The 1,153,433-nt window shown below is 36.8% G+C and overlaps 1 protein-coding gene and 1 pseudogene across 3 annotated transcripts; both read left to right on the forward strand.

Annotated features, from left to right (window-relative positions):
• Positions 1-165,062: 165,062 nt before the first annotated feature.
• On the forward strand, positions 165,063-950,880 carry CNTNAP5 (contactin associated protein family member 5; the record flags this gene model as incomplete). Of its 2 annotated transcripts, none has more annotated exons than XM_081262143.1 (24): positions 165,063-165,144; positions 339,505-339,609; positions 365,472-365,665; positions 501,438-501,585; positions 523,520-523,723; positions 532,541-532,725; positions 548,207-548,350; positions 580,769-581,033; positions 595,871-596,020; positions 599,037-599,208; positions 632,618-632,724; positions 673,063-673,182; positions 699,515-699,715; positions 792,615-792,771; positions 808,290-808,417; positions 808,594-808,764; positions 817,347-817,565; positions 833,323-833,562; positions 842,751-842,979; positions 893,085-893,211; positions 901,245-901,332; positions 944,767-944,985; positions 947,892-947,963; positions 950,684-950,880. In XM_081262143.1, 24 exons carry the CDS (start codon positions 165,063-165,065, stop codon positions 950,878-950,880), a joined length of 3,924 nt encoding a protein of 1,307 aa, XP_081118269.1. The 2 variants fall into 2 exon arrangements, with proteins under 2 accessions (XP_081118269.1, XP_081118270.1); XM_081262144.1 differs by having other exon boundaries at positions 548,207-548,347.
• A 90,511-nt stretch (positions 950,881-1,041,391) lies between these two features.
• Positions 1,041,392-1,042,735, forward strand: LOC308631100 (adiponectin receptor protein 1-like; annotated as a pseudogene). Its single transcript has one exon. The product of its transcript is annotated as an adiponectin receptor protein 1-like (transcript).
• The last annotated feature ends 110,698 nt before the right edge of the window (positions 1,042,736-1,153,433 follow it).

Genomic DNA, 1,153,433 nt, shown 5'->3' on the forward strand with positions numbered 1-1,153,433 from the left:
CAACCTTGCCAGCATTTATTATTGTTCATATTCTCTCGATTATTGCCATTCATACTGGAGTGAGGTGGAATATTAGTGTAGCTTTGATTTGCATTTCCATGATTGATAGAGATATTGAACATTTTTTTCATGTATGTATTGGCCTTTTGTGTTTCTTTAATTAAACAGTTTCTGTTTAATTCTTTTGCTTATTTATTGATTGGGTTATTTGTTTGTGAGTTTTTCTTTTGTTATTAAGTTTTTTTAGTTCTTTATATATTCTGGATATTACTCCTCTACCAGAGGAGTAGACAGTCATGATTTTCTCCTCCATTCTGAAAGCTTTCTTCACACTCTTAATCATTCCCTTAGCTGTGCAGAAGCATTTTCGTTTAATGGCATCCCACTTTTTGATTCTTGGTTTTATATCTTGTACTTTGGGGGTCTTGTTAAGGAAGTCTGAGACAGCACAAATATGATCGAGTTTTGAACCTTTTTTTGTTGTTGTTTTGTTTTAGCAGTTGTAAGGTTTCTGGTCTAATCCTCAGTCTTTAATCCATTTTGATTTGAGTTTTGTGCAGAGCAAAATAGAGGTCTAATTTAATTTTTCTGCATATAGCTATCCAGTTTTCCAGTACCACATGTTAAAAAGGTTGTCTTTTCTCCAAGATAATGTGTCCCTTTGTGCTAGGAGCCACAAGCAAATATACGATGTATGGCACCTTTGGTTGTAAAGTGACGCCAGCTAGCCACTGAGATGATTATGTTAAGATTTACATTCATATGGAAATTGGACTCCCGCTGTTCACCTTGGCCTGCTACCAGACTCATGTTACGGGACTCATGGAGAGTTCCCATTGGTTGGGGAAGGATAGTAGGAGGGAATTCCGGGGGAGGTCCGGGGGACCCCCGGTTCCGGGGAACGCGCGGTTCCGGTGGAGGCCCGCGTGGGAGGACCGGGTTTGGCTTGCCAGCGCCTACAGAGTATTGGCGGCTTTTTCAAAATAAAGTTTTGTTCCTGCTTGAGTGGCTCGTGATTCTGTGCCCAGCCAAGACTGCTGCACCTTTGTCAGACATCATATGACTATAGCTTTCTGGGCTTGTCTTCATGTCTTCTAATGTGTTCTGTTGGTCTTCATGACTATTTTGGTGCAACACCATGCTGTTTTTATCACTAGAGCTCTGTAGTATAATTTCAGATTAGGCATTGTGATGCCTCCTGTTTCACTTTTCTTACTTAGTATGGCTTTGGCTATTCTGGGTCTCTTATTCTTTCAAATAAATTTAATATTTTTTTCTAATTCTGAAAAAAATGTCATTAGTATTTTGAGAGGAATTTCATTGAATCTGAGTGATGCTTTCGGTAGTATGGCCATTTTGACAGTTTCAATTTTGCCTATCCAAAAACATGGGATGTCTATCCATTTTCTAAGGTCTTTTTCTTTTTTCTTTTCTTTTTTCTTTTTTTTTATTGGTTGTTCACAACATTACAAAGCTCTTTACATATCATATTTCATACATTAGATTGAAGTGGGTTATGAATCCCCAATTTTACCCCAAATGCAGATTGCAGAATCACGTCAGTTACACATCCACAATTTTACATAATGCCCTATTAGTAATTGTTGTATTCTGCTACCTTTCCTATCCCCTACTATCCCCCCTCGCCTCCCCTCCCATCTTCTCTCTCTACCCCATCTACTGTAATTCATTTCTCTCCTTGTTTATTTTCCCATTCCCCTCACAACCTCTTATATGTAATTTTGTATAGCAATGAGGGTCTCCCTTCATTTCCATGCAATTTCCCATTTCTCTCCCTTTCCCTCCCATCTCATGTCTCTGTTTGATGTTAATCTTTTCTTCCTGCCCTTCCTCCCTGCTCTGTTCATAGTTGCTCTCATTATATCAAAGAAGACATTTGGTATTTGTTTTTTAGGGATTGGCTAGCTTCACTAAGCATAATCTGCTCTAGTGCCATCTATTTCCCTGCAAATTCTATGATTTTGTCATTTTTTATTGCTGCATAGTACTCCATTGTGTATAGATGCCACATTTTTTTTTATCCATTCATCTATTGAAGGGCATCTGGGTTGGTTCCACAGTCTAGCTATTGTGAATTGTGCTGCTATGAACATCGATGTGGCAGTATCCCTGTAGCATGCTCTTTTAAGGTCTTCAGGAAATAGTCCGAGAAGGGCAATAGCAGGGTCAAATGGTGGTTCCATTCCCATCTTTCCCAGGAATCTCCAAACTGCTTTCCGAATTGGCCGCACCAATTTGCAGTCCCACCAGCAATGTAAGTTCCTGTTATCCCTAGTTTTTCTAATGTTTTGAACATAAAGGGATGCTGTACTTTGTCAAATGCTTTTTCTGCGTCTATCGAGATGATCATATGGTTCTTATCTTTAAGTCTATTGATGTGGTGAATAATATTTATTGATTTCCGTATATTGAACCATCCTTGCATCCCAGGGATGAATCCTACTTGATCATGTTGCACAATTTTTTTGATGTGCCTTTGTATCCGATTCGCCAGAATTTTATTGAGGATTTTTGCATCTAGGTTCCTTAGAGATATTGGTCTGTAGTTTTCTTTCTTTGAGGTGTCTTTGTCTGGTTTCAGAATCAGGGTGATGTTGGCCTCGTAGAATGAATTTGGAAGAGCTCCCTCTTTTTCTATTTCCTGAAATAACTTGACAAGTATTGGTGTTAATTCTTCTTTAAAGGTTTTGTAAAACTCCACTGTATACCCATCCGGTCCTGGGCTTTTATTGGTTGGTAGTCTTTTGATGGCTTCTTCAATTTCATCCATTGATATTGGTCTGTTCAAATTGTGTGTATCCTCCTGACTCAGTCTGGGCAAATCATATGACTTAAGAAATTTATCGATGTCTTAATATCTTCTATTTTATTGGAATATAGGTTTTCAAAATAATTTCTAATTGTCTTCTGTATTTCTGTAGCATCTGTTGTGATATTGCCTTTTTCATCCCGTATGTTAGTAATTTGAGTTCTCTCTCTTCTTCTCTTCGTTAGCATGGCTAAAGGTCTGTCGATCTTATTTATTTTTTCGAAGAACCAACTTTTAGTTTTGTTAATTTTTTCAATAGTTTCTTTTGTTTCAATTTCATTGATTTCCGCTCTGATTTTAATTATTTCTTGCCTTCTGCTACATTTGCTGTTGTTTTGCTCTTCCTTTTCTAGGGCTTTGAGATGAAGTGTGAGCTCATTTATTTGTTGGTTTTCTCTTTTTTTTGAGGAATGACCACCAGGCGATGAATTTTCCTCTTAAAACTGCTTTCATTGTGTCCCATAGATTCCGATATGTTGTGTCTGTATTTTCATTTATCTCTAAGAATTTTTTGATTTCCTCCTTTATGTCTTCTGTAACCCATTGATCATTCAGTAACATATTGTTCATTTTCCATGTGATGTAGGATTTTTCCTTCCTTCTTTTATCATTGATTTCCAGTTTCATTCCACTATGATCAGATTAAATGCAAGGTATTATCTCCACCCCTTTATATTTACTGAGGGTTGCCCTATGGCATAATATATGGTCTATTTTTTAGAAGGATCCATGTGCTGCTGAGAAAAAAGTATATCCATTTGATGATGGTTGATATATTCTATATATGTCAGTTAAGTCTAGGTTATTGATTGTTATATTGAGTTCTATAGTTTCTTTATTCAACTTTTGTTTGGAGAATCTGTCCAATGGTGAGAGAGGTGTGTTGAAGTCACCCATAATTATTGTGTTGTGGTCTATTTGATTCTTGAACTTGAGGAGAATTTGTTTTATGAATGTCACAGCACAATTATTTGGTGTATAAATATTGATAATTGTTATGTCTTGTTGGTGAATGGTTCCTTTTAACAGTATATAATGTCCTTCTTTATCCCTTTTGATTAACTTAGTCTTAAAGTTGATTTTATTCGATATGAGGATGGCCACCCCTGCTTGCTTACGAGGACCGTGTGCATGGTATATTTTTTCCCATCCTTTCACCTTCAGCCTGTGTATGTCTTTTCCAATCAAATGTGTCTCCTGGAGGCAGCATATTGTTGGATTTGTTTTTTTAATCCATGATACCAGCCTATGTCGCTTTATTGGAGAGTTTAAGCCATTAACATTCAGAGTTACTATTGATATATGGTTTGTACTTCCATCCAAGTTTGATTATTTATCCTTTTTAAAAAAAAAATTTAGTTTGTTTCTCCATGATTATCTTTCCCCTCGCCCTCTGTCTTTACCGAGGCACTTCCTACTGATGGTTTTGGTTATTGTTTTTCATTTCTTCCTCGTGTAGTGTTTTGCTCAAGACGCTTTGCAATGCTGGTTTTCTGGCTGCAAATTCTTTTAACTTTTGTTTATCATGAAAGATTTTTATTTTGTTGTCATACCTGAAGCTTAATTTTGCTGGATACAGAATTCTTGGTTGGCATCCATTATCTTTCAGTGTTTGAAATACATTGTTCCATGACCTTCTTGCTTTCAGTGTCCGTGATGAAAAATCCATTGTTAACCTTATTGGTTTACCCCTGAATGTAATCTGTCTCCTTTCTCTTGTAGCTTTTAATATTTTCTTTTTGTTCTGTATATTGGATATCTTCATAACAATGTGTCTTGTCGTTGGTCTACTGTGATTTTGTGTGCTCGGTGTCCTGTAGGCATCTTCAATTTGTATATCTGTTTCCTTTTTTATTTCTGGAAAGTTTTCTGTAATTATTTCATTCAGCAGGTTACTCATTCCCTTGATTTGAATCTCTGTACCTTCTTCTATCCCGATGACTCATAAGTTTGGTTTTTTTATGTTATCCCATAACTCTTGGATGTTTTTCTTGTGATTTTTTACCAGCCTTTCTGAGTTGGCTAGACTGTTTTCAAGATGATATATTTTGTCTTCATTATCTGACGTTCTGGCTTCTACTTGCTCCACTCTGTTAGTGATACTCTCTCAATTGAGTTTTTAATTTGGTTTATCGTTTCCTTCATTTCTAGAATTATTGTTTGATTATTTTTTATAATCTCTATCTCCTGATAAAGATGCTTAACTTCTTCTTTTATCTGTTTATGTAATTCATTCTCAATGTGTTCTTTCGCTGATTGAATTTGCTGTCTTGTATCCTCTTTAAGGTTCCATTCCATCTGTCTAAGGTGTTCCTTGAGTTCTTTTTTTTTTTTTTTTTTTTTTTAGAGAGAGTGAGAGAGGGGAGAGAGAGAGAGAGAGAGAGAGAGAGAGAGAGAGAGAGTTTTTTAATATTTATTTTTTTTTTTAGTTCTCGGCGGACACAACATCTTTGTTGGTATGTGGTGCTGAGGATCAAACCCGGGCCGCACGCATGCCAGGCGAGCGCGCTACCGCTTGAGCCACATCCCCAGCCCCCTTGAGTTCTTTATATGACCATTTTTCTGATAACTCTAGGTCCTCCTGAATATTTAGGCTGTCCTGCATTGTTTGTACTCCTTTTCTTCCTTGCTTTTTGAAGCTGCTCATGTTACTTCTTGTTCTGTTTGACTGATGAGTTACTGTTTACTCCTATAAATTTATTAGATGCTTGGGAGGAAAGGTATTAGAAGGGAAGGGAAGAAGTCACTAAAGAGAATGAGAGTAAGCAGGTAGAATTCAAGGAAGGGGGGATAAGATAATTGAAAAGAAATGAAAAGACAAAAGAAGAAAAAAATAGAAAATAAAAAAAATAAAAAAATAAAAAAAAATAAAATAAATTAAAATTAAAATTAAAAGAAAAAAATTTAAAAAAAATTGTAAAAAAAATTTAAAAAAAACAACAAGAAAGAAAAATGAAAATGAAAGAAAAACCCAAATCAAAAAAAAAAAAGAGAAAAGAAAAAAAGAAAAAAAAACTAATAAATGCAGTCTTAGAGTTTGATTAACTTCTCTTCCAGTAGGTGGCGCTGTGCCCACCAGGCCAAGTTTCTCCTGTCAATACGCGGGAACCAATCACTGTGCAGCAGCTCCTCCCAGACTGGGCGAGTCTCCAATCCTGAATGCCTAGGGCCTCCTCTTGTGTCTAGTCACTTCCCACTTTTCCTCTAGCCAGGCCCCTCTCACGGGTGCCGCTCACCACAATACTGGCTACACGCCAGGTCTGCTGCTCCCGGGAGCCCTGTTTTCATGAACGACTGGGCACACTCTTCCAGTTTGCCATTCCCTCAGACCCTAAGTTTGTAGAGCTTGGGGCTGAGAATCCTCAGCGAATTTTACTTGCCCTCCAGTAGCCACTCCCCCGGTAGCTGGTGCAAGAAACCTCAGCTGTCAGCACTGGTGGGAGTGGTAGTTCCGCACTGCGGGTCCCGCGCCACCTCTGATTCCCTGGGTCTGGCAATAGTGCTCACGGGAGAGCTGGGAGGGACCCTTACAGGAGAGCTGGGAGGGGCCCTTAAGGTTTCCCTGATGTGTGGAGAGGGAAGGCTAGGGAATTACACACCTGTAGCCACAGGTTTCAATGAATTTATCTCCTCCACCGCAGTCTGATGACGTCAGTTCTCTGCCATGGTGGTATCTCTTGCAAATGGCGACAGTTCGTTTCCCTTTGCCAGGTGACCAATGCAACGGGTGGGTCCTTACTGTCTCTCCCAAGCCCCGTTTCAAACCTGTGGCCACTACCTATGTAGGCATTTACCTCCGTAGGATGAGAAGGGCTGACCAGTTGTTTCAGCCGGATGGATTAGTGCTGAGTCACAGCTGTTTGTCTGCGGGAAGCAGGCGAACAGGAGCTTGAATTCAGCCGATCCGGGCTCAGAGTGTGTTCTGAGAGGCCCAGACTGTTCTCCCCAGATCCACGTCAGCTCAGCATTGCCTAGTGATCCTGAGCAAACAGATTTAGGTTGTTTACGACTCCCTATGCCTGCACAGCTGAAGAGGTCAGAGACTTGATCTCTCTGCGCCCGCCGCCATGTTGGAATCCCCTCTAAGGTCTTTTTCAATTTCTTTCTTCAATGTTTTATAATTTTCATTGTAGAGCTCTTTTACCTCTTAGATTAATTCTCAGGTTTTTTTTTTTTTTCTTTTGAGGTTATTGTGAATGAAATGGTTTTCCTAATTTCTTCTGTGATTGAACAACTAAATCACTGTTTTATAGGAAAGCTATTGACTTATGGGTATCGGACTTTTATACTGATAACTTTGCTGAATTCATTTTTAAGTTCTAGAAGTCTTCTGATGAACTTTTTTTATTTGTTAGATATAGGATCATATTATTGGCAAACAGAGATAGTTTGACTTTTTTTTCTTATTTATGTTCCTTTGATTTTGTTTTTTGGGCTGATTGCTCTGGCTAATGTTTTGAGGACTATACTGAATAGGAGTGGTGAGAATGTACATCCTTGTATTGTTCCTGAACTTAGTGGAAATGCTTTTTAGTTTTCTCTAGTTAGTACAATGTTGGCTTTGAGTTTCTCATAAATGGCCTTTATGATGTTGTGGTAAGTTCCTTTAATCCCTAGCTTCTCTACAATTTTTAACATGAATAGGTACTAGATTTTATCAAAGGCCTTTTCTGCATTTATTTTTTTTTCTTTCCCTTAAGCTGTATGAAATATCCTTTTTTATCCCTTTTGATTAACTTTTGCTCAAAGTCTACTTTATTTGATATGAGGATGAAAACCCTTGCTTGCTTCTGCATTTATTGACCTCACCTTATAGTTTTTGTTCTTAATTCTTATGAAGTGTTGAATTACATTTACTGATTTGCATATGTTGAACCAACCTTGCATTCTGGAATGAAACCCACTTGATTATGGTGTATTATGTTCTTGATGTGCTTTGAATATGGTTTGCTAATACTTTATTTAGGATATTTGCATCTATGTACATCAGGGATATTGGTATAAAGTTTTCTTTCCTTGATACACTTTTTCTGGTTTTGATATCAGGGTTATACTAGCTTCATAAAAAGTATTTGGAAGCATTCCCTCTCTTTCAGCTTCATGGAATAATTTGAGAAAGACTGGTGTTAGTTCTTCTATAAAGGTCTTGTAGAACTCAGCTGAGAATCAACCAAATCCAGAGATTTCCTTTTTGGAAGGCTTTTAATTGCTCCTTCAATTTCATTACTTTATATTCACATGTATAGGATTTCTATATCTTTCTGGTTCCAATTTGCTCAAGTCATGTATGTTTAAAATTTGTCCATGTCTTCCAGATTTTCCAGGTTATTGGAATATACATTTTCAAAATAGGCTTTATAATCCTCTGGATTTTGAAAGGGTCTGTGGTTATATCTTCTCTTTCAACTCTAATCTTACTAATTTGCTGCTTCTTGCTCTTGTTTAATTAATTCCGGACCCACTTCAGCTGGACTGGCATTCCCCTAGACTGAGAGGAGGAAGAGATTTGGGCTCCACTTCACTTTCTGACTTGAGGATCCCAGGATAAAATATTCTCTGTGCCTGTTTTGCTCTTGTTCTGCTAGGTACAGCCTAGGTCATGTAGCAGGCACATGCCAGGACCATGTAGCCAAGACATCTTTGCTGAGATGTCTTGAATCCTGCAGGAGCAACTTTAATATAGAACCTCTTGACTTGGCTTTCTGTGGCCAGTTGGGAAACATGGAATGCTTTTCATGCACCAGTGTACAGTGCAGCCTATGGATCATCCAGCTTGGCTTCAATGTAGGCCTTTTTTTTTTTATTGTACCCAAATTTCTGAGTCTCCAGGGCACTCTGTCTAATATTGAGTTTTAGTGAAATACCTCCTTCACCCACCTTTCACAGAAACAGATTCCTGCTGCTTGAATCCTGGGTCACAGAGCAACAAGAAATACACCCTTCATCTACTTCACCATCTTGAAACCTTCGTGGGTATGGAAATAAAGAGGGGTTAAAGAGAAAGATTCAAGTAGCACCGAAATCATTTTGAAGGAAAGAGGATATCCTACTGTCAGCATTTCCATTTGATCCAACATTAAGTGGCTTCAGCCTAAACTACTACATGCCTGGAAAACAGTACTTGGTTTATATGGCACTTTTTCTTACATATAAATTTGGGTTCATATCTACCAATAAATGCTTAAACAATCTCATGATTATTGATGATATTATTGGTAATAGTACAAAAGTATAAATAAACTATCTACCAACTATATATATATATATATATATATATATATATATATATATATATCCACATATTCAGTGAAGCGCATATTGTTCATCTTAAATCTAAATGGACTTACGGTACAAATAACTGAAGGATCTGAATAAATACGTAAAATATCAGCTGTTGAACTATCTGACTGATAAAATTGATGCTTACAAATGATAAACCATGCTGGAATATAATTTAATAATTCATAAAATTAAAGTGATTGTGCTTAGGTATCAAACTAATTTTTCTTGTTTCAGGGAGCTTATAGAATCATTCTAATCAAGTAATTTACTTAATAAATTATATGATAGCAATAAAGCAATGTAATTAAACACACTAAAGTAACTTTGAGAGATGTTCCAAATAAACCCCTAAACCTCAGTGTTTTAATATAACAGAATCTTGGCACAACTTTAGATTTTAAGATAATTTTTGGCAAAAATAAAACCATTTGTGGTAGTGACAGCAATAAACACCATCATGTATTCAAAACCTCATGTAATACATGCATGTTATAATGTAATATTATGTATGCTATTTCCCATCTCATAAAGTCATCCAATATCATTAATTTTTTTCTTTTTTGGGGGGTACTTGGAATTGAACTTGAGAGTACTTTACCACTGAGCTACTTTCCCATCAATTTTATTTTTTGCTTTGAAACAAGGTCTCACTAAGTTGCTTAGGGGCAGGCTAAATCAATTAGGGCATTGCTAAATTGCTGAGACACTAAGATTATAGGCATATTCCAATACTCCCAGATTCAATGCCATTATCATATATTCCTATGTTAGTTGACAAATGTTGACCTAAGAGTTGGAAAATTTAAGTCACTGCCAAAGATCACATTGCAAACATGCCCAAATTTAAGACTATATCTGCATGATTTCAAGTTCAATATCTTTTCCACCTAAGGCCACAACTTCAGTATTCACCCATACATGCAAAAACCTGTACCTTTACGGTAATGACAAGAAACGCAAGGTGACATTGCCCAAGGCTTCTTTCATGAAGCGTTTAGAAAGAACACACAGCTGCCTTCACTTTGGCCAGTGCTGGGAATTGTTTTCACACCACTTTAACTTCCCACTGTGAGGAGGCCTCCATCTGATTAGCTATCACCATCCCTTGATTTACGACAGCCATTAGTTGTGGCTAGTCACTTTTACGGGCACCTGTGTTCCAATGAAGTGATTTGTCCATGGTTGTATATAATTATAGTCCAATTGGTTCAGGCACAGACCAGAGACCATCATCCAATGGCTCAGACATTCGTTTTATTATCAGCCTTGATTTGAGCTTTAATTAAATAATAATTTATTCAGTACCTCCTTCAAAGGATTCTGCTGCGATTGATACTCATACATCTCTTCAAGTGTCTATACATACTGTGGAAACTCAATAAATACTGCTGACTAACTTCATACCTGACAGAAAGAGAAATATTGTGGCACAGATGAGATAGAAAGAAAGCCAGTAGTGGGGTAAGTAAAATGGAATCAGTTGATCTTTCATTGGTTAAAACAATGACAGAGCCAAGCATAAGCATCAGATAGGAGACAGCAGTTCAAAGCCATGTAATATCATAAACAGCTGCATAACCTCAACTGCTGTGCTCATTGGCTTCTTTCCCTTGCCATTGGAAAGAATCAGCTCTGGTATTTTCATAAGCACTCTGTCATTTGACATACAGGCTTCCAAGAGCGCTACCTAGTTACATAGTGACCCTGAGCTTTACTGCGAGAGGGTACTTCTTATCCTAAATTCTGGGATCTGTGCAGAAAATGCTAGGTGTATGCTGTTGTCATTAACAACATCATGTTGTTTATTTGTAGGGAAAGGAATTAAGATGAATCTGCAAGGGAGGGGGCTCACTAGCTCAGTAAACACCATCTGCATCCTACAGATAAGAATATAAACACCAAATTATAAATAAAATATACATAAAACAAATGAAGGTAGTCATATTGCATGCATGCCATTCATAGAGCTGCAAACATTAGCCATTATAATTGAGAAGTCTAAGTGGCAATGCAAACTTAAGAAAGCAGTCACTATGCCAGTGGGTCAGATAGATAAATAGCTAGTGATTTATTACCAGATGATTATTAGCTAAACATAGGAATGGATTAATACACAAAACCAACTCTTATTTGTACCTTTAATTTCTTTGCTTCTGGGGGATTGAGAGATTATTCTACTCCCTCATTTTCCCTTCCCAACATCTCCCTTATGCTCTCTCAGCCAAAGACAACTATGATTTATTTCCCATGAACATGTATCTCATCTGTTTTTACTTTAAGGTCAATTATTAGTTTTATTTCCTCACAGTTTTGTGAATTTCTGAGCGATGAAGGTAGGAAACTGGAGAGTAACATTGGGTTTCTTTCTTTTGTGAAGTTAGGGATTCTTAGAAAGTCAGGGAATCCAAGTCTTATCTTGAGCTTCTGTATCCTTCCTTGAAATAAATACCTGTTGGGCTGGGGATGTGGCTCAAGCGGTAGCGCGCTCGCCTGGCGTGCGTGCGGCCCGGGTTCGATCCTCAGCACCACATACCAACAAAGATGTTGTGTCCGCCGAGAACTAAGAAAAAATAAATAAAAATTAAAATTCTCTCTCTCTCTCTGTCCCCCTCTCTCACTCTCTCTTTAAAAAAAAAAAAAAAAAAAAAAAAGAAAGAAATACCTGTCATATCCCACCCAGAACCTGCCCCAGCTTTGAGTCCTATCCCTGAGTCTCTGCCTGGTTTATTGAGTTCTGGTTACTGTCAGAACTCATTGGCTACTGACACAAGCAGCCTGAGTGGATTTCTGTGTCTGACCTGTACGGTTAGCAATGTTCTCATGTTCTAGTTGCAGACAGAGCACCCTCAGGATTTCAATAGTATCCTATATGCTACAAAAAATGTACCTTTCCCACTTGCTATTGTCAATTGCCACAGATTCTAGATAAATGTTTTGACTTCTGAATAAAATTTTCTTTTTTAAAAAAGAAGAGTCAGATGATCCCTGCCTGCACTGGACAAATTTAATGAGCTCCTGAAGTGCGTATCCAGAATTAAAAGCATGGCACTGTGCAGTACAGACAGCATAACTGGTAAAAATAATAATGACCATGCCAGACTTTTGCCCTACTATTTAGACAAGATTGACTACAGAAACAACAGAGAACATAAACAAAACCAAAAGTTGGTTCTTTGCCAAGATCAACAATATTTACCCCTAGCTAAATAGATCAAGAAAAAAACAAGAGTCAAATTTCCAAAGTCAGAAAGAAAAGTATGTACATTAGTATTGACTTTACAGAAATAAAAAAAAGTACTCAAAGAATATATTGTGAACAGTTTTACCTCCATCAGTTGGATAACCTAAGTGGGCAAATTTTTTTATTAAAACGCAATCTATCGAAATCAAATCATAAAGATGCAGAAAATCTGAACAGATTCTATAATGAGTAAGGTATTTGAATTAGTAATCAAAAAATTGCCAATCAAGAGAAAACCTTAGGAGCAAAAAGCCTTTACTGGTGAATTATAAAGAATAGGCACAAATCCTTAAAATCCTTAAGCTCTTCCATATATATATATATATATATATATATATATATATATATATAAAATTTTCTATTTTATTATTGTACTTTTAAACTCCAAGATATGTTTTTTGCTTTTTGTTAAAATCTATCTATTGATACTTTCTTTTTGCAATATTTTATTTCCTCTTTGTTCACATCTTCCTTTAGCTCTTGCAGCATCTTTAATATAGTTGCTTTTGAATCTGTGCTTAGTAAATCTAACATCTCATCTTCTTTGTGTATATTTCCTACTAAATTATATTTTTCTTCAAATGGATTTTTTCTTTCATTGCATGAGTTGTATTTCTTAAAATTTTTATATTTTAATCTTATAGTATGGAAACTTGGAAGATCATATTCTCCCTATTTCCCAGAGTTTGCTATTTTGTTAATTATTTTAGAGTGTCTCTGCCCAAATGAACATCAGGCGATGTTTACATTCCTCTCAGGTCTTTTGCAGAGATGGTTTATGTTATTATTATTATTTTTTTTTTGGTTGCTATCCCCACAGCTGCCTGACACAGGGCTGGAATGTGGCGGGGGGAACAGGGGGTAGCTGCTATTATAATGAAAGCTGAAATTAAGTGATGTCAAGCACAATTTTCTTTTTTATATATTTTATTTTTTAGTTGTAGATGGACACAATATCTTTATTTAGTTTTTATGTGGTACTGAGGATCGAACCCAGGGCCTTGCACATGCTAGGTGAGCGCTCTACCTCTGAGCCACAACCCCAGCCCTCAAGCACAATTTTCCAACCAAGCTTTTCCTTGGAAGTCTCAAACACTAAAATAGATTCCAGAATTCCAAAACAATCACTTCAGACAGTGTCTGCCTATCTGTACTGTTTCTGTTTTTATTTTTTAGCATTTCTGTGCAGGAATGGAAACTTCTGATTTTCTGGTTTACCACCTTTCTTTTTCATCAGTTTCAAATTTGTTGAGATCTTTTTTCAACTATCCCCTATTGGAGAGAAATTATCTGAAAGTATTCTCTAAAATGGTATCAGGTAATTACAAGAATTTATTCTTTTTCATGCTAGTCCTCCATGTTTATATTTCTTTCATTTGTTTATTGTTGTCACTTTGTTGAAAACGAAAGTTTCATATATCCAGGGACATTCTCCCTCTCTTTCACTCTCAACAGAATAAGTTCATATCCAAGACTACCTGATTTTCCTGAAGGCTCCGGAAAAATTGGCTAAATGAAGGTAACTATTCCTATTACATTCATATGAACTGAATATACTCAAGAGAAATAAGTACTTTTCTCCTCCCCTCTCCTCCTATTTCTCCTCCTCCTCCTCCTCCTCCTCCTCCTCCTCCTCCTCCTCCTCCTCCTCCTCCTCCTCCTCCTCTTGTTTTACTACAGTTTGGCATCATTTTTTACTCTTTTTATTTCAACTCCTTCACTTATGGATTGACAGATGAAATTAATTTGAGGTTATTAGAGACAAAGTTGAGGTTGCATTTTTAAATTTAACATTGTGGGAGTTATCAGTTGCTTATTCATCAGTGAGGAAAGCTAATATTTTAAGCCTTATTTGGCTTGACAAATCCTAGCATCTGAAACTCACAATAAATTTATATGAAACCATAAGGCATTAGAAACCCAAAATAATGATAAGAAATAGTTGATTGATTAATATGAATGTTCGATACCATTTAGTAGAAATAGTTAATGTAATTAGAGAAGAAAAGAAACAAGGTCGAAATGTTGGTAAGAGACTGCTATCATTATTAATTGTTTTTAATATAATTGTCATCTTTACAATCCAAGACAGTAGATCATAAGCTGTCAGTGCTAAATAGAATTTAATAAATTACAAGAATATAAAAAACTGAAAACCAAAAGTTTTCTCTTTGAAATAACAAATTACACAATTAACTTCCAAAAAATCACAATTTGTGGTAAATCTAAAATTAGCTGTTATCACATTTCAAATAACGTAAGGAAAAAATGAAAAAAGTTTAAGTAACTAATAAATTATAAAATGAAGAGAGAAGAATGTAATACATCACATAAAACTACTTTCATATTAGAATACACATTATAATGCCATGTGTTATAAAATAATCTATAAATGTATGCAATTCATATTAAAATACTTGCAGTATTAAATTATGAAATGTGTATGATAGTTTATGTAGAATATCCAAGTTTTCTAAATGCAGTAATAGCAAAGAGAATTGGTATTATACATATTAACAAATACAGATACATTAATTAAATTGTGGGATATTGCTCAAAATTGACAAATATACCAATGGAACAGAATAGAGAGTCTAAAATATGTAGAATTGGTTATACAGTAAGAGTGGCTTTTATAATTAAGGGAAAATAGATGCAATTTGTATTTGTGTGTGTGTGTGTGTGTGTGTGTGTGTGTATGAGTGTTTGTACATGTATTCCATTGGAATAATTAGCTAAATATTTGGAAAAAATAAATGCTTATCTTATGTCATATTTTTTAAAATGACAGTTTAAATGTTAATGTCAAAATCAGAATTATAAAAGCATTAATAAACATTTAATATATTACTTCAGCTTGAGAATAAGTAATAAGACAAAAATTCAGAATGTATAATAAAAACAAAGGAAGATTGACTACATAAAAATGAAAGAACTGAATTAGGAGATAATGCACATAAAATAAAAAAGGCCACATAACAGAAGCAGATACTATCTGCTTGCAGTCCTAGCAAGGACTTACTATCTAAAAGCTTCAAAGATTTAGGCAAATAAAAAAAAACCAATATCGGGCTGGGGATGTGCCTCAAGCGGTGGCACGCTCTCCTGGCATGCCCGGGGCGCTGGGTTGGATCCTCAGCACCACGTAAAATAAAATAAAGATGTTGTGTCCACCAAAAAACTGAAAAATAAATATTAAAAAATTCCCTTCTCTCTCTCTCCTCTCTCTCTTAAAAAAACCCCCAATATCTTCAAAGTGAAAAGGCAATTGATAACTAATGATTCATAATTTAAGACGTGTATGGTCAATGAATATGTGAAAAGATGCCTGAGTTCACCAGCAATTAAAGAAAAGTAAATTAAAATAATAAAATCTATCCAGATTGGCAACATTTTTTCAGAATTTGATAATTTGAGGGTTTCCATGGGAATAAGAAGACAGGGTGGCTATTTTCATAAAGTGTAGGTGCAGAGGGAACATTAGTTCAGTCACTTTGTATTTTAAATATGAATAGCCTTTGCCTCAGCCATTCTGTTTTTCAGAGTTTTCGAATGCAGGTGAACATGATCCACGGGTATGGTGCAGAACCTTGGTAGCAGGGGAATTGGAAATAATGTAAGTGAGAAAACTAAGCACAGTAAAACAAGTTACTATTTAGCAATTGTTTGGATTAGTATGAAGTCATTTTTAAAATGTATTAAATCTATATTATTGACACAAAAAGTCAGGTGAACATTATATTATAGAAAAAGAATTATAGTAGTCATATACTATTACCAAGATCCCCTATGTGCCTGAAACTAAAAAGTTTGCAAAGGTGCAGTCCTAACCATTAACAGTAGTTACCTCTAAAGTTAGTGCCCGAAGAAGAGGAAATGAATGTGGGAAAATAGAGAAGTTTCCTTTTTCTCTATAGCCTTCTTGAACCTTTGGAATTCTCACTATAAGCATCCATTACTCTATCATTAAAATGAAAAGGCTCAATAATTGCAAGTCAAAACTACTTTATGATTGGTATGCACTGAGTATTGGATAGAGTGCTCAAACTCACAGAAAAGCAGCTCCCAGAAAAATTTACTTACAGGTCAAGAGCAGAGGGTATACTTTCTGAAACCACTTTTAAGCCTTCTCTGGGGAGTGTGGTTATTAAATGTCCATAGAGTAGTATCTTCTAAGTCCCTACTTGTCTGTATCCTAGTATTTTATCAGAAGTTTCTATATTACAATCCGGAATTTGTCTGTGAATGATTGGGTGTATGTATGCTCACAAATTTAAGAATTAGAAAAAAAAAATATATATATATATACATATATCTTGTATATCCCTTATTGTTTCAAGGGGTGGATTAAGCAAAACTGCAGGTTATTACCTCTTCAACCTGTGTATGTCAACCTATTGCTTGAGGCATGGTGATATTTATTTGATACATAAATTGTGGAAATAAAACAACAAAGGAATGACGTTTTCCCTAGAAATGAAACAATTGGAAAAGCAGCTTTTGATCATTTTGGAAAAACTCAAACCTTTCTGTCTCTATTTAATGTGTATATTTTTTTCTCTAAGGCCTTTTACTCTTTTAAGATTGACTACCAGCAGCTCATCCTAGATGTATTTATTGAGTTTAGGAGTTGATTTTGTTGCCAGAAATGTCGTAATTGTGAAGAATGGCAAGAGATAATAAAATATAGATAGAACCAGTCTGATCCTGACATCCCTGGAAATGGGCCCTAAATTTGGAACCCAGCTCCACTTCAGTCTGTTTAGTGTTGTTGAAACAATAAAATGTAGACCTTAGAAGTCAAGAAAAATACTGCCCCAATCATTAGGTAAGTGTGTGGCAGGTGGTTATACTGAAGTTGAAACTCAATAAATCGAAAATCCATGCAAACAGGGAGGCAGGAGCCTCCCAAAACTATTATCTTAGATAGCATCTGTTCATTTTGCCAATCATCAAACATGTGTTCGAAATCCTACAACTCCTGAAATACCTGAAAACTGGAGTTTTCATTTATTTTGAATAAATCTGGGCTATAAGTACTATCTGTTTCTTGTACTTTCTAGCTGAAACTGTTTTTCTGTGGTTGCAAAGGAGTTGGTTATACTTGATGCATCTTTTAGTCAAACATTTCTTAAAGTACTAGCCTATCATATCTAGGCTATAGCTAGAAAGATTAATAATTAATCTTCAGTAGAGGTGTGAACATTAACACAGAGGTAAATGGCTTGCCTATGACAGCAAATTGGCCAAAATATCTTCCGTCCAAGAGTCTGAGGCTGTTGTTGGAAACATACAGGTGTATTATAATGGAATCCGAAGTCCAGAAGCCACTGCCAATCAAGGGGAGAAGAAAGAAGTTTAAAATGAGGCAAAGTAATGGACTGAGAAGAGGGCAGACAGAATAAAAAGGATAAGGACATAAAGGCAAAAAGAAAAAATGAAAGATAAAATAAGATTAAATTAGAGGAAAGAATGAAAACTAAATTTCAACTTCTCATTTAGGCTATTACAATGGACTGAATATATAGTCATGGGCACCATTTTTTCATATATATAATTTACTCGAGGAAAATGTATTAGTGACCCAGCAAAGAAGATAGACCATACTAATTTTCAATGCAATCAATGTCATCAAACATTTACAAATACTTGAAACTTAGCTTTTATAAAATAAAAAGAAAAAAGGTCTGGCTATGTAGCTTGGCCAGAAAGCATATGCTTTTCATGTCAACCACCTGGATTCAATCCCCATAAATAAAACAAATAAATAAATAAAAGATAAATAAAAGGAGAGCCAGATCTCTGTTCCTTATCGTAATCATGAAATTTGTTCATGTAATGGTTAAACTGTGTAAAAGCATGAAAATTTTGAAAACAATTACATTTAGAGGAAGCAGAGTTTAGTATAGATATATTGGATAAGAATTTGCAACCAGGAAAGATCCAGAATGCCATTAGCATCAGTCTGTGAGGTTTATGGAGTGTGGATTAATTCAGTGAACTATTAAGTGGAAGTCAGTTCAGAGAGCTTGTAGTGTAAATGTCCAATAACAATAGCTTGCCCTTTTACAACTGGCTTTCTGAAATTGTTCTGGAAATATACTCAGTTGGGAGACAATCCTCTAAAAGAGAGGGAAAAAAAGAATGGATTTAAGGCCTCAGATATAGAATAACTGAATAAACTCTCTGTTATAGTTTGGATGTGAGGCGTCCCCTGAAAGTTCACATATGAGATATTGCAAGAAGGTTCGGAGAAGAAATGTTTGGGTTACAAAAACCTTAACCCAATCAGTGAATTAATCACCTGAAGGGATGAATGAGTGGTAACTGAAGGCAGCTGAGGTGTGGTTGGAGGAGGTGGGGCATTGGGGGCGTGGCTTTGGGGTATACATTTTGTTTCTGGAGAGTGGAGTCTCTCTCTGCCTTCCATGTGAGCTACTACCTTCTGCCACACTCATCCACCATGATGTCCTGCCTCACCTTGATCCCCAAAGAATGGAGCCAGCCTCTTATGGACGGAGACTTCTGAAACTGTGAGCCCCTAAAAAAAAAAGTTTTCCTCTACAGTTGTTCCAGATGGGTCTTTTAGTCACCTCAATAGAGGTCACCCTGTCTTCTGCCAGCCAGCAGAGCAGTTCAGGGCACCATCAGCCTACACCTAGGAACAGAGAGTCTAACCAGGTGTTCTTTCAGAAGACATCTATAACATGTGAGCCAAGCTTTGGTAATGTTTTTCTCCACACTGAATGAAGGCAAATTGCTTTGTCAGACAAAAGGTAAGTTGTCTGTAAGCATTCTTTGAAATCTTTGGGCATTGTTTGATAACAGAAAACATACATTTGATAGAATGAGCTGAAAGTTTCAAAATGAAATAGGTATAAAGCAGTATTAATCAAAATCTGATGACTATGGCCAAATAATGTGTTTCTGTGTTTGTATGTGTGTGTAAACCCTATTGTGCAATATCCAAGTAAGTTAATCAATACCTGGGAAAGATTTATTTTACAAAAAAGTGAATTTAATATTGGTTGAAATTAAAAGATCCCTGGAATGTATATGTCATTTGACTCAAATGTGGCATTTCATGACCACATCAATTAAAATAATTTGGGAATGATGCCTACCACTAATCTTGCCCATGACAATAAGGCTTATCCAAGATTTTATATATATATATATATATATATATATATATATATATAAATCATAATATATATAAATATAAATTATAATATATATTTATTACAATACATATATATTATAATGTTACAATGTCATATATATTATATATAATGTTACAATGTTACACTGTCATATATATATATGACAGTGTAACATTATGTATAATATATATATACCCACTAAATATCCTCATAGTTATTTTTGTGGATTAGTATTTTAAATCCTATAGAAAGTAAAAGCAATATAACACTAAGATTACAATACCCCCTTTATATTTTCCTATTTACTTACTTTCATCAGAGATTCCACTATCTTTCCACAGGTTTATTTCTCTAATATACCCTTTCATTCTGACTTGAAAGACTTCCTTTAGTAGTTCTTACAGAGACACTTAGAATAACAAAGGCCAATGAGTTTTGTTTACCTGAGAGAGTCTTACTTTCTCCCTCTTTTTTAAAAAGCAGATCTTTGGATACAGAATTTTTTTTCACCATCAGGGATGGAACACAGGGCCTTGTGAATGCCATGAAACACTCTAACACTGAGATATACCCCTGCCCAAATACAGAATTTTTTTATAGCATTTTCAATATAATTTACTGCTCTGTTGCCTCCAATGCTTTTATTGAGAAATCTGATTATTATCTTATTGAGGGTCCTTACTCAAACACATTTATTTTCTTTTAGTGCTTTCTATAGATTTTCTCTTTCTGTTTTGCCTTCAACAATTTGATTGTAGTGTAACTCCATAAGGAAATCTTTGGGTTTGTTTTACTTGCATTTCATGAAATCTTTTGTAGATGTGAGATTTCTCGCAAATTTAGGATATGTTCAGCCAATATTTCTTCAAATAATCTTTCTTCTCCTTTCTCTCTCATCTCCCTTTAGGACTTCAATAAAGAATATATTAGTCCATAGGTTCTGTTCACATTTCATCTTTTTTTCCTTTCTGTTCTTAATCTAAATGAATTTTAATTGTTTAAAGCTCAGAATCACTGGTTCTTTTATCTAGGGACAAAAAAAAAAAAAAAAGAAGGAAACTCAACTTTGCTGGTAAAATTTTCAGTTTGTTGTGATTCACAGGCCCTGAATTTCTGGTCGTTTCCTTTTTAATCTTCTTTTTATCTCTTCGTTGATATTTTTCATTTTTAAAAAATTGTTTCTCTAATTTTTTAAAATTTTTTCCATATTTTCCTTTAGTTCTTCAAGCATTCTCATGATGATTGCATGAAATTATTTATTTATTAAGATTGATACTTTGTTTTATCCTTTGAATGGATCATGTTTTGTTGTTTCTTTGTATGCCTTGTTTTGTTTTGGTTTTAAAATTGGGCATGTGGAAACACAACCACCTCTCTTAGTTTTTGCAGACTGATTTTGTGGCAGGTTTTTAATATCACTAATTAGTTAGCCTTGCTTTGAGCCCTGGGATCCATATCAAGGTAAAACATGAAATATTTTCAGGTGTTTTCTTAGTATTTTAAACTCCCATTTTTACCCCAAATACAGATTGCAGAATCACATCTGTTACATACTCACATTATTACATAATGGCATATTAGTGACTGTTGTATTCTGCTACCTTTCCTATCCCCTACTATCCCCCCCTCCCCTCCCCTCCCATCTTCCCTCTCTACCTCCTCTGCTGTTGTTCAATTCTCATGATGGTTTTTATATAACCTAATTTTCCAGAGTCTCATTGCAGCCTTTCCTCCAGAGTCTTATATAGTCATTTATATGTCTCTACCATTACTTCTTGCCCAGGAGTCTATGGATCTGTTGTTACTCTGCAGCTTTCATGGCCATTGGTTCTGCCTCATATCTGTTTAGTGTGACAGAGACCTGCCCTTAAGGAAGCTCATGAACAGATTAGAATACTGCAAATGTCTGATCTACTCCCTGTAGTATGAAGGACAGCTGAGTAGAGAGCTGGGAACTAGACTATTGCATCCTCTAGACCAAGGCCCTTCCTCGCCACTCAGAAAAGTGTACGACCCAAGTGAAATAAAATATAGTTCAGTTTCCAATCATCCTTAAGGTATTGATATTGTTTTTTGATCTTTGTTGTTGTTGTTAACTAGCTGTTTGCTTAATTCATACAAATCTTTGTGACTATTTTTCAGAATTCTTATGAGGTTAGTTCACCCATGTTTTGGTTACATAATCAAGGTCTTTGTGGGAGTGATCATCAGCCTTCTTGGATAGCCATTTGGTTGACATACATCTTTCACAATCACAAGCAAGGTATTAGCCAAAAAACATGCTGTTGCTACTTTTGCCCCACTAACTTGTGTCCATATTTATGTGTGTGTGAGTATGCCCACATATACACTCACATGTGTCTCTGTTCACTAAATTATACTTACAAATGGAAAACACCATGATCTTTTTTCTGCTTATGTTAGCTGCAATTCTGAAAGACAGGTTAATTCAAGTCAATAATCATTTCTTAAGAACCACATGAGTAGACAGGCATTGTGCTAAGGGCTAAATACACAAAGGTAAATAGGATAAAATTAGTATACTTATTAGTCAGAATTCTCTAGAGAAACAGAATTATACTACAGGAAGTGTAATTATAAAAAAGGGGACTTATTAATTGGCTTGAATGACCAGGAGCAGGATAGTCCATAATGGCCGTCTGTAGGCTGGAGAGCTGGAAGAACCAGTAACTGCACAGTCCAAGAGGCTAAAGTCCCAGAACAAGAGGGCTCAACAGTGCTACCTCGTTTGAGGCCGAAGGCTTCTGGAGAATCACTGTCAGAATCCACTTTGGAAGAGTGAAGAAGCTCCAGTCTGATATCCGCAAATGATTGCAACAGCAATGGAGAACCCATTCAAGAAGAATCAAACCTGCATCTGCTGCTGCTTCCAATTTTTATTCCATCCAAGTCATTATCATATTAGATGGTCCTGCCCACACTAAGGGAGGGTCTCCATTTCAGTTGGCTAACTCACATGCCAATCATTCCTAGGCACACTTTCATTGGCACGCCCATAAGCCTCTTAGTCCTTGGCATCCCTTAATCCAATCAAGTTGGCAATTCAAATGAACCATTACAGGATAAAAAGGCTTTTGAAATTTCATGGTGATATAGGCAGGTCAACACAACATATTATAGTTGGAAAATGTAAAGTAAAAATATTCCATGGGAGGTAAGCATGGGGCATTAAAAAAAAAGGTCATTGGGTCTTTCTTATATATATCATTATATATAGGGCTGTTGGGAAAAATTCCCAGAGAAGTCAATACCTGAGCTAGGATTGGAATATAATTAAGGCATTTTTAAAAAATAATTTCTTTTTTTAGTTGTAGATAGACACAATACCTTTATTTTGTTTATTTATTTATTTTTTAATGTAGTGCTGAGGATCGAACCCAGTGCCTCACACATCCTAGGTGAGTGCTTTACCGCTGAGCCACAACCCCAGCCCCTCTAATGCATTTTTGAACAGAGAAAAACTATAGGGTCTATAGGCAAGAAGATAGCATTATAAAATTTCATTTTTGTGACAGCCTTTTTGAAACTGAAGAGATTCACTCACTCATTCAACACATGTTTATTGAGTTGTTACTAGGTGTCAGGCATTGCCCTAGGTTCTGGGAATGAAGTAGCAGAAAACACAAATTTCCTAACCTTATAAAATTCAAAATATTTGAATAGGAGTTGAGAGTTAATCATGAGGTTCTTCTTTGATAATCACCAAAGAATATGCAGAGGAAGTAATATTTGAACATCTTGAGAAAAAAGGAAGTAAGCAGTGGTAATACCTAGGAGTAGATAATGTCTGATTAAGGATTCTGTAACTATGACAATTTTGTAGATGGAGAACATGTAGCTAATAAAAGGAACAACAGAAATTCCAGTGTGTTTAAGCAGTGGGAAAAGTGGAAAGCGGATCATTGAATAAGCAGATCAGGTAGCATTTTATTGTTCAGGAATTCTTTTAAGTTATAAGGATGAATGTAAATGAAAATTGTGTCCTAGGACTGCAGAATTGACAGTGAAAATTGACAACGAGGAAAGGCATAGGGAGTTAAAATCTACATGGCAAAGAGTGCGCATCTGGGAATCATGCTGAATTTCCATGGGAGAATCCTCATGATGTTTTATGCTTAGAGATATCATGTGGGACCATGACAGTTAGGATAATACAGAAAGCAGATAGGAAGACATTAAGAGACATATGACATGTGCTCACACACACACACACATATACATAATAAGTAGCACATACCTACCAACGTGGCACACACAAAGTAGCAGTACTGTTAAATGGCTTGAGACAAGATCCATTTCTTCCTAAAATCTTGGAGTATTCCAACATTTTCTGTTATGCAACCTTAAGTAATAATAGTGTGTTTGCCTTATAAATTTAGCTTCCAAGCTAAGATATAATGCAACATTCAATTAGATTGCTAGTCATGAAATTCTTGGATGGAAGTCCCTGGGCTGGCATTGGTTTTACTGTGAATCCAAGTGAGAAATGCAAGGACTGAGATATGAGGCAGGGTGTATTTTTAAGAGACCAAGCACATGGTCAGAATACTTGCCAGGGAGTTGTACCAAAGCAGGTGAGATTATTGTTGTTAAGATGTCCAGAGAAATGGCATGCTAATTTGAATTATTGTATTTGTTTCCTTTCAGGAGTGAAAGGAATACTATCATGATCTTTTTAACTCCTGTGGCAACTTCAGTTCTTCCATGTGTAAAACATGGCAACAGTAAGTTGGGATATGGAGAGGGGCAGCATATTTGAGTGATGATGTGAATGCAGAATGGTTTTAGAGACCTGTTTTTGGAATAAGGTAGTTTGAAACATATAAAGACTGCTAGGGGAGAAAAAAGAATCACCCTAAAACAACTGACCAAGCTAATGCCTAGGAACAGTGTTCAAGACCATATTTTTAAAGTGTGTGGAGTTTCATGGATGGTGGATTCATATATGAACATAGAAAAATTATGTCTTATTCATTTTACACAGACAACCATGAGAATGGAATCCTAATTGGAATAACTTACTCTCCATGTATGTATAATATGTCAAAATACACTCTACGGTCAGGTATATCTAAACAGAACAAATACCAAATAAAGTATATAGAAAAAATTGTGTAGAATTTGAGACCCAATAGTTCAAATAAATGTATTGAGGTTTCTTTATTTAATTTCTTATTGAAGATACATCTGAGAGTTTTGGGTATATTAATAGACATTGCAAGTAAGGTAGATAGCATTTCCCCTGCTAATATGATCAACATCCTGTTATTTTTGCCATATTCAAGAGCATCTCCTAAGACTGGTGTCCACCCTGCACATTTTGAGAAACTAGTGATTTTTCTACAGAGGGATAATTTTATCCTCTTAATCCTCTATAAGGAAAAGGACTCCCTTAGAATAGACTGTCTCCCCAAGAATACACTACTAATTCAGTTCTCAACTTGGTTCTCCTAAACATCAGAGTTTATAAACAGAAACTTGTATATTTCTAGCATTTAATGAGGACTGAAATTGCATATTTTATGAAGAATGCTGATTTTTGCACAATTTGCCTCCTACTATATTTGTGCACATATATTGGTTGTTCATTCATTAATGTCTTTTAATATTAAGTGCGAAGTCCTTTGGTCTCCTTCAAGTTCTAGGGGAGATTATGAAAAATACACATTTTAGTGATAATTTGATCATAGTTATCAGCTGCCACAATATGTAAATACATTTGTTAATATGTTTTGCAGAATGTTATATTTCCACTTCCTGTTTTAATGTCCTTGGTACACTGTAAGTATTTAGATTTCTTTTCATTGTGTTGTATTACTGAACAGCAGTGAGCTTTTATTCATTTTCTTAAAATATATAAGAGTGGAATAATTGAAACTGGAGTGCTATCATTGGAGTAGGGATGAAAGAGAAAGAAGGAAATTAAACATAAAAAGGAAGGAAGAAAGGAAGGAAGGGAGGGAGGGAGGAAAGAAAGAAAGAAAAATTTTAAAGAACCACTAAGTCACATTTGCCTCATGTGGAAATCTATAGGAGTCATCATGAGAGTTTATTTCTGAAATTTGAAGAGCCCTTCTCAACTGTTTTATGTAAGATAGACAATTCTTTCATCGCCACCTATGTTATCGGTCTTCTATTTCTTCAAGGAATGTAAGTAATACCTACGTTTTAAATTAACTTTTTGATTCATTTGTTAACTGCTACCTCCCTTAAAAAGGTAATATCTGTAAAGTCAGGGATATTGTCTTTCAACTCTTGAGTCTCCAGTGCCTAGGGACATAGGGCAGAAAAATAATTTAAACTGCAAGAAGAATGAGAGAGATGAATGAAAGATAACGGAAGAAGGTAGAATCAGAGAAAGAATGAAGAAAGGAAGGAAGGAAAAGGAGGGAGGTAAGGGAAGAAGGAAAGGAAGAAAAGGGACAGAAAAAGGAAAAAAGAAAGAGGGCAGAGATCTTGAGTATCTTATCCTTTTTTTGTACACATAATAATTTTCAGTATGATCATTAGCAGAGTGATTTTCATATTTAAGCCTTTCAATAAATATTTACCCACTGACTGAGCAAAAATTCATTGTTTGATTACTGGTACCCAAATGCTGAAAACCAAGTAGCATCTTACCCATCACATTTCTTTGCATTCTGTGTTCATTCAGCATGTGCCATCTCTTTGAAGCTCTGGTGGATTTCCCTTCTGCCCTCCATTTCTACTGCTATCATCTTTCCCTAGCCCTCATATGCATGGGGTTAGCCCTAGAGTAATGCCCTCAACAAGTATCCCTTCTTTCTCAAAATCCACTTAAATCAGTCTTCCTTAAAACATATGAATTCAGTCCCCTCTCAAAAATAATTTTTAAAAATGCAAGACCCCCCAAACATAAACAGAGTAAGCTGAACCTTCTTGTTACGACATTCTAATTGGCACTCTCACAAAACTTCTTCATGAAATTTCCAAGTTGATTTCTCACCCTTAGGGGTGAAGCATGTAGGCTATAAACAGCAACAACAGAATCCTGTTCTAAGACTGTATGATCCCGAGCACATTAGTTCTATTATATGTACCTCAATTTCTACACAGATAAAACTTAGATTAAAAAGTGTGACTTTGTGGCAGAGTTCTTACAATGATCAAGTGCTAAGGAATGCCTGGCTTCCAGGGTTTAGATTCCAACTTCGACATATTTACTGTGTAATTCTGGTGTGCTAATGAAGCTCTTTGCTATAGTAGGCATGTCCTTTCCTAAACTAACATTGAAATTTAGTGGCCATTGTAACAGAATTAACAGTTGAGTCTGATTAAGACATGAGGACTTTGCCTCCTGAATGGATTATGTTGTTGTCAATCATGGGACTGGGTTAATTTTCTCAGGCATGGGTTTATTACAAGTGTAGCCCCCCCCCCAATTCCAACCCCGTACTCTCTGTCTCACACTTTCTTGCCCTTCACCATGTAATCATGCATCAAGAAGGTCCGTACCTGATGTACCTCCTCCATCTTAGGCATCCAATCCTCTCAGAACTCTAAGACAAATAAAATGCCATTATTTATAACTCACCCAGTTTGGGGTATTCTCTTGTAGCAGCATGCTCTCTATGCCTCAGTTTCTCTAGTTTAAAATGGAAATAATACCTAATTTATAAGGATTAGATGAATAAAAGTTTCAAGGATTCTAGAACACATAGTTATAAATTCATATATGCATATTCATTACATACTTTTAGTTTCAACCCAACTTTCCTATTTAAAAAGTGTATTAGATTTTTCCCTGGCTTCCTGCTTTTGCTTGTATTTATTTCTCTGTAGGGATTCTGACACCTCTGACTGCAAAAGTCCTCTTCACTTTTCAAGGATCCTGCATGATGTTTCTCCTGGTCCCTTATTGAAGTCCTGCTCTCTCAAAGAATTGTACTTTCTCTCTGACTTTAAGACTTTAGCCACCTTTTCTTACAGAATTTCCATTTTTGACTTATTGACTATTTCACACTTATTCCTAATTGAGACCTGTGTTTTTCAGGTAATATGGTGTTGTTATAAAGACACTAATTTTTAAATTGTAAATACAATGCCACATCAAAAAGAAAACAGGCCAGCAAGCTCTAGGATCTTGATTCCCAAGGAATCAATAATAACTAAAGTTTGGCTACTGTAAGAGAAAATCTGGAAATTAGTTTAAAAATGCAGCCACCATGAAAATGTCCCCAAAGATTAATCCAAACCCAAATGAGCAAAAGTTTCAGAGCAATTTACCCAGTTGATTCTCTGGCAAAGCATGAACAGGCAGAAGTGACTCAGCTCTTCTCCTCTCAAGAGGAAAGGAGCACAGAAGAACAGCACTTTTTTTTCTTTTTTTCCCATAAGTCTGAACTTTCTGTGGGATGGTCATTGGAGTGGTTTCTGTTTTGCCTGACTGGGAACATATATGGGGAAAGGTGAGCTACCTGTCTGGAAAGCCACAGAAGAATGTATCAGATGCTACGTGAATGCTGCAGGTAAATTGGAGAACTGCAACTTCTCAGACCAGGAGATGTTGTCTACAGTCATACAATAGAATACTTAAGTCATACAGAAGAGCTGAAGTGAAACCCTGAGAAATATAGACTTTTGCAATCTACCATATATATCGAAAAATTTTTCTTTAAAATATCTGAATAATCTCTGGTCAAACATAATTCCCCAATCAAGATACATGAAACTACCTTAAACATTCGTCCAGGGCTGAAAAAAAGGCTCAACACAATATGACCTATTAATTAATGAAGGTCTTCCTTGCATGTCTGTAAAAGCTAGGAGAGGTGGCTGTTTTCTTATTTTTTTTCAACATAAAATCATTAAACATGTAAAAAAATAGGAAAACATAGTCCATTCAAAGGAAAAAATAAATAAATTTCCAGTAATCATTTTGCAGAAATAAGTCATACAATTTACTGGCCACCAACTTTTCTTCTGAGATATCTGCTGATGATCTATTTGAAGATCCAACTTCCAAGTCACAGTTCTCTTATTACTTTGAAAACTCTTCCTTAGAGTTTGGTGTTCAACAGTTTGAGTATAATCTATCTGTTATAGATTTACATGAGGTGTCTCCAAAAACCTCATGTGTAAGACAATGAAAACATTTTCTAGAGATAAAATGATTAGAATATGAGAGAAATAACCTAACCATTGGATTAGTCCACTGATATGGATTAATGGGGTGGTAGTAGATCAATAGGGAGTTTTTGGAGAAAGTATGTAACTTTAGAAGTACTCTTAAATCTGCTTGAAGCTCTAAAGGAAATAAGGGACAATGAATTACTCAAATACAAAAAAAATAAATGAAGAAAATTAAAATATCAACAAAAAATAAATATTATAAAAACACCAGAGGCTGGGCATGGTGGCACATGCCTATAATCCCAGCATCATGGGAAGCTGATGCAGGAGCATACTGAGTTCAAAGCCACCCTCAGTCACCTAGTGAGGCCCTAAGCAACTTAGCCAGACCCTGTCTCTAAATGATAAAAAGGGGGGGGGGGGCATGCTGGGGAGGTGGCTTAGTAGTTAAGTGCCCATGGGTTTAACCCTCAGTAACAAGAAAAAATAAATAAAAACACTAGAAATTCAAAAGCTAAAAAGCACAATTACTAAATTAAAAAACAAATAATGAGATATGTTCAATAATGAATTCAAAAAGATGCAGGGGAAAAAAACAGCACTAGGGACAGAAAAAAAAATGATATTTTAAGTCTGAGAACATAAATAAAAATGAATGAAGGAAAGTAATCAGAGTATAAGGGACTATGGGGACAACATCAAGTTGATCCATGTAAGTATTATGGGAGTCCCAAAGGGATATAAAAAACAGAATAGTACCAAGACATTATTTGAAGGAATATGGCTTAAAAAATCCTGAATTTGAGAAATGACACAAAATTACCAATTCAAAAAGCTCATTGGAGTCCAAGTAGGATGAACTCAAGAGACCCACAGTGGTCAGCTTTTGTGTTGCTGTGACCCAAAGACATGATGAGGAAAACATAGAGGAGGAAAATTTATTTGGGCACATGGTTTCAGAGGTCTCTTATCTGTAGATGGCTGACTCTATAGCTCTGTGCCCAGGGTGAAGCAGAACATCATGGTGGAAAGGCATGGCAGAGGAAAGAAGCTCAGAACATGAAAGTCAGCACACAGGGAGAGCTACACTCACCAAGGACAAAATATAATCCCCAAAGGTGCACCTTCAGTTCCCTATTTCCTCCCCAAACTCCCTACTGATCTACAGTCACCACCCCCATTAATCCATATCAGTGGACTAATCCAGTGCTTAGGTTATTTCTCTCATATTCTAATCATTTTACCTCCAGAAAATTCTTACATTGTCTCACACATGAGTTTTCTGGAGACACCTCATGGAAATCTATAACATATAGATTAAACTCAAACTGTTGAACACCAAACCCAAAGAGTTTTCAAAGTAATAAGAGAACTGAGACTTGGAAGTTGGTTCTTCAAATTGATTATCAGCAGATATCTCAGAAGAAAAGTTGGTGGTCAGAAAGCTGTGGGAAAATATATTTAAAGTGGAAAGAGGGGGTAAAATCCTGAAAGCCAGTAATTTTATATCTGGCAATGTTCCCCTTCAAAAATGAGGGAGAAATTAAAACATTGCAAAATAAAAAATGTTGAGGCTGTTCAATATTTCTGAACTTATCCTATAAGAAATTCAAAGAGGGACTCTAAATGATTGAAATAAAAGCATGATAGTTACTTGGACTCATACAAAAATTATTCTCTCTTTAAGGTATATACATGGAAAAATATAAAAACTAATATCACTGTAATTTTGATTTGTATCTCCTTGTTTTCAACAGAATTTTAAGTGTAACTACTTAAACATAATTCAAATATGTCCTAGTGAGTTTATAATGTATAACAATATAATTTGTGAAAACAAAAATATTAAATGGTAGAGGAATCTGGCTGTAAGGGATCAAGGTTTTATATTCAATTGAAGATAAACTGGACTTTATTTAAAATATATTGGTAAAATGTCATGAAGTTACATGAAATCCTCATAGTAACCACAAAGAATATATCTACATAGTATGTACAAAATAATGTAAATATATTTATATCACCTCATACTATGTTTATTTTTTTGAAACTTGAAATAAAAGATTAAAAAATGAATAACAATGAAGGTAAAAGATATTGTCAGAACAAATAACAAAATGGCAAAAGTAACTTCTTCCCTCAATATTTATGTTAAAGGTAAATGGTTTAGGGCTGGGGATGTGGCTCAAGTGGTAACAAACTTGCCTGGCATGCGTGGGGAGCTGGGTTCGATCCTCAGCACCACACAAAAGTAAAATAAAGATGTTGTGTCCACCAAAAACTAAAAAATAAATATTAAAATATTCTCTCTCTTTCTCTCTCTCTTGAAAAAAAAGGTAAATGGTTTAAATTATCTGAGAAAATGAAATACACTAGAAGAATTTTTTTTAAAATAAAATTAAAGTATATGGTATCTTTAAGAGATTCATTTCATTTATGTAGATCTCTATGGGTTGAAAGTGAAAAGGGAGAAAATGTTTTTCATGAAAATTCTAATCAAAAGAAGGCAAGAGTATTGATACTAATATCAGATAAATAAACTTCAAGTCAAAACTGTAACAGGAAGTTAAATATTATATAATTATAAAGGGGTAAATTTGCCATAAAAATATAACAATTAAAAACATACTTTCACCAAATATTAGCATTCCAAAGCATTTGCAAGTATTGACAGAATTTTTGGAATGAATTACCCTACAATAATAGAAGGGGATATCAATGTTCTACTTTCAATAATGTCTAGAATAACCAGAGATATTATCCATAGGGAAATACAAAAACTTAACATCACTATAACTAATTTTGTTCAATATAATTATTGAACAAAAATTCTACACAATTTCCTGATAAAAATCACTGAGTGCACGGGGATAAAAGGAAACATCCTCAATAAGATAAAGACCCTACTTAAAGCACACAGCTTATTCTATACTCAACATGATGACTTTTCCCATTAGATCAAGAATGAGAGAAGTCTGGACTTGGCCGATTTTATCAACATAGTACTAGAAGGAACAAATAGGCTACAAAAAGAAAAGGAACTCAAAATTTTAAGGAAGTAAAAAATTTCCTCCATTTGCAAACAGGATAATTTTGTATGTAGAAAACCCAAAAATTTTCACCTGAAAAGAAAGATAATAGCAGTAGTAAATGCAATTTGAAAAGATACAGGATACAAAACGAACACACTAAAATCAGTTGTGTTCCTCTCTGTTGCCAACGAACAAATATGACAAAGAAAATACAAAAAGAACAACAACATCAAAAGAATACATATCTCAAGGGGAAAAAGAAAAAAACTACATAACCAAAGAAACCAAAAACTTGCACTTTGAATTTGAAGTGGTGCAGTTGCAATGGAACACTGTATGTAATGCCTTGTACAATTAAACATAGTTACTCTACCATCCAGCAATTACACTTCTACATATATACCCAAAATAACTGAATGCAAAGACTTGAACAGATTATTTGTTTACCTGTGTTTATAATACTATTTTCAATAAGCTGAAGATAGAGAAAACCCTGGTGTCCATTGACAAATCATTGGATAAACAAAACAAAACAATAAAATTTTATTCAGTCTTAAAATTGGATAATATTCTGATACATACTACAACCCTGAGGAAACTACATTAAGTCACAAAAGGACTAACATTGTGTGAATCCTCTTATTTGAGGTATTTACAGTAGTGAAAATCATAAAGACAGAAAATGGAGAGGTGGTTGCCATGGGAGGGGCAAAGAGGACAAGGAGGAGCTCGTGTTTAATGAATGGCATGTTAGAGCTTGGGAAGATGAAAAGGTTCCAGAGATGGCTGGTGATGGCTGCACAGCAATGCCAGTGCACTTAATGCCACAGAACTGTACACTTGAAACCAGTAAAAATGATGGATTTTAGATTATGTACATTTTACCCTTAAAAAAATACCACCACCCCAAAAGGCAAATACTATAAAAACACATTATAATGCAAACTCAGGTATCTTCTCCAGAGAATCATTGATGTAAGAGAATAGCCTAAGAAATATGATGGTAGAAATAGAGAAAGAAGCCATGTGTAGTGGCATACAACTCTAATCCCAGCATCTCGGGAGGCTGAGGCAGGAGGATCACGAGTTCAAAGCCAGCCTCAGCAACTCAGTGAGACCCTGTCTCTAAATAAAATTAAAAAATAGGGCTGGGGATGTGGCTCAGTGGTTAAGTGCCCATGAATTCTGTCCCCAGTGCCAAAAAAGAAAAAAAAGAAAAAAGAAATAGAGAATGTCTCATTTAATACTGTTCAAACTGAACCAAACACTATATAGCAGGTAAATAAAGTAATTCAGTTCATATTTTTAGCTCAAAAGGCTTAAGTTTGAAGTCCCTCGTCTATATTAAATTCAAAAAAATAAAAGACAGAAGAGAAAGAGTGAGGGAGAGAAAGGAGAGAGAAAATGACAACTTGTAGAATAAAAACTAGCATTCAATGCCAATGCCAATTAGAGAGAAGGGAGCTCCGGAAGCATGTGGGGCGTGTCAAGGTGTTCCAGACAGAATGGGTGTACTACAATGTCCTACAAGGCTGTAGCACCCTGCCTGCTTTGCATCTGCTACAGTGCAGAGTAGTCTTTTTCTGGGTGGTCAGGTCGCATGTATTGGAGATATACATCACTCCCTGGCACCCATGCCTGATTTAGTCTCTTGACAGCTCATCCTGCCTCTCCACAGATGAAGGCCTAAGCTCAAAATTGACAATTCTCAAAATCGTTCTGAAATCCTTCTATGTAAGAAAGACCCTGCTAAACCCTCCTCTGTCCTGCTGTTCTCTGGGTTGACATGGGCAGATCTGAGGGGCTAATCATCGGTGATATAAACAGACATTTTCTTTCCCCATGTTTATGGTTTAAAGGGTCATTGCATAAAAGCAGTCAAATTAAACTCCCGGAGGAAAAATTCAGTCCTGAACCGAGCTGTGCTATTATTCATTCAGTTCTCCCACCCTGTAAGCAGACATTTTAGGCTTACTCTGCCTTTTCCTTTATCTATTAATAAAGAAAATTATAGAACTCCATCCACAGTTGATACTTAATGGCAATGCCACTGGAAATGTGCTGATTAGGCCATTGTGGAAAGGACCTTAGCAATCCTGCCTCCTGTCTGCTTCAGGGAAAAAAAATACCAAGATTGTTGATATGCCTATTTCTTTTTTTTTTTTTTTTTTTTTTTTTTTGTGGTGCTGGGGAATTGAACTCAGGGCCTTGTGCATGCAAGGCAGGCACTCTACCAATTGAGCTACATCCCCTGTCCCTGATGTGATTTCCATGAGGTGTGTGTCATAGTTTTCTACCACTGCTTTTATTCATATCATTTGGGAGAAAGAGTATGCTCACCAGTCCTTCCCACACCAGCCTGCACACTAGTTTTAACATAAAATACATTCGTAAAATAATGTTTTTTAGTTAGATTGTTAGGATTCTCCATCATTTCTATGGCTCATTCTTGGAAAAAGTTCCTGTCCCCTCCAAATTACACTTACACCCACTATATGTCAGAATTCTGGTGCAAACCAGAGACAGTTTCAGCTTATAGATAACAGCTTCACTTTGCACTGAGATCTTGGACAGGTTTTTAGTATCATCTGCCTTCTTTCCTGTATTCTTGATGTCTAATTTGCTAATTCATACAAATATAGTTCCTGCCAATGTATAGTGCTGCAAAATGTATGCACATTTTACAAAGAGTAAAATTGCAGAATCTAGTCATTTAGTGTTTGGGATTAGAGAGAGCTCAGAGTTGTAGAGATTAAGAGGTAGAACAGCACTCATAGGATAACACAAAGGCTATGCTTTTCCTGCCAGAAGCCTGTGAGGCTTGTATATTGGTTTTAAAGTCACACTGTGTGGGATTGATTCCCAGAGTTAACATCACTGGCTATGTGACTTTAGTAATGTTGCTTGTCTTCTCTGTGCCTTATCTGTTTTTTATCTATAAAATAAGGTAGATAAATCCATTCATTATTAGAGACCAATAAGTTAATTCACATGCAATACTTAAGTATTTGGTAAATTTTAGCTACAGCAATCAAACTAAGTTCGGGATCAAGCAGATTTACTTCTAATTCTAAATCCTACACTTAGACATTTAAATACATAAAACCTCCTTTTTCTTCTATTCAAAGCAGAGGCAAGAAGGTAATATAATGAGTCCATGTCTGTTGTGATACTAACTTTTTCATCACGTATGCTGGTAATTTGAGTTTTCTCTCTCCTTCTCTTCGTAGGTGTAGCTAAGGGTCTGTCAATTTTATTAATTTTTTCAAAGAATCATCTTTTTGTTTTGTCAGTTCTTTCAATTGCATATATACACAATGGAATTTTATTCAGCAAGAAAAGAGAACAAAATCATGGCATGTGCAGGTAAATGGATGGCGTTGGAGAAGATAATGCTAAATGAAGTTATCCAACCCCCAAAAAACAAATGCTGAATGTTTTCTCTGATATAAGACAGGACTGACTCATAGTGGGGTAGGGAGGGGGAGCATGGGAGGAATAGATTAATTCTAGATAGGGGAGAGGGGTGGGAGGGAAAGGGAGAGGGAAGGGGATTAGCAAGAATGGTAGAATGTGATAGACATCTTTATCCAAAGTACATGTATGAAGACATGAATTGGTGTCAAAGTACTTTATATACTACCAGAGATATGAAAATGGTGCTGTATACATATAATAAGAATTGTAATGCATTTCACTGTCATTTATTTAAAAAAATCAATAAAAAAGGAGTCCATCAGGTAATATACATAAAAGTTTTATCACAGTAGTGGGCATCTAATAATGAAAAGCTCTTTATAAACATGATGATAATATATTTAAAATAAAGGTTGGTGTAAAGTCAGAACTGAATGAACGTTAGTTTCCTCTCTTGGCAATTTCCTAACCTCCCACTGTCCCAGTGCATTAAGTTGGCATAAAATACATGACAATAGAAGGAAAAGCAGGTCATTTCACCTACATTAGCTAAAATACTCTGTGCTTTGAAATCCACCCACATTTGAAATTAGCAATTAAAACAGTCGCCATCCACTCAATATACTCTTACTCATCACACACTGTCATGGAGTGTGGTTGAGTCCTAGAAACATGTCCTTCTGTAGTAATTACTACTTCTGTTTTTTTGATAAGCTGACCCAGGCAGAGGATACACAGCTCATGCATGGCAAATGCTGAAAATATATATATATATATATATATATATATATATATATATATTCATGTTTTTAGTGACATCTGTCCCAAACAAAAACAAATGCCCTCTATGATTATGTATATATATATATATATATACACATATATAGATTATGTGTGTGTGTATATATATATATATATATATATATATATACATACACACACACATATATATATATATAGATAGATAGATTCTGTATTCATTTTCAGACCTCACAGTTTTTCTAAATTATTCTCAAATATTGAGACTATTAAAAATAAAAATGGAGACAGATTCCATTCTGAAATACAAGCAGAATACCTAAGAAGAAAATTGGACTATCTAATGAAATGGTTACTGGGAAAGACCCATAGAACTACTTGTACTTGTAATTATCTCTGGAACAGCCAACTTTCTTTAAGCAAACAGAATGGTTGGTGATTATAAAATGATGGCCAGCTCAAAGAAAATTACACCTGCTGAAAAGTTTAAAAAGATCCCTGGCCTGAATCTCTCTACTCATTGAAATGTCGGAGAACTCAGAAAACAGTAACATGAATAAAATGTTGTTTTCTTTCTAATACTAAGATCCACTGAGCAGTGAATACTATACAAACTATTGATAGCCTCCTTCATGTATTAGAAAGAACTGTGACTTTAAAATTATGAAAATTTAAAGTTATAGCCCTCAATGATGCCCTCAATTAACACCTGTTATTTTAAAATGCAATAGAATAAAATTTAAAATATTTTTTCTAGAAGCAGAGAGTCTAACTTTGTCTAAATTTCACAGAGTTCCATTGAATAAAAATAACAAGGGGAAAAAAATCAAGTTTTTGATATTTAAATTTTGGTGAACGCTATTCCTCTCCCACTGTCTTGACAAGGTCACAGTGAGAATGAATGCTGGCAAAGCCGCGCTGGTTGAAGGGAAACCAAAACCATGAGACCCTTTTTTATGTAATTGGGACTTTTCATTTTCATGCTCATGTTCCTGACAGGAGGCATGAGTATGTTCAATGCCAAACCAAATTAAATTTCAGATGGCTAGAACATAACAGGCAGTTCATGCCTTGAAGGCTGTTCTACTACCCCTCAGCATATCAAGGACAAAGTAGAAAGCTGCTCTACTATCTCAGCACATTGAGGACCAAACTGATAATGGACAACAATCATTCTCCGAAAGGTCACGAGAATTTTAGGCACCACATTGATTATATCAACTAGAACCCAAGCCCATATTTCTGGCCTCTCAGAAAACCAATTATTATGCTCATTATACAAAATCCACCATGTGTAGTTTCATTCTTGATTAAGGAAAGTTATATTATACACTTAGGAAAGTTAAGACATATAAGGATACATTCTTCTCATTTCTATAAACCCTCTTTTACTTTACATAGGGATTTATGATGAGCATAATTAATATTGGTGGAAAGTGGACTGATGTTTAGAACTTACTTTTTATTGAGAAAGATTATAAAGATATAAGAACTAGTGCACCTTGGCTGAGAAACAAAGAAACTCTGTGAGAAAGCAGCTCAACCAGTTTTATGAGAATAAATTTAGGAATTAATTAAAGTAGCTTTATTATAAGACATATTTTAGAATGATGTTAGAAATATTATTCTATTTAGATTCTTGGGTTTAGAATTCTTAAGTTTTTAGATGTATAGGTTTCTGATATGTTTTAAGAATGGTTTATAAACTTTAGGATATTTTAAGCATAAGATTTAAGGGGACTTTTTTAGATGGGAATTTTAGATTAGAAATAAATGTGCAGGTCTACTTTAAAACTTAAAGGTTAATGATAGGTTAGGAGACTTAGAGTTATGGTTATGTATTTTGGCATTAGTTAATAAGAAAATAGTACATCTTGGGAAAATCTGAAAAAATGTAAATTAGTGACGCATTTTATTAATGATTGATAACTAAAGGTCACATCCTGGAAAAATGTAAATTGATGTTACATTTTTCTATACCCCAATTATGGTTAAGGAAACGTTATGTCTTGGAAAAGTTTTGAAATTGTATAATCAATGACGTATTCTGAATCTATAATGATGAGAAAAATTGTAATAAAAGATGACCCAGACAAAGTGCATTAGAGCTCTCTCTCTCGCTGGAGATTACTCCTACAGAACGACTCCTGTCTCATCTTTTCAATGACGCCACTCATCCTTCAGGACTCCCTGGACTCCGCTAAGGCTGGACCCCAGCAATACTTAACATCAGAAGTAATTTTCAAAAAGTTCTTCAGTGTCTGTGTGTATGAAATTTTAACTGACCACCCCTCCCCATTAAATTTGGTGAGTTTATTAAGTCCACCTACCACCAACATCATTCAGTTCAGATAATATTCAGTGCTGGCTTCTCCATTAGGCACCTAATACTCTGCTCAGCAGTGAGGATTCAGCAATAAGATGCATTCTTACACTCAGGTTCACAGCCTGATCTTGTGGAATCTCTCCTCCAGGAAAAATAAGTGAAAAGATTTTTCCTTTTACATGATGCATGACTTAGCAAAGGAAAATGGGAAAATGTATAGAACAGTTCTGGAATCAGGTTAAGCTACTGAGATGACCTAGCTTTCTACACTGAAATAATAATGTCCAGTTTTTCCTTGTGCTTAGGTCTATACTTAGTTCCTAGAGAAACTTGGTAAGGCAGATGGCACCTAAGGGATTTAATACATCTTATAGCATTTAAAATCCATTATAGAATTTATAGAACATATTGCCAAAATTATAGTGAAGTAGGTTAACTCTGAATTTGGTGTTCTAACGTTATGGTATAGATATCATTATCCCAGCCCATTCTTAATTTGCATATCTTGCAAGCAATATTGCATTTCCATATTCATTCCTAGATGAGACTAGTTCCTGTTTCTATTGATTCCACAATTTACATGTCAGCTCAAGGTTATGCTCTGAATCTAATCAGATTCTTTCTTTTCTTTTTTTTTTAATTTTCTAGTTGTAGATAGACACAATACCTTTATTTTATTTATTTGTATTTGGTGCTGAGGATCTAACCAAGTGACTCACATGTCCTAGGCAAGTACTCTACCACTGATCTATAACCACAGCCCAATCAATTAAGCTCTTTCTTAAAGGCTTCAAACTTTACCAAATCTTTGGTGATATGGAAGATTAAATTATAATAATGCAAATATTAGCTATTTCTATGTTTCGTTTTCATTTTCCAAATTCAAATTCAGATTCTGGTAATATTATCCTCCTCTCTTCTTCCATGGTTCAATCTTCTCACTTGTCCTCTGTGTTCCAGTATCTGTTTATTTATAATGTAGGTCATTCTTTAAGATATTAATCTTTCTCAGTTTCTTTGGATAGCAGGAGATAATGTAGACACCCAGCATTGCCCCCCCACCAAAGATTCATTTAATGATATGTACAAGAGAAAGAGAAAATTTGGCCACTAATTTCAAAATAATATATGGTTTTATTTTCCATATGAGAAAAAGCAGATACTTTAACAATAGAGATCACATATATACCTTTTTTCCCCAGGTGGACTTTATGTTTCTAGTGAATGAAATCCATATTTTAAACTCCTTAGAATCTCCTATTTCATTGAATATGGCACCTTGAACTTGCTGCTCATGGAAGGAAGAGCAAGTTCTGCATGCTAAGTGAGCATGTGTTGTACTTTTTGTTGAAGCAACAGACTGTAGGAGGTAGAGTTCTATGGGAAAGAAACATGCTTTGCAACAGGATCTGTTAGCTGCTTACTATATAAATTTAGTATAAATCATTTAACATTTCTGAGCTTCAGTGTCTTCATCTGCCAAGCTGACTTCATATGTCACAGGAATGTTGTGAGAATTAAATGAGGTAAGAAATCAAAATACAATTAGGTTTCTTCCTTCCCTTCACAGTGTGCAGCTTTGTGAATGAAAAAAATAAAAGATTCTTTTAAAGTATAGAATGAAAAGTTTAAAGTATTTCTTATGCCTATCTTTCAAACATAAAGAAAATTTTCAGTTGATTGAGAGCCTAAGTGTTATGTTTCTGTTGCTTTTCAAGCAACTTGGCTTCGTTTCCAGTGGATGGCAATGGATTAGCCATGTTTCCAGCCTCTGTTAACTCGGCGCTTCAGCCACCAGCCCTGCCCTTGTCAACCCAGAATCAGGTACCAGACATCTAGAAGTAGTCCCTATGCCCCAGAGCCGTGATGAATATTCATAATAGCCAATATTCACAATAGCCAAGTCTGCAGACCCTCACTCATCTATTCCTTCCTGAAAAGCAAACAGCAGAAAAAGCACAAGGAAGGTCCCTGCCCAGGTTTTTCTTTCTTCTTCTGCCTCCTGATCCACCCTGGTATTTACCCTAGTGCCCCCCTCCCAAAACCTCCTTTGAACTCTAACAAACTCACTATGGGTGTTCATCTCTTGATCTGTTGGCCTTACTATACCTCAGATTTTCTACTTATGCACTGCATTTTAAACTAAAAGCATACTTCAGTGGGTTATTAATGGGAGTCTCTCATTCTTGCTGTGTGCCATTAAGCCAAGTAGTCGAAGTTGACTTTTTCTTGTAGCCAGATTCATGAAAGCAGATTACATTGGTCTATATGTATATGGTGTATTTCATTAATTAATTTTTTTCCAATATTTGGTTTCTTATCATACCCTAATGTTATTATATTTGTGCTCTTTGAACATGTAATTATAAGCCCATAAACTCTCATGGAACTCAAAAGTAGGGAGACAAAAACAATCTGATTATTCAAATAAATATAAATAAGCTGACATCCATGAAAATTGCTATACAGAAGATTAATGAGACATTGAGGGTGTTGGGCATAGTTTGGCAGGTCAAGGAAAGCTTCCTTTTGAAAGTAATACCTGAGCTGAGAGCAGAAGGATCAATAAGAAGAGCCCCATGTCAAGGGAAGAAGTGTCCATCTCTTGGGTTCATGGTGGACCTCCACTTATCATAGAGTCTTTTTCAAAACTTTTTACATAAATGCAGTAGTACATGAATATTTTTTTAACAATCCACAGAGCTCTCTTCAACTGGTATGATTTGATGCCGAATTTTATAACAAAGGTACATTTATCATGATTAGCAGCCCATGGTCCATGTTAAGCTTATTCTAAGATTTTTTTTTTAAAAAAAAACATCAAATTAATATAATAGTACAGTACAAAATTTGAAGATAGAACCAACTAGGAACATAATAAAGTATTGCCTCTGGGGTACTCCTATATCATTACTGTGCTGCCAACACCAAGCTCATTTGCATCTTCATGTTTTAAAGGTTTACTGAGCAGGTACTCAGCTCTAGGTCTGCAGCATTCATGAAAACTCTAATTTTTCATGTCAAGTCATTTCCAGCACATTTGAAGGCACAGAAAAGAGAAATGAAGGATCAAAACATGAGGACAGCTATAACTCCTTGAGGAGACAACAAGGAAGGAAAATTTGTCAGACATGAGAGCCCCCAGTGACGGGCTTTCTAAAGGAAATGGCACTCAAAATGAGATTTTAATAATTAAATGGCATAATTCACTGTGAAATTCCTGGCACATCTAATATACAACTAGAGGAGACAGGCTGAGAATTTGGGAAATGAGGACACAGGGAGCTCAGAGAATCTCTATATAATTTCATAGTCAGACTCTCAACACTGGGTAGCAGTTTGTTCTTCATTTTATAAATAAGGATTTGCAGAGGCCTGGGAGGTCAAGTGACTTGCTAAGGGCCAAACAACTAATTAGCTCTTTAGCCACATCCAGACTCTCTGCCTCCGGACTCCACAGCATGTGGCAGCAATCGGGGCCACGCAGGAGAAGTCAAAGTGCTGTGGCATAATGGCAAGGTATTTTAGGGATGTGTTCTCATCCTGGAGTCTTTTTCAAGTCTTTATTCTGCCAAATATGTTTGGGAATAGATGCACTTCCCTGTCGCCATGTATCCACAGAAGGTTACGGTGCAGTTGACCCCACTAGGAAATTCACAGGTGACAAAAATGCATCACTGCAGAGAAGCTGGCTCACCTGCAGGGCTATTCAATAGAGAAATCAAGTTTTAAATCAAAGTTGGAAGAATTTTGTAAAAGGCCAGAAACTTGGACCTTCGGTAGTCATCTTGACTGTTACTGTCTTCTGATAGTTTTTCCATTATATGTGGGCACATTAGGGGAATAGAGGAACATTAAAAAATAACTAAAACACACACACACACACACACACACATACACACACAAATGTTTTTTGTTTTTGTTTTTGTTTTTGTTTTTGTTTTGTTTTCTCTACTCCATTTCTGCCTAAAGGAATCATGTAGGGACCGGAACTAATTTTGTTAGTTGTGTCTAAGGCAAGGGGCTTAAATGATAGATCCTGATTTAAATTTCACTTTAAATAACTAGTTAATGTATTCACTCACAAAATAAAATCTAAGTCAGGCATGATGGCGCATGCCTATAATTCCAGGGCTCAGGAAGCTGACACGGGAGGATCAGGGTTCAAAGCCAGCCTCAGCAACAGCAAGGTGCTAAGCAACTCAGTGAGACCCTGTCTCTAAATAAAATACAAAATAGGGCTGGGGAGGTGGCTCACTGGTTGAGTGCCCCTGAGTTCAATCCCTGGTACCAAAATAAAATAAAATTTAATTTTTACTCTACTTGCATATCATGTTTACCTCGTAAGAAAGATCATTTTTGTCACCCATTAAGAGCTTAGTCTTTCTTAAATTTGGATAGGGAGAAAATAAAACCAAATCCTATCAATAGGCCTTGAAACCCTCCAACCCTGGTCAGCCCTGACTGGGATTACTCTTTTGATCCTTTCAGATTAAGTTCAAGTGCCATCTCCTCTTGGCCTAACCTTACCCAGTGGATCTAGCATTACTCTGTGCTTGTGCCAATGTTAGTAATGACCACATTAGACCGTGATCATAAGCTTTTGTGACCCCCCCCCCACACACATTACAAATGTTTGAAGGTCAAAGAATGCATTTTTATTTATTTTTATGTTATGAAGATAAGAATATAGAGCACTTTAAATATCCAAATGATGTTGAAGTGAAGAAAATTTAACAGATGAAAAATATCTGCATATTTCATATGGTTAGAGACGATGTCACATGCATGTTTTCATCCATGACAACATGGCACAGTCTAGAAAATCAATAAATTTAATGAGTATATGTGAATGAATAGGAGGTCAATTGAGGGGGATATCAATGTTACTGAAATATTTATAGCTAATGAGAAAGTATTAGCTGTGTGTTAAAAGATTCTACATTTAGGATAGGTTTGGAAGAAGAGAGCAGGACTTCAAAGCAGAGACGACTTTATGACAACATATTAATGAGAAGGATTCTAGGAAGTTTAAGGAAAAGTTGATAGAATAGTGCCTTATAGGTATGCAAGACCAGTCAGTCAAACTCACATAAGATTCACTAACCATTGCTCAAAGGCTTTTGAAGGTTCCTGACAGGAGATGTCATGCAAGCACAAATTAATACTATAACTTCAGTAAATCAAGCATAGTTATTGCCTAGTGAACCAATGACAAGCTTTTACACAATCTCCAGAGGACATTAATGTTTTAGTTTCTTAATTAATGTGAATTTGAAGTTCAGATTTGTTAATGATGGGTCTTTTACACACAACAAGATTTAGCAATGTGGAAAATAGTCTAAATTTCTTTGGCAATACAGAAAAATACATAGGGTCTTGTGAACAGGACTTAATTAGACACTGATATTTTATCCCACACATGTGACTTCTATTAAAGTCAATTAAAGGAATTTATCAAACTACGAGACTTGGATCTTTCCTACCTGTGACTAGGATATGAGAGAAAACTTCCTGTAGAAGAGTTGGTGGCTACCTTGGGAACAGATGGGTCTCTTCTCAAATATATGATGTATACCTTATTATTACAGAAGTGACTTAGCATTTCTTATTATTCATTTGTAAATACCAACCTTGAGAGACTGACTTCAAAAAATTGCCGTGAGTGGAAGAAATAATTTATATGATGTAAGTATAGTATCTTAAATATTCTGGACAGCCATATATATGTACACACACACACACACACACACACACACACACACACACACATATATATATATATATATATATTTATTATAAATCATGTATAAATTACCATTCATTTATGTATTCATTCAAATGTTGATTATAACTATGTGTATTTGAATCTATTACCTGTGCTAGTGATCTAGACAAAAAAATCAAACAAACAAAAAGCATCCTACTCAGCGAGAGGGGGAGAAAAAAACAGTCAGCTAAAATAGGGTAAAATACATGACATCTAATATAAGTATCATCTCCCGAGAAAGTGATACAGTAGGGAAGGACATAAGGTATGTCAGAGATTGAGTGGTCATGATTTACAGTAAGTTATTCAAGGAATGTCCAGATAAAAGGTGGCACTGTGCTGGATCTTTTATCCATACATTCCTTGAATAAATCTTTTTCCTAGGGCAAGTCATCCAGAAATCTGAGAGAAGAGCCAGCACAAGATCCTAAAGGTGAAGCTGGCTGAGTAGGTGAATGTCAAGGGAAAAGTCATGGTTGCAATCAGGGTCTTTGGAGAGCAGAAGATGGACTCTAAGACGAAATAGGACCAGCCATTAATTTTTATTTAAAAAACAAACAAAAGGATGACTTTGACTTTCTGTGTGACAAGGAAGAGTGAACAGATTTGAATATAGAGATGACATGGTTTGACAGCAGTCATTTTTAACAAAGTGCTTCTGGTTGCCCTGTGAAAGCAGACCACATAGGAGAAAGATCAGCCAGTTTGGCCCTGGGTGGAGGTTCACGGAGGTCTGAATCAGGGGCAGAGTCTGGACACATGGCAGATGTATTAGATGTGGAATGTGAAAGAAAGAGAAAAATAAAAAATGACACAAGGTTATTAGCCTAAATCACTGTAAGAATGGAGTTACTCCCAGATGCCTATAGAAGACCATGGATGGAGCTATCAGGCCCCCTTCCACTGCCCCCTGTTTCCCAAGATGGCCATGCCATGTCTACCTTCCACCTGTATCCACATCTGTCCAGAAGCAACTGTTGACCTCCTGTAGCAAGTGGTTGTAAAGAGTAGGACAGGAAAAAAATCTAACTTATGTTCTATAGACTCTCTCTGTGCCACCATAGTATGTGACACACTTCACATGTATTCTTGCATTTAATGTTTCAGTGGTGTGGTGACATTGGTCTTGTTATTAAGGAAAACTCAAGACTCGGACTGGTTGGTCTACATTTTCTAAAATGGTCTGTGACCTCAGGCCTCCAAAGCATAGGATCTTATTTTTGAAACAAATTCCAAGTCTATAAGATCAGAATTTCTTACATTGAGTTTATTTAGGGGCCCCCAGTTTCAAGGGTCCCAGTTCATGGACAAGCAGCTCCATTCCTCCAGGTTTGAGGTGAGGCAGAATATCATGGCAGAAGGGTGTGGCAGAGGGAAGCTGCTCAATGATGATTAGGAAGCAAAGAGAGAGACTCCACTCACCACTCCACTTCTTTAGGGGGAAAATATTTAAATGAACAAATAATATCTATTCTTGATGTCAGTTTTTAATAACCAGTATTTAATAGGATAAAATGGTGGGGTTTTTAAAATTCAAAATAACTAAAACTGGTAATATCAATCCAAGGATAGGCATATGTTTTCTTTCCAAAAAACCAGAAATAAGAACTAGTTTTTGGAGAAAGAGTTCATGATAAAGAAACAGAAAGTAATTATTACTTAAATAAAATAAAATTAGAGGGGCTGGGGATGTGGCTCAAGCGGTAGCGTGCTCGCCTGGCATGCGTGCGGCCCGGGTTCGATCCTCAGCACCACATACCAACAAAGATGTTGTGTCCGCCGAGAACTAAAAAATAAATATTAAAAATTCTCTCTCTCTCTCACTCTCTCTCCTCTCTCACTCTCTCTTTAAAAAAAAATAAAATAAAATAAAATAAAATTAGAGGCGATATATTTAGTTCTGTTATTCAGATTTCCTTGTTCATCAATCAGTGTCTACCCTCCCCCCACTAACTTACTGTTTGAATTAGAAAAGCAAAATTCTATCCTAGCTGAAGATTCAGCTCTGCAAACAGTCCAGATAGTTTTGATAATGATAGAGGTTTAATGACAATCCTTCCACAATGCTCACCCATGGCAGTGTAATATTGGAAGTTTCCATACACTTTGTGCCTATGGCCTCTTCTTTTAGAGTTGGCTCAATCTTCTGTTAATGGCTCAGGCCCTTCCCTGAGCATCTTAGTTCTGAATGAGCTAGACCTTTATTTGTTTACTGAGGCAAACTGTTCCAATTTGTGTTCTAAAGAATGCCAGTTCCAGATCTGTTTCTGAGGGTACAGGAACCATGTTCTCTTTTAGCGTATACCATACACGTTAGACAAAGGACCTGAGACAGCATGTAGAAAATGCATGTGTTTGGGCTGGGGTTGTAGCTCAGTGGTAGAGCGCTTGCCTGGCACGTGCAGGGCCCTGGGTTCGATCCTCAGCAACACATAAAAATAAAATAAAGGTATTGTTTCCAACTAAAACATGGTTTAAAAAAGAAAAGAAAATACATGTGTTTGAGTTTGTTTAATCTGAATGTAAGATCTTATTGTATTATGGAACCATTTTATCACTCAATATTACAGTCAAACTGGGTAATAGGAAATACACCAGGGAAGTGCTGAAGTTCTCAGCTTAATTTATTGGTAACTCTGACCCTAAGTGTCAATAGGTTTGCTTGAGTATATACAATTGCCATACCATTTCACACTTCCAGAGGCTCCCCAAGTATTTATTCTCAAGAATTCTTTTTTTTTTTTTTATATTTGGGTTTGTGGCTCTCTTTGCATTTATCAGGCTTGGAGCTTGTTGAGCTTCCTGAGTGTGTATTGTTTTTTCAGCCAATTTACTCATCATTTCTTCAAGTATTTTTCTTTTTTTTTTTTTTTTTGAGCTTTAGATCCCTTGTTCTTTTTTTTCTTTTTTTTTTATTGGTTGTTCACAACATTACAAAGCTCTTGACATATCATATTTCATACATTAGATTGAAGTGGGTTATGAACCCCCAATTTTACCCCAAATGCAGATTGCAGAATCACGTCGGTTACACATCCACAATTTTACATAATGCCCTATTAGTAATTGTTGTATTCTGCTACCTTTCCTATCCCCTACTACCCCCCTCCCCTCCCCTCCCATCTTCTCTCTCTACCCCATCGACTGTAATTCATTTCTCTTGAGTCCTATAAACTTATCACACTGCTTGTACTCATTAATCCCAGCATGTTTCAGACTTTTCTGTAGATACTGGGGATACTACAGTAAGTATAATTTCCCAGCAGCTCTCAGCTGTGAAAGGACAAAACAGGTAAGAGTTGAAGTTATGATGAGGTTTATTTAAATAATGTATGTAGACAGCAAAGGTCAGAGCCTGGCAGCTGGCATATACCTTGCAGTCAATTTTACCCTTTCTCCTCTCCTCAGTACTGACAGTACACAGAGGGCAACATGAAAGAGGTGAGCAATAGCCTGAGTGAGAGCTTAGCACCTGCTGTAAGCATTGGCCTATGGAAAAGAAGCAGAGGGCAAACCAGTGCAGAGGTGGTGATCAGAGGGTAATAAATAGATTGGAGAGCAAAGCTTTGCATATGAAGGTGAGGTCTGGGAGAGAACTGGAGGGTAGCAGTTGGGAGCAGAAAGAAAGCTATTCTCCATGCTAGTGTTTCCATCTGGAATGTCCCTCAAATGTTCATGAATTAAAGTCTTTATCCCAAGCTTAGTGCTACTGGGAGGTGGAAGAAATTAAAAGTGGGGCCTAGTGGGAATTTTTTGGTCATTGGGGGCATGTCCTGAAAAGGGATAGTGAGACCTTGTCCTGCCCTCTTTTTAAATCCCCGGCCAGGAGTTGAACGATTTGCTCTACCATAAGCTCCTGCCATGACATGCAGGCCCAACAGTCACATGGCCAATTAATCATGGATTGAAACCTCTAAAACTATAAGCAAAAATAAATCTTGTCTCTATATATTGATTATCTCAAGTATTTGATATAGTAAAGCAAAGATAACCCCTCCTCAATCTCCATTCCCAGTTCTAGAAAAATAATATTCCTAGTCAAAGAAATTAACAAGTGAAAACAGAATTATATATATATATATATATATATATATATATATACCACGTTCATGATATTTAGAGCCAAAAAAGATTGACATCCATTTACAAACTGAGTTAAGGTGATCAGCATGTGGTCCACAGGGCTGACCTGAGGTATTGATACTGGCTACTGCCTCACCACCCCCTGAAGGACTCCTATGCAAAAGTCAATCTACCTCACCCTGGGACAGATCTCTAAGCAGGAGACCTAAGAGGAATCCAAAGGCTCTGAATCATTTTCTCCAAAGCTTACTTGCTGATATAGATTTGAGAAACATGTAAATTGGTCCCATGCTAGATGTTTAGCAGCCCAATAGGTGATAAAGAAAAATCAAACTGAGTCTACAATAATGGGTTCTAAACATCCAGACTTTGAAGTTATGAAGAGGAGTCAGGAATAAAAGCAAGATGTTGTAGTCCTTTGGGCAGCCACCTAGGGCTCAGCTAAGCTCTTTCTTCCTAGGAATCCTAGATCTATACTCATGCAGGCACATGTGCATGTGCGTGCATGCGCGCACACGCACACACACACACATGCACACACACACACACATAAACACACACATACATACACATACACACACACACATACACACACACCTACGTACAAACCAGGAACCTGTGCTGTCTCTAACTTTGAGTAGTCTCTTTTGATAGACTCTGGGCAGGCTAATCCAAACTTACCTAGATATACTGCCCAGTGAAGAGATTACATGACAACATAGGCATTTGAGGAATTATTTTCAACAAATGGACTTTTAGCAAATTCTGTGTTTCCATCAAAGCAAGGAACCATTATTGTTCTTTTTTGTTTGTTAGTGGGAATTGAATTCAGGGACACTTAACCACTGAGCCACATTCCCAGCCATTTTTTTTTAAAGAGAGAGAGAGAGAGAGAGAGAGAGAGAGAGAGAGAGAGAGAGAGAGAGAGAATTTTAATATTTATTTTTTAGTTCTCGGCGGACACAACATCTTTGTTTGTATGTGGTGCTGAGGATCGAACCCGGGCCGCACGCATGCCAGGCGAGCGCGCTACCGCTTGAGCCACATCCCCAGCCCGCCTGCCATTTTTTATATTTCATTTAGAGACAGGGTCTCACTAAGTTGCTCAGTGCCTCACCAGTGCTGAGGCTGGCTTTGACCTCATGATCCTCCTGCCTCAGCCTCCCAAGCTGCTGTGATTATAGGCATATTCCACTGTGCTCAGCCATTTTATTGTTCTTATTGTTTTTTTCTTTTTTCAGGAAATTTTATCAAATCAACTAATAGTGGTAATCATAGAAGTCTGTTTGCAAGATTAGCAAAATATACAAGATTTGACATTGGATCCTTTGATTATTCTTTCCTCCTGCTGTCATATCCTAAGTGTAGGACAGGGCAAGGTTGGAATTATCGAGCTACCCTGAGCTTACCTAAATTCTTCTACTTTCACATTCTACTCAGGCATCTTATGTTCAATGTTTTGTCTGTTGTAAAAATTCTCTTCCCCTTTTTCCTCTGTTCCAAATGCTGATTTCTTTGGTAAGGTGATATAAAGAAATACGGATGATTAAACTAGTTTGTGTTAAGGTGTGAATGACTCATAATTCATTTCATGCACCAATGGATATTGCATCTTAATGAAAACCTTTCTGGCAATGATAATGGTAGTGAAAAAATTTCATATGGGAAGTGGGTAGAAAGTACCTGCATACCTAGCATTTTCTAAAGCATATTAATAAACTCCATTATTTTTCTTTAAGTGTTCATTTTTTGACCAGGTCCTTAAAGTTAGATAAAATTTGAGGTAACATTAAAAGAAGGAAGAGAGAGAGAGAGAGAGAGAGAGAGAGAGAGAGAGAGAGAGAGAGAAAATTCAGGTCCAGAATGATCTACATAATTGCTTCAGTTGTGTTTTATTTCAGCTTGTCATAACTGGCTTTACTAAGCAAAACTTCTGCAAGAAGCAGAAATTAACAATTCTAACAGAGCAGTGAAACTCCAAGAAGTATGGCTAATGGAGGAGCCATACAAAAATAATGAGCTATGAGTTTCAATTGTTGTCAAACTAATGCTACATCTTTATGTTAGAAACACTAATCAAGTTGAGAGCATCTAGTTCATTTTTTATTTTTTTTCTTATGTAACAAAATTAGTCACCCATACAATATTAAAGTTCTTGTTCATTATCCATAAAATGTTTTGCTTTATTTGGGGATAGAAGTTGCTGAAATTAAACACGAATGACATAAAGTTATAACTAGTTTTTCTGTAAATGGGATGTCTTAATATGGCATATATTTTCCCTTTTGGAAATGTAGTTGGCCCACACACATATCTTAGCTTCTGTAGCAAATTCAATTTTGATACTCAAAACAGAAACAATCTTGCAAGTTTTATTGTCCCATATTATCTACTGTAATTTTTTTTTCTTCCTAAAGTTTTCAGTCACTTAGCTAGAAAAGGGGCCCACCGAACTGCTGATCCTTTTGCTAATGGAAGTGTGAGTGTGAATGTGTAGGTTGGATATTTAGCAGAGGATTTGAGTTAGAGTTGGGTCAGATTCAGGACCATGCCTCTACATCACTGAAGCTAAATCAGGATCCAATTCTTTGGGCTATCACCAAAAGCATTGGAGATTAAGGAAAGGGAGATAAAATGACTAGCAAGAAAGAAACTCTGCTTTCTATAAGGCAGGCCTGAGATAGGTGAGGAATTTTATACAGCAGATGGTGCTTCTAGCAGTTGGCAGAAAGCTGACCTTAGTAGTGCAAGCATTGGGGTGGTGGGGGATGTCATGACTATGCTGCTGTGTACCTGCTGAGGTCATCCTGGAGGGTGCCAGGTAACACTGCCTTTCACATAAGTGAAAAGGACTACACTTTTTAGGCTACACTTCCCCAATGATATAAGCAAAAGCAAGATGCACATTTGCAATGCATGTCTATGTTGAATTTCTGAATTACTTATGCTGAGGCTATACTTCCTGGGAGAAGAACAAAAGGTTAATCTTCAAACAAATTTCATACAAGCTATTGTCCTTTGGAACATGAAGACCACCTGAAGAGCACCTACAGGTTGATAGGAAAATGCACACATCTGTCATATTTAGCAGCTTTCTTGGACAATATAGGACACTGTGCTGACTTTGGTTTCTTGGTTTATTCATTTATTCTTAATGTTTCATGCCCTTTCCTGATACCATTTTTTCTTTAGTTGTATTAGCTTTACATTTAAGCTACGGCAAGTAACTTCTGTCCATTCAGGAAATGCTCTGACTCTTCCTAGGTGATAGGAATTAGGAATACTTTATAGAAAGAGCAACAAAATTGCCTTTGTCATCTGCTCCTTTCAATTGCAGGTGTTGACATTAGTGGCCAGAATTCTCTAGTTTCTAAACAGTATACACAGATACCCAAGTGCTACCACAGTTGCCAAACCTTAAGGCAGACTAGACTACAGGGTCGTTCCACTTTAGATACTGAAGTTTAATGAGCAACATCATATGCTCTTCGTTGACCTCATAAAAACTTCCAATATCATTATGAGGCTTTCACTTGGCAACCCCTGAGCAGAGTTGGCTGCCATGAGAAGTTCACTGCGAACCTCAGGCTATTGGCTATGCTGGTTAAATGTCATCTACAACTGGTATCCCATAAAACTGCACTAACCAGAGCCAGGATCCTCTGAGCCTCATCACCCCTTTATCCATCTCCAGTTGGCTCCTTACTTCCCTCTCTCAATACTGAGATACTCTCAACAGATGACAACTTACGAGTGTTTCTACAGGACTTTTTGAAATCAAAATAACTTCTCTTATCCATTTTATTCTTTCTTTCTCCCTTTTTTTCTCTCCCTCCTCTGCTTTTCCTTTATGCTTCCTTCCATTTTAATTAATTAATTTATTTTTTTTAAATTTTTTTTATTGGTTGTTCACAACTTTACAAAGCTCTTGACATATCATACTTCATACATTAGATTGAAATGGGTTATGAACCCCCAATTTTACCCCAAATGCAGATTGCAGAATCACTTCGGTTACTCACCATTTTAATTTAAATGTAATAATCACCTGAGCTGTCATTCTGTGCTGACTAATCCTGATGTATAGACCAATGCAAATTCCCATTCTCAGAGGACGTGTCATTCTTTTCTGTAAAGGTGTAGAGGCTCAAAACAAATGTTATTTCTTCTGAGAAGTATTCTCTACACTCCCTAGGTTGACTTGGATTCTTGTCTTTGCTATCAGATTGTGACATAATTGCCATTTACTCTTCTGCTTCTGGCTCCTCTCACCTCTTTCAATTTCAATGGCAGCCTCAGGTTTCTTCTGTGATTGACAGAGCATTAGGGACACAGTAAATTCTTAATATTTATTGGATTAATGAACACATACATAATGTCTGATCCCTCTCCATTCTTTTCCATGATTTTGCTGAATAAACTTGTCCCTGTCTCTGCCTTGAATATTCCACCTTCCTACCATCTTTCTTTTAACTGCAAATGTGCTCAATCTTCCCCTTTTAAAAATAAATTATTTTCTTGACTCTGAGAATAACTCAAAATATTCTTCATCTCTCAAGAATAGTTTGAGAATAATTGTGGACTCCAATGTATCATTTCTAATTCACTACTCTCTTCATTGGTTTCCAAAGTTTCATTCCCAGAGAAGCATTACTATCATCCCTGGAGGACTTGCTAAAAATGCAAATTATTGATTCCTTAACCAAGAACTAATGAAACAGAAACTCTGGGGTGGGGCCCAGTCATTTCTGCTTCATAAACATCCCCAGTAATAGCCGAGCATGCTCATGTGTGAGAGTCACTGCTCTTCCTGAATTCCTTTGCCCAATAAGATTTGATTTCATTGTAAACTAAAATACCAGATTTCAGTTCTCCCGATGGATATTTGCAAACATTCATACATCTCATGATGAGGCACAAACTATGAGTAACGTTTATGACATTCAACTAAATAGTACTTAAGGAAATTTTTACATCATTATTGAAACTATTAAATGAAAGACTGATTTATATTTTTCCATAAGTGTTTAGAGTAATTCCAAATTTCTAAATATTCCAGGGAACATTTTTTGGTTGCTAATTTGATTTTATTGCTATATGACAATAGTATCTATGTATTGATTTTGTTATTGTACATGTTTTCTTTGTGACCTAGCAAATAATTAATATACCTTCTATGCTTGAAAAAAAATGTGTAACCTATAATAGTTGATTATAGGTCTTTATGCTCTATTAAGTTTAATGATAGTGTTCAAATCTATAAAGTTACTAGGTTGGCACATTGAAATTAACATTATTGGTAGTAATGTTAATTATGGATTTATTGACTTCTACTTCAAATTCTGTCATATTTTGCTTTGCATATGATTATGTTATGATAAAATGCAAGTTTTGAATTATTATATTTTATTCACACATTGTTCTTTATTCATTGGTAGCCCCCCTCTTACCTATATTTTTTTCTTTAATATTTTTAAAGGAACAATACTTATATTATCTTGGTTGTTATTGACTTGCTATGTCATTTTTTTCCACTTTTTATTTACACATATGTCCTCTAGAAGAAATTGGTAGCATGAATTGGGTAAACAAGAGCTTAACGTAAAGGGTTGGGAACTAAGTTAAGAAAAAAGTAGCATTGACTTTTGGTGGAGGTAAAAGAAAGTAAATAGAAAATATTATTACAAGAAGAATATGAATGAAAAACCAAAAGGGAATTAATAGATGTGATAGAAATAGAAACACTGAAGAAGAAAAAAAGACCTGAGGTTGTAAAGTAAATGCAAAAGAAAATGACAAGGAGATTAATGGGAATAGAGAGAATGTGATAAGTGTGGAGGGCAAGGAAGAAAAAATAACCGACTGTGTCCTCTGCTGCTGACATTCCAAATAAGGTGAACTCTGAGAGTGAACCATTGGAGAGGGATCCTGACTGATCAAAGGTGGTCCACTAGAGTGGCACAAGGGATGTCAGACTGGAGGACAGCCAGGAGAGAATGGGCAGGAGTGGAGACAGCAAGTATGGACCACTCAGAAGAGTCATTGAACTTTCAAAATAACAAAAGATTGTTGGGGCTGGGGATGTGGCTCAAGCGGTAGTGCGCTCGCCTGGTATGCGTACGGCCCGGGGTTTGATCCTCAGCACCACATACCAACAAAGATGTTGTGTCCGCCGAGAACTAAAAATAAATATTAAAAATTCTCTCTCTCTCCTCTCTCTCCTCTCTCACTCTCTCTTTAAAAAAAAAAAAAAAGATTGTTTAAATCATTCAGTCACAAAATCAAGTCATTTATGAGGGAAAACACAAGTGACCTATGGCAGAAGAAAATGGAGTGATGTGGAGGAAAGGAAAATAATTATAGTCAAAGAACCTTCCCCATTAATAATGATAAACGAACTAGCAGTGAAGATTCCATCCTCCTATACATGAAAATGAGGCCCCAATGATCAGGCAATAACAATCACACACACAAAGAAAGAAAATGTGTTGAACTCCAATAGAATTTGGGTTTTATGTAATTAAAAAATGTGGAGCTGAGAGGGGAAAAAAGGTGAGAAAATTTATGATAACTTATGAGCTCCCGTTTTGAAGGAGGGAGACTATCACTACATGTGAAATTGAAACATGTAGTAATATGAAATCAATATTAATAAAATGTTAAAATTTTCATAATTATGTTCTTTAATCAGGAACATTTTAAAAACAATATTGCTTGCTTTAATTAAATATTTATTAAACATTATCTAATTTCTTAAATTTTATTTTTATTTTCTGTTGTTATATATAATAAAATAAATGTAATGATTTATACAATGATTTTTTTTCTGCTTCTAAAAATTATTTCTGAATGCCCACTAAGAGTATATGTATCTTTGAGTATATTCCTTTAAATTGTTTTTGGAATATTTTTTAATTTTTTAATTAACATAAAAGTTGTATATATTTGTAGGTATGCCTGATATTTCAGTACATGAATTCCCATGTTGTGCCCCAAACCTTAAATAAATACAGTATGTTTGAATAAGGTTAAACATATCTTTCTCCTCAAACATGTGTCGTTTCTTTGTGTTGAAAGCAGAGTCCATTTTTTCTAGATTTTAAAAATATATACGGTACATTATCATTATCTATAGTGACGTGGAGTCATATTTTTGGAAAATTAATATAACAATAAGATAAAGACTTTCTTTCTGCCTTTGTATTTTCAATATTGCTGAGTTATTTTTTTTAACAAGTAGTAAAAATCACCCTTATAATCTAGGTATTACTGAAACTAATATGCTACTGCAAAAAAACTTCGAAGACAAAGAAGAGAATGTAGGCTGCTGGTAATCCCTCCACCTGGCATCCAATTAAGTTTCTTATCAAGTCTTTCACTTCCCTCCATCGCCCCAGTGTGGAACTGAGGTAGCCTTCTAAGTCAAAGCCAGTGCTGTCACATTCTTCTCCTCTGGGCCCTGAAACATTTAAATCTGCATTGAATAGGTAATTTCAAGTGAATTTATTCAAGTGAGTGCATAGCTACAAACTCCTTCCACTCATTCCTTTAAAACAAAACAGAATGCCTCTGACATAGACAGTCACCCTGGAGATAAGCTCATATTGAAGAAAAAGAAAAAGGGTCATGTAAGTTCCTGATCCAATGACCTTAAAGTGATGGTAGGAAAGAAAATGACTATCTTGTAACGATAAAAATTGGTTAAGTGCTTTTGGTCAGCACTGTGAATTAGAGACTATGATAATAGAAGATTCTCTAAACGAATTTGTGTGGTGGTGGTTGGGGGAGGGAGTAGAGAGTCTCCAAAAGCCACCAACCAACATAGACAAGCAGCACAGGATGTCATTATTTCCTAGTTAATACCTTGTCTTTGACAGACATTGGAGGGTAACATCAAATGTGCTTGCTCTAAGACCATGTATTGTAGTCTTTCAGACAACACAGAATAAATGTGTATAATTACAAACACAAGTTGGGTGTAATTATATGTCTACCAGAATTTTTAAGTATTAGGCTATCTTCCAGTGCATAGTAGTTTTAGTATTTCTTTTGAGTTGGGTTGATTTTTGTCATGATAACCAAAGAAAATGGTCTTAATTTATACTGTATTTCAATAGTGAGACGTAGAAATTTTAGACATTCAGATATTTACTGAGTTCATGTTTACCAGGAAACCAATATGGTAAATCAGGATTAGTAAAACACAGTATATGTACCAAAAGATGCTCTTGTAGACAATAGAATAATAAAAGTAATTATTAAAATAATTTGTTAGGGTCTTCTATTTCTTCTTTTATGTATAAATTTTGGGGAGAGAAAATCAATAAGAAGCTGAACTGAATTCAAACACTATAATCCCACCACTTAATGCCTATGTGACCTTGGGCAAAAAAAATTCCCTTTTGCATCACATTTTCCTAGGTGATGATATGAAAAATAACCTGATCATATTCAGAAATCGTGAGGATGCTGTGGAACCATGTATATAAAGAGGTTTCTGTGCAGTAAGTGGCAACTATTACCTCAACAGACTATAGAAAGATAATATTTGGAAAGTTTTGTCTCTTTAAGAGACGGTATGGTTTGACATTCCCAAATTCTTATAAAATTTCACTATTTTCATTAACATTTTTATTTCATTAGCAGATGTACTGTTACTGGCACATGCTGCTATTTTGTAGGTAGAACATTTGCTTGCAACTTCTCTGGCTGACATTCTCAGTTATATCCTAACTAATGATGACTTCATATTCTGTCCCTGAATTCCCTAACACTCAAAAGCACATTCATTTTCCCTGAACACGTGATTGCTCAGTTGATGGCACAAAAGAGTCATCAATATGGTTTACTCCTCTCCTCTATGTAAGTCATGAATTTGGGCTCAGATTCAATTTGGTGAATTCCCATGTTGTGCCCCAAACCTTAAAACAATTTGGATGAACTCTGTAGCAGGAATTGAGCCATGTGTTTCCCCTGCTTGCAATTTCTCACTCATTTTAACTCAGTTTACACCTTGAGCAGCAATGCTACTATTCAGTAATGTCTTACAGTTGTTAAAAATAACTATGTGTGAGGCAATGTGTTAAGTGATTTACACATTAATATGTTCAATGCATACAATCACTTTGAAAAGTTATAAGTATTTCTATTTTATGATGAGAAAAACAGAGTCTTTAAGGGTTTACATAATTTACCAGACATCGCACAACTACAATGTGGCAAAATTGTAGATTTTAATTCAGGTATCTCTGATTTTAAGACAAAACACTTTTAGTATAGAACATTTCAATAATTGTGTGTGTGTGTGTTTCTTATAATTTTCCAATCAAATACTCTTCACTGGTGCCCTGTTGTCTCCTAGATGAAGATGACGTGTGTAGGTCATTCACAATGTTAATCCGAACTTTGATTCAGTTTAATTACCTACTCTCTCATGAAGGACGACCTGAATTCCAGCAAGGCCACTTCATTTACCCTCCAGTGAGCACCTGCTATCCACAACTCACTCAAGCTTTGAAAAATGTGCTAAATCAAATTCATCCTGAGGCAGGATGACTTCAGAGGGTTTCACAAAGGAAAGTGAAGAACTGCAGGAAGCATTAGGAGAGACGAATAGAGAAGATCTTTGGAAGGACCTATAATTGCCTTTTTAATTTCCTTTTCTTTTCATCTATACTAGCAAAAGATTTTTTTTAAATGTTAGAAATGATACAAAGTAGAAAAGAGAATCCTTGTAGCCGATTAGTTTTAATTCATTTCATGTTTCTACTAATATACACTAATATGTGAGATGTGGCTGAATGGGAGGTTGAAGTAAATAATCCCTTTACTTAAAGAACACGATATATACTAAAGTCACTATTTAGACCTATCAATATTCTCTAAATATGCTCATAAATGATTATGCTTACTGCCGAATGTTCCAGTGAGCGTCAATGAAAAGAATGAGAAAGAGTTTGCATCCAGAGGAAAACTTATCAAAGACCATCATTCACTTCCAGTTAACAATTGCTTGAGTTGTTACCTTCAAATAAACATTTTCATGAGTTGATGTTATAAAAGCAACTGATACTGAATTCATGTACTTATTTAAGGCAAATTTACTTGACTTTGCCACATAAACTGTTCCCAATGGCATTCTTTTTTTTTTTTTTAGAGAGAGAGAGAGAGAGAGAGAGAATTTTATTTATTTTTTAGTTTTTTTCGGTGCACACAACATCTTTGTTTGTATGTGGTGCTGAGGATCGAACCCGGGCTGCACGCATGCCAGGCGAGCGCGCTACCACTTGAGCCACATCTCCAGCCCCCCAGTGGCATTCTTTATAATTAGGGTTATTCCTTTCCCATGATTGAAATATTTAGTTTCATATCTAGAGACTATTCATTTTGTGGTCAGGACCCTTTAAATTGAATTCAGAGTCAAAAAAACTGAAAAAAAAAAAAAAAGAACAGACAGCATTTAGGTATTGTGTATTGCATCTTAGGTGATCTTTGGTAAAAAAGTTGGTCCTAACATAGGCTATAGGGATTAATATCTTGGTCAATATAATCCTTTTTATTTTTATAAATATTTTCTGCAGTAATGAAGATACTGTTTTACTACCTTTTATTTTAAATATTTTTTTTTCAAAACTTGAGTTTGAGAACTAGAGCTTCCTGCTTTTTGGATCTATCTTTTCTGATTACATTTGTAAGAGACTGAATCTTATTGTGTATAAGTGGGGCTTTGGGGGTTTACTCAGTCATCCTGGGCAAAGTGGTATCTATCTAATGTTCACAGTAAGGTGGTCCCATCTGTTCTCTGTGGCATCAATAAAGAGAACCCAGGCTTTTCCTGCAATGGTGTTTTTCCTCCCCACCATCCATGGTGACTCCTACTTTGTTAAATTGAGTTAAATTTTTACAGTGAAGAAGAAAGGGCAGTAAGGAAAAGTATTCCCCATAAGTGCTCCTTTCTTGACACTTAGCATGCATCAATTTTATATCAACAGGAAAGTTACCTGATTTCTAAAAGTTCATAGAAAGTGTTAGTTGTTGTTGTGAAATTATGCATCTTTTCTCAGAAGAAATACAAATAAAAGAAATAATTTTGAAATTTTTTTTTGCCTAGGGTATAAAAATAATACAAAAATTTAATTATTTATTCTCTTAGCTTGATAACACATTACTATTACACTTGCCCACTATACACAACTCTTTATGCTTAATATATATTTTATTATTTTTTGCAAAAGGTATATTTGTATGTTTATTTTTAATTTATGTAAATAGTATATGACTATATACCATATTTTTTCATCAATACTTTTATATATCATTTAGAATTTAAGTTTACCTCATGTTCCTACATACATCAACTCTAATATTCCCTACTACTGAATAAAACTCTAAATTTTCACCATCCATTCTCCTGGTGCCAGTTGGCAGTTGGATCCCAATATGTGGCTACCATACATAACACTGCAATGAATATATATATATTTGGTGCTGGGGATCAAACCCAGGACCTTGTGCATGCAGGGAAAGAACTCTATCAACTGAGCTATATCCCCAGACCTGAATAAACATTTTTTGCATATATTCCTTTAGGTACCTGTGCAAGAACTTATTTGATATTTATACAAGAATATATTTGAGGTAAATACCCATTTATTTGAGTATTCAAAATATTTGAGATGAACTGCTAAGGTGAAATATATGCATGCATTTCCTGTGACCACCCAGGCTAGCTGCTCCAGCTCAAACCCATATAGCACTAACATAGGGTTTTTATATCCTCCATATTATAAACACTCAGCTTTATTCTAGTTTCTAATCATTGCCATATTAAAAGGTATAGGTTGGTGTTTTAGTAGATGTTTTAATTTTAAATGATATTATTTCAACTGCATTATATGGAGTAGCATCTTATAAGTAACAGAAATACATTCTTTCCATTTAGAATAAAGCAAACAAGGACCACATCAGTAAAGAGGAAGTTATAATTCTACATTTAACATTTTTTTTTCTTTTCCGAACACTAGTGCTATAGTTTAGATATTGACTAACCTCCCAAAGATCCTTGAGTTAAAGGTCCTCAGGGTAGTATTAATGGGATGGGGTGGGACCCTTAAGAGGTAGGCCTAGTGAGGTCTTTATGTCATTAAGGGTGGTGTACCTTTGAAAGGAATAGTGGGACCATGCCTACTTACATTTCCTCTTTTTCATCTTGGCAATGAGGTGAGCAATTTACTATGCAACAACAAAATGCTATAATTTGAATCTTGAGTATCCCCCAAAGGCTCATTGTTAAAGGTTTGGTCACCAGTTTATGGTGCATTTAGGAGTAGGTGAACCTTTAGGAGGTGGGGCCCAGGAGAAAGAAATTAGGTTATTGAGGGTGTGCACTTGAAGGGGATATTTGAACCTCAGTACTTCCTCTCCACCTTTTGCTTCCAGATTGTACACATGCCTCCTTCATTGTGTATTTCCACCATGAAGTGCTACCTTGCCACAGACCCAAAAGCATTGAACCAATCAAGAACTGAAACCTCTGAAATCATAAGCCAAAGTAAACCTTTCTTCCTTTATGTTGGTCATCTCAGGCATTTTGTCACAGTGGCAAAAAGTTAACACATGCTTTATTGACCCAGCTTTGCCCACTAGTGGCCTAAAAGTAATGGATCTTGCCAATTCTTGGTTGCAACCTATAAAATTGTGGGACAAAATAAACCTTTTTGCCTATAACTTAATTATTCAGGTGTTTTGTTATAGTGATGGAAATCTGACTAACACAACTAGAGAAGGTAAAAGTCCAAGTACTTGTACAGGCAACGGAGAGTTCAGCTCGATGCTAATAACCCTACAATTGCAATGCCACCTTGGTAATCAGTGCTTCACCTCACCCTTTCAGTGTTTTGAAGTTTTTTAAAATGTCATACCAAAAGTAATATAAAGAAGGAACAAACGGAAAGTAATTTATAATGAAATAATACGCTTTTCAATATATAAATTACCAAGCGGGTCTATAGTAGAAGACATGAAAAAATAAATGCCTGTGCCTGTACATAGAATCATAATGAAAACAATAGCTATGATGCTGCCTGAAACAGGTGCATTGTATTAGCAATTCAAATATTACAGCTTTGCTACTCATGATGTGCTTTTCCAATGCTGTGAACAATTCTGGGCAGCATACTTAACACAAAAAGAAGAAGAAAAGAAAGTAAAACTTCACCTCAATTTATAGGTTAGTTGCATTTCTGGAAAATTCAGTAATATTAAAATCTAGCCAAAATGATTTTTATTTAAATGTAACAAGGAATTTGATTGCAGTATCAATATTTTAGAACAAGTTTTTTTTCTCCTGCCTGAATATCTGACAAGATATTTTAAAATGATGTCAAATGTAGGGAAATTAATTTTGCAAGACTCTCCCATGTTTTACTCTATTTGCTTCTACTCAAGAAACACCTCCTGAAACAAACAAACAAACAAACACAAAAACCCTCTTGAACTTGGAAAACCACTATCAAGGCCAGATGAACCTTGAATCCAAATCTAAACATCTAACTAATGTTTCAAAAATAGTTAAGTCTTCATAATCTAACAAATCACTAAGCAGTTGCTGTCTAAGTGGGGGAAATAATATTTTTTTCTTTTTCTTTCTTTCTTTCTTTTTTTTTTTTTTTTTTTTTTTTTTGAGTTCCAGGGATTGAATGCAGGGGCACTCAACCACTGAGCCACATCCCCAGCTCTATTTTGTATTTTGATTAAAGACAGGATCTCACTCATTTGCTTAGTGCCTCACCATTGCTGAGGCCGGCTTTGAACTAATGATTCTCCTATCTCAGCCTCCTTAGCTGGGAATACAGGCGTGCTCCAATGCGCTCAGCAAAAATAATAACTTTTAATTGTTCTGTTCAATTAAATCACAATCCAGGACATACGTGTAGAAAAAAAAATGACTAGGTATGCTGAAACCAAGATGGATCTCTCTCATTATCAATGGCAGAGTTAATAATTGCCAGGAACAGAGAACACAGGTATTTGATATTGTTAGGACTGAATTTCAATCCTAGCTTTGTCTAATAGTATGAAATCAAGGGCTGGGGAAATAGCTCAGTTTGTAGGGTGCTTGCCTCACGTGCACAAGGCCCTGGGTTCAATTATCAGCACCACCACAAAAAAACAAAAATATTAAAAAATAAAGTTGCCCAACCTTCCTGAATTTCTAACCTAGCTTTGAAGGCTGGATTATTGATATTTGCTGCACAACAATGCTATTTAGACAAAATAATATATGCACCATCATGCACCAGAGCAGTCAATGAAAGTCAGCATACTTCCAATGATAGATGGCAGGTCTACAAATGGAACCTTTGTCTGTAGGAATTGAGTTTTGCCTGACTTCTTCCCAGTAAGAACACAAAAAGTTCTGTTCATCGACCAGCTTCTAACTAATTACAGGACAGGATCACTTAAAGTAAAATCTGTTTAAGCAACTTTAATTTGTATTAATGCAAAAGAGAAAAAGATTAGTGAGAAGAAATATTTAGAATAAAAAGGGCTGGTGAAATATGCCAGGCCTTAGGGTTAGGATTTTATCCCAGAATCCTTCTGTAATATGCGGTCAGCCTTAAATTCATGAACTGACTTGACTTCCATATTGAATGTCTAACATTCTTTGAAACACTACATACAGATGCTGTTCCTGAAGTTGTTCTTCCTTCTCTAAGTGCCCAGTGTACATGTGGGTTGGGGTGAGGCGTGTTTAGCTCTCTATTTAACTTTATAATGAGCTTTAGATTCTTAATGCATCTTAAGTCTACTAACTGCCCAATATGGGTTCCGTTATAGCATGCTATTTAAAATCAATTTATTTAAGTAATCACTTGCTTGATCACTCAAAATAAAAAGTCAGTCCTAAAGTGAATTTTCCAAAATTCTTTCTGTGAGATCACTCTTGCACAGAAATTACCTTTTAATTTCTAACATTTTCCCTTACACAATTAACATACATTGGAGAAATTGGAGCAGCTCCAGAAAAGCTGTGTGTCCTGTAAATTAGTGTTTCGATCCGATCCACTGCTGTCAATGAGATGCGATATCATAAAGAGCGTGGTTTACATTCAATTTCCCCTTTGGGAACTGAGGACAATAGCAAGTTTTGCAGAGCACTTATGTACTGGTTGGAGATCCCTGGATGAAACGTGTAGGGGAAGAGAGAGACATTATAAATGGAGCACACTGGCTTTTATCACTTGAAAGTACAGTCTGATCTCTGCCTCTTGCATCCTTTTAGCTGAGCACAATAGGACGAAGGAGGAGTTCGAGAGAGTGCTGGCACACAGTGTTTGGAGGGGAGGTGGGCAGAGAGAGATGAAAAGAAAGTGGAGTCTCAAAGCTTCTTTCCAGAGTAGGAAACAGAGGCTTATTGCCAACGGACAAATTTCCGAATGGATGTGATGCTCTTTTATCTTGCTGTTGCTTTTTCAAAAGTTGAAAGTGTTTGGGGCAGACACAGCTGTCTGCACCGAGACAGCCTGTTTGTTTTAACAGAAGGCTGCATTCAAAGCCTCTTGAACAGTGAGAGTTCAGATGAACTTCTGCCTTCACCTGCAGCAGAAAATAATCCAGTCTCACACCTCCACTGCTGCCAATGTGTGTGACTAATTATGGGAGAGACTTCCTGGGAAGAGGCCAAACGTAGCTGGAGACTAGAGAGAGACAGGGGTAGAAAGAAAGATATTAAAAGCTGAAATCTGGATAAAGGTGCTACATCTGCAAAGAAATGGGGTTCCATAAGACCATATTTGCCATAAGGGTAAAGAATAAGAACATTTTTATGCACTTCTGAATAGTTAAAGGAAGATGGCAAATTTAAAGAAGTCAGGTGAAGGAGATCTTGGGGACAGGAAGTTCCTTTGGATCTATTCAAATAGTTAAGTTCATGACACCCTACAGATGGCTGTGCCCTTTGCTGAGCCTGTCATTTTTATCAGTTCAGTGGATTTCCAAATAGGTTCTACCAACCAGCCACATCAGTGTTTCTGGGTATTTCACCTTGAATGCAAATTTTGGGGAGCATTCAAGAGCTGGGATCAGAACTTTGGGTGGATGAAGCTCAGAATTCTGTGGTTTAGCACACTTTCCAGAGATTCTGATGTGTGCCCGTACTTGAGAGCTTCAATGTTAATTTAAGTCATCTCCATAACAGCACTGCAAGCAGAGTATTGTTTAGCTTGAATTTTAAGGTAATGAAGCAAAGCCAGTGCGAGAGGAAACTGCAGAACAGATAATCACACCCAGTTCTGACATCTCAACCTGTTTCTTGTGTCTATTCATTCATTTGTTTTTCCCATCCTGCCTCCCAATAAGCACTATACACATTTGGCAAGAATGTTAGAGGAATACCAGCAAGTGCTCTACAAACAGACAGTAAGGCAAAGAGTTGAAAAGGAGGCAGCCAGGGTTTTACACTCTGACAAAGGGTTCAATTGCAATGGGTTCTCCTAGCAATCAACCAGGTGCTAAGTCAAAGACTACCATAAGTTACTGGCAGCGAATAGCCGCATACTGAGCCAAAAGCTCTTCTGATCCTAGGTCCCTCTGATAAGTAGTGACTTTCAAAAGGTTTTCTGGACCAGCATCATCAGCCTCCCTTATAAGCTTGTTTGAAATGCAAATTCTGGACCTAAGAATAAGGAACTCTAATGAGGTCAAGCAATCTTTACTTTTGCACAATCTAATTGAAAGAGATGAAAATAAAAGGAGAGAATCACTTGGGGTGGAGGCAAAATTGGTCTCCAAGGGAGTATTAGAGAGAGGCCATAAACAGAGTAATTTGTAATAACTGGCTTGCATGAGCAAGGAAAGGTAGAGGCAGCAAGGCAGGATATATAACACAGAACTGAGGGGAGGAGGAATGAGAAGCAGACAGACAAGCCTGAGAGGCACAGGGCGAGCAGTTGAAAGTGGATCTGAAGACTTCCTTTCCTCCAGCATCTTCTTTTTGCTTGATCAATGCACACTATGTGTCAAATAGTAATTTATTCACCATTGGTGAAGCGGTTAATAGTGCTGTAATTTTGCTCTGAATAAGATATTGTACACTTATTATTTCATGTATTTAACAGAGCTTGAAATTAACACCATCAGTAGAGCGAGACTCATTGATGTTACCTCCAGCCCCTGGCAGGAAATGTCCTCTGCCAGAGGGGAGTAGCAGCCACTGCTCTTCTCTTGGCAGGGATGCTCCCAGAGTACCCGTGTGATAGAATCAGGAGCAATTAGGTTTCCAGGATCATTATCATTTTTGTTAATAGTTCTTGCTTGTCAAGTTCTATAATGGTCATTTCTCACTTTATGTGTTTATTCTGTTGGTGAGTGAGGTTCATTTTAGGAAAGGGCCATACCTAATAGTCTAGCTCACTATCAAGCAAAATAAATTTAGAGCTCCACCATGGTACTCTTTCTCTTTACTCAGGTGGGAGAGATGGTACAAGGAAAGACGGGGCCTGTAGCAGCAGCAACCATGGGTCTTCAACTCATCAGTGAACTGCTCTGCTCTGCAAATGTTTCTTGCCTTCATGGAGTCTCCCTTCCCTCCTGTGTAACTCAGAAATAATGAAACCAATGCAAAACTTACTTCTGATAGTTACACATGATGGCAAACATAGATAACTTGGAATATAATAAGACTTGGTATTTATTGAGCACCTATGCTACACCAAAAATATACTTCACTCAAACATTTTTGTGGTTTCCCAAACATTTCACCACTGCTATAACTTTAACAATAAAGGATAATAAGTAATTCCACAAAAATCTATATAGAGCCAGACAGAGTCCAGCGTGACCTGCAATTAGCAATCTATTTGCAAGAAAGTGTATTAACTTTTAGAAGAGTTATAAATGTAACTTGAGCATAATTATGTTTGCTCTTATTTAAAAATATACTTTAAATTACTTTTTTCAAGTCTACAGGTAATCTGAGAGGTGCCGGATTCCCCCACTGCTTCAATAATAATACAATAAGTGATGAAAGCTAACTGAAGAGAAAATCTCCCCTCCCAAGGACTAGGTCAAGTGCTTCCTGGTATGATCATGTGCAGCACTGGCAAGTGGCCTCCTTTGGTAGGTTCTCCTGTTATCCCCAAGTGTGTCTAAAGAGGCTGTTTCTGAGAAGTAAAGTGAACTTCTCCAAGGTTAACAGAGTTAAGAAAAGATCAGGATTTGAACCCAGGTTGTATGTCCGCACAACTCCTGGAATCCTTCATCTCTTCGTGGAGATTTTATGTTCCCTACGTAACTATCTTATATGTGTTTATTTCTAACTAAATTTCTAAATTGCTTTTCAGAATCTTTGCATATTTTCTTTTTTTTTTAAAGAGAGAGTGAGAGAGGAGAGAGAGAGAGAGAGAGAGAATTTTTTTAATATTTATTTTTCAGTTCTCGGCGGACACAACATCTTTGTTGGTATGTGGTGCTGAGGATCGAACCCGGGCCGCACGCATGCCAGGCGAGCGCGCTACCGCTTGAGCCACATCCCCAGCCCTGCATATTTTCTATTCTTAACACTCCTGATTTTGTTGAGGATATGCCCATTTTCCAATGAATTTTAAGCCAGTAAGCAGTTAGAATATGTTTGTTTTTATAACTGAAAACTAGTGGGTCTCCTCCTGCCTGCTTCCACAACAAATAACTTGATGAGTAATTAAGAGTAAATCCAGCACCAAGATAAACACTTCCACACAAAGAGAACTTCAACAAATATTTGTTGAATTTAATAAAAGCTCATAAGTTAAGAAAGTTAGCAAACTAATTTAGTCCTCTTAGTAAGAAATTTCTATATAAAATTTATATGGTAACTGGCTGTCACCCAAATACAAATATTTAAAATAAGTTTCCAGGACACTTTAAAATCCTTCAGTGTGATGGAATTTGTTCATTTACTCCTTCATTCATTAATTTATTTATTCAGGAGACATTTATCTGATGCTTGGCAGTGTTGAAGAAACCATGGCAATTCTAGACAAGTTAAAGAAGTATCAAAGATCATTTGCTTTTGAGAAATCCACAATATTGTGACTTAGACATTCAATATAAATAGGTTAATTTGTATATTACCTGGATGTAACAAAATTATCTTTGCAATCATTCCATACAAGATTTTACTAACATACATTGACAAACAAGTTAGATAAATAATATTTGAAACAATATTAAAATATTTATTTAAATAAAAACAAATAGCATTCGGTTGAATTTTAATTGTACATAAATAATGTATTTTTAGTATAGCAAGTATAGTTATTATTTAGTTGGAAGGGGAAATGAGGACATGCAGTTTGAAGGACACAAAATAGCAGTTAATGCAAGATGAGCATGTCTATAGATCTAAGGCTTCATTATAATAACCATTTTATTTTCACTATGTGTCCCATAACATGATGTTCTAAACCTCAAATATGCACAATAAAATTTATTTAAGAAAAAAGGAAAAGAAATGTACTCATTTAAAATGCACTTGTATAAAGTAATTGTTTGTTGTTTATCTGTAATTCAAATGTAACTGTGTGTTCTGTATTTCATATGATGCTAGTTCTGGGCACTTATTATCCCATTCCTTCTACTTTTAATAGAGTCATAAAGGTGTAGAGAAAAAAGCACAGCTTACTAAGGCCCCACTGAGGTCTACGAACCACAGAGTCTCAGGCACCTTAAACAAAACTAATGAGGTTTTGAGAACCTGGTATGAGAGGCATTTTTCTGAAGGAAAATTATGTACCCCGTCAGACATATTTTCTACTCAGAGAACAATAGTTTTCTCATTTAAGTCTGCCTGTCAGGGAATATTTTGAGCACCGTGATATTTTTCATATCATATTTCACTCAAGAATCTCAAAGTACTTTATAAATAATTACATTATTAATGCCTTTGTGACCCATATGAAGTAGCTAGGGGACATGTATTATTTATAATCACATTATGGATGGAGAAACTGAGATAAAGAAAGTTTTAGTGGTTTGATCAAGGTCATGGAATGAATCACCAGTGACACTGAGGAAGGAACTCAAAGCCGGTGAGCTGTGCAGTTCTGCACACTTAGAGCATGGGGGCTCTTCACCGAGTATAAAATTTAGCTGTGCTTTTACATAGAGGGCAATCAGAGTTACAATAAGCTGCAGTTATTCTTGATGTCCTTGTAATGTGTCTCTGCTTGTCTGCCTTGGGCTGTCCTCCACACTCAACATGGTGAGTCTCCTGTGAGGGCCTGCTCCCATAGCAGCTAGAATAAGAGAAGCACTTTCCTGTAGGACAAAGATCTGGGGGCTAGACCCGACCCTATTCAGATGAGCTGGCTGACAACAACAGAAGAGGGTAAGTGCTTGAGCTTAAAGGATGCAGGTGTTAGAACCGAAGGTTGAATACAAGCTTCATCACAGCCAGAGGTGTATCCCTGAGAAAGCCACAGGGAAGGCTTCCATCTTCAGAGTTCTTTTCTTCATTATGAAGACATTTATATTAATCTTGACATGCTGTGCTGTTACCAATGTTATTCACAAAACTCTTGGCAAATTAGGAGAACATAATATGACCCAAAAGGCTGCTATCTAATATTTTATATATATTTTTTTCTTGTCTCTGGATCTTGTTTTCATCTTCAGGAAATATAGATGAGATTAGAAATAGGTGATCTTCTGGCTTTGAGAGACATGACACGATGGATTGGAAACTTTGAAAAAAGAAAATCACTGAGGGTTGTCTTAAAATCCAGGTGTACAGGTTATATCTTAAGCAGACTTCAATTACATGGGCCTCTGCCTCAGGTATAGTGTTGCTGTTACCAATCATCCATGTGCAGCCACATGGTTTTACACACACACACACACACACACACACACACACACACACACAGGCAGTTTCTGGTAGTTCAAAATTTAGATCTAGCATAAATAGAAGTTTTTGTCTTTCTCAAAAAATCCTCCTGTCCTGTTGTTTGCATTCAAGCTCTTGCTGTGGAAAGCAGAAAGCTCTGCTGAACACCATTTTTGCTGCATATTGGTTAACATAGGAACAACCCTGGGCTTTAGAGTTACACGTGCATTTGACCTGGGGTTAGATTGTTAACTTCTCTGCACTTCATTCCCTTTAATATGCAACATGATGATAAGAAGACCTAATTTATAAGTTTATTATATGAATTAAAAGACTTAGTTTTGCTTGACTTACGAATTAAGTGATGCAGTGTCATTTTTTTAATTCTCCAATTTAGTCAAAATTTCCAACAGGTTGGGGCTGGAGCACTTCATCCAGGGTGTTTTGGTTTGTGGGGAGGTCTTTACAGGGCACAGACTAAAATATTCATGTATATATTAATAAGATTAGTCTTTCATTTATAAAATAATAGTACATTGTTACAAACGAGTGCATTTTGCTGAGATTAACTGAAATGTTTTATAATTTTAACAATTCAGCCTGTGGGAACAGTGTTTATTAGATACAGTATCTTTTTTTCTTTTTCTTTTATTATCAGTTCTTTAATCTTCCTCTCACATTCTGAAACACCTGCTCAACTTATAGCACTATACTAAATAAGAAATAGAGAAGACATTTTTTTAATTGTGCAAGTTCACACACCATGTACACACACACACACACACACACACACGGGATTCAATAGAAAACTTGGTAGTGAAATAGCACATTTTTTTCATGCAAAATGCACACCAAAACCCCAAATATTGACTCACATTTCAAACTCCATTTCTATAATGTCACAGCACTCTGATGAGTCTATTTTACCCCTTCTTATGTCAATTAGAATTCATATCTCCTGGGTTGGACAGATAGAGCCCAGAATGTCTATCAGAGTGGTGACATATCTGATGGTCTTCCATGTAGTACCATCATGGCTGGACCATACTGCTTGCTTCATCCTTACCCCAAGTACTCCCTTTGTTAGCTCCCTTGCAATGGCACCCAAGTTGTACCCAGCCCCATCTGACACCACACCCACTCACCTCTCCATTCTTTCATAATCTATAGCCAATTGATTAACAGGAATTTCTCAAAATGGTATTCTGGCTCATGACTCTGTGGCATTGCTTGTGCTGTTGTCTCTGTTCAGAACACCTTTCCCGGCACCCTTCTTTTCCACATTTTTGACTTTTCTTCACATTCCACTACTTCCTTAAAATCCTCATGGGACAGCCTTTCCAGGCTGCCCCCATACTGCTGCTATGAGCCATGACTCATGATTTCTCTATCAGAATGCTGGTCACACTGACTGCTCATGCACCTAGTAGAGTCACGGTTGATTTCCAGCAAGTGAGAACCAAATAAATGTTGAATGGATGGACAATGGGCACATCATGGATAAATGAATAAAGACATTGCTATGGTTTAAAAGCATGTGAGGTTTAAATGTATTGGTTTGTTGGAATTTAACCCCCAAAGTGGTGATGTTAAGAGGTAGGGTCACTGGACAGTCATTAAATTATGAGGGCTCCTCCCCCATGCATGGAATTAACTGTTCCTATAAAAGGATTCAAGGAAGGGAATAGAAGCTGTCTGCTTCTTCCACCATGTAAAAACACAACAGGAAGCACAATATACAAAGCAGAGAGGGAGACTTCACCAGAAATAGTTCCTCTGCTGATGCCTTGGCCTTAAACTCCCCAATCTCTAGAACTGTGAAAAATAATTTTCTGATTTTCATAAATTACCCCCATCTAAAAATATTGGTTATAGACACAGAAATGGACGAAGCCAATCACTCCCACTGATATCTTCCATATGAACCTCTTGAAGTTTGACTTTAGGGTGGCCAGGAGCATGTGAAGAGGCTCTGTGTAAGGAGCTGGGAGCTATGAAGGCAGAATCTAGAGTATCATATATGAGTCAATAAAGAAGATTTCTGTTTTAGGCAGCTTTTTTTGCTGCTGTGACTTAAATACTCAAAAACAAAAATTTTGGAGAAGAAAAGTTTATTTGGAGGCTCACATTGTCAGAGGTCTCAGTCCAGTGGGCTCCATTCCTTGGGTCTTGAGGTGAGGCTGAACTTCAAGGTGGAAGAGTATGGCAGAAGGAGGAAGCTTACATGATGATCAGAAATCTGAGAGAGAGGCATGCCCGCAGGGACCCACTTCCTCCAGCCATACCCTATCCATCTTCAGTTACCACTCAGTTAATCTCATCAGGGGATTAATTCACTGATGGGGTTAAGGCTCTTAAAATCCAATCATTTCTCTTCTAAACTTTTCTGCATTGTCTCACACATGGGCTATTGTGGGGCATCTCATATCCAAAACAGAATTTTCCTTCTCTGGTTCCCAAAAGCTCATAACCATCTCGCAATGCAAAATATCTTCTGTCCATTTCCAAGAGTCCCCATAGTCTCAACAGTTCCAAGGTTGCCCAAAAGTTCAAGTCTAAAGTCTCCTTTGAGACTCAGGGAAAGCCTGAAGTGTGAGCTTCTATAAAAATCAAAAGCAATTTACAAGCATCCAATATATAAAGATACAGAGTAAACCTTTACATTCACAAAAATAGCAGCATAGAAAGAAAGGATAGGAGCAAGTCAAGAATCAAAGCCAGCTGTGCAAAAAAGAATCTGGAACACATGGTTTTGGCATTGTGATGTTCTATTCAAAGGATTGGTGTAGCTCTGCCTCTGTGGCCTTGTTGGATGCAGCCCAAGTGGCCTCTCTGTTGACTTGTCTTTGCTCAATCCCTGTAGTTTTCCTAGAATGATGTACTGTGTTATTGTCATTTCTTAATCTTGGGAGTCTCCAATGAGCTTCAGCTTTCTCCTTCACCCTCTTAGGAACTGCTGCCAGGGACTCTCACCCTGCTGCATTTTGCCTTGCCTCCTAAGCCTTCCTTTGAAATTTTGGTGAAAACCTCCATGACCCCTAAACTCCAGTATAATTCATTCCTGCAGAACCAGCACCATGTGGTTGACATCAAGGACTGCCGCCATCTTGAGAACAAGAAAATCCTCCTGGGATCCTGGCTGCAGCAACCTCTGAGTGTCTGGGTAGCTGAGCACTTTTAAAATAATTTCTAAGTCTCCTTATGCAAGAAGGTTGCCCCTCTCATCTCTTCTCAAGAGAATTTTTACTTTTACTTTCTTAATCTGAGATGAGTGTGGTCTTGCCAACTCCTGACGTGCCCTCAAGCCATCTTTCTTATTGTCTCTGGGCAAAGTCTTCAGGATTTTTTTAGTGGCAGTAATGTCTTTAACAACTGCAACTTCCTTAGGCTCAGTTTTTCTCCTGCCTTTCAAGTCCAAGTTTTTCAAATCTTTCTGCTCTTCTATCTGCACCTGAATATCAAAATAAACTTGGCTAAAAGCCATTATCCAAATGCTATGCTGTCTAGAAATGCCTACTGCCAGGTTAAGAAATCCATCACTTTTAAAATCAGCTTCACAGACAGTCTTGGGACAGGGAAAAATGCAGACAATTTCTCAGCCAGAGCATAACATGAATGACCTCTAGTCCAACTGCCAATTGTGTCCTTCTTTTCTTCTAAACCCTCTTTAGTTCCATCTTCATTGTCCATGGTCCTATTGGCATTCTGGTCTTCTGAGTTCCCACTGGAATCACCCACTGAGCTCCATTTACAACAACCTAAAGCATTTCCAGCTTGCAATGCTAAACATCTCAAAATTCCTGCACCAATTCCAAAAAGCTCCAAATGCTTATGAACCACATGGTCAGGTTAGTCACAGCAATAACCAAACTCCTGGTACCAATTTCAGTTTTATTCAGCTTTTCCAGAGTTGCAATGGAAGTACTTGATAAGAACAATTTTATAGAAGAAAAGTTTATTTGGGGGCTCACAGTTTCAGTGGTCTCAGTCCACAGACACCGGGCTCAATTCCTCAGAACTTGAGGTGAGACTGAACATCAAGGTGGAAGAGTGTGGCAGAGGGAAGCAGTTCACGTGATCAGGAAGCAGAGAGGGAGAATCCACTCTCCAGATACAAAATACATACCCAAAAGTTACGCCCCCAGTAACCCACCTCTTCCAGCCACACACCCTACCCATCTTCAGTTACCACTCAATTAATCCTATCAGAGGATTAGTTCAGTGCTTGTGTTAAGACTTTCATAGCCCAATCATTTCTCCTCTGAACCTTCTTGCATTGTCTCACACATGAGTTTTTGGAGGACAACTCACATCCACACCATAACAATTTCTCTCTAGTATCTGCATGGAAGACATGAAAAGAGACATACAGGGAGATATATTACAAACAAAGAGATGGTTGGTGTTTGGAAGCAAAAGCCAGAAAGATATGTGAGGAAAAGGCAGTAAAAGACATGTGCCATGAATTATGAGAAATAATTTGTAGTGAAGACATGATAGATGTACTGCCTCATGGGACGATTTTAAAAATTAAAGAAATCAATACTTATAAAGTACTTAGGATGGTGCCTGGCTCCTAGGAAGCAGTCAGTAAATATTTTAAATAGTAATCACTATTTTACTTTTTATTTAGAATAAAAAGGAATTCTGTGAAGACACTCTAACCCAGAGTCTAAACTTCTACCACAGTGCATGATAACAGTACTATAACCTGTATTGATTTATCCATCTATTTGTTGGTAATAAAAATCCATTTACCATGTACATATTGGGTGCCTGTATTATTCTAACAACTCTTCTTGACATTGGTTTCAGTCTCTATGCAGTGAGCTCTCAGTAACTTATTTTTTTTCTCTAGTGTTATGCAGAAGAATAAATGAGTAGAAAACATTCATTATATTTTTAAAAAGATTCTTTTCTATTATATCTATAGATATTTTATCTTAAGCAAGACTTAATTTTCCTATGTAAATCCTGGATGTCAATCTTCTAATAGATGATGTTTTCCCCAATAGTCTAAAGAAGCTGCTAAGAATTTATGATATTTTCAACACTTTTATCAAAGATGGATCCCAGTTTTTGCTCTGAGCAAAACCAGGATCAAAGTGGATCCAAGATTTGTGTGCCATTTCTTGAATTTTAATTCACAAGCTTACATCATGAAGCATTTTCTTAGGTATAAGATATAAAAAGACAAATAAAGCCAAGGTTTAAGGAATTCAGCTATGAGAATCAGCCACAATGGAACAATGCAAAAGCATCCATTATATATAGAATGATAAGTTCTGAGAGCAGAGATGGAACACCTAGCACTAGGAGAAGGACGTCATAGACCCTTCTTCTGGGAGGCACTGGCTAAGCAGATTATGTAAAGGAAGTTGGTGTTAGTTAAATACTAAAAAAGAAAAAAGAGGCTTTCAGGAAGAAAAAAATAACGAAGACAAAAGATATAAGACCCCGAAATATACTCAAGTTATGATAATATATATAGTTCAGACATGTTTTAATATAATATGCATTAAAACATATAACTATCTTTATATTTTACATGCAATTTATAAGAATTAAAACTTCAAAAAAATGTACTTTGATATATAAGTTTCAGCTTGTTGTAAGTCCAAATACATGAATGAAGTGATTTGACCTTTTGTATCTTGACTCCTGCTTACCTCCATTGGTCTGTATTTACCTCTTTGTGACCACAGTCTTTAATTTATGAGCTTTTTCTATAAAAGGCTGGAGAATATTTTTTTTAGGCTTGGTGTCCCATGGAGTCTCTTTCTCATCTACTCCACTCCACTCTGTCCCCAAAAGAGCCACAAGCAACACACAAACCCATGAGCAAAGCCATGTGCTAATGAAACTATTATTCACAAGGACATTTAAATTTTATAAAACTTCCATGTGTTATGAAATATGTCTTTTTAAAATTTCTTTTCAATTAATTGAAAATGTAGAATGATTTCTTAGCTTTAGGGTCAAATAAAAACAGATGACAAAAGGAATTTGACTCCAAAGACATGTTTTGTTCACCCTGTTCCAGAAAACTGTGATCACTTAGTGGTTGAGAATTAGAACTGGAGTCTGATGGGTATGGGGTGAACTCTCAGCTCAGCCACTGTGGTGTATTTCATCGGGAACTAGTCAGAAAGATTTTAACTAACTTATTCAATGTTGTTCCCCCTGGAGGGAATGGGGAATCATTTAAAGACTTAGAACAGCACAATTGTCTGATCTAGCTTTAAGAATTTTTTTTTTTTTCCATCTGGAAGGTTGATCCTATATCAGAGCATCTCTGATAGAGAGAGCAGTTAAGCTGAGTTATAGAGCATACTTACATTCATCCAAGTAGCATTTTTTTCATTGTTAAATATGAAACATGATTTAAATATTCAATTATATTATGTATTTGTACCGAACTTATAGTGTGTTTCTTTTTTTTTCTAATGTCATTTAGATATACTGTATTTCCTATTTCAAACAAATTAAAGGTCTTCTGTACACAATAACCTTGTGAGAATCATGTTTGATAGGATTGGATCTGGAACTCGTTTACCGTAGATAGAAATGCTTTTAAAAAGTGGTGTTTTTTTTTTTTTTTTTTTTTTTTTTTAACCAGGAACACAGACCATCTGTTTCCTTTGGTGATACAGTATCTCAGTCCACAATGTGGTTCCAAATGAATAATGGAGATTGGTTTTTACAAGTCAGCTTTATCTGTTGCAGCAATGATTAATAACCCCATGGCCAACCCTGCTTATAAAAAGAGAGAAAACATGAAAACAATTTTGCATCTGAGTGAGATGAATCCAAATTTTGCAAGTAATATTATAGTCTACAAAAGCACATTCTATAGGATGTAGAGGCTTCCCATATTGTGCTACATAAGGGGAAGGGTGGGCATCAGATCTTGCATGACTGGGGTTGAAACCAGGCTCCAAAATAAGCCTTTTGTGTGGTCTCAGCCAAATATTTGATGTCTCTAAGCCTTCATTTCATCACTTTGGAATATGACACATTCTTTGTAGTATTTGAGTGAAGATAGTCATTTTGCATTTGTAGGGTCCAGAATATGGTAAGCTATAGAGTACTCAGTAAGTTATTTATAAAATTATTTGTGAAATGGCATCTCTGTGTGTATGTGTTTGTCTATTGGTGTATATGGCCTTGCTCTAATGTAGGAATTTCTCCACATTCCAAATTATCTTGATTGACACCAAATTGCTTCTGTGTTTTTATAACAGATTTCCTTATTTTCATTTTTTTCCTTATTTTATTTCTCAGCACCTCTCTGTCATTTATAAAATTCTCTTCCCTTGATATCTTTATCATCCTTTTGTTTTTGTTTTATTCTTATCTCTCTGATCTGATTCTTATTCTCTCTCTCTGTATCTCTTCCCCCTTCTCCCTTTTTTTGTACATAAAATGGCCATTAAACATTGGACACATTCAGGGCTGATTCCTAATTCACTGTTTTTTTGTTTGTTTGTTTTTGTTACACTATGTGCTAACTCTAAGAAATGGTACTTATGCCATAATTTCAAAACCAGATTTTTTTGGGTTTTGGTTCCATGGATTGAACCCAGGGGTGCTTAAACATTGAGCCACGTACCCAGCCCCACCTCCTTTTTTTTACATTTTATTAAAAACAGAGTTTCACTAGGTTGCATATGGTATTTTGAAAATAGAAATTTAATAATACCAACTCTACAGTAATAATGAAAAACACTTCAATGAGATTACCATTAAAATTAAAAAAAAATATTCTGAGCATGGCCCAAAAGCCATGTCTGCCATTATTCTTATTCTTCACCTTGGTCTTAATGTTGTAAAGAACTTTCCCCTGATGTCTCTCCTCTAGATAACTGGTTTTTGTTTTTTTGCTTGTTTATTTATTTGTATGTGTGTTTCCCTGATTACCATGGATCCTCAGGCTCTTAGTATTTATGCCTGGTGTTAACTCAGAATTACCCTTCTCTACTCTTCCTATACTCCTTGCTTAAATAACTCAACTTTTCCTTTTGTGATAACTATCCTTTCTGCAGAGAAGCCTTCTCTGAATCCTGTGAGAAAATTAATTATTCCTATTGTAACCAGCTCATAGCACTTTGTACTTAGTTTGAACACTAAGTCTTTTACTATTATTTCTTTTATGTGATTCTGTGTTAGTCAGCTTTTAGTCTCTGTGACTAACACATCTGACAAGAACAACTTAGAGCAGGAAACATTTATTTTGGCTCATGGTTCCAGAGATCTCAGTCTATGGTAGGTTTAATCCATTACTCTAGGCTTAAGAATGTTCTAAGAAAGAACATCATGTTGGAAAGGTGTGGCAGAGGGCACCTGCTAACTCATGGCAGCTTGGAGAAGAGAGAGAGAGAGAGAGAGAGAGAGAGAGAGAGAGAGAGAGAGAGGAAAAGAAGAAGAAGAAGAAGAAGAAGAAGGAGGAGGAGGAGGAGGAGGAGGAGGAGGAGGAGGAGGAGGAGGAGAAGAAGGAGGAAAAGGAGGAGGAGGAGGAGGAGGAGGAGGAGGAGGAGGAGGAAGAGGAATGGAGGGAACTGGAGAAGATAAACTCTTCAATGGCACACAACTAGTAACCTGTTGCCTTCTTCCAAGTAGGTCCTAACTCCCAATGGTCCATTCAGCCATCGATGGATTAACCCATTGATGAAGTGAGAGCAAAAATATCCCAAAAGCCCCGCTCTGAAACTTGTAGCATTGGGAACCATATTTCAAAAAGAGACTTTGGGGACCATTCCAGATTCAAATTATAACATTATGTTACATATGTTCCTTCTTCACTCCCTATATTCTTTGAGAGTCAATTCTATTGTTGTTGATGTTACATATTTATTTGTTTTAGAGTTTTTCACTATTATATCAATGCATGGTATAAGTCTGAACTTACTCCCATTTAATAAGTAATCCATATTGTATGAAGGTATATAGTTTCCACATCTTATGAATCAAGTCTGTAGATATATAGTTAATACATGCAGCTCTGTATTAAAGACAAGTTGTAGCAAGAACGTAGGAAAAGGATTATATGTAGGAAGTTTATCCAAGGATACCCTATCCAGCTGATGACCAATGTGGGCAATTGTGTCTAGATCCTTTTAGGTACCATATAGAAGCCATCTGTAGAGAAAGCAGCTGAGAATCGCCCACTCAGGAAACAGAAGAGGACAGTGTTTTTCTGCCAGCTATTGCCCATACTCAAGTTTGCACTGCCTGGGCACTACCTTGTACTTCCATTTTTCATATTTTTCAAAGAAGCTGATCAGATTCCTACATGACTATGATCTGATAAAACATAGACATTCCAGAATAGAAAGTAAAAGAGCTGAAGAGCAAATATTAACATCTTATAATTTGAATTTATTATTATAAATAAAGAAGATAAAATGGAATTATAGTTTAAAAAGAAGGAAGGAAGGAGAAAAAGGAAGGAAGGAAAGGAGGGAAGGAAGGAAGGAGGGAAGGAAGGAAGGAGGGAAGGAAGGAGGGAGGGAAGGAAGGAAGGAGGGAAGGAAGGAGTCCCTCCAAATAATAGAAAAAAAATTAAACCTTAAACCTAAAACCTTAAAAAAAACATATTGAAGCTTATATATCTTAATGATATAATAAGCACCTGTTATAACAATCATGTAAATAGATGTGTATGATATAGTGAATACTAGCTGCAGACATTGTAGAGTAAAAAGATTATTGCTAAAATAAATTATCCAAGATGGTAATCTTTTTCATCAGTCTCAAGTGTTTGAACTTGATAGTCTCCAATATTCTGCCATAGAATCAAATATGATCTAGTATGTGAATGGAATAAGCACAGTATTAATTTCCTGTTTGATGAAATACTAGGGATTGGGATGAATACAAAAGAACAGAATGAATACAAGATTTATGTTCCCTTCCTAAGAATTTATAATGCAGTTCAGAAAACAATATCTAAGAGGGCTTTGAAAACTCAAGAGCAGTTACGGAGGCAGTATACAAGGTGGTCATAGTGATTGCTAGATCACTATTAGCACCGACAGAAATTAAAGGAGATTAATTCAATTGAGTTAACTAGAACTTGTCTTTAAGTGACAAAGAAAAAGTAAGAACTGTGACTGGATTTCAATTGGTTTGGAGAGAGTGCTGGGAAAAATTACTAGTTACAAATTATCAAGGGTAAGAACAGACACCTATAACTCCAGCAATGTGGGAGGCCAAGGCAGGGATTCAGAAGTTCAAGGCCAGTCCCTGCAATTTAGTGAGATCCTGTCTCAAAAGAAAACAGAAAAAAGAAAGGGATGTAGCTCAATGGCAGAGTGACTCTGAGTTCAATACCAAGTACAAAAAAAAACCCCACTAAACAGCATCATCATCTTTATTAAAAGGACAGAAGAGTAATGACTGTAAAACTGAAATCAAGTCATAAAGTAATTTGCCTTCATTCAATTTAGCCGTGTTTATGTGAGGGAAAAAAGGGTTTCCTCCTATTTTTTCTTTTTTATTAATATTACACTCTTGCTTTGTTATTCCTTCCACCCCCATGATTCTTTCTGGGCCTTCCAATAAAATTGCTCTAAAGAATATGTTGTATTTGGTTTTCAAATGCTTTTCTCCTATTCTGATTTACACAACACTGCAATCAGGTTTTTTATTCAAACTCTCTACAAAATATACTCTGTGTGTGTGTGTGTGTGTGTGTGTGTGTGTGTGTGTTTTCATATGTTCAGGAATTTCTACCTGATTTGTTCATTGGTGTATTTCCAACACTTAGAACAAGGTTAATGTATATTAGATGTTTAATAATTGTTGTGAAATGAACACAAAAGAGAAACACAAATTTTGAAACTTTGTGTTTATTGAAACTTTGTAGTTATTTCTGCATGCATGCCTTTATTCTAACATATTTAGTGACTTGTGGCCCTGGAGGAAAGCCTGAGATTTAGACAAGGTCTTGCAAAGAAGAAACCCAGATTCAATTGACACATTAAGCTCTTTGACTAATATTGGTCTTATTGAATTCTATCCACCTAGTTTACACGTACAGCTAGATGCTGCTTTAGAAATTCTACGAATACTAAGGAGATTAATGAGGTACAGCCTGAAGTATTTTATTTGCTCCTGAGAAATGTGTATGCATATGTCTGCACCACTCTCGCTTACAGAAACAAGTGAGGTACACAAGTAAGCAATTCAAACTAAGACTTGCAATCAATTTGTGGTGAGAACTTAAATAGTTATTTTTTCCCCAAAGTATATAATAAATAGAAAAATAGAAGAAAGGGAAAATAATCTTGGTAATTTTCTCAAACTTCACAACAATAAACCTCCGGAACAATGTGAAATATTTGAAGACCTTAGGATAACTCTCTGCCTTGATTTTACTGCCTTTGATTTGATTGACTGTGCAGGGATTGGCTCCCTCCCCATAGTCACTTGGTGGCAGAGGGTAACTGGGTCAGATTCTTGAATTCATGATAGCCGCAGAGTGGAGCTCGAAGAGCATGGCCCTTGGCATCAGTTAGTCCTGGTTTGGGATCCAAGTTCCACAAGTTGGAATCTGTGGAAATTCTCCAAATCTCTGTTTTCTCAACTGAAATGTGAGATTATTGACCTCATCTGGCTAATACAAGAATTAAATATAGCAGAAGTAAACACTGCAATAATAAAAACTTTGCTGCTGTGACAAAATTTTCCTAAAGGGAATTGAGCTTAGAATAAGTCTCAGAAAATTTCATGCAGACTGAATATGCAAAGACTTCAACTATGGAAGGACCTATGAGCCTTGGGCATATGCTGAAGAGGTTTCATAGGACTGAAGACACAACATGGCCAATATTGATTTGATGAATTGAACAATGAAAATACTATGAGCTAATAATTTGGGCATTTTTTTAACCTTTTCAAACGTTTTATTTATTTGTTTTCATACTGGGGATAGAACCCAGTTGTGCTTTACTACTCAGCTACATCTACAGCCCTTTTAATTTTTTTTTTTTTTTTTTTTTTTTTTGAGACAGGGTGTTGCTAAGTTGCTTAGGACCTTGTTGAGGCTTTTTCAAACTTGTGATCCTTATGCCTCAACCTCCCAAATCAGTGGGACTACAGGCATGTGTCACTGAGCCTAGATATTTTTAACTGTGTATAAAAACATAAAATCGTACATATTAATTTGTTTCCATATCAAGTTCTGATACATGTGTACATTGAGCAATGTTTAAATTAGGCTGAGCATATTTGTCTACCCAAACATTTTTAATTTCTTTATAATGAAAACTTCAAAAACCATTTATTCTAGCTTTTTGAAATTTATAGTTCATTAATGTAATCCATAATCTCCCTATTGTACAATATACATTAGGACTTCTTTCTATCTGTGACTTAGTTTATACTCATTAGTCACCTTTCCCAATCACTCTTTCCTGTTGCTATTTTCAGTTTCTGGAGACCACCATACTACTCTCAACTTCTATAAAATCAACATTGTTTTTTGGGGGGGGGGTGGGAGGTGTGGGGGAGGATTCCAGATAGGAACGAAATCACACAGATTTTTCTTTCTGTGTCTGGCTTATTTCACTTAATAATGAATTCCAGTTCTATCCATGTAGTCACAAGTGATAACATTGTACTCTTTTTCAAAGCTGAGTGGTATTCTGTTATTTATATGTACTGCATTTTTTTAATCCATTGGTTAATGGACATTTCCCTTATTATTGTTTCTTGCCAATTGTGAATAGTCCTGTAATGAACATGGGTACAAGTGTATATGTCACTTGGTCATACAGATTTCATTTCCTTTGGATACACACCCACCAGTGGAATTTCTGCATCATATGATAGTTTTATATTAGGAGGAATCTCCAACCGTTTTCCATAATGGATGTACAAACTTACATTCCCATCTACAGGATACAAGGATTTCCTTTTATTCTTATTCTTGTCAGCACTTGTCATCTTTATTATTCTTGAAAACAGCCATTCTTACAGAGATTAAGTCATTCTCATTTTGGTTTTGATTTGCATTTCTCTCTTGTCTCTTTCCTCTGAGGATTGTTTTCTTTATTGAATAGAAACTTTTTATACGGTGACATCTTACTTATCTGTTTATGTTTTGTTCCCTGGGTTTGGGGGATTTTGTTAAAAAACACCCCAATTGCCACTAAAATGTTGCCTTTATTTTTTTTTCTAGTAGTTTTATATTTCCAGGTCTTACATTTAGGTCTTTAATCCATTTTGAGTTGATTTTTGCAACTGTAAGAGATAGGGGTCTACTTTGTTTCTTCTGCATGTGGATACACAGATTTTTCTAGAACCATTCATTTAAAGATTGCCCTTTTTCCAATGCATGTTCTTAGTACCTTCATTGAGAATCAGTTAGCTGTAGATGCATGGGTACACATTTAGGTATTGCCCTAAGTGCAGACTCATGGACCACTGAAAGATCACTGGTCCATGAGTCTGCACTTAGGGCAATACCATGCTGTTTGGATAACTGGAGCTTTACAAAAAGTTTTGAAGACAGATAGTCTTATGCCTCCTTCTTTATTCCTTTTGATCATGACAGCTTTGGATATTCTGGGTCTTTTGTGCTTCTATACAAATTTTAGGTGTTTGTTCAGTTCTATAGAAATGTCATTGAATCTGTATATTATTTGAGGAAGCATGGACATTTCAATATTAATTCTACCAATCCATGAATATAGGAGGTATCTCCTTCTTTTAGTGCTTTTTCAATTTATTTCATGAGTATTTTTTAATTTTCATTATAAAACACTGATAAAAGTAGCAGCCTTTCACTTGCTTACTTAAGTTCACTCCTAGATTTTTTTTAAAGAGAGACAGAGAGAGAGTGTGTGTGTGTTTTAATATTTATTTTTCAGTTTTCTGTGGACACAACATCTTTATTTTATTTTATGTGGTGCTGAGGATCGAACCCAGCACCCCGCGCGTGCCAGGAGAGCACATTACCGCTTGAGCCACATCCCCAGCCCCACTCCTAGATTTTTAAAAATATTTTTACAACTATTGTAAATAGGATTGCTTTCTTGATTTCTGTTTCTGACAATTCACTATTGGCATACTCTTGTATACGATTTTTACTTTTTGGTTTATAAAAGAGTTTGTGAAAAAAAATCTGTATATATACTTACATACTATATTTATATCATATATTACATATATCATATATAATATATATGATATATAATGTCATATATGATATATAATATATATTACATTTATAAAAATCTATGAAATGATCTAAATATAGTGCATATTTGTATCATTTGAAGAAACAAATAATATACATGTCAGTGAATATTTGCTGAGTTTTGCTATGCTCTTCTTCAAATAAATAAGAAACATCAAAACAGACCAACTCTGCCTGATAGAAGAGGAGGCGGCCAGGCAGCCCTCCAGAAGAGATGGTAAGGAGAAGTGAAAAGGGAAAGCTGTTAAAAGAAGCAGACTGTGACAAGTTGTGCATTCCAGACACACATTTAAGTGAAAGGGGAAAACTGGATGTGAATAGGAACATTTCAGCATACCTCTGAAACACATTTATCATGCAAGTTGCCTTTGTAACAAACCTTTACCTCCAGTTCTATCATAATCCTTATTTTATAGATAAGAAAACTGAGGAACACAAAGGTCAAATTGTTTACCCCAGTTTGTACATCTAATGATTGGTAAAACTGGTTACAAACTCACAGAACATTGCTCTGTGTACTTATATGGACAAAATGTGCATTGACTACCTGAATTCCTTTTTATATTTTTATCCTGTAAAATATGAATAAGTAAGGTAATATGTTTACTATTATGTGTCTCAATATTTCACAAAAAGTAGTTCATGGGGCAGTGTTTCTAAGGGACTCCTTCAGACATAAAAGTTGGAGAAAGTCTGATCATCAAATCCCTCTTTTTGAGACTGTGTGATCATTAACATAACAAAGCAGAAACTTGCAGTAAAAAGAAACCACTTAGTTTTAAGAGCTAAAGAAACAAACTTATCCACCTGTATATTTCTTTGCATGTCTATCAAGAGCCTTTGAAAGGGTCTCCTCTTAATGCCACCTTGGGAAGTGTGACCTGAGGTCATTGTCAAATGAGTACCCAGGAGTGATGCCAGCAAACTTCTTCTATAGAAAGACTGAGCACTCTAATTAGCTCTGTGGCGCCTGGTCATGTCTTCATTAACTTCACCTCCTTCTTGGCACAGTTCTGACAGTACAGATGCAGATGTCAATTTTTCTTTTGTTTGGATTCAGTTTTTGTTTTCTCCCCCACTTTGGTCAACTGAGGGAACTTGAACAAGGAGGCTCATGGCACCATTGTAAAATATTCCCACAAAGTCATCACTGTCTCAAGCATGCCTTGTTGAAGTCTTAAGAAAAGGTTGCAAGTTGAAGATTTAATATTTGGCACGTTTTAAAACTCCCAGTTGAAATTTCAAAAGAAATGTGGAGCTCAAAATTAAGCTTGTTTTGTAACCAGGGAACACCGTGCACAGGCCCTAAATCAACAATCTTCTTTACACTTGCAACTTCCTTTGCAAATGAGACAGACAGGTCAAATTCCAAATGTGATCCTGTTCGTTCAGATGAATAGAAACTATCAAAATTCTCTAACTCTCACTCTTGCCTGTAAAATCTGAAAAAGGTGTTCTAGGAGGAAGAATGGAATAGTGGTTATTGAAGACTGGGGAGGGCAGAGAGGGTGATGACAGGTTAATCACTGGATACAAAGTTGTAATAAGGTAGGAGGAATAGGTTCTGATGACATATTATACACTATGCTGACCATAGCTAACAATGATATAATGTACATTACATGGTAGCTGCAAGAGGAGGAATTTCAAATGATCTCACCACACACACACAAAAAAAACAAATACATGTTTAAGGTGTTAATTACCTTGAATATGTTAATTACCCTGATTTGATCATTATATTATAAAGTTTTGGTCATAATGGTACAATGTGCCCATAAATAGGTACAATTATATTATTATATATACTTGTATGTACCATAATTATATATTATATATATTTTATATATATATATATATATATATATATATATATATATATATTATATATTAAAATTGAAAAAAATAACAGCTGAACTCTTTGATAGCCATCTGCACCAAATTGATCTATACTCTAGATATATGTTCACATGAGAAAAGAAAAAACCGGATCAAAACATTAAAAAAAATGTAGCAACAGATAATTTTTTGCCCTTAGACAAGTCTCTACATTTCAGGTTCTTCATTGGTAAAATTGGCTCTAATATCTTCTGATTCTACTTTTAGCTTTATGACTTGTGCTAGACAACTCCCTTTCTTATGTGTACCCCAGGTGCTTCCAAAGACTTTCAAGCAACAAACAATAATGTGGCAAATCAAGGTAAAATATATTTTTAAACAATCAAAGAAACAATTTTAAAAATGTAAGATCCAATTGGGCAAAGGGAACACACAGAGGTGAACACAAGGACCAGGCACATGTAGGTAACTGCCTCTCTGGTGCTTGGAAGAAGAAGAAAGGTATTTTTGGTATTGATATGTGGAATGAACCCTGTGTGACCTCACAGTGGGAGGCTGCACACATGGTCCTGGTAACAGTATGGATGTGAGCAAGAGCATGCATCCCATCTGTGTCGACAGCTTTCCCAATTGCTATTGTTTTACAACCATCCTAAACATGTGACAGCCTTAATGGCATCTGTACAGTTAATATACCAGAGACAAGACTTTCAAAATGGTGATTTCTCATGTCACTGACCAACAAGGTGGTCAATTTTTAGTCGTTGATATTTTTTTTTAAAGAGAGAGTGAGAGAGGAGAGAGAGAGAGAGAGAGAGAGAGAGAGAGAGAGAGAATTTTTTTTAATATTTATTTTTTTTTAGTTCTCGGCGGACACAACATCTTTGTTGGTATGTGGTGCTGAGGATCGAACCTGGGCCGCACGCATGCCAGGCGAGCGCGCTACCGCTTGAGCCACATCCCCAGCCCATTCGTTGATATTTTTGAGAGTATTGTATCACTCTGGGGCTTTGCCTCTAGAAATAATATTATGAGTTTGTTGTTCATAGAAATATAGACAGCTGGGCATGGTAGCACATCTTTGTAATCCAAGTGACTTTGGAGTCTGAGGAAGGTGAATCATAAGTTCAAGAAACTCAGAAACTTGTGGGGGCCCTAAGCAACTTAATGAGAGTATCTCAAAATTAAATTAAATTAAATTAAATTAAATTAAATTAAATTAAATTAAACTAAAATATAGTAGGGCTAGAGATGTGGCTCCTTGATTAAGTGTCTGTGAGTTCAAGCCCTGGTACAAAAAAAAATCAAATAAATGAAGAGATCAAGATCAAGGCCTCTACTAGCAAAATGTCTCTGATTTGAAGAAAAATAAGTGATTTGGTTATAAATGCAATTATCAACACTGTAGACAACAAACTTAATTGACTTCCATAGCTTAGTGTGCTTTTTATTACCCATGGTCAGTAGGAAATGTGCTTCCCTCTTCTCCTTTTAGTACAGAAAAGCATATTGGAAAGAAATTGCAATTTTCTGATTGATGTTCACCTTTCCTGTCTCAGTATGCCCTCAACATGAAAAAGCCAGTGATGTCTATGATTCATACTAGATTTATTTCATCCATTATAGAAATATTTACTGGATGCTGCTATCCTAAGCACCATTCTAGTTATAAAGTCAGAAAAAGAAATAATGTGGTTATTATCTAGTGATAACATACATGAAACCTCTAAGGTGGTTTTTAAATATTTATTGTTAGTGCTCAAAGAATATGCTTATATTTTAATTGAAAAAAAAAAGGATCCTGTGGGACAGTTGATGGGAGTAAAAGTCTAAATTGACTACTAGTATAGTGTCTATCTTCCACACATTTCTCATCTGCTCACTGAGAGATGAAAGGTCATGTGACAAATTTGTGCAGCTGTGATTTGCTTGAAATGTAAGAATCTGCTTAAGAGAATCCCTCATGATTTCTTTTCCTGCTATGATATATCTGAATTATGCATTTTTATTTATAAGACAGTTCATGTGTTATTGTTCTAGGCAGTCTGATATAAACAAAAGTTTTGAGCATGTAATTAAAATCCTAGTTTGATGGAAAGATAAAATTTCTTAAAACGTTAATTATGAGGAACTATAAAATTGCTAATTCATGAAATGATTCTGCTGAGTACAAAAGAATGCCCTCTCTGGGTAGCCCGTAATGGCAAAATGACTTCCTCTCTAGAAGGAAACGTTTTTTTAAAAAAGCCCTCTCTTGCTCTTGCAGGTGCAGCCTGGTGCCAGGACACACAGCTGGGGCAGCTAGCATGTGCTGTTGTCAGCTCACACTCACCTCCTTGGCTCTACAGCTCTGGGCGGGTCCCAAACCACAGGAGAGTACATGCTACTCTGGTGCCACTAGAATCAATTCCAGTGAGGTAAAAATTAGAAAATTAGTACCGCAGTATTCTACTCACAGAAGAAAATCTCTCGTTATTATGCTTATTTTTTTAAAGAAAATATGTGAAAGAGGAAGAAAGGGCAATTGAATTTTGTAAGATAGGTTGGATTTGCCTAGTTGGAAAAGTCATAGAGGTTCTGTTTGTTGGATAGTGGAGATAAACTGAACAAGTGCATAAAGATCAGAAAGGGAAATTTGTGGGAACAGCTGGTACAGGCATTTGGTTGGAACTGATGTTTTGAGAGTGAGAATTATGCTATAAGACTAGAAATGCAGCTGTGTGCCAGCTGACAGAGGACTTTGGATATTAGAATAAAGAATTTAAACTCCATCCTTTAGGCAACAGCAAATCATCAAATCATTTCAAATGATTGATATAATTAGAAGGAATAATTTTGGGAAATATCAGCATAATGCAAAGGCACCCCCCCTCCATTAAAGTGGAAATCAGTAATATTCAGTTGCTACAGAGGAAAGTAAAATTTCAGTTAGGGTAAATAATATCACCTCTAATTAAATTGCATAGAGGTAAATGAATGCTAATGTTTTATACACTTAAATCTAGATTCACTCCATGAATACAAAAGGTGTATTATAAAAATAATCACACAGTGCATAATATTTTTGAAATGTTTTGTTACTTCATATAATATGGCCTTGCAGTTAATAAGGAATAGTAAATCTAAACTTTTTCATAGAGTTCCATAGAAATCACACACACACACACACACACACACACACACACACACACACCCCTCATATGTATGTGTCATATAATATAAAAAATAAATATCATATACAAAGCCTTGTTTGGGGCACAATATACAACAAAAGCGATAAAGCAAGGACATGAGTACAAGATAAGCAATCAGAATGAATTAAAGAAAGATTAGTCATATTTGATTTGAAAGAGCAAATGTAATTATAGATACAATGCAATTCATAAATCAAAAACTTAAAACCGGTACATGAGAATAGATGAAAATGACAGTGTCTATCCATCTATAAAATTTTAAAAATAATTCAACAAAGAGGTAAAAATTAAAATATTTCTATAGCCACTAGAGAAAATTAATCAGCAATAAAATTGGAACTAAATCTTAGTTTATGAATGTTTCATGAGCAACTATTAATAAACATTTAAAGAAGGGTGACTCCTATATCATCAGAGGATTTTTTCATAGTAAAAACGTAAAAAATACTTGTTTAAGAAATAAAGGAGGAGAGCTGACAGACTTCATGAAGGCAGAATTTTGTTGAAACCTAACAGAATAAGAAGAGAACAAAAATATAAATTTTAGGACAATTCTCTTTCTGAAAATAATAATAATAATAATAATTCATTATAATACTAGCAAATATTTTTAGTGCTTCATCTATATTAATTTATATAATCTTCAAAAATCTACTATGAATGTAGTGTTATTATTTTACATTTTATAGAGAAGAGTCCTGCAGCACAAAAGGTTTAAATAACTTTGTTCCTGGTTCCACTATTTATTAAAAAAAAAGAAAGAAAGAAAAAAAATCTTAAATCCATACTCAGACATTCGTCAATTTCTGCTCATTTCAGTCACAATAGCATATTTTTGAATACTCCATAACCAGTCAGAATTTATTCCAGGTATACAGTGTACTTTAACACAGAATAATTTATTAATGAAATACATCTTATTGTATGAAAATGTAATTGTATCAATATATGGATATAAATCACTTTATAAAATCTCACAGTTAACATCAAATGTGATGGTGAAAGACTAAAAGCTTCAAGAACAAAATTACCATAGCGACTACTGCTACTTGTATTTAACATTTAATGGAGGGTCTAGCTAGGACAATTATTCAAGAAAAAGGAATAAGTAACAAACATTGAGTTTGGACAAAAAAAGGCAACTACTTCTGTATCTAAGTGCATTGTTCTTATATGTAGATATTCCCAAGAACTACATGCAAAAAAAATTATAGCTAATAAATGAGCTCATCAAGCTTGAAGATTATAAGACCAATGTACAAATCTTAGTTAAAATTATATTCATTAGCAATGACATTTATTTTATTTTATTTCATTTTTGTACCTGGGATTGAACTCAGGGACACTTAAACACTGAGCCAAATCCCCAGAAAATTTTGTACTTTATTTAGAGAGAGAAAGTGTCCCATTGAGTTGGTTAGGGTCTCACTAAGTTGCTGAGGCTGGCTTTGAACTTGCGATTCCCCTGAGCCACTGAGATGCACTACAGCACCAAGTGCAATGACATTTCTCAATATTAAATGAAAAAAAAATGCATATATAGTATAAAAATTACATAGATATAGATTTAATACGACAAATATAAAATAAGATAATGTTATTAGTTTGGAAATGTGGTCTCCCCCAGAAGCTCCTACTGATGCAGAGATATTCAGGGATGTTCTATTCAGAGAATAGAATGGACTGACTAGGTGGTACCTGCAGGTAGGTGGGACATGCCTGGAGAAGGTGGGTCTCTGGTCACTGGGGGTATTCCCTGGAAGAGTTCATCTTCCCCGCAGTTCCTTCCTCCATCCCTCTTTCTCTTTTTGTTTCTGAGTCCACCTTGAGCTGAGCAGTTTTCTTCCTCAGCTGGGCCCCTTTCCTCATGATGAGCTCCTTCATCTTGGGTCCAGAGTAATAGAGTCGGCTCTGTATAGACTGAGACCTCCGAAATCCTGAGTCCCAGATAAATTTCCCCTCCTGTGATCTGTTCTTGTCAGGTATTTTAGGGGCATTGATACAAAAGCTTATTTATTAAAATAGACTTGTAAGTCTTGGGAGGGACATACATATAAGATATATATAAAGACACATATAAGACTTACAAGAAAAGCATGTAAACTGAGGAATAAGTAAACAGACAAAAAAAGAAAAAGGAAAAAGTTGATATTTCTGTAGGGATTCTGACCATGGAAATTTACAGGAAGCATTCCCCTGGTGAGAAAACTCTAAGGGACAGTGGTGTGTGTGTGGGGGGGGTGGTAACAGGCACCCTGTTTCCCACCCTTAGAATGCCCTGCAAGCTCTCTTAGGATCTAGCAATACAGCTAATGTATGTGCAGTATCTAGCTGGTATGGCAATGCCCTGAGGTGCCTCTGTGTTGGAGCCGCATCAAGCCTTGATTGCAGGCACTTAGCTCCTGGGAATAGAAGAACTTGTTTGCTAGATAACTACAATGTTTCACCAAGCTCCAGTGCTCCTGGATCTGCCTACCTAACAGTAACTTCAGACAATGGACTTTCTTGAGAACTTCACAAAGCTCCTAACATTGCATATTGTAACCAGGAAAGGTAACTGCAGAATAAGCAACCTTACTGATACTCTAAACGATAATGTGGTTATGGTACTAATGACCTAATGTAACCTATTGTTATTAAAAAAAATGGGGCCACTTGGACAAAGAGCCACTCTGCCACCTTCCCTGCCTCTGAACCTTGTCTGTGTCACCCTTTATTTATTTATTTACACATTTCCATATTATAGAATATTATTTGGCCATGAAAAGAAAGAAACACTGAAACCTGATTAATTTAAAGTATTATTCTAAGTGAAAGAAGTCAAAAACACAAAAGGTCTAAGAAAATTACATTAGCTGTTTTGGAGGAAATATTGAGTGAAGAGAAATTGCTATCAGGCATGGGTTTTCTTTCTGAGGTGATGAAAATATTTGCATCATTGAATAGCGTGATAACAGCACACACTAAGTAAATTAAAAACTACAGAATTATAGATTTTAGAGTTAATTTTATGGTATATGAATAATATGTCATTTAAAAGGACACCAACTCTAAATGTGAAGTATGATAGTGGGCTGGGCCCTGGAGAGGAAAAATAAATTACTGTAAAGGATATTATTGGTACAATATGCAAAAGTAAATAATGAATAAATAAATATTAAATAAATAATAAATTTTTAAATTAGATTGTAGAATTATATCAGCATTGAATTTCCTGTTTTGTGGCAAACTTGGAAGTTAACTTGCAATATTTAGTAGGAAAGAGATCCTATGTCTCCTACTTATTCTCCAATGTTTAGAGTGTGTAATAAAACTAATAAGGAAAATTATCAGCAATTCCTGAATGAAGGTGGAGGGAATAAAGAAATGTGTTTTGCTTTTATGTAAAAATTATTGCAAAACAAAAATATTTGTGATAGAGTCAAAAGGCAAATGCACAAAAAGAAAGAAGAAAAGAAAAGAGTAATAAAAAAACGATCAATCCACCCATGAACATATGGATGTGTTTCCTTCTAAAAAGAGAATTTAAATTCAAGGATTCTTTGAGGGAAGTTGAAGCTTTCTTAGCCTGCTATTAATAGTGAATTTATAACATGTTAGATTAGCAAATGAAAAAAAATCCCACCATCCTGATGGAAAGAAAAATTTTTAAAAAAGCACATTGACATTTATCTGATGAGCTCCCAAAATTCATTTTACTATGCACATTTGAATTTATTTGTCTACATTAATGGAGTTTTAAAAAAGATGGATGATGATATTTGATTCTGAAGATATACAGTCAAATTCAAGACAAATGTTAAGAATTATGAAATGATAAAATATTAAAATTAAATATTGATGCTGAAGTCATATTTGTATTTCTTGGCCATGCTTCATTTTTTTACCTATTAATAGTGGTATTTCTGAATCACCAAATATTATCCTTCTACTTTCAATTCTCAGCTTTTTTTTTCTGTTTCTATGATTTATTAGATGATTGTTGACATAGCTTTGAATTTTAATTTTGCACTGCTATTTCAGAGTAGTTATTCTGAGCTTGTGTCTCATGGTCACAAATGATGTGGGGCAATATTTTTAAAATTTATTTTATCCATCCTCAAATGAAAATAAAAACTAATCATCACTCCTGCCCATTACATTAACATCTCTCGCTTCTGTGGAGGACTGTCTAAAGCCAGGGCAATATAATATGTTAACACCAAACTTTAAGAAATCCGTGTTGTTCTGTCCTGCTTTTATCTTTAAGTCATCACAGTTCATCCGTCATCATCTATGTGGTACCACAATGGAGAGCCCTCGTGCCCTTCCTTGCATTCCTGGTCACTATTTTTTCTTTCTCAATGTTCTGAATATGGTTTTTATAGAGGGCCTTAAGGTATCCATTATGACTAACTCTGATTTTTTGCTTATATTATACGAGGCATGGAAATGGGCATTATGATCACATAATATTGAGAAACAATATCTTGATTAATTCTTACCAAAAAAATGGGGTAACAGATACTCTCTGACTTCCAGTTCTGCCAAGATGCTATAGTCCCAGTCCTCACTGTCCTCTCCTAGGCAACTAAAAAGTTCTGGACGTGAAATAATGAAAAACTACTAGAAGTCTCTAGAAAGTGGAAAAGGGAAGTCATGCTGTTTAATGACCTTTGGTTCTGAAGGACAACATGGCAGCAATTTCCCTGAGTTTCTTTATTACTCAACAGGGCACTGCAGATGCTTCTAATCCAATCCATAAACTGCAACAGACACCAACCAAAAAGCTTCAAGAAAGATTGCCAAGAGGTTGAGAAAAGGATAGCCTAATTGCAAATTTTTAAAATTATTTTTATCTTATTTTAATTTTTGGCAATACACTTCCTATTCCAGCTAACAGAAAAAGAACATGCTGACCTCCTTCCACTCACTCCCTGGGACTGAATAAAAAGTTTATAGTACGTCTTGAACTCATTTCTCCCTTCCCCACCCTTCCAAGCAGGCAGATTGCTCCTCAGGTTCCTCCAACAGGAGGTAAACTTGGGTTAATTTTCTGTCTCTTGCTTGGATAGTGTCACCAGGGAGCTAAGCCTCCACTCCACCCAGCAGCAAGGAGGCTTAGCCAGACATAGTAAGACAGAGCTGTCACAGGGAGGCTCCACCAGCAGCATAGGTAAAAAAATGAAGGGTGAGAAGGGGAGCAGCTGAGGACCCAGCTCACAGAGCATCAGGTAGAAGCAAGGCTAATATCAAGGTCATCACTTTCTCTTCTTCCATGCTATTGAAAAGACCCAGTGAGAATTTAGACATCCATTACCACAATATGCATTACAAAGAATGGAGGGAGGGAGGGAGGGTGAGTTGGTATTCCACTCCCAGTGAGTGAGGATAAGGCCACAACTAAGCTTCAGTCTCAAACCTTACAGCAACAAAAGTGTGTCAGACCTCCCCCTCCCCCCCCCCCCCCCCCCGCCCTCTCTATTGGCAGCAGGACCTAGTAGGCAGCTGACCTTCCACCACTTGGAAACAACAAGAAATGAGAAAAAAAGTCCATACTCCACTCCTGGGGAAAATGAGGCATAATGCTAAAGCCAGCAGACCTACCAGCCCACTCTTCTGCAAAGGGCAGTGAGAGGAAGTGTCCCACCTGGGCAAGGTGCTGTTGGCAGCCACCAGTAGGAAGTTGAACATGTACACCAACGTTGCTCTTACTGTTCTCCCTAAGCAATGAGACCACTTACTAAAACGAGACAATAACTAAGGTTCGGAGTTTAATAATATAATACCCATATACTAAGGACTGGGAAAAATCATCAAGAATAAGAAAAGAATGTCAACAGCTGCTGTCAGTGAGATTTATCAGGTTTGAGAGTTAAATGATATAGATTTTAAAGTAGCCATCATAAAATTCCTTAATCAATTACTTACAAATTAAAAATCAGAAAATACAAAGAAAGAAATCAGTGGTTGAAGGAAGAACAAGAGGAAAATTATAGGAATGATAAATACAATTCCAGGGATGGCAACATCACCGGATGTGATCAATAGCAAGGTAGAAATGTGGAAAATGTGGAAAAGGATAGAATCAATAAAGTGGAGGGCAAAGAAAGAGAATTTTAATAATGCAAACAACTTAAGAGAAAATAAACTGCAAAATAAATTAACAGATTCTCAGGAAACTATAGAGCAGTGTAAGTAAATAATATACATAAATAAGTAAAGAAATAGCTAATATTCATATTATTAGTTCTCTAGAAGAAAAGAGAGGAGAGGAGTGGGTGGGGATGAGAATAAGACTGAAATAGTATCCAAGGAAAAATGAGTGACTGCTCTAATTTGGCAAAAGAGATTCAAGAGGATGTGTGACCCACAAAAACCAAAAAACCCACACAACATACATTAAAAGGAAACTTCTGGGAACTAAGAGAAATCCTGATGGCAGCCACAGGGAAGTGACTAGTTTTTTAGAGGGCAACGAAAAATTAAGTAAGAATGGACATCTCATTCATAACCAGGAAGACCAGGAAGAAGAACTGTATATGGGCAAACTCTTTTCTAAATAAAGAGAAAATACATCTATTATTAGGTAAAGGACAAGTGTGAAATGTTGTTTTTAGCAAACCTATACTTAAAGAAGGATTTTAAAAATTTCTCTTAAAACAAGAAGGAAATGTTTCTTTTGTTGGTAGTGAGGTGTGGAGGCATCAATGATGACTGGATTGAGCCACTGATCTATGTTGCATATTAAAAGATGCAATTGTTGACAATGAAAAATTTTGGCTCCATGAATCATGATTGCCCTGAATCTTGTTCAATATTATTCTCCTTTAATTAAATATTTCTTCTAGTTAAGTTTAGTGGCAGTGGAGACAGCAAAGTCAAGCACCATGAAGCACATACATGTAAGTTTGAACAGCAACATGTAACCATCCTAAGGGGCTCCATCCTTTTCAATTAAGCCTCTTAGTTTCCATGCAAGTATGCATTTTGTATCACCCCTGTAACTTTCTTCTACAAGGAGACACCTTGACTTGCTCCTCAGAATTACGACTACTCTCTTTACTATTCAAGTACTCAAAGCAGAATAACAGATTTCTCTGGACTGGGGAAATTGATCTCCTTAGCATACATTTAAAAAACCAAATCAAGATGTCATTTAGTCATCTCCTGATGCAGATGAATAATAAAGTAGATGATTGTTCACTTTACTTGTGGCCATCAGTCAAGAAATTCTGGTGATAGGATGAATGAATGTTTGTTGACATCTTTCTTGCTACAACACCACTGTATTTTTAATTATCATCCTATGTGCTGGGGCTGGAGCAGGCCTGAAACCCATGAGCTGTTCTAATAAAAACACAAAATGGGGGTGTGGTGCTGAGATCATCATTTCCTTAGAAATCGTGCCTGTCCAGAGTGGAATCCATGAATTCTGAAGAAGTAGATTAGAATTCGGAATACAGGAGTTATTGCAACTTTAACTGGGAGAGCAAACTATCAATGTATCATCATTTTTTCCCACTGCCAAAAAGTATAGTTCCTATAATAATTTTCTTTCTGATTCTCCCACTTTAATTTTCACTTTCCTAGCTCTAAGCTCAATTTCCCCAAAGAGTGACTTTTTGAAAACACAAAATATTTGGCAAATGAATTCAAACATATGTCTACCAGAAATCAGGTGGATATAACACAGGATTTTTTCTTGTTATATATGCATGAGATTTTTTTCTTTTCTTGTATTTTTTAGTTGTCAGTGGATCTTTTATTCATTTATATGCAGTGCTGAGGATCAAATCCAGGGCTTCACATAAACCGGGCACACTACCACTGAGCCATGACTCTAGTACCTACACATGAGATTTTTTTTCTTAGGGAAATATACTGTTGAAATTCCTTTTGACTCTCCCCTTTGTCATTTTCCTACAATCTTCTCCAAGGATAGCATGCTTCTAAGGTTAACTTACATCATCTCAATGTATTTTTTTTTTTAAATTTTACTCCAAGTTGCACAGTCAATATAGTATTGTTCAGTTATTTTAAAACTTGAATGGCAACTTCTTTTCATGCTTATGTGCATATCTTCCTTTCTCTAATATTTTTATTATAGATTGCTATATATATTTGTATATTCATCTTTGCAAATTTTTTGTCCTATTATATAAACCCTGAATAAGATGATTTAATTTTTGCCGGCCCCAAATTAAGCCTCTAGAGCATAATAAAAAGGGTCCCCTATGGTTTGGATGTGAGGTGTCCCCCAAAAGCTCACATGTGAGACAATGCAAGAAGGTTCAGAGGAGAAATGATTGGGTTTCTACACCCTTAAACATATCAGTGAAATAATCACTTTAGGGGATTGAGTGGTAACTGAAAGCAGGTGGGGTGTGGCTGGAGGAGGTAGGGAACTGGAGGTGTGGCCTTGGGTTATATGTTTGTATCTGGAAAATGGAGTCTCTTTCTCTGCTTCCTAATCAGCATGTGAGCTGTTTCCCCCTTGCCACACTCTTCTGCCACGTTGTTTTGCATCATCTTAAGCCCCAAAGAATCGAGCCAGATGTTCTCTCCTCTCTTTATTATCCACTTAATTTCCACTTTCACTTTAAACACTCTTAGCAAGTCAACACCCACCAATTTTCATTCCCCATACCTTTATTCAACTTTTTCACTCATTGAGCAACAGTCATTGGATTTTTACATCAAACTGTGAGCTTGTAAAAAAGAAATTACATAAATTTTGTCACTGTTGACTCTGGGACTTACAAGGTACTGAAAAACATTTTGTAAATGGACATATTGTCTTTATTGACCCCACATATATGGTTAAGTCACAGAGTAAAGAAAATAGTGGAAGTGGAATTGCTTTAAAGGCACAGAGTTCAACACAAACACAAAATCATACTGGTTTTGTCAGCGAATTAATAATAATATTACCTAAACAGTATGTCTCTATTTAGTTGTGCGGTACTGACTCCAAGCTTACTCATCCTCTGCAACCCAGGCTATCTATAGTGATACAATGTGAGAGCTTCATATATTGCATAGTCCTTATACTTTTGTGGATATGTGTGATTGTGTGGGTACATGACATTTATATAGTTATATATGTTGTTCTTATCAAGTCTTTTGGTCACAGTGGCAAAAAAAATGCTGACTGAAACATACAATGATGTTTCTTTTTTTATTATTTCATTTTAAAAAAATCTTTCTAGATAGAAAAGACAGTAGACTGTGTTTTGACATATTGTAAATACATGGAGTATAACTTTTTAAATTAGGATCCCATTTGTGCTTGTCTGTGATGTGGAGTTGCACCAGTGGTGTATTCACATATGAATACAGGGAAGTTACACAACAAAGTTACAAGGATGTTTCATAGTGGCACTGTCCAAGCACTCATGTGCTCTCTGACTGTAACAGCAATCCAGGGTAAAGTTGGCACTGCTTTTCTGTTCATCAAGCTAAGACTGCTCTAGACATCTTATAATTCTTGTGGAAGAAAAATATTTAGAGTTGTTACCATCAGTTATCGGTGAGGAGTCCTGCTTCCCCACATGTTGAAGTTTGAACATTAGAGAAGCACACCGAGGCAATCAGGGTTTATTTAAAAAGGGGTTGTAACAAAGAATTCTCTTGGGAGGGAGAAGAGGGCCATAACTGGTATCCTCATATCCCAAGAAGTGAGGTGTTCTGCCCTTTATATATGTTCTAGGCTTTCGTTGTTCTCCTGTCTTTTCCCCCTTAACTTTCTCCTTCCTGCCCAGGAATGTTTGGTGGGATGGCCCAAAGGTAGGAAACAGGTGGGATGAAGGGGGAAGGGCCGGATGGTGCAGCCCAGGACACAATAATTAACAACTTTATAGCTCACTGTATGTAGGGGCAACTCCTGGGACAGGTTACCATAGCAACAAGTTGGAGCAGGGTCATATTCTTGATAAGGGCTCAGAAGAAATTAATATTTCAATCTCTCAGGGGAGAGTCTCCTACTTGCTGGACTCACTCAAAATTGGCCTCCTTGATCTGACCTGACTTGATTTACCTATCTATACTAACTGCCTGTCTAATTCTGGTTTCATGCCCCCCTCTAATTTTAGGAACTCCTTACTACTGTAAGGAAATGGGATGATGGCCATTCTGGCTTCTTTGAGCTGGAAGTGGGGCAGAAGTGTGGGGCAAGCAGGTTTTGAGTTCCCTTTTAGAAGTCAGGTTGGATTGAAGTCTGGTTGGAGAAGAACGTGTTGTAAAGTCATCTGGGAATGGGTGCTTCAATGAGAGAGAAACAAAAAACATGAGTACTGATAAATGTTGCAGCATCTGGAACATGTCAATGTATAGTAGAAGTTCTCTCACCAGGAGGTATGAGGGCTGATAAGTTGTCCCCCTAACAAGGTCAGAATGGACAAGGCCTTTATTTGGGATTGTAAATCTTTACTATCCCCAGAGTTAACAGGAATGTAAACACAACATTTAACTTTTAATGTTTCAGATGTTCAACCCCATAAGATGTAATTAAATAACTTAATGTCCTCTGATCTTGTAAAATCCTTCTACTGATATGACCTCTGTTTCTGGTAGAGAACACTTTATTTCTGTTACTTAGGGTTGGATAATCATACTAGCAAACATTAAGCCTACCTGTGTAGGCTAGGAATCTCTGCAGGCCTTAAACTAACTAAAAACTTCTGATTCTGGCAGTTCCTCTTGATAGTTTCTTTGGATAGTTATCAAGCATTCATGCCTAAGAATCTCTCTTTTGTAGCCTCTAGTCTTACTTATTTTGGAGGTTAACACAATATTTAACTATTATTTTTTTAAATACCCAGGAATGGCTTTTTTTTTTTTTTTTTTTTTTTTTTTTTTTTTTTTTTTTTTTTGGTTTTAACTGTTTTTGCTAGGTGTTTAAGATGAAGCAAGTCAAACTGATTTTTGTTTTTATCTATTGTTAACAGTCAGTTGAGATTCCATCAGAGACACTCCTGGGGGAACTTGAGAGCAGCTTCTTAGTTGTGATAGTGCCATTTGTGCTAGGATGGGTCCAGGTATTGCTAACCATGTGGCTTCCCTTGGAAGCATCAGGAATGTCTTCCTTCTTCAATGACCCTCCTTTTCATGGCAAATGCATTGATTGGCTTTCTGTTCTCCAGTGGTCTCATTAATCTCCCTCACTGGGAGTTTATGTGGCACAGACTTGCAAAACTCTTTAGAGAAGTTCCCTTTTCCCTGGATTCAGATTGACTCAGAGGGCAAAAGCCAAACATTAATTTTCTTGGCCCTTTTAATTTAACTTTAATTTTTAAGTCTTGATCTTAAACATCTAGCAAATCAGTTTCACCAGTCTTAAATTAAGAGTACTGGATTTTAATATTAATGTCTATAACTTTACAGTCATCTACCCTTTTTATTAATTGGGGCCTGTACTATCCTATATGTCCTGTAGGTGATGGCTTATTATCTTAAATTAATCCAGATTGTGTGTTCTTAAAGCAATATCTATGCAAAACATTGTCAGGCAAACTTTAAACAGTTTATAAAGAAAATACAAAATAAAATTTATCAGAGTAAAAACATATTTAGGTCATGTAATAAATATCTTGAGTTTTGGCTGAGTTACATATTGTATCCGCTGTTTGAGAACCTAGTAATCTTAACAACAAAAATTCAATCTTTTGAAAATAATGTTAAATGAACTGAAATCTGGCTTACTTTGGAGTCATTCTGACATGTAGTAAGATGGGATGCAGAGCCTTATATCAGATGAGGTGGGCTCTTCATAAATCTTTATAAATCTTAAGTAAAGTGTTCTAGTTCTGAAGCTGATCTTTGCTTCTTAAATATCATTTTACAAAGTTTATATATATTGTTGCTGAAGATTCCATGAATATTAGCTAACACAATATGATATTACATTTAAAACATGAGTTAAAGAAAGACTGAGAGCTTTTAACCTTTTGTAGAAAAGTAGCAAAATGTTTGTGTTTTACAATATTAACCTTTGCATATATTAGTCTCTCATTAACTTAAAAATACATTTATATTGTACCCCAGTATAAAAAGTAACATAAGGGGCTGGGGTTGTGGCTCAGTGTAGAGTGCTTTCCTAGCACATGTGAGGCACTGGGTCCGATCCTCAGCACCACATAAAAATAAAATAGAGGTATTTTGTCCACATACAACTAAAAAATATATTTTTTAAAAAAGTAACAAAACTTTATATTAATCTTATTGATAACAGGTCCAGTTATAGAACCTTAAATGATATAAATAAATCTCCAATGTTATTCTTATAAGTCTAAAATTACCAAACTTTAGTTTGGAGAAAACCAGTTTGATATAATGATCTTTCAAAGCTTTTACCTTAAAGACTTGTGTACCTGGAAGATATGAAGACATTTAATATACAAAGAAGAGTAATAGCACCACAATTACATTGATGTTTTTATAATAACCAAGTTTAGCTTTTAAAGAAATAACATAGTACAATGCTATAAAATAACAGTTGTTGTTTAAACAGTTTTTGTTTAATTTCTTCAAGGTTACTTCCTCTTAAAAAACCAAAAATTAATAAACACAATGTTATGGAAAAATTAATGTTTTAAGAAATCTTTTTCCTTTTAACACATAGATGAAACTTAGGTTTCATATCAGTATATTAACATTTGGCCTTAGGGAAGAAACCTTAAATAGATTTCACCTATATATAACCAATTCACATAGACCTTCTTTATCACTTACTTAAACCCTCTTACTTACTTCATCGCATAAAGACGTTCTTATCCAAAAACACATTTTCCCTTCTATTAAATATGGTTTCCATACCTAGAACCTTCTAATCCTCCTTCCCATCTGTTAACCCCCTTTTTTTGTTCACATTTTGAAACAATCCTTGTAAATTTCTGAATTTAGGCAAATTATTTCATTTTAATAAAAATAAATATTTTATATTATTTACATTACGCTTTAATTGGAACAGTTGAAACTTTTGGGCCTTTGTATATAGAAATCTTCTCTAAACCTTTGTATATAGAATCACATCTGTTTACCATTCCATGAAAACACAGTGTTTAAGTATATAGAATTATACCTGTTGGAACTTTAAATTCTTAGTAACCTTTTTCAGTGATGATAAAGCAACTTTAAACCCTTTTTATATTCATTTACCAATTGATGAAAACATCAATGTTACCCAATGAAATTCAAAGGGTTAAGAGTACTTGATGTTATATTTAACATTTATTTAGCATTTTAACCTTGTAAATTATTCAGATGTCTAACAAACAAAATCACTCATAAATGAGTAACCCCAGGTCAAATCTGCTTTACTTATTTTACCAAAATATCAGACATGTATATTGAACAGTATTAGCCATTTCTTCCTTGTTGAAGTCCTAGAACCTAGAGATATTAGACATTTTGTACACACCAACATTTATTAGTTCTTTGACCACCTAGAGACTTGTAAGTTTAACTTGAAAGACATCTTTACTTTCATCTGTTTACCCAATTTAAATTGAACCGTTTAAAATTAAATCACGTGAATTAAATCAATTGAATTAAAAGTATTTGGATCCATTTTTTAAATTTTATGAGCACTCTATATATCTGCCAATTTTCATAACATAAGCACATATAGACATACAGCACATAATACAATAGTCAAGGCTTATAGCTTTTTGAAGGTGAAATCTCCATTGCAATGTTTAAAAATTCCATAGTTGAATAAAAAATAGGACTGATCCGAAAAACATTAACCTAGGTCTGTAGGATCAAAATCATGAGCTCAAAAAAATACCGAATCTAAGAAAAAGCAAGAGTACTAGAAAAAATGACCAGCCACTAATTAGTAAAGTATCATACAATTTGCTTTTCAGTTTAGTCTAGTTTGAGTTCAGGTAAAAGACACTTTTTACTTTTTTTTTTTTTTTTTTCTTCTTGGGCCTCAGATCAGTCTCCTACAGAGCTAGCAGGCTTCTTCCATTAGCATTTCAATATAAGTCCTGGCTGAGGTCAGGAAGGTACAGGGAAAACTGCTATTCTGAACTGCTATTCTGAGCAGGAGAAACCTTATGCCTAAGACGTTTTAACCATTTTTTTTTCCTAGTTGGTAATTGGACAGGTTTGTATGTTGGAAATTATAATAACTTACTTTCTATTAGTTTTGAGAACAAAGCTACGATGTTAAGCTCCTTACTGAGATAAGCTACTGGTTGTTAAGCAGGTCCATTATTTTGTGCAACCATTCCTAGGGCCTCAGTGAAAAACAGGTTAAATCTTGCTTCATAAGTAAGTTGAGGACAAACTAAGGCTCCGTTTTAATGGCTTAAAGTCTCCCCAGAGCTGTTCATAACTCAGAGGAGGACTAAACTTTTTTGGTAAATTTATCCTTTAAAAGTAGGTGGCCCTTTATGGATTCAGGGTTAAAGGTGGTGTGTTTTTATTGTCTCCCTGAGTTTCCCCATGAAAACAGCTGGGCTTTTCTGGGGGTCCTGAGTAATTTCAGAGACCTTAGAACAGTTAATGGGCTTTTGCTTGACCTTCTTGAGACCTTCAGGGACCAACATTTGGAAATATGTAATTTTCCAAGCTCCCATTCATCATTTGAGTCCCAGTCAGATCATTTCCGGAAATTGACTGTGCTCTAGATGAATAATTAGGTTTGTTTCCAGTTTGCGATGCTGGGGCATGGGCAAGATTTGGTCCATCACCAAATTCTTCAACTGCTTGCTTGAGAGTGGCCTCTTTCTTATTGGAGGTTAAAGTTTGGCTAAGTAATAATAAAATATCTTTCCAGGTGAGGTCAAGCACCTGGCATAAGTTCTAAAACATCCAAAATATTTATTTAGATCCTCCAAAAATCTCTCTAAATTTGTTCTTATTTGTTCTAAGTTGGGGCTGGGCTCCCCTTGATTTCTCTTCCTCAGCAGGTGATTTCTTAAGGCCTTCTCTCATGGTAGAGATTGAGGTTAGGCCTGCCAATATGTAAAAATGAGGCACTTTTCCTGATCATCTGTAATTTCCCAGTGTGTAGACTATTGGTCAATCTACACACTGACTTGAGAGAGAAGCTCCCACCTGAGTGATGGGAAATTCAAGTTCTCTCCCTCTTAAGAGAAAATTGTTTATCTAATATATTAGGAACATCTCCCTAAATTTGAGCTTCATTATGGTCCAGAAAACCTAACTTGTGTCTCATCATTGGCTTTTTCTGGAGGAGTTTATGGGAGGGTTTGGTCAAAAAAATGCCTTCCTCTTGTGGCAATTTTTTTTTTTTAATACATTGAGTATATCTGAGCACAGAAACAGTAATGGGAGATTTTTAACTGGCTTGTGAAGGCTAACTATGCCAACAAAGGGAACCTGGATGTTTTCTTACTAATCATCCCATGTCTTTCTCTAAGTCCTACAACCTGAATCACTAGTCTTTCTGACTGGCGAAGGAAGGGGTACATCCAGGAGGGAATGCATGCGAGGGTGGGGAGTGTTGACTGGCCCACATGGAGGCAAATGTAATTGAGGCTTTTCCTCAGTGCCATTCATCTACTGATCACCCTAGATACCCCTTAGGGCAGTCAGGAGGGGGTTCTAGAGAAGGAACCTTAGGATTTTCGCCCGAGTGTAGCTAAGGCCAGAAATTTCGTAGTTGTTCTATATTCCTTCATCCACCTTCACGCATCCAAGGCAGATCAGGACTAGGGACGCTGTGTACTCATGCCAATTGCTCTCCGGACCTGAACAGAAGAATAGGAAGCGGCTTTGGCAGAACCCAACATGCCTGCTCTGTATTGAAGAGGTGATTGAATGCTGCCTAGACCAGGGAACCTTTCACCCGAGTCTTGAAGTATGGTGGTTGTGAAGTGGCACCCCCTTCCTCCAAGGAAAAGTCTTAACTGGGCTTCTCCAGAATTCTGCACCATAGATGATTTTGGGACTGTTAGCAAAAGAGTTTCTGCAAAAGAGTTCAATGTTGATAAACTTCCTATTTTCATGTTGCCCTGTTTACTTGGCCACTGGCCAGGAAGATACCAGCACTCCAGGTGCTGGACACTCCCTTACTCCCTTTACTAGTTTTTCACAAACATATCCAGTATAGTAATTTGTAGAAATGTGCAAACAAGGCCGCTGGCCTTGAGCTGGGCTTCACAGAGATGTCTACATTTTTAAGAGAAGTTACCAACTGGGCACCATGGTAACAGCTGGCAGGGGGAGGAAAGAAAGGGGAGAAGAAGCTCTCCCCTTCTCAGGAATTGTCCTTGAAGGGTTAACTTGCCCCAAACAGTGAAAGAAAAAGCTGCTTTTATGTGAACTTCTGAAGACTGAACTTCTGAGCCCCGCCCCTTACATGCTGGGTATACAACTCTGAAACTACCCGAACTCGGGATTCAGGGGATTGATTGATTACAGCAAAAGCTGAGCCCTCTGAACCTGGCAGTAGCCAAATAAAACTGTTTCCTGCTATCTTCGGTGCCCTGCCTCCTCTGTCCTTACAAAAGTTGCACTATGCAATAAGTAGCCTATGGGTGCCCATCATTCTCCAAAATGAAAGAGACTAAAAGATACAACTCAAACAGATGTAGGGTGTGTGGAGAAAAGCTTGCCTCAGTGTAGATCTCCATGGAACCTCCAAATATGTTATCACTGGTTACTGGTGACAAGTTCTCACATGTTGAAGTTTGACCATTAGAGAAGCACACTTCAGGTTACCTTAATAGCAGGTTGGAGCTGGGGCAGGTTCTTGATAAGGGTGGAGGAAGGACTCAGAAGGAATTAACATTTCAATTCTTCTGGGGACAGTCTCCAACTTGCTGGACTCACTCCAAATTGGCCTCCTTGATGGGACCTGACTCTATTTACCTATCTATACTCACTGCCTGTCTAATTCTGTTTTCATAGTGATAACCAATTTCGAAGTCTTACTTCTGATTTATTATATACCTGTGTCATCCCCAAATTATTCTCATTGGTTGCCAGAAAAAAAAAAGAAAAGAAAAAAGAAAAGCCTGATAAAGTTACAAACTATACACCTATTTCTTGATTTGGGATTTTTTGGGTGTTAGAGACAGCTTACATATGCCTTAGTTAATTTTATAGTTGGCTTAGGTTTTGAATGATTGCATTTTACAATCAGTTGACAACCTTCTTCTCTCCTTGTGAATATATATATATATATATATTTTTTTTTTTTCCTAAATGCTTGTTTTTCATTCCACGTGAGTTTTAAATTAATTTCTTTAGTGATCATGGCTTTGAAATATGTGTGCCTTGTTTGGTGTAACTCTCATGCACAGATCATGTTCTCCTTCAAGTGACTAAGTTTTCTCCCAGTGACAGTCCTCTTCAAGCATACACTATGGCCTATTAAATTTAAAAAATGCCCCATTTGTGAAGCACTTGTCTCTCGGCTTCAAAACTGCACTTTTGTTCTCTCCTACATTGTGCTGGAGATGAGACTCAAAACACATTTTCACGTTGCTGGTTGTTTCTTGTTTTGATCTGCTAACAAAGGATACAGAGGGAGCCTGCAAATCTGGTGTGAGCAACAGGGACTTGGCCCTCTTTTTCTACTTCCTGATTCTATGAGGTATCACACCAGGCTTGCCTCTTCACTTTTGTGGCTGTCTTTCATGTTAGTGAGAGCAATCCAAGAAAGTTTTCAAAGTTTCCAACATTCTGAGAACTATTGTCACATGTATACTCAGAAACCCTCCTCCTGAAGCTCCCATATCAACAGGAGGCTTCAGAGACACCTGTCCCAGCATAGTTCATTAACAAAACTCTGAGTCTCAGTGCTGCAAGGCTCTTACTCCAAACTTATAAATTTAAATGATCCCAGAATCTCCACTTTGTTTGTACAGCTTATCTCCTGCCTATAACATGCTGGTAAAGGAAATTGGTAAGAGGAGAAATCTCAAGAAACAGAACTGAAAAAAATGAGTTTCAGGGATTTGTTTAATGTAGAGCTAGGCAAAGTATTTCTAACAAGAGCCCAATAGATAATGTTTTTAGTTTTCTCAGCCACTGTCACCAAGACTAAACACAGCTGTTATCACAAGTAAGAAGCAATGAATGATTTGTTAGCAAGTAGGCACAGTCATACTTAGCCCATAAACTATAGTTTGTCAAATCTGGGTATAGAAAAAGATCCAGAGAGGAGAGGGAGATGGGTGCTTCAGGCTTGGGTCTTCTGCTGGTCTTTTCATGGGAGATTTACATATCATCTCTGACTTCAAGTCCCTCCTCTGTAAAATCCCACCATTGGGATGAAACATCTCAAAGGTATCACACCCTTCAATTCTAGAATGGTAAGAATTTTTCATTTGAATTCCAGAATAATATCACGAGAAGTTCAGCTGACCCACTCCTCAAAAAAAAAAAAAAAAAAAAAAAAAACCTGGTGGGAATCATAGAAAGCAACCCTTTAAGTGGTTAGAAATGGTTGTAAGAATAAAAGCACATAAAACAAGTATCTATTTAAGACTATCTATAGAAATTCAGTTAGATGAGAACATTCCATGGTATTTGCACTGAGATAACTGTTAAACCACGACACAAAGAAAAGACAACCAACTCCAATTGAAATCAAATCAAAGCAAGCTTATAATTTCGACCAGCCAGGCTGCCTCTCCCAAAAACTGAGGGAACAGAAAACAACCCCGAAGCTCTCTAGGAGCACAGCTTTATAGCACAGAAAGTTACACAAAGGGGGGTTTGAGAACATAAAGATAACAAAATTTTGACAAGCATAACACAAAAGGCTAGTTAATATTTTAGCTGGCCCCAACATCAGAATTTATGAGGTTCATTAGAGATTCAGAGAGGGTTGTTTTCTGGTCAGGGAAAGCCAGACATGAGTGAGTTCAAGGCCTGGGCAGGCATTCCAAACAAGTTTAGAAATTGCAGTAATTTATAGTAAAGCTGAAATTAGCTTTTCATGCCTTTGTGGTGACATGGCTCCCAGTCTTAAGAGGGAATTAGGCTGGGTTTATTAATAACACGGGAAAATTTTGAAAAATCCCAAATATGTGAAAATAGGAGAATACACTTATATAGTCAATGGATCAAAGAAATAAGAACATACCTTGAAATGAATGAATATGACGTGATAAATTCTCCAAATGAATGAGATGTTCAGACTGATGTTTATAGTTGTAAATTTCTATCTAAAAAAATATGAAAGAGCTTAAACCAATAACCTAATGTTCTACTTCAAGACACTAAAAAAAAAAGGGAGACCAAGCTAAATCTAAAGCAAAGAACACAGAGGACATAACAAATAGTAGAGCAAAAATTAGTGATATAGAGAAGAAAATAAAGATAAGAGAAGTCAATAAAACAGAAGCTAGTTCTTTGAAAAGAGCAAGACAGACAAACCTTGAGCCATACTGACCTGGAGAAAAAAAAGATAAAATGGAAGCAACCAGATTCAGTAACAAAAGAGGGTTGTTATTAATGATTTATAAAAATAAAAAGTATCAAAAGGAAATGTTCTGAATAATGATGTTTCCAATTTTGATAAATGGAATGCAAAAATGTCTAAAAATTTATATCACACTAAAACCCACTGAAGAAAAAGTAGTCAATCTGAATAGACTGATAAAATTAAGATTTATCAGTAGTAATGATACCACTGGTTATCACTGAAGAGTTCTGCTCCCTCACATGTTGAAGTTTGAAGCACGTGGAGGTAAGCATATAAAGCAGGGTTTATTTAAAAAGGGGTAACAGACTTCTTCCGGGAGGGAGAAGGGTGTCATAGCTAGTATCCTAGAACCCTGAGAAGCAAAGCAAAGTGTTATGCCTTTTTATATGTCTTAGACGTCTTTTGTTCTCCTGCCCTCTTCCCCTTATGATGGCCAAAAGGTGGAAATAGGTGGGCTGAAGGGAGAAGAGCAGGATGGAGCAGCCCAGGACTCATTAATTAACAACTTTATAGCTCCCTGTGGGGAGGGGCAATTCCTGGGACAGGTTACCTTAGCCACAGGTTGGAGCTGGGGAAGGTTGTCTTGATAGGGTGGAAGAAGGGCTCTGAAGGCATTTCAGTTCCTCAGGGGGCAGTCTCCCAACTTCCAGGACTCACTCATATTGGCCTTCTTGCTCTGACCTGACTAGATTTACCTATCTATACTGACTGCCTGTTAGCAATAGTTTTCAGATGACTTACTGATGAATTATTTCAATCATTTAAAGAATTAATATCAATTCCTTACTTCATAATCCCTCCTAAAACACAAAAATGAGCAAATACTTCCCAAGTTACTTTATTGGGTTATTATCACGTTAATACCAAAACTACACTAAAATATCACAAGGCAGGATAGGGCAGACCACTATAGTTTATGTGTTGGGCACAAAATTCTCCACAAAATATTAACAAGCTAAACATAACAGTTTATAAAAAGAACTATATAATCTTCTTGGTAGTATACAATTTTGACAGTATTACTTCTGTATATTCAAGAACATGATTCAATCAATAAATGGCCAAAAGAAACTAAAAAGACATTTCTCAAAAAAAGAAATACAAATGGCCAACAAATATATGAAAAAGTGCTCAATATACTTAGCAATCAGGGAAATGCATACCAAAACTACCTTGTGATTTCATCTCATTCCAGTTAGAATGTCAATGTCAGTAGTACAAATTATTATAAATATTGGTGAGGATGTGGGAAAAAAGGTACACTCATACTTTAGTTGGTGGGACTCCAAATCCGAACAACCACTGTGGAAAACAATATGGCAATTGTTCAAAATACAAGGAATGGACCCACCATGAGAGCCAGCTATTTCAATCCGTGGTATTTATCCAAAAGAACTATAACCAGCATATTATATCAATTGCTCCTACCAATGTTTATATCAGCACCATTCACAAAAGTCAAGTTATGAAACTAACCCAGGTGTCCCTCAGTAGACAACTGGATAAACGAAATGCAGTATATATACGCAATACAGTTGTATTCAGTCACAAAGAGTGAAAGTATGCCATTTGCTTATACATTAATGGAACTAGAGAACATCATGCTAAATGAAATAAACCAGACTCAGAAAGATGAGGATCAAATGTTTTCTCTCATTTATAGAAGTTAGAACAAAATAAGGAAACCAAAATGTCAGGGAGGGGGGAATTACATGAAAATAGAAGGGAGATGGGGAAGTATCAGAAGGGAAGGGAATTATGGGGCAAGGAAGGAGGGATAAGAAAAGGGAAGGTCTGCAGAATGAAGCTGAGCAAATTGTTAATATGTATGTATTTGAATATTCCATAGTGAATTTTACCTACATGTGTAGATACACATGTACATACATGTGTATCTATAAGGCACCAATTTAAAAAAATAGAAATAAGACCAGTAAAGTAGAGATAGCTGAACAGAGGAAAGGATGAATGGAGGAAAGAAAGAGGTACTAGAGACCGAAGTGGAGAAAATTATATTCCAGGCACATATGATTATGTCAAAATGAACTCCAGTATTTTCTAGAGCTATAATAGGCAATCCACTAAATACTATTAGAACTAATAAATGAGATCAGCAAAGTTTTAGGATGTGAAATCAACATACAAATACTAAATTGTACTTATATAAATATAATGTGAAGGGAAACTAATAACCTGAAAGAGAAATTCAAAACAACATTCCATTTACAATAATACAAATAACAATTAGTATATTTTACAAAATAAGTACAAAATGTACTCTCAGAACTATAAAACTTTGTTTAAATTTATTTTTAAATACCTAAATAAATAGAAAAAAAGTCTCCTGTTCATCATTCAGAAAAGTAACATTGCTAAAATTGACAAGGTGATTCTTTGTGGTATTTGGGGTTGAGAAGTATTCCACTTCTAAAATATCTCTCCAACCTTATTTATTTATTTATTTAGAGACAGGGTCTAACTAAGTTGCCCAAGTTGCCCTTGAACTTTCTATCCTTGATCCTTGTACCTCAGCCTGCTGAGTAGCCTGCACTCTGCTGGCAAACTGATTCTAAAATTTATATAGAATAGCATGAGAATTAAAATAGTTCAAAGAATACTAAATAATTAGGGTAATATTTGTGTGGCTTATACTCTCCAATTTCATAACTTAGTCCAAAGATATAGTAATCAAAATTTTGTAAGGCCAGAATAGGGAGCCCAGAAATAATACCTTTAAGCTAACTCCTTACAAGAATGCCAATGGATTATTAAAGACAATACCAAAAATAAGAGCAACAGAAGAAAAGAATAAATAAATTGAGCTTCATTAAAACTATTGTGTGTGTGTGTGTGTGTGTGTGTTTTAAAGTACATTATCAAGAAAGTAAAAACTAAAAGAACAGAAGAAAAATGTTTGCAAAATCACGTATATAAGGAGGGACTTATAGCTAGAAATCTAATGATTAGTTAAAGTCAAAATAAGAAGAGAACTCAATTTTAAAAATATACAAAAACTCTGAATAAACAGTTCTCTGAAGAAACTATACAAATGGACAAGAAATTCATGAAAAGATGTTTGACATTGTGAGACCTCAGAGAACAGCTAGTCAAAATCAGGATAAGATATTGCTTCCTACTGGCTAACAAAACTAGAATCAAAAAGTCAGAAAATAACAAAAATTTAAATGTGGCATATCCTTGCAATGGACATTAAGTTATCTATAAAACAGGTGAAGTAATGACAGTTGGTGTACTTAGGTTAAACTTGAAAACACTATGTTAAGTGAAATAAGCCAAACATACCAAGTCACATAGTATAATATTCCATTTTATTTTATATGAAATATGCAGAACAGGCATATTTATGTATGAACTACAATGTTACTTATGAAGCGGTAATGTTGGGTAGGGTGAAAGGGTAGTAGCTAAAGGTATATTCTTAGGTAAAGAAAAATATTCTAAAATGGACTGTGGAGGTTGCTATATATACCTGGGAATATACTGAAAATCATTGAATTATATACATTAATTGAATAAATTAATCCATTTGTTTACTTTTGCAATACTGGGAATAGAACTAAAAGCCTCACACATACTAGGCAAGGATTCTACCACTTAGTAACATCCTCAGCCTGAATCATATACTTTAAATGAGTGAATTATATGCCATGTAAATTGCATCTGTATAAAGCTGTTTATTTATTTGTTTGTTTGTTTATTTATTTATGCATTCATGCATGCATGCTGTGTTAGAAATTCAGGTGGAAGCCGAAACCACTGGAGTTATCTTAAATCACTGCACATTCTGTTAGTTGATATTGTCTGTGTAGTCTTTGAATTTAGACAATTTTTTCAGTTTGGAATAATCATAGGGGCAAGAGGTTGACAGGATCTAGGAGGTGTAATTTCAATCCACTTCAGTTTTTGTCTTTTATTTTTAATCTTCATTGTGATAGGGGCAGAAGTTGGGGACAGAATATCTAGTTTATACTTGTGGCTCTTAAAATATCTGATGGCATAGAGCTTCTTGGATCCTACTGCATGCAATGAGGAACACAGGTTCATGTCAGTAGTCTGCAGAGATCTTCAGGGCCAAGAGCTCTTTGCAGAGGACTGACCACAGACTCTGCATCCTGCCAGAGGGCATGCTGATTGTAGTACCCATCTGTCCTTTAATTCAGAGAACTACTACTACCAGTGCCCTCGCAGCTGCTGAATTCTCTGTAGCTGCCTCCCTGTCATGTTTTAACAAGCTATGATATTTGTGAGATCTATATGAGTTGTCTTATTTCTCCCTGAGAGTTCAATGAACAAAACCACCCCCTTTGCTTCTCTTTCTCATTTTTCTCTCTCCTCTGCTAGACATTTCCATTAACTTAGTTTTATAAGACATGAATGACTTTGTTGCTGGCTTACATTTTCCTCCAATCTAGTACTATTTGGAGAGAAATTCCATTCTAGTAACCTACTTGGTGCATAAAATGCATTTTGACATATGTTAGTCCATCTCTGAGATATAAAGCAGTCTACGATTAGGATCCAATAGGCTAGGAGGACAAGGATAGCATCATAGTGGTTGTCTCTGCAATACTTGGAGAATTTCTGGATCATGACAGACTCTTCATAAAGTTTGATAGATAGAACTGAGATAGTATCAAGTGCTGCCAAGAGGAACAGATCAATTGTTTGGGGACAAATGGAACAAGTGTTAACGCCATGATGCTTGGATGCCACATCATGACTACATCATGACATCAATTGTTAAACATGCCAGTGATACCCCTGAAGTAATTATAAAACAATATTCAGGCTAATCTGCTTGCTGTGTTAATTTTTTCCAAAACTTACCTGTAACTGAAGGATTCATATATGAGATAGTTTACTTTGCTCTTGTATCTGAACATCAATTTCTTCTCCCATTGTGGAGTCTTGAGTTGCATAGCTACAGGCATTCTAAATATCAATCCATCAATGAATAAAAAGTGCTGACATTTTTTTCACCAAAATTGCTTTCATAATTAAAAGACATGTTTCCCCCCCCCCCCCAAATGTTTAGAAACTAAGGAACTAGCCTGAGGAGAAAAACTGGGACAAAGGTTGCTTTTTTTTCCCCACCAAATAAATTGCTGTAAATGAGAAATTGATGAAGTAATTCATTAAGCATAAACTTTAAAATTCCAAATTTTCCCTGTGACTATAAATTTAAACCATCAGCAGTCTATTTATTTTTTTTTAATTCTAATATAGAAATGTGATAAAAGTGACCTCCTTAAAGTTACCTTTGGACTTCCAAGTCACTAGGATTTTAAGGCTTGATAGGCAGTGCTATTTAATGGTAAAGGAATTGTACTTTGCTCCACTACAAACTTGATGAGTGAATTCCAGAAGTTATTTAACTTTTTTGGATTTCAGTTCTTTACCATGTAACATGGAAACGAGAATAGGACCCCCTCCATACAGTAGTCTTGTGAATTCAGTGGAAAACAAAAATACAGTATTTAGCTCAATCCCTGGTAAATGTAAAATAGTCATTAAATGTCAGCTGCTGTTATTTTTATTTTTGGAGTGAATGCTGGGAGGTCACCCATGCTAAACACATGCTGTACCACTGGGCTACGTCCTAGCCCTAAACTGCCAGTATTATCCTTCCTTGAGAACATGCCTTGGGACAGTCAAAAGACTGTCCCAGACATGAGAGTGGTAGGTCTTGAGACCACACTTTACCTGCCTATACTAATATTATTGTTACTATGAAATCTATTCAGTTTTCATTAAATATACTTCCTGTTGGAAAATGTACAAAAAATTTAAAAAAAATAAAAATTTTAGAAGCAGAGTTTAACAACCTGAAAAGTGCCACTACCAATAACATTTGACATAAATCCTTTCAGCCTCTTTTTGTATTTGTGTGTTTGTGTTTTGTAATTTCAATCATAGATCAAATACATTTTTAACTTTGCATTTTTACGTAATTTACTGAAATTTTTGCATCTTATGTATATATATAGTTTTTTTTTTTTTTTTTTTTTTTAAGATCTGGTAGTAATTGCAATGGTTGGTGGCGGGGAAGGGTGTCACAGAGCATAGTGTTTAAGGATGCTGGCTTCAGAGTCAGGCAAAACTGGAGGTCCAAAACTGGCTGTGCAAATTTTCATTAGTGAAAGTGGGTGACTTTTAATTATCTCAAGTCCAGTCTCTTTGGGTCAAGATGTGAATAGTATATAATTCTGAATTTGTAATACGCTCAGGAAATTTAAATGACATAGTGAATTTAATTCATGAGCATAATGCCCAATTCACTTCTCCAATAACAGCAGTCATTTCTTATCATGATTTAATTAATCACATCCAATCTTACCTATCTTCTTCTCTTCTCACATGACGCTCCCCCCCCCCCCCCATAGAGACTTTTATTTTTAAGGAAACAAGAATTTTTCAAAACTTTCCATTGTACTCATATGAATCTATCATTATGCAATAGAGAAGCAAAGACCAGACAGGCAGTCAATTTTCCCGGTGTCATGTAGTGAGGATGATGCATGAGTGACAATATATAGTTTAGGACCTAGGCTTTGGCTTGTGTTTCTTGGCTTACTCCATTAAATCTATTCTGTGTATCCCTGGGGAAGGACAGATGGTTCTTCACAACTTCCTGTACATTGATAGCAACAAAAGACATTCAGTTTTAGGAAAAATTTATTCATACATGCACTCAGATATCTTACACCCACATAAGTGAGTGAATGTTATAAACACTTGCCAATTCCACTCAGGGTAAAAATACCTTCACACTGAGATCTGAGAGAAAACACATGGCTATTAAAAGTGAGCTGCCATTTCTATTCCTGCTCAATAGGATGTGGTGGTTTTATTTATTTACTTGCTTTGTTTTGCTGCAGGGTTCAAATGGAAGAGATTAAAGGTCTGGGTTAAGTCAGTGGGGAAAAGAGGAAGTTCAAGGTGTAAGGGAGAAGACAAATATAGCTATATCTAAGGATCCCACCTACCCTCTCACTTAGTTTCATCTTCCCAGTCAAATAAATATTTGATTTAGTGAAAGAGCAGGTTGATCAATGTGGATTTAAAATTGGAAGAGTTTGTTTTTGTTTGCTTGACAGTCAGATAGAAAACATATGATCAAAGATATCTCCAAAAGAACTGGAATTGCTGGGAGCTGTGGTACATGCCTGTAATCTCAGGGGCTTTGGAGGCTGAGACAGGAGGATCTCAAGTTCAAAGCCAGCCTCAGCAAAAAAACGAGGCACTAAACAACTCAGTATAGACCCTGTCTCTAAATAAAATACAAAAAAATAGGAATAGGGATGTGGTTCAGTGGTCGAATGCCCCTGAGTTCAATCCCGGCACTCCCCCAACCCCAAAACAAAACAAAAAAATCATATTTCCCTCATTACTGAAGATGTGGAGTCATTGAAAGAAATTCTTAGAGAATTTGAGGGGTCAAAAACAGGACAACCTCACAGTGTAATATTTGGTATCTATTTTAGTCAGCTTTCTCTATACTGTGTTGAAAAGACCTGAGGAGAACAATTGGAGGAGGAAAAGTTTATGTTAGGGCTCACAGTTTCAGAAGTTTTAGTCCATAGATGTTTGACCCCACTCTTTGGCGCCTGAGGTGAGGCAGAACATCATGGAGGAAGAAGGTGGTGGAGAAAAGCACCTCAGGAAATGGCACTGGGAAACAGAAAGTGATCCTTTCACGATGGACGAAATATAAACCCAAGAACATGTCCCATTGACCCTTCTCTCCAGCCACACCTACCTGCCTACAACTAACCCAGTTAACCCCTATCAGTGGACTAATTCAGTGATTAGGCTAAGTAGGGGAGGGGAGGGGGGATAGTAGAGGATAGGAAAGGTAGCAGAATACAACAGTCACTAGTATGGCAATATGTAAAAACGTGGATGTGTAACCGATGTGATTCTGCAATCTGTATACGGGGTAAAAATGGGAGTTCATAACCCACTTGAATCAAATGTATGAAATATGATATGTCAAGAGCTTTGTAATGTTTTGAACAACCAATAAAAAAATAGGCTAAGTCTCTCATACCTCTAAAGTTTCTTGCATTATCTCACACATGAGCTTTTGGGGGATACCATATATCTGAATCATAATAGTTTCAGACATTTATCTAACAACTCTTAACGAAGTTTCCTGCAAGGAGCACCTGGTGACTAATTTTGCCTATTTTCTTTTGGTAAGGCAGCCATTTTTGGAAAGCCAAACTAAAATCTCATAACTGCTGACGGAAGAGGGGTTCCATAATATCTACCAATTTGTTTATCTCAAACTTTTTTTTCTACCAAGTTATGTATTGCCTACTTATTACATTTGTTTGAATTTAGTAACTAATTCAAGTTAAAGTGAAATTCTTGCCACAACAGCGATAAAAAACACATCAATCTCACAATTTTAGCGTTATATCTCTAAACACAGATGGAATATGGCAGAGAGATGGCACAAACTGTGATATTGGAGAAAATTGTGTTTTCATGCTGGATGTGGTAAGTTTTCTCAGTATCTAAAAGAAAAGTACAATCATTTCCCACCAAAAAAAAGCTGTAAATATAAATGAAATATAATAAGAAAACATCCCTGATATAATGTATATATTTTTTAAAATTAAAGTGATTGAATTCCTTTAAGAATCCAATCCTTTAAAAAATAAAAATAGTGTTCATCACTAATAAGTTGTTTTAAAACCTTGAAGCCAAATTATTTTACTTCAAACTGTATTGTAATAATAATAATAATATTAATAATAAGTGTTTTGAATATCTAATGGGTACTAGGCATCATTTTAAGAGTTTTATGTGTATTATCACTATTAATATTGTTTTTATTATAATATATTTTTAGTTTTAAAAATATTTTTAGTTTTGAGTATAGTAATTTTATATATTTATGGGCTACAGTGTGACATTTCAATACATGCAAATACTGTGTACTAATCACACCAAAGAATTTGGCATATCCATCACCTCAAATATAATCTTCACAACAACCCAACAGTCCTACAAGAAAATATTATCATTTTTCAGATGAGAAAGTCTTAGCACATATAAGTTAACTAACTTATCCAGCGTCACTCAGTTTTCAGAAGTAGATTGAGAAGGCAATCACACTTTACAATGTATTTTCTTTATTTATCTTGCCATTTGGATTTGATCAGGATTGGTTAAGTTATGCTTCAGTAACAATTAGGCTAAAAAATCTCTGTGTTTTAAAGCAAAGAATATTATTTTTCATTCCTACTATAAGTCCATATTAAGGCAGGTAGAAGTTTCTGCTCCACAATTTCTTCACTCAGGACCTCCACCATCTTGAATTACTTGTCACTTGTGGAGAACTCTCCTGTCTTCAACACTAGACATTAAAAACATACACATACATAAATATACTTGCATGCACACATATACACATTTTTAAAGCTCTTTATTTATTATATCAACATACACAAGGAATCAACCTGAGTATTTCAGCCTGCCAGATTCTACCTACCTTCCATCAGTTCTTCCTTTCTTAAACAAATTAATCTTTACTGAGAATCAAGTATTCATATAGAACATCTTCTTTAAAACTTAACTACAATATTTTGAATACACAGTTACGAGTGTGATAGCTGGGTAATACGGTGGTTTCATTCCTAGTGGTTGTACTAATTTGCAATTCCACCAAAATGAATGAATGTACCTTTTCCAGTACATCCTCACTAACATTTATTATTATTGGTATTCTTTATGATTGCCATTATGACTGGTGTGAGATGAAATCTCAATGCAGTTTCAATTGCATTTCCCTTATTGCTAGAGATGCTACACATTTTTTTCATATATTTATTGGCAAGCCATGTTGATATTTACAGCAGCACAATTAACAATAGTCAAGTTATACAACCAAACTAGTGCCCATCAACAGATGAATGAATCAAGAAAATGTGGTATATATACACAATTGAATGTTACTCACTTATAAACCAGAATGAAATTGTGGATTTGGGTGGTAAATGGATGGGACTGAAGACCATCATGTTAAGGGAATAAGACAGATCCAAAAAGTTAAAGGTGAAATGTTTTTCTCTGAAATGTGAAATTGAGATCAAAATAAAAGGGGGAAAAAAGAAAAAAAATAAAGTGGGGGTGTTTCATCAAAGTAGAAGAATGATCAGTGGATTGAGGGGGCAGAAGGAGGAATGGGATCAGGGAAGAACAGTGGAACGAGTCAGATCTAACCTTCCAATGTAGACATATGAATATACCACAGTGAATCTACCTTTATGTATATCCACAAAGCTCATATTTATAAAAAGTAACTATAAGTTAATAGCAGAACAATCAGTAGAGTAGAGGAAGAGGTACTGGGGAAGGAGGAGAGGAGGGAAATGGGAAGTACTGGGGACTGAATTAAAGCAAATTATATTCCATGATGTATAATTATGTCAAAATGAATCCTAATGTTATGTATAACTAAAAAAGAACTAATTTAAAAAACATGCATTTGGACATGCAGCATGCCAAATCCCCATAATATGAATTAAAATTAATCTAACATCAAACTGTGATATTCAAATTAGTTGGTGACCTGTTAACTGCAGTCTGCTAAGGAGTATTATAAATTTATTTTTTAATTCAGCCTACAGATATTTGAAAATATTAAAACAATTGGGTATGTTTATCCTATTTTCTAAACCTACAACTTCCCAGACCTTGTTTATAAAGTTCAGGAATTGATCTTCAGCAGTGATGGTCTCAGTGGAACATATATACAAAAGATTCCCCCACCTTCCAGCTATCCTGTATCTTCTCAGGGTATTTTGGTTCTAAAAATAGGTTCAAATAGGAAAGAAATTCATTCCTGACCTCGCAATCAAGGTGGTATATAGTCAACTTTGATAAAGATTTTAAATAGCGAAATGATTTGGTGATAATGAGGCTTAATATAATGTATTTATTTATTTATATATTTATTTATTTATTTATTTTGAGAAACTCAGAAGCCTAAATGAATATGTCATACGGTATATGGAATTTAAGTCTTACAACTAGTGATATTTAACAAAGTTTTATTCTTATAATTTGTGATAAACTTTGATATTTTCTATTCCTTTTCAGTCTTCATATGTTGCTGGAAATTAGAGTAATATTACAACCACATGTTGTTTGTGACCTTAATTTTATAAAATATTTGCTTAAAGAGGTTAAATAAGTTAATAAAAAAAAATCCAAGAGATACTCAGTGTTGGGAAAGAATATCAACTGTGATCTGCCCAAATTTGAAACCCATGCAAGCACTACCAAAACATGAAAAATAATTTTTTCTTCTCTAGGGGATGAACAATGTATTCATGAATCTTCAGGAGTTCTTGATAACAGCAAGCAGTTCAGAGAAAAATAAAGAAAAAGCTTCCAACATTTTACCCAGAGCTGCTCATGCTTGACTGTGAAGGTGGCTGACTTCTCAGTGAAATAGGTATGCAGACCCAGTTAGAGTGAACTTTGAAGATGTTTTGTACAAATGCTGTTTCAAATCATTTGCATAAACTCCACAGTCATTAGAACTATGATCCTTGCAAAGTGGTGATATCGTAGCTCATTAATGCTGGGCATATTTTAATAAAAGGGAAAAGAACTACATGGCTTATTAATGTGGCAAGTTTAATGTTATGTCAAGTACACAGAAGATTATTATTTTTTTCTTTCTTTCTGTTATAACTCTACCAATCTTGAATCAGATACCTACATACATACAAACATACACACATGACTACCTCAAGCCACTGAATAGGAAAGATAAAGATATATTACCTCATTCTCCAAAAGTGAAATGGTGACAATGTGGCAAAATCTAACATTGGTAAGAAGTAAAGCAGAAGTAGAAAGAGATGAGCAAATAGGAATATCTCCTATGCCTCCTCCATACTTCTAAACTGAGAGCTTCTACATGGTGTGGCTTACACAATAGAAAAGGAATAAATATTCCTGGGTTATGAAAAAGGAGAAACATTCCAAGTACACACACATTTCCCACTTTTCGATGAAGTATGATGGGCGTTTTTAGCGGCTTCTGTCTAGAGTTAGACATTATCTGCCTGAGATGGGATGGTGCTTAAGCCACAGTGGATGGTCTCTGCTGTGGTTTACATGTGGTGCATGTGTTGGAGGAAGACTTTTCTCCAGCGTGGTGGTGTGAGACATGGTGGCCCCTTTAAGAGGTGGGGTCTGGTGGGAGAGATTTAGGCCATTGATGGAGCTGACTTCAGGAGGGGTTAAGTGGTTCTCAAGTTACCACAGTGAGTAATGAGCTGTTATAAAGGAGCACAAGAGTGAGCTTGACCTGCCCCACTCACTGGCTTCCTATTTGGCCATGTGATCCCCTTTCTTGCTTGTGTTCCCACCACGATGATGTTATCCTCTATGAGATCCTCACCAGAGGCTAAACAAATAGGGCTGCATGATCTTAGACTTTTCAAAGTTTAAAACTGTGGATTAGAAAAGCCCCCTTTCTTTCTGTTTTACTATTATAGTTTAAATTTGGAATGTCCCTCAAGGACTATGTGTTAAAAGCTTGGTCCCCAGACCATAATTCTATTGCAAGGTGCTGGACCTTTAAAAGGTGGGGCCTAATGAGAGGTTCCATCATTGGAGATGCACCATTGAAGGGGATAATAGGACACCAGCTGCTTTACATCTTGGTCATGAGGGTTTTTTTGTTTGTTTGTTTGTTTTTTTTTTTGTTTGTTTGTTTGTTTGTTTTTAATTCTACCACATGTTCCCACCAAAATGAGGTCAAACAATTATGGACTGAAATCTTCAAACCTCAGAAGAGTAGGGAGGGAGGGAAGGAGAAAAGAAGGAAAGAGGAAGGGAGAAATCTTAAAGTTAGCTTAAAAAATAAAGAGAAATATTTTAAATCCCATAGAAAAGTCAATGGTCTGCATTATCAGAATCTCCAGCCAAATTCTCATGGGTGTAATCTGCCACACTCTCCTAATTCCCTAGAGGTGACGGGGCAATGTGTTCTCTATCGGAGACTCTCACAGCTCCTGCCAGAACTGTGTGTGCTGTTACCCTCCTATTTACCATAAGGTAAATAGGAAATCATGAATTTAGTGTGCAAAAATAAAGTATATTCTGGAAAGGAGAGTGAATGCTGGCATACAAGATGGATGGAGAGGAGGTCAGGGCCAACTAATGTCCACCACGGACCTCACAGAATATTCTAGCCCCTCTTACACACGGCAGGATGTCAATATTTGAAGAACACTTGAGGGTCTTCAGATTTATTCAAGCCCATTTTCTTCACCTGTGCCCAGCACATATCATTACAGGTTCACTTCATGTCTTAGTACGATATTTAAAAAAAACAAATTTACCAAAATAGTTCATGAAGAAAAATGGGATATGAATGCACGTTAATGACTTCCTAGGATCTCTGAGAATCAAGTTAAAAAGTTCTACTATGACCCTAAAAGTTCTACATCTTTCAGTTGTTTCCCCCAATCCAGCCTCTCCTCCTGCCACACTGCTTCAAGCTTTTACTAGGGTGAAAGAGAGGAGTTTGAATCAGAAAATTGGAAGCTTGTATCCTAGAAAGTCTTAGGCAATTAATTCACCTATAGAAAATGATGGCCCAAGTGACATTCGAGGCCTGAATCTGAGGATGTTATGTTTTTAACAGAAGGTGTCCCCACCCCACCCCCCCAAAAAAACCCCTGCATTAATGCAGGAATATTTAGAGGTGAAATGATTGAATTGTGACAGCTGATACCTCACTAGTCTGTATTAACTGGTGGTAACTATAGGCAGGTGGGGCATGACTGAAGAAGGAGGGTCACTGTGGGCATGCCCTGGAAGGGCTCATGTTCCTGTGCCCCATCCCAGCTTCTTTTCAGCTGAGCAGCTTTCTCTTCTGCCACCATTCCACCCTAGTGTTCTTCCCCACCTCAGGCAGGTTTTGTTGGGGGCAATACATTAACAAGCTGATTGTGGAGGAAGAAGATTGTGTCAATACTCCTGACAATAGGAGTATTGGCTGGAACCAAGAATAGGAAAAGCTCAAGGGCCTTTCTAGAAAATGTCAGCCACCTTCTTTTGGTCTCAATGATAATAGAGAATTCAGAGCAGAACAGGCTCAGAAAGAAGCATCCGTGGTGTGAGAAGTAGGAATTTAAAGTTTGAACCTCCATCTCCATCAAGAGAAGCAACCAGCAAAAGGCCAAGTAGGGGAATGGTTAAAGTCAATTTAAAATAGAAGGATGCTTAACATTCTGTTTGGAAGATCTTGTGTAGCTGTGATCTTGTGTAGCTTCTTCAGTCGTGTCCCATCTGCCCCTCTTCCACTCCCCCATCACAATTCTAACAGAATCTACTGCATATAGAAAGACCACATTGAGGTTCCAATTTTCTTTTTTTTTTTTTTTTTGTATCTTGTATGAAATATAGAAATGTGAGGTGCTTTCCTGGAGTGAGGTGATACAAGAAAGAAACAGCACAAAACAGTTGGACATCCCTTATCAGAAATGCTTGGAATCACAAGTGTTGCAGATCATGCCTTTTAGATTTTGGAGTATTCATATATACAGAGTGGGATGTCTTGAAGATGGAAACTAAGACTAAACATAAAATCCACTGATGTATCTTCTATGCTTTATTCACAAAGCCTATACATAATTTTAAGCCAGTGATTTAGTGTGTCAGTGTTTTGACTTTGACCCATCATATGAGGTCAAGTGTGGGATTTTTCTCTTGGGCCATCATGTTGATCCTTTAAAAGCTTCTGATTTGGGAACATTTCAAATTTACAGAGTAGGAATTATCAACCTGTAAGACGTAAGAATCATAAATCTGAGAAAACAGCAAAATTGAGTCCTGGCTGAGCATGATATGATGGAAACAAGAATGATAAGAAATACTGAGAAAGAAGTTAGACTTCAGGCCTGGTGTCATTGTGCACACCTATAATCCCAGAGGCTCAGGAGGCTGAGGCAGGGGGATTGTGAATTCAAAGCCAGCCTTAGCAACAGTGAGGCCCTAAGCAACTCAGTGAGACCCTGTCTCTAAATAAAATACAAAATAGGGCTGGGGATGTGGCTCATTGGTTGAGTGCCCCTGAGTTCAACGCCCAGTACACACACACACACAAAAGTTAAACTTCAGAACTGGGACTTGGTCCTGCTGATCTTATTTAGATCACAAAGCACTTGGAAATCGAGATGGACTCTGCCTAACAGAAACTCAAATTAATGGTGGCTTATTGTGTTTATATTTATTTGTCATCCTGCCCAAAGATACTAGAGGTATTTCACATATCAAAATAAGGTTTCCAGGGCTTCAAAGAGATGCTGTATTCGTGCAATTTGATGACCATGTGTAATGACTAAAAATCCCTGGAAGTGGAAGTCAAACCCTCTTATGAATAAAAGTGTTAATTCAGGCAATCTCCACCAATCTTCTGATAACTGGAGAATATTTTTAGTCCTACACATGGAATTTTTATCTCTCTGTGTGTTTGCTCTGCTCATAGTTTATTATCTCAAAATAAACCTTAAAAATATAACATCTTTGTATAAATGGGACTCAAATATTGTTGCTTCTTAATAATACCTGGCTAGTGTTTACCATGCACTTACCGACTCCCTAGAGCTTTGCCCGTTCCCTTTACACATGTTATCTGATTTAAATCTCAAACAGCCTATCCCATTTTCCACTTTCCAGCTGAATATTCTAGAGCTCGGCACAGTGAGGCAATGGAGAGAATAATTCAGCTATTAGAGGACAGAAATAAATTTTGAACCTAAGTGTGTCTTTCACCAAACTCCATTCACTACTAATCACATTGCAAAACAATCTAAAAATAAATTTTATAAAATGAAAACCTAAAAGCCTGATTTGGATAACTTGCCTTGAAAAGAGAGATGAGACTTAGTCTCATCCTCCTGAGAGAATAAGAGCCCAGGAGTTGCTCCAGATGTCCAAGAGTCTGTTATTGTACTAACATACGTTAAAGCTAAACATCCTAAAAAAGCAACTTGGAAGTCTATTTTCCTCCCTTTATAGAAACAAGGAGTTTTAGAATTGTATCTACAGTCATCTGCCACATATTTATCTTAAAATCATGGACAGGACATATTTGATTGAGTGTTGCCATAAAATTATATCACCTAATGCTGTCCTGGCTACTTGGTTTGTATAAGTCCACTATGATGCTTACAGACAATAAAGTCAATGAACAACACTTCTCTCAGCAATTGCTTCAATTGTTCAGTGACACATAACTGCACATTGACTTCTTGTTACTCACTTCTGTCTTCCATTCTTTGACAGAGTTTCTCTTTGTTTACATTCCTCAACATATGATGCTCTATTGCCTTAATATGAAACTATCTTTTGCAAGTGAGGGAAGGAAGATGGAAGGATAGAGAAAAAAGAATAAAGAAGCGAGGAGGAAGGGGCAGAAAAATAATAACAAGACAGACAAAAAGTTCTCTCTTTTTGGTACCAGGGATTGAACCTAGGGGTATTTAACTATGGAGCCACATACCCAAACTTTTTAATATTTTATTTACAGACAGGGTCATGCTGAATTGCTTAGGGCCTCACTAAATGATTGAGGCTGGGTTTGAACTACCCATCCTCCTGCCTCAGCCTCCTGAAATGCTGGGATTATAGGCGTGCCCCACTGCACCCAGCTAAAAAAGTCCTTTTAATGTTAGTGAAATTAGAAATATGGGGTTGTGGCTGTGGCTCAGTGATAGAGCACTCATCTGGCATATGTAAGGCACTGGGTTTAATCCTTAGTACCACATAAAAATAAAATAAAGGTATTGTGTCTACCCACAACTGAATACACACACACACACACACAAAAAAAAAAACTTTAATTAGGAATAAATTGTTACACTGTAACCTTCTGCTCCTTCTAAACTGAAAACATTCAAATTATTGCCCTGATTGTTTTTTTCCCCGCTCATGACACCAGCCTTCTCCCACTATGTGTCTTGTAGGAGCACTTCAAGCATAAATGGCTTGAATATGACAGTGCCTGAAGTTCATCTTTGACGCCAGTCAACACAAGAGGAGATGTTGTTCCTGAAAACTGGTCAACTAGGACCTCCTGAGATCCCTGAACACCACAGATTATCATCATTTAGTGAAAACACTTCTTAGATTTATATACTTAGCAAATCTTTTCTCAAAATCACACAAGGACCTGAAGTACACAGTTTAGACAAGTATCATCCACTCCTGAGTCCCAAATCATTTATTTTTCTAAATTTGCAAAGGCATTAGGAAACTCTGAGATAACTCCCCTGGGGACAGCACCAGTTGTTTCCATGATTTCTGATCAGTGGCTACCATATCCAAACCTGAAGAATCTACAAGCAAGAAATGCTTTATGTTTTCTGTCACATCAAAATACTATTAGGCAGCTCAAATATTTGAAAGAATATACTTGTTACATACTATGTATCTCCCTAAAATTCCACCCATAGATTTTAGCCCCAAAGAAACAGAGACCTATCCTGTTTATTTCCTTTTTTTCTTTTTTCTTTATATGAGAAAGCTCCTTGGGCTTTTTTTTTTTATTTTTTTACTGTTTATTTTTTAGTTTTAGGTGGACATAATATCTTTATTTTTATATGGTGCTGAGGATTGAACCGAGGTCCTCATGTTTTCTAGGCAAGCACTCTACCACTGAGCCACAACCACAGCCCCATTTTTCATTTTTCTTTAATTAAAAGTACCTTTGGCTCTGCCCCTTCTCTATTTTCTAGGATAACTTTTGAATACCTTAAATTCTGTTAGTGCTCTAAACAGATAAGCACTATGGTTTTGATAAAATTTTTTAGTCAACTAGTTGAGAGACATCAAACCAAGCACCTGCATCTGGAATGAAGACCCAAGGGGTGGATTAAGAGCTCCTTACACATACACAATTTTCCTGTGTAGCTAGTTACTGGTAAAACTTAAAGAAGAAAAATAGCAAAAATATTTCAGAAGGCATTAAGGAGTTCTGGAGATGAAGCATTTTATATATATATATATATATATATATATATATATATATATATATATATGTAAATGTATATTTCATATATATATATATATATATATATATATATATATACACTTTCTCTGACCATGATATATATATAGTCAGAGAAAGTGTTTTCAAGAACATGATGTTTGAACAAAGATTTGAAAGTTGAAAAGGATCTGGCTTTACAAATATCTAGGGCAAGGACATTTTAGGCAGAGAAACTCACAAGTGCAAAGGCTCTGAGTGTGGTTGACACCTCAGTCCTGGGAACCACAGTGAGAATGAGTGAGATTCAAGTGGGGAAGCTGGAGGGAGATGTAGCAGATTTTCAGTTGGATCCTAGGGCACAGGATACTGTGGAGCCTTTTAGACCATTGTAAGGAATTTGGTTTTACTGTGAATGATGTAGGAGCCTATTCAACATTTTTCACAGAAGAGTGACACTATCTAACATCAGTTTCAAGAGGATCATTCTGACTGCTGTGTTTCAGAGCAGCAAGAACAGGAGAATTTATTCCAAGTGAGAGGCTTTTTGTGATAGTCCAGATGAGAGTTGATAGTGGCTTAAAGCAAGAGGATAGCAAAGGAGATAGTGCAGAATGGTTGGAATCTGGAAATATTTTTAAAAGAGAAGCAACAAAGAATTCTGATGAATGGATGTGGAGTTTTAAGGAAGAATGTGGACTGAACAGAGATGAGAAACAGAACTGAGCCTCTCTTCCATGCACATATAAGTGCTGATCCTTTGTTACCCAAAGTGCTAAGGTTTAAAATCTAATGCTAACTAAGCATAGCAATCAGAGAGTGAAACATACATGCCCCTTTGTTTTATGGATAGGGAAACTGAAACCCAAAGAGTCAAACCCAAGTCCCTTTTTGCTTCGTTCATTCAACTTTTGAAAATCTAAGCTTGTATTCAGTAGAACAGACACATCATGACATAAAACAGGCATACAGCAAACTACTCCCATACCTCACTCACATTCTCACCATCTGCATACCAATCAAGAATATCAGCCATACCTCAGACGTCCCTCATCCTGTCTCCTGCTACTCTATTACCTCCAAAGAAATCATCTCTCTCCACTCTTTTAAAATAATAATTTTTGCATATTTTTAATTTAAAAGATAAAATCATATTTTATATCTTTTCATTTGACAAGAAGATCTGTATCTGCTATACAACATGGTTGTCATATATTTATTTGCATTTTAATAGATGGTTCTGTTGTATAAATATACAATTTATTAATCTGGTTTCCTGTTGACAAATATTTGAGTTTTTCTTTCTCTTTTTCTCTAACTACTATGATTAGTGCTACCATAAATAATTTTGCAAATGTTTAAGGGGCTAGTTTTTATTCCTCACGTGGTCTTCTATGATGCTAGCAATATAGCTTCATCTGTTTCAAAACACAATGGCTCCACAAATGCATTATTATTTGATGATTTGGCTTTAGCATGTAATTCACGAGAGGGTTCGTTATCAGTTATAATCTATGCAAACAAAAATTTATGTTCCTCTCCAAGATGCAACTTCTGCCAACTCTCTAGTTCATAGGATTTTCTAAGAGGTGACATAATGCTCTTCTTACATAAGCATAATTGGCAGCTCAAGTGCATTGAGCAAGATATGAGTCCCCTAAGGAGTGATTTAAGTACTCAGGCTTGGATACAAATTCAAGACCATAGTAAAGCAAATACTTTTAATTCAAAGGGAGATGTTGGAAATGGCAAAATTAATATGATAATAAAAATTATATAATCACCACAGTAACAATGCCAGATGTATTTCTTAAGTAGGTAGAACAGCACTGTATTTAATAGAATGGGGTCTGGTCCCAAATTTGCTTGGTTAGAATATCAATTCTGCTACTTTCTAACTATATGACATTTTTTGGACTCAATTTCCTCATCTTCCAAGTGGGAGAAATAATATGCTTATTTCAGAGGGCACAACTTTAATGGGATGAAATGTGAATGACTGAGAATTATGCTTGAAAATATGAGCACAATTTGCCATAAAAAATATTATCATTATTTTTTAGTAAGTACATTCATTTTTTCTAATTATTTTTTTCTCATGGTAGCTAGGATCATCCCTAAGTTTATATATAGTTCTCCTTTATCTCATATTCAATTTTGTAGCCTTGTATGCTTAATGTGGCTTCCTCTTTTAATACAAATGCACAATTGGTATCATATGCATTAACTTGCCCTTTTTTTAAATGGTAGGTATTTTTTAATATTTATTTTTTTAGTTGTAGTTGGACACAATACCTTTATTTTATTTATTTATTTTTATGTGGTGCTGAGGATGGAACCCAGGGCCTCACACATGCTAGGTGAGCACTCCACTGCTGAGCCACAACCCTAGCCCTAACTTGCCTTTTTGAATACCTTTTTTTTTACTAGGTACTTTGATTTAACTTGTCTTGGTGCATTAAGGGCAAACCTAAGTAGATATTTTTTATAGCACATTTTAGAAATTTAGTAAGGAGACCTACATAAGTTAATAACATATTCAGGGCTTTATAGCATATTAAGGAGCTAAATAAGTCTGCTATTTTCTGTAAGCCAAGGTCTTTGGTTATTTCTTGCTGACTCCTGTGGCTGATTGGAAAAATTCAGTCTTCATTTTGGTTCAACTCCTACCCGTTAGTTTTAATGAGAGTATACTCTGAATTAGTTGGATACTGTTGTTGTTATCTCCAACATAATCATTTCTTGTCCTGATTGATAGATTAGGCTCTGATGTCAAATTTCAAGTTGTTATTAAGTTGCAATGTTCTGTTAAAGAATTGACCATAGAAACAAAAATAAAATAAAACAAAAAAATCAACTCATATAATGAAATGAAAATTACTATGTTCTTTTGTGCAGTATCTTTAAGCTGTATTGAAATTATTATAATTTAAAATAGTAAAAGGGATATTAATAAGTTGAAGTTCTAGTGAACAGTGAGTGAGATACAAGTCTCTTCCACTGAATGCAGCTAAAAACTTTGAAGGATGCATGGAAAAGCTGAGAACTCCTAAGAAAAGGGGATCAGGAGTATTAGAGGAGAGAAGGAGATTTTGAACTACCACAAAATGGACATGAAATCCTCCCTCCTTTATTCCTTCAGTTTTTCCTAGCTTGGACTTAAAGACAGCACAATATTCAGACACGGGCACCAAATATGGAAGCAACTTGAAAAGAATCTATATATCTCTGGCATAAGCAGAGGCAAAGAGAGCGTTGATGCAGCAGAGACAAAAGAGGGAAGTCCATGGATTTTTTAAAAAAAATGTTGATGTTTTCCTTTTACCCCTCAACTAGGCAATCTTACAGTAGTTGCAGAAGCAGTAACAACTGGGATGACACCTATAGTTTCAGAAAATGAGCACCTGTGATCTCAAAAGTGCAGGTGTGTTTTAGTTAGCTTTTTTGCTCCTGTGACCAAAAGACCTGACAAGAACAATAAAAGGAGGAAAAGCTTATTTGAGGGCTCACAATTTCAGAGGTCTCACTCTATAGACTGCCTGCTCCTTTCTTTGTGGCTGTAGGAGAGGCGGACATCATGGTGAAGAGTGTGGCTGAGGAAAGCAGATGAAGACTTGGCACCAGGGAGCAGAGCTTACTCTGCTCAACAAGAACAAAATGTGAGAACCAAAGCCATGCTCTCAGAGCCCTGCTTTCTCCAGCCATACTGCATCTGCCTACAGTCACCACTCAGTTAATCCCTCTCAGTGGATTAATGCACTGACTGGGTTAAGTCTCTCATAACCCAATTATTTCACCTCTAAACCTTGCATTGTCTCACCCATGAGCTTTTGGGAGACACCTCACATCTAAACTATAACAAGGGGAGGACCACATTGTTGTCTTCTCCTGTTTGCTGGCTATTTGCTTCCAGAGACAGACATAATCATAAAATGTTTACGACAGAACAGAGAATTAAGTTCTGATTTTGTTGTCAGATCACAAAGAGTATCTCTTATGCTCAAGAAAGTGACAAGGAAGATACAGAAAAAAAAAAAGAGTTCTTTAAAAAAGATTCTATGAAGTTGAAACCCTGAACTTATCTCAGATCTGTGCATGTATGGATTTAAACATCATACCAAATACTTAGAGAATGAAATTAAACCACTGACCACTTCTTGCATTCCAGATTGACCACTGAGGCTGGACTTAGAACAGAACTGTGAAAACTTTGAAAATTGACTTGAAATTGTATCTGCAACCGTAGGGTATATAGAAACCCAGCTGGTGAACATAACATGATCAATTGTCTTTTATGATGAAGATCCATGTCTTCAACAAGACTCTGAGACTAAAACATAGTCTTTAAAAAAATTGAGATATAATCTATAACTTCTGATCATGTAAAGGAACATGGAATAATAACTTCTAGAAAAGGAAAAGAAAATCAATTTATGTCAGCTCTGAAAATACAGTGATGTTGAAGTCATCAAAGATGCTAAAGCAGCAGGTATTAATAGGGGCCAAGAAGTAAGAAGAAATGTTTTGGAACATAAAAAGTTACAACATTTCAGAAAAAAAAGATATAAAGAAAACATACACACACACAATGTATGGGCCCAACAGAGAGTAGAGAAAGTATATAAAAGAATTAATAGCCATGAAGATACATCAATAGAACTTATCTCATCTGAAAAGTAAAAGAAAAAAAAATAAAAATTTTAGAGGCCTGTGAAATAAAATCATCAAATTCATGTTGTCAGAATGCCAAAAAATTGAAGAGAAAAGAGTAGGACTTGGGGGAAAAGATGGAAGATAATGGCTGAAGAGATTGGTGAAATATGTAAGGTACAAGATGCAAAAATCTCTTGGGCTGGGGATGTGGCTCAAGCGGTAGTGTGCTTGCCTGGCATGCGTGCGGCTGGGGTTCAATCCTCAGCACCACATACAAAGATGTTGTGTCTGCCGAAAACTAAAAAATAAATATTAAAAAAATTATCTCTCTCTCTCTCTCTCTCTCTCTGTCTCTCTTTAAAAAATGATGCAAAAATCTCAATGAACCTTAAAGTAGGGTATATTAAAAACAATCAAGACTCTGAAGCATCATAAAGAAACTACTAAAGGCTTTAAAACAGAAGGGAATATTTAAAGCAGTTAAAGGAAAACAATATAGGGGAACAATAATTTAAATGATCGTGGGCTTCTCAACCGAATTCAGGGAGGGCAGAAAACATTGAAACCTCATTTATAAAATGCCACCTGTAAAGAACTGTCAGCTAAATCTAGATCAAATAAAATATACATAATGAATAAAGATGCTATAAATATATTCTTAGATGGAGAAAAACTGATAATATTTTTTCAACAGGAAATCTTCTGTAAAAGATATACTAAAGAGAATCGTTCATATGGAAGGGAAATTATACCAAATAGAAACTTGGAAACACCAGACTGAAGGAAGAGCAAAATTTCAAAATTTCACAAAAATGTGAAATATCCTGTTACATATAAATAGATTAACTTTCTCTTCTTTTGTAAAAGATGTAAGCAAAAATTTTATCAATATCTTCTCAGGTTTCCAATATACATAGGCATACAGCAAGAAACAGAAAACAACAACAAAAAATACTGATGTACAAGTGTCTTCCTTTGGACTAAAGTGTGGGTGTGGTGTTAGTCAACTCTTTATTGACCAAAATACTGAACAAGAATAATTTCGAGGAATAAAAGTTTATTTTGGCCTCACTGTTTCAGTAACTAAGTCCATGGTCAGTCAACTCCATTCCTCTGGGCTTGGGGTGAGGCAGAACATCATGGTGGAAGAAAACTGCTCAGTTAGCAGCAGTCAGGAATCAGACAGCGTGTGAGAAGCCAGTGGCAAGATAGAGTTGCCAGTGGCACATTCATTCCCCAGTGGTATTCTTCCTCCTCCATGCCCCACCTGCCTACAGTTATCACCTAATAGTCTATTCAAATTATTAACTCATCAAATGGATTAATCCACTGATGAGGTTACAATTCTCACAATCCAATCTTTTCACCTCTGAACATTGCTGACACATGAACTCTTTGAGAGACATATTCAGATACGAACCATAACAATAGGCACATTACTGTTCATTTTATTTTAATATTTTTATTGCAATATAATTATACATAATAGTGGAATTCATTGTGATATGTTTGTACATGCACATAACATATTTTGGTCAATTTTATTCTCCTGTACCTCTTAGGTTCCTGGATTTCTGTGGTATTCTTACTCTACTGATGTCCCTTATACTTTCATGAGATTCCCACCTCCATTTTTTTTTCTCTTTCTCTCTTACGCATATGATAGAAAATATAATACCTCTGACTTTCTGGTTCTGGCTATTTTGTTTAACATACTGCTCTCATGTTCCATCCATTTTCCTGAAAGTGACATTATTTTTATTTTTCATTATGACTGAAAAAATTCCATTGTGTGTGTATCTATCAATCTATATCTATCTATCTATATCTATATCTATCTATCTATATCACATTTTCTTATTCATTCATGTGTTAAGAGAGACCTGGGCTGGTTTCATAACTTGCTTATTGTGAATTTGCACTGTTATCAACAGAGATATGCATATATTACTATAGTATGCTAACTTTTAGAGAAGTGCTGAGAAGTGGTATAGCTGGATCATAAGGTTATTTCATTCCAATTCTTTTGAGGAATTTCCATACTTATCTCCATAGTGGTCATGCTAATTTACAATCCCACCAACAGTGATAATGTTTCATTCCCCCTACATCCTTGCTAGCATTTATTATTATTTGTTTTCTTGATGATTGCAATTCCAATTGAAGCAAGATAAACTTTCAGTATAGTTTTGATTTTCATTTCCCTGATTGCTAAAGATGTTAAATATCTTTTTACATATTTGTTAGCCATTTGGAATTTATTCTTTTGAGAACTGTATCTTTAGATCACTTGCACATTTATTGGTTGGGTTAATTGTTTATTTGGTGTTATGTTTTTGGAGTTCTTTATACATTCTGGATATTAATCTTCAGTCAGAAGAGTAACTAGCAAATATTTTCTCTTGTTTGGTAGACAGGCTCTCTTTCCATGTGTTTTGTTATTTCTTTTACTATGCATAAACTTTTTAATTTGATGCCATTTCATTTATTAATTCTTGGCATTATTTTCTGATCTTTAGGAGTCCTATTGAGGAAGTTGTTGCCAGCACCTATACATTGAATTGCTAACCCTAAGTTTGCTTCTAGCAATTGAAAATTTTCTGATCAAATGCCTAGATCTTTGATACACTGTTAGTTGACTTTTGTGCAGAGTGAGAGATAGAGGTCTAATTTCATTCTTTTACATATGGACATTCAGTTTACTCAGTACCATTTGTTAGAAAGTCTGGAGGAGATGATGCATCTGTATGGGTTTGTCCCGTTGTATTCTATTCCAATGGTCTAAGTATCCATATTTATGCCAGTACCATGCTGCATTTGTTAGTATAGCTGTGAACTATATTTAAAAAGCAGGTATTGTGGTGCCTGCAGCATTGCTCTTCTCTGTTTAGAATTGCTTTGGCTATTCTTGGTATTTTATTCTTCCATATAAAATTTTGAATTGTTTTTTATAGTTCTGTGAAGAATGTCATTGATAATTTGGCAGGGACTGCATTAAATCTATGGATCACTTTTGGTAATATGGTCATTTTAACAATATTGATTCTGCCTATCCATGAACATTGGAAGTCTTCCTCTCCTAGTATCTTATTAATTTTCATTGTAGAGGTCTTTTACTTCCTTGATTAGGTTTATTTCTATGTTGTTTTGTGCACCTTTCTTTTCTTTTCTTTTTTTTTTTTTACCCCAGAAGATTCATTATTGGTGCATAGAAAAACTGTTGATTTCTGTATGAAAATTTTGTATCCTGCTACTATGCTTGAATTTATAAGTTCTAGAAATCTTTGGGTGGAGGTCTTTATATCTTCTAAGTATAGGGTTATATCATCTGCATATTGTGACAGTTTGACTTCTACCTTACCTATTTGCATCTGTTTTATTTCCTCTTTTTGCCTAATTAGTCTGGCTAAACTTTCAATACTGTATTGAATAACAGTGGTAAGAACAGATATCCTTGTCTTGTTATTCTTTTTTAGAGGAGATGCTTTTTGTTTTCCCCATTCAGTATGAGGTTGGCTTGATTACAACTGTCTTTGAAAGATAAGGGTGATCTAAGCTGAGTCTTTCTTACCTATAATCAACCATTGATATGCATAAAACATTATATCCCTTTATTGTTTCCTTGTAGAACCTGGGGCTTAGGAAACTCATAAAAAAGTGCTCACAATCTAGATATTATTGTTTTTGTGAGGCATAAATTGTCCTTTGTCTCCAACTCTAGACTTTGGCGCCCTCCATCTACATCCTTAAAATTGTAGTAAGCTGATTCTGAGCTTGCAGATTGGACAAAATCTCAGACATTAACAGATCTCCACATGGAGTAGCTACTTTACATATAAACAAAGTATAATTCAGAGCATGGAGAAGAGCTGGGAAAAATTAATAAGTATAAAATAATAAAAATGTCAATTTACCAAGATTTCCTATATGTTTATATACTTAAGAGAACCTTGAAACACATGAAGAAAAACTTATAAAACTAAAAGTTAAACAAAAAATTCACACTTTTGTTGGAGAAAGCAACACCCTTTCACCAACAAATAAAGCAAAGAGACACAATATCAAAAAATCTACATAAGGATGGAAAAACACTGTCAAATGCAATTTAATTGACATTCCTCCAGAACGTTCCATATAACAATATCAAAACACAAATTATTTTCAAGTGAATGTGGAATCTTTGCCAAAATAAACCTTAATCTTGATTATAAAAATATTCTTAGTAAGTTTAAATGACTTGAAATCATATTTAAATTGTATTGCCTGATAATAATAATATTAAGATAGAAATTAAAAACAGAAAATGAAAACTATCAAAATATTTGGAAGTATATTAACATATGTAAATAATCTATTAGATGAAAAGTAAGTCTTAATGGAGCTTAGAAAATATTTTAACCTGAATAAAAATTTAAAAAAAAATACTAAAATTTCTGAGATGCAACTAAATTTCATATAGGGAAAAATTACAGCATTATTTTATTATGTTGAGATGAATAAAAATATAAATTCCCGTTATAGGAAATTAGAAAAAGAAGAACAAAATGAACCTAAAGCAAAGCAGACATTAAGAAGAAATAAAGAATAAAAGCATTAAATACTTTTAAAAAATAAAAAATAGGGGCTGGGGATGTGGCTCAACCGGTAGGGCGCTCGCCTGGCATGCGTGCGGCCCGGGTTCGATCCTCAGCACCACATACCAACAAAGATGTTGTGTCTGCCGAGAACTAAAAAAAAATAAATATTAAAAATTCTCTCTCTCTCTCTCTCTCTCTCTCTCTCTCTCTCTCTCTCCTCTCTCACTCTCTCTAAAAAATAAAAAAAATAAAAAATAATAATCTACAAAATAAAACAAACAAATAATGAGAGAAATACAAATTACAATATCAGAAATAAAATTGGGAACATTAAATGACATTAAAATGAGTCTTCCATGCCCCTAAATTGAACAATTTAGATGAAATATTACAATTCTTGAAAGACAAACCACCATGACATATTGAAGAAGAAATGTTCCAAATAATCTTTTATTTATTAAAGACATTAAATATCTATTTATAATCCTTCACATAGTGAAGGTGTTCCAGGTGGTTTCCCTGGAAAATTCTATCAAATAATAAAGTATATGGTTATATATAGTAATATATTCACAATTGTTCCATGGAAATAGAAGAGGAAGTTTCACTTTACATCATTACAAGGTTCAGGAATACTCTAATATCAAAACCAGTCAAGAAAACATAATGAAAGAAAACTAAAAAAATGTCTCTCAAGTACTTAGACACAAAAGTATTAGCAAACTAAATGCACAATATACGTGATGCATTGTGACTAGGTGGGGTTTTATTCAAGAATTACAAAGCTGGTTTAGCATTCACAAAAACTCAGTTAAATACATCATGTTACAATAGGAAAATAAAACCCTCATATGATTTCATGAATTACTGCATACAATGTATTTGACAATATATAATACACATTTGTGATTAAAAACAAAAACAGAAGCAAAACCAAACCAAAAAAAAAAAAGTCCAAAATATTCCTTAGCAAACAAAAGATATCAATAAACTGTCAGAACCTGATAAATGGTCTTGATAACAAACCCAAACATTTTTTTGTGGTAAAAGACTGAATGCTTTCCTCTTAAGATAAGTAAAAAGGCTAAAATATCCTCTCACACAATTTCTATTCGACATCATACAAAACAATATGTGATAAAGGTCAATAAGTGACATGTATTGAAACAGAAGAAATAGAACTGTCACTTATCCCAGACAATGTTGTTTATCTAAACAAAACATGTCAAGCAAATTTATCTTTAGCTCATAACTATATCATCTTGCATGGAATTTTGTGTCTCTTTAGAGAACAGCATGACAGTATCAACCTTTTGGAGATTGACAATGGTGTTCTCTTTTGCCAGCAGAATAATGTAGTTTTAGCTGGTGATCAGAGGGCCTGAAACCCTAAGGGAAATTGAAAATAGCAACACTAACCATAAAGATACCAGCACACTGAATTCACTGGTAAAAGAGGCCCCACGATTCTTATTGCAGAGAATGGGGGTATTGTATGGGGGCCCTGGAGAAGATAAAGAACTCCATTACTAGCTGATGATCTTGAACCATTTGCTGGTGAATTTTAACTATTCATAAAATCCCATAGTCAACTATCTCTCAGAGATGTTGGAAAGAAAAACAATTCAATCCAGAGTGTAAAATGCCTGTAAAACAAAGCAATATATACCAGCCTTCATGGCAAAATGAGTAACCAAATATGTCCATTTCCTAATTTTCAACACCTATGAATAAGATACCTCACGCGGCAAAATGGAGTTTGTAGATGTTAAACATTCTGAGATTATCCTGGATTATCTAGATGGGTCCCACACAAAGAGAGAGCTTTGAAGATTCTATGCTGCTCACTTTGAAGATGAAAGGGAAGACCACAAAGGAAAGCAGGAGGGCTCTTGAAGATAGAAGCAGCAAGGAAATGAATCCCTTTAGAAAAGTTCAGAAGGGGTACAGCCCTGTTGCTACCTAGGTTTTAACCCACAGAGACCATTTCAGACTTCCAAATACAGAAATGCAAAGTAATAGATTTGTATTGTTCTAAAATATAAAGTTTGTGGTGACTTGTTGCAGCACCAATCAGAAAATCATATAATTATTTAAGGCAAACAATTTATTTCCAACTGTTTTTAGCTTCTACAATTGCTATACTACCACTTTCCAAATACTCCTAAAAATATCCTTTTATCTTTCTTACTGCAAATAGATGTTTAGACATCATAAATAAATGCATTAAACATTGTGGATAGAAGCAAAGATTTTTTTAGTTGGTCAGAACTGGATTCAGGCCTTGATTCCTACATCTACCTTTCCTTTACCTTGGAAAATGTCACTTTAGCTTTGGGTGCCAGTTCCTCAAGCCAGTGTGGGATTTTATGACGGCCTGCTCCATGAGGCTGTAGTGAAAATTAAGTGAGATATTTCCATGAATTACTTTGTACAGAATCTAACTCTTTATTAATGATTATCCAATGAGAATGATTATTTTTAGTGGCTATCCAATAGTCTCACTTTATAAAAGATGAGAAAAATAAAGTACATAAAAGGAAAAAAATCTTTAGCAGGTGAAAAAAAAAAGCCAGTTTCTAGCATCTGTAGGACTGGAATCCACATCTTTTTTACTTCCATTCCACTACAAGCTCTGCATATAAATAACCATATCTGAATATCATTATTTTTCCTTTAAGAATTTTCAGAGCTTGTGGAAGGTTCAGTAAGTTATGTGTGCATACCAAATGTCTTTCTGTAAAAATCATGTTCTAGACTTTCATTGGAAATTCACATTTTCCTTTCCCAATTTTCTTTATCATGTGGTACAGAAGTCTTTTCAAAGTATCTGTTTCAAGTCTCAATTAAAAATCATCTCTAACTGAAATTGTCTCCTTTACGCTTGGGAAAAACAACAACAACTCTTTCTTCTCTTTCAAAAGTCTTCTCCTAAGTATAAATGATTCAAGTGTGAAATGAGAACATCATAATTTCCCAGGTAAGAAATTATGCTTTTTAAAATCATTTTTCACTTAAGATGCAATAGAATAAATAGGGAGACAGACCAGTTGGACCAGATTCACCGCTGTTGCCACCTGGTGGACACTGCCTCTCACTGCAAAACATTCTCAAATTCCTGTTTTTGAAAGCATCTGTGATCAATAATCTCATCTCTTTGGTTGTGTTTTCTACCAGTGCATGGAGATCGAAGGGTAGGAGGAGAGATTGACAGTTATAAGTGCTCTGCATTATCCTTACTTTGGAAAGAAAAAAATTACATTCCTATATTCAGTTAGCAATTAGTTGCCTAGCACTTAGAATGTGTGAGGTGCTCTCAAAGACAGAACTTAAATTCTTCCCAGAGGATTACTCACAAAAAACTTTATTTCTCATGGCTTTAAATAGAAACATTGCATTTTTTCATAATTTCTTGATATCCTTTGGTGTTATCATATTCTCCAGGCTTTGTATATTTCTGTTTCCTTAAACAAACACTAACAGCCCCTTTGACAGCTCCTTCTTACCTTTGATTATTTGCTAAAAATCCTTTATCTATACCTGTACAATATGCTTTGTAATTATCTGAAATGAGCTGAATATTTTTCCCCTCAAATTCATATCTTGAAACCTTAAGATAGTATTTAGAGATGGGTCTTTAGGAGGTAATTAGGTCTTTATGGTTAGCCCTCATGTTGGGTTTAGTGGCCATCTACAAACCAAGAAGTAGATCCTCTCTTGCAATCATATCCATATCATCCACCATGTTGGTTGATGTTGGACTTACCAGCCTTCAGAACTGTGGGCAATAACTGCTGTTTAAACCCCCAGTCTCCCATGTCTTGCTATAGTAGCTCAAGGGGCTTAGACATTACCTGTATGTCCCATGCTCTCTCATATTTCTTTTCTGTTGAATGTGGTAGTCTATCTTCCTGTGATGTCATTTTCTCCAACTAAAAACAGTTATAGTTTATTTATTAAAAAAACAGTTATAGTATCTCCATTGAATTAGTAGACATAGTAGACATCATCATCATCATCATCATCATCATCATCATAGAAGTAGTATTTAGCATGTGCATTTTCAGACTAAGTTTTTAAAACAATGCACAGCCTTTGTTACTCCTGGCACAGAGCTATACTAATAGCCATGTAGTGAATAAACAGATGAGCCTTTAAAAATATATATATCTTTATTTTGTTTCTTTATTTTCATGTGGTGCTGAAGATCAAACCCAGTGCCTCACATGTGCAAGGAAAGCCCTCTGCCTCTGAGCCACAACCCCAGCCTCAGATGAACCTCTTGTAATAGTCTTTCATTGTCTCAGTCTCTGGAAGGTGTCTCGCTGAATGTGTTCTGAGGACCCCTGCCATGAAAATAATTCCTCCTTGCCCCTCTTCAAAATTCAGACTCATTCTGTTATGTACCATTGAGCCTTTGACAACAAAAGTAATTCCCAACTTAGATATTTCCACTTCTGATCATACATATTATGTATGGCTATATTATACATCACAGAACATTATTATATAATAACATTATATATTATATGGATGTGATTTTATGAGTTTACATAGAAGGTTCACACAGAATATATACTTCAAATTTTGAATCGTAACTCCCCTCCACCCCCACCCCCAGCTGCCAGTGATCCGCAATATGATCCTCTCTCTCTTTATGCTGGATGGTTACAGCTCCCTGCAGTTCCAAATCAGGCATGTGACCAGGAAAGACACAACTGGCACTGTGCCACTGTGCAGTGTGTGTTGCCAGAGGTTTTTTTTTCTTTTCTTTTCTTTTTTTTTTTGGATACATATATCCAATAAATAACATGATGTAGTCATCATTTTATGATAAAATAGGCTTTGTGTTAGATGATTTGCCTAACTGTAGGCACATTGAACATCAGTTAAGCTAACTGTAACAAGTAGTACATCCAGTGTATTAAATGTGTTTTTCAACTTAGGATGCTTTCATCTTACAATGGGTTTATAGGTAGCTCATTGTATGTTGAGGAGGAATTTTATATCTTGAAAGCAATTTTCAAACTGTATTAAAATCCCAACCTCTTTGGGCTGGAGTGCTCTTTGGACAGCATTAGTTACTGGTAAATGTACTTATCAACAGCAGTAGCCAGCAATACGGTCTTTAGGGAGCAGAAAAACACAGGGAAAAAAAAGACTCAAATAGCAAAAGCAAAGTTAAGCAAAATTAAAAATGATAAAAACAAGTATTTTTAATATCTGAGCTTTGCCTAGCAACAGATGAACCTTTGCTTAAGGACTTAAATGGCTTAAATGAATGTTTTGTTAAAAATACACACATTGACTCAGATCTGAATTCAAATCCAAGTTCTGCCATTTCTTAACTTGGTAAATGAAGTAATGCTTTTTATATTCTCTAAGCTTCATCTTTCCTGGCAAAAGAAGGGAGACACATCAGTGAATCTTGTAGGGATATTTAGGGGTATGATGTATGCATGAGGTGTGCCTTACAACATGCTAGAATCACAGTAAGAAGTCAATAAATCCTTTCAACCTGTGCTCAAGACAGTCAATGATGTGGCAGGAATTTCTCTAGCCAATATTTTGTCAAATTTCTTGCCCAAAATAGATGTCAACCTCTATTCCCAGTGTGTGTGTTTCATGCATATGGTCACTATAACTTTCCTTATTTTTGTATCTAAAGAGCTGAACAAATCACTCCCAAGCCTCCAGGGTAATAAATTATATATGACTTGGATTTTAGAAATCATATACTTTGCCCACTAAAATGTTTGTCTAAAATATATGCACAAGAACTTTCGTACGTTTCACATTTACTTAGCACCTTCTGTGTATGAGGTTCAGAGCACTGTCTTTCATCTCTATCATTAGAGGGAGGGGAGTTAGTTAAAAGTTATACTAGGTTTTTCCACAGTATTTCACAATCTCATCTGTCTTAAATTCTAAATGTAGAAAAACAGTATTCCAGCCTCAGCTCTTGGATATTTCTATTGCTCATGACAGATAGACTACATTCCAAGAAACTCTGGCATCAGCTGTCAGGAAGAGAACATCTCAAAGGTTGAATTACAACTACAGGGTATATGGTGAAGCATAGAAACATTGCAAGGGCCTTGCGTTTTTGTTAAGAAATCTGCTGAGGGAGTTTGGTATAGATTCAGCTTGAGCTGAGAGCTCATAATACCCAGTTACACTTAAAAATCAAATACAGGTTAATCAAAAATTATTTGAGTCTGCACTGTGTGCAGTTGCTAGGGGAGGTAGGATGGGATGCAATTAAGTCGAATAATGTGTCTTCCAAGCTATGTCCATTTCCCCAGCACAATTCAAAACAGCAACTCCATGTGTGATGTCTATGTAGCCCCATTTGGTGGGTTAGCTTCCTGGGATACAAATATCCTGCTGGGAGGATAGCCTTACAGTAGTGTGAAATTTGTCTTTTTCTTTATTAATTAAAGAAATAGTCTACCAGCAAGAAATGTTGCCTAACTTCTGCAAGACTTACTAAATCCTACATATATATATATATATATATATATGGTGTGTGTGTGTCTGTGTGTGTGTGTGTGTGTATACAGAGAGTTCTTTACTAAATTCTCTCTATAAATATATTCTTTACTATATTATATATAATATAGTAAAGAACTCTTTAGCTTCTGAATCATTCTTTTGATAGTGTAAGAATACCTTAAAAATAAAGGTGACAGCTGAAGAAATCATCAGCTGAAACCATATAATATCTCTCTGTCCCAGATTTTATTGAGTTCTATGAAAATGTAAATAATATTTATTTACAAAAACATCAATATTTAAGACATATACACATACATAGGCATATACTCATACACACATGTAGAAACATACCTGGAAGCCTTGGATGTAGCATATTTTGGTAGAATTGAATGTTCTAGAAAACATCCTGTGTCACCCATGTGTCTTAAATGCCTCTATTCTAGTGTTTCCCTGTGGTCTATTCCTTCCCCTATCCAAACATATCACATTGAAATTAGGATAGTCACTCATTACTTAAGAAGAAGAATCCATTTTGAGAAGTGCACTGTTAGGTGATTTCAGCATTGTGTAAACTCTAAGGAGTGTACTTAGACAAAGTAAGGAAGCTATGACATCTCTAGAGGATATGATCTTGTGGGACACAATGTCATTTACATATTTGATTCCTCATTGGCCAAAATGTCATTGTATACCAAATGACTATATTTTTTTGTGTAAATCTGTATACACTTTTACCTTTGGAGGGCATATTTTAAACATGTGAGGTCTCTCAGAAATCATACAGGATTGGGCATACAGATTGTGGTCAAAAAACTTGCAAATAAAATAAGTAAAAATATTAGTTGAATAGATGTTAGAGTCATAAAGTGTGCACAAAATTCTGAGTACAAGGTAATCAGTGTGGATTATCAGACAGGTTGCATTAAGGAATTGAGAATAGGTGTATTTGTGAGGAATTTAAATTTGCCCTGTGCCATTTTTAATCGTAAGTCCATCCATTCACTCAAATACATATATCAATTCTTTTCCAAAACAAGTTCCCTGGAGAGTTCTGGTGTTACAACAAGGACTAACCGGAGGGTGGGATTATGTCCTCAAGGAACATATAATCTAACAATTTCATCTGCTAGATAGTGACATTAATTTAAATGAATTCTTACTTATAAAAAAATGAAGAGAAAAATTATTGTTCTCAATTGATAATAGAACGCAAAAACCCAGGGAAAGCCCACTAAATCCATATGTCATACCTCTAACATGAGGAAACTGGTATTCAAGTTCAAGCCTGTCTTAGGGCAAGCTGTGTCATGTTGCATTTTGACACACACAAAAAAGTGTATGTAGAGCAGGCAAAGAGACCTGAATAGACAGTGGTGAGAAATACGCCATTGCTGTGACAGTGTGTAATGGCAAGCACTCATTAGGGTTCAGGTGTGGTACATTAGGGATCCACTTATTGAGGGCTCTGAGCAACTCCCTCTCCGAGTGGCCAACTGAGGCGCCAAGGTAACTAAAAATAGATTCTCTAGACATTTCCCTTTGCCCTATCTCCAGAGCTGACCGCACCACCTCTCCTCACCCCCAATTAGTTCTCAATACAAAAGCACTTTGGCTACCAGCCATTTTGAGAACCAGGGAAGCAGACTTCAAACCCAGCCTGAGTGTAATTCCAAAAACAACACCATAAGCGAACGATGTGGAATGGAGAACTTTGGCCGATGGAGAGACGCTGACTGACAGCATCATCCACAGTTCATTTGCCATTAATAACAAGGCAGCCTGCTTTCCTGGGCGTTCTCCAACCTGCTAATAGGTGATCTCTGGGGATGGCCTCATCCCTCCTCCTCCTCCTTCTCCTCCTCCTCCGGCTGAGTGGAGCCACTGCAGAGCATCTGTGGCCCTGAAGTATTGTTTCTAACAACTCAGGGCTCTGCAGAATTCTAATCTCTAGAGTCCTCCTCCATTCAAACGGAAGAATGCAGGCTTCCAGGCATTGCTGCCTTCTGCATTGCCCATAAATGAGGGCATTTAGTATGTCATCTTCTGAGTCTCTTCTGTTTTCCATTTAAACACTCCCTTTATTAGAGGCACAAGCAATTGATTTAATTAAAAGGTTAACACCAGGGCAATCACGTCTTTACTCCCCACCCTTCTCATCTGATTTATCTGGAGTTGTCGCTGATGGTAAAAATCACAGCGAAGGAAAGAGGAAAAAGGCATTCGGCCAGTTTTATATCAAGATAAATCAAAGCACAGCTGGGGAGGGCTGGTGCAGCTGACAGAACATGCATTTGGAATTGAGAGTTTGAGATTTTTTAACTCAGCAAGAATCTCATAACCATGTTATTTGGGGCAAGTGCCTTCTTTTCTTTCAACTGTTCTGATCTGTTGAATGATCAGGGTTCTATGAATGTGACTGATTATGAAAATGATATGAGAGATTTTCCAATAATAATACAGATTGCTAGGACCCACCTCAGATGGACTCAAGTCTGATTTCTTAGAGAACATGGATGCCCTAATGACGTGTTGCTTAGGGACAATGAAATTCAGGATACTGTGGGTTCATGAGCCTAATAATCTTGTCCATCTATGATAGCTGTGCACATCTGCCTTTGTTTCTAAAGCAATATCATGTCTGGGTTGCAGATAGAAACATCATTGGCTTCAGGATTTTTCCAAAGCCCCTTAGAAGATACCATAATGCAACAGGATGCTTTTCCAGGACGCTATCACTGCTAGACAAACTCGAGAAACCACAAAAGCTTATTTTAAAGGTTGCCCAAACTCCTTTTCTTTCTCTTCCCCATTCTCAAGGTATTCCTTAGCCCAGTTCTGGACTTTGCCTCATCTAAACTGCCCATCACGTATGATTAAAGCATTTGTACCTGCTCATCTTGCCTCTTAAAACCATTCTCAACTCTTGCCAGACAATATCTGAGAACCAATGTGTATCAATGTGTTAATGACTACTTTTGACACAAACTTATTTCTTCAAACATTTTATCTAGGGATATTACCTAAACTGGAAAGAAGGATTTTATTGAAATTATTGGAATTTTGAACACCTTGTGCAGACTAATGTGGAGATATTTCGGACCATGGGTTACTTCTGACACCCTAAATTACATCATACCAAAACAGAAGAAACTGCATTAATAGGCCTTTAGTTTTTAACACTTTGATGTGTAAAAAGATTTACCTCTGAGGCTAAAAATCTCTCTACTTTATCCACATGAGCAAGCATTTTGAAAATTTAATCAAAAATCCATTTAGTCCATTCTGATGTTACCTACCAAGTAATTCTTATCCCCCAGTTAGGAGCATCCATGTGCCTTAGCTTTTACTGACAATGAAGCCTGATTTCTCCCAGTGCAAATCCAAGAATAAATTACAACCTTCTGAAATATGTGCATCTTTGAAAAATTTAGAAAAGAAATATGATTGTGTCAAAACCATAGGTAATTGCATTTGAAAATAACGTAGTACACTCATTTTTTATAAAGTTGAATGGACACACTTGATTTTTTTACATGTTTGCAACATTAAAAAACAAATGCTTGAGGATTTTCCTATTTGTAGAAGAGAAAACAATGAAAGGATCAGGTTTTGGAAATGGGGGAAATTTAAAGGAAAATATTTTCATCAGGATTCATCCTGCTAACTTCATATAAAACCCAAGTAGGAAGACTATTTTGAGTCTATAAAGCACTGCCCAGAGTGGCCCAGAGCCCAGTTCAGCATGCAGATTTCCTGGATTAGAATGGAGATCTTAGTACCTTTAAACTTCAAGTTCCCAGGAAAGCCAATTAATTCCTCAGGACTTAGTGTCCATAAAGGAATATGAAAATATCTATTCAATAAAATTTCTGTGAAGCATAAAAGAGATTCTGAGTCATACAACAACTTAGAATAGTGCCCTAGTACCCAGTTGTTAATTAATGCTAATGACAAGCATTTCTATTATTACTTAATTGCTTCTTACCTAGGGGGGTTATTTAACTAGAGGAAATCCTTTGCAAATGTGAGCTCTTATTTCCTGTCCTTCCCTCAAGTTCAAATCATAATCAGCATCCTAACAACATGCCAGATCAAAAAGGAAAGTCTTAAGGATCCTTTTTACTGCCTGGTTTGAGACCTGGCCAGAGGCCTGGTGAGTGACCTGCACCAGGCTTCATTTTCCTTCAGCCTTAATCCAGCCTGGCAGGATTTTTCCTAACCTTCCCTCACCAGTTCTCTGAGAAGGAGGAAAAGTCCTGGGAGAAGAGCAAGAAAATTTTCTTCTGATCCCTCGTGGTTTCCACTATGAAAAAAAAAAAAAAACACAAAAAATAGACTGATGGTTCAATTGTTTCATTTTGTTCTCCTTGTCTCTATTTTTTATTTATTTTCCATTGATTTTAAAAATGAGTAAACCAGTGTGTTCCTCAATAAGTCAATAACCGTTTCTTCAGAACCAACTTTGTGGCAAGTGCTGTCCCAGAGATTGAAGATATACTGACAAAAAGGATAAATAAGATTCTTATTCAGTGGCACCTCAGTCAAGAGAGAAAATGCATATTTCTTTAAAAAAGATTAAATAATTGCAAGCATAAGTGCTGAAAACACACACATACACACACACACACACACACACACACACACACACACACACGAGAAGTGCACTGATTAGGGGAGATTGGACTAGTTTACCTAAGTGGAACATTGAAACGTAAGTTGACAACAGACAAACTAAAATAAAAAGAAAAGTCCTTCTATTCACAAGAGAAGACTGTATAAGAAAGCTATATAAAGGAGGATGCAACCATCCAAATCATGATGCAAAAGAGAAGTTGGGGGTGGAACAACAAATATACCAGAGATAGAAGGAGGGTCAGCTCATTTGTGGTCTTCAAAGCCATGTTGGAGATTTGAATTTTTCATGACAGTGAAGGAAAATCATTTAAAAGTCTTTACTAGGGTAATTAAAAGTTCAGAATTGTGTCTTTAATAGATCACTATGGCTGCAGTGTAACAAAAGTCCCTGGCAAGGGATCAAGTCATCTACTTAGGAGACTATATAAAATAGAACTTGTAAATTATCAGGGTGGGTCAGAGCAAGGGATTTGAAATGTACAGGGATCAGGACCTATGGGATGTGGGTGGAAGCAGATTCTGGATTTAAAAGCTCAGTGGAAGGTATTTCTGTTTCCTGAAGGAGCCAACACTGAATGAAGGTATCGGGAACATGCTGTCTGTGTTCTTCCTATGGCATTCAGGTGGAGATATTGCAAAGGCTGAGCATGTGGGTCGGGAGCTGGGAGGGGCTGTCTTGCAATAAGATGTAATTTTCATCATTGAAACCTTGGGAGTACAAGAATTCGCCCAGGAATGACTATTCAGTGAAAAATAAAACAGCTAAAATTGAGCCCTGGGAAACTCCAAACTGTACTGACTCAATAGCAGAAAAAAAAATGTACTCTATAAAGAAGCTATCAGCAAAGCAGAAGAAAATGAATACTCCATAGAAGGCAAGAACAAAGAGAGCTCAAAAAAAAAGAGAGAAAGAAAGAAAGAAGAAAGAAGAAAGAAAGAAAGAATGAATGAATGAATTGGTAAAGTATCAATTACTTATGAGGTTAATGAGAACCAAGCATCCTGAGAGTTAGTGGTGTTCAGTGGTTTTACCATCCCAGAGAAATCATGGCCATATTTACAGCTATTTTAATAACTTGCCATGAGTTTACTTGTGAATAGGAAGTAAAGAAAATCCATACAATAAACCTAGGGAATTTTTTTCTTTTCTGCTTTGAAGGACAAGACAAAGTCTAGGATAGTTTTATGTGTGTCAGGGTGTAGGAAATATATGTTTAAGATTCTAAATTATTGATTTAATTTATAATCTGAGGAAGAGGATTTAATTTAAAGGGAAAAGAAAAAAAAGAGTCCTCAGAGTTTCTAAAAATCAAAGTGAACCAACAAAGAAGCAGAGAAATTAGTTTTAAACTGGGAAGACAAACATCCACACATCCTTCATTTTACCTAGAGAGAAGATAAAATAGTGTGAAAAGTCTAGAAGTTTTTAGTTTCTTCCCTTAGCTTTCTTAGTCATTACTCTGTTGTGAATATATTTAACTTTAAAAGATACTTCATGTTTTAAAATACTTTGTTTCATTTAATTTTGCTTATTAAATGTACTAAACTATTTTAAAGTATCCTTTAAAGAAGAGCACTTATGTATTGAGTACTCACTCTGTGCCCAACAGGGTTGCATGTGTTAACTCATGTAATTCAATCACATCACTTGACTCATGAGGATATCAGATACAAGAAAGTCATGCAAGTTTTTCCAAATTATACAGTAGCCTTTATCAGAGCTGGCCATTTCAATAAAGTCATACTGATCTCAAAGCATTACGTCTTATTCTTTCCATTCTTACCCATAATGGAGCTAAAATGATGGATACAATCTGTAAACTCAAAGCAATTAAACCAGCTTGAGTCCCTCTGAAGATTCAGATTTTGCACTCTGCAGAGAATGGTTGTCTGAATTAAAATGTTCCAAGTCTGGGGCACCATGTTGTTCTTAGGAAGTCACTTTAATTTAACACATATTCCAGAGAAGTTTAGAATGTCAACTTGTAAAATAAGGGTATTATGCCTTAGGCCTAGAATATCCCTCAAAGTCTGGTGCATTGAAGGTCACCAAGGCAACAGTGCTCAGAGGTGGGGCTTTTGAACCTCATCCTTGAACTAATTTACTGATGGATTATTAATTTGATGGCAGTATTAGGAAGTGATAGAAACTTTAGGAAGTGGGGCAGAGTTAGAGAAAGGAGATCACTGGGGCACACCCAAGAAAGGGTATTTCTGTTCCTTGTCCCTGACCTGCACCGCCACCCTCTGCTTTCTGGCTGCCAGGAGCTGAGCAGCTTTTGTCTGCCATAACCTTCAACCATGAAGTCCTGCCTCACCTCAGGCACAAAACAATGGAGCTGGCCAACCATGGACTGAAACTTCTGAGACCATGAACCAAAACAAATATTTCCTCCTTTAAGTCATCTGTCTCCTTTAAGTTAATTTGTCTCAGATAGTTTCATCACAGCAATGAAAAGCTGATTAATATGAACAGAAACCTCCTTCTACTCCAAAAAATGACAAGGATATCTCACCTTAGATTACAACACTGTGACCATATTATCAAAGATTGATTAAAAGAACCCGAAGAAATGACACTCGCAGGTGGAGGTGGAGGGTATTTTAGTCTTATTTTTGGTTTTTTTTTTAATGCAGAAATTATATCTCATTCCTTTTCTTATTTCTTAACTCACACTGTGGTAGTTTTAGATTTTTTTAAACAAGCAATGTTATTTTTTGTAACACTCTCTTTTCCAGTTTCTTCACATTTTCAGAAAAACACTGCTTGAAACTGACATTATATGTCTTAGATCTTAATGTACTCCAGCTTGTCTTTTGAATTTTAATCTCTTGCTGTCTATCTTTCTTAAGAAACATAATCCAAATAAAAAAATAAAAGCTAATCAGTCAATCTGTGCTCAAAATGTCTTAAATATAGTAGGGACATGTGATGCTTTTAGAACACACAAATAATATGAACTATGATTTTCTGTTACACCACTTTGATTATCGACTGCCTCTCCCCCATTCTGGTAACTGGTTAATAATTGGTCATTTCACATTCATTGCCAAATTATTTTTCTGATTATATGATGTCTTAATGATGACAGACAATGTGGGAAAAAATCAGTAAACTAGAAAAATCCCATAACTTAAGAACAAATGCTTCCATATTCCATATTTATAATTTCCAACAGTTGTGCACATATTTTTTTCGTATTAGCTTTTGCATCCTGACTTTCTTCATAAAATACAAAGAAGTATTTCTTCTCCTCCTCCTCCTTTTTCACTTATAAACAACTGAAATTTATTCCTCTCAGATAAGGAGGATGGGAAGTCCAAAATCAAGGCACATATTCAGTTTCTGGTGAGGGCCCCCTTAGGGGATCCTGTATTGTTATCTTCTCACTATGTCTTCACCTGGTGGAAGGCAAGGGAGGCTTCTGGGGTGTCTTTTAAAAAGCCCTCATTCCATTTATCACTTCCCAAAGGCTTCACTTTTTAATACAATCACATTAAGATGTTTTTATTAAAGCTGTATATTTATACTGAATAGTTGAGTTCATCCCAATAATCTCATACATGCATGGAAATTGATTTCAGTTAATAATCTTGTTTTTCTCTTCCCTTTTTCTCGCTTGTCTCTCATCCTCCCCTCACCCATTTTCTTTCCTCTATTCTACTAGTCTTCTTTTGTTTGTCTATTAATTTATATTTTATTGGCTCTTCATATTATCCTATCTTTTCCTTCCCCTTTCCTTTATTTCTAATGCCTTTGCAAATCTTTTAATTACTATGATTTTTAAAAAAAATTACTAGGCTATTACACTGTAGTATATTTAATTTGCCATGGTGAGCATTTATCTAGATTTTAAATTTTCTTTATTGTAAATACAATTCTGTTATGCTTATTTTCCTAGTGTATTTTTCATAGTCTTGATCCCAGAAAACAGGATTGCTAGGTCAAAGTTTAGTGATGTTTTCCAGACTCCAATACCCATCGTGAAATTTTTCTTCCTGAAATGATCATATTTTTGGAAGATTTCAACTGTGAACGACAAGTAGTGGTCCCACTATAACAAAATTTGGTTTCAATGTAAAAATTTCTTGCATTTTATAACTAATTTTTGTTAAGCAACTATTGTGTACTTAGCACTCTGTTAACTGTTGTCACATTGTAAAGTATTTTACAGGTATGTTGCTTTATTTAGGAAGCCAGTAAGAAAAGATGGCATATCTATTATTAAACACTCTTTCAGGTGGGGTGTTAGAACTCAATGCTTAAACCAGTAAATTGCTTGAGATCACTCAGTGGAGTTGCTGAGACTTTAGGTCACATCCTGCCACCCCAGGGTTTGTTCATATCCCTCTGTCTCATCTGGCCTTGTCTACATATAGCACTCCTCTGCACACACTCATGCAGATGGTCACTCTTCCCTAGCATTAGTACAAGCCCAAGACCTCCAGTTAGCTGACATTCTTTTTCTGTCAAACATATGCTTTATCATGGATCCCACTAAAACCTTTCAGAATTATGTCCAGGGACATACTAGTATCAAATAGAGTTAAGAGCTGAAATAATCTCTTAAATCGTTGAGCTCATTCCTATATTTCACAGAAGGAGGAAAATGAGGAAGGGATATGTGGCAGATTCATGATCACTCTGCAAAGTGCTTCATCACTGAGCACCAGAGTAGTTAACCCAGAGAGTACATGCAGGAGACCAAGCACAAGGCCACACATGTGCCCAGCATACAGCAGGAACCCAATTATATTGGTGCTCTCAGTTTTCCTCTGTCACATTCTGCCTTTCTTGGTCACACATTATTATTGTGAGATTTGTCACTGGACACACATACAATAAAATCTTGCTTCTACCTGTCAGTTCTCACAGGAGGCTATTTAATTTGAGGATAGACTTTATATCGTTAACCACAGATAATTAGAATGCCAACATTTTAATTTAGTCATCATCAATGGCTTTCTTATGCTCTGAGATCCATTTTACTTCATTTAAAATTAACTTTTCAAAGGTGAATATAAAATTTAAAAAAAAATGAAAAGCCTAAGATGCTTTCATTTTAGCATATGATTGTTTATCTAATTTTATCTGTCTAGATATGCATAGAATGTACATATTTGCATTAATCTTTGAAACCACATCATATGCTAATTGGCCTTGGCATGTCATGAAAATTTTAAGGATACTTTTTCTCCATAATTAGCATTGGTGATGGTTGTGTAAGATTTTTGCAACATGAATACACAAAATGTATCTGCCAGCACATGATAGTAAGGGGGCAGGCTATTTATAGCGTTTCACTCTTAAAAACAAAGATAAAATGAACATCCTTATGCACTTATAAGATTCTATATTTAGAAAAAAAATTGTTATGTTAATTTGTATGTTTAGAAGAACTTCCCCTATGACTATTTCACAAGAATATAATTACAGAGCAAAAATGAATCAATGTTTTAGAGTTGGGGATGTATCTCAGTGTTCCCTTGCCTAGCCAATTTGAGGCCCCAGATTGCATCTCCAGCACTGCAAAAAAAAAAAAAAAAAAAAAAAGTGGGAACATTTTGACAATTCTTGAAACACGTGTCATAATTACCTTCCCAAAGGACAGTGTTATTTTCACTGAGTTTGTTTATTATAATAATAATAGTCATATATATTTATAGGAAAAATGTAATATTTTGTTGTAGCATAGTCTCTTAAAGATATTTGAAGTTGTAGGTTATAATTAATCCATCTTATTTCAGGTCTTACATTTGTTAGCTTTCCAGCATAACAAGGAAAGACTGTTTCATCATGCACTAATGGAAGGCAAACTCTTGTGCTGGGATGGTTTGGAAGAGATGGGAAAACATGTGGGGTTCTCCTCTTTCCAACCTTAAATGCCCCAAAGGGAAAAAAGTCAGAACAAAGTGGTACTAGTAGTCAGGTCAGAGACACAAGAATGCTCCTTGTTTTCTCCTTCCCCCATGTTCACCAGACTATTCCTCCAGGCTGGGAGAGACCCAGAAGAAAAAGCCACCTCAAACCTAAATCCTGTGTTTCCTGACATCTTACATTCGGAGCATGATGAGTCTGTTATGTTTCCAAATATTTTGCTGCTATAGTTCATTTATTTGATTTATTTGTTGTTATTTTTGTGGAACAGCACACCCTCTTCATAAAAGTGCTAGAATCTAGGACAAATTTCAGATCACATACACAGGCATAATCCATTATGCTCTGGAGTAGGTATGGAAAGAGATCTTTCTGTGAGTATATTGGTACCGCTCATTATAAGCCTTAAATATTTATATATACAGCCTATTTAGAATTCTTGGTGTTAACTACAGTGTGGGGTTTCAGAGACAACAAATTTAGTTAGCACTTGTGCAAAAGTTCTTAGCCTAAGCCATTTCAGGTCAAAAGAATCTTTTATGCAGTTATAAACAAAGTGCAAAGTCTAGGGTTATTCTTTAGAGTTTAACATCTCTTCAAAGAAGTGACCTGATGGTTTGCAAAAATATTGAATAAGATGCTAGTATTTTATGTGTTGGGTTAGGAATTTAAGAAGTTGGAGAACCAGGGTTGAATTGCTTCATCTTTTACACCACTCCCTAAACTGGTCAGATAGAGAGGGCTCCTCTCTCTTCCAAGCCAACACTATGCACAGGCATATTTGAAAGGGAGGAAAACAAAATATGATTGCAAAATACTTAGAAGTTAAGACACTTAAATAACCTTTATCTCTGCTCTGATAGTAATATCTTTATAGTCGTTTCTAGGACTAACTATATAAATGGCCCTACTTCAAATTAACATTTTGTATATAACATTTTGTATACCCAATCCTTTGACCAACCTAAGATAGAGAAGACATTGACACATTCACGAATTACTCCTCTTACTGTGTCTGTATGTATCCCACACATGCAATACTGATTCTACTTTACAGGAAGGTCCCAGTCTTCCCCAGCACATGGATAACAGGTCACAGCATAGGGCTTTTAACTTCCTCTGGAATTCCTCCTTTGCTCCTGTGACCCATGGATGCTTATCCATCTGCGTCTGGATTCACCTAATCTTAGTCCTACTACTTTCAGGTGGCCAGAGTTCATTTCTTGCTGCTTTAATTTCCCATGTCCTTTCCTCATTGAGTATGACTTGTTTTAAGGCCTATCTCACCATCCACATGGGTAAAAATCCTCAGGCCAGAAGCATATGTTATTCATTATATAGCCAGTATAACTGTGTAAACTCCAAATTGTTTCCTCCTCTCCATACAATAAATTCCACAGGAAAAGGCTTAGAATGTACATGAGCAACAAATTCCTCAGAACTCCATAGAACATTGTGAGCATCAAACAAATCCATAGATACTACCCCAAGTGAAAATAATGCAATACCGTTATTGTACCATGATGGCCCCATGTTACTGGAGTTGGACAGGAAAGGATACAACATGCCCTGCTTGCTAGTCTTGATGAGAGTAGCCAACTCACCTACAATTCTATATCAGTCCAAATGAAGAAATGAAAACTTTTGTGAATTAAACCAAAGTTACCAAAGTCTTTAACTTCTTCTCTATTGTAACACATTATTAAGTGATGTTACCATCTCTCCATATTTGTCTCTAATCTATTTGGTTTAGACTTGCTATATATACATTTAATAGCAGAACAGATGTAAGTATAATTTTAGAAAAATGATTCAAAGATTGTGAGCTGAAATAATAAAAAATCTCCCTATATAAAAATGTAGGTTGAAATTAAATCGAATGCATGCTTATTTATACATATCCTTTCCCCCAAATCGGATTGAATTTCATCCAATCCCATAAGTCTGAAATTGTAAAAAGAATGATGTTGAATCTAGTTCTCATTTTTGCCCATTGAAAAACAGCTAAAAAGTCAAGATATAAATTTTAAAATTCATTAATTACATTTCCTGACAAGTACAATTAAAGATGAAAAAAAAAACACTTTATGTAGAATTTCAAGAGTACAAGAAAAATATTCCTAAAAAAACAACTGAAATTCGTCTATACTCTGTATTGCTATGGATAAAGGCTTCACAGGGTTACAAACATGAGATTTCTCTTTCCTCAACTAAGAATTACATCATGTCAGAGAAAGGGTATAATTCATGGGAAGTGGAGATAAACTTGACAAATTTTGGAGATGGAATTTTCTTGAGAAATATTTGTCTAGTAAATTTAATACCAAATTTTCAAATTTTAGCATATACAGTTTTGGCCATCCTAGTATTTATTCATTTTGACCAAACTCAGAGCTACACCTTTTGTTCTAATAAGCAAATTTAAATAAATTGTTTTCTATCTTTTTAAAATCATTCTACATCTTAAAGATAGGTCTTATTCTACCTGTTCCTTATACCTGTATTGAAAGCATATTGTATTTGAGAATGACATGTAATCATTTAGATTCTAATGTTTGCTATTAATTCTTCAGAAAATAAGTCATTGTCTACAAGAAAAAAAATTTGCCAGACAAATGTCAAATATGTAGAAAAATATGAATTGCCCATATTTTAAACATTTTATCTAAGGTGATATTGATTATTCTTGACAATGATCATGATCTTGCTACACCTGTGCAACTCTGCTCTGTGAAAGGCAATAAAGAGTCTCCAACCAAGATAAGCTGGGAGTTGAAATATCACAAGTAATGAGACCAAACTGAATAACAGCATGTCTGATGAGCATTTGAAGCTACATTCCATTTTCAACATTCACAACACATTGTAATAATAGATATTATCCCATTTTACATATAAAAATTATTTAAATAATTTCCCTTCTATGTTATAAGCTTAAAGTGAGGTGAAAACTTAGTATGTGCCTAATATCCTGAACACCAAATCTCAAATCCATAAACTGTTATTTTTTTTGAGTAAAGTGTTATAAACACCTAACGTGAAAACATATGTTGAATAAAAGAGTAACACATTATTTCATTGTAGCTGCTAATGCTTCTAAGAGAATTTGTTTAGCTTGAGAAATGACCTGACTAACATTTGGAGCCATAAAACTACAAAATATGAAATAACTAAATGTTCCTCTCCTTAAAAACAAACAAACAAACAAACAAAGCCAAACAAACACCCTCTCCCTTACCTACAATAAATATACATAATAAATATACATATCAAATTCTTCACAACTGTTCTAGGCTGACCTTGTTACATCACCCATCCATTTGAAAGCCACTAGTAATTTTGGTTGCCTTTCTCCATTCTCCTCCCTGCCCCGCTTAAATATACAAATATTTTCCTCATGTAGTTCTCAGCATCTACATAAACCATTTATTTGGGGGAATTTTCCTGATCCAATATAGTGTCAAGTCTTCTTGCAAGTGTAGTTTCCTAGTGTCTTGGAGTATTTGCATGTAATGTGTCTTGAAGTGTCACATGCAATGACACCAAATGAGCCTTTAATGAGCCCTTCAAGCACTAAGTATTGCATTGCATTTACCTCATCTCTGATTTTCCCAGCACTATACACATAAAAATAATTTAAACGTAAAATAATTTAAATAATTACCATGCAGTACAATTCTAATTTGTTATCCCACAGGGACAAAATATAGAAGACCTTTAGATTTCATGAGCCTTCATGGTTGCTCTCCTCTGCTGCCCACATCCTGGACTTTCCTTATGCTGAGCCAGATATTGGGTGGATCAGAAAACTAGAGAAAGCTGTAGATATTTATGACCGTAGTACAGGGGGGCAGTGAGATAAAGAGTGAGAGAGCAAGAGAATTATTAAGTAGATGGAACAACTATAAGTTGAAAATATGTCACAATGAATAGCACAATGAAAGCATCAACGAAAACACACAGAGATACTGACCCAAAGAAGTCTATTTTGGAAGGCAATGAAGACTTATCAATAATCAATACTCACTAGAGAGAAATGAGAACAAATCTATAATTTTGGATATTTTTAAAATAAGTGAAATAAGCAATAACTTAATGATTTAAATTTAATTTGTTCAGGAGGAATTGTTTCAATCCATTTTAATAAACATCTTCAAAGCCAAATATACAGTCTATATTTTCAAAACTTCTGAGATTATTTTATTATTGTGTTTATCCCACATCATTTGATACATCAAAGGGTCTTGTTTAAAAAAAAATGTGAACAGATAAATGAACCTTATCTTTTCCTATACTGTATAAGCTTTTTGTTTCTTGTATCCTGTTCTACTATTGAATTTGTAAACTGCATCAGGGTTCAACAAAATTTCTGTAGATGGTCAGTAAATAATTTAGGCTTTGCAGGACATGAAGTATTTGTTTTGTTCTTTTTTTGTATATGATATCTGAAGGCATTGAATCCAGGGCCTTAGGTAAATACTTTACTGGACCCCCACAGAATTTCTGTGACAACTTCAGAGCTACACAACTCCCATAGAAGAGTAGACACAAATAACACAAACAAATTAGCACAACTGTGCTAATTAGCATGACAACACAAGCTGGACTTGGTGGTACACACCCATAATCCCAGAGACTCAATACCTAACTTAATTCAAATGCTATGTAAATAATTGTCTTTCCATATTTCTTTAGAAATAATGACAAGAAAAACCAAGTCTATATCGGTACAGTAAAGATGGATTGTTAAAGTATTTTTTAATCTAACCTTGATTTAATCGGCAGCTGTAGAACCCACAGACGTAGAAAATTCACTGTATTTACAATAAAGCAAAATTCCCTGCTATTTGGTGGCATCTGTTTTCAGTGCTATGGCATGACTTCCTGAAAATAGATTATTTCTAATTCATTTGGCATCTGTAGTGTCCTCAACAAAACAATTAGAAAGAAGGTACTTAGTAAATAGTAATTAAAACTATTTATGAAGAAAAAAAAGATTCATATGGCCTATCAAAATATATATATGTATATATATATATATACACACATATATGCATATGCATGTATATGTATGCATATATATGTATGTATATAATAGATATAGTCAAAATGCTATATCGTTAATCTTTAGAAAGAATATATTTTCTAAATTACACAGCTTCAAATCATTAAAAAAAATTAAGTTTTTAATCGAAAGAGACTGGTGGTTTATTTAATTTTAATAAGAATAATAACTAAGATAACAAATGTTACTTAATATATTGAATTACAAACATTTATAATGTTAGGTCTTGTGTGATTTCTTAATAGACATAAAGTAAAAGAGAGAAGTAAAATTCTAAAATAAATCAACAGTTTTCTTTTTCTGCTTTGATGCCTTCTTCTGTATCCAATTCTCTCATTCCCCCAAATGAATAATAATAATCCAGCAACCTATAAAATCTCTCACACTGAAGCTTCAAATCTGTTCTGCATTTTTCCCTTTGTCCTAGTCAACACACCCCCTGCTGGCTCTAGGCTAACATTCATTCCACCTTATTAAAAATGTCAATGAAAAACATATGATAGATGTTTTTCACTGTTTTCTATGCTGATTTAAGTGTGAAAGGATTAAAAAGACATAAATGCCAAGGATTAGGTTACATTTTGAAATAATTCTTTGAAATTAGTTCTGTCTTCTCCTAAATATGTATTCCCTGAAAAAACATACCATTGGAAAATGTTATAAATTTGTAGAAGAGGTCTCATGTTGGAGTCTGTAACAGATCCTCTCTTCAGATGTTGGCCTGATTTACTTAAAGTTCAGGTATACACCTGGGAGGGAACGTTTACCAACTATTCTTTCTTCATTCTAACAAGCTTAGTAATAGCATATTGGCTGTGCAGGCAGCTATTCCCTGAGAGACATTAGGCTTTAATAAACCCCAAGAAAAATAATTTTTAAAAAATAAGAGTCAAAATTGTCAGTCATGTTTGTGCTCAAATGAGGAAACAAATATATCTACTAAACCCACACAATTTTCTAGATATACTTCATTTCTATATATTCGTGGCACTAAAGCAATGGCATGATAAGCCAAGATTCTAGAATCAGAAAGTAATAGTTTGAATTTTTTGCATTTCTACTTAATCACTTTATGATTTGAGCAATGTTACTTAAATTTCAGGAGTCTCACTATCCTTATGTGTGAAATGGAGGGGGTAGCACTAAATTTAGAATATTGCTATGAATTTTCAAAGAGAGAACAAAGTCAAATTGCCAATGTTAGGTTGATATTTTATAAGCAATGTTCTGTTTTATTTTTTTTTCTCTACAGAACCTAAATAGCTATAGCTTAAATATTACAAACCGTTGCTCTTTCAGAGTAGAAGTAGCTTCGTGTTGTAATTTACTCTCAAGAAAATGTCTTTGTCATCAACCATCTCATGTTCATGGGATATTGTAAATGCTATGGGGAAATCTGCAAAGATACAAAGACTTTTATTCGTAGACCCCTCTCTTTTTTTAGAAAAAAAGAAAATCTGACCTTACCCTTGAGTCTCATTGGTCAGATCTGCGCCACACAGAATATACCACACAGATAATCATTCATGAAAAGGAATATAATTGCTATGGTAGTCTTACTCCAATTATGTTTTTTTTTTTTTTGATCAGCCTAGTTTTCTTTTTTTTTTCTTTCTTTATTTTTTATTGGTTGTTCAAAACATTACAAAGCTCTTGACATATCATATTTCATACATTTGATTCAAGTGGGTTATGAACTCCCATTTTTACCCCGTATACAGATTGCAGAATCACGTCGGTTACACATCCACATTTTTATATATTGCCATACTAGTGACTGTTGTATTCTGCTGCCTTTCCTATCCTCTACTATCCCTCCTCCCCTCCACTCCCATCTTCTCTCTCTACCCCATCTACTGTAATTCATTTCTCTCCCTTGTTTTTTTTCCCTTTCCCCTCACATCCTCTTACATGTAATTGATCAGCCTAGTTTTCAAAGAAGTTAGAATTGGCTGTTGATCAAGAAATCAATATGTGCCACTTTAATGTATGTTAAAAAAAGATGATATTGTTCCTGTCCTTCAAGCACTCATTACCTACACTTATAAATTTATATATGCTATTTTCCCACCTAGAAATTGTGATAAGTATAAGAACTTTAAACACAGAACCGGTTCATTTTTGGCATCTAATTCACCAAAAGCAAATGATACACGTCTAGACACACTACTGTTACAGGTTAATACTAGTTAACTGAATTACTGTGTTGTGTTAAGTAATGAATTATGCATATTTTCCCTAGAATAGGTAAGCTTTTAAAATACTTGCTTTATTTTTACTCCAGGAATGAATTAGAAAATAAAATACAATAGAATTTCAATGATTATGAGCTAAATAAATTGTCTTCTTTGGGCTAGCATAAGGAATGTATAACAGGTTTGTGTAACAAAATCATTTTTATATGTGTCATTGTATTAGGTATACACAATTATCAAAGGCAAGGATTTTCATCATTCACAGTGAATAGGCATGGAAACTGAATATTGAAGAGACCAAGTTGTGTACTCAAGATCTCATACCAATAGGTTTCAAAATCAAGACTCACACTCAGAACTTCTAATTTTACACTCATAAATATTTTTCATTAAATTACTCTAAACAGGTTTCTCTGAAAACATAAAATGTATCACAAATGACTCCTTTGTGATTTTACGCAGAAGGTCCTTCAGAAACAGATAGAAATAAATGAAGAAAAGAAATCCTTTTTTTTTTCATTTGTTTCTAGATGTGGAATGGTTGGTTTTGTACAAATGTAATTATATAGATGCTTTGGAAAGTGAACTCTCCCTAAAAAATAAATCCACATACTTGAGACATATATAGTTGGAAGAGAAAACTATCAAGAATATAACCCAAAACATAATTTCCACTGATTTTTTTCATGTTTGGCATCTTAATTTCCAAAGTAAATGAAGATAAATTTCCACCAAGGAGCCCAGGCATTCTGGCACAAGGACTGGTAGGGAATAGATGTAACTTCTGAAAGAGCTGTCAACGTCATTAATATGTAACATTATTCATACATCAACACTTGTTGAAAACCTATACTGAAGACTCAAAATGAGAAGCTTATCAAGAATCTACTTTTGAGAAGCTACTCGGGGTTAGGGAAACATTAATGTGTGTTAGCATCACCCACACAATCTATAGAGACCTTACCAGAGATGTTCCAGTTGACTTTGAACTTGAAAATTCACTAGTGGACATTCACCTGGGAAAAGGTAAGAGCATTATGTGTAAACAGCATGCAGCGTGCATGCCAGGCAAAGGTATTTAAGTGGCTGTTTTATTGGCAGGAGTTGGATGACAGAAGATGACTATTTTTGATGTTAAGGATGAGTGTTGTGATGACAAGCTTGAGTTTGACTCAGATCTAAGAAAGAGAAGTAGTGAAGAGATTATAGAAAATTTTTTCTCAACATATGGCTTAATCCATGGGCATTACTATGAATGTCCATTCTTCTGCAAGAATAGAATTCTGCCTTCATTATCTTCAGACTTGACTTTCTTGTTATGGTAAATACACCTGACTTGACCTGGCCTGAATAACAAGTGCAAGGCCCAGGGTGTCTCAGTTCCCTTTACTCCCAAGAGACACAGAACTGATTTATTATGCCATCTGCAACTCCCCCCCACCCAGGAGAATCAGTCTTTGTCAGCTTAAAAACTTCTAGAATACTTATAATTTAGGAAATCTGGTGCTCAATCACATGCTAATTTGTATTCTAATATTAAGTTTTAATGTATTTACATCTCATTTCCTCATATTATGTTTAGCTCTACGAGAGCAAGATTTTTTTTCCTATTTTCTATCCCATGTAGCATATTACTGACCACACATACTAAAATAAAGAAAAAACATAAAAAAGGAAGAAAGAAAGGAAATACAAAGAAAATAAGATAAAAAGAAAAATAAATTAACTTTTTGCCACATCAAAATTTTTAGAAAACTCTAAATTGAAGATATGGGTAGAAACAAATTATTTTGAATTACTTTGATGGTAAATGAACCTTTCTTCCATGCACCCAAGTATTCATATGTTGTAGTGACTTTCAGCTATAAGTTTTATAAGGATAAAGGAGATGGGATGGGAGGTTTTCATTTTTAGCACCCTTTGGGTTGAAGCCATTAATTCTGCATATTTAACGTGTCAATATCTGTCTCCTCTTAGGATTCCATCAATAAAATGGAGATGACCAAATATACTTCTATCTGCCTCACAAGAGGATTGCAAAATCAATGAGATGAGCCACTTGTTGAATATTCGAAGGCTGAGACTCCATTTGATGAATGATTCTTTTCCTTCTGTTCCTTTAAGAGTAAAGCAGTGCAAGTGCTCAAGGGAAAATCAAAGAGACACTGAAATACACTCATACCCATTTCATTTCTTTCTTTCTTTTTCTTCTTCTTCTTCTTCTTCTTCTTCTTTTTTTTTTTTTTTTTTTTTTTTTTAGATTTCAGATCAAAGTTTTGCTTGGGAAGATGTCTATAATTACTTTTTAAAAAGCAGGTATTTTGGGATTTCAATTATCCATTTTCCATTCCCTTTTAGTATTCAACCTACTTATCTATCTATGTGGAAAATTTCAACCAATTCTAAAACAAGATACTCTGAAATGTGAGTTATTCTAAATGCATTAACATGAGTAGAAGAGGGAGACTCTTACTTCACCATGTGAAAGTTGAATGTGTCAGACTAAACGCCTGAAAAAAGAATTTCAATAGGTAAATATCAATATGGCTGAAGACAGTTTTAATAGAGATTAATATTCAACTGATGATAAAAAAAACCAAAACCTTGTTGCCAAAATGCCCCCAGAAGATGGCATTGTTTACACTATTGTCTGAGTGGAACAGCTGTTTACCCTTCACTATATTGAGAGCTGCAGTATTCTTACTGAAATGTTAACAAATCTTAGACAAATGTCTGCTGTTTAAGGTTCAAAGTTGCTCTGAGAACAGGTGTGTTGGAGAGAGAGAGAAAAACGCAAACTACAACTGTAAATAGGATTTTAAATTAGCTGCAATTTATATACTCTATACAGGGCCCACATATGGACATCTCAATGCAGAATTCCAATATTTACTAATAACTTGAGGATCATTCACAGTTGGGGACTTCAAAGTAACAAATTTTCCTGATTTCCTTTTAATATGTATTCCAAATATATGTTACTGGCACAGTGGATTCATTTTAAGTCATATTGCCAAAAATAAAGACATAAATCTTTTATAAGTATTAAACGATTTTATTTAACCAGTTTTTTTTGAAGATATGTAAAAGCTTTGATTATATGGAGGGACATGAACTTGATGACTGAATATGTGTGTTCTGTGACTCTCAATTTCCTATTAGTAAAATGGTAAGGCTTGAAGTGATAGGTGAGGATATGGAACTACAGGAAACCTCAAACACTGCTAGCAAAGGAAGGAGAGCTATGAGTTAGTATTGCCATTTTATAGAATGACTGGCTTGGCAATGTGTAGAAAAACCGAAGAAAAACATTTCTTGTGATCCAGAAATTCTACTCCTGGTGTGTGAGAGAAACTAATAGACAGTTACAAAATGATAGTTTTATTGAGAAAAAAAAACGGAAACAATGTATAGATAATAAATAAAAGAATTAATGAATAGTCTCTGAAATATTAATACAAAGAAATACAATACAGCAGTAAAGATGAAAGAGGACTTAATATAGTCAAATATGTGAATTTCAACAATATAATATTAAATAAATTGGAAAGTACAAAATAAGAGTGATATAGCATTTAAAGAAAAAGCAAAGCTAATTAGTGCTTAGAGATGTATCTGACAAACGTAGGAAAATATTAAGTATAGGAATGATATATACCCAAAGAAAAGTTTACTAGAATATATGATGGAAGATAAATATTTATGAAGCAAGAATTCAGAAAGGGGGACTAGCCTAGCATGCATGAGGCACTGGGTTCAATCCTCAGCACCACATATAAAATAAATAAATAAATAAATAAATAAATAAATAAACAAACAAACAAATAAATCAATCTAAATAAATAATTCAGAAAGGCCTTAAATTGTATTTTATTTCTTAATAAAATTTCTTTGGCACACGTTTGGAACACACAAAATGGAATATATATAATATATATATAATATATATAATCTAGAGTATATTAATATATATACTCTAGATTTTCCAGTTTAATAGCAAGATAGTGTCATCTATAGTCAGGGATAGGGTCACAGCTTCTGGGGGCCCAAGGTGGAAAGGAAAGCCAAGCCCAAGCAACCCCCCTTTGACTCTCACTCCCCATATCTGCAGTCCCCTGCCAACAGGATAGCTCCTTGGGTCACCTTAGTTTTGATGTTTTGGAATTCATCATCTCCTGGGTGTGGCCTTTTGCCCACAATTACAGCTTCTGCTGGGGGAAAAAATCTACTGACTTACATAATTATTTCCATTTAGAAGCTTAGAGAGGAGAGGGTCTTTTACTTAGGACTGACAAGACCTGCAGGATTCTTCCTTTAATAAAATAATGAGGTCACTGAGCCAGTTGTCATTGAACTATCTTTTAGTATTCCAATGATGTGAGACCAGTTCTAACCAAAACCACAAGGTTAACCTCAGGATTTATGCAGAAGCTGCCGAAACACAGCTCAATTTGCTGCAATTGTGCAGCCGGCTGCCAAAGACTAAGGGTTGTCAGGAATCCATAGTGTAAAATAAGTCTGCATAATTGTTAACTCTGTGGTTGAGAAGAGAGGGAGACATCAACTTCCTCTGAAGTGGGTAGAGTCTAACAACTCTATCAACTTGATTGTAAGCTTCACATAGGAGAAATCATTATGGTCCCTCATTTTGTTAAGGTTTGACAGCTTTCTGACAGCTTCCAATAAAAACAAAATAAGTTGATTCATGGCAAAGCAAGAGAGTCCCCAGACACATACTAGAAGTCAGAGACAGAAATTGAATTTCTTATAGGGAACCTCTAGGAAGAAATCAAAACCACTGGTTCCCTCTTTTTAAATGTAAATTCCTCCAGCGGAGACCTCAGATTTCCAAAGCGCCAACCTGGGCTTCCACCCTGACTCTCATTACCACCACACCCATTAGTAGAGACTCTCCATCTCTCCCAGGCGCCAGCGAAACACCTAGGCTCCGGAACCCAAAGCACCGTGCACCCTGCAGTACTTGCCCGAAGCAATGTGCCAACATCGATGAGGGAGACGCGGACGTGGAAGGCCGGTGAAAAGATGAGCGATGGGAATAGGGTGCGGGGTCGGTAAAACAGGAGATTGGACATAATGCTAAACCTCTAAATCAGATCCAATAATATCAATATCCATCAGCCTTCCTACCAGAGAACGAACGCAAGGGAAATTAAATCTCACAGTTCAAAGCTCTACTTGCTCCTCCTTTCCAAAGGGAGGAAAAAAGGCATCTCGTTAGGTCATTACAAAGCTTTCCATGGGAAATTCTTTCTTCCTAATGCGTCTGTCCTTCAACTCCTTTTAGTATCCCTTCAGCAGCATTCTTCGAAAACCTTGTTTAAATTTCAGTCTCTATACATCCCCTAGATGGGGGATAGAGAAAAGCAAAGGGAAGGGGGAAGGTAAGGAGGGAGAGAGGAATCTGGATGGGGAGGAAGAGAAAGAGAAGAGAGAGAGAGAGATTAAGACTCCTTTCCCTTGCCCTCCCAGGTAGCCAAAGCGCACCGCAGCGGCGCGCCTGCTGGAGGAAACTCGCTGGAGCGGGGCTAAGACCCGCCCAGGCCGCTCTTATAGGCGAGCGCAGGGCGGGCCTGGCCGGGGGCGGTGCCGCGCGGCCCGCTTGCCTATAAGGAGCTGTCCGCCACCCTGGTGCTGATTCCTGCTCTCGAGCTTGGCGAGGTGGATTTAGCTGTCCACCGAGCTAGGCGCCTGTCTTTGCAATTGGGTTTGGATTTGCACCTTTAAGGAGGGGGAAGAGGAGGAAGAGGCGAGCGGAGGAAGGAGAGTACAGCAAGCGGCTCTTTCAGGGACTGTAGCCTCAGCCGCTGCTGCGAAGAAGCCCTCCCCACGGTTTCGGTGGAGCGTCTGGGCGCGGGATGGAGTGAAAGAGAGTACCTCTCCAAGGGGGGGTGGGAGGGGGTCAGAAGGTGCGGACAAGAGAGACAAGCCGCGGCTGGTGCCTGCGAATTTGGAATTCGATTGGAAGGGACCACTCACTCGGGGGAAATGGATTCTGTACCAGCGCTGACCAGCGTTTTGACTTTGCTGTTCTCTGGTTTGTGGCATTTAGGATTAACAGCGACAAATTGTGAGTACCAGGATCTGAGGACAGGGAGGTGAGGTGGGAAAGGATAAAATTCGAAAATGCAATCAAAACCCCAAGTGTGTTGCTCTGGGCACGGGAGGGCAGGAGGAAATGCTGATCAGTGTGGAACCATCGTCACTCCAACCATCCCAAAAGTTAGCAGAGCTCTCATGCGCAAGCCCTGCTAGATTCCCTTCCCTTCTCTCGCAAAGTTCCCTTCTCATCCTATCTAGCTTCGTGTTCTATGCCTGCTTAATCTCAGCCTGGGCTTTTGCCCAAAAGGGCCTCTGTTCCAATAGTATACACTGGGAGCTCAGCTTCCAGGGATAGAGCTCCCAGCCACAGCGCACAGTGACAGCGACTCATCTCTGAATGCAGCTGCCTTGGATTTGCAGTATGCCCAGCTCCGCACAATACCTAGCTTTCTGCACTGCCTTAGGCAGAAGGTTTCAGTTGGGGTGTGTTGCAACCAATGGGCACTGGTTTAACCGAATTGGGAGTTTTGGCCTAAGAGTGATGGCCCGATGTAGTCAACCACAAGATCAATGGCTGCCCCTATTACAGGAGGAAGAGCTTTGATGCACACCCCACCCCCAAAATCTTTGTGCCAAGGAAACAGATAATGAGTATGCACTAAGTGTGCACTCTATCGTTCACACTCTAACCTCGGCAAGTACAGGACCGACATTTAATTTAATAGGCAGGAAAGCTGGACACCTGGGGATCCACCACCTGCACTATGTATTTAAAGAACCCAGTTCGTCAAACTTGAATAAATCGCTAGAGCTATCAGAGGTTCAAGCTCAATTGCTCAGCTGCCTCTCTAGACAGAGGAAAGGAAGTTTTTCCAGCTCTGGGAACTCCTAAATGAGAAGGAATGCAATTAAGCCATCTGTTTTATTTCCAAGGATGGTTTATCATGGTCTCTTAAGTTTCTGGGTTTGCTCCCCTTTTCCATATCCCTGCCATGAACCTCAGAAATATTATCTATATCGAAACAGGATTATTATTATTATTATTATTATTAGCATTAGCATTATCATTAGTTTTTGCAATCTGTACTATCCCTTTTAGAGAAAGGAGGAAATAATATTTCTACTTAGGAATCCTTTACCTCACTTCCCACCTCTGTAAGTCCAAGAGGAGTTAAATATCTCTTTCCAGTTCTAATGGGAAACAGACAAATATAATATACTGAAAACTGTCCGGCACAGTCAGTGTTTCTATCTGTGATCAGAAGTTTGGGAGATCTACAACCTACAGTTAGTGGTAAAGTCTTATAAAGATTTTACTGAAGTTTGTATTCTGAAGGAGGGATAAAGAGGCCAACCTCACTGGAAAGGATGAAATTTATTTAGAAATTATTTCAGGTTTTGTGGGGGCAGGTTATAATCTGATTTTTTCTTTATTTTTCCTCTCTTTTCTCACCCTCTCCCTTTCTTCTTCTCTTCCTCCCCTTCTACCTTCTCTTCTTCTTTCTCTTCCTTCTTCTTCTGTGAAATCATTCCCATGGTGCTTTAGACAAAGATCTGAGTGGTTAGTAAAAGGAAGTTAGGTATGTTTCTGAGCTAGTTTCTCTACCTTCTAGAACACTAGAGGTCAGCATTGTCCTAATGATTCAAAGGTGTGGCTGTAAACTATCACTGTTTTCCCTTTAGCACATTTGTCTATCTGAAGAGTAGATACTTTGAAAATCCACAAAGGTGGTAAAGAATAAAGATGAAATAGATAGAACATACTCCATTAGATTATAGTTTGGGCTTCCTCAAATAGCACTTTAAGAGCTTGGTGGGGAGATAGATATTTTTTGCAAATTAACTAAATTATGATTAATATGTGTTCATAATGCTCATGAAACCTAAATGGCATGGACTTAAGACTCATGCTTATCATTTCTGATGCAGTTATAGAGATAATTCTGAACATTTAAAATGAAATTTTGTGATAATGTGATAATGAGCTTTAGTATTTCATCAATGACAGTTTAATTTCCTCATTTCCAATCAACGTTCCAATTGAGTGCACACTGCTTGCTAAATATTTTGGGGTCAATGCTTTTAAGGAATAATGATAAATGTTGATTATGCTGTACAAAAGTATTAATTTGGTGAACAATAGGATAGCAGCAGAAAATTACTCCTGAATTCAATACAGATTGGTGGTTTTCAGAACCTATCAAACAAAACCCCTAAGAAAAAGACTTAACATTTCACATTTTCTCTAGACTGCTATTGTTCACACTTTACTCATAAATATAGAGTGTGGACTTACATCTATATGTCATTTAATGCCATTTATGCACATATCTTGAATAATAGCATTTTCTATTCAAATGGTCATTTTTAAAGTTTATTTGAAGAAACTATTTTTTAAAGAATAAAAATATATCTCATGTCATTTGTGAAGTAGTCTTGAAAATGGATTATTGACCCAAGTTTTTTCATAATACATAGTTATACTACTAGACTTTGTTCAAGTGATAATAACTTTAAATTGTTTTTATATTTTTATAATTGTTTGTTGTTTTATTGTTGTGTTGTGTGTGTGCGCGTGTGTGTGTGTATGTTTAGTTCTTATGATCTGACTAAAACTTGGGAATTTATCTCCAAGGAAAACATGAATACTGATCCAATTATAGATTTTATAAGTTTCTGATTAAGCAAAATTAAAATGCAGTCAGTTTAGAAGGATTGGCTATAATATAGATATTACTAATATCTGCTGAGAATATAATTACCTACCAATAATAAAAACTCCGGAAATTCCCCCATTCCAGATTTTTAGGGTATTAAATAGCTAGAACATTTCCTGTGGGTTTACTCTAAGGGGATTAGTTAATTTCAAATGTAGATATAACAGACCAATGTTAAATGAAAAACCATTTTACATATAATATCAACTCCTTTGACACAGGAAGCAGTCCTGTAACTTGATAGTTCATAAAGTGAAACCAGGAATTAGAAGAGCTAAGAAGTTCTAGTCCTAGTTATTCTATAGCTAAAGTATCAAATACCCATCAGGTCATTCAACCTTCCAGTGCTCACAGTTGGCTGAATAGCAGAAGCTGTTACATATGTCTGCTCTCCAACAGAACAGCAGCTTGATGTCTTACTATAGAGATTCTTCAGGTATTAGATATGTTGATAGTCTGTTACAAAGAGAGAACTTGCATTCAAAATATAGTAGGAATGGGAATATACACAGGGATACACATAGGGTGACTATGTATTTTACAGAATAAGCAGATGTTATGTCATTATAAATCACCTTAATTTTGAACAAAAATTGCTTAAAATTATTGTTTAGCATCTTATCTAAGTTTGCTGCTGCATATTAGTTTCAAATTATAAAACCTAGAGAGAGTACTGAAATTCTTCACTTTTGTTTTTTCATATCATGCAGAAATGCACTCAAAATATATGAGGATTTAATCATAAGGATCTTAGAATAAAGAAACCCACTATACCTTGAGTTATCTGAAGCCTACACACAAACCCAATCAATAAGTAATGGTATAAGTAAACAAAGATCATGCTGATCTTCTTAGCAGGAAAATCTTACTTCTTTCCATAGTACATAGTTATACTAGTACACTTTGTTCAAGTGATAATAACTTAAAATTGTTTTTTATGATAATTTGTTATTTTTGTTGTGGTGGTGTGTACTTTCATTGGCATCTACAGTTAGCAAAAGTGAAGGAAGCACTTTAATGCTTATTTACAAGAGTCCTAAAAATGTTTCCCACTGTTTTGAGTTGACTTTCTTTAATGGTACCATCCTTATGATCTCTCTTTTCATTCCTTTTACATGTCTCCCTATTTCCAAACCAGATTGGTATGTTTTACAATTGTAACATGTGAATTAAATGATAGACCAATAATTTTCCAACAAAACTCCAGACTTGATGAGTAAATTAGTTTCTATATGAATAACTGCTTCCCTCCCCACTTCTTCTTGACCTAATGAATAACTATCCTCTAAATTGCAATTTTCTTTGACTCGACTCCTCTGCCCAATTGCATTTGAAATCTTTATTGAGTCCCAGTTCCTTGGTTGAATTGCATCACTTTTCAGTGTCCATTTGTTATAAAGTAATGTGATAATATTCAAAATGTTTCTAAACTTTTTAGCTGGAAATCCCAAGTCTTTTAGTTTATAAGCCAGAACTCTGCAATGTGCGACCTGTACATTCAATGTGAATTATCCTCATCAGAAAGGAAGGCTGGGATGGATCTAGTTACCTGAAAGCCCAGAAGACAATAGTGATTTACTTAATAGGATTTCATCAAGAGGTTGCTGTGTACTCATTAGAAGTGTATAATGACATTTTTAATTCCAAGAGAAGATATCTTCATTCATCAAAAGTCTGCCACTTTCTGACTAATGACCTTGTAAAGGTTACTTACTTATCTTGATGATCTTTGTGTACTAAATGAAGGAATTGGATCAAATTATTAAGGCACTACCTACTTGTAATGTATTTTTTTTCTTAAACTGCTGATTTTTCCATTTTCTCATTCCATGTGTATACCTTGGAATGATTGTGTTCCAAAATTGTAAAGTAAATATAATTAGAATGATAGAATAATAGGTTTTAATTCCTAGCAACAAGAGGCACTTTATATCACTCACTTCATACACATAGTTTTATAAGGCGGCTCAGCTAGGTAGACATTTATAGATTCAGTTTATAGACGAGTAAGTTTTAGGTTAATAGAAGTTAATGATTTACCTAAGATCACAAAGCTAAACAATGAAAAATTCAGTATTGGGAAGTATATTTATCTCTCTTTAAATACTAAACTCTTTGCAAAACATGACTTTCATTCCAATGCATTTGGTTAAGTGCTACATATTAGCTTTTGTAGAAATTGGGCATGGTTTCTCTGAGATTGGTGTAACTATATTGTGGCAAAAGGCATAGATCAGCAGTTTTTGCCAGAGTCAACTCCTGAGTCATACCTTTAAAAAGTAACAAAATAATTGAGGTCTAGACTTGATGCAAAATAGTTAACATCACAATGATGAAAGATGAGAGGCCTCCCATATGGATGGGTACCTGATGATTTATGTATCTTTCTTAAGTGTTGAGAAAAAAGGCCTTGATAAGGAAAGGACATAGAAAAATAAATTGATGATTTGTGAACCCCTCTCCCACATGTACACACTTAACAATACCATGAAAGGAACTCCTCCTAGAGAACTGTGTGGAACACCAACACATTCCACAAACAAGTCAGGTAGTCTGGCTTTAGTTTATTTGTATAAACTACCTGCTTGGTCTAAAACACACTTTTCTATTTGTAATTTGATTCACTTGGCTAACTAAACATGTGCATATGCGCGCGCGCACGCGCACACACACACACACACACACACACACACATTTAAGCTAGATCTGGTACTCCCATACATTACAATTTCAAAAATAGCACTTCTCAAAATCCTTGTCTCCTCAAGTAGGATGCTAAGGTCCCTGATGGTCATATTTTATTGCAATGTCTATGTCCGACACCTAAGACACTGGATAAGGAAGTGAATAAATAAATGGTTTCTTATTAAGTTTTTTTTTTTCAAATCGGTGCTTTATGGATATAATTAAAGTTAGAATTCTTTGTGGTATATTCATATATATACATAGTATAATTCTATTAAGATTTTTTTATTCCTTAACTGAAATTCTTGATGTCTCTTGCTAGAGTATTATTACTTGTTTTTTTTTTTTGTTTTGTTTTGTTTTACTTTGCTGTTGTTATTTTGTAGTTGTTTTGTTTTCTTTTGTGGTATTGGGGATTGTACCCAGGGCCTTATACATGCTAGGTAAGTGCTCTATTGCTGAGCCACATCCCTTGCTCTAGAGTCTTATTTTGAAAATATATTTATTTGTTTTTATTTTTTAAACTAATAAGTAGTACTTATTATCATTTTTAAAATCCAAGGAATAGGGTATCTGTTAAATGAAAGAGCAGAAGCAGTTTAGATTACTTTATCGAATGTGTAAGCTATGTAGTGGGACCCTGTGTCTGTCTAAGCTTGCATGCCTTCATGTGGAAATTATCTTCTTATGTGGCACTGGTCATTGGTTTATTAAAGACAAAGTCTCTTCATCCATTTGATCTCAGTGCCAAGTTGGAACTAATTTTATTATCTTGCTTTATATAATTTTAGTGAGCATGTCCTATATAGTCTGAAAAATACATGATCATTTTGTTGTAAAAGTACTTTTTTTTTAGCTCAAGGTTTGATATAAAAAGTTTAGATTGTGTTCAATGGGGCTTTCGTATTAAATTACTGAAAAGATTTTTTTAAATTGCAAAACTACAACATTATCCTGATAAAACAACTATGAAATTCCTGTGACATCATTCATTTTAAGCCACATTCAGAGAAGATTTAAGTGATAATATTTGGTATGTAATACTCATTTGAAGAATTATCAGAGAACTCTGTCCCAAATGCTGGTTTTTTTCTGAAACTCAAGTATTCATGTGAAGCTGGAGAAATATATGAAAAAGAAGTATAGTCCATGATTTCAAGGAACTTTGAACACTGGGCAGCCAGAAAACTAAATCTTTAACGATGTTAGAGTTAAAAAATTCAATAATAAAGGTAAGCACAAGGTGTGATGTAAGGCACAAAATGAGAATCTAAACCTGGCTAGAGCATCAAGGTATTCTCTTTGAAGAAAGTTAAATTTAAACTAAGGCTTAATAAGCTGAATTCACTAGCTGGAGAAAGAGGGGGAAGAACTTACTTAGCATAGGGATAGAAGTAGAAACATTACATTAATGGGATTTTATTTTTAGAGCCATGGAGATTTATTTGAGGATTTTATATATATAGTTATCATAATCAGATTTTTTTGTTTTTGTATTCCTCCTTAATCACTCAGTAAAGGATGGATTGGAATAGTCCAAGAACTGGTGTTAAGAAATCTAGTTAAGAGATGATCACAGTAACTCAGAAGACTCTCAGTAAGGATCTTAAGAAGGATTCTTTAGACTCTGCGGTTTATACACATTCGGAAAGAAAATAATGGCCAAGTAAATTCAAGACATGAGGATATATGAGCTAGTAAACTCACAGAAGGCACAGATTTGTGGTTAAATTGTATTCTATAGCTAGCTGCTTCCATTGTTTTTGACAAATGAAAGCTATAGATGCTAGAAAAGGTGCTCCGTTCTCTGAAATGAAGTTCTTCTCTGGGAATACCAAGCAACCATATTCTCAGTGCAGTGTATTTCATATTTGCATGACAGTGTACAGCACATGCTGTCTGTATCCATCATCCTGATACATCTTCTAGTCTGTAAATTATGCTGGCTTTTGTCATCAGAGCGAGAACTAGTCATTAAGGAATATGTAATCAAACCTCGACATACTGGTTCTCATTCCCCCTCTGACAGGGGGGTAAACCGGGGAATCATCATTATCATCAGTGGCTGCTCAGTGGAAAGAGAGAAAAAGGGAAGTTGGCTGTGCCACGTTGATTTGCTATCATTGGTAATTGATTTGCAGGCATAAATTCCGTGTCTCTACATTCCTAATTGCTTTTGTGCATATTCTTGGGGGTTGATTAATGCCATCTGTTCCCTGGATCAGCCACATTGATGGAGTTTTAAGGGATGACAACAGTAATGTTGAAGATAGAAAGAAAGTGAAGGGGAAATGCCAAAACACTACTTGTGATGTATATTATTTTTAACTATCCACCTTTGGAAGCAGAAATATCCCTCCAAAGACAGTGCAAGGAAAATAACAATCTAAAGAAATTCGCCTGACAGATGTTTGGTAGGTGTTTAGTCTAGGCCACTATTCGCCGAATATATATGTTCAGATCCATCTCCTGTTTCCCCTCCCTCACTTCCTCTCTATTCCTTCCTCTCTTTCCCACCCCTTCTCTCTGTCATGTCGTCATACAGTTTGTGCATCATCCTTGACTTTTCCCCGAGCTCACTATTCTGTTAAGGATGTGGAGGAGGGGCCTAAAGGTGTTGAATCCCAGTGCTGCCTTGTTAAACTGCGTGGCACAATCACCAGTGTGAAACTCCTCCACAAGCCCTTACCCACACAGGCCTGCAATGCCAACGTCCAACTCCAGGGCCCTTAGAAAGCCCACTGATTCCATTGCCCCAAACAGCTCCTCGGCCAATTGCACTAATCTCCCGAATCTCTAATTATGGGGGTAGAAAGGCTTCCAATTCATAAAAGTAAGTTGTAAAACATTTATAGAAATACAAATCTATGCTGAATGATACTTAAAACAGACATTAGAAAGAAAAATTTATAGAAATGTATACTGCATATTGGTGGGAGGAGAACAGACTGTTCTCAGCTGGGAAAAAGCAAACAGGAAAGTCCAGGATGTCTAAGAAAGTGGGACCTGTGTCCTCTTTATGCCCAGGGTGACCCCCAGTCTCTCCATATTACAAGGCCGAAAGTACAACACACAGGCAAAGGGGAGATAATGAACAGCAAGGGAAGGGCATAAGTTGTATAGTTCTGGACTGATTTAATTCTCTCTCTCCCTACATACTTCCCATGGATACTAACTAACATGGACTTTGCAAAGTTGGCACAAGTATAATATGAGTTACTCTATACACAGTGAACATGGTGTGGGAATCTAATAATTATGCCTATTGTCACAATTGTTAGTGAATCTCAACATTCAATTATAATATAAAGTAGGACAAGGGCAATGACACAGTGTCACGCCAAGATAGATTGCTTACTTCCTCTTCAACTGGATAATCAGGGCACTGAGTGATTGCCAAGGTAAATATAAACAAGCTCTTACTGTGACTTATATGTCAAAGGGATAGTGGGTAGAAACTACCTCCACCTAACAGAGAAACATGACTATTCCGGATTCCTCACTTGGTTCCTGGACTCTAGCATAGTACATGCACTACTTCTGGTCCTTGGCCAGTGAAGTTACTTGCTGAGAAACTCGAAAAGGGAGCCTCATAAAAGAGTGGGAAACCAGGTTCATCTAGAGAAGTAGGAGGAGCAAAGAAAACTGAGCAGCCCCTTGCAGGTTATGTCAGCATTGTGAGAAAAAGAATTTGAACAGATCTTAAGGAAACACCAATGACCCTGCTCTGAGGTATGTGAGGGGTATTGCCATTTCCTACAACCCACCATTTGCAGAAGGTTTAAGCAGATGGAGGTAGAATTGGAAGATCCCAGAGAGCTGTATTACCCTCTGTATACCATGGAAGCTGCTTCTGGTGAATAAATAGCAGAGGTATTCATTTGCTCTTGTTGATTGTGAGTTAACAATCAGTTGCAGGTGCTATAATTTATGAATAATAAAGGCTCATTCCATCTGCAAGAGCCTCATCTTGCATTCATTGCGTCCATGGATATTTATGAAATGCCTATTGTCCATACACTTCTCTATACATTCCATAAAAGCCTTTTGTGCAATAGCAATGCAGTGTCTGGGGAGAAGGAGTCCGATCACTGTTGACATAATTCCAGAGAAAGAGCCATCAAAATAATTATTATCTCAAAGCAAACTCTGGGCACTGTGACACCCCATCACTTCATTCCTGCTCAACATAGAAAATGCCTCTTTATTTTTTCCAAAGATCTTTCCTTCTGCTCCCTTTTCAGTGACCAACCTCTTCACTCCAATGTACCTTCTTTCTTTTTTCCTTTTTCCTTTCCCTTCTCCTCTTCTGTCATCCCCAAATTCTACTCTTTTCTGCTTTTTTTTCTTTCTCATCACTCTCTTTCTCCTTTCTATCTTTCTTCTCTCATTCTGTGTGCTTCAATTAGTTTTTACTAAATATTTTTTTTTTATGATTTGTGGCCTTAGTTAATTATTTTCAAAATTTTCCACTAAAGTGCTATTTGTTGGAATAAAGACAAGCACAAGAATCCAGGGAGTTCAGATATTAAGGCTGTAAGTGGACACAGAAGAATGCAATTTCTTGAATTTTATCCTAAACACTAGGGTAAATTGTCATTCAGCTCCATATTACATCCGTGTTTATATTATGATAAAAATACTTTCCCCAAATCTCTAAATTTTATGAGCAGAGTTTATTAACTTAACCAATAGCAGAGGGTAGCATACACCCAGGGGCACAAGCTTAACATTTTTGGCTTTTTCTTCCTATTCATGTCTTCTAGGGTTTCTGTATTGAAGAAAACAACTTCAGTGTCTCTCCTCTTCTCAGAACAATAAATTGCTTTGTTTCCCATTACTAACTGTTACTGATGTGTAAGCTGCAGATTATGATTTATGAATAATGGGAAGTAAAAAGGACATATCAATTCAAAGAAAGGAAGGAAACCCACCAGACTGCTTAGTGGACAAAAATGACACTTTTTGGCTCCTGTAACAAGAATTCCCAGCTCTCTCCCCAGGTCTGTGCTGCCCCCTATGCAATCACTTGGGCATGTGTTGTCTTATTCATGAGGTTTACCTAGGAGCAAATGAGTTCTGTGAGGAGCTGGATTGAGGTCAACAAGTGCAGATTTTTTTTTTTTTTTTCTGATTTCACAAGCTGAAATCACCAGGATAGTTTTTTTTTTTTTTTTTTTTTAAAAAAAAAAAAAACAAGACTCATGTATCTCCTTTTGCAATAATCAGAAATATTTGACCAAAAGAAATAAAGGAAACAGGTTGGGATATTGGAGAATTGGAAATTTGAGAAAAAAATTAACTAATTATTTTTGATTGCCTGAGTTTCAAACTTGCACCCTGTGTCAAGGTTGGTACTTGATGAAGTTTCATTCTATTCCTTCTCACATTTCTATGGAACAGTGGTTCTCACTCCCCTTCTAGAGTGAGAATGTATTGGCTTGTATAGTTAGAGAATTGAGATCATATAGTTAGTAAATGGTCACATTGGAATTTCAATCCATTTTTCCTGACTTTAAAGCTCAAAGCTGTTTTCTGTTTTATTGAACCAAGTGCTAAAGCTGAGCTAGTTTTAACTTAAGGGGATAGGCATGTGTTCATCTTGCAGAACCTGGTCTCTCTGAGGGTAGAAAAAACCTTGTGTTTCCAGGTCCACAAATTCTGCCCCAGTGTTCAGGTCAGATTACTCCAACATTGCAGAGTCTGTTCACCATACCTAGAAGTTAGGCAGTTCCTGTTGATCTACAAATTTATAAAAGCTGGTTGTGTCACTCATTAAATCTTTCTATCAACTCTTTGTGGTCAGGATGTATTACTAATGGCCTTGGAGAGTCAATGATCAGTGTCCACTATTAATGTATCTCTACATGTTTTGAGATAAAATTGCAGTATTTTTATCTCTATATTTTTTCATATCACTCCAAGAATTTGTTAGATACATGTTGTGGTTTTTTTTTGTTTTGTTTTTTAATCTCACACTTACCTGTTCATTTCAGCATTGTTCACAATAGCAAGTGTCCATCAGAAGATGGGATGAAGAGTAGATGGTATATACACATGGTGAAATGCTATCTGGCCTTGCATAGGAAGGAATTTCTCTCATTATGACAATGTAGATGAACACAGAAGATATTATACTAATGAAGTAAACCAAGCAAAAAAAAGGCATATATAGCAAAATTTCACTTATATGTGGTATCTACAAAAGTCAAACTCATAAGCAGAAAGTAGAATGGTTGTTGCCAGACACTGAAGGTATAGGGAGGAAAGAGGAGGTGTTGGTCAAAAAGTATGAAAAAGTTTCACTTAGGAGAAATAAGCTTCAGAGTTTTCTTGTACATCATGATGACCATAGTTAAAAGCAATAGTGTATTTTTTATAATTATTCAATAATAGTGAGATTCATTGTTACTTATTCATGTGCATAGAACAATTTGACTTCATTCCCCAGTACCTCCAACAATAGTGTATTTTGTACTTTGAGATTAGTTTAGATTTTAAATGTTTTTGCCACCCTGCCCCACCTCTACCACAGAGAAAAGCCAGATTAACAAAGGAAAGATTGCATTTCAAGGATACTGACAGAGATAATTCTGGAAATCAGCAACTAAGTGATGGGAACCCTAAATAGCATGAGGAGGAAGGAAAACAACATAGAGGAACCACACTGTCACTTCAACCTTGGCTCCCAGGCCAGGGTGGAACTCCACAATGCTGGGATAAGATAAATGGGAAAGTAACAGTAACCCCATCACAGCATCAGATTGGCAGGCTTAACTATAGGAGGATCTCATAGTCTTGGAGGGTTTAGTTTCAGTTTAGGGAACTGGGGGAAGTTTGAGTGACAGCTTTGCTCCACAATAGGAACTAATTGGGACTCCCCAACAATCAGAACACAAGTTGCTAAAATAGCCACTTATAAGCTTTATCCTGCTTTAGGAGCCAGAAGCAGACCTCTTGATGCTGCAAGAAGCCCTGGACTTACATATGCCTCACAGGAAGGAGGACAGGCTCCTCAGAATGCTGCAGTTCCAGGACCTTTAGCTTCTAGAGCACATACCATGGTCCCATGTATACTTTTCCCTCTGGACCTAGGCAATATCCTAGCTCTATCCTGAGGCTCTAGGTCCATGGCTACCAGTATGAAAAGCCTCACTGATTCCCATACTTCCCCCCATAGGATCTAGGGATAGTTTGATCAGCATTCTGTAATTCCAGGTAAAAAGTTTTTTCTTTTTATGTCTTTAAAATTTTTTTTTTTAAATAACCCATTGGTCATTTAGGAATATGCAGTTCAATTTCTGTGTATTTGTATATTTTCCACTGTTCTTTTTTTTTTGTTGATTTTCAGTTTTATTTCATCATGATTTGAGAATATGAAGGATATTATTTAAACTTTTAAAAACTTATTGAGACTTGAATAATAAAAAAGTGGTATAAATATGTGAGGTAAGAATATGTAAATTAGCTTGATTCAATAATTTCACAATACATATATATTATATGTATGTAAACATTAGAAAATGTGCCATAAATACATGATTTCTGTCAAGTAAATGATAAAAGTTTTGGCACTAATGAGGAAAACCCTATTCATGATCAAAGTTCCAAACAAGGCAAGGAGTGGGTGGCATTAAGATGTGTTCCTTGCCTTTTTAAATTACAGGGTTCATCTCAGACACAGTTTGTAACCTCGTTTTCACTCAGTAGGGATAGATGGTGGTTTAGATGGGAAGGTAGTTTGATAAGTGTGAACCCAAAACCACTATTCTTTTTTTTTTTAAAGAAAAATATACATGTTCTAGTTGTAGATGGGCACAATAACTTTATTTTATTTTATTTTTTTATGTGGTGCTGAGAACTGAACCCAGTACCTCACACGTGCTAGGCAAGTGCTCTACCACTAAGCCACAACCCCCAAACACTATTCTTTGCCACAGATTACATGCTGGCCTTGAGCATCCATTTGGTAGACAAGGACCAGCTCTTGCACTGGTTTGATTCATTGTCAGTTGCATGGAAAGCTAGACCTTTGTTTGATGCTCAAGGTCTCATATGACTTTTTTCCTTCAACATAGGCTACTGGTGGCTTTATTGTGCCGTCTATCCTTGTGTCTCCTGTATGTTATTTTTCAGCTGTTTCTGTGGACCTTCCAGCTTAGGTCTAAGAAGTTAAGTAATGTGTTCAATATCCAGTGCCCTACAGCTATGCCTCCATTTTCCTATAAGTGGTTGCTACCAATAAGGGGCATTGAGCATCCTGAAGCTATTCCACTGAGGCCATTAATAACTCGTGTGTTCTAGTTCTCAAAAATATCCTGCATTCTGAAGAAATAAAGGCCTTAAATATTTAAACTTCATTTCAAAACCAGGATCTTTTAGTTTCCAAAATGAAATTGTCCATAAAATTTTTGTATGTAAAATAAATTACAAGGAGAACTGCTTCTGGGAAAATGGGAAAGCCCAGAATTCTTCTTCTCAGAGTATTATTTCTCTCCTGGTTCTTCATGAAGTTACCACGTGAAGGGATGTCTTATTCTAATTGCAGAAATATCTAAGTGTAATTGCATGCAGAAGGGCTTAGGCACATGAAGGCTCCAAGCTGGGAGCACTGCACCTGTGACAGTGCTGGCATTGGTCTATGAGCCAAGGTCCAGGTTATTAAATGCTTTAAGTGTCATCTCTGCTCCAAATCACACTAATCCAACAGACATCTGTTTTTTAAGTCTTATTGACACGTTAAACATATTCATAGGGTACAACGTGATATTTTGGTATTTGTAGAATGCAATGATCAAATCAGAAGAATTTAGCTGGGCATGGCGTGCATGCCTGTAATCCCAGTGGCTCTGGAGGCTGAGGCAGGAGGATGGAGACTTCAAAGCCAGGCTCAGCAACTTAGTGAGGCACTAAGCAACTCAGCGAGACACTCACTATCCCTGAATAAAATACAAAAAATGGCTGGGGATGTGGCTCAGTGGTTAAGTGCTCCTAAATTCAATCCCCCCCCATAAAAAACCAGAAGAATTAGCATATCCCTCACCTCCAACATTAGTCTCTTCTTTGTTGATAAAGTAAGAACAATAAGTTATGCTCCTCTACTGCACATTTAAGTGACTATATCTAAGAATAAGGTGTTGTAGATTTCAAATAGCTCAAAGAGAAGTTTCTATTTTTAACCCAACAGAAATCTGTTTTTTGTTTTCTTTTTTCTTGCTGCTATTTTATATGAGTGTCAGGGCAAGACAATCTTATTGGCATTTACTGATTTGAAAAGATAGTAGCTTGTCAAAAAATTGCCTCCTCACCGTGATCTCTAGTTCCTAGTCAACAGCTATTTTTATGTTAAAGAATTCTCTTGTAAAGGCCCTTGAATTATCCACCTCCAGCCCTGACATTCCCTTGGGACCTCTTCAAAGGAAGGGATCTCATGTTAACTGTGATTAAATTGCCTGCACATAGCACAGTGAAAGGCAATGTAACTACCTGATAAGTTGAAGCACAGGTGGGTGGAGTGAAACCCAAACAGAGGCAGCAACCTGGATCTGGAACAGTAGAGGTACAATCCCTGAACGAAGACACAGTTGGTGCTGTTCCATGGTCCCATGCCTCCATCTCCTAAACTTTTTGAAAGAAAGGGACCTTGGACCACCATCAGTGAGGACCTGTTACTGTACCCTGATATCAGTTAGTGTGAGTAGAAGTGGAGAGAACATTCAAAATTAAGGAAAACAAAAACAGTTGCATATCTGGATTCAGCCTTGGTTTCTCATTCTGGCTGCACTGTTAATAATACCTTTTAGTATTTGTTTAAAGTATCATCCATCAGAACATCCTTGCATTTAAAATCTGGATGTGCTTACCCCTCCCTTCAGTGAACTACAAATGCCCCTGCTCTATATTTTAATAGAATTTAGTGTAATAAATAATTTAATATACTGTAGAAGTTAGTATTATAAATAATTTAATAATTTAATATAGTGCAGGCCATGTAATAAATTATTAAAATAATTTAATAATGTAAAATAATACATTTATACATAGATGCATACCCACTTTTTTAACGATCTATTATTAGTTTTCTTTTATGGTTAGTATTAAATTAACACATGTAGAAACCATAGATTTGTGCAATTTAATATTCTTTATACAAACCAGTTCTTTCAGTGACTGTCAAGATTTATTATACCCCCAAGTCAATATTGATTTGGGTGTCACCTTTGTGAATATGTATCTTTCTAGATAATGAATTGAAATGGGCATTTAGATGAAAAATAATATCTATTTATTTTCTGAACTCAAATGTGTTTTGCCAAGGGGAGGAACTTAAACTGTTGGGAGGTGTGTGGGCATGCTCCACCATGGCTGTGTTATTCAGGATGCTGCTTGATAAGCATGCTTTGCATTCTTATTTATTATCTTGTTTTTATAGTTCTCTTACACAGTTCTGTTGTCTAATAGACAGAATGTGAACTTCAAATACCTTTGGCTTGATAGTTTGGTAACATAATCTGGTGATACCGATGCTTGAGCATCTGGATAACAAGCACACATCAGATTAATGAGCAACTTGAACTTTGAATTTATTTAGGCCAATAAACATAGACCTCCTCCAACAAGGACAAGAATACTATTACAAAATAGTTCCTTTGGTTTAAGATACTGATGAATTGTTTTGATACCGACTTACAGCATGTCATATGTCTAGGAAATATGGTATGCATGACTGTGGGTAAGGCTTTGTTTTTGTGTGTGCATATTTGTACTAAAGCTCTTTTTTTTTTTATTTTTTCCTTGAAGAAGTCAGTACCACTTGCTTTTGGTAGATGATTTTGGTAGAAATTCTTTCTAAAAATGTGAGTCTACAATAGTGACATTTTCCTATTATTCTTCTCACAACTGCTGTACCAATTTTGGGTACTGAGTCACAATATACATTCTGAATAATGGTTCATTTTACAAAGAACTGATAAGACATTTAAATAAAAGTATAATGCATACAGTTTTTATATATGCATGGATGCATATTTACTTTTCTATATAAGTTTGCACACCCTGCATTCTTGATTTGTCCTTTACAAACAAGATGTATTAGTTTAACTGTCATCTCAGCAAATCTTTTCCATTCATTAATGGTCTGATAAAAGACCTAGACTTAGGAAACAGTATCATAATTAAGTTCAGGCTGTGGCTTAGTAGTCAAGGGAATATATACTGTGAAAATTCATTAGTAAAATTAATCCAAGAAACATCTGAGCAAGTGAAACAAAATCAATTCAAGGGTAGAATGTATAACTCTATTGATGTTTTCACCCTTGTTGATACATTGTTTGGGGTAAAGATTTCTGTGTTTTCTGCATAAATATCAATTTCTGTTGGCAAATTCAATTTGACTTATTGGGTTCCTATAGCTAAGTGTTTTGTGGCTTCTTTGGGAGATGATGTCATTTTGTGTATAGAGAAATAAATATCCCACACTCGATGTCTCATTTTACACATCATCCCATTTTCATCCCAGATTAGAAAACAAGACCAAAATGGCACCATTAATGTAAGGTGCTGGGATGATTCCCAGAGGGAGCCAACATCTTAGGGAGGTTTCTTTGTCTACTATTGTTGTGTGAATGTGCACACATGCCCCCACACAGCACAATACCTCCTCAGTGTTAATAAACTTAGTTCACTTTTTTTTTTTCATAAAGAAATTAAACCCAGTTGGGGTAGAACAGTTGTTCTCAACTGGAAACGATTTTGCCCTAGAAAACATATGGCAATATCTGGAGACATTTTTGATTGTCTCAAAAAGAGGGATTGCTACTGAAATCTAGTTTAGAGGCCAGGGACCTTGGGAAGCAACAACTTACAAGCAAAGGACTCCCCCAGAACAGAAAATTACATAGCCTGAAATGTCAAGATATCCAGGGTTTGAGAAGCTAGTTTTGATCTATTAGTCACTTATGAATCTTCATGTGTTTATTAAAATAGAAAAAAAATAGGCTTTAGTCTAGTATCTCTTTCCATAAGAAGAGTATTAGGAGAAAAAGAAGTAGAGTTTTGTTTCCTGATTCAGCCACTATTCACTGTATGAGTTGATTGTTACCATTCCATATATTTTTCCCAAATAAGGGTAATGACACATATACCCTATCTGCTATTGTGAAAATAAATAAGAAAAAAGAGTGATTTGAGAATCTGTGAAGATGTTCTGATGCATGATATTTCTTATAATTTGTATTATTTGTGGGAGTAGTGGCCTCCCTGTACTCTCCTCCTTGGCTTTTAGACTGACAAGAGATAATATCGATGAGGCAGGCACAGAGCAAAGAGGGGCTAAGAGAACACATCCTGAACTAAAAACTGTGATGGCAAATTTCAAGCCATTTTTCAGTTTTTCCAGGCTCCTTATGGCTCAACGTTTTGTCTTTTCTTAAAAATCATCTGGTCAGGGCTTCTTTGGCAGGGTGCCATGTGCTTCAGGCAACAGCTACATACTGTTCGTAGTATAGCACTTTGGGCCATTTTTCTTCTGATAAGCCCCTTATGGATATATATGCCCTATAGATATATAGATAAGAACATTCTGAAATGAAAACTAAAGGTGCCAAAATGACCTGAGCTTCAGCAGTGACCTAGCTTCATGTCTAAGGAAAAGCCATGAACCAATAATCTATTCAGATGACATTTTCTACTTCATTTAGCAGCTCAAAGATCATTTAAATAAGGACCCTGGCTTTGATGGCTTATCTGCTTCACTTCAATCTTCAATTTTTAAAATCAATTAAATCAGAAATACAGTCTTTAATTTGTCTTTTAAGTGGAAATGAGATGATCAGCCTTGGCCTTTACTACATGCCTGCTTTTTGAATAAAAGGCAGGTTGAAAAATCAGAATTCAGAGACTGCAGAGTTGGGTAAGAGACTTTTGAAGGTTTATAGTCTGGTCACAGCCTGCATAACCTATGTAGGTCTTCACATTCCCTAAAAGCATTCCAGATAGTTGACAAGTCCATCCTATTTGATTTCTCAAGTGTAAAAATACGACCTCACAGAACAGTTCACTTCCTCAACATAGATTGTGATTGATACGACATCCTTCCATTTATCTAAGTCAGCCTCCAAGTATAAATAAATAACTACTCTTACCCCTGCTTACCAAAGCTTCTTAAGCCAAGTCTCCTTGACCTCTTCATGATTCTTCTGAGAATACCTAAGAATACCCAAGAACAGCCACCATGCTTCAAGAAATCTTATTTCTTTTTATTTTTTAAGAGTTGAATTGGCTTTGTTTTTGGTTCTAGATTTCGGCAATACTTCATTTCGTGGGATAGAACGTGTTTTCTGATAGGTCTAACAATCTTTTGGTTGGTTTTTATAGACACAGAAAGACTAAAGAAAGCAGAAGAAAGCAAGCAAAACAACAACAAAAAATGAGATGAATTGGTCATTATCCTTGAAAGGTGGAGAAAGAGTCATAAATCTATTAACTGAGTGGTTAATATCAGATAACTTTTGTGTAAGATTTAAGGCGGAGGAAAATTTTTTCATCGTGCCAATTGAAAATAGTTCTGGGAAATGTAGCTGTTACGGCTCTCATCCTGATGTCCACTTTCTCTCCCTCTTCAACTCCCCATAAGCATGTTCTTTTACTTTGTGCATGCCCCACTCTGTCAATGTTCTCTTAAAATGCCCAAAATAGAATGCAACTCTTATTTTTTACCTACCTGCAGAGGCCACAGTTCAGGTTGTGAAAAGACTTGGATTGGGAAGGAGGTTCAGTGAGATTTTCCAATAACATGAACCCTGAAGTCTAAAATGAATCAAGCTAGAAATCACCAAAGAATAGTATTGTCAAAAGGCCATTGTTGTCTCTACTTTCTCTCACTCACTCTTTCACTTAATTGGGCCTACATTGACAGAAATAGGTCTCTTCACTTCACTCAAAGGTACCTGGTGAAATTTTGTGTTGGTGGTGTCTCCTAAACTGAGTGAACTATGAACTCTGTCTCACCTCTGTCTGCACAGTTCTTCCCCATGGGCCTGTTCTATGCTCCCTTCTCTAGTCTTAATTAACATTGCTTTTCTCTAAGCCTTCAAAGCCTGTACAATATATATTAAATCTTTAAGCCCTTAATTATATGCTGCCTTTTATTGGCATCTACTTTTCTTTTCATTAAGAATCTGTCTAACCGCAAGTCAATGCTAAGAATTGCATTTTATACTTATTCTGTATATAGTAATGGGATTTACCATTATAGACTGGCTACTCCCTGCCATATCTTATCATTAATATACACTACTGATAATCTGTCCGAAGTCATGCTTTTAATATTATTATTTTTATTTTGTAGGTAAAGAAATTTAAGGTTAAGCTATCTAATTAATGTGCCTCAATCTATGCAATCCTAAAATGGTTGTTCTAAAATCCAACGCTGATTCCAAAGCACTATGTCTTTACTATTGAAAATATTTCATAACACAGCTGGGAACTGAACTTCTTTTTTTTTTTTTTTTTTTTTTAAAGAGAGAGTGAGAGAGGAGAGAGAGAGAGAGAGAGAGAGAGAGAGAGAGAGAGAGAGAGAATTTTTAATATTTATTTTTTAGTTCTCGGCGGACACAACATCTTTGTTGGTATGTGGTGCTGAGAATCGAACCCGGGCCGCACGCATGCCAGGCGAGCGCGCTACCGCTTGAGCCACAACCCCAGCCCCGGAACTGAACTTCTATAAGAGGGTCTCAGTATCATTTAGGTTGATTGAAATTGTTTTCATTCCAAAATATTTTTTGAATGCAAGTTCTAAACCAGAAACTCACCTTAGCTTTTGGTAAAGAAACATATTTAACTTGTAAATATAAACCATGGCTTTTTATTTCAGACTGAAGACACAGTCCCATGGGTTCTCAAAGCCATCCTGGTGGAGATCATGTCCCACACTGTTCCCTTGTTGCTGGTCCTCCTGTGTGCTTCCATTTTTGCTTCAATGTTTCATAATGCCAAATTGTTGCTCTGAGCTCTTCCACTAGCATGTGGGTGGATCCTGTGAAATGATCGTGGTATGTTTGAACACACAGATCCTTCCGAGTGTCCTCATCTCAGAACCCAAACTTCCCAATTGGAGCTTTAGTACTTCCCATGTTGCTGAAGAAACTAATGGTAATGAGGAAACACAGACATAAGCACAGTTTCACCCCCCCCCCCCTCTCATCAACCAAGCCCATCTTTTTAGAGCAATAACTTCACTCAATGCTTAGGAAATAGGCATTATTTTAACAACAAAGAAAATACAGGTATATTCTGTAGTAGAATGATCTCATGAAATTTTCAAATTAAACATGAGATTCTAAACATTGCTCTGGTTTAAAAATGGGTGAGTCCACAACAATTTGATGCTAATAGGTTAACTGTTTCTAAGTTAAATAATTCCCAGAAAGAACTACAGTATCAACAACCACTTTTTGAAGAGCAGCCCTGAGGCCTAGATTGAATCATTCAGTTCAGCCTCCAGTTGAAAATGGCTTTCTCCAAACTTATTTTTTTTAGTAGTTCATGGGATTGAAATCAGGCCTCCTGCATCTTAGGCAAATGCTCTCCCACTGAGCTACATCTCCAGTCCCTCCTTTTCTAATTTAAGGTAGATTATTAGATAGTGCTGCAACATAGAACAGTGTTATAATTGTGAATGTCTTCTCTTTAACATTCTCTGATAAAAAATGCCCCATGCTGGAAATAATAATGTTAACACTCATCTTTTTGAAAAAAAGAATTCTTTTTTTTTTTTTAAAGAGAGAGTGAGAGAGGAGAGAGAGAGAGAGAGAGAGAGGAGAGAGAGAATTTTTTTAATATTTATTTTTTAGTTCTCGGCGGACACAACATCTTTGTTGGTATGTGGTGCTGAGGATCGAACAACTCCGGGCCGCACGCATGCCAGGCGAGCGCGCTACCGCTTGAGCCACATCCCCAGCCCAAAAAAGAATTCTTATACCAATATTAAGATAATCATTTTTACTAGTTTTATATCTTGGGGAAGAAAGAAAAATGAAGTGATACTGATGGTAAGACATTCCTTCCCCCTCTCCCAGGCTCTTCACAGGACACCCTGCAGGGGTGCTACCTCAGGACTCTCAAGGATTTCTAGTTTGTGTTAAGAGGTGATGTGAAACCTCTGAAATTTGCACAAGACATTGTATATTTATGAGCATCTGTGCATGTTTCTTGCATAAACTTCCTTATATTTCTCCTGATTTCCAAAATATGGCCAAGATCCAGAAAAGATGAAGGGGGAAGGCTTGGAGTCCCTGATTACCCTCAAAGTCCTCAGGGAGGGGAGAAGGGACAATCTTGCTCTAAATACTCATGATTTTTATCTAAGTGTGCATAAGCAGGTACCGTTTCTCAGCTCCTGACAGGATGAGTTTGAGCTCCAGGGGCCGAAGGCAGTGAAAAAGAACCGCCAAGGGGAAGAGTCTTACGAAATGTAAAAGACAAGGACAGGAAAGGGAAGCATAAAAGATTTCACAGTTTTGCCAGTGGCTGAGTATGTGCATTGCAAAAATCTGGAATTAATAGGGATGAACAATTTCATTACAAAGAGTTGTGATGCTCATAAAAAATTATTCAGATCCTGTCCCTTTGTCCTTTCCTTACCCTTCCCTGTCATCCCCCTGTGAGAGATACAAAGAGAAATAAGAACAGTTTAATACCTAGAATTTGCAAGTCTCTGAATATTCACCTGAAAACAGCTGCTTCCTACTGAGAAACCACTGAACTTCATCATTTCCCATTGCATCAGAAGAAAGATGGCTGAGGGATCTATTTCTCCTTTCAAATATCAGGTGCCCACAGCAATTAGATAATCATGTTGCTATCGGGTCAAGTTATAGGATAAGGCACATTTCACATGAGAAAAGAAGACAAATGGGTTGTTAATGCTATATGAAAGATGATATATCATGAGATCTGTAATGCTTTAAATAATCAATAAAAAATTAAAAAAAAAAAAAAAAAAAGGGAACCTTCTAGAGATAAATGAAAAAGAATTTCACAGTATCAAAGGCTCCACGGGGTGCCTCAACATTTCCTCAGTAGCCCAGGCTCTTTGCAGAGGAAGCAAAGAAACCAGGCTGAGTTTGGATCAAGGAGGGAAATAGAGCCTTGGCGGTGTGTGTATGTGTGTGTGTGTGTGTGTGTGTGTGTGTGTATCTTTTGTTTTTTATTAATGTTGGAATGGTCTTTAAAATCTCCAATTGTAAGAGATTTCTTTGATTGTGAAATCTCAAAATTTTGTAATACTAAACTTTGAGAGAAGCTTTTCTAAATCATCCTTCCTCAGTCTACCATAGCATGAGAATTAAGTTCTTACTATGTGAAAGCAATAGAAAAGCCCAGATTGATGGCAAAAACAAGTATGCAACCGTTATTACCAACCAGAAGCAGTTCTGAGTTATTTGCTTCTGCCAGCACGTTAACTTTCATGAAAATCCTATGTGGTAGTGTATGTTGAACCCTAGCTTATAGATCAGGCAACAAAGGCACAGAGATATAAAGTCACTTTCCTTGGTCACAGCTGGAGAGTAGAAATACTAGCTCAGCAAGTCTGGCTCTATGGCTCACAAAGTCAGTCTTATGATCCTTATTTGACAGAGGAGAATGTACAACTGTCATAGGTGAATGGTCTCATCCAAGATGTCTCATCCAGCACTGGTACACACAGAGCTTGGTTTGGACCTAGACCTGCCTAGGTACATACCCATTTCCCAGTTGAATATCACTTTACATAGTCTTCATCAGGCATGACATCATATTGAAATGCACCCCAGCAAAGTTGACTTTCCTAACTGTGTGTTGCCTGGACCTATGCAAGTAATAAGGCTGCAGCCCAAATGTATATACTGTGTATACAGTTATGGATGCCTTCGTGCTCCAGCCCTTGCCTGCATACTGTCTCGATTTCCCCTGTGTCCCTAATACATACGAGGGCAGTCAGAACCTTAAGTCTAAAAGGTATAAGAAAGTATTTTCACTCAGAAATGTGAAGTCATCCACCAATTATCTCCTTTCTCCCTTCTCAGCCTTCTCTATTCATGAACCCCATGGGCATTTATTGAGTGCCTATTGTGTATGCACAGGGTGAAATAATGGCACAGAGCCAGCACTTGTCCCCATGATACATAAAGGTTCGGATTGGGGGCCCCTGGAGGATCTCTTCTGTTGCAAACTGTTCCTCTAGCACAGGCCCTTGTTCACACATGAGCATGGGCATGCACACAGATGTACACACACACACACACACACACACACACACACACACACACACGACTTCTTTGCTTATCTCGGTCCTAGCCATTTCCAAGCCTACACTGAGATATTCACCCCTTTCTCATTCAGTACTACCTCATATTTATAATGAGTTCTTCTCTCTGAATAATTACTTTTCTTCTCATATGTATATCTTTAATCTTTACCCCAAAATATTGCTCCTTGAAGCTACAGTCACTTCATGCTCATCTCTGTTGTTCTCATTAAACTTGCAGCATGTGGTCACGAGGGCATGTTTTAGAGAACCCAAGGGAGTAGGAGTGAAAACTAGCTCTACTTGAGGAAGGTAACCATGGGAACCCCTTTACCTCCTCTTTTCTGCAAGGAAGTGTAAGTTCTTTTCTCTTTCCACGTTTTTTAGCACATTCACACCTGATGAATATGTAGATGTCATTTAATATTTTGTTGTATCTGAAGTTTGTAAGTATAAATAGTTTTATTGGCTCTTTAATTAATTAATTAATTTATTTATTTATTTAAGTTTGCTTTCATACTGGGACATGAACCCAGGTGTGCTTTTCCTCTGAGCTATAGCTGGGATTAAAGGCATGAACCAAGGCCCTCTGCCTATTATTGACTCTTCCTAAGCTATTAACTGGGAATTAAAGTTCAAGTACTCTCATTTGTCACTGGTTCCTATTTAGGGTTTCGTTAGCCAGGTTGGAAGGGGGAAATCTATAGATATTTAAATTCTTTGTAAGAATGTTTGTGTGTCTTACTTTATTTATCATACATTCAGAGGGGAACAAGATAAAAAAATGACAAGGTTAGGAATGCTTTTATTATTTTTCTTCTAGATATGTTTTTATGATATAGCCTTTTATTCCATCTTTAACCTGATTCAACCAAGTTGACAGTGTACATTTGCAGACAGGAAGTAGATGATGAATGGTGAAGACCACTATTATTTGGGTCCCAAAGAACCTAAAGCATTTTGGATGACCTTTAATAAGCCTAGAGTAAAAACTTAAAATGCTTTTAAAAAATCTCACTGAGGCAAATATTTTTACATGTTTATTTTTATAAGCATTGTGCAAGATATTGGGTTACATCAAATATAAGGATTTTTTGTTGGTTTCTTAATTCTTAATGGCGGGACTTTCCAAAGCCCTTGATATATTAATATTGAAACAAGAATCTCTAAAACAACTGTAGTGTTTTCCCACATTCATTTGGCCACAAGTCTCACTAGTCAGAATTGCTGTTTATCAAACATCACTTTGAGAAATACAGATCTGAAGACCTTCTGATTTATTACTACTATAGTTCCTATGTTTTCCTGTACCTGGTACCACCTCAAATATCTGAGGTTTCTTTTTTTTTCCCCCTTTCTTTAGCATATCTCTAAGAGAGGAGTGGAGGTGCTGGTCATTTTTGTGTCTTAAAACCAACATTCTCACAGAGAATGACTGTGTTTATTTTCAATTTGAACAGCCAAAAGATTGGTATATAATTTTAACTTCTCAATGTATATACCTGCTATACTGCCTTTTGGTGGGAAATAAAATAATGTTTAAAAAATATTTGTGTAAGGTGCAATGGTATCTGAATTTAAATGCAGGCTCTATAATCCACTAGACTTTTAACCTCCTCTGGACTACAATTTCCTCACTTGTTAAATGATAACCATAACTACTCTTGCGATTAAAAAGGAGGTTACAGAAGCTAACTTTCATGCTATGTCAGTTTTAGTCTGATTTGGCTCCTACAAATAAATTCTGTAGCCAATTATTTTTTATAGTTCTAGAATCTGGGAAGCCACAGACCAAAATACTACCAGATGCTGTCCGATGAGGACCCATTTTCTCCTTCACAGATGGAAACTTCCCACTGTAACTTCAGATGGTGAAAAGAACTAGGGGTGGAAACTCACTGGGGTCCCTTTTATAAGAGCATTATTGGCATTCATGAACTTCCCAGCCTCATGGTCTAATCCCCTCCCAAGTACTCCACATCCTAATACCATTGGGGGTTAGGATTCTAGGTCAATGTTGTGTGGTCACAGACCCATGGGCCATGACAACATTTTATGCACAGTGCTTAGCATCTTGTAGGTACTCACTCACTCAATAATAAATATCCTTAAGATGATTGCTATTATTAAGAATAAAGAGCTAGTTAGAATTTTTTTAGCAAGAATTTAGGAAGGCAGGGTGGTAGGAAAATGTCTAGAATACATACTACTTTGCTTCTTTGGACTGTCCTTTGGTGCCTTGGGCTCACTGGCAGGAAAGCTGAGAGATCTGGATACCTAGTTCTTCTCAGATCCAGCATACAGCTCCACACTTTGATAGAGAATACTTTTGACAGAATTTCAATTTCTCTGCAATATCCATCTCACAAACTACAGCTTCAGTTGCACTTAGCATACTCTGCTTGGGGCTCTGGCAAGTGCTAAGTATGATTTATAGGAGGAACCAGTGCAGAGATGCAGATTCTCTTCGAAGTGTGTTAGTTCTGAATGAAACAGGCACAAGCAGAACATCTATGATGCTAAATCTTCAACTTGTAAGAATTCTCCTGCTCCACAGCTGGCTAGATTGTTCATAGTGAAAACCTAAAAGAGAAATGCACTAATTGTTAGCATAATCTAACATTATGGATAGCTGAGGAGGGGTGATGGGATCAGAATAATGGCATGTGACAAAATGTTTCCTAGTGATATTGTAGCTGATGTGAATATCTGCAATAGTTTGAAGACTTAAACGTCATAATGCCTCTCTTTCTTTCTAGGTCTTCTTCTCAAAATATATGCAAACAGAATTCTCAGGATCAAATTAAAAATATTCCTTTAGCTACAAGAAGTGCCCTAAGGTTTTATTGTTTCTAGATGACAGTGTAGTGCAAAGACCCTTCCTTTGGTAGATGCCATCATCTGCTCATGAGCTGGACTTTACCTGTTGTTCCCTGTGCATATGGGGCTGCTCTTTAAGCACCAACAAAGCATGTAATATTAAGGGCAACTCCAGTATAGTGCCAATCATACAGAAAATATTGCAAATTCAGGTTTCTTCTAGTTCTATAATAAGAAAAATGAACTTTTTTATTTTGGAATTTTTTTCATAATTTTTACTACATAAAAAATTTGTCCAAATTGATGGGCTTCACTGCGGTATTTTCATGCATGTATAAATCACACATTGATATGTCAGATTATAGACTTTTCAAATGCATATGATATGGACTCTAATATTTTTTTTTAAAGAGAGAGAGAGAGAATTTTTTAAATATTTATTTTTGAGTTTTCGGCGGACACAACATCTTTATTTGTATGTGGTGCTGAGGATCGAACCCGGTGCCGCACGCATGCCAGGTGAGCGTGGTACCACTTGAGCCACATCCCCAGCCCCTGGACTCTAATCTTAATGAGCTTCTCATCATTTAGAGAAACTGTCGTAGGTCGGGTATTTAGGGCCTATAATCCTAGCCACTTGGGAGGCTGAGGCAGGAGGATTGCAAGTTTGAAACAAACCTAAGAAATATAATGAGACTCTATTTCAAAATAATATTTTTTAAAAGGTCTGAGGATGTGGATATGTAGCTTGGAGATATAATGCTCCTGGTTCAAACCCTAGTAACAACCAGAAAAAAAAAAGTATCTAATCTTAACACTAAATTACATGCTTTGTGACAGAGGAGCAGGAGATACCAAAAGAATATTGATTTGGGGATTACAGTGATTTGAAAACCTAAAGTTTGATACCAATCTGAATGGTTTACATGCTCTTCTAGCCCCAATTCTTCCATTTGCACAAAGGCCAAATAATGTCCATGCCATAGAGCTCTGGTAAAGGTTGACACATCCTATTTACTTAAAGGACATATAGTAGTCATTCAAAAAGTCTAGGCTATTTTGCTTTATTTTTTTTTTCTTATGGCATTTATTTTGCTACATGAAGTAAAAAAATATTTCTCAAACAACCTGTGAGAAGCAGTCTGTCCTTTCCCAATCATTCCTCTGACCCAAACCTATCACAGCCTAATGCTTTTAAAAATGCAACTAAATGAACTATTAGAATAGTAGAATAAAGAAAACAACAAGCACAAAAATTCCAAGCCAAATCTTTCAGTTAGATTAAACACAGATAAAAGTATGCATCTAGACTTCTACAGGTCTTTCAGTGTTTACCCTCAAAGTTTGCACACACCTTAGGTTGGTGGCAAAGGAACCCTCTCTCAGTCCATCCTATTTGTCAGATTATGTTTGGAGTACCATGAACTGGAAGGTAAATGATATGGCTCTTAAATTTAATCTGATTAAAAGTAGAAGTCTTTGGGTACTGTTATTAGAAGGCTTTGCTTCAAGCAAGTATTGACAGAAGGACCAACCACCATCTGTAACTGATTTTAATCTGACCTAAGAAAATGATCATACCCACACATATATCAAGGGCAGAGATTAGGGGAGTACTCAGAGGAGATCAAGACACAATATCAGAGCTGAAGGGATTAGAGGCCACCTGAGCATTTATCTTGTTCCTTTTCTTTGTGTTCATAACAGAGAGGAATTGGAAATGAATGCATGCATTGTGCAATGTGGGACTTTTAGCATTTTATAGATTTCCATTCCAAACTCCTCACTCAGTAATTATTAATAATCCTTTTGCTGTCTTGAAGGAGTGGAGAGCATTGGACTTGTAGCCTGAACTTTCACCTCCTACTTCTCTTTGCACCTTCCATCTCTGTTAAAATGATCCACATAAATGCATCCCTGTTTATATCACTTGCCTTGAGGCAGCATGCAAGGGCCTTCTAGGCCCAGTTCTGCCTGACCTGTCTGTATTCAGCCCTCCTTCTTAGCTCTACATTTAGCCCTGTGTTTTATGTTCTAATCACCCTGAACATTTGGCAGTTCCTTTCCCTCATCTCACTTTTTCATACCCTTTTGCCTTCCTTTGTTCCTGCCTTTTTGTCTGCTCAGCCCAGCATCAAGTGCTCCTTGCTTGGCTGACTTCTAGTTACCCTTCAATTAGTTCAGAAAGTCTCCAGGAATTCTTTCCTGGCCTTCCCTCCCCTGAGTTGGACTAGACATCACTGCTCTGTGTGCCCATACTTTCCTCTGCATACCTTGACCACTGAACCGACTACATTATTCTGAAACCATCTGTTTGTCCTCATTTCTTATTCATCAGCAAATGTCCAATAAATGTTTGAGAACTGACCATAACTGAGTTAGCTGTCATGGCTGTGTTGAGAGGCACTCAAGAATCGACTTGCATACTAATAAGCATAACGCAAAATTTATTGTACAAATTTGGCACAGGCAAAGCAGTATCAACCTTTATCAGGTTCACCCATCAGTAAAAGAAGAAATGCAGAATCAAGATTATTTCTCTACACACTTTCTATTTCTTCTATTTCCCCTTTGACATAAACTAAATATGTTTGCATATATTTTGGGTAAAGCCAAGGAACTACTGTCAGCTATCAGGACAAAGGTCTCTACTTTTGTATAGACAAATACCTTGAGAGAGATGAGACCTGGTCTAGAATAATGGACAGAACACCAGTCTTAGATGGGTACTGTGTCCTTGCTATTTATAAGTTCAACAATCCAGTGACCTTTGTGCGTCTGTATCCTCAACTGGGAAGAAAATGAAACACATAGTAATAGCCTATGTCACAAGATATTTTGAGGGCTAAATGGCATGATTTACATAAACACCTCCTATGGTGTCAGGTACAATTAATGATAACTATTGTGATCACAGAGTTATTTATATTCTTCTTGAAAGCTTTCTTAATCTGATTTTGCTTTGTAATGTATCACAGACTAATTACAAGGAGATAGTTTGGGGGAGTAAACTTAAAAGACCCTTCAACGCATGTTTCTATTCATCTTAAAACCAGCCCTAGACATTATAACAAATGTGATCTTAGGAAGTATTTGTAAGCCTGTCCATAATGATGTATATTTTGAAAATCTGAGTTTTTTCCAAAATGTGCAAAACCTTGAAGCCCATGCTGAGGAATTAGGATCAAATAAAATAAAGGAAAAGGAGGATGTCAAAATGATTTACTGGTGCAATGTGACTTCATGTAGGCAGTAGAGAGCAGCGTCGGTTAGGTAAGGAAAACCTTATTGCGGTTGCAGATTTTGGAGCACTACAGGTATTTTAGAGGAACACTAAGGAAGCAAAGCATAAGGTCAAAAAAATTCAACTGAAGCATGAAAGAGACATATATCCTTTGTTACCTCCAGAGAAATGTGCTCTTGTTTTTTTTTTTTTTTTTGTTTTTTGTTTTTTTTTTTTTTTTTGTACAGATGTTTGGGTTCATTGTGTTTTTAAGTTGCATTACTTGGAAGTGGGGAGAGATGGGCTTTTGGGCAGTGGGGAAGTGCTTTAGTTAGTTATTTAGTTTGTTTGTTTATTTATTTATTGTGTATTTTTGATCTGGGGATAGAAACCAGGTGGTTTAACTGCTGAGTCATCTCCCTAATCCTTTTTATTTATTTATTTTTTTTAATTTTGAGATAGAGTCTCACTAAATTTCTTATGATGTCACTTAGTTGCTGAAGGTGGCCCTGAACTTGTGATCCTCCTGCCTCTGCCTTCTGAGCTGCTGGGATTATAGTCATGTGCCCTCAGGCCCAGCTGCTTATAGTTTTAAAAGAAATATAATGGGGGGAAATTAAATATCTTTTTCAAAACACAGGAGAGCTGATGCACTGTGGTGTTTCTCGCCTCCCAGGATTCCTAAATCCAGCCCTCAACAAATGTGAACCTAGGCAAGGGCCACAGTGGCTGTGCACTTAGAATAACTGTCCATGTCACTAATCTTCCTTGAGCAGTCTTGATGAAAGTTGCCAGAGGCTTAGGCCTGCAAAAACATGGGACAGAAGTCATGAAGAAGGAAGAATGTCAAATTCCTTGGGATTTTATTGCTCATAAAATCCCAGATTTACTGCAGCAGGTCTTGGCCCCAGGTAGTTTTGTTGTCCTTGACTACTTGTTTCTTCCTTCCAAGGGCAATGGAAACTATATAACATACAGTACCCAAGCCATTTCCTGCTGTGACTTAGTAAAATTGCCTATTTTCATAAGTCTTGTTGAAAACAAACAAAAAATTTACTTTTTATATTTTCTTCCCACAATAGTAACAGAATTTGTCCCTTGATTTCCAATATCATCCTTCCATAAAGACGAGGAATTCTGATTATATACAGAGGGGCTCTCCTTAGGAAGTCCATGTGGTTGAAGTCTTACAAACTATGTCCTTAGAGATTTTATGGACTGAAATCAAATGTGTGGGATTGTGGGCTCTGACCCCTTGGCTTCCTACCTGTGGGACCTTGGGCCATATGAACTCAACACTCACATTGCTGACTGTGTGAGACTCAAATGTTGTGTCTGTAAATCTCTTTCCAGCAGAGAAAGAGCTAACCAAATGGTGACTCCCTTCCCCAACATCATGAAACACCACTGGATACAAATATTTGTTAAGTCTAAGGAAAGACACTTAGTGAAGTTATGGTCATTTTCAGTTTTTATAGCTGTTGACAAAGTATGAAATCCAACTATTTCTCTTAGACTGGAGTTCTCTGGCTGGACAAAGACTCATCTAACTCTTATTTCCAACATTGCCCAGGAATTCCTCTCTGTCTCCCTCACCTCCTTCAACACCACATGCTATGTTACCCTCCTCAGACAGAGATTTCCCATGCTTTCTAGTTGCTCTTTCCTCCTGGAAAGTTCTTTCTCCCCTTGTGCACAAGCTCATATCCTCTTCAATATTTACAGTCCTCCCTGACTCTCACATCTTTCATGAGTCCTTCCTAGAATGTACTAGTCCAGTGATTCCTAACTACTCGTGTTTGATCACAGAGGTTGTCAAAAATGGGCATCAGTGTTTTCCCTAAGATCCTGAGAGTGACTTGAACATAAAAGCAGAGTATTCTATGTCCTTAGCCCCATCCTATTTAAACTACCTGGTCCCATTTCTATAGGACTTTGGTTACCTGACTTTCCAAAATCTTTCAAGAGGTTATTCAAGCCTTTATTTCATTTCGTTCATGCCCTTCTTTTACCGGCAGATCCTATTATTCTCAGCCAACGCCTCCTAAAGCATTGGAGAAGATTGATCTCCATCTATCAATATACTTATTTCTATCTTTGATCCCTTCTCCTTAACCATCCCCCATGTCCACTGCCCTGGCTCAGAACTTGATTTTGAAGTGACCCCTTTACCTTCAACTTTTCTTTCTCTGTTCATTCTTCGCTTTTTTAATTGAAGCATGTTTTCTCCCTTTCTCAATTTCATATCTCTTCATCTCATGTTGTGTTTGCTTTCTGAGACAAGACTAAAGAAAGCCTCATCAACATGCAGTTTTTCTATTCTACTTCTTCTATTTACTAGTCTACTGGAATTTCTTTCACCCCAAGTTTTAGAAAGATAGTCTATGAAAAAGGAAGGGGCACAGGCTTCTACATAGGGTAGAAATCAACTTAGCCACGTGAACTTGGGCCATTTAAGAAATCCCTTTTGTGCCTGGGCATCTTTTTATATAAAACTGGAGTAATTGTCCCTGCATGGAGTCATCGTGAGAGATAAAATGATAAAATGCATCAAGTGAAATACAGAGGCCATTGAATTGTTTGAGTCTTTGTAAATCTGTCATCCCAATAGTATTTTAACACTATATGTAAGACCTTCTTTCTTGGAATTCACTTTGTTCTTGCCTTTTGGGATGCCTGTCTCTCTTAGGATCTGGTCTTCCTGTCTTCATCCTTTTATATGGTGTTAAAGTCCTTTTACACTCAATTCAGCTGTCATACTTGTACATCAACCTAAAAGTAGCTGTCATCAATCATCTATCCCTTAGTAAGGCTTCACTGAGAAAATTAACCCACTACCCTTTCACTCAGAGATAAATCCATCTTCCAAGCTTTCTTAAGGTGAAGGACACCACCGTCCCTTCCCTCCTTGTGCCATCTCCGTCAACTCTATCATTAAAGATATGTCACTGTCTTTAATTGTTTGTTAACTCATCTGTCTTTCTCACCATCTGAGGAGCTTCTCAGAACTTAAAAGATACCTGGCACATGGGAGGCGCTCAAATATTATTTGTTCACTGAGGAATTTTCTTTTAAATCAGTATGTTTATCAGATATCTCTTCCAGTACCATGGGCCAAATTGTGTCCATTGATGACCTTCTCAAATTAAAGTGGTCACCTTGTGGAGAAGATTTGCATCCTTGTTCCCAGTCCTTCTTCTTCAAAGCAAGTGATTTCTCCAGCTGCTTCCTGCTGATCCAATCTGCCAGGATATTTAATTGGCCTTGGGCCCGTTCCCCCGGTAATCTCTGAGGTAAATTACTGTCCCACCTCTTCTGGTGATGGAATTATTATTTATTATTTTGTAGAGTTTTACTTTTTATTCTATTTATTTTTCACTTTTAGTTAAGGAATAAAAGTTGCCCTTAGCAGTATTATTAAAATTTTCAAAAGCTAATGGACATGTTAGGTTTGATTGTATTTGATAGCCCTCACTCTAAGATAACATTGCTGTTTGGATTGATGAGAATACGTCATTTTTCTTTGAACAATTTGTAAAACAACTAAAGGTCTGCCAACATATGGATGCCCTCAGAAGATTGTGCTTTTGCTTTTTCTTGTCAAAGGGAAGCTTGTGCACTGGATTTAAAGCCAAACTGAGTAATTTGGGGTCCTGATCTGTAACCCATTGTGGTCATCCACAGGGAGCCTGTCATTCCTAATCTTCAGATTTTTATAAAGTTGAAATAATTATATGAACATTGCAGTGATGATGTGGTAGAATCAAAATAAACTATAGAGCGTATTTTGATAACTGGCACATATTAGGCACTTTAGAAATACTTTTCCTGGTTTGTGTTTTTGATCTATTTTCTATCATAGCTGGAAGATTTGTTTTTTATACAGCCATTAAGAAGGAGTTGAGAAAGCATTATTCTCATTATTCTGGCATGTTTCTATCAGCCTTGATTATCTTCTGTCTGGCACCATTATAAAGTTATTCAATATCTGTATACTCTGGTTTTCTCAATAAGACGGTGAGTTCCTTAAGGGCAAGAGCCTGTGAATGCCAGTACAAAATATGAACTCCCTGAATAAAAACATCTGATGGACACAATCTAAAACTTGCTGGGATAGCACTGTATAAGAGGAGCACTGTGATGCTTGGAAAATAATTTTTCTTCTCATAACTGCATATTCCCTAAAATGATAAGGTTAGAAGTAAAAATGCTTCAAATCTTTTGTGAGTCTTTCGAGTCCATGATTTGTAAGACGTGTGCTGTAGTTGGCTGAGGTCCATAACCTCTAAGCCTTGACACATATGAGTAGTTTAAGCAGAATTTTATTTTCCCGTGTCTAGAGTGGCCCCTTTACCTTTTCAGACCTCGCTACTCTGGAACTGATGACTCAACACAACATAAAGTGGAATTAAAAGCTGAGCAGTGCCTGTATCCACTTGCTGTACCAGAAATCCATCCACTATGAAGACATCTGTCATGATTAATCAGGCTAAGCAATTCTCAATAAGAAAAGCATGAGTGAGTTTGTTTTGCTGCAAAGGCCTGCCCTGATCACATTAATTTGGAAGGCAGCTGGAGGTGGCAACGTACCAGGTGAAAACAGATTGGGGAACCCATGAAATTATTCAGCTGCTCATGGGAAGCTTTCCCCGTCATCCACCAGGAAAGCCTCCACTTACATCCAAGGAGCAGAGTTACAAAAAAACTCCTTTTGGAAGTTGCAACCTCGCGTAGTTGAAAATTTGAACTACAAGTAGCCTGTATGAGAGTACACCTGTGCATAAACCTGCTTTATGGACACACACAGGTGTGGAAGGGGCTACCCGTGATTATAAAAAGAACATGAAATTTGACACTAGGCAGACTTTAGTTCAGATTCTGTATCGGACATTTATTGGTCTCCATTTCTACATCTAAATATGGAAATGATAAACCCCAATTCAGTGTTCTAATGAATAATTGAGAATTTGTATACCTGAGGTTGCTAAGAAGCAAAGTCATCACCTTCCCATCTATGGATAGGTACCTAGGTAATATGATTTAACAAACTTTTCATCTTTTTAACTTAATTTTATTTATTTTATTTGTAGTTTAGTTTTATTGGGCACAATACCTTTATTTTATTTTACTTATTTACTTTTATGTGGTGCTGAGGATTGAACCCAGCACCTCGCACATGCTAGTTGAGCGTTGCACCGCTGAGCCACAACCTCAGCCCCCTTTTAATGTTTTTTAACAAAATTGTTTGCCCCATAATTCTACAAATTTCACCGTGGTTATTTTGCTCCTATGGTAAAGCAAGGAAGGTGCATATTAAAATTGAAATCTCCCATCAGGGGAGATGTGGCATATTGTATAATGACAAGGATTAACTCCATATAAACTTTTTTTGAGTCCACCCACTATATGTCAGGATCTGTTGTGTTTCCTTAAATAAGTACTCTCATGCCTCATTTGAGTGTTCTCCCGAAAGGCTCAACCTCAGAAAAAGAAAAATGTGATGATGAAAGATGTAAGGACGTGTCTGTTGTTCAGAGAATTCTCTGGATTCTGTTACTAAAATTGACATGCCAAAAACCTGGAAGCTCTTTTCACTGGGGCGGGGGGGTAGTGATATTTATCTTTGCCTCAATGGAAGTCTTAACTGGACAGGTCTGTGTGGTATGCTTCTGGTATGTAGCCCTCCACACCTCCAGATTATGAGCTTGTCAAAGAATGAAAAATTTCCTCCCCTGTGTTTTTCCAGTATCTAAACAAGGCCTGGCACAGAAAATTCTCTATAAATACTTGCTAAATTAGGTCAAAGAGGGGTGGTTAGTGTAGAAGATTCCAGCAGAGATCTGAGGTCCTTTATTTACTTAAGAAAGTGAAAATCACAGCTGAACACAATATTCCTAAGTGATTGGAGCAATCGACTTTCGTCAGGAAACTTGTAGATCGTGTCCCTCTGATTTGTGTTTAATCTGATTTCCTCTGATATTTGTGTCCTTGAGGTTTCTCAAAGTCAAAGACTTAAGGCCAAAATTTTCCTCTTGGAGCTCAAAATCTTTAAAACCCAATTCTCCCCTCTTTAGCTAAATCTATATGCCACACTTTCTTCCAGTCATCCTGGTGTCTGCATCTCTTGCTTGCTTACATGCAGTCCAAGTATTTATCCAAGGTCTGTCTTTGCCCCCAATAGCTTCCTTCTCAACCCCTGGCCCAGGCTAATCAGATCCTCTTCTTCAGCCAGAGTTTCTGTTCAGGGTGAAGAATTTGTACCACATTCCTCTGTAGCCCACATTGCTCTGTAGCTTCTCAGTTATCCTGCCCCTACCAGTACCATTATTTTATTAAGATTTATTTTTATTGGTGCATTATAATTATACATAATGGTGGGGTTCACTTTAACATACTTGCACATGTACATAACATAATTTGGTCAGTTTGATTTTGCAGGATCTCCCATTTTCCTCCTCTCCTCCTTTTCCCTGGTCACCTTTCTTATCTCCCTCCTAATTTCATGAGAACCCACCCACAGTGATAGGGTTTTTGTTTGTTTTGTTTTGTTTTGTTTCCCTTTTTTCTAACTCACACACATACAAACATTTTCTTAATTGATCGTTCCCAAATTGATTCATTCTCATCAGCCCTACCTCTCCAAATAGATTGGAAACAAATAATACCTACTTGTGGAACTGTGGCAAGACAGAGTGAAATAACACTTGAGATGAAGATCAGCTCCAAAAAAGAGCCAGATCTCTCCCTTGCCCTTCCTTAAGACTTCACACAGACTTCAAAGTTGACTTTTGGAAATTTTTTAGGTCAGTATACATACAGAAATGTGTTCTACATCAGTGCTTCACACAATGTTTCACATGATAGAAAAATAAAAATAACAACATGATCCCTTAGGTAAAACAAAAAGGCAGCTAGTTATGAATGACTGTTAAAGGCTTGGTTCCTGCTTTTCTATGCAAGGACTAAGATTATCATTGTCCTGATTCCTCTGTGACCCACTGGTGCCACATTTCTCAAGCATCTTTATGACTAAGCACAGTACCTCCCTCACAATAACTCTGCTACTTAGCATGCTAACTTTTATCTTCATTTGGATTATAGTCTCTGTGGCTCATATACCCATCCTTTGCCTTTCTCAAATACTTTTACAAGGTAAGTCTAAACTCCTCCTCATATGCAAAATATTCTCTACATGAAAAACAACTGTGAAGTTCTCAAAGGGCTCACCTGTACTTCCTGAAGTTGGAATTGGATAGTTACCCCATAGTCTCACAGTGAGTCCTCAGCTCACAGTTACTCCGGAACCAAAAACTATTTCAGTCACACCTTACAAAAATCAGTTTCCAAACTCTCACCTCTTTACCTCATTCTCCCTTTAGTATTTACTTTATGTACTCCTTTCTCATCTTCACAAGAAGAGAGCAAATATCATGCAGAGAAGCAATTATTAAACTGTTGAGGACTATAGTTGGTACCACAACAAATCCTGATGCATCACAATTAATGAACCCATCACAACACTACATTAATTTACTATTGCTTATATAACAGTTACCACAAAATGACTGCTTAAAACAATACAAGTTTCTTAACTTCCACTTTTATAGGTCAGATCATGAGCCTAGCAGGACTCCGGTCCTCAGGAGGCTCTAGAGGTTTAATGTATTCCTCTGTGCATGGCCACTTCTCCCAGGGACAGCAACATCAGGCTTAGTTCTATTTATGTTATTCCTTTTTCCACTTAGAAGGACTCTTGCAATTATATTAAACCCACCTAGATAATCTAGGATAATCTCATCTCAGGGTCATCTGATTGGCAACCTTACTTTCACTAGGGATCTTAATTCACTTTTTGCATGTATCATAATATATCCATGGATTCTCATAGTATGGTTTTGGTGGTCATTCTTCATGTCACATAGAGGAGTTACCAAATGTGTGGGATGCAAGGATTAAATAATATGATGTGTATAAGATTAAGCATAGTGCACAGTAAATAAGAAGTATTCAAAAACTTAGTTTTGATATTATCCATGTATGCATATTTAATGTCTAGATTGCATATTACAGACAAAAATAAAATGTGGTCCCTCTTATAACCTTCTGGATATGAAGTAACATTGAGAAAAATAGAGAATGAGACACAACAAGGAAAATATTAATATCAACAATAATTCCTGAGGTCTGCTGAGTGGTCTTTTTTTTTCTCCACACTATTTTCAGCACTGAATATATATATATATATATATATATATATATATATATATATATATATAGCCCCTTTATTTTCATAATAATCCTATAATATAGGTTCATTATTATCCCCATCTATCAGGTATAAAATAGAATGAAGAGAGGTTAAATATTTTACCCTAAGCTTCACACCTGGAGTTTTACCAACATGGGTTATTTTTTTTAAATACAATTGTATGAATAAATGTCTGCACGGATAAATGAGTAAATAAATGAAAGAATGAAGGAATGCATAAAAGTTATCGAGTTTGCTAAGGGGCCTGTCCCTGAAAAATGTCATCGTCTTTCTGGAAGCCATGATAATCAACACCATATGTAAACACATCTTTGCATTAAATGGCAGAATGTTATGTCTTCGATCTCAAACTAGGGTAACAACCAAGTTAAACTTTTTGGGGTGTTTTTTTTTGACTGGGAAACCAATGCCAAGAAAGCACCCTGATTAAGCTGATCTTGATTGACTCAGCTGATGTCAGCTGATGTCCAGCTTTATCTGAGCGGACTTCATGAGAGGTTTGTTCTCCTAATACCACTTGATTTTTCTGCTTGGTCCTTTTTTTTTAAAACCCCTACAGACCATGTGCTCTCTCCATTAGGAGTAGATGCTCTCAAAGGTCAGGAAAACCCAGAGTAAAGCAATATCAACTGTGACTCATTTTGAGATCTTCCCTGGCTGTGCCCTATTGCACAAAACTTCAATATTTACTTCCTTATTGCATTTCATCTTCAAAGGTGGGAAAATGTTTCCAAAGAAGAGAGGCATTTAGCATTTAAAATACATCTTGTCTACACAAATCATTTGAAATTTGATTTTATCATTGACTGAAGTCTCAGTAATCCTTTTAGTTTATATTTGATCATTAACTGTTCTTCATCCTTTCAGTTTTTCTGATAGAAGCTAGTCTGACCCTTTGTCTATAAGAAAAGCTGTATCAGGATTCACAGAACTTGGGAAAGCACATTTATTAATCCCTGTGTCTATAAGACATGTGACTGGCCACTGTATTAAAAGAAGATACTGGGAGTATGTTCTTCTGGGTGCCTTCTTTCTATAGGAAACGAGAGAGGAAGAGAGAGAGAGGTGGTATAAGACACTATGATTATAACACTATTTAATTAGGTTGTAAATCAAAAACATAAATGTACCATTTGAAAAAATAAGAAAAAAAAAAACAGTTCAGTAAATAACTGAAGGCTCCCCAACTAAATAATATCAAAGTTGGGTTTAGAACCTCTTTCCTAATCTCCTTGGTGTGTCCAAATTTAACTCTATCTCCTTTTTCAGGCTTGCTTTTTCTTCTGAGTTTCTGTCTTTACTATTAACATTATCAACCTAAACCAAGCAAATGGAAAAACACACACTGTCCTTCCCCTCCCTGTGTGTGTGTATTATGCATGGAAATGACTTGTCCTTTATGACCTCACTAAGTCTTTTTCCCTATTGAAGTACCTATTACAGCCGCCTATCACTCACTGCATAGGTGCTCAACAAATGCTTTCCACGACATTTGAAAGGCTTCTTATGGAAAATGGAATAACTAGGATGGAGTGGCAGCACAGTTTTAGATTTTAGAAATGTATATGGGGAAATTTTAATGCCCAATTGGGACCATAAATTTTAATGCCCAATTGGGACCCTTTTTTGGACTCAAAAATATGAAGTCCCCCACTTCTTTGGAAAGCTTTTCTTTGTTATTGTTATTATGGTTTGTTTGTTGAAAGACAGTGGGAAATTCACAGAAAATTCTCCTGTCACTCTCCCTTGGAGGAATCATCACATACAACCGAATGGCAGCAGAATCTCTGGATGAATGTTTCCTACTCCTTCATTTGAGAGTTCATCATATAAAAGGATCTGTTCTTCAGAATAAGAGATGTAATTTGATATTGTAGGTTGATATTGTTTTTTCATGTTTATTTTGCAATCTTTATTTTTTTAACCTCTCATGATTGGTTTCTTGATGATCATCTCATCATAGCAAAAAGATCAAGAGAAACTTGGGGCAAGTTTTCTCTTTGTTTCTTTGGTTTACAGCTCCCCACAGGGTGTGGGGAAATTGTACATCCAAACTATGAGTTCCAAAGTTTACATTTATGGATTGGTAGAAAGCAAAACACATCAAAAAGAGTCATTCAACACTTATCTTGGAGATAGAAAGTCAAGTTATAGTTTCCAGCTCTTGTTCTCTTGCATATGTCATTTTAGGAAAATTTGTATATATCTTTATGTGTTGCTTTCATTTTCCATAAAATGTGAATAGTGATTTGGATGATTTCTAAAATTCCTCATAAATTTGACCTTCTATGATTCCACATTCTATAATTCTGATTTAAATTACTCTAAAGGTGTCTACTGAAAGCTCTTTATGCTTAGCAATTTCAGCCAAAAATAACAGGGTCTGGTCTTTATTCATATTGAACTATGATTTAGAGAGGTAAGGTTAAGGCATAAGGCACATTAAATGAGAATTATGAAAGCACTTAGATTGTGTTTTATATAGACCATTCAACACATATTTCTTACACGTAGTGAATGTAGTGAATATTTCTCAAGTCCTTCTGTATTTCAGGCACTATGTTAATTGCCTATAATATAATGATAAAAAAAAGAAAAAGTCTTTACCCAATATCTAGTAAGGTAAACTATTTCCAAGCCTGATATTGAATATGAAGCTGGAATAAGATTCAGATCCCGAAAGAGGAATATTACCATAAAGGCAGTGGGATAAATGAGACATTCCATCCTAAGTGAGTAATTTAACAGAGGCATACTATTTCCATACCTAGTGCTAGGGATTTGCTCAGGGATGATTAGGCTTACACCCATCTGGGCCAAAGAGATGCTAAGCAAAATCTGCTCTATGAGAAGTAAGGCTCTTTCTGTTGTTGGAAATGATTAAAAAAAATATGTTACTCCTACTGCTGCAGGCAACTATTTTATGAACACACAAAGAACTAGACTTATAATGAAGCTGGTGCTTATAGAAAACAGAAATATGGGAAGAAACTAAATACCCCATGATACAATGGAATGAACTAAATCAACTCCCACTAAGGCCTACTCTTTTGGGGGGCTTCCCAATATCTCAGATACAGTCTTCCTATACTAAGTACAGAGTTCCTATTACTTAGTGCTGAAGAATATAATAAAGCTATATAACTCTCCAAGGTTGTGAGATTATATATATTTGAGAGTCGAAAGCATTACCCAGTCAAAGTCTTTCATTGTAAGGCTACTTCTAAGCATGGTAAGAAAAGTTCTGGCAAGATACAATAGCCTGACTTTCCCTCATTCATCACATGCAAGCAGCTACGTACTTCTCTCCATTTCTTTTGACAACAACCCAGTCCAATCCACCATCTTTGCATATGAGGATCACTATGGCATGTTTATAACTGGTCTTCTGAATCTGATTCACTTTTCTCTCGTATATTTTATTCTCTACAATACAAATCATATATTATCATTTGTTGACTCAAAGCCCATGTTCAGTGGTAGCTCAATGCTCTTTGATAATGACCAAATTCTAGAAAATTGCTTATAAAGTTGTTAATAATTAGATTTATGTATACCCTTTTCTGTGACTGGAGTTTGGAGAGGTAAGTTTAAGGTATAAGACACATTAAATGAGAATTATAAAAGCACTTAAGTTGTAAGTCTCCTTGAAATCTTACTAATGCATTTATGTTCTGTCATGAATTAAAACCTTCATACATGATTTTCACTGGGCTAGGAATGCTATTCTCTCATGTCAGGCATGATCCTATTATCCTTAAGATTTAGCAACAATTTCACTTCCTGCAGAAAGACTCTTTTGAACCTAGTGGAGATTGCTTCCTCCTGTTACAGACTCCTATAATCTTTCTGAATTCACCTTATCCCACTGTATGGTTTGGATGTGAAGTGTCCCCCAAAAGCTCATATGTGAGACAATAAAAGAAGGTTCAGAGGAGAATGATTGTGTTGTGAGAGTCTTAACCTAATCAGTGAAATCAGTTAATCCCTGATGTGATTAACTGGGTGTTAACTGGACACAAGTGGAGTATGGCTGGAGGAAGTAGTTAATTGGGGGTGTGTCTATGGGGTAGATATTTTGTATGCTGCTTGAAGTTCCTGTCTACCCTGTTCACTGTTGTAGGGCACCAGTGCCTATTTACAGGGGGTACTCCATGCTTACTAAAGAGCTAAATCATAAGAGGATATGGAGAATTAGTCAGACCACACAGGACCCAGGTTAGGATACTGCTGAGAAAGCAAAGGTGATTAGAATTAAGGCAGAATTGCTAGTAGTTATTCAAAATCCTGTTCCAAGGTGGAACAAATAAATGGCTAGAGATTGTAGATGATTAAGAGGCTGATAAGCAAGACTAGCAAGTAAAGAAATATACATATGACACTGGTCCTCATTGAGAACTTGTGATGTAGAACCCAACCAATTCCAATTTGTCCAGGCTTGTCCTGGAAGATAAAAGAGTAATTTATTTGACCTAATTATGTGGGTATGAAGAAAAGCAGAAGAGTCAAAGTGTCAGCAGGGAAACGACTGAGTCACACAGTGCTAGTGTCAGATGCCTGCTCCATTGAATTTAAGCTCACATTGGCCCGCATTCCAAATCCCCTTGGGTGTCTGTTTCTACATCTTGAAAGTAGAATAGATATTAATTCTTTCAAGAGTTGTACAAATCCAGATTTTGTATGCAGAACAGCAGCTATCATGCCCCGAGAATGAAACTTGTCATTATAATAACAAAAAAGGATCCTAATTTAGAGCACTGGAAGAAAGGCGGTACCCGCCAACAAAAATAGGAATTCAAGTGATGAGCAATGGCCACCTCCTCTCATGGTTGGTGTTCTCAGTTTATCATGGTGGAGCTACAACCTGAAAATGAGATGACTCATGATCAAAAGTAAAAAAAAAAAAATCCAATTTAGTTCACAGTATTGATACTAATGTTAGTCTCCGACGGGAGGTTTATCAGCTTAAAGTCCATCTGCTTTACAAAGCTAAAAAAAGGATGATGTATTCACAGTCTGGCTTGAGTTTCAAATTGAGAAATACTTTCTGAAGCTATTAACAGTAAGTGGATATGCTCTCGAGGTAGAATATCAAAGCAGCCAGTGCAAAGAAACAGGAGGTTTCTACTGCTGCCACCTGCCTTAGTGCTGAGGTTTAGGAAGTTTTCGCTCCGCTGGCATAGCACCTGGTGTGGTAGCTCCTATGACAGTGTGTGTGTGTGTGTGTGTGTGTGTGTGTGTGTGTGTGAGAGAGAGAGAGAGAGAGAGAGAGAGAGAGGTGGTGGGTGGGGTATTCAGAGGCAACAATTCTTTTTCCCAACAAACTTTGACTAAGGTTTCAGCTACTCAAATTCTGAAATGCTTCTGTTTAATCCAAATGATTTCACTAAGTCTCCAGGAGAACAAATTCTAGATTACTTTTTAAAACTTACAGTTCCATTAATCTATGATCGACTTATTTCACTTTGCCATATTTGGAGTAGGGTTTGCACTTTTAATTTGCTGATTTTTTTTTGTCTCTGAAAACTTATTAATTTTATGGCATCCCATTTGATTGATGGCATCTAAGCATTGATATTGTGCTGAGGACCTTCCATGTGGATGCATGTCAGCTCATTTGATTTCTTAGATCCCTTTTCTGTGTTATTTTTATATCCTGAATATGCTTCAAACTGGCACTGAGCCCAGACAATTTTTAATAAGAAATACTTTTATTGTTGTCTTATTATTAAAAACTCAGGACATTGGAAAATGAAACAAAATGAAGATTAAAATAAACATCAGAAACTCACTACCTAGGCAAAACCATGAATAATGTCTTGGATCATGTGCTCCCTGATAATTTTTTTTATGTATTACCTTTTTAATATTTCTTTATGTATCAATGTATTTCTATTTCAATGTATCTGTTAGCAACCTTATTTTTAAAAGTCAGATAATATTCCATTATACAAATATGTGGCTGTTTTTATACCAGGTGCCAGAATTTGAAGTAATGCACTATACTGTAAGAATTCTGTTTACCTGTTTGTTTAGTCTATGAATACACAAAAAAACAGGAGTCTTGTACTATTCAAACCTGACATCTTATACTTGGAAGGTTCTCAATAAACATTTGTGGATGTTTTAGTATTTCTGCTGCTGTGACTAAATGACCTGACCAGAACAATTTTAGAGAAGGAAAATTTATTTGGGGGCTCACAGTTTCAGAGGTCTCCATTCCTCAGGCGAGGCAGCACATCATGGTGGAAGAGTGTAGCAGAGGGATCAGGAGGAGAGAGAGAATCCACTCTTCAAATACAAAATATTTACCCCATAGCCACACTCCCAGTGAACCATTTCCTCAAGCCACACCTTATCTGTCTCCACTTACCACTCAGTTAATCCCACCAGGGATTAATTGACTGATTAGCTTAAGGCTATAACCCAATGATTTTTCCTCCAAACCTTCTTGTGTTGTCTCACACGTGAATTTTTGGGGATACCACGTCTGAACCATAACAGTTGACTTGGATTAACTCAACAAATAGAAAGATACAGGGTAATGTACAAAATCTTGAAGGATAATATATTAGTTTTCTGTGGTTTATGTGAAAAATTACCATAAAATCAGTGACTTAAAACAACAAGAAAGTACTTTCTGATAGTTCTGGAGGCGAAAAATCTGACAGAAGTACCACTGGGTTGAAAATTCAGCCCTTGCCTCTTCCAGTTTCTGAAGGTTATCAGTATGTCTTGATTTGTGGCCACATCACTCCAATCTCTGCCTCTTTAGTCACTTTGCCACCCTTCTTCTGCATATATGAGCTCTCTATGACTCCCTCTTATAAACATCAATGTGATCACACTTATATCACACTCTCATAATTTAGGACAAATTTTTCATGTCAACATCAAGAAATTATTCACATCTGCAAAGACCTACTTTATATAAGGTATATGTATAGGTACCAGTAGCACAGGGCATCTTTTATTGAGGAGTGGCATTTTTTACAACCACTAAGAGAACAGAAATTCAACTGCAGCATTTAATCATAGATTGTTCATTTTAGGAAAAAAGTAACTAGTGGAAAGGGTAGAGGTGGTACAGAGACTGTTATTCAAAATATGCCTTTCTAGACAATGCTTTGGTGTTTGTTGAAATTAAGACTATTACTTCTTATTGTTGTGCCAATTTAAAAGCCAAAGTGACTGAATTATTACCCAATTTCATTATTTCAAATAGTAACCTTTTTAATTTTAGTTTTTTAATTTTTTTGATTTGCATAAGATAATTGTACATATAAGGTGGTACAGGGTGATATTTCAACACATGAATCCAGTGTGCATTAGTAGCATCTCTCTCTCTTGTTATTATTTCTCTACATTGGGAGTCTTTGAGTTTCTTTCTTTTTGATCTTCATAAACCATATAATAGGTCATTGTGAATCATACCCCTTCTACTATGGAGGTAATCTGTAAAGAAACAAGTACTCCTATGGTATATAGCTGGAGAAAGTGAGAAAAATATAACAAGTAGTATTCACTTTATATAGTTCATCTGATTTAATATTCATAAAAATTCAAGCATTTCTATCTTTTTCTGTGAAAGCCAAAACTACATAAAGCTAACTCAATAAACAAAGAAAAAATTGCAATTGTCTCATCATTTCTAAAAGTGAATATCAGCTGGGCTTGGTGGCACACGCCTGTAATTCCACTGACTCTGAAGGCTGAGACAAGAGGTTCATAAGTTCAAGGCCAGCCTCAGCAATTTAGCCAAGCCCTCAGCAACTTAGAGAAACTGTTTAAAAAACTAAATAAAAATTAAAATGCCTGGGCATGGTGGCATGCCTGTAATCCCATTGGCTTGGGAGGCTGAGGCTGGAGGATAGCGAGTTCACAGCTAGCCTCAGCAAAAATGAGGTGCTAAGCAACTTAGTGAGACCCTGTCTCTAAATCAAATACAAAATAGAGCTGGGGATGTGGCTCAGTGATTCAGTGCCCCTGAGTTCAATCTCTGGTACCAAATAAATAAATAAAAATAAAAAGGGCTGGAGACTTAGCTCTCTTCATTCCAGGTAGCTAGCATCTCCTCTTTCCATAGAACCAATGTGACCACAGTTTTTTCTTTTCCATAATTTTCCACATTTTCCACAATAATCAAATGAAATAATCACAGCTTAGAAATGACTGATTGTTCTCACATGGTGGTCTGAGTTGATACCACACATATAGAAGAAAGTGTCGCAGATGCAATATTAGAAACCTGTCTGTGAAGGTCTCCTCTCTTGTCTAATGACTGAGACTTAGGGCAAGGTGGAACATTTCAGAATATCAGTGTCTTATTTATCTATTTATTTTTTATTCATTTATTTGCTTTTTAAAATTGGTGCATTATAATTATACACAATAGTTGGATTTATTACTTATTCATATATGCACACAATAGAACGATATAATTGGCCAATTTCATTCTCTAGTACCTTCACTTTCCTCTCCACTTACTATGTTTTATTTCTCTCTTCTGTTTTCATTAGATCCCAGTCCTTTTTTTTTTTTTTTTTCCTTTCTGGATTCTATATATGAGAGAAAGCATACGACCCTTGGCTTTCTAAGGTTGCCTTATTTCACTTCATATAATGCTCTAAAATTCATCCATTTTCTTATATATAACATAATTCATTATTCTTTATAGTTCAGTAAAATTATACTATGTATATTTACCACATTTTCTTTACCCATTCATCTGGTGATGAACAGCGAGGCACTTCCATTATCTGACTTACGAATTGTGCTGTTATAAACATGATTATGCATGTAAAATTATATTTTGCTGATTTAATTCTTTAGGATAAATACTAAGGAGGGGTATAGCTGGGATATATGATGCTTCCATACCTAGTCTTTTGAGGAACCTCTGTACTGATTGCACAACCCCACCAGCAGCATTAAGTGTTCCTTTTACTCCACATCCTCTTCAGCATTTATTATTTATTTTTATTCTTAATGGCTGCCATTCTGAGGTGAAATGAAATTTCAGTGCAGTTTTTACTTGCTTTCCCCTAATTGGTAAAGATATTGAACACTTTTTTCATATTTTTTAGCCATTTTTATTTATTTTGAGACATGTCTGTTGAGTCCATTTGCCCATTTATCATTTTGATGGTAAGCTTTTTTGTGTTCTTTATATATATTTTGAATATTAATTCTCCATCAAAAGAGTAGCTCAGAAGAATTCTCTCCATTCTATAGTTCCTTCCTTTTCATTGCTGTGAGGAAGATTTTGATTTTAATGCTGTTCCCTTTATTAACACTTGGTATTATTTTCTGAGCTTTAGGAGCTCTATTGAGCAAGTTGTCTCTTGTGCTTATATGTTGGAGTGTTTATCCTTTATTTTCTTCTAGTGGTTGCAAAGTTTCTTATCTTATCCCTAGACATATCAGTGTAAATGAAAAGATAGTTGATATAAACCTGCCATTACATATAAAATTCAAGCAAAACCAAATATTAATATCAGGGATTGGAACTTTGACATTGAAAACGATGAATTTGTACATTTACTTTGCATTAAAAATTATAGTAAAAATAAATCAATTTTTGTAAATCAGGAATACGATCAGTGAGACACCAAGACATATGAATTTATAAGCAAAACTTTTATCTTTATCTATGTATTTATTGATAGCATCCAGATGATTTTTGTAGCATCTCCTAATGCCTGTGCTCCAATAATTATTAATAGAATCACAGACCAATTTATTGATGACATCCTAGGTAACATGCTTCCAAAAGCATCTCCATATGTTTCTTTCTGTTTGAAAGAGGTAACCAGAGAATAGTACTCAAAATTGTAAACCCTTTGGGGGAAGAGATCCTTGGTAGTAGGTTATCCTCCTAAACTTAGCTATGTGACAAACAGATACTATCTAAAATTCAAACTCCAGCTCCAGTTTGCTGACATCTGCATTGCCACATGTTATGTTATTAAAAGGTCTGACTTAAGAACACCTTATGTATGTGTGGTGAATGAAGACACAAGGGCAAGGACAAACGCAAGCTCCCCCCAGCCACCAAACTGTTCAGTAGTGGAACCATAACCTCTGGTGCCCAATCAGACTTTAAAGCCCTTCCCCTTCTTCTTGAGCTGTATTTAATTTTCCCTTGACATCACCATGTCTTAGGTTGACACTGGGGCTCCTGATGCTCTTTGTCTCTGATTAAGCAGATGGGTGGAGAGGATTTAAGTCTCTGATAAAAGCTTTACAGAAAGTAGGTAGAATCAGGCAAGATTATCTCTGGTTCATAGTACCACCTGACTCATATGGATTTTTGGAAGTTAACAGCTTATTGTATATAGACACACTGCTCCTGCTCTGTAGATAGTCATACCGGGAACTATTCCTTTTGGGCAACGTTGTTGTAAAGGTCACAGAACAGGAGGGCACTTGGACAGGGTTCTCCATTTCTTTGCAAGGCCCACTACATGACCGCAGGTTGCAGCAGCAATGGCAGTGGAGCCAAAGGCATCACTTGTTGAGTTAAATTATCAATGTATGATGACGCCAAAAATAAAAGATTAGAAAATACAGAAGCAAATGCCAAATCAAATCTAGAATTCTACATTTGAAAGACCTTCTACTATTTGAAGTATAATATATAGTAATCAAATTTTCTTTTTTATAATTATATGTGCATTTAATCCCTGTGATGGTATATTTACAAATGGGATCATGGTCTTCCTATTAAAAGCCAACCTGTTATTTTTTTTATTCACCAATAAGTTTTGTGTATTTTTTTATATCTGTAAACGTGTTTTGTAGGATTGTAACAGTGTTTTGCAGATAGACAAACTAATTTCTTTTGTACACATCCTTAACTGTACCATTTGGATAAAGTTATAGAAAATAATTATGGATTAAAGTCTTTAAAAAATAATTTTAGCTTCAGATAACTATGGATTGGCCTGAGCTTGAATTCTAATTTCTCTACTTACTAGGAATATATTAGCTCTTAACTTCAAATTAGTTTTAGCTCCAACACATGTGTTTTCCCTTCCCAAATTTCATCTTCATACTGTAATAGAATTTTCAATCTGAAACAACTTATAATTTTTGACCATGTCTAAAGTACATGGCATTCCACTAGAGAAAGAATTTTCTTTTGTCATCTAATCCTTACAACCCTCCTTATGTCAATTTTGTTCCTTTAATTTTATGTGTTTCTGATAGCAGAGATGGAGATAGAAGTTGGGTGCAGGTAGTTTATTTGTGAGGTGATCCCAGGAAGTTGAAGTAAGGTTGTGGGAGAGTGATACAAGAAAAGAGGCAACATCAATAAAAGTCCGGTAGAATGCTGCAGGGACTCAATTGTGTGGCACCTCTGGGAGAGGTAGAAAATAATTTGCAGATCTGTTTCCTCCAAGGGCAGGAAGCTGAAAGGTTTATCCACTGGTTAAAGATTCACTTCTTGGACCATAATTCCTCTAAATTCATGAGGTTGGGTGAAGCAGTTCTAAGATCTTGGAAGAAGCCACACAGCTGTGCATAGAAATGGAACTTCATTTGTATGAATTTGTGTTTATATAAAACTGTCTGCTGTGAGGGGGGCTGAAATTACAAGGAGAACGAGGGCGCAAGATTCGGGACAGTGAAAACACCTGCTGCATCACTCTAGTATAATAGGCAGGAAATTTGATCTCAGAGAGATTAATTAATTTGCCTGAGAACGCTCAGCCAGCAATTAGCAGATCCATGCTTCACACTTGGGTTTCCTGGCCCCCACACACCTGCTCACACACACATGATCCTGCCTCCAGCATGCAGCAGCAGTCTGCCTGAATAGAGGTTCTGGCAACTGTGCTGTCTTCCCTAGCTGCTTGGGCATAGCAGGGTGGCTTCTCCTTTTGGGTATCACCCATCAACTTCCAAATTCTTTTCAGTCCCAGAACTTGACCACAGGGAATGCAATTTGAAAAATCTTTTGCAACTCTTTACTTTCCAGCTTCACGAAAGAAGTTCATTTACCTCAGTTTTTAATGGTGGATTGCAATATCAGTGTTGTTGCCCAATCAGTTTAGTGTTGACTAGCATTTTAAAAAGGAAATAGTTGAGAAACAAGTATCAAAGGGGAGTGGCTTCTGTCACTTTGCAAAGGAAAGAATGTTTACTTCTTTCATTCACTGTGTGTGTGTGTGTGTGTGTAATCTCCACAAGGAAACGATTTCATGGAATTGATAATAAACAGGAAGTTTTGAAAGCCACTGACTCATATGTTTAAAATGAGGTTGGATGATGTTCAAAATGCAGAGTTAAAAAAAAAATCCCATCTATACCACCTACTAGCCAGACCCATTTTAGTCATTCTATCAATAAAATATTATTAACCTCAAGGGATATTGTGAAGAACGCCTAACACATTAAGATTATTCAGTAAATTCTACTTATTATTACAAATGTATATTCAATTGATGAATTTCAAAACTTGCAGGCAAACTTTGTCCAATATATAGAACAAGGAGAAGAAAATTTCCAACGTTTTCAAGTACTTGGAAATATATACTGGAAGGATTGAATTAAATTTAAAATTTTCTACAATTCTCTCTTAACTCTCCCTCACAATCAATGTTTGAGATCTATAAACTCAATACTCATCAATTTAAGCCATCAATGTCTTAGGAAAATCAAATTAAAAAGGTTTACATTAGTAAACTAAATTTCATTCAAAAATATGCATTGTGTCCAGTACTCTGGAAGCTACATGCACTGTGTAATACAGTCTTATGCTGAAAATAGTTTCAGTCTAAGCAATTGACTTACAAATTGCCATAAATTAAGATATAATTACAAACACTTCAGCTCAGAAAGAAAACTACAACCCAGGCTTTGGGACAAGAACAGTGAATTTGAACCCTTGCGTGAGTATGGATGTGTTCTCTTTACATAATCTAGAGAAGTCATTTCTAAATTGATTGCACACTGAATTCTCTTGGGGGCACACTGAAATCGTCTTCTAGTTGCATGGGGCCCATTACATAAGAATCACTGACATTGCCCCAAATTCATTATGTAAGAAATACTCCTAGAAAGTGACAGTGAATCCAAAGAGAAGCAATTTTGGGATTACTTGGACTAGAATTTGCTGACTGCTTTTTCTTGGCTTGAAATAATGCCATTAGAATTATTTTTAGTACATCTGCAGCAATTATACAATTAGTTGATTTTCATTGCTACTTAAAAAAAAAACTCAAAAAAGCATGGATTCTAAGATTCTGAAATGTCAGGAAAGGATCCAAGACAGCATTTTTTCCAGAATCCCAATGGTGAGAAAAACACTTTTTTTGCCAGCATTCTTCATATATCTCCTTACATCTGATTGAAGAATTCTAGGAATAATTAGTCATTTTTCTTTACTGAATATCCATAGTCAATTCATAAACAGTCTCCCAAATTGTTGTAGCCACTATCCATCTATAACTGCATTACATTTTTTTCTCTTTTTAAAATTGTCTTTAAAAAATTAGGTATTTTAAAATAGAGAATATATGCATATATATGTATATATGTGTGTATGTATCTTACTATAATTAGAATTTTGTATTACTAGATGTACCATTTTTCTAATACACATTTAAATGACAAAATAATAATTAACATGAAATATGTTAGTTCTTATACCACCTAAAATCATCGATTAAAATCACCCTTTGGGAAACACTGTTTATGAGCAAGAGGAAATAAGCCTCCTATTTGTCTCACCTAACAGCTCTTCAAATACGTGCACCTGCTAACATTTCTCTTCTCCAGGCTAAATCTCCATAACTTCTTTAACTGCTGCTTCCTATGTGAAATTACTTCCTGTCTGCTCTCCATCCTAGCAACCTTCTTTTACATGCTCTCTGGCTTGTGAAAGTAGCTTTTAAACAGTGGAAGCTTCTCTTAGGTGTTAATTTCTTACTTGTCTCTGGGAAATAAAAGCATTGCTCTACCAGTGCCTTTCCTGAGCTGCAGGCCTTAGGGACTCCTTTCTGAAAAGTGTGAATGAATCAGCTGCAGAATGTGGAATTTCTCATGCTGTGTGAGTGTTCTCTTTGTTTCTTTGAAAAGGGATCTGGTGGTGAGGGTTTGCCTTTATATGAAGACACTGAACACAGTACTAAACAGTATATATATATATATATATATATATATATATATATATATCCCCCAAGGAGGACAAGCATGTGGCACATGACTTACCCATCCCCCATTTTAATTATTCTTTTATTATGGAGATAATTATAGAGTCACATTCAGTTGTAAAATATAATACAGAGAGATCTTGTATGTCCCTTACAGGGAGTCCTCAGTGGCAATATATTGCAAAACTGTAGAATAACCTTACAACCAAGATAATGACATTAATATAGCCAAAATACAAAACTCCTATCACTTATTATTGCCCTTTTTATAGTTAGTTTCCTCCTATCCTCAACCCTCCCTCAGACCTGGCAACTGCTAAGCCTTTCTTCATCCCATAAGTTTTGATCAGATCTTAAATGTTATAAAAATGTAATAATGTAGTATGTAAACTTTGGGATTGGCTTTTATCACCTAGCATACTTCTCTGGAGATTCATTGATATGCATGTATTGACTCCTTTTTCATTCATTCCTTTTCCTTTTATTTATCAGTTTTATTTTGTGTCAAATAGTTTTCCAAGGTATGGATGTGCCTCAGTTTGTTTATCCATTCAGAGGAGAATTGGGCTGTTTCCAATTTGGTCCTCTTATGAATAAAGATGTAAAATTCACATACAGGTTTTTGTATGGATAGAACTTTATGTATGTGAAATAAATATCAAAAAATACAATTGCTGAGCCATATATACTAATAACATGAGAACTTTCTAAAGCACCTGCTAAACTATATTTCAGATGTCTATAACATTCTACATCCCCACCAGCAACATGTGTGTGATCCACTTTCTCCACATCCTGGAAAGTGTTTGGTGTTATCAATGGTTTTTATTTTAGACATTCTAATGTCTCCTGGTTATAGTTGGAATTTCTCTATTGGCTGGTGATGTTGCCCATCATCTTACATGTGTGTGTTTGTCATCTAAATGTCCCTTTTTGTGAAGATAATTTTTTTTCTTGGATAAGTAGTTTGAAATATTTTAAATATTCCTTTTTCAATCTCACAGAGTATTTGGGTAACAAAGCTTTCTAATTTGGGTGAAGTTCAATTTAGCTTTGTGGATAATGCATTCTTTCCCTGGTTTTATATGCTAAAGTTTTTCTGTTGTGTTTTTCTTCTAAAAGTTTAATAGTTCAAAAGGTTATTTTTTTCTCTGCTGCATTGCTTTTAAGCCTTTGTCAAAAATCATTTGAGTATGTTTGTGTCTCTTTCTGAGTTCTCTTTATGTTCCATTTGTTTATCCCTCCACCATTACACATAAATTTTATTACTGTTGCTCTAAGTTGTCTTAAAATCAGGCAGATCCAATCCTCCTTCTCCCCCACCTCCTCTCTCTCCTTCTTTCATTCTTTGTTTTTCTTTATCCTTCATTCTTGTTTTGTTTCTTTCAAAATTGCTTTTCTACTTGGTTCTTTTACTATTCTATGTAAAGTTTAGCCTAGTCTTATCTATATAAAATAGATTATACTGGAATCTGTTATGAATTGTGTTACATCTGTCAGTTTTGGTAGCCATAGTGTTTTGTAGATGTTTTTCATTAAATTGAGACAGTTCTCTACTTTTAGTTTTCTGAGAGCTTTTATTATGATTGGGTATTGAAATTTTTCAAAAGTGTTTACTGGGTTGACTGATATTATCATGAGATTTTTTTTCTTCCTTAGCCTGTCAATAAAGTGATATACTTCCAAGAATTTTGTATACTTAACAAGTTCAACATTATTTGAGGGGGGGAGAGGAAGTCCCCACTTGTAATAGTGCATAAATACACTCAGATATTGCTAAATTCTACTTGTAAAGCTTTTAAAAAGATTTTTTTTGCATCTGTATTCATGAGGAATTTTGAAATATTGACAAGTTTAACATTCCTGAGTGAGGAGAAAGGGAACTCCATTTCATAATGAAGTATAATTACCTTTACATACTGCAAAAGTTCTCTTGAAGATTTTTTACATCTGTTTTCATGAAGGAATTCAAGGTATCTATGTATTTATAAAATGAATTTTGAAGTATTCTCCCTCTTCTGTATCTCTCATTCTAAAAGAGGTTATTTAGACTTGGTGCTAATATATCTTTTAATTGTTTGGCAAAATTCTTCAGTACAAACATCTGAGTCTGGAGATTTATTTTTTTTCCAGGGGGCAGAGTTTTAAAAAGTTTTAATTTAAGCCCCTTAATAGTTATAGAACTATCCAAAACATACATCTCGTATCTGTTGAGTTGTTGTAGTGATTTTTTTTTAAGGAATTGCCATTCAATCTAAGTATTCCCTTATGTTTCTCACAATGTCCAAAGCAATATTCCTGATTCTTTCCAGATGTTAGTTCTTTAATCTTTCTTTAGTGTTGCTAAGGTTTTCTAATATTGTTGATGTTTTTCAAAAACCCACCTCTTTTCTTCATTGATTTTTCACTATTTTTCTTCCAATTTTATTGATTCCTGCTTACCATTCCACTCCACCCTCTTTTATTTCCCATGCTCTCCTTTATCTAGGTTCTTAAGGTTTAACTTTAGAATACTGATTTAACTCTTTAAATCATGCATCTAGACCTGTAAATACCACATTAGCATTATTTTAGATGTGTCCTACAAATTTTGATATTTTGTGTTTTCATTTGCAATCTGTTCAAATTAGTAACTTAGTGATTTTATCTTTGACCCAGTGCATTCTTTTGAAGTGTGCAGTTTAGTTTCCAAGTGTTTGGAGATTTTTCTATTTCTTATGTTATTACATGGTCATCAGAGAGCATACTCTACTTTATTTCAGTTCTTTAAAATTTGTGGAGATTAGGTTTATGTCCCAGTATTTCTTCTATCCTGATATATATATATATTCAACAGGAGTTTGAAAATAATATGCATTTGGCTGAGGTTAGCTAGAACTTTGGTTGTTGTGGAGTTATTCAGTAAATTTTCCAATGTTCTCTTGTAGTATTAATTATGTACAGAATGATGTTGAATTCCCCAGCTATAATTGTGGGTTTGTCTGGTGTTCCTTCCAGTTCTATCAGTATTTATTTCACAGCTTTGTTGTTGAATCATACACTTTTATAATCACTGTATCTTCTTGCTGCATTGATGTTTTTATCCTCACATCACACATTACCGTTCTGGTAATTTTCATTGCTCTGAAGTCGCCCAAGTCTGTTATTAATGTCGCCACTTATGTCTTCTGTGATTAAGGTTTCCATGCTATTTTTTCTTTCCCTCTTCTTCCAATCTGCCTATTGTATATATTGGTAATAAGCTTTGGAAAACAGAATATAGTTGGGTCATGGTTTTATTATTCATCCTGAAAAATCCTATCTTTTAATTTGTGTTTAGATCATTTATATTTTATTTCAATATATTAGAACTTAAAACTCAATATTGTTTTCTACTTTATCTGTTTTTCTTTTTTTTTCTTTTTCTTCTCTCTTACTGAATTACTTGATCATATACTTAGAATTTCTCTTGTTTGTTTGTTTTTAGGTACTGGGGATTGAACTCAGGGACACTAAGCCACTGAGCCACCTCCCCAGCCCTATTTTGTATTTTATTTAGAGACAGGGTCTCACTGAGTTGCTTAGTGCCTCACTTTTGCTGAGGCTGACTTTGAACTTGAGATCCTTCTGCCTCATCCTCCCCAGACACTGGGATTACAGGCATGCACCACCAAGCCTGGTTTAGAATTCCATTTTGACATATCTATAGGGCTTTTGAGTGTACCTCTCTATGTAGCTGATTACTAGTTACTAGGTATATTATATGCAAGTATTTTATCACAGTCTAGTGGTGCTGTCATTTTACCACTTTAAGTGAAGTATAGAAAGCTTGCTTAGTTGTATGTCCCTTCATTCTCCTCCTTTTGTAATATAAATGCTTTAAATGTTTTATATATTTGCCTGCATACATTTAGAACCACATTAGATAGTGTTATGATTTTCATTGCAACTGTCAAACACAACTTAGAAAATTCACAAGAAGAAGAAATGCTTATTGAATTTACTCATGTTTTTGCTTACTGTATTCTTTCTTCTTTCTAGGTATTTCAACCTTTTTTTCTTCCCCTTAATCATTTCCTGCTGTCTAGATAACATAGCATAACCATTATTTTAGAATTAGTCTGCCAGTGCCAAGTTTTCTTAGGTTTTTTTTTTTTTTTCATCTGAGATTCTATTTATGCCTCATTCTTGAAGAATGCTTTTTGCTGGTTAAAGGATTCTGGTTGACTGATTGACAGCTCTTTTCTTAGGCATATGAAAAATATTCTGCCACTTCCTTTTGACCTCTGTGGATTCTGATGAGAAATCTTTCGTTTTTTTTTCCCCCTTTATGAGTAAGGTATCATTTTCCCTGACTGCTTTTTTCTTTCAGAAGTTTAATTATGATGTGTCTTGCTATAGATATCTTTGGGTCTCTTTTTATCTGGGAGGTTTCTATCTTCTGTAGGTTTCTGTCTTCTGTTAATATGGTAAGTTTTCACCATTATTCAAGTGATTTTTAGGTGCCACCCTTTTTTTCTTCTGGCACTTAAATGACAAAACTTCAAGTAATCTGGTATTCATGCCATATTATTGAAGCACTATTTATTTTTATTCCAATTCTTTTTCTCTCTGTTTTTTTAAGCCTGACAATTTTTTAATTCTTCTTTCTTCTGTTTTTTTTATTTTTTCCTCCTGTCCTCTCCTATCCTAAAGCCTATCCACAATATTTTATTTATTATTATATTTTTCCATTTTAATATTTTCATTTGATTCTTCTTTGTATCTTCTGTCTATTTACTGATACTATGTCTTTGCTGAGGCTTTTAAACTTTTCACTTATGGGTGCTCATAATTGATCATTTAAACATTTTCATCAGGCCTACCTTTGAAACTTTGTCAGATGATTTAACATTTTTGACCCAGGTGCCAGTATCCATTAATTTGTTTCACTCCATCTTTAATTTTCTCCACTTTTGGTACGATGGTAATCTAGAATTACAACTTGTATATTTCATATACAAGGTTCTGGATTTTCTTTAATCTTTTAACTGGATTTTTTGACATTACTCAAAGAAGAGAGAGCCACTTTGCAATTGTTAGGTGGATGTAGAAATTTAAGCTTCCTGCTCAGCCCTCATAGATATCTGAAGACTGGATTCCCCATTAGTGCTGAGTCAGGTGAGAACTCTTACTTCCCAGGTGGTCTGCACTGAATCTGTGAGTGGAGGATGCATTATTGGCAATAGAGTAAAATCCAGGCTCCCTACTTGACCTTCATTCTCAAATGCTCCACTTGGGGGCAAAGTACAGATTATTCATTCAGCCTTTGCAAAAATGGAGATAGGGGTAGCGTTTTTTTTTCTGTATTTTTTTTTTGAACAAAAAAAAAAGTAGTTATTTTTTTTTTTTTGTAAGTTTTCCAGATTGCTAGGATGCTCTTTTCCTGACCACTTGCTAAGGGAGAACAGACTTTTTATCTACTACTATTGACATTTTCAGGTTCTAGTTCCATCATCTCTAAATTCACGATATAAGAGAAAAAACAGAAAATTCAGAGCATTTATGACTATATCCTTTCAGTTTCAAGCTCTTCATCCACTCTATTTCAATGTTCAGAGACTTCTTTATCCCCATTTAATTACAGTGTTCAGAATTTTCAGTTGTACTTAGTCTCAGGAATAGAAAAATTATCTCTATTCTATCTTCTCAGATGCAGAAGACTCTAAGCCTTTTTTTAAGCCTTAGAGGAAAAAAAAAAACATTTTGTTGGACTAATCGGCACTAAAGATTTAACAGGCAGCATATCATTTCATATTTTTAAAATTCCTTTCTAATTTTTAAAGAAAGAATTCAGGACTGAGAAAGCTTAAAGAACTAGCCCCGGGTCATGCAGATGGAATATGGAGTAGTTGGAATTTAGGGCACACAGGTGGCTAATTTACCAGATCCAATATGCTTGATATCTTCTTTCCATGTTCTTTCATATTGTCACAGTCACAAAAGTTTTGCAACAACAATTTCAAGAAAATAATGTTTAAGTGTCGAAATAAGTATGCCAGATTAGTTAGAGGAGAAATTTAAATCAAAATTATAAAATTTGAGAACAGCAAACATAAGTATATTTGATTGATCTCAAAACATAATGATTTGGGCTCAACACATGTGGCTTAGTTCAGATCTCTGCTCTGTTGTGCACTTCCTGCTATAATAGATGGGAAATGAATTGAACCATTGGTTAATGAATTGAACATAACATAGTTGAGAAGAGCTAATAAGTGATAATCGTGGTTGCAGGGACAGGAGATGCATGGAATGCCTGGCCCCATTTTTATCCCAGTCTTCCTAACTAATTCATACTCAGCCTTTGAATCTCAGCCCTGAGCTGTAGAGCATTTCCAGAATTAACTGAGCATATATAACTGTATACCAGTTACTTCATAGTACCTCGGCTTCTCTGCAAGTCCATCTTCTCCTCTGAGAGGGGAGCCATTGACAGAAAACAATCTTTTCATCTTTACATTCCTAACATCTGTATCAGCCATTACATAGTAGGGTCTCAAAAAACAACAATGAGAGAATATATGGATGAAGGAAAGAAAAAATAATTAGCAAAGCTACCATTAATATAGTTGTGAGAAATTATTCCCTGATTGAATAATTCTTTATGAAAAACAAAATTCCCACATTCAAAAAGAATTTTGTATGAATATAAAACCACATAAATGATCAGTCTCAGCATGCTTTAAGTTTTTCTGAACTTTTTCAAAACCTAAAAAGAAAAAAAAAGAAGAACCAACAATGTAGACGAAGATATTTGTTTTTCTTTAATTTTTTTTAATAAAGAAAGCTTGCAAAACACTGCCTGGTAGGTAACTTTTCCAGGGGGTTATATTGATTACACTAGGTGGAATTGATGGTAAAACAATGCTTTCCACCCACTAAGATATACTAACCAATCAAAATTATTTATTTTCTGATTGGTTCCCATATGCCCAACAAATTATCAAAATAAAATAACACCAAAAAACCTCACAAAAAATAACAAAAGGCAGGGCCCCTTTTTTATGGTATTTGCATTGCCCTTGAAACTCACAGGATTTATGGAAGAAATAATGAGAAATACTATCAGCCTCTGAGAGTGAAGTACTGGTATGCATATGGCATATTAAACTATCACAGTGACAGACTACAAAAAGGTATTGATTATCTCCTATGCATTGGCCATTATATGGGCCACTTTTAAATGATATCCTCTCAAAATACCTTTCAAAATAGTGCTACCTCCAATTTATACATAGGAAAATCTGAGACTTTGAAAGACTGAATATCTTACTTAAAAGAAGCAAGATTAAAATAGAATTTGAAACAAAATCCATTCTCTCTCAAGTACAACAAGCCCATTGTGGTACATAAGCAGTATAAATTTAATAGATGTGTGTTTTAGGGATTAAAATGGTAAAGATATGAATAAGAGAGAAGAGGAAACTTGTACATGGGGAAAGGATGGATGTCACAGCTGAGTAGGGTTTGGAAGCATGGCGAAGAGAAAAGGTAGCCTCTGGAAAGAGGGAGAGCAGTCTGATCAGGACAGAAACTCAATGGGAAACAAAAGAGGCCTCCCACAGCAGAGTGATCTCGACAATAGTGAAGTGTGTGTTGGATCTGATAGGAGACAGAGTGGATGGGATCAAGGCATTTCAGTGATGGAGAACAAGTTGGAGCTAGGGCCATTTTTGAACCCTCGAATTACTTAAAGGAGATAGAAAGTGAGGAATTGATATCCCCAGTGATTACAAAGTAAGGCCCTGAGCGGTTACTTCCCAGAGTAAGTGATAGATGGCTCAATGTGAGTGAAGAAAAGAAATCGCTTACCTCACTCAAAAATGGATGGTCCCAACTAGCATAGTGGAGAAGCCTGACCCTGTAGCCTTGTCTCTATGTTAGTCTCTGACTCTGGGAACATTATTTTACCTTTCTCAATCTCAGTGTCATCATGATGAAAATGGGAAGGTCTGACTGTCTCCACATGTTGGCCAGTTGAATTGAATTAGATAAAATATGTAAAGTATGTATCCCACAATAGTCACCAAGTAACTATGATTTATATTCTGAATGAGGAGCAGAGAGGAGAGCACAGATAAATGGAAGGATGAGTTTAACATAGGAGGCTTAATATGTGTTCATGGAGGGATTCCACACACCTTTAGAGGAATACATTTGAACTGGACCCTAGAGTCATGGGTCCCCACATAGTGAAGTCGTACGAGTTCTTTGCCCTGAGGTCTTTCAGGAAAAATCAGTTCAGAGCTGTCTGTGTAGAAATACTGCAGATGGTTTCTGCTGAGCCAGCTGACTGAATTGAAAATCCAAAGTAGGTCAAATACATACTACCTGGAATTTCTGGGAACCAAGCAGCCTTCGGTCTCACATCTGGTACGTTCTCCACTTTTGTGCTATCCTTGTGTCACTCTAAGGCAATGTCTTTTTTACCTTGGATGGCATCCTGTATATTGAATCTGATGCCCCCCTCCTCTTTTTTTAAATTGTGTTTTGATTTCTGAGAGTGCAATCAATTTCTCACAATCTCGTTCTGCAATGTTAGATTATATTTTACCATTTTACAGTATGTCAAGCCAAAATACAGTAGGGTAAAGTGATTGGAAAGGGGTCAACTGCCTATTTAAGTCAAAAGTATGGGGGAAACTGAGGTCCTGAAGTGGTGTTGGAAAACTTTACAAAAGATCAGAAAGTGTATATGGTGGGTTTTATAATCTCTTCAATGTGGCTAATGGTTCGAGAGCAGAATTTATTGGAGTTCTCCCGTACATCAGTGTGTTAGCCTTCTGTCACTAAACAAATACCTCAGGTAATCAACATATAAAGAGAAATGTTTATTTTCGTTGACTACTTTTGACATTCCTCTCTATAAACTGACCTCACTATAGTTAGGTTTATGGCAAGATAGCACATCATGGCAGGAGTATAGGGCAGAGCAGAGCCACTGACCTCATGGTCAGGAAACAAGGAGAAAGAATAGAAAGGACCAAGTTCCACAGTCCCCTTCCAGGGCATGTCCCCTGCCCAATGACATAAAGATATCCCCTGGGGCCTAACTCTTAAAAGTAGCACAACCTCCCAATAATGTCACTGTGTGGACCACATCTTGAACCCAAGGTACATTGGGGAACATCTAACATTCGAAGAATTGCAGAAAGGTTGGCTTCAGAACATTCTGCTGACTCAGGAGAACACAGCCAGGGTAGAGTGGCTGGATACAAGGTGCAGAAGAGGGAGCCTCTCTCTCCTCCCCTGCATCTCCACCCTCACATTCTATACCCTCTCCTTCCTTCCCTGGCCTGTGTTCTTCTAAAGGAGGATTTCTACCCACTCATTGGTTCCATTTTCTCAGCATACACCCATGGAAATCATGTCGATTGTGTTAATTTGCTGCTGATTAATCAAGGCCAGACTGCTTTCCTCTCAGTGAGCTCTTCTGAGGGCCACAGGTCTTATTTTGATTTTTCCACCTGGGTTTCTCACAGTTTTCTCTAAGAGCTAAACCTCAAGTTATGCTGTGCACATAGTTTTGCAAGGGAAATAGAGATCATTCATTCCTTCAGTGAGTATATATTGAGTGCATCCAAGGTCTTGGGAATAAAATAGCAAACAAGATAAGAACTAGTGATCCTCTTCTAATTACAAATAACACTACCCATCAAAGTATTTTCAAGCCTCTACATTTAATTACCCACACTATTGAATCAGTGAAATAATGGAGATTTGATCTTTGCTGACCATTTCAACCACCTGTACTCTCTTCTTCAGGTGGCTTGTATCCCTCTGTCCCCACTGAACACCTGGTACTGTGATCTTCCAACAGTCTTTCATTTTATTTACCAGAATATTTGCCATGTAATTTTATTTCCACTCATAGAATGAAAGGTATAATCTTTCGCAACAGCATTCTTGTTAACAAGTGGAAATAGGATTAGGGGAAGGAGGTTATTCCATATAATACAAATCTAGTCCACACAAAAGACTGAATTTACAAGGTCTTCATTTTGTTCACCTTTTAAAAAAAATTGTGCTACTATTATTGCATAAAAGATTGCATAGTTTATTGGCTACACCATGACCTATGGAGCCAGAAAAGCCTGAGTTAAAATCTTATCCTGGTTCATTATTACTATATGAATTTGGCAAGTGCCCTGGCCTTTCTTATTCTCCATATTCTTATCTATGAAATGGGAAAAAAAGAACAGCGAGCTAAAAGCTTGTGGTGAGGAATAGTAAATGAACTTGAAGCTTCTTGAGGAGAATAGCATGTGATCAATGTGCAATAAATGGTCACTGTTATGATTACTATCTGTATGTTTTTTGCTTGCAATTTGATGGCAGGATGATTGTTGAAGCATAGGCAACTCTGGACTGATTTGGAATAAAATGAATGTCTGATGATTCTCAGTAAATGTACTGAAATGAATGATTACACAGTAGATGTTTCAGGTCAGTATTTGAGATAACAGAATTTTTTTTTTCAGTTAAAAGGGATGTGCACCCATAGCCACATTAAAAATTAGAACCCATTTGACATTGTTAAAGTAAAGCCTAACAAAGGCACAGACAGCTGATATTTCTTCTTTTAGTTCTCTGGCTTGATTTTTTTTTTTTTTTTTTGGTACTGGGAACCCAGGTGTACACCACTGCTGAGATACATCCCTATCCTTTTTTATTTACTAAGTTGCTGAGGCTACCCTTGAACTTACCATCCTCTCACCTCAGCTTCCTGAGCTGCTGAGATTACAGGTATACACCACGGCACCCACTGGTATAATTTTTTTCTTTTCACCTTTTCCAGTATCGATACTTGGGTATGAGATAAAATATCATAGACTCTGGGACAACTATATAATTTCATTGCATTTTTATGTCAGCTTGATGGGAGTGAAAATAAAGATGCTTTTTTCAACTCAGTATTATCTTGCATGATTTGTATTACTGATATCACAGTGTCAGTGTTCAAAACCAAGCTTGGAAATTTGCAGATGCTACTAAATTATGGGGAACAACAAATAATGAGGCACTATGCATTCTGACAGAGGAAAAATTTGCTCATTTGGGCACCTCAGGCTAATAGAGAGCTAATGGATGGCAAATACAGTTTGGTGTAGATAAATGTTGAGTAATGAGTTTTGAAACACAGACTAAAGAGAGGGAATGCCTAATGAATTGAAAGTGCTTTCACACAATGAATCAAAGAAAGTTGGGGAGTGATTAGAGGAGATGTTCTGAATGTGAAAACTTGAATTGTTTCTTCTTTGAAGTGAAGGGCAGAAGTGGTCACTAGAAGGAATTAACATTTTCTAATAATCAGCATTTTACAGAGCAGAAGTAGGAATTTTGAAGTCAGGCCTGTGTGCACTTAATTTCTGCCATGTCATTTTCTAAAGTTGTATGATTTGAGACAATTTTTTGGTCTATCTGAATCCTAGTTTTTTATCAGAAAACAGAAATAGTAATATTTGCCAAGATTTCTGATATGGCAGTCAGGTGAACACACATATGGATCCCCAAACAGATGTTGTAGGGTACCACCTATATTGGAGACATTGCAAATTTGTATATTTATAATAACATTGTTAATAAGTAGTCCTAAAGATTCATGTGTGAATCAATATATTTTAAAAATACTTCTGATATATGGAGGGGAAATATGTTGAAAAATGGGCACAGTTATTCTAAATGACCACACACACCCCCAATAGGAACTAGTGGGAGTGCAGAAGGTGACATGGAAATTGTCATGCACAGTGCCAGAAAATGCTCAATGCAGCACTAGTTTTGGAGAAGATGAGACCAAATTTGATGGAATTCCACCAACATGGGCATTGCCCATGGATAAGACAGGACTGCCTCTGCAGGGATCAGAGTGAGGCTGAGGTCCCCAACTCCTGGGGGACCACAGAAAGAAAGAGCCAGAGTGGACACAGCCCTCCTCCATAGCCCTAGAGCATACTACCTTTCAGGTGTAAGACTGTTATTGTCAATTTACTAATATGGCTCTTTTCCTGGAGTATGGATTCTTGGAAAGACTAGGAGCAAATCTCACTGTCCCACTCTTCACAGGGAAGTGCCTGAAGCATGGTGGGCACCTGGAACGTTGATTCTAAATGGATCATGAATGAATCTCACTTCTGCTGCTTATACCTGAGGTCAATGTCATAATCTAGGATTAGTTCTCTGAACTTGTCTTTTTTTTTCCTGTTCATAGGCATCTTTTTGTCCTTTAGTTTTTATTTTTAATTTGTGTCAGTTGACATTTATTTAATGTTCACTAGGAAATAGTCTTGGTAGCAAACATTTTTTTTAAATTTTATATAATTTTTGAAACAACCTGATGGGATAATCACTATTGGCCCCATTTTCTAGATGAGTTAATGGAAGATTATATACAAAAATAGTAACTTAACCAACACCTAACAACGTGCTGATAACAGAACAGAGATTCAAAGCTAAATTCACCTGCCTCCAAACTGCTCTTAAACTCTATTTTGTAAGATCCTTTGCAGTGCTATCCTGCATATCATCTGTTTTACTCTGAAAACTTTAGATAAGGGGTAAATCATGTGCTTAGTTCTGGGGTCAATCTCCAGAATCAAAAACAAACCTAAGGTTATGCTGATATTTTCTTTGATATGTATATCACTTCTACTGCTTTTATTTTATTACATAATTACTAAATAAATCCAGTGTCCTTGTGCCCTTGCCTTGGGTAATTCAATATTCATTATTTGTCTTTAGTTCCAACTTGTACTTATATATAAAAAACCTTAGAATTTCAACCTTAGAATTTCCCTGTTATATATATGCCCATCGAATGCAGTCATAGGGCCCTACGAGGGCCCTGATGAAAGGATTGAGGTGGGGCCAGGCATGGCGACACATACCTGTAATCCCAGCAGCTATGGAGGCTGACACAGGAGGAAATTCAGCTTACTGAGGTCCTAAACAATCTAAGAAGATCCTGTCTCAAAAAAAATTTTTTTTCAGAAGTTTTGGCAATGTGATTCAATGATTAAGTGCCTCTGAATTCAATTCTTGGTACTAAAAAAAAAAAAAATTAAGAGGAAACCTCTTTGGGGAATAAGTGTTCAAGAGAAAATAGAATTTTATGTCATTGGTCTCATGCAAAACAAAACAAAACAAAAAGTAAAGAAAAATCCCTCCATTAGATTCTTCATGCCAATTTAGCTAACAATATTGCTTATAATTAAGCATCCATCTCTGTGAGATCTAGAGACCTCTTTTTTTCTTATCACCTGACACAAATTCTCTTTCGCAGCACTAACTTGTCTTTCTCTGTAATTTTCAGGTGCATTCTTGAAGCAGAGGATGCATATCATATTCATTCCAATGAATTATTTGGTGAACTTTATTCCCAAGCTGAGCAGATTCTTTTTCTCTCTATACCCCAAATGAGCTCTTTTCATCTATTCACATTTGTGTGAGTGGATCATCCATCTACTTCTCTGCCACCAAACATGACCCATCATTAGCAGTAACTAGAATTCAAATATACTTTTGGAGCTTATTAAAGCATGTCCCATATATTATCTCAGAGTTTCACAATATCCTTTGGGAGAAAAATGGTTATGCATGCTTCGTTGTTGGTTGAAACATGTTGAGATTACATGGCTTGCCCAGGAAGTAAATGCCAAACTAAAAAAGGAAATCTCTGCTTGGGATTCTGACACATGTGTTTGATTCTTAAGTCCACTTTTTAAAGCTCTGTCATGTTACTTCATCCCAATTCCACCTTCACCCTGAAGATTTTGCTTTCTAACCACCCTTTCACTCAACTTCTATAAGTGGTGATGAAGCCAAGAAATATCTGTTTGGTCAAACATATTGTTACCATATTAAAAACCAAGTAAATGCATAAAGTGAAACAGAACACATGTTCTGCTAATATATATTAGAACAAGTCCCCTCCATTTCCCACATTCTACCCTACTTACCTTCAACTCAAGTTCGCCTTTGAAGACACCCTAACATCCTAGATCCTGTGTGGTATGGAACTTTCTGGTACACCTGGGAGATAGCATTTGAAGTGAATGGTGTGTTCCTGCATCAGTAGTTTTTCCATGTTCTTCCAATGAGTGGAGAATACTTCTGAAGCACATACTCAAAGCAGGGGTAGAAGGAGCAGCATGACTTAGGGCTTTAACAGCAATGAAATTTACTGTGTACTCAGCCTATGCTAGAAGGTTTCAATGTTATTTCATGTATCAGGTTATTTAATTCTCAAAGCAATTCTAAGAGCTGCTGTATACCATTAATAGGCCCAATTAACAAATTTAAAAACTAAGGCAGAGATTAAAATGTGTCCAAGGACAAAATTAATAAGTATTAAATTGGGAATTTATCTCCAGGCAATCCAGACTCTGAGCCTACACTTTACATTACTACCTGGGCCTGGGATAGGCTAGAATGTTAGGGGGAAAAGAAAATGGTAAGATGACAAATTGAAGAATGATTGATGCCTTAGGCTGGTGGACTTTATTGCTTTGGGAAACATCAGAAAGGGGAACACAGAATCAGAAACTGTTACAGGAGTATCCCATGCATGAGAGAGTTGAGCTTGTCTAAATATCAGTTACCAGCCTGAGGACACCACACCATTAACAACAAGAATGATCATGTTATCTATCAGTTATTGAATAATTTCTGTGGCTTTCAATGCCTCCCTGTTTTCTATGTTCTTATGTGCAGCTCTCAAGAAACTCCATGATGTAGGATTTGCTGATCTCTTCAGATTTATCTCCCACATCTCTTACATCCTTTCTCACAGTATAAGCTCTGATAATATCAATGAAACCATTATCCTCCTCTACCATTCAATTTGGAGGTTTCCTTTACACTCTTGCTCCACCTGGCATTCACTATGTGCCCTTTGTACCTGGAAAGCATTTTTCAGCCTCAGTTCAACTATTCACTAATCCAGGACACCTCCTCTCAGCACACAGTCAGCTGAGATGCTTCCTGGGTCCATAGAACACCAAGCACTTATATCTGTCTGGATACATACTGTTATGATTTAGATATAAGGTGTCCCTTAAAAGTTTCTGTGTTGGGGCTGGGAATATAGCTCAATTGGTAGAGTGCCTCATGCAAGAGGCCCTGGGTTCAATCCCCATTACCACACACACACACAAAATGTTTCTGTGTCAATGCACGAATATTTAGAGGTAAGAAGATTCAGAGGTAAAGTGATTGGACTGTGAGAGCTGTAACCTAATCAGTCCATCCTAGTTTAGAAGGAGTAACTGGGTCATAACTATAGGCAGGTGGGGTGTGCTGGAGGAGATGTTCCTGCAGGTGAGCCCTGAAGGGGTTTAATCTTTCCTGTAGCCCCTTTTCCCCTGCCCTCTCTCTGTTTCCTGTATGCCATGAATAGAGTAGCTTTCTTCCATCATGATTCTCTGCCTCACCCTGAGCCCAGACCACAGACTAAACCTCTGAATACCAGAAGCCAAAACAAACTTTCTCTCTTTTAAATTGTTCTTGTGGGATTAAGGTCACAGTGTCTTCCAGTTTAACAGAATCCCTGGTACATAATGTGTCAAAAAGTTACAAACGGAATTGTTAATAGACCCAGTGTGCTACTTAAATTCCAACTTTAATCTCAACATGACCTCAACAATTTACATCATTTCTGACTTTACAGGTAAAAAATGAAGTAAAATAAATATAATAAGTTCTAAGTAAGTGATCAATTTATGATTCAGACTTGTCCATGTCCAGAGCCTGATTCCTGGTTCCGTAGAGCACCAAGCACTGATTCTTAAAGCTGTATATTGCACCACACTGACTCTCTCTCAAAAGAAGAGCTGAAAGTTGAAATTAAGGCAGCTCAGTAGAAGATTCAATAATCATGATTCTTAAAGCTGGGAGTGTTGCACAGTGGTAAAAAGAAGCTTAGCAGGCAGGAGACTCTAAGTTCAAATCCCCAAAGCAACAACAACAAAAAATAGTGATTCTTAATTCGTGTTCCATACTTTTTGAATCAGTGGAGTAGAAAAATAGAACAGGGGGCATTTAAAGAAGTCTAAAGCAGTTCTTTTTTATCACTCATGGTTAGTTAAAAGTTCCAGGGCCCATAGAACTTGGCCAGACCTGGATCACAGGTAATGGGGAGTTAGAAAAATTGTGAGATGAGTCACTATAATGATGTTATTAAGAATAATAAAAATATAGCTAATATTTTAATCACTTACTGTAAGGCATTAAGGGTTTTAACTATTTTTACTATGTGGTACTATTCTACCTTTCTAGCAATATATTCTGTCCTCATTTCCTTTCGATGAGAAAACTAAGACAAATTTAGTGAATTGCTCAAATTTGCACTGCCAGTTTGCCCTCAGTATCCATGGGGTGTAGATCCATGGACTTAGCCAATTGTAGACTGAAAATATCCAGAAAAAAAAGTGTCTGTACTGAACATATACAGACTTTTTTTGCCATTATTCCATTAAAAAAATACAGCATAGCAACTATTTCCCTAGCATTTATATTGCATTAAGTATTATAAGTCATTTAGAGGTGATTTAAAGTATATGAGAGGATGTGTGCAGGTTATATGCAAGTACGAAGACATTTTATATAAGGGATTTAAGCATTCACAGGTTTGTGTATTCATAATGGGTGTTGGAACCAATCCCCTGCAGATACCACAGTCCAATGTACCAAGCATAAGAAGCAGACTTCAAATTCAACCCAGACTGTCTGGCGTCACAGGCCACATTCATAGAGAGAATCCTCCACTTTCTTAATAGTGTTGACCTTCACCGAGATGCTGCTTCAGGGCCTGTCTATCCAGAGGGTCAGAGCAGGAAAGTAGTAAAATAATTCAGGCAAGGTATGATTCAACCAGACATGGAGGTCTCTGTGTGAATGTGCTTTAGAAATTTCCAGTGGGAATCATAAGCATTAGTGTGCTCTACTCTTAAGACATAATTTGGTTCAGGAGTGGGTGCTGCAGAACAAATCTAGATGAGGCTTTTCTCTGCTTATAGGACAGATCCCCAACTTTAGTTTGCAAAGTGATTTAACCCAACTTTAGGTTGAAAAGTTATTTAATTCAGCTGTTCACTCACTTCAACCCTAATAAATCCGTGCACCAGAATGTCTGGAGACCGTGCCAACTGCTCCTGAGGTTTGAACTGACAGAAACAACAAGTCGATGTTAACGACACTGGGTTTCTAAATGGCCACTCCACATTGATCACTTATCTCAGGCTTTTCTCCAAGTTGAGAAGGTTGATTTTATTAGATGTGTACTCTTTTTAATGTAGATCAGTAGCTCTGGCTCATATCAACCAAATCTACCTTGTGTTCGATTAGTCTTTATTATGAGCTGAAGGGTCTCCGAGGGTATGTCACTGACAAGTCACTCCCAGCTCCAGAGAAACTTGCCTGTATGTCTTTTAGGACCAACCGTAGATGTTAAAAACAATCATGACTTCCCCACACACTGAACTCTTAAACACTGAGCTTCCAAGTTCCTTCTACCACTTCCTAAATCAGAATTAATTATAAAGGAAGCAAAAAAAAAGTATTGTATATTAAAAAGTAACCTTTGAATCCTCTTTTACAAATATTAAAAGCAATACCACAGGCATAGGAACTAATCTAAGTCCCTGGGGCCATTTTGCAAACAAATTAAAAAAAAAAAAGTAAGCCACTGCATGAAATAAATGAAGAAACCACCAGCTAAAATTGCTGAATAATACAATAAAGAAATGTAAATCGTCCTCAGGGGATAATGATATCCTGGACTCTAGCTGATTTTGCAAAGAAAAGGAGCACAGGGTCAGAAGTTAAGTGAACAGGGTCTTCATCCCAACTCTGCCATTCATTGGCTTTGTGCCCTCACCTCAGGCAAGCTACTCAATCTTTTTTGGGCCTCGGTTTACATTTTTGCTGTAGAAAAATGACGAACACCAACAGAAGTCACAGAGGCAGACCCGGAAGCAGTGAGACAGCTCACTATGTTCTGTCTATAATTCAAAGCTCATTACATTAAATAAAATGAGAACCAATCCCCGAGCTCTAGACCCAAGAATAGAATTTCTTCTCTCTGAGGAAATTGGGCCACATTATTCAGGTTTTTGTCACTGGACACAGGACCGAACATGAACAATTTATTTTGGATGACAGTTTGAGAGGTTTGAGTCCATAGATGGCGGAATCCTTTTCTCTGGGCCTGCGGTAAGGCAGGATCTCATGGCAGAAGGGCAGGGCCAAGGAAAGCTGCCCAGTTCATGGCAAAAAGGATGCAGAGAGAGAGAGAGAGAGAGAGAGAGAGAAAGAGAGAGAGAGAGAGAGAGAGAGAGAGAGGAAAGGGCAGAGGACAAAAAACAGTTCCCAGACTGTTCCCCACCCCAACTGAGTCCTCGCCCTAGCAGTCCATTCAGTCTGAATGAATTATTCAGAGATGAGGTCAGAGCCCCCCTGATCCAATCACTTCTCCCCAAACCCTTTCTGATCACAGAAGACACTGAAGGGCATTCGAGACCCAAATCAGAGCAGGGATCTTTCCACGGGTGCTCTGGAACCACCTCCCATTGCTTTGGTTGATCTGGTTGGGAAAGTTGCTTAGATTCCGTGAGCTTCAGTCTCGTCATTGATGAATCTGAATTAAAAATATGACCTACCACACAAAGCCATTGTGACAATAAATGGAATAAATCAGGTCACGGTTTAGGGAAGTGCCTGGTAACTTCAAAGTATATAATAAATGCTAACCTTTTCTCCTTTTGGTTTTTATTTCTTCATCTAAGAAATTGTGTCTAACAGTAAATGTTCACACATGATAAAAAAAACAGAATATTATATATAGTTCAACTACAATAATTATTATTACATTTCAGAAGTTATAACTATGTATTATATACACTGTACATATATATGTATTACATATAAGATATATGAAAAAAATATATATATACATATCTTTGACTGGTATACTCCATCACCCTGTAGCTAATTACTCCCTTATTTCTCAATTTTCCTCCATGGCCAAATTTCTTCTCCAATTTTGGTCAACATTTATCATCTTCTTATTTTTTTTAATATTTATTTTTTAGTTGTAGTTGGACACAATACCTTTATATCACTTCTTTATTTTTTCGTGGTGCTGAGGATCGAACCCAGCACGGTGCATGTGTGAGGCAAAGTCTCTACCACTGAGCCACAACCCCAGCCCACCATCTTCTTTTTTTTTTTTTTTCTATTTTAAAGGAAAAATAAAAAGGTGATGGATTCCATGTACTTATCACATAGCTTCATCTAACTCACCAACATTCTGTTCCCACATTCCTTTGAAGCAAACTATTGCCATTGTATACCTTCTCCATAAATTTCAGCGTGTATCATCGACAGATTGAATTTATACTTTTTAAGTTTCCATTCCTTTTCAACATGGGAACATGTGTACCCTCCAGACACAGAGTGATGAATAGATTGGTGGTTCTTCCTCAATTCTCTGAGCAGTATTTCATGACTTTCCTTTCTTAGAAAGGTGTTCTAACTGTTCCATACTGTATCCCACTTGCCCTCATTTTATTAAAAAGATTTTTATTTGGGTCAAGGTAGCTAATGACCTCCACATTGCCAAATACAGTGAGCCTTTATCATCCCTAATTATATTTGATTTTCTGAGGCCTTTTGATACGTTACTGTGAAACAGATCTGAACTAACATTAAATCTAAGTTACACAGCTTGGGTAATCTTTGTTAACTCTTTGAGGGGGCAGTTCTACTGTAAAGCACATATTGTCATCAGTATCAGTAGCTACTGTATGAGAACTAATATTGGTAGCTCGACGTTTGTCTTCCATGATACTTTGTTCTCCTTGCTTATTACTGACCCATCACAACTTCAAGACACTTTTCTCAACCCCAGGCTTCAGAAAGTTTGATGTATTCCATAGTTTTGCATGTGGCCCTTATTTCTTGGCATTCAGAATATTTTTCTTGGGAAGGAGAATTAGGAAAAAAAATACTAATCTGACTTTCTTGCTAATAACTCTCTGGTAGAAGAACATCTGGTGTTTCTCTACTGTGTTCTAAACACTTTGCTCTCTCACCAGCACTATTTACGCCCAGTCATCACTGGGCACTTGTCAACTACTACCCATAGACTAGCAAAAAAATTCTTTTGCAGTGAACAAGTCTTTTATTTTAATAGTTCTACTGTCTAGCGCAGTACCTGAGATACAGAAGTAAATTAATGCTCAAACTGTATCATTTTTATATTATACTGCTTTTGGAAGTCAAGAAGAAATATGGGAGTAAATAGTGAAGTTTTGATTTAATTGTCTTTATAGCTATAAATAAATAAAGGAAGGAAGAAAGGAAATATAAATATCTAGGTCATATGATTGGAATGTGGTCTGAGTGTCTCCCAAAGATTGATGTTTTGGAAGTTTGGTGCCCATTGTATCTATGTTGACAGGTGGTGGAATCTTTAAGTGGTGGGGCCTCCTGAAAGGTAATTTTTCACTGGGGTACACTGCCCTCAGAAGGGATTCATGTAGTGCTCATGAAACAAATGATTATTATTCTGTTATAATGTTATCTTTTACTTTCAGCCTCCTAAACTGAGTTAAATAAACCTCTTTTTTAAAAAATAAATTACTAGCCTCAGGTATTTTGTTATAGCAACAGAGACAGACTAGCACAGTGGGTTAATTATACCCTCAAGTTAAAAAGTCCAAAGATAGGGCTACTTGTATTTCATTTAAAAGAACAGTAAATAGAATTTTGGCATCATCACCAAAACATCAGCTTTAGATGAAGAGAGCATAAATATGTGTGTGTATGTATTTTTGCGTGTGTGTTGTGTGTGTAGGGGAGGTTCATTTGTTCCTTTATTCACTCAAAATGTTTATTCAATTTTTATTTTGTATAGGGAAACACATTAATCACTATTAAAAATGTTAATAAAATTCTCTCTTTGACCTGAAAAGATCTGTAAACTTAAATAAAAACACATATGTATGTATATATGATGATATGTAAAAAGTGCCCGAAATTGAATGTAAAGAGTGTCAGGAGTTTTCATGGAGTAAGCAGAATTATGAAATGTAGAAATCAGGGGCAATTTGACAGTCTATTAACTGGTCTGTAGGGTTGGGGGATATTGACATGCAGAGATAGGCAAGGTAGGAGTAAAAGTGCATATACAGCCTATATCATGAGAAAGTAGGGGAAAATTAAGAAAGCTAAGTATATTTGACACAGGTGGTATTTCTGTATAATTAGAGTAGTATCCACATGGAATGTGTATGTTGATTCTAGAGGCATGGTTTCCAAAGCTGCAGATAGCCTTGAATACCAAATGAGGTAGATGGTACTTGAAGGAGAGTAGAGGATGGGATTTAAGAATAAAGACAGCAGAGTGAATTGGACATAACTTTCTTATGTTCATGTATGTATAACCGACCAGCATAATTCTGCATCATATACAACCACAAGAATCGGAAGTTACATTCCGTGTATGCATGATATGTCAAAATACATTCTACTGTCATGTATATCTAAAATTAGAAAAAAAAAAGAATACTGCATGTGCATCTGATTGGAAATAAGTGTACAAAATTAATAGTGATTGATTAGAGTCAGGAAGGGATAAATATCAGAAGTGCTTACTATATGGTATATAGGAACACTGATGGCAAAGTGCTGTGGTTTTCTGATTTTGTTGTATCCTCCCCTGTCCACCCTCTACACATTGGTGTTGGTAGGTTCTGATAATTGATATGAATAAGAGACTTTAGAAGTTGTACAAAGTTCCTGAAATCTGACACTAGTTTCACCAAATTACTCTCTTATTCAGAAGAGCATAGAAACTTATCATACTGTTAGCTTTCGTAGTTGGTATAGTAGGACTTTTCCTGTGCTTGTTTATATTTTATTTTTTGAGTAATTAATATGTGCATACTATATACAGTTAGAGGTGTGCATAAAGTCATGTAATTAAAAGTCTACTGATATTTCTACTCCTTAGAAAACCAGTTCTCACCTTCCAGGTCACTATTTGTCTTTCTGAAATTTTCTGCATATGCCCAAGCATATATAGAAGACCTCTTTTTTGAACAAACACAGATTGCTATAAAAATGAGCTCTTCTGCACTTTTTCTCTTAACTATATATTCTGATAATCCTTCCAGATTACTGCATGAAAAGCTTCATTTTTTAAAAGATGCACAAGATGAATGTGCATATTGTAATTTTTAAAAACCATTTCCCACTGTGGGAATGTAGATTATGACTAATCACTGCTATTAAAAAGAAGGCTGTAGGCTGAGGATGTGGTTCAGAGGTAAGGCACTTGCCTAGCATGCACAATGTTTGGGGTTCAATCCCCTGTAATGAAATAACAATAATGATGATGTTGAGGTGAATAACTGTGCACACCTGACATCATGTAAGTGTTTGAATACATGTGTAAGAATACTTCTAGAAGTAGAATCATTACATCATACATAAGAACAATTATTTATTTTAAAGATAATATCAAATTGTTCTTTAGAGAATTTGCACCAATATTCATTTCAATGATCAATTAAAAGAGTGACAGTTTCCCAAGACTTACATGAAAATAGAGTTTTATTAATTTTTCTAACCTATTCAAGCCTATGTAATGAAAAGCATTATCTTGGTCTAATTAACTAACATTTCCTATCAGCCTCACTTTATCTGGATCCTTTGAATTTTAATATGGTTTGTGTTCATCATTGCCGTTTTCAAAGTATCCTGCATCTTCTGGCATTAATCATTTTCTCATTAACTTATGAGATGTTTTGACCTGATCCTGTTATAGTTTTGGTTGCTGTTGTTATTTAATATCTAGGCACATAATCAATTGATTTTCTGACTTTTATATTGATTCTAGTTTTATGCCATTGTAATTTAATAAAGTTGCCTGTGTCCTCTCTGTGTTTGGAGCTGTTTTGACACCTTTCCTAGTGGTCATTTTTTTAGGGGTAGACTATGGATTATCATACAAATGTTCATTCTCAAATATAAGGCCACAGGAAGTAAAATATATCTATTGCATCTGATTTTTAAATTATGATACTTAACTCCTTTCCTTATTTTTTGCCCACTTGATCTTTCATGGAATTTAAAGAAAGGATTAAAATGTTATTTTAAATTTTTTCATATATATATATATATATATATATATATATATATATATATATATATATATTTACATACACACACATATGTGTGTGTGTATGCTCCTTTTCTATATGTTTATCACTATGGTTAGGCATCCCTCAATAGCTCATGTGTGAGATAATGCAAGGAGATTTAGAAAGGAAATGATTGAATTATGACAGCCTTACCGGATCAGTGAATCAGTCCCCTAATGGGGTTAACTAAGTGGGAATTGAGGGCAGGTGGGTTGTGTCTGTAAGAGGTAGGTCTCTGGGTCTGCCTTTGAAGTTTATATTTGTATATGGTTAGTGGAGTCTCTCCATGCTTTCTGATCATTATGTGAGCTGCTTCCCTTCACCACTCTTCTTCTCTCATGATATTCTGCCTCACCTAGAGCCCTAAGGAATGGAGCCAGCTGTCTATGGATTGAGACCTCTGAAACTGTGAGCCCTCAAATAAACTTTTCCTCCTCTACAATTGTTCTGGTCAGGTATTTCAGTCACAGCAGTGAAAAAGCTGACTAAAACATACCTATTATTATTATAGGCAATAGACTGCATGAATACTGTTAGGAGAAGAGGATTTGGAGAAGAAGGGGAAGCTAAGATCAGGAAGTGGAGCAGAGATTCATGGAAGGTGCCTTTCCTAACACTCATGATAATAAAAATTAAGTATTTGGGGTCTTGTCCCCACTTCCTGGCACACAGCTTTTGGAATCTCCTGAATGATGTGTCCTTTATATGCTAATAAATGACAAATGGCTGGAGGATACTGGATAGACTCTGTTGGGAGCTGGTCACCAGAAAACCAAGGCTTGATTAAAGACTAGATATTTTATGCCCCCTCCCCACCCCTGCACCTCTGGGTAGAAGAAGAGAGGGACTAGAAATTGAGCTAAAGGCAAATGATATAATTAATAATGTCTATATATCGAAACCTCGAAACACCCCAGCAGACAAGGTTTTAAGAGATTTTCTATGTGTCAACATATCCTGGTGCTGGGAGATGATGATATTCCCCAGGAAGGCATGGACGCACCTTGTCTCTTCCTCAGTGTTTTGCCCCATTTATTTTTTTCCATTTGTTTCCGAGCTATCTTCTTTATAATAAACCGATAATATAGATGGTACCACGTTTAAGACTTTTGACTTGCCATACTTCAATTTCAATAATGTGAAAGCAGTATGCATTAGATAGTATTTATACTTTGAGTTGGATTTTTCTCCCTAGGCTAATGATATGCAGTTCAACACTCATGACACAGGGCAGCAGAAGTAGTGAATGTGGCTTGCAGGCAGTCCTGCGATCACTAGAGGACGCAGCCTTTCCTCTATATGTAGTATTGCTAAGGTGGTAGGTCCCATAGGCTTGGTGGATTCAATGCATTTCAATGTCAAATGAGTTGATGGAGACATAACCCATCATAAGTGGAGGAGAATCTGTAGCAACTAAAATGCTGACTTGAGTGCTGTGAGCTATTTTAGCAAATCATTGAGACTGAATTCGTAGCTCATCTGAGAATTGGGACTGGCATCTGAAGTAGTGGCAGTTTTGTGGCACTGAGTTCTTGTGCTCTGAGATCTGTATAAGGGAATTAGTGTCAGAATTGAAGTATAGGACATCCAGCTGACCTCTGAAGAGTTAGAGAAGTAGTTGGTGGAAGAGAAAACTCCATACATTTGGTGGCAGAAATGTTGTGGAGTTCAGCAGTTCAGATCAGCCCTCGTGAAGCATCACTGGTCAGGTGAGGGCTTTCCTATATCCCTGAGAATTCAGCTCTTTAGGTCATCTGAGCAGGACTGTGAAACAACAGGTCATGGACTGAGGAAGCTAGTGCTTTGGGGCAGTGACCACCTAGCTAGCTTCTGAGGATATCCAGGATGTCTGTTAGGAGGAGAAGAGGATTTGGAACTGAGGACATTGGGTCTCACTATATCTATCTGTTCTTGTATCTGATTATAAAACCTTCTTATAGAGGAGTCCACACAGCCTACTGACACTCCTCCAAGGGATACTTCTGTCCAGTAAGGTTATATGGAAAATGGAAATCTAGAAAACGTAGCTTTGCAATATACACCAAACAGTCAGGCTTGCCTTTGTTCTTTATTATATTTTCCAATTTTCTGAATTATGTGTTATATGGGTTTTCTTATAAGCAATATAGAACCAAGGTGTGCTTTGGTCTGATCTTATATCTTTTTTTTTCTTTTAGTAAGCGTCATGATAGAGTTTTGCATGGCAGAAATGTTTGCTTTTAGGTAGTCAAATATTTTCTGTTCGCATTTTAGCTGTTGTGACTTTATAAAAAATATTTCTTCATGCAGTCCATATTTTCTTGGCTTTGCTTTAACAATGTGTTTTGGTGTATGTGTGGGTGTTGTATGCTTTATTCATTTCAAATTGGAGGGTGAATACTTTTATTCTTGTGGTTACCTTTGAGGCTGTTAGATTACATATTATCTTTAATCCTCTTCTTAAACAGTGTCTATCAACTTTTGATCCAATTGATTTCATTCCTCTAATTTATGCTTACCTTTCACTTGATCTTATTTTATTGTCTCTCTGTGTTTACTTTTCTGGTATCATTTAATGTATTTATTCCTCTGTTATTTCAAATCTAGTGTCTAAAGACCACATCAGAAGGTGAGGAATTCAGAAAACATTTCCTCCAACCCTTTAACCCCTTTAGTGTGCCAGTGTTTTATATATTGTTACTGTTTTCAACTTAGCTTGCAAGCTAATATTCGTGCTTCTTATACTCTGGATCATTACTCAGAACAGAAGGGTGAAATGACTCTGTCATGCATTCGTTGGAAGTATATGAGTACTTTTTAATATGTTCAAAATAAATGATTCTCACATTTACTCCATTAAGTGATATTAAAAACAGTTTTTTGCCACATGTTTTCTGTCATACATTAGTTTATGCAAACCCTACACTGGAGAACCACTTGTCTAACCCAGGCAGAACAGCAATTTTCTCAATGCATTTCAGAAACCAAAAGGCAATCAGATTTTTTTTTTTTTCCAATTGAGGTCATAACGCTCATACATGTTCTCAAAGGAGATATCAGTCATACTTAATCCTGTACCCTTTGTATTTCTACAATTTTAATGAACCAGATTATTACCAAGTCACCACCCTAGTATAAAAATGTATAAAAATGAGGAATTTGGAGATAAATATTAAGTTACAGTTTACATCCTGGCAGCAAGCTGGGGGATCCCTGAAAAGCATCATGGTGCAAAACAATCAGTGACATCTTCAGGAGCCTGCAGCCAGTACAGCCACACATTCCAGTTTGCAGAATTGTTCCTACCAGGGGACCCATGAAACTATTAATAATTTCATATTTGTTTTCATGTCTTGTAACTGATATCCCATGAGATAAAAGAGCACTCACTGGGGTCTTAGAGTCTTGGCTCACAGGGGCTTTTGGGTTTCTCATGTCCCACTTACTGATGCTTAGACTCCATCTTGTCTCCCCTCCTTAGAGTCACACAGTGGCAGCTGTCACACTCCACTGAAGTTGCAAAGTTGGGCCCATGTCCAGGGAGAGCTGGGGAAGGCCACCCATTCCCATGGCATCTTGGGCCAAGGCATGAGAGTGCTCCCCTCCCCAGTCTGGCAACACCAGGGCACAGTAGGCATGTGATGCAGCACAGGTAGACCCCTCTCTCACTCTCCATTCAGATGACAAACATTCTGGGAATAGCATTGGAAAGCCCTGGGGGTCACCCATCCTCCTTATACTGGTGAGCAGGCCCATGGAAAAAGGAAGTTGACTTTCCTACCTGGGCAAGGTACATCTGTCAGGAGAGGTAAACTGATACCTCATCTAGATATTATTAGTGTTTGTAACCCAGTTAATATTGGGATACTATTGCTCCTATGCTCTGGGTAATTTCACAGAAAAGAAGGATGGAATTTCTATGTGATCACAACAGTTAGCCTTGTAGGTTCATTTGCCACGTCCCAAGGGGTTCCCTGGGCACCTCAGAGAGTCTGTACATACTCTGTGAGTACCCCTTTCCTGAGACAGTGTGCCACTAAATATCAATTCAAAAACACCGGGCTGGGTTTGTGGCTCAGTGGTAGAGTGTTCACCTCGCATTTGTGAGACCCTGGGTTCCATCCTCAGCACCACTTTAAAATACATAAGTGAAATGAAGGTGTTGTGTCCAACTACAAATAAAAATTAAATATTTAAAAAATACCAACAGAGATCAAGATAAATACAAAGAAAAATTATATAGACATATGCATATATATGTATATGTGTGTTGTGTATATGTATATAAAATATGTGTAAATACATGTATTATATATAGATTAATATTTTTTCTGCACTTTTTTCTGCTTTTTGCATGAAGAACCCAGATTTTATTTTACACTGGCCTCTGTAGCCATGTGTGTTGACCTAGAAGTAATTTAGATAGAAGATAATTTGACTACTGACTCTAACTATTAAGGTATAACTATTATGAAGTTAAAATAAGTGCTGAAAGGATGCTAATTTATTCTCAGTCAACTGAATGTGTGGAAGGTGTTGCATTTAACCTTTACCTTTCTACTTGCTTCAGGAAGTCCACACATTAGCAGGCCTCGCCAGGGTTTGACTTATTCTGTGAGGTCATGTAGGCATGTGCACATCTGTGTGTGGCATCTTTCCGTTAAATTGTCAGTACAGAGGCACTTGGCGCCTCCTTTTACTGAGCACAGAGATTCATATTTGAGAATAGAACTTCCACTTTTGAGCTTATGCATGCAATGTTAATGTTCATATGTTTGACCCTAGGAAGGAAGTTGAAACAATAAAGATTTATCTTTCTGGTGCTTAGAATTAAATTGTCAGCCAAGCACATATTCAATTAAAGAAAAATGAGCAAAATAATAAATATGTCCATGATGACTGTCAAATGAAACATACCAACAAACAACCACAAGAAAGAATTCTGTCTTAAATACCTGGGATAGATAAGGCCCCGTACTTTATCTAGGACTTTATATACATGATTTTATTTGTCTTCCTTCTACCCATCCTGATTGTGAGCGACTGTACTCATTCTATAGATTATCAAACTGAGGCTCTGAAAGTTTCAATTGGTCCTGAGGTCACACAATGATTGGGATTGAAAGGTAAGTGTAGGTGACCCTGAATAATTCTATTATAAAAGACTACCTCCCAAGGATATGTTTCTCTGTTTATTCAGAACACTTACCATTCAAAGAACTTTTACATCTATTACTTTATTTGATCTTCACAAAGGTCCTTGACACAGAGCTCACCACCAGAAAGGGGAGCAGAGGACATAGAGTGGATAAAGAGCCCAAGTTCATTATCTATTCACAAGTGGGGCTCTGATCTCCCGTGAACTCTACTTGTCTGATAAATGAATGGACTGAAAAATGACTGTATAATCAAAGTGTGATTTGTCCAGGGTGGTAATATATGAATAATGTATGCAGCACAAATACTGCTGGATAAAGCACTTAACTAAACCCTTGATCAGATGCCTCTTATTATCTGGCTGGCAGACAATCAAAAAATAAAATGAAATTTGGGCGAATTCCATACACACTTGGGAAAGGCCACAGAGAGTGAAGGAAGAACACTAAAAAAGGAGGGGAATTCTTGAGTGTTGGGGTGAATTTGAATGCCTGGGGCATCTGGAAGCTCATTTGAAAAGAACGAATATGCGGTTGCATATCTCGGAGTGAAATTACGTGAAGGAAAGGAGATTTTAAAGGGGAGTCTACTTTTGACTACATATGATAGATGGGTTGTTTCATAAGTTCTCAGCCTGTCATGACTGATTCTGATATGCTAATGAGCTTAATGTCATCTGTGTACTGATACATGGGAGCCTGTTGCAGTGTGTGTTCAATACCTGGTGGGATATAACATTATTGATCTTTCCTTGCAACCCCAAATATTACTTCAGGCTCCAAAACTGATGTGGGCAACTGAAAACAGCCCACAGGAAGAAGACACAATATGACTAAAATAAACCCAGAAAGGCAGCTACAAGAAAAAAATAGCAAACATTCAGAACCCCATGCCCAAGGCCAATCATTCTTTAGAGATAATGTAAACATTTCTGTGACACCACCTTTTCTTCTTTCTGGCCCTTCTTCACATGAATCAAACATCGGTCTTCCTTCCAAATAATAGCTTTCATTTCTGATTTCACAGTGTCTCCAAACTCAAAACTCTGAGTCACCAGACTGTGTCTATTCAGGGTTTTTTATTTTTTTATCACTGTATAATTCAGCACACACTCTGCTATGGTTCTGTCTCAGAAGCATCCTCGAGGGGACAGAGTACCATTGGTGACTTCTTCCTACTTAGGCACAACGGCCCCACCTACAGGAGGTTTCTGGAATTGTATGCTGCTCCAAATATAATGATGGAGTTTCCTGAATTCCAAATCGCCCCCCCTCCCTCCCCCCCCCCCCGCAAATTGTAAACTCATTAACAACAAACATAAAGAAGATTTCTGACCATTCAGGTTTTTATATAAATCTGACTTGTTTAATTGTCATGCATAAGGAAAAAATGGTGCCTTTCACTGGATGACTTCTTAACTGATCACAGGAATTACCTTCCTATTAATTTCTGCTTTTCATTTTTTGATCGTGTTTTCCTTAGTTCTTAAAGACTTTGACTTTTCACTGTCTCAGGTTCTCCTTAAGTTGATGATCTAGATGTGGAGGTCCAGGATTCTGCCTTAGACATGAAAGTTGGCCTGCCCTTGACCAGAAACCTGGTCATCCAAGAGGAGTTCTGACAATTGCTTCACTCAGAGGACACAGGTTGACTGAACCAACTTGTCACAACTCTCAGAGACGGCAATTTGCTTCTTGTCTGTTTCTCTTATTCTTTAGTAGCACAGTTAGGTATTGTTTTCCTTGCATGTATCAATCAAGTATATTTGTTGATTTTATTTTTCTTGTTTGATTTTGATTAAATTTTGTGTTTCTAAAGATAAGCCTGCAAAAGAAAAATGTTTAGCTGAATGATTCATTGCAAAGTGGTGACCTGTGTAAGTATCATTCTTGTTGAGAAAGCAAATATTACCAGCACCCAGAGTGAGGACCCTAGTTCCCCATCACCACCTCCCCCACAATCTCCTGCTAAGAAGGAAGCCCCACCCTGATCTGCAGTCATGATGTAGTTTTACTCTATCGTAAGCATCACTAAACATTATGTATTTTCAGTTCCTATAAATAGAACGTATTTTGGGTTTGGCTGCTTTTGCTCAATATTGTGTCCTTTTGACATTCTTTCAAGTTGTATTTGTAACAACGGTTCATTATTGCCATTAAAATTTAGAAAAATCCACACAAAGCCAAAAGAAGTTTCCATATGCAAAAGACAGAATGCCTAAATTTATTAAAAAACTAATGCTATCAAGAGTTAACAAGGCAGTGACACCCTACCATAGAATGCAATTCAATACACAGGCGCTAGAGAACTGTTTGCTACTTACTACCTCCTAATTTTTAAAATATGCATATCCAATTGGGCATGGTGATGAGCATACCTGGGATCCCAGTTACTTGGGAGGCTAAAGCAGAGGATCACAAGTTTTAGGCCAGCCTCAGCAACTTAGTGAGACCCTGTCTCAAAATAAAATAACAAGGTCTGGGACTAGTTGGTAAAGTGCCCCTGGGTTCAGTCTCCAGTACCAAAATGCATACATACATATATACATACATACATAACGTGTGTACCCATGTTTGATGACTCAGAAGTCCCCTTTCTGGTACCTATCTCAAAACACATGCACATCATTAAAATAGCATTATTCATAATAACTAGGAACTAGAAATCCTCAATAAATATGAACTGTAAAATGAAAAATTATTCATTTGCATACAGTGAATTATGATATACAATAAATATTTCCATGTAAGGTTTCTGGGTACTTTTCTGTGCATGTGTTTTTTCTATCACTCTGCCCCCCCCAAAAAAAAAACAGTAAAAAAAGAAATCTTTATTTAAAAATGTAAATAGAGCTATCTATAACTTCATACTAGGCAAATTAAACACTAGGCCTGTCCAATTCTTTTGTTCATTTTTATTGAAATATTTTTTATTATTGCGTCGTAGAAATTTTTTAATATTGTGGTTAGCACCCTTGTTCCATTATGTATAGCAAACACCTCCCCATCACATCCTGTGTTTGGTCATCTTCTTAATTAAATCAATCAGAAGTTCTTAATGCTTTAATTTAGCAGTGTTTTTCTTCATAGCATCTTGCATCTTGTTTAAGAATCACAAGATATTTTCTTATCATTTGGAAGCATTATTGCTTTTGCCTTTTACATTTATATCTATAATCTTTCTGGAATTCATTTTTGTGGGTGATGTGGTATAAGAGAATGCTTTATTTCATATCTTCCAATTGTTCTAACACCATTGGAAAGCCCATTTTCTCACTACAATATAATCCTTGCTATAAATCAAATATTTCTTTAAATAGGCCTATTTTCATGTTTTCAATCCTGATTCACTATTCTGTCTGCCTAATTTTGAGCCAATATCATGTGGCCTTAATTATTAATAGTTATAATATTTTTTGTGGCAAAAGAATAATTCTGACCACTTGAAGAGCATCATTGGTTATTTTTTTGAAAAAAAATTGTGTATATTCAGAATTAACTTTTCAAGTTAACAAAAAACTCAACATTGGGATATTGGTTGGATTACATTAAATCAATAGACCATATAAATAATAACAGACAACTTTACAGCATTTAGTCATGAGTCAATGAGTTTCATCTCTGTCTTCACATATGTGTCTTCTTACATATTTCCCTTAATATTCTAGAAAGTTCTGATTAGAAGAAACTGTACTTTGTTAGATTTATTCTCAGGCAATTGATATTTTTGTGATATAGTATAAATTATCTTATTTTCAAATATAATCTTTTAATTGTTAGCTTCTACTATTCAGAAGTAAATTTATTTTAGTATATTGACCTTGAATCTTATCAGCCTTGGAACCTTATAAATCCTTATGATTTATTTATGGACTTTGTCAGATTTTCTATGTGTATAATCATACCTTCCATGATTAATGGCATTTCTATATGTTCTTTTCTAATCCTAATGTTTAAATCATTTTCTTTCATTACCCACTGCATAGGACCCTCAGTACAATGTTCAGCAGAAGTGAGAATTATAGAGAACTCTCTCATTCCTGATCTCACTATGAAACATTTCAAAATTTTATCAAAAATATGTTTTTCTAGATATGTTTGTAGATACTCCTTATTAAGCTAGAGAATTCCATTTAATACATGCCATTCAGTCTCTATATGCATGTAAATTAAGTATATGTGTATATTGTGTATATAAATTATTGAAGACAAAGATCACCAAATGTTATTTCTACGTCTAAGACATTATTTTATTTCATGAACATATCAATTACAATGATTAATTTTCTGATAAACCTTGCATTTTTAAAAAACCCAAGTAGTTTCTGTATTTCTACTGAGTTACATACCAAGATATTTAGAGATGCTATAATTATATTATGATAGTGTATAAATAGCATAGTATGATTAGGTCATGATACGTAACAATGGTTTTATATGTCTGTTTTTATATTACTAAATTCAGTTGACCAATACATTTTACTGTTCATTAAAAACATGACACAGATGCAACAATTATAGATGTTCAACTCAAGGAACAAAATGGATACCCCCACATAACTAAGTTTGCTAACACTTCACTTTATATTTTATTAGATTCATTGCAATGTCAGAAGCCAAGAGCACATTAAGAGTTAAATGAGGTTTACATTAGGAATCTTTAAGTAAAAGCCAAGGAATTGGAAAAAGACATTTATGCTGTGATGATCATTGATATTCTAATCGAGAGCCAGCCAGGTCTTCAGCTTTTTTTTTTTTTAATGAAATTAAAAGGTAATATATTTTGAAAACAAAATAAAGTAGGATTATTAGAAAATCCATAGTCAATCCTCAAGGGTGAAATGATCAAAGACACAAATCAGACCGACCTGAGTATAACATGAAGCTGCTAATATTTATTAACTGTGTGACCCTGAAAACTTCTCTGTATCTCACTTTTCTTATTGGCCAAAATGAAAAACCACTGCTTTCCTTCAAAGATCACTAACAGCTACTTGGTGAAGTCTAGCACTTGCCACATGGTGTTTCATTGATGTTAATTTCTTTCTCTCTGTATCTGCCTTTAGTAAACCCAAACCTACAATGAAGAAAAATACTGTGATATTTAACAAGGCCATTTTTTTTTTTAAAAAAATATGCTTTGTTTGTTTTAGTTGTAAACAATAAACTAATAAGAAGGTAAATGTAACAGCAGGTACCACAGAGACAGAATCCAGTTCAGACAGTAATTCAGACTGTGGTTCCTCCCTCCCCACTTAGTATACCTTTAGTAAGGTGAGGATCAGGTGTTCCAAGTATAAAAGGTGGGGCAGGAGGAACTGCCTGCAAAGGCATAAGTCTGGGTGCCACCATTCACATAGCATAAGAGGCAGACCTGCTACTTTTCTTGAAGAGAGAAAAAGGGCATAGGGGCATAGAGTTAAATTCTCTCCAGCCAATCATTGGACTAATGAATGAAAGAGAAAAGAAGGGAAGTTCAGAACAGTGCTAGCCCTGCCAATTTATCCATGCATTTGAAACCCTAAGGTGAGCTCTGTTGTGTTCCTTCCTTTTGGTGGCTCAACCTTGGATCACTGTCTATGCATGAAGCAAAACAGATACTTGAGTTAGTCCTGGTGATTGGGCTTTCCCTATGTGATAGTTTGGATCCAGGAATTCCCTGCAAAACTCACATGTTAGCATTGCTGCAAGGATCAGAGATGTGGGTTGTTAGGCAGTGGTGACTTCATCAGTGGATTAGTCTTTTGGGTTGGTTAATGAATTGATGTTGAATATACTACTGGGTACAAACTGTAGGCAGGTGGGGGAATGGCTGGAGGAATTAAGTCATCGGAGGAGTGCCTTGGACTATATATGTACAGCTCCTCCCTCCCTCCCCCACCCTTCCTGGCTGTCACATGATGAGCCTTCGTCTGCCATGGTCTTCTACCTTGAGGTTTTCTGTTTTGGAGCCAGCCAACCATGGACTGACTTCTGAAACTGTGAACCAAAATAAATCTTTCCTCCTCTAGGTTGCTCTTATCAGGAATTTGGTCATAGCAATGAAAACCTAACATACCTTAGAAGAATTGTTTCACTTTTGCACAAATTTAAAGATGTAATCCAGAACTTCCAATTTGGAGGATGTTTCTACTGAGAATTCTGTACTTATCTATCAATCAATTTCAGATGCTAGAGGTTCTATTAAGAACATGTTAAAGAAATGGGCATGCTTGATGAAGGAAACTCCTCTGGGGCATTGTCCTAAGTCATCTCCTTTGGTCATGTATTTCAAAGTTGTGTAATTTTCACAGCCAATCTTAATCCTTCACCTCAATACACCTTGTTGCTTTTGAATTAGAATCCAAGGTGAAATACAGCTATCCAGGGTTTTTAAGAAAATGAAACTGATTACAATTTTAAATCAAGTCTTTGAGTTGACCTTTGGTCTGTTTTTCCAATATTTACATTTTATTGCCCTTGGAACCTTGAAAGACTTGAAACATTCTCTCCCCCTGCCCGCTTCTCCAAACACAGTACTACAAAATAATTGTGGCAACATTATTCTTTAAGAATCACTACACCTCAACATTTCTTCATTTCCATTTGATTTTCTGGTTCAGTTTTCAGGAAATACAAATGAAATTTATAATTTATATCTTCCTTGGACACAAATCTGAATTCTTCTCTCATCACCTTATCTAAGATTTCACTTCTCCTCATCACTTCCTAATCCCATTATCCCACTTGATATTTTCCTATCACTGTTGTCTGACATACTATATATTTTATTTGATGAATTTGTCTTTTGTCTGTATCCCTTGCCAGGATTCCATGGAGGTGGAGATTTGACTTTATGTCCTCAGTCCTCAACCATGCATGACACCTAGTGTGTGCTCAGTGCAGTCTTCCTTGAGATAGTTTATTGTGTTAATTTACAACAAGATGCACTGAATTCCAAATTATCCAGGCAGGTTTGGGAGAAGGAATTAGTTTGAAAGATGAAGAAAAGCAATATTCAAACAATTTTTAGTGAAATAAACTAATTTAATGAGTATTTAACCCTGAATACTTTCTAATCAACTAAAACTCTTATACCAAAAAGGCCTTTATCAGAAGAAGTGAATTCCCTTTCATAATCTCTGTTCCCTCACATACCCTTACTGACCTACTCTTCTGTTCTGCACTCAAGCACAAAACTGAACAAATCATTGGAATTCTCGTTCTGAAATGCAAATTCTAAATGCCCCGCCCATTCCCAGGCCAACTAAATTAGGAATTCTAGGAAAAAGGCACAGCATCATGTCTTAACAGGCTTTCCAGTGCATTCTGATAGGTAATGAAGCTTGAGAATCATTGATCCATGCTTTCTTTTTAAAAACATAAATCATTATTTTATCTTAAGATTGTTTCTTTTCTGGTTCTTCTAAGATTAAAAAAGGAAGATCATTATCATGCAACAAAATAATTGAGAATATATCTGTGCGTATTTCTGTATGTCTTTGTACATACAATTCATGCATATATATTTACACATATTAAATTCATGCATGTATACACGTGTGTATGTGCGCGCGCGCGCACACACACACACATGCAAACAAAGATCATTTAAAAGCCAAATGTGGATCCATCTATATTTGTTAACTTAAGAGCCTTACATGCCACAATACCTGCTTCAGATTGTTATTTGTTCAAGCCACATGGCTTGTATTCAACTTAGAATGGTTGACAAGTCATTTTTAGACATGTACCTTCCAGAGGATACACCTGTCACTGGGCAGATTGAAGGAGGAGTAAAGTGGATTCAAAAATAATGAGGGTTGTTTCCCATAAGGAAATGGCATGACAGTAAGCCATTTACTTTGTAAACCACCACGACCCAATCTGCTTATGGGAATCTGAGTTTTAGAGAGAGTGCTTTGGAGGGAAGAAAGGTCATAGAAACTAAAAGAAACATAGCACTCTGATAACAGCTCATGCTTCTTAACCCCAAATGCCTGTGGTGACCTGCTGTGTGACAGTTAGAAGACATGCGGTAAGAAAGAAAATCAACATCTGCTAACAGTCTGTGGGCTGAGTATATGGATATTTCATTTATTCTTCAAAATAACCCACATGATAAAAATTCCATTTGTATTGTAAAGAAGGAATTTGAGGTTCAGAAAGTCCAGCATCACATATTATCTACTAAAAGAAGTGAGAAACGTTTGGTCTAGGTCTAGTTCCAAATAATCTCTTATGCTCACAATACTGCCTAGGCTCTGGGAAATGGACACCGTGGAGCCACATTGGCCTTCTTTCTGTTTGTGGAGCAGTCCCCCTCTCCAGGACCCTTGCACTTATTGTTTGCTCTGCCTTAGGCACACTCTGCCCCAGGTCTAACTCTTCCTGCCCTTCTGTCAGTTCACTTGTATAACCCATCCAGAGGGTCACCTGACCATACAGAGAAAAGGAAAGTCCCTGCTCTCTCTCATCAGATCACCTAATTCCTTGTCCTCCTGGTGCTTAGACAATGAAATGGCTCTGCATTAATCATGCTTTTGAGCACTCATTTATTGTCCTCACTTTCCAATTAGAATGGACATGCTCAAAGAATAGGGGGCTTTCTTTCTTGCCTTCTGCTTTACACCTGATCCTTAGAGTGATCTGTGGAAATCATTTGGCCTCAATGTGCACTATGTATTTTCATGGAATGAATAAAACCTGCTCACATCAGTAGGAACAATACATGATTAATTTTCAAGAATTCTATCTATAACATTATGGGACTGAGTGAATGATGGCAATTTTCATCCAAAACAAGTTTACCAGTGAAATTTTTATGTGGATGGCGCCATGATATATACAGCGATAATTTAAGTTAGACTACGAGATATTGTTCATTAAATAAAAAAACTTCCAATTGTAAGGGCGAAAACTGCAGTGAAGAAAAAAGAAAGGAAGAAACCACTACCGGCTCTTTTCAACATGGAATGATGTATTCATTCGTTAGCAAACAGGTATTGAATAGTTTAGAGCTGACCGCTCTAAGGTAGCGGTTTGCAAACTTAGAACCAGCTGGAAAGCTTAAGATTACTGTTGGCTGTGGTCTATTCCATAGCATTAGATTTAATTGAAATAGTAATTGTTTTTCATGTGATGAATTTGGATCACTCAGGTGATTCCATGAGTTCCTTGCCTTGGTCACCTTATTGGCAGCAGTTCTAGGATTTGAAACTTCGGTGTTGTTCACACACACACACACACACACACACGTGCACAGATGTGTGAATTTAAAAATTTAAAATCTTGGGCTGGGGATGTGGCTCAAGCGGTAGCGCGCTCGCCTGGCATGCGTGCGGCCCGGGTTCGATCCTCAGCACCACATACCAACAAAGATGTTGTGTCCGCCGAGAACTAAAAAATAAATATTAAAATTCTCTCTCTCTCTCTCTCTCTCTGTCTCTCTCTCTCTTTAAAAAAAAAAAAAATTTCTCTCTCTCTCTCCTCTCTCACTCTCTCTTAAAAAAAAATAAATAAATAAAAATTTAAAATCTTCAGTAAGCCTCCTCTGAGTGTCTTAACTCAGTTTTATTGGCTACAGGCTGACCCTTTGAATCACACTTCCTTAATGCAAACCATTGACAAGAAAGCACGGTGCTCCCTGCCTAGCCTGTCTGCGAGCACACATGTATATATTTTCTTTCCTCATTTTCCACACTTATTTTCTTTCCTGGAATGTTTCTCGGTCTTTCCTGTTTTTCTGTAGTTTGGTTTCATTGAAGTCAGCACAGCCAACACAATTGAGCTGCAGGGAGGCTGCTGAGCATGATTGGTATGTCTGCATAGTCAACACAATTATTGCTTATGTCTGGCTTCCCGGACTTTTATCATCATTGGGGAGAGATGCAAAACTAAAATCACATGCCTTTGTGGCCCAATGCTGAATTAGACATTGAGTGTACAGATGGGAAAATTATGAGGTTTTCTGAGCCATGAGATGCACCTTAGGAAATGGGTTAAGGAACTCCTTGCTCATTTTCTCAAACCCTCCCTGAATGATCCAGTGTACCCAACTTTTATGACACACACCCAAAGTTTACTCTATCGCTGCAATCCACGTTGATCTTTCCCTTACATGAACATCAGCTGAATTTTATAGTGTGTACCAAACAATTTAGCACTTAACGCTAATTAAATGAGGTTAAATAAAATCACTTTTGCAGAAGTGCCTGCTGTGAACTGTACGAGACAGATGCATGGTACTATTACCACCATTAATTAGATTAATTGGCTTTTGTGTGTTCATTTTTCCTCCTCAGCTCTTTTGTAAGCTTGCGACTGGAGCTTCCATGTCAGCTAATTCATGATGGGAAAAGAGAAGATGCTAAATAGCTGTGGATTTATTAAAGATGGAATTACTTGGTGGGCCAGACTCGTGGCTTGTTATGCACCATGGTCTTATTTCTTCCTGCCTCCATTTTCTCCTTGAATGTTCTCACTCATCTTTGCAAAGGGAACAATGCCAGAGCCCAATCCAGCTATATTTAGACAGCCAAAAATGAAATAACTGTAACATGATTGATAACCTTAGGTCCAGGGAAATGATATTACTAATTAAATCGTGAAACATTAGGCAGGCTGTCAAGCACAGATATATTTAAAGTCATAACAGCTCTTGCTTATTTTTAAAGTGTTTGCATATTGAATGATTCTGGTAAAATTGTTTCTATTTATCAGACCAAGTATAAAGTGCTCATCTCCACGGTATCTGCAAACATAACAGTCAATCTGAGATAAATCCAGGCCCAAGAGAACAATTTCTCCTTCATCTCACATTCTCTCCTTCTCTCTAGCCCTTTTATGAATATGAGTGGCATTCAATTTTAGTATTAGCAATTCCAAACTTTACAACTTCTAGAAGCAAAAGTATGTGATAAGGAAGGCAGAAGGTAAAGGCTGAAGCAACAGAACTACCATTTGCAGAATTACAATTTGTTTTGCACTAGGTTCACTGAGTCTCTGGATTGGTACCCTTACATGTCCCATATTACGGATGAGAAAATGAAACACAGATATGTTCAAAGAAACAAACACATCCACAAAAATAACCTTCCATGGATCATCTTTAATAACTCTATTCATTATGTTATCCTTATTAGTCATAAGGAACAGATTACATATTAAACTGAGGGCTATTTCAAACAAAAACTTGCTCACTTTCTACAAAGTTTATTGCACTTTCTCTCACCAGTATTTTCACCCCTTTCCCACCTTTTATGTCTGTTGAAACCCTTCAATTTGATGACAAAAAAAAGGCTACAAAGAAATGGAGTCAACAAAGGTATAATTCTTCTCCAGAGGTGGTCATTGTCATGAGTAAGATTATTTTTAGGGATATATCTCTAAAGCCAGTGAAAGTTAGAGAACTCTGGGCTTAGATTGAAACTGATCATTTGTCCAATGGCCAGGTCATGTGGAGATGTGGAGACCTGTATGGCCATGAGCACATTGTTTCTCATCTCTAGGGATCCTCATCTCTTTTCAAAAAAAAAAAAAAAAAAAAAGATACTCTATTGCCTGACTGAAGAAGAATGAATGGAAATGATTTTAAGATATCTACAAGTTGTCAAAAAGAAGAAGAGGTAAAGGCAATAGTGGACCTCAAAATCTTTCTAAAATTGCATTTACATGTTACATATTCTCTTAACAATAGGCTTAAATATAGTATATTGTACCATTTTGGCAAACATAATAGTCGCATCTTGTACAAACACAAGGTATTAGATTGAGCACAATAAAATTATGGATTTAAAAAAAAAGACTGAAAATATGTTGAATAGTATTAAAAAGCCTTAACTGAAGTTCCGAACTGATTACTTTAAAATGTCTTGATCTGAGTTTGTTATTTTCCAATCTGATTGTGGAGAGAAGAATGCTCCTAGCTAATTTCTACCTTGCATTCTAAAAGACTTTCCATCATTTTTGCAAATGAGTAAACCGAGACTGTTCCTAAACCTGAGAACTTCTAAAACCAATCAGGGTAAATTACATGCACAAAGGAAAAGAAAGGTCGTCTGGCATTAAATCCCAGTCTGGGACCTCATCTTCATTCCATATGGATTTTCAACTAGGCAAATTCAAGGCCACATGTTATTGCTGCAATGAGACTTTGAAAACCTTTTTCTTGTTTCTCTTTTTTCTGTTGACAAGGATTTCCTACTTAAAATCAAAAATTGCAAATATATTGTCCGAGTCTGCATATGATCATCTTTCATTTTATCCCTAAGTTTTCAGAAATGGCCTTTGTTTTTAGCATTGAACTTAGGTGGCTGTCTAGTGCTGACTCTGAAGTGAATGACTAGAAGAGGGAAAAGAGGAAGTCACAGACTCTTGTCCCTTGGCAGCAGTACTTCTTAAGCTCAATGATACATTCTCAAGCCTCTGGATCCACCAAAAGACTTAGTCTCCTCTCCCCAAACTCAGCTGTTCAGTCTCCACCCAACCCCATGTGTCCCCTTTTTTATCCAAGGTGAACTGTTCACATGGAATGACTGCCATTTGGTCTATTCATAAAGTGACAACATAATTTTTGAAAGTGACAGGAAGTTATCATGCCTGAAGAAAATGCAAAATATCAGAGTTGGTTGGGCCAGGAAGGACATCTGGTCAATAAACTTGTACAAATCCATCGTCTTTGGGGTTCATCCAAGAGGACCTACATGAATGCCTCAGTAGTGTTTCCAGTATCCTCTAAGCTTATCCAATAGTACCTGTGAGCCCCAGATTCATTTTTATATTTAACTTTTTGCTTGTCTGGAATTTTGTATGCTTTGAATATGTGCCTGACCTCACAAACTAAGTTGTCAATTTGGGCATAGAGATTTCATTCCTTTAGTGTCTAGTAACATGCTATGACTTAAGTAGACATTCAAATACTAAATGAATAAGTAAAAAAAAATACATCAATTAAAAACACTTTTAGGGTTTGCTTTCATTTTTTAGGAAAGAAGAATGATGACACAATAGTAGTAATCCTCAGAAGTAAAAAAAACTCTAAGAATTATATTCCCATAAACATTGGTGGCAGCAGCCAATTTTGACGTTTGATTTGCTTAGAATTTTTCAAAAAATTCAATTATGCTATTTAACCGACTTACCATTGATACCAGCAGTTGTGCTTCAGTGGGAGTATCATTGTGTAAGATTATGAGTTGACTTGGATAGAGCACTGACCCTGAAGTAATGGCTGTGTAGACTTACCTGCATCATTTGAAACTGATGATGCCCTGTCCTTCTGACTTGTAACTTGGGTTAATAGAGCAAATATTGTCTACCTCAGATAGGCTGTGATGATACATTTGAAATCATGACCTCCTTAAGAAAACATTCCATAGAGGAGGAACCTATCATTCATCCTGTGAGGAAGTGTCATGAGGTCATTCTCACCAGGACACTTTACTCCTGTTAACAGCCTTACAAGTATCGCTAACCTCATTTGAAGTTGAGGAAATGGAGATGAAAAGGGTTAAATGGCAAACTGAGATTCAGTCTCAAGTGTATCTGACTCTGCAATCAGGAATTGAGTAGAGTCCTTGTTTCAGCAATACAAGTGATTTCCCAGTGGGTAAGTGATTGGGAAGTAATAGATTGGAGATTGATCTTAGGATTCATTTACCTTTGGTGATTACATGCAGATTTAATCCAGGTGTGCTTTGGCAGTGCTGCTTTAAGACATTGATATTATTTATTCATCGAGGAAAGGAGGTGGTTTCTATGCAAATGCTAAATGAAAGACTTTAATAGGGAAAACAACCCCAAAGGTATATTATAAACACCATTTTGTTTATATATTTTCCTTTCCGTTATACAAGTTTTAGAGAGAAATAGGCTCCTTCTCTTATGATCTGCCTCCCTTTAGATTAGTGAGCACAAGGACAATGTTTCATTAGCTTTGTGTCTTGGCACTGTGCCCCAGGCTTAAGCATGACATCATTGTGTGTAGAGAGTGGATGAAAACTGAGAGCTTGGTCTTGCCCTGGTAAAAGCATCAAAAAGGAATCAGCAAAAGTGTATTAATAAGAATCTATTTAGTCTACTGGAGATGTTAACACTATCTCAAGAAAAAGAATCACACAGAAAGGTGTAATTCCACCTTGGGGAAGGAGAATGTTTAAAGGTGCCACACAGCAGGGCTTTTATGTATAATAGGGTCCCTTTTTTAGATCACATGAGAGCAGGAAAGATGTTTTCACACCAAAGGGGCCTGCTGATCTCTCCCAAGGTGGTGGTCAGAGGAGACACTGCCACATAGATGCCATCTTAGGGAACCCAAAGAGAGGAAGGTGAAGCTAGAGAGAGCCACAGAATATCAGTGGTCCTTCACAGAGTCAGCCTACATGAGCATTAAGTGTGATTAGCAATCAGAACCTGATGGAAGCAGCAGACATCCTGGCTTGGAAGAGAGACAGACTAGTTGTGAAGTGTGCCTTGCTCAGACTGGATAATAGTTATCATTTGTTCCTTCCTAGAAAAGAGTGGAGAACTGAGCAGAACCCATCATTTCTCCTTACAGTTTGTTGAATAAAATAATACAAAACATTGCAAATGATGCTTATGATAGTGACTGGTCATGGCTATTCTCAACAAATCTTTGTGTTGATGTCATAAAGTGCAGAGTTAATGGCCTATATTTTTACAGGTAGATACTTAGGTGAGGTGAACTATGCTAAACTATTACATTTGAGATTTTCTTGTATAGATAAACAAATAACTTCTATAAAATATTGTCTTACTTTAATTTGTATTTATCTAGCTATATTAGATAATATATTTTCAAATGGGACATGTGACTTCAACATTAGCATAATCCCATGAAGAAAAAAGAATCAACCTTATTAATCTCACTTTACAGATAAGCAACTTGATTTATAAGGGATAATTATTATGGCTTTCAGGTCTATCTTATAGTCAAACCATATGGATATTTGATAATTATGATACATTTATTAATTCTCATGTAAAATGTTACCTGTGGCAAATGCTTAATGAGCTCTTTTTATATATTAGACACTGAGCTAAATATCATCTCAATTTTTTTCACCTGTGAATTGGAGCTATAATTCTGTTCCATTCACTTCATGGGGTTTGTAGAAAGAGGTGCAGTAAAGTATTCCATAGTGCCTGGGTATGTTAGGTACTATTAAATAGTAAGTGTACCTTCATTAGCCTCTTGACTAAAAAAATGCCTTTCTGTAGCACTCTGAACCACCCAACCCTAGCACTCCTGCCTGTTCTACTTTTCACATATAACTCTTCTTACATTTTCTCCCTTTAATTTTTTAATAACAGCATCTATAATGGCAATGATAATAAGATCATTATTATTATTATAGAGCATTTCTTCCATTATAAAAGTCTGCCTGGTGTACAAAGTATTTGTTATATTTGGTTTGCAAACTAGTCCTGTGATCATTCAGGTATCATCATTCTCAGTTCAGGAAAAAAAAAAAAAAGACAGCTGAAATGTAGACATGGATATTTCTAATCCACCCTGGTGGCCAATTGAAATTCACACCCAGATGGACTCATTCACTGCCAGAGCTGTCTCTGCTACAAATGACTGTCCCTCCCTTTCAAGTCCCTTTGATGGAAAGAAAAAAAAAAAGGCCTAGAAGAATTTCTCTCTTTCTCGAAGATTCTTACCTCATCAGCCTCTGCAATTCTTAGCTGCCTTCAGGTGGTCTGAGCTCCATGGAGCTCTGTGATGACAACCATCACTAGTTCTCTTTCTTTATGTAGGTCCAGGTTACACAGTTGGGGCCAAGGGTTAATGTTGCTCTCTCCATGGAAAAGGCTTTTCTTCTACTCAACTTTCTGGTGCAGGAGGAGATTCAGCACCAGCTAAGTTGTCCCTCCCGAGAAAACTTCCCCAACGCTCTGAGTAGCACTGTTACCTTTGTGTCCCTCCCAAATCCAGGACCAACTTTCCATGAAGCAACAGCAATACCTTCCATCCCCCACCTAGTCACAGATTTGTGCCAACCAGCAGAATGTAAATGTGGTCATGTGTGTGTGTCCCTGTTCCAGCACAGCCAATGACAAGCGATAAAGCCACAACATATTTTTGAATAAATGAGAAATAAAACCCGAGACATAAATAAATAAATAATTTTTAAAAAAGCATTGCATTTGTTAAAGGGCAGGATATCTGTCGCTGCTCTGAAGCAGCTGTGCTCTGCTGGAAGTTGAAGTGGCAAAAGTAGTTGCCACTTTTTTTGTAGGTCCTTAATTGCTGTTCTTTCCCTGCAACATTACCAGTGTAATGTGCTAATTCTTCCTCTGTGTCACCCAAACACAGTTTGCAAATGTATGTGGAGCCTAATTCTGGTTTCACTCATTTGTAAAGGTCAAAGTTGAAATGTTGTCAAAGTCTCACCTCAGTGCATCAGGGAGAGCTTCTGGGGATTCATTTCACAGGGCCATTAGTTGCCTAATTCTACCTTCATTCTCTGCTTGAAGTCAAAGGAAAAGAAGAAAAAAAAATGCAAGGAGAGTGAGACTGTCTCCATTAAAAGAAGAGAAGGGGACACAATTTAGAAATACTCTCCAGGATAATTAGCCCATAGAAAAGAAAACAAAAGAATTGGTAAAGCTTTGTTTGCTATTTACATTAATGAACTTAGGTTCCAGACAGAAACTATGGGGTCTATTAATAAAAATTACTTGGAAATAACATTGCTTTCAGTTCTATTATATGGCAAACTCTTCTTCAGAAAGCTTGCTATCAGTAAAATACCCCCAGCAAGGGGTCTAGCGAAATGCTATTTCCATCTCATAAAATCCATATTGTCTGCTTCAAGTCAATATCAACACACTAGCTAATAAAACCCAATTGTGTGTGGTCCTAGGGCCTGGAAATCATGTGGATAATTTGAAATGAAAGACACAGAAGTGCAAATAATTGGCTGTAGTCAGAAGTCCTAATGATCACTCCTACCAGCTTTTTAGACACATCTGCATCTATCAGCATTCTTGCCTAATCTTAGCTGACACTCTCCTCAACACACCCCCTCACCTGACCCCCCCTCAAGACTTTGTGTTTCCCTGAGTAACGTTCCTCTGTTCCAAGACCACTGGGCCTTATGATCAGATAAACTAGACTGCAAAATGTAATTTTACCTCTGCCTGGTTGTATGACCTAAGATTTTATTCTGGCATGTTAGCTTCCTCATTTGTATAATTGGAATAAAAATATCTGCTGTACAGATTGCTTGCAGAATTAAATTAAAATGAAAGGGTTATGGGATGCTCATATGCTTAGTGCAGCTCCATATAAATCCCTATTCTTCTCCTCAACAGTGAGGCCCCAAATAGAAAGAAAAAAAGGAAAAATAAGACAGCCTGAAAAATAATTTTTAAAATGTACTGGATTTCTCTGCATAAGCTTATGATCGGACAAGGTTTTCACCTCTTATAAACTCTGGTAATTTGCAATGTTTCTGAGAATTCCTATCTTCTGGAGGCAAACTTCTCTCCCAAGCCAGCTCTAGACAAACTTCCATGCATATTTAGAAATCAGTTCGACTTTTGCCATCAGGTTCCCACCAGAGGTCAGCCATGGGGGAGCCGAGGAGCCTGGGCTGTCTTCCACCTTTTGGAGATTCATTCTTCCCACCTACTCAGGGAGGGTGTAGATTGTTCTTTTTATTTTCTTGGTGTTTGTATTATATAATTCTGCAACGGATTAGAACCAGGGACACCAAAAGAAACTGGCAGGAAAGTTGAGTGCTCATAAGAATTTAATTTATCCAAGGACTGTCCATTCCCTCTGATGCTACAAATACCACGTCCCCCTGTGGATTTGCCAAGCTTGTTTCCCCTGTGAGTGAATTCCTCTCCTACTCCTTTCTCCACAGCTTCGTACACCAATATTTACACGTAGGTCTACATCTCTGTGCTCATCCACATCTACATCACCACCTTTTTCTTCACTAATATCTAGGTGTGGAGACCGAGGTTTTGTTTGTCCATTTCTTTGAATTTGTTTTATTTCTAATATTTACTTAGTGTGTGATACTTGCTTTATCTTCTAACTTGTACTGTTCCTTGCTGTATAAACATTGTTTTTTTTTCCTTTCCATCCTCTAAAACTAAGACAAACACAACTTTTTCATGAAGACAGAAGAGCTGCCTAACATTGGATGAGGAGTATTGAAGTTATGTCATGCAGATTATTCAGGGCATATAGTTTTCATCCTTAAAGATTGTGATTGTTTTCCCCCTTGAGGTGTTATGGTTTGGCTATGAGGTGTCCTCCACAGGCTCCTGTGTTAATTCAGTAATGCCCAGAGGTGAAATGATTAGATCACTACACCTGTGACCTAATAAGTCCATCCTAGTTTGAATGAAATGAGGGAGTGATCACTGTAAGCAGAACGAGTGTGGCTGGAGGAGGTGAGTCTCTGTAGGCATGCCTTGGAAGGGTTCATCTTTCCTGCAGCCCCTTCCCCTCTCTCTCTCTGTGCTCCTGGGCTACCATGAGGTTAAGTGCTTCCCTTGGCCACCACCCTCCTACCATGGTGTTCTGCCTTACTTGAAACTCAAAGTGAAGAAATTGGCCAACCAAGGACTGACACTCTGAAATCATTTGTCAAAATAAACTTTCCTTCCTATAAATGGCTCTTGTTGAGCAGTTTGGTGATAGTGATATAAAATAGACTATCACAGAGGAATCTTATCTTTTAATCATGTAAGAGGTCATTTGAGAGGTCAAAGACAGGGATCAGGCCTTTACCATTGTATAAATACCAAGAATTATAGCTGAATCAGAGAAAACCTGAACAATCATCCCAGGCCTTTGTGTTTTGAGCTTTCTTATTGTTACAGCAAAAGGGTAATAAGAATGGAAAGGGGAAGTGAGGATGGGGGAAAAGAAGAGAAAACTCGTGTTACCAACAACATTAAGGAGTGCAAGTACGCTGTGGCTGTGTGTGTGTGTGTGTGTGTGTGTGTGTGTAAAACACACTATGTTTGCACTGGGAAGAACTTGCCACTTGAACTCAGTGCACCTCTTCTCTATATTGCTTAGATTAAGTGTCATATCACTTAGGAAGTGTCCCTTTGACAGGAAAACTCTAGCCATTACAAACAACAAGTTCTGTCTTGAATATGCTTGTTAGTTTTGCACTTCTGTAACAAAATAGCACAAACTGGATAATTTATGATAAACAAAAATTGATTGGCTTATAGTTCTGGAGGCTGAATATTTTAACAACTGGCTGGCAACCAGTGAAGGCCTTCTAGCCATAATCATTCCAGGGTGGAAGGTAAGAGTCCAAAGAGAAGACAAAAGAGGGCCAAACCTACTCTCTTATATGAAATTCACTCTTGTGATCATGTCATTGATCCATTCATGATGGTGATGTCACATGACCCAAACACTTCTCAATAAACTGTACCTCTACAAAGTGCTGCTTAGGACATCAAGAATTTTGAACTTGGAACATGAACTCTAGGAGACACTTTAAAACCATAGCAGTGGTCTATGCTGTTATTTTCCTGTGGGCTGTCTTGTCCCAAGCTTCTTTGAAGATTTCTACATAACATCCTTCTAATTAAGGCTGGATGAAGCATCCTTCCCTTGAGTTTTCCTGTCCCTTGCTTTCCCCTTCAGCATGACTCATGTGCTGTGTTTTGTGTAAATGTCAATCTTCTTCTCCTCACCATGAATTCCTCAAGGTCTAAACAGTTCTTTCCTTCTCCATATGGTATTGCCTAGAACATGCTTTGACTCAGCACTGGTGAATCATCAGTGTTTTCTGTCAATGAATGGATGAAATTTTGAGAATGCATAGTACACTTTTGTGAAGTCTTTTCTATTTTAAGATTTCTCTTGCACATTTGCTCTACCTGTTACTTTTAACCAGATTTTATTTGTATATAAATGAAAAAGGAAAAGAAGAAGGAGGAAAAAAATCTCCATTCTGTCTAGATCCACTAATGACTTGGTAAAGAAATCCCCAGTGGAGTCTGTTGAGCTTAAATGGTAATCTAAAATAAACTTCGAGGCCATTTACTCTGATCTAATATCTTGGAACAAAATTACAGGAGGAAGTTCAATTGCAGAGAAAATTTTCATTCATCATACTCATGTATTAATACAACAAGAGTTTGCTCTGAGTGCTTTAAGAGAATAAAAATGGAATCAAAACTTAATTTTAAAGAGCTTTCATTCTATTAAAAAGCATGCCTCATACACACGTGTGTGTATGTGTGTTTGTGTATGGTAAGGTTCAGAAACAGTGTCATAACCTGTAGAGAAAAATATGACATGCCATGAACAGATGTAAGATATGAACATGGGAAAAAGTTAGTGGACTTTCTGGATGGAAGATAATGGGATCCAGAGGCTTTGAACCTGGAGATAGCATTAGTTGAATCAAGTCAGTTATTTGTACAGGCGGGCACACTAAGCTATAAATTCAGAATGGAAGCCCATGCCTTTTGTGCTCCCATTGGCTCTATATTTTGGAGCAACTGTACATCAAAAAGATTTAAGCAGTGGACACCTGTTTTGCTCAAATTAGATGTCCTTGATTCAAAATGAAAAAAATCAAAAGCAGTACTTTAAAGAGGAAAGTTAAACATGACCTTTTACAGACAAGGAAGTATAGAACAAAAAGCTGGAGGAATTGAGACCAACCTCTACTCCACCCACGCCCTCCCTGTTTTGTGGCTGTATCTCACAGGCTTTGCTGATAAGAACTGAGAGAGACCCAGAAGCAGACAGAGTAAATTTCCCCCAGGCATGTGTCTTCTCCTATACAGCTAAAGCCGGCAAAGGAAGGAAGAGCTCAAGCCCACACCGAGGACCAGCTGTGCTCAGAACATGCCTGTCATGTTTCAGCCCCTGGTTTCTCTCCAGCCATTTAATAGGCCTTTCAGATTAAAGTCCTAGGGAATCCTTTGTTCTTAATGGACCAGTTTGATATGAGACTTAATTCACGAATGTTAAAGAGACTGTGGCTTTCAGAGATAAGGATGTAAGCCTTTTTTCATGAACACCTCAAATTTGTTTATGTTTCACCTGGGGGCTTCTCTCAGATTCACCATTTTATCCCTCCACTGCCATATGTGGAGACTTCAAGTGCTCCAGGGTGGTCACAGCATGTGGAGCTGGGGGCCAAGTGTGCTCTGCACTCAAAACCAAATGGAAGAATTAGTCCCTGAGGCGGAAAGAAAACCTATTTAATTTGCTTATTGACAAAAGAATAACTGACTCCATTACTTCTATTTAGTTTTCTTAATATGGCATGTAAGAACCACATGATTTGCATCTCTGGCTCTTCTCTTTCTCTCTCTCTCTCTCTCTCTCTCTCTCTCTCTCTCTCTCACACACACACACACACACACACAAACACACAAACACACACAAACACACACACAAACACACAAACACACACAAACACACACAAACACACACACACACACACACACACACACGCACACCACTGTGTGCCAGCCTTCTGGGATTATGGGATTACTTATAATTCATGCTCTGTCCTCCACTGGTGTAGGAAAATTATCCTCTTCAGACCACTCTTTGTCTAACTATTAGGAGCCCCTCAGGACTCTATTAGGGGCTACAGAGTGAGTCCTCAGACTATAAGAGATTACCTTGCACTACATCTCTAAAACGGTTCAGATCTTCCTTCATCCTGGAAATGAATCTGTATGTTAATTACATATTTATTTGTTGTATTGTGCTTTACTTTTTTCTTACAAGACTGTGAGCCTCTCAAAGAATAAGGGTCATGATTTTATCTTTAATCATGAAATCTTAGCATATTCTTAGCAAAATAAATGCTCCCTATTTCCACTGACACTAGACCACACAGAGACAAATACACCCACTCACATACACAGATCAGAACATTAATCCAATGACTGAAAAAAACCATTAACATGCCATCTGATCACCTCATGCCCTCAAACAACAAACTATACCCATTTAAAAGATGCTATAGGCCTGAGGTTGTGGCTCAGTGGAAGAACACTTGCCTCATGTGTGAGGCACTGGGTTCGATTCTCAGCACTGCATATAAATAAGTGAATAAAATAGAGGTCCATCAACAACTAAAAAATATTTTAAAAAGAGAGATGCTTAAGACAGAAGGAATAAAATGATGTTTCCTGAGGTGCACTGTGAACTCCCTCCTCTTGAATGCCCTTCACTGCCTCTGAGAAGGAAATGGGGAGACTCAACTGTTGAAACTCAGAGACAGAATCCTTGTCACTTGAGTTAGGCTTCATATTGCTCATGTTGGCGTTCTCTGGAGAGTGGCAACGGAGAGTCTGCTCTATAATTATCTACTTCCTTTGGTCTCTCATTAGTACATGCTGTCGCTGAATAGACAGATAAGTCTATTTTTGAGAATTCTGTGTCCAATCATTGTTATTAATTATAGGGAAGATTCAATGCCTTAATATATATTTAATGTGATTTTCAGGTTTGAATTTTATGGGGAAGATTGAAATTTGATCTTTCAGGAGAAAGACTGAAATTTTGTAAATAGAACATAGCTGACAAAAATTTTCATTGCTGGGTAGTTGAATTAATCACACCTTGCTATTGTACAGCAATCTTTTACTTTACAAACACTTTCATGAACAATATTTTGCTTTCTTTTCAGAACAGTCCATTTAAAGTAGTCAGGGAAGAGGCCATCATATGCCTGCAAACAAAGAGAAAGGGAAATGGAGGCACATAAAGGGCAGACAGACATGAAGACAGAAGCTGTTGCCAGAGAACTTATCATCGGACTGGAGTACTTTCCACAGGAAGCTGCTACTTCAGTGATTACAAGCTGCTAAATGCTCAAATGTTTAAATGTGCCCCAAATCACTGATTTACTCATACTGATACATTTTGTTTACACACACACACACACACACACACACTTCTTTTCTTTTCTTGAGGGAATGGTCAGAATCATAAACAGCAGAAAATGTCCAAGTCACATTTAGTATCTCAAAGTGCTAAGGAGTTTAATACCCTGGCTCTTTCACCTAGGAGTCTCACATCTAGAAATCCAAGCTAAATAAAGAAAAATGCACTTTCACTTACAGTGAGCAAAGGCATTCAACTCAGAATTATATATATATATATATATATATTTTAAATAAACTCACTCACAAACACTAGAAATCAGTTAAGTAATTTGTATTCTACCCATATGCTGGAATTTTGCAAAGCTGTTGAAAATAAGGCAAAGAAATATTTCATAAGCTGGGGGAAGGCTGGTGACTTAACCTTAAGTAAATAAAGAATAAATAATATTAAAAACATATAAAAATTTTAATAATAGGTGATTAGGTGATTTATATGGATGATTTTCAGGTTGTTTTTTGTTTTAGTTATAGAATTGTAAAATGAAATCATTGTTTCGGTGATATAAAAAGAAGACATTCTAATATTTTTGTAAAAATGATAAATGAATGAATGTGTTCTTTCATTCAATGTGATTTTTTTGAGATCTCCGATGGAGATAGCTCTTTTCAAGGACTTGCATGCACAAGGCCCTAAGCTTGTGAAATTCACATTTGTCTTTTGGTGTGTCTCGGGGACTGGGTTGGAGAGCACAGACAGACAGTAACCATAAACACACTGAGTAAATGATTAAAATTTCTAACGTTAACAATCACTTTCAAATGCTATCTTTCTACAAAGTACTACAATATGTAGCCAGAGGTTATGTGAGAGAAAAAATAAGAAAATGAAAAAAGAAAAAATGATGTATAGGATATCAAGATTAGAGGAGGAGTGTTGTGCTTTTGAAGGAATGGGATTTGAATGAAGTCTAAGGAAACAAGAACCTCAACCAGGACACAACTCTTATTTAAAACCATAATATCATGTTTGTTTTGGGAATTTGTTAAAATTTAAAGAAGTATTTCCAAGGATGCACTATGATTAGGTAACACTTTAGTGGGGTCTGAGAAAATGACCTGTTTTCGTCAGTATTTTCACTACTGCAACTAAAATGCCCACCAGAACAACTATAGAGGAAGAGAGGTTTATTTGAGGGCTCACAGTTTCAGAGGTCTTAATCCATAGAAGGCCAGCTCCAGTCCTTGGGGCTTAAGGTGAAGCCAAACATCATGGCAGAGTCTGTGTGAGAAGGAAGCAGCTCACATGAGATCAGGAAGCAGAGAGAGAGACTCCACTCTCCAGATATAAAACATATACCCTATAGCCATATCCCCAATGAACCACTCCCTCTAGCCACACCCCACCTGCCTCTAGTTACCTGCCACCCAGTTAATCTCATCAGGGATCAATTCACTAATTAGGTTAAGGCTATAACACAAATCATTTGGCCTCCAAACCTTCTTTCATTTTCTCACATTGAGCTTTTGGGGGACACTTCACATCTAACCATAACATTCTGCCTCTGGTCCCCCAAAACTCACACTCATCTGACAATGCAAAATGCACTTTCCATTCCCAAGAGTCCCCATATTCTCAACAGTTTTAAGATTGATCAAAGTTCAAATCCAAAGCCTTCTCTGAGGCTCAAGGAAATCTCACATTGTGAGCTCCTATAAAATTAAAAGTAATTTACAAATAGCCAATATAGAAAGGTACAGAATAAACATTTATAAAAATAGGGGAATAGAAAGAAGGGAGTTTCAGGAGATACCTCACATCCAAACAATAACATGCCCTTAATCAAACACATTCGTATTTCTGTAGGGAAATATGTGAATTCACACATACACACACACACACACACAAAAAAAAAAAAAAAACAGGATAAATTAAAGTATATAACCTCACTTTAGTTTAGGTCTGGTTTCTCCACCAAATGAATTATGGGGAAAAAAATTTAGATTTCAGATCTTCTTGGGTTTCAGAAATGGAAATAGGGGGTTGAAAACTATAAGACATAGAGTTTTAGTAAAGTGATATAATTGGAAATAACCCTTCATATTTATTGCCATCAGGGTTTATACATTTTTCTTCAGATATCTCTCTGACAACCTGTAGCTCCTCGGCTGGACATGCAATATTTGAGATGCTTGTCAATGGAATGGGCTCTTTCTAACTTGCTGTTGAGCCTTTTAGTTCCAGGAGTGTGAACAGCCAGGCCTCCTAATAAAGGGACTTCCTACACTGCTTAGGTGCTTGGACTAGGGTAACCCCCAATGTTCCTTCACTCTAAGATGATGCAAGACTGTATATACATTCACATGTGCAAACCTCTCTCAACAGATGTATTTAATAGTGACTATTTCAATGGGAATACATCTGAGAGTTATCGATATAAAGCTGGTCATTGGCATTTGTGAACATGATGTTGATACTTGTAAGTGATTTAATAAATGTGCATTGAAGGAAGGTTTAAATGACTGAAGGCACCTGGCTACATGTAATTTTACCCACACTGCTCTCATTTTGTTCCAAAGTCTCCCAGATTAACTGTCTTCTGTGTTTGAGGGTTGTAAGCTAGTTTATTATATTATGATTTACTTTTTAACTAAATCACTTGGATGAACATAATTTTCAACATTTCTAAGACAGTATGATTTTAGACATTTTCATTTATATGTTTAGTTTTGATTTACATATCCTGAAAGATAATTCAGAAAATATTTTGCTGTAGAATTACAGATTGTCCTGAGTTCAGGAGTGGAGGGGTTTTGTTTCTTCCTATATCTTCAGGTCCTGGAAGTGTGCTATAACAAACCATGCACAGTGTATCTCTGTATGCAAATATATAGATAGAAATACATAAGTACATGCATACCTATAGATGTACATACTGTTAGCTTTTTTTCATTTGGATACAACCAATCTCAAGTCAAAAATATTGGGAAAAAATTGCACTGAATGTGTTCAGATTGTGTGTTGTTGTTATTCCCTAAACACTACACTAAAACCACTTATTTAGCATTTGCCTTGTATCAGATTCTATAATAAAGCTAGAGATGATTTAAAGTATATAGAAGGATGGGTGTTGGTTCTATGCAAATATTATACCATTTTATATAAGGCATTTAACTATACCCAGATTTGGATTTTCTTGTACAGTTCCAGAACCAATCCCTCAGAGACATCAATGGACAACTCTGTGTGTGTGTGTGTGTGTGTGTGTGTGTGTGTGAGAGAGAGTGTGCATATATGAATAAATATTACTAATTGTTTTCCTTGAATTTCATGATATTGCATTGAATTCCTATAAAATAAAGAGTAAAATATGTCTTTTTAAATTCTGTATATTCTAAACTAATCACATATATTTTATGTTTCCTTGGAAAACTTTAAGGTCCTGGGCCTTTTATTAACTTTTATTTCCAAGTGGGACATCCACATACCCTTTAATGAGTCTGCTCACATGTTCTACTCCATTCTACCGTTCTTCCTGTCATTATATTTTAGGTCCCTATATTTCACATTTAATTTTGATAAATGAGAAAAGAGGGAATGTGGCTTGTTCGGACATTAAATCATAATGCTTTTCACGACAAAGAAGAATTAGCTGAAGGAAATTGAGGAAATAAGAGTTTGCTACCATGTGGTCCAAGGTAGTGTCAATCAGGGAGAAAAGAGTCCAGAAAATCCTCAACTAAACTTGCAGTGAAAATGGAAGCTAATATCACAAACAAATGGTCTTTATAGTTGTATTATCTGGATTCAGAACTCTTTAAAATGTATACCCAGGGCTAATAGCATGATTTTCTGTGTTATTTATACTTGTCTAAGAAATTTTCTTCAAAAAAAGGGGGAGAAATCCACTCCAAATTCCCTTTCTAAGGGTTCTCACAGTTCTGAGCATAGTTATACAATGGACAGAGAGACAGCAAAGGGAAAGCAACAGCCAGGCTGCCAGTGCTCCTCCCCTTCTTATGGCTCTGACTATAAAAGTAAAATGCTAGTGCCTTTATGGAGCCAGCAAATGCTTGGCAACTCACATCTGGCCAGGCCACCTGCTCATATTTTGTTGTTGCCAAAACAATCCTCTTGGCATCTGTGAGCATCCTGGATGCAGCTACTTGACCCTCCCAGGCCATTCCTGATAGACTTGCTAGAGTTAAGGTGGTCCTGACTTTTCACCTTTGGGCCAATGCTGCTGTTTTTTGAAAACCTTTGCTCTGGCAGTTGAAAATCCAGTCCTCCATCTCTTGCAGTATATCTACATTACTCACAAACAAACGAAAAAACAAACAAATAGGACTATTGGGCCAGTGGTGGAGTGGGAAACAAAGTCCTTAATTCCATATACTTTTAAAAATACTATGGGAATCTGCCACATGTGATGGCATGCACCTATAATCCCACTGTCTCTAGAGGCTGAGATGGGAAGATTGCAAGTCCAAAGCAAGCCTCAGCAACTTAGCAAGGCTCGAAGCAACTCAGACAGACTGTCTCTAAATAAAAAAAAAAGGGGCTGTGGATGTGGTTCAGTGGTTTAGCATCCTTGGGTTCAAAATACCCGACCCCGAAAAAAGAAATACTTAAGAAACTCTCATTATAATTCAATTTTTTTCCACAAAACACTGTAACATTTATTCTTGATTAAGAAAGAGTAATAGTAAAAAGTATATATTTGCTTTTGTATCAAAATATGTAAATTCATTAGCATCTATTATATTGAAGTTTGTGTATTAAGTAATTGAGACTTGTAATATAGAAACACAGTTTTAAACATACTGAAGGTGTATTTTAGCATCTGTTAATTGTGTGCATTCATTTACTCATTTACCCCATAGAGATTATAGTTACAAATGAATTTCTCAGCAGGTAACTTATAAATTGGTAATAGACATGGAAAGTAGGGGCAGATTAACTAGAGGTATTGGATAATGGATTGCCTTTGTCAGTTCAGGGTACTATCACAAAAATACCATAGACTGGATTGCTTAAACAAGACATTTATTTCTCATGGTTCTGGAGGATGGAGGTTGGAGATCAATGTGCCAGTGGATTCAGTGTCTGCTGAGGGCCTGCTTTCTGGCTGTCAGATTGCTGGCTTCTTCTTGTATCCTCACATGATAGAGAGAGATGAACAGACACAGATAGAAGTCTCTTATGTCTGTACTTGTGTGGACAGTGTTTCAACTCCTACATCATGACTCAATTACTCCAATGGCCTTGTATCTGTGTATCAGTACATTGGGAATTATGGTTACAAGCTAGGTAGTTTGGAGTAACAAGAGCATCCAATCCACAGCATAGATACTGGAGAGTTACTACTTGGAGACCCTTTCTCCTGTAGTGCAGTATGCCCATCTTCTGTATATCAGATGCATATTCAATATCCAAGTATATTCAGTCATTGTGAAAAATAAACTATTTGAAAACACTGTCTCTGGAGGCTGAGATGGGAAGATTGAAAACACTGTGTTCTTAGTTATCAGTTTCTGTGCTGGAGACACATGAGATTAGGGACTTTCCCTTCTCTGGGCATCCTCCTGAGCATTCTTACAGGACTTGGAAGGTGTTGTGATCCCAGTTGGAAGACTGGAAACCTGATAAACTGGCTTAAAAATCAGTTCTGCCAGTGACTACTTTGTAATTTTAGACATTACATTGCTGAGACATTGTTCCTTAAATGGATTTCCTAATAGGCTGCTAATTAACTCTGTGTTTCAAAAGTTTAGAGATGTTCTTCTCTATTGTCATAGTCATATGAATTTCAATTAAATGTCTTAACTCAGTGGCCAAAAGTCATTAATTAGACTTCCACGATTAACTCATTAAAAAAATGTGCGTGTGTGTGTGTGTGTGTGTGTGTGTACACGCGCACGTATACACACATATGCACATGTAAATTTGAATTCAATTATGTCTGAGTAATCACACAGGACCTAACTCTGTGGAGTGGCCTGCATAGGTAACCATGTACCCTGGTATCCTTAGCCTGGATAATCCCTAGGTATCCTCCTTCCCAGGCGAGGAAAGATTTCAGGCCCAGTAATCAGTAACAACTACTATTCATTTAGTTTGCTTATACAGTGCATGTATTTGTTCAAAATGTGTATCTGTCCTGAGGCATATAACAATGAATTAATTATCTGCCAAACACTAAGCATTATTAAGGAAATTACAACTGCTGAATTGGTGAGTGGGAGGATAAGTGGGACAAGGAAAGTAAGTTTACTGGTCACCCACTAAAAGTACGTTGACAAGTACTTCTCATGCAATGAGTCATTAAACTAAATTTGACCAAAACCAAAGGAAGTTAATAGTGGCAAATACATTTTATAAATAAGGAAGTGAGGCCTGAGAAAGGCATACCAACTGCTGGATGTGGTCTGATCCTACCTGTCAGTGCACTTACGGGGTAGCCATAGAGCAAGGCTTGTCTGACTTACCATTTATGCCACTTACATGAGTACTCCCTCAGGAAGTCACACAATGAAAAATGTTGGTGATGATTTAGCAATTATGTACTGAATGCATGCTATATTCCAGACGCTGTGCTGAGTACATTATGTTCATTATCTTATTGAATTCCTTACATAAATTTATGTGGTAGGTTCTATAATTATCCAGATTTTTCAAATGACAAAACAGAGTTTCATGCATAGGTAAACAAATTGCAAAGCCTCACTGTAAATAAGTAGCAGAGCCGAAGTCACATATCTGTATGTTTGCCAATACCTTTGTTGGTAATCATTCCACTTATGCACAATAACAGAATCATATATTTGCAACACAAAATTAAAATTGGTATATCATTTCAAAGTTGAAATCAGTTACTAGGGCAGGTTTTTGGGAAGGGAGAGAGCAACAGACATTGGCTTGAAGATAGAAATTCAAATAGGTTGAGAGGAGAATGCAGAGCATTGTAAGTAAGGAATGATTACAAACAAGTATTGGAAAGGAGAGGACAGATTTTGGAGACCACAGAGAGAAGTGAAGAGCAAGAATCTAAATTTCCATTTTTAAGGAAATAGATGGTAAACTTATCCTATTATAGCAAATAATACTCTGCTTGGCAATCATAATTATTCTCTAGTTTCCTATTAAAAGAAAGTTGTAACTCAGAGACAGGCAAATGAAAATCATCCTCATTCATCAATGTTAGTTGCTATGGAAACCACTGTTGAGGTTCCATACAGAATCCTGGAATCAAGGTCATCTGGAGCATCCCTAGGGTTAGTGTTGCTTAGCATATTCTGGGAGTGATTAGCCAACCTAAAACTGCCCTTCGGCTAAGGCTGAAAGGGAGGTCAGGATTCCTATTTGTAGATTTATAAGAAACTTACCCCTTCATAATATAATTACATGATTTAAATAATTCATATCATTCATTGATTTTCTAGAAGAAGGGAGAAGTGATAGTGACATTCAGCAAAAAATAGAAAAAAAATTGAAAACTAGAAAAAAACAAAGATCAAATGTGGGGAGGACTTGCATAATACAGAGGCTTAATAAATATTTTAAAGAATCCTCTCAGATAGCCATGGGTATATAGAACGTTGGTTAAAAGCATAGCTTCTGGTATCAAACCTTGCTGGGTTCAGAGCCTGACCAGGCTGCATGAGAACTGAGTGCAGTGTATTAGTTGGCATGCACTGCTGCAACAAATTCCACAGATTTGGTGGCTCCCACCACACGAGTTTATTTCTCACAGTTCTGAGAAATAAATAAATAGATAAATAAATAAATAAATAGATAGACTTGAAGTTCAAGATTGAGTCAAAAACTGATTCTGTTTCCAGTGAAGGCCTGCCTCCTGGTTTATACACAGTCATCTTACTGTATCCTCACAAGGAGGAAGGCACAAGGGAGCATTCTGAGACCTCTCTTAAAAAGGCACTAATTCCATTCATAAAAACCTGCCCCTGTGAGCTAACCCTCTTTCAAAACACCCTCATTCAGATATCATCGCATTATGGATTAGCTTTCAACATGTGATTCTGGAAGTGAGATGAACATTCAATTTGTAGGAAGTAAATACATAAACTCTCTCACCTTTAATAGCCTCATCTAAATAGTTTAGGTATAATCCTAAATTAAAAGTTTTATTCATTTGTCAGCTCTCCTTGTTATAGTGTGAGTTTTCCTCAAACCAGTATGAATCTAGCATTAGTTTGGAGTTTAGTTTGGAGTTTTCTAGAGCAGACCTAAGCCAAGAATTCCTGTGTGAAGACTTTGGGAGATAAAGGGAAAGTATTAGAGGCACAGAGACAGGGAGAGGAAAAGCCATCACAGAATGATTGTTTTTAGCAAGGAGTGGTTAGGCACAGGTGGGACTGGAGATTAATTTAACTGGAGAAATTCTCAGGGCCACACACTTCAAAGTCAGATGCCCTTGTCAGAATGGGGAAGTTCCCACCCATCTTGGATTGCAGGATGCTTCCTTCCTAGGAGCAATAATTCTCCGTATTTTTGTCCTGCCATATGACGGACAAAGAGGCCTTCACTGGCAAGAGAAAGTTTTCAGATGAAGAAAAGCAGGTGATACTATGGGAAGTGCTAGGAAGAGGAGGAGACACGAGTGGGCATAACCTCGGTCTACTACAGTTTCCCTAGTTCAGAGCAGAGCAATAGGCCTCTAGTATGTGCTATATAAATATCTATCCAGTGAATGACCAATAAGATGGTTGGTACATCCTCTAGCCCTGTACTTCTTTATCTGGCTGCACATAACAATCAGACTGAGAACTTTCAAATATCCAGATGATCTGGATACACTGCAGATCCATGAAATGAATCTCTAGGGTTGAAACTCTAGTATCAGAATTTTTGCAAGCTCACCCAATGATTCACTGTGTGGTTAGAACTGAGTACCACTGCTCTTGTTCAATGAGATATATGGATTCTATCTGCAAAATTCTTGACAGATAACTATATACATATCTTTTAAAAATTCTTCATGGGGAGGGGCTTTGCTATTCTCAGAAGCAAACCATTACCTTTTTCAATGGCACTAATTGTTATTTTTTTTTCTCATACTGAGCCCAAAGCTGCCCCTGCCCCTTCCATCAGTCATCCTAAGTTACACTTTGGAACAATGAAGAATGAGTCTATTCCATTTTTTACATGACCACCCTTTAGATATTCAAAAGCGGCAGTAATGCCCCAACTTGACCTTCATTTTTGCACTCCAAACACTCTCAGCTCCTCCAACAAGGGCTACTCAACTTCTTCTAATCATATTTGAGTTTGCCAATACCACTTTTATCCTGTGGAATTCTCAACTGAACTCATGGTCAGTGACTTTAGAGCAAAATATACAGTAGATCACATGTTAAATAGATGTTTTTTTTTGTGTATGTGTGTGTGTGTGTGTGTGTGTGTGTGTATGTGTGTGTGTGCATGTGTAGAAAATGTTATTAGTGATGGACCTGCTTAAATTATATTTGCTATAATGGGCTTACTGAAAAAAAAATAGAATTTTCACTCTTCCCTTCTCCCAAAATTTGTCTTTTTAAGCCACATTTATTTTTTTCTCTCTTGGTTAATTTGTTTGAACAGCTGAATCCTTGTTTTGCTTTGCAAAGCAATACAGATATATTTTTAACATGAATAACATGGAGTGGGGAATGAAGAATGTTGATATTGGAGGTTTGTCCCCCATACTTTTTAAGACTGCTGATCCACAGGATTCAGGAACCACAAAACATAACAGAATGAAAACTAGTAAGTTTACTTTTGAGAGAAAGGGAGTAAATGGCTGTGGTACTTCAGGAAAAGCAATTGTCTTCTCAATGGCCTTGTATATTGCAAATTTAGAGGAGAAATATCTGGACCTCTTCTGTCTGAATGAGATAAAGTACACCCTTGGTCCTCTGGAGGCAGTAACCATGCCTGACTGCCCTGACCCTGTACAAAATAGGACTCCAGGTGGCTTGGCAAAGTGACTCTAAAAGATGGCTCAGGAGGAAGGCAGATTTTTGCCAGCTAAGTAACATGATCTCAGAAATGACAGGCAAACAGAGTTGGCAAGTGGCCATGGTCAGCAATCTTGACCTTGAAATAGGATTAAGACTTTTAGAGACTTTCATGGTCAAATCTGAAAGCACTGGAAGACGATGTTTTGAGTCTCCCAATAGGGTCAATGGCTGGGCAGTAAGAGGAATATAGACATGACTCAGGCACAAGAGGTGAGACAGGAATCAGATGAAAGTCATTTTGACTCCAGCTCTATTTCTGGTCATCAGGCTGACCACCAGAGTGAGTTTTCCTTCCTCAGACTTGGTTATGCAACTGTGAAATGAGGTTAAATATTATCATAAGGTCAATGTCTAACCAAAGAACTACTGTGGGAGTGGCATGAAATCATGCCTGACCTAGGTCTAGACTGAAAATCCTGGTAAGGGTGAGCATTTTGCCTACTGACTCGATAATAGTTCTTAAAGCTAGAAGACCAAGATCACTCAGCTTTCACCATGAGCTTAGTGTCATGACTTAGGAAAGTCGCTTATCATCTTTGAACCTCAATTTTCTCTTCTGTAAAATTGAAACCATAAGAATACCAATAATTCTGGAGTTATTACAAGGACGGATCATTTTATATATGTAGAAAGCCAATGAAGTAGAGCCTGGCGCATAGCAATCATGCAGCTCACATGAAATGATCCACTCTAAACTCTTTCCCAATTGTCTAAAACGCATAAGGCACAAATGTATAATGGAGGATATCACTGAGGAGTCTGGCTCTTATTCTGTATTTATTGCAGCATTTACCAAGTTGTACTGAAAGTTTGGCTGCATATCTGTCTCCCTTGCAGCCACCTTATTCCCATAGACAGACCCTAGTTATTTTATTTTTTTTTTTTCTGATGTTTAGCTGTTAGGTTACATTTGATACCTGATCTTGAATGAATGAATGAATGAATGCATATGTTAATTCAGTAACACCTCTTCCTGTGGTATGGGGGGCTTGGCTTTCATATGGTTCTATAGAAACACAGCTGTATTAGGCTCTTGGAAACAGGAACTGAGAGATGAATTCTGACTCTTCTATTTTGTAATTATTCCTACTTAATTTTCTCTCCTAATAACTTATCCTCATGACTGCTTTACTGAAGTTTCATACTTACATTTTTTTGGGGGGGTGCATGGGAACCAGGGATTGGACTCAAGGGCACTCAACCACTGAACCACATCAACAGTCCTATTTTGTATTTTATTTAGAGACAGGGTCTCACTGAGTTGCTTAGTGCCTTGCTTTTTTGCTGAGACTGGCTTTGAACTTGAGATCTTCTGGTCTCAGCCTCCTGAGCTGCTGGGATTATAGGCATCTTACATTATAGGTATAATTCTAATAGTACAATTCCTTGTAGAAGAAAGAAGCTCTCTGTTACTGTAAGAAATACTTGAGACAATCTACTTAAAAAGGAATAAGGTTTATTTTGGCTCACAATTTTGGAGTCGGTTGTTACTTTGAGGCCTGTGGCAATACATCTTGTGAAAAGCATATGGTAGGATAATGCTGAGTACCTCATGGCTGGAATGGAAAGAGAGACAAAGGAAGATATCAGAGTCCTTTGAGGATGTTAAGGTTTAGATATGAAGTGTCCCCCAAAAGATCATGGGTAAGACAATACAAGCATTTTCAGAGGTGAAATTATTAGGATTAACTTGCTAGTAAGTATATGCAAGTGATATGTGGCTAGAGGAAGTAGATTTCTGGAGGTGTGTGTTTAGGGTTTAAATTTTGTCCTTGAGGAACAGAGTTCTCTCTGCTTCCTGAGCTGCCTCCTTCTGCCACACACTTCCATCCTGATGTTCTGCCTCACTTTGAACTCAAAGCTACGGAGTTAGCTGACCATGAACTGAACCTCTGAATCCATGAGTCAAAACAACCTTTTTCTCTCTAGTTGTTCTCTTCAGGTCTTTTGAGTAAAGTTACATAAAGCTGACTGGAGCAATGGACATGTTTCCAATAACCTAAAACCTTCCATCATGGCTCAGCTATTAAAGATTCTACCATCTCTCAATAGTTTATATTCTGGGGAATATAGTTATAACACATGGACCTTCAGAGAATGTTACAGATTTAAAATATGGCTATATATATATATATATATATATATATATATATATATTAAAATATTTATATATATATATATTTTAGAAATAAATAGTTTTTATTTTTAGAAATAAAACCCCAGTTTATGATTTAGAATACATTTTATAACATCTCCAGTTCTCATTATTCATAACTTAAATGGGATCTACAATAAGCATCTTTGGTAATTTATGCAAAGTATATTTCTATCTACTCTTCTTTCCTGCTTAAACCCCAATTGTGTTCAAGCATTAACCCTCCTCCATCCAGTTGCGTGCAGATGGAAAGAGAAAGTCTATTCCAACCCCAGAACCAGAGTATATAGCAACTCTTCACGCCCCACTCTCGCAAGGATACGTGATAAAATTCTAGCAGTATGAAGGAGTCCCTTTCTATAAACAGAGGTTCTTGAAAATAATCAACTCATGTTCTTCCATTGGACATTGTTATAACATGAGTTTTGACAACTTTGAAAATGAAGATATGCTGAACATATTCAGGGTCAAATAAGAGAAAGTGCATGAGTGCATGATGGGTGGTTGATCATGCTTTTGAGTCATCTAGTTAAACCATCCTGAAGTCACTGTCCCTTTTCTTACAGCAAGTGATGATGAATTTCCTCTGCTGTTTATGACAATTTGGAATTTTCTGTTACTGACAATCCATAGTGCACTCTTTGGAGAGCATTGTCTATATTATGGAGGGATTGAAAGAGCTGATGAAATAATGTATAAAGCTGAATATTTGCTTATTTGTACTAGACATGTTTGCATGTTAAACAAATGCTAGTGACTTTATGACAGCTTTTATTTCATTTTTTTTTCCTGCATTTAAGGAATATTTTACTTGTTTTTCACTTCCTCAGTAGTTGCATGTCTGTTCCAGATATAGGTTGTTGGTTTCTTCTAGCCATAAGATAAACAGGTAAAATTTATCAAACAGAGGTATCCCACCAGAATATCAGTTGGTCTTTCATTCTATTGAAAGTGTGGCATGAATCACACCTTGAAAGTGTGGAACAGGAGTGCCAGAGGTATGTGTTCTGTCAACTGCTTGTGCATCGGTGAGTGTAATAAGTTGTCCTCGGTATTCACAGGATCTTAGAGTTTAATTTTCGATGTATGTCCTGTAAATAAGAACTCCTTAATGGTTACTGCAAACCTTCAGGAGAGAGACTGTGTGAAGTAGCTTTAAGAGACAGCTCTATCACATAGTTTTCATTACACTTCCTAATGGAAATAATTTCCTTTAATGTTGACATTGCATATGTGACAGTGCGTGTCTCTTGGTATGTGAAACAAGCTTAGTGCAAAAACATCAAACATAATTTGTCATTGGTTGTTTGCATTCACTCAGATGAAAGAAGAATGGATGATATCTCATTTCATGAGCTGAAGTTTGGGAACTGTTCTTTTTCTTAATCAAAGGTCTGTAAACTTTTTCTGTAAAGGATCAGATTATAAATAATTTTAGCTTTGCATGCCATATGGTCTCTGTCACAACGCCTTAACTCTACTGTTGGATCAGCAAGGTTATACCATATGTAAATGAATCAGAATGCAACTGTATCCCAGCAAAATTCTATTTACAAAAATAGGTGGCAGTTTCTATTTGACCTGCAGGTCATAGTTTGCCAGGCCCTGACCTTAATCAGTGCAAAGATCAATTTGAACACTTTATCCCAGTTTTCTCTCTAACCAACTGTGTGGTTAGTGGTTAAGTGAATTTTCCCTTTCTGAGTCCTGGTTTTCTTGATTTGGAAGAAGAAAGGTGGTCAAGATGACCCCAGGTTTCCTTCTATGATTGATACATTACATTCTGTGATTTCAGTGTGATATTTCAAGGATATAGCTGAAAATTATGAAAAGATGAACAAGAAGCTTATTATCTTGTTTTGAATGAAAATCTCACCTCTAAAGTCACTCTCAAATATCAGAAAATGGTATGTGCATGTATATGAAAAAACCAAGGCTTCGAAGGAATTCTCAAGGAAAAAAAGTTTATCCAGGCTTTGAAGAATTTGAGGGATTAATACATTTGAAGGAAGAGGATAAATAGATCTATACTTATTAAAAAAAAAAAACTTTCAAAAACTAAATAATGTTACTATTCTTCTCAAATGCAATTTTTTTCTTAGATATAATCTGCAGTGTAATATATTAACCCACATTCACAAGAGAAAGACTTTTAAACAGTCAGCACAAGATTATGGAGGCTGAGAAGCCTCCAAATCTGTAGTCAGTGATAGAAGTCCCAGGAGAACTGAATGGTATAATTTCAGTCCAATTCTGAAGGCCTGAGAAACAGGAAAGAAGATGGTCCAAATTTCAGTGAGAAGTTTAAGTTTGAAGGCAGGGAAGACCAATGTTAAGGAGAGAGATAGAGATAGAGATAGAGAGAGTGAGAGAGAGAGAGAGAGAGAGAGAGAGAGAGAGAGAGAGAGAACTCTCTCTGTCTTTTTGTTCTGTTCTATCTTCAATGGATCAGATTAGGTCTACCCATATGTGTGAGGGCCTTCTGCTCCACTCTGTCTACTGATACAAATTTTAATCTCATCCAACAATATCCCCAGAGGCACCTCCAGAATGTCATGAGGAAACTCAATTGACCAACACAGGCAGATCAGTATTCCTATTTGAGGAAGTTGAAAATGAAAGCAGCTAAGAAATTATCTCAAGTTCACCCACCAAATAAATCAAAGGATTTTGAATACACATTTACTAATTTCCAAATGTGTTTTGTTTTTATCACATTAGTCTCTCTTAGACTAATGGAGAAGATGACTAATATCATATTATGGGAATGGTAAAAATATGCTACAGTGTTGGGAAGAAAGAAGCCAAAATTAAGGTTATCAAATTCATAGTCTGGGTCCCTCCAGTTGCCTAACAATGAACTCTTGGATGGTAGACGCTATGAACTTTAGTCCTCTTCTCCCCACCCAGTGTTTACTGTGTTTTCCATTTTTTTTTTTTAAAGTTAAGATCAATTGACCATGACACATAAGCAACAAACTATAAAGACTGAGCATGCAGGTGTGGAGAATAGTGGCATAATCAAATAAAACTTACAACAGAGTTAATTTGACACGCACCTAATGATATACATAATGCAGTTTTGAGGCATGGTAATTAGGTATAAATGGTAAGCTGTTGACATAAATGACTGCAATTAGTATTGCTTCTACACAGGCAATCCCTGTGCTAAATTTTACATTTCTCACTTTGTTGATTCTTTGGGATTTATAAATAATCATCACTGTTGACAGATTGTATAACTAGAGAACACAAGGCTTAGGAAATTCATGACCAAAAGGCTATATTTATTTATTTATTTTTATTTGTTTGCTCATATTGTTTGTTTGTGCTTTCTCCTGCCAATTTCACAAAGGCTGTGGGGTTCATCTGCAAAAGTTATAAACAATCCAATAGGAAAAAAAAATCATGTACAATGGCAAGCAAAACATTAAGATCAGAGGAATATTAAGGAAAGAACAAGTTGTACAGTATAAAAGAAACTAATATCATGCTTCTTTTGCAGTGACTAAATGACTAAGTGCTTAATATGTCATTTTATTTCTAATTATTTTACCAACCCTGTAAAGTAGAGATCTTTTTTTTTTTTTTTTTTAATAGATAGGGTCAGGGAGGTGAAAACAAATTGACCAGTTTCATTCATTCAGTTAAAAAAGGAACAAACCTGAGATTAAAACTAACTATTATGAGTAGGAAGGTATTTGCTTATGAACATGAAGAAGATGATTGGGCTGGGTATTTGGAGAATCCCAATCATCTAGAATTGTGAAGTAGACAGAGAGGACAGGAACAATGGAAAGGCCTGCCTGACCATGTGAACATGTACTCTGACAGGGATCACACAAAAGCCACTCCCAGCCATTATTAGTAATTAGCAAAATATTAGTAATTACCAAAAGCCAATATTAGTAATTAGCAAAAGCACATAGCCTTTACTTGACGCCTTAGTGAAAGAAGGAGACATTTCAAAATGGACGTATGTCAGTGTCAATACACTGGTACTATTTGTTCATTTGAGTGTGGACAACTTGCTTAAAAGAGATAGCCATCCTTTACCGAAAAATAATTATAAAAATGATCATCTTTGTGCTCGTTTTAAAGGGAAAAGAAAGTAGAAGTAAAATACGAATGGTCACTTCCTTAGATGAAGAAAAACAAATGAAAATCAGATGACAATAAAAATATTTTCAAAATTCATTGATAGATTTAATAGATATTTGGGTTCATTGAAAAAATGTCTCCTGGGTATGATGACACTTGAAACACATTTAAAATCATAACTTAAGATGTCAAAAGGTACAAAAACAAACTGAACAAAGGGAAACGGTAAAAGCAGATGTATGCTGCATGTGTGACATTGCAATGAGGAAGCTCCCTGGAGTGGAGTCCTGTTTCTCTGACGACCTGCAGGAGTTGGCAGGTAATTTATTCATCTTTCTAGGCATATTCCTTTGTATAAATCTCACAAGGTAGATTAAACAACAGTGAGTTCTAATTCATGGCACTGAGCCTGCACATAATAAATACTCAATAAATGTTGGATATTTTCACCGTAATTGTTGAAGAAACTGATACATGCATTTATTTACATGGGAAGTAAGACACCAGAGTTGGGACTTGTAAATATGTCAGTAAAAGAGTACATTTTTTTGTAATTAATTTGTTAGTTGTTCTTGATCCTCCTCCTTGTAAAAGTGTTATTATTATTATTATTTTTTTTTTGCAGGGGGAGGTACCAGGAATTGAACTCAGGAGTGCTCAACCACTAAGACACATCCCCAGCCCTATTTGTATTTTATTTAGAGACAGGGTCTCACTGAGTTGCTTAGTGCCTTGCTTTTGATGAGGCTGGCTTTGAACTTGTGATCCTCCTGCTTTAGCCTCCTGAGCCGCTGAGACTACAGGCATGTGCCGCTGTGCCCAGCTAAGGCATTATTTTTTTTTTTAACAAAAAAGGTGTTGAAACCTACATTAATTATACTTAGCCTATATGGCCTGTTCAATTTGTGCCACACACTGTAGTATTTCACTGGTATTACTTCATTTACCTTAAAAACAAAATTATGAGGTAGTTACTTTTATTATCTTCATTTTACAGATAGTTAATCAAGTAAAACCAAGAAGGTAAGTTGTTCCCCAAATACTGCATAGGTAAAGGTGGCAGACTTTACACCCTTCCGGTCCCGAGTAAATGGTTTGATTACTGGTTAGTTTTTCTCAGGTTGTCCTCAGAATGCAGATACAATCACCACTGATTTGGGAAAGATGGCTCTAGTGTTAATTGAAGAAACATAATTCTCCCTTTGTATTCCCATCCAACCCCTATCCATAGTGTGAAATGTGGCTTGAAAAATAGAAATGACAATAAGGAAATGATAATGATTTTTGACACTAGAATTTTATCTAAAATTAACAGAAAAGCACTAACTATTCTCATTTTGAAAAGTAAGGTAAGAATTAATTTAGTTACTATATGTCTTTATGAACTGGTAACTATAATAAATATAGGAATAGCAAACATATCATAGCTTATATTTCAAGGTAGGTTTCCTATGCATGCCACCACAATTCCTGCTTCTCTGTACCTCCCCACTTTTGAATATCATTAGCCAGGTGGAAATCCCAAAGACAGCTTAAAACTGAACTTTTTCTAAAGTAAATATAATCTTTCAATGTTGACTAATATGGACCCTCAAGGTACTATTGGGAGCATTCCTCTGACATATTATTTAACTGGAACATTCTTAAGCCATTTCTCCTATGACTGATCACTGATTTAGAATTATTCAATTTTAAATTTGTGAAGAGACCACAGGGCTTATTCAGTCCATCCATCCTTTTATTTCACAAGAGGTTAAAACTGAAATCTAGAAATGGGATCATGAGGAATTAAAAGCACAACCAGATCTGAGCAAATGTATCGTGATCCAAATGTGATGTTCACTATTTTGTCCAGAACTCCCCATCCCCCAGGTGTTACTGCGGCTGTCTACAGCCCTCAGCAGCAGAGTTTTGGCAGTAGTTACTTTGTTTTTATCAAGTCGCCACCATTTGAGACCCTCAGAAAGAAAGCATCTTATCTACCCACCCACAGAGAGTTTTCATTTGCTGCAAATGTCAAGATGGGATTAGCATGCTTTGAGGAGCAGGCATAGGGGGCTGAGTCTGATCCACATGAAGGCACTTTAGGACAGAAATGCTGTCTTTCAAGGCTCCTCATTCTTCATGAAATTAAACAAGCAAACACCTTCCTCCCTTAAAGGTTAACAAAAGCAATGCTAAATTCACTTTAAGCTCCATTTTGAATGCGAGATGTCTTCTTTTCTTACATCTATAGTACAAAACACTACTATGTCTTTGACAGCCCTTAAGATTTTACATCTCCCCCATTCTCACCCAGCTATCTCCATTCCATTGTTCACCTCATTTTCCAAAGAGGAAATTAAAGAAAAATAACATTTACTTTTCTTCCATGAAGAACCCATCTCCTGTTTCTTTGGATTTCTAGTTGTCCTCTCTGTATGCCTTTTTTAAAGAACTAAAATTTCTCTTAACACCACTCATGGCTTAATCATTTTAGTCTTTGTTCCAAAGTCTATGCCTTTGTTTACTTAGCTGGGATCCATCCAAAATTTTTCTATTCTAACTCGTATATATTCCTTGTATTTGTTTTCAGTGAATTTCAAAATGTGACTATGCTAGTGTTTTTGGCTCTGACAACATTATAATGCACACCAAATGTGAGTCAATGTGCCTGTGTCCTGGAAGTCATTCAGCCACTCATTAGAGATGTGCTCTGTTCCATTTCTATAGACCTCCTTCTAGGTGGTCCAGCTGTGAGCATGCCAATACTTCTGCCTTCATGGAATAGGACTCCCGTGAAGGATACAGGCAATAACAAAATACGTAAATAAGGCCATAGCATAATTTTAGATGGCTCTACAGGTTAGAAAAAGAAATAAGCCTAGGTGTGCTCAGGGACTTTATTTTATATTACATAAACATATTTGTTTTTTTTTTTTCCAAAAGAAAGTGTCTCCTTGAGTAAGCTATATTTGAACACACACATAAATGAAGAGAGAGAGAGAGCAAGATGTATGAAAAGAAAATTTAAGTAGAATAGGCAGTCCATAATATTAAGGACCCTTGATTTACTGGTGGATCTGTAAGAAAGCAAGAGTGGTTGAAATACCAAAAGGAACAGATAGAAAGGGAGAATAGGGTTGGGCAAGGATGGCTTATAAAGGATATGAATCCCATTCATATCAGTGGGGATATGAACCCTGTTGCTTCATATAGGATTTTGTGCATTAAGCAAATCCTTTTTTACTCCTCTGCAAAATTTGTATATCACCCATCTCACATGATTGTTGTTAAGAATTAAAACCACATAGGGCAACACCTAATATATAGGGAATATAGTTTAGTAGCTGAATGATTTTGGATTGATTCCCTTAATTTCTATTTGATGCAGTTTCTTCTATAAAATGGAAATACCTGATATGTTTGTGAAGATTATGTAAAAACTACATATCTGTAGTTTTCACCCAATTGTCTGCCATGTACTCTGTGCTTTAAAAAGTGAGATAGTTGAATTCTCAGCAAAAGCACTTTTCTCTCTGCTTCTGGCCCAATGCATTTGAAATAAATCATCACTTTAAATATGCAGGTTCTCAATGGTTTGAGGTGTTCTGCCAAGTGAACGCCTGCAATCTTCTTTCTCCACCATTGTTTCACCAAAACGTACAGGGTTTGCTTATTACAGGATAAAGGATGCCTGGCACAACCGGAAGGCTTCTCTCTCTCTTCCTGTCACTATCTGTCTGCATCTCCATTCTTGGCCAAACTCATTTTTCCTTGGTACAAATACATTCACTGGTATTTTGACTAATGCATTCCACACAAATTCTCTTTCAGTGAAGTAGACATTGAAAAATATATTTAAAAAAATAAAAGAAGAGAGAGAGAAGGAAGAAGAGCCCGATAGCCTGGTATCTCATCTGAAAAATATATAGTTTAGAGCAGAAGTCCCAAACTGATATATGGCTTTATTTGGGGTCAGTGAGTAAATACATGTAAATTATTTTCTATATTTTAAATCAAAACTTTTCTGCATAAAAATCCCATCTTATTGACCTTTGTAAAACTCTGATTATTTTGTAACAGTTGCATGGTGCAGTACAGAGACTGGCTCTCACCATGAGGCATGTGCCCTTCACCTAGATGTACCTCCCAACTCCCTATTGCTCTCACATCCAGCCCACTCACTCATCCATTTTCCTGAATGAGCATGCGGAGGACTGTGAGTGCAAAAACTTGATCAACTGCAAGGAAAAATATGGCATAGGGACGTGGAAACTCTCCAAACTTCCTGATCCCAGAATTCATTTTTTCTTGTTGAAACATGAATGTTAATGATCCAGACCAAAAAAAAAAAAAAAATCTCAAAACAGCCAATTGTTTGGTCTGTGATGTGCCTGATTTGCCTCATCATCCATCCTTCCTATGGTTTAACATCTGTGAGTTTGTAAACAGGACATGGATTGAATTACACGGGCTGTTGTTTTCTTTAAAACGGATGTGCCATAATCCTGATTAAAGCATCATGTGGGAGATTTTATAATAATAATTACATGCAGTTCTCATTAGAGCCAGGGAGAGCCTAAATCACATTTAATAATCTAAAGCTTGGAACTAGTTACACTTACTTACACTGGGATTTAGGTATAGAAAAACCCAAAGATGAGGAAATGAGCATGGCTGCCCTTTAGCCTTGATTAGGTCTCTAACAGCAGATCAGCTTAGAGGAGTTGCTGTTGGGGGCTTATCTGATTGAGCATGTAGCTAGTTATTGCCCATCTCCCATTTCACCTTGTTCTCTTATTGACTCCCCCTTTTATTTATTCTAAATGGCTGTGGCAGTTCTATTATTGGGCTAATAACTCAAGCTAATTAACAGAAACCTCCAAAAGAAAGAGCAGTGCCATTTCCAACATCTGGAGTTTCCCTTCCATGTGGTGATGCCCACCAGGAGGAGCAGGTGGCACAACCAGGATTTACAATTAGAATATTTATATTGACAAAGAGAACAGGGTCATTGAATGCAAGAAGGGCTCAGCTGCAGATTCAGCTCCCTCTCTCAGTCCTTGCACAAAACTTTCTCAAATCCCTCTCCTTAATTTTGCTTATCAATATAGAGCTGGCAGATCAAGTCCTACTAGGCTTTTGTTTTCTGTTCTTCTGTGGTTTTCTGTTTATAGTGCTATTTACAAATGGAAGCAGTCTGTAACTGAAACAACAGAGCCATGGCTACTGGTAATTTTGGTTACATCTGAGTCTTCCCCACTACATGGTAGAATATCAATGGAATAATTTTTTTGCTCATGTTGACTCTTACATATATAAATGTAAAATTTTTCATTCTTAAACTTTTCATATTATATTCTGGCCTTCCATCTTTCCTAAATTCTCCAAGTTAACAGATTATGTTTGTAAACTATGCCTCTCTCTCTTTCAAAATTAGAGATTTCTTCAAATCAATACAGATGGACACAGCATTGCTGATTTCCCCTGCCTCCTAAAGATGTTACCATTAAGTGAAGTTCTAATGTTGATGAAAACCACATGTAACTTGATAAAAAATGAGGTTTCTGACCCTCAAGGACGACAGTGATCTCTGTTTTATATATTACTACATATGACTGTAGACTTAAAATCTTAAGAGATTGAAAACAATTTCTTTTATGCTCCATTTTTACTTGGTAACTACAGCTTCACTTACCATCAGAAGATAGCAAGTAAAAACACAGGACAATTTTTAAAGAAGATTCTCACTTTGTTTTTCTGAAACAAAAAGTGACTTTCTCACTTTTTTTTTAGGGCATATGCAAAAGCAGCAGGTTTTATGCGGAGAAACTGATTCCATTACCATGTACTCTCCTTAGTGTTCTGAAAATAATCGAGGGTCATTGCAGAATAGATTGTCTCTTTAGGTCTCCTGCTCGGCTGTTTGCAGAGAGCCTGTCTAGACAGAACCTCAAGGACAGCTGAGCTGCATCCATGCCGGGTCAGAGTTACTCTGCAGAATCTGAGGGCAAGCCCAATAAGACTTCAAGAGACCATGGAAGGTCACAGATACAAAGAACTATCTTCCCTTTCTAGTGCCCATTCTTGATACCTCAAATTTGCTGAAGGAAGAAAAGGAGATTCTGAAGTCCTGTAAGGACAAAGCAGGGAATTAAAACATTGATGTCAATCAGGAAGAAAGAAAGGTAGCAAGAAGAGAGAAAGGAAAAGTAGCAGGAAGAGAAGAAAGACAGAAAGCAGAAGAAGCATTGCCATTGTACTTCTTGGATTTTTCTGGAAGCATGACCTGGGAAAAGTCAGTTCCTTGCTGTAAAAGAGGCAGGAGAACAAAACGTTTATAAATCTGTTATAAACATTTTAAAACATTGCTATATAAAGTGCATCCATATATTAGTGAACTTATTATAATTGGTTTGCTTCTCCTACTATAAATTATTAATCTCAACTGGGAACAGAATGCTGGGCTCTGAATCTAGACGTCATACTATCATGTAGACAGGACTTTGATCTTCCCTACAGGTCTATGGACTGTGAGGTAGCAAAGAAGAGAGCTTCCACAGACCTTGAACTCTCAGAGATCAGGAAAGAAAACTTCAATGCTAAAACATGTTACCCTCCCTACTGCATTTTGCTACTATGGAATCTGTTTATAGGGCACCATTTGTAGCAAACATCAACCCTCTGTTCTTTCACCCAAATGACTCAATTTGTTGGGCAGAATTCCTTCATTCATTAAATAATGAAGTAAGCTTTGAGAGACAACTGGGAGAAAAATATTCCTGCTATAGTTGGAGGAGAAAATGGTTAAATTCTCAAATATCTTCTTGATTTGTATAAAGAAATGCACTTGATTTGTATAAATAGTCTGTGGAAATCTTCTGTGAGAATCAGGTGAGAACTGAAAAGAAAGAACACAAAAAGAAAGCAACTGGAATTTGTTTAGCCCTGCCTATTTTGCAGAAGCATCAATGTGTTTTATCAGCTGCCTCAAGTTTTTTTGTATATAAAGATGGAGCATAAACCAATGAAAATAGTTAGAGATATTACCATTTATTGAAACTTATTCCTCACACAAAACTGAGCTACATTAGTCAGCTTTGCACAGAGAGGTTTATTTAGCGCACAGTGTTCAAGGCTGAAATATAAAGAGCATAATGCAGGCTTCCTAATGATCCCATTGCAAATGGCAGAACACTTGCAATACAGTAATCAAGAAGCAGACAGAGTGCAGGGTCAGGCTTACTCCTTTTGTAATAATCCTTTCTCAACAACATGGGTCTCAAATGATAAATACATTAAACTCTTTTATGACCAAGTCTCCCTGTGACACAAGGACTTGCACTCAGCCCTATTTCTTAATGTTTCCACAATATCTTCCATCACTCTGTGTACAAAGCCTTCAATCAAATGAACCCTTGCGGGATACTCCAACCCTTTCCAAACCATAGCACAAGCTAAGCATTTACTGATCAATACTGACTGTGAGTTGGGGATGCCAACTACCTATGTAGCACTTCAAAGTTGATACAAACTTTAAAAGATCACTCCATGTGACCTTCCCCACCAACCACATAGCACAACTAATAACACCCATGCTCCTCAGATGGAACCAAAGGTGCACCTCTTCCCTAATTCCTATGCCCATTTGGAATCACCAAACTGATGGTTCCAAAACTCAGCACACTGCCTCATTTGCTTATTTTTTTCTTGGCACTCTCTGTTTGAATCGTAACCATGTCTTCTTCACTGGACTATAAATCTTGAAGGCACAGGTCACTGACAATTTTCCTCAGAGTCCCAACTCTTTTCACACACAGGATGAGAGGGCAGCATGTGGAAAAACTGAGGAGTAACTATGCACAGTTGTTTTCCTCTGTGTGGGTCAAGCTGTCCTGGGGTTCTTGCTAGTCTGTATTTGGAATTGACCCAGGGATTATAGACACACCAGCCATGATGCACTGAGCAGCTATCCACTCACAAAGGACAAGTAGACATATCCACAAAGAAGGATCCAATTCATCCATAAAGGAAAGCAACTGTGGAGGAGGATGGAAAAATACAATAAAGAAAAAAAAAAGAACTTCCTTTTGGAAAGAAAACTTCAATATGGGCAAAGTTTCTATAAAGACTCTTGAGTTACGAATAGAAACCGTGAAGACTTGACATTTGCTGTGAACTTTGGAGGAACACCGGACAAAATGTAGTGATTTATTTTTAGAAAATAATAACTGGTAATATAATAGTGTACTTCCAGCAAAACCCAACCGGAAAATTCCATTTTTAAGATCCAAGAACCCTCGCCTATTAGATTTATAATGCTTCAATAATAAAAATGCATTGTCCAATTATTAGTTCTTGTTTTTGTTTGTTGGTTGGTTTAAGGAGCAGATTAAAGTGGTGGCACAGAACTGTCACTCAAGCTGAGGCTTCACGTGACTATAGCTAGCATGGATGGAAACAGGTCAAAGCCCCCTCTTCTAGGTGCCGGGAGCACTTGAATTGGCTTTTGAGCTAAGTTTTAACACTTTCCACACCACATAGATCTGCCTCATTTTTTTTTTCAGGTGGAAAAAGATAACTAGCAAAACCCTGATCAGGAGAACATTAGTGTAGAGTATATCTATTGACACACAACTGCATATTCAGGGGAATTGGTCACATTTCAAAAGGAAAAGAAGCAGGATAGAAAACCAAGACAGCAATATTCAAGGGTGACCTGTAATCTGAAGATGGGAACTGAAGGAATAAGAAGAGGCAGGCAGCATATGGAGATAGTTATGAAGAAATCGACTTTCAGACATTATGTCTTAAATATTCTTTTTCTTTTTTTCCTCCCCGAAAGGGCATTAGGTTGACTTCTGTTTCAGTCATCGACATAACCTTTGCTTTTCTCTCTGAGGACAGTTACCTTGGGAGAAGCCCAATGCGGCTTTGACTTGTTCATTTGGCATGATTTAGTACCTGAGTTAGCTTTTCAGAAATCTTGCCAATATTAGCATTGTATGCAGACGCTTCTCAAATGAGTGGCGCCCTGGGACATCAGTGGAGACGGTGCTATTAAATCACACAGCAGTGTCCTCTGCCATTATAGGAAAGGCAGGGAAGGGTGCCACAGCTCCTGGATGCCCTCATCTAGATAAATGATGGGGCTTTTCATAGGAGTTTCTAGAGAGAACTTCCACATTACTGAGGTGCTTTGGGCTGAGTGGCTAGAGACAGTCAGGTCAAGGTTGGGAAGAGTGAGGTATATCAGCCCTTTCCCCAGCATGTGCTGGCAACCTGCCTTGTGGGGAAGGGGTGCTGTGGGTCAAATAGGACAAATGATTAGTAAGAGGGTGGGAGCAAGAAAAAAATAGAATATGCCCAATGAGACAAATGACATCAGAAAGCAGACAGACGAAGCACAAAGTCAGCGTTCATAGACCATGGCATGTCCCTTCCAGCTGTGGGACAGTGTGTCAGTTACCCTGACTTTTCTAAGCATTAGGCTCATCACTCTTAAGTAGGAAACCCAGAAAGCTTTGGGGGCATCCTATGATTCTTTACCCATTTGAAAAACCCCTTCATTTCCCATTCTATCTCCTGCACCATGTGGGTTGATTTTTTTTTCCCATTTCATTCCTAAGTTATTGAGAACTACAGTAACAACCCCATATGGCTGTCACTCAGATAGAAAGAAGGTTATTGCTCTTTCAAAATAGGATAGAGTTACAGCAGGGATATAGAATGTTGGCTTCCATCGGGTAATTTCAGATGTCCTGTTGGCTTTTCTGCCCTCTGCAAATGTTTTTTCCCTGCCCACTGGCATGAAGCTTTCTTGTCTCCTTGTGCAAGGTTAGACAAAAAGCTGAAGTGTAATTTCTGCTAGTTATTGAACACACAAATCATGGTACCTCCCTCAAACTGACCAGCTGCAAATTGTCATCTCATAGCTTGTGACCATGGAAAGGGGCAACAGCAAGATCCCCCTAAACCTGGCATGTGTAGCTCATTTGAGTTCTTCTCTAGATATGATAATTGTGGTTGGCTTCTGACAACAGCTCTTGGATGGACACCAAGAGTCATGAGAAAGCATAGGAGTTATGGGCTGACGCTACACAGGCATTCCCGGAGGTCCTGGGATCAGTTTCCTAGCTGGATCAGCCCTCAGGGGATGTGCAACACACACAGTTGACATTATCGTCTCAGACTTTTGACCTTCTCCTGTCTCTGGCGGTGGGAACATTCTGCTTCCCTGGAGTCAAGGCCTGTCTGCCAGAGTGAAGGGCAAGGTGTCCTTGACATGCTGTTGTTCAGTAAAGGTCAAGCATTTTTGTTTATCCTGTAAATACTGAAACAGGACTCTCTGAGGAAAAGAGTCCAGAAAACTTTTTTTGTCAATCATACTTTGTTCTTTTGAGTTTCTCCCCAGGAAATAACAACACTATGACTCCTTCCCTCATTCGGATACAAACCAAGGTCTCCCGAGCCAACTTAAACTTGGGTTCTCAAAGCCTAATCACAGCCCCTCCCCACAGTGACACAACAGTGTTCAGGGACTGAGGAATTACTGGTTTGACTATTCTAGTTACTTTTCTCTACCAGGATTTGACCAAATATATTCTCATTTCTTTTAGGCTTTCAACATTTCTAGATCCCTGGAGCTCATATTAAATACATCCTGTAGAGAAGGCTCAATTTCCCCTCTCAAGACAGCCCTGAAAATGGTACAAACTCTTAAGAGAATCACAAAATGTATGCACCATGATATGGACATTGTTCTTACTTTGGGACAAGTTATGAAGTACATACTAAAATATTTCTATATTTGTTTGACTATAAAAGTAAACATGGGTTCAGTTTAGAAGTTCATAAACCATTAAAAAAGTTAGAAAATATGTAACCCCCCCCCCCGTACAAAATTAAATCACTGAATACTAATGATTTTGACAGACTTTATACCATGGTCTTTACCTTGTTCTGTTTATTTTTTTTAATTTTCTTTTTTAAAAATATTTTTATGATACTGGAGATTGAACCCAGGGGCATTGTATGACTAAGATATATTCCCAGGCCTTATTTGTTTTTTGTTTTTTTTTTTTTAATTTTGAGAGAGGATTTTTTAAGTTGCCCAGGCTTATTTTGAACTTGTGATTCTCCTGCTTCAGCCTTGAAAGTAGCTGAGTGGCTGGGATTACAGGTGGTGTGCACCATTGCACCAGGCTGTTGTGTTTTTTTAATCTCTTTCCTCTCCATATATCTCTATCTCTATCTATCTATCTATCTATCTATCTATCTATCTATGTATCTATACACACACACGCATACACACACTCACACATATAGATACACACAATTTCTTCAGATAAATATGTATACACACTATGTGTAAATGTATACAAATATATTCGCACACACTTCATATTTCATATAAATTGCAAATATAACTATCACAAGTGGAATCTATGTGTACATGTTTATTAAAGCTTACCTATTTATAATTCAGCATCCTGATTCTTCTCAGTTCTACTTCCATTGTTATCTTTCCCATGTTTTTAAGTGGTCATCAAAAACACTTTAAAAGCCTGGCACAGTGGCATGTACTTATAGTGCCAGTTGCTAAGTAAGCAATGGCAGGAGGATCCCTTGAACTTATGATTTCAAGGCTAGTCTAGGAAACATAGTAAGACTCTTCTTGAAAAAATTTTGAAAATGCTTAAAATGATTTAAACATATCTTTAGATTATACTCATGGAAACTCATGCTAGTTCAAAGTGTCTAAGGCTGAGAACACTGATTCCTCAGGAGAGCTTGCTGTGCCCTTTGCATCTCCTGGGGTTTCTCCCTCCTTCCCAGTCTTTTCTTTGCTTCCCACATCCCTAGGCTGAAGGAAGGATTGCACAGGCCAGCACATGCTCTGCTGGGGGTCAGTTCTTATAAATCACAGTGAATGGTCATGAGATGAAGGCCACTACCCTTACTTCCACATCTTATTATTGGGGGACATGAACTAATTGCTTGGATGACTGAAGGGGAAGGAAGTCAACATGCCTTGGTTTTGATCATGAAATAACACTCAGAGTGAAAAGCACAGAACTCTGATGCAACCTTCCTCTTCAAGGTTTTGTTCTTTCTATCCCAGGCAGCACTCTTGTTTAAATATATAAACAACTATTCATTTTCTGCAAAAATTATCACTGGGTTCACTATTACAAAACAGGTGGAAAAAAACAGAGATCAAATCGGTCTGGAATCAAATCCTGCCTTTTCTGCCTGAAATGCATGTGTATTGATATACCATCTCTTCCTTTTATCATTGTCCCTTTCCTCTAGGTAAAATGTGTCAAGATCCCCTATTTATGCTGGTATATGGGGAGAATGGATGAATGAACACATGAGCAACACAGGGCACAAGGTAGATATTTTAATTAATGTTCATTCTGTTGTGAATGTGCCTATGGGCACATGAGCACACTCACATGTGTATGCTCACACATACATGTGCATGTGCACAAACACACACACATACACACTCACACACACACTTCCCAGAGAACCTCACAGCAAGGAGACATCGGGGTAAGAGCTAATATTCATTCAGTGACTGAATTAAAATAACAATTTCTACTTTCTATACTAATTTTTTGTTTAGTTGTATTTATTTTGTTTTGTTCATGGTTTTCTTTTTCCTTGTTAACTTTCTTCAGCATCCATTCTTGTCATGACAGAGTTACTATATATACCAAGCAACTCTCCTTTATGGTGTTTTTCTTTTATATATTGAAGACGTTACATACGTAAAAATTAACACCGTAAGTCAAGCGTCTGCTAGGCTATAAAATCAATTCATTATTTCTTACTATCTAATTTCTTTCACTTTTAAATATAAATGTTGTTTTCCATTAGATGCGATCCATATTCTTGATATTCTCATTTAGTTGCTAGGATTATCCACTGGAGAGGGCAATCTAATTTTAGTTTGACTAATCTTACTAAAATTTGGGAATGACTGACAGTTCCCACGTGCTGAGATCTCCTTAGTAGACGTATTATTTAGTTTTACAGTTTTAGTGTGCTTTTGGAAACTATGATTTAGCTTATATTCCACTAAAGCTTCCAAGTTCACTTTGGTCTCAGTCCCTCAGAGACTCTCTGCTCTTTTTTCACCTTGGATTTGAAATGCATTTTGTTTTGATGGTGGTGGTGGCCTCATACTGCAGGGTTCTGTTGTTCTTGTTGTTGTTAACTCCCGAGGGTAACCTTAAAAGTTGCTTTTAAGATTCACACATTTTGTTGGGCACTGTGGCGAACACCTGTAATTCTAGTGGCTTGGGAGACTGAGGCAGGAGAATCCCAAGTTCAAAGCCAGCCTCAGCAACTGTGAGGCACTAGGCAACTCGGTGAGACACTATCTCTAAATAAAATACAAAACAGGGCTGAGGATGTGACTCAATGTTTGAGGGCTCCTGAGTTCAATCCCTGGTAACCCTACCAAAAACAAAATATTCACACATTTTTTCCCTTTTGAGATCTTGATAGTTGCTTATTATCAAGAGATTGATAGAACTCATAAATAGATTTCAGCAGAAGTAGTTTGAAGAAGAACAAATAACTTGAGAGAGGCCCCAATGAATGTTGCACTCCCCTCCACCTGTCCTCAGTCTTCACTAGAGCCCAACCCTGTTCCTGGCTTTTCACTCACAAGAGTCTGTCTGTGCTCATTCTGTTAACTTCCAACAGATATGGGACTGCATACACTGCAAGATCAATTTTATCTAGGAAAATATATGAAGGGTTTTTTTTTTTAAATCACAAAGCAATAACGTTAAAACTGTTCTTAGCATGCTTGCATTATCATCAGATGTTGCATTCTACAATACTGGGAGCTATCAACATTCAAGATGAAGATGTTTCCTTTAATTACATGAAATGTCAGTCTGCAAGCTGCGTGGAGTGGAAGGAGGGGTGGTTATTCCAATTCACTCAAAGACAAATGCATTTCCCACTTCCAGCTATTAAAATCCAAACCCTGTGGCTTTAGCAGAATTAATAGGATTTCTATGCATTCCTGATAGGTTTGACTTTTAGATTTCAATAGTTGGCCCCATGCCTGTGCTTGATGCTGCTCATCTGCTTATTTCTGTTCCCTGAAGACAAGGCTATTTCAGAATACATATTCTGTATTTCTATCAAAACTAGAGAGGGCTTCTTTAAAAAAATAACAGTATGGTCATTTTCTTTCTTTTTCTACCATTGTGATTTGGTGATTCCACAGTGAATGCAAAAGATGAAAAGATATGATTTGGGAAGCTTTAAGACTGTAAATACAAAGAGAAAAATAGTGTTTGGCTTCTGGTGTCTTATGCAACAATTAATTTCATGAAAGTGTATTCTGGTAGCTTACAAACAATGCATGAAAATGCACAATAGTCTTTGACAGGACTTCAAAGAGACTCCAGGGCTGAAATGATTTCCATCACAGAAAATCAATTTCCTGTAAATGGTGATAGAAGCAAAGATTTTAGGCCAACATCAGATATGATTCTCAAGAGTCTATTTTCTGCTTGTTTTCTGGAAGCACTTGATGGAAATTTGAAATAGATATTTTACCCCATCATTTAATTTCTCTTTATCCATCATTATCAGTGATATCAAAGTTAATATTGTACGTATATATTTAGACCCCAGTTTGTTCCAATAATGCCCTCAATTCCGTAAATACATAAATAAATAAATAAATGTTGGTTGCTTCTAGTTTGTAATCTGAATGTAAATGCTAGTAAGAGATGATGATAAACATTCAGTAATAAGTCTCAGTTACCCTCTTGCCATCCTCTGATTGACCAGGACCAAAGCCTAAATCTATACAAATTGAAAATAAAATGAGAAGTTTGGAAATATTTAGATAAGGTTAAAACTGCATATAAGTTCAAGATGAGTTTTATTATCACTCATTATAACTAACTCCAACAATTGATAGAAATTATTTAAATAATTATAATACTGTTGGAAATGTGTTATATGAAAACTTAAGAGTTAGGAAATGTTCTTATTTTCTCAGTTCTGGATTTCAGGAAATGAGAATTGCCCCCTGATAATTCAAGCTCCGCTCTGTAAGTTACAGGAAGTGCCCTCTCTTGCAAGCTCATTTCCTCTTATTGTTCACTTTGAATGAGTCCCCTTAGCTACATTTTTGTACTTCTCTCTCCTTATGCATCGAGCCTCTTAAAGGCCTGCAGCTTCCATGGGAGAAGTGCTGGGTCACAGATGCCCCTGGGCACCATGATTTCCCCTTCTGTAAGAGAATGTGAAGGGGCTGTTTAGCAAAGCCAGCATTTCTCATCTAGCCAGGACTACTCACTTTCACTGATATATTAAAAGATAAGGGATATTTGGTCACCCTATTTTAATGTAATTTTATGTTTCAATTAATTTAAACATTAATTTCATATTTTTAGTAGACTTAATATAATTATATATTTTATAAAACCCTGTATATTTCTTTGGATAGCCATAGCAAAGAGGTGGCACTTTGCTTTGTGGCTCAATTGAGAATTATGAAAAAAAATAAGATAAAATGAGTGGTTTTATGATATTTATGAATCAAAATTATATTGTGTAGGAATTCCTTCCCTTTTGCATATTCAAGCTGGGGAAATACAGCATTCAATATGGTGTGTTAAGTATCATGAAGATATTCTAGGAATATGTCTTACCCATATGCAAATCATATCCACATTTCCCTGTTTTCCTTTTCAATTTTTTCTTTCTTTCTTTCTTTCCACCTAGTGAGCTATATATTCCCCAATATATTTTCATTCTCCCTTTTTTTAAAGCTACTTGATTAGTAAATGAGTCAGGTGAGAAAAGTCTTCCCGTGAATTACATGAGAATCATCCTGGACTATGGGACATAGGTTCCCTTCCAGTCTGGTTCTGATCTTCCCATTGTAATAGTGTGTAGGTGAGTCACTTCTTTTTACATGCAGTATTCATTCTTTATCTCGAAAAGGAAAATACTGTGTCTCTTGTCTACATCATGAGCTTGTGGTGAATAAGATTATCACTGCAATCTTAGAAGAGATATCACGAGTGGTATATACGTTTTCCACCTATATGATGGGATTGTTTATTCCTGTGGGGGTAGGATAGAGTATTAGTTATGTTGCAGTTTGACTTAACAAATCAAGCAGAATTCTCTCTTCTTCCCCTTCAATCTTGATTTAACCAGTAGCCATTCCCAGCTCTAGATATTTTGACTTTCAAAGTTAGCAATGGGATAGAAGGGAATGTCATGAGTCTAAAATATTTTAGAAAGAAAGTCATTCACACCGGTAAGTGTAGTTGGACTTGACTCATAGGCTTAATGATCATCAACTAAGGAAAAGTAGATTTAACAGTCTTTTCAGATATGATTCCTTATCAAAAGAATCAGACTTGGAAGAAAACTTCCAGTACCTTAATCTAATTCTTCTACTGTGACAGAAAGAGAAACATGTATGTTTCTTATTTGATATTATTTACTAAAACTGGAAATATCATCCTCACATTTTCTTCAAAGAATATAGAAGATAATTGTCTCTACACACAATTGTGTAACTCCTCCTTAAATGCATCTTGACCTCAATTATCCATAAAACTTAATGTTTGTATTGATCAAGTCAAGCATGTCTTTAACACCAATTATACCTTGGTTTTGTTTCAGAAGAAACAAAGATCCTCTGGAAGAGGATCCTATGAGGTACCCAGGGAGAGGGTGAATTGAGACTTAGACTAAGCGGAGGTCCTTGACATCTATAACAGAAAAGAATTCCAGCAAGGTTCAGTAGAGGCACAGAGACTGATTTAGGAAAGCAAGGAGTATACACTCAAGGAAAGGTGCAGGACATCATGAGAATGAGAGGCAGATTTTGAAGGTTCCCAGATCTTCTTTTAAAGGAAACTTGGATGGGTTTGGGAAGGTATGTGTGGATGATATCAGTTTGGTGATCTCCAGACAATTTATCATTGTCTGGTCATTCTCAGGATCCTTAGCTAATATGGTCTCTGTTATCTGATCAACACATAATGCTGGAAAGTCCCCTAAATTATGGGTTTCTCAAAATATCATATCAGTCTTTGTTTAATCTAATAAACAGTACACAAGGTAATTCTCATAAATGATGAATTTACACTAACTTCAAGACTTATATATTTCCCAGAAATTTGAAAGTGACAGACGTAGCAGAAAGATTATATTGGGAATGGAAGTCCTGAAAAAGCATGTGGAACTTTAAATTAAAATTATATTTTCTTGTCTTGCCGTTAGTCTCATTTCTACCTGGTTTTATTTCTTCTATTCTACCTAAGTTTGATAATATTTTCTTCTTTCAGTCAGAAATTTTCTTTGATTTCATTCCATAATAATGATGTTATTTCACTTTTACACATACCAGATTTTGTGCTTAAATTTTGCCCTCCTTACCATAGAATCTCTGCATACATATAATCCTAAATTGATGTAGGATTTTTGTTCTTCATTCTCATCAGTAGCAAGAAAATCCTTCAGCATGGAAGATCTTCTGCATTTTGTTTCTTCAATCTGCAGTTTGTACTGGTCCTTCAACAGTTTGTGATAACTTCTCTTTATTGAGAAGTCTATCTGACACATCAGGATGATTTAGATAATTATTCTCTATGGCCAGTGCTTCCTGTATTCTTACCAGTGGGCACAGTGGCATTTAGTAAACATTCCATTAACAAATAATTAGCGATTTTACAAATAAATGAAATACATGTTTAGAAGCAAAGTATTGTTTCAAAATTTGCTTCCTCTGATCTATGTTATAATGTCAGCTAAAAAGAGGCACATTCTCTGTTGATTATTTTATGGTAACCTTGAAAACCTTAATAGTTCTCTCTTTTAATTATTTTTGAAAAGTGGTAAAAATGTCTATCTTCCTTTAAATATATTCACATCTTACAAAAATGAAATGTGCATTTAGTGTGTTAAATACAGTAGACTCAGCTAATGTTACATTTCTGTCATTGTGAATGTGCTCAGTTGAATATTACTTTCAGAGAGCATCATCCATGGTATTAATCAATTCAATCAAATAGTAAACCACTGTTGATCCTTCCTCATGTGGTAATGGGTAAAAACATAGTTAATGTTCTTCATTGCCACTCCCAAATGTCCCTAGTGTTTGCCTTAGAAAAGATGACAATGAGATTGACATAATTTATTCAGACTTTCTTTCAAAATCTATTTTTTTAGCATAATGTACAAGGAAACTCCCAAAGACTTGGGGCACAAAGGGATAAAAGAAAACATATGCCCAAGATGTTCATATTTAGATAGAGGCAGATTAATAGATAACCATAATGGATTATATTATCCAGTCTCAGAGAGATAGATGTTCAGGTTCTATGACAAAGAGAAGAAGGGCAAACCATGAGACCAGGGCATGTGGAGGACACTGGAGAAGTCATACATTGGGCTAAGCGGTAAGGAGTATGGTAGGGCACTGGGCATGGTCCTGAGGAGCTTATGTAAAGACCTAGTTACTAGAACGGCAGAGTTGTGTTTGGGGGACTGAAGCATTGGCTGAATGATAGGGACAGTGGATTTCCATATTTAAGAGCAGGGTGAGGATAAATCTGGAAATGTATGAAGGAGCAACTTCCAAACAGACCATATATGCCTCCCCAGCTTTGTGGAGAGAAGAGCTTTAAATAGATGAGTGGTGGGCTGGGGATGTGGCTCAAGCGGTAGCGCGCTCGCCTGGCATGCGTGCGGCCCGGGTTCGATCCTCAGCACCACATACCAACAAAGATGTTGTGTCCGCCGAGAACTAAAAAATAAATATTAAAAAAAAATTCTCTCTCTCTCTCTCTCTCTCTCTCTCTCTCTCTCTCTCTCTCTCTCCTCTCTCTCTCTCTTTAAAAAAAAATAAATAAATAGATGAGTGGTGTGGTTAGATTAGCATTTGGAAGCAGCTTTCCTGGTATAAGGTTGCCAGATAAAGCATGGTTAAATTTCAGATAAACAATAATGTTTTCTAAAAGTATAAGCATGCCCTAAATCTTGCATGGTGTATGTGTGTGTGTATATATATATATATATAAAATACTATTTTGAAATTCTGCAATTCAGCTTTAACTGGACCTCCTGTATTTTTCTGTGTTAAATCTGGTGAGAGTATGGAAAATTAATTGGAGAAGAAAGAACAAGACATTTTGGAGGGGCAAATTGTTAAAGCATAGACTCATCTTCTGGGTCACAGTGGCAGTGCTAGAGTTCAGGATGTGAACCTCTTTGTTGAAATGCCTGAGACACAAAGAGGCAGAGCCTGGAGAAAGAGGCTGTCTTTAGATCATACTCAGAAGTTAGTGAATATTTTGAAATGAATGAGTATTTGTAGAGTTCTAAGTCTTTCTGGAGCCATCAGAGCTATGGTGGAGATATGTTAAACTGAGGGGGATATATAGCATGTGTACATGCTGTTCTGAAAACCATGGGGGTTAAACAGTCACTTTTGTTATAAAACCTATGATACAAAGACCCAGAGGATTTCTCTTGGGTCTCTTGAAAAGTTTTCGAACATGCACCATAGTGGTGTTTCTATTGTCATTTGAATGTTTTAATTTCCTCTTATGCTCTTGATACTCTATGGCCTTGCAATGGTTTTGCAGTCAGCAGACAGTTATCATGAATCCACAGTGACCTATAAGGGAATCTATTATATAAAAATATTCTGCCTTAAGTTTCCTCATAAAATACTATTTGCTATTCAAATCCCATTATAATCCCCACATTTCCTACCAAAATGTTTGCTCTCCACATTTTACTCATCTTGCCACTTAGAATGAGTATCAGTACACTTCAGTCCAGTACAAGGTCACTCTCTGAGACAGGTTTGGTTTTATCCTGTGCATTCATATTGCCACCCACTGAACAGAAGCTTGCCAAAGAGCGAGGATGAATTCTTGCATTTTTCAAAGAATGTTCCACAGTATCTTAGTGAGTATTGTGTATGTACAAGACTCTGAATAAATATTTGATTATCAAACCATCAGTGACAGAGCTAGAAATTAATTTAAAAAAAAAAGGATCTAGTACCATGGTATAAAGCCTTCTACTCTTTTGAGTTATCTTCACAACCGTTTTTATTTCATACCTTTTTGAAAAATATAGAGGTCGGGTTTTGAAAACAGTACACCCCAAAATTGTAGCAACAGTACTACTTAGAGGATGCTTTACTCATGCCCCACATGTCACGCAGGATCGAACATAAGCTACACTAAAAAGATGGTGTCGCGCCATCCAGTGGTGGAGAGAGACTTGCCACTTTACACAGGCTTCCCTCCCAGATGCCCTGCTCCAGTTTTGTCCTCTTTGTCTGCCTTGGAGATTGTGAGTTCAGCCACTGCCCAGGTTCTGTGCAATGCTGGGACAAAATCAAGAGGATCTGTCTGCAGGTTAAAGAGTTTAATGCACCAACTGGTTCATGTATCCCTAATTAATGGGATGTGGCTTTGTATTTATGACTATATTCAAATATTCATTCATTCTCTTTGGTAACATAGGGCATATATATATATATATATATTTTTTTCTTGCGTGTAAAATGTGTGCAAAGAACATTTATTATGTCCTGGATATAAGTCATTCTCATGCTAACCATGCCAAGGTGTATATCTGAGTCCCCTGGAGAACTTGTTAAAACACAGCTTGCTGGGCCTCAGTTTTTCTAATCCAGATGGTCCTGGATGTGCCTGAGAATTTGCAGGTTTAACAAATTCCCAGGTGATGCTGATTGTTTTAATATAGAACCACACTTTGAGACTCATTGATACCAAAAATGCATTTTTATATTTTTCTGTTCGTGGGTTAGGCATACAGTAATTGATATATGGTTGCATCTGTTTTGCAGTTGTTTATTGTAGAGACATATTAATGTAAACAGACTTACCTATAAGTCTACCCATACATATATAAAATATGCAATGAACACTGGGGATGTAGCTCAGTGGGTAGAGTGCTTGCTTTGCATGCGCAAGGCCCTGGGTTCAATTCCCAGAACCACCAAATATACATATATGCAATGAGTTACCTATTCATATATGAGTTACATGTAAGTAAATGTTTATAAAAGGCTATAAACCAAAATATATAATTGCCCATATACATGCACACAGAGACAGGATTGCATATGGAAATACAGTTACAAGTCTATTTCTTTGTAACTTATATGTTGTAGGTATATGCATAGATCATTAATGTGTCTTTTCCTTTTATAACAAGGTCTTTATTAAGTGCACATCAAATTCTATATTTTATGTTAAACTCATCATCAAAAGCAGTTCTTAAATGTTCGAACCTGAGGGCAGATAAGACTTCACACAGGCTCTGTTAAACTTTATTAATAGGATGATCTGTTTTCATATTCCCTAGAGAAACCGACACATTTGCCATATTTCACATATGGACGTGCCAAATTAAATAAGGTCCATGTTCTTTCAGAACCACCAGGGTCCTCCTGTAAAGTCAAATTTCAATCATTTCACTTCTTTTCCTTCCTCTTTAAGAGACAGTGCAATTCTTCTGGCAAAAATTAATGAAAACAGCACAAATTCAATGCCTGGCGTGCTCCTGGGTCATATCCCTTCCCATTGCTGGAAGTGTTTGGTTGTTTTCTTTTTTTAAACATTTTCAATTCTTATTTTTAATATTTATTTTTTAGTTGTAAGTGGATACAATATCTTTATTTTACATTTATGTGGTGCTGGAGGATCGAACTCAGTGCCTCAAGCATGCCAGGTGAGCACTCTACCACTGAGCCACAAACCCAGCCCCTGGAAGTGCTTGTTTTCTTCAAAGGCAAACTTTGTCTTAGGAGGAAGAAGAAATGTTAGCCAAGAGTGTGGGACCTGACATAGGTCAAACCTCTGATGAAAGCAATGGACTTGATCTGCAGGCTTCCCTCTAAGGGGGTTCCCACTTGGGAAACCCAGCATGCTGTATCTTTTTTTTAAATATTTTTTATTTTTTAGTTTTCGGCGGACACAACATCTTTGTTTTGTATGTGGTGCTGAGGATCGAACCCTGGCCGCACGCATGCCAGGCGAGTGCGCTACCGCTTGAGCCACATCCCCAGCCCAGCATGCTGTATCTTGAAGGGCAGCTTCCAACTGCTCACTGCTGTACCCCACATCCCAAGTTTATTTTATTCCTAACAAATACATAATCACAGCACATTCTTTTCTGATGTGGGGCAAATTGGGACGAAAATAAATGAAAGCACCAGTTTGTTCAAATAACTCTTCCCTCCACCACTATCCTCCCCTACTCAAAATTCTTCAGCCAAAATGAGAGAGAAGAATGTCCCATGAGGAAAAGGAAACACAAAAAGAAGGTGATACCTTGCTAGCCTCTGTGTTTTACAGTTGTGACCACATTCTCTTTATGCCTCATGCCACCCTATCCGCCACATATTTCATCCTTAATGGATAGCTATATTAGTTGGGGGAAAGAGTATTTGAGTCACATGTTCAAGGATTCTTAGCTAAAAGGGGAAGAGCCAGAATTGGAGCTAAGATCTATCTGATTCCAAAGCTCAGATTCAGAAACTTAGATCTTTTCTTAAATGACCATTAAAGGAAGGGTCAAATGATAAACTAAATTATGCATCAAAATACATGCATCTCAATAAGGGAGGTGTAAAAGAGTTACTGAGCTTGTTGCATTTTGGAGCATAAGAATAAACTTGGGATACCGAGGTATGTGCAGTAAGCTGTTGACAGCAGAATTCCCCAGATGCACAGTGGTGAGTTGTCCATGTAGGAACCTCCGTGGATAAATTCCAAGATTCATGAATGTTTATCCCATAGCTTTTATCAGGGTCTTTAACCAGTGGTAAGATCACAGTTAACACTCTTTGAATTAATTGCCCAATTGGAGATGGCCTTGTTTCAAATTTGACTTATCTTTCCAGTCTTCTAATGACTATTTTTTTTTTCACAGAAAGTAGAATTTTGTTTCAAAATCGAAATGAGTGGAAAGTGACTCAGTACCTGAATGTGTAAATAACAAATGGCATATCATATTCAGAGATTATGATTTATTAGAGAGGTGGAGAAAGTCACTGAAAACTTATGGAGTGGGGATGAGCACAGAAATGAGAGAACTTAGTGCTGGCAGGCAAATGGTACTAATTTTCTGTCATTTGGTGTTTTACATAGACTTTCCGCAGAGGAAAATTAAGTGGTGGCTTTTGGAGCTCAGAGACAACTGTGTGTGTAGAATCTTTCCTGGAAAACTATCTTTCCCAGTATATTTACATTTTTCCCATGATCAGAAAGGATAGCAATGCTTCAGTACAGAAAATGGGAGATCCTGAAGGTAGAAACAACAAAGGGGTTTATTAGTGAGTTATAAAAGTGCTTCCCAAACCTGGCTGTTTGCAAAAAAGCTTGGGTGAGATTGGAAATCAAGTTCTAAAACAAAACCTAGAGTGCTTCTTAACATGAGGCAAGTTAATAGAATGATCCATTCATAAAAGAAAGAAAAATGAGAAATAAAGGAAGAGAGAATAAGAGAGTCATTTCAACACTAACCAGAAATAAGAATGGCAGCTACCTTTCTCTCATGCTTCAGGCCTTGTGCCATCATGAAGAATGAGATCAGTCATATTCAAAGGGATTTTACATCTGGATAACTTAACATGGGTCTCTATGAATGAATCCAAGACCGTGTATAACAGGGTATTAGTTTTTTGAAGATTAAGCCATTCATAAATTATTCAGTGTTTTCTTGTACCCAATAGTCAAAGGGAAATTAATCAAAACAGTTAGGAAATGTATACTGTAATCAGGTGCATTACCTAGGTAATTTGAAATCACCATTTTGCATTTGAATTTTTCTTGTTCAGGCAATAACTATCTGTCCAGCATCATTGTTAGGTTATTTATTTTTTTTTTTTAGGTGTTCGAGATACAGTGGGAAACAAAACAAAAATTCCCAAACTTATGGACTTTATATTCTAAAGAAGGGAAAAAAAACTCTCCATAATGTCTATTCATAGAGTCCATTCATAGGCCTTGTTAGCCAGCGTAAACACAAGAGCCAACACACCGACTTTTTGAGCATAGGAGACTGTGTAGCTTTGTGTGGTCCTTATGTACCTGCTCTGAAATTGACCAGGCTCTTCAACCTGGACAAGTCACTGAGCCACACCAGGCTGCATTGGAGCAACTCTCTATCTTGTGGTTATCATATTTACCTTGAAAATTTTTGAGAGTTTTACAGAAGACAATGTAAATGAGATGCTGTGGATGTAACTAACAATGAAAAGAGCCATGGGTGCTCTTTGTTACCATGATTTTATCAACACAATTTACTCCAAAATTAACCAAGGAGAAAAATCTTTTTATGTAGGGATACTTTTGTTTTGTTTTGTTTTGTTTAAAGGAGACTGGACAGTTATCTATATTTTTAGAATTGGTAGGGCTTGCCACTAGATTTGTAATAAATTTCTGAACACCTTGCAGGGTCTCAAAATGGCTATTCTACATACGTAAGTGATGAGACATTTCTGGAAAGGACACAGAAATGACAATATAGCTTGCTGAGCTACTCTCCCCACTTGCAGTTGGAAAGACAGTACTACAGAGAAGGACCTGCATGTCTGGTTTTTCATTTTCTCTTTCATTCCAGCTTTAAACAAGGCTTTTAACCCCACTGAGTTTTTTTTTTTCCATCTGGAAAATTAGAAAAAAAAAACTACCTTGCTGACTATTTGTGGAGCCTTAAAATTGAGGCTTTTCTCCAAAGGGAAAAGATACAAAACTTTCGTGCTTGAATTAAAAATTACAGCTTTCATCTGTTTTGCTAGACCACTTTTCCTCTAAGTATTCTTAAGGGTGAGCTTCATCTCTCTTTGTTCCATAATGCATATGTTATTTAAAGAATTTATTGCTTTTGTGGTCTGTCTGAATAGGGATATGATATGAGCCACCATTAGCCTAAAAATTGGTAGCAATTATCTTTATAAGCAAACTTTAAGGGTAGTTAAAGAAGAAGTCTACCAGCAAGTAACTGCTTTCTGATTTAAACACAATAAGGGGTGGTAACCAGTATTCAAAGCTCTATTAGGGAGTAGGATGAGCAGTTTCCAATAACATAACTTTACCACATGTGATTTGAGGTCCCCATTCATCAAATTTATCACACTAGCCCTGCAGGACACCTACTAAATCAAGAATCCTCTCTTAAAATAAAAAATATCCAAACATTACAATAATCATTTCATGCATTATCAATTAATAAAAAATATATGTGACAAGAGAATAAAAACATATCAATCAAGATATTTGTTACTTGGGTTTGGGATCGTGGCTCAAGTGGTAGAGTGCTCACCTATCACGTGTGAGGCACTGGGTTTGATCCTCAGCACCACATAAAAATAAAGTATTGTATCCACCTAAGACTGACTAAATGAATAAATAAATAAATATTTTTTTAAAAAAGATATTTGTTCCCTAGAAAAGAGACATGAGTGGAAATTTCTCAGTAACACCCACTTCTCTGAACATGCCTATTCTTTGTTAAAGCAGGAATAAGCAAATTATAATAAATGTTTGCATTGTTAGTAGAGTCATATGATATCTGTTAAGTAATATGGTCATTAACAATGTGCGATATGAATATATATATAATGTACACGTATAGATGTGAATCCCATGTCTGTGGGCATTTTGTTCTAAGTATTTTCTCCAATGGTCTCAATTTAGATATTGACTGGTGCCTCCACTGACATGAACTTTTCAAATCCTCTTATTTTCTCAGGAGATTCTACTTACTTTTCATTCTGCAAAGGTATACTTCTTCTCATTGAATGATAATGATATTAGCTTTTTGTGGCATACATTGTTGGAAATTCAAAGGGTTAAATATATTGCAATTCCTCTTTGTGGACTATGTTTTATTTTTGTGGGTATCTTCAAGTGTATCCAAGAGCAAATTCCAAAATGCACTTATGTTTTCTGACTAAGGCCTCAAAAAGACTTTGAGGAATTACATTATTCTACTCTTTCCCAGGTCAACAAATATGTACTATATATATGGCTCATGGTTGTGTTCATACACTTTTTGCTCCCTATGGGGAAGAAGTCAGGAGATGGGGACTGTAGTGACTCCTCTGCTGTATGCATTAACATTAGCCTACTCTTTTTGGTTTATTGAACTTTCATGTGCCCATATGTGTGTCTTTAAGAAGTCTTATTTGTTCAATATTTATAGTAGAGTCAGCCAGTGGATTAAGAACTATTAAGCCAGGATTGGTGGTACATGCGTATGCTGACTCCCAATGACTTGGATGACTGAGGAAGGAGGATTGCAAGTTGAAGGGCAGCCTCAACAATTTAGAGAGGCTCCCAGCAGCTTAGCAAGGTCTTGTCTCAAAATTTAAAAATAAATAAATAAATAAAGCTGAAACCTTACAATTTTTGTTTGGTCTCTGATTATAGGAATGGATATAATGATATAATTTAAGGTAGGAAAGATCATGGGATTGTTGATGTGAGGTGCAAATGCCTTAAATGTCTTCAAGGTTTTTCGTTTGTTTTTGGTACTACAGATTGAAGTTAGGGATATGTCTCAGTGATTAAGCACCCTTGAGTTCAGTCTCCAGCACCAAAAACAAAGAAAAAAACAAAAAAGACATTTAAGATATTTGTATCTCATGTCAACATTCCCAACATAAGATCTTTCCTACCTTAAGTTATATCTATTCCTATAATCACAGCCCAAGCAAAAATTATAGGGTCTTAGCTTTAGCCTACTCATCCATGATTTATGACCATACAATGATCATTAAATCAAATTGTTATGTGACTCTTCTTTTATTTTGGATAATTGAACTCACCCAAAATCAATCTTTTAAATTCAGTCTCTTTTCCAATTAAAAATGCAAAGACCACAGATTTATAGGAAAGAGTCTTCAGTATTACTTAGTCCCAGTGCTCCATTTTATCACTAGGCAAACATGGCAAAATGAGGTCAGCCTGGCTGAAGTCACATGGCTTGTCTGTCACATGAGGCAAAGATTCAGTTCTTCCCTTTCTGGCTCAGTATTACTATGCAATTTTGATATTTCATTTATTATTTCAACATAATACTAGAAATGCATTATTGTTTTTCTTGCCTTGAAAAGATGCAAAATCCTCCAGAGGAAGGTTGCAATACTGTGCCTTTTACAGAAGCCATATTTCTTTGGCAAATGTGAATATTGATTGAAATAGATGTCTTGGGGGGCGGGAATCTATTTAACAATTTGGTAATGGGCCAGCCAGTGTAATTATTAATACAGATGATAATTTTGTTCAATCTGAAGGATGGATGCTTTTCCTTTGGTATGGAATACCTTTACAATATTAGAATATGGACATCAGTCATTATTGAGAAGATAGTTTTTGGTCTAATTGAAATCTAGGTAATTTGAGACAGTATTCTTAGCATTAACTACTACTATGAAAAGCAATTGTTGTATACCTAAATGATATTTTCAAGTAAAAACGATAACAAACATAGATTTACTGGCTTTTTTTTTTTAAAGGATATTTAACGGATTAACTGAGGCAAAAGAACTTGTGTTTTCCTCTTCTATTTCATCTTATAATGAATATTTAGAATTTTTCTCCAGAAAGAAAATAAACAAGAACTAATTAGTATATATAAATTAATAGCACTAGGTAATATCTTTTATTCAGAATAAATTTTTTTTGATGTATACAGATGCATAATGTAAAGTCATGCTTAAATATTTTCTTCTCTTTTGTCATGCTGGGAACGGAAACCAGCATGGTAGGCAATCTCTCCCCCACTGAGCTACATCTCCAGTCCCATGCTTATTGGTAAATCAATATATTTTTATAAAGTCAAAATAGACACAGAACTTGTTCAATTTAGTAATCTTCTAATATCTGCATGTTTCCAAGGAGTCATTTTAAGCATTTGTGAATAAAATAAGCTCAACCTCCACTTTTGAAGCATTGCTGATTTTTAACAAGAGACTTTATTTCTAGTAATGATTGACTTTACCTTGCTTGCTTTACTGTATTGTAACAAGAATGACTCTGATTTAAAAGTGAAATGAGTAATTTCGAAATAGGCAAAATAAATGTGGCATTTTTTTATGGCCAGACAGTGAAATTTCCCAATTGGAGTCTAGCAGTAAACTTCATATAAGTAACAGAAGGGAAAATAAAAGAAGAAACAAAAACATTGCCAGTATTGCATAGCTTCTTTGCATGTCTTGATATTCGAGAAAATATTTTCCCAAGGCCCTTCAGATGATGTTGCTAAGAAAAGAGAAGGCTGAGCTTATCTTAGGGTGATCTAAGAGAAGGCTGAGCTTATCTTAGCTTATCTTATCTTTAACAGACAGAACATAAAAGGTATTGTGGTTATGTTTCTTGAAGGGAACTAAAAAGGGAACTAGATACAGAGCAACAGAAGGTAGACACAATATTCTGACATTCATTCAACAGTAAGGCACCAGATGCTCTGGATACACAAAATCTTCAAATGGAGAACAAGGTGCAGATGCTACAGATCCAGCCTATGTGAATTAACAGTAATATAGAGAAACACACACCACAAAATATCCCTAATAGGACAGGGCAATAAGGTCAACTAACATAGACAACCATAAAATAATAAAGGACCACAGAAGGACCCCTGAAACAGACTGGACCACCACACTGGTGTGGACTTGGGGGAGGGGGACAGAAGCTCTATTCAGCAAGTACAGAGCATGGTGTTAACCTCCCTCTCCCAGTGGACTGAACTCCAGTTACTTGAACTTGTGACCTCTCCCTCCTACTGCCTTCCTTCTTGGGAAGAGTGATTCTTATAAAGACTCTTTGGGAAAGATTTTTAATGGAGATACTGAAGAGATATTTGGTGAAGAAGGTTGCAGAACTTTCAGAAAAGAAAGAAAAGAGCATTCCAAGAACAAGGAGGCTTGAAAGAACAGGCCCTTCAAATCATCTAACATTATTTGATGTGACAGGTAAGAAAAGGGAGAAAATAGAGTAATCAGGAAAAACGGGTAAACAAAAGCATCATTTCTAAATGAAAGATTTGAAGTTTTTTAAGCTAGCAGGTGACATTGATGAATTTTAACATGAGTTCCATGATAAGACATGAAGAGTAACTGTGAACTTTTTGTGTAGAGGGGTTACAAAACCCTTCTTATTTGATCCTTTTAAGATGCTGAAGTATCTCCAGTTTGGGATGTTTCCAGGACCAGGTAGATGTTAGTTACACATGACAGTACAATGATCTTGACATTTTATACATTTGAAATGTATGAAATGATAGGTAGATGATCTGGTGACATGGAGCCTACTGGATTCTTTTATTCCCACCCATGAAAAATAACTGTAGTGCTAAGGTTTTCAGCAGGACAAATTTTGTTGTCCTTGTAGATTCATGCTCTACCTCTTGGAGCCTAGACTTCCGAAGTTGGCTTTCTTTCTCTGCTTATTTCCACCTACGGGAGGCACGAGGAGAAGAACCTAGGACTGGAGGATATGAGGGCAGAATGTTTGCTGCATTCCTGCCCTCTGCTAGTGCAGTTGGTTGCTTCTCCTTAGAGAATACAATAGCTCCTGCCTGACTTTTCCTCTGTCTTCCTCCTTGGGCTTCCCTCCACCCTGTCCACACCTTGGGGATTATCCCTTTGTTCTATTCTCTTCCTTGTGTTTGAGAGTGCCAACTGCTTCCTTCTCGCCCCCAGACTGACATTATATCTATTTGGTAGTTCAGTTTCAAGATGTCAAAACTGAACTCCATGATATGATTTATCTGTATGCTTTCACCTTCTCTATGTTGTGGCAATTCCACTCAGCCAGTTGCCAAACTCAAAACCTCAGGGCCTTCCCTGACTGCTCTCTTTCTCTTATCAACCACACATCATCCGCAAGGAAATTGCACTGTCTCTACCTTTAAGACCCATCCAGAATCTTGTCTCTTCTCATCAGAAACTTGGCTGCCTCTCAGGCTCAAGCTCTCATCATTCCTTGCTCAGATTAGTTTTCAGTGGTGTTTTAAAAGGTTCCCCGGTCTCCAATGCCCTACTCTCAATATAGAAGTTGTACAACTGAATTAAAATATAAAAAAGATCATATTCCTCAAAAACTCCAACCACTGAACCCCATCTCAAAATTCTAGGCTCCTTAAACTGCCAGTAAGACTCCATAATCTGACCTGGGAGCCCTCAGAATCCACATTCCCACTTTCATGTCTCTTATTCTCAGTCCTTTCAGCTACAAAATATTGAACTCTTGTCCAGCAGTCTCCATGCCTGCATATCCTTATTTTAAATGACCTCTGGGCTATTATCCTCACCTTTGTGTCAGATGCTATTGTCACAAGAAGTCTTACACTGACTGCCCTACTGAGTGTTCTACCTTATTTCTGGTTTCTCTCAACTACCTTACTTTTGTCTATTTTTTTCTTTGTTGCTTATCATTTATGAATTTCTAGTATGCATGCCATATTAGTTATTTCAAGCTGCTATAACAAACTACTCAAAATTGAATGGCTTATAACAGTATTTTAAATATATATAAAATATGTATAATTAAGGATTAACTTGACATGAATTTTTACTCAGAATGAGGAAAAATGCCCTTAAAGCTCGAGTTTGATATCCTTGGTGTTGAAAAGCAAACACTTTCTTATGATTAACATAAATATATATATTTATATATGTTATATAGATTAATCATATACTATATATAATACTATTTTACAGTTCTGGAGGCTAGAAATTTGAAATAAAGTTGGTAGGGCCATGCTGTCCTTTAAAGTGCTTGGGGAGGATCCCTCTTTATCTTCTCCAGTTTCTAGCCCTTCTCTGGCTTGGGGATGTGTAACTTCAATTTCTGACCCTGGCCTCACTTGAATGATCTCCCTTCTGTATTTGTGTGGGTCTTCACAGGATGTTCTCCATGTGTCTTGTGTCCAAATTTCCCTCCTCCTATAAAAATACCAGTTGTATTGGGCAAAGGCCCATCCTCTTTCATGACCTTACCTTATCTAGATTAAATCTACAAAGATCCTATTTGAAAATATGGTGACATTTGAAGATGCTTAAGTTCAGACTTCAAATTATAACCTATCTTTTCTTTTGGGGGAGGGTGACACAACTCAGCCTATAACCCGTGGCTGACTTATTTATTATGAACCTTGCTTATTATCTGTCTCCATTAGTTAGGAGTTAGGAGTTTTGAAGGAAGGAATCTTTGTCTGTTTTAGATGCTTCTCAAACATTCAAAGCTGATGGTAAAAGAGTGGCTGTTCAAGAAATACCTTTTGATAGGAAAGAAAGTCTGCTTTAAGAATTAACATGACATGAAATTTTACTCCGAATGGGGAAAAAATGTCCCGGAAGGTCTAGTTTGACAGCCTTGGTGTTGAAAAGCAAACATTTTATTATGATTTTTAAAAAGACACTGAACCTCCAGCCTTTCACTTAGAAAACAATACTCCACTGGACACCTGGGGATTGACATTTTACTTTGATGAGTTTTCTCCCTTATTCTACAGCCAATTCGTGAAATTTGACACTCTTATTTTTCAACTAATAGCTATTAAATCTCTAGAATGTCAGACCTGAGGCTTGACTCTAGCAGATGGTTAATATGTACCCTGGGGAGGCAGAGGAGGTAAAGAGGGAATAGATGGAGAGTAGAGGTGTAACAGGGGCTGCCAGACTTGAGCCCTGAGCAGACTTATGCAAATAAACAGAAGGGAGACCCAGCATGATTGGGTGTGGAGCTCACTTTACTGTTGTTTCTGAGTTCTGGGTCATAAGTGACCTGGTCAACCTTAGTCCACATCTCTTTGCCAATAACTTAATGGCTTTTCACCAGCATCTTCACCTCCGACCAATCCCCAGCCTTAAAGGGCATGTCCTTTTACATGGGCTCTAGGACACAGATGCTGCAAAATTCTCCCATTTCATATTACCTCCTAACCACTCTCCCGTTTGTTTTCTTCTCAAGACAACTAAACCATTTCAACATTTGGTATACTAGCATGCTTTTCATACCATCCCAAATCTCTGAGCTGCATTTTACACTAAGGGAAGAACAGCTGTGGAAGAAAACAAGTAGCAAATACCATTTTCCATACATGTTAACAAAACCCAAATTCCACATAGTACGGGTATATACTAGGTTCCATGTACAGATGATCCATGTTCAGATAACACAAAGAGGCCTTGATTTTCATAAGGATGTATTTATTGATCTTCTATATGCTTCTGTAGGTGTTGGTAAATAATTGCAAATATTTGGAAGTTGTTTACATCCAATCAAATCAGTTACTAATCAACATTATTTGAAAATACAGGCAAATCAATGAAAAATTTTATTTAGAACACTTTAGTTTGCTACATTTTAATAATGATATACTAATAATGTAATAATAATATGGCATATTACATTTCACACTACATTCTATTTAATGTTATATAATTATATATAATATAATTTGATATAATGATAGTAACAGCTACTCTAATTTAGCATTGGTATTCCAGAAAAGCATGTCTCTTCGATATTAGACACAAAGGAGAAAATTAATAAATGGATAGCAGTGTCCTAATTCATTTAGAATTTTTGGTAAAATATGGGAGAGATCCTACAGACCAAAAGTCATAACTAAAAGGATAACCACATCAATATACATATGGCAAAATAGTTCAGTCACTTTCAGAAATAATAAAAAATGAAAAACTCAAAAGCACATAAAGAATCTGAAGAGAAGTCCTTCATACTAAAAATCAATAATATGTATTTAAGCAACAAAAAGAATTCACTTAACATCCAAAACTCTAGCAAAAAGCAGACAGCTGAACATGATCAGGGCTGATGTGGGTGGGTAAAGCCATGATGGAGAGCAGGCTAGCAGGAAAAGCAGGATCCAGCGATGTACATGCCATTAAAACCATCCATTCTTCCCTGAGCATATATTTTAAAAGATTCTTGTATAGTTTCTTAGGAGAGTAAACCTGAGAATGCTCAGTTTAGGGGTTATTAGAGAATGAGTAATGGGTATAAGTTATAAGTTACAGTCATTAACATCCTAATACAGGAGTCAGAAAACTAGGTCTGTAAAGAGCTTCAAAGTAATAGGCAGAGCTGGGAGACCCTGAGTCTGTCTTGCAATTACTCCGTAAGGTCCCAGTGCGCTGAAAGCAGCCCCATGGGCATGATACAGATGGATGCACATGGCTAATGCTCCAAAAAAAAAAAAAAAAAAGCATACAAAACAAAATAGACAGTGGGCTGGATTTGGCATGTATCATCATGTGTAGATTTTCCTTTACCTTATAATTAACCCCCCATTTAAAAATTATGCTCATGCATAGAAGAAAAATAAGCACAATAAAATATAACACACACATGAGCCATATATGAATGACAGCTTGTGAAGCAAGGGAATGGGAGTGATAAGAAAGAGAATAAGAGATGGAGAAGGGGGAGGATGATGAAAATGATCCTAGGAATATGGAATTTCATTGACTCATAATTTTTACATGGGTCTAATTGCATCCCCCCCCCTAAATAAGGGTAAAAAAGCTATGGTTTTGAATAAAAACATTAATTTGCTCACAATTTTTCAAGAACCAAGTTTCTATGTAGCATGCAGCCAAATTTCCCACTGTGAGTTAGTTAATATAAAACTTGGGCATCTGGTTTGATGGTGTGCTTAACTGTGGCTAGGATTCATAGTACTTTGCACAATGTCTTTTTTAGTGTCATCTTTTTTTTTTTTTTTTGAAAAATAAATGGCATCAGATAAAAATAGCAGCAGTTCTTTCTTGATCAGGAAATAATGATTTGAAAAATGCTCAAGGGAAGAAGAAATTTTCAAGCTACATGTACAATGGCTTAATTTGTTCAAGGTATTACCTCTGATACAGAAGTAATGAAGATCTGTCTTACAAGAAAGCCTGTCCCTAGGTGAAAAGGATTCTACAGTTGATATAAGTAAGGGATCTGGTTAATTTACATTCACAGCTTGGCTCTTCATAGCTAAATTCCTTACCCATCATCAGCCTCAGTTTCCTTATGTTACAATTAGCATGAGAATATCTACTTCCAAGAGTTCTTCTGAGGGCCCAGAGCCCAATTTAGAAACTAGGAGATGTACATAAAATAACACTTTTATCATGAAAGTTTTACCAGTAATTTGTATCATGGGCAGTTCCCAATTTCTATTGCTTTCCATATTCCCATGTAAAGATGGCATACTCATTTATCATCCTCCTTAGCAAAGAGAAGACCATTGGCACAAAATGGCGCATTGTATGGAATGCCACCATGTATTGTCTTGAACTGCAAAGTGCCTTACGGCATCCTAGTTTGAAAACACAAAAATTTTGTAAAAGACCTCACTTAAAAAGAAAAAGGCAAAGTTAGTAAATTAGTAAATGAGTTCCTTAGCGACTTAGTAAAACACGAAAAAGATACACCACGAGGATCCAAGTTCATACATTCTTATCTGCTTTTCTTCTCAGGTCCTAAGATCCAAGTACAATGCTGGCACTTTCTTTTTCTTTTTCTTTTTCTTTTTTTAATATTTTTTGTTAGTTGTAGCTGGACTCAATGCTTTTATATTTTATTTTTATGTGGTGAGGAGTATCAAACCCAGCGCCCCACAGCACATGCTAGGCGAGTGCTCTACCACTGAGCCACAACCCCAGGCCCAATGCAGGCACTTTCTGCCCCTGTCTAATTCCCAGTCATTTACCTGTGAGTCAGGCTTGATGCACACACCTTCCACACCTCTGCTGTGGGTGAAAATGGGGGTGGTATGAAAAAATGACCTGAGGCAGTGTCTCACACCAGTCAATTCAATATCATTTACATACTTCTATTCACACAGTTTTTATTTTGTTCTTCAAAATTCTTTTTATTAAGTTTCATATATATATATATATATATATATATATATATATATGCGTGTGTGTGTATTAGTTATGTGTAAAGTATGAATATTAACAATGAATATACATATATGTGCTCACCACCTCAATTTAGGAAAAGTACTGACATCATGTAAAAATCCCCTCTCCAATTCTATTTATTTTCCTCCTTTTTTTGCAGATACATATATCCTGATAACTCTGTGTTTATGATTCCGTTGCTTTCCTTTAAGAAGGATTTATACCTACAAGTCTATGTTTAGTTTTGTGTTAATTTTAAATTTCATATAAATATATCCATTCACTGTTTCTTCTTCTAGGACTTAACTTTCCCACTCGGTCTTATTCCTGGATTTCCAATGATGCTGTTGCATGTAGCTGTAGTTTATTCTCATGCTGAATGATTTTTCTTTTTAAGAAAATACAAAAATCTATCTATCCATTCTATTGTTAGGGAGTAGTTGGGTTACTTCCAGTTTTCTGCTATAATGAACAAGGTCAACAAGAATAAGTTTGCCACATCTTGGGGCACCTGAGGAAATCATTTGTGTAGAGTCTACACTTGCCAATGAGACTACTTATTCATGAGGTGTGCAAACCCTTAACTTTATTGATAATATCAAATCATTGTCTGAGTGTTTGTCCCAGATCATATATTCACAGTTGCTACATAATCTTCCTGAGAACTTCTAATGTCAGAAATCTTGTTTAGTGTCAATGGATGGTATGAGAAATACATTTCCTTTCTGTTTTAATTTTCATCTCTCTAAATACTCCAGTGAGGTTTGTTAAACATTTAAGCCATTTGGGGCTCTTTTTTTAAAAAATTCTCTTCAGATATTTTGAATATGTTTCTACTAAGCCATCTGCCTTTTTATTGATTTGTAGAAATTAATTATGTATCCTGAATTCTAATATTTTGTCAGTTATATAGTTTCCAAAATTATCTTTTGATGTGTGGTTTGGATTTTTACTCCTCTTTTATGTATATTTTTAATGAACAGAAGTTTTTGATTTTTTATATAGGAAAATTAATCCATCATTTATTTGACAATTTTGATTCTCTGTATTTTTGTTGAAAAAGAGTAACTCTCTAGCTTAAAGTCATAGCAACATTTTCTTGTAGAGCTTCCTAGAAATTCTGTAGTTTTATCTTTTACATTCAAATCTTTACTCTGTCTGGAATGTGTGTGTGTGTGTGTGTGTGCGCGCGCGCGCGCGCGTTCGAGAGAGAGAGAGAGAGAGAGAGAGAGAGAGAGAGAGAGAGAGAGAGAGAGGAAATATGTTAAATTTCATGTATTGTCACATGGATATTTTTCAGTATCATGTATTGTAAATTATATTAGTTTTTTTTTTATTCATGGGACTAATTGAATCACAAATCAAGATCCTATATTTTTTTAAGCCTATGTCTGCTTGTTTCATTTTATTTTTTTTTACATTGGTAATATTCTATTGCACAACAATATACACACTGCCCAAATCACTACAATTTTTAAATATATATTTTTTATATCTAGCAAGGCATTTCTGTTCATTATTTATTCCTTCAGGAATATTCTTCAGATATTCCTGAATGTTGGTTCTTTACTTGTCAACTTCAGAACCAGCTGGTCAGAATTAAAACACATTAAAAAAGAAGTTAAAACAAAGTTTAAAAGGAAGGCAGACAAGAAAAAAGGGGGGTAAGGTGGAAAGGAAACTCAAACATGGAGTCTGAATGGAGGGTGAATGTATGGACCTATTTAGGGAGAATCACAAGTGCAAACTTTACAATCTTGATTCTTCCTCTCCAAGAACAAAGAATTCCTCTTCCTTTATTTAGGTCTTTCCAAAATGTTTTATAATTTCTTCATATATCTTCTCAATTTTATTCCCAAATTCTTGAAACTGCATATCTTCTGTTTTTTAAATCATTGTTTATTTGCAGCTCATATGTATAAACACGATTGATTTTTGTACATCGGTTTTAGTGTATCAACTTGATGAACAATTTTATTAATTCTAATAATCTCTATGTAGATTGTTTTAGTTTTTTAAAATATTCAATCAAGTCACCCATAAATAAAGACTTATGTTTTCTACTTTCTAATGTCAAGGAAAAAAGTAACTTATCTTCACATCTCATAAATTAGCATTTGGAACACACCCCTGAACAAAAAGTGGATTAATAACAGAAAAAAACTAGCATGCTTATTTACAAAAATTCTTGCAAGACTTGGAAACCTTAGGAAAGGATGACCTTAAGACTCAGGAAAAACTATTCTTAAGATCCTCTGTTAGAAATATGATTGGACCAAGGGAAGATCAAATACAATTGACTGAGGGGGAGATCCTGCAGGGCCTACTGTTCAGGTTCTTGGACTATAGCATTCCTCTTCAGTTTGGATCAGAATCCCTTGGAAGGAGCACCTTCTAGGGAAAAGGAAGAGAGTGAACTTTCTTGCTTTTATGGCTTACTTTGAGGAAGACAAGTTTAGTTTCTGTTCTGTCCTTCAGGAAGATTTCTGGTTTCTATGACTTGCTTCTGGTACAAAGAAAGAGGGGTGAGAAGATTTCAGAGAAAGATCAAAGAATCCTTTCCTCTGAGGTCACCCCATCTCTTTTTAGTGGAATATACTTAACCAGGCAACACACAATCCTTTGGGATATCATTTGCTAAGTTCCAACACTAATTTTAGAATTTTTTCTTTCCTTTTCTTGTGAACTCTGCTAGCTAAGCTTTCCAGTATAGAGTGGAGTAGAAAAATCTTCATGGTGGGAGTGTTTGTCTTTCCCCTTATTCTAAGGAAATGCATTCAATATTTCATCATTTAGGATAATGCTTGCTCTAGTTTGGCACAGACACCTCTTTATTCCTAATTTGCTAAAAAAGTCTGTGAATAATAGAAGTTGAGATTTTATATTGTATATTGATTTTTTAAATCGATTGAAATAGTGATATTATTTTCCACCTTTTATCTTTCAATGTGGAAAATAATATTAAATAATCTCCTAATATTAAGCCATTCTTCTCCTGTCAACTACTGCAGAATTCTATTTAGGATTTACTCTCCTTTATAAATTACTGATCTCATTCAAAGTTCTTGAGACACCAACAATTGATGATATTTTTCTCAAAATGTTTTCCTTCTGTTGGCATGAACTGGTTCAGACTTTCAATAACTTTAAATTCTCTACCTCCTAAGTCATACCTCATTTTAGTTTTTTTTTCAAATCATATAACATGATTTGACAATTAAGTCCTTACAAACATGAAATCTAGTATTTTAAGACATTTTTAAGAAATATTTTTATTTGGAGATGGACACGATATTTTTATTTCGTTTATTTACATATATCTGGTGCTGGGGATGGAACCCAGTGCCTTGCACATGCTAGGCAAGTGCTCTAACACTGAGTTACAACCCCAGCCCTTTTAAGACATTTTTATGTTATTTATTTATTTATACCTTTTATTGATTTTATTTTTATTATAAACATATGACAACAGTGGAATGCATTACAATTCTTATTACACATATAGAGCACAATTTTTCATCTCTGTATATAAAGTATGTTCACGCCAATTCCTGCCTTTATACATGTATTTTGATTTTTTTTTTGCATTACAATTCTTAGTATACATATATACCACAGTTTTTCATATCTCTGTTTGTACATAAAGTATGTTGACACCCAATTGAAGTCTTCATACATGTACGTTGTATAATGATGTCCATCACATTCCACCATCCTTACTAATCCCTGCCCCCTCCTTTTCCCTCCCACATCTCTCCCCTTTCTAGAATTAATCTAATCCTCCCATGCTCTCCCTCCCTATCCCACTATGAGTCAGGCTTCCTTATATCAGAGAAAACATTTGACATTTGTTTTTTGGGGAATAGGCTAACTGCACTTAGCATTATCTTCTCCAATGCCATCCATTTATCTGCAAATGCCATGATTTTGTTCTTTTTTAATGCTGAGTAAAATTCCATTTACTGTCACCTAAAGACCCAATACTGTACAATAGATCTATAGAACTTATTAAATTTTGCATCACTGAAAAACTCCATAGCTATTGCATATTAACTCTCTATTTTCAGTGTCCATCTTCATTCATAGGCTGCAAGCTCTTCTCTCTTACCTTGCATTTCTTACTTTTCAACCAATCCTTAACTCCTGGTTCAGTGGCAAAATTCGTCCACAACCTGTCTGCTTTCCACTTGTTTGTCTGTCACCCAAAGGTCAGCTGAAACCTGAATTTCCTGCAGCTTTCCACCCTCTCTTTTGGAGCCCTCTTCACTTATTCTCTGAAACACGGCCATCTTAGGGTAAAGACACCTCTGAGATCCACAGATCTTGTAGAATCCACCTGTGTAGCAATGCCTCCCTCAGCCTTTCCTTTCCTAAGCCGTCTCATCATAAATGGCAAGGGTGGACGAGCACGGCTTGGGTGGAATCAACCCAGTTACTCTTCATTGTTATGGCTCACTCAAATATCTGACACAGGTAAGAGAACCTGGAAGCCTACACTATTTCCCTACCTGCAGTCAATCTTCCCTTGCTTCTCTTTCAACTTAGAAAACTAATGGGTAGGAAAGTCAGAGTAAACTCTCCAGGTCAGGAAATTCAGTAAGGCTTAGAGAACTAATGTCTCTAGTTTCCCCTGAATCAAATTATAGTTTTCAAAGCAATTAGTTGTGGTCCTATAAGTAAAGGCACTAGAAAAAACACAACACTAATATTGAAGATAATTCTCTTTTTACCCCCACTGTATGTCATTCTGTATCCAGTGGACACTGGGGAATTATGTGTATGTTAATAGTATTTTGCAAACTCTGACAAAAGATCTCCAAAGTTTTCAAATAAGGGCTCCCTTTAGAAATGGTAATAGTGGGCTTTTAGTTCCTACTTGATAATTTAAAATTTGGTTTAGGTATACTCAGATATTACAAGAATGCTGGGCAGAGGGTATATAGAAATCACTTGTGCTTTTTCTAAATGTGCCAATATTGCCCCCAAAATTGAGAACAAATTAGTTGAAGGAACTGACATAGTATTGGGGATCAATTCATCAGAGTGGTAACTATGGAGCTTTGGCCAGATCTAGGGCCAATCCCAGCTTTGTGATCTTGAGCAAGTTACTTAAATACTCTGATGCTCTGTTTTTTTTTTCCATAAAACCAGGACAACTAGGCATCATTAAATGACTTAATTGATGGAAATCACCTGTAGCAGCAGCCCATTGTCTGAACTCAATAAATGGGAAGTGTTACCAAAATGGTGGTGATGGCAACTGGGACAGGACCCACTGGGTCTGCATTGCAGGATGTTTTGAAATGGAAAAGTAAACTTCTTTTACATAATGCAATGCTTAAAATTCCCTCTTTTTCTCATCTTTCACCTCTTTTTCCTTCACCACAGGGCTGGGCACAATTACCAAGATCTTTGTGTGCTATTATAAGGCTTTTGTAGATCCCAGAGGTCTAAGTTGGTCAGAAGGGGTATTTTAATTAAGTAGTAGAGGAAATCCAGACCATGGAGGCGGCTAGTGCCCTGGAGCCTTATTGATCCAAATATGGCTCTTGAACCAATAGCATCAGAAACAGCTGGAATCTTGATCCTATGTCAAAATCTGTGTGTTATCATGATCATTTATGCTTGCAAAAAAAGTTTGAGAAACCCTGTCATAGGGAGAACAACAAGAAATCAAAAGCAAGTGCCTGTTTCGGTAACAGGTAACAGACACCAGGTAGATGCTGCAATGGAGTCAGGTACTTACCATGGTAGGGAGGTGACCCTGCTAGGAATTTCATCAAGATACACCTCTTTTGAAGGTACTGGTTATATGCAGAAAAAAAAAAGACTATGCAGTTTAAATATAAGTAGATATCAGACATAATTGAATTTTTTCTGACTTTTCAGTATTCATATAGATTCAGTCCAAGTTTTTATGATAAATATGCTTAAATGCTTAAATATGATAAATGCTTCATGTCTAATGGTATGAATTCACAGCTTCCTAGTACACTAAATTTAATCCAAATTAAAATTCAATTTCAAGAAACCAGAACTTCTTCCTAACACATTCTATAGATTCTAAGGAACGAGACTCTGTGACCTAGTTCATCCAAATGCACTTGAAACAGTCTGTCTGCAACACTGAAACCAAAGCTATGCACTAAAGATTCTATTTTCTTCATTCTCTCTTTTCCCTTCCAAGGCTTGACTCCTAACCACTTGAGATAGAGCTAAAGCTGACAGAAAAAGTGAAAAGCCTTTGCCTTCTTGCCTGGAGGAAATGCATGGCAGGAGATTTCCAAGCTATGCTGTCATCAAAGTTAAACTTAACCTTTCTCAGGGAAGAAAAAAAAAAAAGAAAGAAAAAAAAATGAACTTTCAAACCAACTTCTTGTCAGGATCATTCAACTTGCAAAGTGGCAAAGTATATTGTAGAGTGGATAAAAAAAAAAGAAAGAAAAAGCAATGAATGCATTTCAGTTTGAGGTTATTGAGACTTAAAATGATGACTTCTCATGTTTTGCAGTGACATTAAAGTTAAATGTCTTGGTTCACGGCCACTTACCACTCCCTTCATCTCCATTAATCTTTGCTCACAGTTTTGAAATACACCACTTTCTGTCTTGAGCAATAAAATGAAATTTTCCCGGGGTTATAATTGCTTTCCAGTGTGTCTTTTCTCATGTTATTTGATTGCTAAAGATTTTCTCCAAAATAGAAGATATTTAGTGAACACAAAGCAATGTATTTTCCTGCAATTTTTAATCTGTTCATGCATAATTTGAAGGGTTGGGTGAGGGAAAAATGGAAATTGAACTCATCTGACCGTGACAGATTTGCAAACTCTGAATACAACTTACATTTTATTGATGTTTTTAAATTATAGAACCAAATACCTGGACATGTACATATAACATTTATAGCATTTTATGTCTTGATAGCTACAGTCAACGTTTGCTTAAGAATCACAATTGTAATTTGGGATGAGCAAGAAGAGTATTTATTTTACAAGGAAAAGTAGAACGTGCTGGAGCATTTTGCCTGAACGAGCTTTTATTTTTAGCCTGTCCCCCAAAAAATCATTATCTAGAGGCCTGAGATGTTTCAAAAAAATCATTGTACTTGAGTGCTTTGAAGATCATTTCATAAAGTCCTGAAGGATCCTATTCTATTCTACAAGGTGGGCTCTTAGGGCCACAGTGCAATTGGTGAAGTAGACTGTTGGAACCTGGCCTCTCCCTCTTTTGAGATGCAAACTTTCTCCAGTGTGCAGAGTTTTAACAAATGGCAGAACAATACAGTCTTGTCCAGTAAATGACACCCAGGATTTTTTAGTTAATGTGAAAAGTAGTATCTCCAAAATTGAAATATGGTAGTCAGAGTATCTCTGAATAGTTAATTTTTACCTCCATGTATACATTATTGTCTATTCTCACATCTTTTATCTCAGATATATATTTTAAGAACAATACTATATTAAAGAATGAAAAAAGAAAAAGTGATGGACTTGGGATTTAGCCTGAGTTCTGCCCAGTTGCCTTCTTTCTGGTAAAGAAATTAAACTAGAAAAATATTCTAAACAAACAAACAAACAAAACATAAACTAGATCTCTCCATCACCGATCAAACAGCACCAGTGGGTGAGGGGAAATCACCCATGGCAGATTATGGACCACCCTGGCCAAAAAATAATTTGCTTTCACCCTCCAAATACAGAAATCCAAACTAAGAGAAAGACATAGTGATAAATTATGATAAAGATGATTATTCAAATTGACGGTATTTTGATGTTTCAACTTCAGGATTCAAATGTGTGCACTTTCTAAACATTATTTTCTTACTCAAAAATATTTACAGAGGTTTACTGGACAATTATAATTACAATGTTAGAGCTGCTATTAACTGAACATTTTCTACATGCCAAGCACTGTTGATGATTCATGATTATCCTCATTTGTCATGATCACCTTGGCGGCGGGAAGGGAGGCAAGTATCATCATTTTCCAAAGAGGAAGGGAGGGTTAATGAAGCAGAGGAGGGACTGGATTTGCCTAAATTAACCAGGGAGGTTAATACAGTAACAAATGTACAAGCAGGGTGATGGTTCCTACCCATGTGATAGTCTCTTTCTATTCCATGTGGCTTACATGCTCATAAGACTCCCAGGCTACACAATCAGGCTGTCTTCCAGATTCTTAGGTATGTTCCCAGCACTCTCTGAGACTTTGTTTCTGCTCTTGAAAAATGAGAGGGTGTTGGTGACTGGGATAAATATTTTGGAGAGAATATGTCTTTGCCTCCCCAGGTAATACTGGGGGACCTGAATACTCATGCTTCCTCTTCTCAGTGACCACCTTGACTGTCTTAACCTACCTGATGCTATAAGAATGTATTTAGAAATCTTACACATGTAAGGGATGATAATGACAATCTCATCAATATTGTCTTCCAGAACGCATAGTGTTGTTTTCATTCCCCTATGTGACTCAGGCAAATGAGATAAATATTTGCTCAAATATTTTGCATTTTAGAAAGCTGCCTAGACTTTAGTTCCCACTTGGATTTTAGTGCTAATTTAAGATTGTCCTCTACTTATTTAAAATTCTGATAGATAATTATTGAGTGAGTGCTTTTTGGTCTTCACTGTAAAAGTCATGAAGACAGGATGATGACTAAGACAGGGTCTTCTCTCAAAGAGTTATCTGTTACTAGTTTGACATCATCTTCCAAACAAATGTTCCTTGTTGTGTTGGTCCTCCTAGTGGAGGGAGAATACAAGACACAAGAGATCTCAAAAGCAGAAAGAGGTTCTCTTCTCTAGAGACGTCAAAGCACACATCTGAAAGCATTTGCATTGTGTGGTGAGCAAGAGTTGGTGGGAGTGCAATGAAGAGGAGGGACAGAGAACTCTCAGATATGGAGGGTCACAGTGCTGGAACCCAGTATGCCCAAAATGCTGCCAATAGATTGTCAAGTCTCAGCACAGACTGAGAAATTAGGAGTGTCAGAAGATGAAATAACCAAGAGTCAGCTCACAATAAAACCTAGTAAACTGTAATTTTACTCCAGAGGCATGAGGAACTACCAACTTCAGATCAATGTCATTTTTCAGTATCTTAAATATAGAACGCATTGCTCACCTGTCTTTGGACAATTAAGAAAGCATCACCTTATAATGTCTTATGGCTTGTCATCTGATAATAAGCAAAAAACATAGGGATATATAATGTTTAGTCTCATGATAATACTTATTTTATTCATCTAAAAGATAGATGAAGAACTTTATAATTAGACAGTTGTTTAAATGTATGACCATTTATCACTTCTGTATCGCTTGATTTAGAGAATTAATTTTAGAAACTGATTTGGGCACTTCCCAGTTCTTCAGAATAACAAAACAGATCACCAATGAAACCAGAAATCTTGAAGAAATCCTTCAATTATACCTTCCTTTCAGTTCATCAGGTCATGATTATTCCCATACAATATAGCTAGATTTTCTTACCCTCTTTCCATTCATATTGTCATTATTTTTTAAAAAATTGGCCTTTATTACATCTTCTTTGCTATTTCCATATCCCCTGATTGACTCTTCTTGTCACAAATCTTGCTTGCTCATTACCCTGCTGCCTTATTCTCACCCCTGCCATATGCCCACACATACATAGCCCATTCTTTGCAGTGAAATGAGAGCCAACTTTCATAAAAAAAAAATTGATGTGTATTTCTTGCATGAAGTGATGTTTTCCTACTTTTTAAGCTTAGCATCTAAAATTGAAAGCATGGTGGATTATTTAAATATGTCTACATTATATATATATATATATATATATATATATATATATATATATATATATATATAGAGAGAGAGAGAGAGAGAGAGAGAGAGCAAAGATAATGCCATCATGGGCTGGGGATGTGGCTCAAGCGGTAGCACGATCGCCTGGCATGCGTGAGACCCAGGTTCGATCCTCAGGACCACATACAAACAAAGATGTTGTGTCCGCCGAGAACTAAAAAATAAATATTAAAAATTCTCTCTCTCTCTCTCTCCTCTCTCACTCTCTCTTTAAAAAAAAAAAAAAAGATAATGCCATCTTGCCACAACTTCTGTAATGCTGCATGATAGCCATGCTTCCTCTTCTCCTTAAGGGTCACCAGACCAACTACCATATAGCAGGAAGTCCAGACTACTGTGCTTAAGTGATTGTTTGTTGTACTCAAGAAAAAAAAAAAAAGTATGATAACACTTGGAAGTGTGTTCTGTTCATCTAGGATCATAAGCGATGCATAAATAAAGAATTATTCTATGAATTTTGAACAGATGATAAATTGTTAAAACCATGCAGCTGGGCAAACTTTAAAAGATACAGTAGAGGGTACAGGGACATCACTTTTCAAAGACCCTGTCTGAAATTGAAGATGTTGTGACTGAATCTAAGGCATTATTTTAAAAATGAAGGACACTAAGGTATATCCAATTGAAAATAATGTATGTACAATTGTGTTCCAATCACTGGGATATTTTATATGAATTGCCTCTTATTGTCCTCACAGAAATCCCATACATCATTTTTATTCCCATTTTATACAGAGAAAATTGAGACTAAATAACTTCCCGAAGGATATGTAATTATTTAAATGCATGATCAGGGTCTGCATTCAGAATAAGCTGGATTCCAATATCTGAGCTCTTTACAAATACAATAGAATCCCCAACACACACTTGCACACATACATGAAGTTATCATAAAGTATCACTTCTCTGTCTCTGGCTTGCCATTATTTTCTCATCTACAAAGACCAATAAATGTCAATGCTTCTTCAAACTTTCAGTACATGTTTATCACATTCACTCATAAATAGCTGACATTGTGATCACTGATTATGCTAGAAGCCAGCTGGCCAGTCCTCTACTTTTAACCAGTTATTTTCATCAATTTTCAATGAACAGATTGTGACACAAAGAGATTGCAATGATTCTTTGAGGAATACTATACCTAGATCCATATGAGATGAAGAGGATTCTATGACTGTGTATGGACTGATTGAGCTGCACTTTAAGTTTATGGTTTCCTGAGTAACCAAGAATTTTAGAGTAATTTAGAACTACTCAATACAGGATCATGATTAGCTATTGGAAGTTTAGCCCTTTGTATTCAAAAAAAGAATAGATTTCTACTGAGAAAGACACAGTTAGAGAAGAAAATCTTCAACTCTGATGAGGACTGAATTGAAAGAAACAATATCTTTAAAATTTTCCCACTCTTTTCCCTCATGTTAATATTCTGCGAATAATCATTTGAACAATTCACTTTTTAAAGTGAAAAGAAATCATCTCTATCTGTTAACTTTCAAAACTTTTTATCTTTTACATTTTCCTATTTTCCAAGTCTTGTGATTCATACTATCCTATCCATTCATTTATTCAGCTTGCTTAAAAATGCAATAAATTTTAAAACAGATTTGGCACTGTATTTCCTAATGCTGTGTGTGTGTGTGTGTGCGTGTGTGTGTGTGTGTGTGTGTGTATGTGTGTGTGTATTGTATAGTGTTGATAGGTGGAAATAGGGAAGATAGGGTTGTATACAAGCAGAGTTGAATTTAGGAAACAACTTTCAGATAGATAAATTTTTATGTTTTCATTTTTTTTCCAAAGACTTTTTTTTTCCTTATCAGACATTTCTAAAATCCTCCAAAGAAATCTAGACACAACTCTCAGCTTCTCATATTCCAGAAGTTTCTAATTCTTTTCATCTACAAATCTCACCATTTCTACACCCTAATAAAAAATGTTCTATGTTCTCTAGATAATCAAATTAACCTAGTAAGGGCCATTTATAACCTTAAGGGTTTAATAACTTGGTCATGTTTGAGTTTAGATGCCATCAGGGTGGTACTTTGGAGGGCATGATTCTCAGACTTCTCAGCAGCAGACCCCTGACTTCTGACCTCTGCCAGTTGGGCTTTACTCTTTGGCCATCAGCAAGGCCAAAACTGTGCTTAGCAAGGACTTACCAAGTGCAAACCCCTCTCTCCTCTTTCATTCTCATGGTGCCACCTCTAGAAGCCAAAATTAAGGTTGGCATGCTTTATTTTCCAGGAAACACATTGAAAGCAGGGTTCTAAAAGGAAAAGTCTAATACAAATGCAGCTTGCTGTCTACCTGAGAAGACTACTGCAAAAATCATCATATATGTGAAAAGGATAAATTAGAATCAAATTTTGGGAACAAAAATGTGAGCTTATATTTGTGAGATATTTCTAAGTAAAAAGAAGCAAATAAACTTGATGAGGTCTGAGTCTTTTATTTAACAAAGATTTATTGAACACATGTAGTTCCACATACTAAATCTTAGGGAAAATAAAAAAATAATCTTAAAAATTCCAGTTCAGCAGGACCTTTTATATTCCTCTCATAATTAGTACACTTTGTGTCTCACATATGAGGGGATTAAGAAACATTTGTTGACCTGGGTGCAGTTGTGCACACCTCTAATCCAAATGACTCGGGAGGTTGAGGCAGGAGGATCGAGAGTTCAAAGCCAGCCTAGACAAAACCGAGGCACTAAGCAACTCAGCAAGACCCTGTTGTTAAATAAAATGCAAAAAAATAGGGCTGGGGATGTGGCTCAGTGGTAAAATACCCCTGAGTTCAATCTCCAGTACACCTCATCAAAAAAAGAAAAAAGAAAAAAAAGAATCATTTATTGAATTGAGAAAGTCATTGATGAATTAGATTTAAAGATAGAAATGGAAAACAAGTAGCAGTGTGATCTGAACAAGATATCTTTATCTGAGAATTAAAACAAAACAAAGCAAAAATCAGTGATGGTATAGGGAAAAAAAAATGGGCGGTGAGACTTTAATACAAGAGAGAATGGTGTTTGAGAACCATTGAGTTTGCGCTAACTCTGGAACGTCCCTGGACAGATGTTCTGCACAATTAAAGAGAAGAGCAATATTCACACAAGGTAGTCAGTCCAACAGGAGCTTCCCCTGCCAGTTTGTGACAAAGGACTATGTTGTGGAGATCCAGAGCAGGTTTTGAGATAAGCAGTACACAGTGTCACACAGACTTTGGTTCAAATTCCAGAAGCCTCTTGTTAATTCCTAGATAGGACTAGACCCTCTTCTGGATGTTCCTGCAGCCTTCAGTGCCCCATCTGTCTGCTGTGAGTGGCATGTCCACCTCTACCATGTTTGAGGGATTTGCCATAAGCCTTCCACTGTATTGAAACTGAGGAAAACTATGACACCTACTATGTGCTTGCTTAAAGTATGATAAGGGAACAACTGAACAGTAATCACTGTCATTTTACAGTTGAGGAATCTGAAATGAGATTTAAAGGTAAAATGAGACCTATTTACAGATCAAGCAAGGGAAGTCCAGGACTCCTGGATTCCTGTCCAAATGTTATTTATGTGTATTTACATGCTATTGTTCACAAACAAAGGCAATTTTGGTTGTGTTATTGTTGTTGATGTTTTGTTTTGTGCTGGGGATTGAATCCAAGCCAAGGCCTTCTGCGTGCTAACTGCAAGTTCTACCACTAAACTAGATGTTTAATCTCTTCTTTATTAAGAAATGTAGATGCTTGGTTTTTTGAGCTCAGTTCTGTATTTGACTTTATTCTGTCTTGGCATGGCAAAAGCCTCACCTTGAGTGTCTAGCAGATGGTCAAAAAGCAGGTATTGTAAAGGCTTGGAGATGAAGACCAGCATAGACCTTCTTTTCATGACTTATTTCAGAGAGCTATTGTTTTCTGGTCTGCTCATTATGAAGCAATTTATCTTTTGAGGTTTCCTTGTAGAAAAGGGCGACAGGGTCAGACTCAAATATAATATTGTAGTATTTATTTTTGTTGTTTGCTAAGTGAAATTATAGGTAGCAAGGGGGGAAATAAATGGAGCTAAAAGCATGAGTTATCACTTCTAAGCACCATTGTAGGCACTCTACAAAATGCATGGTTTATGTCTTTTAAACAAAGTAGGCCATTAAGTGTGCGGTGCTAAGGGGAATTTTATCTTACCTATAAATACAAGTGAATCTTTTAAGCTCCAAATCCCCATATACAGACAATTTACTGTGGTAATCAAGATGGTGCAAACAATTTCACTTCAGCACCATCTGTAACTCAATTGGTATTTTAATAATAATGAATAAAAATATATGCTGGCAACAAAAAAAATGTTACTTAAAGTAGAATCATCTTAAAGAGTCAATGATAATTTCTAAGAAGCTGTGTAAATATCGTAATTACCCAGACTTCTTTTTGGTGTGTGTCCCTTCATCTTTTAATTAATGTGATAGGAGACCTCTAGCACTGAACTGTACACATATATTAAGGAAAAAATTATCCCCACTTCTTCAGATTGCAATACTAAAATGCTTAAGTATCTATGCAAATATATATTCATAGGCAGTCACATTAAGTCTCATTTATGTTTCTGTTCTTACTTCTTTTTTCTTTCCCATTGTGCTTTACTTTTTGTCTGTTGGCCTTAGGGAAATGAGGGACTTAGGATGTGAGGAAGGAAGACATAAAGAACGCCAAAAGATTCAAATAGTTTTGAAAGTGATAGACTGTCCTTTGTCAATGTTTGTCTGTTATCTGGGAAATGAGATGGTGTTTTTCCTTTTGCAAAAAAAAAAAAAAAAAAAAAAAAAGAAAAAGAAAAAGAAAGAAAAAAAGAAATTAAAAAAAATTAAAAATAAAACAAATAAAAAGTCACCCATTAAAACAATTCTTCTGAAGAATAATATAACTCGTGATTACCTGCCTTATGAAAAGGAGGCAGGTAACTGACCCTGTGGTCATCAGGAGACAGTGAATGAACTTGAGTTTTGGTCCAGGCTGGTCCACAGATTATCTGGATAATCCTGAACAGTGTTATTCTCGTCCCTCATTTGTGAAGCAAAGATTTAGATTTAATAAATGTAGATGTGACTTCTGGGTCCTGAAATTCTTTTAGTCTATGAATACAAGGCAGATTATCTGCAAATAGCCCTGGGGTTGCATAAACAGCTACTGAACTGTAACAGCAGAGGAGCCTCAGTCTCACTCACAGGTGTGGGGTTTTATCTGCACAAGACAGTGTGCAACAGGTGGGGACCATTGTGCTATCAAGAAAAACAGTGAAGATGGCCCGGTAGTTATTTTCTTAGGAAAAATGGAGAATCATATGTCACCTTTGAATCAGGGTTTGCATTTTGAAAATTGCTTTTTAATTTCATCTAAAGGTTGGGAGAAAAGGCCCATGAAGAAGATTTTTGAAAGCTCATTTTGAAAATGTTCAATTACACCAATGTATCCGTGGTTTCTTGGAAAATCCCTTTTTCTTGAAAGCAATTTTTGGGAAAATGCTTAAGGTCTATCCTAAGTGGTCCCACTGGAAGTGGGTAGGAGAGAAACCTGATGTTTAGTCCCTGAGTATTTTTTTCCCTAAACTTTAAACACCTCCCTTTGGACCACAGTTTCTTCACATTTTCAGCTTTCTCTCTAAATACAGATAAACACATACACACACTTCTGGAGGAGAGAGTGATGGATTTAGCATTGTGCAGACTCACTGTCAGAAGGCTGAGATGCTAGTGGAACCTGAAATTGAACGATAACATAGATTTGCTTATTGGAAGCAGGCAGGAGGGGTGGAACAGATGGTATTTCCTTTCCTTCCTTCCCTGCCATGTGTTCTGTGTGATGTCGAGCCAGCTTCCAGGAGGCTGCAGATCCAAGGCTCTGTGATCCTTCACCCCCTCATTCCCCTCCACTTCATCTTCTACTGCTCATCTGGCCCACTGTAAGTCTTTAGTGCAAAAAAGCTATCTGTGATACCAATTCTTGGGCAGGTTTCATGGTACAAAAATGAGATCCCAGAAATAAGATTGTTAAAATAGTTGTTCTCAATTACAGCAAGATATTACCAGCAATTCATATACCACTTTCTGTTCTCATTTTGGGCTTTATACTTGACAAAAAGTTGGGTTTTTTTTTCCCTCATCTATTCTAATTCCATCTTTAAAATGATTCTATAAATGTATTTGGCAGAGATGATTCTTTATTTTACAGACAATGAAAATAAAGTTGAATTCACTTGAATCTATTATATTGAATCATTGAGTCAAAAGAAGAAACAAATCTACGAACCAGAATCTCCTAGTTCTAGACACCCAGATACTTTCCACTACCCCAGGCTATTCCAAATCATAAAATGAAATAAAACAAAACCTAATGATTGTTTTCATGTATGCTGGGTCATTTCTCTTCTGCTTTAAGAAATGGAACCCTGTCTAAAATCATACCCACTTTTAGATTTAGGATGTTTATATTGTAAACACTTTTGAGAAGAGTCATGTTCCAGTCTCTTTTAGGTGAGGTTATCAAGTTATTTACTTGACTTAGAGATGGCAGAGAGAACTACATCTCTGCTCTAGATGGAGAGTGACGTCATCTTTCTTCCTTTCTAATTTGAAAATTTCCCACTCTTATCCTATTTTGAGCAAGGAGTTGAAGTTCAGATAGTTTCTCTCAAAGCCACTGTTGAAATGCATAGAGTGTGTGAGGGGGTGCACCCTAAAACAATAAAAAACCTCATCTAGGCCTTTCCCTTGGCATAGATTGTGTTTCATGTATTTACTTATTTCTGAAACGGAACCATTAACCTCAGAGGCTGAGACACAGGGCAAGCCGTTTTCAGAGGAGGAAGCGTGACGGCTTTGCCATGACACCATTGGGCCCTGGAAGCTGAGTCCTCCCTAAGGCCAGTGCCTTGTGAAGGAGGGAAGGGCAGAGGGTTGGAGGAGATGGCAAAGATCACTTGTCTGAAAGGCTAGACAGTGAGTACCAGTTTTAGCAACTGGGCTCTATGCTTAGTGAACATTTCCTAAACTTCCCCGTTTCTTTATTTGTTTACATCTTTATATTTCTGGTAGGTCTATGAGCTCTGTAAGATTTGAAAGCTTTTTACTCAGCTCTGTCCTTAATGTTTCTCTGAGGATAGGCACAACATCAGGTCAGATATTTGCACTGAATTAAATGACCAGGGTACATCCATTTCTAATATTTCATGGGCATTTTAATAGTTAACATATTCCTCCAAGGACAACTATAATATGAGGAGAAAAATTATACTTCAGGGTTGTTTCTTGAGTGATGTGTGACTTGAGATGACTTGAAATTTCTACAGAAGTATAGTTGATTCTGCTGTAGTATAGTGTATGCATTAGTAAACACAACTGGTTAATTGTACAATAAAAAATCTTATAAGAAAGGGCTTACGGCATGACAGATGCAATTCCACAGCATGTACAATCAGAAAAATGAGAAAGTATATCCCATTTACGTATGATATATCAAAGTGCATAAGTACAGTTTACTGTCATGTATAACTAATTAAAACAAATTTTAAAAAAAATTAAAAAGAAAGGGCTTAAGGTAAAATAGGGTTAGGAACACCAAACTCAAAAGGCATTGATGACACATAGAATATAAGAACCTAATAAAATGATAGCAGAGTTGTATGCATATTAAAAATTTTAGAAATACATAAATGCTATAATAAATAGGTTTCTTTGCCTTTAAAAGATTCACAGTTTTCTTGTGGATTTGGGTGTCAGAAGGGCTTGAGTTGTTGCAAAATGATGGAAAGGTGTTTTTATGAAATGGAATGATAGTGATAACTACAGAGGTCAATGAGGGAAGCTCATAACACAGTAGTGAATTTTAAATTCTGTGTTTATATTTGATAACTGTGTGTGTGTGTGTGTGTGTGTGTGTGTGTGTGTGTGTGTGTTTGGAATATACATCTAAGGTTCATTTTTCTGTATTTATCTGATATTTCCTGATGATAAGAGTCAGAAGTAAATTGCAACATCCACATTATGTTTAAATTGTTTCCTGATATATACATAAAGTAAAAATGTGTTTTCAAGCAAGTGCTTTGAGGTGAGCAATCATCACCTAACATTTGTGTCTTATACCAAGAGTGAAGCAGTCACATGCTTTGCTTTCTGTTCACAGAGTGACCAAAACTACAGAGATACCAAAGTAGTGACATCTATGTTCTTTCTCCAGTGAGGATCTGGTGTTGTCTCATGTTAGTCAAATACCTCAAAATATTTTTCAAACATTTCTGTTTGGAGAGAACTCAAAATACACTTTGCCAGTTGATTTTTTTAGCACTCTTAACAAACAAGAAATTAATTCTTATGCTTCTAATTACTTTTTCCTGCAATTAGCTGAAATGCAGGTCTCTAAGAATTTGTTAGATAATCAAGCATGAGCCAATGTGAATGTTTTTTAAAAACGTATCAAACCAAAGTTTCCTAAGAAGTTTACCTGCAAACTGAACAGCACATTTTGATTTTGTTTTGAATGAGGTATGTCTAGGTCTCATGAAGTCATCTCTTAATGTTCTGCAGAATCAATTTTTTACAACATGGAAAAAAAAGGAAAAGAATGTTGGTACTGTGAGGCTGATGATTGATTGATTGATTGATCCTTTCTTCTCTTCCTTTCTTCTTTAATCGTTCACCATACCATCCTTTACAAAAACTTTTCTTCAGGACCTATTATGTTGCAGATTCTTTGCTAGGAGCCCACAAAGAGTGTGCTACCTAGTGGAAGATAAAAGCAAAATAAGGAATTATTATATAAGACTAAGATGATCTATTGTTCTAGCCACTTTTGTGCTGTTCTAACAGAATACCTAAAACTAGGTAATTTATAATGAATAGACATGTATTGGTTTACATTTCTGGAAACTGGAAAGTCATATATGAAGGTTCTAGTATCTAACAAGAGCTAATTGCCATGTGATCACATGGTAGAAGGCAAGAGTGTAGGAGACCACATTCCCAAAAGCCCTTTTTTAAGGCATAAAACCCACCAGTGAGAACGGAGTCTTTACAGCTTAATTATCTTTTGAAGTTCTCTCTTGTTTACATTGCTAGAATGGCAATTCAATCCCAATATGAATTTTAGAGGGTACAGCATTGTAACCAAAGTGTCAATATTCTAAGAGTGAAGGACAGGGTCCTCTATATGAAATTGGATGGTCATGGCATTCATATCAATCTAGAGGGACATATAAGGAGTCAGTACCATGCCTATACCTGTGCCTTCACCTGTCTCATATTTGGATTTTATCAAAGAAGCCTTAGAAAACATGCATATCACATTTAGAATAACTGGGATGGTAGCTATTGAAGTGAATATCAAATTTAAGACTATAAAATAACCTCTGAGACTATTCCCTAATGCTGTATAAACTATAAATGGGCTGCTAAGATGAGTAACTTATTTTCCAGTGGTGTTCACAAAGCAGAGAGTTAGCTATTTGAAACAATCTTATACCTCTAGATACAATTACTATAGGAGAACTTGAAGACCAGAAAATAAACATTTACATCTATAATGGTCTCCCTTTCTATAGAATAAGTACAAGTGTAATTAATTAATGCTTTGCTCAAATGGTCAATTAAAGGAATGAATGGATAGCTGGGCTTTGGAGTCAGACCCACCTAGGTGGATGAAACACTCCTAGGTGAGTCTTGGGACCACAGACAACCTGCAAGAAACCCTGAGCTTCATTGTCACCATCTGTGAAAGAAAATCACACCTGTCCTTCAGACTTCTTGTGAGAAGTAGATGCAATAACACAAGGAAGGAAGTGGGGCTTGACTTTATGCAGAGAAAGTGATTAATAAATGATGGTAGTTAATGTCATGATTGCCCTCTTCATGGGCCATCTAATCTCTTTTTCTCTCTCTTCCTATCATTCTAGACAACTGTGATGACCCATTAGCATCCCTGCTGTCTCCAATGGCTTTTTCCAGCTCCTCAGATCTCACTGGTACCCCCAGCGCAGCTCAGCTCAACTGGAGAGTTGGTAAGTAGAAGGAACAAAATCCCCACGCCAAGTGCCAAATGAGAACACCACGAACACAGGAGAAAAAGTGATCATTTCATATACTGGGTTCATGTCCAAAGGCAGTGTTCAGAAGATGTGGAAGGACCAGGGTTAAAATTTAACAGAATCATACTTCCCATCACATAACAGAAATCCAGAGAATGCCTTTTTTTATTATAAGAAGCCTTTGCAAAAGTGACTTTTAAAAGGTTTTTGCTTTATTTTTATACTTTGTGTATCTAACATAAATAGCTACCCAAACATGTTATCATAACAAGTTTATAGAATAATGAAGTTTATTTAAAATTCCCAACTTTAATTTTACTATAAAACTAATATTGCTATCTTTAAGAGTATTCAAAATACCATTAAAATTCAAAGTAAGAATTCAATCTATAATCTTAGTAGTAGGAGATAACTGTGGTTAAGTACCTAGTATGTAACTTTACAAATGCTGACAGAAGTCAGGGTAGACACTCTGAACTAGTCTCTGATATAAAATGCCCTTAACAAATGCGATATTGGATGTCTGGACATTACTATAGGAGAATTTGAAAACCAGAAAATAAACATTTACATCTATAATAGTCTCCCTTTCTATAGAATAATACTTTAATTATATATGGGTGTTGATTTTTATAATGTATATGAGAGATATAAAGATAGAAAAGGTGATATTTGAATTGCTTTAGTTTTAAAGACTAATTATCTGATAACATCTGAATATCTGATTAAAGTTATAAACTTTCTCCTAGGTGAAGAAAAAAATGTATGAATGTTCAAAAGACCCTTTTAGGGTCTATTTTAGAGTTCATATTAATTTCTCTTGACCATTATTTCATTGGTATGTTAGCCCAACCACATTAGTAAATTTTTCATTGTTGAATCATCATTGCATCCTGGAATACATTTTAATAAGTGATTTTGTAATTTTTAAGTGTGTATTTTTAAGTAGTGAAAGATTTAATTTGTGAAAGCTTTCATTTATATTTCATTTTTGAATATAATGGGACCAGTAATTTAAAAGCCAGCAAGGGTCAAAATTTATTTGAGAAAGCCATTTAAGAATACAGACAATTTTTCATATTTGAACACTCAAAAATATTTATTAAAAACTGCTTATGTGCTGAACATGGTCAGACTTTCTTTTCTTTTCCTTATTCTGTAAACATTGAAGGATAACAAGAATTTACCTGGCACTTTACAACATCCTGTAAAGATTGTAAAGATCAAAGAGATATTATAAAGATCAAAGAGATATTATAAATCATCAAAGAGATGATTTAAGGTATATATGCAAAAATGTGTATACGTTGTATGCAAATACTACATCATTTTATACCACAGACTTGAGCATTCACGGAATTTGGTACCAGAGGAGGACCATGAACCAAACCACTATAGATTCCAAGGGATGATTGCATTATTCTAAAAGCAAAAGAATGGCCAGTTAGAGAGATAACAGAAAAATATTAATAAAATTTTATAATAACACTGACCTTTGATGATTATTCGGTGCTACAAATTTTATGAATAATTTTACCAATATCATGATAGAGGTAACAAAGTTGTTTTAGAATAAGCAATGTGACCTTTTACTTCAAGTAGGGTCCCTGAGGCTAAGAGAAGTTGCATGATTTACCCCAAATCACACAGCTAGGAAAGAAAATACTTGGATTCAAACCTAATTAATCTGAATATAAGTCTCATTCACAATCAGCACATTAGCAAATTGATTCACAGGTACAGATTAAAGAGGGTGAAGTAGAAAGAAGAAAGAGATTTTATTCTCTTTTATTGCTGAGTAATATTCCATTGTGTACATATGTCACATTTTTTTATCCAATTATCTATTGAAGGGCATTTAGGTTGGTTCCACAATTTAGCTATTGTGAATTGTGCTTCTATAAACATTGATGTGGCTGTGGCCCTGTAGTCTGCTGTTTTTAAGTCCTTTGGGTATAGACTGAGGAGAAAGATAGTTGTCTCAAATGGTGGTTCCCTGCTGTTATATATAAACAATGAAAAAAATATCCAACCAGAAAAAAAAGAAAAAAGAGAAACTAATCCACTACAGTTCAGACTGTAACACTTATAAAAGTAACAAGTTACTTTGAGTTACTTCAAGTCACTTACCTGCTCTTGATCTCAGCTTTTTATCTGTGAAGCAGGCTCAGAATGACTGCCTTGTAGCATTATGTGTAGAAAGAAACCAGACTTGTATAACCAAAAAAGTCTTTCCCACTGCAGGATAGAGAACTGGAGTAGAGCAAAGAGGTCCACTGTTCTTTCAGAAAGAAGCAGTTGGGGAGACTCAGAGTTTCCAACAGGGCTTGCTGGGATAGTTTGTCTCAATTCCATTCAACCCCTGGGCATTTCCTGAGAAACTATGGGTCTGGTCATAGGCAGCTCTTTCCTTATTGGAGAGGTAGTGACTAGGAACAAGTGTCTTCACTGCAATAGATAATAACCCTGCTCCAGTTCATGGGGAGGCTGGGTGCCTCAGCCCAAGGCCACTATGTCTGTGTGAATAGGGAAATTCCACTTCTCTCCTCTCTCCTAACAGTCTAAATCCTGAAAGTTGAATAGACTTAGTCCTAGTGATGGGATGCTTTGACTTCCTCTTCCAACACGTAATTCCCTTCCTTCACTGGGTCCCAACCCTCCCCCCACAGGAGAGTAAACTCAAGGTCTATCCGGTATTGTATCACTGGTTCTCATTCCAGGGGTGCACCATTGAATCATCTGGAGAGCTTTACAGGGAGCCTGGCCTGAGCCTATCTCCCAAATATCTGAATTAATTGGGATGAGACTCAAGCAAAGATGCCAATCAAGTGAATAAATAAATGCTTTCTGAGTGATTCTAGAATACAATGATAGTGGCAAACCACTACATAGGATGAATTCATGGGTAACAAACCCTTCTGTGACTATTTACTAAGCACCTTCAGTTTGTTAGTCATCATGCAAAAATTGGCAAGAATAGGTACAAACACTATCAGTAAAGAGTTGACATAGATAAAGCAGACTATAATTAAAACCTGTGATATTAATTAACACCTAACATATGTCACTGATGATAATAATGATATTATAATATTGTTTTATATGGATTCTATTTATGGATATATATGTATGTATAAAATAAATCATATATATGCTATCCAGTATATTTTTAGTAGGGCATGCAAAATTAAAATATATACAAATATTTAATATATAAAAGTAGAATTAATGTATACAGAAGTATATATATAGGGTTGGGCATGGATACACACATACATACACACACGTAGTAGAATGTGTATATGTGTATACTTATCTTTCAGTATCCATTGGTTTCAAGACCCCAATGCATACCAAAATCTATGGATATTCAAGTTTCTTAGATAAAATGATATAGATGTGCATATAATCTATGCACAACCTCCTGTATAATTTAATTCATTTTTGGATTTCTTATAATACGTAATACAATGTAAATGCCATGTAAATAGTTACACTATATTTTACTAGGTAATAATGACAAGGATAAAAGTGGATACATGTTCAATTCATAAGCCATGATTTTCAAATGTTTCCTGTCCCCAGTTTTTTGAATCCTCAAATGCAAAACTCAAGGATAAAAAGAACCTACTATATATAATATATGAATGGATAAAATAATATACACTTATATATACAAACATACATAAAATATATGCATATGTTGAATATATACTATAATATACATGTTAGTATAAAACATACATGTGATTATAATAATGTTATTAAGAATAAATTTTGTAATATGAATGGATAAAAAATAATAAGTTATGAAAGAAAACCCATAGCATTAATTAAAATTGGACATATTAGTAAAAGTAGACTGAATTTTCTGCTTCTCAAACCAGTCTGATGTAATTTTTGTCCATTGTCAGGATCTAGAAGAAACTATAGCAACGAAAACTCCTTTTCCACATGGATTCCTTTAAATCTTCCCTTCTATTTTATGAGTGGAAAGACATCAAATATAGCCCAAAGGGTACATTACACCACAAGGTGTGAAATCTGCAATGCGCTCAGATTTCCTTGGAGATGTCAACCATCTTCTTCCTGAATTCAGGGATTATTTTATTTAAATATTTTTAAATTTATAAATGACATTAGAATGCATTACAATTCTTATTAGACATATAGAGCACAAGTTTTCATATCTCTGGCTGTATACAAACTATATTCACACCAATTCATGTCTTCATACATGTACTTTGGGTAATAATGACCATGACATTCCACCATCATTTCTAACCCCATGCACCTTCTCTTCCCCCTCCCACCCCTCTGCTCTATCTAGAGTTCATCTATTTCTCCCAAATTCCCTCTCCCCATCCCACTATCAATCAGCCTCCTTATATCAGAGAAAACATTTGGCATTTGGTTTTTTGGGATTGGGTAACATCATTTAGCATTATTTTCTCTAACTCCATCCATTTACCTGCAATGCCATGATTTTATTATTTTTTATTGATGAGTAATATTCCATTGTGTATATATGCCACATTTTTTAAATCCATTTATCTATTGAAGGACATTTACGTTGGTTGGTTCCACAGTTTAGCTATTGTGAATTGTGCTGCTATAAATACTGATGTGGCTGTGTCCCTGTAGTATGCTGTTTTTAAGTCCTTTGTGTATAGACCGAGGAGAGAGACAGCTGGTTCAAATGGTGGTTCCATTCTCAATTTTCCAAGAAATCTCCATACTGCTTTCCATATTGGCTGCACCAATTTGCAGTCCCACCAGCAGTGTATGAGTGTGCCTTTTTCCTCACATTCTCGCCAACACTTATTGTTGTTTGTCTTCATAATAGCTGCCATTCTGACTGGAGTGACATGAAATCTTAGAGTAGTTTGATTCGCATTTCTCTAATTGCTATCGATGATGAACATTTTTTCATATATGTGTTGATTGATTGTATATCATCTTCTGAGAAGTGTCGGTACAGGTCCTTGGCCCATTTATTGATTAGATTATTTGTTGTTTGGGGATTCAGCTTTTTGAGTTCTTTATATACTCTAAAGATTAGTTAGTGCTCTATCTGATGTGTGAGGGGTAAGGATTTGCTCCCAAGATGTAAACAGATTGTTTCTTTTCTTTTTTTTTTTTTAAAGAGAGAGTGAAAGAGGAGAGAGAGTGAGAGAGAGAGAGAGAGAGAGTTTTTAATATTTATTTTTTAGTTCTCGGCGGACACAACATCTTTGTTGGTATGTGGTGCTGAGGATCGAACCCCGGCCGCACGCATGCCAGGCGATCGCGCTACCGCTTGAGCCACATCCCCAGCCCCCAGATTGTTTCTTTTGCTGAAAGTAAACCTTTTAGTTTGAATTTATCCCATTTATTAATTCTTGGTTTTAATTCTTGTGCCAAAGGAGTCTTATGAAGGAAGTTGGGTCCTAATCCCACATGATGAAGATTAGGGCCTACTTTTTCTTCTATTAGATGCTGGGTCTCTGGTTTTATTCCTAAATTCTTAATCCATTTTGGGTTGAGTTTTGTGCATAGTGAGAGATAGGGGTTTAATTTCATTTTGTTGCATATGGATTTCCACTTTTCCCAGAACCACTTGTTAAAGAGACTGTCTTTTCCCCAACCCATATTTTTGGCCCCTGTGTCTAATATAAGACAATTGTAGTTTTGTGATTAGTCTCTGTGTCTTCTATTCCGTACCATTGGTCTACCAATCTGTTTTGGTGCCAATACCTTGCTGTTTTTTGTTACTATTGCTCTGTAGTATAGTTCAAGGTCTGGTTTCGTGATGCCACTTGCTTCACTCTTCCTGTAAAGGATTGCTTTAGCTATTCTGGGTCTCTTACTTTTTCCAGATGAATTTCATGATTGCTTTTTCTATTTCTATGTGGAATGAGGAATGTCATTGGGATTTTGATCAGAATTGCATTAAATCTGTACAATGCTTTTGGAAGTATGGTCATTTTAATAATATTAATTCTGCCTATCCAAGAGCAAGGTATATCTTTCTATTTTCCAAGGTCTTCTTTTACTTCTTTTTTTAGGGTTCTGTAATTTTCATAATATAAGTCTTTCACCTTTTTATGTTAAGTTGATTCCCAACTACTTTTTTTTGAGGCTATTGTAAATGGGGTAGTTTTTCTCATTTCCCTTTCTAAGGATTTGTTACTGATATACAGAAATGCCTGTGATTTATGGGTGTTGATTTTATATCCTGCTATTTTGGTGAATTCATTACTAGTTCTAGAATTTTTCTGGTGGAAATTTTAGGGTCTTCTGGGAATAGTATAATATCATCAGCAAATAGTGCCAATTTGAGTTCTTCTTTTCCTATGTGCAACTTTTTAATTTCTTTCATCTGTCTAATTGCTCTGGACAGTGTTTCAAGAATTATGTCAAATAGAAGTGGTGAAAGAGGGCATCCCTGTCTTGTTCCAGTTTTTAGAGGAAATGGCTTCATTTTTTTTTTCCATTTAGAATGATGTTGGCCTAGTGCTTAGCATACATAGCCTTTATGACTTTGAGATATGTTACTGTTATCCCTAATTTTTCTAGTGTTTTGAACATAAAGGGTGCTGTATTTTGTCAAATGCTTTTTTTGCATCTCTTGAGATCATATGATTCTTATCTTTAAGTCTATTAATGTGATGAATTACATTTATTGATTTCCTTATGTTGAGCCAACCTTGTATCCCTGGGATGAATCCCACCTCATCATGGTGCACAATCTTTTTGATATATTTTTGTATTCCATTTGCCAGAATTTTATTGAGAATTTTTGCATCTATGTTCATTAGAGATATTGATCTGAAGTTTCCTTTTTTTTTTTTTGGTGTGTCTTTGCCTGGTTTTGGAATCAGTGTGATATTGGCCTCATAGAATGAGCTTGGAAGAGCTGCCTCTTTTTCCATTTCCTGAAATAAATTGGAGTATTTGTATTAGTTCTTCTTTAAAGGTCTTTTGGAACTTAGTTGTGTATCCATCCAGTCCTGGGCTTTTCTTGGTTAGTAGACTTTTGATAGTATCTTCTATTTCAACTTGAAATTGATCTGTATAAATTGTGTATATCATCTTGATTCAACTTGGGCAAATTATATGACTCTAGAAATTTATTGATGCCTTCAATATTTTCTATTTTATTGGAGTTCAAGTTTTCAAAATAATTTCTAATTTTCTTCTGTATCTCTGTAGTGTCTGTTGTGATTTTTTTTCATCACATATGTTAGTAATTTGAGTTTTCTCTCTTTCTCTTTGTTAGCATGGTTAAGGATTTGTCAATTTTATTTATTTTTTCAAAGAACCAACTTTTTGTTCTGTCAATTTTTTGAATTGTTTCTTTTGTATCAATTTCATTGATTTCAACTCTGATTTTAATTATTTCCTGTCTTCTACTCTTTTTGGTTTTGACTTGTTCTTCTTTTTCTAGGGCTTTGAGATGTAATGTTAAGTCACTTATTTTTTGACTTTTTTTTTCTTTTAAGGAATGACCTTCATGCAATGAACTTCCTTCTTAGAATTGCTTTCATAGTGTCCCAGAGATTTTGATATGTTGTATTTGTGTTCTCATTCACCTCTAAAAAATTTTTAATCTTCTCCTTGATGTCTCCTGCAACCCATTGTTTATCCAGTAGCATATTATTTAGTTATTAGTTTATGTGTTGGAGTGGGTTTTATTTCTTATTTTCTCATTGATTTCTGATTTCATTCCATTATGATCTGATAGAATGCAGGGTAGTATCTCCATTTTTTTATATTTGCTAAGAGTTGCTTTGTGGCATAGTATATGGTCTATTTTAGAGAAAGATCCATGTGCTGCTGAGAAGAAAGTGTATTCTGTCAGTGAAGGATCAAATATTCTCTATATGTCAGTTAAGTCTAAGTTATTTGTTGTATTATTGAGTTTTATAGTTTCTTTGTTCAGCTTTTGTTTGGAAGACCTATCTATTGATGAAAGAGGTGTGTTAAAGTCACCCAAAATTGTTTTGTTGTGGCCTATTTGACTCTTGAACTTAAGAGTTTGTTTGATGAACATAGATGCTTCACTATTTGGGGCATATATATTTGTAATTGTTAAGTCTTGTTGGTGTATGGTTCTCTGAGCAGTATGTAGTGTCCCTCTTTATCCTTTGTGATTGACTTTAGTTGGAAGTCTACTTTATTTGGTATGAGGATGAAAACCTCTGCTTGCTTCTGCAATCCATGTGAGTGGTATGATTTTTACCAACCCTTCACCTTTAGTCTGTGGATGTCTTTTCCTATGAGATGAGTTTCTTGGAGGCATAGTTTTTTTTAATCCAATAAGCTAGTTTGGATGGCATTCATTTTATTTCAGAACTTGGTATATGTTGTTCCAAGATCTCCTGGTTTTGTGGGTCTGGGTTGAAAAATATGCTGAGATATGAATTGGTCTCCCCTTCTATGTGTTCTGATTCCTCTCTCTTGCAGCTTTTAAGATTCTATCCTTATTCTGTATGCTCAGCATTTTCAATATAATGTGACTTGATGTAGATCTGTTGTAATTTTGTACATTTGGTGTCCGGTATGCCTCCTGTATTTGGTTTTCCAATTTGTTCTTTATGCTTTGGAAATTTTCTGATATTATCTCATTGAAGAGATTGTGTATTCCTTTGGTTTGAAATTCTGTGCCTTCCTTAGATTTGGTCTTTGATGCCATCCCATAATTCTTGGATGTTCTGTTCATGGTGTCTTACTATCTTCACTGTGTGGTCAACTTAATTTTCCAGATTGTATACTTTGTCTTCATTATCTGACGTTCTTTCTTCCAAGTGATCTAGTCTGTTGGTTATGTGCTCTATTGAGTTTTTTATTTGATTTATTGTATCCTATATTTCAAGGATTTCTGACTGGATTTTTTCCGAGTCTCTATCTCTCTCTTGAAGTAATCTTCTGCTACCTATATTTGCTCTCTTATCTCTTTGTTGGAGTGATAAGTTTTTGCTTGTATTTGCTCTTTTAGGTCATTCTTTAATTCACAGATCTTTTTAATTATGAACCTTCTGAACACCTTCTCTGACTTTTCATCAACTTCACTGTCCATGGGTTCTGTTATTGTAGTGTCCTGGTTTGTTTGGGGCACTTTCCTCCCCTTTTATTTTTCATGTTGCCTGTGTGTCTTCCTTTCTTGCAATGTGGATTTGAGATATTAAAGTTTCTTCCCTATATTCTTATAGTACCCATGCAGATTATCTGTACCCCACCTTGATGTTGGGCTTCCAGACCTGTTGGTGTCCCTCAATGTATGCTACTGCATCTAAAGGTGGTGGCAGCAATAGCCAAGGTAACTTGAGATAATAGTTAAGGTGCCCCAACATGGAAGCAATGTCTTACAGAGATGGGGCTGAAAGAGTGGGCCTCACACTCTCTTTGGGATGCCTACTCTGAGATGCCTCTGCTTCTAGGCCCTATCTATTGTCAAAGAGTTAGGGGCTACTGCATGGGGAAGGCTATGGGATGACTGCAGTGTCCCAAGATGGAAGTGGGTTAGTCTTAGGCTCCCAGGTGGGGGGAGGGGCGAATTCTGACCTACCCTGGACCTGGGTCCTGCACAAGTTGGTGTGGACAGATCTGGGCCAGGCCTGGCCTCGCACAGTAGTTTGCTGGTGGAAAGAGGTGGTCCTGTGCAGGAGGCTGGTCTCCAGTGGGTGCCTGCTGGTGGAGGGGTGGACCCAGGCCTACTGTGAGCCTGGGTCCCGCACAGGCCAGTGTGAGTGGATCTGGGCCTCTGGGCTTGACCTCCCGTGGTAGTCTGCTGGTTGGAAGGGGCGGTCTTGTGCTGGAGGCTAAGCTCTGGTGGGTGTCTGCCCTGCCAGTAGAGGGATGGACCCAGACCTACTGGTAGCCTGGGTCCCATGTGGGCTGGTGTGTCTGAATACAGGGATTGTGTGTCTAAGAATTGAGACTTTTACATCACCTTATACTATCAGCATATAAATGACAACCACCACACAGTAGGCACTTACCAGACCAGAAACTTCACTCTTCTAAGCCCATAAGGAATATCAATGCAGTCTTCCCAACTGCTTTCCATGTGGGTGTCACCATTATCTCTGTTTTAAAGGTGAAAATGTTGTGGTATAGAGAGGAAAACTGATCAAATTAGACCTTTACCACTTAAGTCTTATTACTGGTCCATGATCTTACCCACTACACCTCAGCATTGTCCTAACTGGAGGGTCATCTCTACTTTGATACTTTAAAGAAGGAAAAATGGGGGGGCATTTTCATTAGTTCACTTGCCCCCCCACCCTGTGTTATTGAGGTATAATTGAGGGCTAACCTGTAGATATTTAAGATGTATAATGTGATAATTTGTGTGTAGTCAGTTAGATTACATATCTGCCGCTTCCCACAGTTATCTCTGTATGTCTGCAGGGGCGAAGTGGGGGGGGGGTGAAGAGAACATTGCACCTACTCTCTTAACAAATTTCATGTATATAATAAAGTTTTATTAACTAAAGTCACTATGTTATACCATTAAAATCCTCAGAATTTATTTCTTACAAATGCAAGACAGTATCCTTTGACCAACATGGATGGATTGCCTCCATCCCCAAATCTTACAAACCACTACTTTACTCCCTTTCACTGTGAGTTCAACATTTTTAGATTCCACAAAAAAGAGAGATCATACAGAATTGGTCTTTTGTGTGGTGATTTCACTTGGTAAAATGCCCACCAGCTTCATCTATGTTGCCATAAATGGCAAGGATTTTTTCCTTTTTATGGGTGAAAAACTTTTCATCACACACACACACACACAAAAAACACACACACACACATGCACACACAAACATGTGCACATGAGCATACGGACTTATATTTCTTTATAAATCCATCATTTACAGACACCGAGACAGTGTTTCCATGTCTTTGTTATTGAGGATAATGCTACAGTGACCAGGGATGTACAAATACCTCTATGAGATGCTGATTTTTTTGTATTATTCATACATATATCCAGAGGTGGGATTGATTTATCATATGGTAGTTCTATTTTTAACTTTCTGAGAATTTCTCTATTGTTTTCCATAATGGCTATGCCATTTCATATTCTCACCAGTGGCACAAAGGACTCCCTTTTATCCACATCCTCACCAACACTTATTTCTTTCATATTGGTAATAGCTATCCTAGCAGATGTGGGGTAAAATCTCATCATGGTTTTGATTTTCATTCCTTCTATCATTAATGCTACTAAGAACCTTTTTATGTTCTTGCTGTCCATTTGAATGTCCTCTTTGGAAAAAAAATATTCTCTATTCAGATTTTTTTGCCCATTTTCTAATTGGATTATTTGTTTTTCACTATTCATTTGTATGTATTCCTTATATATATTAGACGTGAACTCCTTATGAGATAAATAGTCTGCAAATATTTTCTTCCATTTTATAGGATTTCTTTCCCTTTGTTGATTGTTTCCTTCGATGTACAGAACTTTTAGTTTGACATATTCTCACTCATTGCCAATGAGTCTCACTTATTGCCTTTTTTCTCTATGATTTTGGTGTCATATCCAAAAAATATCATTACTTATCTTGGAAATCAATAAAGAATTTACTGTGAGTGTTCTAGCTACTTTTCCTGTGCCATTTTCAACACCCAGGCCTCTATCTCCCCTTCGACTCCTAATGTGCTCTTTTACTCTACAGATTTTCTCATAATGTCCAATTGCAATGAGCTGTTTTAATTAGACTCATTTCTCTGTCTCCTACAAGGGGGCACTGTGAATCTGTCTGCTCAATTCTACTGTTTAACATCAAATCCCTTACCTTTCTAAATATCCAAATACCAGGTTGTACATACACATATACACATACATACACACATGACCATATCTTCTAACCTGGATTTAAGTTCTCAATAACTTGGAGTCAACATATACATTCACTATTTTTATCCCCAGGGAATGAATAGTTTAAAATAGGTGAGCAATACTTGACATAAACATATGATTATGAATAAGGTTAAAATCATAGTTCCTGTACAGATACAGAATGAACCCATAAAAATTGCTCAGCTTGTTAATGAGGGAAGCAGCAAGATAGTGAAGCTTCAAGAAGGGTTTTAATGAACCAGGTATTCAGATATATTTTGAGGGGAAAGCAAAGGGTATTAGAAAAAGTAATTAGGTAGATACAAAACTAGCTAATTTCTGTATTAGTCAGGGTTTTCCAGAGGCATAGAACCAATAGGCTACATATAGATATGTAAGAAGAGATTTATTATCGAAATTGACTCACATGCATATCAAGGCTAAGAAGGGTCTGCTACACTTTCTGCAAGTTTGAGAACCAGGGAAAACCAGTGGTATAATTTAGTCTGAACACAAAGACCTGAGAATCTGGGAGCTGCCTATACAAGCCCCAGAACCCAAGGGCTAAAAATGTGAAGCTCTAATGTCCAAGAGCAGAACACTTCAGAAAAGACAGCAAATTCACCTTTACTCTGCCTTTTTATTTTATCTGGTCATTCAAGGAATTGGAGCTTCTGGAAAAAAAAATCAGACCTATAATGGGAAATAATATATTACCATTCTTTAGGTTTTCCTTTACCCAATCAAGTTGACACTTTAAACCAACGGTTACCATGTCTTATAGGATAATGAAATTCAGGGGTTAATCTTCTCCATTAGATGGACAATTATAAGTTAACATGTAACTTCATAGGATCTGAGATCTAATCTACCAGAAAACAACAAAAAACAAAGATAGCTTTATCTGTCTAGAGAATTAAATGATCACTAATTTGATTTGATAAAATGATGCCCAGGGTGATATTGATAGGACACACCATACTTACGATTTTCAAAATTATTTTAGTTTTTTCCTAACACATCTTATTTATTCATTTGTTCATTTTTTCACAGTAATTAATGAATTCCATCTACTATATGCCATCCAACCTTCCACCCACATACCCTTCTGTTATTCTCTTGGAGATGAAATATAAATTGTAAAACCCATGATTTTTACAAAATTACTTCTAGATCAATAGACACAAGTGCGCTCAATGGCAGGATTACAGCTCATCACTGCTGAGCTATTTCACATGGACAAAGTTCCTTGCAAGTCCCTGGGCAACAAACATATAAAACTGCTGAATCCCCCAGGAAACATAGAAGCTATTGAGATACATTGATCATAGAAAATCAATGGATGCTTTGCTTCCAGTGTGTTCAAGCTATTCCATTATACACATATGACTATACTCAGGAAGAAAGTATACATGGATGGTGAATGTCAGTGGCAAATTTTAAGGAAAAACTTCCCAAAGTTTAAGGGAAGAATATAGGAAAGGTCTTACTGGGCAAAGACAACCGATGAGCTTCCTCCAAGCTTCCGTAAAGCAAGTGTAATGAGTTTCCATCAATGACACACTAATCTCTCTGAGCCACAAATAAATAAATAAAGCACCCTTGAAAACAGCTGTTGACCTGAGCTATTGCTGTGCCAATCAAGATCTTGGAAGTTCACAGCATGAGGAAGGGGATTAGATGGTTAAAACCCAACTGTAATAGTCTCTACACTGCTATCTCATCTGTGGAGGGGATTTGCCAAATGGAATTTTTGTTCTCTCCCTTCCACACACACCCTTTGGCCTCCATCTCATTTCACACGAAGAAAGTGAAAAGCAAGAAAGAGACCTAATTACATTTGAAAAATAAAATAAAATGACAAAATACATTAGGCCTGGGGGGTCAGATCACCATTAACTTAGGTTGCCAAGTCAATCTATATAATTGTGGCTTAGGAAGGATCTGTCTTTGTCAAATGTGATTTGTTTTGTGGCAAGAAAGCTTTTGATCGGGCATTAAGTCAGCTGGGCTTTGAGAAGCACTTACTGTCAGCAGGAAGTGCAGGGGCTAGTGGCGGAGCATGAAGCCACTGAGCTGAGCTGTGGCTTAGACCTTGAAAATGAGGGGAAGGATTTAAGTTACTTCACACGATTAAAAGGCAAATAGGAAAAGACATCTTTTGCCCCACGAGAGGAAAGGTTTATATTTCTCTTTCCCATCCTCTTTTATTTTTTTTTTCCAAATACGGTTTGCAAACAGTCATGTTTGCCATTTGTCCCTTGAAATTTTACTCCTTCTTCCTCACTTGAATATATTTTGTTGAGATGCTTGCCTGTGTAAGTTGAGATTGTATGTTTCTAGCATGACAATTTTGTTGCCATGGAGAATTTGATTGCTCATGTCAATGCATTTTCAGCTTCCAGGGCTGTGGATGGGCGAAGAGGCTTAAAGCCCTTGCCTCTCCTTTTGGTGCAGAATTTATGCATGCTCCCCACCCCCAATTCCCTTTGGGCAGCACTGGTTACAAAGCACTAAGGATCTAGGAAAACCTTTGGAAGTTCGTTTTCAGTTTGATGTCACCAGACTAATCATGAGAAGATGAGAATTGGCAGCAATGTAGGAATCAGGGTTAATAAACACAATTAGCATGATATTGGCTCTCTAGGGACTTGCTCCAGATAACCAGGAATAAACACTGAAGGTACAATTTACAGCAAGTCTAGTATGGTTTCTTGCTAAGGAAAGTACCAGTCTTTCATCTGCACCGATTGACAGATATAGGCATAATACAGATATAATTTGATAGGTTCAAAAAGACAGGGGGTGGTGGCATGGTGGCGTACACCTGTAATCCCAAAGGCTTGGGAGGCAGAGGTCAGAGGATTGAAGGTTCTAAACCAGCCTCACCTCAGCAACTTAATGAGGCTGTAAGCCACCTCAAAGTAAAACATAAAATTAAAAAGAAGAAAAAATGCTGGGGATTTGGCTGAGTGGTTAAGCACCCTTGGGTTCAATCCCTGTCTGAAATAAAGAAAAAAAAAGACATTGGGATATGCAGAAATCATTTACTGGATTCTCTGTTCTCCCCTTAAAATGACCTTTCATTCTTTTCAGCACCTCTCTTTCCTTTTATCATGTCTAGCTGCTCCAGGCAGAGTATGCTTTAAAACCTGTCCCCTTTCTTGCCTCATATTCTTCCTCACTACTTGGTGTTCCACAGGGAACTGGTTAGACGTGCAAGACCTGAACTTTTACCCAGACTGTCAGATCAGAACCTGTGCTGTCACAAGTGTTGCATTTGCACATTCAAATGTGAGAAGCACCAATTTGATGCATTTCTGCACTTGTGTTCCTTCAATAATTACCCCCACGCCTTATTCACCCTGAATATGTGTGGTAAGGGAGGATGGAAAGTGTCAGAATTAGCCAACTGCTTATGGTAAGGAACCAGGTAGAAGCTTCAGTTGTCTTTTGTATCATCATGATAGTACTCCAAAATACCTGATATTACTTTAATTTTTAAAGATGAAGAGATAGACTCGGAGAAGTTAAGTCACTGACTCAAGGAAGCACAGATAATTTGGATAGGGCTTGTGTTTGATGCTAGCCTGTCTACTGTACATTGACCAATATATTTATTCATGTAGATATGAAATCTTAATAAGAGTGTGCATTAGTAAAATAGTTACCCCTTCAGCTAATTTTGACATTTCAACCAGTGTATCTAGCATTTTTAAGCACAAAAGACTAAATTTTTCAGACTGGGGGCAGGGGTTCAGGGATTCATATGTGTGTGTCTTCTGAATGGCCATGATTCATACTGCAGGCTCATATACCTGTGGGAACAATGAACCTTAACCTAGATATTTAAACAGCATCCCAATCCTCTTCTATTATTGGGACATCTATAGAACATCAAGAAATGGAAGACAGATCTATTGTAATGGCCATGCTATTTGCCAAACAACACAATGAAGATGGAAGAAGGAAATGGGTTGTATGAATATTTTTGCCCACTAATAATATAGTGCTTCCAAAATCTAAACTCACTGTTTGGTCCAAAAAAAAGTGATAGAGAAATGAAGGTACTTTACCTCCTCTTTTTTTTTTTTTTTTTTTTTTGATGGCTGATCATTTCTCTTGAAGGTTCAAGTTGACATTATTTCTAAGTAGCACCCCATAAAATGCTAGCTCAATGAATCACCAATCTGACGCCTTTAATACTTTGCCAAGAGACAAAAGCTTCTTCAGTTCACCAGCTCGTTATAGTTAATTATAAACTTAAAAACCTTATAATGGGATTAAGAGAAGGATTATTAATGTCTTATTTTTCTCTAGAGATTGACAGTTTACACTACCAAGTTTGCAATATGTGTCACAATCAGGAGTAAGTAAGATGCAGTTCTATCCTACTTAACAAGGACACATTCTGAAAAGTATGTTGTAATTGGTTTCATCCTTGCAAAACATTTTAGGGTATGCTTGAACAAGCCTAGATAGTAAGATCAACTCAACTGGCCTCTCAGTGCAATCAAAAGATGCAATAAATCCTAAATATATGAGAATACTACAAGTATAATATGGAGAACTACTTTACAGTAAACTTTTAAAATAAGTATCCTACTTATTTTAGAGTACACTGTAAAATAATAATAAAATGCATAGTACCTTAAATATATGAGCCAGTAACATGGTCTTTTATTATCAAGTAGTTTCTACTATATATGATTGTCTGTGTTATATGTTTTTGTGCCTTGAAGTGCCATAGGTTTGTTGATACCAGCATCACCACAATGATGTGAGTAATGTATTCTACCACGAAATGTCAAGGGCTATGAACTCACTATGTACTAGCAATTATTAGCTCTGTTATAATCTTAAGGAACCACCATCATATGTGGGCCATGGTTGGCCAAAGGGCTGCTGTGTGGCACATGACTGTGTCTTTGAATCACACATTGAATGTGTATATTCTCACTTTGTCTAATCTGGAGTAGTTAGGTAGGATCCACTTGATCTGTTTACTCTGCTAGAAATCTTTTACTTAAATGTTTCAAACTGACTGTATTCAGTTATGGTCATCAATGCTATTGTTTGTTTATGTTTGTACTTCATGTTTCTAATCAATGTACAAGTTTGATAAAAATCCAGATATTATCAAAGACTCCTTTTCATGTATTTGGTGAAGCAATTATTTCTAATGAATCTCAATCACAAAAATGTCCATAACAATCAGATCATTTTCTAGGGCATCTTTATTATCCTTTTCTAAGGCATCTTTATTAGCATTCATCTGAGTACAAATAACAGAAAATCCAGATCACATTGCTCAAAAAAAAAAAAAAAAGATCTTTGAGATTAAGTACACAGAGATTGACAGACATCCCTAGTTATATTTCTGGGTTAGGGTGGTTACAAGAGTGCTTATCCTATAACAGTTCATTAGGCTAAATATTCCTTTTGTGAAATTTTGTTGCTTGTTTGGGTTTCTACTTTTTTTCCCCAGTACTGGGATTGAACCCAGGGCCTCATGCATGGTAGGCAGACATTATACCACTAAGCTATACCCCAATTCCTGTTTTGTGAGGGTTTTTTTTATCTCTATGTTATAGTTTTGCATTATAACAATATAAAAATTAAAAATAAAATTTACTTCTCTTCATAAAAGGGAGTTTACAGTGTTGGTTCCTGGGCTTGTAACTCAGTTCAACAATACTATCTTCAGTGTCACCAGTATCCTGGAGCAGATATGCCTGTCCCCTCTCAGTCAGGCACAATGCGCTCTGGATTTGCTTCCTGGATTTGCTTTTAAACACCAAAGTGGTATGTCATTTAGGAACTTGATGAATGTCATTTAGGAACCTGACAGAAACACACATTTTCTGGACTCCTACAAGCCAACTCTACTAGCAATGGTAGGACTTGAAACCTCTTTCCCCAAATTTCTCAAGGTATTTGGATGCTCATAAAAATTGGGATCCATCAATTAGAACATTAAATTCTTCCAGGACCCAAAACCCAACCTTTCTCCCACTTTACCAGCAGTTTGTTCTCATGACCAAATACTCATAATTTGATTGTATTTCTACTCCTGAAAGAAATCAGCTACCAAGGGGCATGGAAGTACTATGACTAACTTTAGTCTTATCACCTCATAGAGAGTAAGAAAATAATTATATTTATAGACCATGCCTATAAATTTACATTATCTCTCTTTTTCCTGTCTTTTACCTTTCCCTGTCTTCTAAAACATTGCTTGTAAATGACTTTAGTGGGATGGCTTTTGATTTGCATTCTACTCTCTAACTCTATCCCCTGCCCTGCCCTGCACCTATAATGTTGGGTTATATTACACATCTTTAAGCTAAAGTGTAACTTTCTGATGGAGGTTTTTACTGATGACAGAGTTTCTCTTTTGTATAAAAAGGTGTAGCCCAAAGGAAGATTTTGTTATAATAAAGTTAAACACATGTGTGTTTAATCATTTTGTATCCATAGTGATGACATTGATGAGCTGATATATACTATTTTATTTGATCCTTGGTAGGATAGACACTCAAAACATTATTTTCATGGAAGTACAAAAATAACTTTTCCATAGTCCCTAAGGAAAAAAGCAGCCCTTTTAACTCAAACACTAGACTAGACTGGGCCCTTCCTTTCAAATATAATTGCTTCAAGAAACTAGGTTAAATCTAGTATGCCCAACTGTGGACAAAGTATGTTGCTCATGAAAGAATTGCTTTAAGTGGCAATTCTAACAATATGATAGCTTCAGTTTCCAATGACTTCCAATTCCACTTCTTGATTTTCTCTTAAAAGATATTTGAGTGATTTTTTTCTCTATATACCTAAAAACAGGAAGACTATCTTACCCTGTTGTTAAATCTTCTATACTATTTTGCTCATGGATGGAACTCAATAATTGTAAAATCCATTAAATAAGGTATAGATAAGCTACCAAAATCCACTAAGAATCCCTTAGGCCTGAGCAAGAGATGGATAGATTTAGAGTTTATTGATTTGACAAATTAAAGTAGAGCTAAGCTTCCACCCATTTTATGAGAGAAATCTTAGAGCAACATTGTTCAATAGAAACTTCTGTGAGGACAGAGTCACCAAGTACCAGCCAACAGAATACCCACTCATCACACAGCTATTGAAAACTAGAATATGGCTGATGTGCCCAAGGTATCAAATTTTTATTTCATTTAAATTATTTAGCTTAAATTCAAATATCATCTACCATTTTGAACAACCAGCTCTAAAATCTTCAATTTTTATATACAAGACCTTCTCACCTAAGTTTTTAAAAGTGTCTGGATTTTTTTTTATTCATATATGAATTAGTCCTAAATCTGAGAAAGCATAAATATGAGATACTCTTCCTTGGGATTAAATTCCAAATCTCCCGGGTGTCAGTTGTCCTTTCCTGATCCATCACAACCTTGGTTGCTCCAGTCTTTAAAAGAAATGTCCTTTTTGGAGGACATCACTGCCAAGTAGCCTGGACCATGAGCATCCTTCAAAATAATACAGCTTTCTGGCTGGCAGTTTAGCTCGTGGTAGAGTGCTTGCCTCATAAAGGTACCCTTGATTCAATTCTCAGTACTACAAAGATACAGCAATAAAAAATCAAAAACACTCTTGCTTTCTCATTACAGATATAAACAGGCGAGAAGCCAAGTACATCTATTGTCACAGAGGCTGACATTGACCACATCCCTCAGACTTTACCACATTGTTCCAAAACCTGCATCTTAAAAACTGTTTTCTTTCAGAGGTGAACTGATATGAAAAGTCTTCTTGAAGTAATATATAATGGGTGTTCCATAGGGACCAGGTGTGAGGCAAACAGGATGAGGCAGAGGTTGGGGAATCTGGCAAGAATGTAGTCTCTGCTGAAGTCTAGTTTCTTCTGGATGCCAAGAGGATGTCCTAGACCACAGACTACAACCTGAAGTCAGTCATGCCTTAAGACTACAGGACTGATATTTTCATCCTTCTATTGGTCTTTTTTTTTTTTTAGAGAGAGAGAGAGAGAATTTTTAATATTTATTTTTTAGTTCTCGGCGGACACAACATCTTTGTTGGTATGTGGTGCTGAGGATCGAACCCGGGTCGCACGCATGCCAGGCGAGCGCGCTACCGCTTGAGCCACATCCCCAGCCTCTATTGGTCTTAAAGTGGTTAAGATGCAGGTAAAAGAAGAGATGGCTTCTCAAGCAAGAAGTCTTCTTTTTGGTCAAAGGAAAATCTCTGTGAAGGGTATGGCTTGGGTTGTCAGATAGCACCCATATCTGGGGAATGAAACTACCTGTTAGGGATGGTCTTGGTGGAGCCCCAAGAACATCGCTGGCAGAACCCCTTCCCACCCTGTTTGTTTCATCTCCTCCTTTCTGCCCAAGATCTTGGTCTCTGTGCTTTCAACACTATTTCTCCAGCAGGACTTAGTCACTAACCAACAAGAGTTGGTGTTCAAACGTTACAGCATCTTCCCCCTTGGGTGAGATAATACTCAGGAGCATCCTACACAGGTGGAAGTATACTTACCCACAGACATGAGAGCTTAATGATGTTCCATGGGTTGCCCTTGATCTCTTCTATGTCTCATCTCTGTCACCCTCTCTTGGCCTTCTGGGGTCATTTCCCAAATGAGCTAAATGCATTCAAATCTTTATCTCAAAATTGATATCCACAGAATTTAAACTAACTCATACAAAGAACCACTCCTTCCAACCTTGGTCTTGAGGCATCCCATGGTGTTTCTGATCAAGATCCAACTTTCTTTCCCTTTTAAAAGTCCTTGGTCTTTGTGTGGATGTAAGTGTAGGATCCCTAGCCAGGGCCAGGCTGCAGCATCCAGTTCCATTGCACCTGCCCATTTGCAGAAGAAAGATGCTACATATTCTAGCCAACAGCTTTCCAGTCTCTAGGATCCCTGTCCAAAGATCCTGTGACGCATGGTTGGTAGCAATCTTAGGGAAGAGCAGGAAGCCATCCCCGATACTGTGAGCACATTTGTGAATGGCATTATCTCTCTTCCACACACTATATTAAATATATATGTGAGAACCTCTCTGCTTTATTCATTACCATTAGTAGGTATATTTTTTCTTAGAAATCTCACACCTTAGATTATAGGAGCATCAACTGTTTTATAACTAAAGATATAACAAGTACTACAAGCTGCTTTCTCATTAATTTGTGAGAATATGCATGTAAGTCTATAGGGAATTTTGTAAAATGGCAGTGAAAGCATGTGAATGGGACACTTATTCTCTATAGGGGTTTATTTTAGGGATTGAAAAAAGAAAAACTGGACAAGCTATTGCTCAAAACAAATTATGTAGGAAAATACTATATGTTGTGTGTGAATATTTCAGCTCCATCTAGTCTTCTACTAAATGGACTGTGTTTGAATGATAGCATTGAAATATCTCTTAGGAAAGACCTGTATATAATCCATTTAGTGCCCATTTTCAATGTGTGACATCAATCAATTATCATTTCTGTTTCTGAACTAGAAGTGGAAATCACTATAGAAACAGAGGAATTTCTGCTTTTTCTACAAGTTATTCTGTTTCATGTTAAAATCCTACCCTGAAATATGAAGTTTGGAAATTCACTGGTCAGGAGTCGGGAGACTTAGGTTTCTTGGCTTATCTTAAAAACATGCTTAGAATTCATCATGAGAGTTTTCCCTTGCTTGCATAAGACTAGTCTCCGTTAAAAGCTTAGAACTAGAAATCAGAAGAACTGGGTTGAAATGCTTTCTCCAGACATATGACTTGGACTTACTTCTTGGCCCTAAAAAAGGAAATTAAAAATATTACGGCTGCTTGCCATAAGAATCCAGAGAGAGATGGAAAACAACATGAAGTGTGAATTATAGCTCCAGTGAGAATGGCTATTAAGAGGGAGAAGAAAGATGAGCATGAGAAGGATTTGTCCCTGCTGTTGAGAGGTACTTTGCAGCAGAGTCAAAGCTTTGGTGCTGGATCTGGTTTTCTGGGTTTGAATCCCATGCTTGGCCATCTATTGATTGTATGGTCTCGGAAAAGCTTCCCAACCATTCTGGCTATGTTATTGAGCAAAAATGAGAACAGCTCATCTAATTTAGTAACCTCAGGAGCAGAACTGGCTCTTGTGCCAGTTCTTCTGACTTTATGTCCAGCATCTCCTTACTGCAATTTTCCCCAAAAGTCAAATTATTGAGGGCATAGATGATGAGGCTTAGGGTATGCTAGAATTAAACTAAGACATTGCCTCCAAGTCATATCTATTTCTGTGTTTGAGAAACTATTGAAAAATCCTGAATTCAATAAAAATATAAGGTGAGACGATTTTTTATTTTAAATTTAAATTTCCATGACATGCTTTCAGTGCAGGATTTACGGGAATGTTTGTAGTTAATAGTTATGAAGACTTCAAACACATTACAGACAACACTGCCTTTGTTAACATCTTCAATTTACTAAATACACACTTTTGTATCTATTTTTCAACCCCAATTTAGAAATAACTCAAAAACAGGATGCTAGTGTGCATGGGGTGTGTCTTTAAAGAAACTACAAATAGTATCTTCAGGCCACTCTGGTCATTTGTGAAAACACAGTTATTGTTTGGTGGAAGGAACAAAATGTTTGCCATAGCAACCACAGCAAGCCTGGGTATTTCTCCTATTAGCTGTAATGCAGGGAGCATCTTCAACAGAAGGGAGAGAGTCCTTGGCAATTATCACCTAGGGAGCAGACCTTCATCCAAAGCGCTTAAGCTGAAGCTCTTGGGTCCAGAACATTCTTAACATGATATGTTAATGAATGCTAACAGCAACTATTCCACTTTGGTTAATTTCAGGAGGATTAATAAGCTAATGTTTTTTTTTTTTTCCCCCTGCTGGGCAAAAGGTAGATGTGATTTTCTCTAGACAAATTAGAATGAATCTATTTAATGATAAATCTTCCTCTATTTTTTTGTTTTATTTTGTTTTGGTTTAGGTTTGGGTCCACTTTTTGTGACTTTATTGTTTTTCGAGGGAAAATTCTGTTCACATCACTTTCTCCTTTCCATCCTTAACATAAATTCTTATTATATGATAATTATAACAAATAAGTTAAAAATTAAAGCATGAATAAGAAGTCCAATTTTAGGCAATTGGTACTAAAAAAGAAATGGCTATACCTTGAGGATTTTTAATTCAAAAATAGTGACAAACACTCAAAGTGGCAAAAGTCCTATATTTTACCATCAAGTCTCAAATTTCTATAGATATGATTTTATTTTTTATTTTTTCTGTGCATTTTTCTTATGCAATAAATCACATGTAATAAGACTATCAATTTGTTTAAAAGAGACATGCTAGAAAAAACATTGATGCAAAAAGCATAAAAGTGCAAAATCATTAACATTTTAACTACTCAGAAGAAATCACTTTATAAATTCATTTCTACCATATTTTAATTTTGTTGAGATAATGCTGTTTAAACAACATTGCCTCCCTCTACACACAAACATAATAAGAATAAAGAAACTTCTAAAATGGGCAGCAAGATGAGTAAAAAGAATAAATTTGGATTTCTTGGAAATATAAAAGATCTTCCTTTCTATCAGTTTTAAGTTAGGGGAAGATGGAGGGGATTGGGGTTTATAAACATATTGGACAAGACAATGTTGGTGATAAACACATATTTTTGTAGTTGGTACTTTGGAAGCTGGTTCAAAAACCCAGTGACATTCCACCATTACTGGTTTTCTGGGTTTTAGAAGTATTTTGGGGGGGTTTGCAGAGTAACCCCAAATAGTTGAGTTACTCCTGTGCTTTAATTCTAGTTGCCAAGTGTTCTAAACTTGCTAGTTCTGAGTTTCTTCAACTGTACAGTATGGATAACGATATTTACTCATTTGGATACTGAGTAGGTATTGAAGGAGGCTAATCTGTAGTATCAAATAAATTCAAATGCGCAATGACTTAAACACCGGAGATGTTCAGTTCTTTTCCGTGGCGTAGGTCAGTGCAGCTATGTGCAAGTTCACAGATGCTTTCTGCCATGTACCAGTAGAGGGATCCAGGTTCTTTCTTTCCTGTCATCTTACCAACATCTTGGATCTTGTAAATTGCCTCCATTGGTGGCGGGGAGGAGGAAGGGGCAGAAGCAGGCTGCCTAGAAGTGCCACATCTTATTCCCACTCCTATTTCTATTATAACCCTATTAATATGGGAACTGAAAAATATTATTAGGCCATGCACCCAATACCGTCCTATTTCTACAGAAAGAAGAGAGATAAGTACTTTAATATCAGAAATTCCTGCTACTGTGTACATGTCTTGTAAAACACTTGACAAAATACAAAATCCACAGTAGGTGCTGAGTACTTTCCCTCCTTTTGCTTTTCCAGTATTTAAATATTTTTAGGGAGGATGGGAAAAACAAAAACAAAATATACTTTTATAAAATTAGATTCCTGAGGCCTAGCTATTTACTGAAAGGAAGTCAACCATACCTTGTCATATTTGCCTTATGATTAGAATAAGTTCTACCATATGTCCTCTGTCTTCCTTGTCTGTATGTCCATCCCAGCCCACCGAGAGACTGTACTGTGGGCACACAGCTCAGAAAATCACTCAGTTGCCAAGAAGAGGCCCAAGTGACCTCTCCTCCAATGCATGGAGGAAAACTAGACCAGACCATCATTAAAATGATTTCCAATGACAAAATTTCAAAGACAAATGAATTTATAAATGATTCATCTAAATTAAAATTTTAATGAACTCTCTACCCTGATGTCTTGTGCAAAGTGGTTAACACAGGGGTTGGTTGGGGACCATCCCTATCTATGATATAAAACAATCTGTGATAGCTCCCCTCAGGCTTTAGAGTATTTGGGAAGTAGAAGTGCATATTGACTTCTTTGGGCTCACATAGAATGGAAACAAAAACCTGAATACCACAAGTCTTCCAATTAAGTGAGAGTGCATATTGATCTTCTGCAAAGTTCAAGTGTGATGAATAATGAAATTCTGGAACAAAAAGCCTTCTGACATGTTAGAATATTCCTGTGTGTCCAGTACACAGAAATGCACGTGGGTCCCATACTTTCGGGCTCTCTCCTGTCTCTGAGGTTTGTGTGTGCTCTCCCTTCTGGTCTGGTTGATGCTTATTTAACTCCCCCCTTTATTTCTGGATGTGCTTGTGCCTTGCCTCAGATTTTAATATCTTTCAATATCTTTAGAAGGACTTTCTCATCATCTCCTGAGGCATTCTGTCCTCTGGGCTCCTACAGGAATGTGTATTTACCTTTTGGGAGGGGTTCTTTCACATTGTATTACACATTTTTGTTTCCATAATATCTACACACAAGCATAATAAGAATAAAGAAACTTCTAAAATGGGCAGCAAGATGAGTAAAAAGGATAATTTTGGATTTCTTGGAAATATAAAAGATCTTCCTTTCTATCCGTTATAAGTTAGTCTCTCTCCCTCCACCTTGCACCACCCAGGATGGTCCTGTTACTCAAAAAACAAATGTGGTATGAATGAATGATGCCCCTCAAAGTCTTGATCAGTGTCCTTTTATCTTTGTATACAGGATACACATATCTGCTCTGTGTCTGGTCCATAGAAATCATTTGAAGAAAAGAACGGAAGAAGAGAAGGAAGGAAAGAGAGAAAGAAAAAAGATATCAGTCATAGAGAGAGGACCTAGGGCTAGTTTGTGTCAGGATAGAGTTTTAAGAAAGAAATAGGACAAACCCCTCTAGGAATTCATTAGATGGAAGCTATGATGACTGGCAGATACAGCATTCAAAATGAGTCTTAAGCCATAAGAGCTACAGGATGAAAAGTTGTTGTAAAAATAGCAGGACAATAAATTCAGAGACAGGGAAGGGAAGGGCATGTTGAGGTGATGGCATCTTCATTGAACACCGTTTCATTGATCTTTTGACAGTTGAAAGTTGTAGCTATGTGAGACGTGACTCCAACTCTCTCTCTTCATCTCTCTGATGCTGTTCCAGGAACTGGCGGCTGGTCCCCAGCAGATTCCAATGCTCAACAGTGGCTGCAGATGGATTTGGGAAACAGAGTGGAGATTACAGCCGTGGCCACACAGGGAAGATACGGAAGCTCTGACTGGGTGACGAGTTATAGCCTGATGTTCAGTGACACAGGACGCAACTGGAAACAGTACAAGCAAGAAGACAGCATCTGGGTAGGACACTGTTTTCTCTCCCCATGAATAAAACTGAGTTGTGCTGGTGGTAACCAGTGGGTGCTTCTGTCATTTTCCTACACCCAGATTGTTGGTGGCTTAATAACCGTCAAGAGCCGATTCAGAAATAATTTGGTCATGAATCAGCCTTGACTCCAGTGTGGCTGTGTCGTTCCTGGGAAAACTGGGTGTCTGCTGTGCAGTTTACTGTATTCCTCCATTTCTGGCAACTTCAATAATCCTCTGCCTGATTCTCAGTTCCTTCTTCTGTAATAGAGAAATACACCAACAAAGTCTGATTGTTAATGAGAGGGTATTCGTTTACTATTTATCTATTGTTTGTTTATTATGTACCATAATCCCTTGTAACAACCTAATTGACTCGGTTAAGTCAGTTGGCCAAAATTACCCAATTTGTGCACTTTGGCCAAAGATTCTTAATTCTTGTTTGACTTTAAATCTCAGTGATGAACACTCTGGATCTAAGATTTGAAAGCCACTGGAAAGGGTTAGAAATATGAAATAAATTACACACTTTAGAATTATACTGAATTATAAACAATCTTCAGCTTAGAGAAGGAGTGTTTTCTCCAAGTTGCAAAGCAGAACTTTCTTCCCATCTCCTCAGCCTCACACTCTTGACCTCAGTATTGTTATGAGGCTGTCAGCAGATTGTAAGTGGAAAGGAACAAGGAGAGGCACAAAGAAAACTTGCCTGCCTTTGGAAACTTTTGCTCATGAATAAAACAGTGGGTTAGTCTATGCTGCTTTTAGTTTACTGGGGGGAAAAATCACCATTACTTTCTAAATCCATAAAAAATGTGAAGATTTAGCCATTGATAAAACAAACAACAAACAAATAAAAAACTCTTCCCTAATCAGAATCTCCCTACTTGCCTCCCTGTGAAATCAATGACAACTAGAATTTTAAATTGCTGTCATTTTCATGTGCATGTTTCTGTATTAGCTCCACTTTTTGGGAAAAAAAAATACTTTCTGTTTTGGATTCACTATTATTTGCCAATTGCCAGGCGTTCACCACTCCAGGTTCTAATTGAACATAGTAGTAAATTAACGATTAAGATTGATCATAGCAGAATCTTGAGAACATTACTATTGCCATTTTTTTAATCGTTACTAGTATATGAAGTTGTAATATTCATAGAAGGCATGGGTTTTCTTCAGTTTTAAAAATGGTTTTTTGAAGATCCTTTTTTCATTTCAGTGTTGAAGTCACCATAATCTTTTACAAATTTCTGTTTGGTTTTGTTTTTAGTTTGAACTGAGAAATGAGCACACCTTCAATTTTGAGGAGCAATTTTAAGATTTTATGTTGACTTTAGAGGGACAAATAGATGTGGGGTTATTTATTTTCTCTGGCATTTTCAATCAGAACCGGTTGTTTTTCAGATGGAGCTGCAGTTTTTGAGTTATCTAGTCTCATTTTTTTTTTTAAACTCCAAGTTTCATTTTCTTCAGAACCAAATGACCTGCTTTCAGCCTACTCTCTGGATCAGGATGTATTTCAAGGGATGACAATTTCTCTGGGCTTGGGGACAGCTGGCACAAGGTCTCTTCCATGTCCATGCTCCTATTAGTTACTTGTGTTTCCAAGTAATTTCAACTCCTTAAAGACAGAAGTCTCTCTTTCATGTTTCTATACAGCCCCTGGGCCTGATTTTAGTGGACATATGAGGCTCATTTTAGCAAGGTTATTAGAACTGCAGAATGACTAAGACTCTTAGATTTGGAGAGGGGGTAGAAGGAGGAGACTATCCCATCCTATACTTCATACTCCAAACAGCTTCAACATTGCTGAATAGTTAAAGGATGCCGGGCAGCAGGGAAAGAGAGGTACAAGATCCTGTGTGCAGCAAGGCAGAGAATTCCAGTTGCAGCATCCCCAGAGATGTTCACAATGCCTGCAGGGCACTTAGGAAACAGGCAGCTTTAGGACCAGCTTGTCAGCTTCAAACACTGGGAGGAGTAGTGATTCCAGAAGAGGTTATCACAATTTCCAGTTTAAAGTATAAAATACAGTGGCATTTGGCAGGAACACCATAAGTCATGATATCTGCAAAAAAATGGGTGTCCACTTATACTAACTCTAGGATAACTAACAACCATTACATCGATGACATGTCACGTTTACACACTAATGTATGTGTGTGTGTGTGTGTGTGTGTGTATGTGAATATGTGATTCTATAAACTCTGGTGATTTGCTCTTCATATCTCCAATAATAAGGGGCTTGCCATCACAGTGATCAATCCAAGCTCAAAACTGGCGGCACCATGATTCAAAACTAAGATTTATTCTTAAATATATCTGTAGTTTGTTTATTCTTTACCCCAATTGATTTTTTAAAATTTCATCTATTCATGTATATAAATTTATGTATATATATACATATATATATATATACATATTAATCTCTCTCACTTTGTTACCCTTGTAAGCACTAATCTTTGAGATAATATTAAATATAACTGTTTAATTTACACAGTGCTGAATATAAAAATGAGAAAACAGGGCTGGGGTAAGTAGCTTAGTGGTAAAGTGCTTGTCTAGTATGTGTGAGGCACAGGGTTTGATCCTAAGCACAACATAAATAAAATAAAATAAAATAAAAAATAAAATAAAGTTATTATATCCATCTACAACTAAAAATATTTTTTAAGTGAGAAAACACCATTAACAGATAACTGTGTTTGTGAATGTTGTCAATGTTGCCTAAAGTGTCTGAAACTGTTTAGCAGCATCTATTGAATCCAGATTGAGGATGTTTTACAAATGTTTCACAAATATATGTAAAATCTGCTTTGTGACTAATGCTCATTGATACTTGTTTCAGACTATGCTGTTGCATAAAAGAGATTACAGTTTTTCTTTTTACTTTTTATTTTCAACTTAGAAGGCTATGGATTCACAAAAGCTTAGCCTTATAAGCAAAGTAAAAGCAATAGCCAAACAAGAGGTTTAGGTAAAGCTGTCTAAATGGTTTCAGTTTAACTTTTCAGAGAAAAAGCCAAGACTTGAAAACATCAATAACAGTACAAACTTAATTAAGGAGAGTATACCAAGGAGATAATCTCTTGAACACATATTTTCACTTGGTCTTTTTCAGAGCCTCGAGTTTTTGATGTGATAGAGTTTATAATGCTTTTTAAAAATGATTTATCAAATAATACAAATACAGCACATTTTGTAAATAGTACATCAATTTGCCAAACCTTGAAATTTTTATTTTATTTTACAAAGTTCATTTCAGGACAGGAATCTTTAAAAAATACTTTTCGTACATATTCTAACAAATCTTCATGCCCTGATAATTCAATTTGGAGAGTTTCTGATTTGGCACTGAATGAAATGTTTATGAATAAGACCAACAAGCAGTTGTTTAATGATGTACCATGATACATGAAGCCAGAGTTTCTGCCTCACTAAATAATCAGGCATAATGTGTCACATAAACAAACTTAGCAGATCAAAAATTTCTTCCTGTTTGGTGTGAAGATATTTTGAAGCATGATAGATGATAAAATTCTAACTCCAAGAAGCAATGTTAATCTTTTGTTTGGTAATGTGGAAGATTTTATTTGGAATTAAGAGAACCTCTTAATTAAATCCTCCCAGACCACTTCCTGTCTCCATTCACCTTGAAACATACATCATAAGAAACACTTACTATTCTTGTTATACATATGTATACATATAGATAACTTTTCCTTCCTGAGTTCTTTGTGTTTCAAGTGTCCAGACCCTTCATGAATCCCTGTAGGGGTCCTACATACAAAGAAGGGTATGTGAAAACTCTTTCCCCTCTCTGAGCATTGACACTTTATTTTTTAGCACTTATCAGTCTTAAATTTCGAACACTTATTTTATAATAATCAAACTATTGAGATCCCTTTCTCAATCAAGTTTAGCATTCAGGTTTTTATTGAGGTATAATAAATATCATCATATTCACTTTTCCAGCCTCCTTAACATATGTATCAAAAAACTCACATAAAATGTCTCTATCCTACTTAGAGACTTCAATGTTATCTAAAAACTTACACTCTCTCTTTTTTTTTTTTGTATATATACAAACTTAACACAAAATAGATATGGAAGGCAAATTTTGAGAAACCTGAACTTTCAAATTTCTCTTTTGCCCAATAATTTGCCTTTTCTAAGTACAATCTCATAATATCAGTGGCAAAGTTAGTCCTGTATTTGTAAAACAATTTACTTTATTTGACTTGTGCAATTATAATCTGATAAACCCCTTTAAGTTACTGATTAGAAGCAAACATTTGATGCTGGTAGATTCCTCTGAATTGACAGTGAAGATATTAGCTGATTCTGTTTTACTGATGTATCCACGTATGTCTTCCTAGTCTCCATTTAATTAGTCACTTTCAAACAGTCTGTGCTGATGCAAGCCTATATTCTAATCTTCCCTATGTGGTAACATGGAGAATCATGAGTGAGAGATGCAATGATCATAGTGACATGGGACACTGGGAAGGAAAAGAAGTTAAAGAGTTGTGTCCATGACGGAAACAAGGCCTTTTGCAAGGCTGGTACTTATATAGGAAGTGATAGAATCTCAGAATTCAACATTTAAACATTCATAGTGAATGCTTTTGCTTCTTTTGAGTGTCTGTATCTTGGGATTCTGAGTGCATTGCTACAGTTCCTCTTTATCTGACACTCAATAAAGGTAGGCACTCAGCTAAGAAAATGAAGGAGATTAGTTAAGTTTCTTCTGTGATCCTAATGAGTTGCTTTTATTTTACAGAAGAAGAAAATGAGGTTTCAAGAGATCAAGATCTTAGCCCATATCTCATAAGTAGTGAAGTGATGGGGCCAATTTACAACCCTAGCTCTGTCTGTCCATAAAGCCTAAGCAATTAAATTAATATATGATATTTCAGCCATTGTTGAAAACATGACAATCGTCAACCCATATTATCTTATAAAGGAGATGGAACAACCTGAACTGAGATTCAGAACACATTCTGCTCCATGATAATCTAAGCCAAAATGGAAACTGAAGGCCACCCTGGACTAACTGACATGGTAACTTCATGGGAAGACCTGGCGAGCAAAGAGATTCCTAGAATGGAACCCCAGTTGGTTTCTCACACAATGTGGACACAAAAATGTTTCATTATCATCTCCTACAGAATGGTTCTTTGCTTCTCTTCATAACAAGGATGTTTATCCCTTCCCATCTCTGCCACAATTCCCTTACTACCAGAAAAGCTGTTCCCCTCTAGCCCAGTGTCCCAACATACACAACAGCATTCTATATGGCTGATTTTTAACCCTACACTAGCACTTTATATAAGATCTTGTATTTTATTAATGCTCAGTTTGCCTCTCCCCAAACAAGACCCATCAAGTCCTATACCATGGAATCTTTTGGCCTATGCAATATGATGGCCTCTGATCTCCTGTGGCTCTCTGGAGTCTGTCAACAGAGAGGGCCTGCATTCATTACATGGCATATTCCCACACAGAGGTCAATTGAAAGAATGGATTATACATTTTAGTCATCAGTTCCCCGATTTCATCCTTGAGTGACTTCCAAATTCTCTGGGAGATGCTCTCCCTATCTTCGTTATTTTATACACATTTATTCTGCCAATTTAGCTTAGAACTTCCTGAGTATTGATCACTGTTTGATATAGTATTTTAAGCCTACCAATTTCAGAAAACAATTTGAGAGGGAGAATCTCATTACCATCAACATATATCTTTTAAGCTCTCATTATACGCCAAGCACCGCACTAGTTGCTGGGCATACTAAGGGACTTAAGATGTGGACCCTGCCTCCCCTGAATGCATAGGATGATTAATGAGAGAAATAAGTGACACTTCGACACAGCATGTGCTTATGTGAATAGTGCTGATGGCAGTTCACATGTGCAAAGCTGTTGGAGAGGGTGTGCCTGGGAGTGCATGACTGGCAGGGACTTAGATGAGTTTAATGGGCAGGGACCATGTTTAAGTTTCTTTGGCTTCTCAGCAGTTACAGAGTGTTTTATGCCTAAAACAAATTCAGTCCGTGTAAGAAGACAGGAAAATAAAATAATAGGAAGGGAGAAACATTCACAGCAAGAAAAACATAGTATAAGAAGCCCTACAGGATGATATCAAATTGCATTTGAAACACAAAGAAATAATAAATTCAGATACAAGATTTCCCTGACCAGTAATACAAGATAAATTGGAAGAGGGAGACTTGACAGAATGTATATACCAGTACCATCTTTTTTAATCTATCATCTAAGAGTGTTGTGTCATTTGTTAGCCATTTTGTTTTAACACTTTGTTGGTTGATAACAAAGGCTACAGGTAGGAATCTGCATATTAAATATATTTGCCATGATTTTGTTAATAGCTCTTTCATTTGTTCTTTCACACATATAAACTTTTAAAACAGAGATTAATTAATAGTTGGACTTAATTAAAAGCTCAATAAGAACTTACCATACAGAGGATCTAACTTCAGATTTAATGGAGTCCTCCAGTACAAAAGTAATTTATCACCATGTGACAAACCAACAGAAAATAGGGTCAGAGGGAAACACAGAGGCTTTTGATTAAGGCCAGCTTCCAGTTGCACTAGCAGTGGCTTCATCGACCTTGGAAACGTAACTTAGCCTCTCTATATTGAAATTTTCTTCCCTTTTAGGGAAGGTGTATATCTAGAATCTTCCAGATCCATTGCACAAGTTCTTCTATACTGCCTTGCTTAGACTTCTTGGTTATGGACCATCCTGTGTGTACAGTGGAAAATACATGGAGATGAAGTTTGGACTTCTCTATGGAACCAGTTTAAGACAATCCAGTAAAGACCCTCAAAGCCCAGGATTCTTCTTGAGTAGCCCCAGTGGTTCTGTCCTTAGTTCTTTGGCTGACCTTAGATGGTTTTATTGCTGGATGAAACACCGAGGAAAGAAGGAAGAGAGAACAACTCTCCAATGAGCACTGGGAAAGCAACAGCTGGTCTTTGCCCCAGCATCAGCAGGTTTCTCTCCAGCCCTCTGGTTCCACACTTAGCCTTAGAAACTTCCTCACTGAGGCCCATCTGTTTCCCCATCTTAATGTGAGAATTTGCTGAGAGGTTTCAGAGAACTTCCCCACAAGGGGTCTATTCCTTTTAAGGATAAAATGCTCTCATACATTTTCACATGTGGCATTTAAACACATCCCATGGACAGGGAGTCAACATGCAGTCTTCAGGATTAATATTCATATGAACACTTTCTAGGCAAGAACAGATGTTTGCAGTCCCCTATAAACTGGTTGCATTTGTAATGGGATAGGATCCAGCAGCTGATATCAAAGTAAGAAGGATGATCTGCTTAAAATTAATTCTCCTAAATCCACTGCTATTAAATTAATCTTATTGTTAAGGTATTTAGTGATTCACAGGAAACTCGACTTATAATTGTATTTGCAATATGCATAAACCTGTGAGCATTTGGAGACACCCACCTTTGATTAGGAGAAATCAGAGTTAATATTTCAAATTTGACATGCAAAAGCATTAGTTTTCTTTGGGTTTTTAGAATCTAAATGTATTGCATTATGTTCAATATAAAGAATGAGGAAAAGATCTTTTAAACTATCCTTTATTCACTGAATTTAACTATTGTGCAAATTGTGTTTCATTGTTGTTGTTTCCTTCCATATATTATCTCAGCTTTGAAGTCTAACAGAGATTCTGTGACTCTGATAGATTACTAAATCCCTAGGAGGTGCATTTTCCTCCTTTGAAAAGGGAGTATAATGGGGATGCTAATCCATGTGATCTATAAAGGGGAGATTCTCAAAAAATGAACATGCATCAAAATGTCCCAGAGGGCTTGTTAAGACACAGCTTGCTGGGCCCCACCTGCAGAACTTCTGACCCGGTAGGTCTGGGGCAGGATGAAAGTTTGCATTTCTAATAAAATCCCAGGTGGCATGATGCTGGGGCTTCTAGTTGGGACCTCAGTTTAAGAACCATTGTTTGAACTTTAAATTGGAGGAGTTAAGCACATTCTAAAACAACAAGGGCTATTATGGCTGTTAAAGGTGGGTGCAGGTGGGACACCTGGTGAAGATACCCAGAGAATGCCAGCTGTCAGAGATTGCTTTCTTTTGAGGTTTGTATATAATGAAGAAGGCAAGCTTAATAAGTCAGCAGTTTTTAATAAACTAAATGCTCAGTGGAGAAGGTAAGATCTCCTTGTGGTTACAGACTAAGATAGTTACCCAGAACAGGCTCATTAAAGACAATTAGCTCAGAGTCCTAGTTCTAGACCAGAGAGGTAGAAGAAGCGCCTGAGGGAGTTGCTGACGCCTAAAGAATAAAACTCTAGGCCCAATCTGAAGCCCCAGGTGTCTACTGGGCTCTAGCCAGATGGAAAGAGTCCAGGCTTTGCAGAAAACTTAGGAGCCAAAGAGTCTCTCCAGCATAAAAAAAAAATTCAAAAAAAAAAGTTCAAAGAAAAACAATCTTTAATAAATGTATTAAATTCATTGTCACAACACAGCAATTGATATTAAGGAAAAAAAACACAACATGGTAACAAGTTTCTGACTGTTATCTAGGAGTTCCAGTTTTGTTTGCCTAATGTTAGTTGGAAATAAAGTTAACTAATATATACTAATAAAAGGAGAAAGGCCAAACAAAATAAGGTGAGCAAAATGGATAATTTGTTTCACATACCTGAGGGATTGCAATTGTTCATGTAGGAGATTGTCCTTCCCACTGCTATAAACAAAGGGAGCCGCCATGGTAGATCCTGAATTCTGCCACTGCATCTCACATCTTACACTTGCCTTCAGAATAATTCTTTGATTTAGTGTTTTGAGACTTTTTCCAGAAATTTTCCCCTCACACAAAAAAATATTACTAGAACAGAGAAGGAGCCCTAAGAATGGAGAGAACGTTATTTTAACTAATTAACATCATAGGTGCTTTTTGTTTGGGAAGGGACTTGTACTTAAAAAACTATCCCTGAGAATCATACACTTCTAACATCCTGTCTTATCTGATTGTAATTTAGGGTATCAAACATCTGCTAAACTCATTCTGCATGCAATAAATTAGGGAGGCTTTAAAAGTAGATGTAGACATCTCTCCCACAACAGGTAAGATAGATGCATGGAAAGATGTTCCATGAGACTATGCCCAGATGCGCATACAGGTGAAAGTATGAAGTTTCTGACTTGTTGGTAGAGTTAAGTGCTATAATTCTTTTCCAGAAGTGATTTCGACTTTGACAGGTTTCAAGTTTCATCCAGTCTTCCTTCCTCTATGGCATGTTACAATAAGAGATGGTCAGAGTTCCAATAACAGATGCTGAAACAGAGTACAAGGGATGGATAAGGGCTAGGGAAGTAAATATGTGCACGTTAGTGCTTTGTTCTAGTCCACACAGTGAGTCCACTATCTACGGATATGGACAATCTGAGTGTAGGAGAGAGAAAGGAAAACACAGTGCTGGTGGAGACATCCATGATCCACATCCATGTTACTCCAAAGAGGTGAAACTTTTCTTCCTTTTGCTTTCATGCTTTGGTCTCCTCAATCTTTCTAAACTTGTGTGTGGTTCTGTGAGATGTTATGTTTTGTTTCAGACATTATGTCCATATGACTTCTATAGGAACGTGAGAATTTATGAAGGTGATTATAGGAGTGGCATCTTAAGCCAACTTAATGAACAGATAATTTAAAGGGACAACAAGTGCTTGCTCAATAGCTCTGCTTGCAGGCCAAACCCTGGAAACCCTTTCCACCAAGCTGGCTGGTCCAAAACTGCTCTCACACAGAAATACCTGGCTGCATTGGTACTGTAGGTATGCACATGCAAGTGTGCTTCTGGTGATGACGGCGATGATCAACCACTCTTCCCTGCTCAGTCCATGCCAGCTTCCCTCTGAGATGTACCCAGGGAGAAGCAGGTGACTAGGAAGACCTGACTTAGAGCTTATGCTTCTTTATACACCTCCTCTTATTCCACATAACATGGTGGAGGTTTTTTTTTTTTAATGGATTTGTCACTTAATGAATAATTTCTGAAACAATTAGATAACAACTCAATAAATGGCTTTGTCAATTTTCTGTAATGGAAAGCCAAATTATCAGGTGAGAAAATGCAAAATCTTTCTTTGCATGACATCATAGAGAGGTTTTAAAAATAACTGCAAATTTACAAAAAAAAATTTGAGGACTCTAAGTTTGAAAAATCAATAGGAATTCATCAAAACCAATTTTCCTGGAAACTTGAAGTCATACACTTGGCTTTATTTAATGTGAGGATGTTAATGAAAACTTTGTTTTTAGAATGTGATCCTAGTATTTAAGCTAAAGTGGATATATTACCTTAATGTGTGTGTGTGTGTGTGTGTGTGTGTGTGTGTATATATACATTTTAGTATTAAAGATACATATGTATATAGTTAAAATATATGCATTCATATTGATAAATTTAAATATATTTGTATATAATAAAATAAATTCTAATAATATATAAGTTCTGTGTGTGTATATATACATATGTATCATTAAATTTCATCATGTTTCATCTTGATTTCTCATTAACTATAAATCTGTTCTTTCAAAAAAGTTTTTAGCTATTAAAATATTTTGAAATTTTTGAGTCCATTTATTTTGTATTAAAAATCTTGATCTTATAATTAAATATCACAATAATGGTAGCATACGTGATGCCAAATTACTGCAAATTTGTGCTATTCCCTGCCAGTGTCTTAATGAAGTGCAGAAATGAAAGAGAGACAACACAACAATTTCTGTTTTCTCCACTCCTAACTCCATGGACACTGACAATTCTCAGGTATAAGGAGGTAACATTTGCCATGGGAGTTACATGGAAACTTCATGAATTAATTCCTCTGTACATTAGATTTATGTTAATAAGGACATGCAGAGCCAGGCAATGTGGTGCATGCCTGTAATCCCAGCGGCTCGAGAGGCTAAGACAGGAGAATCATGAGTTCAAAGCCAGTCTCAGGAATAGAAAGGTGCTAAGCAACTCAGTAAGACCTTATCTTTATGTAAAAGTACCAAATATGGCTGTGGATGTGGCTCAGTAGTTTAGTGTCCTTGAGTTCAATGCCTGGTACTAAAAAAAGAAGAAAAAAAAGGACATGTGGAGTTGATTTATCCATGAATAAGAAGGATTATTTCATAGAATTGAAAATGAGTCTTGCTATTTGTTTTTTTTTTCTTAAATCCACCTTTTTTAAGCCTGTTATAAACAATGGTGCTAGTAATATATACTAAGCATCTACTATGAGTCACATTTGTGCTAAATACTTTTCTAAGATCTGTCCTGCAAAGGAGAGATTACCCCCATTTAAAGGTGGTCAATAGGGTTCCTGGAGTTAATCACAAGCCTTGCTTCAGGAAGAGTAGCAGGGCTGTAATTTCAATTGGAGGCAGTTGAACTTCTAGCCTTTGTCCCGGGCTACACAAGACACAATCATAATAAACAAGACAGTTCCTTACTTGCAAATACAGATATGCCAGCAACCTTACTTTAAAACATAATAACCACAATTCTTGGACACAATCATAATTTTTTTCTTCCTCTAATCAGTATAACCCCTGATAAAGGAACATATTAAGTGTTTGTTGATTGTATTGCTCTGGTGTTTAATGACTTATGTGATTTTCTCATTTAAACAAGAAAACAGTAGACAGAATAAATTAATGCGTTTTGGCATAATTGGATACTACTTATGCTTGTTGGACTCATAAGCATAGCAGATTCTGAATTATTTTCAGTTTGAACTACCTTTGTTTATTCAACAATAAATACAGTGCTCTTGGTAACCTGTGACTGTACCCCAGGGATTTAGATAAGAAGATGATGGGGAAGGGAGGATTTTTTTATTCAAACCAGAGCAGGATTATATCGTTTCATTTGAAACTCTTTTAATTTAAGTGTACTTAATAAAACTCTCCTTTATGAGCGGATTTGGAGCATGAACTTTGGATTTAGGCAAATCTGAGTTTGAATCTCTGCTTTGTACTAATCATATCGCTCCAAGCAGCATTTTGTATATCTGATTCTTAGAGTTCACATCTGTACAATGTTTATAAAAGCTCCAACAGAGTACTATAAAAATTCATCGAGGTGATCTATGTAGACTTCCAATGTCCCTAATATATAAGAAGTACTCAAATGAAAAGCATTTGAATCTCAACTTGAAATAAAGAATGAATGCTGACCAAGACTGTGTCAGAATCCCAAAAGGCAACTTTCTTCCCTTAAATGTAAGATGTCAAGTACCTTAAAACTAACACAGCTTATGTTCTAAGGTATATTTTGCTAGGCCAGTGACATTTGCAAATTCCAGAGGCTATGGCCTGCAGGTACCTGCTGGTAAAAGAAGCGGGTAGGGCCCTTATGAATAGATGAGCACTTCCTTGTTGGGGTGGTGCTGCTTTTCTTGCTCCCAGGATGGATGAAACATCTGCCATTCTGTGGGTGGACAGGAGTTACTAAGTAACATGCCAGGAAATGTAAGTGGGTTTGGAAACAAGGTAACCCACCTGGAGGGCCAGGAATTTAACAATGAGCAGATTTGAAGCTTCTGGCATTTTGTTTAAATCAGTTCTCAGGAAAATCATTTGAGCATAGCTTTACAATGAGAGCTGGGGACTTGGTTGAGGAAAGGATGTTATGTTGGGCATCTTGCTGGAGGCCTAGAATCTGAGGAATCGTTTATCAACATCCCTTCTTGAAACACTAGGTAACAGCAGAGCTGTTGTGCATTTATTTCAGAATGGACTGGCTAGGTGGTCAAAAGAAGTGACTCAAAATAATGATATTTTTGACTGATTTCTGGAAGCACAAGGCTCTTTGCAATTTGTTTCCCTGTGGACACAGATTCCTTCTCTTTTCACCAAAGATATCATCTAACAAAGATTCCCATAGAAGGAAACATGTTGTTACTCAAAGGCTTAGGAAGCACCAGGTTTTAGACCAAACTGTAGATGATAGATATTCTCCCCCGCCCCCTTAACCCCCACCAGAGAAAGGCTAGGTAGCAAGGAGAAACCAGTGAAGAACAGATTGTGGACCTAGATGGGAACAGGAATGAGGTCTAAGAAAGATCTTAAATTGTTAAAGGCACCTACTTCAAACTCATCCCTATTTGATGAAACTTAAAGAACCCTCTATGAGAGGTATGAGAAACAAGTGATACAGGATTTGAAAAAAGAAGATGTACCCCAATCCCCTTTTTTATTTTCAAAGTCACCACATCTCTCTGAGCCTCTAATACTGAATCTTATTCAAATGAACAAATTCATTGGAAGTACATAGCTTTTACTCAGTAAATGCTGGTTTTTAATAATTAAAAGCCATGTCATTTTCAATGAACCGTAGATATTGTGACAAGTCTTAAAATTGAGTGGTGGAAAAAGGACATATAACATCATTTAACTGCCCAGGAATTAATAGAAATGCCATCAAATTGACTGAAACACAGGATGTAATGTATTGGGGACATAAGATATCAGTCAATAGATTTATTGACTGGTGAATCTTCTGAGTTTACTCAGCAAAATACCATGCTCCTACCTATCCTTCTAGTGTAACTAGTAATAGAGCCATTTTTTTTTTGCTTTCAAAAATGTGTTGATTTTTATAATAAATTATGTGATCAATGTCCTGCTAGGGGCAATCAATTCAGAGTGAGAAAATTATAATTAACTCAGCAAGAAAACAAATTAAGGAAAACCATTACCTTTTGAATATGTGTGACTTGAGGATGGGTAATGATATTTGTTGATGCTGGATGTTCCTTAACTGATGTTAACTCAGAAGATGGTGAGTATTCTTCAAGTTTAAAGTTTAAGCATGCTGTAGATGACACTTTGGTTGTAAGCCTCGGATAATTGTACAAGTTCATGGTCTTTAGGAATTTAGATGACTTAGAGTTTGCAATAATGTTGTAAATAAAGAAACCCTAATATCTAAGTAATTCCTTGCAGAAGGCTTGTGAAGATAAACAATCAGGGGCTTACCTGCCTCAAGAAAATTTTATCAAAGACACATTAGTCTATTTCGAGGACAGATAGTCTATAATGTAAAGCAGAAAACAATAGAAGATTCACAAAGTCACTCTTATTCAATGGAAGTCTAGTTAGAAACTATAAGATCAAACTCTTTTTCTTTTAGTCACTTTTGAACTTATGCACGGATAGAATTGCTAAGGTAAATTGAAGAGTGCTCTTATAAAATTCACATGCACCTGAAACTTCAGTGATGCTCTTTGGAAATAGGAGTTTGTTGATGTGATTAGTTAATCATAAGGTGAACTCACTCTGGAATTAGAGCAGGCTCTAAATCCCATCACTGATGTCTGTATCAAAAGTGGTTATGATGCAGACTCACAGAGGAAAGATCATATTTAAAAAAAGAGGCAAAGATTGGAGTAAAGTGTCTACAAGCCAAGGAACCCCCAAAAGTGCTGGGTGCCATGGAATCTAGGAAGAGGCGAGGACAGATTGATAACCTGAACTTTAAGAAAGCCCCTGGCTCTCCTAGTGCTTCAATTTTGTATTCCTGACCTCCAGAATTAGGAAATTTTTTTTTTTATTTGAAGGCATCCAGCTTGTGGTAATTTGTTATGACAACCCTAGGAAGCTAATACATTGTGTATTTATCATTTTGTGGCATCTGCTATGACTTCACACATGACTCTGAGCTTCTCTGCTGGATTGTGGGTAGCAGTCCAAATACAATTCCTCCAGGGCACCCAGCACAGTGAGGGACACTGCTGGTCCATTATACCTACAATTGGATGAGCATTTTTATGGTTCTTCATCTTTAAGATTTTGCTTTTGGTGACACCTTTGTCTAGAGTTCTCCTTCAATCTCCCTATTCTTCTCCAACACACACACACACACACACACACACACACACACACACACACACATCTCCACTTTTGGAAATTCTCTCTCTTCTTTTAAGATCCAGGTTTATCCAATCCCAGGTCCACAACCACATTCTACAAACTCAATTACATCAAGTAGAAGTGATCTCTTGCACATCTCTGCCCCCTTTCCATTTCATATTGGCCCATCTGCTAGGACTTGGAGAAATTCTTCACTGTGTTTTGTTATAATCCCTCCAAACGTTGCTCCATGCGAACCAATCTTGACCATGAAACTAAACAGAGTGATCTTGAAAAATCCAGCCCAATCTCATTTTTATTTCCATTTCTCTACTTTGCCTGGTACAAAGTAAATGTTCAATAGTAATTTGTTGACTATTTGCCCTGGCTGTCTCATTCCACAGTGATAAAACTGAAATGTTCTCTAAAATTACTTTTCCATCATTATAAATTTGACTTGAAAGCCATGCAATTGATGCATTTGCTGGGGATTATCTTTTGCCCATAGCTCATTAAAGCTGCCCTCATATAGCACAAATATTCATAGGAACAGAGAAATGTTAGCCCCCCCAAGTGAGAAAGTGGCCCATACAAACGGCTGGCTGTAAGACAATACCTCGAGAAATACAGATCATGAGATGACTCTGCTGGGTTGTTACAGACTCAGGGTACAGGCAGTGAATGAGCTGACTTTGAGAAGGCAGTCGCCAGTCATCAGGGAAAAAAGAGGGTGCATTCCTCATTAATTTCTTCCGAGAGAACAATTTTCAAGGATTGCCAACATAATATTGCCCCTAGAATGTGCTCTGTAAATTACCAAAGATTATCAAACAAGCATTTCAAAACAATAATTGTTGAAATGATGATTCAGTGGAAGAAATCAAGACTGTGAATATGTGGCATAAAAAGGTGACAAAGTTGCTTTTGAGCAAAAGGGGCAAATATGAAACCACATTATCATGCTTCATTGGGTATTTTAGCCAGAAAGTACCTTCTCTCACCCTTTATATTTAGAGAATATGAAAAAAAATGTGCATATTTAAAAGCACAAGTTCAAACTGGGGCCATCTGTGCACTGTGTTACAAGAAGAAATTAGACCTCTGGTTGAAATCCAATACTTCTGGAGAATATGGGTTTGTGACAGTGCTGTAATGGTGTTTCACTTAAAAGAAATCCAGTAGGGCTCAGGATATAGCTCATTGTTAGAGCACTTACCTAGCATGCATGAGGCCCTGGGTTCCATCTCCAGCACAAGAAGGAAGGGATGCAGGTAGACAGACAAACAGTAAGTAAGCAATCCACTAGACAAAATGCAACATTTTTGCAGAGAACATTTCATTGCACTTGCCTTTAAAGACTCACATAACTTCCTACAATACTATAAACATGTATCAGTGGTCATACAACATTTTAAATGATTTCATTATTCAAACAGTTTTAATAATTTTAAAAATAATTTTAAATGCATATATCATTATCTAATAATACTCTCAAATATCATAGCTTAATATGCTTTAAGAAGGAAACATTTTGGATGAGACAAGTAAGTTCTTAGCTGTAAAAGTAAAGGTTAACTCATTCTCAGACAGAGAAAAAAGCTATTTACTTAATCCCAATGCAAAAAACATAGAATTCTTTGCCTGAAGATTTTGTTTCAGGTAATATATTACATATCATACATGTGAATTAATGCACAGACTCACACACACACACACACACACACACACACATAAATGGAATAGAATTTTCATATTGTAAATGACTTTTACAAATGACTATATTTACCAAAGAATTACTCCCTTTCATTGTGTCATTTTGAAAATATTGTTAGAGTTAAAGTTCTATCTTAATACTTATTTTTTTTCCTGTGATAACATCTCAAATCATAATAAAATCAGCAAGGGCAAAATGTTCAATGTATCAGAAATATCTTTATGGCAATTTACAAATGAAATAATTATTATGAATAGTAATGCACAACAATACTAAGATCCATAGGGCATATTCATCTGATGAGTCAGTTCATCCAATAACTGACAAGATGGTGAGATTCCTATGTTGGGACTCATTAAAATATAGAGGCCTGTAAAATACAGATATTCTCCCTGCATAAAACCTTTCAGTGCATTCCTCCCCACTCAAACTTCCAACAGTCTTTACTGCCAAAAACATTAATCATCTTCATATTCTTCCTCATGAAAAGGACATATCATAGGATGGTATTAATCTTTGTTGACTCTCTCCCCTCAAAACAGTGATTTTTTTAAAGGAGACAGGAACTATACTTTATGTAAAAATAGCAATAATCATTAATGATAATGATGCTAAAAAGTAGTCACAGCAGTGGCAATAACATTTTTAGATCTCCTGACCCCAGCTCCATACAGCAATCCACCTCATTAACTTCTGAGCTCCCAGAATCCAGGTAGATGGCGGAAGGAAGCCTCCTCTTCAGGAGGTATTTCACCAGCAGGTTACCTGCCACAGTTTTTGCCTTGTAGCCAGGTTATTCTATACTTGGGAGCAATAGGCAAGATGCTATTTCTGCAGTGGCAAATCCTTTCTTTTTCCCTTGGTTTTCAAAAGCTGAGTCTGATCAGGTACTAGTCCTCATGCGCTTGAATAAAGAAAACCTGTTGCCTGTGTAGCTGGAGGGTTCCAGGGTCAACCCAAGCAGGAAAGTGACAGGAAAACATTGATAGATTGGAAAAGACAGCTATTAATTTTATTATGATTGTTGTGGCTGCTTTTTAGTTATTTATAACCTACCTAGATCTAAGAAGTGAGATTTTTTTTTCAAAAGATATATAATAAAAAGTACAAAAGAAATCAATGAATAAATAGTGGAAAAGATGAAACCACTAATCATAAATAAAATAAATCCAGTATGATGCTAATATTACAAATAAAATTGAGCATATAGCAAGTTTTCCTATGACAAGTATCACCTCTGCTAATATTGCTATTGCATATGAAAGACAAACACTTTGCAAATGAAAGACATGAAAATAGAAATATTAGGAATTTATTCCCCATTCCTCTTTTACTTGCAAATTACACTCAGATTTTCAAACTGGCTAGTTTGAAAAGAGATCAGGTTTTTACTTTCTCTTTTGTAGTACATATTTTTATTTTACACTCTAAAAGTGGACTATATTTAAATTTTATAAATTCCCACTTATTTTGAAATATGAATGCCACTAAACCTGGAATAAAAATTTGTTCAGTTTTCCAATATGACAGGCAAATTACTAAATGAAAATAAGAATTTAGAGTATACTTTAATTTTGTACTCTTTAAACACAGAAGCAAGTTATTTAAGCACGAACTTTATTGATGAAACTAGTTTTTTTTATTTGATGAAACAGATATTTGCAAAAGTATTCCAGGAGGGGAAGTGTTGCTTTATCATTCAATAAATGGGCTAGAATGCCCACACCAAGAAGCAGGAGACAGAGGAAGCTTGCAGAAAACCATGGGTCCTGTGAGATTAAGCTGTCCTTCAACAGATTTGACCTGAATAGAAGCTCTTATTTTAAAATATGCAGAATGTGAACTATAAGTATTTATCTCATTCAGTACTACTGGATATGTGTTAAAAGGTCTCTATGGAAAAATCCAAGGACCACTCCATTATTTCTTACAAAAAGTAAAATAAAATAAATGGCTTCATGATCAACTTATCTTGGTGACCCTGGCACATTTTTCAAAGATCATTTAAGACATGGAGGCCCATTTCTCTATAATTACACTCTTTGTAAGTGAAAAATGTATCCAAAACCCTTATGATGATACTAGAAAGACTATGAGTTGTATCAACATAAAGCTCTGGCTTTGAATCCCAGTTCCATCACCAATGAGTACTCTGTGCCCATACCCTAGTGAAACATAAATTATAATGAAATAATAATAATAATAAAATAATAATAAAATATAAATAATATGAAATATAAGTAATAATGCTCTCCTTTTGGATTATTGAAGAACTTTAGTAAATTATAAAATGTTTTTCACACAATGGGTGATAAGCAAACTCTTAACATTACTAACTACTGTTCCTTTCATGAACTCATGTTGCCATACACAAGAAGATGTTTTCAATTCCTAGATGCCTCAGCAATGGAAACTTGGGGACTATCTGGACATTCAAATGATAGTCATTGATTAAAAAAAAAAAAAAAAAAAAAAAAAAAAAAAAAAAAAAACAAAAAAAAACTTCTGAGTTGATTAAAAAAAGAGTTCATTTTAATTATGTAAATTGTTGAGCCTCGTATAGGTAACAAGAATAATCAGACCCTTCTTATGAAAAAACACAGAAAGAGTCCTCTAGTAAAAAAGTCTTCCAAGTAAATGCAGTGATGCTCAAATCTACAGGCTCACACATGGCCAATAACAGGATCACATTCCAAGACTCCAGAATGATGCCTATTGGCCCTTCCAAAACACATGGTATGAAAAGCAAAGAGTTAGTCCAGTCAGAATTCTTGGGGGACACTCTACAATCAGATATCTGAGAGATGCCATATCAACACCAAGGACAAAAAGACCAGTTAAATTTGAGTTGTCAATTAGAGAGCTCAGGCTTGTGTGGGTTTGACTAGAATGAGACCATATCTTGTCCAATGTAGGAAGATGCTGGCTCATCACCCCCAACCATCCCTAGTGGTTTTGTGAACTTACTCAAGAACCAGAGAACAGACAGACAAGCCAAAGGCCATCCTAGGCACCCCTGCATTTTTACCTGCATTATTTGTTACACTAGAATCCTTCTCTAAAGTTATGGGTGTCTGTGTTTTAACTGTGTGCAAGGCTAGGCACACAGTCAGAATACACAGCTGGCTGAATTTGTACCTGATGTCATTGGGTAGGAATCTGGGGGTTCACATCCGAACCCAAATGACTCTTCTCACCCATAAGTGATGTTGCTAGAAGACCCAGTGGGCCTTCTTGCTTAATGTGCTTGAGTTGGGCACATGCCAATTCACCATTTGGGGAATGTATGTTTTCAGACAAAGTCTGTGATGAATACCATTCAGCATCTCACAGTTTGAGCCACAAAGCCATCCCTTCCCAACCTAGGCAAAGAAAGGGTCATAAATAAAGCTCCCACTGTGCATAGCTTCGCCATCTGGAATCCCTTAAGTGAGAATGGTATCTTTCCAGTGCAGCTCATCAATGCTCATTTGCCTCATCCCTTAGTGTCAATTCCACCTTCTGCCTCTATTAAAGTCCAAATGAATGGCAGGACACCTCTGCACACTCTGATTATGGTGATAATGGCCTGCTGGCTACACTAATGGGGTCATTATCCCCCCCCCCTCATGTTTACCGGTTGCAAATCACCACTAGAACATCATTGCTTCTGTCCTAATCGATCACTACCCTTCACACCAGCCATTCTTAGAACCCAAGAAATTGTATTTAAAAAGGGGCCTTTGTGCCTGTACTTTCTGGAAGCATTCTAAGATAAAAGAATAAAGGTACGAAGGGCAACACGCCTGAGAGAGATTATAGCAAGACGGAGAAGAGAGAGGCCCTCTGGCAAGGTTTTGCAACACAGCAAATGAAACTAATTCATGGGTAAAGTATCCTGACATGAAACTGGAGCTTTTGCAGTGTGTGTATACACTCTGGCTTATCTAGGTGACAGAGGGCTGGTCTGGGAGCTGGGGACCTGTCGTCTGCTCCAGCAGTCCTGGCTGGACTGCACAAAATTAATGGGCCTTCACGTTTCCATTTGCAGCATGAGAATGGTAAAGAGAACAGAGTCAGTCAGTGAGGTTTTGGGTCAGTGCAAAGTCAAACATCCAAGCCAATGTTCCAGTAGCCACAAGCAGATAAACCACAAAGTCCCAAATGTGACCTGTGCGGACAGACTTCTCCTGCTCTCACTACACAGCTTCTGCTTAAGAGTCCCCCCCCCTCTGGGGCCACACAGTTATGCTTCAACCCTTACTAGGTGGGTGACTTTCAGAAAATTGCTTAATCTCCCCAAAACAGTTTCCTCACCTGTAAGAAGAAACCAACAGAATTATTGACCCCATAAAATTAATACTTTAAGTCTTATTCCCTGATCCTTGTACATAATAAGGACCCAACCAATGGCCATTGATAATTTTATCCAAGTACATAGAAGTGACAGAAGTTTGAGGATGACAATTCACATTATCATGGGTACAAACCATTTGAGTTCTCCAGTCTATATGACTAGAAAATGCCATTTTGAAGCACCAAATTTTTTTTTTTTAAAGAGAGAGTGAGAGAGGAGAGAGAGAGAGAGAGAGAGAGAGAGAGAGAGAGAGAGAGAGAGAGGGAGAGAGGGAGGGAGAGAGAGAGAGAGAATTTTTAATATTTATTTTTTAGTTCTCGGCAGACACAACATCTTTGTTGGTATGTGGTGCTGAGGATCGAACCCGGGCCGCACGCATGCCAGGCGAGCGCGCTACCGCTTGAGCCACATCCCCAGCCCCCTGAAGCACCAAATTGATATTTTATTAAACTAGATGAATGAAATAAACTACCTGGCATTTGTGACTACAATATCAGTTACTTTGCAGACTTCAGAAATTGATTTGCCTGGATTAGGCTCTGTAAGAGAGTTAAATTTCACCTTCAAAAGAAAAAAAAAGTTGGGCACCCCTCAGAATGATTTATGAATGGTCCTCTGATGCATAAAATCTTTAGTACATTTGTCAAAAGATCTTCCGGTATGTGTCTTGTGTAGGAGTTGGTTGCAGTAACCCTCTCAGCCTCCCATGCAGGCTGAATTTTACTGAAACTTTCTCTTGACAGGTCTTGGGATGATCATATTTGACTGATGTGCTGGTATTCTTCCTTTAACTCCTGCACTATGAACTTTATATCATGTTTTACTTCGCTGCATATTAATGCCTGGATCTTCATGTGTAGATGAAGTGAAGCCATAAAACTCAGCCCCGTCAGCCAATTAGGATTCATCTGACAAGCAACACTTTGTCTTTTGTTTGCTAACCCAGGAATGGTGAAAAGACAGCATCGTGTTTTCCTTTCCCAAAATACACCCCCATAGAATAGAAATTACATACACTTTTGCTGTCTTAAGCATAATATGGATTTATTATATGGAGAAGATAGATGAGAGGTTTTTTTTTAAACATGAGCCAAAGGCCTTAAAATTATTTACTGTCCTCATTATCATTAGGAAGCAGGCGTTATCAGATCTATCTCCCCAGTTTTTTATGGTAGAACACTATTTTAAGATTCATAATTTTTAAGCATTGCTTGCTCCTGCATGGAATATGCACGCTATGCAGAGAAGAATAATGTCTGACGGAGGCTCAACTGCCATCCCAAAAGCATATTTGGAAAGTTGAGAAAAGGTTTTCTAACAGTACACAAAAATTGGGTCCTGAACAAAGTGGATTTTGGGAAGGGAATGACTTCTGAATTTACATAGTATGAACATCTAAAGCAAAAAATTCAAATCCTCACCTTTGGGGTCATGGTGATTAATTTCCATTCCAAATGTAACTCTTCTTATAGGCAAGAAATCCAGTAATTATTCCCCTGTGACCAACAACCCTGTGAGCTGTTGGCAGAATTAATAAAGCTGTCAGGATTTCTTTGGGATATTGCACGTCTCCCTCTATGTCATTTAATTGTGAAGTGTAAATATGCATATGGCACTTCAAGAAGGCTAAATATATTAGTCTTTAGGGTTTCAGCTCCTGTTTCTGTACTCATTTATCAATTTTGATTAAATTAGGGGAGAGCACTTTGATACAAAAATATATAAAATTTATGCAGTTTTCTAGGAGAAAGACTTGCATTGTTTATACAGCACAAGTATCCAGGGAGAAATATATATTTTTCTAATATGCAACTTTGGATAATATAAAATGTTCTGTATATAAGATTACATTCACAGCTTGGGAGAATTTGAGGAAAATGCTCCTGTTTAGCAAACTGTTTTCAGGAAGTAGAAGACCCATGAGCAGAGGGAAAACAACACAACTCCTAGTTTTGAATACTTTAAAATATACAACTTTTATGACTGACTCCCAATCCAAGTGAGACCTGTCAGGGAGAGTTTGGGTAGGTGAGGGAGAGGTGTGTAGATTGAATGAGAAAGCTTCTGGTGATATAAAATCGGGCTGGATTCTACAGTATGTGTTGCGTGATTGTAATTGAATATTATTAAAACCCAACTGCTGTGAGTTTTTGTTCTGTTTTTCTTCCCTTCTTATATCAATCTAGTATAGAAAGTTCATAAGTTTTATTTACTAACCAGTTAGTCTCTGTCATTCTGGATATTATAACTTTTAATGCAAGTAAATGATAGGTATAATCACATCTATTTTATATATAAAAGGATTATGATTTGCAGAGATTTAGGAAACTACTCTAAAACCCAAGGTGAGGCAGGACTCTCCTGGCAAAGATAGCTCCTGGGATACAATTATTAATGATTGATACAACATTTGTGGACCTAGAAGACATCAAGCTAAGATAAATAAGCCAGACATAAAAAGATATATGACTTATGATCTCATTTATATGTTTAATCTGAAAAAAAAATCCTGACCACATAGGATACAGTAGAATAGTAGTTACAGGAGACTGGGGAGGCCTTCTCAGACCCAAGATTGGGGTGATGGGAGATGTGGGTCAATGGGTATAAAGTGTCAAGTAGGTAAGAGAAATTTGGGCTGGTTTCTTATTTCACAGTAAGGTGACAATAGTAAACAAGAAGAGACTGCATATTCCAAAATAGCCAGAAGAAAGGTTTTCTTTTACCACAGGAAAATAATAAATATAAAGAACAATTGATATGCTAATTAACCTGGATTGATGATGACATAAACATATCTTGAATATTCACATTGTACCTTAAATATACATAATTATTGTGTGACAATGAAACAATTTTACTATTACTATTGAATGATAAAATAAGAAATGAAGGTTCATGTGATACAAACATGTCCTTCTAACCCCTGACACCATACCTCACATCATGAAGGGTTCAGCTCACATTGGGAACATGCCATCTTTCCCCACATTGCTTATGCCCCAATCCCCGGGAGCCCATACTAGTCTTATGTCCTGGTCTCTGGTAGAGGCCTTCACAGACCCAAGATTGGGCTGGGGGCCATTTGGCCAGGTCTGGCCAGCTGCAAGAGACTCTTGGCTAGAATGAGGGAGTAAGACAGGATGCCTGGTGGGAGGGCAGTGTCTAAGCACACTCATCACCTGCCAGGCCCCAGGGTACCCATTGCTGGTGAAACCCCAGGAAAAGAGGACAGAAGAAGGGCTCTTATAGAGCACAGAACCCAGGAGAGGAGCCTATCTTACTCTGATCTAAGAGGCTATTTGGCCGGGAAATAGGGAATTCCAAACAAGACCATGCACTCAAAAGCTGCATTTTATTCACTTTACTGGCTGACTCACTAGTGTTTTCAATGAAAAATAAGGAAAAATGAATATGTCACTATAGATACCTGACTTTCTCAGGAATTCTTTGCATAGGGATAAAATAAAAGATTCTGGGAGTCAACCCTCAGTAGAGTCTCCTCAGGTACCTTAGTGCCCTTAAGAAGGGCCACAGGTCCCCCAATCAGGGTCCCCATTTAGCTGAGCAAGGTTTTTTTTTTTTTCTTTGGGATCTCCTTGAATTGGGCTTCACAGGCTCTCCAGGACCACTTATCTGCTAGTAATGCCTAAGATAAGACCAGCAGGGCTCTGCTGATGTCCCAGTGGTGCTTCCAGTGAGTGACAGGAGCTTTGGGCAGCTTTCTGTGTGTGATAACCATGAAAGAGAGGCCACTATCAGGACCAGGGGAAGGGATTTTTTTTTTTTTTTTGCAGTAGTCTGAACACGCAAAGTGATAAGAAAGGAAGACCTCTGCAGACTGACCCCAAAAGCTAACACAAGCTGAACCAAAGGGAACTACTAACATGAAAAGATAAGGCCCTTGCACGATGGGCAACTGGTTGCAATGATCCATACATTCTAGGGACAACTTTATTTCATAGTCTGCAAGCAAGCAAAAAATAAAAATAAAAATATGGACATTAAAAATTTTTTGAGCTTTCCTCTACTAAAATAGATCAACATATCAAATGTCTCAAGGTTTCCTGTATTAAAATAGGACAAAATATTAAGTTAAATTGAAATAAACCAAGGTGAACATTTGAGTCAATTGCTGGGTGAGAGAGAGAGTCTGATTATACAGACCATGTCTACGGGTATTAGGACAAACCTAGAGGAGGTGAGGAAGCAGACAGATGCTAAATTTTAAACACTTGTGCAAGTTGAAACAAGATGTCTTTAAATAGAGACATAGTAGTGACACTGTGTAAAGAGTCCCAAGTCACAGACTTATACCTCATTGGAGAGATTACAGTGAAGATAAAATGATAAAGGCAAAGCTAGTCCCAGGTCAGGGACTATCAGAGAGGAGAGTGCAGAACAAATAAACCCCTTCTACAGCTCTCTATCATGCAGGGTATTTGGGTTCTAGATATGTTGAAGGAAGGGGATGAGAATGTCTGAGTGTGAGATTTGGATATGCTTAAATTAAATGTATTCGTGTGTATTAATTTAAGACCAAGGCAAAATGTTACCACATTAAAATTCTCTATCAAAAGAGCAATGTCAGCTGGGTGTAGTGGTGCTAAGTTGTAATCCCAGTGACTCAGGAGGCTGAGGCAGGAGGATCACAAGTTCAAATCTAGCCTCATCAAGCCTTGTCTCTAAATAAAAGAAATATATATATATATATATATATATATATATATATATATAAATTGTATGAAATATATGTATTTATATATACACATATGTACATGTATATATATTATGAATAAATATATGTATATAAAGATCTGGGGATGTGGTTCAGTGCTTAAGTGCCCTGGGTTCAATCCCTGATGCAAAAAAAAAAAAAAAAAAATCCATGTCACCATGAAATGCCCTATTTATTCACATTCCAAATGCCACTGTGTTCACATCAAAATGACAGTATCAAAAGAACAGATCTGCTTCTCTTCCACCTAAATTATCTCACTATTAGAATTTGTGTACATTTATCACACTGCCTCCCCCTAGATTTGGTTTCAATGTTATGGTCATCAATTTCTCGAAAGAGTGCTTTCTCTCTGCTGGAATGTGGTAAGGATGGGTTATATTTATAAAGAGTTACTAAGCCAGGTATGGTGATACACACCTATATACCCAGTGACTAGTAAGGCTGAGGAAGGTGGAATGCAAATCCAAGGTCAGCCTTGGCCACATAGCAAGACTCTGTCCTAAAATAAAGAGCTAGGGATGTAGCTCAGTTGTAGAGCAATTACTTAGCATTCAAGAGATGCATGAAGCATTGGGTTCAATTGCTAAATCCACACCTATACCCCCACATACATATATACATATATATGTGTACATACACACATATATATATATATACATACACACACATATATATATGTGCACATATACATGTGTGTGTATGTGTGTATGCTTTTTTAATATTTATTTTTTAGTTGTAGTTGGGCACAATACCTTTATTTGGTGTATTTTTTTTTTTATGTGGTGCTGAGGATCAAACCCAGGACCGTTCATGTGCTAGGCGGACACTCTACTGCTCAACCACAACCCCAGCCCCATGTGTATGTTTTATATGGTGGAGGTGTACCTCATTGGTAGAGTGCCTACTCTTCCTTTCTATGCACAAGGCCCTGGATTTAATCCCAAGTATTGAAAAAAAATGATAAATAAATAAATAGGGAGTCACCATTCTAATCCTCAGAGTTGTTGGGTAGGGCCTGTCCCTATAGCTGTAAGTAACTTCCTGTGGTACTGTACAAATATAATTATTGAGTATTGCAATTTAAAAAAGGTTGGAAAATACTACCAGACAACTCTAGAAAAGAGAGAGATGAAAATTCTTTGAATAAATCAGAAAAATATTACAGAGGAGATAAATTTTAAGGTATATGTCCTTATAAGAACAAAACATTAAAATTAAAGAGGAAAGAGAATAGATTGCACAAGAGGAGATCCAGAAGACAACAGTGAGGTGGTGTGCAGGATGTAACAGAGCTGCTGATCATCTGGAGGGGCACATTTGGGATGGGAGACAGCAAGTTGAAGAGGTCCAGGGCAGGGTGTGCTGGAGGGCAAGAGGAGTAGATCTTGAAGCAAAGATGTGTCATGATGAGGGCGGGCCTTGGTGAAATGCATCTCTAACTGCATCAATACTGATGTTGGCAGAAGGACATGGAGTGAGGAAAGCCTGAGAAGGGTCCCTCTGAAACTACAAGTTTTTTTGGTTTTCTTTTGAAACTTTGGCATCAAAAAGATACATCTTTAGTTACTCACCTGCATCTCCAATTGATTTTATGTATTTCTAAATAAATAAAAAGTTTTCTGTTTGACAAATCTCTCTTGTGTTTTGTCGTTAGGTTTTAATTGCGTGTGCATGAGACATAGGCTTATTTTTTTTTTGTCCTTCACATTTGAGATTTTGCTATAGATAGCTATCATAAAAAATTAAGCAGAGAAATAATTTATTTCTGAGATATTTTTAGCTTTCCCAGTCCCTGATCTGGACTTCCAGTTTTCATTTATTTACTTTGTTCAGATAAGATGGATTGTTTTGTCTTATGAAGAAGATACTTTTCCTGGCAATAAACTACTTTTTCTTTTTACCAGACAAAGCACAACTTTTCATTTCTCTGGTTGTACACAATGCAGAATTTGTGCAATCATACATGTACATAAGGTAATGATGTCCATCTCATTCTACCATCTTTTAACTATGTTATCACTGTGGATTTAAATGGTCTTTAATGGGAACTAGCTATAGCATATATACACACCAGACATTTTATACAGAATGTGCTCACAGAAAAGGAACCTGAAACCTGAGAACCCCACAGAAACCATCTACTGTCTCCTCCACCTCTTCAGAGGACAGCAGAAAATTAACAGAGATAGCAAGTCAAATCCTAGAATTTGAGAGTCAGGATCATATAATACTACCTTTATCATTGCACAAAAGAGGAAGATGAAGTTGGCAAATTAAATAAACTTAAATGCAGCTTATTCATAATTCATTGGTTATGTGTCAATCAAATTACTTTAAGTTTTCAATTATTAAATGATATACTGTAAGTAAAACTATAGTCATGATATATTCAATAAATTGTACCCATTTATTATTATTATTATTATTATCACTATTATAATAAAAGTAAAATTGGAGCATACACCACAAAGATTATTAGGTTCTATTTGAATAAATAAAGGATTCAATGCACAAATCAGCTAAGAATTATACTTCTTAGTACAGACAAGCAAATACATGATCCAGTAAGTCATTTCCTTATGAATCTTAGCTCTTGAACTTTTTCTCCAGAGGCAAGTGCTAAAAAGTATAGAAAAAGTGATGATAGTGTTGATTCTGGTATTGCCTAGATAGAAAGTCCTTTCAATTTTCTGGCTAAGAGATTCTTGAATATTAAGTAAGAGATGGTTCTCAGCATACCTAGTATAGTGCCTCTCAAATATCAGATGTTCAGTAAGCATTGATCCTCTATTTTTAGTATCTCACCTGTAACATTACAATACCACCCAACTTGCCTACTTTTCAGGTTATTTTTGATTCAAAATATATAGTGGGTGATATTGCAAAAACCACTGCATGTAATGGTATGGATGTGGAATGTCTCCAAAAGTTCATGTGTTGAAAGTTTGGCCCCCAATGCAGCATGGCTCAGAGGTGTAGCTTATAAACAATGATTGAGTAATGAAGGTTCTGACCTCACCAGTGGATTAGTCTACACAGTGATGGCTAAATGGACTACTGGGAGGTAGGACCTAGTTGGAGAAAGTACGACACTGAGGACATGCCCTGGAAGGTTTCATCTGTTCCCAGGACCTTCCCCCCACCTCTCTCTCTCTCTCTCTCTTTCTCTCCTTGCTTTTGTGCTGCCATGAGCTGTTAGCTTTCTTTCTTTCTTCCCTCATAACCTTCTACCATAATTTTTCTTCAGTAAAGTCAGCCAACCATGAACTCAGACCTCTGAGACTCTAAGCCAAAATAAATGTTTCCTCCTCTAAATTGTTATCCGATATTAGGGTCACAGTGACAAAAAGCTAACTAACATTATGTGTGTGTGTGTGTGTGTGTGTGTGTGTGTGTGTGTGTGTGTGTTAAAATTAAAAGCAATTATCAAGATCACCATCCTGATATGGAATAATAGATGAGCAATGGAAAGCCTCCTAGCTGGAAGAAAGATAGACTTCCAAATCCCACCTTAATGAGTGCATGCTCTGTTTCCTTATTTACTCTGTCAGTGTTCATGGCTGATACTTGAAGAGTTCTCCTCAGTTGCTCTAATTGTTTTCTTTCCTTCAATCCCCTGACCATTCGAATTGCTGCCTAGAACAACCCAGATTTGTTTTCTCAAACAGAACAGGTATAAATTGTGCTTCCATGTTGAATGTTTGAAAAGGAACAAAGGGAATGGAGATTGCCCTTACCTCTTGCTGCCAGACTGTGAACCTTGGTTTCCTGAGTGTGACTAAGAGCCCAAGTGAACATTATGGTCTCCCAAAGAAGCCCAAAGGGAACTGAGTGGGGGGTGTTGTTCATGAAATCTCCCTCATAATAGAAAGTCTATGTTCTTTATAAATCATTTATCATTCCAGTAACTTTTAATATTATTTACAGAGCAACCCACAATAATATTACTTATGCAAATATTTTAGAAGTTGACACTGAAGCTCACAAAATGTAATTGATCAAGTGGGTATATTCAGTTAACAGCAAAAATGGTAGAGACACTCAAATCTGAGCAATATAGGCTGGCATTGGCCATTGTAAGACATGGACACCATGTTAAGTTATCTAGTTAAAAAAAAAACAAAAAGAAATTGTTGGCATTAATTTCATAATATATCTTATTTAATTTCATAATTTATCTTCCTTAAGTCAATATAATAAATAATGCAAAATTACTAATCAATTAAGTCTGTAAAGCTCAGTGTGTATGTTCAACAGAGTGCACATCTTGGTTTAGAATAGCCATGTACCAGGGGCTCAATAGCCACATTTGAGACAGCAACATTGTTAGTCATCTCTTTTTAAATACTTTCTACATAGAGCAACTAAGTTACATATGATAGTGATTCTCTAGTGTTGTGGATACTTGAAAGGGATCAGTAGTGACAGAACAGGAAAAGTCTTCCCTTTTCATATTTTCTCTATGTTTCCCCCAACATTGAGTGTCTAAATCTCATTATCAGAATATGAATAGTACCACCACTATTCTACATCACCTGGTACAATCAATTTTATAACAGTGGCTTGTAAACCACTGGTCCCAGGATGCTCACACTTGAACCTAAATTGCTACTTTGAAATACAGGACATATGTAGGTGCATGAACACACACACACACACACACACACACACACACACACACACACACAATCTCTAGCACTGGCAGAGAATCGGTCTTACAATCTATGTGGCTGCACTATCTCCTGGACATCAATGCCTCCTGTTGGTATATTTTTATCTATTTCTGACAAGCTATTTTTATCATCACCTAGGTCACTTTGCAATCTATGATTCTTCCTCCTTCAGCTGCCTTGCTTCTCAGTTCCTGCCTCTGTTACATTCTGAGAAAAGCTCCTCTTTACTCTGATTTTTCTGATATGATATCAGACAATAAGTCACTTGAATCATTAGATGATTCTTTGATTTTGCCCATGAACTCTAGGATTTTTGGCACCAGTTGCTTATTCCCTGGGTTTCAGACTCCCATGTCCTACATGATGTGATTGTCATTAGATCACTCCCAAGTGACCAGCCAGGGACTCTAGTCTTGCACTTGGTCATCAGGCTTTCTTTTTACTCACATTCCCCATATGATACATAGTTTGCTGTACATGACAAGCTCTTCTGCCAATGAACTGTCTAATGGCTGCCAAGTAAGAAGTAGTTTTGTTTGCATGATTTTGTTGTTGGTGATATTATTGTATTATTTTTGTTGTTTGCTTAATTCTATGTAATATAATTTGCCCCCAAATAAGGCTACTATACACATTCACCAAACTTCACACTGAAATACTCCGTACTTCTGAGAAATATTTGAAGAACCACAAATGCCATAGGTGTATGAACAAGTTCTTAAACAAAAATTTTCTGCATGAAATTAGAATTACTTTGTATGTGGTAGAATGCAGGTCTGAAGTTAGCAAGTATAGAGAATGTAGGAAATAAAGATGAAAGAAAATTATCATCCCTGAGGCCATCTAGAGCATATGCTCCTGTCACGAAATGATTTAAAAACAAAAGACCATGACAGACAAGATTTTTTCTCTGATTTTAACTTAAAGGAAGTATTGATGGTTCTCATTAAAAACCTAATCAAGAGGGGAAAAAGTGTATCAGTCTATCTTCTAGTTGGAGTTTATGAGTGATGGTTTGGACATGAGTTGACCTGAAAAAAAAAAAAAAAAAAAACCTGTGTTAGTGCAGGAATGTTCTGAGATGAAATGATTGGCTTGTGAGAGCTGTTACTGCATCAGTCCATCATAGTTTGAATGGACTGACTGGATGGTAACTGTAGGCAGTGGAGTGTGGCTAGAGGTGGTAAGTCACTGGGGATGTATGCTGGAAGGGTAATTCTTCCCTGGTGGCCCCTTCACCCATTTCTCTGCTTCCTGGTGGCCATGAGTCAGCATGCCCTTCTGCACTGATATTCAGAGCTTCACCTTAGGCTCAGAGCAATGGAGTTAGAACTGTAAGCCCAAATAATCTCTTCCTCCTCTGAGTTACTCTTATTAGGTATTTTTGGTCATAGTCACCCAAAATTAACTGGCACATTATGCAAATATCTTTTTTGATTTACTTAAGTTACTTCTGTATCTAAAAGATGTCGTAATATTAATCCATCAAAATCTGTATATGCTTAGATGATGGGTCAATCCAAAGAAAGGATATTTGAGCTCAAACTTCCAACATTTCAAATTCAGCGTCTAGGTAAAAGTTATTTTCTTACTTGGAGAATTTTAGTATTTAATCCTAAAGTTGATGATACTTAAATATGTGATGTGTACTTTTCCCCAGTATTCATCCCTGAGGGGACCATTAATTCTATTCTCCTATGGATCAATTGGGGAAAAATCTTAATTGGAGAATATATTTTGGGGGTATAAAACATTTAAGTTTAAGACAGTATGTATGTACATTTAAGTTTAAGGGAAAAAGCTCCGGAGTAGTAAACAAATTAACACCAAATCACAAGGAAAAGAATGAACCATACTACAGACTTCCAGTCTAAAAGCTTTTACTTTGGTAATGTCAAGAGGGGATGAAATTTGGATCCCATACCAAGAGCTCAAAGCTAAAGAAAGGGGACTCAGGAAATATTGGCATGCAAGACCACCTCTTTAGGAGTTGTGCCGGTGTCACAAATGGGAAGTTGAACTTAATGACCTTCAGAGACCCATTCTAGCCTTGAGATTTACACATCAACTGTTTCTATCCCACAACCACTTGTGAAATATAAATATTGCTTCACAAAATGTAACCAAGTACAGATTTTGTTTAAATATATCAGGAAGGGGAATGCCTGCTAGCAAGAAGTTTGTGTTTTGGCTAAGATTTGCTTTTCTGTAAGTAAACAACAATACAACCCACTTCAGAAAGTGGGATTGGCCTTGGCACAAAGTAGGGAAACTCAGGCCCTCTTTGTCTCTTGGTAAGAAATCTTTTATTGATTGCACTTGTCATGAGTAATCTGCAGCCAAAGGAAAGAAACCATCAGAGTCCTATAAACTGTAAGCACTAACATTATCAAAATGGCGATATTACCAAAAGTTCTCTATAGGTTTAATGCAATACCAATCAAAATCCCAACGGCATTTCTTGTAGAAATAGATAAAGCAATCGTGAAATTCATATGGAAAAATAAAAGACCCAGAATAGCAAAAGCAATTCTAAGCAGGAAGTGTGAATCAGGCGGTATAGCGATACCAGATTTCAAACTATATTACACAGCAATAGTGACAAAAACAGCATGATACTGGTACCAAAACAGGCGGGTGGACCAATGGTATAGAATAGAGGACACAGAGACTAATCCACAAAGTTACAACTATCTTATATTTGATAAAGGGGCTAAAAGCATGCAATGGAGGAAGGATAGCATCTTCAACAAATGGTGTTGGGAAAACTGGAAATCCATATGCAACAAAATGAAACTGAATCCCTTTCTCTCACCATGCACAAAAGTTAACTCAAAATGGATCAAGGAGCTTGATATCAAATCAGAGACTCTGCGTCTGATAGAAGAAAAACTTGACTCCGATCTACATATTGTGGGGTCGGGCTCCAAATTCCTTAATAGGACACCCATAGCACAAGAGTTAATAACAAGAATCAACAAATGGGACTTACTTAAACTAAAAAATTTTTTCTCAGCAAGAGAAACAATAAGAGAGGTAAATAGGGAGCCTACATCCTGGGAACAAATTTTTACTCCTCACACTTCAGATAGAGCCCTAATATCCAGAGTATACAAAGAACTCAAAAAATTAGACAATAAGAAAACAAATAATCCAATCAACAAATGGGCCAAGGACCTGAACAGACACTTCTCAGAGGAGGATATACAATCAATCAACAAGTACATGAAAAAATGCTCACCATCTCTAACAGTCAGAGAAATGCAAATCAAAACCACCCTAAGATACCATCTCACTCCAGTAAGATTGGTAGCCACTATGAAGTCAAACAACAACAAGTGCTGGCGAGGATGTGGAGAAAAGGGTACACTTGTACATTGCTGGTGGGACTGCAAACGGGTGCGACCAATTTGGAAAGCAGTTTGGAGATTCCTGGGAAAGCTGGGAATGGAACCACCATTTGACCCAGCTATTGCCCTTCTCAGACTATTCCCTGAAGACCTTAAAAGAGCATGCTACAGGGATACTGCCACATCGATGTTCATAGCAGCACAATTCACAATAGCTAGACTGTGGAACCAACCCGGATGCCCTTCAATAGATGAATGGATAAAAAAAATGTGGCATCTGTACACAATGGAGTACTATGCAGCACTAAAAAATGACAAAATCATAGAATTTGCAGGGAAATGGATGGCACTAGAGCAGATTATGCTTAGTGAAGCTAGCTAATCCCTAAAAAACAAATACCAAATGTCTTCTTTGATATAATGAGAGAACTATGAACAGAGCAGGGAGGAAGAGCAGGAAGAAAAGATTAACATTAAACAGAGACATGAGATGGGAGGGAAAGGGAGAGAAAAGGGAAATTGCATGGAAATGAAGGGAGACCCTCATTGCTATACAAAATTACATATAAGAGGTTGTGAGGGGAATGGGAAAATAAACAAGGAGAGAAATGAATTACAGTAGATGGGGTAGAGAGAGAAGATGGGAGGGGAGGGGGGGATAGTAGGGGATAGGAAAGGTAGCAGAATACAACAATTACTAATAGGGCATTATGTAAAATTGTGGAGGTGTAACCGACGTGATTCTGCAATCTGCATTTGGGGTAAAATTGGGGGTTCATAACCCACTTCAATCTAATGTATGAAATATGATATGTCAAGAGCTTTGTAATGTTGTGAACAACCAATAAAAAAATAAAATAAAATAAAATGAAAAAAAAAAAACTGTAAGCACTCGTATTGCGTTTGCCATGTTTTCAGAATGGATACAGTATACAAGAGCTATACATAAACCTAAACAGTCTATATACTATCCCTATTTCCATTGAAAATTTACTCCACTTATAAATAATTGGATAAAAGCCAATCCCTTTTTTTTTAAGAGAGAGTGAGAGAGAGAGAGAGAGAGAGAGAGAGAGAGAGAGAGAGAGAGAGAGAGAAGTTTTAATATTTATTTTTCAGTTCTCGGCGGACACAACATCTTTGTTGGTATGTGGTGCTGAGGATCGAACCCCGGCCGCACGCATGCCAGGCGAGCGCACTACCGCTTGAGCCACATCCCCAGCCCAAGCCAATCCCTTTTAATGTTAGCTTCAGAATGTTTGCTATATACCACTGTGTTATATTAAAAAGAATATCAAATCAATCATCCTTTATTATTATTATTAAAACTATCATCATCAACAATAACCTTAGTACATTAGTTAGGAGTAGGCTTAACCACTAGCTCTAATGGGAAGGAGGGGTTATTTGTCTTTTGTCATCAGAAATCCTGTAAATCTAGGCTTGATACAGCAAATGTTAAGTAACTAGCAAGTACAGGAGTTAGGCTGTGAATCCAGAGTCATCCTGCAGTAAGGTCCATGTAGTTACAGTAACCACCGTGTTAGTGTATAGGGGGATCCTGTCCCAGGAAATAGGTCATTGTGTAACTGACCTGTTACCTTCCTTCCAGATAGCCCTCTGCTCCTAGAGAATGTAACGGTATTGTCCTAACCACATTAAGCTGGAAGTGGCTGTTCTTTCCCTAATCTACACTAGATGTAATTATAGAAAAGAAAGCTGAAGGAAGTTTCAGGGTTTAGATGGAAGATTTCTCAAATCTATTTCTTAAATTAGAGAGAATCAGATCACTGGAGTTGCCCAAAGTATCTAAAATCATCAGGCTTAACAGACCCAATGCTACATTTAAGGAGAGACATTGAAAACAATGAGTTCATAATAAAGAAGAAACAGATTCTACTCTTTTAATTAATTCCCAACAAAGGAATCACAAGTTATTTTCAAAAGGAAAAATACTGAAAAAAGGTGGTAATTCAATAAGAGTGTGAGGCATTTACCCCTACAGAGATATAATCCAAACAGATTTTAGAAAACATTTACCTTTGCATAATTAGCCATTATAGTCAACTTTATATGGAAATGACCAATCTTAATACCCCAGGTGGCTAATCATGTATTCACATGTCTGCCCATAATCAAAACAAAGCCCTAGACAGTCAGGGACTTCAACATTTTCTTTCAATTAGTAGAAATTTCCACAAACGGGGCCTCATTGAAGATGATGCAGAACTTTTTCTGAGCGATTAAGAGTTGAACATGATGTAGAATGGATTCATCCGTCCAATTCTTCTCATTCTAAGCTGTGGTTTCTGTCTAAAGAAATGATGGCCTTTAACAGATAGCCCAGAATAAGTTGGAGAGCTATGCAACCACATTGCATTGCAGTTGGTTTCTGTTTCTTGATTTTCATCAATGTTTTGAGTGACTCTCTTCTTCCTTCTTCCAATTCTCTTGTTCTTTCTCAACTGTTCCCCTTTTAATAAGGACTTAAGTTCTATATGAGGAAATATATACCTCCTTGAAGAATGTGTCTAGCATAATTCACTATTGGTCTCACTCATGCTTCTGGTCATGCTATATGTAAAATCTGTTTCTATGCATTATTTATTTTTATATTCAAGGTATGCTGGATGCCTGCTCATTGTTATCTTTCGAGGGAACAGAAAAGTACTATAGTTTCCTGCCCCATAGTCCAGACAAGTTAGCACAAGGATTTCCTTGTACCCGGTTCTTTCTGGAACAATATGTCTATCATCTGGATATAACTATTTTTACTGACCTTTGACATCTTCAAGTGTTCTAGTTAGGAGAACAAATTACATGCTTTAAGATCTTTGTTAGTAGTTAAAACCATAAGAAATAGGTTTTCCTAAGTGAACGACCATGGGAACACATGTCTTCCATGTGTGATTTCCAATGGGCTAAAAAACCTCAGATCCCATGCTTGACAAAGTAGTATTATTGTTCATGTTTGGAATCCAGCTCCAATGGCTACCAGGAAACAGAGTAGCTGCTTAGAAATTTCTGTGTAGTGTTAACTTATATAACAGAAGCACTGACAGGAGTATTCATTGACTACTAAATACTCTGTGATAAACTTCCTTAGCCATCACCCATCTCTCAGCAGCAATCCTATAAGGTAGGCATATTTATTTGTTTTCTTATTGAAAGCTTTGAGGTTGTGACAAGTGAAGTGAGCTGCCCAGGGGACCCAGCATGACCACACTGGGACTGAACTAGGGCATGATGCACATGGATTCACTGTGTTACTCACAGATTTCAGAAAATCTCACATGGTTGTGGATAGGGTGAAAAGAATGAGCAGCGACAGAGGGACGGGGGAAGAGTTACAAATGTCTTTGATGAGATTGTGGTTCCACATCTCTGATGGAATCTGTTGGGTTCAGAGATTCATCCCATGATTCCCTCTTACCACCTCCCTCTGTACCTCCACTGTCCCTAATTCCTATATACACATTATTTGTTTGTTACCAAATGTCACTGTATATTTGATCTATTTTTTTTCCTTTCATTTCAGATTTCCAGCATTTTCCTTTACTTAAACCCCAAAGGTACAACTTAAACATCTCTGTAGGGTTTGCTTCTAGAAAATTTAGTGTTCTTCCATGAATATCAGAGGATTCCTATTGCATGTGTTTCAAGACCCAATTGTTACACTTAACCTCACGCTCTTTTAAAAGACCCAGATGCACTTGCTGTGTTCACTTCATTCTGGAAGTTCTTCACAACACCATGGCTGTTTGATTAGTCAAGTGACTGCTAACATTCTGACATTGGTGGAGAATGATCACAGCATCAGAGACCACAAAGCACCAAACACTGAGTGCTGCTGTCCCCGTGTTGGCCAGTTTTTCTCTAGCTCTAGATATTGATCTGGCATCTCCCTTCAGAGGCCTTGGTACAGGCAAATGCTGTCTTCATACCAAGACCCTTCTCTTAGTCTGTTTTTATACATGGACCCAGATCCCCAAGTCAATCCATCAATCAATATTTTATTTCATCTGGTTATTATGAAGATCTTAAAATAACAAACAAAAAACATCTCTACAGCACACCTGAAGAAGGATATTACCTTTTTCTATTATCATACCTGGGCCTTTATCTAGCTTTGTCTAGACCTTTCTATAACTATTTTGTAGCCATTCATTAAGCTGTTGCCCTAAGTAGAGAAGTAAACTCTTTTCTTATGCTGCCACTCCAGAACAATAAAATGCCAAAATCAGCTTTTAAAAAACTAACAATATTATTCTAATGCTAAAAATGAAACATATTGGGCTAATCACTAAAAGTGCATTTATTGAGCACCTATAATACTTGAATGATGTGGGGGAAATTATAGGGCTATAAAGCAACATAATACATGAATTCTGGAGGAGATTTGCAGCCAGTTTAAAAGGAGCTCTTTCTTAAAGACAGATAAAATGAAGAAAGAGCCAGGTATGGTGTTGCATGCCTGTAATCCTAGCAGCTCAAGAGGCTGAGGCAGGAGGATCGCGAGTTTAAAGCCAGCCTCAGTAACTTAGTGAGGTTGTGTCTCTAAATAAAACAAAATACAATTTAAAAGGGGCTGGAGATGTGGCTAACTGGGTAAGCACCCCTGGGTTCAATCCCCAGTACAAAGAAAAAAAATGGAGAAAAAGAGTAAAAAGCTAGGTCTTTCTCCCACACTCACTTTTCCTAGCCCATTAAAGGGTACTGGTTTGAAGATCCAACTGAGAGAGTTTAAGGAAAGAAACATATTCTTTAACATTTAAATATATTTATTAAAGTTGATTTAATACATATTTCCTAAACACCTATTCTTTGACAAGTTGCAGTATGCAGAAATTTTGTGAAGAGTATTCTATATTGCCTAAGAATTGTGCTATTCAACATGGTCAAAGTAGAGATATAGACTGAATAAAAACATGGTACTAGGAAAAGTTTAAAGTGATTTTTTTCTCAAAAAAAATATTGCTTTTCTTTTTGAAGATGGAGGTATTTAAAAGATTACCATCTGTATAAGGCTAGCATCATTAGGCCAGTCAACCCTCAGGAAAAAGCAGCTAACTGAGGACACTTAGCAAATGTGGATTCTCCTGGGACTAATTAGATAAGAATAGGAGAAATAAGCTTTTGCTTGCTTATCTTCTATGGTGGCTTCACATATCAGCTGCAGTGTTATTATTGACCAACTAAGGAAGCAGGATGAGACCTTTGAAGCATGAAGAGTTAACGGCATCTCTCACAGCTCTGCTTCCCCAGGCTCAAGACAAATAGCATGTTCTTTTTTTTTTTTTCATACATAAATATATCTTTTTTTTTTATTGTTGGTTGTTCAAAACATTACATAGTTCTTAATGTAACTGATGTGACACAGCAATCTGTATACGGGGTAAAAATGGGAGTTCATAACCCACTTGAATCAATCTGTGAAAACAGCATGTTCTTTCTGTAACTAACCAGAGCGCTTTCTTTGCTTCTTCATGTAAATCCTCCTAGTATTCCCAGTGGCATTTGTCCACAGGCAGGTTATACCTTCTCTTTCTTTCAGTAACTGCCTTTTCTATCCTTTCCTCTTTTCCCAGGATAAATCAGAATTCCCCTATGTTTGACATGCAAAGATCCAAAGCAGCATGGTTTTCAAGATTTAAGACAGAGCTGCCTTGAAGCTTAAATGAATCACCTATGTAGAGAACTCCAACAAGCATCAGTTCACAGTAAGGGCAAAACATATTACTGGCAGCAGAACAAAAGACTTTGAAATCACATGCACTTATGTTTGAATTCCAGCTTTTTGGCAGAGTACCTGTGGACCTTATATTTAATGTTTAGCCACTATAAGCCTCTATATACTTACTCCTAAACTAGGAATAATAATGTCTCCATGGTTTAGAACTAAAGGGTAAGAAGAAGAAGCTGCTCAATAAGCAATGGCCATGTGGTTGAAATAAAAATGCTAAAAATCCCCCGAGTTATTCTCCTTTCATTCGTCTTTGGAATTCACAGTCATGCATGATTTATGCTCCGCAAAAGAATGTACACAGCCAGACTTCTCTGAGTGGTACAGATGTTTCTAGTGTGTATACTTATAGCACCAAGCATCTCTCCACTCTTGGTCACAGTTGAAATTTTCTGGTAATCATGTATAGATTTAAAACGTTTTTTTTTTTTAATTGGTTGTTCACAACATTACAAAGCTCTTGACATATCATATTTCATACATTAGAATCAAGTGGGTTATGAACTCCCATTTTTACCCCAAATACAGATTGCAGAATCACATCGGTTACACATCACATTTTTACATACTGCCATATTAGTGACTGTTGTATTCTGCTACCTTTCCTATCCTCTACTATCCCCCCTCCCCTCCCCTCCCATCTTCTCTCTCTACCCCATCTACTGTAATTCATTTCCCTCCATGTTTGTTATCCCATTCCCCTCATAACCTCTTATATGAAATTTTGTATAACAATGAGGGTCTCCCTCCATTTCCATATGATTTCCCTTTTTTCTCCCTTTCCCTCCCACCTCATGTCTCTGTTTAATGTTAATCTTTTCTTCCTGCTCTTCCTCCCTGTTCTGTTCTTAGTTGCTCTCATTATATCAAAGAAGACATTTGGTATTTGTTTTTTAGGGATTGGCTAGCTTCACTAAGCATAATCTGCTCTAGTGCCATCCATTTTCCTGCAAATTCCGTGATTTTGTCATTTTTTAGTGCTGCGTAATACTCCATGGTGTATAAATGCCACATTTTTTTATCCATTCATCTATTGAAGGGCATCTGGGTTGATTCCACAGTCTAGCAATTGTGAATTGAGCTGCTATGAACATCGATGTGGCAGTATCCCTGTAGTGTGCTCTTTTAAGGTCTTCAGGAAATAGTCCGAGAAGGGCAATAGCTGGGTCAAATGGTGGTTCCATTCCCAGCTTTCCCAGGTATCTCCATACTGCTTTCCAAATTGGCCACACCAATTTGCAGTCCCACTAGCAGTGTACAAGAGTACCCTTTTCCCCACATCCTCGCCAGCACTCATTGTTGTTTGACTTCATCATGGCTGCCAATCTTACTGGGGTGAGGTGGTATCTTAGGGTGGTTTTGATTTGCATTTCCTTGACTGCTAGAGATGGTGAGCATTTTTTCATGTACTTGTTGATTGTATATCCTCCTCTGAGAAGTGTCTATTCAGGTCCTTGGCCCATTTGTTGATTGGGTTATTTGTTATCTTATTGTCTAATTTTTTGAGTTCTTTGTATACTCTGGATATTAGGGCTCTATCTGAAGTGTGAGGAGTAAAAATTTGTTCCCAGGATGTAGGCTCCATATTTACCTCTCTTATTGTTTCTCTTGCTGAGAAAAAAACTTTTCAGTTTAAGAACATCCCATTTGTTGATTCTTGTTATTAACTCTTGTGCTATGGGTGTCCTATTAAGGAATTTGGAGCCCGACCCCACAATATGTAGATCGGAGCCAACTTTTTCTTCTATCAGATGGAGAGTCTCTGATTTGATATCTAGCTCCTTGATCCACTTTGAGTTGACTTTTGGACATGGCGAGAGGAGGGGATTCAGTTTCATTTTGTTGCTTATGGATTTCCAGTTTTCCCAACACCATTTGTTGAAGATGCTATCCTTTCTCCATTGCATGTTTTTAGCTCCTTTATCAAATATAAGATAGTTGTAGCTTTGTGGATTAGTCTCTGTGTCCTCTATTCTATACCATTGGTCCACCCGCCTGTTTTGGTACCAGTACCATGCTGTTTTTGTCACTATTGCTCTGTAATATAGTTTGAAATCTGGTATCGCTATACCACCTGATTCACACTTCCTGCTTAGAATTGTTTTTGCTATTCTGGGTCTTTTATTTTTCCATATGAATTTCATGATTGCTTTATCTATTTCTACAAGAAATGCCATTGGGATTTTGATTGGCATTGCATTAAACCTATAGAGAACTTTTGGTAATATCGTATCTCTTATCAGACTTTAGACACCTTTAAGACAGAGACATTCTGTTTTGTTCTCTCTCTCTCTCTCTCTCTCTTTGGCATGAGCATCCCCAGAGCACACAAAGATGCCTATACGTATAGTATGCACACAACAAATACTGATCCAATTAAATAAAAAAGTAGATGTTACAAAATATTATGATTAAATTATAATTCCCCATTTCACTGGGTTAAAAAGCTGATGATTTGAAAGAACAATTTTTCTAAAGTCACAAAGGGAATACATAATGAGACTGAGATTCAAACCTAAAAGTGATGCTCTAGAGTAGATAGAATTGCTATTGAGAAAAATAATATGTCATTATCATCCTCTTTTTAGTAGATAAATGCATGGAAAATCAGAGGATTTTAAATAAATTTCCTACCCGAGTGCTTAATGAGTTGGGGCTTAATCCTCAGACTCCCATTCGATATCCAGTCCTCCTTCTTTCTAATCTGCTTTCAGGTCACCATGAAAACCATTCTCTGGATACTTCAAGAGCTTTAACTGTTCTCCCAGCTAGCTTCCCAGGATTTGTTTGGCCCTGGCAGGAGCAATTCCTCTTTGTTCCCCCAATAAATTGAAGGAGACCTGCCAGAGTCTTGGTTTGGACTAGTAGAAGGGAATCATGTTTTGGATTTGCTGGAAAGAATTTTGTCTCAATATTAATGGCAGGCTGCCAGTCCTTTTTATTTTGTGAAAGTGTGCCCCAGGATGCTTCACAATGGAATATGAAGCTGTAGGGAGGTTGAGGCATGGCCAGCTCCAGAGTGGAGAGACAGGTCATCTGGCTCTGGTACCTGCTGAGGCATGGCCTTCAGCATTGCAAGCAAAGAGATCCTCCCAGATATACCTGGGGCTCTTGTTAGCCAGGCAGGGATGCAGACCTCTGTCAAGTACTTCAAAAATCAATCCCAAAGACAACAGGAAGTATATACTCCGTCTTGGCAATATTAATTTTTGCTGGGAAGCTTTGCTTAACCTCTTGGGAATGGAAAAGGGTGTCTTAATCTGTCTAGGCTGCTATCACAAAATAGCTGCAACAGATTCACAAGATACCATAGACTGGGTGACCTGCAATGGATTCACTTCTTTCTCACAATTCTAGAGGTTGAGAAGTCCAACAGTAAGGCATCAGCACACTGGGAGTCTAGTGAGAACTTTTTAGGTCACAGATGGTGCCATCCAGCTGTGTTCTTACATGGTGGGAGAGGAGAAGGAGCTCTCTGTGGCTTGGTTTATGGGGATACTAACCCTCCCAGTTTAATCACCTCTTGAAGTCACACTTCCTATTTGTAGTGTATTGGTGATTAAGTTTCAAGACAGGAATATTTAGTGGGACACAAGCATTCACACTGCAGTGGGGGTTTGTCCTCTGGACTAGCCCAGTATTTGTACTACATTTTTCTTCAAATTGGGGATGAAGTGATAGTAGCTGCATATGTATATAAAAATTATTCTTGCCCAGTAATAAAATGTCTATGCTTTCCAAACAGTTTCCATAATTTTGTGGTTATTCTGACCTTCCCCAGGATACCTGGAATCTTCTCAGGACTGGGCATCTAGAATGGAAAATAAGGGGACTCCAAGACCTATCTAAAAACATTTCCCCAGGCTGTGATACCAGCCAATGGTTGACAAGGATTTGTTAAATATCTTAAATACCACCCTTACCACCTATTTTTAATAAACCAGAATATTCAAATAGAGTAGTTTTTCAGAATACTTTGTTATTTTAAAAGTAATTTTTGTGTTGGAGTAGGAATATCTATTCAACTGTATACGTATGTTTTCCCTTTCCACCATGGACTGTGACTAATTTTAGTTTTTAGGACCCCAGGTGGCATTCTATATGTTGATTGGTATTATCCAGGTACTGTTGTAATATCAAGGTCAGTGTACTTTCAAATCAGTGCCCAAGACAATTACTTTCTTAAGCTATGGTCACTTTGGCAGTTTTTCCCTTCCTTGGCACCATTGGGGATTTCTGGACATGGATGAGCTCTCTTTCCATACAGTTATCTAAAGAAGCGAAATTAACAACTGCTATGTAACACATGCATTAAACAGTATAAGACAAGGTTATAGAGTCATTTAAAATTGCTGGCCAATTTTTGTGTATTTTCTTTCATCAAAATTTACAGTTCTTGGGCTGGGGATGTGGCTCAAGCGGTAAGTGGGCTCGCCTGGCATGAGTGTGGCCTGGGTTCGATCCTCAGCACCACATACAAAGATGTTGTGTCCGCCGAAAACTAAAAAATAAATATTAAAAAATTCTCTCTCTCTCTCTCTCTCTCTCTCTCTCTCTCTCTCTCTCTCCTCTCTCTCTCTCTCCTCTCTCTCTCTCTCTCTTTAAAAAAATACATTTATGGAATTTCTATCCTTCCATGTGCTCATCAATGAAATTCTGGGTATGTAGAGTTTATTGAAACTGTTTAGATATTGACACTTTTCCAGAACATCATTGAATGTAGTGAGTTTTGTCTCTATTAAGAACTTATTCAGATACCCTTTTTATCCTGAAAAATAAAACACCTTGTTAGTAATAATGTTTTTATTCAGTCAATATTTATTATGTGTTGATCATAGCACCACAAGGCAGGTGCTTTATATGCATATTGCCTTTAATTTTGATCATACTATGGCAAACTAGGTATTTTTAATCTTCAGTTTTACGTTTGAGGAAACCGAAAGTCAGAGAGGTTAAATAATTTCCCTGCGGCCATCGAGCTCGTAATTGGTGTTCTGGGATTCATCTCGCGTCTCCGTGACTCCTGCTGGCATCTCTTATGCCTTATCAGAGACAGTCTGCTTTTTCCATCTACCTCACGTACTTTGAAAGCAGGAATAACATTGTCACCGTCACATTCCAGAGCAGTGGTTTTCAAATACTGTAGAGTCTTAGCATGACTTGGGCGGCTATAGAAATGACGGTTATTCAGGTTCCACTTCCAGATATCCTGATTTACTTTATCTGAAGTGTTCCTGGACATCTGGATTTTTGAAGGCTTTCTGGCCATTTAAATGTGTGCTGAAGTTATAATTCATTCTGCAGGGGCTGGGGATGTGGCTCAAGTGGTAGCGTGCTTGCCTGGCAGGCGTGAGGCACTGGGTTTGATCCTCAGCACCACATAAAAATAAAATAAAGATATTGTGCCCACCTTAAAAAATAATAATTGAAAATCATTTTTAAAATAAGAATTTGTTTTACAGAGATTTCCCTTAAATTTCATGTGTATATATGAACCAGTCGGGAATTTATTACAGAGAATCCTGACTAGTAGAACTGGAGTTCGGATCTGAGTTTTTACTTTTGCCCAAAACCCCTAGTGATGCTGGGTTACTGGTCCAGAGATCCACACATTGTGAGCAAGGCCCTAATACTGCTCCCTTCTTCTACAAAGTGTGCCCAATCTCCAACTCCAGCTCCTTCCCCCTGGGAGAAATTTTCCTGCCCAGGGGTTCACAGTCTCCACTCCAGTTAGCTCTTCTCTTTTGTCAGGCCAAGTAACGCCTGTAAAAGCTTCAGTTTCAACCACCACTCTGTTGGCTGAGTGGCATACTGGGTGGCATGTAATGAAGTCCAGGTCACAAGTTCAGTGCCAGAGTTTAATGCCTGCAGGGACCAGTTAGCTCTTCCTCTCTCTAGACCAGCCAGAGCAGCCTCTGATGTGTGAGATTGGCCCCATGGGAGGGATCCTCCACCCACATGTGCAAAATATTCACCAAAAAATTAGCCGGGACCTGGCTCCAACTCACAAACAGATCAATAACATCATCTTGATAGGAAATACAAAACAGCAATATTAGCTGTAATTTTGTCATGCCAGGCACTATGCTAACCATTTTAGACTTCCCACAATATTCCATGTTTCCTTATCCCTGTTAGATAGAAGGGGAAAATGAGCTTATAGTTTTTGCGTTCTGAGAGCAAGTAGCCTGTAGATAACCCAAAATGCAATAATTTAAACAAGTATGCTGGATGTGGGTATGAGTAAAAAGGGATGATTAATGATTTGCACATTTTTAGTTCTATAAATTTAAAAAATCAAATTCTTCTAACTTGGGCCCTATGTTGCTTCTTGTTTCCTACATTGTCCCTTTAATTTATAATGAAGATGAACAACTCATCAATCCACTGCTTTTAGAGAAGCATGTATCAGACCATCCCTATTTAAAAGAAAAAAAAAAAAACCTGAACAACCATTTAATGTTAGGGATATATTAACTATGTCCAGTATGAACAGCAAATGTATCTGCAGACTGAATAACTCTTATATGGTTCTGGTCCTTTTGCTGTGCCCATCTTTTGATTTGTCAGCAGATTATAAGATAGTACTTTGGGGCTAGAATCTAAAAACTCCCCGATTAACTCTGAGCTAGTGGGTCTGCAATATTTCTCTGAGTGACAGAAAGACAAAAAAAAATAGTTTAGGTTTAAGGAGAAAAAAAATAAAGAGAAAGCTATATCTGTTTTACTTTAGGGCTATAACTATAGATTTTTAAAATTTATAGTGAATAATGAATAGCAAAAATAAAAAAGACAGAAAAGAAGTCATGATTTCAGTAAGGCATAAGGATTGTGTAATTTATAGTAATGACACATTGCTAAAATTTGAGCATCTGATAGCACAGCTTTCTGGAGATGTCCCTCATTAGCTTTCTATGTTCTTCAGTTTTACTCTTATTCTAAATCAAGCCAATCCATTCGTCAACAGATTTTTATTGACAACTCCCTATACTGGGCACTGCCTTAAGCCTTGGGAATTGAAATCATCAGATATAAGACCTACCACATAGCAATTTGACACTTCCTTGTACATAGAATACTTTATTTATTTTTTATTGAGTATTTGGTTACTTTTTCCTATTTTATTGGTTTTTTTCATGGTGCTTGGATTGAACCCAGGGGTGCTCTACCACTAAGCACTTGATGACTTTCCCAACCCAGGATATATCTTGTGATCCTCCAGCTTCAGCCTCCTTGGATTACTGGTATTATAGGCATGCACCCTGTGCCTGGCTGTTTTCTCCCATTTTAAAGGAAAATATGTATATTCTAAGAAACAATTTATTTTGATTTAACATCTTTCAGGGTACTTAGATAATAATTAAAAATGGAACCTATGGGTCCCCAGTATTTTAACCAAAATTCTTCCCTAAGCCTTCCCAAGTGATTTTCCATCCTCTTCCCTTATAGGAATTTTATCTTGCTCAAAATTTATTTATTTATGCTTTTACCCATCTTGTCCATCTTTCCTGAATTGGATGTAAATTCTATGGTCACTAAAATCTGTGTCTAGTTTGATGATATATCACCAAAGAAAAGAAAATGAGCTGAAAAATGGGAAACACTCAATAAATATTCCTTCGACAAATGGATGAATATAGGCCCTGGATGGAGTAAGAGAAAATTCTGCACTGGATGGGAGGTGATACATAGTTGATTTCTTAAGGTTCTTATTTTAAATCATAAGATTTTACAATTTCATGATTCAATTTCCTGGTTAACAATAATAACTATTGTTTGAGCCTGCTGATACGGGGTTACTACAGTGAATATGTAGCTACTAATCCAAGGACGTTGTAGTTATATAAAAACACCATATGGCATTGGCATTTTATCTAGTGTATTGTTTTAGTTTTCAGTCTTTAAAGATGTCTGTTTTTTTTCTTTTTTCTTTCATCCTCTGAAGACTACTTCACTAATTATAGATACCTTCAAGTTAACACTCACTAAACTACTTTTTTTTAAAAAAATATGATTGTTTTTAATGAAATACAGGACCAAAATATTGTTAGCAGTTACTAGAGAGTAAATGTATTGGGAGTTTTCAGCTTCTAAGTGTGAGCATAGATTTAAAATTGTTTTCCCATTACTTAAGACCCAGACAATTAAAGAAGTGTATTTCAGGGATATGAAAAGATATGAGTTTGTGAATACAAACTTGTAACCAGGCCTAATAATATAAACACAAGTGCCTGTTTCTCGAAGCACACAAAAGTTCATTGGGTTTTAGAAGCAATATAGAGAAATAAAATCCACAGGGCGGAGGATATACCTTAGTGGCATAGCACTTGCCTAGCTTGTGTAAGGTCATGGGTTCAATCCCCAGCACCACAATCAATCAATCAATCAATCAATCAATCAATCAATTAAAGTAAATACTAAGCTTAAAAAAGAAAGAAAGAAACCCACACATTTATAACCAATTATCATTTATGAATCTCCATTTTTTGGTCAGACAGTAGTTCAGATATTCAAAGTACCTTATTCTCTTTAAATGTTGCTAAAGCCCTATGAAAAAGATACATTTTCATCATCATTCTGCAGAATTAGAAACTGAGAATCAAAGAAATTAATGAGAAGATGAATCTGGAGTTTGGACAAGTTATGTTTACTCTTTGCATGCTACAACACTGCCCCCTGTGGTGTAGACTTTAATAGCAGTCTTACCATGTGATTCCAATAGGGCCTGGCTTGGGGATATATAGGAGGCATGGGGATAACAAGTTCGAAAAGTTTTGAGTCCAGCCTTGGCAATTTAGTGAGAAAATAAAAAGCAAACAGGATTTAAATGTAGTTCAGTTGTTGAGGGTTTCTGGGTTCAATTCCCCTGTACTGGGGTGGGGGGGGTGGGGGAAGTCTGAGACAGATATCAAATATGTACAACTTTTTGCTCCATAGTGCTGTTTTTGAGTTGCTCTACAAAGATTTTAAATGCATATATTTTTATGCTGATGGGATTATTTGCTGTTCAAAATTTCTACATGAAACAAGCTATTTCTTTGCCTATGCATTTAAAAATATCCATTGAGCTTTTCTGATGGTGTCTGCAAGTATTTTGAAGGCTTATAGCCATTCCTCTCTATACTACCCCTTGGAATTGCTGTGAGAAGAAGAATCCCACATTAGGAGGACCCTGGCCTCACTCAGTACAGCCTATCAAAAGATAAAGTACTCATCAAGTCCAATTCAATGTGGCTTCCTCTCTTGTAGCAAGTCCCTGAAACTCGACAGCTAATAGAATGCAATATTCAAATGGCATTGAGCTCTTTAATGTGTTTTCCCCAGTGCTTTGAGTTTGGAAATCACTATATAAGTTATTACTACAATTATATTCCACCTTTATCTGCCAAAAGAAAAGGAAATAAATTCAGTCCACAACTTGACTGCAAAGCTGTTATAAAAGATCCATTGTCTGAACCTATTCTGTACATGGATCTTTGAAATTGAATACAGTGATGCAACATAAATTTCAGAAAAAAATGATATTCCACTGTGGAGCAGACCCCAGGACTATTTGGAAAGTGATCTGGGGCTCTCTATTTCAATTTCCATTGCTCTCAGGTCTTCACCTTGTTTAGGCAGGTTCTAGAACCAACACTTTCTCTTAACAGCTCTGCTGTCTTCCACAAGATTCTTGGCCTCTCTGTCCCAGTTTGTTTTTCTATACAATGGAAATTGTTCCTTCTGTGATTCCCTCCATAGGCATGCTGCAATCACTGTGGGTTGTGGTGGTGGTGGGAGGAACCCAAGCATGTCACAAGGTCCTGAACAGAAAGGAGCCCATCTTCTTTCTGGCTCTATTGCTTTACTAGCAACAGGAGTTAGTGAGGCTTTGGGACCCCAACAAGCTTCAGTTCTCCTACCCCTAAAGTAGGAATATATAGAAATCCCTAATAGAGTTATGGATAGGAAAGAAAATAATTTAGGGTGAGAAACCCTTACCAGAAAATCTGAAGTGCTCCCAAATCTGAAACTCTTTGAACACTGACACGATGCCACCAATGGAAAATTCCATTCTGACCTCATATGACAGGTCAAAGTCAAAAGCAAGCACAATAAAGACATTTGTAAAATTATCTCCAGGATGTGCATATAAGGTGTACATGAAATATAAATGAATTGCATGTTTAGACTTTGGTCCCATCCACATGACATTTCATTATGCATATACAAATATTTCCAAATCCAAACAAACTGGTCTAAAGCAGTTTGGATAAGGGGTACTTGACCTGTGTGTGTAAAACACTCGCTGCAATGACAGGAGTGGGTGCCTTGTGGACAGATGATGTAAGTATATGAAGATATAAATTATTTTAAGTATTAAGTCAGAAATTGTGTTTGCTGATGTTGTTTTTCTGCTCATTGGTATAATAAAAATTCTATCTGCATATAAATAGGTATATAGATATAGTGTATATATGTATGTATATACATTCTTATTATTATTGAAAAATAGGTAAAGAGGAAATGGAAGTACAAATCTATAATTCTATCACATCATTACCATTGTAACTACTATTAACATTTGGCACTTTTCTTTTCCATTTATATTAATTATATAAGTATTTTATAGATTTACATATACCTTATACTTTTTCACTCAGTAATAAAAACAAGTACATGACTTTGCTATTATAATACTATTATAAATTCTGGCAATTAGTATTAATATAATAAAGTTATGTTATAATAATGTAACAAATTCTGCATATATTTTATATCTGTATAAGTAATTATGCATACTTTCTTCATTTGGAAATGACAGAGAGTAAATTTAAGTTATAAGCATTTGTATTTCTATAGGTCAGCGATTAGCAATATTAACATTTTAAGATATTTTCTTCTGGGGTATATATTTATGTATATTAAGTCTAATTAAATACTAGTGATTCTAAGACTTACAATTATTTCCTAAGAAGATAAAGAATATGCTTCCAAATACACACTGACACAATAGTTTATTATCACTTAGAACTTTTATGTTGTATGTCTTGAAATGGCTCTCTTAAATTACATACGCAGAACTTTTTATTGCACATCATTCTTATGCATACATAAAAATAAAGTAGATGCAAAACAAATTGGATCAGATAGTCCTGAAACTCATCCACAATCAGATCCTGTCTCTCTGGAACCTCCTTTGGTACATCTATGTGTCTGAGCCCATCACAATATCATCTGGGCTGCTGATTTTCCATGTAAACAATGCTTTTCAATATTGAATCAAAATAAAGTATTTTAAATAGCAATTAAACTCAACATAGGTATTATAAACAATGCACACACTTTGTCCAATGGCAAAGATGTGCCAGTTCTGCCCATAATTACACAATTCTTACATGGCCAAGCACAGTGGTGTGGTGGCCAATGAGGACTTATTGATGTGGAGATGAACCCAGTTGTCAAGCATGCTACAGTAGGAAAAAATGTATATAGGCTAGCCTAGTAAAAAGTCATGTTTTATATAATTTTCTCTTAGGGTGCTTTATTTAATTTTATCTTTTTTCCCCATTCAATATTAAATTGGGAACATTTCCCAGTATCTCTGAAACTCTTCAAAATTTCTTTCTTTTAAAGTATTCAACAAATATTGAGCCAAAAAGCCTTAGATTTTAATGATTTTAGAAAATTATAATCATGGAAAATAAAACTATAAAAAGGAACATATTGAAAATTATCCAACAAAAGCAAGGGAGGAACTAAATAAATTATATGATGAACACTTCAATGTATACAAATTTAATTTTTAAAATCTATAATTGTGTGTTAGAATCTCTTGACTTCTGGGAAGAATAACTTAACTCTTGTTTTTAATTAGATAAATTCATATGCTGAACCAGAAATGAAGAAAATTGAGAATTCCTATGATTTCACATACATCTAAACCCAGTAAAACATTCAAAGCAATCATAAAATCAATTTATTTGACAAGTTCTATCGTGTTAAAATGTTTATCAGGGCTGGGGATGTGGCTCAAGCGGTAGCGCGCTCGCCTGGCATGCGTGCGGCCCGGGTTTGATCCTCAGCACCACATACCAACAAAGATGTTGTGTCTGCCGATAACTAAAATATAAATATTAAAATTCTCTCTCTCTCTCTCTCTCTCTCTCTCTCTCTTTTAAAAAATGTTTATCAGTGAGAGAGAAAAATTGTGTCAAAAAGGCAAAAACACTTCATATGTAAAATATTTGGACTTAGATAATTTTGAAAAGCGATACAAAAATATTAGGATTAAGAATGTCCTCAGTCTAGTGCATTTGCTTTGAATGTGTCAGAAATCTTAGCACTTTAGAAAATTAGTTTCAAAATTAAAAATATTATGGTCTACAGAGAAGATTCAACTGAATAAGTCAATTATTTCCAAAATATGTTATAAACTATAACTTATAAGAAACTATAGAAAGTATTTTTAAAAATAATATGAATATATTGAAAAATGAATTTTTCCAACAAATGTAATAAATAAGTGCCATAGAAAAGAAAATAAACACTAATTAAAGCAATAAATAGGAAACAGGAATAGTTATTTTGCTTAAATGTTCAAATAAACCATACCAAGCTTTTCAAAAATTAAATATATTAATTGTTATTTTTGTTATTTTAGTAATAATTTTCTTATTAAAAATGGTTGTATTTCTTAATTTTAAAAGGTCCACCAATAGAATTCAATTATTATTTAATAAATAAACATTCTTATAAAATATTTAAAAATTTTCTTCATGCCTACAAATAATAGTTCCTATGGAACACAAAGGTGAAATCACCTTTCCCTTAAGGCAGAGCATTAAGGATGTTGCCCATTTCCTTGATTGTAATCAGTGTTAAATAGGCCCCCTCAACCTGTAATCCTGATTGTTTTGTTAGGATAGATTCCAAGTGGTGGAACTTCTGAATCCTATAATATAAAACATTTTAAACTAAATTTGTTGAAGTCTTTTGAAAAGGTGCTCTCTGAATATCAGGGAATAATAGTAATAAAAATCCAATGCATAATTTAAGAAAAAATTTAATAGGTTTTAAATAACTAAAAGAATAGCAATAAGACTTTGTAGAAAGATAATGTTCAGCAAATTATGTGAATGGTACTTGTGAAAATTATTTGAGAATAATTCTATTTTTTTTTTTTTGTTCAGTCAATTGCATTTTTAAATCAAAGGCAGTTGTGGGGTCTTTGGCATGTTTGAGGCATTATACATAATATTGTACTTACCAAGGTAAGAGGACACAGACCTTGTCCTTATAGAACTCTGCGGCTGAAATGCATACATGGAGATAATTACCACAATCTTGTACAATTGTTCTAACAGAGTCTCCAGGGCAGTGAGTGCAGAGGGTGATTCTATTTGTTGGAAAGTAGATTTGCATGGAGCAGATTTCACAGGAGTCATACAGTTCATCTGAGTCTGGGAAGCAGGGAAATTTGAAGGTGGAGACAAGAGAGAAAGTCAACAGAGAGCAGCATAGATACAGTCCTCAAGTTAGGAAAAACCATGGGTGTTGGAGAGACAGAGAGACAGTTGTAAAGTTAATTGTTGGTTGCATGGGGATGGAGGAGATGTGGCAGGATAGGCATAGAGTGTCTGTGATTAAAGTGGCGAAAACTTTATCTGTCCCTGATATGAATTCTCTCATTGCATTTAAATTACACTTTTGTAGCAGACACCAGCAGTTGTGTTATTATTCTATGTGGGATAGTCACTCAAAAACATTCAATGATATCTTTTTGTCCACGTGTTGGATACTCTGCTGATCCACAGAAACAAGGCTACGGGCACAATAGATAAGTGCAATGGCAATAAGCAAATGAAATAATAGGACAATTTTGGGTAACGATAAGGGTTATAAAGTAAAGCAGGTAATTTTGAATAATGTTTGGGCTGAAATTAGATGTGGATTAAGTGGTCTGGGAGATCCATGAAAAGGTGATATGTGGACTGAGGCATCATTCTAAGAAGAGCACAGTCTCTTTAGTATCAGAGGAAAACCAATCCAGGCAGAGGGAACAACAAAAGAGCAAGTACAAAAGTCCTGAGGCAGGATAAAGCTCAGCATGTTGTTTGTTTGATGAACTGGAAGAAAGCTGGTGCCTGATATTTGAAAGTAGAATAAGAACCAGAGGGATGTAAGAAGAAGATAAAGAGATAGATAGAGGTCAAAATCAGTCTAGAGTTTATAGGTTTTGTTGACAAGCTTAAATCTTATTTTCCTGTAATAAAAATATTTTCTTGTAATAAAAAAATAAGTTTATTAATACTGTTGCTCCAATCTGTAAGGGACTACATGTCTCATGTATTTGAGTTGTTATAATGAGCCCCTTGATTGTATTTGATACTTAGAAATGCTATCAAGCTTTATATAAACTAGAAAGTGGAACTTCCCATGGTACCCACGTCATACCTACCCCCATGAATCAAAGCTCTGAAGTTCATTTCAACATACTTTTCATTGAGAAAGATGTTTTTCAAAGGGCCGTATTCCAGAGGAGAGTCACTTATGTAGAATGGATCCTGTGACGTAGAGCTCAGAAGCTCTACAGGAATAGTAATTTTGCTAAAATGTTCAAATAAACCATACCACGCTTTTCAAAAAATTAAATATATTAATTGTTATTTTTGTTATTCTTGGAAATAATTTTGTTATTAAAATTGGTTGTTATTATTTAATAAATAAACATTCTTATAAAATCTTTAAAAACATTTTGGCCTCATACACCTGAACATATAATACAGCTTTGGCGTTTAACTTTTTGTAAAGCACATTATTATTTCAGAAATGAGTTAATTTTTCTTCTGATTGTCCTATGTCAGTGGTTACTACCATTTTGACGTTGATTGATTTTTCCCCAGCCTTAGTCAAGGTGGTAATCATCTGCAAGAAATGAGCAATTAAAGGCATTCTGTAGGCAATTAAAAATAACAGAAGTCTGTAGATGCTTCTCCTCTGTTTAGTATATTATATTTGTATATTAAAAAAATCTTGGGGTTGGAAGTGTATTTCAGCAGTAAAGCTCAGGATATATATGCACATATAGATATATAGATAGCTAGACAGTATATCATTCCCTTCTGTTAATATTTTGGTCTTGTTTTTTCTACATGTATGCTTTACCAGTTTTGTGCATGTCGTATACATTGTAATTCAAAGGATTAGAATGCTGGTGAGAGGTGTTTTGTTTTGTTTTTGCTTTTATCAAGGTAATTAATGTCAGCTTCCCACAACGGAAGACACATCCTTGAAATCATTGAATTATTTATTTTATATTTTTTGATGCTGTGTATCAAACCCAGGGTCTCAGACATGCTGGGTAAGCTCTTTGCCACTGAGCCAAATCCCCAGCCCTAACACCCTTGAAATCTCAGTGGCTTAATGCCACAAAATCTACTCAGATATGAATGGATGGCCATCTGCCATCTTTTACCACTCCATTTAGAACAAGCACCTACAAAGGTACAATGGCAGAGGGAACAAAATAGGATGTTTTGGGTGTAGCTTCTGGGCTATCAGTGGCCCAGAAGCTAAACCCAATGCTGCACTGTGCAGAGCTGGATTCAAGGCTGAGAACAAGGGAAGACATGAAATGGTTAGTGAGAACTGCCTTTGCCACCCTCCCCTTCTGTCACCAAACAGTTGCTCCCATTCCACATACATGCATATGTGCATGCTCCTGTCTCTCCTCTCATGGGACATGGCTCACCATCGATTTGTGATTCATATTTTTGGAAGGCATTCCAAAGTCCTATGTAATATTACATCTATTTCCAAGTCCAGCCACGTGGTCATTTCCATAAATGTAGATGTGGCCTCTCTTGGGACAAAGATCTTGAATACAAAACATAACTCAGTCAATAAAGAAACTGAACTAATATCCTCTCCTCAACACCCTTCTCTCCATACTGATATATACATATATATCCAAAGTTTGAATGCAGAACAGGAACAAAATAGATGCAATAGACATCTCCATTCTTTCGGAGACGAGGAGACAGTGGCAGGAGACAGTGCCTCTGCTATAGCTGGAATTTGGAATTTTGCCAAAGGCCCATGTGCTAAGTCTATTTTGGCTCACAGTGTCAGAGGTTCCTGTCCAGGGTTGGCTGCTCCTTTGCTTCTGCACTGAGGAGAAGCAGAGCATCCTGGCAGAAGTGCACAGTAGAGGAAATCTGCTCAGCTCATGGCATCTGGGAAGAGAGAGATTCAGAGGAATGGTCCCCAGACAAGATCTAGTTCCAAAGGACATACCTCAGGGGACCCATTTCCTCCAATGGTGGCCCACCTGCCTATGGGTTCCACCTCCACCTGGTAGTCCATTCGTCTATCAGTGGGCTTATTCACTGGTGATGTCAGAGTCCTCAGGATCCAAGCCTTCAACACATGAGTCTTGGAGGACACTCCAGATTCAAACCATAATGAGAACGAGGTTCTCTTCCTTCATCTTAAATTTTGGCCATGTGGAATGCATGTTCTCTGAGATTATGGTGACAGGAAGGACAAGGATGAGTTGAAATGACTTTTCATCATGTTGGTCTTTAAGTGTCACCCCACATGCCCACTGTGTCTTCTTGCTACAACTAGTTTGATGACTTCATCTAATTTCAGTGTGGCTGGGAAATTTAAGAGACACACATAATATCTGTTAATATTTAAATCTCTGGGTCACACTATTGAAAATAAATTTTTCTTTGCAAAACCATTTTCTCATCCACAATTTAATACTAATTTCAACTCTCTCTTAGGATTGAGGAAGCAAACTCACGACTTAGGTGTACACCTGTCTTTGATTTCCCTAGCTTTCAAACTACTTCCTCTTAACTCGAGTGCATGCAGAATGTCTTATTTTTATTCTTCAAATACTACCATGGAGTCCAAACATCCCAATAATCACAAAGACACAAAATACCAAGGTTGAAAAATAATTCTGATAAATGTTGAGAAGTTTTGTAAAAACCCATGGTAGAGTCACCTCTCTGAGTCGGCTGGGGAGATGCAGCTTTTAAGGTGGATACAAAAGAGCCATGTGAAGATGAAAGAGGAGGAGTGTGGTTCCAGTTATAGAGCTGAGGAGAGCAAGCTTAAAGGAAGAAGAGAACATGAATCCTAGTGTAATGAAGCAATGTCACCAGGACTCAGTGTTGGCCATAGAGATGGCAGCATGGGACAGCATGATGGGCAGGCAGTGGAGACAGAAGAGCTGGGAAGCCACATTCAGGAGTTTGCAGTTTAACCTGAGGACAGCCAGTTTAAGGAAATAAGTACAGGAGGAACTGTTCCATTCCTTTGTGTTCCTGCAATGCCCCATAGGCTGCAGTGACTTAGGTCTTGCCTGAGGTCAATAGTAGACTTTTAAGGGGTCAGTTCTCCAGCTGGTCCTACAAAATCTACAGCAGGTTCAAAGGGGTGACTGCAGAAGTTGTAACCTGAAACTCTTGGGGGGAAATATATTTACCCATAAGATCCAGTTACGGGAATCATGTAACCCATGTTGTTTTGCCATGATGTATTTCAGCTTTAGAAATTATTATCCCATATATATATATATATATATATATATATATATATATATATATATATATCTGCATGGCTGGTGTGATTCTACATCATGTACAACCAGAATAATGGGAAATTATACTCCATTTATGTGTGATGTATCAAAGTGCATTCTACTGTCATGTGTAACTAATTAGAACAAAAAAAAAGCATAAAAAAAGAAGTAGATACATTCTCCAATACCTTTGTATGGAGTATCAAAGTGAAAAGATTTTTTAAATTACATTTTTTAAAGAAAATAAGCTCCCTGTAGAAGTTACAGTGTCTAAGTTCATCCTTGTTTCTTCTCCAATTTTTGATTTAACAATTATGTGATTAGGCATTGCATGTTTTACAAGGACATTGTTCTGCAATTTCTAAAACTACTAACTCGTTTTCTTGGATGATGAACTATATAACACTTGAAAGTGATAGTGATTTTTATATTTTTAATTTTTTATTTTTTTGCAGAGGCAGTATGCAATCTCCCAAAATTGGACAGCTGTACTTGCTAAATAAAGAGTAGTACTGAGCAAACTCTTAAACTTGCATGCCTTTTTCAGTTTGTAAACTAACATTACACTATTACGCATCACAACTTTATTCAGTCCCATGCCCTCTCCCCATATATGAAGGGTAATTGTTAATGAAAGAGTTATTCTTTAGTACGGTATTATTGGCTCTTCTGTTATAAATATTTTTCATTAACATATTGTTCATTTTCCATATGTAGGATTTTTCCTTCCTTCTTTTATCATTGATTTCCAGTTTCATTCCATTATGATCAGATATGGTGCATGGTATTATCTCCACGCCTTTATATTTACTAAGAGTTGCCCTATGGCATAATATATGGTCTATCTTTGAGTAGGATCCATGTGCTGCTGAGAAGAACATGTATCCACTTGATGATGATTGATATATTCTATATATGTCGGTTAAGTCTAGGTTATTGATTGTGCTATTGAATTCTATAGTTTCTTTATTCAGCTTTTGTCTAGAGGATCTGTCTAATGGTGAGAGCAGTGTGTTGAAGTCACCCATAGTTATTGTGTTGTAGTCTATTTGACTCTTGAACTTGAGGAGAGTTTGTTTCATGAACATTGCAGCTCCATTGTTTGGTGCATACAAATTGATAATTGTTATGTCTTGTTGGTGGATGGTTCCTTTTAACAGTATATAGTGTCCTTCTTTATTCCTTTTGATTAACTTAGGTTTGAAGTTGATTTTATTCGATATGAGTATGGCCATTCCTGCTTGCTTCTGAGGGCCATGTGAGGGGTATGATTTTTCCCAACCTTTTACCTTCAGCCTGTGTACGTCTTTTCCTATCATATGAGTCTCCTGAAGGTAGCATATTGTTACTGAATAATCAATGGGTTACAGAAGACATAAAGGAGGAGATAAAAAAATTCTTAGAGACAAATGACAATACAGACACAACATACCGGAATCTATGGGACACAATGAAAGCAGTTTTAAGAGGGAAATTCATTTCTTGGAGTTCTTTCCTCAAAAAAAGAAAAAAATAATAACAAATAAATGAACTCACACTACACCTCAAAAACCTAGAAAAGGAAGAGCAAAACAACAGCAAATGTAGTAGAAGACAAGAAATAATTAAAATTAGAGCAGAAATCAACAAACTTGAAACAAAAAAAACATTGAAAAAATTGAAAAAACTAAAAGTTGGTTCTTTGAAAAAATAAATAAGATCGACAGGCCCTTAGCCATGCTAACGAAGAGAAGAAGAGAGAGAACTCAAATTACTAACATACGGGATGAAAAAGGCAATATCACAACAGACACTACAGAAATACAGAAGATAATTAGAAAGTATTTTGAAACCCTATATTCCAATAAAATAGAAGATAGTGAAGATATCGATAAATTTCTTAAGGCATACGATCTGCCCAGATTGAGTCAGGAAGACACACACAATTTAAACAGACCAATAACAAAGAAAGAAATTGAAGAAGCCATCAAAAGACTACCAACCAAAAAAAGCCCTGGACCGGATGGGTATACAGTGGAGTTTTACAAAACCTTCAAAGAAGAATTAATACCAATACTTTTCAAGCTATTTCAAGAAATATAAAAAGAAGGAGCTCTTCCAAATTCATTCTACGAGGACAACATCACCCTGATCCCGAAACCAGACAAAGACACTTCAAAGAAAGAAAACTACAGACCAATATCTCTAATGACCTTGGATTCAAAAATTCTCAATAAAATCCTGGCGAATCGAATACAAAAGCATATCAAAAAAAATTGTGCACCATGATCAAGTAGGATTCATCCCTGGGATGCAAGGCTGGTTCAATATACAGAAATCAATAAATACTATTCACCACATCAATAGACTTAAAGACAAGAACCATATGATCATCTCGATAGATGCAGAAAAAGCATTTGACAAAGTACAGCATCCCTTTATGTTCAAAACACTAGAAAAACTAGGGATAACAGGAACTTACCTCAACATTGTAAAAGCTAAATATGCTAAACCTCAGGCTAGCATCATCCTAAATGGAGAAAAACTGAAGGCATTCTCTCTAAAATCTGGAATAAGACAGGGATGCCCTCTATCACCACTTCTATTCAAATTAGTTCTTGAAATACTAGCCAGAGCAATTAGACAGACAAAAGAAAGGCATAAAAATAGGAAAAGAAGAACTTAAATTATCGCTATTTGTGGCTGACATGATAATATATTTAACAGACCCAAAAGGGTCTACGAAGAAACTACTAGAACTAATAAATGAATTCAGCAAAGTGGCAGGATATAAAATCAACACGCATAAATCAAAGGCATTCCTGTATATCAGCAACAAAACTTCTGAAATGGAAATGAGGAAAACCACTCCATTCACAATATCCTCAAAGAAAATAAAATACTTGGGAATCAACCTAACAAAAGAGGTGAAAGATTTATACAATGAAAACTACAGAACCCTAAAGAGAGAGATAGAAGAAGATCTTAGAAGATGGAAAAATGTACCCTGTTCATGGATAGGCAGAACTAACATCATCAAAATGGCGATATTACCCAAAGTTCTCTATAGGTTTAATGCAATGCTAATTAAAATCCCAACGGCATTTCTTGTAGAAATAGATAAAGCAATCATGAAATTCATATGGAAAAACAGAAGACCCAGAATAGCAAAAGCAATTCTAAGCAGGAATTGTGAATCTGGAGGTATAGCGATACCAGAGTTCAAACTGTACTACAAAGCAATAGTAACAAAAACAGCATGGTACTGGTACCAAAACAGGCAGGTGGACCAATGGTACAGAATAGAGGACACAGAAAACAATCCACAAAAGTACAACTTTCTTATATTTGATAAAGGGGCTAAAAGCATGCAATGGAGGAAGGATAGCATCTTCAACAAATGGTGCTGGGAAAATTGGAAATCCATATGCAACAAAATGAAACTGAATCCCTTTCTCTTGCCATGCACAAAAGTTAACTCAAAATGGATCAAGGAGCTAGATATCAAATCAGAGACACGGCATCTGATAGAAGAAAAAAAGTTGGCTACGATCTCCGTACTGTGGGGTGGGGCTCCAAATTCCTTAATAGGACACCCATAGCCCAAGAGTTAATAACAAGAATAAATAAATGGGACTTACTTGAACTAAAAAGTTTTTTCTCAGCAAGAGAAACAATAAGAGAGGTAAATAGGGAGCCTACATCCTGGGAACAAATTTTTACCCCTCACACTTCAGATAGAGCCCTAATATCCAGAATATACAAAGAACTCAAAAAATTAGACAATAAGATAACAAATAACCCAATCAACAAATGGGCCAAGGACCTGAACAGACACTTCTCAGAGGAGGACATACAATCAATCAACAAGTACATGAAAAAATGCTCACCATCTCTAGCAGTCAGAGAAATGCAAATCAAAACCACCCTAAGATACCATCTCACTCCAGTAAGATTGGCAGCCATTATGAAGTCAAACAACAACAAGTGTTGGCGAGGATGTGGGGAAAAGGGTTCACTTGTACACTGCTGGTGGGACTGCAAATTGGTAAGGCCAATTTAGAAAGCAGTATGGAGATACCTGGGAAAGCTGGGAATGGATCCACCATTTGACCCAGCTATTGCCCTCCTTGGACTATTCCCTGAGGATCTTAAAAGAGCGTACTATAGGGATACTGCCACGTCAATGATCATAGCGGCACAATTTACAATAGCTAGACTGTGGAACCAACCTAGAGGCCCTTCAATAGATGAATGGATAAAAACAAATGTGGCATCTGTACACAATGGAGTACTACGCAGCACTAAAAAATGACAAAATCATAGAATTTGCAGGGAAATGGATGGCATTAGAGCAGATTATGCTAAGCGAAGCTAGCCAATCCTTAAAAAACAAATGTCAAATGTCTTCTTTGATATAAAGAGAGCAACTAAGAACAGAACAGGGAGGAAGAGCATGAGGAAAAGATTAATATTAAATAAAGACGAGTGGGGGGAGAGAAAGGGAGAGAGAAGGGAAAGCATATGGAAATGGTAGGAGACCCTCAATGTTACACAAAATTACATAGAAGAGGTTGTGAGGGGAAAGGGGGAGAAACAAGGGAGAGAATTGAATAACAGCAGATGAGGTAGAGAGGGAAGATGGGAGGGGAGGGGAGGGGGGATAGTGGGGGATAGGAAAGGTAGCAGAATACAACAGTCACTAATATGCCATTATGTAAAAATGTGAGTGTGTTACTGATGTGATTCTGCAATTTGTATTTGGAGTAAAAATGGGAGTTCATAACCCAATTGAGTCAAATGTATGAAAGATGATATATCATGAGCTTTGTAATGTTTTGAACAACCAATAAAAAAAGTATAAAAAAAGAAAAAATATATTTTTCATATTTTTGAAAAAAATAGTCATTCTTTTCTTCTATACCTTTTCTAATAGAGGTAAACACTCAGCTTAGTTTACAACATTTAGTTCAGCTTGATACCCATACATACACTACTCCATGAAAGCACCCACATCCCCTTTATTTGGGGCATCCTACAGTCCTGGTCTCAGGAAATCTATTCAGACCATTTCCATCCTGTGTAAGAACTTAGTACTCTTTCAGGCCTGAGGTGACTCTGAGGTGATACTTTTGAGGCTTCTGTATTGTAATTTTATCATGATCTTTCTGGGGATTCATTTGTGGGTTCTCCTGAAGGACTCCACTTCATATTATTTGGGGGAAGGTACCCACCATAGGTGAGCCACTAAATAAAAATTTCACTGAAGTGGACTACTATGGATTGATTTGTGTTCCCCCAAGTTAATGTGTTAAAATCCAAACTTCCATATGACTATATTTGGAGATAAGAAATCTAGGGATATACTTAAATTTAAATGAAGTCTTAAAGTGAAGGTCTAATCTAATAAAAAGAGGGAGATACAATAGGGGTGCACACACATAGAAAATGTCATTTGAGGTGATAGCTAGAAGCCAGCAGTCTGCAAGGAGATCAGCCTCAACAGAAACCAAATCATCTGGGATCTTGATCTTGAACTTTAAGTCTCCAAAACTGTGATAAAATAAACACAGTGGACTGGGTTTCCTAGTCAGTTGTATATTTTATGGCAGTCTTAGCAGACTATTGCATAGACAAAGAATGCATGAATGAATGAATGAATGAATGAATGAATGAATGCACTCTACATTGAAGTGCCTATTTTCTTATCCATCTGTAGATTTGGATTCTTTCTCTGTCAAAATCATTCTTGAACTGAGTGAGCTGAGCATATTTTAAGGTATACTTAGTTTTTAAAGTAGTTACTCTAATATTGGCTCTTTTTTTCCTGTATGTTATATGTCTATTTTTCATATCTTTGACCTGGAGATCATCCTTCTATTGTTCCTTATATTTTCCTAGAAATTGCATTCTCTTTGTTGTTTGTATTCTGGCTATAATTTTTTGATCTTTGCTCACATGAATGTCCAGATAACTACCTACCTTTCACTCTGCCCTCATCTAATCCGTCTTGTATTTGACTGCAGGTCACCAGGAATTACATTTTCTACCAGCTTGCACAGTTTTGTGACAACAGCCTCTCTCCTTCTGGTGACTATTTGGGAGGTTTTTTTTTTCCTTTTTGTCTAAAGCATGAAGTATTCTTTATTAAGGACGAGGGACGTAGAGACAAATTTCATCTCTTGGAGCCAACGCAGCAGGGAAGGACCCACGTGGACACATAACCAGAGTATTAAGGAAAACATACAAGTAAATCTACCGATTCAGTCATGGCATATTTTCTAAATGGTGATTTTTAAAAATAGATGATTCCACTTTGCAAACTCTTGTGCAGATGTTTATAGCAGATGAAACAGCAGCTTACCCATGGCAACAGCCATAGAAATGTCTGACCCTTCCTCTGAGGCTAGAAGCAGCCGTTGATGTAGCTCACAACAATTAAGACAGGTGTTCAATTTAGAAACAAACAATTGCCAAAATTTCTACTTCTGTCTGTTTCCATAAAACATGAACACATTAAAGTAGACTGTGGATTCCAGCTATTCATGGCATTAAAACTGTAGGTTACTGGAAAGAACTGAGAACTATTGAAAGGGCATCTTCTTGGAGCCCAATTATTTTGACACAGTGAGGCATGACCTAACTCACACTTCTGGATCATCGTCATAATCATGCATTCTATTTGTGCCAGGAACTATGTTTGGTTCTGGGGATAAATAGTGAACCAGTTAGACAAGGGCTTTGATTTTACAAATTGCATGCTTTAGCAATGGGAATGATTAAGAAAATAATTAAGCCGATTATTAGAAACGTTACTATGCTAGAAAAGGAGTATTCTTTGTGAACTGAAAATTCATCATTTGAGCACTTGACCAAAACTGGAGGACCAAGAAGGAATTCTTTGAAGCAATAACCTTGATGCTGACATCGGATACAAAACAAGAAATCACCACCAGGAGAAATGGGCAGAAGCAGGTGCATGAAGGGAGCAGACTGTGTGAGACCTCTGAAGCAAGAGGAGCCCCTCAGAACTCCAGAAGGTTAGAGGAGCCAGGTAGGAGGGGCTCAGAGCCCTAGCCTTCTGATAGCAATGGTACATAATTGGCCACTTAATGTTCTGAGATCACTGGAAAGCTGCCAAAGGATCCTCAGTGGGGAACACCACCATCAGACACCCTCTTTAAAAATAATGTTCTGGATGCACTGCTGAGAATTAACTGCAGAGAGATAAGAGTAGTTACACGAAACCCAGAGAGGGAACTGGTATTGTTTAGGAAGGATCAGTCATGTTTCTCATTTGAGCCAGCTATGGTGGAATGTGCCTCTTTCCCCCGTGACTGGTCCCAAGTTCATATGTTAGAAACAGTGTTGAGAGGTAAGACCTTTAAGAAGTAAAGAGGTGATTATGGCATGAGAGATGTGACCCTATGAACAGATTCATGATGTTATGGCAGGAGTGAGTGGGTTATCTCAGTCATCCTGGGAGTAGGCTCCAGATGAAAGGATAAGTCAGTCAGTTAGTCTCTGTCTCTGTCTCTCTCTTTCCACCCACCCCCTCTTTCTCATGCTCTTGTGTCCTTCTGCCTTATACCGTACAATGACTCCTGTCAAATGTGGGTGCCTGACCTTGGACTTCTCAGCTTTCAGTTTGGGACTTAGGAGAACTGAAAGTAAAACATACCAAACATTGTTTTTCTGAAACGTATGACTTTTTGATGGAGAAAAAAATAAGACATCTTTATGCTTATGTCCCTTATGGCATGTTATTAATTTCCTATACAATTGGTTCTCCTTGACTATGGGTTCCATGTCTGTGGATTTTACCAAATGAAGATCAAAATGTTACATACACTTCTTGTGCTGCAAAAGTTCAGGTGTTTCCATTTCAAAAAAAAAAAAAAGAGGCTGAAGCAGGATGATCACAATCTTGAGGCCATCATCAGCAATTTAGTGAGGCCCTAAGCAAATTAGTGAAACTCCATTTCAAAGTTAAAACTAGTAAAAAGGGCTAGAAATGTAGCTCAGTGGTAAAGTGCCCCTGGGTTCAATCCCAATACAATTTAAATTTTTTTAAAATTATCTCTATTGAACATTACACTTATTTTTTTTTTCTTGTCACAATTTTATAAGCAATACAGTATAAAAATTTTATATAGCATTTAAAGCCTATGTAGCATTATTAGTAATCCAAAGATAATTTAAAGTATTTGGGAGGATGCACAAAGGTTATATAGAAATATAATGTTACTTTATATAAGAGACTGGAGTAGTCATAGATTTGGGAATTTCAAAGGCAGCCCTTGAGTACAATATCCTAATGGATACCAAAGAGTAATCATAGCCAGATGTGGTAGTGGATGCCTGTAACACTACCACTCAAGAGGCTAAAGCAGGATTGCAAGTTTGAGACCATTCAGGGAAACTTAGCAAGATCCTGTCTCAAAATAAAATGTTAAAAAAGGGCTGAGGATATATCTCCATGGTAGATTGCCCCTGAGTTCAATTCTCACTAGTATACCACCAAAAATATTGATAGTAATAACAATAGCTTGACATTTGTTTCTCATGGTTCTTGAGGTTGGAATTCTGAAATGAGGATACAGCATGGTCAGGGGATTGGTGAGTACCCTTTTTCCAAATGATGCTTTCACATGACCTTTCCCTGGTACCTGCATGCATGGTGCAGGGAAAGAAAGAGATTGTGTCTTTTTCTGTTTTGTAAAGATACTAATCTCACCATGGGGCTACACATGATGTTTCAGCCCTCAGACTGATGGTTATTGACACTTAATGCTTTCATTGCCCCTCAGTACTTCATCACTTTAGCAGTCTTCTCCAAAATCTGACTGGGAGCTGGTGAGAAATGCTGAATTTCAAGTCCCACCCCAGGCCTGCTGAATCAGAACCTGCAACGTATGACCAAGTTGCCAGGCAATTTGTAATTTGTAAGGACTTTAAAGTTAGAGAAATATTGTTGTGAACATTCAGTCCCAAGTTCACTGTGCTTCAGAGAATTGGGAAAGAGAGTGTGCACTTGGCCGTAATGTTAATGGTGCATAACTCTTTAGCAAGTTATTCCCATAAGCAAGGTGAATTTCAAGGGATAAATATTGGGCTTATACAAATGTCCCTTCGATGCATGAAAAATCCTCTTTATTGCCAATATTGGAAGGGTTTTCTAAAAAGGAAAATCAGAGCCAAGTATGATAATGCATCCTTGTAACCCCAGCTAGTCACGAGGCTGAGGCAGGAGGATTGCAAATTTGAGGCTAACCTGGAAAACTTAGTGAAACTCTGTTTCAAAAACTCAAAAAGTAAGTAAATAAATAAATATAAAAAAGAGCTTCATGCTTTATTGTATATAGACCAGTGTTAATTGTTTTTTTTATTGGTTGTTCAAAAGCTTACAAAGCTCCTGACATATCATATTTCATGCATTAGCTACAAGTGAGTTATGAACTCCCATTTTTACCCCAAATACAGATAGCAGAATCATAGCATATACCCGCGGTGCCAATTTAGAACACTTATCCATAGCTTCAATTTTACACTTAAGCCTTGCCCCAGTCTCCACCCTATTTTCTAACATTATTCTACTACCTGCTTACATAGAAGAATAAATTTATTCAGTTTCCATTTCCTTTGGTTACAGACAGCCAATCCCAACGTTGCAAGCTAAAATTAAACCAGATGTGCTAGGAATTTTATTGACTATTTTATGTAACAAGCTGAATTACCAAAAGGCTCAAACCAAATTAATCGAAAATTAAAGCATAGGAGATTTAAGCCACAGACTATTTAAACAGGCTTAAAAGGTTACAAAATGAAAAGAACAGGATCAGTTTGTTTGAGTTATAAAATAAGAAGTTAAGCTAAATCAAGGAGAGAAAAGTTACCTCTTGACCTATAGATTTATCTTCTAAATGAAGTATCAGCTGTTTTACTGCTTTTGGAATTAAAAAATGAACCCATACATATATAAACATAAAATTGGCAAACATAATGCAGATTGTACTGAAAAATACTCTTGTAGACTTGTAGAATTTGAAAACGGAGGCTTTGGGAAAGAGAGAAAGAACATGTATCTGTGGATTAGACTGAATTGGCTTCAAATTCCCATGGACCATACACTTCTTGTGCTGCAAAAGTTCAGGTGTTTCCATTTCCAGAGCTAGGTTCCTTATCTATAAAATGTGAATTGTAATAGAACCTATAAAGGGTGGTGGTGGAGATTAAATGATAATATTTACTTATAGAGCCTGACATATACTACAGATACTCAGTAAAGAAGGATTAGCCTAATTGTGGGGAGAAGCTGATAGAGGAGTCCTAGCAGGAGTGGGAGATGGCATGATGCTAGGGAACATCTACTTGTCAAATCCATTTTAATTGAAAATAAAAGAGTCATCTCTGTGTTCATAATTTCAACATCATAGGTACCTGCAGAGTAGGAAAGTTAAATATTTTTCCAAAGTAATAGAGGCAGAGAGAATATGAAGAACAGGGAGTTAAGTAATGGCTTACAGCCCCCACTTGACCATGCCAGAGCAAGGGCTGAATCTCAGGTTCCATGTGATGAAAACCTGGGGCCTTTGTCAGGACAGAGCTGTGGCAGGGCCAGCTATTCTGCAATGGATGTCCATTAGGGCTGTGCCCCCAGCCCTCTTTGTGATCTAAGTTTCCCAGCAAGATAAATAAGATATGAAAGACAAAAATACTCTTAATAGAACCCACAGAATACCATTCCACCAGGCAGTAGATCTTTTTCATTCCAAGGACTTATTCAACATACCTAGAACAGAGTCTTGCAAGCAGAAGATCAAGGGTATCACTGGACTAATCAATAAGTGTGTGCTTTTTATATTATAAGGGAAAGGTGGGTAGCTTAAACTGTCTGCCTGCTCTACAAAATTTTTATCTCTTACCTTCCATGAGCATAACTATCAGGTAGTCAAGTTGTTCTCAAATGAAATATTAGTTTATGTGGAAGTATCCCCTGAGGGACTTGTTGAAACTGTAGACTTCTATTTCAACCATCAATAACTAAGTCTGATGTTCAAGGTGGTTTCCAGCACCCTGTGTTGGTATTAATGTCAGGTGGTTTCCAGAACCCTGTGTTGGTATTAATGTCAGAAAAGAAAGGTTGCATGTCCAGAGTCCTTAGTTAGATTATAAATGGAGGCATGGGCTCATGAGTGTGTGTGTGTGTGTGTGTGTGTGTGTGTGTGTGTATGTGTATGTATACACATGCATGCATACTTGTGAGTGGGTGTCTGTGTGCTATGGTGGTCAGGGAAGAAGGGAGAAAGAAAGTTTTGTGCAGAGAAAGAAAAAGTGCAAAAGTTTACCTAGTGAGCTGGTAAACTTTCTCCTTTATTAATAATAATTTTTATGTCTACATCTCATTCAGAGGAAATTCAAGGTTGGCTAGAATCATAACTTCTCATTGTAGTTTAATACCCCCCCTTCCTCCACTGTCCCCTTTCTGTACCCAACCCTGCCCTTAACAGCCCTTGGAGAGAGTAAGAAAAGAAAACAGGCCTCATCAATTTCCCTAATGACTCTTTCAAGAAGTGCACGCGCGCACGCTCTCTCTCTCTCTCTCTCTCTCTCTCTCTCTCTCTCTCTCTCTCTCTCTCTCTCTGTCTTTTGTTCACTTTGTATTTTTAGATCTTTCCAAACAATGTTCCTATTAGAAGGTTGTCAAAGGCCCCATGGGATTTATGGAAATTTTCATTAAGAAAAATAGAGATGATTTCAAGGACAGTGTCAAATGTCATAAAAAGAGCTATCTTTTAGAGCTATGGATAAGGAGAGTTTCATTGCATAGTTAACCACATTCACCATTGAATTTGAGGTTGACAGGAGTGTGGCGGACAGAGACAGACTTATGCTTCAATTCTTGCACTTACTAGCCCCTTGTCCTTGGGCAAGTAAGTGTAAGTGTGATCTGAGGAATAATGCCACTCCTTGCCAATTTCTTTCATTCTTAAAATTATGTATAAAAAGTAGACAAGATGTGTAAATAAAACTCAGCTTCTGTCTTTAATAGTTAGAAAGGAAATCAACAACCACTGAGTACTTTATTCCTCTGATAATGCAAGGAGACATCAAGTTTTATTACTTTACTTCCCTAAGTGTCCCTTCAGAGGACCTGGCCTTCATTTGCTGATGAGAAGGTAACCCTTTGCTTCTTAGACTTCACCTTCTTTTTTTCCCCTTCAGGCTGTATCTCTAATACACTATCAATTTTTTGCTACCTGCCTTAGCTTGTGCAGTGATAAGACATACCATAGAGTAGGTGGTTATTTTAATCAGGGTTTGTTGTTGTTGTTGTTGTTGTTGTTGTTACTGTGACCAAAAAACCTGACAAGAACAATTAGAGGAGAAAAAGGTGATTTGGGGCCCACAGTTTCAGGTTAGCTGACTCCATAGCTCTATGTCCCAGGTGAAGCAGACGATCATGCATGGCAGGAGGACATGACACAGGAAAGTAGATCAGGACATAGCAACAGGAAGCAGAGAGCAAGAGAGTTACATTCAACAGAAACAAAATATAAATCCCCAAATTACACCTTCAGAGACCTACTTCCTCTAGCCACACTGTACCTGCCTGCAGGTATTGATCAATTAATCCATCAATGAATTAATCCACCAATTAGAATCCACCTCTCATAATCTAATCATTTCGCCTCTGAAAATGAGCTTTTGGGGGATACCTCATATCTAAACCATAACAGTGGCTCATACTGCAGAAATTTATTTTCTCTGCTTGTATTGGCTAGAAATCTAAGATCAGCGTGCCAAAACATTCAATTTCTGGTAAGGGCTGCTTATTCTATGGAAGATGACTATCTTGTCCCTGCCTCCTCACATGGCCTTCCCTCACTTCCTGCCCTTGGAGGAGTGAGAGAGAAGGAGGGAGGGAGAGAAAGAGGGAGGAGAGAGCACTTTCTCTTCATATAAGGCGAGCAATCCTATCATATTATGGAACCACCCTTACGACTTGACTTCTGTTAACATTATTATCTCCTAAAACTTCTCTCCCCATATATGGTTACCTAAGGTTTTAAGGCTTTAATGTATGAACCTTGGGAAGACACAATGAATTCCATAGCACTACTTAATTCATGAATTGTGGTCCTTGGGTGACACAATTCTCAAGTGTTCCTACAGAAAGAAGTGAACCATTTGTGTGAGTTGCTGATTGACACAAGTGTATTCATTCAAAAAAAAAAAAACTATCAATAACCTAGTATATGGTGATCTTCATACTAGTCTCTGGGATTCCTCAAATTACTAAAATATATTCTTAATCCTTCTGAAATATAATCAAGAGAGACAGACATTTAAAAATGATAATATTATAGATACGGTCATAGAAATAGGGTCATGGTACTGCAGGGAGCAAGGAAGAAACTCCCACCTATGGCCTTAAATGAAGATTCTAGGGAATCTTGAATGAATAGTAGAAAGAGATGTGGAGAAGAAGTGGAAGACAAGGAACAGGCTGGGCAGGGAGGATAATAGGCAACCTACAGCTTATTTGAAAACTCTAGAGGCTGGTTTGGAAGAACATGACTCAGTAGCCATAAAGCTAGCATTCAGACATGGTGTAGTCAGTAGATGACCTTGTGTTTCTCAGTAAAGAGCAATTTCTTTGTCCTTGAAGACAAAGACAAGTCTATTTTCATCATAATGTACAGGATTTGAAATAAGAATCTGGCTGGGGATACATGAGATTGGAGCAAAAATGGGTTTTGCAAGTAAGAATTTCACACTGTGATTACTTGTGATCAGTCTTTTGGGGTGAATAGGACTCAGGGCTCTGAATGGGCTGGAAATTACTGTGTGTGCATCCTTAACAATGCATCAAGAACATTCATCACTCTTTCTCAATTAACCCTGTGCCATCATTGATATTTAAGAGTCATTCAAGCTTGCACATTCAACATAAACTGAAAATAGGCTATAAGGTGAATACACTCCATTATTATACGATTAATCACCAGTCAGGGATGATTGGAAAAACTCTTTTAATTTACTTTCTGGCTATCAGATCATTAAATACATTTGCAATCAAAAGGCGAAAGTTCTTGTATCTCCCTGATCGCGATAGGAAATTTTCAAGACATCATTCCAACATTTTAAGATGATTGGACACTAGGCTGGCATATCAGTCACCTGAGGTAGTTGGGAACAGAAAAATCAAGCCTCAGTGATACTGTTTCTATTGACAGAATTTCCTAGAAATTCCAAATCCAGTTTCTGCTCACACCTTTTTTTTTGTCCTACCTTTATTCTTTTTTGTCCATTGACCTAAAAAGGAGTAAAATAAAATTTGGACTTTTTTTTAACCCTTTGACTCTAAGTAGTTATCAATAATTTTGTTTTTGTGGTTATCTGGATTATTCCATTTGTGCCCATGTAACTAATTGAGAATATGGCACAGGGTCAGAAAGACCAGCAGAAGAAAGTCATTCAGAACTCACCACCGCAGATGGAGGAGTAGTGATTCTGCTGGGGGGAACATGGGGACCTCAAATCTAGATCATTCCTGATCTCCATTTAATTGTTAATGGTTTGGCAAGGATGAGAAATTGTACCAGTAGATGAACTCAGTGATTTCCTTCATAACATCGTCTTTACCGTTAGAGTTCAATCATAGACTTCAATCACTTTTCTTAATAACTGTAAATATGCTGTATTTTATCCCATGTGCTTCAAAGTAGCTTTGGATTTGTTGCCCCTATGGATCTTTTCAGAAATACTGTGGATAGATTATTTGTAGGGAAAGCCAAGATGCAGTATGTTTTCCAAGTGCAGGATTCGCAAGGAGTAATGCAATAATGATACTATGCTTTCTCAAGATTTCATACGTGCAGACCTAGAGTTGGCCACGTACAATCTTACACTCCTGCATCTGAATTATGAAAATATGAATTTTTCTGGCTGCATTTCTATTACTAATTTTCATGTTTCACAACCTGCAGTTTCTTGGACTTCAAAAGTAAAGGAAGCATAGCTCAAATTAGAAAGCACCTGGCCAAAGCCAGTAAGAAAAGTCATTTCTCCTTGATTTGCAGTGGCTTGTTTGAATCTCCATAGTGGACCCTAAGAGACCCATATTTTGTCTTTGGGAGCAACACTGTGCTGAATCATGACTTTAGCGGATGGGAGGCACTAAATGACTGAATTATTTTCATGTGTAAAATGTATTTAAAGGGTCCACTTGTTCATGCCTACCTTATTCTACTCTGAACCTAGGATTCCCATTTTTATTTATTTTTTTTATTAACAGTCTGTGGCTTTGTTTTTTCATTTAAAAAATAATACATGGGGCTGGGGATGTGGCTCAACCAGTAGTGTGCTCGCCTGGCATGTGTGTGGCCCAGGTTCGATCCTCAGCACCACATACAGACAAAGATGTTGTGTCCACCAATAACTAGAAAGTAAATATTAAAAATTCTCTCTCTCTCTCTTTCTCTCTAAAAAAAATAATAATACATGCTCACTTTATATGACAAAAAATATATACAGGAAAAAAAATCTCTCATAATCTCACCATAATCACTTGTTTTAAAAAAGATGTTTAAAATTTTACATATGTGTTTATTTAACCATCCATTTATTCATCCATCATCCATTCACCCATTAATCCCTCCATTTACTCTCATATTTCCTGCTTTAAGAATGTATTTATGACAGCTTACTTTATATTATAAAAATATTTCCATTTAGTAAACTACATACCAAATATACAAACAATTTTAACTTTGAAGATAATTTTAATGCTACAGAAAATTTTCCAAAATGTGTATATAGTATATGTAAATAAATGATGTGTATCATGCATACAAAGGACAAATAAGTATTTCTGTTTGGTTGGTTTGTTTGGCCAGTATTATCCTTCCCTCATTAGAGGAAAACCTGATTATATAATATGTATAATTTGGGGGTTGAATGTGAGCTCACAGAACATCTTGCCCTGTGATTTTCAAACTTCAAGAATTCTAAAGAGGTGCTTTGGGGGTTGCTGTGGGCCAAGGTAGAAGCTGGCAGAATAGGTCTTCTCTCTGGACCTATTCCACTTTTTTGTTTTATAAAGTCAGGTTGGCAGGATGACATTTTATTTCATTTATATTTGGCATAAACATTTTTACTACTCAAAAACATTTACAGAAATTATGAAAGTAGGAAAGTACATGCATTTTCCCCTTCTATTCCAACACCAAATTTCTGAAATACATTTAATATGATTTGATGTTCCACAGTCTCTTAGAAGATAAGGTGCATAAGTATATTAACTGTCAGGTTGAAGACAGAGGAGTCTAAATAGGCATTCTGCAAACAATGGTCAGCTGAATGGTTAAGAGCCAGGGCTTCTGACAGACAGTCTGGATTTAGTCAGAGCTTTTCCACTTAAAGTTGAATGACCTGTAGAAATTTAACCTTCATATGCTTTAGGGTTTTTTTTTGTTTGTTTGTTTGTTTAATATGTAAAAGTGGGATAAATGCTCTGTGGAAAATCTTATGTGGTCTAAAGAGAAACTAGCTTTTATTAAAGTCTAAGAGAGCATGAAAAGAAAAATAAGTGAGTATTTGGAGACCACTGAGATCACTGAGTTAAAATGCACACACCCATACACACACATTCATATTGACTCACAGACACATATGCATTCATCCTTCTACTTACAGAACGTGTGTGTGTGTGTGTGTGTGTGTGTGTATGTGTGTGTGATTCCCACTCTGTACCAGAATCATTTCTGGAGATGCCTGCCCGCCAGCCATTTTTTCCTCCTTCCTCTCCCCTCCCCTCCCCTTCCGTCCCCTCCCTTCTCTTCAGTACCTGTGTTAGGCTCAGGAGTTGGAATGTGCGCAAGCCTTTGTAGCAGAAATGAAAAGGGAGATCTCCCCCGTCAGTGCCCTCAGGAGACACCACGCTGCTGCGGCAAGACTAGAGAGGAGAGTGGAGACTTCTCTGCAGAAAGAGGCAATGACATAAAGGGAAGGAGCTGCAGCCAGCGAGAGCTCCAGACACAAGTGGATTCCTCAGTGGCACTGTGGGGCAGTTGACAGGGGACAAATTGTGCAGGTTTCTTTTGTTATGTAGAAGAGCTGATGTTTTTCTTTTAAAACTAATATTGTAGGGTCTGGCGGGTATAATCTCCTCCCTCGTCCATCACAAGGATAATGGCCAACACTCCTATAACAGAAGACGGGATGTAAAAGAAAAGCATTCCAAATGTATTTGGTCAAAGTTTCACATGACCTGAGCCTGCAGAAAAAAAAAAAAAAAGACACAAAGAACCAGGAAAGTCTTATTTTTATGCTCAATTGCAGGAGAATGGATAGCCATGTAGAAATGTGATTGGAGCAGTTGTGTGATTTAATGGTGGTAGACGGAGGGAGGAACCCCAGCAAGACCTGTCTGTTCAGATTCTTCTTGGACTTTCTGCTCATTGTTCCTTCCCCCTTCATATGAGGCAGGACTCTCTGGAGAAAAAGTCTTCAAGGGAAAAGGAAGAGAGTGACCCCAAGTTTTATGGCTTGGTTTGGGAGAGAGTGGTTCTAGTTTCTAGGACCTTTCTTGCAGAATGAGGATTCTGTTTTCTTGTGTCTCATATCATGGAAGTAACCAGGCAGAGAAGATCAGAAAGGCCTTAGGTCTGAGGTGTTTTAGATTTCCTCAGTTCAAAGCATTTAGCCCATCAAATTGCCAGACCTCTAAGTATCATGTTCTGATCCCTGACAATATCTAAACATTAAATAATGTAAAGCTAGAAACCACTGTTAAAATATACCATCAGTTCAAACAGAAAATATTTATGTCACTAATTTTTATAAGGCTCTGTGCCAAAAGGATGGCTTATAAAATCAGTAATTCCTCAAAGTATGGATGAATCTGTCTCACATTTCAGGTACAGTGCATAGACTCACCATCAGGAAATAATGAGATAATTATATTACTTTATGCTTCACAGTCAGGCTTTATAATTTTTTTTTAAAGAGAGAGTGAAAGAGGAGAGAGAGAGAGAGAATTTTTTTAATATTTATTAATTTTTAGTTCTCGGCGGACACAACATCTTTGTTGGTATGTGGTGCTGAGGATCAAACCCGGGCCGCATGCATGCCAGGCGAGCACGCTACCGCTTGAGCCACATCCCCAGCCCAAGGCTTTATAATTTTTAAAGAATGTCTAAAATTCTATTAAGTTTAATTGTTGAAGCTATTTATAAGCCAAGGGAAGAGTTTGGAAAACACCCTTACTGTTTTATTTTAGTGATTCAGATCATGTCTGGCAAAAGAAAAAAGGATCTTTATAAAATCCTGAGGCAGGATTATTTTGCAATATTTTGGTTTATTACAATGCTAATCACTAGCTACGTGGCTACTTTTTTCCCTAAGCAAGAAGCCTAGGAGTCTTTTTCTGCCCACCTCCCACTTTCACTCAGTCTGACATTTCTACCTCCTAAAGGTCTTTGTTCATTTCTCTCTAGTCCCACTTCCACTCTTACTATTGTTAAGTTCAGAATTCATTTGGCCCTTATGCATCAAGATTTTGATCTCCATGTAACTTCCCTGTGCCTTCTCTTCAGGTGGAACTGATCACTCCCCTCTTTAGGTCCACACCAGAGTTCCCAGGAAAGTTTTGGGGGTATTTTTCATTGCATGTCTGTCTCCACTCCTAGACTATCTATATAACCTGCCTGTTGGGAAGAGAGATGGTGCTGTGTTCTCTCTTGCACTCTATTGGCACTGGGCAGACAATATAGATCACCTGTCAGTACTTGCTCAGTGAAGAACACGGTGCCTATGATGCTTTCCTTGCCCAGTTTTATTTTTTATTCCGTTATTTTAAGTAGCTTTCTCTATTAACTATCTTCCTTCTTAATACATAAGTCCAAAGCAGATAGCAATTCTTTGCTTTCGGGACTTTTAGCATGCTGATATGGCAAATAGTGAAGCTGTGGACCACAACTACTTTTCCACTTGATATTAAGGAAATAAAACTTTCTCCTTCCCAGTGAAGTGTATCAAAGGCTCTTTCCTGTCAAGATTCTACCTTCTGGCTATGTGAAGAAAGGTTCCAATCTAAAGTACGATAGTTTAAGGTATGCACATGATCTCACTTTTCAGGTTAGCTTTCCTTACCAATGTATATCAGACTCTTGTCCAGGCTACTTCTATGTATTTTGCTAATGCTCTGTTTGCTTGGTGTATGTTGGCATAGACAACTTTTTAAAAAATATGTAATCATCTTTCTTTTTTCACATAACCCTTATTTCTCTCATATTTCTCATCCCCCTTCCATCTTCATGCTCTAGTCCAAGGTTTTAAGCTCTATCATTAGGAGTCAATAGTGTTCTGGGCATTGTAAGATGTTTAGCATCCATGGTCTCTAGCCATGGTAGTATTTCCCTCCCAAGCTGTAATAGCCAAAAGTGTCTCCAAGAGATTATCAAATGTCCCCTGTGAAGTAAAACCCACCTTGAGTGGAACCCACTGCTCTAGAAAGCCAATGCTGGGACACCTCTTAGAACTCATTCACACAGTGATATATTAGAAGGTATGCAGACGATTTTATTATTCGTGCTTTTAAAAATCGGTACCCTATTATATTTCCTTCTTTGCTTCCTCAAAAATGGCAGCATGACACCAACGTGTTCCTTTTAAAATGTCCACATAATGTTTCATGAATATATGTGTTGCCAACTCTTTAGCCAATACTACCATTATGAATGCTCACTCTGATAGTTTACGGTCCAAACACATAATGCTATAATTAGCATCATTCCAGTTATATCCATACATGCTGCCCCTATTATTCCTGTGGCCTACTTGCCCCGGAGTGAGATTTCTACCCTGGAAAGTATATGTCTAATTTATGGAAGTGAAAGTTGATAGATGTTTTATTAAAAAAATGATGAAATCTAAATTTTCTCCAGCAATGTGGAGGAGTCCCTACCCTTTTCCCTAACTGCTTGACCACAGAAATTGTCAAGGCTCTGCTTTTTAATAAACCTAGAGTGATACCCCACCACTACTGTACTTTGCATTTCCCTGATAGTGATGCTGCTGAGGAGTTGCTTTAAAAAAAGTATCAAACTGGAACCACACACATCTGGTACCCGCAGGGCTTCAGTCACTATTCCACTGCCCACTTCTGAATTTTGGAGCCATTGCCTTGGAAATTTCTATGCAATACTGACTTATCCAACCTCAAATGCATTAAAATAACACTCTGGGATATACAGTCTTCAACCTCTTCATCAAACATGCTTTCCAAGTACCAAAAATTATGCATATTTAATTCAACATCATTCAAAGAAATACAATATTTTTCGCATAATTAAAGTTTTGAATGTTTCTCATATTTTACATGCATTTTCCTCCAAACAGAAATTTTGAGACATAATCACCAGTGGAATATGCATTTCTGTTGTCACATTTAGTATCTTTAGTCTTCAGGAATGTGTCACAATGGAAAACAAGATCAACTGGGAAATGAATGGCTGTCTGGCTTTAGTTTAAGGGGAAATGTGAGGGAGATCCGAGTCCCTGTGTTCCAAGACTCAGATAAGCAGTCACTGTGGAACTGCTATAGAGTCATTAAGGCAGCTCCTATAACACAGCTCCACAGAGGGCACACTGGAGGAAACAAGTTTGCCATGCAATGAGGATGCAGGGGAAATTCAGTGTGGGAGTTGAACATAAAGGAAAGGGCAAGAATATTTTTTTTCTTTGTGCTTTTTTTTATCTAACAAAAGGGAAAATGGATTAATTCTGTTGTGAATTTTTTAGAATACTTTTTCATTACAAAGTAGCATTTGTTCTTAAAAGAAAATTTGAAAATAATTTTTAATACAAATTCTGCAGTGGTTGTCTAGAGACTTGTGGTGTTCAAGCAAATGGAAAAGTTAGTGGAAAAGCTTCCCAGATTTTGGTACGGAGTTGATTGTCAGTTCCAATTATCCCTATGGGTTCTGATGTATTCTGGATCTTTTATCATATTAAAAACAAACAAATGAGCAAACAGAAAGTTGGGACAGGTTTTATTACTGCCTCCTAAATCTGAGGCACTAAATTTAAACCTAAAATATTTATGTGGTGTTGAATAAGATATTTTTATGTTGATTTGTTTTCCTCAAAAAGTCTGTAAAGACAACAAATTATTAATTTGGTAGGTGGCAATCTCAGCATTTGTCAGAGCCTGGAACATACTACATAGATCACTGGTGACATTTGTCTCCACATCTGCCAGAAGTTAGGCAAATCACTTGGTAACAAGCATTAGTCGATTTCAAGCTTAAGAGTTTGCCATCTATAGATAAGTTAACCTAAAATACTCTATAGCTAAGTAGCAGAGAGGATAGGCAAGAATTATGAAGGGATCAAGGATTAAAACTGTAAGACATGGGTTTTAAGAACCTGTATTAAGGCAGAATTAATGCCAATTACGACAAATCAGGATCATGCATGTGTCTAAAATAGTTATGTAGGAGAGTTGTCTTGATTTTACTTGGGGAGTCTTAGCTCAAAAAATTATCAATAATATGACATGCCATTCAGTACTTTGCAATGACTGCCCTGTACAGCTAGAATTTTAAGGAATACTTGTTCACAAAGCAGTCCCTCTGGCTGTGAAAGCAGCATGTCTTTCCAGATCACAAACCTGGCCAGGTAGAACTGCAGTCTACTTTCATCCTCTGCCAACCATGCACATGCATTTCTGTGCTGCCCTTCTAAAACTCCAGGAATGCAAATTACTCTTTGAACAAATTAACTGAGTACCTAATATGTCCTGTGTTTGGTGCTGTCATATACCATGATTAATGACGAAAGTAAGTTCCATCTGTGGAAGTGATGATGATCTTGTAAACAAATACTCTGAGACGTTTGTGTTATTGTAGACATTATTGTACAGGGCACAGAGGAGGGAGTTGACATAGTAACAAGCTGTTGCAGTGTAGAATTTTGGCAGCAGTTATATTTCACCCTGAAGTCCTAACCCCACCTCCTGGGCAGGCTGGGAGCCCAGGACTCTGACACAGAGGGAGTTCCCAGAGCCAGAGTGAATATGAGGTCTGATTATTGCAGATATAACCCTAGTAATCAAATTTCTAGGCTCATAAATGTATGTGTCACACTGGAATTGGGCTTTAGGAGGGGAAAAAAAAACAAGGTCACAGGAGGTAGGGCAGATAAGAAAGTGAGTAGATTTGTGGCAAATAGGAGGTGGGACCCTCAGGAATTCTTGAGCCTAACAATGCAGAATTGGATACCTGGAGTTTATGGATATAGGCCAAAGGTGATGAACCTCTTACATACCTGCTACTAATCACCGCAGGTTTTGGTCAATGAGCTTCAGTAGCTTGACAGGCTTGTAAATCAACCCTGAAACAATGCAGTTTAATGAAACAAAGAAGCAAGTCTGCAAGATCTCTGAGCCAACCAAGGTAGCGGGCTGGAGGACTTCCTGGATTGAGGCACAGCAGCAGGGAGAGAAAAATTCAGTTATCCACAGATGAAAAAGGTGTATTTTATAAGATAAACTTCTGTTAACCTCAGGGTTTTAGTGGTTCAAGGACTTTGAAGGCAACTAAAGATAATGTTGGAATCCTGAGTAGGAATGAGATAAGAACACCTTTTTTGAAATACTGTACATTATAGCTATAAGTAGAATAGTTTGAAAATGAATGAAAATAGGACATAGTCATTCATTCAACAATAGAGTGACTTGGTCTCAATGTTTATGTCACCCCGAGTTCATATATTGAAATCCTATCCCCAGTGTGATAGAATGAGGAGGTACAGCCTTTGAGAGGTGAAGAGGTTATGAGGATGGATTCCTCATAAATAAGAGTGCTGCCCTTGCAAAGGGACCTCAGAGAGATTCCTTGCCCACAGCAAGAAGAGGTCATGTATCCACAAGAAGCAGGTCCTCACCAGTCAAACTGCTGGCACCTTGACTTTGTGTTTCTCAGCTTCCAGAACTATGAGAAATAAAGTTGTTATTTATAAACCACTCAATTTGTGATATTTTCTTATAGCAGCCTGAATTGATTCAAACACAGTTTCCAGCATAGGTTAGTGAGATATGGAATCCATATAGTGACTTCTTATATGGAAAAGAATAGACCATCCCCCAGAAAATTCTGGAATCTTGGAAAAACATTGTATCCTTAAAGATTTGTCTGTGATACAGTGTGTATTCATGAAATGATTTCTAAAAACTCGATTTTATGAGATATTGTGAAATTGGTTAAAAAGTATAAATCTTGGAGGAAAACAAAAAAACAAAAAAAAAAAACTTTTCTAGTAGCTTCAACCCCATGCAACATTGTTTAGTGACTCCTGCTCTCTAGGAGTTTCCATTTCTCCATCTCTAAAGTGAGAAAGTGAGATGAGGTCATTGCTAAGCTTCTTTCCCAGTTGAATATTTTATATTATAATTATTCACATCTTGCAAATAAGGATAAAGATTTATGGCTGGGAATCTGGCTGCCTTAACGCAAACTTATTCATTGAAATCGAAGCAACTGCGCGTAAACCTCCACTGGGCGCTAGTCCTGCTGTGTGGGTTCCATTCTATTCACAGTACTCTTAGGAAGATGTTCAGGGCTTTATACGGGAGCTAGAGAGTGAAGCACACCAGCCAGGGGCTTCAGATTTAAGCACAGTCATGCTGGTTGTTACAATGAGAACACAAAATGAGTATAAGGAGGATAAATGTAGATAACAAACAAGTAATAAATAGGATTAAGTGTTTGCAGGATATACTACAGTGGAATGCAGTCCTGGGAGAGAGCCAAGGGAACATTAAGTTTAGACACTGGAGGGTAGAAGAGAATGATGTATCTTTGTTGAAGGCTCACAATGAAGAATTCATCCCCAGAGAGCCTGATCAAGGGGCTTAACATCCTGACAGATTATATGCATGGCCTGAACAGAATACTCTTAACTTCTTAAAGTTGTGCATAATTATGAAGTTTTCAAAATGATTTTTAAAGCATTAAACTTGTGTTTTAGCCAAGATCTAGTGGTGTGTGGTTGTGTGTGCCTGAGTAGATATGTGTCTGCTGTTGGCAGGAACTCCTAACATAATACATAAAGCTTTTTCATGTGTTGCTCCTGCTATCAGTGTAAATCCTGTTCTTGACACAGAAAAGACTGAATCGTTAAGAATGATACTATATATGAAAAGTAATTTATTAAAGCAGTTAAAAATAAACTTTGAACCAGGTATGGTGGTACACACCTATAATCCCAGAAACTAGGGAGTCTGAGGCAGGTGGTTTGAGGCCAGTCTCAGTAACTTGGCAAGACCCTGTGTTAAAATACGAAGCAGGAGGGAGGGAGCTGAACATTCATGGGTTCAATCCCCAGTGAAAATACACACACACACACACACACACACACACACACACAACACATAAGCTTTGGAGCCAGGTTCCTTCAGCACAGAAAACCCTGCTCTCAAATTTATTATTAGTTGTGTGACTTAGGACTTCCATCCATTTTCTCAACCTTAAACTGAACACTATACAAATACTCATTGCATAAGATTGTTTTAAGCTCTTAGAGACCTAAAATTCACACCAATTTTATAAATAAATTTCTTGGAGTGTCAAAAAACTTGTGGGACATTCCTCAGCTAGAAAGTATTCCAACTGTCTGAACAACAAGGAAATATTCTTGCACTATTTGCAATGATGGGTTCATGGTAGGTCTTTGATAATTTTTAAACAGTAAAATAATATTACTTAAGTTGTGGATGAGGAAAATGCAGAGGAAGTTGTTGATTAGGTTAGAGAAGAGAAAAGGAGACAGAAAAACTTTGTGAACTGTAATATTTTTATATAAAAAATATTTCAATTTTTTTATGGTACCAGGATAATGTAACTTGGAACTCAACTAGCTTAATAGATGTAGAAAAGGAAAATAAAAGGATTATTGAGAAAAATGTTTTATAGTCTCCAATGTCTTTGTATTTAAAGCAATCAAGGCCTTAGATTTTAACTCTTGGAATATTTTGCTAGAACTAGTACAGTTTGAGCATACTTTTTTTTTTCTAATATATTTTGACTATGTCAAAATACACATTTTTTTATCATGTCTGCAGAGGGTTGACCAGGCAGATGTCAAGAGTTTCAAAGGCACAGTTTTCTCACTTTTATTTTGTTTTATTACTGTGTTCCAAATAAAAAACTCAGTGGAAATCAGGACAACATCCTAGCAAACTCATTATCAGTTGTGTGGAGGTGGAGACCTGCTGTCATTAACATGGGGGAGGACAGATGCTAAAATTCTGACTTTCCCAGAATGAAATTGTACAGTCACATGGAGAAGAGGTTTAGAATTAGACACAAATGGAAAGAAACAATCGTGACATTTTCAGTGTTCATAAATGAAGTCACATAGTGGATGTATCCATGGTATAGATGTAACTGTCTTTATGTGTGTGTTCTCATGTGTATATGATGGTCGCTAGTTTTCTAAGTGTTTTTCATATCTACTGTCTCATTTGTTCATCATGACTAACTGGAAAAGACAAGAAGAGAAAGTTTAGACCAAACACTTGCAATGGCTTTGTCAAGAAACTGCTAAATCTCCTCTTTATTCTCTTTTTTATCCAGCACAAATATCCTTCTCTCTTCTATTTCCAGCCTTTTATCCTTCTGCTCACTTATATTTACTCAGAGTGCCAATCAGTTTGTACTAGTTGTTAAGCCAGAGAAATAACCATAAAATACCCATCCACCTGGTGGGCCTTGAAGATCTCTAAAAGTAAATGAATACAAGAAATATTTCAAACATGTGAATCTAAGTTACGGTTTTAAATCAACAATTTGCAATACTAATGACTGGAGATAATTCCAAGGTGTGCTGCAAATATCTCATTATATTAATAATGTGTTAAAGTTTGTTAATGATTTGCTGTCCAAAAATAAATTCAGGTGTATTTGACAGTATCCCTAGGATCCCATTCTCACACACTTACTTAAATTCCAACATATGCTTACTTGTGTAACAGTAAGCAAAATAGGCAATTGCTGAGAACATCAGCCTTGGTCCAGTAGCTGTCACTAATTTCATATTTTTATCCCCCTTCATCCACAGTTTTGTACAGTCAGAAGATATTAAACAGAAAATCTAAGAAATAATTTAGTTTTAAATTATATGCCATTCAGAGTAGCATGATGAGATTTGCTGCTATGCCAGTCTGCCCCCACCTGGGCATGTTCATCGTTTGCCCAGGATTATCCACACTGTATACACTACCTGCTCATTCGTCACTTAATGACCCTTTAAATTATCAGATCTGCTGTCATAGTATTGGAATGTCTGTGTTTAAGGAACTCTTATTTTATTTAATATTGTTCCCATGTCTAAGAGTAGTGGTCCTAGCAATTTGGATGTAGCATAGAAAAGACATAAAGTACTTCCTTTAACTGAGAATGTGAAAGTTCTTAAGAATAACTTGTATTCTGAAGTCGTTAGATCTATGGTAATAATGAATCATTTATCCTTTGTGAAAAAGAAAAAAAAAATTCTTGTTTTGCTGTCTCACTTCCAATTTCATAAGTTATAGCTACAGCACATTATAAGTTCTTAGTTGTAAGATTCAGTACTACCCCTGGGTTCAGGGATCCACTAGGGGCTTGGAACTTTATGTTGGGGCATTCAATAGCAATAGTTAGTGCAAAGAATATTTTGCTTTGAAATTAAAGGAGCATTATAGTCAATTCTTCACTCATTCATCACATGTTTATTATATTCCTCATAATTTAATTTCTGGAATTATATTACTGAAGTGAAAGTGATAAATACACAGATCTAAGAGTTGCTATTTGCATGAAGGAATTAAAAGGTAACTCATTTAACAGAATAACTGCAGTGTTAGAGATAGGGAGGAAAAGCACTGAACCTAATTTTGGAAGTTGGGAAAGAATTCCAACAGTAGGTGATGACTGAGCTATAATAGTGAATAGAAGCCATCACTTTAGAGAAAACTCCTAGGGTAACACCAGTGCACTTTTGCATTTGCGTTTACAAATAGAGTCATGCAAGTTAATTTTGTGCCTTGCCCATTTCACTACATCTACCTGAAATAAATGTGGCTGTGAAGATCCATTTTGTATGTGTGATACCTGAAGTTTTATAATAATGGTCACCTTGTTGAAGAAAATTATTCAGGGAGAGAAAAGAGAATTCATAGGAAGAGTTTATTATGTGTCCAGCACTTTCTTACCCCGAGGGAGTCTCAATCATATGACTATGTGCCAGATGAGTACCAGAAGCATTTTGCACAGGAGAGAATGAGATTCCAGGGAATTAAAGCAGCTGAGTGCTAGAGCTTTCTGTAAAAGACAAAGCAATACCTGAAAACAGAAATGCAGGTGCAGAGAAAGAGTTCTCAATGTCCTCACAGTCTGGACATTTGCCACTGATTAAGGTGTGCTAGTTTTAGGAAGTCATGAGTCTTCTCTGAGTCTCTGCCATCTGCTTTTTAGAACAAGGATATCAACCCCAAAGTGCTGATAATATAGAGGCATAGAAAAATGTTTGCTTTTTAGCATCAGTAATGCAAACTGTGATGTGGCAAATACCTTTCAAGGCAGAAGTTTCAGCTTTGGAGTCTTAATGTAGATAAAATTGCTTTGTTCATGAGACAAGAAAAAATAATTTGGCATTGCTTTTGAGTGCAAATACAGGCAGCAGGATAACTGATAACTGAAAATTGAAGAATTATTTGCTACTTACAATTCCATCTGTCTTTGGTAAAGACATTAAACTCATAAAATACTTGAACAAAGGTGTTAGCTTTTAAAGGACAGAGGAACAGCCTTCAGGCTTCAGTTGAGGAGAGGCAAAGCTAGAGAAGAATATACAGGCTCAGATCTTTAACAAAAAGGAAGAAATGAGCACCAGAGTCTGGCAACAGTCCAGCACTGGATGGGTCACACTGAGCTACTTTTCTTAGCAAGGGATAACTTAGTGAAATCTTGTAAAAATGGCATAAAGATGATAGATACAGGAGGCATGACTACAATGCAAGCTAATACTACCATGATTCAACTCAGTCAATGAAAAAACCCTCATCCTCAGAGGATGTAGGAGGTTGATGCAAATATTGTTCAGCCTTTGATTCCTTCTTTCCCAATCTCTCAAAACATCAACAACAAAATCAGAAAGAACAACAATATGAAGGCCATGATAGCACCATAAGAAGAGTATGACATTTAATTCAATGGCCAAAACCTGGAGATATTTTCACAGATTAGAGTCTGGTGGAGATGGGGAATGGATTGAAATGGTAGGACCATTCATGCTCTATAAACAGGAGGCTGTCTGCCTAAAGAAGCATGTCTTTGGGTCAAAAATATGATGGGTGTTTTACATAGAAATCTACATCTGTCCTTTGCAGGTCTGATTTGAGGCAGGCAAAGTTACCTTTTGCACCCCCCTCCCTCTCTCTGGCTCCAGGACAGAGTGTCTCAAAATCTCATGTGAAATTTCTCATTCCTAGAACACTGGAGAACAGCAGCAGGGAAGTCTGTGCAACTTAGAAGAAGATAAAGATTCAGACATGGAACATTCTCTCTGGGACTGGTAATCTATGGCAGTTAAAACTGTAGGTAGGGCTGCAGACAAGCATTGTCAGAGGAAGGCTTTGGGGGCATTGACAGTTTTTCTTGTACTCCATCTCAGTGTTCCCAGAGAGGTGGTAAAGGCAGGGCACATCACATTTCAATGAAAGGGAAATGCATTTGGTAAAAGTAGACTGAAAGTTTGTGTAAGAGAGACAAATGAAAAAATGCCACCTGTCACATAGATGAGAAACGTCCTCTCCATGAGCAAGAAGAATAAAAACTTCATAGGATTTCAGAAGACATGACCACAACAAGACACAATTATACAAGAAGGAGATGGGAATGAAGAAATTCTAGAGGTTGAAATGAACAAAAATGAATTAAATAATGAAGGATTAAAAGGACATTAAAAAATGGCCACATAGAATATGTTGACTCTTTTGCTTGAGGTAGTGGAGAACATAAACAACTCTGCAAATGTTTAAAACCAATGTGAACTGAAAATACAAACAAATTAAAAAAAAAATAAAGAATCTTGAAGTTTTTCCAGAGTACAAGAGATATGGAGATGCAGTAACGTAGGATTTAGCAGTGTCTACTGACAACTCCTTGAAAAGAGAATCTCAAACCTCACTGCTCAGGAAGCTAAGGTATAGGACCTACTGCAAAGAGGAAGAACCTCCCCTTGTCAGTTTCAGCAGAGAGTTTGGAAGGCAGGGGAGGACATTCGTAGGAGTTGAAGACCTACAATGGGATATTTTAAAAGCTATTTTTGCAAGATGAGAAACTGGGATCAGGCATAATTTGTGACTCAAGACCTTGGAACTATGGACACAGAGAATCAAGAACTTCAGGACTGGGCATACAGTTCAGTGTTAGAGCACTTGCTTGCTGTGTGAGGTCCTGGATTCCATCCCCAGCACTGAAACAAGCAAACAAATTTTTAAAGTGAGTTTTTTTTTTGTTTTTTTTTTTTTTTTTTTTTTTTTTTTTTTTTTTTTGTGCCAGGCATTGAATGCATGGGTTCTCAACTACTGAGCCACATCCTCAGCTCTTTTTTATTTTATTTAAAGAATATCCCTGAATTGTTTAGGGTCTTGCTAAGTTGATGAGGCTGGCTTTGAACTCTGGATCCTCCTGACTCAGCCTTCCCAGCCACTGGCATTACAGGCATGTACCACCACACCCAGCTTAAAGTAAGACTTGATGAGTAAACTGCCAGTCTTGATCAAAAAGCTATTTTAGATTTTCACAGTTTTATTTCTTGAAACATGCATTTCCTGGCACAGGAACTGTCACTTTTGCTTATTTTAAATATTAGGTTAGCACAGAATAATTCTCAACTGGTTGCCTAGTTTTTATTTCTAACTAGATATTTCTTCCTTTTGTTTTCTAATTTAGAGATATGACTTTTTTTCTACACATAGAGTTTTTGTCAATAATTCTATAAGAGAGTGTCCCCTGTCTGATAATCATAGTAAGCCTAATCATCAGTTTAGGAGATTGTCCTTGACTGTGTCTCAGAGATACCTCTTGTGCCATAACATCTTTCTTCTATAGGAAGAGTGATTTTCAAATAAAATCTATGTTCTCTGTACCCCATATGTATAGTCCTTTTCTTGTCCCCTTTTCATATCTATATAATTTATGCTTTGCATAAGAAGTGGCCAGTACTTTAAAAAAAATTAAATATAGACCATTAAATATATGTGTTCTCAAAAGGGTCAGAGAATAAATACTCCAAAGTGTTCACAAAGTTTTTCTATGTTCAAAATTTACCAATTAGGAAAGTTTTTCAAAAGCTACCATTCTCATTTTCCACATCCCTTTGAGGAACAGGTAGAATTTTTGCCCTAGAAACCTAATTTTGGCTTGGTGTGGTAGCACATGCCTGTAATCTGGAGGCTGAGACAGGAGGATTACAAGTTAAAGGTCAGCCTGGGCAACTTAGTAAGACCCTGTCTCAAAAATATAAAGTAAAAAATGGAGTTCAGTGGTAGAGCTCTCCTGGGTTCAACCCCCCAGTCCTGAAAACTAAATAAAGGAAAAATAATTTTTATGTATTTATGCCATCTTTTCCTACTGTTGTCTCTCACAAGTGTCCAGTTTGTGCCTGGGAATGAGAAGAGCTGGTCAGTATGACTGCAAAGGGCTTTGACAGCCACAGACAGACCAACCATCTCTTGTACCACGTGTCAGCCCTTTGTGCCATATATCCATCTTTGGTAGAAAACCTGGAAAAGTAGAACAACTTTCTATGAGTTTGTTCCATATATAAACTTAGAGGTTCAGTCTCTGTCCCCCTCTTGGGAACTAGTTTCTCCTGCTTCTGTTTTCTGCTTTCTTTTTGTTGTTGTTGTTTGGTACCAGGGATTGAACTCAGGGTTTCTTAGCTACTGATCCACAATCCCCAGTCCTTTTTTTTTTAGTTTTTATTTTGAGACAGGGTCTCCCTAAGTTGCTTAGGGCCTTTCAAAATTGCTGAGGCTGGCTTTGAACTTGTGATCCTCCTCCCTCAACCTCTGGAGTAACTGGGATTACAGACATGTGTCACCACACCCAGCTTCTCCTGCTTCTACTTTCAAGAGTGAGCTCAAAGTCCCAGTAGGCAAAGTGTCTATACAAAAGTGTGGGTTTTACAGCCAGAGTCTAATTTCATTTTGTCCAAGAGAGCTAAATATAGAAGTCAAAGTTGGAGATTTCTAATTTGCATTTACTGAAGATGATAAATGTCATGGAAATTAAAAAATAAAGAGGGCATTTCTATGGTTAGAAAGACAGATCCTGAGAGATTTGTTCAGCCTTTGGACTATCCAGTGTCAATGATAGATATCGTCCCAGGATAATAAATCTGCAAATGAAAGGGAAGGGCTATACTTTTCCCTCACAAATTTTGTAATTTTGAGGGTGGTAAGAGTGAGTGAGAGTAGATAATGCTTTCATATGAAATACAATTAAACAAATTTTCTTCTTTCTGAGTCTTGGCAGTCATACATTATGACCAAATGACAAATTCAAGATTGTCTAATGATTTGAAAACTATATTTAGAACATCCTTATAAAAGTAGGATTAAGTCATAGCAAAGTGCTAATAGATGTAAAACTAAAGATAATATGTTGCTTTCATTAAAATATGTACATGTTCAATGACTTTAGCACTACACTTCAGAAATATGCCTTGATAGATGTTGATCCATAGAATTCCAGCACCTTAAAAAATATTAACAAGAAACAGCCAGGCACCTTGAAAGTATGATCTAAGTTCTAAGTACTACTGGTTTTCCAGAATTTTATCTTACTGTTCAGCATCTTGTCATACATTAAATGAACAGTTCTTTGATCTTTATTTCACTTCCTACCATGGCAAAAGATAGCCTCCCCATCTAATTTTTCAGTAAGTAACTTTGAGGATTTCTTCTAGCTCCTCTACCATACATGGTGGTGCCTAAAGTAAGAAACAGGAGACTGTTGTTTACTGGGCATGAAGGAATAAACGTGATCCCACTGCCTGAATAATGACCTTCACCCTGCAGTGACTTTAACTAGTTTTAGCTTTCTTACAGAGCACATTCAGAACTTTTTCAGGTTAGCCCCCTGATCTAGGCAATACCCCACTAGTGAGGGATGGGTACTATGCTAAGCTGCAACATATCACACTTTCAATAGGTCATTGATTATATTCCACTTGTTGGTACGTTGTCAATCACTGTTCAATAAATATTTGTGACCACACCTGCTGTGAGTCAGACTTTTCTAGGAGCTCAAGATATTTCAGAAAACAATCAAAGGATGTGACTTGGGTTAAGGTGGAAGAGACAGGCATTAAACTAGTACACAGAAAAATTTCACTCACTATCATTGTGGCAAGCGATAGGAAGGTACTTTGGTTGATTGTAATGCCTCATGTTAATTGCACTGCTGCTGGATATTAATCAGGACCTGCCCAATCCTAATTCCATTGTAAATCTCATTTGATACCATCACTCTTCAGTGACTTCCTGGATCACTCATCCTTTGGGTTTTCCTCATACCTTACTGGCAGACCTCTGTCAGATTTGTTCCCAGAGTGATTCTTTTTTGCCTGACTTGATATTATCTATTCCCAGATTCTCATATGCACATCACCAACCAGACTCTTCTCCTGAGAGGTTCATCTGTTTTCTCAACAGCCCTCTTTCACTAGCAATAGCAATCCCCCAAACTAGTACATTAAACTAGTACACAGATAAATACCTGAAACAAACTAACTTTTTTACTAATTTGCCTCACTCTCAGCCTTGAAAATCTCAGTGGGTGGAAGCTCAATTCTTCTAGTAACCCCAAACCTTTTCTCCTGACTCTTCTCTCTCTCTCTCTCTCTCTCTCTCTCTCTCTCTCTCTCTCTCTCTCTCTCTCATACCTCATAACTGTCCATCAGCTGTCACTTCAAAAATACTTATTGAATCTGCTATGTAAAATGACTTAAGTTCTAGAAGTTTGCTGGACAGTATAGTGTCTATATTAACAAAAATGAACTGTGCACTTAAAATCAGTGTTATGAGGCCTGTCTCATGTTAAATGCTCTAATTATCAAAAAGTGCAAACAAAACAAAAAAAAAGACAAATTAAAAAGGGGACATTATGGTTTGGATATCAGGTGTTGTCCAAAATCTTCGGTTAATGCAGAAATCTTCAGAACTGAAATGATGGGATTCTGAGAACTATACCATAATCATTCCATCCCAGTTTGAATGGACTGATGAGGTAGTGGCTCTGGGCAGATGGGGCGTGATTAGAGGAGGTGGGTCACTGGTGGTATGCCATGGCAAGGTTCATCTTCCCTGTGGCCCCTTTCCTTCCCTCTCTCTATGCGTCTCCATCTGTCTCCCTCCTTCCTAAAGCATACTCCTCCATCATGCCCTTCCCCCATAACATTCTGCCTCATCTTGGGCACAGAGCAATGGACTCAGTCCACCATCTATTGAGACTCTGAAATCATTAGCAAATGTCAACTTTCCCTCCAAGTTGTTCTTACCAGATGTTTGGTCACAGTGATGAAAAGCTGGCTAACACAATAGATAGGTCTATTACCTTGATTGTGGCAATGATTTTACGGATGTATTTATATGTTCAAACTCATTAAATTATATACAATAAATATGTGCAAATGTAGGTATATAAATCGTGCCTCAAGGAAGCTGAGATAGGGATTTATGATAAAAAGAGAGAGAGACACTGAGTCTTAAAGGAAATATTCATGAGCCATTGAGATGCAGAAAGCACAGTTGTAAATCTTGAGTGACATGCCCTGGGCCCACGCCCTTCCTTGTAAAATGAGGGAAATACAGGAGCACAGAGAAAACTGGTAAAACATAGTGTTGTTCCACCCTGGCTCCACCTCCAGTCCTGTCCCTAACTATCACCCTTCTATAATTATTGGATCCCCAAACTAAGGAAGGGCTTCTTACTCTGAAGATAGCCCACATTCTCCCTTGACTGTGTCTACTTCCTAAATAAACCTTTGCCTGGCTTGTGCTGAAATTCTTTTCTGTCTCCATATTCCAACAACCCCACTGATCCTGAGTTGAATTCCCCTTCCCCTACGGGAACTGCTCAAACTCTTCTCAGGAGACCTCTCTTCTCCCGTGTCAAAGCTATATATACATCTGCAGAATCTAACTAATTTTTTACCACCTTCACCAGGGCCTACCTTTTTCCAAGGCACCATTACCTTCTCCATAAGCGAGTGAGTTCCTGCTTCTAGCTCTTATCTCCCTGGATTCTATTATCCACCCCAAAGTCAGAGGCAATCCATTTAAAGTTTAAATTGGATCATGGCAACTAAACTCCAGGCAGAGGTACCTTAGTGAACTCAAGGTAGGAAAAAGACCAAGTCCGTATTATGGTCTACAGAGTAGCACGTGATACATGAAGCTTCCAGAAACATTCAGGTCTCATGTCTTATTGCTCTTTTGCTCTCTCCAGCTACATTTGCCAACGTGTTGCATAACTTGTAAATGGAGTCATAATAAAGGTCTCAGCCAATCTCATGGCAGTCTCTTGGGCTGAGAGAGCTCTTCAAGATTGTTCAGATTGAGGGAAAAAAAAAAGGTTGAACCTTGTTTTAGGCAGCTTTTTTTGCCACTGTGACTAACGGAACCAACTAGAACAATTTTAGGGAAGAAAAGTTTTTTTGAAGGCTCACAATTTCAGAGGTCTCCATCTATAGATAGCTGACTCAATTCCTTGGGGCTTGAGGTGAGGCAGAACACTATGGCAGAATAGTGTAGCACAGGGAAGCAGCTCACATGGTGATCAGGAACCAGAGAGTGTTTCCGATTTTCAGATACAAAATATATACCTCATAGCCACATCCCTGAACAATCACATCCTCTAGCCACAACCCACCTGTCTGCAGTTACCACTCAGTTAATCCCATCAGGGATTAATTCACTGATTAGGTGAAGGCTATAACCCAATCATTTCTCTCCAAACCTTCTTGCATTGTCTCACATGTGAGTTTTTGGGGGACACCTCATATCGAAATCATAACAAACCTTATTGTGTCATTGCCCACATACAGCTGTCTTGGGTTGCAGGCCCTTAGTTGGAGGTATGTTTTTATCCAAATAGGTTCTATTCTGCTGATCAATACCAAGAGAGGGTCTTAGGTGAAGGTTTCCAGCTGCCATAAATTCCATCAACCGAGCAAACTGCAGCTTCAGTCCTGTGAAGGGCAGAGGGTCCTAGGCCATACAGCATGGCACCTATCAGAGATAGTCACAGAGTTTATGTCTTATCAATGCCCATGCTTGATACAAAGTCAGGGGAAAAAAGAAGTAATTACTTGTTTGCAGTGACTCTTCAGTTTGCATTTAACTCACAAGGATAATGATCAGTTCCAGTTTTGAACTGTTGTTTTATGAACAGGGATATATGCATTTGAACTGGTGAATGCAGAGAGCAGTAACCTTTATGCCAGAGGCAGGAGGCTTGGTTTCCATTTCTATCCAGCTGCCCATGATGTGACCCTGTACAAGTTACTAGCCTCTGGCCTCCATTCTGCATCTGAAAACCGTATGTTGGCATAAATTGATTTTTGAGAGCCTTGGGGTTTAAAGTGTACTCCATTTGAACCATAGGAAGAATTTGACTCCCTGATGTGATGGAAAATTATAAAATTCACAAAACCTTCTAAAATGCTAACTCTTTTATTATGACTGTTAAATGACCTTCATTCAAAATGCAATTTATTTAGGGAGAAAAATCAATTCTTGGAAGAGACTAGCAGATAATTTCTGAATTCACTTGCTTTTCAGTACTGTTCACCTGAGCAGAATCTACTTTCCATCAAATATGTAGTACCTGCATGATGAGGGGCAGAGCATCACATACATTTCAAACATGTTTCATCAAAACTGAATTCAGTTCAAACATCTTTTTATAATACAGTTATATGGAACTACAGATAAGTTTTTCCCATATGAAGAGTGATGGAAGTACTCAGTAGATTCCCAGGCTAGCCCACGAATTAGGTGTTTCAGCACATATTGAAACAAACAATTGCAATAAAATATATCAACTTTGATTAGCAAAATGCTGAGAATTAACACAAGACAAACAGAAAAAAATATGACTCTAAAAATTGTTATCAGAAACTTGATTGCAATAAGAAACATAAAACTATTCTGGAAAGCCATTTCCATTTGTTTGATTGACATACAGACCAATTTTATTATTATTTTTTAACACACAGTGAAAAGACCCCCAGACCCTCAAATCCCCCGTCCAAAAGAACTAGCGTCACACTGGCTGCAAAAGCAAGAGGCAAGTTTATTAATACACAGGCGCCTGCGGGTGCACAGCAAAACCTCAGCCGAAGCTTTGGTGAACTGGCACACCGGGCTTTGGGGTACAGATCTTTTATAGGGAAAAAGGAGTTGTTTCCCGCCTAGCACAGTAACAGGTGTCTCATTGGTCCCTTTGAATCCAACGTACAGGTCACTTAAAGGGTAAACTTGTTTTTCACTATGATAAACTTGTTTTTCACTATGATAAACTTGTTTTTCACTATAGGTTCCCGAAAAACTCATCAATCTCACAGGTTTACATTGTGTTTCCTCCCTGTTCCGGCTTATGATCCCAGTTTGCTCAAGCATGTCCTGTGATGTGGTCAGGGTGCCCTTTCTAACAGGTCATGTGGTGAGCTCACCTGTTTACTGCATACTTTCTACTTTTTATAATCGGGCCTTAGGTTATGGGGCTGGGGTCTTTCAACAGTATTGTAAGGATACTAGGAGAGCCATATAGATAGGATGTCCAGAGATCAATTTGAATCTTACAATATCCACAGAATATGGATATTCTGATCCAGCAATTTTATTTCTAGAAATCTGCCTGAGAAATGTACTTCACAGGAGTAAACTCATGGAATTAATTAGTTAAGAGTCTTGTCTATAACAACAAACTATTTGGAACAGGCCTGGAGATGTAGCTCAGTGGTAGTGTGTGCTTTGCTAGGGTGCAGGAGGCCCTAGGATCTAACCCCCACACTATTAAAAAAAAAAAAAAAAAACTGGGAACAAACTAAATACCTATCATCAGTAGAATGGTAGAACATAATTGAATATAGAAAGATTTTAAAAATGAAGAATGAAAAAGTATATTTTATACAATATGTAAAGACATTCAAAATGTATTAAGAAGTGAAAATAGCAAGATGTAAAATAGTGGATATTGTGAACAACGTTAGTTGTCTTTTTAAAATAATTAACACTCTCTTTTTTCTTTGCAATATTATTTTACAGCTAAAATTTTGAAAAAAAAAAAAGCTAATTTAATTAGAAAAGGGGAGAGAGAGGAAAAAGGCAGGAGGTTTGGAGAAGTTGGTGGGGCCTTTACTGTAAGACCCTGTGTGGTGGTAGCTCAGTCAGGCTTCTGGGATGTTCCAGAGAACCGGTGAAAGTGGCTGAGTTAAGAGGATTCTTGGGGAAAGGGAAAGAGAGAACTATCTCCACCCAACCAATTGTGTCAGGACACCCAGGGACTTCTAATTCCTATATTTGCATAGGAAAAAACCTGGGAGGCCTCCTAATGCAAAAATAACTTGGGTAGCAATCAGGAGTCTCTAGAACTAATTGCAAACAACAGTCAATTATATGGTTTTAGTCAAATCATCTAATCTCATGGTTCTTAAGTCTGGCTACACTTTGAATTTAACAAGGGAGCTTTTAAAAAATATAGTCCTGGATGGGGTAGGGGAGAGGGGAACCACACCAGACCAATTAAATCAGAATCTCTAAAGAAGAGACAATTTTTTGTTATTTTTGTTTTTGTATTTAAGTTTTTCAGATTGTCACAGGAAAGCAGGGAGCTGGAAATTCAAACCTCCGTTTTTGTGTTCCAATGAAAGAAAATTTAAAGTCAGACACCAAAAGTCATGTAAGATAACTTTATTATAAGTGAAGGTAAAGAGAAAGTGAGGTGAAAGTAAAGTAAAAGCAAAGTGAGAATTGAGCAGACAGCAGCACTAAAGAGAGAATGGATTGTCTCTGAGCAGAAAACAACAAATGTTGTCTCCAAGTGTATTACTGTTTGATGTTTACCAGAAGAACTGGGGACCACCTTCTGTACTCTTTATCAATCAGGCGTTCATTTCCTCCTTCATGTCAGGTGGTGGAGTTTTTGACCTTAGATGGTCCTTTCAGTAATTTCATTGCTGGCCATCCCTTTTAGGGGGGGCTTCATCTACAAGTCAATCCATGTTAATTTGGGTACTGTGGTCAATAGCTGGTCAGAAGTTACCTTAGTGCACCTGTACTACTAAAGGAATCTTCCTTCCCAGCCAAATGGAGCTAGCTGATTCCTAGCTTCTCATCAACATCAGTGGACCCTGTCAAGAGTTAATCCCATTAATCCTTTTCTTTTGATGTAGTTTCTAATTAGCTCCTTTGCTACTGTTTATTTTCTACAAATTAACTACCACCCTTTGCTTTCAATTTCACTGCCTATGGCTAGCTACTACCTAACCACATGATCCCAAATCAAAGCTAGGGCTGAAATATTTCCTTTCCTTTTTTTTTATTTTCAATTTTTTTTGCTTTGATTTTATAACATTTCAAATTTTGATGTATAAGCATAAAATACATTATAGATTGAAAATGACACATTTTTGACCTCATGACTTACCCTAAGAATAAAGACAAGGTTTTCAAGAGGGGATTGCCGTATCCTGCACATGAAAAAGTGCTTAGCAAATGATATGCACATATATCACATATGTTTTAAAAGTCCCCATTGGCAAAATGTAAAAGGGTCCTATTTATACCCATCTGGATCATAGCATCAGCATAACAAAACCCTGGAAAGGCAATCCCCTAGAGCTTCATAGAAAGAATCTGATTATTTAAAAATCAGAGCTACCTGGGGTCAGTCTTTTCACTTTTGTGTGACATGGCCAGAAGCAAATTTCTGTTCATCATTAGTTTCCTCTGAAACAAAGTAGTCATAATAATACTGGCTTTCCAAGGTTATTGGAAAGAAAAAATAAATAAATAAAGACAATGCAGTTATCTTAGAAGACTCTTAAATGATTAGTACTCTTTACAGTTAAAGGCAGTGTATAATGAATGTATGGAGAGTCCTAGGAGAATGGGATGGATGTTCTAGGAGAAAACAGAATGTCAAGAATTGAGAAGAGAAAGGATTTGGAAAATTATAAAGTGGGAAAATACTCCACAAAGGAAAAGGAAGTGCAAAACCTGAATGTTGTGCTTGGTAGAGATGAAACATATCTAGACCAGAAGAGATTGTTCTCTGTGGAAGAAGAGGGCAAAGCAGCATGGAGTGGGGAGGGGAATGGATGTAATGGCAACAGGAAAAAAAAAATGAAATCCTGGGGCTTCTGAGATCCCCTGAGGAAAGTGCCATAAAATATGGAAGTGCTTCAGGTCACCTCCACCAGAAACCTGCTTCTGAGACTTCCTAAGCATGGTGAATGCCAGCCTTTCTCTAAGTCACAAGAAGAACAAAAAGAACCAGAAGAAGAAACCTGGGAGCAACTCTGGAGACCATTTTGTTCTTGAGAGAAACTAAATTTTGGGGACTCCTGCTATTTCCACGTTCTACTTCCAGATTGAGGGAGAGGGTTTATGAGGGAACTACAGTTGGATATGGATTCAGCCTGCTGGTTTTGGAATTGGTATTTGATTTTCCCTTTTGATTTTCCAGAATCATGGTTGGGCCCTTGGCACTAGGTTTTGTGTGTAGATGGATTATACTGCATGGAGTCTGTAGAGGAGGAAAACATCTTCTCCTTAATCCATCTTGGTCCATGACCAAAATCCCTATAATGAAACACAGATAATTGAGAGGATGTAGTATTCAATTTTTTTTCAAGTTACTTTTATGTCACATGAGATGATTCATAAGGACACAAAGACCTGAAGAAACAGTTAAACTAAGTGCTCAGTTTATATTTAGAGTAGGATGGATGAAGAGTGGGTTATCAGGTGGAAATAAAGTCAGGCAAAGGGGTCTGATCCATTTCAATAAAATGATGGGAGCTTAGCAAGCTCATTTTGTTAAGATTCCTCCCTGTCTCCCTGTGTCTTCAGATATAAAGATGCTCCTTTAGTCCAGTAATAGGAAGAGGGCCCCTCACCTGCAGATACTATGGCACACTCTGGAAGAAGCTCATCCTTAGTAGGTTTAAGATCTGTTTTAAGAAACAGGAAGTGGGTGGTGAGAATGACCTTCCTACTTTACTGTTTTCTTAAACTTCTTCAGCTTATAAAATAGTTCTATGATAGCAGGTGCCGACCCCTATCAGGTGTGGGAACTATCCATTTTCTCTGACATCTGCAAATTTGGCAAAAGTTCTTAGTCTACAAAAGGATGGAATGATAGATGAAATTTCTGATTGAAATAACTAGAGTATACATTAAAATAGCTTTCCCCAAAGCATCCCTTTTTAAAATTTTATAATCACAGGATTCAAAGAGCCCATATGCAACAAGAGAGTTTTGTGATAGTGTCAGTTTGGAGAATGAGAGATTCAACATGTAAAAAAAAAAAAAAAAACTTTTATGTTCAACCACAAGGCTTCTGTCATTGACTATAGCATTTTAATATGCTTTATGAATCACCTCAAAGTAGATAGGATAAGTGGCACTTCGTAAATTTGTAATATTTATGCAACCGAAATAATCTGAAGAATGTTGCAGTAGTGGGTATCAAATGAAGCAGTGGGAAGTGGGTATCAAATGACAGACAGTGTGGGGGAGGATATGAAAGTACATAGAGAATTGCACATGGTCTCAATATACTATATAACAAAATGAAGCCTGTGGGTGAAGAAGGAAGAGAATGTGTCTACACCATTTCTAGTTTCAGTGAAGGATCCAACAGTACAGAAGCACTGCAGTACTGGGGAGGGCCAGAGATCTTAAATTTTCAAATCACACTGCAGAGCAATATGTCAATGTTATTTTTGGAGGTGTTTAAGTTTTTCCCCATTAATAATACCAAGGAAACAAAATTTCATGGTAGCCATTAATTAGCAGCCAACTTCTAAAAATGAGGTAAATCATCCTTAGCGTGAAGCTGAGCATATGGACCGTAGCAAGGACAGTTGCAAAGAAGTTGTGTTACTGAATATGTCATAAAACTACTCAATCAATCAATCCTTTAGCTCTTCCTACTTCTGGGCTTACTAATGTATGAAATATTAAATTCTCATTTATTTAAACCAATTTGAATCAGATTTTCTGTTATTACAGATAAAACTGTGCTAACTGGCATATTCATCAAGAATTAATAACATGACATCCAGTAACAGAATGGAAAATTAACTATGTCCAAAGGAATTAGAATCTGAAGAAAAAAAATACAGAAGATAGAATCAAATATGCATGTGAGGAAGATTAGCTACTGTCTGGAATTCCTCCTACCTGATGATTTAAAGGCACCTGAGTAGTGGGGCATATGTGCAAATGACAAAGATAACAGGTACTATATGTTTGCAGGAACAGATTAGCATTCCAATTGAAGACAAAGATTTGGCAGTGAAGATAGCTAGCAGAACAGCCACAGGTGAACCTTACCACTGTGGTAGAGGAGTATCAATGTTCATAACAATAGCTTGGAGTCTCAGCTGAGAAAGGAACAGTCCATAAATTTTTGATTTGCCTTCCAGGCAACTTCAGACTCTAAGAAATACATATAAGAAAGGATGAAGAGAACTATTACTTCCTATCCACAAGAAGGTGTTTGTTATAAATTGGAAATAACAGTGGACTCATGAAAGCATTGAATCTCATCCATAGGAAGGATTCCAGCCCAACCATTCAAAAGTGACCACGATCACAATTTCTAGAAAGGAGAAACAAAAAAGGAATGGATCCAAAAAATTGAGAAACCATCTAATTTAAAATAGTGGTTTAAAAAAATGATTAGCTATAACTATGATAATTGAGCTGACAGGAAAGAATTAGTTGAAGTGGGGGTGTACAGAATTCACTGATAAATTCAGACTTTAGCAAGACATCTACAAGTTATGTAAAGGAAGAAAAGTACAAAAGCATGACACAGGAGTGTAAAAATTATATCTAGAAGCCTGAAGATGACAATAATTAATAGATTGAAGAAATTGCAAAGTGAAACAAAAATAAAACTGACACTTTTAATCATATCCAATATTTTCCAGTCATATTAGCAACAATGTGAGTTTACATGTAATGATCCATCTTTAGGAGGTGATTATAAGTCTGAACACAAATTTTTGCACAGTTTTTTTTATTACAGTCTACTATATTTATAGAGAAGTTTCAATAATAAGAATTTAATTAAAACTTCTAGTCAACACATAGAATGATCCATTCTATTAGTAAAATTATGTTTATGAATAATTTTTTGTGTGAAATTACTCATGATATCATGCTAGTTACAATAGCAGGACACATTATCATGCATGGAATGTATTTTCACTTTCCTGTGTTTGTGTGTATATGTTAAATGTATGTGTGTGTGTATACACGTGCACTGTAGGGATAGTGTTTATCACTGGTGGGGACCTTTTGGAACTTTTTATTCTATCATGACCTATGTTATTGGGTGATAAAGGAAGTTGACATTATTTTTATATATTAAATTCTTAAATGGTAACTATAAAGTGAAGTTAAAATTAGATATTTTAAGAAATAATTATAACAGAGATAAAAGTGATTACATTAAGGTTGATTAATTAACTCCCTATATTACATGTAAAGAGGAAAAATATGTCTGAAAACAATAGAACAGATAGAACAGATAGTGGGAATTCTATAGTTTTCTCTCAGATATAATTTTCTTCAGATTGGAAAGAGTTGAACTATCATAATCAGTAAGGAGTTGATCTCCAAGTATTAGGGACATCATGAAGGTAGTTCCCATTGCTCTAGATAAGCCTGTAGCTCCTGGTCTTGTTCAGACATGTTGCAACTCAGAGACTGAGTGTACTGACAGAGGAAGTTAATAATATTCTGTTTAGGATTAAAGAACAGATTTCTGGAATACTGGAAATATACCAAAGTATCCCTCATTTCCCAGAAAGCAAATATAATAGACTAAGCTTGTATGCTAGTGAATAAAACAATTATTCCAAGCAAAATTATAGAATAATTTGATAAACAATGTGTGAGAACAAAATAATCATCACTATGAATTAGTAGGAGGACATCTAGAATAAGTCCCAATTCAGTAGAAAGGAGCACACCTAGCAGCAAGACTTTGGTTTCTACACTCATCTTCCACTAAACAGAGATAGGGAGAAGTAGTTGATACCAGAGTTAGGACAGGGCGAATGCAGGGTAGGACTGGAACATTCTGTGACAAACACAAAAAAGGGAAGGACTGAATAAAGGACAGGCACATATCAAAATGACACAGGAGTCAATAGAAAATAGCTAAAAACTTACACAAATGAAAAAAAAAAACCTGAGAAATAAAGAAATATATTATTGTAACTCATGCACCATAGAATAAATATGCATGAGTCCATCCTGATATAAATAAATAATTTAATAAACAATTAATAAAAACTGGGGAAAATGACAGTTCTTCCAACAGAGGAATTCTAATTAACAAAAGAAGAATGAATGAGCAAAACAGAAAATCATCTCAAGAACCCTACAGTCATAATTGTTGCAGACAAGGCTCACCTATGGGTGCTAAAATAAGTGGAAAGAAATTGGGGGATAGACAAGATATTTGCATAATACTAAGGACCTCTCCAAAGATATTTATTAATTATAAAGGAAAAAAAAAAGTAATTTCCCAGTTAAAGAAACCCACAGACCCTACCCTAAGTGATTAAGGTTAATATCACCAGTAAGGGATCATACCAGTATCTGATCCACTTCTGTATCATTCTGGACAAAAATGTAGAAATTCAACTTAGTCATTTTAAAAACATCAGACAGGTTTGCACTGAGTGGCTTTCTACAAAACAACTTACCTGTAATTATTCTTTACATCTGAGGGTCATAGAGACAAAGAAAGATGGGGAGACTGTTACAGATTGGAGAAGACATGACAGATACTGCAATGTGGGATCCTGAATAGAATAATGGGATAGCAAAGGGAAAATGTAAAAGAGAATATAGAAGAATTAATATGATTACAACAATGCAATTTCCTAATTTTGATCATTGTGCTATGACAATTCCAGTTCTTAACATTAGGGAAAGTTGGCTGAGTGGTACATACATTCACCCAGCATTATTTTTGCAACCCTCTGTAAGTTCAAAATTATTTCAACATAAAACATTAAAAAAACAACAACAGACCATTCCACATTAAACTGTTCTCAGATACCCAGGAAGACAACATTAAGACATGTATTAAATAGTACTAACAGTTGTGAACTCCAAATGGCTGCTCACAGAACACTCCAAATGTTTAATGGTTCTTTCACCCTGACAAGTGCTCTCTAGAAGGAATCACAAGGCACCCTAGACCTCATCCTGCTGCTCTGCTTTAGAGTCAGGTTAGTATGAATATCAGACTTACACATTTTTCATAAGAAACGAAAGTAGAAGTGAGATGAAAGAACATGGTTCCCCAGATTAACTGGAAGAATTGGGTTAAAAGTTATTTTAAGAAAAATCCAGGGATTTTATAGTTTGTGAGCTCAAAACAACTCTCAATACCTGTAAGGAAATGGAAAGATGCTGCCTGTCATGAAATCAGGTAAAATAAAACGTGTGAGTGACAGCTGCCAGTCATTTAACAAAATGAGCCCTCTTTATTGGAAATCTATAATGAGGAAAATGGAACTTTTTATATTATCCCCAAAGGCAGAAGTAGAAACAAGAATAGAAAATACTGGGAAGTAAATGTTGGCTCAGAGAAAGGAAAATCTTTGCAATGGTTACTTATGAAACACTACATGCCAAGTAAATGGAGGTATCCAGGAAGAAAGGAAAGATTTCCACTGAAGCTGATAGAGGTAATATTTGTTGTACTTGGATAAGAAGAGTTTACAATCAGCATAAGTCCATGTAAACTAAAACACCAGAATGCTGTGACCTCAGAATATGCACTTTATGTGTGTGTGTGTTTCTGTGTGTGTGTGTGTGTGTGTGTGTGTGTGTGTGTGTCTGTTATAGACTTGAATATGCCAGCAGTATATTGTTATGAAGTTCAGCATTTGATGGGTAGAGCTTATGGCTGCATGAATTGCTTTTGTGTGCATGCCCTTCCATGTTAATATCCAGTTTCTCCTATTTTTAACAAGATATTTACTCTGGTGTGAGCATCCACAAAGGGCCCAAATGGTTCAGGCTGGGTTTTCTTTCTCTCTTAAGCTTAAGAAAGAAAAGAATTAGAATGCTTCCAGGAGTCAGGCCTCACACCTCCAGAGAAGTGGTGGGGAAGGTGTTCTTGTTTTTTGGGTTTTTTTAAAACTCATTTCCTATATTTAAATGGAAATATTGATACCTGTAAACAAGTTGATCTTGGGGTTTGGGAGATGTGAAACTGTGTCTTGTATGTAAATCAAAGTAAGATTTAGATTTGATGGCATTAAAGTAAGAAGTGTGAGGGATTAAAATAAAGTCCCCCAGGAGAAAGGAGCTGGAAAAATCTTCTGTTAATAGCCTTAAAGCTGCCTTCCAGGCAGTTACTGTCCAAGCTTTGGATGATAATGCAGTAAGAAAGCTCAAGCTCACCAAGCAGCTAAGAAGGTGGTTATTTACATCACAGACACTTTCTTCCACTTCATAAATAATGATTTACATTAGTGGAAGGATTTATTCTTCAAAAAGGGTCTCTTCCTGTTAGTGTACAGGTCACCTTTTACATTAAGGGGAATGAATGAGGAGTTTAGTAGGTGTGGAATCTAAAGGATTATGGAAAAAATATATTTGGAGCTATCAATAAATTCTGCAACCCCAAAATGTGATAAAACATCCTAAAAATAATAATGCAAGTCCCTGAGGGTTGGGGTGAGGGAGAAATCTATTTTGGGAAAATTTATGGCTACCAGAAAATGTAGAATCTTCAAACTAAACTTTTCTTATTTAATTGCAGAAAATACAGGAACTTCTGAGTTAGGTAGATGAATGATGAAAAAAATATATATATCTACCTTACGTTCAAATCTTAGTCTTGTTTGAAATGGGTATCTGACTTCCAATGGAGTCTACCTGAGGATCATTCATTGCAATTTGTGAGTCTAGGAGCCAGTGCTAATTACTGGGAATTCTGTTTCAAGATTTCTATTTATTTTGTACTTATTTGGGGACCATCACATATTCTATATCAACAGGATTTTTAAATAGATTTTGATGGTTACTTAGAACCCTTATTAGATAATCTGAGAGGATTGCAGTGGTCCATATCTATCTATTCTCAATCTATTTATCAGTCACCTATCTCTGCCTTATGATTCTTTAAACTAAGAACTTCATGAAGACAACAAAAAGATTGTGAAAGGCTGAATCCATTCCATATGTAACTTGCACAGTTTTTAAAAGTAGCACATGCTTTTTCTAAAAGCAGACATTAGAGAAGTATATATAAGTATAATTCTTCATATCTCCCACCACTTCTCAGACTCTCCCTCTGATTCCCACAAGTAGTATTTTGGAAGTAACTGTTTTTAGTATTTTACATGTGTTTTATTTTCCCAGAACTTTCCCTAAATAAATAAAAGTATTTAACTCTCTACAAAGTCATGCCTCATATAATGATTTTTTTAGCCAATGACAGATCACACATCCAACAATATATCCTGTATGGCCTAGGTGTATAGTAGTCTGTACCATCTGGCTTTATGATGTTAGCACAGTGATGAAATTATCTAATAATGCATTTCTCAGAATGTGTCCCTGTCAAGAGACACATCATTGCAAATTTTGAGATATCCATATTAAAAACAAAAAATTCCTATCATTGCATATATAGGTTCCAGATTTTTTAAAAATTCCATTATATGGTCTTACCAATGTTTCTTTAATAATCCTTGACTTTTGTACAATCATGTGTGTGTCAATTAGAAGACCATCCTTCATAAATAGTGTTAATGTGTTCCTTGTGGATTTATCCTAGCATGCTAGTTTAAGAACATCTAGGTAATGTTTGTCTAAGTCTGAGGTAGAGAGTGCAGAGTGTGTGTGTTTGTACATCTTTTATCTATTCTTGGTGGATATTGTTCCGTGTGGAGGTGGTGCTGACCTCAGTTATTATTGATGAGTGTGGACATTGTTATTCTATGTTTACACTCTGAGAGAAACAAATTTCCATCCCACATGGCCTCACATGGAATGAGCTCACTTTGCACATGGATTAGCTTGCAAAGAAGGCTTGCCTCCTATCATGCACACACTTTGAAAACTGACTGCCACTAATTCTTTTTAATGGACTTTATTTTTCAGAGCAAGGCCTCCCCTGTTATCAGCATCTCCCACCAGAGTGGTGCATTTATACCATTGATGAACAAGCATTGACACATTATTATCATTTAGATCCCATATTTTATATTAGACTTCACTCTGAATGCTGTACATACTATGGGTTTGGACAATTATGTTTTTGCCACTATAGTACCATGCAGAGTAATTTCACTACCTTAGAAATCCCCTGTGTTCCACCTTTACATCTCTCCATCCTCTCTAACTCCCAGAGGCCATTGAGACTCTAGTTTTAAAGTCTGTATAGTTTTGTCTTTTCCAGAAACTATTATAGTTGAAATGATTCAGTATATAGACTGGCTTTTTTAATGTAGTGACGTGCATTTATGGTCCCTACGTGTGTGTGTTTGTTTGTTCTTTTCAATCATTTCTTTTGTACTAAATAATATTATAATATTCCATTGCCTGGATACACCATAGTTTATTTATCTATTAGCTTACTGAAGGACATACTGGTTGCTTCCAGGTCTGGTTAATTATGAAAACAGTTGCTATAAATATCCATGTATGTGTATGTATTTGTGTGTACACATATATACATTTCTGTGTAGACATAAATCTTCAACTCCTTCCAGTTGCTGCCAACTTATCATTAACAGAAGTGTGGCCTCCTTTGCTAGATCTGGCAATTACCTGGTACTGGCTGCCCTGAGATCACTATACTTGCAAGGCTGCATGCAGACCTGAGACTCTGCTCCCATCCATGGTAATTGCAGCTTCTCTAAGGGGAAACCATGGTGAAACCATTGGACAAAAACACAGATAGGATACTCAGGGACAGGAGATGGTCAAAGAGGTTACAGTTGAAACAAAAGTTCCTGTTACATTCATTGTGGAATCTTCTTCCCTTAAGATTACACTTGTGTCAGAATTAGAAGTAAGATCTGGGTTACCATATCTATTTGCCTTATATTTGTTGAATTGTTTTTCTTAAGAATAATTTTTCTGTCATTAGGAATACAGTTGATTTCCTTTGTATATCCAGCACTCTTTTCCTGTTGTCAATTTGCTATTCCAATGAATAGATATTTTGTATATAGATTGCATTTAAAGATATTCTTATAGATTTTATTAGCATAGTTTTTCTGAGACTGACCATGTGATCCCAATATTTCAGGAGGCCGGGACAGAAGGATTACAAGTTCTAAGTCAACCTGGGAAATGTAGTGAAGCCCTATTTCAAAACAAAATAGAAAGGTCTGGGAATGCTTTTCAGTGGTAGAACACCCCTGGGTTCAATCTCCAGAAAAAAGAGAAAAAAGATTGACTTGGTGGCAAGGATTGTTTTTATATACCATCTTATTTAATCCTAAAAGCCATCTCGTGAGAAAAGAAAACTGAAGAGCTGAGAATGAGGAAAAATTGCCAGAACTGGTACATGGCTGGGCTGAGGTATAAAGCCAAGTTTCTCTTTCTCTAACATTCAGGCTTTTTGACTATAGTGACCAACTTTTATTGAATTTGTCCTTGAGGTTCTGTAGCATATAATACCTTCATACCATGCCATAGAAAGACAGATAATTGCTGTAATTCTCTGGTAATCATAGGAGCCTAGGCTTAGTCCATTTTGATTTCCAACAAATTAGCATATTCCTTACAGCACTTATGATACATTTCATGTGCGTTAGCACTAAATTATATACTCTTGCACTACTCACTGTTTTCCTTTCCATGGGCTTATATCATCTCTTTCCAAATTTATAATAAAGACTCCATCTAATAAATCTTTCTCCTCTGCTCCACTCTGAAACAGTTTTTGAGTCAACAGTCAGTCAGTAAATATTCTCTGAGAATGAACTAAGTGCAGGGCACTGTTGTAATTCTGGGGACAGGGCAGCCATCAAAACGGAGCCCGTGCCTCCAGGAGATTCATGTTCTGTTGGAAAGTGAATAAGGAAACATGCATCCCCCAAATGAACAAATAATTTTAGATAATGATATGTGTCATACAAAAAAAGTCAACTGCTATACCATGTGTTAGGGAACAACTTTTGAATATGGAGAAAGTGACATTTCCCTGGGGAAAGAGGGCTGGAATCTCGAAGAAGGTGACATTTGACTTGAGCCCTGACTGCTCAGAGCAGACAACCATGACAAAGGACCCGCGGGACATGAAACGCTGCCCAGATGGAACATAACATGCAGAGAACCTGATGTGGGAATGAGGTGATGTGTTTAGGGACAGATGACAGTCTGAAATAGCTTGGTGACTGGAGGCAAATGCACGTGGCAGAGAAAATGGTCGAGAATTGAGGGAGCCACAAATCACATTTGCATCGCGTGGGACCAGGAATGGCATTTGAACAGGCCACCAACACCATGTTTTACCCCAGGAGAGGAGTGAAGTGTTTTATTTTTTAGAAGGAGCACATCAAACTTGGGAGATGGGACAATAGACTGAATGAGTGGAAGTAGTGGCCCCAGTTAGGGAATCATTGTTATGGCTAAGAAAGGCATGCTGTGGCTTGGACAAGAGCAGGAAGGAAGTGAAAAGTGATCCTACTGGGATAGAGATAAGGGGAAAGACTGATGGGCTGTCTCTGGGGCATGCAAGCCAAGGGAATAAGGAGACCCCCTATTCTGAACACTTCAGAAGTGCCATTTACCGAGATGTTAAGTGCTGAGCAGTAATAGATTTGTTTGGTGCAGGGGTGGGGTGGGCAAGGTTCGCTTTAATTTTGTAGTTTGAGCTATCTGTTCAACAGCAAGGGAGGTGTGGAGCCAGATCTGCAAACAGCCTAGCTAGAGGCTTAGATGTACAGATGAGGAAGTCACTGAACATATCAATGGAAGTTATAGCCACAGGCTTAACCAGGTCAACTAAAAAAGCGCTCTTCCTCTGGGCCTGAAGATCCTGGAACACACTGTGGAGAGTCCTGTGTCCTCTAACAATCACAATCAGGCATCACAGAACCAAGAATAGTTAAGAGAGACAGTGAAGGAGTAGGAAAATGACCAGGGTATGGCATTAGGGAAGCAGAGGAGGGGCAGGAGCTACTAAGGGATGCGGGATCTAGGTTAGTATTGTTTGCATGTTTTTTTGTTTTATAGAGTGAGCATTATTAGGGCATACTTGAAAGCCCATATAAATAACCCAGGAGAAAAAAGAAGACTGATAAAGAAAGAGGTCACTACCAAAGAAAAAAGTGGGCAGGAGGTGTAAGATAAGTCACACAGGTACTTACTAGAGTGAGCAAATATTTGGTTGTGCTCCCTACCCTGGGGGGATGATACCTTATGTGCAAGAGTGCAGGCTGGGTAATAGCTTTGGGGGTGTTGGATGATGTAGTTCTAGTCTGCTTCTGTTTTGTACTAAAAATAAGAGAGTCCATCAGCTAAATGTGGGGGTGATGAGGAGTACTGGAGATGCAAAGAAAGAAGATTGCATGAAGTCATCTTCTTGGAGAGGGGGAGAGTGAATTTTCCTAAGGAAGCATCACTGGGTGGTTTTAAAATCTGCACAATAGATTTGAGTCTCAATTCATTCCTCTTCTAGGGTTTATGATCTAAATAGAAAGAAAGAAGGAAGGAAGGAAAGAAGGAAGGAAGGAAGGAAGGAAGGAAGGAAGGAAGGAAGGAAGGAAGGAAGGAAGGGAGGGAGGGAGGGAGGGAGGGAGGGAGGGAGGGAGGGAGGAGGGAAGGAGACGGAGGGAGGGAGAAAGGAAGGAAGGAAGAAAAAGAAAAATGCTTAAATTCTTTGATTCAGTTTCTCCAGCAGTACAATTAAAGTCACAATAATTGAGGACCTGGGCATAACAGTCATGTGACATCAGGTGTCCACATAAACCCTTTAATTTAATCTGTAAAATGGCTTAATGGTATGTAGTAAGAGAGAGGCTGTGTATGTGTGTGTGTGTGTGCGCGCGTGCGCGCCTGCGTGCGCACACACTTGTGCACGTGAGCATGAAAGGCCACTGTCAACTATAAAACTAGGCTTTCAGAATATTTTGTTGGCATTATTCTTCCCCATCAATCCTAGCAATCCCAGCTCACACTACCTAGTACTTAATTGATCCTTAGGATTCCTTTTGGTTGAAGTTTAGAAATTTGAGTCCATATTTCTTTTAAAACAAAACACAAGATATTTAAGACTGTAAAGACTATCAGCTTTTTTTTTTTCTTTTAAAGTGTTCTTAACATTCCTCAGATTCTGGCATCTGCTTCAAGTAAAATTAGGTATATATTTTGAAATGTCAAGATTTCAAATATACTCCTGCAGATCAGCTGCAAAGTTGCTCCCTTTGTTTTGATACCTTCTTGCATGAATATCCTCCTTTCAGCTCAAGGGATCCCAGTTCCAGCCCCACATTCCTGTGCCAAGCGTGACAATAGCCTTGTGCATTTCCAAGTCACTTTTCTTACAGGCATTTAAAACATTTGCAAATGTCATTACTGTAGTAATAAAAACAATTCTTAAGTTTACATTAAAATTATCTGATGTACTCTCCCAATACCATTCCTGAAGCAAACATTAGCGTTGGACTTCCGGATAGGAAACAATGGTCTTGAAACTTTACAGTCCCAGCGCTATCATTTATTTCTACTGTCCTTCTTGTTAACTCTCCAGCTTCTAGCAGTCTTTTGGAGGGAGAAGGAACGCACCAGGGATTGACCCCAGAGGTGCTTAACCAGGGAGTCACATCCCCAGCCCATATTCATTTATTTATCTATGTATTTTTAATTTTGAGACAGGATCTTGATTAGTTGCTCAGGGCCTTGCTAAGCTCCTAAGGCTGGCTTTGAACTTGCAATCCTCCTGCTCAAACTCCCAAACTACTGGGATTGCAGGCATGAACCATCACACCCAGCTTAGCAGTCTTTTGATGTCCATTGCAGCCTATTTGCAATATGAAACCTTCTCTAATAATTATGGCATCATGCTCTGCTACCTCTCTACACTCAACTCCGCTCCCTCGCTACACACATCCATGTACTGACACCCATGTTTTTTGGTTCCACAGTCCAGCAGGAGGCAATGTATTCTGATGGCACAGAAAAAACACACATCAGCACAAAACTTGAGCTACAAAGTTGACCCCATCATATTCTAGGTGGGTATTTAAAAATCTCTGCACTTCTACTCACTTATTGGTCAAAGTTGCCAGATTTCTATGAAGAAAGAGTTGGTTTATGCAAAGTGTTTCACATCAGTTTCTACCATCTTTGACATTCAATGAATTAGAACTCTAGAGTTATAATCCACAAATATTTTATCATTTAGTAGTTGTTTAATGTAAATATTCTTTTTTCTCCTTAATAATAACAAGGTCCTGCAGGATTCAGTCAATGTCACGTGGTCAAAACGAAAATCTTAGGTTTGACTTATCTCATTTACATCCATGCTTTTCTGTTTTTTAATTCATATAACAAAGCTACCTGTTTCTCTCTTAGCAATGCTTTAGCTTTTAAATGGAGCCTTTTATAAGTTGTTTAGCTGTACAAGTATTGCTATTTCTTCTATTGTTGTTTCTCTAATTTGTGATTTATTATTATTATTATATTCTTGAGTTTCTGGAGGTGTGATTTTAAAAATTTATTATTTTGCAATATATTATAATTGTTATTTGGTTATACATATATATGTATTGCAAGGTGGTAGATGATATATGTCTTTATGTGGTTAATTCTTTGGAATTTATTGAGGTTTCTTTTGTGATATTTATTATTCAGGACAGAAGTTTATAAATATTCCAAGTATACTGGAGAAGAAAGTCTTCTCTGCTATACTGAATTTACATGGTCACACTGCACAAAATTTTACCCTAGAATATAAAACTCAGAATTTTATCTCTTTTCTTTTTCTCATATGAAACTATGTTTATGTGTTGTGGTGGTGGGCAATTTGGAAGTTTACCTAAGTTTTTTTTTTTTTTTAGAGAGGATTTTTTTTTCCTTTTTGATGTCCAGTGTAGCATCGATAGAAATTATGTAAATGTTGGGCAATAAGAAAGAGAGAAAACATTCATCACGTAACTTCTACATCCATGAACCTTCATATATGTTACATTTTAATTTCTGCTTGGGAATGATTTATCATCTTTTTAAACATGAGGAAAATGATACCTTACAAAAGATGAGCAATTTCCCTGAAGCCATAAAGCTATGTGATCACAAGGCTGGCATTCTAATGTAAATTCTTCTAAATCTAAAACATGTATCCTTCCTCTGCATAAGTAGAAAAGTAAATAAGTATGGTCCTGTTAAATAGACTGGAGGTTTCTTGTTCCATGGCTTTGTTCTTCTGCTGTTTGGTTTCCTCTGTCCTACAAGCTCAACAGAGAGAAGGGCAGGGAGATCTCCGTATCAGGCACTCCCCTGTCTTTCTTCCTTCAACTTTCTTTGCCTGCCTTTCCCATCTGCAGCACCACTCCTGACAGGTGAGCTATGGACTGGTTGAAGAATCCAGAGGAGGACAGGGATGCCATATGGACTCCAGGATGCGACATGGGCCTCGCTGGCTAGAGACTTTCCACACAAGCAGTTGGTGCTTGGCAAATGATGAGAGGTCACTTAGCAAATGGCAGGGACCAGGCACTGAGCCAGAAGTCTCTTACCATACCTCAGGTTTTGGTAATAAGAGATATTTCATTTCAACTGGAATGGAATACGTAAATTATCTTTGTACATGTTCAAGGAAAGTTCTGCCTGAAGATCAGGAAACCAATACCTGTCATAGATGAAGATATAGGTAGTCACAATTGTGTTCAGAACAGAGGCATCAATGGGACAGGAACCATCATCATCAAAATTAAACAAATAGTGAATATGTATCATTTTTCATGCCAGGCACTACATGGAGCCCTTGACATTCCTCGTTTCTCCTTCCCCACTGGAACCCTGTGAGGTAGGCACAATTATTATCCCTGGCCCCCCATGGCTGAACTTGCTTCCCCTTTCCTTCAACTAATCCTACTGAAGTGCAAGTATTTAAGCAAATTTTATCTGCAACTGGGACTCCCTTAAATTTAAATCCTATGGGGACAGGGTAATTCTATCTTTAATGTCTTGCACTCTGCTTGTCACTTGGAGAACCTCTCTAAATTTTTATTTGAATGAATGAATTTGCATTGAGAGACATCCAAGTAGCAAGAGAGTGGAAGTATCTGTCTATCCAACTCTAGGCCTGCCTGAAAATCTTAAGCAATGCAAGAAAAAGAAAAAATCTTTGCTTTCTTCTTGGGTAAGAACAATCATGCAAATTCCTCAAGAGAATGAAGAGTCCAGTCTTCAGGAAGCCCTGTGGGAGGATGAGGCATGGCTCCCTCCCACTTTTTACTTCCTTCTTTATCATGCTTTGTGATAACATGTTCTTCCTCTCCTAAGACCTGCCTTTTGGCCATGGATTTTCTCAGAGCACATCATTCACCTTGTATCTCTGTGGTATCCAGCACCTAGACAGTGTGGATGTTTATTGAATGACTGAGTGAGTGAAAAAGTGAACTGCCTGGGGTGAATGCATCAGGAGATGTACAGTCGGTTGACCTTGCACATTGAGTTGCATTTCCTGTGGAGTGATGGATTGTACTGCACTGTTCTTTTCTCTCACATGGTCTACTGAAAACCAAACCCCTATATTTGTGTGATATAGCTGCTCAGAATCACCTAAGGCTGCTGAGCAATGTTGTTTAAATTTCTTTTCTATTGTGTGAAGGTCATTGGCCTGTAAAGAGAGGAAATCTATGCCTTTTAGAGGCTTGCAATACAGGTTCCCTCTAGAGGAGGTACTAACCTTGTTTGAGAGCCAGAATCACATGCTTTACAAAATATATGAAACTGTGGCAATCGTCCAACCCAGTTCTCACCCTCTGCGGGAATCCCCTCTTCTGCAACATCCCTGCAGAGACTGGAAAACACACAGGGAAGGTGTAGTTGCTACATCATCAAGCCTTCCACATTGTTGAATAGCATTTCTCCTAAGTAAAAGTCATAACTGTTTTGGTCTAAAGCTTCCTAACAATAGCTTCTTCCAATTGTTCTACTTTTCTAGTTTACAACCATGCAAAAGAGGTTGCATTTTTCTTCAGTAATTATCAAAGTTAGTCAGTTTTGCATAACTTCAACAAAATACCTGACAGCATAAAAGGAGTAAAAATTTGTTTTGAGCAACTCATTCAGAGTCTTTAGTTCACCATGGATTGGTCCCAACACTTTAGGCCTATAGTGAAGTAGTATATTGTGGCAGGAGCATTTGATGGAAGAAGGTGCTCAACTTATGGGGGTCAAGATGCAAGGGAGAGAGAGAGAATGAGAGAGGATGGAATCCTAATAACCCCTTCAATGGAATATCCCCAATGACAATTTCCTTTCACTGAGCTCCTTCGTAAAGGTTTTATTGCTTCCCAAAAGAGCTAAGGTGAGGACCACGTTTTTGTTTTGTTTTGTTTTGTTTTTAACACATATACCTTTGGGGAACATTATAGATCCAAACTACAGCAACCTCTACTTTCTTTCTGACCTGCTCTTTCACCATCTCTTTCTTACAAAATGCCTTAGTGGCTTCACTGTTCCTCATGATCATTTTGGATGACTTTCTGGTCTCACATTTTCTTCTGATCATCTTCTGTAAGTGCTCCCTTAAAAATGTGTCACTCAAGCCGCCAGGTGCAGTAGTAGGTCACTCCCATAATCTCAGCCACTTGGGAGGCTGAGGCAGGAGGATAGCAACTTCACAGCCAGCAAAAGCAAGGCCCTAAGCAACCTAGTGCAAGGCATTAAGCAACTCAGTGAGACCCTGTCTCTAAATAAAATACAAAAAATGGGTTGGGTATGTGGCTCAGTGGTCAAGTGCCCTTGAGTTCAATCCTCAGTATCACCCCCCCCAAAAAAAAAGTGCCATTAAAAAAAAAGTGTCCCATTTTGCAGTCCCACCAACAATGAACAAGTGTACCCATTTCCCCGCATCCTCGCCAGCACTTGTTGTTGTTGGACTTCTTAATGGCTGCCAATCTTACTGGAGTGAGATGGTATCTTAGGGTGGTTTTGATTTGCATTTCTCTGACTGCTAGCGATGTTGAGCATTTTTTCATGTACTTGTTGATTGATTGTATGTCCTCCTCTGAGAAGTGTCTGTTCAGGTCCTTGGCCCATTTGTTGATTGGGTTATTTGTTATCTTATTATCTAATTGTTTGAGTTCTTTGTATACTCTGGATATTAGGGCTCTATCTGAAGTGTGTGGGGTAAAGGGTGCAGCCAATTTGGAAAGCAGTATGGAGGTTTCTTGGAAAGCTGGGAATGGAACCACCATTTGACCCAGCTATTCCCCTTCTCGGTCTATTCCCTAAAGACCTAACAAGAGCATGCTACAGGGACACTGCTATATCGATGTTCATAGCAGCACAATTCACGATAGCAAGATTGTGGAACCAACCTAGAAGCCCTTCAATAGATGAATGGATTAAAAAATGTGGCATTTATACACAATGGAGTATTACTCTGCAATAAGAAATGACAAAATCATAGAATTTGGAGGGAAATGGATGGCATTAGAGCAGATTATGCTAAGTGAAGCTAGCCAATCCTTAAAAAACAAATGTCAAATGTCTTCTTTGATATAAGGGGAGTAACCAAGGACAGGGTAGAAACGAAGAGCTGGAGAAGAAGAATAACATTAAACAGGGATGATAGGCGGGAGGGAAAGTGAGAGTTAAGGGAAATTGCATGGAATTGGAAGGTGTGCCTCAGGGTTATACACAATTACATATAAGAGGAAAGGAGGAGTAGGAGAAAAATTATATAAGTGGAAGAAACGATTTATAGTAGAGGGGATGGAGAGAGAGAAGGGGAGGGGAGGGGAGGGGAGGGGTGAGGGGGACAGTGGAGAATGGGATAGACAGCAGAATACATCAGTCACTAGAAAGGCAATTTGTAAATCAATGGAAATGTAACTGATGTGACACAGCAATCTGTATACGGGGTAAAAATGGGAGTTCATAACCCACTTGAATCAATCTGTGAAATATGGTATATTAAGAACTATGTAATGTTTTGAACAACCAACAATAAAATAAAAAAAAAAGTGTCACTCCCTTCAAAGGATTGAATATTTGTGTTCCCAAAAGTCACATGTTGAGATCCTAATTCTGATATGATGGTAATTGAATGGGGTCCTTTGAGGATATAATAAATTCATCATGATGGAATTAGTACTGTTTTTAGTCCATCTTCTATTACTATTATGGACTACCTGTGACTGGATAAGCAAAGAAGAAAAGGTTATTTTGGCCCATGATTTCAGAAATGAGGAAGTCCAAGATCAGCAGCTGCTTCTTGTGATGACCTCAAGCTGCTTTAACTCAGCAGTATGTGGTAGGATGTGGGCAATTATGAAAGATACAAAACACAAGAGTAAAAGTTGCTTGATAACCACGTGCTCTCATAGTAACTGATCCAGCTCCATAGAAAGGGGGACCCACTTGCTCCTACTAGATGGCATTAACTAGCCAGAAAGGAACTTCCCCCACCATACAAATGCCTTCCACGGGGCCACGTCTCCCAATGCTGCTGCACTGAGAAATTAAGTTTCCAGTAATGCATTTCAAAGAGCATAGTCAATCCATAATACTACCCTGATATGAAGGGACCAGAGAGCCATCTTGTACTCTTTCCACCATTGAGGACAGAGCAAGAAGATGGTTGTCTCTAACAGGAGAAGATACCCCTCACCAAGAACCTGAGCATATGTCACCCTGATTTTGGAGGTCCAATATCCAGAACTGTAACAAATAATAAAAAATAAATGTTTGTTATTTAAGTCACCCAGCTTGTGGTACCTGGTGGTTGTGGCAATTTGGGCTAAGGTCCACCCACTCCTCCCTTACACAGAATTCTTAAAATGTGCATGTGACCTCGTAAAGATGAGCACAGAGACCAACCACATGCCGTCTCTTCTCCTGGAGGGAGTATTGCCATGAGTACACTGTTCTGGCTACTATTCCCTACTGATAATTTTATTAGAATTCATTATGTTTTAACAAAGGAATTTTAAAATCTCAGAGCATGTACCCTGAGATCATAACAAGAAGAATGGGGACCAATTTACAGTTTAGTCCATAGCTGTCATATCTTAGTCAAACTGTCTTAGAAAATAAAACTGAAAACTAAAGTTTCATGGGGAAATGTAATCCCAGGGAAGCAGGTGGAAGGGGGAAAAGGTAGGCAGGGAGAGAGGGAAAGCTGTTATAAAAAGTGGTACCTTTCCTCAAAGGCTTCACAGTGGCCTTGGGGAATGATTGTACTTTCTTACCGCTTACTGAGAGGATCGAAGGGAAATAATTTATTATATCTCTCCCCGCTTTCAGCGGCACTCGGTAAGCACAGATCATGTCCCCAGGCACCATGTCTCAGGGGCAGGCATTGGGAGATGTGTGGCTTGTGCATACAACAAGGTGCCATTGTCAGGATGCAACTGGAAGGCTAGGGAACAGCTGCTGTGAAGGCACCTCCTATCTGCAGTGGCAGCAGTCACCTGAGCAGCCACCAGAACTGTGGGAGTAGCACAAAACCCTGCTGAGGCCACTCCAGCAAGGCAAGAGCACAGCCCTGCAGGGATCAAGTATACCCAACACACACCATGTGTGTTATGCCTGTCTTATGTTTAACAAAATCCTGGGCTTTTAAGGAGCTCAGGGCTCTGCACCAGTTTCTGAGTCAAGTTCCTGGAAACTTATTCCCCAGATCTCTGGTCTAGGCTGGATGTCAGGATTATATGCTCTCAAAGCATACATATGTGCCTTCAAAATCATACACTCATGTGTGAATATTTCGTAATATCTGTCCCCAGCTTGACTACTTCATGCTCTGAACATAGAGCCCATTTTGTGATCACAATTTTCCCACAGCCTCACAGAACACAAGGCACCTACAAAGGATCAGGGTCCATTTGTTCTCCAAACAGCTGAACTGTGTCAATGAGACCGTAAACACTAGATGAACCTCATATCTGCATCCTCAGCCCCACCACGGCTTTCTCCACAATGTGATTGCAGTATTGCCAAACTCTTATATAGGTGATTTAAAAGAAACACAGCTGGAAAAAAAAAAAAAAAGAAACAGCAACCTTTTCTCTCCTGCAATGTTTACATACAGATAAGAAACACAAACAGGGAGTTTTGAAAATGTAATAAAATGTGTCCTTTTAAAAAAAGATGTGTTGCTACAAGATGGGAGGAAAAAAAACTGCTCTAGGAATAGTAATATAATTATCTGTCCTCCTTTCTGAATCCTACTCAAAAAGTTCTGCAAGTTTTTTATGTTGATTATTTACCAGTAATAAGAACATGGCACAGTGGGTTTTGTTGTTGTTGTTGTTGTTGTGTTTTTTTTTTTTTTTACTCATTTAAATTAGCTCATAGGCAATGAATGTTTCTCATTTTCAAAAATATGCTCTTGTTTCCAGGTTTTTCACAGTAGCACAAGTTTGGATTTTATCTAAAGAAAGACATACATATATATTTAATACCCAAATTGATTATTCACTTAATGAGATTCTGTTTCAGTTGATTTGGACAAGAAACAATGCATTCTGACTCTCACATGTAGTTGAAATAAATTCCTACAAAGGAGGACCTGCAGACACTTCTTTTAAAGATAGAAAAATGAAAACAGCAAAAACAACAATTTTTTTTTTTGTTGTTTACAGATGTGAAGGTTAGCCTAGAGACCTTTCCAGTTAAAATACCATAGATAAGAGGCCCCAAATCATGACCAAGTACAGCAAAAAGAGTACACGGCTCCAAACTTTCATAAACTTTAGATTAAGCAATTGTTGACAAAGTCAACTTCTAGATCGTTCTCTGCCTCCTCCCCACACACTTTTTTTTTTTTTTAATTTTGTAATTACTTTTGGTTCCAGGTATTGAACCTGGGCACATCCCCAGCCCATTTTTTGTGTTGTTTTTTTAGAGACAGAATCTCACTGAGTTGGTTGGGGCCTCACTAGATTGCTGAGGCTGGCTTTTAACTCACTTTGTGCCTCAGCCACCCAAGCCACTGGGATTATAGGCATGCACCACCAAGCCTGCCTGTTTTATAATTCTAGCTTTTTAATTTTCGTCTGCCTACCATTTTGATAGCTCAACCTGATGACATCTCTTCTCACAATGCAGAAAATGTTCCCGTCCACCACAAGGTTGTCTGTTGAAAGGTCATAAAAGTCCACCATTTTCTGCTTCATTTCACTGGACCATGACCTACTGGCCTCAATCAGTGTACAGAAAATAAGACCATGCAAGACAAAAGAAAGAAGAGACATATCAAAAGATGTGACAGCAGAAAATAGAGGAAACTAATTGATTGAACTACAACATCTGGGAAATTCTTATTTATGCAACAAAGTGGGTTGTATACCTATACCCTTTATCTATACCAACAGAAAATGCACCTTAGGCTTTGTAGTAAATTGTCTACTTCTATGATTAACTTCAAAAAGGAACTATTTGGTCAAACCCTTATAGAGTGATCTCAAGTGAGTGCCATAGTGGGCAAATTTTTAGATAGTGTTTTACATGAGGTACATAAATGATGAAATAAAAAAAAAAACCCAAAATAAGATTCAATAATATTTTTTTGCACAACATTCAGAAAAGCATGATTACCCTCTATAAAAACACAGGACTGGAATTAGACAGTTCTGTGAAAATATTTCTGAATGGAAGAGAGAGGGTTTGTACGCTAGATATCTGTGCAGAGCATGGTGGGTTCCGAACTATTCTGCATAATCTAGTAGAAAAGTCGAATTTGAGTATGTGGTTTATATACACAATGGAGATTTATTCATCCATAAAAAAAGATCAAATTATGTTATTTCCAGGAAAATGGATGGAACTTCAGGACATTATATTAAATAAAATAAGTCAAACTGAGAAAGTCAACGGTCATATTTGCTCTCATATGTTAAAACTAAAGAGAAAAAAGGAAGGTATGTTGGAGTGAATCTCATGAAAATCAAAAGGGAGACCAATGTTGTAAAGAAAAGGACAAGGAAAAGGAGGAGGGGATGAAAAGGGAAAATAATGGAGAATGATATTGGTCAAATTATATTGTTATATTGTGTGCATGTATGAACGTAAAAATGAATCCCACTATTATGTATAATTGTAATGCACCAACAAATACAGGAAAAATAAGATTGAAAACCAGCAACAACAACAATAAGAAAGTAGGTAACAGGAAGGAGATACGGGGAGGTAAGAAGGAAAGGCAAAGGGAAATTCTGGGAATTGAAATTAATCAGATTATGTTATATGCATGTCTGAACATACCAGCATGAACTCACTTTCATATCAATGTAGTGAATCAAGAATCTCTACATAGAATCATTGGGTTAAAAAATTTAAAAATAATAATAATGAAAATAAACTCTGCTTGTACAAATTTACAGAGATATGGCCTTGTAGAAGTTACTTGAACTTGATGGGTCTATATCTTTATCTAGTATGTAGACATAAGAAAAGCTACCTCACAGAAACTTTCTAAGAAATAAATGATAATAATAGATTTCTAGTGTGTATTTAAAAAAGAATCTTGGCCAGGGATAAATAGCTCAGTGATAGAGGATGGCTTAGGCTGAAAGCCCTGGGTTTGATCCCTAGCACAAACATACAAAGACCTACTGAGGCCAGTAGGTGATGGTCCAGTGAAATGAAGCAGGAAATGGTTGTTACATAATAGATATACAAGATTTATTGAGAAGACTGTATAACAAGTAAGATATTTTAGATCCATGTGACACATTATATTTTAAGGTATGTATGTATGCTCATACATACATACCTTTCTATACACATACATACATACATGCATACATACCTTTCTATTCATATATATATATATATATATATATATATATATATATATATATATATAATACTAAATATACCAAATTGAAAGATGGCAAATCTGGTCATACATGGAAAGATAAAGTCATCTGGGTGAGTTCAATTTATTCACCTCCTCCCTCCAATTTTTACCTGAAATCAGTCAGACAATAAAAAATGGAAGGAAGGAGCTTCCTTCCCTCCTTGCCTTCAGTAAATTGCTTCTTGCACCCGACAGGTGGTTAGTTGCCAGTTCACTTCTGTGCTTTTCTTTGCAACCTCTCAGTTTTGTTTTAACTCTTGTGGTGAAAACCCAACAGGCCCAGTGTTAATCTAGAGCACTCTCGGTTCTTACCAAAAAAAAAAAAAAAAAAGAAAAAAGAAAAAAGAACAAAAAAAAAAAAAAAAAAAAAAAGCAAAGACAAGACCAGACAGGGAGAATGACACGTGAACAAGAAGTAATCAAATGTTGCTCCGAGGAAGGAAGGTGAGAGAGGAGCACAAATTCGAATGAAGGACAGCACAAAGTGACTTCTCCCATCTCTGTCCCCAGAAAATTTAAATTGAGACATAAAGACATTTATCATGGGAACCTTCTAAAATGCCAATTAGCATTTACTATATATCAAAGTTGCTTACTGTGAAGGAATGCTAGAAGGAATGAAGAACTGTAAAAGCTAACAAGTTAAAGGTCAAATAATCTAAACAGGAAGAAATAGTAAAAATCAACAATTACCCCTGCTGATGGAAAGAAAGGGCTTTGATTGACTTTAAACCAGTTAAAAGACTGCTAATCTCTTAAACCAGTTGTCTTTACAAATCTCTAGAAATAGGTTAGTTAAATGAAATCTCTAAATACCTCAGTAAGTAAGTTCATAACACCAAAAGCTCTTTAATGGAGACAAGGCTCCAATGTATTTTGACAGCTTCATTGGAAATTAAGGCTGAGACTATATCATAGACAAGTAAATCTATATTGAAATTTATTCATATAACCCTGTCATCTTTCTCGGAATCCCTAGCTCCTGCTCTGAATAATTTGCTCAGATGTGCTTCCTAAGAGTGGTATTTGAATAAATCTGACTTACGATTTGCATTTTGTTGTTCTTTGCCAGAGGGGGAAAAAAGAAAGAGAGAAAAGAGTAAGGGATAGAAAGGAGAACAAACACAAAGATGTGCTTTGGTCAGTTGGTATTAGCAATGTGAGTCTCAGGTTCACTGAGGAATTATGAAGAAGCACTTTTGGTTTAATCCTCATCCAAACACTTCCTTAAATATATTCAGACATGTGCAGGCAATTACTTCTAATGGAGACTGATCCCAGGAAACTCTTAAACTTTGTTGAGCTTTTTAGTTTGCCATGCAAATAATTTCCACATATGAGCTTATTTTAGTTGTTTTTGTTTCTTTGTAATGTATGAATATTTTTGGTTAGTTTCTTGATCATTTAATGGATGATTAAGAATGGGAGAACTCTGTTAAGTGAGCTTAGTGTTTATCAGATTGAATCTGTGCCCATTTACTGTTGTAAGTTATATAGAAACACTTGACAGCTCCTTGTAACATGGCGTGTAGAATGTTCAGATGTCACACTTGCCTTTAATTTCCAGGTGACAAATAGTCAAGTTCTCATTTTCTATGACTACTCAAACTCCTAAATATTTCAGAGAGACCCTCAGGAATGCTTTCATGATCTTCAAAATCCATCTCCTCTAGGACTCTTGGCCTTTTAAATGCATCAGAAACAGTTTTCAAGATTTCCCAAGCAAACACATAGTCCCTGCTCACAATTCTCCGAGGACCAAACAAGAGGTAACTCCAGAATAAGTAAAGAAAAGTACATCATAGGAAAGCTTCAGGTGGATTATTACATATTACATATTTAGACATAGGCATAGTTCACCACCTCCTGCCAGTCTACCCTGATGGGCATCTCTCTCCCTCACCCACAGCACGACACTGTAGCTAAGGCTCACTTGACTGCAGAATGTCTTAGAACAAATCTCTTGCACTCCAAAACCAGAGGCACATGCTTCTCCCAACTTACTCTATCGACTAATTGAAAGGGAAGAGTGCATTTCCCCCACCCTAAGGTCAGGCTGTGTGGGTAGCATCATACTGTCTTAGGCTTCACCTCACTGGAACATAGATGTGGCTTTATTTTGGCAAAACCAGTGGGTCTGACAAAGCATTGTGCTTTATTTTCTACAAAACAAATGTGCAATTTCTTCCTATATAATAATAAAAAAATTCTCAGCTTGAAGCTACCAGTTTTCCTTAATTTCTAACTATCAAGGTTTTAAGATGCTCAGGGTAGGTTAGAGAACCCAGTTACACTATTTTGGGGATGCCAATCATATTTATACATTTCTAATACTTGTTAGAATCATTATATGCTTTCTCCTATTTTAATAAAAGGAGAATGAAGAATTTAGAAAACTGGAGAGACAGAAATGATACATCACTGGAATGGCACAACAAATCCTGTTCCTGGCAGAGAGTGGCTTAGGTCTCCATGGACAACGTGGTGCCTGACACATGGCATTAAAAAAAAAAAAAAAAAAAAAAAAAACAGAAGAGGAAGGTGAATATTGACCATGTGATGAAGATTTGCATTAGCAGGGACTCACTTTGTAATTGCATGACCTTCTCCTTTTGTCTTTATAATAGCCTTCAGACATTCCCAGTCTTGTTATCCCCATTTAACAAAGAATGATACAAGGCACAGAGATGTAATAGCTTGCTCAGATCCCATTGTGGTTGAGAGAAAACTGAAGTCCATATGGATGACCTTGATCCTTCCTTTTGATGGCACCGCCTCCTTCACACTAAGAGAATCTTGTATAGATTAAAATTGAGTCTTCATTTTCCATCAATGAATCAGGGTCTCATGTTGTGACAATTTTTTACTTACTATGTGTTTTTTCAACCAGTAATAACAAAATACCCCAGATTTTACCCCATGATAAATGCTAGGAAGAAATTTTGAATAATTTAATTTACTTCAGAAACAAAAGATCTTATGAAGGAAGCAAAATTCTCCATTGATCAAAAACGGGAAATATAGAATGTTGGAGGTAGGTCAAGGTCAAACATTAAGTAAATGCTTAATAAATGATGCTTGGAAGATATAGAGACTATAGACATAGTACAAGTAGGGAAATTATATATTTTAAATTATATATATTACATATAAATTATATTATTTATTATAAATTATATATCCCTATATTTAAATATGAATGCATTCTTATTTATGCATACATTAAAATATAAGAAAAATATGAAATATATATACCTGGTTACATATAAATTCCTGCTCTGAAAAAAGCTAATTCTCTCATAGCAAAGTTCAGATATGTGTATACATAGCTATAATAGAAACTACAAACTCTTAAGCTTCACAATAGAGTTAGAAATTATGTACAATGATAGTTTTGAGGACGAGAAGTTATAACTCCCAAGAAGCAATGGTGTTGAGCAGAGCAAATGGAGATTTGCACAGGAGGACAGATCTGGGCTCATCTCCCAGTCACACAATGTGCAATCTATTGGACTTCCAGTTCTTGGTTTCCTCATTTATAAAATACATAAAAGCAGCATAAGACAAAGACTGGCATAAGAACATGTATGTAGATCACTCTCTACTCCAATAAATATTCTTGTCCTTTTCCTTGAAAATTAAGATTTGTTTAATAAAGGGTCTCAGTATTAGACATATGTCAGAAGAACATTTATGGATTGCATAATATATGGAACTACCAATAATAATCATGAACCCTTATATAAGTCATAGTTTATATCACAGCTTAATATTCCATGCTAGAACTATTCTAAGAAATACCCAAGCATTATACGTCAGTGTGTATATTACTTAGAATAATTTAGTGTGAGTTATCAGTGTACATGTTAACCAATGTATGCACATAAATTCATACACATACACACATGTGCATGGAAGTGTACACTCCTTTCAACAATCCCTTGAAAATGCATTTGTATCCCCATTTTAAATTTGGGAAAGTGGTAGGATGGAAAAGCTAAGTAATTGGCCAAATTCTCACCTGCAGTAAGAGGCAGAGCATGGGTATAATGAAGGCAGAGTGTTCCAGGATCCATCCTCAGATCCACACTAAAATCCCCAAAATGCATATCACAGAGCTACTATAACAAGATTGCAGATTATGTGTGGCCAATGATGGGGAGTGAGCAGCCTGATTTTGGAGTTTACAGCGCACATGGGGATAGTGAGAAATAAGACACATCGAACAGATCAAAGCCAGATTAGGGGACCCTGTGGGTCAACCCAAGGGACTCAGAAAGCCTGTTCAGGTTGTTTCAAATATGTTCAACAAATAAATCAGACCAGGAGTAAAATCATCAAGCTAGACTGTCTGAAAATCACTACTTAAACTTGGGAAAGAACCAAAATATGAACAAAGCCTCAGTACTCTTCTCTGCACCATGGTGCCAACACATTTATCCATCGTTAATCCTCTGCATTCCATGCTGACCTCCCTGGTTTTCCTGCAGGGGAGCAGCTGGAAGCATGATTAATGTCAGCAGTGGAAGCACTGTTGCAAGCTATTGGAGAAGGCTAATCAATTCTCAGTTCTAAGGGATCTTTTTTTTTGGGGGGGGGATTGTTTTGTTGTTGATAAGAAATACTTCAGTAAATTTGTTTAAAATAACGAATAAAATCCAGGCTACAGCAAGCAATTTGTTTTTATTTTTCTTTCTAAATAATTTGTTGATTTAAGAATAGCTTTCAACTTTATTGTATCAGAGTCTTGTTTTCAATTATATACCTTACCTAACAAATAGCTGGCTCTCGATGCTCTAGAAAAATATGGAAATGGAACAAAACTTCACTACATTTCTTAACTTAGTAAATTAACTGTACATCTTTGTATAAATACATTATATGCTTCTATTAACCTGTCAAGAGCAACAGTAACTGCATCATATATGTTTGCAGTTAGAATCCAGGTTCCCTGACTGCCCCAGGGCTTTTGGCTTTAACTCTGCTATCAGTCTGCATGAATAGGGTAGGGCTATAGTCAGGTACAGAGAGTGTAGCTTGGGCTATTGACCAGGAGATAGTATCTTCTGGTCATCTTCTGAAGTCTCCACCTCATACCTTAGGATGTCCCTATGTTGTGATCATGAAGGTTCCCAGGCATTTTTGTGAGTAAGTAAATTTGTGTGATACTCTGCTGATAGGAAATGCCAAGAGGAGTTCTTTGACACTGAGTTTACAGCAAGCTGCTTTTAGATTACATGGCTATTTGTCACAGGTTAGCGATTCTAAAGAACTTTTGTCTTAATCCGTTTAGGTTTCTATAAGAAAATAATGTTCAGAATGAATGGCCAAAACAACAGAAATCTTTTTCTCAAGTGTTAAAGACTAGAAAATCCAAGATCAATGTGCTGAGATCCATTATCTGATGATGACCTGCTTGTTATTTGTAGATAGGTATCTTCTCACTTTATTCTCATATGGTCCAGGAGGGAAGGAGGGAGGGAGGGAGGGAAGAAGGGAGGGAGAGAAAAAGAGAGAGAGAGATAGCACTCTTTTTATAATGACACAAGACTCATCATCATGGAGATACACCTTCATGAAGTAATAATTTCTCAAAGCCTACCTCTTGATAACATGTCATTTGGTATTAGCTTCTTAATATACAAACATTGGGGGAATACAAACAATCCATCAATAACACCTTTCTCCAAGTCATATTTTGGGATGATTATTACTATGCTACATGACTCCACAAATGAATCAACCATGAGTTATGACATGTAGCTAATATGTATAACTCATGTTCATTTTTGTCTCCATTCAATAGATGAAGTAACTGAGATTCCAAAAGATGATATGAAAAGCCTCAGGCTATATATAAAATAATGGTTGTAGGTGATTTTCAGGAGTATCTCTCTTCAAGGTCCATTGGCTTCATATTGAATCATGCAGTGACACCTCTCAAGGGGAATCTTGGGATAGTGAGTAAAACGAAAAAGAAAAATGTCAGTGCTTTTATAGAGGCATTGGAAAAATACTTGCATACAACTTCACACATACCTTTAATTCAGAGGAACTAGCTCCATGATAATAGTTACCTGGATTAGACCAACATTTTATATTTCCTATGCTTAATAATAGAAAACTAGAAATTTCTTTCAGTGACTAGTAATATCACTCTTTTTCTGTATGTGGATGCTGTGGTTTGGCTACAATTTCATTAAGTTCTTAGAAAAAAAGCATGCCTTTTTATTTAATTATTTTCTTTTGTAGTGCTGGGGATTGAATCCACATTAGCCAAGCACTGTATCACTGAGAACACCCCCAAGCCCCAAGCATGCATTTTCCACCTTCTGTTTGCATTTGCTTGAACAGATTCTAGGGATACAGAATGAATGAAGGCAGAAGTCCTCAAGGTGCTTGCTGTCTAGAGCAGACCATGGTAAGGAAAGATCATGTGGATGTTACTTCTGTAATCCAGAAGGACGCAATGAAGGTGATGGTGGTAGTGGTGATGGTGGGAGGTGAACCATATGCCAGATATTTACTTAGGTTTTTATTCACTCAGGTTCAGACCTCAGGGTTTGACTCTGTCACAATTTATCAGCCAATTTAATTTCTTTGACATGCAAAACCATTTTCTCTCCCTTTCTTCCTTTCTCCTTTCTTCCACTGCATTTCAAAGCTTTTAAAAGCCTAAATGCTGATTCACCTAAGGGAAGGCCATTGCTTGAACTACTTACAATTTAATATGTACACAAACAAACAAAAAAAAAGGAAAAGTCAGCTAAAAGTCAAAATCGAAGAAAGAAACAAAGTAAAGGAAATCATGAAAAACTTGGCTTCTTACATGGTTTTGCTGAAGGCTGCCACTGAACTTCAGTCTTCTCTGCAGAGTGCTAGTTTGCAATCTGAACCTCAGCAATATAAATGAGGGAGAAAAAGGAAAAAAAAAAAAAGACACACAGGTGGTGTGTTCATGCTGCTCTTTCCAGTGAGAGTCTGCTCTCTTCTCAAAGGTTCTCATTCAAGGAAGTTCAATTATCTTTGGAGGTAACTGTCTACATGAGAGAAGAAGAGTTTATTGGTTTACTCACTGATGTCTTGAAGCGTGTCTGAAAAACTCTGGGGAGAAAAAAGTGTGAGACCAACCTCCTGGTCATGATTTGGTCCTCACAAAATGAGCACCCAGCTTAACCTGTTATCTGACTAATTAAATGTAAAAAAAAGCGGGAACCAGACTATATAGTGAGTGGTTAGATTCTGTTCTGGAGTTAGCAGGCTGATACTCACAGGCATAATAAATACTTCCTCAGGGAAGAGTCACAGACCAGCAAGTCCTGCCTGTGAACTACTTTTGAGAATTCTCCCTCAGTTTCTGACAGAGCAGGAGATGCAACATATGAGTAACCTTGAACGTTAAAAACTTCATTTGATTCTCTAAAGCTCTCTAATCTGGGAATTAAGAGTAGAACGACCTAGCATTGAGAAAGGTTCTTAAAATTGCTATCATTTGCTTTCCTCATCAAAATCCATGAGAAAGAAGTTCTTCCACGATGATATCATGTTCACATTTCTCTGGAGCATGGTTCACTCTGTGAAAAATCAACAACAAAAACCAGGAAATGGTTCTATAATAAGACAATTAACAAAAGAAACAAAAGCTGAGTGTATTCCTTCACTCATTCAGCAAATACTTCTGGGTCCTCTCTCTTCCACTTGTGATTCTAGGAGAATCTGCTTTCATGAAGTCATGATAAATAAATGTGGGTGTGTGTGTGTGCGCGCGCACACGTGTGTTTTCAGCTTGTCAGGTGGTGATAAATTTAGGAAGGTAAATAAAACAAAACAAGGTATACGTAATGTTGGACAGGAAGAGTTGGCACAAAACCCTTGCTGAAGTCCCTGCAATGCTCACTGGCACAGAAATGAGCTGACAAGCTTGGAAGTCTTTCCAACTTGTTTTCCATTTTTCCCTTTGCCCCAAGGCTTTACCTGGGACACAATAGTTATTCTCTTTCTATGTCTGGGCCTAACCCTTGCTGCATTCTCTGTCCTCAAACCAGGTCCTGCAGTAGAAGGCCAAGACCTCCTGTCAACTTTCATATGTTAGTTCCCTTCTTCATCGGGAAGAAAGCATTGTATTTATTTTTTTTTCAGAAGGGCAAACGTATTGTTTCTCTTTGCTTTACTGGAGTGTGAAAAGTCAGATTTTGCTAAGTGGGTATTTCAGTCTTCCCAGGCACGCACCATATGGCGGAGCTGCCATACATGCTGGTGTTATAGCTCTCGGCACAGAGATGGAAATATAAATATGTGACATGGTTGTCAACAGTCACTTTATTACCTCTTATACTTAACACAGCAGAAGTCACACACACATTCTAGAACTTCAGAACAAATACAACAACAGCAGCGGAAGAGTTTGGTGTCATATATATGCACTCATTTACTTAATGAATAGTTATGTTACATGCATAGTGTCTTCAAGAATTAGTATACTTGGATCATCCAAGTTAGCAGTCAATAAAACCACATTTCTATTTTGCTCTGGGTTGATAGAAATGATTGCTTTATTTTCCAGTAATAAGTGAGCCAGATACTTATAATAATTGTCAAGCAGAAGCTGTAAGACTGCTTGTATACATAAAGTTCATATTGATTTTGAAAGAATTTTGAGCCACTTAATTCAGAAGTTTCCTCCCCCCCCAAAAAAAAAAATTGTGATTGGTTCTTAAAGACAGAAACAGCCTGGCATGGTGGTGCATGACTATAATCCCAGAGGCTAAGGCAGGAAGATCATAAGCTCAAAATTAGCCTCATCAGCTTAGTGAGGCACTATTCAACTTATTGAGACCCTGTCTCAAAATAAAAAAAATTAAAAAAGGGTTGGTGATGTGGCTCTGTGTTAAAGCAATCCTGGGTTCAAATCTTGGCAAAGAAAGAAAGAGAGTGGGGTGGGGGGTAGGGAGGGAAGAGAAGGAAAGGAAAGGAAGAATGGAGGGAGGGAGAAAGGGAGGCAGAGGACACTGGTGGCTTGAGGGCTCTTCAACTTCTACTTTAAAATAACTTTGTCAGTGTTCCTTCCTGGTTTGTGACTCATGACATTCAATGGACTCTATTTGTACTTAGGTCACTGAAGGAAGAAGTTCTAATGCAAATGCAAATACTTTACAGGGAAGCATACTGGTTCATGAAACTTGGAGAATGATGAGGATATTAAGTTAATTGCTTGGATGAGAGGAATGGGCTTAGAGATGGAGATGCTCCATGCCCATGGGGAGCTGCCTGTATGGGCAGATTTCTCTTCTGGAGCCAAGTGCTCATCATTCCAATGGTACTGGTACCTAGAAGTGGGAAAGGCACTTGATTGAAGCCATAACCCACAACGTTATAGGTTGTGATGTAATTTCTTCTGGCTAGTCCTATAACAGCCTATTACTGTCAATGAAAAGGAATGTTTGGGGTGAGTAGGGATGGGGTTACAACAGTGTGTTTGGAGACCTTATATCTAATAAGACTTGCATCGAGATAACTTCTGTATGGGTAAAGTAATAATAAAGTGGTTAATCTTAGGATATCACTTCAGATATTATTGTCTGAAAGGTCTACACCAGGTTTCAGAAGGATGACTGACAGCTAAGATCCGAACAAGAAAGCAAGAAGCAAAATGTGGCCACTTACTTCCTGAGAGCTCAGGAGTTATAAAGGTTGTGGGACAGCACTGAGGAAGCATTAAGGTCCATGGGAAGAATTTTCACTACCAAAGACTGAGGAGGAAATACATGGATGTCATGGTTGGATGTGAGATGTCTCCTAAAAGCTCATGTGTGAGAAAGTGCAAGAAGGCTTAGAGGAGAAATGACTGGATTATGAGATCCCTAAAGCAATGATTAATCACTTGATGGGATTATTTGGTGATTGAAGGTACGTGGGGTGAGGCTAGAGGAAGCTATGTATTGAGGGCGTGGTTTGAGGGTATATATTTTGTTTCTGCCCAGTAGAGCACTCTCTCTGCTTCCGGGTCATCAAGTGATCTGCTTCCCTCTGCCACACTTTTCCATCATGGTGTTGTGCCTCACCTTGAGCCTCGAGGAATGGAGCCAGCCTTCTATGGCTTGAGACCTCTGAAACTGTGAGCTTCTCTACAATTGTCCTTGTTGGGTCTTTTAGTCACAGCAGCAAAAAAGCTGACTAAAACAATAGGTCTTTACTGGTACAGTTAAAATACCTGAGGTATAGGAGCAGAGGTGGTCATGATTGCTAAGACAAGGGAACAGCCCCGTAATCACATGATTGTCTTTAGCACAGCTCCACCTGAGGGGACAGAAGTGCATGTCCCACTCAGCTGGAGATTAGGATCGTGTGGGATCATAGTGTTTTTGTACAGGTGCTCCTTGGTTTAACAGGGGGGGTTGAATCCCCAGTAAAGCTAGTACAATTTGAAAATATCACAAATTAAAAATGCTTTGAATACACTTCATCCTATAGGATAGTGCCCTATAGGATGTCTCTCGTTTAGCTTTGTGCCACACTGGGATATGAAGCTAACTGACACTACCCAGACTCCTGAAAAAAGATCATATTGCACATCAGTGACCCAGGAAAGGTCAAAATTTGAAATACTTTGCTAACTAAATCCATATTGTTTCCCACTATTATAAAGTTGAAAAATCCTAAGTTGAACAATTATAAGTTTAACCATTGTTAGTTGAGACTGTCTGTACTGCTGCCCAAAATCTTTGCCTTATTCCTTTACTCTGGAGGCCATAGCCAGGCAAAGGAGGCAGGGTGGGAGCATTATGGATCAATCATCCTCCTTTACCAACCATTATGATACAACTAATAAGACATTGACACAGCAATCAAGTTCTGAGTTGTTTCTCAGCCCAATTAAATAAGAGTTCCTATGAAATGGGAAGCAGATATACTAAATACATACTTGTGATCGTGTAATAGATGCTGTGTTACAAACAAGGAAGAATTAGGGGAAAAAAAGAAAATACAATAGTTTAATTCTCCTTTAACCTCATGTAATCAACATTTTAGAGTCATTCTCAGCCACTAATAATAGTCAATGCCCTATATTTACCTTTCTCAGTTTCTTTCTGTAAGTACCTGTCTGGCTAAGGATGTAGCTCAGTGATAAAGCACTTGCCAAGCAAGGGCTTGGATTCAAGTCTCAGAACTATAAAATTAAAAAGAAAGAATGAAAAAAGCCTGTCAGAACATACCCCTAAATATCAGTTGAAACACGAAGCCTGACTGAGTTTATTGATTTTTAGTTTTAACTCTATAGTTTGCATGTAAATTACCCTTTGAGTTATTAAGTATCTCATTGAATAAAAGAAAATACATTTATAATTAGCTCTGAGCTTCCAGTCTTTCTTTAAACATCATTCAGAAAATTTAAGTATAATTGGCAAGTGACTGGCATGGGCCTTGAGGGTATGAATAGGGTACTATTTTTGGATACCTTCTTACACAGAGATGTTCACAATCTTTTTTACTGAAACCTGGCTTTGAACCCCAACCTCTGACATAAGACTTGCTTGTATTGGTAAGAACTTCCCAAGTGCAATGTCATTTGAATATGCTCATAAGTAAACAGATTCTGAAAAGTTGGTTATGTACCTGTTCATATATGCTCTCAGTCATTCATTAAGTCTCTAATAACAGTATGAGCAATATTAAGACAGGGTCTGTAAATTCACTGATCTTGAAACAACTAAGTGGATTCAGTTTGGGTAAGGAAAATCCATGTTAACATGGAAATACTATGTTCCACGCACTGAGATAGACACTGCAGTCTGAAACAAGATGCAATCCATATCACCCGGGAATTACAGGCTAATTGCCTTGCTGAGGATGAAGAGCAGAGATCAGCAGAGTTGTTTGGATTAGCACCCAAAGCTCATCTTTTTTCTCTCCCCCACTGCTGCTTCTCTTAAAATGAACCCTTAGGCAGCAAGGTATGTTTGGCAGAAACCCAGATTTGAAATATAATCTCCCTGAGAATTTCCAGTAGTCCCTGTCAAGGTCATTGATGAGGAATTTGGTAATTGTACTTGTTATTTCTTGCATAGGCGGCAGTTAGGCAAATTAATAGCATCTGCCTGGTGGCGCCTGGATGCTTGTAATCTCGCTGCCAGTCAAAGTCATCAGGGTGGGTTGGCTGAATTTTGTGCAGTCGGTGAATTCAAATGAGAGACTCTAGTGGCTGCTATTGCAGAACTTTCGCTGTCCAGTGTGAATGAAGCCTATCTTGGCCTCACAGTGTGTGCCCACTTCATCATCAGCCTAACAAGATGCGGGGGAGGGCATAGGCACGGCACCTTCGTTATCTCCACAGGTTCTTCCATTCATGACCAAAATGGACTTTAATGTCCAGGGATGATATCTGAAGGGGACAGTGCGTAAGGGTGATGCTACAAGTCTCCTTTTGCTTATTATATATCCTTCCACAGTCGTGGATAAGTGTCCCCGGTGGTTCCCTTTTATGTGCTTGTGTCTGTTATAATATTTACACCCAATGTGAAAGAATTCCTTGAAAGGGAATATGGGAGACTGAGGTTCTCCTCAATGAACAAATTTTATGCTGTGTGACAATTACAAGGAACTTAATTTCCCTCAGCCTTAAGTTCTCTAACAGTTGGATAAGAAAGATAAGCTCCTACACTCTTGCTGCATAGTGATGAGATTAATGAACCACTGATGTTGGGGAAGTAGCTCAGTGGCAGAGCACTGCTTAACCTGAGTGAGGACTGGCTACCATTCCTAGTGAACTACTTTGTTAGGTACCATATGCATGTTATTTAATAATAGTAGCAATCGTATGTATGTCATTACAACTGTGCAGGCCTGAGCTCAAATTAGCATAATAAATGAGGTACAGCTGAGGAAAAGGGATCAGAACAAACTTCTGAGAAGTAGTGTAGGTAATATTGTTCTGAAGTGGAAATATAAAGTACCTGCCCTGATTTTGCAATGTGTTCATGCGTTTAACCTCTTTATTCCTGAGGCCTCCCTGGTGAGGTGGGGACATGATATCATCTCACGACATAATTGTAAGATGTATCACAAATTCAGAAAATTTAAGAGTGCATGAGTGATGAGGCATCTCTTTATTGGGAAGGTTGGTGAAAAACCTTCCTCCATGATAAGTAAGGTGAAATAATAATGCAAAGAACATACCACCCTTGAAAAGGGTGTCTGTGCCAGTAGCCATGGCAATTATTTGGTTGTACAGAATTGATTGAATTTATATATGGAAGTGATAATGAGAATACAGTAAAATAATTCCTGGAGTTTAATCAGAATCTCTGTACTTTGGTCTCATTCCAGTGAATTTGGTGCGGAACTGGTGGTAGCTTTGTTAAGACTCAGTCTGCTCCCAAGCATCCAAGGCTTTGGAGGTGATTTTAAGCTCTCACCCCAGGAAGGTCTAGGGATAATGCATTGCAAACTTTGAGGTCTCAGTACTGTATGACCTTGTGTCTGCTTGGAGTTGAGTTTCTGAGACTATGACACTGCAAATGACATGACTTGAAGACAGGAAGACTTTGTGACTATGAGTCTGCAGTCATAAAACTGTGACATAGTCAGTCATAGAAAGATTAAGTTGCTTGCCCAATGTCACATAGTCATGCCAGAACATGACCTCCTTTGACTGAGAATCTAGGATTTACTCTCCTTAGAGCATACCATATTTAAGGGGTAAACTCAAATAAAGCATTCCTACATCATAAAACTCAACCTTTTTAAGTTATACAATCAGAATCCAGAATGCTGAATGAGATACTCTCCCATTAGGTTGTAGAGAAATTCAAACAACCTGCATTCTGTTGGAAGCAATGAGAAATAACCAGAAACTAGCTCCCTTCCTTCACCCACACATATCAAAGAGTTTGAATATATACAAATTTAAAATGACACTCTACAGGGAAAAGTTCTTTCTAGGTGAGTAAGGCAAGAAAGACATCATCATGCATGTGTTCATTGCTAAAGTTGGAAGCAGGACCTGTGGAAGATCAATCCTGCCTAACAAAATCATTCTTTCTTGAATAAGATAAAATGACCAAATCATTGACAAGCATGTGGGATGAATGTTGGACTTGAAACTCAAGGAATTTCTTTCTTTCCAAGAAGTCATTCTCTCTTTTTTTTTTTCTTAAATACTTTTTTCAGTTGTAGTCAGACACAATAACTTTATTTTATTTATTTATTTTTATGTGGTGCTAAGGATCGAACCCAGTGCCTCGCACGTGCTAGGTGAGCGCTCTGCCGCTGAGCCAAAACCCCTAAGTCATTAAGTCATTATCAGCCCCTAAGTCATTATCTTTTTAAACAACAATTGTGCTGCTTGAGTAGTAGCATAAGAGGAAGTAAGCTTCTCTCTTCTCTCTAAGCCACCTTTTTATACATAGTGGTAATTATATCAATTGCCTAGTGTCAGAGCAAGTTGGCATTTTGTGGGTAGTAGAAATGTCAGAGATTGTTCCAGATACTCTAAGTCACAGGTGCTTTAAAAATACAAGGTCAAGAATGGAGTCTTTGAAAATGGGTTCCATTAAATAACACAAGATCCTGTTAATGAGTGTTCACTTTGGCATTTGAGTTAGGAAAAAAAAAATGTCTTTTTCTTTTCTTGCTTTCTTTTTTTTTTTCCTTGGGGGTTGATATTAATTGTACATGAAGAAGCAGATTTTATCTGTAATTCTTTTTTTGTGTGTGTGCAAATTGGGAATTGAGTCCAATGGTGCTTTACTACTGAACTACATTCCCAGCCCTTTATTTAGTTATTTATTTTGAGTTAGTGTCTCACTTACTTATGGAGACTGGCCTCAAGCTTGAGGTCTTTCTGCCTCAGCCTCCCTTATAGGCATATACCACTACACCTGGTTTTATCTATAAATCCTTGAGGCTGAATACAGAGGATAATTACAATAAAGCAAGCACATTGGTATGCCCAGTCAATATCCTGTCCTAGTGATGAGGTAGGATTGAGATGATGAAAATATCCTGAGAATGGTCAGTGGTCTTGTTTGCCCAACAATGTGAATGTGCCTAATGCACTGGAATGCACACTTTAAAATAGTTAAAATTGTAAATTTTTGTTATGTACATTTGACCCCAGTTTTAAAAAAATAGATGAGGTGTAAGAACTTTGGATCTGATCTGTAGAAAAAAATAAATTCTAGTAATCTTCATCAAATGAAGGTTATGAGGCACACTGTTAGTGGATCAAGTAGTTACTATGCTGTGTGTTTTCACTTAAACTGCTCCACGAAATGTGAAGTTAAACTGCACATAAATCTGAGTTGTGATGTCTCCCTGCTGTAGCAATTAACAATGGGAGAGTTGAAGAGCAGGGGCTGTAGAAACCACATGAGATTTGGAAAAGGACAGCCTTGGAATTGAATCTCAGACCAATTACTAGTCAGTTGGGTGATTTGAAGATTTTTTTCCCTTCCCCCTTTCACTTTGTAGATTCCAGTTATTTTTTATCTGTAAAGTGGTGATAATGCTAATGGAAAGTGCTTAACAAAGTGATTGGTATCAAATAATGGTAACAATTGCTTTAATTCAAAGCTTTTCCTTTCAAGAGGAGATTGTATGGTGTCTCCCAGGTCATAGTGATTATGAACATTAGGAATGTATGTATTTCATTATATTATTAACTTTATAAATATTTTAGGCTTTATGTCTTACAACTTGCTAGGATTGCTTTATTCATAAAATTTGGCTGCACATGAGAGTTGGGTGGAGGAATTTCTGAAAAAATACAACACATGATGCAACATTGTTACCCAAGTCAGATGAATATCAGAGAAGTAGAGGATTTCTTTCCTGAAAGAATTGGTAAATGTTATGGTATGGATATGAGGTATCCCCCAAGTGCTTCTGTATTCATGCAGACATATTCAGAGATAAAACGAGTAGATTACAAAAGCTGTCACCTAATCATCTCATCTTAATGGATTGATTGGGTGGTGAATGTAGGCAGGTAAGGCGTGGCTGGAGGAGGTGGGTCACTGGGGTCTGCCCTGGCAAGGTGAACCTTCCCTGCAGCTCCTGCTCTCCCTTCACCCATAGCTCTGCTTCTGGGTGGCCATGAGCTGACAGCTTTCCTCCATCACAACTTTCCACCATGATCTTCTGCCTCATCTGGTGTCCAGAGTAATGGACTTGGGTATCTATGGACTAAACCTCTGAAACATGAGCTAAAATAAAATGTTCTTCTTCCAAGTTGTTCTTATCAATTTTTCTGGTCACAGTGATAAAATGCTGACTAACTGTGGTGTAACTTGGATTTCCGTTGATGTTTGCTGGTATTTCGGACCTCACTGGATCTCCTTTCTCCCCGCAGACGTTTGCAGGAAACATGAATGCTGACAGTGTAGTGCACCACAAGCTATTGCACTCAGTGAGGGCCCGCTTCATTCGCTTTGTGCCCCTGGAATGGAATCCAAATGGAAAGATTGGCATGAGGGTGGAGGTCTACGGATGCTCCTATAGTAAGTACCAGCAAACCAACTAACACTGCTGTGTGTTTGAGCGAAATTGTCCACAGAAAATCAGTGTGTCTACATTGACAATGACAATTACTTAATTTTAAGGTTACTTCCAGACTTTAATTACCTTATATTTGCATAACTGAAAATGTGTACTTCAAACCAGAAGTAGAAAAAATCTTCTATGTAAGGCTGAAGGAACTTGGAGTCAATAATAGGATAAAAGATGAACAAAATGTTCAAAGTGAAGAGTGCTTTAGATTTGTCATTTGCAATCAAAGGAATAGGTAAGCTTGCTTTCCCTGAAAAAGTATGGTGTGTTATCATGTAGGTCCTCTCTTGCCCCAGCATCAAGAGTAGGGAAGGAGATCTCCTTCACATGTTCAAAAGAGGTAGATAATTTCAACCTGGAGTAACTCATGGAATGCTTCTCTCCTGGAGTTAGTGGTATTCATCTATGGGTCCATGAGCTGGTTTGTACTGAAGTCAAAAGTCGAACTCCATCTTGCATATAAGGAAGGCTTTAAACATGGATAGAAATGGTGTTCACTTTAGAAGAATGAATTGCCCAGAGGAGGGTCCTCATTTTGATTGTAAAAGTGCCAGATATGTGACCTACTTGTACTACTTTCCATAAAAGAAGCACCTGGCCACAAGCATCAGAATTATTTGAAATGCTCCAGAAAAAACTCACTTCCCTGGTTCTGTCCTATACACACTAAATTGACTCACCTGGCAATGAGTCCTCAAAAAGCAAATGTTATCCAGGCACATTGACATAAGCCTGTAATTCTAGCAGCTCCGTTGACTGAGGCTGCAGGATTACAAGTTCAAGGCCAGCCTTGGCAACTTAGCAAGACCCTGTGTCTCAATATACAAAATTAAAAACACTTGGAAAGGGGGCTGGGGATGTGGCTCTAGCAGTAGCGCTCTCGCCTGGCATGCGTGCAGCCCGGGTTCGATTCTCAGCACCACATACAAACAAAGATGTTGTGTCCGCCAATAACTAAAAAATAAATATTAAAATTCTCTCTCTCTCTTTCTCTCTTTAAAAAAATATTTATATATAAAAAAAAAAACACTTGGGAAGTAGCTTTTTGTTAGAGTACCCATGGGTACAATTCCCAGTACCTCTCCCCATAGCAAATGTTAGTTCTTCAGTAAACTATGGATATAAGATGTGTCTACTAAAAGTAAATGTTCTTCACAGAGATTTGTTGGTGAAATTATTATATTTATCTTGAACAAGCACTTTCAGGAAGAATATGATACAGAACAGAAGCATCAACAAAGCATTAAACCTAGGAAGGACTCCCCACTCCTCCCCTAGCCTCTGGCATTTTAAATTCTATTTTTTTAAAATTATAGATGGAGACAATATTTTATTTATTTATTTTTATGTGATGCTGAGGATCAGAACCAGTGATGCACACGTGCTAGGCAAGCACTCTACCACTGAGCTGCAACCCCAGCCCCTCCAGGTTCTTTTGATAACAAGTTGTTCCTCCTGGGCGGTTTTCTTTTCTTTTTAAAATACATATGTTTTTGTGTTTAAAAAAAAATCAGCCTAGAAAAAGCTCATTCATATTATTTTACCAACCATCTGCTTTGTCCTAATAATCTTATTACTCTCTAACATGTCCTCATTCTTTATCTTTCTCCTATGGGGCCATTTGTCCTCATTTTTCACACCATTGTTCACCCATACTGTATGCTCACACAGGATGAACAGCATTTCTAATAAAGTCATAGACTTTTGGATTGAAAGACATCTTCCAGCAGCACTTTTAGGTTTCCCTAGTGATAGATTCTGGCAAGAATGTGATGGCAACAAATGTTCTTCTGCTCAGTTAAAGACTCTATGTACATTTTTAGTAGTGGAGGTTCACAGATGTGCTAGAGCCCAGTTCTGGAGCAGGCTGAGAACCCCGACGTTGGGTCCCACTCTCTATCTCTCCATGTCCACTCTATATCTAGCAGTCCTCTAAGGGGATAAATTGCCGTCAGGTACACATGGCCAGCAATGTTATGTATCCACCTTGGGGTTTTATTAGACACAGCATGACTGCTCTGCTGTGCACCCCAATACTGGCACCTTGTAATCTTCAACCACCAGCATATATCCTTGGCAGGGCAGGTGAAGAACACATACCTGAGTCTCTGTCTAAAATCAAGCCTTGGCATATCTTCTGGGTCTAGTCCCTCCTTTTCAGCATAATTTTATCCCTGTTTCCCTGGATCGTTCATGTAAACATAAAACCTTGCCGCATACTATACACTACCAATTAAAGCAATAGTAATAAAAATCCTAGGACCCAACTTGAGAGCTACCTCTCCTTCTCTCCTCACCTCCTGTGCTCAGAATGGTTTCTCTTTAAAATTTGGCTTTAGTTGCTTTCTCCACCTGCTTGTCTCATTCCAATGAGACAAGCTGGAACTCATTCCAATCAATCTTTAGACATTTGAGTGTCAGTTGAATGTGTCAGCGTGGCCAGGTCACAGTTTAGCTATTCACCCAAACACCTTTGTAAACGTTGCTGTGATGTGGTTGATGTCTATAACCATTTGACTTTAAGAAGATGTTTCTGGATAATCTGGGTGGGTATGATTCAATCAGGTGTAAGTTTCCTGAAGCAGAATTGAGATTTCCCTGCGGAACAAGAAATTCCACCTGTGGACAGCATCTGCCACTCCTGAAAAGAGTTTCTAGCCTATCCTTCCGGTGGCCTGCCCGGTGGAATTTGCATTTGCTTAGTCAGCCTTAGTATTACCTAAGCAACTCTTTGCAATAAATCCCATAATTTATGTGAGCATCCTATAGGTTATGTTTCTCTTGATGAACCTTGACCAATGCAGAATACTTTAGAGATTTGACTCCATTCAAGATCTTCTTGCTGCTTCTAAAAATATACTAGTATTTTACTACCTCAGGATCTTTCCACTTTCTGTTCCCTAGGCACATACCACTGACTGTCACACAGCCAATACCAATAGACACTTGACTTTTCTTACCTCACTCAATCTGTCCTAGTATTTGGTTCAAATAGGTATTTCCATTTTTTATTAAAAAAATGTTTTGTTTTTTTCTCCTTGTCACTTGCTATCCCTATTTTATCTAAGGTCTTAGTCTCAGGCCTTCTTTTTCTTTTCTTTTTCTTTTTCTTTTTTCCTCGTCTACACCCCATGGCTAGCTGAATTTATGGTTTCTTAAATTTAAACACCATCTGCATGCTAGTCATCTTCACATCTGTGTCCTGTACATATGACCTCCGGAATTAATATATGCAATTGCCTACTTGATATCTCCACTTGAAACTATAATCAATGCCTCAAATTTAGTATAGTAAAAATGTAACTCTGATTACTAATAGCCTCAGGACCCACTCCTTCACACCCCTCTATCCCAGTAAATGGAACCATTAGACCCTGTTCCTTTAGCAAAACCCTGGGTATCCCCCTTGCTTCCTCCTTTCCCATAATTTCTAGTCTTACCAGCTTGTCTATAGATCACAGAAGCTCTGATAGTTGCTTTTTACAAAACATGTTCTAAGCCCGTGTACTTCCAGAAGGCTCTCTTCTGTATTCACCTGAAGGATCTTATTGGTTTTCTACCTGTGGTTTTCCACCCCAATCTCTCAAACCCATTTTTGCATAATCACTATTAGTGATCTTTATAATAAGAAGTAAAACGATGTCATATTGCTGCCTGATGCACTTAAAAAACTGAGCCTCCTTACTAGCAAGTAAAATTCCCATGGAATCTTCTTCTCCTACCTCTTTAGCTTTCTTTTACTGCTTTCTGGCCATGTGGATCTTTTTGCTGCTTCTAAAATATAATAGTACTTTACTACCTCAGGATCTTTCTACTTTCTGTTCCGTAGGCACAGAGCATAATTCTAATGTCTCTTCCTCCAAGAAGTCCACCCTGGCTTTCCCACTAATGTTGCTTGCCCTATTTCCTGGATACCCTTAAATCAAATCATGGTTCTATGATGTGACTATTTACTTTTATGGTACCACAAATAGGAACCTCACTAGTCTTTCCTTTGTTGTCTGTTGTGTACAAGTCCTTGCCCTAGAACATAAGTCAGGTACCATGAGATAAAGCAGCTTGCCTATAATTGCCAGTACTTAATAGGCACAAATATTTAATAAACATCTTTTGAATGTACAGGTACATATATCAGTCCAGCCCCATTCTCTCCACTTAGGTAACCAGGTTCTTGTTGTTAGTGAGCCCACTGTATTTTCTAGGGAATTAATTTTATTTCTATAGACTTTCAAATCTTTTCCTTGAAATCTATGAATATGTTGCTAAAGATTGATAGGTTTTATAGCTCTATAATTTCTTAAGTCATAAACTTTTATCATTTTGGAAAAAAATCAGCATTTTCATTAATTTATTAGTTCACTTGCTCATTTCTTCACTGAGTTGTATTTATTTAGCATTTGATATATAACCATTATGCAAGGCTCTAGAGAAATGAAGAACAGACCCATTATTTCGTTTTTACAAGAACTTTTTGTACGCACATTTGATGATTGGATGTTATCAATTAATTGTATAATTGTTTGTCTGATGTCTACCTCCCCTGACTTGACCCTAAGCTTCACTAAGGCAGTAACTGTGGCTTCCAGGCATCCCAGAGCCCTCCTGGTGTTGAGTAGGTGGAATGCTTGCAGTAAGGATTGGCAGAATGATTGGCATTGCTCAGAGTGTAGTATTGGGTAACAAGCATGTGAATAAATCCATGTAATAATGGATGATTTGGGCTTTGTAGAAATTTATAAAGAGGGCAAGGGAGGTAAGGAGGAGAAAATAAGAATTGCTGTTGGAATTAGAATGAGTCAGACAACATCATTTCTATTAGCGGAGTCTCAATATTCAAAGAGTCACTTCCCTGGCATTATAGAGCCCCAGCAGCAGGAGAGTTGGCAGGGAGGAGGCAGGACAACCACATGGCTTTGTTATGCTCAGTGCACAAGAGGCAGTGGGGGAGAAAGAGAAATGGAGATACTTGCCTCTCTCTGTGATTGCATTTCCCACCTTGTCTGCACTTTCAATGGCTTAAATAGAATTCACCTTGTCTGTAGGAGTAGGGCCATAGATACCCAGCGACAGCCCTTACTCTTTTCCCACCTCTCCTGGGCATCCACTTCCCCCTAAGAATTTCTACCCTCTCCAGTTTGGAAAGCATCCCACTTTATTGGGGAAGTCAGTCCACTGGGAAGTAAGGAGTTTAATTGCCTTCAGTCATCTGCAGAGTCTGTCCCACATGGAGACCTGCATTTTGTTTTGTGGTACTTTGTTTGTTTCACTCTCTTTAAACCTGCCTTAAGCATTCCATGGCTGTGGGCTTGTTGTCAATCCCCAGTCACTCAATCCTGGTTATTCCACTTGCCACGTGCCATAGCTACCCATCCCTACCTGGATTTGTCCTTCATCTTTTCTCTCTTGCACTTCAGTAGCAGTTCTGCTAGTCCCTCTGTTTTCTAGATCCTTCTGCAAGGAGCAGAGGCTCAACCCTTCAGGGCCTCAAGGCCTTTGGAAGAGTCCATATTTCTCAATATCTTTCGTACTCCACCCTCTTTCCTTTCCTGCAAACCCCATACTCAGTTTTCATCCAGTACTCATGATGCTGAGCTTCTTTCCCAATTTCATGTTATCTTTCTGCCTCTGCCTTGTTTGCAATATCATCCTTCACCTTACCCAGGAAGGCTCCTGGTTACCATTCACCACTCAGGTCAAATATCACTTATGTTTAAGTTCCTTAACTCCTGGATCTGGTTATGGACCCCATTTCCATGTGTTGGGTCACGATCTAGGTCTGATCTTGTGATATGAGCCTTACCTGGTACTTCTGCCTGCTTATTAATCTGGTCTGGTCTCTATAGATATTACATGGCCCATATCAAAATATCATATGGTATTTCACAAATATGTACAAAGTTTATGCTTATATGTATCAGTTAAATATAAATAAATAAAAAAGTAAATTTTAAAATGTACTGCGATCATGTCCTACCTCTTTATTCTCTGGGAACAACTAGGGTTTGACACTTGCTATGTATTCTGTGAATATTTACTAAGTGATTAGTTATTTTGGGACCTAGGATCAGCCATTTTTACTAACTTAAAAGTTTTTTAAAAATCTTTCTCATGGGCATCCTCCCATCTCATATGCATGTGTATATAAACATATTTTATAGGTGCTAAAATATGTTGGTCACAATGTTCCTTATACATGGATTTCTTGAAGTATCTCATTCTGTTTTTGAAATAAATGATTAAATTTATTTATAAATTCAATTCCCAACTTGAGGTTCTTGGGAACTCATAAGTGTATGCTGAAAGAGCTTATTTTAAAATCATTACTGATAGATGTAGACATCTGTTTTCCTTAAGAATTCATGCTTTAAAGTTCTTTGTCTTTGATGAGATTATCCCATCTCAAGGATGCCAGAATGACTTGCTCAACTTTAATGAGGTTTCTCTTTCATGTCACCAGGGCCATTGTTTTAAGAGGTCACAATGAAGTCCAGAGCAACAGATTCCTCTTGTGTATTCAAACACGACCTTGATCAGCTGGTCTCTTCTTAAAAATATGAGACTTCAGTGACAACTGAATATTTCATTCTGTATTTCAAAAAGCTACAGAAAAGGCTTTTCAATGTTTTCTCTATAAAGAAATGAAAATCTGCGATAGACATGGTTACCTTAATTGAAACATTATAAGATCTATATGAAAATATTGTATGGCACTTCATTAATATGTACAAAGTTTGTTTTTATGTATCAGTTAAATATAAATATATAAAAAGTAAATTTTAAAAAATGATGAGACTTCTAGCCAACCATTACTTGAAGCTCTCTTCCCTCATATGTAGATGGCAATGGTGATGATTTTAAGACTTCTATGATAATTTGAGTTGTTATATATCAAGCACTTAGCAGAGTATCCAACATAGTTCATGTTGGAAGATATTTGTACAAATGTCAGCACACACTCCTAGAAGAAATCCTCTATTGCCACTATTTGTTGCCATTTTGGGAAACATTAACCATAGCCCCCAGCAAACAAGGATCCACTCTGAGACTTACATCAATGTCTTTGCTTTTATTTTTACTTGGTTTGTCCTGAGTTTGCAGTTTCCTGCCAAATCTAGGTTCTGGTCTTGCCTAAGAATGGAAAAGAATGGTATTTCCCACTGCATTCCACATGACCAAAAATTGTTTTCTCCCATGAAGGTTACTAAGGCTGAATAATAACATGTAGAAAATAATTCAAAGGAAGTGATTTTTAGCATCCTGACAGTAGTTATTCTGAGTAAGTTACAACCTTTTATTGCTGAATTTCAAGTCCATTTTGGCTATTAGACATCTTCCATGTGTGGATATCTGATGACCAGGCTCACTATTTTCTCAAAAGAAATATTGAAGACTTACTTTATCACAGTGATGATCTTTAATCATCACTTATGTTTACAGACTGATTGTCAAACTTGCTCATCCTGATGAACCAAATTAAAAAAAAAAAAAAGGACATACTTTCTACTAAATTGTGAGTTGGGAAATGAAAGATTTACACTAAAAATAAAGATGTCAATATACTATTGTGTGAGCAAATACATCTCATGTAGACACTACAAGAGAAGATACGGGGAAATGAGGAGAACTATACTGAGAAGACATTAACAAAACACTTCCTGGGGGAGAGAGCCAATATTTTCCCAAATGTTGGCAACTTCTCCTTCATTAAATTAGCCATTTATTAAAAATGCTGCCATCATAATCAACATTCCCTCATATTTTGCATGACATTTTGTAACACACATCCCACACCTCATAGCACTCTGCCAAGGTATTAATTCCAATTTTTATATATTTTAGAATAGGAAACTAAAATTTACAAAGGTCAAATGGCTTTTAGAAAAGTTAAGCAACTTGCATCCTAAGCCAAATACTTCTTCTGAGCTCTAAAAATTACATATACATTTGCCTGATTGATATCTGTTTGATTACATCACCAATAGCTCGAATTTAATAAGTGCCATTAAAAACCCAGTCGACTTGGACAGACAGTAACATTTTGTCTTTTTTATATCCCTCGCCCCACCCCCCCATCCCCAGTCCCTCATTTCTATAAACTGGGAGTCTTTCTTGAAAGCTTTTCTCGCTCTCACTTCCTACAGCAAATCCATCAGCAAGTTTTATCAGTGTTACTACCCCAATCATCACAAATTTGTCCCTTTCTTCAACTTCACAGTCACTAGCCTAGTGCAGTTCTGTCTTCTATCTACTCAATTTTCACTTAGCGATGCCCTTTCAATCATTCCCTCTTTCAGTCTGTTATCCTGCTACAGCCGAAAGGATCATCATAAAACACTGAGTTGAGCTCCTACCTACTAAAAACCTTTCAATGACTTCTGACCACACTTAGGAAAAATCCAAAGTTCCATGCATGAAGCCTGGGTCCTGCAGGTATCTAACTACTTCACAGGCCTCACCACCCAGCAGTGCCTGCTCTCATCTGGACTCTAGCCCTACTGGCCATCTGCTCTGTTCTCTCATGTCAAGTGCTCTCCTGTCTCAGATCCCTGCCTAGACTTCTCCCTCTGCCTGGAATGTGCCCTCTCCTTTCCTTGACTCATTGCTTAATTAACCTCAGTTTTAATATCAGTTTCTCAGGAAGATGTCAATTGATTTAAATTTAAATCAGATTACTCTTTGTTTTTCATAGTTCTTCTACCTTAAAACATTACTATTATTTTCACAGCATTGATCACCCAATGTATATGACCTGATTATATTTATCCATTATCTATCTAGATGACCTAACTACATCTATTATCTTCCTGTTTATCCATCCATCTTTTATCTCTTTTAAATAGCTATTTATATGTATATTTTGTTGTAAATTATCTGTATCACCTACCAAGTAATGAACTCCAGTAAGGTCAAGTACCAGCATTCAGCACAGATTAAGAGTAATTTCTATCAATAGTAAATGTTTTTTTTGAATAATCAATTTCCTCAATATTCATACTACTTGTAGGCTCCCTCTGAGCCAGGGTCTTAACCAGTGCTCTATTTTTCTTATGTTCTTGGGCTTTTTTTCCATGCCCTTTTATGCTTAAGCATTAGTATCTGAAAGTATCACAAGACATGGGAAAATTTTGTTGGTGGAAATAAACCACAATCAGTCTTTTCATACACAGATTACTATTATTTTATTCACAAAATCAAAGCAGCCTATAATTTTTGAGCTTATGCAGCTAAGATACTCTAGGGATAAAGTTATTTCCAGAATCAACAACTCCTGGGCTCACATATCTCCACTCCTACATCCCTTATCTGACTTCTCAGACCTAATTTTGCATAGGAATCATCTGAGAATTTATCTTTAAAAATACCTACTCTATCTGCTCTGACCAGATCATAATCTCTGGGTAGGACCCCTGGCCCATTTTTTTTATAGAGGGGAGAGAGAGAGAGAGAGAGAGAGAGAGAGAGAGAGAGAGAGAGAGAGAGAGAGAATTTTTAATATTTATTTTCTAGTTCTCGGCGGACACAACATCTTTGTTTGTATGTGGTGCTGAGGATCGAACCCGGGCCGCACGCATGCCAGGCAAGCGCGCTACCGCTTGAGCCACATCCCCAGCCCCCTGGCCCATTTTTGATGGTGCTAGGTAGTTAGAATGAGGAGTCAGAACTTGAAACTATTGTCTCAAACTTACTTTTTTAACTGTGATAGTCAGGTAATTCTTAGCCTGAACTCTCATTTTAACATCTCTGGTTGCTAATCATTAGAATTTTCAGTGAAATCTGAACTTTTAAATGCGTGGTAATGTAACGATAAATGCATGGGCCCTGGACTCAAACTACCAGAGATAGCAACTTGGTTTTAGGACCTACTAGCTATGTAATCTTAGGCAATCGTGGGTCTTCTGTGAAACTCAGATTTCTTTATTCATAAAAAAGCGGTAATAATAGTGTTTGTTTCATGCATCTAATTGCTTGAAATAGTGCCTGGCATATGATAAAGCACTCAAAAATTATTTCTGCCTTAGTTATTTAGGCTAAACTTCCCTTCATTTTGCTGCCTCCTTATTCAGGATCACATCTCCCCTGTACTTCCAAGAAAGAAGGTCAGCTTTCTTACACACCTGGTCCTGAAGGGTTTCAACACCTTCAATCCAGCCATCTGGAGACTGCAGGCTACATTAAGTTTTCTCTGGGGTCTTTTGTTTGAATTTCTTTATGTACAGGAAGCTAATTAATTTTAAAAATCATGATGAATTTTGATAAAGTAGAATGATTTGTCAGGCTTCCCATTCTCATTAAGAACTACAGCCATCATTTTATTCCTCAGGTTGCTTCCTTTCTATATAATACCTTTCTCCTATTTGGTTAATTACTGCCAAGTAACATCATCCAAAATTTATCACCTCCACAGTGGAAGTCATACTTTCTTTCCTCAAATAAATTTCCCTGTCGTCTCTGCTTCTGCTGACCTCCTCATTGTTGTTCTAATCATTTGCTTTCATTTGTCACACCTGGTAGAAGCCAACAAGTTGTAAATTTCATCACTGATGGGTTAAGGCCCAAATGGCCCTATCCCAGGGAACCTCGGAAATTCCAGCTTACAGCCGTTCCTGCCCTGGACCTGGCCTGGGGCTTGCAGGTTCATGGAAGCTCTGAATCCCACCTTCAGAATCCTGCTGTTTTTGATCTGAAAACACCTCCAAGATAATCCATTACTATTTTTGTCAGTCTAGAGATGAGACAACTGAAATCCAGAAACATCTTAAAATTAGGTCAGTCAGTGAATGGAGTCTGCTTTTAATCCACGAGTGAAAAATATATTCCATGATAATAATTTGCATATCTATATGCAACATAAACACAGTAAACAAAAATGACTGTGATCTTCTATCCTAAATGAATGACTTCTTCATAACATTTCTAATTGAGGTTCTGAAAGCTCCATCAAACACTCATTAACATTCCTCACTTAGCCCCTGTCTGCTGGGCTGTGGGGATATAGAAATGAATAAGATCATTTCTGCCCTTTAGGAATTCTGATTTTCAGAAGCCATAAGAGTCAAATAAATGCTCACAGATGTGGAGTCTGAGCAAACCACCTTTGGTAGGTGACTATATTGTAGGGAGGACAGGGAGCAATTTTTCCTGAAGAATTAATGCTCTGTGTCCCAGTGTGTGATTTGACTGACCATATCTCTGATTGCCAGGACTCATATGCTAATGGTGACAACATTAATGAAAACCTTAAAAGTGGAAATGACCTAACTGATCAACCTCTTCCTGCAACAGTGGTTTTCCACATGCATGTCAAGGCCTTGCTTCTGACAGTTTGTTTCACACTTAACTCACTACTGAAGTAGTCACTGCAGTGATTTTTCATCACTCCATGTTGTCCTCTAGCTCTAAGTTCCTTAGATTGTGCCCAGGTTGAATCATGGACAAAGAGTGCTTGATTTCCCCCACTCATAACAATCTTTCTGTAGAAAAAGTACCAACCAGTGTTAAACAGAAAAATAGCCACTCTCATTTCTAATTTTTCACTGAATAAGTACTCTTCCAGGGAGCAGCTAGCTGTGTGTAGCATCTGAAGACCCCTAAATGTTGAAGTAACCAAGGGAAGTATCTGATAATCTACCTACGCTATTGTCACAAGGGTTGGCTGCCTGTAATCAGCCTTTGCCTTCATCATTCCTTTTCTTCTGTGAAAGTGTGAATAAGATCTCTGCAAAATTATTCCCTTAATGAGCTCATTAGTTATCACATCTACCTCTTAATGGGGGTGACCAGTGACTTCTCACTTAACTGCCCACCCTGCACCTGTCACTTGAGGTGACCATAGTTTTCCAGATTTTCTGCACTAAGTGCATCTTCATGCTTGCTTTTCCTGTTTAGCTATTTACACCTCCTTTTCACTCCACAAGGCACTGTTTAGGAAATGGGTTGTAGGGAACATGATAACACTTCCTTTATTACATTCTACTCCGCCACGGGGATGCATGTATGTTGATGTTCATATGCATGATTCCCTAGACGACATGGCCTGTGTCTTTCTGATCTTGGCATCTGAGAGCACAGTGACCAAAATGAATACAGGATGTACCTTGTACCCACCAACAGACTCCAAGTATGAATGAATGAAAAACTGAATACATTATGAGTGTAGTGAAAAGTTCAAATAAATTACACATTTTAAGAATGCTCACAGATATCTATGCATTTAAAAGAAACCTAACTTTGTAAGAAGATGAGTCTGGCAGCAGAAATAAAAAGTACATCTGCTGGGGCTGGGATTGTGGCTCAGAGGTAGAGCACTCACCTAGCATGTGCAAGGTGCTGGGTTCAATCCTCAGCTCCACATAAGACAAATAAATAAAGATATCCTGTCCAACTACAACTAAAAAAATATTTTTAAAAGTTATTAATAAAAAGTACATCTACTAAGGTGAGGATTAAGATTTTTAAATTTTAATCTTTGACTTTTTTTTTTCTGTTGTCTTCTTGAGGCCCATTCTGTTTTTCACCTGCCGTTATGCATAGGAATGTCAGAAAATTTGTGAGAATGACTATTCTTAGAAGTGGTTACAGTTGACTTGGAAACTTATATCCTGTTTCTAGTTCATCTGAGGTTATCATAGTTTCTGACAAGACCTGGAAAAATCACAGAATTGGTAGGGGAATGTGTGCAAATTTGAGCTGACTGTTGTGGTTTGTGGATTGCTAGCCAAAGCCCTTGAGCCTTGGTGGAAGCCTATGGTCTGAATAATAATCATTTTTTTCTTATATAATGTATCATGAGAAAATCTTCAAAATGTAATTGTATTGAAAATCCTGTTTACTGGGAACAACCAAACAGTCCGAGTGGGACTAATTGTCTCAGAGAGAATCGATAGTTTCTCCTGTCAACTTGGAGCTTGGGTTTCCAGCAGATGAGAAAACAGACTCCTTCTCTCAGGTCCACACAGGAGTCTTCTCAGCTCACTGGGGGATTTGAGCTTGGAATATTTTCTTCAGTACAGCCCTTTATTTTTTTGATTTTTTTGATTTTTTTTTATTTTTTAGCTAGTTTGATGACAAGCTACCAACATCCATCAAATATGCCAGAATTTGCCTCCAGAACTCTGTCTTTCCCAGAAAACTAGCCGTGACAGCTGGGTCAGCAATTATAGGCCCAGTGGGAAATCTGGCCAGCGCTGACATTTCTCCATTTTGCTGGGAGGGTGGCAAGAGTGCGCTGGATTTATCTTGACCTAAATGGAGCGGCCATTGAGATGCAGGAACTGCCCTTATCCTGGGGACTGCTGGACCCACAATTGACCTATTCTTCATATTCTAGAGAAATCTGCCAATGCATCATCACCTTAATAAACCACCAATTGAGTAGAATTGAGTTCACAATGATGAGATCTTAAAAATCAATTTTCAGAAAGAGGGAGAGACTGTCTACTCCAGGAAATAAATATCAAACAGCTGTGCTCACTGGCACTGTAGATGAAATAAAGAATTCTGAAGAATAGTCATCATGTATTAATGGCAGGGAAAAAAAAAAAAAAAACTTCCATAGGCCCAAATTAGGATTTCATTACCTTTGCAAACAACAGAGCTAGATAATTCCACAGAGAAAGGGCAGGATAGCAGGATAAAAAGCCAGGATTAGAACTGGGGCTAACTGTGCAAGTCAATAGATGTGTTTACCAAGAAACAACTCTTTACAAAAATTAAAACTGACCATTCAGTGTCGCTACTTTAAATGCTTCAAAAACATTTTATTAACTTCAATGTCACATTAAAAACCCGTATGGTTTTATTTTGTTACAGTGGATTGAACCCAGAGCCTCATGCATGCTAGACAAGGGCTGTACCACTGAACTATACTACCAGTCCTGATTTTACTTTTAATAGCATTCCTGACTTTGTGGGTTCCTCACAGCCTCTGACATTCTTAGGCTTCAGTGTAGAAGTTCTCAGACCTTCATGAGTATCAGAATCACCATTGGCCTGTTATGAGTTCCCATATCCTATACTTCATTTTTTATGCTATTGTGTTTTTAATACATTATAATCATAAGTAATAGTGAGGTTTACTGTGACATATTTGTACATTCACATAACATAATTTTTTCATTTCATTCTCCACCACCTCCCCTTTTTCTCCTTTCCTCCCTCTCCCTGGGCTACTTCCTCTTTTCTATTGTTCTCCCTAGTATTTATTATTTTTTTTATTTGATGCATTATAATTATACATAAAAGAGTGATTCATTGTGATATCTTCATATAATACCTCCCAACACTTGGTTGATTTCATTACCTGATTCCTCCTTGTTTACTTTCTCCTGTCTTCCCCTTGATCCCTTAACCTCTATTCTATTGATCACCCTTCTATTTTTGTGAGTCCCTTTTTATTTCATTTTTCACTCTGTATCTTCTGCATATGAGGGGAAAAAATTAGCCCTTGACTTTCTGAATCTGGTTCATTAAACTTAGGATGATGTTCTCTAGTTCTATCCATTTACTAGCAAATGATATAATTTTATTCTTTGTGATTAAAAACTCCATTGTGTCTATACACCACATTTGCTGGCTGTATTCATTCTTCTGTTGATGAGCACATGGGCTGGTTCCAAAACTTGACAATTATGATGTTTCTTGGTATAACAGATCCTGTACTTCTATCAAGCTCTTAGGACAAACTAATACTGCTTGTTCAAAGAGATACCTCTAGGTCATGGCTCCAGAAAGACTGATGCCTCCCAAATTCAACATGAAGTTCCATTCTCTTTTATCCTTGGTTTGAACACATGGCACCATCTTTCTGTTGGTAGCAACCTTTCCTGTCACCTCATCTGCAAGATTTCCACTTATCCTTCAGAACTCTGTAGAAGCATTGCCTTCACCCAGATGATGTGTTGACCTGCTGCCCCACCTGTCTATCTTGGCAGTCCTCCTCTGGACAGCCTCAGGATACAGTGCTCCTTTGCTGCCTACCAATATGGAATTGTGGGTTTGCAGTTCCAGCTTAGTGCTTAAATTCAGGACCACTATGGAAGGTGTCACTACACCCTGTGCTGCACTCCCAGTTCCTGCCCTGTTGTGGGCAATAATGTATGAATGAAACAAGACTGTAAAAGTCAACTAGGATAGAGGCTTTGGGATCAGTGGATACAGTGGGACTGAGAGGTCCACCTTTAAAGAAGCCACCATGTAATGTGATTTCCAGGTTCTCTCAGGAAAGGCCACTTGCTCCATTGAACTTTTCCTATCATGAAGGAGAATACAGATGAGCAGGTTCCCATGGAAATGCATAATAACTGTGAAGGAAGAGAAATCTCCCCTTTTGACTTTCAACTTACCTTTTATTTAAATAGACATCTTGTTTCACACACACACACACACACACACACACACACACACACTATTCACCATTGCATGTTCTGTGCACAATGCACCAAGTCCTTTACCTCTCATGTAATCCTAGGCAGCCCCTCCCCATCCATTCTTTAATGAAAAAAATATATATATGGTTTCAGTGTCAAACAGCTCATTACCTTGTGTATCCCTTTGGGCAAGGTGTAAAATCTTTCTGAGCTTCAGGTTCCACATTTTTTTTAAAGGATGAAAAATCAGTACCTTGCAGCATTGTTAAGAACACTAAATGAAGTGATATGTGCTAATTAGTCTCTTTATACCCTGAGGTAAGGATTACTTAATCTAGAGAAAGAAATCCCCATGTGTATCTTACAAGAAGTTGTGACAGAGAAAACAGAAGCTATATTTGGTTTTGTTAGTTATTTTGTGAGTTCCCTTAACCCTGCCTTCCAAGATGGTACCATGTTCTCCATCTGCCAGTAAGAGCCATTCTTTAACCTTTATGTATTTTCCAACACACTTTCCTTTCCATTTTTCCTTTTGCATTTTAAAAGGTAATAATCAACCAAGATACTTAAGTATCTTAAACACTTGAAATATCTTAAACACTCCAAATAGTTTGATGTCTAAAACCAGATCCCATCTGCAAATCAAGTTCCAAATGAGATAATCAAGACAAATGATCATAATAACTCAGCATTCAATGATTTTTTCTTTATTTTTGGTCAACAGCAACCAAAAAGAAAATGGGTCTTTATTATCACCATTTTGAATTTGCTTTATCCCAGTGAATTTGGGGATGATGAGTATTTCCCTTGTGTCTGGGAGAGGTATTAAGTATTCATCTTGGGAAATATTTAATCCTTCTTCAAAACCTTTCTTCAGCTTGTACTTCTCAATCTGTGAGGTGGCTGATGCATTTCATGTGTGATTTAATTAATATTGCAAATGTCCGGGGTGGTTGGCCAAGTTCTGGATATGTAAAGTGTTCTTTTTTAGCTGTTTCCATTGTTCCAAAGGGGAGGTCTATGCTCAATAAAGATATGTCTCTTCACTACACTATGGAGTTTCTCTGAGGGATATAGGGATCACGGCACAGGTGGCTGAGCATGCTCCTGCAAAGGAAATTATACCTCTTAGTGTGAAGAGGCAGCCAGTGCTAAAGGACGGAGAATATGATGTAGTAGGAAGTCAGAGGATGCTCAGATAGCACCACTCTGGTATACAGGTACCACAATCTGTCACTATCTTATTTCTTTTGTTTTGGACAAATATAACTTTCTGGACCGAGTGCTAAACTTAGAAATAATGCAGTAAATAATAAATATCTGGCACATATCCAAATGGATGCACTGGCATTTGGGGTAGCTGGACTCTAAACAAATAAGGAAACAAACAAGTAACTAATGCCAATGTGAGTGTAATTATGAAGGAGATAGCAGCATGATTTGAGGGAAGCTGTTACTAATGTGGTATGGGGAACTTCTTAGGGAAAAGGATGGAATCTGATTGAGCCATGTTAACCAGGTTTCCATAGCTGTGACAAAATACCTGAGAAAATCAACTTAAATGAGAACAGGTTCATATTGACTCATTATTTCATAGCTTTCAGTCCCATGGTTGTTTTGGGCCTGTAGTAAAGCTGCACATCCTGGCTGTAGCACATGATAGAACAAAGTTGCTTACCTCATGGTGGCTGAGGAACAAAGAGAGAGATAGGAAGGGCCCAAATACTCAATATCCCACTTAAGGGCACACCTCCACCAACCTAACCTCCTTCCATGAGGTCCCATCTCTTAAAGTTTGCCCCACCTCCTGAAAACATCACAGGCCAGAAACTGAACCTTTATGGAAGACATTCCAGATCCAAACTATAAGTGAAGTGGAGCACAGGAGCTTCATAGGCAGAGGGGCAGCACTCACAAAAGAGTTCAGCACACTCAGGACACTAATCTGATTAACACGGGGTCGGGGTGATTTCTGCCTCTACCACTTGCTCACTGCATAATTTTTCATATCTGAGCCAAGATTTCCTCATTTGAAAAATGGGAATTATGACTATGATGTGAATTCTCTGGAACCCCAATCCTGGACAGAATGTCTTAATGCCACATTCTTCATGCCACATTCTTCATAGTGTCTTCATACCATGATTGAAACCCTTACTACTGAATAATTCTTTTGCACTACTAATAGAATTTTCATTTCCAGATGTGAGCTTTGGCAGTTCTCACAAAGATTTTGTAAGGTAGGTTTCTGTAAGTCCCATTGCACAGATAGGAGAACTAAAGCTTGTTTGAAATCAAGAAATGCTTCAAGTCTCCCAGTTAGTAAGTAGCAAACTTGAAATGAAACACTGGCCTCTTTGGTTCCAACAGTGATTTTGTTGTTGTTTCTCAACATGTAGATGTATTTCCTTCACAGTGACCTATGTCATCAAGACATTTCATCAATTAAGTCATTAGCCTAGCTAGACATTGGTGATAGGGTATGCGGATCAGAACAGTTGTGATGGACGGTGATGAAAATTCAATAGTATAGTTACTGGAGAAAGGAAGTTTCTGGAACCCAGAACTAGACTGAAAATTTCATGGTTTCATGAAGGATTTTGTGGACAATACCACCATACTGTGAGATCATAAAATGAAGCAGGATGGGGAAAATAGCAGCAAAATAATAAATATCATGTGTGTGTGTGTGTGTGTGTGTGTGTGTGCTCGCATACACATCCTTTTTGACATAAGCTTTCTTATTATATCATTGTTGTACTGAAATCTGTTGCAAGTTTAAATAAATATACTGTTATGCACCATTTCATAAAGAATGAAAGTGAGGCTGATGGTTCTGATGCAGAGTTGCCCCATCCAGGCCCCAGGTCAGCAGAGGGGCTTCTCTACGAAGCATTCTTCTTGTCTTTGTTCGGTGCTGTTTCCAGGGAACAACAGGCAAGTGTGGTCCATGTTCTTTCACTACAACATCCATCAGGCACTGCCTGTCCTGTCCCAGACTCTGCTAAGTACTCAGCGCTGGTGGTTCTCAGGAGGTTCCTTAGACAGTGGAGGTATCAGTGAGTGAGTGTAAAACACACAATTTATTGAGTGGTACTCTAACACAAAACAGTGATCCAAATTATGGGGACCTTCCTTGTGCTATGGGAATGCAAATTTGAAACACTGGATCTGCCTGTGACAGATGCAGTGAGATAAATGCTTCCATGAGTAAATGTGGAATTTGAGTTAATGTTTAAATGGCACTCAATGTGTTGTGTCCCTAAGCTTACGGGAAACAAACACACTGGAAAACTGAGATATTTATGCTCCTTCCCCTATGACCACTTTACCTCCTATAGTCCTGTGATGTACCTCATGTCCTCATCCTATCATCCTCTTCCCAGAGACACTGGATCCATCTTTTCCCACATGTAACATTCAAGTCCAGTATATTTCTTGCTTTCTCTAAGAAAAACTCTCCGAACCTTCTCTGCTTTGAACTGGGTCAGTCTCCTCTGAGTGTGCATGACTCCACACATTCACCTTTACAAGCTCTGATGGGCGCTATGCAGTTGTTCTTCTCTCTGATGGGCAGTAAAGCTCCTACAAACTCAATTGCTACCAGAGTCTTGTGCAGTGGCAGACTAGAAGCAGAAGAGAACAGGAGTGTACAATACACACATGTGCAGCATTACAACTAGCGTGAGAAGCTGAAATGTGGTAGAATAAGAAACTTGAGGCCAAACTTGCATCCCCTGGGCAGTAAGCCATTGAATCAAAAATAAAAGTAGCATTTGGGGTGAAAAGGTGGAGTTGTCAGCTGTTAGAATTGAGTACTTAGGAACTCAGGCCCTCTGTTTAATCCATTATGACCCATACTCCTACGACCTATTAATGGATTTAGAACATATATTGTGTCTGGCCCAATGTCCTTGCTTTCTATGTGTTGTCACTATATATGTATCAGACAATTAATTATTGAGGCATCCTTTTCTAATGGATATAAGTATCCCCATTTTATAGGTAAGAAAGACATCAATCTTAAAGAGGTGAAGTTATCTAAGATGAACAAGCTAAAATTCTATGGCCATTATAAACCAAAATCTGTGCTTTTTCCCATGCCAGGGTACTCATTATTCTGAGATTGAGGGTAGTTTGCTTCCTGTAGACCTCATTTCACTTGGGTAAAACTCCAGTTTAGAAGACAGGCACAGATGCACAGATGGGTTGGGGTGGGAAGGTTTTCAGAGGGGTAGGTGTTTGTAAAAATCACTCTGCATTTGGGCAGTTCCTTTTTACAATCTGGAGCCATCAATGACCTTTTGGTTATACTCACTTAATTTCATAGAAATAAATTGTGAAGTTGTGTTTTAAAATTAATCATAGGCAAGTCTGACTTCATTTTTCTCTTCATTTCAGAATTTTTAAATTTACAAGGATATTTCTTGATCTTGGTCAAAAAGTGCTTAATTTATCCTTATGTATGCTCAAACTGAGGATTTTAATTACTTAGCAAATAGTGAGAAGTTGAGTTTTCCTGGGTAGTGGATTTGAAATATAGGCAATCCCATCCAGTTCAAGCCACTATTTGCCTTTACTTTACTCATGTAAGATAGTACATCATGAATCTCTTTTAAGTTAAGATGAAATAGCCTTACTTTTGTTCTATTTTTTTGCTTAGCATTATGTTGAGAAATTTATTATGTTTTCATCTTGAGGTTAATTCATTTTCATTGTTACATATTATTCTAATATATAACTTTTAAAATTTATATAGAAAAATAAATGACAGCAGAATGCATTATAATTCTTATTACACATATACAGCAATATTTTTCATATATCTGGTTGTATATAAAGTATGTTGACACCAATTCATGTCTTCATACATGTACTTTGGATAATGATGTCCATCACATTCCACCATCCTTGCTAATCCCCTGCCCCCTTCCTTTTCTCTCACCCCTCTGCCCTATCTAGAATTCATTTATTCCTCCCACTCTCCCTCTTCGTACCCCATTTTGAGTCAGCCTCCTTATATCAGAGAAAACATTCAGCATTTGGTTTTGGGGGATTGGCTAACTCCACTTGGTATTATCTTCTCCAAAGCCATCCATATACCTGCAAAAGCCATGATTTTATTCTTTTTTATTGCTGAGTAAAATTCCATTGCATATATATGCCACATTTTTTTTAATCTATTCATCCACTGAAGGTACCCAAAAGACTTATATACAGCATAATACAGGGACACCACCACATCAATGTTTATAGCAGCACAATTCACAATACCTTTGTTCTATTATAAAATTAATAAAAGCTTACCATAAAAGTTTTTATGATAAAATAGGAAAAGTCTCTATTAGCTTTTTTTGGCATATATTTGTCAAATGTGTGTACAGTATATAAGTTGGTTTAAAAGATCTTATCTTTTGTCTTTAATAATACCCAAACTGGAGGACACTATGTAAAATGAAATGAGCCAGGCACCAAATGACAAGTGTGGACAAGATGTGATGCCTGTGTGGAACCCATAAAGTTGACCTCATAGAAATTAAGAGTAAAGTAATGGTTAATGGAGGCTGGGAAGGGAAGAGATGGGAAGAGGTACTAGGCTGTATTCAGACATGAGAAATAAGTTCTGGTGTCCTATTGCACTATATAGTGACTATAGATAATAATAATTTACTATTTATTTTAGGAAAGCTGGAAGAAAAGATTTTTGAGTGTTTTTACCTTAATGAAATTATAAATGGTTGAGGAAATATATATATGCTTACTCTAATTCAAACATTACACAAAGCTCACATATCAAAATATCACATAGTACCCCATATGCAGGTATAATTTTATCTGGATGAAAAATATCCCATAATTACAAAGTAAAAACTAATAAATAATAAATGTTTTTATAAGCACTATATTGATATAGCTAGCATAGAACAAGGAGGGAATGGCAAGGATGCAATGTATTTACCTTTCTGTTCAAACATCAAGTCTTTCTTTGCTGACTATTCTTTTCTGCTGACCTCAGAAGAATCCTCAGAATCCTTCTAAACACAGATTTCTGGGAAGACAGAATGACTCAAGCAGAGTTGGCATAATAAATTATATCTCTTTTGGATCTCCAGCATCAAGACTAAGATGTGGAGATCAAATGATTCCAACTGTCAGAAGAAAATTAATAAGGAAGATAAATCATGAGAGGTTGTTACAAACAGGCATCTGACAGTAAAGCCTGACATAGGTACTTGTCCCCTCAAGCAAAGGCTGACATATAACTAATGAGAGTTTTTTTTTATTTCCAGTCTGATGATCAGTTCACTTTGACTCAGTGTGTGGTGGTTGCTTGTAAATGAATAATTCCTCTGAGTCTAATTAGATTGGGTCTAGTCTATAAGCTTCCTGTTGAGGTGGGACCTTCCAGAACTCAAGAACATTGTTGTGAATTGGATAATGCTTAAGATCGCAAAAACAGGAACAGGAATCCCAAGGATAAATGCTGATTTTTCTTTTCCTCCTCTCTTTTTGTGCCCAGAATCGGATGTTGCTGACTTTGATGGCCGAAGCTCACTTCTCTACAGGTTCAATCAGAAACTGATGAGCACACTCAAAGATGTGATCTCCCTCAAGTTCAAGAGCATGCAAGGAGATGGGGTCCTATTCCATGGAGAAGGTCAACGTGGAGACCACATCACCCTGGAACTCCAGAAGGGGAGGCTTGCCTTGTACCTCAACCTGGGTAGGATCAAGCTCTGTTCACTCCCTTTCTATGCTTGTCAAAAAAAAAAAAACTGTTCTTCATAACAAGTCACAGTAGCACATAAACACTAGTGCTTTCAGTACATCACAGGGAAATCCCTGGAGTTACAAGTGCCCTATCACCTTTACCTGCCTGGGGGTAGAAAAGTACCATATTTTGAAATACTTAAATAGTAGATGGCTTTATTTGACAAATGGTGGTATTGCTATGTAGAGGGAACTACCAATTAACTATTATTTGTTATGTATCTCTTTGTCTATGTATCTCTTTTCTATTTATTTCTTTTAGTAACTCAAATTTTAGCAAGTTTAAGCACATGTGTATTATAATGAGCATGCCCCCATCTCTTTTATGAAATAATGATCATTTATGATAGTTAGATTTTAGGGGAAAGTGGAGGAGAAATATTTAAGTTGTTTTGGGTTATTTCTTCAGGGGTTGGGGAGGGAGGGATGTGATATATGTAAAGTGGGGGGATAAGTCTGCACATTCCCTTGTCTTAAGGGAAACCTTGTTATTTTTTTTAATGTGACTTGGTTGTGCCAGAGTGAATCAGAGTTGTCCAATGCCAGCTTGTTTAGTGCAAATTGTCGTCCTTCCTCCCAAGGGGTTAGGACCTGAACCTCCTAGGACCTGAGTTAGCTTTTGCATGGCTTTCCACCTCACTGCACTCAGGTCTGTATTTCATTGTAGTGGGCTCCCCTAACACAGGGAAGAAAAGAGCGGGGCTCAGACTGCTTCAAGTGATCAAGTGAAGAAGGGTAAGCAAAGTGCAGAAGGCAGGGGACCAGAGCTCCCCAAGATGACAAGGCAAACCAAAAAGGATCATCTGTAGGTAAAAACAAAACCAAAAATAAAACAACAAGACTGCAAAATAAAGACAAGGTAAAGAGAGAGCAAGTGGCCATTTAATATAAGAGTGCTACCACTTTGGCTCCAATTTGATATTTATTAACATTAAAGGGAGGGGAAGAGAATTGTCTTTTAGTATTTACTATCAGATAGCAGCAACAAAGAAAAGACATAACCGATTGCAGTTTGTAAACTCAAGTTGCTTGGGAGACTAGAAATATAAAAACAGCAAAAAATGTTCCAGCAATTAGCAGGACAGTCATAAGAAGGAAGAGTGGTGTTCTCATCCATCACCCCCAAATCCAAACACATTTTGAGGCATTTCTGAGGGCCTTCTTGAGCTCTGTGATGAGCATGGTGACAGGAAGAACCTACAAAATCCCTGGTTCAACTCAAAATTGGCATCTTTAGTCAGGTGCTTAGAAACATGCAAAGTGTGGTGTTCTTTTCAAGAGATACTCTTTAATGACTCGTATTTCCATTATCTAAGTACCAGTACATAGTCTGACTTCAACAGAATAAGTTCTGCAGTGAAATTTACTAGGTAGTTCTCTTTGGCCTAATCTCTTAAGGTAGAACATTGAATTTTCCAGACTACTAAATGGGAAAGACATTTCTTCTTTCAATCCCTCAGGGGATTAGAGAGACTCCCCTTCCTAGTTTTTGCACATCTCATTCAGATCGCCCATGGCAATCTTCCCTCTACAGAATGACAACAACCAGTACCCACATAGGCAGGGGGAGAATCAAAGAGCACAAGAATTACGTGACTCGGAAACTGTTGTAAGAACTAAACAAGACATCAGTAGTGCACTCAGGTCACTCATCCTTACAAGAATTCATTGCCTTTGAACTGAGGCAGAATGTTTGTGCGATCTCTAATAGGAACAGCTGGAATAGAATAAACATGTGCAGAGCTGAAGTCCTTTGGGGCCAAGTGCAACAGTTGAAGACCAAAGCCCTCAATTGCATGGTCAGACCATTGAGATCTCAGTGAAAGCTTTTCATAGCCTCCGAAGGGTCAAATGAACATTTACTCTGCTCTTTCAAAATTCAGTAATTTTAATGAGTCAACTCACACATATTTAAGGAAGATAATTTTTTTTTCAGATTGCCACTTTTAAGAGCCCATAATCTTGCACTGTATTAAACATTTTGTATGTCTATATATACATACGTACACATACACACCTATATATATATATATACATTAACATTATATATGATATTATATATGAATATGTATACACATATATATGTTTCATTTAAGTTATAAAGCAGTCCTATACATTATATCTAAACTCAGTTAGTGACCCCAGTCAGTTACTTAAGATCACATTGCTGCATAGCTATAGACCTGGGATTAGCACTCTCTCCAAATCTGTAAACCTCCATAAAAAATTATATATTAAATATCAGGCAGACTACATTTATGAGTCAGATTGTGAGAAGAGAGATCGGGATGGGACATGTGCATCTAGGATTAACCTTGCATTTTCTGAAGATTCAATTATGAGGAGGGGAAGGAGATTGGCATTGCAGACAAAGTGTCAGTGGGATGAGGTGTTCCACATTTCTGTCATTTATGTAATAAGAAGAGGTTAAACAAGTACATTAAGTCAGGGCCTGAGTTCAGTTAAAAGTTGGATTTGCCAGTTGCAGCCTAGTAAAATAACTTTTTCTACTTATGTTCTAACTTTGTAGTATTTATAAAAATCTGTAGTAGCTATGAATCATCAAAACCACGTAACATAAACAGGTTAAGATAACACTTTCCTAAAGTAACAAAGTCACAGAGAATGAATATAAATTAGGATCCAGAGCTGAGCAACTCCTAAATCTGGAAAGTATTTTTATTCACTGAAAAGACATGGATTTCATTGTTTTATTGGTACATAGAGATTTGCCTGACTTAAAGGTCAGGTTCACTGTAGTGGTTTATTTCCTGTTAGTTTCTTATTTTCTTCAGAGGTCTGACTTGGGTGCTTGAAAGACTATTCATAAATCTTGCATACCATCAAGCAAGGATATAGGGCTAGCTTTCTGGAACTGTGTAGCCTATGGAGATAAAATTTGCCTTTTCTCTCTATTTCATATCCCTCCCCTTCGGTATGGCACCCTTTTCATCTGCCATAACTACCTGCTTTACAGTTCATCCAAATATTTTCTGAGACCCTGCATTTCTACTAAGCAGCAAAGCTTACAATCTTCCTACAGTGGGGAGCAGATAGTATGAATACAGAAAATAAGGGAAAAATACGAGCACTTTTTTTTTTTCAGTAAAAGGAGTGGTGAGAATATTAGCTTTGAAATCAGATGAAGTGGGTTGAAACCCTAATCTTTGTGTCCTGGGGTAAGTCATGTGACTTTTTGGAGACAGAGCTTTTGACAGAGTTGTGATCAGAAATAATTGAAACAATGTATGTGAATTTTACCTTCTGGGAGATGCTTAATAAGTACAAGTGATTATTAGTATTGATAATCTGACAAGTTCAAGGTTGGGAGGTGGATTCTGAAAGTCTGGTGGAGGCAGGCATAGGGAGGTTCACATGAGTGGCCACCTGTTTTATCAAAGCAAATTAATCTCCTTCTAAGAATAACTTTGGCCAAAATATCATCTAAATAAATGTTATCATCTCCCTTTTCTCAGGCTTTCTGAATTTCGCAAAGAAAGTTAATGTGGCATTCATATTTGAACAGTTAAGATAAATCTAGGAAAGATTTAAAAAAACAATGAGTTTAGGTGAAAACAGTGCTATATGTTGACCTTAATTTAAAAAAAAAAGCAATAAAAATTAAAAAATGAGTCCTAAAGGAAATGAGGGGACTGACATATCTATCCACAGCACTTTGGGGTAAGGGACCGAATAAAGAGATGAACTTAAAATTGCAAGCATTTCAAGTTTCATGTGTAAATTTTGCTGCTTAGGGTCTTAGGTGTTACATATATCAATTCATTTTAACTCTATCTCAGACCAAGTTTTTATTCAATTGGAATAATTTTTCCTGTGCTTCCAACCCACAAGTTAGCTTCTTCATGATCTTCTCTCTTTTATCCTTCACAATTGCCCATGAGAATTTTTAATATTGCTTTAATAAATTGGAAACTAGTTAAAACTAAGTAACAGAACTTCAAGTGCCACTGAGATAAAATTTGAAATAGATATTCGAAGATAAACAGTGTAATCATTTCCTGAGAATTGAATTTTTGTTGTAATGTCTAATAATGAAGATTTCTAGATGATTCAAACCCTTCTAAATGATTTGCAGAAATTCTCTTTTCCCAATTGTTTAACCAAACCAACATTCACTTAACTTGTTTTAATGCAAAATATCTGCGTGGTAGTGTAAAATAACTAAAGAAGAGGGGGAGTTAAATTCACTCCTGAGTTATCTTTTTTGGTTAATTTAAAAGCACATGTGATCTACTGGTGCAGTTCAGTGGTAGAACAACTACCTAGCATGCTTAAGGCCCTAGGTTTAATCCCCAGCACTAAGAAAAAAAAAAAGTAAATTGCAATTCAGAGATATTCAATAATTTATACATCACTGATTTATTATTTTCAATGAAGCAGCTATACAGGATGAGGATTGTGTTTTTAATGAGATTCATTTTTTCCATTATCAAAACTAGTTATGCTCCCTGTAAAATATAGAATAAAAAGGGAGGGAAAGAATGTGTTGTGGTAAATGTGTTCTTGAATTATATCTGCTCATAATACTTTTCCATGCCTTTTCCATAGCCAGGTTTAGGTTATATTTATCATGTTCTGTTCTGCTTTTATATATTTTAAATCAGCAACATATGAATTATTAAGTATTTTATTTATTAAATGTTACTGTTTATTTTATTAAAAAGGTAATTCAGTAGTAAGTATATTTTAACATGATATAAATACTTTATAAATATCATTTGATGGCTCTATAATAGTCTATTTGGTGATTCTAACTTATACATAATATATTTTTCCTCTTTCCAAATTATTGGACATTATCTCTAGTTTTTAAATCAAGAGCCATTTAAAATTTTCTTTACCACACTTTAATTGGTTTTCTTCAAATAAATTTCCAGAAAGTGGATGACTACATAAAATGTCATAAATAATTTTTTAATGTTCATCAATATCTATTAACATTTTTTTCAAAATATTCATGGAATTCAATTTTGCATTATCTTTAGGCAATAAAATATTGACTAAGTAAATTAACAAGATAAACAAGGAACAATCTTAACCTGTTTCCTTAGAAGTAAGGAAAGATCAACAAATTGCTTTATGTATTTGTAAAAGTCTCAGGAGCTATGTTGTGTGAAATGATGTTTGTTAATTAATGTTTAGGGGTTCATTAAATGCAGTAAGGAATAGTCACCATTTATTTAAAATTTGCTCTTCTATTGTCCTAAAATGTTTAAAAAAATATAAGGAGAGGAATTTTTAGGTGGAATGACAGTAATGCCACTTTCCTAGTCTGGGTTAGGGCATGGGAGAGGAAGGGATGATCTTAGACCTTGAGAAGAATGAGGGTGGGCTATGGATGCTTGCTCCCTTTCCCAGATTCACAGGGTGTTGATGTGGTAATGGAAGCAAAGAGCCTACAGTGGTAACAACCAATTCAAAACTTACTACTTGAAGTTTCAGGACTTAAAGATCTCATCAACCTACCAAGCTACTCATCTGACTTAGTAGCTTTCTCCTTACGTTTTGCACATTATGTTCTTTTCCATAAATAATCACCTAGGGATTTTAAAGTAATAGATTTTAAACAATTAGGTAATCATCTAAGAGCATAAAATAAAGATAGAACTGTGCCTTATGCCATATACCAGAATAAATTTCAAATTAAATGAACTGGAAGAAAATTTGGGAGAATTCTACAGTGATCTTGGAATAGGGAAAATCTTTTAAACTATGATTCCAGAAGCCATAAAAGAAAAATGAAATGATGGAATTTTTAACACAAAAAATATATTGGTAGTGAATAAAATGAACAACCAACCAAAAACAGAAGCAACATCAAGAATAGAATACAGAGCCACAACAAAAATGGTGCTGCCCAAATTGTTAGTACAGACAGTGGGCTAAATACAAACTGATAGAGAAATAAATAGACGTGAGATAGGAGGAGACAGTTCACAGGAGAGAAAACACAAAAATGAGGATATTTTCAATTTCATCCATATTAGGAGAAATGCATATTAAAATTACTCAGAAATGCTTTTTATTTTTTAACTTTTTAAAAATCTATCAGGCATTTTTTTTTTTTTTTTTTTTTTTTTTTAGCTAGAGCCTAATTTGTTGGGAAGCCTATGGTGAAGGATTCTCATCCTTATCATCAGGAGTTTAAATAGGTACAGCATTAACAGAGGACAACTTGACATCAAAAATCAAATTCTCAAACAGCTGCCAAAATAACCTTTCCTCAGTATTAAGATGGACTAAAAATCTCTGATTTCCTAGTTTGTTCGTGTTCCCATTCCTTAGAGATACAATATAAATCATGCAACCTAGTACACAAAGTTCTGGATCATGGGTTCTGGCTCTTCCAACCACATCCCGTGCTTTGCTTCCGAGATTGCTCTCCCATTTTCTTGTGGCTCTCTGAGCCTTGGCATTTGTTTCTCCTGGCTGGGTAACAAGGCTCCTTCTTCTGCTCTTAATTCTGCCCATGGCTGCTCTGTAAGTAAGAAGTAAGGAGGCTTCTCCAGCTTTCCAGGCTGCATTTCCACAACTCCCTGCACTGACTATTGTTTGTCTCTAGGACACTTTTAAGATATGTATAAATAAAATGACACAATGAAATATAAGAGTGAGATTCATCATTCATCGTGATATACCCATGTGTGCACATAACAAAATTTGGTCAATTTCATTCTCCCCTACCTTCCTTTTCTCCTCACTCCTCTCTCTACCTGGTCTCCTTCTACTCTACTGAAGTCCCTTCTAATATCATGAGATTCCCCTTCTCCATATTTTTGTTTTGTTTTATTTTATTCTCTATCTCCCACGTATGAGAAAAAAAATGACTCTTTACTTTCTGAATCTGGAGGATATTGGTTAACATAGTATTCTCTAGTTCTGTCCATTTTTCTGCATATGACAAAAACATCATTCTTTTTTAGAAGTAAGTAAAATTTCATTGTGTATCTCTACCACATTTTTTTAAATTCATTCATCTGTTGATGGACAACAGAGCTGGTTCTATAGCTTGACTATTATGGAATTGTGCTTCTATAAATATGGGTATGCATGTATCACCATAGTATGCTGATTTCAGGTTATTAGGATAAAAGTTGAGAAAGTGGCATAACTAGATCATATGATATCTCATTCCTAATCTTTTGAGGAACCCCCATACTGCTTTTCACAGAGGTTGTAGTATGTATAGTCCCACCAACAGTGTGCAAGTGTTCTTTATTCTCCTCATCCTCACAAGTGTTTATTATTATTTGTATTCTTGATGATTGCCCAGGACACTTTCTACAGATGTATTTGTGGAGGGTCTCCACACTAAGACCTTCAGAAAGGGCTGTACATCTTTATAATTCTTATCTACTTTACATATCAGCTGTCACTGTGACCAACACAGGTAGTTATGTTGCCTGTGGAAGGGACAGAAAGAGAAAGAAAAAGATAAATATCTATTCATTTATTAGCATAAACTATCAAAGAGTGAAATTTCAAAAGTTGTGGAGCAAATAAGCAATCAATTAGCAGAATTATGTACTAAGTTGCCAGCTCTTATTTCCCAATTATTATAACTTTGGTGTCCCCATATGCACTCCTATAGGAAGCGACACAGTGTTCTTAAGCAGTGACTTTGTGCCATGCTGGAGGTGGGAGTAAACAGCCTACAGGGAGGTGGCAGCTCCTGCCCCCTTAATGTCACACTGTCACAGGCTGCTGCTGCTGTGCTGAGAAAAAAACATGTCACGAGAGAGGAGAGACACTTCGTTTTCAGTTTCTCAGAAGACAGAACACATGAAATATTTTCCAAATTGAAAACTTACATATAAGTAAATGTTATTTGTATTTAGTTGTTCATTTTGCTAAGGCTGAGACCAAATCTGCCAAGGGCATGGGGCGAAGGATGCTGGGTAGTTGTGATCTATTTGGTGGGAAGATATATCCAAGGACTTCCCTAAAACTGGAGGAGGGAGAGGGAAAGGGAAGACAGGTTGACTTGACAGAGGAATTACTCTACATCTGAATCTCCCACATCATCCCACAAGCAGTATTGTGGTCCCATTGTAGGCTGAATCATCACCACATGAGACCTGTGTCATGATCACTACCTGTAATCAGAGTGCAAAGGATCAAAGCCTCACTCTACCTCTGAGGCATGCAGGCTTACCTGGCTGAACCTCAGATTCCTTATTTGTCAAATTTGGGTAATAAGATAGAGGGATTAGGCTCATCCTTAAATACTGTACGTACAACTGAGCATTGGAGAGTGTCAGCTAGAATAATTAGCTCCTGACCTTTTCCTTTGCCCACAGACTCATCTAATAGGATGTGCCCACTGACCCCACTTCACCCTTTCCAAGTTTTCTGGTCCTCCCAAGCATGGTTCATGATCTGCTTTCTCCCCTACAAAGATTCTAAATTTCAAAGAATGGGTATTTTTTTTTTCTTAGAGTCAAAACCCTATTTTAAATTTCAATTTTGAGGCCCTTAAGATATAGAGTTCTTTTTACTAATTAATTGTTCTGGTCCTGGAAACATTCATGTCTGAAAGCTGGGAGTGTAGGGTTTGAATTAGAATGCCATCTCAGAATCTGTGGGCAGAATCTGTTACTCCTTCACAAGTTCTGCACAGTTGTTGGTGTGTCAAAAGACAGTCCCTCTTTACCTCTAGGAGAGAGTGTGGGTCACGTTCACAGAAGGTTTTAGTCCTGGAAGCTGCCCTCGCACACAGATGCCATCTTCTCTTCTTCCTTCCCCACAGATGACAGTAAAGTTCGACTCAGCAGCAGCCCACCCTCCGCCACCCTGGGCAGCCTCCTGGATGATCAGCACTGGCACTGGGTCCTCATCGAACGGGTGGGCAAGCAGGTGAACTTCACTGTGGACAAACACACACAGCACTTCCGGACCAAGGGTGAGGCAGATGCCCTGGACATTGATTATGAGGTGAGTTGACGCTCCCTGAACATCTCTAGGTCATTTTCTCAAGAGGCATAAGAAAACCAGTAAAGAGAGCCATTGAGAGACATGGTGCACTGAGGAATCTTGCCCTGGGACTTATCTCCCCTCCATCTATGCCAGACAATCTACAAGGAAAGGAGTCCAGGAATCTGAGCAGTAAGCTGATAATGGGGGTCACCAGTGAGGTACCAACTAACTGACTGTGTGTTTTAAACTCTGAAGATTTCCCTATTACTGGGTGTACATGTGCACACACATGTATGTGCTCGCACATGTGTAGACTTTCTGTGTTTTTGTCAAATCCCTTGATTAAACATAGTCATTCTTCAATTAAACTTCAATTTAGTCGGGTCAATGAAAGACCTAGAAATTATAGATAAAATCTCCAGGAGTCTAGAATCTGGACTAAAATCATTAGCCTTTATGACCATTCCTATGCAGATGTTTGACTAATGCATGAAAAGCTGTTTCTCCCTGCTCCCTTGTAGAAGAGCCACAGTGAAATATACTGGATGAACACTGCCAAGGAGGTTGCACAGAGTTCTAAAAATTGGCAACCAAGAATTAGCCATTTTACTAGTAGTTGAGTTCAAGAAATGTCTATTGTACCCTTCCTGGATTACCAGGCTTAATGGTGGGCTCAGAGATGACTGAGTCTAATTCCTTGCGTTGGAGAAGCTTATAGTGTATTAGTCAACATAAACCATTACAGAACAAGGAGGTGCTAAAGGGGTAGGAAGCCATGGACACTGAGAATACTGGGGTCAGTCTGGGAAATGGCAGAAGGCTCCCAGCAGGATACACTGCTAAGTCCTGGACGAGGTAAGTTATCCTGATAGAAATGGTCAGAAAGGTACACCAGGGCACAGAGCATGATATGCTACTAGTCTTGTCTAGGATTTATGTTATTTAAAGCAGTAGGCCAATAGTGGTTTGTTGGGGTCAATTCAAATTATAAGGGACAAATATTAGATTTTCAGAAATTCTGTGAATTGGTTGGTAAACACAGTTGTTATTAAAAGTTAAGTTGCATAAGCTGACAATTAAGTAAAATATTTTAAAAGGCAACAAATTATTACTTTCTTATTATTTTACCATATAATTATGTATCCATTATCTATCTAAATGAACTCTTCAAGCTTTTTGTAATCATTCTACCAGTGCAGTGAAAATACTCTGCACTGGGTTACTATAGCATGCCTTCTCAATTTCACGTTTATTCATCTCCCTCTGATAGCTTGACATCCACAATAGTGGAAGAATCTATACTATGGATATTATCAAACACAATGAATCAAAGTTTGATTCATTTTTTTGTGGATTGTTTAGACCAGGGGTCAGAAAACTCTGGTTTGAAAACTATTTTCCTATGACTCCTTTAGGATTAATTTTTATATTTTTAAAGACTTGTGCAAAGAATAAAGAATATATGACAGAAACCATAGGTGACTGCAAAAGAGTAAAAAATCAATCGATTAAAAAAATCAAGTGATTAGATGAAACTTAATGACAAAACTTAGTGTATGGTTTATTATTTATAAATTGTGTATTGCACATTACTTATAAGAGAATGATCTATGTCTATACACAACACATTTGTACACATCTCTCTGTGTGTCAGTGACCCACCTTGGACCTCCACCTGTTAAACCTTTATCAATAGTTCACTTGAGGCAGGGAATAGTGAAAGATAAATTTTAATAATTGGGAAAGCGTGGGGTGGTAGAGGGCCATTTGAACCTTGTTAATGATCTTACATTATTGAGAATGAAGAACGACTGAAGAATTTTTTCATGATGGTAACATGGCCAATTTCTCATTTTATACTAGCATTTCTAAATGTTTGATTCAGGGCCAGTCCAACCAGAAACCACTGGAAACTTGCTGAAAGTGAACATATTCATGATCCTCCCTTTCCTACTGAATCAGAAATTGTGGGATAGAACTCAGCAATTTGCTTAGAAGTCCTCCAGGGAATCCTGAAGTTCCTGATATCTCAGAACCACAGTCTCACAGCAGTCATTCTTAAGGTTATGTGTAGCTAGGGTTTGCAGGTGGGTGGAAGGAAGGAGTTTCTGAACAGAGAGTAGGAAATCCTGTTTGGAGACAATTTCAGTTACCAATTGAGTAGATAATACAACAGTGGAGATGGAGATTGGTGCTTGAAAAATTAGGAGGTGGCCTATTTTTTGTTTTCAATCACAATTATAAACTTAGAGAAAAATCTCTTCTTTTGATCCTAATGTTACTTTAGTACACTGCAGAGAAGGCGTGCCATTCATTATCTTCAAAAAAAAAGTTGTCATTTTTGACTCAGAATGCTAGATGCCAGAATGATACTTTTGAGTTGCTGAAAATTGGAAGTCTGTGAATATCTATCACTCTCCCTTTGTCTAATTGTTTAATTGATTGAAAACACAAAAAAGAACAAAGTGAACACACTATATTAAAATTACCTCAAAGCAGAGAGGTCTTTGATGAATTTGAAAACAATAATAAAAGAAAAACCTACAAAATTATCACTCAGTATTACCAAGTCCCTCAAATACTTTCCCTTTAATGTCCAAGGGGATGGTTCTAAAATTCACCATTGCTTGATTTAATTGACTTGCAAAAATCTGTTTACCTATGATCTCTTGTGTATAGAAGCTGTACACAATCACAGCTGAGTGACATTGAAATGAATGTCAGCATTCCAGGAAATGAAATCCAATGATGTCACTCAGTTTATGAAGTTGGATCTGATTTCTGTAGGGCATGCATTGATGTCTTGATGTCTTATAAAAAATGCTTCCTAGGAAAGAAACACCTTGAAAAGTTTCTCCCAAGAAACCTTTGCTTCAGGGGATGTAGTCCTTTCCAAATATGTGTGGCCAGGTTGCTCTAATGATCATAAAAGAAGACAGATTGACTGTAATAGCATTGGGAGCTGCTGGCTGTGCTGGAAAACAAGAGTTATATGCCCAGAAAAGTCTCTAGCCTTGCAGATGCACTTGAAAGGGTATATGAAGAAGAGAGAGAACAGGGATGGGAGGGCCAAGTTCTATCCACCACTATCTCACCAAGTAGTTGTGTTAACCAGGGAAATGAAAACTCACAACTCTGATTACTGAGAAACAAAATTGGCACTATTATTGGAAAGAATATAGTCAAACAATATATTTAAATCTAAGATCTGCTTTATTTCAGAATTATATATTGATCAGGTTTGGTTTATGCCATGAGCCCTTCTGTGCACATATGAGGCCTGGGCTACCGCCAGCTAGAAAGATGACTGAGTTCACAACCTCAGGCTCTAGTGACCCAACATCAGAGCATCCTCCTGCTGTAGAGCTGTTCTCTATCAAATTTTATGTGAAGTCTAACTGTTTGATATAAACCTATTTTTTCCTTCTCAGATTTTACCATATTGTGAATAGTAGTTGACAAAGAAAGTACAGTGGCTTCCTCTTAGACTGTCTTATGGAGGTCAACCAAGTGACATTATGACTTTGTATGAGGCAACTAGCCTGGCATTTGCCATGTAAGGCACGAGATTGTCTGCTTTTTGTCCAACCTAGAAGGTGAACACAGACAAGGCTCAGGGAGACCTCTGTCAAAAAGATAAGCAGGAAAAAAGATGTAGATCAAGTACTTCGTATTGGGATGTCTTCCTAGTTCACATCACTTAATCCATGTGACTTTTCTGAATGCTGTGAGAGATACCATAACTGTTTGCATTTCTTCTAGCCTGAAGCAGAAAGGCTTTAGAAAAGACTTTTTTAGGACCTTATTCCTCTGATACCCCTGTAATTGAAAAAGTCCTTTCCTATCGATAGTGCTAGGTGGCCCCATTTTAGATCACTATATGTACTCAAACTCTAAAAAACTTGTTTTTGAAAAAAAGAAATGATTTACATGTTTCTACTCTATAAATAACAGACATTTCATAAACTACAAAATGTATTTTAGTAAAAATCTTAAGACATATATACAAAACCCTAAAACTAGATTAAGATCCTTTCATGTTTAAAAATACATATGTGATATATCTTCAAAGATTGAAGTTTTTTAAAAAATGAGATATAGTTTCATAATCTAAAAATGTTCAAGGTCCTTCTAAGTATGATGTAGATTTCAGGAACCTGGGAATAAAATATATAAAAAATTTTACCTATCTGAAAAAAATGTGCCTATATAAAATGAGAAATAAATAACTTGTACTTTTTGTAAAAACTACGTTTAATAATGCCACACTCCACCAAATAACTAGAAAAAGTACTTCAAAAATATTATAATATTACTAATAAACAAAGCCTCCCTACATTTTTTTTTGAAACAGGTATCCCACTGGAAAAAAAAAACAGAGAAAGAACATGAATATAAAAAAATACAAATGACTTTCATATGCAAAAGGGTCTTCTTCAAACTCTCTAATTGAAAAAAAAAACATGAAAGAAAGAAATACCAATTCATGCTCCAAATTACAAAGTCCAACACTATATAATCTGCCACAATAGCATGATAAAAAGAAACCAAAATGATATTGTATATTGTTGTTGGCATAGTAATTAATGCAATATTTAAGAAAGGATAATATCATTCAAAATTTGGAAAAACATTTCTTTCACTACAACATTCTGTTTCTAACAATTTTCCTATAATTATAAAGTAATGTGTGCAATGGATATATTCTAGAAATTAAAAAAGAAAAATGAAAAATTTTCCCCAAATCCTTCAAAAGTAATTGATGACACATTATGATCATCTAACCAGAGGAGCAGCTCCACTTCAGTGCCTAGGTGACTGCATTCTCCACACAGGCCACATAGCCTGCAGTTCACAGCAGGGGGTCATCTAAGTCTTGGCAAGATATTCTGTGATCCAAGGAGACATGAGAGGCTGGGGAGGATCTGCCCAGAGATTCTCTTTCACTCACCTCCCTGACCCAGGGAAGCTGTTAGGGTACAGTTTCTAATAACCTCCCCATTCTGATAAGGTGTAAGGTTTTCACCCTGTTCTCCTAGAATACAGCTGTATCATATAAACTTTTTTAAACTGCAATTTACAATTACATACTGAGGATTGGAAACACAGTTATGCGAAGGTCATCTCTTCCATTTTCTTTAGGAGCCATTGTTTTGGGTATGTAGGGCAGGGACCAAGGGCAGCTGCAAAATATGTCTCTTGTTTTATTTGTCATCTGTGCAAATTGAAAGCTGTCTGAATCTAAAAAGGATTCCTGTATCTTTACCAGGAATGTAAAGTAGTTAGATGTTGGCCTTCAGCTCACCTACTGTAAGGATGCTTTATAAAGCTATACAAAAGTAGCACTCATTAATGACAGAGACAGTCCCATATGTTCTAATTTGAAACTTCTTAATATTAATTGTTCAATAAAAAGGAAAATCAATAATGCACCAATAAAAATAATAATAGAATGTCCTAACTAGACAAAATTTTTCCAGTCTTAGAAGGTAAATATTTCATGAGAAATGTAAAGAAGAAAAGAAAATACAAATGAAAAATCATAGTAAAAATAAATAGTGTATGCTTTAAAAGCAGAGATTACATAAACTTGAAAATGTGCAAATAGAAAAAAATTTAAGGATGCTAAAGAGACTAGTGAGAAAGAATCTCAAAGTGTGGGATAAAACAAGAAGAATTTTTTTAACTATATACTCTCCTTTAACCTTTTGAATTTTATACCATGTGCAAATAAAGAAATGTTTTAAGAAGCTGAGGCAATAAAAATAGTGAATGATTTAAGAAATGTTTCTTATATTTATTTCTAACACTACATGCTCTGATTTAATTCACAGTTTATTTTCAAAAGCACATTGCTTCATAATCTATAATCAAATTTACTTACTTTTTTTTGAGTTGTGTATCTTAGCATCCCCACCCCTCATTAAAAAAGGCCTCATTAAAAAGGCCAAGATTTTCCTTTTTTATTCTCATTTATTTCTGTAGAATTGTATCTGGCTTGGAAAACACAATAAGGAAATATTTGTTGAATAAATGAATGATTGTTTTTATGTAAATCCCAAATAATATGAATCTAAGGCCTATTTTTTCATCTCATAAAAAGGATGTAATAATTTCTCCATGCTCAGAGGCTACCTTTGATGCTGCCTTACCATTGCTTGGCATGGCCTAATGGACACTTCTCTTACAACTAAGACAGTCATTTGACTGGATGAACATCATAAAAGTGTTTATTTGGTGATCAAAATAACTACAGATCACTAGGGAAACTGTTTTCAAGGCCATGAGAGAGTATAATTGTTATCGATCCTTTTCTTTCTTTGGAAAATCAGTTTCAAGGCTAACACAGGAGGACATCAAGGTGAAGAATAAACTGAAGACAATAAAAAAGAAAGAAAAGCAAAAAGGAAATGACAACGAAAAAATGAAAAGGAAAATTATTCCTATTATGTGTGGCAGTTGTGATTTTTGTTTAACCTCTGAACAATCCCTGTCAAGGAGGTTATCAACTACTACATCACAAATAAAAACCTAAAAGAGCAAAATTGTTGAGTCCCACAATCCCTATTGTCCACTAACCCCTGCCACAGCAGTAGGGCCAGCATGTGAGAACAGGTCTGTAGCTCTTGGAGCAGGATCCATGGAATGGCCAAAATTTCTCACTCAGGGAGGAACACTTAGTCCCTGAAGGCACAGGCCCAGATTGTGAAGCTGATTCTGGGTCCTATCTGTGTACAAGACTTGAAATCGCTTTATGTGGTTCTCCCCTTTGCTTCTAGTCTTCAATGTAAGATTACTGTGAGTTGGAGACCTGCTAAATTTATATTTCCTCCAGTTTTAAAGCAAGGAAATGACATATGAACACTTCCTCTTAATATGTCTTAAAAGCAAACCAATTGCATTGAATATGAAGGAGAGAATCTTTCAAGACCAGTATTATAGAAAAACATAATTGTTTTTATTAACATGAACCCAAGGAGTGAATGATAATATATCTTCTTGTTTAATAGGTTTCTATTAGGAAAATGACAGTATGGTTTAATTACCCCACTTGTTCTAGTGGAAGTGGCTAAATAAGCACTTGAAAACCGTTGGTGTTTTTTTTTTTTTTTTAGGTTCGAGTAATATAATCATCAATAAAATAATATACAGTTATCCAGGACCCTCTTGGATGCTCCTAGAGCCTGATGCAATAGTATAAATGGAGAACTAGTTATCTTAAATCTAAAAATTTAAAGAGTTACAAATCAAGCTTGCAAACTATTGAACTAAATATGTTCTACTCTACCAGCTTAGTAAAGAGTCCTTCACAGCTAAAGTGCATAGGTCCAAATTCTATCTGCAATCTAAAGAGCTGCCCCTTGTTCACATCTCTCAGAAAGACAGATGAGGGAAGAGGACAGTGGAGACCCTGAAGTGGTTTCAGAGCTGTTGAGGCAGAAGTGTTGGTGCGCTGCTGGGGAATTCCTGGTCTGGATGGTGGTAGCAGCTTTGTGATCATCTCCTCTGGGATCAAAACACATCTCCCTGCAAGACAGGATGTGACCAGGGGATGCAGCAGGAACCTGAGTACCTTGCCTGAGTAACACAGGGTATGCTGAAGTGAGGCTTTCCATTGAGCTTCTTGCTTGAGTACTGAAATGGACATGACTGAACTGACTGGCCAAAGGATCTGAAGTGTGTGTGTGTGTGTGTGTGTGTGTGTGTGTGTGTGTGTGTGTAGAGAGAGAGAGATACGCATATAGAGATATATTTATATATAAATAGGCATTTTTATATATAGTAAAATGTGTGTGTATACAAAATTCATTCAGACACAAAGATCTTAAAACGTATTAGACCAATTGGGCTAATATACCTGAGGTCTGCAAGTTTATGAAAAGGTATCTATTTGGAAAAAGGAACTAAAGTTCTAACAGTTGATCTGATTTGGCCTAGGAACAACAATGGGAACTACAACAATAATAAAAAAAAAATGTTGGGCTGGGGATGTGGCTCAAGCGGTAGCGCGCTCGCCTGGCATGCGTGCGGCCCGGGTTCAATCCTCAGCACCACATACAAACAAGGATGTTGTGTCCGCCGAGAGCTGAAAAGTAAATATTAAAAATTCTCTCATTCTCTCTTACTCACTCACTCTCTCTCTCCTCTCTCACTCTCTCTTTAAAAAAAAAAAATGTTCTGAATACAGCCCTGGTGCAAAACTTAATAATAGATTGAGAACACAGGGTTGGCCTGTCAGAGAAAATTGGAAGGACATGATGTATGCTGTTGAGAGCACATTGTGGCTTCTAGTGCTATGTACCCTCCCTCTCATTTTCTTCTTTTTAAAGACTGCAGCAGGACTTAGGCCAGGACTGTCAGTGCTCTGGGGAAATTTTCATTTTAAACAATGAGACAGTTTTAGGAAAACCAGAATATTGATGAAGAGATAGTTAGATGCAGAATCCCAGTTCCTGTACTTCTGGCTGTGAGACCTCAGTTGAATTGTGAACTTTTTGTATATCACATGAAAACTGGGCAGTACGTGGGGAACAGGAATGAGGAGACAGTTCAGGCATTCAGTACTTTGTAAACAAGAACTGATTTTGAGACTAATGCTTTATTTTTACCCAATATAGGGCTGTATCTTGGTAAGATATCATCTATTCTCTGTCCCCAGCAAAATGAAATAAGATAGTCTTCATGCATAAGAAGGGAACATTGGTAACTTATGAAAGTTTAGATCATAAAAGAAAAAAACAAAGTAATTCTTTATGAAAACAATGTCAATTATCTTCCTTCAATTTCCAATTTCAATGTAAGGGGGAAATAGCACATCATGTGCAATGGAAGAACATTAAAGTTCTAGAGATCAGAAGTTCCAATCCTGTCACAGACTGAGTCATTGATCTAGTCAAAATAACAGAGTAGAAGTTACAAAATGGTGATCAAGGTGACTGACCAGGCAAGACTTGCACTGCTTCATCTCATTTGGCTTATCTGTTGTTTTTCTTTCTTTCAAAAAAATAATCATTTGAATTCAGATTGATATTTGTAAAAATATCAAGTGATTTCATGAGAAAATTGGGATTTTTGCCTCATTTTTAATGGCAAAAATTCATCAACCTAGACTTGGCCCATGAGGGACAGTGCCTTCAGGGAAGGGTCACATGACTCATTAACACCTAGCAATGTGAGTTTCAAAGACTGAAAAAGAAGACAGCAGTTTAGATCCTTCTTCATAGCCCTTCCATTAAAAAGTAGCCCATCAGAGCAAATGTGACTCAAAAATGTGCATAATATTTTGAGAAATTTCAAAAATATCAGAGAGTCAAATTAGACAGAAAGTAGAATCATCAGAACTGAAAGATTCCAAATTTAGATGGGCCTAGAGAAAACAAGAAACAGTAAAGAAGGAATGAACTTGTTGCCATCCAAGTAACATTAAAGATCAAGAGGCAAGCATATACCAGACCAAAGGAGATGAATAGATCAAAGGAAACGAGAGTGGCAGATTCTGGGAGCTCATACCTTTAACACCAAAGTGAGCTTTCTCCTGGGACTTACCCAGCTGGAGCGCACCTGTGACACACACAATTCCCTCAGGTTACTAGGTAGACTACCTTGTCCAACACAAACTGCCAGTGGAACTCTGGAATCTAATACTTAGTTTTGTTGCCCACTAACATCAGTGAAAGGTACACTCTGCAATTTGCCAAGACCCATAAAACAAGAACAGAAAAAAAAAAAAAAAAGGCAAAATCATCAAAAGGGAAAAGGCAAAAGAAGACCTAGAAGAAAATTGCTTATGCCCTTTTTTTTATCCACACAGACAGGGAATGAAAGAGAGAGAAAGAAGAAGAGGCTAGGGTCCCAGGACCCCCTTCAAGGGCATGCATTCAATGACCTGCATGCCTTCTACTACTCCCTTACATCTAGGGACTAGTAGACATGGACATTTAAGGATGTTTCAGATCCAAAATGTAGCAATATTTAGCAAATATTTATTTGGTATCTACTATGTGTTAGGCCTCCTTTTAAGTGCTTGAAATATGTCCATGAAAAGAACAACGATTCCTACCCTGGTGATGTTTGGATTCTATAAGTAGAGAAAAACTATTCAGCAAGAAACAACACAAATCAGTAAATTCTATACTACATAAGTAGACAACAAACTGCTGTGAGAAGAAAACTAAAAGTAGATCACAGTACTGGGCTTGGGATTTCAAGGATAAAGGTTAGCAAAATGGGGACAGCCACCTTTGAGTAGAAACCTAAAGTCTGTTGTGTTGCTATCTGGAGAGAGTTGACTGAGAACATAGGACTCCTAACCTAAAATAGCTGTACTGAACATTTTAGGTTCTGGGCCCTTCAGCAGAGGCTAGACTAAGCCTACTGAATCCAATCTTTGCATTCACAATTTACGGGATATCTTCCTGAAGAGGATTAATATTTTCTTCCTGAAAATCCTTCAGTACTCCCCATTCTTCTGAACTCTACATTCAGTGATTTGGGTGTGTGTCTCCAACTCACCTTGCTAGTTTTATTTCTAACTTAAATGTCTATCATTACTTATTTTTTTTTTTTTGATCACCAGCATAGTGTTTTCTGGGCTGTGGGGGGTGTCCTTTATTTTGTCCTCCATACTTTTCTCCATATGCTTTACTGAAATGTCTGTTTTCCTAAATGTATGTCTCAAAATTCTGTTATTCTCCAAACTCCAACTCTCTGGTTATTTTCTCCAGTTATTTCCCAAACCTCTTCTTTGTATAGCAGTTGGTCTTTTCTCATTGTTCTTACCATACCTTGCCTTCCATCGTTCTGTTAGAGGATGGATTTTTCATTGGGAATGGCACTACATTTCTAGAGAAAAGGGAGAGTGCATAATTTAACCTCAATACCACCACAGAGGCTTGATTCATGCTTTACAGAGAGTAGGGTTTTGACAACTAGTTAGGGAATTTGATTTGGACCAAAAAAAGTGGAAATAACTTTTTCAAGTGTTTCTGAGAGTTGCTAACAGAATAGTTAAAATAAAAGATTTTTTTTCAGTTGGTGTGAACTAGAAATAATTGTTCACATATGACAAATTTTATTTGGAAGTTTATGACCACTATAAACTTTCAATGAATAGATGAAAACATGATCTAAGGCAAGCCAGGGTTCTGGCTCTGTCTTCCATATACCAAAGACCTTTAGGCACTTCATGTGGACTATGTATGCGGAAATATACTCTCTGTTCAGCAATATCCATCTCATGATGAACTATGCCAAATTCTGAATAGAAACTCAGAATACTAAACAATGAAATCAGTGAAGGAAAATTAAGAAAAAATGTTTGGAATTGTGAGAAACATATACAATAACTGAATTCACACAGAAAAGTGAGATAGAAAATTTGTACCTTTGAAAGGAAAAATTAAGATCAAAATATAAAAATCATTGTAAACTTTTCATTATGATCCTTTATTTAACGTATCTATCCTAACCACATGTATGTACCATATAAAACCTCAATAAATGCAAAAAGAACCCATTAAATTGCACATTTTTATACTACAAATATTGGTTACCACTGCTTTTCTGTGAGCTGAACCCAAATGAATGAACTAATGGATGGAGTCAAGGAGAAAAGCAAGTGTTGGGAGACAGTGAATCAGAGTACAATTAGATCAAGTAGAACAGCTTGAGAATGGTCAATATTCAATTTTTTTTTCAAATAATTGGTACAATAATTTGCCAGCCTAGGTCATTACACAGTAGTGACTTTAATATGCATGACTTGATGGACAAAAACAATTTTAAGCAAGATTTTAATTTTTATTACCAAAGTTTTGATAAATAAGATAAAATATAAATGCAAATGATCCATTGACTATAATTACTAATATAAAATTAATAGTTATATACCAAGTGTTTATGAAATATTTAGAAAAACAACATTTTATAGGAAAGAAATACATCAATATATGAAGCAAACTTTTCCAGTCTAACTTAAATGAACTAAATCTATAACTCAATACTACAATTACAGCTGCAAGTTTCTACTTGAAAAATCAAAATGTATAAATCAGTTGCAAATATATATATATATATGTGATATATGTGTGTGTGTGTGTATATATATATATATATATATATATATATATATATATATATATATATCAGTTTGTACTCACACTCAAATATAAATAAATGCCATTTTGCTACTTCTCTCTCACTTGATCCAATATGCTCATCATTCTGTTTCCCTTGATGGCAGGAAAAACATCTCTCATGAGTAATTAGTTAATACCTATTTATACCTGTGTGCATTATTGTGTAAACACTGGATTATATTAATGTTTCCTGGGCAGATTGTTAACTGGCTAGCGTTAGTACTATCTTACATCAAGGGAGGTATTCCAACTACTTGTCCCACCTGAAAGCATGTCACCCACTAGTCCCACCTGGTTTGGAGTCTTGAGAACCATGTGTCACCTTCTGCTGCTGTGGTCTGTGATACCTGGTATCACCTAGATCTGTGAGATATAGTCACTTGTGCTCTCCCAGACTTCAAATGCAACTACCAGCCCTCTGTACATTTACTGAAAACCTCAGCACTTTCATACCTCCCCCTGCATCCTGTTCTCTTAGGCCTATGCTAGCTAGAGTGCCCAGGTCAGTGAGAAACAGGTCTCAGGCTCTCCTATATTGGAGCTCCACTTAAGCCACTGATAATTCTTCTGTCTTCTCTATAGCTCTTTTGCTCTGGGGCCATACTGAACTTGAAGCAGCTCATATAGGCTTGCGAACATCACTTCTTTGGTAATCAGGATGATTTCCAGGATCTGACTTGTGATTTCTATCCACCTTCCCCAATGCTCTATAAGTTTCAGTCCCTCAGAGTGGAACAGAGAATAGTCTGTACACTACAACCCAACTTTCCCCAACAAATTCTTCCCAAAATCCTCCACCCAGACTAAAAGGAGTGATAGTTGCTCCCTTAATGCTGTAGAAAATTACAAGGTTATATACAGTATTCTGTGTATTATTTTTCTCTGGATAAAAATCTTTACCCTGAATAATTTAACTACTGTTTATGCTGTGTAAAAGACAGTGCTTTTTGTTCTTTCTATTACCTTTCAAATTTTGTTCTGTTTCTGCTGTTTTCCTAAATCACAATGCAGTGAAGTAGAGCATTAATTTTTTGATTAGAAATTGAAGAAGGTGGTGAACATAAAAGTGAAAAGGTAATTTTGTAAGCTCTCAAAAGTATTTCTTATAAAATATTTGTGGGATTTACAAATTTATTGTTGATTGTTTTTGTTTTCTAGAATTTTTTCCAAGACATATGGACTCTTATAGTGAAAGATAAAGCTTTTCTTGGAAAAAAAAAAATATAGACTTGATTTAAATATTTGACGAAAGAAAACTAGGCTTATATTCATTTGCTAGGTAAAATACATACATAAAACAAATGGTACCCAACCATGACTCAATAAGAGAGAATCTATTAATTCATGTTCTAACAATGCAATTCAACGCAGCAATAGATTGAGCATGAAATACTTAGTTCCATCCCACAAACTTTTTGAAAAACAATGGATAATGTAAAGTATTCATTTTCTTTTCAAACACAGAAACAAAATATATGTAAACAGGGAGTACAGGAATGTTTCCCTGATGTGAAGTCAGAATCAGAGTTATGTGTCCATGGTAAATGGAAGATTTTTTTTGTCTTCTTTTATTTTAGTTTGGTTTTAGAAGGTTCTATACCATTATTATTATTTAATATTTCTTAAGTTGTGGCTCGACCTTAGAAAGTTTTGTTTATGATGACAAAATAAAGAAAAGATATGTACAAAATTGATTTTAAAAAGGAACAAAGTGCTTGTAGATGTAATATGATTGTACCCTTCACAAATACAAAGAAATTATCTTTAAAAAGTATATGACTTAATATGAAGGTATATACAAAATATTTTGTTTGAGAAAATGAACCAGCACCAATAATATGGGTATTTATATGATAAAATATTAGTGAATTAGAAAAAAAAATATAATGGAATTTTTAGTAGTATGAAATTCCTAGAAATTAATTCACTGAAGAATATGTGAACTAGGGAAAGACATTAACAACTTAGGTGGAGGAACCTTATCTGAAATATTCTGAAAATAGAAAAAGATACTGAGTTCTTGGAAAGGAATGTGAAATATTTTTAAAAATTCATTCTTCTCTGAATAAATTCTTTAATGAAGTAATGAATCCTCAATCAAAATTTCAACAAATTTTTTCAAATAAAATTCTGAAATTGTGAAAAAAATGAAAGACAATATCAATTTTCTTACAAAAGTAAAGCATCAATAAGTAAAAGTGAGTAAAGGATTAATAATCCTTATCACCTCTTACAATTCATTAAGAAACACTTTTCAATAGTGTAGAACTTGTGAAAAAAATAAATATCTAGAAGTAATCCTTTGTATATAGCTGCTATTCATATAAGGGAGAGACATTCAGAATAGGAGAATGTGTGTGTGTGTGTGTGTGTGTGTGTGTGTGTGTGTGTGTTTGCGCAGAAAAGACAGGAGAGGTTTAAACATGGATATCAGATAAGTACAAGATTAAAGTGACATTTTCAAGTAGTAGAGAAAAACTAGGTTACTTATTAAATGATATTGGAATAAAGGTAAACACAGAAACTGTTCTGTTTTGTTTTCTTCTCATGGAAGAGAAATTATTCACAAAAGATCAAGATGCCAAAAAGTAATATATTCATTAAAATAATTTGTATTAGTATTTACTAGACATAAAATGGTCTTGAAAATTAATATTCCATAATCTTCCCAGACAAATTCACTATAAGTAAGTAGTTTGGTGATATAATCACACTTCACAATCAGTTACAATTCTTGCACTTTTCAATCAAATTTATAGTAATTTCCCATTTTATCACATATGCTGAACAAGTGTCACTATTGAGAACTAAATAAAGATTTCAATAAATTGTTTCTTATTTGCATTATAAAACTGTATAAGGCATTTGCATTATTGTCTGTTTTTTTATTTTCATCGATAATGATTTGGGAAAAACCTTGTGCTGAGTTTTTTGGTACAATGCAGGCCGTTAAAGTAGGTCTCTCAGCTGAAGAGAGTGATGTTTTGTTTGTCCCTTGGCTTTCTAGGGACAATTTCTCTAAGATGCTTGTGTAAGAGATAAATATAAAGATGCTGGTTTTCTTTCTTTTTCTTTTTTTTTTCTCCTTCTGTAAATTACTGTTTTATTTAGTATTAAAAAGGTTCAGAAAAGAAGTGAAAATGGTTTTGTAAAATAAGCCCTCAAGAAGCAAGCAATTACAGTTATTTTTACATGGGCTAATCAGTATCCTTTTAAATGTGTAATCAAGTGGCATCTATAATTATTTGAGTCACTTGGCTCATACATACAATTGAATCTACCGAATGTATTTGCTTCCTTTCCTTTTCTACTCCTTCAGAGTTTATAACTAAGAGTTGATTTTTATTTTTCCCACTATAAAGCTTAGTTTTGGAGGAATTCCAGTACCAGGAAAACCTGGGACCTTTTTAAAGAAAAACTTCCACGGATGTATTGAAAACCTTTACTACAACGGAGTAAACATAATTGACCTGGCTAAAAGAAGAAAGCATCAGATCTATACTGTGGTAAGTTATCTCATTTATTTTTATTTTTATTTATTGATGTTTTCTATCACTTTGGGGTAAGTCTTGCTTTCACTATCACACTCCTGTACTTCTTCATAGTATGCCTGTGTTTATCTTGTACTTTTACGAGGTCCCATCAGCCTCAGTCATTACTGGAGAGCAAGACTCCCAGCCGGGACTGAGTACGAATTGTGTTCCTGGAGAAAAATGTGTATCAAAGATATTTAGAGAACTCTATTTTTCTGGTTGTGGTTGCTTTCAGCTGTGGGTGAGATTTGCATTCTATAAGGGCTAACATGGATTTTTTTTTTTAATCTCTGGTAAACCAAAGCAAAGAATATTCCATTAAATTCAAGAGCTTGGGAGTTACATAGTTGTCTAGGAATTTGTTGAACTTCAAAAGAGGGCCTTTTAAACAAATGAAATTACATTTTTTTTTTTTGTATTTTAGAGATGCCCTTTGTTACATGTATAATCCTGATAAGTTAAATAGTTAACATTTGTTTTTCCTAATAAGGCATGAGTTTCATTAGGGTCATGTATATGTCTTCTTTTATCACTAATGGATTTTTAATATATGGCAGAGTGCCTTGCATGTAGTAGATACTCAATAAAGGTGTTGATGTTTCCAGCTATAGTTAAGGATTTTTCCGTTTATACATGCTTCCAGTGTTTTCAGTTTTTCCATGGCATATTTTATAGCTCTGTTTAGTACTGCTATTTGTTCCTAGCAGATTAGCCCTTTAATCATTGTATAATGATATGCTCTTGCTCTGATGACTTTTTTGGCTCTGAAGTCTACTTTATCTGAGGTTAATGTTGTCATTTATATATTTTCCAATTAACTTTGCATGATATTTCCTTTCTCATCTTTTTATTTTTAACTTAGCTATATTGTGGTACTTGAACTGAGTTTCTTATTGACAGCAAATATTTTGTTCATTTTTTTAATTCACTTTTCCAGTTATGTTTAATAGGTATCTTTAGACCATTTACACTTAGTGTAATTAATGTGTTAGGGTTGCAATGTCCATTTATTTTTTATGTTCTGTTATCTTCTTTTTCATGCTTCTCTTCTTTTTTCTATGTGTTCCTTGAATGATTTTTAAGAATTTCATTTTGATTTATCTAGTGGTCATATCTCTATGTACAGGTTTTGTTAGTGGTTTCTTAGTTACTATATTACATATATGCAAAATTTGATAACTTACTGGTTTCATTTTACCAATTTAGGTGAAATATAAGACTTTTCTCCTTTTAAATTTTGTTACCTTTCATGATTTTTATGTAATTGTCTTCATATTTCCTCTATACTTTGAACTCTATCACACAGTTTTATTTTTGTTTCAATTATCAAACAAAGTTTGAAAACACAAGAGAAAAAGGAGAGTTTCTTGAGTTCAGCCATATTTTTGCTTACTATTGTTCTCTCTCTTTTTTTTTGTAGCCTGATTTTCTTTCTTTTGTCATTTTCTTTTGATTGAAATACTTTCTTTTAGCCATTCTATTTGAGTGTATATGAAAGTGACAAATTATCTTATTTTTCTTCATCTGATAATGATTTTCTCTCTCCTTCCACCTTTGAATGATATTTTATTTAGATGTAAGATTGTAGGTTGACAGTTCTTTTTATTCAGCACTTGGAAAATGCTGAATCATTTACCTCTGGCCTCAGTGATGAATTTAGTTTCATTTCTCCAATAGGTAACATGTCATTTCTCTGTTGGTGATTTCAAAAATTTCTGTCTTTAGTTTTTGAAAGTTTGAATGTGATATGTCATGTTTTAGATTTCCTTGGGCTGACCTTGTTTGATTATTGCTCAATGTCTTTTTGTTTTAAAGATAGAGTGAGAGAGAGAGGGGAAGAGAGAGAGAGAGAGAGAGAGAGAGAGAGAGAGAGAGAGAGAGAGAGAGAGAGAGAATTTTAATATTTATTTTTTAGTTTTTTTGGTGGACACAACATCTTTGTTTTGTATGTGGTGCTGAGGATCGAACCCGGGCCGCAAGCATACCAGGCGAGCGCGCTACTGCTTGAGCCATATCTCCAGCCCCTGCTCAATGTCTTGAATGAATGAATAGACTATGTCTTGGGCTAATCTTTACACATTTACATGTGAATAATTTGGGGAGTTTTGTGGGGGTTTTGCCATTATTTATTCAAGTGCTTTTATACCTGTCTCTTTCTTATCTTCTTGAACTCTGACAACATGAATACTAGATCTTTTGTTATAATCCCTCAAATCTTATTTCTTAGTCTTATTTTGTGCTTTGTTCAAATCATGTCATTTCTTTTGTTTTAGGTAGAAGTTTAATATTCTTTTTCTTTTTTCTTTCATTCTGTTATTGAACCTATTTATTATCTTTTAGGTTTGATAATGAATTTTCATTTCTAAAATTTTCATATCATTCTTCTTATCATTTGATATTTTGATTTCCTTGCTAAGACTTTTGATTTGTTACTAAGATTTTCTATTTTTTTAACTCATCTCAAATGGGTAATTGGCATTGAGACATTTTTATTATAATGGCTGCTCTAAAAATGTTTGTCAGATAATTCTAACATTAATTAAATGTCATCCAAGAGGCATTTATCGATTATCTTTTTTCGTTTAGCTTTAGTTCTTTTTTGGTATAACAAAATATCGTTGTTGTTTTTTTTAAGTGAACCTGCATATTTTAAGTATTATGCTGTGGTAAATCTTCTTTAAATTTTCTGTTTATCTGTCTTTTGCTCACCCTGTCCACGCAGGGGAAGGAGAGGTTTGGCCTTAATAATACTGGTTTGAAATAGAAATCCAATTCCTTACCGAGCCTCCATTGACTTCTGAGGATGGAAAAGGTACTTGTTACTACCAAGTATATGAGAGTTACTGCTTCCTACAAAAGTTTCATTGATTCTTCTCTGAGTATAGTAGCCTGCATTGTAATGCCTCATGATCATCCTCTGTGTGACCTCCAATGACATTATTATCAGAAGAAAGGATCCTCACTTGCTATATCATTGGACTGTGGTGAAGTCCACCAAGGCATCCTGACCCCATCTTTGTGAAGTGGATGGCCTCCCTCATTAGTGCTGAGTAGTGTTGAAGTCCAGGTTCCCCATGGAGTCTCCACTGACACCACAGTGAAACACTTGATCTTTTCTGACAAAGATAGACTTCTCAAATCCCTAGGATTTTTCTTCTAGATTCTAGACATTCCCAGATTCATTTCCATAATGCCACCTTGGTTAGGGTCAGAGACATTTTGTTACAGCATAGCTAGATAGCTTTGCAGCAGGAGTTTTCTCTATGTCATTTATCTTGGGTTGAAGAGTTATTTTAGTTATTTTCTAAAAATATTATTTTTTATTTTGTTGCCTATTTCCTCATCCTTTGGCTGAAGAGGGCAGGCTCGGTATTGCTATTTTAAAAAAAAATTTGTTTATACCAGTTTGTCTGTTGGGGTTGTTGTTAGTTCTTCAGCAATGGGGCTAAGACACTAGGGAAATACAAGGAACTCTCCACCCTGTTGTGCTTTAGACCTTGAAGTTATTACATATGCTTTCTGTCTTCTCTTCATCAGTCAGCATCTTCTTAGGTTTCTTTTACACATAATTTTCAGTGTGGTTCAGTAGCAGGACGAATATGGAGAATTATGCTGCTTCATAATCTCTGAATTGCAAGTTCTTTACAACTTTTTGTTTTAAATCCATACAAGAGTAAGTCATTGTATCACTGATAGGAAAAAACCCTAACCCCCCGGCTGGAATTGTAGCTCAGTGGTAGAGCACTAGCAGGTGTGAGGCACTGGGTTGGATCCTCAGCACAACATAAAAATAAATAAATAAAAGAAAGGAATTGTGTCCATCTATAATTAAAAATGTATTAAAAAACAAAGAACCAAAAAAAAAATCCCTAACTGCCTGAAGTCTGTCAATTGAACTATCTGGGAAACTATACAAATGAGCCTGTTTTACTTTCCCTTGATACATATAATTTACAAAGTGCATTTTATAATTTGGGGTTTTGCCTTGACACATTTTTTCCAATTGCCGTTGGATTCCTAGGTGTAAGACACATTTGCTTTAGGAAAACCATACCAAGATTAAAGGTCACTATTGTTTAAAAGTTTGTCACCAAGTTTCTGACTCCTTTTGTTGGGAAAGGTTAAGACACACAATACTAACAAGGGCTCATTCCCTCCATTGGTTCCAGGAGTGACATCAACTGATATTACCTGACCTACCGGTTCTGGCTCACACAGAAGGCCCCTGACAATTCCCCCACTTTTCCACATGAGCTTAGGTTATCTCCTAATTTACCTAAGCACTATCTTGCCAATGACATTTTTCTTGAGTCTGGCTCAGAAGATTTAAGCTGTGGAAAATGCATTCATTCCCATCCTTTTCACAATACTATTTTCAAGAATTATTTCATAATATATCAGTTCCTGTATTAAGTGTAGTCTGCTAACACAAGGGCACTTACATTGGGTTCACGCCCTGCCAGAAGTTTAGCTTAGACAAATGTCATAAACATCAAAAAGCAGCTGTACTTGCCATTGTGCTCTGAGTCTTTAGAGCAAATTGCAATACAATAAGCTTAAGAAAACATCACTCACTTCCATTGTTTATAAAAGGTTCTTAAAAATAAGAGAGCCTGAGCCTCAGATATGAGTAACTAAGATCCCTATGGCAACATTCATAAAAGAAATCTCCATACATATTACACTAGAAAATATCTTTAATGACAAGATATTTTGAAGACAGTCACTGAATAAAAATGAGATAATGGAGACAAAACATGAATTTCTGAATATCGGCAGCTTCCATCTTCTTTTTGGAGAGAATCATTACATCATTGTAACCTTAACAAATGTTTTGGTGATGTTTTAACTACCATTGCATTTAGCTAGTTCCCTGAAACTTGGCTAGTGTACTTTATTCTTCAGGGTTTAATTGGCAGTGTCATTAATATGAGGCTCAGAGAATCCATTTAGCACTAATGCACTTGAAAAAAACTCCCAAGAATAGCGTTTTATTGTGTAGGGAGACAACCTTAGTTTTCACCTTCACAATATAAAGGGAAAAACATACACTATTCTTCTTCCAAATTGCTTTCATCACTTTGCTTAAGTGAGAATTCATGTACACACACACACACACACACACACGCACACACACACACACACATGCACACACGCTTATATAACTGGTCTGTGTCTTTGGAATTCCTTGTGGGAAAGAATGGTTTGCATGGTCAAATACTGAGTTACAAACTACTTCATTCCTGTCAGCAAGCTTAAAATTTCCCCCAACAGCACCAAATCAGCTGTACTCTAAGTCACCAAGTCATTGCAATGCCAAGTAAGGGTTTTTGAAAGAAAGGGTGTTTTTGATCTTTTCCAGTGTTCACAGATTCTCTCTCAACTATAGAGCCTTGGGAAGTTCATTTTATTTGGCGATTCAAGAAATCAACAAATCAGGCAGGAAGAGCATGGTAATGCCCATAAATTATAAAATACGGATGTGAGGCTCACAAAAGCACCAGCCTTTGCCTCATGTAGCACAAGCCTTTTCTATTGGCTGCATTCAGGCGGCATCCCCATTGCAATCTGTCATCCCTTTCTTGTGGGACCTGCCCACTCCCTGGAGATTTAACAGCTGTTCCATGGGGATAATTCAATTTAGTCTTTATAGCTCGATTTGACTACAGGACGATCCTGCACACTCTGAAACGCAGTAAAACTAACAGCTTAAAGTACACATAAAAAATAACTCGCTATTCTTCCTCAAATCCTCTATCCTATGCTAATATAGCACCATATAATAAACAATCAGAAAGTAAATGGCCCATTGAAGTGTGTGTACAGTACCTGTAATGTGGATTATAATATGTATAATATAAAATATATATTGCCCTGATAGTTTCCTGAACATGATTAATTTCATACCTTGAATTCCATGAGAAATGATGCTTTCTTTTGAGCCATCCTTTCCTGAGCATCACACCTCCTCTCAAGAGGCAAAGAGAAGAACATGATTGTCTAGAAGTTGTCTGAAATCTCATTCACTTCATTATAGGTGTTAAAATGATTATTATTTTTTTAAATTAAAATAAAAGCCCAAAAAGGTCATATTATTTTATTTTGTCTTCAAAGGAAGAGGAGGGAAAACAAAGTGACCAATAGCTAAGACTGTAGTTATAGAATTGGCTTTGGAGCTGATTGACCATGTCAATTCATTTCTGTGGGTTTGTCTCAAATCATTGAAATCAAGGAATTTGGTGGGCAATAGCCAATACTAAGCACAACCTCATGATTAGAAATGAAAATTAATTACAAAATATCTTTCAACTTGCTCTAGAGGCAAACCTAATGATCTTCTCAATCCAGTGTTCGGGACAGTACCAGATGTTACATAATGGTGGAGAGCGTGGGGGCCTCTATTCCTAAGCCCTACTCCATTGCTCACTCAGCTAACGGACCTTGGTAAAGTTACCAAACATTGGCATCTCATATATAAAATGGGGGAAAATTAGAGTGCTTACTTCAAAGTGTTAATGTATAGATTAAATCTACCTGCCATGTGTTTGATACAGTACATGGTCCACAGTTAGCACCTAATACACGGAGGAGTTGTTCCTAAGTAAAACATCTACCCATCCATTCAACTGAAGTTGGCATGTAAGCCAATATTTATTCACCATATTACATAGATAACTAATAACATCACATCCAGTTTCCAAATAATAAAAATATATTGGAAAGAGCTCATGGTCATTTCTGAATCCGGATTTTAGCTTACTCCTGAATTATATAAGTCATAAATTGGGTTCAAAGTAAATACATTTGTAATTTTATCCATCTCATTCATTTGAGGAAATTTAGTGACAGTTCTAATCTAGGCTTGATCAAATGATGGACTCTTTTAAAATAAGATGTTTTAAAAAATTATGATGCACTGTGGAGTGGGTAAAATAAGACATCCAGATAAGTAACAACAACAATGAGTTTTTGTGAAGTTTTTCATTTTTGTTTGTGTCTCCTCCTGTCATGCAAATCATTGGAGCATAGTTGTTTATTTATCACAACTCCACAGTCAAAAAAAACTCTTCAAGAGTTTAAGTGCATGTATAATTGAGAAGACATACACATTCACATCTGTGCGTGCATGCACATGCGCACACACACACACACACACACACACACAAAATCTAGTGATAGCAACCTTTGTCTTACCTTCCTGTGACCCAGAAGCTCATGAAAATCGTTCACTGAAAACTCCCTACTGTCTAGTGAAGCCTATAATCTCTTCAGCTTGTCCCCAAGATCATGTTTCATCTCTGTGAGTATGCTCTGTGATAAATGATACTTTCCCTTGATGGAAGGAATCATTTGAAAAGCAGCTAACGTATCACGTCTTCTCTCTGCGTGTTCCGGCTGTCTTCCACTGCCATTTGACCAGTCTGACATTCACTTCACCTGCTCTGGGCTTTGTTCTTCTGATACCTTGGAAAAACAATTTCTAAGTTATTAGCTTCCTGAGCAGATGCTTCCTTCCTTCCTTTCAGAAAATTGAGATTAAACAGTTCAAGGTCATATGAAGAATAATGTAACTTAGAGTAGGAAAAATAAATAAATATGCTAACAGTGGCATGGTCATTGTCTTGATCCATTTGGGTAGCTATAACAAAATTCCATAAACCAGGTGGCCTGTAAACAATGGTGTTTATATTTTCACAGTTCTGGAGGCTGGGAAATTATAGGTCAGAGTGCCAGCATGGTAGAGACTTAGAAGAAGCCTCTCCTGGGTTGAACACTGTAGCTATCTCACTATGTCCTCACACCACACCATGGAAGGGCCTGCAGGCTTTTGGGGCCTATTTGCTAAAGGCATTAATCCAATGACCTCAGGATTTTATGAACTTCTAAAAGGCCCCACCTCCTAATGCCATCACATCATCACATAAGTCTTTCTCTTGGTTTTAAAGCTTTATTTTTTTTTCTCTCTCTTCTTCTCCTCCTTCTCCTCCTCCTCCTCCTCCTTCTTCTCTCTCTCTCTCCCCCCCCCTCTCTTTTTGTGTGTGTACCAGAGATTGAACCTAGGGGCACTTAACCACTGAGCTACATCCCCAGCCCTTTTTATGTTTTATTTTGAGACAGGGTCTTGCTAAATTGCTGAGGCTGGATTTGAAGTTACCATCCTCCTCCCTCGGCTTCCTTAGCTGCTGCAGTTACAGGCATGTGCCACTGTAACCAGCTTTGACCTTATTTTCTAAGGTGATCAGTGTTATTTACTCATGTGACAAAAGTATTACTTGAAGTTATTTTAAAAAATTACTTCAGAAAGTTTTGAAAAATGTTTTTAATGACTGTGGTTGTGGCTCAAAGATAGGTCACTTACTTAACATGTGCCAGGCCCTGAGTTCAATACCCAACACCAAAGAGGGGAAAAATACATTTTGTGTGTGTATACACTCACACACACACACATACACACAATGATGGGGATAGGACCCACAGCTTGACACATACTCGGCAAGTGCTGTATCCTATATATATATATATATATATATATATATATATATATATATATATATATATTCCTTAATGAAAATGAAAATGCAAAATGTACAAAACTGAACACCAACCAGATAGACACTGTTCTTATCCATATGCATTTCAGTTTCACATTTTAAATGAATGTTTTCATATAGCATAGACAATATTTTAATGATAATTTTATGTCTTGATTTTTCATATTAATACATTCTTTAGATATTTTCAATATCATTAAAATTTTCAATCTGTATTTATAAATGTTACTTAAAACATTAAATCAATTTACCATTGTTCATTTAAGAGCCCAGTACATTAAAAATTTGAGTTGTCTGAAAGTCTACTGCTGAAAAACCACCTAAATGACAACTACAGTGTGAAAGTAATTTTCTGACGTTTAAAATAGATGACTGAAAATGTAGGTTATTGGGTTATAGATTATGGATTTTTTTTTATTCAACTCTATTTTCTAAAGTCTTCACCAAGTTCCGTGCACCCCACAGTGTACAAGGAATCTGCTTATTCTTCTAGTTTTACCCGATGTTGTCGAGTCATATGAATATTCAAGTGACTTTACAAGAATGGAGATAAATGAAAGCCGAAATGTATTCAGGTGCTTTTCTGCTGTGTACTACTTTCAACTAAGAAGCTGAGCATGTTTCTTCTTTTTGCTTTCTTCCCCCAATATCAGCAGCAATGATAACTCCTGCGTTTGAAGGCATGTTGTTTCAGAGAGCTATCTTATAGACAGGATGCTACGGACCACAATGCTCATGCCACAGGCACAGTGAGTGGAGAGATGACTGATGGGAGCCAGGGTCATATTAGTTCCTCTGTCCCTGACACATCTGTGGGAGTCAGGCAGGGGGCAGACGTTATTATCCACACTTTATACTGAAAGATACTTTATAGTCGGGGCTAGAGAAAGCCAATGATATATAGTCAGCCACTGTGTCATTCACACTCTTCTTCCTTTTTTTTCTGGAAAGCACTACACCATCAGCTTTTATTCATTTTTATTATACATCTATTTTTTTCCTAGAGTCCTGAATGACTTTCACATAAAAGTGAAGGAAAAAATACACACACACACACACACACACACACACACACACACACACACAAGGCTGAGAAAGTCCATGAGCAGAACTACTTCCCTGGGTGTTAGAGAGCAATGAGGTGTTTCAGAAATGGTCCTGTGTCATTAGCTAATTACGGAAGAAATCTCTCCTGGGTATCTGTTGCAGTGTGCAAGCATTAGGGCACAATGTTTGCCTTAAGTGAGAGAAAGAAAAGGGGTGGCGAAGGATGAAGGTTCCACTTGTCCTGTGGCACTTAGCCCCTCCTGTGTGTGGCATCTGGCTTCCAGGTTCTTCTTCCTGGATGCAGGAGATGGTGGAGAGTCCTGTGCAGGGAATAAATGCTTCCCAGACTCAGCCCTCTGCTTCCAGTGGCTCTTGTATCTCTTCTAAGCTGATGTAGAACAGATGAGGACACCTGAGGAATTTTCAGGAAGCAGGTTTATTTAAGCTACAACAGTCCATAGAGTTTAATGCCTAAAAAAGTCTCTGGATCCCCATTCTGGAAATTCTTTCAGATTTATACTCAGTGAGGTGGTTACATGAGAGTGGCTGGGTATGTAACAGTTATTCTTTGTCTCATATTCCTAGGTTAGACAGAGGTTTCACAAATATCTACTAAAAAAATCCAGATACAATAACTTTTACACAGCAACAAGCTTGATTGCAGACCTAGCTTTTACAAAAAAAAGAGAAACCTGGCTTTTACAAGAAAGAGGAAGCCTGAAACCACAATGAACTCTTTGCAAAAATCCTGCTAACTTTCTTTGTAAAAATCTTGTTGACTAGGACAGAAGCTTCCATGTTACAATTTTGCTGGGAGGGGTCTCTGTGGAGAAGCTTAATTATGAAAATGGTCTTTTTGATGGGGGTACCTGGTGGCTGCATCAAAGTAGTAGAAACTTGTGTAGAAAGGTCTCAAAATTGTTCTTACAGTATAAAGATTTGTTTCACATTTTCTCACAAGTGCCTCTTTTTTTTTTTTTTTTTTTAAGCCATGCCCAGACTAGTTGCCATTTCTGAAGTTCACTGGATGGGTATCCTCCTCTCAGCCTTCCCATCTGTACATCTCCTGTGCCAGCTACTTTCCTTTTTTTCTCCTTCACCTCCTCCTTGACCCAGTCTCCAACTAGTATCCTTCTGATCACTCACAGGAGAATTCATATTATGAACCAGGGAGATAATAAAAATATTGAGTTGGTTGCAGCAATAAAGAAGTCTTTGCAGTCCCAAAGCTATGCTAACCATGAAACCTCAAGTTACTGCGTTGTGGGGAAGCCAAAAGGAGACTGGAAAATAGGCAGCAAGTCCAGATTTTAAAGTACTTGTAATAGTTAATTTTAATTGCCCACTCAATTGGATTAAGAGATGCAGAAGAGTTAAGAGGCTTCTGGGTGTATTGATGAGGATGTGTCTAGGAATGATTGGCATGTGGAAAAGCAAACTGAAGAGGAGACCCTCCCTAAGTGTGGGCAGCACTGTCCAATAGGTTGAAAGATTGGATGGAATAAAAGTTGGAAGAACAAGGAAGCAGCAGCAGTTGCAAGCTCCACTTTTTTTGAATAGGTTCTTAATTGCTGCTGCGAATACCTAAGGATTTCAGACTCTAGGTCCTTCAGTCTTCCAAAGCAGACATTGCAGTGATACTTCAGGGAATTTCCAGAAGCTGTCAGTCCCAGACTGGGGTAGCATAGTTGATTCCTCTTGTATTCAGGCTTCAGCATCTTGGACTGTACAGTTACTGGTTCCTCCAGCTCTCTAGCCTGCAGACGGCTATTGTGGACTATCCAGCTTTTGATTGTCTAAACCAATCTAATTAATCTTCTTTTTATAATCATACCTCCTATTGGTTCTGATCCTCTAGAGAACCCTGACTAATACAGAGCCATTCAGGAGGTTTGGGCCAGTGGCTCTTGAGCAAAAATGTGAAGACTTGAAAATGAAAATATCAAAATGCCATTATGTCATGCTAGTGTAAACTTGCTATGTATGTATGTGTCCTGCCTTCTCAATTCCACATTAGATTTCTAATGTCTTCCAGGAGCCCAGTGTGGGGAATTATAGGGCCATGTCTACTCTGGATCTGTGGTGAGTTAGGGCAAGGGGTCCTGTTGAATGTGCATTCTGCTCACCCCATCCAAGTGTGTTTCATGCCCACCTTTCAAAAGCTGAGGTCCAAATGCTTCCCTTATTGTGAACTTTATAGACATACAATATGACCCACCTTAGCACTTATTCAAAATATAATTGTTAAGCATTTACTGTGTGCATTGCCAATATTACATGATCCTAAATGTGCAAAATCTTAGACTCTTTCTGTTCTCAGCATCTACACATTGAGTGCCATGTTATGATTCCATTACTCAGAATTCAAAGCTAATGCACTCCCTGGGCCATCCTCTTAGAACTTCCAGCTGCCAGTTTAATAGCCCTCTCCTTTTCATGTCACTTGTCTTCATGATTTCACACAATTTTTTGTTTGTTTTCCAACCTTGCTTACTTTCCATGATTATGTTTTTCCAGCCATCTGTTTTCTTATTTTTCACCATGTCCCTGCCTGTGTGGCCCAACTGTGCTTCTCACTACCATGCACCAGCTACCGACTGTACCCTGTGGGTAAGACTCTAACATAGTTCCCAGTGTTAAGGAAAATGGCTAGTAGGTTCAAGACTTCATTAAGAGTGTAGGAACTTGGCCTAAACTGTGAAGAAAGGGTATCTTCCAGATAATTCTAAGAAGAGAAAAAGGAAGTCCAAGCAGAGGCATAGTATTTGCAAACATCTCAAGGTGGACACATAAGAAATAATGTTTTATTCTAGTCTATTTATTGCAAATAGTGATTCCCATAACTCTAAATGTTTGGAAAGTTTCACATATTCTATACCACTCATAGTGTTGAATATTTGATAGATATCAAGGAAATGTTTATGAAGGAAGAAATGTCTTTCTGATGAAGAGGTTGATCTTTGAAGGCAGTAAGATAAAATCCCAACATTATCTCATAATTGATACAGAATCTGGATAATGTTACTAAACCTCGCCCTGCTTCAAAGTCTTGATCTACATAGTGGAACTAATAATGCCTACTTTACATATGCAAAGTGATTCCTGGGATATTGTTTAATTCACATCACTAGTAGCTAGCTATGTGATACCACTAATCTTATTCTTCCATTGTGTTCACTGTTTCTTGTTGAATGTTCCCTGTGAAGAACATATTCCTATAAGTTATTTCTATCCTTATCTATAAGTGGCCTTTTATTAATGCGATATTAAAGATTAGATCAGAAATTAATAATATCTTAAGAGTCACAGGAATATAATGAAAACTATGGTTACATTTTCTTTTGCAGACTGTTTTTGAGATCTTATTGCTGCTCCTGAAGTCTACCTATGGATAGAGGCTAAAAACTCTAGGTTAAATTTTAGATCAGAATGTCATAGGTATAATTAAACATTTTATCTGTCTTTATAAATTTCTAACAATCTGCTATAAGTGTTCTCTGTCAGAGCAAGAGGACCCAATATGGAATCTGTTCCATGTGGGAATATGGACTGGCTTCTGAGAAACCCTATACTTTTTGTTACAAACTTTAGAAGAGGTATCTATCTATCAAAGTCCAGGTCATTTGAAAAAGAATATATATAATATATATGTATAATGAATTATATATAATAAATATAATTAATTATATATACATATAATAAATATAATGAATATATATATATGTATATATATATATATTAGCTATTAGAAGGTTTTTCACTACTAAAATGGTTAAAAGAGTATTCTAAGGGGTCAAGAAGGAAAGTGGACAATGAAGGAATAAAGACCAGGAAAGCTGCTCCTATATATGGACTGTCCAGACTTCTTAAAGAGGGTGTGGTTACCACAGGAAAATGAGGCTTACAGTTATCAATCTTGCCAGAGAACCTAGCTATCTGGAGTGTCTGTCTGAAGTGGAGTAATCAATCTCCAGCAGAGAGAGTGAAATTGTAACTTACCTATGCACAGCCCTGGGCTTCCCAATAAATGATAAGAAGACAGGAACTTGGAAGTATTTTTCTGCCTTTTTCTCTCTTCAGCGGCCCTCTAGTGCCCCCTAATGCCTAACATTAGCCAGGAGTGGTGGGGAATGCCTGTAATCCTAGAGGCTCAGAAGGCTGAGGCAAGAGGATCGCAAGTTCAAAGTCAGCCTCTGCAATTCAGCAAGGTCCTAAGCAACTTAGCAAGACCCTGCCTCAAACAAAAAGGGGGGATGGCGCTGGGGATATGTCTCAGTGGTTAAGTGTTACTAGGTTCAATCCCTGGTAGCAAAATAAACAAACAACAACAACAAAAACATTCCTAACACTAATGATCAAGCTATCTGACAAAAGAGAAAAGAAATATTTATAGGACCCAACTCCATTATCAAAATCAGCGTAAATATGGGTGACTTCAGGACTGAAACTCAGAAATGGATAACTGGCACATCCACAAGTTGCCTTTTTCCCTTAAAAAAAAAATCTAGGTTTGGACATCTAAAGGAAGCACTTGGGAAAGGAGACATACCTATATTCATAATTTCATATATCACCTGAACAGTCTTAGATAATACTAGCACATCTCACACATGTATGTAGGACAAAATCTCAAAATAGGTCTAAACTTTTGTGATTAGTAAAACATGATTTTTTTTTAACTTTGTTACTGTAGGTATGTTCAATTAAAAAAATACTGAAAGGACAACTCTAATTTATGAGCCCATATGATTTATTGCATTAAAAAGAACTTCTCACATTTGAAAAGATTAGGGCTCTGTACAAGTGCTTGTATTTGAAGCACCTGAACAAGGTACCCTTCTACCTGAGGATCTCCTGTGTTACTATTCTCATAAAAACTACCTTTTCCTATTCCATCTCTGATTTCCTCAGTCCATGGAGATATCTGGGCTTCTCCATGGTGGACAGTAATTACTTCAATTTTTTTTTCATGAAACTTTAAAAACGTCCCGAATTTGCCTTGCCTCAGTCAAGGAAGAAACCCTTTGAAACATGTTCATATTCATCTTTGTGGCATCAATATCATCTGGTAGTTAAAGAAACATCTTACCTTTGCAACTAGTGATAATTCAAAAATGAAAACTAGAATGATTGGGCCTTTTAAAACATAACTTTGAGATCCAGAACAAGGATAAATGTGCATATGTTTATTGGTCATAAACCACTTTTGATGTGGTCAACAAATATTTCCATAAACCACTTTTGATGTGGTCAACAAATATATCCTTTTGAATGAGGGATGCTCTAAAGCCCACCATTTACTTCAGTTACATGCTGCATGGTGGATGCCCATCTGCACAGTGTATTTACCCACAACCACACCGAGAATTGAGTCATCTCAAGGAGCAGCCACTGCAAGGAAGCCACTGCCAGCTTCCCAAGGAAAATGGAAAAGTGGAAAGTTCCAAAAGATGCCACTATTTACTAGGCAGGCTTTGATAAAAAAAAAAAAAAAAAAATGCAACCATCTCACCATTGTTAACCAGCAAAGTATTGGTTCAAAATATGAACCAATAAGATATCAAAAAAATTTATATTTTATTTCCATTTTTCATGACAAAAGTCAATATTTTCAACTCATAGGAAATTAGAAAAACACAGAAAAGCAGGAAAAATGCTTAAATTCTGATCAAAGGCATCAGTATTATACAGGTGCATATTTTCTGTTCTTTTTTAATGAAGTTTTCAATTCCTTTTTTCCTTGTTATTAATATACATTATAATGAAAATAATAACATTAAATATTTACCATGTCCCAGATATTTCATCAAGTGATTTTCATATATTTATGTATTTTAATCCTTGAAATAGCTCTAAAAAATGAATAATTATTTGTGGTTTTAGTTTAGACTTGAGAAAAATAAGGCTCAAAATATTAGTGTAGCCGGATATGGTGACGCATGGCCTGTACTCCCAGTGGCTCTGGAGGCTGAGGCAGGAGGATCGTGAGTTCAAAGCCAGCCTCATCAAAAGCAAGGCGCTAAGCAACTCAGTGAGAACTCGTCTCTAAATAAAATACAAAATAGGGCTGGGAATGTGGCTCAGAGGCCAAGTGTCCCTGAGTTTAATCCCTGGTACCACCCCCAAAATTAAAGTGACTTCACCACGATATATGACGAATAAGTAACAGAACTTAGTCTCCATCCCTAGTCTATCTGGTGCAAATCCATACTTAACTACTGTGGTATGGTTTATACATATTTTATAACCTTTTCTAATTACTGTGTTTCTAAATTTTAACTAAAATAAAATTTCATTATGAAATGTTGATCAATACATACTGAATAAATTAATGATTTTTTTATGAGAAGAGAAAGGAGTAATTTGAGTTCCCTATAGATAAGCGAAACAATACAAATAGAAGTTGCATAATAAATATTTCTTTAAACTTATGCAGTGCTAACTGTACTAAAATGAACTTTAGGGTCCAGTTAACTGTGGAGAAGAGTATCTCCCTATTTAATCCTGGATCATCTCCTGAAGAAGGTTGACCTTCTCTGGACCAAGAGATCAATGAACAAACTTAAGAGATACCTGGCCCCGTTTGACTCAGTTGCCTGGAAATAGTGTTAAAAGATGATGTTTGGGTGCCTCTCCCCACTAACATAGCCTAAGACTTCCCCGATTCAGCAGAAATTATTTGTCCTCACTGGAGAGAGCACTGTTCTCTCATTAATTGATTAACTAGTTAGCTCTTCCTATTCTGGTCTCGTTCTGAGTTTCTAGGGGTTAGAACTTCAACAGATGAATTTTGGGTGGTACACAATTCAGCCTATAACAATTATTAGGGATCTGGTGACCACTTAAAATGTTACTATTCACTGTTTATAGAACCACTTTCTCAAAAAAAACAAAAACAGTATCATTGGTCCCATAAGTACTTTCAATCCTTCTAGATCCTTCAGTCCTTCTGATTGGCCATTTCATCCCCTTCCTCCATCCTAAGGTTCCTAACAAGCTACTCCAGTAGCCTACTTCAGGTATTCCAGTAGCCTCCATAGTCAACATAGCCACACATATATTCAAGGAAAGTGGGGACATGTAGTCACCCAGTTGGGCATGTTGTCACCTTAAGTTCATGAACATTCCACTCTCAAGAAAAGTAAAGAGAATGGATCTTGTATAGATAGAGATCTCTACCACAGTATTTTTGACCAGTAAATGTCACTATTGGAGTCTTTTCATGTAAAAAGTAATACAAGCCAGGCCCAGTGGCACAGGCCTGTAATCCAAGTTACTTGGGAAGCTAGGGCAGGAGGATCACAGGTTAGAGGCCAACGCAGACAACTTAGTGAGACCATGTCTTGTAATGAAAAGTCAAAAAGGATTGAGAATGCACTTCAGTGGAAGAGCACCACTGGCTTTGATCACCAGTACTGAAAGAAGAAGAAGAAGGAAAAAAGAGTAGTAATACCACTCAGATATATAGTAGATCTATTTTTAAGTTTTTGAGAACTTTCCATATTATTTCTTGTAAGGTTTCCCAATTTCTTTTTCTCCACAACTTTGTAAGCACATCTTACCTCATATCTTTTTGACAATAGTCCTGTTAGCAGATTGCAATGATATTTCATTGTGGTTTTGATTTGCATTTCCCTTGTGATTACCAGTGTTGAGCTCTTTCTCATGTGCCTGTTGGCTAAAAGAATATCTGCTTTGGAAGAATCCTCGTTTAGGTTCTTAGTCCAGTTTTACAAATCAGATTATTGGTGTTTTGGGGGGATTTTGTTTGTTTGTTTGTTTTTCTTTTGCTACCAAGTGGTATGAATTCCTTAGATATTTTGGATATTATCCTCATTACATATAGAGTTTATAAAAATTTTCTCCCATCCTGTGCATGGTCTTTCCATATGTTGATTGCTTTTGTTATTGTGCAGAATATTTTGATTTTGAGGTATTCTTACTTTTTTATTTTACTTTTATTGTTTGTGCTTGTGTTGCCATACTTAAAGGCATTGCCAAACTAGGCATGGTGGTGCACACCTGTAATCTCAGCTACTCTGGAGGCTGAAGCAGGAGGATCAGAAGTTCTAGGCCAGTTTCAGTAACTTAGTGAGACATTGTCTGAAATAAAAAGAATTTTTTTAAAAAATAGTACATCTGAAGATGTTGCTCAGTGATAAAGCATACCTGAGTTCAATCTCCAGTACTGCAGGGGAAAAAAATAGGATAAAGAAAAAAAGAAAGAATTATTGTAAAGAATGATGTCAAACAAAGATTTTTTTTCTTTTAAATATTTAAATATAAGATCTGAAACTGCAATGCTCTTTTTTATTAAAACTAGCTATAGTATTTAAGTGCTGAAGTTATTTTAAATGAATTTTTTGTAAGGCACAATTCCAATTTAACATTTTTGTAGGGGTGGATCCTCTTTTTAAGCATTATTAAAGAAAATATCTTTTCCCCATTGTGCATCCTTGATACCCTTTTCAAATGACAGTTCACTATGTAAGCATGGATTTATTTCTGAGACCTGGATAACGTTTCATTGGCTTATGTATGAGTACGCCAGTACCATACTATTTTGATTAGTATGGCTTTGTAATTCATTTTGAAATCAGGAAGTGTGATGCCTCTAACTTTGTTCTTCTATCTCAAAATTGCTTTATACTATTTGGGATCTTTTGTGGTCCCATTCAAATTTTTGGATTTTTTTTCTATTTCTGTGAGGAATGCCTATGTAAATTTGCTATGATTTCATTGAATATATAGCTTACTTTGTGCTGTATAAACATCTTAACAATGTTGATTTTCTTGACCTATGAACATGGGATGTCTTTCCATTTATTTATGTGTCCTCAATTTCTTATAATGTCTTATAATTTTCAGCATAAAGATATTTTACCTCCTGGGTTAAAGTTATTACTAAGCTTTATTTTCAATTTTTTTTTTTTAGTTTTGATAGACACAGTAACTTTATTTTATTTATTTTTATGTGGTGCTGAGGATCAAACCCAGTGCCTGATATGTATGAGACAAGCGCTCTGCTACTGAGCCACAATCCCAGCCCACTGCTAAGCTTTTTTATATCATTGTACATTTTCAGAGAGTCTTCTCTTAATGTGTAGAAGTGTAACTGGTCTTTTTAATCTTAGTTTTATGTTCTGCAACTTTATTGAAATTGTTTATTAGTTCTAACAAATTTTTAGTGGAGTCCTTAGGGTTTTCTATTAAATAGAAGATATGTAATAGATATAATATTAATTCTTCCTTTATGGTTTCAATGCCATTTATTTCTTTTCCTTTCTTAGTTGCTTGTGATGATGCTTCCAGTACTCTGTTAAACAGAAGTGGTGAGAATGGGCCCCCTTACCTTGCTCCTGATCTCAGATGGAAAGTTTTCAACTCCTTGCTGTTGAGAATGATGTTAGACATAGGCTTATCATAGGAGTACTTTACTCTATTGAGGAGTATTCGTTCTATAACTAATTTGTTGAAAATTTTCATCATCAAAGAACTGTGAATTTTGTAAAATGCTTTTTCTGCTTCCATGAAGATGATTGCGTGAATTCTATGCTTTCCTCTTTTAATGTGCTTTATTGCACTTCTTGATTTTCATGTGTTGGATTACTTGTACCCTGGCCTCTGTTTATTTAATTTTTTAAATTAGGATAGCTCAGTGTTAGAGCACTGTCCTAGCATGAGTGAAGACCTGAGTTCTATTCCCAGCACCACAAAAAACAAACAATATTCTGTGCTTCATTTTATTTATTACTTATTTTTTTATTTGTTCTAATTAGTTATACATGACAGTAGAATGCATTTGACCCATCATACATGCATGGAGTATAATTCCTCATTCTTCTGGTTGTTTATGATGTAGAGTTAATACAGGTTGTGTAATCACACACACACATAGTGTAATAATGTCCAATTAATTCTACTATAATCCCTACCCCCATATTGTTTCCCCTCCCTTTATTCCCCTCTGCCTAATCCAGAGTCCTCTATTCTTCTTTAGCACTACCTCCCCTTATTGCGAATTAGCATCTGCATATCAGAGAAAACATTCAGCCTTTGGTTCTTTGGGATGGGCTAATTTTGCTTAGCATGATATTCTACAATTCCATCCATTTACTGCAAATGCCATACTTTCATTCTTCTTTAAGGCTGATTAATATTCCATTGTGTATATGTACCACAATTTCTTTATACATTCATCTGTTGAAGGGCACCTAGTTTGGTTCCATAGTTTAGCTATTGTAAATTGAGCTGCTATAGACATTGCTATAGCTGCCTCACTGTAGTATTCTGATTTAAGTCCTTTGGGTATAAATCCAGGAGTGGGATAACTGGGTCAAATTCTGGTTCCATTTCAGGTTTTCTAAGGAATCTCCATGCTGCTTTCCATAGTGGTTGTACCAATTTGCAGTCCCATCAGCAATGTATGAGTGTACCTTTTTCCCTACATCCTTGCTAGCATTTACTGTTGTTTGTATTCTTGGTAATTGCCATTTGATTGGAGTGAGATGAAATTTCTGTGTAGTTTTAATTTGCATTTCTCTAATTGCTAGAGATGTTGAACAGTTTTTCATATATTTGTTGATCGATTTTATTTCTTTTTCTGTGAAGTGTCTGCTTAGTTCCTTAGCCCATTTATTGATTGGGTTATTTTTTTTATGTTAAGTTTCTTGAGTTCTTTATATATCCTGGAGATTAATGCATGTTGTTAAGATTTTCTCCAACTCTATAGGCTCTCTCTTCACATTATTGATTGCTTCCTTTGCTGTGAAGAATCTTTTTAGTTTGATTCCATACCATTTATTGATTCTTGATTTCACTTCTTGCACTTTAGGAGTCTTGTTAAGGAAGTCAGTTCCTAAGTCAACATGGAGGATATTTGGGCCTATATTTTCTTCTAGTAGGTGGTGCAGGGTGTCTGTTCTAATGCCTAAATCCTTCATCCACTTTGAGTTGATTTTTGTGCAGAGTAAGAGGGGTTTAATTTCATTTTGCTACATAATTTCCCAGCACAATTTGTTGAAAAGGCTATCTTTTTCTCTAATGTATGTTTTTGGCACCTTTGTGCAGTATGAGATAACTGAATTTATAGGTTTTTCACTGTGTCTTCTATTCTGAATCATTGCTCTGTGTGTCTGTTTAGGTGCCAATACCATGCCATTGTTGTTACTATGGCTCCACAGTATAATTTAAGTTCTGGTATTTTGGTGCCTCCTGATTCACTTTTCTTGCTTACGATTGCTTTGACTTTCCTCTATTTTTTCCAGATGAATTTTATGATTGCTCTTTCTATTTCAATGAAAAATGTCGCTGGAATTTTATTAGGAATTGCATTAAATTGTTATAATACTTTTGGCAATTTTAAAAATATATTTATTTATTTATTGGCGGTGCTGAGGATCGAACCCGGGCCACACGCATGCCAGGCGTGCGCTACCGCTTGAGCCACATCCCCAGCCCTCACTTTTGGCAATTTTGACAATGTTAATTCTGACTATCCAAAAGCTGGGGGATCTTTCCATCTTGTAAAGATCTTAATTTCTTTCTTTAGTGTTCTGTAGCTTTCATTGTAGAAGTCTTTTACCTCTTTTGTTCGATTGATTTCCCATTTTTTAATTTTTTTTCTTTCTTTCCTTTTTTTTTTTTTTTTGAGGCTATTGTGAATGGGGCAGTTTTCCTAATTTCTCTTTCAGTGAAATCATCACTGATGTATAGGAATGTATTTGATTTATTGTGTTAATTTTATATCCTGCTACTTTGCTGAATTCATTCATTAGTTCTAGAAGTTTTTTGGTGGAAATTTTTGGATCTTCTAAATATAGAATCATGTCATCAGCAAATAGTGATAGTTTGAGTTTTTTCCCATTTGTGTCCTTTTAATTTCTTTCTTCTAATTGCTCTGGGTAGCATTTCAAGAATAATGCTTCATTTTAAATATGTTGAAAATATAGAAATTTTAAACTACATGTGTAAATAAGCTTTTCATTTTGGTATGATCAAAATACTTGAAAGAACAAACTGAGAGGAGTGAAGATTTGTTTTGGTTCATAGTTTCAGAACTTTCAATCTATGGATGGCTAACTTGATTGCCCTGGGCCTGAGATAAAGCCATCTTGGATAATCATGGTAGAAGGATGTGATGGATAAAAATTGCTTAGTTGATAGCAGCAAGGAAGCAGAGAAGAATGAGGAGACAAAATGTAAATCCCAAAGACCCATTCCCAGTGACCTATATCACTCTAGTCATATTCTGACTGCCACACTTACCACTCAGCCCATAATCCTTTCAAATTATCAATCCACAAAATGGGTCAATCCATGATTAGCTTACAGCTCTTTCTAATCTAATTGTTCCACCTTCTAACTATTTCTGCATTGTCTCACATATGAGTTTTCAGAGGACACTTTATATGCAAGCCATAACACTATGTATCACCATAATTCCACCAGAAAGAGCCACTAGTAAGCAAATTAATCTGTTTTATACACATGTATTTATGTTACTGTATTCTACCTGATTCATGTGTGCAAATTTGCATTTTATTAATTCAATTTGAAATTGTAAGCCATTTTTATGTTTACCATAAACCTCATCATTAGTGGTGGCAAATAGTATATCATATGTATATACCATAATTTACTTAACTATTCCCATAATTTTAGACCCAGTTTTGTTTTATTGCATATTATAATGTTCAGTATTGGTCCACTTTCAGATTATTTCTTGAGAATAGATATGTAGAATTCAAAATGATGTGTCAAAGGGATTATTAATATTTTTTGGTTTCTTGATTTATACTTCCAAATATCTTTTTGTAATATTTGGTAACAAAACTTGAAGAGTTCTCAAAATAAAGCTTCAATTTTATCTTTCAGTTTAAAAACTTAAAAAGTCTTTCGCTTAATCCTGGGTCCATTTTCCATTCTCTCTGACGCTCCTCCCACCAACTACCAAGATCCTTCTCTGGGATTTCTGTGAAACTCAAAAGTCACCACTATTTGCAAAAGCTAAAATCTTGGGTGGATTATGTTCCTCTCTAGTGCATAGGAAGGAAACACAAAGCACAGGACCCAAAACAAGACAGAAACACACAAAGCCCAAACTGAGACCAGAGTCAAGATGCTGAAACTAGGAGGGCAGGTTTGAGGGGGAAAAGGAAGAGGCAGAGGCAGAAGAGGACCTCTGAAACCAAGGGCAGTGTGTGGTTTTCAGTCTCCTGTGTTCACTGGTCCTGCTGGGAGCTGCTGGGAGGAGAGGAGAAGGCTATGCAGAAACTGTCTTCTGACCTCCCTATGAACTTGGGCTATTAGTGGAGCCTTCCCTCCATTACTAAATATGCCTTTCTCTTTGATGTCCCCTTGATGAAACTCCAAGAGGTGTGATTTCTATGCTTGAGGTCTTCCTTTAGCAGGAACAAACACTTGGCTGTATATGTTAATGACAAGCCTCTATTCTCCCTTAAATTTCTGAAAGTCATCATGGTCTTCCCAGTGTTTGTTCTCCCATTTCCCCTCTAAACAAATCCTGCTTCCATCTTAACTCCTGCCTACTTGTCCTGTAAAGCTCAGATCAAAATATACTCTATTTGATAGCTCTATTGCATGCTGTCTCATCAACATGTAGGTCAGCTTCATGGCACTTGATCACAGTTGTGATGACCATGTTCTGGAAGCTTCATCTTGTTGCTGTGAATGCTTGAGGTGGGCAAAGTCTCAGGCTGACTCCCTCCTGGTCTGTGTCCTGACCCATGAGAATCCAGTATGACCATTAAGAACAGTTTCGTAAATATCTTCTGAGTAAAAAAAAAAAAAAAAAAAACATGCTAATATGAAGGAGTCTCTCTTCAAACGTAAAATAGAGTCTTAACTTTGATCCCTTACTCTCCCTGAGTCTGTGAACCAGGAAAATAAGTTTTGACACATAGGGCAGTCCTGCCTCTACATTTGCTGATAGCATGCCAGTCAGTCCTGGTAGTTTTCAGACAAATCAAATTAGAAATGGTTGTACTCATTTGGAAAATCAAAAACTGGCTTTGAAATCTTTTCCCACAAATTAGATTGAATCAAGATCATTTTTCCCCAGCTTATAAATGCTTGATTGGCTTTGTTTGATGCTTCATGATTGAAGCTCAGCCTTGCACGGCTAGCTTTATTTTTTTTAACTCACCAGGGTGTTGTGATGTCTGGATGATGATTAAAAACAAAACAAACACCCACAATAAAAATTATTTGTAAATAACTGTTCAGCCAGTAACATAACCCTTGGAAGTGGCACATTTAAGAAACTCTGAAACCAGTCAAGGTAAGCAGAACTTCAAGCTGGGTCTGCTCTATTACCTTGGGGTCTTAAAATTTTTAGTTAGCTATCCTGGGCTGGCTTATCATCCCCTTTCAGGGATGATAACAGAGGGATGGAACAGGACTTCCCCATAATGACAAATGAGGATTCCTGGTGGGAGTGGGTAGTCTACCCACCCTGTCCATTTCTCTGGCCCACCCTTTGTAATACTTTTCTCTCATTTCCATCTTAGTCACCAAGCTTTGTTCATAATTAATTACAAGCCTACCTTGATCTGTGACCACAGGCCCTATTTCAACAGAATGGTCACTCTCCCATTTTTTTTTTTTATGTTTCCCAGCTGACTTGAACTCTAGATTAGCTAGCCTTTTGTTGTTGTGATCAAAATCCCTGATTTGAATAACTAAAAAGAGGAAAGATTTATATTGGCTCATGATTTCAGAGGTTTTAGTCCACAGTTGGCCAGCTCCATTGTTTGGGCCTGAGGTTAGGCAGAACATCATGGCAAGGGTGAGAAAGAAGAAAGCTGCTCAGCTCATAGAGACAGGGGAGAGGGAGTGGGGGTGAGGTAGAAAAGAAGGGAAGGGAAGGAAAGGGAGAGATGAAGAGGTGACAGGGGACAAGATGTTGCCCCTAAGGACCAACTCCTTCACCAAAGTTCCACCTTCCACTAATGCCATCAAAATGTTAATTTGGAGATGAGAACAGAGTCTTCATTGTTCAATCAGTTTCCAAAAGTCCCACCTCTGAACATGGTTGCACTTAGGACTAAGACTTCAATACATAATCCTCTGGGGAGCATTCTAGATACAGACCATAAGAAACCCAGACTAGTGTCTTACTGCCAAGCTGGTGAGCAGTGTTGGGGATGGTGAAGCCCTACAAGGGTTGAATAATGGGGATATCCATCTTATTGAGATGGACAAGAGACTATGGCCTTTGTATGTTCTTCACATTTCTCTTATTTATACTTCTGATGTTCTGGTTATCATTGAAACCTGAGCAGATGTTAATGTTTGAGAGTCTTCCACATATCTAAATGGTTTGATTCACCAAAAGTAGATATTACTAGAGGTCTTTGGGAAAGTGATATGAGTCCAGAAAGAATGCCCTTACAAATTCAACTACTTGATTCGACTGGAAGAAAAATACCAATGAATGGGAAATACTGATAATCAATACACCAGAAATGACACACATTAGCCGTAAGCCATAGTCTATCAAGCCAACCCAAGTTTGACAAATAGGAATCCACTCTCTTTCAAAATTTTTACCTAACAGAAACATAAGGTAAAGGCAAGCAGCTAAGTAGAAAATTCAGGAACAATTATCTTTTGCTGGTAAGGTCTGAAATTGGTCATATTCATCAATGACCTCAAGCAAAACAAGGAAATGAATATATTTAATTATGAAGCTGTGTATTATTTCCCATTAACCTATTGAAGAACATTTCTCTTCTCAGTTCTGCTAGCTCCATTTTCTAGCCTAATACATTTTGACATTTATGTCATAAATTGAGATCTGGCTAAAATACCTGGTAACCAATGAAGCTTTGCTGGATTTTATATTAAGGAATGTTCTACAAACACAGAAAGCCATTAGCTCACGGCCCAAGACAGCTCAGACTGTTCCTTCTCATACACTCACGTTCATCCCACTGTGATGTTTCATTATTGCGTCTGTCAGCAGAGCAGCATCTTCTGAAGTTGGTTCTTCCATGTAAAAGATCAGAGTCCATTTATTTGGTTCATTCTGTAGTCACCTAACAAAGACTTAAACGGTATCGAGTTCTCCCTGTCAGAAGGCTTCAAGAAGGAAAGCCACTGTCATGATACTCCCACCCATCAGTCATGAGATGGCTATAATTATGTTATTACTGCAAGATCTCCTTTTTGATGAGCCCCTCTGTCACAGACAAAAGCTTTTAGTTGGATGAGTTTTATTGGATTTCACTCAGCATTTGACACCCTTCAGATTTGGTGGCACAATCGCTTGGTTACATTCAGAAGGAAGGTCCTATTCACAACCTACATTCAGTCCCAATGTTTTCCTATGCTTTGCATTGAACAGGACTTGGATCTGCACTCTGCAGATAGTTTCTCTCACTCCATCATCTCCAATAAACTGTTAGCCACTCCACAGTTTAGCATTAACCTAGCATTCTTTTTGTGAACTACTTTAGAGTATATTTCCAGGGAAGAGGAAAAATAGACAGTCAAAAATTGGTTGTCCTTCTCTGGTAAATATTGGGCTTTGATTTTTTTATATCATTTTCTATGTACTTTAAAAATATCATTAACATTTTTGGTGATTCATGCGCTTTTCTGCATTGAGACAGGAATTGGTAAGAGAAGGCTTTGTTCTCCCTCTTTATGCTCTGATTATTCATTGGAAAATACTTTTTAAATAAAAATACATGGTTATAATTATTCTGCCAACAAAAGATGATGACCAATCCCTCTCCAAAGAAAAGATAGAAGAAAAGTATTCATTTTGAGGCACCCAAGAATGAAAGAATCTTAGGGAATCCTAGAAGTATCCATGCAAATAATCTTAGGTCACCAATAAGGAAACTGAGGCTCTGGAAATCACTTGTTTCTAGTCATCCAGAAAAGTGTCAAGTCTGAAGAAACAGAACAAGACAGGAGCAATGGTAGGCACCATGCATGAGGTCTCATGCTATCCTACATCAACCCTGTTTTCATCCTCCCAATTTGAGGACACAAGAGGTAAGGTAGGGCTTTCTCAGCAAATATTCATGAAAATAATCCAGTATGCCTAGATTTAGATACTCTCACTTTCTTCTCAGAATTAAAAGCAAGATGCTCTATACCAAATTACAAATGTCCTATTATGTAAGAATTATGCAGTCATCAAAAAGTAGCTAATTATTATAAGCCATATTATAAGAAATATGATAAATTTCTTCAGGTCGCACATACCATGGAAAGCCAGTAGAGAATCAGCCACCTTGGGGGTGGGGTTATGGGTAAAGCTGCAGGTGTGAACAAGGAGAGAGTTTCACTTGCCCTGGGGGGAAAGCATAAAGTTGTGTGCAGAGCTAGGAGGGGTCACTCCTGGTGGAGGGAGGAAGGCTCAAGTATGCTTAGGAGTCAGGTTACCATAGGAGCAATGCCAAATGAAAACTTTGAGCAAGTTTAAGAGCTTTTTTTTTTTTTTTTTTTTTTTTTTTTTTGCTCTTAGTGTGTCCTCACACTCTATTGGGGTGGTGCCAGTGACCAGTTTATACCACCAAAGTATGTGATGGTCTATCAGCAATCAGGAGGCATCTATTCTTTCCTGTTGAAGTCCACTGTGCAAGTAGAGGACAATGGGAGCCACACTTGACCCTCACTCTTTGTCTGACCAGCACTTCCTATCAAATATGTCTGTACATTTCACATGAATAAGTTTCCTTTCCTTCCTCTCCCCTATTACTATTTGTATTAGTTTTCTCCACAGGAAAAAAAAATCAGGATATATATGTATTTATATATCCATAGTTTATATATATATATATATGTATATATATATATATATATATATATATATATATATATGTATATACATATACTATCTATCTATATATGTGGGGTGTGTGTGTGTGTGTGTGTGTGTATATATATAATTTATTTAATAGGAAATGACTATTATGGAGGCTGGGAAGTCCTACCATCTGTCACTTCCAAACTGAAGACCCAAGGAAAAAACAGAAATAAACAGTGGTACAATTCAGTCTGAGTTTGCAAGCTTGAAAACCAGGGGAATTGATGGCATAAATTCTAATCTGAGAGCAGGGGAAGTTGAAATGATAATGTCCCAGCTCAAGGGGGAAGCAAAAAACAAAATAAAAAATGAATCTTTTATTTTTCTACCTTTAGTTGCAGGTCCTCAGTAGAGAGTAATTTTTGGCACATGTGTGAGAAAGAAACATAAGTTACTAAGAAATGTCATCTTGGAAATTAAGAGAAGCTCTTACTTAGGATACCTAGAGACCTGAGATGTTTGTCATCCCCGGGAGTCCTCATTATAGTCTAGACCAGCATCTTCAGTCAGATGCTGAAGACCGTCATTCAACCAGAACCTGGTGAATGTTGTCAAGAAAGAAACATCATACACTAAAGACTTAGTTCTTCCAATTTAGAGTAACTTTCTTTTGGATAGAAAACCCCTGTAGGTCTTATAAAAGATGGAGAGGGAAAAAGATCCATGCCAGTTTATTGAATTCTTCTTAATCTCTTCCATGAGGCCAGCACTAGTGACTTTACCTTGGAGATTCAAGCACAAGATTCCTTTCCTTTCCATGTCACACTTCATACCAAATACAGCTGCAGTCTACATTTAATAACTATAGAACGAAAAAAGATAAGAGTTTTGCATGCAACATCTAAATTCCTATGCTTAGTATATTGTTTTACAATGCTTAAAAAAAAATCTTAGGGCTGGGGATGTGGCTCAAGCGGTAGCGCGTTCGCCTGGCATGCGTGCGGCCCAGGTTCGATCCTCAGCACCACATACCAACAAAGATGTTGTGTCAGCCGAGAACTAAAAAATAAATATTAAAAAAAAAAATTCTCTCTCTCTCTCTCTCTCTCTCTCTCTCTCTCTCTCTCTCTCTCTCTCTCTCCTCTCTCACTCTCTCTTTAAAAAAAAAAATCTTAAATGGATTTTGAAATCTTGAATGATTTAACTGTATGTTGGGAGAAGGGACTCCAAGAAATGGAATTCCCTTCTTGGGAATGAAAGGAATGAAATAGATGAAAGAAGTATATCAGTTAAAATGCAGTCTGCTGACCATTTGCCATGTCTGTTTTGACACAATTCTAAAGCAAATTGTTTTCTTTCATGGCACTTCTTAATGATTGGTGGATATTCTCAAATGTTACCTTGAGAAAGATTCTGTTGTCAGAAATGGCACTATTGATAATTATCAAATAGTCAAAGTTGATTTCAAAAGTAGCACTTCTACAGGTAGCTAACTAACACTTTCTTCTTTCTCCCTATTGGAGTGGATAGTGCTGATTATTGATACTTCTCAGTACTGTGTGGCACTTTTCATGCCCTGGCATCAAGTGCAATGAAATGGGCTTATAAGCAGAATTGTCATGCAGTAGCCCTGTGATGGGAAGCTGAGCTAGAAACACATTCAACTGGTCAGATTTGGGGTAGAGGGAATTTCCCATTCACTCATACCTCCTTGCCCTTGGTTTTGCCAATGGAGAACAGAACAAGGGCACACTCTTAAAAACAAAAGACAGCTTCACCAGCTGCATGGGAACAGGGGAAAGTATAAAGGAACTGAGGGAAGGTAGAGAGGAGAGTTAACTACAGGGATCCAGGGCTGGGGATGTGGCTCAAGCGGTAGCGCGCTCGCCTGGCATGCGTGCGGCCCGGGTTCGATTCTCAGCACCACATACCAACAAAGATGTTGTGTCCACCGAGAACTAAAAAATAAATATTAAAAAATTCTCTCTCTCTCTCTCTCTCTCTCCCTTTCTCCTCTCTCACTCTATCTTTAAAAAAAAAAAAAAACTACAGGGATCCAAGAAAACCAGTCAAAGACAGAGAAAATACCCAGTGGATTTCAAAGTTTTCCTTTACCTTGTTGAGCAAATTGTTCATTACTACTCATGGCTTTATCTACAGCAGTAAGAATTCCTGAAAGCAGTTATTTGAAATTCTTGTTCCAAGGGTCTAATCCAGGGAGACTTTATATTTGGAGCTAACCCTGCCCTATAGTTCTCAAGCAGTTGAGGCCATTAAAAATAGGATGGAGGGAGATAGGAAAGGGAGCTGTCAGGTCCTTCTCAGTGAACTGATCAAATAATGAAAGAGTCTCAGTTCTTCCAGTTTTCTACTGTCCTGACACCAGCCTTCCATGGCTTTCTTGATGAAGACACTCAGAATAAGACTTGAATTGGGTTGAACTTAAAGTTTTAAATCAATAACTTCAAGTGGAGATTTTAACAACTTCAATGATCTTTGCCTTCATTTTCTTTACAATTTCCTACCCATTATTCTTTTTACACAGATTCAAATTTGGAGTACAGTTGTATTCTGGCAACTTTGTTACAGGAGGTAATACTGACCTCATGGAAAGAAAAAGGAAAGAAAAGTTACAACTATCCCCTACCTTCTCTGTAAATTGTTCATGATTTTGGCTTTTAAAGATAACCTTGCCAAAATTAGTCCATCATCAGTGGGAATGTTTTCATCCTTTAAAGGAAATTTACCACAAATCCAAAAACGCAAATGAAATAGCAATGAGATAACACTCAGAAGTCTCTGGTTCCATGGTGGCATCAAGAGCACAGAAGGATGCACCATGATGGTGGCTAGATTCGAAGTCTTCACAGTTTGAAAAATACCTGAGTCCCTCCCATTGTCTAACAAGACAAAGGGATTTTGTTAAGTTACTTATTGTCTCTAATCCTAGTCTGTTTTTATGTGTGTGTTTATTTATTTATTTTTGCAGTGCTAGGGATTGAACCAACGTGTACTCTATCACTGAGCTAGATCTCCACCGCTTTTTTTTTTCTTTTATTTTGAGACAGGGTATGGCTAAGTTGACCAGGCTGATCTCAACCTTGCAATCCTCCTGCCTCAACCTACCAAATAGCTGGGATTTTCTGTATTCTTTAAATCAATACTATAATAGATGATTACATCACTGTGCAGAATTCACTGGCTATATTTGGAAACTCTAAGCCAACTATTTGACATGGTGGTGCAGTCTAATGTGTGGGCATTTTTTTTAATGGGTGCCCAAAGTATTATCCTTTGACTCATTAATTCACTTATGGGAATCTAATGTAAAGAGAAGAAAACATGTAAAGAACTACAGCAAATGATTCATGCAAGAATATATTCGTAGCAGTGTTATTGATGATTGGCTTCTTAAAAATGTACTTGTGTGTGAAAAAAGTTTGTTTTGGGATGAGTATTTATTTTCAGGCATACAAGTGTATCTTAAACAAACATGGTTGAGACTTAGGGATGCTTTTCTCGGAAAGAAGTTATTGGATTTGATCCATTAACTTGCTGAAAGATTGACAGCTGTTCTAGCTAATTCTGCGCTTTGGCCACCTCAGTGGAAATTAAATTCAGGCAGTAATTCAAGTTAGGGTGTTCCTCTGAAGAATCAATCTCTCTCTCTCTCTCTCTCTCTCTCTCTCTCTCTCTCTCTCTCTTGCATTAAGTGGTGCTGGCTATGGGAGCAGGCTAGAAAAGGTCAAATCAGAGCATCTTGCAAAGGCAACTGCTCAGTGGCCTTGAAAAGAAACACTTACAAGGAACGTGATGTGTATATGGGTATTTCCATGATTTTACCTGATGCAGCTCACAGTATTGTTGTGCAGATTAGTGTTTGGAGGCTAAAGGAGAGAAATGGCAGGGTTGAAAAGTAGGGTGTGGTCAGTTCTGAAGTTTGTGATATAAATTCCAAATGGCTCTCATAACACTTATTCACAATATAAGGTGTTATGCAAGCTTTCTTCTTAACTTATCTATTAGAAGTCACTACAGCCTATATTGCTCTGTTGAGCACACAGATTTGTGTTTTTAATTTCTTACAACTTTAGAATGTAGAAACAGTCTAGTCATTCTCATATAAACTTGGAGACACTGCCCCCTTATTATACAGAGAATAATCTTATTCTTTCTGGTTCTGTTCTATATACAATATTCATTCACTTTCTATCTTATGCTATTGCAAATACTATTAGTAAATTAAAAATATGACCAATGTCATCTAAGTTGGAGTAAAAAGTTGGGGCAAGCACAGAAAGGCTTTTAAACTCTGCCTTAATTCTCCTTTCAGCCTCACCTCCTTTAAGCTGTCTGGAACCTCCTGCCAGACTAACTACTGAGAAATGCCAAGTTCTCTGTAATTCCCAGGGTGTCATTTTGCCAACTTTTCCAAGCTTTTGCCCACACTGTGCTTCTTGCAGAAAATGTCAACCAGGCCTCACTCATTCCTCTCTTTTCCTACTTCCTTTGATGCAAGCATTCCTTCTCTGTGATAGCTTTTCTGGTCTAGTTATTTCTTCTACCAGGATCCCTTGGGGGCTGGTATCTATCTCTCTTCAAGCACAACCCACATTTTAAACAAAGTTTTTTCCACGTGTATCTCTTTAAAAGCCATCCCAGAGCTTGTCATGTAGCTGGCTTGCCATATGGATTTATTCCATGAGTGAAAGTAATTATTTTTATATCTTTGGTTCCCTAGAAAATGTTGATGTTTCCGTCCCCTTATCTTCCTGGAGACTCAGAAGGCCCTCTTTGCAGATAGCACTGTGATCCTTAAAACAGGAGCAGAAAACAATCTTGCGAGTATATCTGAGCAAAGCTGACATATTTTTTCCTTTAAGATCTTGCAGCTGAATGTGGAATGATCCTGAAATTAAGGTCAGCTCCAGGTGGTTGTTTATATCAGCTGTCAGATTGCGGAATAAAAAAATGGCTTTTATATGTTTGATTTTTATTGTTTTCCAGGGCAATGTCACTTTTTCCTGCTCCGAACCACAAATTGTTCCCATCACATTTGTCAACTCCAGCAGCAGTTATTTGCTGCTGCCCGGCACCCCCCAAATTGATGGGCTCTCAGTGAGTTTCCAGTTTCGAACATGGAACAAGGATGGTCTGCTTCTGTCCACAGAGATGTCTGAAGGCTCGGGGACCCTGCTGCTCAGCCTGGAGGCCGGAATCCTGAGACTGGTGATTCAGAAAATGACAGAACATGTAGCTGAAATCTTTACAGGTACTGTCTGATGATATCCTTCTAGCAGAATTTCTTATCCTCCTTCTTTTTTCTTTTTTTGGATGGTACCTTGTTCAGGCAGTAAGTCATGAGGGATCAACTTAGAAGTTCTTCATCACTTGAGCATTGGAAAAAAAAAATACTTCAGAAGACTGTGAACGGTCATTACATAATAGAATATATCTCACTTAGCAATGTTGAGAATCTTCTTAACAAATTTCCTTTGCGTCCATACTAAGGCAAGACCTATCATGAGAAGGGGCCTTATTCCATAGTGTCATTAAAGCTAAGAGAGAATTTGTGCAGTCAGAGGCATTTTATAAAATTTATTAGATTTCCAGTAATGGGAGTGAGTTAATCACTTAGAATTATAATATTTTTTATGTTCAGAGTTATAAAAGTTAAATCTCCATCCTCTTTATTTGGAGAAGAAAAATGTGAGCTGGCACTGGGCTGTTTCTCTCTAATCGGTGAAATGTTTGAGTACAGAGACTTGTAGGCCTCAGGTCAAAAATGCAGTTTTAATATAGTACAGGCTCTGGCGGCTCTTGGCTCTAAAGAATCCAGGTGCAGCCTGTATTATTAAGCACATGTCAGTCCATTAACATGCATTTATGACTGAGAAAGAGGCTGGTAAGAACTGCCACCTTATCCAACTACAAAAAGGGAAAAATCATCAGTTATTTTAGACCTGTCTTTCAAATATTGAAATAAGTGAAAGGAAATTTCAAAATGTGCTGTTTGAGTTCCTGACATCTGTCTCAGAAAACTCTTGCATAATTCTGTCCCTACGGAGAACTTCCTGCATTTTGGAAATTTTGCATTGAATTTCTTAATTTGTCTTTCAAATGGCTCAAGAGTTTGTGTTTTCTGGCATTCGCCTACTTGGGAAGCAGGGAGACAGCCAAGAAAAAGAAAAAAAAATATATTTCTGAAGGAACTTCTTTTGAAAGTATTTGAGATCTTATTGGCTTTATGATATGAAAATCCCACATCAGCAGTGAAAATATGATGGCTATTGTCCAATAGTTTGTGAAGACCAACAGGGCTACACTTGATATATGGTTGTCATGTAAAATGTAATACAGCACCATATTTTATTATGAAATCTAATATTAAAAGCTTTACTTTTGACTAGGTCTGATGTTTCTAACATCCTGGATCTGTTAGAAGTTCATTTCTATAGGTAGGTCAGCACATGGCTATCTGAAACCTTCACTTTGAGCTACGTACAGTGTGCATGCTTTGGAGAAGCAGTATATTTGGGTTTCTTGTATTGTGGATGATAAGGAGACTTGCAAAATAAATATATCCATACATCTTTAAAATGGAAGGCATCTGAATTTAGTTGTTTTAGGTGATGGTGCTTGGTAAGATGAAAAATTCCCTTCTTTGTATTTTTCTTCATTTTCTATTTTTGTTGTCTCCTTTCTTGAAAGTCATACATATGTGTTTAGCAAGAAGGTCAAAGACCTCATTTCATTGTTAAGTGATGTGAGGATAGAACCAACATTCATTGCAGGCTTCCTGCTGGTCAGGTACATATCCTATAGGACTGTGACATAGGGGTCTGTCAGGAGGGGGAACGTAATGAAACTGACAGGATCATAGTTATTCAACCAACACACATAGAATAAAACAGAACCAGAAGGTAAGTTAAAGGGATGGAGATAACTGATAACCTAAGGTCTTTCCTTTGGATTTCCATTACGTGGTTTTCCTCTGTATCCTGTTGCTATATATATTCATTGTTTATATTGTTTGTTGCTTAAATAACTCATATAAAAAGAGATCCTGCTTTAGATGAAGGGTCTGCAGACAAATATGCAGCAGTCTACAAAAAGAATGGGCTATTTAGGATCCATCATTGTTTCTTTCACAAGCATTTTTCTTGAGTTAAGTGGGATTCACATAACATGGGGAAGCCGTTGTCTTTATAGACTTCTAGTATACTTTAAGTAAGTTTTTGGTGTAATACAAAACAAATTATACATATCTAAGTACCAGTAAGCACAAATATTCACTGAGTATTATATATTTTACATGTTTTTTTTAAGATATGTTTTAGCTCTTAATATGTATTCTGCAGTAGGATTATCATCTGAAATGAGAACTAAGGCACTAGAGGCTGAAGTCTCTCTCAAAGGTTTATCTGCTTCCAAGGACTTTGCCCCGTATTCTATAGCATTTCCAATGCTAAACACCGCAGTGCTCCTTGGCCCATATGGAAATTCAGACACTGCATGGAAATAGATGATATCTTCAAGGAACTTGAACCACAGTGACTCTAGCTCTTAGGAATCAGAAAATTTGTTTAGGCAAGTCTTAAATGAATGAAATAATATTTCAGCTTCCTGCTTTACAAATTTAGAACTTCCTGTTCTTTGCTGCTCATCGTGAAATACCATGTACAGTGGAGATCACCTTCACAATGGTCATATGATCCTGAGGATCTGTCAAAATTCTCATCTGTTCCCTGAGCAATACCTACTGTAGTCCATTTTTTAATGAGGAAAATGGCTGCCATTTCAAAGAATCTTAGAAAAATGCTTAGAATTGAGATTGATGATGACCATTTCAATCTCAATCACTAAGAAAACAGGGCATTTATAAAGGTAAGAGACCACCTGTTTCATTTTCTTAGGAAGACTGAGGAAATGTCATGTAAAATGTTAAATAATGTAAAAAGAAAATTAGCACTGCTATAATTATTTTGAAAGTGATCTGACATTTTTTGTTTCTATTTTTTTCTGCTGAGAGAATGCAAGGCAGTAAGAATAGGAAATAAAGAAGTATGGGGTATCAGTCCAAAAGTAGTTTTTAAATTATAGTGCTTCACAAAATGTCACCTCTCCACTAAAGAGAATCTGAGCAAAGAAGCTGATGATGGGTTTTACTGGTCCAGGCTCCAGCTCCCCTGGGCACTTCTAAGGTGCAAGGTAGGCATCAGTATTGCTCTGTTAAACCTCAGGTTCCTCCTGTTTTAAATGGAGGGCAGATGTAGAATCATGGAACCCATTCTAACCCTTTCAATAAGTTCTTAAAAGAAAAGTGTAAGTCAACTGTCTCCTTATTTTTTAAAGAACTCATCAAACCAAAATCCTCTTTTGAAATGAAATAAATGAACACACTTTCCCATGGATTGGGAACACCCAGGGCCAAACCCCTTACCAGAAATAATTCTTTTCAACTCCTTAAATTCCGGTACATTTTGCCACTTTGAGATGCCATGATTTGTGTAACTGATATGCTTGTACATCCCATAGAGGTTACTCACATGACTTTCAGTGACCAGTGGAAAATTAGAATACAAATCTGAGTGTTTGTTTGTTTTGTGATGCTAGAGGTAGAGTCCAAGGAAACTCTACTCCTGAGGTACATCCTAGCCCTCTAGTCCCTTTATTATTATTATTATTATTATTATTATTATTATTATTATTATTATTATTTTGAGAGAAAGACAGGGTCTCATTAAATTTCCTAGGCTGGCTTTGAACTTGGAATCCTCCTGCCACAGCCTCTTGGGCCATTGAGATAATAGGTATTCACCAACACTCCTGAGATTTTTTTTTTAAATAACCTCCTAGGTTAGCCAGTTTTCTGTCCCTGTGACAAAAATACATAAGATATTAAAGTAGCAAAGGCTTATTTTGGCTCAGAATTTCAGAGGCTTCAGTATATGGTCACTTGGGTCATTGTTTTGAATCTGTGTTGAGCAATGTAACATGGAGGGCACCCTGTGGTGGATTAAAGCTGCTCACCTCCTGGTGAGAGGGAAGCAAAGAGAAGAAAGGATCAGTCCCCATAGTGCCTTTGATGGCATGTCCCCCACCAGTGATTTAACTTCACTCAACAAGATCCCATCTTCTAAAAGTCCTATCTCTTTCTACTACTGGACCCATCAACTGGGATAATACGTGGGCCTTGGGAGGATATTGAAGATCAGAAACATAACACTTTCTTTAAATCACTCTTGAATACTCTGTGTATGTGTGCGTGTGTCGGTAAAGTAGTATATACACACTAGAACTTTCAGAATTAAAAGATGAATCGGCACTTTAGTCTCAGCATAAATTGAATGAACTCCAGAAGAAACAGGAAGAAAACTCCAAACTGAGAGTTCTCAGCCTGACATCTGGGCACCACCAACTGATGATAAAAATAGAAAGTTAGAAGGTGAAAGCCCATCACCTGGGTTGGAACAGAATCTCTGCAAAATGGGAACCATGGCTAGCAAAGAGCCATACACGGATGCCATGACAAAGGCTTTTTAGTTGAAGCAAATGCTCTATTGGAGCCCATTTCAGTTCAACCCATTCCTAGGAGAAAGCTACGGTGCTTGTTGTATTTCCTCAAATACCTAATAATTGTTCAGTATTTCTGTAGTCCCATGAATGGTACTAGTTGGATAGAAGGCATTGAAAAGATCAGTTAAGCCATCCATTCTATGGGTCATTGATTTTCAATACTTGCTAGACAGTTGTGTCTTCCTTTCTCTATCATGAGATTCTAGTGACATAACTGGATCAGCCTTAAGGAATATTATTTGGTGTCTATTTAACATTGAGCTCATTTGAATTAAGTTATCCTAAGCTATGGCCAACACCATCCTGTCTTGTAGATTTTATCTCAATTGATATTTTCTAAAGAAACCTTTCCAAAGAAGGGCAGGTGGCCCTTTTCAAGGTTTCCAATTGTTCTTTGTAGCTTTTGTCCCAAGTGTGTGTGTGTGTGTGTGTGTGTGTGTGTGTGTGTGTGTATGAGCATGTGTGTGGTTTTCTAGGTCTTATATAACAAAATATAAACCAAGTAACTTAAATAGGAATTTATTTTCTCATAGTTCTATAGGCTATAAGTCCAAGGTCAAGGTGTTTGCAGGGTTGATTTTTTTTTTCCCCCGAGGACTCTGTCTTGCCTTGTAGATGGTTATCTTCTCCCTGTGTTTCCACATTGTCTTCTTTTTTTGCATGGGTGTGTCCTAATATCCTCTTGTATATATACCATTTTACATTAATACTTAAAATGTCTTATCTCTCTATATAACCATACTTTAAGGACTTTACCATATGAATATGGCCAAGACACAATTCAATTTAAAACCAGATATACTAATTACATTTCAAATAATTAGTGGTTTAATGTGATCTCACCCCTGGGATGTAAAGGCCATGGGAAAAATAACACTATCTGTCTTACCCATCATTATTACTCCAAGGCCTAGTCCAACACCTTGCCTAATCACGTCATTGGTAAACACTTACTGTAATATGAGTGAAAGGATGAATAAACCAGTTGAGTTGACCTCCCAAACATTTCTGAAAGTTATAATTTTCAGAGTAAAAAAAAGAGTAGTGATTTTTAACATTCCTGTTAGAACAGAATATGCTACAGAATGTGTCAAACATCGGAATGAGATAAACTCGGGGGAAGTATTAATTAAATATAGGCCAGTGGAATTCCAAAAGGTGGGGAAATGGCCTAGAGAGCTCTATCTTGCAGAATGGAAGTGCTCACCCTGATTAATACTGGTGGCCAGATGGTTACAGGCTACTGCCCTGCAATTAAGAGCTGTTCCCCAAATATTGCCCTTTTTCATATAAGCCATTTGTAACTAGCCACCATCTGCACATCAAGTAAACATGATGAGGCTGTGAACTTCATCCTCTGCTTCAATTAAGTTTTCATCAATGCCTCTGTGTTTTAGCTAAGATAATGTTGATGATAAAATCCCATTAGCAAGGGCAGACAAATAGATAGCCACAGGGCCATGAATGTCACAACAAGCTGTCTGCTTGAGCACAGAGTTCGAGTTTCAGAAAACAGATATGTGATGTGGCATTCCATTTCATGCAAAGCTGAGAAATGCAATTGTCTGAGCTTCATATCAAGCAAATATTAGAAATATTTACCAAAGTAGTGATCTCTTAATTATCTGCAATTTTTTTTTCCATCCTAGGTAATAACCACGGCAACATTTTCTTTTCTAACTCACTCATGTTACTCTTTTACTCAATAGGGAATTGAGGGAGCTAGATTATCACTATGATAGCAGAATAATCAACTACTCAAACTTGCTATCACTTTCATTTGATTTCTTATTTTCCACTTTCACAGTTCTCTCATAAAATTTGCTTTGCTTTCCTTTAATGCAGCATTTTTTTTGAAGTATATTCTCTGTGCTGGTCCGCGGCTGGAAACTGGAGGTAGAGACACCTCCATTCAGTGGCCTGTTGGTACTGTTGGAAGGGATGGTATAGAGGCATTTGTGATGAGGTAAAATTCATACCCGGTATGCAAAGGAAAGAAGAAACAAAATGGTGAGAAATGAAGGCTTTCTTGAGGTGAGGACAATGTGGCATGGTTCTGTAGAGTGAATAAAATTTGAGCAAACAAACATTGAGGGAAAGGATACTCCAATCAGATAAGTGAAACAGGAGGAGAACCAGAGATGGAAGGCTTCATAAGAGCTTAGGACTAAACAGACACCAAAGAAGGACAGGCACAAAGGAAGCAGCATTTTGGTACAGGACTCTAGAGTCTGAGCTGCACTGGGAAGGGGACAGGGACATAACAATTTGGAGTTGAGCTTAATTTTTAGCATGGAGATATTGGGGCTGTGTACGCAGTTCTACATTAGAAAAAGAATAATTCCATGATCGATTACAAATGTATCTAACACATAACTCAGTGGATGGCAACCCCAGATATTTTCCCCTGTATAACTGACCAAGGGTTTTCAGATCCAGGTTACCCTGAAATATGAGCCAGGCTTTAACAACTAGAAAAGATTTAACCTGTGATTTATGGGCAGTGTGCATGAGAGGGCCAACACTTGGCAATGGAGATTCAGCTGTCCTGGTGCTCTATCAATCAATGAGCATTTGGAGAGGGTAGGATATTGCTCTGTTGATGCTGAGGGAGACACCAAACCATGACTCAGACTGTGACCCCCAGGAACTTGTAATCCCATTGGGGAAAGGAAACTTACATAGACAAAATGTTAATTAATAATACAAAGCAGTAAATAATATGATGCAAATGAGTAGATCAGACAATGGATATTACGGTAATTTAGGAGAAATTGTTAAGTACTGGTTTAGTGGAGGAAAGCCTATTTTATTCATTTCCAGATTTATTATCTTTTTAGTTCACTTATTTATTCATTCAATCAATCATTTCATACTTTTAATATGCCCTGTGTTATGATAAGTGATGGAGGTAGAAAGTTAGGATGCGTATGTTCCCCACCCATACAGTTTAGGAGAGAGTGCACTAAAACAAAACATTTGGCCTTAGAGGATTGGAAGATAGGTTTAATAGTGTGGAAACTGGCAGGGTAGCATGTATATGGAGCAGAGGCTGTAGTAGAAGTACTGATTGGTTAAGTGTATTGACTTGAAGCATAATTAATTCACTGGACTAGCTGGAGTAAAGAATTTGTGTAGGGATATTGGGAAATAACATGGAGAGGACATGGATTCTGACTTGACTACAAAAGGAACAAACTATCAAGTTTGAGTTTCATTTGCTGTATCTCATAGCTCACACAATGGGTGGGGCATTAATAATCTTGCTCTTTATCTAAACCAGAAAGAAGCAGAACTTGAGAAAAAGAGGGAGAGCATCCTGAAAAATCCAACTGTAGTGAGAAAGAGTAGAATAAAATTTGAAAAAAGAAAATTGAAAGAATAGGTCAATTCTATCTACCATGTACGGAGAAGGGTTAATAGAATTTGATAATTGATGGACAAAAGATGTCCAAGAAAAACATAACTCAGGCTCTAAGATATAGCATAATGGTCTTAATAATTGTAATATGTTCTTTTACAATGTGATTGACATTTTAAAATTGCCTTACTCAATTATTTATATATTCCCTACTTTGTTTTCACAAAATTGAAACTACCTTTGTACTATTAAGTAAGGGTAGAGATGACAGGATGTGGAAAAAAAACAGCCAAATTGGGTTTTCTAGGAACAATAAAGCTGAAAGTTCTAAGTCAAGCCAGTCAATTCTGTTTCTGTTTTACAGATGAGGAAGCAGGTTCAGTGAGATTAAGAAATCTAAATTCCTATAAATTATAAGTGTCAGGGCTTTGAGTAAGGAGTAACAGGTGAATAAAGGTATCAAGGAAATCTGTAACCAGTTATTTCCAGCACTGAAAATAGAATTTTCAGGGGCTGTCTCTGGCCTGGGCTCTCTCTCTCTCTGCATGCTTGTCTGTGGTTGTAATGGCTGTGGCTGGCCATGGCTGACTGGCTGTCCCTAGATGATACATCCTGGGAGAGACTTTACTTTCATTAACACCTTGCAACAGAGATTATGATCTTGCTTTTCCTTCTCCAAAACACAAAAAGAGCCACTACAATAAGATGAAGATTGACATGGAAAGATCTGTTAGGGATTTGACTGAGGAAAGAAAGAGAAAGTACAAGTGCATCAGGGTCAGGAGAATGTCAGGCACCAGTACTCTAAAACTTTAGAATTATTGTTTTAAGCCAGGGTTCTCAGTGAGGGGAGATTCAGACTTCCATAGACATCCACCCTCACCCTTTATATCCCTGGCTAGGGAACTTTGGGCAATGTCCGGAGACATTATTGTTATGGGGTTGGGGTCTTGTTATCCATGTCTAATGAATAAGGGATTCTCTCCACATCTGCAGGCCAGTTGTACTACAGACACCTCACTCCAAATGAGAACTAGTCATTCTGAAAGATCCAGTGTCAGTCCTGCTTTAAAACCAAATTGCCCTTCTATATAAAGAGTAGATGCTCATGCTCTCACTGAACTTTTCTGAGTCTGTTTCATCAAATGTCTACTATTAAAATTTCTGTAAAATTAATTCACAAAAAAACATTTTAAGAGATATATTAAGTGCTCCTATTTTATATTTTATCTAAAAGAGAAAATAAATTTGAAAAACAATTAGCTATAATTCCAAAATTAGACCTACATAGGCATTTTGAGATACAAAAGTTGAAACTTTAATCGTTTTTAAAAGCTAGATTAGTTGAGTACACGTGTGTAGTCTGAGTGACTTGGAAGCCTGAGGCAGGAGGGTTGCAATTTCAAAACCAGCTCAGGGAAACTTAACCTGGGTCAAAATAAAAATAGAAAGATCTGGGGATGTAGCCCAGTGGTAGAGTGGCCCTAGTTTTAATCTCCAGTAAGTAACACACACATACACACACACACACACACACACACACAGTTTGATAGTCAGTAAACAAAAAACAAGATCAAAGTTTTAATTTAGTATTGTTAAAAGAAAATTTGTCTACTGAGAATATAAGTTGGTGAAGTCATTTTGGAAATAGTCTTGTAGTTCCTTAAAAGATTAAATATGGAATTTCCATATGACCCAGCAATTCCACTCTGGGATTCCAAAGAAAACTGAAAACCATGTCTACATTAATATGTATACACAGATGTGCATAGCAACATCATTCATAACAGCCCAAAGTGAAAGCCACCCAACTTTCCAGTGACAAATGCAATATACCCATACAAGGGAATATTATTCAGCCATACAAATGTACTTATTCATACTATATGTATGAACCCTAAAAATATCATGCAAATCAAAAGAAGTCAGTTAAAAATGGAGCATGATTTATGTTTTATTTTTGAAAGTTTCAGAAAAGGCAATTAATTCATAGAGGTAGTTACTAGATTAGTGGTTGAGTGGAAGTGAAGGTGTAAGATGAATGGTAGATAAAGTTTATGGATTTGGGGGATGACAAAATATCTTAGAATTGTTTGTTGTATTGGTTATCTGAATCTATCGAGTTGTATATTCTAAGTAGATGAATTATACCTTAATAAAGCTGCTATAAAATTTTTTAAAAAGGCAAATTCAATAGCAGAAACAAAAAACTTTAAAGAAACACTTGCTCATCACAGTGATTCCAAGAGCAGGGCAGGGCTCACTTTGGCATCTGATACAGAAGCAGCTTAGCCATGGTGTGAGATGCCTCCCTTAAAGGCTGATTCTGCCTCTAAGTAGTCACATGACCTGGGGCAGACTCTGGATTTCTGTGTTGGCATCTACAGTATGAGAGCAATTAACTTTTTCTCTTAGACTATCATGAGAATTAGCAATTATACACTTAAAGTGCCTGGCATATTATACACATTCAAGACTGATGATGTGTATTTTTAGCTATTTTTACAATTGGGATGTGTTTTAAAAATTTATTTGCAACATTGAGAACTGCCCCCTGATCTTGGGAATGGAGCTCAAGATCCCTTCCAACTTTGGTTTGCTTCCTGAGGAAGTTCAGAACATCCTATTTAACTCTCTATATAAGGAACCTTTTTTTTTTTTTATTAATGTCTTAGTTTGAATTCTGGGACCTATGAGAAGCAACAAGGACAAAGTGGATAAAGACTACAATGTGCCCCATCCTGTATTTCAACTTAAATAGATTCTTATCTTTATTTTTAAGTGATTGCAAAATTTTTAGAGTTTAATTTTAGAAACTTTAAAATTGCCAGCACTCTATATAAGAAAAAACAAAAATACTCTGAGATTCTATCAGTCAGTGTTTTCTCCTTGGAGAACCTTCAGAACAAACCGTTTAGCCAGAAGTTTTTACTTACCAGTTTGTCAACAACATTATGGGACATTACACTTTTTAATAAAGATATTATATCTCATATGATGAATATACCATATTTGATTTGGCTAACTTGCTATGATTGAAAACACTGATATTTTTAAGCTTTCACTATTATAAATAATGGTGTCATGAAGTATCTTCACCATACACCTGGTCTTTAGCATTTTTTATTTTAGGATTAATTCTCTAGAACTATGGAAAATGAGGTATGGCATTCATAAGATTTTTGATGGCCATTTGGTATATTGCCCTCCAGAAAGAATGCATAAACATATGCAGCCATGAGCAACATATGAAATGTCCTCTTTCCCTCTATATCTGCTAATATTGAATAAGTACCAGCATAAAGTATGATCTCTTTTCCTTTCCTGTCACAAGGCTCATCACTAACATTCTGATAACAGAAGACAGGTGAACATGAGAAAAATGTAACTAATTTACTGAATCAAAATTTTATGTGAAAGGGGAGATTTCAGAAATGAAGACCCAAAGACCCAGGGCAACCCATCTGTTCTTAAACTGAGTTGGATGAAGTGTGGACAGCCATATAGAAGTGCAAATACACCCAAGTCTATTACCATTATTTTATCCAGTGATGGTAGATGGAGTGGAAAACTCAGCCAGACTCTCTGCTCAGATTCATCCTGAACTCTCTGTGCAGCACTCCCTCTCTCCCAGATTTGGGTCAGGATCCTGAAATGACAATCTTAAAGAGATAAGGAAAAAAGTGACTGTACTAGTTTTTTACTTGCTTTCTGAGCATAGGATTCTAGTTTCCACAGTCCTCCTTAAGGAAAAAGAATTTATTTGTGTATGGCTCATTTTATTTATTTATTTATTTTTTTTAAAGAGAGAGACAGACAGAGAGAGACAGAGAGAGAGAGAGAGAGAGAGAGAGAATTTTAATATTTATTTTTTAGTTTTTGGCGGACACAACATCTTTGTATGTGTGTGGTGCTGAGGATCGAACCCGGGCCGCACGCATGTCAGGCGAGCGCGCTACCGCTTGAGCCACATCTCCAGCCCTGTATGGCTCATTTTATGAAAGAGGGAAAGAACAAAAGAGGGCAGAGGACCCTTAGACAGCCTTTATAAAATGCCCTCCCATGTTCGTCAGCTCAGAGTATTCAGTCTGGCAAGGTGCTATACTTTGGGGGTAACGAGTTCTGAGCTCCAATGTGCATAATCATGTTTTGTACTTGGTCAGTAGACAATATCAACATCTCACTAAATTTCAGAAACTATGTTTGTTATCACCCAACTCTTTTCAGAAATCAAATGCCATCGTTCATGCCTCAATTCCCAAAGTACATAGGTGCTTTTTGCCCCGATATGGCCTTAAATCCCTTGCTTTTTTACTTCCAGAGGCATTTTCCCATCTGGGTTCTCCTAACCTCAAACCTTGCTTTTGTGTTTCCTCTTTGAAAACTGCTGCTGTTTCAAAGCTATTTATCTCAGGGAAGTTTGGAAGGAAAGCAGTGTGATAGAATTGATTCTCCCTAATTTGTGAATAATTTATAGCACTTCAACTGTACTTTTCAAAGAGTCTTCTTAATAAGCAATTATAGGAGAATGTCTAGGGGTATTTTGGGGGGCTCCAATAACAGAATGAAGTGGAGAAAAATAATAGCCAGGTAGAAAAAGAATATTTTTAGAGGGAAATATGCCATTTCACTTAGTTTGGAATTGATTCTAGAGTTAGCTCCCCTGTGTCAGTTGAGTTTCTTCTGGCTGTTTGCCTTACTATTCTGAAATCTCTGGTGGAAACAGTTCTGAACCCAGCTGCATGATGGAATCCTTGGGATCTTTGAGCCTTCCAAGGCCTGGGACCACCCTCAGAAACCTGGCTTAATTAACCTGCACTGGGACTCAAATACCATCAGTTTTCAGAAACTCCCTCTTACATCAGGAACTATTGTTATATTAAAGCTCCTCTAAAGAGCTGGGATTTCACTCAGGTTCCTCCTGCAGAGAACAACGAATTATTTAAGGTCCAATCAAAAAGAAAAGCAGACCCCCCACCCCTACAAATGTGGACTGAGGTTGTGGGTCAGTGGTACTGTGCTTGCCTAGCATGCAGGAGGTGTGGGGTTCCATCTCAGAACAGCAATAACAAGAGGAAAAGAAAAAAGGAAGACAATAACCAACAAAATAAGCCTCAATAAGTGATAACTCTAAAGGCAAACAGACTGATGTGATAAGGGGGAGGAAGTAGAGACCACAACAAATGCTCTTGTTGTGCTGACTAGATGATAGACCTCAAAATAGCAGGACACTTCCTGCAGCCTCTATACTTCTTCCTCACTGTGTTCTATACCTATCAGGACACTTGTCCTTTAGGAATACTTCAGACTCTGTGTATTGAACTAATTGAACACTCTCAGCCCAAACCGTCTATAGCTTACCTTCAAATGACATCTCCTGGGTTATGCAGATATATTCAAATGATATGCAAAATAAGGGGAAAAGAAAAGACCTACAGTTGGCTGAGCCCCCCAAAGGCTCCTGAAAGAAGTCAAATGTTCTTCACAAGGAAACACCTGACAGAGTCTCTACCTCATTAGCAGAGTCCCTGTAGCCAGGACCCAAATCTTGGCCTTATCTGAGGACTGCTGCCTTTGGGAAAAAGTAGGGCCACCCGACTGAGAGCTTTCTGAGTTCTCCCCTCCACCCCAAGCAGATGTTCAGGGCTGCAGCAGAGACTGACTGCAGGGGAACTGGCTAAAGCTGCAGGAGGGCCCATACATCTGGGCTGCTCTGAGCAGATGGAGCATAGCTGCTTGGTGCATACACAGCTGGGCCCCCCGCCTGGAGTGGGGCCAGTCTCCCTGGGCAGCTCATCTAGCCATCCAGAGCTCAGGGTCAGAAGCTCTGCACGTGCCAGTCTGAAAGCCTGGCAGACCTTCATCTGATTGTGTGTTCATGCCTTCTTCCCAGCTGGCTGCTCAGGGGCAGTTCCAGTACAATCTACCTAGGCTGGTCTATTTTACCTCCAAAAATAGCTCTTAATACGTTTGTGGATCTCCATTTTCAATGCCATTACCTTGGCTGAGAACCCATCATTTTGTCCCCAGGGACTTCTGCAAGCAATAGCTCTATCAGGTCTGCCTCCAGCCTTGACCCCTCCCAGCTCCTATCATCTGCTTTGCAATCAGAGGATTCTTGAATATGCACATCCAAACTGGTCCATTCATTTCTTTCAAATGAAGAAACTGCCTGTGTGCTATTGTGATGGACAACTCTTTGTGACCAGATCAGTTAAGATGACTCTATTTCTGTTAGAAAGCACCTTGACCCAACAGGACAAAATTTTAATAGATGAAAAATGTTATAGAAGAAATCATTGAAACTCTGGTGACTAGTTCCTAGTACAGTTTTCTCAATCAGGCAGGTACGCAGCATAATGTGCATCCAAGACAAGCAAACAGGAGAGAAATGAACTATACCTTCAAAAAGCTCTGAGAATTTTCCTGATGATCACATATAATCCCTTTCACAGTGATACAGAATTAGTATCTTAATATTTACAGGTAAACAATCCAAAATTAGTGAAGATAGGTAATTAATACAGTGTCACATAATTAGTTGCAGGAAAAAAAAATAGAAATGAACTAGTTTGTACTATTAGTCTAAAAGGACACTCATTGGAATCAAGCTTTCTTTGTGCACTTTAAAAACAGTTTACCAGGCCGGGGATGTAGCTAAGTAGCACAGCATTTGCCTGGCATTTACAAAACCCAGGGTTCTATCTCAACATTGAAGGAAAGAAAATTTGTAGAAAACTGTGAGAAAAATAAAATTGCCTGTAACCACACCATACAAAGATAAAACTGCTGATATTAGTTTGAGGTTTTTTTTTTCCCCCTTAGCTTTTTCCTCTACAATTATATATCCATAGATCAATTAATATATGACACACCATTGGTTGAAATGTATATACAATGTTGTGTTTTACCCTGTTTTTTTTAAATCAAATATATCAGAAGTGATTTAATTGCTTAAAAAAATGAAAGAAGAAAGGAGAACAGAATTAAGTTGTGAGAAGGAGAAAGATGACTCCCACGTAGCAGTTGGAAGTTTGGTTTGAAGCAAGTGAGGCTGGGCTGCACAGAGCACGCACATTGACCACAGCAGGCTGGGAAATGAGCCCCACTCTTTCCAAACCTCCCCAAATCAATCATCCCTACACTTGCCCTTCCTGTTTCTCCTGCAGGCAGCAACTTGAATGATGGCTTGTGGCATTCGGTTAGCATCAACGCCAGAAGGAACCGCATCACTCTCACTGTGGATAATGAAGCAGCATCCCCTGCCCAGGACACCACCCGGGTACAGATTTATTCTGGAAATAGCTACTACTTTGGAGGTAAATTTCTCCAGCCTTTGAATTCAAAAATAAATGGGCAGGGGGAGGGAAAATATAGTGGGCAATTATTTCTCACTTTGTCAATTAGGCAATTCTTCTGAAGTATGTGTATGCACACACTCACACACCACACATACACACAGAGAGAGAGACACACACAAACACACCTAAAATAGAGTGAAGCAAAATCTTTCATAGCTGTGCAAATATAAATTATCTAGGACAGTGCTGAGGAAGAAAAGAACTTGAGCTATAAGTGCTGGTATTACATAACACATCCAAAGGAGATTTTTTTGTAGCTATGCCAAGCTCTGTGATCGCATTGGAAAAGAGAAACTCAGCTGAAAACTTGGAGAAAGTGAAGCAAGAGTCAGCAGTACCTGCAAGAGGGAAAATTCAGGTGCAGAGGCAAAGCCAGCTGCCCAGCCATCTAAGCTAGTTCAATGTTATTTTGCAGTCTTAGCCACTGTCTTCCCTTCTCCACTTCCTCTGAGTTCCTCCTTGCCCATGGAGAGGGACAGCTGGGAGTTGGGGGGGGGGGAGTAGGAGGCTCTGCAATGTGAACCACTTAACATTCTATTCTCTCTGATGTCTGGTGAATCCTGGAAATCTTTCTGATGACAGATACACAAGAACAAATTGGTAAGGGTAAATAACATATGATCAGGCATCTACTACATTTGTATATATACACATTTACTCTTATTTAGCCTTTCAATGTTATTTCCTTTATTTTAAAAAATAGTATCTGATTTCTTAGCCAGTTATTGGTATTCTATAAACCATCCCTGAAAGGAATTTAAGCTTCATGGCTGTCTGACCTTGAGCAAGGCACCAATAATCCCTGGACTTTCTTATCTGAAATGTGGGAAAATAAGCTCAACTTCCAGAATTGCTAGGAGAGTTAAGTGAGAGCAAGGTTTAAATATATAGAATGGGAGCTGGGAGTGTAGCTCAGTGCTAGAGTGCTTACCTAACATGTACAAGGCCCGGGATTCATTCCCCAGCACCACATATACACAAAATTGGGCAAAATGGCACCTGTTATATGATAGAGCATGGAAAAATTGGCTTCAGTTTTTATAGATATGAGCATGGGGCTGGGATCAAGATTATAGTCCCTAACTCTATTTCCATTACAAAATTGAATTATTATATAAATCATGCAGTGCATCCCCCACCCCTTTCTTTCTCACATCTGTACACATTCTCTCAAAGTGCTGGGGATTGAACACATGTTAAGTGCACACTCTACCATTGAGCTACAACCACAGCATCTTTAGTCTCTTATATTCACAACCTAGCATGTACAAATCACTTCTCTCCTCTCGAGGAAGTGTAGTTAAAGCTTTGAAATACACAAGGGACTATGCAAGGTGCAGCTTACATATTTGGGGGAAGGAGGAAAGTAGGAGGGAAGCAGTGCAGAGCAACATCTCTGAGGTTTGATTTTTAGCATAAGAAAGACCCTCTGGTCCTTCAACCCAACTCTTCTCCATGTGTGCAGTTCTGTCTTACCTCATTTGATTCATGCAGCAACTTTGTGAGGTAGCTAATAGCATTCCCCATTTAATAGATAATAAGATTGACATTTGCTGACATGAAGTATCTACCTATGTAAGGTGGTAGACCTAGTAAGGTAGTAGAGCAAGGACTCAAATACAGAACTGTGTTCTCCTCAGCCTGCTAATGAAAGCAGAGAGATAAAAGCAAATACAGAAAAGGATATTGGGGTCCCTGAAGATGTACATCACAGACTGCATAATTTTGCCCCACATGCACTATTTCAGCAACAGAGAAAGAAAAGTGCTCTTAAACTTATTCTAGAAAAACTGATTTCAAATAATTATCATTAAATAAGTGTCTGACCTGTCACAAAGGCAAAATGACTCCTCTCATTTAAAGAAGTTCTCTTAGAGGTGGACTCTTCAGGGGCACTGGGCTTAGGAGATAAAGATTTATCTGTGATTTGAATAGTGTTTAAACAAACGCCCCATGCATAGACTGTAAACTTGAGGTGAAAAATGAGTTTCAGTAATAATAGTCAACTTACATAAATTCTCCCTACAGCTTCAATTAGAACTTGTAGCATCTCTCTTCATTTTATAGTGTGTCTGTGAGCTGTTAACCAGCTGCCGGCTTCAGCCCAGCAGTGACTGTCTATTAGAGATGGCTGAAATAATTCCCAATTATTTATGGATTATTGCCATGTTTTCAAGCTTGCATTCCCATATGCTTTGAACCTATTAAAACCATTGAGATGGAGTTTGTAAAGAGCACAAGCACTCCTATACCTGCTTCGCTCTATACCTGTCTTAATGAGAAGTAGATATGCCCTTATTGGAAGCTATGCTAAATCATTGCAATGCATTTTTCTCTTTTAAAAAAAGATACAGCATTAACCTTTCACAAATGCTATTATAGATCTATAACTCTGTGCATTTAAACCCTAGTTCCTTTAATGTCTGGATTTGCTTTGCACATGATTTCAAAATTCCAGTTACATTCCTGTGTGTACCTTTCTCAGAAACTAAGCCTGTTAATGCTAACTATTAACCAGGCAATGACTCTGCTGCCATGCTTACCCAAAACATGATTTCCTTTGAAAGTGTAATTCAGAACTGAATTGTGCATTTAGACATGTGTTTCAAGACAGAGCCAAGATTCCTGAGTAGTTACAATATGTTTCTTCCTTGAGATGAGTGAAGGATGCCATGCCAAAGAATGACAAATAGCTTGCGAATAAGAAAAAAAAAATAAAATAAGAACAAGATAAATGTTGTAGTGTCGGTATTCCCTTTAACACCCCCTTTCCCCCTATAAAGTGATTGAGTATTCCCATTTTGTATCATTTCTGTCCCCTCCCTGAGAATGCTAGGATTTACAACAAAAGTACATGCACTGCAATGAATGAAAAAGTACCAAAATAATTAGACCTCAAGGTCTTCCATCAATAGGTCGCCAAAACAATGACTGATCATTTCAGTATTCTTCATCTTTTTTCTCTGTCCCACAGGGTGCCCCGACAATCTCACCGATTCCCAATGTTTAAATCCCATTAAGGCTTTCCAAGGCTGCATGAGGCTCATCTTTATTGATAACCAGCCCAAGGACCTCATTTCAGTTCAGCAAGGTTCCCTGGGGAATTTTAGTGATTTACACATTGATCTGTGTAGCATCAAAGACAGGTAATTATTGTCTCTTCTCCTCTGTTCTCCCACCCCCTTCCCATTCTCACTGTTCTAAATATGAGTTTCTTTAAGCAAAATTCTAATCCACCAACATTAGCCACATTAGACATAATTGAGTCGCCTAATGGAAAATATTTCTGAAAGGATTTCAGGCCCAGAGAAAAATGGTTTAAATTAGTTGAGTCTCTCTTCATGTTGACTTGCAGTAAATGGGATATGCAAATTAAATCAAAATACAAATTTGTGAAAGGATTAAAATTTTATGCATAAACAACATTTGATTACTTTGAAGTTAAGAGTAAAGCAAAAAGGAGGGAGGAATTGCTTCTCTCCTGAACCATTTCATTCTTTGCTGCACTGGGTATCTTTTCTATCACAAGCATCTAAGCATCAAGCCTCCTGGGAATCTGACAGCAAAAGCTTTAGGCAGTGTCAGACTGTGCACAGCAGTAGCCTGGGGGTGGTTGATCTTCACTGTCATGACCCCCTGTGCAGTTTTGTTGACCCAGACCCTGGCTAGCAAAAATCAGCACTCTTATTCTGCAACCCATGGATCTAGCAAAAGCTTAGTTTTCTCCATCATTTCTCCTGGGATGTGGCTCTTCTCAGGTTGGGAATTTCTAGATTTAAAGATAAACTGCAGAAAACCGTAGAGAATGAATTCTGGATTTTTAGCAACATTTGCCATGTTCCCCCTGCAGCACCCACCTCCTTTATTCTCTTAATTCCGCTCACCCCAGTCCAAATAGCATTGATCCAATATGCTGAATAAGATCTGCTCAGTGCATGGGCTGTGTGTTGGTGATAGAGATCCTCTGCTCAAATTTCATCAGGGAATTAATTAGTTATTACAATAAAGTGAGATAAATGACCAAGCAATGCACCCTTATTTGTGGGACACATGGCAGTGGCAATTTAGTCTTGCTCTAAGAATGAGATCAATGATGCTGAGTGGAATCTTAAAGGAGGAGGCAAAGTCGGGAATGGCCAAGGTGGGAGTGGGTGGGGATTGGAAGAACAGTGTCATGAAAAGGCATGGAAACAGGAGATAGCATGGCTTACAAGTATTAACTCAGAATACTTCTTTTGCTTTTAAAATCTCAATTATTGGAACAAAAGCATTTTATAACTGATGGTATGTAATAGTTTAATTGACAGCACTTATTTTTCTCAGTGGTATATCTTATTATTCATGGTGTCTTTAGATTCAATTAATATAGCTCATATAGAGAGGATCAGTGTGGTGAAACACATGGCTTGAACTAGAGAGGTGGACCTGTTCTTCAATCGTGAAGAATTTTGTGTGCTAGTGAAATGTGCCTTCATGTTCTAGACAAGAATCAGGAAGAAGGGCTGGGATTATGGCTCAGTGGTAGAGCACTCCCCTAGCACCAGAGGGACCCAGGTTCGATAGTCAGCACCAAATAAAAATAAAATTCATTGTGTTGTGTCCATCTACACCAAAAAAATAAATATTTAAAAAAAGAATCAGGAAGAAGTGGTCAAATTTGCACAGTTGAAGGAATATTCCAGAACAAGTTAGAGAGTAAGCACAGATCTAGGAAGGTGACTGTTCATCTTTATCTGGGGGAGCAATGAGGAGAAGTATCAGGTCTTCTACCAAGTGACACAGAAATCAACTATGCAGAAAATAGTCTTTGCTAATGTTGGGAATGACCAATAAAATTTGGTGGAGCTTCATGTGCATGTTTTCCTGTTAATACCACAACTCAGGGAATCATTGATAAAGCACACAGACTTCCTGGTTTGTATGCTTTATTTATTTATTTTTTCTATTTGACCAGGTGAAAAGGTGGGTAATAAAATGTGTGCTTTGTTAAAATGCACTAGTTAAAGAACTCAGAAGAAAGGGTATTACAGGGAACAATTTCTCCCGTTTGGTCTTTAATAATGGTGAGATATAAGCATCCTACTTCATCAGGCAGCAAAGCCTTTTGCAAAGTGTGGATCAATACGGGGAACATTTATCAATAGGAATCTCTTTGATACCTTAATTTCTAATCAAGGAAGCTCTCATTATTTTTGATTACATGAAAGTCATTGCTATCTACACTGCATCATTACTTTTGTGTAATTGTAGTCTTGGGTAATTATATTACATACAACTGTGTTTTGGTTAATTGTATAATAAGGGATTGTGTTTAGTTTAGTGGGTAAATGGTTTGTTTTTCTTGATTTGCCAGACACTTTCTCTAAGAGAAGGGAAACCCATGGCAAAATGTTTGCTTTATGCATTATTGATTGAACCTATATTTAACACTTGTTGGCGAGAGACAGGGGTAACAAGGAGAGACAGGTGGTTTCTGAGTTTGGTGTTTCATTTATAATGTACAATTAAATATGAACACGATTTCTGGGTAATTGCAAAGTCATTGCCTTCAAGGAATGGACAAGTTGGTGGAGACGGAGGAGAGAATAGTGTGGCTGTTACTTTCCTTATCTGTGTTCCTGTCTGGAAGTTTATGGAGAATGGCCTAAGAGAATCTTCGCCCAAACTGCTTCCTGTCTCTTTCCTCAGAGGCTACAGACACCCAGGCCTCCTCCCTTACCTTCCAAAGCTCTCCTTCTCCTTCAAAGTGAAAAAGGATCATCCCTACCAGCCTCTCCCACTGGTCCCAATTATTACACATTAAAGGTCTTGGTGCTGGTCATTATGGGAAAATCAGATATGGGAAACCCATGGTAGCATTCATAGAAAAGGCATGATGGTTCCAATATCTTAAGAGATTTTCCAGGGAGGCTCCTTTGAGATGGTGGCTGGAAACTCTGGTAGGTACTGACTGGTTTGAGCTATTTACAGTCTGCTTTTGAGATATTATCTTAACTAAAAAATGGAAGGTCCTTTCTCAGGAATTAAAAAATTTTTTATTAATCTGCATGCCAGTAATGGGCAAATTACCAAATACCTTGCCTCTGGGAAGAAAGGAGGTGGAATAACTGGCCAGGCTTACAGCTCTAGCAGCACAGAAAGCATGGGTTTAAGCAGTTCCTGTGCCTAATTGTGCAAAGACAGAATAGGAAGAGACAGCTGGGATCCCAATAGACCTTTCCAAGGAGACCCCATACCCTTTAATAGTCCCTTTTAATTTGGGAGATACAAAGTACAGCTCCTCCAGTCTCATGGTCTCTATATCCCAAGCTCTGGTTCTTTGAGCTACATTTGTTCCCTCCCTTGAAGGCAAGACATTGTATTCTAATCTCTCATTGAGAAAAGGTACTTTCCATAATTGCCTCATTTGAAGAACAGCTATTTATCACACTCTCTATAGTTCAATCTCACAGAAAGGCATTGAGCGAATAAGTGAAACAAACATGTATATTTGTGAATAAGATACTGAAAGAGTTATAGAACCCTGGAAGTATAGAACCACAAATATCCCTGCAGTCAATAGCTTTCTGTCACTGTGACAAGATATCCAGAAAAATCAACGTGAAAGAGGAAACAAATTATTTTGATTAACAGTTTCAGAGGTTTCAGTTCCTGGTCACTTGGCTGTGTTATTTCTGGGCCTCTGGTGCGGCAGAACATCATGATGGAAGGACATAGTAGAGAAAAGCTTTTCTCCTCATGGTGGCCAGCAAGCAGAAAAAAAAAAGGGGGGGGATATAGACAAGGTAAAGCCTACAATGGCTTGCCCCCAAGGACTTATTTCCTGCAACTACACCCCACCTCCTACAGTTTCTACCACCTCCCAATTGCCCATTAAATCATAAAACTATCAATGTGTTAATCCATTGAGAATATCATGATCCAATCACCTTCCAAAAGTCTCACCTCTGATTGGTGCATTGGGGAGCAAGACTTTAACATATGAGCCTTTGGGGGAACTTTCCTGATCTAAACCACAGTAAGCTAAATTTTCAAAAATGGGGTAACTATGAGCCAGAGATGTTTGTCAGCTTTTCTAAATTCACATACGGCTAAAGTTGCAGTCAAGAGTTGAACACTGCCAATGTTCTTTTCTCTGTACAATCTACTAAACAGGCACTGACCTAGAAATGTCAGTCATTGTGTAACTGTGACTCTAAATATGTAACACCACTTTTTGCTCAACTGGATAGATTTTTCACAAGTATGCAGTATGTCTTATTCTTTGTCATCTTTATGTGCCCAATGGGTGGTTCTAGTCAAAAGAGGGACAGTCAATTATTGTGCACTGTCAGGTAGGGTCTGAGTGGAGCAAGATGGGCCAGGTCCAGAGGTGGCCTGGAATCTAGTATCCTATGGAAAAGCCATTCAATGCCAGAAATAATCTGCAACACTCTGGAGTTCAAGTTATAGGACAGTAGAGACAGATATCAAATGCCAGCCAAGAATTCAAAGAGAAGTTGGAATCCAAGTACAAAGTCCAACAAGGAGTGGGGGGGGGGCAGAGACAAGGGTGCTAATGAATGAGTTAGGGATGTCATACCCAGAAAGAAGCTTGGACCCCAGGGCAGGTGGCTACAGTTTTGAGAGGTGTTAGAATGCACTTAAATCCCAACCCACTGCTTTCCACCTTGAATGATGTTATGTTATCAATCTTTGTCCCATGTTTCTCCTCTTGAAAGACCCAGATCATAAAACCTCCCTTTATGTTGAGAGGTAAAAGAGAGTGTGATATCAACAGTTGCATATCTAGCATGAAGTAATACTCAGAAAATGTTCACCATGTTCATTGTCAAACCCAAAGTCTTTCCTGGAGAGAAAAGAGGTTCTGATCTCTTTCAATAAATCCTCAAACCCCACCAAGGCCAAATGATTCCCAATAGTTTCTGGGAGTGACTCCCACAGAAACATCTCCTTGCATGTGCCCCAAATTGCTCAGTTTTACAACACCCTTTTAGGGTTTCAGTTTTCTCTAGTTCAAGGAACCTGCCTAGTTCCTAGGACCTCTAGTTCAGGCCACCAGCCAGTGCCCATTAGTAAGTCACACATTCATTTGAGCCAAGACTGATGTCGTCTTGCCAATTTTCTTAAGGCAAACGTCTCAGAACCAGTGCTAGGATGAGGTTAGAGATCCAATTTTAAGGTGGTCCTTCCTTACAGATTCAGGCTTGTGCCAACTGTGCATTCCCAGTTTAAGGACTTCCTTAAATCTTTTAAGCAATTTTGTGTTTGCATCAGAATCATCAAAAGTGCTTGTCTAAATACAAGTTTCTGAATGGGGGAGGGGGTATGAAGGTGAAGCCTAAAAATTTGAGTTTCTAATAAATTTCCTAGTTTCAGCTGCTATTGGTAAGTAGGGCCAAGTGACTACTTTTTGATAATAGCTACCTTAAAGAATCTAATCCTAGAAACCATGGAATTGCTGGGACTCTTCAAGGATGATATAGATCTGGGGGAGAAAGGATGGTCCCTGTACCTCCTGGAACCACATGTAGCTTCTCACCTGTCCAGAATCTCATGGGGTCTCCAAAAAATTCCAGGAGACCTGCCTTAATGTCATTTTCTCCAAAGGGGCATTTAAGTAAATCACAGAGGCAGTGTTCGGGGGGATGAGTTTTCTTTTCCTCCAAGATTTACCTTGTCTCACCTCCTCCCTGCTTTTCAAGACAAAATCTTGCTTATTACAAATCAAAATATTCAAATACTCAGATGCATAAATGATGGGGGATTTGGGTTGGATGGGAATGTGGTTTAAGAATAGCTGAGGGAGTCAACAGTTGTACTCATGAGATATATATGAGTACAATTGATTGACTTTTTGGTCCCCACTGAATGGCATAGCTTGATCTTTTCTTCTAAAAAAAAATCACACAGCTTATAAATGGCAGTAGTACCATTATACAAAGTAACCCTCACCTCACATACTGACACCTTGTTAAAGATTGACAGACACTGGTTTCAAGACCTAGTACTCCTGGAAAAGGGCTGGGATAGGTTCTATTTCCTGTGAACCTTCCTCATACAGTGATGCTATTGGGGAAAGTCCTTGGAGATCATCCAGCCTTAGTTTTGTACAGCCAGAAATGGAAGTCCCACAAATAAAGTCAGGTACAGAACCAGGAACTTCCCCCTGGTCTTTGCTATTGCATCTCAAGCAGACTTTTCGCTACAATTCTTTTGAAAGTCAAACAATTTATTTTTTTTTTTTCAAAAATGGATCACATGTAAAACAGTGCATTGGATTTCCTATAGCCACTTTTATTATGAAATGTAGCTTCTCCCTTCACAACCACTTCATTTTCTCTCCACACGTTTTCTCTAAAGAAAAGCATTTGCCAAACTTTCTGGTCAAGATTCTTATCTTCTGGTCTCAGGGTTTGGAGTGCTGTAAACACAGGGAGGAGGAAAGCATTATGTTGGATAACCTCCCATAAACAGACTCCTGCTAAAACCCACCCTGTGTGTGGGAGTTTGTCAAAAACAGTGGGTAATATAAAAAGATTACATTGCGGGGTAATACATATGTTTTAGTTCTCTCTCAAATTGAAAGCTTTTACATCGGGTGCCAGAAAAGCCATCGTAAGGGCAATGCCCACACAATCTGTGCTCCAAACTCTAAAAGTGAGAAAAGTTGCAATATGGTATTCTCCCTTTATTCATGGGATGGGGCCAAAATCAAAAGATCACTTCTGCTTTTTTTTTAAGTTATCATTTTTGCTCTATTTCATGGAGGAAAAGGAAAGATTATATTTTATGCACTAGTTACTGAGCAAACATTCTCTAAATATCACTTCATTCAATTAATTCCACAGTCCTACCAAGCCCACCCAAGTGGTCCTCTAAAAGAGTGGCTCACAGGTCACATAGCATCTGTGGTAACTTGCTAGAAATACAAATTCCCAAATTTCAAATCATACCTCCTGGACCAGAAACATGGTTGCAGGTGAAATACTAACATGTCCTCCAGGTGATTCTCATGCACACTCAAATTTGAGAACCACTGTTTTTGTTTGTTTGTTTGTTTGTTTTGTTTTTCCACTATCACCATTTTACAGATTAAATCACCAGTGGTCAGGGAGTTTCAGTAACTGCCCAAGGTCCCATATCTAGTGATTGGGGGTACTGGCATTCAAATCCAGTTTTCCTGATTCCTTAATCCATATAAATATGGAGGGCCTATTCTCAAACTTCCAGAGAAATAGGAAAAACAGGCATGTTTTTTTCCAGGGAAGGTGAAGGGAGGTGTCATTGAGGACTTAAGACTTTAGAAGGAGATCCAAGAATAGGCTCAGTTTGGGGAGGTCAAGCAGAGTCTTCAAGATGCTCCACAATGGCCAACTAAGGCTGAGACTGAGAGCTGGTGAGGTGTTGGATATTTCTTTACCTGGTTTAGAGGGGCTGCACTGGAAGCAGTGGGTAACAGAACTTGAATCAGGATCAGAGAGAAGTAACCAGCACACAAAACAGTCTGAATCTGAATAAGAGGCCACATTATTAGCTAAGTTTTAAATAATGCTTACTATAGGCCAGGATATCATGAGATTGAGTGTGTGTGTGTGTGTGTGTGTGTATGTATGTGTGTGTGTGTTACCTTAATGATCTGGAATAGATAATATCATTAATTCTGTATTACCAACAATGAAATTGAGATACAGAGACACTAAGTAACTTGCCCAAGGTTACATAGCCAGTTTGTGGCAGAGCTTGACTACACATAAAGGAGACCCATGGAAGAGATTTGGCCTGTCCTTGTATAGTACTACTTTGAATCCAATGATGGTCAGACATTTTGCCTTCTTTGGCATCATTGGAAAGAAGAAAATGTTGTGTTTTCATCTTGTGACAAAATCACAAAGTGGGCTGTATTGAAGCAAGAAGACAAGGGAGGTGGAACATGGAGAATAGAGCACCTCTGGAAACAGGTTATCATCCATGCAGCTCACTGTCATAGGCTTGTGATGAACGCACCAAGGGACACTGTGAGGGAGATAATGCCTCCACCAGGAGATTTAGCTATGCTAGTTCTTCAGGCTGGTTAGGAGTGGAGAAACTTCAGAACTAGCCTGGCATGACCATTCTGTGGCCATAGATTTTGAGCCAGTTTGGTATGGGCTGCTCATTTGGAATTCCCTATAAAAGTGCAGATTCATTTGTCTGCTCCTTAAGTCAAAGTTCTTCCCAACCCCATCTAACACCTCTTTGAATGTCAGTAGAGAAGAGAGGCTTGGGAAAAATACAAGCTGGATTTGTTTGGAATAAGTGCACTTTAATGAATGCATCTCTGTTCTGTTACCAACCCCATCTCTCTCATCACTTGTTTTCACAAGGAAATTGGATGATTATGTTGGTGAAATGGTACTTCTCTAACTGTGCGTGAGGAAGGGCACCAAGGTACATTTGATTCATGGCAAAAACAGAGGGTCAACCACACTGAAGGTGGCATTTTATTTGGGCCCATCAGACAATGTTGAGAATCTTCCCCCATCAAGTGATAATTTGAAATATTAATGCTAGAAACAAAGCCAGACTGGTGTGCTGGGTGAATTCTCATGAACACTTCCAAAGATGATGGATTCCATCCAAGAGCTATTGCTTTGAGACTAAGGGGTGATGCACACTTTCAGGGAGCCGTGAGAAAGTGTCTATCAAAATCTGTAGGTGTCTGGATCACCTGGCTAAGCAATTTAGATTTTAGACAACATAGAAGCCAAAGAAACTTTGATCTTAGATAGAAACATGAGGAAAATGTTAGTTTAGATTCTCAAGTTACTTTTGTGAGGCAGAAAACATTTCTAAATTAATAATTAGAAGAGATTCTTCCTTATTGATCTCTTCACAGAATCAATATCCCAATGAGCCTTCATCCAAAATCCTGATACAGGCCTTCCATCTGTTTTTCCACATTCTCTAAAGGAGCTCTCACCTACACAACAAACACTGTGTTCTTTTTCTTCTCTACATTGATGTGCACACCTTGAGCCCCTGAGACAAAGTATCTGAAGACTTTTAACACTGTTATTCTCTGGTCAAAAATAAAATATTGGTAGCCATAATAAGCAGCATTTGTAGACATATTTGGAAGAGAAAATTTCAATGTTGTGAGACAATGAAAAACCAGGTTTAACCTCTCACTTATTGCTGCTACAGAAATTAATTTAAAATTAGCATTGTACTATTTTTATTTTGATTAGGAACTCTCACAGAAAGTTCATAGAGCTCAAATCTGGCCTTGTGGATTTTTTTTTTTAATTTTTTTTTTAGAGAGAGTGAGAGAGGAGAGAGAGAGAGAGAGAGAGAGAGAGAGAGAGAGAGAGAGAATTTTTAATATTTATTTTTTAGTTCTTGGCGGACACAACATCTTTGTTGGTATGTGGTGCTGAGGATCAAACCCGGGTCGCACGCATGCCAGGCGAGCGCGCTACCGCTTGAGCCACATCCCCTGCCCTGGCCTTGTGGATTTTATGGTGACACAGACATGATTTTATGGTTACTAAGCTGTGTCCACCTGCAATTGTGTCATAGGCATCCTTGGCATCATTTACACCAATGTGTTATTAACGTGCAGGGAGCCTGAAGGTGACCTTTGCCCCCTGGTTAGCAGATGAGGAAGCTTACATTAACTAAGTTTAATAACTTGCTTTAAAATAAAATCAAACTCCAGATTTTGTGGTAGTTTAAAGCCTTTGCATTTTAGCTCAACATTGGAATCTCATTTCCTTCCGTTATTACTGAGGGTGATGCATACACTTTATAGCCATAAGTTGTTAAAACAAAAGTCAGGTGATATTATTCCCTCATCCCTCTTGGAGTGTTGACAAGGATTGACTGAGAGTGGAAAGATGAAAGTTCTTAAAGTTAAAAGCAAGAGAGACAGAAATGGATGGGGCGCTGTGCATATCAGCAGGCTGGGTTTTAGAAAATCTGCACGCAGGCAGGAAAGGATGACATTTCTTTGAATAATTTACTTACATACATAACCTATTTTATTTTTTGGACAAGTGATTAATGTTTTCACTTGATTCAAGTTACAGATTTGAAATCTTCCCTCGAGGTTTAGCTTCATCTTTTAAAGATCTCTTGGACATGATTTAGTAGGCCTACTGCAGGGCTCTCTTCTCCCAGCACTGGGATATTGCACAGGCCAAGCTGTGGGTATCTCAACACCTGAGAAATGCAAAGGTAAACAAACAAATCTAAGCAGATACTTACTGAAGAGAATGCTGATTAAGTTGGAATTTTTGTGTTTCCAATATTGCATTCTTTAAATTCCTGACGTCCAGCACAACCAGAACACCATTAACTGTATTATGATAGAATGTTACAATCAGCTTGCTACCTGTTTTTATCCATGCTGAAAATTACACTTTTAACTGCAATAATTAGGTAGGAGGCTATCCCAGGTTTGGCTATCAAAACAATCCTTGGAGTTGTTCTTAAGCAATTCTGGCTTTAGAGATTTGCCCAGATAATTTTTATGAAAATTGCAGGACCTCACAATCTGAAATGGGTATTATATGTATCAATATTAGCCTTTGTGTGTACACACATGTGTGTACATATTCATGTGTAATATAACTGGACCCAATGTATCCTGATACACACTTCTGGTTCCCAGAAAGATTATACACATTTTGCTAATCTTACTCTGAGACCCCATAATTCATTCATCGAATATTTTTTGAGTGCCTATTTTTGTTCCTGGAATATTGCTTTTCCCTGAGAATCCAGGAGTGACCAAAGTATAGAGTGTTTAATCCAAGAGCACATGCCATTATTTCTGTACTGCCGTGGCCTCCCTTGTGTCCTAGGATCACAGATCTGTTTTGGTCATAATGGGTCATTCATTCATTTATCTCTCTCGTTTGGCACATCCTGGCTATACCAAGGGCTTGGGAAGAGGGGATGATGTGGTTGCATGCTGAACGCAGCACACATCCTGACTTTTAACAAACTCCGTGGAAAGACAGGTTTGCCTAAATAATCATGGAGATGAACATATTCTCCCAAAGCATGATGTAAATAAACAGGCTAGTAGGAGGGAATCTTAGAGGAAGGACGGTTTTTATTGGGGATGGGACAGTATTTCAAGAAAGGGGATTGTGAGTATCATTGTCCTCAAACTCTGCATAATTCACTGTTCAGAGGCCATTGCAAATTGTTGTCAGTAAATTTCTCAGAGGTTTGTACTTCCTAATGCTTTCTACAAACCTCTGGCTGATAATTCCCATGGTCATTGTTCTCTGTGTGTGTCCTCTCCTGAAATCATTGCCATGGGGAGAATGGGGTGGAGAAGTGGAAGATTCTTCTTTCATTAGTGGAAAGAAACCTTCTAACTATAGAGTTTAGCTAAAAACAAATTTTTTTGTGTGTTTCCCTAAAGCCATGTTTGCTGGGAATTTCTGTCTGACATTAGTATCACTCCTTTCTTCTTCTCCCTCACTTCCCCATTCTTTCCCTGGCTGCCATGATTAAAGAATTTATCTTCTAGTAATTCATTCTTAATATTATATAGGCTACACCAACACTTATCAAAACATGAAGAAAGTCTGTCTACAAAGTAAACATCTGTGTAAGTTGGGAATGGTATCGCAGCTGGCAATTTGGGAAATCCCAAGAATCTGAAAGTGACAAGAGAATACACATTTTAAAGGTCATTCCAATTACCATGCTGACTCATGTTAAGTTTCAGGTCTGGAGATTTACACACTGAGGGATGAGAGCATGTAGCTTGCAGGGACTTAAGCCTATAGTGAAGAGAGTACTACAAATTACTATTGTTTTCAGTGGTATAAAATGATTCTTGTGCATCTGAGGCATTTGATTAGTACAGGAAACCAAGTATGGAAAAAGAGCAGGGCATAGCTCTAAAGCTTGATTCTAACCTACATTTGGCACAATGGTATAGGGACCTATCAGAAAAAGTCCCAAGGATGAATTCCCATCTTCATTTAAACCTCCATCTTCATTTAAACTTCCATCTTCATTTAAACTTCTATATGCAACTGCTTTATTCTCCACAGCACCGTGAACTCAAAACACAACACTTCTTGATAGAATTTTCCCAAATGTAGGACCATCTTTTAGAGAAATATAATAATTGAAAATTTAGAGTCTTCCATCTCCTCAGACACATTTATTGTTATAGTCTAGCTATTGTGAACATCATATTCTCCATGTGCATTTCACATGACCTTCATCACACATTAGAGCTAGAGACATTACAGGAAAAGTTCCAAATTCTCCAGCTTGTGTTTTGCCATTTTTTATGGTCTTCCCTCTCCCTTCTTCATCTTTATCTTCTACTCTATGAATCCACCATTGCATCTATACGTACTTACTATGTATGCAGTTTGTCACCACCTTCAAGCAGCTCAAAGCAAGACAGCCACACCAGAACAACAACAACAACAACAACAACAACAACAAACCAGACATTTTTTACATGTTCATGGTACAGAGAAGCATGAGGCTATATCCCAGATACATATATTTAGGCAAGCAGAAATAGAAATAGGAGTGGCTAGAGCATTCTAGAAATGGACCACTGTCATCCCCCAAGCAACCATTCCTGTTCCTGTCTCCAGGGAATGCTGCCATTTTGTTTTTCTGGAGTCCCCTTCCCAATTCTTTTTACCCACATTCAGCCCATCTATCAAAATCTACTTCTTATCCTACCTACTCCGTGAATTCTCCCTATTTACATTGATTTGTGCCTATTTGAATGAAACTGATACTTTCCTTCTAGAATTCAGTATTTGAATGTCTCTTATACTTTTTATTTTTAGATTTAATTTAGCTCCCAAACATAATCATTACATGTGTTTTGTATTCCATGAGAAACTTCTTGACATCAGTGATGCATTCATTTGATAGCAGGTGCTTTGTGATAATTTGTTGAATAATTTGAACATTTCAAATTATAACAACACTTGCTCTTAGTAGCTGGGGATGGACTGCCTACAAAGCTTATGAAACTCAACAATGCCTTTTGGTGTTGAATATAGTACTGCCCCAAGATGTAGAATGAACTTGGAAATCTTTAATAACTTTGTACACTCAAAACTCTAGAGACTGCTGTCCAAGATTTAGAAATTAAAGCCCTTCACCCCTTTCTCATCTTGAAAACTTTCCAATGTGGTTTATGCCAACTATCGCTCTATTTGAATAGCAAGAGTGCCTAATAAAAGCAACACTGGTGCCAGCTGTCATCGTTCACATGGTGTTAAGTGCTCCTTCTGTAAGCACTAGCTAGCAAGAGTATTTTTGTTTAGCAAGGCCATCATAAAATTAGACAAGCAAACCATAGCAATGGATTTGAGCAATGTAGTCTATAAATAATACAGTGGAAGGAAGCATACAAGTACATTATCCTTATTACAATCTTGTGCTTTAAGGAAACAAAAAAAAATGGGGCAGCTCTGTAATAGAAGGCAAGTGTGAAGAGGAGGCAGCTCTAGAGAAATACACAAAATGTCTTTGGTGATTGTAAAGGATGTCAGCAGTCTCCTGGTAATAAGATCTGCTGAGAGTAACCTCTGGATTCTGTGCACCTCTAAACAGCTCCTGCAGGCTGAGGTGGGCAAACCTGTATTTACCTGGTAGGAATGAGACCAAAACCAAAATGTCACTGAAGGGTGACAAGGTATCAGTGTGGGCTATTTATCGAAAGTGAAGTTATTGAAGAGAAAAAGGATTCCCATGAGCCCAGGAAGCAACACTGGAATCAAGTACAGACTTTACTGTGCCACTCTTTCTTTCTTTCTTTCTTTTCAAAAGGGCCTGACAGAGCCTTAAACAGCATTGTTATTATTCATTTGGCTTTGTCAAACTCTCCAGCATCTTCCAACATAGAGCTGCTTCTAGCTTTTGCCAAATGTCATCTAAAGGCTCTTTATTTAGAAAGAGGAGGAGGAGGAGAAGGAGGAGGAGGAAGAGGAGGAGGAGGAGGAGGAAGAGGAGGAGGAGGAGGAGGAGGAGGAAGAGATATGAGATGTATTTTTTCTTCTCCTTAGAAATTTTTTCTTCCTTGTTTCAACACTATACTCCAACTAATGTCACTTAAGTTGACATTAGTTGAAATAAAAAAATGGAGTTGAGGGTATAGCTCAGTGGTAGAGCACTTGCCTGACACACACCAGGCCCTGGGTTCCATCCTTAGCACTGCAAAGGAAACTAACTAAATAAATGAACTAAACAGTGGGCCAAGTGCCATGATAGGGATTATTCCTCAAATAGTTGTTTAATTGGTGGAGAGCTATATTAAAATATACAGACATAAACTATTCTCAGTTTACAAAGGAAGGGATTGAGATTCACAGGTATTAAATGACTTTCCCAAACTTATTTACACAGCAATTGTTTGCATTAGAAGTTAACAGACCAGGGCTGAAGTTGTAGCTCAGTGGTAGAGTGCTTGCCTAGCATGCATGAAGGCACTGTTAATCCTTAGAACCATATAAAACTGAATAAATAAAATGAAGGTATTGTATCTACAACTAAAAAAAAAGTTAACAGACCAACAAACAACTAGGAAAATTAATCAATCAGTCATTCAATCAATCAAATAAATAAACGATTCAAGGAACTCTAAATAGGTCTTATTGGATCATCTTGAAGATACAGGAGAGCATCAATGCAAGACTAGACTGCATCTGAATTAAGGCCAATATTTCCAAAGGAAGATAGTATCCGATTACAGTGGGATGGTGTGAAGCTGAATTATAAATAAGGAAAACCAAATGCATAAAGATAATTGTAGCTGAAGAACTAAATGAAGATGTCTATAATATCAGATACTTAAAATAAAAAAAGTTCATTCTCGGGTGTAACATCAAATGGGAAAGGGTAGAAGTGTCATCAATTGTACACTCCTATTTTCCCACACTACTCTGCATGCATTAGCACTTTCTCCCCACCTGAGGAATGGATGGAAATTATAGGAATATAATATACATTTTTGCTGTAATGCATCAAACACTGTAGCTCTAGATCAGCATAATGCATTTTTTGATGAAATTTTCTGTTTTATGCAATAAAATACCCAGTCACTAGAGGTGATCAAGACTCTGAAATATGACCATTATGATAAAAGAGCTGAATATTTAATTTTATTTCATTTTTAACAGATTTAGATTTAGATTGACATAAAAACTCAGAAATCCTGGGACTATCCTTGTTCTGATTTCAAGTCTAACTCAGAGCCCTTTGATATTCTGCAACTGCATGAAGTTCAATTATAGAAAGAAAATACTACCACAGTCTGGTGAAAATATCAGGCCCTTTGAAAATCATTGTTTTCAAAGTAAATTTGTGAATTGTAATTTTAGTGTCATATACCAGTCTTTTATGAGATTTCTTTCACATACCATAATCCTGGTGACTGAGGGTCCTGGGGATCTGTCAAGAGTCAGTTTCAGAGTGTGTTAGGATTAGTCTACTTGCACCAGATGCTTTCCAAAGTAAAGACCACCTCATGGGGGCTCTGTAGACAGCTAGTTGAATTCATTTGAGTCTTTATACTAGCAAAAATGTCCTCACAGAAAGAAATATGCCAGACTATAAATGACGACCTAGAACATTCTTTAATATAATTATACTTTGGATATGAGGTGCCCCCAGAAACTCCTTAGTTAGTACAGGGATGTTTGGAGGTAAAAAGCCTGGATTGTGGGAATTGAAAGGATAGTCCCAGGATTTCTGCCTCACCTTGGGCCCAGAGCATGGGTCTCAGCCAACTATGGACTAATCCTCTGGAATTGTGAGTCAGAATAAACTTTCTTCCTTTACCTTTTTTTTCTTGGGTATTTTAGTCACAGTGTCAAAAAGCTGACTAACATAAATGTTAACCATGAGTTAATGTAATTTTAAAATTCAGCCTCAATCCTGAATTGGCTAGTAGCTTTATATTTTGGAAAGCATAAAAATCATTTAGGAATCTCTTAAATGCAGATTTTTGGACCCCACAACTCCAGAAATTTTGATTGAGTCCATCTGGAATGGAGACTTAGAATCTCAAATTGTATGAAACACTCCAGGGTATCTGTATATCAGTCTTTTAGAAATATTGAGTCAGCATATTAAACAGACATTTCTTTATTGAGCTCATCATAATATAGTCCCAGCCAAATTTTTTCTACACAGTGGGGAACTAAACTTCTAGTTCTGTCTAATGTTAATGGTGTGCTACTGAAAATGGAGATTTTGTTTTTGTTGTTCAAATAAGTTTGAGTAATGCCAGAGTATAAAAAGTTAAATGGGTTTCCTTTTTTTCAGCTTTTCTTTCTCCCCCCCTCCTACTCCCCCTCTCTCCCTCCCTTCCCCCATTCCTGGTCTCTGCAGTGCTAGGATGAAACCCAGAATGCTCTGCATGTTGGGCAAGCACCCTAACCCTGAGCTGGACCCACTACCTGCCTCCTCCATCCCACAGAATTTTTCAGAATTTTTCAGCATTTTCTGAGGCCCAGCTGTGAGTGAGTGTGTGTGTGTGTGTGTGTGTGTGTGTGTGTGTGTTTGCACACATGCACTGAAATGCTTATAAAATGTATAAGAGAGGATTGAAATTTCTCAAATATATGAGATCGCAAACTTTTGTTTGGAGCTGGCTGAGTAAGTAACTCAGCAGATGCATGAGACTCTGGGTTCAATCCTCTATTCCACAAGCACACGAACAAAACTATAATAAGCTTTTGGAATCTCTGCCTTAGAGTTCATAAATCATAGTAAACACCAGGAAACTTTTGGATTGTTTGTTGTTAGCAGCAGGACACCAGCTCGGGGAGGTAGTCAGTAGTGTAGACAGAATGACTTCTAGAGGTAGCATTAAAGAGAACTGGAGGGCTATTGATAGGCATTCATCTTAGCTTTTCCCACGTTTACAAAAAAGCAAATGGTTATGTGTTAAGGTCATTTCTATGCCAGTTTTTCCTGTTTTCTAGTATGTGCTTCTGATTTATTTATACTCTGGTTTGTAGCTTGCCAGTTTAACTTCTGGGATGTTAAATGAACCACTTGACTTGTGAACCTCACTTTCTTGTAGATAGTGGTCCTTGTCTTAGAAGGTTGTTTCATTGATCTGTTGATATAATTATCACGATGGCCTTGCACTAAGTTCACCACACCAAGCCTAGTGTTTAATACATGATAGAAACATTTATTTTACATATTCAAGTTTTGGAGGCAAATGAAACAAAAAAAAAAAAGAGAGAAGGAGTAGGATCTATTCTCCCTCCATCCCCACATCCTTTACAGATTGCAAAGACTACAGGTTTTATACCAACTTCCATGCTGGCAATAGTGATGTCAAGCAATATGGAAATCCAGGCATGGCTTGGGCTCAGAGAAGAAAAAGAACATTAAGAGGAAAGACCCCAGTGACTTTGTCCATAGAATTAGGAATAAAGATGACATACAACATTTTTCTTAGCCCCTTTCAGGGAAAAATAAAAGCAAAATGAGATGTGACCTTCACCATCTCAGAACTAATTTTCATATGGTATTCAGTTTCAACAGAACAAAAATACAATTGAACAGTTGCACACTGAACTTTGTGGTGTTGGTTATTAATGCTGAGAGATTATTTTGGAGATGGGTCTAATAAGCCTAACATTCTTGGGAATTTTTCAGCAAAGAGAAGAGGCAATATTGGTGAAGGTAGATTCTTCTGTTAAACTGGGAAGTGTGGGAAGTTCTTTAGAAACTTGCCATAATTTTGTCTGTCCAGTACCTCTGAGGTTGCTCCTTCATTACATCCAAATGGCTCTGTAGGAGTTTTACAGTCTTATATAACCTCTCACCTTGGCTCAGAGTGGACTGATTCATTCATCCAGGGCAAAAATAGCTTCTTTGAGGTATTCTCAAACTTAAAGCTAGAGAGAAAGGTTATTTTCTAATAGTGGGTGCCTCAGGCTGCAGAACATAGCAATTGGCAGTCGTATTTGCTACAAGGGAGGAAGCTGTAATGTAAGAGTGAGCCGTCACCCTCAGAAAAAAGCAAAGGACAGGAAGGCTGGAGTCCCCTGGCTGGCTCAAGTCTCCAGGCTCAGCATTTTCTGAGGCCCAGCTGTATCCTGTTCTCTTACCATTGAGAGTTGTTCAGCCCTTGTTTGAATTCTATAAATCCATGTCTCATTCTTTAAAAATGACTTCAATTGGATTTTGAACATTTCTAACTAAGGTTCTCATTAATATGAGATGTATTACACCACATCTTTCACACTCTTAAATTTAATGCTGAAGAATCCAAACAAGTTGAAGGAAAGAGACATAATTTTGAGAAGAAAGGATTTAGTGTTCTCTCTTTTGTTTGTGTTTTCTATAATCACCATGTGCAAGGGCCATAGATTTTAGCTCAAATTGGATTCAAAACCTATTCTGAGAACAGACAAAAAGTCAGGAGCCAATTAAGTTGTTGACAGGCTGTGGCGGGAACAACCACCAACAACCTGTGTCCATTAGCAGATTTATCACTGGGTAGTGCTGTGCCAATGCGTGGCTCAGATCTCTGCCCTTACTTCTCAAAGCCACAGGTGCAGATCTGCAATGAAGCAAAGCAGTTTCGTTGCTCACTTCACCCCAGGAAGTCAGGATTCCTGCTCAGGTGGATAGAAAATGGATGAGAATTCAAAGAGCAAGGATGAAGTATGACCTTTCCTGGCAGCTATATGGTTAACAACAGAAAATAGAAATACTGAGTGGCTAAGCATGATGGTGCACACCTGTAATCCCAGGTACTTAGGAGGCTGAGACAGGATCACAAGTTTGAGGCCAGCCTGGGCAATTTAGCAAGCCCCTATGTCAAAAGAAAAAGGGCAGAGGATATAGCTCAGGGGTAGGGTGTCCCGAGATTCAATCTCCAGTATGAAGTGTGTGGGAGATTGGGGGTGGGAGAAGAAAAGCTTAGTAATATGCAGCCCAACCCTTCCTTCCCCATGAATCAGAAAAAATACGTAACAGTTGAAAAAGAAAAGAAAAATCATTGTCTGTGTCCTTGTCATAAGACATCTGCAAGTATAGATGATAATAATAATGAGGTCAGGCTTGTTCACATGCTATATGGCCCTATTTAGGCCTTCTCATTGATTCACATAGTGTTTTTTGTCTTGATTTCACAATCAAGAAAACTGAAGTTCAGAAAGGCAGAATAATTTCAAAAATTACATTGATGGAAAGTGGTGATTTGAGGATTTGAATGTGGGTCTCTGATGCCTGGATTATTTGAATGTGCCCCCATCACCTCTGTGAAGGAGTTCAAGCAATTCCTCAATTGGGACCCAAGAGGTCAGAGGACAGACAATCCCAGACCAATCCTCACTCCATCATACCACAGTGGCCATGTTCAGTCAGACATGGCAGCCTCTGGCTCAGTACCTATCTCTCTCAATTCAAATATGAGCTCAATTGTCATCAACCTTTGAAATGAAATTTAAAGAATTATAAAAAGAGATTGTCATCCTGAAGCTATAGGACCTGCTGGTGTTTGTTTACTTCTTCTGTGAATTCTAGAGCCAACCTGGACAATACTAGTTTCCACTGGAGAATAAGGCCTCCGTGAGTTTGGATAATAAAACCTGGAAGTATATTGATGGGCCCAAGTGTAACCTAAGCCCTCTTGGCTTCTATTATATGAGTGTTTTTAATTATTTTATGTGCTAAAATTATTTTATGTGGTTGTTTTGTTTTTGGTACTGGAAATTGAACCCAGAGGCACTTAACAGCTAAGTCATATCCCCAGTGCTTTTTATTTATTTATTTATTTTTTATTTCAAGACAGGGTCTTGTTAAGTTGCTGAGGGCCTCACTAAGTAGCTGAGGCTAGCTTTGAACTTACGATCCTCTTGCGTCAGCCTCCTGAGATGCTATTATAACAGGCATGCACCATTGTGCCAGATGGTAAAATTATTTTTTTTCTTCGAAATTTTAAGTCTATCTATACCATATAAGATCAACAATTGAAGATTAAATCTAATGCTTCTAGTTTGGTCTCTGAAAATAATTATCAGAGACTTCGTCTCTGAAAACAACTATGCTTGGACCCCAGGGAGTAAGGAGTGTTACAGATTACAATCATATATGGACTTCAGTATCCATTTTATTTGGCTATACTGTTTTTGGTTTCTAACTATTGAGAAAAATCTTGATTCACATAGATGAGAAATAGCCCGGTGGTAAAAGTTCTGGATACTTTACCTTGCAAGAGAAGATATTTTGCAATAAGACTGATGCAAAATCCTTAAAAGTAGGTCTAATTTTTTTTCTTTGTTTTATATCTGAGAACTGTGTGTTTTTCTTAGAAATGTAGAACTGAAATTAATATGCTATCAATGTTAACATTTCCTATATTATGGTATTATTTCATATGATGCTTACCCATTTACCTTTTCTTGGGTAAATTTCTTATTAATATTCAGGGGAAAGAGCATGTGGAAGGCAGATGTTCTTGAGCTTGACTAGATTTAAGTGGATGAGGCTTTGGAATAGTGGTGCCCTCCCCTCACCCATTCTCCCTACATGACTTGAGCATATGAGATATGGCTGGTGCTGTATGACATCTGGATAACATGCCTACTCAAAGTTCACATGTGCAAAGGGAAGGTGGAAGGAAATTTCCATTATGACCTCTAGAGTTAACCTGGAGTACAAAATGTTTAGTGCATTGTGTTAAAATCTGATACATAACACGTTTGGAAGCTATACCATTTTAATTCAGAATTTACAAGATAATTAGAAATATTTATAAAAAGCCACCAAAAACAAGAAAAGGGAAAAAAAATAACACCTCAGAATTTGCAACTGCTCTGAACCATCTCTACAGAGTGTTTCTCACTTGCAGTCTAGCTCTTTCTTATTTAGTGTGCTCTGGAAACCTCTAGTTTGGAATCATCTGGAAGCTTCTGATTAATGCAGAATCTCAACATAGATCCACTCAGACTTATGTAACAGGATCTTCATTGTATCAAAGTTTGAGAAACACTGAGCCAGACAATAGAATTAGTACCATTTATGGTGGATTCTGAGTGATGTTCTAAAATTTGAGAATAAAACCATTGAAGTAATTGGTGGAACATGACTGTCCATTTCCTGATTAGCGGCAGTATTCCAAAAGAAATGCCCACTCTGTTATATGAAACAAAGTCATCCTTTTGTAAGAATCACAAAACCCTTTACCTAACTGAGGTGAGAGAACAACCAGACTAGATTGTTCTCTTGTGAAATCCAGAGTCCCCCTATAAATTCTGTGGTATATTTCCATTCTGATAGAACACTTTCTTAGAAGTGAGAAAAAAAATGGATTGATTAGATAAATTCAATTCATTTTAGTCAAAATGCCTCCCACCAGGCTAATAGGCAGTTATCTTCCTTTTTGAATTTTTGGTACATATTATTCAATTATTTGAAGGTAAATGGGATTTCAGTAGCAAAGTTTCACAGTCTTAGATTGCTTTGCTTATTAATCAGGGTAGGCATGACACTGATATGTTTTTAATTCTGAATTTTCTCTGCTTTGACGAATTGGCCTTAAAAGACCCCCCCCCCACCCCGAGTATCACTGCGGTTATAAACTAGATGTGTGTTTTATAGTGCAGGGAGGATATGACCGGTCTTTTGCTCAGTGGCCATCAACAGTCAATATAAGGAGAGGCACACAGGCCAGAGTATAAGATTCCCTCCTTTTTGAATCCCAGCGCTGTCACTGAGATTGGGACCGCTGATGTCCACTGCAAACTCTTTGACCATCATTGCTTGTCCATTATCTGGGGATCTTCTCGAAACAATCCACAACTGACTCCCTGCTGGGAACTAGACCCAGGCCAATTAGGAAACTGACTTCTGACATTTTTCTTTTTATTCACTTAATTCTTTAATGTCTGCCTCTGCTGTAATTACAACAAATTTCAATTATAATGGAGATCCAACTGTGGGGGTAAAATGGGATTATGGTAATTGTTAGCATGAAGAGGCATAGAAATAGGTTTCAAAAGCTTTCAAAAAAGCTATCTGACCAAAACAAGATCAATGCAGTTGGCTGCTAATTAAAGCAAACAGACAAAGGAACACAACCTAGCTGATTTTTAATGTGTGAGCTTCATTAAAGAGCTTACATTAGTCAGCTTGCATTTTGAGGACTATTGAAATGTTTTGTTCTTTCCTCTCTAAGGAAAGCCTATAGAAATTTAGATTGACCTTAAACTGATGAAGAAGAGATGAGAATTCTTAAAAAAAAAAAAAAAAGAGAGCATGGAGCATAAATGCATTCAGATTCATGGATAGGGAAGTGTTTATCTGAATATTTGGAAATTTCAGAGACTTGTCAATAGGTGTCTTATTTATTTTAGTCTGTTATAAAAAATGAACAAGGGGGGAAATTTAATAGTAAGGAAAAATAGTTCAGTATTTTTTAACATAAACATGCAGTGGGGTTTTTTGTTATTGTTGTTGTTTTTAATGTTGATCTACCTCTTAATAAATGACTTCCTCTAGGCATGTTCAAGTTGAGGATTTTGCTGTTCGGGCTTCTATCTTATAGTGTGTGCATCTAAATAACTGTCATAGGAGGACAGGCACTTAGACACACACATTAACCATTGTGTGCATGTTCTTGCAGCAAAGCTCCTTTTCTTTTAATTTTGACAAGTGACTTTTAAAATTTACACAGATCAATAGATGACTGTAATGAATGGTGATCATTAGGAGTGTATTGCCAGACAGGCTTTGTTCCAAAGGAGCAGAAGCATCACCTATTTAACATTATTTCCAGAGTTTAATGTAGAAGGCAAGATGGATTTGAATGCCTACTCTGCTCTAGCTGGGAAAGTGGGGACACACGGAGCCTTGGAAATTTTATGAGAAAAGAAGCCTTCACTGTGCACCTCTGTGGTTACTAAGAGAACTGAGTCCAGATAATGCTCATGGGATAGGTTCCACTTTGCAAGTCCACCGAACACTTTCACTGTCATACGAATTCAGCAACTACCTTCCTGGTCCTCTGCCCACTCCTCATTTACCTGGACCTCTTCTCTCATGCAGCTGATCTCATTCCCAGTATGAGAGTGTGTCTGAGGATGGTTGGACCCTCTCTTTTTAAAGAATATTTCCAATTTAAGATGACTTTGTCTTTGCTATTTTCTAATCACAAACTTTTTTTAAAAAGTATGCACAAATATAATACATTCACATCACCCCGCACAATAAATGTTTTAGTCAATAATCAACTCCCAGATATGATGGTGGCCCTGTAAAATTATATTACCTGGTGACACTGTAGCTTGCTTTACTTTATGTAAGTACACTCACTGATGTTCACAAAACAAAATCACCCAGCAATGCATTCTCTGACCTATCACCATCATTAAGCAGTATGTGACTTTACGTACATAATTCCTTCCAGTTTCTCTGTAAAAATCTTAAAGCAAGAAGTCATATAGTTTGTGATTTGGCAGTGCCACTATGTCAGAGATGATAACCCTCATGTGTGTCATGAACAAACACTGTGGAACTTGAAACACTGGCAGAGACCATAAGGGGCAGTGCATAACACAAGAAAAAATAGAGGACACAAGGAAAATATGTCAAGAGCACTAATGCAAATAAGATGAGGTAGCACTTTTTTCATAAAGCTTAAAAGTTAAGTGCTGTCCAAGTTTGAGGCAACAGTCACCTGAATTCTGCATAGGGAAGTGGAAAGGATTTTAGAGGAGAATTTGGTTAAGAGATTCATCCTTACACCTGTTACTTTCACCGAAAAGTACTCACTAAGATAACAAAGATACCAACTGAAAGGGAGGAACTGGAAGAATTCAGTGCTCAGGCTGAACAAATGGAATTGGCCCCAAGGTCAGTTTCACAGGTGTTGCATAGATGGTGATAGAGAGTAAAGGATTAGCCCAGAGTTGAGCATGGTGAAAGTAGGATTTAGTATCTGAATCATGAGAAATGCAGGTGCTGATTTGAACATTTATTTATGAACAACAGGTTGTTAGTAAGACTCAACTTTTGTTTTTTAAAAAGTGATATTGCATTTCTTAAAATTGTAAATTTCAAGATCCCGCTTCTTTATGTTTCTTTTCTTTTTTCAAAATTCAACTAATATTTTTTTTCTATTTGTAAGTCTATCAGATTTTGACCTTTAATCTTATTTATTAATTTAGTCATTTAAGCATATACGTTTAAGTAGTTAAACTACATTTTTTCTTGATTTTATTTTTTAAATACATGACAGCAGAATGCATTAAAATTCTTATTACACATATAGACCACAATTTTTCATATCTCTGCTTGTATGTAAAGTATGTTCACATCAATTCATGTCTTCATACATGTACTTTGGATAATGATATCCATCACATTCCACCATCATTGCTAACCCTCTGTCCCTCCCTTCCCTTCCCACCCCTCTACCCTATTTAGAATTAAATTACATTTAAATATATATTTTATTTACTTTCCAAATTCTTTAATTTACTACCTTAATAAGCAGAATGCTGCAAGTTCTTACAAAACTTAAACATCCAGAAAATGAACTTTTAAATTCAGTGAACTTAATTCTACCTTAGATTTTATTTTAAAATTCATTCAGTTGCCTCATACATTTTTAAATTGATGTTTACAAGGATCATACTCAAATAGTCTAAGTTGTCTTAAAAAATATAAATGCAAAAGAATTATTCTATATTTTCAAAGTGTCATTATCATTTTTCTATGAGGAAAAAGACCAAGAATGGGTCAACTGAAAGATTCACTTCTGGCAGGGGACTTTTTTAGGGAGAAAATAAGAAATAAATATTTTTGTTCAACATATTATATGAAAATGAAAATTAAAAACCAAATTAATGGTAATTAGGCTCCTTGACCTGATGGAAAGATTGTTTAAGGTTCTAAGTAAGGTTCTTTCCTGTTTAACAACTGACTCTGAATCTTAATCCTGTTGTGATCTATAGCTGTTTTTCCCCAGAAAAGAATGCAGATTGAATCACAAGTGAGCCTCTGTTTGAGATCAGCTTTGGGATCATTTTCCTTTTTCCATATCATATTTCTTCTTTACTCAAAAATATTAATATTATTGTTTATTAGTATTATGATTTTGATTATTTAAAACTTTGATATTCAGAAATTTCTGAGATAAAACAATTGCGTGGCTGAGGAAGATGCTTCAGTACTAAGTGATGAATTTGGGCATGATGCTTATCGGTGACCTGTGAAACACCTTGTCCCTTATAGATGGGTCCTTAGTCAAGGGCTCCAATATACAGGCATTCACAGTGAGCTTCCCATGAAAGCCTGCATTCAAAGACCAAAGCTGAATCCTGACTTAACTTTCCATTTGCTTGATGAACATTGAGGAACTCTTGCATTTTTCTGTGTTGTGAAAGTAAATAACCTTAGGTATATTTTCCTCAATATGCAATAAAATTCCATAGTAGGCTAAATGGCTTGGTCTGACCTGTAATGATAACATATATGGTCCTTGTACTGAAAACATGCAGAGGTTAAAATTTTTATGTTGGTATTAAGTACAAGGAAGCAATCATATTAACTCAGGCTTAAAACACATATAAAACGTCTGGATGATACAGAAAAGTAAAGTTCAGGGGTGGGACAGGGGCCATTTTGTGGCCTGTTTTAAGGATTTCACAAATTTGTGTTAGAGTTAAAATATAATTGAAATCCTTCCCCACTATTGAGAATTTTATATTATTATGTGTATATATATATATATATATAGAATTATATATTATCATGCTAATCATATAATAAATATATGTTTTGTTATACAGTATAGTTCTATTTATTCCCAATTAAGCAACTTGTATATTGTTAAAGTCCCTTTTCTACCAAAAAAATATCTCTAAGAAATATAAACTGAGAGCTCCAAGTTTACTACTGTGTCTGCAATCAGTGGACAACCCACGTGAAGCCTTGTACCTCCTACTTTGGCAGAAATGAAGCCATAAGATGAATGTTTAGAGTTTACTTTTAAGGTGATGAAACTTCTTGCGTGGTGTTTGAAAGGGGTAGACTTCAGTCACAAGTAGCATAGTTCACCTTGTTGATTCTGTGACTTCCTACTTGAACAAATTATTCTCTGGAATCTAGTCTCATATTCTTCACCAATAAAACAGTGAAAAATGTCACATCTCAGATGTGATTATGAGCACATGTCAGAGTTCCATTTCAAGTTCATTGACAAATCCTTCAAGAAAACCAAGATCCAATGTTGTCTTGGTGGAAGTGCTGGTAGGAAACTAGACGGGAAAAGAGTATTTGGCCAAAAATGAGTGGAAGAGTCAGCTTACCCATCTTTGAATATCTGCTTAAACATAACAAGAATCAAGGCAAGTCAGATAATTAAACTGAATTTCCCATCAGACTTTTCATGCTATTAAAGTCTATCAAAAACTGTGCACAGATTTCATCAGGAATGCTAGATACTTCCCCAAAGGAGCTCTAAGTCACATGGTGCAACAGTGTTCTGCTTCTGACCTAATTTGGGGACAATTATCTTTCCAAGTACTTAGGTGATAAAGTTGTTAGAGCCCAACAATACAGCTCAATAGTCACAAGTAATCAGAAGGAATTGCACCACTCACTTGTGTGCCTAAACAGCCACAATAAAGGAACCCTTTTATAATATGTCTTCTTTCTCTGCTCAGAGAAACTCAGATTTCTCTGCCCTCCCTTACCTGTTCCTTGCCGATGGCTTGCATGAGATGTCTTTTTTCTTGTGCCATCTTTTCCTCACTACTTAAAAAAATAAACATGAGGCTCTGTTTTCTTACCCTTTTCCCACTCGGAGCTCAGTGTGCTGCTAGGTGATAGCAAATGATTGGAAGTAGCTAGACCATGATTATCTGATAAGGCTGAGTTTCCATTGACTGTTGTTCCCCAGAAATTTTCATTTATTAACTCCACCAACAAGCTTTGATTGTTTGCCTAATCCCGTTCTGAGGATGGACACAAATATCATTATCATAACAAAATAACTAACACAGGCTACTTATCAAGGAAAACAGGTTTATTGGACTCAGTTTGGGAATCTGAGAGTCCAGATGGTCTAGTGTAGGCTCAGTTAGGGTCTCTTTTTGCTACATCATCTTTTAATGTGGAAACGGAAACATGTGCAGGAATAAGCAAGTAATGAGGCCTTGATCCCGTGGTAGTGCTACACTTGCACCTATTATAACAACACTCTGGTGAGAACTCATGGAGTTGTATGAGAATGACTTTCTGAGAGCAAAATCCATAATGACCCAAGGACCTCCTGCCAGGCCCCACTTTCTAAAGCTCTCACCACCTCTCAATAGTGCCACTCTGAAGACAAAGCCTCCCATCACAATAGACCCTTCAGGGACACTCATACCATATCTCAACCATGACATTCATCAAACAGACAGCAATCAGTGCCCTTATGGAGCTGACACTCTTTTGTAAGAGGACACATGACACATAATAAACTTAAATGTACAAGCAAAGAACACAATGTATTAGAAGATAGTATGTGCTAATGACAATTGAAAACAAAATAACTGGGCAGGAAAGGGGATTGGAGATGTCCAGTGATGACAGATTGCAACTTGAAGTAGCATGATGTTGGAGGCCTTCTTGAGAAGGTGACATTTGTGCAGAGTCAGAAGGAGGTGAGGAATGAGCTACTGTGGTAACTGGGAAGAGCTTTCTGGGCAGAGTAAATGTCAGTGCAAAGACCCCAACAAAGACACATCCTTGCAATGTTTTAGGGACAACAAGGAGATCCACCTGGTGTCATAGTGTGGCCATTGTAGAAAGTGTAGGGATAAATTGAGAGTTAAGTGGTGGTGCAGAAACTGGTAGGTAGTTTTAACACTGTTGCTTGTCCCCTGGTTAAAATAAGGAACCATTGGAGAGGATTTGAATGGGATCTTCCTCATATTTAAAAAGAATCTTGTTTTGTTCTTGAGTGACAATTGACCGAAGGGGTCCAGTGGCTGAAACTGGGGGAAGAGTTAGCTAGTAATTGCAGTTGTTCAGGTGAGAGATGCAGCATTGGCAGAGGTAGTGAGAAACCATTAGATTCAGGACATATTCTTAAGGAATAGCTTGAAGGTTTTATTCCCACCTCCAATATGGACTGTGAGAGAAGAGGAAGACCTTCAAGTTTGGGGGTCTGGATATGGGTGAAGATGGTCTTTCTCTCAACTGTGATAGTGAAGGATGCAGGTGGAGTAGGTGGGAGAGGGATCAGCCAAGGAGATTGAAAAGTCCTAGGCACACAAGTGGAGCTACCCACTGGTCAGCTGGAATATGAATCTGGAATGTAGGAGAAAGGAATGAACTCAAGATATAAAAAAATAAATAAATAAATTTGAAAGTCTCTGGGGTTTAGTCTTGAGATTTGTGCTGTTACTCAGGGTTTTAGTCAAGTTTCTCATGGCTGTGATCAAAAAACCTGACAAGAACAATATAGGACAAGAAAAATTATGTTGGCTCATGGTTTCTGAGGTTCTTTCCTTGTTTGGGTGAATCCATGGATCTGGGCCCGAAGTGAGGCAGAACATCATGCAAGAAGAGCATAGTGAAGGGAAGCAGGGGTTTAGGGGCCTCCATTCATTAGGGACAAAATGAAAAACCCCACGTCATGTCCCCAGTGGGACATGTCACCTCCTCCAGGCATACACCCTACCTGCCTGCAATACCACTCAACTAATCCATATCAGTGGCTTCTGCCTCTTGTACTGTAATGATTTCACCTCTGAAAATTCTTGCATTGTATTGCATATGAGATTTGGGGGGAAACTTCAGACCTAAATTATAACACTCAGTAATCTGATTTTCGCTTAAGAGGAACCACAGATATTTATTTCTTCTGTGACCCTTCTCAAATGAAAAACAAAGCAATATCCTGCCTTTTTTGAAAGTAACCTGAATCTCTCTGCGGTCATAACACTTCCCTGCCCTTGCCAGCAGGGAACTTCTGTTTTCTCTGGTTAAACCTAAATCAGAAAGAAGTTACCACATTGATCTTCGTCAAGGAAGACTGTGGAGGTCCTTTTGTTCTTCCTAATGCCAACTGAGAGTGTGCATTCCCTTCAAGTGTGCTTGCTTAGGATGCTTGAAACTGGATTTTGGGTTTAATTCTCAGAAATGTCTGCCTCTAGTCTACCAAGTGGCTCAGTCTATAAAAATCCTTTGCCTTCTGTGAAGCAGCTTTTTGGCTGTCTCCCTCGCTGTGCATCAATCTTCAAAGAGAACTGTTTTGTTCCTTTGTGTTTCTTGTGAGCGATAGAACACACCCTAAACAGCACCCAGGAAGTTGGAACCATAACTTCTGGACCATGACCACTGATGAATGAGTTCTTTGGAGCACTCTGGGTGAACTTTCCTACTTCCTCTATTACCCAGATCATCCACAGCCCCACCTAATCTTTATCCTTTGAAAGATGTTTGATTTTGGATGGAAATTATAAAGAAATGTTAATAACCTTTGTCCTTATGACATCATCATTTTTTTTCTCTTTCCACTTCTAAATCTTCTCTGCCATTCTTTAGCCCTTCCTTTCATCTCCTATAAATCCCCACACTCTCTGCAAAATGACTGCCAATGTGTGTTCCAAGTCTTTGCTGGGACACATCACAGTGTTAGTTTATTGGGGCTCTTCGGGAGTACAGGAAGACTTGTCGCACTCATACTGAAACATTATGCTCTAAGGAAAGCCACATCTGTCCAGGTGGGGTTACATCTGCAACAGCAATAGGAGTTTTAGAGGATCTGTGTTCAGAGCAATTATCTCCTGGCAATTTGAATAGAAGGTTCATGCCTAAGATTGTGACTCACTTCATAGTCAGTGGTCTTTCCTTTAAGGGTCTCTGAGCAGTTACCTTTGTGAGTCCATTTTTTAAGTGATTAAAGAATATGGGAAATTATACTCATAAAACTGCCCTTTCCTTAGGTAGAATGCGATGAACATCATCACCCTAAGTATATGTATGACTGCACATATGGTGTGACGCTACATCATGTACAACCAGAGAAATGAAAAGTTGCACTGCATTAGTGTACAATGAATCAAAATGCACTCTGATGTCATATATACCTAATTAGAATAAATAAATGAATAAATAAAACCCTGCCCTTTCTTTTTAAAAAAGCAAATTGGGCTTAGACATCTTTTATTTTGAATGTCTACTTTACAGATGAGTTTCTGTAATCATGGTATGTGTTGGACCAAAATGAATCAAGCTCCAAGGCAGCCTTACAAGTGCTCATTCATTTTCTTTTCCCCTCATTCTTGGAATATTAGATGTTCGCTTATTCAAGTATCCTTTTTCCCTTCCAGAAATACATCATTGGTTTGTTCATTGACCATAGACAGATGAATTTATAGCCTAGATTTTCAGTGGCAAATTGAGTCTATTAATACTGCAATGCAAATTCTGTGTAGTTCTTATAAAGATATGCTCAAGAAGCCAGTAGAGGTGATGTGCCCCTGTAATCCCAGCGACTCAGGAGATTGAGACAGGAGGATAGCAAATTCAAGGCCAGCCTGGGAAACTTAGTTAGTACCTGCCTCAAAATTTAAAAAAATAAAATAAAAATGACTGGGGATATAACTCAGTGGTAGAGTGCCCCTAGGTTCAGTCTCCAGTACTGGTAAGAAAATGTGTTCAAAACGTAGGATATTTATATTTCTGGTAGCTTCCCCAAAGCTATTCCTTCTAGAAAAGGTCCAATTGGATTTGGTAATCTCAAGATTGCAAGGTATTTTTATCATGTATACCATAAGAAAAACATGTTTACATTTCCTTTTGTAATTCTGGAATGCTATCTAACAAAAAGTTAAGATTCTGGGCTGGGGCTGGAGCTCACTGGTAGAGCGCTTGCTCACAGGTGTGAGGCCTTGGGTTCGATCCTCAGGACCACATTAAAAAAAATTCATAAAAATATATTGTATTCATTTGCAACTAAAAAAAATTAAAGTTAAGATTCTGTGATTTGAAAGTAATAGACTCCCAACTGGAGCTCTCCTGAGTGAAATGAGGATTTTGCTGGAAAGGTCTTGGTTTATCTCACAGAACCCAACACAGATTAAAACAGCCAGTTCCCAAGAGGTTCAGGAGGGCAACCAGACCTTGAGAACAGCAGGAACCAAACACACACATATCTTCAGGACTCTCTCTTTCCTTCCTGCTGAATGCTGCATATTGGAAAAAAATTTTTTTTTCCTGTACCATTCACTGCAGACAAACGTTCTCCTCATGTCTGAAAATACAGCTACTAAAACTTTCTGATTTTTTTATTTTATTGTGCCAACTACTGAAAAGAGGGTATGCTGAATTTATTTGGATCCAAAAGTAAGAGAACTAAAGAATAAACATCTATGTTGCTTTTTGCTCAGCTCTCCAGCCTTAAAGCAATAATCTTTTTGTTGAAGTAGGGGAAAAATACTATCATCATTTGCTAATCTTGGAAAACTTGTTTTGGGGGAGACCGGAGGAAGTGGAAAGTGGTATAGAGAGGTTGTGGATGAACTTGGAAGGCTCAGGAGAAGATACAGTAAAAAGTTAGGTGATGCTGAACTGGAGAGATGCTAGGGTGAAACCAGCGTGTGGGGCAGATGGACATTCAAAACAAAGCTAGCAGGCTAGCTTACAGGACAGGCTCCTTAGTTGCATTTTGTTAATAAGGGAAACTGATGCTCCAAATTTATGTAGCTTCCCCCACAGAGTTGGTAGGGAACAAGGACTTTGATCACAACAGTGACAAGTCTGTTTTCGTTCCTGTTCATCAAGTCTAGGAGAGTGGATAAGAGTCAAGAGGAAAGGCAGAATTGGGTAGCAGGGAAAGGACTTTTTTCTATTTTTTTCTATTTGCGCTTTTTTTTTTTTTTTTACAGTTACATTTTGGTTTAGTTTTGATGAAGACATTCCACAGCAAGATTCTTAAGTTTTTTTTTCTTTTTTTCTTTTTCTCTTTGTTTTATCCCTGTTCTTTATGCCGGACTTGGGTGCCATGAAGTTATCAGCAAGCTTTCCCCAAACATAATACCTGTCAGCACAATTTTATGTTTGCAGTGCTGAGCAGAAATTTCTAATAATACAACTGAACCTACACAGGGATTTTACTTTCTGCGCTTTGAAACAATCATTGTTGGAGGGTTCCCTACCTATCGAGGACACTTAGAGGAAATCATCCTGTGTTTTGCTGGCTTCCAATTCTTAGTAGTTCTCAATGAACCCATTTGTTGTTTTATACACCTTTGTAACTTCAGTAATTGAACCCTCTCTCTTTTTAAATTTGTGAGATTTTGTTTTCCATAGCTCTGTTAGACTCATTGCAAGGATTGTTTTCAGAAATTACAGTATTTATCCTTACTTTTACACGTAATTTTATTCACTACACTTCCTGGGTACATCTCAGCAGCAACACTGGAAATTTTAAAGTATGTGTGCAAGATGCAAACTACCATACAGTGAATAGATAAGCTGGAATTTAAACACAGGCATATGTGTCCCTAAAGACCATGATTTCCACCTAGAGAAATAAGCATCACCTTTACTATCACTAGCCCAAGTAACTCTAACATTTTTAAGACCCAAATTTTTGAAACTCATAGATTCTTTTTTTTTAGTTTCTGTGGCATGCTTCATATGTGGGATTTTCACCTAATTGAGTCCCAATCTGTGATGATCTTTTTGTTGTTGTTGTTTACATTATTTGTAGTCATTTTATAATAAAGTAGCCCCATTGACCTTGTGAGCAACAGATCTCCTATGCAATATTCTAATATTAGATAATTACTTTGATTCACCATTGTAAACATCATTGTGAACAGCAGCAGTTAGCATATATTGTCTTCATATTTTGAACCATATTCTTAAACAAAGCCATCAAAGTATGATTTCTGCTTCAAATTGCATAATGTTTTAAAGAACTTTTCATTGTGTGATGCAAATATTTCTCAGAATAGCCATATTGTTTTGACCATAACTAGTAAAGGCCTTATTTTAAGGACAGCGCTGGCACATTTAAAAACGATACAATTTTCTTGCATGTTAAGTGAGCAGGCATCATCTTTTCAAATTTCATGTTGTGCTTATGTATTTTAAAATAGTTTCCTGGCCTTCTCCCAAGAGAGAAGCATATGGAGAGTAACCTCAATTATCTGTCCCTTTTTCTTTAAAAATGCAAAAACTTTAAAACATATGAAATTACGATCTGTATACGTTTTCTCTGTGATAAATAAAATACCACATCAGTTTAACTTTAAATTCAAGAAGCATTCACCCCAGTGCTGGAATATTAACTCCAGTGCCTAATTTGTCTCTGAGACTTCCATTACCTGGCAGCCTCTGGTGGATACACCTGTTTTGGTTAAGCCATTATATAATGTTCATCATTTGAAATCTGACTTAGGCATATGATTATAGTGGATAAATTCCCAGAATTAATTCATTTTGTTGGATATAAGACATTATTTATTCCTTCTTTATTTTAACTGACTTTTTAAATTTTGTTGTCTTTTTTTTTTTTGTGCTATCTCACATTAGGTGTTTGCCAAACTATTGTGAACATGGAGGAAGCTGCTCCCAGTCCTGGGCCAGTTTCTATTGTAACTGCAGTGACACAGGTTACACTGGTGCCACCTGCCATGACTGTGAGTAGATGCATGGGTTATGCCCAGTGGATGGACAAAGCTACAGAATTGCCAGTGTTAACCCATTGTGTTCCTTAGTTCAGAGGTAGAACCCCTATAAAATCTTAAATTGAGAAAAAATATACCACTCAAGGTAACTTTGAAATAATCAGTGTTTTTAGAGGGCTGATCTCCCGAGAAAAGTAACAGATGAATAATTACAGCATCTGAAATACGCACAGATACACATATTATAAAGGATATATATGTAAGCTCTCGGTTATGAATTCCAACCTATTTTAATGCAACTGGGTCAATTTCATTAAATATTCACAGACTTGAAAACTTGGCACTTAATGGGTTAACTAGGTGCATTTATTGTTGGGGGACACATTGTATGCATTCATTAAGTGTAAGTTTTTTAGAAGACACCATAGGCCAAAACTGTGGTGGATGGGAGCACCCATGGATGAAAGTCATAACCTGTGGTGTTCATAGACTGCTAGTAAGACAGGAAATGGGATAGTGGCAATAGAGTCACATACATGTTGAGGTTGGGACAAGAAAACATGCTATGGGCACACAAGAGGTAGCTCTAAAGTTAATTACACTGTCTTCCAGGTTGTGCTATGTTGCCATAGTAGAAAATTAGAATCTTGGTGGTTTAAGTAATGAGTGGCCATGTCGTGACATGACACATACCTATCACACATCAGTAGGAGGTCTTCTTCCACATTTTCCTCTTATCATGGAGGTTTCATCAACTGGAATGTTGCCAGGGCAGAGAGAAGGACACACAGGGGTGGAGACAAGAAAGCAGGGGCTAGTTTTTAAATGCCTTGACCTCTATGTGGCAAATATTACTTTCTCTTACATTCCATTATCCAGATAGGGTCACAAGGGCACACACATAGGGTCACAAGGGCACACACAAGAGGGCATGAAGTGCCTTCCCACCAAGGCTTGTGAGACAACAAACCTGAGCACTGGCGATAAGTACCTGTCAATCCTGGCTTGGAGGAGGCTTTATATAAAAGGCCTGGGTTGATCTTTTGTAGAGACCTGGCTGGACAATAGAAACCAATAAAAGGGATACTCAGAGCAAAGTAATAGATGGAGGCAGGAAACATAAGGAAGTCTGAGTCTGCAGGTAGTAACACAGGACGGGACGATGGTGGTGGAGAAGATGGCAGGACAGGAGGCAGGGAGAAGGTAGGCTGAATTGTGCGAACATAAGAAGCAAAGAAAAAAGAAAGGAAGAATTGGAGCCCTGAGTCCCACAATTTAACATTCTCATTGGGATCATCAAACAAAAGACAATCAAACAAATGGTTGCCATCTAGAAAATTTTATTCCATGCTGACTGATGGACTTAAGTATTAAGTGAGAAAGACATATCTGAAGGTGCTGGCAGTGATTGTGGGAGATTTCATGGAATATATGAAATTGGAAATTGGAAGGACAGGTGGGAGAAGATATTATAGAAAGACACTGAAGCCAATGAAGGCTTAGATGTATAATGAGGACCATAGGGAGATATCATTCTGGGGCAGATCTCACCAGTTTTTCCTGAGTTCCTGATGTTGTTGCCTGGCCCTGAAGGATTACGGAAGGGGTTGGTAGATGTCCACTGGACTAAATTCACTCTAGTCAAGAAGGAGCAAAGTTGATGCTCTGATTTTTGTGTACTTCTCAGCCATCCCATGACCTCTGTTATGCCACAGAATGTGGCATATACCGATGACTCCCATAGAAGAATCTAACTGAACCAGAAAAGAATTAGTGCAGTGGTCATCATGGAATGATGATGTTATTGCTATTTGTTGCCTGGGAAATTGAGAAATATCATCTGGCTATATTATAATATATTTCATTTAAATCTTGCTATTTAAAAACTTGGAATGATGAAGAGAACAAGGGAATGAGAGAGAGATTGAAGTTAAATTTTACCCAGCCATTATACTTGACTAACTACATAATTATATTATACTTGAATAAGTACATAATTTTATCTCTTTAGAGATCTTTTTTTTTCCTTTAAGATCCTATGAGGGAAAACTCATGAATTCTTGCAGACCTATCTAGGGAGAAAATCATATTTTTATCTAAGACTCCAATTAATATCAATCTATAAACTTTAAAAGTCTGTTTCCAGAAATATTATCCTCACATAGTCAAGAGCAACATGTACTTGTACAGAAACATTGCAGGACATGCACAGGACTGTTGAGTTTGTATGTCAGTGTGCTCTTGGAAGAAGCTCAAAGGAAATTGACATGTTCATCAGTCTAATAGTAAAACAAAAGAGCCCTGGAGAATATTTAACCCAAAGCAAACTAAATCCTAGTCAAAGCACATTATAGCATTCAAGGTTTATCTGTTCATTTTCTCCAAAAGTAACGTAGCAATTTTTTTTTTGAGGAGTTCATCTTCACAGATGCTGTTCTCCTTTAATTTGCTCTATCCATTAGGCTGAAAATAGAAGATTTCTAGTTTTTTTTTTTTTTTTTAAGTGTGAAGTTGAAAATTGATGGAGGTGAGGTGCTGATTTTTAAAGGAATGCTGTCAAGTCTTGTGAGCAGGAGACTCGACATATAAAGTAGTAAAAATATCATTCCTTAATTTTTTTAACACCTTCCCATTTCCCTTTTTGTGAAATTGTACAGTTCCTACACTGTAAACTGAAACTCTGTGAAACTCTATCTTCCATTCTGGGCATGTAGCCAGAACAAATCAGAGCTGCTTGGGTATCTGTGACGTTTGGCAAGCGCACCTTGGATGGCGATGTAATTCAAGGATCTGTCCTTCTTCCTCTGATTAATCTCTCCCTCTGCTATTTGGGTGACCCCCCACCCCTGTTTTGAGTACTTCTTGAACCGAGTGAACCAGTTCTTGCCTTCAATAAATATGTGCCTCACACCCGAGACATGAGAATTCAAGAGCGGGAGCTGCCCAAATGCAGATGGTGGCACCCAGAAAGCCCTCGGGTCAAAACAAACAAACCAGCCCACAATCTTGCTCATGTCAAAATGACAGGGTCATCCTTGGTGTGTTGAGGCATGTTGTGTTGAAGAACTCATCATCAATCAGAACAATCACCTCAATTTTTTAGATTGATAAAATATTTATAATAATATTAAAGTGCTAATTTTTGAGTATTATTTTGGAATTTTTTGAGCTCTTCAGGATATGTTGTTCTCATTATTTGTGCTTTCCAGCAAAGGTGGGCCAATAGAGCAGACCTGGGATAGACGGGATTAACATCTCTAATTCTTGTAGATGGAAGAGAGATCTGGTTGAGGAAGGTAAAGGGTGACAATGAACTTCTAAGGAATGGCAACATGGGAAATTTCCAGTCTTCAGACATTTCAGGTTGCTGCCGAAGGCACAGGGATATTCAGTGTATCTTGATTTTCTTTTCCCCTTGCCTGATAACACATAAAGAACCTGGGTATGCAAGTTATGTCACATATCAAATACACCTTGTTCAAAGCCACGTGTTTAGGAAGGAGATAACAAGTGTGTCCAGTTCTTTCCATTTGCGACAGCCTCTCCATAGAGAAGGTATTCAAGTTCCTCATGTATCCCACCATGTGCCATTGGACACTATTCTGTGATGTTTGAAAGTTGTTAGGGTGAGGAACTTTCTCCTTTAGGTGTTATTCTTTTTTTTTTTCTAGAGGAATAACTAAAAGTAACCAATGTTTCTGATCCAGATGCAATTCTAGCTGCCAGCCAACATTTATCAGTTTCATATGATCTATGAGTTCAGAAGTTTGCATACTTGAAGCCAAACTTCTAACTCTTCAGGATACATCTTGATTAGGTATTTCATGTCCACCTTATTAGGAGTACAAATTAAGATTCAAAAGAACATTTTGTTTTTCATTGTAGAAGCTTAAGCAGATAGGTAGATACCATTGCAATATAAGAATAAATCGAGCTGGATATTATTATTGCCTCCATTTTACACAGGAGAACATTGAGAACCAGAAAGGAGACATAACTTTCTCAAGGTCACATGTCTCGGAGAAGGGACATGAAGTAAAGGAATCTGGCATTATATGCCACATACTTAAGCCCTATATCTTATTCCTTCTCTCAAACAAGTAGGACATGTGCAAAGTTCCATATACCAACTTAATGTTATCCATCATATGCATGAGACACAGTAGGGTATTGTGATGTCCTCATTAAAATGCAGTCCTAGGGGTCCAAGAGATGAAATTTTTTTGTGTGTTTTAAATTAATCATGAAAGCATTATAGAAGGAAGTGGAATGAGATAGGATTTGAAGGACAGCTGTATTTGAAATAGATGTAGGTAAAAGGAAGAGTATCAAAAGCAGGGAGACTGGCAAGAGTAAAGGCATGATGGCCAGAATATACATGCTATGATTCAGAACAATGTAGGTGCCTGGATCAAGATAGGAAAAATGAGCAGTTCTGTTCATTTGTTGCTGAAGACCTAATGGGATTCCCGCAAAGCACTTTCCCTAAGGGAGTAGAGATCACTTCCCATTATAATCAATACTTTTCTCACACTATTGCAACATTCGTAAATGCCACTTTGATACTACATATAAATAATCTAATGATAGATTTCCTTTTTATATTCTTATAAAATATAAAAAATACACTTTTATATTTTGTAACATTTTTATATATTTTGTGTTGTTTCCAAATGTTCAATGTTATAACCAACACAATGGTGAGCATCACTGTGCTTAAGTGTGAACCCCACAAGTTCTAGTGTTTATATAAACTCGTCTAAGAAGCGGCATTCTTGGGTCAAAGGTATGAGTAATTTGAAAGGTCTTCATTCATATTACCAACTTTTCTAAAGTCTTAATATAGTTTATACTCTGATGACTATTTTCTGAGATCTTTTGTCTCCATCACTGTCAGAATTATTTACTCATTTATTCAACATGTCTTTTTACTAAACAATTCCATATTAAATGGATATTATCTTCATTACCAGTCCCTAATAAGGAAAAGACTTTGCCACAACCTGAACCTTGGGCATGGCATTGTTTCCATAATTTTTTTTTTTTTTGGTCACTCAAGTACATTTTGAAAGCACATTTATTGTCAGTAACTATGCATTCAATGATCAATGTTACAGAGGGCTGACTTGCCAAGTGTGATAGGAGTACTTATCATCCTCTGTATTTATACTGTCTAGTGAGACAGTTCTTGACCTTTTTAATGTCTGATGACATTCATGGGATCCCTGTGCAGGATCCCTTTAGTGTGTCTCAGTGTTTACTAATCCCTTCTCACGGTGCGACTCTCTGACATCCTAACAATGCTTTTAGCTCATTTTTCAGCTTTATAAGCGCATGTCAGCTTTCTTCCTCTCCCAAGCTTGATATAGTGCTGCTTCCTTTGGGCAGTCAATAACCAGGTATTGATTGGAAGCATATCAAGTTGTCTGGCCATTGGACTGTACAGTAGTCATCACAGAGCAATATCACTTCATTTCTTTAACTGTAGGTAAATGGTCCTCTGACTGCACAGCATTTGGATGGTTGGAAGGAAAGGTTAGAGAGGGTAGGGGATGCTGATAATAAAGACTTTTTAAAAAAATCATTGTTCATGTCTCTGAGTTCAGGTCTACTCATATCTTAATATTATTCTTTAAGTCTCCCATTAAGATCTAATCCCTAAATGCCATCAGCAAATTGTTCTCATTGGCAGCTAGATGAAGAAGGAGGAAGAAGAGGAGGAGGAGACTGTTGAATTGATACACTGCTTCATTTTATGACATTAACCACAGTCTTCTTTGCTATTATTTTCTTCCATGTTAACTCTTCTAGTGAGACTATAAACTCGTGGAGGGAATAACTATGTCTTGCTTTTAATTGTAGGAACCACAAATAAACCACTGGTGATACATAGGTTATATCATATAATCTCGATGAGACAAGTAATTAAGTAGAGAAGGTAACATAGTGTGCCGTTTTATGAGAATGCCATAGGACAGAATGGTGTCTCAATCTTCGCCAGCTCTCCATTCTCTTTTCTCATCCCTGTTACATAGTCCCTGAATAAAATATATATATATATATATTCATTCATATTCATAAGTGAGATTATGAGATATTAGCAATTTATGATGTTGTATCGCTAGGATGAGAATAGTGGTATTTGCTGGGGAAGATGAGAAGGTTTTCAGAAAGAAGTTTTGAGTGGAGATAAAGGACGAGTAGGAAGAATTGCAAGGAGAAGAGTCTTCTAGGAAGAGTGAGCGACATCTGCAAAGGAAGAGAAAAGTGGAAGACCATGGAACAAAGATGGGTTATAAGACATCTTGCAGAGATGAAATAGCAAACGATAGAGATACAGGAAGTGCAAGCATAATGAGTTCAGGTGACAGGTTGAGAAGGAGTGAGCCTGTCTGCTGGGCAACTAAGATCCAGTTATGGTGTATTTTTTTTTTTTATTTTAATGTTGGAAATAGAGTTGCTTGTAATTATATTATCATTGGATTTGTTATCAGATTCGTTTTGAAAATATAACTGTGGTGATATTGTAGACCATGTACTGAAGTTAGAAGACGTGTATTTTTAGGGAGAGATATGGGGAATAGTGTTTGCAATTGGTAGGCAGCAAATGATGAGAGATGGAGCAAGCTAGAAAGAAAAGACCTGATGTAAAAGCGTATCTAAAATTGGATCGAGAAAACTTGAAGACACACTGAACAAGGTAGAGAGAATGACTTAACTTTTAGCTTGGAAGAGTTTGTCAATGAGACATGGAGTGACTGAGTCTTCAGGTCTGGCTTGGTGTGACAGCTTTGTATCAAATTCAGATCTGCAATTTACAAGATATATGACCTGGGTGGGCTATGTGAGCTATGTGCTTTAACTTCATCATCTGGGATCTGTCACAGATGAAGAAAAATGGCATGATAGCAATCACCTCATGGAAATATTAAGATGATTAAATAAAAGCATCTCTGTAAATTTTTAGCATGGTATCTGGCACAGGAAAAGTCCCTGATCCAGGTTGGCTACTATTTGAACAGATAGAGGACATGTAGGAAGAAGAAATTTAGTGGATACCATCAGCAGTTCCATTTGGGGCACAGTATTTTCCTGGATACCTTTTCACTGTGCAGAAGTAACTGGAAAACTTTCCATTAAAGTCTGGGGAGAAGATCAGAATCAATGGGTATATAATTGATCAACCCTTTGAGCAGATGAAATCAATAAGGCATGTCAGGTCAAAAAGTGGAACCTGGTAAGCAAAAATTCTGAGGGACTCAAGAAGAGGTACATATGACACACAACCAACATGGAGTGGGAAGGAAAAAAAATAAAATAAGAGCTATGAAAAAGTGGTATCCTAGAAACCAGAAGGGCGTGTTTCAGAAATAGACTATTAGAAGAGAGGTCTAAGTAGTATCCCCCAGGTTACTCTTTCATTATACTAGTTGGCAATCCTTAAATGACTGGTGGAAATTTAGAACAGAAGTTGGAGGAAGACAAAGATAAGCAATGAGGAAAACTCATTTTCTACAGGCAGCCCTTCATGGTGACATTATTGAAATGCATTGGAATAAGCTATTCCAAGTTAATTTATTGACAAAGGACAGACCTAGGATCTGTGTTGGCAGGATCCAGATGATTCAAAAGCTTTACTTCTGAGAGTATTGCACTCTCTTTCAGGAGAGAAGTCCAACACCCACAAATCCATTAACAGACAAGTAGTGCATGACCTTGGGTAACTAAGTGCCCAGGATTGACTATGGGAAGGTTGCTGCTCTGTGAAGGGAGGAATCCAAGTCAACTGAGATGGCCATAAAAGAGTTCTTGGAAGAGTGCTTGAACCTGCAAGTGAGGCCAGACCCAAACTTGAATAAGCAGAGAGTTTCAGGGCAGTGTTTTTCAAGGGTGACTAGAGAGAAAGGATCTGAAAAGAAGTGAGCATGGAGGATATGTGAGGGCCAGTAGCATAAAGAGAAGGGAGTGCGTATTTGTGGAGCCCAGTTTAAGTGCCACATGCTTCAGCAACTGCTTCAAATACATTATTTCCCCCTTATCCATGGGGTTCAGTCCAAGACCTGCAGTATATGCCTGAAATCACTGATACCACCAAACCCTATACCCTAAATTTTCCTGTGCATACATGTCTTTGATAAAACTTAATTTATAAGTTAGGAACAGTAATAATAACTAATGATAAAATAAAACACTCAATAACAGTATCCTTTACTCAAATGTTGAAAACTTATGAATTGTTTATTTCTAGAATTTTCCATTGAAAAATTTCCAGCTACTGTAAAGTTTCTAGAACCTCAGAAAGCAAAATTGCAGGTGAAGAGGGACAACTGCATGTCCTCTTAAGTTGTGAGTCTTTCTCTCTCATATTCATAAATCTGATTGGGTTTAACTATGGCAGATGTTTAAGCAACTCTGTCTTATACACAGGCAAATCTCCTAAACAGAAAGACTTCTCACTTTTTTCCTTCAGATTATTTGTCAGAGTATTCTCTGCCAACTTCTGCAAGAAACTGCTCAGACCTATCTTAGATACCTCTTTGCCCCTTCAGTATCGCTCACACAGCACTTACTCTACCATAGCAGACAATCGATAAATGTAAACATTCTTTCATAGCCAAAATGATTAAAGCCACAGAACTGGTGGAAGTGGGATTTGAACTCAGTTCTAGATGGCTTGAAAGCACTTCCTTTTCTCATTATAACATCTCTAAGTGGAAGGAAGAGCAGTTGTAAATATTTGATGGAATACAGCAGGATTTATAAACAAAACTCATGCGAAGACTTCCTAACAGAGGGCAGGAGGTGCAAGGGTGCATATTCACCTTAGATCAATTTTCTTCCTTTTGAGTTCATCTCAGTCATTTAAGAGCTTCCCAGAGTCATCTCCTATATGTTAAATTGTTCTATTTGTTCTTTCATTCCTCTTTGTCAATATTTCTCCCTCCATCTTTCCCTACCCCATTGTTAATTGAAGCTACTTCAAATAATTATGTTGCATTGGCAAAGTACAAAATGTAATCACAAATTTTGGCTTTATTCCAAACCCCTAGAAGCAACAAAAGATCCCAAAATATGAGAGAAGATAATTAACTGAAGATAATTTAATTGTTGATGTTACCTTCCTTCAGAGAACCATTGATATTTATTTTGAACATTGAGCAAGAACAATGAGCATTTATTCCTAACGTATTTCAATCATCAGAAGACTAATTGCCAGAGAAATACAAAACTCTGGTTTGTCCCATGAGTGAGAAGTCATCTGGAATATACATACATATTTTAACTCACTTCATGAAAACTCATTTTCCATCTGTGCCTCTGCTTTGGATGTGAACAGATCGAGTTTATGGATAACACCTCAGTATTAGACAAATTACTTAACTTTTTTAGCATCAAATCATTTATCTCTAATATAATTATAACTCCATTACATAGTTATTGTGTTGATTAAAAGACACATGGAAAACAACTAGCACAATATTTAAAATCTGGCATTTCCATCTTTGGTTATAACCATTTCATATCTAGAGTTATTTTGAATAAAATTTCATGAAAGAGACATCTAGTGATTTATCTTCCTGTGCTACCAAAGCATATGGTCAGAGGGATGCTTTTCCTCTATGTGTTACCAAACAGAGATGAAGATTTTTGCATAGGCACTACCACCAATAATGACCTGAGAGGCATAATGTCACCCACGAACCCCAGGCTGTGGTGAAGGGAGTGCAGTTCAAGTCTTCTCTGCCAGATGAGTTTAAGGAAGTAGGTTTGTGTAACCTGTGATTTCTTGTGAATGCAATGTGAATTGTACATAGATTGTGCATGATCACTAGCAAAGATTGCTTTGACTTGCTCTTGCATGATTCCAATGAGTGTGTTTACTTACTGTGGTGTACTGTAATCACATTGTACAGTTTCTATTTCTTAGCCATTTTTTAAAGGTTCGAGCCCAGAATAACATTTTTCCATCAATTAAAGAGCCTTCTCTCTTCTGTGGTTTAGAAAAAAATGAGCATTCATTCACATTATTACTCAAAAAACCTTTAACAGTAAAACAAGATAAAATATAAGGGTCATAGATGTTCAAAGCTCTTGCCCATTCCCCTTGAAGCATTTGACAATGCTGAATTCCTGGGGTTTCATTTGGAGTGGGCAACTCAGAGAGTAATAAGAGTAATAAGCAGTAAGAGATTGAAGAGAGTGTGAGATTGCTCAATATAGTTTATCAGTTTTGTTTTAAACTATGACTGACTTCACCAAATAAATTGTCATCAAATAAATCCCCAGTTTGAACTTTGAAAAAATATTTTGACTGAGTAATACAGATACAAAATTCAGGAAACATTTATTCATCCATTAAAATTCTGCAACACAATAATACTGTGACCTATGGCAAGTTATTCCACCAGTTTAAACTTCACTAGTACCATATACAAGAGAAAAATAATAGAGTCCGCCCCTTATTGCTACTGGGATAAATTCATGAATCAATGGGCGTGAAATTTCTGACAAGTATGATCACAATCCTCCCTTATAAGTTCTTTCTTATATATTTATATCATTTTACTTCCACTGCAACCTTGGTGAGGGACAAGGCAAGTATTCATTTTTTCCTAATATATGGAGGAAAGATATGAAATTCAGAGCAGTTTAGAATTGAGAGCCCAAGGACATAGTCATAAGACCCAAGTTGAATTGAAAAAAAAAAAAAAACAACCAGAATATTGTGACTACTCCCAAGATTCTTTAGCTATAGCATTCACTTGGTGAGATCTGTGGTTGTTAAGTAAAATTCCAGGGTTAATTTAAAATTTTACTTTTTGTTTACCCCCTCCTAAAAAATACTTTGATTATGTTACTGCTCAGTTTCCAATTCTTTTAGTGTCTCTTCATTATCCTATTGAACAAAAGCCTTGCTATTTCAACTCAGTTAGCAAAGACCATCACGATTTCCCCCCTTATGTATGCATGTTATAGCCATTCTGATGATTATTCATTACCTGATTAGGTTCTGAGTTCTTTTTATCATTCTCATCTTTTGGCCTGTGGTTACTTCTGCCTAGAATTTTCTTGTTCACTTTTCTTCAAGTAATTCTCTGTTTAACCCAACACCCTGCTTTAGCATCCCCCCTGTGTGTATATGTGGTTGAAATAATTGACATTTTTTTGTGTGTGTGATTCCTTGAGTTCAGGCATTATGACTTTTTCTTTATATGTCTCCAACACCCAACACTAGGACTGGAATATTGCTTGTACAAAATAAATATTGAGAGAGTAGAATTCCAATTTTCAACATGTTGCATTTCCTCAAAGTATGCTTATATACTTTCTACACTGAGGCAAAGTAAAAAACAGCAAATTATGTGGTACCCCACAGTGTCTGCTATGCTTTCTTTTTAGCCACCATGTAGAGAAACATTTCAATTTTTTTTAATTTGGTGAAAGGAATGAAGCTTCATCTTTTTATTCAAAACATATTTATTAAAGATCCCACATCAAGTCCCCATTATTTCTCAAACTGGCTTCTAAATCATCTTTCAGTTGGAGTAGCTGCAGTGCACAATATTAAGATACTAGCATAAATAGGGCATTTGGTTAAGTAAACATACACAGAAAACATAACAACGATATAAAACCATCCATGTCATAGCAGGACATGCAACTGAGTTTATTAGTCTGTCAACAGCAGAGTTGTCAAAGTCAGTTTTCAGTAGCACAGATTTCCTGCTGGCAGCTATTGTGATGATGGAGACCCTGGCAATCACTCCCCTGCTCCTGTCTCCCTGATGCCGCTGTCATTATGGCTAGAATAGGAAGCGAGTGTTTCCGTCTGCTAACGTTTGATTTCATTACTGCCTGTTGTCTAAATAGGCATTTAGACGAAGAACTGATGTGGAACATGTGCAGAATAGGGATGCCTATGCTCACAGGCCACCAGAAGGAGAACCTATTTCCCTGGCTTCCACTTACAGGAGTCTTCCATTTAACAACATCTTGAGGGATTGTTCCAAAGGTCTAGAAAAAATTCTGCTCCATTGTTTTGGTTTTTTTAAAAGATAGAGCATGAAAAGTGAATTGCTTTTGAAAATTAGGCTGTCTTGGGGTCAGTTCCAAGCTCTACCACTTACCTAAATTAGTGACAGGAAATTTTGTTTAACTTGGAACTCTGATTTGTCTCATATCTAATTATGGGGATAGTGATATCTATTTCTATGGATTTTCTGTAATTAAGTAATAGATCACACATAGAGCATTGGGTATAGTGCCTCTCGGCTGCGTTTGCTTGCTTTGCTTCATCAAGACTCTGCATTTCTACAGTTTCTGTCCTTCTGTGGATAACTTTTGGATTAGTAGCAAATGCTCATTTCTATTGGGAATGAATTTTCAAATGTGTGTTTTCTTGCTTCCTTCCTCAAGTTGATGCTCTGCAGACAGGTTAACCACTTCTTCCTGCTGTCACTGCTTCTCTGGGAATTAGGAGATTTGTTTCTCTTAGTGAAATTTACCTTCTAACTTTGTTGAATTAGTTGTATTTGGGTCCCCAGTGATTCTCTTTGGAGAAGTTATCATTTAAGTCCTCTTTACAGAGTTATAAGGAGTCCCCCAAAGAAGGGGTGTCCCCACTGTTCTCTCTCTCTCTGATTTCCTGTAATTGAAGAGAAAACACATGTTTCTATTCTTGTCTTCTCTACTGATTTTGTATTTTAATCACTTCTTACAAAATACCTTTAGACAATACATAGATTAGTGTTTGAGTAACTGGATACTATTTCCAAGTGGACCCATAAAACGGGCCATTACTCTATCCACTTGTCAACTTGGAGCCCTGCCCTTATCTCCTTTGACCATATTTTATACTTCTGCCTAAAATGTCATACTTCACCTGCACAATACAATGTTCCTGTGTATAACCGACTTCACTTAAGTTTGTATAGTACCTTAAAGATAATACTGGTAATAGTGTAATCTTGCCTTTGACTAAGATGCAGAATATGCAGTCAAAACACAACTCTCTTTCTTTTTTTAATCTCCTACCCTGCTTTAAATTTTATTGACCCTTACCTCTGGATACAATCTTAGGCACAACTCAGTATTTTCCTTTCCACTCTTAGGTGACACACATTCTTCTAATTCCTGTATACCACAATGCAAGAATCAACAAGGCTCAGTTTAATATATCCATCTGCTGTAGTTTGGATCTTGAATGGTGCTATTAGGATTTGGTGGAACTTCTAGGAGGCGTGGCCTAGTGAGAGTTCCTTAGGTCTTTGAGGTATGCCCTCTAAGAGGCCTGAGGGGCTCCGCCTGTGCCCCTCTCTTTTTGCTCCTTGACTCATGATATGTGCAGATTTGCCCCACCACAAGCTCCTGCCGTTAGGGGCTGCCTTCTCACCTGTCTAAATGCATTGGTTTCAAGCAATCACAGACTGAAACCTTCAAAATTGTGAGCCAAAAAGAAAAACAAAACAAAAAACACTTTTCTTTACCATTTAACTACTCAGGTATTTTATTACTGTGGAAGCTAATTAATAAATCATCAATACTTCATCCAGTCTTCATTCAACCCTGAGATTTCTTCTAAGAATCTATCTCTAAATAAGGCAAGTAGGAAGTTAGGACTGAGGGAAGAGAATTTGTGGTTGGACTTTTCTTTTTTTTTTTAATTCAGCATAATTTCTTGAAGATACATTCAAGTTGGTGACTTTTTAAAGAAATTTCAATAGTATTCCATGGCATATACCAGAGTTTGTGTTTCTGGAGAGAACTGTGAATACTCAGGCTTCCTGTGTCAGGCTGCTTGCTTTTGTAGCAGCATCCATCCTACAGGTACAGCCTAGCTTCCCCCATGTCCTTAGGAGGGGAGACTACAGCTGTGCCCACAAGGAGCCGATCACCATGGCCACTTTCTGCTAGTGGGCTCCCTGTGGATCACCCCACTGGTCCTTCTTTATATACCTGGGGTTAGCAAAGGTACTCCCCAGATTCAATCTAGTATTTGTGGGGCATGGAGGGCTGATCCTACCTGGGTTGCCATCTGTTGCTAGAAGAGGGTCAGGAAAGGTCAGCCTCAGGTCACCATTTGGGTCTGTTGGGCAGTGTAGGTACACGGGTGCGGTACCACTTCTTCAGATTCCAAAGCCCAAACCACATCAGCTTCCAATCCACATTCCTGAATCCTTGACTGCTTTTCCTTTTACTTTATTCTGCAGGCTTGTAACAGGGACTATCAGGGAGAAAGGAGTCGATGCCATCTTTTCTGGACTAAAATCTTTCCATAGATTTTTAAGAATCTATTTGCTATCTATGTATCTGTCTTAATACATAGTACTTGATTATTTTTTTTGTGTGTGCATGTGTATGTGTGCTAGGAATTAAACACAAGATCCGATATATGTTAGGTAAGCATTCTACCACTGGACTTTGCCCCCAAGCCCCATTTTTTAAAACATAATTATTTAAAAGAGTGTTTAGAATTTATTCACTTATTATGAGATGGGGGGTCTCACTCTGATACAGTCTGTCCTTGAACTCCTAGACTCAAGTGATTCTCCTTCCTTAGTCTCCTGAGTAGCTGGGATTGTAGGCATGTAGCACCATGCCTAACTAAATCTTTAAAATGAAAATTTTTAATAGATACTATGCTCAAAAGGGTCAAAAATCAATGCACATAAAAAGAAGTACAGTGAAGACCCATATTTCTGTCCCTGTCTTCTGTTTCTTTAGAGTTACCTTCAGCCTATTACAGGTAACTCTCACTTTCTACTTGAATTTATTTGCAAAGATGCAAGCAAACACAGTGCATATTACACAGCTTTGCATTTTGATATTTTATTGTAATAATCATCATATACTTTTTTACATATCCATACATTAAGAGTTTTATTCTTCATTTTTTAGTTGTTTGAAATCCTATTGTAAAATTGTACCATCATTCAATTCATGTAACCCTAATTGATGAGCTTTTTTAAAGATTTATTTTTGGATCTCAAAACTCATTGTGGTTTTATTTAAACCACTGAATAAACTTGAACATATGTTATTTCACACAGTAGCAAACATATCTGTGTGGTAAATTCACAGAAAAGCAATAGTTGGATCAAAGTTTATATGTGATTTTGCTGTACACTACCAAGTTAACTTCCAAAGGCATGGGGCCAAATTCACTCACTACTAGTGCAAGAGGGCTAGTTTCCCCAGAGATTCATAAAAGCATTGTTAAATGTTTGGGTTTTTGCCAATTTGATAATTATTTCAAAAAAAAAATGGTAAGAACATCATTTAAGGACCTGGTGGTACTTAGCAAGTGATAGCTGAGCTCTGTGATTGCTTGGTCCTTCCTGTCACAGCCTCTAATATGCCTAATAGTTACACTTTGTCATGTTGCTAGAAGGAAAGTTATCTTTCTCCCTCTCATTCTGTCTTCCTTTCATCTGTCTATATCTCTGTATCTGTACACACATAAATTATATGTGTGTGCTTATAAACATATATATGTATACATACACAAATGCAGTCATACATCACTTAATGATGGAGATACATTCTGGTAGATGCATCGGTAGGCAATTTTACTGCTGTGTGAATATCAGTGTGTACTTAGACATACCAAGAAGATACAGCCTAATATATACCTAGAATATAATGGTGTAGCCTATTGTTTCTAGGCTACAAATTCACACAGTATATTACAGTGTTGAATACTGTAGGGAATTATAACACAATGGTATTTGTATAGTCACACACACCTAAATGTAAAAAAAAAAAAAGTCCAGTATAAAGTACTGACCATAGGAATTTTTAGCTCCATTATCATCTTATGAGACTACCATCATATTTGCAATTCACTGTTGACAGAAACATGTTTATATCATGTGCAACTCTGCATGTGGGTGCTTAAGTGACAGAGACTGGATTGAAAATATGGGACATCCTAAAGTCAGGCATTTTTATCAAAGAAGTGAGACGAAGCAAGTCCTTACAGGATGCAGGTATTTGCACAAGGTGGGGAGAACCTTGCAGATATATCATGGAAGTAGAGTGAATGCCTAGCTCCTCACAGATTGTCATTAGAACATCATGGTATATTGATGAGATGATAGAGGGAACACAAAAAACTGGAAGCAGGCCAATAAGGAGACTAGAGTAACTGAGCAGTGAAATTTCTGCCTCTGGAGACAGCAAGCAACCAGACTGGAAGTGACTGGCAATTTGGGACAGAGATGTCCTCTTTTAACTTTCCCATTATTCTAAACTCTCTGAGCAACATAGATCCTCTTATTTCTTTATTCACAAAGATCATTTCAAGTTTCTTAATTGTAAATTAAAATCATGGTAAGGTGGGAATCAAATGAAAGAAGGAAAAAAAGTGAAAGTAGAAATAATGTCTTTGTAATAGTCTCTAGTCTCCTCATTCTTCCTGCTTAAGAAAGTCCAATCCTCTAATTAGAAGATAAAGCATGAAAGTGAGTGCATAGATTCCCTTATGTGATTCCTCTACTAAGAAATCAAAGCTCTTTAATTTTCAATTTTCTAGCATGACAACATAAAACAATCTCATTAAAGACTTTGTTGAATATTGGCAAAGGTTAGACAGAGTTCAGGCAGCAGTGAATGAGAAAGAATGTTTGAGAGTTTGAGCAAAAATTGGATAATTTCAGATGTAAGTTTTCATGAAGCTGAAAGTGAGTAGAAAGGCAAAGCATGCAGGTAATGACCAGCCAAAAGATGCTTCTGACACCCCAGGAACGAGCAGATGCAGAACTGAACTAATGCCCTGAAATGCATACTAGGAAGCAAAGCAAGGTCATGCCCATTGTGTTCCCAGACTGCTGAGGAAAGACAGATTCTGATACATATATACATATAGTGATTCTTCAGGAAGAGAAAGACTACTTCCATCATGCCAGCCTATATGCTAGCCAAAGGAGACAGTCATGTCCAGTGTGTGAAGAATTTTCTCTCCAGTCTAAGAAAGAAGAACATTTTTTTTTTTTTTTGGTATGGTGCTGGGCTTTGAACTAAGGCCTCATACATGGTAGGCAAGAGCTCTACCACTGAGTTACATTCTCAGCCCAAAGGGAGGCATGCTTTTATACACAGGGAAGAAGGAGCTTAGAGTATGATTCTAAATTACTCATTAAAACAGTTGGTGATTTTTTTTTTCTCTCTGTTGTAAATCTACCTTGAAATGAATCTTGGAAGGCTGAGATGAAAGCAGGCTAAAAAAGACATAGAACTGGTCACTGTGTAAATCTGGTGATACCATCAGTGTCAGGAACTACGTGCCATCTGGCATGAGCTGGTTTCCTTTGCTCAGAAAGCCTTGTCTGCATTTCTGCTCTGTGGTCAGATAGCACACAAAATGTGGACATGAAGCAGCCTGTTTGGGGCAACACTCCAGCAGGAGTGATTGATTGCTTCTTTCCTGCCTACCCTGGAAACCAGTGTTTGACTACAAGGCAGGCAGATTTCTGCTGCCAGTCATCCATTTCTAATCATTTCACAGGGGGATGTTTAACTAGAGATTTCTGACTAAAACAAAAAAGAAGAACAAAAAGTAAGTCTACCGTCTGGAGGTCAAAGGCAAAATGAAGATTCTAGGACACCAAGCAATCTCTAAAGCCTAGAGTCCAGGGCTCCTATTTACTTAGAGCAGCCACTCAGAAATATCCCTGCTAGAAACGGCTGACAGCTTTGCTTAATGACCTTGGCAATTGTGACTCACCAATTATGTGCATAGTCTCTGTGCTACTAGTTAGGTCAAATCAAGTATCAGAGGACTCCAAATTTTCATAACTTGAAGCCAGACGTGGTGGCGTATGCCTGTAATGCCAGTGGCTTGGGAGGCTGAGAAAGGAAGACCATGAGTTCAAAGCTAGGCTCAGTGAGACCCTATCTCTAAACAAAATACAAAATAGGGCTTGGGATGTGGCTCAGTGGTCGAGTGCCCCTGAATTTAATCCCTGGTACCCCACCACCAAAAAAAAAAAAAAAAAAAAAAAAAGAAAAGAAAGAAAGAAACAAGCAAACAAACAAACAAAAAAAAAAAAAAACAAAGAACTTTTATAACCTAAGTGTCCTTATTTAATTTTTTCTGCATTATTTAATGTGTGTGTATATAACACACACACATACAGATATTACATATATATATTTAGATGGGGTATTTCTATGTTCCACACTGACCCCAAACTCTTGGGCTCAAGTGATCCTCCTGCCTCAGCTTCCCAGTTATTTGGAATAATAGGTGCCTTTTGTTGTGCCCAGCTTTCTAAATTGTTTTTAGAATAAAAAAGGAAATCATTAAAAAAAACAATAATTGATTCAAAAAATTAGGCAAGTACTGCAACTTTTAAAATCAAATAAAAACATATAATATTTTGATTAACTTTCTTACAGTTATATGAAACTTGAATTTCCGTATGTTTTTCGACTACTATGACTTTAATTGCTTCCTTACATTATGAGTTTGTGAAAAAAAATTACATAAGATAAAGATGAGATTCAGTTTTTCCTCTAGTGTGGTTGATCTGATTATTTATCTTAAATTACATGGATTGTTTTGAAAAGTATTTTTTTCCCATTTTCACATCTTAGTATTGATATTGTCACATAAGTTTTTATGACTGTGGTTGAAATTGGGAATATCTTGCCAATTTCCTCAAGTTGAGATAAGATTTAGAATTTCTACATAATTACATTTATTTCTGTATTTCCAACCCATTTTTTTCCCCACAACCTACAATCCTCTAGTGCTGTTTGCTTTGTTATGATGCTGGGTAAATTTGCATAGGAAACAGCAAAAATATTCATAGAAACGACTCTTAAATCACAATAGCTATTGACAACTTAGCCGTACAAGCCAGTGGCCACAAAGACATGGCTATATCCCACCAATCTAATTAAATATGTTTTCACAGCATAATTTCCCCTAATTGGGTATTAAATTTTCAGTAGCTTCTTTTTGTGCTGATATAAAAAGTGTGACAATGGGAAGAGACAGAGAAAGAGACAATTATATTAGTTACAGTTCAATAACTTATTTCAACCAATAGCAATTAAAATAACTTATTTTTGCTCTTTAGTACCTTTATAGTGTGCCAACATGGTTTGACTCAACTTTATTCCCCTGTTGTTTTTCTAGTTATGGGGAACCAGAAATGAGAGATTTGTTGGCACTTTGAAAAGTGGGACAGAAGCAGCAACCCTTTTGCATTTTACATGAGCTATGGCTGGTTTGGTGACTCATATCATTGTTATAGGGCAGTGGCTGAATGTGAAATTGCTCCACTTTTATCTGGATCCTACTTCAGCTTCTGTAACTCCTGAGCCAGGTCTGTGTATTTAACTGGGTGACAGAGAGCCCCAGCTGTTGCAGGATGCTCACACCAAGGTCAAAGACAACAGAAAGGTTCTCCAGTTTCAGCCTGTCTTCCTGGGCTCCAGTGCTTGTGTGTGGGTTCTGGCTTGGTCTTGCTCCTCCACTCATGTGCTTTCTCTTCTCAACTGCGATTTTCAAGCTTTCACATCGAATGCAATGACAAAACCTTACAGAGACCACTTCACCAGCTTTCACAAGCACATTAAGTCAAGTTCTGTTACTACAGATCGATGGCTATCTCCTGTCCACTTCTGTGATACGACTTCCACTGACATATACAGTTTGCAAAAATATGTGACCATGTAAACACATTGCTAGGACACACTTTAGGACTTTGCAAGATGATATCGAAGCTTCAGCTTCATTAGTTTTACAATAAAATCACCTCTAACCCAGCAATATATGTCTGTATATAAAGCAGCATATAAACTGCTTTTCATGGCAGTCATGTTGTCTGATGTCAATTGATATTATTTAGATACCAGGATTATAGAAAGGAATTTATAAGCATAATCTGAGAGGAAGTATTATAGCATTTTAAAAATTTAGTCTGGATATGGATATCCTATGTTGCAGCAAGGTAGTAACAAAACTATTCTTCCCAAGAATAGCACAGGATACTTTTGTCTTCTCCATCAAATATGATGTGCATTGCATATACTAAAAAACAAAAATTTTTCATTGTAAAGTGTTGCTTTTTTCACAGCTTAAAAAGGCAGACATTTATGGTTGGAGTGGGATCAGAGATAAAGCAATTACTTAGTATACATTTGTGAGGCTCTATGTTCAATCTGCAACACTACAAAAAAAAACATTCACTAATTTATTCATACAGAACTATAAATTATATATGGTTAGCAAATGCAAAAATATTCATTTGTGTACCACTATGGCCTCTGCACAGAGAAATCTGGACTCAATAACAATGACAGTAAACAATAGCTAAATAGTGTGCAATTATTTCCAAAGATGCCTTCAAAGAACGTTCCCTGCGATTAACATTATTATTCTGTGTAGTTGAGCCCAGTTTTGAAAACTTGTGACCACAGGATAACTATTTTATGAATTTTTGTTTGATTTCAGCCTTTAGAGGCGAGAGCAAGGAATTTAGAGTCAGAGAATCAACATCATATTCACAGATTCACCCCTTACCATCAGGGGAAGCTTAGAGCAAAGTTGTTACATTGTGTAAGCTGATTTGCAAACAAGAATACTCGACACTGGGATATTCCCTTAGAAATCTCCCAGTAATGGAGCTAAAGTTGAAGGAGCAAATATATTGGGAAGAGTAGACAAACAAAGATGCCAAACAACCTCAAAAATCTTAGCGGCTTAGGAAAATAAAAGTTGTTTTGTTTGTACATATTTACACAGAAGAATGGCTGATCCATGAAGGTGGGCAGGGATTCAGTCAACTTGTACTTTATTTCACCATTTTTTTCCCAGCCCCTGAGAACCTCTAGTCAGCTAGTAGAGAGGGGGAAAGAGAGCATCACTCATGGCAAATTCCTAAGGGCCATGCTTGGAAGTGGGATGTATGTCCCACTCCATTTCTGCTTAAACGACACTAAACAACTCGTAGTACTTGTGTCGCACTGTCCTTCTGAATCTTCAACTATTGCTGTCACCTCTTCAGGAAGACTGTAAGATTATTTGTCTGCCAGGGTACATGTACTTGGCATTTCCATCTTAACTCACACTCCATCTAAGGAATACTTTTCACAGATCTAGCTGTTCATTTTTGTCAAATGGAAACTAGAATTGTTACATGACCTCATCATAAACCATGTCATAGTACATTGCAAATGCTTACATATTCATCTCTTTATTATTGGAGAGAAGAAATTGTGTTTGCTAGTTTTTATATCACTAAAATATAGTTTAGGGTTTTTTTTGTAATTTCATAGAAATAATATGCAAATCACATAACACATGGTTCAGGTAGTACACTTACTTTGGGGAGAGACCCACTAAATCAGAACACTTGCTAAATATGAACCTCCAATGGAGGAGGATCAATGGAATTGGAATTGGACCCTGAGTACTGGCTGCTTATATTATAGACTGGAATTTTTTTTACCCCCCCCCACCAGAACTGGAAATGGAATCCCAGGGTCTTATATCACTGAACTACATCCCCATCCCTTTTTATTTATTTTTTACTTTTAATTTTGAGACAAGGTCTTGATAATTTCCCAGACTGGTCTCAAACTTGGAATCTTCCTGCCTCATACTCCAGAGTAGCTGAGATTACAGGTGTGTGCCAACGTGTCCTTCTGGACAGAAATGTACTTAATAAATACTTAATGCATAGGGAGTTAACTTTTCCATGAATGGAAAGCAAAACTAGGGGTGGGATTTAACTGTTTTTGAACACTTACTGTATATGTAGCTTGAAATTTCACTAAAAACCTTTGACATTAGTTCTATTTGTATTCCTTTATAAGGAAACTGAAATTTAGAACAACAATAAGCCCATGTTTATAAAATCCATAGGTAGAATATGCAGAATTTTAATTCAAAATTCCCCAGCTTAAATATTTCTCTGTCTTGGACAACGCTCCATGAATTCTGCTTTCCAGAACATAAACATTTGGTTGGGAAGTTAAAGATTTATCTATGATACAAGCCAAACATAAGATGTTTTGGTTTTGTACTGTATGGGCAGACCAGGAGCTGTCATAGGAGGGAAGACTGTAGCATGGGGTCTGGAATGAGTTGAGGCAGACTGGATATGACAGGACATCTGATCCTATCTTATGCCTGGGGAAAAATAGTTGGCAATCCTAACTTAGACTCTTAGGCTCCCTGTTCATCATATAGTGATTTTAATAATGGCACAGATCTTTCAGTTAGCTCTGCTGATGTATTTCTATTTTATTTTCAAGTTGCATGAATCAAAGAGCAATTTGTACTTGTTGTCTAATCTGTTCTCAATATCCAAATCTACATTAGTGAGATGTTGTTTTCATGGAAGATGACTGGAATGATATGACTCAGGTCTTTGAGTCTTTAAGAGCTCAAGAGAGGGCTGGGCCTGTAGCTCAGTGGTAGTGTGCTTGCCTAGCATGTCTGGGGCCCAGGTTTTGATCTTCAGCCCCTCATAAAGATAAATAAATAAAGGTATTGTTTCCATCCACAACATATGTGTGTGTATACATGTGTATATATATGTATATATATACATATATATATATATATATATATATATATATATGTATATATATATACACACACACATACATATATATATACATAAATATATATTTATAAAGAGCTCATGAGAGGTCAATTTAGCCAAAACCAAACCAAGTCAGAATCAGACACTGGCAAGAATGCAGGGTACCAGGTAATTTTATCTCTCTGAGCTTCAGATGTGTTTTTTTTATATTCATATATTAACTTGCTATCTATGCATAAAGTACAGAGTCAAATAATAACTTAAACAGTTATTCTTACAAGTTAACATCTTAGCCAAGCCTGCTGTCACACACTTTTAAACCCAGCTATTTGGGAGGCTGATTCAGGAGGATCACAAATTCAAGGTCAACCAGGGTAACTTAGTCAGACCCTGTCCCCAAATTTGAAAAATTAGAAGGATTTCGATTATAGATTAGTGGAAGAGTGCCCCTGGGTTCAATCCTCAGTGTGGCAAAAAAAAAAAAAAAAAAAAAAAAAGTAAAAAGTAAAAATTCCTTACTAAGACTCTGCCTTTTCTCCTTTCAGCTTGGGATAGGCAGTGATATGTTCAAGTTGAGGCCTCAAGGAAATGCAAGAACAAATGACTTTATCATTGGGAGTGCTTGTCCAGAGTTAAGTACTATAATATTGAAACATCACACTGTACCTCATAAATATGTATCATTATATGTCAATTCTAAACAAAATTGAAAAGAATCAAGTTGTATTACTATACTCTGAAGGCTTTCTTTGGCAGAGTAAAGCTAGAACACCAGAATTAGATGGATGGACAGATCCTTGCAGGGACCTCGGAAGACTTCTAAGGTTAAGGGAAACAATGTTTGGAAAGTTAAATACAGGGGGCACAAGAAATTCTGTAACTATTTGCTAGAGATTGTGATATTGAAATATATTTCTGAATATCATATTTTGTGTTTTTGCATTAAATGTATTTGTGACACAAGAACTTCTCTTAGTGAAGTGGGGGATACAACCCTGGCCTGGGGTTGGATACCAGCTTCCCACTCACTGGTTCATGGGCTGAGAGAAGCCAGGACCCTATTCAGAGCCTCTTCCTATTCTGCTGTAAAATTGAAGCTGAAAACAGTTTTTTTCCAGACTAATATCCTATATATAAGGTGCCTAAGGCTGTACCGAGCATAAAGTAGAAACCACAGTATTAATGGTAACTATTGTATCAAATAGTAACTACAGTGTCAAGAGGCAACTATTATATCAAATGGTAACTGCTATCATTATGTCTTTAACTCCAGTAATATGCAGTAGTGATCGGTTGCATTGCCATTTCTTTATTCTAGTTGTTTTACCCTCCTCAATTATGTGACTCCCTATAATACAGAAGCTTTGACCAATACAGAATCTTTGTGTAATTTGAAATGACTCTTTGAATGACATTCATAGAATGACACATTTGAAAATTCAATCTTACTCTGATATTGTTTTAATCTTTCACTGGGAAGAAAGGACATTTTCTTCCTATTTTTCCCAATATTGGGAAATGCAAGAGCAAATGACCTTATCTATGGGAGCATTCCACATTATTAGGAAAAATTCCATATGGGTGCCAGGTATATGAAGTCCTAGATGAGCTATACAATAATCATCTTCAAATCAGAGAGTGCATTAAAATGTTCCCATGGGGTGCTATGAACTTTAGTATTTTTATTATTTTGTTATTGTTATTGTTTTAAGAGACAGGATCTTTCTGTGTTACCAAGCTGGCCTGGAACTCGTAGGCACAAGAAATCCTCTGGCCTCAGCTGCCCAAGTAGCTGGGATTACAGGTGCACATGGCCAGACCTGTTTTTAAAAAGGCATGAGATTGCCTCTTCCTGGCTCAGGTCTTCATTCTTCCTAAGGAGAGATTATTGCAACTGCTTTTTTCTCATCTTCCTGATGTTGAGGAGGATGTCCAATATCTCCAAAACCCTCATAAATTCATCTTTTGGACACACCTCTGTAATGAAAAAATAGATAACAAGAGAAAAACACAGAAATTTCTTAACACATCATGTGCACATCACACGTGGGGGAAACAACTCAGTGAAAGGTGACTCAGGACAGTGACTTAGAATTCTGGTTTGTTTAACATCTTCAACAAAGAAAAATAAAGTTTAGAGAAGTCACTACACTAGATTTGCTTTAGATTTCCAGAGGTGGAAATCTGTAGAAAGGTAAATATATGAAAAGAAACTCAGGGAATGAGGTTTGTTTGTAGATTGCTTTGGTGAGCTGTATCTGAGCTGATGGAGTTGTCTGCAGTGATGAAGTTCGGTTCTTTCTGATAGAGATGGAGTTGAGTGCAGCTTTTCTGCAGTTGTTTCTTCTTAATTGTCTTTGATTCAAAAACATCATCAGAGAGGCATATTTTGGGGTAGTATTTTCTGGTTCCATTCACCGCCTTTTCTATTCAGTTCTATGCTGGCTTCCAGAGAAGGCCCTCAGAAGATCACATCTTTACAAGCCATTAGTGTATGAACTCAGTGTTACCAACTTCCAATGATCCTTTCTACAAATATATCAGATGGTAAAAAGTCATCTGGGATAGGGTCATTAAATAAGTGAATTGGGGAATCTTCTGGACTTACATATGTACATGAAGGCTATTAAAAGGAAACATAAGATCACTGGGGAAAAAAAGGGGGTGAGGTAGCTGGGGATATGACTCAGTGGTAGAGCGCTTGCCTTACATGTATGAGGCACTGGATTCTATTCTCCGCACTGCATATAAATAAATAAAATAAAGGTCCATTCACAACTAAGACATTTTTTTTTAAAAAAAAGGGGGAGAGAAAAAATACAGAGCTAGCATTCTGAACAATTCAAAATTACTATTTTGATCAAGGGTTATGCTGATATTTGAGCTTTTAGCACACAGGACAGAAAATGTAAAAGGTAAAAAAAAAATCTCAATATCTGCCAACCTTGAATCAATTTTTGTTGTTGTTGTTTTGGAATGATGCCTTTTAAATTTTAACTTTCAGAAAAATGAGCTGAAGTTCTTGTAAAACCGTTTCCAGATACCTATCCTCAGAGATTCTGCTTTAATAGGTTGCTTTAATATGGGTTTTGTGAAGTTGCAGGTGTGCGGGAAGCTCAGGGGGCATGTGACTGTTGTGGGTCTGAGGATGCCCTCAGAAAGAGCATCACTGCATTTGAAGCTGGGTGTTCTCCCTGAGGTTTAATTCATCCTGTGCCTCAACTCACTGAGAGCTCTGCTTCTATACATCTAATGTGCTATATGAATATATATGAATATATCATTTTTTGCACTGTTTTCTTTTTCTTTTCTTTCTGTGTTTTGTTTTGTTTTAGATGCTGGGAATGGAACCCAGGGCTTAGCACATACTAGGCGAGTTCTCTACCACTGAGCTCTACCCCTACCAATTTATATTTTAAATAGAACACATTATTAGGAATAAGTATTGTGCATTTTGTAGATTAATTTACTGCATCACAAAAAGCCATGACATGTAACAGAAATGTTAGACACAAATATCTCCATGCATATTCAAAAACTGTTCATGTTTTCTATCTTAAAAAAGATATACTGTGGTTTCTCACAAGAAAATGATTACAGATGTAGTTCTGGGTGGAGGTAAAGCTAGAGGCAGGCAGAGTCTTCTTTCTCATTCACCAGAGGTCATTTGCCTGGCTTGTTGCCCTAGTCAGACACCATGGCCAAAGTACAATAGACACCAGTCTTTGGTGCTGCATGTCCAGAGAACCAAAATCACCTTCTGAGACTTGTCCCATACCCAACACTGTATCCTTTAACTCTTTTCCAGATTTATTGAAATTATTATATGTAATACAAATTTCACCTACTTAAAATATATGATTTGGTGTTTTTGTTTTATTTTGTTTTTGATACTGGGATTGAACCCAGGGACCACTATACTACCCTTGACCTGCATCACTAATAGTTTTTTGTTTGTTTGTTTTGTTTTTTGTTTTTATTGAGACAGGATCTTGCTAAGTTTCATGGTTGGCCTCCAATTTGCAATCTTCCTTCCTCAACTTCCCAAGTAGTTGGGATTACAGGCATGTACCACCATACTGGGCTCCAATTCAGTGGTTTTAGTATGTTCACACAGTTATGAATCATCTCCATTATCTAGTATTAAGACATGTCAATGTCCCCGAAAGGAACATACACCTTCACTGTCATTTCTTATTCCTGATCCTTACCTCCCAACACCTACCTCTAATAGTCACTAATCTACTTTCTGTTTCTATAAACTTGCCTAATTCGGATATTTCATACCTGTGAAATCATGCACTTTGTGGCTTTTGGACTGGTTTCTTTTGTTCAGCATAATGTTTTTGAAATTTATCCATGTAGTCACATGGATCATTAGTTCATCCCTTTTCATTGCTTAATATCAGTCCTGCTGGGAGTAGTGGTGCATGCCTATAATCCCAGAGGCTCAGGAGGCTGAGGCATATAAGGTAGCAAGTTTAAACCTTGAATCAGCAACTTAGAGAGGCCCTAAGCAACTCAGCAAGACCCTGTCTCCATATTTTATATGGATATATATATATATATATATATATATATATATACGCACATACATATATAATATGTAATATTCATAATTATATATATATATATATATATATATATATATATATATATGCATATGGCTGAGAATATGGCCTAGTGGTTAAGTGCTGCTGAGTTCAAACCCCAGAACCTCTCCAAAAATAATCCAATCATATGAATTATTCTATGTGATTTAATTTTGTTTATCCACTCATCAGTTGATGGGCTTTTGAGAGTTTCCCACTTATTCACTATTCTGAATAGATAGCACTACATTGAACATTCACAGATTAAGATTTTATGGAGATGTATGTTTTTATTTCTTTTAAGTATATACCTACAAGTGAAATCGGTGGGTTACACCCTCATTTCTTTTTCTGATTTTTTTTTTTTTTGCAATAAATTGTTAACAAAAAAACTTTTGGAGATTTTGTGAACCTTTATCGAGTTTTTCCAATGATAGCATTTTGCACATCTGTCATATGTTATTACAAATGGAATTGACATGTTTATAATATACAGAGATGAATCAAATTTTACCATTTTTACATGCACTCAATTGTGATGTTGTCTGTGTGCGTGTGTGTGTGTGTGTGTGTATGTCTTTAGTTCGCTGCAGTTTTATACAATGTGTGGATTTAAATAATCATCACAATAAAGGAATGGAAGGTCTCATCACAAGAATCCTTCCTATTATCCTTTATAGCCACACCTACCTTCTCTCTTCCTCCATTCTTAACCTCTGGTAGCCACTAATCTAGTTTTCATTTTCACTAACCTCCTTTAAGTAATGAAACTGTTGCAGAACCTGTGTCTATTTTCAGCCTGTACCAGCTATCTGCAGCCTGGGACATCAAAAGATCTATTTTCTAATTTAATCCCCTGACACATTTTTTGAACTAATTTCAGCAATCCCATTAGTTTTAACATATTTTTTCCCATTCTTCACTGAAACAAGGCCAAGGCAAAGTCCCACAAAACCACTGCACAAGGGGTTTGATAAACTTAATTAAATAAATGGCTGCTAAATGCAAAATGCTTCACAAGCATTTACTTAATTACTAGAATTAATTTGATCTTATTTATGTCTGTAGGCTGTGTAAGTAGATCTGTAACTAATTGCAATCATGTGGCAAATATTATATTACTGAGGATACAGGAAGCAAGGAAAGAAATAGGAATGAAACATTTTTAAAGCCTTAAAAATATGAACTGAGATAAGTTTCTTGTCTGTTTCTATAGTTTTACAATAGGAATATAAATGGCACAGCAGAAAAGCTACAGTTCTGACCTTGGTACTTGAAAAGGTGAGGTCTAAATAAAACTATTTTGCTGTCTGAATACTATCATTATCTTTAATGAGTGTGAGCATCACAAGGACATTTCAAATTGTACCTTAGGCAATAAATTAGCTGCCAGAACTATATTCAGACTATTTTCCTCAAATATGAAAACACTGATCCATCTGCTCTGTCCAGCTACATTATACATCTGTTCCCATTAATATAAAAATCTATTCTAAAGAGTCTTGATATGTCCACTATTGTCCTTTCACTGAGGAGCTCATAGCATTGAATGTACTCCTAATATTAGACCTTCAAATGACAGTAGGTTTATTAGTTGCTATTTTTAAAAGAGACAAATCTTGCCACTGAAATAATTATTTTGTTTTTCCCTCATCTCACGTCCTCACTACAGAAAATGTGATGGCTCTTCTGTAGAAACCTCCAGTGCTAAATGAGAAGTTATAGAAAACACATCAGGTCGTTTTTATAGGCAGTTGATGGAAATTTATTCAACTTGGGCTGTAAGTGCAGAGAACAACAACATTGCCACAAAATCTTTTAGTTTTGCTCATTTCAGCTTTTAGCAATAATGGGGATACTCAACTAATTTTCATTAAATGTTTCCCTTTTTGATTGAAAGAAAAAGATCTCTGCATTCTAGGAATTCATGGTCTTCCAGGGAAGACCAAAAACGGAATTCAAGGATTACTATAGACAGTGATGGAGACAGACAGGAGGACTGCCTAATTCAGACGAAGAATGCAGAAAGGCTACCTAGAGGAAGGAACCCTAGAATTTAGTTTTAAAGAACATGCATTCCATGCACCATTGCACTGCATCTTTTCAGAGCTTAAACTGTTCTTTGAAAAGAAAGATCCATCCTACATCCACCTGGTAGAGGCTGAGCTCAGTGCTTCAGCATTTGCCCACTTTGTGTGAGATCCTGGATTCCACATCCACATAGTGAATACTTACTCGGCAATACAAAATGGGAAACTTCCCATTTTGTCCATCTGTGGTTTTATTTTATTTATGGTATATTATTTTTTATTCATAAGGTTTAGTTTTATAATTTTGTTTTCATTTTTTATTTTTAAATGTGAGTTTATCTGGATCTTATTTTATTACTTCTGGCTTTTGAATTATTACTATAAAATTTTTGAAACTTCTAGTTTATAAAGAAAATCAGTCAGTGGTCCTCTAGTACAAGCATATATTTTACTTTTTGATGTTTGATTCTTGTTTCATTTGTAATTTGATCCTAGCTTGCAGTATTAGGTATGGATCCAATGTTCTTTTTCCTATGTGGCTTCCCAATTATCTCAACTTACTATACAGTTATATTTTTTCCTACTAATTTGAACTGTTACCTTTACCACCTACTAAATTTCATATTCACTTTGGGTAATAATGTGTTACTCAAGCAGTGTAGGAAGAACAATTCTGTAAGCAAAAGAGCATGCTGTACTTCCTAGTAGATTGAATGTGGCTATTTACCTTCAGTTACTTCTAAAGTCACATATAACTAATAGTAAATGATTTTTTTAATGGCTTTGCTAGCTGATCACAGGGGCACCTTACCACTTATCACCACTAAATCTGCAAATTTGGAAAAGGGAGATTTCAAATGAGATTTTTAAATGCACTTGTCCTGGAGGTAGCTAAAGTAGAAGGTAGTCCATCTGGGGGAGCTGCTGATTTGCTTGCACAATACTAAAACCATGCACCAGAACACAGACAATAATGTGTATGATGTGCAATACTCCCTCATGCCCAGTTCCAACCTCACAAGCATAAAACAAATATGTGTACTTACTGCAATCCCTTCTACCTTCCAAATCTCATGTAAAATGTCCCTTGTGGAGCATGCTATAAACTAAACTTATGCAGGGAAAGCATTGCTGAAAATGTAGCTCAACCTTGGCTTAAGTTGGTACAACTCAAGCTCCCCACAATGTTATAAACACAGAATGTCAAAAGAAGGCAAATATTCACATAGACACATACATACACAACACAACACAACACAACACAAAACAAAACAGGGAAAACAAAAAGCAGAGGGAATAAAAGAGAAAAATACTAAAGGTTAGGAAGTGAGTTGATGAACAGTGTCCAAGTAGCTGATCTAAAAAAGTCAAATCCTAATTTACAATAGTGAAATTCAAGAAACAAAAATTTCCATTGCAAAATTCCCCAAAGGCATAGGAACTGGAGATAGCAGCTATTTTTTACAAGTGGAGGTAATGGTGAGTTTTAATATAGAAAAAGTCATTTAAGTTTGTGTGACAGGTGGGTAGGTGACCAGTCCTTCTCCAAAAACTCTGGACACTTGGAGATTCTCTCCTCATCACTGAGAAAGAAGCCTGAAGGTTTTCTTTTTTTCTTTTGGGAGAAAACAGTCTCTGAAACTGGAAGAAAACAAGTATAGTTGGAGTAGTCAGAAATACATTGGAAGAGGTGTACATATGACAACATTTATGCACAGAATGTTAAAACCTCCCAGTCTTCTCTATTCCAGTGATCTATTAACCAAATATGTGTCCTTTAAATGTTAAACTCTAATACAGCTGGGAGTAAAGTCTGAAGACACTAAGATAGGATTCCCAAGAACTCATCTAGCTAGATATATCTACATTAATATCCTCAGAAGGCAAACCACAGGAGTTTGCTTATAATTCAAAATTGTTGTTTTAGAAACCACTGTTAAATATGAGAAAATTATAAAAGACATCCTAACATCCCAGGAAGGAGTATTATAAGAAAGATAAGATAGAGAACAAAGCATAAGGCAAAACAAAGCAGGTAAACAAGTGCATACAGGTTGGAGTAAACAGCATGCACACAAAGAAGAAAATGTCAAGGAAAATATTATGTCTGAATATTCTCAGAGATCTGAAGGAAATAACGGCATCCATGAATGAAGAATCATCTTCTATTTAAAAAAAAAGACTATTCAAAGGGAATAGCACTCTAAAATTTTAAAATGTAACAATTGAAATGGGCAAAATCTGAATATGACCCAAGTGTTCTTCAATGGGCTCATGATTAAACAAAGTGGCATATATCCACTTTGGGCAATACTGCTCACAGAAACATACTATTGAGACCCCAAGTGATTGGAATGGATCTCAAGGGAATTATACTAAATGAAAAAAAAAAAAACCCACCAATTTCAAGACAGAATGTTATGCATGACAGTGAGGGATGTCCCAGAGAAATTGCTATGACTAGCTTGGGATCACCCCAGGCAATACTGCAGCACTCTCTTTATTTCCCTCTCTCCTTTGCTTTCTTCCTTTCCTCCCTTCCATCTTTTCTTCTTGGTGTGTTTGTCTCTATATTGAAATAAGGTGTATATAGTATCTGTTGTGTTTTGTGCATTCTCACATTTTCTTATTTATTTGTTGAAAATACTGAGCAATCATCCCCACATTCTAAATTTTAAAAATTACATCTTTTTTTTTACTCTTGTTTTTGAATTGTGTTGTTCTTAGTTTGATATGACAGTAGAATGCATTTTGACATATTATATATACATGGAATATAACTTCCCATTCTTGTGGTTGTGCATGACGTAGAGTTACAATGGTCACGTATTAATATATGAACATAGGAAAGTTATGTCTGATTCATTCTACTGTCTTTCCCATTCTCATCCCACTCTGTTCCCCCCACTCCTCCCTGTCCAATTAAGTGAACCTCCACCCCATCCCACCCTACCTGTTGTGAGTCAGCCTCTGCATATCAGAGAGAATATTCTATTTGGCCATTTTTTTTTTTTTTGCAGTTGGTTTATTTCATAGTTTTAGTGCTTATTTAACATGGGACAAAATGCGAGAGGGTTCAGAAGGGAAAGATCAGGTTGTGAGAGCCTTAAACTAATCAGTAAATTAGTCCCTGATGGGATTAACTGAAGGGTGATTGGAGGCAGGTGGGATGTAGCTGAGGAAGTGGGACATTGGGGTTGTGGCTTTTGTGGCTTTGGGATATATATTTGTATTTGGCGAGTGGAGGCTCATTTTGCTTCCTGATAATAACATGAGCTGCTTCCCTCTGCCATACTCCTCCACCATGGTATCCTGCCTCTCCTCAGCCCCAAGGAATGGAGCCTACTATTTCTGGACTGAAATCTGAAACCATGAGCTCCTAAATAAACTTTTCCTCCTCTATGATTGTTCTGGATGCATCTTTTAGTCTTGGCAGAAACAAAAAAACTGACTAAAAAATTCACTTAGCATGATAGCCTAGAATTCCATTCATTTACCAGTAACTGCCATAATTTCATTCTTCTTTATGGATGAGTAATATTCTATTGTATATATGCATCATATTTTCTTTATCTATTTCTCTGTTGAAGGGTACCTAGATTGTTTCCATAGCTTAGCTATTGTGAATTGAGTTCCTATAAACATTGGTTTGGCTGTGTCACTGTAGTATGCTGATTTAAGTTCTTTGGATATAGACTGAGGAGTGGGATAGCTGGGTCAAATGGTGGTTCCATTTCAAGTTTGCTGAGGAATCTCCATATAGCTTTCTAGAGTGGCTATACCAATTTGCAGTCCCACCAGCAACATATGAGTGTGACTTTTTCTCCAAATCCTCGCCAATATTCATCATTACTTATACTCTTGTTAATTGGCATTCTGACTGGAGTAAGATGGAATCTCAGTGTAGTTTTAATTTGCATTTCTCTAATTACTAGTAATGTTGAGCATTTTTTCATGTTTGTTGACCATTCCTATTTCTTTTTCTGTGAAGTGTCTTTTGCCCATTTATTAATTGGGCTATTTGTTTTTTTATAGTGTTAAGTTTTTTGAGTTCTTTATATATCCTTGAGATTAATTTTCTATCTGAGGTACAGGTAGCAAAGATTTTCTCCTATTCTGTAGGTTTTCTCTTCATGTTCTTGATTTTTGCTGTAAAGAAGCTTTTCAGTTTGATAAAATCCCATTTATTGATTCTTGACTTTCCTTCTTGTGCTTTAGGAGTCTCGTTGAAGAATTCAGTCCCTAAGTTGACACGATGGAGATTTGGGTCTACTTTTTCTTCTAGTAGGTACAGGTTCTAATGCTCAGGTCCTTGATCCTCTTGAGTTGATTTTTGTTCAGATAAGAGATAAGGGGTCAAATTTTAATTTAGTACATATGGATTTCCAGTTTTTCCAGCACCGTTTGGTGAAGAGGCTATCTTTTCTCCAATGTGTGTTTAGGGTACCTTTGTCTAGTATGAGATAACTATACTCATGTGGGTTTGTCTTTTTGTTTTCTATTCTCTACCATTGGTCTTCTTGTCTGTTTGGGTACCTATACATGACATTTATTTTACTGTACCTCTTTAGTATAATTTAAGGTCTGGTATTCTGATGCCTCCTCCTTCAACTTTTGCTATTCTGGGATTCTTATTTTTCCAAATGAATTTCCTGACAGCATTTGACAAAACCCAGTATCAATTAATGTTCAAAACACTAGAAAAACTAGGGATAGTAGGAATATATAACTAACATTGTAAAAGCTATACGTGCTAAACCCAAGGCCAACATCATTCTAAATGGAGAAAAAAATGAAAGCATTACCTCTGAAAACTGGAACATGACAGGAAAAAATTAAAAGCATTCCCTCTAAAAACTGCAACAAGACAGGGATGCCCTCTTTCACCACTTCTATTTTAACATAGTCCTGGAAACTCTAGTCAGAGCAATTAGGCAGAAGAAAGGAATTTAAAAGGATACAAATAGGAAAAGAAGAATGCAAACTATCCCTATTTTCTGTCTACATGATTCTACATTTATAAGACCCCCCAAAAAAAACTCCATCAGAGAAGTTCTTGAACTCATAAATGAATTCAGCAAAACAGAAGGATATAAAATTAACACCCGTAAGCCAGGCTCGGTGGCATATATCTGTAATTCCAAAGGCTTGGGAGGCTGAGGCAAGACGATTTTGAGTTCAAAGCCAGCCTCAGCAAAAAGCAAGGTGCTGAGCAACTCAGTGAGACCCTGACTCTAAATTTAAAAATACAAAATAGGGCTGGGATGTAGCTTAGTTGTGGAGTGCTCCTGAGTTCAATCCCCGGTACCCTCCCCCGCCAAAAAAAATTAACACCCATAAAGCAATTGTGTTCTTCTACATCACTGATGAATCAACTGAAAAAGAACTTAGGAAAGCTATCCCATTCACAATATCCTCCAAGAAAATAAAATATTTGGGAATCAATTTAACAAAAAAGTGAAAGACCTTTACATGAAAACTACAGAACACTACAGGAAAAAAAAATGAAGAAAATCTTAGAAGATGGAAATATCTAGTATGTTTTGGGCAGAATTAATATTGTCAAAATGGCTATACTACCAAAAGCATTATACAGATTTAATGCAATTCTCATTAAGGTTCCAATGACTAACTACATCCTTATAGTGTAGCATGTTTTTTAACCTATTTTGTAATTCAGTGTTTAGGACTCAGAGCCTGATTAAACTCAGCTTCAGTTTTTGGCAAAGATGTGTTTTAGGTGGGGCTATGGACTTTTTGTTGCACCATCTTTAAGGTACCCTATAATCACTTTTAAGAATACTAAGATTTACTCATGAGTTTTGAGTGTTGCTAACTGAATCCATGAATTAAAATATCTTCTATTAACTTCTTACCTAATGATTTTAGCAGTCCTTCATTATTATCACTCTTTTGCTTCACTGGGTATTTTAAAAAGATGATTTTCAAGTTCTATTAGGCTCACTCACTCTAGATTTAATTTTCCTTTGTTTCCTTGGTGGTCAACCAGTGCCCAAAACTACAGGAAAGTAAAATGGAATACTTTGAGAAAGAGAGAGAGAAAGCACGCTCACATACATATTATTAAAATATATTATTATTCTATAATTCTTTTTATTATTATTTATTTTTGAAATCTCTGTGCCTACTTAATAAATTAAACATTATCACAAGTATGTATGTGTAAGAATTAAAGATATCATATAAATGGGGTTCAGGACTACCCATGGCTTCAAAAAGCTTTTGGGGAGTCTTGGGATATGTTTTCTACAGAAATGGCAAGTGGGCTATTGTATTCCTTTGCATTTTCTAGATTTGATTTTTCTCCAAACATTATCCTTTTGGATTTTTAGGTTGCTCTCAAACAGTTAATACAACAAAAACAGAATGTGATCTGTATTATTTCTATTTTTCATAAGAAGAGTTCATTTATTAGCAAGTTTGAAAAGTGCCCAAAGGACTTAGATATATAGATGAGATAGATACAAGGAAATGCATAAATTTAACAATTACAGTGATTACTATTTTTGATACTGTAATTCTTCTATTCAATTGATTCTTCTGTTATTTTGACATGAATCCAATTTTTGATATTTTTCTTGTTTTTTCAATTAATACAAGGTGTTCCAACCATTTCCTGCTCCAAACATGGAGTCAGTAAAACTCTTGTAATATTTTAATGGGAAAATGCACTTAGAGACCTTTGTACAGTAGATTGTTTATAGCGTTTTCAGTGATACAAATATGAAATGATGCTATGTTATTTAAAAATTAAATAAGTTCATGCTGATATTATAAACTCAAATTGAGAATTTTATGTGATTTTTGTACTACAGATTTTATCTAATAAAACCTTACTTTACAATCACAAGAACATAATTGTTAGCTTTTTCTTGCTGTTTATACTAGTTTCATAATATAATAATAATGCTTTTTAAAAAAATCACATTATTCACTATTTCAAGACTTTCATTATGCTTGTTTTTGTTTTTTGTTTTGATTTCCTAATAGAACAAACCCTACTTTATCCTACTTGTCAAATTACTGTGTAAATATCAAATGTTTTTAAGAATTTAAGTTCATAGTAATTCTAAAAATATTCTCCTTGGTCACTTTTAGAAAATGCTAGGTAAACACTTTAGTGTTTTGAAACTGATGAATTAAAGGAAAACATCAGATATTTATCTTGCTTTTCCCATACAATCTTATTGTTAAGGGAAATCAAATCAGAGATGATTGACATTTAAGATTTATAAAGTATCCCCACTAACAAATCACGAAGAAGTGTGTGTTAGTTTTTTGACATCATAAAAAATTGAAGATAATGACCTTACAAAGACAAAAGATTTATTTTGGTTTATAATTTTGGAGGATTCAGTCCATGGTTGGTTGATCCCTTTGCTTTGCACCTGTAGCTAAGCAGCGTATCATGCTAGGAACTTATATAGGAGTAAAATTTCTCTCTTCCTGACCAGGAAGAAAAGGAGAGAAAGAGGAAATAGCTAGGACACCCCAATCTCTTTTAATGACATGTCCTCAATTACCTAAAGACCTTCCACTAGGCCCCACCTCCAAATAGCACCATCTGAAGATCAAGGTACCATAGACCTTTGAGGGATATTCTGGATCCAAAGTAGAGCACAGTGATAAACTTAGTGTAACCAATTGCCAGCTAGTTGTCTTTGGGCAAAGTACTTATATTTTATGAGCTCATGTATAGTGTATATATAGAAATGCTGGTTACTAGGCTTTGCCCTTAGAAATCACCTGGTAACTGAGTCAAAGTTTAAGGAACTAGTGTTCAAAGAATAATAGGCTACATGAGGGGATAAAAGATATCCAAATCCCAACATTTGTCACACTCTAGTGTGATCCTGCCCCATGAAGTCAAACAAAGATTTAATCAAGACCTATCCTATAGTTGCAATTCTTTCAGACCCTTGAGATCAGTTCTTTGGAGTTTGACTGGCTCAGTTACTTGTTTTGGAAGATGAGACATCATCAAACATCATGCCATCAGAGGTCTGGCAAGCACTTGCCCTCTTGCTGCTCTGGGAGTCTTTATTGTGTAAACCTAGGTGCTAGAATATGAAAGACCACATGGGAAAGAACTGAAATTCCCATTTACTACCAAAATCTTCTCTGCCCTGGCAGCTGACTGCAGATGCAATATTAGCCCTCACAGGTGATCTGAGCCTGGGCAAGAATAAACCAGCTAAGCCCAGCCTCAATGGCTGACCTGCAGAATCTTGGAATGGTTGTTTTAACTGAAAATCAGAGTGGCTTATTTCGTATATGTCTTTGTTTTTATGAAAAAAAATAGATAACTGAAACATGGAGAATATAGATGACTGAAGATAAGTCAAATGGCACTGATTGCTAAAGCTGATATCAGGTTCATTTATTTCTCTCTGTGCTCTTCTCATGTATCTGGATTTTGTGATTAATAAAGAAGAAAATACTCAATCTCAACACCACTTGAAAGATTTTCTAGTTAATTTGTTTTTATTTTCTTTCAGTGATTAAGAAGGGACTATTATTTTTTTTTCCTTCTGTTACTTATACTTTTGTTTGTAATTATTTGAAATAGTTTAATGGTTTCAAAATTAAAAATACAAAACATACAGGAAAGTCTAGTTTCTTTCCTTCTCCCTATTACCTTATTTTCTCTCTCCCCCAATAGATATCTGTTTATATTAATTTTTATATGAATATTTTGGGATACATTTTATATAATTGTTAGAAAATTTAGAATTAAATTTGTGATATATGTTATATATGTATGTGTGTATATGTGTGTGTATGTGTGTATATATGTAAAATATGAAGAGAGAGGAGAGAAAGAAAAACAAGGGAGCTAAGGGTTACTGGTTTTGTATAACAAGTCTCTTGAATAGTAATGGAACCGAAAAAAATAGGTAAAGAACTTATCAAAAGAAAAAGCAGTAACATGAAATGAGGGCTATTAATTATAGTTCATATTAATCAAGTAACTTCTATGTGCCATACATAAATTATCACTTTGAATACTTACTAGGACCTTATAAAGTAGACTCTTTTTGGACCTACAGGTAAATGAGAAAATCAATGCTCTGAGAGTTGATTAGCTATCTCTTGTAATGAATCATGGCAAATCCTAGCTTGTGGAAACAACACGTATTATCATCTCCTAGTTCCTTTGGTTTTGTGTGTAGTTTAGAGGGTGGTTCTGGCCGTCTTTCATGCAACTGCAATCAAGATGTTAGCTGAGGTTGTTGTCACTTCAAGCTTTGACTCTGGATCTGCTTCAGTGCTCATTCTCATGGCATATGTCGGAGGTTTGCTCATGTGGGCCACGTCACAGGGCTTCCCCATGACAAGGCATTTGGCTTCTACCACCAGGAGTGACACAGGAGCAACCAAGATGGCAGCCACTGTCTTTTTACAATCTATTCTTGGAAATGACATCTATCATTTCTGTCCTATTCTGTTTAGTACAACAAGTCAATAAGTCCAGCTCACTCAGGGGGAAAAGATGGATTTTTGAACAGGATATGAATACCAGGAAGCATCCATCACAGGAGTCACCTTAGGAGGTATCTAGCACAGGTGAAGCTACTTAAGCTATCACAGACAGGAAGTGGTAGTCCCACACTGAGAAACTGCCCAGTCTAACATGCATGTTCCTAACCATTATGCAAGCACCCACATGCTTTATGGGTGACATTTTATCTTTCATGGGACAATAGCCATTCCTTGCATGTGGCTCTCTCTGTGGGAATGCGAGGGTATTTATGGCAAGGTCACACACATACAAGTTGGCTTTCACTTGTGTAACACATTCACGCACAGGGGTTAGCAAATACAAATGAGCTATAGGTGACGTTCACTATGTAGGCACAAATGACAACGCTCTCGTTTACCTCCTGCTTTAGGAAATGTGCAGAAATGCAAGAGAAATTTCCATGAATATAAGTATAACCTTGAATTCACTCTAATTTATAAAAAGTCAAACCCTCTCAGGCTTTAGAATTTTACTGGTAATGAATTATTTGAGACACCCCTCACACTCGATCATGACAAACTGCAGCTTCATAGTTCTGGGATGGGGCATTAGTCACAAAGGGCAGGAGCTGGCTAAGGTGAGCAGTTTGTACTACATCTTGGAGGCTGTGAGGAGCTACTGAAGTATTTTAAGCATGTTTGGGTGACACAATTGGATGTGTACCTGCTGCTCTGAACTATCACATTTTGTCTGAACCATCAGATGACATTTTATATTCTCATGCATGAGACATCAGATGATGCCTCTTTACACTCCTCCAAATTCATGCATGCTGTTTAGTGAAATTTACGTTTCTCTAAACAACTGATAGATCAGTCAAAATCTTCTATTTGGGGACACCTGTGCCTGTCCTTATCCAAGCATCAAAAACTTCCGTGGCTGCAAACAGAAGGACTTTTCCGTGGCTGAAAACAGAAGGGCTTTGAATTTTCTGGGACACAGATTGATTGCCTAATCCATGGTTTTGTCCTTTGATGGTAATCACATCTGTTGACAAGAGTCAGGAAGTTAGTGCCAGTTCAGTCAAAATGGACTGAATGTGGTTTTTCAACTACTCTGTCAGTTACTGTGCCCAGCTCTGGATATATAGACATTAGACAGTAATTTTGTACATCATTAGTAAAGACAGATGACTGCATATATTTATTGTATTTTTTTTTAATTCACAAATCAAACATTTATTGAACCAGCACTGTGATGCTGGAACACAGTGTAAAATAACACATGGCTACTACTTATACAGATTTGGCATCCCATAGCATGATGGGAGCCAGAATACTCTATGGGTAATTTTAGCTTAATGTACTGTGGGGGCATTAGAGAAGGATATATAAATCATCAAAGAGGAGGGGTATATCAGAGGTAAGGGCATAATAAGGAGGGGTATACCCTGTGAGCTGAGTTTAGAAGAATAGAAGAATGGATGAGTTAAGATAAGTGGAGGACAGGACTCTATCAAGTGTTGGAAGGATAGTTTTCAAAGGCATGGGGGACCAGCCGAGGCTATAAAAGAAGAGAAAGAAGGAATCATGCCAAATACATACAATAGGAGGTACTGAACCTACAGGGGGAAATGCAGGGCCAAGCAAACTTCCCTGTCTCTTGCCTTTCTGTCTTTTCAGCCATCTACGAGAAATCCTGTGAGGTTTATAGGCACCAAGGCCACATGGCTGGATTCTTCTACATCGACTCTGATGGCAGTGGGCCCCTGGGACCTCTCCAAGTGTACTGCAACATCACTGGTAAGAGTGCAGAGTTTCTACTCAAGCATGAACTAGCCATTTGGATGGTACAAAGCAATGGGAAATCACTGGAAGGAGCCTCTTATGTGGATAGAAACATAGAGAACCAACTTATTTTGTGGTAAATTGTTTTGGTAACGATAGGAATTATCAGAAAGGTTATTTTCAAAAGAGAGAGAGAGAGGAGAAAATCTGTTAATGGTCTTCATAATGTTTCACTGAATTGAGAATTAATTACCAAGTGTTTTCTGTCAAGCTTGCCAAGGACATGATCTCTCTTAAACTCTGAAAATAGAAAGAAAAGGAAAACAAACAAAAAACAAAATTTAAAGATCAGTGGGAAGCCCTGATTCAATAATTAGGAAACCTTCATTTGTATATGCACCTGAGGACTGTGTATCTGGGTGAATCTTAATATTCTCTCTGGGCTTCAGTGGTCCATCAGCAAAATGGGAATGATAGTTCCACCCCCTAGAGTTGTAAGGATTAAATGCAGCCATGTGTAAGTGTATTGGAGAAGCAAGCCAGGCTGGTTATCCATTAGATGCCTAAAAAAATGGTGAGCTGTTTTTGTTCTTCCTAGAAATTTCATGATACCTTGAAACTTCTTTCTAAATCACAGAAGGACATAGAACAAGGCAATTAGTACGTGGGTTTAGAAATGACATCTGATCACTAATTTTCTCTGAAATATAATTTCACAGTGCCAAACTTTGATTTAATCATTAAATAAACATTCAACTACAGGAGCATTCCTACCATGTGGAGTGTCATTAATCAGCAAATACACATTTTTTTTTTGTTTCTCTTTCAAGTACTTCTCTTTAGAGATGCCAGCTGTATCATATAATTAAACAGGAAAGTAATAGGGGTTCATTGAGTCCTCATGCCCCAGGTTTCTTTGCAAAAAGGCGACCACATCTATGAAGCTCTTTCTGTAGCTAGACACTGTCCTGAACACTGAGGATATGCAGAGAAATAAGACATAGTGACTATGGATCATCATCAGTAATAACTGGCAACATTTCCATGCAATCCTACAAGAAGAAATGCAAGCAAACCATTGCAAGAAATGACAAGTAAGAACACTTAGCTATTTAAGCAACTGCATCCAAAGGGCCAGAAATATTCTGCAGATCATGTTAGAGACCTGGAAATGGATGCAGTTTTATTGCATATTCACAGTACTTCATCTTTCTAAAATGGATGTATGCTAGCTGTTTTTCAGTAGCCCTAAAACATAATTAGAAATTGTATTATTGTTTTCTTTCATGGTTGTGGTAACCTAGCTTGTTAGAAAACCTGGTACAGTACGAGGTTTCTCAGTGAATCTAGGATATTTTTAAAACATATGGAGTCTTGCTAAAAATGAGGTTCCCAGCCTCAGAAATTCTATTTCTGTAAATGCAGTTTCTCTGGGCTGGAGATATGGCTCAAGTGGTAGCGCGCTTGCCTGGCATGTGTGCGGCCCGGGTTCTATCCTCAGCACCACATACAAACAAAGATGCTGTGTCCGCCGAAAAAATAAAATAAATAAATAAAACACTCTCTCTCTCTCTCTCTCTCTCTCTCTCTCTCTCTCTCTCTCTCTCTTTAAAAAAAAATAAAAATAAATAAATAAATAAATAAATAAATGCAGTTTCTCTAAATTTAATTTGGCTGCAGAATTGAGCAAAGAACATAAATGCCTCCTACTGAGTGACCAAGTATGATGTGAGATAGTAGAAGTGGTGGTGATGGCAATCATCTATTGAGCGTCAACTACCTTTGAGAACTGAAGTGGGAGAGTACAAAGATTATACCTCTTTTTTCATATATGAATATACAACCAGTTTAACTCCACTTCATGTACAACCACAAGAATGGGAAATTATACTCCATGTATGTATAACATGTCAAAATACATTCTACTGCCATGCATAACTAAAAACAACAAATAAAATTTTAAAAGTATATCTCTTTTAATCCTCACAATAAAGATCTGAGACAGATGTTCATTTTTTATATATTTATATATTTTTATATAGTCCTTACATGGAAGGAGAGAGAATATTAGAATTTCATGATATGCTCAAGGTACTAAATTCTGCAATTCTTAGTCAAGAATTAGGAAACAATCAAAGCTTTCTGACTCAGTATGATTCATTTCACTGAAACTTAATTGGATATTTTGTATTGCATATGTTTTGCTTAAGTGGTATTTTTTAAAATAAAATACTCAGTGATAATAGTATGAAATTTGGGCCTAAAAGGAAAATATGAAGAAGATGTTAAAACCACCTAGAAGAAATAATCTAGACATTGCTATGTTATTATATTATTACAATTTGAAAGGAAACTTTTTCTATGAACACATATGTTCTACATGTATGTTATGTACATACACAGATATAATAAAGTCCATATGTAGGCTTTCGTCCAATTGTATGGATGAAAAACTTGCTATTTGTGATCCTGAAGGATCAGAGACTGAGTTGTGTCTAAAGGAAGGAGCTATGATGATCATGGGTTGGCATTTATTTTGCATATGATTATTTTGGTATTATGAACTGGCAAAATAATTAGGTTTTACTTTTTTTAGTTTTATTGATTTTATTTTTTAAATACATGACTGTGGGATGCATTACAATTCTATTACACATATAGAGTATGATTTTTCATATCTTTGTATATAGAATATGTTCACGCCAATTCATGCCTTTATATATGTACTTTGTTTTTTTGCATTATAATTCTTATTACACATATATACCACAATTTTTCATATCTCTGTTTATATATATAAAGTATGGTGACACCCAATTCGAGTCTTCATACATGTACTTTGGATAAGGATGTCCATCACATTCCACCATCCTTGCTAATCCCCTGTCCCCTTCCTTTCCCTCCCATCCCTCTTCCCTACCTAGAATTCATCTCATGGGAAGATTAGGTTTCATTTTTTCATAAAGTATGTATAGAAATTTAAAAAAAGGCTGTGTTGAGGCTAAATTATCAATTATCATATTTTATTGGCAAACAATTTTCCAATGTACAAATGTAATCATGATTAAGTATGCATCTTTCTCTTTGTGAGTTTTAAATCTTCAATGCTCTTAAATGTGAGTGATTTATAACACTATGAAAAGTATGAAAAACTCGTCCAGGAAAGACAGAAAGGGAGTAATGAAGACAGTGAAGGAGAAGGGAGAGAAGAAATGGAATACAGAGGATCAGTCTGTCTTTAGCTCTGATTTTTGAAAACACAAAGCTACTCTTCTCTGCCCTTTCGGAGCAGGTGAAGTAATAGTGTTACTGAACCAGACCCATTTTGTATCCTGTGCAAGATGCCATTCACTGAAATGGTGAGTTTTACCAGAGTTTATTCATGAGGTGATCAAGCATGTCTTCCACCCATCTCCCTAAGGACAAGGCTTAGGTGTATAAAGCAGGATGGTCTAAGATATAGTGGAAGACAATTGGAGGTTTGGAAAGGTGAGGTACTCAGTGATCTGTGCATGCATAATCAAATTTCATGGCTCTTCATAGGATGCAGGTTGAGAAAATGGTGGTGTTAGCACACTCTGGAGGTGGAGTTTTGACTTTCTGAAATCAAAATCACCCAGCAGATAGATATTTGCCCAGGCCCAAGTGAAGGGCAGGTGGTTTCAACCATTTGGAACTAGACAAAAGGGGTCTGTAGGTCCCTGGAAAACAACATAGGCAACCGTTACCATCATGACCCACGCATCAGGGGTGTTATCTATAGCAAAGCTTTTGGAATTTAATAATATATTGCTTAGCTACATGACCTTTAAAATCAGTGATGTTAAAAGTCAACTCAAGGAGAGTACAGTGTATTAAATTTGGAGGGTTTATTTGAGTTTTTTCTCAGTCTCAGTTACATAAAGAACACAAAGAATGCTGGAGAAAGAAACCCTGGGTTCTCCTTTCTGTGCCCATCAGATGAGCGTTTATGGCTTCAGTGTCACATTTCTAAAATATAGATCTGTTGCCCGGCGATCTTACAGCCCTTTCTCATTTAGAAATTTATGAGATTATCAGTAGATTTTTTTTCCTAAGGAGTCTACAGGTACTTTCAAATAGATGTCAAGTGCTTGAAGATGAGAAGCTTTCAGTGTGGAAGATAGCAAATGTGCTTCCCTCTTTATAAGGCACCCTAGGGAATGTTAGTTTCCTATTGCTATAGGCAAGGTGGTATGTAACCTGTGCTGAGAGATGGCAGTCTGTGCATCTAAACTACTCTCAGGGCAATTTTGGGGAGGTGAGATGCTCAAATGCTCCAATGACAACTGCCATATTTGATGTAAAGTGTCATGATCTCTGCATGGGGAACATAAGCCTAATAACATTAGCAACATGATGGAGTGTTTAAGTTTACCGATGAAGGGACTAAAGTTAAACCTCTGTAAACTTTTGATAGTGTGCCTTCCCTGGAACCCTGTTCTAAGTTGCTTTGCCATGGGACTAGTGGATGGGAGAGGGAGGAGCCTCGGTTTTTGGATGGAGGACTATGTGAAGTGCTGAATGAGAAAGAAGAAGAACAATTGGCTATAGGAATACACACAGTACCTACTTTCAACATCTTTGTACATGATTTTATAATTCATTTCAGCTCGATATAATTTCACTCAAGATAAACTTGCACATTGCAGACACTATGCAAGGTGCCTCAGTTGTGAAAGCTTGTCTCCATTAGTTTCCTATAACTGCTGTTACAGTACCACACCCTAGGCAGGACATAGAAATGAAGTATATTATCTCACAGCTCTAAAAGCTAGAAAACTAAAATCAGGGTGTTGGCAGGATCACACTTCCTTTGGAGCCTGCAGGGTGAATCTTTTATCTCTTCCTCCTTTCTGGAAGAGGAGTCTGCCCCATCCCTGGCATCCCTTAGCTAGAACTAAATCTCTGCCTCCCAGAGATAGCCATGTGGCCTCCATATGACCTTGTCACATGGCTTCCTTCATTTTTGTGTCTGTGGGTCTGTTTCTTTTCTTTCTATCAGGGGTACCCTTCATATTGGATTGAGTCCAATTATACCTCAATGGAGTATGAGCTCATCTTAACTTGATTATATTTGTAGAAAATCTTTTCCCAAATAGGCCCACATTCATGGATTTTCAGGGCTAGGAATTCCATATATAATTTTGGCAGAAAATGTTTAACCATGACAATATCATTTCAGCCTTTTTCACAGATTAGTAATGGAGATGCTACAGCAACAATCAAAGTATAAATAAGGACAGGGAAAGGATATATATATAGTGTGTGTGTTGGGTACCTACAGGAAGGGTCCATAATCTAGTCTGGAGTGCAGTGGAAGGGTTATTGGGCAGGCAAGTGGTACCTTTTAAGCCTGGGTGGAAAAGAGGGACTGACCAAGTGAAGCAATGAGAGAACACATTTTTTGGGAAGAGAGAATGAATGGCAGGAACAAAGTGCATGTGTCTCTGTGGTCTATACATTTGTGAGGGCCATCAATTCCCTGTGCTGAATCACTGAGTAGAACTCTGAAAATCTTGTGAACAACTAGAAAAGAAAGGATCGAAGTGACTTGACCAGGGGTAAGCTAATTTTATTGAAGATGCATAATCTGCCCAGCAAGGCAGAAGACTTGAAAAGGAGAAATAATCCTATCATAGATGCTCCTTGGGCCTGCCAGACTACTTAGCTGGCTTTGAGGAAAAAGCAAACCAAATCCTGAGCACTAACAAGATGTTCTCTTTATGTCACGCACAGACTTAGAGTTGACATTTGCATTCCCATCTTAGGGACAGTAGATTTGCCTGATGGTTAGTTCAAATCAGGGAGTATTCACAAAGATACAAGCACATAAAAGGGATTATGGTGGTGGTAAGTTTTAAAGCTTATATCCCAGAACTTTAAAAGTAACAAATGGGTGGTTCCCACCACCAAGCCTGGACAATTGAGGGAAAGATGTGCTATCAGGCTAGAAAAGAAGGCATAGTGGAGAAGATGTTGCATGGGAGTGCTGTGACCTCTTCCTGGGAAGCAGCCAACTCAGTGGGAGTGACCATTCTGACTTCAATATTCCATTGCCCCTTCCAGTCACCTTCCTATTCTTTCTATTGACCAGACCCAACTAGAATCCAGAAGGTAAGAACCTTTGTTGATAGAATGTTTTTTTATTCAGCCATCTTGGTCACAAAGAAAACTGGAGATGGGTAGAAACTGGATCTACTGGGGCAAATGGAATCTATCCATAGCAGTATGCTTAAAGGAATATCCAAAGAAGTTTAGGAAAAATGATTATAGTTCATCGAAGATCAAGATGGTTGATGTTGATGATAGGGGCCATGAGGGTAATCTACAAACTGTGCAAATAAATGAATTTTACAGATTTTTTCCAATAAATTTCAATCTGACCAACAAAGGGTCTCTCTTTTTAAGTTAAACGGGGTTAAGTTTAAAATAAAAATAAGAAACATGCAAGGAATAAGAGGTGTAGAAAGTGAACTATCCCCAGGAGTTGATTAAAAGTTAAAAATTAAACCAAGAGACAATTAGACAACTAAGAGAAACTGTGACATACTAAAATGTAATGTTTTGTCAAAAGCGGTAAATGGGCTCCATGTCACTATCTGGTGATAAATGTCTGGACTGATTCAGACCATTTCAGGCAATGATGAAGGAGCTTGTGATCATCCTTGCCTGCATTAATCTGATTGGGCAAGTAGGAAAGCATGCCTTTGAGACAACAGAGAGTCCAGAGAGGACTAAGAATTGTTTTACTGAAAGAAAATGCACATAAGGTGGGTTTTCAGGATAGGTGAGATGCCATCAGGAAATGAAGAAATCCTTGGGGCTACGACCAATATGCAGAAAAAAAAAAAAAAAAACAAAACAGAAGTGGAACAGAAAAGAGAACATTGCATGTGGTTGAAATTAGCAAACCCTTGAGTTCCCTGTAGAGGAAGCTTGGGTTGATGAGACAGAAGCATGAGGTTTCTCAGGCTACTTTCTTCCCTCGGTTTGAAGGATAATTTCATATGTCATACTGACTGAGATTCAATCTTGGTTTATCCAGTCAAACATTATTCTGAATGTCTTGTGTGAAGGTATTTTTTTTAATGAAGCTATCATTTAAATCATTTTACTCCTTTGAGTAAAGCAGTCTTCCCTCCATAAAGTGGGTAGACATCATGCAATCCATTGAAGGCTTTAATACAACACACAGTGACTTGTTCTGAACATGAAGGGGTTTTGACGACATATATCTGGGTTCAAATTGCACCTCTTCCCAGAGTCTCCAGACTGCCAGTTTATCCTACAGATTTTAGACATACCAAGCCTCCATGATTCAATTCATAGCAATCTTTGTCCCTATCCCCTTCTCTGTCTCAGACATACACACACACAAACAAACCACACACACACACACACAAAGCTAGTTCACCCAGGTTGTTCTGTTTCTCTGGAGAACCCTGAATAATTCAGTCAGGTACCCTCAGGCCCAAATGGATGTCCATATTCAATTCTCCTCTTTCATCTTCTATAGATTTCCTCAATGAAACTGATCCCTCTGCGTAATAACCATTAATTTACTTGTGTGTTTCTATGGGACGATGATTTTCATATTAGAAAATAACTAACAGGATATACTCTGGTTTCAAAGTGATGTGTCCATAGGTTGGAAGTTTGGTCCCCAGTGTGGTCATGTGAGTGGTGTTGGGAGTGCAAGAGGTGTGGCTTAGTGGAAGGTCCTTAGGTCGTTGGGGGTGCTGTTGTTGAAAGGTCAGATTAAAATAGTTCTCATGGGCATTTGCAGGTAAATGGATGGTGTTGGAGAAAATAATGCTAAGTGAAGTTAGCCAATCCCCCAAATAACAAATGCTGAATGTTTTCTCTGATATAAGGAGGCTGATTCATAGTGGGGTAGGGAGGGGGAGCGTGAGAGGAATAGAAGAGCTCTAGATAGGGCAGAGGGGTGGGAAGGGAGGGGAGGAGGCAGGGGGTTAGCAATGATGGTGGAATGTGATGGACATCATTATCCAAAGTACACATATGAAGACATGAATTGGTGTCAACATACTTATACAACCAGAGATATGAAAAATTGTGCTCTATACGTGTAATAAGAATTATAATGCATTCCACTATCATTTATTTTTTAAAAAATCAATAAAAAATAAAATAAATTAGTTTTCATGGGACCCTACTTAGTTCTCATAAAACAGTTGTTATATAAGAGCAAGAGCAGCCCCTCCCCTGTCTTTCTGACTCCCTCTTGCACTCCTTCCTGCCCTCTAATGCTGTCTGCCATGAGGTCTTTCCCAGGGCTGGTGATATGTTATTTGAACTTTCATTCTCCAAAACTGTAAACTAAATACACCTTTCTTTCTACCCTACCCACCCTCAGGTATATTGTTATAACTGTAGACAATGGACTAATGCAGAGGGAGACAAATCCTTGGATCTCCTTTTACACATACTCCAATGAGTCTAGTATAAATGAAATCACTGCTAAATTAAGACTTATTTCTAGCTTCTCTTTTTTGACTTTCTACTTTCCATAACTTATCCTAGATGCAAGCCCTTTCCTATTAAATCAATAATAGTTTGTAACTATGCAAACAGGCCTCAATGATTAGTCATTACCATTTGCATCCTCTTCTATAAGGTTAGGAGTAATTCTCCTAGTATTTCTAGTAATTCTCTTGCCTATTTCTCCCTGTCTTTTCACTGCTTCCCAGCATCTCCAAATGCCTTTGTTTCTTCAAACATTGCAAGGAAAAACTATTTTGGACACACAGTATAATTCATATTCTAAAGCAAAACATTCTAGCAATGTGACCTTGGACAGGCATTCAATGTTTCTGGGTCTTGGTTTCCTCATCAGTAAAATGATGATAATGAAAATGGCTGCCTTTCAAGATTAAAGTGAGAATTGGAATATATATGCAAAGTTCCTAGCCCCTGAGAGTAGCCATGAAACACGGTAGTACAATGTCCTGCATACTTAGTGGGTTGTACTGTCTCCGTGCTCATTATCGTCCTAGTATGGATGATATCTATATAGACATCCTAGCTATAGACAACAACCAAATCACTTTCTCAACAATAAAATCTTTATCCCTTCTATAGATGCCATGAGATTTCAGTGTCTCTAAAAATCTGGAGGGGGGCATTTCTGGAGGGGACACTTTCAGTATGAATACAGCAGAATCAGAAGGATGAGGATTTCTAGCAAGGTTTTCTTTAGAACTCGACATTTAAACTGATTCTAAGCAGTTTAAAGTGTGCCCTTTTAAGTGTTAACAGGACACCTTGTCAACATATGAAAAGATACTTATTACCTACCTGCATGCTATTTTTCCTCTGTTCATTAAAATTGCATATTTACATGTGAAATTGTTTGTCTACTAACAAAACACATTTATTTCCTATCGTGATAGATGCAAGGTCAATTTCATGTGTGTGGACCTGTAGGGCAATCATCAGACATTACAAGGAACTTGCAAGGCACATTTAGGTAAATCTCTAAAGCAAAACTTGTTTTCCATTCTCAAACATCTCCTAATCCATTTGCAAATCACCTTACAAGGCTCCATACCTTATCACCCTGGGTATTATGACGCTCCGATTCTCACTGCTTTGGCAGCAGCCTCTGTTTTCATTAAAACTCATCAAAGCATGCATAATGGAGTAGGTAGAGAAGCTACAATTGAGGTCTCTCCAATATTCCTGCACAGAATTTTACAGTGTTATTTCAGGTAATAGATTATTATCCCCACTATTGACAGAAAGTTTTGTGTCCACACAGTTAAACCTAAACTGTTAGCCTTGCTTCCTAAAGTTAGAGTGATGGTTGTGAATTGCCTCTGGGTTGCACACCAGACAAGTCAGTGCAAGGGAAATTAGAGTTTCCCAGGACTTAGGACGGAGCCACTAAGTTGTACCATTTATTTCTTCCCAGTCCTATTATGTCGTTCATTCTTTGACAGTTGTATCTTATAGAAAAGTAAGTAGAATCCAGGTGTTTGTGTCATATGCATTTGTAATATATTTCTGTGCTGGCATTTTTCTAAATATTTCTATTCTAAAACATTCCACTTTCAACACACACACACACACAGAGAGAGAGAAAGAGAGAGAGAGAGAGAGAGAGAGAGAGAGAGACTGTATTAGTTTCCATTGCCTTGCCAAAGGCTTACACAAGAACAAGCTGGAATGAAATTCTCAAGTTTGATTTTAATCCTAAGTTGGGTAGTCATCACTACAGAATTACTGTTTCCAAAATGTTATCACTTGATTACAGACTGTATAAAATCATGTTGAATATCTGCTGGGTACACAGATAGTGCAACATGCATCATTGTGAAGTAGCTGGAATAATTTTGACTTTACAAACATATTAATGAGGCTAGTAAGTTGTAGAAATGGGATAGCAAGTCTAGCTATCTAGAGTGAGGCTTCTATAGTACTTATCATCAGAGGAGTAAGGCTTGGGAAGCAATCCCCCCCCCTTCTTCTATTGCTTTGCACCAATGTACATCAGTTGTCTGCTCTGGCCAGGTAGTGATGAGCCACTGAAAATACAGAAATTATTAAGATACAGTCTTTAGAGTTCAGAGACTTTATAATTGCTTGTCCTTGTGGCAAAACAAATGCCTAAGTCTTCAGCTGTCCCAGCCATGACTCAAAAATTACATGAAACCAGAGTGGTCTTTTAAAAACACAGTTTTGGCTATGCCTCTTAATCCCTTTCTATCTTCGCATGTGTCAATTCTAATATCTGTGACTTACCATTTTTGAAGGGCAATAGCTGTGAAGATATATAATTAATATCAATTAAATATCAATTCCTGTCTGTGTTTATTGCAACCTCTGAATTATTTTATTATCTATTATGCTTGTCTTCTGTGGGCCCACAAGGACCTTCACTTTATATACCATAGTTTCTGTCTCTGTAAATGGAGAACAATGATGACAACTTCTTATGGTGGACCTGCAGTCACTTAGTCAATGAGAAAATGGGTAAGCAGTGCCAGAGAATGAATGCCTGTCAGGAGCCACTCTGGAAATACATGCCCTTAAGTCCCGAGCAAGAAATATTAAACAATTATTGCACCCTGCAATAACTTGGGCTTTACCCCCGCTTGGATAATGAGGCATGCCTCCAGGAGTAGGCGTTACCTGGTGGGATTGAGTTACACTCACCTATTCCTTTGTAACCCCACCCCTTGCCTCATTTGAATGGCTTCTCCCCAATAAAACCAGATTCGGGGTGTGCTCTTTCTCTTTCTTGCATGCCTTGCCTCTTTTGTGGGAGCCTGGTCAAAGGAGCTGTCAGAGAACCCGAAGATAAAGGTATTTCTCTGTCTCTGTGTGATTATTTCATGCCAGCCCCGTTCAGCTGGAGTGACCCTGACTGGTTTAGTTGTGTGTCACAAGTGTCCCAGAACAGAAGGTAAGGGTAGCCAAGGTTCTTCAATTTACTATCATTCCCCTTCCTCTGGAAACATGACCTATGTCTTTATGGACGGCAGGCTCAGCTCATCCTGGGGAGGAGCTCAAAAGCTGCTTCCTATGGCAGCACAAGTATCATTTTCTGGTTGAGACTCACTCATGGGTGACAGATGTGCTGTGGCTCACTAGCAGCTTAATCAGTTGGAATAATACTTGTATTGTTGCTTATATTTCAGAGGGGCAATTTGCTTTCTGTAAATGAAGTGTTTTCCAAAGGACTCTGTTGGGCTGCAGAAGAATTATAATTCAACAGTTTAGGGGCATGAAGCTTTTAAAAATATTTCTCTTCCTCTCTTTAATACATTATGCTGTCAACCAAAGCATGGAGGCCACATAGGGCTTCCAGAAGGCTGGTCTCTTAGGCAAAGCTCAGGAGCGGATGGATCTGCGAGTGTTGAAGGGCTGAGCTTTAAAGTGGTCTCTCTGGGCTAGTGCAGACAGCATAATCTCCTGCTAAATTGGGCCATTAAATAAAACTACTAAGTCATAAAGCTGTAGCATTACCCTGAAATTAAAGCATTGTCACCTTTGAATTGCCAAGAATTTTAACAGGTACTTAGAGAAATTTCTTTCACACAGCCGTTTAGCATGGCCAGTTGACTCCAATCCACATGGATGGCAATAGGAGACTCTGATGATTGAAATGTGGTTTTCATTCATTCACCTGGTGATTCTTCTTGCATCCCCTTGTATTCATTGACCAAATTCTTAAAACTTTATTAATCTCTCACTCACTCATTAATTCTCTTATTTATTTACTTCCTTAATTATTTTTTATGTGTCCAATGATTTGTACATCATTCAATTTTTCATCTGGTCATTCAGAAATTAGGTCATGCTAATAAACTTTGAATATTGACTGAGCTAAGCACCAAGGTTACAAAATCGGTAAATCTATTCTTGTCCTAAAGGAACTCACAGTTCAGAGAAGACAGGCAATGTAAACAGATACATTATATGCAGTGTGGAAAATAGAACAGAAACCAGTAGATCATGCATAAATAGCACACATAAGGCAGGAGTTGAATGAAAGTGTAAAAGGGGACTGAATATGGTAGTCAGACAAGATGTCCTTGAAGTGCCACCTCTGAGTCGATATTTTAGTAGAATTGGTTAACACTGAGTAGTTACTAGTATTAGGCACTGTGCTAGGTACTTCACATTCCTGATGTCACTTAGTTTCCCTAACAATTTTGTGAAGAAGCTGCCATTCTCTCCATTTTATAGAGGAAGGCACAGAAATATTAAAAGACTAAACATCATGACCAGAGTTAAAGCTGTGATTCAAGTTTTGAGGCTATGACTTTCAAGTCTAGGTCCCTAGGGTCAGATGACATGGAGTCTCTGGGCAAGGAAGGACCCCTGTTTCCAAACACAGTCTCCTCTGGCCCATACTGTCCCATCCACTGTTCACCTTCCACCTGACAGTGTAATGGAAGAAAGGTCTTCCAGGAAATGACTACAGAAGAATTAGTTCTCTTTGGTACTCACCTCCTTTCCCTGATCAACACTTTCCTCATCTAGAAGATGAGGGTAGTCTCCCCCTGTCTTTTCAAGGTTTTTTCTGAGTACCAGATGAAAAGTTTATAAAGCACAGGTTCTCAAAGCTTAGTTTGCTGAAGAATAAGCTGGGATGAATGTTTAAATGGCCAATTTCTAGGCTTGTTCCCAGAAGTGTTTATTCAATGAATGTAAGACAGTGATCAGAACTAGAATGGTCAGCAAGCACTTGAAGATATTGGACTCTGGGACATGTCTATAGAAGGTGATTAGCACAGTTTTTTGGCAGTTATAAAACCCTCTTCCTTTTCAACTACACACTTCTAAAGGACCCTGAACAGAGACTAAAGGAGCTCTCCTTCTTAAGCTCTGAAAATAGGTCTTCTGACTCCTTCCTAATGGATTTTCACTGCACTTTTATTGCAGATTCCCAAGAGTTCCTTGTTCTTATGCCAGGGGATCAGAAGGCGGCACAGCCAACAAAGGCTTACTGAGGTGCTGCCTTATGGATTGTACACTGCTGGCCCCTGTGCACAAGGACTTCCTACTATCACCACAGAATAAAATCATCCAGCTCTTAAAGCAATTTCATCTATGTCATTATCTTTAATTCATACTACTATCTTGTAGAGGCTTGATAGCCATGGAATGCTGGCCAAGTTGCTTAACGTCTATGAGGCTCCATCTCCTTATCTGTATAATTGGAGTGGTCAGTTATTCTTACTTGATTGGGTTGATGTGCAGATTAAAAAAATTAAATGAATGGATGTATCAAACAGAGTCTCTTTAATATCTGGCTTTCTCTAAGAGCCCCTCATATAACAATTGTCAATGTTCAGTGTCACTATCACAGGAGTTTCTAGATACTAAGGAAATTCAAAGAGAGAATTAGTCAAGAATGGCTTCCTGGGAGTTATCAATCTTGTGTTTAACACAAGAAAACAAGTGTCTCTGGGTTAGGCAAAAATAAATAAATAAACAATAGAAGAAAAATCAGTCTTGTTGAGTTCAGCAGAATCATGAACACAGAGATGCAAGGAACAGGTGTCCAAGGGTTCTTTCCCTTCTTTAAGGGATCCTGGCTCACACAGGTATTCTGATACAGTTTGGCTGAATGAAGATATTTTTTTTTCCAGCTAGAAGAGAAAAAAAATAACAGGTGGGAGTCAAAGGTGTCTCCCAGAAAGGTTGCTTGTTCTTGTTCATTTTTGCTCTGAGCCCTGGATTTCAGGGAGACACAATGAATCAAAGTCAGTTTAGAATAAAAGAGCCAAGTTGTACTGGCAGCAGGTGATCCCTTGTTCTATGAAGTAGGGAAAAAGAGGAACCATTCACCTGGGAGTTTTTTTTTTTTTTTTCCATTACTCTTCCCCTTATGTGAACTGCCTTAGTCTGTTTTCTGTTGCTGCAGCAAAATAACCTAAGCCCGAGTACTTTATAAAGAAAAGAGGCCCACTTTGCTCCCAGTTTGGGATACCGAAAGCCTAAAATCACCTGGCCTCGTCTGGTCAGTTTCTAATGAGAATCTTCTTGGCTAATTTATAACATGGTAGATGGCATCTCATGGTGCAAGTGTGTGCAAGAGAGATCAGATGGCAAGAAAGAAAGAAAAGAGAGAATGAAAGAAGGGACATTCCAACCACAGCATGGGTTCATGACACATGAGCATCAACCAACCTTGCATTCTCCATGTGCAAGTGTCCCAAGATGCTATGTTTATTATCTGTTTATAAGGAGCAGCAGGAGACAACAACTGGCTACTGTCCCTGAGGACAGCTTCCGCATGACTCTTCTGTGCAAATTTCATATATCCTTAATCCAGTTTTGCTTTTCTGGACTACCTCCTTCTTTAGACTAAGTACTCATTTCCTTCTCCTATGAAGACACATTGCTAGTCAGAATTTTCATGGCTCCTCATTGAATTCATGAGTTCATGTAGCCAATGAACTACTACTAAATCCAGGTTAGTCATTAAGAGCATGGGTTTGATTTGAATCTCAGCACAAACATTTCCTCATTTTTTTTCGTGTTATTTGACTTAGAGCAGTTACTCAGCCTCCATTGTCTTCCTGTTATTAATAATAGAATAATATTAATTATATTTATAAATATAAACCTATTTATAAGTTTGTTGTGAAGATTACATAAAACAATGTGAACCATCAGAAAAAAATGTCTGACCTTATATTACCAAAATGTGGCACCTGTTATTAGGTATTATTTTCATTAACCTGTCCCCAGGAACCTGAAATCTGATTTCTTGGGGTTTCTGGGAATATGATGAAAAAATAATAACTAATAACTTTTATGAGTGCATAACACTTGGTATCGGAAAGAACCCATGAAATAAATACATATGCCTAAAAGTGGTTGAACTAACAGGGTACGATTGGTGGAATTTGTAAATCACTTTGCTTTTTGGTAATTGTTCAACCAGTTAATCCTTATCTACATGTGTGTACCTAAGTGTGGGTGTGTGCTTTTGTTGGTGTCAGTATAAAGGCACCAAAGGCACATGCATATGCATTCTTGGGAGTACAGCATGATCATTATAAGCCATTACTACAGGTAAAACATTATGGCAATCTCCGACTTGATATTCTCCAAGTTTTATTCTGAAATATCCAAACCTACAGAGAAGTTAAAAATATAATAAAATGAGTAGCCATCTAACCTGTACCAAAATTTTCCATTGTTAACATTTGCTACATTTGCATATTATTATGCTTGTCTCTATTTTCCTCTTTTCTTTTTCTAACTTCTCCTATAGAATTTCCCCTCCAAACCATTTGAAAGTAAGTTCTAGATAAACTGATTGTTTAAACCTGAGGATTTCAGCTTGTATCTCCTAGGAATATATTCTCTCCTATAACCACAGTATTAAAACTATACATAAGAAAAAACTATGTTTCAACTGATATTATTTTGGGACATGTTTTCTCTTATATATTTTATAGAAATGTCAATTTTTATATTTTTATTCAAGATTCAAATGGCCAATACTTTGGATTTGATTGTCATGTCCAATTAGTCTCTTTTAATCCAAAAGTCCTCCTGCCTGACCCCATCTCTTGCTATTTTTGTTCCTTTGTTTGGTTTTCATGGTATCTTTTTAAAGAGTATGAGCTAGTTGTTATGATTTTTTCTGATTGTTCACTCATTGTTAGAACATCAGCAAGAAATACTCCTAGGTAATATCTGTCCTGCTCAGAGCCTCACATGAGCCGCAGGTGATGTATTCCGTTCCCTTATTGGGGATGCTGAGCTTCTTCAGTTGGCCAAAGTGGTCTGCCAGATCTCTGCATGGTGAATGTGATTTATCTTCAGTGAGTTATCTGTGGTGTTACATGCGGACACTGAATGAATATCCTGTTCCCCAACATTTCCTTCCAATTTGTGAATGGTCATGACTCATAAGTTATTACAGGGAAATTTATAAAATGCTGGTTTTCTAATTCTATACTTCCTTCCGCACTTCTGGCTGTCATTCTGCATTCTTCACTATAGAGATGTTTTGTTTTGTTTTGTTTTGTTTTTCCTTGCCCGATTTATTTTGTTTATTAACTCATTTATTTTTTGGTACAGGGGATTGAACACACAGAGATGCTTACCTACTGAGCTGTAACTCCAGCCCTTTTCATTTATTTATCTATCTATCTACTTATTTATTTTACTTTGAGACAGGTTCTCACTAAGTTGCTTTGGACCTCCTTAAGTTGCTGAGGCTGGCCTTGAACTGCATCCTCCTACCTCAGCCTTACAAATGGCTAAGGTTAGAGGTGTCCACCACCACACCCTGCCTCCTTGCCTGACTTCTTACTTATTACCATGTCATTATGGTTTCAAAAATTATTTCATTTAAAAATATTGTGTTGCCTTCTTTATCTTTTTGATGCTCAGATATTTCTAAACATAAATAATAACACCTTTAATTCTGCTTTATATCATTTTTACATTTCCACCTTAATCATGTAGCATCCCCTTGCTTTCTAACACAATATGTCTCAGGATGTCACCTTAAAATTTTCCTGCCCTAGATTCAGACTCAAGACTTTTTCCTAAAGAAGCCTTGTTTCGTTTGTCAGAAATGGTATTTGGAAATTCAGATCCAGGTGTTAGGTTTGTACATTTCTAGGCTTCTCTGATAGATAAAGATAGAAAGTGTGTGTGTGTGTGTGTGTGTGTGTGTGTGTGTGTGTGTGTGTTCATGTGTGTGTGTGAGAATTTGAGTCCATAGTTATTTCCAATGTAAACCAAATAAAATTAAATTTCTTTTTCTCTTCTGTCTTGTCTCTCTTCACTCTGAAAACTCATTCCAATGAGATCAATATACTTAAGCATTTGCTCTCCTACAACACAAATAAAATAGTTTCAGAATCACATTAGCAATATCAGGATTAATAACAAAGTTTAAGATTTCCTTGAATTTTAATTTTAGTTCTTAGAATATATTCCACCAAGGGCGTAAAGTCTGACAGAATATTATTTTCAATATACTTGAACTGGTCATGGGGACAAACACCTGTAATCCCAGCAACTTCACAGGTTGAGGCAGGAGGACTGCATGTTTGAGCTAGCCTAGGAAACTTAGCAAGTCCTTCTGCAACTCAGTGAGAACCTGTCTCTAAATAAAAAATGAAAAGGGCAGGAAATATGGCTCAACAGTTAAGCACCCTGGATTCAATCCTCAGTACCAAAAGGAAAAAAAAAGAAACTACTTGAATTATTATTTTTTCTTTTACTGTAATTATGTTAATAATATAATGTACAGTTCAGATTTTTGTTAATTTTAATTCTTGCCCTTTCATTCCTTTGATTCAAAAAATTATGTATTTATTGTCATACTGCAGACTGAGCTCAGGGCCATTCTACCACTGAACTCTATCTCCAGCCCTTTTTATTTTTATTTTATTTTTTTTAAAATTTGAGACAGGGCCTTGCTAAGTTGTCCAGGCTGGCTTCAACCTTGTGATACATCTGCTGCAAGTCTCTCAAGTCACTTAAATTATATGTTTATACCACTATGTGTAGCTTGACTCAGTTTTATGTCTTGACTATTTAAAATATTTTCATGTTATAAAATTTCAACACACACATACTCACACAAAATGGTTGACTGGAGATATTTTGTTTTCTTGTTGCCTCTATCCCATTCTTATTGTCTCATCTAGATAACCATTTATATTAGTTTGTCCTTCCTATGTTTATCCATTTTTCTTCTTTTTATAGCACAATATGCAGCATATGCCTTTGCACATCAATAATTTAATTTTGTCACTTGACAATATCTAGTGGAAATCACTCTTGATCAGTTTAGAGACAGTATGTATTATTTATTATAGCTGCATTGTATTTCAGTGTGTCAGTTAACCACACTTTATTCAGTAAGACACCTATTGATGTGCATTTAATTTTCCCAATATGTTGCTTTCTGCAATAGATAACCTCAGCTGCAAAGCAGAATTTCAACAACTCATCTAAACATCGTTTCCTATCACATATCGCATCCCTGCTGATTTCAAGAGCTGTCAATGAAGTCAGTAAAAATCCTGGTAGTCTGTTGAATGTTCTGTTCCATAGTCAGGGAATACCTATGGTGGGACAGGTGTTAGGCAAAGGTTTGCGAAGCAGTCTTTTCATTTGTAGCACTTACAGTTTAGCAGGAGGGAATGAGTAAAGAGTTTGTTCTTATAGAGTGAATGAGACAAGCACAGAAGTTGGTGGAGTTAGGAAAGGCTTCCCACCCGAGACGGTACTGGCACCCTGGCAATGTCATTTATGTTATGATGAGCTTCAGAGCAGAGATGCCAGCTGAAAGATGAATTATTCCACTCTCCCCTTTGAGCTTTCTTTTTCTCACAGCCTCCTCCAGAACCAAAGTATAAATTCCATGAGACCAGAGTTGTCTCAGGGATGGGTTGTCGTCCTCTTTGACCTGGTTAAAGCATATACAAATGTCACCTTTGTTTCTCTCTCTTAAGGCTAGCTATTTGTACTCAGTTCATAATCTCAGGAAGTCCTCTGAGCTCAATACTGACAACTTTTGATTTTTAAACAAAGGGATAGAAGGCTACTATTTATTATGTACTTGGGTCCCAGGTACTGGGTCATAAATTCTTAGAGTGTATCTATCTCCTTTAGGCTATATAATAAAGCATGAGGGAGGGAGGGAGGGATCATGTGTCATTTGGATTTGGAGAAAGCAGAAGCTGCGAGAAGTTGAGCTGCATGTCCACCATCACTCAACTAGTAAAAGTGACCCAACCTGGAATCAAAGTTAAGTTGAACTGAGTCCCCAGTTTTTTATCCTCAAAATGCACTAAAACAGTGTCTGCCACAAAGATCCTCCTCAAGACCTCACAAAGACCATGCAAGATGGTGTGTACCTTTAATTCCAGGCTACTTGCATGCTGAGGAAGGAGGAATTTCAAGTTTGAGGCAGAGCCTCAGCAACTTGTTGAGACCCTGTATTCAAAAAATAAATAAATGAAGCAGCAGCAGCACTGGGGGTGTAGTTTAGTGTTACAGTGCCCCCAATCCTCAGTGTCACCCAGCCCACACACAAACTCACAAAATCTAGCAGCAATCAACCCCCCCCCCCACAGCCTCAGGGTCCTCTTTCCATCAGGTGATTAAGATTTAGGGCTTCCTTTGCCTTTTTTCCCTGTTCTAGATGTTGACAGACTCAGCATCGAGGGAGGGAGGCAAGGTCTAAGTCACCACCCTTTCTGGCTGCCCATTTGCCGCTGCAGGACAGTCACCTCAATAAGAAAAGAATACCAAGTAGCTTCTTCCTCTAGCCACTCCTGTAAACTCCTTGAGCTGGGAAACCAGAGCGTGATTCAACCTTGCATCCCTCATGTGGTCCCACTCCAGTCCCTAGCAGGGTACTCTGCACACACTAGACATTTAAATTGTTTTCCTTTGATAAATTAGTGAACAGATAAAGATGATACAGCATACATGGAGTCCATTCCAAACCACCACCCTTCAGAATCATAAAACAGATTGCCCCAATCTCTTTGATCGTGCCATCTATTTTAAAATAAGGAAAAAAAAAAAGAAAAATTATCCCCCCAAAAAGGTATATAAAAAGTAAAGGCTAGAGCGAAGTGGGGAGGATAAATCACAGTCAAGTATGTTGTCTGGAAGTCGAAAGCGTGGCCCAAGCAGGCAGGTAATGGATGGGAGCCTGACCCTCGCGCCTGCTGAACGGCGGTGTCTGCATCCCCGCTAATGCACAGCGCAAGGTGGCTGTAAACCGGTAATGCGCGCTCACCCAAACAGCAGAAGCCCAGCCTTTAAAAGCAGCTGTGCCTGCAGTGGTTTTCACAAGGCACGGATGGAGTCTCTCACAGGCAGCTGGGCTGGTACGCATGGGAGGAATAACAGCTCCTGCGGGAATTCTTAGCCTTTTAAAGGAGTTGGAAATCGCTTTACAACAATTGACTTCCTTCACTTTCAAGGTTGGGGGGAAGGTGTCATTGATCCCCTCATCACAGATTCCTAGAAGTGTTTCTAATAGTAAAATTACCTCATCAGATCCTCCTTGAATTTGGGAGAGGTCACATTAGGCTTGAGGTCTTGGTTCTGCCATTACCAGTCATGTGACCCAGTACAAATTGTTCAGTTTCCATGACTAGAAATTGGTGCTGGGGAATTGGCTATTGGAAGCCAGGTCTGACTATGACAAAACCCATGCTTTCCTCTAGCACGTCTGCCTTTATAACTGTGCAAGTTCTTTCTAAGCCGATATTGACTTAGCAGTCACTGTCTGTGATTTAAATGGGGAGGAAAGATACAAACATATGAAAAATTAAATAACTATCAATGCAAAATGACATATCCTAAGACCTTACATGAGTAGATGGCAAATGAATGGTAGAGACAGTATTTTGAGGATTATTTAAACTGTCTTTACCCTTGGCATAGAAAATTCACTTTGTCAATAGAGATAACTGTACCAGAAGTGACCCTAGGGACCTTAATATAGACTTATTTTATTACAATAGGAGTATAAGTGAATTGGCACACTGTTCAAAGGAACATAAGCAGCTCCCCACAGTGATTTCAGTTCAATTAAGCTCAGTATTGACAATCTGTAGACTTCCCTTCCTTCCAAGCATTGCAATAGAAAAAAAAATTGCAGTTTTTTTTTTTTCTGGCTCTATGTGCAGAATGAGGTCTTATTAATCAGTTATTTCTTGTTTCTGTTTTTTTTTTTAAACTTTCCTTGTGTTTGTTCTTCCTTCTGAGTCTTGATTCCCATGGCAACAATAGGACAGTATACAGGATCTGTAATTACTATTTATTAATAATACTGATCATAATAATAATGCCAATCAGATATAATGAGAGAAACAACTTGAAAGAAAATTAAATTGTGGCTCTGTATGTAAACAGTTTACAATTTCTGAAATGAGAGGCAGAGGAACCTGGTAGGTTACCGAGAGACCCACTATAGAGGGGTGTCAGAGCACTTTCCTGGGGTTATGACCAGGGAAGATTTCTCCACAAGGATGATGATACAGAATGTTCCAAAATATTTATTCATGGCTATTCTACCAGTTCTTTGTGAAACCTCTTTTAGTTTGATCCTGCTATATTTGTTGTTGTGTGTATGTGTTTTGATTTTGTAACTTGAAATGTCATTTAAATTTGCACCATTATATAACACATATATAGAAGAGCTGATTTGGAAATACTGGAACTAACAGCCTGAGATATTGTCATTGCCGTATATGTAACTTCCTCCCCCAAATGATAGCAAACATTTGGAGGAATTACATGGTGCCTTATACTCCTGTACTCTAGTGGCTAACATAGCACTAATGAGGTAGAAACCTGAACACAAGAATGAAGGACACATTTGAAATCTTGGACCATAACATAGTCTGTGGGGGAAAAAAAAAGATCAAAAGCTGAAAGTCCTAGTGTACCTTGAGGAATGTTTTATTGGTCTACATAATATTGCATGGTCATATCTATGGAATAGTGCTTTGGAAGTTGATCATGTGCTTGCTATATGATGACCCTTATCCTGTAATTTTTTCATACATAAAGCTGGCATGATAGATGGCTCATGACATCATTCACTCTCAAACCAAACCATTGGGATGAATGTTACCTTATAAAAGCAATTTTTGAATATATAATAACAGTTTCTTTAAGCTAAGTTGGATGTTTAGTGAAGTGACCCTATTTCCTTCTTAATAATGAATAAATAGATTCCTGTATGTTAAAAAATCTCCTAATGCACTCCTCTCTTAAGCAAAATGAATTGGTCTTAGTTAACACACTCACATGCCTTTGAACAGTAAGAGATATGAATCTGTGTTTCTAATCATGGGATTGAATAGCAGCAGACACATCAGCCTACCAGACTGATGAAAGAGAATGGACAGGATAGTGCAATGTAGAATCGGACAGCAATATTTTTTGAGGTTTCTAGATCTGAGCTCTTAAAAAATAATTCTGTTAAAAAAATTTCAGGAAATGTAAGAGACACCAGTAAATAGACATATGATGCTATTCCACTGTTTATGGATAATTGAATAAGGTAGTAATAATTTATTGTGTACAGCAGCAGCTATGCTTCAAGAAATTACAATCCATGTTTCTTGTTAACTTGATTTGCAGAATATGCTTCCTACCACTCAAATCTCTAAGGAATGACATCCAGCTCCTCATTCTGATACAAAGTTCTAATGTGTAGATTCTTAGCTGTTGAGCACCAGATAACCAGTTATGTGTTCCTGTGGATCATGGCACCAAATCATGATGTTACTATCAGGAATGGAAATGTTGATTATCAAATAACCTCATCTTCTTTTTTTATGTGTTTATTGGTGATTTTATGGTGCTGGGGGTAAAACCCATAGTTTCATACATGTTAAGCAAGTACCCTACTGCTGAGTCACATCCACAGTTCAGTAACCTTGTTTTCCAATGAAAATATTTCAATGATGGGCCCAAAATTACTGCCAAGGATTAGAAAGCAGATTCCAACTCAGATAGGCTTATTTCTCAATCAAATAATACTTTTCTCTATTACTGGTTGAGGAAACAGGGCTTTAGAGAGAATAATTTGACCATGGTTGATTAACCTGGAAGCATTGAGCTAGCATACACAGAAAGATTTTCTGGCTCTAGAACCCAACTGTATCTACTTATTTCCATTGTCCATTAAACAAATCAATTCCCTTGAACTTTTAACTTCATGTATCCAGTTTTAGTTAAAGGTAAATAAGATGTAAATCCATATATGGTCCCACTTGGGAATGAATCTTCCCTCCTCCTCAGCCTACCAGACTGTTGCAAATGAATCCAGCTCATTTGGAAATCCCTCAGAGCTAAGCTTCTCTAGCTAAAGCTATCCTTTCCCATCCTAAGCCTGGCATCAGCAACATCAGTCAGCAAAGCAGACTTTTGCCATGGTGACATGGGTATACCTGGCTTCCCAATATTTAGCCAGGTTGCAGGTATTAGTGTGAATAGCTATAAGAAAGCTGAAAAAAATAGAAAGTGAGATAACACAGGATTGATCACCTCTTTATTTTCAATTTTATTCTTTTTCCAGAAGCAAAAGTATTCAGAGAACATAGGGTAGCTTTGAAAAGAAAGCCACTATGACGTTCTAGGTTTGAAACAATCTCCTTTCCTCTTCTCCTGCGTCCTGTGCTTGCAAGTAGGGCTTGAGATGTATATTAGGTGAATTGTGGGATATGCTTTGAAGTTCTAAATTTTCTCTTGTTTTTCTCCCACATATTTCATGTACTTAAAAGTGCTTGTTAGTGATTGAAATATTAAAGGCAAAATTCACCCTTGCAAGCCAAAAGATGGAGTTATCAATGTTATAAGTGGCCTTAAGACAAAACTTGACTTCCAATATAACTTCCTTTTACTTCTTGCCAAAGATAAAATATGATTCTGGCAAAATCAGTTGATGGTTACATTCATCAATTAGATGAATGGATGTAAGAGTATGAATACTTACACTTAGATATGTATGAATATGAATACTTATCCTTAGGTGGAAAATGTAAATACATGCAATTTAATGATGTTCACATTTGTATATCAGCTTGGATACGTGGAGAATAGGGGATGGATGGATAGATAGATAGATAGAAAAAAAGAAATAATAGTATCTAACTACTTTCCTTATTTTTATTCTTTACCTATCTACCAGGGCAGCTTTGAAATAAAAACTTGTAAATGGGCTTGAGGTTTCAAGCAATCATCTCTCCTATTGTCCCTTACAATATGTTTGAATTTTGGGGTTGTGGTAGATGTTTGCTAATGAAGAAATAACATGTTTAAAATATCCTGGAACAAAGCAGTAACACATCTTCTGTTATTATAGACTAGACATGGTTTTCCTTTTATTCTTCTTGTAAGCATAATGGCTATTTGAAAACTGTGCATCTTTATTCCCCCCTTTATGCCATTTCAGTATTCAGTGATAAGTTTTCTTTGCTTATTTTATCAATATTTGTCTAAATGGTTGCCAAAATTTTTTGAAGTTTTAGATTAATTACTTTTGTTATAATATTATCTTTACAAATAAGAATCATGTCCTATTATTATTTTTTGAGTGAAAATCTGATAACATTGACTGTTTTTGCATTTTAGAGAAAAATGCAATCCTGGCTCAGAGAAACATTGGGGAAATATGGGTTATCAAACAGACTTAAGACGTGTCAGACTGTTTGAGCATGATTTAATTATATGGTCCAGGAAGCATTTATTTTGTAGAGTTGGAAAATGCTTTGGAAATAATTAAAACTGAATCTTTTCTTTCTACTTTTAATATGTTGAAAGTGAGGAATAGGGAGATGAAATAACTTGTTGCAAGTCATGTACAGAATTGATGGTAGAAGAAGAAGTAATCTAAGGTTCCTAGGTAGTCTCTTCTGCATTTTTTTCCTGTTAAATTTTGCCAATAGTCCTCACCTTGCCTCTGAGTAGTGAGGACTAATAAGTAGTGATACTTTGACCATGTTTGCCAGTTATTAGTGTCTGGTAGGTATGCCTTGAGTTATTTCCTTACTTTAAGGACCTTAGTTTACCCATTTTTAAAACTAAAAGGGTGGAAAAGGAAAAAAAAAACACTTGATTTCTATGTTAGATTTCTTTTCAGCTCTGAGAATCTATGAAGAGTAATGATGCAATTATGTGGGCAAGTTTCTCAAATGACAAAAGCTTTTCAAGTCTTCCGATTTCCTCTTTTGCTTTGTGAGGATGTTCAGAATTAAATTGCATGTCCAAGTGCAGTAAATATTTGCCCAGGTTACTGTAACAGACTGTTACAGACTGAATGCCTCCAGACAGTGCCTTATAACTGCAATTTTTTTTTCATATTAACAACCCTGAGGCCTGTGTTGCAGGTGTTACTGTCCTGATTTTGTTGTAATTGCTGTCATCTTAACTGACTATAACCTTGAACTTCGTGACGGTAAAGTGACTGATCCAAGCTCTTTGTTTGCAGAAATAGGTTTCAAATGCAGATCTCTAAACCTCTAAAAACCAAATTCCTCTCTCTTCTCCTTGGCTTCCATGTTTTCCTGTCTTATTGTTTCTCTTTGATTTAGAGATCTCCATCTCTGTGTATTTTTTATTGTAAAACTTTTAAATTATTTTTGTCCAATAGAGGTAACATGGAGAATGAATAATTAAAAACTGCAATTAAGCACCTGCACATGCAGCGTTGATCACATCGTTTCAGCCTTCTTAATGATGTTGTACTTTACAGATGCTTGTTATGTATATGTCTTATTTTTAAACAAGATACTGACAGTTTTTTGAGAAAATGATCTATGTTGTCATTTCATAAAGGATATAATACAACACCTATTGGCAGCATTTACATTGAATTAGGTATTATAAAAATCTAGAAATGATTTGAAGTCTATGGGTGGATGTTAGTGGGTAATATATCAATACTACATTTTTTAAATAAAAGGGTCTTGAGCACATACAGATTTTGGTATGGTATTCTTGAGGATATCATGAAACCAAGTCCCCACTGATGTGGCAATAAGACTCTATTATTAATTTTAAATGACATAATGGACATTTAAGGCTTTGTATAAAGCCTGTGAATGAGAACTTCAAAAATTTAGCTATTTAGATAATTTGCTCTGACACTAAGTCTGAGGAACAAAAACTCTCTGGTGACACTCTACATAAGAAAAGCATTCAGGTAGTGTTTACTTGTTGCACTTTGCATGGGATGGTGATAAAGAGTTACACATTTAGTGACTCATTTATACTCTTTGCTTGCTCTTCTTTTGACCTTCCTTGTAATGTCTCTTGCTTTGGGTTATTGTCTGAGCAGAAGACAAGATCTGGATGTCAGTACAGCACAACAACACAGAGCTGACCCATGTGAGGGGTGCCAACCCAGAGAAGCCCTATGCCATGGCCTTGGACTACGGTGGCAGCATGGAGCAGCTAGAGGCTCTGATTGATGGCTCCGAGCACTGTGAGCAGGAGGTGGCCTACCATTGCAGGAGATCCCGCTTGCTCAACACGCCCGGTAAGTCTCACCCTGACCTTGTGCTTCTTCATAGGCCAAAGTAGGAGGTGGCCTCAGTAGAACAGATGAGTCTCCCAAACCCAGAATATTAAAAAAAAAAATGGGTGTTTATCCAAAGGGACTTTATAGTTGCAGTTGTTCACTCTACAGAGAGAGTTGCAGCCAGGAAAGGACTGATTGTCTACAAGCATTGGATTTGATATACAAGGTATGATCTGGGTGAGATCATACCCAGTTCACCTTCGTCTCCAAAAAGAAAATGTGGACAACATCCATCCTGCAACAGTGGTGAGAATACAGAGCTTCTTGAGAGAAGAGGCACTGAAAGAGAACATTTGCACTAGCTTTCTTGGTGATGGTGGTAAGAGATGCTCTTTCTGAGAGAGGGCATAAAATGTGATGGGGCATCAAGAATCTCAGCACATTTATGCAAGAGTGATGAGCTATTCCTGGTGAAAAGATGCACACAAGAGAGCATTGTTAGGCAAGGATGCCAGCAACACCAGCAGGAGCCATGCTCTGTGTTCACAATAATTATGTTACCTGAAGAGTCCAGACCTTAACAGAAATGACTCCTTTAAAAATAATTTCATTTTAGCAAAAAATGGACCTATTCTTTTTACTTCTTATTTTGTCTGTGGTTGATTTTTTTTTCTTTTAGAATAAATGATTTACTTAGTTATTAACATGTTTTAAAAAGTAAAGAGAAAAGAGAAAAAGTCTAGGACTATTTACCCAAACCAGCTTCTTGTAAAATGTCAAGAGGAGTCTGTCATCAGTTTGTGCTTGCCATGGGAAAAAAAAAAAAAATAACACCTATTGGAGGGAATGTCAGTCCATCATGTGTTTCAAGGCAGTAAAAGCCCACAAGGTTATCAAGAACCCCAAAATATCATAGTTCTTAGTCTCAGAAGCTTAGAATTTGGTGATTAGAGGTTAGGAATTTCAAAAGGGTGGAGGAAAAAGAAACAGTGAAATGTCAACAAAGGGGAAGAAAGAGAAGCCTAACTAAAACAACGTACTGCCTGGATGATCTAGAATCTTCAGGAAAGACGATGTTCCACACAAATGAATTTTCCAGATAACTGTCACTTATCCTTTTAAGCACCAAAAATCTTTTCAAAGAATTTTTAACTGTTTGAAATGAAAATCTTTCTCAAATGGATTACACGCTCCCTTGCCTTCTTAAATGGAGAATTCTGAACATAAAATGTAACCTTTTCCTGATGACTCAAGATCACCATTGTGAAAATCAATTATTGTACTCTCCTTGGATGCAGTCATACTTGCAGAGCTGATTAGATTGCAGGCACCTATTGGTGCCCCTTTAAAGGATCCTGTGGGATTCAATGTTTATTCATATCTCTCACCCTTGGATGTCAAGGCTGTACCTGCCAATATCAGCATTTTGTCAAAACATTTATCTCCAGAAACTACTTACCTACTTTTGACTGTGTACTCTCTAGTTATCTAAGGATTGGGTTTTGTAAAATTACAGGGAAGATGAGAGCATGCTCATTCTAACTTTGGAAGGTCCTTTAAAATACTCATTCTGTTATATCCAGTTAGTTACACCACCCTCTGTGTGTGTGTGTGTGTGTGTGTGTGTGTGTTTCCAAAGTTCAACTGTCTTAAATTCTCTGAATAGGAAGAGTATGGATTTGGTAGAAGCCTTACTGGGAGTGAGGACTTGATTCTGTCCTTATCAGTCCTTGTATAAATTGCTCATTTCTGACAGTTCACTTTTACCACCTAAAAAATTTACATTTCACCTGAGCTCTTAAGCCTGGTGAAAGAGCTGAAGGAAAGATCTAGTCCACCCTCCTTGTTCTAGGCCTGGTTTGTGTTAGGTGTCCAGCAAAAACTAAGGTCCACATCATTCACATCTTCCATCCCAGCAGGGAAGGTCCAAAATCTGGGTCATAATGGGAAACGCTCTCAAAGGAGAATTTTATTTATGTTCAAATTGTGAAAATAGAAAAAAAAACATGTAATAATTATATGGTGACTGACTTGATTAGGAAACTCATATGTGCAGATAATCTCAACTCATGAAGATGACTTCTGTACCATTCTGGCCTGCATCCTTCCAAACAATTTTCCATGTGTGTATTCACAGAAATATATCAGAATAAAGTATTAAAGCTTGATGCTTTTCATTAGGTCTCTTTTTACCTATGGATTTTGAACCAAAGGAGGGAGATAAAGGAGGACCCTGGGCACAGATGCAGTATTTCCTTTGTCCTGGAGGGTTGGCTTGAAGATTGTAATATGGGCACTTATGTCCCTCAGCTTCCTACTCCAGACTAGCACTGCTAGTGGGAGGGCAGTAGAGCACTCACACAGACAGCATCATAGGGAAGTGGCCCTTGCCTCACCCTCCCACTACTGGGAAAGAAACCACCGGGGCACATTTACAGAGGAGCTCACCTTGTGAAATAGGTAGAGACAAGGAGAACAGTGTGCAGCCACATGGATCCTAGAGCCAGTGCCCAAGGCACACAGCTGCAGGGACTTTCCCCTGGGATCCCTCGGAGGTAAGCACTCCCATCCCCAGAGAAAAAGCCAAGGCCAGGAGATAAGAAGGGTGGAGACATCTCTCCCTCCTCTACTGGCAAATCTGGAAGCATTAGGCAAGTTTCTGCTTTATCCGTTAATTCAGGACACATTCAGCAGAGATCCCCAACCGTGAGGTACTGTTTACAGCCTGTATTTGTCACACAAACTCACACTTTTTCATATCAACAAATAAGATTTCAGACCATGATTTTTATTAAGGGAAGAATATTCCCTTACATGGATATACTCCAATTAACAAATCCCCTATTTGGACATGTGCTTTACTTTCATATTTTAAAAATTAATACCAGTAACACTACAAGAAAATTTGCATGTAGATCTTTATGAACATAACTGATTATCTACTCAAAATTTATTCCTTAAGGTACCATTGCCAGGGCAGAAAGAGTGTGCGTTTTTAAGGCTTTTAACACAGTGACTTCTGTAGCACATCAGGGTTGTGCCAATTTATACTCACAACAACACTGTAAGATGAGGAGCCCATTTCCCAGAAATAGTTATTATCATTTTACTTCAACTATGTCTATCTGATAAATGTAAAGGAGCATCAAAGACAATTATACATTTTTTTGTTGTTGTTCTTAATTTTTTTAAAAATAAAAATGTTGATTTTAGGAGATTTACCATAGCTTTGGGGCTGCTACTACTAGTACTCAGAATTAGTAGAAGCTAAAAAATATTCTAAGTTGTGGTTGCCGGTGGATTTAAATCAATAAGAGGATGTGGAGGATGACTTCTTGCCATAGATTCCTTTCCATGGTATACGTAATAGATAATTAAAGGGAGAAAATAAAGAAAGCAAGATGGGAGAAAGGTAAGAGAATATTCAAATGGCCATCAATGACAGAGGTTTCTTCTGCCTCGGTTATGTGTGGGGTACTGTATAATCATTATCTCTAACCCAAACAGACCTGCACAGTATAATTCTCCCCATCTGATATTTCAGAAAATAAAATCCAGGAGGATTTTTATTACCTCCTTCTTATCTTCTGGAAAGGAAATGCTTGCTCAATGCCACATAGCTGGGAGGGGACAAGTGTCATTCTGGCACCTACTATGCTTGAAGTCAAACTATGATGCTACTTCTTGTACTCTGCAAAGCTCCAATAAGCCAAAAGTTTTAAGAAAATGAGGAATGCATAGGAATTGAGAATTTGCATGAATTTCCTAATTGTGTAGAAAAAAAGGGTGAAGAGAGAGAAGAATTGTCAAAGCAGTGTCCAGCAAAGCTATCTAGTTGAGTGCATGGCTTGAAATTGGGCAATTTTTAAAAAAAATTTTTGCAGCATCAAAGGGTTTGCACTAAGCTAGCCAAGATGCAGCAGCTTCTACATTCACATCCCCTTCAGAGGAGCCCTGTGAATCCCACAAACTCATCCTCAGAGTCTGCTGTCTTTTAATTCCAGTTGTTGTTCGGGTTTCCTTTATCTAGCAGCAGGCAGGTAGAGAGGGAAGACAAGCGAGATAAGGTCATGCATGGTTCACCACTGTGTCTTTTTCATTCAGAGTGTGACTGAACCATGACACTGTCATTTTCTGACAGATTCTTCTGATATTCTTCCCCAGGGCTACTGATAAGTACCAGCCAATTGGAATGTGTCATGTGTCTCTTTTAACTGGAAGTGTATTCTGAAAACTCTGGAAAGGAATAGAATTCCAAGATGTTGATTGAAGTTTTTGTTACTTGGGGGAATCTTTATGTTATTCCCGTTTAACTTTGTTTTTCTTCACTGTGATTGCTACTTCCTACCCTGCCCTTTATGTAGGCCCTGAAACTCTGCTACAGAGCAACTTCCAAATCCAGGCCAGGAATCAATAACCTATAAATGCTTGTCAGCTCCTTGTCACCTCAGGAGCAGGTGGCCACTTGTCCCCAGGGAGGAAGCCTTGGTCTTTCCTCAAGTATATGTACCTATGTAGGGATTTTCCTGAGGCCAATCTCCTAAAAGCAGCATGTGATAAGGATTTGAAATGAGATAGAACCCACTTGGAAAAGGTTTGTACAGAAAACACAAAAATTAATATTGAGGCCACAGTCAATTAGCTTTACAGTCTATCACTTCCCCCTAGATGGATGACAAAATTGAGAAGGACATAGGAAGGTGCTCTCATGGGGAAGCTTTGTGCCAATATCCCTGGAGGGAATGAGCATAGAAAGTCCTGCCTAGCTTCAAATTCTCTTCCAATACTTATTATGTGTTTTAGTCAGCTTTTTGCTCCTGTGACTAAAGGACCCAACCAGCACAATTGTAGAGGAGAAAAAGCTTATTTGAGGGCTCATAGTTTCAGAGGTCTTAGTCCATAGAAGGTTGGCTCCATTTCCTGGGGCTCAAGAGAGTGTGGTAGAGGGAAGCAGCTCACATCATGGTGATTAAGAAGCAAAGAGATTCAAGGACAATCTCAGAAACTTTCCCCAAAATGTACTTTTTCAAACGCCTTTATCACAGTGGTAACAATTGCATGTTATGACTTCAGGCTGTTGCTGTATTTATTTTGGACAATTTGACTAGGAAAGCCCAGGTCACTCCTGGCAATGAGGATAAGAAGAAAGAGTCAGACAAAGTTCTGAAAAAGTATGTAGGCTGGTTTTTCTTTTAGCTGTCTAATTCAGTGTCTGACATGGGTAGGGACTGAAGAGATATGGTTGAATGAATTGAGGTATGGTAGAAATAACTTCTGGGTGATTAACCTCGTGGTAGTAGTTTCGTTGCAGTGTGCACTGTGTACATGGTGTGTTGGTTTTTACCAAAGGGACCTGGATCCCAGTCCTAGTTTTGTCACTTTGTAGTTCTGTGACATTTGACCAGACACTTTGACTCCTCTGGAGCTCATTTTCTACTTGTAGAATATGAACAGCAAAGCTGTGCTTCTCAAGTACATGCTTATTATTTGCACTAAATGAGATATTGGACATAAAGGTGACCAGAGACCCTAAGGTGCTCTACAGATATAACCATCTTGAAAGCCCTGGGCTTTGCAGAGGATTGTGTGAATTGATGTGTATTGATCAAGATATACATCTTGTTAGGTAAAAACCGAAAATAAAACTCATATACTTAAGATATGAAAATAAATATAGTATATTGAAAATAGTATACATATATTGAAAATAGTATATTCAAGTCAGTAGGGTAAAGTAGGGAAACATGATTCTGCTCTGCTCAGAAAATATGATTCACTGACATAGTCAGATGATATATTTAGTATCACTGGTTATTTTCCCCATTGTCTGAACGGCTAGACCACAAAGGTGACTTGGCAACCTCCTTCCATTTGACCTTTCTGGGTCCATGAATATCAGTGGATTCCCCCACTCATCTACCCAGGTCTGAACAGGTAAGCAGCACCATTTACAGAGCTGCTTTCCAGAGAACTGAGAATGCCATTCATATCCAAATTTTTTTTCTTAAATATCACCATTAAGTTTTTTTTAAATTTTATATTAAATATTGCTCTCTCTATTCAGTTTAAGAATATAAATGCTGTCAGAAAACATAGTCTGAGAAGTTTCTACTGCCTTAGTGGGAATTTGTTCACTATGAACATTCTAGAAAGGGAGAAAGAACAGAGTGACCTGATTTAAATGGGGTTCTGAGAAGAAGGAGCCTGTAGAACATTCAGAGGCAGAAGGGGACCGTAGGGGAAGGCTGACGCAGGAACAGTGTACAGTTTCACCCAAGGAGCTCAGCTCTGAAGCTAGGTATTCCCTTGTCTTCTGAAGACAATTATTCTTCCTTTGGCCTTTCACTTATTTATTCTTGGGATAAAAAATATAAAAAAAAAATTGAATCAGTTTCTCAAAGAAATATCTGCACCCCTGCGCTCATGACATTATTCATGACAGCCAAGGTGTGGAAACAACCCAAGTGTCCATTAGAGATAAATGGATAAAAAAAAATGGTGTGTGTGTGCGTGTGTGTGTGTGTGTGTGTGTGAAAGAAGGAAATCCTGTCATTTGTGACAACAAAGATGAAACTAGAGGACATTAAGTGGAAATAAACCAGACAAATGATCTCAGTTATATATGGAATCTAAAATGTCCAACTCGTAGAAACAGAAGTAAAACAGTAGTTCCAGGGACTGGCGAGTGACGGGAAGTAGAGAAACATTGATCAAAGGATGCAAACTCTCAGTTATAAGATGAACAAGTACAAGTTCTGGAGGTGTAATGTACAGCATAGGTAGTGACGGAATGTTCCTTAATTTGATTGTTTTGATCATTTCACAACATGTACGTATATCAAATCATCATGTGTTGTACCTTGAATGCATATGATTTTTGTCAAATCAATATTTTAAAAGACTATTTAAAATAATGAAGCAGAGAGAGAGACTCCACTCACCAGATACAAATATATACCCCAAAGCCATGCCCCAATTCCCATCTCCCACAACCACACCCTGCCACCTCAGTTACTCACAACAGGGATCAATTCACTGATTAGGCTAAGGGTATAACTCAGTCATTTCTTCTCCAAACCTTCTTGCACTCTCTCACACCATGTGAGTTTCCAGGAGACATCACAACTAAGCCATAACACTATGCTACACAGAATGTACCCGCTAGATATACTCATTGGAGTATCATTATATGTGTCCTTTTGCCATTACCACTGTTCCTAAAGTCTACTTGGGGTAACCTCTCCAATAAATCTATAGCTCTTCAAGGTATAGGAAAGAAGTCAGTATTGAAACGTGATTTTGATTTTGAATATCCCCTCAAGGTCCATATGTTAAATGCATGCTCCCCAGTGCTGGTGCTATTAAAAAGTAGTGGAACTCATCAGAAGTAGGGCCTAGTGGGAGATCTCAGGGCACTGGAGGCATGCCTTTAAAGGGTACAGTGGGCCCTGGTTTCTTCCTCTTTTTTACTTTTATTACTTCCTTTCCTGAGCAGTTTTTCTGCTCTATGGGTTCCCACTCTGGGTTCAAAGCAAGGGGGTTAAATTCTCATGGACTGAAACATCCAAAACTATGAGCCAAAATAAACCTTTTCTCTTCATAAGTTGATTATTTCAGAAATTTGTAACAGGGAAGGAAAGCTGACTAACACCACATGAAGCCATTGAAGATTCAGACTCCATTACTTTGAAATCTAATAACTGTAAGACAGTCTGAGCTGGAGTTTACTTTGGTTTTTCTGAACAGAAAGCATTTGCAGAGTAAATCAGTCATGCAAACAAGATTGCTGTGAGGATTGTTTAGGTTCTTCAATAGAGCTAAGAATCCACTGCCCTCCAGCACTTCAAAACCTCTATTTGCCTATAAGTAATGGGTGATGCGAAGTCATTCCTGTCCATTTGTTCAAGCTGGTAGAGGAGTGATTTTTATCTGGATTCAATTGCTCTAACTGATCATGTTCTAGTGAAATTTAAAGGCAAAAAAAAAATCCTATTCTTTAAAAGTATCCTAATATTCTCAATTCTTTCCTTTTTTTCAATTATTTATACTTCAGTAAGCATGCAACTAACTGGCTATATACATAAAAAACTTACATAAATAAAAACTATATTTTATAGCCATATATATTCTATGTGGTATTGTATTATAATTTGTATTTATAGGTTCTATATCTTCAAATTCAAACAACTGCAGACTTAAAATATTTTTTAAAAATGCACCTATACTGAACATGTATAGACTTTTCCCTTGTCCTATTCCCTCACCCGCAAAGTATAACAACAACTTATATATTGTTTACATTGTGTCACATATTGCTCTGTCTGTGATTTTAGGCATGCAGGAAGATGCAATTGTGTACAAATAGCATATCATTTTGCATAAGTCACTTGAGCATCCCTGGGTTTTGATATCTCTGAGGAGTCCTGGAAGAAATCACCTATGGGATCCTGAGGAATGATTGCACATGATTTACACACTACCTGTTATACCATATACATCATATAATGGCATATATACTCATAATAATTTACTTTTTGAATGTTCACGTAGATCTTAAAATGCACGTGTGTATACACCTTCATAGACATTTCCGGTATTCAACTCCTCATGCTTTCAAAACTAATGACTAAGTTCAGAAATCTAAGTAAGGAATTGTGAGGAAGTAAAGCCTAAATACTTCTTAGAAATGGAGCAGCACATCAAGGTACTCTGGAGTTTCCTACACTGAAAACTCTTTATCACCACTCTTTGTACCAAATAAGATTAATTAACAGAATTTACATTTTATTTCATGCACTAAGTATGTGTTGAGTATTCATCCAGGTTTCAGGCACTATTATAGATGGTGGGAATAAAACACTGAAAAAACAGGGTTCCTGAGCACATCATTAGAGTTGCCATGACAGAAACACACACACACACACACACACACACACACACAAACACACACACCCTGTCACACATACTCAGAGTCGCTTCACAAAAATAAAGTGAGGCAATGAAGTCCAGAAGACTAAGAATGGAGAGTGGTCAGATATGGGGGGCTGCATTTCAGAAGGGGTGGTGAAAGGTCTCCTGTTGCTCAGCTGCTAGAAGATTCTGCAGCTGAGCCCCATGGGTGCAGGAGGGGGTTGCAGGAGAGCATGTGCCTCACTGGGGCTGAGAGTTCCAGCTTGAGGAACAGCATAAAGGATATTGTAGCTAGAGTACTGGGAGGCAGGAACGAGGGTGGTAGGAAAATGAGGCAGTGGGGTATCCAGAGATCATGCAAGGCTTCAGACGGTGTAGAGAAGTCACTGGAGCATCTTGAGTCTTAATGTTTTTAAATCTTCCTATTTCAAATCCAAGATCGGGTATCAGTTTATGTGAGTCACGTTGAACCAGGTATCCATATTTGCTAAGCCTGTGGGCATTTTGGGTCACTCTCTCCCTCTGCATGGTGAAATGGAAACGCTTTGAGCTCCATGAGGACAGACGCATGTTCCCATGGAGAGGGTCTCAGAATACCACTCCATGTTCAGGGGAAAGCTCAGTTTTAGAGTTTGTCTCTTTCTGGCTTCTGGGCACACTTGCTTTCTAAAATTCACTTGTTTATAAATGAGTTGTTTTCTACCCCTTGTAATATGACTGAGCATGTGAGAGTCAAGTCTAGCTCCTTCCTGTCATCAGCCATCCATCCAGATTCGCTCATCCATCTAGTCTTCTTATTTAAATAAAGGGTACTGTCATCTGCTGAGTTTCTTAAAGTGAAAACATAGGCCTTTTCTCCTCCTCACCATCTCCATTCCATACAACAACAAATGCTCAAACTCTCCAAACTCTTCTTTAATTCTTCTGCTACCCACTACCTTCAAATTCTCATCTTTTCTGACACCAAAAAAGCACAGTAGATTCCAGCTTCCTCTCTTATACCAATCTGCCCCCACTTCTTATCCTGTAGCCAAAGTGATGATATTTTCAAAATGAGTTTATATTATCTGGTTTCAAGCCAGGTTGTATAAATAAAATAAAGAAATAAAACCCTGACTCCTTCCTGTGGCTTACATAGCTTTGCCAGATGGACCCCTTGCCAGCCCCTCTCTCCAGCTAAGCCACTACACTTGACCTTAGTTCCTTTGCCTCTGTTCCTGGTAAAGGTTGCCTCACCTCTTAGAACTGATGCATTCTGATGTGACTTATGTGAGTCCCATGTGTTCTCTCCCCTCAGAAGCCTCAGTGTTCTCCCCTTGTTTAGTTTTACCTTGTTATTTAACCCTCAACTCAAATTTCACCTTCAATTATAATATCCACTCCATTACTCTTTGACACTCCATCCTATTTTCATATTCTGCCTAGAGATGATTACTATATAGCATTTTCTTCCTGTTTATTTGTTTCCTGTATTCCTAATCAATAGAATGTAAGATCCATGAAAAAAAAAAGGGCCTCTTTTGTCTCATTATTTATTTCCAAACTGCTTAGACAGTACCAGGCACACAGGGAATTTTTAATAAATAATCGCTGAATGAATAACAGGGTCATTCTCAATTAATAATAAGTATCACTTGCTTCCTATTCATATTATGTCAGAGGACGAGTGATAAAATAATTGCATTTGGCTGAGACTCCTGCCCTGGTGCTTGTGGGTGGGAAGCAGATTCACAGGGTGGAAACTGCTGGCCTGGGAGGTGGGCATTGCTGTCTCACTCCTGGCTTTGCCATTGACTCTCCATGACCTTGAGCAAGTTACTTATATTTTATGGGTCTCAAGTTTCTCCTCTTTAGTGGTGGAGGTTATATTTGATGTTCCCCGAGTGTCCTTTCCACCCTGACACTTACTAACCAACCAAAGTGAGTGAAAACACATGTCAGAGTTTATTACTTTCCTGTCACAGTAAGGAACCAGAGAGTTTGGTAAAACAAAAGAGGGGGGAAAAAAGACTTTTGAGACTCTTTAGCCTATGACAAATGACTGATGGCAATGGGTTTTATACCTTCAGGCACTTGATCGCCTCCAAACATACTTTCCATGTGGCGATGCTGATTGATTAGAAATTATAAAACATTGCCAAGGTCATAAGTTACGAATAGCAAGAAATATAGGACTGTGAAGTAGCTTAGTGGTGGAGCATTTTCTTAGAATATGTGAGGTCCTGGGTTCCATCCCTAGTTACCTGCCTCCACATACAGATACAAAGAATAGAAAAAAAACAAAACAAAACAATTTCTTACCTTGAAGTATGTATACATCTATGATGATATTTATATCATAAACACATCTGGTAAATTCTGGAGTAGATATGGAAATTAAGTTTCGGGGACTTGCACCGATGAGGCTAATGGGTCTACTCAGACTTTGTGCTCTTGGTAGACCTAGGGCTGGCACTGGATTTCACTAGCACCATCCCAAGGAAAACGTAGCAGAGCATTGGTGACAGGTTCTGCTGGGTTAAACCTTACTCTCAATCAAGCAGTTTGGTGACTGCTGTTGACCATGTGATCTTAGATTCATCTCCAAGCCTCAGTTTCCCCATTCATAAGAATGAGGATGGCAAAAATATCACTAGTGACACCCACATCACTGGCAGGACAGGAAATGTTGGAAAATTATAGTCTTTATGACTTCAGCTGTCAGTTAACCTAAATTTGTGGAGATGAGAGAGTTATCTTTCTAAATATAATTTTCACTGTCCTCTTGCTTTTTCTGAGAAGAGAAAGTGGAAGAACTATGGCATTTTTTATTTCTTCATGCTTTCTTCAGTATGTGCACTTGCATGTGTGTATGTACACACACATAAGATCTGATGAGAAATACAAAGCAATGTGTTTTCCATCTGGTGATACTGATTTTGCAGAGAAGGTAGGCAACTTCCTAAGATTGGCAAACCCATCATTTCAGTATGGTACAGTGAAAATGACTAGGGCTCTAAAGAAGAAAAATAACTGCTTTATCCCACTCTGCCACTTGTCAGGCATATAACCAGAATCTCTGCATCTCATTTTCTCGTCTGCAAAATAAGTAAATATTGTAACTAAATTGTAGATTTTTTTTTCAATGATTCCAAATAAGTATGGGGAAAAGGCTCACCACAGAGCCCATATTATTTCAAAAGTTTCTGCCCTGGTAGAAACATTAGAGATTATAGGAATGCTAGAGAAGTGTAAAGTACTCTGGAAGAGAGAAAATATTTACAGTTAGGTGAATCCCAGAGGTCTTTTGTGGAAAGGCATCACATTTTTAACTTAAGGTGGGTAAGAGTCATTCTGTGTTGAAGCAAGTGATGGGAAAAGTTATGGAGGGAGGTCAGTGTGGTTCACTTTGAGGGAGTGGAGGAGAATTCCTGGGAAGGAGGAAAGTGGGGTTGTTGCTGGTTATTTCAGATAAGTAGACAGAGAGGACAGAGAAGGAAGGGCAACATGGAGCGGGGGTGGACAATGGCAGCCCTTCTTTGTTTTAGATACATTGCAGCAGCCTTCTGTAGAAACTCACCTCCTTGCTCCTTTCACTCAGTGGATAAACGCTTAAGGTGGATAGTGATGCCACAGAAAATCAACCAGCACTGACTGGAAGGAGACTAGAGACTGGTAGAGGAGTTAGCAAGCCTAGTAGTCTAAGAAGAGATGAGGAGCATGAAAAAAAATATAGAGGAGTTAGCAAGCCTAGTAGTTTAAGAAGAGATGAGGAGCATGAAAAAAAATAGAGAAATGGATAATAAAGACAAGAAGAACACTTAGATGGGAGCCCCAGTTTTATCTGGTGAGAGAGTGGTCTCAATGGAGAAAGAAGACTACAATAATGTCCAGTTGGAAATATAGTTCAAGCCACATGGCAAGTTAGAATTGTCCAGTAAGCACGGGATAAATTTAACATTAAACAAGTTAAATTAATTGTAATAGTATTTTATTTCAAAATATCTAAAATAGTATTCTTTTGACACGGGATTAGCAAACTGAATATAATCAAAAGCTATTTTACCCGGGCACAGTGGCACATGTCTATAATTCCAGCAGCTCGGGAGGCTGAGGCAGGAGGATCACAGGTTCAAAGCCAATCTCAGCAACTTAGTGAGGCAATGAGTAACTTAGCAAGATCTGTCTCGAAATAAAATATAAAAACGGACTAGGGATATGGCTCAGCAGTTAAGCACTCCTAAATTCAATCCCTGGTACTAAAAACAAACCCAAACAAACGAAGAAAAACTATTCAACTATTTTACATTTTTTAATGTTGAACTTGCCAAATTTTGTGTGTATTTTACATCTACAGCACATATTATTTTATATCAACCTCATTCATGATCTGAGTAGTCTTATGTGGCTAGTGGCCAGCATGGATCACAGATATCTTTAATCCTGAGCAAGTGTGATGATGCAGGGGCCATTAGCAGAAAGAGCAAAGTCAGGAAGCTGAAGGGAGATTTTAATCTAATAGTAAAAAAGTTAACAGATTCTATTAATTTTTTATTTATATATGATAGCAGAATGCATTACAATTCTTATTCCACATATAGAGCACAATTTTTCATATCTCTGGTTGTATACAAAGTATATTCACACCAATTCATATCTTCACACATGTACTTTAGATAATAATGATCATCACATTCCACCATCATTTATAACCCCTCCCTTTCCCTCCAACCCTCTGCCCTATCTAGAGTTCTTCTATTCCTCCCATACTCTCCCTCCCTACTCCACTATGAATCAGCCTCCTTATATCAGAATTTGGTTTTTTGGGATTGTCTAACTTCACTTAGCATTATCTTCTCTAACTCCATCCATTTACCTGCAAATGCCATAATTTTATTCTCTTTTATTGCTGAGTAATAGATTTTATATTGAACACACTGATTTTGAGAGATGGGGGACAGTCAGGACAGAAGCTAAATTAAAGCCTGAGGTCAGAGGTCAGAGGTGACAAGGTAGATGAGAGACAAGAGCTGGGAAATCAGAGACAGCTAGCTCCTGCTCTTCAGGGAGCAATTGGGGAAAGGATAAGGGCTGTAGAACAAAGCTGTAAGAACTGAGAGTGGAGGTCTGTAGATGTGATAAAGAACCCTTAGAAATTCAAACAGTGACCAAGCCTTGGAGTTCACCTGGTTGAAGAGAAAAAATTCTGAGCAGTGGCCTCAGAAACACATCCAGGGATCTCCCCAGCTCCAAGGATGGCTATAATTAAGAGCCAGAATATTTCTCTCTGAGCAGTGGATATGAAAGCACAGAGGTGGTCTAGAGCCCCTGAAGCCAAGTGTCCAGGACCAGCCAGCACGAGAATCAAAACCATACCCTTACCATTTATGATTGTCAAAATACACCTCCACTAGTTGTGACAACAGATGCCATGAGCTTGCACTGAGGAAGATAGGCAGCACCAAAAGTAAGATAGGGAGATGCACATTTATCTATATTTTATGTTTGTATGATATCAGTCATAACAGTGTTATATTTTTAAAGCCATTAAAGAATAGTTTTATTAGTCTAGTATTTTAAAGGAGAAGATAGAGATTATAAAGATGAAGTACATTGCCCAGGTCTTATAGGAATGACACAAATCCAGGTAGATCTAATTTCAAAGTCACAGACAACTGTCAGGAGAGAATGGAAACAAAGCAGGATCAAGTTAAAGCCCTGGAATCCAAATTCTTTTCCAAATATCTTTCTTTTGTCTGATGTTTCTATCTAATGAAAAGAGGTATGTTTATCAAAGAAAACATGTTCATAAATGACCTATGGAGTCATGTATATGCATATATAAAATAAGCACATACTTATGCTTGCCTGAATATGATATGTATAAATATAAATATATAAGTTTGTGCATTATACACATAGGTTTTTTCCTCTAGATACTAAATCCCTAACTAAGGGAAAAGGAATAGGAAAACTGTTCACATTAGCATAGTATTTGAATCCATCACTGCTGTGTACCAGACCTTGTGATTAAATATTTTCAAAATTCCTTGTATAGACAAATTATACAACCATCTCAATTACTCCCTACAGTCCCATGAGGTATTGGGGATTACCAATGAACAGACTGAGGGTTAAAGAGATAAAATAAAATGAAAACTACATGACCCCAACTGTGACTGTGGGATTAAATCCAGTTTCATGGGCAGGTAAAAGTAATCCTTGCTTGAGTCCTCCAGGTCACTAGCTTCCCCAGATGACAAGGGACAACATGCTCGGAACTGAGTCAAGCCTAGACTGGATTGTCTCTTATTATGTAGATACAGTCAGAATCCACTCAAAGTCTATCTGGGGAATCATTTCACAAGATGCTTTCCAAAATAGAAAACTAATTCTTTTGGGAGATACGTCACTGTCAGGGAAAGGAAGTCAGATAAGGAGAAAATCAGAAATGAAGTTGCTGATGCTATTATGATCCATCTATGTATTCAGCAGAATTTTTGGATTGGAATTTAAAAAGAAGATGTAAGGATAGTGGAGCAGTTGCAGAAACTACCATGAGAGGAAGGGGTTGTGTATAGAGGGCAAGGGAGAGAGAGAGAGAGAGAGAGAGAGAGAGAGAGAGAGAGAGAGAGAGAGGGAGGGAGGGAGGGAGAAGAATAGAGGAGAGGAGATGAAGAGGGCAGGGAGGAGCATGCAAGAAGGAAGAAATGCAGGTTGGGAGGGAAGGAAGGAGAAACCTTTCGGAGAACTGCCTCTGAATTATGACCCTGTGCTGTCTCATTTTTCATTGTCAGTGAAATTGAGCAGATTCTCAACATGGAGGCAGGATTTTGGCCACAGAACCTTGTTTCATTTTCCCAAGACCCTGAACATATTGTTGATGAGAAGCAAGTGAGAAGCAAGAGTCCATGACAATGGACCCAACGATTCCAAATGGCACCATCCCACAATGAGCTATTAAAAAAAAGGGGGGGCATAGGAACTCTGGATTGGCAGTTTTTGTTGGCATGGATTTTCATGAAGGTAAAATTGAAATGAGAATTCCACTTCCAAGTGAAAATCTTCCAGCTCTGCAATGTCTTCAAAAGAGCAACTGAGTCATATTTATTTCTTGAGACTTCTAATACCACACTTAGGAACTGGCACACAGTAGCTGCCAAAAAAACATTTTTTTATACATAAAAATCATGTGAGGCCATGGTAAAATAAATTTAAAAGATAATAATCAGCATTCCTATATCAGATAAGCAAAGCTAAATTTTGCTGTAATTCCAACAACAAAATAGAAATTCAGAAGATGTCAGTGGTTTAAAATGACAAGATTTCACTACTTACGGAGACCAGCTATTTATTATGGATTGGCTGGAAGCTCCTTGTTATATCTTCCCCCTCTAGCACCCAGAGGAATGCAGTAGACTCTCTCTCAAGTGCTACTAGTCAGCATAGCAGAGGACAGGTAGACTCTGAAATGCCTCCAACTTGCTGCAGCTTTGGGGTGACCTATCGCATTTCTGCTTATAACCTGTTGTCCACAATGAAATACATTCTATACCAAGGGGACCAGGCAGTATGGTTCTACCAAAATAATCAGTGCATAACCTCAGTGATCATCAGCCATTTAACAAATGGACAAATACAAAGAGAAAAAATTAAAATCAGAATTAAATTAAAAGGCATATTTACAATATTGAGTTTACTTCTCACATACTATTAAAAAATCTATGTGTGTGTGTGTGTGTGTGTGTGTGTGTGTGTGTGTGTTAATGGGGATGGAACCCATGACCTTGCTCATGCTGCTTGAGTACTCAACATGGAGCTTCATTCCATCACAAAAAAGTGTCTTTTTTTTTTAATGTAGAGCACACCAGAGAAAGATATGAAACACCTCTAAAGTACTATCATCAAGCTATTTTTAAACCTGTAAATCTATTTGTAGATCCTAATGTAAGCATGAATATGTATGTCCTCAATTTTAGTTTTAGCTAAAATCAAATATTTAGTTCAAGTCAAAATTGGCTTTACTATTTAGGCAATATTATAATCACTGTGATAGTTTATACTAATGTCAACATAAACTGAAAAGTTAATGTTTGGAAAGGATTATTTTATTGCCTTTTTAGGGGGAAATCAAAACAAATTTCCAAAATTATCTTTTTAATAGTCACGGAAGTCTAACATACATGTGTATAAAACTATTTCTGTATGCTTGTATTTGTGTGTAGCTAATAAACACTACTTATCTTTTTGATTCCCATAGACATCCCATTGAATATGGCTTTTGTAAGCCTGTTGCCTGGGGATTTTGATCATCTGTGTGTATCTCTGCATATATGTGCAAAACTCAACATCCACTGTTGACATATTTTGTCTCATGGTCTGAAAGTTGTCCCCCTCTCTGGCAGTGGAAGAGCTGATAAAGCAGAGGGTACCAGACAGCCTTGGCCATTGAGGTCTCTTTCCCACAGTGGCCTTTTCTCCTGCTGTGTATTTGATCTCTGAAGGAGGTGCATTGATTTCCCAAGACTTTCAAGATGTTATGTGAACCACATCAAAGAACCAGGGAGACTCTTACCCTGGACAATAAAATTCAAGTAGTTCTCTTTTGTCCACAAGGGACATGTTCTGAGCCTCCCAGTGGATGACTGTAGTATAATGTAATAGTTTGGTCCTATTTTATTATATACATATTTTATTATGTATATATTTTATTATATATATAATGCATATTATATAATGTATTATATAAATATACAGTATTTTCCCTATGCAAATAAACATACCTGTGATAAAGTTTAACTTATAAATTAGGCACAGTAAGAGAGTAACACATGAATGAGTATTAAAAGTAGGAAAATGTACTCAAACTGCAATAGTTGCAGTGATATTGGACCTGGCTACTAAGTGACTACTGGATGGGTAACATATATACCTCACTAAGGGATGATTTGCCTACCAGAGAGAATGTGCAAGATTTCATCAAGCTATTCAGAACAGTGCACAAATTAATATTTATAAATTGCTTGTTTCTGGAATTTTCCAGTTCACATTTTCTAACCTTGGTTGGATTGATGGTGGGTAACTGAAACCTCCCAAAGTGAAACTGGTAAACTGGGGATTACTGTTTGCATTTTATAGCAGCTTGAGGTACTTTCTGAGAATAGTTTGAAGAATCATCTTAAAAGGACTGAATATTTAGTAGAAGTCCTTCGATACAAGGAAGGAATTTAAGCATCTTGGCAGCTAGGAAAGATTAACAAAGGAAGAAATCTGAAGAGCTGGTCTGATGCAGTTTGTGACTGCAGGTGATTTGAATGCGTCTCTGTAGGATCTATGTTCTCTGCTAAGAACATTCCAGAGTTGATCAATTACACCAGAAAAGAACTCCTACTTCCTGCTGAATGGAGTTCGCTGGCTGTGTGCTGCTCAGAGAGTTCTTTAAAGTAGAAGTGTGTGCTCTGGCTGCCACAGATTTCTTTGTTTCCTTGATTTGATAAGCTGGTCTCTGGTGTCTTAGAGCTAATCCTGGAGTTTGAGGGCATCTTTGTCACTGAGCATCTTTGTTCATATTTGCAAGTGAGCTGGGTCTCACCTGCTGGGTGGTGTTATTTTGGGCTAGGTAAGCATAGTGCCTCCTGCAGTCATTCATCACCACCCACTGGTCTTTGGTAGGTGTGTTCTTTCCTGCCTGGGGGCAATGCTAATTTCATTTCTCATCCTCCCTCGCCATGCCTGAATACACAGTTTACCTAAAGGTTAAAAATTATGAGTCTAATTAAGAGGATGGAGCAATTCTACTACATTAACATTAATCGTGCGTGGAAAGTACTCCTCATGGCTTCATTTTTTAAGCAGTAGCCATTTCCATCTCTATTCTCTTTTCTATTTTTTTTTTCTCCCTGCATCACTTAATGAAGATCTAATAACAATGGCTATATGTTCATGAAAGAAAAAAAACCGATCATTGTTCCTGCTTTTCTTTCTCATTTCCCCAACTAAGGGTTGCTAAGGGCAGTATCCTTAAGACAGGTTTGCTCTGCTGATCAAAGGCAGTCCTTAGGGAAAGAAGCTGAATTGGATGGGGAAATGTCAAAAAAAAAAATTTTTTGCTGCAGAAAAAATATGATGGAACTTGTTCATCAAATGATCAAATGTGAACTTTTCTTTTATCTTGGAATTGAAAGGTCATTACAATAGACAGTGAGTTTTATAAAGGTTAAATGTAAGTGACTGATGGTGATGGATCAGGGAATTCCCTGGGCTTGTAACACTATCTGGTATAATCTGTCTTGGCCTGCTTGAATTTATGCACAACCATTAGAACCTCCCACCCATCAGTTAAACAGAAACATCCATGGGGCATCAGGGACTCCCATAGTTTGCAAGACCAGAAGTTCCACTCAGTTATGGATTTCCCTTTGGATTTTTACTTGGGAGCTCTTCTGAGAGGGGCAAATGCAAAGTAGCTGAAAGATCTTAAGCAACTAATTAGAAAGTTTGAGAGCAATTGTTTAGCATGATATGCATTTCAGAGGCATTGGGGACCATGAAGCAAACTGGGCTTGTATTGGGGTCATTACAAAAAGAAAGACATTAGCTGGGAAACGGAGTGGTATGGAGTGAGGCCTCCATAAATACTTAATTTATCCAGACTTGGCAGATTCCAGCTTAACTTTTACTGTCTTATTATATCAGAGGTCCCTTTCATGTAACAGGGGTCCACTTTATAATTTGACTATAAGTCTTCCAGACTTATTTTAAAATTGACAATTTTTTTTAATTTTTCTTTCCTCTTCTCCCTCTTGCCCTGTATAATTGTGGAGAAAATGGGATGAACACTTTTCCTGTCCTGAGTTCCCTATCCGTTGGTTCACTGCCCACCCGAGCAGAGAAACTCCAGACCTGGAAATGGAACAACAGTTCTTTTAAAGATAAAGTTGAACATTAATTACATACACTGATAATATCTAGAAATAGCCCTTGTAGTTCCCTTTTCAAAATCCTCTGATTCCCCCCAAATTTAGAATGGCAGCCTTGGTCACTTGAGTCTGTTCTTCTCTCCTTTGCTAGGGAAGACTTTTTCCTTTTGGTCAAATCCTTGTCCTCATTTTGGTCCAGCATCACGGATAAGAACTCAGCTTTCTGTATCATCATTTCCCTCCATTGGCCTTCCCTGATATTCTAGGGTTGAATATAGGGATCCCAAGATATGAAACATAGGAAGGACATTTTAGAAATGTTATTTGGGGCTGGGGGTGGAGCTCTGTTGTAGAATGCCTGAAGAGCTAGTGTGAGGTCCTGGATTCCATCTCAGACACCAAAAAAAAAAAAAAAAAAAAAAAAAAACACAAGTTGTCCTTTCATCTTATTTGGAAAAAAAAATGTATGCAATGAGCACACTTCAGTTATCTTGTTACTAAGAGAGTAGTGTAAATGAAAAAGAAATGAATAAATGTAAAGTTACTTCAGTAGAAAAAATGTGAAACAAGTGATGGTGCAGGTAGCAATTGCAGCAGAATGGAAGCTGCTTCTGGAACTGTCTCCAGCAAGGGTCTGCTCAGGTCCCAGAGATGGGGACCTCACCTCAGGAAGACAGGGTTCTTGACAAGTTTCATAGAAGAGAGTTTCTACAAGTGTCAGATATTGAGCCCAGAGATTTACTTAGGACAGCAAGAGAAACACACCCAAGGGAGAATGTGGAGCTTGTTGAGAATGAGAGATGCTTTGGGGTTCTCAGGCTCTTCTTTTAAAGGGAAGTTGGTGGGTGGTGGGCACAGGGAGGCATAAGGGTATGACATCAGTCTGCTGATCAAAAGATGGTTTATGATGGCCTGACAATTCTCAGGATTCACAGGTTGACATCTTTTTCATTATGTGATCAAAAGGTAACATTGGGAAAGTACCCCACATGAGTAGTTTCCTATCTCCCTTTGTCCAATAAGATTGCAAGTGAAGATTTATAGATTTCCCAGAAATCTGCAAGTGACAGGCCTGGAAGAGAGAACTGGCGGGGAGGAAATGGAGGAGAAAGGTTAACACAAGGCTTTCATATTAAAGTTGTATTTTTTTTCCTTGTCCTTTCCCACTTACATTTCTTCTTCCCTATCTCAGAACAAAGGAAGGTTCTTTTTGCTCCTCAACACCTAGGCTCTTACTCATACTCAATCCACTCCCCCAGGGGCCTTCTTCCCATACTGCCTTTGGTGACATTGCCACTTCCTTTGTCAGCTCTGTCTCCTCGGTGAAGCCCACTCTGATTCATGCAGGCCGGTTCAGTGTCTCTACTACCTTTTTACCTGGTTTGTACTTTCACTTACATGTCCTTTGTATTTAATCAGTTTAATACCCAGAGTTGGTATGCAAATGGTATTCAGTTCTGTATCCTCAGTGCCCAGACCTACATTTATAACAAACCAGTTGATTAGTTTTAGACACACAATTCCTTCAGAAATTTCTCTTATCAAAATTTCCAATGAACTTCCTTGTGGCCAAATCCCTTGCAATATTCAGAGCTCATCTCTTGCATTTAGCAATGTTTGACCCAGTTAATCATGTCCCTCTTTTGGAAATATCTGCTTTGTTTGACTTCCACTCCCTAGTTTATTCCTGCCTTCCTGACTGTGCCTTTGCTACTTTTCTCCTTGGTTCTTTCTTTGGTCCTTTTACCTAATACAAGGAGGTCTCAGGGCTCAGTCCATGGCTCTCCACCTTGTGCTTTGTCCTCTGGGGTTTCCAATTTAGTCACAGCTGGAGGTTCTCGAATTTAGATCTCTGCTGAGATTCTCTTTTCTGAACAAGATTCTTTCTCTTCCTTCCGAGTGGCATTATGATGTCCAAAAATCATTTCTTGATCATTTTTTTTTCAAAATCTGTTCTTCCAGCATTTGTCCCAACTTTGTAAATGGTAACGCGTTCTACTAAATCCTTAGTGAGACCCACGAACTTTGTAGTTATTCGACTCCACTCTTCTTCTTGTATCGTTTCATAACATTCCTAATCCTGTGGGCTATCCTCAAAATTCAGCCCCCAATTTAACTATTCTGGCTACTGTCTTGGCCACTCCCCAGTTTCAAGATGCCTCATGTTACGGTTTGGATATGAGGTGTCACCTGAAAGTTCATGTATGAGACAATGCAGGAAAGTTCAGAGGTGCAATGATTAGATTTTGAGAGCTTTAACCTCATCAGTAGATTAATCCATTGCATGGATTAATAATTTGAGAGGATTCTTGGGTGGTAACTATAGGCAGGTAGGGTGTGGCTAGAGGAAGTAGGTCACTGGGGGCCTGTCTTGGAGAATTATATTATCTCCTTGCATTCCAGGGCTCTCTGCTTTCTGGCTGTTATAAACTGAACAACTCCTCCTGCTACACACACCCTTCTGCCATGATGTCCAGCCTGACCCTGGCCCCAGAGCAGTGTAATTAGCTGACCAGGAACTGAAACTCTGAAATTTTGAAACAAAATAAACATTTTCTCCTCTAAATTGTTCTTTTTTTTTTTCCTCAGTCATAGACGGGAGAAACTGACTAACAGGACATCTCTAATTTGTATTATTATGATTGTGTCTATAATGGATTTCCTTGCTTTTTTTGTTATAATGGATTTCCACAAAGCCCTGTAGTTTGTTCTCATTTTAGAAGCCAGTGTGTGTTTCTTCCTGACTGGGAGATCTAATGGCTCCCCATCTCATCAGGACAAGACTAATGGAGTCTCAAGTCTCCCATATTTTTTCTCTACCCTTTTTTCCCCCTTATGGTACTTAACATATTTGATGTAAAGTGGTATCTCCTTGTGGTTTTGATTTGCATTCTCCAATAATGGTGTCTAGCATCTTTTCATGTACTTGTTTGGTCATTTGTTTATCTCCTTAGAGAAATGTCTGCTCAAGTCCTTTGCCTTTTTCAATCATCTTTTTGTGCTGAGGGTTCTTTTATTCGCCTGGATTCTAAGCTCTGATGAGATATATGATTGCAATTATTTTCTCCCAATTCTGTGAATCATCTTGTCATTTCACTCATATTGACCTTTGATGTAAAATGTTTAGTTTTGATGAGGCACAATTCATCTGTCTTTCTTTGTAATTTGAACTCTCCATGTCAAATATCAAATCCACTTTCCAGCTTTTGCTCTTTCTGCTTTCCTGCCTATACCATTTTAATTTACTCTATGCCTTATTCCTTTATTGTTTTTAAAACTCTGTACAAACACAAGATTCTTAGCTAGGTCTTCACTATTAAGCCTGGAACAGGAATTTTTCACTGTTATCTCTGTAAGAGGGACTTCAAGGCTGCTTTTGCTAAAAGCATTGGCTCTTTACTTGGCTGTGTTCTTTGCTACCGTAAGCTTTGGGTCAGATTCCTGCTTTAACTCTGCATCATTTTCTTTGAGAAGTGTTTGTCTAAGACATAGTAATACAAGATTGATTTGACCTAAATTTACCTAATCTTTCTTGTCTCCCTTCAAGTCTGAAAACACCAAGGTAAGAGTCACTAATATATTTGCAAGATTCCAGAAATAGCAAGTTTTGCAGTCAGAACACCCCATGATGGAAACCAAGACTGCCCCCCTCCATGTTGGAACAATAAGCCCCTGATCCACTGGATCAAGGTTGTCCCCCACCCTGAGTGGGAATAATAATCTTATAATGGTAAACAAACTGCTCTTCAAGCAATAGGGATTTTGCATAGAGTCAGTAGAACCTGGCAGAACAGACCTAACATAATGATCAACTGGACTCTGGTATGACTAAGACTCATGTTATTATGCATGCAGCATATGGCTCTTCCCAAACTTTGGTCTGTATCCTGAAGACAAGGCTTAGTACACTGGTCTCCTTGCATCTTCCCTATGTGTCCACAATGAGTAGTAAATTCCTTTTTGGCTTAACTGCTGCTCTTCTGTCTCGGATTAGTCTTTGGAGGGAAGCTACTGGCCAAATCTGGTGTGTTAGTAACCTTCATCCCAAGTCAGGCAATGACTTAGCACTCAGGGAATAGCCCTGTTTAAAACTGCAATCCTTTCTGGCCTCAGCATAATCTTGCCCCTCTTCCTGTTTATTTTCTTCAACACTTATTTTCATATATACTTTCCTTCCTTATGCATGCCTGCTTATAGATATAAACTCCATACAGCAGGGATTTTTGTCTATAATATGTTACTGTATTTCACTTGCTTATGGCAGAGCCTGGAGGTAAGGTAAGATAGAAGAAATAAAAAGACAGGTAGAAAGGAGACAAAATAAAGTGCAAGGAGATATAACTTGAATCTAAAAGCCTTGTACTACCATTTTTTTTTCCATACCTTTCTTTCTCAAGCCAGTTCTCACTTCCAAGTTGTCTACTCCCAAACTTTTGGAAAATCTACAGATCTTCACTTAAAATCTTAAATTTACAAAAAAAAAAATTACTCATGTTAAAAAATTACCTGGTGCACTGTTCATTAGCCTACATAATAAATAGATTGAGAAAAATAGATAAAATATTTTAAGAAGGCTACAATTTAGGGTACATTTCAAAGTTGTCTCCTGATCAAATATGGAGACCGTGTCATATAAGGATCCTGAGAATTGCCAGGCCACCAGACTGATATCATCCAAGCATACCTTCCTATGCCTACCCCTCACCATTTGACTTTAAAAGAAAGCCCCCAAACCCCAAAGCATGCATTCCTCTGGAGATGTTCATATTATATCTAAAATATATTTATTTTTCTCCTAAATAAGTCTCTGTGATGCTACTGAGATGTCCTTAATTTAATTTCTGAAACTTTTGTCCACAGCCCTACTGACCCTGAGTGGAGGTCCCCCTCCTCAGGACCTTCTTGACCTCCTTCAGGGCTGAGGTCAAGGAAATACTCAACATACCTGACAGGTAGCCTATTGCCAGAAGTCTGATGGTTCCTGTGCAAAGCAGTTTTCTGTTCCTTTCCTCACCTATCCTTCCTTTCAACTGTTATTTTATCACTGGGTCATTTTCAATATAGTCATCACTAGTAAGCAATATTTAGAAAGGTTCCATCTCCTTATGATGCTAAACTATTTATAGCTATAGAAGCACCCTTCTGGAATTTTCCAGGATAGTTTTTGAATTAAAAATAAGTTTATTGGATAATGTAACACAATTTTACCTTAAAAAAATCCCCACAGGCATAAGAAATAGCAACTCTGTATTTATTGCTTAGAAGCATAGTGACCTTATGTAAATGTCAAGGTTATTCTGAACCACAGTTTCCTCCTCTGTAATATGAGGTCATTGTGAGGATTAAAGAAAATCATTCCCAAGTGACCACTCACATAATGCGTGTTTAATTTCATTTACTAGTAAGCCTTGCATAGAGTATTTTAAATACTCATTATTATTATGAGCATTGATCTTATTGTAACAATATTGGTATTGTCTTAGTTTAAGTGTTAGAATACTTAAAGCACTGCATCACCTTAGAAAAATTAAAACATCTTTAAAAAATTAACATGTGCTTTCTGAATGGATTTAACTTGCTAATTACAGTTATGACTATGGCAGGGATGATGATGATGATGAAGATGAGCTATAATGAATTAACAATCTTTCATTCCTGATAGAGTAGTATCTGGTGTGTTAGGGTAGTAGTAACCTAGTATCCTAAACAATGTCAGGGATGTAATTGGGCTATCAGCCCAATTTTCTGAAAGTTTAGTTAATTTATGTATCTTGAGAATCAAAGGCATGAAGGTGTATGTTAATGTTTCTGATAGATTTTGTTTGTTGGGAATCTGCTTTTATATATCATATAGTATCTGCCACAATAATAAAGCAGTATTCACTTATTAAATACCTACTTTGTGCTAGAAATCCAGGCTAATTACTATGGGCTATACATAATTGAACCATGCAGTGCAGAGAAATTTTTTCATAGTATTTAGACACACTGGAGAGAACTTATGATTTCTGCAGAGTCACACAGCTATTTTGGCAAAGGTGGAGACTTAAACTCATTTTTTTTTTCATTCCACATTCTTAAAATGTTTTCACAATGATGAAGTGCTGATTTTAATGACTTTATTACTATATATTTAACTTGCCATAAAATTTATCCACTAAAATGTATAATTCAGTGGTTTTTACCATTTTTACAGAGTTGAAAACATCACCACAATCTAATCTTAGAACATTTTTAACACCGGAAAATAATACCTCCTACCTGTTATCAGTCATTCCCCATCCCTGTTCCATCCTGCTCCACCTCACAATGTCCCAACCCCAGGACAGATATATCCTCTTTTAATTCTGATTTTAATCTTCTCTCTCTCTCTCTCTCTCTCTCTCTCTCTCTCTCTTTCTCTCTCTCGTTCTCTCTCTCTTTATTTATTTGTTTTTTCTTCTTTCTCAGGATAGCTAAAAAATTTTCAATTATTGAAAATTTATTGTCTTGTTTTGCATATGTCTTGGAGAATACTCCATGTAGTCTTAAGTTATGTTGTCAGCTATTATCGGGAATGTCCTATTGATGTCTAATAGGTATACTTGATGTAAAAAGATATGTAAGTCCTTAGTTCTTGTTGACCCTTTGCCTTGTTTAATTTAGTATTAACATTAGGGTATTGGATTGTTCAACCATTATTGTTGTCTATTTCTTCATTCTCTTTTGTTTTTCCTTATGATTTGGGGGTTTGATTGTAGTTATGAATTTTTTTAATCTCCCTGATAATTAGTCTCTCTTATCATGATAAAATGCCCTTTCTCATCTTTAGGAACAATTATTTCCTCTGATATCAGTGTAGCCAGTCTAGCTCTGTTATTTATACTTGCATGGTATTTCTTTTGCCATCCTTTCATTTTCAACAAGTTTGTGTTTTAAATACAACTTTTATTTATTATAGACAGAATATATTTGAATCATATTTTTTGATTTATACTCCTTTATTCTATCTAATATTATATTTTGATGGGGTTTTTGATCCATTGTTATTTGATTTGATTACTGATGGGATTTCCAACTGACATTTTTCTATTTTTTTTTAAAGAGAGAGTGACAGAGGGGAGAGAGAGAGAGAGAGAGAGAGAGAGAGAGAGAGAGAGAGAATTTTTTAATATCTATTTTTTAGTTTTCGGCAGACACAACATCTTTGTTTGTATGTGGTGCTGAGGATCGAACCCGGGCCGCACGCATGCCAGGCGAGCGCGCTACCGCTTGAGCCACATCCCAGCCCTCTATTTTTTTTTTTTTAAATATCTTATGCTTCTCCCCTCAACTCTGACTTTTTTTTTGTTGTTGTTAAATAGGTGTGTGTTAGTCAACTTTTGATCACTGTGACAAAAACACCCAACAAGGAAAACCTGTAAAACTTTATTTTAGCTCATGGTTTCAGAGGTGTAGTCCATGATGTGCTGACTTCATTGTGGTAGAGTAAGGTAAGACATCACATCATGATGGAAGGGTGTGGCAGAAGGAAGTTGCTTGGAATACCCTGACTTGTGAAGTCTAGAAAGGAATAGGGGCTGCAGGGAAGGTGAACCCTTCCAGGGCATGCCCCCAGGAGCCATCTCCTCCAGCCAGCCCCCACCTACTTACCTACACTTACCACCCAGTTAATCCATTCAAACTAAGATGGACTGATTAGGTTACAGCTCTTACAATCCAACCATTTCACCTCTGAATATTCTTGCAGTAACACAGCAGCTCTTTAGGGGACATCTCATATCCAAAGTATAACAAGATATTTTCTAGTATCACTTTAACTTCCTTTGTTACTTCTATTACCATATCATTTAAGTCATTTTTAAAGATTATTCTGTGATTACAATTGGAATCTTAATTTAAAACAATCTTGTTTAGACTAATACTAATTTAATTTCACTACTACATAAAAAGCTTGTTTACAGCATACTTGGATTTTTTATTCTCTTCTTCATATTTTTACTGCAATACAATTTTTCTTTATATGTTATAAACTCATCAACCATTTGTGTTTATTATTTTATGTAGTTGTCTTTTGTTTATTGAGATATTTTTGTTAGATTTTTCATTAATTCTATAGATGCTTTCCTGTATTTCTTTGGATATCTTTTTGAAAGGTCATTTAAAGTCTTTGCTTCATTAGTCCAACATTTGGGCTTTTTCAGGGAGTTCTTACTGAGTTTTTTATAGATCACAATTTCCTGTTTTCATCTTATGCTTTTATTTTTTTTCTTAAAAATTTGAAATCTTAGATGATATATTAACTGTAAAATTTATATTTCACACCTCTAAATTATTTTATAGTTATTTGGTTTTTAAAAAATTTTTACAATTGTTTTAGTTTTTAAATTATGTTTATTCATTTCACCTTACTAATCTGAAAAAAAAATTTGTTCTTTTCATGTGTGGCCACAGTAGTTTCTATTCAATTGACATTCTTTGAAGCCAATTAATGGACAGATTACCTGAATTTTCCCAAACTAATGAGTGTTCCATGTTTTTTCTGAGAGTCTCAGTGTATAGATTGGGCATTGCCTTATTGCAAAAAGTTTATAATTGTTCCTTAGATTTCACATCCAGGATCTGTAAAACCCTAAGGACTCTGAGTTCTTTCTTCAATGGGGACAATCCTGCACATGTGCATAGACTTAAAGTCTCCCCAAATTACACTGGAGTTTTATAAAGTCACCTGTAGATATTTCATTCCCCAATTGTTCCTTGATCATATTTAGTCAGTCTCTTTATAGTCTCTATTCACATTGTAACAGTGGTCCACTTTATGCTTTAAATATAGCCCTTGCGGCTCTGCCACTGCAACTTATTTTTAAAATGTACATGTTTCTTTCTCCCTCTCTCCCTGCTTCTTCCTAATCTCTCCCCTTCCCTAATCCTAGGGGAAACAGGATTACCTTTCTTTCCCATCCCAGGAAGAGTTATCTGACCCTGAGTACATAGCCACCACAGGAACAAAGTAATCCAGACTTTGGGGATGGTACCAGAATATCTCAGAAATGACCTTCTCCCAAATTAACAAGAAAATTACAACTCTGGACAGAGAACACGTGGAATGTAGCCTTTGAATCACCTCTTTAGAAGCCCCCATTCCTGCTGATAGGTAGAATCACAGCCTTTGGGATAGGAGTCCTCTGTGTTTCTCCTTTGCTAGCAAAGCAATAAACCTACTTTTTCCTTTTTCTTAAAACCATGTCCTCGTTATTGGATTGGTATCAGGGACAAGGACTGGGCTTTGGGCAACATCATACTTCAGCAAGCTGCAATATTATACAATTGTCACTGATTGTTTTCAGAAAATGCTGTAGGGATAAGGTTATACCATGTGAATGAGGTGTAAGTCAAGTCACTTATAGTCCCTAAAAATGGAGCTTTTCAAGGAGATATAAGATGAGTTCCATAGTGAAATTTTTCTGAAGTGGGCTTAGGGTGGACACCAAACCCTTTCTGCTCCTTTGAGCGACTCTTAAGCTACCACACTTGTGAGACTGTTGTTTTTAATGCTTCCATATGGTTGTGAAGAGGAGGATGTAAACAGGGCAAGTGAAAACACCATAGAGCTTGATGGTATCATTGATAATCATCTAGTTTTCCCTAATAAATTGTTATGGTATACATATGGTGTCCCCCAAAATCTCACATGTGAGACAATGAAAGAAGGTTCAGAGGAGAAATGACTGGGTTACGAGAGCCTTAACCCAATCAGTGAATTAATCACCTGATGAGATTAAATAAGGTGTAACTATAGGCAGGTGGGCTGTGGCTGAAGGAGGTGAGGCACTGGGGGGTGAAGCATTGGTGTATATATTTGTGTCTGGGAAGTGGATTATTTCTCCCTGCCTCTGGTCATCATGTGAACTGCTTTCCTCTGCCAAACTCTTCTGCCATGATGGTCAGCCTTACCTGAGTCCCAAATGGAGCCTGCTATTGATTGAGTCCTCTGAAACCGTGAGTCCCAAAAATAAACTTTTATTTACAATTATTCTGGTCAGGTTCTTTTAGTCATAGCAACAAAAAAGCTGGCTAAAACACAAATGCTCCTTAACATTGTTACAAAACTTTGGTGACTTTCAAAGTTTTGAAAAAGGTTATACATATATATATATATATATATATATATATATATATTTTTTTTTTTTTTTACAATGCTGTCACAATTTTTTTTTTTTTTTGGAGGTGCAGGTTTTGGAGCTCTTTCCTCCACTATTCTTGAAACAGCTTCAGAACATGAGAGTTTGGGCCTAGTGTGGGATCTGGTGCTTGGCCTTGTTAAATGCCATCTCCTCTAATGGGAGCCTACTGTTGCACCAAGCATTTCTGATGTGAGGGTAGGAAAGTAGAAATTGTATTCTGAACTCTCTGCTGTGGATGTGACTGTGCCAGATCTCTATGGCCTTCTCTGACTGCTCTTATACTGCATATCTGGTATTTTTGAGCTCCTTTCTTATCCATGACTTTCTTATTCAGCCTCATTGTCCACTGTCTTGTCAACCGTTGGCTTCTCTATCCCTTCACCAAAGGACTTCCTTTGGGACAGAAAGTTTTGATGGACCTTTATTATCCCTATGGCTTAGCACAATGCTTTGTATGCTATAGGAGATAATCAATGTTTATGAAATAAAGTGAGATCAAACACTTTCCTTATAAAATCCCAAACATAGTACAGGCAGGGCATGCTAAAAATATCTGTCACACAGGAAAGCAAAGAAAAAGCACCAGCCAGACCCTCTCACCTCCACCCACATGTTCCTTATTAGAGGAATGAATGGCCAGAGGCCAAGCCACTAAAGACAGACAAGGACAGAGTTATTCAGTTCCTGATTTGGGAGGCATCTCTGTGGTAATCAAGATAAAGAAACCTAGTAGATGACAGATATGCAAAAAAAGCTGAGCTGATTAAAAACTGGCCCCAGCTGCTGGGTCACCCCTGAGAAAGCAGTGGTTGAGAACCACATATCTTATTTATTTATTGTTTGAATAGAAATAGCTTCCCATGCCACCTCAGATTATTTCTATGGGAAATAATCAGTAACACTGTTATTTCATTTTTTTTGTTTCTAAAACACTTCAGGGTTTATATAGAAACCATATATGGCAAGCCACAGCCTCACAGGACACATACTCTTTAATCTCCATTTTCTGGGGATTTCCTCACATCATTAATCATGATGAGTTACAAATCTGATTCTAAAACCCAAGTTTTTGGAGAACACCACCATTTTTTTATTCCTGTTTTAGTTGAGTTCAAAACAAAGTACATTGCTTTGGTACTTCCTCATGGGTGGATGACTGGCTCTGGTTCTCCAGTGGTTCTGTATCAGTTCAAATCTGCAACTGGCTTTCTCAGTCTCCACCCACTTTTTTTTTCTCGGTCTCCACTCCAATTTTGAAGCTTTGAAAAAGTGGGAATCATAACCTGGCCTTCAGAAGGACATCTAGAAAACAGAAGTGTATTGTTTTCCCTCAGATTCCCTCAGGGATTCGTGGTCAAATTTTTTATTAAGGTGAGAGTCAAGCACACTCTTTATTGTTCCTCAAGATTCAGCAGAGATGTCACATACCCTGGGACATCTCCTGGACCCCCCTGGCCAGGTTAGGCTCCTCCTTTGGAATCTTCCACAGCCTCCTCTAGGTTCCTTTACAGAAATGTTAGCATCACTTTCTGCAACCTCATTGCAATGGACACGTCTCCTCATAACAGTGTATTTGTGGTCCCTTTACAGGTCTGAGTCACCTACAAGAGCACAATGTCTAGGAGATAAGGATGGCTTATTCCCTGCCATCTTTTTGTTCTTTGCAGTAAGTCTGGCATATCATGGGCACCTGTGAGCAACATTCAGATGGCAGACTGATTATTGAATTAACCAGACAGAGGACCACCCTGGCTAGAAATCTTCTAGGCCGATCATTTCTTCTTTGCTAAGTCCAATATTTGGGTGTTTTAAGGGACATTTTCTGGTGGTTCTTTTTTTTTTTTTTCCCTATGTGAGCATAGCAGACTTTCTTTTCTCATTAGGTGTCTTGGAATTTTCATTGGACATTTTAGATGATGTATTGTACCAACTCTATCCAATTCCTGGGTACCCTAAGGCTCATTGCTATTAATGCTTTGTTGCTGCTGCTGCTACTTATTTATTTACTGACTTTTCTGGATTAATTCTGTATATTCTGTATTCCCAGTTGTTTTAAGCCTCTAGATTTTTTTTTTGCTAACTTTTGTTTTTCAAATCATTTTCTAATTTTTTTAAATTATTATTTCTAAACCTGAATTCCTCTGAGTTATTTCTGGGTCAGTATAATTTAGTGGTCAGTCAATGTCAGAAGATAATTCTTAAATGCCATGCCTATCTATCCTTAGCCAAGTGAATCTATGGGGAAAGTGGGACTTTTGAACTTCTGGTGTGTTGTAAGACATCTTCAGTTTTCACGTGGGCTTGTGCAGGGCCTCAAAGTAAGCCAGAGGTGAGTGAATGTGCTCTCTCCTTTCCAAGGTCTTCTTGAGGATATAAGAATTCTTGCATGTATATGCAGCTTGGAGATCACCCAACTGCACATCCATGCAAGAATTCACTTGCCAAGAGGTTTTCAAAGTTTCTATGGCTGTCTGGTTCTCCATTACCTATTGAATTCCACACCAAGCTCTTGTTTGCTCGAATTGAAATCTTAAGCAGTTGAGAGGCTGCCAGCAGTTTGCTATTATTTTGGCAATGCCTCGGAGTTAGTGCTTCTTGCTTTCCAATCCAGCTGAGCATTGAGTTAAATTAAATACTGATCACACTGTGAGAATAGAGATTTGCCAAGGGAAATGTGAGTTTGGACATAATGTTGACTGTGCTTTGTGGTGGTGCTTTGAATGGAGCCCCAGACGTCCTCAGATCTTTCCATTATCTGCAAGATTGCAGGTTTCTGGCTATAGGGCCACAGAACTGGGGGTGGGGGGCAAATGGGAACATCACATACCCCACCCCACTGTCTTCTTGAGATTCAGGAGTTTTATTTGGGTAGTCAATTTTCACTTCCTTCTGTGCCTGAGGTTAATTGCTGGAGTCCTGAAATGGTTGATTTTAGTTGTTTTGCCTGTATTTTTTGGTTGTTTTAGAGGGAGCATAAATAAACCAAGGTGTTCAATCTGTAATTTGGAAGATATCCTAATTTATTTATTTATTTTTGTTTTCTTTTCTTTTTTCTTTTCTGGAGAATAGGGTCTCACATTGCCAGTGCTGCCTTTGAATCCATGGCTCAATTGATTCTTCTGAGTCAGGCTCCTGAGTAGCTGTGACTCCAGGCATGTGCCACCATGCCTGGGTCTTCTGTCTTATTTAGTTTTTGCTAGGAACTGAACCTAGTGCCTCACACACACTAGGCAAGTGCTCTGCCACTGAGCTGCATCTCCAGCTCTGGATTTTATAATTGAGAACTTGTGAATGCAGACAGGTTTTGAAATGAATTACACCTTCTCACCAACTATAGAAAAAGGAAACTGTATCCTGAGTGATTAAAAAATAGGATGTGAACTATTTATGTAATTGAAAAATAGGTTGTTTTGATCACTCTGTAAATATTGGCTTACATGTGAACAACTACAGGAATCATCAAGAACTTTCTCATCTATCTAAGGTGATTTTTTTTTTTTTTTTAGATTTTCCTTGTAGTTTTTGTTGTTGGTGGTGGTAATGGTGGTGGTGGGAGTGGTGTGTGTGTATGTTTGAGGTGCTTGTTTTATTTGAAAACATTTCATTTGGGTAAAATCAACTATTTTTAGAGTCCTAATTCTGTTTCCCCCAGTTCATTTCAATTCTGAGGAGCCTCCATCAGCACAGGGTGGCTGAAGTACCAATACCAGCTGTTGGGAGTTCAGAATGTCCACCCTTCCTCCCCCTGCCCTGTGCAGGTTTGTACTTTAGATTGCATAGTTTGTTCACTGTAGCTTTGAAAACAAGGAAACCTGAAAAGTGTTTGCCACTAATTTCATTGATGTTTTATTTTTCTGTTTCATTAATTATCAAAAGAAAGGGAATCTTTGTGGCTTTGCTCATGTTAAATTCCCATCGAAGTCTGGACACAAGTAGCTCTTTACCATTTTCATGACAAAAAAAAAAAAAAAAAAAAAGAAAGAAAGAAATCCTCAAATATGTTAGGCAACTACCATTTATTGACTGACTAATTGCCTAACTTTATTGACTGAGCGATTGTTTCATCTGCATGATGCCACTGGGAGGTAGTAAGTTGGGAAATGCCACCTTAGACAATTCATTTCTATCTCTGCGCAAGGCCTGGGGATCCTGTGAGCTGGATCGCGCTGAAGAATGTCATGTTTCCAAAGGATAAGGTTTATCTTCCGTGAAACAGACCATTTGCAAAATTAATAGGTAAATTAGCAAAGTGTAACAGCCCATTAGACCCACTGTCATAGTTTAGAATCTGGGTTGAGGAAGGAAGCCAAAGCTAAACGTGTAAATAGAAGTTCCCTGAAATGACAGGAACTCTCAAGTCTGCGGTGGAGGATTGTGGCCACTCAAACAAAGCCAGAAAAATGCTGTTAGCTTGTAGGTGCCTCAACCCACACTCCTGGGCTTTAACAACACAGCTGGCAATCTTTATTAGTAAGTATATGCTAAATACATGAGATTGAAGCAAAAATGCCAGAGCTGATTTCTGTTAATCATTTCTTTCTTTAGACAAACATTCCCATCCCACTTGCTTTGTGTAAATTCTTATAGCCTTTACTTCCTTCCAAGGAAGTAGACTAGAAACAGCTGCCTTCCTAGCCAAAAGGCCATCAACTATATAGGCTTAAAGAATGGACTCTGTAATCGAATAAAGTATTTGATGAGTTTGTGACCTTGGGAGTGTTTGAGGTTTCATTTCATCATATGTAAAGTGAGGATAGTGTCACCTTTTGGGGGTAGTTTTGATTATTATGATTAAGTGAGAAAAATATCTTTATAATACTAATCCTAGATAACATAATGATTCCTTAGGATGCATGTCAGGTACTGTGCAAAGGGATTAATTTGCATTATGTCATCCAATTCTCTCTCTCTCTCTCACACACACACACACACACACACACACACACACACACACACAAACCCTATAAGGTGGAAACTATTATAATCTAGCTCTGACATTTGGAGAAAATGACATTTGAGAGGTTAAACACCTTGTCCAAGGTCGTTGACCTACTGGGTGGGTGAGGTGGACCTTAGAGGCAGGTCATCTGGCCCTGGGACCTTAACTGTTAACACTAAGGTGTTACTGCACCTGTCGTAGCCCTCAACAGATGTTGGGTTCCTTCCTTAGCTCTTATTACCACTTTCACCCCTATTATCTGCCATAGGGATCTATTTGAGTTTTCTAGCCAACCTCTGAGGTACACATTCTTCACATTGGTTAATAAAGCCTCTTGATCTTCAAAATGTAAATTACTAGAGAACTCGAGGTAGTCTCTGATGAAAATCCCCTTGGATGCTTCTTTTAATTCCAACTGCCAAAGTGCAAGGGTTCATTTCCCTTTTGCCTCTCGCATAAATTAAAGAAGACACATTATTTCCATTTCCCTGTCTCAGATCTTGCCTTCTTCACTATTTTGGAGGCTGTGCAGAATAAATACTGTAAAATGGCTCATTTCTGCTTACACTTTATTTCTTAGTACCTACATAGATCATCTCAATCACCTATAGAAATATTTGTGTCAAAGGCTAAGGCAGCTGATAAAATTTTTCCCTTGTAGGTTATGAGCCTGAGTATCCCAGCATCTCTGCATTGAAAGAAAAATAGTTACAGTTGGTGTTTGTGATGACTTGAGGTAGTGAAAATATTTTTACTGCCAACAAAAGCAGTTTTATGGCGTTCAATCCTGAATCACTAAAATCTGGATTTTCAGTAGAGCAAATTGCACTGCTTACAACGGAGGTTTTTTAAAACGAGTGCAATTTATTATGTAGGCAGTCTTCATTGGCAAGTTTGTCTATGTGGCTAATATCTTTAAAGAGTCTGGAGACACCCAACACCTAAAGAGGGTGTGTGTGTGTGTGTGTGTGTGTGTGTGTGTGTGTGTGTAACTGAGTGTTCCTGTAAGAATAGGGAATAGCACATAAGCTAAAATATTGAGCACCTAAGCAAGGTGTACTTCCGAGGACACTTGCTATAATTCTCTAAGAATTTGTATCTTTGCCATTGTGACTTGTACTGTTTTTTTTTTAATTACCTTTTAATTCTTTAGTTAACTTTCTATAGATGGAAGCCATCTCCAGAGTTTCATGATGAAGACTTACACAAGCAATAGGATTAAATGGAACCTATTAATGAAACCTGAATCTGGGCTTTAAACCTTGTCCTTATAACAAATTTGACCACATAATTTTTGCCATGGAATTAGAGTAAATTCACAATTAGTCTATGCATTCCAATCATGCACCAAAGACAGTTTAGCAACAAATGATTTTTAAGCAATACTGACACAATATTTTTTAAAAACATATAGCTTCACCTAATGGTTGTACCTCATTTTTTTTCCAAAATAAATTTGGTATAAAATCTGCAACCATTACATGGTAAAATATGTCACAAAGTTTACTGTGCACTACTACTAGAAAATAGTGGATGCTCTTACACTTTTGAAATGAGAAAGTGGTGTCTGGTGTGGAAGGGAGATCCAATTCTCTCTTATTTATCCATGGCTTAATTTGTACCTGGCATTCAGCTAAATGCTGTCATTTGGAGAGAAGAACATAGATACTACATACAGACAATTCCTGACATGATGGTGGTTTCATTTATGATTTTATGACTATATGATGATGTGATGGTGATAAACACATACTTAGAATTTTGAATTTGGATGTTTTCTTGAGCTAGTTCTGTATGGTACCGTCTTCTATCACTATGCTGGGCAGTGATAGTAAGCCACAGCTCCTGGTCAGCCCCATGGTCATGATCACAAGGGGAAATGATGGATACTTCATAAAGTGCATTGCATTGCTAACCTAGGATGTTGGGTGGGTTATGAATATTCAATGAATTTTCTGTTTAGGATGTTTTTAGTTTACACAGGTTTAACAGGTCCTTATCTGTTAATTGAGGAACAATCATATTAGGGCCCTGTCATATCTTTCAAGAAAACATCACACATTTGGGTTTAGTGGGGTAAAGAGGAAATCATGAAATCAAGAAATATTTGAAGGACAACGTGATACACAGACACTGGAATGCTAAAAGCAAATTAGTACTGAGAAGATTTAGAGAACTGTGAACTGAAATGGTAACACTTTATAAAAGAGTGTGATTTTAGTGGAGATTTCAAATATTCCCTAAAGTTAGCCCATCTGCAGGTGAGGACCGAGAGAGAGACAGAGAGATAGAGAGATGAGAGAGAGAGAGAGAGAGAGAGAGAGAGAGAGAGAGAGAGAGAGAGAGAGAGGGAGAGAGAGAGAGAGAATATTAATATGAATAAATGTCTTAGGCTCCAGATGGGCCTAGCCACTCAAAAGTTCTTCTATCATGTCACACATGGGGATCTAGTCATCCAACCCCAGTTACCACCTGACTGCAGAAGTTTGACTACAAACTTTCTAGTCTGCACGAAACTGAAAAGAAGCAACTCATTGAGACCCAGCTAACTTGCCGTGTCTCCAGAAATAATAAAATAGTTTTTTAAAGTCACAACATTTTGGGGGTGATCTGTCACACAGAAGTAGATAAAAGAGACACTGGAGGTTTGAAACTCAGATAAAATCTGCATAAATACTTAGGCTTTATAAGTGCCAGCAATGATGAGAAATAATAAGTTTTATATCAATTATTTGAAATCCCAATACATTCTCTAAATTAGCACTGTCCAATAAAAATGACTGCAATGGTGGGAATGTTCTCTAGGCACATTGTCCAGAGTAGCAACTTATGTGATTATTATCACATAAGGATTATGTGACAATGGAGCACTTAAAATGAAAATATTGGGATTATGTGACAATGGGGCACTTAAAATGAAAATATTGGGAATGAGGAACTCAGTTTTTAAGTTCTATTTACTTTTGATTAAGTTAAATTTAAATTAATGTCTTTATGCAGCTACTATGTTGAACACCACCACTATAACACTGAGAGTGGATATATTTGATTGTTGGGTAATGTGATTTTATTTACAATTCCTTTTGCAATCCAGAATTTTATTTACAATTCCTTTTGTCTGGATGGAAATAGGGGTTGACTGAGTTGATGTATGTTGTTGACTAAATTATTAGGGCTCTGGGGGAGTGGCAAAGCTTTCTATGTCAGTAAGACTCTGTACATCAGTATCTCTCAAATCATGGGATGTAAGAATAAGAACTGTTAAAAATGTCCCACCCCAGTCCTTCTGCTTGATGGACTCTAACACTATATTATAGAAGGATCTGGCTCATGTGGGTGCTAGTACAGTTCCTAGGTGCGACTCTTTGTACAATTAATTTGTTCAGATGGCTGTGGACAATACTAACAGGTAGATTTTCCTCAACACTTACTCAGAATTTCATCAGATACGTTTAACACTCTTTAATGCTCATCAAGACCCCTTATATGTCATCTTTTCTATTTAATTTGAAAAGAACTGCTCTGTAAGGTTCATCATGCTTCATGAGTTTCCTTTCACCCAGAATTATACTTTTATTAAGTTCCTCTTGAGTGCTTAGAGAATATTGATGTGAAAGGTGGTTGGTAATCACAGGAAGCAGTTTCTATATTCAGAAATGTCAGTACTTCTGTGTATGGAAACTACAGAGAAGTCTGTAAATCAGAGGCAGGAAGATTCAGTTGAGCTACAAAAAGTCAGCATTTTATTTTGTTCTCTTGTCTGTTTTACTTATAATGGAGCAGATGTTAACTTATCAAAAAATCATAAATAAAAATAAAGAATTTGTTACTACCACTAATTCTGAATGATGAGGTACACATTTATGAAGCTTCCATACTCATGACAAATATACTGGATTCCCAGGGTCTCACACTCTCTAGATCTTAGGTTTCTTCCTGTAATTATGGGAGGAGACATTACTGTCTATAAGACACTCTTTGCTAAGGTCTCTCCATAAATCTGCACCCCAAATCTCATACTATAAGTAATCTTTAGATCAGTTGCCACCGCAATCAGCTATGAAGTTCTTTAACTGGAATTTTTTAAATTCATTCTTTGAGATGGGCTTTCAGTGTTGTCCAGACTGGTCCTGAACTCCTTTCAGCCTCCTGAGTAGCTGGAACCCCAGGTGTGCACCTCCACCCCAGGCCTTGATAATGGTTTGATTTGAAATGCCTCTTGGTAATAATATTTTCAGAATGTCTGTTATATTGTTTTGCTAGCAAATGAAATCCTGAGGGAATTGCGGCAGTGGTGGGGTAGAGGGGTTTGAAATGCTTTAAGCAGTCAAAGGCATAATATGGTTTGTATTTTGGAATTCTTAACTTTAGTGTGGTATTCAGCAGAGGGGAAGGGAAAAGTTGAGGTGAGGAGATGGGTTGCAGCCTGGTGTCCCAGCCTAAGGCAGAGATATTGAGTCTGACCCTGTCAGTGTCTGTGATAAACAAGGTGCCAAATTTCAGGGGAAAAATGTCAGTAAACTTTTATATCTATTTATGAAAAAGAGAGTGCAGAGTTATGAGTCAGATAGAAGGAACTGGAGTTCTAGGATAAGTCTTAGAGTGTTAACTTCATTTTTTTTTAAAGAGAGTGAGAGAGGAGAGAGAGAAAAAGAGAGAGAGAGAGAGAGAGAGAATTTTTAATATTTATTTTTTAGTTCTCGGCGGACACAACATCTTTGTTGGTATGTGGTGCTGAGGATCGAACCCGGGCCGCACGCATGCCAGGCAAGCGCGCTACCGCTTGAGCCACATCCCCAGCCCGAGTGTTAACTTCATGAAAGAACTAAATGATAATGCAATTAATTGAAAGAGGAGGGACACTCCTTGTGTGAATGGAAAGACCCTGAGTTCAGATGGGAACATGCAGTGAGCTAGCAAGTGCTAGGTTTAGAGGGGAAATTACAAAACAAGGTGTGAAATATACAATCAGATGAACCTGTTAAACAACAATACGCTGCCAAATGAAGGAAAAGTCATTACCCTTAAATAATAGTCCACATCTGAGAGTTAATTATTACAGGGTGAGATTATAGGTGCCTCATGCAGACAAGGTCAATTGTCTCATATCCATTTAAAATGTATTATGAATAATTCACTTACAAAAGCTATAAAACATGTTTAAAAAGGTGAGGAAAACATTGAATTCAGCTGTAATGCATTTTGATAATACAGCTAGATAATTACATATGGACAATGTGCACACTTGGGGTACAAAGAGTTCTCATTAGTATGGTTTTCCTATGTGAGCACTGCCACTCTTGTTAGTCTCCTGCTCTTGGGGACAGTCCCTTCATTGTTCATAGGACCATCATAATTCTACTTTGCATTTCACCACACCCAGCTCAGTTGCTATTTATCATCCATTTACTCTTTACCTAGTTTTATATTAATAGTTGAAGATATAATGTTGAGGAAGAGATTTGTTCCCTAGGACCTCACAAGGTAATAGAAGACATAAATTTATAAACAAAATAATTTCAAACAAAATAACCTTTATGGGAATGAAGGTGTTTAGAGAGGCTTGCCCAAGAAATGGGTTCTTGAGCAAGACTGGGTCTGAATAAGTCTGGGAGAATGGGGCTCATAACCAGGAAAAAAAACTGGGACATTAGTAAACATGAAAAAGTATTGTGTATGTGTGTGTGTGTGTGTGTGTGTGTGTGTATGTGTGTGTGTGTGTGTTTGTGCAACTGTATGTGTGCATGTGTGCATATGTTTAAAGTGGAATGCATGAACATCTACGTGCAGATGCACACATGTTCTTATCTGGGTAAAGATGTGATAAGCATTTGCATGTGTGCATATATGTGGACCTGCATGTGAGATGTGAACTCATGTTAGTGTGTGTGTGTATGTTTATGTGTGTGAATGTATGTGTATGTGGTATGTGTGTGTATTTGACTGGGGGAGGCAGGGGAACCAGAGGAGTCTCAGAATCTCTACAAAGCAATCTCAGAGCCCTGCAATCTCAATTTACAATCCCCATGGTCTTTTCATCCTTGGTTCAATTGATTTGCTCTGAGCACTTAGCAGGAGATTTCTGTAAGAAACAAAATTAGCATTACCTCTTTTCAGTTTTCCCTTCTTATGCCCAATATATGACAATGAATCTTCAGCTTTTCAAAATGAACAGAAGGGGGAGTGGAGGAGAAAAGCATTAGAGAGTTTGGAAGAGGAAGCTCAAGTCTCCCTTTTCACTCTCCCTCTTTTTCATGAATTTTCACTCATTGGAAAGTTTTTCTAGAATGAATATATATTATGTATGTAACTTCAAAAGCAACAAGAAATGCTTCAAAACATATTTAAAAGATTGAGGTGAAAAAAAAAGTCTTGTACATCTATTAAGAATGTATTAAGTTTCAGTTAAAGCTCTATTATAGAAACATAAAACCATTCAATTCTTGAAGGTTAAGTTAATTCTTCAGATTCCTTCAGAGCACCATTTATTCAAGTGGTCTTCCTACAAGTCAACATGTTTTATTTCTTTGAACACTTTTCCTTATTCATTGTTCTTTCTCTAAAACCAAGTACCGGGAGTAGTTTTCCCCTCAGTGAGCAGCATGAATAAACAGAAATCTCTGCAATGTGATTATTTTTTCTAAGTCTTAATCTTTTTCTGCCTGCTATACTACAAAAGTCTGATATCCTTGGCTCTGGTTTTTTGTTTCACTAATTTCTGTTCTCTGCTGTTTCTAAAGTCTTGCTGTTCTGAAACACTACGTCAGATCACTTTTGGGGACCAGGTAAAAGCCAGACATCTGCACCTGTCACTCAAGACCCTCTTTGATCCTGCTACCTCCTGGGCCCTGGAGCCCATCTCTTGCTATTTTGCCATTCTTCTACCAGCCAACTTCCTTTTGGTCTCCTTATACTTCCACCCTCTTCCCTTTGCCTACAATACTACCCCACCCACTGTTCCTGGTCTGGCCCATCCTTCAACCTTCCTGCTTCATTAAGATTTTACTCGAAAATGATTTCTCCCTCAAAGCTTTCCTTAATATCTCTGGGCCCAAATCTTCTGCCAAATGTGTTACTATGGTACTTTCCTTATTAATATTTATAAACTAGAAATCACAATATTTCTGAAATTATAAAATTTATTTTAACTCCTTTATCCCATAACATGTTATGAACTCCAAGAGGGAGCCATGTCTGTCTACTTGGGTATTTTAGTGGCTGATACTTCTTTAAAGTTCAATCGATGTTTAAATGAGGAAGTATTCTTTCCTTTCACTCAGTTGTCTCAATTTTCTTCAACTAGATCATGAACTTCTGTGATCCAAGAACCTCTGCTCGCACTAGTATTTTACAATCAATTATGTGATCTACATGGTAAGTGTCATAGGAAGTTATTCGTAAAAGAGGTCATCAACCATCCCTTCAATCCCTGTATGTGCATGCTGCTCTGTCACAGAGAGCGCATTCATTTCCATTTCCTATGAGTCTAGGCTCCCTTGTCCTATGACTGGTATGACCATGAATCTCTGTGCCAGTTCTCTGTCTAGGCATTAGGAGACCTAACGGCTTTAACTTCTGCATTCTTGGGACCAAATATCCTTGGGAAGAAGCATGGGGTAGACGATTGGGTGATTAGACCAAAAAAAAAAAAAAAAAAGCTCAGAAAGACTTCAGTTGTTTCAGTCACCCTTGTTGAGGTGCTAGACAAATGAGTGAGGCCATTTTGGATGTTCCATTGCCAGCCCAGATGAATGTGGTAACATCCAAAATCACATGGAGAGAAGAATAGCCTAGAAAACTCGGAGAAATAAACGTTTTGTTTTCAAATGGTTGTCATCAAGTGACAGTCTTTGTGGCTCACTGTTTACTCTGGAAAAAAAAAAAAAAGGTTTACTGGAACATAGGAATGTCTATTCATTTGTGTATTAAATAGGGTTACTTCAGCAATACCAGGGAGAAATTAACCAGCTATGACTGAGACCATAGAGCTTTTAAAACTAAAACTAGATACTATGTGGCCTTTAACAGGAAAATTTCTGAACCACGTTTTTAAGGTCTTAAGTTTGAGGGAGTTTGGTAATCAGCAAAAGAACACAGAACACCTACCTGCCTTCAGATTTCCTCTGATCTGTGGATAATGAAGAAAAAGATGTGACAGGTGATATGAGGTAGATTCAACATATTGGTATACAAATGATCCCTATTTAAGATGAGTCTCCCTCCCCACAAACACCTCCTTAGAAGAAAACACCAAATCTACCTAGCCTGCCAAACACTCTGCTTAGACACACGTCACTTTGTAGAGAATTGGTTGATTTCTAGCTCTCCCTCTCCCTTTCTGTAAATTAATGCTAGAAAATAAAGTATTAATGCAAAGTAAGAGGAAGTAAGTAAAAAAAAAAATTCTTAACTACAGGAAGGTGAGGGGATTACAGTTGCTGTAGGCCTTGTCCTCTGTCCTTTCCAATGGAATGCAAAAATGGAGTTTAGAAGCTAGGCCCTTGAGCTCTGATGGTCTATGGTCTCTTGGGAAAATCCTGGCTTATGAATAGGGCCTTTTTGTGTTTAGATTCTTTTACTCCTTCTCAGACTTTCCTTATGATCCCCCAAAGGGGAAATGCACCTGTTCTCTTGAAATGAAATGGAGAATTCTTTTTTCCCATGACACATTCTTGTGAATTATGTAATTTTTTTTCAAAGACATAGTTTATGGGAAGGAGGTAGCCCAACGTGGAGGCAAGGACATACAGAGAAACAGTGTGAAATCCTGGCTTCACCATTTGTTTGCTGGATGGAGCTGGAAAAGGCCTCTCTCTACCTCACTTTTCTGTGAAGAATGGACAAAATAGAAACATGATAAGTGCCGTTTTTGTCTTTTTGTAATGAGAATGCATTCTTGTATTATACTTAGACACATTCTCCTTCAGCATTTTAAAATAAAAACCCCAGAAATATCGTGGGCTATCCACAACTGTTTAACAGTGATCACATTGGGCAATCCCCAAATTTTTGAAGATGACTATCCTAAGTGATGGAAACATCTGCAGTGTGAGGAATCATGGTTGCTAACCCTCAGATCTACTGGGAAATTGTGTAGGCTAGGTTTTATTCAGTATTTTCTGAACTCAGGATGCTAACCATTTTTCCCCCCATGGAGTGCTTACCATACTTATTTATAAGCACTTTGCATCCATTTATTGCTTTATTCCCAGTATCCCTGTGGAGTCTGTGTCTGTGACATGGATGAGCCATAGTGGGCTGCACTTTGCTCACTGAGAATCATTGCCCATCTTTCACATCCCTGGCTTGGGCCAATGTGTTCTGTTTTCAAAACTAGAATGAAACCCTTTTCCCTTCTGTGTATTTTAAAGCATTTGAACCTAATATTATCATAGTTCATAATGCCACATGCCAAAATAAAACTAAATAAATACAAGAAAGCACAACCAAACAAAAACAACCAACCTGAAAATTATGTTTCAACACAGTCAGCCCTAACTACCAAAAGCTGATAAGGGACCATAAACTCTGAAAGTCCATCACTGAGATGTGCTGAATATACTTGCCCAATCCTTGAGCAACGGGCTTTCTTATATTCAACTGTGTTCAGATTTATGGACTCATTCTGTGCTGAGTTCTGGTTTCCTTTGTCTCCTTGACGCATCTCCTCTATCTCCCCTTTCTAGCCTTAAAACACCAGATTTCACCTCCTCAGTGGACACTTGGTGAATTTCTTTACAGGTGTGTACTTCCAAACCTGAGAGTTGAGCAATTGTCTATCGTTGTGATTGTTTTGTCTTTGTTTCACTTGTAATCTATAGTAGTCCCTACTTGATTCATTGGAGAAGCATTAAATAAGCAATCTGTCTGCTGATACTATCTCATAAATGAAAAGCCAGATTCGAACCCCAACACTCTGTTTCCATACACACTCCTGGCATCTCTTTCTGCCTATCTGCATATAGTCAAAGATTAAATACCATGTTCTTTTGTATAGTGTAATGCTATTTTTCTGTATGCAGTTTGGAATCATCTTCATAGTTATGTTGTGGTAGGAACATTCACAAAAAACTTTGATATTGAAAATAGGAATAATTCTCTATAATGCATTTAATCAACATACAATCCCATTTTTTGATGTCCTTATTTGTAATAGTAAATATTTAATGAAAGGCTTTACAGTGTATGTGTTGGTGTGTGTACCTATGCATTTATGTGTACATAAATTCACTGATGCAAAGATTGTGCAGAATACAATTGACAAATCACAATAAATTTACGTATTACTCCTGTTATGATTTCCGGGTAGCCATTTTATTTTTGCAGGATATATTTCATTTTTTTTGGCAAATTCTGGTGTTCATAGCCATCTTATGATCACAAGTTCTGATGATAGGTTACCTATTACTCTGAAATGAACAACATAAATATCATTTGATATTTGCATTCACACTAATGAATAAGTTGAATGTGAAAAAAATAAAGGCATATGTTGAAAATTTACTTGTTTTTCCATGATGTGAGCAATGTTATTGTAGAATCAGATAGTAGCTTTTGAACACTGGCATAGTTCTCCATTTTTTTTAAGAGAGAGAGAGAGAGAGAGAGAGAGAGAGAGAGAGAGAGAGAGAGAGAGAATTTTTTAATATTTATTTTCTAGTTTTCGTCGGACACAACATCTTTGTTTGTATGTGGTGCTGACAAACCCGGGCCGCATCCATGCCAGGCGAGCACGCTACTGCTTGAGCCACATCCCCATTCTATTTGTGTATTATTTACAACATATTGATGTGAACTTTTGAATTGATTTTTTATTATTAGTGTTTTCTCCATCATCTTCTTGAATCTAGATAATGAATAAAGCAATGAATCAAGCTCTGGTTTGTAGTGTTTGTCAGTTTCTGTGCTATGAATATTTTCACCATGGCTGGCTTCACCCACCAACTTGCTGTTACTGACATTGGAACTCAGGAACTCAGCAGTGTTCACAGAGTGCTTTGGTGTTCTGTCCACACTGTTCTGTCCACACTTAAAAAAGACATGCAAAACTACCCTGGAGATGGGGGCAGCTCAATGCTAGAGCACTTGCCTAGCATGCACAAGACTGTGGGTTTGATTCTTAGCACTATGTGCACACACACACACACACACACACACACACACACACACATGATATTACTAATCACAGCCTCAAGAGCATAGATAGTTGTAAAACCATTGAGATATTACTAGTTTTGTATTTTCCCTTTGTTTTTAGCATGATTTCTCAGTTGTAAGTTTATATAATTTAAGTTTTAATATTGATTATATTTCATAACCAATCCCCCAAATTTCCAAATATTTAGCAATATTTGATCCAGTTCAAGCTAACTAAGGAACACCACTGGATGTACCTGAAGAATTTATACACAGGAAGATTACAATCGATACTATTAGACTTTGTGCATCTAAACTGTCAGGCATTTTCAAATCCTCTAAAAGAGACCAAGCATCTTCACAACCTAAATCAGATGTAAAGGCTATTTTAACGTATCTAAAGAAGGAACTTGTTATTTAAAGAACTGGCCAGCCTAGGAGTTCTACAATGAGTTCTACATTGAGACCAGATGGAGGGTGATTGTACTAACAGACTAATGAAGCTAATGTCCCATGGCCAAGGCTGTTCTTAAGAGACTGGAGTATAGGGTTAAAATTTCAGTTGAAAGAAAAAGACTGCATGCTCTTTTGCTTGAGGTAAATGGTAGGAGGACCTTCCCCAGTTACACCCATTGTTTAAGACATACAACAACAAAGTATTGAACCACCAGTACAAGCAGATCTGACCACAGCTGCTTGCTGGAAAGTAACTTAGATCCTCATTAAATTTATTTACATGCTAAAAGATGCACTGGGGGGAAGGAGGACTTAACACAAATTCACTCATAGTTTTGCAGGTGTGCAAATTGGCACAGGTGCAATGAGAAATTTTAGTATAGCTTATGAATGTATTAATTTCTAACCACAAACATATATATATATATATATATATATATATATATATATTATATAAATAATATATTTCATGTATATGTAATGCATATATATAATATATAGGTATATATGATATATATATATACACCATATATATATACACATATATATATGTGTGTGTGTGTGTGTGTGTGTATTGTTTACCCCATGGCTTTCTTGCTTTTCTGCCTATGGGGCAGCCACCTTTCCCTGCTGCCTGACTATGGGGCAGCCCAGCCTGCTTACTCTGTGAATCAGTGCAATGCATAATTTATACCAATCCTCTTTTATGTCCCTGTTTGATTTCTATCCTGAATGAGCTAAAGGACCCACTGAGTCAGTACGTTCAGAGTGCAGGGAAGAAGCACCATACTCTGCTCTTTTTGGGTGACAATTGTGGGAGAGCAAAGGACACTTAGCACAGTCATAGATTCTCTTCATGTGTTTTTGCTTTGATTTTTTTTTAAGTCCTAGGTGGTAGTAGTGCTCCTGTTTTTATTTATTTTTATTTATTTAACTAATTTATATTTTGTTTCTTTGATTTGAACCCGGAGTCTAGTACATACTGCACACAAGTTGTACTCCAACCCCCTACACTACAGCCAGGGTGAAGTTCAGTCCCTGCTGCTCTTTTTAAAACGATAAGACACGCAGCAAATACATATACAAACATACTTTTTTGACTGTCCACTTTCTGATTTAGATATAGTTTCACGAGCTCTGGTATTGGTAGTGTATCATTTGTGGATTCAGTCTTTTCTTTTTACTATTCAAATTCATGGAACTAGAACTGTGTGGGAAAGTATATTTTGTTTCATTCAACTCTTTCTTGAGGAAGTAGCATCTCAGAAAGGTGAATGACCTTGATCTGAACCACAGAGTCGTGCATCTCCTCAACAGCAAGTCTGCTTATGCTACTCAGGTGCCCTGACTTTTTTTTTTTTAACATCTTTAGTCTTTACTTTTTTTTTAGAATTAAGACTTACAGAAAAATCAAAACAATGATACAGAGTTTCTATATAACCTGTACCAAGTTTTCACTCTTAGTAAACTTATGTTTATATGATGAAGTTTTTCCAATAATGGGCCCACATTAATATATTATCATTACTAAAGTCCAGAGTTGATTGAAATTTCCTGCTTTCCCTAAATGTCTTTTTCTCTTCCAGGACCTCAGTCAGTTTACCGTATTGCATTTGATTTTCTTGTCTCCACAGGCTCCTCCTGGCTCTGAAAGTTTCTCAGACTATCCTTGCTTTTGGTGACTTTGGCAGTATTGAGGAATCCTGGGCAGGTGTTTTATACAGTGAATTCCTGATTTTTAATCCAGTGGTATCCTCAGTTATTCAATACTGACTTTTTCCAACACAGCCTATCTTATCTTAAATGAAAAATGTCAATGAGTAATTTGATGGATAGATCTAAAATATCATCTTTAATTTTAAAAAAATTAAATCACACCCTTCCAGCATTCTGGAAGGAGGTTTGCATATCTTCCCAGAGAGATACCTTCCTCTGCAAGAGCCTTCCAGATCTCATATGCTTCTAAGCAGGGGAACCCCTTAACCCGTGTCATCTGTTAGCAGCCTAGCACCATTACGCATTTTATTTCACTCTGCCTACTAAATAACAGAAATTCTTCTTATGCACTTTGCTAATTAATTATTACCATAACCTTATGAGATAGGCTCTTAATTATCCTTATTTTACAAAGGAAACAAAGGCACACATTAGACACAGTGTGTACCAAGCCCTGAACGGAAGAAAGAAAATGGACTTGCAGAAAGTAGGAATCATTTTAGCCCAAAGTGAAGCAAATTGCAAATATTGGGACTCACATGGTGAGCAGGGACCTCATCCTGGAGACTGGTTTTTCCCATGCAAAGGCCACAGATTTTTTTTTTTTTCCTGAGGGAAAATGTAATAACGGAAGGGTTACAAAAAGGAATGTGACCTGCTCAGATTTATATTTGAGGGTAATTGCTTTCCGGCAGTGATCAGAATGTGTTAGAGGTAGATCAGGCTAGAGCTGCAAAGCTGTCAGATGATCTAGGTGGAGAGGCAATCTGCATGAAGGCAGAGGCAGGGACCGTATTTCCATCCCTGGCCTCTTCGTCCTCAACTCCATCTGTACAGACCCTGTTATGATTTGAATATGCCTCTTCGTCCTCAACTCCATCTCTACAGACCCTGTTATGATTTGAATATGAAGTGTTCCCCCAAAGGCTCATGTGTTGAAGGCTTAGTCCCCAGAATAGCAGTGTGCAGAGATGAGGCTTTTAGGAAATGACTAGATCATGAAGGCTCAGAGCTCATCAGTGGGTTTAAAATATGATGGCGTTATTGGGAGGTGGTGGAAACCAACCACAGGAGGTGGGACCTAATTGAACAAGTAGGTCCTAGGGGGCATGCTCTTAGCAGCTCTATCTGGTCCCAGGCTTCTTCCTTGTTCTTTTTCTCTGCTTCCTGATGTATGACCCTTTCACCACACCCTTCCACCATGATGTTCTGTCTCACTTCAGGCCAAAAGTGGTGGAGCCAAGTAATATGGACTGAAACATCTGAAATCATGAATCAAAATACACCTTTCCTCTTCTAAGTTGTTCATGTTATTTTTTTTTCCTGCATAGCAATGAAAAACTGTTTAACATAGTCACTCTTGGAATTATAACTGGAAAACAAATTATTTTTAATACTTGTAAGGGGATACAAAAGGTATATCTATATTCCAGATTCATAAATTTCTGTATAATATATACATATTAGGATTTTCTTTTCTTTCCTCCTCCCTCCCTCCTTCCTTCCTTCATAACTCTCTCTCTCTCTCTTCTTTTTCAGTACTAGAGATTGACCCCAATGGTACTTTATACTAAACTATGTCCCCAAACTTTTTTGTTATTTTATTTTTATCTAGGTTCTCACAAGACCTTGTCTTGAACAAGAGTTCAAGATTGGCTTTGAACTCTTGATCCTCCTTCCTCAGTCTCTCAAGTTGCTGAGATTACAGGCATATACCCACTACAACCAGCTGTGTATACTTATTGATTTGTGTTTATATGTATAGATGTAGTCATCCATCATAGACAATTGATTGAGTTCAGATATTAATCTTTCTTTAGTTAATGCTGATAAGTAACAAATTATACTTTTTGTGTTTTCTACATTTCAAATTAAATCTGAATCAGTCTACCAAGAAATATAATCTTGGTAACTGTTGTCTAATCCTTCTGGGCACGAAGAATTGGGAAGATTGACACATTATCCCACAATGGGGGAAGAGCTTCTAAATTTCTATAAATTCTAGCCACTACTAACACTCTCTCTGTCCAGGCTAATTCTTCCATTGTTAATTCCTGAGAGATAGTCTGAAATCCTATTTTTGCAATAAACACTAATATGTGGGGTCCAGCTATTCTGGACTTTGAGGTCTTTCCATTCATCAGGTCATCATCAAGTCTGAAGGAGAGACTCACTGTGTCATTTTCCATGGAGGAATATCTTCTTTCTTTTCTTCACTGTTCCTTGCTCTGCCCTTTCCAAAATATTATAGCCAGTGTGTCCAATAGGATTTTCTATGATATTGGACACATTTGTTTCTGCATTATCCAGGATTACAGTCACTAGCCACATGTGGCTATTGGTCTCTTGTGGTCATTTTCTCTTTCATTCTTGTATGCTTTCAACTTACTCCCTGTTTACAGGTGATTGTTCTATAAGTTACTTGATTGTTCATTAAAGGAATTCGAACAAACCCTGTGACCCTGCTATACTGGTGCATAGTCCACTACTCATATAACTATTACCTAACAATGTCAGTACTCAGCCAAGCCCAGCGAGCATGCTGTACCAGGAAATGGGGCTTTTCAGATTGTCACATGTTGTGCTAAACCACCCACACCCATCAATATCTCCTTGGGGCATGTCTCACTGCTTCTGTAACATGTATTTAATATTCACTTGTCTGCTAAAGATGTGATAGTGAATATGCCACTATGGAACTCATGATTCTATATAATTAAAATGTACTAGTAAGTGGGGCATGGCGGGGCACCTTATAATCCCAGCAGTTTGGGAGGCTGAGGTAGGAGGATTGCCCTAACTCTAACTACTAAGCAACTCAGTGAGACCCTGCCTCTAAATAAAATACAAAATAGGGCTGGACATGTGGTTCAGTGGTCGAGTGTCCCTGAGTTCAATCCCCAGTAACCCCCTCCCCCCAAAAAAATGCACTAATAAAATTGTATAGTGAACATCCATAACTTATTACTTCACTTCTATGATAATATTTTGCCCCATATACTTTATCACATATCCATACATCTGATTATATTATTTTTATTTTTTCTTAGGCTTTTCTGGACATTCCTAATTCAACCCTTCTCTTTCCTACACTTCAATGCTTTTCTCAACACGGGCCAAGACATTGATCCATTCAGAACTCAGGGGAAAAAACAACAATGCAACCAAATTGTTCTCAAAAAGAGAACATTTATCTTATTGTTCTCAAAAAGAGAACATTTATCTTAAGTATCTGAATTTAAGGAGCCAAATTAGTTGTTGTAAAAATCACACTATGGTTGAGCCCTGCTGGACAGCAATCGTGGAATTTGAAATCATGATATCTTTCTGTGAATTGTTAGCAATCCCTCTTTTGTTTTTCTTTTCTTTTTCTCTTTTTCCTTTCCTTGTTTATTTTTTTCTTTCTTTTTTTTTGGCTGTGTTGGGGACCAAACCCAGAGCCTTACATATGCTAGGCAAGTGCTCTATCTCTGAGTCACATCTCCAAGCCCCAGTCCCTCCTTGCAACTAACTAGGGTCATGAATGCCACCCTTGACTTTGTGTGTACTCCAAGAGCTAAAATAATCGCTTAGGGATGTGGATTTTTTTTTAAGACTTTGTGAGTGAGAAGTTATCTCCTTTAGTGCCTTATTTTATGTCCCTGAATTTAATAGTGCCAATTCCATGGCTGTTGAGTTTACCTGCTTTATTTGCTCTAAAGAGAAAGTTCAGCAGAATTTCAGAAGGGGCTGGAGAATTGCATGTCAAGCAATGTCTGCCCTATATCAATTCTGCACAGCCCTGGGAAAAGAGAATTGAAACAAAATTTCCCATTATGTAAAAGCAGCTATTAAGGAGAAGCAACTGAATTTAAGATGATTGGCAAAGGAGTGGGATACAGTGGTAAAGGGAGTTGGGGGCACAGTTAAGGAATTTATTTGCCCTTTCCCCCCACTCGCTGTTCTTAGTTTTGCCATTTACTTCATAGGCTATCAAAAAGCACTATTTTGAAACCAATTTGAATTTTTGGAACATTAACATCTGATATGCTTATTTCAACACATGAACATGAACAGATGTTTACATTATAATGTTAAATGTGCCAGCTGTTCTTATGTCAGAATAGGCATCTATGCATGTTATTTAAAAGTAAAACAAAGCTTTTAAAGCTCTCTGCTCAAAACTCGCCTTCTTTCTCTTTTTTCTTCCTTTTCTTTCCCTCCTTCCCTCTAATCTTCCTTTCCTTCCTTCCTTCCTTCCTTCCTTCCTTCCTTCCTTCCTTCCTTCCTTCTTCGTTTTGAAAGAATCAAGATTTCTTGGAACATTTTTGCTGTTTCAAAGTTTATCACAGAAGGTCAGTGCTCAATAGCCACGTTAGTGAATGACAGTGTGTAGTGTGAAGAATCCATACCAGATGCATTTTAAGATTTTATATTTTTATCCACAGCTGTGAAAGACTGGTTTGCATCCCTACAGGCAAATGTCCATGAATTCATGAATTCTGGTAGTTGTCACCATTTGGCTATCATTGCCTATCAAACTATTTTTATTTTTTCCTGTTGTGGTACCAAAAACAACAGATCATGTTGCTTTTAGTTGCTATGAATTGCTTTAGCTCTGTATTCATAATTAAAATAGCAATGTAAGGGATTTAATTCCCTGCATAAGATTATACTGAAGGTAGCTTGATCTGCATAGACCACTCCAAGGGTGTTCTCTAACTTTTCTTCCTTGTTACAAATATAGGTGTCCCCAGGGGGATATCTGAGGGACTTTTCCACTTGAACAGGTGGATCAGCCTTGAAAAGATCACCAACGTTTAAGTGGACTTTTGCTCTAAGATGAAGAGATTTATTTCTTTTTCCTTATTTCCTCAAAGGAATTAAACAAACATAATAAAGTGTTTGGACATAAAGTATGAATCCCATTTTATTATTCCAGGAGTATACCAGGACCTCTATCTACTTTCCTAAGCCTATACATTGGAAGAAACAAATAGACTAATATACAGTCCTTGGTGTGTTGATGCGAATATGTTATATCATGGTGGAATGATTATAAAGTGCCATTAATAAATACTGCAGGGTACCCCTGGTAAGTTTAGTGTTCTACCAACCCATTTAAAATGTTTATCTGTGTGTAAATAGAGGAAAAAATAAATTGGAAGGGAAAATATCAGAATGTTTAGTTATCTTCTGGCTTCAGTGGTCTTTGCAGAAGGCTACAAAAGCCCTACATTGCCTGTGTCTTCTCTCCCTTCCCAACTCCTACCACTCTTAATCCCAAAGTGTGTGTCCCTTTCCTATTAATTTTGGGTGCCTCCTCTTCCTTTACCTCTGCACTCAGCATCTCTGAACCAGTGCTCCCTTGTCTAAACCTGCTTCCTGAACAAAGCTGCCTTCTTAGTGCCTCCTGCATCTCCTTCATGTTTGACTCAAGTATCATTTTTCTAGGTGGTTTGCCCTCATGAAGAGTGCCATGTTGACTAACAATTTGCCTCCTCCTCCCCTCCTTCCCCATACCTTTCTGCTTCTTATTCCATTTTTCATAGTAGTTTTCCCTTAATTGTATACTACAAGTATATGTTGTACTACTACACACATAGATGTATAGTTTAATATGTGCAGTTGACTCTCTGTATCTGTGGGTCTACATTCTTGGATGCAATCAACCATGGATCCAAAATATCCAAATATACATAGCTGCATCTCTACTGAACATGTACACATTTTTTTCTTGTCATCATTCCTTAAAAATATAGTATGACGACTTTTTACATAGCATTTGCATTGCATTAAGTATTAGAAGTAATCTATAGACAGTTTAAAATATAAGGGAGGACATGCGTAGGTCATATGCAAACAATACATCTTTTTATATAAGGGAATTGAGTATTCATGTTATAGGGAAGTAGTCCCTGAGCAAAAGTCCAGAACACATGTACCATAGTTTATGACATAATTCTCACCACTGTATTAACATATACTCAGGAGTATTTTGTGCATTCTAATCTTGTATCAGAGTTTTGTAATAAATGATTTTTAAACAATATTGGCACAGTTACAAAAAATGCTTCATACAATGGTCACAGCTCACATTTTTGCAAGAAAAAAAATTGACCTAAAATCTTTGATGTTTATGTGGTGAATTTTGGTACATATGTATGTGTATATATACATATTTATATATATTTGTATATTTACATATGTATGTGTGTATATATACATATTTATATATACACATATACATAAAGAGAGAGTCATGTGTTGCTTAATGACAGGAATAGTTTCTGCAGTGATATTGCCCTTCTGTGAACATAAGACTGTACTGGAAGAAAACTAAAATGGCTGTGACATCAGTAAGTAATATAATCCTGTGGAACCATAGTCATGTATGTGGTCCATCCTTAACAAAACACTGTCATGTGGCATGTGGTTATCTATAGCCAGTCATGTATTATATAAATATATACACATATATTTTATGGATTGTGGTGTGTGTGTAACTCTACCTTTTGGAATGCGAGTTTCATGAAGGCATGCACTGCTTGCTCTATTTAAATCTAGAATGTAATTCCTGTGGTTGAAATAGCATCTCTAGGAATTCTCTAAATACATGGTGAATGAATGGGGGTTGGCATGCCATATGATTTAGAATAAGATTGAAGTGATGTGGTCAATAAAACAAGTGATTCTTTAAAAGAAGAGAAGGTGTGAGTAGCATAGAATCTGAGCAAAAAATTTAAGATGTTCATATACCTAGAAACTGACTGGCTTTGTAACTAAGGGGGAAACTATTAGTGAACCATGTTTACTACCCTGCACCCTCTTGTGAGGGTTAGTCTGAGAATCCTAGTGACTTCTTTTGTGGCTATCTCCTTCCAAGCCTCTGATCCTCAGAAAAGTGTGACAGTTGATTTTATTCATGTTTGTCTCTCCTACCTGTATCCCAGGTGCTTGGACCAGAAGACAACGATAAGTGTCTATAGGTTTGATCATGAAGTGAGAATGATAAAGCAGCAGCTTTAACTCTAGGTTACTGATCCTCATCATCTGAGATTTAGTCCCTGGTAACAAAGGAAGTTTCCAAAAGGCAGTGTTCTCTCATCAAATATTAAAAAAAAAAAAATTGGCTTTGTGTTGGCAAGGTCCATTCGTTTGGAAATAAAGGGGAAAAATAGAATTTAAGTTTCTCATTCACAGCCAAATTACAATGCAAATGACTAATTTCAGAAGAATTTTATTTTGGAAAAGTTTACATTGGTGTGAAAATCTGATACTATACAAATTCTATCCCAAAGTATTATTAATCCTTTGTTTGTTTGGCCTGGTTTCTGTGGCCCTTAAAGTATTCTGAGGTAGAAAAAAAAAAAAAAAAACAACGTTTATTGACTTGAAAGTGAGAAGACTGTAGACTTTTCTCAGTGGTGACACCCATGGGTGACCTGACATATGGAGGGAGGGATACAGCAGTGGAAGAAGGACTTGGATTTTTCCAAAAATGTCCATCAAATCTGGAGATGAAGTTGTGTTTTTGATATGGGCAACTGCCATTTTTTCAAGTAAAGTGAGAAGAAAACTATTCTAGAAAGTATTAATTTTTTTTTGAGCTATATCGCATTGTCCCATCATCTAAATAAATTCAGAGCAAGACGTAAGTCAAATCTGAAGGGAAAAAAGTCCTTAACTCTCTCAAATTATTCTCCCATTGCTATCTCTTAACCATTTAGGGGATTGGTCACCCAAATAAAATAATCACATTTTTACTATAGTGAAGAATTGCTAGCATAGTCAAAGGTGTAGGGCAGAGTCACAAAGATGGGAGCACTTGATTCCATGGATCATTCTATAGTGGTTAAACCCATGATGCTGAGCAAACCTCTTTGTCTCCCTTTCTACTACTACAAAAGGAGCACCTCTTTCTTTAGCTTTTTGCATTTTTAAAAAAATGCTTCAAAAGAACTGTTACAGTTTAAGTCCACATATTGAAGGTTTGACCTCTAACCTGGTGCTATTGGGGAGTGGTAAACCTTTAAGAGATGGGGCCTAGAGGGAGGTCTGCAGGTCATTAGGGTCATGTCCTCAAGAGGAAGTGCCACCTGGATTCTTCATCCTGCTCCCTGCTCTCTTTTGCTTTCTGGCCTTGAGGTGAACAGATTTGTACCATACTGTGCTCCTGCCATAATATGCTGCCTCACCACAGGCCCAAAGCAACAGTGCAAACCAATCATGCACTGAAATCTCTGACACTGTAAGCCAAAATAAACAATTTCCCTTTATAAATTGATCATCTTAGGTATTTGCTATAGAGACAAAAATATAACACAAGAACTAGCAGGATTCCATACGATTTAGGTTTAGATATAAGATTCTGATTTAGATATGATTTTTTTTCTTTTTTCCTTTTTTTTTAAAGATGGGGTCTCCCTGTGTTGCCTAGGCTGGCCTTGAACCCCTGGGCTCAAGAGATCCTCCTGCCTCAGCCTCCCCAGTAGCTAGGACTACCAACACATATCATGGCTTGCTTCAAATCAATGTTGATACCTTAAAATATAAGTGAGGATGAATAATTTTCATATACTGTTAATACCAGTAGCATAAATTTCAGTATATATACTATTTAAGTAATTTTAATAGAAGCTGCTCAGGTTTGCAAAAGGGAATTATTATGTCAAATAACTAGTCAGACCCAGATGGTCTTGGTGGTTATATTTGTTTTTGAAATATCTTAAGTACTTTCACCTGAGCTTGTAAAGTTTGTTATTAATAAATGGAAAGACCAAGTGGACTTTTTCTTTAACACTTATTGCTGAATGAACTAGATTTTCTCAGATAGTCAAAATGAAGAGGCTTTAATAATGAAACTGCTACAGTACTGTCAGCAGAAATAACTAGAACAAAGGGGATACAAATCACACTACTGTTTATTATTGGGATAGACCACCATTTAGACATCCTCTCCAGGACTGTGTTTCCCAGGATTGTATAGTGTGAGGTTGCTACAAACAGTTTCCTTGCCACTACCTGATCCTTAAGCACAAATGTGATCCGTTTATGGTGCCGTAGATGCCCACAGCATCACTTAATGATCATTATCCATTGATGTTAATTGCTGAGTTTTCTAAGCCAGAATTGCTCAGCAGTTGACAACTGTGTCGAATCAGCAATTATTTATGTGCAGTTTCTCTTTAATGTGATTCTACCTAAATACCAAGAAGTTTCAGAAATGAGTTCTTTATCCTCTGTAAACCTGGGTGGAGGGCCCAGCTGGTGGAATTCTTCTCTGCTTGCTGAGTCACAGCACCAACTCACCTACTCACCATGGACTTTACTCAGTTCCACATTGTACAGCCGAGTCTCTGTTGGGCAAAACTGTCAAGTGGGCAGTATCTAGCCTCATTTTTATTTTTTCTGCCTCAGGCGCTTCTAAGAATATCGAGAGTCTTTGGGCAATCTCTACTGCAATCAGAACTCTCATTCACACTGTGATGTAAGTAGAAGGATCAGCTTGACTAAGCACTGCCAACTTCCTGGGGAGGGAGTGTGTGGGTTCAGTTTAATAAGGACCAGAAATGAAATTGTCTGCAGAGGCCAAGCAGGTAACATAATTGAAGATGTTATTTCTACAAAGACCCATTTTGTGTAAGTAATAACTATTTAGGAAAATGTTTGCCTTTTTCAAAAATCTCACATTACATTTTTCACAAACTTAAAATATGTGACTTTCATATAAGTATAGAATGAACACATGTTAAAAATGTGTAACTCATTAATGAGAGAACCAGAGGGTGCAAAAGTTATTTCAAAGAACATTTTAAGGACAGAAAATTATGCAGTTTGGAGGATATGCTACATTTAGTTCACTAAGTTCCATTTCCCCAAGAGAATGTCACCAAAACACACAAGCACACACACACACACACACCCAAAACTGGTTAATGTCTTATAAGACAATAAAACACAATGTTTACAGCTAGAAATAATTTTTGTCTTTTCTGGACAAAATCTGCAAGTCAACATATATTATGTTCCTAACCAGTATTGAACATTGAAAGTAAATCCCCTAATGAAATAATCAATCCCCTGGATAATTAAATTATCTGTAGAATTAAATTAAATACTGGATTTGCCTATTTAGTAATGCTTCAATATGACATTAAAAGAGTATTTTTTATCTTATTGTCTTATGTCCAATTTTTAGAAAACTTAAGGAAGGAATTTTTTGTTTTCTGTTTTTCTTAAAATATACCCTGGCTTTCTTAGGTTTTCCATTTTTGATAGATCTAAGTGTAAAAGAAATAATCACTTTCCTTTCAGTTCTTCCACAAACTTTTTAAAAACAGTGCTATTGGACTGGGATTGTGGCTCAGCAGTAGAGCACTCGCCTCGCATTGGCAGGACCCAGGTTTGATCCTCAGCACCACATAAAAATAAAGGCATTGTGTTATGTCCATCTACACCTAAAAATAAATAAAAATGAAAACAGTGCCATTTTTTGCCACTCATGGTAAATGGATAGATGATGACCATGGCTGGGCAAGGCAATGTCTGTCCTTCACAGAGCTTGAGAATGTGAACATGGTGTTGCTAGCCCTTCTGATTTTCCAAGAAGACCCAGAAATCCAGACTTCTAGGTTGAATCTCTTGATTTTTTACATATTAGAAAATTAAAAGTTAAATACTCAATGGAGAGCAACAATTTCAGGATACCTCTGGTTAGGAAGTTTTCATCTTGCAATTCTTCCTTAAGTCCAAAAGAACAAGCTCCAGCGGAGACATCTGAGTTTCTCAGGTGTTTTTTGTACATAACCTGTGATAGAGAATTGATGGATTTTTTTCCTATATAAATTTAGATCTTTGAGTCTAGAATGTTTATGTTCTTCTCAGCTCAAGAAGAGGACCTAACATCCATAGTCTGTGTATCTGCCTGTCCATCCACTCATCTATTTAGCCCAGATGATGTGCCAAGTGTTGGGCTAAAGTATGAAGGTCAATGTGAATCCATCTCTCTGGGACCCTTTTTGCCAGATTTTTCAATGTGCACATTTTTTTTTTCCCAGCTGGCTTCTTAATGCAATGCACACTCTCTCCCCACTTCAGAATATTTCTGATTTTCTCTTAGCAGTGAAATTGGGGACCAACTTATTGTTAAATACAGGAAACATTTTTTAGTCTCCATGTAGCCTCATTTCCTGTGGCTACATTTAAAAATCTATTCTGAAGTTTTTGGAAATTTCTCTTCTGATATCTAAGAATGTGTTCTTTACTGCTTAAGAACTCCTGTCCATTATTCTTTTGGTAGATTTATCTTTATTCTCATTATGTCTTTTGTTATTGGTTCTTTTAGTTGTATGTGACCATAGAATCCATTTTGACATAATTATACAAACATGAAATATATCTTGTTGTACTTCAGACCTCTCCATCCCCTTCTCTCTCCCAGACCTGACTCTTTTCCCTCTGTAGATCTTTGTTAACTCTTCAAATCTCTTGAGTTTATGTCACAGTCTTCATTCTTGAAAACTCTATTAAAGTGAGAGCCATCAATTCCCTCTATCCTAGTTGCTTATATCCAAATGGTCATTGGATCCTTTATATTCTAAATCATTATTATTCTCAAAGTGACCCTCTTTAGCCCATCCCTCTGCTGTAATTCATGCTCTTCTTATTTTGTGTCAAAGGTAACAGTCAAGATGCTTTTGGTAACAAGCGACAGACAACAATGCAAAAACATTTTAAACAATAACAATATTTATTTTCTTGTTAACAAAAAAGGGTTTTTTATTTGGAAAGTTTTGGATTATTGAATTCAGTATTTCCTCACAGATAATTTTTTCACTGTTTTCCACACATGTCACCCTAAAACTTGTCAGCTGTATGTAGATGTTCTGACCTCTCAATACAATGAATAATATACAGTAGTAAAAGGCCTCTCTCTCAATTTGTTTTTAGGTCTGATATTTTTTATAGCTTATTAACTAGGATTATATAATATGCCTCTATCTAAAACCATCACTGCAAATGAAATTGAAATATACTGACCAGCTTAAACCAGTTACACTTACTTTTTCTTTTGGGATGCACCTTTCTTGAGGCTCATGTATGGTAAATCCATAAACCAAATGGTGGTAGTGGTAGTAATAGTAATAATAATGATACTTAAACCTGAACATGACCAATGCTGTTCTAAGCATTTACTTATATTACCTGATGGAATCCTCATAATAACACTATTTGGTAGATTACGTTATTAACCCAGTTTCACAGAAGTGAAAACTGGAGCTTAGGAGGATTTTGAATAAGAAAAAAAGATTTCTACGTAAGCTTTCTGACTCCAGAGTTCTGATCTCATCCACTATTTTCTACCAAATATGGGTTTTATTGGCCTAAGAGGAAGCTATGCATAGGAGAGTGTTGCAGGGTAGGGTTTGAGTCTGTTTGAGCTGCTGTAACAAGTTTTCGTAAACTGAGTGGCCTATGAACAACAGAATTTTATTTTTCACAATTTTGAAGGCTGTGCTGAGATTTCCATCATTAAGGCATATTTGGTCTAACAAGGACTTGCTTTCTGACTCATAGATGCTATCTTCTTGCTGTGACTGAGAGGGACAAAGGGGTCTGTCTAGGCCCTCTTTTATGAGGGCACTAATTCCATTCACAAAAATAAAGCCCTAAAAACTTTACCTCCAAAAGGCCCTGAGTCCTAATGCTATCATCACTTTGAGGGATAAAATGTCAGCCTATAATTGCTTTGGATGGGGAGGAACACACATTTCAAGCAGATCACTTGGCTGCAAAGTGTCTACTGCATTTCTCTTACTATGACTACCTAGTAATACTTCCATTATTTCCAGTATTGCTCCTCTTCTCTCTTTCCTCTCTATTCTGCAACCTTTGAAATGACAGAGTCTCTTTGAAATTACAAAGATGATCACGTTACTTCTGTGGTACAAGTCAGTCAAGGCATCACTGACTTCTAGGGGAAATCTCAAATCTGTATCAGGGAACACAGGCTCATCTAATGGCCCAAACTTATCACCTTACTTCAGAAAAACTTAAATCCTTCTACTCTGTGCTTTAATGCTATTGAATTCAGATCACAGCATATTTTCTCATTCCCCCTTGACTTTTACACATATTTTCTTTCTTTTTATATATTTATATTTGGGGCAAGAATGTCCTTTGCCTCTTGTTTTCCATGCTTAACCTATCAATTCCTCTAGTCTTCTCTTCTCTGATAACATGCTGAGCTTGACAAGCTTCATTTCTGTTTCTACAGTGTCCATGTCTTATGACATATTTTATTTGTTTTCTAAGTGTCCCTCATTTGCAGGGCAGTATAAGCTCCTTGAGGGCAATCATTGTGCATGATTCATCTCTATGCTCACAGTGCATCTTTTATAAATAATGTACATTTTCACTGAATGACTATATATATTGTGACCCTCAAGAAGCTCAGAAGTTAGTTAGGTAAAGAAAGCATTTGAAATTGGGGTATTTATATAATAGGAGAAGCGTTATAACATTTAGGAGAGTTGGCCCCCAAACAGATCCCATCACAGATGAGTAGAATTCCCTAATTTAACCTCTAATAATCAACATAGGTTTTGTTTGACTTAACAGTCAGCAAACTCATCAACAGTTGGTGAAATTCAAGGATTTTTCCTGGTATGGGCATGGGGGGCAGACAGAATCATTCCTTACTTTATGTAATTACCTTCAATTAACCACATATCATGTATGAGGTACTTGAGACATAGAAATTAAAGAGAATATATAAAACAAAACAGAAAAACATTGTCATTGTATCTCCAGCTAGAGGGGCAGAGAAATAAAATAGGGAGTGAGATATAATACATTTGATCCAAAACATAAGTGCAGGGTACAGTAGCCCATACAAAGGGTCTGTAACCCCCTGGGAAATGAGGGGAAGTTGCTATAACACCTACTAGAGAAACCAGCTTAATGAGGAAATGTGTCTGTGAGTCAACTGTGAGTAAGGGCATCCTGGGAGGAAGGGGGTGGGTGTGTTTGAACTTCTTTCCTTTAATTTGCTATTTATAGCTCCTGTGTTCTCATTGATGACCTCAGGCCTACACTGATAAACAATGCAGCTCGGATTTTTTTTTTTTTTTCTCCTAGAGAGGTTCATGCACCCTCTGGATACTGACTGCTGTTACATCCTCACTTAATAAGTGACCCCCACAGATTTCATGCAGGGTGGTTTTTCTGATTACGGCAACTCAGTGCTTCGGGTTTCACTATCTGAGGATATTTCCTGAGAGTGTTGTGGTTGCCTTGATCCTTGATTTCTTGTGGCAAGTAAATGCCAATTTCATATTTGGTGCTCAAGATATGTAGAAGGTTAGTATCAATCACTAAAAACATGGCAGATAATGGGCTACTCCAATTATCCGTGTGGTCAATGCTAGTAGGGAAGAAAATGCTTAAGCCAGAGAGGATCCATGCGGAGTTCACCTCTTTTTTCATTGAGATCAGATCCTTATTGGGTAAGCATTATTTTCCACGAGGAAAGAGGGCCTCACCTTTCATTGTCTCTGGATTATTTATTTACTTTTTTGGATATACATGATAGTAGAGTGTATTTTGGAGTACATGGAGTACAATCTGTTCCAACTAGGATTCCATTCTTTTGGTTGTACATAATTTGGAGTTACACTGATTGTGTGTACATTTATGAGCAAAGAAAAAGTTATGTCCAGATTATTCCACTGTTTTTCCTTTTACCATCACCCCTCCCTTCCCTTCATTTCCCTTTGTCTAATCCAATTCTTCCCCTATCCACCTTCCATTATTGTGGGTTAGCATCCACATATCAGAGAGAGAGCAGGTGGCCTTTGGTTTTGTGGGATTGGCTTATTTCACTTAGCATGATAGTCCCCAATTCCATCTATTTACTGGCAAATGGATTGAATTTTGAAGTGGAAATCATGTGACATTTTTGTGTTTACCTTAGAACATGGTTCAACATACAAGAACCTTTGCAAAATTTATTGATTTATTTTTTGGTTTAAGCAATTCACACTTGAGGCAAAAAGTCATAGATTTCAGAAACAGTATTTTACACTTTCAGGTTTAAATAAAAATATTAACAACTTAAAATCTAAAAGGTTTTAATAATCATATTCAATGGAACCTTGAATAAAGTGTTCCTCCCCAAATCTAGACACCTTTAAATGTTTCAGTATGCAATTATTTATTCATCTAGTTTCTCCAATTTCCGTTGAAGCACAGTGAATCCTAGGATAAACACAAATGCTAATGTAATACCACTGATAATTGGCGCTTGTTCTTAGCTTATTCCCCAGTTCTCAAATGCTAAGGAAAAGAAGCAGATGTTTCAAATCACAAGATCCATTTTGCTGAGTGTTGTGGTATGCTTCAGGTGAGTTCTCTCCTCAGGAATGGTGCCATTTCAAAAACAAACCATTGCTTTCAAGTTGTTATTTGGTGATTATTATTGGTATTTACATAAAGTTACTGTCTCGGGGCTGGGGATGTGGCTCAAGCGGTAGCGCGCTCGCCTCGCATGCGTGCGGCCCGGGTTCGATCCTCAGCACCACATACAAACAACGATGTTGTGTCCGCCGATAACTAAAAAATAAATATTGAAAAATTCTCTCTGTCTCTCTCTCTCCCCCTATCACTCTCTCTTTAAAAAAAAAAAAAAAAAAAGTTACTGTCTCTTCAAAGTAAGGTCAAAGAGCCACCCACTTAGGGAATCTAGAGAACCATACTGCTTGTGAGTTTAAGAAATAGTTTTAGTCTGTATTGTGCTGCTATAATACAGATCCTGACAGTGAGTAATTTATAAAGAAGAGAAATTTATTTACTTGCAGTTCTAGAAGCTGTTAAGTCCAAGATCAAGGCACTGAAATCTGATGAGGGCATTCTTGTTGCACTATCTGGTGAGAACAGGTTGGAAGGGCAAGAACATTTATGTATGTGTGAGAATGTGAGCAAGAGGGGGTCCGGCTCACTTATAAACACACCCATCCTCACAATAAGGACATTAAACCATTCAAGAGAGTTAAGCCCTGATGACATCTTAAAGGTCCTGCCTCTCAACGCAATTGCATTGGGGATTAAATATCAGATACATGAATTTTGAGGGACATGTCCAAAACACATAAAAATACACATTATATGATAATAATGAGTTTTACATTATTCTTTATATTATAAATTATATTGTAGATTACATATTGAATGTATACTTGATCCTTATAAATATAGTCACATACTTAATTTTACCAGGATCACAGGTAGATATAGATACAGATAAACAGAGATTTTAAGTCCCCCAAACAACCAAGACTCCATAATGCAGATACAATATAGAAAAACCTCTGGTCTGTGAAGACAGATTTGCAAAGGAATTGTTCTTGACTTCGAGAAAATACCTCATTGACCTTTTAAACAAGACTCTAGCAATTTTGTTAATTAACTTTTCAGGCAAATTAGAAAATACAATTTCATATAGGGGACAAGAAAAGACAAGGCTACTAGATTCAAAAAAGCAGTGGAGCCTTGTACTAGGAGATAATAGCACTGTTCTTGCTAGGGAGCCCAAAAACACAGTGTGTTTAATCTTAGGTCAGATGCACTAGGCAGATAAACATTGTGGGTTTTTTTTCAGAGGAAAAATACTGAGCCCTTCATTTCAACCACTCTAACATTTTTATGTATCAGGCATTGGCCTTGTGGAGGATGCAAAAATAAGTCAGGTATGAAACGTGGCTCACCTGACATTTGTCAGTTGAAATAAAGAGTCAACATAGCAATATCTTGAACATAAGATATGCGGGTATCTCTCACATAATGATCCTGCATTGTTTGGGCTCAGGTATTTTTTCCCTTTTTCATGTTCTGTTGTTCCCAAGAGACTGAATTTCTTTCCCTTCATGATTTTGGATATTGCAAAGAGGCTGCAGTGCAGAAGCAACGGGATTGGTCCTTTTGTTTAAGGGGCACACATTCTTTCTAGTCACATACCATTGACTAGAATTTAGCTGCAAGACTTTTCCTTAAAGCAAAGATGACTTGTGAATGTAACCTTGATGTAGGTGAAACCATACTCTTCTAAAAATGCCATTGCTACAAAATGAATGATAATAGATATGGGGGAACAATTATAGGTTTTTGTCACCTCCACTGGTAGAGAAAGATGGACTTGTGAATAAATAAGCAGATATGAAAAGCAAATACCCAAAATGACTTCCTATTGAAATATACCAGAACCTATCAAAAGTACAAGTCTATAACTCATCCAAGACCATTCCTACTGAGATCTATGTTTATATGCGTCAGGGAGCAGGTGTGGCTTCAAGGCCAGTTGTCCTTTGATTTAGTTCCTTTTTTATTACTTAACTTTTTAAAGGCTACACTGAAGAAAAAGTCATCTATACTCCTACATTAATTCTCCCCTTTATTCTCTTCCCACCTGACAGTCCTTTATTTGAAAATTCTCCTCACACTTCGGCCAAGCCCCCTACATGACGACTTTCAAAAAAATGATTTTTTTAAAAAGCAGTAAAAACAAAAATAAATTGCAATATCTCTAGATACTTAAATAAATCCTGTTATATACAGTTTTTGCTGATACTAATGATTCTGAATGTTCAGGGCTATCTCCTATTTAATAAAGCCTGGGGCAGTTCAAAACTTCCTATCAGAATATATTACTATCATCATTTTTCTCAAAAATGCATGATGAAAAAAAATCCACATTTATTATTTGAAAGTTCACTTATAGAAAGCCATGCTGTGTGAAATTGTTGGATAAATCAGATATAAGAATAGTACTAGTAGAAGCTCTCACCTATGTAATACTGAAAACTCTTAATATCTTTAGTAAAATATCTTATCAATATTGATTTTTAATTACATTAGACTGCAAACAACTTAAGGGCAGTGAAAAATCTTATCTTTAGGATTTTTGATAAGAATATTCAAATACCTACTCTGTGTAAAGATCTATTCCAGATATTGGGAATGCCTACATGAATAGGAAATGAAAATATACATTTTTTTTAGAATAGATAACTATGAGATGAATGGTAAATAGATATTGATCAGCTGATAGATTTTTCTGGCGTGACACGTATTTAGGATGAGTGGAAATAAAATTAGGCTGTTGGTTTCTTTGTTGTGTCCAACAACCAGTAGACAAATGTCCACCTCTTGGGAAATCAGTTTCCTCTAACACACGGCTGTCTGGCAACACATCTGTGGCACGCAATGCAAGTGTTCCTTTGCCTAATTCCTTCCTGTTACTCATAATCACCCCCTGCCTTAATATCCTGGGTGCTTATCCTCTTGAACACAGTTCTTAATCTCTCGGTGATCATCCCCCACATTTTATTTTCATTGGGCCAAGCTCCTGCTATGTAATTATTTTAATCAGGAGCACTATCTCCTTTAACCACGATAGCAAATGATGCCATTCCCAGGGTAGGTTAGAAAATGAAAATGGATAGAATCTAATGTGATTTGCTTTGTGATGGTGTTTCCAGGGGACAGAGGAGAGGGGAGTGCCTGCTGTGAGGTAACCTAATGGAGATTGGTGACTGAACGCTGCCACCGTGGCATAATTTCTGTTCTATAAAAGGTTTTCATTTCGGAATGAAATTGTGGGATTTGTGTCAGTTTAACACTCGGGATATTTGAAGAGGGTGGAATGGTGCACTTTATCCTGTGAAACAGGAGTACCTGCCTTGAGACACTCAGCACTTTGTATATATTGGTTTAAATAGACCCAAACTCGGATGTATGTAAAAGCATTAGCTTGCCAGTGTTCCTGCAAAAGATAGTGTGTGTAAGAATCATAGGAAACTTGAAAAAATGCTGAGTTCTAGGTCTTGTCCCCATAATTCCAATTTAGTGCATGTGATATAGAAGCATAGAAATCTGGAACTTAAGGAATTGAAGAATACAACCTGCATGGATCAGCTGCAGCTTGTATATAAATGCCAGTTTTTGCTGAATACTGGGGGAATTGGAAATCAGCAATGTAATCCATGCTGGTGGGAATGAACTGTGCAACTTCAATAAGGAGTCAATAAGGACCATAAGGGCTGGGCTGGTGATGTGGCTCGAGCGGTAGCGCGCTCGCCTGGCATGCATGCAGCCCAGGTTCGATCCTCAGCACCACATACCAACAAAGATGTTGTGTCCACCAAGAACTGAAAAATAAATATTAAAAAATTCTCTCTCTCTCTCCCACTCTCTCTTAAAAAAAGTCATTTAAAAAAAAATAAGGACAATTAGGACAGATTCACAGTGAAACTTAGATAATTCTTATGGCCAGGGATGCCCCAAGTTCCAAATTGCTCACCCACTCCCCAAAATAATATTAATATTTGACCAGGTGCATGTGAATAAAACTAATCACATTTTACATCTTTGCACCAAATAATGTAGAAGATTCATATTTGTAAAGAGGCAAATTGCCTGATGGATCTCCCCTATATATCCAAACTTCCAATTCTCTATTATTCTTACCCAATGAAAGATAGAATATGAAAATTTTAAATTGGAGACATAAAATTAGAAAGACAAAATCCATAATTATGGATTAATTACTACCTGTATGTCTAGAAAAGCCATCCTACATGGGGGACTTATGATGGGGAAAGATGACTTTTCCTACTTTCACTTTTTAAGTCTGACTTTTTACCTAGAAAATAGTAGAAAAATCAGTAAAACAAACTCTCCAAATAGGTTACTGTCAGTGAATATCTCTGGCCCTTGCTTTCCTTCTGTCTCTTTTTTGGCATTTTCCAACTGTGTCAGGATGTGTCATGGCATAAACTGTCAAGGGGAAATAAACAAAGAGCCCAAACTCCCATTTATTGGAAAACATACAAAAAATACACCCAGTTCTTATCTTTAAATCTGCTGGTGCTCCCAAAACCACGGTGACGATCAGGGATGCAGAAATGTTCCTATTGGTATAATGGCTTTTACACACCATTTACTCAGAGATCCAGGTACATAAATTTGTTAGACCAAGGCTACCTTAAAGAAATGACACAAGACCAATGACAAAAAGGAATGACATAGGCTTAATCAAGGTCAAGTCAGTACTTCACAAAACACAAACCACTGAGCTCTCTTTGGATTAGAAGAACATGGTGCCTTGTCTTGGAGAACAGCATAGAGAGAGAGAATGACCAGGTCAAGCTTCAGTTTAGGTTCTTTTTTCTTCATGGGAATCTGAAATCCAAAATTCTCCACAATCTATAACATTTTGAGTGCCAACATGGTGTCCCAACTGGAAAATTCTATCTGACCTTGTGTGACTGGTTGCAGTTAAAATGCAAGTGCACAAAAGTCTTATGTATAATTACTTTCAGACAATGTACATAACATGCATGTGAAACATAAATGAATTTGTGTTTTAACTTGGATATATCCAGGGCATTCCATCATGTATATTCAAATATTTATTAAAAAAACCAGGAATCTAAAATACTTCTTATCCCAAGTATTTCAGATTAAGGATGCTCAATGTTTACTTTGGATTAATTTTTAACATCCTCAAGGTTTAGTCTTTTTAATGGTAAAGTGAGTATTATGAAAATCATGTGGGGCTGGGGTTGTGGCTCAGTGGTAGAGCACTCACCTTGCACGTGTGAGACCCTGGGTTAGATCCTCACATACAAAAATAAACAAGTGAAATAAAGATGTTGTGTCAACTAAAAAATAAATATTAAAAAAAACTCATGCACAGGTTTTTAAGTCTGTGATTGATACAAAAAATGATTGCACAATGAATGTAATCGGAGTTCTTGTGCCTGGGTGCTTGCAGTCTAAAAGGACATATAATGGATGTACATAAAGAACAGCTGATCCAATGACAAGTTCACCATGGCATTGGGGATAGGGATGATATTTGTTCTGGTATTCGGTGCAAAATAAAAGAGTTTTAAAATTGCATCATCTATTTTTTTATGGGTGGCAAATTCACTATACACAACTCAAAAACTTCTTGTGCAAGGTAATCTTTAGCATATGAATAATAATTCTTTTTGTAGTTGTGTGATAACTTTTTTTGGAGGCACTGGCCTTATATTCCTATTTTGACTTCCTTTTTAGTTTCAGTAAAACCATGATGAATATTCTTATCAAGAACTCTTAAGACATATCTTTAGAAGAGGATTATTAAGGCTTTTAAATAACCCCTAGAAAGTATTTAGGTGAGTGTATATCTATGGTTGTGATACGACATAAGTCAATTTGCTTTGGATGTCCTACTGGTCACAATTTTGGTGATAGAATATTTGTAGTTTGCTTTGCCTGAAACAAAGAATTTATTTGGAGAGTTGTGGGGAAAGAAGGAAAGTATGAATACTTTGGCTACTGATATTTCCTCAAAGATGGATTAGAAATAATGAAAAACTAAATCAGCCCGTAAGAATAGGATGACAGTAAGACTTTGCGTCGGTTCTGAATTATCTGTGAATTTGGTGTTCCCTCTGGTTCTTGATGGTGCCAGAATATCTGGGTTTCAGTGCTGCCTCCCCACTTGAACACCAGTATCCCAAACTGAGCTTCAATTTTCTTTCAAATGTGAGAAGGGGTTTTCCCTGTCTGGATATTTTGTGTTGACTAAATTATTAATTATTTTCATGATAATTATCTGAAGGATTTTAGCTGACAAACATTGCCATCAAAGCTGTTGGAAAACCCAGTGGTTTCCTGCTTTCAATGTTTTCTGGGGACATGTGCTCTCTCTTCCCTAGTTGAAGCTGCGGTTACCTCCCATCTAGTTGCTTCTATGGGATCCATTCTGCTCTGTTGGGTTTCAGGGGTACAATTGATGTAACTGGAAATAATGTGGAAGTTGATGGTATTTTTGTAGGAAACTATATTTTTCAAAATGAAATTTTTAAAGGATACAGAAAATCACTTTTTAAAAATTATTTTAAATTTTCAGGTGGTTCTGTTATTTTGAGATCAATTTTAGGAGAAGTAGGCATAGACCGAGAAAGGACAGAGTCAGAAACTTTATTTTCCTTGAGCAAATCTCGCTAGGAGCCTTAAAATTACAAAACACACCATTTAGAAATGGCAACATTTTTTTTTAATTAGAAATATTTATTGTTTTGCTGAGGCTGGCTTTGAATTTGTGATCCTCCTGCCTCAACCTCCCAAGTTGCTGGGGTTACAGGTGTGCTTACACCCTGCATAAAATGGTAACTTTAAATCAATATTTTAGAGTAAATACATTTGTTATACTTTGTATTATTTCAAGATAACATTATTTGGGTACTCATGACCTTATAGTTATGAAAAGAGAATAATAAATTTTATTAGTTAATATTTTTTTCAGATCATACTAAGAATGGAATTTTTAGAATTTTGAATTTTAAGATATCTAACATGTTGGACATAGTGGCACATACTTGTTATCCCAGCAACTTTGGAGTCTGAGGCAGGAGTTTTCTTTTAAATGTGCAGGTTGAATACTCCTTTATTTGAAATACTTGGGACCAGAAGTTTTGAGATTTCAGGTTCTTTTCGTTTGTTTTCAAAGTTTGTAATATTTATACTTACATTATGAAATATTTTAAGAAGTGCCCACATCTAAACATGAAATTCATTTATGATATATTTATTTTATGTAGATTGCCTAAAACTACTTTTATGTAATATTTTTAATAATTTTGCACATGGAAGAAAGTTTAATGCAGTGATATTTTCTGTTTGTGATTTCATGTTGGCACTCAAAAAGTTTTGGATTTTGGTGCATTTATTTTGGATTTTTTGAAGTAGGGATACTCAACTTATACTTACCAGGGGTAAAAATTTCTGTCTTCCCTGACAAACTAAATGATGCTGTTCCATGCTCAGTGGATTATTTGTCTGCTTCAGTTTCTATCTTTTCCTAACTAATCTACACCCTGAGGTATAAAATGGCAAATCTCATTAAATGGATAGAGTCTTCCATCGCTCACCTTTGCCTCCGTCCAGCTCCCTTTCCACAGTGCAGTGGACAGATCTCAGCATATTTACAGTGGCTGGGTTTCTACATTGTTTACCCTTAAGAATTCAATATAGGCTTTTAGAAAACAGAAAGATAAATTAAAAGAAAAAATAAAAGCATAAACAAAATCCACAGAAGAGGGCTGGGGATGTGGCTCAAGCGATAGCATGGTCGCCTGGCATGCCCGGGGTGCTGGGTTCTATCCTTGGCACCACATAAAAAAAATAAAATAAAGATGTTGTGTCCATGGAAAAACTAAAAAATAAATATTAAAAAACATTCTCTCACTCTCTAAAAAAATGCACAGAAGACATCAAAACTTTTTAAAATAAACAAGCAAACTAAAGTTTTATTGCTCTATTTTCATGAATACCACTATTCCTCTTAGTCATTAAGGGCAATTAGAATTTCCCTTCAATGTCTTGGATTATTTCTTTACTGTGAAGCAGAACTGAGCCCAAGGTGCTTTATGACTTCACAGTACTCCCAATCATTTTTACTTATTTTTGAGGGGGTCTCGCTAAATTGCCCAAGCTGACCTTGAACTTGAGATCTTCCTGCCTCGGTCTCCCAAATTGCTGAGCCACTATGCCCAGCATGTTGAATATCTTAAAATGTAAAATTCTCAAAATTCTAGAGTATTGCTAAACTGTACTGATTTAGTTCACCAGGGTTTCCATAACAAAATATCGCAGACTAGATGGCTTAAGAACAAATATTTGTTCTCTCCTAGTCTTCAAAGATGAGCAATGGAAGAGCCAGGTGCTGATAGGATTCTCCTTCTGATACCCCCACCCCTTGGCTTACAGGTGTGTGCTCCTTTTCCTCCTGTGTGCACATCCCTGGCCAATTTCTGGAAAACAGACCTTATAAGGACACCAGTTGTATTGATGCTACACATGAACAGCTTATTTTAACCGAATTATAAAGCCCTTATCTCCAAATACAGATGATCCTCAGCTTCTTGACTTTATGATGGTAAGAAAGCCATATGCATTCATTAGAAACTCTACTTCAAACTTTTGAATTGGGATCTTTTCCTGAGCTAGTGATATGTGTTCTGACTCTCCGTGACACTGGGCAGTGACAACTAGCTCTTTGACAGCTGTTGATTTACTTCAGGGTAACTCTTCAGTATATTGTGGTGCTAAGCCATTGTTGGCATGCTGGGTGTTATTAAAGACACTTTCAACTTAGAATATTTTCACTCTAAGACATATTTACGAGGCTGTAACTTCATTTGTACAAATATTCAGAGATACTAAGGGTTACACTGAAATATGTGAATTTGGAAGGAATGTAATTAAACACATAACATTCTACACTCCTCCAATCCCTGCCCTTCTCACAAGCAAAATACAATAACCCTATCCCAATAAATTCAAAGTCTTTGGTGTCACATTCAAAAAAATTATTGGTTAGACCAATATCAAGAAGTATTTTTCCCTATTCTAGTAGTTTTACAGTTTGGGGTCTGACATTTAATTTGTTAATAACCTATTTTGAGTTGATTTTTGAATATGTATGAGATAAGGGGGACTATATTACCCTTTTTATTAATATACAATTTTAACAACACCCTTTATTGAAGAAATGATCCTTTCTTCTTTGTGTGTCTTTGGCACTCTTGTTGGAGATCAGTTTACTGTGAATGTATGAATTTATTTCTGCACTTTCTATCCTGTCCCTTTTGAAATATATATCTATTTATATTCCAGTACCATACTGTTTTAGTTATTGTAACTTTATATTTTGAAATCAAGAAAGTGTGATGACTTCAGTTTTGCTCTTGTTGAAGATTGATTTGGCTATTTGGGATATTTTCTGCTTTCATATAAATACGGGAATTGTTGTTTCCATTTCTGTGAAAAATGGCATTTTATTTTAAATAGTGATTACACTGGAACCACAGAGAACATTGGAAAGTATGGAGATCTTAATAGTTAAACCCTTCATAATGTTTTTAATCAATGTTTTATAGTTTTCTTGATTAAATGCAATTCTAGATATTTTATTCTTTATGTTGTTGTTATATGTGGTATTGTTTTCTTCACTTCTTAAGCAGATAGCTTGTTATGAACATATAGAAAGAATATGAATTTTCATTATTTTGATTTTCCATCCTGTGACTAAATTAAATTCACTTACTAGCTTTAAAGTAATTTTTTTTTGGGGGGGTGTAGATAGAGTCTTTAGGGTTTTGTAAATATAAGATCACTTTATTTTTAAAGAGACAATTTTACTTCTTCATTTCGTATGAAGAAGTAAATTAGAACTATTTGCCTGTTCTAATTGCTATACTGAGGACTTCAAAAACTATGCTGAATAGAAGTGGCCAAACTGAGTGTCCTTGTCTCATTCCTGATCTGAGAGGAAACTTCAGCCTGTTACCATTGAGTTTGGTGTGATCTGTGGCTTGTGATATATGACCATCATTGTTTTGAGGTTCATTCCTTATATACAGAATTCCTTGAGAATTTTTAATCCCGAGACAATGTTGAAAACATATTTGAAATACCTTTTGTGCAGCCATTGAGATGCCTGTGTGGTTTTTATCCTTTATTCTGTTAACATGTGGTGTCTTATAGGTATTGGTTTGTGTCTATTTAACCATCCTTAACACCCAAAGGATGAATCTCATTTGATCATGTTATACAATTCCTATAAGTGCTGTTGAATTCAGTTTGCTTGTATTTTGTTGAGGACGTTTTATATTATCATCAGAGATGTTGGCCTGTAATTTCTTTGTCCTTGTCTGGGTTTGGAATGAAGGTATTAAATGTTGAGAGGTTTTTGATTACTTATTCAATCTCCTTACTCATCATTGATCGGTTCAGACTTGTGGATTATGTTCTTATTGAAAACCCTCTCAAATAGAATATATGAATTGACTCAAGAAATAATGTTCCATTTTTTTTCCCAAAAACTTAAAATGTTTTGAATATGGAATTTTATTAAATGTAAATTAAAAAAAAAAACATTCCAAATGAATGGTAGTTATTTATAGCTAAGTTGGTCAAAGAAAGCTTCATGAAAGAGATAATATTTGTAATAAAATTTGAGACAAAGAAATATTAAAATATTTCAGATCATTATGGGTCCATTTACTCTTCTCAATGAGCCCATCCTAGAATATGGTAACTGCACAAAAATAGAGTTGGGTAATTTTTTTATAGTTTAATTTGCAGCCTAAACTGAATGAGAATTTATAATCTAATATGTAAGCTGAGCTATGTTCTTATCTAGTGTCAAATTCCAAATATCCTTAGAGTGTTGGAAAGGCCTCCTTACTTGATTGACTGGTATATATAATGGGGGAGGCATTTTATTCTCCCAAGAGGAAATATAAACAAAGAAAATCACAATGCTAGAAGTACCAGAGCTATCAGGCCTTTTAGGACACTGGCTGAGAAGTCACACAGGTTCACTCTATTCTGATGTGCTTACTAGAGCAGTTACCAGCCCAGTAACCTTTAGGGAAGGAGACATTAACTTTACCTCCCAGTTTGAGGAGAATCAGAGGTGCTCAGAACCCCCTTTGAAATCAGCTCATATAGGTGTTTCTTACTTGAAAACTTTAGTCTTCAAATATATTCATGAAATACTTGTATCACTGCCTAATTTAAGCCAAGCAGTGGTTATTATATATAGGAAATTATTGATAGAATCGTGACAGATTTGCTGGTATTGTTTTCTGTTACAGAAATCACACTTGGTCCTTAGTAAGTATATTAGAAACACCAACAACAAAATATTAAGTACTATTCCTGAATAGGTGAAACAGATTTAATGAGTCACAAGAAGCTTAACTATATTTGTAAATGCAGTTGAAACCAAATTTCATTTTGCATTTTTAATATCTTTAATGCTAAAACGGCTCTTAGAATCAATGATATATCTTGGTTGAATTGGAGCAGTTTATTTTTTCTTAGATGTACATAAAATAATGATTCATCTTGTTACTATTGGTAATCTTTTTCATTGTTTTGAAGGAAATATGATTGTTGTGGGGATGGGGATGTGGCTCCGTGGCAGAGCACTCACCTAGCACATGCGGAACGCTGGGTTCGATGCTCAGCACCACATAAAAATAAAAATAAAGGTATTAAATAAAAAGAAATATGATAGTTGTAATTCACACACACAAAAAAACAGAATAACAAGATACTTAGGATCTAATATCAACTTTTGTGTTGAGATATATTCCATATAACTACAAATGAGTCCTAGGTCTTAGGTCCACTTTAATTGTGCTGTTCTAGAAACCTGTTAGCCCTCAGAGGACTTTTTTGTTTGTTTTGTTTTTTTATATAATGTGCTCATCTCTCTCATTTGATTCCAGATTCCTAAGAGCAGCCAGCAATGCATTAGCTATAAGTCTGTTAACTGAAAGCTCCTTTAATTGACTTGCTTCTATTGACTGAGATCCTAGAAGGCAGCTTCTGATGGCAGACAACCAATAGGTCTGCCAGCATCAGAGTTTAAGGCTAATGTACTATATCAAGTTATATTCAATCACTCAGCTTTTTCTTGTGATAGCAACAAAGTAGCCTCTTGAAGAATGGCACCCTGTACCATGTTATCTGAAAAAGTTTATACCTGGTTATAAGCAGAAAACTTTTGAGGTTTTTCTTCTTTTTTTGGGGGGGGGAGTGTATAATAGGGGTAATATTCCTGTCTTAAATCATAGGTAAAATAAATCATCTTTTGGGGATTTACACTAGAGTTGTCATTAAAACTGTGTCACTACATCATTTAAAAAAGGACAATTCCATGTTGTGCATAGGTGTATTTGTGTGTGCATGTGCCTGTGCATAGACATATGTATCTACACATATATGAACATTTATTCATTCAGTTATTATCTGAAGAATTAGTGGATGTCTAGTATATGCTGGAACCAGAATGATTACTATTCATCCCAGTCCTATGTAACTTATTGTCAACCTCTTTTAGCCTCATTTCTTGTTCTCTACTTTCTATGATGTGGAAACCTAGCCACCAGTGTATAGTAAGTCCTGAGTAAACACTAGCCCATATTTTCAGCTTTCTATTTAGAAAATTGCATTTTATCAATACATAAAATTAATCATTTACATCAGCTGGTCATTTAATCTAATTTTTAACATGTAAAGCAGTCTTTAGAATGGTATATTCCTGCTCACAAACCAAAATTATCGCTTTCATCTATTTCCTGATTGTTGGATACTTTCAGAATAATTGAATGACCTTTGCTGGCCATGACGGAACAGAAAATCCTTGAAGGCAGGAATCTGTAGCCTTGCTTTATTTTTTTGTTAAGCACCCTGCAAATAATCATAAACAGGAGAGTGGTTAATAAATATTATTCAGATCTGGTGATATGAAATAGGAGATACAGGCATGAAATCCTATTTTTATTACTGTCATTATGCTGATGATCCTCTGGCCACTTCTCTCTGGTGTGTGTAATTGCAATGTTCTTCATATTTTATTCATTAGAAGAGCTTCTGTGTGCCCATTCTTCTTCTTTTGCTGCCTTGGCTGCTTCTAACACTTCTTAATGGGTGTGATCTGTGGGCTCCATCAACTTTCCATTCCTGCCTTGTTCAGTCCTGTAATGAATATTAGACTTGCAGCCATCAATTATGTTTCAAGTACAGAAATAAATGAACAGAGGATTTTTTTGTTTGTCTATTAGCATTGTGAAAAGCAAACTCACTTTGTCTCCTTCAGATTCTCTTTGATGTATTTGCTCACCTATTACAACTAATTTGAAGGGAACCTTGATTCATGTAGGCATTCACTTCAAGGATGCTTTCTGGCTCTTTTTTCTTTCCTTTCTGTTTTACCATAAGTAGATCATGCCTATTAGCCATAGAATATTGTAGATTAGAATTGTGATCCATTCTTGATGAATCTGTGGCTAGGTTATGTGTTTAAAAGGAAGAAATTAAGAGTTACTGCTAGAGGTCAACCAAAGAAAATGAGGAAAAGGGACAAGAGGGGTGCTCTCCCTCCATTTAGGTTTCCTTGTTCAACATCTGGGTGAAATTTATTCTTGTGCTCTGAACACATTTAGGTTTCTGTCTTAGTGAATTTCACTTAAATAAGACAAAGAAATCAAGAAAATATACTATAAAGCAAATAGCAGCCTGTCAGGGATCTATATTATGATTTTCTTGAGTACTTGGAGGAAGTGTTATTCTTCTTCATTTTATGATGGGTTTGCTCAAAATAAAACATTGATAAAGATTGTGGAGGTATTTGAAAAGACAACACATAATTAATTCTTGGTTGTTCAGCTTATTTATTTTCACAATTTTGTCTCCCTTTCCTCAGAAAACATTCTATCATATTGCTTTGTTCACAATATTTTGTGCCTCCATAATTTACATCTTAAAAACTAATCCTCAATGGGATGACATTAGAAGATGGGGTCTTCAGAGGTGATTAGGTCCTTGAGTAAAGACTTCATGAATGGGACTACTGCATGTGTTAGCCAGTTTTCCATTACTGTAATTAAATGGCTGAGATAATAAACTTATAAAGAGAAAAGTTTTATTTTGGCTTACAATTTGGGGGGTTCCAGCTCAAGATGGGTGGGCCCATTGCTTTGGGCCTCTTGGGGTCATGCTGGATAGCAATGGCAGAAAGTATATGACAGACCAATCTGGTCCTTTTATGGCCAGGAAACAAGAAAGAAAGGAAGTCCCAATCCCCTTTAGGGGCATGCCCTCACTGACTGGACATCTTCCCACTAGGCCTCACTACAGGCTAATAGCACCTCCCAATAGCACCACCAATGTCCATCCAATCTGCAGCAGCATCTTTCTATAAGAGAAACCCACAGAAAGCCTCACCCCTTACAGCACATGAGGACACAGCAAAAAGGTTCTGTCTATAAGCCAGAAAGTAGACCCTAGACATGCACTGACCCTGCATTGATTTTAGACTTTCTAGTCTCTAGACCATACAAATAAATTTCTGTTGCTCACAAACTATCCAGTTCATGCTATTTTATTCCCAAAACTCAAATGGGTGAAGTTTAATATGGATTTACTTTATAAAAAGAAAATGTGATGAATTTAATAGTTCAAATGATATTTTAAACTTTCTACAGTTTAGAGTGAATGCATACCAACAGATCAAAGTACAGGCAATTTTCAGTACCATATCGGAGCATTCTTGCCTTTTGTTATATGTTATTCAATATAAAACTTCCACAATATTACCATCACCATGAGGAACTTACAATCTGGTTGAAAGATGCGTGATATAAACCACAATGTACTTGTTTCCTTATTAACTGGTAAAAATTACTATTAGGAGGGTATATTAATATGAATGATCACAATGGCATTTTGATTAGTGAGGCAATGTTTATTCATGTTTCACTTTATTTAACATAAAATTATTGATTTATTGATTGCATTATTTAAGAAAAGATCAGAAACTCTTGGGGAGCTTGCATACATGTATATTTCTGTGTGTACAATACTACATATATATGTACATATATATAGTAATATATATTACTATATATTACTATAAATAGTGTACACACCCATTATTTATATATACACTATATATGTGATAATGTATTTGCTACATTGCATTTCATACACATATTAGTCTTATGTAAAAAACTTACAACTCTATAAAGAAGATAGACCTTTTATTTAATGAGCAAAAGTAACCTAATATGATACTATGTAATAAGTAATTCCTATTTTTTTTCAATTGAGAAGAGGGAACACTTTTCAACTAAAATGTTCAGAGAAGATCTCTTAGAGGGAAAAGTATTTAAGATGGGTTTTGAAGGAAGATAAATGGAAGTTGAATATGTCAAATGTGGAGGGGTAGAAGTCAATTACTGATGGAGAAAGAATTATGTTAGAAGAGAGCCAAATAAAATTTAAAAAAAAAAGATATTTTACTTGAAGTGAAGAATCATCCAATCTGATTGAAGAATAACAAATGTCTAGGAGAGCAAACAAGTCTAAAAAGTAGCTTGGGTCTCTCCTTTCAGTAGAGACTTTTTATTTCAGACTGCAAATGTTATTTATTTTAAAAAATTCATTTGGAAAAAAAAGGTGCTGCTGAAAATTTCAGAAATGAGATGCTGTGGTATATTTTGCTTCCAGACAACACCCTAATGGAATAGTTAGTTGTGAGAACTAGCTGAGTGCATTTGTGCAGGTGAATTGGAATGATTTGCAAGCAGGACATGGTGAGCCTGACAAATGATTTAGGAAGAAAGGGTTTGATGAAATAGAGATTGTTCCTAATAACTTTTACAGTCATTTCTGTCTTCATGGTCAAGAATATTGTTTGCTTAATATAACACGAAGTTTCTTTGCCTAAAAATGTAGGGGAAATGAGAAAATATGAGAGAAACTGGGTGGAGAGGAAGACATATGACACCACATTATTTTGAGATACTGATGCAGCTGTTATATGGAAATGTCCATCAAATGGCTCAGAAAGAGTGCAAGGATGGATAATATACACATTTAAGCTATCTGTGTGTAAGTAAGAGTTGAAGTATCTATTAATAATGTCAAAGAAAAATACTACCATATGTCCAACTACCAGGCCCACCAATGGGCTATGGGAAGGTAAATAATACCTAAGGGGATATATGAGTGGGTGGGCTCATGAACAGAGAGAGGGAAAGAATGATAGAAGTCAATTTCATCATTCTTTCCTTTGAATGAAATGAGAAGCAAGCATAAGAGAATCATTTGAGAGAGGACTTGAATCTGGAAACTTTTTTTTTTTTTTGCATCAGCCTGGAAGAAAACTACGAAAACCTAAACTGGACCATTCCAATCTCTTCAAAGTATGAAACAGAGTTTGCTTCAGGAAACATATCAAAATGGAATAGAAATGGGGGATAGAGAAGAATTAAAAATTATGGGATAAACTTCTCTGGTATATCTTGGGGACTGAATGAAAAGGTTAGCAGTATCGAATACCCATTAACTGTATTCATACTGGATCAAGACTGAAGAGCAGTAGGTTCATGACTGTAAGAAAGGAGCTCATGTACAAATTAGGTGACTTTCTTCTCGGTTAGAAATGAAACCTCATTTTTAGACTATATTTCATTTGTCTCTTTTTATTATGCCTTTCTTTAGCTGGAATTAAAATAACTTAATACGTGTATTTTGATAACAGAATTAAATATAAAATCAAGTAGCTCCTTTGTACTTACCAATCTGTAAGGTTATCAAATAATAATTCTTAACTAAAACGAAATAGTAACGTAAAATTAAATAAAAGGTCAGAGGGAGTAAATGTAAAAATTTTTTAAGAAGTTGGAATAAGGTTCAAACCTGGTAACCCATGATTCTGATATTTTAATGTGTAGAAGTTAGGGTAAATTTTTAGTGCCAATTGGTAAGTATGATAGAAATATAGTATTCGGAGCCCACTTTCTGAGTATCTGGGAAGGGCCATGAACAGATGTTCCTATGAGCAACCCAGATGATTCCAAGTCAAATGGCCAGGGGCTACACTTTAAGAAACAGATCTAAGATTTCTAGAGAGAAATTCAATTTGATTCCTAGTTATATGATTATCTTGTCATTATTTTAAATAACTATTGAACAATATTAAAAGAGTTCAGGCAAATTGGACTTCTCAGAATCAATGGTACTTAGTTTTAGTAGAATATTTATTTCTAAAGGTGTTACTTGTTTTTGTTTTTCTGTTATTTATTTATTTATTTTTTTATAAATTAGCAGACCAATATAATTGGGGAGACAGTGCAGTTGGGAAAATCTCCCCACAAAATTGGGGATACTACAGAATACAGATCTATAGTTTTGTTGATTCAATTTTTATCTGATATATATTGTTCTAATATTGATTCAAGAACATTTTCTCTGAAGACCTATGATATGCTTTTATATCTCTTTATAAAGGACTGATTTTACAAGATATAAGAAAATTACTATTAAGGTTTGGAGCCATAAGATCTAAACTGGAGTAATCCTTTCTGCGTAGCCTTAGGGAATTTATTGATCTTTTATTAGCTTCTATTTCTTTTCCTGAAAAATTAGAATTAAAAGCCTTCATAGAGTTGTTGGAAGGGTTGAATGAGGTAAGTTATGTGAACCTTGTTTTGAATGCTAATAGTATGTAACTACAAATTTATTTCACTAGTAGCTAAACAAAACTTGCAGGGGTATTTGTAATAGGAATGATGTTAAACCCTCCCACATAAATGCTTCTTGATTAGCCATTTCTCCCATTTGAATTTCCTCATATTGCTTGAATTCCTTTCAAATTTATTTTAGTCTAATTTGCATTAAAGCTAATGTTTGTTTGTTTGTTTGTTTTCTGTCTACCACATTTAAGGTATTGATGGCAGGACAAATACCTGTTCTGTATTTTAATTTCTAACCAGCAAGCTACTTGTCCTTTGTAGATGTTTTAAGTCATTTTGTGGAATTTAGGAATGACCGCTATATGAACACCTTGAGATATAGTGGTCTGTTATAGGCCATTTTTATAGTAAGTATTTATTCAAAGATTGAATGGGTGTCATCTGGATCAGTAACTGTAATTTTAAAAGCTACTTGATATCTTCAATTTTGACTTAATATGCCAAAGTTGAATATAAGGTCATGTGTTATTTAATAACAGCATGTGTTCCAAGAAATGCACCGTTATATGATTTCATTACTCTATGAACATCAAAGAGTGTGCTTACACAGACTAAGGAGCGACAAACTCACTTGGTGACATCATCTCACAGAACCATTGTTGTATAGACAGTCTATCATTGACCATATTTTCAGTATGCAGCACATAACTATGTACCTATGTAGAATTTAGAAATATCTTAATCATGTATATTTCTGCAACAAGCTTTTTTCAATTTTAATTCATTCTGTTTTTGAGTCACCTGTGGGAAATCCTTCTGAGCTGATATCTCTTTTTCTTGGTATTTAATGATTTGCTCATTTAGCAAGTATATATTTAGTTTCTAGTATGAACCAGGCAACATTCTATGTGCTGGGTGATGAACAAGTCATGAAAAGGCCTTTCCCTCATTTCCATGAAGTGTGACATATGAGGAACTTGTTAAACAAAGACCAACAAACCATAGAATGATTTCCCACAGTAATAAGAACTCCTAAGGACAATGGAGAGCTTTGAGAGTACTTTAGATAAGGTCAAGAGGGAAGAAATAAAATCAGTAGGAGCTAGGCATCTGGGGTCTTATTGGTCATCATAAGAAGTTTAGATGTTATCCTTGTTGTAGTAGGAAGCTATTGGAGGATTTTAAACAGAGAGACAAATCATCTGTTATATACAATCTACCTCCTTATCCATGGATTCTACATTTAAGGATTTAACCAATTGCAGATCAAAAATATTTAAAAAAAAATTGCAAATGTACTCAAGTTTTAAGCAAACCTTGTCATTATTCCTTAAACAGTACATAACAACAACTATTTACTTTGCATTTACATTGTATTTGGTATTATCAGTAATCCAGAGATGATTTAACATGGAAGGATATCTGTAAACTCTATGCCATGTTAGATAAAGGGACTTGAGAATCTGCAGATTTTTTTTTTCCTCAGGGATCCTGGAACCAATCCCTCATAAGTTGACTGTAATTTAAAGTTCTCCTTTGGAGGTTGCAAGATTAACCTTTTGGGGAATAGAATAATAGTGGAGGCCAACATTTTACTTTTGAGTTTAATGTAATTTCTTACAAGAGAGACCATATAGTCATGACGAGGGTTTCTCATTTACCAGCTGAGTTACCTTGAGCAAGTAATATTACCTCTCCTTGCCTTTATTGTCTCATATGCAAAATGAACATAAAAGCATTACCTTATTAGGGTTATTATGAAGATTGAATGAACCAGGATATTAAAAAATATATGAAACTGCCTAGAATATATTAAATGCTCAATAAATACTAGATTTTTAACTAATTTTAATATACTAATTAGATTTGTACACAGATTTATTATAATTCCCCATCTTTATAGTGGTGTGCAGATACTAATTATTTTCCTTTTTAACTTTGTTTCCCATTAATTTCAACATTTACTATATTTGGTCAGTGCATTTGAAATTATACACACTCCACTCCAAATTGCTGTGGATTAACACAGTAAAGGTCCTTTTCTTCTCATATCACAGTGTGACATAGATTTCAGAGTCTTCCTGTATTATGTCACACTACATCTGGAAACACCTGCTTCCAAGTGTGCCAGAAATTGTGTGGGAAACTGAAGATCTTACTCTAATGCTGAATTACTCCTTTATTGTTTGTCCAATCCCACAAATTCATCAAAGTATATTTAACTTGTCATTTTTATCTGTGAAGCTTACATTACCTCAGTGTGTTTCTGGAACACTGAAAAATTGGTCTGTGGTGTGCAGGACTCAAGCCATGCCATGTAGTGTCCTAGGGGCCTAGGAACTTTACCTTTGTCCAGCTTGTCCCTCAGTTACCTGGTGGCTTTAAACAAGTCACTTAACCTTGCTTGAATTCTTCATTACAACTCTTCCAAAAAATATCAAAATAAAACATTCTGTTTTATAATATCAAAATAAAAAATATAATTATATTTTTCACAAAAGTTTAAACAATGTAAATAGAATCACTTAAATTAAATTGCTTTTCTACCTTTCTCTTTCCATGAAGGATCCCTGTGGTGAATTCTAGAGAGTTTTGTCTAATTCAGCTTTAAATGACCTCATCCAAGTGACTTTTATCATTTGTTTTGGAAGCCGTATCATTAATCTTTGCTGTTTCCCTCTCTCTTTTGGGTTAACTTCAATTAAATAGGCAGGAGAGGAGAACAATGAACAACATTATAAAAGTGTTAATTCCTAATGTCACTGACTAGCTCTTAATCACACTATTAGACATATGCTCTGATCTAATCATCCTGACCAGCAAGCAGTAAGAAGAAGATTGACTTTGATAAATGGCTGCCATTATTTTCTGATGTGATGAGGTTGTTTTTCTTTTAAACTAAATGTTTCCTCAGAAAATGATATCTATTTGGCGGCGGGGGGGGGGGGGAGGCATACATGAAAAACTTTCTTTAGTCGATTGACTTTTCTAAGCCAGTGTTTGGATGATTCACATTTTTTTCATACAGTGAAACCTTGTGCTGCAATCACTGGTAATTACTTGGCCTTCGAACCTTGGTGTCATCATTTGCTACTCTGATTTTTTATACCCACAACACTCAACTTCAATCAATGAAATAAAACATAGTATGTAGGTGTAGAAACATCATTATTTCAAATAGTTTCTTCCTAGAGATACTGAAGTGAACTATCAAATTCCCTCTGTAATTCCCCCATAGCACTGTTTGCTGAAGTTCTCCTCAACGTGGAGCCTCCATGAGACCTTTCCCGGGACTCCTGAGAAAAGTTAGCTTCTTACTCTGAACTTCCCTAGCATTTTATTAACTACTCTGCTTGGAGCTTATCCCGCTCTGCTTTGAACCACTCACAGCTATGCACATGACCTTCTCCCCCTAAATGTTATGAGCTTCTTGAGGGTAACAAAATTCTATTAAAGTTTATATCATGGATAGGTCACATCATGACCTTTACACAGCATGGAATTAAGGAATCATTGAATGTAATGATAATATAATCTATATCATTTTATTATTTATAGTATTTTATGAATCATTTACTACATTTAATTCATATGAAACCTTTGGTCTTGCATTATTTGGTGAGTAGAAGCTGTTATAAGAAGTCCAAGATTTGGCTTAACAAGGTTATAGTGAAATGACTGGCCATGAAAAACATCACATCACAGAGACAGCCAAGAACAGTGCTTGAAGGAGGTAAGCAAAAGGCATGAAATTAAAGATTATAAGGCCAATACTTGGTACTGAGTTGGAAATAGAATTATAAGAATGTGGGTAGGAATAGTAGAAGGTGTTAGGGGTGACCTGACTGATTATTCCTTCCATGGATGGGTAGGAAGTCAGAGGAGAGGTGGGTAAAAACCTGTTTGACTCCTTATTTATACTCTGCCGCAGTCTTGGCTGGGCACAGAATCACGAGCCACCACACAGCTTTGTAGATTCAAACAGCAAATCTTTATTCCCAAACTCACACCGGCCTCCACACACGTACTGGGGCAATCCCAGTTCTGCTGCCACCCAATTCACCTCCTCCATGAGGCTTTCTTCCCAAAAATGCTCTCTGAATCTCATGAGAACTCCAAGGGAGCTCAGGTAGCAGGAACGCCCTATTTCCAGCAGCAATAATCCTCAACATGAACTTCCCTAAAACCCAAGGTCTTAAACTGGGAACGCCCTAAACCCAAGGACCGGGATACTACACTTCCTCAAACTGCAGGATACACCCTAATCCTGGATCCACCCTGGTCGTTGAGCAGGGTCACCTTTCTCAAACACACATGCAAGGTCAACAGCAAAATTAACATGGGGTACACTGGCAAGGCAATTTCGATGCTTCGATGCGTCATTTCTACTTGGTAATGGCCCTCAGCAATACTCCAAACTAAATCACAAAACACCTTGAAAGTAGGAACCTGATTGATCTTTATGTTTCTTTACAATCTGTATAGATTCCTTTTTACCTGCTTATATCCAATTTGTTTTGTGTCAGTTATTGACATAGTAATGCTGTAACCCGTTACCAGAGCTCAGTGACATGCAGTGCTCAATCCTTTTCCTCAGGCTCACAGTCCTGGGCGTCTATTGGGCTTCCATTGCCACATTCTAAGAAGCCAAACCATCTGAATATGTTTCTGTGGTTACAGAGAATCTTGTCCAGAGGCAGGGGAATGTGCATACCTCTTCAGGTCTAGACTCTACCTGACCTGCTGTCCTCTCTGCCCACATTCCATGGATGTGAAACAGGAAGCAAAACCAAACCAAATATTGATGGGGCAGGACTGTCTACTGTGCCCATGAACCCAATGTCACAGATTTGCTGATTAATGTAGACCCATTAAAGCTTTACATCTGTAAAAGCTAAACTCCTTTTTATTGGCATACTGTATTTACCCAAAAGTAAGGTGATGAGCCTAGGTTAAGTCAAAACTTAAAAGTGAAATAAAGGAAAACAGTGACAATAATAGTTCAACATAGTAGCACCGTTCCCCTATCTACACAAGTTTTCAGATCCACTCTGGCTTTGTTTGTAATGATGCTTGGACTGTTCCTAGCACTGGGAACAGGCCAGATTCTCTTGGCTGCTGAGAGGCTATTGTGTTTACTGTTTCCCAGGTTGTCAGGACTTTAACAATTGCAAGATTGAACAGGGATCTCCACTTTGGATTCTGTTCAATAGCCCCTCACGATGAAGCCATAAAATTGTGCAACTAACCTGGTTAATGAATTATCCTGAATTTCTATTTTTTTGAATATATATTTTTTTTTAGTTGTAGATGAACATAATACCTTTATTTATTTATTTATTTTTAATGTGGTGCTGAGGATTGAACCCAGTGCCTCACATGTGCTAAGCAAGCACTCTGCCACTGAGCCACCACCCCAGCCCCTATCTTCGATTTCTTATGTGAGGAAAAGCACAATTGAACTAAGCATGTATAAATTTGTCTTATTTTTCTTTTATAAAACATATTGAGTTTTCTTCTCTCCTAGAATTATTTCCCTATAAATATCATATACAAGTTCCAAAGAGGAAACATTAGAGGTGGTATGGAATGCTTATGTACTCATTAGCAAAACTTCCTGACTTGACCTTTACTAAGACTTTAAATTCAGGCCTAACATTTTTTTTCTGAAATTGTTCATAAAGGAGGAGACATGGGCTCAAATTTCCAAGTTAATAAGTGAATATGCAACTTTCTTTCTCCGTTTTTCTCCACTTTCCTCCTCCTCCTCCTCCTCCTCCTCCTCCTCCTCCTCCTCCTCCTCCTCTTCTTCTTCTTCTTCTTCTTCCGTTTCTCTCTCTCTCTCACTCAACACACACACACACACACACACACACACACACACACACACACACCAAAAAAACACTTAAATTTTGCCAAACTTAAATTTCTTTTACAAGATACCATATAATATGCAGTGTTATCTTTATGTCTATCATCCTTTGACTAACTGTTGAGAGTTCTTTTTTTTTTTTTTAAGAGAGAGTGAGAGAGGAGAGAGAGAGAGAGAGAGAGAATTTTTTAATATTTATTTCTTAGTTCTCGGCGGACACAACATCTTTGTTGGTATGTCGTGCTGAGGATCGAACCCGGGCCGCACGCATGCCAGGCGAGCGCGCTACCGCTTGAGCCACATCCCCAGCCCCTTGAGAGTTCTTTTCTAAGTTTATATTGCATGATTTTTATTGAGGGTTGTCAGATAAATGGTAACTATGATTGGTAATCCAAAAGGAAAGTAAAGTACATCCCAAAGTTTCTGCAATGGGGACAGAGATCCAGAGTGTGCAGGCCTTTGAACTGCACCTCTGCACTGATAGAGAGGGAAAGAAGCTCACAGTGTTTAAAAAAGCTAAGAAAACATCTCTGGAAATGAGATTTTATGAGCAAATTTGAGCCTACATATATATCTCCATCCAGTCAGCTCTGCCTTGTGGGTTAAATAATTGTCTTATAAAATTTTCTATTTTAGCTTCTCAAATATCCTAGCATTTAAAATTCACAGATTTAAAAAATTATGTGCATGTACAAATATGACATAACAATGCTCATTATTATGTATCATTATAATGCACCAATAAAAATATCAGCACATAATTCAGGTTCTAGGAAATGGATTAAAAAAACTGAGCAACACTCAAAGAATAAAATTTGTATATGTATGTGTGTGCTTGTGTGCTTATTTTTATCTTTTATTTTTATTTTAACTAACATATACTAATTTCATGCATTATGGGATTCAGTGTGATATATCCTTACAGGCACGCAGCAAGCACTGGTCAAATGCCACCTTCTTTTATCCTTCATCTTTCCCAGACCTCCACACTTTTTTCAACCTCTATTAATCACTCTTGTACATTCAGGTTGACTTATTTTTTTTTCCTTTCTACTTTCACATTTGAGAGGAAACAGGCAGTCCATATCTTTCTGGGTCTGGCTTATTTCATTTAAAATAATGTATAGATCCGATTCAAGTATCCCACTTCTGACTATATATCAAAAGGTAATGAAATCTGCATACTAACTATGTAATCTGAATTTCCCAGACCTTATTTGTATACATGAAGTTATATAATAATAATGATTCTAAATGTATAAAAGTAATACAAATTAATGCAATTCCTCAGGTTTCTTTTCCATATCATATGTTCTGGGGTCCTTACCTTCCTCCAAGATCTTTAAGGTAGTTCCTAGGAGATCCTGGTGTGCTCTCCTAGGTAATCCTTTCCTGGTTTTCATCTGGACTCTTTAGAGGAAGTTTTTGTGGTATATAGCTGCTGCAGCTGTGCATGGGAAGGAAAACTGTCCCCTGGCTAAGGAGCTGGCCTGTAAAATTGCAGGGCCTCAGGACCTGTGATCAAAAAGCATCCTGCATGTTTCTTTTACTGTGAACTATGTTGCATGAATGCAGCTGTGGGGTGAATTGATTTGTTCGTTTCCCATTCTGCTTCCTTTCAAAGCAGAATGGCTTCCTGATTGTCAAAGTAAAATTGTTGTTTGCCCTTACCCCACTTTTCACAGAGTCTGTTGTTTCGTTAGAAATATCTGTAAAGGTCGACACTTTTATAAATAATCTCATTTTACTGAAAAGAAAAAAAAAAAAACCTGGGATTTCAGAGGTTTAATGGATACTGCTGGTTATCCGTGGTGATGAGTTATCTGACATGTTGAAGTTTAAACATTAGAGAAGCACACCAAGGCAAGCATATAAAGCCGGGTTTATTTAAAAAGGGGTAACACAGACTTCTCCCACAAGGGAGAAGGGGGCCATAGCTGGTATCCTGGTATCCCCAGAAGTGAGGTGTTCTGCCCTTTTTATATGTCCTAGGCTTCCTTTGCTCTCCTGCCTCCCCCCCCCCCCATCTTTCTTCTTCCTGCATGTGTGACTAGGCCCAGGAATGCTTGGTGGGATGGCCAAAAGGAGGGAAACCAGTGGGCTGAAGGGGGAAGGGCAAGATGATACAGCTCAGAACACATTATCAACCTTAAGCTCCCTATAGGGAGGGGCAATTCCTGGGACAGGTTACCTTGGCAACAGGTTGGAGCAGGGGCAGGTTCTTGATAAGGGTGGAGGAAGGGCTCTGGAGGAATTAACATTTCAGTTCCTCAGGGGACAGTCTCCAACATCCCAGGACTTATTCAAAATTGGCCTGACTTGATCTGAGCTGAGTCAATTTATCTATCTATATGACTGCCTGTCTAATTCTGGCTTCATAATCATGTCACCTATGAACATTTCTTTACTGCCTAATACATAAACATTTTGGAGCAGGTTATTAGATCCAAACCACAATGGTCGTGGATTTTAGAAAATGCTTTGATTTTTATTTTAGGCCATAGGTTGCCCATTTCCTTTGTCTGTGATGCACTTTGGTTGGTGGCCACATGTGACTTTTCCAGTGCCTTCAGGTTTTGCTCATAGTTTGTCTCAGTTGAAGTCTCCCCTGACCATTTTCACTAAATATTGAAAACCTCCCTTTTTCATAGTACGCTCTACTTCCCTAGTCTGCTCTATTTTTCTATACTTTTTATTCTTTCTAAATACTAAGTTATTTAATTATTATTATTATTGTACATTTTTTCTTATTTGAATACAAGCTCTGTGGAAGTATGCACTGTTTATTTGTTTCTTTGTTTTGGTTTGTTTTGGTCAGTGATGTTTCTAAGTGCTCAGAACAGTACCTGAAATATTGTAAAGTCCCATTAAATATTCACTGAATAAAGTAATATCTTTTAAGTGCAATTTTTATAATTATGTTTTTTTTCTTTCCTTTGTGAAAGAAAATTTTGTAAGGAGAAAAACAAATCAATTTCTTCAGTGGTCGAAATTTGCAGTTAAGGCATAGAATGTTTTCCTGACTATATCATTAGAGTCATGAATTCAGGCAAATCAATTATCCTATTTGAGCCTCAGCTTCCTCATGTTTATGTTCTCTCCAGTCCTCTACAGGGATGAGCTGGGACATCTGGGAGAAAAAATTCACCAACATCATTCATATATATGTATAAAAAATGTTTCTCTCATTCCCTTCCTTTTTCTTTCTTTGTTGACAGTCAATAGGTTAATACAATTTGTAACCTTGAAGCTGATTGCTAGAGTTTAGGAGAGGACTGTTGAGCCTCAGTGGTATAAGACATTAATACATTCAAAACAAAACAGGCTTGAGAAGCTTATAGAACTTCTAGGCAGGGTAAAATACCAAATAAGGATTGTAAAGCCTCTAGAAGCAACATATTCATGGTAAGTTGCGTACAAATTGCTTGTTCAGAAAATTATACCTTTGATAACAGGACTATTAATGTGCTTACCCTTTGGGATAGTTTATAAATAGAAAAAAAAAATCCATGATGACACTGAACTTGACTATTTAGTCTAGATTCTATGTTCTTAAAAGGAGATCTCTGGGTAGTGCTGAAAAGAGAAAGGGGTTAAGCGATTTCTTCCCTTTCTTAGACTCAAGCCCCACTGGTGAATGCATACTAAATAGGAAATCCTTTGCCCAAGTATTATGTTACTTGGACTCACACAATGGAACCATCTACCCAAGCTTCCTATTGAAAGTGCTGTATGCGCTAGATATACCCATCAGCCCTCCAAGCCACATCAATAAGTGGGGATTTAAGGAGAAACCAATTCATTTGAAGTACTTAACAGTGACTTATAATTATTTGGAATTAGGGAAAATGGATTTATGTCATTTAGAATTATTATTAAGAAGGATACTGCCTCTGCAAATATCTGTAACTGCTTTTCTAGCTCAGAAGATTATAAAGGGGTGTATACTATTTTAGATTGGTACAACATTATGTTGGGGCTAATACAGACTTTCAGACTGTCTGCTGTGAAGTAGCACCCCTAAAATAATTCTGCTTTTAATAGAATCTTCCTCATGTTCTTCGCATGTTTTACAAATTGTGGAAAGCTCTGGGGTGGCCTCCTTCTTGACTTGACACAGTAGCTTCCATGAGAACCTTAGCCATGAGGACAACTAAAAGAAAGTTAGTACTGTTTATATATTGCGGTTTTTTGTAAATGAGAACCTACTGCACAATAAAACCTAATAGCCTCCTCAAACAAGTGTTATTATTCTACTTTTAAATGATGAATCATGAAAAACAGTCTTTAATAAATATTTCCTTCACTTTTTAAATAAGCACATTATAAGCATCTTTTGTATACCAAACAAAAACACAACAGTGGTTATCAAAGGGAGCCCAGGCAGGACAGCTTTCAGCCTAATGTAAAACATCTCCATCTTAATCTACACCTGTTGTTTAGGATACATTATAATTTTCTTAATGGTAATACTACGCTACTGAAACATTCTTAATCATGAAAAGAATATCTAACAGGTTTTAATACATTCAAATTTGTAAAGAAAAAAAATGAGAGCAAAACTCAGGAATGGTTTGCTATTAACTATGTGAACTGGAAATTGTATGTAGCATACCCATTTTTGTGGGTTAAACACATTTCGTGGGTTTCCCCAAACTGAGAAGGACATTTTCTTCTCAGTTCTATGAGAAAATGGCCTTCAGAAGGTTTTGTTTGCTCTACATATTATTGGCTTTCCTGATGCTCATGATTTTTATTTGTTTGTGGGAAATTAGACCCAGGGGCACTTAACCACTGAGCCACATCCTCAGCCATTTTTGTATTTTATTTAAAGACAGGGTCTTTCTGAGTTGCTGAGGCTGGCTTTGAATTCATGATTCTTCTGTCTCAGCCTCCTGAATCTCTGGGATTGCAGGCATTTGCCACTGCCCCTATCTGATGGGTTTTCTCCAAACCTATAAACTTGAAATTTCATGACTAATCTTAAAAAAAAAATCAAAATATAAGGTCACCCTGGGGCTGTTCTTATCCTGACACAAGGCCATGGGAGGTAAGTCAGGAGCCCTTTCCTGAACCAACATTCTTTTTTCTCAGGCTCCACACTCCTCATTGTCTAACAGAGGCAGAGAACAAAGGTCAGACTCTTTCTGGCCCTGGTGATGGTGGTGCTTTTGTCTTTGGTACTTTTTAAAGGGAATTTTAAAAAATTCATATATAATGTTTTGTGTTTGGTTTATGTCAACACATGTCCAATTCACTCAATTATGATTCCTTAATGATATCATAGGAACCTGAATTTGTGGCCCTACCTCTGAGAGTTGTCACTAAACAATATTCAAACAGTTTTGATGGAAATATGATTTGTATGTTCATATATGTGTGTTCATACATACATATATACATTTATGTATATAGAGAGAGAGACAGAAAAAAAAGGCAGGAAAAAAAGAGGAAAGGAAGAAAGAGGGGGGAAAAAGAAGGGAAATAAAGAGGAAGGAAGGAAGGAAGAGGAAAAAGGAAAGAAAAGAGGAAGGAAGGAAAGAAGAAAAGAAAGCAGAGAGATTAGACATATATATAGGGTGAATCATGACAAACCCTCTCCAAAAAGTATTTCCTTCCTTTTTAATGTGGGTGTACACATACAACCCAAATTCCTTAAGGCATTTTCTTCTCAGTTCTATGATTTCCTGTGCTCTGCTTCAACCTTGTGTTCCTAAGCTGTGAACTCTCTTGTCTTTCAGATGGAACACCATTTACCTGGTGGATCGGGCGGTCCAATGAAAGGCATCCTTACTGGGGAGGGTCTCTTCCCGGAGTCCAGCAGTGTGGATGTGGCCTGGAAGAGAGTTGCCTGGACATTCAACATTTTTGCAATTGTGACGCTGACAAGGATGAATGGTAATGAGAATTGCGATCTTTCTACAGTTGTGGAGGAAGCACATTAATTGATGCATGAAATTTCCCCAAAGAGAGAACGATGTGGATGAGAGATTCAATAAGAACCCAGGCCCCATGATATTTGTGATTGTTTTTAATTTTGAAAATAGCTAGTTCTGATATTTACAGGACTACTACTGAGGTTTGTGACATGAAGGCATACGGTTACAACATTGCCTGTCTTCTTGTATTTGGAATCTTGCATTTCAAACCAAAGGAATGGAAAGCAATATTGAGCTATGCAATTGAGTCAATTATGGGTGGAATATAGGTTTGGGTGAAGGAAGTGATGGGTTTGTAATGTGTAATTATACGGAAAGTTTCTCCTTTCTGTCACTGATTTTTTTAGTTCCTTTCGCCACCAACAAAAATATAGAAAATTCATATATATTGATCATCTAACTAACCTTCATAGTAGTCATTATATTCCATAAGACTTTTTGGCTTTTCATTTTTAGGTTGAAAAAGGCTGGAAGGAGATAATTTATTTTTCCCAGGGTCATGCATGTTTATCACATAATAAATTCCAAATTTGAAGTTGGTCTATCTGTAGCGATAATATATCAAACTCTCCTAAACTAAGTTAATTCTGTGAAGTGTAGTCGTGTTTTAAGTTTTCATGCCCATTAAACTATGTTTCCTTCATCCTCCAGCTGAATTGTTTGCTTTCCACTGTATTAGATATGAAAATATGCACAGAACATTTCCACATACCCTTTGGTATTGACTGAATTTAAGGCATTCTTTGGTTTTGGATTATGCAATTTTGCTTGCCTCATCAAATGCAGCTCAATCACATTTAAGAATCCCTATGTCAAGCTGCTCTCTGCCCAGATAAAATTTCTTTTTGGAACAGTAATTTTCTTTCACTGTAAAAATTGTTACCAGCAGCGACTGCTGCAAACAAAATGTCAGGTTGAGTCTAAACCTCACTTCAATGAGGAAAGGGCTGAGCATCTGGCTCCATTGGGTTGCATATGATATGGATAACCACTTCAGAACACCACAGGGCTGCTCTCTTACGGCAAGTTTCCTGACTGTCTTCTCCTTACCCTATTTTCTTCATATGGAGAGAATCAGATGAAGTTGACTGCACGTACAATGGCCCTCTGGTTTTCTTCGGACCTCTACTTTACCTGCAGTAAATTCTCTGATAGCACTGTGAAAACCTACAAAAAATATAAGTTGTGTCCTGGATTGTGACTGTATCTCTGTTAACATTATACCACTCAAGACCAGCTCATGAGGCAGTAGACACCTGATGTGTAGTTGGTGGAACACATAAACTTTAAATATCTTTGGAGAGGAGGAATCACCACAAAAATGTCTTCTACAAGCATGGGAGTTACATGTGATAAATGGTAGAGGGCTGTGTTTGCCAGGAAAACATATTCAAGTTCTCCATTCCCAGCAGCTTGGATTCAGTCATCTCTTTGATTCATAAGTTCAGCTTCACTGTGCATGATATTAGATATTATCTACAGATTTATAGGCTTCAATGGAAACACCTTCACTTCCTGGTGTATAATTAGAGAAGTTGATGTAAGAGGTAGGATGCAAGATGAAAGTCATTGATAAAGGGAAGTGTTTCTCCTTTGATGGGTTTTCCTACTGCACACTGTTGAGAAACTCCTCTTTTAGGGAACAACAGGCCAGTGCTTAATTTACTGCACATTGAAGGGCAGTGGGGACAATGGTATCATTCACTTAATATGGTTGTTACTCTATACTCACTTCTCTGGAACATTCTACTTTCATGACTTCTACTAAGATTCCAGTCTCTCCCTCCTCTGATCTGCTCATTAGTTCATGAACCTCTGAACTCCCTCATGTGTTGCTTTGTCTTCATCATCTAGACTGTGCTCAAAGGGACATCATTTCCTCCATCTCTTAGGCCAGCACATCTTTAGCACCTTAGAGATTATTGCACATCTCACCACCCTTTCTACTTCCTTTAGAGGCATGCAAAAATCCCACCCTGTTCCTCCTTCTGGGTCCAGCAACCTCTACTAGATTGTCAGAAGTCATTATGAGATATGGGTCTTGTTAAGCAGCCAACTTTCCAAGAATCAGGAGATGAGAACTAACTTTCCCTTCAGAACATTGTGTGCCTTATCCACAGGGGTTCCTGTGGAACCTGTGACGGCAAAGTCTAGGTGGGAAAAGACCAAGTGCATTTCATCATTCTCATGAAAACACAAAGGCTGAGATTCCAACTTAACTCTTTTAGGTTTTATCCATTGTCTAAGGATACATGATTTTGGGGAATAACTTTTTATATGAGCAACTGTATGTTTTATGCCATGTGGTATTTGCTTTGTTTTTGCTTATTTACGAAGTCTCCCTTCGGTGTCAGCCATCTAGAAGAATATGCAAGTTAGTGTTATACAGGAAGGAGAAACCTCTGTGTGCTGAGACAGAGTAATGTGAAAAAGTATGAAAACCGCTATTTCCCCCAAACATGGGCTCATTGGTGTAGTTTTTGCATAGTTTCATATGGAGAATCTACAGGGGATGAAGCTAGGAAAGAAGGTTGAATCCAGATCATGAAGCAAGCTCCTTCTGTGGGAAATATCAATGAGCTAGCTCTGTCAGCATAGGGATTGAGGACATGCAATATGCATTCAGACACAGCACCTGGTAGAACCTTGTGGAAATGCATTCATTTTTTATGTACCCGATTCCATTATTTATTGCAAAAAGGAAAAGTACAAAAGCTGATACTGTGGTGAAATGATTAATTAGGTTCAACATTCATCCAACATTATTCTTGACCAAATTACGGTCAAGATGCTTTTCCACATAAAATTCGGATTTTTGTTTCAGATAGCATGTTCTTTTTAGCATTGCTGGTGTTCCGAGGGCATCTAATAAACCACAAATGGCTTTGCCTTGTAAAATTCCCTCAAGTTTCTGATCTTGGAGAAAGTTAATCAGAACAGACTTGGGCTAGTGTAGCACCTTCTAGAGAGCAGTTTAATATATTACAACTCCTAAATAATATTGTCCCTTAAAAATGCTATTATATGCTGAAATGTTCTTAGTATTTTATGTACTGTTTCTGATATTTACATTTTAATACCCCTTGAGGTTGGTTTTATTATCGTCTCCTTTACCCAGAAAAGGAAACTGAGGCTCAGAGATAATTAGTGGCATGGTTAAGGTTATTTGAGTAAGAGAACAAAAAAATGATATTTCAGCTGAATTCAAGGATTCTCCTATTGACTATATAGCAAAGAAACTGCTAATATTGGGATTTCAATCATGGCTGGTAAGGATGCTGAGAGAATTCTCCCAGGATCTTTCAGATCACATCATTACAACATGCTTCTTCTTGCTATGTCAGATAGCTCATGGCACCTGGGGCAACTTTGAAGCCTCTGGTGATTGAGAATTCTTTGGACTGTTTCAATAAGCCTCTGTAATTGTGTAACTTACTGTCATATGTTCCAATGAGAACCAATTAATTAAGGAAAATTGGTGTGTTCTCTAGGATTGGGTGAAAGTGAGAGATGTCAAAAGATGGAGTGCCTGTGGACAAAAAAAAGTTGCCCAATGGATATTTCTAGGAATACATTTGCTGCTTAAAGAAATAGTATATTTCTTTTGGGTAAAAGGATGCCCCAGTTAGATAAGTAAGTCATGTGTACAGTTGTCCTTCGATATCTCCTGATATTTGGTTTCAAGATTCACCCCTATAGCAAAATCCACAGACGCTCAAGTCACTTGTGTAAAGTGAAGTAGTACTTTGTATAGAACCTACACACATCTTTCCCTGTAATTTAAGTCATCACTACATTACTTATAATGCCTAATACAATATAGATGCTATGTTAATATTTGTTCTGTGTTGCTTAGGAAATAATGACAAAATTTTAAAAGACTGTTCTTGTTCAGTAGACACAATTAGCATTGAAACGTCTTTCCAATCTGTAGTGGGTTGGATCCGTGGATGCCAAACCTGTGGCTATGACGGCTGATATTACCATGGAACTGATCTCTTAAGGGTTTCTATCTCAGCCTAAAAATGAAATAGGAAAGAAAAAGAGAAAGGAATGAAGAAACTTATAATATATAACAGTTTCCCAGCTAATGACTGTTTGCAAGGGAACTTTTCTTTATTTAATTATCCAATTGATAGGAATCTTTCCAACTATGAGTTTGCTGAAGCAAGTACTTCAGACTGAGGAACCACACTGAGATTAGGAAAGAAAATCCCAGTGATGTCCCCAGCCTGCAGCCCTGGAGATAGCACAGAGCAGAGCTGGGCTGTGTGGGAGGTGAAATAATCTTCCAGGTGGAGGATGAAAAGCAGGGGTAGACAGCACTGGGGACGGCAGGTGGGAGGTGTACAGTGGAGCGGCTCCTTGGTGATGGTGACCCATAGCCTGATCAGGAGCTTTTTCATCCATTTCTCCAGGTTGAAAGACAAAAAAGTTCTCTTGCTTTGCAGCAGAGCATTCTTTCATTTGTTGTACAAGAAAGTGTAAAAGTTTTTATCTGATTTTTGAAAAAACTCTATTCTGTGCCTTTTGCCCTTAGTGTATCCTTGTACAAAGTGATATGATACAAACTAGGAAGAAAAAAATGATATAGGGTTTAAATTCTATTCATCTGATAAGACAAGAAAGGAAACCTACTGGTCTTTTTCTTAAAGAACAGAATATTTTTAGGGGACCTTTTTTGTTTTGTTTTGTTTTCTTCAGTGTATGGAATCCTGGAGCTTTTGCCTTCTGTTAAGCCCTTGATTCTACTTCTCTGCCACAGAGCGATTATTTAATGAACGTTGCTGAAGCCATGAATGAAAGATGGGTGAATGGCTTCTGTTGGACATATTTTCACATCTTTTTCTTTTAGTAGGTCAGTCATGACCATTTTAGAATTCATTGATGTTTACTTTACTGTTAACCATTACTTATCTTTCACAGTCTCACAAGCAAGGTTTACCAAGTTTGACAAATATTTTTGCTAGAGATTAATTATCTTTCACTATCAAAAGTAGTTCTTTTTTTTTATAAATCTTTTTTTTTAAAGAGAGAGAGAGAGAGAGAGAGAGAGAGAGAGAGAGAGAGAGAGAGAGAGAATTTTATTTATTTATTTATTTTTAGGCGGACACAACATCTTTGTTGGTATGTGGTGCTGAGGATCGAACCCGGGCCGCACGCATGCCAGGCGAGCGCGCTACCACTTGAGCCACATCTCCAGCCCCTCAAAAGTAGTTATTTATCTTTTGGTGCCAGGATTATTTCATTTAACATTATGAACTCCAAATCATGAATGGTAGGAATGTTTTATTTTTCCACGGTATACATGGCACACATTTTCTCTGCCCATTTTCCCATTGATGGACGCTTAGGTTGTTTTCTAGTGTGGTATGTTAATTAACTTGATTTAGTCATTCCACAATTTATACATATATTCAAACACTGTATTATACACTATGAATATACACATTTTTTGTCAATTAAAATGATTTAATTTTTACAAAGTACTTAAAAGTGTTCATCCTCCTGCAAAAGATACCTGTTTATAACCTTTACTTTCAAATGGCCTTTCTCTTTGAAAGTCCATGTCTAATTCTAGTCCCAGACTTTGCCCTTCATAAGTGCCCTTCATTTTCTTCTCATGGGATTTAATGATATGACCCTGGATATACCCATGGCGGTTAGGGTTTTGCTATTTCCTGGCCTAGGCTGTTCTTTGATCTCTCAACCCTTTGATTTCTTCAAAACTTCCAGATCTGAGATCCCTAGGCTGGATGCAGTTAGGGTACCTCCTACTGGGTTGCATCCTGAGACAGGGCTCTGATCCTGAATCCTGAAAGGAAAGAAAACATCACCACAGGGCATACTAAGGTTCTATCCTTTATTTAAAAATATAATAATAATATTGTTGAATCTCTACTGGTTGACTTTTATTATTTGTGACTTTGTTTGTGAGTCATTCTACTTTTTACTGAGCTTTGGAAGTGCTTTTCTCCCAAGCAGATAGGAATTATGAAAGGATTATCTGAGTTGTTACTCACTCAGTCCCTTACTCACTTAAGTCCAGTTAAGTCTAGCAATTCGATCAAGGCTCTTCGTCCTTGTATTGGAGATAAATGTGCTGGCAAATGGTGGGTCGACCATGAATTAACTGCTGAATGAGTGAGTGAGTGAATGGATGGGTGGTGGGGTACCTTCCTTTCCCCTCTTCTTCTCCTCTATGCTAAATCTACCCTCTACTTGTTAGTTTCTACCTGCTAGTTTAGACTTTAGCTTTTTCCTCAGAGTACACATTCCGGGGTAACTTGATAGTACCTTGTTTATAGCGGTGTCCCCATGATTGGGCTTCAGAGTTTACAAAACAGAATGTTTCATAGTGCATTGGAATAGAGAGAGTAGAAAGGGCTTTGAAAAATCAAGAGAAGAAGGAAAATATAAAGAAATGAATAACTAATAATCAGAGTTTGAAAAGTCAAAATCATAATATCACCTCATTCTTTTGTAGAACTCTAGATGGAGTAAAATAATCTATTTTGCCAAGATTAGTACTTAGGAGATAATTTTTGTTGTTGTTGTTGTTGTTATTATTTTATGATGATGCCATCTCATCATCTATGAGGAGAAAATATCCAATATGAGCAGCTTATGATTCAGGTATTCTGGAAAACAATATATAACTATGGAGTAGTCCTTTTTATTACTTGTAAGAAAGATGTAAACTGAGGTTTCTTTTGCATCTTTTACCTATCAATCTCTAAAAGGCCAGATTGTCTGTGAAGTCTTATATTTGAACAATTGGAAAGATACATAATTAGAACACAGAGTCAATATTGACAATGAGTTTCACATTTATCTAGAATATTTTATACAACATTTTGATTTTGGACTATTATTTTATACAAAAATATTATAATTATACACTTCAATATAATAAGGCCTTGGCTTCCATTTTAATTTACCTATTTATCACCAATTTTATGGCATCACCTGGCTAATGGTAACTCTTACTCAAATCAGGATTAGAATCAGATGAATTGCTTGCCTCTTTTGTCTGTTCTGCAAGTTTGATTATAGTTGTCAGTTCTGCTCTACCACAATTTAAATAATGTATACAGGGAATTATTTTTCTGATTTTCTCAATGTTAGGAGTTTCTATCATCAAAGAAATATAATCTTATTATAAAATATTCAAGGTTTTTCAGGCATATTTGAATAAAATGTAGAAGCTCCCTACCACTTTGAGTCCTCATTTCTTCCCCATGTGCAGAATCTTGCTCCTACAGAAAATAGTTGGATGTATAAGATATTTATATATATAAATATTTTTCTATACTTGTAGCAGGTTTTTAAATATGTTTGTTCAGTTATTAGGGAGCAATTAAAACAGGTCTATCATTAGTTCAATATTTTAATTAAGATAAAATTATATATTATTCTGCAGATTGTTTTTTTTTCCAATCCCCCACCCCAAATATTGGAGAACTTTTTCTTGGTTTTATTAAATAAGCATGAAAATGAATGTACCATGTCCATTTTAATGGTATGGTTATTTAATTACTTATTTTTACTTATTTTTCCATGTCTTTGTGATGAACAACATTGGATTTGTGACTGATTTTTCCTATTCCAAACAAGTTTAGAATGAAAAAAAATTTATTTATGCTCTGTTTCTACTTTTCACATTATTATTATTGAGGAGTATCCCACCATAGAATTATCAGATAATGTACTTATTGATTTTAATAGGTTGGACCAAACTGCTGAAGGAACTTTGGTCTTCATATAGACTGCAGGTGAATCATTACCCAGTGGGCTGCTCTGGCCCTGTGGAGGGAAATAGCCCCTTCCCTGTGGAGGTAGTTACCATGGAGATATTCAGAACTCTGTAGAGTCAGAACACAGCCAAATAGGTGGTGGTGGTGGGTGGGGGCGGGGAGATGTTTCTAACAACCTTGCTCTGAAAACTTGCTGGACTCCTTGGTCAAGTGTGGCTCCAGGGAACAGCTCTAAAGGGACAGTTCACTGCAGAGGCTATTGCTGAATCTGTTCCTCCTTGGTACCTTCTCTCTGCCTTTTTCATTTCTACCTAGTGCTGCTTTCATAACCTGTGGTAATGCAGTTAGCTAATGACAAATAAATCCCATTGTCTCTGCATGTTCTTTTTAAAAATATAAAATCTTCATCATGTGCAAGAAAAAACTATTTTCTTTTCTGAAAATATCATGAGCTAATACATATATTGCATTTATACAAACACAATCTTAACATCCCCCCATTTTTATTTTCTTTCTCTTTTTCTTGGTAGCCTGTCACTTTCTTGATACAAAATTATAATTAAATCTGTAAGTTGTACTTGGACAACCAAATTCCAGATTTGGTGCTTATTAATTGTAGAACCTAAATGATTTAGCCTTTCTTAGCTTCAGGTTCTTATTTTATTAAAAAAGAAAAAAATAGAGAGGCGGGGCATAACTATCCTCTAGAGAGTCTTGGCTGAATTAGTAATAGTTTGTGTATCTAGCAGACATGGCATGCAGTCAGTTCTGAAAAAAATGTATGTCATCACATTTGTTATTATTTTCTTGATTTTCACAGTATTATAAATAAGCTATAAGAGGAACTATTGAGTTCTAGATTTTAAATTACTCTCTAAAACATGTATATATACATGCATGCAATAAGAAATAACATAAAGGAAGCAATAGCATACCTTCACAAACTTCATTCACTCATCAAGTTTGGGGTAAAGAAATAATACCGAGGAACTTTCTTGGCAAAATGGGAATTCTTTCTGAAAGTTTCTTGGTAAAAATCAGCATGTAATAGATGGGTCTGCCTTGCGTGGAAATAAGCCAAAAGATTGCTTGTAAATGTGTAACTGAAGAGTTTGTGGACTCGAAGAATTCTTGCCAAGGTGACCCAGGTGTAATCTCAGGGAGTGCAGGGCTGGAAAATGATTGCAAATTAGTAAACTGAAACCTAATCAATTGACTTGTATCTCATGTGGAGAAAGCCTGTGTGAACAGAATGGGGATGGTCAGCCCAAAACACACCAAGGACAGCTCAAGGACTCGGGACCTGGTGTTGTACTTTCAGCACTGTCTAAACAAGGCAGAGACTAAATGTAAATATACCCAGGGGACAGTGAAGGCACAGAATAACATGGTACTTATTGGTGTACAAATCTGGGCTCACTCCAAATGGCTACTCCATTTGCAAATGATGCAAGTTGAATTTTGTCATCACTCTGAATCTCAGTTTTCTCTCCTGTACAACAAGATAATTATTATAAAATTCATCACAGGATTTTTCCTCATGATTAAGTGAGATCATGGATAAAACTTTATATCCAATGGCCAGGGAAATGGAGTGGCAACCCTCACACTTAATTCAGAGATATGAGGTCTACAACTAAACCCCCAAGCCATCTTTATGTTCCAAGAATAGCAGTGCTAAACTTTATCTAGTAATGACTCCAACTTTTAGATGATTTTCTTCAGAAAGAACTCCTCTCTAAAAAAGGCAAAATGATCTCAAATGGTATCTTATTGTTCACTTTGCTAAATATTTTAAAGTTCAGGACTGGGAGTAGCTCAGTGGTAGAGCGCTTGCTTATTATGCGTGAGGCCCTGGGTTCAATATGGCACCACCAAAAAAAAAAAAATTGTGTGTGTGTCTGTGTGTGTGTGTGTACCAAGCATGAAGGCAATAATGTAAAATAATACAACAAGGTGAAGGGGAGAGAGGCTGATATGTTGCATGATCATTAGCAATTTAAAGGGAGACATTTCATTGGTTAAAAAGAGGAAAGGATAATTATTTAGGTTGAGGAGGAAGAGAGATTAGGGATAAAAAGAGATAAAGGGGGCTGGGATTGTGGCTTAGTGGTAGAGCACTCACAAAGCAATGTGCGAGGCACTGTGTTCGATCCTCAGCACCACATAAAAAAATAAATAAATAAAATAAGTCTATTGTGTCCAACTACAACTAAAAGAAAAATCTTCAAAAAAAAAATAGGGGGCTGGGTTGTGACTCAGAGGTCGAACTCTTGCCTGGCATATGCGGGGTTCTGGGTTCGATCCTCAGCACCACATAAAAATAAAATAAAGATATTGTGTTCAACTACAACTAAAACAAAATATTTTTTAAAAATGAGAGCGATAAAGGAGAGAATGCAGATACTTATATAAAAAATGGTTGGGCCCTGAAGAGAAAAGGAGAAAGAGAAGTAACTGGATTGAGAGGTAGATTTAAGGAAGCCAAAGCATATGAACAGAAAGAGATGGGTAAAAGGGAGAAATTGAAGGTGGGAAATATAAGGATAGAGATCTATTAAAGGAGAAATTGAACTGAGAAAACAGGAGAAGATGGGACTCAAAATGCAGGATTATCCAGGGTTGAACCCCTAAAACCATAAGAAAGCCAAGGAAGCAAGTCACTATGGGAACAGATGCTCTAATAATTTAGGTATCCTTGCATATAGTTGAGCTTACTTTATATATAATATCAACCCATTTCCAATGGGAAAAATAATTATATGCACTCCACCAGGTGACCAGCACGCTGGTTTCATTAAAGAGGTTCATGGCATAGAAGTTAACTAGTGAGATCAAAATGAAACACACAGACTCAATTACCTTTTTCTGTGACCAGGTCCGAGACGGCTCTCACCTCTCTGGCTCTCACCTCGAACCATCCGGTGGGGCAGCAAAGCTTACTCAGGGCCAGCAGGAGAGAGAGAGAGAGCACGCCAGGGAGTGGGCTTTTATTGGGGAACAAGAAATTCAGGGGGAAATTCCATTCAATGAAGGTCGAGGGGGGGTAGCATTCCAAAGTCAGGGTAAGTGATTGGCCTCAGGGTCAGTGGTCAGTCACACCCCCACACGGACAGGCTCTCGCACCTGGAGAAGGTGGGGATAGCTCCGACACAGTTTGGCCAGAACGCCTCACACCCAATCCGGGAGGTGCCCAATCACGTGAGAGAATGGCTTCCCACAATACACACAAGTCAATTTGTTAACAAACATCAGACATCATTGTATATAATAATATATATATATATAAAAATTAAATATATAAGAAGGAATTTAGGGCAGAGAAGGAAGACAGGATGCAGAACATTTGGGAACATTTTTGAGGAGGAACTGAATTTGAGTATGGCAAAATTTTTAGAGTTGAAGAAAAGAATTGATTTATTCCAGGGAATGAGAGGGATGGGTATGGAGTCATTTGCATCTAAGTGATGTTGAATCACAAGTGTGTGTGCTCCACAATCCAATGGTTTTGACTTTTAATCTGCTTGCTTCCTGACTAGGACTGATGAGTCTAGAAAGGCCTATATTTATGGCACTACTGGTTGTTCCTTTCAAATCTGTGAATCCAGAGTATGTTCAGCAAATGATGCCTCCACGATTTTTCATCAGTGACACTATTTTTAAATCAGTTACATACCTGTAAAGTCTTGAGGGCCATTTTTATTTCTTCACAGGAAAGTGATATTGAGTAAACATTGACTGTGATTTCTTAGGCCAAGACCTGACTTTGTTTTCTTACATCTAATTGTGAAGAGCCCTAGGCTTTCAGGTTTCTAGAGTATTTATAGAAAATAAAACAGTTTCAGAAATTTTTAAATGTGTATGCAAGTAATATTTTGTTTATGTTTATTGTGCTCAGGACTGAAAAAAGAATAGTCCAGGAGGCACAGTGGGATGGGTGTTATCCATGTGTAGACATTGTCAATGATTGCATTTGTTTTTGTTAGCAGACAAGTGACCCTTCAGCTCATTTTGAGATTCTTATCAACTAATTCCCTGGGTCGTTTTCCTGGAAAGTCTGAAGAAGGAAGTCAAAATGCAACTAATGCCTTCTAAACAAAGCTATGCTAGAGTTATTGGCAAACATCAATATAGAACTTCAGATTTGCAGAGTTGCTTGTGATCCTACTGGTCATTCCCACTTTGCAACCACAGGGAACAGCATCATGCATCCCACTCTCAGGAAGGTTATGTAGAATCTATTGATATTAATCCACTCGAGTTCACACAAGGACTTCAAAAGTTGCTGAGGTCTTGAGTTCATCCTATAATTTTCTAAGTCTGCCTGCCATATGCATAATGTTTTATTTGTTACTTTAGAGTGATTGAAATAGGAAAGGACATAAAAAGGGGAAAAAACATTATCCCTCTTAATGGATTCAGTCGCTCAAATGACTGTACTAAAAGAAGGTTCCAGAGCAACAGTTAACCAAAATTGGTTGATGGAAATAACATTTAGCATGTGGCATTTCACCACACTTTGCTCCAAGGTTACACTAGTAAATTAGCAGCTCCCACCTCAGCTCTGCTTTTCTAAATTTAGTGAAATCTCCAGATTCAGATAACTAAGCTAAGGAGCAACCACATTGACTGATTTTGTGCCTCAGCCCAGCTCTTGAGTGAGAATTTGAGTTTTCTTTTGATCCACATGCTCTTATGAGTTGGACCCTTTAGCTAGCCTGCCCATTCCTTCTAACAATGAGGTTCCCTTCATTTAGCATTTTTATTTCAAATATCACTGATAATTTCCTTAACTATTTATCAAGTCTCTCTGCTTCTCAGCATGTTAGCTGTTTTATAAATTATTGACTTTGATTTTACAGCAAAATTTCCATTAATAGTATTGTAGCCATTCAGAAGGTAAGGCAACAGGTCCAGAGTGGTCTCATTGGTCATACAACTAGTGTACCAAGCCACCTAGTTCCAGCTCCTGCTAATTTGTTTCTAATGAAAATGCTTTCCCACTATGACAGTCACCTCAAAACTGCAGTTATGTAACAAAGATCTCATAGATCATTTCAGAGGAAGTCAGTATTTACAAAATGTTAGCTTTAATGTGAAAAAAAAATTCTACACCTTCAGTCTCCCTACCTATCAAGTGGTATCACCATAATTTGTATCATTTTATTATTCAATCTACCACCACCACCACGACCACTATCAATATCACCCCAAACATTCTATCCATAGTTTCAAAATGGTGAAGTTATACTTGATACTCATAAATTAAATTTGATCTAATTATATTTTCAATGCATCTCTAAGGGCATGAATAAATTTGTAAGTTCCCCTTGATAGTTTACTTCCCTATAGGCTGAACACAACCCTTACACGTAGTTTATTGGCCCACTCAGAGTTGGTTCCCACCATATTTTTATTTTTATTTTTTTTTAAGAATTTTAAGCACTTTGCCAAGATTTGCAATGGAAACATCGCTATTAAGATTCCAGGCTAGGCCATTGGTATTGCATTCTTGATCTGCATTATTACTTGTTGCTAATGGAACTTGCTGCCCCACTTTAAGAGAGACATCTAGTTTCTACCAGGCACTCTTCTCACCCACTCTATGACAATGAAGCTGTGTATCAGGTTCCATTTATTACTAACATAAAACTGGCTTCACTTCTTTTTATTACCTGCCTGGCCCTTCTAGGCATTTGAGTTTGTATCTGTTTCTGCTACTTTAAACAACTTTTGGAAAGCAACTTACTTTTTCTTTCAGTTTAAGTTTTTAGAACAACAACAACAACAAATAGTGCGCTTGGTAATGTGTCTTGCATCATCAAACTAAATGTGATTTTTTTCTTTTTTTTTTTTTTTTTTGGAAGAGATTTTCATTCTTATAGGTCTATTTGTGTAGGCCAGCACTTTGACACAAGAACATCAAATTGATGCAGACAAGATGCCATAGTGTGTAAAGGAGGCAGAAGTTAGCATTGATGGACAGACTTCAGATTTGACCATTTTTACCTTGAAAAGAAAAATGGAGAGAAATAAAATACTATATAAAATCACCAAGTTTCTTCAGGAAAGAATCTGGGCTTGATACTCATTCTACTTTGTCTATTTGAAATTTGTTTTAAAATCTGTTTGAAAATATATTGGAATGTAAAAGACAAGTTTATTCTGTGTCTACATAACTTTCATAGATGTGCTTTCAAACTGAAAATAAAGCCTAATTCTAAATCATTTTAATGATCTAAATTAAATTCTAAACCTAAAATTAGATCATTTTAATGTCCTCCATATATGGTACTCAAATTATAGGTATTCTATACTGTGTTTCTTAGAATTTTTGGTTAATAGTACTGGAGGGAAAAGTATGCAAGTGAATATTTGATTTATTTATAACCAAGATAAATTAATATGTGTTTTCTCAAAATCTTGTGAGTTTGACACTGAATCTTAAAATTTAATTTTCCACATGTACTATGTAGCAAGATATCTCCAATACAGAGTCACAGCTAGATACATTTTAAAAAAAATTGACTTGCCTGAGACCACACAGTGGTTCAGGGACAAATGAGAGAACTAAAGTAAGTGTCACCACTTAGATTTTGGAATATTTAACATAGAGCAAGCACTATGCTCAGTAACTATATAATCTCACTTAATCATTTAAATGCAGTTATTGTAGATGTATCTCCATTTAGAAATGGAGTAGAGTGAGGATTTCAGAAAGGAATTTATTTGCTCAAACTGACACAGCTAGGAACTGAGACCTGGAATTCCAGAGCAAATGTGTGTACTTATAAAGCTTTGTCCTTAAAGACATGTGACAGATGCTGGGACACTTCAAGAATGCGACTTGGTTCCTGTCCCTTCTGCAATGTGAAGTTAGGAACATTAGAAACTGTGATGGCCTCAGTTTCTCCATTTGTAAATGGAGTTAATGGCATTCACTGAACAGGCATTTCTGTGGTAAAAATATACCCATCCCTAGTCAATTTCTGGCTCGCAATATTTATACTTTCAATGCCAGTTTTTTTTTTTTTACTTCTGATTTTTACCTAGAAAGTGTGTTGGGGGGAACAATGGTTTTTCCCTATTTTTTTAAATAAACTCTCTTATCAAAAGGTAACTAGTCAATTTCTTACTTGCATAATTAACACCAGCAAAGTCAGAGTCATTAACTTTTAAGATCTTTAAAAGAAAGAACAAAATGAAAAGCAACCAGTAACTATAAAGATTTATATTTACATGAATTAAAAAGTGATAAGAAACATCTAAAGCTGATTAAAACCTGTTGACAGGTGACTGAAACAAGTCCTTGGAGTGATTTTGAGAGGGATTTCTGATGTCTATTTTTAGTTAGTTGCTAAGATAGCTGATTTTTTTATGAGGAAGTGAGGCGACGTTTAATATCACATTAGCACTGTTTTGGGCAGGTAGGGTGCTCTTAGCCACAAGGAGCAGCAGAAATCTTTGTAAACTATCAGTGTTTCTGCAACCACATTTAGGGAAGATGTAAAATCTATTGGTGTTTGGAAGCCGGCCATGGGTTTTGTAATTGGCATTCCAGCCTTCCATATACACTCCTGAGATGAAAGACCATCTGCTATACTCCTGTACCCGTGCCTCCTGCAATCAAATCAGGTTACTTTTGAAAAGAGGGGTCTTGACATAGAGTCCTGAGATTATTCACATTTTGTCTTCTTTTTTTTTAATTTATATTTTGCAGGACAAATGATACTGGCTTTCTTTCCTTCAAAGACCACTTGCCTGTCACTCAGATAGTTATCACTGATACCAACAGATCAAACTCAGAAGCTGCTTGGAGAATTGGTCCCTTGCGTTGCTATGGCGACCGTGAGTACTAAATCGAAAGAAGCTTTCTCTCTGCATTACATGAGCACAAGATGTTTTAACTCGCTTATCCCTTTTCCCTGCAGTCTCCCCTAGTCCTGAAAATTATCCACATGCCCAGTGTTTTCCATCCTGCATAGAAAACAATGAACCATGCTTAAGGATGTTCTCATTTGCAGGACACTTCTGGAATGCTGTTTCATTTTATACTGAAGCCTCTTATCTCCACTTTCCTACCTTCCATGCGGAATTCAGTGCTGATATTTCCTTCTTTTTTAAAACCACCGCTTTATCTGGAGTTTTCCTTGAAAACCTTGGCATTAAAGACTTCATCCGACTTGAAATAAGCTGTAAGTGCCCTCATCTACGAATTTACTATCATTGATCTTCAGGATAAGTGTTAGCCTTGACTTTGACACCAACCACAGCATGTGTTTTATCATCAAGTTAATCTTTCTGGACCAGGGTAAAATTAGCAGTGATAATTTCCACTTCCTCTGAATTCTTTATGATCTAACTATGTCCTATCAGCATTTATGAGTCATTCTGTCATCAAAATATATACATTTCAGAAATTCTTGATGATACCTATTGTGGGTTCCATTATCTGAGCCATGGGTATTTTTTTTTACCCATGACTTTGAGATTTTATACCAAAGGACTATACCTTTTATGGAAAGTAGAGATCATTATCATAATTATACATTTTGTTGACATTTGCGATAAACTCTTTGTTGCACTGGTGCTTCAAAAGTGATTTGCTGACTTCTCTCCTCTCACTAAGATAGTGTTACTAGCCAATCAGAATTCTCAGTTTCCCTATCTTTTCCTCATGAACAGTGGTATATCTACAGAATGAGATGCTAGGATGTCCATCTTCCTATAGAGAGCCCATCCCCCATATACAGATTTTATTTGGCAATAATCATACATGATTTGAAAATTAATAGAAATACAAATAGTAAAAGTTTCTACTATTGAGCAGTTTATATATAATGATACTACTAAAATATATTTCAGTACTAAAAATGAAATACAATGGCAAATAATTTATTTCTATAAAGATGGGAAGTTCCAATCTTTTGATCTGTACCAGTAATGAAGACATTAACATTTCTGTTTCTAAATCTTTCTTTCTACATATTTGTTGATGACTTCATCAAAATTTATTTTCTATACATGTTTGTGTTAAAAAGAGAGTGTTAGTCATATTTGTCCATCTGTGTTCTATGTTGAACAAAGAATATTTCTTTATTAATTTTAAATTAGATTGGTTTTCCACATAAAGCCACATATGTGCAAATGTTTGCTAAAGATTAATAAAAGTTCTATTTTACAATAAATTCCAGAAATTATGGTACTGTATCTGTATTTTTTTAGGATCAGCTCTACCAAATTCCAAATAGCTCTGAAACCAAATATCAATAATATCAAATAATAATTCCACCAAAATGCTTTTACCAGAAAATTAATAATACATTTTTCTTTTTTTTAAATGAAAATAAAATTTCCAATGCTTTATAATTTCTTGAGTTCTTTTGGGGTACAACCCTTGTGGTACTGAACATTTTGCATTTAATAGTAGATTCAAGCTAAACAATGATGGCACAGAAAGTGTATAGATAAAACGGCAGAAGTTGAGTTCTTACTCTTGAAAATAAACATGTGTGTGAGTCTGCATGTTCAGAAGCCAGCAGTGTTTAAATACACTTTAAATAGTTGTCTGTATTGGCTTTGCCCCAGACTATAACATTTATTAAGTGGAAAGTAATAAAATATAGTAATAAAATGAAGTTGATATATACATTATTAAAATTTTACAGTGACTTTAGCATCTGTTGAAAGGTAGATGAGCAAAAGACTATTTTGGTAGAGGAATGTTTTATCATTGACATTGCTTAGAATTACTGCTCAATAATGAAAATAAACCTAGGCATGGTAGTGCATGCCTGTAATCCCAGTGGCTTGGGAGACTGAGCCAGGAGGATCTCGAGTTCAAAGCCAGACTCAGCAACTTAATGAGGTTCTAAGTAACTCAGTGAGACCCTGTGTCTAAATAAAAAACAAAAAAGGGCTGAGGATGTGGCTCAGTGGTTAAGCGCCCCTAGATTCACTCCCCAGTACCAATAAACAAAACAAAACAAAAAACCAGAAAGAATCAGATACATTTTAATTGCTTATGCCATTCCTTTACGTTTTCTGCACATAACGCACATTTTATTGCTTACAAACAGGGTGTGTAATACACCCCTGCCTTGCCCCTGTTATGCACAGGAGAGTGATGACTTGGGCCTGTCATTGAGTGCCCCATCCCTCTGTGTATAGTTTGAGTGAAGCAATTGACCATATCACAACAATGATGTGACTGCATGAAATATCTTCAAAAAACAAAGCAATACCTCAGAAACAGACACTGGGGATTTGAGAGATCTGGAAAAGGAGACAGAAGCATTGCCTGGTAGAGATGGCAGAGATATTTGTATAAATCTCCAGCAAATCAAGGAACAGCTAAGTGTTTTCTTTGCAGCCACAGGACAATACATACAACGCAAGAGAGCCTCTTAATTGGGAGTTTCACCTTTTCCTCTAAGGATTTAGTCTACTAATGGGAGGAAGCTTTTGTGGCTATGGTGTAAAATGAAATTCCTCATACTAACTTGGCCATGCTCTGAAAATATTGCATAACATGGAAGCAATAAGCTCACTGTAAATGTAATAAAAATCAGGCCCCACGGCCTTTTGATTCATTAAAGCCACAGCAAAGTCATGGTATACTATTGGAGGATAATGAGTTATAATTTAGCATTAATTATATATCAATGACTAATTTGTACTTTGTGGTGCTGTTTTGTGCCCTTTGAATTGTACAAAGATGTTCTTAATACAAAAATTTACCAAAAAAAAAACAATTTATGTAATTATTTGGTGCATATTTTATCACGAGATTGGTGAATATAGATTTCTAAAACAAGATTTAATATAAAAAAATTAAAGTGCAAGGTTTCATGTTTCCAAAATGTGTTATTATCTTTATCATTATTATTGTTTATAAGAGAAAATGCTCAAATTGTGAGGGCATCTTGCATTTTTTATTTGCAGCTTCACTCACATTATGGATTTTAGGAAGATGGGATTTTTTTTTTACCCTAAAGAGTTCATAGCAAGGAACCCATACACTCTAGCTGCTTGGAAAGGAAAAGTCTTTTTACTAGATGCAGAGGCTCCAAATAGATTCCGCTTCCATCCCCAAGGAGTATTCCTTTATAACTATCTGAATAGCAGCTTCCAAGGTTGATATATCCAAATTGATAGACAGGAAACAGCAGGTTTCCGTCAAATTTCCAATCCATTTCCTCTAAGTTACTTCCAACTAAGGCATTTGAGTTCTGTCACCTTGGGATTAGCCTGTAGTCTGTGAAAAGGAAGATACTTCACTATGTTCTCAAGTTTTATAGAATGTGTTTCAAACAGGATTGTGGGAAAAATTGCCATTTGACAATTATCTCACAATGGTGTGCATATAGAACTAGGTATTTGGATTAGATGAGAAGGAGCATAGGAAATCACTTTTAAGAGCAGGTATAATGTAATAAAAAGAACTTGAATTATAGAGCCCAATATAGATTCAGATTTCTGCCTGTCCAAGTCAATTCATGAACCACTTTGGACATTTCTTCACTTGTTCAGTATTTATTAATGTACCATGGCATTGGCAACACTCAGATACCAACTGGATGTGTTTGGCCACAATTAACAGAAAATTCATTCTGAACTGACAGACACAAGGATGGGAATTCAACCCTGGTTCTGGGGCACATGGCTTAGCACAGAGGCCATGGGTCTGGCTTCATTTGTTTGAATTCAGCAACTGAACAAAAGTCGTCAGTGGATGATTTGTATCTTCTCTGTGCTCTAAATTCTTAATATTTCCTTCAGGCTAGATGTCCTTTACAGCAGAGTTACATTGCAAAAGACTGGAGTCATTTCTTTTCCAGCTAATCAAATATTTAGGTAGTATACAACTCACCTGATAACCTGGACACCAAAGACTGTGGCCAGACAAGAAAATATGGTAGATTGTTTATGCTAAAATCCCTCCCATCTGAGGCAAAGCTAGCCTGATACCAAAGTGCAAGAGAAGGTAGTCTCCCAAAGCAATCTCTGGCACTACTGTAGAGGGAGTGGTAGAAGGAAATCAATTATGATTTCTTCTAAGGCACATCTTTCAGGATTGAGATGAGTCATTGCATAAAAATGCCCAGAGTTCTGGCATGGTGGCACATGCTTGTAATTCCAGCAGGTTGGGAGGCTGAGGCAGGAGGATGGTGAGTTCAAAGAGAGGCTCAGCAAAAGAGAGCAACTAAGCACCTCAGTGAGCTCCTATCTCTAAAAAAAAAAAAAAAAAAAAAAATTACAAAATAGGGCTGGGGATGTGGTTGAGTGCCCCTAGTTCAATCCCTGGTATCCCCCCCCGAAAAAAAAAAAATATGCCCAGAGTGGTTGTTGGGAACCAGCAAATAGGCATTTAATTTTTAACATATTAGTTTTCAGTGCGATTGTAATCCTAGTATTATTTGTGGCCTAATATATTATCACTTATTCTCTAAATGATTAAAATTTAATCTTTTTATTTTTTATTCTAATGATCTGGATGGTTTTAATAATATTAATTCAAATAATCTCTATAATACTTCTCAGTGTGAATTAAGTAGAAAATATCCATAAATTTTCTGAGTTTCTGAGTAAAAAAAACCATAAGTATATGTCATGTATATATACATATATATGTAGAGAGAGAGAAATATTTAAATTTTTGATTTCAGAGGTATCGTACTAATAATATTACTAAATTCAATGTTAATTTGAATATATGATAGTCATAACCTCAGAGAATAGTAAAAATTAAGACTGCTAAAACTAATTTTCACTGAATTGTTGAGTGATTACGTTGATTAGTTTCTTGACTAAAATCTTTACATTAATTCCTTTTGTTTTCAAATAATCCTACCTATGATTATCTCTGAATTGTACTATAATTACATTGCTCAATTTCTCATCCAATATGCAGAGGAAGAAAATGAACCTGGAGAGTATATACAACAATCCAGAAAGTCCTTCCATGCACCTTGAAGGCTCAGAATCCAAGACTCAATCCCATCCCTCTGATCCTTACATCAGCCCCCTACTCTGCTTTGAAGAATTGTCTCAAGATTCAAGAATGTTAGGACTCAGGAGAACACAGAATGACTTTCCTCCAGATCTCAAGGCATAGGGCATTCACAAAGTTCCTGAGATTTTGTGCAAAACTATAGTGTAAAAGACAAAAATCACAGCAGTCATCAGATCCTCAGCAAGCGCTTGCATCTGAACACTATGACAATATTTCTTCCTCTCAGTTCATATTTCTCATTTTATAGATGTGGACATGAGAGGTCAGAGAGGTTAATTGGCTACATTAAAGACTTGCAACCTCCTTATTCCACAAATGTACCTGAGATCACTCTTATGTCTGACCCGGGTTGGGAGATGAGGACACAGAAATGAAGCTGGGCTTTAATGTTCAGCAGGTCTTCCCATTGAGGTCAGGAAGAATATCGCAAAGGTGCCTCTGGTCAGAAGGCTTCTTCTCCTCTGTCATAGCATTGGTTAACATTCCGTTGGGGCATTTTCACATCCCACTATCAATCTTTGTAAATTAAAATGTGGATTCCTCTTGTCCCATTCATTTCTGAATTTTTGGTGCCTAGCAGAGGACCGGACTTGATAAAACCCATTCAAAGGCTAACGTGACTCCATTATGGTCACTATTTTAGGGTTACAATAAAATAGTTGATGCTGAGAGAAGGTATCTTTCTGACACTTAGGGTGTGGGAAAGTCAGATGCAAGTTCATCATAGAGTTACTGCTTTCCCAGGGCCACCCTCCCCAGGGCCACTGGGTCATTCTTTTCCCTCCAGCCAGGGAGAGGTAGCTGGAGGGTTTTCTCCAGTGCACCACCACATAGTCTGTAGGCATTGTGGGGTGTATCATTCATTCACCCACAAATATTTCATTCAATTATTTTCAAGTATCTCTATTATATATTCTAGCTTCAACTGCCCCCAAAGAGTATATAGGAGTCTCAATGTGAGGTTTAGAGAAATGGTTTTGTAAATGAGGTTCATAAACACATCACCAGTATTCAAACCTTACTCCACCCCATTGTCACTAGGGTGACTTGTTTTGCCACCTGTACCATAGTTCTCTCATCTGTAAAGTAACAATCTCACAAAGCAGTAATAATGCTCAAGTGAATTAGGACATCCCAAAATGCTTAGCAGAGTGCCTGGCTCATGGCAAGCACTCAGTAAATATTAACTAATAGTATTTCATTTCACTGAACCTCCTTCAGTTCTAGGAGGGAAAAGATTAAATGTTGTAGGTCTTTAATGGTTATTTGAATAAAATAATATTTAAAAAAAATTTCAGGAACCTAATACCTTGATATAAAGCTAAAAAATAACTAAGGAAAATTGCATTTTATAGTTGCAATATAACCATGTTTTAATGAATAAAATTTTAATTTGGCAAGAGCTTCCAGGGTTATGTGCTGGGTCTAAAATAAATAGAGTTCATCCAAATTTTGCAGATTTGTAGGGGGGACACACAGTAAACCAATTATTATACAACAAGGGATACATGGAAACCTAGCATAGGGGTGGGGGGAGACACAGCCAAGCAGAGAGCCCCCCACCAGAATGTGCTCTCTGAGTGGAACTTGATAGCCACAAGGCTGGTTTTGCAGGAATATTTGTTAGCAAAATCTTTAAAATTATTCTCTCCAAATTCTTACTGATTGTTACCTATATTCTGTAGAGAGAAATAAATACAGAACCTCTTCATCTCTCAGCAATCATTTGGTTTTGAAATGTTTGGTGCTGCAAAGTGCCATTGATGTTGTGAATCAGAAGTAAAAAATCACTCTAGGGACTTTCTTCACTTTTATCCATAATTATCACCCATTTGTTTCTTTCAATTCCATTTCCTTCCATGCATGGCTTTGTAAGTCATAGCCAAGTCACCTGGGTGGGGAAATTATGTCATCTAGAAGTAGTGACAGTAGCATTGCTAACTTGGGCTTATACTGGATGGCAGGCACAGTTCAAAAACTTCAAGTTTAACATGTAGAGCTGGGGTTGTGGCTCAGTGGAAGAGCACTTGCCTAGCATGTGTGAGGCACTGGATTTGATTCTCAGCACTGCATATAAATACATTGTCCATTGACAACTGAAAAAATATTTTAAAAAAATCTTTAAAAAAAGATTAATATATAAACAAACTAATGACTAGGTATTGCTATTATTTTCATTTTACAGATGAGAAAACTGAGAAAGTGTGTCATCAAAAACTTACTCTAGGTAAAGGTGGTATCAGTGTATTCTCTCAAATCCCCCTTTTCAGCCTTAGACTTACTGCTTCTCATTAAGGTCACAGCTCACAAGAAGGTGAAGCAATCTGTGGTCTCTGGTTACTTGAAATGTTGCATTATAAAGGCTTCTTATAGGAAGGATAAGTTTTTGTTAAGGTTTTAAAGGCTGGGGAAGAGGATGACCTTTGGTATCTCTGATAATTTAGGTCTGGCTGTTGATGACTTTGTCAAGTAAATAAATGCACATTTTCTGATTGAAAGGGGAGGGAAGAGGAGACAATCAAGGAGTGCAGAGAAGGACCACAAGGTCTGACATATGAAGGCTCCATTTTCTCACATGAGACCCTTCTCCTCAACCTCACTTTTATAATTAACTTCTCCACTTCCTTCAAATTTACATAATTCCTGTGTAATAATGAAAAATGCAAGACAATATTCTCAATAGAGAAAACTGATGAGAAATCTGCTTTTGGAGTTTGCTTCTTACTATTATCTGGGACATTTTGAGCAAATTATTCATACTTCTTAGAGCCTTTTTCCACTCAAATAGGAATAATAATGTCACCCCTCCCAACCTGGGATATTTTGAAGACTAAAATGAGAGGGTTTACCATCAGTGCTTAGCACAGTGCCAGATAGAGAGCTCAGTCTATTATGCTCCCATGTCCATCCATCCCTCTCAATCATTACAGAGCACCATCACCATCATCATCAGCGTCAACTCCATTCATCAACACAGTCGCCACCATCATCACCACTACCACCACAACCAATGTCATCACTCCCATCACCACCACCATTATTACCATTACCATCACAACCACCCTGATACTTGTGGTATTTTAACATCATTGGTATTATTTCTCTTAACTGGCTTCCACCTAACTTTGGTGATATCTGATTATTCTAGAGTGGCAAAAAGAGGCATGAAAGTAATCCAACGTGGAAGCAGAGGCTTGCATTTGTGTTAAGGCATTGCAGTAATCTCTCCTTGGTCAAGGAAATTAGTCTCTCAAATTAATTTTTTTCTTGTTTGTTTTAGACACAGGAACAGCATATATGCTTGTATCATATGTTTTAATGAGATATCATGAAAGTGGGTACTGGGCTTCTTAGGCTGTGTCTCTCCTCTCTGTAGTAGCAAAAGTGCCTACATGAACTCATATCTACAGATGTCCAGGATGACACAGCTGAAGCCTGAGAAGACCCAGGAGCCTCCACATAGATTAGTGTTTATCACATAGGCATCAGTTTCCCAGTTTCCTATGCTATTTCCTGGATTTATACCATTAGGACCAACTAGGTAGGGTGCTGGTGCTTGGAACATGTATGCTCTTAGTATTTAGTGATTGTTATTATTAATAACAACTTCAGTGTTGCAGGGATTTTAAAGAGTATGTCTGCTCTGTAATGACAGTGACTTTAATTGTTTCTCTCATTCATTCAGGACATACTTGTGTCCTCCACACACTGAGAACTTCCTTCATCTTTCATCCTTCTTCCTGTTTCCTTGTTTTGTTTCAGCTCCTTCTGAGATCACATTTGCCATTGATGTTGGGAATGGCCCAGTAGAACTTGTCGTCCAGTCTCCTTCTGCTCTGAATGACAACCAATGGCATTATGTCCGGGCTGAGAGGAACCTCAAAGAGACCTCCCTCCAGGTGGACAGCCTTCCAAGGAGCACCAGAGAGACTTCAGAGGAGGGCCATTTCCGGTTACAGCTGAACAGCCAGTTGTTTGTAGGTAGGGGACAACTTAAAACAAACTTTGTGTTTAACACCCTATAAGACCACTGTGTGACGAGGCCCAACAAAACTTGCATTTATTTGAGGTCAGGTAAATGATGAAAATATGTCATTTTAAATTATAAATTCAATTTTGCAGGTTGTTCCTGTCTAGCTTCATTGGTGATAGCAATACATGATTATATCACACACTAGCAAATTTGAGGATCGTCTCATACCCTTTTTGTACCTTTTCTTTGGTTTATATTATTTTCCAGTGTCTAGGGACTCCTTTTGTTTCTCATCATTATGATCAAAATCTACGCTCAAGGAAAACATGTGTTAACCTATTAGACTTTAGCAGGTAAAGATTCCAGGACAGTGGGACACCCTTGCTAGTGATTGATGCCTGAGGTGTGATAATTATTGGTCACAGTATAATGAAATCCTTGAGCCCATCCAAAGGAATTTCAATCATCAATAATATATTGGAGGAGGAGCCATTGCTTTTTAAATCAGGGGCTCCTCTGAGCCTATCTGAAATCATATCGCTTAGGTAGGTGTCTTACACTTGCACAGAAAAGCAGTCCCTGGCCCCTGAATACATATCTCTCAGCTGGAATTAACCTGTGTCATGGCAGCCACTGCTGGGATTAAGATGGGATGTATTCCAACATCATTTCCTAAATCCTTTCTTTCCTCCCTCCATTACTTCTTTCTTTCTCCCTTCCTTCCCTTCCTTCCTTCCCTCCCTCCTTCCTTTTCTTTCCTTTCTACTTTTCCTCAATAGTCATTGGGCATCTAACACTAGTCAGGCACCCTTGTTGGATGAAACATAAATTGAGCAATGCCACTGCTTCTAAAGGAGATCACGGTCTTCTCTATGTGCATGCATGTGCAAGTATTCATGCATGTATGTGACTTGTGTGTGTGTATACACACATGTATGATAGAGAAGGCAGGGGTGGGATTTGACAGGGGCTCTTTCATCTCTGAGTTTTAACTGCATTTCAACTGTTCAACTGACATTTTATTTTTCTTGTTACAATTTCTGCATTTTGTTATGTATAAGGGATTGTGTGTGTGTGTGTATGTGTGCGTGTGCATACGTGTGTGTGTGTGTGTGTGTGTTCGCGCGCGCGCGCATGTGTCAGAGGGAGAGAGGGAGAGAGAGAGGGAAAGCTTCAACAACATTGGCTCAAGTAATTTCCTGGACTAATACAAGGCCATTTTATAGCCATAATTTGGAAAAGATTTTTAGAAAATGGATTTGAGGAGGGCTTGTAAGGCTATAAAAATACAAAATAGAGCTTTAAACATAAGGGATATTGTAACGCTATAAAAGCCATAAGTGTGTTCCTGTATAAACTTGAAGTTCAGATGCCTGGTATAGGGATGCCAATAAGTGAACAAAATTTGCCAATCTGCCCAGACTTAACCTCTTTTCTGCATTTGTTTATTTGTCTATAAATCATCTCTCAAACTACATAACTTTACTGCTAGTAATGAAATGTTCTCCCCACTTAAGGAGCATTTCTTACTTGTTTCCTTTAAAATTGACTTTATACAACTTTTAACTGTGAGAAAAAATTGTCACCAAAAACATGTCAACCAAAAGAAAAAAAAATGTAACAGAAGGAGGGTGTCATTTTTTTTTCCTCAATCACGTTTCTCTCTTCATCTGTTATAATTTACATATCCAGCAGAAGCTAAAATGGTAGTGATTAAAATCTTTATGATCACAGGTTTTTTTTGCTTAATTAATAACTCATGTAGGTGCTATGGTTTACTATTATTTTTTTAAAAAATCTCTATTGCTGTTTTAATTCTATTTAAACATTGTGTTTTATTTCTCTAAGGAAGTTTCCTAGTCATTAAGATTTAATATCTTTTTTTAGCAGAATCAATTTAAGTATTTTGTAGTTTTCATAAATTTTATTCTATGTCAATGTTTAACTTATGATTTTTTTGTGGCTAAGGAGGATGCAAAAAGATAGCATAATTTGTATTTCTTCTTTCATACCAATTTCATGTAGCTATGAAATTATTGTATAGACTGAATATGTGGGAAATTTTGTGCAAGTCCAAAGGGAGGGGTGGCAGTTGGATTTCTTTTCATTTTTTTTAAGAGAGAAAGAGAGAGAATTTTTTTAATATTTATTTTTTAGTTTTTGGTGGACACAACATCTTTATTATATTTTTATGTGGTGCTGAGGATCGAACCCAGCGCCCTGTGCATGCCAGGCAAGCGCACTACTGCTTGAGCCACATCCCCAGCCCCCAGTCATGTTTCTTGGTGAGTTTATATCTACAAATATTTCAGTTAAATTCATCACAAATACAGTGAGTGGTGATAGGTAATAGCATGTGCAGGGGCTCGGGGAGATGGGTTGCCAAAGTCGGAGCTAAGGTCCACTCTGGTGAGAGGACATGCTCCTGTTATATTTCTTTCCAATAAGTCCCATCTCAGATGTGTTTCTGCTTTATTGAATTTGCCTAAAGGTACTTGAAGAAGAAAAAAAATGCCTGTTGGTTTACATTTTATCATTTAGAATTCAGTGATATGCACATCTAGAAATGCCAGGTAACTGAAAAAAAAGCTAAAGTCCCAACATCATCATTTTGTATAATTCAGTTGTTCAATAGATGAATGAATAAATTTATCAGTCTGCAATCATCTACTCAGTTATAGCAGCCCAACTGAAAGACTGCATTCTTTTTCAATCAGAAAATTTGAGACACTAAATATTTATGTTTGCTACGCATGGAAAACTATCAATGATGTTTTATTCTTGACTGGGTTACAGTGAGTGTGGCATTATTTAAATATTAAGTTGACTAAGTCTGTCTACATACCTTTGGTCCCTGAAGGATCTTTCAATCATAACAGAGCACCATTCAGCATTACAAAAATCACACAGCGGCTGTGATCCTTAGTACTAAACCCAGGCTGCATTTTATAAAATAGGATGTGTGTCTCTCAGCTCTGCCCTTGTCATTGGAATGTGACAGGCTGAAGTGCTGATGCATCAGTCAATGCATGCTGGATTCCCAGAATCGATATTTTAACTTCAAGCTGCTTTATCACCATGATTGTTAGGGACACTTGCATCCATGCCACTTTGCTGGTTGCATTGTCTAGCAGGGTGGGAGAAATTTCATACCATGTTGGTTTTGAAATGTATACTCTAAGCACGTGGCAGTATTATAGTTGGCTAATAGTATCACCATTTCTGTTTTAGTTATTCCCTACTAATGTGTCCAGTAATATGTAGATGAGGCAAGATAAATCCAAGAACCTTCCATCCATTGCTAAAAGCGAAGAGGAGAACTCTGAGTATGTGTTTCAGATCAGCTACCACAAGCTGACCTTGGTAGGAAAACAACTAGCCTAAGCTTACTATTGTCTTTATCTTCAGAAAGAAAATGAAATCTGGCAACCAGTCTTTTAAGATTTGAAGATCTGCTCCTTGTGAGGATATATTAGAAATGACAATCATACTTCCCATACCCATATCTCTATAATTTCAAGGAAAATGTCTTATTCTTTCCAAATTGAGTATAAGTATGCAGCAATTATAGAGTGGAAATTTGGTGCAAATGTATGTCTGGAAGTCTCATTTTATGAATATTTTTGTTGTTGTTTTCACATGTTCCCATTTTACCCCCTTCAGCTCAGCTACTCTATTTGTGTCAAAATAAACCAAAGTTAGTTCAAACTTACAATCACTGGGGGAAAATACTATACCAACTTGATAAATCATAAAATTTGAAGAGATCTCCCAAATGCTACTCCTCTTTCCAAGTTAGAAGAGAACTATTATTCCAGCAGGGGAAGCTGGTCAAACTTAGAGAGGTTGATGGTTAACCAAGAAGACTTGGCATGTACATTAATTTGTACTCAGGTACTTTATAAATTCATGATCCGTGGTGTGAAGCAAACACCATCTCCCGTGGATTAGTAACTTGTATTTTATCTTTTTGAGTGCCTCATGAGTATGGCTGTCTTGATGCAGGCCAGGACAGTTTTCCATTTGAGAAGATGAGATGAGAGCACAAGAGGAGGTATATGTTTTTTTTTTTTTACATTAAGAAATAATTGGAAAATTACTTTTTAGCATATTTATTGCATAAATATATAGAAAATGATCTTTCTCATTATGTCATTGAGAAAGCAAAAAGTTAAAAAATATTTGTCCTTGTAAAATTGTATAAATGTCTAATTAGTTATATTTCTTTTGCCAGAAAAAATTTCATTTTATTCAAAGTTAAATAATATGTCAAGTAAACTCGAATCATTTTCCTCTGGAAGAAATTGACATATGACTTCTGATGTTACATATAATAATTGCATAAAGGGAATTGTTCTGTTTAGTTTAAGAAATTGGCAAAACCTCCAAACTTCAGCAAAATGTCTCTAGAGAATCTTACTTGGTTATTGCATCATAAACACTTGGAAAGGCACATAATAGCCACTCAATAAAAATGCTTCTTGATCAAATGCGAAACAAATGATACATATTAAAACATGCCAACCAAATGTTGAAGTTTCAGAAGAACATATTTTATCATAACATGATATAGTCAGATAAATATTCATATTTGTCTTGGTAACATTTAAAAGGTAAAATGTGAGAGTTTTTAATTTGTTATGCTTTTTTTTTTTTAAATAATGCTTCTTCCCTCATGTGGAAAGTAGATGTCATACAGCATGGAATAGTAGTCACTGGAGGGTAGGGGGTGTAATGTAGAAAGGGCAGAGGTAAGTTAATCGGTACAAAATTAGTTAGGTCAGATGACTAAGTTTTAGTGCTCCCTAGAACAATAGGTGACTATAGTTAAAAATAACGGATGGTATGTTTCAAAACAGCTGGAAAAGAGGAATTTGAATATGAACAACAAAAAGAAATAATGTTTGAGATATAGTGATATGAATATTCTGATTTGACCATCATACATTCTCTACATGTATCTAAGTATTTCACTATTCCCCATAAATATGTATAATTATTATGGATCAATTACCTTTTAAAAAATGCTTCTTCACTTAAAAAGAAGTGATGAAGAACCATCAGGTTCTTCATCAGTTTTTCTTTCCAAATACCTTTGAGCCACAAAATCAGATTCTTATAGCTTGAAAATGTTTGGAAACAACAGTGGTCCACTTTTATATTCAGAGAGCTAAACCATTAGATTTCTTCTGCAAAAATTTATTTTCTTCTCAAATAAGTTGAGAGTTGGACACATTTAGCCCAACCTAATAGACCATTTTAGTGGTTTCTGCCCCGTTATAGTCAAGAAACGTTTTTGAAATGTTTATCTACAATTTTTTTTCAGTTTTAATTGAAGCTCATTTCACCATATATTGGTCTCTGTTGTATTGATAATGCACAATTGGAGCAGAATGGAGAGTTTTCTTGTTTGGTTTGATTGGTTTTTTTTTTTTTTTCCTGTTGTAAAAGCTTATCAGGAATCATAATGTCTTTTTTAAAGGAGAGTGTAATATGGCCTTGTTTTTTTTTTTTTTTTTTTTTTTTCATGCAGCCGAGGGAGATAATCCCTGAGAGTTAGAGTACAGAGACTCAGGATTGGAAATAGTTATTTGATTCTTCTGGTATGTTCAGTAGCCAACATTTATAACTCAGTAAAGGAAGAAAAATGAGAATGCCATTATTTATATGAGTTAGGATTATACTTACAAAAAGAGATTCAGGCCAGAGTTTTCAGGAAAATGAATCAATTTTCTTTGCACAATTAAGGACCCAATCTGAGAAGCATTATACAGTTCAGAGGTCCAGGTTACCTTTCCCAAAGCCAAACTGTCATTGAACTAATGTGACCAGGACATGCCTAGCAGCACAAGGAAAAGTCCAGGATGGAAAAGAGCAAACCCAGGGGGGCACATTGATGCTGGCCTCAGCCTAAGACTTAGTATCCTGTTTTGATTCCTGCAAGTCTTTGTCAAAAGCCTGATGGCTCAGAAGAGGGTGAGAAAGCCCTTGAGGAGAGCAGTGGATGGGATGATGTAGCAACACCCTCCCCAAACTGTGGGGGCAGATTCCTAGTCTTTCTCATTATGTTATCAGATTCTTCTGATCCTGGGAGAAAGAGTTTTAGATCCAAAGCTACTAAAGTCAGGATATTGTAGAGTTGGAGGTAAGAAGATCCATGATGAATTCAGCTTCTGACTTCTTCACCCTTATCTCAGGCTAATGGGTAAAGAAAGTAATTCAGGCCCTTTGTGCTGTGTGAGTAGACCGTGGGATGCTTGCCCAGAGTCCCCAACGAGGAAGGACTTGTGCCCAGGGCTTTGAATGCTGTTGGAGGAATCGTCATATACACTCCCCCCTTCAGGGTCTGCCTCAGCTGCAGAGAAACCATCACTAGAGCTCTTTCCTTCCCAGAAGGGTCTTTATATATTGACCTGCTAACTCCAGGGAAAGAAGGTCTGTCCTCCTTCCAAGGAGGATCATCTCTGATGAGTTATTCTAACTCCAGTCTTCTGGTGGGGATGTGTTATTCTTTTGTCAGTAGTTTGTCTGGGCAGTTCTCTTCTGTGCATCCCTACTTTTTTTTTTTCCCTCACAGATGTTCCCAGGAACCTCTTTCTATAAAAATTATCTACTCCCTTCACTCCATCTCAGAGCTTGTTTACTGGAGAACCCAAGCTAAGACAGAATAAAATAGATTTTTTATGCAACACACACACACAAACACACACACACACACACACACACACACACACGCCTACTTAGTTTTTAAAAATGAAATCAATTTCCTTAAGTGAAATTTATTTCTCAGTCCTCACAGGGGCTATCAATAAAACGATGCCTCCTCCTCTCCCACTTTCTTTAGCAAAGTGTGTTCAAAGCTAATGGGTTCTTTAGAGCAAGTTTACAGCATTTTGCTTCACTGCTTTCTGAAGGTCCCATCATTCAAACCAGGGTGGGTTTGCTCCCATTCCCGATCTACCTGTCAGATTCTTCTTCATTAATGACACAGGATATTTTTTATGGTTCAGATAACTATTGCTGCTTGGAGGAGTTCTTTCTTGCACACTCACACCCACACACACAGACCTCTTTGAGCACACTCATCAAATGTCTTCGCAATGCACTGATTATTGTCCATATCCCTGCTAATGTTTCATTGGGGGCAGATATAGTGGTGAATTTATCCTCTGGGCTGAGCTCACCAGTATATTATGTATATAATAAATATCTAATGAATTAAAAAAATAATGAAGTGGAGTTCCAAATGTTGTTGGCTCTAATAACAATAGCTGTACAGCTGTATGCTGGTCAATTACCTCCTCTGAGCCTTGATTGTTCCATCTGAATTTAATAATAATAAGTAATAATCAATACACAATGAATCAGTTTCCAATGTTGAATGCGACAATGGGCATTTTCCTCTCCCATTTGGAACCTTTATAAGATTAAATGAAATAAGAGTGCAAACAAAAGACTATTCAAAATGGGAAACCATTTGTGCCCCCACCTCTGTGTAATAACTAGGCAATCCTGGAAATGTGGGTGATTGAGCATTTGAAGAACACACTCAGCGGGTGCGACAGATCCAGAGTGAAAGGACCTTTCCTACCTTGGATTTTATCCCTTTTTTCATCTGTCAGCAAGTGCCCCTATATGTTCCTGTATCCAGAGAGAGAATGTTTCAGGTCTGAGGGTGGGGCCTTCAGGAAAGAGAAACATTGCAACTGTCATTTCCTTAGCATGGAATTTTCAAAAACACGTTTTAAAATTGATATACTATTCACACACACCACACTTCAGAGGTATGAATGCCAGATTACATTGGTGTGATTTTCCTCCTTTTTGTTCAATAAATACAGGCATTTTAAAGAAGAATTGCATTTGATCTAGTTGTAAGAACAAGTGCTCACTCAGACCAGAGATGAGCCCTGAGCTTGTGTTTCAAGGACACCAGTAGTTTCATGGCGTGAACTGAAAGCCAACCACATTCATCATACACTTGTGACCTTCCTCAGCTACTGTCCCTCTCTTGGGCTGGGCTGAAAATAAAGCAAAAAAAAAAAAGCATAAAACAAGGTCTTTTTTTTCTTGTTTTTAAATATTAAAGCAAAAATTTTAAGCAAAATATATCCCTCAAAATATATCCTTCATTCTCCCAGAGATTAGCCTCTTCCCCTTCTGCTTTATGTCCAAAAGTTTACTTAAAGTTTAGTGGGTTCTACAGCTGAGTTTGCATCCTTCACATTATTTGCTAGAATGTGGGGCAGGAGAACAGGCATGCCGCTTCAGCTTACCTTTCCACTTGCTACTCTGTGTCCTTCTTCCTCATTTTTTAACATTCTTTTGCTGCCATTTGTTGATCAAATATTTTCTGAGTGCATGTTCAGTGATCAGTCCTAGGTTAGGAAATGGAAACATGGAGATGAATAAGATCCATCCATGCTGGGTTTGTGGCTCAGTGGTAGAACACTTGCCTGGCACGTGTGAGGCCCTGAGTTTGATTCTCTGCTCCGCATATAGATAAATAAATAAAAATTTTAAAAAGATTAATTGACAACTATATATATATATATATATATATATATATATATATATATATATATATATATATATATAAAAGATCCATCCACTGTTTAAGGAGTATGGAGGGTGTTGGGTTTTAAATAAGTTTAGGGGTTGAAACTTCAAGGTGGTGTGAACAGGGCAAAGAGGATCCTATTTCTAATTTGGCAGAAAGGCAGATTCTAAACTCTCTCTTTCCTAGGAGGATACTTATTTCTTGCCTCTCTCTTTCTTACATTTGGGAAATAAGGTCAATATACAGTTTGGTGCAGTCTATAAGGGCATCAGCCCTTGCAAGGTTGTCTGAGACTTGGGCACATTCTTGGTATGTAGGGAGCAGAACTGGTATTTGGTTTCAGCGCTCACTTGTTTATTAAGTTTTCTGGAAGGACAACTGAAGCCCTGACTTTTAAGGACCTTACACATATTGCACATCCTCATCCTGCCTCCCACTTGACTTGCCCGCAGTGGGCACTGCCACTGGGGGCTAGAACACCTTCCCCTCTCAGCCACTTCTACACTGACTGGAGCCTTGCTTTAGGCTCCTGTTTGTCATGTAATAGTGAACTAACGCTGCTCAACAATGGAGCAGCACTCTTCTGTTTTCTATTCCCCACCTTATCCCCCAAAGCCTTTGTTCTCAAAGATCCTTCCCTCCCTACATTTCATCTCCAACCAGACCCTCCCCAGAGAAATGAACTCATCAGTATTAGAGATAGGGGCTACTGCTAAGATGAGGTTGCCTTGAAGTTCAGACTTCAGCATAGTCTCACTGGACGCTGACCCACCCAACCAGTAGTGAGAAATGGTCCCTGCCCAGGGCAGAAACCACATTTGTGTGTGTGTGTGCGTGCACGTGCTTATTATAGAAAGCCTACTGATCGTGTTTTTTTTCTGGTTTCATCATTTTTTAAAATCCCTTTTTCTATTTTATTATTTTCTATTTTACTATTTCTCCTCATTGTTTCTCTTCCTTCCCCCTTTTGCAAATCTACCTTTCTTTATTTCTTTTATACCTGAAAGTCACTTAACCTCCACAGATGCCTGCATTCTCATTATTAATATTATTAAACTTCTCCCTGTCAGCATGTATTGTAGAATTAACAGTCATCAGAGTTGACTACTTTCTAATGAAAAGTAACATCATTTAAATCCAAGCTGGTGGTATATGTTAAGTATAATCTTCAAAAAGGTAATATCTGAGTCTTGGGCAAAGAGACAATGAATGTGCATCATAGATTTTATTTACCTCAGTAGTTAATGAGGAAGCCATGTAATAGGTTATGACCAATTGAAAAACTTTTGAATATTAACATTTTTTGCAGACAATTTAATAACAAATTTTAGGATGAATTTGTTGGAATAGATATAAAACCAATGAATGTTCAAAATGACATCTTTGGAGTTGTCTGTCATACTGCAAACAAATTTGCATCTCTACTATGCAAGCATCAGTCATATGTTTTGCTTTATTTTCAAATTTTGACTTATTTTTCTGACCAGAGTTGCTACTCATATTTAATGATATGCCCTAGTCTTATGTTGCTGCCATCAGTTCCACGAAGGAAGATGAAATGAAAAGAACACCAAAGTGTTCGTTGCACAATATCATCAGACTGTCCAAACAGTGTTAATGGGGATTTGAGTATAATTTTTCCCTGACCTGCCAGTGCTACTGTCTTTTTCATGACTTGTAGGTTTATTTATTAGTCCAGGTTCTTCTGTATTCACATATAAAATCATGTTTGTTGCTGGGCATAGTATCAGTGTCATGGGAGGCTAAGGCAGGAGGATCAGAAGTTAGAGTCTAGCCTTGGCAACTTAGTAAGACCCTGTCTCAAAATTTTAAAAAAATAAAAATGAAAAAAAAAATTGAGATGAGGATATACTTCAATAGTCAAGTGCCCTTGGGTTCAATCCCTAGTACCAAAAGAAAAAAAAAAAAAAAGAAAAAGAAAAAAAAACTCTTGTTATGTGAGACTACTATTAAGGGACATTTTAAAAAGTTTACAGTTGCAGGATTTTTACTTCATGTACTTATTTCTTTGTGGTTCATCTTATAAGGCAGGTACCTTTCCTGTAAGGCTCAGTGTTCAGGCAGTTAGAAGGACAGAACTTAAAGAAGACAGCTTATGGTTCGTGTACTTGTCATTTTATGATGTATATGTTAAAACCGCCTTCATGTTAAAATTTGAAATGTAGGTGGTAAACTTCAGTATGAGATTTATTGACTTTAGACAAGTAATTCATCTAGAAAATGAGCTGTTCAGTGTTCAGGGATGGAAAGAAAAAAAGGAAGGAAGGAAGGAAGGAAGGAAGGAAGGAAGGAAGGAAGGAAGGAGGGAGGGAGGGAGGGTGGGAGGGAAGGAAGGAAGGAAGGATAAAAGAGAGAGGGTAAAAGAAGACGTAGGGGAGGGAAAGGAAAAAAAGAGAAGGAGAAGGAAGAGGAGGAGAAGGAAGGAGAGGGAAAGGGGCAAGACAAGGGAGGACAAGAACAGAAACTATAGCACTGAATTAATTTTGTGAGAAAAGAGCCTGACCTGGCACTTTTAGTATTTTTCCAAGAAAGGAGTTCTCAGCAAGAGCTTTGCATGATCGTGTGCAAGAAAGAACAAGCACATGTGAGAGAAATAGAGCCTCCTGGGCTTATGCTCAGAAGGGCACAAGGCAGTGAGATATGTCTCAGAAAGCAATGAACATCTGTCGAACTGACACATGCAAGTTTTCTAAGACAGGCTTAGAATGATGACAGCAAAGATTTTAGGAGTTGATTCATACTCAGTGCAAGGAAATACCACCATAATGGTGGTAGCTGCTACCAAGGGCCAAGTGAAGAGTTTCATACAAAATTGTTTCTAGCTAGGCCAGTCAGCTAATGGTCTAAGTTGTAAAGGAAAGTGATGGGGAAGTGAAGGGGACAAATGTAAACGTGTATCTAACTTGGTGGAAGAAACAATGTAAAAGATCAGAGAAAGAAAGTATAAGAATTACTTAATTGCAGTATTCACTTAGGTTTTCTAATCTAATGGTTCATTTCATGATCTTATGGAATGGAGTTAAATGTAAGCTTTGAAGTCACCAGATCAGGTCTGACTCCTGGATCTGCTACATTAAATTTATTTGATCCTTGACTCTAGCCAAGGTAATGAGTTTGATGCTAAGTTTTCTCAACTGTGCAATATGAATTCCCACTGTGAATTCAATGAGTTTAGGACAAAGTTTTCCAGCATATATCTAGCACATTTGAAATACACACATTTAGTGTAAATGCCAATGTGTTGATTCTCTAACAGATTTGCAGATAAAGTGAAGCCTAAAAACATGACTTTAATTTACTCTTAAGAATAATGTTGCATGCTTTTTGTTCTTCTAATCATTCAATGAACTGTGCATAAATCAAGATGCACACAGGAAGGAGAAAAGTACGTTCCAATAATGACTGAAAAACTAAATGCCTGTAAGACTCAGGAAGGCAGTGTAAATGAATGCAGAGGTTTCCATGGGGCATGGGGCCAAGTGGAGAGTGTATGCCCCACCTTCAGGAAGCTGACTCCGTGCATCTTCACTTGAGTTCTGACACGTAGGAGAGTGGGCTCACTTAAATATGATTTTTTTAAATGTTAAACTTAATTAAAATTAAGAGCTCCACTCTGCCCTTTACCCACGATGTTCTGCCTCATGCCAGGCCCAGAGCAATAGACCATGAACTGAAACCTCTGAAACTCTGAGCCCCAAATTAATGTTTCTTTTTTTTAAAAAAAAATGATAACTAATTAAAATAATCAAATAGTGGGTGTGTAGAAATATAAGTGAATAAAGAATTAGTTATATGGGTACAGGTATGTGTATTTGTGACTGCATGGATGGATTATTCTGGACATTAGTTAAGCATGGGGGGAAATAGCATACAGTTTTGAAGGATCTGGAATTTCTTCCCAAAAGCTTCTGTGTTAGGTGATGCTTTAATGTTCAGAGGTGAAAAACTGGATTATAAGAACTATGATCTCATTAGTGGAGTAACTCAGTTGATGAACCAATAATTTGAATGGACTTCTCCCTGGTAACTCTAGGCTGGAGGAATCAAAACACTGAGGCCATGGTCTTAGAAACTTTCTCTTGTCCATGGCCTCTTCCTGTCTCTCTGTTTCTCAGTCATGAGATGAGCAACATTGCTCCTTTATGCCCTTCACTCATGATGTTCTGCCTCATGCCAGGCTCAGAGCAATGGATTTGTCCAACCATGGACTGAAACCTCTGAAACTATGAGCCCCAAATAAACTTTTCTCCTCTAAGTTATTCTTGTCAGTTTTTTAGTTAAAATGATGTAAAGCTGATCATCGCAAATCAAGTAAATAAAACATATGAAGAGGTTCAAAGTCTAGGCAGACCATGAGGCATTGGGAAACCTAGCTGGGAGTTTGGAGAAGGAAGCTGTAAAGTTAAGCAGAGACCAGTTCTCATTCATTATATCAGGTGGGCTAAGGAATTTCACCTTGATCCTTAGGGCAATGACTAGTCTAGAGAGGGCATCAAGCAGGAATGGCAGAATCCAATTTACAAATCTGCATCCATTCTGACTGCAAAGTACTAAATGAATGGCTACAGTCATAACTGAAGGTAGGCTGCTATTGGAGGGATTAGGGTGGAAGTGAGGAGACTGTGCCAGAGTGTGACACTGTTTATAGAAAGAAGAAGATGGATTCTGAAGTATCTGGGAGAGTAAATCTATGCTGTGAGTGAGGAGAAGAAAGGAAGATTGCAGCTGCCTTTCTGCACAGAATTTACATTTTGTAGAAGATACAAGCCTTGAACAGGTCTCTGTACATAGTAGGTGACATCACACATAATAGCTAACTTCATCAGAGGATATAGAGAATCAACAACTACTCCGGGTCTCTGTGGGTGTGTGCAGGTGTGCCTGTGTGTTTATGATGGGGGGGGGTGTCTTAAAATTATCCTCTTCTTAGACTGTATATTTGCCTCAATAAAATAAAAAGGTCTGATTCTGTAGTTTTTCTCCTTTGTAAAGAATATAACAGAGTCAGGTGAAACTGAAATTTAGTTCCTTGTACAGTTTAGCTGTGCTCTGTCTCCATGTGTCATTGGGTCTTGTCAGCATTTGCAAGTGAGATGATCCCTTTCTTTGGGGAGCATGCTGACCAGGTCTGTGTATTTCCAATTTCAAGGAGTGTATTCCTACCTAGCAAATCAACCTAGTTACCTTCTTCTCTATTTATATAAGTTCATTGACTAAGTCACACACAAGCAAATGTGCAATAGATCTCATATTCTCCACCCCTGATAGAAGAAAAATTATACTAACAAGATGTATGAAGAGCTATTCAAATCTACCATAGGAAGTGACTAAAAAAATCAGGAGGAAAAAAACAAAACATTTGAGTACATAAATCCTCTCTTTCTTACTCTGCACAGTCTCTGGGAAAGAAATAATGAACCTTCCTCTGTGATCTGCCCATGTGTATAATTGATTAATCTTGTGGTTAAAAGGAGATTTGCTCACCAAAATTGGGATAGACAGGGGAATGCAATTTGGGTTTCTTCTCTTGGCCTGCTTGGTAATCACATATCAGAACTGAATGTACAATGGAGTTTGATCATTACTTCAGAATATGAAAACAGATTTATTCCTTAGGAACATTCCATCTTAGTCTTTGGAAGCAGGCAGTGAATTTCACATTTTTATTTACTCATCTGGTAATCTGTTATGATCCAGCAAGGGGTGATCTCCTCCACTCACCCAGACTTGAAAACTCCTACATTTTTAATTATTTTCTTGCCTCCCTCATTCCTTATTCATTCCTTTAATTTATAGCTGTGCCTTTTTTTTAACATCCATAATTCTTGTCTAAGATAACACATTTGAAATTCCCATCTGATCCACCTTGATGAGAACATATGCTGATCTAGTCATTTACTAGGCCAAGATTTAATAAAATTGTAGGACGAGGGGTCAGAAATGAATGAGGTTCAGACTGGAGATCCCTGGGAGACAAAAAATAAATGTCACATAGTTGCTGCCCTTATTGTTACTCTATTAGTACATTTAGTAGACCTCAAAGATTTGAATGTGTTCTCCACTCATGCAAGTGTGTCTCCTTGAGCCCAAGGACATAGAATAAAACTCCTGTTCTATAATGGCAGGCTGGACCTCTGCCTCCTCCAGAATCTCCCCAAATTCCCAAAACCAAATAAATATCTGCTAGTGGGATTTAAATTTATTTTCTGATTTGTGATCCCATTTCACACATATTTTCTGATTTCAGAGGAAAAGGTGAATAGAATTCTGGATTTTCAGTGGGAACAAAATACTTAGAACCTTTGGGTCTGCTCCATTTTTCAATAATTTGTAAGGAGTGTACTGTATCTGTCTGAACCCCTCAACATGTGTTCTCCACAGAAAGTTGGGGTACAAGCCTATTCTGCATTCCAGATGCCTTGTCTTCCAAATAGTAATTTGAGGATAAACTGTAAGATCAATCAGCACATAAGGACCTACAGCTTCTGGCCACTATAAGGACCCCAGCGAAGGGATAAGAGAACAACAATGATTGAATGCACACTGTCTTCCATGTTCTTACCTGAGGTTACTGTCAACACACAAAATAGATTAAATAGATTTCATTTTATTTTATAGATCAAGTAGTTGAGGCTTAAGTGATTTGGTGGTCATGGAGTTTTAATCTGCAGCAAGCCCCAAAGTCCATTCTCTTTTCAAAATCATGAGCTGTGCTACATATGTACTGAGAATTCTGCTGCAGTTTTCTAACTTGGTGTAGCCAACAGCTTGCTTTAAAATTTGCCAGAAGGTCAATCTCACTCTGTACCTTCTACTTTGGAAGAAAGTTTGCTGCAGACCACACAATAAGTTATTTTATTTTCTTTGCAAAGACTATGGCCATCTGAAGTTTCACTCATAAACCTATAAAGGACTCCTCAAAAACTCTCTCTCTTTCTCTCTTTCTCTTTCTCTCTGTGTGTTCTGTGTGGGTTTGTGCAGGGGTGGTTCTAAGTCTAGAAAGACAAGCATTTTTTCCCCCAGGTTTAAACTTCTAATTCTTTACGGAAAATTTAACAGAAAAATTCAGCAAAATACGACAATAGGACAGTAGTTAACTGTGACACATAGGATCTTAAAAGTAAAAGAATTGTGCCCTAGGATATCTTACAGTATTTTCTTTTATTTATTTTTTTTACCTTTAGGAGGAACGTCATCAAGGCAGAAAGGCTTCCTAGGATGCATCCGCTCCTTACACTTGAATGGGCAGACACTGGACCTGGAGGAGAGGGCAAAAGTCACATCTGGAGTCAGGCCGGGCTGCCCAGGTCATTGCAGCAGCTATGGCAGCAACTGCCACAATGGGGGGAAGTGTGTGGAGAAGCACAGTGGCTACCTCTGCGACTGCACCAATTCGCCATATGAAGGACCCTTTTGTAAAAAAGGTATGGGTATTCATGGTCTCCCATGTGCAGGGTGATAGCAACCATCAGGACACATGGTCCCCCTCCTCATTGTGCTCTTTCACTTGATTTCCTTCTGCTCGGAGGCTCTACATAGCTCCTCAACATAATTACATCTACTCATTTTCCTTATGAATGGACACTGTCGATGCAATTGAACTGAATGTGTAGTCACAGAAATACATGTTGTCTGTAGCTGGGGAGCCAGCTGAAGACCAGAAGATGTGGACTTTCATTGCTGGATTATAAGTAGCAGACTATTATTTACAGTTCTAATTCATCAGTGAACAATTGTAAGCAAAGGATCAGAGCATCTAGCTCTGTGGGAGCCTTTGAGATATTGAAGCCATCTTAAGTCATTTTTATTAAAAAAAAAGAAGAGTTAGGTAATTTTTTTAAGACAGAGAGAGAGAGAATTTTTTAATATTTATTTTTCAGTTTTTGGTGGACACAACATCTTTATTTTTCATTTTTTTATGTGGTGCTGAGGATCGAACCCAGCACCCCGGGCATGCCAGGCGAGCACCTTACTGCCTGAGCCACATCCCCAGCCCGAGGTAGGTAAATTAATAAAAATAATATCATATACCCAGTGAAATATCCCTTTTTTGCAAGTGATGAACATGAACATCTCATTAAAACACATCTTAAAAACCCTGTTTTGAGAACTCATGTTTTGCTTTTCTGGAATTGAAACGGAAAAGTCAAAATTCCTGCCCTGGGGCACTTTAAACATCACATCCAAATCTAATGAATTCATTATACCGACAAGTATATCATTATATGCTTGACGTACCCTTTTGGTGAAAGAGTGATATGGTGTGACTCCTCTAGATAAATTCTAGATAGCTTTAAAAAATTGTAGAATCTTATTATTTGGGATAAACACTCAGTATTTTTCAAACAAAGACAAAACCAAATATCAATCTTTGCAGTATTTTAAAGTTTATTTTATTGATGGAAAATTGTTTACTGAGCAAATAATGTAAATAGTATATCCAGGGTACCATTTAAACTATTAAAATGTGGGGCTGGGGATGTGGCTCAAGTGGTAGTGCGCTCACCTGGCATACGTGCGGCCCAGGTTCGATCCTCAGCACCACATACGAACAAAGATGTTGTGTCCGCCAATAACTGAAAAATAAAAATATTTTTTTTAAAAAATAAATAAATAAACTATTAAAATGTTTTAATCATGGTAAGGAACCATTTACATAAAAATGATGATCATAATTATAAGTAATTTTGTCAGCTCATTAAAACACATCTTCCAAGTGTCTCTACCAATAATGCTTTTTGTAGTTCAACCTACTTTGGAACTTAAAAATGAAAGGAGAAACATAAAGCACCCAGTATTTTCCTTGATGTATTCTGTATTTTAAGCTCTCCAATTTTTCATTTTAGCCTTCTTCTCAATTTAGGTTGAATTACGTGCTAATTATTGCTGGTAAGCATGTAATACTCCTTGGGAAAAATTAATGGTACAAATTTTAGGGCCAAGAGTGTGTTGGGCCCTGCATGGGAGCTTGAAATATAACAAGTGCCATCTCAGTAGGTTCTTAATATGAGCTAAGGCAAGCAAAAATGCTACTAGGTTTCACACTGTGAGAGATCTCTAAGTTACATCCCCTGAAAAGTTTGGATGCCATTGTTAGAGTGGTTCCACATACTAAGAAGAACAAATGCAGAATAGACACTACCAGGCTTGGTCACTGAAGTGCAAAAGCACCATCTTACAGTGTCCCCATCCAAGGCTATTGTCTAGAAAAAAGCCAAATAGATGTGATTCCAACATGTGTCTTGTAGATCACATTGTTCTAGATTTATCTTTTTATTGTCACCTCCTTTGTCCGAGAGAATTCCTATTTAGTCTCATCTGGCCACGCCACTATATCTGTTGCCTACATATGCTAATTTTCTGTGCTCTTGCACCCTTACTTTGATCTGTAAATTAAATGGACAGATGTATGCTTAGCCTTTTCAGGGAGCCTCGGATTTCACTATTTCCAAATTTCCCCTCTCCGTATTCAAAGGAAATAATCCCCTCTATGTTCAGTTATTGCAATGCATGGGACGTTTAACCATGCCAATTGACCCTGGGAAGTGTGGTGTGGAACTGAAATAGGAAGCCATCAGCTACAAGATGGTCGTGACCAAAATGCCCTTTCTATAGGGGTGTTCTTCCATTTCTTTTACTGAAGCACAGGGTATCCCAGGAAATAGTGAAAATATCTTGGGTGGAATTAGGGACATGTTCATTTCCAATCCTGGGCCAGATATTCCATTGGCCCACTTTCTCTTTCTTAGGGTAATATGGAGAAATGCAAGCCATAAAATTAACTGGATGTTAAGTGCAATATATATTCCTTATACTTAAACCAATAAGACAGGATTATTTAAAATCTGGATTTAACATACGAGGGCTTCACAGAGGTGTGTTAATCGTCTTTCTGTACCTGGGACAAAATGCCTGAGATAATCACTTTAAAAGCAAGAAATGTTTATTCAGCTCAGAATTTCCGAGGTTTCCATTCATGATCACTTTGTCCTATTTCCTCTGAACTTGGGGCAGCATAGTACAGCATATCATGGCAGGTAGCACAGGGCAGCAGAAACTATTCAACTCATGGCTGCCAGGAAGCAAAGAAAAATGAGAGAAAAAGGCTGAAATCCTGATATCTCCTTCAAGGGCATGGCCCCAATTATCTAACTTCTTCCACTAGACCCCACCTCCTAAAAGTTGTGCCACCTCCATAGAACACCACAAGCTGGTGACCAAGCCATTTTCATGTAGGCCTTTGGCAGTCATTCTAGACCCCAAATCATAACAGAAGATTCCGTGACTTGCTAATATGTTCCAAAGCTGGAGATTCATACAGCATATTTTTAAATTTCTTTTTCTTGTTTCTGATTCTAATTTAATTCTGTATAGAACTATGGTAATAGGATTCCATCTCTATGACTATGTGGGTTTTTGCTTTGTATGTTTTTTTTTTTTTTGCTTTGTCAATTATTAGAAGATTATAATTCACATACCATAAAATCCATACTTTTAAGGTTTGCGATTCAGTGATTTTTAGCATTTTCACAGAGAGGCACACCATCATCACTATCTAATTCCAGAATATTTTCATCATCCTTTCCAAAAAATTTTATGCCCTTTCACAGTCACTTCCCATTCACCTCACCTGCCTGTCCCTGGAAACCACTAATCTGCTTTCTGTCTCTATGAATTTGCCCATTCTAGACTTTTCATATAAATGGAGCCACATAATTTTTGGCCTCTTTTAGTCTACTTTCTTTCACTTAATGCAATGTTGTTAAGGTGTATCCATGTTGTATCATTGTTTTACCATTTAATTCTCTTTATTCCAGAGAGTATTCCACAGTATAAATGTGCCATGTTTTGTTTCTCCATTTACCAGTTGATGAATTTGGGAATGGTTACAATTCTTTGGCTATTATTAATAACTCTGCTATTAATATTAGAGTACATATTTTTGTGTGGATGTATGTATTCTATTCTCTTGAGTGTACACTTAGAAATAAGGTTGTTGGATCCTGTTGTAACTATGTGTTTTATGTTTTGAGAATTTCTAAACTGGTTTTCAAAGAGGCAATTGGGCATTACATTCTTACCAGCAGTATGTATGTATGTGTGTATGTATGTATATATTCAAATTTTCCACATGCTTGCCTACTCTTGTTATTTCCTCACTTGTTGTAATAGACATCTACTGATTGTGATGTGGTATCACAATGGGTGTTGACTTGTGTTTCCCTAAGTATCAATCACATTGATCATCTTTTCATGGGTTTATTATCCATTTGTATAATTTTTTGGGGGAAATGTTTACTCAAATCCTTTGCCAATTTTTCATTTTTTCTTATACTATTCAGGTATACAGATTTTTTGTGTCTTCTGAATATAACATGTATATATATAACATATATATATATATATAACATATATATATATATATAACATATATATATATAACATATATATATATATATATATATATATATATATATATATATATATGTTTTTCACTTATTTTATCCCATTATTTTGGTTTACTTTTCATTTTATTTACATTGTCTTTTAAAGCACCAAGTTTTTAATTATGATAAAGCCCAGTTGATCAACTGTTTTTTCTATGCTTTTAGTGTCATATTTGAGAAATCATTGTCTCGTCCAAGGACATGAAAATTTGCATCTATAGTTCATTCTAAAATTTCTATAGTTTCAGCTCTTAAATTTATGGCTTTGGTTCATTATGAGTTAATTGTATGTGTGTGTGTGTGTGTGTGTGTGTGTGTGTGTGTATTGTGAGGTAGGGATCCACCTTGATTCTCTGGCATGTTCATATCCACTTGCTCCCATATCATTTGTTGATATGTATTTGTCCTTAGCCCCCCCACCACTTACCATTAATGGAATAATCTGGGTAAGACTGTCATGCTGATGTCATTCAAATATTTTTCCTAAATAAAATGTTAGATAATATATTTTGAAATTTATTTGGAAAACTAGAAAAGGTAAAACCCAATGTAATTACTATAATTAAAAAATGTTTCCTTCTAGTTCTTTTCTTTGCATTTAATAGAGCAGAGATAGTGCTACCCATTATATTTTACACCATGGATTTTATCTATTTTATTCCTATATACATCATAAATATCTGTAAGTATCAGTTTAAATGATTGCAATATATTCTATCTGGTGTAGTTGCCTTCTCTTATTTAATTCATTCCATCACCACAGCATTACAGCCCCCCAAATCATATTGGAACTCTGCCATGAGACCTCACTAAATTCAGACCCTAGCTTGCCTGCACCCTGCATTATGTGACTCTGGTCATGTAACTGAACCTCAAGCTTTCTTAATTTCCTTCTCTACCAAATATGGAAAATGCAGGAATCTTTCACAAATAGTGAGATTTAGCATCCAATGAGCCCTCCACAAAGCACTTGAGATAATTCCTACAAAAAGAAGGTCACACTAAATGCTTACAGTTCCTATTGTTTCAAAATTTTGGACCATCCAATGAATTTTAGATCAGATTTTGTTTTAAATAATATTACAATAAACAAATGGATTAATTTTTCCTTAGCAATGGAATTTCAGTGAAAATGATAGCATATATATTTTATGTTCTTTTTACATAGTCTAAAACCCTGTTCAAGAATCCTTTAATATTTACATTTCTACCAATTTATATCATTTTGTTTTATTTTTTTCTTGTGGAAAATGAAAACAAACTACACTACAGTAAAGAATTTAAGAATCTCCATACACCCGTTTTCTAGTTTCAACAATGACCAACTCATTTATTTCATCAATATAAGCATCTCTTGTATTCCTCCCTTATTATTTTGAAGCAAATCTCAGATATAATATCATCTAATGTATAAATAATGCAGCAGGGATTCCTAGAAGATAAGGATTCATTAAAATCACATGCATAGGGTCATTTTCATAAGGAAAAACTGTAATAGTAATTTTTAATATTATGAAATATATACTCCATGTGCACATTTCCAATTTACTTTTAGTATATTTATTTTTTTTCTAAATTAATTGCAGCCTATGATTTCTAGGTATCCATTAGACTATACATTATCCTACACTGGTCTTTATTGTTCTCATTCTTAATTTAATTATGTCACTATTATTAAGACTAGCTGCTGTTTGTTGAATTAATCTTATGTGCTATGCTTTTCCACACTGTCTTCTAAATCTTCCATCCAACCTATAACTGACTAAATACCCCCATTGGTCTCTGAGAAACTGGAGGTTGATTTGAATTCTGTGAAAGCTAGAAATAGACAAATCCAGAATCCAGTTCCAGATCAACCAGGATCCCTCCCTAGGGATATCCCTGTTTACTAGAACCTCCTCCGAGTTAATTTTCCACTTCAAGGTCCTATCAATGCTGAGCACCTCTTTCAGGTCTTAGGGTTCTCTGGACCTCAGGGACATACAACTCTGAGAACCTTGGTTTCTGTCACTCAAACAAATTCACTCAAACCTTAGACTTATGTTCTGAAAGGGAGAAGAAAAAAAAGATCAATTTTTCCAATCCTGGTAAGTATAGAGTTGGGACAAAACTCTGTAAAAACAGACTAACCAGAGATAAACAAGCAGATCAATTAGTCTTTGGAATTCATATCACAGAGAAGAAAATTTACTCAAAGCAGTGGTTCAGGGATCTGCCTTTAATAGTATTTCAACAAAGAACAATACATTTTAGAGAAGTGAGACAACACAGGAAAAGCAGTCCCAGGCTTCAGAAGTAAGAAAATAGGGAAGGCAAATTTATAGGAGGAAAGTGAGCCTGCAGATTCGGTTAGTGTCCATATCTTTGAACTGGTAATCAAGCAAGAATTTATCTCTCTCTCTTTAAGCCGGAGAGAAAAGGTTTACAAAGAACTTTCATTTTTGTAATTTCCTGTTCTGCTTTTAGACAAATAGAAGGAATATAGTAAGTACCCTTGTATTTTATTTCCTTCAGATTTTTAGATAATACCTTCCAGTTTCCTTTATTTCTACTGGTATTTATTTGTTTAAATGCATGTCCTATTATCTCAAGACCTTAACACCATGGCTTCATTTACCAAGTGGGTGTGCAGGGATGTTAGTATTGACATCACTGGTTGGAGTAGCACAATGATCACTGGCAGTCACCTTTGAATTAAATATTTTCTTCCATTTATCTCATTGTTTTGAATATCCAGAAACTCAATTTATTTGATCAAAAGCTGATTCTCAGATTATAAAACATAAGAAGCAGAAAGAATAACAGAATTGAGGTACATTATTAAATTTAGCTTTATGCTAAAATAGGCAATATCTAAACATTAAAAATAGTTAGAACTGGAGATAGGGGAAGAAAAATGACAGAAACTTGGCTTTACATATCTATTTTTTATTTTTATTTTATTATTTTTTATTTATTTACTTTTTAGTTTTCGGCGGACACAACATCCTTGTTGGTATGTGGTGCTGAGAGGATCGAACCCGGGCCGCACGCATGCAAGGCGAGCGCGCTACCACTTGAGCCACATCCCCAGCCCAGCTTTACATATCTAAATATGAAATGCTTTTCATTTCTAATTTCTTGTCCTAAATATGAAAAGACATAAGCCAATATATAATATATATAATAGAATGCTTTGAATTAGACTTGTGAATATTTAAGCATATAGACAAACATCAAATAAAAGTCCTTCATTGTGTTAACTAGAAAACAGTAGCTCTAAATACATGATAAATGTCCCTTAGGAAGATTATTCAAGAAAAATACTTGGATCAAGCTGATGATTAGCCAAGATCTTCACTGTCACAAGTTATCTGATGCATATTTTTATAATCAGGAATACCAATATTGTAACTTGCTCAATTAATACAAAACATTTTCTATGACTCTTTAGTAGAAACAAACTAGTATTCTCAACCTGCTAAGCAATATGAATAAATATGCAACATTAATTTTTTTTGGCATGATTACACACTGGAACAGAGTTTTCACAAAGTGGGACAAATTTGTGAGTGAATTAGGAAGCAAATCCAGGTTGCATTATGTTCTAGGTGCTACAAAGTCAATCAAAGAACTTTATGAGAAATTAGGAATATTCTGCATGTCATTTAGGATGAAGGGAAATTCATCATGTTAATAGTTAACACACGTTCACATTTGCTGTGCTGTTTCTATGGCAGAGATGGCTACCAGATGTAAGATGTTGCTCTACAAAGGAACTTTTCCTTCACACCCTGGTAAAGAGATGAAATTTTAAGTGAACTCAAGAGCAGCCTTGGTCTAAGCAGAATAAATATTTCAGCATTTGGATGAATGCATGGTAAATAAAATGGTGCATTGTATGATGGCAACAGGAATGGGTTCAGATTAAATTTTCTTCTAATGTGGAGTTCAAACTGTGCCAAGCAATGCTCTTAAGTGTGTAAAGCACTTAAGAGCATTGCTTGGCACAGTTTCATTAGAAATACCAATGAGGTAGGTGTTATGATTCCCATTCGCCAGAGGGAAAGTCTCCATAGGATTCGCTACATTACCTAGGACCACAGAGCCTGCATGAAATCAAATCTAGTACTGATTCTTGCAGTGTTAGTTGTATGAAATAAAATGATGTAATGGAGTGGGAGCATTCTATAAGGAGCACTGAGTGATTTTCAGTTTTCTGCTAATTGAACTCTATTACTTTATAGACTCCACATTTTTCCATGGTGTTTGTTGGCAGAGCTTCATCCAATGTGCTGTGTTATAGGGTTTGTGTGCCTAAGTCTGCTAGTTTTTGGAACTGAGTATCAATGCTTATAAGACTGATATCTATGTATTTGCTACTGTTTCAGAAAATTCCTTCTATACTGTTTCCCTTCATCCTCATGCTTGACCCAACATTATAGACAATGGCATCTGCCCATCCCCCATGTCGTACTCTTTGTAATTGAATACCCATTCACATCCTGTAATCTTATACAGATAAATACACATAGGAGCTATTAAGCTCTCTGTTTTGATTGCAATATGGTCCCAGCAAAATTTCTTTTTTCACTATGCTAAAGTCGAGGACATTTACATTTTGCTTCTAACAAAGTTAGCCTGGGACATGGTAGTCATTCTGCAAATGTATGTTGATCCAGACCTAAACTTTAGGAGGCAAATGTGAGCTCCCTTCTGGCTGTGCAACTTTATTCAACATTCTTAAACTCCGTGAGTCTCAGGTTTCCCATTTGTAAATAAGAATAATAATTTTTGCCACTTCAAAATTATTATGGGAAGCATGTTACATAATACATTTAAAACCCTTCACATGGGGCTGGGGATGTGGCTCAGGCGGTAGCGCACTCGCCTGGCATGCGTGCGGCCCGGGGTTTGATCCTCTGCACCACACACCAACAAAGATGTTGTGTCCGCCGAGAACTAAAAAAAAATAAATAAATAAATATTAAAAATTCTCTCTCACACTCTCTCTCCTCTCTCACACTCTCTCTCCTCTCTCACTCTCTCTAAAAAAAATAAAATAAAAAAAATAAAACCCTTCACATGGTGCCTGGTGTGTAGGAGACAATACACACGCAACTGTAACTATTCTGAATGCTTCACTGACTGTTTCAATGTGTGCTCCCTTTTTTTCTCTTTTACAGAGGTTTCTGCTGTTTTTGAGGCTGGAACATCAGTTACGTACATGTTTCAAGAACCCTACCCTGTCACCAAGAATACAAACCTCTCATCTTCAGCTATTTACACAGATGTGGCTCCATCCAAAGAGAACATTGCATTCAGTTTTGTGACAGCTCAGACACCCAGCCTCTTGCTTTTTCTCAATTCTTCTTCTCAGGACTTTCTGGCTGTCTTGCTCTGCAAAAATGGTGAGTGTAGATGACATAAAGTCCAGTGAGTGTCAGACTGGCCGGGAGGGACAGTGCATGTCCTCCAGAACGCTGCATAGTTTTAACCTAAAGTTGGTCCCATTTGGGTAGCTTTTTTCAAGCCTTCCAGCCAAACTCTTGATTATACTTTACCTTTATGAGTTGCAATTGGTATTCAGGGCCAGTGTCAATTCACTGCTGAAGTCTCAAATGCATTGACTTTAATTTGCCTCAACTGTGTAGCAGTAATTCTTTATTATTTATTCTGTGCTGGAATCCATTAAGTGTAAAGGAGAAGATCATAAGCATATCTGAATTTCAGAAGGACACTTGCCACATATATCCTGTCATCTTTGCTGCAGTCCTTTTTACTGAGGGTTGTTAAAACACCTAGCAAAATGCAGGCTATATTAATAGATGTCAGTTGTCCTGGTCTTAGAGAAAAGTACTATACATGAGTTATAACCTTGTGGAAGAGAGAATCTGCTTCTGAGAATCAGATTTTGGTTGGGGGGAGACAAACTTTTCTATATAGTTAAAGACTGTGCACACTGTAGCATTTTCTATCTTGAAACAGCAAAATTTGGGATATTTTATTTCAACAAAACAATAATACTATTGTTTTTATAAATAAACAATTTGTTATTTCTTTTCATTCTACAATTATTCCAACTTAATATGAAATTCACAAACACTTGCATGGCATTTTTTCCTGAAATTAAATAAATAGACCCAATTATTTTTGAAGGTTATATGTAATATATTATCGTTTATGCTTCTGGACTGGTGATACGTTCAGTATCATTATATTTGAAAAGAAGGCATTATTTCTCCATTTGTAATGTATATTATAGAACCTAGGCTTTCATGATTAAATTATCCATTATTCATTTAAGAAAAAGGTGAGAATGTGGAAAGAATGTGGGCAAAATGGACTATGAGAAGATTAAGGTAATGAAGGGCCAGATTGTCTTCCACACAAGGAATGCTGAAGGTGGCCAGTTATTATGGTTATTAGAAGTCAGGATTTCGGGGCTGGGGATGTGGCTCAAGCGGTAGCGCGCTCGTCTGGCATGCGTGCGGCCCGGGTTCGATCCTCAGCACCACATACAAACAACAATGTTGTGTCCGCCGATAACTAAAAAATAAATATTGAAAAATTCTCTCTCTCTCTCTCTCTCTCTCTCCCTCCCCCTCCCTCCCTGCCTCCCTCCCTCTCTCCCTCTATCACTCTCTCTTTATTAAAAAAAAAAAAAGAAGTCAGGATTTCTTCTCATATATCCTCATTACACCTTGCAAGAATAAGGACTCTTGTTATCTCTGTGGCCAAGGACACTACAAAATTAGAACCCCATGGGCTTGGTATAATTGCTTGAACAGGCAAAATGGCCAAGACCTAGATATTCCTGTTATATGATCTCCAAAAACACTGTCCTGTAATCAAGAGCTTCCCTTTCCTCCTCTTGAAATCTGCAGGTATTATGACATGGGCTTTTGATCAGTTCTACAGGACCCACACTGGTATACTATAGGAAGGATTGTGGTGGCCCTCAGTAGAAGGAGAGTTCAAGGAATGAAGCACTTATATAGCCCTTTCTAGACCTTAGGAGAGATTCTCAATAATTTTCTTTATCTACATTTTATTGGGTTTATTGTTCTTTACTTCATCCTGCTTTTTGATGTCTAATGACTTATGACTGAATTTCAAAGTAAGGAATGGTGTATTTGATTCTAATTGTAGGATCAAAATTGGGGAGCCTGTGGTTTGAATCAGGCCTGAAGTACAATGATAATAACATTGGCCCAGGTAATGCAAAAGGTTTCATTCATTGTACAAGTAACAGAGAAGAAGAGAGAGAGAAAGAGGAGAAGAAGGAGTTGGAGGAGGGAGACAGGTCATTCCAAGTGCATCAGCCCTTGAGGAATCTACAGGAGAGAAGGGTTATTTAGTCTCCTATTTAATGGAAGACCTTTACATGATTAGTACCACTATATCAACATGCCAGGTCTTCCACTTTGCCTTATAATTCCTCTTGAGGTTGATAAGACTGGCTGAGGACACTGGGAGATGCAGAGGTCAAGCAGGTTAACCTATGCCAATCAGATGATTTATGACAACACTGGGACCATAACCCAGATCTCCTGATAATCAGTCCAGAAATATTCCCTCTAAATCAATTCATCCTCTAATGATGTGGATGGAACATATTAAGATGGTTATGGCTGGGTGCAGTAGTGCACACCTGCAATCCCAGCAGCTTGAGAGGCAGAGACAGGAGGATCATGAGTTGAAAGTCAACCTCAACAAAAAATTTTTAAAAATGAGGCGCTAAGCAACTCAGTAAGACCCTGTCTCTAAATAATATACAAAATAGGAGCATAGGACTGGGATGTGACTCAGTGGTCGATTGCCCCTGGGTTCATTCCACAATACCCCTCTCCAAAAAAAAAAAAAAAAAGACAGTTATGGATGGAGATTATCATGTTACATGAAATAAGACAGTGCCCAAAACCCAAAGACCCTGTATTCTCTCTGATGCTAATTTCACAATGGGTGTGGGGAGAAGGAAGAAGTCAAGTTTATTGGATTAGACAAAGGGAATGAAGGGAAGGGAGGGGTGGGAATAGGAAAGATAGTAGAATTAATTGGACATAATTTTCCTATGTTCATGTCTGAACATCATGTACAACCACAAGAATGGAGCATTATGTATAATATGTCAAAATACACTCTCCATGTATATATAAAAAGAACAAATAAAATAAAGAGAATTGAAAAAACAAAAGATGGTTATGGAGAAGTAAGATGCAGGATTCTCCCCAAAGCCTCTTTTGAGTGTAACTTCACAAGCACATGTATTGCTGTCAGGCCAGGAGCATGAATATAACTGTCATGAATGCAGACAATGTATAACAAGACTGATGTTGTCTATTTAATTTAATTAACTCAGACTGTCCATGGTTCTCGAAGCAACTCTGTTTAATTGGTGATGTGGATATAACCTAAAAACCCAGTTTTCCATAGTTGGAGCTATTGAGGCACATAATCAAATAACTTCATTAAAATCTTTTAACAAGTAAGGGGCAGATTCAGGATTCAGCCTCCCTTCCCCAGTCTCGTAGCATATTCTGTACTCTAAGTCACAAGAGCTAAATTTGTTTGTTTTTGTAGTGCTGGGGATTGAACTCAGGGTTGTGAATATATAGACAAGTGCTCTACCTCTGAGTTACAGCTCTCTTTGTAATAATTTTAAAAATAATTTATATATTTAATAGGGAAGGCATTCTTGAATTCTGCCATGTTCCTAGACTCCTATATCATCAGAAACTCGGCCTGACTCCATAGACATTTGTGTTTTTTTAAAACACTAGCTAAATTCAGGAAATAAGGAGACCTGTGCTTTGTTTGTTTTATGGTTAGGTCTCAGGGAAAGTGTGAAAGCCCAAGGGCTAGTCCTTTTAGCTCAGGTTAAACCATAGTGATGGATGTCCACAACGTGGTTAGTAATAGGCAGCCCCACATTGTTCCAGGTAACACTTCTGTGAATGCCTTGGAGAAGGACTAAGGCATACATAATCCTGGGTATCACCTGTCATCTCCTTATGCCACAGAGATACAACCAAGATCCATGATCACTCATTCATTCTTCCATTAACTCTTAAGGTCAGTACTAGGTTCAACTATGTAGTATGAGAGACTGAAAAGACAGAAAAGATAAGCAGGATAGGGTGTTGTCTAGGTGATAAGGAAGAAGAGACACAGAAACTGCCTTAAAGTTTTAGAAAGGCAGCCTAGTGAGAAAAGGGAGTACCCAGATTTCTAAAGCCACCTAACTAGAAAGAAGGCTTCAGGGATTATAACAATGGGATCAAATAGTCAAGTGGTAGCCTTCTCATTGGAGTTTTCAGATAATAATTAAATGACTATTTGTTTGAGAAACTGTAATAATTCCAGCAGCAGAAGAGAGAAAAAAAATAGATTTTGTGATTATTTGTTTTCTTCTGGTGTAGTCTGACATGAATATTGCTTTCCATTAAGAATTATTTTACAGACCTTGAAATGCTGCTTTGAGGAATTAAGAATTGATATCTTTACGACTTGTTTTCAATATATCCATGGTATCAAAGTTTCTGACCAAATTATTTGTGAATCATATGTGGGGTGAGGGCACTGCACTATCAAGAGCTAGGAATATTTTCAATGTGCCTTTGATTCAATGCAGTAAAAAATACTTTACTGAAAATGCTATTGGAAATCAGGAAAACTTTATGATCGAAAAAGATAAGGAGAGAAAAAATAGTAAAAGGTTAACTAGGAAAGGTCTTTTATCTGTGAGAGTTTTTATAATAAGATTGAGTCATACCTAGCTGAGATGGAATTAAGGGACTTGTGCTCATGCAGGCTTCTTAACCTTTTTTTTTTTTTAATATAAGACACTTTTGGGAATATGGTGGAAATTATGAGGGGAGGGCCCTATTGAAGTGAGTCCTTTTTGCTTTCCCAGGAGGAAGCAAACATCCAGAACCAGCTTATACAAAATAGCTTTAGTTCTAGTACTGTAGGTTAAGAAGCCAGGGTGGGGAGTTAGTTGGATAAATTGTGCAAACACTGAACAAAATTATCAGCTTGCAAACTTATTTCATATAATTCTGCAGGCCAGAGGAAAGATCAATGTGATTCAAAGTCATGCTTACAAGTCTTGCCCTGGCAAGGGTTTGATTTGGCTGGTTTGGAATTCTTCTTTGCCCTTTATCATTATTCTTGAAATTTCTCCAAACATGGATTTATTTGGATTTAAGCTGCTGCTGTCTTTTTAAGTGAAAACAGGTTCTTCTTCCTAAATGAAGAAAAGGATTTTAATTTGTGGGTGGAAGAGTGGAGGCAGAAACAGAGGCATTTTGAGGTCAGGTAGTTCTCAGGAGAGAGAGGGCAATTAGAGCTCCATATTCTGGGGCTTTGAGTCATAGGCAACTTCTCAGAGACTTGGCAATTAGAAGAGAAGGGTCTTTCAAATGAGGAAAGAGTCTAGAGAGGGAGCTGAGAGTGTTTTAAAGCTACACTTGACCTTCACAGCATTCTGCTGAGGGATGGCTCTGCCTTCTCTACAGTACTGTGGGGGTTGTCCTTGAAGTTTGTCATTTGAAAATAGTTAAGGAAACCCTTCCACAAGCAGATTAAATTTCACATCCGAGAGAAAGAAAGAGAGAGAGAGAGAGAGAGAGAGAGAGAGAGAGAGAGAGAGATGTCAACAAGACCCTACCCTGCCTTACAGAATTTGTTTTGGGACAGAAATAAAGGCAACCAACCATGTAACATGGCACCAGGCACATATATGCTAGATCCTAGGTCAAGGTAGAGGCAAGTCAAAAGAACCAATTTTCTCTGATAGAGAAGGTCAGAAAAGGCATCATGCAGTGGGTGAACTTTGAATTATGAAACATAAGTCAGTATTCTCTATGCAGATATCATGTTCTTTAATAAAAATGTTTCTTTGTTCTACATTTTGCCATTGTAATGCCACTGCAGAAATGTATATTCCCAATCAATTTTATTCAATATGGCTTTAAACATTAGTCCATTTTGGATACTGAATAGTATAAAAAGTCAAATTTGAAAGATGTGCTAACTTTTAGGCCACCAAACTACAGTGACATGCTGTGAGTACAAAATCCAAATGGTGCCCCCAGGTCACCTTACCACGGTGGCTGTTCAGCTGCCCTTCAGAACCAAATGGTTTGTCTGCCTTTGCTTCAGTATTTCCTCTTTATTAATCTTTTTGAACATATACACTCATAAGACGCACTGTCTGCATTTCTGATTGTACACACCTTGGAGGGAATAATGATGAACCAAGACACTTCACATTTGGACAGATCCCTGACACAAGAGTCAGGGATCTAGAGACTCTTGTGTCTTCCAAGGACAAAACTCATTATCTGCTTTGAGTTGGCCTTAGGTTATCCTCACCATCCTTCCATGTGAGTCCTTCAGAGTTTAGTGCTATCTCCTACTACTCGGTCTCTGACACTGGCATAAGTTTGTGTTCCTCTGGCAGCAGGAATTCTGATAAACAGACTGAGAGAAGCCTCAGAAGCCTCAGAAGGCTTATTCGTATTGCTTTACTATGCCCTGATCACTTGTCTCAGTGACTTGCATCATGCAACTTTGCTAGCTTTGATTTGAAATCCCCCAAATATCCTGTGTTTTCCCCAGATTTGATTCTGTTGTTCATTTCCTACATTGTAAGCTTTCCAAAAATCTCTTGTTGTCTGTCATTCATCATCCATTACACCATGTGGTTATGACATACCATGACCTCTAGGGGATGATCAAGAGTCCTCCTCTTCACCTCTCCCTCCTAGGAGAAGGGGAAGTGTCAGAGGCTGGAACCAAAAAAAAAAAAAAAAAAAAAATGTGCACTATCTCACAGTTAGCTTCCAGTGCTAAGTGGTGAGTCTGAGTGTGAAACATGTTGAGTGCAATTGTATTTGAGGAAACTTTCTTGGTTTTCTAAACTTTGTTGTAAAGAACACCTTGATTTGTTAGTGTCCTTGCAGGTTCTTGAAGGTTGCTGTGAACTTAGTTTTTCCCTTGTCCTCAATCTTTATTTTGAAATCCCTTCCCCAAGTGTAGCTGCATTTACTGTAAAGAAGTTAGCATGTCAAAGATGCCACAAAATTGGAGCCCTGAACCAACAGGATTTGTGAGCTCATAAGAAGAAACACAAATTGTCTTTGTGTCCCTAAAATGCCATGTAAAGACAGAGTGAAAAGTCATACTCTACAAGCCCAAAGGGCCTTTCCTTGGGGAAAAGACCAAATCAGCTGGCAGCTTGACTTTGGACCTGCAGCTGCCAGAACTGTGAGAAAATAAGGTTCTCTGGTTTGGGTCATTCAATATATCATATTTTGTTTTAACTGACTGAACAGACAGAGATCAAATAAAACAATGCAAATGGACGTGCATTGCAGGCTGTAATGTACAGAGCATTTTTATTTTCTTATTGATAATGGTAATAATAAGAATTATTTGCATAATTATGTTATCAGAGCATGAATACAAAGTTCAAGGTTAAATGCATTTGGGATTAAAATTTAATACAAAGAGGAAAAGAAAATTGCCCAGTGGCTAGAGGCTGAGCACTTGATGGGCAGAACATTAGCCTGAAGAAGGAGAAAGATAAGGCAGTGGGTGCTCACTGTGCACATTAGCTGATTGTCATTGGACACAGGCAGCATATTTCACTATCCGAGAGCAGGGAAACAATACATTTTAAGGATTATTTTCTCAAATGTCCTCTGATGAGAACCTTCAAGGAACAGGGAACTTGTTTGATGTTTCAAAAACAGAGAAAACTCTGGAACGGAGTAAACTTTCTCTGTGTAAACCACTAAGTCAGGCTCTGCAAGATACATTGTAGGAGATGTAGTCAAATGTGAGAGAAGTGCCCCACCTCAGCCCCAGCTACTCTCCTTGTGGGGCAAGCTGGGCAGCAAATGCCAGCATCAAGGAAAATCAAGATGGGGAACCACACCTATTGATCTAGTTCTTTAAGTCCCTGGGGGGTGGGGGACAGTAATTAAAGACTAGTACAGAAATAAAACTAACAAAAAATTTCAAGTAACTCTACATATATTTTTTTAATACCCAGGATCTTAGTTTTCTATGGCTGCCATAACAAAATACCACAGATGGTTGACTTAAACAATGGAAATTCCCTTCCTTGCAGTTTTTAGAGTTTTGACGTTCAAGATCAAGATGGTAGAAGTGCTGGTACCTGTTGAGTTGACTACCTTTTCTCTGCACATTCATGAGAGAGAGAGAGAGAGAGAGAGATTGTATTAAGTTATCTACTTTCTCTTCATACAAAGACACCAATCCTTTTCTTCTATGAGACACAGGGTCTCTAGTTGTATTCCTAAATCCTTGATCCATTTTGAGTTTGAGTTTTGTGCATGGTGAGAGATAAGGATTTAATTTCATTTTGTTGCATATGGATTTTTAGTTTTTCCCAGCACCATTTATTGAAAAGGCTTTCTCCAATGCGTGTTTTTGACAGGTTTGTTTAATATAAGATAATTATAGTTTTGTGGGTCAGTCTCTGTGTCGTCTATTCTGTACCATTGGTCTACCAGTCTGTTTTGGTGCCAATACCATATTGTTTTTGTTACTGTTACTCTGTAGTATAGTTTAAGGTCTGGTGTAGTGATGCCATCTGCTTTACTCTTCTTGCTAAGGATTGCTTTGGCTGTTCTGGGTCTCTTATTTTTCCAGATGAATTTTATGATTGCCTTTTCTATTTCTATGAGGATTGTCATTGGAATTTTGATCAGAATTGCATTAAATATGTATAGTGCTTTTGAAAGTTTGGTCATTTTGATAATACTAGTTCTGCATATCCAAGAGCAAGGTAGATCTTAGGCCTTAATAATAACTTAATAATAACTTCCTTAATAAGACTCCTCTGGTACAAGAATTAAAATAAAAAATCAATAAATGGGATGGACTCAAATTAAAATGTTTCTTCTCAGCAAAAGAAACAATCTGTGAGGTGAAAAGAGAGCCTACATCTTGGGAGCAAATCTTTACCACTCACACATCAGATAGAGCACTAATCTCTAGGTATATAAACAACTCAAAAAGCTAAACACCAAAAAACCAAATAACCCAATCAATGAATAGGCCAAGGACCTGAACAGACACTTCTCAGAAGATGATGTACAATCAATTAACAAATACATGAAAAAATGTTCATTATCACTAGCAATTAGAGAAATGCAAATCAAAACCACTTTAAGATTTCATCTCACTCCAGTCAGAATGGCAGCTATTATGAAGACAAACAATAATAAGTATTGGTGAGGATGTGGGGAAAATGTATACTCATACACTGCTGAGGGACTGCAAATTGGTGTAACCAATATGAAAAGTAGTATGGAGATTTCTTGAGAAATTGGGAATGAAGCCACCATTTGACCCAGCTATCCCTCTCCTAGGTCTATACCAAAGGGCTTAAAAATCAGCATACTACAGGGACACAGCCACATCAATGTTTATAGCAGCACAATTCACAATAGCTAAACTGTGGAACCAACTTAAATGCTCTTCAATAGATGAATGGATAAAAAAATGTGGCATATATACAATGGAATATTACTCAGCAATAAAAGAGAATAAAATTATGGCATTTGCAGGTAAATGGATGGAGTTAGAGAAGATAATGCTAAGTGAAGTCAGACAATCCCTAAAAAAACAAATGCAGAATATATATATATATATATAGTTGATTCATAGTGGGATAGGGATAGGGAGCATGGGAGGAATAAAAGAACTCTAGATAGGGCAGAGGGATTGGAGAGAAAGGAAGGGGGCATGGGGTTATAAATGATGGTGAAATGTGATGACCGTTATTATCCAAAGTACAGGATGAAGACACAAATTGGTGTGAATATACTTTGTATAAAACCAGAGATATGAAAAATTGTGCTCTATATGTGTAATAAGAATTATAATGCATTCCACTGTCATTCATATATATATATATATATATATATATATATATATATATATATATATATCACCAATTTTATAGAATTAGGGCCCCAGTTTTATGACTTCATTTAAACTGAATTACTTTCTTAGAGGCCTCCATAAGTCACTTTGGGGGTTATTCTTCAGCATATAAATTTTGTGGAGTTATTTTAGTCCATACACTAACCATGTGCTATTAGTCCATACATTAACCATGTGCTATAAGCTATTCTATATGTCACAATAGAAAAATGAATATGGTATCTTTGACTCCGGGGATATTCCCAAGTTTAGGAGCCATATATGACTCATCTTTATAACATAAGCATCTGGCAGAGTTCCTTAGTATGGAGAATATTCCTGGGTTGAATTAATGGTTTTCTGTTGTTTTTGTTGTCATCGTTATTTTTGGTACTGGAGATTGAACCCAGGGTAGTTATCCACTGAACTATATCCCCAGCCCTTCTTTTGTTTATTTTGAGATAGGGTCTCATTAAGTTGCCAAGGATTGACTCAAATTTATGATCCTCCTACTGCAACCTTCCGAGTATCTGAGATTGCAGGTGCAAGCAAATTATGCATTTTGAATGTAATAGAAGAAATGAATTCTATCTAGCAAATGTGGGAATGCCCCCACAGAATTCACAAGGAGATTTTTGTAACCAAATGAAATGGATTTTCCTCTTGGTGAATGCAAAGCCAAGAAGCACCACCAGAAGGTAAAAGAGTGAATAGAAGTTTATCACTTTCACCAAGTAAGAAAAACATTGGGGATGGTTCTAAAGGTGGGGTTCTTCACAAAGATAGAAAGCAACGGGACTTGGGAGGGAACAAATATATTCATATCAAAGAGTCTCATCAGCACAATAGACACAGGACCATTTCTGAGCATGTTCACGTCATGGTCAATAAAACATTAAAAAATAAATAAAAAGGTAATTGAATGCCTGATGGTAGTGGAATTTAATATTATAATGAGTACATTTTACTTTAGATCACCTGAAAGGAGTGAGGCAGTTCTCTGCTATTTGACTAGCTTCTCTCAAGTTTCTCTGTAATCTTTATGTAAAACAAACAGAAAGGAAAACAACTTTGAAAGTGCAGTAACAGTCATTTAAAGGAGCGGCAACATTTTTACTCGTGTAAATATAGAAGCTTTTTCTAAATGTGTCAGTTTAGCAGCTAACAGCTTCATAGGACTGCAGGAAGGCTATACTAAAGTGTTTTTGTCCTTCATAGTATTTTTTCTGCCACCTGTGATATATGTGTGAGAAACAGGGTTGTTTATAGAGTGGGTCACTGTGAAGCTGGTGTTCTGTGGCTTTATTTTCCAAGGGCTTTCTGTGTCTTCTCACTTTGTACTTTTCCAGTTTAAACACTTGAGAAATTTTTCCTAGAATTGAGCAGCTGTTTTTTTTTTTTTAAAATTTTTAACAAGACCAGTTGTTAACAATTGTAGTGTGAGAATCAGGATAATTATTATCCACCCTGTGATGTTACATTGTTTGTAGAAAGGAGAACGGAATGCTTTAGGTGACTTGGTTTCTTCATCTGTACATTTGGGATAATTGTGTTGGTGAAGGGTCTCACAGCAGTGTTGTGGGGGATTAATGAGATCCTATTTGTAAAGGGTCTGGAGGAACTCGGATGAAAGATGTGGGAAAAATACCAGAAGGGTTATTACAGAACTCTACAAAGAGCTGGCTGGTTTCTGAGCCACCTGGAATTTTTTTTTTTTTTTTTTTTTTTTTTTTTTTTTTTTTTTTTTTTTTAAAGCTGGGGTGAAGAGATTGGGGAATTGAATGTTTAGCTTTTGGACTAGAACTCTAATTAGAGGTTTAAGGATTAAGGAAATAGTTGGAGTCTGTTCGAAGAAAGCTTTTCTCAGAGAAAAGACATGTTTTGTTCTCCTCAGAGCACTTGACCTGTAAATACTTACATCTTGAGATGCAAGACAAACTCAGCAATAGGCCAAGCTCAGGGCTTGTTCAGTTCTCTGTGCAGTTAATTTCCTTTTGTGAAGCAAGTAGGCCTTGAATGATCATTATTTCTCCTAATTCATAGTTATTAAAGATGCGCTGCTGCTTGAACAAGTAGCCTGACTTCTGTATGTTTAAAAATGAGAGCTTTGGAAATCAGATCCCTTATTCTAAAGCCACAGTTGGCACAAAAGAGATGGTGAATCATTTTCAATCCTAAGAGTTCAATTCAAATTCCTGACATCACCCACGTGCCATCTTCTTTGGTCTCTCAGCTTCAAAATGCTTCGTAGGAGCTAACATACACATGCACTACATAATGATGTTTTCTTCAAAGACAGACTACATATACAGGTGATTCCATAAGATTATAATGGATGGACAAAGTACATGTATGAAGACACGAGTTGGTATGAATATACTTTGTATAAAACCAGAGATATGAAAAATTGTGCTCTATATGTGAAATAAGAATTATAATGCATTCTGCTGTCATATATAAATAAAAAATAATTTAAAAATAAAAATACTATGCAAAAAATAAAAGATTATAATGGAGTTGGAAAACTCATATCAATTGGTGTGTTACTCAGGTTTTCAACACTGTGACCAAAATCCACTGAGAAGAACAACTTACAGGAGGAAAAGTTTATTTTGGATTAATAGTTCTAGAGGTTTCAGTACATGATAATCTAACTCTGCTGCTCTGGGTTCGAGGTAAGGGAGAACATCATGGCAGAAGAATGTGGTTGAGGAAATCTGTTCAGCTCATGGCAGCTGGGAATCATGAGAAGCCAGGGTAAAGATGTAGTCACCAAAGGCACACTGCCAGTGACGACTTCCAACAGTCACTCTCCAACTGCATACAGTTATACCTGGAAATTTCTTCAAATTATTCATTCATCAAATGGATTAATCCACTGTTGAATTTTCCATCTCTCATAATCTTATTATTTTACCTCTGGACATTGCTTCATTGCCTAACACATGAGCTTTTCAGGGGACATTAGAAATTCAAACCTTAAACGTCTAGTATTTTTACTGTGCCTTTTCTATGTTTAGATATGTTTACATACATAAATACTTACCCCTGGGTTACCATTGCCTACAATATTGAGTATAGAGATATTCTGTATAGCTTTGCAGCCTAAGACTAATAACTGTACCATATAAGCTAGGTATATAATATCCCATCTAGATTTGTATAAGCACATTCTATGCTTTTTTGTACAATGACAAAATTGTCCAATGTCTAAAAGCATTTACAGAAAGTGAGATTAGAAGTGGAAGGAGGTACTAACAAAATATAATTGAAACAATTTATAGAATTAAAAGCAAACACAAAGTAAAATTTGTGCCCTTGCCCAGCATAAAGATTAGAAAACAACATGCCAAAGCAAAGTCCAAATCCTGTCTCCTACAAACAGAGGAACAGTAAGCAGGATAGCGAAGAGTGTCTTAACAAGAACATGAAAAATTTGCAAGTAGTGGGAAACTATGTGTATATTTCCAAGTGAAGATTTCCATTTTTATTGGTTCATTATAATTATAAATAATAATGGGACTTATTATGATATATTCATACATTCATGTGACATAATTTGGTCAATTTCATTCTCTAAGGACTTTCCCTGGCCCTCTGTCCTCCCTTCTCCTGGCCTTCTTTCTCTACTGGTCCTCCTATTTTCATGATATGGGAAAATGATTTTCAAAATAGAATTCTCTGTTTAGTCAACTTATCAGTTACACATGAGGTCTTTTTCAATGATCTTGTAACAGACTTTTCTGAGATGCTACTTTATATACATGTGTTAATTTTCTAATGCCCCAAAATAATTATCCCCCAATTTAACACTTTAAAACAGAAAGTCTCTATCACAGTACAGAGTTCTGGGAGAGTCAGGAATCTGGGATTGGCTTAGCTCAGTGATTCTAACTCCTGGTCTCCCAGGAGGACTCATTCTTGACCTAAGTTGTAGTAATCTGAAGGGCTCCATCATCTGCTTCCAAGCTCTCTCAGGTTGCTGTTCAGAGGAACTGTCAGGTCTTTGACTTTGCAGTCGGACCACTCAGACATTGTGTCATCTGGCATCCCTCAGAGAAATAGAGAGAGAGAGAGAGAGAGAGAGAGAGAGAGAGAGAGAGAGAGAGAGAATGAACCTCATACAAGGTAGGAATAAGCCACACAAGGATCTGGATACAAGAAGGCAGGGATTACTGAAGTCCATCATGGAGGCTGTCAATTACTACATGTTTCACCAATTCAAGAAGTACATAAGAAAGAAACATATGGAATTCAGGAAACAGGGAACCACCTCAGAACAGGCCAGGTCATATCTCTAGAATGTGTTTGCCGAAGTCCAAGAGATCAACCAGTCTAGTCTTATAGGACCGTTGTTGTCAAAGGGGCATCGTGTTCTGAAACTCTCTGTGCTTCCTCTGGGGGACTTTTGGCAACCCCTGGAGACACTGTTCATTGTTGAGTTGGAGAGTGCTACTGGTATAAGGTGGGTAGAAGTCAGGAATTCTGTGATATGTATTGAATATCCAAGAGAGCTTCCCATGACAAAAAATTCTTTATTCTAGCTTATTGGTAGTTTTGAGGTTCAGAAAAATAGGCGTAGTATCTGGAAAGCAGGAGAGAGAGCTTTCCTAAAGAAAATATGCAAAGCAAAAGATTGTATTTATATCAGATAAACAGTATAGACTATGAAGACCAACCTAACCAAAATTTTTATATATATATGTGTGTGTGTGTGTGTGTGTGTGTGTGTGTGTGTGTGTGTGTGTGTGTATGACCTGGGTACGGGCCCATATAATGACTAGGTCTAAGGAAGATAATTCTTCATTCACTGTTATGGCAGGGCAAAAAAACCAAAAACATCTAAAATTGATAACATAAGAAACAGCAGTATATTTAATAAAATAGCTGAAGGAAAATAATGAGAAAATGAATAGAACTAAAAGTAATTGCATGTGAGGATAAAGGGCTGAGGAAGAGTACTTTATCACATTGTCTTTCTATCTTATTTTGTAAATACATTGCTTTGATTAAAAAATAATTAAATGCTTGAAATGAGTGCACTGCTATAATCTAAAGAAAGTGAAAAAGAGTTGTGTTAGTAGAAAATTAGTTTGTCTCCCCAGCACCAAATATGTCTGAATATCTAAAGAATATTGATTGATTAAAGACACATGAGATGATTATGTGCACTTTTGCATTAATGCCCAATTTTGATGTTCTCCATGCATGAAGTCTTTCAATGAGTGAATGAAGAAAAGAACGTAAGAATGAATAATGAAATGACTGAATTGGAATTAACAAGTACAAAGAAAATGATATTACTTTCCCAACAATTAAGCATATTTCATTTGGATAATTCAAGCAGAGACCAATAAGAAGCGCCTCATCTCCTGATTTATTTCAGACCCCCGTTTCCATGAACTTCGTAGAATGTGTGCTCTGACAAGCATATTGAGAAGAGCTCAGATGGTTACTTCTCAGTGTCTTATATGAACTCTCATCCTGAACCTTACCTTTAAATGTTTGCCTTCTTGGGGAAGTTTTTGCTCTTTGGGAAGAAAGATCTGCCCTTATTGAGATGTCTCACTCATTCCCATGACTTCAGATTGTGTAAGTTGATGAACTGCACATTTATATGCCTAGCTTGAGTGGCTCCATTTGCTTTACAAAAACCATCTCAAATGCCTGTGGGGACAACTTCACTTGACTTTTCCCTTTCTTCCAGAAGGATCCTAGCTCCACTTGTAGCTCCTCTTCTCTCTGAGATAAACGCCTGCATGAATTTTTCCTTTCTCACAGAAATATTCTACAATAATGCAAATGTCCAAGTCAGAAACAAGCAATGCTCATCTCTTCCTCTTTGTCTGCATTCCAGAATCCAGCAATAACCATTTTTATATTGAATCTTCTAATACTGTATTGCACTGTTTTGAATCTACTTCCTTAGTCTCTTTAATATTCATTCAATTCATTTTTTGTGGGGTGGGGCTTGGGAGAGAACCCAGGGTCTCTTGGAATCACAGTCTCAGCCCCCTATATTCATCTAATTCGTTATACTACCACTTTGGTTATCTTTGGTTTGGACCACCTAATTTTAGAAGCAAATATGGCCACAGTGTTCAAATACTTCTCTCAGACTTTGTACCTGTTTCCTTTTAATTCATTATCTATTTTGACCAGCATGATCTTTTAAAAGTTCTAATATATTCATGTCATGCATGTTTCGATAGTTCCCAAACCCCTCACTTTCAAGCACTCTCTGCTGAAGTTTTAATTCTTAACATTTTTCTATCTCACTGTACCCTCTTATCTATTTGTGTTACCAAGTCCCCAGAATGCAGGCCTGACTGTGGAAGTCCCAACAAAATAGGTGTGGTCATTCACACCAAAAACTAAGAAGAAAAGCTAACAATGAAAAACAAGGATGGAAACTTCAATCAATATGATCATATTGGGAAGGCAAAGTGAGATCCAGCATCTCAGCCCTGTCCTCAGGATGCTGATGGGAGCTTCAGGCTAAGATATAAGAAGAGTTGGGGCAGAAGGTTACAGGAAGCTATCACTAAGCTGCCTTGGTCAAACTGTGTTCTGGTTGATCACTTTTTCAGTTCTGGTTCTGGAAGGAGAGTCCAGGGATGTCCTTATAACTTGTGAGGGCTTCACAGGATACATGGTGTTTATCTATCAGACCTGCCCTTCTAGACAGGAGCATCTCAGCTCCCATGAGGTATAGTGTGACTACTTAGGACTTCTAGGCAACAATCCAGGGATCTAAACCAGGATGCTGCAACCCTTACGTCTTGAAGGGGGACAAGAATTTACCTGTGTTACCAATTTTTAGAGGAACACTCCTTAAATAATTGACATGCTTTCATGCAAAGCTGAGCAGGAACCTGACCCAAAGTTTAAGGTAATAGAGGAGACCTACACAAAGTGAGGATGGAGATCCCCAACTTTATCCTGCTTTCAGTTTCCCAGAAGGCAGCTGCAGGACCAACTGAAGTCACTTTTTTTGACATAGGCAATCTCTTTAAGTGCCTATGATATAATGAATTATGTTTAGAACGCTTGAGTGCATCATGTGCTATCTTTTCTCTGGGTCCTTCATATTTTGTTACTGCTGTGGCTTGGATTTGAAACATCCCAGAAAAGTTTATATGTTGACGACATATACTGGTCCTCATCGGAATGTCTGGAGATGGGGCTTTAAGGAAGTGATTGCACTGTAAGGGCTCTAAACCCCAAAATAATTTAGCTTATTTGATGAATTAATAATTTGGATGGACTACTGGGAAGACTAGAGGCAGCTGAGGCATGGTTTTTGGAAGTAGGTCAGTGAGGGGAGGGACCTTGGGGATTATCTATTGTCCCTGCCCTGCCCTTGCTTCTGGGCTGCCATGAGGTGACATATTTGCTTCTGTCACATTCTTTCTCCTTGAAGTTCTTTCTCATCTCAGGCCCATAGTGATGCAGCCAGCCATTTATGAACTGAAATCTAATAAACTGTGTTCTCAACCAAACTTTCCTCATCCAAGTTGTTTGTGTCAGATATTTTGGTCACAGTAATGAAAGGGGAACCAATATAGTCAGCTTGAACATCCTTTCTTTGCCTACTCCCAATCGTCCTTGCTGGGAAACTCTTATTCCTTCAAGTCTCAGCTTAACCTAATTTTCTCTGGGAAGCATTGTTGGTCTTTTCCCTAAGACAGTGTTAAATGCTCTCTTAATGGCTTCCACAACAGACTATTACAAAAGTGGTCATAATCACTGTTACTCGCTTCCACTACAGTGATCCTGACTCCAGAACTTAGTACCACTGACCTAGTGCCACGTGGGACCCAGCATCCACACCCAATAAACATGCCACCATTGAAGACAGCTTTTTTCTAGTAAAATTGCTTAAGAGCTTATTTGACAAAGGGATACATTTTTCTAAGTAAAAGATCCTTCTTATGAGAATATTCAAGTGTTTGATCTTTAGAAGCGTTTCTGTCATATCTTTGTGGTTCATTAAGAATGAAGGAGAAGAAATTAAATTAAGTGTTTGCTGTCATATCTCTGTGGTTTACTAAAGCACGCCTAAGAATGAAGGAGAAGAAATTAAAAGCACGGATGTAAAATGAGGGAAAAATGCAGGAAGTGATAGACAATAATTAAAATGGATTCTTCTCATCCTTCGGCTGCTAAATTTGACAGGTACTTGTCCTCTCCACGGATGTTAAAGGTCATAGGGGAAAAAAAATCTTAAAAGAGAGAAAATTCAAGACAGATAACATACAACATTTAAGAAAAGACATGGAAAAGAAGTTTTGACAAAATTATCAGCTCCATTTTGGTAATAATATTGGTTCTTTGGCATTGCCGCCCTTAAGTGGGACCTCTAAAAAGACAAATGAGATTAAAGAGAAGTGCCTGATAGCTCATTCAAATGAAAGCACAACAATAAAAATCAAAGGAGCAATGCATATAATTCCCCTTTGAAGGTCGTGGTTTCTAGCTCTCTGTAGCAATAACTAAGTAAGCCTGGGTGTCCTGTAACATAGGCACTGACATTTGCCAGGCTTTTCAATAAATTGGCAATGAAACACTAAATCCATGCAAGGTGGGAGATAAATTAGCAGACAGCCAAAGGTACTGGAGAAATAAGCACTGGTATCATCGCTGAAATATTTTTTGATAAAGTAATAATCCCCTGTGATCTCTCTTCAGCTTTAAATAACCACTGGTCTTCGTGCCGGCAGTTTAATTTTGTTGGCTGCCCTTGTTTTACAAACATATTTAGCGGAGTGTGGAATATCATTTTGTGTGAAAGCTGAAGCCTTTGTCATGGTGAAGTCAGGCAAAGGCAATAAATCAAGGACGAAGTGAAAAAAGGAATAGAAATGGGCTATCGGAAACTTATTTCCCCAGAGCGGGCAGGCTTTTTTCTCATGCCAGCAGGTGTATTGCATCAGGCGTGTCCTCCTGTTAAGTGCCTGTGTTGTAAGGATATTGACTTACAACCACATTGCACCCTGGCTGGCACCGCTCCAAAGTGCTTAAGATGCCTCTATGGGAAATGCAGGCCGAAAATAGCATCATGAAAATATGCAACCTCCCCTTTCCATTTTCCCCTTTCTTCTCTTAAGATCGTTCTTCCCAGGAAATTGTATTGAGCTGCCCAACCTCAACTTCTTACACTGGTTTCCTCATTTGTGTCTGACTAATGAATAAATGACTTTTCAAAAGTAAGAGACCACAATAAATTTAGAATGACAGGACCAAGACTCATGATCTGCGTGGACTGTGTTTGCCTAATTGATAATTCTTGAGACTGAATTACTAAGAAACACTGCTGAACTGTTGATGGGGTGCTGCTTTTACTTTAAATATTATGAAATGAGTTAAAATCACATTAGAAAGATTATCTTGTTGTATTTTGTACACATGTGTAACAACAAATCCTACTATTAAATATGATTATAAGGCACAAATAAAAATTGTTGAAAAGTTATCTCCTATTTACAAGGTAAAAATATCTGTTGCAATTAGGATGACATTTTAAAATAATTAGCTTAAATTTTAATTTGACTTTTAACAAAAGTTTAATAAATCTTTGATGAATTTTGTTTTTTGTAAAAGAGAGCTGGTTCCTGGATTACTATACTATTGCTGAGTGATACTGTTCCATGATTACAGTGGTTAGAACAGTAGAAGTCGAAGCAGCATTCATCTGGGTGCTCTAGGTCTTCAGACAGAAATCAAAGTGTCAGTTGAGCTGTTTTCTCAACAGTCTCCCCAGGGGAAGTTCTGATTCCAAGTTTCCATAGTTTGTTGGTAGAATTTGGCTTCTTGTGGTTGAGAACTGAGCTCCTAGTTTTTTTTTTTTTTTCCCCTGTCATCCAAGCTCTATTCTCAGCACCTAGAGGCCATCAAAATTCCTTTCCATGGGGCACTCTTCACAGGTCCCTGCCCAAGAGAATGGGCAGAGGTATGGATTACCAGAGAGAGATCCTAACACTTTTTAATGTAATTTGATCATGGGGGGATCTAGTCTATCACCTTTGCTGTATGCCCTTTACTAAGATCAGCTCCTGGGTTTTAGAAAAGCTCAGGAGTTGGTGTTCTATATACACTGTGGACATGAAAGACTCACCAACTCTTTTGTGTTTCTTGGTTATGTTAACCAGCTTTTCATCCCTGTGATGAAAATATGTGACAATAACAACTTAGAAAGGGAAAATTTCATTCTGGCTCATGGTTTCAATCTGTGATGGGTCACCTTGGGCCCTGGGCAGAAGGGCATGGCAGAGAAAGCTGCTATACCCATAGCAACCAGGAAGCCAAGGTGGGAGGAGGGGAGATTGAGGAGCCCAAGATATACCCCAAGGGTGCATCCCTGATCACCTGCTTCCTCCTGCTATGCTCCAGTTGCTTATGGTTATCACCTAGATATTTATTTAAATTATTAATTTCTCTAATGGATAATCAATTTATGAATTGACAGCTCTTGTCATTGCCTAAAAGCCCCAACTCTGAACCTTCCTGCCCTGGGGATTATGCTTTCAAAACATGAGCTTTTGGGGAGTAACTTTTAGATCCAAACCATAGAGTTGGTCATTAAAAACTAGGCACTGTTACATATTCCCTCTAAGCAACAAGAAATAATGACTTATGTTGGCATAAAAAAAAATGAGAAATCTTACAATTTTAATGGTGAGAGAAACCATACATAAAAAAAGAAGGCACATTCTGTATGATCCTTTTCTTTTCTTTCACTTTTTCATTTTTGGAACTAGAGATTTAACCCAGAGATTTTTTGCCACTGAACCACATCTGTAGTCCTTGTTATGTATATTTCTGGGATGAGGTCTCACTAATGTTTTTAGGGCCTCACTAAGTTGCTGAGGCTGGCCTCAAAATTATGATCTTCTTACCTAAGCCTCCCAAGTTTGGGGGATTACAGACATGTACCACCATAGCTGGTGAACCCATTATTATTTTTTATACAAAATGAATATTACTCACCATTAAAAAGAATAAAATTATGGCATGTGCAGGTAAATGGATGGAGTTGGAGAATATTATGTTAAGTAAAGTAAGCCAATCCCCCAAAAAACAAATGCCGAATGTTTTCTCTGATATGTGGATGCTGATCCATAATGGGGATGGGGTGGGACCATGGAGAAATGGAGGAACTTTAGATAGGGCAAAGGGGAGGGAGGGGAAGGGAGGGGGCATGGAGGTAGGAAAGATGGTGGAATGAGATGGACATCATTACCCTAAGTACATGTATAAAGACATGAATGGTGTGACTCTACTTTGGGAACAACCAGAGACATGAAAAATTGTGCTCTATATGTGTAATATGAATTAAAATGCATTCAGCTGTCATGTATAACAAATTAGAATAAATAAACATATTTTAAAAAAATGCTAAATCAATCTATGCTATTTGAAACCAGAATAGCAGTTGACCTTGGGAGCTAGTGATGATAAGGACATGCCGTGAGGCCTTTAGGTGTTAGAATGTTATTTGTGAAAATGTTTGGAGCATTATACTTAGGATCCATGCACTTTCCTAACTACAATTACATACAGTGCTTTGGTGAAAACAAAACAAATACACTTGGTGATCTTAGGCTTGACATTTAATATGCATAAGCCTCATTTTTTTTAGTCTGTACTGTAAAGTTGGCCTTGATCACTTTCTGTCAGAAAGTAGTTAGAATTGTGTAACATTTTGAAGGCTCTGTAAAGCTCATTGTATCCTTGTGAACCGCCCAGAATCATACTGTCCCAAGCACAGCTCTTAACAAGGAAGAATATCCTTCAGCCTACACATACTTCTACCTACAGCGTGTGTGGCTTGGTTTCTTGTTTCCTGCTGGTAAAATTACCTCAACTAACAAAATGGCAACATAGGCCTGTGTGATCCTGACCGGTGATTGGTTGGGAATTTACACCATATGTCACCAGAGTTTCATCATAATCTTAACAAAATCAGTGAACAATTGGCGCTGCCTCTGATGGAGCATCTCCTTTAAGTCAGCCTGCAGTCCATTATGGAAATAAACCATTTTTGATTTCAGAGTCAGTTTATGGAAACGGATGGGCTGATATTTAAATTTAGCTTCATGGCTAAATTTAAGAATCAGGATCAATAATATAGAATTAAAGGAATGAAACAGAGAAGGGGAGGGAGGTATGGAAAGTAAGAATAGTAAAATTTAAAAACAAACAAAAAGTACCATAATTGAGAAACAGAGAGTCAGGAATAATAAAAGGAAAGAGGGAAACTAGTGGCCTCAATAGTGACTATGTCGAGGGAACTGAATGACTAACACATGTCCCTTTCTTGAAATTTCTTCAGGTTTTCAAACTCTTCCCAGGTGGCACTTCCTTATGTATTAGACCTCTCTAGCTAGGAATTTTTTTCTGGTAGGTGCAATTGCATTAGGGTCTCCTATTACTAAGAATGTATCAGAGCACTTAGATTCTGTTATTAACTCAGCCATTTAGTCCAACAGTTAGAACCAAATATTTGTTTAAACTTCAGTTATCATTTTTATCCTGAATGGTCCTTGATTCTATGCTTTGGAGTTTCAGAGCTCACTGCTGCTCATCTTCCTGGCTAATGTCCATTATCAGAACCTCAGACCAGTTAAAGTTTCCCAAACCTCTTTTTTTGCTGGGCTGGCATGGAAAGATTCATTTATTTATGTATTCATTGATTGATTCTTTTTAGTTGTATATGACAGGAGAATCCATTGGATAGAATTTTTAAAAAAACACGTACTATATCTGATTCTAATTAGGACCCTGTTCTTGTGAATGTACACTATGATGGGATTCACTGTGGCAGATTCACACATGTACATGGAAAATTATGTCAGATTCAATTCTATTATCTTTCCTTTACCTTTCCCCTCTTCCTTACCTTCATTCCTCTTTGGCTAATCTACTGAATTTCTATCCTTCCTTTTTATTGTGGGTTATCTTTCACATATCAGTGAAAACATTCGCTCTATGGATTTTGGGGACTGGTTTATTTCACTCAGCATGATAGTCTCCAGATATACTCATTTATTGGCAAATGTCATAAAGTCATTCTTTTTAATGGCTGAGTAATGATCCATTTTCTTTACCCATTCATCTGTTGAAGGGTACCTCAGTTGGCTCCATAGCTTAGCTATTGTGAACTGTGCTGCTATAAATAGTGATGTGGCTGCATCACCATAGTATGCTGATTTTAAATCCTTTGGATATATACTGAAGAGTGGGAGAGCTGGGTCAAATGGTGGTTTCATTCCTCCTATTTTTTGAGGAATCTCCATATGGCTTCCAAAGTGGTTGCACCAAGTTGAAGTCCCACCAGCAATGTATGAGTGTACCTTTTCCCCCCACATCTTTGCCATCATTTATCATTACTTGTATTATTGATAATTGCCATTCTGACTAGAGTAGGTGGAATCTCAGTATAGTTTTAATTTGCATTTCTATATTTGCTAGAGGTGTTGAACATTTTTTATATACTTGTTGACTATTCATATTCCTTCTTTTGATAAGTATCTGTTTAGTTCCTTTGCCCACTTATTGATTGGGTAATTTGTTTTTTTGATGTTATGCTTTTTGAGTTCTTTGTACATCTTGGAAATTAATGCCCTATCTGAGGTGCAGATGGCAAAGATTTTCTTCTATTCTTTAAGCTCTCTTTGTGTTTTTGATTGTTTCCTTGGCTCTGAAGAAGCTTTTTAGTTTGATGCCATCCCATTTATTATTATTGATTTAACTTCTTGTACTTTAGATGTCTTGTTAAGGAAGTCAGTTCCTAAGCCAATAGCTGCAATGTGTGGCCCACATTTTCTTCTGGTATTTGTAGTTTTTATGATCTAATTCATAGGTTTTTTATCCACTCCCAGTTGAGTTTTATGCAGTGTAAGAGACAGAGTTTAAAATTTATTCAATTACATCTAGATTTTCTGTTTTCCTACCATCATTCATTGAAGAGGCTCTTTTCTCCAATGTATGTTTTTGACTGTCTTATCAAATAGGAGGGAACTGTATTTTAGGTGGATTTGTTTCTCCATGTTTTTTTTTTTTGATAATGATCATTTAAAAGGGTGAGGTCTCCATCTTTTATTCTGTTTCATTGGTCTTCTTGCCTGTTTTGGTGTCAATACCATGCTGTTTTGTGACTATAGCTTTGTAGTATAATTTAAGTTGTGGTGTTGTGATGCCTCCAGTTTCACTTTTCTCACTAAAGATTGTTGTGGCTATTCTGGGCCTCTTATTTTTCCAAATGAATTTCAAGACTGATTTTCCTATCTTTATGAGGAATGTCATTGGAATTTTGATATGAATTGCATTGAATCTATGTAGCATTTTTAATTGTGCCTCTCCAAGAACATGGGAGATCTTTCCATCTTCTAAGGTCTTCCTCAATTTCTTTCTTTAGTTTTCTGTAGTTTTTATTGTAGAGTTCTTTCACCTCCTTTATTACATTGATTCTATGTGAAGGTTTAAATAGGGGTGTCCAGGCATGCAAGTCCCTGTTCCTTAAGATTCGTATTTTTCTATTTACATCCTCCACTTTCCCTCATTATGACTTTGTCCTATTTTGTTCTTCCCCTTATCCTCTGAGACTACAATTATGGGCAGTTTTATCCAATGTATTAAATAATTAGGCTCACTCTAGTATGCATTTGTAAAATACAATTCATTTATTTGGCTGATTGCCACTGTATGGATTGTTCATGAGAATGATGCAATTAGTAGCTTCCTTCCAACGAGGTATCAAATCATCATTTTTGAAAAGTATTTCTGCATCCAGAAGTCATTTTGTGTTTTCTGGAAATAAGGAAAGAAAGAAAAAAAAAAGACTGTAGACAATGAAATGAGAGAAACAGATTATCATCTCAAATGATTTCTAGGCAAACTCTGAGTCATTTCACTCCAAATATGTGATGTTTATGTAGCAAATGCAGATGTTATGTTTGCTCACTTCAGAATATTTGCCAAAAGGCTTGGCTTGAATGGGAAAATTTTGTGGGATATTCTATTTGACTGTGCATGTTTTTCCAGCTGAAAGAAATTTAGAGTAAAGAACTAATGTCAAACAGAAATGGAAGTAGAGGCATCTTAGATGAAAACATTGATAAGATGATATTTAGAAACAAGACAATTTTTTTCAATCTCCAACAATACCTGTGTGTGCATAAGGTTGAGATGAAATTTAGAGACACAGAATTTCATGTCTTCTGTAAATATACTTCCTGCCCTTATAAAGCTTATAGTTTAGCTGAACAAAAAAGATAAGGAAAGCATAATATTTATCATACATGCTGCGATAAGTGTGACTTATTGTCAAAAGCAGAGAGTTCTAGAGGTGCTAATTATAATTTCACCCACACAACAAGAATAATTTGGGACTGTTATTGACATCAATTCTATGGATACCCAGCTTCAGTTGGTAAGCACACGTATGGAGCAGTAAGCTCTTAAAACCAACTTATCTATGGCTGACAATTCTGAGAAAGCTACCTAAGGCAACAGATCTAGTGCTAGAGGAACTAATACACTCCCTTGTTCTATTGGTCTGCAGTCGCCCCTCATTATGTATTTATCAGGTGCTGTGTTGGGTGTTGGGTCTCCTTCTAAAGTTGTCTCATTATAAAATGCTTAGTCTCCTGAATCCAGTCATATTCCACCTTTTCAAACGCCTCAAAGACATGAGCTTCTGCCAAAAGTAAGTCTTATAGGTTAAATTTAAACAGACTTAAAAGTCTAAGGTTCAGAAACATCTGTGTTTTATCCCTGACTTTATTGGAAACTGCAAATCTCTGAATTTCTCTAGTCCTAAAAAAAAAAAAAAAAAAAAAAAAAAAAAAAACCCTATCAAGATCCCTGTTCATCTTGTTCTTTATTGTCACCATTAGACTAAGCATTGTCATAGATACACCTACGGATAAATCACAGCTTTGACACTTATTAGATGTGTGATCTTGGACAAGTGCCTGAACACCTCTGAACACAAGACCCTCATTTGTAACAGCAGCAGGACCCCAGAGGTCAGTTGTATGGACTTAGTACAGTACATATAAAGTACTTAACAGAATACCTTCAGCTAAGTATACGGTAATGAGCTGCTATCATTCTTATGATTGATGTTGCTGATTGTCATGTGGGCTAGCAATGAGTGACGGTTCTGATGTTCTTTTAGACAAGTGACCATGTCCTTTCCCAGAACCATCTGGGAGTCATCATTCCATTTTACTGTCTTTGTATGCTATTTTCAATTTTCTTGCTAACATGCCCAAAACAGTTTGTTGCTCATTCCCCTGCTGCATTTCCAAACAGGAAGTAGCATGCTTGCTGGCAGGTGCTGGCTGTCTGACTGAAAGAAATAAACAAAAATCTGTGATGACACAGTTTGCTAGAATGTTTTATCCACCATGTGCAGTGGAAGGAGGTTCATTAGTTAGAAGCTTGCTCTGAGGGTGCCTAAGGCAGAGTGGTCGGGGAGGGAATGCTCAGAGATGGCATCTGGAGAATATTGGCATGAGAAAAGCCATGATTTTCAGTTATTTAAAATAATATCTTCTCTAGGCCTGGTGATGCTGTGGCAACTCCTATTGATTATTTATGGCTGCCCCAGGAGCAATCTTTAAGCCACTTTGGCCCTGGCTGGAAGGAGGGCATGATTAGTGATATCTGCCAAGAATGGCAGGACATCACTTATTATCCTACCAGTCCTGGTCCCTAAACTATTAGCATGTCACACAAGCAAAATATCTCACACTTCATTTATTAATTGATTTATTCTCCAATAGGTCTTGTTATTACTGGATTTAAATTATTTGTCTGATCTCAGAAATGAAACAAAACTCTGTTTAAATTTGTTTCATTCTTTCCCATTTACCCTTCTTCTTTCTTCATTCTGAAAACAATACTGGAACAATATTTCAGGTACTCATAACAATTGTAAAAATGGCATAATGACCAAGGAAGGAAATAACGGCAAAGTCTGAGAATTACTTAATAAATGAAGATCATAATTATTTTTTTTCCTTTTTATTTATTTATTTATTTATTTATTTTTTATTGGTTGTTCACAACATTACAAAGCTCTTGACATATCATATTTCATACATTAGATTGAAGTGGGTTATGAACCCCCAATTTTACCCCAAATGCAGATTGCAGAATCACTTCGGTTACACATCCACAATTTTACATAATGCCCTATTAGTAACTGTTGTATTCTGCTGCCTTTCCTATCCTCTACTATCCCCCCTCCCCTCCCCTCTTCTCTCTCTACCCCATCTACTGTAATTCATTTCTCTCCTTGTTTATTTTCCCATTCCCCTCACAACCTCTTATATGTAATTTTGTATAGCAATGAGGTTCTCCCTTCATTTCCATGCAATTTCCCTTTTCTCTCCCTTTCCCTCCCATCTCATGTCTCCGTTTAATGTTAATCTTTTCTTCTTGCTCTTCCTCCCTGCTCTGTTCATAGTTGCTCTCATTATATCAAAGAAGACATTTGGTATTTGTTTTTTAGGGATTGGCTAGCTTCACTAAGCATAATCTGCTCTAGTGCCATCCATTTCCCTGCAAATTCTATGATTTTGTCATTTTTATTGCTGCATAGTACTCCATTGTGTATAGATGCCACATTTTTTTTTATCCATTCATCTATTGAAGGGCATCTGGGTTGGTTCCACAGCCTAGCTATTGTGAATTGTGCTGCTATGAACATCGATGTGGCAGTATCCCTGTAGCATGCTCTTTTAAGGTCTTGAGGGAATAGTCCGAGAAGGGCAATAGCAGGGTCAAATGGTGGTTCCATTCCCAGCTTTCCCAGGAATCTCCAAACTGCTTTCCAAATTGGCCGCACCAATTTGCAGTCCCACCAGCAATGTACAAGTGTACCCTTTTCTCCACATCCTCGCCAGCACTTGTTGTTGTTTGACTTCATAATGGCTGCCAATCTTACTGGGGTGAGATGGTATCTTAGGGTGGTTTTGATTTGCATTTCTCTGACTGCTAGAGATGGTGAGCATTTTAAAGCATTTACATTGAGAATTTTTGATAAAAATTCTGGGGCTGGGGTTATGGCTCAGCGTAGAGTGCTCACCTTGCATGTGCAAGGCCCTGGGTTCGATCCTCAGCAGCACATATAAAAAATAAAGTTATTGTGTACAACTACAAAATGTAAATATTAAAAAAGAGAAAGTTTAAAAAAAATTCCATGCTCTGCTAAGTTCTGTTTATCATCCTTTTTCCTTTCTGTAACACCAAGGACAGGATATGTGTGACTTTTTATAATTAATCAGAATCATAAATTTATATTCTTAATATTATTAAAGAATAGAAATTTATTGCCTCCAGTAGAACTTATTTTATGTGCTTTTCTTATCTTTCCCAAACTACTTGCTTGTATTCAGAGATATGGATGTCAGCACTGATAATATTTCTATATAATTATTTATCATAAACAGTTATGTCTTGAAGTCCACATTGGAGTCCTCTCCCTCAATGCCATATAAGGTAATAAGAACAAAAACTATGAAAAGCCATAACAGAAATTTGCCATTAATCATTGCCATTAGTCCCTTACACTGCAGGTAGAGTAAGACAGTAAGGACATAATAAGACTGGATGCAGATCTTCATGGCAGGGAGATGACAGTATCTCAAAATTTCTTCCTCTGATATGAATTCCTTCCCAATCAGAACAGCAGTTGGGTTGAGAAACATTTCAGGGAGTTATACTTACAGGTCAGGGATGCCTGCTGATTACAGGGATCCTTTAATTCTGGAATCTGGGGATGAGGCAGAGGAGACTTACTTTTGGCAGAAGATCTGTTATAGTTTCTCCCCCAGGCATTCTTGACATATGGACATGATGGAGACCCCAACCCAGGGACCCCAGGATTTAGATCCCTTTACTTTGGTGATTCCCCATGGACAAGATCCAGGACTTTTATTAGAACTTCAACGTGCCTGGGAGGCTAAGGTAGTAGAATTACAAGTTTAAGGCCAGCCTGGATCCTCTCTTAAAATAAAGTAAAAAGGACTGTGGATATAGCTCAATGGTAGAGCGCAGATGGGTTTAATCCCCAATACGGCAAGCAAGAAAGAAATAACTTGAAAATGCCTTTAAGTATAGAACAGTAAAAGGGCTTTGGAGCCTTTTTAAAATTATGTTGGTCTATTTAGTAGAAGTGCATTTAAAGGATTTAAATATCTAATTTTGGTATTCTTATATATCCATATACTCTATTTTTTAATATATTGTATACCTAAAATATCTACATATTATGTTAAAATCAATATATTAATTTCAAATAATATTTTTAAAAATCTGTATCCTTTGGATTTTAAAACCTTACTTAGAGAATGATTGCCTTAAATATTAAAAACTAGGAGAGGTACTCAGTTTAAGAAACTTTATGATCATATTTCTACTTTATTTAAAGATTTTCTAAAGTATTGGTCTTGTTTTACTTATCATTTCCTAGGCTCCTGTGAAGGAAAATCTCTTAAGTTAATTGCATGGCCTTTCCTCAAAGACAGTTTGGGTCCCATAGGCATTTCGTTTTCTTAATAGAATAGGCTTAGAATTGAAAGGGGGGATGTTCAGGAGGCTCAGGAATGTGCATGTAGGAGCTAAAGAAGTAAAGTGGTGGGATATGATGGTGGGAGATGCTTCCAGACCCAGTTCCCAGTGCCTCACCGGACCCTGACCACTTCATTCTGGGGTGAAGCCCAGGTTTTGCCTCCCCTCTTTTGCTCCAGGTCGGACAAGTTTTCTGAACTCAAAATTTTTCAAAATGTGGTTGCTGGACCCACAGTATCAGCTTCACTTGGAAATATGTTAGAAATGCAAATTTTAACCCCAAACCCCTGTCGGGGGATTTCAGAAGTGAAAAAATGCCAGGATAGAGACACCAGCAATTTAGAGGATTCTGACTCTGTCTGAAAGCCACTGAATAAGCCAGATGATGTTTCCACAACTTCCTTGTGCCAGGACTCACCTGGAAATCTGTTTAGATATATACCTTTCTAGAGTGCTTTCTGAGAATTCTGATTCAGTGTATCTATATAATGCCCCAGAAACTCTAAAAACATAATATTTATTTCAAAGTGACCATAAGTAATATATTTGTTGCTCAATTTAAAATTTTTATAGGTGTCCTATATATAAGATGATTTAAAGGATGGAAGTATCTAATTTTGATATTGAGGCTATTAGACCTGATGGGCTAATAGCATCAATAAACATTCATATCCTCAGCACACTTTGGCCCCACTGGGTAACCATCCCCACCACGTCCCATGGCACACTGTATGCTGCTGAAGGATACAGGAGATTTCAGCAGTTCTGTTCCAAAGCCAGATGGACCTGGGACAGTTAAATGCCCTGGACTCGTTTTCTCTGAACAGCTATGTCTGTGTGCACCAGTGTCTCTACACATATTCTGATGAGAAAACTTACTAGACTATCAAGATCTAACCCCATTCACCAGGATAACCTACATTAACAGAGACCTTCTTTTTTTTTCTTTTTTTTATTGGTTGTTCACAACATTACAAAGCTCTTGACATATCATATTTCATACATTAGATTGAAGTGGGTTATGAACCCCCAATTTTACCCCAAATGCAGATTACAGAATCACGTCGGTTACACATCCACAATTTTACATAATGCCCTATTAGTAACTGTTGTATTCTGCTGCCTTTCCTATCCTCTACTATCCCCCCTCCCCTCCCCTCTTCTCTCTCTACCCCATCTACTGTAATTCATTTCTCTCCTTGTTTATTTTCCCATTCCCCTCACAACCTCTTATATGTAATTTTGTATAGCAATGAGGTTCTCCCTTCATTTCCATGCAATTTCCCTTTTCTCTCCCTTTCCCTCCCATCTCATGTCTCCGTTTAATGTTAATCTTTTCTTCTTGCTCTTCCTCCCTGCTCTGTTCATAGTTGCTCTCATTATATCAAAGAAGACATTTGGTATTTGTTTTTTAGGGATTGGCTAGCTTCACTAAGCATAGTCTGCTCTACTGCCATCCATTTCCCTGCAAATTCTATGATTTTGTCATTTTTTATTGCTGCATAGTACTCCATTGTGTATAGATGCCACATTTTTTTAATCCATTCATCCATTGAAGGGCATCTGGGTTGGTTCCACAGTCTAGCTATTGTGAATTGTGCTGCTATGAACATCGATGTGGCAGTATCCCTGTAGCATGCTCTTTTAAGGTCTTCAGGGAATAGTCCGAGAAGGGCAATAGCAGGGTCAAATGGTGGTTCCATTCCCAGCTTTCCCAGGAATCTCCAAACTGCTTTCCAAATTGGCCGCACCAATTTGCAGTCCCACCAGCAATGTACAAGTGTACCCTTTTCTCCACATCCTCGCCAGCACTTGTTGTTGTTTGACTTCATAGTGGCTGCCAATCTTCCTGGAGTGAGATGGTATCTTAGGGTGGTTTTGATTTGCATTTCTCTGACTGCTAGAGATGGTGAGCATTTTTTCATGTATTTGTTGATTGATTGTATATCCTCCTCTGAGAAGTGTTTGTTCAGGTCTTTGGCCCATTTGTTGAATGGGTTATTTGTTATCTTATTGTCTAATTTTTTGAGTTCTTTGTATACTCTGGATATTAGGGCTCTATCTGAAGTGTGAGGAGTAAAAATTTGTTCCCAGGATGTAGGCTCCCTATTTACCTCTCTTATTGTTTCTCTTGCTGAGAAAAAAGTTTTTAGTTTAAGTAAGTCCCATTTGTTGATTCTTGTTATTAACTCTTGTGCTATGGGTGTCCTATTAAGGAATTTGGAGCCCGACCCCACAATATGTAGATCGGAGCCAACTTTTTCTACTATCAGATGCAGAGTCTCTGTTTTGATATCAAGAAACTACTAGAACTAATAAATGAATTCAGCAAAGTGGCAGGATATAAAATCAACACGCATAAATCAAAGGCATTTCTGTATATCAGCAACAAAACTTCTGAAACGGAAATGAGGAAAAACACTCCATTCACAATATTCTCAAAAAAAAAAATAAATAAAATACTTGGGAATCAACCTAACAAAAGAGGTGAAAGATTTATACAATGAAAACTACAGAACCCTAAAGAGAGAAGTAGAAGAAGATCTTAGAAGATGGAAAAATATACCCTGTTCATGGATAGGCAGAACTAACATTATCAAAATGGCGATATTACCAAAAGTTCTCTATAGGTTTAATGCAATGCCAATCAAAATCCCAATGGCATTTCTTGTAGAAATAGATAAAGCAATCGTGAAATTCATATGGAAAAATAAAAGACCCAGAATAGCAAAAACAATTCTAAGCAGGAAGTGTGAATCAGGTGGTATAGCGATACCAGATTTCAAACTATATTACAGAGCAATAGTGACAAAAACAGCATGGTACTGGTACCAAAACAGGCAGGTGGACCAATGGTATAGAATAGAGGACACAGAGACTAATCCACAAAGTTACAACTATCTTATATTTGATAAAGGGGCTAAAAGCATGCAATGGAGGAAGGATAGCATCTTCAACAAATGGTGTTGGGAAAACTGGAAATCCATATGCAACAAAATGAAACTGAATCCCTTTCTCTCGCCATGCACAAAAGTTAACTCAAAATGGATCAGAGGCCTTCTTTAATCATGTTCTTTGGCAGGACTTAAGACACCTGAATGAAGAGCTGTCCTGGATCCTCAACCTTGGACAGGTATAGCAATATCTGAGGATAGAGAGGAGAATCCATGGAGATCACAGCCTCCTTAAATTCTCATTTAATTTGTAAATAAAATACCATTATTGACAATTTATTTTTATAATACATTTTCTTTTTATATTATGATTCCCAACTAAATGGACTGCATCCTTTTACTAGTAGCTCTATGTCAGGCTAAAAAGTGTTAATATCTATTGTATGCCATACTAAAGTCATCTTTAAGGCAGCTGTTGTTCTGCAGGTTTTCTCCCATTTTTCTTATCGTCACCTATCTCAGATTGAGGCATTTGATCTACAGAAGGTCATGAAACTTGCTGCCTTTAATTTTCTCTGTTCTGGGTGAACACTTGAAACAAACAGTCTCCAAGTCAGCTCTCAGTTGTTCTTCCTCTTGGTTTGCAGTGGGCTATGAGGGTCAGATATGAGTGACAGAAGGAATATTGTCATTTTACATCTGAGGCTGCCACCATCATAGCTTTGCAAGAGGTATTGAATTTTTCAGATCCCATGCCATAACATTTGGATAATGTTAGTCAGTTTTCTATTGATGTGAAGAAAAGATTTTACAAGAACAACTTAGAGGAGGAAAAGTTTATTTTGGCTGAAGTTCCAGAGGTTCAGTTCGTGATCAGCCAATTCCATTGTTCCAGGTCAGAGAGGAGGCAGAATTCTCATCATGGTGGAAAGGAATGGAAGGCTGCTCAGTTCATGATTGCCAGGAAGCAAATGCAGCTCTCCTTATCACTGACAAAATACAAATCCCAAAGGCACACACTCCCAGTGACCTATTTCTATGCCCTACCTTCCTATAATTACCACCCAGTGAATCCATTCAAGTAGATTAATCCACCAATTAGGTTGCATCTCTCATGATCTAATTATTTTACCATTGAACATTCTTGCATTTTTTTTTCCACATTTGAGTTTTTGGGGGACACCTCATATCCAAACTGCAACAGTTGATGTCTAATTCTCATTTTAAAAGAATGTGCCATGAATATTGAAGAAAATATAGAATATTTAAAGGCATGCCATCCCTACATATGTTAAGTAAAATAAGCCAGGAACAGAAAGACAAGTACCAGAGGATCTCACTCACATGTGGAATCTAAGAATCTTTATATTAAGGAATATGAGAGTGGAACGGTGGTTTGTTATCAGAGGGTGAGCAGAGTCAGAGGTGGGAAGGGAGCTGAGGGAAAAAAAATGATCAAATTACTGTTAGATGGGAGCAAGAAGTTCTAGTGTGCTATAATATAGTTGGGTGGTTATATATACTAACATTGCATGTTATAATAATGTGTAATGTATATTTCAAAAGAGCTAGAAGAAAGAATTTTGAAAATTTTCACCATAAATGATTAATATTTGAGGAAGTAGTCTTTATCTGATTTAAGCATTGCACAATATATGCATGTATTGAAGCATCACATGATACCCTATTAATGTATACAATTCTTATGGATCAGTTAAAAACAATTTTTTTTAAAAAAATTGTTTTATTCTCCTCTTCATTCTTTCTCAACTATATTTGAATGATTGAATTTGCTTGAGACATGGCTTCTTTATACTGAATTATAAGCGTGGTAAGGTTTATAGTATACTATAAGTATAGTGCACACTCAAAGTATAGTGGCAGCATTTGCTAAAAATATTTATCAGAGATTTCCCTTGTGCCTTGAACATCAACCAAGAGACAAAGGATGGTTACAAGAGAAAAACTTACGTAGCAAGGCTCCGTGTGTAATTCTACATAGTACACATTACTAGTATCACTCTGAGCACAATAATAAAACTGAGACAAACTAGATACTCTGCTGCAAATCAGTGCTCTTGACCACTATGCTACTGACTTTAGTTTTGAATGGCCCAGCAAGGAGACTGACCTCTAGTGCCTTTAATACCAACATCACCCCTACAACACACATTCACAAATGATGCTTCTCTTAAAAACACATTTTTAGACAATTGACTCTGTTGCTTCATCTTACTTGCTGTACTTCCTTTGAAGAGTGAATTTTACTGAGAACCAATCCCTAGGGAGAAACAGCTAATTAAGGCTCAGGCTTCATAGCCAGCTGTTTCACACTGAGAGAGGTAGTTCATGTTTAAAGATCCAGGCTATAAAGGGGAGGTGTTGCAGCAGAAGGCCCATGCAAGCTGCCAGAATATATTTCTTGTTGAATGGCAATGGAAGCAGGGGCTGGCTTGCCAACATGATCTGTAAGTAACAGGTCTACAGACTGCAGAATCCTTCCCAAGGGAGCTCTCGGCAGAACCAGAACCATGGAGTCAAGAGCACTGTGACAGTGAATAACAAATCACCCATAAAAATATCACCAGGATAAAGGAATTTTAAAAATTTGGCTTTAGATCTATTCCTATAGCTATATATTTATTTATTAGCAGAGATAAGAATTGAGCATTGGGGTAGGACCATATTTCTTCCACCTGCTTGAAAAATCATAAAAAAAAAACCTTTGTTCTTTTTTTCAGTTGTTAAATGGAAATAATAATACCTACTACCATTGGTTATTGTGAAGGTTGATATAACATAGGTAAAGAACTTAGTGCAGTGCTTCACACAGAGATCATATTTAATGGTGATACTTATTCATCTCCCTATAAATGATAGAATGCAGCCAGGCATGGTGGCACATGCCTGTAATCCCAGCACTTTGGGAGGCAGAGAAAAGAGGATAGCAAGTTCAAGGCCAGTGTCAACAACTTAGAAAGACCCTGCCTCAGAAGAAAAAGGAAAAAAGGGCTGGGAATGTCATTCATAGGTAGAACAGAGGTAGAACCATGCAGGGTTCAATCTCTAACACTGTAAAAAAAAAATCAGACTATATATAGTTTTAGAATAATTTTCTAATATTATGTTGTTGACATAATATTATATTCTTATAAATTAACAGATAATTATATTACATTGTTTGCTTATATTTCCCTTACTGTTGGACACAGTTTGATTTTAATATTTTGCAATTTTTTAAAAAAATATTTAATTTTTAGTTGTAGTTAGACACAATACTTTTATTTTATTTATTTTTATGTGGTGCTGAGGATCGAACCCAGGGCCTTGCACATGCTAGGCAAGTGCTCTACCAGTGAGCCACAACCCCAGCCTCTAATATTTTGTAATTTTTAAATGATATAATCAATAACTTACTACCGAGGTTTTTAAGCCTCAGTTATTTCCCTAGGTAATTCCTAAATGTAGAATTGCTAATGTAAGCATATGCATTTTTAAATCTAGGGAATTTCTAAAACTGAGTCACATCCTCAGCACAAGATAGGGTCTTGCTAGACAGAATATTCATTCAGGCTGGCCTTAAACCTGTAATCTTCCTGTGTCAGCTTCCAGAGTAGCTGGGATTACAGTCTGGATGTCAGGCTCCTGTTTCCTCTTCTATCTCTTTCTTTCTTTTTTTGGTACTGGGGATTGAACCCAGGGGTGCTCTACCATTGAGTTACATGCTCACCCCTTTCCTTTTTTATTTTGAGACAGAGTGTCTCTAAATTGTTCAGGCTGGCCTCAAACTTGCCATCTTTCTACTTCAGTAGCCCTAGCTCCTGGGATTATAGGCATGGACCACTGTACCAGACACATTTTTTATGGAGTGTTTTTTTTTTTTATTACACACACACACACACACACACACACACACACACACACACACACACATATATATATATATATATAAACAAATTGACAGGATTGTTGCAGAACTTGTCAAGGTCCTTTGATTGCACCTCCTTGCTAAGCTTCTAGAATGCAAAAGCATTTACTTGAGTATGAGTGCCTCCTGGGTAGACACATCCAGATCCCTGCCAAAAATAATAATGTGGTATTAATGAGGTCTGGAACGAGAACCAATGGTGTCATGACCTGTCCCTAGGAATAGTGCACAATGTCAGGCTCTTAGACAATCACTATTTTTTTTTCAGTATCTGTTATATTTTATGCAGTCTGGAGCATTCTCTTGTTTTTTTTTTTCCCCCAAATGTAGCAAAAATATCTGAGGAGCAGACATTAATATCCTTATTTTATAGCTAGGAGCAGAGAGGTTGCATGAGCTGTCAGAATCCACACAGTAAAAAAAGACAGCTCAACTTTTTGTCTTCTGACCTAAGGAAGATCACAGAGGGGCTGTGTCTCTTGCCCTAGAGCACAAATATTGTCATATATATGGGGACTCCAGTGCCACAGAAAGCATTTTGCTGTTCTCAGTAGATTATTGAGGGCATATAAGAAAGTAAAGGAGAATTCGAATGAGGTTGGCAGTCCATGGTAAAAACCTGCACCTTTCACCCTTCGGTTAGCAGTGAACCACAGCAGTGTTTCAAGACAGGGAGGATAGAAGTGAGAAAGATAAGACAATGGTATTGTGGTTTGGATACGGGGTATCCCTTGAAAACTCAGGTGTGAGACAATACAGCAATGTTCAGAGATGAAACAATTAGATTATGAGATCCATAACCTGATCCATGGATGAACCTATTCGATGGATTAATTTCACTTGATTTATAATTTGATAGGTCTACTGTACTGGGTGGTAGGCAGGTAGGGTATAATTGAAGGAAGTAGGTCACTAGAGATGTATATTGGGATTTATATTTTGTCCCTGGATCCATAGTCATTCTTTACTTCCTGGATGAGAGAAATGATCTGAGCAGTTTTTCTCCACCACCAGTTTTTATCCACCACACCTTTCTGCCATGATGTCCTCCCTCACCTCTAGTCCAGAGCAATGGAGTCTGACCGTGGACAAAAACCTCTGACACCATGAGCCCAAAATAAACTTTTCCTCCTCTAAGTTGTTCTTGTCAGTTATTTTAGTCACAGCAACAAAAAGCTGACTAACACACTGGGGAAAAGATAGCATTTTCTAGAGATTACTACAGGGAAAAAAAAATGGCTAAAAGCCGATTTAAGGAAGCTATTCACCTTAGAACTTTTATGAAAGATTGCAGAATCAATAAATGGTTAGCAAGGTGCTTTGTAAAACTCCATACAAATGCACTTATATAATAGTATTAGTCAGAAGGTAGTAGGTTAGGGAAGATTTTATAAGAAATTTTAATGTCATCTAAAAATAAAATCAGTCTCTAAAATAAAGATTTTCTTGACATAGACAGCTCACCTCTTGTAGGTTTTCATTATATCCATCTGATCAAGTCGAACATGCCAAATTTGTGGACTTTTTTATAGAGGGAAGAATGGCGGACAATGATTTGTTTTCCGGTTTTGGTCTATGATTTTCTGGGAGAGCAATCTTGGCACATTTTGTCATAATGATTATTCTGCTGCTTCCTGCTTGTCCTCAAGTTAGCACAGCAGAGTCACCTCCCAGCTCAATGTGAACACGTGTTGCAGTCTTCAGGGATGAGAGTGGATTGCAATGTGCTTTGTCAGTGATAGCTTCCATGGGTGTTCTTGAGCGATCTGCAAATGAACTCTCCCTACACCCTGGGGGCAATGTGCCCTGGGTTGTTTTGAAATCATTTAACTATCTTGCGTGAGTGTCAATGTATATATACATTCTTAACCAGAGAGGCCATAATCCCCATTGAAGAGTTGTTAATTATATACATACCTCGTGTTTGCATTCCCACTTTCCCCAGGGAGCTTGGAGCACTTTGCAAATATAAATTGCAAACAATAAATAATACCTTTGATTTCCAAGACTTCCATCTCTAAGGACTTAAGTTTATTTCTATCAGGGTTTTAACAGTAAAGAAGCTCTTGCCTCCCAAGGCAAGAGTAAGCACATCTTGTTTTACCCCCAGAAGGTACTGAGGATTAAAAGCTCAGTAGTAAGTTATTGATTATATCATTTTTTAAATTGCAAAATATTAAAATCAAATTGTGTCCAATAGTAAGGGAAATACAAGCAAACAATGTAACATAATTTTCTATTAATTATATAAAAATAAAATATTATGTCATTGAAATAATATTGAAAATTATTCTAAAACTGTGCACTAGTAACAGGCCAGATTTTATTAAAATTAAATTTGAGTTTGTGAGGATTGACTTCATAACTAGGATTATAAAACCAGGTAAGTAGCACTAAGTGGCCTTTGGAAAGAAAGCCAGGGCTCTGTACTACCTTTGAACTATTAGAAACATTCATTAATCAGCAATAAAAATTCAGGGGGAGGGGGTTTTTAAAACATGGATTATAGTTCTACAATTCAGAGCTAATTGGCTTTGAAATACCTTAGTGACTAATTCCCAACTTTGGCTAAAATAACTCATTTCTTTTCCTACTGCAGAGAGTTTTCTAGATGAAATATATGCAGATCAGATGGCCCTCTTTCCTTCTTTCACAGCTTGCTCTATTTTTAGTTCCTCCCTTGCCCATGGAAAGTATTGGGGGAATTATGTGGGCCATTTTTTGGTTTAGGACAGAATTCAACTGTAATTGAATTAGTATCTAGAAAACATGATATTTTAAGCACAATTTTGTTTACAAAACAGCAAGTAAATAAGAATCGTTTGGTTTCTTTCTGTAAAAACCCCACTACTCCCAGGAATTGATCTGTTCCAAGATTTTCAATGGGCAAAAATTTGAACTGGAGATGAGGATTAGGTCTTTGAGAATTCTTCTAGGCTGTTTCCTACCTAGCAAATTGTACATACTCAATTGATATCAATTGGTAATGAGACTGGCTCTCCAGGCGGCTGTTTCAATGTTCGACACTACACTCGCTTCTTTCCAACTCCCTGTTGTGCAAATCGAGCTCTTTAATATGGGGCTGCATTAATAGAGCTCTTTTCAGACTCATTTTAAAAGTGAAAAAAATAATGACACAGAGGAAAAAGCGTAAGCCAACTAGCTGAGGAGGAGGAGGAAGAAGAGGATATGTCTATCCTCATTTCTTGTGGAATTCCTGCAAATATAGTTTTGGAGGTGATAAATAACAATAATCAAAATTGTAATTGTACTTCTAGTTAATGCTTATGAATGTTATGATTGAGATGCTCTTAAAGTACATAATATGGCTTCAACCACACAGTTTTATGAAGTAGAGGCAGTGAGTGCATCCATTTGCCAAAGAGGAGATAATGCACAGGGTGTTTGTTTGATCTGCCTGGGGTCCTCAATGCATTGAAATTTGACCCAGACAGACTGGTTTGAAATGTCTACTCTCTCCTCCTTTTCAGAAAACACATGTTGTTAGATATACAGGCTCACCATTTGAACAGGGGCAGAGTGTCATGGATTCCGTCATTGAAATGGGTACAAGACATCTTAGAGAAGAACATGGCTTGTGTCCCCTGTGTATTATAACCAGTCATTTGGTTGAGGAACAGGGAAGAACTAAGCTGAAGGTACCATTCCTAACTTGCTAGAAAACAATGCCGTGCTACAGGTGATTGAACTGAACAAGTCTGCTATCTTATCTCTACAACTTCTTTGTTCATGGCTCTTAGACATACTCAGTCTCTCATTGCTTGCTATTTGTTTGCCACCTTTAGCTAATAACATCCTATGCGTAATTTTGTGGTCAAACTTGATTTTTCTCATGCTTTAAAATTTATTTTTTCTTTCTATATTGTCTTCCTTAAATCGACTTATCGACTTATTCCTTTATCCATTAGATTTAGATTTATTAGCTACCATGTTTCAGGTGTCTTTGATAAGTACCTAAGATACAGAGAATTATAGAACATTGAATCTCTGTCCTACTGGATTTCACATTCAGCTGGAAGAATAACATATTAATAAAACGTCCACATTAATCAGAATAGTTGTGAACTGTGACAAGTTTCATATGAGAAATTACAGAGTACTTTATTCCTTACAGAATACTATGTGAGCTCATTTCAAAATGGGGGATGGGGAAGTCTTCCCTGAGACAGACAGACACTTGGACTGAGATCTGGGGATGTGTGGGTTTGGCTGTGTTAGTTATAGCTGACTGCAGTACATGAGATGACTTATGTAAAGGTTTCCAGATGAGAGATGTTGGTATGTCAAGGTCTATCTGGCCACAGACAATGAGAGTGATTGCCTTGGGAAGGGAATAGAGAGCAGGCTGTGTCCAGGTCACCCCCTGGACCTAACATCCTAGGATCTTGGTTCTTTTCTTTGCCTCCATACATGCAACAAGCCACCAAATCCTGTCTGGAATAAACTTTTCTTTGACCCAATCTTGCATGATTTCTTCCTGTAGCCTTTCAGCTATTTTCCATTCCCATCCAGCCTATAATTCTTTTTATTGAGGCCTGGGGTTTTTATTTGTAAATTTCCTAAAATACATCTTAGGATATCCTCTCTACTAGAATCGTCATGAGTCTTCAGACTCCTGCTGTATAAACTTAGTTTCATAGTGTACCAAACTCTTCAGCATTTGATCCAGCCTCGCTAAACCTGGTAAATCAAATCTCCTTAGAAAGTTTTCTACATTCCCCACTCTTCTCTGAAATACAACATATTGCCAATTAAAAAGTGTTTCTTGGAAAGCTTCAAATATATTTTCTAAAAAATATCGGGAAAACCAAATGCAATTATTTTCCTTCAAGCTAGGCACATTTTCAACTTTGCCGTAAGAGAACAGATATACTTGACATAGTAGAAAAATGACATTAGTTTTCCTCTCGAGCACAGGTTTTCTGAAATGCAATCATTCATCTGGCAGGGAATTAAACAGCACTTACTATGGTCCAGGAGCATTTGGGGAGAAGTTATAAAGATTGTAAGTATGTGGATCTCTGTTGCATGGAATATACGGACACTAGGAGGGTGTTCCTAAAAATACAGCCAACAGACAGGTTGACAAAAACTCTGAGAATGCAGGCCAGGGTTTGGACTTCATTATGTCACTACGTAGGGAAGTTTCTCCACAGTGCAGCAGCAGTACCATAGTTTGGTGGAGAAAGGCAGATTTGATGTTGATAGGAGAGGATGCTAGAGAAAGAATGGTCAATGGGAAGATAGTGTACTCCCTCAGGTATTTTAAAATAAGGAGGGAATCCCCTCAAACAAGTTTGTTTTTTCTTTATACGTTATATGGTCCCACCGATCCTGGGACTTTTGCTCTGGGTCATGACATTTGCTTAGTTTGTAGTTGAAGATTCACCTTCTGTCTTTCCCAGTAGATGTGAGCTCCTCAAGCTCAGAAGGGGTCTCTGTATAGTCCCAGTTGTCAGCAAAAGAAAGGCACAGAGTAGGCACTCAGTAGGCATGCGCTGGCTACTTGCCAATGAATATCCTCATCATAGCATAGTTCATTGTCATGTCACCACTCATGATTTCTGACCCCAGGTTTTTAGTCCTGATTTTATTATCTGTAATGCTAGGGAAGGTCAATTACATGATCTCTGACCTCCCTGTCCCCAGCATGGGTCATTATTCATGTTTGCATACTACATGACATTCACCCTCTCTGTAGAGAATAAGATTCCTTTTTATTTTTATTATTGTGGATGCAGAATGTTTAAATATTTTTGAGAAGTTACACCACATAGAATCAGCCAAGGATATGACATGTGTATGAGTATGCACATGTAAAAAAGCATGAATAAGAGTGTTTGTACATGGTGGGGGGATGTTCTTTACTATTCTTTCAGAATGAATTATATACCACATGTTCAGGAAAGCAGGAATGAGGACAAAAATGAAAACTACTTAGACAGTTGTTATAGTCTTTTCTTTCTGTTATATCTGAAGTCATTTGGGGAAGACCCCTCCTTCACCACTTCCCATCTGCCTAAGTCCATGGTGTTTTCAGGCTTAGGGTTTAAATCTCTGTGCGACCACCAAAACTTTAGACCAAACTCTGACTTTCTTGAATTCATTTCTTTTTCATTTGTTACATGGAATAATAATAACTATTTCAAATCACTGTCACTGTCACAGTCCTGATGCTAGTGTCAACTTGTCCCTCATGGGAATTGGGGCAGGATTCTTAGAGTCTGAGTCAAGAAACAGAGACTGTGAACCCTCAGTCAGGGGTATCCTCAGATGCCAGCAGAGGCTTTCATTGACTGAAGTGTCATGCATAAACACATAAAAACCTTGCACAAGGCTTGGCATAGAATAGACACCCAAAAGAACTCATGTTCCTCTTTGAATGAGTTTTTCAGATGAAAATCAATGATTCCACTTCTGAGGCCATTTGGGGGGTAAGAAAGAATTAGTTACCTGGAAGGCACAATGTCCTGGGCAGGGTCCTTACCTCTGCACAGGTGGGACTCCCCAAGTAGAAGTTGTTGTACCGCACACGCCCACTCAGTAATAAAACAAAACTCCCCATTTGATAGTCTCTGTGCATGAAATAAATGTTGTTACTGTGTCTTCATGACTTTGCATTGTGGCCAGCGCCTGAAGTTACTCAAGAGCCAGTTATGCCATTTGTTAATGATTTTAGAAAGTGGTTCAGGAAATCATCTCCAATTGACCATCATTTATATTTTAATTTAAGGAAATGCCTGAAGCACTCACTAATTGCTGTATTTTCTGCACTTGGCAGACCATATGGGTCTGATAGATACTAGGAAACACATGACCTTGGAGTATGGGTACAGTTCTGACTAAGCTGTAACTTTCACATCATTAAACCTTAGAAATCATCACTCTGAACCCTGAAAATATTTTGGAATGTTTACTAAGTGAGGTGCATAATATTAGACATAATTTTAGAGTTGGCTATTAAATACTTTTTTGGATCAGCACCCTGTTATGTGGATATGTTTGTACTGTGGGTCAAATACCCCCCAGACCACTCCTTGTAATGTATTTTTTAAAGTGTACCAGAACTGCCATTTACAGTAGTGTTTCCTTTGACATTATCTTCATAAGTAACATTTAGGGGAAAAATGTGTTTAGGAAGACCATATATAGATAGAGGTAATGGCTGTCTTGATGGTCAAAATTTTGATTCATATTTCAAAATATCCCACAATTATTGTCTTGTACTTATTCTTCACAAGCATTCCCACTCTCCACACAACCACAAGACAGACAATCCACCTTCTTTCCCATCTCCCTGCTATTGGTATACTCTTTTCTCTAGTAAAAGTATTTATTTTTCTCTTGTCCTTCTGGATAATTTTTATGTGGTCTTCAAGACCCCAAATTCAGGTTTTATGTCCCCTGGCAAAACTTCTCTGATTTCCTTATCGTCCCATGTGGGTAAATTCCTGCCCTGCAGTTCTCTTTTCTGTCATAGTCTGCTTATTGCTCTGAGTTGGTTGCTAGACCGTGGGTGTCTTGGGAGAAAGCACATCTTGCTTCTCTGGCAGGTACTCATAACAGTGTTCCTGGCACAACATAATGGATGTTGACCTTCTGACTATGGCATGTTGATGGAGGACCTGCTCTGGCTGACCCCTGCACAGAAGGCTACAGAGATGAAAAAAAAAATGGCATAAGCTCTTTTTGAGAGAGAGAAATAGTGGCTTTCAGCAGCATTTCAGCCAACTTAGCAGCAAGCCACAACTTGTGACCCAATATTTCTGTATATTTGCATCACTCCCAGTATCAGTGGTTATGGAAACTTTAAAAGAATGTTCAAACACACAGTGCTTTTTACAAATATTTTAAAATTTTAAGTGTCATGATCAAAAATGTCTATATCCAAAAGCAATTGCATCATCAAAAATGAACATAAACTTTACAAAGCTGCCTCATCCTAAATTCTTTAACGACTAATTACTATGTTGAGACCTAATGACTATTGCCTTCAAATCTCATAAATCATATACATATAAGAGAAGAGAATTTCTTAAGTGTATGTGAGCTTTAATTGGGTCTCAGAAGAAAGCAAAACAGATCTTCAGTAGTTGGCGAAATCTCTAAGCACATACAGCATCAGCCAGTCTCTCCCAGGGAATTTTGTTGACTAATACTTTTATACATCCTGTGAAAGCTGAATATTTTTTCATTTTTTAATTTTAATGTATTTTATATGACAGAAAAATGCACCACAATTCATATTACACATATAGATCACAATTTTTCATATCTCTGGTTATACACAAAGGAGAGTCACAGAATTCATGTCTTCATACATGTACTTAGGGTAATGTTGTCCATCTCATTCCACTGTCTTTCCTACCCCCATGCCCCCCTTCCTTCTCCTCCCTCCCCTTTTCCCCTTTGCCTTATCTAGAGATGAAAGCGAAATTTAAAGAATGGACCTGAACAGAGGAACTTGTTTAGATTTACCTATGTATGTCAACTGAAAAATAAAAATTAAAGAAATTCCTAATTGTATAATTCAATCTATTTTTCTCTTTTATTGAAAAAAAAAAGCTGCTATTTCATGAAGCAGGCAAAAGGGAAGTGGGTCAGAACAGAGTGCCATGGAAAAGTGGTAATTGGTCTGCCTTCCCTGGCAGTAATGGGACTCTTTTTCTATGCAAATGTCTGTTGAGTTAAAGGTAAGACAGGTTGTGGGATATTTTGTGCTAACGTAAACAGAAGTGCTGAAATAGAAGAAGATAATTGTTCCTTATTAAAGTGCTTAGAATAAGGCTGAATAAAGTAAACTAGAACCTATAGGCTGCATAGGCTGGAGGATTTAGTACCTGCTTATTACTTCCTCTGAGAGTCTTCAAGGTTGTTTTTGAATAAGAAATGAATTGAGCCCTAGAAAACCATCATAGTTGAGTGGATCTGGGAATGCTCAGCGCTTTGTGGTTACTGATTCATGAGAAATTCTCAAATAGCTAAGAATATGTTCTTTAGGATAGCTGATTCTTTTCTTTCCAATCTGTCCTCACCTTGCCCAAGATAGAAACTATGGAGAACAACCTTAATGTTTGCATTTGCAGAGGAAAATGACTTTATCTTTCACAGAGTTAGCATTTTTTAAAGCACAAAATGTGTCTTTTGCCAAAAAAGTATAAGAATATTAAACTTTTAAAACATTTGAAATCATCTGAGAGCATTTTGTTAAAATTTAACTTGACAAAGACTGAATATACTGAAGGTGCACAAATTGATAACTTCTCATGTATGCATATTGTGTCATGATTATCAGAATCAAATTAATTAACACAGCCATTGCCATCTATGCTGCACATTTAATCTCCAAAACTTGTCATCTTCATATTTTCCTCACTCTCTTCCCTTAGCAACCATCATTCTTCCTTCTGCTTCTGTGAGTTCCACCTTTGCAATCCATATAAAAATGTACAAGTGGGATCCCATGATGTCTTTCTGTGTCCATCTGGCTTACTCTACTTAGGACAATTTTACCAAAGGATCATGCATATTGTAAATGGAAGGATTTCCTTCATTTTTATAATTCAATAATATCACAATGTATACAATATACTACATTTTATTTATTTATTATTCCTCAATGTACACATATTTTTCCCCAAAATTTGAGCTAACTGAATCATGCTGAAATGAACACAGGAGTATAGCTGTCCCTTTGCGATGCTGGTTTTATTCCTTTTGGAAATATATCCAGAAACGGGAATGCCAGATCACATGGTGGCTCCATTTTTAATTTCTGTACAAACATTCACACTATTTTTCATAAAGCCTGTACCAGTCTACATTCCCTTGTACAGTGTGTAAGAATTCCCTTTTATTGACACCTTTGCCAATACTTGATCTTTTTTCTTTTTGGTTATAGACATCCAAAAAGTGTTAGGTGGTACCCATAGTGGTTTTCATTTGCTTCTCTGATGAACAGTGATGTTAAATACATTTTCACATCTGTATGTCTTCATACAGCTCATCTGTATGTCTTCTTTGGAAAAATCTCTATTTAGGTCATTTGTTGTTGTTGTTGTTGTTGTTGTTGTTGTTGTTTTTAACCTGGTAGTATTTGTTTTTGCTGTTGAAGTGTATGTGTTCCTTATATATTCTGAATATTAGCCCATTATCTGATATATTACATTCAAATATTTTTACCATTTTGTAGGTCACCTTTTAATTTTATTGATTGTTTTATTTGCTGTGCAGAAACTTCTTAGTTTGGTTTAGTTCTACTTGTTAAATTTTATTTTTGTTTTCTATGCTTTGGTGTCATATTCAGAAATCATTGCCAAGACCATTATGAAGGAGTGTTCCCTCCATGTTCTCTTCTAATTGTACAATTTTAGATTTACATTGAGGTCTTTTGTCCACTTGAAGTTAAATTTTGTGCGATTCAATTTTATTCTTTTTTATGGGAATATCTAGTTTTCCCAAGAACAATATCTGAAGAAACTCTGCTTTACTTTTTTTTTATTCTGTTCCATTGGTCTATGTGTCTGTTGTAGTACTACTACCATGCTAGTTTGATTACTATTGTTCTGCAATATAGTTTGAAAATAGCAAGTGTGATGTCTTTAGCTTAGTTTTTTCTCAAGATTGCCTTCCCTCTTCAGGGTCTCTGATATTCCATTTCCTAATGTGAAGAGTTGAAAAAAAAAAAAAAAAAAAATATATATATATATATATATATATATATATATATATATATATATTTAGTTCAAGGTGTGAAGTGCCATGACCAGCATGGCCAAACTAGCAGGTTCTGGTGAAGGATGATGGGAGAATGGAAGAAATAAGATTTATGAACTCAAATTATGAAATAAACAGCTGGGATTGGGTGGAGTGCTGCTCTCTGGTGGAGAAGCAGGTCTAAAGAATTATACCAGCAAACTTTATTATATATGTTTCATTAATCAGATTAAAGACTATTCAAGCATTATTCTTTGTATTCATGAAAGTTACAGAGTTACAAAATTATGCAGCTATTTCTTCAGTTACATTCTACAATTGCAATATGCAATGTTAGGACCATTGTAAAGCTCTCAAGAAAGTCCATTGTTTAAAGTTACTATTATGCTGGCAGGTTCAGGAGCTGCTGAACTGGTGAAACATTGTGGTTGTCTTAGCAAGAAATAAAAACAAACAACCTTCCAAATGAAAGTGGAATGTTGAACAGGAAAGCCAACTGGGATGAAATTTGTGTACTAAGCCAGGGAGTGTAGCTCCATCCAGAAAGTTCAGACAAATTTTAACAGAATGTGACTACCTTCCCTTTGAAGAAGATTACTTATCATTATGTTTAAGTCCTTTTTAAAAAAAAAAACATATAGATTTTCTATTCCTGTTTTTTTTTAAGTGGCATTGATTATATCTATGTTTAGTTCTAAACAAATGATATGGATTTTGCCTGAAAACATTTTAAAAAGAAGAAAAATCAGCTAGATATAACTTGAGTGTACTAACATTAATACAACCACTTAAAATTGTTATGAGGTACTTACTGTTGATAAAAGTTCATTCCATTATAAACATATGTACTCCAAGAGCATTTTTGGAAAAAAGGACCCAACAGGAGCTCAAATCAGATTGATTTTTAATTTCCAGATCGTGAACATCTTATCTCTGCTCATATGCACATTATAAAATAACAGGTGACTTTTATATGGTAGTGGTGTTAATGTATATTAAGAAAAGAAAATTTTTAAAAAAGATTGAGATCAAATAAGAGATAACATTGGTAACAATGTGTTAACAAAATTCTAATGCACTCCTGGTCAGGACAGTTAATTTACTTTTGTGTTTATTAGGTTTATAGACAGCCCATTCCTTCTGTCCACTGTCTATGGGACTATAAATTGCAGTGCTTACCATTGGTGCAAGTCTGTGTAAGTGCATAGGGCTGGGAAACACTAGGGAGAAGATGGAAGTAGAAAATGAAGCAAGTAAGGAGGCAGAGGAGGGTCCAAGGACAGGGGTATTAGTTTTGGGATTGAGGATTCTTCAGAGACAAGGGGACTTGGAAATGCTGGGCAGGAGGCTAAGTGACCTCCTAAATCTCCAGAGGGCAGACTCTTAGCTTCCTGACCAAGCAGCTAAAGAAGATGCTGCAGAAGGTGATTAATTCATTCCTCACCCCAATCCTGGGCCCTTCTCATCTCACCCTCTTTCCTCACATAGGACTTATTCAGAAAAGTTATGGATTGAATTTTCTTCTATTAGGATTCTGGAAAAATGTGTTAGTGAGTGGTTTCAGAATATTGTGTTGGGGTACTTTGAGAGGCATGGATTTCATCAGAATTTCTAAGAAAATAAGAAATACTGGATGGTAGAAGAATTAGTTGAAGCATTTTCACCTCAAATTAGGACACTAGAGATGCTTGAGAACACTGTTAGGGAGATTGTCTCTGTTGAGATTACTGGTACCTAAGAGGAATGATTGTGAAGTTCATGTCAGTAAGGATGTATAAAATGAAAGTAATTTCTAAAATGGAAAAATATGTAAATAATACCTGTGAAAGCATAAATTACCCTAACAGTAGGATAGAAAGGGAGTCCAAATAGCCTGAAGAATGCGGTATTTATCACCATGCCTAGCACATAATTATCCCACACTGATTCTCTTTATTGGGTCAAATTAAATATTAAAACACTCAGATTCTTAGAATTAGAAGAAGCCAGAAAAAACAGAGTTAGCTATATAAAGCTTTGCCTGTTGACTGACTGTCTTGGGTGATGGTGGTATAGCCCTAAATCATTTTGTTCCATTTAGTTTTAGATTACTTTAAAATTTCATTTCACATTTATGCACTCTGAAATTCCAGAAGGAGAATTAAAAAAATATTTAAAAGAGAGAGGGGCGGGGGGAGAAAGAAAAAGAAAATTCTACTGCTTGTGTAAGCTCTAATATAAGTCATGGACCTATTGTTTACTTATGAGCCATTGTTGTCTGGTGGTAGTTTAGGAAAAATGTGAGAAAGTCAAACCATATTTCTGAAGCATGACAGACTAAACGGATCAGGAAGAATCACCTTAATGCTTCTTGGACCAAACTTGAGTAAATGTATTTTTCTGCCCAATGGCCACAGCTTATAACACTGTTCCTTGATTGCAAGGTTTCCTTTCCCTATTTATGTTTAGAAAAAGAGCTTTTGGCATCTGTCTGTAAGGTCTCCAATTACACCAGAGCCTAAGACCCTCAGAGTGGAAAACAGAAAATTCCACTTTAACCAATCATGTTTGGAGAGAGGGTAAAATAAAGATCATTTATGATAAAGTAGTCATTCTACAAATGTTTGTTCTTCCCCACATTAGTTTTCTCATACAGAATGATTTTCAGATTTTTTAAAATATGATCCATAGTAATTATTTTGCATTTTGATGTATTATTTCCTATTCCTCCCTCCCTCCATCCCTCCCTCTCTCTTTTTCTCCTTCCTTCCCTTGCGAAACTAATTCCCTTCTTGTCCTTAATAAGTCTCTTGGGACTCTCATATTTCTTTTTCAATTCTGTTCCATTTTGTAAGAGATATTGATTGAGAAGCATTAAATCGATTTCCTGACCTCCGGTGGATAATGAACAGTTATTTGAAAAACACTATTCTAGTGAAATTTGAATGTCCTCATGGGCCACAAAGGGTTAAAGTTAGTCACTGTACCCTAACCATACCACAGTACAATTATCAGAGGCATTATATATCAACAGATGAGAAACCTAAGGACTTCTCCTCTTCTTTCTTAATCGAAAAGGATGAAGAGATACAGGAAGTTCTAAGAAATTAACAGAGTAAAAAGAGGTCTTTACTGTCTCTTACTAGAATTTCTTACAATCTAATCACAAATCAAGCTCAAGATTGGTTTGGTTTTCAAACTGGCTTTTTAATTACTGATAACACACCATACACACATGCTTTAAATTTGCTATTTGAACCATGATGAATACATGTAATATATTTTAAAAGTTCAAATTGTGGAAAGATTGAAACATGAGTCCCTAGAAAATTGATATAACCAGTTAAAAGACAGTCTGATCATGGCTCTGCATTTTGTAATTACTATTCTTAATTCTAATTTATATATATATATATTTTTTTCTTTCAAGGAAGTTTACAGGTTCGCTATCAGCTAGGCAAGGAAGAAACACATGTATTCACCATCGATGTAGAGAACTTTGCCAATAGAAAGATGCACCACCTGAAGATTAACCGAGAGGGGAGAGAGCTTGCCATTCAGGTATTTGCTTCCATTCTTTTTATTCTTCCAAGGCACCGTGGCTCCTCAATCAAGCTATTCTGAGCTTCTGACCTAAGCCAAGTGCAGAGCCAGGTGCTGGGAATAGCAAAATCCAGCACACTTGGCCTCAGCCTTGGACCAACTCTCAGAGTGGCTCTCAGAGGATGTACTCTCACTTCCTGCTACCATCAGCATGACCTGGGATGACGTCAGCAATGTGAAATCTTGAGCCTCACATGTAGATCTATGTACTTAGAAACTATTCCAGAGGGGTAAGCAGCAGGTAACTCTAACATCTGTTTGAATTTGATAACCTCAAGTAGATTATAGTGGGGAACACAGGTCAAGAGAACTCATAAAATGTGGCAAGAGCTATGGGGGAAGTGAGCACAGGTGACATAGGAGCACAGAGGAGGGCTCAGGTCACAATAGGCATCAGTACTTACCTCCTGTTTAATCATCTGTTTTGCTGCTGTGACTGACAGATCTGACCAGAACGACTGTAGAAGAGGAAAGGTTTATTTAGGAGCTCATGGTAATTTCAGAGGTCCTAGTCCATAAGTGGCAGGCTCTATTCCTCAGAGCTCAAGGTGAGGAACAGAACATCATGGTGAAAGGATGTGGCAAAGGGACTCAGCTCACAGGATGATCAGGAAGCAGAGAGAAAACTCTACTCTCCATATACAAAATATGTACCCCTTAGCCATGCTCCCAATGAACCACTTCCTCCGGCCACACCCCACCTCCTTCAGTCACCACCCAGTTAATCCCATCAGGGATCAATTCACTGATCACATTAAGGCTACAAACTAGTCACTTCTCCTCCAAAGCTTCTTGCACTGACTGTCTCACACATGAGCTTTTAAGGGACACCACATCCAAACCATAACACCTCCTAGTGGAAGTTAGGAGAAAAACAAGCCTTGAAAGTTGAATAGCAATTGACTAGTTCGAGTAGGGAGAGAGGAGGGCTCAGGAAGGGGGTTCACATGAGTACTAGTAGAGCTGTCTGAAAGAGCATAGCGTATCTTTATATGTAGGGCAGACATTAGGTGAGGGCAGGTCTCAGTAGAGAAGAGGCAGAGTCTAGACTATCCCGTTTTCTAATAATAACCTCAAAGGAGCCCTAAAATCTAACAATCACTCCATATTGTTTTAATCTATCCATTCTCCTGTTTTTATATCTGGCCAGTTTAAAATCTTTCTCCTTATAATAATAACAATTGCAATTTCATCTCCTCTACTTTACTTTCTTCTTTTTGAACAATATAGCATTCAGGAGAGAATATCCATACTCTTTCAGTAGCATATTATGCACCTACTTGCACCTGACTTTTGCTCTCTCCTTCCTGTTGCTGAATTTGAATGGTTCATGATTCTATTGAAGGTCTGACCTGCTATCAGTGGGACAGATGTCATAGCCTGCTCACAAAACTCACTTTAGCATTCTGTTCTCTTTCTATACCTTTTTACTATTTTTCCAGCTCTATTAGATGGCTCCCCAAAGCATAACACAGGCAATTATCACATGCATTAACAACCAAAACAAAATAAACAATCAAACAAAAATCTTTCTGTGTCAATGGAAGAAATATCTCATACCTGATTTCATAGACTGTCCCATTTTTTTCTCTTATTTTATTGCCCAAATTTTTTTTTTAGAAATGTTGCTTAGGGCTGGGAATGTGGCTCAGGCGGTAGCGCGCTTGTCTGGCATGCGTGCGGCCCGGGTTCGATCCTCAGCACCACATACCAACAAAGATGTTGTGTCCGCCGAGAACTAAAAAATAAATATTAAAAATTCTCTCTCTCTCTCTCTCCTCTCTCACTCTCTCTTTAAAAAAAAAAAGAAAAAAAAAGAAACGTTGCTTATATACTTAGCTTTCAAATTATCCATTCCTTTTCCTTAAACCCACACAAATGAGATTTCTCCCCTGTGCTGCACCAAAATTGTACTTCTCAAATCACCAATGGCCTTATCCTGCAGAACCCAGTGAGCATGAATTTTTACTTTTCCTCTCAGTACCGTTGACACAATGATTTCTCTCCACCCTTGGGACTTAACTGAGCTCTCAATTGCTTGAAGGATACCCCTCTTGCCTGTTCTGCCTCTGTTGTTCATTCTTGTTTCTCATCGGTTTTCCCCCATCTGTTCAAAATCTATCCGCTAGAGCACAACAGGACTTATTTTCAGATTCATTCTGTTTTGTCGTTACACTTACTCCTCAGCTCATCTCATTCAATTTCCCATTTTAAAAATGTCATGTCTATGCTGATGAATTAATCCCAACTGCATACCTAGCTCCATTTCTGGCAGATTGAAACCTGTCTCTTTGACTTTAACCTTAAGCTCTCTACTATCCTAGCCAGCTTTAACTGTTTTCTCTTATCACCTAATGCTATCCAACATACACAATGGAATTTACCTACTTGTAGAACTTTCTCTCTGGTCTCTTTTCCTATAAAATGTAAGTTTCATAAAAATGGGGATTTTTATATGCTGTCATTATCAAAAAAAAAAAAAACCAACATTACCAAGCAGTGCTTGACATATGAAAGTTCTAAATAAATATTTGTGAAATACATGGATGAATTTTGCAGGACTGAAGAAAGGTCCCATGTGAAGGAGATTGAATTGACCTTATCTTGAAGGGAAGGGAAACCACTGGATTTTATGAATGGGAATAGCATGGCCAAATTTCCACTTTCATGGCTTCCCTGTGATCATTGGATAGAAATATGGACATATTTGGGAGTGTGGACACATAAATCAGAGACCAGTCAGGAAAAGATCATGGGAGCCATGGAGAGAAAGATCTGAGAAAGTTCATGGAAATAGTGTTGGTAATATTGGGTGAACTATTGTCTGTAGAATATAGGAAAAGAATGACTATTAATTATCTGAAGTAAATGGAAGTTCAAGAATAATAGCCCCAAATGGTGCAGCCAATGTGGAAAGCAGTTTGAAGATTCCTTGGAAATTTGGGAATGAAACCACCTTTTGACCTAGCTATTCTAGTCCTTGGCAGTGTATACCCAAACAACTTAAAAACATCATACTACAGGGACACAGCCATATCAATGTTTATTGCAGCACAATTCACAATATCTAAACTGTGGAACAAACCTAAATGCCCTTCAGTAGATGAATGGATAAAGAAAATGTGGCATATATACACAATGAAATATTACTCAGCAATAAAAGGGAATAAAATAATGGCATTTGTAGGTAATTGGATGGAGTTGGAGAATATAATGCTAAGTGAAGTAAGCCAATATCAACAAAACAAATGCTGAATGTTTTCTCTGATATAAGGAAGCTGATTCATAGTGGGGTTGGGAGGAGGAGCAAAGGAGGATTAAACAAACTCTAGATAAGGAATAGGGGTGGGAGGGGAAGAGAGGGGACATGGAGATAGGAAAGATGGTGGAATGAAATGGACATCATTACCCTAAGTACAAGTATGAAGACACGAATGGTGTGAATATACCTTGTATATGACCAGAGATATAAAAAATTGTGTTCTATATGTGTAATATGAGCTGTAATACATTCTGCTGTCATATATAACAAATTAGAATAAAAAATTAAAAAAAAAACTAATTGCCAAGTATATGGTACAAGTAAATCCAGAGTTATCAGAATTTAATTGATTTACTCCTAGTATTTACTCCTGAAATAAGTAGAGGGAAAATCTCCGAGCAGTTTTGGATTGGGAACAAACTGGGTTAAGAAAGGAATAGTAATGTTGACTTCTGACTTTTTTTTTTGACTGAGATCCCCATTGAAAAAGTAGGGGGTGTTCTCTTGAACATTTGAACATAGGTCCATTTTATCCTCCTTTATATTCTCTTTTTCCTTTTCCACAAATACAGATATGATGATGAGAGATTCATTTCATTCCCTCTTCCATCTAAATAATTTGTACTCATTAAGAAGCACATATTAGATGAAAACACATTATTTTCAAAGTACTGAGGTAGCATAAAGAAGTAGAGGAAAAGACTTTTGCTTTTAAGTAATTCTAATGGCATAGAACCATAACACACATATGTCCCTGTCACTCTTATCTCCCTCACCCATTCTAGAGCTCTTCCTGTTCTACCCACTAGAATAAGCCCTTTAGTGAATACGTAGAGAAGCATTATATCCCCTGCCCCACTCCCAATCCTGTGGAGGAGGTCTCATGTACTACTCAAAACCTGCTAGAGAAAAGGGGACAGCTATTACCATAGGCAGCCAGCTAGATTAGATTCCCCCAAAATACCTCACCTTGACTTGCTCTTTGTCTCATCTACTATGTTCTTTATGACCATAGGAAGGAAAGCATGGGACCCGGGCTTGCCACCAAGAACAAGAACTCTTGGCAATGATATTGAGACTCGGAATTGGCTATTTATTTTTGTTTGTTTGTTTGTTTGTTAGGTCTGGGCAGTGCTAGGATTTCATACATGCTAGGCAAACACTTTATTATTGGCTCTGTCCCTATCCCTGTCTAGAATATTTTAAGGCTCCCTATTTTAAGGCTCAGATGCAAATCCCACCCCATGCCCTGATGGTGAAGGTGAACTTTAGTGCCATTATTTAAAATGTACTGATAATATTTTACAGATGAGGTCAGTTTCACCAAAGGTCAACAGAACACAAAGGATGGAGCATTGTTTTAAAACTAACTCTTTAATTCATTCCTTTGAGAGATGAAGATCCTGAGGTTAAGAAGCAACCCTAGAGGGACACAGGCTCAAGTGTGAATTCATGCTCTAACATTGTACTCTGTGAACTTAGACAAGTTACTCATCTTTCTGACCTTGAGTCTACTTATATGTGTATGTCTACAACTGTATCCGTCTTCTCTCTATATATAAGGATGAATGCAACCAGGCTGAGTCAGTTCTTGTAAAGATTATATGGAAAAAAATGAATCTCAAGGACCACACATATAGCCTGGCATCTACAGCTTGCTCAAAAAAAGATTTTTTCCATTATCCTCCTTTTCCCATTTATTTAATGACTTGACAAGGTCACTGAGTGTTCTTGGTTGGTTCTGAGATTGGTGGAGCCTCTCTAAGTTACATTGAAAACTTTAAACTCTAGGTTTAAAAGACTATGGTACTTTGCCTATTGTAAATACAGAGCAAAATAATACTAAATAATAAAATAGACATAAGGAAGTATGACAAAAATGATGCATTTCCCATTAACTCAAAATTTCTTAGTCCTTATCATAGATACTGGAGTCTTATAAAGAAATATTTGTGTACACTCTCCCCCCCTTTTATTTTACTTTCGCCCTTTGCATTTACTTTTTCTTGGATAGGTAACCCAATACCTCAACCAGTATTATGGTTTGAATCTGGAATATCCTCTGCCAAAGTTCATGGTTTTTTAAGCAGGATCCACATTGTAGGTTTTAGGCAAAAATGGGGGCGCTGATATCACAAGTGAATTGATCTCTTTGCTGGGTTAATGCATTGGTAGTTGAATGGACAACTGGGAGATGAATATATGCAGGTGGGACATGGATGGAGGAAGTAGGTCACTAGAGATGTGGCTTCAACTGTGTCTCTCCCTGGCACTTTCCACTCTCTCCTTGTTGGCTGCCATGAACTGACAGCTTTCCTCTGTCTTCCTCCACAATGCTTCTGCCTTGGAACTAGCCAACCATATACTGAACCTATGAAACTGTGAGCCAAAACAAAATTTTTCTCATCCAAGTTATTCTTCTCAGGTATTTTGGTCACAGTAACAGAAAGCTGACTAACACACAGTACCAACGTACAGGTGCCCTTCCTCTATGCCAAGATGGGAACCATCCCCCAAGGCATTCACAGTGCATTAGTAATGCGAAGAATGCTTTGAGTCAGCCCACTTCCTCTCCCACCTTTTACAGACACTCATTTCACTAAAAGCCTCTTTGAGTATCACTTACCCACTTCTCTCCTTCATTCGTCATCTGGTTAAAGTGCTAAGGAGCAGGCAGAAAAACAGTAGGACAGGAATGACTCTGGTACTTGAACAATTGGCTCTTCCATGTGTGGCATTTGAGCAGAGGGTCATTGTCCCTGGAATTGCTTATAGATACTAGCCCTCTGGGGCCTGGTGAGGAGGTGAAGAGCAGACACCAGAGGAATCTCAACTCAGCCTACAGTTCTGAAAATCCTGCTATTACCCATTAAGTGGCAGGACATTGTGGTTTACTTTAGCCGTTCTGCTACCTGATTTCCTGTCCTAGTAGAAAGGGGAGCCCCCCCAAAAAAAATTAAAAAGAGGCAGGAAAAAACGCTACATTAGGATAGGAAGAAAAATCCTCTGGGTCAAGAGCTGAAGCCAAACCCATGAGCATTAAACAGATGAAGGATGGGGACCAAGAGTACTGAATACCTTGTGTTGTAGCTAAAGGTATGGGGGGCAATAGAGATACTCTTGTTTTATGATAAACTTCATAGCCCACCGGCTAGAAGAGGAAGTAATACAGGATGTTCTGTGTAATGCTGCAAACTTTGCCAATTGCTGTGCTATGACCTACAAAATACATGTGGATACATGGGATCTGACCCCTCCAAAGAGCCAGTAAGTTAGTGTAGGGAGACTGAGAGAGAGAGAGAGCAAAATCATTATACTGCAATATATTAAATGCAAGGCTAGAAATAGAAAAAGTCATGATAAGAATGGAAAAGAAGGCAGCTAATCTTACCAATCCACAAAAACATTCTGGATGAGGTGGATTTATGGGGTCCCTATAGTCTGGCATACAATAGATTTCAATTATTTGTTCAAAGTGTACACTAGAGATTCAGAAATGGATACAGTGTTCATTTACAAATATTTCAAATATTTATTGAGGTATGACAAGTCAACTAGAGATGATATCATATGTTGGGTGGCCCTCTTAAAGATGGTCAAGTCATTGATCTCTGTGACATCAATCTCTCCATCTGTAACATGGAGATAATAATAGCTAATTCATAGTATTCCAAAGAGAAATAATTTGGAAGTATGCATTATCATGTCTCATACATACCATTGTTTGCTAAATTGCGAATATTTTTACAGAGCAATTTCATTCACAAAATGGTAATAAAGCATATGATCATGTACCGTAGCTCGTAGCCAGTAATTGGCAGAAACTGCCTCAGGACTAAGAAGTTACAGAGAAGAATCACTGTGAGTAGACATGTATACTGCTCCCCGAGCTGTGCAAAGGCAGTCACATAGCCCAGGAGATTCTTAGTCTTCTCTTTTTACAGGTGACCTACAAGATAACAAGGAGTCTTTCTATGGGTAGCATTATATGGACATAAGAGTAGAGTCTGGAAGAAACAGGTTGGTCTTGACTAGTCCAAAAAAAGTGTGGCAATGGATGGGGAGTGCTGCCTAGGAACCAGGAGGAGGGGAACAAACAGGTGGCCCTGGAATTAGCAATTGAGGCAAGGAAGCATTCCTAAATACCCTAGAAATGCAGTCCTAGCAAACCTCAGAAGTGACTTTTGCTCAGTCCTGCAAAGGAAGGGTGATCTTCCAATTATGTCCCTGGCATCTGCTCAGTTAGCCTCTCCTCCTGCAGCCAAAATGTTTTGTCAAACTCCAGTCCTTTCCCAGGACATCCCTCAATTCACACCTGGATGAGACCAGGTCAGAATTAGGGCAGAAAGGAGACCATTGGTGGCCCTAAGGAAAAAGGGGAAAAGTAGAGAGCAATAGGAAATGACTGCCCGTTCCCATTCAGTGTTAATACTGTACAGGAAGTTCCTCAGCAGCTTTCTTTACTTGTTTATAGCAAAGAATTTGGTGAGAAAACTTCAAAAGGAATACAAATACCTGTCAAAAGCTCTAAATTTTCTGGGGAGAAGATGTCTGTGAAAACCAATATTTCACAAAGAAGAAAGGGATATTTTACATGAATTATGGGGAAATTAGTGAAAACATTCTCATGTCTCCCAAGAGAAGATCCTAGGGGAGTTCAGATGAGTGTTTTTTATGCCCTTTTCCTGAGGACCTTGGCTGATGGACCTTTGTTTTTGTTTTCAAACAGATGGACCAGCAGTTCCGGCTCACTTACAACTTCTCCCCAGCAGTGGAGTTCAGGACGATAAGGTCACTTGTCCTGGGTAAAGTCACAGGTCTGTTGTTCTACTCTGCACCTTTGCAATGTGACTTGTCAAACTAATAAATAAATAATATTTATTTGGAATTTTAGCAATTCATATCTGGAGCTTTTGCTCCCTTTATATCAAAGATCTAGGACTAAAATTTCTGATACAGAAAATTCTAAGATGCATGTATGACAGTAGTGGAGACTGGGATTTATTTCTCCTCTATAGAAACTTGAAAGAAGTAAATTGGTAAAGTAATTGAATAAGATAATAGAATTTTTCATTATTTTTTAAATAATTTTATTTGAAAGTTTACACTTAAGTTTTTTTTTTCCTTTGATTTCCTTGACTTTTACTTAAAGACATGAGCTAAAGAAATTGGGCTATTGAAAAGGGATTGGGATCTAATATAATAGTGGGTTTTTTCCTACTGCAAGTTTTGTGAATTTTCATTTTCTATATAAAGTTATTTAGTACATACATGCAAAGTTGAAATTTTTATATCTTTTTGATGAACTGAGCATTTATCACACTTAAATAGAGAGATTATTATCTCTTTTAACCTTATGTCTTTTGAGATTAAATTTATTTTGTCTATTAATAACAGGTATTATAGCTTTTCTTTGGTTATTGTTTGCCTGGTTATTGTCTTTTATTGTCTTTTCCTTTCAACTTTTCTTTTTCTTTAAGTCCTGTATATGACCTGATGAATAATATTTGGGGTGATTTTGATTTTTAAATCCATCTCGCCATCTCTGCTTTTTATATTGGCAAGTGCTGGTCCTTTCATGTTTTGTGGTTACTAGTATAGTGGGAGCTTTTTCTGCCTCTTTATATTCTATTGGCCAATTTTTCTCTCATGCTCTTTGTTACTCTATCAGTCATAATGCAGTGCAGAAAACACTGATAAGTTTAGGCATTTTAAGGGGGGATAAACTTAACACAAGAAACTTGCTTCTTATGAAATTGTGTTGGAATTTAGTGTGGATTTTTCTGAGGCCCTTTTGGAATGACTCCTTAGCAGTTCTGATTGGAGTAACACAGAGCTATAGGGAGTTGTTTATTACCTACTGTTGTGAGCAAGAGTCCAGAAGCCACAGTGGCTACAGTACAGCATATCAACTTGCAAGAGACAGGAGGTCTTGGAAAAATGGCTGCAGAGTGTGCCCCATTCTACCATAACTGCTCAACAGTGAAAGAATTGATAAAGAAGGGAAATGATTCCTATTTCACTGGCCTTCTAAACTGAGAAAGAGTATATAATTTCCAGGACAAAATTTGGATCCAGAAACTTAAGTGTATTAAGTCTAGAAAACATCGATTCTAGTTTCCCAAGTGACAGCTAAATGAACCAATCAATAGTAAGCAAATTCTGGATATACTGTTGTTTGTTTCTTATTCTATTTCCCCTCCTAATTATTATATTTTCTGTAGATACTGTTTATATTTTTATTTACTAATACTGTCACTAGCTTTTTATTTCCAATTCCTTCCTGTGTCTCAGAACTTTTTACTTTCTACCAGATTTGATTTTCTTTTTTCTGAACTAAATCCATTCAATTATCTCTTTCCTGTGTCAAGGTTCCTTGACTGTCAATTTTATCTGGAAAAGAAAAAAAAAACGTTTTATATCACCTTCATTCTCAGAAGATAATTTTGCTAAACATACAATTCAACACTGAAGGAGATTTTTTTTTTCCTCAGATGTTGAGAAAGTGTTCAGAGCTGTGATGGAGACAGTCCTGGCTCACATTAGGCACATAACACACATCTTTCTCCAGCTCTGCAATTAGTGATGTCACAATGGTACATTGGTACCTTGTATTGTCAATACTGGGGGGTGCTTATACTGTGGAAATCAGAACACTGCATACCAAGATGCTGCCTGTCTCTTCCCCCTGAACAGCCAGTTTTAAACATTCACAAACATACCACTTTACCCTTGTCTCCTGGTTTCAGTCGCTACTGCTGATATGTCTGTCAATTTGTCCTCTGACCACCTCTACCCACACTAAGCTACTTTCAAGGTCACCTCATTTTCTTTGGTCTTCTATAGTTCTATAATCTGGTTGTTAACGTTTTTAAGCATAATACTTGATGAGTTAGGCTTCCTGAATCTATTATTTAGTTCACATGCACCTATGTAAATAATTCATATGTATTATTAATCTGTATCTATCCATGAGTTTTTAAAAATTCTCAACATACCAAATATTTTCTTTAACATTTTATCTATTCAATTATTTTAGATCTCTATTGGATAATGCTTTTGACTTTCTAATTCTGTCCTCATATCTCTTATTTTCCTCTCATAACGATTTTTACTCTTTGACACAGTAGCTTGCATTCTGGACAATAAACTGGCTTTATCTTCAAATAATTGATCCTTCCTGTGTACCGAATGCCTTCTAACCTACTTGATAAGTCATTTTTCATTAATATGTCTTTAATTTCTTCAATAAACCTGTTGTTCTTTTGCTAAAATGTGGATCCATTAAGATAATTTCTTACCCTTGCTCATTTCCTCTGTTTCCAACTTTTCCTATCTTCAAACATTTCACTAATGGCTGTTGAACTTTTGACTCTGCTAATTTCAGTATCTAAGGTCTTGGGGTCTAAATCTGTTACTTGCTACTTTCTAGCACTCTTCCATGGTAGCTTGCTTTTACTTGCTTTTATCTCTGTGTATGTGTGCATGTGTAGACTTGCACTGGTCCATACTTAGTAGAAATTAACTTGTAGTAATCTGGAGGCTAAAATATTGGGAAGCTTTCATACAGGTCAGGTATTTTTTTGTTTTTGTTTTGTTTGTTTTTTTTTTTTTTTTTTTTTAGATGCCAAGTGCCAACAGGTGTTACCGATTTCAATGCTACCAGTGTCCACTGGTGCTATCAGTTTCTCCTTATTATTATTATTTCTTATTTCCTGAACAGAGGAGGAATATAAATTGGAGTTTCAAATCTCAGTGAAATCAAGCCTCTTGGTAAAATTTCAGCAGATATATTGATAATTTTAATACAATATATCATTTCATTACCCTTTTGATTTGTTGTTTCTGTTTGTTTTTCAATTTCAAGCACATCAGATTTAGACAGGATTTTACTTTATCCCGTATTTCATTAGATGATTTTTTTTTTTTCTGATCCAGTTTTTCTTAAGTTGAATGTCCAAGTCTTGGTTTCAACATCTTCCCTTTTCAAAGGCACAAAGTTTAAAATTCCAAGTCTTTTCCAAAACAACTCTTTTTTTTTTCCTCAGTGGAATGCTAATATTAGTTTTGGTTTACTATCTTGGTTTAACTTTCCTGTCTCTCAAAAAAAAAATCAAAAATTCAAATACACAGGATTTCTCTTTTCTTCCTGAAGCTCAGGAAGGCATTAAAATTATGTGTGTTGGTTTTAATGAAGGAGAATTACGTTTTTGATTGTGCAATCTATTAACATTGTCCTATGCTAAGAATATTTTGGACCATGGAGACCTCACTTCAATCAAATCAGAAGAACCTTGATAGGAGAGATCTAACTTTCTCACCACAAAGCTCAGACCTTTTTCATAGTGCCTGATGGTGTAATGGAAGCTTCAATAATACCTCCCGCCTTTTTTCACTCCATGTATCTTGGTACTATGTGTGGCAAGCCTAGGACCCTTCAACCTATCAAGTTAAATGCACAATGAGAATAATACAGTGGAATTTAAAATCAAGGTATTGCATATTTAACATCTTGGTATTTTTTTCTGATACTTTGTGATGATAATCAAGCAGGAAAGAGTTGAGAACTTAAAAATAAAGTCATTATTGTTGTAGGGTGGAGCCCTCTGCCTAGAAATGAATGGACTTCCTTCCCATCCAAACTTCCATTCAACAGGAAGATTTGGAGTCATGTTTGTGCTCGACATTTTTGGTCTGTGAAAGTTCTATAGCAAAATGTGAGGCTCATTATTAAGGAGGAATGTTATTTCTGGAACCATTAGAAAACAAAAGAATCAAGACCCATGAACCAGAGTGTAGAATGGATAGGGAGGAAATAGGAAAGAATGGTATAGAACCAGATAAGTAGAATTCATGCCAAATGCAACCTCACTCTGTAATTTTAGAAAATGACTTTGTAGGACATTTTCAACTATAAAATAAGGATTTACAAGCATTTTTTCATTATAGACACTAAGAGAAAAATGTATAGAAAATTTGTCTGTTTTCTTCAGTACCACTAATAGCATTCTACTGTAAAACAGAACCAAATTTGTTTATTTTCTTCTCATAAGAGGAAAGAGCAATTTTCTATTCTAGAGTATTCTAGAGGACAGTGACTTAGTATCATTCTGCACCACCCTTGGTGCTTCAAATATGATATATAAAAAAGCTTCTTTTGTGAGGATTCCTATGATGCATACTTGCCCATGAAAAGAGTAGACGTGATCATCTATGCCAAAACTGTATCGTTGGTTCTCTATAAATGTTGGGCATAATCTATAAGAAGCTGTGAATATTGCTAAGTCTAAGGTCTTTGTGTATGTGTGGGGGGGTGGGTGTTACTGACATTCCTTTTCTTCCAAGGGGAATTACTTTGTTCTGATGAACTCTGTCAGTGAGATTAAGAGAAAGTAACATGTGTGTGTGTGAGAGAGAGAGAGAGAGAGAGAGAGAGAGAGAGAGAGAGAGAGAGAGAGAGAATGAGAATGAGAATATATTTACAGAAATCATCCAATTGGAAAAGATCTTTTGTTTCTGGAAATTTACTTTATTTGAAAGTAAAAACTGGGTGTTCCTCAGATTCAAGAAAAATGTAACATCTTTGTTTTTAGGTCTTTAAGGTGTAATTTGTTCCTGTCACAGGAACATGGAGAGTCAGATTTTGGAATCCAAAAACCTTGAAGCTTCTAAAAGAATGTGTTTTTGTTGTTGTTGTTGTTGTTGTTGTTGTTGTTGTTTGTTTGTTTTTTTTTTTTAGTTCTTTGGTTTTTGTGTGTTGTTCTCTCTCTCTCTCTTTTTTTTTTTTTTTTTTTTTTTTTTTTTTTTTTTTTTTGGTGGTGGTGGTGTTGGGGGTAATGCCTGGGGATTGGTCCCATGACCTTAATCATGCCATTGAATTACAACTCCAACCCAGTATCTGTTTATTTTTTTTCCAAACCTGATTTCTTTTACTGCCAGAGTGTATTGTTAAATATGATTGTAAAGTAAAAAATAAGCACTTTTTTGGTGGATTTCAGAATCCCAGAATTCATTATTATTTTTCTGAAAGAGAAAATAATATGAGACCTTTTGCTGGTATGCAGATTTAGGAAATAGTTACTTATTAAAATATAGAAACAAGTTAAATATTAGGTGGGAAGTGGAAAATAATTATAATTTTGTGTTTAAACCATAAGTACCATATTCTGAATAGATTAATGTCTATAGGATTTGTACTCAGGACATGCTGATAGCTTTGTTTCTTTAAGCATTCAAAGTTTATTAATCCCTTGCCTACATGCCAGTTTGATAGGTTAAAGCTTACAATTGTAAGAGACATTTTCTGCTCTGATTGGTGTTTGCCCACATAGCTTCCAACATTCACTCAATCCTAAAAGGCCAGATAGAAATTGTAAAATAATCCTTTTCAGCCCACATAAAACCCATCTAATAAGAAAATTGCAAAGCAATCTGTGAGCACTTATGTATGCTTTTGGTCTGTTAAGGTGAATTGAGTTCTAGTTGTACCTATTGAAGCACGGGTTGTTTAATTCTCCCCAGACTCTCAGGTTTGAGCTTCAAGCCCTCCACAGCATCACAGTACTGTTGAATGAATGAATATCCTGAATGCTCTTCCATTGAAGCATTTCCCAAGTATCTTGCAGAAGGGAAGTTATGACTGCCAAATGACAAAACACAGCAGAATTTATACATATAAATAAAAGATGTGGCCTTCAACGTGCTCATTTGAGAAGACTATGCTCTAATACCTTTTTGATTTTGTGTACAGCTGGGCTGTTTTTATGATTCAAATATGGCCCAGTCAATATTAAATCGAGAAACAAAATTAGAGTGAAAGATGTTTGGTTTTGTAGGGACAAATTGACTGATGTGGATATCTCTTTCTGTCCCGTAATTACTGTCATGTGACTCTGATGATGCATTTATCTATTCTATACTTCTCCACTGGTAAAATGAAAACATAATTCATTGGACATATATATATCTCTGTAAGGATTCTATAAGATTTTATATTCAAAGTACTTGGTATTTAGAATTTACTCAATAAATGTTAGTTTCAACAGTTTTTGAGCATCAAAGACTGAAGAACATGAAAGAGAACTGATTCACTTCCATTGTGTCTAGAAAGTGACTACAAAGGTAAATTCTAAGGATATGTGCTCTTAATGGGCAGTTCTGAAACATGGTGAGTTGTGAAGACGTGAATGTGATTCACTGTCAATTAGCACTGTCCCAAGGGTAGATCAAGTTCTTCCCAGCATAAACAATGACAGCAAAAAGAGCCTGTCATGCTTGATGAAAATGAGAGTTTCAAGGCATATAATTCTGCTGAAGTTAAAAGCTCCAGTATCCTCATAATCCAACTCCTTGTCAATCTGTCTGTTTCCCACTCTCTTGTTTGACTCTGCTTACCTCTTTGTGGAGTTTCATTCTCAGATAGGATTTCAGTGGTACATAATAGGACAATCAGCAACTCCAGTCTTAAATACTACCAGTTCAGCATCCCATTTGGAAAGAAAGCCTTTCATTTTTAAAAGTGATAGAAGTTCTGGGATTGAGTTTTTGAAGAGCAATTTGTGCTGATGACAATCACAGACTGTTACAATGTGCAGGTGTTTGAGATATTCGAAACAATCGAATGCCAGGCCTGAATTATCTTCCCACTATGGTTCTACAGGGGAAGAAGTTGACTCAGTGTTAGCCACCTTTGTTGAAAACAAGGACAGGTTATTTCTCAAAAGGAAGGTGAGATGCATTACCTGAGAGAGGTGGGCTGTGAGAGGGGAAAAAAATTAACAACAACCAAAATCCAATAATATCACCACTTTTCTCATTTGCATTTTGCTGTCTTTTTCAAGCAGGAGGAAAGGGGACAAAGTTATAGGAATAGGGTAGGAGTCATGTATAATCTTGGGAAAGGATTGTGCTTATGTGCAGCAACAGTCCAAATATGAATGTGTTGCAATAGAAAAACGTAACAGTTTAGAGATATTCCTTGGAGAAATGCGTGCTACTTCCTTTGAACACATTTGTAGTTTCATAACACTCCAAAAATATAATTTCATTTAAATACATAGGTGTCTTTAATAATATTTTGCTTTGTTTATGGCCATATATGGATCTTTAGGAAATAAATAGATCCCCAAACTACTGACTCTGTCTTAGATTATAATATAGTGTAATTGTTTTACATTGTGTCCAAATAATTCTTAATGATACCATTTTTCTGAGTAATAAAATACTTCACATGCTTTAATGTAATCTGACCGTCTGCACCATGAAGTAAATGGCATATTTTAAAAGCATCCTGAAATATGATATTTCAGGATTTATCTCAACTTCTCAATATACGTGTCTTGTATTTTCTACTTTATAGATAACCAATGATGGATTGCAACTGGGTTATATAGGATTTTTGTTATTATTTCTTTTTAAAGTAATGAACTGCATTTTTCCCCATGGAGAAGCTCAATAGATGATTTAGTTTCTCCTCATGTAACAGAAATGTATGTTATCTTCTGATTTAAGATGCAATTTTATTTCTGTTTCTTAAATGAATCACTTCATGATAGGAGCACAGGCCTCCTCCGTACTCGGCTGCTCTATAAAAGTTGACTGCTTTTTTTCTAAGAGCAAAAACAGTCTCTGAACAGCATGCCCTTGAGTTACTCATTTGATATCCTCACTTGTCTGTTCTGTGTTACTAACAGGTTAAAAAATGAGTGAAGCAAAAGTATCGATGATATGTTGCTTCCAAATACAGAATGTCCTTAGCTAGGTGGAGCAATTGCAAATCCATTTCTAAGAGGGGTGGCCTTGCAAAGAAGTGCCAGACTTACCATCTTTGCCTGTCTGCTTTAGGAAAGGATGGTTTGTAGGTTGACCAGAACATATGGAGCATGACTGTTATTGATAAAAAGTTCAAATTAATTGTCTTCAAACAAAGTTATGGATCATTACTATGGGTCACATAATGTGGTTGGCCATATTGATACTGAAACAAATGAACAAGTAAAAAATCTCTGCTATAAATCTTGCTTACCTTTAAAACTATTTTTCTCAAAGGAGTATTATCAGAGTATGGTTAAGAATATGAAAGTTCTCCAAGGATATATACTAGGTTTTTTTCCCACTATAACCAAATAAGAAGACTAATACTAGCATAGAGTTTATGATACATTAATACTAAGATTATAATAAAACAGAGTAGTTATTATTGGTATTGTTATTTAATAATATATTGCTTTGTGCCAGGTCTAAGCTTATTTTTAGGTTAACTTCTTTTTGATCACATCCACCCAGGGAGATAGGTACTATCATTACTTATACTTTACACATGAGAAAGTTGAGTCATAGATGACTTGCCCAATGACAGGAGCCTAGTAGGTGGCAGACCTGGCAGGGAAAGGCAGACACTGCCAGTCGGATTCCATATTCCCAACCAACCCTGCCACAGTTTGATTTTTAAGGACAAACATGAGGAATTACAAGGAGAACACACTGCCTTTTCCTGCATCAAAGATTTGTCTATTCAGACTTAATGGGTTTATAGGAAAAGGAAGAGTAAGGCATTAGTCATGAAGAGGGTGTAGCATATTTCTTATAAGTCAGGCTTCGGAATCAGCCCTGGGTTCATACTCCAAGTCCACTATTGACTAATGTGACTAAACAAATGGCTTAATTTGCTGAACTTCAGCTATCTCAATTAAAATACAGGTATAAGGTGGTAATGTAGAAGGTATACCTGACATATATTAAAATCTCAATGAATATATTGCAAGAACAATACTGAAGGATGATGCTGATGATGATAAAGATATGAGAGGGGCTGGGGATGTGGCTCAAGCGGTAGCGCGCTCGCCTGGCATGTGTGCGGCCCGGGTTCGATCCTCAGCACCACATACCAACAAAGATGTTGTGTCCGCCAAGAACTAAAAAATAAATATTAAAAATTCTCTCTCTCTCTCTCTCTCTCTCTCCTCTCTCACTCTCTCTTAAAAAAAAAAAATAAAGATATGAGAAACTCCCTCATCCAACCCTTTCCTTTTGAGAATGACATTTGTCTCCCATTGTGTTTCAGAGTAAGTATGTCCCATAGGGGAGAAAAAATATGTCCTCTGTATTCTTGTATAATGAAACTGGATTTCCCTTTCTTTCCTGCTATGAGGGAGTGAATGGATGCGACAATGTGTGCTCTTGCCTCCTATTGATAGAAGCAAATAGTAGAAGCAGCGGGTGTAGACAATATTCAGTTTCTAATAAGATCATCTAACTCTACCTGATGTTATTTAAACTTAAGTTCTCAGGAGCAAAGCTGCTGGTAGTCTATAACAGTTTGATACTTGGTAGGTCAACTGAGCTTAAATTTATTAAATCTAAGCCAGGCTTGGTGGTGTACACTTAAAATCCCAGCAACTTGGCAAACTAAAGCAAGAGAATACCAAGTTCAAGCTCAGACTCAGCAATTCAGTGAGGCCCTAGTCTCCAAATAAATTAATAAAATAAAAAAAGGATGGGGATGTAGCTGAATGGTAAAGTGCCCCTGAGTTCAATCCCTAGTATCAATAGAAAAAAAAATCATAAAATCTGATCTGGTATTTGAAGATATCAATCATTACTTCTCCCCATCTCAGAATGGGGTAATCATAAAATTGCAAAGAACTTATTTATGGCTTTATTCTTCTTGCTACAATATTGGCAGGTACATATTAAGTGTTCAATATGTTTACAAAAATTTTATATATGCACTATATAAAACATTATATGTATAAAAAATTTTATATATACATTTATATATATATATATGCAGTAGTAACCTGAAAAATTATTTACACATTAATGGCCCCAATACCATGCAACTGCTTGCCACTAGATTTTAGATGAGGCTCTCCAGGCTCCTTTATGCTATCTTTTCTTCTTACAATGGTATGTGTTTGTAAGTCAGAAAATGTATGTGTTTGGAATCTGGTAACTCTGACCTCAAATTCTATGAAGGTCACTTGCTATTTATGCCACTATTAACTTGAGCTCTTTGAGCCTTAGTTTCCTCATCTGTAATGTAGTGGTCATACTTGCTTTATGGATTTCTTATGAAGATTATAGATAAAACATGTAAAATGTCTGGCACCTAGAAATATTTACAGACAGAGGCTATTGTTAACAAGATCATGCAACCACGCTGCCTATTGATTTTCTTTGGTTGATATTCCTCTTCCTAGCCAATGGCACTGCTATTGACCTGTTTGCCCTTTGCCTGGGGAATCTGGAACGGTATTATAAATGTCATTGCTGACAAGGTAATGGAGTGAAGAGGGTATGGATAAGAGTAATGAACTCCCTGTAACTGTCTTGTAGAGACATCTCCCAAGCTTGTTGAGAATAGAAGCACTTAATTGGTTAGAAGCTAAATGAAATGGATAGAAAACAAAGATCAAAATTTTAGATGCCTTCCCATGGGGAAGAAGAGGGTATCAGAGGCTCAGGAAGGTGGTGTGGCATTGCTCACTCATTGACTCTACTGAAATTTTGTTTTTGCAGAATATCATTAACTAAAATAGATTGAATATTAAAATTACAATTCACTGAGGAATTGTAATATCTCTTCATCCTTTTCTAAAAGAGATTTGCCTTGTGTCCCTGGATTTTTTATTTTCCATTTCCACAATTGTTATTACCAGTTATCAGTATCAGAGTTAGGGTCTGATGGTTAATATTCTAGTTTCCTACTGTTTGGTTGTTAAAGATTCACAATGCCTGTTTCCCAATGGGTAGAATAAATAAGTAAATCATTATATGTAAAAAAATTTTTTCTCATTTGAGTTCATTTCCTTAAAATTAACTACTTACTGCTCTAATCAATCCAAAGATTTGGATATATGCTTTAACTTACTCATTATTTCCTCACCATTTTCAAAGTACACCTATTGAATATAATCTTTGGATAGGGATTGCCTCTCTTAAAACATAAACATAACATAAATACTTGTTATTAGGAAAATTACCCCCTAGAATTATTTGTAGGTAATTCATTTACTGTATGTCTCTTAAACATCTATGAGATGAAGGCAAGGTAAAGTATGGAATTTTAAATAGGTATGGCCTATGGGGCTTTGTTACTAAAAAATGAAACCCATCTATGGAGATATGATACTTACTTAACAATCATAATATGAGTAGTTTTGATAAATGATATGCAGATTTGATGTGCTTAGGGTTAATAAGAAAGAGAGACCATGTATCTTAGTTTGTTTACTGCTGGTACAACACAATACCACAGGATGATAATTCCTAAGCAATAAAAACCCAGCAGCATGGAACCAGCATCTGGTGAGGGCCTCCAGGCTGAATCATAATATGGTGACAGGGCAAATGCACATATATGAAAAGGGAAGGAAAACTGAGTCCAATGCTTCCTTTCTATCAGAATAACCCACTCCCAGGATAAGTAATTCACTTCTACAGTGACATCACTAATTCATGAATGAAATCATTCACTTCTGCAGTAACATCACTAATTCATAAATAGACATAAGTAATTCCATTCATGAAGCCTGTCATGCTAGGAGTGTGGTTTATAACTTAAGGATCCATATATATTGAAGGTTTGGGCTGGGTGCCGTGATGCCTGCCTGTAATCCTAGCAGCTTGGGAGTCTGAGGCAGGATAATTGTGAGTTCACAGTCAGCCTCAGCAACTTAGTGAGGCCCTAAGCAACTTAGCAAGATCCTGTTTCTAAATAAAATATAAATCAGTGGTACTTAACCAGTGAGTCACATCTTAAGCCCATTTTTATATTTTGTTTGGAGACAGGATTTCAATAAGATGCTTGGGGCCTTTCTGGGTTGCTAAGGCTGGCTTTGAACTTGTGATACCCCTGCCTCATCCTCTAGAGCCACTGGAATTATGGGCTTGTACTAGCATGCCCATCTTATTGTGTCATTTTTTAAAAATTATGCTAGCAAGGCAAAAGTGGTATTTTACATGTTGTTCAAGAAAAGTATATTTCAGAAGTAATTCCAGTCTTAAATGTGTTATGCCCCAGTGTTGTAAGTGATATGCAAATATGTCACTTCAAAAACTTATATTTGTAAATACATATTTATAACACCAAAAAATAAATACAATATAAAATAAAGGGCTGGGGAGGTGTCTCAGTGGTTAAGTGCCAATGGGTTTAATCCCTTGTACAAAAAAAAAAGAAAAGAAAATGAATATGAAAAACACAGTTTGATCTCCAACATCTATATAATGTTGGGAGGTGGAAGCTTCCGGAGGTGAGATCTAATGGGAGGTCTACAGGTTCAATGTAGGCATTGCCCTCAGAGGGAATTTTTCTATGGACCTGGTTAGTTTTTGAGAGAATGTCATTTTAAAAGTATGAGCCTGGACCCACCTAGTCTGCCTTTGGCTTCTGATTTCAGAGGTAACTGTTTTCTCTCACACATGCTCTGGCCCCTACTACCCTGAACAATGTAATGCAACTGAGAGTATCCCAGACAGAACAAAATCAATGCTAGCATCTTGTCTGTGAAACTCCAAAGCCAAATAAACCTCTTTTTTCATAAGTAGCTTGCCTCAGATAGTTTATAATAGTGACCGAATGCTGATTAATACAAGCCCAGGGGGAATTCATGACTTAGTCACCTCTTAAAGATCCTATAAGGAAAACATGCATGTTGAGATAGGAGGACATTACAGAAGACATGCAGTGCTCTGCAAAAAGAATCCAAATTTTACTGTGTAGGTAGGAGAAGAAGTCAAAGAGAACTCTCATGGGTAGAACGGCTGTTGTTAAGTCTCTCTTGTGGATATCAAGTAGGATGGAGAAGAAAGAGACGTGGTGTGGAGGATACGTAATAGCTAATCCTTTAAGAAGGGAACAACAGTCTAAGTGGGGAGGTTCAGGTGACAGGTATGGAATAGAAATTGGAAAATTTGGATAATTAGTTGAGTAGGAAAACAGAAATGGAAGCAACAATAGGAATGGAAAAGAGGTGTAACTTTGGCCAGTCAATCCAAATGGAAATCCCACAATCCTGGTCTGGCCTGCATCAATGTTTATTAAAATGGGGCACACATTATAAGGGATGATGATACTGAATTATTTTTCCTGCTTCTTAAGCCAGCTCTCCATCCTGCTCAGCAGCTTGTGGATTTGAGAAGTCTTTTTTTTTTTTTTTTTTTTTGAGAGAGAGAGAGAGAGGAGAATTTTTTTTTAATATTTATTTTTTAGTTTTTGGTGGACACAACATCTTTGTTTGTATGTGGTGCTGAGGATCGAACCTGGGCCTCACACATGCCAGGCGAGTGCACTACTGCTTGAGCCACATCCCCAGCCAGAGAAGTCTTTATCATTAAGGACAGGAGGGAGAGAAGCATATCAGATTGCAATGAAGAGAGAGTTCCACTTGGAATCCTGGAAAATCATAGAGGGGATTTTGACATTAGTTCACAGTTGCATGAGACCTACCCTTCCCCAACTCAAATTTGTTCCCATTTCACTGACTTATATTTATTTTCTGTATATATTGCAGCTTCCCTAGGAAAGGGAATACTCCCTAGGAAAGGGAATACTCTGTGTGAATGCAGAGATTCTTTGTTATCCATAGTCTTATTATTCCTACCTGGAAAGAAGAACTTGGTGCTCTGCTTATGATTCAGATGTATTTTACAATGCAGTTCTTTTGATTAGTGCATTACAGACAAAATACCTGTTTCCACCACAGAAGAAAAGTGTCTGTGTTCGTATTGCTGATTTTAGAATCCATGTTAGGGTGACCACTCATTCTGATCTTTCATGGAATGAAGCATTTTTAGGGATATATGATTATTGGTGCTAAAACTAAAAGTCCTTGGCAAGCCAGGACATTAGCCACCCTTGACCATGCTCAATTTAGGGATTTTGAATAGTTTAACAGAAGTGGGGTCAGAGTTTTGAATGACAGGTGAGCAACTCTTTTTTCTCATGATTTTCAAAGTGACAGCTGAATACAGCTGCCCCCATCCAAGATGGTATGTGATGAGTTGACCCAGTTGAGACTGAGGAAGGATTTAGAGTAAACCAATCAGCTTACTGAATAGCATACACTGAGTCCTTGCCAGGGTGCAGAACACAGTACCCAGGTGTGCCAAAATGATAGAATAAGAGCATGAAGGCATTTCTTCTCTTAAAAGGCCAGTGGTCTGAGTGTGGAAAACAAATTTGGGTGCAAATAGTTAATTATGGAACCATTTATATTTAGAATGTAAAAATTCTATTCTGAGATTATAGAGAAAGGATGAATCAAAACAAAACTGTCAGTAACCAGGATGCTGTTCTGCTACCCATCCTAGGTAGAGGGTCAGCTCCTTTTACCTTGGTAGAGGGTCAAGTTCTTGAATGAAGGAGGCACATCAATTGTAGCTTATGCCGAACAGTGGTGTCTGGGCTGGGTAATATCTAGGTGTCAAGTGCAAATCACTTCAGTTGCTCTAGATTTCTAAACAGAAAGCCCTGCATCTATCATTCATTCTAACAAGAACTCACATTGTCTTGGGACCTGTGGCGGCTACTTTGGCATATTGTGAAAGGTAGGCAAGGGCTTTGTTCATACATTTGTGTCTAGTGCTATTCCCCAAATATGTATCAATAAATCTCTTATACATGGAGACAGGAAGATAAACTGTTGGAGATTAATATTGAGCTTCAAGTTTGAATTATCTTCTCTTATCATTCTGAGTTTATTAATAGCCTCTGTGTGTGTATGTTTGTGTGTCCATGTACGTGAGAATATTACTTTCTCATTGTTTTGGAGAAATCCATGAGAGGAGCAAATTTTCAAGAAAAAGAGCTCTGTTTAGACACATGAGTGCACACATGTCTTTGTGCATGTGTATCTTTGTATGTGCATATGACCGTGTCAAGTTTGTACATAATTGTGTGTATGTGTTTGTGTGTGTGTGAATACAGATGTGTGTGTCCATGTGTATGTGGTCTTTGTTTTGCTTATCACTGCACAGTTTCTTTTCCCAAGTTTTTTTTTTTTTTTTCTCATTTAAGTCACTGGGTCTCATTCCCTCATTTGAGGGTTTCCTCAAATTTCCATGCTCTGGAATAGTCTGCTTATGTTTCAGAATGAGTTTGGCCAGATGCCTTGACTGGGATCTACCCAGAAGAAGAGGAAGGAGTCTCTAATTAGAGGAACTCCACAATCTTTTTCTTTAGGCCATTCTTGGGGCAGGCAGATTTCCTAGGAAAGACTTTCCAATCTCTGGTTTAAAGAGGGAGGGTTCTGAAGTTCCTGTTGGGGAACAGAGTCATGTCCAGGATTTCAGTATCTTCTGAGTAAAAGCCCATTCTTTTGTCATTTTTCAGTTCACATCCTTGACTTTAGCTATGAGTGTTTTTTTTCTCCTGTCCTATCCCTGCAGTGTTATGGCACTTAGATTTATTCTTTTCTCCAAAAATATGGGTATGTCAGGTTATAAAGTGGACTGTTTAGAACGATTTCATTTTCCTCTAAGATTTCTATCTTGTGAGGAGACTGTGAAGAGTTGACTGAGAGAGGACTAAGGACATTTAGATGACAGACCTCCTAGTTTTACAACCCACCTTTGTCAGTCAGAGTTCAAACAGTGAAGCACAATCAGTAGTGATCATGCACTGTGACTTACTGTCCAGAATTAGTTCCTGTGGTTATGGAGGCTGGGGATAATATCTGCAGTCTATAGCTCGGGAACACAGGAAGTGCCGGCTGAAGCTGGAATTTCTTCTTCAGGGAAGTTTGAAAAGCCACCCTGTTATAAAGGACTTGAACATGCTGGAACTTGACCCACCCATATGACCTAGGATGATTTTTCTTACCTAAAGTCAACTGATTATGAACTTTAGTCACAAAATACCTTCATGGCAATGCTTGTGATTAGATTAGTCCTTGATTAAGCAACAAGAGACTGTATCCTATTTAAGATGACACATGACCCATCAACAGATCTTTACATCACACTCTGTTTTTTCTTATTAAGGTGAAATCCACATGAGATAAAATTAACCATTATAAAATCAACTACCTTGATTTGACCATTATATACTCTATGTAGCATCAAGTTACCTCATTATATCCTGTAATGTGTAAAATTAAATCAGTAATTAATAAAAATAAATTTAATTTTTTAAATTAGAAATATGCAACTCAATGACATTTAATTCAATTACGATTTCATGAAACTATTACTTTATCTACAAAACATTTTCATCAGTCACAAAGGAAACCCCGTACCCTTAAACAGTCACTCCCCATCCCTCCCTCTTCTGAAGCTTTGAAAAGCATTAATTAATCTTTTTTTCTATCTGTTTTGCTTTTCCTTTTCAGAACATTTCATATAAATGGAATCATACAACTGGGGAAACTTTGTGTCTGACTTCTTTCACTTAGGATACTTTTGAGGTTTATAACATTACTTTAAATGTCAGTACTTCCTTCCTTCTTATGAATGGATAATATTACCTTGTATGCACTACAATGTATTTTTAGTGCATCTAGTATTTGATGGACATATGGGTTATTTCCATTTGGCTATTGTAAATAATGCTAAAGCAAACATGTGTGTACCTGTATCCATTTGAATACCTATTTTAAATTCACAAGTGTGGCTGTGAAGGTATTTTGTAAATGAAATTCATACTCAGTCGACTTTAGGTAAGAAAAATTATCCTAGGTAATCTGACAGGATCTGGTTTCTTTGGAAAACCATGAATACCCAAGGCTTAAGTGAGTGGGATCAATCCAGCAAATCTTCACTTATAACCTATGTTTCCCACATTCTCATTCCCATCCTTATGAGTACAAGAAAATCTTCAAAGATAACTCCTGGTTGATTTATTATTTTAAGTACCTGCCTTTGTGTGTGACTGAGAAACCAAACATACTACTAAATGTTACACTATTAAACATGAAATATCACTTAGGATAAGAAGAGTCACTGTGTACCATTGCATGGTCTTTCTCCAATCAGTGGTTCAAGGATATGTTGTTAGCCCCCCAACTGATGATAAGCAGTAGGTGCACAGGCAAAAATGTCTTTTTGCTCACAGAGCTGTGTGGCACTGAGCAGCTGCTAAAACTCTCTTGGCTGTGAATTTATCCTCTTTGAAATGTCAGGGACTGCCAGGTGATCTTTGAAGTTTATTCTAGTTTTGAACATCCTGTGATATTGTGATATATGGAAATTTGATGAAATTTGACTTTGAAAATCCAAAGCAGACCCTAAAGTCATATTTAATTTCATTTTTAAAAAGGGTAAAAAAAAAAAGAAAATTGAAAGTCAATTTTGCCGACCTAAATTGGTGAATATCTAGGTTACAAGAAAACCTACTTTTCCATTTCTGTTGAAAAAGAAATTGAGCTTGGTGATATTCCCAGTTAAAATACCAGCTTACACTCAATAATTGTATGAAGGAGAAGTATGGGAATTTTATGATATATGTTTTTTTTTAAGCTTGTGTAATTCCAAACTCTTCTTGCCTTATCCTCATACCTGAATGTGCTCTGACCACACACCCTGAATTCCCATGGAAGAAATCTTTCAATTGACTGCCTATTGCAAACACAGGCCCAGGCACTTGACTGTCTGCAATCTCTTGCTGTCTCTTGAATTATATCATTACTTTGGTGTGTAGAAGTATCTAGTCACTCCTCATCTTTTTCCTTTTTCTTCACATAGTGGAGAAAGTATGGAATTTGGAGGTATATGCCGCCAGCTTCCACTGGACTTATTTATAGAGCATCATAGTTTTGTGAATCCTTAAACCTTCTGGATAGGAACTTCTAATTCATAGAACTTCATCAACTTAAATTATTGAAGCTCATAATTTCATTTTAAGGGTGGCAGTGTGAAGGAATTTAGGACTCAAGCTTTTGGCCTGCCAGGTCTTCAAAAAAGGAAGAAAGATATCCAGAGAGCTGAGATAGTGAACTAGACTCAGGGCTTGTCATTCAGCCTTGTGCTCTCTGGTAAAAGGTGCACTTGAAGAATACTCAGGAATTCTGATTCTTTTAGAAAATCATAGTGCTAGCTTTTCTGTGGCCAAAAAGTTTTTTGTAGGTAGCATTTATGTCCATCTTGCATCCTGTCATCTTTTTTTTTTTTAATTTTAGTTACTCTTTCTTTATTTTGGTTTATTTTTTTTTTGTGATGAAAAAGAAATTGAGCTTGGCGATATTTTATACCTTTTGTTTTTATTCTAATTTGTTATGTATGACAGCAGAATATATTACAATTCATATTACACATGTAAAGCATGATTTTTCATATCTCTGGTTATACACAAAGTAGAGTCACACCATTTGGGTCTTTATATATGTACTTAGGATAATGATGTCCATCTCATTGCGCCATTTTTCCTACTCCCATTCCCCCACATTTTCTCTCCCTCCCCTTTGCTCTATCTAGAGTTCTTCTAATCCAACTATGCTCCACCCCCTAACCCCATTATGAATCAGCCTCCTTATATCAGAGAAAGCATTTGGCATTTGTTTCTTGGGGATTGGCTAACTTCACTTAGCATAATATTTCCAATTCCATCCGTTTACCTGCAAATGCAATGATTTTATTCTCTTTTAATGCTGAATAGTATTCCATTGTGTTTATATACCACATTTTCATTATCCATTCATCAACTGAAGGATATCTAGGTAGGTTCCACAGATTGTGAATTGTGTTCCAATAAACATTGATGTGGCTGTATCCCTGAAGTATGCTGTTTTTAAGTCCTTTGTATATAGACCAAGGAAAAAGATAGGTGGGTCAAATGGTGGTTCCATTCCCAGTTTTCCAAGCAATCTCCATACTGCTTTCCATATTGGCTGCACCAATTTGCAGTCCCACAAGCAATGTATGAGTGTGCCTTTTCCCCATATTCTCACCAACACTTATTGTTGTTTGTGTTCTTAACTGTTGCCATTCTGACTGGAGTGAGATGAAATTTTACAGTAGTTTAGATTGGCATTTCTCTAATTGCTAGAGATGTTGAAAAGTTTTTTCATATATTTGTTGGTTGATTGCATATAATCTTCTGAGAAGTGTCTGTTCAGTTCATTGGCCCATTTATTGATTCGGTTATTTTTTTTTTTGATGTTAAAATTTTTGAGTTCTTAAATTTTTTTTTAGTTCTTTATATGGCCTAGAATTTAGTGCTCTATCTGATGTGTGTGTGGTAAACATTTGTTCCCAAAATATATGCTCTCTATTCAAAACTTATTGTTTCTTTTGCTGATAAGAAGCTTTTTTAGCTTGAGTCTATTCCATTTATTGGTTCTTGATTTTAATTCTTGTGCTATAGGAGTCTTAATAAGGGAGTTGGGGCCTAGTCCCACATGATGGAGATTAGGGCCTGCTTTTTTTCTATGAGTTGCACAGACTATGGTTTAATTCTTAGGCTCTTGATTCACTTTGAGTTGAGTTTTGTGCATGGTGAGAGATAGGGGTTTAATTTTATTTTGTTGCATATGGATTTCCAGTTTTTCCAGCACCATTTGTTGAAGAGGCTATCTTTTTTCCAATGTATGCTTTTGGCACCTTTGTCTAATATAAGATAATTGTAATTTTATGGATTGGTCTGGGTGTCCTCTATTCTGTACCATTCATCTACAAGTGTATTTTGATGCCAATACCATGCTATTTTTGTTACTGTTTCTCTGTAGTAAAGACTAAAGTCTTGTATACTGATGTCACCTGCTTCACTCTTCTTGCTAAAGATTGCTTTAGCTATTCAGGATCTCTTCTTTTTCCAGATGAATTTCATGATCTTCTTTTTCTATTTCTATGAGGAATGTCATTTGGATTTTGATCAGAATTTCTTTATATCTCTATAGTGCATTTGGTAGTATGGTCATTTTGACAATATTAATTCTGCCTATCCAAGAACAAGGTATATCTCCCCATCTTCTAAGGTCTTCTATAATATTTTTCTTTAGAATTCTGTAGTTTTTCTTGTAAAGATATTTCACCTCTTTGGTTAAGTTGATTCCCAAATATTTTACTTTTTTGAGGCTATTGGAAATGGGATAGTTTTTTTTTTCTTTCCCTTTCAGAGGATTTGTCACTAATATACAGAAATGTCTTTGATTTAAGGGTGTTGATTTTACATCCTACTACTTTGATTAATTCATTTATTAGTTCTAGATGTTTTCTGGTGGAATTTTTTGGGTCTTCTAGGTATAGAATCAAATTATCGGCAAATAGTTGCTAATTTGAGTTCTTCTTTTTCTATAGGTATCCCTTTAATTTCTTTCATCTGTCTAATTTTTCTGGCCAGTGTTTCAAGAATCTTATTAAATAGAGGTGGAGAAAGAGGGCATCCTTGTCTTGTTCCAGTTTTCAGAGAGAATGCTTTCAATTTTTTTTCCCTTTAAAATGATGTTGGCCTGGGGTTTAGCATAGATAGCTTTTATAATGTTGAGATACGTTCCTGTTATCCAAAGTTTTTCTAGTGTTTTGAACATGAAGGGGTTCTGTATTTTTGTCAAAGGCTTTTTCTGTATCTGTTGAGATGATCATATGGTTCTTATCTTTAAGTCAATTGATGTGATGAATTATATTTATTGATTTCCGTATGTTGAACAAATCTTGCATCCCTGGGATGAATCCAGTTGATCATGGTGCATGATCTTTTTGATATATTTCTGTATTCAATTTGTCAAAATTTTATTGAGAATTTTTGCATCTATTTTCATTAGAGATATTGGTCTGAAGTTTTCTTTCTTTGAGGTGTCCTTGCCTATTTTGAAATCAGGGTGATACTGGCCTCATAGAATGAGTTTGGAAGTGTTCCTTCTTTTTCTATTTTACAAAATAATTTGAGGAGTATTGGCACTAATTCTTCTTTAAAAGTCTTGTAGAACTCAGCTGTGTATCCATCTAGTCTTGGGATTTTCTTGGTTGGTAAGCTTCTGATGGTATCTTCTATTTCATTGCTTGAAATAGATCTGTTTAAATTGTGTATATCATCCTGATTCATTTTGGGCAAATTATATGACTCTAGACATTTTTTGATGCCTTCAATATTTTCTATTTTATTGGAGTACAAGTTTTCAAAATAATTTCTAATTATCTTCTGTATTTCTGTAGTGTCTGTTTTGATATTTTTCTTTTTTATCACATGTGTTAGTAATTTGAGTTTTCTCTCACCTTCTCTTTGTTAACATGGCTAAGGGTTTATCAATTTTATTTATTTTCTCAAAGAACCAACTTTTTGTTTTGTCATTTTTTTCAATTTTTTGTTTCAATTTCGTTTATTTCATCTCTCTGATTTTAATTATTCTCTGTATTTCACTGCTTTGGTGTTGATTTGTTCTTTTTTTTCCTAGGGCTTTGGGATGTAATGTTAAGTCATTTATCTGTTGACTTTATTTTCTTTTAAGGAATGAACTCCATGCAATGAACTTTCTTCTTAGCACTACCTTCATAGTGTCCCAGAGATTTCAATATGTTGTGTCAGTGTTATCATTCACTTCTAAGAATTTTTAATCTTCTCCTTGATGTCTTTTGCAACCCATTATTCATTCAGTAGCATATTATGTAGTCTCTGGGTGTTGGAGTAGCTTTTATTTTTAATTTTATCATTGTTTCCTAGTTTCATTCCATTATAATTTTATAGAATGCAGGGTAGTATCTCTATTTTTTTATTTGCTAAGAGTTGCTTTGTGGCATAATATATGGGTCTATTATAGAGAAGGATCCATGTGCTGCTGAGAAGAATATGTATTTGCTCCTTGAAGGATAAAATATTCTATATATCTCAGTTAAGTCTAAGTTATTGATTCTATTATTGAGTTGTACAGTTTGTCTGTTCAGCTTTTGTTTGGAAAATCTAGCCAATGCTGAGAGGTGTGCTAAAATCACCCAGAATTATTGTGTTGTGGTCTACTTGAGTCTTGAACTTGAGAATAGTTTGATGAACGTAGATGCTCCATTCTTTGGGGCATATATGTTTATAATTGTTTATAACCATGCTGGTGCATGGTTCTCTTGAGTAGTATGTAGTTAGTGTCTTTCTTTATCCCTTTTGATTAACTTTGGCTTGAAGTTTAATTTATTTGAAATGAGAATGGAAACCCCTACTTGCTTCTGCAGTCCAGTGAATGGTATGATTTTCCCCAACCTTGCACCTTCAGTCTGTGGATGTCTTTTCCTATAAGATGAACCTCTTGGAAGCAGAATAATGTTGGGTATTTTTTTTTTTTTTTTTGCAGCGGGGGGGCGGGATCTAATCTGCTAGTCTATGTCTTTTTATTGGTGAGTTTAGGCCATTAACAGTCAGGGTTATTATTGAGACATGATTTGTATTCCCAGCCATTTTTGTTTATTTTTGGCATTTAACTTGACTTTGTTTCTCCTTTGATTGTTTTTCCCTTAGTGTAATACTTCCTTGTGCTGATTTTCATCATTTTTTTTTTCATTTACTCTTCATAGAATATTTTGCCAAGGATGTTCTGTAGTGCAGGCTTTCTAGTTGTAAATTATTTTAACTTTTATTTATCATGGGAGGTTTTTATTTTATCATCAAATCCAAAGCTTAATTTTGCTGGATATAAGATTCTTGGTTGACATCCATTTTCTTTCAGAGCTTGGTATGTGCTGTTCCATGATCTCCTGGCTCTAAGGGTCTAGGTTGAAAAATCTGCTGAGATACAAATTGGCCTCCCCCATATGTGATCCAATTCTTCTCTCTTGCAATCTTTAAGATTCTATCCTTGTTCTGTATGCTAGGCATTTTCATTATAATGTGCCTAGGTGTAGATCTGTTGTAATTTTGTACATTTTGGTGTCCTGTAAGCCTCTTGTATTTGATTTTCCAATTCATTCTTCATTCTTGGGAAAACTTCTGATATTATCCCATTGAAGAGATTGTGCATTCCTCTATCCTAATAACTCTTAGATTTGGCCTTTTGATACTGACCCATAACTCTTGGATGTTCTGTTCATGGTTTCTTACTATCATCACTGTGTGGTCATCTTTATTTTCCAGATTTTATACTTTGTTTTCATTATCTGAAGTTCTGTCTTCTGCATGATCTAGTCTGTTGGTGATGCTTTCTATTGAGTTTTTCATTTGGTTTATTGTTTCCTTCATTTCAAGGATTTCTGAGTGTTTTTTTTTTTTCAGAGTATGTCTTTCTTGAAATAATCTTTTGCTACCTATATTTGGTCTCTTATATGTTTTTTGGAGTGATCAACTTTTGCCTATAGTTGCTCATTAGTTCATTCTTTAATTCACAGATCATTTTAATTATGAACTTCTCCAACATTTCATCACCTGCTCTGTCCATGGGTTCTGTTATTGTAGTATCCTTGTTTGTTTGGGGCACTTTCCTCCCTTGTCTTTTTATGTTGTCTATGTGTTTTCCTTTCTTGCAATATAAATCTGAGATATTACAGTTTCTACACTATAATGTTGTAGTATCCATGTATATTTTATGTACTTCACCTTGATATTGGGCTTCCAGACCCTGCAGGTGTCCCTCCATGTATGCTACTACAACTAAAAGTAGTCTCAGCAATAGCGGAGATAACTTAAGATAGTAGTGGAGGTGTCCCAAGATGGATGCAGCATCTTTCAGAGATGGAGCTGAAAGGTTGGGCCTTACACTGTCTTTGAGATGCCTGCTTGGAGATGCAGCTGCTTCTAAGCCCTGTTCTCAAAAGGTAGAGACTACTGTGTGGGGAAGACTATGGTGATGTCTGCAGTGTCCCAAGATAGAAGTGGGCTAAGTGTGGGCTCCCAGGTGCAGGGAGTGGACTCGGATCTACCCTGGGCCTGGGTCCCCCACAGGTTGATGTAGGCAGATCTTGGCTGGGCCTGAGCTCCAGTGAGAGTCTGCTGGTCAGAGGAGGAGGTCCTGTGCCAGAGCCTAGCTTGTCATCTTGATAAGATGATAATTTCTTTGTATAAAGTTGAGTGGAGAAAATTTAAATCAAGAGAGGGAACAGAATTTTATATTTTTAGCTCTGCAAAAAGGGAACAAAAGGGTTAATTTTATATGTCAACTTGAATGGGTCATATGTCCCCTGACATTTAGTCAAACATTATTTGGGTATGTCTGTGAAAATGTTTGTGGATGAAATTCACTTTGGAATTGTTAGAGTAAGGCAGATTGCCCTTCCGAATGGGAGTGGTCCTCATCCATTCAATCAGTTGAGGATCTGAATAGAAGAAATAGGTCCGAAGGGAGCAAAGCAAAGTAAGGGGTACCCCTCTTTCTGCTTGGCTATTTGAGGTAGATATAGGTCTTTTCCTATTGGAACTCAAAATGAAACATCAGTTTTTTATAGGGTTCCAGTCTGTTGGCTTTTGGACTGGAATTTATACCATCAGTTCTCCTAGGTCTCTAGATTTCTGTGTGTGTGTGTGTGTGTGTGTGTGTGTGTGCGCGCGCGCGCGCGCGCAACCGCGTGCGAGCGCACACATGTAGATATATATATGTGTGTGTGTGTGTGTGTGTAGATGTATATATGTTTTTATACACACACACACACACACACACATATACACATAGACATGTTGAAATACAACATGTCAGTAACCTTGCAGAATACTGATATCATGTTTTGAAGTGTTGCTTTGTGTTCCCCTATGTCTTACTTCAGATAATGAACAAAAGTCGTAAGTGGTCATAAGCCATGTAAACATTCTTTCTATGTCTTCCAAAGACAGTGAGAGATAAATTAACATCCTTGTCTATGATAGTCAGGCATCCCTCCCACCTCCCCAAATGCTGTCTCTTTCTAAGTCCATTTTGCTCCTTCTAGAGGGAGCAAGTACTGAAACTTGCCTGGTTCATAAAGTCACGAGAAGACAGGGGTAAGTATATGAGCTCTGGCTTTGGAAAGGCTTGGCTCAATCTTCCATCCTAAGACACCGGTAACTTTGCACTTCATCTGACCTCAATTTCCTTATCTATAAACACAGGACTCACCATGACTACCTATGCGGATTGTTTTGATGATTATATAATATTGTGAGTGCGTATATGTATTATGCATTTATACACACACTGTTTAGTGCACAGTGGCTGCTTGATATTTAGATGCTAAGTAAAGGCAGTTACAGATACAGGATTTGGAAATGGAAATGGAAGAATTTTTGTGAAATTCAACCTGAAAAGAAAACTTGTCACATGGGGACCACCCATGCCTCCTAGATCTCTCTCTTATATAATGTCTTCACTCCCTGGAATGGTTCCCCAGGGAAAATTCCAATCTGTACAGCCAGGCTCCCAGAAGCCAGAGTTAGCGGGGGTGGGATAGACTAGTAAGTTAAGGTCTCAATAAGTCAGGATTGTTTGTCTGCTTCATTTTATCTAAGATAAAAAGACAAGCTATGGATAGTTTTAAACAAAAAGGTGAAAATATTCTTAAATACAGTATTTCCTGGTCTTTTCCTGGAGGGCTTCTTTTTAAGTTGTTGTTTTATGTTTTTGATTATAGTGTCAAATATTTCTGTAGATGTTCACTCAAATGCTCCTTTATGACATAGCTGATGCTCACTGATTAAGTTAAATGAAAACATGCTTTACATCTGTTACTGCTAATGCCAATAATTGCTGTGATAAAAAATGATAGCAAGTGCTTTTTGTTTGTTTTATTGTTATTTCACACAAGGTTTATTCCTCTTGCTTTTATTACAATATTTGAGTGATTTAAACCAAGATGGTTTTATCTCCACTCTTATCTCTGATGCTTGTAGGTTGCCAGGAGTAAAATATTCCAAAAGCAGTCATGTGTTTTCATATTTAGTGGGATTACTGAGCTTTAGTCAACTATCATTAATTGCATCCCAGCCGTTTTCTAAATTCTATTCTCTTATGTCTGTGGATGGCACAAGGGTAGGACTTTGGTAGGATTAGAAATTACAGAGAGTTCATCGTAAGTTTGGATTTATTATTTTTATCCTGGTTTGAGAGATGAGGAAATCCAATTTAGTAACTTGTCCACGTATTTTAGCAGATGCTATTGGTGCTGTAGTCTATTGCCTTCCCAGTACCAGTTCCACGCCAGCTCACTTCGAACTTACAGGTCTTCACACTATCCTGGTGGCCATCTCTGTCCAGGAAGCCTGCTTTGCCTATCTATATGGCAGTGCAGAAGTGCCAGGTTTTTTTGGTGTCTGCTGGTAATAATCCTTAGCCAATTACAAGATGAGCTGGCCTATTGACATTCCTGCTCGCCCCCATCTATTGGAAGAAGAATGATACATGTGATCTTCTTTGGCTCCCAGAGTTGTCCTAGCAAGAGAAAGTGCTTATTGCCCACAGTGATGGTTGGTTTGATAATGTACCTGTTACATTTTCTTCTCATCTGAACTCCTCCATGACCTTGTCAATGCTTTCATCAGTACTCAGAAAAAAATACTTGTGTTCCAAATGGCTGCCTTTGAGAATTCAAACTATCACTCATCTGTTCACTAATTGACCTGGTATGCAAAATCAGATTTTCCTGACTTTAAAAGTTATGTGTATCCTGCTATACCATGTATTTTTTAATAAAAAGCATGTAAGTTATAAACCTAGCTTCATAGAAATTGCAATATTATAGGGCCAAAATGTTAGTACGCAAAAAGAGGAGAAATTATGAATAGGTTGAATGAAAGCAAAATATCAGTTGGAAGTCTAATTTAGAGCAAATGTAGTTCTGAGCTGATGAGTGCATGACAAAATCCTGCATTGGATGGGAAATCTCTTACACAGAGAGATATATGAGGTCTTAGAATTTAATATGTAAGATAAACATTGAATATTTACCATATGCCAGGAAATAAGTTAAGATACTTGTCTTCAATATTATATTTAATGTTCACAACAAATAGGTATCTATTGTTGTGTACTAAATTACCCTACAATCAATATCAACATAGCTTTACACAATATCCATATTAAAATTTCTCACTATTTGGGGAGTTCAGAATTTAAATAGAGCTTGCTAGTTTGGCTCTTCGGCTCTTTATGATGTTGACTAAGTCACTGAGTTATATGTAGCTAGGGGTGTGGCTAGTCAGGAGAGTCAAAATTAATTCATTCCTGTGTTTTGTGGCTTTGTACAGACCAGCTAAAAGTCTAAGCTAAGCAGGTCCCTATCTTTCTTCATTTGGTTTCATGGTATTTCCACATATTTCCTTTGTTAGTCAGTTTGGTCACATTGCTGTAACCAAAATACCTAACAAGAAGAATTTAGAGGAGGAAGTTGATTTTTGCCCGGATTTTAGAGATTCAGTCCATGATGGGATGGCTGCATTTCTGTGGATCTAAGGTGAGGCAGAACATCATGGCAGAGGGTGTGGTAGAAGAAGCTTTCCTCTTCAGGGTAGCCAGGAAGCAGAAAGGGGGTTGAGAGAGTGCAGGAAAAATGACCTCTTCCAGGACGCACCTCCAGTAACCCACCTCCATCAACCATGCCCCACCCATCTACAGTTACCACTAAATCAGTCTCTTCAGATGAGATCAGGAGCTTTTGGTGAATGCCTCATATTCAAACCATAAGGTCTATCAGGCTAGAGATGAAGGCTCATCTCAGAATGGGCAAAATATAATTTTCAGTAGATTCCATTGGATAAATCATTTGTAAGTCAGCTCAAATTCAAAGAAAAAAGGAAAAATGCCTGTCTCTCAGTGAAAGATTCGCCAAAGATTTCTGTTCTCTTTAATCTGCCATATGCATGCACTATATTCATCTTCATCTCATAGGTTAAATGAAACTGAGCCAAGGATAAAGTTTGGGCCAGATGTTACCAAAGGAAAGAGTTGAATGTTGAACCTGGGGAGTGTAATTTGTTAATGATAAAAAATAAAACAAACAAACAAAAAACTGCCGAGTGGGAAAATTGTTTAAATGTTTCATTGAGAGAAGGTATCAAAAAAAAAGTTTATTTGGCAGAAAAGTGTTGAGCTAGAGACTGATACCCATCTATTAATGTTCAGTATTAATTCTCCCTCACTTTTTAATGAAAAATTATGGCATTTTTCTTTCTTTTTTCTCTTTGTTGTTGTAGTTGATTTTTTTAAGGGAATAGTGTACCAAATTAAACATGTTTTATTCCATATCTTCCATTGAGTTAAGAATAGCCATGGGACATTCTCCTATTCCATGGGCTAAAAGCACTAGAATTTTCCAGATGGATGATTTCACACATATGTACATCTTTGTCCTTCACTCTTCCTCTTTCTTCTACCTACAACATAAGGACATGGCTGGAGATCCTAAAGTCATCTTAGGAAGAGGAAGACAAAGACTCTAGTCTGTAGAGAGAGGAGCATAAATCTGAGCAAAAGCAATTCTGATTCTCTGATGCTATCTGAAGCCAAGATGTGGATGCCAACCCTACCTAGACTGCCTAATAATAGGCTTCATATTAACTGGGGGAAAAAAAAGGAACTCTGAGTTTATATGAGCCATGTTATTATTTTATCTCTAATAAAATGTGTAAACTATAAATCATAAATTATGACTGCGTTTCATAGGATCAGTTGGAGTAAGAGAGAAGGTAATGTTTCCATTTTAGGTAAATAAAAAAATTCTTATAGAATGACAATGATAGAAATTTCTGAAAGCCAGTAATTTTGAAATCTGGAGCAATTCCTCATGTGTTCTTTGCCCTGTAGAGAAGTCAGTGGATGACTTGCTTTTACTCACATCTGCACCATTGAAACTTGGCAGTCACCTCGTTGTTTATTTAAAAAAAAAATCTTGGAGAGACAAAACAAGGAAGCAGTAGTTTAAGTTTTAAGCAAGACCTATAGACAAGGAGTTCTGTAGTATGTAAAGGATGATATGGATCACTCTTTATTTTTTTAATTATTATTATTTTTAATTTTGTAGTTGTAGGTAGACAGCAGGCCTTTATTTTGTTTATTTTGATGTGGTGCTGAGGATGGAACCCAGTGCCTCACATGTGCGAGGCAGGCGCTCTGCCACTGAGCTACAGCCCCAGCCCTGGATCACTCTCTTTAAACAGGCATGGTCATGGGTAAGAGGTTTCCAGTCTGGAAAAACTCGAGAGTGGTGAGTGCTACAGTGTAATTGTGATGTGCCTGCTCTAAAAACTAAGAAGTCAGCCTGTATGCAGACAGCATAAGCAATGCTTTGTGCTCAGTTCATCCTCATTAGTATTTCTTGAATCAACTTTGTGGTATGATTTGATGCAGGCTGAAAAGCATACTAGTTTCGAAATGCCACTTGTAGTGAAATCCCAAAATATGCTTCTTCTTATCATGAATACCTCAAGACAAATTCTAAAATATACATAAGATATCTTGAAGAAGAGCACAGTAAACAATCATCAAACATGATTACCTCATTAGGTTTCCAGTCAGTTGGCATCTCCTTTCCTCAGGGAGGAAGGGAGAGAGGCTCTTTGGGTTGAACAAACTTTGCTGAAGATAGTTAATAAGTTGAGGGGGAAGTGTTTGCCAAATTCTCAGAAAAATATCTAGAATACAATTTAAAGGTCCAGATACTAAACATATCTGTTCAATAATAAATATCAAGTTCCCATACTTGTTACACCAAGACCCTTTGCCTGGAATAAGACTTCACCATTCACTGTGAGACCTGGGACAATTGCTCTGAGCCTGTTTCTTTCATCTGCAACACAGAGATGAATAATTTTCACATACCAAGGTTGTTGTCACGAGGTGATCATCACACACAGTTGCCCATTGAAATTGAGCATCATGAAGTGTAGTACCTAGCTGATGTCCTAGGTGTGTCAGCAATGTAGCTTCGCATCCTACAGCCTAGTCCTGAACTGACAAATGATGGGTTCAAATCCCAACTCTGAGACTTACTGACAGTTACTTTCAGTATTGTTTACCTTTTCTTTATGCTGTCTTATCTTTAAAAGGGGCAGAGTAACACAGAAGATGTTCTCTAGTCACATGGCACGGAAGGCAACATTTGACACATGTTGAGAAATCCAGTCATGATAATATGCAGGCAGTCCTCAATTTCTCCAGTACTGCAGGGTTATGAAAGTGACCACATGAGCTAAAACTGGGTAAAGTGTTCTTAATAATTCATGCAAAATTTATAGTGGTTCTGTGCCCTTTAATTTTCCTTTGTCAAAGCCTTAACATTATCTGATTGTATAGGAAAATTAAAAATTAGTAAAAGAGAGTGCACTAAAACAATGTACTGGGTATACTGCAATATAAAGTTCTAGAAACATTGAGTAAATTGTCTTTTTATTTCTGTCTAAAAGCTTATCAAGAATCTTTTGAACTGTGCTGGCCTTCTGACTGTTTGACTTAAATCTTTCTTAAACCTTAGTGAACTGTCATCCTCTTTTCTAAGTCAGGATCAGCTTCTAACATCTCATCCTTTGTGCTTTCAATCCCGTAAAATACCTAGGAGGGTCCTTTCTTGTGAAGTTTTTGGCTAACATCGCTTCCTGTGGGAAGTGCTCTTTGTCATGACTGCTTTCCTCTTCCAAGTCACTAATTCCCTGTGGCTGTGTACCTGTGGTCTCTCACACAGGGTCAATATTGGCATTTCCCTGAGCAGCCATTTCCTCTCTAGCACCATGTACATTTGAAATTTTTTCACTTCCAGCATTTTCAGTTTTCATTTCTTTGCCACACTTTCACATTTGCTGACCAAGTTCCCTTTATTCCCTTCTCACTGTGTGAGTACTCATGTATTTGTGCATGTGGTACTGAGGATTGAACCCAGTGGTGCTTTATCAAACTCAGCGATACCCCATCCCTTCTTACTTTTTACTGTGAGACAGTGTCTCATTAAGTGGCCCAGACTGGCCTCCAACTTTCAATCCTCCTGCCTCAGCCTCTGAAGTTTCTGAGATTATAGGTGTGCAGCACTACACCAAGCTTTAGTTCCCTGTTTTGATTATCTATCTTTTTAAAATGTCACACCAGCATGTTACTAGGAAAGAAAGAAGCAACATTAACTATACACGTTGCTTTTTGTGTGTGAACAGATATGCAGTGCCCAGTCACCCACAGACCTTGAAAGAAATTATGGGATAGAACTCTGATCCCAAAACTCACAATTATTTTATATTCATTTGTGAAAAAAAGAACTTACAACAGTGTTTTCACATTAGCAGTTGCTCACAGTTAATACACCATTGTAAATGAAACTTGAACTATTGTTTTGGGAGGAATGGTGCTATTTAAATCATGGCAACTGAAATTCAGTCATAACGAAAGCAAGAAAAGTAGAGATTGTTTCATATTACCAAATTTATTGAATAGCAGTATTTAAATGAGAAAACTATTATTGTCAGTATAGTTGCTTAAATATTAATATCTAGGCATGCTTTAAATATAGATGCAAAGAGCCTCTTAATAGGATTCACAGAATGTTCCGAAGTATACAATTTTTCTGTTGCTACTACTGGTAACTGCCACACAATTGGTAGATTAAAACTGCATACATTACTATCTTATAGTTCGGGAAGTCAAAAGTCTTTGCTGAAGTTTTGGAACTAAAATTAGTGCATCATCAAGGCTGTGTTACTTCTGGAGGCTTCAGGAATACTCTAATATCTTTTCATTTTCAACTTACAGTGGTCAGTGCATTCTTTGGCTTGTATTCTTTTCCTAGATCTCTGTAGTGGTGTACTTCTGCTTTTGATCTTTCTAGTCCCTTCTTACAGGACTCTTGTAATTACATTGAGTTTATCAGGATAATCCAGAATAATCTTTAAATCTTAATATCCTTCATTTATTCATCTCAGTCCAGTTCCTCTTGCCATTTATGGTACATAATCACAGGCACTGTGAACTTGGACAATGGCATCTGTAGGGACTATTAAGAATAATATCAGGAATTGCTATGACTATGACCCAGAGCTCCTGTGTTGATGCAGGAACTTTTAGGGGAGAAATGATTAAATTAAGAGAGTTCTAATCTAATAAGTGGATTGATACATTTGATTTGATCATTTGGTGTGTTAATGATTTGAATGGACTAACTGGGTGATAACTGTAGACAGATGAGTTATGGCTGGAGGAGATAGGTCATGGGAGGATGCCCTGGGGTTTGTATTTCATTTCTAGAGCCCAGCTCTCTCTTTGCTTTCTGGCCACCATGAGCTGAGCAGTTTTCTTCGGATAGGCCTTCTGCCATGATGTTCTTCATCTCAGGCCCAGAGCAATGGACTGAGTTGGCTGACTAATGACTGAACCTCTGAAACAGTTATCTCAAAATAAACTTTTCCTCCATTAAGTTGTTCTGGTTGGGTATTTTTGGTCACAATGACCCAAATAACTCAGATCTTATGTTTGTTTTTGTCTTAAAAATCCAACTTTAGGGTGAATACTATGACCAGCTCATTTTTATATTCAAGTCAATACAGCTCAAAAAAGGTATCTTCATGGTCCCCATGTTGGAGAAATTGTTTCCATTAGATATTGTATAGAATACAAAAACGACAATCACATACTGGATTACAATCTGGACATACAGAGACTTACCTCTGTCACCCTTACCTCAGCAGGCCCTTGGAACAATGCATTGTTGTTGGTTTTCAGAAAGATCCTCCTCCAGGCAGCCAGACTGCTGTAAGCACATCCCTGCCATGGACAAGTGGCTACTCATACACAGAGTTCAGGTCTGGTCAGGTCAAGGATCTGCTCTCTCCAACCACAAACCCAAATCTTTGTCCCAAGACATTTGAACAGAGCTCATCTTTAAGTAGTTTTTTTTTTTTTTGTAGCCTTGCTCTACTGCAATTTATCTGTACTGTACTAGGTGACTGATGGTGTGATATTATAAAAACAGCTCTTCTGTAAAGTCAGATTCAGTCTTAAGCATAGGTTAATGGATTCAAAGGGATAGTATGACATGCAAGAAAAAATTAGTAATTAAAGTCTAGGAATTTTAGCTACTATGTAAATGGGCATCTTGCGGAATCATTATGAGTTTTGTTTCATGATCTGCATGGTGGATATAATGCCACACTATTTTGTCCTTTCCAAATCATAAAAGCTAATTTGTGTCATTTTTTCTGTATGATGTTTTATCACATAATTTGATAGAATTTGGTCATTAATATTCCTATGGAGCAATGCTACAAAGGATACCCTGTGTGACTCATTATGTTATAGGATTGTATGTTATGTATGATAAAAGTTAGAACCAGAATACAGGAGACTTGGCATAAACAAAAGTCGCTCTCCATGTAGGCATTATATATAGGGCAAATTTTTCTGTGGCTACTAGATTCTACTCAGCCCCCAAAGAATAGCTCTACTTTTCCTTATTAACAAAAGCCAAATTAAGGTCATTCAGTATAGACACCAGAATTCTTATTCAGATTAGTTTATTATTCATCAAAATAATTGACTTTTAAATTAAAATTATATATATATATATATATATATATATATATATATATATCTCATAAACGTAGATGATCAAATTATATGTGAGCATCCATGTAGCATCAGAATCTTTATAGAAGTCAGAATATAACCCACTAAAAAACTGCCTCTTAAACTAAATATATATATATATATATATATATATATATATATATATATATATATAGTTTTGATTCCAGAGATTGGCTTGCATGAATATAACTGAACTGTATTGGTTGCCTATGCAGCACCAATTTGGAATCCCCTCTCTCTTCCTAACAGAATTCTTCTTCTTCTATAAGCTTACATGCTCTTGAGATAGTCATCTCCAACTGTGATAATTAAGGATTCCTCCTAGTTGTGTTATCTGTTATAAGTATTTGTTGCAGGTATCATTGGGGAAAGCAGATCTTGAGATCTTTCCAAGGAATCCAGTTGGTCAAAAGTATCTTCATTTTCCCAGTAGATGTTATTTGCCTTTTTCATCCAGTTGTCTTATACATATAGTTAGGTTTATTCAGAGGTTGTCTTGTTTCATGATGTCATTACTAAGTGAACTCATGGAGAGTATGTTGTGGACTCTTGTTTTAAAGCTTTCTCAGTTTTGATTTCTAATAAAAATGGACATCTGTAGATTTAAAAATGCACACAGATGTCTAAGACCTTTTTAGGATTTTATTTTTTTAAAATATGTATTTTTTTAGTTGTAGGTGAACAAAATGCCTTTATTTTATTTTTATGTGGTGCTGAGGTTTGAATTTAGTGCCTCACGTGTGCCAGGCAAGCACTCTACCACTGGGCCCCAGCCCCAGACCATCTTTAGGATTTTCAAAAGTTGAAAAGGGATCTTGAGATTCCTGGTCTAAGCAAATGTCCATGTCTTATGCTAGTGACCTGGATTAGGCATAAATATGACCCACATCCAAATAATTAGAAGAAGCCTGTGAGGTGGCTGAGTCTATGAGGTCCTGGGGCAGGATTTTCCTTTATAAAGATGAGACAGACACTTGTTCTTTTTACGTATTGTCCTTCTTGCACCTAGACATCATGTCTGGAGCTCCATTATCACCTCATTCCAGCCTGACATTGAGACAGCCACGGGGGGTGATCTGGTATCCTGGAACCATAGCTTTCTTTCCATGCTTCTAGACAACTTCCTATGTGAGAAAATTAGCCCTTTATTGTCTAGATTCCTTACAGTTGGGTTTTCTGTTACCTGCTGTAAAAAGCATCCTAACAAAATTTTCATTGCATAAACCCTGTAAATAAAAACAACATCAAATCACCAAAGTTTCCTGCTATAACATGTACTTCTCCTGATGTTTTAACTCCATCACTTGTAATTCCCCATCAGAGTATTATATTTCTATAGATTATTTTGTGCTCTGCCAAAGATTCTCTGTTGGGACATAATGTCCCCTAGTTTTGCTCCTTTCTCTTAGCAAAGTAAACAACATTGTTGTAAACCAAAACATGAGAGTCCTTCAGTTCTAGCCCCACATGAAATAAATAATGAACAACCTAGGAGGAATTATTTTTGTTTCTTTGAATCCCAAAGGAATGAATTTCTATATTAACTTGCAAATCCAAGTGTTAAAGGCAGAGAAGTTGTTTTTATATGTAAAATAAGGAAAATAGACCTTGGGAATATGATGTCTAGAATTCCAACATTTGAATAGATGGTTAAGGTCGCACTGATTCGGCAGTCACTGTCCTGTAACCACAGAGGGGAACTCATATGATGTATGGTACCAGGCAACCTAATTAAAAAGTGAAAAATGTGTTCAGCCAGTGAAATTTTAGATTGAAGTAATTAATTCTCAAGTGATAGAATTTTTATTTATTACATGGATTTTTTTATTTGCTTCTTATGTTGTTTCTGTTTATCCATCCATCTATCCACCTACCTGTATTTCTGTGTATTTACTTAAAGAAAACTTGGAGTTCAGTGTGGTGACACCCACCTATAATCCCAGCAACTTGGAAGACAGAGGCAAGAGGATCTGAAGTTCCAGGCCAGCCTGGAAAACTTGGAGAGACCCTCTCTCAAAATAAAAAGGGCTGGATATGTGGCTCAGGGTGCTCAGCACTTGCCCTGCATGCCTTATACCCTGTGTTTGATTCCCTAGTACCAAAAAAAGAAAAATGACAGTTGTATAAGACCTTCTACCTATCAGACCCCATGCAATGTAGACCTAGTCAAACATTCAAAAATATTTAGCAAAGTTTATGTACAAGGTTATGAATTTGTTAAGAAATTGGCAGTTACCTGGAAGGTAAAGCATATTTTCTTCATTAAACTTATGATTTACAGAGGTGCATAAAAGATAAACCAATAAGCAAACACACCTGTGCACCTACACACCCACACATATGTGTATGTGAAATTATAGTTACATAGTTTATAGAAAAAAAAATTTGAAAGGACATGAATTGGGTTCAGTGTTGAGAAACAGAGAAGGGATCGGGGATGTGCTCTTTAGGTACCCATGAAAGTTCTCTTCAGAGAAAGATTTTTATCCTAATATCTGAAGGAAAGGAGCCCCAGGGAGGTCTCCACAGCATGTGAAGAGTCAGTGCATAGGCCCTCATGTATAAAGTGTGTAAAGTCATTACAAATAATATTGACACCATTCCGCGTAGCTACCAAACTCACCCCCACACACAGATTTCATACAGACAGTTCATTTAGCTTTAGGACACAAAAGTCTGAGAATAATGGAGAGGCATATTTCTTGTGCACTCCTGATATAATTATAAGAGTTCTGAATGAAGTTTTTATCAGAACTTGGCCTGCCTCAGCAGAGTTCTGGATAACATGTCATTTGTGTGAATGTAAAAATAAAGCCAAGGTATATGTATAAATGGCTAGAATGAAAAAGTCTGAGTTCTACCTATTAATATATCCCCGATTAAACTGCATTACAGTTGATAATAGGAAATATTTTTTCATTCATTAATTCCATTTACTAATTCTGTTAGCCAGCTTCTCATTGATGTGTCCAAAAGACCTGACAACAACTCATAAAATGAAAAGTTTATTTTGGCTCACAGTTTCAGAGGTTTCAGTCCATGGTCAGCCAACTCCATCACTCTGGGCTTGAAATGAAGCAGAGGATTGTGGTTGAGGAAAGCTGCTTAGCTCATCGAAGTCAAGAAGCAGAGAAACAGTGTATGAAGCCAAAGGATAAAACCCCAAAAGTGTTTCCCCAATGATCTAACTTCCTTCAGTGACTTCCAACTTGCCTACAGTTACCAACCACTTATTCCAATCCAGTTGTTAATCCATCAAATGAATTAACCCCTTTCATTAGATGAGAGTTCTCATCATCTAATCATGTCACTTCAGAATATGCCTACATTAACAGGAGTTTTCTGGGGACATTTCATATTCAATATATAACACTAAAGTTAATTAAATTTATTCTAACTGATTCTGCATATTGGGCACTTCACTTTAGTTGAAGGGGATAAAGATCTGAAAAAGAGGGGCTTCTTGAAAGCAAGAAGAGGACACACATTATCGAGAAATAAAATCATTCAATAGCAGTAGGAAAAATGCCTTGGGGATATGAAAGTCATTTATGCTATACAGCTTCTACCAATCTCTCCAAAATCATCCCTTACCTTATAAGACAAAATTAACTTGACTTTTCTTTGTCTTACATGTGATGTATTTTGTCCATTTATGCCTTGTGCTGGCTTTGTAACTATACTCTATTCATCATTCTAGCATTTATTTAAGCAATCTTTATCCCAAGCAATCTTTTCTAAATCAGTGTTTCTCAAAGAGTAGGCCATAGACCATCTATATCATAACTGCATAAGAAAGTTATGATATATATTTTAATACACTTCTCTGGAAGTTCTTTTCAATTCTTAATGTTGTTTTCTCTATATTGTTCCAGAGTTCCCTTCTACAATCCCACAGCCACAGTGATCACTCTCTATTGTAAGATTTATCACCTGATATCTTTGCTGGTCTATTAAATTCATCCTCCATAATGATTGAAATTCACCAAGATGAGAGAAAAGTTCATTGATTAGCTATTACAAATCCACCACTATGAATATAGAACTGTATTTGCCATAGGTGGTCAATAAATAGATATATGCTTTGCAGAAGAGGAAAGATGTTAAGCATGGCATAATAGAACAATAACAACAACAAAAAGAATAGTAGAAGCCAACAGACCTAAGTTTCCAGGCTTAGATTGGCCAAAGACTGGTTAATTTGATTTAGAAAAATAATTTGAACTTATGTTTTTTCCCCTATAATTTGATAGTGTGTATACTTATCTTAATCTTTCTCATTTTATAAGGATGTAGTTTATGTGGGATTCTGTGCAGATGACCATAATGACAAAATATGAAAGCAAAAAACAAATCCCAAGTTTGCATACAAACTTGTGTCTGTGTGTTTAATCCAGTTTGATGATCTCCTTTTACAATTAAAAATTTACCTGAGAAACATGTTCATAGACTCTGCAAACTTCTGGTTGTGAAGATTTCAGGCTGTTTGCCCCCAGCCCCTGAAACACAAAGAACTCTAGAGACAGAAATTCTTCATTTGTGTATGCTGCTCTTACCTTCCACTGACTTCAGTTCCCCTTATTTATATTTTATCTTGGTACAACATTTTACTCTTATAAGTCCAGGTCACATGGGTCTGCATGGCTTGTTTTGTGACACTTCAAGATTTGAATATCATAAATGACTTTTAACATACAGCAAATGCCATGTTACATCCCAGAAGAATGTCTGTTTTTAGCAAAGTGCTGATCTCTCCTACTCTATTTTTTTTTGTATTAAAAAAAAAACACACACTGCAAAAAACTGCCTGCATAAAATTAGCCTGGATTTGCTCTATCTGACTCCTCTTGTCAAACAATTGCAATTGTGTGAAGCATTTCTGGGGCTAAAATTGGTTCTGTGCTACTTTCCTTGGCATCTCAAATCCACTAGATTTAATAGTGAAGTACAGCTTTACTTTGAAGAAATAAGACTGTTTGCAAATTAATGTAAAAAAGTCAGGTTTTAAAATGCCTGAAGAAGTTAGTCTATATTAAATTAGCCAGCTGAGTCATTAGAACTTTGAACATTATGTCTATTCAACTCTGAGTCCATGTGAAGTGAAAATTTAGTAGAAAGATTGCACAGCAAGCAAATCAACATTTACATCTTCTTTCTCAAGCACGGTATTATTTGGGCATATTGAGGGGTCTTGAATTCAGGTAAAGAGGTTTGGAATTGATGAACAGTAGGAGGAATAAAAGACATTGGTACTTCTGAAACTACTACTAATGATAATATGCACTTGTTATGAAAAGATGTTGGTAAATCATGAAAATTTCAGTTAGACCAGGTAGATATGATCAAGATATCTGCTGTATATCATGGTGACTGCAATTAATAAGAATATGTTTTATGTTTGAAAATTGCCAAAAGAGTGAATATTTAGTGTTCTCACCCTAAAAATAAATTGATAAGTATGTGAGATAACAAATACACTAAATATTTTGTTTAGCCATCCCACAATGCATACCTATATCAAAACAGCATATTGTACCAAAACATTAAAAAAATAAATAAAAAACAACAACATCAAAACACCAAAAATGAATCATGGGTACTGAGCTAAGATTTATACTATATCATTATGTTTATTTCTACCATGATGCATATGGCAGATCCAGTGATCAATATTTTATCATGGGCAAAACTGGAGCTCAGAAATGGGGAAACAGAAGTTACTTGTGCAATGAACACTGAAACTTCAAGTTCCTCCTATCAAAACAAAGAGGCAGTGCTGCATTAGCTATAACAACAGGTTGCTGCTAGCTGAAGTGTGCTTGCTTGCCTGACTCTGGTTGAATGCACACCCTCTTATAGAAGTAGCTGATGTCTAACTTCCCCCATATCTTGTCAGCACTCCATGCTGCTTCTACATCAATATTTGAGAGAGGAGTGCTGGAATATAAGTGAATCAGAAACTGTATTTTGATTGGATTTAAATTGTGTTGAGAGGGACAAAGTATGTATCTCAAATAAGACAAATGGAAATACTGCAGATTTTTCCTTGTAAGACACCCGTGGCTTCTCAGAATGGGAGCATATGTAATGAAAACTTTGCATTTCTTCTTTTTTTTGGATGAGAATTTTATACATTAACAGAAAATCTAAGGAAGAGTGGGAAAGAGAACCTGAATATTTTTTAGTAGCAATATCTTTGCATTATCATCCCATATGCTTCTGGGAAACCACTTTCACTCTTGCATTCTTCTGGGATATTCATTTGTTAGCTGAGCACACAAAATAGTTTCATCACTTGGCTCCTTATGAGTCTAATGCAATTGTAATCCAAAAACTGAATTAAATGGATTGGTAAATACATTCTGTCTTTCATGTAATACAGAGTTCAGTAAATTGCATGAGACATTCAACAAAAACACTTCATGTTTTTCTTAGTTTTTGCAACCTATGTTTTTGAAAATAATTTATGTAAAATTATTTTACTCTGCGTATAAAATGTTTTGAAGTTTATTTATTTATTTAGTTGAGAGCTATCATATCTTAGATAAAGAGTATAGCATTTAAAGTCATAACAACTTGGGTCTAAACCTCAATTCTCACTCCACTGTATCTTTTACGTTCTCTGGTTCTCAATCCCTTCCTCTGTAAATTTTCTAGAATCATAACAAATACATGGAAGAAAGTTTAAAGAAAATCTTAAAATATTTGAGTAGCAATTATACATTGTTGTATAGTAGTTGTTCAATGATTGGTGAATGTGAGTTTGTTCTTTTTTTCTGCAGCTTCTTATTCATTTATTTTTATTCTCCACTACTTAGTAGCTAATACTATCATAAAATACAAAAATCATTTGAAACAGTTCTATGGTTTTTGCCTTTCTGTTTTTACTAAAAATCTGAAAAATTACTATCTGAGATCTCATACTGAGATTATTTTCTCATACCAGGAATTCCTTGCTCTCTTCATTTCTTTCCAGAAATATCTCAAGGTCTCTCTTCTTATTCTACATCTAGAATAAACATATTTCACTAGAGATAAGACTTTATTCAACACAATTTTCCTGTAAGTAGAGAATGCCACTCACTGGCATTTTGCCCATTTTTTTTTATCTCTGTACCTATTCTTGTACCTGGGACTGGTATTTATGACAGCCACTATAGTGATGTCCTCCAATGACCTTGGCACCAATGTCAGCAGCATTCCAATGTGTTGAGAATGAGATCTGGCACTTTTGACTAAGACCCTCAAGGCATAGCTTCAATAGATGTCACTTTCCACTGCTTTTATATCCTACAGTGCAAAAACTTCATGCCAACTTATGCTTCCCTTCTCTTCTGCTTCTTCATCTTGATACTACTGATTTCTAATTTTACCCTTCACTAACAACTAATCAGAAATTCACATACATTCTCTATTACAGCGGGGTACACTGAGTTCTGATGACACTGGTTAATAGCCTCCAGCTTATTGCAGCTTTTTGATCTAGAAAATTGTTGCATAACAAGGTTCAAGAAATCTCATATGGGACACAGTCTTTTAAAATCTATGCTAACAAATAAACATATGTGGTCATTTACTAAGTAAAAAATGTGTGCCATGGATGGAGGTTGTTCATTTGAATATTTGGCAGTTATCTGTTTCCTCCCACACCCTACTGGTCTCTTACACTTAAGAAGAGTAGTATTACAATGGTATTGAATCTTAATTTCCATCACCAGGACAGCTCTTACAGCATATCTGACATGGAGTCTTAGAATAATGAGCCACAAAGATTCCATGTCCTAATCCCTAGAACTTCTGAGTATGTTAGACTAAGCGGCAAAGAGGAATTAAGTTTGGGAATAGAATTAATGTTTCTAATGGGTTGCATTTAGAATGGAAATATCATCTTTGCTTATCAGCACAAATGCAATGTAATAACATGAATCCTTAAAGGTGAAAGAGAGAGGCCAAATAATGGAATCATAGGTGTGTGCGACTATGAAAAAAGGAACACAGAAATGCAACGTTGATTTCATTGAAGATAGATGAAGGAGACTAAGCTATGGAAAACAATTGGATTCTAGAAGCTAAAAAAATGGAAAAGAAAATGTGTTAGCTTTTGATTGACTAAACTTCCTGACAAGAACAACATAGAAGAAGAAAAGTTTAGTTTGGGCTCACAGTTTCAGAGGTCTCAGTTTATTGTTGGCCAGCTCCATTGCTCTGCTCTGAAATGAGGAAGAACATCATGGTGCAAGGGCATGGTGGAGGAAAGCTGCTCAGCTTATGGCAGTGAGGAAGCAAAGAAAGAAGCCAGGAACAGATGTTGTCCAAAGCCACATCCCCAGTAACCTAATTCTTCAACCATGTCCTACCTTCCTACAGTTACCATCAAGTGGGCTATTCAAGTTATTAATCCACCAAATAGATTAATCCACTGATGAGGTTACACCTCTAATAATACAGTCTTTTTCATCTCTGAACATTGCTGCATTGCCACAAAGATTCCATGTCCTAATCTCTAGATTGATGAGCTTTGCAGGGGACATCCCAGATTTATAACAGAAACGTATCATACTGAGACTCCAGAAGAAATCAGTCTTGCTGACACTGTGGGGCCAGTGAGTGCTATATCAGACTTCTAACCTACAAAAATGAAAGATAATCAATTTGTGTTTTAAGCTATTTGATATAAGTTGTTTAAGTTTGTGATAATTTGTTATAGCAGCCACATAAATTTAATATGCAATTACTCTCTTCTCATGTAAGAAAAGAGAGATGATATATTGATGAAGGTTACATGGGTATTGAAGAGGGAGGTAAATTGAGGGCATAAATTAGAAAAGGCATTATCAAGGGATGTTAATTTATTATTTTCAAATATAATCTCATCACATCTTTTCCTTAATACTGCCAACATAATGCATACTTACAGATCCATGAAAGCACCCTTTGACCATTTATGAATCAAAATAAAATTGTAATGTACAGTATTAGTTAAGAAAGTAGCTGCTCCCTTCCAGAAAATAAAAATATTATCATGATAAAATAACCATTTGAGCTACCTAATTATGTTAAAACTCTCATATCTTAAGAAAATGGTTTATTATGCATTGAAGGTTTAGGTAAGTGCATCATAGCAATTTGTCCAAATGACCCCTTTTAAGAGAAAGAAATGTGATGTTGGGTAATATTGCTACAAATCTTGAAGAAAACGAGACATTTGATCTTGTTGTGAATCCCAAATGATTGCATCTTCATTTTTAATAAAGACTCAAAACTACTTTAGGAACTTGAATGCTGTCAAAATAACAAAGCAATCTCTCACCAGTCAGTACCATGGGCAGAACCAAGCAGGTAGACATTTTCTCTAGAGGTTAATCTACACAGATATCTTAAAATAGTAAGTACAATAAATATATGGGAAGACCATTTTGATTTCTAATCTCATTGTCTACATCTTATCATTTTTTTTGTTTCATTTTTATTGAGATTTTTAATGAGAATTGTAGTATGGATGTCCTAATTACCTGCATCCACAGATAATGGTAATAGAGATGCTGATACAAATTCTTTTAAATACCAAGAGTATAGGACACATTTGCTGTCCTTCTACAGATAATAAAATACATGAATACAAGTTTCGTTTTGAAACATTTCTATCTAAAAGCAGAGATGGGCTAAGCAGTTATCTACAAAATCTGGCTGATACATCGATGCTTGCAGTGTGGGGCAGGTAAAGTTGGAAAGAGGATATAAAGACAGGGGAAGTTTTTTTTCCTTACTTAGAGAATAATAAGATCATTTCAGTTATTTTATATAATAGTCAAAAAACATAGAGCATATTTTTAAATTATATATATATATATATATTTTTTCTGGTGGTCTTTTACATTGCAGATAATCTTGGATTGGATTCTGAAATTGCTAAAGTGAATGCCCTGGGTTTTGTTGGATGCCTTTCTTCAGTCCAGTACAATCATATAGCACCACTGAAGGCAGCCCTGCGTCATGCCACTATCGCACCTGTGACCGTCCAGGGGACCTTGACGGAATCTGGCTGTGGCTCCATGGTGGATTCAGAAGTGAATGCAGTGACCACTGTGCATTCTTCATCAGGTATATTCCTGAGAATGCCTAATGAAGTCCCCTTACTAAGACTACCTTATCTGTCTTCTAGAAGCTTCCAGTTTAAAGAGCCAGCTAATAGTACTGAATTCTTTACCTTGAATTGGGCGATTTCATACATATTTAATATAATACTATTTCATGTGATGAACAATTAGAACTAAAGGCACAATTTTATATATTTTACATATATATATAATCATATTATATGTGTATATATATGTACATAGTTCCTGTTGTTTAAGTGACTGCTGTTTTGAGGATCAAAGTATTTAAGTGTAAGGGAGGTACAGTCTGGTTGCTGAACTAATATGTAAGTAGATGTGTGAATTTCTAGTGCAGTTTAGCATGTTTAATAAACCATGGAAAACTCTGGAAAAGTCATCATACAGATACAGGAGTCTAGCATTAAAAATAGGGAGTTCTTATTAAACATTATGTGTGTGTGTGTTTTAATATTTATACAGACAGATATGGAAACATAGAGGTATATAGGTATGTATTTAAATGAAGTCATTCATTTTTGAGAGGGGGACTTACAACTCATAGTTGGCTTTAAAACTGTAAAAGACAGTAGAGACAAACCATTAACACAATACTCACCAATGAATATATAGATTAACACCCTGAAGGATTATTTTCCTGGAGGTACACATCCAAGCATGGATCAATCCTGTTATTCTAAAAGTTTTGTAATCACGTTACTAAAACCATCATCTTATCATCTCAGAAGTGTTTCATTTGTGGCTCCAATAAATATATCGGACAGTTAGAATTAATAAACTGAATTAATATATGTTATATGTTAATATATATCAACAACAAAATATGTAACATATTGTAAAATCTGGGTTAAAACCAAGTCTGCATTGATTTACACAATTACAAAGTAGTACATAGACTAAATTAAAGAGGAACCAATGCAAGTTGGAGTAAGAATAAACCATGCTCTGAACCCTGGTGGATAGCTAAGTAAGTGAGAGGAATTCCAGGAAGGAATATTGGCATAGGAATACATAATAACACCAGCTTTAGAGGACACAGGAAATATAATGACTAAATGGTTTTGTTTTTTTTCCCTTTCTTCACTTCTTCATTCCTTCATTCCTTCCTCCCTCCTTCTTCCTTCTTTCTCCCCTTCCTCCCCCTTTGCCCTCGAGCACCTTCTACATAACCCTTCCTTTTTCTCACTTCTTCTCATCTCCTCTTCTGATTTCTCATTTCCACCTTTCCTTGTCTGTTTGCTTTCTGTGTGTGTCACATATAAACACCACTATCACTGTTGCTCCTGTTATCATCAATCTCATGTATGCATACATGCATGTAAACTAACTATCTGAACATCCAGAGATGATTCATAGTATTATCAAGTTCCACAACCAAACTTCTTTTCAATAGAACTACTCTATAAGTACTGCCAACCCAGAATGCCCACCCCATACCAGTTCCTTGAATGCGCTTCCCATTTTCCTTCAGTCTCTCTTTCCTAGTAATTTTTTTCTGAGCTCCAGTTTCATGAGTCTTAGGAAAAGCTCCCCAGAATGCACCTCAAGGAGTATAATACTGTTCACCCAGTTCCACAAGAAATACTTCCCCAACATCTTTTATGTATTGCCACACATGGCAGTGTAGCAACTGCTGATACCTGCGTAAGACTTGGTCTCTTCCATCAGAGTTTGATGATGCGGGGGCAGTGAGACTAGGATGTACATGCTCACATGTGTGTGTATGAAAAATAATCACCACAATTATAATAAGAAACAAGATTTATTAAACAATTGCATTGTGTTAGGCACTACTTTAAAAACATACATTAACTCATGTAATTCCCATAAAATCTTATGAAGTAGAGACTATTATTTTTCCCATCTAACAGATGAAAAAATCTAAATGACACATAGCTCTAGTGATGTCATGAAATAATGCATTATTAATTGCCAAACAAGTTATTAATTATGAGCAAAGAAAGGGGTTGGTTTTTGTTACTTTCAACACTTTACTGGTCTTAGGTTTTTCCTGGCAATAGTAAAGTATAATAGAAAGAGTCTGACTGTGGCCCTGTATACCTGGGGTTTGAATTCTCCACTCTGCAACAAATGAGTACAAGGCATTGAGTAAGTTCTTTACTGGCTCCATTCTTGTTTCTTCATAACAATAAATAAAATAATAAAATTAAATTAATACAAATTTTGTCATTTCCTGAGAATTCAATAACAGAATGATAACAAGAGTGGCTATTTATTAAATGTGTATTATCCACCAAGTTTTGAATATTTGTATGCATTATATACATGCACATAAGTATCCCTGCCCACTTTTAATATGTGTGCAACTTATCATTTCAAAGAGATCACAATTTTACAGCACAAGCAAGGATTCAGAGCCACGTCTGTCTGTGTACTTTTAAACTTGTTGTTTTTCTTTTCTTTTACTATAATATACATATTATTCACTTGTACCATGTATGTGTCTCTGTGAGGGCTGCTCCTAGGAATATTCATTCTTTTCTCTGCCAATGGGCTCAGAATCCTCTTGCAACTGAAGAAAACCCTCATGCAGAGAGGGATGTGTGCTTACAGTAAGAAGCCTACTCATACACAAGAACTATCCAGCAAAGCAGCAAAGGACCTCCAGGGAAGACTGAGGACATATGGTCAAGAAACCAGTATTCTCTGGCTCAACTCTTTATCCTGTAATTTACATATAAGCTAAGAGGGTCTAGGAACTGTGGGTTATAAGCAGCATATTTAAAATGCTTCTTTTTGTTTTCACTGGAATTCCTTCCAAAATGCTAACTCACAATTATTTGAGTGCATTTGGTATAATCTGTAGGTATTTTACATCCTGTTTCTGATGGTTCCAGTGGAGAGTCGAGTTTCAGGTCTTTTTCTCCTTAGATCCCTTTGGGAAGACAGATGAGCGGGAACCACTTACCAATGCAGTTCGGAGTGATTCAGCGGTCATTGGAGGTAAGCCATTCTTTGTTGTTGAGAGTAGAAAAGATAAAAATAATCCTCTACTTTGGAGGAAGTTATCTGAAGCCATCCTTAACTACAGCCATCCAAAACCCAGAATCCCACATTATCTGCAAGACCATGAGCCTTTTTAATGAATAGTCCTGTGTGCTGCATGATCAAAGACACCCTTTCCTCAAATTCCAGCAGCTCTGTGAATTCCTCCTGCCTCTGATTCATTAGCAGCTGAGCACTGAGTCAACAGCTGGAGCATTTACTTACAGACAGGCAGCCTGCATCCTGTTCATCTCATCCAGTTGTCACTTTTCCTAAAGCACAAACAAAACAGACCCATAAAACTACATATGGGGAAGAAGCCACGTTGGGGCATACAGATGGGTGAAGCTGTAGTCCTGTCGGGGGCTTTCTCCACCAAGTGATTTGGGTTAGATCTAATGAGCAGGGCAAAGCCCACAGGACTGTAGCTTCAAATCCAGCAGTACATATGGTTATAGATGCAGATCTTGTCTGCTGTGTTGTAAACTCAGCTCCTGACTTCCTCCCTTACTTTTCCATTTTCTAACTGCATGTTGGCCTCACCCCCTTTTTATTCTGCCTCAGCTTGGCTGCTGCCTGTAGTAGCATGATTTTTCCATCTGGGTTTTGCAACACAGAATGACTCCCAAACCTTGTTTAATGTAAGATGCCTGAGAGAGAATAAATGAATTTTCATCTGAGAACTATCAGCCTAGCAGGTGCCCCCATCCCTGCCTGCTGGCAGCCTAGATAAACCGATCAGTATCTGGTACGATAGAGTTCTCCTTTTAAAACTTTGCATTATCTGTTCATTTAACTGATATTTAATGAGTCTCAGTAGCAGGTCAGGTCCTGTGCTAAGCATATGGATATGGGATGAAAGATAGGGCCACTGCCCTCAAAAATTACAGCTTGACTGGGATAAGCAAACTGTAGTAGAAGGAGCAATGACTGTTCTGAGGGAGGAGTGGAAATGACAAGGGGAGCCAGTGGTACATCATCATAATGCAATCACAAGGAAGGTGATCCATGTCCATTGTTTATGGAAGTTCACAAAACATCTGACCTGAATTTCTGCTTAAGGAAAGAACGTTGAACTTAATTTCTGTTTGCATCAAAAATGTCAGAAAGTATCCTGTGCCTGCTTCTCTTCCTGTAAGCTTTCATTTGACAAGTGAGGAAGAGACTTGTGACTGCTGACTTTTCTCCACTCATTTGCATGCTTCTGTGAGTCTCTGTAGGAGTAGGAAAGTTATCTGAACCCTATAGGAAAATTCCCAGAGGCCTGCATACTTTCCAACTCTGAATCAACCAGGCACTGGAGGAGTAGAAAACTGTTCCCTCTTTCATGTCTTGAAGCTGTAGCACACTCACTGGGTCACTCACTGCCACCCAGTTTATCCATATATTTATTGATTAGGTGGTTTTACTCTGCCTTCTTCCAAAACAGTTGGACAATGTTACCTAATGATTAGAGAATATATAAAAATGCAAGCAATCTTAATTTGGTCCCAGCTCTCAAAAAAAAAAAAAAATGGTGAAGACATGCCACGAGCATATTTAATCCTCCAGTATGCTTGCTTGCGTAAGTCTCCAACAACAAATTTCTTTTTTTTTAAAGAGAGAGAGAATTTTTAATATTTATTTTTTAGTTTTCGGCAGACACAACATCTTTATTTGTATGTGGTGCTGAGGATCGAACCCAGAGCTGCACGCATGCCAGGCGAGTACGCTACCGCTTGAGCCACATCCCCAGCCCCCAACAACAAATTTCTAATGTAAACATTTTTTTCTCAACATTTATGCTACTTAGAAAAAAATTAACCAGAATATAAAATTATTAATAATGGAATATCTTTGATTATTAATAGTATTTTGAATGGTTTCAATGCTATAAAACCTGTATTTGTGTAGAGACATATTCTCCCACCCACATTTCACCAGTTTTACTTGGACTGTCTTTTAAGTCCCAGAAAATTTTCTAGCAAAGGTAGGTACAAGATATTAAGGTCAATTAGGACAATTTGCAAAATAGATCCAGAACTACTACATACAATCAAAGTAAAGGTGGAATTAACAGAACTGGGCTGAAGTTTACCATCTCAGTTAACTATAAAGTTTCCAAGAACAACGATGTTCCTTATCTGAGTTAGCAGAGTGTCCATCAGTGTAGAAATGCCCTAAGTCATTAGTAAGTATTTATTATTAATGAAACTTTTAGCAAACAAACATAACATAAAACAAACATATGTAAGCATGTGTCAGGATGTAAGTTTTTAAGCATTGTTTTCTAGGATGTTCAAGTAATTCTAGAAGGCTTAGGTATGGGTGACAATGAAATATGCTAATTACAAATGATTCGGACACATTATTTAAGCAGATCTTGAAAAAAATATATGAATAAATCCTTTGCTATTCTCATTCTATCTTTATAAGGTAGCATTCTTAGGCCATGAAATAAAGCTTTCTGTGACTTAAACTGACTTTCTCCCTCCCTAGTGTGGAAGAAGGAGGTTTTATAGTAATTGAAGGCTAAAGTCATGTAGCAGGTCTTTATTTCTGGGCTTTTGGTAGAGTTTGGTTTGTGTATTTGTTTTGTGTTGTTTTCTCTGAAGTGCATCCCTGTCTACGTTGAATCGTCTCTAGGCCAGATGATCTGTGGTAATTTTCTTCTCCTTTCCATCTTCCTTTCCCCACAGGAGTAATAGCAGTGGTGATATTCATCACCTTCTGCATCATCGGCATCATGACCCGCCTCCTTTACCAGCATAAGCAGTCACATCGCACTAACCAGATGAAGGAGAAGGAATATCCAGAGAATTTGGACAGTTCCTTCAGAAATGATATTGACTTGCAAAACACAGTCAGCGAGTGTAAACGGGAATATTTCATCTGAAAAAACTGCAGGGTCACCTGATACTCATTTCTGTGGTTACGTGTTAATTTTTTCTCCTTCTCTTCTCTCTTTTGTCTTTTAATTTTGGTCCTTCTCTCTTAAATGTTTGCCATTCCTTTTTTGGAACATAACCTGCATCTACCACAACATCAATCCCCTTGACCCAGCTCAGGAGACCAGGCAGCTACAGCTACTGCCTTCCTGTCTGACACCTGTATCGTAGTGAAAATGACCACTCAAGACACTGACTTTACTGTTCTAGACAAAGAAGAGACATGTGTGCACAAACACCTAATCAGCTTTGTGTTCCACGTTCTAAAATGCACTTTTTAGTTTTTGCAGACTCGTATTCTGGCAGGCTTACCTTGAACTTGAGCTCTGTGACTTAGGCATCTAATGGTCATCCTCTCCCATTCCCAGTTCATCTCTACCAGGGAAGCCAGGGCAGAGAGATCCTTCAGGCCTGGTTTGCATCGGTGGCATTTTACAAGGAACAAGAACAACTTGCGTTAATTTAATTTCCCTAGGCCCCTTGCCCTAACTCATCGCCCTTTTTTGCTATGACTCTTATCCCCTGAGTATTTTCAAATAGAATTGCTGATAGTAGTGAGCAATTACTTTGCTCCTTTCTTATCACTGTCTCCTGGGGCCAAAACTTTAGAAACAGCACACAATAGCATAAACCTAGAGGAAGCATGGAAATAGTCGCTTGAAATTAGGAGGTAAAAAGAAAGTTGCTAGGAAGTAGATGTTCCATAACTTCAAAAAATGATATCCTCCAATTTTGTAAGACATGTTATTAGCTAGGTTATTCCTGGGATTATTATATTGAGGTAAAATATATATATATATATACACACACATATATATGTAATTTGCTGCAGCATAAAGAAATTCAAATAAAAGTCTAAAATAGTTCCTGGTTCCATGAAAAAGCTTAAACCATCTTAACTCAGCTTTAAATAAATATATATATGGAAAAAACTGCATGAAAGAAGTGAAATATTAGGCAGAATTCTTCCTTTCCATCTACTCATGAAAGACCTGGTGGAGAAATTGAATGTCAGTTTGCAGGTTTTACATTTTGGAACAGTTATAATGAATCCATCTCTGTCCACTGAACTGTTTCTAGGAGGTTTCGGACATACTAACCCATGTGGCATTGTAGTCACCTCCAGCTGACCCAGTGATTGATTTCAGAAGAGCCCTTAGGTTCTGTAGCACACCCCATTTTGAAATCTGCTGCATTCTATACATTAAAAAGCCTCCACTTACACATACTTTTCTGCAGACTTATATTCCCAGATGAGGCAGCAACAAATTTCAGGCTCTTTGCCCCTTTTAGTGACAAAGTGTGGAATTCATCCCTTTGGGAAGCCATCCTGAGACTATCTCTGGGTTTTGATAGTAAGAATTCTGATGATTTTGCTGTAGCAATATGCCTAACTCTTTGTCCCTGGACTACCTTGGAGAAAGATAAGGAATAAAGGATATCAATGCTCCAGGGTCCTGGTGATGCCAGTAGAATGATACAGAGTTGAAGAAAATACTTACTGATTCTTTTTAGGTGAATTTGATTTGCAAAACAATTACCACCTTACCTTTGGCCAGCCCTGACAGCAGACTGTCCATCTTGCTCTGATGTCCTTTGCCTCTCATTCCTTAACACAAGGAGCAAGTGATTAGCTTCATTCCATACCAATCCCCCAGCTTTTCTTCCAGTTTCAAAGCTTGTGAAGGAGGGTTGAGTTTATAATCATGTCTCGACTTTAAGACATTATTCTAAATACAGTCTTTCCTTACAATTTTCTTTGGATTTTTAGTCATCTCATCAGTTAATATATAATCATCATTTTCCTAGTAAATTTACTTTACAGTGATTTTAAACAAGAATATATGTTTTTTAAAAAGTAGCTTTAATAAGACTAATGATAACCGAATAAAAGGATAGAGCTTTAAATGCTGTATTCCGCCGCCCTTTCTTCCTCTTTCTCCAATTCTCACTTTTGAATTTTTTATTTCTATAAAAAGGTTGTATAAATCAGGCTTTTGCTTGGCTACATATTCCTTTGTCACCTGAAATAAAAGTCACCACGAAGTGCAGTGAGTTTAGCCCGAAGCATCTCCAAAAGAAAAATGGAAAGGAGAAGGAAAGTATGAGCAATAATGCTGAAACTCTCCCTTATTGAAATCTCTGAGAAGCATGTCCCATATTTTGCCGACGTGGAGGACTAGTAAAGGTCAACTCATCCTATCTGAACTTTTCATGGACTTATATATGCTTGTAGATAGTTGTATAGGTTGGAGAATTTGTGAAGCTCTGTCCTGGCCACGTGGACACCACAAACTACTGGCCCCCGCCCCAATGTATGGACTGTGTATATAAGAGCTCTGGGTACCCAGGCCAAAAGGCAGATGGATACCCAGAAAGTACAGTCTGCACAACACTGCTATAAATAGTCTCAGTGCCGAATCAGAATTATTCTTACAAGACTGGATTCCTTCACAACCCCAGAAAACACTATGACTTTCACTGGATTGTCTGAAAACACACTTTTCTAAACAAAAAACACACTTCACAATTAGGAATAAATGCTAACTGTACCTCTCTGTCTTTTCTGGAACCAAGATATGTTTAATTATCTGTAATTATGCAATTTCGTGAGTATTTCAATCTTCAGGCAACTATAATCTAAAACTAGACTTTGCATTCTAATCCTCCTTTACCTCCCACCCCTGTTCCACTGCCATATCCATTTCCTGACAGCACTGTGTGGCCATGAGACCTCCATAACCTCCTCTGGTTCCACACTCAGTCTTTGTTAGCTGCTGTTTATAGAAATATTTCGTGGAATATAGTTACTTTACACTAAAACCAAAAATACCTGTGCAATTTCACATTCTAAGGGAGCTGTTCCATTGATATTATTTCCACCAAACATATTTATTTATTCAAGCAACAGTACCTTTGCTTACCAAAAACGACTGACTATATCATTCACTGTGTATTGAGGGCAAGTTTCTCAAGGTTTCTAAGAGAATCCATCTAAAGAAATAGACATTGTGTGTTTCTCTATGTATATTTTTATGAATAGCTTAGCCACTTCTATTCACTCTCCAAAACATAAGAGGGATTTATTTTAAGAATCCTGCAGCTGATGTTTTAAAATGATCTTTTTTCTCTTTAGTAATAACAGAAGTGGTACTAACCTGATTTCTTCCTTTTGTCAGAAATGTGCCCAGTGTAACAGGAGCAAACTGAAAAAAAAAGTTGTTCTCTTCTTTCTATTTCATTCAAGAAGTATAGATTGGATGCCCTCTACTCCAAGGATTGTTGTGCTGGGCATTACGTATACAGACATAAATTATACCTTGCTCTTCTCCTTGGGGAGTTGAGAGTCTAGCTGGGGTGGCATATATTGTTTTAATAGGGGTATACATAAAGTGCTCTGAACACAGGGCAAAGACTCTGTGCAATTATTTTTGTAAAGAACTTGCAAGAGACTTCAAGAATCTGGCAAATTTATACACAACACTTATAATTTTGTTTCTCAATGATTACTTTCATCTGCAATAGACTTCCCAGTTTCTTACTCTCAAAGTAAATATCTATTTACACAAATATATTTCTATGGAAACAAATTGATCACGTCTTTTGGGAGAGCAAGAATAAATGATTCTTGTCTCTGACATACTTTTGAGACAGCGGAATTCTCTGCATTCTTGCTTCAGTTGTAGTTGAGGTATATTAGAAGACTTCTTTCTTTCCCATGAATTAGACCTAAGAGGAATTTGGGATTACTTGGGATAGAAAAGAGTGCTCTCCACTTCAGCTCCTCTCCTTCTCCTTTTTTAGGTCTTTCACTTCCATTCATTTAAGCCATTCCATACCATTGCTATTCTAGATAATTCTGAAGTTAGTTTGTGATCCTCTATCACATTCTAAGATTCTCCTCTCTTGAAGAAACTTTGGACTCTATTTAGGAACATGAATAAGAGGTAGATGAAGTCTATCCTTGAGTAAATAATTGACTTCCTTTTGTGCCCTGGGTGAATTTTTTTGAATCCCAAAGATCATGCATGCCATCTCTCTCTGTACCACATTAATTCAATTAGGGGCACCACACCTAAAAGTTACTATCAGAACAATTTCTCCAATTTATCTAGGGATACAGGAATCAGGAAAATTGGATTTTTTTTCTAGAAAAAAATCTTTATACTATGTCTTCCACCTTCCCTGGCTTTCTTTGGATTCCTCTACAGGTACAATCCATCAAACTCTTGCTACCACACCATCCTGACAAGAAGCTTTTGAGACATCTGTATAGTTCTGTCATTCATTCTTCTTTAAGCTAAAGGCCTCCATGTACTTATAGTCCTAGATTGTCCTACAGGTCAAGTGTAGACTAAATAAATAAATAGGCTTCGTTGTTCCTGAACATGGCACAGGAGGTTAATGGAATGTGATGTAACAAATTCAAAACTATTGGAATACTTGGAGGATAACTGAGTGCTATTTCATGTCTCTTACGTGGTTTGAAAATGTTACCTTTAAAAGACACATAGTGTAATAGAATTACTTCCATACACTATTTTTGGATTTTTCTTACCCTGTGCACTGCACCCTCACCCATGCTCTTTCTTGTTGAGATATCTAGTTTGCAGATTTTGGTTGTCCTAGTTCTCAACTCCGTTCATAAATTCCAAATAATTGAAACACCTAAAGGGGGAAAAGTGCAACACACACATACACACACACACACACACACACACACACACACACACACAAACACACTGTAAAAAATAGGGCTGTTACTTAAGTATTCTCCAGGAAATTTTACATATATATCTGCTTGATAGGGACAGAAACATTCCCACTTTGTGTTGACAATTAGTTTAATCCTTCATGTAAGTTTTTAATAATTAACTGTTTTACTATTTTTGAGTGATTTTTTTTTCCTCTTGTTTTGCACTGTTACTCTGTGGAAGAACAGGAAAGCACATTTTCTAGTGAAATACTGTATTCGTAAGTTAGTTGTTCATTTTTTGGTAACGTTTATAGTCTACAAAGTGGCTGAGCAGATATGAGCTACAAAGTGTAGGGCAAACGTTAGTTTTGGTGTTTTGACCAAGCCTGCTGGGGATGTATCAAAAAGGAAGAAGGAATTTGTGGCAGCGGTTGGTGGCTTTTGGAGGTGAGGAATGTCATTGCTTCTATCAAGAATCAGTGACAGTTCCTCCACTTTCTAGCTCCTAACTCAGGCATCTCTTTAGTGCATTTGGATCCTTGTCTTACACATTAGGGAAGAGGCAATATCACGGGCTTTGCATGAGGAATTCTCTACTTACCTTTGCATGACATTTTTTTGACCCTTCCCACCCGTACTGTGTCTACATTATTTTCTAAGATTTTATTTCATTGAGATTTGCCCAGGGTGCTTTAGAACTATCACCACAGCTACTTAACCTGCCCAAGTTAAGCACCCAGATAAAGCTTTAAGGAAAACGAACTAATAAAAAAAAAAACACCCTAGGTCCACTGTCCTAAATAGAGCCTTCATCAGCAGAAGTCCTGAGATCCTTTAGTATGTCTTTCTTCCTCCTTCCCTGGTCCTGCCGTCCATAGACATGTCATATGGTAAGAAGCTAAAATAGTCTCCAGCCCTGACAGTGCACACTGGAGTCACCATCTAACACTATCTCCCAATACTAATCACTGTCAATATATCTCATCTAACACTGTTTCTCTCAATCCTCCCCAGTGACACAGGGAAATGCTTTACAAAAGAGCAGGGTAAATTTAGGGGACTAGTCCTAAGTCATGACCAAAGGTGAAGCTAACTGTGTTAGTGGTGACAGCCTGGTCTTATGTCATTAGTATTATATTCTCCCATGCTTCAAATGCAAACAGTAGCCTCAGATAACATGAAAAAAGGCACTGGGTATGCAGAAGATGTATTGCATTACTTTTCAGACTCTTTGAAAAGTCTCCCCACAGGTAACCAATTCACATGCAACTTTACAGGATAATATTAATAGGCATCTGCCTATTCATACTTTTTTATTATAGTCAACTCCAATCCCAAAGGTTTTACATGAAATGTTAGCATAGTCTCTTCACATTGAATGGCAGAATCAACCAGAGTAACATTGTCCTGCCTTAAAAACTCTTGCAAAAAATACCAAATGTTGCTTAAAGTAGCATAGTTACATTGTAAGAGGGATTTTGTATTTGGTGAGGACCAAGACCATGAATTTTTTCCTGAATCTGGCAGTTGACAGGCCTCTTGATATCCTGTGTTGTCTTGAGCAGACACTTCTTTTGTCAAAAGGGGCCATTTGTAAATGGATATTCATGGCTATTTTCCAATAAAACTTTATTAATAAAATCAGGCAACAATTCAGATTCGGTTCATGAAATGTAATTTCCCAATCCCTAAGGTAGAACATTACAGTTCTCATTTTAAATGGGAAATTAGTCCTCCTCTGACATGTTCAGGCTCTCTTTATATGAAGAATGAGAGAGCAGGGGAAATTACCTTTAACAAGTAAATACTAAGGTGAAAAAAGACATAAATAATCTGATACGTATATATCTGATATGTCTATATCAGATTATTTGTGATGGTAAAAGCACAAAACAGGTCATATCCTTTGTGGATCTGCTGGAGACTCTCCTTTCCTTTGGATCTTCTTATTTTTGTTTCTATAACAGAATCCCAAGTGATGTTGCCTCATTCCAAGTCAGTTTTGTAGACCACGTAACATGTCTTAATACACTGTATGGGGAAAATAAAAGTTAGCCTTAGATTTATTTGTTTTCTATGGTTATTGTTGTACAGAAGAAAGACTTAAACTGTAAATAATGTATATTTAATAAAGAGAGAATTTTGTATGATTTTGTGTGGAAGACAAATGTGTCTTGCTGTGTTGTTCTTGGTTAATGAAGAGTCAAGCAATTAATCCCTGAGCTCCCATTTCTTAGACCATCATTAGCTTCTTATTCCTTGGACCATTAACTCCCTGTCAACATGACCTTTGGGGTTGCTGGAGAAACATGAAACAACTACTCCCTGGCTTTATTGATTTCTACATAGCTAAAAGTGCTGTCCTGGGTCCTCTCATTGCTCAACTGAATTATCCTAGATTGCATCTCTGGCTCAAAAGTGTTCAAAAGCAAGCTCATTGATTTGGTAAAAAGCCCGGTTCAGGGTTCTGGAGCCATTCTGGTTTCGGGATTCCACAGGGAACTCGAAGCCTCTGCTAAAGCCTCATCTGTGTCCCCTCACTGCAGATGCATTTCTTATGTTACGTTGCTGGTATCTTCTTGTTATGATTCTGTGTTTGAAATTCCAAACCAACTGCTATGAAAAACAACCTACTTTGGGTGGTGCTTCTTAAGACTTCTATACATGGGATAATTAGTTAACATACAGAAACTAGAAACTGAAAGGAGTTTTTGAACAAGGTATTGACAATAATAGGTGTACACGCCCAAAAACCCATCTAACAACTCAATGGAGAAAGGACCATGGTGGAATGGGAAGGAGAAAAATGTGCAAACCAATAGAGGCCCTTTCAGAAACCTGAGAGAAACCACAGTAGCTTAGACTAAGCAGGTAGTAGCTGAGAGTACAATGGTAGATGGCACCAGAAAGAACCAACAGGGCTTGTTGATGAACTGAAAGGGAATGTTAGAAGAAAGAATCAAGAGATTAAACATGCGGCTTACGCAATGAATGAATGTGTTTTTCTTTGGGGAATGGTGGCTCTGAATTTAGAACAATGGATCATTTGATTTTGAGATTCTCTTAAATTTGAGATTCCAATTACGTGTCAAGTATAGATATTGGACAGGCAGCTCAGAATATGTCTGAAGCTGAGAAGAGGTCTCATCTGTAGAGACACATGGCAAAAAATGTATGGATAGGTATAGAAATATATATCTGCCTATGTGAGTATGAAGGAGAGAGAGAGAAAGACATGTTGAGATCATGTAGGGTACAAATATATCTACAAAATAGAGCCAGGATATATGATTTGCTAGAGGAAGATAAGCCAGACAAAGGGACTTAGACATGTTCATTGAGGAATGATAAAAAAAAAAACAATTAATCTGGAGACCATAGAAGAAACTGCTTCATCAGGAGAAAGTCGAGTGTCATTAAATGCTGAGAAATTAAGTCAGGTGAGGATAGATAAATGCCACTGACTTTAACAATCCTCAAACACTAATGACCCTTGTTAGAGTTATTTAATGAAGGAGTAGGTAAGAAATATTATTTTGAGTCAGCTAAAGAGATAGAGAGACTTGAGCGTTTCAGGAAATGAGTCTCCAAACCCCAGATCTGCAGGAGAAATGCATGGACATTAGAGCAAGATAAAACAGGCTCAAATTCCAAAGAATTCTGTTCCCTAATTTTGTGACATGAAATAAATAAACCACTTAAATCCTTAGATTTGCAAATGTAAATTGGGAAACCAAACTAAATCAAACTTAATAGATTCTGAAGATCAAATTATTTTGTTTAAACCACTTTGTAAAGTCCTTGTTCACTAGGGCCTTCCACAAGGCTACCTGCCATAACTTAGATATTTACCATTCTCTAATTTGTAGAAAGAAAATGACACATATCATGCTTGGTAGCAATTTGTAAGCAACTTGTGTTGGGAATAGGTTTTGAATTCTAGTTCTGTCCCTATCATAAATTATCTTTGTAACCTTGAATAAATTATTTGCAGATGATCTATGGAAAGCCTTTGAGATGTCCTCCCTGAAAGAGAAGACATGACTATAAATAATGAATCAAATCGATTTTCTGAATAGAAATATTTGCAATAAGTAAATAAGACAGCACGTGAATGGGTCCTGTCTGATCATCAAGGCAGAATTCTTCATCACTCAAAATATTTTAAAGAAATACTCATATGCTTAATAAAAACATTAGTTTCCCTTCCTACCTCTAGCCATAAAACATAATCAAAGAGTAAGATGAAAAATATGTAAAGAACTCTGTTGAATTGAATTCTTCTTTAAATATGTGTATTTGGTTTAAGCCAATGAAATAAAAGAGGATAAAATGTAGCTCTTAGTACAAATAAACATACAATATGTGGGAGGGGGCAAAGCCATTTAAAAATATTCAAAATTTTAAACTATGTATTAATTTCTGGATTCTATAAAAATTACAACAATATGACAGGCTTGTAAACAATAAACCTTTTTTTATTTTTTATTTTTTATTTTTTTTTTAGATTTCTGGAAGCTGGAAGTGTAGGGTGACAGTATAGCTGGGTCAGATGAGGGAGCCACGCATTCTGGGTTGCAGAAAGTCACTTTCTCATTGCATCATGTGGTAAGAACAAGAGGAGGAACCTTTCAAAAGGCACAAATACCATTCACAAAGGCTCTACCTTCAAGACTAAGTTCCCACCTTCCAATAGTGTGACTCTAGTGGTTAAGATTCCAACATACTAATTTTGTAGAGGACACAAACTTTCAGTCAAGGTCAAATTAAATACAATCGTATTTTACTTTTCATGATGGTTCAAAAATAAAGAATTTTCCTGAGCCAAAATCTGATCTGGTAAATAATATAACAGTGTATGCTTATCTCAGCCAGAGGCCAGGCTGAAAAGCACTGTGGTTGCAGGAGGGCTGTGGATCAGCTCAGTCTGACTCCAACACATGGAGTTTGCTGAAAGCCAAGTTCATGTATGCAAAATCCATCTCTGGGGAGGACACATAAGTGTTAATGACAGCACTGACTTGTCAGAAAGGTAAATCCAGTTCAGCTGTATCCTCTGAGGAGCTCCAACTCTTCAAAAGGGCCTTCGAGAATTCAAGCCTGTCTCAGAGCATATCCTTCACCGGTGTCGGGGGAAGAAGTGCCTTCAACTTGAAGGGCCAAGTGTGCTCCCAGTGAAAGGGCAGGCCTAGCACTCTCTTCCCACACACACTGCCCTGGAGGATTGGTCAACTTGCCCTTGTCTCCCAGGATCCTTGGTTTTACATAAAGCTCTTATTTAGGAAATACTGACTCTACTTATATAAAGCATTTAGAGGAGTCAAAATCATAAGGACGGGAAGTTGAATGGTGACAATTTGGAGAAGGGGGGAAAGAGTGTGGAGAGTTATCATCTGATGGTGTTAGGGTCTGGAATAGTCAGTGTCCCTACAAAGTGCATGTGTTTAGCAATGCAGCCCTGGTCAGAGATGAAAAGATTAGATTGTGAGAGCTGTGATGTTATCAGTGAATTAATCCATTTGGTGGCTTCATAATTTGAATAGACTGAGTGCTAACTGGGCAGGAAGGGAGTGACTAGAAGAAGTAGGTCACAGGCAGCATACCTTTAGAGATTATGTTTTGTCCTTGGCTCCTTGCCTGCCCTCCCACCCCCTTTCTGACTACCATAAACTCACCAGTTTTCCTCCACCATTTCTTTCTGCTGTGATAATCTGCCTTACCTCAAGTCCAGAACAATGGAGCCAGCTGACCATGCACTGAATCTCTGAAACTGTGAGCCTACAAGAGACTTTTCTCCTCCAAGTGGTTATTGTCAGGCATTATGATCACAGCAATACAAAGTTGACTCAAACAGATAGATGCAGAGGTTCAGCTTGGAAAGATGAATTCTGGAGATGGATAATGGTAAGGGTTATAAAGCAATGGGGATATATTACATATCACTGAATTGTACAACTTTATATGATAAATTTTTTCTGCATATTTTACTATAATAAAACTGTGGGGAAAAAGAAATATTGGTTTTTTAGAGAGAATTTAAATGAGTCAAGAATTTTCAATGATGTACAGTAATAATAAATAGAGTAATTGAGCCATTTGTTGCTGACCTATTGTATGACCAGTCCTATATCCATGTTACCAATTTCTTACCACTTACTGTCTTAATCAAGTCAGAAAAGATGTAATATTTGTTCTCATTTTGAAGATAAGAATATCTAGCCTGAAGTTAATTTACTAAAATTAATACATTGTCTTTGATGTCTAAAATACTTTGTTTTAACATTCTTTTTGTTAAGTATTATCTATGAAGAGTTGGGGAAATCTTTTACCCTATCATGACTCAGTTTCTCTCTTAAAAAATGAGAAAGTGGAATCTATTTAGCAGAATTACAAGGTTAAGGGAGGATTCAAAATCTAACCATTTTCTGTCTTGAACTACACCCAGCTCTACCTACCTGCTGCCAGGACTAATTCAAGGCATGCATTTTGGCTCTGCTGCCAATATTCTGACGCAGACCTCTTCTGCAACATGAAATTAGTGGGAAATCTTCTTCCAGGAAGATAAGCAGATTTTAAAGAAAGTTGTTAACAATCATTAATGTCATCATGAGGCTTTCTCAGGACAAGTACACTCATGCAGTATGGAAGTAGAGACAATAGTAGCATGAGACATGCATGGGACTCTCTGGACACTCCTTGGTGAATGCAGACTGTAGCTGGTATTTCCTCAGAAGATGTCTAAAAAAGCTCAATTTCCTCTGGGGGAATGTTCACATAAACCAGAGAACAAAAGGAAACTTCTTTGAGCATACAAACTTACAATCAGTTAGAAGTCAAGTATTCCTCCAAATAAGCAGGTAAAGAATGTTCACCACTCAAGGCACCATCTTGAAACATTGGTAGTATATTCACATAGTGGTGTGCTCCAGTGCTGTGGAGCTTCCTTTTGGGTTTCTAGGAGGAAACTGATTGGGCAAAGATGAGGATGCAACGTGGAGAGCTGCAATGTGCTGGATGCTTAACTTCCCTTTTAAATTCTATGATGCAAAAATCCTTACTAATCAAAATGACTGGAGACAAACAAACTGGGTTCAACTTATTGGGTATGTGGATATAGGTTATTTGGCATTTTATCTTACATAAAAGGACTTTTTAAATTTTGTCTTTCTTTAGGATTTGTAAGATGACTTTGTAGTGTTAATACAGGTGCATGTTCCTAATCCAAATATGCAAAATATGAAATGTTAGAAAAACAGTAATTTTTTGACAGCATGACACCACAAATGGATAAATAACTTCACACCAGACCTAATGTGAAAGGTCACAGTCCAAATGCAAGTGCACTAAAAACGTTGTATAAAATTATCTTCAGGCTATGTGTACAAAGTACATATTAAATATAAATGAATTTTGCATTTAAACTTGTGTCTCATCCCCAAGATATCTCATTAGGTACATGCAAATATTCTCATATCTGAAAAAAAAATCTAAAATCCAAAACTCTTCTGGTCTCAAGGGAAACTCAAACAGTATTACAGTAAGTAAAATCATCTCTAGCTTATATTATCTGGAAAAAAAACCCTATTGATTTCCTCCACAATGCATTTATTCATTCAGCAAGTATTGGCCAGCCCTTTGACATGAATTTTGAGTGAGGTAATAGAAATAATCACATGATAAGATTGACAGGTATGGCACCTGCTTGCAAGGGGCCGCAGTTTAAGGATTCTAACAAGTGAACAGGAGCATGAATAGCAGGTGCTATGAAGAATGGCTCAGCCAGGAACAGTGGCACATGCCTGTAATCTCAGGGGCTTGGGAGCCTGAGACAGGAGGATCAGCAGTGGCAAGGTGCTAAGCAACTTAGTAAGACCCTGTCTCTAAATAAAATACAAAATAGGGCGGGAATAAAGCCCAGTGGCTGAGTGCCTCTGAGTTGAATCCCTGGTACTGTCCCCTGACCCCCAAAAAAGAATGGCCCAGATTTTTGATTTTCATTCAGGAGCTGGCACCTGACTAAAGGAGGTATTGTTTGTTTAAGGTCTAAAGGATGATTAGAAGTTAGGTAGAAAAGCGACATTGAAGAGAAAAGAGGGGCAAGTATTCAGGTGGGATATGGGCCAATTTATATTATTATATGTACAAGTATGTAACAATAAATGCCACATTATATACAACCATAATGCAACAATAAAAAGGTGAAGAAAATAATTTTTGGAAAAGAGAGAAAAGGAACAGCATTTAAAGAAGGCATAGAACAAAAGCCAGTGTGAAAATTCAGAAAATTACACATAGCTCAATTCAGCTTACAACTAGAAAATTGTGATCAGAAATGGCAGGTTGCCCAGGAGAGATGTGAGGATGCCTTTGTATGTGGGTGCTCCTGAACTGGGATAAGGAAAACAAAGGTGACATGGCAGATGTAAAAGTGTGAAGTGGCGTTATATTTAGGTCACACCATAACCACACAAACATGAGAAGATCTATTAGTTGGGGTTCTATAGAAAGAGACAGAAACAGTAAATAGGAATACAGACACAGGAGAGAGAATTTATTAGGGGAATTGATTTACCCGATTACAGAAGTGAGAAGACCTATACAGGTTATTGTAGACTGAGATGCTGGAATGTGGGTAATGTGGCTTAGTCCAAGTTCAAAGGCATCAGAAACAGAGAAGCCTGTGTTGTAACTCTCATTCTGAAAGAGAAAACTTGACTGGAGGACAGTTGGTGTAAGTCCTAGAGTCCAGAGGACAGAGGGGCTTGCAGTTCTGATGTCCAAGCCTACAGAAGGAAAAATCTGCCCAAGCTCTCACAGAATAAGGCAATTCACCTTCTGCATTTATTTTCTTGGGACCCCAGCAGATGGGATGGTGCTCACTTACACACAGTGCAGATCTTACCTATTTAGTTCACCCATACTCCCATGTTCATTGCCTCTTGAAACTATTGAAAGAATAATTTACCACTTTCTACGTACTCCTTAATTCTGCCAAGCTGACAACTACTAAATTAACCACCATTAATGGGATTTTCTGTTGGAAGATTTCATTTCATCTGAGCCCTAGTCATTCATTCATATATATATATATATATATATATATATATATAAAATTGTAATATGAGTATAAAAATATTTACCTGACTTGATTGTTAGGAATAGTAAAAAAAAATGAGAAATGCAAAAGTTTTTTTTTTCTTTTTTTTATTGGTTGTTCAAAACATTACAAAGCTCTTGGCATATCATATTTCATACATTAGATTCAAATGGGTTATGAACTCCCATTTTTACCCCAAATACAGATTGCAGAATCACATTTGTTTTTAAACTATGTAGAGTAATAAAAATATTAGCTATCGATATTACATCTATAAGCAAGGAGGGAAGAAAATATCTATCAATAGCAGATGAGTACTGGAAAATCTTTTGTGTAAGTGGACAGATTGTAAATATTTAGGTTTCAAGGACCAGTCTCTGTTGGACTGACTCAACTTTGCTTTTGAAGTGTGAAAACAGCTATGGACACTATATAAAATAATGAGTCCAGCTGGCTTCCAACAGAAGTTTATGTATTGAAAAATGAAATTTAGATTTCATATAATATTCATGTGCTATGAAGTATTCTTCTTTTGATTTTTTTTAACCATTTAAAAATGCAAAACAACATTGTTAGCTCCTGGGCTGTACCAAAATAGGCAGTTGGCCTGGTTTGACTTGCAAACAGAGTTTTGCTGATCTCTGAATCAGACAAGTACTCATTGAATTGGGAGGCGAGCCTCTCTTAGCATGAGGAGTGGAGATATAAAATATATGCTCTTTTACCTTAGGAAAAGAATGCCATTCAAATATACATACAAACTTTAAAAAACAAGATTGGAAATGCTGAGAGCCAGCTCTCTGAGAGATGTAGAATTCAAAAGAGATCAAGACAGCTCTTGAGTTAGCTGAATAAGAAAGGCTAAAGCAGAGGGGTCCCTTGAGTCACAGCTCTGACAGGCAAGAGCAGGAACAGGACCTGAATTTCTCACTTACCTCAAAGAGTCGCCATGGAAACGAATAACAGAAGAATTGCAAAAATGAAAACATGTGTTAACCATAAAAGCATATATAATTTTGTGTTTGGATAGAAACAAACCCTCCTTTTTGTTTGAAATCTTGCTTGTGTGGTTTGGGAAACCAAAAGGAAGTTCAAAACTTTAGAAGAAGTCTCAGTGATATGACTATATTGTACATTTACCTATATGAACAAGTTAACTGGGCTGAGTCATTTACAGGAAAAAAAAATTGAAAGGGAGTTTTACTCCCTCAGCATAGATGTCATTCATGGATTCCAAGGTCGATAGGACAACAGAAAGCTCCCAAATGTGAATTTTACATGAAGAGTGGGAAGCCAGTAAGGTATTGATTTCCTAAGAGCCTTAATGTGGAATGGCAGGATTTAGGGTGGCTGGGACATTCTGATTGGTGGCCCTGTCCTAGGTTCTAGAAATGATGTCCTGCTGAGGCTTTGTGGATGGTGGATCAAATTCTCTAATTCCTGATCCACACTTTGGAATTGAAATTAAAAAAATATGAATTAAGTAACTAAGAGGAAAGCATAAAGAAATGGACAGGATTTTTAAGGACAAAATGAGAAAAATGACAGCTGGCTACATAATGCTAAGAGAAAGAAGATAAAAGATACAATGACATAAATTTCCCTTAGACTATGGGTCAAGAAGTTTTGTATTGTGCTAAAAAAAGAAGAGTCCTTACAAAAAGCCATAAAATCCAGAAAGTTTGTACAACTTTTTTCACTTCTCACTTAAAAAAAAATTACGTGCATTTTTGAGTTGAACAACTGTCTGTTTCATTGCAAAGTCACAGGTAAATATTGAAAGATGAGCAAGAGCTAGGAGGAGCACCACATGCATATCAGAGGAATTGGGTGCTAAGCCATCCAGCTGGTTACAATCTTTAAGAAAGAAAAGAAAACATTCTGAAAAGTTGCATGTCAGAAAGAAAGAGAATTCCTTGTGAACAATGGTATGACCTATCTGAGTGACCTGAACGGGGCCTGAGATTTATGGTGCTAGAATACAAGCCTCTGATGAGAGCAATTCTTTCTGGGTTGATTTAGTTTCTCTCATTGAAAAGGTACAGAAATGTAAGAACACAATGGAAACTATATCAGATGTCTATCTTCACAAAGTCTTTGATTAATTCTGCCTCATAAGACATTCTATTCAATAAGAAAACACTTTGCATATTTGGGTATAATATTTTGGTAGAAGAGTAACTGTTGTGTGATTATCTGTAACTCAGTCTTAACTAGGGCTCTCAATATTAGTTTCCAATACTGACTCCTGGAGTATGCCATAACCCAGCTAAGAGATTAATTATATATGCATCATATATGTAGATAAACCTCACTGGGCTCATCCCAATGTAAAAGAAGTATGTTTTAAGATGCTATGATACATTGTCCAAAAAAAAAAGTTACTACTGAAAACAGAAAGGTGCCAAAATGGAATAAATATGAGAAAAATAATAATTACACCTAAACTCAGAAAGAGGAAGAATTTGTAGAGGGAAAAACTGAAGAAGACCACAGCTTTTATTTGAATAAAGGTCAAATGAAGAACCCTTTCCCCAATATGTATTGTCCATCAATGTCCCAGCCGTTTCCATTAGCTTTCCTTGTGTTGGAACTTATGGCTGTGCTATTAGGATTTTGCTGGTCTAGGTTTACCTTTCAGTCCCTGAGCATCCTGATGTCAGTGGTCAAACATTAGTTCCCTTCCTTATACACTGCTGAACACATGGGAGACTTTGGCCTCCTCATTAACGTTGTTGAATGGGTCAATGGTTAAATGTCAGATTGAAATACCATGATGACTTTCAAAAGGAATGTAAGCCAAGACAGGAAGGACCCTGGTAAGTTTTCAGAAAATAATATATTTGGAAACAGATATTTGAAATTTTATGAAGACATACAGTATAGCCTAAATAATAAGGTGTAGCCTAAATCCCTAAAAATGTTGAACAGAAGTGAATAATTCATATGTCCTAGAAAACTTAGCTATTATACCTAGCTTCTTGTCATCCAATATTTATAGGATTTCCTGACATTGAGTTTGGGTCTGAGGATGTGTTTCACAGGTAGAGTGCTTGCCTGGCATTCATGATGCTCTGTTCCATACACAGTAACCCATTAAAAACAAACAAACAAAAATTAATGAGTTTAATAAATATTCTTTAAATCATAACCTTATGATAAGGCAAGCACTTAAGAATATATATATATGGGGCTGAGGATGTGGCTCAAGCGGTAGCGCGCTCGCCTGGCATGCGTGTGGCCCGGGTTCGATCCTCAGCACCACATACCAACAAAGATGTTGTGTCCGCCGAGAACTAAAAAATAAATATTAAACATTCTCTCTCTCTCTCTCTCTCTCTCTCTCTCTCTCTCTCTCTCCTCTCTCAAAAAAAAGAATATATATATATATATACATATATATATATACATATACATATATATATATATATATATATATATATATATATTTAATTTATAGACACATAAAGCTAAATAGTCCTGGGCTGGGAGTGTATGACCTGGTTCAATGGTAGAACTTGGATATAGAGGGCTCTAGGTTCTCTCTCTAGCACCAAAAATAGTCTTTCTAAAGAAAGATTTCTAGCCAATTTATTAAAATAGCTCTCCACTGTAGCATGGTAATCTGCAACAGAAATATCAATTCCATTTTGGTTTAGATATTGAGCTAATTGCAAATTGTCATCACTTTATTATTATGAATATGAAAATAAGTAGTACTATTCAATACTCACATTGCACCCACTATATGCCTGATGTTCAGTGGGCAAAGAGATACAGGAATTGCCAATGCTTGTTCTTCAATGAGAACATTGTTTAGTTTGAATTAAGGTCATGGGTGTTGAAACAGTACATGCAAACTGTGGTCTGAAAAATTGTTCCAAAATCTATGGTTAGGTGTTCTGTAGAGAAATTAAATATTATGCAAATACAAAAGGATCACATGAGTAGGTAATATCTGAGGAATAAAGTCGATTCTTAAACCTGGCAATCCAATGTATGAGGAAAAATGAAACCAACCTTGTAAAGTAAAAAAATACATGAGGTTTGTTTATCCTGTTTATGCCAGTGTTTTTCACCATGAGATATATTCTCCCAAGCCCTTGGTAGAATCCAAGATTGAGATCCATTTCTGACTCATTGTGTTACCTTGAACTTTAAGCTCAGTAATACGATCTCCACAAATGTAAAATTTGAGGGCTGATACAGATGAGTCTCAGAACCTTGTCTGTTCTCAAGGCAAGAGGATGAAGCCTCTTTGTTATTGATTTTTCACGTTAGTCTAGATCAAACCAAATAACACATAACATCAATCAATCAAACATGAGACTGAAGGCTGATAGAGTTAATAATTTTCAATATTTTTAATTAACTAATGAATTAATTTTGGTGCTGGGGTTTGAACCTAGAGATTCACACTAGTAACCTCTCTGTGGGAAAAGAAAGAAAGAAAGAACATGCAAAAGAAAAAAAAAATGCCTAATAATTTAGCCATGGATGTGATCTATGTTCCTTTAAGATCAGTATAATAAGGTTTTGATAGAAGAAGCCACGAAATGCTTTGTGCAGGAAGGTTTAGTTAACTATCCTAACTTCATCCACAAGGTGAGATACACCTCCTCTAATCCCTATGTCAATATCCATAATCTCCCAGGGATCCATTGTTGATAAACCAGTCTATCCTCCTTCAACAAACAACTTTAGTTGCTAACATGTGTCTGGTGGTTCATTTCTTGAGTTTGACTACCATAACAAAACTATTTTTATTTGTTTTATCAACACTAATATCCTTAAGGATTAAGGGTGCATCGGTCTCGCTAATATTTTGGGATGAAAACTCTCCATTTTCTTCGATTTTCTGTCAACAGCCACAGTAGCTTCTTCCTTATCGTTATGTGGGGTGATTCTCTAGTCAGGTACTTCCTTAAACACTGTGACTTCATATTTTTTGAAGAATGAATGCAAAGCACTCTCATTATTTTACACACAGAGCTGCCCAAGACAAGGAAGATGGAAGTTCAATGTCTAAGGTCACACTCTCAAGGGTGGGGTTTTGAACCCAGGTAAGGCTGAAAAGATGGAAGGGGAAACGCAAGAGCGCCATCTGGAGGTGAATGTTGGCCTTGGCCCCATCACTGCTCTTTCTGCTTCCTTCTTCATCACACACCCAGGGGGCAAGGCAGCATCCTAGCTACACAAGTCTGAGTACAGAGCTCCATATTAGGCTTCCTTTCTCTCTCTCTCTTTTTTTTATTGGTTGTTCACAACATTACAAAGATCTTGACATATCATATTTCATACATTAGATTGAAGTGGGTTATGAACCCCGAATTTTACCCCAAATGCAGATTGCAGAACTCTTTTCCCACCCTCACATATATAAGCTAAAAATGCCCAATTGGTTTAGTCTGCTCTGCTCTCTTGTTCTTTTGTCAGGAAGAACTCCCTGCTGAGTCCATTCACATAAATAAAAAATGCCCTCACACCCCGGGGACCTCACTCCCAGGTGTGAGAAAAGTGAAGACTGAGGAGATAATGGACCTGCAAAGCAGATGCAAAAGGAGAAATTGGGAGAATTGACATTGTTCAGATGAAAATGCTGAAGGACTTCCTGAATGCAGTGCTGTTCTTCAGTTTCGCAAATTTGACTATGAAAGCATCAATCTGATGAGAGCAAGGCTGTCAGTGTTAGGGACACTCTTCTGAATAGCTCTGTGGAAACTGGGACAAGATACAAGATACAATCACTCTTCCTGTTTTAAAGAGGTTAGGGATGTTAACTGGAAAGATTAGGGTGTATTTCTGTGCAGAAAGGATTGCTCTGATGCTGTGCTAAAGTTTGAGAGTGAAAAGACAGATAAGAAGGACAGCAGGGTTTTGATACCAGCAGAGGTTTAATATGAAAATTAATGAATGCTGTTCCATAAAGCTGTGAAACCCCTCTAACAGGTAGATTCTCCACCGAAGGACCTGAGTGGGTCCCACTGAGTCCATTTCAACTCTGATCCTAAGTTTCTTCCCCTTCAAATGAAGGAAATAAAAAAGCTATATACTGGAGTCCTTCCCTTTTCAATTTATGAGTTGATGATTCTATTCTGAGGAAAATAAAAAAAAAAACTATTGAGAGTCCAAGAAACTTTTTCAGGATTTTTGAGGGACAATTACATAAGACAAATGTAATAATCTTCTCATAATGAAATAAAGAATCCTTAGTGTTTATCGTGATAAAATTCTGAATTGAAAATAATGATCATCTTTTTTTTTCTTCTAGCTAAAGTGTCAATAACAGACATGAAAGCTTCTACTGAGCTAATGCTGTATGCACTGCCGTTTATATATTATCTTTTATTCTCACAAGTCTTCTACAAAATAAGACCCAGAACTTCTGCTTTCCTGATGAGAAATTTAGTCTCCAAAAGACTATAACTTCTCTAATGAATGTTCTTCTAGTCATTGTTGGAAAAGGGTGAAATGGGACATGGGATGAATTGATTCCAAATGCTTGTTCTTCTGTGTAACCAATACCATGAGAGTCCTAGCTGTTATTGTTGTAACAAAAGAAAGATTAACAAGAAAGAAGCATGACAAATTTATTTAATCAAAATTTTAGGTGTCAGGGGAACCTTCTAAATGGAGACCTGACAACCCAGGGAAAGCTGTGTATTTTTTATGCTAAGACTTATGAGTGCAGGATATAGTAATGGAGAAGAACCATGACTGGACAAAGAGGATAAGATCTAATAGGGATAAACTAAAAAGAGGAACCCAGCAATGCCTAAATGTCCAAGTTTTTCTTTCTGTGTCTCTGTAGAACATTCATTCCTTGCTAGTATGAGATGGGATATTTGTCACAAGAGAATTTTCAGGAGGAAAATAGGAGACCAGTTTTCTAAGGGAGAAAAATTTTAGTTTTTATGGTTTACTTAGGAAATGGGTCACTTAGGAAGAACAGGGAGAGGCCAAAGTTCAGATTGAGCTTCCTTTTGAGACCCTGCCAGTCATCTTCAGTTCAAGGTACTCAGCACAGCAATGCACCATCATTGTGGAGTACTGTATTCTGAGTCCCTGGTCCTAAAGTAACCAAGTTGTTAACTGTGGCAAAAAATGGAGACTTCTTTTGTTAATAAGTTTCTGAAATAGGTAGATATAGATATAGATAGATAGATAGATAGATAGATAGATAGACAGACAGACAGATAACTGGTCAAAGATGGATGGATAGATAAAAGGATGGATGAACAGACACATGAATATATGAACTGACAGAAGAATAAATACACAGATGAAATAGATAAATAGATGTTAGATGAGACAGGTAGTTAGGTAGAAATATACATAGATGAACAACACATCAAACAACAAACAACAGAGACATTTATTGAAAAATCTTAGTGTGTCAAGCCTTGTGCTAAAAGTTTTATGTTCATTATCTCTGATACAACAGCTTCGTGGAGAAGCCCCAACCCCCACCACCTTTTTTTCTTTCTTTCCAAATTTTCAAATAAAGAAGCACAGCCTTAGAGAGATTAAGTTTCAAGGTCATGCAGCAAGGATACAGAAAGGACTTAGAGACAGACCTTGAATCCAAATCCCATGATTTCAACACTGTGTTCTACTTCTCTGCACTGGTAAAATATAGGCAGTGAGAAAGCCTGGTTTGAGACCTGGTATTATCTAGCTTAGCTCTTAATACTGGGTGAACGCCTGCCAACTCAAGCACCTCCGTGTATGAGGTGCATACACGTGAGGCTGGTAATTCATGATGAGATTAAATGCTGTGTTCTAGGTCAGGAATTCAGTCAAAACACCCACCTTGATTAGAATGCAAGTTAAAGATGCTCGAACCTATAAACTGGGATGTTTTCCAAACCTTGAATTCACTGACCTAGAAGTTAAGCAATAGAGAGCAACTCCAGTTAAGGGAGCTAATTAGCTAGTGCCTTATTGGATTTTGAACACTGGGGGTCTAACTTCCGCCCTCTTTCCTTTTTTTATTTTTTATTTGTGTTATCAACATTATTTTTTCATCTGAAGGGAAATGAGCATTATAATTCAGATTGTAAAAAGAGACACGGGTACACTGTGTGCCTACTGCTACAATTACTCCCCTATTTCATCTTCACGCAAGTCCTAACCAAAATAACAATGTGGAGGTTACAGGATCAAAGAATGGACCATGGACAATATCTTGGATTTCACTCAGCCTAATATATTTATTTTTCAGATGACAAACTTGAACAATCTTAATGCGAATTTCTCATTTAACCCTGACTCTCTACTTAAAAATTCATGAGAGCTCATGCAAAATACTCAATTTGTGTCAATCCTCAGTGTTTCCAATCTGAAAAGGAGTGGTCATCATAGTAAAAGCTATAGCATGTGATGAATCAAAAAGTGCTTCAAAAAGTCAATAGAAATCACTCAAAAGAGTACCCGAAACAGGGAAAGTGTTCAGGAAATATTTCCAAATTCCAAGTCATATGGTGTCTCTTTCCTACACCTGTGGAAGTCCTACCCGCTCTCTGGAGCTCCATGACTACTTCGCCAATGAAGGACAACTTTCTTTGCCTCCCTGTCATTTCATCATTGTCCTGGAAAACTTACCAATTACTGGAAGCTTTGACTTTCAACTATTTTCTAGATTTTCTGCAGAACATATACTAAAATGTCATCAGTATTTCTCACAACTCCATCTCCATTCCTAGGTCATAATATGTTTTCCATATTCCAAAGTTCAACCTGACCTTCCTTTTGAGACCCTGCCAGTCATCTTCAGTTTAAGGTACTCAGTACAACAATGCACCATCCTTGGGAATACAGTATTCTGAGTCCATGGTCCTAAAGTAACCAAGTAGTTAACTGTGGCAAAAGTGGAGACATCTTTTGTTAATAAGTTAACTTTGAATTGAGTAATTAATTTTGAAAAAAAAAATTTAATCAACTTAGAACCTGTACCTACTTTAAAAAGCAAAATAGTTTGATAAGACTTACAATGAAAAATCAGTTCTCTGTCTCACCCATCTTCCTCCCTGACTTTAATTTCCTCAAGGTTGCTTCTTCTCATACCATCCTTTATTTTTCTAAATATCATGTGCATTCTGCTAACTTTTTATTTTTTTCAATTTTAGGCACTCTAAATGCTTTTTCTATTGTGAAAAATAGCCTTTACCCTCAACCCAGAAGAATGATAATTTTGCAAAATTGTTTGCTACATCAAGTTAGTGTTTACAGCATTATGAACACATAAATGTTAGTTGACTTAAGACGATAACTGTGCTCTAATTGCATTCATTCTCTTGTAAATCTCTCTTATATTTTCATGCATTTGATGGCCTACAGTCTATGGCAAATCTATCTTTAAACTGCCTAGAGTGTGATTCTCCCTTCTGTATGCTAAAACACATCATGTATGCGGTTTCATTTCCTCCTTGCCTCTCCAAGTCTTTGATCTTACTGCTCCAGTCAAGACTTTTGCTCGCCAGGGCCTGGTGCTCTGTGGTTCTCCTGGGCTTTCCCTTCACTGTCAGCCAAGATATACACTGTGCTTTATTCTGAATTATACTTCCTTTGCAAGATTTCATGTTCCATGGCGCTCGCTCTCTCTCTCTCTCTCTCTCTCTCTCTCTCTCTCTCATTTGGAGATGGGGTATCCTGAAACATACACCCCCACACATGCACACAAGAAGAAATTTAAAAATTCTAGATTGTGCTTATCTGAAAAATTACTTCTTTCTCATACTTGCTGCTGGGTCAGGTATAACATTTTTACCTTGAAAATATTTTCTCTTAGCATTTTGAAGACATTGCTCCACTGCAACATTAGCTTCTAAGATAGGGAACAAAAAGCCTTTTCACCATATCAGTTCCATATCAGTGACCACTGATTTACCCCTCATCCAACCTTTCTGCTTTTCTGAAATCCATGATGATATCTTTTGATGTGAGCTCTTTGTTATGCATTGGAATCTGAAAGAACCAGGTCTCTCAGGATGGAGTTCAGAAAAACTCAAGAATTTTTAGATAAATTATGTTTTGATTTCTCTGTATGGTTCTGTGAAATAAAATAATTTGAAGCATCTGGGTCTAATTCTGTTTATCCCTGACATAATTTTACTCTTCCTTCTGAGTATTTTCTTTAACGTTATCTGCTCTCATTTTGAGCTTTGAATTGATGCTAGCATAGTTTTTACTTTCATAATTCTTTCTTGTTGTAATATTTGGCTCTTCTCTTTCTTCACTTTCTATCTTCTACCACATGGACAAATATAGTTTGAGCAAATCTGCATTAAGACTGAAGATCTCTAACAGTTTTGCTCAAATGCACATTTTAATAGTTTGGGAAAAAATTCAGACATGCAAATTTGTCTTTAGGAAGACTACTATCTTCAAACTGGATTTATTCAAAATACATTTGTGGTACAGGTATGGGAAACACTCCTCATCAGAAGCACTGGTCAGACCAGAGTTGGATGTGGGCTTAACCTCTCTATTCCCTTCATGAGCCTATTCAGTTGTCCTGTCCTCCACAAGAGCTCATCCCATCGCATCAGCTGCCACTATGCTGCCAGATTCTCTTAGAATAAAAGCAGCATTCAGCAATATTTGTCAGTTGATCTTTTCTCTACTGGGTTATTTTATGGAATTGATTGTGTTCCCCCAAATCCATATATTGAAACCTTATCTCCAATGTGATGAGATTTGAAGATAGGGGTTCCAGGGATGTATTAAAGTCTAGTGAGGTCCTAAGGGAGAGCTCCTACCCCAACAGGATTGTTACCCTTATAAGGAGAGGAAGAGACTCCAGTGATTACTGTTTCTGAGCATACAGAAAGCATTGAGGGATGAAACAGCAAGAAGGTGCCATCTGCAGGTCAGAAAGAGAAGCCTCGCTAGAGACAACCCATCTGTTGAGAGCCACAGCGGAAGGGGCCCCAGCAAACTTCCAGCTGCCAGCAAACTTTCAGACTGCCAGCTGATGATTGGCTCACAGCGGCCCAGCAACATCTAGCTGATTGGCTCCTCTGCGGTGATGCTCATTGGTCTGTTTCCCTGCCCTATCATACCAAGGAGCTGCTCATTGGGGGACTTCTTTGGCTCCGCCCAAACGACCCAGCCAATCCGCCTCAAGAGCAGGAGGATTGTGGGAGGGGAGGCTTGTGTTTGTGTGTGAGAGGCTTGTGGGAAGCCGGTGGTGGCAGTTGGGCTCTGAGGGTTTTTCCTGAGGAGCTGTGTGGTGCGGTGTGTGGTTCTAAAAATAAAGTTAGTTCTTTTGACAAGTGGCTCCTGAATTGTGCCCAGCCAGACTGCGGCACTCATCTGCACCTTGATCTGATCTTGGACTTTTGGAGTCAAGAAATATGAAATAATAATTTTTTTTTTAAATTTGTTTTAAAAAATTAAGCCACCCATCTGTGGCTTGGTTTTAGCTCCCCTAACTCAATTATCAAATAATTAAATTAAATATTTACAAACTAAACTATGATGTAACTATGTTAGGCTTGTTTGTGTGGAGCAATTCCAAACAGTAATTTTTCAGAATAACCAGCTTACAAGAAAAGGAAGAAGGCCCATTCTCTGTTCCTGATGTAAAACTTGCTCAGTCTGTGTGACTGCTGGTGGTTCTTAGAATAACTAGAATACCTTAGGTCCCAGTCAGAGTCTCATTTGAGAAAATTAATATGTCCTGAAGCAATTGGTAATCAAAATATTATCAAATTTAAACTTAAAATCCCCCCCCCTTTTCCCAAGCAGGATCCACTGCTTCAGGGAGGGTTATTTATGGAGAGGTACAGGTCAGAATCTCCTATCCCTGAAGAACATGCAAGGGATGGTTTCCAATTCTACTTTGAAGAAGGCAGATGTTTTGTCTTTCAGGCAAGGAACTGAAATTAATTTCAGAACTCACCCCATACATCATTTGGAAAATAAGTTAGTACTGGTGTGGAAATGTTCAAGCTTATTTTTAGTATAACCCCTACGGTATCCACAGACACCTATTGAAATGAAGCATTGATTGGGCCATGAGCAAAACATGAAGAAACAGAACTTCCGTTACTTCAAAACTCATATCTTCTTTTTTCTTCAGCACATGGAGTAATAACCAAAATCATTTTTATGTTTTTTTTTATTGGTTGTTCACAACATTACAAAGCTCTTGACATATCATATTTCATACATTAGAATCAAGTGGGTTATGAACTCCCATTTTTACCCCAAATACAGATTGCAGAATCACATCGGTTACACATCACATTTTTACATACTGCCATATTAGTGACTGTTGTATTCTGCTACCTTTCCTATCCTCTACTATCCCCCCTCCCCTCCCCTCCCATCTTCTCTCTCTACCCCATCTACTGTAATTCATTTTCCTCCATGTTTGTTATCCCATTCCCCTCATAACCTATTATATGTAATTTTGTATAACAATGAGGGTCTCCCTCCATTTCCATGTGATTTCCCTTTTTTATCCCTTTCCCTCCCACCTCATGTCTCTGTTTAATGTTAATCTTTTCTTCCTGCTCTTCCTCCCTGTTCTGTTCTTAGTTGCTCTCATTATATCAAAGAAGACATTTGGTATTTGTTTTTTAGGGATTGGCTAGCTTCACTAAGCATAATCTGCTCTAGTGCCATCCATTTCCCTGCAAATTCCATGATTTTGTCATTTTTTAGTGCTGCGTAATACTCCATGGTGTATAAATGCCACATTTTTTTATCCATTCATCTATTGAAGGGCATCTGGGTTGATTCCACATTCTAGCAATTGTGAATTGTGCTGCTATGAACATCGATGTGGCAGTATCCCTGTAGTGTGCTCTTTTAAGGTCTTCAGGAAATAGGCCGAGAAGGGCAATAGCTGGGTCAAATGGTGGTTCCATTCCCAGCTTTCCCAGGAATCTCCATACTGCTTTCCAAATTGGCCGCACCCATTTGCAGTCCCACCAGCAGTGTACAAGAGTACCCTTTTCCCCACATCCTCGCCAGCACTCATTGTTGTTTGACTTCATCATGGCTGCCAATCTTACTGGGGTGAGGTGGTATCTTAGGGTGGTTTTGATTTGCATTTCCTTGACTGCTAGAGATGGTGAGCATTTTATTCACCACATCAATAGACTTAAAGATAAGAACCATATGATTATCTCGATAGACGCAGAAAAAGCATTTGACAAAGTACAGCATCCCTTTATGTTCAAAACATTAGAAAAACTAGGGATAACAGGAACTTACCTTGACATTGTAAAAGCTATCTATGCTAAGCCTCAGGCTAGCATCATTCTGAATGGAGAAAAATTGAAGGCATTCCCTCTAAAATCTGGAACAAGACAGGGATGCCCCCTATCACCACTTCTATTCAATATAGTTCTCGAAACACTGGCCAGAGCAATTAGACAGACGAAAGAAATTAAAGGCATAAAAATAGGAAAAGAAGAACTTAAATTATCACTATTTGCGGATGACATGATTCTATACCTAGAAGACCCAAAAGGGTCTACAAAAAAAACTACTAGAACTAATAAATGAATTCAGCAAAGTGGCAGGATATAAAATCAACACACATAAATCAAAGGCATTTCTGTATATCAGCGACAAAACTTCTGAAACGGAAATGAGGAAAAACACTCCATTCACAATATCCTCAAAAAAAAAAAAAAATACTTGAGAATCAACCTAACAAAAGAGGTGAAAGACCTATACAATGAAAACTACAGAACCCTAAAGAGAGAAATAGAAGAGGATCTTAGAAGATGGAAAAATATACCTTGTTCATGGATAGGCAGAACTAACATCATCAAAATGGCAATATTACCAAAAGTTCTCTATAGGTTTAATGCAATGCCAATCAAAATCCCAATGGCATTTCTTGTAGAAATAGATAAAGCAATCGTGAAATTCATATGGAAAAATAAAAGACCCAGAATAGCAAAAACAATTCTAAGCAGGAAGTGTGAATCAGGTGGTATAGCGATACCAGATTTCAAACTATATTACAGAGCAATAGTAATAAAAACAGCATGGTACTGGTACCAGAACAGGCGGATGGACCAATGGTACAGAATAGAGGACACAGAGACTAATCCACAAAGCTACAACTATCTTATATTTGATAAAGGAGCTAAAAGCATGCAATGGAGAAAGGATAGCATCTTCAACAAATGGTGTTGGGAAAACTGGAAATCCATATGCAACAAAATGAAACTGAATCCCCTCCTCTTGCCATGCACAAAAGTCAACTCAAAGTGGATCAAGGAGCTAGATATCAAATCAGAGACTCTCCGTCTGATAGAAGAAAAAGTTGGCTCCGATCTACATATTGTGGGATCAGGCTCAAAATTCCTTAATAGGACACCCATAGCACAAGAGTTAATAACAAGAATCAACAAATGGGACTTTCTTAAACTGAAAAGTTTTTTCTCAGCAAGAGAAACAATAAGAGAGGTAAATAGGGAGCCTACATCCTGGGAACAAATCTTTACTCCTCACACTTCAGATAGAGCCCTAATATCCAGAGTATACAAAGAACTCAAAAAAATTAGACAATAAGATAACAAATAACCCAATCAACAAATGGGCCAAGGACATGAACAAACACTTCACAGAGGAGGACATACAATCAATCAACAAGTACATTTTTATGTTTTAAAATAGGTAAATATTTTTTAAACTATGTATGTATGTCTATTTAAGATAGATTTTTAAATTTTGTTTTTCTTCTGTTTCAGATAAACTTTTTTACTAATTTATTTTAATTGCACATATGTGTGGGGTACAGTGTGATAATTCATGTATACAACATGTAATTATCAAATGGGGGTACTTAGCTGCCGCAGTCTGGCTGGGCACAAAATCACGAGCCACTCAAGCAGGAACAAACTTTATTTTTTGAAACTGCCGCCAATGCCCTGTACACCCCCGGGAAGAATCCCGATCGACCCAAGCAGCCTTCTCAGGGAATCCCAGAGGAAGTTGCTCCTCCGCAATTCCCTCCTACTGTACTTCTCCAACCAATGGGAACTCTCCAGGAGTCCCGAAGCAGGCCAAGGTGAACAGCAGGAGTCCAGTATCCATATGAATGCAAATCTTAACATAATCATATCATCTCAATGGCTAGCTGCCATGCATCACATTACTTGGCTGTGGCTCTTAGCATTTCCCCCCTTCTGTTTAATTAAGCAACAAGAAATGTGGCTAGGGACGGAGCCTGTTAGGTTTGTCCAATTCAACATATGGTTCTTACCCGTCATCGGAAAACTGACCTCTAGGCGTTTAGCCTTTTGTCTTAGGTTGATACCACTGCAATTGGATCATACCCGTCACTGATTACCGGTCCAGCATATAGCCATACCTGTGGATAAGCCTATGCACCAGTGGGGGGGTGAGGTTCTTTGCCTCACCTCTATTGGCCCCCAAATTTGGCCTTGGTGCTGGTGGGGGGGTGAGGTTCTTTGCCTCACCTCTGTTGGCCCCCAAAATTAGACCATCAGTAGTAGAAGGGAGGAGGATACAGAAATGCCACGACACCAAATCAATTGACGTGCTCTTTAGGAAAAATTGCAACACTGGTGACACATCAGCAAAGATACGCCAGCACTACCATAATTTGCTGCATCAACAGATAGAGCACAATGCATACAAGTAATACATAGTCCAGGCAAGTTTTGTAAGCAGTTCAAAGCAGAGGAATCTATCAACATGTCCATTTCCTCCCAAAATAAATCAACTCAGTGATTGAGCATTACTTGTTGAGTTATTATTCATTGATGCATCAGTTTATACAGTTTGTTGTGATAACTATCGAAGAAACTGTAGTTTGGTTTCATCTTTGTCTTCACTGGCACTGGGATGAAGATAGGAATTCTGACAATGATGCTAAAAAAAATGATGTAACATTCCAACAGGTACTAAGAAAACAATTTTTTGAACGATTTACATTATCCTGAACAGAATTATTAAATATAATGAAAAGGAAAGGTGAAAGTAAACAAACAGATCTGTTAACCTGCTTATTTGTACACATATTAAAACAATCATCAACAGCTGTTTACCCAATTTAAATTAAACCATTAAAATCACATGAATAATAAAAAAATTCGGATCCATTTATTCATGAGGGCTCCTCATATATGATATATGGACATACGCACATACAGACATACAACACAAAACAGAAGTGTGCACACGTAACATACAACACATAAGACAATAGTAAAGGCCTTGTAGCTTTACCTAGGTGAAATCTCCATTGCAATGTTTAAAAACTCCATAGTCAAAAAATAAAACTGATCAGAAAAACAATAACCTAGGTCTATATGAGCTCAAAAATAAAATAGAACTTTATGATGTGGGAAAAAAGCAATAATAAAATAGATATTGAAAAAAGCATCCTGGTTAATCACTGTCGCAGATGTAAGAATAGCCAAGCTGGAGTTCTGGATATCAGCTGTTATGGATTTGAGTCAAATCATCTTCCTTTTGGTCTGTAGAAATTCTTTTGGTTAACCTCTCTGGAATCCAAATCAGCTGCTGTTCTCCCTATGGAAAAACACAGACAGAGCCCTGACTCCAGACTATCACTGGGTCAGGATCTTTCCATTGTACTGTTAGAATATCCTTCCAAAGTACCTTAGGCTTATGCACATTTTTTGGATACAAATGTCTTTCCGCAGCACTAAGCCCTGATGAATCCAAATTTAAAAAGTTTAGAGTAAAAAGGGTTATTTTAAGTTTATCTTTGGGGGATATATGCCCCTTTCCAATTCCCTCCTTTTGCTTTAATAAGTACATTTTAATAGTTTGATGAGCTCTTTCAACTATGCCTTGTCCTTGTGGATTGTATGGAATTCCTTTATGTGAGTAATGCCAAATGATGAGAAAAATTGTTTAAAAGAGGTAGAAGCATAACCAGGACCATTATCTGTTTTTAACTGTTTTGGAATGCCCACAGTGGCAAAATTTTGTAAGCAATGAGCTATAACATCTTTAGTTTTTTCTCCAGCATTAAGGGAGCCCATCAAAAATCCAGAAGAAGTATCAACTGTAACATGCAAATATTTTAATTTTCCAAATTCTGGCAAGTGTGTGACGTCCATCTGCCAAATATGGTTAGGTATCAGTCCTCTAGGATTGACTCCAAGATTAACTTGTGGTAAAAATGTCACAAAATTTTGACATTGTTTTATTATATGTCTGGCTTGTTTTTTTAGTTATTTTAAAACGTTTTTGTAAAGTATTAGCATTGACATGGAACCTTTTATGAAAATTTATAGCTTCTTCTACTGTGGAGAAAATATGTATGTCATGTGTAGATTTATCTGCTAATTCATTGCCCAAACTAAGGGCTCCAGGCAATCCTGTATGTGCCCTGATATGTCCTATAAAGAATGGATCTTTTCTGTCCCAGATTAGACTTTGTATAGCGGAAAACAAAGAGAAAACAGTAGAAGAAGGGGAAATCCTACCAGCATCTTCAAGGGATACTATAGCATTAACTACATACTGACTATCAGAAAATAAATTAAATACAGAATCTTTAAACATCATAAAAGCTTGTAATACTGCATTAAGCTCTACTTTTTGAGCTGATTGTTTGGGTACTAAAAATGTAAATGTTTGATCAGGGGTAATTACTGCTGCTGTACCATTATTTGACCCATCAGTGAATATATTTGGAGCATTCATGATAGGGGTTTTTCTTGTCATTTTTGGAAAAACTACAGGATGCTTAGACCAAAAAGACAACAAAGGATTAGATGGTAAGTGATTATCAAATGAAGCATTAGATTTACACATGATTATTGCCCAACTATTTAACTCATTAGCTAACTCATCAATTTGATCCATAGTATATGGAGTAATAATTTTATTGGTAGAAATCCCAAACACTCCATTTGCTGCTTTTATTCCTTTGAGTATTAATTGTCCTACAGACTCAGGATATCTAGTAAGAATAGTGTTAGGAGAATAAGTTAAATGTATCCACAATAATGGACCTTCTTGCCAAAATATTCCTGTAGGAATATTTTTTGTTGGTAGTACAATAAATAATAAAGGCAAACTTATATCAATTCTATACAAATGCATATTTTCCATATATGTTTCAATGATTTTTAATGCTTTTCTTGCTTCGGGCATTAACATGTGGGGTGAATTTGGATCTGATGGACCTTTTAGGATATCAAATAAAGGCCCCAATCCTCCTGTTGGTATGCCTAGATAAGGCCTTATTCAATTTATGTCTCCCAATAACTTTTGAAAGTCGTTAAGTGATTTGAGTTGATCTACTCGTATTTGAATTTTTGGTGGAAGGACCATGGTTGAGGATAATAGAACTCCTAAATAATTAATTGGAAAATTTAATTGTACTTTATCTATTGCTATCTCTAGATTATAATTTTTTAATAAATTTGTAAGTGTGGCATAACATTCTAGCAATGTGTTTTTATCTTTATGTGCCAATAACACATCATCCATATAGTGAAATATTTGTAGTTCAGGATTTTGATTTCTAAGTGGCTGGATTGCTTTGTTAACATAAATTTGACACATAGTTGGACTATTAGCCATCCCTTGAGGGAGTACTTTCCATTCATATCTCTGATCAGGACCTTCATGATTTAGTGCAGGGATAGTAAATGCAAAATGTGGACTATCCTCGGGATGAATTGGAATTGAAAAAAAAAAATCTTTAATATCTATAGCTAAAACATACCAGGTTTTTGGTAAAGCAGACAATTGGGGAATCAATGATTGAGCAGGTCCCATAATAACCATCTCATTATTAATGGCTCTTAAATCTTGCAATAATCTCCATTTACCAGATTTCTTTTTAATGACAAAAATGGGAGTATTATGGGGAGATACGGAAGGTTGTATATGTCCCTCCGCTAATCGTTGTTTGACCAGGTCATGGGCTACTTGTATCTTTTCTTTATTCAGGCGCCACTGAGGAACCCATACTGGTCTTTCTGATTTCCAAGTAATTTTGATTGTCTCAGTGGCCCTTTCTGAAAACCCAATCCATGTCTATTTATTTCTTGATCTATTTGAATTGGTGCTGTCATACCTTGTTCTTGTTCTCTTAATCTTTTTTCTTTCCTAAAGCCTTGTCTAGCCCTAGTAGTGGGCACATTAGGATTGATGTTATTTGTTTATGTCAAACCTAATTGATCTAGGACATCTCATCCCCATAAATTTATAGGAAGATGATCCAATACATAGGGCTGTATAGTTCCTTCACATCTTTCAGGATCCTTCCAATCTAATATCATTGCACTTCTATGGGGATTAGTTGTCACTCCTAGGCCTCAAAGCATTTGAGTGGCTTGGTGTAATGGCCAATGTTTTGGCCATTCTTGACAAGATATGATGCTAAGATCAGCACCTGTGTCCAGTAGCCCATTAAAGTCATGTCCTTGAATATTTAGTTTTAGCATGGGGCGAGAATATAAATTTAAAGACAGCATAGCCCAATCTACACCTGTGGAGCCTAATCCCCTTGAACCTCTTTCTACAGTACAACTGGAAAATTTATCATGCAGGCTGGGTATTATTAATAACTGTGTTAGTCTATCTCCTGGTGAAATTACTGATATATGTCTTGGAGAACTAGCTATAATTTTTATTTCACCCTCATAATCGGGATCCATTACCCCAGGACTTATTATAAGTCCTTTTAGTGTAGAAGAACTGTGTCCCAATAATAAGCCTACTGTTCCTTGGGGAAGAGGTCCTTTTACTCCTTTGGGAATGATTTGAACTCCCATCTCTGGAGTTAGTACTGCTCTGGCAGAGGCGCAGATGTCCAACCCTGTGTTCCCTCTAGTTTGTCTAATGAGGGATTTAATGGATAATGCGTCCTGGGCACTACCTTGATGGTACTGCTGGGTTCCTCCATTGCCCCGTATATTTGTGGTTTTGGGCCCTGGGGGCATTGGGCCTTCCAGTCTGTTTTTTGGCAATGGAGCCTGATGCCTTTCTCCACAATATCGTGGGTAAACACTTGTTCCTTGTCCATTTTTTGATAACGGAATACCCTCTATGGTGGTTTGAGAACGGCATTCATTAGCCCAATGTCTCCCTCTACAGCATCGTGGGCAAATACCCGGTATTCTATTCCTTTGATACCTAGCTTTGTTAAACCCTCCTCCTGTGGGGCAACTCCTTTTAAAATGTCCTGTTTGATCACAATTATAGCATGTTTTTGGCCTGGCATCTAAAGCCTGTTGTACTGCTGCTAAGACTTGCCTTGTTCATTAATGTCTCTACATAATTTAATATATGCGTTTAAATCTTCATGTCTCCATGGTCTAATGACCTCTCTGCAGCAACGATTTGCTTGGTCATAAGCCAGTTGTTTTATAAATGGCATTGCCTGTTCTGTATCTCCAAATATTCTAGAAGCTGTTTGAATAAGCCTATCTACAAATTTAGCGTAAGGTTCATTAGTTCCTTGTATTACCTTAGATAATTGTCCTTGTAAATCTCCATGCCCCTGTAAAGTTTTCCATGCCCTAACCGCATCTACAGCAATTTGTGCGTATACGCCAGGATCATATTCAATTTGTTGCCGTTGACCTTCATAAGGTCCTTTTCCTAATAACATATCTAGATTTCTTTGAGGGTAACTGGCTGCTGCATTTTGCCTAGCTGTCTCCATGCAAAATTCCTCATTGGCAACCTTCCATAACAAATATTGTCCTCCATTTAGCACAGATCGACACATGTTAGCCCAATCTACTGGCGTCATGTCTAAGTTGGTAATGGATTCGACCATGCTCACAGTGAAGGGTGCTTGCAGCCCATAGGTTGTTACAGCCTCCTTTAATTGCTTCACTGTTTTGAATTCTAAAGCACGGTGAATTTGTTGCCTTCCTGCCTGCTCAAGTACAGGGCATGCTAATCTTTGGGGTCCTGCCTCAGGATTCCATCCATCAACTACGGGAGTTGAGGGCCGCTCAGCTGTAGATGGAGCTGTTGGTTGAATTACGCCCTCTGGTGATAGAACGGAGTTAGTAGCAGCCTCCTGTTGTAATTCCCCGCCTGATGGTTGTTTTTCCTCTAAGCTTTCTTTCTTCAAATTTTCCTCTGTCTGACTAGCTCGAGAGACCTTCTCTTTTGCTTGACCTAACATGTTTTCTACCATAGTCTGGAAATCTAAGAATTTACTTAACAGTCTTTCGGTTTGTTATTTACTAGTTTCTAATCTACTATAAAGGTAACGCAACCCAATAAGATAGCATAAAACAAAATCAAAACAGAATGAAACAAAAACGGAACAAAGAATAGTTGTACCAATTTTCTCTTTCTCAGGGCCGAACAACTTCAAACCTTGAGCCAACCATTTTTCCCAGTTTGCCTGAGAAAATTCTAGGGCTACGCAGCTTGAAACAAAAACAAAATAAATCAAAACAAGAACACATTGTTTTTTGAAATGGTCACCCATTCTGTTGCCTTCCCTCAGGGGCGAGCAATTTTATTCACCTCTAAGCTTCAGGCGTTCCCCGTATGGGCCACCAATTACCGCAGTCTGGCTAGGCACCAAATCACGAGCCACTCAAGCAGGAACAAACTTTATTTTTCAAAACTGCCACCAATGCCCCGTACGCCCCCAGGAAGAATCCCGATCGACTCACGGGGCATTCTCCCGGAACCCCAGAGGAAGTTCCTCCTTCAGAACTTAGCCTACAATTTACTTTCAGGAATCATATCTATAATTTGAATCTGCTATTCTGTTGTCAAACCAATCAGAATTAATATTTGATGAAACATTTTAAGACGTGAAATTATGAGGTATACCATTTATTACTTAAGTACAAAATTTAATTTATACATGTAAGGACATTCATATGTACATAATATCATTTTTTAGAGAGAAAAAGAGATAATTTTTTAATTTTTTTTTTTTTTTAGTTTTCTGTGGACACAACATCTTTATTTTTATGTGGTGCTGAGGATCCAACCCAGCGCCCTGCACACGCCAGGCAAGCGCACTACCGCTTGAGCCACATCCCCAGCCCCATAATATCTTTAAAATAGAAACTTATCCCTCTGATTGTTTTGCTTTGATAACACTGTAGTGCTCACTTTCCTTTTTGTTTATTGTTTCATTGCTCCCTGACATGATTACATAGACAAAGTTCATTAAAAGATCATTTTATTGCCTATATTTCCTTTCATTGCAATCACTATTATTTTATTGGATTATTAATATTGCAAATAATTTTGTCCTATAAAAAAGATTATTGAAAAAAATATCTTGCTGTGGTTACAAAATAAGCTCATAGTGGCACTGGGGAAACACATATCAATACATCCTGGTTTACACATAGTACTGAACCCTGGGGATCTCTCCACCAGGGAGCTCAGGAAAGTGTCCTGTATTCTATTTGCTTTGAGGACCAACCTAAGCTCCTCCTCTGAAGTACTTCTCACCTGCCGCTTGCACTAGATATGGCATCTCATGTCTTCCTGATGCTGGTCCTTCAATTTCTCCTCACTAGAATTTCCTTTTCCAATATGCAAACAATGTACCCTTATGAGTCACTAAAGGTCACTGTATCTTCTTTATGTAATCTTTCTTGTCACAGTTCTAGGAATAGCATCCAGTTCTTTATCTGAGCTCCATGACATTTCACAAAAACCTCTGCACAGGCACTTAAACAAAACACGAAATATTACAGATATATCCTGAGACTAAGTAATTAGCGCTTTGATTTATAAAATATTTCAAATATAGATTAAATTTGCAGGAAAAAAAACAATAACAATAAATCCCATGTACCCACCACCCAGAATTAACAGCTGCTAACATTTTGTCAAGTTTGGTTCAACCACTAATTAATAATAATGTTGAAATAGTAATGTTGTTATGACTAAGAACAAGACTGTAATATGTGCCTTTGAAAGTCATTTTCCTTTTTGTTACCATTCCCCTCCATCCAATAACAGAGGTAACCAGTATACTGATGTTGATATGTGTTCTTCTTAACAATGTTCTGAACATTTGCTATTAAGATATGTGACAAACTATATCGTATACATGCATATATTCATTTATATAGATATATACTTATTAGCAATTATATTGCATTTAAATACTTTGTTAAATTTTTATTTAAGTTTTATTTTTAATTCATATATTTGCTAGCTGGGCACAGTAGCTCATTCCTATAATCTCAGTGTGTCAAGAGGCTGAGTCAGGAAAAATCACAAGTTCAAAACAAGCCTCACCTCATCAACTTGGTGAGGCCTTAAGTGACTTAGTGAGATTGCAATCTGTATATGGGGAAAAATAGTAGTTCATAACCCACATGAATCAAATGTATGAAATATGATATGTCAAGAGCTATGTAATGTTTTGAACAACCAATAATAAAAAATAAAATAAAATAAATATTTAAAAAAATTAAAAATAAAAATAAGAAAAGCTGGGAATGTGGCTCAGTGGTTAACTTCCCCTGGGTTCAATCCTGGGCACCACCCCCGCCCCCCCAAAAAATATATATATATGATGTTGTAAATCATATCCTTCTACTACTCATTTATTTCTGCTGACTTGATTTTTCAGGTTTTGTGATTTTGTATTATAGTTATGATTTTGTAATAAAAGCTACTTGTATAAAATATTCTATTGTACATGCCATATTTATCTATTATTCTAATAATGATAATAATCAACATCATACCAATTTATTTGCATATTGTCCATGCAGAAAAATGTCTACTTCTATGGGATTTTTTTGATTTTTTAAGCACATGCAACTTGGTGGGTTTGAGAGAGATGGTGGTGTTTTTCTGTGCATTTTTAAATATTGATGATAAGATTGTTTTATTGCACTCAGCACTTCTTTGTGCCTGTACTGTTTGCAGCTTCTAGAATATTCAAAGGAACACATGGAGCTGACACCTGGAGGGAGCTATAGACCCACACAATAAGCTGAAAAATAATGCATAAGTAAATTACCAAGTATATACTTTGTATATACCCCTTAGGAGTATACTATACACATATTTCATTCACAAAATATGGAACATACTAATGACAAGTAGAGTGGAAAAGACTTAATCAAATTATCATTTGCTTCCTTCTACTAGGAACAAATATAGAAATAATTTCCTTTTCATGATTAATTGCATCCATCAGGAAAAAATACCCATATAGATGCTAAAAGCATTGTATCCTAACATTGGTTGGTCTCAATACTTAGGTTGAGAAGCTTAAATTAACGGTAAAGAATAAGTCTTTTTTTTTTTTTTTACTAGCAGATGTAAAAGTCTTCTAGCTATCTATTGCTGCATAATAAACCTTTCCAAATGGTAGCTTAAGGCAATATCAAAATCTGTTTTGCTCCCCAATGTGGGGGCTGATTAGATTTGGCTAGGCAGATCTGACTTAGGCTTTGACACACCTTTGTAGTCAGATGGGCATGAAGCTGGAGCCATCTGGGAGGCTCCCTCCCTGGTGTACCTGCCTCGTTGACTGGGAGATTCAAACAGCTGGGGGCTGGAAAGATGGGGATTATAGGATGTCTCTGTCTCCATGATGTCTCTGCAAATGTCTTCCCACATGGTCATCTCAAGATAGTGGCACATCTTATAGGTCAAATCAGATCTCTTGAAATGACTGTCCTATGTGAGACTAGAAAAAAATATATACACCCTCTTTTAAAATAGTCACAGCAGTCATGCCATGTAAATTTTGCTACCTTTCATTTGTTGAGGCAGTCCCCCAAAATACCATCCAAGATCAGGCAGAGAGAATGTATACAGCCTTTGAATAGCAAGAATGTCAAAGGATTTGGAAACATGTTTTAAAAACACTATAATAGAAAATCATAAGCACATATGAAAACAAACCATGTTTCTACTTAAGCTACTCATCTTCAGAAATAGCTTTAAAAATCAAATTCAGAATTTTCACCAGATATATGTAAAATAAAAACAAATAATTATATTGAAAATCCTTTTCAAACCATGTCAATCTTACAGGTCAAATCAGATGACACGTCCACCCTGAAGACTATGATGAGTAATTTTTTTTTTTTTTACCTTATAGATCATTTTACTATCAAAATGTTATTCCAATAATGTTGAAAAGGAAATAAAATAGCTCAGTGTTACACAGACTACATAGATAGACTTCTATAGAGAAGAGGTTTTGACAAATGTATTGGGGACAAAACAATTTCAAAAAGGACAAGAAATCCAATAAAAAGTGATACATATTTTACTAAAAAAAATGACCCTCTCTACAAGTATATAGTATCTTATACTTGAAAATTTCTACTGCACTAATCTCCCATAGTAGATAACAGCAACTGGAGTTATTAGATAAAAAAAAAAATGTATGAAATGTCTTTGATTTTCAAGGTGTTGTGGTAGAAGATTAGGATGCAGAAAAACTTTGGTAAAGATTATCCACACTTCAAGAGTTTACAATGGTGGTAATTAATTAAATACCATTGCAGCAACAACTTCTAGAATGTTGAAAGTATGCCAAATAAAGTGATTATAACATCTGTTTATTCTTGGTTAGATTTATGAGGTGCACATTTTCTACTCATCTTGTAGCTAAGGAAAGTTGCAGTTGAGGCATATTATTACAAACTAAATTCCTATCAAGTGCTTTTAGCCGTGGCACAAAACTAAGATCCATATATAAGGCCAATGTGCATTATGCACTATGCACAATGCTTGGCAGGGACTCTAAATATCATCTAAATTCAGAAATATGAAGCACAGTATTCACTTTGGGGATTGTAATATATTGGAGGACAGAGAGAGTTTGAGCTGACCCTTGAAAGATGACTAGATGTGATTTCAAGAAGCAATGAGAGAGTGAAGGAAATGACTTTAGCCACATCAATAAGTTTTTCAGTTTTTATGAAAAGAAGAAAAAAACATGAAGGAAGTGATTTGGTATATAAAATATGATCTGTCTGAAAGATAATTTGGAGAACAAAGTAATAAAAATGCTTTGTCTGTAGTATTGTATATGAGGAATTTTTCAGAAAAAAAGTATTTTATTATATATGTCATTCAAATAAGGGTTTATAGATTCTTTATGGACCCTTTATGGATTTGGAACTTATTCGTTGTGTGTGGAATGGAAATTGTGAGTTTATGTGAAACAAAAGCTTTGACATATGAGGAAGGGAAACATCAAAACTGCACCAATGAGTATGATTCTTGACTATTGCTACAGATTTATTAAAAAAAAAAAAAAAACTCATACACTTCTACTTGAACAGAATCTGAAAGAATTTTCCCCAGAAAAAGGCAGCCAACTGGAATCATAGAGAAATCTGACAGTGACTAAGATAAATATCTAGAGAATTACAGGTAGAGGGCAGTTGAAAAGAAGAAGAGACAACAGGTTCACATTAGCCCCAGGATATGCACATGCAAAGCAAATCTTATCCCTCAGCTTTTCATTGCATGAGTCTTCTTGTATTAACCAATTTGGGTTGACTTTTGTTGTTTATTTGCAATTAAACAAACCCTAAGTGATATATCTTGTTATATATAGTATAACACATTAGATCAAAGTCTAACCACAATGAAATCAGCCAACAATCTTCATTCTTTCATTGATAAATTTATCACATAGTTAATTTTACTTCCACCTTCTAAATGAATCTGGAACCTAGCTGAAATAGGCAAAACATGTTTTGGACCAGCCTCAAGGTTGCATAGTGTAGTAGAAGTTCCTTATGCAAATAGTTATAATCCAGTGTTAGAAATAATACAAAGAAATAGAGTAAACATTACCTGGACCCAGAGCATCTAAATGTATTTTGCAGACTAAGAAGAATGGGGAATGTTGTCTAAAATGAGATTTAAAACATGTCCAACTTGTAATCCTCTCTACATTGCAACAATTGAATCAGGATATTTTTGAGATTTATGATTCTATTTTTTCCCCAACTCATCTTAGACATTAGAAGCCTCTTCTTTGAAGCAGTGTGTGTGGAAATGCTCAGCAGCAAACCCCCACCCAAACTCCAGGTATTGATTCCAGGTATTGATTTAACCATAGGTAGAGCGATTGTTGTTGAATAATTTCACAAGATAAGAATTGGGACAACTTCAATGCAGGTCATCAGCATGTGCTCTGTGGACTTGAAATGCAGTCCGTGGCTTTTGACATTTACATGAAATGTTCCTGAAAACATAATTTGTATCTCCAAAAGGCAGGGGAAAGAATAAATGCCTATGTCTTGTTCAGATTATTTCTGTTTAAGGAAGATCCAACATGGTGGCGGGCACGGAGAGATCAAGTCTCTGACCTCTTCAGCTGTGCGGGCATGGGGAGTCGTAAACAGTCTAAATGCTGTTTGCTCAGGATCACTAGGCAATGCTGAGCTGACATGGATCTGGGGCGAACAGTCTGGGCCTCTCAGAACACACACTGAGCCTGGATCGGCTGAATTCAAGCTCCCGTTCGCCTGCTTCCCGCAGACAAACAGCTGTGACTCAGCACTAATCCATCTATCCGGCTGAAACATCTGGTCAGCCCTTCTGATCCTATGGAGGTAAATGCCAACCAAGCCTTCATAGGTAGTGGCCACAGGTTTGAAACGGGGCTTGGGAGAGACAGTAAGGACCCACCCGTTGCATTGGTCACCCGGCAAAGGGAAACAAACTGTCGCCATTTGCAAGAGATACCACCATGGCAGAGAACTGACATCACCAGACTGCGGCAGGAGGAGATATCTTCATTGAAACCTGTGGCTACAGGTGTGTAATCCCCTAGCCTTCCCTCTCCACACATTGGGAAAACCTTAAGGGCCCCTCCCAGCTCTCCCGTAAGGGCCCCTCCCAGCTCTCCCGTGAGTACGATAGCCAGACCGAGGGAATCAGAAGTGGCGTGGGACCCGCGGTGCAGAACTCCCAGCTACTGCTCCCACCAGTGCTGACAACTGAGGTCTCTTGCACCAGCTACCGGGGGCGTGGCTACCGGAGGGCAAGTAAAATTTGCTGAGGATTCTCAGCCCCAAGCTCTACAAACTTAGGGTCTGAGGGAATGGCAAACTGGGAGAGTGTGCCCAGTCGTTCATGAAAACAGGGCTCCCAGGAGCAGCAGACCTGGCGTGTAGCCAGTATTGTGTTGAGCGGCACCCATGAGAGGGGCCTGGCTAAAGGAAAAGTGGGGAAGTGACTAGACACAAGAGGAGGCCCTAGGCACTCAGGATTGGAGACTCGCCCTGTCTGGGAGGAGGAGCTGCTGCACAGTGATTGGTTCCCGGGTATTGACAGGAGAAGCTTGGCCTGGTGGGCACAGCTCCACCTACTGGAAGAGAAGTTAATCAAACTCTAAGACTGCATTTATTAGTTTTTTTTTTTTTTTGGGGGGGGGTTTCATTTTCATTTTTCTTTCTTGTTGTTTTTTATTTTTTTAATTTATTTTAATTTTTTTCTTCTAATTTTAATTTTTATTTTTATTATTATTATTTTTAAATTTTTTTTTCCTTTTTTTATTTCCTATTTTTTTCTTCTTTTGTCTTTTCATTTCTTTTCAATTTTCTTATTCCCCCTTCCTTGAATTCTACATGCTTACTCTAATTCTCTTTAGTGACTTCTTCCCTTCCCTTCTAATACCTTTCCTCCCAAGCATCAAATAAATTTATATGAGTAAACAGTAACTCAGCAGTCAAACACAACAAGAAGTAACATGAGCAGCATGAAAAAGCAAGGAAGAAAAGGAGTACAAACAATGCAGGACAGCCTAAATATTCAGGAGGACCTAGAGTCATCAGAAAAATGGTCATATACAGATTATTTCTGTTTAAGTGACGTTTTGAGAACAAGATAGGTTTACATAGAATTGAACTCAAAACTGTTGTGTGGCCAGGAACCATCTAATTCCAGGTGGTGAGGACTGTAAGCCATCTGACCTTCCAACCTAGATTCTTACAACTTCAGCACTCACAAGAGCAAGTAAATGAACCAACCCCAAGACTTTTGAAAAATTACAATATCTTTGACTTGGAATTCTTTAAAATTCTGATTTTATGTTTTCCAAAATTTTATTATAAAATTTATCCAATCTGTAGTATAATTGGGTGAATTTTTCAGTGAATATCCTCTGGAAGCTACTATAGACTGCTGGCTTGATCACATCTAATCCTTTCTTCATCCAGATCTCCACCAATTAATCAACCTTATCTTTTGATTCATTTCATAGTAAGTTAAATAAACATGCATGATAAATACTTCAGCCTGTCTATTGTCAAATAGAGTTCAATATTGTTAATAATGTTCATATTTACAAACAATGAACTACATAAATCTTATGTTCTCTTGCTTAGTGTTCTTCAATGCATATACTCAGGTATCCAAATAGCTATATACAACTGAACTCTAGCACTGTCTCAGAGAGTTTTGTCATGATACCTCCTAGGTATTTCCCATGACCAATACACAATCCTGGTTCATATTTTTTTCCCATAGCATTTAGTACCATCTCATATATTTGCCAATATTGTAACAGATTTACTGTTCCTCATACCTGCTAACATTTATTATTACCAGTCTTTAATTTTTACCATCCCAGTGGGAGGTAATTGCATTTCAGTGTAGTTCATGGATGTTTTTCTGCAGTCTAATAATACCGAATTGTTTTTTATGAGTTTATTGTCATTTCTTTTTTTGTAAAGTGTCTGTGAAAATGTTTTGCTTGTTTCTAGTTGTATTGATTGTCTTTTTATTGTTGACATATAGGAGATTTTTATAAATCCTGAATACTACTCCTTTGACAGATATATATTTTATTTTGAAAAATATATTTTCATTGTGTATGGCTTGTCTATTCATTTTCTTAATGATGTATTTAATAAGTGGAAATTTTCAGTTTGTCAAATTCCATTTTTTCCTATTATTCTGCTTTTGATTATTAACAGCTGCTTTTATAATGTTTAGTTCTGGAAAGAGACAAAGTCAGGAATAAAAATAAAAGTTTTAAAGTGATTTGAGCATACATATGATTTCTCTGATATTGATTACCTGTTTATTCAATTTTTTTAGTTCCATCCATGTACAGTATACTTTGCCAAAATACAAGTGTGAACCTCATCCTTCTGGAGTAATAAGAGGGTAAATAAGACGTAGAAAGAGATTAGTGACTGGGGGGAATCTTATTCCAGATGAAGTCAGTAGGAAATGACTCCATGATTAATTCTTATTTTAGACAAATACTATAATAATAACAAACATTATATGGCACATTTTTATAGTCTGACAGGCTGATGGCTCCATTTGCCTTTTCCATTTCTTCCTCCCATTGCTTTATAAATGAGTTCCCCTTCTTAGAAGTTTGTGATACTGTAACCCTGCTTATTTATTCGACAATTTAGTCAGATTTTTCATCAGGGTAAAAGACCTAACCAGAGCAATTAGAGGAAGAAAAGATTGTTTGGGGTTCATGGTTTCAGAAATTCAACCAACTTCACATTTCTGGACTTAATGTGGGATAGAACATCATGGTGGACAGTTGTGATGGAGACAAGCAGATCAGGGCATGGCAATCAGGAAGAACAGAAATCTCCTTTCACCAGGGAAAAAATACATACCCCAAAGGCATGCCCCCAGTAACCCATCTCCTCCAGTCATACCCCACCTGCCTATAGTACTTCTGAGTTCATCCATATCAGTGGAATATAATTAATAATAAAATAATTAATAATAAAATAATTATTAATAAAATAATTTTAGGTTCTCATAACCTAATCCTTTTGCCTCTAAACCTTTTTACATTGTCTCACACATGCACTTTTGTGGGACACCTCATATTGAAACTGTAACAGCAATGAAGAAAATGGAAGGAGGAGGAAGAGGAGGAGGAAAAAGAAGAAAGGAGAAAATGAGCTTCAGATATGAAACAAACTTAATCCTGGTTTTTCTGAATCTAAGAACTAAGGTCTTATCCATTCTATTTCATGGAGTATTCAGCTTTACATTGCTGTGACCAAAAGACCTGATAAGAGCAACTTATAGAAGGAAAAGTTTGTTTTGTTATGGATTCAGAGGCTCAGTCCAAGGTCAACTGACTCCAAAACTGTTGACCTCAGGGAAGGCAGAACATCATGGTGGAAGGGCATGATGGAAGATATTTTTCAGCTCATGACAGCCAGAGAAAGCAGAGAGAACTTGTGTGCAAGGGCCAGGAATAACATATTCTTAAAGTGCACACCCCCAATACAGTTATCATCCATTAATTCATTTAAATGATCAATCCATTAAATGGATTAATCCACTGATTTAATCATGTCTTATTATCTAATCATTTCACCTCTAAACATTCCTGCATTGTGGAGAATACCTCCTTAAAACATAGAAAATTAATTTCTAATTTAAAAAAATTGTGTGTGTGTGTGTGTGTGTGTGTGTGTGTGTGTGTGTGTGTGAGATGGTTAATCTTGTGTAAACTTCTCTGATCATGGTGCCCAGACATTTGGTCAAACATCATTATGGATGTTTTTGTAGGACAAGTTTAACATTTAAATTGGTGAACTTTGAGTAAAGCAGATTAGTCTTCTTAATATGTGTGTGGGTCCTTAGTTAACCAGTTGAAGATTTAAATAGAATGAATTGACTTCCCCAGAATAAGATGGAATACTTTCAACAGATGGCCTTTGGACAATAAGCACAGCATCTACATTTCATGGGGTCTCTAGACTGCCAGTATATCCAACAGATACTGAGATCTTAAAATAAATTTATCTGTCTTTCCAACCATCCATATATCCGTCAATATATTCACCCATCTATCCACATATTCTTTTGGTTGTATTTCTCTGGAGAATCACAAGTAATACAATGTGTGTGTGTGTGTGTGTGTGTGTATGTGTGTGTGTGTTTAGGCAATTTTTTCATTGCTTTGATCACAAGAACTGACAAGAAAAATTTTAGAGGAGGATAAGTTTATGTGTTGCTCATTGTTTCAGAGGTCTCAGTCCATAGATGTCCAACTTCATTGCTGTGGGCTAAAGGTAAGAAAGAACTGATCATGGCAGAAGGATATGATGGAGGAAGGCAGGCAGTGACCTGCATGATTCCTGGTGAACATGAGAAATATATATATAAAGGCAAGATAATAAGGACCGAGTCTTGCACAAAAATCACAGTCACGGAATGTATAAAAGCCTAGTGGAGGCAAAGAAGAATGGCAGGGTGCAGAATTCTGAATGCAAAAATGAACTCTACTCAGTTTCCAGAATGCTGGTGGTAGTCAGGCTTCTACCCTTTCATCTGGAGGCTGGCAAATGTTTCTCTGATAACTCTGGCCAATCCAATCAAAGAGATAATTTCTGTCAGGCAAATGCAAGATACACATTCTCAGTGTTTACAAAGAGGTTTTAGTTTCCTCTACTTAATTTTGAATAGACAAGCTAAGATTTTTATCTGAAAATTTCTCTAGTATGAGAGATTGAGTACAGATATAATCACACACACACACACACAAAGAAGAAAGCTTTGTCAAGACGAGCAAAAATTCAAATAAATAACTATCCATAAGTGAGTGACTTTAGAGAAATATAAAAATATTTTGTAATCATGAAGCAAGAAAAGAACTTAGAAAAAATAAGAACACTCATAGAGCAAAACAAATTTTCAAAGTTATGCATTTAAAAAAGTTTAATAGAAGTTTGAAAATGTAATTGGATGCATACTGGATACAGAAATCTTTTGAAAAATAAGACAAAAAATGAGATAGGTAATAGAAAGGATTCAAAAAAATCAGAGAAGCTATTAAAATTATATGAAGCATGTTCCTAAGTCATGTTTCATAGTGATTTAGAATCAACAACAGAATTATTGATTGAAAGAAAATCTTTATGTGCCATGTGTGAATGCCCAGGGTAAAAAAGCTCGTGTACCTGGCTCTTTGAATAAATATAGGCCCAAAACATGATATAGACAACACACACACACACACACACACACACCACACATAAAAACAATCATCTGTCCAAATACTAAGATTTCTCTTATTTTGATTTAGAATTCTGTTGCAAGCTAAATTAACAATCCATTGACAAAGTAAAGAATTTTACAAAATATCTGCAAAAGCATACCTGCTGTACTACATTTTTATTAAGAAGCTATGGAGGGCTGGGGATGTGGCTCAAGCGGTGGCGCGCTTGCCTGGCATGCGTGCGGCCTGGGTTCGATCCTTAGCACCACATACCAACAAAGATGTTGTGTCTGCCGAGAACTAAAAAATAAATATTAAAAAAAAATTCTATCTCTCTCTCTCTGTCTGTCTCTCTCACTCTCTCTTTAAAAAAAAAAAAAAAAAAAAAAAAAAAAAAAAAAAAAAAGAAGCTATGGAATCATGTGTCTCATTGGAAAAAGAGAATAGACCAATAATGACAATAGGGATTCAGTAATCAAGGGACCCAAAGAAAATTACTATCATGGTGATTCAGAAGAAACCCATCCAGAAATTTTGTGCCAGAATCAGAGATATTCAATGTCTTTAAACAAGTCAGACGCTTTTAAGAATATATTTTTGTGTTGTCTGATAATGTTAATGTCATAAGAGAGCTTGTGGTGAGATTCATAGTAATTCCGTAGTGAAAAAAATACCAGGTAAACAAAATAAAAATAAATTTATTCCTGAAATTATTTTTTAAAAAAAGTTGTGATAGAAAGTAAAAGTAACCTATTTACTAAGTGGTTCAGCTCTAAATAGCATTTAAAACTTCAAAATAATGTAAAAAGTGATGATTAAATTAACCTAAATTACATTTTTATGGTGTTCTAAGGGTGAGGAGAGAAGGAAGAAAAATATACAAGTAAATGGTTAAAAAGCACTTGAAAAGATGCCTAATGTCATTAGGAAAATAGAAATCAACACAGCAGTGAGATATTCCTTCATATTTACTAACACTAATGATAATAACAACAGATGTTGGCAATGATATGGAAAAATTGTAATCCATTTTACATTGCTGGCAAGAATGTAAAATGGTGAATAAATACATTTGCCTAATGACAAAGAAAACTCAAAAATGTCTGCTTACTACTCATATATAGTATAGCACTGAAATGTATTGCCAATGTGATTAAGTAAAGGAAATAATAGGAATATATATTAAAAATAGAAAATGTTGTCTTTATTTTCAGAAGGGTTTATTGTGTATGGAGAAAATCTAAGGAATCTACAAAAATGATCCCAGAACTACTAGGCAAGGTCAACAAGACTGCAAATACAAAATCACCATACAAAGAGCAATTATATATTAATAATGAATGTCTGCATTGAAATTAAAAATATAATTCTGTTTATTATGTTCAAAAATTAAATATTTAGTTGTAATTTTAATAAAAACGCACAAACTATACTGAAAATTACATAAAACTGATGAAAGCTATCAAAGATGAACTAGTTAAATGGATATACATATATTATATATATATATTAGTATTTTGTAATCTTTCCTATACTGCATTAATGGATTAGAAGGCTCAACACAATAAAGATGTTATATGGGCTTAACACCAATCTTATCAAAATCTCATTGATATATTCTTAGAGATTTCAACAAGATTTTTCTAAAATTTGCATGCAAAGCCAAAGATACTAGAATAGCAAAAACAGTTTTAGAAGACTATTAAGTAGAAGGGAATGGTTTATTTGGCTTCAAGACATCATATAGCAACAGTAGTCAACACGACATGCTATTTGTAAAAGAATAGATGTTAATAAATTGAACAGAATAAGGAATTTAGGAGTAAACTATCATAAGTATCCAAATAATTTTAGTCAAGGATATAGAGGCAGATAAATTGGAGACATTTTAAATAAATGATATTACAACAACTGTACTTCCCTGGGCAAAATAAATGAAAAAAAGGAAAAGAGGTAAGAAACAAAAATATGCCTAAAATGTTATGAAAATGATGACTTAAAATGGAACACATTTAAATGTTAAAGGCAAACTTAGAAAATTTAGTAACGTAAGAGGAAATTGTAGGATTCATGATTGGACAGGATTTTCTTAAATTTGGAAACAGAAATGCAAGTCATAAAAAGAAGAATTGATAAACTAACCTCCTAAAATTAAAGATTTTGCTCTGTTGAAGGCCTTATAAAAAGAATGAAAAGATAACCTATTGAGGAAGAAAATATTTGTAAACCCCATTTCTGCTAATGAACTAGAATCTAGAAAACTCTCGAAACTTAGAATCATAACAAATAATCCAATTAGAAAAGAGGCAAAATAAAGAAGGATATACAAATACTTAAAAATCACAAGATAAAATGTTCTACATCATTAGGCATCAGAGAATTCTATATTCTAATCACAATGTGATAACGGTGCACAACTACTATAAAGGCTTTAATGAAAATAGAACAAGGCTGTTCAGTGTGAGAAGGAACAATCTCTCAGCCACTGCTGATGGGGATATAAAATACTATTATCTTATTCTGGATCTAAGGAGGTGTCTTTACTGAGCTAGGTGCCCTGAGGTGCCTGATCAGTTTTTGTGTTAAAATTTTGGTTTGGAGATTTTTGTCAACTACATAGTTTGTGAAACCTGTGCTTGTTTTCACAGGTGCCATAGACTTGGGGCTCACTTTCTCAGGAGAGCTGCTATAATTTGCTTGACACTTCTGCAGGCCTTTGAATGAAGTGGTTTTAGTCTCTCTTCTAGGTAAAAGATAGCTATTACTGACTTTCCTTCTTTAAAGTCCTTAGTTCCAATTTCACACAGCTAGAGGAGGCTGCAGTAAATGACCAGTCAGCTATGATTCCCACACAAGAGTACAACTTAAAGATTTTCAGTGGCACACATATGCTGTTATCCCAGTGGCTTGCAGGGCTAAGAAAGGAGGATTTATGAGTTCAAATCCAGCCTAGCAACTTAGTGAGGCCCTAAGAAACTCAGAGAAACCCTGTCTCTAAATAAAATACAGAAAGAAAGAAAGAAAGAGAGAGAGAGAGAGAGAGAGAGAGAGAGAGAGAGAGAGAGAGAGAGAGAGCGAGCGCAAGCGCGCGCGTGCTAGGGATGTGGCTTGGTGGTTCAGTGCCCCTGGATTCAATCTCTGGTACCAAAAAAAAAAAAAAAAAAAGATTTTGATGCTTTTTTGTATTATGTGCTCATCTATCAACAAATTGTGTTTTATCCTCATCAATAATATCAATGTTATAGGAAATATTCCTTGAAAAATCTTTAAGGTGTTTCTTTGCTGATTGACACTGATTTATGCCTAATCATTTTGAAAATTCACATTTGGCGCTTAGTGTTTGTCTTTCAATTATACGCACACAGATTTCCACCAACAAACTCTTGGTTTTGTTTGTTTGTTTGTTTGTTTGTTTACACTTTTATGGTATATATATTTTCACCCAAGCCTTAATTTTTGACTCATACCCAATTTTCTCTTACATAAAAATAAATTTTAAGAATTTCCTCTTTTGATTTATACTTGCTTTTCTCATGTTTTAAAAGTGATATCTATTGTCTTATTTTTAAATCCACCATCAGTTAACCTAATTTGGAAATGAATCAGATACATTTTAACATCCAGGACATAGCATTAAACATTTGAAAATTACTTAAACAACTATGGAATAGGTAAACATATGGGCAACATAGTATATAGGTAATATTAGATAAGACATTGACATTTTTTAGTTTAAATAAAATAATATTAATATATATGAAAGAATTATAATGGTATAATTAGTTAAAAATATAAAAAATAATATAAAATATAATTGTGTAATTAGTTGACAATATGAAAAATCATATCTGCTTTCTAACAACATTAAAATAAGAAGGTATTTAATAGTCTTTTCTTGCATAAAAAGAAAGTCACAATATTATGTTTTATATGTTCATATATGAAAAGCATTAACCTTCACAGGATAGTTCCCTTTAAACCTACAAGTTAGCTTTAAATCTAATTTTTAGAGAGAAGTGGGGAGCTGGCCACCAGAGAAGATGTGGACTCATCATACCTCCTTCTACTGTTTACCCCAGGGTGTAGCAACAGTTATGTGCAGGCAGGTGTCTGACTTCTCAGAGCACTAGTGGAGGAGGAACACCCAACAGGAATTTATGTTGTGTGGAAATCAAATCTCTAGATATTAGGTAAGCCTCACACAATCAGAAGTACAAATAGAACTTTAACTCAATGGACTTCCTTTTTATTTTTAACATTTGAATTTTCTTTTCATTTTAAAAATACTATGATTCACCAAAATTAGGAACAAGACAAAATTCACAGGCAAGCAGATGTCTCTGGGATTGGAAGAATGTTAGCACTGACATATTCAGATTTCTTTATGCCTCTTGGCTTGTCCATGTGGTCAGAAATGATACTTCTTCATATAAGGAGACGCTGGAGGCTTACAGTCAAATAATTTATAATTTACCTAATATCACAAAGAAAGACAAGGATATATATCTATCTCTAAACTTCTGGAACATATTGCCCAATTATCTATCTCAGCCTGAGGATACTGCATGTATAAAAGAAGGTTTTTGTGGAATTTTTCTTTTTTAAAAAAGGGTAGAGGGAAGTACATAGGATTTAGAAAATCTCTTATGGAAAGGCACAGAAGCATGTCACATATTCTGATAGATAAACATCTTGCTAAAGCAGAATTGTGTAAACAAGACTGATTAGTTAGTTGGCCCACTCTGGGGAGCTGTGGTAGTTAAAGTTATCCACTAAATGAAGTCACCCACATCTGATAGTATCAGAAAATTCAGTACATTCATCATCCGTGTCTGCAGTTTCGATATCTATGAATTGAAGCAACTAGGAATCAAAGAAATTTGACAAAACAATTATATTTGTACTGAATGTGCATATACTTTTTTGTCAGTATATCCTAAATAATATGGTAAATCAACTGTTCACATAGCATTTGCACAGTATCAGGTATTAGAAGTAATTTAAAATAGTTTGAAAATATACAGAAAGATACACATAGGTTACATGCAAATACTATGCTATTTTATATAAGACATCCTTGAACTTTGGAATCTACCGTGGATCAGAGAACAAACCTCCATGGATATAGAAGGATATATTTTGGGGGAAGTGAGTGAGTACTGGATATTGAACTCAGGAGCACTCAACCACTGAGCCACATCCTCAGACCTGTTTTGTATTTTATTTATAGACAAAGTCTCACTGAGGTGCTTAAGACCTCATTTTCGATGAGTCTGGCTTTGAACTTGCAATGCTCCTGCCTCAGCCTTCTGAGCCCCTGGGTGTGCCACTATGCCTGGCAAGGGATGAATGTATCTTAAGAGATAACATAGTTTTATTTTATTGGAAATGGGTGTATATATATATTTCAGAATAAATTATACAAATTATAATCCATAAACTATGATTACAAACTGATAAGAACAAGCAATTTCATTTAAATATCTGTATTCTGGTATTTTAAATCAGTTTTTTTCCTTAAGCCATATTCTGTATTATTAACATTGTTGCACTTTAGACTTTCAAGGGCTGGTGTATTTGTCTACTTTTTGTTACTATAATAAAATACCTGAAGCTGAGTTCTTTATAAAGAAAAGAAATTTATATAGGCTTACATTTCAGGAGGCTCAAAGACATGGTGGTCATTTTGGTGAGAAGTTTTTTATCACATCACAATATGGCAGGTAGCATTCCAGCAGAAGTGCAAGCGAGAGGGAAAGATTGTATGGGAAAACAGGAAGCCAGCAGTTGGGGTGGGCCAGGTTTTTCTAGTATTACAAACCTCTTGGGAAAACCAATCTATGAAACTATCTTAATTTCTTTTGAAAAAGCTAGACCCTTCCACTGGACCCTCCTCTTAATGGTGCCACCACCTCAAAATCATCACACTGGGAATCAAGCTTCCAACACAAACCTCAGGAGGACAAAACACATTCCAACCATAAAAGTTGTCAATACAATTTTCCACTCCATTGCATTCAATCTCTTATAATTGGTTGAGCTATCCTGGATGTTGTATGAACTTCTAAGGAAAGTTCTTTCAGTTGATAAGCCTTCCTATAACTTTGGTTCATGGGATGTGACCATTCCTTCTCTGATGTCTCATCAGGGTGACTGTAACCAAAAGAAGACCTGTGTACTTTTTTTTTTTTTTTCACAAGACTTTCCACTAAGTTCAATTCTGAAAACAACTTCCCCCTTCCCCATGGGAAGACAAATGCTGATTGCATTTCTAGTTTTCTTATGTCTTTTCTGCACAGGTTCTCACCACCTCTCTATGCAGCTGCATTGGTGACACTCATGTCTCACATAGGGCTCATGTACCATCAAACTGTAGTTCCACATGAAGAATGTCAGTCCCCAACATGTTATTATCTTTAGAGTCCCATATTAAATGACTATATGAAGTGAATTACCTTTTAGTAGTAGTGGGTAAAGGCTTTATCCCTAGTTCTCATGGAATGAAAGGTACAAAAGCCTGAGACTTGTCTCATCTGTAATGGAGTAGAATCGCCCCTTTCTATGAGTGGGGAAAATCATTAGGTAAGCCTGTGTGCCTGTGTGTGTGTGTGCCTGTGTGTGTGTGCATGTGTGTTTATGTCTGTGTGTGCAATAGGGAATCACTTACCTGGGAAGAATAATTAGGAGATGAGTGTTGGATGACAGAATCATATCTTCCTTTATTATACCAAAAATTTTATGCAAGAGTGTGTATATGTCTCTGTGGTGAGCCGTTTCTTCAGACCGGTCGCCATTACAAGATGGCGCCGGCCTCGTTGTGGTCTGTGACAAACAACTCCTTCTTTGGGAGAGTTGGCACTTGGTTCTTTGACACCCTATGGGAAAGCTCCACGTGGCAGCTTCACATTGGGTGTTCGGATACTTTATTAAGGCTGGGAGGGGCTTCCGGGGGAGGAAGAACTCTGCAGAGCCTGAATAAACAGCTGTAAGAAGATTCCCGGTGTTGCGTCTTCCTTGCGGGCAAGGGGGTCGCGACAAGTGGTGCCGAAACCCGGGAGAATCAAAACTTGCAAGTCGTCAGAGGTGGTGCACTGAATAGTCCCGGTGAGTGGGACCCGACAGTCCCGTGGGTGGGACCCGACAGTCCCGGTGAGTGGGACCCGATAGTCCCGGTGGGCGGGACCTGATAGTCCCGGTTAGTGGGACCCGCGACCAAAGCGGAATCAGCTCCTCTACTAAGAAAGAGAGAGCCTCATATTTTATTGCAGCTGCACTGTGTACTTTCACTTTTGTTTTCTGTGTTTCTTTTGTTGCTGTGTCCTGTTTTATTTGGCTACTGTCTGAAAAGATCAGCACTCCAGGCGCTAGACACTCCCTTACTAGTTTTTCACACAAATATGTAACAAGGCCTCTGGCCTTGAGCTGGGCTTCACAGTGCTGAGTACATTTCTAAGATAAGGGAGTTACTAACTGGGCTCCATGGTAACAGCTGGCAGGAGGAGGAACTGGAAAGGGAGATAGAGGAACTGGAGGGTCGAATGAAGAAGTCAAGATTTAAAGCATCTACGGCCCCGATCCCTGTTGCGCTCCCTCCTTATAACCCCGATTGGAACGAGGACAACCCCAGAAGGCAGGGGGGGTGTTCAGTGGCAGCCTAAGATATCCCAAACTTTTCCAGTAATTGAAAACCTGGATGCCGATGGACAGCCGGCCAGAGTGTATGTTTCTTTAGCCTTTAAGGACATTAAACAACTAAAGGAGGCAATTACTAATTACAGACCCCATGCCCCCTTTGCATTGACTCTCTTCGAGTTTTTCTCTGCCAATCAGCTGACACCTAGTGACTGGCAACAACTTTGCAGGGCTGTATTGTCCGGAGGGATTTTTTTTTGTTGTTGTTGTTGTTGTTGTTGTGGAAAAGTGAAAATCAAGAGAGGTGTCGTGAGCTAGCCTGAGTCAATCAGGACGCCGGCTTCCCACAGTGTAACCTTGAAATTTTAACAGGCTCAGGACAATATGCTATCATAAATCAGCAAATTAATTATGGTCCTGGGGTCTATGCTCAGATAGCTACAGCAGCGAGCGTAATTCCAAGTTTGATGCTCAGGGACGCCCACTGCAGCCGGGAAACGGGAACAGGGGCCCACCCCGGGCCCCGGAAGCCAGAGTGTACGGGGCGGTCCAGAGACAGAACAAGCTGCTACCGCAGTAAGATCTTGGCCAGGCGGGGAAAAATGCAGACAAAATCAAACAAAATGCAATCGGCTAGGAAACCTTGGGGAACTTTTGCCTCCAAAATGAGCAGCGGACTCCATGTTGCTTGCATCACCATGGTAACCATGGGGTGCCTAGCCAGAAGAGCGGCTTCCTGGTCCCACCTCCCACACTTTTGGGGGCTACCGATTGGTTCTTCCACAGTCACTCAGACAGGACTTCTAGTCCCGCCTTCCAGCCACTGACCTGTTTTGCTGTGTTTCAGATTTCTACCGGAGCTACTCAGAGCCTATATTTTTGAAACATGCCTGCCTATCAATGCTAACAAAAGATATCTTTTTCAGACAAAATTTATTTCCACGTGTTTCTATGTTACAGTCCTAAATTTAAATTAGTTCTAAGTTAAATAATCTGACCTTTTCTTTATAGTTGTGTTACTAAATAATGTTCTATTGATGAGAGATATCAAATATGCTTCTTTATATTTTACTTTTAATTTTGGAAGTTATGAGGATGCATTTGCTTGCCACAGGAACAAGCCGGCAAAGTTCCTGTGATGACCAAAAAATCCTTATTCTAATTGCTAACTATAAAAATAAAAATGTATACTCAAGGATCTTATTTCAGTACATCAAGTGACGTCACATAGAAGAGTGCACTCCTAGTTAAAAATAAATTAACATGGATCCAAATATTTTAAGACCACGTGGTTACATAAAGTTAATACAATTATAAGTTAAGTTCTTATTCTTAATATATATTTTTTTAGATATTTACATCACCTATATTTGTTAATCTATAAATTAATTAGCACATGCCTAATTGATTAATTAATATATATTTGCCTAATTGTTTTTCTTCAACAGGAAACCCATAATTTATGTTTTATATTTACATTTATCAGATACTCTGCCTTTTCAGTTACAGATATTTGAGATAAATGTGTTTACTGTAAATTTGCTTTTAAGTGAAAATGCAATCACGTAGTTTCTCCTTCTCAAAGTTACTGTTTAAACTCATAAGATGATAAATTATTATAATTATTTCTACAAAATATCTAAGGGTTTTAACTATATTTTCATTGATATTTCTTATCAAAGTATAATAATTTGTTTATAGATCCTAAGGTTTTCAGAAATTGTTCCAAAGTGTATTTTTTTTAAAGAACAAGATGTTCCAACAAAGACAAAGCACACATGGATCCTAAGAAGAAGAAAGAAATCATCTTTGGGTAAAATAAGGTCTTTATATTCATTTCCCTAAGTAAAAAAGATTTTTATATTGTTATCTAACCAGATGATATAAAAGGTTAGAACGAAAAAAAAAAAAAAAAAAAAAAAAAAAAAAAAAAAAAAAAAACAAACAACAAAAAACCAAGGGGAGATTTTCATATACTAAACTGACTATAATTAATTTAAGGGTATTTCAGTTTATTTTCCTCATTTAACTATACTAATGTGAGCTAAAATTTTGTCCATATTTTGACATGACAAACACCTATTAAAATGTGAGTTTATTTCTTTAAAGAAAGATCCTTATTGCCTAATAATTCTTACTGTTTCAGATAAAGATTAATTTTAGTAAATAAATTCGCATTGTTGATTAAACATTAAGTATATTGAACTACTAACTTAAACCCCTGTATGACCTTTTGAGAGGAGACCCCTCACCCACCTCCCTGTGAAAACCTACTCCAAAAGCCTTGAAGGCACTCAGGTTAATGGAAACAGCCTTACAAGAGATGCAGGTTACCCAGATAGATTATTCTATACCCCTATCATTTATAATCCTGCCTTCAAAATTAACTCCTACTGGAGTGTTTTGGCAAACAGGTCCCATCTATTGGGTCCATTTACCCGCTTCTAACTCTCGGGTGATAACTCCCTTTTATAAACTAGTGATAAATCTGATCTGGAAAGCCAAATATTTGGGTGATGCATTGTTTGGAAAAACTTTTGACATTCTCATTCAACCTTATACCCAGGATATGATTTTAAAATTACAACAAGAACATGATTTTTGGTGTCTTTTTCTTTGTAATTTCAAAGGTCAAATTGATACTTACTTTCCCCGACATAAACTTCTAGGAGGCCTTAAACAATGTCCTATTATTTTTCCTAAAATTATTAAAGGGGAACCTATCCCGGGAGCTCAGACTGTTTATACAGACGGAGCAAAAGGGGGGTTTGCTGTTGCTTTTGATGGATCTCACGTAATTCGACACCCTGTTCCTAAACTGTCTGCCCAAAGATCAGAAGTTCAGGCTCTAATTATGGCCCTTAAACCATACAATTCCATCCCACTTAATGTGTATACTGATAATCTCTATGTTGCCAATTTAGCCTTAGTTATTGAAACAGCCCCTTATATTGGCAGGCAATCTACTATTATGGAACAATTACAAACAGTTCAGCTCCTTGTTTGGGCTAGACGAGATCCTTTATTCATTGGACATATCCAAGGACACTCAGAGCTCCCTGGGCCTCTGGCGGAGGATAATGCTAAAGCAGATGCTGCCACTCATAATATGGGCCTAGTATACACTATAACCAAGTATGATGAGGCCTCACAACTCCATGCTAAATTCCATCTAAATTCACAATCTTTACGCTTCCGCACAGGATGCTCGCGTGATCAAGCTTTACAAATTGTCTCCCTGTGCCCAGTATGTGCTCCATTTCTTCATTTTCCCAGTTTGGGTGTTAATCCTAGAGGCTTACAACCAAATGATATCTGACAAACTGATGTTACCCACTTCCCTAGTTTTGGTAAGCTGTCTTTTGTACATGTTTCTATTGATACATACTTTGGCTATATCTTTGTTACATTACACACTGGGGAAAAGGCCAAAGATGTTATTGGACATCTCTTAAAAGCTTTCTCTTGCATGGGCAGTCCACGTTGTCTCAAAACAGACAATGGACCTGCATATATAAGCCAAACAGTTCAACGGTTCTGCACCCAATGGGAAATTGAACACAAAACAGGCATTCCTTATAACCCCCAGGGACAAGCAATTGTGGAACGAGCCCATCAACATTTAAAACTTTATCTACAAAAAATTACGGAGGGGGAAATATATAGATGCTGCCAGGGACCACAAACGTTATTATCCATAACCTTGTTCACTTTGAATTTAGAAGGATTCCTATCCCCCTTGTCGGTTCTGATCATGGTATTTATGCCCGGGACGACAACGTACTTGGAAGTGTGGAGGACCTGAGGCCTATTATTGTGCCTCGTGGGGATGTGAAACCCCTAGTAATGGGTATTGGCTTAAGAATTCACCCAGGAATAACTATGCCCACTTCTGGCAAACAATAGAGGGAGAATCAAATATTACTATTCAGTTTATACTTCCAATGGAAAACAACAAACAGATTGGACTCAAGGATATCTCTGGGGGCTGCGTATTTACACCCCCGGACAGTACAATCCTGGCCTGCTTTTTCGACTCAAATTGACCACAGAACAGCCTACTGGGAGTCTAATAGGACCCAATCAGGTGCTCGGAGACCAAAAGGCCTCATCTAGACCCAAACAGCCCATAGCCCCAACATTAAAACCTTCCCCCAGTGGTCAAACAATAACTATGGGCTATCAAACCTTTGATTATACCCCTGAGCCCATACACCCTGGAACTGGAGATCGTCTTCTTAATTTGGTCCGAGGAGCTTTTTTCGCTCTCAAGGCCACTAATCCTAACAGGACCCAAGATTGCTGGCTATACTTGACCTCCAGGCCGCCCTATTATGAGGGGGTAGCAATACTGTCTAATTTATCCTCTAATACCACTACAGATCCTAAATGTTATTCTCTGCCCAGCTGTAAGTTAACTATCACGGAGGTCATGGGACAAGGGGTTTGCTTGGGAAAGGTACCGCTTTCACACCAACATCTCTACAACATCACCCGACCAATAAATCAATCTCAATCTGATTATTTGTGGGGTCCCAAAGGGTCCTATTTTGCTTGCAATACTGGGTTAACTCCCTGTGTTTCCATGGCAGTCTTAAATACAACTACTGATTTCTGTGTGTTGGTACAACTATGGCCGAGGATATCTTATCATGGGTCAGACTACGTCCTGGGACGCCTTGAGGGACATACTCGGCTCCCCAGAGAACCCATAACTATGACTATTGCCCTCCTATTGGGCATAGGTGGAATAACAACTGGAATAGGAACCGGGACAGCCGCCTATGTGCAGGGAGGTCAATTATTAAATCTACAAATGGCTATGAATGAGGATTTAACAGCCATGGCCAAGTCTATTACTGCTTTGGAAAAGTCCCTCACTTCCCTCTCAGAAGTTGTGTTACAATATAGGAGGGGACTAGATTTATTATTCCCAAGGGAAGGAGGACTATGTGTAGCCTTAAAGGACCAGTGTTGTTTTTATGCAGATCACACTGGGGTAATCCGTGAAACTATGGAAAAGGTCACGGAAAGATTGGCTAAAAGACAAAAGGAGTTTGAAGCACAACAAGGATGGTTTGAACAATGGTTTAAAAATACCCCATGGCTGACTCCTTTGATGTCCACTGTAATGGGACCGCTTTTCGGTCTCCTTCTTGTAGCTGCTGTAGGCCCCTGCCTTGTCAAGAGAATGACACAATTTATTAAAGACCAAATTAACATTCTGACTTCTAAGCCAATACAGGTCCATTATCAACGCCTACAAACCAAAGATGATCTTACTGAAGTTTGTCTCCGACCAATTCGAAGATGATTTTTCTACAATGATTCCTGCTTCATGCCTTTCTCCTTTTGCCCCCTTTTCTTCCTTATTTTTATTATTCCTCTCCTCTGACTCTATGCCCTGTTGAACCGGAACCAATTAAAGACCTAATAATGACTGGCTGAATAGATACCACTAAACGCCTTGGCAACAACGAGCTGATCTTGTAGTACCCAGAGACGGGCAACTTTCACGCTTGCACTGCAACCTAAGACAGGGGAATGGGGCCTCCCCAGAGACGGGTAAGCACTGTAAGGGCAGTGAACGACCTAAGACAGGGGCTACTTGATTCCCTTTGACGTGCCACAAACAAAAGAGGGGGAACTGCTGGCACGGACTCCCCCCGGCCCCCAGGGCTTGGATCCAGCCCTGGTTTCTTGTTGTGCACGTCAAAGAGGCCAGCTCACAAGGCCTTGAGGCAGCTCACCAGGCCTTGAAGGACTTGTGGTGTCTGTTTTCATATTATTCAGCCTATAACGGTCATGTGGGAACGTCTTGACCTGCTTGGGTCCGATAAGGTTCCTGGTTGAAGGCTTGGTATGAGTTAACAAGAACTTTCTGTCTCCCCCCACCCTTGCTCCCGCCTACTGGTAACTTTCCATTCTATCTGCAAGAAATATATAAGTATGTGCTGAGCCATACTATGCAGCCACTTCTGCACAGTGGGATAGGACCTCTACTCTCGCCTGTGTTGTTTTTAGAAAACAAAAGGGGGAACTGTGGTGAGCCGTTTCTTCAGACCGGTCGCCATTACAAGATGGCGCCGGCCTCGTTGTGGTCTGTGACAAACAACTCCTTCTTTGGGAGAGTTGGCACTTGGTTCTTTGACACCCTATGGGAAAGCTCCACGTGGCAGCTTCACATTGGGTGTTCGGATACTTTATTAAGGCTGGGAGGGGCTTCCGGGGGAGGAAGAACTCTGCAGAGCCTGAATAAACAGCTGTAAGAAGATTCCCGGTGTTGCGTCTTCCTTGCGGGCAAGGGGGTCGCGACATGTCTCCAATTCCACTCTGCTGTCTTTATTGCGTTTGTTAGTGAATCACACATAAAATTGTTTTGGAGTTGGGGAGAAACAAGCTTTAAAAAGCTCACAATTTATCCCCCATTCATGCAGTGATAAAGCTAGCTCCTTGTGCCATCTCAAGTGTAAAATATTGTAGTTTACATTGTGTTTATTTTCATGGAAGTATGATCCCAACATTCTTTCCATAAAACAGATGTGTTTTGAGGAAAATATATGTTTCCCATGTGCCCATTTATAGATATAGGGTTTCTCGTGGGAGCTGAAAATATTTTCACTTTTTTCCTCTTTCAAATCCCATTAGAGGTAATTATCTACTTCCATTTCTTACTTTTATATTGAAATAGAAACATGTGATATAGTTACTAACTCAATTAAAGTTCTTAGCCTCCCAACTTGAATTTCTTGTTACTAATAAGTGGGGTTTTGGTACATTTTTATCTTCTAATAAAATTAACTCAGAATAACATGTAAGCATCTTGTATGTTTCATGATTTAAATTATTTTAATTATATATACATATAGTCACTATTATATATGAAATAAGATAAATTAGTAAAATATGCACAAAGATGCATGTGGAAAAATAAAACTGCCCTTCTCTTGGGGGGCCTCATGACTTTATAAGCAAAACTATGCAACTAGTATAAAAATGTTTAAGTAATTTCTATTTTTTTTCACATGGTTTTAGTACATAAAGTATAGTAGATAAAAAATAGTGAGCCAAGCATGGTGGCAAACTCCTTTATTTGTAGCAACTCAGTAGGCTGAGGAAAGAAGATAGAAAGTTTGATGCCAGCGTCAGCAACTTAAGACGACCTTGTCTCAAAATAAAAATATAAAAAGCACTGGAAATGTAGCTCAGTTTTAGAGCATCCATGGGTTCAATCAAGGTACCAAAAAAGAAAATTATATATGAAATTTCAATTGGATTTATCTATGCCCATATCTGTATCTATTTCTATTTTTATATCTGAACTGTATTTATATATCTATCTATATCTGTATCTGTATCTGTATTTGTGTCTATCTTCACCCTGACTTCAAGGAAGTTTAGTTATCTATCCAGTCAGATCTGGTAAGGACAGAGAAAGAAGACAGAGTACCCAGTTAGAACATTCTTAGCATGTTCCTTTTTTCCTTTAGAATTTCACTCTCCCCTTGTTTGGTCAGATACAGTTTGCTGTGGACTCCCTGGTGAAATGTGTGCATGGCAACTCTCCTCCTCCTTCCTCATGCTGCAGTTGCTTGTTCTGAGACAAAAGATGCTTGAGCACTAGTGTCTTTCCAAAGAGTGAGTGTGTGGAGGGTTCTGGGGTAGGGTCAACAGTTGTACACCAGAGACTCATTCTCAGTCTGCCTTGCCCTAATCTTTGACAAGTTGCTAATTTGTACTTCCTTATTTATAATGTGGACTGCTTTCTTCCTCCTTTTCTATCTTCCTTTTTTCCCTCTTCATCCTTCAATATATATATATATATATATATATATATATATGTGTGTGTGTGTGTGTGTGTGTGTGTGTGTGTGTGTGTGTGTATGTGTGTGTCTCGGACGCTTCACACTTCACAATGCAATATGTCATCCCTCCTAGACTCGCTGCTTTCCCTCCAATCCCTAAAGATACCCATGTTCATCCAGTCACTTCTGATATGCAAATAAATCAAGCAAAGTCTCCAATCAGAGTAAATCGACATACTTTCTTGTATGATTTCAGATCTGCAGTAGTGCTTAACCCTTCTGAGAGAGGGAAGTGGACACCACTGTTATCAGGTTCCCTGTGAACATAAAAGCTAAATCAGGTAAGGATGAAATGATCTAAAGACTTAAGACCCTGCAGGGAAAATGAGATTGCTGTGCTTTTGTTTTTCTGTCTTTTACCTTAAGAAATCCTCGTTTTATTCTTTAGAACTTTTTATAAATGTCAGTTCTCCCCAGACCTGAATAATGAAAAAGCTGGCATCATATAGAGAGAAATCCTAAATAATGAGTCCTTAGAAATGATTATTCAACTCTACCATGGAGTCTAGCTTTCCCTTAAACATTCCCCACTCCTATCTGCTCTCAGCTTAAGCAGAAGCTAAAATGCTTCATTACTTTTTAGTACATGGTCTTTGGAAAATTATGCCTTATTGTTTTAAGGGTTGATCAAGGTAATGAATGTATCATTTAAGTCAGACCTGGAGTGTGGGATGAGTCTTGTTTTTGTGCACAACTTAAGGCAAACTTTAGATGGCTTACAGAATTCCAGAAACCCAGAGGGAAAGCCCAAATTCTGGCATTACCATCTGATTTTAGCCATGTTGCATAGAATGGTCTCTGTTGAACAAGACTGGACATGAACAAAGCCCATCTATTCTCAGCTGCACATCAGCCTTTGGGTAAAATGAGGTATTTATTTGCTCTCTTACTCTCTCGCCATGGAGATTCCTTTTATATGAATCATGTGTGTGCATCTCCTTGTACCACTTTAGATTCTTTCTGTCAGCACCATTCTATCTACATCCAAAGGAAGATTCCCAAGCTGAAAGCCCCGGGGTGGAGTATGCACAGTAACATTTAGCTTAAATATGGACTCAGCACTGTATTTTGAGACAGGTTATGTCTGTATTGACTATAACAAATGTGATGTCACTGAAAAGTGAGCAATCTCTCTACATATTCATCTAGGCAGGAAGCTGCATTTTGGTTTAAGGAACATTTCTGCATAAGCCTAAGCCGGGGTAGGAACTACTTTTGGTAAAATTATTATTTGGTAAAATTTGATTGGTCTATATTTTCCCTGCTTATTCCACACACCAGGGCTTTTAATACTACTGATTCCCAGAAATTATATCAGTGCCTCTAAGGGTGAGATCCAGTTATAAGTATTTTCTAAAACTCCCTGCTGTGATTCTAATATACAGAAATCTTGATAAAAATTCAGTTAAGGAATATCAGGCATTTGAAGTTATATGTGAATATATTGTGAGGGCATTCAGAAATTTGCCCAAGAAAATCAACACACCATATTTCAATAAATGCCTATCTATTCCTTCTAGAATAAAGATAATATTCTTGAACACAAATTTGAGGGACATTATTCAACTTGCCACAATGATAGCACTTATTCAATTGCTCTTTCTTGAATCTGGGCAACACTTTGTTCCAAGGGACTTTCACATAAGATCTGTTCCTTTACCTCACTCTAGTCAGTTAAAAAGGCATTGGAGGATGAAGACAAAATAGTGGCTAGTTTCTCCTCATGGCCAATAGCATTGCACAGAACTACTAGATCTTGGATTTTTAAAACCACAAAAAATAAAATGAATCTGGTAGGACCTTATCAAAGGTTATATAAAGGTGAAACTGGAGTGTAAAAGCACATAGAAAGCCGCAACACATTTTCTCCGACAGAACAGAATTTAATGGGATGTTGATATACTGTGCAGAAGCAGTCTCCATCTCACTGTTTTTTTCTTTCAATATTCAATATCTTTCACTTGCATGTGCCACTTCATAGAATGTCCTGAGCTCTGAGGGCAAAGGATAAATGTCTACTCATGATGTACAGATAAGTCATTGTTATTGCCAGAAGCATGATGCTCTCTGAAATTTCTCCATCTATGTGGATTTGAAAAATCAGGGAGACAGCTATAAAAATGTCTAGGCTGAATAAATTTCTTTTTTGAGCCCATTCGTTGGTATGATACCTCTGGAACTATGCTGTATTGGTATTTGGGTTATAATTCGACGATGATCTTTCTTTATATGCCCAATTAGATCATTTGTCATTTCAGCATCTTCTCAAATCCTCAGAACTCATTAAATATTCATTGATTTGCTGATTGACAGATAAGAAGGAGAAAGACCTATAGGTCACTAAGGATGGCAACCTAATCAAGACATCAAATACCTACAAATCCATGCTCTGTAGGGTGCCAAAGGCAATGCTGAATAAATAGCAAAGGATATAAATCCTAGCCCCCTTTCTACTGGTCCACATGACATGTAGCAAACCAATCAAAGTCTCAACTGAGCAGCTTTTATAAATTACACAGCAGAACACAATAAAATATGATAAAACCTAGCAATCTATCCAATAAAAAGTGGTCATAGCTACTTGGCATCAAAATTTATAATAGACCTAATAGTAGGCATATTTACCCAAAATGTTTTATTTAATCTTTATAGTAACTCTTGAGATAGGTATTCTTATTATTAACATCTAGAAAATGACAAAATTGGGATTTATGTCAACTGAGTCACTCACTTGTCCAAGGCAAGGTTCATCCAGGATTAGCACAGGGTTTTCTAGCTCTATACTTCTTTGGATTATAATGCCTCTATAAGATTCTAGGATGAAGAATCATCTGAGGCCCTTTTCTAATTATAACACTGAAGATGCTCTAATGTAGATGAAATGGTGTTACGATTTGGACTTGAAATGTCCACAAAATCTCCTGTATAGAGAATATGGCTCCCAATGGAACAAGGTTCAGAGCTGGGGCTTTTAGAAAATGATTGGATCTTGAGGGATCTGACCTTCCCTGTGGATTGATCCATCAATAGCTGAACAGACTACCACGAGATGGGACCTAGTTGGAGGAAGTAGATCAGTAGGGGGATGTCTTAAAAAGACATCTTCTCCTCCAGTTGTCACTGGATTAGGATATTCCTCTGTCACACCCTTCCACCATGATGTGTCTGTCCTGGAACCAACCAACCCCGGACTGCACCTCTGAGCCACAATAAATGTTTCTTTCTCTAAGTTGTTTTCAGGTCACAGAAACAAAAATCGAATGAACACAGATGGTAAAGAGGGTTGATTTTTGGTCCATGCCTGGTAAAAATTTGCACGATCTATTTTTATCATCACCATCTACTCTGAAAAAAAACAGGCTACCTGAATACAATACATTCTTACAACTCCTTTTTCTGGTCCACTGACTCCCTGCTGCTCCTACAACAATGAGTTTTGTTCTCCACTTTTTCTACCTAAATTCCCTCTGCCTTTTATGTCATTCTCCCAAGCACAGAAATAGCTGGTCTCAGTTAACTGTAGGTTGTTGTCTAGAAAAAGGCAAAGAGATGGTACAGTGTATGTTGTATATTCTGGAGATTTTGGCACAGGATTGAGCTTATGTGTTGAGGGTATGGATAGAAAGTGTGTTCCTCAGGTATAATGAGCATTTGTTCCTCTCTAGTCCTTGGTTGTGAATGACTTGGGGCAGTTTAGACTAGGAGAGGCCAGTGCCCCAGACCAGCAGAAGGAAACCAGTTCAGTTCAGGATCCACAGTGCTTTCCATCATTACCCTCTGCTGGGAGGGCAAAGGTACATTCTGTGTGACCAGAGCAGTTCAGGCCTCCCTCTCCCAGGAGGAGCTCAATAACCTACAAAGCAATTTGCTTTTGTTTTTAAATTGCACAAGTGGCCTTTCATTGTTTAGATTCTAAGGAAAAGTTGTGAATTTTCCTGAAGAATTGCCATGACAGCTTGCGAAAATCTCCAAAGGGGAGAAAAAATAAATAAAAGGACTGAAGGCAAAGAACAAGACATTTCAGTTGACGTTAAGCTGACTTTTCTTCATTTCCCATAGGTCACACTCAAAACTCTCTTTGCATTTGGATAGCTAATGGAGGCTAGATGTTCGTGATGGGAAATGATGGCCTTTTCTGCTGCCGCCCCAGTCACTTCAGTGAAGTTGATGACAAAAGGCAGATGAATGCAAAATCATCTGAGGTCTTGCCCTCAGTAAATCTCAGGATCAGGTAAATCACAATAAACAGCTAGCATGAGGGAAGGCCCCCAGTTCTAATGAAATGCTCTGCTGTTTCTCTCCTCTCTGAATCTCTGCTCTCCCTGCCTTTATAAGAGGGTAGTATTTTGCAAACTCTATGATAACTTTAAGGTCAACAACCTCCAGCATAGTTCACGTAAAGCTGACCCCTGGGTGGGGGAGTCATACTTTTTCAAGTCTAAAAAGAAATTTTTATCCTGCTACAGTTGACCATAATGTTTTGTTATTATTTTTATTTTAAATGTGCTTTCCCTGCTCAGTAGGTCATACATATATATATATTCTGGTTTACAGAATAATATTAGAAATGTTGCCCCAACCAGACACCTGGCAGCATATTTTCTCTCCAAAGAGGACTGAGATGACTCAGGAACAGTGAAAATTTTATTGAGCACTCACTATAGAAAAAGCAAAAGTTTTTTGTAAGAATATTTACTCAATATCTATGGTAGTCTGCTTAGGATCTGTAACAATGTATGGACACAGGAGAATAAAACTAATGTATTAATTGGTTTATACCCAACAATACCTCTTTCCAGGCAAAGCTGGATCCACTGAAGATCAGCAAATAGGGAAGTGCGGATCCAGGAAAGATCCTGGAATCATAATCAACTTCTTCTTGATGGTTGGTGAGCTGCCCAGTGTGGTGAGCCGTTTCTGCGGACTGTGGTCGCCATTACAAGATGGCGCTGGCTCCGCTGTGGTCTGTAACAAACAACTCCTTATTTGGGAGAGTTGGCGCATGGTTTTTTAACACCCTATGAGAAAGCTCCACGTGGCAGCTTCGCATTGGGGCTTGAGATGCTTTATTAAGGCTGGGAGAGGCATCCGAGAAGAAGAAGAAGAAATATCAAGGACCTGAATAAACGGCTGAAAGAAGATTCCTGTTGTTGCGTCTTCCTTGCGGGCAAGGGGGTCGCGACAAGTGGTGCCGAAACCCGGGAACCAGAACTTTCAGTCGTCAGGGGTGGTGCACCGGATAGTCCCAGGTAAGTGGGACCCGCGACCAAAGCGGGGATAGTCCCAGTAAGTGGGATCTGCGACCAAAGCGGGGTCAGCTCCTCTACAAAGAAAGAGAGAGCCTCATATTTTATTGCAGCTGCAATGTGTACTTTCACTTTTGTTTTCTGTATTTCTTTTGTCGTCTGTGTCTTTTGTTTTCTGTGTTTCTTTTGTTGTTGTGTCATGGGTGCCGCATCTTCAAGTCCGCTTCTCCTGGCCCTAGATGGCCTGTTACGTTCCAAGGGCCTGGAAGTGAAGCATCGTACTTTACAGAGATTTTTACAGAAGATAGATATTGCTGCACCGTGGTTTGCATTTTCGGGCAGCCTTACCATACCTAGTTGGGATAAATTAGGCAAAGATCTTGACTTTGCTTCTGAGCAGGGCATATTAGAGGGCGGGGTGATACCCCTTTGGAGAATAGTCCGTAGTTGCCTCACAGAGGACAGATGTCATGACGCACTTACTAAAGGACAGGAAGTTCTAGAACAATTACATGAGGAGAAATCAGAGACGGCAGGAAGTGAGGTATCTCGGGAGGATGGAAGTGTGCGGAGCATGAAACAGGGGAAGAGGCGATTGTATCCAGATCTCAGTGCGCTGCGCACACCTCCATGTGAAAGTGGGTCAGAGGAAGAGGAGAATGAGGAGGAGGAGCTTGGGAGGCTGTCTCACCAGCTAGGGAGTTTAGCTGTAGGAGAAGGGAGCAAAGATAAGCAGGGGCTCAAGAAATGTGATCCTCCGGATCCACCGCCGTATGGTGGGGGTGTTTCGGGGAGAGCTTTCCATGCTCAAACATGGAAGGCTGTTCACGCTGAGATGGGTCTTGCTTATCCAGTTTTTCAGGACGATAATAGGGGAAGATTCCATGAGCCTTTAGATTTTAAAATTGTGAAGACCCTGGCGGAGTCTGTGCGCACTTATGGGGTGGATGCCGCCTTCACACTAACTCAGGTGGAGAGTCTGTCTAGATACTGTATGACTCCCTCTGATTGGGCTAGCCTTGTTCGGGCTTGTGTTTCCCCAGGTAAATATTTGGACTGGAGAACATTTGTGTTAGAGGGCGCAATAGAACAGGCCGCCCAAAACCATGCGGCGGGACATCCTCATTGGGATAAGGACATGCTTTTGGGGCAAGGTAGATTTGCTAATCAACAGACAGGATTCCCTCTTGAGATATATGATCAAATTAATAACATTTGCATTCGGGCATGGAAGTCACTTCCAAACAGAGGAGAGGTATCTGGTAATTTGACCAAGATTATACAAGGCCCTACAGAACCCTTTTCAGACTTTGTAGCAAGGATGGTGGACGCCACTGGAAAGATTTTTGGGGATCCTGATAGAGCCATGCCCCTTGTTAAGCAATTGGTCTTTGAGCAATGCACCAAGGAATGTAAAGCAGCAATCGCTCCTTATAAGAACAAAGGCATAGAAGCATGGATGAAGGTGTGTAGAGAGATTGGAGGACCTTTAACTAATGCAGGTCTTGCAGCTGCTGTCCTTCGGATTGCAAAAGGGGGCGGTCCTGCCGCCGGAACGTGCTTCCATTGTGGTCAACCCGGTCATGTCAGACGTGAATGTCCCAAAAAAGACAATTTTACTGGACCTCCTCACGGTGGCCCTTCCAATGGCTTTCGTCTACCGGGGTTGTGTCCAAGATGCAAAAAGGGGAAGCATTGGGCAAAAGAGTGTAGATCAGTGAGGGACATTCATGGACAACCTATTTCAGCTGGGCCAAAAAACGGCCGACGGGGCCCTCGACCCCAGGGCCCACAAATATATGGGGCAGTGGAGAATGTTACACCCGAACCCGAGACATGGCCATCTCTACACCATCCCATGAAACGCGGAGAGCCACTACAGGTGCCGCGGGATTGGACCTCTGTTCCACCTCCAGACTCGTATTAACACCTAAGATGGGAGTCCAATTGGTGGAAACTGAGTTCAAAGGGCCTTTACCACCTGGCACTGTAGGTTTGCTAATTGGACGTGCATCCTCTATTTTACAAGGTCTTCGTGTTTTCCCCGGAGTCATAAGTCCTGATACTGTAGGGATAGTAAAGGTTATGGTGGAAGCTCCAGGGGGCATTGTGTCCATCTCCCCAGGAGATCGGATTGCTCAATTACTAATTTTGCCTAGATTGCATAATCACTTCCCTGCTGACTCAAGGTCACGGACAGGGAATGAGATTGGTGCCACCGGAGGGAATTGTGCTTGTTTGTCACTAGATATGAGCAATCGCCCTACTTTGGAATTAAGCATAGAAGGTAAATCTATTGTGGGATTACTTGATACAGGAGCAGACCGTAGCATTATAGCGCTTAGGGACTGGCCTAAGGGATGGCCAGTGCAGACTTCTGATCAATCTCTGAGAGGACTTGGATATGCCCAAGCTCCTCAGATTAGCTGTAGACATCTATTCTGGAAGGACGTAGAAGGACATAATGGTACCTTTCAGCCTTATGTGCTTGATTTACCTATCTCTCTATGGGGTCGTGATCTGATGAAAGACATGGGGTTCACTCTTAGTAATGATTATTCCCCGGTGTCTCAACAAATTATGCAAAGTATGGGGTATAGGCCAGGTTTGGGACTAGGAAAACATTTACAGGGACGTAAGCATCCTGTACAAGGTCATGAAAAGCTTGACAGATTTGGTCTGGGTTTTTCCTAGGGGCCGCTGGGGCTCAAATACCCATAGCATGGCTCACCGAGGAGCCTGTTTGGGTGCCTCGGTGGCCTCTTCCCTCGGTTGGATTGGCAGCAGCCCATGCTCTAGTTAAAGAACAACTTGACTTGGGTCACATCCAACCTTCTACTTCTCCATGGAATACTCCCATATTTGTCATTAAGAAAAAATCAGGGAAGTGGCGCCTACTGCATGATCTACGAGCAGTTAATGCTCAAATGCAGCTTATGGGGCCCATTCAAAGAGGGCTGCCTCTGCTCTCCTCTGTTCCTCAAGGCTGGCACATTATTGTTATTGACATTAAAGACTGTTTCTTTTCTATTCCTTTGCATCCTAAAGACTCGCAGCGTTTTGCCTTCACCCTTTCATCGTGTAACCATGAGGAACCAGATCAAAGGTTTGAGTGGGTAGTGTTGCCGCAGGGAATGGCTAATAGTCCCACGTTATGTCAGATGTATGTGGGGAAGACACTCGCACCTCTCAGACAAAAGTATTCCTCCATCAAGATCATTCATTATATGGATGATGTATTATTGGCTGCTAAATTAGAGCAGACAATTCATGAGGCCTATAAAGACCTAGTGAAGTTGTTAGCTCAATATGGACTGCATATTGCACCTGAAAAGGTTCAAACAGGGGATTCTATTAAGTATTTGGGAGCAACAATTGGGTATGGCAAATTACGACCACAAAAAATCACCATACGAACTCAGGATCTCCAAACTCTAAATGATTATCAAAAACTGCTGGGAGATATTAATTGGATACTAGGATATTTACATATTTCTAATGTTATGCTACAGCCTTTGTATGCTACTCTTAGGGGTGATCCAGATCTTACTTCCCCTCGTAGCCTCACTAAAGAGGCTAGAGCGGCCCTTATGACAGTAGAAGAAGCTATACAACATGCTACTTTATGCAGGCTCCAAAGTGATAAACCTTTCCAATTATGTGTGCTTGCCACTATGCGGCAGCCTACTGTTGAGCGTGCTCATCGCACCTTAAAGGAAACTTTACAAAAACAAAAGGGGGGAATAGGAGCTGAACATACTCCTAAAGAACGCCTGTCCTTAGCTCTCTTTACCATTAATTTTTTGAATTTGGATATTCACGGTCTCTCTGCGGCCGATAGACATGTGTCCCCTCAGCCCTCTGTGATTGGCTATGTTAAGTGGAAAGATGTTCTTACGGGCCAATGGAACGGCCCCGACCCCGTGCTGACATGGGCACGAGGATCTGTATGTGTTTTTCCCCAGGATCGCACGGAACCATTGTGGGTCCCTGAACGCCTGACAAGAAGAGTCTTGACGCCAGCTACTCAGCAACAAGATGAGGATCTTCATTCTGCTGAGCGCTCTGGCTCTGGTGCTGGTGCCGATGACATGGACGACACCAATGCAGTGGTGGGCAGCGGCACAGGCTTGGCCAATGCCGATGCCGGTTCATGATTTAATGATTCCAGGAATGCCTCCCGTATCATTGGCGAATATTTGGCCGGAAATTGGTCCAGATAAAGCTATGATCATACAAGCTCTTGCAGCTTTAGAAAATGGCATCTCACCTCAAGTCTGGCTTGCGCAGATTAAACAGTAAATCTTTGACATGGTCGTTGCACCCCAAGTTTTATGAACATTGCACTGGGATCGACATGTCTTTCTTTGTTATTCTCTTAGTGTTGGAAAGCCCTTGCACTCTGCCGGCTTTACTGCCATTGCACGCAGATGGGTTTCCACACTAGTGCTTTTCTATCGCCTTAAGACCCGTGCCTTTCTTTTAGGGTGTTGCCAACTTGTTTGTCGTCATACTTCTATACAGCCACAGTTCAGCCTCAGCCATCCCCCTTCGTCCACCATCATCACGATACAGGATGCGAGGCAAGGCACTGCACTTGAGTGATCCTTGAAGTGGACCTCAAGGAGAGCATGTCCTATTGCATGCGGGTTAGACGCGTCCACGCCCCGTCCCACGAAAAAAGGCGTCGGCTGATATGGCCTCAGATCTGGGGAAGGGCCCTCCTTGGGGCTGAGCCATACTATGCAGCCACTTCTGCACAGTGGGATAGGACCTCTACTCTCGCCTGTATTGTTTTTGGAAAACAAAAGGGGGAACTGTGGTGAGCCGTTTCTGCGGACTGTGGTCGCCATTACAAGATGGCGCTGGCTCCGCTGTGGTCTGTAACAAACAACTCCTTATTTGGGAGAGTTGGCGCATGGTTTTTTAACACCCTATGAGAAAGCTCCACGTGGCAGCTTCGCATTGGGGCTTGAGATGCTTTATTAAGGCTGGGAGAGGCATCCGAGAAGAAGAAGAAGAAATATCAAGGACCTGAATAAACGGCTGAAAGAAGATTCCTGTTGTTGCGTCTTCCTTGCGGGCAAGGGGGTCGCGACAGCCCAGAGCAGACATAGCTACCGCCACAGAGATCCTGTCCTCCACCGTGTCTGAGCTGGGTCTGTAACAAACTTCAGAGGTTACCAAGAGGTATGGCAATAAAAAGGCTGGGGGGATAGCTCAGTATTGGAGTGGGTGTCTACTATGCTGGAGTCCTGGGTTTCAGTATGAAACAAATAAAGGGAAAAGAGAAGGAGAAGAAGAAGATGGAGGAGGCAGAATTGGGAAGGTTTAGTTTTTATGGATGCAGGAAATAGGAGCCTGAGACTGGAAGTGATGAGATCTGGTTCAATAAAATTTCAGAACCTTTCTGGTGGGGGCTGAGGAAGGAGACAGATACGTTGACAGGTCAAACAAGCAGACCCTGATACACAGTAGGGCCACCAGGTGCCTCCAGTGATTACTCAGGCTCCTGCTGCAGCAGACCAGTTAAATCAGGATCTCCAAGGTGGACTGTGCTGCTATAAACACATTGTGGCTGCATCACTGTAGTATGCTGATTTTAAATTCTTTGGATATATACTGAATAGTGGGATAAATCTGATATGTGGTTGATAACACAAAACAAAGGGAGGAGAGAAAGAATAGAAGTTCAGTGGATCAGATGAAGGGGAATGAAAAGGGAGCAGGGATAGGAATAGGAGAAACAGTGAATGAATCTGACATAACTTTCCTATGTACATATATGAATACACCACAGTGAATCTCCACATTGTGTATATCCAGAAGACTGTGGTCCTAATTAGAATAAGATATACTCCGTGTTTGTATAAATATTCAAAAAATAGACTCTATCATATATAACTAAAAAAACAGATATAATTTTTTTTAAAGTATTTCCAGTGTGGTTCTTGGGCATCCATAAATTTCTCTTGCGACTCCAATGAGCAGCAAGCTAAGCACCTGTGAACCAGGAAGTTGAAATTGGCGGACAAGCCCAGCATTGGGTACTCTTCTGCTTCCAGCTTGCCTTGTTTTAGTCTTTCCTGCCCCAAGCCTCAAAGATTTGGCCAGAGTTTCTCTTCTTCCTAAAATGCTTCTACCTGTTCTGACTAAGGAATCTCATTTTCCTTCCAAAACAGAGTTCTTCATTTCCTGTAGATACAAGCACTTGGACAATTTTAACTACACAGACTTAGAAAGCAATCAGTAATTCATGATGGCATCTTAGCTAAGTGTGCTACATGATTAACATTAATGCTGCAAGGTAGAATCCAGGAGCCTGTTTCCATGTGTTACACCAAATGCATTTGATGCCTGATTTCACTGAATCCTCCTAACCATCCTATGAAGTAGGAAGTGGCTCATTGCTTTTTAAAGATAAGGCAACAAAAGCTTAAAATTTAAGTCACTTGGCAAAGATCATTCTGCAAAATTGTGATAAATATTGGGCATGAGCCCAGTTCTGTGTGATTAAAGCTTCTTACCTTAACCATAGTGTGACATGGGCATATGCTGTACAAGTCTGTTTTCTATTACCATAGTACAAGAGACTGGGTAATTTGAAAAAAAAAAAAAAAAGAAAAGAGGTGTTTTTTGTTTGTTGGTTTGTTTTTTCTCCACTGTTTTGGAGGCTGAATGTCCAAATACCATAGCACCATCTTTGGCAGGTACCTCATGGTAAATAGTAGAAGCTGGAGTAGTGGAAAGAGAACAGGAAGGCAGGGAGCTGTTCAATGGTCAGGCTTGCTCTTGTAACAGTTTGCTTTATTGAGTGCTCAGTGGTTCTACAAGAGCTACTTTAATCCCTTTAGAGAGTACACCACCAAATGACTTAAGAAATTCCACCAAGGCCCCTTCTCTTACAACTTCCATCACCTCCCATATTGCCTCACTGGTCACCAAGCAGCCGACACAGTATTACGTTTTGGAAATGAGGTGTATCCCCAAAAGCTTATGTGTTAATAATGCAGAAATGCCTGGAATAAAAATGATTAGATTATGATAGCTCTCTTCATAATTAGATTAAGATGTATTTGACAGATTATTAATTTGAAAGGAATCTAGTACCGGGTAAAAAGTATAGGCAGCCAAGTTATAGCAGAAAGAATCAGATTACTGTGTATTTGGGGTGCTTTTTAGGTTTATAATTTGGTCCTGGTGCATGCCTTTCTTCTTTGCAGCTGCCAAGAGCCAAGCAGTTTTTCTCTACCATAACCTTCCGCCATGATGTTCTGCCATACTTCAGGCCCAGAGCCATGGGGTTGGCTGATGATAGATTGAAAGTTCTGAAGCTATGAACCCAAAATAAACTTTAAAAATTTTTTTTCAGCTGTTGATGGACATAATACCTTTATCTTATTTTATTTTATTTTTATTATTTTTTTATGTGGTACCCGGGATCAAACCCAGTGCCTCATGAATGCTTCGCAAGCGCTCTACCACTTTTTCCAAGCTGTTCTTGTTAGGTCTATACCTAACTAAAAGGCCGCAGCAGTAAAAGCTTTCTGACACATATGTGAATCTTTGGGTGTCAAAATGAAACAAAGTCCAAAACACAGATTATTTCAACTAAATTGGTTTCTAGGAGCATCCATCACCATTGCTGGACACTGTTTTTCTTTTAATGTTGGTGCCAAACTCTCAACCCCACAAGAGTTCCTCTTACTAAACCTAGGAAGACCACATGGTCTTTCTCCACCCTTCAGCCATCCCAGGCTGATCATATATTTTAGGTTGAGTAGGGGTAGTGTAAGGCAGTGTGGGTTTGAAAGTCAGACTCCTGCAATTTTATGTGACTCTGATTGAGCTATTTTACCTCTCTGATCTCTGGTGTACTCTCTATGCAGTGAGGAAAAGAATTTAAACATTGTTAATGAGGACCAAAGGAGAAAGCATATAAAATACCTATTAAAATGCAAATGCATAATATATTTCTAATAAATGGTAGTAGGTGGGGGAAGTGGTTTGATTGCAATTCTGAAGGCAAGCAAACCACTTCCCTCACCTACTCAGGATGTTCCAGACACCGAGCCTTCTTCCCTTCCAGGCTACTGCTGAGGATAGTTCCACCCAGGGGATCAGCACAAAAGCTTGTACAGCATTCATGTGGGCCCAAAGAAGGGGCCCATCGCCAACACTCTTGCTCCCCTTAGTGAGGCCTGCCAATCATTGAAATTTCTTACATGGGCCATTGTGGGAAATGACTGCTTCTGGTGTAGCTTCTCTACCTGTCTTCATCAAGGCCATCTTCATCCTGCCTAACTTGTTCTTAAAATCAGGTGACCAAGAATTATTTTTATGGTGAAGCCACTCTAAACAAGCACTCCAAGGATTCACCTCAGACTCAAGAGTGGAGATTTCATTTGCCATTTCTGTAGCTGACATTTTCGTTCTGCAAAGACCTGCATATTATGGAAGTAGGGAAGAAACCTCTGGGCTTCCCAAAGAACTTCTCCTGGAGTTTGTGTCCATGGGTATTGAAAGGAACAAAGCGTTAGTTTATATGTAATTGCCTCTAACTTTAAAGCTGTGTAGGTGGGAAAATCTGAGAAGTTTTGGAGAGGTGTGGATAGTCAGACACAGGTAAATGGGGAAAGAAAATGTGCTGTTTTTGTTTCTGTTTCCAACTCAGCTACTTCAGAGTTACTTGCATGGGTCACTGAACCGCTGCGCTTTAGTTTACCTACATGCCAAGTTGATCGCTGTGCTGAGTGTTCTGTCTCTATCAATTCACCAGCTCCATGTTCTGCCTTACCTTGGTTTCTGGAAGGCTGGCCTTACGCACAGCGATCCCAAGGAGATCATGGCCCTCTCAAACTGGGAGAAAAGAGACCTGGCATGATGTCCCCAGGTCCCTTCTTCATTTTGGTGGGGTCCTGTTGCACAGGCTAAATTTCTCTGGCGCTAGCTTCTGCTGGACTTGGAAATTCCCTTCCCTAGTTTTAGGTTCTTAGACCCCCCACACCCCTTAACCTTGCCTATACAATTTGTACATCAACCTTCAGGAAGTTCTACTATTACATTTGCTAAGCCATTGAATTCCTGCCCTACCCCAACACACTGTGACCAAGAGAATCTTAATATCTCAAGTGCTGGATCATTGAGGTTATTTACACATGCACCAAGCTGTGTGCAGTGGGCATTTTGTTCTATTAAACACTGATAAAGTGATAGCTATGGTTATAATTTTTGTTTAATTCTGGATAAGAGAAACCGAGAGACCCTGTGCTTGAAGAGATATGTATTCATAGAAACTATTGTTCTTACTACCTACTTACAGTGTCACAAAAATCATTGAGCAGTAACATTTTTGGTTTTTGGGAGGTTTTCCTTCATCTAGCTTTTTGGCTTTGTGAATGATACAACATGATTATAGAAGTCAGACACATTTGTTTCTTGCATTGTGCACCGCCCCCCATCACAACTCACCCTTGAAGTGAAAATCTCTGATGGGTCATTTGGGGATATGAACAAATGAGGAGAGGGAAAGCAACTTGGCAGAAGCTTCTGGAGACACAGGACAAAAAGGCCAAGATCTTCATACCACAAAAGCATACATAGAGATGACACCTCAACCCCCACTGTCTTCCCAATACTACATTAATGATGGATACTAATAAGAGGTTTGCACAAATCCTTTTTCTGCTGGTTAAGGACGTATATATTTCACGAATTTCATGGTTTAATTAATGATTTTATGTTCTATATATTACCTTAGCTTATAAATTCAAAAGGGCTTTTAGATGTTCTTCAGGTAGGAAATGCCTTCCATAAATGTAAGGTTGTTATTAATCTCGATAATTAATTTTTAATTTTAAAATGAATAATTAACCCATTCTAATTCTACCTTTTTATGGTATCTCTGCAACTCCTACTTTCTTGCGTGTCTAACCCACAGCACCTCACTCTTCTGGGGCTGTCTCTGGCTTTGAAATGTCAAGATTTATGTCATCTTTGCATTCGGTCTCTGTCTCAGTAAGGGCTCCTGTTAGCATGTCACAGATGCAGATTAGGGATCCCATGAGACAATGTGGAAATCATCAAAAGGATACCAAGGAGGGGAGGAATAGCTGTGAAGTATGGAAAGCCTGCCTTGTAAATGGGCAGACCAAGAGCAGCCATCGGCCAGACTGCTGCTCATGTCCCAGCACTGTGGGGGACATCATTGCTTTCATCAGACCACCATGGAGGTACCACCATGGTTCTGCATGGATGCAGAGGGCCTAGGACTGCTGCTGACCATGGAGACGAGGCAAGCTACCACCAGAGAGAATCCTCCATGTAGCTTCTCCCACATGTCACTAGCTCCTGGTCTGCTATGGCAGCACATGAATAGATTTCATAAAGTGATGATACCTGGCCACTCATGCCCCAATGCAGGGAGGTTGCAAGAGTTCTTTCTGGACTACTCAGGTCTCCAGCAGTACAGTGCTTCAAATACTCAGGGACTTCACCTCTTGGGACTCCAAAAATAAAAATGATGTGTGCAGTCCCCTAGCATGCCACTGTCCTCAAGTTGTAGAACACCAGAGGCCATCACTTACACTGCAGCATCTTTCACATTAGCACCACTCTTGCTTCTGCTTGTAAAGTATAATGTCCCTCTTTGTTGAAGGATAATTTCCCTTTCACTTTCTTTTGCTTTGGCAACATTGTATATGCAACCATTCCCAATGTTTGCCTGATTTCACATGTTATTAAAAGTCAGGGCTCTGACTGGCTTCAGATCTCTTTGTCCCCTCATTGGTTCTATTAACCCCAGCTACCAGTGTGCTTCACATTCCTCTCATCTTAATGAAGATTAAGATAATAAGTATGCCACAGGATTTTTGTGAGTGTGAATGTTACTAGCTGCAAAGTTGGCAGGGCCCAGGATTTCAGAAAAAAAAAAAAAAGGATTCTTGTTCAAATATTATTTGGAATATCAAGAAGTAGACACATTTTCTTCAATGTAAGTTAATGGCACCTTTGTCTAGTATGAGATAACTGTATCTATGTCAGTGTGTTTCTGTGTCTTCTATTCTGTCCCGTCGGTTTTCATGTGTGTTTTTTGGGCCAATATCATACTGTGTTTGTTACTATAGCTCTTTAGTATAATTTGGTCTTGTATTGTAATGCCTCCTGTGTGACTCTTTTTGCTAAGTATGTTTTTGGCTATTTCAAGCCTCTTATTTTTTCAAATGAATTTCAATTGACTGCTTTTTCTATTTCTATGAAGAACATCTTTGAAATTTTAATGGGAATTGTATTAAAACTGTAGAGCACTTTTGGTAGTAGGGCCATTTTGAGAAAAGTTAACCTCTTCAACAAATAGTGGTGGGAAAACTGGAAATTCATATGCAGTAGATTGAAATTGAACCTCTGTGTCTCACCTTACACAAAACTAAATCAAAGTGGATCAAGGACTTAGGCATTAGACCCATGACCCTGCACATACTAAGAGAAAGATAGGCTCAAGTCTCCATCATGTCAGCTTAGGAACAGACTTTGTCAACAAGACTGCTAATGTGCAAGAAGTAAAATAAAAAATTAATAGGGGATGGCATCAAATTAAAAACTTCTTCATAGCAAAGGGAACAATCAAGAATATGAACAGAAAGCCTACAGAATGGGAGAAAATCTTGATGACCTGCACCTCAGAGAAAGCATTAATCTCTGAGGTATAAAAAGAACTCCCCCCCCAAAAAAAAAAACTATACCAAAAAAGAAAAAAACAACCCCAAACCCAAATAACTCAATCAATAAATGAACAAAGGAAATGAACAGATCTTCACAGAACAAGAATTCTGAATGATCAAAAAATGCATGAAAAAAAATGTTCAACCTCTCTAGCAATTAGAGAAATGCAAATTAAAACTACATTGAGGACTGGGGATGTGGCTCAAGTGGTAGCGCGCTCGCCTGGCATGCGTGCGGCCCGGGTTCGATCCTCAGCACCACATACCAACAAAGATGTTGTGTCCGCGGAGAACTAAAAAATAAATATTAAAAATTCTCTCTCACTCTCTCTCTCTCTCTCTCTCTCTCTCTCTCTCTCTCTCTCTCCTCTCTCACTCTCTCTTTAAAAAAAAAAGAAAAAAAAAACTACATTGAGATTCCATCTCACTCCAGTCAGAATGGCAGTTATCAATAAATGTTGTTGAGGATGTGGGGGAAAAGTTTCACTCATACATTGCTGTAGAACTGCAAATTGGAAATTAGTATGCAGAAAACTTTGAATGGAACCACCATTTAACCCAGTTATCCTACTCCTTAGCTCATAACCAAAATGACTTAAAATTGACATACTACAGTGATGCAGCCACATCAATGTTTGTTTGTAAAAGCTCAATTTACAATAGCCAAGCTAAAGAACCAATCTAGGTGTCCTTCAACAGATAAATTGATAAAGAAAATGTGATATATATATTATATGTGTGTATATGTATGTGTGTGTGTGTGCGCGCGCGCGTGTGTATATATATATATATACACAATGGAATATTACTCAGCCATAAAGAAGAATGAAATTATAGCACTATCCCAGTAATGTGTATAATTTTTATGGGGTTTTTTATTAGTTAAAAATAAAGAGGAAAAATGAAAGAGAAAGTATGTGTGACCCTAAGCCAAGGGTCTAGCTACTTGACCAAGAATTCAGTGTTTTTCAGATGTGCTTCCTGAATTTCTTAGATAATCCATAACTTCGCCATCTCTTTGACCTCCATCAGAATGGCCCCCAATCCTCAGGATTGGTGATATTGTGTGTTTTATGGGTTGATCCCAGGGCTTGTTCCTTTATTGCATTTGTCTTCTCTGCCTAAATTGTCTGCCTTCTCAAACATTATATTTTGTCGCTACAAGGCCCTGAGTTTAGAGACAACACACTCTAGTTGTTTTAAGCCTATACAAAGTTGTGCCTGTTGTCCTGGAAACAGAATTAACATTGACTTGTTCCCATTGCTCAGGCCTAGAGCTTATCCCAGACTTTGCCTACTCTATCTTTTCCTTGTGTTGATTTTGGTATGAATCCATTCTCTGTACTAAACTATGAGTGTACAGTCTCAGTGGTTTCTCTGAATTCTTGTAAATTATTGAAGCTGAGAGTAACTTTGATCCTAAAACTAACCACAATTAAGTTTGGTGGGCTCAAGTTTATCTACAAGAATACCCTTCTGATGCCACCTGCTTTCCCAGGAAATCTGATACCAACATTTGTCTGAATACATCCTGCCACTGAGACTTATGATTAGCCTGATTGATCCCTTGCATAATAATACCCATTTATGTTAAAGAAAACCCCAAGAAAATTATCTATTCTTCTTAAAAAAATGTGTCAACTGGTGTTTCTTTTTTATTGTTTCATGTTGCTGTTCTACAAATCCATAAAACTGTATCATATAAAATATCTAATATTTATGAACATGTTTAATAAAAGATTGTTTTTAACAGAGGGCATCTTGGAAAAAATTATAACAATAAAGAAATGACTAGGTAATTATGGAGTAATCTTTCAATAGAACAATATACAGTCATTTTAATACAGTTTAATAAGTATATTTCATTACATACAGAAATGTTCATAATGTATTGATGTATTAGGTTTCTCTAGAGGAACAGAACCAACAGCATCTGTATATGTATGTCTATAAAAGGGAAATGATTAGATATGTTTATACCATCGGAAGTTGGACAGTCCACAAAGGCCATATTGTAATATGTACAACCAGAGGAACCAGTAGCGCCTTAGTTCTCAAAGTAAAAGCCTCATAACAAGAAGACCAATGATGGAGTCCCAGCCCAAGGCTGAAGGCTTGGAAACTCCCTAGAGAATCACTGGGAACAGTCCACACTGAAAGACTGAGGAGGTTGGTATCTGATGTCCATGGATAAATCTAGCAGCAATAAAAGCTCCTTCTCAAGATAGACCTCACATCTGTCTCCAGCTTCCTCTTTCCAATACCATTTGGTCCATCTGGACCTCCAGCATGTTGGACAGTGCCTGCATTTAGAGTAGGTCTCCTCTCTCCGTTCCTGTGCCTCATGTAGATCTTCTCTGGAAACAGTCTCATACACACAGCCCAAGGTCCCTTTATCCTAGTCATCTCTCAACCCATGAAGCTGACAATCCAGATTAACCATCACAACTGGGAAATAGAAAAGCCCAAGGTGTCTACTTTATTTATAATGTGCTCATGCCTCTGATTATTATTTTTTTGCAGTTTCCAAATTGCATGCAACTTGCATGTGTATTTTGTAATAAAATGAATAGACTTTATTATCAGAGCTACTTCAGAGACAGAAGTTTAAAAGTAGAAAATTATGCTGAGGCTGGAAAGCCTGGGGTGAACCATTTCAATACTTTTTTGACTTTGCCACATTACTCAAAGGGACTCAAGAGAATCTTTAGAAGTTTGGGAAATTTTTGTAAGACTAAATTAAGATTTTATTCTATTGTAAAAATGTGTGCGGATGTCTTATTTTACTCAATAAAATTGATATTTCTCTTAATAAAATATAAAGCATTTATCTTGAGAAAAAATTACAGTAGAAAAGACCATAAATCAAATTTTCCAATTGTTTATTGCACACATGTTTTTCCATCCGAACCTTTTCAAAATCCATCCAATATAACAATTCTTTTAAATTAGGTATATATGTATAGCACAATTTTTTTGGAGTTTAAAATTAAAAGAACCCTAGCTCAATGCTTTATTCCAGTGACAGTATTGTACCAGGAAGACTCGTCATACTTATCTTATGGCATTTGTGCCTTTTACCACATCTGGATGAGCCTCTGGTTAGTCACAATTTCTTCATTTTAGGAACACGGTCAACTTTGAACATTTTGACAGTGATATGTAGAACAAGTGCAAAGATTCTTTCTTTTAACTGTTGTTGTTTTAATGTTTTCCCTCAAAGTAAAAAACTGGATCAACCTCATAACAAAAATATTGCCCTCAAAACAATTTACCTCTGTCCTGAACATGTACAGACTTTGCTCGTCATCTTCCCTAAATGAAACTACATAACAACTCTTTTATATAATGTAGGTTGTATTAGGGGCTAAAATAATCTACAGAATAATTAAAGTAAGTGGGATGATGTGCATTGGTTATAAAAAGATACCATGCAATTTTATGTAAGGGAGTTGAGCATCCAAAGATTTGGTATCTCTCCTGATACCAAGTATCTGAGCGTTCAACTCCCTAACATAAAATAAAATAAGACTGCCTAAGTTAGAGGTGGTTGTTTTGAGACAAATATTGAAAAAAATGTATTGTTTTTCTAAAATGAAACTGACGAAGGGGAAAGAAATTTCTTCAAACACCAGTTCCCTTGTTGGTGGGAGTGGAACATTTAGTGCTTTCTTGTTGGTGGCTCTTGTGCTTCTAGTTGAGGTCCACAGTGGAGCAAAGTCCTGGATTTCTGAAATCTGACCTGGGAGTTAGAGGATGACTGAGGACCATCAGGTTTATGTGAGAACAGAGGAGTCTATGTTTCAGATCTTAGTTATTCTAGGGAGGTGAACAATGCAGTGTACCTAACTCCAGAAAACAAAATCAGCAATCCTGTGTACATCTGCAACACTTTTGATGATCTGCGACTTAAACTGTAAAATAAAGGAAGTGATGCTTACTCTTGTCCACCATCAGAATCAATGCAAATTGATTAGAATCAATGCAAATGCAATCTATTTTCCCTGTATGCTAGGCATGGAACCAAGGGCCTATTACATGTTATTTAGGTACTTCACCATTGAGTTACACACCCAGCCTGGGAAATGATTTTTAAAGATGTGTAAGACATGCATGTGAATTAGAATCGCTACTAATCATTTCTAACCATACTTTTGCACTTGCACAGACTGAAGTCAAAGGAAGTTCGGGACAGATGAGTGAATGAAACTTGAGTTTCACTCATATGATGAAAATGATGTGAATTGAGTTGATCTCCAGGAAAAAAAATAAAAACAAACAAACAATAGCTAAGAGGAGATTAAGTAAAGCTTTTTGTTTGTTTGTTTTCTGACTAATAACCATCAATTTGCCCTGTTTTCAGAATAACTCTTGTCTTCTTGCTGAGTTAAAACCTAGCCAACCCAGCAAAGATAACAAAAATACAAAAAACAAAGTTAAGAACCTTCAAATCGTAACAAACCACAAGTTTGAGGCCACCCTGGGCAACTTTTTGAGACCCTCAGGACCTCACAATAAGCACCCTTTATAATCTAAGCCAGTTTCCAGAAGTAAAGTTAGTAGATTAAAATAAGTATAGATATTTTCTTCTTATTCAATGCGTATTTCCTAAAAACAAGACAGGGACATCTGATCTCATTTCCCCTAGGAACCCGCCTTTTTCATACCAGGTGGAGGCTGTGGCCTCCAACAGAATGCCAATTATATTTATTTGTATCTAAATCTTCTATTCCAGTGCTTTCCCCTTCCAACAGGGCCTCTCCTTCCCATGATGCAGCTTCCTATGCCGCAGTCAATTAGCTAATGTACTCCCCCATGCGTCCCCACACTGCTTTCTCTTGAAAGTCAACTCAGTACAAGGGAAGACAGTTCTCTATCCTGTTCTTGGCATTCAGACACAGTGGACCTCGCTGCTATTGGACCTCAGCAGTACCGATCTCATTTCCATCATGCACAGCACCTCAGCATGCCCTTTTCAATGCCCCCTTTTATTCCTACACTTGCAACTCATTAAGATAATTGACTTCTTTTTAAAAAAATTTCTATTTTATCTGTAACATAAATTTCACTCCTTAGAATAATGTGACTGCCTGGCCAGTTTTAAAGGATGTTAAGGCAATTGTAATGACAAGTAGCCACATGAGGAGGAGGCATGAGGTGAATGGTGGGGAGTAGCAATTTCCATTTAAGTGAACAAGAAAAAAAAATGGGCTTACCCTGAGGGTGAGACCTGGAATAGACACTCCCCAGGACCTCTTGAGAGTAAGAGGTGTTGAACACAGAAGAGGGAGGCAGAGAAGGTCATGGATTATGATTTCTGGGAATTTAGACAACTGCAATAACAAGAAGCCCAAGAAGCTACAGACAAGTGAAGGAAATGATAAAGTCTTGCAAGCCTCATAATGAGCGATAAAGGGGATAACAGGGTTTGGTGTGGATAAATGGCAGTGTGGGGGGTAAGGGTGGAGGAGTCTGCAGATCGTATGTAGAGCTGGATTATAAAGAACTCTGTAAATTAAAATATTAATTTCATCATGACAAAATAATCACTTAGAGGTACAGAAAATGTGTATGATGAATCATAAAGGAGTGAATAAAAAAATTAACAAGTTAGTGAAACAGCTACCAACACCATAGCATTGGTAGTAAATACGTGCAGTGTAAATAGATGGATAAAATATACTAATAAGGAAAAGTCAATTGGCATTGTTTTTTTTTTTTTTTTTTTTAGGTCACAAAGGGCTCCCTGCTTTCTGCTTTTGTATTTTATTTTATTTAAAATTCAGTCATTATTTTAAACTTTAGAAAGAAGATGTGTTCAAGACTGTAGGGTGTTATTTCAACAGAGAATAAAGTTTGAAAGTAAGGTGGAATTTAAGCAAAGTATAAGTGTTTAAGGTATTTTAGGAAGCCGGAGAATTGTAAGACTCAGATGTAAGAAAAATGAGATGCTTCTGGAGAACTGCAAATGGTTGGTACTTCACAAAAGAGGAGGCCAATAGTGAAAGTTTTAGATGGAAAAGTAGACCTGAATGACCTTGTGCATCTGGAGAAACACAGTAATTTGTGAATATTGGAAAGCTACTGAATGATTTTAAGCCAGCAATGAAGCACATTTTTTCATTTTCTCTTTAGAAAAATTACCCTGGAAATAAAACATAGGTTGAAGGTATTGTGACCAGATTTCCTCGTTTTCCTTAGAGAGTCCAAGTTTATCATGTTATTCCAGAATAATTATTAATGACTTCCCTTTCCCCATCGAAAGTGACCAAGTAAAAAAAAAATGAATTAATGAGCCAGGCATGGTGATGAATACATGTAATCCCAATGACTAAGGAGGCTGAGGTAGGAGGACCATAAGTTTGAGGCCATCCTAGGCAATTATTGAGACCCTCACAGATTTATCAAGATCCAGTTTCAAAATAAAAATAAACATATAAACAAATAATAGTATTGGGGATGTAGCTCTGTGATGAAGCACCCTTGGGATCTATCCCTAGTACCAAAATCACAACAACAAATAAAAGCTGGTGAATTTCTGCAAGAGGAGAGTAAACCCAGAAATAAGTAAGTTGAAAATTCAGTGTACCAACTAATGTCAAAGTGACCAAGTAATAAAATAAAGCATGATGTATGCAATGTACTTAAAGAAGCTCTATATAACTGCAAAATAAAATACTAGAAGGAGGGAAGCAGGAGGCTAATGAGGTACGTGAAAGCCAGATCACTAGATGGGTAATTGCTTTCCCCTTTTTTATTATTTTTTTCTTAATTATACATGAAAATAGAATCCATTTTGATAGAATTATATAAGCATGGAATAGATCTTATTCTAATTAAGACCCCATTCTTATGGGTGGACACGATGGTGAGATTCACTTAGGCATTTTCATATGTATAATAGGAAAATTATGTTAGATTTATTCTACTGTATTTCCTATTCCTAGTCACCTCCCTTTCTTTCATTTCCCTTTGTCTAATCTACTGATTCTCTTCTATCCCTCTTTTTTGTGGTTTAGTTTCACATATCAGCAATAAACTTTCGATCTTTGTTTTTTGGAAATTGGCTTATTTCACTTAGCATGATAGTCTCCAGATTCATCCATTTACTGGAAAATGTCATAAAATCCATTCTTCTTTATGGCTGAGTAATATTTCATTGAGTATGTATACCATAATTTATTTATCCATTCATCTGTCAATAGGCATCTAGGATGGTTCAATAGTTTAACCATTATGAATTGTGCTGCTCTAAATATTGATGTGGCTGTGTCATTGTAATATGCTGATTTTGCATTTTTAAATATATGGCAAGGAGTGGAGTAACACCATCATTTTTTTTTTTTTTTTTTTTTTTAGGAATCTCCATACTGCTTTTCAGGGTGGTTATACCAATTTGCAGTTTCACCAACAATGTATGAGCATTACCTTTCCCTACCAACATTTGTTGTTACTTGTCTTATTAATAGTTGCCATTCTTAGTGGGGTAAGCAGTTTTAATTTGAATTCTCTAATTGCTAGAGAAGTCAAATTTTTTTTTCATGTGTTTCTTGACATTCGTATTTCTTCTTTTGAGAAGGGAATTTCCAGAATATAAGAAGAACTCAAAAAACTTAATGTCAAATAAGTAAATAACTAAATAAATATATAAGAAAGAAAAAATAAAAGAAAAAAATAATAGAAAACCAAATAACCCAATCAATAAATAGGCAAAGGAAATGAACAGATCCTGATTTCTGATGGCGGTGCAACCATAACATCAGAAAATGATTGCAATTTATGGAGGATAATGAGGAATTTTCCTGAGTTAATTTTAACGTTGTGTATCACACATGTAGGAATAATCTGCAGATGGCCACATGTGGATCTGGAGTTTAACTTCATAGAGTGACTGTCGTAGGTTGGGCGATGATGTAGTCTACCTTTAGATATGAACTATGAGTGCTTCAGGAGAGATGCAGGTGAGGTCAGAGAGCTGGTGATGGCTAGCATGGGGACAAATACATCACTTGTGCACTTTGCAATGTAATATTCAATATATTTTCATTTTATCCCACCACAGTGAGATATAAATGATAAATATGTTATTCCCATCTTTTAACTGTAACAGAGAGTTCTGAAAGCTATTTATTTTCATGTACTTCAGTATAAAGTAATAGAATAAATATCTTTATGCCATCTTGATCCTGAGCCTTCTGACCATAAAATACAGTAGAAGACGGGAGTCAGCTGTCAGGACATCCGCAAATCTCGAACATTATTTGCTGCTATAAATTCTAGTTTCACTCTTCTCTTTCTACTGGTACTTGAGACGCAATGTCTATTGGCTCTCTTGTATTTGAACTTTCCCATCTCCATTAAGGAAATAGTTTTACCGACATATTTTACAAATATATTCTTCCTTACATTTTGGGGAAAAAATTATCACCAAGACTTGGTTCTTTGTCAGAAGTTAATTTCAGAATGAATCCGGTTTTCTGAGCAAGACATAGAAAATTCTAGTGCTTTGTACCTCCAACAGATCAGGTTCTTAAAAATGTTTTACTGTGGAGTCTGAAGAAATTCTAGTTAGTTGCAAGATTGCTTGGCTTCTTCATCCTGGAGGGTCAACAGAATCTCTTATTAAGAGGTAAAAGTTGTAATAAAATATAAAATGTCAGACTCATTATATGGAAATTCAGTGATGGTAGGTCACCATATTTACTGTCATGTGATCAGGAGATAATAGACAAAGCTTCCCAATGTAAGAGTCCAGGCCACCTGATTGCCCCACAGTAAGTGGTTGTTCAACTATTGACCGACAGTCCACTGTGACTATGGTATTCTGGATTACATCAAATAAAACTTGACAATTTGGTGCTCCACCAATCAAGAGAGTTGAAGAGATTGTTTCAAAAGTTGAGAATATAGTGTATAATGTGACATATTTGAGATCATCCCAAAGATAATTTCTACAAATATTGTAGTTGAGACCTATGTGAAGATAAAATTAGAGACATTAACATTTAAAAACAATTCTATGCACAATATTTTCTAAAGAATGGTAGTACTGTTATATCTCATGAAACTATCCAATGTAAGAAATATATGTGGACATGTAACATGTTCTTGGAACGGAGCCCAGCACCTCTCTCTGTTAATTTCTGTTTAAACCTATGGCAATTACAAATATTAAGAGAGTTAATGGTTAAGAAAGACCTATAGTAAGGAATAAAGATGAATAAATGGAAATGATGGAAATAGATGTCATAATCCTTATCTATTTTACATTTTTTTCTAGCCCTAAAATGTGAGGGTAATTTCTGGGATGTAACAGATAAATTTTACAGCTACAGAAATCCAGAGTTTAAGGAAAGATAACAATATATATTGGAAGAAAAAAGCTATAGTTCTAGCTGGGCACAGTGGTGCATGCCTGTAATCGCAGTGGCTCAGGAGGCTGAGACAGGAGGATCCTGAGTTCAAAGCCAGCCTCAGCAAGAGCAAGGAGCTATGCAACTCAGAGAGACCCTGTCTATAAATAAAATACAAAATAGGGCTGAGGATGTGACTCTATGGTTGACTGCCCCTGAGTTCAATTCTCAGTATCCCACACCACCACACTTAAAAAAAAAAAAAAAGCCGTACTTCTATCCACAGTGTTTTAATAAATACAGAGTTCCCAATGTACCATGATTCAATGCATGGTTTTCAAGTTTACAATAGTACCAAAGTGACCCACATTCAGTAATTAGTGTAATTTGAATGATTTTTATTAGTGCCTTATGGTGACACAAAATAGTGGGGTTCATTTTGACATACTCATAAATGCATATAAAACAGTTTGCTCCATTTCAATGCTGAGTACTTCCTTGTTTTCTCCCCTTCACCCTCCCTTGGTTCCCTTTCTCTATTCCATTATTTATTTATTAATTTAAATTGGTGAATTAGAGTTAGATCTAAAATTGGAACCCAGGGTGGTAAAGTCATATATGCCAATAGAATAATTTTGTCAAATCCATTTCCCAGTCCTTCCCCTTTCTCTTTCCTCTTCACTTTCCATGGGTCCCCTGCTTCTGCTTTATTGCTCTCCCTTCTTTGTTTTCAAGATTTTCCTATTTAATTCTTTCTTTTTTCTCTAGCTTCTGTATATGAAAGAAAATATTTGACCCTTGACTTTTTAAGTCTGGCTTATTTTATTTAGCATGATGTCCTCCAGTTCCACTCATGTCACAGCCAATGAGATACTTTCATTCTTCTTTATATCTGAGAAGAACTCCATTGTGTATATTATCACAATAATCACATTATGGGACCAGCCTAAGTACATATATGTATACAAATGGATAAGGATAAATAAATTGAAAATGAAATTCAAATTTAAATTTTTTATCTTTCCCAAGGCTAGTTAATTTGATCTTATGGGCTCACAAGACTGCAGGGCAGTGGAAGAGAGTCACAGGTCCCTGGTAGCCAAGCCATCATAATAGGAAAGAACTCGTACTTGCAGTGTGATGTGCTGTTGAACTATGATGTTTACTCAGTTAAGTGCACTAAGTGAATTTTTTGGTTCACAATATTTTTTTGCTGTCTGATGGGCTTATTGGGAATGTAATCCCAATGAAAGTTATAAATTGAGGCAGATCAGTAGATACTTAGAAAACCAAGAATTTCTGAGACAGCAAATTTGCCCTGGAAATGGTGGAGAAGAAGATATATTGTTTGACAATGGTGGATCTTCTGTTTATTTTCTTCCCTTATATTAATTCACTATTGTGATAAATGATAGTTGAGTTAATTTTGACACAATCATAGATGCATGAAATTTGATTTACACCATTTCAGTTCCCCCCATGACTCCTCTTTCTTTCTCCACCTCCCTCCCCATTTACTTCTTCTTCTATTTTCTTGAACATTTTTTTAACTTATTTATTCATTTATTTTTTATTGGTGCTTAATAGATATACATAAAGGTAAAATTCACAGTGATATATTTATACATGCACTTAGCATGATTTTGTGATATTCATTCCCGATTACTCCCCCTTCCCGTCCCCCTCAATCCCCTTCATCTACTCTACTTATCTTCCCTATGTCTTTTTGATATCCAATATCCCCCTTTCCCTGCATTTTTTTCTCTTGCTTCCATACATTAGAAAACACATTTAATTCTTGAGGCTGACTTATTTCACGTGGCATGATGGTCTCTAGTTCCATTCATTCACTAGCAAATGCCATATTTCATTCTTCTTTAAAACTGATTAAAATTCTATGGCGGAGGTGACTCGGCTGCGGAGGTGATGCGGGGTGGTCGCGCGCCCCTTCCGGCGAAGGAAGGACACTGAAGATTGGGGCCCACTGGGCTGCAGGCTGCGTCCAGGGCCAGGGGATGTAGCTGGGGGACGGCGGTGCCCAGCAAAGCCTGCCCACCCGGCCTGTTTGCCATCACAGGGAGGTCTATGCTCCCTGGGGCTGAGCCATCCCAACCTGTTCCAAAGCTGAAGCTGCAGGGTACTGAGGTGTCAGCTAGATGTCTTCCCATGAAGGACCAGTGGTGGCCCAGGGCAATGGGGCTCCTGCTAGTAACAAGCAAACGAACTCAGTAGAACTGGCTAAGCTGAGACCTCTGCCCAAAGAGAAGGGCAAGCGGGTAATTGCCAACCCAGACAAGGCTGAAGAGGGGCAAACGTGCCCACTGCCCAAGGAAGAAGAGGAGGAGGTACCCGTACTGAAGCTTCCCCTGCAGGCTCACCATGCCATGGAGAAGATGAAGGAGTTCCTGCATAAGGTCTGGGAGGGACACTGGAGGGTCATCCCGTTTGAGATGCTCCCTTACTGGCTGAAGCACAATAACTATTTGCTACATGGCCACAGACCACCCATGCCCTCCTTTCGGGCTTGCTTCAAGAGCATCTTCCGCATCCACACAGAGACTGGCAACATCTGGACCCATCTGCTTGGTTTCGTGCTGTTTCTCTTTTTGGGAATCTTGACCATGCTTCGACCAAATATATACTTCATGGTCCCTCTCCAGGAGAAAGTGGTTTTGGGCATCTTCTTTCTGAGTGTACTCGTGTGCCTCAGCTTCTCCTGGCTCTTCCACACTGTCTATTGTCATTCAGAGAAAGTCTCTCAGACCTTTTCAAAACTGGACTATTCAGGGATTTCTCTACTGATTATGGGGGGCTTTGTCCTCTGGCTCTATTACTCCTTCTATTGCGCCCCACAGCCTCGGCTCATCTACCTCTCCATCATCTGTGTCCTGGGCATCTCTTCCATCTTCGTGGCACAGTGGGACCGGTTTGCCACTCTGAGCACCAGCAAACAAGAGCAGCAGTATTCCTGGGACTTGGCCTCAGTGGTGCTGTGCCCGCCATGCACTTTACTATGGCTGAGGGTTTTGTCAAGGCCATCACAGTGGGCCAGATGGGCTGGTTCTTTCTCATGGCTATAATGTACATCGCCGGAACTGGCTTTTACGCTGCTCGGATTCCTGAGCGCTTCTTTCCTGGGAAGTTTGACATATGGTTTCAGTCCCATCAGATTTTCCACATCCTGGTAGTGGCAGCAACCTTTGTCCACTTCTATGGGGTCTCCAACCTTCAGGAATTCCGTTATGGCCTGCAAGGTGGCTGTACTGATGACTCCCTTCTCTGAGCCTTCCCACCTTGAGGTGGAGGAGGAACTTCCCAAGTGCTTCTAAAAATAACTTCTTTGCTGCAGCAAGAGGAAGAGTCTCTGAGTTGTCTGTTTGTAGAAGAAACCTCTTAGAAAATGCCGTACACTTTAAGCTTCAGCTCACTTTCACAGACACAAGGCAATAAACTTTCCATCTCCATTCCTCTAGCTGGGTAGGGTGGGGATGGTCAACATAGTCATCTACTTTCTTGGCAGTCACCCTCCTCAGCAAGACAACTACTGGTCCCTCACAGAGACAGTATTTTGAAGCTCATTTTGAGATTTTTACCCTCTCCTTCTACCATTTTAGGAAAAAATTATGGACTGGGACTCTTCAGAAATTCTGTTCATTTATGAAAGAAAACGTCCCTCCCTTACCCCTGTCCTTACTTTATAACCTGGCTTATAACAGGCCATTTATTTTCCTAGCACGCTTTTCAAAAACAATTATAACCCATCTTTTTAGGGCCTAGAACTGATTACATAGCAGGAAAAAAAAAAGACACAATTTTTTACATAGCCTGTCTAATCATGGAAGTGTGTCCAGACTTTAAATAACTTAAGTTTTTATTTTTTTTTTCTTGGTAGAGTAATGTAAAATTAAACTGGGGAAAGATATTTAATATTTAATACTAATCTTAAAAAGAAACTTGCTCTTATTGAAATGTATCTCAATGCAAAAACTATGATAATAATAAAAGAAAGTACAGTGAAACAAAACAAAACAACAACAAAAATCTCTATTGTGTATATTCACCACAGTTTCTTAACTCATTCACATATTGAAGGGCATTTGGTGTGGTTCCAAAATTCGGCTATTGAGAATTGTGTTACTATAAACATTTATGTGGTTATATCAGTATAGTATGATGATTTTAGTAAATTTGTAAAATACCAAGAAGTGGAATAGCTGGGTCATATGGTGATCCCATTCCTAGGTTTTAAGGAATCTTAAAATGCTGTCTAAATTGTTTGTATTAATTTACAGTTCCACTAACAATGTGTAAGTCACCTTTTCCCTACATCTTCACCACCATTTATTATCATTTATTATTGTATTCTTCATAATTGCCATTCTGACTGAAGTATGATGAAATCTTAGTACAGTTTTGATTTTCCTGACCATTGGTGTTTTGTCTTTTAAAAAATTCTATATGATCTTTTTTCCCTCATTTGTTGATTGTGTTCTTTGTTTTGTTTTGTTTTTCTTTGTTTACTAATTGTTTGATTCTGGTGTTAAACTTTTTTGAGTTCTTTATATATTCTGGATATCAATCCCCTATCAAAGGAGTAGTGGTAAAGATTATCTCCCATTTCTCTTTATACTCTTAATCATTTCCTTTGCTATGTATAATCTGATGAGAGCCTACTTACTGATTTTTGGATTTATTTTTTTTTAGCTTTAGGGTTCTTCTTAAGAAAGTTAATGCCTGAAAAAATATGACTGTTGGGCTTATGTTTTCTCTAGAATTTTTTCAGTTTCTAGTCTAGTTCCTAAGTCTTCAATCTATTTTAATTTGACTTTTGTACAGAGCAAAAGAATTTTAGTTTAATTCTTCTACATTTGGATATCCAGTTTTCCCAGCACCATTTGTTAAAAAGGGTATCTCTTCACTAACATAGTTTTGGCACCTTTGTCAAGTATCAGATGGCTATACATATGTGAGTTTATCTATGTGTCTTCTATTTTATTCCAGTTGTGTTCATGTCTATTTTGATGCCAATTAAATGCTGTGCTATTTTTCTTTAGTTCTGTAGTATAATTTCAGATGAGGTATTATGATGCATCCTACACCACTCAGGATTGTTTTAGCTATTCTGAGTCTCTTACTTATTTTTCGATATGAATTTTAGATTAAGGAGCTATAGGCAAAAGGCATTAAGAACATCTCTAGTGAGACAGTAGTATAAAAAATTTCCCATATTCAAAATGAGATATACATTCACATACAGGAGACTTATATAACCGCAAATGTAGATTTTATTTTCTAATACTTACTTTGTGTCCTGTAATATGGTCTAGGTTCCATGAGCTATTGAATAGAAAGTAAATTCATCTGTTTTGGAGGACACACTCTGTAGACATCTTTAAGTCCATTTGATTTATTGTACTACTTGGGTCAAAATATCTTCACTGACTTTGTATTTGTGTGATCAGACTCCTGGTGACACGTGTGTGTTGAAATTACCCAGTATTATTATTGTTTGTATCTGGTATTTAATGTGAAGAAAGATTTTGTTGTTGTTGTTTATGTGTTTGTTTTTTATGTAACTAGGTACATTGGTTTTTGGAGCATACATATTTTTTATTTCTAAAACTTCTTATTGGATTGTTACCTTTATCAGTATGTATTGGCCACCTTTGTTTCTTCTGATTAATTTTTGCTTGAAATCTGGTTTGTCAGGTTTGAGAATATCTACTTCTGCTTATTTTTGGACTCTATTTAAATGGAATTATTTTCCATCCTTTTACTTTTAGTCTATGGAGTGTCTGTCTATGGCATCAATCTGTTGCAAACAGCATATAGTTGGATCTTATTTTTTAATCTATTCTGCCAATCTATGTCCTTTATTTATGCGGTCAAGACCATTTATTTTCAGTGTTACTATGGTTAGATTTTTTTGTTGTTTCTTGCCATTTTGGTTCATTTACTATATTTAATCCTGTCTTTATTTTCGTTTAGTTGGTTACTCTTCTAATGATTTTCATCTATTTGGGAAATTTGGGGTTCATTTGGGGTTTCTGTATATGTGGTATATCTTTGAGTATTCTTTGTAGTATTGGCTTAGTGGTTGTGAATTATTTTAATTTATCATTATCATGGAAAGTTTTTTCCATCGATTTTGAAAGATTACTTTGCTGCATATAGCAATCTTGGCTGGCAATTATTTTCTTTTAGAGCTTGGAATATCTTCTTCCAGGCCTTCCTTGATTTTTGAGTTTGAGTTGGAAAGTCACAAATGAGCCTTATTGGTTTGACTCTAAATTTGACATAAAATTTTTCTCTTGTAGCTTTTAAATTTTGTCTATTTGGGGTTTTGTGTATTTGGGTTTCTGTATGTGAATGTCCATCTCATTTCTACTATGGGAAAATTTTTATGCTACTGTCTCACTGAAATGTTCTTTTTTTTTTTTTTTTTTTTTTTTTTTTTTTTTTTTTTAAAGAGAGAGTGAGAGAGGAGAGAGAGAGAGAGAGAATTTTTAACATTTATTTTTTAGTTCTCGGCGGACACAACATCTTTGTTGGTATGTGGTGCTGAGGATCGAACCCGGGCCGCACGCATGCCAGGCCAGCGCGCTACCGCTTGAGCCACATCCCCAGCCCACTGAAATGTTCTTAATGCCTTTCACCTATATCTCCATAACCTGTTTTATTACAAGACTCACATACTTGTTCTCTTAATGCTATCCCAGAGTTCTTATATATTTGGATCATGAGCTTTTAATTTTTCCTTTTATTGAATACTGAATATTCAAATTTACTTATACTATCTTTAAGGCCTGAAGTTTTCGCCTTCAAAGCCTGAATTTCATTTTTCCCCAACATAACCTGTTGGTGATACTTTCAAGTGAATTTATTTGTTGTTATTGTTACCAGGGATTGAAACCAGAGATGCTTACCTACTGAGCCACATCTTCAGACCTTTCTAAAATACTTTATTTAGAGACAATCTCTCCAAGTTGCTTAGGGTGACACTAAGTTGCTGAGGCTGGGTTTGAATTTGTGATGCTCTTGCTCCATCACCCAGACCTTCTGAGATTACAGGCATTTGGCCACTGTGCCAGGTATTCAGGTGAATTTTTAATTTGATTCACTGTGTCATTCATTTCTAGGAGTTCTGATTAGCTTCTTTTCAATATCTCTATTTCTTCATTGAAATGATCTTTTCTCTCTCATAATTCTTTTTTTTTAAAGAGAGAGTGAGAGAGGAGAGAGAGTGAGAGAGAGAATTTTTAATATTTATTTTTTAGTTCTCTGCGGACACAACATCTTTGTTGGTATGTGGTGCTGAGGATCGAACCCGGGCCGCACGCATGCCAGGCGAGCGCGCTACAGCTTGAGCCACATCCCCAGCCCTCTCATAATTCTTTACTTAATTCATTCATTTGATCTTTCTTTAGTTCATTGAATATCTTAATACTCAGTTTTTTTGTAGTCTTTTTGTGAAATTTTTTCATCCACTTCCATATGGGATCCCTTGTTGGGGTATTTTGAATATTGTGGAGAGATTTGTTTGCCCATTTACTCCTATTTTCAGAGGTCTTAGACTTGTGATCATTTATCATGGATTTCCCTTCCTTATTTATACATGAGTCATTTTGTAAGCAGCTATATTTTATGTTCTGGGACGTCTCTCTGGTTTTAAAGTATAAACAGATATATAGGAATGACACACAAGATCCCTCTCTGGTTTTTCCACTTGAGACCTGGTTGTTAGTTTGAGGTTTTTGTCTCCTCTGTTCTATGTGTTGAAATGTTGTTGAGGCTTGAATAGAGTTAGATTATGTGTAGAGTGAGGTTTGCTGTTAATTGACTGAGTTGTGAGGAGTGCTCAACAGCAGAAATTTCTACTCTGTGAACTTGAAGGTTTCTAATCACTTTCCATCCACTCTGAGAGGAAGAGGGGAGTCAGGGGTAGTGATATTGTTAGCAACAGATGTATAGCCTGAAGATAAATGTCTGGTGTCTACTTTGGCATCTCTACCACTAATTGCCACCTGTATAGGAATAGTAAGGTTAGCATTTAGCAAGGGCACCAGCAATAAACAACATGAACCTGATCAAATATTAAACTTCAGGTGTCTAATACATCACTCACTGTATTGATACCCACAACAGTAATAGACTAGAAATGATATAAACTATGCCATTCTATCAGATAGTGGAATTACAGTTTTGAAGTAAAGAGAAAATTGAATATAAAGGCAAGAGAAATCTTGAAATATTTAAAAAGTGAACAGAGGAGAGGCAGGAAATATTAGCAGATTATAGCTATCCAAGAGGAGGAGTGAAAATAACTAAAAGTAATAAAATAATGAAGAGAGAACATGAAAATTTGACTATCACTTTGGGATCAGAGTGAAGAAGGGGAAATAAGAGAAACAAAAACCAAGGTACAAAGAAACAAACAAATTTAAGATGAAAACAACTCAAATCCTATATATAATAGGCATTAAGTAATTTTATCCACATATAATTTTATTCCACATTAAGTCAAACGAAGGCTAAAGCACAAACACATGAGGAAGAAAGCAATTAAAATAAAAGTAAAATTGTGTGTGTGTGTGGGGTGGGTGCAGTGAGAACGCACCCACCCATACAGCCACTCCCTGACCCAAATTTGCAGAATGGAAAAAGTAAAATATAATTAAATGACATAACATTTTAAAAACATTTATATTTATTTTTTTTTACTTTAAAATAAAAAAAGAGTCAAGGATAGTATTTAAAAAGATAGAAAAAAATATAAAAGTTCTTAATGAGAAATAAAGGGCTTGTTTCTCCTGAGGTAGACAAAACTGTTGATAGGATGAGTTTTTATTGTTTTTATTTATTTTGGAGCCCTGTAGCCCTTAGGCCAAGTGCTGGGGGTTGTTCAGTCCAAACTCTTTGTGAAATTCACCAAACTGCCAGCACTGTGACTGGGAGACACAGTGGGTTGTAGTAGCTCTCAGCTTCCTGACTCCCAGTATAGGATGGGATAGACTGGGGAGATTGACAAGTTGTGTACTCCTGTAGCAGGTCTGGTGCAAAGTTCAGAATTAAAAGTTCCAGTAGTTGGGATTTAGTTTTGAATGAACATTGGAACTCTGCAAGTGAGTATTTGAGATTTGATCCAGGACCCCTTGTTGCTGGGAGATGCTATTCTCTGCTGAATGTCTGGATCTAGGGACCATTCCATAAATTCCACTTTTAGGGTGTTGATTTTAATCCTCTGCAGGTTTCACATTCAATGATATGGATGTAAGTTACCCAGATTCAGCTCTGGAGTGCAGACACTCCTGTCTGGCCATTCTTAGTGTCTTTCCAATAGCCTTTGTGGAGTTCCAGTGACAAAGGAGCTTGTTGGTATCTCAAGTTTGGATGTCCCAGGAGAAATTCTCTTGTGCTTGTTTCAGTTACTCTGGTCCAGATGCACTCTTGGACCCGCATTAGATAACTGCTTGGTCAGGCTGGGGACTTCCTCTACGAGTTTGCAAATATCTGCCTCTGTTCACTGCCAAACTGTGCTTATAAATGGCTCCTCCATGGTGGTGACTGCTTCCAGACAGGACTCTCCTCCTTGTTTGGATGCTTTTCATTCAATAACTTCCCCACAGACTCAGTCATGGATATTTCTTTTTCTTGATTACATATCTTCCCCTGAATCCCATACCAAACTTTTGATATTTCAAAGTAGATCTGTATCTGCATTTCTCTTGAGAAACATTGGTAAACATTGAAATTACCTTTTAAAATTGTATAGCTCTTTGCTTCCTGTAGTATATGAATGACTAAATGAGTTTTGTTATTTTTTTTTTAAAGAGAGAGTGGGGGGGGGGTGGAGAGAGAGAGAGAGAGAGAGAGAGAGAGAGAGAATTTTTAATATTTATTTTTTAGTTCTCGGCGGACACAACATCTTTGTTGGTATGTGGTGCTGAGGATCGAACCCGGGCCGCACGCATGCCAGGCGAGCACGCTACCGCTTGAGCCACATCCCCAGCCCGAGTTTTGTTATTTGAAAAATAAATTTAGTTAAGTTTGATTCATATATGATTTCTATAAAAAAAAAGTGTGTTCAGAATGCCAAATAAGTAGCGCCTGTCTCACACTGAGGAAAACCTCCTAAAACCACTTCTGATTCAACTCCATCCATATAGGCCAATCTTCACGGAAGAGGCTCTGATTTCTACAGATTTAATTCAGGGTCTGTAATTGCTTCCCAAACTAACTTTTCATGGTGAGAACATACTGTAAGTACAAGAGAAATCTAAAGCTGAGGTTATCCAGATACGTTCCAGGAAAAGGAGGGAATCCCACATCTGATAGTTCATCACTGATGGTGTATGGACTATAGGCATGTTTCCATGAGAATCCAAGTTCTGGGCACAAAGAGTATAGGTGATGATTTTTTAAAAAAAAAAATGTGCTTTGAAAATCATTCCCACTTCTATACCACTGTAGTATTTATTGCCTAAATTCTGAATCAGTCACTGACCATATAGTGAATGGCAAGAATCTGTGCACATGTTTCTCGTCAATTAAATATAACTCTCTGGAAGGCAAGGCACATCTTAGATTTTGTTTCCTTACCCATGGGACACAGCTCCGTGCCTGGCATATGTCTTCAGGGAGCAAGTAAAGCAAAGATAAATGCTTTTGCTGAAAATATACTATTTTCCCTGAGTATTTTATTTGGTTTTCCACTTATCCCAGTGACAATTTCCAAATTCCACAATCTCTAATACAATTGCATATCCACCAAGAAAGCCAACCAATCAGTGAATGCTACTTTTATTGTGAATCAACCAACAGATGATACATTGTCAACTTTTTATCAATGTGACCAAAATACCTGACAATAACAAAGGGTGAGATATATACTTTGGTTCACAAGCTCACATGGTATGATGCCTGGTTGTCTGGCTCCATTGATTTGGGGCTAAGGTGAGGCAGAACAGTATGGCAGATAGTCCCAGCAGAAGAAAGTCCCTCATGTCACGGCAGCCAGGAAGCAGAGAGAGAAAAGCTGAAGAAGGAACTAGGAATAAGATATTGTATCCAAGGACATTCTCCCATTAACCTAATTTAAGCTCTAATTATGGCCCAACTGCACAGAGTTTCCACCACCTCCCAATAGTTCATTCAAATTATTAATCTATTAATTAGACTAATCTACTGATAATGCTAGATCATTCATGATTCAATTACTTCTCCAAAGTCCCATCTCAGGATATTGCTGGGTTGGGAACCACGTTCCATGAGGTTTTGGGGTTCACTCCAAATTCAAACCATAGCAAGCTGGAATATTTTATAGTTGGAGAGACAAACATAAATTATCTGTGTGTTAGAAAAGATTGCACTTTCTTCTTCTTTTTTATTGATTACTATTGTGGGGGTAGGGCCATGTTTGTGGAGGAGAAATGGAATAATGGATTTCCAAAGGGGATAATTGAAGATATTTTGGTTAGAGGAGAGATTACTTGGAAGGTTTGATGGAGGAATGTTACCAATGAGCTTTACAAAACTGGAGAGTAGAATGCCTGTTTTCTCTTCTATAAAACCCAACTGACGCTGGTATAAGCCAAAGACATTGTCATTATCTTCTGTTTCTTGATTGGCAGAATACAGCAGTGATGTAATTTAGAAACGGGGCCCAGAGAAGATAGCATCCTCTGCACCTGGACATGGAGTCACCCTTCTCTAGGGCACAACAACACAGCAGTAAAAAATAGGAACAGGAGATTTGCTAGATAACTCCCAGTCTCTGCAGCAACACAAAGTTGTGTTTTTATGATTAAACAACTTAACTTCAATCTTTAATGATGATATGCATGAAATGTGTATTTTAAATATGACTACCATAGGAATGAATAAAACTTAAATTTCCATATATAGTGTATTCTAAGCAATGAAGCATTAGTAACTACTTTATTTATATCATAAAATGTTTAATTTACATTAATTAATTTATTTATTTTTGCAGTGCTGGGGATCAAACTCAGGGCCTTGTGAGTGCTAGACAAGCACTTTACCATTCACTTATATCTCTGGACCCTTCAAAATATGGTTGATTAGAGAAACAAAGGATTAATATGGCTGATACTCATTCAAATCAACTGCAAGTTATTTTGTAGGCAAAAGACATATCTTCTGATATTTTTGTCTTCATTTTCCTTTCCTTCCTGGCACCTACCAGCCTCATGGTCCCACCTGGTCAACTCTCCGCAATTGTGACTTATTGGCTATGAGCTTTTCTTTGCATAATTCTCAGGTTGAGGCAAGATTTTGGGGACACAGAAATAACTATTGAAAGCCAATGACCTCAAAGAAGTAGCAAAGACAGTTAATTAAACAAGTGGTTAAAATTCCATGTGGTAAGGTTTAGGTATAGGATATTGGGGATGGGGGCAGTTAGGAATACCTAGTCCATGTTTGAGTTACATAGAAAAATTTTAAATGGGTAAAATATTTTTATAGATACTTAGCAGGCAATAACCTCAGCAAACAAAGATCTGCAAAGACCCCTTTCCTCAGGGAGGTTTTCTTACAAGATGATGATTATGTTTACATGCTTTCTCTTTCCTTCTTTCTCCGTGAACAAACACTATGTCCCCAATCTCCACATTAGCTTCTATGGAATTTATTGCCGTAAATTTGGAAAAATGATTTATAGATAAAATGTTTTCAAGAGCTTAATTGGAAATACCATCCCTTCCGCCTTTATTACATAGAATATGGGGACATTATTCAGAGTTCTTTCAAGGAAAAAATATTTCTAAATCAAATTACATTTAATGTAGTGAGGTTTTTGCACATGAACAAATATCCCAATTGAGATGTATAAAACCAATTAACTCCCTATTTATCTCTGCTTTGCAACTGAGTACTGAGTTTTCAGGATGAGTCTGAGTGTGGTGGTGTGTGTGATCGGGGTTGCTCAATGAGCAAGGACATGTTTGAGAGCTCCAGCCCCATATCCATCCAGATCATTGTTCCAGATGTTCCTGGTTGTGAACCACATATGCATAAAAATATAGTGTTTCATCAGAAGTGATTTCTAAGAACATGTTGTGTACTTTAAGTTCCTTTAATGACAGTGCCACTAATCAAACAGCAACAGGACACAGTGGTAAAGTCTGTGCCTGGATTCAATGTGCCTCTTCAGACTAGTGGTTCCTGGCAATGGGACTTCTCACAGATACCTGGTTTTTCTCTAACAGTGTGTCCTTCTGTGTAAAATGCAGGGTATATTAGTACTTCTTGCATGGGGGACAAAAGAGATTGAATGATGTATGGTCAGTGCAAAGAGGAAGTATGGAAATCATGCTGTGCAGTACACTTGAACTTTGGGTTAGTTCTGTGAACTCTGTCTGCAGATAGCTGTAAATGAAGATAACTGCATATTTAAAAGAGTAGTGTCAATTTATTGAGTTAATTCAAACAAAGAGTACAGAGCAATTCCTATTATATCAGTCACTGGATAGATGTTTTTAACATAAAACACATGCTAAACTATGACATTTATTACCTTTCTTAAAATTACTTGCATGTATTGTACATTTATATGATCTTCCTTTAATTTTACCTTCATAAAGACCTTGTAAACTATTATTGTTCTTTTTACAGATATCAAAACTGAGCCTCAAGCTCAGTGAAGTTCAGCTATGTATGCAACATGACTCAGTAAGTGTGAGACAGGATTCATCAAGAGTGGAGCTGATATTAAGGTGGTGTTAATTTTAAATGTTAACTGGAATAATTCTAGAAAATCCTGTTTTCAGTGAAAAAAGAAATTAAATCTTAACCATTTCTGGGAAACTATTTCTTTAAGTTAAATAAGTCAAATCAAGCACAGCTTTCACTGAAACATGACACAGCTAACAAAAATGATAGGTAAATGAGCCAGCATTGACCAAGTCCTAAAACTTGGCAACCAATACTAGCAGGTGTTCCAGAGTCAACAGGAACACTAGGTTTCACTTATTCCTTAGCCAAAAGGAGGCAGAGAGTTGTTGGCCTGTGTGTTTTCAGAATAATTCACTTTCTTTAAGAATCCTGGGGCTCTTCCTACATTTTTGAATAATCCACATTAACTCTGAGATGCCTGCTTTCAAGTGTGAGAAAGTGTGTTTGGTTTTCCTGTGATGCTATTTATAAAAAAAAAATAATAATACCTTGAGGCTAAACCCTAATGTCTGCATTAAGTGAAAAAATGAATAATAAATGGGGAAGGAAAATGTTGAAAGGAACAACAACAAAAAAATCTGTGAACTACATGGCCTCAATAAAATTAAATGGAGCAAGTCTTTCTCAATTTAATAAAATTCATCATACAGAATTTGATACTTATTACATTGAAAAAGTAATATTAAAAAGATTAAAGCTTTCAGGTATTGATCTCCTACTATGCTCAGGTTCCCTTTCATATGTTATGTACTTTCACAAATCACATGGGGCAGATAATTTTTTCATTTTGCAGATGACAAAGTAGAAAATTAGAGAACTCAAGTATTACTTGCCACACAGTAAGTAATAGCAACATCTACCATTTATTTATTGAGCTCTCAGAACATGTTAGATACTGTTCTAAGTAGGCTCCGGGTATTTATTCATCATTAATTTATTTAATAAGTATGTATGCAGGCCTGCTATGCACTTGGCATCCTTCTGTGCCCTGGCATTACAGCAGGATGCAAAAGAGGATGGCCTCCTAGAACTCACGTTCTAGCTGGGGAAACTCAGCAAACACATGGGTCCATCTTTGGGAATAATATTAAAATGCAAAATGCTATGTGGAGTACTACATCAGAAGAGGGCAACTGAGAAGGCTGCAGGGTTGACATTTAAAATAGGACAAAGGGCTATCCCTGGATAAGAAAGGGAGAGAATGAGGTTGGTACTGAAGATGAAGTACTATCAGGTTCCACTTGTCCAAATCTAGTTGACACCTGTCAGTATGGAAGGGGCAAAAATAATGACTGGAATCAAGAGCATGGAAGTGTTTTTCAGAGGGTGCCAGAGTGCCCCTCTTGGTATGAATACTAGGAGAACACAATTATGGAAACTATTTGAACCTGCTACAATTTACTTTGCTTTGAGTTGGAGACAATGATACTTCATGCCTGCAATGGACTGAATTTTTATGCCCTACCACAATTAATGTATTGAAATATGAATCATCATGAAGGAGATGGTATTAAGAGGTGAAATCTTTGGGATTTATGAGTCCCACTCTCACTAATGGGATTAGTGTCCTACTTTTGAGGTCTGAGGAAGTCTCCTTGTCCCCTTTCACTAGGTGAAGACAGAGCAAGAGGTCAGCATCTTAGACCAGAAGATAAGTAGGTCCTCACTAGGCGCTAAATCCATCTTGGTCTTAAACTCCCCAACCTCTAGAATTGTAAGAAATAAATTTCTATGGTTCATGGACCACCCAATCTATGGGATATTGGCAAAGCAGCTGGAATGGATTTTGGCAAATCCTTATAAGGTGCTGGTAAGTTTAACAAGTTCTCTGATCTTACTTCCTACCACTCTCCTTTTCGGACTCTGCTCCATGCATGTTATGCCACCTTCCATGTGTCCATGAAAATATATCCAATTCTTATTATGGTATTCTGCTCTTTGATTTGTATTTACCTGGATTATTCTTACTCCAGATTAGGAACATGAAGTCAAAATGCCCGGAAGGAAATAACTCCAAATAGAAAAAAGAAGCACTGACGCTATAAGACACTAGTGGGAATCTGGAGAATATGAATAAGAACAGACCTTGCGAGGATAGGAGCTGGAATGGGATGTTGGATGTAAATTTGGATAGGTGAGAATTTAATGAAATGGGAACAATAGCCAATGCCTGCAGCTCTCACATCCTATGAAAGTCAGCTAGAAGCATACTCCATGCATTGTGGGAATGAGTCTTTAAAGCTGAGGTTTGCAGAAGGTTAACAGTAAATGCCACAGGAATGGCGGGACTTCTGAATCAGAGCATTGCAGTTAAGGTCCAAAAGGCTTAGGGAGGCAGAGGTAGAAATCTGAAAAGGTATCAATTATATAGAATCAAAGTAACTGTCACTTGATTTTGTTTTCTGTGTATGTAGACATGTCACCGCTTTAGCAGATATAAAGCTGTTTATACATAGGTGCAGGTTTTCCTCTGTAGGAAGGAGCTGAAAGTAGAAGATGCTGCCATAAACCGGAGCTCCCCAGTATCAATGCAGATTATATGCAGTTAGTACTAATGCAGACGATGGGATTCTGGAATGCAGGGGCCAGGTGATGGCATTTAACTGTCGAATGCAAGATGTAATTACTAAACATACAGAAAGGCTGGAATGACAATGAGATTAGCTTGTCCCCTGGGATCTGTGGTGAGAGCTAATAGATCTTGACATTAAATGAGACAACATAAGTCAATACCTGTTTGTGGTATTAGTTGACTTATATTACCCCAGAGAGAGAAAGAGAGAAATGAAGGAAGGAAGAAGGGAAAGATTGAATGAAATAAGAAGGACATAAAAAGGAAGAAGGAAAGAAGGAAGCATGGAATGAAAGAAGGGTGAATTGCTGCCCAGAAAGCAAATGACAGTCCTGCTTAGCAAAACCCTGGTCCTGCAATTTAAGACTGTTCATGGGCCCAGAACTGCTGGACTGAATAGGAGAGTATTCTGCAATACCAGAGAAAGTATATATGCTAAACATCCTCTAGATCCTTCCCGAAAGAAACCTAGGATAATGTATCTGACTAAAACTGCTTAGGAGAAAAATGGTGCACTCAAACTTTTCCAAAATTGTTGGCTTTGAATATGGGAACATCACTGATATCAGTGAAACAAACACCCATCAGAATCCTTCAGCAACTGAAGACCCTATAAAGACCATTTATGACTGAAGCTCTAGGCCAAGTCATTTCCCCATAGATTCAATCCTCTGCGCACTGCCTTTTGGTCATTTCTCTAGTGTCTGAGTGTATAATTTAAATAAATACTCTTAGCAGTTCATAGAAACCTCACTGGGTTTCATGATCTATGGAGTAAAAACCACATTGCTATTAAAGATGAAGTCTGAAATTTCCACGGACACTGCCCTCTGCTCGCTGCAGAGACAGTAGATCAGAAATAATTATGCACCTTATAGGAAATGCAGAGATTAAGCCACCATTAAAGATTTAAAGCACTAAAGAATGCTACAGTGTTGCTTCCATTATCACCACATTCACTTAGTTTGCGTGACCTCTGAAAATAAAGATAGCTCTTGTCAAATGTCAATGGACTACTGTCATTTTAGCCAGATTGCAGCTTAACTATACATTTGATGTGGTTGATGCGGTTCTACTGGAACAGATTAACACAGTCTTGATATTCAGTGTGTGGCTATTAACTGGTGGATTCACTATTCTCAAAAAAATGTCAGTAGGGAGGAACAAAAGAAGTTTTAATTTATGTAAGAAGTAGAGCTATGATGTCTATGCAGAATGCTAGTTCTACTTTCTGTCCTAAGGAAATCCATCATTGCGATTGACTGAACATTTGGATCCTTTCTCAATTCATATGTATAAATGTAATCCCCATTATGAGATTATTGAAAAATGGAGCCTTTGGATTCTGATCTCATAAATGGGATTTGTGCCCTTACAAAAGAGGCCACACAGACTCCTCTTTCCCTTCCACAATGTAAAGACATGGTGAAATGGTACCACCTATCAATCAAGAAGTCGACCCTCAGCAAACATTGAATCTGACAGTGTCTTATTTGGACTTCCCATAAAACAGAAAAAAAAATAATGAATGAATAACTGTTCTTTATAAAACAATCAATCTGTAATAGTTTTGTTATAGTAGCCTGAAAAGTTCAAGACATTTGTTTTTGTAATCTCTGCAAATCTACCATATTTATGACAGAGTTTTAAAGCTGAATAAATAGCTAATATACTGTGTCATGTCCCCAAAAGCCAGCATTCATAAAACAAGGTATGGAAGGAAGACACCTTTCACCATCATTCATAATAACATACCTGTGAAATATCCTCTCCTTTTCCCCACAAAGTCTATGACGTCCTGTTTCTTGGGCTGATGTGGAAGACACTGTAACTACGTAACAGAGAAGAAACATCCTACAGGACATGAAGCTATGAGTCTCATGAGACCACTCTCCATGCCATTGGTCCAGAAGATAAATGACAGATGACTTTTCTGGTACATGTTATTGACACTGTTTCATAATGTGGACAGAGGCATATGTATCTCATAATTGCAGAGATTCACCAGGGTAGCTTCTAATTCTTCCATGCAGGTAGCAAGATTGAAGTAGTTATGTATGTAGTCTCAACAGTGTTTAGTCACTGGTGATCAGGAAAGCCTGAGTCCTTCAATCAGAAAACTTAGTGAAGCTGAAGTGAGGGATGCTAGAATTTGGAGTGAAAACAAAAGTTGGTAAAAAACAATCATTTCTTCAGATCTGGACTCAGCAGTAGGGCTTATAACTTATTACATTAATTATTTACATGAAGTTTCTGTAGAGATTGTGGCTTCCTATTACCTTGGACATTCTGAGAGAGGATGGACTTAAGAGAACATAAAAATGGGACCAGACAGTACAGAGATCTTACTCCCCTTGGGCACCACTTCATATTCTCTGAACTCAGCCTCTTATCTGACGGCAGCTGTAGTGAATAGTTTGCATGAGCATTAATCAATTCATACTGGTGTAAACTCATGTCTTGTACATTGGACCCTGTCCCATACATAGCTTACTTCCTATTCTGGGGTGTTTCTGACTCTGCAGCATGTTATGTCCACAGGAGCCTGCTGATCACTCATCATGTACATCCATAAGAAAAAAAAAAAAAGGAAGTTAGCAGTCATGTGTTCACCTCCTGCAACTGGGAGGAGTAGTCAGTGGATTAATGTGTTTCCCTTAGTACCCTAGGCAGGTAGTGACTTATCAGAAATGTCTCTAGTGATGGATATTCCGGAATGAATTATGTGGAATTTTCTCCTTCTGTTTCACTCCCCCATCCCTCATGCCTGGTACCTGTAATGGTCTGAAAATAGGTCTTTTTTTTTTGTCTTTTTCTTTCTTTCATTTTTGACAGCATTAGGAATCAACCAATGGTCTCATGCTTTGTTCATACTAGGCAAGATCTTTATCACTGTTACAACCCCAGCCTGGAAATATATTCTCTGAAATATTTGAAATTATCTGATACACACAACCTTAAATTCAGGGTTGGAAGCAGGCTAAGGCAGATAACACTCTCCTATGTCTTCATTAACCAACATAGTCAAAATGACAATTCACTACTCTTTGGAAAAACCCTTAGTTATGTTTGTTCATGAACTTACAGAATTTGAGATCAGAACCTACTCCACCTGAAGGCACTATAGTGTTTCCCTCTAGACCTAATGTCAGTCAGAAAAAAAATAAAGAATTTTTTTGTTTAAAGAGGATAGAGTAAAAGGAAGGGCATCAGCTCTTGGGATCAGATGAATCCCAACTGTAGCCTTGAGACTAGTGAGGTAAGCTCATTGGAGAAATCCCTTAACCTCTCAGACCTTAACCTTCTCCTCACTAATTGGAAGACTTTGGATTGCTCTCTGAGATAACTTAAGAGACAAAGGTTTATGGAAAAAGAATTTTTAGCATGAACACAGGCCTATCAAAAATTCAGGAGTGGATACAAAATTAACAACAGAACATAATCAAGGTAATGTTATTTTTCATGTACATCCACGTGAAGAAGAGGAAGAAGTGAGTAGCATTTCCTAACACCCCTGGTGCCATGAGGGAGTGTGTGACTTGGCCCATGAGAGGGGACCTGCATAGTTGTTCATGAGTCTGCAACCTGCTCAGAACACCACTCTGTGAAATCCTCTCAATTTGCCTAAGCTATGTCCTAATAACCATGGAAACTTATACTCCAATAAAATAGAAGACATTAAAGGCACTGACAAATTTCTTAAGTCATACAATTTGCCCAGATTGAATCAGGATGGTATACACAATTTAAATAGACCAATATCAAATGGTGAAATAGAAGACACCATCAGAAGCTTACCAACCAAGAAAAGCCCAGGACTGGATGGATATACAGCTGAGTTCTACAAGACCTTTAAAGAAGAACTAATACCAATGCTCTTCAATTTATTTCAGGAAATAGAAAAAGAGGTAGCACTTCCAAACTCATTCTATGAACACTAATATTACCCTGATCCCAAGACGAGACAAAGACACATCAAAGAAAAAAAACTTCAGACCAATATCTCTAATGAACATAGATGCAAAAATTCTCAATAAAATTCTGGCAAATCAAATACAAAAACTTATCAAAAAGATTGTGCACCAATAAGTGGGATTCATCCCAGGGAGGCAGGTTGGTTCAACATATAGAAATCAATAAATGTAATTCATCACATCAATAGACTCAAAGAATCATATGATTATCTCAATAGTTGCATAAAAAGCATTTGGCAAAATACAGCACCTTTACATGTTCAAAACACTAGAAAAACTTGGGATAATAGGAACATATCTCAACATGCTAAAGGCTATCTACACTAAGCCTCAGGCCAACATCATTCTAAATGGAGAAAAATTAAAGGCATTCCCTCTAAAAACTGGAACAAGACAGGGATACCTTCTGTTATCATTTCTATTCAACTTAGTTCTTGAAACATTGGTCAGAACAATTAGACAGATGAAAGAAATAAGAGGGACACACATGAAAAAGAACTTAAATTGGCACTATTTTCTGACTATGATTGTATACCTAGAAGACCCAAAAAGCTCCACCAGAAAATTTCTAGAACTAGTAAATGGATTCAGCAAAGTAGCAGGATATAAAATCAACACCCAGAAATCAAAGGAATTTCTGTATATCAGTGACAAATCCTCTGAGAAGGAAATGAGGAAAACTACCTTATTTACAATAACCTCAAAAAAAATAATTAAGACACTTGGGAATCAACTTAATGAAAGAGGTGAAATATCTGTTCAATGAAAACTACTGAACCCTAAAGAAAGAAATCAAAGAAGACCTTAGAAGATGGAAAGATCAACCTTGCTCTTGGATAGGCAGACAATATTATCAAAATGACCATACTACCAAAAGCACTATGCAGATGTAATGCAATTCCAATCAAAATCCCAATTTTTTCTACTTCCTAAATGTCTTCCAAATGAATCATTGTGCTTTGAAATTTATATATATATATATATATATATATATATATATATATATATATATATATATATATAAAATTGTATTTTTCCTCTTTGAAAATACTGAAATAGTTTTAAGATCCAGAAAGAAGATGCAAGTCCAGGGATAAGAATTGTGCCATCTCATTTTTGGAAAAACACTCAAATATCAGTTGATTATTCTTTTCCTTTCTGTATTCTATTCACCTCCTTTTCTTCTTTATATTCTCCTCTCTGTCTCTTTTTTCTTTTCCCTATATGCCTAGAATATGCAAATCTAATTCAACATTATATACACAATTTGGAATGGAGAAGAAGGAACGTCTCTAATTTCACACTTCCATAAAAGAATTACTGATAAAAAATCAAGTTTTTCAGAACTCTGTAAAATACCCAAGGGCTTGCAACGATCTGATTCAAGAAAATAATATTTATCCTTGGTGAGAACAGTGAGCATTGTCTCTTGTCCCTCCCTATCTGACTTCTCCAACTCTGCACATGTTTTGAAATTAAGCAGCCCTGCAGCCACTGGAGGGGAAAGGCAAGTTTTGAGGGTTAAATTTATTTTCATTCTCTTAAATATAAGATACTTTCTAGAGTGTTTACTTTTTGTTGAATAGCAAAGAGCAGGGGTGTGATTATGGCTCTAACATTCCAACAAGAGATTGGTCGGAGGACTACGAAACAGGGGTGGAGGGTATGGGGAGATTAGTTCTATGCAGAAAACCACCTTTTCAGGAGACATCTCTGCTAAAAAGAGATTGAAAGATGTTCTCAAACATTTGGAGACACATGCATGCATATTGGGGCATTGGAAATCATAGAAAACTTCCTGAAGAAGTGAAGAATCTAAGCATGACTGGAATCTTTCCTGGGTGCATGAACAGGAGAAGATGTTGAAGAGTGAAATAAGAAGATGATATTTAGGAGTTCATAGGTAGTTTAATTTGTATGTTTCTATTTAAAATTTATACTCTTTGAGTTTCTCCACATTTCATTCTTAAAAGCTCATTTTATTAACTGCCATAATTATCACCTTTTCAGTCAACTTTGAGCAATTTCTCAGTTAATATAGGAATTTGTGACACTTCTTTTTTTATTATTTGGGTAAGTCACAAGTAAATGTTTTGTTAATCTACGTCTTACAAAGTCTTGTAATATAGCAGAATTTCCTTTCTTTTCTTTTTTTTTTTTTTGTTCTTTTGGTATTGGGATTTGGAAACAGGGGTGCTTAACCATAAGCCACTTCCCAGTCCTGTTTATTTTTATTTTTTTTATTTTGAGATGGAACTCTCTAAGTTGTGTAGGGCCTGCTAAGTTGGCTGAGGCTGTCTTTGAATTTGCAATCCTCCTGCCTCAGCCTCCCAAGTCACTGGGATTACAGGCATACATCACCATGCTTCTCATTTCTTTTTGAAGACTAGAACTAGCACAATAGTTTAATTTAGGACTTTCTCATAGGTACTAATGATGCAATAAGGAATAGACTCTGCAGGAAACTCAGAGGTGGACCCCAATCACCCTTTGGGCCATTAAATTATTCACTGAACCAACTCCTTTTCAACTTTATGTTATGCAGCCTATTTTAATCATCATTGTCCAATGACCTGTCTTGCTCCATATTTTCATATTCCCTTCTATAGACACACAGGGGTGTTCAACTATGAGCTACAGTGTCACCTTTCACCTCTTGCTATACTTTCTTTTTATCCTCATGCATGGTTAATTTGACTGCATGGCTCCTGATTTAAACTAGTCAGGATCTAGTCCAAATCGCACTGTTTACCTAATTTGCATATTTTGCTTTAATTCACAGGAATGAACTCAGGTGTGAAACTCCATTGTAAAAGGCAGGCATTCTCTTTCCGTTTCTCTCACTCCAAAAATCCTTGTGCTCTCCCACTCATTATTAACAAAGATGTGAATAACGTAAAAACATTTCCCAATGTTATTTATATTGTAAGTTTTTTCGTGACAATGTCTTATTTGTTTGTGGTCCTTGTTCTGCACCTTCATCATGTATTTTTAGTGGTTGCTTTATTCTGACTGGATAGAGGTATCTCTTGTGAGTTTTTTTTTTTTTTTTCTGCATTCCCCCTCTGCCTCCTCTGCCCTAGTTGAAACCACTTTGCCAGAAATTATTCTCCCTGGGGCGTCTCTAACCTTTCTGATGTATACTTCCAATTATGGCAGAACAGACCACTGCTTAAAACCATTCCTCTGATTTTTCTTATTTTTCAGAAAAAAAGAACTGATGAAATGTTTAATTTTATTACATTGTAATTGAAGAATATGCTTTGTATAATTTCCATCCTTTTAAATTTACTGAGTTTTGCTCTATAATGCAAGAAATGGTTACCAGAGAATGCTCCAATACACTTGAGAAATATATGTATTCTGATTTTGTTGTGTAGAATATTCTAGAGATATTTATTGAAATGACTTGATTTATAATATTGATTTTTTTTGTATGTATTCTTTTACTGATCTTTCCTCTGTGGTTCCATCCATGAATGAAAGTTAGGAAATGGAGTCTACAATTACTATTTTGAATTGTCTATTTCTTCATATCTGTCATTTTTTGCTTTACATGTTTTGGTGCTTTGTTACTAAGTTCATATGTTTATATTTTTCTATCTTCCTCATTGATTAGCCCTTTCATCATGATAAGACGGTCTCTTTTCTCTCTAGTAACTTACTATTTTACATAATGTATAATATTTTATACTGTTCTGTATAGCATGAGCTGAACTACTCCAGCTTTCCTGATTTTGCTGTTGATGTGATACACATTCTTCCATCCTTTTATTCTCAATCTAATTGTGCATTTGAATACCAAGTATTTCTCCTACAAATGTATCCAAATTATGTTTTTAATGCAGTGGGACATTATCTGCCTTTTTATTATATTGTTTAATCCATTCACATTTAATGTTATTGTTGATATAGTTCATGTCTGCTATTTACATTTATGTCTATTATATGCCTATGAACTTTTCCCCCACCCTTATAGTTTTATTTTTCATTCAATATTTTTTATTTCAGTATTATACTTTTATTCATTATTATTTTATTATTTCCTTAGAGTTGCTATAGGGTCTATCATACATATCTTACTATACAAAACTTCAGTTAATTCTAGTAATATGTGGAGATATTTCTGCAATACAGCTTTATTCCATTTTGTGATTTTATTGGTATATTTATTATATCCATTAATGCTAACACAATTATGCATCTCATTTCCTTAGCACATTATAATTTTTCTCCCACCCATAATTCTTTTGTTATTATTAGTAAATACATTGCAAATATATTGGAATTCGATATGTTAGAGTCTCAGCAAGTGTGTCAAATCATATACTTGTAATGCATTGCTTGTTTATTTAATTAGGGACTGGCTGGAATATTTTATCAAAGTCTACTGCCACTCGGGCCCTCTCTTTCTCAGCAGATATCTTTTCCAAATAACAGTGCACAGAGGATCCCCCATAGATAGCTATTTCCTATGTCGATAGCTCAAGCAGGAGGCAAGTGATCCTGAAACTTAACAGTGTCTCAGTGACATTCTTCCATCTTGGAGCACTTCCAAGGGAAAAGAAAAGGGTCTATGTTACTTTACTCTTGGGGAAGATATTGTTTTGATATACAATCTTGGATTGAAAGAAAATAAGTACAAAGGAAGTGTAACTTGGGAGGGGGCATGCCCCTTGGTTACTTAAAATATAATATGATCATGTGTACATACCATTATTTCCACTGACTAGGGTACACTCTTTCAACCCATTGACAAACTCCTCACCATCCTGCAAGAACCAGATCAATCTCTATCCTCTGAAACTCCTATTACTTACAAAAAATATTAGATTTCCCAACATGTCTCTTCCTATGTGTGCTAGCACACATTATTATATATGTTCTTTTCCTTTCAAACTGTTGCTTTGAATTATCTGCCTTCCATTTTGGATTGTGAGCACCCTTGAGTTCTGGTATGGAGGTGCTCTACATAAATTTTTTATGAGTAAATTGCAAGATGGAGACATGAGGGAAAGAATGTTTACAGAAAATACAGAATCCAAGGAGGAGATGTTAGAGAGACGCTCATGCTGTAGATCAGGAAAATGGTTAATATTAAAACTCTCCCATGGGGGAAAAATAGCATATTTTCATTTTCTAGATGAAACAGTAGGGTTTAGATAAACCTAGTGTTAGTTCTGAAAAGAAATTTTATTTAGGTTGGCTCAGGGTAATGGATTTGAGCATGATTCAGAGCTAGGAGTCAGGATTGTAGTTCTTATGCTGCCAATGAGCTTTGTACACAGACTTTTGGTTCTCATTTGTTAAGGGAGAGAATAGGAAGCCTCCATTGTGTGAAAAAAGATGCTTCAATTTCAAATATTTAATTATCCGACTTTTCCAGGTCCAGGACTATGAAGTTCCAGTGAAGTCAGGATCTGTAGTATATCACTGGGCATACTAGTTTGGGAAGACATGGAACATTTTTTATTCCATCTCCCATACCCTAATTACCGAGGACCTCAAGTAATTCACAATATAGGGTCAGTCCCACAGATTTTTTTTAATAGGTGAAATTTGTTTCTTCACTAACTATATTTGTAGCCCATGATAAATGCTTCTCTGGGCTTTAAAGGAATGCAAGACAAGAGGGGATGTGGACAAGTTGTGGGCAGGTTGAATTTTATGTTCTGAATGGTTCTGATCAGAGTTATGGATGCACATTTCTTTCCAAACAGTGCCTGGCGATGTCCCTTTGTTGCTTAAACTTGTTCATAGTGAACACATTTGTGAATATTTGCCCTATAGTTATCAGCAAATCTACAAATATGCCCTTTTTCCCTAGAGCCATTCCATCATGACACCTTTGAATCATTTTATACCTCCATTTCAGACAAAGGGAATTTTGTGATATGCTGTGGAGAAGTGGAGCCATGTCTATATTACCGTCAAATGACTCTTTAAAGAATGGGTTATAATAAAGTGTGCTGGCTTGAAATTCAGCCCTGTGCTCTCATCCTGGCTCTCCTATCTCTGTCACATGACATGAACTGCTTTATCTCCTTGGGACTCTGTATCATCAGTCCTAAAACAATAGCACTGGATTAAATGATGACATACAAATATCCAGTGCTACTGATTATGATTTTAGTTTTAGAAGAAATAGATACTGGTAAGTACTTGCCTGACAATACCCTCAAAATCATTTAATAGAAAAAAGCCTGGTTGATGTCTCTAAAGAGAACAGATATTGGGCTATATTGATATAAGCACATTCTTTTTAAGCAGACTCGGTTATCTATACAGGCAAGTAGAATATTTTTTCCCCATGGCTTTTCATCCCTTGAATATTTATTTAAAATTCAATATTTTACAGGCCTTTTATCTAAGTTTATCTTAATGCCTTTGAAATCATTTTGATATTCACACCCCTGTTCTCCATTTCTTCACATGCCTCCTCTGAGATGGCCTGAATCAATTCTGATCTGTACCGCAATTAAAAGAATGAATCATTGCTTATTTTCAAATGCTCATTATCTCCATTTTTATTATTATTATCGTTCCTAATTTCTTTTTCTTAGTTCTTCATTTCTGCATTTGTGTAAAGACTTTGCAGAAAATTATAAGCAATTTATTCATTTATTTTTATTTAACTACTGATGCTAAGCAATTTCTTTCTTGGTTTCAGTGGGCGAGAAGACTGGCCTGGGGCCAAGTTACAGATTAGGCAAAGCTTGTCTTAGTCAAGTCTCTCTCTCTCTCTCTCTCTCTCTCTCTCTCTCTCTCTCTCTCTCTCTCCCATTTCTAGAGAAAGGTATAATGTAAACAATAGAAAACAGTAAGTAGCCAACATTTATTAAGCTCTTTTCATGTGCAAAGCATTATTACAATATGACATTAGTCCTTTTCTTACCCCACTGGGAAACACATTCTAGTCCCCACATGATCTACTCCATTGATACCTTGCAGTTATCCCACACAGGGAATGACCAAATTCTCACCCTGATACTGCTATTAGACTTTCTCTGTTTCACAGTTTCCCAGTCCCTCAAACAGAATCCACCCCTGTTCCAGACCACCATGACCTAATCTCAGCTGCCACTCATACAGAAAATAGCCTGACATACTCACGGGAAAATGTTAAGAGTTTAAACCATCACAAAAGAAGTCTTTATTCCTTAAGGAAGATCAACTGAAATAGAAACAAAATATGATTGAATCTTTCTACAAAGAGTCACTAGTTAAAATGCGGCCAACTGTCCCATTTCCCCATCACACACTGAGCCTTCCACGAACAGATGCTGACACAGTTTGAAGTGTTGAGTGTTCACAGGGATCACTAGTATGAAAGGAAAAGAGGAGTTATAGCTAACACCCAAAAGCCTGGGCCAAACTGGTGAGAATTCAAGATTGTTTGCTGATGGAGTTATCTCATGTTGGGCCAACGACTGGACCTGGACACCCTTGACTTGCTTAGTTCCTACATGTGCACTAGCCAAGAAGAGCTTAGCCTCAGCGGAGGCAACACTGCAACCAAAGCTGACCTGAAGTGGTTGACAGCTGATGCTTGCCTGAGAGCTGATGGCCCCACAGAAGCTGAGCAGAAACCCTTCCCTGAATAAAGATCAGAGCCATGCATCTCCATGTTTACCACACCCCATATACTTTTTATCTTTTTATTTTGATTTCCACTTCTTTGTTTAATTATGTAAAAATATTACATAAGAAGGGGAACAGATGTAAATAGAGTAAGAGAGGCCTGGTGAGAGAAGTTTGTAGATCAGAAGGTGCACTGGAGCCAAGAGACCAGCACAAAATCCGTATCTAGAGAGTAAGCAGGACATCATGGGGTCAAAAATGAGATCCAAGAATGTCAGGTGGCAGGAGGGATCAGACGTGTTATCCCCATTTTTAAAAAAATCTTCCCGCAAGGTCACACAGCACATGCAATAAAATAGATGTTCATCTCAGTAGTATAATTTGAGATCAGGTATTGTGATGCCTCCAGCATAACTTTTCTTGCTCAGGATTGCTTGGGCTAATCTGGGTCTTTTATTTTTCCAAGTGAATTTTAAGACTCTTTATTCTAGGTTTGTGAAGAACTTCATTAGCATTTTAGTGGGGATTGCATTAAATATGTATAACATTATTGGTGATATGGCCATTTTTATTTATTTATTTATTTTTAAATTCTAATTTGTTATATATGATAGCAGAATGCATTACAGTTCATGTTACACATATAGAGCACAATTTTTCATATCTCTGGTTGTATACAAAGTATATGCACACCATTCATGTCTTCATACATGTACTTAGGGTAATGATGTCATTTCATTCCACTGTCTTTCCTACCCTCATGTACCCTCCCTTCTCCTCCCATTCCTCTTTGCTCTATCTAGAGTTCCTCAAATATTCCCTTGCTGTCCCTCCCAACCCCACTATGAATCAGCCTCCTTATATCAGAAAAAAACATTAGGCATTTGGCTTTTGGGAATTGGCTGACTTCATTTAGCATTATATTCTCCAATTCCATCTGGTAATATGGCCATTTTGACAATAATAATTCTGCCTACCAAAACCATAGGAAATCTTTCCACCTTCGAAAGTCTTCTTCAATTACTTTTTTTAGTATTCTCTGGTTCTCATTATAGAGGTCTTTTATCTTCTTGGCTAGATAAATTCCCAAGTATTTTACTTTTTTCTTTTTTTAGGTTATGGTGAGAAGGATCTTTTTTTAAAATTTCTTTCTAGGCAGATCCATTATTGGTGTATAGGAAAGCCTTTGTATTCTTCTACTTCCTGGATCAATCAGCTTTAGAAGTCTGGTGCCAATTTTTCTTTTGGGGGGGCACATCTTATATCAAGGATCATGTCATTAGCACACAGAGACCATTTGACTTATCTTCCTATTTGTATTTCTTTCACTTCCTTTTCCTGCCGGATTGCTCAGAACCTGGATCCTTTATCCACAGGGATCCTAAGTCCAGGGTTCCTTTTAGGCAGAGGGAAGCCCTTGTGAGCACCCTAGCAGCCAAGCCCGTCTGCAGCCTCAGGTCCATCTGGAGCAGGGCTAAGTTCCAGCCTATGCCCATCACATGGTTAAGTTGAATGATAGACTTCCTCTCTTGAAACCTCTAGTTGCTCTTGGAGGCATGTCCATATCTAGAGTCCAAAGTGGTCTTTAAATTCTCACAGTACATATCAGTGACGGTGTGAAGACTTCCATACACCCTGTTCTTTGGCTCCCCAGAAGCCTTCATATACTATGAAATGAAAGAAAGAAGAATGCAAACCCCAGACTTCCCTGGAAGGACTTAGAGAAAAAGTCGCATGATTGGCCAGGTGAGAACAATGGGCACAACCCCCACCTCTGGTGGCAATCTTTCTTGCAGACCTGAAATGTCTTGGATTTTGAAATCACACCATGGTGGGATCCAGGGACAGTGTTCCCATGTTGTGAGGGTCTACAGGTATCAGGGGAACTCACTGCTTCCCCTGGGCACATGGTACCCAATCCACAGAAAGTGAGGTCCCTGGTGGGTGCTGTCCTGCAGCTCCTCTGTTCTTAGTCACCTGGATTGGTTTATACTGAGACCAATTGTTGCTCCATATATATCTCCTACTGATGATTTCTATGATTAAATGTCAGAAAAATGAAAGATGGGATCATTTTCCTTGAGTAATTTATGAACCGATAAATTTCCAGAAAAGTAGATAAATATTAAATTTCACAAGTCTCTAAATTATTGTCATTTTCGATCTCTGTCTTTAGAACACTTATTTTCCATTTCTGGATTTTCTGCAGTGTCCACCCCTACAACCTTCAAAATGAAATCCAGAAATCAGGGTTCCCATATGACCTGTTCAATGTTGAGAGGGCTGTTTTAACTCTCCACTCTGGAACTTAGGTGTTTTCCAAATATTACTCTTTTATGACAATTATTTCCTGGTGTATTGATGTCGTACGTAGGCTTTAAGTCCCTCAAGGACGAAAGAGCCGACTAAAGTATAGGCATTCTGCAGGTATCATAGAACTGAATGGATACCTATCACAGAAACATACATGCATCACATGTTTGAAATTTTAAAGACAGAAAAATAAAACTGTTTTGAAACAAATCTCAGCAATAATCTTTTACATTTTCCAATTCTCTGAAGATGTATGGTGTTGATGTCTCCCCATGAGTCCAGGCCTTCATGCATTCTTCCGAAGCACAACAGTTGGTAACTTCAGAGGGTGCCAGGTGGTGCTGCCACAGCAATCACACCCTGAGGAAAGTCACACCAGGAGACCCAGGGGGCCAACTGTGTTCTAAATTGTCCTTGTATATGAGCTACCCACACACAGCAAGCCATGTGAAGCGAAGCACAAAGTTTCTCCTCCAGCAAAGCTTTTTACTATTGCCAATAAAGTATGTCAGGGTGCTGCTAGGGTGGTATTCAGAGGAACATTGGCACAGGGATGAAAAACTGACTCTGAGAACAGTCGGATGGAAGTCAAATGCAGCACTTTGCATTTCGTAGGGTACGTTAAACTGCTACAACCACCCAGGCATTCTAGCTTTCCTTCCATCTCTGTAGCCATGTGAACATTAAATAAAAGCATAATGCATGGAATACATTTCATCCAGGAGACAGTTGGAAGTTTGGCGTGCTTAATGCTAAGACCAAGCCACTGTCCCTTAGGTTACTGTGCTTGCTCTTAGTATGGGTGGATGATCTCCCCTCTGCTCAAGGTAAGCAAGTTTTCTCCATGGAACAAAAGAACCATTGTTATTGTTGCCTTATAAGGCCAAGCTTCCAAAGTCAAAACTTGTCCTTTCTCATCTCTTCAACTAACAACTGTGTTCCTGTAATCACATACTTCTTTTCTATGTCTTTTTTTCTTTCATCTTTCTCTTTTCTTTATGATATCATGATAAGTTTATAATGGGGCTGTAAGATCTTCTACGCTGAAACAAAACTTCTCTCTCCAATACACCCTTCCTCTGATTTTTTTTTAAATATCCTTATTCTAAAACTGCTCAAAGCCATTCTATGTGGGACTCTGCTTCCCCATCTTTTGTTTTCTCCAAGCTCCTCCTCTTAGACTTTTGATTCTGCCTCTCTGTAGAGCTCCTTCCCTATGGTAAAGGTTACTAATGGCTCATATTTTGCCAAGTTCAATGGTCAATACACTTTTTATCTTATTTGAGCTTTCAGCAACATTTAGCATAACTGGTCATCTCCTTCTTCTAGAAGTAAATATTTTCTCTGCTTTCAAAAATGCTGCTTTCTTCCATTTTTCAAATCTAATTGAGACTCTCTTTTGTTTTCCTTTGTTTATTCCACTCTGACTTTATGACTTCTAAATATTGACGTGCCAAAGAGCTCAGTTCAGGATCCTTGTCTTCTGATCTGTGTTGATAACACAGAGCATCTCATCCAGTCATGTGACTCAAAATGCTGTTTGCATGTGGAAGAGTCCCAATATTTTGGATAAAAAGCAGAAGGGCATTTGCATGGCAGAAGACTAACAACACAACTCACTTCACTTAAATGAATTCCTGACAATATAAATTGCTACAATAAAATTTGTCTAAGATCAGACAAGGGCAGCCACATCAGATTACCAACAATGGAAGTGAATATTAGTGGGAAGTATCTCTATCTCAGAGTGATGTTCAGGTGTGATAAGGAGATGAGCCTTGGAATCAATAAAATATGACATATTCTTCTGCTTGTCCCACATTCTTACTTGCATGGCTAAGAGACAACTCAAACTTACCATGCTCCACACATTATTCTAGCTCACTAACTGCAAAGTTTATTCCTACTTTGGTTTCCCCCAGATCTTCCTTTAGGAAAATCATTTACCAGTCCTTTAGGAAAAACAAGTGGGGAAAAAATTAGATAGGTTTGTTTAGTTTATCCTTTATTTGATATCTCCCATCTGTCTTTCTCCCCTCCATTCCATTGATGGCCTCTTTTTAACAACTTCGTTTCTTGATCAGTGAGTCTCCTGATGACTTTTGCTGTTTCTACACCTAAACCTTTTAAATCTTAAATAAGACCACAGCTCTCTTTCTCAATATGACAGATTCATTGCTTCTTTCATCTGCAGAGCCTTTGAACCACTTCTCCCTATTCCTGGAATACTCAAATGCTCTCTGGTTATGGTACACTCTTCACTTTTATTCCAAAATCTTCATAAATGTCTCCTCCTTAGAGAAGTTTTTCTTGATGACTTCATTTAAAATAGTGCCTGCAAGCCCCAGTCAGTTTCTGACTTCTTAGCCTGATTTATTTTCAGTGTATTTTATTTTCACTTGGAATTGTATAATATGTCTCTGCTTTTATTTGTTTTTTGCTCTCCAAAGTTGACTTAGTGAAGTCAAGTTTTTGCTCTATCTTGTTCATGCCCATGTCTTTGATATTTCAAACACTGTCTAGCACACAGTTGGAGGTAAATAAGTTTTTTGGTTTTTTAGGGTTTTTGCTCATTCGTTTGTTTGCTTTTGTTTTGGGTATCAGGAATTGAATGCAGGAATACCCCACCACTGAGCCATGTCCCCAGTCCTCCCTTTTAAAAAAAAAAAATCTTTTATTTCGAGACAGAGTCTTGCTAAGTTGCTCTGGGCCTCACTGGATTGGAGAGTCTGGCTTTGAACTTGCAATCCTACTGCCTCAGCCTCCTGAGCTGCTAGGATTATGGAATGCACCACTGTGCCCTAGAGTGTTCTTTATTTTTAACTTTGCTGTCCTACCTGTAAAATAAGGAGCTAACACTTAGTTCATACAGATTTGGTAAGAATTAAAAAAGATTACAAATGTTCAACATTGTGTATACTATAGAGGAATTTACAAATTTACAAATTTTCTCTATAATTTCTTTATTATAAAGTGGAGACTATAAATGTCTTTTCTCCAATGCTAGATAAACAGAAAGTACAATTAAGTGAAATAATAAGAACTTTGGGTTCTAGTTTATAAAATGTGAGGTTTTTATTTTTCCACACAAGAAGGAGAAAAAAAATTATAAAAATTATTACTCTTTCAGTGATCTTCCCTTTCTTCAAGTAGACAAGAGAACAAGAGAGGCTTACTTATTAATTATAATTTTTATATGAGGTAATCATAAAGGATATGTTCCAGGTAATGTAATGACACAAATCATTTTCTACTAACTCTTTTCCTAAAAAAGAGTAAGTCAAAAAGGCATCATTTGTGTCTCATTCTAAACTGCATGATTAAAAATAATTAAATCTTCTTCTGAAATTTGGAATATTTTGCCTTTAACTTTGTAAATTAAAGTAACACAATTTTTTCTCTCTTTATTCTTCTTTATTCCCTCTCTTCCTTTTACTTTATAGACAGTGAAGAATTATATATTTATTTAGGCATACCTAAGGAATGAACTCGAATTTATTGAACAGTAGAATTATTCCTTATTTTTAACTATTATTTTATATTTGCATTTTTTCTGAATAATTCTGAAATAGTATTAAGTATTATATACTGAAATTTATAATATAAGTATTGCATTATATATTATATATACCATTATGAAGTATAAATATCATATGCTTAATTAATGACTTGGTAGCATGTGCATATATTTTTAATTTTGGAAGTATGTAAGTACATAAATATAGGACACATGTCCAAAATATTTTTATTAACCAACAAAATAAAATCTGACCTCTTTTCTATCACCTAGAATGATATTCTAAATGGACTTTTCCCTTCTTCTGACAGAGTACTTATAATATTTTATTCTACCTCACAAATAATATATTTGTTGGAGTTTCTTGAACAATAAGTATGGTTTCACACCACTCTGCATTTGCCACCCTGTATGTTCTATCTGGAAGCTCTTTTATCTCTATCTATAAATTTTTATACCAACCTAGATGTGACCTTAGTTTCTCTGGGAAGTGTTTCCTGCCTCTAAAAAGTCTTTATTGAAATATACTTTACACATCATAAATCCACACATTTAAAGTTAGAATTCAATGAACTTAGGACATTAACAGAGGTGCACCCTCATCACTACTGTAAAATTCCAGAACATTTGCATCATTCCACAAAGATACTCAGTATCTGTAACAACAGTCCATGCCTCAGTCTTTTCAAGTTGAAAAGATTCTATGGCCACAGTAATTCAAAGAATGCAGTACCCAAATAAGGAGAGACATCATCACACACTGTACACACACACACACACACACACACACACACACACACATTTCAATTAAATACAATTGAGAGTTTAAAAATAAATGCACACAAAAGTTTCAAATGGTATTTGACAAAGGTACTAAGATAACTAAGTGGTCAAAGAATAGTCATATCAATAAATGGGTTTGGTTCCTCCACATGAAAAAGAGTGAAGGTGAACCACAACCTCATATCATACACAAAGATTGGTTCAAAATGGACTATGAATCTAAATATCAGCTTATTCGTTTTGCAAATGATGTTATTCAGTAAAAAAAAAAAAAGACATCCCATAGAATGGGAGACCATATTTGCAAATCAAGTGTCTGACAAAGAAAGAATAAGTAGAATGTAAAAAGAACATATCAATGAAGAAACAAAAAAAGATAATCCAGTTTAAAATGTGAAAATGGTTTCAATAGATATTTTGCAAGAAAACAGAAATGGATAATAAACACTTGAAAGTATATACCCAACATCATTAGCCATTAGAAAAAAAAATGCAATTGAAAATCACAAGGAAGCTCTTTGTATACAACAGTGTCGCTAATAAGGAATGCAAAGGACAGCAAGCCTTGAGGAGGATATGGACAAGCAGGCTTGGTTCAATGGTGGGAGTGTAAGTGGTACAGTCACTTTGGGAAATAGCCTGGCAGTCCCTCAAAAGGTCGAATTACCAAAGCACAATCACTAAGCAGAAGAATAATAAGAAATACTTTAATAAAAAGATTGTGCCTCAATCACATGAGGGTGTTTCTCATGTTTGAAGTCTCATTTGCCTCTTAGATTTCAAGGTCCTGAGGAAGTTTGTTAAAATGCCACAATTGTTTTAATAAAATCAAATGTCAAATAAACCCTGGGAACTTTTTAAACAAATAAACCAGAAAGAGATCTGCATTTCTGCATCAACAGATTTGCAAAAGCCACATCTACATTTCTTAGCATTTGTGCGCACACATATGGTGGTTTCTTACACCAAGTCAGGGAACATTTCTTTCTATAATACAAGTAGTGAAATTGTCCTTTGAACTGCATATCACTTAGACCTTCTCAATATCATTTCTTCTTTATCTTCGATCACATTATTCTTTCTTCTTCTTTTCCTTTGACCCAAATCCATTTTCAGGAAAGTTGGTTGATAGTCACTTAAATGAAATAGATTTAAGTCACGGAGCTCATTTCTGAAGAGCACTGGATTTTTTTTTTTTACTTACTTCTTCAAATCAGAATGTCAGAGTCTCACCAAAACAGTGATGGAAAAATGGGAGGGCTAATGTCCCTGGAATTCCCATCATGAGGACCAGGAGCTCATCAGCTTAACCATAATCGTGGCTTTAATCTCTGCACAAGGGAGCATATCTTCAAACATCAAGCATATTCAAGCTGTCTTGTGCAGAGCTGATGATCCTAAGTCCAGAAAAATATTCAGGTGAGCCAGACAGATACTTAGATCTGAGTTCTTCCGCTTGATTTCCAGTGGGCACAAAATTTGAGGACCTTTAAATGTATGGTACAAGGAATATGATTTTCTTAGGCTCATGTCAAATAGTACTTGAAAATTTCTATTTGTTCATCTATTTACAGTGTACTTGTGTGTTTTAATGTTGAGTCTTGTTTGAATTTGCTCAGCTGTCAGATGGTCCACTCAGGGGAGTCCCATGACCAGTTCCCCAAACAAACAGAACAGCAATCACAAGACGCTTTTACACAAGCTTGCTCTCTTTCTTTCGGTTTATTCCAAACATTTTTCTCAGAATAAGATCTTGAAGACTGATTAAGGCAGAGCCAAATCCTTAGGTTAAACAGTCTGTGGTCCTAATGCTTGGAATTGCGCACAGAAGAGAAACTCCTTAACAGAACTAACCCCTTCATATGTATCTCCTCTAGCCTGCACTTGGTGGTGAGCTTGTTCAGTGATTGTCAGCTCTGCACTGACAGAATGTATAGAGACTTTCCACACCAGCCGAGTTGGAGTTGGTGCAAACATCCAGCCTGCCCACAGCCCCTTTGATTCTGACATAGATGTCTCTTTTCTTCTACTTGACTCTTTCCTTTGTACAGAGGACTCTCCCTGTTTGCTTTGGATAAGCCCTGTATCAATAAGGCCTAAACACTTTGGAAAAAGAGAAAACAAAACAAAATGCCAGGGGACTTGATGAAAATGAAGGCTGACCTCGTCAAATAAAATTGATCCACTTAAGAAGCGTTCATATGCAGCATTGATATGGGGATGGATTGGAGCAATGGATGAAGCTATTAGGTGTGATGCTGGTTATGGAGAACACAAGGGCAGCCACCATTTATTAAGCTACTCCTGTGGGTTTAGTTTTGTGGTGAGAGCTTTCCTATTTATGAATCCTCCCTCTTGTTACCACCATTTATCAAAGGTGTCCTGTTCATATGGCCCTGACCTAGATGAGCGAGTCTCACCTACTCTATTTGTGTAACAACTGTATTTGGTCCCCATCACACAGTGCAGCTATACACATTCACACTTATGGTATTCTACATGATCTTTCACACTTCATGTGATGGTAAAAAAAGTAAGAACTCTAATACTAGACACTATGTCTTAAATAACACTATGTGGCTCTATGTATGTGGCTCTATGCTGAATTCTTTATACATATAGATTATAATACTAGCCAATATACGATAAACGTCTTTGTTTGATAGGCATGTTGCTGCCGTTATTCAAACTAGCACAATAAGTTTATGAAAGATTTACAGTCCAAGAAACTAAGGTTCAGAGATGTTGAGTACATTGTCCAACATGAACCAGGAAAACAAGTCCAGGGTCCTTGGTTTGAATTGGGTCATGCTGATACTGCAGCATGATCCTGTTCCACTCTGTTGCACCACGTGTATGCATTTGTGTGACTGTGTGACTCCTGTGTACACATGCATGTGTGTGTGTGTGTGTGTGTGTGTGTGTGTACAAATAACCACAATGGAATCCCTCATTTCATGCTGCCCATCACAAATGAAACAAAACCTTTCAAAAAAAAAAAAAAAAGACTCATAGACTTACTGCTGACCTTTTAAGAACTAACTGAAATGACACATAATTGAGAACTAAAGGAGCTTTTAAAAATGGAATCACACTTATCCAAACCATGATTAAGGTGATGGATTTAATTTGTTTTTTCAAAGAATGTTTTGTAAACCCTGCTCACTCAAGATAAAAGATATTTTTCTTAACTACTGTATTTGTGAGAATAGGAATCAGAGTCCAGCAGCCAAGGAAATAGCTATCACACCTATTTAAAGGTGAATAAATCAAAACGTAACAGAAAAGCAAGCAGAGTTTCCACAAAACCAGCCAAGTAAACAGTACTCACCAGGATCTATCCTCAGAATTTAAAATATAAAAATAAGAAAAGATCATAGGCAGTTGTGACTCCTCAAGTCCTATATAGCAATCGCCACCATCCTGATTTATGGACTCAGATCTAACACACGGTTTCATTATTTATCAGATTTCTGTGATAGTTATGGTAGTGGTATTTAGCCAAGGCATGCATATTAGCATAATCTGATATTTCTAGATGATTAAACCTGTTTTAATAAAGAGGTAAGACATTGAGCTAGCATATAGCTTTGGTCATGGCCAACTTGAGGAAGGGGTAGAGAGTGTTTGTTTTGGTGCTCTCTGTCTGGACCTTGGATGATCCCACCTTCCATACCCAGAAATCATGGCTCAATGGCAACGCAATTCCTCAGCACTTTCCTGCCCCTGTGTATTCTGAATCCTTTATCTGACATTAACTTTGTTTGTTTGTTTGAGGAAAGGAAAAGGAAGATTTATTGCTTTGCTAGCAAAGGAGAAACACAGGGGATTCTTGTCCCAGAGACTGTGATTATCCCCATCAGTGGGAACAGGGGGCTGTTAAAGAGGTGATTCAAAGGCTACATTTCACATGTTCTCTGTTGGAATTATAATTCACTTGTTAATTTGAGTGATAGTCATTTCTGGGATCTTGTGCTACCATCCCCAAAGTCTGGATTACTTTATACCTATGGTGGGTCAGTGCTCAAGGACATATAACTCTGCCTACAATGGGGATTCAAAGTAATACTTTTCCCCTGACATGAAGGTGGGGTGAGATTAGTGGGGAGCATGGAGAAAGGAAGAGGATGAAATATGTCCATTCAAAAAATAAAATGGACCACTATTATATTTCCCACTGCTAATTTCTACATTCCATTTCTTTTTTAAAAATTGGTTCTAATTAGTTATTCATGACAGTAGAGTGCATTTTGACACACCATACAAAAATGAAGCACAACTGCTCACTCTTCTTTTTGTACACAATGTAGAATCATACCAGTCTTGTAATCATATATGCATGTAGGACAATAGTGTCCAAATTAGTTTTACTATATTTTCTTCCACAAATATCCCCCCTTTCTTCACTCTCCTTTGTCTAAACAAAGCACCTCTATTCTTTCCTAACCTCCTCCCTTTTATTGTGAATTAGCATCTGCATATCAGAAAAAAATTCCAGATTTTGTTTTTTTGGGTATTGGCTTAGTTTGCTTGGTATTGATCGATTTTGCATGATATTCTCCTGCTTCATCCATTTACCTGCAAATGAATAATTTCATTCTCCTTAAGGCTGAATAATATTTTGTTGTGTATGTATATATATCTCACATTTTCTTTATCCATTTATCTGTGGAAGGGCATCTAGGTTCCACAGTTTGGCTATTGTGAATTGAGCTTCTATAAACATTGACGTAGCTGTGTCACTGTACTATGCTGATTTTAATACATTTGGGTATAAACTGAGGAGTGGGATAGCTGGATCAAATTATGGTTCCATTCCAAGTTTTCTGAGGCATCTTGTAACTGCTTCCCAGAGTGGTTATACCAATTTGCAGTTCCACCAGCAATGTATGAGTGAATCTTTCCTTCTGCATCCTCTCCAACATTTATTATTGCTTGCATTTTTTTATAATTGTCATTCTGACTAGAGTGAGATGAAATCTCAGAGAAGTTTTAATTTACATTTCTCTAATCACTAGTGATATTGAACACTTTCTCTTATATTTGTTGGTCGATTGTATTTTTTCTGTGAAGTGATTGTTTGGTTCCTTAGCCCCTTTATTGATTGGGTTATTTGATTCTTTGTTAAGTTTTATGAGTTCTTTATATATCCTAGAGATCAATGCTTTACCTGAGGTGCATATAGTAAAGATTTTCTCCCATTCTATAGGCTCTCTCATCAGATTATTTCTATGGAAAAAATGGTGATGACATCTCCAAGCTACTTCCTGCTGAAAAGGGGCAAAGTTAGTGGAAATAACCCAAAGTTGCTCTCAGATGTTCTCTCACATTAACTTTTGCTACCTGTCTCATGATATGGATTCCATGGCTGTTGGCTGATTGCCTCATTCTAACCAATGCCCTGCCAAAAGACTTGTTCCTTGACTTTTATTGTTGCTCTTCTGGGAGAAAAAAAAAATCTTTCTTAAAAAATAAGTCTTTTCTTTACTTTGGGTCAATTCTCCTCTACTGATTTTTAAATTTCCTCTCTTCCTGTATACATTCTATTTAGTTCTAGTCCCCACCTGCTAATAAATATCTCAAATTTGTCTGGATACTTCTCAAAATGAAGCAGATAATCCCTTCCTGTCTCCACAATTACTCTGTAGTCCCCCACCCAGTTTCCTAGACACATAGAAGCCCGCTTCCTAAGCTGACCTCTGACTTGGACTCATCTTATTCCCAACTGCCTTCTTTCTCTTTGCACAACACTCCCTGGCCTTTCTACTGTCCCAGAAACAAAAACAAACAAACAAATGAAAACACCGTAAGAAATTAGAAAGGACCAAGGCACAATGGCAGTGGGAGATGAGGAAGGGATGCATGCAGGTAAATGTTATTTTTATGTTTCAACAATTCATAGGCAGGCATTTAATCCTGGCTGAGGTTTGAATTAAAAATAATCAGAGTTCTTAAGGAGTTATCTGTCTTCTTAAAAACTTTCAGTAGGTGTATCTAAGGTGTTAGGAAGCAGAGGAAGTCCCTGTACATGCAGATCCTCATGCTGGCTAATTATGTTCATGAGTGTAGTACATCAACTTATTTCATTCTCATTGTTATCTCTGAAGCAGGGCTAGAACTTTTTAGATTGTATGAAGGAGAATAAAAAGGGTTAGAGAAGTTTTGCAATTTTTCTAAATTGGGATAATGATTGAGCACAAATTCAAAGCCAGGTCTACTTATTTCCAAAGATGATATTTCCAGCTTGTCACACATTTCTTAAGGATAACTATAGGAAAAATGTGTAAGTTAGCAAAACATGTATTTTTGTCACAGAGTTACATTCTTCTAGTCCCTTTCCCTTCACAACTCAAAATTACCCATAACCACCAGTCTCCTCATTCATTCAGCCAATAATCTAGTAATAAATATTTATGCCTTCACGTTATTGATTTTAAATCACTGTGCAGTCCCCACCAAGGGACTATACAATGAGGAATTCAAGTTTTGCTTAAAGATTACTAACCTACCAATGAAAAAAGGTGGCTTGAGAAGATAGAATGACAGAAGTTATCCCATATGGGTGACCAGCCGTCAGGTAAATGCATATCATCAGTACAGACAAGTTCCAAGAAAGCTAGTGATATCTTTTAGACAGAGAATAAACTTAGTGTTCAGCACCAAATGGTCATGGCATCTCTTCACTTTATGATAATTGTATCATGTTTAGATTAGTGGCAGATTAAATCCTAAATAAAACTGTTTCAAATGACCTAGAAATAATAGAGAGCAGACAAGAAGGTGATGGACATACCATTGAGGGCCTATACAAAGAAGAGTTAAAAAAAAATCCACAATGATTTTACCTTGTGACAAAGGTTTAGGTGGAAATGATTACTGCCTTCAAATATTTACTAGCTTATATTTAGGAGTAATTTTTGGACCTCTTGCTACTAGTCTTTCTTTTTTTTGTGTAGCCAGAGAGCAGGGAAAAGAACCCTAAGGTATATAAGTGGAAATTATTAGGAACTTGAATTGGACTTAATGGAAGAAAGGATTTTCAAATAATTAAAGTTGTCCTCAAATGGAATGAACTGCCTGGTGAGTCTGTGAATTTCCCATCACTGGAAATGTGCAGTAAGAGGCTACATGGCCACTTACTTGGAATTTATGCATCTAGTTTGAGGGTGAATATAGATTGCCTAATCTGCCTTCCCATTCTGAGAGCCTAGGATTTGATACTTGGCCATGCGTGTTCCAAGAATGTTTTAATGTAATTACTATAGTCGAGCCCAACAAAATTTGGTGAATCTATGACCAACTTGGCAGACTCTTGATATTTTTAGTATTTTGTAATTTGTTATGTATCTTTCTGAAGTCTATTACAGTGGGAGTCAATAAATTGCTGGTGTTATGCTGATTGGTGGCTCCATTACCAGCGTGGTTCCTTCTCACACAGAGAAAGAGCAGTCAGTCTCAATGATTATTGAGGTTAGGCACAATAGCTACTCTCAAATATCTTTTCTTCTTCTGTATACTGTCTCAGTTGATTTTCCATTTTCTATTTTACTGTTTGTGACATCATGAACATTATTTTATATACCAAAGTGTTGAAAAGGCACCTAGGGTCACAGAGAAGACATCTGTGAAGTAGGTCCACAGCACTGTAAGGATGTGGATTTGTGCAAAATACCAACACCCACTTGCACAATCAATCTCAATTTCTTTGGTCAAGAATACAGAACTAACAGAGTGAGGATCTACTTGTCCCTTGTATCTTCATGAGGCACAGAGCTGTAAGTGATATTTTCTATATGAGCAGGGTGCTGAGAAAGCAAAATATAAAAGAGTCACTATTATCTTAGGCTTCTATTACATTTCAAAAGAAGTTGCACTATACATTTATATATGTACACATATACATATATATATATATATATATATATACACATATATACATATATATATATATATATATATATATATATATATATATAAATTTCTGTTTAAGTAAGCATTTATAGTAAACATTGACTATATTAACTTGGTATTCCAAGTGTCATGATATACAACAAAGGAGAGGTAGATAGAACATTAAGAGATCACTAGCTACTTGGTCATATTAAAGACATACATATGACATATATTGGGACATTTAATTCTTAAATACTTTAACCTGACTCTTTTCTTTTCCCCCATTTTCTCCAGTTTTTTTTTTATTTTATTGTATTTGTGTATGCATGTTATTTTCAGTCTTAAATAGTGCTTTGTCATCTCTTGGGTTCATATTTTATTTCCAGCTTGCTTTGGGCATGATTGTATTGCATCAGCATGCATCTCTTTCTAATCCTCTACATCCGCTTGTTTAATTTAATCTGTTGTTTATCCTCTTGTTCGTATCATTAATAACAATGAAAAATTAAATGCAACCCAACTCACAATCTCCTTGCATTTCACAGGAGAGCCTCCTGGCTGAATGAGCTTCAATTTATCATATGGCTTTAGAAGTATCATGTAGGTCATTCTTCAATCCCTGACCATTCTTCAAGTCAGGCTGAGTTCATGATTTTCAATTATCTGTTAGAAGTTTTGGATCTTTAGTCCATTGCTAATGTTAATTGTAAGAAGTCAGGGGTGAGAACAAGGTTGTTGCTTGGTGGTATGGTAAATGCCTAGTATGTACAAGGTGCTGGGTTGGATCCCCATCAACAATGACAATAATAAAAAAAAAAACGGGGTGAGATAGTTTGATCTGTAGTAATTTGCATCTTCTTCTTCATAAATTCATTATGTTCTTAGAACAAATATATTTGCTCATATTTTTCTGTTAATAGTTCTTACGGTTGATATTTGACATTATAGAAGTGATGATTAGAACCAGATGTTATTCCCACAACTTTAAGGAAAACACTCCAATATATTTATGCTCTTTTTATTGCTTTTTTCAAACTGGAGTCATGTGACAAATGAAGCAGCTTGAGGAATGCATTGGTCACTGCCTTTCAGGACACAGTCACCTATCCCTTACCAAGCTACCTAGGGAACTGTTATCTACAATTTATCAATGTGTTTTGTTACAGTATGAATTATTTATCCACTGCCCAATATTTAGAGAAAGTATAGATGATTTTGCAGAAGATACACTGCTGAGATGTCTCCCTGCAAGATCGTTATTTTTTCTCTAATTTTATTTTATTTTAATACCTTTATTTATTTATTTTTATGTGGTGCTAAGAATCGAACTCAGTGTCTTACATGTGCGAGGCAAGTGCTCTACCAGTAAGCTACAACCCAGCCCTATTTTCTCTAATTTTATAATCAAAATGATGGCTTTTCATGATATATTCTTTTCATTTTTCAAAATACTTTTAAAAATATTTCTACAATTCACTGATTTTCCTAATAAAATTATATTTCCATTTAAAATATTTCCATGGATCATTTAAATAAAACTATAATTGTCTTCCTTAGTTTTTGTCCCTGATTATAGCATAAGAATTAAGAAGATGATATAACTCAAAATAATTGCACAGAATATCCTAAGTCTACAAGGTGCCTAAAAAATGCATAGAAATCATTAATAAATTCATTATGATTTGTTCATAACTTAGGGTCCAAACTGGACATTTATGAGAAAACTTGTTTGGATCATGAAATATTGAGATAAATTATCTGAGTTAAGAAAAAAATGACTAAAGGTAATTTTAGATAATTGTATTAATATGATATTTACTTTACACAAAATATGGCTAGAAAATAAGATTTATACTCTATGAATTTTTCGATGTTGCTGTGATTATGTAGTCTAATCATTTTAAATTGAATTTCCTTATTCCCATAGAATATCAGAAGAATATACTTTATGCAACATAATTAAGGAAAGAAAGTGCAATCTATTTCTTATAAAAGGAAGTATTTTGGATATTTTGGTCTAAGATTATCAATAATGTCCATATATGATTTGGAATCCTCAAGTGAGAGAGGGTTATTTTGAATAGCTGAAGTTTACAGATAACTAAAGCAGAAAATAAAATAATGATCATCCTTTTCAGATTTTATAAGTCCTTTTGCCAATACTTCTATTCACTTTTATGAAATACTGAACAATGCCCAATGATATAAGCATTTGTATGAAAAACATAACCAGCATTAGGCATAAAAGCTGAAAAAAGGTCATGTGTACCAGAAAAAGGGATTATAATGTGCAAAAGCACAAATTTAAATTAGCACTTTTGGCACAATTAGTACATTGCCTGGGAAAATGTACTTTATAAGCTAGTGGAAAATGAAGCCAGGTGCATTAATTAATACTATTTTTCGGTTAGCCTTAACAGGAAGTCTGAGAAATGTAAAGTACTATGCTAGGAGACAGAATACCCAGGCTGAGTTTTGGTAAGTTTGACACAGCAAGAAACAAGTTCAGAGTAAGTCATCTTGCAAGAATCTTGGTGTAAGAGAAAGTTCAACAGCCTCAACGGGTGATAAATGGCTGAAGACATACACTTTTGGGGAGTAAGAGTGGGGGTGCCAATCCCATGGAGAATCTGGTGAAATGCATATTAATGTTCATTTCATATATCAAGATTTCATCAAATATCAAAAGACTAAGTCACCCAGGTAAAGAACACAGAAGTGTACAAGGGTACTAATACAACAAAAATTACAGAATTGACTGAAGTAAAATAAAAGTTCCATAACTGCAATGTTAGTTCCATCACCTGCAGAGGAAAGAACTGGAAGTGGTGTCATTCTAGGCTTTGACAATGAGTCTGGTTTCACATATTTGAAAATTGCCATATGAAGAAACTTAACAATATGAAAGCGATTTTAAGGGATAATTAAAAATAGTGAGCATTTCTTGATCATTTGGGTGAAAAACACAAGTTTTATATTTTCATTAATTCATTAATTAGCTCATTTCATTAACTTGTTTTTATGGCAGGATACATTTTTATGAATCATGAGGCATACATGATACTATTTTCACTACTTTATTAATAGAAAAAAAATGAAGTATTTAGAGTTAAAATAATTCCACACTGGGACATAGATTCTTGGTGGCACACATGGGATTCAAACCCAGACAAACTCTAATTCTGTTCATTTTATCACTGAACTACAGATATGGGGCAATATCCTGTGATGTAGACACATCCAATTTATTATAGTCTTTTATTTTTTAATTTATTTTCTTCAGTTATATTTTAAAGATATTTCCCCATATTTTTATTGGTACAATATAGTTGTACATAATGGTGGGATTTGGGGGTTACATTTTGTACATGCACACAGTATGAAAAATCAATTATACTTCTGTGTTTATGCCTTGCAATTGTGTTTGCCTGTCTTCACATTGGATAGCCTTGTTGCTTCAAATGAGATATTCCTTTTTGACTTTTTTTTTTGGTGGGGGGGGGTTACCCAACTCTTAAATCTTATCTTTCCATTTCATCCACTCTCAGGAACCCCCCAGTATGCTCCCTTCATTTCCATGTAGCCACTCAAGCTACCCTGGTCTCCTTCCCAGGTGTGCTTTATGTGATCCAATTCTGTCTCCAAATTATTTTTTATGCCAACCTTCTCTCACTTCCTTCTACTATCACCACCCAGAGAACTAAAGAAATGCTTCTTCTAGAAGGAGCTGATTACTTTAACTTGCTTATCCTTCTGTGTTGTTTCTTTATAAATTGTTAGCAATGTGTTTATTTTAATGCTAGAGATTGAAACCTGGGCCTTGCTCAAGCTAAGCATGTGCTCTACCACTTAGTTACACTCTGGGCCAAATAAACATTTTACTTTTTCTTAGGAGATAGAGTCTTACTGTGTTTCCCAGGCTGGCCCTCAAGTTCCAGGCCTAGGCTCAAGCAATTCTCTCCAAATAGCCTCCCAAGTACCTCTGACTGCAGGCACATGCCACTGTACAGACACACTGTACAGGCAAGGCTTGCTTACTTAATTGGTATAATCCTCTCTCCATTTCTAGAGCACATTACACTCATGTCAAACTCAAGCCATTGATCAATTTGCTCCTAATAGCTACATTTCTGCTTTCTGTTTTCTGTATTCCTATTATTTGTGTTAAAAGATCCAATACAATTTTCTTCTTTTCCATAAAACAAATATTTCTGAAATACATATTAGCCTTACAAAACTGCTACCTGCTAGTTAGGAAATGTGGAACTCAGGAAACTAATCCCAGGACAAATCTAGTATGACTAAACTGTTTTAGATTTTTTTTCATTCCTTTATAGTATACAGTATATATGCATTCATAATCTCACACACATAGTTTGGTATGCTTTGAGGAAACCATGCTCAGGATTATATTTATCTGTGCCTAGTTAACCAATGTAATATATATATATATATATATATATATATATATATATATATATATATATATATATATATATATTTAATTGTTGAATTAATTTTTTCAATAACAAATGAAAATTGTACATATGTATCACATACATCATGTTGTTTTAAAATTTGTGTATATTATAGAATGGATAATTTAAGCTCCTGTGTATGATCTTCCTCTATTCTCTGATGTTATGACACATTTACTGATATATTGACACTTGCTATGCTAATGCAATCATTAAACCCTAGGCTGGAAGTCCTTGCAGCTGGGAGTATAAGTTCTACTGTTTATAAATGTGGGAAGAAGCATAAAATGTTTGCAAATGGATGAATGAGAAAATGAATGATATTCTTTCCTATTTTCTCAGACTTTTCCCACTTCAGGTAAGGCATTAACTCACATGGTACACAATTTCCCTCTGCTGTAAGCATGAGCCTAGGAATATCTGTAGTTTTCTTCTTGTATCAGTCAATTTAGGGGATATCTGTAGTTTTCTTCTTGTATCAGTCAATTTAGCTGATTCATGTTTCCTTGCAGAATATTCAATTCTCACATAAATGCACAAGTCAGCTTCTTTGTTTTTTTTTTCTCTTTCCCCTGTCCCTTCTCTCATCTGCATCATCCTGTTTCCATCTACTTTCTGAACATCATGGTTGAACTGTGTTATCTTGTATATTTCTGTTTAAATCAGTGAATCTTAGAATTTAAAAAAGAAAGAAAGAAAAAAAAAAAGGAAGGGACTTGAGCAATAACTGAATATGGCTCTTTCATGCCTAGGATAAAGAAACAAAGGCATTAAAGGCAAAGGAAGATGGAAACATGCCCTGGAATCACAGCCTGATTCTTCTACTCTTTGTGCTAGGTGTCTGTCTCTTGTTTTGGGGGTCTGCCATTTTAAAACACATCCTATGTCTCAGGAACCATCCACTAAAACATTAGAGTTGGCCTTATACTCCAGAACTACATGTGCTTCTTTCCAACTGTTAAAATTTTCCTGGTTGTCACAAAAACCAAGCTTCTGCCCTAGCTGTATCCACCTTGGTCCTTAACCTGAAAATTAGAGATACACCTACAATGGAGACTCTCCAGTTTCCTGGGAAGGGGAGCAAGCAGCCTAGACATTCCTAAAACAGCAATTGGAGTAATTTCTGGTGTTCCCAATGATAAAGACACATGCTAATATGGACAGCCCCCAGGAGTGACAGCATTAGTTTCCCCACTGTCTGGATTGTGTGGCTGAAATTTGGTTATTGTAAAAACTGCTTCTCAAGATTTTCTTGTTGATACATTTGTTTTCTGTTGCAGTTAAATTCAGTTTTGTTGCTTGCAACTTGCTAAATCCCTAAACTTTTGATTAGGTATTTAGTACTTAGTGAACTCTGAAATCATATTTTATTTGCTAATTGCTTTGATGTCCACTATTCTTATTAGTATGTGAGATCCATGGGAGCTGAGGCATCCTCTGTCTTGCTTTAGGATGTACCCTCTCTATTTCTACAGTGCCTGGCCCAGAACTGGTGCCTGGAAAACGTTTAGTAGTTAATAAATAAATACATTTTTTTTCTTGTCAAAAATGTTTTATCTTAATTCTCCTTTTCTCCCTGGAATATTTGTTTTTCTTTGGGAGCTTTCATTTTGTGTCTGCATTTCTTTCATTTTGTTTTGTTGGTTCACTTATTTTTCTTGAATATCTGGTCTTTACTTGAATATTCAGAGTATGGAGGGAAGAAATGTTGATTACTATAAGAAAGGTCATGGATTTCTGTGCCTCCTAAGTAGGTCTGTCTACCTGTGGGTTTCTGTGTCTGAAGAGGGTGGAGTGCTCATTATGTAAGCCAGCACATAAGGATAGTCTATTTGGAATGAATAATTTCACTTTCAGGGTCATATAGACATGGAACTGCCAGTTCTACTTCCACACTATAATTCCAAAGCCTCATCTTTATGTTAGATTCAAGCAGAGGGGGCTGGCTTTCCCCAGGCAGATAGTCAATGCCCCCGGATAGAAAACCTTCCATTGTGGATTAGAGTAAACCCTCTGCTGACTATCCATGGTTTTCAATTGGCTGGGATGAGAAAGATGCACTTGCTCTCTTCCCACTCTGGCTTTCTTTACCCACTAATATCACATCAGAGTTTCTCCCCTGTAAGAGTGGCCTCAACTCCCACCTCCCTTCAGCTTCTCTGGACCAGGGTCTCATCAGAGTTATAATGCCCTATTGGCCTTCTATCTTCCATAATGCCATTGAAATCCCTGATGACCTTTACCCCCTCTTCCCTCTCATTTATTGCCCTTTTATTTTCTCTCTATAATTCCCTTAAAGTCTTGCGCAGGTGGTATGTAAATGTGACAGACCAGTTTGTATTGTAAGCAAGAAATCCAAAGAAGATATAAAAGTATGCATCTATAGATTTTGTCCAGGTCATTCCACACAGAATATATGGCAATAGTCTAGAAATAATTTTCAATTTTTATGTAGGTTATGGTGGTAGTAGGTAGGCCACTGTCTGGGGGACAGAATTTAGGATTATCTGCCTTCTAGGATGTTGGGCTGAGCTCTAATCAGTGCCTAGCAGAGCATGCAGTGAGATAAAGATTCTTTTAAAAAATCTGATGATGAAGTAACAGGAGAGGGGATGCTGTTCACTACCCTTACCTTCAGTCTTTAGATGTAAGTCAAAACAGTGTGACTTTCATTGTAAAGTAAAAAAAATGTTCTCGTAAAATGTCTGAAAAATGTCACCAGGGCGGACCCATCCTGTGCACTCCCTCTGTTAGTAGGTACAGGGTGGCCCTTCTTGTATCCTGGTTCACTGCTGAGGAATAAGAGGAACATGTGAATAATACAATGTTCAAATCTCTCCATTGAGTGTTCCAAGTACTTTTGGGGGGGCTGGTAAAGGTACTTGCATTCCTGGGGCTGAATAGGGAGCATCTGGTTTGAGCTTTGGCTCAAAGGGAGGGTCCTCACACAGCATTTTTGTATAAGAACCTCATCTTTGCTTATGAGCATTTCTAATTGATTACCTAGTAAAGCAGCAATTAACATGCATTAAGAGAAGAGAAAAAGAAGGAGGAAAGAAGGGAAAGAAAGAGTAGAAGTTCTTTTATTATAAATGAATAAGTTCCATTGCAAGTTGTATGCCAGGCTTGAATAGATGTTGGGGCTGGAATAAACTTTTTCCTTATATAGCTCTGATTTTCATTTGCCGTAACTATCAAAACAATAAGATTACACTGTATAATCTCTGGGATTCCTTTCAGCTTCTCTTCTCACCAAATAAGTAATTTCTTTTTCTAGACTGAAAATCTCTTGCAACACTTGACACTCATACCAGTTAATTCAAAAAGCGACTGTCCCTGCCAAGATGAATTGCAACAATTCCACCTTGAATATTGAAATCCTAGAGGAAACTAAATGTCTTCAAAATCAAAAGATCCAAAGACATTCCATGTCATTGCAGCAAGCATCAAATTCAACCCCAGGAAAATATTTGATCATGAGTCATAAAGACCTGTTCTGAGCCATGAATTATATTTAGAGGGGAACGGTAAACACACTTTGCTCTCAACTTTTATATCTTCCGCAGACTCATTTTCTCTGGTGTTAATATGAAGAGATGTAAATAGCCAAGGAACTACTTTTTGAAACACAAGCTATAAAATTAATGTCTCTGTCAAAGATTCTCTCATTTCTCATCACGATACACAAATTGGACATAAAACAGCATGCCTAAATGTGTCTTTGCTGGAAGAGGAGCATGTGGGGTGGGGGGGATTTGGAGAGTGGGTAGTGCTATAACCTTTATTTAGCAAGGGGAAGAAGAAATGGAAATAAATAAACAGTGCTTTAAATTATATTGATCTAAAAATGACAGATGTTCATTAGAATACCTGAAAGGCACAAGCCAAGACAATCAAACATGGCTTCCTTGTAAGGTGGATGTGTAACACTTTAATTTGAAAATCATCCCATTGGCAAGATAACAGGGGACCAAGTATAAGAGATGTGAGGCTGTGAACCTGTGTGGAGAAGATTGCTCACTAAAGTGGGGGCTTCTGTCACAGTTGACCCATTTATAATTCATTTCTTTCTTTTGTAAACTACCAACTGCACAGAGTGATGGAACAAGGTAGGACTGCACAGACTTTCCCAGAGACACAAGTCAGGAACCAAAGTCCTTGTAAGAAAAGATCATAAAGAAAAAAATATATGAGGACTTTAGAAAATGCATTTCCTTTTCTGCAAATAAAAAATAAAATAATAAATAATAAAGTACTAAAATTCCCTAAAATTTATTCTATCTTGGAAGGAATGTACATAAAGATATTGCATATACAAAGATAACTTTTAAATACATACAAACACATAGTCATAGATAAGATTTCCATTTCCCATGGGATTCATTTCAGTGAAATGTGTTCATTTTTACTTAGATGTCAGTTTCTGTAGGAAAGCCACCTAAGAAATAATTTAGGCCCATCAGAAATATTTGGGGACTGAATCTGGACAATTACATGTTCACATGCATTTCCCTGTGGTAATAAATTGGCAGGAAAACAATGTTTAAAAAGGAATACATAGGGGGCTGGGGATGTGGCTCAAGCGGTAGCGCGCTCGCCTGGCATGCGTGCGGCCCGGGTTCGATCCTCAGCACCACATACCAACAAAGATGTTGTGTCCGCCGAGAACTAAAAAAAAAAAAAATATATATATATATATTAAAATAAAAAATTCTCTCTCTCTCTCTCCTCTCTCACTCTCTCTTTAAAAAAAAAAGGAATACATAGGGATGGTGATACAGCTCTATGGCAAAAGAAAAAAAAAAGAATGTATAAATAGACAAACGAATAGCATAAAATGTCCCTCTCCCACAGTAACAAAGCACACCTGGATGATTATGAATTACTTTTCTGCACATCCATTCTACCTTCATTTAGTGTGTATTATGAACCAGACATAAATATAAACATCTCCCATGAACTAACTTTTCAGAATAACCCTGTAAGACAGGTATGTTATTATTTCAATTTTGTTGATGGTACAACTATGGAAGAGAGAGTTTGAATGATCTTCCCAAAGTCACACAGTTGCCAAGAAGTGGAGCCATGATTTGACTACAGCAATCTGGCTGCTGGTCTGAGCTTCAGTAGGATGTGAACGGTGAATGCCCACGAATGGTGATTATATACAGAAGAATGTAGCATGGAGCCCACTGTGTGCCTGGAGATCCCTCCTTACTCTTTCATGATCTACAGCCTCCATCTTGAATCACTCCACAACTCACAGGTGACCAATAATGGATGAATAATCACCACTCCTCTCTTTGTGGGAAGAGATGTATGAATAAACAACATTCCTCTCTTTGACAGAGATTTAATCTCAAGAAAGACCTGAATTTGTTTTATAGAAGAGATGAGCTTCTCATTGATGATAAAGAGATGTAGAATATTTGAATTAATGAAACAATGGAAATGCCCATTTAGTGATCATCTACATAGTGTGAGGTGGGAATATTCATACCACAAAAGACTAAATGATTGGCACTTGCATTCTCATGTAATAGATGAGGGTATTCCATTTCTGAGATGTTTAACAACTTGATTGAGATTGTCCGTATTAAAAAAGACTTAGCAGGATTTTAATCAGAATGCTTATTTCTCTAAGTTGTGTTCCGCCTCTAAGAGAAATACAACATCAGCTGGTGACTGTATGCAGCCTAGTGAATGGAACAAGTCTCTGTTGCCATAGAGTCTGCATTTATTGTGATTTGGACCCATGGTGAGGGAGTAGGGTGCACTTGAACGATGCACACCATTATGTCTAATCTCTAATCTTACATAGATTTGTCTCCCTCAGAGAAGGATGGGGGAGCTCTGGGTGTAATTGTTTATTTGGTCAGAGTGTTTAGGAGTGAGAAGGAGGATAAGCACAACTAGTTTTCTCTATTTCTCACCTCATAATCCTTATCTCTCCCCACCTCAATTAAGTATAGTAGGTCTTATTTGACCGCTGTGGCTATTTTGATTATTTTGGGCACCACTGCTCTCAGATACATTCCTCAACATTCTCTGTGTAATTCAGGACATGTGACCCTGGCTGACTCATCCAACAAGGGTTGGACTTCTGGCTGGGTTTGGACAATGGAAGTTGCTGGAATACGATTGACAAAAAGAGGAAGGGAAAAGCCATGGCATTTCTCCCATTTTCTTTTATCTTAGATAACTTTTCTTCTGGACCCAAATCTCTGTTGGCAAGGCCACTGAAGTCTTTGCTTCTGCCTGACGATCCCAGATCTTGGGCTCAACATCCCTGCACTGGATGTTGCAGGGATAAGCAATTGGCTACCTATTATTGTGAATATCTTTGTTTCTTCACTTTCCTCTTAGATTCTTAGCATCTCCAGTTCCCTCCCCTATGTGTTTTCTGTTTGGGTTTGGGTATCACAATTAGAACAGCAGAAATCATTCTGAATGTGTATTCTTTGCTTCCTGGCAGCCCCAGATATTTCTGGACCAGAGTTCACTGAGAGACATAGATTATCAATCTCTTCTCCCATGGCTGCTGATGCATCTCATGAGCTACAATACCACACATCTCACCAGACAATTTCTTCTGAGGTCAACTGCCAAGTAACCTTTTTTTTTTTTTTTTAATTGGATGTTCTTTTCAAAATGACCCAGTTGAGCTTTCAACTTTGAGGTCCCAAACAGGCTCTTTGTAAATCATGTACCTTTGTCTAAACATTTACCTTTGCCTGCTCCCAATCACCTTTCTCAATAAGTGAGCCTCTGTAAAACAGGAGTGAGTTTTCAACAGTGAGTCTGCCATTAGTGGTCTTCAACTCTCCCCTTTGTATCAAGGTAAAGGACAGTCACTCCTTCTTTTCCTCAGCAGAGTGTTTTAAAGATGAGGAGACCACAGCATGCCAACAACTCTAAAACTCTCAGCTTCCTGATCAATCCCTGAACCACATTGTAGGCAGTAAAATGTGGCAATGGATAATTGGCAAGAAAGAACTAACTGACTAACCTGTTGCTGAATGCCTCCTGATCTATGGTCCAGCACATTTCTTTGGAATGTTGAATATTTGGGAACTCTTGTTTGGTTCTTACTCTTTCAATTGCAAACAAACAAAAATTACTAAGAATATCATCCTATCACTCAGTTTCCATAATTCAGAATCAATTTTATAGGGACCATATGAACAGGTTATAACATATATACTATTCAAGTAGACACATAATAGAAATTACCCATCCTCCCGGGCTCCTTGGCTATTCCCTCCCCTAAGCAAACTTTGCTATTGATACTTTGTGTGGTGTATCTTTAGAGGAATATTCACTATATAGACTATATGACATTTTTTTTCATCCAAAAAGTGGTAAGATATCATACTATCCATTATTTCATTTTTAGATTACATAATATACCTTGAAGATTCTTCTACACCATTACATTACATTTCACAGTAGCATGCTATTCAGTTACATATTTACCAGCCATCTACTGGTAGATCTACAGCTACATGGTTTGCATTTTTGCTAACACACATATATATTCAATATGGAAACTGTGAATTTGCCATTTTGCACGTGTGCCAGTATTAATGCAGGATATAGTCATAGAAATTGAGTGCTCTACCAAAGTATGTGTACATTTTAAGCATTGGTGAAGTTTGCCAAATTATGCCACTATGAGTTATCATTTTACACTTCATCCACATAAGTAAGAAAATCCCTGCTTGTCTTTAGATCATGAAGTTATTTTATATTTTTTTAAACTTTACAACTTCAAATGAAATTGATGTGCTATTATAATTTTAATTTAAACATTCTTTATTTTGAGTAAAATTGGGTGTCTTTCCAGCCACTTTAAGTCATACATATTTCATTCGATCGCCTGCTTTTTCATGTCATTTGACATTTTCTTAAATGGTTCATTAACAGTTTTGTTAATTTGGTAGCTGTTTATCTATTGAAAATATTATTCAATTTTCTGAGCTATGTGTTACAATGGTTTTCAACAGTTTTTCATTTCTTTTTATCTTTGTATTTTTTACATGGGGACCTGTTTTTTAAAAAACAAATCCAAACATCAAACTTTAATAATTTTAGATTTTGATCACATTTTGAAAGGTCTTCAAGCCTCTTGTTTTACTACATTAATACTTTTAATTACTCTAACTATATAATTGTATTTGGTATCTAGTAGGGTTAATTTTTCTCACAACTCTTCTATTCCAGAATTTTACTGGCTATTTGTGAGCTTGTATTTATTTACTTAACTAAGAAGGAATAGAGTGGCTTTAAATTTTTTGTTGTAATTTAATTAGAAATTCAATGTATTTATCAATGAGTTTAGAAAAAAATTGAAGACTTTGTAGTACCAGTTTTTGTCTAAGTAGAGGGTTAAATTTTTCTTTTTATTCTTCAAAATAGAATTTTAAGGTTTTATTCATGTAGTTTTAGTATGCTTTTCATTAATTTTATTTCTATAAAATTGTTTGTTATTTTAAGTATTATAAGTATTATCTTAAGTATTTACAAAATACTTAAAATAAAATGGCACGTTAAAAAATACATTGAACAAACATGTACCCACACCGCTAGCTAAAGCAATAATTCTATATCTGTACAGCTGAAGATCCAGATCAACCACATACCATTTCTGTTTTCTTCTCCTTCCACCAAATTCTCATAGTTTCATTCATAATTTTTATTCATATCTCTATCATGTATAGCAACATATGATATTTATAACCTTTGTAATCAATGTATTTCACCTATTTTTTAAATGTTTGATACAATTTTCATTTATTCCTCTGGTACTTGGTATTTTTGTCAACATTATATATTTATAATATAGTATGTGTACATATATATTGTAATGGCACAGTTAATTTGTTTAAACTACTGCATATTTGATTTAATATGTTGATTTCATTACTATAAAATATCTCTTAGTATGATTATGTGTCAAATTATTTTTCTATACTATTATATTGATCAATCTGTCAAATCTTACCAAGAGTGCTGTTACAAACATCCTTCTCTATGTCCAGGAGGATATGTATATTATAAACCAGAAAAATCGGTATCACTTAAGAACAGGTGCAGAATTTAAGACTGCTTTCTGAAAGAATAAGAACCTTCATTTTACAAGATACCAAGCTAATCTCTGTGCACATTAGCTTGAGAAGCACAGCAGTAGACTTACATGTGAAATAAAAACTTCTGGAAGTATGCTTGTATATTTTCAATGGTACTGCATTTTCCATTTTTCTCCATGTTAGTTGTAGCTATCTCATGAAGTACTATATGAGTTTCTACTCCTTTACTCCTCTACAAGGACTTGAAATTGTTGGATTTAAATATTTTTATATTTAATTGTATAATAGGGAATTTTAATATGATGAATTTTTATATTTTCCTGATTAGTATTGACTTTAGACATTTAGAAACCATGTTTGTTGGATAGTCTGACACAATAAACAATTTTTTGAAGTATAACTTAAATATTATAAAGTTAATTCATTGTAAGGGTAAAAATTAATGAAAGTTTAGTAGGCTCATGGAATGTACAGCCATAACAAACATCAATGTTAGAGTATTTTCATAATCCAATAAATTTACTTCATAATCATTTTAATTTAAATTCTATTTCCATCCTCAGTTTTAGGCAATCTTGATGATCTTTCTGAATTTATAATTTGCCTTTTTAAAATAGTTCATATAAATTTCTGATATATTTAACACATTTAATTGTGTTTAGCTTTTTATTCATTTATAATATTTTGGAAGTAATTGATTCTAAGTCACATATAATATTTATTTGTAGCCCTTTAGGAAACGACTACATTTTCTAATAAACTGGTACCATTTACATTCCTCTATTCCTACCAGTAATAAATTAAGAGTTCTATTTCTCTGAATTCTTAGCAAAACCTGGCATTCTATGTCTTTTTCATTAGTATATATTGGTAATTAATTGCAAATTAAAAGTAGCATTTCCCTAATTTTTGTTGATTGGCAACATCATTTCATCTGCTCATTAGCCATGTATGTATCTATATCAGTGAAATATCTGAGTAAATCTTTTGCTCATTGCCCCCCCCACTGCACACGCGTGTGCCTGTGTGTGTCTGTATGTGTGTTTGTGTGTGTGTGTGTTGTACTGTAGATTGAACTCAGGGATGCTTTACATCTCCAAACGTTTTTTAAGTATTTTTTTCATTTTAGGATCTTACTAGTTTGTTCAGAGCTTCACTAGATTGCTGAGGTTGACATTTAATTTTTGATCCTCTTGCCTCAGTCTCTAGAGACACTGGGATTACATGTGAGTCACCATGCCTGGCTTTTTTTTTTCTTTCCTTAATGGGGTCTATTGAGATAGGTTTGTCATTTTAATATAGCCCAATTAATTTTGGGGGGGGGCATTTTCCATTTTTATCCAAGGTCCACCATCAATCTGATATTTTGATAAGGTACTTCATAATGCTTTATCAAACCCAAACTCTGAACATTTTCTTCATGTCTTCTTCTATGCTTTTTCTAGGCTCCACTCTTACATTTATGTGGGTGATGATAGAACACGATGAGGTGAATTGATATACATGTCAAAGAAATGACAAATGGGTAAGAGAAAAGGTTGGGGATTTCTCAAATTCGGAAAGGGAAATTAAAAACTCTTTCATGAATCCCAGAAGATCGGGATTGAATCTAAGAAAGCCTAACATTATATTTAAAATAATGAAAGTCAAAGACAGAATTGTGAAAACACCAGGAGAATAGTGACTTTTTATACATAAGAACCTCTGTAAGACTATCACTGGATTTCTCAGTATGAACTTCATAGGCCAGAAGAGAGTGAAATTATGTATTCAGAGTGCTAAAAGGAAACTAAAAGAACCCAGTCAGCTAATATCTAGTACTTAACTAGATTACATTAAGTATGATACAAGACACGGGATTTTTATGGATACACTTAAGCGGGTGGAAGAAGTTCGCATTTCCCCCCCTAATTTGTTATGAGTTTTATCATAAATTTGCATGAATTTTTATCAATTATGCTATATCTACTGAGATTCTCATGCTTTTCCTGCTTCATTATTATATCAACTTCATACATTATTTGATCTTAGTTGTTAAACCAACTGTGCCTTTCCTGAGATAAATCATTCTTAATCATGGTGTCAAATCTTTGTTAGGTTCAGCTTACCACTAATTTTTTTAAAGAACTTTGGTGTCTGTATTCATGGGGGATATGGGTTTGTAGTCTCCTTTTACTGTGATGTCTTCTTTGGTAATGTATCAGGGCAATATTCGCCTCATAGAATTGAACAATGTCTCTTATTTGTTGTTGTTGCTATTTACTGAAAGTGCAAATAATTATGTTATTTCTTTAAATATTAGAATTTATTATGGAAATGACAGAGCCTATAATTTTCTTGGAAAATGTGTGTAATTTTAAGTTCAATTTGTTTATTGTTTTCTCTTTATTTTTGATTTTTTTGCCTTACTAATGCTTGCCAATTTCCTCTAAATTGACTCATTGTTGGAATATTTTTTTCCATTTTCTAAAGAGTTGGTGATTATGTCTTGATTTTCTTATCTAATTTTTGAATAATTTGCCATTTGTTTTCTTCAGTCAGTCTGTATCAGGTATTGACCCCTTTTTAATATAAATAGCTCAATAATAAATATTCTGGGCACCTCAAGTTACACGTTTTCTATAGCAACAAGTTACCTCTGCTCCTGTAATGTGACAACCACCATGACAATATGTTAACGGGCAAATATGCTGCATTAAAAAAAAAAAAAAAAACCTGTGAGAAAGCACTCTGCAATCAATATTTGTCTCAAGAGGTACAGCAGATGGACACCCCCCTCCCCATCTAAATGAAGGCTTATCAACTTTGTTGATCTTTTCTAAGAAGGAATCTTTGGTTTGTTGACTTTATCCACTATTTTTGGTTTTCATTAATCAATTTGTGTTCCAAAGTATATTATTTCTTATAGTTTGCTTACCTTGAGTTCAGTATTCCCTTATTTTTCTAGTCTCTTGCTAGTGACATATTAGTTAAAGTGATCTGAGGCCTGTTTTTTCTTATAGTCATTTGAAAAACAAATTTTCTTCTAATCTTTTTTTTTTTTTTTTTTGCCCATAGCCCAGGAATGTTACAATTATTTTATTTTTTTTTATTTCATTAGGTTCAAATTATTTTCTAAGTTCCCTGAGGATTTTTTCCCTTGACTCACAAGTTCATTTGAAATGAGTAAGTTAATTCCAAAATACTTTGAAAGACTCCCATCTCTTTTTGTAGTTTATTTTAAACTTAAGTCTGTTTGGTGTCAGGTAGCATAATTTGTGACTTCACTACTTTTAAACTTATTTCCTTTGTGGCCTACCATCTGCTCTGCCCTAAACCATGTATGGTTGATTGATAACAGTGTATAGACAATCCTTTGTACCCATGAGTTTTGTACCCACAGATTCAAACCACCATAGAACAAAAATACTTGGGAAAAAATTCCATCTCTACTAAACTTGAATAGCTTCTTGGTTCTTTTTCATTATTTGCTAAACAGAATTTACATTGTATTAGTTTTTATAAATAGGCTAGAGATAATTTAAAGACTATGAGGGGATATCTGTAGGATATATATATATATATATATATATCAGGCCATTTTTATATTAAAAAAATCTTGAACACTTAATGACTGTGTTATCCCCAGGGGGTCCTGGAACCAACACCCCATGTATAATAAAGGATGATAACAATGCTTATTTCAAAACTGCTATTATTCTTCAACTATTTTTTTTTTTTACTTTTCATTCATTTCCATTTTTCTTTCATGTATTTTGTGTCTCTATTTTCAGGCTTATATACATTTATATTTGTTATGTGTTTCTTGTATACTGAAAGTTTCAGCAAAGTTTCCTCTGTCTTTAATGATACTTCTTTTTTTGTCTATATTGTCTAACCCGAATAAGATCACTTTCTTTCTCTTATGATTGCTATTTTAATACTTGCATTGTTGTATCATTTGCAAACAAAAAATTGCTTGTTTTCCTTGGATCTAAAGTCTGTTCCTTTTAGATAACATGTATTTCGATATTGCTCTTATCCTCTAGACAGTACTATCTGTTATAGTTTGAATGTTTTCCTCAAAAGTTTATGTTTTCCTCAAAAGTTCATGTATTGGAAACTTAATCTCAAAGTTTATAAGTTTATGGTTTGGGGAGTGGAGCTTTCCAAAGGCTAATTTAGATTAAATGTGTTCTGGAGGGTGGTGCATCTCTGAAGGCAATGGTAGCTTTATAAGAAAAGTAAGACTGATGTGAGTTTATGTGCTCCCTCCCTCTCACCACGTGATTCCTTTTAGGATGGAGCAAGTGTATCTTCACCAGATGGCTAGTGCCTTGTTACTGAACTTTCCAGATTCTAGAAACGTGAGGCCTAGGTTTATTTACTTAATAAATTATGCATTCTGTAAGGTTGTGTCATTGCAGCAGAAAACAGAGTAAGACACTCTCTAGATTTTCATTTGTTTCAGTCTGTTTTCATTTGGGAACAATTGATATTTTCAAAATTAATCTGATGGTTTGTTGTGAAGGGAGAGTACATAGGTGTTGAGTGCCACAGCAGAGTCGGGATGACGCATGGCATTTTTGCCAGAAGTAGTGGTTGAGAGGTGATGCTAGTGAGCCATTAAGATGATGACTTTTGAGTTCTAGCAGAGTTCCCGTTGAGTTCCCCTTGAGCTCTCAAGGGGATTCCTGGAGAGTTCCCATTGGTTGGGGAAGTGCCGGAGGAGGGATATTTCCGGTTGCTGATTCCTGGAGGAGCCCCGTGGCAGTGGCATTCGGGGGAGTTCCCGGGAGCGTGTGTGAAGTGTGCTTGTGGAGTTCAGAAATAAAGTTTGCTCCTGCTTCAGTGGCTTGTGATTTGTGCCCAGCCAGACTGCAGCACATAGGGAAAATGGTAATCTGTATGCCAAATAGGATCTAGTCTAGTGGAGCATATTTGGCCATAAAATTAGAGGAAAAAAAGTTTCAATGAAATGCAGAATAAATGAATCAGTGAAGTGCCATATAGATTTTATGCAGTGAAGAATGTGAAAATGAGGGATAAAATGAATTGCACTAACCTGTTCTCTTTTTGGAAAAACAGCACCATCAGTGTCAAGTTTGGAGAGTGTGTGGAGTATATTTTGAATCTAAGTGTAAGTCATCAACTTTGTTCTGTTTTTCCCGCCTTGCTGATCTTTGTTACAACTTTCACTTCATGTCTTTATATTCATGTCTCTCAGCATTTCTTCCTGGTCCTACCAAGGCAATGGATGGTTTCTTCGTCTTTCAAGTTCACTTCACTCTTGTGCCACCTGCCCTCTTCTCTGGGTCTACCCTTGTGTGACCTGCCCATTGTGAACTCCCCTACCTTTATAATCTTGCACCTCTGGCTCCCTGTGAGTTCTATCCCCTGGAAACAGAGAATTAAAAGAGAATACGGTAGTAATTAAACACATTAAAAAGAAATGAGCAAACAGGAGATTACAAGGCTCATTCAACAAATCCATATTTATTTCAACAATTCTCAGCCTCAGTAAACTTTAACTTTTCATTCAAAATTGGCCTGGGTTCTACTTATATATCTGAGTAAGAGCTGTTAACAGCATAATGCAATGGACAGATTGCAAATAGATGACAATAGTACAAATATATTACAATGAAATTGTAGTTCAATGTCACGAGGTTGAGTGTAACAATCTACACTACTCCTTTCTCTTTTGACATTGTCTTATTTGGTTTCTATTGTGTCTTGTTCTTGAGAACTTTAATATAGTTGTTTGAATTATTTCTATGAAGTTTGTAGACGACAGATACTCTAGGCACATATTGTTTCTAATCTCTACATCAACTCTGTATAGTAAGTACTGTTATTAACTCTTCAAAGATAAGAAACCAAGGATTCAGAAAGAAATTTGCAGTTTTTCCTATTAATTTGGTGGATTAAATTGCCCAGCACGGGTGGGACCCGGGTTCAATCCTCAGCTCCACATAAAAATAAAGGTATTATGTTGTGTCCATCTACATCTAAAAAATAAATATTAAAAAAACCATGCACTATCTCCAAATCTCATGAGAATTACATTAAAGTTTTGTTTACTGGCATAAATAAACAATGAAAAAGAAAAGAAGACAGATATAATATTTTGGAAGCTATAAAGCCAATAGATACATGAAAACTGGCTTAACAGACCTTAGAGTAGTATAACTCAAGCCATCAGTGAAAAAAAATAAGTAGCAAATTTGCATATACAAGAAAGGTAGAAAGAAGAAAGAAAAACAAAAATTTTGATAAAATGGTGCTGGCAGGTACTCATGAAAATACCAGGTTTAGCTGAAGGAAGGGACTAAAACAGGGAATTTAAGTAAAGATTTATAAATAGAAAATCAAACTAAACACTGTAAAAACTCGGAATGCTCTGAACAAAAGATTCTATGAACTTCCTGAGAGAAATACTCTGAAACAAGTTTGTGCAAGAGATCAGGAAACAGAAATGATTCTCAGATTTTTCAACAACAATCTTGAATGGCTGAAAGACAAGGAAGCAAACTTTTAAGCTTGGGACAAATGCCTCCTAATCTGAAATTCCGCACTTGTCTAAAATATTGATTTATTTTGACAGCATAAAAAACACATGAAGGTTTATAAAATTTTACTTTAAATTCACCTTTTCTCAGAAAGATACTAGAGGATGCCCTCTATTAAAACATAGGAGGAAAACAAAAGTGGAAGAAAGAGAATAGGATATAGGGCTCTAAGTTAAGGGAGAAGAGAGGGTACTCTCCAAATTTATGGAGAAATAAGTCCAATATGTTTGCCTTGAGCCATGTACAGCTAGCTAGTAAGCACTTGAAATGTGATTAGTTCAAAATGAGATGAGCTCTAGTCAGGGTTTAGCAAACTTTTCCCATAAAGGCCCAGAAAATAAATATTTAAGGTTTTATGTAACTGAAAACTCTGTCACAGCAACATAGAAAAATCATTGCTAATAATTAACAAATGGCAGTGGCTGTGTCCTTAGCCACAAAGTTAGAGAGTGTGCACAATTTTCCTATAGATTTGCACACTGTTCTTCATAGTATAAAACATACTGTGGATTTTTAAAGACTAGTACACAAATCTGAAGATACCCAATCTCAAAAATTATAAATTGATTATGTGTTGAAATGGCAATAGTTTGATTATATTATGTTAAACAGAGTACACTGTTAACCAGGACTTTTGGTTTATGTAGGTGTCACCCATTTTGGTTCTCTTGGACGATATGTACAGGACGATGTCTATGCCTTGTCTAAACCAGAGGAGTTAAGAGGCTTCTGGAGTTAGGAAGATAAAAGCTTTACAATTCCAAATATGGCTGAATGTATCAATGGGGGAATTACATGAGAGGAAGGTAGTTTATGGCTGGGCTACTAACAAGTTTATAGAACTCTAGACAAATTAAAGCTAGAAAGCAACAAATATCAACAATGGCAAAGCCAAAGAAATTGTACAAAAAAGGTAAAGTTGATATGTTATAATATGTGCCTCAACTGTGAATAGCTGCAGTTGTATGATCATAGAGATGTAAAACAAAAAACCACTGCATTTTCACTTAGTTATGATTTAATCATGCTGGTAGAATGAGCAGGAAGGAAGATGAACAGGGAGGATACAGTCAAGAGTAAATATATATATATATATATATATATATATATATATATATATATATATATATATATATATAAATCCATGTGTTTCACTAGAAAATATTTTAATGGACATTAAATATAATAATAATAAATAGTAGCCTGATGTTTAGAAACCAATATCAAAAGTGTCAGATAAAATAGCACCAAAATATGTCTTGCTGAGGACAATAGAAATTAGGTTGAGTAAGCTGTGAGGATGATGTTTTTTATGGTAATCTTTGCAGAACTGATTCTTTATATGCATGTGTGGCTAATAAAAATAAACTAAATTATGTAAATAAATGCATGAGAATAGACTTTTCTAATATAAATAGATCAGGAGAGGGAAGTCAGGAGATTACAGAATTCACACAATGTCATGTGGCTGACCTTTGGACCGAAGTCTAATCTGAAGCAGATCTGTCTGACTTCATTGCATGATGCTGCCTGAATACAAAAGTAATTAAGGCAAGATCAATGGCAGACAAATTAAATGTCAGCTTGGCATCAGGTGTAACAGAGCTTTTGTCTTTGTGTGTTTTAATTCCAGGAAAGGGGTCCTAAACAAGGAACTCCTAAAAAAAACCTTAGTCTACTTCAGTTCAACCTTTGTCGAATTCCTGCCTGGGTTGTAAAACTAATGTGTTTTCTTGACTAAAAACATTTTATTGACTCCCATTACCTCAGAAAAGAACCTTGAGTAAGATGATATTCTGAATCTAGTCCTTGCCTTTCTAGCCTGACTTCTTGTAAAAATTCCATCCTTAGAGGCAGCTCCAAAGGCTGGAGTTGGGAGTTGGTAAGGATTTTAACTATTTGACCCATGTTCCCCACCACAACAAAAAGTTCTTGTCTGGTGAAGGCGATCCCCCACTCACTGTCTTGACAGGGTCACAGTGAGAAAAAGTGTTGGCAAAGCCGCTCTCCCACTGTCTTGACAGGGTCACAGTGAGGATGAATGCTGGCAAAGCCACACTGGTTGGTGGGTAACCGAAACCATGAGACCCTTTTTTATGTAATTGGGACTTTCCATTTTCATGCTTATGTTTCTCACAGGAGGCATGAGTATGTTAAATGCCAAATAATTAAATTTCAGATGGCTAGAACAGAACAGGTAGTTCATGCCTTGGAAGCTGTTCTGCTACCCACCCCTCAGCATATCAAGGACAAAATAAAAGGCTATTCTTCTATCTTAGTACATTGTGGACAAACCTAATAACAGACAACAATCATCCTCTGAAAAACAAACTCTTTGAGAACTAGTGTACCTTGACTGAGAAACAAAAGAAACTCTCTGAGAAAGCAGCTCAACCAGTTTTATGAGAATAAATTTAGAAATTAATTAAAATAGCTTTATAAGACACAGTTTTAGAATAATGTTAAAAATATTATTTAGATTCTTAAGTTTAGAAATTATTAAGTCTTTAGTTATATAGGTTTCTGATATGCTTTAAGGATGATTCATAAACTTTAGGACATTTTAAATATAAGATTTAAAGGGACTTTTTTAGATGGGAATTTTAGATTAAAAATAAAGTGGAGGTGTACTTTAGGTTAATGATTAATTAGGAGACTTAGAGTCTGGTTACGTAGTTTGACATTAGTTAATAAGGAAATAACATCTTGGGAAAAATAGTAAATCTTGGGAAAATCTGAAGGATGTAAATTGGTGACATGTTTTATTGATGAATCTGTACTTTGATGATTGTATGGCTGGGGGTCATATCCTGGAAGAATGTAGATCGGTGTGCTCTCAATCATGGTTAAGGAAATGTCATGTCTTGGCAAAGTTTTAAGTTATATAATCAATGACGTATTGTGAATCTATAATGATGAGAAAAATTGTAATAAAAAGGGGACCCAGAGAAAAGCTGCTTTAGCTCTCTCTCTGAAGATTGCTCAAAGGAAACGACTCCTGTCTCATCATTTCGCCGACGCCACTCCTCCTTCGGGACTCCCTGGACCCCGCCGGGGCTGGCCCCCGGCACTTGTCAATAATTATCAATGATGTGTTTGGTATGCAAATGTAATTTCCAGAAAATTCTTCTTTTTATATCTTTCACATACAGTAGCTCCTCTGCCTTTGTTTCTTTTAATTATGGTGCCATGTTTTCCAGGATTTGGATATTCTGAAATATCTCATTTTCTATGTTTTGTCATGAGTCTGTACTGTTTGCATTGCTGTTTTAATTTCTTGACTGTTGAATCTTCTTTACTTACCTCATAAACTAACATATTTCAACATATCACACAATTTCTCCCTCTCTCATAAGTTTCCCTGATGCTTCCTAACTTCCCCCTCTGCGAATGGCTATAGTGACTATCTCTGTGTCAGCCAAGTAACATTGTTTCTCCACGTATCCTCAGTCTCTAGTAAAGGCCTGCACAAGAGGGACATTCCAAAGTCTTCAGTGAGTAATGGTGAGAAGAACCAAGACAGAAAATAGTGAGGAGTGGTGATGTGTTTGTATGACCAAGCAGTAGTCACTAAAGATCTTTTAACTTATAGGAGGTAGGAGGAGAGAGAGAATTCATCAATTCCTGTAGGAAGAAATGTTTGTGGCTTGCAGCCTGATTTCTTTAAGACTGATTTAGGAAGACATGTTGCATAATAGCATATAAAATTTTAACTTTAATAATAAAAAAGAATCATGACTATACAAAGAAAACATTCCACATTCCGTTCTTTTAGATCATCACATAATGGCTTCATCTTTCTTTTCATTCTTGAAATGAAAAGAACATCGAATGAGCAGTGTTTATGTGAACCATTCCAAACTCACCTCAAGAATGAAGCCCAGTATCTAAGTGAATAACATACCTCCCCACAACTGGAATCAAGTCTGGGAGTTTGGGACAGGCGGGATGTAATTCAGTAAGTTAGAGATAGGCAGCTTCAAAGCTTGATAATTTTAATATTAGCTCTTATTCTGATAACTATAAAAAATAAGCATTTTTAGGTAAAATAACTAAAGCCTCAGGTTTGGATCCAGCAATTGGGCTCTTCATATTATTTTCCATTTCTAAAACCAATTTAGTTAAGATAACTCACATAACTCTCATGTTGCTTTTTACTAGTTAACTATACTGGCTAAGAAAATTTGGGGCCTCTTGCCCACACCTGAAGAAAAGTCTGAAGAGTAACAAAATAAGTAGAAAACAAAGTTCACTAGAAAAAACCTTCCACCTGTTCTACATACCAGGAACACGGGCTATAAATATAGCAGCACTATTGATTCTTGTGGATGCGCTTCTATTCATGATTTTTGACCTTTAGAAAACATGGCTTGTTTTTTTCTTTGTGTAGGTAATATATGTATTTTTTTTTAATTTTTGAAAAAATGGCAAATGTTATGGGACTTGAGCTTTCTTTCTGGCATAAATAGATGCAATATTCAATTATGTCAATCTTTGTTCAGTTCTTTCAAAAGGTTTAATGCAGCTCAAAGCCATTGATGCAGAAAGTAGTTAATAGCATGTCTGTCCAAATACAGGAAGCTGTCCAAGTTCTAACCAAGAACTATAATATTGAACACTTATTTCTCTTGTTTTCAATTGCTTTTTTTTTCCCTTTTCCTTACACATTCCTCTTGTAGACGTCAATCTCTTTTGCCTCCTGAAAACGTTTATCTTTCCTTCCTTTCAGGATATCATCCAATTTCCATAATCTTTCTTACTCTAGCAAAATGTTAACAATAGCTATCTTAGGCCTCTGTATAAACCCATCTCTCCATAACTTACATCCACTTAATTCCTGCCCCATCATGACTTACATAGTTCATTGACACATGTCCTATTGTCTCCTCTTGGCTCTCATGATTTTTACCTCCTTGAATTATTCAAGTTGAATTTACCCTTCTAGTAACTTCTCTTTTTGTTTTTGTTTGCCCTTTTCTTTTACTTCTTTCTTCCTCTCCCTCCTCTCCCTCTCTTCCTCCTTTTCACATGAAAACTTCATTTACAACATGCTATGGTATCCTAATTCTCTAATTTTTCCATCGGACCTTCTCTCCATAGAACATTGCACCATTTTATAACATTGGTTCACTTTATGCTTTGAATATAGCCCTTGCTGCTCTTGATACTGCAACTTATTTTTAAAATGGACACGTTTCTTTCTCTTCCTCTCTCCCTGCTCCTCCCTCATCTTTCGAACCCCCCTCCCCCACCTCAGGGGAAACAGGATTAACTTTCTTCCCTGTCCTAAACAGAGTTATCTGCCCTTGAAACCCCCCCCCCCCAACATAAGAATGCAGTAATCCAGACTTTGGGGATGGCCCCCAGAAGATCCCAGAAATAACTATTTCCCAAATTAACAAATGAAAGACAACAGAGAACAAGTGAAATGCAGGCTTTGAGTCACCTCTTTAAAAAGCCCCCTGTTCCTGCTGATGGGGAAAATCCCAGCCTTTTGGACAGGAGTCCCCTGGTTTCTCCTTTTCTAGCAAAGCAATAAATCTTCTTTTTCCTTTTGCTCAAAACTGTGTCCTTATTATTGGATTAGCACTGGGGACAAGGACTGAGCTTTCGACAGCAATTTCAGCAAGTCTCTTTGTACATATATTGTCTCAGAGATATTCACTATATTTCCTCTAACTCATTCCAAATCACTAGTACTTCATCACATCATCCAGAGAAGATTATCCAGCTTGGAGATGATACAGAAAAGATCAAAACAAAATCTAGCTCCAAAAATGAAGAGAATGGGAACCCAAATCAGTTTGACGGTCCTTCTCACTTGAAATTAATCCTACATAATGCCACTACACTAACCTGTGTAAAACTCATGAAATTATTCAAAAATAATTAGTTGTTTCCTACTTGCTAAAAATCAAATTCCACACCCCTTACTACAATTGTTCTCAAATAGGAAGATATTTTGCTCCATCACCATGGGGACATTTGACAATGTATAGAGATAATTTCATTTGTCACACCTTCTGTTGGGGTGCTACTGGCATCCAGTAAGTGGAGGTCAGCCATGCTGCTACATATCAACAACACATAGAACAAACAGCCCTCTATAGCAGAAAAAATATCTTCTACAAAATGCCACCAGTGCAAAGGTTGAGAAATCCATCCTGAATATGATAAATCTTTGAATTTGTTTTGATGGAACCTTTGCAATTGCACCATCCATTAATATCAAATCCATGATCATTTTCAATCTGTCCATCATCCCCAAAACATGTTGAAACATTTCCATCTTTCTGCTATCGAGTAAGATTCCCTTCTCTGCCTTTGTACATTTAAATATGCATTTAATTTTCCTCTTCATCAAATGTTAATATAGCTATATTAAAGAGTAATCCTTTTTTTTTCTTATAACCTTGAGAATGTAAACCCTTGCTGGGGACTTTATCGTCATTATGGGAAAATCTCTATCTTGTACCCAGAAAGTAACTTACATATCTAGACAGAAACAATCCAGGACATTTTTAAAAACCTTCAATAAGGTTTACCTAGGAAATGTTCAAATGGAATCAGGATGATGCTCTTGTTGAATACATAGATGGTAGAGTTTCTAAAGCTCCAAAAGCCTTTTCTTTGAACTCTAAATTTTACTCCATATTGAGCCCAGTAGTTGAGTCTCAGCATCTTGCTTTTCCTAATGAAGAACTTCCAGGCAGAATGTCACCCACAGTGTACCATGGCTTATCAAGAGACAGTTGTCCCAGGTATTTGCTTCAAAGTCCAGGAGGGTCATTTACAGATGTTCAGTGACCACAGCATAGAGAAGAAACCTTCCCAGCTAACATTTATGGTTTGTGTGACCTATGACCTATTTAAAGAGGTTGCAAAGTGGAAGAGGAAATCTGCTGAAATGATGAATTGTTTGGACCTGGTGACTAACAATCATGTTCCTGAATCTTTTGAAAACTTTTATGTAATTAAAGTTTTGTTCTAGCAATCCTAAATGTTGTTTTTTAGTCAGAAATTCTGAGAAAGAAAGAGAAGAAAGAAAGAAAGAAAGAAAGAAAGAAAGAAAGAAAGAAAGAAAGAAAGAAAGAAAGAGGAAGGGAGGGAGGGAGGGAAGAAAGAAAGAGGGAGGGTGGATTTGGAGAATTCCAAGGACCAATCAGCTTCAGCTTCCTAGGTTCTTTAGATAAAGTAAGTGTTAGTGAGGGTTGGAACAAGTAATCCCAAGGTTTTATATGGGAAACACTTGTTTGTTTCTGCTCACATGCCAAGCTGATGACTCAGGGAGCTAGGCCTCTTTGTCCAGTGGCTCTACCATCCTGCTGTCTCCTGGGAGGCCAACCAGTCATTGAACAGAGAGAAAGATCTCATAAGATCTGAAAAAAAGCCTGAAAGTGATATCAGCATTCAAACACATTTGGCTTTGGTTACAAAACACCCAGAATGAGTTGTGCATAGAAAGGAAAAAATGATACAACTATTAGTGACCAATTAGCATTTTTTACATGACTTTAGACAAGTCATGTAAACTTTCTGGGCCCTACTGATCTTCTCTCTAAGATGGAAACCGTTTTAATGATGTTTAATTGATGGGGTTTTCACAAAAAGTTAATGGGTTAAAACCTTAAAATAATGACTGAAATGTAGTAAGCATTATACATATATTGTGTAATAGTAAGGAATATATATTTTATAATGATATATCAAGTACTGAAGTTTGACAGCCAAATATAAACTTTCATGCCAAGAATGTCTATGTAGTAGTATTATGCTTCTTAGTGCTCCTGCAAAGAAGATACCTTTATTACATCATATAGAAGTAGATGCTGAGATCACACAAGCAATTAATGGCCCTGATAGAAAAGAAACAAGACTATCTGAATCCAAAGCCATGACCTTTTTAGTATCCTTCTGCTCGCCATTCTCTCATAGCCAAATAGCTATGCACATCCGTGTATATGTGTATGCACATGTAGGCATATGTGTAAGAAAAAGGGTCTCTGTGCCCATATATATCTATAAATAATACAAAATTGCTACTCATAGTTCAATATCCAAAGAAAAATTTCAATGCCCAAAGACCTTTCTTCCAGTTTATTTATCGTAATTGCAGTGTGCAAATATATTCATCTGTTTGGAATTGACTATGTAGAATGACACTGGAATTACCAGTGCAACAAAATTTAATTAAACCCAAGTTGCATTACCCAGCCAAGTTAAAAAAAAAAAAAAAACTGAGAAAAACAATTTAGTCAACTATGGATACTCTTCCTACAAAATGAAGCCTGAAGGGCTTCCGTGCAAATATTCCAAGCATTTTCTTATACTTTAAGCAAATGGAGAAATTCTAATGTGCTTCAAACATAGTGTGTTGCTAAAAACCAAAAAAGTAAGAATGATTCGAGCTTTAGCATACCCACTGGCAATTACTAATGCTCATATGCTTTGTAAACGAACAAGAAGCAGGCAAAAATACTCATTCTCTTTCTCTCTGTGCATGTGTGGCACGAATACATACAAAAACACAACATTCTGGATTCTAAAAAATACTCCTATAGCTATACATTTGCCTTGCTATTTTCTTTTATTCGACATATCTTACTTCTTTTAGTTATGTTCTCAGTTTTTCAGATTACAATTGAACAATGTAAGGTGTTAAACCTTGGGTTTAAATTGATTGTAGATGCGGAGATATTGAACTCCTTGGTCTGGAAGCATCCAAGCAGGGCTAGAAGCAGCTGGAAACCTTTCCTCATTTAATCAGGGTGCCACAGAAATGTTGCTTTCTAAAGAAGCTTTCAAGTGAGGTTGTGGTACAGCACTGATATCTCCCATCCTTACCCATCCCTCCTATATATTATAGGAAGTTGCCAGTTCACCTTCACCACTCATTGGCACACTCTTGCCACTTAACACAGAGACTTATTACATTTCATGATTTCACAATGGGAATTCATGAGTTGGTGTGGTCTTCTCTCTTACTATGCTAGTTCACCAAAGAACAAACATGGTTAAACCAGCCTGGACTGGGTCAATAGAAAATGAGAGTAAATTGCATCCCCTGAGCTTTCCAGATCACCATCCACCCACTCCTCCCTCCCCTAACAATCTACTTTTATCTGTGTTCATTGAGTTACCATGCTTTCATGGTATAAACCATGTTTATAGATACTTGTTTTTGAAAACCGAGTTTATGTTTTAGTTAATACAACTTTGTTTGAAAAACACACACCCAGTGTTATGTGTGCTTTTAATCACTATTAAATTCATTGTTTAACTATTTTCATTTTATTTATGGGTTTTTAGAGTTAATGATAAAGTTTCACATAAATTTTATGAATTGTAAAAAGTTCTGCTTTCTTTTTTGTTGTTTTTACTTTGTTTTAGCTTGATGGGTAATATTTATAGAGAGGTACAGAAATGTATGTCTTCTTTATATTCATAGTTAATTAGAAAATTTACAGATGGGAAATAATCTTCTTTGCCCTATTTGATGTTCTGAACTTGAATTCTGTTTTGTCTAGAATACTGACTAATCTACTTCCTTGTTTTTAATTTTATTCTGTTTCCTAGGTTTGTACTTTTATTGTATTGACTTAAAATTTGAGTTACATCTTTATACAGAATGAGATTATAATAAATTTTCTGATTTCTTATATATATGCTACCTTGTTTATTTTTTTAATTTTTTTAATTTTAAGGCTAACATTGTTATTATATTACTTTGAGATTATATGTCATGTAATGGTTTCCACATGAATTTTGAAGATATCACTCGTCTATATTTTTATTAGAGATAACACATTTTGTTTGCTTATTGGGGCTTTTATAATTTTTTTCTTATTCTAAGTTTTCAAAATTTTACATCATGTCTAGATATCTATAATTTAATATTAGTACTATTCTGCACAATCAAGTGCACCATTCATAATCTGAGGACCAGGATCTTTATTTCTTTTTTTTTTTTTATAGTTTCTTCTTTATTTTAAAGCACTTTATTTTTCTTTTTTTTTTTAATTTTTTATTGATTATTTAAAGCATTACAGAGCTCATGATATATCATCTTTCATACATTAGACTCAAATTGTGTTTTGAACTCCCATTTTCACCCCAAATATAGATTGCAGAATCACATCTGTTACATATTCACATTTTTACATAATGCCATATTAGTGTCTGTTGTATTCTGCTACCTTTCCTAACCCCTACTATCCCCCCTCCCCTCCCCTCCCCTCCCATCTTCCCTCTCTACCTCCCCTGCTGTTGTTCAATTCTCTCTCATTTTCCCCCCTCCCCCTTGCCCCTCATAACCTCTTATAATTTTATGTATCCTTGAAGGTCTCCTACCATTTCCATATGCTTTCCCTTCTTTCTCCCTTTCTCTCCCCCCATTCGTCTTTGTTTACTGTAGTCTTTTCCTCATGCTCTTCCTTCCTGTTCTGTTCTTAGTTGTTCTCTTTATAAGATTATGCTAAGTGAAGCTAGCCAAGCCCTAAAAAACAAATGCCAAATGTCTGCTTTGATATAAAGAGAACAACTAGGATCTTTATTTCAATTTAAATAGATTTTCTAGGTTAAAATTTCTGATGATTACCTTATCTCTTGAATTCTCTTCCACAAATTGTATTTTAAACTCTTTTGCCTTGTTGTAGAAAACTCTAAATGAATAACTTTTTTAACTGCATCTTTTTACTAAAAAGCTCATCTGCATGACTAAGTCACAAATGGCAGTATCTCTGATTATTTAGCATAGCTATCTGCGTATGACACATTTAATCCTTCAGTAGATAGGAATTAACCTTACTTCAAAATACCTTTGTTTGGCCTCCTGGAACTCACTCTGTCATATGTTCCAGCGAGGTTTTAGTTGCTTGCATGCTGGTTGTTCAAAATATGTGGACACGAATATGGCTTCATTTTAGTTCTAGAATCCCTTTCTGTGATGGTTGTCAGCTCATGCTGTGATTGCACAGGACTGTGGAAGAGCTGTGCCAAATAGTAGAAGTACCCAGGGTTTGTCCCATCAGTGTAGGATTTCAACTGACCTCGTACGTTCTGAATTTTAGGGAGATACATCTCTGAGTCTCTGCAGAAAGTAAGGGCATCTTCTACCTGCCCTATAGACCATTGATCTGGGGGCTTTTCTGCATCCACTTTTACCTACTGTAAAGTAAAATCCATTGGGAACAATGCCATTTATTTCCTACAAGTAATAGAAGTCTTTTATTTTTATTCACTTCCAAAAGCCTTTGAAGATTCAGAAATGTTTAAAATTTTTGATTTGCTAATAACATCCATTTTGTTTTTCAGAATATTAGATATCATATTTTCATCTGCTCAAATAACATTTTTAACAGAAAAAAAAATCCTCATAGACTTATATATATAAACCATATTCTTGATGAAGTGGGATATTTTCCTTTATGTGTTTTGTGTTTATTCCAGGTCTTTAATCTTTTTTTTTCTCCTTTAACACTGAATTGAAATATCAACTTTTTTCATAAAATGTATTAATGAGACAAAATAATTTACCATGTAAACTCGCAGGTCTTGAAAAATGCAGATAATACCACAAACTTTAGAGTTGGGAGAGGTTTATACCTACTGGCTTTATGAAAACTGGATAGTGGCTCTGACCTAAACAGTATTCGCTAAACATCGGTTGCCTCTCATGACATTGTCCCGCTTTTGTACTGATGGACTGCTCACCCTAGATGATTTTGTAATGCTTTCAGGGATAAGGATCGCTGTTGCACTTTTTCGTGTTAACATTGGAGCACCTAATGCCAGACATCTACTTAAAAGGGCTAGTTGAATAAGTGCATTATGTAGAAACATCATGTTCCAGCCAGTGACTATAAGTGCTGAATCCCTGGCACTCAAGAGATGACAGGACCCTATGAAAGGAGCTGCTTCTTTCCATGCTCTTAGACAGCTCCCTGAGCAGATGCCTAACTCTGCCCTTTCCATTTTGCTCTCCTGTTCACTGTGTATCTAAGTAATTTGGAGGAAAGGTATAGTCAGACTTGTAACTTCTATATACTTTCACTTCTGGAAGTGATAAAAGTACATCGGAAAATGAAGATATCTATCTGGGGAAAACGGGAACACTATGAAGATGGGTAAGTCAGGTTTTGTCACTTGCCCATATGGGAAGGAAGCCTGTGAGGAGAGCTCCTAATGCAAAGCTCTGGATGTCAGAAAACAGCTTTAGTGGTGGTTATTTCTAGAACTCTCTGAAGTTGTTAAAGTATTTCACCTTAAGTAACTACCTGTCCATACTGCCTTATATAATTATGAAATTCATGAATGCTCATGTTAGAAAACATAGGATTAACCCAGGCTCAGGATCCAATGAGAATCTAAAATTTCCACCTCTCTCTTCTGTAGTCTTGGTTGTTGTCTGTGCCTTACAGCTCACTCTTCTTTTCCTGATAGAAATTAATTTAAAGGCTGGGGTTGTGGCTCAGCGATAGAGCAATCGCCTTGCACATGCGAGACCTGGGTTTGATTCTCAGCACCACATAAAAATAAATAAGTGAAATAAAGGTATTGTGTCCAACTACAACTAAAAAATAAATATTTTTTTAAAAAGAAATTTATTTAAATGAGAAAGTTTCTGAGCTGGGGATGTAGCTTGGTAGAAGAGCATTTGCAAAGTAAATGCAATACCTTGGGTTTCATCCCAGTATTATATGAAACACACACACAAACACTCTCTCTCTCTCACACACACACACACACACACACACACACACACACACCACAAACACACAAAGTTTCTTGGAAGTTAATAGATATCCCAAGGGAATACATAATAAAATTATTCGTTAGGAATTGCACAGCATTTACATTTTTAATAAAAATATCTAAATTTCAGAACTCTTAAACATCCATGTTTGTTTAAGTACACCAGAAAAACATGTTTCCACAAATATTGTAGCAACCTTGCCTTGTATTCCTTTGGCCAGAATTTATCACATGTTTATTTCTGAAGCAATTGTTGCCACTAAGATTATCTTTAGACCACTGAGGTACCATTCTGAGCCCAGCCTTCCAAATGATATTTCTGTTACAACATGTGGTTTAATTACATGTCAACTGAATTCATAATAATGGATTATTGTTATATCTTAATGACTATTTTATAAATTGATCACCTTACTTCATTCGTTATTAGATGTACAATATAAATTAAAAGTAGTATTTAACTAAATTTCAGAATATTAAGGGAGTTCTTAAAACTTGCTGATTCTGAAATTCTTGAAAATCCAAGAGTTCACATGCATAGAGATTTTTATTAAAAATGTAAATGCTATGCAATTGCTAAGAGATATTTTATTATGAATTACCATTTCAAAAACTGACATAGATTCTTTTATTAGGTTTAGATAAATTGTCTCCTTTTAGGCACTGAATTTATAACAAACAGTCAAACTCCACTCTCCTATGGCATTTAAAAATAGAACCTCATTAATGACATCTTATTGATTTATTCCTGTTTTTTGGGATAGTGGAGAATTTGAATTCCATGGTAATTCATGTAAGCACTGAGTATATTTTGGGTTATCTGGGGTGGAGAAATGTATAGATCTTTGGGGATTTGATTCTTACATAGTGAAAATTCAACACCTTCTTTAATCTTTGAGATTCTCAAAAATACAGTGCAGTACAGATATGACAAGTTGTTCTTGGATTCTAGAATCCTCAAACTTCCTTTAATGTTTTATTACTTATTTGCAGAAGCAAAACTTCTTGATAATTGAAGTGCTTTTTATTGCTAAGAAAGTTTAGTTTTTATGTTTTGTTTTGCTTTTGCTTTTGTTATATAACTTCCCATACAACAAACATCCTGGAAGGAAAATGGTATGAAAAAGTATAGAAGACTCCCTTAAAAAGTAGATATAACTGAACACATAATCACTTTTACTATTTTGTTTATTTTTATAAGCAAAGAGTACATTTCAAAACATATTAGGTATTTACCTTTTGCTTTCTTTAATTCTTAGCACTGAATTTATTGAATGAATAAGACCCTTTGTCTCCCCTAAATGAAATTGTATACTACAGAAAGGAAACACATAAACTAATACATGCATTATAGTAATGCAAATAGTGTCTTACTCCAGGAGCATGAAGGTCTCAAGTTTTACCTAGAAGTGGAATTACTGGGTCATGAGATGTAGATACCTTCAAACTTGTTTTAAAAACCGTTGTAACAATTCATGATACAAATCCAAAAGGAAAAATCATTCTTAAATAAATTAAAAATTTCTATTAATACAAAATAAGAAAATTTACCTGATTATGCAGTGATATAAGAAAAATTTTTAAAAAAACCACCATGCATACGAGGGTGGGTTCTTAAGAAATGATAAAGACTGATAAAATATTTTAAAAAACCCAACAACTACAACAACACACACACAACAAACAATGAAGGCAAGTATAATTTCTTTATTTTATTCTGGTTATAAGAATCCTGGTTTCATTTCTATTCTCAAAGCACTCCAAAACACATCTCTGACTCTATGTTTGCATGTCCATGGTCATGAACTCTGCCACCAAACTGGCTGAGTTGGAAGTTGCTTTAGATATTTATCATTTGAATAGAGGCATGTATGGTACCCAACTCTTGAAATATAATTACAGTCCAATGATAAATAGAGAGTAAGTATGTGGAGCATTGCTTGTCACACACTGAACTTCAGCAAAGAGTAGCTAATACAGAGCTCACAGTATGCAAACACAGTTGGGATATGTGTGATGCTTCAGACTGTTTCACCCTCAATTCTACTTTTTTTTTTTTTTTTTTGAGGTTTTGGGAATTGAACCCAATGGCACTTTAACCACCAAGCTACATCCTCAGTTCTTTTTATTTTATTTTGAGACAAGGTCTCAGGAAGTTGCCCAAGCTAGCTTCAAACTTGCAGTCCTGCCCTGCCTTCCCAGAGTCACTGGGATTGGAGGTAGGTGCTGCTGACTGTGGTCTGAATCATATTCTTTTGAGGTAAGTAAGTGTCTTCAGACATCAATGTTCTTCTCTGTAAAACTGGGATATATTTAGTGCCCACCACATAGGGTACTAAATATATTGAAAGAATCATGTGAGAAAAATACATTTAAAAAATACTTAAATAGTGCACGACACATAGTAAGTTCTAAGTTTTATAGTTAGCATCCTTACTTTTATTGTAGCTGTTATTTTGGTCCTTTCATCTCTTTTTCAGTTTCCAATCCTTCCCTTTGAAGCAGGTGATTCTTTCTTCCTCGTAGATCTGAGTTAACACATAGTTTCCTGACACCCAAAATAAATGTGTTGTGAGGGCTGAAGGAAGGAAAGTTTCAGGTGAATGTTTTAAAAATAACTTAGTTGTGGTCAAAGGAGGGGGGGGGAAGCAGACAAACTCAAATCATTTTACTTTGAATATTATGTGAATGAATGTCTCAGATACTTTGTTCTTGTTTAATGCTGAAAATAGCCTTACTGACTGAGCCTCACAAAGCTGCTCTTTTAACATTTTAACATTTTCTTCTTAGCATTTTATATTATGTAAAATGAGCTAGCTTTCTCCTTTTTTTTTTCCTGTCTCTCAGTTCCATTTATTAAGTGTTCCCCGCCCCCCCTCCCCCAGCTTTTATCACATGTCAAATTCCCCTCACACTTAGAACTGCTTCTGCGTTGGTCCAGTCATCTACTGGAGGGTTCCTCAATAAATACCACCTTGACTTAGTTTCTGTTACTCTCTAAAATAGTAAAACAGGCTTTCTTAGTTTATATCTTTAGTGTCTTTTGTTTCCTTAGCGTTATGTGGAACTTGACACAGGCAACGCCATTTTGAAAGGTATCCTCCATCTTAGAACCAGAGCGACCTTCAAATCACTGATGCAGCCTGACCTAAACCAGAGACAGTACTCCATCATCACAAATAGAAACCACAAACCCACCATCCTCATAAGAAAGGAAATTGGTATGTGGGATTGAAATCCTGAAAACACTTTATGAGGGTGACACAACAAGAACCCTTTTCTGACAACCCCTGGCAAGGGCCTAAGACTCTCTCCCTCATTCATTTCTACCTCCCCCAGGGTGTAAGCAGAAGATGGGTTGCAGTCTCCACTAAGCCCCCCTGTGCAGGTTTGTTCCAAAGAGACCTGTGTTACAGTTCAGCCGCCTCCCCTATTCCTTCACTTGCTTTGTACATATTTTTGCTGAAACCTGAGACCTGTGTTCAAGGTTTCCACCTAGAGTGGATCTCCACCTGGTCTCTCTATCAGTCTTTCCCTTTCTCATCCTTCCTTCTTTTCTTTGGGCTGCTCCAGTAAGAACCATTCACATTGCTGGACTTCACATCCTCCACCAACCATCACCTATTGTCTGAGTGACTCCCCTCCAAGTCTTGTGGTTTCCTGGAATCCCGCCACAGTTTCTCTCTCTGTGGATACTGTTCCTCTGAGAAATCCCATCTCTGGGTGACAGAAACTCCATCACCTCTGAATGACAACAACTTGTTTTCTTTGGGGACACCCATTCATTGATGGTCATTCCATAGGTGGTTTCTGAATCAACATCAGAGAAATCAAAATTGCTATGGGAACCCCCCTGGATTTTGGCTTCTCTTTCTGCCAGAGTCCTTGGGGACCCTCCTTCTTGTTCAGCATGAGCCTGGCCACATCAAAACTTTAGAGAGACTTAAAAACTTTAAGGAAAAATTCAATTTAAGTTTGTTAAACAGATAAGAGTAAAGATGTCTTTAAATTTACTAAGGTGTACCTGGGGTTCGCTTGATGCTTTCACTGTGTCCCTTGTGGCTTTGAAACATACATCATTTTTTTTTCTTTTTTGCAACCTTCTTTTTCTTGATATTCTTCTCCCTGATCTTCTGTTCTCTAACCTTTTCCCTGATCTTCTTTGCCCTAACTTTCTCCTCCCTGATCTTCTTTTTCCTGATTTTCTGCTTCCTGATCTCTCCTCCCTAATCTCATTTTTTTTCTGAATCACCTCTATATAAGTCCCTTGTTTCTGCTGATGGGCAGAATCACACAGCCTTTGGGACACGAGTCCCCTGCATTTCTCCTTTTCTAGCAAAACAATAAACCTTCTTTTTCTTTTACTCAAATCCGTGTCCTCATTATTGGATTGGCATCAGGAACAAGGACCAAGCTTTCAGCACTAGTTTCTATAAAATGTTTAAAATGTAATATCCATTGCTTCTAGGATTTTTCTGCAGCAGGAAAAAGATGGCTTACACTGTTAACTACACCTGTTGATATCTTTGTTTTCATGGATAACCTAAAGTTAACAGTTAAAACTAAGTGATTAGATTTAACATAAATGGGATTAATTTTAATAAATGTGTTTGAGGAGATATATAATTCATTGATAGTATTGATAAAAAACCTCAACTGCTAAATATAATTTCTAGTACTCTTTGTCTTCTTGAATTCCATAAGGTCATATAAATTGGAGTCTATTAAAATGTGTTTTTCAAATATGTAAATGAAAAAAGGAATTTAAGATTGTATTGTTTCTGGGTCTTCACTAAAAGCAAGGGTACTAAAATTCCAACAGATGTAATTCTAGATGAAAATAGTATAAGTTTCAACTGTGTTTTATTTAAAGTGCTGTAAAAAGAGTATTTCATCTTATAAAAAAGGAGTAATTTTTCTAAATTCAGAAACTTCACAAGGATTGCTTTAGAATGTAAAATTTTCAGCAACTGGAAAAGAAAGACAAGAAAGTTATAGGTATGTACCTTAAACAGATCATAGAATATCTAATTAAGTTGAGAAAGGTTTGTGGAAAGTAAATTGCAAAAAGCATATGTATGTAATTGAGTGATTTATAATCGGCAGTCAGTTTTCAAGGGTTTTTCCTAAGGTTGACCTTAATTGCTACGTCACTACATTTAGAAACAGCAAGGCACCTTAAAACATCTATCTCCTCTTGTCTCTCAAGATAATTTCTTGTGTCTTGGGTGTTTTTACTTAGAGAAATGAACTCTGAAAGGGATTACAGTTTGTACCTGTTTTAAATGACTATTTAAAACAAGTAATAATTATTTAAAACAGGTAATAATCATTTAAATGATTATGTTGTAATTGTTTAAATAAACAGCTGTTAATTTAGGTTACTACAGTATAGTTGATACCCTAAATATATGTGACAAGGATGTGTACATCTGAAAACTATCTGAGCCTGGTCCAAGTGGTATGGAAAAGTTCATAAAATGAAAGTTTATGAAGGGTTATAGGCAAGGTAACTAATGATACATTGTATCTGACATAGAAGGGTCACTCTGCCATATAAAGATCTTTTATCTGTGTTAAATCTATTTCTGATCCTTAAATTTTTCTCAAATGTATAACAGATTTAAGGCTATCCCTTGATCTTTGCTGGTGGTGCTAATTCATGCAGACCTGTGATTAGTTTTTCCTATACTATGGATTCTAATTTTTTCTTTAAATATATAAGAACATCTGTGTAATTGTGACCCTACCCATTACTGGATTCTATGTATATTAGATGTATTTAGATTAGATGTATTTAAATATATTAAATTATATTTCATGTTTTTCAAGTATAAAAGACTTTTAATATGTAAAGCTTAGGAGAGCAATTTACCAAATTTGTGTTCTCCAAACTAAGATTATCTGTAAGATTGTTTCCTTCAGGATTTATATAAAAATAATAAATTTGGTTGGTATTTATGTCATTTAATCTTTTGTAACTGGGTAAAGGTAATCTTTTATTAATAAGTTATATACAATTTTGTATTGCTGTTTATACTGGGATGAAAATTCAAAAAGACTTTGGAAGGTAATAGGGAGAGTCGGATTTGTTAGTTAAGAGCTCTCTTAGCCTTCTGTTTGATTCATGTTTCAAATGGAATGTTGTATTATGTTAACTGCTATTTAGACTCAGGAAACAATACATGACAACTTTGTGGAATGAGATTAAAAAGACGCAAAGATCAGCTTCAGAAATAAAATACTTTGATTTGTTAAGAGTCCAGCCTCACCTGTGTTAAGGTTCTGCCTATTATCCTTCTCCATGTTAGGATGGCTCCAAAATTAGAATTTTGGAGAATTCAGTTTATATAAAGTTATATTTAAGATTTTTTTATTGTTGTAAAGATTACTGTGATCTCAAAATAAACAAGGGATATAATATAAAACTTAAGTAAAGGTTTGAGTAAATTGTAAAAGGTATTTATTTAGGTTTGTAAAAGTTGGTAAAAAGTAAAACTTGTACATAATTGTGTTGATAAATATGAGTCTTTGTAGAAGCTAAATAGTTACCAAAGATACATTAGTGTTTGTTTTGCATTTTCCTTGTAAAACATTATAACTTTTGTTGCCTGTTAGTGTTTTGCAGAAATGTTACTTCTAACAGAAGAACCTGAGTTAGTTGAATACAATAAGCCATCATCCCTAGGACAAATAGGATGAAATGCGGACTTGCAGTACTAATACTGACCCCAATTAAATGCAAGGGGTAACTGTAAAATTATACAGAGTGAAGTTATAGTTTGTTACTCCCATTTTGAGACTGGTGAAACTGGCTTGTTGGGTATTTAAAATCAAAAACTTGGACACCAAAGTCAATGAATTAAAAGGGCCAAGAAAAAAGTAGCTAATACCATGGCACTTGCCATCTAAGGTCAGCCAGGACACAGGGATAGGTGGGACCCCTCTACAAGCCTTGCATCTCTGGTGAGTGACCTCAAACTCCAAATCAAGGGAATCTTGAGGACCCTAGAAAATAGGAAGCCAACCAATGCTTATCCTGCAAGAAGGAAGGTCATTGCAAAGGGAAATGTCCCTGATACATGCAAGGGATGCTTGCAATCTGACCCATCCAGACAGATGGCTCAATTGGGAGAGGAAGGCTAGGCTTGTCACACATTCCCAAGTGTAATCTCAGGAAGCTCAGCTGACCCTAATAGTAGATAGAAACAAAGTTTATTTTGAGCAACTTGGTCTTAAATACCCAGCAGGAGAGTATAACCAAAGCACAGTCTTACACGGACATTTAGAAGGGGGACTAATGGCTTTTAAAAAATATTTCTTGAGATATACACTTGTCAGTTCTCTCTGACAAGTGTATATCTCAAGAAATAAATAAATAAAACTGGGAGTTGGAAAAAAAAAAAGATGCTGCCAGAATCACAAGTTTGCTCTAAGTCAGTTTGAAACCTACAAATTTTCCTAATCTTCTATACAGGTAAACTCTATTTTTTATTGGTATGGTGGTTTAGTTCTAATATTTATCTGTCAGATCAATCTAAAAGATAAAATGAGGTATGTAAAAACCTTAGCTGACTTTCCCAAGAGAGTCCTAAGTTACACAGCTAAAGGGACCCTTCAGTTAACACAAAGATAATTTACAGAAATCAGATGGCATTCCACAACTCCAGGAGGCACACCTGTGCCATTATAAAACTTAAAAGGCTGTGTTTCTAGAAACTCCACTAGAGTTTCTAAAATCCTGAATGCCCTTCACTCACAAATATGTGTCACGTGAGACTACAACTTAAGCTCTAATAAGTCATCATCTTTGTGGTCTTCAGAGGTTGGCTGATAACACTGATTGCTTTTGTGCCAATTTTTTTTTTTTTACAGAAAAGTTTGCTTTGCTGTATTGTTTATTGTTGTCCTAGCATGATTCCTCCCTTATGTCCACCTTGTCGAGTCATCGGCCATCTGCCTTCAAAGATACCCAGAGTCCACTAAACTCCAGATGGTCATGGAAATATGACCCTCCATGGAGCTGCCTTCCAACTAACACCAAAGTCCCCTTGATAGACCTTTTTGAGGGATTCCCTGACTGCCACAGTCAACACCAACCAGTAGCTCCAAGAAGCCAGAGCGGTCATTGTCCTTTTCCCCTGAAGACAATCAAGGACTCTTTGGAGGTGTGCTTGAGGCAGGAGATAGATTACTGACAGTCAGATAGAAATGAGGACTTTAGATATATATCCCACCACCCCACATTGAAACCCAAGGCTGAAGCCTTTTTCATTTGTTTTTGGCTGACTAAAGGGAAGGCCCCACTCACTCAGGGGTCTCCAAATCTTAAGCTTGGCAGGAATAGCCTAACAATTCATTTAAATTTCCATCATAGCTCCCCACATTCCTCTGCCTCCATTATCCTTTTATGATAACTGAAGCTTTTTCTTCCCCTCTAACTTCTCTGTCAACTCTCCTCCCTCAGGTGTCAGCCACAGGATAGGATACTCCCAAGCCCACCATGGCCACCCGCCAAACTCACATTAACATTTTCCTATGAGACCTGTCTCCATCTAAAGCAAGGCATCGTCTCTCATGTCTCTGGCCGCCTCAATGATGATCAGGGAATCTTCTTCCTATGTATCATTGACCCTTTTCTATTCACAATTCTCTGTGTAATTATTTGTTTGGCTGTTAAGCCCTCCCTATTTCTGCTATTCACCTACTTTTTTACAAAGAACCTACTGATGGGAGGTTCCAGAACATTCTCCTGCTGAGTTCTGTTAGAATTGTTCAATACCAGTGCCTACAGGGTTCCTCAACTATGCTCCCTTTCTGTGAGTAGGTGTTTAAGCTACATTGCCACCACTTCTCCTATCACCACTTTCTTATCAAATAAAGAAAAAAGGGATGTTAGGTAGAACTTGACACGGGCAATGCCATTTTGAAACATATTGTCCATCTTAAAACCAGAGTCATCTTAAGGTCACTCTGGCTGCCTGATCAAAGCCCCAGACAATACCTCATCATGCAAAGAAACCACAAACACTCCATCATGGTCACAAGAAAGGAAACTGCTATGTGTGACTGAAATGCTGAAAACACCTAGTTCCTTATGACCTTGACACTACAAGGACCCTTCCCCGACAACCCCCTGGCAAGGGCCTAATGCCTCCCTCCCTCATTCCTCTATATCTGCCCCAGGATGTAAGCAGAAGATGGGTTCCAGTCTCTTCCCCCTCTACAGGTTTGTCCCAAATAAGCCCGTGTTACTATTGAGTGGCCTCTCCATTTTGTTCATTCGGTTCTTTACTTAGACTTAGTCTTATCAGCTCAAAGGAGCCAAGGATTTGATCTCTTTTTATTAATTAATCTATATTTCTTCTAATGTGTCCAGAGCAATGTAGGTACTCTATAATTAATTTTAATTGTTTTAAAGTAATTTTAGATTTACGAAAATTTACAAAGATAGTATTGAGAGTTCCTACATACCCCACACCCAGTGTCTTCTATTGCTAAAGTCTTATAGCACAAATTTGTTAAAATTAATAAGTTAATACTGATCCATAATAATTAACTTCCTACATTATTCAGATTTCCTGTTTTTAGCAATTATCTTTTTAGTGTTCCAGAATATCATCTAGGATCTTAGGGTCATATATTACATTTAATTCTTTTTTTCTTTTTTGCTTTGTTTTGTTTTGGTACTGAGTATTAGATCCAAGGCTTTGCAAATGCTATGTAAGTTCTCTAATACTGAGACACATCCATAACCCTTTTTATTTTGAATCATGGTAAATGCCAAGTTGCTTGGGTGGCTTCAATTCTGCCTTAGCTTCCTGACCTGATGAAATTGTAAGTGTGCACCACCCTACCTGGAAGTTCTCATTAATCTTTACATACTTCTTGGCTATGAAATTTTCTTATACTTTCCTTGTTTTGTATGACCTTGATGATTTTGAGAGCTTTTAGTCTAGTATTTTGTAGAATGTCCTTCAACTAAGTTTTTTTATTTCTTTTTTGAATGAGGTTCTTATGATTGACTTTGGCTATGGGTTTTGGGAGGAAAAACACATGGAGAAAGGCATTTTTATTACACTTCACCAGTAGCACATACAAATCACCGTGTTAATCTAGATCACATGGTTGAAATCATATTTCAAGGATTTCTTTTGTTATGAAATTACTCTCTTATCTCCCTTTCCATACTGAATTCTTTGAAAGGAAGTCATTATGCACACTTTTGTTTAGATGTTTTAAGGGAATTTTTGTGAATGGAGTAAAGGTACAGAGTTGTTTGCATATGGCCATCCGATCATTACAACATTTGTTGAAAATACTCTCCTTTCTCTGTGGAATTGCCTTTCATCCTTTATGAAAGATCTGTTGATTACATTGATGTGCATCAGTTTCTGGGCTCTCTCTTCTGTTCCATTCAATCATACATCTCCTATTTTGCTGCTGTCACACTGTCATAATTATTATAGGACTGCAGTTAGTTGTAAAGGCAATTTTCTTTGAGTCCTTCCACATATTTTTTTCTGTTCCCATTTTCTGGGGGACATTTTTGGTCTTTTGGCTTTCATATAAAACTTTAGAATTGGATTGTTAATACTACAAGCTACCTTTCTGGGAATTTGATTGAGATGGCATAAGATTTTATGGATTAAGATCAGGAGCACAATCTGGGCTTGGTGGCTCATGTCTATAATCCCAGGAATTTGGGATGGGGAAGCAAAAGGATTGCAAATTCAAGGACAGTCTTGGCAATTTAGTGAGGCCCTAAGCAACTCAGAAGACCCTGTCTTTAAATGAAATATTAAAAAGGGAATGGGCTCAGGGCTCAGTGGTTGAGGGCCCTTGGGTTAAATTCTCAGTACAAAAAAAAAAAAAATCAGAAGAACAGACAGTTTAACAACTTTTACTTTTCTAATCCATAAATATATTCTATATTTCATATCTCAATTTATTTTTATTTGATTTATTCCATCGATGTTTTGTTTTTTCTGAATATATTTCATATACATTTATCGAAAGATTTAAAAGCATTTTGTTCTGGGAAGGTCTATTATAAAGCATTGCATTTTTAATTTCAAGTTTCACTTATTTACTCTTGGTCTATAGAAAAGCAGTCAGGCACTGTGTATTACCTTGTATCTTGCAACTTTCACTCCTTTGGACACAGGTTTATACTTTTTTTGTGTGTGTGTACTAAGATTTCAAGAGTTCTTTGGTTTTTCTATTAACATTGTTGACTCTGAGAATTTTAATTTAGCCACCTGCAATTATGGACAACTTTATTTCTTCCTTTCTATTTGATTTACTGATAATTCTCATAAATATCCAGTTGTTTATAAAAAGATTTAAAGGTCAAAATCTCACCCTGATTTTCAATCCTAAAAAATGAAAAAAAAAGCATTTGAAGAAAAAAAAAAGAGAATTTACTTATAGGATTGGGAATAAGGTAATAGGTAAATTAACCTCCCAAAATAAAAAAAAAGGAACACAATTGATTAAAATTACAATATTTAAATTTCAACATTGTTTTGAAAGGAAAAGACAACACAGTAGGAAAATTTATTGCCAACATATAAGTGACGAAGAATTAATACTGAAATATAATGGAGATGTCCTTAAAAAAAAGTCATGTAAACTATATTGAAACAAATTGAATATTGAATTGAATTTAAATGACAGAATATGGGGAAATATTTAGTTTTCTTTAGTATCAAATGTTCTGCATATTCAAACAAGATTTTTGTGATTTATTTCTAAAAAATATCTAATATTTGAAAGTTTTAACATTTATAATAAGCAAAATGTATCATTAAAAAATAACTCTGGCACATGCAACACTTGAATATGAATTCTTATTTTATCACTTCATACCTCTGTAATGTTGGGAAACATAGACTCTCGGATTCTAAATTTCATCAGCTCTCCGACTGAGGCAGTGATAGCTTTCAACCATCTGCCATTCAGATTAACATGGGATAATGCCATTGGCCTACTACTCACAAGTAGTATTTCTTTTCCTTTCTGTTAAACTACATATTTGAATTTCCTCCAGTATGTGTGTTCAGCTCTCGTCCATAAAGCTTCAGTTCAGCACTCCTCCTTCACCTTTATGTTTTTCCAGTGAGACTGGATCCACAGAGAGTTCCATGATGAGCAAAGGTCAGGGGTCTGCTAACCTTTTTAAGTTCCCTGCAGATCTTTTCCACTTGAGAGAAAAGAAAACAAATAGAAAAAAGCTCAGTCGGCTTTTCATCTTCCACGGCTGTCTCTTTTCAGGAGAAAAGTCATTCGCTTCATTGTTTTTTACTTTTCCAATAAGGTCAGTTTAGATTTCTTTTTACTGATGAGAAAGGAAACACACCCTTCATACTCCTCATGTATAAAAAGAAAAAAAAAACTACTTAAAAATGTTAGGAAGAAATTAAAATTTCCATTATTTCACTAAAAGAGATGACAAAAGTTTGTCCAGTTTGTATATAGACTTCCTGGAAATTAATTTTCTATGCATGCAATCATAGAAATGCACATAATCATAGTATATACATGCATATGTGTGTGTGTGCGTGCATGTGTGCGTGTGTGTGCGTGTGTGTGTGTTCTCAGAGATGTCACTTGTGTTAAAATTTGATATGAATGTCACAACCTCAGTAGTTTATGATTTATATTGCAAACCTAGGCATATACAACCAAAAAACTGTTTTCAACTATGTGTCGATTATTTAATGAAGCTGATGAGGAAATAGGTTGCACTTATTGAGAACTTACTACATTCTGGATAATGAGATCTTAACATGCATTAGCTTACCAGTTCACTCAGCAACACTAGGAATTGGGCATTTTATATATTTTTTTAAATATTTGCACGCTGTACATAAGGAAGCAGAAGTCTGGGGGAAGTGTAGCAACTTGACCAAGGTCACATAACTAGCATTTAGTGGAGCTAGGACCCCAAAACATTCTGACTTTAAAGCATGCAAGTTGCACCATGATGTTCTATTTCATTTACCAAAACATAATAATTCAAAAGTGTTTTCTGAGAGAATTAGAAATAAATCTATAATCCCTCTTTTATTAATTACTTACTGGTAAAATTTGCCATGTTAAGAAAACATCTTAATTAAAAGTTATATGCCAGGAGTCAAATTGATTTCTTTTTCTTGTAGTATATGCCAGCCAATCATTTGGACTTTTATTTTGAGTGAACTGGATCAATGACTTATAAAGCTCATCTCAAAGAAGAATCACTTCTGTTTTACTGATGGAATTCATATTGCCTTGAAAGGCAGCTTAACTTTAATAGCATTACATGCCAGACAAGAACCCAGAGGACTAAATACATGTGTGGGGCTGGGGCTCAGTGGTAGAGCACTTGCCTGGCATGTGTGAGGCACTGGGTTCAATTCTCAGCACCACATATTAAAAAAAAAAAAAGAAAAAAAAGTCCATTGGCAACTAAAAACTAAAAAAAAATAAAATAAAAGTGGAAAGTTTACATATTCTGTCATGAAATACTTAAATTTTAATGAAATTAAATCTATATGCTCTATTCATTTTCTTCCTTTACTCAAATATCCTCTGTCTTCCATGTGGCAAACATATATTTTGATTATTGCAAAATAAAAAGTCTCTGGAGAATTTTTTTAAAAATCTGTGCCTTATATATTTCTACCCTTAAGAACTTTGGCATGTGTATTATAAGGAGACCATTCTCATAACCAACCTCAGCACAGTAAACAAGGTCCCATCCTTTAATATTGATACCTCGTTGTTGTCTTATCTACAGTCCATAATTAAACTTTGTTTATGATGTCAAAAATGTCTCTAATATCTCTATTTCCTCATATAGACACAAACTAAAGATCACAAACTGTGTTTATTGAGACATCTTTTTGGTCTCCTGACGTTGCCATTCCCTATGTTTCCTGATAGTACATTCATTAATATTATTGTATATCATCCCTCATTCTGATAGTAATGACCTAGTGTTTAGATTCAAAGTATAAATTTTAGCAATAATACCACAAGAGCAATGCTTATCCTTCCCAGTGCTTTGTATCAGGAGATATGTGATGATGAGTTGCCCCAGTAATGGTGGCTGTAACTTTTATTCTTTCATGCTACCTCTACCAGTTTTCTCCACTGTTGATTTACTATTTACCCATTTTCAACCAATGAGTATTTGAGAGACACCTTGAGAGTAGATAAATGGTTTTTTAACTATAACATTCTTTCTATATTGATCAGTTAATGTTCCATTATAACAGAGTGCTTTCCATTACCAATCAATTACTTAATAAGTGGTAAATTATATCACTATTGACTCATACACTTCTAATCAATTCAGTGGGTTATAATCAATTATTATTTTATTAATTCTCAAATTCTCCAATATTTTATGGTCCTATTTTTGTCAAAAAAAGTTTTTCAGTTTCCTGGAGCAACAAGATCTTTCCAGATTCCTTTTTTTATTTTTCTGCTACAGCCTCTAATACAGACTTTTCTCCAAGGCACCTGGGTATTTTTTTCTTTGACATATTCCAAAACAAAGAGCCAGGTTCAACATGTTCATTTTGTTACCAACATGTCAATATTTTAAATCCTTGTAGCAAACAGATCTAGGAAAAACAGGTATATGTACATACACATTTGTCTATTTATATTTATACATACACACCTACACATACATGAGTATATTTACTGTATTTCCATATTTATAAATGTATTTATATTATATGACATATGTATACATGTACATATATATATATATATATATATATATAATTTCTGGGATACATTAAAAAAAAAAAAAACAGGCCTTCCAAACCAACAACTTAGAGTGCATCCTAAGTAGAGTGTTCTACTTTCCACATGTGCAGCTTTCTTCTTAAGCAGTGGGAAGCCAGATTCCCATTATCTTAATGACTTTTCTCATTTGTTTGATATAAGAATTCATAAAAGATAATTTTGTAATTACTAACACATGTTACTGCAAAAAGGAAAACTAATATCTAAAGGTAAATATTTTGTAGTTATTTTTGAAGTGAAATTTATATACTGTAATATGCACAAATTTTAAGAGGTACAATTCAGTGAATTTTGTGAGAAAATCCATATAGGTAGCATCCCTATTAAGTTACAGAATATTTTTTTGTCACTTGAGAGAATAATCTGTCATGTTCTTCTGGAATTACCATCCTATCACAGAAAATCAAGGTTTTTAAAATGATTTTGTTTTGTTTTTCAGCAAAATATCATTTTTGCCTGTTGAAAAAAAATATAAATATAATAATATCCTTTGTGTCTAAATATTTTGCTAAAATACTGAGACTCACCCACATTTTATTTTGTACTTCAGCAACTTGTCTCTTTACATTACTAAATACTAATTTATTATTTTAATATAATAAAATTTGTTTACCCATTAATCTGATAGGGATCATTTGGATTTTTAAAAATTTTTGACTACTATACATGAAAGCTAGTTTGAATAATCAAGTTAATTTCCCCAACAACCATGTGCGACAGTTCCATTTATTCCATATCCTCACAAACCATATTAGTGGGTAGCTTCTGGTATCTCCTTATGGGATTAATTTGCATTTTTCTGATGACTAGTAGTGTTGGGTAACTTTTAATGTATATATTAACTATTTGTTTATTTTTGTGAATTCTCTGCTCAAATGCCTTGACTAAAGTCAGATTATTTCAATGGAATAAAACTAAAAATCAATGAAACAGATACATTCTCAACATGTGTGAAATAACACAGTTACACAATCAATAGGCCAAAGAAGTCACAGTGGAAATTAGAAAATACCTGGGACAAATTAAAATAAATATTCTTAAACTTAGTAGATGCAGAAAATGTGTGATAATAGAGCAAATATGACTGCCTAGATTCTAAAAGAAGAAATATCTCAAATCAATACTTAGCTTTACATTTTTAGAAAATAGATTTATAAATAGCAAACTAAAAACTAAGCTCAATGCTGGCATATGACATGGAATAATAAAGATTAATATTCAGATAAAAAATAAAGAACAAAAAAATAAAGTCAAACCCCTAATGTTGGTAATTTCAAAAATCAACAAAATTGACAAAACTTTAGCTGAAACATTTTTTTTTAAAAGAGAGAAAGCACATGTTATGAAAATCAGGATAAAAAGTAGGGACATTACTAAAATTTTACAAAGATAAAAGAACTTAAGAGAATATCATGTATAGCTGTGTGTAAATAGATATCTTAGATGACATGCACAAATTTCTATGAATGCAGAATTTGGGGGGAAAAAGTGATTTAAGAAGCAATAGGAAATCTGAATAAACCATAAATATCTAGAGAAGTCCCGCACCAGATGACTGATGAAATATAGCAAAAGTCAAAAAAGAATTAATACTAATTCCTCTGAAATGAAGAAAACAGAAGAGGAGGCAGAACTTACTAACTGACTTAAGAGGTCAGTGTTACACTGATAGCAAAACTTGACAAAAATACTACAAGAAAAGAAAATAATTAACTAATATCCTATGTGTCTATAGGTGCCATGACCCTCAAATATCAGTGAGCTGATTTCAGTAGCATATTAAAAGTGTTGCACATTACAAATAACCAGGATTTAATCCTGAATGGAAGGATGTTTCAACATATAAAAATCAATATAATAGACTATATCAGTAACAAAAGGACAATAGGAACAGTTGGTCTCTCAATTGATGCAGAAACATTTTTAAAAGTTGACTGAATTCAACATGATTTTATGATAAAAATAACAAGAAAATAAAAGTAGAAAAAGTCCTCAACGTGATAAATAGCATATATTAAGGAAACAGCTAAATTCAATCTCAGTGATTAAAGTGAAATAATTTCCCTATGATTGGCACCAAGATAAGGATGATCCATTTTGCTATTTATATTCAACAAAGTAATCTAATTCTAGCTAGAACAATTATCCAGGAAAAAGAAATAAAGGGGACCCAAATTAAGAGGAATAAGAGAAATTATCTGCTTCCCATAGGTCACATCACATATATATAGAAATCCTGCAGACACCAAAATAAACCTGTAAGCAGTAATAAACCAATCTGCCATGCTTTCAACATACAAAGTCAGGACAAAAAAAAAGTCTCATTGCATTAAAAATTAACAGTCTGAAAAAGAAATCAAGGGAAAAAAAAAAAAACATTTGTAGCACCAACAAAACAGTGAAAATCTGTACAAACACAAATCTTTCTAGGTGCCTTTCTCTCTTTGAAGGAATGACTATTCTCAAATTTCTCCCTTATTTTGCTCACTTTCCAGTGCCTTCCAACATATGTTTTAAAAATGTTAACTTCTATTTTTTTGGTCCGTGATGGGTAATTATCTTCAGCCTGAGGGATAATGTAGAAAAAACTCTTCTACTATTACCCTCCACCTTTCAAAACTCAAAAGGCGGTTTTACTCTCTGAATCCTTATTCTTTTAAAATGTTATTTGAGTATGTTTACTGAGCACAAAGCTCCTCCAAGAGCACTGTTGAACAATATGTCAATAATCTACAACAATGTCAACTTGTGTTTTGTAAAAATTCATTACTGACTCAGTCACTCATGGATGTCTGTGGTATCATCATGGAACAGCCTTGTATCATTTTTTGCTTCCCTGTTGAGAGGAAATAGTTTTTCCCCCTTTCTAGGGCCTTTATCCTTAGTACTTCCTGAACTAAGAAAAGCAGGTATACTACTTCCTTGCCTTTATTTGACCTTTTGATCATCCTGTTTCTTGTATTTTAAATTTCATCAACTCTTCCCGTATACTCTTGATGTTTCTGTCATTATGGCCAGTGGATGTCATTCATATAGTGGTTTTATATAAAATGGTCTTGTGCAATTATAATTATTGTCATATTGTAGTCCTAAAACCCATTATAGTGTACTTTTGATAATTATAAAATATGTTAAGATTTTTCAATTCCATAATATGAGCTAGACTATCTTGCAGCAAATGTTTGTAAAATTAGCAATGATAATGGTGATATGAAATATCATTTTTCAGAAAAATATGATATATGAGAGAATTTATAGGATCCAGTATTCTTATTTTTATAGAAACAAAAATTTGGGACACCTATATATATTTGAATGTATAAATATATATGATGTTATAAATGTACAGAGTTATTGACAACAGTGTAAAGTGATGGCTACACATATGTATTTGAAAAAAAATAGAGGTGTTGAAAACATTGGAACTGAATCAAGATATATTCTATGCTTTTGTAATTATGTCAAAACGAATTCAACTGTGATATATAACTAAAAAGAACCAATAAAAAAGAAGACATTCCAGTATACACTGATGAATTTTAATGCATTACATTTTTTGACTAATTACAACTTTGGGATAATTAATAAATAGTCCAAAATATAAGGGTCAGTAACATGCTTTAAACTACAGAGGCAGCATAGTGGAGCTCATGGTTCAAGCCTGGCCCACGGGGGAGTTTCTTTTTCAATGAATACTTATGAAAAGATAGACACACCTATTTATTTATTTATTTATTTATGTTGGAGGGTACTGGGGATTGAATTCAGGGGCACTCAACCACGAGCCACATCCCCAGCTCTATTTTGTATTTTATTTGGTGACAGGGTCTCACTGAGTTGTTTAGCACCTCACCATTTCTGAGGCTGGCTTTGAACTCATGATCCTCCTGACTCAGCCTCCATAGCTTTTGGGATTACAACCATGCACTACTGTGCCCAGAGGACCCAGGCTTTTTAAAATTTATTGTTTGTAGCACTTTATTTTGTGTTACAAATTCTGAAGTGGAATAGTTGGGAAATGGACAATATGATAAAAAAAAATCACAAATTATTCCTGCTTGATCTTTGACCCATATTATTTGCAAATCCTGTTTTAAAACTATTATTGATTAAATAAGAAATGGGAAAACTATAATATTGAAAAACAAGCTACCAGTTGAGTAATCACAATAAGTCTTTGAGATATATGATGTTAAAATGAAATTCAGTTTCATATTGTGGTTTCAGTGTGAGAAATGGATAGGAATTTAATGAGGAATTTTACCTTCTGCTTTGGTATATTCTTCATTGCTTTGCATTCCTGCTTCTTCTGTATATTAAAGTCATAAAATTCTTAAGTACCTGCTCAACAGCAATCACTAGATGAGATTCTGAGGATTGCAAGATAGAAAGTCAGACATCAAGATTTTGGAATAAGAAGAGTTAGGGAAATTGAGAAATTTATACCCCATGGTGATGTCTGAGATGAAAGGTTGGACAAGCTGAAAATAGCTATATTGAAGTAGATTTCACTGATGTCAATTATTGGTAAAGACTGTTGGATGCCAGCAAGTTTGGTTGGTTTGAAATGATCGCTTGCAAATGCACGGGATGCTTTCACCTTTCCTCTTTGACCTACTTCATTGAAATCGTTCGGCAAAAGGCCAGAACAAGATTCTAGTCGTCTGCTCAGGTCACTAGATGACTATCCCCATCTTGGGATGTAAAGGAAGAGAAATAGAAAAAACTATGAAAGATGAAGTCCCAAATCATGCTTTGAGGGTAATGTCTATTTCATATCCTAGGCTCTGCTTGAGAATTTTGTTTTGGTTTAGGTTTTGAGAAATAGTAGCTCTCTTTACAAGTCTAATCCCATCTGGTAGTTGAATGGCAGAAATCAACAAACTGATGTCACTAGTGAGTATTTTCTGTTTTAGTGACTAAAGTAAGTTTGTCTTTATCTGATTTAACTGTGCCCACATCCAAACATGAACAAAAAAAAAATGGAATGGACATTTTTAAAAAGGCTCTAGAGTAAATAAAACCATTGAAAGCAGTTTCAACTCCTGTGAGATATACACTTTGACTGAAGTTACAAACTGTAGAATTAAATTTGTTCAATTTGAGCAATATTGTGTAGACTGATGCCCCTGAACACTGTGGGATAAGTTTCTATATGAGATCTATGTTTTGACCACCTGGAATCTTAAGGTCCCATTCACACATTTCTTAGTTTTCATCTTCAATCTCATTTCTCCTTCCTTTCAGTTGACTTGCTTTGCTTTAGTCACCATTATATTCTATTTCTGAAACATACAAAATTTCTGTCTTCAACTCTCACTGTATTCTAAGTTCCGTTAAAACAATACCTTGCTCATGTTGTTCACTTACATCTTCTGCACCTGTAACAGTGCCTGGTATTTTTTAAGCACTTACTGTCAATTTGTTCACTGAGAGAGGATCTTGTAGACTATGGCAACTTCCTTTTCTGTTTTGTTTATTTATTTAATAGATTAAGAAACTGTCTCTTTGGGGGTATTTTATCATCCACTGTGGTTCTCAAATTTTCTAGTAAGATAATTTCCAAATTTCTCTCTAATTAATCTTCCTGCCATGAATTAGACTCAAACTTTACTTTATGATCCATTGACAGTTTTATTGTCATACTCCATGTAATCAGAGAATCTCTGTGATCTACTTGCATTCATAATCAAAGTTGTATGTAGTAGCGCTGACCATTCTGCTGTTTTATGTCCCCCATTCATACATGATTTATTTTATTTTATTTTTACTTACTTTTCTGGCAATAAGTCCTCCTAGTATATTACTTGCCAGCAAGTGGTTTCTTCTTTCATTTTCTTTTTCACATTGCAACTGGAGTTACTTTTCTATAACATACTAATAACTATATAACAGTAGTACTTCTTATAGAAGAGAGTCTATGTAACTTTAAGTAAAGATAATAAAAGCCAAGTACCTCTGTGGCATAGAAACTCGTCCTGGATAATTTTTCAGCCACAGTTTCTAGTTCCTTCTTGCCTCGCCTCCCTCACGCAGTGTGTCTAGGGAATTTCACACAGCTCCATTGCAACCAAGACACATCCCAGGACCATCCTGCCTCATTTGATGATACCATTCTATTTGCTTGGTTTGAACGTGATAAGCTCTGAAGTTGCTCTCACTTCTCATTTAGAATTGGCCCCTTCCACCTTTTCTCCTACTAATGAAGGACTTTTAAAAAAAATAAATAACATTTTGCACCAATCAGATTCACTTCATACATAGATTTTAAAAAAGAACCCTCTTTTTCTAGAGACTACCAAGACCAGAATAATCCAGTAACTCTTGATTTTCTCTCACCTTTGGGTATAATCATTCCTTAAATTGAGCATTCATAGCACAGTTTGCTACTTTATGTCTTCTTCATCTTACACTATCTAACTTACGAATTCCCTTTCTGAGAATTGAAAGATATTTTGAGGACATTCCCCAAGTTTGCATTCCACTTTCATTTTGCTATTTGATATGCATGTTTAAACACTGAGCAGTGACTGTATGTCAATCACTGACAAAGAAATGGAATAAGATGGAAGATAGGTATACTGAACATAAAGAAATATGCAACAATATTAATAAACACTGAAAGCTTATATTTAGCATTTCATACAGTATTGTTTATTCTTCCTCATCCAATATTCAGCTTTCCAAGCTTTGGACACTGCTCCTATTGTTTCTTTGTTCTTTCCTTAAGTTTGGATTGGTTTGTGAATATGTAGACATAATGGACTGCAACAGGATTGATCATCCAATGTTCCCAGGCATTGAAGTTTAGATTTGGAATGTCCCCCAAAAGCCCATGTGTGGAAGGTTTGATCTTCATGATGGTGCTATTGGGAGATAGTGGACATCATTTCATTGTGAACCCTTGAAAGGAGCATTGGAATGCCAGGTCCCTCCTCTCCTTCTTGGTTTCCTGAGTGCCAGAAGGTGAGCATCTTTGCTTAGCTCCATTTTCTCCACCCTGATGTTCTGCCTCACTAAGGCCCCAAATGAATGGAGCCAACTGACCATGGACTGAAACTCCTGAAATCATGAGCCTAAGTAAATCTTTCCTCCTTTAAGTCAGTTTTCTAATGTATTTTGTCACAGCAAGGGAAAGCTAACAAATGAGGCTATCCACCCATGACTGGTTGTTTCAATGTCGGCTTCTTGGAACATTGAGTACCAAGTGAGAGGGCTGATACTTATGACAGAGAGAAAACAAAATAAGAAGAGCCCTAGTTGATCCCACCTTTCCAGCTACAACCAGTACACATGAGAAAAATTCTGTCTCTAATGTTCCTGATTGGCCCAGCTGGTGTCTGAAAATCATTGTTCAGTTAATGTCACTGTTGAGTCACCCATCTGAGCCCTACCCAGATTACTGACCCAAAGAATCATGAAGTATAATAAAACTAAAACATTGTGTTTTTATAAGTCACTTAGTGTTTTTGGTAGTGTGTTTTGATCAATTACCCAGAACAACGATCTTTTCATAGTACACTAAGTGGGTGTTAAGACTTTGAACACTGTCCTTATGCTATGCAGACAGCTAGTAGCTACAGAGACTGGCAGCCTTGCCTTCTGTTTGAGCTTCTGTTCACCCTATATGCTTTCCTTTATCCACAGTAAGCATTTGCTTCAAGATATCTATATGATATGAAAAATGGAATTAGAGAGGTAGTCTAGTAAAAAATTGATGCTAGGAATATACATAAGTTGCCAGATTTTGCAAATATAAATATGGAGGTTGCAGTTAAATTTTCTTTTTTTAATGAAATGCATATGTTCCATACAATATTTTTTTGAAAGAGAGAGAGAGAGAGAGAGAGAGAGAGAGAGAGAGAGAGATTTTTAATATTTATTTTTTAGTTTTTGGCGGACACAACATCTTTGTTTGTATGTGGTGCTGAGGATCCAACCCGGGCCGCACGCATGCCAGGCAAGCGTGCTACCCCTTGAGCCACATCCCCAGACCCCCATACAATATTTGATAACTATTTATATTTAGATATTATTCATGTGGTTCAAGCTTAGATAGATGCATAGCCTTCATGTTCTCTGATAAACCTAAACTCAGACCAAATATTTAATAAGACTTGGAAATGTTTCTTGAGCTATGAAGCTCAATGTTCTAATCTCTAAAATGAAGACAGCATTATTTACCAGGAGAATTACGGATATGGAGTAAGATAGTACCTGGAAGAAGTTTTCACTTTATGCCTGCTATGCCTTATATGTTGAGTTAATGTTAGTTCATCTTAAAATAGATCCATTCCATTTCTCTACCGTGACCTCTTTTCTATATACTATAGCCTCAAAAATCTGCTTAATGCTCTTTTTTAAAAATTCCCTAACCCATGTGAAAATAAATAATTGGATTTTATTAAGTGCTTGCTGGTGCCTGTACTGTGCAAGATATATATATATATATATATATATAATTTATCAACTTACACATATTCAAATACGTATGTTATTTTAAAATTATTTAATTTGAATATTTTGAACTATTTCTTGGCATTATCTATGCTTTGGCATGTGAAAACAGATACTCATTGAGGTTAAGCATCTTCAAGTGACCACACTTGACAGTAAACACACTTGAGAAAGCAATAAAATAGGGAAGCATCCTTTTGAAGCCTCTTCAATACCCAAATAGATAACAAATGCCCATCTTTTTACTGCTACCTTCAAGGAGGAAAAAATATCACCTTTCTGCCCAAAGAACTCCTTTGAGTACACTACTTTCCAATTTCTTCTATCAAAAGGATTTTTTCAATTATATTCTCTTCTCTGAGTCATGGTAGATGAAAAGTCACAAATTTATAAAAGTCACTTCAAAGAATTTGTCTCATATAGATAAAATAGGATGAAACTTTGAGTGCTATTTTTCACTAAGAACACCGTGTATTTGAACCAAGCATGTTTCCTGACCACGTAGGCTTTTGGACAATAAACCTATTTTTAGAGCATAAGTCAGGCCCTCCATTGCTCCTCCAGAATGACAGCTAGCGTATCTCATTTAATCATGGGCTTTTGAAGATCCATCTACAAACATTTAATACACAACTGACAAGAGCTATATAGTTGAATTCAACAGTATATAAAATCAGAGCTATAAACTTCACAGAAACTGGACACAGTGTTTGGCTTAGGTTATCACAATACGGCTAAGAAAATTGAAGCCTATACTAGTTGAGTAACTCAAGGTCACAAAGCTTTTAGTATTGAAGCAAATCAACGTTAACAAAGATTTATTAATAATTTTCGCTTCTTTGGCCACATATTGGGAATATGTGGTTTACTCAGGCCCTTTGTTACAGAATCTATAATCTGTTCAGGTAGTCCAACCATATATGTAATAAACTATTACACAAAATGAACATAGCAGCACTTGACTGGAAGCCTAGTGTAATAATTTCCTATATTATCTTCTCCCAAGTTTATAACTTCAGAGATTCTCTGTGAGTTTCAAACCAATCAGCCCTATTAAAAGTTCTGACATTTCTATTTTAATATGTTCCACTTATTCCAAAGGAATAATGCTCAGCATTCATTTTATAATCTCACTTTTACATTGACTTTTTTCACTACAAACACGTGAGATTCCTTTGCCTTCCTTTTCCAGGGTCTCTCAGGTACAAAAATATAAGAAACTAGGTTTAAACAGAATAGTGTTTTCAAACAGGTGTGTAAACTCATGTATAATTGTGGGTTTTTTTAGCTTGAAATCCAGGTTACCCATTTATTGAACAGTTTTAGAGGAAAGAGCTGTGGTCTCTTTGTAGTATATTTGCACAATTTTTTCCCCTTGTTTCTAATGCATTCTCATGCATGCCACTCTGATTCTCAGAAGAACAATTAGACGCAGATCAGTGACCTTAGAGAAGAGAGGAGAAGTAGAGAAAAACCCAGGAACAGCAATGCAAGGGTAGGGAATTTTTAATCCATAGTACATTAATTGTTCTTCTATATGTACATTTGATTAGTGCATTTGCTGAGCTTAGTACTTGCCTTATTATATTGTCTTTTTCTTCAGCATGGTACGTAAAACAAAGACTGTCCATTGGAAAAAATAATACTCTCAAATATGATACTGCCCTGAGCCATGAAAACAATAGAAGTTTCATAGATGAAGATTATTACACTGGATTGCTCAGTGACTTAAAACAGAAACTTCTAATTTTCCTTTCTCTAACAAATTATGCTTTTTCAAAATATCTGTAGAAAAATAGGCTTGTGATTCAGTTACTTCTTATAGGACCTTGTTATCTTAGCCTGATGAAAAAAGCAAAATGCATAGTTTATTGAATTCCTATTGCCTGTGTAATGCTTGCATACTACTTAATTCGTCTCCACAATGTCCCTTGGGAGAGAGGAAAATATCATCTTAGTTGAGAAGGTAGAGAAGTTTAAATCCAGATACTGGAGGAAGGGAGACTGGTATGAACAAGCAAGTCATGGTCAAAGATGAGACATTCAGAGATGGAAATTGAAAACCTGCCTGAAAATAAAAACAAGGAATCCATGGCTTACATCAGGAGTATGCACCTGGAGAGTTCATTGTTTTGAAAAAGTCTTCAGGAAAAACACTATTTGTTTTACTCATTGGAAATTCCGTGGACTGGCAGCATCTAACCTCAAGGCAGTTCCTCAGGGAGTTGGAAATATTGGACCACATTTGATGTACTGCAATAAAACTTCATCATATCAATATAAGCCCATACAATGACAGCATCTGTAGACACAGTTACACCTTTTAGGCAGATTTATACTAAGCTAAGGGACTTAAACTTAGAATGATATGATATCACAATCAGAGTACACTTGGAATAATCAATAGAGGAATTCCACTCCAGTGTCTGTTGTAGTAGTCATCCAATCTGAGCCAAAACACTTTGGAAACTTGAATATTTACTGACTTAAAATGAGGTTGTGGTGAGCCGTTTCTGCGGACTGTGGTCGCCATTACAAGATGGCGCTGGCTCCGCTGTGGTCTGTAACAAACAACTCCTTATTTGGGAGAGTTGGCGCATGGTTTTTTAACACCCTATGAGAAAGCTCCACGTGGCAGCTTCGCATTGGGGCTTGAGATGCTTTATTAAGGCTGGGAGAGGCATCCGGAAAGAGAAGAAGAAATATCAAGGACCTGAATAAACGGCTGAAAGAAGATTCCTGTTGTTGCGTCTTCCTTGCGGGCAAGGGGGTCGCGACAAGTGGTGCCGAAACCCGGGAACCAGAACTTTCAGTCGTCAGGGGTGGTGCACCGAATAGTCCCAGGTAAGTGGGACCCGCGACCAAAGCGGGGATAGTCCCAGTAAGTGGGATCCGCGACCAAAGCGGGGTCAGCTCCTCTACAAAGAAAGAGAGAGCCTCATATTTTATTGCAGCTGCAATGTGTACTTTCACTTTTGTTTTCTGTGTTTCTTTTGTCGTCTGTGTCTTTTGTTTTCTGTGTTTCTTTTGTTGTTGTGTCATGGGTGCCGCATCTTCAAGTCCGCTTCTCCTGGCCCTAGATGGCCTGTTACGTTCCAAGGGCCTGGAAGTGAAGCATCGTATGGGAGTCCAATTGGTGGAAACTGAGTTCAAAGGGCCTTTACCACCTGGCACTGTAGGTTTGCTAATTGGACGTGCATCCTCTATTTTACAAGGTCTTCGTGTTTTCCCCGGAGTCATAAGTCCTGATACTGTAGGGATAGTAAAGGTTATGGTGGAAGCTCCAGGGGGCATTGTGTCCATCTCCCCAGGAGATCGGATTGCTCAATTACTAATTTTGCCTAGTTTGCATAATCACTTCCCTGCTGACTCAAGGTCACAGACAGGGAATGAGATTGGTGCCACCGGAGGGAATTGTGCTTGTTTGTCACTAGATATGAGCAATCGCCCTACTTTGGAATTAAGCATAGAAGGTAAATCTATTGTGGGATGAGGCCTATAAAGACCTAGTGAAGTTGTTAGCTCAATATGGACTGCATATTGCACCTGAAAAGGTTCAAACAGGGGATTCTATTAAGTATTTGGGAGCAACAATTGGGTATGGCAAATTACGACCACAAAAAATCACCATACGAACTCAGGATCTCCAAACTCTAAATGATTATCAAAAACTGCTGTGAGATATTAATTGGATACGAGGATATTTACATATTTCTAATGTTATGCTACAGCCTTTGTATGCTACTCTTAGGGGTGATCCAGATCTTACTTCCCCTCGTAGCCTCACTAAAGAGGCTAGAGCGGCCCTTATGACAGTAGAAGAAGCTATACAACATGCTACTTTATGCAGGCTCCAGAGTGATAAACCTTTCCAATTATGTGTGCTTGCCACTATGCGGCAGCCTACTGTTGAGCGTGCTCATCGCACCTTAAAGGAAACTTTACAAAAACATAAGGGGGGAATAGGAGCTGAACATACTCCTAAAGAACGCCTGTCCTTAGCTCTCTTTACCATTAACCATTGTGGGTCCCTGAACGCCTGACAAGAAGAGTCTTGACGCCAGCTACTCAGCAACAAGAAATACCACAGCAACCCCGTGATGAGGATCTTCATTCTGCTGAGTGCTCTGGCTCTGGTGCTGGTGCCGATGACATGGACGACACCAATGCAGTGGTGGGCAGCGGCGCGGGCTTGGCCAATGCCGATGCCGGTTCATGATTTAATGATTCCAGGAATGCCTCCCGTATCATTGGTGAATATTTGGCCGGAAATTGGTCCAGATAAAGCTATGATCATACAAGCTCTTGCAGCTTTAGAAAATGGCATCTCACCTCAAGTCTGGCTTGCGCAGATTAAACAGTATTCTCTTAGTATTGGAAAGCCCTTGCACTCTGCCGGCTTTACTGCCATTGCACGCAGATGGGTTTCCACACTAGTGCTTTTCTATCACCTTAAGACCCGTGCCTTTCTTTTAGGGTGTTGCCAACTTGTTTGTCGTCGTATTTCTATACAGCCACAGTTCAGCCTCAGCCATCCCCCTTCGTCCACCATCATCACGATACAGGATGCGAGGCAAGGCACTGCACTTGAGTGATCCTTGAAGTGGACCTCAAGGAGAGCATGTCCTATTGCATGCGGGTTAGACGCGTCCACGCCCCGTCCCACGAAAAAAGGCGTCGGCTGATATGGCCTCAGATCTGGGGAAGGGCCCTCCTTGGGGCTGAGCCATACTATGCAGCCACTTCTGCACAGTGGGATAGGACCTCTACTCTCGCCTGTATTGTTTTTGGAAAACAAAAGGGGGAACTGTGGTGAGCCGTTTCTGCGGACTGTGGTCGCCATTACAAGATGGCGCTGGCTCCGCTGTGGTCTGTAACAAACAACTCCTTATTTGGGAGAGTTGGCGCATGGTTTTTTAACACCCTATGAGAAAGCTCCACGTGGCAGCTTCGCATTGGGGCTTGAGATGCTTTATTAAGGCTGGGAGAGGCATCCGGAAAGAGAAGAAGAAATATCAAGGACCTGAATAAACGGCTGAAAGAAGATTCCTGTTGTTGCGTCTTCCTTGCGGGCAAGGGGGTCGCGACATGAGGTTTTATTTTATTTTAATTTTTTTTTTTTTTTACGATGAGGAAGTTGAATTTCCAGAACACTTTTCTGTATTCTGCAATATCAATGTAATTATCATCTTTTCTCCTTATTTCAAGGTTTTCCTTCTGAAGCTAAAGAGATATTCGTAGCTTATTAATTAGTTTGGCACTTCAAAACAGTCACTTGTCAATGAATATCCATTTTATAATTTTTTCTTAGCCAACAGAGGTTATTCCTGTGGCTAGGGTGATCATATCAATTAGCAATTGAAAATTCTTTTGCTGTAAGAAATAAGAGCAGGGAAGATTATGTTTATTGCATTTATAAACGCCAAGATAAAAATATAAAAATGCAGAAATTCTAGAGTCTGATCCATTATAAGCAAAAGTCTGAATTCATACAATAGTTTGAGAATGCTATCCAATTAATTCATTGGAGAAAAGAAACCCAACAAAACATGCATATCAACAAATAAGATTTTTATTTTCCTCCCACTAATCTTGCTCAGAAAGACACTTAGTGACATTTAAATTAGTAAGAATTAGTTCAGAAATATTCAGGCCACAAGAAGTCTTGAGTTCACCAAAAATAGAGAACAGGTAAGCAATCTATTGCCTTGAATTATGTTTTTAAAATAATGAAGAATTTAAATTGTTCAATGGATGGTCTATAGCTAGGCTTTATATTTTCTCCATGGTCCAGAGAATCTGAAGATTTTATTATTCTTTAAGATGATCCTCCAAAATTTCAAATCCACTCTTTAACAAATGGGTGCCTGTAGCCACACATGCAAATCAGTGCATTGGACTCTATACTTTGGAGGCAGGAGAAGCAATTGACAACCAATCCAGATCCACTGGGGCTCCATATATGAGAAATATTAGCATAAAATAATTAATTACTCCATTAAAGGTGGGAAAGTCAAGCTTAAAACTTTTCAAAAAAATAAACTATTAAAGCTGACACTGAATATATATATATATATATATATATATATATATATATATATAATTTATAGTCCCTATTTTATTGTATAAGAGTAGAAAAGGCACAGTTAGGGTAAAATTATGACCAAGAATACAGGACAGCTGATGTTATTTAGAGAAAACCATGCAAACAAAATTGTAAAAATAGGTAGGTGAAGGCAAGCAGCATGGAGAAGAGAAAGGGTTAAAGTTAAACACACAGTTATTGTAGTTTCACGGAAAAGATTAAAGAATGGGTAAAAGGAGTGTTCCAAGAAAAAGTGGCTAAAACAATTGAAGAACTAATTAAAGACATTTGCAGATTCCAAAACCCTGGAAAATTTCAAGGAGTTTAAAATAAGACCTATGCTTTACCAAGTAGTTGGAAAATTTTTAAAAGACAAGAGACAAATAAGTAAAACATTTCAATTGTAACAAATATGAGAGTAAATTTGTGAATCATGTATGTGGTCATACCTAAGTGAAGTTTGACTGTCTAAAGCAATAACAACATGACGTTGATTTTTCAAAAAAAAAATCATTGAAAAAATGATTATATTACAAAACTAAGTCATCAAAGTGTAAATGCAACTGTAAGAGTGGAACATCTTGTATTTTCTGTGCAGAGGGTAGATAATCAATTAACATTATAATCTCATAATTCAAGACCACTTTTAAAATTTCTAATAAATCTGCTAAAATAGTTGCAGAGTGAATTGCATTCATAATAATAGGGAAAATTATGCTGAAATAAATTAAAAAATGATAGGAAATGGGAAAATTCTAAAGAATAAGCAGGGAATTAAAAACCCCAGCCTTATCATCAACTAAATAAAGGGTATATTGACTATGTTTTTAGGTTAAAATTGAAAATTTAGCAGGCTCGATTAAAATCAAAATATGGCATTTATAAAACACCAGTACATATTATTGCGAAAAGTAATTAGCACAAGCACTGGAAATAAGTATGGAGATTCCTCAAAAAAAAAAAAATTAGGAATTGGACCAATATATGACCCAAATAAAACACTCCTCGGTATTTATCCCAAATGATTAAAGTCAGAATACTGTAGTGATACATGCATGCATACTCATCACATACACACACACACACACACACACACACACACACACACACACACACTGGAGTTTGATTTAGCCATAAAGAAGAACAAAATTAGGTAATTTGTGAGCAAATAAATCAGCTCAGAAAGTCAACAGTCATTATGTTTTCCCTCATATGTGAACACTAGAGAGGAAAAAAGCAAAAACAAACAAACAGGTACTTGCATGACAGTCTCATGAAAATAGAAAGGAGACCACTAGAATGAAGAAAAGGAGAAATGGGAAGAATAAAGGGAAGGGAATGTGGAGGTACTTGATACTGAAATTGGTGAAATTTGTATGTATATATGAATATGTAACCATGAAGCCTATCATAATGTGCAAATTGTAATCCACCACTACAATTAATTAGAAGTAGAAATAAAGGAGAAAAACATTCAGAAAGTAATACTTCAAAAATACAAGACACATGCATAAAGGAACACCAGTAGTAGTATAAGACTTAAGTAGACTTTAATAGAAAAAGTATTACTCAAAATGGTAGTTGCTTCATAATATAATTCATTCTGTTCATCAGGGAGATCATTTAATATCAGTATATATCTATTTACATGGCTTCAAAATATGACACAAAAGTTGATAGATACGATAAGATATGTCAAAATCACAGTAGAAAATATTAACATATATTTTAGTAATTGGGACAACAAGCAAGAAATATCCTCAGTAAGAGTACTGGATTAAAATAAAAATATGAACTAATATATAGAATATAGGACTCAAAAACTGAATTAAAATACATTTATCCTTTCTCTGGCAACAATGCAAGAATTCTAGAAGTAAATATCAAAAATGTAAAGATTAATCCTAGATTAGGTCCATATATGACAATTTATAAATGAAATATGGAGCAAGAGAAATTATATGAAACCTTGGAGAACATCTTAATGTTAAAAATTTTAATGAATAGTAATGCAAAACCATCTGATGATACAAAATAATATCTACTGTTATATTTAATGAGTAAAACATATAGCCTCAATAAATATTTTAGAAACAAAAATATCAATGAGAATATTAATGTGAAAAATATTTCTTGCTAAATTATGAGTAATAACTACATAATCCCAAATAATATAGAAAAGATCATCATAAAGATAAGTTCAGAAGCTATCTTTATGGAGATCTATACATATAAAAGTAATTTTTTCAAGATAATAACTTATGGATCTAAGATCTAATTGATCAAAATTAGAGTAGGAAGACAAAAAAGATGATATAAGAAGGAGAAAGAGAAATAAAAATAAGAAAACAAATGAATCAATACTAAGTAGAAAAATACAACACTATGCCTCTTTTCACATAAATAAAATCATCATAAGAGATTCTTGTGAGTCTCTTTCACATGCAGAAACCTGTACCAAAATGTATAAATATATATGAAATACATTAATGCCTGGAATAATATTATTTAACAAAGTTGACAAAAAATAAATGTTACACTGTCATATGATGAATGATTTTTTTATTTAATAGTTTAAAATATCCATGCAGTTTTTTCAGACATGCATGCTCTTATTAGTAAAACCATCCAATTTGCAAACTCAGAAATTGTTCTAGTCTTAAATTAATTTTTCTGAGAATATAAAAAGTAGTACATCTTTCTGATCATTTTATAAGGCTAATTACCCTAATATCTAAATGTGAAAGGTCAGAATGAGAAAGAAAAAATTCTAGTCCAATCACCTTAAAGAAAATATATTAAAAATTCTAAGGAAAATAGTGGCAAACCAAATATATTCATACATAAAATGTATGGTAGATATTTTCATCAAATTAATTTGATATCAAGATTTCAAATTTGATTAGATAGAACTGATTAAATTTAATTTTCTGCATTATAATATTAAGAAAAAAATTATATGATCATCAGGATAGATGCAGATTATATATAACATGCATTCTTGAACTGAAAGATAAAAATACTCTTAGATTAGGAACAAAAAGGATCTTTATATGAAAAGGTATACAAAACTATAGAATAAACATAATACTTGAAGATATAATTATTCCCTTGGGGTTTGCACTGAGACAAGGCTGCTTAACCTAAAGACATATTTTTGGTATTAAAAATCATAGGCTGTATAGTAGTCAAATAAATGAAGTAAAATGTGTAATAATTTGAAAATATAAAATTATTATTATTAATAAGTAATTGGGCTGTATTTAAACTGAAAATAGTGAGGGAAGTATACTTAAATTGGTGATTTTGCAAGCTTTCTAGCCAAAAAATAAAAAATAAAAAATATCAAGCAAACACTATACTTAAAGATAACATTTTCCAAACTACATGTGTGAAGACATGAATTTGTGTCAACATACTTTATATAAAACTAGAGATATTAAAAATGGTGCTCTACACATGTAATAAGAATTTGTAATGCATTCTGCTGTCACTTATTTTTTTTAAAAAAATCAATAAAAAAGAAGAAAAATAACCATTCAAAAGTTAAACCAAACAATTATAAGTCTAGCCATAGCAAAATAAAAATTATCTTTTATTAAAAAAGATAATATTTTCTATAGTAACAAAACAGTACATAAGCAGAATTAAATCTTAAAACATTTTTAATATCTCTTTCACAAATGGAAATGTGGATTGAAAACAATCTTAAAAAAAAATCTGATAAGACACCAGACCCAACTCTCTGCTCTCAACAACATGACGGGTATGATCTATGATTGAGAAGTAAAACTTCACTCCTTATTATTTCAGAAAATTTAATGCCTTCAGATGATACGTTGTGGTGTCACTATTTATTGGGAAGAACCATGAGTCTTGTCCACTTATATATATTTGTTAAAACATCTGCAGTATTTGTAATGTGCTAAGGACTGTGCTTTAAATTTTGAGTACTGGCTTCAGCATTCATTATGGGAATGATTTAGTATAAAAATTACTTAATTTCTCAGAATTCCTGTCATCAGTTCTTAAATTAGCTTGTGTGTGTGAAATGTAAATTCAGATTCAAGATAAATTTGTTACATAATTTGTTGCCTCAGATGGCATCCTTTCTAGAGTGAGAGCGAACACCGAGATGCCACAAGCTGGTATTACAGTCAGAATTAGTGCCCCTAACCAGATTGTTTGTGAAGTGCCTAGCACTTGAGTAGGTATCACCCTATCCCACCAACCTGTGGCTTATGAAACTGCATGGACTGTAACCCATGGCTCCTCCTTTGATTATTTGCAATATGTGCAATTACAAAGTTCATCTCTCTGCTATGCTTCTCTCATGCAAACCAATTGGAAGACTCTTCCAAAAATAGTCTACTGAAACCAATTATCATATAAATGGATTTATTTAAAATTAAACTTAGAAAAGTTCTGTGGAAAGGAGGCCAAAAAAAATGAGGACAACGCATTGTGGGAAAGTCAGAAGAAAAGCAAGGAAGTTGAAGGATTATGAGTGAATGAGGCATAGGTATTTGTATCCGAAACTCCAGAGGGATGAAAGAAGCCTCGGATCACAGGTACTGGAGACAGAGGATGGTGTCAGTAAATTGGAGCTCTGTGAAAAAAAGTCGCATGCAGATTAAACCATTAAGTCAAAATTACATAAACATGGATTCTGAAGTCGGTATGACATTGGAGGGTTATTGTCATGTAGTTGAGGGAAATAACATGGCTGAGCACTTACTATATATGTTACAGTGCTTGGTGTTTTAGATACACTATTTAATTAAAACATCAAGATGATACAGCTCTACTAGAGACATCTGTACTCCCACGTGTATTGCAGAACTATTCATAATAGCCAAGAAGTGGAAACAATTTGTATCCATCAACTGATGAATGGAAAAAGAAAATGGGGTATACATACCCAAGAGAATACTATTCAACCATAAAAAGAATTACATCCTGTCATTTTGCAACAACATGAATGGAATGGGAGATCCTCATGTTAAGTAAAATAAGTCAGGCACAGAAATACAACTACTTCATGATCTAACTCATAAAGAATATTTTTAAAAATATAGAATATAAGAGAGCAATAGTGGTTACCAGAGGTTGGAGAGGGTATAAGGAAGGAAGAGAGGGGAAAGCTTTATCAATGTGCATTAAGTTGAAGTTTGATAAGAAAAAAAGAAGGTCTGGGTGTTCTTGAACTGAAGGGTATCTATAGTTAACAACAATGAGATTTACATTTCAAAAACCTAGGAGAAAGCATTTTGAAAATTTTCACCTTAGAAAACAATAGTCTGAGCCTATAATCCTAGTTGTTTGAGAGGCTGAGGCAGGAGGATCACAAATTCAAGGTTAGCCTCAGCACCTTAGTGAGGTACTATGCAATTTAGTGTTGTCCTGTCTCAAAAAAATGGACTGGGGCTGTGGTCAGCAGTAAAACACCTCTGAGTTCAATCCCTACTACCACACACACACACACACACAAAAAAAAAAAAATAGCTGAGGATATAGATATGTATGTTTAATCTGATTTAAATATCACACAAAATATATATGCATTTAAACATCACATGGTACTCCATTAATATGTGTAATTTTAATGTACCAGTTAAAATAAATTTAGTTTAAATAAAATGGCATTCTTCTGACTGTTCATATTTTCATCAACCAGATAATTAAGCTTGAGAAATTCTTTCACATGTCCAAGACCACGCTTTGATAACTAGCAGAGCTGGGATTTCAAAACAGGTCTCTCTGGTTTCAAAAAGCCTGTGTTCATGCCTCTACCTGACAAACTGCAACACTTGGCATAAAAGAAAGGATGTTTGGTAGGAATGGGGCACATTTCCATGTAACCATGACAACTACTTTGGAAGTGATGCTAGTTAGGATTTCCTATCTGTATTTTCTCATTTATGATAATGGGGCCACTGGCCCCAGCCCTCTTTACTCTGGGCTATTAAGAAGACTAATTAGATAGCATCCATAAAACTCCTTTAGCTCCTTGGAGAAGGTTTTTACACAAATCCCAGGCATTACTATTCAAATAATATTGCAAGCCGATGCAGATTAAAGTAATTTTGAAAAACCGCACTTAAATGGACAAACAACAAAAGCAATATGTTTACTTATCTTTTATTCTTATCTCAACTCCTATCTTAATTACGAAACGCTGCAGGAAAGGCAAAACACAGCCTCACTCTTGAATATTAAATTTATTTGCTTGCTTGAATTCTAGCACCTGCTTAGATGGCAAAGACTTCTTGAAAATTAAATAGCTAAATTACTTGAGGTTGGTTCACATCAGCAACTTGCACTTGAGGAGGAAAAAAAAATGACAGAAAAATGCCTCTTCTTTTCCCATCTTCTTCCCTTGTAAAAATTGCGTCCATCGCTAAATTCTCCATCAAAGCCTGTTGTATCTAGCCCTGACATCTCTGAGTTTTTCTCTTCTGAACTCATGAATAGTGGGTGAGTCCCCTGTACTCCAGTGAGAATAATTTCGGCACAAAGATGAATAGGGCTTAAGGAAGAGACTGTGGAAAGAACACAGCTGGTCATTACTTTCCGTGTGGGGCATTGTTTGTCATCACTTTAGGGTGTTCGTCATTATAGAATCAAAGTGGATGGATTGTGGAGCCTATAGTGCCCCCTCAATAAACTTTTCCATTCTAAATTACAAGAAAGAACGATACTCATCATTATATAGATCCTGAAAATGACTCAAGTACTGTATTATTTCAGGAATTATGTAGGATAGGTGTCATTTTCTGAGATTATTACCTATTACAAGTTCTTTCTAGACTAGATATTACTTCTTCTAAACCACAATCTTGTGTGTCTGTGTGTGTATATATATGTGTGTTTGAACACTTGTCTCTTGCTAGATTGCAGATCCGCTAAAGAACCATGATTTTCTACACTAGCACTTAGGAAGTGATCAATTTAGTGTTTAATGAGTGAATGCACAAGTAATCAAGATGCCTAAATGTGTATTTCTCTTGCAATATTTTTTACAAGTCTTATGACCTAAATACCCTCTCACAACTTAGTTCTTCATGGATAGCCTTTATAATAATGGCAGAGATGGGTAAATAATAAAAGAATGTTTAATATTTAGGGGAAGATCATTAATTTTGTAATTAGTTGCTTAACTACATGGCTTTCATTTTTCCTCATGGAGAATTTCATTTAACAGTGCATGGAATTAAGAATCCCTGTAGATAAGAGATGGTAACTTAAACTTGTTAACACTTAGACATTGATATTTTATTTGATTTTTCTTTATTTGTGGTAGTTATCTCTCAGTAAACTTTATTCCATGAGTATAATTTTTTCCCTCTAAACTTTATTCACAATATTATTCGGTTTCTTATTAAAATTATGTTAGCAAACATCATTAAGACCTGCTAGTCTTCAGATTATTGTTTGGACACATGGAGCTGGACATTATAGGACCCGGTCTTTGTAACTGCCTAGCAAGACATATAGCAGTATCACATTTTTTAATGATTTCAGGACAGTTTGTACACTGACTAGAGTCTAATTTAAAAGTACCAAAAAATTGAAACATGACCACGTTGTTGGAAAAAATGCATAGGGTGAATAGAACTAAATTGAGTATTTGTTAACAAATTCCCATTCCTAGCAATTTACATTATATAGTTAACCAATTTTTATTTTAAAATATAGCAAAGACATAAAGAATAATGGGGAAGGGGCTGGGGTTGTAGCTTAGCGGTTGAGTGCTTGTCTCGCATGCATGAGGCACTGGGTTTGATTCTCAGCACCACAAAAAATAAATAAATAAAACAAAGATATTGTGTCCACCTACAGCTAAAAAAAAATGGGGAAAATATTCTCAAATCTCATTCCCACCTTTAGTTAGTAAATTACTGACACTTCAGTTGTGGTAGCTGATACTTCTTCTGTTTGTATCAATTACTCTTCTTATAAATGATCACCGGTACTCTAGATTTGATTTCATTATTCCTATGCTGATGTACATATGTTTATCATAAACGTATGCATGTATACATATATAACAAAGCATGTTAAAATTTTATGTTGCAAGTTCTGTTTTGCATATTTCTCTCTACTTGGCTCATTACTGATGCATTTTTGGCATTTGTATATTTCAATCAAAGGATATTTTAAACTATTCACATTGATATTTCTTTCTCCTGTGTCTCATTTCACTTATCAATTCTGTTGTATAAATAAACCACAGTTAATTTACTCATTCTTTTGCTAATGGGTATAAGGTGCTTTTATTTTCAGTATGTGCGTGCATACATGCATACATATATATTCCCATATGTGTATGTGCGCACAAAATGCACTGCTAAGGAAAAATAGAATTTGAAGTTTATGCCTGTTCTATTTCCCTTCTGACAAATAGGAATCTGATATGGTGGCTCTATGTTGTTTTAGTTTACTTTCCCTATTCTCTATTGAGGTTCAGCAAAGGAGGTAGAAAATAAGTTCTAAATATAGATTGTTAGAATTTATTTTCTAGTAATTCCTTCTATAGTTTGAATGCATCCCTTCCAAATTCATGTGTTTGAAACTTAATTCCCAAATGTGTAAGTTAGTGTATTTGGGAGACTTTGGGAGGTAATTAGCATTAGAGGAGATAATGAAGGTATGGTTCCCATTAGGTCATTAGACAAAAAGAGACCTGAATAATCACACTTGCTCTTTCTTTTATTTTGATGCTTTCTCCTATTTGGGATACTCAGAAGGTCTGCATTAGTTGCTGATGCCATATTCCTAGACTTTTGACGTCCAGAACTGAGATCCAAGTAGTTTTCCATTCTCTATAAATTATCCACTCAGATATTTTAAGTATAGCAACAGAAAACAGACCAAAACAATTATGTATTCATCATGTTTCTCTATAAGTTTGTTTATTTTTGTTCCCACTGGTTTGCAGTTCTTTATTCTGGATATTGATCTTACATTCAACATATTTTTTGAAAATGAGTTTATAAAGTCTGTCTTGTTGTGTCACTCTTGTTATTTTTATGTACAGATGCTAATACATACTAATTAGAAAAAATATCAATTATTTCATAGCTTAATTTAATATTTTCCCACATTAAGATGATAAATTATTCTAAGTTTTCCAAAATAATCTTCAAAGTTTTGTCTCTCTCTTAGATTTTTAATTTATCCTTAGTTTATATTTGTAAATTTTATGAAGGATTCAATTATAATTTTTCTAGGATAATTTCTGGAGTATTCTTTTATTTTTTTCAATGATTGATAGAATAACTTTGAGCCAGGCTCTGTGGTGCATATCTATAATTCCAATGGATCTGGAGGCTGATGCAGGGAGTCTCACATTCAAAGCCAGCCTCAGCAATTTAGCAAGGCCCTTAGCTACTCATTGAGAACTTGTCTCTAAATAAAATACAGAAAGGGCTG

The sequence above is a fragment of the Spermophilus citellus genome (genome assembly GCF_964194105.1).
Source record: "Spermophilus citellus genome assembly, chromosome: 11".
Classification (NCBI taxonomy): domain Eukaryota; kingdom Metazoa; phylum Chordata; class Mammalia; order Rodentia; family Sciuridae; genus Spermophilus; species Spermophilus citellus.